The 1,131,212-nt window shown below is 36.9% G+C and overlaps 6 protein-coding genes, 2 non-coding genes and 1 pseudogene across 17 annotated transcripts; 3 read left to right on the top strand and 6 right to left on the bottom strand.

Moving 5' to 3' along the window:
* Window positions 1-17,774: 17,774 nt before the first annotated feature.
* On the bottom strand, window positions 17,775-39,016 carry C2H17orf58 (chromosome 2 C17orf58 homolog). 2 transcript variants are annotated; one of them, XM_056817278.1, is made up of 5 exons: window positions 28,778-39,016; window positions 22,930-23,370; window positions 20,884-20,967; window positions 19,740-19,931; window positions 17,775-19,116 (listed from the first exon to the last, which is right to left on the bottom strand). In XM_056817278.1, exons 2-5 carry the CDS (start codon window positions 23,261-23,263, stop codon window positions 18,926-18,928), a joined length of 801 nt encoding a protein of 266 aa, XP_056673256.1. In that variant the 5' UTR covers window positions 23,264-23,370; window positions 28,778-39,016; the 3' UTR covers window positions 17,775-18,925. The 2 variants fall into 2 exon arrangements, with proteins under 2 accessions (XP_056673256.1, XP_007482844.1); XM_007482782.2 differs by having other exon boundaries at window positions 28,522-28,779.
* On the bottom strand, window positions 38,753-38,825 carry TRNAR-CCG (transfer RNA arginine (anticodon CCG)). The gene has a single exon. It is a non-coding gene; the product is annotated as a tRNA-Arg (tRNA).
* Window positions 39,017-60,148: 21,132 nt separating the features above from the next.
* LOC100029547 (LYR motif-containing protein 1-like) lies at window positions 60,149-60,575 on the bottom strand. Its single transcript, XM_056814678.1, has one exon. The coding sequence runs from the start codon at window positions 60,515-60,517 to the stop codon at window positions 60,149-60,151; it is 369 nt and encodes a 122-aa protein (XP_056670656.1). The 5' UTR covers window positions 60,518-60,575.
* Window positions 60,576-91,971: 31,396 nt separating this feature from the next.
* Window positions 91,972-274,781, bottom strand: BPTF (bromodomain PHD finger transcription factor). Of its 7 annotated transcripts, none has more exons than XM_056817276.1 (32): window positions 273,915-274,780; window positions 203,547-204,369; window positions 193,532-193,755; window positions 186,139-186,354; window positions 185,447-185,620; window positions 167,115-167,300; window positions 164,063-164,247; window positions 162,398-162,753; window positions 161,594-161,725; window positions 154,654-154,783; window positions 153,175-153,310; window positions 149,900-150,166; window positions 146,752-149,119; window positions 140,770-140,894; window positions 139,341-139,469; window positions 138,034-138,184; window positions 137,668-137,710; window positions 135,999-136,251; window positions 132,313-132,474; window positions 131,965-132,116; window positions 130,786-130,894; window positions 117,593-117,816; window positions 116,758-116,977; window positions 115,640-116,586; window positions 108,525-108,607; window positions 107,848-108,073; window positions 103,727-104,100; window positions 100,495-100,668; window positions 99,510-99,702; window positions 98,345-98,429; window positions 94,633-94,819; window positions 91,972-92,920 (listed from the first exon to the last, which is right to left on the bottom strand). In XM_056817276.1, the coding sequence occupies exons 1-32, from the start codon at window positions 274,579-274,581 to the stop codon at window positions 92,884-92,886; spliced, it is 9,738 nt and encodes a 3,245-aa protein (XP_056673254.1). In that variant the 5' UTR covers window positions 274,582-274,780; the 3' UTR covers window positions 91,972-92,883. The 7 variants fall into 7 exon arrangements, with proteins under 7 accessions (XP_056673254.1, XP_007482840.2, XP_056673252.1 ...); XM_007482778.2 differs by having other exon boundaries at window positions 91,972-93,706; window positions 130,771-130,894; window positions 273,915-274,779; XM_056817274.1 differs by having other exon boundaries at window positions 130,771-130,894; window positions 273,915-274,779.
* A 41,267-nt stretch (window positions 274,782-316,048) lies between these two features.
* Window positions 316,049-336,476, top strand: LOC100029522 (mitochondrial import inner membrane translocase subunit Tim23-like; annotated as a pseudogene).
* A 111,276-nt stretch (window positions 336,477-447,752) lies between these two features.
* NOL11 (nucleolar protein 11) lies at window positions 447,753-486,509 on the bottom strand. The gene is made up of 18 exons (XM_001370366.5): window positions 486,338-486,509; window positions 481,041-481,154; window positions 480,521-480,577; window positions 478,630-478,778; window positions 474,274-474,331; window positions 473,900-474,041; window positions 472,363-472,551; window positions 470,177-470,253; window positions 466,546-466,669; window positions 465,982-466,091; window positions 462,916-462,990; window positions 460,333-460,517; window positions 459,967-460,092; window positions 458,730-458,954; window positions 457,968-458,046; window positions 457,558-457,650; window positions 449,025-449,132; window positions 447,753-448,848 (listed from the first exon to the last, which is right to left on the bottom strand). Exons 1-18 carry the CDS (start codon window positions 486,476-486,478, stop codon window positions 448,735-448,737), a joined length of 2,166 nt encoding a protein of 721 aa, XP_001370403.2. The 5' UTR covers window positions 486,479-486,509; the 3' UTR covers window positions 447,753-448,734.
* A 12,997-nt stretch (window positions 486,510-499,506) lies between these two features.
* PITPNC1 (phosphatidylinositol transfer protein cytoplasmic 1) lies at window positions 499,507-923,529 on the bottom strand. 2 transcript variants are annotated; one of them, XM_056817273.1, is made up of 9 exons: window positions 922,322-923,527; window positions 741,145-741,293; window positions 710,610-710,698; window positions 670,979-671,050; window positions 577,832-577,927; window positions 540,134-540,289; window positions 533,578-533,641; window positions 516,814-516,932; window positions 499,507-504,568 (listed from the first exon to the last, which is right to left on the bottom strand). In XM_056817273.1, the coding sequence occupies exons 2-9, from the start codon at window positions 741,251-741,253 to the stop codon at window positions 504,563-504,565; spliced, it is 711 nt and encodes a 236-aa protein (XP_056673251.1). In that variant the 5' UTR covers window positions 741,254-741,293; window positions 922,322-923,527; the 3' UTR covers window positions 499,507-504,562. The 2 variants fall into 2 exon arrangements, with proteins under 2 accessions (XP_056673251.1, XP_007482837.1); XM_007482775.3 differs by lacking the exon at window positions 516,814-516,932 and having other exon boundaries at window positions 922,322-923,529.
* Window positions 923,530-952,215: 28,686 nt separating this feature from the next.
* On the top strand, window positions 952,216-1,084,842 carry PSMD12 (proteasome 26S subunit, non-ATPase 12). Of its 2 annotated transcripts, XM_056817272.1 has the most exons (12): window positions 952,216-952,349; window positions 956,974-957,168; window positions 1,055,876-1,055,935; window positions 1,056,022-1,056,150; window positions 1,068,839-1,068,946; window positions 1,073,571-1,073,675; window positions 1,075,145-1,075,294; window positions 1,075,374-1,075,508; window positions 1,076,174-1,076,286; window positions 1,078,027-1,078,201; window positions 1,080,774-1,080,851; window positions 1,082,667-1,084,842. In XM_056817272.1, the coding sequence occupies exons 4-12, from the start codon at window positions 1,056,031-1,056,033 to the stop codon at window positions 1,082,874-1,082,876; spliced, it is 1,194 nt and encodes a 397-aa protein (XP_056673250.1). In that variant the 5' UTR covers window positions 952,216-952,349; window positions 956,974-957,168; window positions 1,055,876-1,055,935; window positions 1,056,022-1,056,030; the 3' UTR covers window positions 1,082,877-1,084,842. The 2 variants fall into 2 exon arrangements, with proteins under 2 accessions (XP_056673250.1, XP_001370379.1); XM_001370342.5 differs by lacking the exons at window positions 952,216-952,349; window positions 956,974-957,168 and adding an exon at window positions 1,045,874-1,046,185.
* Window positions 987,383-987,520, top strand: LOC130457792 (small nucleolar RNA SNORA51). The gene has a single exon (XR_008917066.1). It is a non-coding gene; the product is annotated as a small nucleolar RNA SNORA51 (small nucleolar RNA).
* Window positions 1,084,843-1,131,212: the final 46,370 nt, after the last annotated feature.

Here is a 1,131,212-nt window from a genome sequence, read left to right as displayed (position 1 = left end):
TAGCATAATGTGGTTGCATATTGAAAGAGGACCAAAATTACATCCCTATGTTAGGGTACAGTGTGTCTGATGGACAGACAAATATAGTTTCTCTCACAGGATGAGCACAAATAATTTGTACGAAATTTGGGATGGAGATGTCTCTAAATTTGTGCACCCCAGGTTTCTTTTGAGTTACTGAAATTCTGCTTTGCTCATAGACCACAGCCATCTTCTTTGATGCAGGCATGCCAATGTCTCCCAACTGATACCAGAGTTTTTCTGTGAGACTTGTATATCTCTTTGTAGCCCTTTTCAATTCCATGTAAGTACTTGCTTTGTGTGATTCTTGGTAAAATAGTCTTTTGGGCAAAGGTGGGTTTGGCATCTGAGTCTATCAGAGTTGTACTCTCTGCAGTAGAGCTTGAATGCTTGGCAGTTCAGCTTGAGAAAGAATCTCAGTGTCCAGTACCTTATTTTGCTGGGTGATCTTCAGAATCTTCCTAAGACAATTCAAATGGAAGCAGTTTAATTTTCTGGCATGGCAATGGTATACTGCCCCCATTTTTCAGTCATACAACAATAAGGTTAGCACAGTGGCTCCATAGACCTTTAGTTTGGTAGGCAGCCTAATACCTCTTTTCCACACTTCCTTTGGGATCTCTCAAACACTGAGTTAGCTCTAGCAACGTGTTTCAACCTCTTCATCTCTGGGTACATCTCTGGAAAGTATACTGTCAAGGTCAGTGAACTTATCTTCAGCATTCAGAATTTCTCCATTTGCTGTAACCATGTATGGATAGTATGGTGCTAGGTGGTGGAGAACCTCTGTTTTCTTGGTACTATCAGGCCCAAATTAGCACTAACAGCAGAGAAGCAATCAATACTTTGTTGAGGTAGCATGATAAGCAGTTCTCTCAAAAGTCCACCCTGGTAAGACTTGGGAAGTAGAAAATATCCAGTTTGTATGATTATAGTTGCTGGACTAAATAGTGTGATAGTGAAATCACCTTTAAAGACTAGTATATATTAATTTAAGGTTGCCAAGGAATTCACTTATGAAATTCCTAAATGAAACACTCAAGTCAATATGGAGTTTTATGGTGGTTTAATTACAACAGGAGTAAGAAAGAAGGAGAGGGAGAGAAGGAAAGAAGGGGAAAGGGAAAAAGGTTAACTCAACCTTCTGGCAGAGCCAGAGGGAGCTTAGGTCTGGAAGGCCAAGGTAGAGAAGGGAATCAGTCCTTCACTCACGTGACCGATCTGAAGGAAAGCTGCCTGCGGGCCTCCTCCTTGCTCGAGCTCCTAGAACGAACTGGCGCCTCGTCCTGTCCACAGGAAGTGAGTGAACTCCAGAGGCTGTTCTCTACCTCACTTCCTGCACCTCACATGTGCCAATGGTGGCTCAAGCTTGGCTTGGGACAGCCCAAGTGGGCAGTTAGTTATTTCTGACTTGCCATTGACTAGCACATTCCCGTGTAGTGTGGGTGTGCACAATTTTGGGTGCTAGACCAAGCAAGATAGAGATTTAAAAAATCACAATCCCCCCTGATGATGATTGGGGGACTAGTCTCCCCAATTGATCATTAAAAATAAGCATCCTGCACCCCCCAAAATTCTAACTGCAGGTGTATACAAAATTTTACCCTCTAAGAGGAAAACTACAATAGTTGTAGATAAGGAGAAATGGAGGAGAGAGAGACAGCAAAACCAATGTTTTGCTTGGCACATTAACAAAAGCCAATTAGGGGGCAGTCCCCTTTAGCATAATAGTGTACATTCAAAATAAATGTTCAATCAACCTCATCCCAAGGTTCATTCTGGATTTTCCTGTAGTGTAAGGGTTTAGGTATCTTTCTGCAAACAGTTCATTCTCTGGATTCAGTTAGTTATCAAGCTTCTTCTCTGAAGATCTATCTCGAACAAAATTTAAATCTTGGATTTTATGAAAATACAATCCCCCCTGAAGAAAGTGTTGAAAAACACTCAGTCCAGCTGAGGATGCAAGGTTTAGTTATGGGGGTACATGAGTTAATTCAAAAGAAAAACAAAAACAAAAATAAAAAACAAAAGAAAAAGGGAAAAATTAAGGGAAAAAATCTAAGCCCTTTATATATGTGTATATATATATATATATATGTATATGTATATTTATATTTATTGTAAAGAGGAATTCAAAATCAGCATCAAAATATTAAAATCTATGTATAAAAATTTTTGAGAAAGCAAGAATAAATTTCTCACAGACCCCCGTATTAGGGTCCAGTTAAGTAATTTCTAATCCCACAAGTCTGTAGGACAGAATGCAGTAAGTTTCACTTACTCATTTGCAGCCAAGACTACAGGAAGTTGCCACACTATAGGAGAGAAAAAAGGACCAGATTTCTATTTTAATAGGGAAGTGTCATTCCCTGGTCTGATTTTACCATCATTCTCAGGGATAGAAGGAGCCAGGATGATAGCCAACCTTTGGTACTTGTCTATAAGTATTTTCATGAAGAGTGTGGATACAAGGAAGGCCTACGTCTTAATGTATGTCAAGCGTCGCAACCTCGAGTCTCATGCATGGTTCAAGTCCTTAGAATTGGCTTAGAAGTGCATCAATCCTACCTGGATTGGTTTTTGATTTGTAGACCTGTGAGCTCTTTTGGCATTATTCAGGTTATCTCTGTGCTCCTTTTTTTTATCCTGTTTCCTAGAATCAGACACAAACATTAATCATAGTCCCACAACAATTATCAACAAATGGCAGGTTCCCATAGTCTAAAGCTGTTTGGGTATGTATTAATAATATAGCAATATTTAATTATTATGGAATAAAAATTAATATTGATTGTATATACCTTGAATACACAGAAATGAGAAAAGGGAAAAATAAAATATTTTAAAAAGGAAAAAAATAAAGGAAAGGAAAAAAAGTGAAAAAATATAATTTTAGGAATCAATGTGTTAAAAACAACAACAACAAAACAACACAACATCCACTCATCAACAGGTAATTACCTCCAATGCATGTATAAGATACAGTCAATCAGTCTCAATAGAAGCTACTCTCTTTACATGTGAGCAATGAATCCAAGAGTCCTTTTATCCAACCTTTAAAGATGTTGGAGTAGTTAACAATATTTGGAATGGTCCTTCCCAGGAAAGCTGAGTTGTTCCTGTACGCTGGAAGTTCTTTATATACACATTGTCTCCTGGGTTCGGGTCGTGAAGTGAGAAGTCTAGTGGTCCAACTTGTACTGCAGCTCTGGATTCATGTAGTTCACGCACTTTGTGCTATAATTCCTGTATATAGGAAGCAATAGTACTATCTCCCCCTAATAGCGGTGTATAAGCCAGGGAGAAAGGCTTAGCCTGTATAGGCAGATATCCAAAAAGCATCTCAAATGTGAGATATGTAAGTCTCCTCTAGGCTTGCTTCTAAGATAAAATAGGGCCAGAGGGAGAATTTCAGGCCATTTTAAATGGGTCTCAGTGCATAATTTGCCAATCATAGTTTTAAGTTCTTTATTCATCCTTTCAACTTGGCCTGAACTCTGGGGATGATATGGAACATGGAATTTGGGAGTTATCCCCAAGCAAGAATATATCTGATTTAGAACAGAATCAGTAAAATGACTTCCCCTATCGGAATCAATATGTGCTGGCAGGCCAAAGCGAGGAATAATTTCTTTTAAAAGCACCTTAGCAATAAAAGCCGCTGTGGCTCGGGCTGTAGGAAATGCTTCTGGCCATCTGGTCATTTGGTCTACTATGACCAGACAAAATTTATATTGCCCAGCCTTTGGCATCGTTATGAAATATATCTGCAGGTGTTCAAAAGGTGTGTAAGCCAGAGGATGCCCACCAAAGGCTTTTCTACGAAAGGCGTGTTGGTTATATGCCTGGCAGATAGAGCAGGCTGAACACACATTAGAGGCTATGGTAGTTATACCAGGAGCTATACATACTCTCTTAACAGAGTTCACGATACCCTGGGTACCAAAGTGGCCATTATTATGAACAGATTGGCAAATTTGGTGATAGAAACTTCTAGGGAGCAGGGGTTTTCCTTCAGATGACACCCAAACTCCATTGATCTGTTTTGCTTTGAATTTTTGTTTCCATTTTTCCACTTCCTTTTCATTATAGGAAAGTGATAAATTTAAGTCATCAGTGGTTGTTAATGTTAAAAGTAATTCAGGCCCTTCTATGGCTGCTAACTTTGCAGCAGCATCTGCTGGGTCATTTCCCCTAGAAACAGGGTCAGAGCCACCTGTATAGACAGAGCAATGAACTACAGCTAGGGCTTCAGGCAGCTGGAGAGCAGAAAGAACTTCATTAATAATTTCTGCATTAGCTATGGATTTTCCAGCTGAGGTTAAAAATCCTCTCTGGAGCCATAGCATCCCGACTGAGTGACAAATGCCAAAAGCATATCTAGAATCTGTATAAATTGTTGCCTTTTTACCCTTGGCAATTATACAGGCATGTTTCAGAGCTATGAGTTCTGCCCCTTGAGCGCTAATGTTAGAAGGTAGTGAAGCTGACCATTCAGTGGCAAATTCTGAGACTACAGCAGCTCCAAAGTATTGTATGCCATCCCTCATAAAAGAAGAACCATCAGTAAATAAGACCAGGTCTGAGTTTTTTAAGGGAGTGTCCAAGAGACCATCCTGAGGCTTTTCTGCCATGAATACTAGTGTTTCACAACTGTGTAATGGTTCTCCTGAGGTTGGTAAATCTGGAAGCAAGGTGGCAGGCTTAAGGGTTGTACAGCGTTTTAGAGTAATGTTTTCATTGTTTAGCAAGGTTATTTCATACTTTGTAATTCACTGATCAGAAAATGCCTGTGTTCTCTGTCTTAGAAACAATGCTTCTACCTCATGTGGGAACATAATTGTTAATGGGCATCCTAATACTAGATCAATGGTTTTTGTCACTAGTAAAGCAGTAGCAGCCATGCCTAAGACATGGTGGTGCTCCTGAAGCTATTGGGTCCAGCTGGGCTGAATAATAAGCAACTGGGTGCTGAGAAAGCCCCTAAGTCTGAGTTAAAACACCTGAAGCCACTCCTCTTTGCTCATGTACATACAAAGTAAATGACTTGTAATCTATAATGCCTAGAGCAGGGGCAGACAGGATAACCTGTTTTAGGTCTGACAGAGCTGACAAGTATTCAGGCTCTAATTTGAGGGGTTCAGGAACTGAATCCTTTATTAGTGCTATAAGGGGTTTAGTAATTTCCCCATAGCAAGGAATCAATTGTCTGCAAAACCCTGTTTTTCCCAGAATGGCTCTTAACTGTTTTTTAGTGGTAGGAGCACTCAATTTTTGAATATTTTCAATTCGCTTAGGAGAAATAGGATGAGCATCAGCTGTCAGAATGAACCCCAAATATTCTACTTTGGGGAGACACCACTGAACTTTATCCTTCAAGATCTTATGTCCTCTTTTGTGCAATTCCAAAAGAAGGTGTTTACTATCTTCCTGACATGCTTCTGCATCTGTGGAAGCCAAGAGTAGATCATCTACGTATTTTATTAATTTGCTGTTTTTAAATTTTATATTATCTGTGTCTTGGCTCAAAATTTGTGCAAATAAGCTTGAGCTCTCTACATAACTCTGTGGCAATCGGGATCAGGAGAATTTGGAGCCATTCCAGGTAAAAGCAAAAATATGCCTGGAGTTCTCATGTATGGGTATGGAAAAGAAGGCTGAGCACAAGTCCACTACTGTAAAGTATGTAGCTCTGCTAGGAATAGTGGAAATAACAGTATTGATGTTGGAAACTACAGAGTGTCTCTTTATAACTTGATTGTTCACAGCCTTCAAATCCTGTACAAATCTGTAGAGGTGCTTGCCATGGGGCCCCCTTTTTGGTTTTTTAATGGGCAGGATGGGCGTGTTATATTCATATTTACAAGGGAAAATTATTCCCTGGCCAATTAATGAGTTTATTATTGGGGTAATACCCTCTGTTGCCTCCTTGAAGAGAGGATACTGAGGAATGCAAGGAGGTGGGCTGGATTTAGTTTTTATTTGCACAGGAACAGCTGATTTAAGTAAGCCTACATCAGTAGAAGATGTGGCCTAAAGAGACTCCAGTATATATGTAGGTATTTCAAAGGTGGGAGGCTCTTTTGCCTCCTGGCTCTCTGAGAGAAGTACAGAGAGTAAATTTAAGGATTCCTCGGGCACTTCTAAGGAGAGAGAGCCATCTGTGGCGCACATTATTGTAGCTTGTAATTTGCATAGTAAATCTCTCCCAGCAAGTTTGTGGGGGATCCAGGCTTTAAAAGAAAAGAATGTTCAACAGTTAGGGGTCCCACTCATACCATGCGAGGAGAAAGTTTTGGGACCTTTAATGGTGTTCCTGATACACCTACTACATTTAGGGAGCCAATAGAATCACATTTTCCATCTGGTTTGCTTACCAAAACTGACCTAGATGCTCCAGTGTCCAAAAGACAGTTATAGTATGAATTTCCCACCTTTAAATTGACATGAGGTTCCTTATTATTTGGGGGGGAATGTATAGGGATTATTGGCATTAATATATCAGGGTCTGGAAAATCAAAGGTTTCATTCATTGATTCCAAGGCCCTCACCCCACCTTCACACTTCATAAAGATACTTTGGCAGTTTTTTGGGATCCTCCACGCTGTTGGGGGTATTCACCCTTAGTGTAGCCTGGTCAAGCTTTTTTATATATTGTTGTTGGACATTGTGTTGGGTATTATCATTTTCTGCATTTGGAGCACTGTCTTTATTTTGATTGGCATTGTGGTTCCTATAGTTATTATCCCTAAAGTTGTTATTATTCCCATTTTTCCATACCCAGCTCCTACAGACCATCATTGCATGGCCTCTTTTCCCACAGAAAGAGTATATTAAAGATTTATCTGTGGATTACTGCAAAGGGGCTTTGGTCTTTCCCTTATTTTTCAATTGTTCCTATAGCCTTTCAATTTCTTTCATTAAGTCATTCACTGTCTTATTGTGAATCTCAGGTCTTTTTGTATGACCCTTATAGACATAGGTTGCTACTTTCCTCAGTTCTTCGAGATCCATAGAGTCCCAATCAGGACAGCTAGTGTTAAAGTAGTCTTTTACCACTGAACAACAATTCTTAATGAATTGCCTGCGTATATGTTTAATGTCCTTTCCTCTGGTCAAATCAAGGTCCATATATGTAGTTCCTACGTCAATAAGTCTTTCCATAAAATGGGAGGGGGTCTCATCAATTTCCTGTCGGGACAGTTCAAATTTTCCCCATGTTTCAGGTCTATCGGAACAAACTCTCATGGCTTTCAATAATGCTTCTCTGGCCAGGGCTAGTTTTGCGTGATCTTGTGCAACATTGGGGTTCCAGTGTGGATCTACAGTTGGCCAATGGTGTGCTCCTTTACCTCTTTTCTGATTAGCTAGAGATATGACATTATTTTTCTCTCTCTTTGTCAGAAATGTATCTAACAAATTTTCCACATCCAGCCAAGAGGGGTCAAAGTTTCTGAATATGTTCTCTAATTTTTCTATAATTAATATTGGTTCTGCCTCAAATGATGGAACATTGTGCTTGAATTTTTCTAAATTGTCAGGTTTAAAAGGTGTATAATGTCTTACAGACACCAAGTTCCCATATTTATTAAAGGTGGGTACCTCCCTCAATGGAAATAAACTTCTATCTAAATTATCTGGTGTTCCTGTTTCTAGGCTTCTTGCTCCGTTTTCAATGGGGTAGGTAAGAGAAGGGAAAGGGTTGGGATGGTTGGGTGTCAGGGCAAGGGGTTAAGGATGGGAGCATGAGTGGGGGAGAGGGCTGAGGAGGCAAAGTAAAAGGCATGGGTGGGAGGGTCTGGGGCTGAGGTGGGGAAGAAGGGGCGGGACATATGGGGGCAGGCCTGTGGGGGCAGGACATGGGGCAGGAACAGGGGGCAGGGGGGCTGCTGGTTGGTCAGCTGAGGGAGCAGGGGGAGCAGGGGGGAGGGCTGAGGGGACAGGGTAGGAGGCATGGGCCGGGGGAGGGGCCGGGACAAAAGGGGAGGGATGGGCAGCAGGAACTGTGGGCAGGGCTAGGGTTGAGGGGCAGGAGGCATGGGGAGGAGGAGGAACTAGTTGGTCAGGAGTGGGAGGAGCTGGTTGGTCCGAGGGGACTGCTATTTGAGAACTAGGAGCCAAATTGTGTAGGGCAGGGTGGGACAGTGAATCTGATAATGATGGAGAATGGAGATCTCTCCTATTGCGAGATGCCCTTAAGTCTCTTTTAATGTTTTGCAGAAAAGCTTTGATCTCTCCCCATCTTTCCTCCATAAACTCATCTTGTTCCGCAAATTGTTGATTAATAAAAGTATTTAGTTCCGCAATTTGTTGAATAAATAGAAGGAACAAGCGCTTGGTTTGGTTGGGAAACATGGTCTTGAGGGGGAGACTGACATAATCCTATTTGTGTCTCTATCTTATGTATGGTATCTTCCAGGGCTCTCTTAGAGGAAATTAGATATATTATTACAACTCCAACAATTACAATCCCAAGGAAGAGGAGTGCAAGGATCACGTATAGCCATAGCTCTGAGAAGAGCCATCCTATAGAAACACCTAATAGTAATTCCATAAACCTGGTTATGGAGCTCACAAGCCAATTCTTTTTTTTTTTTTTTAAACCCTTACCTTCCGTCTTGGAGTCAATATTGTGTATTGGCTCCAAGGCAGAAGAGTGGTAAGGGCTAGGCAATGGGGGTCAAGTGACTTGCCCAGGGTCACACAGCTAGGAAGTGGCTGAGGCTGGATTTGAACCTAGGACCTCCCATCTCTAGGCCTGGCTCTCAATCCACTGAGCTACCCAGCTGCCCCCTCACAAGCCAATTCTTAAGTAAATCATGTACGGGCTGCATCCACATTTTTTTTAAAAGCCAATTACTAAGTCGCCTGTAACTTTTTCCTCTTGTAAGTAGGTGGCTCTCTTTACTGCCTACTGCCAAGGGCCTATTCTGTTGTAAATTCTCCTTTCTTTTCTCCTAGGTTAGGCCTTTTAAAGGTCTGGGAGGGGTCACAAGTGAAAGCAGAGGCAAGACAAAACCCTATGCCTGGAGGCAGAGGCTTTTTGAAAAGGACTGATTACATGCGGAAAGACTGTAAACAGAGGGTAGAGCTAAGACTCCTTCTTTTCAAAAGGTCCCCAGCAATCTTTCTTTAGCCCTCAGGCTAAAACTGCTAGGACCATGTGCTATTCTCTTTGAGCAAAGCCCACTTAAATTTTTTAAAACTAGAGAGGCTGGGAAACAGGAAAATGGGTTTTAAGTTGGCTCACTAGCTGTACTCAGCTGTTTTTGTTGCAAGAGATGGAAGCAAGGGCTATGTTTTCCAGAGTTTCCTCGCTGCTAATCCACAAAGGTCAGCTGATTAGATTTAGCTATCTATCTAGCTATCAGAGTCACACAGCTGGGAAGTATCTGAGGTCAAGTTTGAACCTAGGACCTTCCGTTTCTAGGCCTGGCTCTCAATCCACTGAGACACCCAGCTACCCCTTAAGATTAAAAGGAGGGGGAAAAAAACCCCACTGATCCCAATTTAACTTAAGGAGAAAAGAGAAGAGAGAAGAAGTGTTTTATACTCACCTGTTCTGGCAACTGTGTCTTTAAGCCGAGTTAGCTGGTAAAAAGGACTGACAGAGTGAGGAGAAAGTATGGTGAAAGGCAAGAAAGTTCAGGAAATTTATTGAGGGAACTTGATAAACCTCATGGTCAGCCAAAAATGTGATAGTGAAATCACCTTTAAAGACTGGTATATATTAATTTAAGGTCTCCAAGGAATTCATTTATGAAATTTCTACATGAAACACTCAAGTCAATATGGAGTTTTATGGTGGTTTAATTACAACGGTAGTAGGAAAGAAGGAGAGGGAGAGAAGGAAAGAAGGGGAAAGGGAAAAAGGTTAACTCAACCTTCTGGCAGAGCCAGAGGGAGCTTAGGTCTGGAAGGCCAAAGTAGAGAATCAGTCCTTCACTCACGTGACCGATCTGAAGGAAAGCTGCCTGCGGGCCTCCTCCTTGCTCGAGCTCCTAGAACGAACTGGCGCCTCGTCCTGTCCACAGGAAGTGAGTGAACTCCAGAGGCTGTTCTCTACCTCACTTCCTGCACCTCACATGTGCCAATGGTGGCTCAAGCTTGGCTTGATTTAAAATCACAATAGTTCCAGTAAATGTTTTTCTTCATCAGCTACCATGTTCGAAACTTGGTAAAATGACCAGTTCAGGCAGTGGCCATGAGGCCAGATAAGTTAGATTTTACTTCTCTCCCATGGTTCTCTTGTGCCCTTAAGGAAACTGAGGAAGGGAGTAGTATATAAACTTTCTGCAAATGCCTCCTATTCCTGCTGGTTCTCTTCTCTCAATTGTAGGAAATGGTCCCCTATACTCCAGTTCTATATTGCTACTAACAGATTAATTTTATAAAGGAATATTTTCTTCAAAAGATATAATCACAAACACACAAACTTACCTCCCCAATATATAGGAGGCTTAACTCCTCTCCCACATCCATTTTGTACCACCTTAGTAAAGGGGAAGGGAATTAAGTTCATAGCTTATCTAAATTTCCATAGAACACAATCCTGTCTCCTTCTAAGTCCAAAATTCTCTTTCATCTTGGGACCCAGGCACCTGTAAACTTTAAATTACTCCATCCTACTTAAACATTACTTTTGGGGAAGATAAAAGTGTAATCTCCTGATTGAACAATGAAGGTACTTAGTTCTCACCTTATAGTGAAGCTAGAACTTTAAGCTAAGTCTATTTTTAGTATCCTAATACAAAAATGTTTTAAGTAACTATAAAGGTTAAATTAATCACAAAAAGGTCAAGTAATTAACAAAAGGTGAACTTAACAAAGAAGTGTGAAGTAACACAAAAGATATAATCTAATCAAAAGAAGATGAGAACTAGGAAAGGGCATTTAGAGGAGGAGACACAAGGGATATATTTGGCTCCCTTGCTGTCTCCGAAAAAAGAATTCTTGATTGGAGAAACACTCTCTTTCCCTTATTGGTGGTGGAGAGTTAGCTGAGAGGAGCGTGCTGAGCCTTTCGGCATCTTAGCGTGGCTACAAGCTATTGTCTGGTTCGGTGGTGAGTTTCTGGCTGAGTTTTCCTCCTTTACTTTCCAACTTTATCCTCTTAGAAGCCTCTCATCTTTTTCAGAGACCTAGAGGCAGGGATTTTTAAATTCCCCCTGGCACAGGCCAGGTGGGAGAAATCCTATATCCCCCTCCTTCATTCCTTCCCATCAGTGGTTCTCAACCTTTCTAATGCCATGACCCCACAATATAGTTCCTCATGTTGCAGTAACCCCAAACCAAAAATCATTTTAGTGGCTACTTCAAAACTGTAATTTTGCTACAGTTATGATTTTGAATGTAAATACCTGATATGCCTTATGTATTCTCATTGCTACAAATTGAGAGGTTGAGAACCCCTGCTCTATATTAATTAAATTACCATAAAATACCAGACTGACTTGGGTATTTTATTTGGCATTTCCCCTGGCAACCAATTAAATCTAGATTTCCTGGCAACCAGTTAAATCTAGATTTTAAGTCACAACTCTAAAATCATCTTTACACACCCTGACTTCTCTGACGGTTTTCATGCTAGACTGGCTAGCTCCACCATCCCACCTGTAAATCTAAGTTCATGGTCATCAGGACTCAAACTACCATGCCCATCTCCAGCACCTGAAACTGAGGTGGACAAAACATAACAGAATTAACCCCCCCGCTCATTTTTTAAGAGAAAAGGTAAAAAAGGGAGAGCAGAAGAAGAAGATCCTCCCACACCAATTAAATTCATGGTATTCAAGCTGTAAGTGAATGCTCAGCAGGAAGAAAGGGTGGCCAAAATAGCAGCAGAAAGAGACAGCAACTGGGTTACTGGGTCCCACAATTACATTCGCCCAAGTGGTAGGGGACACAGAGGCCTCTGTGTGATCTGGACATGCAATCTGCACATACTCAGCCAAACCCACGTTATATATTGGTGAGGACCTCCTAGATCCTTCCTTTTGTGCAGGGGCTGAATCTAGTCGGTTTTCATTCACCTCTTGGCAGTGCTTCTGACTTTACACATTTCAACACCATGGAGGTTGGGGTGCAAGTGGAGGGAGAGCCTGGTACCTTTCCTCGCTGGCCCTTTTCTGGTCTCTTTTTGTGTATGTTGTATAAATTTCTTGATAGCAGGGATTATTTTTGTTGTTTTTCTTGTATTTGTCTCTGTTCCATGCTTAAGGGGATTGGACTGTCCTGGGATTGTTGAGGGGGCATAATCTGGAAAAAATGCTGGACTTTGAATATCATTTGAATGCAAGTTTGACAGTGTTCTGTTGAAGATGAAATACTTTTAGCATTTCCCCTAAGTCTGTTAGCAACTATTCTATCATTTAATGAATAGATGCTCTTGGTAATCAGCACCTTTGAACCTAGTCTTCTTCTTTTGAAACCTTTACCTTCCATCTTAGATTTAACACTGTATAGTGGTTTTAAGGCAGAAGAGCAGTAAGGGTTAGGCAATGGAGGTTAAGTGACTTGCCCAAGGTTACATAGCTAGGAAGTTATCTGAGGCCAAATTTGAACCCAGGGACCTCTAGTCTCTAGACCTGGCTTTCAAACCACTGAGCCACCTTGCTGCTGCCATAAAACCTGATCTTCAGACAAGAGAAATAAAATGTAATATGGCAAAACAATAAGTTCTCATTGCAATAGCCTTATAGCTTCAAGATAGGGATGTGGAACAACCCCTTCCTCAGGAATACCAACCAGACTGTGCTCTATGACCTTGTTCTCTCCATGGAGACATAGAAAGTACTAGTGTCCAAGGGACTGGCACAGCCTCCAGCTTCAGTAATTACCAGACTGACAGTGTGCTCAGTGTAGCATGTGGGCCTTCAGGGGGAGAGCTACCCTCCCCTCACCTAAAATAAGTCCATTTCTTACTACCAGGAACGAGCCTAGAGATGTTGACCCATAATACCCTATGGGTTCCTCAAAAAAGGGCTAGCAAGACTTTTTCCCATTGTAGGAGCCCATCTCTAGAGCTGGCTAGGAAGTATGAGAAGTGGCTGTCCCAGATTCTGCTCATGGCAGGTCCGGTATAAGGTGGTTGGTTTGCATTCCTTCTGGTATCCTAGAAAACATTCAGGTTTTGTACTCTGACTCTGGAGGAGATGGTATAGTGAGAATTTGAGGAACATTGTGACAGTCCCTAAGGAGGGGAAGCTGATTGCAGGAGATGCAGGATACGGTCAGCAGCCTGTTAATGAGCTTGCCCTCTTGGAATTTTATTCTGTCACTTCACCTGTCCAGTCTATGTCACTATTGTTTCCCAGGTCAATGTCTATATATCTATATCTATATATCTTGTTGGATCTCCCTGAAAAAAAAAAGTTACCAAGACAGAAGCTGACTTCATCCTAGGTCTTCATGAATCCAATGCTGGCCCTTTCTCTGACTGACTTCTCCCTATTGTCATTTGGAACAAATAAAATCCAAGTGTCTCTCTACCTCAAAGTTGAGATATTACTATCAGTGATAAGCAAAAGCACATCAGAATATTTTTGTTATCGCTTCTTGAACAACCTTGTTGTACTTGTACAACCTTAATGTACTTATATAACTTGTAAGGGGAAATTTTAGGGTTGTGACTTAATCTAAATTTAATTGGTCGCCAGGGAAGGAATCCCAAATAAAATACCCAAGTCAGTTTGGAAATTTTTTGGTGGTTTAATTAATATAGAGGGAAGAAATTAAGGAGAAGAGAGAGGGAAGGGGTATAGGATTTCTCCCGCTGGCCTGTACCAGGGTGAGTTCAAAGACCTCCACCACGAGGTCTTTTCAGAAGATTAGAGGCTTTCCTAAGAGGATAGTGCTTTGGAAGGTAAAGGAGAAAAGAATCAGTCTAAACTCCGAAAGAGTTCAGAGAAAATGCCTCACCTGAACTAGGTTACTAAGCTTCCCCCAGTATTGTATCAAGAACTCTCACCGCCAAATCCAGACAATAGCTGCAGCCACGCCAAGATGCCAAGAAGCTCAGCACGCTGCCGCCAGCTCCACCTCTCTGTGAAAAATGGCTGAGAGAGGAAGTGACACGAAATATGTAGACTATTTTTACATCACTTTCCTGTGTCTCACATGTACCAATGATAGCTTAAGCTTGACTTAGGACAGCTCTGGGGTCTGTCAGTTGTTTCTTATTTGTCATTTGCTAGCACATGTCTGTCATAGGCCATCCTTCTTAATACTTAATCCTTAAGTAGGGGTATAGACATTCCTGTTTTGTTAGACTAAGCAGGGTGGAGTAAATCTAAAGTTCACAAACCTTAATGTACAACCTTGTACAGCCCAAGGATCTGATACAAATTGAGTGGCTTTATCTGGACTGCTTCACACAGTCAACTATTCATTACACAGTCAAATGCCAGGTGTTATGCTGTGTTTCTTGTCTTTCTGAGACATCAAGAAAGTCAGGAGGCCAAGATGAGGGAGAGTTCCATGCATAGAGGGTAACCATTGAAAATGTTCAGTCAAGAGATGAAGTGTCTTCTGTGGAGAACTTTTAGAGACCAGTGTCATTGAACTGAAGAATAATAGGGGAGATGTAAGGCTTAAGAAGATTGGAAAGGTAGGAAGGGGTCAGGTAATAAGGGGTGTAAAAGGCAATTAGAGAAATGCAAACCAAAATAACTCTGAGATAACATCTCACACTTATTAGATCAGCTAAAATGATACAAGGGTAAAATGACAAATGTTGGAGGGGGTGTGAAAAAATGAACACACTAATACACTGTTGGTGGACTTGTGACCTGATCTGGAGAGCAATCTAGAATTGTGCTCAAAGGGTTACAAGTCTGTATAAAGCTTTTGACAGTAACGCCACTATTAGGATTATTTCCTAAGGCTTTCAGGGGAAAAGGAAAAGAACCTATATATTCTAAAATATTTATAGCAGCTCTTTTTGTGGTGGCGAAGAATTAGAAAAATTAAAGGAATACATATCAATTGGGGAATAGCTAAACAAGTTGTTGCATATGATTGAGATGGAATAATACTGTGCTGTAAGAAATGACAAACAAGGTAATTGTGGAAAAACATGGAAATATGTATATAAAATTATGAAAAGTAAAACAAGCAGAACCAAGATAACATTATATACAACAGCCGAAATATTGTCTAAAGAATGACTCCAAAGAAAGAACTGATAAATAGAAATAAGGCATAGTTTTATATATACACACATACTCTCTTTCTATATATATAATATTTGTGTGTATATATATCTTTGTCAAATAATGCCCTCTCTAATTGGGAGAAAGGAGGGGAGGGAGGAAGGAGTTAACTGGATATTTTAATGTAACAAATTTAAATTTAAGAAGTCAAGCAGAGGCCTTTCTATTTGATTTATATTTGACTAATTTATATTTGGAGGTAATAGGGAGGCATTAAAATTTATTTACTAGGGAAATGGCATTGTTAAATCTGCACTTTAGGAAGTTAACTTTGATATCTGAGAAGAAGGTGGATTGTAGTGGAGAGACCTAAAGCAGAGAGATCTACTAGAAGACAATTTCAATAGCTTAGGTGTGGGGCAGCTAGCTGGCTCAGTAGATAGGCAGGCCTGGAGACAGGAGGTCCTGGGTTCAAGTTTGGCATCAGGCACTTTCTAGCTGTGTGACCCTGGGCAAGTCACTTAGCTACAATTGCCTAGCCCTTACTGCTCTTCTGCCTTAGAACCAGTACATAGGATTCTAAGATGGAAGGTGAGGGTTTAAAAAAAGAAAAGTATCTTAAACAAGAAAATAACACTAAACATATATGCCCTAAATGGTATAACATCTAAAGTCTGAAAGGAAATAGTAAATTAGTTATAGGAGGAAACAGACAATAAAAACTATACTATTAGAGGACTTCAACCTTTCCCTCTCAGAACTAGACTAATCTAACCAAAAAACACATAAGAAAAAAAAGTTAGAGAGATGAGTAGAATTTCAAAAAATTTTGATATGATAGAACTCTAGAAAAAATTGAATTGAAATAGAAAGGAATATATCTTTTCGTTAGTGGTACATGGCACCTACACAAAAAGGAACCATATATTAGACAATTAAAACTTCACAACCAATTGCAGAAAAGCAGAAATATTAAATGCATTCTTTTCATATCATAATGCAGTAAAAATTACATTCAATAAAGAGTCATGAAAAGATACATTAAAAAGCAAATGGAAACTAAATAATTTAATTCAAAAGAATGAATGGGTAAAAGTGATAGAAACAACCAATAATTTTAGAGAGAATGACAATGAAACAAGATACCAAATTTATGGAATGTAGTCAAAGCATTACTTAGGGAAAATTTGTATCCCAAAATGCTTATATCAATAAAATAAAGAGCAGATGAATGAATTTAGCATGTAAGTAAAAAAAAAAACCTAGAAAAAAGAATAAATTAAAATGCCCCAATTAAACAGTAAAATTGGAAAATCCTAGAAATCAAAGGAGAAATTAATAAACTTGAAAGTAAAAAACCATTGAACCAAAAAATAAAACTAGGCGCTAGTTTTATGGGGAGGGGAACAGAATAAAATAGAAAAACCATTGATTAATTTGATTTTAAAAAAGAAGACCAAATTATGAGTATCAAAAATAAAAAAGGTAAATTTACAACCAAATAAAAGCAATTATTAGTAGCTATTTTGCCCAATTATATGCCAATAAAATTTAAATCTAAATGAACTGGATGAATATTTATAAAAATATAAATTGCTCAGATTAACAGAAGACAAAATGAAATAATTAAATAATGCTATTTTAGAAAAAGCAATAGAACAAGTCATCTATGTGCTCCCTAAGAAGAAATCTGTAGGACCAGATAGATTCATAAGGGAATGAACCAGCATTTAAAGAAGAATTAATTCTAATACTAAATAAACTATTTGGAAAAATAGGCAAATAAAGAGTCCTACCAAATGCCTTTCATGACACAAATATGCTGCTGATACCTAAACCAGGAAGAGCAAAGATAAAGAAAAAAAAACACTATAGGCCAATTTCCCTAATAAATGCACAAATTTTAAATAAACACTGGCAAGGAGATTACAACAATATATCACAAAAAGCATGTACTATGACCAGGTAGGATTTATACCAGGAATGCAGGTCTGGTTCAATATTAGGCAAGTCATCAGCATATATATATATATATATATATATATATATATATATATATATATATATATATATATATATATATATATATATATATATGTTATATAAATAACAAAACAATAAAAATCATGATTATCTTAATTGATACAAAAAAAGAAGGCTTTTGACAAAATACAACACTTATTCCTATAAAAACCCAATACTGGAAAGCATAGGAATAAATGGAGCTTTCCTTAAATTGATAAGTAGCAAGTATTTATCTGACCATTAACAAGCATTATGCATAACAGAGATAAGCCTTCCCAATAAGATAAAAAGTGAAGCAAGGACACCCATTTTTACCACTATAATTCAATATTGTGCTAGAAATGTAGCTATAACAATAAAAGAGGAAAAAGAAATTAAAGGAATTAGAATAGGAAAGGAGGAAATAAAACTATCATTCTTTATAGAGATGATGGCATTCTTAGAGAATCCTAGACAATCAACTGAAAAACTAATTGAAATTATTAACGATTTTAGCTAATTGCACTATGTATAATAAACCCACATAAATCATCAGCATTTCTTTATGTTTACAACAAAATTCAGCAGTAAGAGAAATTTTATTTAAAACAACACTAGGTCTTTATTTTTTAAATGTTTTTCATCATATCTAATACACTCAGAATTAATTTTACCATTCTGAAAAAGCCAGTTTGGCACAGATGTAAATTATCTAAGCAGTCAAGTATGAAAATAAACCCAGTATTTCTGCCATATCAAAAATGAAGGTGGATAAGATTTTGTTTTAAGTGAATTGTCCAGTAATCTCCAAAAATTCAAAAAGCTGAAATTTAAATAATTATCCTGAGTACTGATTTCTTTGTTACTTATATTCCTAGAACTCAGCTTACTGCCTGGCACACGGAAGGCCATTAAGAAATATTTGATTGATCGATTCATTTTGGAATCTGTAGACTCTCAAAGAAGTTCCACATTTATATTTCATCAGTCTAGTATATTTATTGCTAGAGAAGCAGGATTGTGGAGTGGTTAGAGGCTCAGTCTTGGAGTCAGGAAAAACTAGGAGCTAGTCCTGCTTCTGAAAATACAATCTTTGTAATCATGAGTAAGTAATTTAACCTCCTAATACCCTCAGAAAACTCTCTACAACTATAGAACTGCCTATCAATCAAGACCCAAAATAGATAAGATTTTTTAGTTCAATAAAAAGAAAATATTTTCTGTGAATTATTTTTCCTAGAAAATCATAATGTTTAATTTAAAGCAGCAAAACACATAGCAAAAAATAATTAACCCTAAAAAATAAATTGAATATGAAGCAGTAACTTATGAATTGGAATAAGTCAACTATCTGAGCTCTGAATCAGTGTGTCTTTATACTATATTTGAATATCTGTAATTGAACTTAAGAAAAAAAAATTCTTAATAAAAACCCTTAGCTTCTGTCTTAGAATCAGTACATAACCAGGAAATATCTCAGGTCAAATTTGAACCCAGGAGCTCCTGTCTCTAGGCCTGGCTCTCAATGCACTGAGCCACTCAGCTGCTCCCAAAGTTAAAAAAATTTTAAGAGACATTTCATATATTCACAAACAACAACATCCTCAGGATTAGCAATACTGGAAGGAATTCATAACTGGCTGAACTCAAAGACTTCCCAAGGAAGTAGTGGGGGCCCAGGCTAGGCTGAATGAAGGTAGATGTTCTTGGAGTGACTGAACTCCCACAGACAAGCATGGGAAGGGGCTTCAGATACACTTGCTATGAGCTGCCCTTTGGATTTTCTCATCCCTTTTGCGGTTAAATCTTTTCACATAACTGCTGCTACTCCTGAGCAATCCATCTCCAGGCCTCAGGCGCCCTTGTACGACCTGCAGCAAAGCTGTGGAGAGTTGCCGCCTCTTGTGGTAGATGTGACCCATGACGATATACCTGCTGCCTGAAAGAGAACCAGAATAGCAGAGGGTCAGGCAGGCAGGGGTCAGCCAAGCAGATGATGGGGGAAAAGAGCAGGAAATGTTGGGAAAGAAACTACTGACGTGATGGCTGATTGGTATTCTATTCGTGGGGTTCTCTAGTCTGTGAAGACTTCAAAAGCAAAAGACCTGCTTAAAATTCAATCCTGGACCATCCCAGATATATGGATTGTCCTCCTCCTAACCACGATGTTGTTTATCATCTGGATTAGTAATTATGCGTCCCAACAATGAAAAAAGTAACATCTGGGCAGCTTGGACAGCACGTGCTCTCCAGTGCAATGGCTTTTATGAAGAAATTGCCCATTTTTCAGTAACCAAAAAGCAGGAGAGAAAATAGGAAGTTTGGGAGTCTAGAGGCGGCAGGACTTGGAGTCAGGGATGTGGTTGTTCAAGTCCAGCTTTCTCCATTTAAAAGCTGTGTGACCATTGGGGGAGGCTCTGAAGCTCTCCCTGGTGACCTTGTAAGCCCTACGTGTGGGTTTGGGTGAAGCGACTTCCAACATCAACCATGGGCTCCTGAAGTCTCCCCCTTTTAGAATATTAAGCCCTGGACACGAGGTCACCTTTGGGGGAGCTGAGTTACCAAATGTAAAATCTGGATATGGCTTATTGCAGCTGGAGGAATCCAATGCAAGCACATGAACTCGGAAAAAGAAGCCATCTGGGGTGATATAGAGCCGGTTAGTCTTGTACAGCCCGTGACTGTTGACCAGCAGAGAGACCAGCCGGACGCCTTCCCCAAGCACTTCTACATCATGGACGATTCCATTCACTGCTACATTCAAGATTTAAAAAAAAAGTGTGAAGAGGGAAAAGGAAAAAGCACAGAATTAATTTCTTCTTGAAATCCCAGATTTTGCCATGGTTTCAACTGACTGAGGAATGACAGCGCCTCCCTTCTCCCTTTAATTCTGCTGGAAGACTGGCCAGTCTTGGGGAATCTTTGATGAAGCATTCAGTTTCCTTTCCTGGAAGAGCCTGGAGTCAGTCCCTCTTCTAATACTGGTTGATTAGTCTTGTGACTCTGGGCAAGTCATTTAACTTCCCTAAGCCTCAGTTTCATGTTCTGCACAAGAAGGAAAATAATGGGTGGTATCTGCCTCACAGGGTTGAGGTGAGCCTCAAACTAGATCATGTAAATTCCAGCTCTAGGGCTGGAAAGGATCTCTGAGGCCATCTACTTCAGCCTCCTCGTTTTACAGATGGGGAAACTGAGGCACAGAGAATGTAAGTGGCTTGCCCAAGGTCACATAGATGATATAGATCAGAGATAGATTTGAATCAGGTCCTCTGATTCTCAGATCAACACCCTTTCTTTTGAACCATGCCACCACCACATTTTGCACATTTTAAAACTTTATGTAAGGGGCAGCTGGGTAGCTCAGTGGATTGAGAGCCAGGCCTAGAGATGGAGGTCCTCGGTTCAAATCTGGCCTCAGACACTTCCCAGCTGTGTGACCCTTGGCCAGTCACTTAACCCCCATTGCCTAGCCCTTACCACTCTTCTGCCTTGGAGCCAAAAGAAAGTATTGATTCCAAGACAGAAGGTAAGAGTTTAAAAAAACAACACCAAAACTCTATGTAAATGCTAATTTCTATCAAGCCTAAAAGCAAGATAATTCTATCTCTAAGTTAGCCTTCTACCAAGTGCCAGTTTAGTAATCCTAGCTCTTTGTAATTCTATAGCCTTAAGGATGAGCTGGATTTGGATGGAAGTAACCATTTACCAAATTCACTCATGCAATAGAATTCTTTTTCATCCATATCCCATTTGCATTCAGTCTCACAGGTCCTCTCCACAAGGCCAGTATCTAAAAGGAGAGAAGAGAAGGATTATAAAAACGAAGATGGATTCAATTAAACAAAATTTATAAAAACCTTTTACCTTCTTAGAACTGATACTGAGTTATCAGCTACAAGGCAAAAAAGGTTAGACAACTGAGGTTAAGTGACTTGCCTAGGGTCATACAGCTAGGAAGTGTTTAAGGTCATATTTGAATCCAGGAATCCCCATCTCCAGGCCTGGCTAAGCTATTCATTGAGCCACCAGGATGCAATTTTAACCAGCTAGGTAATGAAAGAGTTATATGAAGGACTGCTCTTGGAGTTGGAGACACCTGACTTCATAGCCCACCCCAGATACTCCATTTGCTATGTGACCTCAGGCAAGTCATTTCATCTCAATTTCCTCATCTGTCAGATGGCGCTAATAATACCACTGACCTCACAAAGCTTTTGTGGCAATAGTACATATAAAGCACTATACAAACATTATTATTATCATTCTATTTCTCAAACCATCATTCTGTTTGCATTTGATTCTGAAAAGTTACCATTTGGGTCATAACTTGATTGAAAATTATGCTTCAAAATCCTGCCAGGTTCCAATAGATTTAACAGCATTTAGGTCATCATATGGGGATGAGAATTAGTGGTTCACTAAGATGAATTTTTAGCACCTCTAGAAAGGGTCACATCTCCAAAGTGTTCAGTGTTTGGAAGAAAGGGGGAAGACTTTATAACAGTAAAGTCAATAAGGCTGAAAAAAAGTTGCTAGAGAAGAGCAGCAAGGTACAAAAATCAGCTAAAGTCTGGAAATCAGCCAGAACTTGGCCATTTACCAGCCATGTGACTTTAGACTTCACAAAGAAGCTGGATGGGACCCATAAGCCCATATAGTCTGATCTAAATACTGATACTAAAATCAAGCTTAGAGATGAAAAGTGACTTGCCCAAGGCTGCATTGTTGTTGAAAGAACCAGAATTAGAAACCAGGTCCAGTGGTCTTTCCACTGGACCCTGATTTCTGAGCCTCTTTCTCTCCCCCATCAAACGGAGACAGCAATGTTTGCAGAATCGCAGAAGGCTGTAAGGACAACTATTGGATGAGAAATCATGATTGCAGAGGCGCTGTCGATTTATCAATTAGGCAATAAGCAAGTTAGCTCCTAACAAACATCAGGCACTGTTATAGGCCTGCAAATAGATACAGAGACCAAAGTATAACTAATGATTTTGTTCCAGCAAGCTAGTAAATTACTTTTACTGCTTTGAGTGACCAGATCAGAAAAATGGGTGGAACTTGCAGAGAGACAATGAGGTCTTAAGGATGGCAGGATGCTGGGGTGCAGAAAGGAAGACTTAGGGAGGGCAAGAGAAATTTCTTGGAACACCTGAAAGGTTATTTAGCTGGAAGAGGGCTTAGGCTTGTTCTATTTGGCCCCTGAGAGCACAATTAGGAGTAGGGGGTGCAAATTGCTGAGAAGTAGATTTAGGTTTGATTTCAGGAAAACAAAACCAAAAAAAGTATAACAATAAGAGCTGTCCTAAAATAGAATAGACTGTCACAAGAAGAGCGGTCCCTGGCATTGAACTCTCCAGGAATAAGAAGAACCACCAAAGACTTTTTGAAAGGTGCTTTTGTTCAAGCAGGGTCGGTCCAGGTGCTCCGTGAGTTCCCCTCCCCTCTGAGGATGGGGTGCAAATTCCTGAGAAGTAGATTTAAGTTTGATTTCAGGCAAACAAAAACAAAAAAAGTCTAACAGTAAGACATGTCCTAAAATAGAATAGACCACCTCCAGACAAGGCACTGAACTCTCCAGGAAAAGGAAGAACCACCAAGGGCCTTTTAAAAGTAAGGGTGGTCCCGATGCTCCCTGAGATCCCCTCCTCTCTGAGCCTGTGGGAGTCTGATAGCGAGCTTTCTGAGATCTCTCCTTCCCCCACTACACGCACATTGGCGTCCAGAGCTCTGCAGACCAGGTGGAGCTCACCTCTGCGGGGTGGGCGAAGACGGAGCAGCTGGTGGCTGAGCCAGGAAGCCTTTGAGTGGTTGCTCAGGGGTGTTCCTTCCTGGTCAGGCCTGGTTCGTTCAGGAGAATTGAGGCGCCCATTAAGCGGAGGGCACTGGTCCTCCACTGACAGGGGCCCAGGGTCAGACAGAGGAGGTCCCCGAGTCCGCAGGGGTGTGAGTACAGGCCAAGTAGTACGCCAGGACAGGCGGCGCTTGTTGACACTATTGTCCAGAGATGCAGCCGCTACATGAGGTGGCCACAGACTTCCCAGCTCCAGGGTTGCATCCTTGCGGGCGCCGGTACTATTCTCCATCCGAGGCCGTGGTCTAGCTTTCCTCCACTTGTCCCCCCATCCCCCAGGAGCACGGGCTCCCAGCGTCCCCTGAGCCCGGGTCTTCTCTGCTGGGTATGAGAGAGAATCTGGGGAGAAAGAAGTAAGACATTGTGGTGGAGAAAGAGCAAACAGAGAATCAAGAGATTCTATTGGAGAAAAAATGACTAAGAATGTAGAGACTGTGCTGGGGAAGAAAGACAACTAAGAAACTGTGCTGGAGGAGAGAGAACTGGGAGAATGTTCTAGAGCAGATAGGACACAAGAGAACAGGGAGACCTTGCTGGAGAATACCAAAAACTTTGAGGCTATTTTGGAAAAGGGAGAAAACCTGGAGATTATATTAGGAAAGAAAGGGGCAAAAACAATCAAAAGAAAACAAACAAACAAACAAACAAAAAACCAAACAAAAAACAACTGAGAAGCAGTGATGGAAAAGAGAGAACCTGGAACATAGAATCTATGCTGGAGATGAGACAAACTTAGAATCAACAGCTGAGAGAATCTGCTGGAAATGATAGAGCCAAGAGTCAAGAAGACTGCTGGAGATGTGAGAACTAAGAATAGAGACAGTGCTGTTGAAGAGATAACAAGAATCAAGAGTCTGTGCTGGAGAAGAGAGAAGTGAGAACCAAGAGACTGTACTAGAGAAGAAGAGATACAGAGTGTGCTGGAGAAAGAAGTCTCTTCAGTGAGAGGAGAAAACTATTGGAGCTTGGAAAAAGGAACATGATTTCTGTAGGGAAGGCAAAGAATGGTTTATGCTAGAAAAGAAAGAACAGAGGCCCTCAGAAGGGGAAGGAAAGAAGAGGGAATATATACTGGGGAAGAATGAGGACAGAGACTCTATGGTAGAGAAAAGGGAAAACCAAGGTCAGTGCTAAAGAAGAGAGAGAACAGAAAATGTGTTCCAAAGAAAAAGGAAAACAGATTCTTCAGGGAGAGAGGAGAAGAGAGAATTTTTATTGGAGAAGAGGGAAAACAGACTGTTCTAGGAGAATCAGGAATCTTCTTGGAGAAGAAAGAGAATCCAGAACAGAATGCGATGGAAAAGAAAGAGAATAGAAAATCTTTGAAGAGAGAAGGAAGAACAGAGAATCTGTACTGGAGAAAAGAAAAGGATCTCTTCAAGGAGAAGAGTGAATCTGAGTGTTCATTCTAGAGAAGAGAGACTATGAGCTGAAGACAAGAGAATAGAGGGGCATATTCAGGAAGAGGAAAGGACAGAAACTGTGTTAGAGAAAAAAAGGATTAAGAACAGAATCTGACCTCGAGGAGAGACAGAACAGAGACTGCAGGGAATGGAGAAAGCAGTTTGTGATAGGGGAAAAAGTAAGTATAGGATTTCTGAAGGGAATGGAAAGAATAGAGAACCTCTGCAGAACAGACAGAGATGAGAACAGATAATTTGCTGAGGGAATAGATAATAAAAGGTTTGTGATAAAGAAAAGACAGCATAGAATCTTCAGGAGGAGGAAGAATCTATGTTGAAGAAAATGGATAACTAAGAGAAGAAAGTGTGCAGGAGAAGGGAGAGAATAGCTTTTTTTTTTTTTTTTAAGAAGACAGGGTATGGAACTCTGTGTATGGAGAAGGAAAAGAGCCCAGAAAGAAACAATTTTTTTTTTTTTAAGAAAGGAAAGAAGGGGTGGGGGCAGCTGGGTAGCTCAGTGGATTGAGAGCCAGGCCTAGAGATGGGAGATCCTAGGTTCAAATCTGGCCTCAGACACTTCCCAGCGGTGTGACCCTGGGCAAGTCACTTGATCCCCATTGCCTAGCCCTTACCCCTCTTCTGCCTTGGAGCCAATACACAGTATTGACTCAAGACTGAAGGTAAGAGTTAAAAAAAAAATAAAGAAAGGAAAGAAGGGCTAAAGAATAGAAGAAGCCAAGTTTTTATAGAGGGAGAAGAGAGGATTACTCTACTGGAAAAAAGATAGATCTGGGTCTGTGGAGAAGAAAAGAGAAAGTCACAAAAGAAAAGAGAAAGTTTTGGATGGGGGGGCAGGGGGAGGAGAGGAGAGAGAATCGAGAATATATGTCCAGAGCAATAGAAGCACCAAGTCTGCAAGGAGGAAAATGAGGTCCATGAGAGGCTATGAAGAGAGAAAAAAAAAACATTTTGTAAACTTGGGGAAAAAGGGCATTGAAAATCTTTCACAAACTGACTTATCCTGCCCTATGACACCTAAACTGCCCAAACCACACTGTTGTCTAATCCCAAAACACATATTGCTCCCCCCCTCCTGTATCTTGCTTATATGATACCCTGTGAAGAGGCAGCATGGATAGTGGGTAAAGCCTTGATTCCAGAGTCAGGATCTCTGTTCAAATCCTACCTCTCACTTGCTTTGACCTTGAATGAATTACTTAACTTTCCTAGACTTAGCTTTCTCCTCGGTAAAATGGGGGGGAGGGGAGTAGAAGATATTAGATGTTGTCTAAGTTCTCTTCTAGCTCTAGATCTGTGAATCAATGTCTGGAATTTGTCTCCTTCACCTTTTTTTTCAGTAGTATAACTTGTTTAAAAGCCAAAGTATTTAAAGGGCCTTTCTCCATGAAATCTTCCCTGAAACTCTCTTTATTTGTATCTCCAAGTCAGCAATGACATTTTTTTCTTCAAACCTCAAAAGGTACTTATCATCCTTCCTCTATCACTCTCCCAATATAAGCTCCTTATATTAAGGGTATATTAAATTTTTTCAACATTCCCCATCACAATTAGTAAATGTAATCTAGTCGATTCAACCCTCTAAAGAAGTTATCATGTATAATATTGTGTATTATGGTATACCTCATGTATTATGCATATGTCTTCAGTTTTCATTCCTCATTCTTAGACTACAAGTTCATTGAACATATTTGTTTTTGCCATGTTTCAGTCACATCTGATTCTTTGTGACCTTCAATATTTGAGGTTTTCTTAGCAAAGACACTGAAGTAATTTGACATTTCCTTCTCTGTATCTTCTCCCCCTCCCCCCATAACCTTTATTTTTTGTTTTAGTAATAACTCTAAGGCAGAAAGGCAAACAAAGGCTAGGCAAATGAGGTTAAATGACTCACCCAAGGTCACACAACTAGGAAATGTTTGAAGCCAGATTTGGACTCATGTCTGGCACTCTGTCCATTCAACCACCTAGATGCCCTCTCTGACTTATTTTTATAGATGAGGAAATGGAAGCAAAGAGGGTCAAAGTGATTTGACCAGGGTTACAGTTAGTGTCTAAGGCTGGATTTGGATTCAGAACCATCTAACTACAGGGCAGGTATTCCAGCCACTAAACTGTTCCAACTCTGCAGCCTCTCTTAGTCTGAGGGCTTTTCCAGACTTCTGCCTCTGAGAGTTGCTTTTCTGACCTTTTTGATGAAAAATCTCACTTCTTTGGGTCCCTTCTTCAATACATCTAGAACATCTGTCTCTTACTTATTGACAGTTTGTTCAAAATGTCCAAAGAATAAATGCCAAGGGCTGGGGGTGGGGGATAGTTTTCTGCTGCTGGAGGGGCAGCAAACTAATTGTTTAAACACCCCTGACAACAGAGTTATTTGGTTTTCCCATACTTGTTGACAATGTCGTTTGAAACTCCACAATGCCGGATGCCCTTTGAGCAGTACCAAAGGCACTTTTATTGGGATTTTTGCATCTCTCTTATTCATAAACTATAGACCCCCCCCAAAACCTACAAATCTTGTCTTGGTTCTCCTGACCCCTTACTCTCTCTTTTTTCCCCTCTCTCTTCAGCAATTGAGAAAAGGGTTTCAAATGGTGTGAAGTAAAAAACAAAAAATTAATATTCACCAAATCTCATGAATGGGTGGTGAGTAGATAACAGGCCAGATCTGAAGACAATCATCTTGTCCGCCTTCTTGACTATTACCTCATTTTTCTATTAACCTGAGAGGTTAGGCTTACCTAATAGGCATGAGCTCTTTTTCCTTCCTTCCTTCTTTCCTTCCTTCCTTCTTTCCTTTTTCCTTCTTTTCATTCTCTTCCTTCTTTTTTGTTCCTTTCTTTCTCTCCTCTTCCTTTTAATTACTTTTTTTGGCTTTCTTTTTTTTTCTTGCATTCTTATTCCTTTAGTTGGAAATGTTAGGTGCTACAAGACCCCATTTGCACCCTTAATCATTCCTTGAAAACCAGTTCTCTCCAGAAATAATGGCTGGTTTTAACTCTTGTTTTCCAAAGGGGTCAATTTTGACTCAGTATGTAAAATATTGTGTCAGGCACAGCTGAATAAAGCTTTGGTCTGTATCCAATTCCTTACTATCAACTATCACCATCTGTTGTCATGGGAAAGATTGATATTTGGGTTAAACGCCCCTGAACTCATTCAATTTCCATGTGGAAAAATAATCTAAAGTAAATTGCCCTGTGTGGTTACAGAAGCTATTTTTCCAGGAGACAGGGAATCAAAGGAAACATCCAAAGGAAAACAAAAACACCTTCTCCCTAGAGACTGCCTCTGCCTCTCTTTATTGCCTCCGTCCCATATTTTCATCTCATCCATGAAATGTGATTTTAAGGAGAGATGGACCCATCTTTTGGTGCCTCAGATCTTCTCTGAAAGCATCAGGAAGAGTGAAGATATTTCCAGATCTCTCCTGACTCTGCACCCCTCCCTTCCTACTTAACCCCTGTCCCTGTCTTCTGCAGATCTTCGGAGGGAGTCGTCTCCACTTTCCCTGGGTAGAATGCACCAGCTTCAGCCTGAACCCACAGGCACCTCTCTGGAGGTTTCCCTGGAAGCGAATTAGAGCATCCCACTCTCGAGGCTCACTCACGCTCCCCAGCCAAGTCAGAGCCTGAGAGCTCAGCAGAGAGCCAATTGCGGACAGCTCCCGCAGGGCCACTGTGACCCGCCTGGAATGCCAGTCCTGCCTTTGCATTCTGGGCGCCTACCCTGTGCAAAGGTCCCGAGAGGGAGGCAGCCAGGCAGTCGGCAATTCATTTTCATATGTGGGGCTGCTGGCTCTCCGTTGACAGGGTCGCCACTTAACATGCAGCCTTTCCTCTAGCTCTTCCCACTGCTCTCTCCTCACATCAGTGCAGGGGCCAGCCTGGAACCAGCGAGTGTCTCTCCTAAGAGACTGCCAGGGGAAAACACACTGGACACAGACTGGGCTTCATTCTCCCGGGAAACCAAGCCTCAAGAGAGCCTGCGGGTCCTTCAAGTTCCTCAGAACTCCTTGCCTCTGACTCCCTCTCTCTCAGGGCGCTGGGTCTTTCATCCTTCTTACCTTTTCTCTCTGTCCCTGGGGTTTCTGAGGATGATCCAATGAGCAGACAGAGAAGCCAGAAAGCTCTCTCTGATGGCATTGTGAAGAAGACCACTTTGGCAGTCTCTCAAGCTGAGCTTTCAGCCTTTGCCTTCCTCCCTCAACTCTCCACCCCCGTTCATGCTAATGAGGGGCAGCCTTTGGGGAAACTGGGAATCATTCACTGAACCGACCACTGGAACTAGAGCAAATTGCAAAGTGGCCCCCCTCTACTTACCCTCTCTCCTCTAGAAGGGATGGGCTCACCCCTTTTCCCCTTTCATTTTTGGTTGGAAGGATTAGATCATGATGGACCAGGGTCTGGAAAAAAAAAAAAAAGAGGGAGACCAGCTGGTTCTTTGCTCAGGCCTGACATCTGTAGTGCCTGCTGTATCTGGGTCAATGTGGTCCCTAATATCTCAGTGTCACACATTGCTCCTGATCTCACATCTCTCCCATCAGGATTAGACAGACAGATACACTGTGCCAGAAAAGGCACATGGAAGCCTGGGTAAACTCATAAGCTTTGGAGCTCAGGAACACAAAGATGTGCCTGGTTAAAAAACAAAAACAAAACAAAACAAAAGAAAACACAGAAACCTCACACATCTTTGACCTGGTTCATGGGATCTTGGGGTCTCTCTCTATAAGGGAGGGTCTTGTGAAAGTCTGTTTCTTAGACTTCTTTCTTATTCTAGGATCACAGATATAAAGCTAGAAAGGATTGATCTAACAGTCCATTTTACAGTTGAGAGAACAAGTGCAGGAACGTTAAGTGTTATGCTGAGGTAATATAGGGAACCAGAGCTTTGAACCCATTTTTTTCAGTTCTGATGGTCACCTTTTATAAGAAGACTATCGACACACTAGAGAATGCCAGGATAATGAGAGATATGGAAATCTCAAACTGAATCAACTAATGAATGAGAAAACATTTATTAAGCTCTTACTCTGTGCAAGAATTGTGCTAAGCACTCATTATAAAAATACAAAATGAATACAGTCCTGGCTCCTGAGCAATTTATATAATTCGAATACAGGGAAATGAAATATATAAGGAACAATGGCCTGAGAGGTGTGTTTTGGTTTGGAAAATTAGAGGTGTAATAAGTACAACGATAGGGAAGTAGATTGAAATATCTTTTTCAGTAAAGATAGCAATATTGATTTGAGTACGTTTCCAGAAACTAGAAAGTAGAAAGGGTTGTGGAGGCAGGGAAGGGAGGACTTGACACCAAAGCAGTGGCAAGTCTACTGGGGAAAAAATGGTGGGGAGGATAGTTAAAGTAAAGAATAGCTGGGACTTGGGATCTAGGGATCTAGGTGAGGTACCCACTAATCAGTAAAGCAGCACCCCCACCCCAAGCAGTAGTTCTTGGACTGAAAGCGGTAGTTATCAGAGCATAGTTTCTGGACCAGGTGGCAAGAGAAGATGGCCTAGTTTAAAATACTGGAAGAGACTAAGGGAATATGTAAAGGTTCTTTTCTTTTTTGTTCTAACTTTGCCTACCCTTTCCCATATCTTTCCCTTTCTTGCTCTCTTAAATTTTTCCTTATTACAAAGACTTTTTTTCAGCAAGAGAAAATGGTAAAACCAATTAACATGTTAAAATGCCCTGATATTATATGCAATGTTTTATTTATTTATTTTGTGCTTTAGCATATATGCAAAACTTTAAATAAGTAGACCCCAATGCCTCTGCAAAGGAGCACAAAGGAGGTGTCTTCTCTGTCCTTTGGCTTGGACTTTGTAATTTTGAAATATTTCATTTTTTATTCTGAGGGTTATTTTTTTTACAAGGAAGGACTTTTTAAGAAAATACTTTAAATTTTATGTCAGGAATAGAGTCCTCTTAAGGGACAGAACTAAGACAATAATCCTTGAAGCACACAAGCTATATGTGGATAAATCTTAGAAGGTTTCAGGATCAATTATTTCATCTGCAAAATGTGATAATATTTGTATGGCCAGCTTCATAGGGGTTTGTTCAATTCGACAAATATTTATTAAGTGCCTCTGTCTGCAAGGTTTGTGATGGTTCTGGAATTATAAAGATAAAAATGAAACTCTCAATCCCCGAGGAGCTTAAAAACCATTTGTTCATGTATAGAGTGCTTTACAAAGGATAGTGATCTCTAATCTCCAAAGAGTTGTGATTCTGCTGACCACATCTCTATTTCAGATAATAAAATTTTCTGTGGAGTAGAGCGGTCCAACTATGTAAGGCCTTGGTTCCTAGGGTAATAAAGTCCCATCACTTCTGTTTAATACATCTGAAACAGAAGGAGTATGTTTGGGACACTGTAGGTGGGATTCCTGCAGATAGTGGGATGTTGGAGTAGACTTACCCCTTATTTTCAAGTCAATTATTCTGACTTCCATTTGAAGTGATATTATCTGCTTTAAAAAGAAAAAAAGATATACTTTAAAGCTTCCTGAGCTCATTTCCCCTAGGCAGAGCACCTTGTACATAGAAGCTATTTATAAGGACTTGTTTAGTTGAATTGAGATTTTTTTTTCCATTTGAATTAATTTATTTAGTCAATTTAGAACATTATTCCTTGGTTACAATAATCACATTATTTCCCTCACTCCCCTCCACCCACTCTTCCCGCAACCAAGGTGTAATTTCACTGGGTATTTATTACTTGTGTCCTTGATCAGAACCTATTTCCATGTTGTTGTTTACACTAGGATGTTCATTTAGAGTCTACATCCCCAGCCTTATCCCCTCCACTCATGCATCCAAGCAGTTGTTTTTCTTCAGTGTTTTTACTCCCACAGTGTTTCCTCTGGATGTGGATAGTGGTTTTCCTCCTAGGTTCCTCCAAGTTGTTCAGGGTCATTGCATTGCCACTAATGGAGAAGTCCATTACATTCAATTGTACCACAGTGTACAACTCTGTGTACAGTGTTTTCGTGGTTCTGCTCCTCTCACTCTGCATCAATTCCTGGAGGTTGTTCCAGTCCCCATAGAATTCCTGCACTTTATTATTCCTTTGAGCACAATAGTATTCCATCACCAACATATACCACAATTTGTTCAGCCATTCCCCAATTGGAGGGCATCCCCTCGTTTTCCAATTTTTGGCCACCACAAAGAGTGCAGCTATGAATATTTTTGTACAAGTCTTTTTCCTTATTATCTCTTTGGGGTACAAACCCAGCAGTTCTATGGCTGGATCAAAGGGCAGTCTTTTAAAACCCTTTGGGCATAGTTCCAAATTGCCCTCCAGAATGGTTGGATCAATTCACAACCCCACCAGCAATGAATTAATGTCCCAACTTTGCCACATCCCCTCCAGCATTCACTACTTTCCTTTGCTGTCATGTTAGCCAATCTACTAGGTGTGAGGTGATACCTCAGAGTTGTTTTGATTTGCATTTCTCTGATTATAAGAGATTTAGAACACTTTTTTATGTGCTTATTAATAGTTTTGATTTCTTTAACTGAAAATTGCCTAATCATGTCCCTTGCCCATTTTTCAACTGGAGAATGGCTTGATTTTTTGTACAACTAGTTTAGCTCTTTATAAATTTTGAGCAATTATAAATATGAGCAATTATAAAAAAATTTTAAAAAATGAGCAATTATAAATAATTTGAGCAATTAGACCTTTGTCAGAGGTTTTTGTAATGAAGATTGTTTCCCAATTTGTTGCTTCCCTTCTGATTTTAGTTACATTGGTTTTGTTTGTACAAAAACTTTTTAATTTGATGTAATCAAAATTATTGATTTTACATTTTGTGGTTTTTTTCTAGTTCTTGCTTGGTTTTAAAGTCTTTCCTTTCCCAAAGATCTGACAAGTATACTATACTGTGTTTGCCTAATTTACTTATAGTTTCCTTCTTTATATTCAGGTCATTCACCCATTCTGAGTTTATCTTGGTATAGGGTGTGAGATGTTGATCCAAACCGAATCTCTCCCATACTGTCTTCAAATTTTCCCAGCAGTTTTTATCAAATAGTGGGTTTTGGTCCCCCAAACTGGGATTTTTGGGTTTGTCTTAGACTGTCTTGCTGAGGTCATTTACCCCAAGTCTATTCCACTGATCCTCCTTTCTGTCTCTTAGCCAGTACCAAATTGTTTTGATGACCCCCTGCTTTATAGTGTAGTTTGATATCTGGTACTGCAAGTCCTCCTTCCTTTGCATTTTTTTTTTCATGATTTCCCTGGATATCCTTGATCTTTTATTCTTCCAAATGAACTTTGTTATGTTTTTTTCCAATTCAGTAAATTTCCAATTCAGTAAAAAATTCTTTTGGTAGTTCAATGGGTATGGCACTAAATAAGTAAATTAATTTGGCTAGGATTGTCATTTTTATTATGTTAGCTCGTCCCACCCATGAGCAATCAATGTTTTTCCAATTGTTTAGATCTAGTTTTAATTGTGTGGAGAGTGTTTTGTAGTTGTGTTCATATAGTTCCTGTGTTTGTCTTGGCAGATAGATTCCTAAGTATTTTATATTGTCTAGGGTGATTTTATTTATTTTATTTTTTTGAGTTCTATTCTTTTTTTTTTTCATTAAATTTTTTTTATTTGGTCAATTTCAAACATTATTCCTTGGTTACAAAAATCATTTTCTATTCCTCCCTCCCCTTCTCCCTCCCTTCCCATAGCCAACTCGAAATTCCACTGGGTATTACATGTGTCCTTGATCAGAACCCATTTCCATGTTGTTGGTATTTGCACTAGGATGTTCATTTAGAGTCTATATCTTTCTAGGGTGATTTTAAATGGAATTTCTCTTTCTAATTCTTGCTGCTGAAATGGGTTGGAGACATATAGAAATGCTGATGACTTATGTGGGTTTATTTTGTATCCTGCAACTTTGCTAAAATTGTTGATTGTTTCGACTAGAGTTGAATTGAGATTTAAAAAAGGATCAGTCCAAAATGTAAGTCACATAGTTTTGTTCTGTGTATGTGAAACTTGCATGGGTGTGTGTGTGTGGGGAGTTGGACAAAGTATCTTTCTTGGTACATTTTCATACTTTTAAATGAAATGTACTTATGTGCAAAGTACTGGCCTAATTTCTTTGAATACAAATAGAAAAGTAAGGGTCTCTTTCTCAAGACACTCACATTCTAATGACTTTTAGGAAGATAAACTCCCCTGTAGCTTCCTGTTTGGGGGGCGATGGTGAGAAGATTTATTTTCATCCTCAAAACTTTAAAATGCCCAGAAATCACACTCTTTGGGAATGACCCATTTAAACTCCATTTTTATCCTCATTCCAGTTAAATATTTTCTGCCCTTCGTAAATCAGCTTGGCCTATTTAGCATGTTTGTCCATATCCTCAATTCTGGAAAGTTCTCTGGGTTCCTAGGAAGGCTTGGAGATTGCAATCAGCCCCAGATACAAACCAAAGGAAGTTCAACAAGCAAGAGGCATTTTATAAAGCCTTTATAAAGAAGTTACTTACTGCTTCATACCCAAAAAGGGCCTTTTCCAAAACAAGCAAATAGAGAAAAAGAAAGCAAAGTGAAAATGAGAATAAAAGGAACTGACAGCAAAGGGATGAAAGAGAAAAGGACAAGAAAAAACAGGTCACCACTCAGAGGGAAAATTTCGTTTGAAATGAGCTTATAGAACACATGTATTTATATGTATATGTTGTATATAGATGTATACATAATATATGTATATAATTATACCTGAAAATAATGTGTAATTACCATTTCCTCAGAGGTTGAGTCATAAGCATTGTAACATGAATCAGTTTGTGAGACTATCCAGAAGGAATTTACATTTCACCTGTGTTCTACACTATCCAAGCAACTCCAAGTCCATGACATCTCACAATCTAGGCTTAGGTTGGGACCCATCTTCCTAGCCAATAGCCATTTTTTCTAATGAAGATATTACCCTTTTGATCAGCTTTATTGACTGAAAGAACCAAGGGCCTCTCAAACTCATAAGATCAAACTCCAAACCCGATCCCACATTGCCTACTCCCTTATTTCCATTCCCTTTCCTCCAATTCTATAATGTCCCACTATAAAGTTACCCATTCCCTTCCACCCTAAGTTCCTTGGAATATGTTCCACAGATAACAAAGTTACTTTGTCTTAAAACTTTTCTTTTTCCACTCCTTCCTTCTTCTTGCCCTGGAATTCTCCTTGTTCTCCATTGTCATTTCAAGTATCTCCCTCTACCTATGTCACTAAGTAAAAGAGGATAACCCTAACCAAATTTACTGGAGACAAATATCCAGATTTACCAATCGAGATTCTGATAGATATTACCTATGGAATCCTTCCTTCCTCAATTAATTCAGAGCCTGTCTCATTGTCTTTTTCTCAATTCTTTCCCTCACAGAGGGGACTTCAATATACAGATATAACTTCCTCAAACACCCTAACTTTCAAATCTCTCAACTTACTTGTTTCCCTTAACCTGCTCCTCCATCCCACCTCAGATTTACAGAGATGGTCATACCTTTGATCAAGTGTTCTACCTCCAAGGGCTGTTGTGAGGATCAAATTAGATAATATTTGTAAAGTGCTTAGCACAATGTCTGGCACAGAGTATGTGCTGAATAAATGTTTCCTTCCTGCCTGCCTGCTACTTCCATGTTTAAGTACTTTGAAATTTCCTCATGTGATGACAATCTGTTAAAGTTATATTTTACCTCTGCCTCACAATTCTAAACCCAGTTCTTCATCCTCATTGAGACCTCCAAATTCCTACAATCCTCAGTTTATTTCCATGTTATCACCTCTTAACTTGTTAGACTCTTCTCCTTTTCCCATTTGAATCCCTTTGCGAAACAGTCTAAATTCTACCCTATCCTTTTCTTTCAAGTCTCTTACCTCCATTCTATCCCATCTTAACCTTCCAAGCCTTATTAGCCTTGGATTACTCCCATTATTGTTTCCCACTTACATGCTACTGAGATAAAGCGGAAGCAAATCATGAAACTGGGCTGACCAGACCCACTACAAATTTATGTCACATCAACCATCTTTGGCTGATTATAGCAAACACTTTTTTTCAACAACCCAAAAGGTGACTGCAGCCATGAAATTGAAATATGCTTGCTTCTTGGAAGGAAAATTACGGCCAATCTGGACAGGATACTAAAAAGCAGAGATATCACCTTGCTAACAAAGGTCTACGTAGTCAAAGCTATTGTTTTCCCTGGCTTCAGGAGTTGGAGTATAAGGAAAGCTGAGCACCACATAATCAACATTTTTGAATTGTGGTGCTGGAGAAGACTTCTGGGAATCCCTTGAACAGCAATTAGATCAATCAGTCAGTTCTTAGAGAATTTAATTTAACTATTCACTTGAGGGTCAAACACTGAATGAAGCTGAAGCTTCAGTACCTTGGCCACATAATGAGAAGACAGGACGTGTTGGAAGAGACTCTGATGTTGGAAAAGATTGAAGACAGGAGAAGGGGATGGCAGCAGATGAGATGGATAGTGTCATAGAAACAGTAAACATGAACTGGGACAGACTTGGTAAGATAGTAGAGCATAGAAAGTCCTGGAATACTAGGTCCATGTGATCACAAAGCATCAGACATGACTGAATGATTGAACAATAAGAGTCTCAGACTGGTCCTTTACAGCAACAAGCTGTATACATCCACTTTATACATGCCTAATTGATTCATTGTCAGACTCACCAGAGTAAATTTTCCAAATCTTTTCATACCTTCTCAAACCTCTTATGTCTCTCCCTCCCCTCCTCCTTCTCAACTGATAATCTTGCCTCATATTTCACTGAAAAAGTTGCAGTGATTCACTGAGATCTCCATCTTCTAACCATTTCATCTCACATTACTCAGAAGCCTTCTACCACTGTCTCTTCCTTCACACCTATCTCATGTGAAGGTTTGACCCTTCTTACCAAGACTAACCCCTCTATATGCATATGATCTTATTCAATCTCATTTTCTCCAGTAGATTGCCCCCTCTATTATTCCTACTCTCCTACTAATTTTCAATTTTCCCCTAATGATTGCTTTCCCATTACCTAGAAACACACCAAGTCTCCCTTGTCTTCAAAAAAATCTTCAAGGGATCCATCCATCCCTGCTAGCTGTCATTCTGTATCTCTCCTTAAGAAGACTGTCTAAAATTGGTTCCTTCACTTTCTTTCCTCTCTGAAATCTGGCATCTGACCTCATTATTCAACTGAACTGTTTCCTTCAAAGTTACCAAGGATATCTTAATTGTTAAATACTATGGTCCTTTCTCAGTCCTCATCTTTTTTAATTCTCTGAAGCTTTTGACATTATCATTCACCTTCTCCTGGATTCCCTCCACTCTAGGTTTTTATGACACTATTCTTTCTTGGTTCTTCTATTTGTTTTACCACTCATTCTCCTTTGTGGTATCTTCAATCAAATCTCACCCACTAACCATGAGCGTTCCTCAAGATTCTGTCTAAGGCCCTCTTCTTTTCTCCCTCTATTGGTGATCTCATCGTGTACCAAAGATTCAATCATTTTTTAGCAGAAGATTCTCAGATTTAGTTATCTAGCCCTAATCAATAGTCTCAAATCTCCACTTGCTTCTTGGACATCCCTACATGGATGGACATATTGGCATCAATATGTCATCAACTCAACATGTCCAAAACTGAACTCATTATTTTTTCCACCAAACCCTCCTCTGTTTCTAACTTTCCTACTACTGTCCTGAATACCACCATCCTTCCAATCACCCAGGCTGGAAACCTTTTTGACTCAATTCTCTCTCCTTTCTGTTTCCAAGCTGTTGCCAAATACTGTGGATTCCATTGAGTATCATCTCTTCTTCAGGTTTTCTTCTTCTTTTGCCATTACCCTAGTGTAGATCCTTGTCACCACATATCTGCCTTATTGTAATAGCATTTGGTTGCCTTCTCTGTTTCAGGTCACTCCCTACTGCAGTCCATTCTCTACTCAACTATCCAATTTATCTTTCTAAAGCACAGATCTGATCATGTCACTTCCTTATTCAATATATTCCAGTGACTTCCCGTCACTTCTGGGTTTAAATCTTCTATTTTGTATTTGAAGCCCTTCACAACCTAGCCCCCTTCTACCTTTCCAATTTTTTTTAACACATTACCCCTTAAATATAGTCCAATGGTACCAGTCTCCTTGCTGGTCCTCATACAAAAACCTCTATTTTTACTGCTCCCCCCCCCAAGTTTGGTATCCTCTTTATTATCTGCATCTCCTGGCCTCCCTGCCTTTCAAGTCCCAGCTAAAATCCTACCTCCTTCAAGAAGCCTTTCCTGGTTCCTCTAAATGCCAGTGCCTTCTTTCTTTCAATTATTTCCTATTTATCCTGTATATATCTTATTTGTACACAGTTGTTTACACGTTGTCTCCCCCTCTCCCCCATTATTAGGCTCTGAAGTCCTTGAGAGCTCTATTTTTTTTTTTTGCCCTGGGGGCTGTAGGGTGTAGACATTAAATGTAGACATTTAATAAATCTTAATTTGACTGCCTGGCTGACTATCCCCAAGGCTTACTTTGCACAGTACCAGGCACACAGTAGGCACATAATAAATGCTTGTTAACTGTAGCCTATATTGCTCTTGTCTGTATGATTACAGCAATTTATGAATCAACCCCAAGCACTAGAAGTACTTAATAAATTCTTGTGTTTGGCTCAACTGACTATCCAAACCAGCACACCTTCAAAGCTGTTTACACTTTGCTGTTGATAACACTTAGCAGGCAGAAATCATTTTTATCCACCAAAGAGAAATCTTTACTAGCTGCATTTCTGTTTTTCTCAGTGGCACAATTCTCCTAAAAACACTTTAATATTGAAAGACAACTATTTCTGGGCTCTGAACACCTTATTTCGACCTGGGGTATATCTCCTGGAGTTAACAGGAAATTGGGAAGGTATGTCTAATTAAACTGCGAAGATTGAAGGGTCACCTGAGAAGATTAGAGAACCTTAAAATAAGATCCCATCTTAAAAAAAAAAATGTATTATGCAAAAATCACTTTTCTGAATCTTGGCCCCAAATACTTCTTTTCTTAGAACTGAGATTTTGCTCTCTATACTGCCAACTGCATGAAAAAAATACAAAAGCAAACTGCACAAGTAAATGCTGTATAATTTTGGATTTACGATATCTCTGATTCTTTACTAAGATGGTAAGTCACATCTTACGAACTCCTAAATGAAATGACATTTTGATATGCTAAATGACATTAAAGAAGAGCCCTGGCCACAAAAAGAAGCGATGCGACCCAGATGGGACTCGAACCCACAATCCCCAGCTCCGGAGGCTGATGCCTTATCCATTAGGCCACTGGGTCACCACAGCACTTTCGCTCTTGCGGATACCCCTTACGTGACTCCGTCAGTTCTGTCCACGCCTTTTGACGTTCTGTTTCCGCTGGCTCTCTCATTCGGATATCTCACGACCACCCGCCCCCACAGAAGCGGTCGCAGCGGGCAGGGAGATTCCGTGTCCCAACGGCTTAGAACTACAAGGACCATCCTCCTCCTGTTTCGTCAGGATCTTCCGGGCTCCCGGATAGGTCCCCGGGTTCGGCCCTTCCCGTCTCCCTTCCTCCCCAGCTGCGAGGTCTTCCTGGTTTTAGGCACCTCTTTCTTTTAATGGAGTAAAGGAAATAAAGTATCGGGGTACATTTGACCCCCAAAGAGAAGCGTCACCTCCCGCAAAGGGCAGCAACCCTTTCCCTCCCACTCTCCTTTACAAGCTTCTGATTTTGCCACTGCCTGTGTGACCCACTTTGGGGCCTCATTTTTCCATTGTGTAAAAAGCTGGAAGTTAGTTGGATTTGGCGATCCCTTAGATTCCTTCCAGCGCCAAACCGAACATTCTTCTTCATTTTAAAAAAAACGCAACTTTTTTTTTAACGTCACAATTTATTCTACTATCCCCTATCCCTCCCAGAGATCTCAATATGTCAAATACTATTTTTTTTAACACACACAAATAATTAAAAAGAAAGAGGGAAAATCAACATAACTGATGGAAAAAGTCTGAAAATATATACAATGTATGTACCATGCATGCTTGTGGACCTCCCTTCTTTACAAAGAGGTAGCAATTGCTTTCTCATATCTTCTCTTCAGCCAAGCTTGTTTTTGGTAATTTTGCAACATTTCATTTTTCATCTTTTCTTTCTTTAAATTTTTTTTTTTTGCATTGGCAAGTGTTGTAGTCATTGCGTATGTTGTTTTCTTGACTGTCAGTTTGTTTCAGTTTCTCTTGTTTTCTTAATCTTTAGTCTCAGGGGTGAGTTCCTTACTGTCATTTTCTGAACGTGGGGAAAACCTCATTTTCTGGGTTTATCTTGAAGTCAACCATAGTCCCCTCCTTCTCCCCATCAATGCCTCAAGACAAGCTCAGCTCCTCGAGGGCCAGACTGGACCTGGACTACATCTTCTAGTGGCTCTGGTAAATTATTTTCCCCTCTGGAATTATTTTTATTGACTTGATCACTCTTTGGATCTTTGCAAATTTACCTAATCCACTATATTTAGCCAACCTCAGACCATGTTTCACATCCTATCTACTACAAAACCATTATATCTGGCATATTGTAAATTAAATTGTAAATTTAAAACATTTAATGCTTATCTACCTATAAGAAATTAAATGGGAATTTTTTTGAAAGCTGCAGACATGTGAAGGCCAGAAGATGACAAAGGGAAAATTTAGAAATTATACAGTCTATGACCAAGTGCTTAACCCAAATTTTATAAGGTACCAACCCTGATAAAAGAAAAAAAAATTCAGACTTCTTTAATACAAAAGGAAGGCCAAAAATTTTTAAGTGGATTTTCCAGATCGTAGGTCACTTCACTCCTAATTCTCCAATTGTAGGATAACTGTATATCTCTCTGTGCCTTTTTTCCCACCTAGCAAGCCTGTCGTAACTATGATTTTTAAAAAGAAAGAAAAAAAGGGAGTGTTATAAAACCAACCAACACATTCAGAGTCTGAAATTAGGCGCAATATTCTATACTCACAGTCTTCTACCTCTGCAATGAAAGACCAGTGCATTTTCTTAACTCTTCTTAGTCATTATAATACCATATTATTCAGTTTTGTTCTGTTTACATTATTGTAATAATCAGATATATTGTTTTCCTAATTCTGCTTATTTTTCCAAGTCAGTTCACTTAAGCCTTTCCACATTTCTTTGAATCTTTCATTTTGATAATTTCTTACATTACAGTAAAAAATTCCATTGTGTTCATATTTTCTCATTGGATTTTTACCAGGCCTTCATATACATCCTCTCAATTATATGCTTAGTATTAACTTTAGTTGGAATGGAAACTACTTGCCAAGGCACATACTAGTATAAACTATATAGATACATTACCAAAAAAAAACCCTTTTTACACAAAACTAGAACTAAATAATTGGGGAAATACAATTTCTAGTGAGTTAGCAAAACCAATATAATGAAAATAATACTACCTAAATTAATATATTTATTCAATGTCATACTAATTAAAGGATTACTTTATTATAGAGTTAGAAAAAAATAATAAAATTCATCTGGAGAAATCAAGGGTCAAGAATCTCAAGACATTTAATGGGAATAAAGTGGGTAGAAAGAAAACCTAGCAATGCCAGATTTCAAACTATACTATATCTCAAAACGACATCAAAACAATTTAATATTTAATTAGGTACATAATATATAGAATACTATATGAGCATACTAATTTAGTGTTTGATAACTCTTTCCCCCAAATCCTAGTTATTGGGGCAAAAGCTCACTATTTTATAAAAACTCTATAAAACATTTGGCAGAAACTAGATAGTATATCATATACTAAGAAAAGCTCCAAAGATGTTAAGGGCAACATAAATAAAAGAGGAGCAAGGAAAGAATTATCTGTCTGATCTATGGATGGGGAAGATTGTTCTTGGCCAAACAAGGGAGAGATATTACAAAAGGTAAAGTGTATAATTTTGATTACATAAAAATAAAATGTTTTTGCAGAAGTAAAACCAATGGAGCTAAAACTAAAATCAGTTAAATGGGGGAAATCATTGGAAAAAGTTTTTCTGAAAAAAGAAAAGTCTTATTTCTAATTATATGGAGAACTGATTCAGATGAAGCCCCCACATAAATCAGAGGATTGTCTCCTCATCTCTGACCCTGAATTCCTTTGTTGGTGTTTGTTTGATTAAGAATCTATATGTAAAAGGAAATAACTTTGTATCTTGTAACCCTATATAAACTGTTCCAAAATGTTAGATCGAAGCAGCTTCCACTAGGGAAGGCTGTCCCAGCTGGTAGATTCATTTGTTCTTTTATTAATAAATTGTGGTTCCAATAATTGAAATTCTGGGTGTTTGAATTCACTTTGTGAAGTGCACCACTTCAAGATACATTAATTATGGAGCTATGAATTAATTCAATCATTCTAGAAAACAATTTAGAACTTGCCCCAAACCAGGTATACTCTTTGTTCTTACTATACTGCTAGATCTATTCCAAATGTGCAAAAATATCTATAGCAGCTTTTTTGTAGTGACAAAAAATTAGAAACCCAGGGGGGTTGTGTATCAGCTGGGGAATGACTGAACAAGTTACAGCATATGAATGTGATGGAATATTATTGTACTGTAAGAAATGACAAATGAAATGGTTTCAAGAGAAACCCTGGGAGAATTTTATGAACTGATACAAAGCAAACAGAACCAGGAGAACAATTTGTATAGAAATGGCAATAAGATAGAAAAAAAGTAAACTTTGATAATTAAATTCTTCAGATGCTATCTAATCGTCATCTTTACTACTTAGTTCATTCAAGTTTATTCATTCACAGTTCTTGGGGAGAATTTGAGAGTTTGGTGAAATAGAGAAGGTAATGGAGGTACTTTTGGCTGGCAAAGTGAAGTTGAAAGATGAAACAAGGCTTCAGGTATTAGGCAAGAAGTAAAGATAGAGACAACCCAGAATCTTGATCAAATGATTCTCAAGGAGGGAAAGAAAAACAAACAGTGCCCTAAGGAAGAGCAGTCAACCAAAGAGCTCTAACTGAGACCACTAATGCCTATCAGTACTCTCAGCACAGATATAAGTGGAAGCCTGCAGAAGAAACCTCAGAAAACATAATCAGGACCAAACAGAGCCTTATTACCCCATCCAAGAATGTGGAAGCTGGCAGAGACTGACCCTGTCACTAATTCCCATCTTAAGAAGTAAATTTGGAAAATGATGGAATCAATAATGCTCCTGCAGAAACCTAGAAAAAGAAAATAATTTTATATCATTTACATGTGAAAGCCTTAAGGCTCACAAGCTTTTCTGGAACTCCTAGAAGAAATGAAGAGTTAAAAGTATAAATTAAATGACAGCTGTAAAGGAACAAAGGGGAAAGACAATAAGAGCTACAGAGGTAAGAATTGGAATGAGAATAAATGATTTAGTACAAAAGGTACAATACTTATCTCAGGTAAAATGCTCCTTGAAAATTGGAAATACTAGAAATAAAAGATTGTTAATATAATATATACATATATGTGTATAGTAGTAGTCTCTCGGTAACTGAGTATGACGATTGTCTTTGTGCGTTTTGCACAAAGACACTTGTGCGTGAAGGAGATTTAAGTGGAAAAGTTGATGCACAGAGACAGTCCCACTCTCTTAGCATTGGAAGCCTGGGTCCAGTGGCACGAAAAGTCATTACACCTGGAGACTTCCTCAGCTGCATTGGTTTGTGCAGTGCTTTGCTGCGTCGCCCTCTCAGCCGTTGAACTTTCGTATTGGTTTCTTCCGTCTGTTTAGCCGAAGCAGTCTTCACATGCTGGGTGAGCAAAGCCCTAGTTCACCAGGGGTCTGCAACGACCCGATGGCTATGCTCACAAGGCTTAGCTAGCCTGTCAAAGCCATTGCTGCATGCTAGCAGCTACTAGGAGCCACAAGTGAGAGCTGGGTGTCAGTTTATTATTATATGTGTAATATATAATATATAAAATATATACAAAACCCTCAAGATATTTCAGCAAATACAACTGGTCTTCAAAATAAGTCAAGAAGAAAGAAAAAAATCACTTAGCTACCTAAAAACTCCAGGTGTTATGTGGGTCCCATAGGCCTAGAATTCTAGATATGATAATGTACAAAAAAAGATCTGGGCAACAAAACTTAGGTTAGAATCCAGGTAAATGATAATTCAACAAAAACTGTCAAATATAGGTTGTGACTTGCCCAAGTTCATACAAATATCAGTTTAGGATTTGAATTTTGGTCCTCTGACTTGAAATCTGACTCTTTCCCCCTCTATTGTTATAACTGTTGTGTACAGAATTTGGAAGAACAGTGAGGTGACAGAGTAGATACAGCATTGAACCTGAAGTCAAAAAGACCTGAATTCAAACCTGGCCTCAGGCACTTACCAGCTGAGAGACCCTTGGCAAGTCACTTAACCATGTTTGCCTCAGTTTCCTCATCTGTAAAATTAGCTAGAGAAGGAAATGAAAAACCATTATCTTCACCAAGAAAACCACAAATGAGCTCACGAACAGTTGGACATGAATGAAATGACTGAACAACAAAAATTGAATTTGGTCTTTTACTGGAGACATTCAATTAACTACATCTCCTTTGAAGTAGTTAAGGGGCATAGTCCTGAATTCAAATAATGCTTTGTACTAGTTGTATTACCATTGGTAAGTCACTTGACTGCTCTTAGCTTGGTTTCCACATCTCACAGGTATATTGGGAGGATCAAATGAGATGACATGTTTGCAAACAAACCTTTGCAAACCTTAAAGAACATATAAATGTTGGTTATTATTACTTTTAATTATCTATTGGTTTGAAAGTTGGGAAACCAGAGAATGAAACTGTAATTGAGCCCTATAATAATCATGTAAGTAGCATTTAGTTTAGATTTTATTTGAGGAAAGACAGTCCCCAAATCATAAATTACTTATATTACAAAAATTCATTTCTTATATTTGTGAATTAACCCCCCCCCCCAAGTTTGGTGAGAATAGAGGTGAGGCTTAGGGACTTGTGATTTCATTGATGTAGGGGACTCCTGGGTGAGGAAACAGCCAGTATGTAGCAGACGTACAATTTGACCCAGGTCTTCTTGGCTTCCAGTTTTCCTTTCAGGCCCTTGCAGAAACTTGGAATGTAGGAAATGTTGGTAGAATTAAAAACTAATCTAACTATTTTAGAGAGCAATCTGGAATTATACTCAAAGAGTTATAAAACTGTGGATACCTTTTGACAGCGCAATGCCACCATTAGGTTTATTCTCTAAGGTGATCAGGGAATAAGGAAAAGAATCTATACATTCTAAAATATTTATAGCAGCTCTCTTTGTGGTGGCAAAGACCTGGAAATTGAAGGGATGCCTATCAGTAGGAGAATGGCTAAACAAGTTGTGGCATATGATTATGATGGAATACTGCTGTCCTGTAAGAAGTGACAAATAGGTTAACGACAACAACAACAAAAACATGGAAAGCCTTACATGAAATTATAAAGAATGGAATAAGAAGAACCAAGAGAACATTACATACAGCAACAGAAATATTATTTGAACTATAACTTGTGCATGTCTGCCTCCAGAGAAAGAACTAGTAAATAGAAATAAGTAACACTATTTGTTTTAGATAACTGTTCCTTTCCTTAACTAGGTGGCACAGTGCCCCTGAGACAGGAGGATCAAAGTTAAAACCCAGCCTCAGATAGTTACTTGCAATATAACCTTTGGGCAAATCATTTAACCCTGCTTGCCTTGGTTCTTCGTCTGTAAAATGAGCTGGAGAAAGAAATGGCAAAACACTCCAGGATTTCTGCCAAGAGAATCCTAAATGGGGTCACAGAATCAGACAGGACTGAACAATAAACAGTAACAAAAGTGTCCCTATGGACCATTCTACAGGTGGACCATCTAACTGCTTATTGTAAATTGAATAATAGACATCTGACATATAAGTGGTTTTTCTGGTAGGTAGTTGCTAGGCTATACTCTTTTGAATTATGTTGGAATAGATTAGGAGCCTCTGCAGTGTTTCAGGACTTGATTACAAATTAGGACAAAGTTATCCACAAGCAGGAGCATTTAGAGGAAGCAAACTCTTCTTCCCATTGAAGGCCTCGATAAATCTCTTTCATGTTAGTGGGGAAATTTTTTAAAAATTAAAAAAATTTTTTTCCATGGTTACATTAATCATTTTCTCTTGCACCCCTCTTCCGTTCCTTCTCCCAGAACTGACAAGCAATTCCATTGGGTTATACATGTGTTATTACTTGATACCTATTTCTATATTATTCATTTTTGTAATAGAATAATCTTTTAAAACCAAAACCCCAAATCATATACCCACATAAACAAGTGATAAATCATATGCTTTGCTTCTGCATTTCTACTCCCATAGTTCTTTCTCTTGCTGTGGATAGCATTCTTTTTTCAGAGTCTTTTGGGATTGTCTTGGATCATTGCATTGCTACTAATAGCAACATTGAATACATTTGATTGTTCCACAATGTTTTAATTTCTGTGTACAGTGTTCTCGTGGTTCTGTTCTTTTCACTCTGCATCAGTTCATGGAAGACTTTCCAGTTCATATAGAAATCAAGCAGTTCATCATTCCTTATAGCACAATAGTTTTCCATTATTATCATATATCACAATTTGTTTACCCAATCCCCAATCAAGGGATACTCCTTCATTTTCCAATTTTTTTTTGTCACCATAAAGAGCGCAGCTATGAATATTTTTGTACAATCCTTTTCCATTATCTTTTTGTGGGTACAAACCTAGTAGTGGTATTGCTGGATCAAAGGGCATGCATTCTTTTAAAGCCCTTTGGGCATAATTCCAAATTGTCTTCCAGAATGGTTGGATCAATTCACAACTCCATCAGCAATGCATTAGTGTCCCAGTTTTGAGTGGCAAACACTTTTGGCTAGGGTATATTTTTCTGTTCCATGTTTCCCTTAATATTAAAACTCAGAATATTGTCAAAGTTCTTATATATTTCAAATAATATTATATTATTTTTATTTTTTTAAAAGCCCTTACATTCCATTTGGAATCAATACTGTGTATTGGTTCCAAGGCAGAAGAGTGGTAAGGGCTAGGCAATGGGGGTCAAGTGACTTGCCCAGGGTCACACAGCTGGGAAGTATTTGAGGCCAGATTTGAACCTAGGGCCTCCTGTTTCTAGGCCTGGCTCTTAATTCACTGAGCTACTCAGCTGCCCCTCTCCCCCCATTATATATATATATATATATATATTTTTTTTTTAATCCTTACCTTCTACACCAACTCAGAATGTATGAATGACTTGAATATAAAGAAGGAAACTATAAATAAATTAGATGAACACAGAATAATATACTTGTCAGATCTTTGAGAAAGGAAAGATTTTAAGACCAAGAAAGAGTTAAAAAAATTACGAAATGTAAAATAAATAATTTTTATTACATTAAATTAAAAAGGTTTTGCACAAACAAAACTAATGCAACCAAAATTAGAAGAGAAGCAACAAATTGGGAAACAATTTTCATATCAGAAACCTCTGACAAAGGTCTAATTACTCAATTTATAAAGAGCTAAATCAATTGTACAAAAAAATCAAGCCATTCCCCAATTGATAAATGGGCAAGGGACATGAGTAGGCAATTTTCAGATAATGAAATCAAAACTATTAATAAGCACATGAAAAAGTGTTCTAAATCTCTTATAATCAGAGAAATGCAAATCAAAACAACTATGAGGTAATCACCTCATGCCCAGCATATTGGCTAACATGACAGCAAAGGAAGTAATGAATGTTGGAGGGGATGTGGCAAAGTAGGGACATTAATTCATTGCTGGTGGAGTTGTGAATTGATCCAACCATTCTGGAGGGCAATTTGGAACTATGTCCAAAGGGCGATAAAAGACTGTCTGCCCTTTGATCCAGCCATAGTACTGCTGGGCTTATACCCCAAAGAGATAATAAGGAAAAGGACCTGTACAAGAATATACATAGCTGCGCTCTTTGTGGTGGCAAAAAATTGGAAAATGAGGGGATGTCCTTCAATTGGGGAATGGCTGAACAAATTGTGGTCTATATTGGTGATGGAATACTATTGTGCTCAAAGAAATAATGAACTGGAGGAATTCCATGTGAACTGGAATGACCTCCAGGAATTGATGCAGAGTGAAAGGAGCAGAACCAGGAGAACACTGTACACAGAGACTGATACACTGTGGTACAATCGAATGTAATGGACTTCTCTATTAGTAGCAATGCAATGATTCAGAATAATTCAGAGGGACTTATGAGAAAGAATGTTATCTACATTCAGAGAAAAAACTGTGAGAGTAGAAACATGGAAGAAAAACAACTGCTTGATTACATGGGTCGATGGGGGTATAAATGGGGATGTAGACTCTAAATGATCATCCTAATGCAAACATCAATAATATGGAAATAGTAGGTTTTGATCAAAGACACATGTAAAACCCAGTGGAATTGTTCATTGGCTATGGGAGGGGGTAGAGGGAGGGGAGAGAAAGAACATGATTCTTGTAACCAAGGAAAAAATATTCTAAATTGACTAATTAAATAAAATTAAAAAATAAAAATAAAAACCCTTACCCTTCTGCCTTAGAATCAATTCTAAGTATCCGTTCTAAGGCAGAAGAGCAGTTAAGGGTGAGACAATTGAAGTTAAGGGAATCTTATATGATTTTGATGAATGCATGGGAGAAGCAGGAGAGCCTTTAAGGTAACACTTAGCTCTACAAAGTCCTTTTTTGATTTGGATTCTATAATAAAATTTACTTTACAATTACATATAATCATTACAATGTGCTAATTGTATAAATCATAGGTTCTTAACCTGGGGTCCATCGATGACCCTCTTGGTAGACAGATTTCAGGGGCTTTATGAAATTTAATGGGAAAAATTAAAATCTTTCTACTAATCTCTAACTGAAATTTAGCATTTCCTTCGATTATGAATGTTGGTAACAAATAGATTTCTGGGGAGTCCAAAGGTTTCACTAGACTGTCAAGGTAGTACATTACATATACAAAGACGTTAAGATCCCCTTATACAAATTGTGGTTCTATTCATTTCCCTGGAGAGCCCTTCTAGGTTTTTTTTTAAACGTTTTTGTTCTTTTCCTCATTTCTTTTTTTCTTATTTTTTTTCAATCAGCAAATAATTTTTTGTATCTCTTACATCTCCCTTCCCCTACTGGGAAAAAAAAGAAAAGCAAAATCCTTGGAACAAATATGCATAATTGGGTAAAACAAATCCCCATATTGGCCACTTTCAAAAAGGGTGTTCTGTTGCATTTTAGTTCATTACTTCTCTATCAGGCTGTAGATAGTATTCTTCATCATCAATTTTCTGGAATCATGTTTTGTCACTACATTGATTAAAATTCTTAAGTCTTTCCAAGTTGTCTTTTTTCAGTGTTTTTGGTACTATATGAATGATTTTTGTGTTTTTGCTCATTTCACTCTGCATTAATTAATAAAATTCTTTTCATGTTTCTCTGAAATCATCCTTTGCAAAATTTCCTCTAGTGAAATAATATTTTATTTCATTCATGAACAATACATTTTTCAATTATTCCTTGATTGATCTCACCCCTTTAATTTCCAGCACTTGGATAAAACAATAAAATGCCACTATAAGTATTTTTGATACATTGCAAAACAGCTTTCTGCATTGGCTATGTCCAAAAAAATATGTCTTAATCTGAACTCTAAATCCATCACCTCTTTTTCAAGAGGAGGGCAGCATGTTTCATCATGAGTCCTCTAGAATTGTGCTTTGTTAATGTGCTGATCAGAATTCTCAAGTTTTTCAAAGTTGTCTTTTCAACACTGTTGCTAATACGGAAATTGTTCTCTGTGTTTTGTGTTCTGTTCACTTCATTTTGCATCTGCTCCCATAAACTGGAGGATGATTGAACAAGTTATGGAAAGTGAATGTGATGAAATGCTATAGTACTGTACAAATTTTCCTAGGTTTCTCAGAAACTCTTCATTATTTCATATAGTCAAGTAGCTTTCCATCATATTCATCAACCATAACATGTTTAACTAGTATCCAGTTAATAGACATTCCCTCAAGTTTCCAATTATTTGCCATGAAAAAAGCTGCTCTGAATATTTTTGTACATTTAGGACTTTCCCCTCTTTTTTGGATCTCGTTGAGATGTAGAGACCACTGCTAAGTGGCATGGCTTCTAACTGGATCACAACCTTGTTCTTTGAACAGTATTAAAGTGCTAAAAGATATGACATCAGAAGATGAGCCCCTCAGGTCTGATGGTCTGGGTCCACAACAAAAATCAGAGGCTGGGTTTGGTGACTCTTTGGACACAATTCCAAATTGTTTCCCAGAACATATGAACTTATTCATAGCTCTACTAGCGTTGGTGTTCAGTGCACTCATCTTTCCACATTCCTGCTATGTTATCTTTGCTAGTTTGATCAGAAATGCAGTGTTGTTATGAAGCTTAACTGCATCAAGACTTTTTTGGGACATTATATATACTTCATCATAACAATTTATCCACCAACGAAGGCAGAAAACTATCTGTATTTTTATAAAATCGTTCCTTGTAAATTTATTTACTAAAATAAGTTTTTTTAGGTAGTATTTCTTTTTCATCTACTATAGCTATCTTCATATTATTTAACTGTTCCAGGGAATTAGCTCTGTCATGTGTAAAATAAGGGGGTTGGACATAGATGATCACTATAGTTTCTTCCAGCTAGAATATGCTTTGTCTCTACTTATTCTATGAGAATTTTTAATTTGAAGAATTGTTAAGTAAGGGAATTAACTCATTTTATGAACACAAATGGACAATTAAATGAGTGAATACATTATCTAGTAGGGACATCATTTGGTGAAGTACAAAACTGCAGCCTAGAGTCATACAAGTATGTTTAAAATGAAGAGAAAATCTGTGAAGTCAAAATGTAAAGTCTAGATTCTGATGTCTAAAGGAAATTACTGTATTTTAAGTAGAGTTTGAAAAAAAGGAGAGGGTCTAGAATTCTGGAAAGGGGAAATGAACTACTAAGTAGCGATATTTGCCTTTGCTTGTAGATTACCAATGGACAGCTGCCATCAGGCTATCACTCCTTTATTTTGTGGAAATTTTTGTCCTTAGAAACTTGTCTCTAATTTTCTAATTAATGTCAGGAAGAAAACAAGTTTTTTTAAATAGTCAATTCAGTGGAAATAGACCTATTCTGGAAAACAAGGAATACTTGTGTTTATGACTAGTTTAAAAATTAAAATTAATGTACAATACTTAAAATATTATATTTTAAAAGATTTATTAATAATCACTAGAAGTAACAAAATAAAACCACATGCCCCTGGCTAATCTACCTGTTCAAAAACCCCACTCCATCACAGTGGCCAATAGGAAGCAAAGAGTGTTAGCCACAGAAAATCTTCTTATTTATCCCCCTGTCTATGTCAGTGAGTAACAACAGTAAGTCAGTGGGCTCCTGGGAAATGTATTTCAAAGGCACAAGATTTCCAATTACACACTAGATAGCCCAAAGACTACATTTTCTTTATCCTTGAAGCCAGGTTCATGGGGCCAAGAAGAGTGGGACATGACTAAATGATTGAACAACTACAACAAAAATCAGAAACTGGATCAGAGGCTATGCCCAGTTTAGCAAGTCTTTTGATACAATTCCAAATTATTTCTCCAAATGTATGAACCAATTTGTACCTCTACCAACCCCTGTTGGTTCTAGGTTTGAATACCAAAGCTAGAAGATGTGGAGCAAAGCTTCAGGCACATAGGTGGCTTAGAATACATCTGGACCTGGAGTGAGGAAGAACTGACTTACTAACTATATGACTCTGTGAAAGTTTCTTAACCTGTCTGCCTCAGCTTCTTCATCTGTAAAATGAGATAATAGTAGCACAACAATATTGCTGTGAGGATAAAATAAGATAATGTAAATTGGTTTGTGAACCCTTAAAAGATTATATTACTATAAGCTATTATTAGCTACTTTCTGATTTATAATGGAAAGGATCCAATACAGAAAAATATTAACTATGTATAGTCTTTGAGATTTAAGGAAGAGGAATAGCAATACATAAGGTTCTGTTACAGTTAAAAATTTAGGAAACTGAGGCAGGTAGAAATTAGTTTCTCTCCGCAAGGAGTATTATATTTTTATGAGGTTTATTAAAGGTTAAAGATTAAAGAAAATACAGAATAAAAAGCACATGCCTAGGCCAGAGAGGCCTAGACAAGATAACCTCACATCATGAAAGAGATGCGTCTGCTCCAAAATGGAAGTCCAAAAGAGGCACAAAAGCCTTTGCAATCAGGATAAATACCTTCTCGATCTCGGCCCACTTGAGAATTCAAAGCATTCTGGGGAAGTGGAGCAAGGGCTTCTGGGGATTGAAGTCCAGAGTTCGAGTCTATTTTTACAGTTCAAGCTCATAATGTTCAGTCTTTAGACAATTTTGCTCATTCTCTTCTCTTGTGCAAGTGCTCATCTTAACAAGACAGTATTGTTCAGCCTTTATTTTATCCCTCAGAAAATGTAGAAAATACATAGCGTAGCCCATAACTGGTTGATAAAATTATCCTTTCTCTGGCTGAGCCTCATCTCTTTCCTACCTCCTGTGACAGGCTGGCACTAAAAGAAGAGTTTTCTCCTTGTCGGGGGAGGAGCCCAAGGAGGCTGGAATCTTGAAGAGACAGAAGGTTCCTTCTGAAGAGCAGTTGGTCTCTCAGTTTTGAGAAGCTGAAGAGAGAGGGCTGGTTAAGACTTTCTCCTGAGGGTTACCCACCTTTTTTCCTGCTAGTGACTAGATATCCTTCCCCCCAACATTTCCCAATTGAAAAGAGTACTGAAGAGGAACCAAAAAAATACATTTGGAGTCTCTATCAGACTTTACCTCAACTCCTGTTGCCCTGGGTCTGAACTGTGGCCAAAGGGTCAAAACCAGAGTCAGTCAACCTGATTATCTTTCAGGGGGCTCAGGTTGCCAAAGCCTGAGTTTTCCCCAAAACTCGAGGAGGGAGGGGAAAGGTATTAGTTAGAGAAGGGACCCCCCCTTTCCCCATTTTCCTTTCCCATTCTTTTCCCTGCCAACTATTCCTTTGTATTACACTAATTGAATTAATTGACATTAAAGTGACAATCCTTTCCCAAATTTGAATCAATTATGAGTGGACCAGCTTAAGGAGGGAGGGAAACATTTTGGCTTCAGGAATGGAGGAGGATGAGAGGAAGAAAAGCCAATCTGTGAGAGCAGCCATAGCTGAGGAGAGAAGGCTGAAAAGGGAGACTAATCAAACCCCTTCTCTCTCTGAGCCAACCTAAACATCAGCTGTCTCTCCTAGATCCTTTTTTTTTTTTAACCACCTTCTCCATTACACTCCAAAGCCCTGCATTTTTTGCATTTCTTGGTCTCTCTCTAGCATTTTTCACTATCAATCAACCCTCCTCCTAGACAGCTTTTCCTCCTTGGGTTTCCAGGCACTATACTCTCTTGGTTCTTGGATCCCTCCTTCTCCTCTTAGCAGGAACATTACCCTCATGCCACCAATATATGTGTGTATATCTGTGGATTCTCTCCTGGGCCTTGTTCTTCTCTTTCTAGATGATTTCATCAGTTGCCTTCAGGCCAACTCTTACCTCTAGGCAGATCAATATTTCTAGCCCCTGTAATTCTCTTGAATCCCAGTCTTGTCTCTTTAACTTGATTGTCCCATAGGCATCTCAATTCATAGAACACATTATATTTCACCTTCTATAAAGGATACCACTATCTTTCTAGTCACTAGGCTTGTAGGCTTAGTCATCTTCCCTACATATCTCCTAGAAGTTGCTGGGTTTTTTCTTTTTTTTTCTTTAGAATATTTTTCCATGGTTACATGATTCAAGATCACCCACTTTCCCTCCCCCCTCCTGGAGATGACAAGCAGTTCCACTGGGTTAGATGTGTATCATTATTCAAAACCTATTGCTACATTATTCATATTTGCAGTAGAGCAATTCTTTAACATCAAAACCCTAATCATATCCCCATGATTGAGCATGTTTTTCTTCTGTGTTTCTGTTTCCACAGTTCTTTCTCTGGATGTGGATAGCATTCTTTCTCATAAGTTCCTCTGGATTGTCCTGGATCATTGCATTGCTGCTAGTAGAGAGATCTTTTACATTAGATTGTACCACAGTCTTTGTGTACAATGTTCTCTTGGTTCTACTCCTTTCATCCTGCATTAATTCCTGGAAGTCATTCCAGTTCACATGGAATTCCTAGAGTTCATTATTCCTTTGAGCACAATAGTATCCCATCACTATCAGATACCACAATTTATTCAGCCATTCCCCAATCGATGGAACCTCCTTCCCTCCTCCCCATTTTCCATTTTTTTTTTGCCACTACAAAGAGTATGGATATAAGTATTTTTGTAGAAGTCTTTTTCCTTATTATCTCTTTGGGGTACAAACCCAGCAGTGGTATGACTGGATCAAAGAGCAGGCAGTCTTTTAAAGCCCTGTGGGCATAATTCCAAATTGACCTCCAGAATGGTTAGATCTATTCACAACTCCACCAGCAATGCATTAGTGTCTGAATTTTGCCACATCCACTGTAACACTTATCACTTTCCTTTGCTGCCATATTGGCCAGTCTGCTAGGTATAAGAGAAGTTAAGTTGATTCATCCTTTGAGTCAGTCCTCTTTTTCTTCATTCTTATAGTCATAATTCTAATGATATGAGTAATGCTGATTGGGGTCTTATCCAAGGAATTGATTGGCAGCTCAAACTGAGTCTATTTCAAGGAAGTAAGCTTTATTGTAAGAGAATACAGTAATAGAGTGGCTAGTCTAATAAGTAAGTAAAGTAAGCAAAGGTAAAGAAACAGAGTTAAAGGGTAAGAGTGGGTAGGGGTTCTCAGGAATGCTTTTTATCTAGATTAGTCATTAAGGAAGGGATCATTTGTTTGGGCAGTTGTTGCCCTGCTGTTTCCAAGGAACTGATGTCACTTCACCCATGGTCCACTTTAGTCTGTGTAGCTTCACTCATGATTCACTCTGTTTGCTGACTTGGTGGGGGCAAAACAAACCACAATGTAAATAGAGTGCTAATGATATGTTAAATATCCTGAGGCAACTTGAGCTCAAATTTTGCTCTTTTCTGTGCAGACTCTAAGGGAGGCAGTGAATATGGAAACTGAGCATTGTTTGAACCCAGTTCTGTGTGACTAAGTGAACCACCAGTGCTTGCTATCCAGAGACCTCAACCAAGGACCTTGGTTCAAAATATTCAAAATTCAAATTCAAAAATTCAAAAGAATGATATGAATTGTGAATCTAAGCAATGACAAATGTCTTATCTGAAAGTTGGCCCCATACTAATCAACTAGTTACTGTTTCCATGTTCTTTTCATTGTTTACAACTGTAAGGGTTAAATTAGGAGTTTGACAAAATAAGAGAGCAGCTTTTAACAATTTTAGTTTTAATGAGAATATAGTAAAAGAAGGGAAATATAGGAAAGAGATAGAGAGAGAAATTGCCTAACTAGCTACCCTATAACTACTGTTAGAGAAAGTCCAGCTGATCACCCATCAGCTTAGTTCACCAGGCAGAATCAATATATATATTCTCCCAACCACCAACTAATCACCAATCCACACCATCAGAAACCAACCCCCAATGACAAACTAACAACGACCCATAAAAAAGGTCCAAAAAGCCCCCCTCAGTCTTCAGATGGCCTTTTATAACTTCTTCTTACATCACTTCCTGTCTCTCTGGTTTCTACTTCCTTTCACTGTGGGCTGTTATATCTTTACACATCTCTATGGTAAAAGGACCATCAGGTCCCCAGTTAAATTAAAGAAAGGGATTAATAATTCTGTTTTACACAACTATTTGGCAGGGTTTGTAGGACATTTCAGCCTACATCATTGTCAGGCAGGCATACCTCTCAACTATATCATTGCAATAGTTAAAATAGTTAGGGTTTTTTTTGCCTTCTTCATGTCTCTCCCTCTTCCAGTCTATTCTCTACACAGCTACCAAAATGATATTCCTAAACTAACCCCTGTTCAAGAAACTTCAATGGCTCTCTCTTGATACTAGGATAAAATGCAAACATCTCCATTTGACTTTTGAAAGTCTTCACTGGCTACAGCCTTCCTTTCCAAGCATATCATTTTCTTTCACTGCACTCTTAAAATATTACAATACACCTGCTTTCTTCTATTCCTGGAATATACTCCCAATCCTCATCTACTTTCCTTGGAAAAAGTGAAAGGAATATTGACTATAATAATTAGTTGGATTTGCTCATACCTCAATTTTTCCAGAGGTTTGGAATATGTAACAATAATCCTTTGCCATTATAAGCTAAGCTTGAGAAATGGGGACCTGACTATTCCAACTGAACCTGGCCTGAGAACAATCTTAGGAACTTTTCCAGATAAAACAATGTTATCTCAAATAGGAGAAATTTCAGAGATTTTTCAGATAAAGCCAATTATAGGCCTGTTTTTCCAGGACTCCAAACCAACTCCAAGAATTAATTGTGAAGCCCATTCTATGAATTTATTGTCACATCCTTCCCCCTGTAAGGGTGAAAAATTAAGGTTGGACTAAATATAAGAGAATATGGTCACTGAAATTAATATATCTTAAGTCAAATTACTTTTTATCAGCTTTATTTACAAAATAGAGGGAAAGAGTAAAGCAAAGAAATGAGAAAGAGGGTAGAGAAGGCATCTAACCTGTCACACTAGATAATTACTCCAGGCAGGGATCATTAACTCTCCATCAGAGGACCCTCAGCCAGAGGACTGTTTAGCCAGAGGCCCTGGTGGTGAATAACCACATGGCCTCCTCTGGCAATTAGTCTCTTCAGAAGTCAGGAAAGTAGTCGACCTTTTCATTCACTCATGTGGTAGTCCAAAGGGAAATCCAAGAGTTGTCTTACCAGAAGCAGTCTGAGGTCCCAAGTCAGAACTTCTCCAAGGCCAAGTTCGAAGGAGAAAGTCTGTTTAGACAAGAAGTTCAGGATTTTTATAGTGCTTTCCTCACATCACTTCCTGTCCCTTCCTCCATTTTACAGGGACCAATTGCTATCTGTAACTTTGCTCAGGACTGCCCAGGGAGCAGTCAATTGTTTCTGAGTTGTCACCCACTTTAGACATGGGTTGCGGAGTTCCCCCACTTAGGAAGTAAGTAGGGTGTACATGCTTCTTGTGATTAAATTTAAAAGTAGGCAGGGGAGAGTTAATCCCATGTTTACATCCCTAAACTATGGTAGTCTCCTTTGAACAATAAAAACTAGCTAGTCTGGCATCTGGTAGGCTCTTTCCCTAGGAGATAAGTTCTTGTACTCATGCCATTCTACTGAGAACATTATAGTAAAACTACCTTTGCCTCTCCCTCTGGTTCTGATGGCTCTTTCAATCATTTTGACTCCAGTCTAGAGCTAGACACCTAGGAAGATATCTGGTTGACACCTTCAAGGCTCAGCTCAAATGCCACTTGCAAGAGGAAGTCTATCCTGATTCTCCCCATTCCACCCAGTTTTTCTTTCTAGAAATTTCATTGCACATATTTTATGTTTAATTTTCTATAAACCTATGATGCTCCCTCCCCCAGTAGACTATAAGCTTCTTTTTTTTTTTAAACCCTTATCTTCCGTCTTGGAGTCAATACTGTGTATTGGCTCCAAGGCAGAAGAGTAGTAAGGGCTAGGCAATGGGGGTCAAGTGACTTGCCCAGGGTCACACAGCTGGGAAGTGTCTGAGACCAAAAGAGACTATTAGCTTCTTGAGGGAAAAGACCATTTTTTTTTGTCCTGGCCTCCCTCACACCTAGCACAGAGTAGGAACTTAATAATTATGCTTTATTTAATTAAATTAAACCTCTAGTCCCCCATTTTCTCATCTTATGGTTAGGACTCCCCTGAGAAGGGGAACAAATACAGGCCTGCTGAAGAGGCAGATCTGTGAAATTCTGATGTGTTCAACTTTCACCTCAAAGACATAAATAACCCCCCAAATATATGCTTTTATACTAAGGACTTGTGTACTTACTTTGGAAATAATATGGAATTGCTCAAGAGACCACCCAAAAGCTCATGCTGTTCAGAAATTTCCCTTCTTTTTCTAGAAGACCAGGGTTCAAGAATTCCCACCACTTGGCCATGTGGCTCTCCTTTTCTGCTTGAAATCATAAGCAACTGCTTTATATCTTGGCTACTGCTTTTCTAGAACTTATTGTGATTGAAAGTCCAGGAGATCTCCATATTTCACCAGTGCCCTGGCTAATGTCATCTTTTGGACCAAAAGGCTGTTGTTGTTAGGGATGGGGGTGAGGTGATCAATTGGTTCTTGGGGGTAGGGCAGAGTATCTTTAGTTCCCTGGGGACCAAAGTTCGCTCAGAGGTTTCTTATGTTTGCCTTGCTTCCAGCACTCTGAATCCATCCAAACAAGGAAAAGGAGACTTGCTGTGGAAATTACTCCTTTTGTATAGGCCCAGCACAATGAGGAGACTCCATCCCAGTTTCTGACTAGCCAACAAATTCATCCCCAGTCAGTTCACAAAGTTGGAGTCCATTAGTTTATTCCTAATTAATTGAGATGTAATCGGTTATCTTAAATCAGATGTAATTGACTTTACAAGTGCCTATAAGTCATTCCCCTCATCCTCCCTAGGAAAAGCCAATCCTAGTCCCCAAATTGCCTTGTAACCTCAACAGGCTGAGAGGGAATTCCTAGCTCACTCCACTCCACGGGATAGTTCTTCCAGAGATATCTGTCCTGATAAAAACACAGACTCACTAAACATCAGAATCTACTATTGCAAACATTTCTCTAAAGAGCTGGACGCTTTGATATCCCACTACATCTTTTCCGTCTTCAGCCTCTTAGGCGAGACACTCGCTGCTTCCAGGCTGGCCCCTGCACTGATGTGAGGAGAGAGCAGTGGGAAGAGCTAGAGGAAAGGCTGCATGTTAAGTGGCGACCCTGTCAACGGAGAGCCAGCAGCCCCACATATGAAAATGAATTGCCGACTGCCTGGCTGCCTCCCTCTCGGGACCTTTGCACAGGGTAGGCGCCCAGAATGCAAAGGCAGGACTGGCATTCCAGGCAGGTCACAGTGGCCCTGCGGGAGCTGTCCGCAATTGGCTCTCTGCTGAGCTCTCAGGCTCTGACTTGGCTGGGGAGCGTGAGTGAGCCTCGAGAGTGGGATGCTCTAATTCGCTTCCAGGGAAGCCTCCAGAGAGGTGCCTGTGGGTTCAGGCTGAAGCTGGTGCTACCCAGGGAAAGTGGAGACGACTCCCTCCGAAGATCTGAAGACTTGTTAAAGGTCCCCAACCTGTGGAAATGATCCACAGATTTATCCTCTACTTTTCCTACTTTGGATATTTTCCTCCTTTAGCCGTGGGCCTCAAACCTGTGAGGCTGAAGCTAGGACTTTAACAATCAGGGAAGCCTCCCTTGAAGCTAAGTTTCTGCCCTGGGATCAACCTCTAGATAGAGAAAATAGCACTGGTCTCCTGGCATTGCTCCTCAGGTCTTAGGTAACCGCCATCTTCCTGGGGCACCTAGGCTACATGAAGAGGCTTTATAAAGCATGGGCCACCAAAGAAAGAATTCCCAAGTCTGACAGAAGTCCCCTCTACAACACTGTCTGATTGGTCATATCATGTGACCAGCACCAACAGCCCTTTTGAGGCCAAGTCACAGGAGTTCTTCCATCTGTTGTTTAACCTGGACTGTCTTACTGCCTTTGAACATTTGCTCAAGTCTGTTTTGCTATACTCTTCGAAAAATCCAGTTTCCTTTTCTTCTACTGCTAGAAGTATGGGCCACCCCATTGTTTTTTTTTGTGTGTTTTTTTTTATGTCACAGGTTTTGGAATTTATTTGAATGCATTTCATGAACAGAATGAAATATATTATATTACTTCCCAAAGAATCTGTGGTATTTCCCTGAGATGATATGATCTCTTCCCCTAGCAGTTAAGGGGGTGATAGTAACTACAGTATGTATGATAAACTCTGCTAGTATGGTCAAAGAGAAAATAGCCTACTTGAATATTAATGAGAAGTTATATATCTTTGAGACAAGAGAACAACCCCCCCCCCATACCAGAACAACTAACACATAAAAGGTCTTATTTTAAACATATCTTTAACTTAAATACAAAACAAAATATAGTCCACAGTACAAATTTGATTTTCATAATAATTTTAAGAACTTCCAAGAGAAGATGTTAATAAGTACTGCCATGTCTCTATTCTGAATATGTAGATACATTATTTCCACAAAAAATTAATTTAAACAAACATAATTTCTGCTATATTTTGACTCATTTAACAAGTTACTTAAGATCATGATCAGAGCCAATGTTTTAGAAGTTAGCATCTTCCTATTAGCAAGACTGACACTGATAAATTCAAGGACATATATGAACTAATGTAATGAGATTTGGAATCCAAATCTTTTAAGTATTTAAGAGAGACTAAATTCATTGTCTTTCCTTTCTCTGCCTGGCCTTCAGTCAAGGAGAAAAGATTCATCGTCTAATTTGTGCTCAATACCTAGTGGACTCACAGTTCATAGAGAGAACCTATTTCTTAGATTACAAAATTTCAACATGAGACTTGAAATATAATGGTCTGGAAAGTTTCCTTAGCTTCTCCTGGTTTTGAAATTCACAACTTTGAAGGGGAGAGAGGGCAGTTGGAGGCAGGTGAATCGGCCTTGGATATGGGATCTGATAAAGCAATCCTATTTCAATTCTCACTGTGCATTCATCTATACATTGTTTAATCAGTTCTGAATCTGTAAGATTTTTGTTTTTCTGGAACAACATTCTGGCTTTATTTATAATATACTGCTTTTCTCTGATGGTGTCTTCCGTCTGCCCTGATGCTTCATGCCACCTCCTTGCAAGCCTGAAAATCTTGCGGTACAGGCCAAGAATTTCTTGTCGTGTTGCCGTTGTCATCTTAGGAAACTGTGTCCATCATGCCTGCCTCACCATACACACACCCACAGTGCCGAGGGTAAGAAAGATCAGGCTGGACCACCTCATTGTAAAGGAACCTGAATATTCGAGCCCATTTTGTTTCAGATCCCCGCACTCCTACACATTTAATTTTGTTTGAATTTAGAAAAAATCACAAGTGGATTGAACTAGATGTGATCACTTTGCTTCAGCCTCTAGTTGCCTCTAATAACAGAAATATCTTCATAGCTATGAATTTCACTTGTCTCAAAAATCAACAGAATCCAGCTCAGGATGAGTTATTTGACATGACCATATTAATGACCCCATCACTATTATTATATCTGAATGACATAAGCAGGGGTTAAGTAGGAAGGGAGGGGAGTAGAGTCAGGAGAGATCTGGAAACATCTTTACTCTTCCCATTGGTCTCAGAGAAGATCCGAGGTCCAACTCTCTTTAAAATCACATTTCATGGATGAGATGAAAATATGGGATGGTGGCAATAAAGGGAGGCAGAGGCAGTTTCTAGGGAGGTGTTTTTGTTTTCTTTTGGATGTTTCCTTTGATTCCCTGTCTCCTGAAAAAATAGATTCTGTAACTGCACAGGGTAATTTACTTTAGATTATTTTTCCACATGGAAATTGAATGAGTTCAGGAGCATTTAACCCAAATATTAAACTCTCCCATGACAACAGATGGTGATTGTTGGGCCCGAGGCTTTATTCAGCTGTGCCTGGCAAAATATTTAACATATTGAGTCAAAATTGACTCCTTTGGAAAACAAGATATAAAACCAGCTATTATTTCTGGAGAAAGGATTTTTAAAGAGATGATCAAGGTTGCAAAGGAAACTTTGTAAAAGGGTACTGTATACTGTACCCTTTTGAGATGCTTCAAAATAAAAGAATAAGAATGTAAGAAAAAAAGGCCCAAAAATAGTCATTAAAAGGAAGAAGAGAAAAAAGAAAGGAAGGAAGGAAGGAAGAAAAAAAGAAGAAAGAAAGAAAGTTAAAAAAAGTGCCTGTTCCTTTGCCTGTTACAACATCTTAGTCTCTCAGGTTAGAAGGAGGACAAGATGATTAGCCTCAGAGTTGGCCTGTTCTCTGCCCACCAACCACCTATTCACAAGGCCTGGTGAAAACCAATTCATTTTTTGATGTTTACTTCATACCACTGAAGGCCTTTTTTCTCAATCCCTGAAAAAAAAAGGGAGAGGAGAATGTCAACATGGCTAAGACAAGATTTGTAGGTCTTTTTTTAGATTGAAAGTTTACAAATAAGAGAGGTATAAAAATCCTAATAAAGATCCCTTTAGTACTGGTCAAGGGGCATGGGGCTTTGAGGATAACAGGATCAATAGAGATAGGAAATCCAAATAGCTCTGGTTAACACGGGTACTTAAGCAATTAGTTTGCTGTCTGTTCAAAGCAGGAGATTTTCCCAATTCCTATCCCCACCCCATGGCATTCATTCTTTGGGCATTCTGGACAATTAAGTCATTAAGTAAGAGGCAGATGTTTTAGATGTATTGAAGAAGGGACCCAAAGAATTGAGATTTTTCATCAAAAAGGTCAGAAAAACAACTCTTAGAGTCATATGTTTGGAACAACCCAATATCCCTGGTTATGGAAGGCTGCAGGGTTGGAAAGTTTCATTCAACCATTCAAAAAAAAATCCATGTTGGATGTTTTGTAATTTTTTCTACCCACAGATATGCAAATGATAAGCAAAATATCCAAGCCATAAAGAAAGATAAGTTGTTTTTTTTTTAATGGGAGGGCTGGTCCCACAACAAAGCCTGACCCTGGTCATGACCAGAGGACCCTGAGCACCATGAGAGACCTTTTATACCCCAAAGAATTAGACAACTTCTATAATAGTACAAAAATAGTCCAGGTCAGTGACAAAAATAGATGTGGACTGGTTGAAGTAATTTGGAAATACTTCTCATGGGGAGATAAAGTCATTTGACAATGATTTAAGAATCACTTATTGGAAAGGGGGGAACCCATATGCCTGGGATGATGATGCACAAGATAAGAGTGGGTGGTGTCAGGCAGTCCCCAGTTCTGAACTAAAGGTCAGGCATCCTGACATATAATGGATCACAAGTTAGGGTGCCTGATATAGCAACTTTGGGCTGCCTGATATAGTAACTTTGAAGGATGGGATTTATATTAAGGCTTATGCAAAAGCAAAACCCTAATACTTGTACCAGAATATTCACAAAAGCCTGCTAAAATCATGACTCAGTCTATCTTAGAATTACCATTAGTTTCAAGACTACTGATCACCTTAAAATTGAATCTTCATAGAAGGGGGTAGAGGAACTTTACTCTCACATGAGCATTATGGGAGATACAACTTTTAGATACTATGGAGTCTCTGCCTTCATAGAATTTAAGTTATAGGAATGAGGGATGAAAACCAACTATCCAAAGGAAAACTAGAGTACTAATATACGAGGCAGAGCATAATGCATAATATTATATATGATAACTGCATAAGAAGGTTCAGTCAATCAATATGCACTTATTAATTGCAATGGGAAGGAAAAAAAACAGTAAAATAGACACCACCGTCAAGGATAGTCTATAGGAAGGTGGGGTGATGGAGGAGGAATAAATACTATTTGAGGTCTGAGAGAGAAAATGTCACTCCTGATTTGTAGACACTGAGGGAAGAGCATTTTAGGGAAACTTGATTTGACTTTTAATCAGGATATACTAGTGAAGAGAGTAAGCAGTTAAGGGAGAAAATTCCAGGCATTGGTTCAAAGCTAGATGGGAACTTAGAGACCATCTAGCCCAACACCCTCATTTATAGAAGAGGGAACTGAAGTCCAGGAAAGTCAAGGTCACACAACAAGTGAGCATCAGAAGTAGTACTTGAACCAGGATCCACTGACTCTAGAACCTACTGTGCTCTACCTATTGTACCATGCTGCTTCTTCACAGTGCTAGTAGTAGTAATAGTCGTAGTAGTCTCTCAGTAACCGAGGATGACGATTGTTTTTGTGCGTTTTCATCTATGGTGTATATGAGTGTGCACAAAGACACTTGTGCGTGAAGGAGATTTAAGTGGAAAAGTCGTTGCACAGAGACAGTCCCACTCTCTCGGCGTTGGAAGCCTGGGTCCAGTGGCACGAAAAATCGTTACACCTGGAGACTTCCTCAGCTGCATTGGATGGCCGTGTTGTCCTTTGTGCTCCAACATGCCCTAAGCACTCCACAGTGCTTTGCTGCATCGCCATCTCAGCCGTTGAACCTTCTTATTGGTTTCTTCCATCTGTTCAGCCGAAGCAGTCTTCACATGCTGGGTGAGCAAAGCCCTGGTTCACCAGGGGTCTATGACCCGATGGCTACCCTCACAAGGTTTAGCTGGCCTGTCGAAGTCGTTGCCTGGGGTGTGGCCGCTGCCGCATGCTAGCAGCTACTAGGAGCCACAAGTGAGAGCTGGGTGTCAAGTAAGGGTCAGAGGCTGGAGAGCTGCCCTAAGAGGGCACGACAAGCCCTCTATACCAGAGATACTACCCCTCCCTGAGCACTCCATACACCCCAGTATACAGTATAAAAAGGGCAATGAAGGAGAGCAGTACTGATTTGGGAGTTAAGGGTATAGTTTGGTTTAGGGGTAACAGTAAACCTGCCTCAGAATTTTGACTTTTTCTCTTCTCTGGCACCTTTCTCTATTCTAGCTGACTCTTGGGTCTCTGTCTTCTCCTTGTAGGTTCTCTTTCTGCATCCTAGATTCTTAGTTCTCTATTCTGTTGTGTAAACTCTTGCTTCTCTTTTATGAAACATTTATAAAAGATTAACTTTCAATTTTTGGTTCTCATTCTTCTCTAGCCAAGGCCCTTATTCTCAGTTCTCTCTTTTCCCCATCACAGACATTGTGTTTTTGGTTCACTCGTTTCCAACAGAACTTCAAAATTCTAAGTTCTTTCTGTTCTCAGTACAGTCTATTTTTGGTTTTCTCTTCTCCAGCAGCCTCGTTAATATAGTCCTGCTTCTTTCTTTTTCAAGCATAATCTATATTCTGAGTTTTCTCTTCTCCGTCACTGACTTTATGTTCTAGGTTCTGTTTTCTCCAGTGGTCTCCTGGTTCTCTCTATTCCCTAGCATAGTCTCTCAACTTTCTCCAGGAGGGCTTCTCTATTCTGGATTCTCTATTCTCCAGCATACTTCCTCTGTTTTCTGTTCCCTCTTCTTTAGCACAGGCTGGTTTTTGTTTCTTTCTTCTCCAGCAGTATCTCAATTCTTTCTCCACACAGATTCTCTCTCATGCCCAGTAGAGAAGCTCCAGGCTCAGGAGGATTGGAAGGACAAGTTGAGGAAGGCCAGATTCTGACCTCGAGGGAGAACAGCCCCAACTCTTACAAGGACACAGCCTTGGAACTGGGAAACCCATGGCCATCCCATGGGGTAGCTGCACCATAGGACAATAGCATCAACAAGCACCTCCTGTTAGGGCATGGGACTTAACGCTTTGTGAAGGACCATTTCTGGCTCTATTTTAGTTATGACATGGGCATTGTACCCCCAGAAACTCAGGCAAACTATTATGGACAGAGAGATACACCTCCAGGCTACACCTCGATCCTATCAGGCTACATCTCAAGAAATCTGTTTGTTAAGGAATCTTTATGCCTCCAGGCAAACCCCAGTCAGATGACCACCCCATCCCACCAAATGCTGGAGTGACTAACACTCTCTGTTGTAAAAAGTATAAAATCCCCAGAACTGATGTCCTCTGGAGGACAGCCTTTCCATCCATGCTGTCCTCCCAAAGAACTGCTCCCCATCTTGCTGTTCCACCTTGCTATCCTCCTGGCCATTCTCAACATTTCCTCCTAAATTAATACATTTCTCTTTTTGTTTTTAATCTAAGTTTTGGAGTCTTGAATTCTTGCAAAGAGTATCCTTTCCGAACCCCAGGGGTGTACCTCTTCATCCCCATAACAGTAAAATGTGGAGAATGGACTAGATGGGATCCTAAGTGTTATCTAGCTTCTAGGTTAAGGTCAAGGTCACATGGCTTTGTCAACATGGAATCTAGAAGTCCTCAAACTTGTAGCTTAGAAAGATTTAGTGATTCCCCAGTTTTATTTATCTCTGAGGTGAAAGCCTCAGGTTTGAGCCTGTTCCTGTGGGAATCCACAATCCAGCAAAGTCCAACCCCAAGTTGAGTGACTCTTTAGCTTAGTACTGTCAGTCTCCCAAACTGAAGGTTGACCCTCTGAAGGGGGGTGTAATATACTGGGAGAGGCTTCTGGAGACTAGAAGAGTCACTTTGGCTTGGGTTTAGCCCTCATCTGAAGTGGATTGTGGATTCTCACAGGAACAGGCTCAAACCTGAGGCTTTCACCTTCCAGCTAAATAAAACTGGGAATCACTAAATCCTAGATTCCATGTTGACAGCTTCTTCTTAGTTATTTCCTTTCCTAGAGAGAGAAATGATAATATGTGAATTCCAGGCTTGAGGGACAACTAGTGTAACTTGAGTAGAACTCAACTGAACAGGCTGAATTGACATTGAATTGAATTGAATAGGTTTTATCTAAACCTGAAGAATTGAATTTGTAAGAAGGTACTTAACTAAAGAGGATCTCTCTAGACAAGATTAGCTTATAGAATCTAATCTTAGGTACCCTTTTAGTTGTCTTAGTTTCTGATGTTGTATCTAGGCTCCCAGGTATATAACCTCTGGCTATATCATCTAGCCCAAAACATTCTGTAGTCCTTCCTTCCTTATACTCCTGGAAGTATCTCCAGTTCTACAGTTCAATGGAAATTTCCAGTAATTACATTACTTTTTTTTTAAACCCTCACCTTCCATCTTGGAATCAATATTGGGTATTGGTTCCAAGGCAGAAGAGTTCACCTTTGTTTTTAGAATCTTTCTCATCTCTCTTTTAAGAAGCTGGTCACAGGGAAATAATGCAAGTGAAGTAGGGGTTGAGGGAGGCAAGAGCAGGAAATTTCCAACCTTGGAAGCTCAGGAAGGTCTGAACAGGGAACTGCCTAACCTTGGGAGTGTCAGAACCATAAATATGCCAAAGACCCCAGCTGCAGTGGGTACCAGATAAAGGCCAAGAAGATCCCAATAAAATAAACTTGTCAAAGTTCCAAGAATAGTATGTAGCAGATAAGGGCTGAGGGGAGCTATACATGCCGGCAACATTCCAACAATGGTATGTAGCAGATAAGGGACTGGAAGGGGGGCCATACATGCTGGAAAGTACTTAAGGCCCAGCCTTTCAGAAGCAACTTGGAACTCTTTTAGCTGAGTTCCCACTAGTGCGTACTAGTTCAATAAATGGCCCTTTGCCTGATTGCATTGTCTATGGGTCTTCCTTGGTGGTGGGTGAAATCCCAGACCTTAACATTTGGGGGCTCGCCCGTACCCCCCCCACCTTGGAACCCCCCGGACAGGAGGGCCTAAGGCACTGTCTTGGACCGGACCTTTAGGTGAGCTGAGTGTGGTGTGACAGTGTGTGCGAATGGTGACTGAATGTGTATGGGGGAGACGAGGACCCCTGATGAGCATAAGGCTTAGGGGAGCATTCGTTCTTGCGGTTTATACAAGAGCTCCTATGCCAAACTCCAGGGCCCGCCTTTTTCTAAGGTGAGGGTTTTTTAGCCCCGTGGCATTGGTCCAACCCTCCCACCTGTTTCTGAGTGTGGACTCTGAAAATTTCCATTTCTTTATCCCTTGCAAGAGGGCCAGTCGGCTCCCAGAGGAAGCATTTGTGATCAAGGGTGGGGAAGGAATACAGTCCAGGGCACATCCCGAAATCAGAACTTTCAGGGGTTCGAGGCCCCTGAGTACGAAGTTCGAGTCTTCGTCTGGCTGTCAGGGCCCTGAGCATGAGATTTCGCATCTCTGTCAGGTACCCTGGCACTTTTGGGGATTCCAGTTCCTCAAGTACAGAGTTTGAGTCTCTGTCTAGTTTGGGAAAGGGGTTGGTCCCATTTTTGGGAAGATATTGCACCCCTAAGAGAGACTGGGGGATGCCTTACGATCTCTAGGTGATTTTTAGACACACTGAGTTTTTTTTGCCACAGGGAGGGATCGGGTGGCCGGCTGCTGGCAGCCAGCCCCTGACAGATAGCCGGAGGTAGCCAGAGACAGCTGGAGGTAGCCAGAGACAGCCAGAGGCAGCCGGAGGTAGCCGGAGATAGCCGAAGGTAGCCGGAGGTAGCCGAAGGTAGCCGGCCACTGACGAGTAATTGCTGGTATCAGGTTTCTTCACTGATTAAAACCAAGCTGCTTTGAGCAGTTGTTAACCCTTTCCTTGCAACTTCTTGGTCTCAACAATATAAAATCAGCCTGCTTGTCAAACAGTTTGCTTAAGGTTTTACGGTCCTTACAAGTAAGAAATGAGATCTTAAGATAAGCTCCTAGGATCGGGGTAGTTTACATGTCCGTGTCTCTGTTGTTTGTCTTCTGGCTTTTGCTGCTTGTCTCGTGTGTCTTTCTGTATTTGGACGCAGGTATGTGGATGTGTGGGAGAGGGTGTCCTATAGGGTTCTTTGAGTTTTTGTTGTGGCTGGATTAAACAGAAAAAGGGGGGGGGGGAACAGATTCTTTGGGAAGTAATATAATATATCACACGCCAGCTCTACAAACAACTCAGGAATCCGATTTCCTGGTGGGGATCTATTCCTGTCAGAAGATGATTTCTGAGGATGAAGTCTGTTGGCTAAGATACCCAAATGCAAATGTGTGATGCCAATTACTGTTGTACTAATGTTCTGTTCCTATCTGCTATTTGCCCCAGTACACTTCTATCTTAGGGGCTAACTTTCCCCTTGTGACTGGTCTGCCAATCGGGGGAAGCAGTGGCAGGACACCCTTCAGATCTCCAAGCAATTCTCCACCAACCTGGGACCCTGGAATTCACTGAGGACACGCCCCTAAAGACCCTGTGTCTGCAGCCTTTCCATCCCCCTCTTATTCCCCTCCCCCTCTCTCCTGACCATAGGTAGGGACAGCTCTACACCCATTCTCAGCACTGAAGAAGCTACAGAAGAATTGGATCTTCACCCTTTCCCCCTTAGATATTTGGAGAGGGGAGGGGATAGGATGGCAGGGGGCACTGAATCAGGTGAGACCTGAGATTCTGGCCCTCCTGAAGGCTGTGTGGTTCCCCTATGGCAGTGGGGAGACAGCTAGCAAAAGAATACATGAGAACACACATAGGGGAGAGAAATTGCTAGCCCCTGGTATGCCCTCCTCGGGTACACCCACCTTTTTAACTCTTCTCCTTGGCTCACTACCCTAGTCACGTCCCTTATAGGGCTCCTTATAATCTTAATCCTACTCTTAACATTTGGCCCCTGCATTTTCAACCACCTTGTTCAGTTTGTGAAAGGCAGGCTGGATGCCATCCAGGTGTTAGCCCTCTGACAACAGTATCAATCCCTAGCCACCTTCGAGCCCTGGGCCGAGGACTACGAGCTGTCTCAGTAGGCAGGCCTTCCCTCTGCCCCTTAAGAGGGAAAAAAAAGTGGGAAATGAGGGAGGCCTGAGTGGGAAACTGCTGGGCCTTGGAAGTTAATATGTCAAGGTCCCAGCAGCAGGTACCAGATAAGAACCTAGGGGCCTAAGCAGGAAACTGCCAGGCCTTGGAAGTTAATGTTAAGGTCCCAGCAGCAGTAGGTCCCAGATAAGAACTTAGGGGCCATAAATGCTGGCAAACATTCCAACAATGGTATGTACCAGATAGGGTCTGGGGGGAATGCATGCTGGAGGGTATATTAATCCCAGCATCCACAAAGACAATCGTAACTCTTTTGCTGAGCTCCCCTGGTGTGGGCTGGTGCATACCAGTTCAATAAACAACCCTTTTGCTTGATTGTATCATCTATTGGTCTTCCGTGGTAGTGGGCGAAAACCCGGACCCTAACAATAGCAAGAGTATCTGAAGCCCCTTCCAGTGCTTGTCTGTGGGGGTTCAGTGACTCCAAGGACATCTACCTTCATTCAGCCTAGCCTGGGCCCCCGCTGCTTCCTTGGGAAGTCTTTGAGTTCAGCCATTTATGGATTCCTTCCAGTATTGCTAATCCTGAGGATGTTGTTGTTTGTGAAGATGCTAAATACCTCTAAATGTTTCTAAATTCAACTGCAGATATTCCAATATAGTCATTCAGAGCTGGGCTTATTCTGTTCATAGGTTACAGCTTCATATCCACTTTATTTTGTTAAATTCATGTCATTATTTTTGAGTTATTTTTGTTACTATGTATATTGCTGTTTGCAATTAAACATTAAGATTGGGGGAAATATTTCATTTTATTGGACTAAAAAAGCTTAAAGATATCATGGCATAACTTATCTAACTTATTTTAGTTTATCAAATTTTCTATCTAAAATGTCATTAAACAATACATTTTTAGGGGGCAACTAGGTGACTCAGTGGATTGAGAACCAGGGTCACAGATGGGGGAATTCTGTATTTCAATCTGGCCTCAGATACTTCCTAGCTGTTGTAGGGTTCAAGAAAACTCCCCAAGAATGGAGACACGGAGACAATGCAAGTAAGCAAAGGATCATCGTTTATTTACTAGCATGCCAGGCGCTAGGGCTGCCTTGGCTAGGAGTATAGGGGGCTACCATGAAATGTTGAACAATAGGATGTCGTGATTTGGCAGTTGCAGCTAGCTGAGAGGTTCACAATACAGGGAGTATCTGCTTTGCTGCTGGAATGGTTATGCTGACTTGGGCAAGAGTTTACTCCTGGCCCCCAGAGGGAGGTTTTTCTGACCTCCTTCATTTCCCACTTTTTCCACTGTACATGAGGAATCTTCCTCATGCAACCCTATCCTCATAAGGGGATTCAGAGGGAATCAGAGTTTGATATTGCTGGTGAAGGACCATAGCTGGACAGTGTTAATGTGATCCCTGACAAAGGCTACTAGGCTACTAGGTGATTAAGAATGCATGGAACTAGCCCCGGATGATCAGCATAAAAGCAAATAATCCTTAGTCACAAGGATTCAAGGGAGCAGAAAAATGTCTCTGTCAATTGTCTGCTCGAGTTTCTGGGGGTGCAATGCCCATTTCATCTCCTCCCTCTCCAAATATCTAAGGGAAAGGGGGAGATGGTCTCAGTATTCTGTAGCTTCTTCAGAACTGCGAATGGTTGTAGAGCTGTTCCTACCTATTGTTTGGAGAGAGGTATCGGCTGTAGGCAATGTCCAGGACTTCAGGCTGGAATGGTTGCTGAGGTTATGGTGGCATCTGGGTGACTCCCATGAGTGCTTTTACTCTAGAAGCAACTAGTGAAGTGACAAGGTTACAAATTCAAGGTCCACATATCCCACAGGGGAGTAGCCAAAACTTGAACAGGGAGGGAAAGGCTGTGGACACAGGGTCTTTAGGGACATGTCCTAAGTGAATGCCTGGGCCCTAGGTAGGTGGGGACCTGCTTGGAGATCTGAAGGATGTCCAGCAACTGCTTCCCCCGATTGGCAGACAGGTCACAATGTGGAGAGTCAGCCCTTAAGATAGAAGTGTAGAAACCAGAACTGGGGCAAAAACTAGAACACCAGATAGAAACAGAGAAGCCAATAGACTCCATCTTCAGAAATCATCTTCTAACAGGAATAGATCCCTTTAGGAAATCAGATTCCTGAGTTGTCTGCAGAGTTGGCATGTGATGTTTCTGTTAAAGAATATCTTTTTGCAATGTACACATTAGTTATAAACAACAATAAACACTTGAGTAACAATATTTTTCAGATGTATTTCTTTACCCCAAATTCCGGGGGAAATTCGAGAAAGCTTTGAGCTATATTTCCAAGCTCAAGATCCAAACTTCAATTGTGGTAAATTAAGACTACAAATACAAGCCATCTATGAATAAACTTCACCTACTTCTCAAAGTATGTTCCCTAACAATTTAAGAGTTTTCAAATATTAACCTAATAATAGGTTGTTTGAGGAAATAGAAACTTTAATTTCACAATTTGCATTATGTGCTGATTATGGGACTTTGTCACAAAGGAAAAAGCCAATAGGGAAAATATTTCCTCATGTACCAAGGGTCACATAGTGAGGGCTTCACGTACAGGCCAAAGCTATCATTGGCTCATGTCATCATTGTATCACTCAGGGTCTAACAGCCTAGATGGTCAGAAAAGGTCCATTCCCAAGTGAGCCCAGAATATACCTCTGTAACTATCCCAGGACATTCTCTGTCCTTTGTGTACTTTGTCACCATTAGATCCCAGAAGCCTTTTTTCCCCCTAAAAGACAAGTCTCACCCATTACAGCTCAGAGAAATTCTGCTCATCAGCAGTCCAGAAACAAATTTCCATACCCTCAAATAAGCCTTTTATATCCCTTCAAGGCTGTTCACTCAATTATTCTCATGTATTTTGGCAATAATTTATATTTCACACCTTAGTCACAAAAACCTGAAATAAAGAACATGAGTGCTGAATTGAGTAGCTCCATATGTAACAGTTAAAATTCAACTGTTATGATTAAAATTTAGGGGAAACTGAGGCAGGTAGAAATTAGTTTCTCTCTGCAAGGAGTATTATATTTTTAGAGATTTATTAAAGGTTGAGAATTTAAGAAAATACAAGAAAGGCACATGCTAGGTGGGCCGAGAGGCCCAATTCAATTTCACTCACATTATGAGAGTCTGCCGGGCAGTGGAAGTAGAAAAGAGACCCCAGAAGCCTTTACAACCAGGTTAAATACCCCATCTCACTCTCAGCCCAGGTGAGTTTACAAGGCATTTTGGGAAGTGAGCAAGGACTTCTGGGGAATGGAGCCCAGAGTTCAAATCTCCATTTTTACACATAGAAATATAAATCAGGGCTGTATCATCTCCTGGACCTAGGCCATCTGAAAGACTAAGACAAGGCCATATAAGAATCACATCAGGGTAACTGTCCAGAGAAATTATAGAATCATATGTGATTTTCCCACAACACATACATTAATTTTAGAAATTATTCCTAGGTCAGGGATCCAATTATAAGAGTAGAACATCTATCTGTTCTCTTTCACCTCCCTACTCATCTTTAAGGTCTATCACACAGTGTTTGTCAACTCTGTGAGTTCCCTATTTCAGTCCCTAAGTATCAGTGTGGAACAATCATAAGCACTTCTTTCTCCTTCCTGTGTGCAAGGAAGGGGTTAATAGCTTGTGAGCAATTTATCCTAAGGCTGCTTGGCTCGATTTAGGTTTTAACCTTGTCCCATCCTTCTTTTAACAAGTGAGCTTAGCTTACCACAATTTAAAATTTTGAATGTATCAAACTCCCTTCATAATAATTTACTCTCAGTGGATTATAGTTTGAACTCCACAACTTCCAAATAACTTTGATTAAGACCTTTAGCAATCTTTCAGTGTGTAATCAAACTGAAGTGCAAAGCATTTACCTGTACTCCTCTCAAACCTCTGTATCAAGAACCTCCAATTTAGTTTTCTTTTAGCTCAAAACATTGCCACATACCTGATTAAATTCCATCAACATTATTCCAATTTATAATTTGTTGTATCTATTTCACACTAGAATTTATAGTATCAACTAGTAACTCTATCCATTACTCATTTCTTCTGGCTCCTCCTCTTTACCATTATTGTAAGTAGAGGAAAGGTACTGTACTGAATTGTATTTAATCCTCATGACAAGCCCTTCTTGATTTCAGGGCTAATCAAATTTGTCTTGTTAAGGACATAAAATCTGCATATGATATGCCTTCATCCTTTTTAGGTGGAAAACTTAATTCTCTCTATAGTACAAATGCACACATAATTTGTATCTGAATATATGTTTATCTCTAGATCACAAATTCCTTCCTATACATTGTGCACATATTTTTAAACAATTCATATAACTTTAGTCAAAGACAATACCATTTAGAAATTCCCTCTTTTGCAAAATACCAAATTCTTAGTACTTGTATTATTAAATCCCATGCACAGATTAACCACTTTAAAAACTTCTTGTGTGTCATATGATTTCTTGTTGCTAGTTCTGACAGCACATACATTAAAATAACATCTAATTTGAAAAATCCCAAGTTTAAATTCTAGAATAAGTTCTTCTCAACAAGATAACAACTTTTTCTGGATGACTTTTACATCTATAAAGTAGCCAGTACAATATTTGTCCTTATAGAATAAAACATTCCCTCTCTGTGTTAGGCTGGCTATCAGTCACATTTAGATAATTCTCAAATTCACTTAAACCATTATGTATTGCAAGATCTAACAAAACAAACTTCTAACAAGAAAATCTGGCTAACATTTCACATTTAACTGACAGTTATCACAATACATTAAATTACATTTGAACCATATCAAAATCATTAGCAATCTTCCCAAGTTGTATGCATCAACCCTTAGAATTAGTCTTAAGTGAAAAAAGTCCTTTAACTATGGTCTGTTCAGAATCAACCTCCTCCTCCTCCTCCTCCTCCTCCTCCTCCTCCCTGCAGCAGAGGAGGGAGGCAGATCTGATCAGTGAACTGATAGCTTCCAGGTAGCCTGTCTTTCTTATCCTCCCTACCTAGATTTCTCGGAGGTCCCTTGCCTTAAAATCCAAGCAAAGAGTAAGGAGCTTCTACCCATATTATGCCCTCTTTCTTGTAAGGTATGTCCAATTGCTACCTGGTGTTAGAATTTAGGGTATCAAAAAGCCAATTTCCTCATTTTTCTCCTGATGGTGCTCAGCTATTTAACATGAGAGAAAACAGGTAAAACAAACAAACCCTGGAACCGTCGCCTGATTGTTCATATGGGGAGGGCTGTTGTGGAAGAAGGGGGGTTGTTCTTGGGATTAGGGGAAATGGGCCTGCCTCGTCCCCTTGTCCAATGTGCAGGAGGGGGGTAGGTGGTGGAGGTGGTGGAGGCACCTGCAGCTGCACAGCCATGGTGTCGTTAGCATCAGGAGGAAGGGGAGGGGGAAACCCAGAGATGTTCCAGGTCATTAACCCCTTTGATCTCCACAGAGAGATTGTGAGCCCTGACTTTAAAGTCGGGCCAATGAACTAAAACTAGGAGCAAGGGAGTAAAGGGAACCTGGCCCATTTTTAGGGCTACAGGGACACAGATAGCAAAAAGAACAAGACAGACAAAGAGACAGACAGCAAGTTCTCTGAAGAAACAGGAAGAGATGAGGGTCTCTTAATTTTCTGATAGCCAATTGTATTGGTTTGACCGATGAGACCCAGTTTTCTGGTCTGGGTTAACCCAGAAATCTAGTTTGTGCACATTCGCTAATCTTGCAGATGTGCTCCAAGCCCCAGGGGATTTTTAACCCTTCACAGACAGGCTTCAAGCCCCAGGGGACTCCAACCCCTGTAACCAACCTTGGTGCCCTAATTTCAAACTAGGCAGAGGGACTCTAACCCCCTGTATTCCAGGCAAAGGTTTCAAACAAGAATTTCTCCCCCCCCCCCCCCATATTCTGGGCAGAAATCCTCCAGGCAAAAGTTTCAAACAAGAATTTCTGGCCCCCCTGATATTTCAGGCAGAAATCCTCAGCATCACAGACAAAAATTCCTGGCAGTAATACAAACTCAAACATTCATCACCCAATTGCTTCCCAGCCTTTCTGGCCTGGCCCATTGCGGGACACAGGAACTGGATACTAATCCAGTCCACACTCACACACAGGTGGAACCAGACCATTTAACGGAATTGGATTTAACAGTAGGCCCCTTTTGTATAAGCCCTGAAGGCGGTGAGACCAGCCAGGCCACTTAGTTGTATGTCCTAATCCCATGAGTTCCCCATCAGTCACAGTCACACAACACTACTAGTCACAATCACACAACACTACCAGTCACAATCACACAACACTACCACCAACAGTCACAGTAACCTGGTGTCCATGTTCTGGTAGTCCACTTGTGGAGGATTCCCAGCCAATGCACCAAATGTAGGGTTCGAGAAAATACCAAGAATGGAGACACAGAGACAATGCAAGTAAGCAAAGGATCATTATTTATTTACTAGCATGCTAGGCACTAGGGCTGCCCCAAAGGAGGAGCATGCTAGCTTGGCTAGGGGAACACCTTTTATAGTATAGGGGGCTACCATGAAAAGTTGAACAATAGGATGTCGTGATTTGGCGGTTGCAGTTAACTGAGGGGTTCACAATACAGGGAATATCTGCTTAGCTGCTGGAATGGTTATGCTGACTTGGGCAAGAGTTTACTCCTGGCCCCCAGAGGGAGGTTGTTCTCACCTCCCTAACTGTGTGACCCTGGGCAAGTCACTTACCTCTCACTACCTAGCCCTTACCATTCTTCTGCCTTAGAATCCATATGGATTCTAAGAAAATCTATGTAACTATATCCCCAGAGTCAAGTACAATACCTGACATATGACAGATCATTAAGAAATACTTGATGGGGGCAGCTAGGTGGCTCACTGGATTGAGAGTCAGGCCTAGATACACTGGGGTATAATTGAATGTAATGGACTTCTCCATTAGTGTTAATGCAATGTCCCTGAACAATCTGCAGGGACCTAGGAGAAAAAACACTATCCACAAGCAGAGGACAAACTGTGGGAGTAAAAACACCGAGGAAAAGCAACTGCTTGACTACAGGGGTTAAGGGGACATGTCTGAAGAGAGACTCTAAATGAACACCCTAATGCAAATACCAACAACATGGAAATGTGTTCAAATCAAGAACACATGTGAAACCCAGTGGAATCATGCGTTGGCTATGGGGGGGGGGGGGAGGAAAAGAAAATGATCTTTGTCTCCAATGAATAATGTTTTGAAATGACCAAATAAAATATTGTTTAAAAAAAAATCCAGGAGGTCCTGGGTTAAAATCTGGCCTCAGACACTTCCCAGCTGTGTGACCCTGGGAAAGTCACTTAACCCCCTTTGCCTAGCCCTTATCATTCTTCTGCCATGGAACCAATACACAGTAAGATGGAAGGTAAAGGCTTAAAGAAAAAAATACTTGACTGATTGCTTAATTGGGGAATCTTTCGAATCTCAAAGAAGTTGAACATTTAATGTTTTTTTGACTAGTATTTTTAATGCTAACGAGATAGGTGTTTCGTCAGGAATCATAATAATCTAAGAGAAAATAGGGGATTAAAAATACTTGATACATTTTGGGGGAGAGTGGGATCTCCCCTGTTTTATCTCTCTCTCTCTCTCTCTCTCTCTCTCTCTCTCTCTCTCTCTTTCTCTCTCTCTCTCTCTCTCTCTCTCTCTCTCTCTCTCTCTCTCTATATATATATATATATATATATATATATATATATATATACTTCCAGTGTGGGGAAAATTCTGTCTTGATTTATGGGCAATTTATTTTAAAAAAATAATCCTTACTTTCAAGCTCAGTAACAGAAGGGCAAGGGCTAGACAAATGGCATCAAATGACCTGCCCAGGGTCACAAAGCTAAGAGGTCTCTGAGACCAGATTTGAACCTAGATCCTTCTGACTCTAGTCTTAGCACTTTATCTACTGAGCCATCCATCTAGCTGCCCTTTATAGGAAGTTTCTATACTCTTAGAGAGTTTTCTGGAGCATTGAGAAGTTAAATGACTGACCCATGATCACAAAACTAGTTTTCTTTATAGGCAAGATTAGATCCTTATTGTTTCTGATTTCAAGGCTGACTAACCACTTCACCAGCTTGCCTCATTAACATTAAAAATACTAGCAAAAAACCCCCCCTTTAAATGTTAAACTTCTTTTGAGATTCTGTTGTGAACTTTAGATTACTCCACTTTACTTAGTCTAACAAAATTAGGAATGTCTTATGAATTTTAGATTATTCCACCCTACTTAATCTAACAAAATCAGGAATGTCTACACCCATACTTAAGGATTAAGTATCTAGGAGGATGGCCAATGTAGACATGTGCTAGCAAATGACAAATCAGAAACAACTGACAGACCTCTGGGCTGTCCTAAGTCAAGCCTAAGATATCATTGGTACATGTGAGATGCAGGAAAGTGATGTAAAATTGTCTATATATTTCACATCACTTCCTCTCTCTGGCCTCTTTGACTGCGGAGAGGTGGCTGGCGGCAGCTTACTGAATGTGGCGGCATCTTGGCGTGGTGGCTGCTATTGTCTGGGTTTAGTGGTAAGTTTTCCTTGATACCATACTGGAGGAAGCCTAGTAACCTAGTTCAGGTGAGACTCTTCTCTGAGATTTCTCAGAGTTTAGGCTGATTTTTCTCTCCTTTACCTTCCAAACACTATCCTCTTAGAGAAAGCCTCTAATCTTCAAAGACCTCTTGGCGAAGGACTTTGAACTTTCCCTGGCACAGGTCTTGTGGGAGAAATCCTATACCTTTCTCTCTCTCTTCTCCTTGATTTCTTCCCGAGAAATCCTAAACTTTTTCCTCTCTCTTCTCCTTGATTTCTTCCCTATATATTGATTAAACCACCATATATTTCCAAACTGACTTGGGTATTTTATTTGGGATATCCCCTGGTGACCAAAAATCAAACTTAGATTAGGTCAAAACCCTAAATTATCCTTACAGTCTGGTGACCATGAAGGGATGACGAGGACCCTCAAATTTCTGTGAAATCTCTTTCCTTTCTCTCTTTATTACTTGCTCAAGTCAGTCAGTCTTTTAAACAACTAACTAGGCTTCAAAACACAGCTGCTAGAGCAGATGAGTATAAAACATTTTTTCCCTCTCTTTTCTGCTTAAATTGAATTGAAAACAGACATGTATTTTTAAAAACCTAAAAGTGGAAGGACTAGGGAAGCTGTTTAATTATGAATCCCCTTTCCCTCAGGGAACAAACAACCCAATTAGGCAACCCTCACTGACAATACTGCCTAATTAATTAGCACTTAGAGAAACCTGAAGAAAGTTTTGGCTTTGTCCTGCTCCCCACGTATTTTGTGAGGCCTGCTAGAGAAATAACTACAAAATATATATGTAAAAATGAATATTACATTCTCCGACATTTAGATGGTGGTTGAAGAATTAGGGACATTAAGGAATTCATGATAGCTCCAATTTCTTATGTTATTAGGTAATGTCATTTTTGTAATTCTTAATACTGTGTTAAGAAATGCTAACATAAAAAAATTGAAGCTGAAATGCAGAAAAACATGCAAAAATCCGAAGCTAAAATCTAGGGAACCATGCAAAAATCTGAAGCTAATGTACAGAAAAACATAAAAAACTGAAGATAAAACACAGGAAAACATAAAAAATTTTGAGTCTAAAACACAAGAGAACATACAAAGTCAACTGGATAATTTAAAATGCTTCTTACAGGATCAATTGGCAAATATCCACCCCACCAAAAACAGGTCTGAACCTAATAAACCTGTTTCTGAACCTCTAAATGAGGAAATTCCCTTTCCCAAAATGGAGATGGATAACAGCTTCCCTACAGCTCATCTAACAAGGACTAACTCATAGTCTGCAAATCTTGGCTGAACTTAATCCCCAAGACCCTTTTCCTGAAACCCAAACTTCTGAAATCCTGTTCCTTCTCCTACCCAAAAACCAATTCCAGCCCCAAGAAAATCTTGTCCTTCTAAAGAAACTCGTTCTAGTCAAATTGACCCACAGGTACCAAATTTAATTACAGGCCTATTTCCTTTAAGAGAAGTACCTGAAATAGGACACAACGGGGATGTGGTGACTCTAAGGCACAATATACCATTACTCCCCAAGAAATAAATGAATTCACATGAAATATTCCCACATATGAACAAGATCCCTTTCTGATAACAAAAAAGATGACAGACATATTTTTTTCAATATAATCCATCTTACAAAGATGTTGAAAACTTCCTACGGGCTTTTTTAACTGAATGTGAGAAAAATAAAATAATTGCTCATGTCAACAAAACCCGGGGGTGCAATGCAGCACATTGGCCATCTCAGGATCCCGAATGGGACTATAACAACTCTGAGGATTATTTACAACTATACCATTGTAGGGAGGCCATCTTAATAGCAATGAGAGAGTGTGCAAACAGTACAGATAAGTGACAGAATTTGAAAGAATTAAACAAAATGAGGAAGAGACACCCTCCAGATTCATGGACAGAATAATTGAGTTTGGGGGTCGATACCTGGATTTTGACCTTTCTAAAGAAAATTGCATAAGACAAGTTAGAAGGCACTTTGTCAATAACTCTTGCAAAGTGATTAGGGATTATTTCAGAACACATTGCCCAACATGGCCACAGATGGACCTTGAAGAATTGCGGAAAACAGCTCTATATGTTTCAAAGGGAAAGAAAGAAAAGGAGGAAGAGAATAATAATCTCATGGAGAAAATGGAGACACAATTGACATATTTAACAGATAATATGGCTAAACTGGAAAGTGGGCATGATATTCAAGCAATGGTACTTGCCCCTCTCCAGGAACCTAATTATCGATCCATTACCTGCCAATTCTGTGAGAAAAAGGGCCACAGAATGATAGAGTGTAGAACTTTATTCAAGGCAATCAGAAAGAATATGCAGTTTAATAACAACTACAGAAGTGATAATTATAGAAATAACCATAATAGTGATAATGAAAACCACAACTTTAGGAATGATAGTTATAGGAATAGATATTGGGAAAATGATAACTCAAATCAAATGACTCCACAACAATATAACTTAAGTGGTGCTTGTCCAAAAAATACTCAGGGTGCTAATGCCCCTCGGGGGGTGCCCTTTAGGGGGGTACCCAAGGAACTCCCCAAATATTATGAAGGTGTCTTGGGGGGATGCTGGGGCACAGGAATCAGAGGATACAACCTTTGATTTTCTGGACCCTGATGTCCTACTACCCATTGTCCCTATCTATTATCCCTCCCCTATACTGATGAGCCCCATGTTACCTTAAAGGTGGGTACCACCTATTATGATTGTCTTCTAGACACTGGATCTTTCAGGTCTGTATTAAAGAGTGCATCTGATTTACATTGCTATTCCATTGGCTCAGAGAATGTAATGGGAGTGTCAGGGATACCCCAAAGAGTTAAAAAGCTCTCCCCTAGAATTGTGTCTGTAGAAGTACAACATTCCTTCCTTTTGATGCCTGACTCCCCTTTAAATTTGCTGGGGAGGGACCTTCTATGCAACCAGAACCACAATAACTTTCTCCCCAGATGGTTCCTTATCATTGGAAGTACCTGAGGAATCTTTAAAATTACTCCCTGTACTTCTCTCAGAGAGTCAGGAGGGGAAAGAGCATCCCACCTTTGTAATACCTGCAGATATACCAAAGTCTCTTTGGGCCACATCTTCTTCCAATGTAGTCTTACTTGTGTCGTCAGTTCCTGTGCAGATAAAAATTAAATCTAGCCCATCTCCTTCCATCCCTCAGTATCCCCTCTCAAAAGAGGCAATTGAGGGCATTACCCTAGTAATAAACTCATTAATCGACCAGGGAATAATAATTCCTTGTAAATCTGAATACAATTCGCCCATCCTGCCTGTTAAAAAACTAAAAATAGGACCCAATGGCAAGCACCTCTATAGATTTGTACAGGATTTGAGCACTGTGAACAACTTAGTTATAAAGAGACACTCCGTAGTTTTCAACACATATGATTATTTCTTTTCTTCTGTAAAAAATAGACTCAAATACAGGACTACAATCCCCACAAGCCTTTGCTCCACTTTCCCAGAATGCCGTGTAATCTCACCTGGGCAGAGATCGAGAAGGTATTTAAGCTGATTCAAAGGCTCTTTTCTTGCTCTTGGACTTCCATTTTGGGGCAGGCGTGGTTTTTTTCATAATGTAGGTGAGGTTGTGTCTAGGCCTCTCTATGGCCTGGATACGTGTCTCTTATCCTGTATTTTCTTTAATCCTTAATCTTCAATAAACCTCTAAAAAAATATAATACTCCTTGCAGAGAGAAAATAATTTCTACCTTGCCTCAGTCTCCCCATATTCCCTAAATTTTAATCTTTACAGTTGGCGTAACCACTTCGGGAGAAAAAACTCTCAATCTTCTGATTTAATCTTTAGTATCTAGTACCCAGAAATTTTTTTTTTGAGCCATATCTCTCTAGCCAAGGTTTTCTACCCTTGAAAAGCTGCTACAGGCTCCGGACCTGTTGCGTTTGCTGCCCACCCCACCTGGCTCAGCCCCATGGCTTCCTGCCTGCAGCCTTCAGCCCTGATCGTCCTCACCTGGTACCTGGTCCCGGCCTTGCCCACCCCCACAGCCGCTCCAGCTCCTGCTCCTGGCCTCTCACCGGCCTGCTGCCTGCCTATTTCTGTGCCCCAGACCCACGAGCGCGTGACCCCAGCCGACTCATCACCCAGATCCTTGGAGCAGATCGATCAGGACTCATTTCGACTAGCTGGTAACAGTATTGGCCACGTGGGCGGAGGGGAGAGAGGAGAGGGAAAGAAGAAAGGGCAATTTTCCCTTAGGCTAAGCCTCTGAGCAAACGGGGTATTGACTCCATGTGGGCTCCATGTGGACTGGGGCAGGAGGAGGGATCATATCAGGGGAGAGGGGAAAGAGAGACTAGAGAGAAGAAACAGATTTTTTCAAACAGAAACTTAAAAAGCAATGGGCTGTTTAAAAGGATTTTTGACTGTTCTGGTAATTTCATTGATTTTACCTGCCTGTCAGGGAGCAGACTCAGCCCAAAGATTCAACTTTAACTTTGGGGAGGCAAATGGGTGGCTCAGCAATCTTATAGCCAGACATAAAGACATTCGGTCCTGGGTTAAAATCTGGCCTCAGATAGTCCCCAGCTGTGGGGCCCTGGATGGGTCCCTTGAAACCCATTGCCTAGCCCTTACCACTCTGCCTTCGGACAATAGGCATTTAAATGGATAATTAATAATAATAAAAAACCACCCCCAAAGAACTTCAAAGAGACTAAAAGATAAATTTTGGGGCATTTCAGACTCCAATGGTTTATTAAAATCTCTGTATTCTATTGCATTTTTCCTGATTGTTTTGTTTAAGGTTTAACTTTGTGATTTTAAATTCATATATTACTGGATTCAATATTCTCTTACACTGAAGGTTGATTGAATTTATTTTGAATGTACTGAGTTTTGAAATTCTGTTGTTTTCCACCTATAACTGTGCTGAAAAAATATTAGTGATTAAGCCCAATATGGAAAAAAATAGTTTTTCTATTTTGCCTTTGTAACATTGCCAAGGATAGATGGACTTCAGAACTGGTTACAATTATATAACAACCTTTGGAAGATTTAATATGCTAAATATCTCAAATGATTTTAAGGGTTTTTTAAATATGATTTTTGGAATTTTTTTCTTAACAATCTCTGGTTATTTTTGCCGTCCCCTACCACAAGGTAAGGCTAATAGTAGCTGAAGAGAAATACATTTTATAAACCCCAACATTCCCACATGTGAATGGAAGTTGGGCAGTTAATCTCAGGGCATTTGTATCCCTAAAAGCCTCTAAGAAAAAGGAGCACCCCTTTATTTATACTCTTCAGCTCACTATTTTACTTCTACCAGAATGATATCTAGATTTCTTGATTATGTTCTTAACCCAAGATGAGTTTTACTTTGTTTAAAAAAATATGTTTAAATACCAAGGTTGAAAGATTTGCTATGATTGTAAAAAATTGTGACAAATGTCCATCAATTCATAGGTTTTTAAAATGTCATACAGCAACTTATGTGAAATATGAAAGTGTGTTTGTTTGCTATTGCAATTAATTGGGCTATTGAGAATTTGGGGGATTTTGATATCTACATATTTGTGCTACTGTATTTTTAAAAATGAAAAATTGTTAACCTTGTTCAATTCATTTGCCTTCTACTCACAGTGATCATGGCCAGATATTAAGAGGAAATGGATCTCATTTTTGGTGAGAAAGCCTTGCATTTTATATTTTCTTAGCTGACACAGAGTGTCAATGATTATAAGCTATATTTTTGAATTTTTTAAAAGCTCTTTTATTATTATATTTTTCTTGCATGTGCAATATACTTTTTCAGTTTTTTTTCTCTCCTTTTTATATTTGAAGCACATGTCACCAGCATTAAGATTTTCTTTAACCTTTTGATTTTTAAGTTTAAGATACATTTGCTAATGCATGCCCTAAAAAGCTTGTGACTATAAAAACGATGCCACTAATTATTTAAAAATTATGGGACTTTGCTTAATGATTCTGTCTGATTCCAGGACAAGATATACACACAAGAGCCATTTCACAGAGCCAAATAAAGGCCAATCCAGGATGGATTGATGCACTTCTAGGCCAATACAAAGGTCTTGAACCTAGTGTGAAGACTCGAGGTTACTATGTTTAACATGTGTTAAGACATAAGCTTTCGGGACTTCCGGATAATCATGGCTGCAATCTAGACGCCACACGCTTCCTCTCCCCGGCACTGAACGAAATAGACTACATCAAAGGAGCATAAAAATCACCTTTGGTGGAACAGAAGGACACCCCAGTACTCCCAGTACTCCACAGAGGCGATAGTCTATATTTCATCCAGAAATTATCCTTTTTATTTGTATTTTTTGATGTTTTTGATTTCTCTTACCAATTGATTCATATACCTCATAACTCAGCCATGCATCCCTAAATGATCCCTGTGTTCTTCAACCACCCTCTTCAGGGGGGAATGCATAATTATTATTATTTTAAATTGTAAAGTTTAAATTCGTTTTGAGAAGAATTTTAGGTTAAGAAACATGATACCTCTCCAAATCCAGAAAGTGAACTGTTTGGAGAAGACACCATGAAGATGCCTCCACAGACCACATGCTGCACCAGAAGATCCAGAGTGAACTTTGGGATGTGGTGATTTGAACTGTGTGGGTTTAAAATGCATTTGTTTTGTATGTATACTCTTACGGCAAAGGGGACTGCCCCCTAATTGGCTTTTTGTCAATGCGCCTAGCAATTATTGGTTTTGTTCTTTTTTCCTCTTATCCTCAAATTATTGTAATTTCCTAGCTGTTATGTTTACAAGACCCATTGGACAGACTATTCTTCCTCGGGCCTCCGGGGGAAATGTAAAAATGGAGATTTTTGAACCCTAGACTTCAATCCCCAGAAGTCTTTGGTATTTCCCAGAATTCCCTATAATCTCACCTGAGTTTCCACCTGGGTGAGATCACAATTGGTATTTAACTGGCAGTAACGCCTCCCACTCTCTCTTCTCCTTCCTGCCTTTGCAAAGATGTAGCAAGTAAGCTAAGTGTGGGGATTCTGAATTGGCTAATTAGCCATGGGCACGTGGTTTATTATTTTGTATCCTTGATTTCTAATAATCCTTAATAAACCTCATAAAATATAATATTTTTATTACTAGATATAATTTAATTTTTACAAGATGCTTTTTGGACATCCACCTATATAGCCTTTCTCCCCTGAATATACATCGCTATTAGGGGGAGATACTACTATTGCTTCCTATATACAGGAATTATAGCACAAAGTGTGTGAACTCCATGAATCCAGAGCTGCAGTACAAGCCGGACCACTAGACTTTTTACTTCACAATCTGAACCCAGGAGTCAAGGTGTTTGAGTATGCATTGATATTATATGATATTATAGAAAATATATATTTATATATACTTGCTAAAATATCAATTCATACCCAAAAAGCTTTAAACTGTGGGAACCTGTCATTTATTGATAAAATGTTATGGGACTGTGATTAATGTTTGTGTCTGATTCTAGGAAATGGGATAAAAACAAGAAGTACAGATTGATGTACTTCTAAGCCAATACAAAAGAACTTGAATCTAGTGTGAGACTCGAGGTTGCAACCCTTGACATATGTTAAGTCATAGAACTTCCTTGTATCTACACTCTTTGTGAAGTACTCAGACAAGTACCAAAGTTTGACTATCATCCTGGCTCCCCATATCCCTGAGAATGACAAAAAAAATCAGACCAGGGAATGACACTTCCCTATCATGTCTTGTGTGGGATTCCCCCCTTTCCCCATTCCCTTCACTAGAGCCAATGTGCCAAATACAGAAAATGAAGCAAGTGAAGTTCCATTCAAATATCTGCAGTGAATGGTTCTAATCCAGATGGTCATCCATGTTTGCAACCAGAGCAAGGGTGACACCAAAGCTCTGTCCTGGTCTCTCTTTTTTCTTCTTTGTCTTGATGATCTTAGCTTCTAACATGTAACCAAAATCTTAGTGCAGTATTAATTTTTTAATACCTTTATAAGTAAAAATGCTTGTTGTTTGGGTATGTCCTTCTCTTTGTGAGCCCATTTAAAGTTTTCTTGGCAAAGATAATTGAGTGGTTTGCCATTTCCTTCTGTAGCTCATTTTAAAGATGAGGAAACTGAGGCAAACAGGGTTCAGTGACTAGCCCAGGGCCACATAGCTAGTAAGTGTCTGAGACTGAATTTGAGTCCAGTCCTGACTCCAGTTCTGGCATTCTTTCTATGGTGCTACTTAGCTGCCCAAAGTAGAAGTGCTATTTATTAACTTACAAAAAATATTTGGAAAATTATTTTAAAATACCCATGTTTCTTATAATATTCAACATAACTACTCTCTTGTACTCCACATCACTATAGTCAATTTTCAAATTTCATAAAACAGTGATGGAAAGGATTGAATTTCTAAACTTAGCCTTCAGGTCATCTAAAGAAAAGATTTTGTTGCAAACATGACCACTTTGATGTGAGTCTAATGGAGATAGTTCAGATAACCAAGGTGGTCGAGCAAAAAGATCTCCAATTCCATGTGAACTGGAATGATCTCCAGGAATTGATGCAGAGTGAAAGGATCAGATCCAAGAGAAAATTATACACAGAGACTGATACACTGTAGTACAACTGAATGTAATAGACTTCTCTACTAGCATCAATGCAATGATCCAGGACAATTATGAGGGACTTATGAGAAAGAATACTATCCACATCCAGAGAAAGAACTGTGGGAGCAGAAAAACAACTGCTTGATAACATGGTTTGATGGGGATACAATTGGGGATGTAGACTCTAAGTGATCACCCTAGTGCAAATATCAATAATATGGATATAGGACTTGATTAATGACACATGTAAAACCCAGTGGAATTGAGTGTTGGCTATGGGAGGGGGGAGGAAAAGAACATGAATCATGTAACCATGGAAAAATTAAATAAACTTTAAAAAATACTATCTAAAAAAGAAAAGATCCACTCCAATGATTCAATGGTCTGAGAAAATCCATTTTTACATATATATCCAACCTTACTCTTTCCCCAATCTGTTTCACAACACTAATTACCTGCAAGTCCTAGACTTCCAATTCTACATTTCAAAATCAGAAATCATTATTTCCCTCCCAAGCCAATCTAGCTTCTGTAAAGATTAAATTGTAGTCATTAATAAGCTTCCACACCTTATTTTTTTTGAGAAAAAAAAATACCACCATCTTCCCTCTCACCCAGATACACAACCTAGGAGTCGTTGACATTTCCTTCTTCCTCATGCTCCCCATCTAACTAGTTGTCAAGCCTTTTTCTTTTTTTGCTCCTACTCCCATAGCCAGCATCCAACAGTCCTGTTTGGACATCCTAATTGATTTTTCCTACTCCCAGTCTCTCCTGTCTATTCCTTCATTTAGCTGCTCAAATCATCTCCCTAAAGCATAATTCTGACTACACCACTCCCTTCCTTACTCAAGAATCTTCAGTGGCTCCATACTATCTCTGTGATAAAATAGAGACTCCTCAGCTTGGTGAAGCCTACAGGGTCCGGCTCCATCTGAGCATTCCAGACTAATTTCATGCAACTTTCCATCGAAAACAAACTCATGTAACTTGCTGGACCCAGAACTAGCCATTCCATCTCCCATTATTACTTCTTTGCATAGTCTACACCTCCCATATCTTGGACCACATTTGAATTGGAAACAACCATAGAAGTTAGCCAGCCAAATCCTCCATTGTAGAGATGAAGAATCAAGAGGCCCAGGAAAGCTGTTATTGGGACGTGCTCACATAGGGAGTGGCAGTTAGGGTTTGAACTCGGGTTCTCAACACTAAATGGTCTGATCTCACTTGGAACATACTCCCTTCTTCCTATCTCCTTTCAAAATCCTGATGTTCCTTCAAGGGTCACCTCTGGGGATTCCTCCTCCAGGAAACCTTTCCTGATCCCTCTAGATGTCAACTTGCCTTACCTGTGCAGATGATCTTATATTGCCATGTCTGTTTACATGTGGTAACACCCAGATTTGTTTTCCTGCTTTTTTGGGAGGTATTCTTAGCATTTCCCACAGGTATGCAGTGCTTGTTGGGCTGAAGCCTTCCATAAAAATGATCTGTAAGGTCACCGAGCTCTGACACTGAGTCAAGCTTGTCTAAATCACCTGGATCCAAACATTAATTGTACAGAACAGAGTTTTGCTCCCCTTTTATTCTAAGTGTAAACCTTAAAATTCCTTAGACTTATAAATGTTGGAAATTTCACCATTGGGAAATTTCATACTTGAAAAATTTCCTATTGATAGTGGGTCTTGTCTATTGGAATGTGAACCCCATTGGCATGGGAGGTTCCTCCTCCTCCCTTCTTAAGATTACTTTAGGACAGAAACCTTTTGCTGAACAATGGAAAGGACTTTAACCTATGCTTAAGCATAGAACAGGAATTTCTTTGAGTCATGATTGATTTTAGAATTGATACAATGGAGATACTTGGAATCAATCTCCACCCTACTCAGTCCTAACAGGATTGAGGAAGGGCTGCAGCATAGATCAGAAATATTCCAATCTCTACCCTACTCAGGTTAACAGGATTTAGGAAGGGCTGTAGCAAAGGATCAAAGATTTAATTATTTGAAAATATGACCTTCAACAGACATGTGCAAAGCCAGAGACCTCTGGGCGGTCCTGGGTTAAGCTAGAGCCTCCATTGGCACAGGGAAATTGATGGACAGTGATTGGTAGATATGAGAACTGAGGGGAGGGAACTTGGATGGTTTCCTTAAAGAGAGAGGGGTCTGAAGACTCAGGGGGGGTGGTTGAGGAGTTGGTCGGAGTGGTTGGAATGTGCTCTGAGAAGCTTGCTCTGAAGGAAGCTGAAGGTGGGGGCCTTTGAAACTGTTTCTCCAGTTTGGTCATGTGAGTAATAGGGACTGATCTCTTTTCTTTGCCCCAGCTATCTAAGGTCTTGGGCCTTTTGGCCCAGCCTAAACAGAAGGGGTATTTAAGCCCTATTCCCTTCTCTCCCTTTTCTCCCTCTCTATATCTAATTCCTTTCTTCCTCCTATTTATAATTAAACTCCATAAAAGGTTGACTGCTGACTTGAGTTTTCATTTAGGAATTACATAGCTGAATTCCTTGGCGACCTTAAATTAATATATATCAGGCTTTTAAAGTGATTTCCTTGTCACATAAGTTAGCCTTAACTAATTTTAACTAGTGCTTCAGTTTATATGCACCCAGCCCTCCTCCAAACTAGCATGTGTCCATTTTGGGAAGTCTAAGATGAAGATTAGGTTCATTATTCTCAATCTTTTTATTTTTGTTTCTGTGTTCAATGAAGGATGTGCTTATCTTCCAAGGCCTAAAAAGCACTTTATAACTATCACTAAACAGTAGTCTTCATGTTAGAATTCAATAGTACCTTGGCTTAAGATATATTGGTGGGGTCAAGTATTCATGGGATCCAGAAATGAAAGAGAAATCAAGAAGTCGTCAAGGCCAACTCCTCATTTATAGATGAGGAACCCAAGGTCTGGGGGGGCGATGATAACTTGCTCAAGGTGAAACAGGACAATTTCAGGTGAATTTACATTAGGTTAATTTGAACCTAGAGCCAAAACTTTTCCACTATACTCTTAATTTCTGAGCAATTTCCTATATTAACATATTACATTTTATTGGAATTAATGATTCCTATTTACCTTAAAGTTATTTTCCAATGTGAAACCGAACAAATAGGGCCAAGTAACAACATAGGTAAAAATGGTTTTTTGTAATAAACTAGATATACACACAATATGTGGTGTACACACAAACTATATATCACATAAAACTAATAGTTTCCTTTTGAGCTTTCTTATTTGAAAGGCATCAAACAAAATGAGGGCTTTTTTCCTCCATGGACAGTGTAAGGTCGTTTGTCTAGGACAGGCTTATACAGGCTCCAAGAGGTTCACTACCAGGTGCCCCAGGGGCGGATGTATTTTTCAGATAGAACCTGTCATAGAACATCTATTTATTAAGTGATAAGAGTAGTTGCTGTCAGTATCAGAAGGCAATGGCAAAATAAAAGATCCTTTTCAGTATCTCATTTTCAACTGCCAAAATTACATCGAAATGATGTCCAGCACATCTTCCAAGTTATGTCCCCTCAAGGGTTCCAGGACATTTGGACCACTAAAAACCCCTTTCACATATGGTGCTTTTCAGACTAGGCAATTTGGTCTGTGACCTGCCAAGGGTCACACAGCTAGTGAATGCCCAAGGACAGATTTGAACCCAGGACTTCCAATGTCCAGGTCTAGCTCTCTATCCAGTGTGCCTTCTAGCTGCCCCATAGTAACCATCTTAATGGGCATATACTAGACTCCAACTCTGTACTTTATTGAGTACAGAAAAAATTAAAATGTGGCTTTGTTGATCCTAGCACTAGAAACACAAAACAAGATCTAGGACTCACCAAATGGAAAAAGATGAGAAAGTCAGGGAAAGAAATTTTATTTTTATATTCTAGGAGGGCAATACAATGAAGGGAAAAAAACCCTGGTGTGAGTCTGTAAGTATAAACCCCAGTCCATTTCAAATATAGGTAGAACTTTTATCCTTAGAAAAACATTTTTGAAAACTCATAACCAAGTGTTCCCCAACCCACTCTGCCCCACTTTTGCCTCATAGGACAATCAACTAAATTACAATTCTTGTAGATTTTGGGCTTGCAGAAGAAACCTTATCAAAACTAGGAAAAATCATCTTTATGAAATGGTTTAAAGGGTTTTGAACTTAAAAACTGAGGAAGAAAAATATTTCCTGTAAGTATTTAGTCAAGGATTTGTAAGCATACAAATTGAATATTCAAAATTCCCAAAGACCCAAGTAGAAACATGTCACGCAAAAGTGTACGTTAACTTCACGGAAAGCCTGAAAGCAGAATATTTATAAAGACATCTTGCTGAGCAGCAGAAGACATCCCAAAGTACAGTAAGAAAAGCAGTTGTTGAAAGAAATTACTTGATTCATTAGGTAAGCATGTTTTTCAAAAATTCCTTTGGAGAGACTAGAATTCTATAGTTGATAAATCCTATATTCTATAAAATGCCCTTGTATGCTATGATGATATAAAATTTTTGAAAAAAAAAAAGGCATTTACTTCATCAAATACAGATTTGTTATTGATATAGTCCTAGTCTGAGGACTCCCGTGAAAATTTGTCTGTTGGCATTATTGCCAACATCTACATAAACTACATCAGCAATCAACCAACCAGTGTTTCATTAGAAACCGCACCAAATCCAATGTCAAAAACATTACTTTATTTGTCTAGGATGAAATGTCCTATTAAGTACAAAAAATTACTCTTTAGAGTTTGCCACAATTATTAAAAACATAGCAATCTATTGCCTACGGGTAGGAAAGTTCTGCAACAAGTTTTGAATGAATAAGTCCATATATATATTATTTATATATATATATGAATAAATAATACAGAAATACTGTGATGTGATGAGATGCAAAATATTTCATAACATTAAAAACGTAGGGTTCTTGCATCAGCAAATGCATACAATATGTAGCATTAAAAAAGTTGGACAACATAACCTTAATGCAACTACTTTTATCTTAATTATTTTAAGAAGCATAAACTTTGTTTTCACATTGAACAGTTTTTTTTAGTTTAAGTGACATTTGTATAAACAAACAAAAAATGATCTAATAATTCTTAGAGAAAATGAACCCCAGAATAACCTGTACACCTGAGCCTGTAATAAGAAAGAGTTGTGATCCATAGCTGTGTCTTACACTTAGTTTTAGGGAACTAAGAACTGGAAAGGGTCTTGCATAGTGGGGGGAGGGGGGAGGGGACATGATATTAAACCTAGGGAAAGGCTTTAGGCAAACTACAGATCTTAGGAGGACAAAGCTAATGTGAATTAGTGCAAAATCTAGTAACATTTTTGCAAGGCTGCATAAGCCAAACAGCAGATTTCATTGAAGCTAATTAATATGATATAGAAAAATGCAGTATAAGCACTGATCGTTAAAAGCAAGAGAAACTTGCATTGAGAACTTTAGTGGATTTCACTTTCATTCTACCTTTCCTTCTATGAAGAAAACACAAACTATTCTAGACGTAAGTCCTTCATTCCTGTATGATGCAGCAGGTATGGCACCCCTGTGGACTATTTTGAAATGAATCAACTGGGAATGACAAAAGACAGGGCCACCTTCTTGGGGAAAATAGTCCTATTTAGGCTTTTCTGTCCTTTATTGAATTGCCCTTTTGGAGTCCCTTTCCATCCCACCAAAGCTTACAATCAGCACCACGCATTCAAAGACACTTCCATCTGTGGGAGATAAATTCTCTCCATTTATTTTGTTTCATATACATCCATATTTTTGAATTTTAATACAAAAAGAAAAAAATTAGAATCTGACAAATGTTTACAAACAAGATACCTTCAAATAGATTTTACTCATTTCAGTCTGGTGCAGAGTAAATGACATATTGTACTGTTTTTATTCAAGGCAACAGAGTCTGTAGTCCATGACCATTTAGCCCAACCTTTATGCAAGCTTAATTTTTATCTAGCATGAACAATAAACTCATTGTTGATTCCCAGTTTTTTGTGTATATGTATGTGTGTGTGTATTTGTGTGTGCACATGTGTACATAGCAGCTCCTTTCATAGAAAGAAAAGACATCTAGAGGTCTCTTGTACTTTTACCTACAGGAATCATGATAAGATACAGAATGGATTACATGTAACTGGGGCTGGATTTTTTTTTTTTTTTAAGAAAAAATAATTAGCTGACAAATGAGGGCAGCAATAAAAAAAGCGTCTTTTTTGCAACAATAAATAAATACAGTCAAAGTTTTCTGTGTGACTTTAAACCAGCTTCTTCACTGAAGAGCAGACGTGGCATTTCCATGGAGTTAAAACTTGACCCCATTTATCTTTTTTCTTGTTTTCTTTTTCTCTCTTTCCAATAAACAAAGTTTTCTCGCTTCTGCCACAATAGTAAAACAATTTGATCTTGACAAGAAAATGGTGCTGATTTTGTTTTCCTTTGTCCGCTGGACAAAATAGGCCAAGAATATAATTTTGACTGTTGTGACCAATAAAAACGAAGTTTAGGTCAAGTCTTGTCAGGAGAACCTGACTAAAAAACATCTGGCTTCTTAATTTTATTTAAACTTTTCAGATAACCAGATTCTTGCTGTGTTTTGTATTAGATTAACACGCTGAACTCTAAGAAGCTGTAGACTGCAGTTTGTTGTTATGAGACCTGCAGAATACAGAAAAAAGGGAACAATTAAGCACCCTTCATTTTGGAGAACAATGAGGCTGTAAGCCGATGCCAACCAAGGTCAATTAGTCAGAGGGGAAGCAGCCAGTACTATAGATACAATGATTTCTGACATTCAGAAAGGTTTTTTTTAGCCTACTGAATTAAAATTTTCTTACTGTACACTAAACATGATTTTTTTTCTGGAAAATCCCCCAACACTTAAAAATATATTTTACTAATAAAGGTTACAAAATTTTTAGCCATAGGGAAAAAGACATTTACAGAAATATCACCATTATGGTTAAAAAATATGTACAAACTAATTTACATTGATTTGGGTTGTTGGGATAGGGGAAATTTGAGATGTAAAAAAAAAGCAACATTTAACAGTAATTAAAATCACATTTTTCTAATAAAAATTCAGACAATCTCCTTTCTAAACTTCACAGTTTTATTCACAACTGTAGTTAGTATGACGAAAATACTGTACAGAGTTTCCAGGACTAACTAAGCCAACAGACTTTATGTTGCAAGACTTTTTTAATACAGTATTCCCAGAATTTACAATAATTTTGTTTTTAATACATTGTTCAACATGGCTGCTAGGAAATGATTGTTTACTGCTATACATCTTTAAACATTTAAAAAATTCTGTTAACTAATCTGAACTTTCTGGAGGCAGGGTTTGAATTAAGTAAATGACATGGTACAATGAAAGTATGAGTGACCCCCAACATCCAGCTTTGATTCCAGTTAAAAAGTTCAGACTAAAGATATCACAATCTGTAAGAAAAGAAAGAACATGGATGGTGTAAATGAAGAAGCATAACAAATAAAATGCAATAATGAAAATAATGTGTAAACATTTAATGCTGGATACCACAAATGAAAAAGGGGGGGAAGAGGGAATGGTAGCAGATGGCAGCTTGGAAAATCATTGCAATCCACAATTATAGTAAGAGCTTCAACGAAATGAGCCCTGATGTCTTTTCCAACTCCAAAATCCTCTAATTCTAAGTACTGGTTATTCAATTCCAATTTGGAATAAGATTTCGATTTCTCATCTATGGAAATCAGAATAGCTGTCCATAACATGTAATTAAGTGGAACCTGCAACAGACTTTCACATTTTAAAAATTTCTGTTACCAATACACATTTTCTCCAATTCTGCTACTAAAGGGTCGTTTTAAAAACTACTCAAAAGCAAGACTGCTTTGGAAATCACTAAAATGGAAATTAAAAAAAAAAAGGAATTAAACCATGATAAACAAAAGAAAATGTGCACAGTTATGGACAGTATGACTGAAGTATGATTCCTTTATTTAATTAGGTAGCATAACCATTTCTCTATTGTACTTGGTCAATCATATTGTACAAGGTGAATACTAAACAATAAACCAAGTTCTTATGAAAAGTTTGGAAACTCTTTACAGTTTGTTTTTCCATTCAGAAAAAAATTACTAGAAAAATGTCTCCAAAATAACCAACTCCAGATTTCTCATGAGGTTTCAGTAAGAATTCAGTAAGAACTTTAAGCATGCTGGTCTACTAAAATCAGGTAGAAACTGTGGAACTTTAAAATCTAAATTCACTAAAAAGTGCCTCGGCCAATTCTTTTAGGAGGCTAGCTCGTGGCATTCGAAAGAGTTGACTTAATTTTGAGCATGAACAAATCAGAGACACTTAAAAAACTGCCTTTTTTGCTTACCTGCTTGCCTTGAATCCTTTTAATTTCTGTACAAAGAATGATTCAAGAACTTCTGCGCATTGGTAAAAAGGGGAGTCACTTGGATTGTAGTAACGACAGTTATCAAAAATTTTGGTCATATCTGCCACAAATTCTGTCAGTTTTTTGTAATAACGCTTCTGTATTCTTTCTTCCATGGTGGCAAGATCTTAAAAACAAAAAAATATTAAATTTAAGAGAACTGAATAGAATTTTTAAAATATTACTAAATATGGTCCTAAATATCCTTTCTGGAATTAATGTGATAATTACATTTATTGACCAAGTAGGCACAAGAAAACATCAAGTGAAAGTAGGCTTCTCTTAAGAAATTTGTATATTAGGGTTTAGAATTTAAATTTACTACATTGCAGATATGGTTCCTCTAAAATCAACTAGCTATAGAGATAGGCTCTCAACAATATGTTTTAAAAACTGATCAACGTGAAGAAGGGATACCTCATCAAGGTGTAACTTGGGAAGCTCTTGAAGGTTAAGCATGTAGACGGTGTGAATTTTAGATTTAATCCACCCTGCTTAGTCGTTAACAAAACAGGAATGTCTATAACCCCTACTTAAGGATTAAGTATTGAGAAGGATGGCCTATGACAGACATGTGCTAGCAAATGACAAATCAGAAACAACTGACAGACCCCCTGGGCTGTCCTAAGTTAAGCTTAAGCTACCATTGATACATGTCAGACGCAGGAAGTGATGTAAAAAACGGTCTATATATTTGCGTCACTTCCTCTCTCCGGGCTCTTTTTGAGGAGAGGTAGCTCTGGCTCTTATGGCAGAGAGGTGGCTGGTGGCAGTGTGCTGAGCATCTTGGCATCTTGGCGTGGCTGCAACTATTGTCTGGGTTATACTGGGAAAAGCTTTGTAGCCTAGTTCAGGTGAGGTGTCTTCACTGAGCTCTCTCGGAGTTTAGACTGATTCCTTTTTCCTTTACCTTCCAAAACACTATCCTCTTAGGATGTCTCTAATCTTCTGAGGAGGCCTTGTGGTGGAGGCCTTTGAACTCCCCCTGGCATAGGCCAGGCATGAGAAATCCTATCCCTCTTTCTTCTCCTTAATTCCTTCCCTCTATATTAATTAAACCACCATAAAATTTCCAAACTGACTTGAGTATTTTATTTGGGATTGAATTAAATCCCTGGCAACCAATTAAATTTGTAGTCAGTCTCAACCCTAAACTTACCCTTACAAGGGCAAGCTTTAATCCATTTTATCCTGCAGGAAGGCTTAGAATTCCTGGCAAAAGAGGATATCCATTTTCTAAGGACTAGCCTAGGTAAGTATGGAATGGCTTATCACCCGGAAGCTGGTAATTTGGTGATGAATTCTTTGTTTGATGGATTGGTTTGGTCACAGAAAAATACAGGTTTATTTCCAAGTTTGTCCATCTTCCTTCTACTTCTGCAATGAAGGTGACAATGGCAGAAAGGGGAGCAAAAAGGGCTAAGAAATCACAGTTGTTAGACCTAAGATTTCAATATTCATATATTGGTTTATATTCCAGTTATTTTAAATGCCAAACAAGGGTAAAGAATTTGTGTCCTAATTAGCTGAGAAGAATAAAGTCATCCAAGGAAAAAGTCCCTTTTTCTAGTTCACAGAACTCACCATCAACCCCTTTTCTCTTTCCCTTTTATACAGAGGAAGCAATATCTTTATTCCTACTCCTCCTACTTGCTCTTGAGCCTGGGCAAATCCTGCTACCTAAGCTCTTGACACTCCTCCCCTCCTGCTTTTCTACAGGTCCATCAATTGGTCTCTCCACTGGGTCCTTCAAATGTGCCTATAAACATAGGCAAGGGCTCAACACTGAAAAAGCTTTCCTTTGGCTTCTCTTGATCTTCTTTAAATACAGTTCAACTTTTGTTTTCCCCTACACTGTCAAACTTAAAAAAAAAAAGGTGTCTAACTTCTTAATTTTTTTCATCCTCATTCCCATACCCATCTATAGCAACAGGTCCTTCTAAGGTCATTAATGGCCAAATTGCTAAACAGCACTTTGTCAGCATTTAATACTGTTTTCTCCTTGTTTTCTATATACTGTATTTAAACTTCAGGAATACTTCACATTTTAGGTTTTATGATTAGAAAGTGAAATTCTTTTCCTTTTGATGACTTCTCATATTCTTTAAAATCCCTTAAAGTCTCTTTGTCCTTGGCTCTTTTTCTCTCTGATAAACTCAATTAAAAACTGTCATAGATATTAACTTGAATGATATAGTAATGGAATTGTCTTTTTAATACAACATGAAATTTGCTGTTTAATTTTAATCTTATTTCACTAAGCATATTGCTATTTTGAAGCTGTCTATTTTAAATGACTTCATGAATCCCTCATATTTCTCTGAATTCAATTAATTATTAATCCATGCATGATAATTCTATTTTGTCCATCTACCACACTTTATTAAATTATTCCCTAAATGTTGGACACATATACTATTTCTAGTTGTTTGTTTAATTAAATCACTGCTAAATTAGCAGGATAGTGTGACATTTTTTCCAGAGGCATGCCAACACTTAATTTTATTCTTTTATTACTTTTTCCAATTTGCCAGGTTCAAAGTGATCTTTTTTTTTTCTGAGAAAGGGTCAATGTATATAACATTTTCCTCTAATCTTTATCTTTCATTTCATACTATGGCCCAGCCAAACTAGAGTACTCTCTGTTCCTCAAAATGGCTTATTTTTCAGACTCCATGTTTTGATTCATGCTGGTTCTTGTGTTTGGAATGTCCTCTCTCTCCCGTGCTCTTTACCCAGGTTATTTCCTTGTCTTTTAAAGCTCAATTCAGATACTATTGCCTCCATGAAACCTTCTCTGATTCATTCAGTAATGGCTTTTCCCTTCCCCAGCTCTTGTACCATACTTAAGTTTTACAACTCTATAATCAACTCTTCAGTTATTTTTACCTAGATGTGTGTCACACTGTCCTATTAGACAGTAAGCTACCTGAGGGGCTGAATCTTCCCTAAATGTTACAGAGTTCCATGCAAAGTAGGCTCTTAATGCTCATTCTCTTCTAAAATTCTTTTAAAAGAGTTGTTAGTATTTTTTCCCTTTTAACTAGTCATTTGAGTCAATGAACATTTATTAAGCACAACACTGGGGATATAGAGAAAGGAGCTCACAGTGTAATGGAGGAAACAATATGCAAACAACTTTGTAGAAACAAATGATATACAGGATGAATCGGAAATAACTGATAGAAGGAAGGCACTATTATTAAAAGGGAACATAAAGGCTTTCTGTAATGGTGAGATTTTGGTTACAGTTTGATAGTAAGCCATGGGAAATGGGAGGTAGAGATGAGGAAGGAGAACATTCCATGCATGGAAGAGACAGCCAATGAAAATAGCTAGAATGGGGCAGCTGGGTTGCTCAGTGGATAGAGCACCAGGTCTGGAGGTCTTGGGTTTGAATCTGGTGTCAGATACTTCCTAGATGTGTGACCCTGGGCAAGTCACTTAACCCCCATTGCCTAGCCCTTACCACTCTTCTGTCTTGGAACCAATATACAGTATTGATAATAGAATAGAAGGCAAGGATTAAAAAAACAAACAAACCCAGGAGAAATGCTTCTGTTACAGCGAATACATATTATTAATTTTTTAGAAATCTAAAAACATCTACAGAGAATAAGGAAGATGCTCATCATCCAACTGAAGTACTCACCCATTGGTTCCTTGATAACACCATAATAATCTGGTGCATCATTAGGATCCACTGGCTCTAGGAAAGGCCATGCCATCTTGTGAGCCTGGGAGGAAAAACAGACAGCACAGATTGGATTTAAGTTCTCATTTTGGCCAGAATGGAAATGGAGTTTGATCTGTCTAATTCTTATCATGAAAGATGCTTATTTTCATTCTGACCTTGCTGCATCCTATCCCTTTTTGAGTCCCCACATTAAACAGTTATAGTGGGATCTAAAATGCAAATAATGAAAATTTAGAAAGCAAAGAGTTAAAAATTATATAAAACAGTAAAAATGATCCCATAGCTTGAAATATGTTATTTACCACTATGTAAATTTATAAGCATGCAAAATACCAAAATTAGTAAGCGTCAACAAAAATATTTATGACAAACATTCTAACAAACTTATATTAGATAAAGAATAATCTGGCAAAAAATTAAAAAGAAAACTTTAATAAATGTGTAAGAAAACATCACCTAGCAATAATATGGCAATCTAGTTTCTATTTCTAAATATCTATTACCATCTAAAAATCTCACTACCATTCAGAGTCATGAAATAATTCCCAATGGTCATTTGAGGTAGGCTTGAAAAGAAAACATTTAACAATGAGTTCTGTAGCCCTATAGATGTTGTAAACAAAAGGTCCATAGACTTTCCTGCCAATCTACCTAAAGAAGCAACGATTAATTTAATTTTGAACTCTATCCTTTGGGCTGAGTAGTTTTCAGTGGTTTGTGAGGGTAACTCACCTAATATATTACAACTAATCTGTTCCATAGTATATTTCATATACCATCCACGTTGGATAAGTTTCCATTTTGGAGTACATATTGCATTTCTACTCCCACCATCAAAACCCCTGGGAATAAAGTGGAAGGCAGAGAACTTTTCCCTTTTGTATTTTTATCCCCCGTCCAGCAAGTTATAGTTGCTTAATAAGTCCTTTCATTAATTTACTACCACTGATTCTGTATTTAGTATTTTAGTTGTATTTATTTATTTGCTTCCTGTAAATGAAGTGTGAGCTAAACAAGGTATGAGCCACATACATCTTCCCTTTAAATTATGATATCTGCAGAATGGGTGACCTATTCTCAAGTAAATATTGCCTCTATTTATTGTTCAGTCATTCCTTACCTGTAAGGAACGTAGTACTCGTTTTAATCCTTCATAATCTTTATCTGTCAATGGACTGAGTACTGTCATGGCATCCTCAGTTGACTGGCATTGTGGACAGACATACTCATCAATGAGATCTGCTTCACTTTGCAAAATACCAACACAGCGCCCATGATACCAATTTTGACATCGGTCGCAACCAATGTAAAATCTGCAAGATGCAAAACAGAAATGTAAGTTCTAAGATGAAGGGACAATGCTTTTCACAATTCAACTAAAAGAGTAAAATATGTGTGTCACATATATACATATATAGATATAATCTGAAGATATACTAAACATTAGGATATAACAGTTCTAGTATGATTTTCATTCTGATTGAAGACTGACATTTATTTAAGTGCATGTTAATTTAGTATTTCCTATAGTAAAAAAAGAAAAACAAAAACAAGTAACTAAATTGTCAGAAAATGGTATTAGTAACATTGCCTTATGTTGAAGAGTAGACTTAGAGAAACATTTGAATTTAATTAATTTTAAAGCTCAAAGTACAAAAGAAAGCTCAAATTTCTCAACGAATAAGATATCAAATGGGAAGCTACTGCTGGCCTCCCAGCTGGCAGTCAGAATCCTATAGTCTAATAACAGTCTCAAAGACTACTCAATTTTTTATTTTTCTATTCTAAAATAAAGCACCATTTCAAACACTAATAAATCCAAACTAGATAGTCTTTTAAAAATCTAGTTAATTTATATTTAGAAAAAGCAAATCTACCTTTTAAACTGCATATTCCCAATACATCTCAAACATTCACTATAAAGCAACATCAATTTTGAAAGGGGTTGGGGAAGGGAAGAGGAAAAAAAAATTGGGAAGGAATTTGTAATAGGTGTATAATATATGCAAAAATATCCTTCTTTTACATTGAAAAATAAACAAATAACCAATCAGAGCAGTTTGTCTTCCTAAATTATTAAATAAGATGCTCTTATCAGAACTCACTGTGACTCATCATAAGGTGTTCTGCAGATACAGTACAATTCCTCACTGCTGCCCTCTTGTGCCCGTTTACAATCATTACAGATGTACACATCCATTTTCTTAGCCTCCTTTTCTGTGATGCCAACACATTCTCCATGATACCAGTTAGTACAAAGATCACAGCCAATATAGAACCTAAAAGTATTCACAATGAAAATGACAATGTAATTGTCATTTTGAACTGCATGGCACTTTAAACCCTGTCTTCCCTGTTACTGATGCACTTTCTGCTTGATGGCTTTCTATAGTAGGTCGGACCGAACTTCCTGAATTCAACCATTCTACCCATGGAGAGAAAGCTAGAGCATCTGACCCTGTATCTAATGTGGAAGTAGTCACTCACATCAATTTCAACAAATGCATGCTTTTCAATTAAATATAGGTCTTAAAAAATGTACTGGAATTAGGGGAAAACAAAAAACAAAAAACACAACAACACACTGATGGGAATGTCTCCACTAATGAAGGTGCATAAAACTGTAATAGGCACAAAACCCAAAGCCAAAGAATCAAACTTACATCTATCAAACCTATGCCACAGAAGCCATCGCAATATCAGGGCTATTTCTTAGATAGGTTTGAAAATGTATCTCAAAGTTAAGTTTAAAAAACAGAGCAAAGCGCAAACACCACATAGAAGTTACACTACTATAGAGAACATGCAGGGCAGCCGGCCAGCTGTGTGTATGATACATACAGACAAAACATGAGAGGATGGAGAAAAGTGGTAAAGATACACAGTAAGTGAATTTCTGCCAAATATTCTAAATATGCAAAAGGAATTTCATCTCATTAAAATTGCAGGCTCCTTACAATAATAAACTATGAGAAGGATCACTCTTTGGAGAACATTTTTTTGATAATATCTGGCATGTAAATGCAGGCAATGTGCAATGAAAATACAGACAATATATCAAAGTAAACAGATTCTATTTTTACTGAGTTTCCTCAATTTCAAAAAGGGAAAAATAATTTCTTTTGCTCTCTACCTCACAAGATTTTTGTAAAGATGGAATAAAATATTATGTGGAAAAGTGCTTTGCAAATCTTAAGGATGCTAGCTAAGATGAAGTAATCAGTAAATATCTTTGGCAAACTGTACCACATGTCTTGAACAATGTAACTAGAGGAAAGGAACTGGGTTTCAAACTCCAAAATAAGCTGCTTTTATAAACTGAATTAAAAAAATAATGCTTAATTCTCATTACTCCTTTTTTGTGCTGTTCTCTTCTTTTATTTGTACAAGGACTAAGATAGAATCATAAGGGAACTGGACAGGCTCTTCAGGAGCTAAAAAATGTTGCTTTCATGGCACTATGAGAAAACTATGTTGGAAGCAAGTTTATTTCTCACGCTTGATATAATTTTGCATTAAAATCCCCAATAAGCCTTCTATCAATGTAATAAAATGCAAAACTTAACAGATAATGTGAATCTTGCTAAATAAACACATCAATAATACATTCTAACTAAAACATGGCATGAGTTAATCTGGCATAATTTAATGATCTTAGTGACAAACAAAAATGTGAAGTATCCACACAAAATAAGTGCAAAATGACTTCAAAAAAGTTATCAGGTATACTACATTTTATGCAATGCATTTCTAAAAGTTTTAATGTAAACTGAATGTTTAAAAGCACAAAGTGCTTTTGCTTTACCTTTTTAAAGGTACTAACACTTTATCAGAAATCTTTATTCACGGACTCCACTGGAGTTTTTATGGAAGACATAGGTAAGAGTCATAGAGGATGGAAAGGCATGAGGGAATTCCAATGTGCATGAGTATAGAAAAGTACTGACAGTGAAATCCATAAATGTATAAAAAAATCAAATGTTCACAATGCATACACTGGATTTGATTAAAATGAAGCACACCTGTACTGGGACAAATTCATAGAGGTTAACTTTTTACATTGTATATCATACATCTAAAGAATGAAGATACCCAACTAGTCTCACCTAAAAAGAAAAGGTTTAAATTCCAAACATTCCTAGCCCACAAGAATTTTTGGTCTGTTCTACTGGGACAAAGGACAAGAGGGAAGGAAAAGTGTTGTAAAAAAAAAACTAATTGTGGTGTAATATTTATACCTACTGAAGTAAAATCATTAGAAAGCATCACAAAAGCAGCTTTTAAATTTCTAATTTGGACATAATATGGACAAAACACATTTAGAAATTATTTAGGTACATAAAGCCTCCCTTAAAGCAGAAACTGTCAATGTTAACCTTATTCTTAAAATCATTTTAAAATGATAACATTTCTCAGTATAACCAACTGGAGTGAGTATGCTAGTTAATTTTTGCTTAATCAGATTTTGTTCAATGTGATAAATTACTACAAACGTAAAAAAACCTGGCCTGCACACTAACAATTCAAGATGAAGATTAACATTACTTTCCAAAATGATGACAATGCATCAACACATCGTATCATTTACAAGAGTTCCTCTAAACTCATTCTATATATCCCAATTTATAAGTTACACCTGTCTCTTTCCCTGTCACCAACAAAAGTCACCAAAACACTTTCATTGCCATTTTCCCAGTTAGAAATGAGAAATAATGTGGCATCTTTCATATTATTGGGTATAAAGGAACAATTTCATATCACATACCTGATAAATAGGAATTTTATAAGAAAAAAATGAAGCTGATATTATTATTAAATAGTACTTTGTTATTAATAAAAAAATTCTCACATCGAACAGTATCATCTTTTAAGTATTGTCTGATGGCAAATAAACTAGATTTAAATCCCAAATGTAAGAAAAGATTACACAACACTTTTCAATTTTAAGCAGTTGTAATGCATTCATCTCTAGAAGAACCCTGCTGATTAAAAATTTTGGGGAGTTAATTTTATTTCAAAGAGACTTAATTGTTTTCTAAGGAAGAAAAACTGAGGAGAGAAAAGCAAGAGAATAACATAAAGTATATTTTCTTTTAGACAATGAAATACAATGAAAAGACAAATGGGCTAAATATAGGAATAACACAAAATTGCAAATTTCCTTTTTCTTGTTAAAGGTCTTGATCATCAGATTAAAAAAACACACCAATAGTTTTACTCTTTGAAACTGCTTTCAGATATACACTTCTCCTCCCTTCCCCCCCAGTCCCTAATTAACAACTAGTTAAGTAGTTAACTGGAAAAAAAAAAAGAATTCAAAGAACTGGATTTACTCACTTAGACTCATCATAAGGCGTTTTACAGATACAGTAAAGCTTTGTGTCCTTCTTAGTTTCCTTTGAGGTAGTGGAAATCATTTTCTTTTTCTTGGATTTAGAAGCTGAAGACTCTTTCTCCTCATCTCTTTTTCTTTTTTGGGAAGATACAGGTATTGGCAATGTTGGAGTTGATGTGACATTGATTGAATGCTGTGGTGGAGGTGGTGGTGGTGGTGGTGGTGGTGGTGGTGGTGGTGGTGGTGGTGGTGGTGGGGGTGTTGGTGGTGGAGGTGGGGGTGGTGGAGTTGCTACTGCAGATATAGCTGCAGCTGCTGCAGCCTGTGCTTTCTCCTTTTCTTTCCTAATCTTATTGAGATCTTTCTTTAGCTCTTCCTGTAGAAAATAAAAATGGCCATTAGGATCATTTACTTAAGATCTGAGAAGGATCCACCCAAAATCTATGATTCTAATGTTCAAATGTTTTAGCCCAGGAGAAGAAAAGCCCTTTTTTGACATCTTTCCTCTTGCTGCAACTTAGAACCATTTAAAACTACTCTATGATTGTGAAATCATTAGAAAAAGAAAATATTATTGAATAACAAAAACTTATTAAGACAGCTGGTAACATCCAAGTAAAAAACGACTATCTAAAACTAGATTCACAGCATTTATTTGCCAAAGGCTTGATATACAAGTTTTTGTGAGAAAAATTTTGTGTACACCTTAAAGCCCATGCAGCTAGTTCCTGACTGAATCCCTGAAATGGGCACTTTTAAAAAATTCAAATTGCATATTTCTATTAGGTTGGAACCAATGATGTGTATTTTACATAATTATAATTTCAAATACTGTCAATTCAAATATAAATGAATGCTTTAGGGAATTCATTATTTGAGTCCTATAAACTTTATAAACATTAGTTATTTATGGCTTAGGAAAAAAAGGACAATGTATCTTGGCAAAATTTTTTCCACTTACATGGTCATTAGGCAAATATGGGTACTGTAACTCCTTTGTTTTGAAGAGATCCTAAAAACTACCTTGCAAAGCAGATGGTGTCTCCCTTCTCAAAATTACTTTGTATAAACTTATCTGTATGCATGCTATCTCCTCTGATAGAATGTAAATTTTTTGAGGAACAGGGACAATTTCATTTTTGTCTTAGTATCTATAGGACCTTATACAGTATTTGGTACTACTGATATTAAGCACATTTACAAACCAAGATTATCATATATATCTCTGCAGAGGTACAATATCATAAATGAAAGTTGCATTCCTGACTAAAGACTTAATATCCTGAATGTGACCTATGGAAAGCAAATATCCATCTGTAAATATTAACTTTGTTCCTTTGGTCAGGACCTGTGGTAGAAGAAATCCATGTGGTTGTTATCTCCATATGCAGATGAGCAACTTGTAGGTAATTTAAGAGTCTTACAGAGCTGCCCAGGTACACTGAAAGGTTAAATCATTTGACTTGAACTTGGGTCTTTGTAATACTAAGGCTGATCCTCTAGCCATTCCCACATGCTGCTTCTCAATTATTAACTAAAGTTAGTGAAAAATTTCCCCTGAATTTAGGGAGATGATTTAGATTGAGCCTACCTTTTGTAAAATAACCATCTAGTAAAGTCTGAACTTATGCCTTATTTTTCTCTTGATAAACTTTAGAGGTGGAAGGAGAAAATTAAATCAGCAAAGTTTGAGGCAGAGGACTGGTCATAGAGGTAGGGGGAGATTCAGAAGAGTATCAGGGAATCTAAAAGAGGACAGTATCCAAGAGGGAGGAGTGGACAATGTCAAGTATGCTGAAATGTCAGGAAGGAACAGAATTCAGAAAAAAGTTATCAACTTTGCAAAATCAAAAGCAATTTTAGAGATAGGAATTTCCTTAGAAAGGTAGCAGCAGGCAAGTATATTTTCTTTTTAGATACTTAGCAATGAAGATACAGGATGAATGATATCTTGAGGGGATAAGAAAAAGAGGTTTTTAAGAAGTGAAGAGCTAAGAATGTTTGAAGGTCAAAATTTTTCCTCCAATTTTGACTGATGAGATGAGAATACTCCTTATATCAGTGTTACCCTGGTACTGAGGCCCTCATCACCTCACACCTGGATTGGTGGTGGGTCAATCTGTCTTGTCTTTCCTTTCTATCTACTCAGCTATCAGAGCAGACAATGTCAGATGGATAACTTATTCCCTCAACTCCAGGGACTCACAATTATCTTTAAAAACAAATATAAAATCATTGGGTTGGCATTCAGAGCCCTTTATAAACCCCTACCTAGTCTTTTTACACCTTATTCAACCCTATGACACTGATCTTTTTGCTGTTCCTTGTACAATACCCTCCATTTTTCAGTTATACGCACTTATACTAGTTGCCCCCAAGCCTGGAATTCATATATTCTCATCTCTCTCCTCTCTCTCTCTCTGATTTGTGCTTTAGTATGTCTTGGGCAGAGTACTTAGCACATACTAAGCTTTTATTAAATGTTTATTAAAATGTTTCTTGACTTGACTGCTGTTTCAATTTTCTCCTTTTACCTAGTAACTTTGGGTGGCCCTGGGGTTCTGATCTCCTGTCCATTTTTCCTTTTCTATCCCTGGGTGAGCTTATCAGTTCCCATGGGTTCAGTTATTATCTCTAAACACATGAATCTCATATGTGTATTTCCAACATTATTCTGTCCGCACAAATTTTATAAACTACATTCAAGAAATTTCTATCTGCATGTTCCATCTACATTTTAAGTTCAAAATGTCCCAAAATGAATCCATTATAGTACCATCTAAAACCCCCTCCCCTTACATATTTCTATTGCTAGTTCACAATCATCTAGACTTGAAACCTTGGCATTATCTTTGAGCTCTCTCTCTCCTTTATTCTCTAATTTTCACTTAAGGCATTTACAAAGTCCTAGTGATTCTATCACAATACCTCTTCTATCCCTTCTCTTTTCTCTACCACTCTAGTTTATCATTTCTTTCTTGCCTGGCTTATTACTGTAGTAGCCATCTAACTAGTTTTTCTACTTTTAGTACATACAAGTGACAAAATAATCTTCCTAATGCACCAGTCTAATTATGTCAATTCTTTGTTCAAACTCCTTAAGTGTGCATAAGATTAAATACAAACTCCTTATCCAAGTACTTAAATTCTCTGCAGTTTGGTTCTGACCTACCTTTCCAGTGTCTCTTCCATATATTCTAATTTCCAGTATTTCTAGCGAATCCCTACATTTCTTCCTATACTGTACATTGCAAGACATCCCTTACAATAAATTTTCTCCTTATCTTTGCCTACATGAAGCCTTCCTTTCTTCAAGTCCCTACTTAAGGTAACCCTCTCTTCCATAAAGCCTCTTCTCAACCTTTCAGGTGAAACACCTTTTCTAATTTTTTATAGTACTTGTTTGTACTTTTCCTTTGTTACCACTGTTCTGTTTTATGTTTTTGTTCATGTTACATCCCCCCTCCCCCCCAATTAGGAGGCAAGCTTCTTAAAGACAAGGATTGGGAGGTTGTTAATTTCTGTATTCTTTATTCTTGTCATACAATTGGCATTTAATATTTGCTGACTTAGTAAGTGGAAAGATTCATACAAGTTCAAAGTAGTAGTTTTAATTTATTTTGTTTTAAATAAGTTTTGTTTCTAGGGCTAGAGAAGCCAAGAATATTTTGGAGGTTTACAACACATAAGACTTGATGAATGTGAGGCGGAGCTCTCAGAAAAGAAAGGAAAATGAATTTCAAAGATCTATTATTATTGTTAGTCTATTATCTAAATTAAGGTTGATACTTAACTCATAAATCTGAGCAATGACTGAAGTCTAAGTGGCAACTTTTGCTTGTAAATTTTCACATCGATCTTTTTTTTTTTAAACTCTTACCTTCTGTCTTAGAATCAGTACTGTATGTTGGTTCCAAGGCAGAAGAGTGGCAAGGGCTAGGCAATGGGGATTAAGTGACTTGCCCAGGGTCACACAGCTGGGAAGTGTCTGAGGTCACATTTGAACCCAGGACCTCCCATCTCTAGACCTGGTGCTCTATCCACTAACTAAAAATTCAAGGTAAGTTTACAAGAAGGATGGATATCTCATATAAAAAGAAAATGAAATTAAATCTCTTCCTACCTGCACTTCTATTTGAAGATCTTTGTCTAGTAGTGCTCTCTTTTTCAATATTTCCGCTTTGAGTTGTTCTTTATGTTTGAAGAGCAGAGCTGATAGCTTGGTAGCATTTTGTTTGCTACGCTTCTGTTCCACACTCTCTTCCCGTTTTCGTTTCTTAGCTGCCTGTTTTTCTTCTTTATCTATCTTATCCAAAATAAACTTCATCACCTGGTTACAGACTATCATTCTAAGAAAAAATATACAAGATACATAATGATAAACTAATGGTCTACTATAGCAAAAATATCTAAAGTACTTTAGGTACCAATGACTTTTCTACGTTTTTACGGATAAAATCTTTTAAAAGTTGTGTCTGGAAATATTTTAACATGTCTAGAATGGCACTTTAATGGAGCAAAAAAGTTTATAAGAACTCCAATTATCCAGTCATTTATTTTTATTATCTCAGGGTTCATTACTTTTTGCCCACTGGCAGAAGTAACAGTAATTTATTAATTTATGGTAAAAAAAAATTCACAAAACATATTGAGAAGAATGAATTTTAGTCTGAACACAAAAAATATGTGAAAGCTATGTAATAATCAGAATTTGTTTCTTGATGTGCTAGTTAAAAAGGGAAGCGAGATGAATACTATGACAAAGTACCTTTTCTATTACTTAAAAACAATTTTTCCTACCTCTGATTTTCTTCTCTTTCAGCTGGAGTCATAGTCTTTTTTTGTTTTAAGTGTTCTATCACAGCATTATGTTTCATCACCACCTTGAAGACAGCAAAATCCAAAGAAATATCACATACTTAGTACTAGCACTAGAAAGCTAAAGCATATACAAAGAGTTCTTTTAAAAAGCACAGATTTATATATTGGTATATTTTATTTAAATATTAATTTTAAAAATCTCAGCCCTCTTCTCATATGAATAAAGAATTGTTATAATTTTCCTGCTGAACAAAAATAAAACTTCAGAAAATTTAATATGAATACTACTCCTAATAAATTTTAGATTTGACAGTCATTGTAATAAAAGAATCTTTTTAACATTTAAAAAAATCTAGCTACATGAAATCAAGCAAATAAATATCACCCCTTCTTTCCCCTTAAATGTCTGAAAAATGTTATTAAAGTCTCAAAAATACAATGGAAAATGACATTTGATTTTGCCCAGACACAGGCTATACTTTGTCCCAAAAGAGTCAAAGTAATAGGCAATGTGATATTGTAGATTAGGCAGTGGACTTGGAGTAAAGACTTGTTTTCCAATCTTGCTTCAGACACTTAGTAACTGAGTGACTCTGGGAAAGTTATGCCCCTTCTCTGTGTGTCTATAAAACGAGAAAGATGGCCTATTCTAAGGTCTCTCCCAGCTCTAAACCTAGTCCAAATAAAGAGGATAACTGTACTCTCAGGACCAGACCAAGCTAAAGCCTCATTGATTTGTAGAGGCTTGGGTTACTATATCTGCTGTTGGTGCTGGAAGGTAAAGAAGAAAATCCTTTCAGACTGAAGATACAGTGAATGCCCAAGGAATGTGTTCTTTTGCCTGTGTCTAATCCCTCCAAATTATATTATGGAGTTTATTTTTCCCCCCTAGATGTCTAAGTCTGGCTGAGGACTGGTGAAGACATTATAGAAAGGGAATTTCTGATGATCCTCCTCTCCAAGTTTGTGATGTGCTTCTTGGGTTTTGCCTGTGTCTGAGGAGAAAAGTCTTTGGGGTTGCGAGTACATGGGGTTTCCAAGAGCTCAATGGAAGAAAGTTGGTAATGATGTGGGCAAGGTTTATTTAAATTTTGTAACCAATCATGTGGCTGCCTTAAGTGTGGAATAAGAAGACAGGTCTGTGTCTAGAAGGGAAAAGTGAGAAGAAGAGGACAAATGAGAATGACCTATGAGTATTTAGCCTGCTCAGTCACAAAATGCTCAACTTCCTGTATATCTGCTATTCTAAAGTACCCTACATTCCCAAGAGTCCCTTTAATTTATGATGCTTTGCATTTTTAGAGGGCAGCCACATTAAAAAACAAACAAATACCTGATTTATTATTTTCCTTTCTTCACAACAACTGTGTGAGGTATGTAGGTAGTACAAGAGAGTGTAGGCCTCAGAGTCAGGAATATCTGTGTTCAAATCCTACCTCTAATGCTAGTTGTGTGATCATGGGCAAATCATGGAACTAGTCTGAGACTCGAGCAGTTCCAAAACTTATTTACTAAGAATATCTAAGAAACAACACATCCCTGATAAACTGAGTGAGAAGGAAACTGAGTTTGAGAGACACTAAATGACTTGCTTTTGGCTTTGCAACCATCAAGTGACAGAAGTGAGAATTGAATTTAGTTTTCATAAATACAAATCTAGTTCTCTTTCTAACAAAGTATGCTGACTATTTCTTTCAAATAGGTCAAGTTTTTTTTGTTTTGTTTTTTTTAAACCCTTACCTTCCATCTTGGCGTCAATACTGTGTATTGGCTCCAAGGCAGAAGAGGGGTAAGGGCTAGGCAATGGGGGTCAAGTGACTTGCCCAGGGTCACACAGCTAAGAAGTGTCTGAGGTCAGATTTGAACCTAGGACCTCCCATCTCTAGGCCTGGTTCTCAATCCACTGAGCTGTCCCCGGTCAAGATTTTTAATGTTAATTTTGAGGATTTTTCAGTATGTAGCTATAATTATGTATTTCTTTTAAAGAGATCTCATTTCTGGAGGGTAACCTATATTTAGATCTATGTAATTTTTTTTAGCAGCTCTTAGATTTATACTATAAACTGTTTATAGGAATGGGGTTGTCTTACTAAGGTAGTTAAAAGATTCAGAAATTCTTCTGTGCCTGCTTTTATAAATGTCAATTTATTGAAAAAATTGGGCTAATTTATTCTTACTTCAAACATACCCTTTTAATGATTCATTTACTATTACTGTTCAAAAGCAAAACAAACAAACAAACAAAAAAACCAAAGAGAAGGGGGCAGCTGGGTGGCTCAGTGGATTGAGAGCCAGGCCTAGACAGAGGTCCTGGGTTCAAATATGACCTCAGACACTTTCTAGCTGTGTGACCCTGGGCAAGTCACTTGACCCCCATTGCCTAGCCCTTACCACTCTTCTGCCTTAGAATGAATGCATAGTATTGAGTCTAAGAAGGAAGGTAAAGGTTTAAAAAAACAACAACAACAACAACAAAGAGAAGCAACCACTTAAAATGTACTGTGCTATGTATATATTTTCATAAAATCCACAATTTAAAATTTTTGTTTGAGAAAATTTTCAGGGAAAGAAGCTTGCTAACTCCTTGAATCCAGAAAATGAATTGTTTGGAGAAAGATGCCTGCAGAAACCTACATTACATCAGCATATCCAGAATGAACTTTGGGGTGCAACTCATTGAACTGAAGGGGGTTGAACACAGTTATTTTGAATATACACTCTTATGTTAAAGAAGACTGCCCCCTAATTGGCTTTTTGTCAATGCACCTAGCAAACACTGGTTTTGCTTTCTCTCTCTTCTAATTCCCTCTTATCTCTAACTATTGTAGTTTCCTCTTAGAAGGTGCAATGTTGTATGCACCTGTAGTTAGAAGATTTTTAGAGATACAAGATGATTATGTCAAATGATCCATGGGAGAGACTAGTCTTCCAAAAGATCATAGAGAGGATTGTGAAGATGGGATTAACTCTCCAGATTTAAACACCAGAAGCATATACACCTCATTTATCCTTAAGTATGGGGACCCACGTGTGCTATAGTGGGTGATGAATCATAAACAACTGATTGCACCCTGGGCAGTACTAAACAAAGCTAAAGCTACAATTGGTACATGTAAAGTGGAAGGAATGCACAGGAAGTGATGCAAAGAAGCATCTTTAAAAGCAGTGGCAACTTCCTGTGAAGTCAGTTCTTTGGAGTTCAAGTTGGAGCTCCTGGAGGCTGATAAAGGATCTGCTTCATGGACCTGAGACTCAAATTTGGTGAGTGTTCTTGAATCTCTCCCTTTGAACTACCACATGGGTGAGTGAAAAAGACTGACTCCTTTTCCTGGCTTTTCTGGAGGTACTAGCCTCTGAAGAGGCCCCTCATTTTAGAGGAGGCCTCGTGGCTAGAACCCTTGTTTAATTTACCTCTGGGCTCCCCTTTGCTGGGACCTCTGAAGCTCTGCCTGGTTTGGACTGTCACTCTTTCTCCCTTTGTAAATAAACTATTATAAAAAGTCATCCTGGCTGAAGTAATATTTTTGGTGACCACATTTTTATACATTTAGTACAACCTTTAATTTTTAACACTTGCAGCTAGGTACATGATTGGTATTTAATAAACGCTAGTTGATTGTCTGACTACTTCTCAAACTCAACCTGTCCAAAACAGAACTCATTTTAATTACCTTTCTTTTTGACTAAGTTAAGCAAAAACTTTATAATCACTCACATATCTGTTTTTAGGGAGCAGGTACACTTCCATTAGTTTATTTATTACATTATTCATGGTTTTTCCATTCCTCAGTGTAGAACTTATCTTTTCCCCAAACCCATCCCTCTTTCAAATTTCTCTATTCCTGTTGAGAATACTACTCTCCTTCTAGTCAGGTTTGCAAGGTTATGTCAGTCAAAGCTGTTGTTAACTGTTGAGTCTACTTCCACTAAATCTCTCACTTCTCTCTTTCCTTCTAATAACACAGCCATTACTCTAGTTCAAGTACTCACTATTTCTTGCTTAGACTATTGTAATAGCTTCCTAATGGCTCTTATTGCCCCAAGTCTACCTTCTTCAAATTGCTTTCCATATAGCTTGCTAAAGTGATATTCCTAAAGCAGAGGACTGATCATGTCACTCCCCTCCAATGGCTTCCAAATTAGTTCTAGGATCAAATACAAACTTCTTCACAGTCTGGCTGCTACCTCCCTGGCACAAACTATCTTTTCAGCTTCCTCTTCACATTCTCCCTTTGCAGTAATATTAGAATGTTTTCCATTCCTTGTGCATGACAATTATCTCCTCCATACCTCTGCCCAAACTGTTCTCTTTTTAGATCTACCTCTTAGAATTCCTGGCTTTCTTCAAAGTTCAGCTCATGTGTCACCTGCTTTCTACATGAAGCCCTTTCCTGATCATATAGTTGATGGTCTCTTGTGCCCAAATTACCTATTATATATATGTATATGTATATGTATATGTATATGTGTATGTGTATGTGTATGTGTATGTGTATGTGTGTGTGTGTGTTTGTATACACACACACATTTCTCTCTGCGTGTGTATATATGTATCTCCCATGAATAATATCTTTGGGGGCAGGAACCATTTCCTTTCTGAATTTGTATCCCCAGCATTGAATATAGTACAGGCACTTAATAAATGCCTAAACATTAATTGAAAATTAGGCCAAGAAGGTGAAAGAAAAACTGAAGTCCAACGCCCAGAATTATTGATGTGCCCCTGAATGTACAAACTTAAAGGAATGAATTCTCTAGATATATATTTAAGTGAAATCTTAAAGGCTATTTATAAAGGAAGGGGGTTGGACTTGAAGAGTTCCCTTCTAGTACTAAATCCAAAATTTATGATCACTCAGGGATCAAAAGCAGCAAAATTCGATTTGGCTAAACAGAAATGGCATGCAATGAACAGAATGCTGCATAAGATGGGGGGGAAGGTTCCCTTGTTTTCTCAGACAATATGTATTTGTTACAAGAGCTCTGTTATTCTTTTCTTCTCCACTCTTGTCTCGCTAGAGAGAGAATACATGTAAATTGAAAAAAGAAAATTCCTGCATTCCTAAAAAGTAAAAGACAAGACTGATCAACTATTCAATGACATAAATTAAGGCCTTCCAATAAGAAAAAGGTAAACAAAAAACAAATGATGAACAAATCAAGGGATTAAGATGACCATATTTCTTCTAATTAGGGAAAGTCTCTCATCTTTTGAGTAAATCTCCCTAATAGATGTATGATGTACGAAGAGCAATTCCTGAAGCCAGAAAGAACTGCTCTATGACCTTGGGTAAATTGCTCAACTTCAGTCTAATATTAAAACATATAAAGGAGATTTAAATCTTTGTTGGCAGAGGAAATTTCTTCATCTAGGAATTCCCTACACCAAGGAAATTACAAGTCAAATCCCTGAGATTTAATGGTACAATGATATTCTCTTTTGTTTCCCCAAAATTCTGTTGCTCCCACCCATCTTTTTCGTTTTTTAAAATCTAATCTGTTGCATCTTTCTACTTACTACTTTCTTATGCTAAATGTTGCAGAGATGAAAATCAAATGGTAAAAAACAAACTGTTTTTGTGAAATGGTCAATTTCAGTAAATTAGATGAGATTCTTAGGTACAAACAAAAAATTCTTCCCTAAGTCTTTAGATCAGTTAACTAAGGAAGTTGATAATTAAGATGACTTCACAGCATTTTTGCATATAGGCTGGCAATAAACTGTGCAACTCTAATTTAGTTAACTAAATTTGTTAAGACTCAGACGACTAGCTGCCAGGTGATGAATGACTTTAGAGCACAACCCATGAAGACCAAACAAAGTAGAACCAACAGAACTACCATAGATATAGGTATTTTTTCTATGCATGCATGCATGTATGTATCTTTGTGAATCTACACACACACACACACACACACACACACACACTAATGTAAATGAAAACAATCCTAAAAGACTTCTAGAACTCAAATTAGGTGCAAAGCTCATCTAGGTTCCAGAAGACAAAAAATGGTAGACTAGTGGTATGGAATAATGCAAACACTTATTATCTGTGGTTGCTAGAAGTATTTTGCTTTTGTTACAAGGAAGGGTTCTATGGTGGTAGTGATGGAGTTTTCGGAAAATAAGAGTGATATAAAACAAAAAATATCAACAAAATATTTTTAAGGATATGACTAAAAATCTAAGTAACATTAATTTTCTTACAAGGTGTTTGGTTGTGATATAGGTTCAATTAAGACAATTTCAAACGATCACAAAATTGAGATGTGATGTTAACTGGCTTCTTAGGAACCTAAACAGCTAGGCAGTAACAGAAGAAAAGAATGTTGGACTTGGAACAAGTTCAAACCTTCTTCTGACAGCTGCCTTTGTATGCCTCAGTTTCCTCATCTGTAAAATGGAGCTAATGATAGCATCATTTCAGAGTTGTTGTGAGAATAGAATGAGATAATATTTATAAGGATTTAGAAAACTATATTTTTAAAAAGCCTTAAAATGCTACTTAAATGCTATCATTATTACATCTCTTAAAACTGAAGTTCAACCTTAAAATTCTAGTTCTATATTCAGACTAATCAACTAAAAGTTGCAAATATTATGCAAATCTCTTTTCATTATTTTAAAAATATCCTTAGTTTTTGTCTGAGAATCAATATATTGTATCAGTTTGAAGGCAGAAGAGCAGTAAGGGCTAGGCAAATGGGATTAAGTAACTTGTCCAGGGTCACAGAGCTAGGAAGAATCTGAGGTCACATTTGAACCCTGGACCGCCCATCTGCAGGCCTGGCTACTGCTTCTACTACCAAGTACTTCAAAGCCCCTAATTCTCTTCTTATTAATCATCCATCTTCTTGGTCTCTTAAATATGAAGTAGTTATTTCCCAAGAACACAGACTGCATATATTTAGGCATTTGTTCGCTATTTTTAGGCAACTTGGTAGTTCACCCAAGGGTAAAGAATACTGATTTTCAAAATGTTACAGGAAAAGTTGACACCAATAAATGACACACAATCTAATGGATAAAATATTAGAGAACTATAATTCAAGCTGCTTCTTTTAAAAATAAAAAAGTAAACATGTTGTTCTACCTGTTTTTGGATAATTTCACTTTGATTAGAGGCTTGGAGGGTATGTTCACGTTTAATTTCTATCTGCTGCTGTTTCTTCTTTTGTTGTTGTTCCCTGAGTTGTTGAACCCTTTGCAATTGCTCCTGTACACTGGCAGCTTGCACAGTGACCACATTCTGGATCTGGTGAGCCTGCACAGGGCTGGTTTGCTGAATCTGAATAGGTAACTGAAGTTTAATTTGCCCAGGAACAACACCCTGCTGAGCCTGTATCTGAGCCACAACATGTGACTGAATTTGAGAGAGAACCTGGACTTGTTGTTGTAGCTGAGGCACAGTAATGACTTGTGTCTGTGGCTGTTGGATTTGTAGCTGAGGACGGGATGGGGAAGTTACAGTAACTTGATTCAAAGTTTGTGTTGTTGGGAGAGTTTGTATAGAAGATTGAAGCTGGGGCTGTGATGGTGGTTGTACTTGGGACTGAATCTGAACCGATGTATGTGGTTGAATTTGAACTGGCTGTGAAGTTGTTGTCTGGACTGGGGCTTGACATACAGTGGGTCCATTGGATGAAGCTGGTGAAAGTACTCGAGCCTGTGGTGGACTTTGGACTCGAACTGGAGATTGCCCTTGGACCTGGTTCTGAGGCTGACATTGTATTGTGACTTGAGTCTTACTTGAATGTGTTGGGATAGGTTGTGCTTCAGAAGTGACAGGGGATGAAGCTGTTGATTGGGGTTGGACTTCAGTGTGAGTCTGAGCCTCAGGTTGGGCTTGTGGTTGGGCCTGAGTTTGGTTGGGGGACTGGGGCTGAGTCTGGGTTGGGGTCTGGGGCTGAGCTGAAGGTTGAACAGTCTGAGGCTGGGCTTGTGGCTGATTCTGAGTTGGTTGCTGAGCTGATGGTAGGGCTTGGATGGGCTGAGCCGGGGTCTGAGCTGATTGTGTGGTTTGTTTCTGCTCACTTGTAGCTGTAAAAAAACACAAAAGACCAAACATTCCCATTATTCTAGACCATAAACCCAAAGGTGACATTAACTTTAAAAAGATATTTCTAAGGTAGAAAACCGTTTTGATCTTTTTTATTCAGCTTGTTAGTTAGATGCGCAGGTAGCAATTTAAACATTTCTGATAAACTCTACCTGATGTTGAAGTGGAAATTGTTGTAGTAGTGCTGGCTGCTGTAGCTGTTGTAGGCAAAGGGGTGAAAAGAAATCGCTGAATGGTACCATTTGGCATTGCAGCTTGCATTAACTGTTGGCCTGGCCCTGGAATTACTGTTACCCCTTGAGGGATCAGTTGCAGCTGTCCAGTAGTTTGCCCCTGTCCTTGAATTACAACAGTCAAACCCTGACTGCCACCCTATGAAAAAAAGTCACCATATAAATTCACATTGCTCAAAGAAAAGGTTTACATGTTTGTTGTTTTTGGTTAATGGTATCTTTTTGTTATCAGAAATACAAATCGAAGGTATACTGCTAAACTGTTAAGAGGAGAACAGGAAGAACACAAAATGCTTAAAACTACCTCTCACACCTCCCACATACATGTATTAAAATTTTTCATACAAGAAGACCTAAGATATATATATATATCATGTAACTCAGATTACAGACATAGAATTAAAGAACCCAAATCCACAAAGAAGATAAATATACTAGATCTAGGATTTATTCAAAAATTACTTAAATATCAAGGTGTATGGACTAAATAACTGCATTATAACCATTTTCTTATCCTAAAATTCAGCAGCCCTATAATTTTACCTAATTCTACATAGAAAAAGGGAAAATAATTTTTAAAAAAGGGCCTCTGCACAAAACATAATTAAATCTATGCCCTAAAGTGCATATTTTACTTGCAGGAGAGCCAACCAAGCTCTCATTTGGAATCAAAAACAAATATCCCTTTAAAGCTTAGATCAAGAATATAAGAGATCATATTTAAATATTTCAAAAAGCAATTGACATTATTTACCTGGCCCTGTGTTAACTGAGTGAGCTGAGCCATCGTAAGTTTCACTTGTCCTTGCTGGGGCCGAGGAGGCTGTGGGGTGGAGGACGAAGGTTGTATATGTGGAACAGGGGCTCCTGATGTTACTACCTTTTGTCCAGAACCTGAAGATGCTGCATTAGGACTAGATACTGCAGTAGAAACAGGTTGTCCCCTGATGATTTGGGTTACGACTTGTTGAGTTTGACCTGTAAAATAATACAACATTAAAGATGCTAGAAATACATTCTGAATACTTTTTTTTTGTTGTTGTTGGGAGATAATCACATGAAATCTTAGATTATTTTAATCTTCAAATAAGACTATTCATCTAGTTATGCAAATAATGACTACTAGATTTCTCCATGCCAACTTTCCATTTTATTGCTTAGTCTCTCCCCCAATAAATACTAAATTCCAACTAGTGTCTGTGTGTCTATGAGAATGAGGAGACATTCTCAGTGAGTACCATTAAGCCAACTGAAATATTTTCAAATGAACTTTTTTATGGTATCCTAGACCTCCATTTCTTATTCTTTAAAAAAATAAATCTTTTTATTGACCTCATTTGTTTTACACTCGATCTTCACATTCCTCTTTCCCCAGTTAACCAAACCTTGTAATGAAGAATAAGACAAATAATTGCACAAAACTCACCAACACATCAAATGTATCTGATATTTCATATACCATGTGACCATCCACTAAGGTCTTTTTGCCATCTGCCCTGCCACCAACATTATCCTGATTCTGAACTAACTGAACCAGCAAAAGTACAGGGCATCAGACCTTCAGAATTCCAACCTAGAGCTCAACTCTCTAGCGAGTATAAACTTGTGTGGCTCCGATCAGATCAGATTATACCTCTCATCCCATTTAACTGTCCAACGATAAGTATTTAACATCTGCCTGGATGTCGTGTGCATATCTCTCCCATCTCAGCTTTCTATCTACTGCTCTGGATACAGTCATCAAACAGTAACAATGTTTTTGGAAAATCTGAGTTGATTTGTCTTATGAATCAGCCCATCATCCCTATCACTACCCAGATCAAGACTCTTTCTTGGCTACCACAAGTATAAACATATTCTCCTCATTTAAAAATGTCTGCTTCTTGAGAGTAGATGATTCTACTTTTTGTATTTTTCATTTTAGTGGCTCACACATAGTTATTGTTTTAACAAATGCTTTGTACATTTATATATAAAATGTTCCTCATTCATATATGCAACATTCCATATCCATAAACTCTAATTTCTGCAAAGGGATCTATATTTCCCAACTTTTCTCTGAAGTAAAGTTGTTCATTATAATTTTAAGGCATAGTTTCTATTTTTTTAAAAAAAATTATATCATTGTAGTCATTGTGTAAAGATTTTTGTTGATTTTGCTTATGAGTCTTCCTATGCTTCTCTGAATGCTTCATATAAATTGTTTCTTTTGGTGCAGTGATTTCACTGTATTCATGTGCCACAATTCATTCTCTTCCTCAATCAATGGGTAATTACTTTGTTCCTAATTCTTTATTACCACAAAAAGAGATACTATGAATATTTAGATTTATATGAGACTTTTCTTTTAAAGCAAAATTACAGACTGCTTTCTAGAAAGGATGGATCAATTCACAGCTATACCAATAGTGATACCAGTGTGTTTGTCTTCTCACAGCCCTTCCAATATTGATTATTTCCATCTTTTATCATTTTGGACACATTCTCATTGCTATAGAACTGAAATGAGAGAGACAGAATAGAAACACACTATCAAGAAATGCTAGATCTAATATACTTCAATTGCATTTTGTTGCTGTTTGTTTTCAGTTATGTCTGATTGAGATTTTCTTGGCAAGGATGTTGGAGTGGCTGGACTCACTTTGGAAGAAGCTGAGGCAAACAGGGTTAAGTGTCTTGCCCAGGGTAACTAGTGTCTGAGTTGCACTTAGCAGCCCCTTCAGCTCCATTTAATATACAACAAATTGGTGACTTCAATCAACAAACATTTATCAAGTACCTATCATATGTCAGGAACTATTCTGGGCATCAAGGATACAAAGACTAAAGTGATGAGTCTCTACCCTCAGAAAGCTCACATTTTCCTGAGGGTGATAGCATTTATATAGATAATTATATGCAATCTATATACAGGATAATTTTTTGGAGGGGGGAAGGACACTAGCTATATGGGAAATCTGTAAAAGTTTCACACAGCAAGTGCTTAATAAATGATTATTGATTGATTGATGTAGAAAGTGGTGCTTGATTAGTTTTTTTAAAACCCTTACCTTCCATCTTGGAGTCAATACTGTATAGACTCCAAGGCAGAAGAATGGTAAGGGCTAGGCAATGGGGGTTAAGCGACTTGCCCAGGGTAACACAGCTAGCAACTGATTATAGAGTTTTGAAGGAAACTGGAGGGGAAATAGAGACTCATTTCAGGCAAAGGGCAGTCGGGTGAAAGGTGTGGACATGGGAGATGGAAAGTCCTGTGTGGAAAATGACAAGAAGGTCAATTTGGCTGGCCTACTGAATAAGAAAGTTTGAAAAAGTAGGTTGTAGTCAATTTTTGAAGGGCTTTAAAAAACTGAACAGAGAAACTCATCTTGGAGTCATTGAAATTTACTTAGTGACATGAACAGATTTATATACATTAGGAAAATAATGTTGTTAACAGAATGGTGAGAGAATATGGGTACTTCCTCTAATGGTGAAGTCTCGGTCTTGTATTGACTCCAAGGCAGAAGAGTGGTAAGGGCTAGGCCATGGGGATCAAGTGACTTGCCCAGGGTCACACAGCTGGGAAGTGTCTGAGGCCAGATTTGAACCTAGGACCTCTCATCTCTAGGCCTGGCTCTCAATCCACTGAGCTACCCAGCTGCCCTCCCCTCCCCCCTTTTTTAAAACCCTTACCTCCCATCTTGGAGTCAATACTGTGTATTGGCTCCAAGGCAGAAGAGTGGTAAGGGCTAGGCAATGGAGGTCAAGTGACTTGCCCAGGGTCACATAGCTGGGTAGTGTCTGAGGCCAGATTTGAGGCCTGGCTCTCAATCCACTGAGCTACCCAGCTGCTCCACATTTGTGATTTTTATGGTTTATAAAGTGCTTATCTCACAATGATTAAATAAAGCAAGTAGAGTATTATAATAACCTTCATTTTACAGATGACGAAGCTAATGCTTTTTTAGGTTAACTGACTTGTTTATGATCACAGAGCTAGTAAGTAGTTTACCTCCCATGAATTTGACAAATATCAACATTTTCCTGTACTCCTCCACTTTCTACCCCCAAAAAACAACTCAGGAGAAAAATACTTATGAAATTATGACTCTTCTTCAAATATATGGATTGGTTCTGTTTATTGTTGTATTTCAAATTTAACATGGTAGTACAATACTGCCATGCTTATCTTTGTCCCTTCCTGAACTTCCTTGTGCAAGCTTAAAAAAAATTTTTTTTTAACCCTTACCTTCCGTCTTGGAATCAATACTGTGTATTGGTTCCAAGGCAGAAGAGTGGTAAGGGCTAGGCAATGGGGGTCAAGTGACTTGCCCAGGGTCACATAGCTGGGAAGTGTCTGAAGCCAGATTTGAACCTAGGACCTCCCATCTCTAGGCTTGGCTCTCAATCCACTGAGCTATCCAGCTGCCCCCCGCAAGCTTAATTTTTAATGATACATTGGTTTTCTTTCTTTTTTAGGATCTCCAATACTATCCTAATAATCCTGATCCCTACTATCACCAAAAAAACAAAAACAAAACCCCTTCTATGAAAAAAAAAAATCCCTTGTAACAAATATCCAAACAATTTACACATTGGCGTTTTATCATGATGCATCTTCACGCATCATCTTTTTACCAAGAAATAAGAAGCATTAATCTTCTGGAGTCAGGATCGGTCATAAGTTTTTTCACATGCCTTTTTTCTTTACTATGTTGCAGTCATCTCCTGGTTCTCCTCTATTCATTGTCAGTATTGACAATACCCCAAGGTTTATCTTCCTTTTGTCATTTCTTATGGGGCAAGAATATTCAATGACATCCACATACCATAATTTGTTCATCTATTCCCCAAATGACAAGGTACCCACTTGTTCTCTAATAAAACAAAAACTGCTGTAATAATTTTGTACATAGAAGCACTTTTCTTTTCTTTTTTGATGTCTTTATGTCTAGTTAATGATATTGGTTAGCCAAGAGATATAAAGTTTTATTGATTTTTTGATTATGGCATCCAGAGTGGCTGAAATAATCTAAAGTTCTACCAATAGCACCTTAGTGTATCTATTCTCCCACATATCCCCTAAAATACTTGTCACTTTTCTTTTTTGTCATCTTTATATTTACTATTAGTGATTTGGAGCATTTTTCCTTGATTGCTGAGAGCTTATCTTTCATCTCTTGAGAATTACTAGTTTATATTTTCTTCCCTATTATCTTTTGGGAATGAAATCTTTCTTAGAGAAATTAATTAATTTGTAAAAAGCAAAAAAGAAAAAATGTAGGTAAAGAAAATTGTCCCCTTTATCTTTTGTGATCCTCTATATCCCATGTTTGGTCAGGAATTATTCACTGATCCGTAACTGTGAAAGTTACCACATTTCTTGATTCTCAAAATTATAGTATCTTTTGTATCCAATTTGGAACTTAATGTGGTAAATGGTTTTAAATATCACTGTTTTCATTTTATAAACCCATCTTCTATCTTAGAAACAATAACTATTGATTCCAAGGAAAAACAGTGGTAAGGGCTAGGCAGTAGGTAATTAGAATAAGTGACTTTCCCAGGTCACACAGCTATAAATATTTAAGACCACATTTGAACCCAGGATCTCCTATCTCCAGGCCTGGCCCTCTATCCACTGAGCCACCTAGTTATTCCTAAATGTTATCATTTTTTGTTAATTTTCATCTAATTACTTTCTAGTTTTCCTTTGTCCCACCTTCCGTGTTATTATAGAGGACACTATTAAAATTCCTGTCCCTCAAGCTCTCAACCAGAGTCATCCTGAATTCCTTAATATCTTTCATCTTCCATAATCAATTTCCTGTCAATTTCATCTCTGAAATATTTCTTGAAAATACACTACTCTAGTGCAGGCCTTCATCACCTCATGCTTGACTATTGAAATAGACTTGGTGAGCCTCAAGTCTTTCCCTTCTTAATCCATACTCCATTTAGCAACTACAGTGATTTTCCTAAAGTGCAGAACCTAGCTTGTCACTCTCTAACACCCCCCTCCACCCCCACTCCCACCCCGTCCCAGTTGCATCCAGGAGCAATGTTTGGTTTTCAAAGCCCTTCATAACCTTTCTAACCTTTCCAGTTTTCTCACACATCATTTCCTAACATATACTCTTTGATACAGTGGCAGTGGTCTCTTGGCTTTTTCAAAAGCAAGTCATCTCTTGAGCTATGGGCATTTTCTCTGGCTCTTTCTCATACTTGGAACACTCTTCTTCCATTGCTACTATTCCTACTCAAAGGCTTCTTTTAAATCCCAAGTAAACTATCACCTTCTACAGGAAGTCTTCCTCCAACTCCTCTTAATACCAGCAACCTCCTTCTGTTAATTATTTCCTATTGATTCTGTAAAAATCCTTGTATTAAAATCCTGTTTAAAGTTCCTGCCTTATATATATTTATTTGCATGCTGTCTTCCTCATGAGATTGTAAGCTCTTTGAAGGGAGGAGCTGCCTTTTGTCTCAGTGTTAACACTGTCTAGTACATAACAGTAAATGTCTTTGATTAAAATAGTTGGAATTTCTTGAATTTATTAAACACTAGTGTCCAATTGATTCTGTGCAATGAATCTCTTTTACTACTCTGCTTTTTTAATTTTTCAGCTGTGTTCAACTCTTGGTGACCTCACTTGGGATTTTCTCTCAAAGACACTGGAGTGGTTTGCCATTTCTTTTTCTAGCTTCTTTAACAGAGGAGGAAACAGATGAGAAAACTTACAAGGGAAATAGGGTTGAGTAACTTCTCAAGGTCACACAGCGGGCATGTATCTGAGGCCAAACTTGAACTCAGGAAGATGAGTCTTCCTGACTTTAGGCCTGATACTCTATCCAATGTGGCACTAACTGCCCATTTTCTATTTTTTAACTAATACAAAATAGCTCTTTTGATTGATTATTGCTTTCTAATATAACTTGAGATATATTACTTTTAGGTCCTCTTAATTCCCACTTTTTAAAAATAGAAATCTCCCCATGAGAATGTTGGCCTTTTGTTTCTCCACATAAAAATTATAATTTTTCTAATTCTATCTAGCATAGAAATCTACTCCAGCAACCTCTCTGGTAGTTTGATTGGCATGGCACTGAAATGTGCAGATTAATTTGGGTATTCTTCCATTTTTATGTTAGCATGGTCCAGCAAAGAATAATCACTATCTCTCTAATTACTTAGGCAAATATTTTTGTATTCATTGTTCCTATGTGTGTTTTGGAAGCTACATCCTCAAATATTTTACACATTCTACAGATAAAGTGAATGGATTTTTTTTTCTACCTGCAGGATTTTATTGGCAATATACAGAAAAGTACTTTTTTTGGGTTAAGTTTATTCTATATCCTAGGAGCAGTCAGATAGTACAATGAATAGAGTGTTGGGCCTGGAGTTGGAGTCTTCCTAAATTAAAATCTGGCCTCAGACACTTAGTAGCTATGTGACTTAAGACAAATAATAGACAAATCATGTTTGCCTCAGTTTCCTCATTAGTAAAATGAGTTGGGGAAGGAAATGGCAAATTACTTCTGTATCTTTGTGAAAAAACTCCAAATGGGATCACAAAGAGCCAGACACAATTGAAAAACAATAACTAAATTTTGTATCCTTCTGTTTTACTTGATTATTATTTCAGTTTTTTAAAAGTATATTCTCTATAGGGTTTGCGAAGGAAACATTTACATAATCTGCAAAAATAGATAATTCTGTTAACTCTTTGCCTCTGTATATTCCCTCAATTTCTTTTAGTTTTCTTAAGGCTATAGCTAGTATATCTAGAGTTAGATCAAGTAACTGTAGTGACATGGATATTCTTGCTTTACCAATGACCTTATTGGAAAGGTCTCTAACTATTGGTTTTTTAGAGAGGTATTATTTACCATATTAAAAAATATTTTTTTTCAACATAGAAGTAAACTGCATTTTGTAAAACTATATTCTTTTCCTGCTTATAAGAGTATATAACTTCAATGTTGTGGGAAAATAATTATCTACTACTGGAGTTAGTTCTTTGAATTTTGATAGAATTAACATCTAAATCTATTTGGTAATAGTTTTAATTTTTAGAGGTCCTTTATGGTTTGATTTATTTTTCTAAGGTTGGGTTAAATTATCTTTTTCTTTGCTATACTAAGTATTTTATATTTTTTGTGAACTTTTGTCTTCATTTATTGTCAGTATTTGCATTTAATTGGATAAACATTTAGAATAATTTCCTTTATTTGCTTTTCTTTGTATTTTTTTTTCATTTTAAATACTGGCAATTTGGATTTTCTTGTTTTAAAAAATTAAATGATTTATATATTTTATTAGCTTTTAGCCCCTGGTTTTTATCAATTTGACTTTCAATTTTATCTTAAAAATTTTTTTAGTGAGATTAGATGTTTAGAGTCATAAATTATTTCTCCCTCTTCCTTACCCTTTGATTTTGATTGCTTCCCCAAAATTTTGTTATGTGGCCTCATTGATGTAATTCACTTTAATGAAATTATCTTGTTTTTATGATTTGTTCTTTGAACCATCATTCTTTAAGGATTACTCAGTTTCTATATAAATTTCAAAGACCCTATGCTGGTTATAATTATTGTTTTTCGGTGATTACGAAAATATATTCAATATTTATGCCTTTTGTATTTGAGGTTTTTATGCCCTACATGGTTAGATTATGTAAATGTTTCACGAATAGCTGAGAAATATGTATATTCGATTCAGCAATTACCAACGAACTATAATTTCTAACTTTTGTATCAGGTCTCTTTTGTTTTGGATTAGATCTGTCATGGTCTAAATAGGTCACCATATGGTAGTTTTGCTGTCTATTTCTCTCTGTAATTTGATTAATTTCTCCTTTCAGTACTTTGGTATTATGTGATCTGGCACATATGTGTATTGATAATATTTCATAATCTAAGCTGCCTTAAGCATAATGCAATTTTTCCTTATTTTAAAAAAATCCTTACCTTCCACCTTAGAATCAATACTATGTATTGGTTCCAAGGCAGAAGAGTGGTAAGGGCTAGGCAATGGGGGTTAAGTGACTTGCCCAGGGTCACATAGCTGAGAAGTGTCCAGATTTGAACCTAGGACTTCTAGGCCTGGCCCTCAATCCACTGAGCTACCCAGCTGTCCCCTTTGCTTATTTCTTTTAATTAGTCCCTTTTTACTTGTTGCTTATCTGAGATAATAGTTTCTTTTGCTTTTAAAAACTAACCTGAAGCTTTATAAATTCAATTCTAATCTCTTAATTTGAATATGAATCTTTGTTCCAAATATATTTCTTATAAAGAAAACGATGTTAGATTTTTCTTTCAAATATACTGCTGTCCTTTATTTTTTTAGGTGAGTTCATCCCCTTCAAGGTCACTTTTACAATAACTAAATATTTCCTTCCCCTCTCCCAATCAGAAAACTTTTATATATATTTCCTCTTTTTCTCCTATCTCCTTTACAAAGAAAGGGGGACCATCAGAAGTATTTTGATCAACAATAGTAATCTATAATTAAAGTGATCTGTTTCTACTCCTCTGCTTCTCCTCTCTTTCATCAAATCTAAACCCTGATCTGATTGTTTTCTTTTTTTAATCTCCCTCTTATACTACTTTTTTCTTTTTGCTGCCTGTTTGTTTCTAATTTGATTTATTTCTACACCAAACTGTGTAATAACTGTGTGTGCATGTTGAATTTTTCTTGCATGATTCAGAAAAAGAGTGAATTACATGCTTACTCCCTTGCTTGTCTACTCTTTTCATAGGTAACCCATTTAAATGAATAGTAGTTTTTTTCTTCCTCCTTCCTCATTTCTTCCCTAATGTATTCCTTTTACTCTTCCTTTTCTTTCCTTTCTTAAAGCCACAAAATAGAACATTGTATACATGCTCTCTGATTGTTATTTAACCTTTATGATCCTTGAAAACGTTAAGATTCTGAAGAGACACTTATCTCTTCTCCATCAGTAGAATGGAAGCATTTTCTTATTTAGCACCTTGCAACTGTCCAAATGTATTTACCTCTCTAGGTTTCTTTTGATCTATAATTTTAATAAAGAATGCTTTAAAGACCTCTATTTAATTAAAAATCTATATTTTTCTCTGTAGAATTATACTGAATTTTGCAAAGTAAGTCATTCTTGGTTGTAAGCATTTTATCTTTTGCCTTTGTGGAATGTTTTAGTTCAAGATTTTTTCTTCCTTTATTATATTTGCTGCAAAGTGTTGGGCAATAAAGTCTGGTTCTTTTGTACTTGGACTTTTTCTAGTTGAAGTATTTTCTTGGAACTAGAATTTCTGGCTGTTGGCTATGAAATTCCTGGGTAATTTCAAGTTTGATTCTCTCCCCCCCATATTCTTTTTTTTAATTTGCTCTCTACTTTTCACAATAGATACCTGACATTTTATTTTTAAATGTTTTGACTTTGTTCTCATATTGCTTTTTGTTTCATTGTTTTTTCCATTCTAATTTTCAACGCCCATTTTATGAGTAAAGTTTTTCTTCCTTCTAAGAGGATCAAATCAGGTAATATATGTTAAATGATTTGCAAACCTTAAAGAGTGCTATACACAGGTTAGTCATTATTTTTTTTATTGTGGATACTCTCAAAATCTTTTTAGAGATGAGCAAATTGCTACAAAAGTGTTTTTCATCATTTTTGGGGAAATGATAAAGCATGTGATTTTCTCCCATTCTTTCCTGCCACTTGGGCATCCTTCTCCTCTAACAAGATTAGTTTGGATCTAAGTGAGGTTCTGAAAGTCCAGATGGAACAGGCTATAGGCAGCCCTTCCCTTTCAATGTCCCAGCCACTTCCCAGTTCTCACTAGATGCTGAATTATCCCTCCCAGCTAGATGTTGACACCTTCTCCCACTGCCCTGGCTTCCTGGATATATTATTCCTGCCTCAGGTTACAGAGAGCCATGTTTCACTTGTAACTCTTGGGCCCAACTCACACTTCCCAATAATCACTGGCTACTCACAACATTTAGATAACATAAAATTAGAATCCTTTCAGTAAGATGTTGAACAACTGGGTATTATCATTTACCCTACTATTTTGCCTTCTAAACCACTGGGTACTCCCATAGGCTTTACAGCTGAATCCTTCCATACCTCCCATAATTAGTATATGATTTCCTTGAAGGCAGAAACTTACTTTATTTGCATTTCTAGTTCTTTGAAAAGTGCTCGGCACAAAAGCAAACGATCTTTCATGCCATTCTATCTTTTAGGTATCTTGAAAAATTCTCTCTCAATGCTTTAAGAAGTATGTCTTGACTTCAATATGAACTTCTTTTTATTATGTGTACTGGTCTGGTCCAGGTATGATTCCACTTTAAGGGGCTCTTTCTTCATTGCTGGAATGTAGGCCCCTTAAGAATAGGAATTGTTTCATTCTTTGTATTTATAAAAACAGCACTTAGTTGAGTACTGAGGATAATGTATGTTTAATAAATGCTTTTTTATGGATAGGTCACATGGAGCACTGAGGTAACTCACTATTTAATCTACTGAATGTGAGAATTCTGCTACCATTAAGGACAAAAAGGATTCATGATGAGGAACTAATTCATTTTTCATTATTTCATTTCCTCCCTTCAGTTTTGTCTATAAATATTCTTGCAATCATCTGGCATACCTGTGTTTTGTACCAAGTTTTTTATAGATTCATTTTCCCCTGCATAATTTTTTGCTATTTTGCCAGATTTTATGCTTATATTCTCCCACCATAATTTATTATGATATTTTGCATGTAAGTTTTTATTTTAAATCTACATTTCCTTTAAACTGCCAAATCTTTTGCATGTTTGATGGTTTTCAAGTCAATATCACAAGCACTTTTTAATCACTTACTATGTGCCCTTTTGGTGTCTTGGTAGTGGTGATTATTTTCTATCAAGTTAAATTTTTATAGAAAATGGTTATTTAACTGGCTTCAATGCTTTTCTTTTTAATTCAGGGCCTATTTTTTCAGCATCAGTGTCAAGATGGAGTTGTAATGAGATGTATCATCTTCTCATCTTTACTTTTTCTTTTATCTGGGCCATTGATGATTCTCACTTGCAGTATTACAAGTGTATGACAGAAATACATATAGACACGATTCAGAAATGAAGTATTAGAAAGTTGTATCCCATTCGTTATACAGCCAACTTCATTATGCAATTTTAGTGTTAAAATTGTGTGTGTGTGCACACAGAGGAAACCTCAAATATTTGACTTCTTTTCTTTCTTAATTCAAAAATCACCCTTTTCAACATATTTTTTCACTGTCCCCCTTTGTGACCATCTTGAAGTTACCAAGTATCACTCTATTCATAGGTCTGGCCTAGAATATCCTGTAAAGTTAATAGAATTTCTCGATCTCTTCACCAGATCACAGACCTACAGTTCTATTGCTGGAAGAGACTGGTTAGGATAACCTATGAGTGATTCTTCCACTTAGTAGCAACTTCCCTATGTTTTGTAGTGCAAAAATACCATACTGATATGGTTCCGTTCTTCTAGCTGTTTATCAGCTTGCTGGCCATTAGATCTCATTTAAAGTACCAACAGTTAAATTAATATTTACAGATGACTTAAGAATTTTGAGATTCTTAGCCCTTCTGGGTCTCTTTCCTGCCACTCACTCTGTTAATATCATTGAGCATCATTTTATGTTTTCCCATGATTCATGGGTTTCATGATTTATTAACATATTACCCAGTGGTCAATGTACTGATAATAGAACTTTCTGTTCTTTCATCATCTGGTCCTCGGATCCTAGAGACAGCATAGGGTCATGGCTTTAGAGACCTTTCTGTACTTTCATCATCTGGTCCTCGGATCCTAGAGACAGCATAGGGTCATGGCTTTAGAGACAACAGTACTTGGGAGGTGATCTAGTCCAACCTCCTCTTTTAGAGATGAAGAACTCAGAGGCACCGAATTTAGGTTAAATGACTTGCCCAAGGTGATACAAGGTAATAAATGGCAATCTGTTGCTGGGAATGTACTTGAATGGAAGGCTTTTCAGTTTAGCAGAACCTGTTAAGAGATTGAGTTCTGCTAGCACAGCTTTTAAGAATTGGAGGTCACCAATGAAGACTTCAGAGTAAAGAATGCTAGAGAGATGGTGAACTAGTGGTAGGGAACATGGCATATATGTGCAGACATGGCTAAGGGTCTTGCTTTGTTTTGCTTGACTGTACTTATTTGTTATAAGGAAGGTCTCTGTGGGGGATGAGGATAGGAAGAGGAAGCATTAGGAAGGGATAATGTAAAAAAGGAAAAGAGCAAATATACAACATTTAAAAAGGAAAAAAATGAAAAAAAGAACAGCAAAAGTAGAACAACAAAAAGTAATCTAGATTTATGTCCATGCTCCCAGGACAAAATAAGGCACTGGAGAAGGACTTGTTGAGGCCTCAGGAATAGCTGGCTAAACAGATAACTTGATTTTCAAAATCAATTCACACAAACTTTTTAGACAGACCTAAATTTAGGGGATAAGATGTACTAAATCAACTAACTTTAACTGGAAGCTTCTTCTGGTTTTATTGCTAATTTAGCAAACATGAGTTCAATAGGAGTATCAATATCCTTTCACATACCATTGTTGCCCCGTTCTTTCACTTTAGCTAGAAGAGATGGCAAGCAGGTAATTTTTTTCCAGCATTATAGTTAATTCTGAAACTATTTTATATTTGTAGATAGTTTATAATAAGTTTTTTAACTCATTACCATTTACAAATTACTAATTATCATTTACCAATACTTCACTTAATATCAAAATTTTGAAATTTAATAATCCAGGCTGAATAGGTTTTTTTTTTTTTTGGCAGATCACAGTAGAAGCACTTAATAGAGAAATATTAATTCTAACTTGTAATTTTCAATTATGGAGAATGGTCAGTAGTACAGAATATGACGGACTTCATATACTTAAAAATAAAAATGAACCTACTGGCTGGAAGAATACCTTGCTGTACCATCAGAGGTGTTCGAATAATTGTCTTTCCTAGGGTTGATTGTTGGAGTGGTGTTCTAATCACTGTCATACCAGGACGGATCTGAGTCCCTGTGATTACCTATCAATGACACAAAGGGGACATGAATTCAAATGTTTTTCAAGATTCAGGTATGTTGATTTTTGAACTCAAGATCTTCTAAATATATACTATGCTTGGTAAAATGTGAGAAATCTCTGGAGAAATGTCAGATGTCCCCAGATATTACATTAATTTTTATTGGTCTGAATACATTTGAATAATGCTTACATTTTGGAAAAACAAACAAACAAAAAAGAAACCACACAAATTTTTCATTTCTTCTTCTTGATAATGTACTTGATTCTGCTGAGGATAATTCTCAAGTTTCCAAATTAAAATGATTTCTTATAAAGTGTTATTGCCACTGAGACACAATAGTCTAAAAGGGAAATTATAAGACCTGATGAAGGCCCTGCTCAAAACTATCTCTGGTGTCTAAGACTACAGAATAGCAATATGTGGCTCCCATTTTTCCCTCTGGCCAAATTATAGTTATCAGTTCAAAGAATAAGAGATTAAGTCCAGAAATCAGATGTTCCTTTACAGTATGACAGAAGAAACTACAGAATGCATTAATTCAGTTTTGTAGTTAGGTTTAGAAAATTTCAGATAAATTTGCCTGTTTAAACTTCTTATCTCATAGTTTTCAGTGTCACAAAAATGATGCATCTGTACATACATATAAATTACTTAATGAAATATAGATCTAATGTTGTGGGTTGTACTTAATTTTTTTTAAGACCTTACTTGCCCACAGCACGTTTTAAGCACAGATGATCCACTTTGCAAATTTGCAAGACTATAGTAAAAGGAAAATTTTCTTTAAAAAATTCCTTATTTAACACTTACTATTCAGAGGAACATACTTACTGATACTAAATGAAAGTCCATCTGGTCAATGGCTAGTGTTTAACTGTTTAATGATTAATGTCTCACATTTTAGAAATCTAACAAATAGAAGAACAGATTTTTCAGAACAATGATTTTTCATAGATTAAGTAGTAATATGTAAGGGAAAATGAGAGCCTGGGTTAGGCTACTCTGAAAAACCCAACCCACTGTGCTTGACCATATTTCAAAATGAGGTAACCTCAGAAAAGAAGTCTTACCTGTGAACTACTTGTGGTACCTACAGTGCCTGGGGTATTTGGTCTAATAGTGACTGTAGCTGTTCTTGGCTGGAATGAAGTAAAGGTTTGCTGACTTGCACCTGTACTTGATGGAATGATACCCAGGACTTTCTGCTGAACCTGAACAACACCTTGAAAAAAATTAAGAATTCATTAACAATGTACTGGTGCTGCTAAGTTTCTCTGGAGTAATTACAAATTGGGAAGGTTACAGTGGGATACATGGACCATGAGACCCAACGACAAAGAACAGAAGGAAGAAAATAAAGGCAAAAATACTATTTTACAAACATGAATTAGTTTGTCTTCATGACTTTTCCTCCTTACCTCCTTGTGTTGTTGGCACATTTACAGCAACAATCTTGCTATTTGCAGGAAGCGGTAGTTTGGTAATTACTTTTCCTGCCATAGTAACTGGACTGCCTGTAATTTGGAACGTCTGACCTGTGCTGGCAATGGTTGTAGCAGATGTAGCAGCTGTGCTGGTGGCTATTAGGGTATAAGACATTCAATAAGTTTTAGATTTAAGACAACCAGCAATACAGTCACTTCTAGGAAGAAGCTCCAAGGCATAAAATGATATATTTATATACTTACAAGAAATTCCTGCTCTTTCATCTCTTTTCATATATCTTCTCTTTCAATTTTAAATTTCATCTAGTATTTATTCAACTAAAGTGAGTTCTGGGCTTTCAAAGGTATGCCACTTAAGCTAAGCTTCAGTAAGTTCTATCAATATAGAAAACCCAGTTTATGGATGTGTCTGCCATTAAGTGTCAGTTCTATCAATCTGGAAAGGCACATCCCGGGTGATAATTAAAAAAACAAAACTCATGAGACTGATAAAAATGTTATAGGATTTAGAAATTTTTATTCAAGGCTCAAGGCCATTTTTCATAGAAGTTTCCTGTTAATATTAACCTTACCTGACCAAAATCTGACTCATGAAATAAGGGGAAATAGTTTGACATTCCTCAGATAGAAGCCAAGGTGGGAGCCAAAATGATTTAGTTATTTGTTAGCTCTTCTAGCTTACTGTTGAAGGATTTCTCTGACATTGAGTCTTCTTAGATATCTTGGTGGCATGTAAATGTTCTCCCTAAGCCTATTTTTGAAACCTCTAAATGTATTTTTAAATCTGTCATCTGACTTAGTTTACCTATAGTTTGTTTGATGAGCTTTATTACCTTAGAGGATGAATGAGATTATGACTGTTTAAGTTTATTCAACTTTTATGACATTGAATAAAGTATGGAATTATGGATCTACCTTCTCCTTAACTTTTATGGCCTGAGAGGAACATATAAGATTGCAATAAGTAAAATAATTTTTTTGTGTCACTCTTACATAATTTTGCCATTAAAGGGCTTATAAGAGCCTTAATACTGGTATAGCTTATCTCTGAGGCTTAAACATATGTTTGAGCATAATACAAAAACCTAGGTTTTTAAAACTATAATTTTTGAGTTGTGATAAATATATTTGGCAGCAGTTAACCTATTACATGAACTCAGAGGAAATATTTCTTCCATAATGAATACAAGGCTCCAAGTCTTCTTCTGCAATGGAGGTTAACAGTAAAAAAGCTTGCTAAGTATCCTACTCTTTACAATTTACAAACATTAATTCAACTGGTGGTACTCTCAATTTTTGATTTTTGTCTAACAATGAAAAAGCTTCGAATAACTCAATCCTATTAGTAACAACATTCTCACCATGTATTGAATTAGAAGCTATCAAAAGTTGCAATTAAGTGAAAAGATAACACATAGGTTTTTCCTGAGAAGAGTGTAAAAGAAATGACACAGGTGGTTTCATCACACGACCAAAGAAACAAGAAACATTTCTTGAGACAATCACCTCACCCCGAAGCTGCAAGGTTCATGAGTTCAAGTGCCTAGTCCCTATGAAGACTACTACAATTTACATACCAACACCATGCTGAGAATAAAATGTTAGAAAAGTTCTAAGAATCTGATAAGCTCCTTACAATTAAGTCAATCCCCAAATCAATATTTAGTAACCTCACTCTGAAAAAGGACAAAGGGGAAGTTGGTGGGAAAAAAAGAAGGTTCAAACTAAGAAATATGAATGGCCAAAACCTTGCAGACTACTTGAAAATACTCTCTTGCTCTCTCTGCTCTCCTCTACCATATGTAATGACTATAATCATTAGAATAGAAAATATCCTAATGCTATTTATATTTTAAGAAAGCATTTGATTAAGAAGAGCAAGGTGGTTCACACACAAGAATCCATCAGAGATGTGATGACAGAGATTGCTTTTTTCCAATAATAAGAGTATCAACATCAAACTAGTTCTTCTTGATAAAGACCTGGATATTCAATGGCCAGAAAACTATCCTTTAAAAATATCCACTAAAAGGTTCTTATTGATGGCAAAGTGTCCCAATATTCTTACCTGTATTAATTACAATGAATCTAGACTACTTCAATGGCCTCCCTTACCCCCATGATGAAATCCATAGTGATATGAAAGACTGGTCAAATCATAAAACAAGGCCTGCTTGGTAAATGGAAAGAGGCTGACTTGGGGATGCTAGGATGGGAATTTATATCTCAGCTGTGCTACTTACTACCTGTGTAACTTTGGGCAAGTTACTTAATCTGTAGGCTTTGGGATCCTTGTGTGTAAAATGACAAGTTGGCAGGATGACTTCTTGTGTTCCTTTTAATTCTAGCTCTATGATACTAGGAATCATCGCAACAGAAAAGCAAAGTGGTTGAAATACACAAAAAACCTTTTTACCCAGATTAAATGTCATTAAATGGACAGAGAATAATAAATGTATACCTTGGAAAAGAATGAGCTGGGTCCAGAATTGAATGGGAGTGACTGGACTAGTTTGCATTTGGGAAACAACTACAGCTTGATGCTGCAAAAGCCAAACCCCTCCCTTTAAGATACTGATATTATTTTAGTGGCGCTGGATGACTGTGAATTATGGAATGGTACAGTCTCAGCAGAAGCAAAGTTTCAAATTTTTAAAAGCAATGTTCAATGACACAGTATAAGTAGATAGGTTACAAAATCTCACCAATGGGACCCTGCATGACATGTGGCTTAAAAGGCAGTATCAAGGATATATGGAAAGAAAAAGAATTAGTCTGATATATAGAGAATGAGAAACAACTGGTGGAGGGCTTGAGTGGTATAATGCTAATCCTGAAATATTAAAAGAACAAGAGGAAGGCATCTAGGATACTTGCAGATTCTCCATGAAGGTTACGGGAAACTACAAACAGAAATCAGACAGGAATAGAATCTAAAATGTCCCAGACAGGACCTACACTTTTGAAATCAAAGTTCTTTCAAAGTATCAAAGTGAAAAACATATATGTTGGTAATGTAGTCAAGGAGAAAGTACAATGGGCTGGGAGGCTATAGGTTGGGAATAGAGGGTGGGGTGGAATCTTATCCCAGTTCTATCACTAACTAGCAGTACAATCTTGGGTATTATCACTTATCCTGAATTCTAATGATGCTCTATTTGAAACTGTTTTTAATATAGACTCAGGCTTAGTTTCACAGTTAGCTAGTTGAAAGAGGACATTAAGAGAGAGTTCTGGATTAAGAATCAGAAGACTTTCTCATTTATGTTTTATGGCCACATAGATATTTAATCTTGAATAACTCAATTCTCCTCTCTTTCACACTTTTAAAATTCCTCCCAGACCTAACATTAAATGACTCAGTGTTATAAATAAAAAAGTGATAGGGCAAGAGAAGGCACTAGTTATTATTTGAGAGATTACTTATGTTGATGGGATATAAGCTTTAGTAGGTGTTAACAAGATGATAAGACAGTGAATATGGGACCAGTTGCAGAATGTATCTGACACTAGGTATGAACTCATTTAAATTTGGAGATGCGTATCTATTCAAACAATGTTTAGAGAAATGCTAATTTCTCTACAATCTTTGATTTTAGTGGGTAATGAGGTAGAATTTGTTTTTCTTAATTAAAATTCACTTAATTACAATTGTTTACCTGAACTTGACTGGCCTTGTTTAACCCAGGTAGCAAATGTCTGATGGAAGTTCTTGTTCTGCTGGAATGTCACTGTGGCTGGAGATCCAACCTTAGCTGTGAGTACCACTTTGGTTCCAGTGGTAACTGGGCCACTTATAGGGGCTACCACAACTTTCTGTGGGGTAGAGACAGTGTTGGTGGTACTGTTTGTTGTAGTGGTGGTAGAGGCTGCAATTACGGCAGGTAACTGTTTCTGCTGCTCCAATCGTTTCTACAAAAGTTAGCAAAGGAAAAAAAAGGAATCAATAGTTTTCTAAGTTAAAGATGGGCTCACAGGTCCCCAAATTAGTTTCCTTCTTAAGCTAAGAATCTCAGTTCTGATACTTCTTTTAAAAACATCAAATACCTAAATACGTGCCCTGATTCTAGTTATAAATGTATGTATATTTACCTAAATAAACATTTAAAATTGTAACTGGTATTAATAATCTTATAGTTGATGGGGAAACTCTGTGGTCCACTGATGGAATTTACAGCATGCGCCATATGAAACTGCAAATCATATTAATTTAATTTCTATACTAATTTATTCAATCATAAAATATATGCCATTCTCTACAGCCTTAACTATAGGAAGGAAATTTGTATTTAACCAAGCTGAAATATAAAGACCATTTCTAGACTCCTTGTTATTATGTTCAAAAATCACTTTAAAAATGATTTTAAAATGACAAAAATTAAGTTCAGTTTTTAAAAAGTCTGGTTCCTCTTACATTCTGGTCTTTCAGACTGCTACATCAACCAAAGCAGATACTTCTCATATCTTAGTCTCAACATAATGCTCAAAATTTTGAAGAACTTATTGTTACTGGTTTATGAATTCTTGCCCTCTGTTAAAAATCAATGTATTCATTTTTCAAGGTAACTATTGTACATATTTTATATCAAGAGATTTATTTTGAGGGAGATACTAAAGATATAAAACCAAAAAGAAAAAAGGTAATAAAGTGGGAAAAATACTGTTTTCACTTTAAAAGACAAAGTTCCAAGAGGCCAACATATCCTGTTGAGATGGGAATATGATATTCTCATGGTCCTACACTATAAACAATTGAATAATGGCAGATCAATGTTGGCCAAATAGTGGTGCTATAGTTAGAAATAGCTAAATGAGTTAGTAATATTTTTATAAGCCATTTGATTTATTTATTTAGATTGTCAACAGACAATCCTATCAATAGACAAATTTCCAAATCTGGTATGGTAGTTTTTGTTTTTGTATTTTCTTTCTTACAGCTAATAGAGAAATTGGGTCTTAGAAGAAACTTAGGGCTTTATAAAAAAATTTTATAACACTAAAAAAAGAACCAAAAGTTACAAAGAACAAAAACTCTGATTCTGAACATTATCCAAATAGGTGGACATTAACATCGAAACAATAATCAGACAGTGAATTTGAGGATTTTATTTATATTAATAGGATAATATGTGTGTTGCTTCAAACCAAATGCCACAGTCCCAGTACTCAGTGCTGTAGTTTCTATGCATGCATTTTAAGTAATGATGCAAATTCCTTGACAGGTGGGACTAGTGACAGCTCCCCCACCTGCTGGGCAGCCAATCGTTGCTGCTTAAGTTGAGCCTCCATTTGGGCCTTGAACTCCTTGGCCTTCTTCTGTTCACTAACCTTAGCCTGTTGTTCAACTGCCTGTGCCTTTTCCTTCTCCACTCTGAAGAAAGAAAGGGAAAATATATGTCATTATACTTGTAGACTTCTAACAGTAATGCTATTTGGATGGTTATAGAATAAAATTGACAAACATTAAGGATTTTCAAAATACCACACAAATAAAAAAATAAGATTATAATCAAAGTAGAAAATTTAAGTCAAATGGCTAACTTAAAATGACAGGTCTTAAAGAGCTAAATATGAATATCTACCATTTTAAAAAAATTTAGTAAGTTTTACAAAAGCATACTTAGTAAATTATAATTTTTTTATTCCAAAGTAATAAGATTAAATATATTTTGTGATTGATAATTATCTTGTTACCTTTCTGCAAATGCTCGGATTTCCCACAATTCCAATTCTTCTTCTGCTACCCAGGTTTCAATTATAACAGGACCTGTTTGCTTAGGTGTTTCTGGCCTCTTTGGCCTCAGTGCACTTGATCGTAGCCCTTTCCTCTGAGGTGTAGGTGTTTCTTTGGATGGAAAAGAAATAAAAACAAATTAAACTATATAACTTTAATTATTGTTAGTGAATACTTTTTTTGTTGTCTCTATCTTACATTCCCACTCTAACGCCTTTATTCATTTTATTTCAGACTTTATCTTGAATTGCCCTCCCAAAGCATTTTTAGCTACTAAAATCCTTCCCATACTTCAAGGATCAAAAGAACTGCCATTTCTTTTATTATTATTTTTTAAAATTACATATAGAAACAATTTTTTATAATTGCTTTTTGACATTTTGTGATTCAGATTCTCTCTCCTTTCCTCCCACTTCCCCCCCAAGGAGTTAAATGATTGGCTATAGTAATGCTTTCATATAATACATATTTCCATTACATTCCCTATGCTGTGACAGAAGACATATATCACCCACACAATAAAAAACCTATGAAGGAAATAAAGAGAAAAATGACATGCTTTGATTTATCACTTACTTTATGAAGTCTTCACTGATTACCTCCAAACAGGTATGATCTTGCCCTAGCATTCTATACCACTTTTATGTTATATTAGTATTTCTCTAATGTGACTTTCACCTCTTCTGATATCCCCAAATATATTCCTGTTTCTTACAGGTCTTAACATTTGATAAAACTTGACAATAACAAATATAAATGTGATATCTCACCTATGTGGAGTTATTACTATAGTATAATTCTTTATATCTCCCATTGAGCCTGTGGAAGTATTGGCACTCAATTGCTCAACAAATTTGTTGTATGGCCAACATTTGTCTGTCTTGATAGGTTATATACATAATAAGAATTTTCTATAAGAACTAACACACTTAAGCACATGTAATGTTTCTCTTTGTATAAAAGTCTTATTAGACCCATTTATAAATGAACAAATGATACGTGATATAGAAATAACTCTTCATATAAAAGCCAGTAGAGAAAGTACAAAAATGGATGAGTGAGGTCACTTAAATACTTATGTACATTTATTTTTAAAAATTCCTTACTCTGGGGCAGCTACATGCCAGGCATTGTTGAGTCAAGAGGACTTGGGTTCAAATCTGTCATCATATATTTCCTAGCTGTGTGACTCTGAGCAAGCTACTTAACTCAAATTGCCATGCCCTTGCTACTCTTCTGTCTTAGATTTTTTTTTTTAATTCCTTACCCTTTGGAGCCTCTGGAACACCAATAGGACAGATTATTTTTCTGATGCAATATTCTGATCTAATGCCATATGGACCAACATCTCTCCTCTTAATTATCTCAGTTGTTGTAATTTCTGTATCAGATGTTTCTATGGAGATTGAATGCAGGGAAAATGAATTACAATTAAAATATACATATACATAAAATATACATGCTTACTACTAAAAAGTCACCTCTGTGGTGTCTAGGGTATGGAATATTGTGGCTGATGTGTTAAGTTATTTTCACTGAGCTCACTCTTAAGTCTTTTGTTACAAAGGAAAGTTCAGTAGAGAGGAGAAATATACCTGGAAATAAATATGATGCAAAATCCAAAGGTATAAATTTTCAAAAGAAGAAAAAAACATTGCTAAGTCCAAAGAAGAGCTACCTAGAGTGGAAAGAAAGAACTGCCTAGTGTGGAACGAAAGAAACATAAAATAACTGAGTCATTATGTGCTACCTTCTGATAGTCTACAGATATTGATACCAAAAGAGAGGGAACTTCATAGACCCTGATGAAACACAACGCTCCTGTGAAATAGAACTATCATGGATCAGTGAACCTATCACGTATTCAAGTTTTCCCAAACATTGAATTCACCTCAGTGCTCAATCAATCAAAAAGCATTTATTAAGCACTTCCTATGTGCCAAGCCTACTGCTAAGCAGTGAGGATAAAAATGACAAAAGCAGTCTCCGACTCCCAGGAAATCAATATCTAATAGGGGAGACAACATGTAAATAGCTAGGTCTATACAGAAGATAGAGAATACAGGAGCTAATTTCAGAGGGGATGGTACTAGCATGTGGGGGTGGGAGAACCTGTTCAAAGGTACAGAGAGAACGGAATGGAGTGCTATATTTGAGACAGCACTGGATAAAATACCTCAGGATATGGAGTGGTCAAGGGAAGTCCCTTCATGTGAAAGATTATTGTTCAGAAGCACTAGTGCTACCTGATCACTGATGAAATGCTACATACAGACAGCTTCTATTACTTCTTGAACTGTGGACTTGTTTCTAAATTAAACGATGTTACCAGAAGGCAACTAGTAGCACTAAGGGTAGGAACAGAAGACTTTTAGCAAGGGGAGGCTGTAAGTGGGGTATGAATATCCCAATCTATAGACAAATCCGATCCCTATTAACAAACAACCCTTCTATCTGCATTGCTTTGTCCACTATTAATAACATCAAAAATAACTCACATGAGAATCTGAAATATAGATAGACCCAGGATTAGATGACACAATGCAAATTTCAGTTTACAAACTCAAAAATTTTAAAATAAGCAAGCATTGTAATTAAAAAAAAAAGCAAATATAAGACATGATTAAAATAAAACCTAATTGTCATTTAATTTTGATACTTAAGTTTAAGTAAACAAAAATGTATAAATATACTACCTGTTCGAGTAGTCCCTCCCCCAGGAGGAGTTTTGGCTGCCATATCATCCCACCTTAAACTTGCCCAGAGTAACCGCAACATAAGACTTACTCCAGCCAATGATTTTACTGTCTGAAGTCTATATCTGAAATAAATGCCAAAGAAACCACAACACGTAAATTTCCCAAAACTAAAGAGTTTGCAGTTCTTCCTCCTCTGATTTAAGTAACTATAATATAGCTTCTCAAACATTTTGGTAAGTACTCTAAAAAACCAGGGGACTCACCCCACTTTCTTCTAAATTCTATTAATATTTAGTACACTGTAAAACATTTTCATATTCTACTTAACGTTATAACTTTGTCCTTGTCAAATTCTTTCCTGATATATTCACTGAAAGTTTTTTATAGATGGGGACTTTTTACTCTATCTCAAGTGTGTCTCATATAAACAAACAAACAAATAAATAAATATATATCTTAGATGACCAATCAATGTTAATGATTGAATCATACTAACTGGGAGTAAGCAAAAGGGTTCATAAGTATCCTTTACATGAACGACTCCTCAAAATGTTTAACTTCCAATGCCAAAGGGACTTATGGTCCACATGAATTTTTAAATCTGTTATGTAGTTGGTATAACAACACAATATTTTTCCATATTAAGATTTTACACATTTAAAATGGATCATAAAAATGCAAAACTTTGTAACAGGAACACAGAAAAATTTAGAAGAGCAAATCCAGAGAAAATAAAAGAATTTAGAACAGATCAAAGATAACTAGAATGGTAGTGATGGGAGAATAAAATTGTCCTATATACTAGTTTTGAATGGAAAAAGGTTCTGTCCCATACACATTTTCTGAAACCAATGAGACCTTCAAATATCTAGATATATAATTTGTAGCCCTCTAACTTATCAACTTAGATACTAGATACTCCTAAGGCACCTTAGTATCTTGGGAGTCCTTAAAAAAAAGGAGCATCAGAGAAATATAAAACTAGTTACTAATTATGGTACAAAAGTTATCTTTGTACAAATATACATTTACAGGCAAAACTGCTAAACATTTAGGAAATTTTAATTTTCATGTGAATTAAAGTACCTCCTAAAGTATTTACTTCAAAACAAATTACTACAAAAAAGACTCATGTCATGAAGATAAGATTTTAAAAGTTCTAAAAATATAAAGTGAATTTATAGGGTCAATTCTTGATCACTTCCTGCTCTTAATGAAGCCCACTGTTGATTAATTACCTTATTATTTTCTTAGCTACTGACATATAACCTACCAAAGAAGACAATGGAGGGGAAAAATCCCCCTTTATTTCCAACCACATAAGAAAAAGGGTAAACCAGGAAAGCTTAGAGAGAGAACATCTCTCCTGTATCCTGGCTTGTTGGGAACAGGATGGGGTTGCATCAACCAAGCAAAATTAATTTTTTATAACTTTTAAACCCTTACCTTCTGTCTTAGAATTGATACTGATAATGGGTTCCAAGGCAGAAGAGTGGTAAGGGGTAGGCACTTGGGGTTAAGTGATCTGCCCAGGGTCACACAGCTAGGTAGTTAGCTGAAGCTAAATTTGAACCCAACACTTCCTACCTCCAGGTCTGGTTCTCTATCCACTGAACCATTTAGCTTTTCCATAATCAACATTTATTAATAGTTTATAATGCTCTAGGTACTGTGGACCAAGACAAAAATGAAACAGTCCCTGCTTTAAAGTTACTTTAAACTTACTTTCTATTAAGGGAAACAACATGTACTTCTATAAGCATATGTAAGGCTTGTGGGGAGGCAGGATGAAAGGAGGAGAAATTAGGAAAGGCCTTGTGTAGGATGTAGCTTTTTGAGCTGAGCTTCAAAGCTCAAACACCAAAGATTCTAAGATGCAGAAAATTTAGCAGAGAGTCTGGCAGATAGGTTGTGCTAAAATGTTGTTGACTGATTAAAGAGAAGAGGAAGTGAATTCCAGGCAGGAGCATTCCAGGCATTCCCGTGTAAAGGCACAGAGAAAAGAATAAATAGAAAAAATTGCAAGCTTCTCCAGTTTCATTTAAGTCAGGTCTGCCAAGTCTAGCTCCTTTATTTTATAGGATAGAGGAGTTAATAGCCTTTCAGAGATGACATATCAAGTCTTCCATTTATTTTCTCTTTACCAAGGTGAAGATGTGGCTGGGAAATAGTCTTTAAGTCAGTCTTTCCTCTCTTCCCCATTAAGAAGCTGTTGCCATGTAAAGTTATCAAAGCTGATTAGTAATAAAGACTATTTATGAAAAGGAAAAAGAAGGGGCCTCATTCTTCTTTTATATATCTGACAACTGCAGCTACTACCTGTTCTAAATAGGTTCTTTTAAAATTAGAAATAATTCTGGAACCTTAACACCTAGTACTTTGGTAAGTAGAAGGATTAGTTGATGACAACAAAAAAAAAGGGATATCAGTAATAGAAGCAAAGGATTGAGCCTGATGAAGGAAAAGGGTATTGATATGGTGTTAGCAAGGCACTGAAGTAGCATCTGCTCTACCATTGTGCATAGCCATTCCTGACAGTGACAAACAGAATCAGCTTATATGTTAACACAGATGCTAAAGGTTGCCAATTCTTGGACCTAGAACCTCAGACATACATTGACATCACATGTCAACATAAGAACAAATTCCAAAACCAATTTTAACCTCTACATTATATATGACTCTGTTTTACCCCTTCAGTACAGATAAAATGAGAACCGAGATTATTTCTTTTAACTTCAGTAAGTTTAAGTATTATTTCACAGCTTTTATTTATCACAAAACTTAGGGTTGGAAAGTACCCCATGGCCCCTCAATACACTCCACACTCCAAAGGAACCCTCATTAAAACCTATTACACAACTTGTGCTGCAAGATCTCTGTTGAAGGTTAAACCAGTCCATCCTGCTTTTGGACAGCTTTAATCACTAGCAAGTTCATTTAGCCATCAAATGTAAATTAGCCTCTTTGCAATCCACTGCTTCTAATTCTGTCCTCTGATACCAAATAGAGCAAGTCCAATCCCCTTTCCATAGGACAAGCTTTTGTATGCTTCAAGACAGTTATCATGCTCCATCCTTATCCAGGCTAGATAACTTCCATTCTTTCAATAAGTTTCATATGGCATGGATATAAAAGTCCTTTCACTATCTCAGTTATTTTAAAAAGTCTCTAGCTCATTTATATCCTTTAAAAATCTTTACCAATATTCCGGGGGCAATCTGATTGGGACAAAAGACAGTCATCCTCATTCATGGAAGTTATGGCTCTATTATACTACAGTTCAAGATCCCATTAGCTCCCATGTATCAGAGCTACTGACTGATAACTGAACTTTCAGGCCACTGAAATGCACAAATGTTTTTTCAGACAAACTGCTATCACTTTGTACTTGAGAAAGTGATTTTTTTGAATACAAGTATAATTTATACCTAATGGTTTTCATCTTAGATTCATCCCAACACTCGAGCCAGTAATATCTTTGTGCACACTGATACTGCCTGCTAGTGTTTTAGTTATCACTCCCAATTTTGCATCATATCATTTGTGAAAAGCACAAACCTTACAGTGAATAAAACTGGAGTCCTATAGCCAAAGTGACAGCAATCCATAAGGCTATTACTTGACCATTCAGCTGGTACTGAATCTACTTAATTATATTATCATTTGGACCAAATTCCTTTATTATTTTTCTATAAGAATAACACAAAAAACTTTTTACCAAATGCTTTGTTAAAATCTAAGTAAACGTTAACTATATATTCCTTTGAATATATATTTTGACTATATATATATTGAATATATATTAACTATATATTCCTATCAAACAAAAAAGATTAGTCTGGCATGATCTGTTCTTATTTTAGTATGTATTCAAAGATCTACATGTCTCCAAATCACCTAGAAAGCAGAGAAAATGTGGGAAAAGTCTTTAAAAGGTGATAGGAATTACATAAATTAATACCAATTATCCTCACAACTTGAATTTTGACACAATGCAATATAAGGCTCTCAAAACAAGGCAACTAACATTAGTTATTTTGGGAAACTAGAGAAATAGCATTCCAGCAGATCCTAACATTCATCTCTGATATTAGCAAGCATAAAGTTTTGCCTCAACAACTGCCAGGTGGTCATTTAAAAAAAATTAAAATATTTGTACACTGTAACTTTTCCAGTGGGAAAGAGGTTACCTGCTGGACAGTCAAGGATACATTTTTGAGATCGTTCTCAATGAAGACAGCTGAAAAGTGCAGAGTAATCCTACAAATCCATGAATTGTAATGAAGCTTTCCTTGATTCCCTGCAGGATTCTGCAAATCCTTCACTGCAGGCCCTGCAGAGAAATTGTACTTTTCAGCTGTCTCTATTGAATGTGTAATGGAGTGATGATATTTTAATCCAAATCAAAAGGCAAGCTATAAAAAATTTGGTCAAGCAAGTATTATCAATTAATAAAAGATGATATTAATAAATGAAATACATTATAAATACACTATGTAGAGCTCTGATATGCATTTATTTTTATGGTAACCCATTCAAGAACTAGACAAGTTCCAATGGGAAAGGAAACAATTAATACTTTACTAATGAAGGAGAAATTTACTTAATTTTTTTTTATAAAGAGGCTTGCCTAATAACAGTAAAGTGACATTTAATGGAAACAGAGATATATATGTAAAAGCTTCTTAACAGCAACTAACAGATAACCCTGGCACCTTAGCATGTCTAACTGATCAAAACTACACGAATTTCCATTGTTTAGACTCTACCCTTCCAAGTTTTAAAGAGAAGGAAAAAGAAAAAGAGCCCAAGGGCATGGCACTTGACAAAGGGAAAGCATAGCAGCCACAGTGAGAGGGAAAAGCAGATAAAAGGTATAAGAGAAAGCCCTGGATTGGGAGTTAGAAAAAATGGTAGGTCCAGCTCTGTCACTTATTAAGCATATGATATATAGGGCAAATCATCCAAACTGGCCTTAGTTTCATCATCTTCAAAATGAGGGTATAGGACTGAGGTCATCTAAGTCCCATCCAGTTCTAACACCTGATGAGTTTATAAACTTCAAAATCATGCATGACAATTTGCCCCTAGAGATTAATGTTTACAGTAAGAAATTCCTAAATAAGGAATACTTCTAGAAACAAACCCTAAAGGAATCTAAATGGGCAAGAAAAACCTGAAGAATTTTTTTTAAAATAAATAACAGGGCACCTGAATGAGTATTTATCGTGCAAAAATCTGGATGTTAACATTTCAGCATACTGATTTCCTCTCTCTCTCTCTCTCTCTCTCTCTCTCTCTCTCTCTCTCTCTCTCTCTCTCTCTCTCTCTCTCTCTCTCTCTCTCAACCCTTACCTTCCATCTTGGAGTCAATACTGTGTATTGGTTCCAAGGCAGAAGAGTGGTAAGGGCTAGGCAATGGGGGTCAAGTGACTTGCCCAGAGTCACACAGCTGGGAAGTGTCTGAGGCCTGAACCTAGGACCTCCCATCTCTAGGTCTGGCTCTCAATCCACTAAGCCACCCAGCTGCCCCCAGCATATTGATTTCTTTGTGATGGTTTAAAAACATTTCAATTTATTTTTATCCTTTTTTAGGTATTACTTAATGGAAGCAAAGTAGAAACATTTCAAAAACATAAAATAATTTGATTCCATAAGAATGATTTCATCACAAAATAAATAATAGCAACCTGGGATATTAAACTATATGCAACTTTGCTTGACATTGCTCTTTTGCTCTCCTAAAGTGAAAGTCAGATTAATCTCCAAAGTCCCAAATATCCTGATTCTTCAGTCTTCCTTTTATATTTGTGAATGCTAGTCTTGGGTTTGAATTGTTTTAGATTATATTAATATTTCTAATTTTAACAATTAAAATATATTTCTGTTGTCTCATTTTAGTAACTCATTTATTCAAATACAGTCAAAAACCTTCCCACATTTCCCCAGTTTCCAAATGGTTTTTAAAACACATACCTCCATGTGATACCAAAAGTTGGTCTTGGAGATGGATATGGCCATATATCCAATGCAGGTTTTGCATTGTAATTAAAACAAGGTACCTCTCGGATGCCACCTTTTCTGGCCAACTTTTTCAAGTCATCATTAGGCAAAACAAATATGCTCTTTTTGCTGCTCTTGGTAACAAATTTCCTATAGGATGGCAAAGCTGTGCCAGAACGAGTTTTCTTGGGTCTGGAAAATTTCATTAGCTTTACTTTGTCTTTTGTAGAATACTCTTTGCTCACAGTCATTGACGTTACCAATGTGCCCCCTGGAGTGGTCAGTGAATCAGTGACTGTTGTTGTAACAACAGTTTTACTGTGCTCCTTCACAGAGATGACATCTGCATTACTTCCATTGGTGGGTGTGCTCAGTTTTGTCACAGTAGTAGTAGTGGTGGTTACAGTGGACATTGCACAATTTTCAGTAGAGGAGACCACTGATTGTCCATCATCTTGGGAAGCCAATACTTCTGCAACTTTAAATACAGTTTTTGATTCTGTGGCCACAGTTGATGTTGTTGTTGTAACTTCTGTGATCACTGTTTTTCTTGTGGCATTTCCATTTCCATTTTCCATTTTGTTAGTAGGCAGACCATTTTGATCATTAAAGTCAATACTTAGGTTAGATTCTTCACCAGACGTAATAGGTGATGGAGGAACTTTTTTAACTTCTGAGGTTTCAACCTCCATATTTTCTACTTGATTAATTGAGCTACTCTCTTTACAGGATGGTGAAGGCGCAATGGAAGGACTATCAACAGAAGCAGCTCTTTCTTTAGAACAGTGTTTTTCAACCAAATGTTGCATACTTTTGGGTCCTTTGACTGATATTAGATTCTCTATGTTATCCTGGTATTTACCATCAATATCTGAAGAACTAAGTAAACATGATTTTGTGTTTAAGTTACTTTTTTCATTTAAATCTTCCATGATGACATCTCCATTCATGAATGGCTTTACAGGAGCTTCCTTAAATAATGGTTTGATCTCATGTTCAGGAATTGTTTTAATACTATTAACCTTTGGTTCAACACTACCAGTTCCTATCTTACTATCAGAGATGTCTTTCATGTATTCATCTTTGGAAAACACCTTAAATTCATTATCTTTTCCATTAATCTGAAATGTAGTCGCCATTTCTTTCTCTCCTTTTCTTTCAGTATCTCCATTTTCACTATTCTTTTTGTCTGTCATGTTCTTTAGGCTTACTTGATGAAGACATTTATTCACTGAGCTCTCTAATTTCTGCTCCTGACATAGTTTTTCACCATTAGCTTCAGTTATTTTACAGTGCAACATGTCACCACTGGTTTTTTCTCTGGGTAAATGTTCAAAAGTTTGCTTTTCAGAAGACATGTCTGAAACTAAATTTTGATCTTCAAGAACTTGTTCCTGATTCCCTTTGGAGCTTTTTGAATTACTTTTATGGCTGTTCTGAAGAAACACATCATCCTCTTTATTGTCCTGAGTGAATCCAAATTCAGAGCTCTTTTCCAAAGTGCTATTATTTTCAGAGTCGCATGTCTGTTTTCCACATTTTTCATCTGAACCTCTTGCTTCAGAGGTAGCTGGAGCATCTGTGTCACCGGTACTTTCATGAACCATTGGTTCCGATACACTTTCAGGAAGAGAAACTGCAGCATTTACTGGTAGGAAATTATTTTCCTTTTTAGTGGCCAACATATTTTTTTCATCTTGACTGACTGGCTGGTCATCCATATTGAGGGTATCATCTTCTTTTGTTTTAAGCTTGACCTGCTCTTGATATTTATCAGCAATCACAGTTTCATCCTTGATGACAGAATTTTGTTTCTGGAAGTTTGGTTCTGGACTCTGAATGGAGATTTTATCTAGTACCTGACCTTTTGTGGAATGTTTACCTGTCAAATCAGAGCCACTGATCCTATTAGAGTTTTCATTATTTTGTGAACATTCTTGAATTAGATCTTCTGTTCTGTTATTATTAGAACCATGTGTTTTCTCCTGGTCAACCAAGTTGGCCTGGTTCCCTTCTTTTGCTTTCATTAATACACGTGATTCAGTCATGCTTTTCAGGGGACCCATGGAAGTTTTTCCTTCCAACTTCATTTTTTCTAGACGCTGTTTTTCTTCTAAAGTAAACTGCTTAACTCTCCTTTCAAGAAGTCCATCTAATTTGGATGATTTTACTTTCTTTTTGTAACTAGTCCTTAGATGAAAACCCTCACTGACATTAATTACATCTGTCTTAAAAGAGTTTTCCTCACATCTTATGGATGAATCTGTATTTATTTCATCTATCTCCATAGGTTCTTCCTTGATAGGTTTATCACTTTCAGAATTAATTATTTCTTTCTCATCTGTGAATCAAAAATATTTAAATTAATACAAATTCCAGTATAAACATGTATAAGTAACAGTGATCCTTAAGAACAATTTTATTTTTTATATTGTCTATTTTTTCTTTTATTTTCATTCTACTATGAAATAGCCAATAGAAAAATATAAAACTATACATTTTCAAAATAAGTATTTAAGTTCCTGGCATAGGAATACAATGTAGAATTTGGAAAGGCAAATTTTTTAAAAAACTGATCTATCTATCTATCTATCTATCTATCTATCTATCTATCATAGAACTTTATTTAAGTTTCATAGTTTTTTAAAAACTATACTGGTAAATTACATTATGAATTTTTTGCACACAAAAATATTTTCACATAAGATTTATAAATCAATCTGTAAGCACTTATTAAGAATCTACTAAGTACTAGACATTGGACTAGGTGCTGGTAAAAAAGAGATTCTTTTATTTTAAACTGTTTTCAAACACATATTTTAAGAAAAACACTATTTTACCATTTTCTAAATATATACTGTGTAATCTTAAACATAGACATACACATACATGACCCAGACACATGGATCTTACTACAAAGTTGGTTCCAGGATAATCAACTTTAGGTCAAAGCTACTGAAGATCACCTACTAAATAGCAGTAGATGAAATCTACAAAGGTATGGGGAGCATTCAACAACTGAAAAAATAAACTCTTCGATATATTTATGTATGCATGTACATACATATACACATACACATCTATTTGCATTTAATATACAAATAAATAATAATTGCTATACCTTTTCTTTTTGCAGTAACCACATCTGAAGATGTCACATCAACTTCAGGTTTTTCTTTAAGCATTGTGCTTTCTTCTTTAGTTTGGTCTTTCTTCTCGCAAATTTTTGTAGTTTCCATTTCAGTTTGGTCTATTTCTTGTAGCACTTCTGAATCACTTGCCTTGCTTTTCTGAGAGTTGGTCTCTAATTTTATTTTTGTTGGACTTTGTGTTAGATTTTTTCTTTTATCTAGTTCACATTCATTTTCACCAGAGTCAAGATTTTTGGCTAGAAAGAATCAAATATTAAAATAATGAAGTACTACCAGTATTTTAATAATTCTACACATTTATTTTTGCGTATCTGGTATAGTGGAATAAACACTTCTTTTTTTACTGTGAATCAAAACTATTTACATACTAGAGTCTCTTAGCATTCAATAATGTATTATATTATGCTATAATCTTAGTGTTAAATAATGACTTTCTTTAAAAAATTTGTAGCACTTTATACTGATTTATTTATTTTGCTCAAAAAAAGTACATGGTTTTTAATATTTCCTCCCCAAATTTATAACCCAGGCCTAGCCATTAGAATAAGCAAAATAGTAGAAACCACTTGGTACAATTTCATAGACAGCAAGAAATCTACTTCTGTACATAACCTGAAGACTGAAATTCTATTTAGAATTATTCTCTGGACTTCAATCACCCATTTAAATGCAGATACATTCTGGAAGAGGTAATCTATCACACATTCTTAAGTATAAATTTCAGGTACTATGATGCTTTTCAACAAATAGCATAGTTGGGTATTTACTGGGGATAGGAGGTGGGAGCGAGGTGCTGGATATAAGAAAGGAGTATATACATAAGTTGGATATAAATGAGAACACTAGGAGGGAGGGCAAAGTACCAGTGAAGGGAAGAATAGAGAGAGGGAAAGGGAGGCAGAGTAACAATCTTCAGATAATTTACAGTTCTATGAAGATTCTGTTAAACGAGTGAATACAAGGCAAATCCAATTAATATGTACCAATTATTCAAACCAAAGTGACATACTCCTTACTTGGAACATTTTTATTTAAAAAATAGCTTGGCCTTACCTCCACTAAATAATCTTCAATCACTGAAAATCCCATAAATTTTATGTTTTAGTGTTTGACACTTTTTCATCAATAATGAATGAGATTTTTGAAAAAAATATTCATATCAAATGAATTCATTATTGGTTAATCCACATATAAGCTTAAAACTCTTTCCCAAAGTGTAAAAATGAAAGCACATCCCTTTTTTCCTTGCAATATGTGCACTTAAAAATTATTGACGCCTGTTTTATATTTAACAGATAACTTCTCAAACAGCTCCTTTATAAATATCAAATATTGCATTATCCTTACAAAATCTATTAGTGTTTATATCATATGGCAACTGACTATCCACTACAATTGAAGTTTACTAAGATATAATAGAAAAAGAATATTCCACGACTGCTTTCTTCACCATTGCCATTCCTACAGCAGCTATCTACCATGTCCCTTTGAACAGCTTCTACATTATTGCTTCTTCCACTGCTGCATCTTAGGACAAGTGGAATTGGCTCAAAGGATGGGTGGAAAGGATGACAAAATCCAAATAGATAGCATTACTCTATTACTGGGAATTAATTTAGGGGAATTGAAAGGAAAAAAAAAAGATATCCTGGACAAGCCTGACTAGATAACCAATTTACTGTATAGGTAAAGTCCCACTAAAACAAATACACTTATAATATAATATCTTTAATACAAAGAACAACATTTCTACATTTTAGTGATTTACGGAATAGCTCAGAACCTATATAATAAAAAAATCTGGACTTATTACATAGATATTAATGCACAGATTTGATTTCTATTATAATCAAGTAAAATGATCAACAAATATTTAACACTCTCTACTTACAAGACTGCCATGAAGTAAATTACAGCACTATTGAAAGACAAGCAGATCATGTTTCCAGCATTGCAGTATACAAATTCAATCTGTCTCCACAGTTTTACCAAGGCAATTCTGAATGGGGCCCATTTAGTAGCTAGAGAACATAAGACTGAGCTGATACCATCCCACCTGCTAATACAAGCCCCAAAGAGCTGAACATCTTATGAAATACTCTTTATGCATAAATGTTAGCTAATTACATTACACAGCTAAGAGTTTATGATAAAATTACATTATAAAGAACAGTGCTTATTATGCTATTAAATATATTAATATTTCTTTTATTTAGGATCTTTGGGGAAAAGAAGGATGATGTGTAAGTTAAGCGTTAGAGTGCTACTTTAGTCAGAAAGACCTGAAATCAATTGACTGTGAGACCTTGGGTAAGTCACTTAATATCTCTCTGAGCCACAGTTTCATCATCTGTAAAATTAGGATAATAATAGCACTTAACTCAGGGGATTATTGCGAGAATCAAAAAAATGAGCATATATAAAATACTTTATAAACCTTAAAGCACTAGTTTCAGATTAAATGCTTAATGTTTAAGTGTAATCTTTAAATTATTAGCTCTTAATATTAGTTATTATGTCACTCTTACTCCTCTGTGGAAGTTCATAATTAACCACTTTGATGAAAAATTTCCTAAAATTTCATATGTACTTTTCCAACATGATTTTTTTCTTGATAGGGTAATGTCATCATTATAAAAATTTACTGTCTGATGAGGCAGATAGGGATGTTGGTTCCTGTCTAGTTAAATCCCAGGCTATATCACTGTCTGAGTGCTTCCCTCTTCAACTTTACTGCCAGCTATCAAATGACAGCTCTATCTCTGCTCTTATCTCTAGCATTTTCCCTTAAAATACGATATCAGTCCACAAACTAAGTAGCTTTTGTTTTCTCTAGAAACTAACAAGTTTGTAAACTGGGTTTTTCTTAGGGGCTCCTCCAGGAGTCAAGTAAGTAAAAGTACCTGGCTCTTTAGTCTTATTTGGCCACTTGTTGATTCTTGACTTGTTTGAAGAAGTGGCATCAGAATAAATAAGGTATCCTTGGTACTTATGAACCTGGACAAATTTTGTTTAGGTGACCTAGTATTTAGGACACCTGCTTATTTATGAAACTCAACTACTCTCTGAGTTTCCTTTATCTCACTTGGTAATTTTTTTATACTTTATGAATAAAACAAATTACATAATTCAAAATGTTCTATTTAGAAAGCAGAAGAAAAATATCTTCACCTAGCATTTGGACAATGTGGTGTCAAAAAAACCAAGAAATCTAAAACATAGAAAAATAATTTAAGTTACTTACTGTCTAATATTTTTCTGTAATTCACATTAGTATTTCCAGGTAATTTAGGGACAAACCTATGAACGTGTGTTTTACTAATCCAACTCCAACCACCATAGCCTGTTACTCTATATTCTTCTCCTTTTTGTTTCCAAACCTGTTTAAAAAGGGAAATATTATGATCACACACCATAATGACACATATTATAAGGTATTTGTATGGTTTAGCTAAATAAGATCATATTTATTCAAACATTTTCATCGATCTGGTTCTTTCATTGGGTATAAGAAAGGAAGAAATATCACTTAGAAGGAAAATGAAAATTAAAGTATTGACTTCTTCTCAATGACAGAAAAATAAATACACATACAAGGAGAACAAATAGAAAGTAATCTGCTTTTGTCTTTGCCATGGGTAACTAAATAACTAACTCCTTCCCATATATAAAATCCTATAGCTATACTTATCCCAACAACTTAAACAGAGAATTAACTGATAACAGTTTATATTTTGTTTGGATGGAAAAAAAAAGTTTTAAATGAGCAAGATAATTAAAAATGAGTAAATACAGTTATTTCTGTCAACCAATCTAAGGACTACATTAAAAAAACCTTAAACATTCAAATTACAAAACAGGAGGCTCCAAAACAACTAATAATACCTTGAAGATATTACTGATTCTATACTTTAATAATTTAGTGGATTCTCTATTCTCCACAAGGATAGTTCCAAATCTTTTTCCTTAAGCACCCTTTCCATCCTTACAATAAAGGACCTTACTCTATATGTGACTGAGAAAATGGAGGTCATTTTGCCATGAACTTTTCTCCCCTTTTTTATATCTCAAAATATTCTTGGATATTATCCCCCATTCTTTCTTTTTCTCCAGTCTGATGAACTGTGAGTGTACTTTCTTTCTTAAAAAAAAAAAAAACTTTAAAAAACCCTCTTTCTGATTTAGCATCAATTACGATATAAAAGCAGCAAGGGCTAGACAATCAGGGTTAAGTGACCAGGGTAGTAACATAATCAGGAAATGTCTGAGGCCAGATTTGAACCCAAGTCCTCCCAACTCCAGATCTGGCAGTCTATCCACTGTGCTAACTATTTTTCCCTTGCACTTTCTTTTTTCTTCTACCTCTTAGAATTTCTCATTTCTTTGAAAGTTCATCTCAAGTGACAATTGTTCCATTGGCTACTCGTTCCTGATTCCCTTCACTGCTAGTGTCTCTTCATAGCCCTGATCTGTATTTAACTTTGTACATATTTAAAGGTTACATGTTGTTTCCTTAGATATAAGGAATCTTTCTAAGGATCTGTTTTTTTTTCCTCTTCCTTTATACTTAATTTAGGGCCTTAACAATGAGCATTTAGTAAATGCTTACTGAATGACTGTTAAAAGATTATGGTTGGGAGGGGGAGGGAAGAGGGGTGGGGAAAATCATGAATCATGTAAGCATGGAAAAATATTCTAAATAAAAGATTATGGAGAAGATTACCTGATGCTTGATTGGAAATGTATATTTAACCCATGTGGCTTGTTGCATTGTTTCCTCCTCCTCCTGTTTTCTCTCTTTTTTTTTCACTTTTTCCTTTTCTTCTCTTTCAATTGATGTCATTCTGTGTAATCTAAAAGGAGTATATTATTATTAAATACCTTTTGAAAGGTTTTGGTGGTTTATATAACTAACAAGAATTTAAAATTAATAATTTATCAGGAATATTATCCCATTACAATTAACATTATTTCTAATCAATGTTATCAACCTCCATTAAAGCACTATGACGCCTCATTGTGCTGCAGAGGTAGCTGGTTCTTCAAGGCAATGCCAGCAGGCTGCAAATTAAGCAGATCCTAAGAACCCAGAAACATTTTGAGAAAATCCTAATAAAAAGTTATATTCTTATCTAAAGATTAGTCCTCAACTAAGGCTTATCCAAGTTTGGAGAAACTCATTATCAAGCTTGGCTTTAGGATGATGAACTTTTGTGTCATGCCATTTCTCAAAGACCATCAATTAGGCTCTGGAAGAATTACAATGTTTCAGCAAAGGAAGTAGTGATGTCAACTAAGAAAATTTTAAAGTAATTATAAAATAAAAATGTTTTTTGAGTTAGAAATTATATATAGCCGCAAGTATTATAATGATTTCAGAGATGAAGAAATTGAGGCCGAGTGGTTAAGTAATTTGTTCAGACAGCCAGCCAGTAAGTGTTGGAGGTAAAGTCTCTCTCTTTATACATTTCCAGACTGTTAAGATCTCTAAAATCCATGCTCTGGCCAGGCTGAATAGTGACTTGAAGTCCTAAAACTAGATAGAGAGAAGATAGCACTAGCTGATGCTTACATATACACACATTCAGTCCTTCACCTACCACTTTATAGTTAGCAAAGTACATTGTTACTACTTTTCTCTTTTCTAATCTCTTGAGATTATTCTCTGCTAACCTACAAGATCTCCCCCAAATTTGTAAAAGTTACCAAAGCTCCTCCAAAAGAATTTAAATTCCTTAAGGGAAGAAGCTATTTTTTACTTTTTCTTCATATAATCAAAAAATAGCACATAGCAGGCATTTAATAACTGCTTATAAGACTGGATTAGTGGAGTGGAAAAAATGCCAAATTTGGAGTCACAGGACCTAAATTTGGATACTGGCTTTTTAACTTATTATCCAAGTAACTCATTTAATTAACTTAAATGAATCTTGGTTTCATCATCTGTCAAATGAAATGGGTAGATTAGAAAGTCTCTAAAGTCCCTTCTGAAGACAGAAAGGAGGACCAGTGGAACAGAGTTGGGGTAAGTGACCTCAGCAAGATAGTCTATGATAAGCCCAAAGATCCCAACTTTTGGGACAAAAATCCACTATTTGATAAAAACTGCTGGGAAAATTGGAAGACAGTATGGGAGAGATTAGGTTTGGATCAACATCTACACCAAGATAAACTCAAAATGGGTGAATGACCTGAATATAAAGAAGGAAACTATAAGCAAATTAGGTGAACACAAAATAGTATACATGTCAGATCTTTGGGAAAGGAAATACTTTAAAACAAAGCAAGAGCTAGAAAAAAACCACAAAATGTAAAATCAATAATTTTGATTACCTCAAATTAAAAAGGTTTTGTATAAACAAAACGAATGCAACCAAAATTAGAAGGGAAGCAACCAATTGGGAAACAATCTTCATAACAAAAACCTCTGAGAGAGGTCTAATTACTCAAATTTATAAAGAACTAAATCAATTGTACCAAAAAATCAAGCCATTCTCCAACTGATAAATGGGCAAGGGACATGAATAGGCAATTGTCAAAGAAATCAAAACTATTAATAAGCACATGAAAAAGTGTTCTAAATCTTTTATAATCAGAGAGATGCAAATCAAAACAACTCTGAGGTATCACCTCACACCTAGCAGATTGGCTAACATGACAGCAGAGGAAAGTAATGAATGCTGGAGGGGATGTGGCAAAGTCGGGACATTAATTCATTGCTGGTAGAGTTGTGAAATGATCCAACCATTCTGGAGAGCAATTTGAAACTATGTCCAAAGGGCACTAAAAGACTGTCTGCCTTTTGATCTAGTCATAGCACTGTTGGGTTCGTACCCCAAAGAGATAATAAGGAAAAATACATGTACAAGAATATTTATAGTACTCTTTGTGGTGGCAAAAAATTGGAAAATGAGGGGATGCCCTTCAATTGGGGAATGGCTGAACAAATTGTGGTATATGTTGGTGACAGAATACAATTGTGCTCAAAGGTATAATAAAGTGGAGGAACTCCATGGGAACTGGAACAACCTCCAGGAATTGATGCAGAGTGAAAGGAGCAGAACCAGAACATTGTACAGAGACTGATGCACTGTGATACAATCGAATGTAATGGCCTTCTCCATTAGTGGCAATGAAGTGACCCTGAACCACCTGAAGGAATCTATGAGAACAAACACTATCCACATTCAGAAGAAAAATTGTGGGAGTAAAAACACCGAAGAAAAACAGCTGCTTGATTACATGGGTTGAGGAGATATGATTGGGGATATAGATCCTAAATGAACATCCTAGTGCAAACATCAACAGCATGGAAATAGGTTTTGATCAAGGACCCAGTGGAATTGTACGTTGGCTATGGGAAGGGCGGGGTGAGGGGAGGGTGGAATAGAATATGATTTTTGTAACCAAGGAATAATGTTTGAAATTGACTAAATAAAAAAATAGATAAGAAAAAAGAAGAATATTCAAAGCTGTGCTCTTTGTGGTGGCAAAAAATTGGAAAATGAGGGGATGCCCTTCAATTGGGGAATGGCTGAACAAATTGTGGTATATGTTGGTGATGGAATACGATTGTGCTCAAAGGAATAATAAAGTGGAGGAATTCCATGGGAACTGGTACAACCTCCAGGAATTGATGCAGAGCAAAAGGAGCAGAACCTGGAGAACATTGTACACAGAGACTGATACACTGTGGTACAATCAAATGTAATGGATATTAGTGGCAATGCAGTGATCTGAACAACTTGGAGGGATCTACGAGAAAAAACACTATCCACATTCAGAGGAAAATCTGTGGGAGTAGAAACCCAGAAGGAAAAACAACTGCTTGAATACATGGGTCAAGGAGATATGGTTGGGGATGTAGACTCTAAATGAACATCCTAATGCAAACACCAACAACATGGGAATAGATTTTGATCAAGGACACATGTAATACCCAGTGAAATTGTGCATTAGCTATGAGAAGAGTGGGGGAAGGAGAGGGAGGGAAATAATATGATTCTTGTAACCAAAGAATAATGTTCTAAATTGACTAAATAAATTAATTTAAATTTAAAAGAAGAAATGAAAGCCAATAAGTATCGCTATATGACTTACTGCCAATAAACAGTTTGGGGTTTAATAATTTTTAAAAAAAAAGTCCCTTCTGGCACTATCTAGATCCATGATCCTATGAAGCAGAATCGATTGGGCATACAAATCACCTCTAAAAGTAAAGTTTCAATAAGGCAAATGAAATGTAGACTTTTGGATACAGAGTAATCAGGGAAAAGAAGTCTAGAAATATATACAAAGGAGAAAAATAGTCGGATTATAGCATAATTTTTTGAGAACACATTTTTTTGTCCATACTCCCCCCAGGCCTCTATAGTTATCAGTAACTGTTCTATAACTTCATGAGTCACTGAGACATAAGTGACTTACTCAGGCAGAGTCACAGGTCTGGCATGTCAAATTTAAACCCAAGTCATCCTGACTCTAAGGTGAGCTCCCTATCCAAATATTAGAATATGCTACCCTCTCTCAAGAATACATTATATTTATTTATGAGATATTCCATACTTACTTTCCTTCTAAAATGAGCTAGGGTAGGATTTAAATCTTAGTCTAAAACATGAGATGGAAGAGCTGAGGGAATCAAAACACAGAAAACACAGAACACACTGTCTGTAACCCTTTATTTCTCCAACTCCATCCAGAGGGAAACTGACTGTCAGTTAATTTAACATAAAACTCTTACCTTCCTTTCGAAGACCAAATCTCATAAGTATCTGGTGGCCACAGTCACTGCTCTTTCATTTCTTTCCCTCCCTCCCACTCTCTCACCTTCCATCTTAGAATTAATACTGTGTATTGGTTCCAAGGCAGAAGCTCAGTAAGGGCTAGGCAATGGGGGTTAAGTGACTTGCCTAGGGTCATACAGATGGGATGTGTCTGAGGCCAATTTTGAACCTAGGACCCTCTTGTCTTTACACTGCTATTTCAAAACAGAAAACTGACCATATATAGCATTTCTGAAGGGGGAAAAACCCTTCAAAATATGGAAAAGAGAGAAATATACATGATATATATGATATATTGGGGGATAATGCTCTCAGATCTCAGTTAGAAGGGATGTCAGAAGTGACCTGATTTACTCTGTTTATCTGAACAAGAATATCTTCTATAAAACATCTAAATAAATGGTGATCTAGCCAATGAAAGCTTCCAGTGATAGGATACCTCCAGAGGTAGCACCATTTCACTTTTACTTTCCTTCTTCCATTTTAAAATTTTTATTCCCCCGCCTATTACATGCAAAAAGTTTCCAACATTTGTCAAATATTGAATCTTCAATTCACTCCCTCCCTCCCCCACAACCTCTCCCCCTCTCCCTTGAGATGATAGCAATCATATGAAACAATTTTCCATATTAATCCTTTTGTGGAAGGAAATACAAATAGAAAAAATTTAGGAAATTGAAAAAAGTTTGGTAGGTCTGGCTTCAGATTAGTTCTTTCCCTCTGGAAGTAGATGGCATTTTAAAAAAAAAAATCATGAGTTCCTTGGGATAGTTTTGGATCATTGTATTGCTGAGAATAGCTGCTATTCACAGTTGTTCATAATAAAGTATTCCTGTCACTGTACAATGTTCTCCTGTTTATCTCACTCTGCTTCAGTTTGTTTAAGCTTTTCCAGTTTTTCTGAGCTCCTTCTGCTTATCATTTCTTATAGCACAATAGTATGCCACTGTATTCCAAACAATCATATACTATAACTTACTCAGCTATTCTCCAATTGATAACTTATTCAACCATTCCCCAATTGATGGGTATCTCCTCACTTTCCAAATCTTTGCTGCCCCCCCCCCCAAGAGTTGCTTTAAATATTTTTGTACATATAGGTACTTCCTCTTTTTGTTGTTTAACCTTTTTGGGCTACAAACCCAATGATATTGTTGGGCCAAAGGGTATGTACAGTTTTGCTCTCCTGAATGACTAGATCAGTTTACAACTACCCCAACAATGCATTCATATCCCAGCTTTCCCCACATTCCTTCAAAGTTTTGTCATTTTCCTTTTCTGTCATAATGGCTAACCTGACAGGTACAGGGGTGATAACTCAGAGTTGTTTTAATTTGTATTTCTCGAAATAATAGTGGCAAAGCATTTTTTGCATGATTATTGAGAGCTTTAATTATTTTGTCTGAGAACTGCCTGTTCATATCCTTTTAACTATTTATGAATTAGAGAATGACTTGTACTCTTATATATTCAACTAATTTCTCTATATATTTGAGAAATAAGGCCTTTATTAGACTTATAGAATTTTTTTGTACCATTATGATTGTATGTTATTTTCCATTTTGTTTACCCCTGTTTAGTTTCTTTCCTCCACCTCCCCCAATTGGAGTTCTTTTCTATCAGTTCCACCCCCTTTCTTTTATCCCTTTTTCCCTCCTCCTTTCCTGGAGGGTAAGATAGCTTTTGTTTTGATTAAAATTGTGAGACTGGCTGCAAATTTTATTATTTTATTAATCAGAAAGGAATAAGGGAGAAAGATGAGAGAGGAGGCAAATAACTTTTATGGAAGATTTACCCTAATCTAGGCTCTCCATTTAGCTTGCTGTTCTGCAGCAACCATGTGGGTCACCCCAGTCAGCAAAAGAAATTCTGTCTTGTCTCAGTTCTTTCTCTCTGTCCACTTACTCTCACATCAGGACTAGTAAGCCAATTGTCTCTCCTTTCTTCTTTGCCTGGGCCACCCAGGGGGCAGTCCAGGGAATAGGATAGGCCTGTCTCCTGCCTAGAGATCCCTTACCTCTCTATTGCTGGCTTTTCCAGCCGACTACAAGGAGTCCACTCAATAATTTCCTTCACACAAGTTCTCTATCCAGTTAATTGTGTATATTCTTCCATTGAGCCAATTATGATTAGTGTTAGGTTCAAATGCTCTCCCTACTACCTCACCATCTTCTCCACTGTGAATGCTCCTTTGTGCCTCTTTTATGCCATACTACTTTTAGAAACTTTTCCCTCACATCAAGTTTAAATCTGCTTCTCACCAGCTTCTACCCACTATTCTCATTCCTATCTTCTGGTACCAAGAAAAATAAATGCAATTCCTCTTTCATATGACACAATGCTTATCAAATGTAATATTCCATCTTCCCTCTCCTACCAGCCTCTCCAATTAGTAGTTAAACATGTTGATTCTAAATTTTGTATGTTTCTGTATTATTTTTAAACTTTAATTAAAAAAATACAGTTCATATCCAATTATAACAATTTATTTATATAACAACACATTTAAAATTCTACACAAATTTTTTAAAATATAAAAATATTTGGATATTTCATACCATAATAATTATTAAATTACAAAGGCCAAAAATTTTCAAAGTAACATTTAAAGTGTGCAATCAGTTCTGTGGCTCCAACTTCCTAAGCAAATTTAGACTATAAAGCAATTGCTATGAGGTCAGGGGATGATGAAAATTTGCAATAATTTATTGGTCTTAGGCAACTAGCATGATTTAAGTAGCAACAGAAAAAAAATGTATTTTATTTTTAAGATTTTTTTCCCTCCTCTCAATCATATTAATTTCTACTACTGACTAATCAGGATTACAAGAGAGAATAAATTATAATGTACATATAAAGACAAGCTTTTTTCCTTACCTGGTATGTCCTAAAGATTCCCGCCAGATTGGCAGCATGACAACTGGTTTAATGGCGCATTCTAAAATGGCCAAAGCCAAAGCAAATTCTCTAGGTTTGCTACACATCTGAACAGCTTTGATCCAATTTGACCTATATTTATAAAGGATAAAGATAAACTGATGCTGTCAGTTGAAATTTTAAACAATGTATTAATAATTGTATATAATTAAATAAGGATAATTTCATTTAAAAATTTCTGGCAAGCAGTGCAAAAATATTCTTAATAGAAGTTTCTGCTATGATATGTTATCTGTTGGCAATTAGACCTGATTAAAACTTGGGTAACATTTCTAAGTTTATTCACGGATGCAACAATCATTAAATATGTGGTTCTATAGCCGTTTAGTGTATCACGGACCCCTTTGGAAGTTCTAAGAAAGTTTGCTGTCTACATTTCATAACTGAAGGAAATGCTAATTTTTTTTTAAACCCTTACCTTCTGCCGTGGAATCAATACTGGGTATTGGTTCCAAGGCAGAAGAGTGGTAAGGGCTAGGCAATAGGGGTCCAAGTGACTTGCCCAAGGTCACACAGCTGGGAAGTGTTTGAGGCCAGATTTGAACCTAGGATCTCCTATCTCTGGATCTGGCTCTCAATCCACTGAGCTACCTAGCTGCCCCCCAGGAAATGCTAAATTTTAATTAGAGATTAGTGAAATTATATTTATGTTGTTTTTCCCCCCTAGCTCAAATTCAAACCCTACCCTGAAATCTATTCAGACCGCAGGTTCAGTATAGGAGTTCCACGTCCATTCTCTGTTACCTGTGAGAGGCCCAATTAGGATGCAGAAATGGTGCTGGGATATTGTTTTCCAGCTGGATGATGGTTAATCTCAGGGTGGATATGGTAAGTACTTTGGACCCATGTACAGAACCATTCCATTTGAACTCTCCTGCTGGAGTCAAGCAAAATTTATGCGAAAGATGCCTTCTCTTATCATGGTCTTCTCTGTGCTGATGTTTGTTCAGTGCAAAAGAATTGGTGGTATACTGATTGTGATAGACGCGGTATTTTCCCTCTTGACCTAGCTTGAAAAAGTTGTTGATATTTCCTTTCATAATTATCTCCTTCTTAGTGCTCAATCGTGAAATTTCTCCTTGAGAGTTAACTACCAGAACCTACTCGAGGAAACAGATATATAAAATGATTTCATTAAAATATAAAAATATAAATTGATTTGACAAACTTTCTTTTTACTTTCAGTAACCTGTAGCCATAAAATCCAATCAAATATTAAGTATTAGTCTATTTTAAATTAAGCAATAAATTAAATTTAAATTATATCAAATTAAGTAAATACATGTAAAATATGAATAACCATACAGGTAAATTATGTCTACACATGAATAGCATTTTAAACCATTAATGTATACTTTAGGTTGGAAATATCAAGCTGTCAAGATAAATTTCTTTCTTTCCTTTTTTTTTAAAACCCATACCTTCTATCTTAGAATCAATATTAAATATTGGATCCAAGACTAAGGAGTGATATAGACTTAGGCAACTTGGGTTAAGTGATTTGCTATAGGTAACACAGCTAGGAAATGTCTGAAGCCAGATATGAACACAGGTTCTCTAGACCCCAGTCCTGGCTCCCTATATGCCAAAAGTCACCTAAAGGAAATTTCAATTCAGTAAATACCACCTGAAATACTTTCTTGATCTGCTACTTTACTATATTTACAATCAAATATTAGTCCTAGAGCTAGAAAGAAAAAGAAACTTTTCATTTAATAATAAAGAAACAAAGGCCTAGAAGACTAAGCTAACATAGCTGGTTAGCATCAAGGCTGGGAATGGAATAGAAGTCTCTCTCTTAACTATTGAATTTAGGCAGTTTCTAAGAGTTCAAAGGTTAAAAGAATACTTTAAAGGAAATCTATAGCATTGATATAATGCTGACTGAGGCTGAGGCAGGTGGATCCCCTGAAATCTTATATTCGGTGAGATTATGGAAAATTACAATAATTTTTTAGGTGGAAAGGATCTGTAATAGGGACAGGACTATAACTGTTTTTTCATTGAATATGGAAGTCCTAGGTAAAGAAACCTGCTCTACATAGGTTGGCACCTTCTCCACAACATTCTATTGTAGGGTTCCCCAAAGCACTGAGAGGTTAATCAACTTGCCCAGGGTCATAGTCACTATGTGCCAGAATAAGGATTAGAACCCAGATCTTCCTGGTTTTAAGGTCAATTCTACATCAACCTTGCCACAGTGTCTCATATATATACATTATGTTTTGTACTTATTATAAATAGCACTTTTAATCTCACAGAAACAGAATTTACTTAAAGGTGGAAAAAGCAACTCAATAACAAATCTACATAATCTACAGAGAATTTTAGTATCCCTTCATTTTAAAAATGTCAGCATAAATAACAAAAATTACTTTTAAAAAATAAAAAAAAAGAAAAGAAACAGACCTCTCTGCCTTCCTTAAATAATTTATTTGCTTCATGTGCTGCTGCAGCAACCTGTTGGCTCTTTAGTTGACTCAGCTTGCTGTCTGGATTTCGTAATCTTGTAACCATTCGAGTTGAGCCAGGTGTACCTTTCCCTGTTCCAGGAGAATCACTTCTTTCCCCATTAGATTTCTCTGATTTGAAATCTGGTAACAAAAAGTTAAATAGCAATATTTGGTAAAAAGCAGCTGCTATAATCAATTAGAATTAGTAAAACTTCCCCATATCAAGTACTCAAATAAGATTAAGAAATATGAATAAGAAAGCAAGTTAAAAAAAAAAGACAAAGTAGCCAAGGGAGGGGACCAATTCCATGCATAAAAACTCATGTATTTCACTCATAGACAAGACCCTTACTCAAAGGTGTTTTTACACAGTTGCGAGAAGCCTGAAGACTTGGGTTTCTAAGTTGAATCCAGCCTAGAAACACTAATTAGGAAAGGCTACAGAGAAAGGTATGCTCTAAGCAAGCACAGCACCCATGGCAGCTCCAATTGAGGAATACACAGGAAAATCTATAAAGATGAGAAGAGATGGCAGAGCAGGAGGGAGCAATACAATGCTAGTACTTCTCACAATTTCTCCAAAAAGAAGTAGAAAAATACATTAGACTATGACCTGGCTCAAAAATCCAGGGGGAAAAAGCCCAGGTTGTCAATGGTAAATAGGCAGGTTGGCGTTTTGTGGTGGCAAAAAATTACAAAATGAGGGGATGAGCTTCAATTGGGGAATGGCTGAAAAAATTGTGGTATCTGTTGGTGATGGAATACTATTATGCTGAAAGGAATAATGAACTGGAGGAATTCCATATTAACAGTAAAGACCTCCAGGAATTGATGCAGAGTAAAAGGAGAAGAATCAGGAGAACATTGTACACAGAGATTGATATACTGTGGTACAATCAAATGTAATGGACTTCTCTACTTGCAGCAAATGCAATGATCCAGGACAATTCTGAGGGATTTATTATTATAATTATTATTATTTAAAACCCCTGCCTTCCATCTTAGAATCAATACTGTGTATTGGCTCTAAGGCAGAAGAGTGGTAAGGGCTAGGCAGTGGGGGTTAAGTGACTTGCCCAGAGTCACACAGTTAGGAAGTATCTCAGGCCAGATTTGAACCCAGGATCTCCTGTCTCTGGGCCTGACTCTCAATCCACTGAGCCACCTAGCTGCCCCCTCTGAGGGACTTATGAGAAAGAATGCTATTGACATCCAGAGAAAGAACTGTGGGAGTAGAAACACAGAAGAAAAACAACTACCTGATCACATGGGTCGATGGAGATATGATTGGTGATGTAGACTCTAAATGATCACTCTAATGCAATTGTTAATAATATGAAAATAGGTCTTAATCAATGACATATGTAAAACCCAGTGGAACTGCTCGGTGACTATGGGAGGGGGGTGAGAGGAGGGGAGGAGAAGAACACGAATCATGTAACCACTGAAAAAATACCACCAATTAATTAATTAAATAAAATATTTCAAGGTAAATAGGTTAGACTGAGGAGATCTGAAACTAGGGGTTAAGGACCAGGGCAGGGAGAGATGGCAGGCCTTAGCCTGTACCTTGAGCAAAAAAGCCCAAAGTTCAAAAAGCCAACAGTAACTATGTGGTTCTTACCCTAAGAAGAAGAGGATATCCGATCCAGTTCAATCTGAAGCCTATGCCAGAATAACTAAGTCAAGAAATTCAGACCAAAGTGAACCCTGTAGTTAAGTCACTCTGAATCTGATAATGAGTCCAGCAGCAACCTAAGGGAGTTCCAACTAGGGGAATGACCACAGTTGTGTTGCTCAGAAACAAAGTCTAGTCAGAGATCAGGAAAGGAGAGCAGTACTCATTCTTTGCCCCAGGTCAGACCACTCTGGGAACACAGTAAGTTGCATGTCTTTGAACTTAAGTTGTCCTTGAGATCCTTGAAAAAACAAAACACTCAAACCCTGCCCCATCCTCTCTCAAAAAAGACAAAAACAACAACAACCCCAGCAGTAGGACCAAAGAGCACATGGAAAAAGTATAGACTAGCCATTCCCTTCAGAAGCAAGCAGAACATGGTTTAACATAATATTCCAATTTGGAAGAAAGGCTAGAAGACTGAGTAAAGAAAAAAGGGGAAAAGGTGAACAAAAACAGATGTCATGATGACGAAGATGCTCAAGATACAAGAAGAGAATGATTTTAAAACATTTACAAGCAAAGCTTCAAAATAAAACAAAGCTTGGGAAAAAGTTCAATTAGAATTTCTAGAAGATATAAAGTAGGAAATTTTTTTGTGCTAAAAATAATTCTAAATTAAATGAAATTATTAAAGGGAAAAATTAGAAAAATGATAGTACCTGAAGAAAGAACTGGAAAAGAAATAAGAGCTATGAAAGAACTGGCAAGAAAATTAATAGCTAGGAACAAGAAGTACAAAACCTTATCTAAGCAGGAGATTCTTTCAAAATCAGAATATAGCAAATACAAGTTAATAATTCCATAACAATTATAAATAGTAAGACAAAGTCAAGGCAAAAAAAAAGGTATCTCATATCAAAAACAACTGACCTAGAAAATAAAGGAGAGAAAACTTCAGAATCATTGAACTAACTTAAATCCATTACCAAAAAATTAGCCTAAATACATTTTTAAAAATCACGAAAGAAAAGTCCTAAGATCTTTCAGAATCAGAGGACAAGGGAGAAATAGAAAGAATCCACCAGTTACCTCCTGGGAAAAAAATTTTTTTTTGAAAAATTACACATAAAATTTGGGGATTCTAAGTCCAAGAAAAAATATTAGAAGCAGAAAGAATTCAAATATCAAAACACTATAGTCAATGGGTTCATATATGATCTAGCAGCTTTGACTACAAAGGAAAAGAGATCTTGTACTATGACAATTCAAAAGGTAAGGAATATAAGTTTACAGACAAGAATAATTTACCTAGAAAAATGGAGTATAATCTCACCCAAAGTCTGTTTTGTTGAATCTAAAAGTTTAGAATGTGTTAATATAATCTTACCTATTTCTTCTTGAACAGATAAAGGTGTATGAGACTCTCTTTCTCCATTTTCAGGATCTTCAGATGTTTTAGTAAAAGATTCACTCTGAGAAGAATTTAATTCACTACTACTGTTGCTATTTTCAGGGTAAGGCGGGTTGGGCACTGTAGCAGTATTATTGCCATCATTCAACTTGGTAGATTCTTCTAAAAATAGAAAAAATAATCTTCAGATTGTGGAATATATTAAAAACAACACTCAAGATACTCAACTTTTTTTCAGAGTTCCCACTACAAAGAGATAAAGAAAAGATGATTAAATGTGCATAAATGTAGCATATGATGAATGATAACTTAAAAATATTTGCCTAGAACTTCTAACCGTACAAGATTAGTTCACTGTAAATTTTTTTTTCATAAGTGAACAGGAACATGCAGTATGAATGTAAAAGATAGACACATTCATTTATACAAAATTATTTATAAAAACACAATCAACATTCAGAGAAGCAAAAGTGAATAAATGCCTAGAGAATTAATTTTGAGCCAATATAACAATAATTACATGCTGGCTTTTTTTTGGTGAGATTATACTAACAGCTTTCAGGACATTATGAGACACTCTGTTAGTTTGTAGCTTGTTAGTAAAACTTCCACAAGTAAAAAAGATAGTTTAAATTAGCATCACTGATTTAAATTCCATGATTTAAAAAATTATCATTTTATTATTCAGCAATAGAAAACAGAACATCCACCATTCATTTTGAAATAAATAAAAAAAAGATATTTATGCCACATAGTATGTAAAATGCATTGGGTTCTTAAATCTATTAAATGCTAAAGAATTATTCTAACTTTTCAAAATTTTGCTAGTCTGCTCTTTTAGGGCATATAAGGGCAAAGAAGTTGTTTTTGCATCAGACAGATAATTCCACTAGTGTAGGTAGAGTTCTTTCCCAATGAAGATCAACTCCTTTTTCAGTAATCTAAAGTCTTAAAAAGGTGTTTGAGGCACTGAAGGATTAAGTGACTTATTCAATGTCTCATAGTCACAATGTGGTCAAGAGACAAAATATTTGAATTCCGATCTTTTGAGTCTGAGGCCAACTCTCTCCAATTTTTTTTCTATCTGCATTTAATTCAGGATTATAGGCATTCTTTTATTTCCAAGTATAGTTTCTCACCTAAAACTACATTATTAGCATATAGTTATTACTAGTAGAGGGCATAGTGAACAGAGAAAGGGCCTGGAATCAGTTAGTTAAAATTCTGCTTTTGATAAATACTGGCTGGATGACTGGTCAAATTCCTTTTATCTCTCAGTGCTTTAGGTAACTTACCGACTATACTGACTCTAAGCTGCAGGGAAGAAGCTAACTTGCATTAATCACTCAAGCATTTACTAAGTTTTTACTATATGCTAGGCATCACACTAGGTACTGGAATACAAGTATAAAGAATGAAATAATTCCTACTCAAAATGAGCTTCCACTCTAATGGGAGAAATAAGAGTTTTATCTATGTGTGTGTATATGTACATTTTGTATAGATATATAATTAATATAAATAATATATAATACAGGCATATGTTTATTGATACAAATTATTTAAAACAAGGCAGTTTGGGGAAGAGATTACTAGCACTTAGGGGGTTGGGTGGAGTCAGGAAAGGCTCCATGTAGTGGACAGTGCTTGAGTTGTTTCTTAAAAGAAGAGGATGACTTTAAATCTTCAGTAAGGAGGGCACACATCCTAGTTATGTGGAACAACCAGAGCAAAGGCTTGGAGACAGCAGATGGAGTATCATTTGAAGGACAGAGAGAAGCCTATTTGGCTAGATCACAGAATGTGCAAAGATCACCAAGGTCAGTGTGTATAGAGCTTTAGAAGTTAAACCATAGAGTTTGTTTTATCCTAATTACAACAGGAAATCACTGGATTTGGTGTGATATAGGAGTCACATGGTCCAGATGCATACTTAAAGGAAAATCTGTTCAGCAGAGGTCTGGCAGTCAGGCTGGAATGGAGAGATTTGAGGTTGGGAGAACAATTAGGAGGCTATTGCAATAATCAAGGCAAGAAATTATAAGGTAGATGTTAATGACAAGATTTATCAACTGACTGGATACATGAGGAGAGTGAGCAATGCAGAAAAATGCTCGAGTTACAAACCTGGAACATGGAAAGATGGTGGTGATTTTTGATGGAAACGGGGAAAACGAGAGAGTTTAGGGTGAAAGATAATAGGTTCAGTTTTAGGCATGCTGAGTCCAGTTTGAAATGTCTAATTTACCTATTGGTGATGTAGGATTTCATGAAAAGCAAGGGAGTTTGGAATTTGATATGTAGATCTGAGAGTCACTGCCCTAGAGATGACAGTTGAAACCATAGGAGGTGATGAGGTTACCCAGAAAGAGAATATTAAGGGAGAAGAGAAAGCCCAGGACAGAATTTTGGGAAACAACCAAAGTGGATGATGAGCCAGCAAAGGGGATTGAGACATGATCAGAGAAGCAAAAGAAGAACCAGTAGAGTGATGTTATAAAAACCCAATAGTATTGTTAAATGTGGACAGCTAGGTGGCACAGTGGCTAGAGAGAACAAAAGCCCTGGAATCAGGAAGGTTCATCTTCTTGTCTTCAAATCTGGCATCAGACATTTAATAGCTGTGTGACCCTGGACAAGTCGTTTAATCTTGGTTGCCTTAATTTCCTCAGTAAAATGTGTTGGAGAAAGAAATGGCAAACTATACTAGTATCTTAACCCAACCCCCCCCCCCCCCCAATGAGTTAATGAGAATTGGATGTGACTGAAAATAACTGAAAGTTGTTAAATGTACTGTCATTGAAGTCCTTATGTGCCTCACCGGGAGAAACAATTTGGTGTCATAGAAAGAACAATAAATGTGAGGTTACAAAGGATGTTATATTTGGAATCAAGAGAATTTGGGTTCAAATCTTTGCATTAACTATATTACTTAAAGTAAATCACATCAGTTTTTATCTGCAAAATAATCAGGCTAAACTAAATGACCTTCCAACATGAAATCTATGACTTAAGGTCATAGGACACTAAGAATTAGGTTCAAATTCCATCTCTGACAACTCTTTGTGATTATAGGTAAGTCACTTAACCTATGAATCTGTTTCTCTGTCTGGAAAGTAGGACAATAATGACTACAGTATTCATCTGACAGGGCTGTGACAAAATTCAAATGAAGTAAGATATGCAAAGTGTTTTACAAATCTTAAAGCCCTTATGATATGCTCAACTTACTTAAACATTTTTCAAAATTCCATTTTCTTTCCTACATAAAGGATTTAAAGCTGAGAATTTCTATTTATATGTTCTTATATTTTGCTTTTATAGACTTAGAAAAAAAATTTTTAGTGTCCAGAAGGTATTTTATGAACATCTAATATTTAGGGGAAATTAGGTCAGTTTTATTATGCTTCATCAGTACTTTCAATCTCTAAATGAATTAAGAAAATTTACAAACTTTAGTATATAAGTGATACCAGGAGAAATTGTTCATTTTCAGATTTTCTGGGAAATTAAGCAAAATAAAGTTTTTGTTAGTATGCTTAAATATAAATTAACAGAAAAAAGTTTTTGGTCTAAAATCCAGTATTAATAGAATAATAATAGAGCTTAAAGTTTAAGTTTTTCACTACTATAAAATCTAAGGGGCAGTCATGGCATAGTGGCAAGAGAGCTGGTTAGGAAGGCTTACTTCTGATGCTTATTGGCTATGTGATTTGGGCTAAGTCAATTAATCTCTCTGTGCTTTGGGAAACAAAGAATATACATGATAGAAAAGGTGCCAACAAATATTGACAAAATGGGACTCCCCATATTCATGAAATCACATCCCCTATAAAATCAATATCATTCAGATTAGTTCCTATGTGGAGTTTTGTTCCTCATTTTGTAACATAAGTCAAAAACATTCTGAGTTTGAAGGTAAGAAAAGCAAAATTTAAGTACTGGGCATCAGAGAATTAATAATCAAAATATTATATGCCAACTTTCCCCCCAAAATTCACTATGATATTCATCTTTAAAACCTATCTTTCAAGAATTGTATCTAATGATCATTTGGTAGTCTGAAATCTTTTTTTCTTCTTAGACCACAATTTCCAATTCTTTCTTTAGGACAATAACTTGTTATAAAATTTTAATAGTATTTTTAAAGGTATGGGAAAAAAATCTTACTTCTCAACTATTTCTGAATTAATGATATCATTAAAAGGTGTATCAGAAAAAGTATATGACAAGTACAGGGTTTTTGGAAGTGCCTGAATGATCTAAAACATTGAGTTTTGGAACCACTTCTTATCAGGTGATATTTCTACCAATAAGCATTGCCAAAACTATTCTACATTGAACACACCCAAGATTCTTGGTGCTATAAAAATGCCTCTAAGATTCTTAGTCTTCAAATTTAGATTCTGGTAGATCTTCTTGCTGCATCTATGCAAAAACTACATAAACTTCTTAGAAAGAAATGTATGTCCCTTAGAATGGGTCTTCTTGGGCCCATTTAACCTAAAGGTAATTAAAAAATACTATCACATTCAAATTTGGTTAAAAAGTTATTTATAATACAAAAGACTGAGGATAGATGAGAAAAAGAACTAAACATGGATAGTATTTTTCCCTTTTCTAATTCCACTTTCTTCTACTGTCCAAAAAAGGCAGAATATAGTATGCTAAGAATCAAGATGTAAACAGATTACAGGAAATGCATTAAGGTAGAAATTCTGGAATAGAGAATAATTAAGATAGAGCACAGACACAGTGTGCATTCTTTAAAAAAATAATTTCAATATCAATTAATTAACCCTAAGAACTTAAGAAAAAGTCACAGGAGCACCAAGGGGGACAAGGACATAGCAGTAGTTTGTCATGGGCATTACTATGTGAAAACAAAAAAACAAACAACAAAAAAAAAAACCTCTTTGTAAAAAAACAGAGTAGACTGGCAGATGAGAGCAACCAATGACATCTTGGTTTTCTACCCTATCAACGGATCCAGTTTGGGACAGTATTGGGCTCTAACACTGGCACCTTCCAGTGGATATGGAGGCCTCCTCCACTCAGAACATGGTGCTGTGTGGAAGCACAACCTTCTTCACTGGGGCGGGGGTGGGAGTGGGAAGGAGGCAGGAAGGGAAATGACACACCACAACCCCAACATAGTTTTTAATGAACTGACATAGACACCAGGGCTCATGTGATCAAGACCAGGACCTAGACACCATGCCAAATATAAACAAGGAGTCAAGTATATGCTCTTGTGTATTCTGGGTGTGCCAAATCCCCATCATCTTGGTATAAGGCTAAGGAATTGGTGTCATCTTACTTTGGTTATATCTCTGAGAGTATGATCAAATCTTTAATGTCCTATATACTTAAATCAATGTACCTAGCTGGCTACACTCCTATCTCCCACCACTCCTACTGCAGTTTGGAGAAAAAGTAAGCCATCATCACAAGACCCTGAAGATTGGGGCCTCCCTGTCACCTGGTACTCTTCCCAATTTATGGCTAAGAGATCCCACTTTCTATATTCCCATAGCCCTGTGTTTCAGTGTTATGGCTAAGATCCTTTTCCTCTATAACCACTGTCTATTCTCTCACCACCATTCAGTGTTGATCATTCCTTTCCCTAGTCCATCTCTTTCTTTGACTTCTCTTTCATTTTGCCCTCTGAAACATATATCCAGTCATTAACAAAAGACACTCAACCCTGTCCAATCACTCAGGCACTGAATTGATATTCATTCTCTTGTCACTCTCTTTCCTCCTCCTCCTCCTTTCTCTTTTCTTTAGAACAGGGATTCTTAACCTAGGGTGACTAAAAGAGATGAGGGGTGAGGGTAGGAGCGGGGGTGGGGTGGGGTGGGGTGGGGGTGTAGAGATAATAACTATGTTTCAAAGATTGACCTGTTTGGCATTTTGGCAAAGCCAATGGACCTCTTCATAGTATTTTTAAATGCATAAAATAAAATACATGGGATTACAAATGAAAGTCATTCTAAGAAGAGGTCCATAGGCTTTGCCAAAATGCTAAACAGGTCAATGACATGAAAAAGACTAAGAATTTCTGCTCCAAAATCTTTCTTTTGGTGAATATATTGATAAGCTTCCATGGGTTTAATTATCTTTATGCAGATGATTCTAAGATGTGCATATTCAGCTCTGGTTTCTCTCCTGAACTCTTAATTTGAATACACCAATTCTAAATTTATAATTGGAACTGGAAGTCCAGTAGACATCACAATTCAATATGTTTTTTAAAAAAGAAAAAAACAAACACTCATATTTCACACTATACACTCATTTTACAAACTTCTCTGTTTGTTTAGAGAGCACTATCTAGACTGCTCTTTCTCTATCATACTTCTCTCTATCCTCTTGCTTATGAGCTTCTTTTTATGTGTAGGGTTCCCCCAAGAGAATGTAAGGCATTGGAGGTAGAACCAAGATAGAGGAGCAGCAGAGAAAAGTATAGGAAACTCTCTTTCCAAACTACTTGAAACAAATCCAGAAAACGCACCAAATCAAATTCTGATTGAGAATCCAAGAAAAACTACAGCAAATCATTTTCCCTTTTTGTTTTCCAAACCCATACCTTCTGTCTTAGAATCAATACTGAGTATTGGTTCCAAGGCAAATTAGGGATAAGTGACTTACCTAGGGTCACAACTCTCTAAGTTACTGAACCACCTAGCTGACCCACAATGAATCATTTTTCTAGAACAGTGTGGTTTAGAAAGAAAGAAAAAGAAGTCTGTGAATACTGGGGACAGGAATCAGCCAGGAGTTTGCCTTGTGGAGCAGAATGGCACAGAGAGAGGCTTCAAGGAAAAGAGGAGATCTCAAACCTATGAGCTCAATGTAAAGTTTAAAACAATTGTCAAGTGACAATTCGTTCCCTATTAGGCAGTTTTGGGTTATACATCCAGGATGTACTAAGGAGAAGGCTTGTACCTAGAGGAGGAGTTTTGAGGTAAAGGATAGTAACAGGTTCTAGGCAGCATACTGAGAGAGGAGCAAGGTCAGAAACTAGCAGCAGCTAGAGCTTAGGAGATAATTTTCCCTAACCTACCTTTTCCTTCCCTCCTAGTATTTTCCTCTTCTCTCTTCCTATTTTTCTTTTTAAACAATTTATCTTTGCTTAGTCCCTTTATGGTAGTTCATAATGACCATTTTATGTTTCTCTTTTGACTTCTGTGTTTAGACTTCAGAATTTATACAAACTTCTGATTTTTTCATTAGCAAGGCTTAGAAGTCCTTGATTACATTATATTTAATCATTTTTACATTTAAATGTAAAATGTAAATTACATTTAAATTTTAAAATGATTACATTAGAGGCACAGGTGAGCCCTAACACTAGAGTACTAGTCTTCCCTGAATACCCTGTATACCCCAGTAAAGTCCTTAGTTCATGGAGGAAGGTAATAATTTAACTTTATTGAGACCCTTATGATTACTCTTTCATAGTACACTCTAAACACAAATTTACATTTAAATGTATGTAATCATTTTTTCCTTGTAGGGTTATACTCAGTTTTGCTAGTTATTTTGGTAGAAATATTTGGTTGCCTTCTGGAATATCATATTCCAACCTCTATTTCCCTTAAAAGTCATGATTGCTAAATTTTGTGAATTCTTTTTTTGAATTCTTTCTTTCAAGTTCCTTACAAATTTTGATCTTTGTAAGTATCTAGTATAATATACAGAAAGTGTTTAATTGCTTAGAAACATGTCCAGGTCTCTCCTATATGTAAACCTGCATTTGCCCTTGAGATCCCCCTCAAACTTTCATCCCATCTCTTTTCTTTTTAATAGCCAAATTCTGAGAAAAAGCTATTTGTATACATTTCCTACATTTCTTCCCCAATCCTTCACCTCTCAACCCCCTGCAATAGGATTTCTGATCCCAATAAAAAAGATTTGAACTTCTATTATCTGAGTGACCATAGACTTATCTTTATAAGTCTCAGTTTCTTCATCTGTAAAATATAGCTGGTGGTACCTATAGTACCTACCCTTTGGGTTGCTGAGTGGAGCTAAGGAGACAATATATAAAGTTCTTTGCAATCTTTATTGCATAATATTAGATATTACCATTATCAATTTCCAAATCTCAGTGTAACAACCTAACTTTGGCTTTGCTTCTTTTCTAGCCTCTCCTCTCTCCAATCCTTATTTTTAATTCTTCCTCCAATGTTATACTCTTGTTTAATATGGCATATAAAGACTTCTACATATCTATCTAGACTTATCTATTATTGCTCTTCACACATTCTACATCCAGTCAAATCAGCCTACAAATGTCCCCCAGTTAGCAGGGAATTTTATCTCTCATTTCTGTGCATTTACAATGGCTGTCCTACATACCTGGTATTATGAAGTCAGTTAAAAAAAAAAAAAGCTTTTTTTCATATGAACGGTTTCCTAACCATATTTTCCTCATTCTGTATTTGAATAGCTGATTTTTTCTACTTTATGAGGTTACTTTGGCATGACATTCCTGATAGGAAGTCATGATGGTTTCAAGAGGTTGACGCTTCCTTAAGTGTTCATAAGACAATATGACAATACTTAAATAACTTCTTATAGAATGTTTCTAGAGATCAAGCTAACTACTGTATATTTTTTAGAACATATCTTTCCAACTTTTTGAAAAATGCAGTTATTTGCTTTTTTCCAACCTTCTGGCATCTCTCCAGTTTCCTCAAAAACTATAAAAATTTATTTAATGTTTACAACACCAAGTTCTTTTGGAACCCTGGAATGTAATTCATTGTGGCCAAGTGTAAAACTCATAACACTTAAGATATTCTTACTGTTTTCTCATTTATCTTGGGTTTCAATTTCCTTTTAAACATTTTTTCTAACTTTTTTAAGCCTAAAGTTTATTCTCTTTGAGGAAAAAAATGGAAGCAAAGAAGAAGCTGAATAGGTCTATTCTTTCAGTTTTTAAAATAGTGGCCCATCTACCTCCATTCAATGGGCTTATTCATTCCTTGTTATTCTTACCACAAATGCAACTCAAAAAGTCCTTTCACAGGGAATCATGAAAGAGTAATTATAAAGGTTTCAATATAGTTAAGCTATTATCTTCCTACATGGGAAGATAATATATGTAACTCCTAAGAACTTTCCAGGTTATTTGGGGAAGACTAGCACCTCTGATGTGAGGGCTCACCTGTGGCTCCAAGAAGATACAGAATGCATAACAGCCACACCTTGGTAAGTCACTTTGGCAAGTGAGTTAAACAAGGTCAACCATAACCAACAGGCTTCAAACTCAAACTTCAATGAATGGGGGGTGGGGTGGGGTAATCTATTCCAGACACATGTAGACTTTGCCAAGCAGAAGGGGCAAATGGGAACAATTTGTTTCAATAGCTAACAAGGACCCATGGAGCACTTAGAGCTTGGTTAGACAGTGAAGAAGTTAAGGTCATTCCCTCTATCCTGGGCCAACATCAGACGTCTTGACTTTTGTCCTGCCATGAGACTTGGATGTCTCTTGAAGACAGAATGAGGCCTACACTTTTGTGCAACTCTGCTTCACCAAAGTCCAATTTATGTGCAAGACAAAAGACATTAGGAATGATGTCATTTTGGTCTTCTCTGAGTAAGAAGGACAATAAGAAGACTGTTCACTCTTATTAAGGTAGTTAAAAGGAGTTTACACAGAATGAGGACTTGGATGTGAGTTGATTATGTTGGAATGATCTCCAAAAAAATGAAAGGGTAAACAAGAAGGATGCATTAGAAGGAGCAGCAGGAAGAGACAGAATGGGGGAAATTTTCTCACATAAAAGAGGCACTCAAGGAAAACTTTTAACAGTGGAAGAGAAAAATGGAGGGGTGGTGGGCAATACTTGAAACTCTCACTGGAATTGGTTCAAAGAGGAAAGATATTCTTCTCCCGCCTTCCCCTATCCCATCTCTCAGAAATGTAATTTACCCAATAGAGAAACAGTAGGGTAAGGGAAGAATCAGAGAAAGGAGAGGAGACTGATAAAAGGGATGACAGATTAAGGAAGACAGGGTTAAGCAAAACAGGATTACTGGGGAGAGGATAAAAAGAAAAGTATCAGAAGAAACAGAAGAAAAGGGGATGAAGTGAAACATAGTAATCATACTGTGAATGTGAATGGGATGAGCTCATCTATAAAATGGAAGCAGTTAGCAGAATTAGAATCCAGAATTCAATAATATGTTGTTTACAAGAGACATGAAACATCAAGACACACACAAAAGAGTTAAAATAAAGGGTTGGAGCAGAATCTGTTGTTTCAGCTGAACTAAAAAAAAAAACAACATAGGAGGTAGCAATCACATATCAGATAAAATAAAAGTAAAAATAAACCTAATTACAAGAGATAATCAGGGATTACTACATTTTATTAAAAGGCACTCTAGACAAAGAAGTAATAAAAATGTTTATAGAATGTCTTGAATGCAGATGAAAGCACAAGATATATCATTTGGTCATATGTTTTGGTTTAATAAAATTATTCATTTACCAAAATGAATAATATAGAAATATTTTTTTCTTGATAATACATGTATAATAACCCAGATCAAACTGCTTCCCAGCTCCAGGAGAGGGAACGGAAGAAGGGAGGGAGACAGTCTGGATCATATGATTTGGATGTGGAAATTTGTTACTAAAATAAAAATTTAAACATAAAAAAATTATAAAAAACAAAAAGTCTATAAAGTCTCTCTGATAAAGATCTCATTTCTTAAATATATGCCAAGTATAGATCTTTACAAAACTTATAAAATAAAAACAATTCTCTGATAAATGATCAAAGGATATAAATTGGCACTTTTCAGAAGAAAAAAATCAAAGTTATCTGTAGTCATATGAAAAAGTGTCTTAAATCACTAATGATTAGAGAAAAGCAAATAAAAATAACTGAGGTAGCACCTCATATCTATCATAAATGACAAATGTTGGAGGTAAAAATGTTGAGGTAAAAATAGGCACCCTAATGGAGTAGTGAACTGGACCAACCATTATGGAGAACAATTTGGAAGCAGATCCAAAGAGATATAAAACTGTGATCTTTGACTCACTACTAACACTACTAGGGCTATATTCCAAAGAGATCAAAGAAAAAGGAAATATTATGTACAAAAATATTTATAGCACCTCTTTTTGTGGTAACAAAACTGGAAAACAAGGGGATGATAATCAATTGGAAATGCACAAATTGTGGCATATGGTTCAGATAGAATATTACTGTGCTGTGGGAGATGATGAAGGAGGTAATTTTGAAAATGTAACAAAACCTATCTGAACTGATGCAAAGTGAAATAAGAAGAACCAAGAAATAAATGAGTACAGTAACAACAATGTTGTAATAGTGATCAATTGTGAAAGATTTGGCTATTCTGATCAATAAAATGATCCAAGACAATTCCAAAGGACTCATAATGAAAAACTTGCCATTCACCTCTAGAGAGAGAACTGGTGAACTCTGAGTACAAACTGAAGTATAACTTTCTCTATTTTTCTTGCTTCTTAAAAAATATTTACTTCCACATTCTCTCCTTCCCTTCAGCCTTCTTAGTGGCTGGTGGAGAGGGTAGAAAAGGAGAATTTGGAATTAAATATTTAATAGGAAAAGAACCCTAAAAATAAACAAATAAATGATAGATAAAAAATAGTTTTGTTTTTTGTCTTTTAAGAATATTTTATATGGGCCCTTGGCTTATTTTGTGTATTGTTTTTTGTGAAATTTTTTTTGGCTATATGCTTCCTGCTTGTATTTTGTGAACATAAACATCTAGAATATTTAGCTTGTTTAAATTGAGCAGCTTCTTGTGAAACTTCTCTTTTTTTTTACTAAGATAATTCTTGATTGCATTTTTTTTAACCCTTACATTCTGCCTTAGAATCAATTCTAAGACAGAAGAGCAGGAAGGGCTAGATAATTGGAGTTAAGTGACATGTTCTGGGTCACACAGTTAGGAGGTGTCTGAGGCCAAATTTGAATCCAGGTCTTCTGAATTGCAAGCCTGACTCTTTATTCATTGTGCTACCTAGCTACCCCTCTCAATTGTATTTTTAGAATTATTTTAAGAGTCTCTTTGACATCTTCCCTTTTGCTGACCAAGTTTTTTTTACTAAATCATATATAGTGTCCTAAGTCTTAATGCAGTTTTATGCAGCTAGAATTTAAGTAGCTTAAAAATGCACTAAAATTTGTGCCATCATGTAAACTTCTGTCTCCTTTGTTATCATGAACTTTAAGATGACACAGTCACTTTCTGCCAAAGAGCTAATTATTTTGACTTTATTAACTAGCACTTCCTCCTGGTTAGAACTGGGGTCAGGAAAAGCAATTTCTTTTGCATCACATTTAACTTCTGAGAGGTGAAAATCTTAGTAAAGTAAAATAAGAATTGCTGGATGATGTTTTTAGTGGAGCAAGACTTCTCACATATATACAAGTAACAGATGACCTCAATCAGATTATGGCATCATGGATTTAAATCTGGAACACACCTTCATTTATCTGATTTAACTCCTTTTACAGAAAAGAAAACTGAGGCTCAGAAAGTTAATTTGCTCAAAATGCAAAGGCAATAAGCAGCAGAGCCAGCATTCAAATCAAGGACTTCTGACTCCAAATCTAGCACATTCTCCACACCATGTTCCTTATAATTACTCAATTTGCCTCTGTGTACATTTTGTTGTTTCTATCAGAAATTAAACTTTATTTCCTCCATGAAGTTGGCTGTGACATACAAGTAATATCAACATAACTCATTTCTTCTCTCACCTCTTCCTTACTTTCCACTGTTTTCCTGCTTTTGCATCTCTATGTATATATATATGCATACCTCCAGAAAATCAAACATATTGTTGTTCAGTCCCATTTTGAACATTTCCAAAAACAAGGAAAGGGCTTACAGCTCCAAAATAGAATTTTAATAAACCTATTTCTTGTGCATCTATTACTTGAGCAATGAACATAGCAGAGAACATCTGAGTTCAGGGAGTGTTTCTGATAAATTACAAGGAAATTTACTTAGCCTCTTAAGTGCACTAGACAATTGTATTAGTTGAAGAGCAGCTGCATTGGTGGAGATCAATTCCTCCCCAAATTCCTTTCTTAGAAATCATAGGTTCATATTTTTTTTTAACATAGATACAAAAGGAAATAATAGACACTTAGAAGAAAAAAAGATTAAATAAAATGACCTCTGTCTTCCTATAATTCACCATCCAATAGACTGCCCATATCATGCTGGATTAGCTTTGTTAGAAAGCTCTTATTTACTTTGAATCTATCTGCTTCTCTATAACTTATATTTGTTAGTTCCAGTTCTGCCTTCTAGATTCAGATGACAAAATATCTGAGGGACACAATGTTAACAGGGTATATATACTAAGTACACTGTAGCAAAGCAATCCTTTTTTCCCTCCCTATTCCACTCACCTTGGAGGCTCATCCAAATCTTTTCATCCCTCCTTAAACATCTTACTGCTCCTTCTCCCAGAGAACCTTGCCTCATATTTTAGTGAAAAAGTTGTGGCTATCTGCTGAGAAGTCCAATCTTCTCCACTCCTAATAATCTCAATCAAATGTTTTCATCATCATTTCTTCCTTCATTCTGGACTGGCATAAAGTTGGTCTTCTCTTCAAAAAAGGCACAACTTCTCTACATGGACAAATGATCCCATCTTATCATCCCCTCCTTTCCAGCAGATTGCCTCCTCTATGAATCTCCCTCTCACTGATCTTCAATCTCTTCCAGCCTATTGGCTATTTTTCAAATGCCTAAAAATACACCTATGTCTATTCCACTTTCAAAAAAATCTACCTTCCTTTCTGAAGTGCAACTTCTTGAGAAGGCCATCTACAATAAGTGTCTTCATTTCCTTTCCTTACATTCTTAATTCTCTACAGTTTGGCTTCCAACCTATTTATTCAACTGCTCTTTTCAGAGTTACTTAATCAATAGATCTACTGGCCTTCTCTCAATCCTCATCCTTCTGGACCTCTCTGCAGCTTTGGACACTGTTATTACCTTTTTGGCTTCTGTGACAGTAATCTTTCCTTGTTCTCCTTTTATCTATCTAACCATTTCTCACGTCATTTGCTGGATCTTCATCCGGGTCACATTAAGTAATTGTGAGTGTCCATTAGGACACAGACCTAGAACCTTTTTTCTGCTCCCTCTATACTATTTCACTTGGTAATCTCATCAACTTCCATGGATTCCATTATAATATAATATCCACACTGATATTTTCAGATCTTCTTATATAGCCCTAATCTCTCTCAACCTACAAACTCACATTTCTAGATTTTGGACATCTCAAACTGATTTGCCAACAAATACTTTAAACTCAGCAGGTTGAAAACTATTCATCTGATGAAATTACATCTTTTTCAAATTAACACTTAATAATTTTTACTGACAGAATGATTTTAGATAACTGAATGTTAGAAAGGTCTTAAAGTCTAAATTTCCCTCTACACATTTCTGTTCATCTCTCCTAATTCTGTCTTTATAGGCTAAAAAGGACAACAATCCTTCTTCAACATGAAAGCTTTTCAAACATTTCTTCTTCAAAATAAATAGTCTGTTCTCTTATAGTAAGATGTTGAAGCTTTCCACAATCCTGGTTGCTCTCCATGGGACCCTTTATAGCTTGTATTTTGGTGTCTACACTGACACCAATGCTCTAGATATGGTGTTATTATGGCAGAGAGCATTAAGACTATAACTTTCTTTATTAGGTCTACTTTGCTTCTGGATACATCCTAAGGTCAAATTAGCTAATTTAGTTATCACACCTACTAATGACTCACAATGTTTGCAATCCACTAAAATTTATACATATCTTACTAACAAATTGATATTCAGACATACATATCCCAACTTGTACTTATGAAGTTAATTTTAAAAATCTGATTGTACAGCAATATTTGTCCCCTAATTAAGTTTCAACATATTAGACATTAGTTCAATGTTTTAGCTTGTCAAGACTTTTTTGAATTCTGACTCTATCATCCATTGTGCTAATTATCTCCCCAACTTTGTGTCACTTGTAAATTTGATAGATGTGACATCCATGCCTTTACTCAAGTAATTGATAAATATATTAACCTGCATAGGATAAAATATAGTTCCCTGGGGTGCATTAGTAGAGTTCCCAGGGATATCTTCCAAGCTGACATCAAACTATTAATTTGTTAAATGCTCTTGTAAAATATCAACAAAATTCTCAACTCTGACTATTTGCTTCCTTGGCTTCCTTTAAGTCCTAACTAAAATCCAATTTTTTTGTAAGAAACTTTCCCCAATCTCTCATTTCTAGTGCTTTTCCTCTGTTAATTATTACCTATTTATTGTGTAGGTAGCTGTGTATAGATTTGTTTACATGTTGTATCCCTCATTAAACTGCAACCTCCTTGAGAGTAAGGACTTTTATCTCATTTTTGTATCTCCAGTGGTTAGCATTATGCCTGACACATAGTAGGCATTTAATAAATGTTGATTGATTGACTTTAGGTAGTTATCTATAATATTTTACTTAGCTACCAATGTAGTAACCTAGTCCAAAAAGGACATGTTTAGTCTGGCATAACAAATTCTTCATGTGAAACTCTTGCTAGGATGGCTTTTTGCGATCACTTCTTTTTATATATGTCCATTAGTTATGCCTTTATGTTATGTTAGTTATGTTCTAGATACTTGTAGGAAAAAAAGGTCAAGCTTATAAGCCTATGGTTTACAGAAAGTTCTGTCCCATTTTTTGAAAATCAAGTAATTTATCTTTTTTGAGTAGTGTGCTTCTCCTCCCACATTCCATCATCTTCCCGAGATCATTGAAAAAAGGGTGCAGCAATAAGTACTCTTGAATGTCAACTATATGAGTCTAGTGACTTGATCTCAATGAAGGCAACTCTTACTAGCTCCCTACTTATCACATGCTTTAATTTACCACTAACCACTTTTGTTTTATTTCAAAAATATTCTCCTTGATAAAGAATCCATAAGCAAAATGAGATATTCTAGATAAATGAAATCTTCCATAACTACTAGATCATGTCTCCCTACCAGGCTTATCATCTGCTTCTTGAAACTTCTCATCTGACTTTTACTTTTGTCCCAACACCAATGATAGTAAAGCTTCCATACTTTCTCTGCTGATCTTTAATCTAACAATTTCCACCATTCTCTTTCTTTCTTGGTGATGAATTCCCTACCGTACAATGCTAATCCATTCTGTCCATTTACCTGGTTCTTTTGAATGAAATAGGCTCTTCTACAGTCTTATTCAAGTCATAGGTTTTCCATCTTACCAAGTTCCAATGAAACTTGATTTAAATTCTCTTCTTTGAGTCATGATATCTTTTTGCTTGTTACTCATACTTTGTACTTTTGCATTTAGATATCTGAGGTCATGTCAGGAATCACAATAGGTTCCATTTTTATACAGTCTAGACTCTTATCTACACAATCCAAATTTATCCATTGAAAGTGTGAGCATCCCTATTCTTCTCTGTCTCTGTCTCTCTCATAGAAACACAGAAGAAAAACAACTTCTTGATTACATGGGTTGATGGAAATATGATTGGGGATATAGACTGTAAATGATCATGCTAGTGCAAATATCAATAATATAGAAATAGTTCTTGATTAATGACACATGTAAACCCCAGTGGAATTGTGCATTAGCTATGGGAGGGAGATGGGTTAGGGTTAGGGAAAGAACAAGAATCTTGTAACCATGGGAAAATATTCTAAAATATTTTTCCAAAAAGAAATAAAACCCTAAATATCTCTGTCTGTCTCTTACCTTCTTCTACCTTAGAATCAAGAGAATATATTGGTTCCAAGGCAAAGGAGCAGTAAGGGGTAGGCAATTGGGGTTAAGTGACTTGTCTAGGGTCACACAGCTAGGAAGGGTCTGAAGGTATAAAACCAATTTTAGGGTTCTGACTTAAAATCTAGAGTTAATTGGTTGCCGGGGAAAATCCCAAATAAAATACCCAAGTCAGTCTGGAAAATTTATGGTAATTTAATTAATATAGAGGGAGGGAATTTAAGGAGAAGGAGGGAAGAGGATATAGGATTCTCCTGCCTGGCCTGTGCCGGGGGAGTTTTAAAATCCCCACCTCTAGATTTCTGAAGATTATTATTGTGAAGAAGATTAGAGGCTTCTAAGGGGATAAAGTTGGAAAAGTAAAGGAGGAAACTCAGCCAGAAACTCACCACCAAAATGGACAATAGCTTGTAGCTACGCTAAGACGCCGAAAGCTCAGCACATTGCTCTCAGCTAACTCTCCATCGTCAATCAGGGATAGTCCTGGAGAGCCGAAAAATCCCAAATATATAGACCTTTTACCCTTGTGTCTCCTCCTCTAAATTTTCACATCTACCAATCACATCAAAGGCTTTCTCCAGGAGTGCCCATACTTTTAGTTCTCATCTTCTTTGATTAGATTATATCTTTTGAGTTACTTAACACTTCTTTAAGTTTACCTTTTGTCAGTTACTTGACCTTTTTGTGATTAATTTAACCTCTATAGTGACTTAACATCTTTTTGTATTAAGATCTAAAAGTAGACTTAGCTTAAAGTTCTAGCTTCACTATAAGGTGAGAACTTAGTGCTTTGATTATTCAATCAGGAGATTACAACTTTATCTAAGTAGGGTGGAGTAATTTAAAAGTTCACAATGGTCATATCTAAACCCAGTGCCTCCCATCTCTGGGCCCGACTCTCATATATATTTGACAACAAATTCCTGAAAACAAATATTTTAAATGTGAAAATGATACAATAGAATGCTTTTAACGAAAAAAGCTTAAAGTAGTTGAACGTCTTAAACTTTTCCTCAGAAAATTAGGGCCTTTATGCAAAAATTTAAGGTATTTTTAAAAAGGACTTGTTATATTTTAAGGATTTTTGTACTAGTATCCTGGTTTGAAATCTTTAAAACCCACCTAAACACATGCAAACACAAAATTTGTGGGTTAGTATATAAAGAACTAAAAAAGTTAAGTCATTTAACAGTTATTAGTATGCCAATAACTACTTTGATGATGAAGGAATATGTAAATGATTATGAAATAAATAAAAATAATTAAAATTTGAAAAGCATGAATGGCATAATAAGCACTAATAATAAAACCATTATTACATTCTAAATGTTAGGTGACAACATAGCAGTCCAGGATGGCACTATAAACAAGAAGCATGAATAAAACAAGTTCTATAGGTGGTTTTAGATGAAAACACCCCTCTCCCCTCCCCATTACAGAGGCACTGATACACTGCCCTCTGTACCTGGTACATCCTGGGGTAGCTCAGGAGCCACCTTCTTCTCTGCCATGTTGTTGCTATCATGGGTTTCTGAGGGGGACCCAACTGTGCTCTTCCCTTCAGGGGGACTAGTTTCTCCTGAAGAAGTATTTGTTGTGTTGTCGCCAGTGTTACCTTTATCCCCAACATCTTTTGGCTCTACAGTAAAATGCACAACAAAACTTTAAAGATATTCTTTAAAATTCCTTTGGTAGGACTGGCTACACCTAAAGAAAATCAACTGCTTAAAAATGGATTATCAATGATCCACACATTTCACCATTAACCACTTGCTGACAATGCTGTTGTACATTATTTAAACAATAGATTATTCACATAGTCAACACATTCAAGAAGTTAATACAATATGACAAAAACGAGCAAATCATTCATTCCTTTAACATAATGTATGTTAAAAATATTTTCTATTTTCAGAACCATATTGCATGAAAAGGAAATGTTGGCTTGAAAAACTGAAGGAACTTTGAGCAAATACATTGTTATATTTGTTTTACTCATTACCAATTAGTGAAATACTTAAAATATATGAATTCTACCAATATAATTTTAAGTGGCTATAAAAAATTGTGCATTTCTTATAAATTCTTCAGGGAAAAAATGCTTTATATATAACATTTTTTGATATAAAGCTTTTAAAAACCAAGTAGTTTATTTACCCTCTGGCTTTCCTTTTTCAGAATCACCACCACATGTTTTTTCTTCTTTATTTTTTTCCTGGGGTTGATCTGAAAGCTCTTCTTTGCTTTTCTCAGAATCTTTTTGGCTGTTATTTTCAGATTCATTTTTTTCCTTGTCTGTTTCTTCTGGAACTGGACTTTTAGCATCTTCAATGTCACTTCCTTTTTTGGATTTGGTAGCTTCCAAAATTTCATCTAAATAGCAAAGAGTTCAAAATACAAATTTAAACTAGCCACACTAAAAATATACATAAAATGCTATAAGCTTTGTTGTTGCTTTAAAGGAAAAAAGTTAAATAATGTGAGAAAAATGACAGCTAAAAGCAGAAAATCAGTGATACTCACAAATTTGTTATACAATGGTTAGTTTGTAGAAATTCTTTTATAAGTTACAGAAGAAGTAAGACAAAGGGGGCAGCTGGGTGGCTCAGTGGATTGAGTAAGGCCTAGAGATGTGAGGTCCTAGGGTTCAAATCTGGTCTCAGATACTTCCTAGCTATGTGACCCTTGGCAAAGCACTTAATCCCCACTGCCTAGCTCTTACCACTCTTCTGCCTAGGAACCAATACAGAGTATTGATTCTAAAATGGAAGGATTAAAAAAAAAAGTAGTAAAACAAGTGTAAAATGTATTAGTGTTAGAAAATGTCAGTAGTTTTCAGGAGAAAACAATTATTGAATGTCCACACAGTGTCCCCAAAACTTTTGTGCAGTTTTAAGTTTTTAAAGCTTTAAAAGCAAAAAAACTCACTGATTTTTGGGATATTCTATATGAATGCTTTTAAATAAATATACAAACACTGTCAGTTTTAAAATGCACAATTTAATCCAGTCATCTCCCTATCTTTAAGATAAAAGTATTAGCCATAAGTTCTATTTTCCCTGGAATAAAATTGTTTTGACTAGAAAATATTCCTAATTTAATTCCTAAAATTGTAGTAAAATTGTTTGTCTTAAGACAGATGTTCAAATTATCAGAAACGTGAGGAATAAAGTCCTGGAACATGAGTAAACAGGCCTTGGTTCCAGTTCTGTGATTTTACATAATCTACAACTCCTATGAACCTTGGGTTTTTTTATCTGTAAAATTAGACAGGCCTAAATAATTTCTATGGCTCCTGAAGGAGTTCTAACATTCTTTAATTAAATGATTTTTCTGTCTCATTTCAAATATCATTGGATACTATATTACACAATGACAGAGAATTAGGGAAGAGTCTAGAAGGGATCATAGAGTTATGGGTGGGAAGGGCCTTTAAAGTCATCAAGGTCAGTCCCTTCATTTTCCAGATAAAGAAACTGAGGCCCAAAGGAGTTAAGTAACTTGTCCAAGGTCACATGGACTCAGAATTTCTTTGCTTCAAGTTCAGCACTCTGTGAACACCAAGGAGAACAAGGATTAGTTAGAAAATAGTTAATTATGGTTTAAAAAATATTACAAAAGGAAGAAAGAGCAGGAAATCATCATGACATTAGGTTATAAGTTTCTTGAGGGCAGGCATTGTTTTTCTTTTTCTAATTGTATCTCCAGCATTTAGCACAGTGCTAAAACATAGTAAATACTTAATAATAAATGTTTATTGGATTTATTATTGATGTAGATATTAATATATGGAAATTCATATTTTAGTTTTTACAGCACAATCATGAGTTGCAATGACTCATTGAAAGTTGTTCATGTCACTGGAGGAATTCCTTGTGAACTAGAATGACCTCCAGGAATTGATGAAGAACCAGGAGAACATTATATACAGAGACGGATACACTGTGGCACAATCGAATGTAACAGACTTCTCTACTAGCAGCAATGCAATGATCCAGGACAATTCTGAGGGACCTAGGGGAAAGAATGCTATCCAGATCTAGAAAAAGAACTGTGGGAGTAGAAACACAGAAGAAAAACAACTGCCTGATGACATAGTTGGATGGGGATAAAGACTCTAAATGAACATTCTACTGCAAATATTAATAATATGGAAATAGGTCTTGATCAATGATACATGTAAAATTCAGTGGAATTGTCCATTGGCTATGGGAGAGGGGTGGAAGGAGAGGAGGGAAAGAATATGAATCATGTAACCATGAAAAAAATATTCTAAATCAATGAATAAATACATTAAAAAAAATTTTAATTGTTCATGCCCTTTCTGCTTCAGGTATCACAGAAAGCAAAATAAACTCTAAATGACATTCATTTATGTTTGTAATGCCTTATAAGCAATGAACATTAACTTTAATAAAACCAGTTAGATTGCAATTTCTATAGGCAGTCTGCTAAGATAGCTAATCTATTTGCTGATTGAGTTCTTCTGAGTTTGCAGTCTATGCATAATCACTATAGACAGTTTTAAACATCACTCATACAATGCAAAAAGATGGAAGTTTAAAAAAAAGTCTCTAGAGTGAAGTTCAAGGAATATCTGACTTAATGAAAATGCTCAGCGTTGCTCAAATTAATTCTAACTATAAATTTCTCAATCAGGCCAGGATTTACTCAAGATATTCTACCATTCTTTACTTTCCCCTATAATTTTTAGCAAGCATGAAAATTGAGAAGAGTACAATTTTTACAAAGAACAAGACTGTCTCATTTCTTATTTCAGATTTTTCTCCTTTGATCAATCAATTTCATCTAATGTTGTTTTGCCTTCATTGATGTCAATGCTTCTCAACTTGAGGTATGGATGAGGTGACAGAACTAAGAGCCAAATGAAGATTTGATGGAGTTTCATTAACAGATAGTCATGGTTTCAAACTAAAGACGCTCCAGAAATCACTAAGATTCAAACTTGGGAAATTTAGGTTCTAGTGCCAGGTCTGCATAGCCATAACCAAATATATATATAAACTTTTTGAGCTCTCAAGGGCATTAGAAAATGTGTTAGCTATGCTTTGTTATTCCACCCTATAACTCTCTTTTTCATCTTGTTCCTTTACTTTCCTTAACTTAAACACCAGTGTGATCTAGTCACAGTATCTCTCACTTCCATATTTACTATGATCTATAGAAATAAAAAAGCTCAATGCCACAGTGACTAAACTTTTGTATATATCTACTATCATTTCCCAAACACCATAATGTAGAAAAATGCCTACTCAATTCATTCCTTTTCTCCTAAGTCTTTATGTCTCTCTCAAATTATAATTATTCTTTTATCAGCTTCTCTTATTCTAAGATAAGACTATTCTTCCTCCTACTTCACCATATTCAAACAAAAACTGTAAATCTGTAAACTGTAAAAATTCCTAATTTAGAGGCATACTTATATATTCTGGCTAGAGATTTCCTAATGACCACAATGTTTTCTGGAGGGAAAAGGGAGTGGGGATAGGGAAGGATAGGGAGAAGGAGAAAGATAGAGAGGAGGAGAGAGGGCGGGGAGGAGAGGTAGAGAGAAAGGGAGAGACAGAGATGGAAACAGAGACCTGATCTCACAGTCCTCTAGACCAATGCCAGAATGGTAATCATGAGTCAAACTCTTAACAATACAGTGCCCCAGGCAACAACACCATACAGTGCCTCAATTTTTGTTCATTCAGTGGTTCCTAAAAAGTGCTTATGGGGGTAGCTGGGTGGCTCAGTGGATTGAGAAGACATAGACCGTAGGTCCTACATTCAAATCTGACCTCAGACACATTCTGGCTGTGCGACCCTGGGCAAGTCACTTAACCCCTATTGCCTGGCCCTCACCGTTCTGCATTGGAACAAATATATACAGTATTGATTCTAAGATGGAAGGTAAGAGTTAAAAAAAAAAAGTAATCATGCTTTTGCTGAGTTGAAGGGCTAGTTGTCCATACCAAACTTTTTTCTTTACTGAGACTGCCACCTATTGATAAAAGAAGTTAACTTCAAGCTAAATGGGAGAAAAAATGCATAGTTTATAGTTTAGTTTCAACCCAGTTTCCTGGAACATATTTTAGTAGAAAGCTGGAATCAATTTTTAAACTGTTTTTGATTAAGAAAGTCTATTTAAACAGCTATTTTGATGAGCCTATTCTACTTGCAAAACTGATCACTGTAATGGAGAAGACAGGATTTACTTTTTCTGAATATGAACTAGTTGACTCCATTAATTTGTTCTAAGTTTCCTCTGGGAAACAAACTCCAGGTTTTCTGAACTTTCACTTAAAATCAAGAATCTTCAGAAATTCCCTAGGTAGTAAACAAAGCAGATTTCTCAAATATTCTGGTTTGGATTAAAAAAACTGGTTATGACAATTACAAGTATTTTTTACATATTCAACTAATTTAAGGAGATCAGCACTAGAAACAGGTCTTCAAATACATGATATCAAAATGATTATCAAAAAATTCTACCAAGTAGAGGATCCCATAAGGAGAGTCATCATTTATGAAAAAATGCTTATTTTCAATTCAACAAAACAAAAATCATATTCTCTGGTCTTTTGTTCAAATTATCATAATTGTGCAAATTTAGTTTTTAATATATTCCTTGGTACTAAATCCATTTCCACTTATTCCTGTAAAGTAAAATTAATGAAATAGGAAATAAAATCATGGAGGACCAGAAAAAGAAAGCAAAGTGAGCATCTATTTCTTTCTGAAGTAAGGGATTTTTTTCCTCCCAAAAAGATTTTTATCCCCAAAATAATTATTGTTATCCCTGCTCCACAAAAGTAAATTCAAGGGCTAAATTATTTGGTTAAAGACTATATGTGAGGCCATATAATATAGTGTAAAAGAGCAATGACTCTGGAATTAGAGGACCTGGGTTCAAATACCACATCTGACATTAAGTATCTGTGTGACTTTGAGCTAGTTATTTAATTTCCAAGGGCCTTAGAATCTTATCTACTATCTAAAATAAAAGAATTGAACTCATCGGACTCTGAAGTTCCTTCCCACTCTCTAGGTCTATATGTGTCTATGATAAAAGTATTTCCTAAAGGAATATTTTAAATGTTTCAAAACAAAGCCAGTTTACATTTAACAATTTTCTACTGAAAACTGTGTACTACGAACTCTTTTTATTAAGCAGAGAAATCCTGTCCAATGTGAAAGAGAATTTAAAACTCTTTGTCTATTTTGAGTTAATCAATTAAGAACTTAAAGTACCCCTACTTAACACTGAGTAAATCACTAATAGAAAAAGCTCTCAACCCCAAAGGCCATAAGCACCACCCTTTGGGCAGTGCTATGCAAATTTAAAGGCAGTGACTGGTTCCTATGAAGAGGGGGAGAGACAGGAAGTGATGTGGGAAAAGGGACATAAAAGGCAAGACAGAACAAGGTCTGGGTTTTTTTCCCCTGGATTCATTCTGCCTTGGTGAGCTGAGCTGAAGGGAGATTCTTGGAGGCAGTCACCTTTTCCTGGACTCATTCTGGACTGCAGCTTTCTGCTCTGGAGATGCTTGCTGGGTGAGTGACTGGAACTTTCTGCTCTGGAGAGGCTTGCTGGGTGAGTGACTGGAACTTTCTGCTCTGGAGAGGCTTGCTGAGTGAGTGACTGGAACTGAAGGAAGAGGCTTGCACTGGTGGAACCTTTGCTGAAGACACCATCAAGGCTTTTGGCTAAAGAGACTACCACAACGCCACGGAGAGATTGGGACTTGCAGGGTGGTGAGCTGGACTTCTTTGGACAGCAATTATAGAGCTAGACAATATTTTCTACTTTCTTTCCTACATCTCTCTCTTTTACTATATCTTTATTAAACTAAATTATTAAGAGCTGCTCTGACTTAAGAGTTAATATTTTATAAATGGCGACCACATCAAACTCTTTATAACTCATATTTGTCAAACCATTAATTTGAACCCTTACACCATTTACTATGAAAAGTGCTCATACTCAGGGGCAACATGGAGTGGAGAGACAGTATAAGACTTAAAAATCTGGAGAACTAAGCTTAACTAGTCACTTCAGTCAAGAACTGATGAGACTGGTCATGAACAAGTCACACTCGCCTGAAACCCAGGCTTTCCATCAGTCCAATAAGAAAAACTCCTTACATTAGATATTCACTGGGTTGTGTGGAATATATATTTCATATCTTAAAGCACTGTACTATATACATGTGAACTATTAGTATGAAACAGTAATCATATGACAAACACAATAAACTTTTTTTTTAACCCTTACCTTCTAAATATCTAAGTAACTAAGTATCAACTCTAAGGCAGAAAAGCAGTAAGGGCTAGGCAATTGGTGATAAGTGAGTTGCCCAAGGTCACACAATTAGGAAATATCTAAGACCAGTTTTGAACCCAGGTCCTCCTGATTCCAAGTCTGCGGCTCTATCTACTGTACTACCTAGCTGTCCCTCACAATAAATACTCTTAGGGTATCACAAGCTAAACAAAACTATTTCTAGTTTAAAAGCATTTTACATCCATCACTTCATCTGACTATCACAGTCTTATAAGGCAGAAAGTAAGAGTTTGAAAATAGGCTTCATTTCCCCTGAATGTAGCTTATAAGTAAGCCCCATAATTATCATTCTGATAGAAATGGCAATAAAAGTGATAATCAAAGATAATAAGCAAAATAAATATTAAAATTTCAAAGTGTATCCACCCCGATAGATTTCATTCTACAAATTCAGAGGGAATTTATATTTGGAACAATATAGTAGTAAACTATATTTTAGAGATCAAAGCTATTAGAAGTTGAGTTGTCATAGTCACATAGCTATTGAGTGGCAGGCCTGGAGCTTTAATCTCAATCTCCTGACTCCAAATCTAATAGTCCAATTGACTCTGATGATGGTATTAAATGTAATCAATCATTTAACAAATGTAAATATTTGGCAGAATGGAAATGATAGAAAAATTTAGAGATAAACATGTTACCTTAGAAATGTTTTTATTGAAATTCCACATGTACTCAAAAAAATTTACACAAAAATCAGGATACATTATAACTCACACTCCACTGAATCTGAGTAACTAAATATCCTTAAAAAAAAAAAATTAAACTTAGAGCTTTTATCCAACTATCACCATCATAAAAATTCAGTTGTAAATAGATTATCTAATTTTTACACCAATTTCTTTCTATTTGTGCCCACTCCAATATTATTAGATGCTGAGTATACACATAATGTACAGCTGAAGTGAAACAGGTTTAAAAAAAGAACAATATCAAATATTTACATAACCTTTTCATTTACTTTAAAATAATAATTACTATTAGAAATCATTTACAGAGTATCACTAAGTACCCAGGCATAATAAAAGACATAATTTTATATAATGCCTTTAATCTACACTATTATCAAGGAATTATCAAGGAAGAAAATACAAAGTGATGTAGTAAAACAAAGGAAAATACTTGATACTTCACTTTCAAAGTTTTATAATGAAATTACATTATCAACAGGTTTTTGAATGTAACAGGTAAGTCTCTTACCATTTGCAGCAGCCAGGAAGGATTTGTTACTTCCACGTGCTTTATTAGTCAGGTCTTCAGTTATATCCATATGCCGATGAATTTCTTCACGCATTTCTTCTAGAGTTTTACAAAGCTCAGCTTCCCAGTAATCTTTGTCTAGACATTCAATTAATTCTGCCAACTGGACCTTTGTGCTATAGTACCAAAGTTTCTTGTCCTTTTCATTTTCTGAATCTTCCTCTCTGTAAGAAAAATATAAAATAGTCTTAACATATACACTAACAGCATACTTATGTGATAATTCATTCATTTAGGAAACTTCCTCTATCTTTGGAAAAGTACGAAGGAAGGAAAATGAAAAACAAAAAGGGGGAGGCCTTGAGGGGGCAGAACAGATGACACAAAATCCATGAATGTTATTTATGCCTGATCAGTCCCTTGCACAGAATATATTTATACTAATTTCACACACAAATCTCAAATCCACAAAAAATCAGAAGCCGAAAATAAGTAAAAAAGGGAATGCTAGAAGAAAGCAAACAAAAGAATATCAGGCTCTGACAACAAAAATCCTAAACAGAAGACAATAATAATTAAAAAAAAAATCTTCATCAATCTGCTGCAAATAGCCCTATACACCTCAATAGCCTCTAATATTTCTAATAAACCTAAACTATTAAAAAGAATTTAAAATTTAAAGCTTTAACACCTTTTAAAGGGAGTTTGGGGAAGAAATAAGCTCTAGTTAATTGAAAAGATATTCAATTGAAACTTTTCATTCACCATAATTATGTATAAATATACATAGTAACATAAATGGAGGGGTGGCTCTCACCTTGGGATAGCAGTATCCATCCCTATAAGCACAATACAGACTTTCTTTAACAAAGTAAATTATAGTCTTGTGCCAGATTCACAGAAGCATTTGCAAAATATTTTCTTCTTTTCTGTGGTAGGAAGGCAGTGAATAAAAGATTATTTAGCAGGTCCTCAAGGTTTATATCACTCAACATTTTTTGGAAAGGAAAAGTGAATTAGGTCAAACATTCAATAAAGCAGTGTTAAAACTCCAAAAAAGTTAAGATTCACTAGCTTAATGTTCTAGTCAGCCACATTAGGTTTTGACTAGAAAAACACCTTTTAAAATTGTCTCCTGCTTTCCATAGAAATTCAATTTATTTTTTTTTACTCCACCACATTTGGCCCCAAGGAAATATTGAGAAAACATACTTCCCTCCCTCCATTGCAGAGGTCGGGACCAAGGATATAGAACACTGCATCTGCTGTCAAAAATGGCTAATATATTGTGGTCAGTTTTGCCAAACTTTTTTTCCTTCTTTTTTGAATCTCTGGGATAAGAGAAGGCTTGACAAGTAGGGGACAAGAGAAAGAAACATCTGCAAGTAAACATGATAGAAAAAAACCATCAATGACTAAAAAATTATTATACTAAAATTTTGCTATTTTTTTCTTCTTTACTATTCTAGATTAATTTTCTTATAGCTATTCCCAACAACCTCTTTATGACTAGTATAATTGACAATGGAGTTAATGTAATGATTAGTCATTCTTGATAATTTATACAAGAATAATTTTATTCCTCCTAACTTTCAAGTTCAAGACCAGCTCTTTTAAAATCATTTAAGTACACTGCAAGATTTAAAAAGCAGAACCTACCAATTTACCAAGCTGTGTTTATCAATCATATTATTTATTGTTTTCCTAAAAGTTCCTGAAACTAATTTAAAAAATAAACAGGGATGCCAAAAACTGAAAACTATTCAATATATAACCATAGTCAGTGGAATACAATGAGAAAAGCATTGTATTTGAACAGAGAGGGGCCAGGGTGTGAATGTCAGCCATTACCACCTACCTCTGTGTCCGTGGGCAAGTCACAACCTTTCGGAGCCTCAGTTCTCTGTAACATGAGATAGCTAGACTAGATAATCTCTAATCTAAATCTTTCAGTTTTAAATCTGTGATACTCAGAGTATAGAAAAGAATTGGGTAAATAGCCAGCAACAATAAGCCAACAATTTGAATATCTAATATATTATAGCACTGAGGGTAATAATATTAGGAGACAAATTTTTAATGTTCAAAAACAGAAATACTATATGGAAAGTGCCACTGAATTAAGGATCAGAAGGTCAAGGTTCCAAACCAGTTATATGACTTTGGGTAAGTCAATTAATCTGAAAACTAGTTTCCTTATTTATAAAATGGAGATAATATCACCTACCTGCCCACCCTATCAACCTTAAAAGTCTGACAATCAAATGAGAAACATGTAAAGAGCTCTGAAAACTTAAAATTACCAATAAAATATAAAATTATTAAGCAACTAGCATAGTACTCTGAAACCCATATACAATTAATAATGCTTACTCAGTAGAATTTAAATGAGTGATACAATTAGGTACATTATTTCTCAAAGTTCAGTATTTTTCTTGCATTGAAAAAGAAAAAAATTACATCTATTTTGAAGGGTCAAGCCAAGAAAATCATTAAAATGGAGAAAAAATTGTGATATAGAATGACAATGATGTTTTTATTTTGTGAGATAATTTTTAAAAAACCTTTAATTTCCCTCAGCCAAGACATTCACTATAATCCTATCAATAAAATTTTAAACGGCTCAAAAAAATCCTTGAAGGTATAGAAGAGAAAAATGATTTAACAGTAAGTACCTGGATGGTTTTAATTTTAAGCATTCTTTAAGCTGTGAATCCATCCTGCTGCATGAGTTGATTCATCAGTTTATTATTATTTCCATAGTGTATAAAAATAAATTGAAGAGAATTTGACTACAAATAATGGAATGGTCTAAAGATCAAGATCACGGAGAAAAAAAGGATCCAATAACAGCATTAAATAAACATTTACTCAATGTTTTCTAGGCAAAGAGGGGTAGGAGTAGTCTCTACCCTTAATATTATTAGCTATATGTGATAGTCAAGAGGAGTATAAGATGACATTAAAGTTGAAAGCAGAAGTACCTGGAAAAATAATTTTTGGAAAAATGGTACCAGTAAAAAAACAATAGGGAAATAAAGGAAGTTTGGGAGAAGAAGTTCTGTATTAGATATGCTGGCCTTGAGAAGAAAGCAGGCTATCCAGTAGAGATGTCTAGTAGGCAACTGGAAATGCAAGTTCAGTTCTTCAGGAAAAAGGTCAGGGCTATAAACAATAGACTAAGGAAGGGTTAAGATACTACACTGTCCAACTCTCATTTTAGTGATAAGCAAACTATGAGCCAAGTTTGTAAAGTTTAATTACTTGCAGAATAGGCTAGGATACAATTCTCCCAACTGTCATTCTGGTGCTCTTTGAGTCATAATTACTACCTGAAGAAAGAATGAGTTTCCTGAGGGAACAGGTAAGGGGCTTGGGAAACACTAATGTTAAAGGAGCAAGAAGAAAAATCAATAAAGGTGACAGAAAGAACAAATAGCTAAGGAGACTTTTTCTGTCACCTATCAAGGAAAATGCAATGACACAGAAGCCACTAAGAGTCTATTCCGGAGTTGGTGGTCCATAGTGTTAAATATCATGAAGATGGCAACTTCAAATAGGCCATTATATTTAAAAATAAAGTGAAGTAGTTAAACTAGAAGTCAGAAGTCAAAGGACTAAACAAATTACTATTGAAGAGTGGCACAAATGTTGACTATACTTTCCATAAGTTTTATAGTAGAAGAAAGAAGAAACATGACAGAAAAGAAGGAGGACATGAATGTGTATCAAGTGAATGGAATGGTGAGTTGTTCTTTTAAAAGATAAGAAAGACCTAAGTATATTTATAGGTAGAAGGGAAGAGACAGCATAGTATGTTGGGTTAGGAGAATAAACTTGGAATTGGAAGACCTGGTTATGATTTTATTAGTTATGTGACTTTTACTGGTCTTGGTTTTCTAATCTGTAAGGAACATATAATTGCTATGGATCTGTTTAGTTCAAATAGCTCTATTTTATTTCCCATATTATAGATGATTGCCAGCAAAGGAAGATAGATGAAAAGTGAAAAACAAACAACAGATAAATGATAAGAGTGCCAAAGAAATGGAAAAGGAAAGCATTAGAGGTACAGGTACTAACTGACAACAAAGAGAGAAGCAAAAATTAATAAAGGAGTCTGAAAACACTTATCTCAAAGTTAATTTGCCTCTAAAAAACTAAAAGTTACTTTACATGCTTCTAATCAGATACTTCTAACAAAAAAGGTTAAGTTTTTATAATTTAGTAGTATACTTATCCAGGATCAGAACTATAGCTACTTTTGTACAATTACCTACAGATTCACTGTTACTTTAAAAAAAAAAGAAGAAATAAAGCAAATAATAAGGAACAAAACTGTTGACATTTACTGTACCTGAGAAATAGAATTATTCTTGGGTTGTTCTTGTATATATTTTTAAATTTACTCAAATCATCAAAGGCAAGGATAATGGAATGTTTACTCCATGCCTAACAAAATGCTATACCACAAACTAGAAGCTGAATTTATTTGCATTTTTAAAAGTTGTGGAATAGCATAAAGAATGAATCAGAAATTGTTAAAGAGCAGTAAGGAATCCTTAATTTTATAGATGAAAGAATAAAAGCCTAGAATTTAAGCAACTTGCTAAACATCACAAAACTTAAGTTTTTTTCTTACTGGATAGAGTCTCCTTTTTTCCAGGTAAATGTCTTTTCCACTGTATCATGTAGTAACAAATGAATAACTACTGGCTTTAAATAATCAACAATAATCTCACATTTTCAATTCTTCAAGTACAACTGTTTCATCCCTTATAGGTAGTCTCATATAACACTTGTATTAAAAAAAAAGCTCTAGGATCATACTGAGTTGAGTATTTTCTCCAATAAGGAAGATCATAATCTGTCCTTGCCTGCCTATCATATGTAACTACTACCCTGTCCTCCCATAAGTCTAACACTAGGATCTACTAAATATGGCAGGGACCTTCTTAACTTTTTCATAAGATCACAAGGATATTAGCAAAGCACTTAGGCTATCCAACCCTCACTCTTATTCTGTGATCAGTCTCATTTTTGTAATTACATTTCTCTGATGAAAGCCTTCTTTCTGTTTTTCTTTGAAATTCTTCATTTCTTATATGTTACTCAAATTTACTAAATGCCTTCTCAATATTTTTCTTTTAAGAGGCTACATTATGACTTGTAGCAAAAAAGGTCAAATACTAGTGTTAAAAAGATAGGCTTTTTATTCCTGGGAGAAATTTAAAGTTATTACATGGTTTAACAATTTCCTTAAGACAATCTAGCCAGCTCTCCTCCTACTACTTGGTTTTGGACTCAGCTCATCCATCTATACTAGTCCTAGACATGTATATTGATTGACAAACTCTACAGGTTGTACATCTGAGTGCATAAAATAATCTGGTGAATAAAACTTTGTTCATCCATTCAATTTTATCTGTGTGGATATTAAAGTCAAACTCTTTTGAGTGGTTATGATCTCTTCCAGAAGACAGCAGCTAAATTTGACCAAATACAGATCAAAGGGGTCCATGCTAAAAGCAAAACAAAATGGGGGTGGGGAATATTGATTCACAAGGACAATCCGAAGGGAGATAGGTACAAGATAACAAAGTTATGGGGGATATCTCAGGCTTTAAATAAAAATAAACTTGTCTAAGAAAATACGAACAACTAGCAACATGTATGCATTCCCAGCTTCAGAAAAATATTATTAAAATAAGCTACAACATACATCAAAGACATCTTCAATAAACATCTTAACAGGAAAGAGGCAGGCATTCACAAGTGATATTTCACAGGGGACCACATTTTTATCATCAAACAATTCACTGAAAGATCATTACAGTATACATAATTGTACTGCTTTATGATTATCAAATAATCCTAACATTTGATTTGGTCATACAAAATACTGACTTTATGGTCTTTCCCCAACAGGATGGTTTTCATTCATGACTTAAAATTATTTAAGATTGTTTAGAAGATCTAACAATAAAGATAATTTTCAACAAGATCCAGAAAAGCAGGCAAAGCATAAAGCAATGAAATCTATGTTTGCTAAAGGAGTTTGAAAGAATAATAAAGAAAAATCCAAGATGAAGAGATATTTTCTATGAAAAGTAAATTCCTCTAACCAATCAACAAGGGCCTACTATGTGTCAAGCATAATACAAGGACAAAATGAAGTGTTTGCTTGCAGAGGACATCGAGTTATTTTTAATCAAGCGCTGAACACTAAAACTAAGTATTGTTAATTCAATCAGTTTTTGTTTTTACTTCATTTTAGACAGATTGGATTCTCACCTGTATCATATTATTTTACCCTTTGTTTTGGGGTTTATAGCACTCTTAGAAAGTGATAATAAACTGCTGAGAAAATTGGAAAACAATATGGAAGAAGCTAGGTATAAACCAATCTCACACCCTACATACCAAGATAAGGTCAAAATGGATATGTGATTTAAATTAAATTAAGGGAGCAGAGAGTAGTTTACCTGGCAGATCTTTGGAGACGGTTAGAATTTTTGACCAAACAAGATTTAGAGATATTTTAAGATATAAAAATGAATAATTCTGATACACTAAACTAAAAATTAAATTTATAAGCTTTTGTAAAAACAGAACTAAGGTAAACAAGATTAGAAGGGAAATAACCTGGGGAAAATTTTTATAATAAATTTCTTTGGTAAAAACCTAATTTCTCAACTTTATAGAGAACTAAGTCAAATCTACAAGAATATATGCCATTCCCCAACTGACAACTGGTCAAAGGATATGAATAAAGGGGAAAGGACCTAGTTGTATAAATTTATAGAAGCTCTTTTTGTAGTGGCAAAGAATTGGAAATTAAGGGGATGTCTATCAATTGGGGAATAGTCAAAGAAGTTGTGATACGTGTTGGTGATGGAATACTATTGTGCTATAAGGAATGATGAACAGGATGATTTCAGAAAAAGGAGAAAAGATCTGCATGAAATGGGGCAGAGTGAAATAAGCAGAACCAGGAAAATATAACACATAGTAACAGCAATGTTATATGATGATTAACTGGGAAAACTTGGCACCATTTGACAATGCAATGATCTGGGACAATCCTGAAAGACTTATGACCAGGAATGCTATTCCACCTCCAGAGAAATGTTGGGATTTTGATGGATGGCAGATCAAAGCATACTATTGTAATAAATGGATACTGGTGTTTCTATTGACTCTCTACTGGATGGCTGATAGATCAAGATTTTGCCTACCCTCCTCCCTCAAAATGCCACCTGTTTTTCCTCCCTCTCCCTCCTGCCTCCCTTCCCCTCCCCCCTCTTAGTCAGCCACCTTCTATGTAACTCAAGGTGAACTATGATGTTTTAGAGAAGATACTTTTTCTCTCTTTCTTAAGTAAGGAGGTTTATTGGGGAAGATAGGACAAGGAAAGAAGATGAGGTAAAAGGGATGGAGTTTTCCCTAGTCTAGCAGGTTTGGATGATATTTGGGAAAATGGCAGTTCTTTCACAACTGTGACACAGTCTGACAGGGAGTCACTAGCAGGGACAGTTAGAGATAAGAGGACAAATATTTTCTTCTTTCTTCATCTTCATACTCAAATCTCAGATATACAATTAGTTCTTCAGGTTCAGCCACCACCATCAGCCACACTAGTCAAATGTTAGTTCAAAAGCTAGAAATCCCAGCTCAGCTTCTTCACCACTCTGTCAGAAGCCACAAAGGTCTCTCTCTGCCTAGGTCAGAAACTAAGAGGGGTCCAGTCAGAAGCCTCTCAGCCTAGCCCAGAAGCAAGTCTCTCAGTTCAGCTGCTGGCTTGACTCCCAACTGTTTCTCCTGGGAACATTCCAAATGAAATGTTACTTTTTGATTGACAGATGATGTCCTTTGCTTTGTGTTGCATGCTTGTCTTGTCTTGCAAATTCTCTTTTTTACACTATCTTTCATGTCAAGTGTGCTCACAGTTTTATTTTGGGATTTTGGTTTTGTATAAGTGTGCTCTTACAATGAAAGTATGTTTTGCATGATAATAAAAATAAAGTTTTTAAAAATATTATGACACTTTTTGGTTGCTTAGTCAATAATTCCTGAACCTTCCTCAAACTTTTTTTTGCAAACATATTTTGATCCTCAACCAAAACATTGTTTAAGTGTTTATAAATTTAAACATTTTTAGTCTATACATATGCCAAGAATGCTTCTTTATAAAATAAATGTGTCCTTGGGGGGAAAAAGTGATAATAACTGCTCTTATACAGATACAAAAGACTAGTAATGCAAATATTCTAGATAATTCAGTTAAAAAAATTTTTTTTTACCAGAAGTCTATCTCTAGTACAAAAGAGTATTTAGGATATAATTTCGAGCTTTAATTTTAACTTGTAAAAGATATAAAATACTTTAAATTTACCAAGGCTATTCACATGGGCCATCACAGTGCCTTATTTGATGCTACACAGAGAATAGACAATATGACATAGTACTTACATGAATATAAATAGCAATTTGACTAAAAATTATATTTTGCATTGTGCTGCTAGAAAAACAATTTTTAAAAATCAATATCTACATTTTAGGAACAAATTTCTCTTTCTAAAAACAGGAGACTATAAGAAAACTTTCTAAAAGAAAAGTTTTTATGAAAATGAATTTAAATTTAAAATATTAGCATATATACAAACTTTTTACTAGTTTCTCCCTTCTACAGTCTAACAGTCTATATCAGGTTTTCAATTTAATAAATGAATAATAAATTAACTTATAGCTACTTAAATAGGTAACTTCCTTAAGCCTATATGAATTATATAATCCCCAAAGGTTTGAATTTACCTATGCAGTTGAAATGTTTCAAAATTTCTTTTCTCTTGCTTTGTGTAATGAATGGTTGGTTTTTTTGGTTTTATGAGGAAGTACCATTTTCTTGAAATGTCTTTTGGCTTATTTTTACTTTCTAAGTATGTCCTTATCTGAAATTTTGAAAATATTTTAGTATGACATAATGCAAAAGAATTAGTTCAACTTTACTGTAAACTTTCTAATTTATAGAAAATGTTCCCTCTCAATTATTTTAAGTTTTGAGGAACCAACCTATTATATAAACAATAAACCATGAGGAACAGAATGTGACAAATATTGGGCCAGATTCCATAACAGCTAAGTTACTGGGGCTCCATATATTCAGCACTTTAATCTTCCTTCTAATATCTTCCATTCCCCTTAGTGATTTCTGGCAAACTATAGTAGTCATTGTGTTGGATTACTACTATTTTAGATATTAATTCACCCCTTACTCTTTGCCTCTAGAGGTGCCTTTGAGCACAATGTTTAGTAACTTCCAACTCCATGACAAGTAGAATCACAGAATTTTAAAACTAAAAGAAACTTCAGATACCAGTTAGTCTAATCCTTCATTTCAAAAATGAAGGGCAATCCTAGGAAAAGAGATAAAAGTAATGAAGAGGAGCAGCACACTAAATAAAGGTCTTTATTTACCCTTAATTACCCTTTAGAATAATGGAGAAGGAAGAATGAAGAAATGGGAGGTTTGGGACAAACACAAACTTGAATTACTTCAAAAATTTGCAAATGTAATGGTATTGTTATATACCCAAAATAAAAAATTTATTTCTGGCTTTCCCTATGTTTTCATTTCTGCTAATGCTTTAACTAAGTAAAGGTGGAGACTGAGTTAGGAACACCTTTTTGTCACTGATTTTTTCCCTTCAAAAAGGGGAAAAAAACCCCAACACAAGATATATTTTAGTGTTAAGAGAAAATAAAATACATATTTAAAAGTCCAAAACAAAATAAAAACATAAAATTATGTAATATGAAAGCCACCTTTAAAAAAATCTGCACTGTTTAATAAATGAGAAAATATTTGAATTTACAGTAATGATAATAATTATGATATATTATGCCACATTTTCAGATCAAGAAAGGAAATGCAATTTTATATATACTTAAGCCTCTTATGCAAAATCAACACTGTATTGTCATTTAGATTATATCTATGTTGGAGTATACTTACATAATGAGTCTTCTGTTTAAGAACCAGTATTTCCTTCTACTTCTGTCATATCCAATAGGTTCATGTCGAATATATGGTTTATTTTTTTGGATTTCAGCAACACAGTCAGTTACACCAGGTACCTTGTGTGCCACACAGACTTCACACTGCCATTCGTCCTCTGGTACCTCCTCAAGAGGTGGTTTCACACACTCTAAATGGTATACAGCTGAGCAAGTTTCACAGCAAAGCAAATCCCCAAGTTTATGACAAACCCTACAGTGGTCATCGTATTGTATCACTCCTTCAGACATCAATTCTTCACGAGCAATGTTCGTTGTAAGAAACTGATCCACTAAAAACTGCAGAACTTTGATTTTATTTTGTACTGGTCCATAAGGATAGTCCTCTGTTTCTTGATAAGGAAGAACATGATGGTATTCCTTGTCACTCTCACAATACACCCGCAGAACCTCTGGCCATGTCATTCCATCTATGAAATATAGGGTGGAATTAACACTATCTTTCAGGTCAGCAGGTCCAAAAGTAGTATTTGAAGTGTCTTCTTCACGTAAAACTGCTTTCAAAAGTACTACATGCATCTCTGCCATAAGCGTGCATTGTTCTTGACTTACGAGAGCAGCACAGAAGTCCTCAAAACGAAAAGGAGATAAGCGTAAAACAGTGCCAAAGTTCCGCAGGACCTCATATATGGCTATAACATTCATTATATGCTCATTGGGCACCATTAAGTCCTCAGACGATTTAGGAAATTCAAGAGGTGGGATATCTTTTTCTTCCAATATTGGAGAACGAGGGCGATGTACTCTCTGTCTTCTTCTCCCTGGAAAAAAAAATTTGTAGTTACAAATCTATGTATTATATATCTCCTACCTAGGAATATTTTTTCTTTCTAAATCATAACACACTGAAAACAAATCAGCTTTCTATTTTCTAGTAACTGAAATATTATAAATAATAAGAAATTTATCTTCCTAACTTAAAAAAAAAAAACTCACTTTCTGTCTTGAAATCAATACTGTGTATTGAATTGAATGCAGAAGAGCAGTAAGGGCTAGACTATTGGGGTTAATTTGGCCTGCCCAAGATCACATAGCAAGGAAGGCTCTGAGGCCCCCATTTCTAGGCTTGGATCGCAATCCACTGAGTCATCTAACTGCCCATCACCCTAACTTTTAAATTATTATTATTATTATTTTAATTTAAAACCCTTACCACCTTTCTTCTTGGAGTCAATACTGTGTATTGGCTCCAAGGCAGAAGAGTGGTAAGGGTTAGGCAATGGGGGTCAAGTGACTTGCCCAGGGTCACACAGCTGGGAAGTGTCTGAGGCCAGATTTGAACCTAGGACCCCCCATCTCTAGGCCTGGTTCTCAATCCACTGAGCCACCCAGCTGCCCCCTACCCTAACTTTTAAAAGCTACAAATTCAGAATTTACAGGGTCCAAATTAAAAGTAAAAATTTTAATGCATAAAGGTTGATAGTCTTTCCTAGTCCCTCACTTCCATTCTAATGCTTTCCCTCTATTATTACTTCTCATTTATACTATATAAATCTTGTATGCACAAAATTGTTTGCATTAGTCTCCCCCATTAAACTGTGAGCCCCTTGAGAATAGGGGCAATCTTCTGCTTTGTTGTGTATCCACAGTCCTGAGCCCAAGAGTCTGGAACATAGTAGGAGCTTAATAAATGCTTATTGTCTGGGAGAATATGAAAAGAACAACACTTACAAAGCTAAGTTCATAATTTTATTTTTAAAAAATTCTCATGTTCCATTTTAGAATCAATAGTATTTATTGGCATAAAGCAGAAGATGGTATGGGCAAGGTGATGGACATTAAGTAGCTTGCCCAGGGTCACATAGCTAAGATATGTCTGAGGCCAGATTTGACTTCAAGTCTTCCTGTTCCTAGGTCTGGCCCTCTGTCCATTGAGCCACCTAGCTGTCCCTGGTCATAATTATTTTTAAATGAGAAAATATGCATTATTTCCTACACAAAAAATGGCTCAAGAAACAGTCAGCTACGAAAGGGCAATATTGATGTTCAATAAATAACACTATTCCTCTATCAATCACAAAGTATGTATGGGGAAAAAGTCATCTGATAAAAACTGCTGGAAAAATTAGAAAGCAATCTGATAGAAACTGAGTTAACATTAATACCATATTTTCCACAATACATTCTAAATGGATATAGGACTCAAAAAAAAAAAAATCCGAAAAGCAGCAGCTCAGAGATTTCTCACATATACTTAAGTAGTCTTAACCAAATAAAAGAGGAAATCACAAAAGACAAAAGGATAACTTTGATTAAATGAAGCTGAAGCGCTTCTACACAGATAAAATTAATGTATATCAAATAAGAAAGGAAATAGTTGATTGAGGGAAAATTTTTTTGATATTTTTTATATGGGTTTGGTGTTAAAAAATATATATAAACAATAAGTCTATCATTTATCTATTTTTGACTAATAGTCAAATAAATAGGTGGTCAAAAGAAACCATTTTCAAAAGAAAAAATTCAAAGTATTCAAAACTACATGAGAGAATGCTACAGGTCACATTCAAAAAAAGAAATACAAAACAACCCTGAGATTTCACTTAATACCTTGTAAAAATATAAAAAAAATATTAATAGTCAATGTTGGAGGGGTTGTGGGATGACAGGCAGACTAACACATTGTTGGTAGAATTGTGAAATGCTCCAACTATTTTAGAAAGCAATTAGAAATTATGCAAATAAAGTGACTAAAATGTCTATACTCTTTGAACTAGAAACTCCATTACTGGGATTATGCCTCAAGGAAGCTATTGATAAGAAAAAAGTTCCTATATATAAATATTTATAGTAGCCTTTTTATGATAGCAAAGAATTAGAAACAAAGCCTGGAGAATAGCTAAACAAATTATGGTTCATGAATAAAGTAAAATATTGTGCTGTAAGAAATTATGTATGTGATGAATACTAAGAAGCCTGGAAAGATCTACGTAAACTAATGCAGAGTGAAGTACACAGAACCCCACCAAAATCAACATACAAAATCACCACACAATGTAGATGGAAAGCACAATGATATACCAAGAAATAAAAAGTGAATATAACAAAATGATAAAGATCAAGCAGGACTCTAATGAATAGATAAAAGAACATTCCCAACTCATTCCTTTGTGGAGATGGGAGGTAACAAGTATTGTAAATTGCACATGTTTTAAAGAATTTGCAATTATTGATCAGTTGCACGTTTCTTCTTTCTTTTAAAAAATACTATTTTCTATTTTGTTATATCAGGTGGCTCTCTTGGAGGGATAAAAAGAGAATATGGGAAATGTAAGATTTTATATAACTTTTAACACAGGTGAAATATATATTTACATATTATAGTAATACATTTTTACATGCATACATTTGAAACAAAACCCCCAAAAGGCTGCTTACACTCCACCAAAAGATTATCTATTTTATCAGAGATTTTTTTTAATTTTTTTAAGAATTTAATTTAATTTTTAAAACTTGCTTACCTTCTGTCATAAAATTGATACTAAGTGGTAAGTGCTAGGCAACTGGGGTTAAGTAACTTGCCCAGAGTCACAGAGCTAGGAAGTATCTGAGGTCATGTTTGAACCCAGGCCCTCCCATCTCTAGGCCTGATTTTCTATTAACTGAACCACCTAGTGGCCCTGAGACTTACTTTTGAAAAAGCTGGACCAATTACATAATTATAATTCTAGAACGGCTGTGGATATGTTCAAGAGACAAAATTTAGTAAGAGTGGGTGAAAAAGTCTTGGGAACCAGCAATTAAAAAGATCAGAGAAAAGAAACAGCTCCCACAGAGAAAATAAAACCCTTCAAGGTACTGTTTAAATACATTCTTCCTCAAATAGAAGTGAAGGGCCCATCTTCCAAAAATTCGAACCTCTAGAAACTTGAAAATGATTAAATTATACCAGAATTTTCCCTACTACCTCCAACTTCTCCCTATATAGATCTTGTTTTCAAAACCTTTAATTATTTTTGTGGCTCTCTTCTAAACAAATTATTCCTCAAGTTTAAATTATGACATTTTACACAAAATATGACAGATGAGAAAATAAATAAACTCAAATACAAACATAATCGAGTAATCCTTTATTTTTTGCTCTACTAATTAAAAACCATTTCCCTCTCCTCAAAACACAAACATTTTCAGAACCCAAAAGACCTTCCATCTTAGAATCAATACTGTGTTTTGGTTCCAAGCCATCAAAGTGGTAAGCCATATAGCTATGAAGTATCCTAGCCCACATTTGAATCCAGGACCCCTTGGCTTCAGGCCTGGCCCTCAATTTACTAAGCCACATAGCTGCTCCCAATACAAACATTTCCCACAATTGCACAGAATTTTCCACAACTCACTTTAAAAAGGATAGATCAACAACCTATTTCTATTATAGCAAGAAGAAAGCTAGCTTTAAAGGACCTGAGTTGGAATCTTAAATTTTACCATTAAGTGACCATGATCAATTGATATTTGTCCTTATCTGTAAAAGAAGAGGTTTGGAAAAATGGGCCCCTTTCATCTCTTGACTAATGATTTTAAGTCAGTGGGAAAAAAATAAGTGTTTTTTTTTAATAGGATCACTGACTTACAGTTGGAAAGAGATATTTAATTCAATCCCTTCATTTGATAGTTAAAAAACAGTGCCCAGAAAGACCATAAATGATTTTACCTAAAATCATACAGTTACATATAGTTACATACATACAAAACATATAGTTACATGGAGTTCAAAAACCCAAACTCTGACTCTGCATCTAACACTTTTCTCACTGTACCATACTGTTCTCTCATATAAATTATTAACAATATTTGATAATCATTCATAAAAAATAATTCAACCTTTTAACTATTCTCCTACTTTTATTTAAGATTACTCTTCTTGCTCTTCCTCAACTGAGCATACTCCAAGATGGTCCTCAATGCTCCTATTTTTTTCTGCAATCCCTTGGGAGAGTCCCTACATACATGGTTTCAATACCTGGTATAAGAGAAAGAATGCTGGATTTCTAGGCAAAGGATCTGTGTTCAAGCTCTCTCTTTGTGAGCATTAGGATTTTCTGATCTATAAAATAAACGGGTTGTACTAGATGACAGCTTTCATTCAACTCTATTCAGGATATTCCCAAATTTACATCTCTGGTCTTTTCCCTTAGCATCAGTCCATCTTGCATGTAAATGTTCTGACAACAGTTTCCCCCTCAAATTAGTTTCTTCATTCTTCATTTTTTTGTCAATGGTTTTTTATCATTTTTTCAATAACGTCAATAAATAATCATACATTTAATAGGTACCTTTTATGTGTCAGACATGGTACAAGGAACTACAGGTAAAAATATAAAATAAAACAGATTCTGTCTGTAAAAAGCTTATATTCTGCTGGAATTCAATTCAATAACAGCCTCAACTCCCAGCAAATCATCCTATATATCTAGTTATTTTCCAAGTTCCACAGATTCACAAAGCAATATGATATTTGAGAAGCCCAAAGATTCCTAGGGTAAAGACTCAATATTTAACAAAAATGTCTAGTAAAGGGGACACCAGCAAAGATGACACAAAACAGTTCAGCCCTCCTCTACAACTACTCCAACAAAGCAATAACACCAAAGTAGCAAATGGGAAATCTAGAAAAATTGACAGTGAATCATTTTTCCAAAATGGGTCAGTATAGAGAAATAGCCAAAGAAGGTCCAGCAAGAGAAATTTCCAGCTACTGACAGACTAGGTTCCATTAGTAGTTATATTTGACAGCAAGAAGTAAGTAAGTATTGCAGATTAAGACACTGATCTATATATACTGTTCAGGGAGCAATAACAGGAACCATCCAGCAGCTATGCTGGTCAGATCCCAGGGCTGAGCAGATCCAGCAAAAACTGAAAAAGGGAATTATCGCTGGAAGAACTGCTGGAACTCAGACTCGGATTAAGACCGAATACTGGAAAAGGAGTAGCAACAGAATTTAACAGCAGCTATATGGCACTGACTTTAAAATGAGGTCTCCAATCTAGCCCACAATTCTTGAGTTGAAGTAATCAACTGAATTGCCAAGAAGGATATCAGACTAAGAGACAGTCTACAGATGTGTTGATCTTGTCCAGTTAGTTCAGAACAATCTATTGGAGCTCCAAAATTCAAACCAGGATGAAGAGTTTGTAGAGTTCAGAGCAGAAGGTCAGTTTAGAACAGACATCATTTTAGTTTTAGTTCCCCAATCTTATCTACCTGACATGCATAAAGAACAGAATACTCTAAGAAATCATCAGAAAGACTCCAGAGAATACAAATTAGGCCCAACAAAATATCTGACAGCACCTCCAGTTCACTGAGTGGACTGAGCCTGGCCCATACACAAATGAATGAGGGGGGGGGGAAGGGGGGAAGAATTGTACCATACAGGGCTATTAGAGTCACAAAGTGACAAAACACACAAATGTAGATAAAGAGAATGACCCCAAAATATGTATAAGCAAAACCTTAAAAAGAAAAATAGGTCTTGGATAAAAAGTTCAACTAGAATTCCTGAAAGAGATGACATAAGAATGAGGTCTTCAGGGGTTTTTTTGAGCTAAAAAGGATTTAATAAATTAAATGAAAGTACTACATAAAAGAAAGGGTAAAGGAAAGCATCAAGGAGAGAAACTGGAAAGTAATGAGAAATATGGAAAAAAGAACTAGAAAGATAAAAAGAGGTATAAAACCTTTCCCAGACAAAAGATTTCTTGAAAATTAAAGTGGACCAAATAGTAGTTCCAATGACTCCAAGAGACAGTAAGAAATACTAAAACAAAACCAAGACAACAAAGTATATGTTATTTCTTGTAAAAAATAGCCAGTTTGGAAAAACATCAAGGTAAAATTGTTTAACAACTAGTGAATTACCTGAAAGCCAAGCTAAAATAGTTTAAATATCTTGTTGCAAGGAATTGGAAAAACTGTCATCCTTAAGAACCAGAGAGTAAAACAGAAATAGGAAGAATCCACCAAACACTTCAAGAAAGAAACTCCAAAATGAAAACTCTCAGCAAATTAGAGCTGAAATCCAGGGCTTTCAAACTAAAGAAAAAATATTACAAGCAACCAAAAAGAATTCAAGTATCAACAGGATCATGACAGTCAGGATCATCCACAATTTAATATCTACTACCATAAAGGAGAAGGGAATTTGTAATACAATATTCTAGAAGGCAAAGAATACAGGTTTACAACCAAGAATAACTTACCCAGCAAAATGGAATATAATCTTAGGAGAGATAAATGAACCTTTAATGAAATATATTTCCAAATATTACTGATAAAGAGATTTCAGTAGAAATTTTGAAATACAAATACAGGAGTTATAAGAAATTTGCCTAGCTTCTGCCACTCTTTTGTCTTAAAATTGATACTAAAACAGAAGGTAAAGGTTGGGGAAAAAAAGAAAGCAAATACAAGGAGGTGATCATAAGGTGACTAAACAAAGTTGAACTGTTTATATTCTAATACGGAAGGACAAGACATATGCCCCCTCAGAAACTAATAATCAGGAATCATAGATGGAGTTTAATAAGACAGAGGGTGTTGCGTTGTATTTTAATGATTTTTTTTTAAAACCGTTACCTTCTGTCTTGGAATCAATACTGTGTATTGGTTCCAAGGCAGAAGAGTGGTAAGGGCTAGGCAATGGGGGTCAAGTGACTTGCCCAGGGTCACACAGCTGGGAAGTGTCTGAGGCAATATTTGAACCTAGGACCTCCTGTCTCTAGGTCTGGCTCTCAATCCACTGAGCTACCCAGCTGCCCCTGTTTTAATGATCTTAAAAGAAGAAAAGGCATGGGAAAAGAAGTAAACTAGAGAAGAAAAACAAAGTTGGAGAGAAAATATCTCACATAATGAGGTGCACAAGTAGTACACAATACAAAAAGGAAGTAGGGGAATGGGCAATGCTTGAACCTGGCTTTCATTTGAACAGGTCAATAGAAGTTAAGAGAGAAAAGGAAGATGGGAGTGGGAAATAAAAGGCAGATTGCAGGAGAAATTAGTCCTAGGTAAAACAAAACAAACCTTTTGGAAGGTAAATTGGAAGAAAGGTTTTAAAAGTAAAGGAGGGCAGCTGGGTGGCTCAGTGGATTGAGAGACAGGCCTAGAGACAGGAGGTCCTAGGTTCAAACCTGGCCTCAGACACTTCCCAGCTGTGTGACCCTGGGCAAGTCACTTGACCCCCATTGCCTAGCCCTCACCATTCTTCTGCCTTGGAGCCAATACACAGTATTGACTCCAAGACGGAAGGTAAGGGTTTTTAAAAAAAAAAGTAAAGTAAGTTTAAAGAACCACTGTGGGTGCGCACTGTATCAAACCTAGGGCAATGATACTTAACATATTCATTTATCACCCATTTCTTCTTTATAGAGAGGGAGCAGGGAAACTCATCAATGTAATGATCAACTACAATTTCAGGAGTCATAAGGAAACATACTACCATCTCCTGATGGAGACAAAATGGACTAAGTATTAAGACTGAAATAGGTATACTTTTGGACACAGGAGATACAGGAGGTTTTTTGTTTTTGTTTTTATTTTTTTTGCCTGACTAGGTATATATTTTTTTCCTTTTACAACATAGGGCAAAAGAGGAGGAGAAAAAGTGGATCTTTGCCAATTGAAAAAATAAAATGTACTTTTAAAAGATAGTATGGGATGACAATTTTCCTAAGGTTAGTAAAGAAACAGTTAACTGTGAAAAAATCTTTGTAGCAAGTTTCTCCGATATAGATTTTATTTCCAAGATGCAAATTTTAAAGAATAAGAGCCAAAGCTCAATTGATAAACAGACAAAGAAAGTTAAACAGGCAATTTAAAATAATCTATCTGGAAGGACTTGGTTTTAGAAAACACATATATTAATGCACCATTACTGAAGCTAGGAACTGGTCTGACCATTTTGCTGGAAAGCAATTTAGAACTATGCCCAAAAAGTTGTGCAGGACCTTTGACCCAGCTATACCACTATATCAAAGATAAAGGATCTACGTGTGTGTGTGTGTGTGTGTGTGTGTGTGTGTGTGTGTATATTTTTTTTTTTAAATAGTTCTTTCCTCCTGGTAGGCAAAAATGGAAAACTAAGGTGATCTCCTTTGAGGAAATTGTTGAAGAACTGTGGCATATGTAGGTGATGGAATAACATTGTGTCCTACTAAATGATGAAATGACCAATTAAAGAGAAAACAAGGAAGACCTTTATGAATTGATACAGAGCAAAATGAGAACTAAAATAATTTATACAATAACAACATTGTAAAGAAAAAAAACTTTGAATATAATTGGCCATAGAAAAATTAAGAGGAATTCCTTTTGCTTCACTATGTATGTCATAGGTCAGGGGAAAGGTCTGGAAAGAACATAAATGCTTGCTTAACTGAAAAGAATGTTAATTAAAAAAAAAAGTCACTGGAATACCAGAAAGCCATGATTAACAAAAAAAAAAGGCATGAGTATCATATTCCAAGAAATTATGAAAGAAAACTACACAAATTATTACAAAAGCAAAGTGAAAATGGAAAGAATTCACCAAGCATCTTTTAAATGAAACCTCAAAATATACGTTCTCTAAAATGTCATAACTCAAACCCAGAGCTTCCAAGTTAAAGGGGAATGACTAGATAACTAGAAAGAATTCAAGTCCCAAGGATCCACAGCCATTATTATATAAAATTTGACAGTTCCTATCATAAAAGTGAAGAGTTTGAGTGATGATGTTAAAAAATAACTTGCTCTGGGGGCAGCTCAGTGGCTTAGTGGATAGAGAACCAGGTCTAGATATGGCAAGTCCTGGGTTTAAACATAACTGGCTTCAGACACTGTGTGACCTAGGCAAATCATTTAACTCCCATCATTTAGCCCTTATCACTCTTCTGCCTTGGAACTACCATGGAACACTGTATTGATTCTAAGACAGACAGTAAGGGTTGGGGGGTGTGAGGGGGTGGGGAGAGAATAACTTGCCCTATTAATACGAAGTATAACCCTTCAATGGAAAAAAAAAAGATTTTTAATGAAATAAAGGACTTCCAAACATTCCTAGTGAGACCAGTACTGCATAGAAACTATTACATATAAACACAAGAATAAAGAAAAATGCAAATGGAGAATTAGAACAAGCAGAAGAGAGTATACAAAGTCAATGTGTTTATTTTCTAATAAAGGGAAATGGCGTGTTTCCTTAGAACCTCAATGTTGGATCACAGTAGTTAGATAATATAGAGGGTCTGGTTAGTTTGGCTACATTTTAATGATCTTAAGACAGGAAAGGGTAAGGAAAAGAAATTATTTAGGACAGTAAGGATAAAAAAGGATAAGGGAACTTCTTATCTCATAACCCCAGTTTCAAAGGCAGAAAACTATACTGTGAACAAGGAAAAGATAGGTGGAGTGTCTGGGCACCTTTTGAATGTCACTTTCATTTGAACTGGTTTATTATGTAATCTACCATGCTTCAGCTGAACTCAAAAAAGCAGAGCTAATAACCATAATTTCAGACAAGGAAAAAACAACCAAAAAATTATTCAAAGAGATAAATTTGGAAACTACATTATACTGAAAGTTTATCATAGACAATGAATAGCAATACTTTATGTGGTGTGTGTATATGTGCAAACACACACATGTAAGCAAAGAATGCCATATCAGCTGAACACTAAAAATGTGTTCCAGGGAGAATTAGTAAGGAAAATTAGTGAAAAACCTTTCAGAGTGAGACACACATACACACACACATGTAAGGACATGAAAATAATTTTTGAAAAGTTAAAAGATATATTTCTGGCAACAGATGAGTAAAAATAGAAAGTGCTGTGCATGTTACTTTTACTAAAAATAATGTATTCTTACAAGCATATGCAAAAATATTAAATACAACCTTTGCTATCCTCAATACAATAAAAATTATATTAAAAAGTGAACCGCTGAAGAAAGTTTTAAAAATTAAGTGGAAACTAAATAATTTACCCTAAAGAATGTTTGGGTCAAAGAACAAATTAGAGAAACAATAAATAGTTTCATCAAAGATAATGACAGTGAGAAAACATACCAAAATTTTTGGGATGCAGCCAAAGCAGTCCTTAGCGGAAAATTCATATCTCTAAACACTTTCATCAATAAAAGAGAGAAAGAAGAGATCAATGAATTGGGCATCCAACTAAAATATCAACAATCTTTTAAAAACCTAATCAACACTAAAACAAAAATTCTGAGAAATCAAAGGAGAGATTAAAAAAATTGACAGTTTAAAAAAAAACAACTCAAAGCTTTGAGAGAAAAAGAGAAATAAAATAGATATGCCATTAGCCAATTTGCTTAAATAAAAGATAAATTACCAGTATAAAAACTAAAACTAAAACTAAATATACATGACAAATGAAGAAATAAAGGAAATTAACCAAAACTACTTCCCAAAAATATATGCTAACAAAACTGTCAACTTAAATGAAATGGATATTTAGAAAAAAATATTATATGCCCAAATTAACAGAACAAGAAATAAGAGAATTGAAGTAACCCAATCTTGGAAAAAGAAATTGAATAAGCCATAAATTAAGTATAAAAGGAAAAAATCCCAAGATCAGATGAATTTACATGCAAATTCTATAAAATATTCAAAGAATGATTAATTCCAATTTAAATAAGGTTAACAATAATAGGGAAAGGGATTCAAACAAATTCCTTCTGTTATAAACATATTTTGATACCTAAACCAGTTAGAGTCAATAACAAAGAAAGACCAATATCCCTAATGAACATTGATTCAAACTTTTTTAGCAAAACAAAGGTACCATAGCATAAAGATCATATGCTATGACCAGGCTGGGATTTATATCAGAAATACAGGGTTGATCCAGTCAGTATTTAACAACTGTAAACATACTAAGCCATATCAATAACAAAAAAAAAAACTCTGTATCTATGATATATGCAAAAGTTTTTTTGAAAATTACATTATTGATTTCTATTAAAAAAACCCCCCCACTAGAAAACAGAGAAATACATGAATATTTTTAATAAGGTAAATAGTGTCTATTTTAAACCAGAAATCAGAATTATATGCAATGGAGGTAAACTAGAGGAGGCCTTTCCAGTAAGATAAAGAGAAAAGCAAAAATGTCCCTTATCACACTACCTGGAGAATACTATAAACGTGTGCTATAGCAATAAGCTAACAAAAGAAAAAAGGAAATAAACATATGCAAAAAAGGAAACAATATTACATTGTTTTCTGAGGATATAATGATTTGGAAAAACAAATGGGTTGAAAAACTCACTTTAGCAAAATTGCGGTATACAAAATGTACCCACATAAATCTTTAGCATTTCTTTATATTATCAACAAGTCCCAACAGGGAAAAAAAAAAGAGAAACTCTACTTAAAATAACTATATAATATATAAAATATTTGGGGAGTCTTATCAATCCCACTTATTATAAGCCTCTCATCCCTACTATCAGCCATCCTGAAGGAAAAAAGCAGCCTAGCAAGCCCAGAGAGAACCCAGACTTAAGAGTTCCCTCTCCTGGTTATACTTTCCTAAACTACATCTCCTCTCTTCCACTAGCACTTGTGGAAAAGAATAACAGTCACCTAAATCAGCATCACCTCAACACAGATCCAGGTCCAGGTGAGGGCTACTAGTCAGAGACCAATAGTTCCCACTGTAACCTCTACCAGCTTCCCAGAAAAGGAATAAACCCAGACCCAGTCACCCTATGCAGTGTGTCTTGAAGACTATGAGCTTCTATCTCCATCTGCCACCTTCTATGACTTCTTCTGAGGCCATTTAGGAGAAAATTGTTCTCTGCTCCTTTCCTCATATTGTCTCATACCCATGTCCTTTAATCCAACCTGACCCATGTTCCAATATATCTCTGCCCATTTGTTCCATTGTGCCCTCTAGAAATCCCATTCCATAGAAAATGACCTGTCCTTAATCCCGGACCTCTTTTATACTTTTCAGTCTATTGGTCCTCCTCAAGATCCAGCTCTCTACTGATGACACTGCATCCCTTTTATACTCTCCAGCAAGGCTGTATCTTCTTTCACACTTCCTACACTGATCCTGAAAGGAGATCTGGAATACCGATAGCTCCCAACTGTCATTTCTAGATTTTCCCTTTGCCTCCTTCATTCAGTAATCTTTCTTCTTTTGAAGAAGTATTACACACAACTGAAATATTCCACCCAATCCAAATTAAGATATATTTAATATGCCAATTCCTAGGTCATTCTCCCTGCCTTCTCAGTTAATCCAGCACCTGGTTTACCATCTTTACACTCCAAGGCCTGAAGAATTTAGGACATTTAGGAGAATTTATATTTCTTTAAATGCTCTCTTAAATGTCCTAATCTCTCATTTCAACAACTTCCTTAAGTTCCATGAACTACTTCATTTTACCTTAGCCACATACAGGGATGGCCATATATTGGTATTCGATTTCCCTAATGTCCTAATGGGGCAGCTAGATTGTGCAGTATTTAGAGCAGTGGGCCTGGAGTCAGAAAGACATGAGTTCAAATCCAGAATCTTCTAGCTGTGGAACCCTGGGTATAGCACCTATTTGCCTCAGTTTCCTTAGCTGTAAAATGGGGATAACAAAAGCATCTAACTCCCAGCATTGTGAGGATAAAATGAGACAATAATTGCAAAATATTTATAGGTATTGCAGTACCTGGCACATAGTAATTATATAAATGAAATGAGGTCCCAGGTTCAAATCTGGACTCAGATACTTCCTAGCTGTATAACCCTGGTTCAATCACTTAACCCCAAATGCTTTTCTGCTTTGGAACCAGTGTCAAGTCTAAGATAAAAGGAAAGGTTTTTTTGTCTCTCCCAATTTTTCATCTCTCCTATACCTGTCTTTGCCCTCAAGACTGTCAATTCAATTTCTCTACCCCTCAGTATTTTCATAGGCCATTCCCCATTATCAGGCTTCACTTTCCTCCAACCTCAATCCAATTTAGCTCTACTCTTCCTTCCACTCTTAAACCTCTACCCATCTTTATCCTGTTTTTTTTCTCTTGTCAAATCTCAGGTTACTTGTCAAATCTAGATTACTCCCTTCAAGAATCTTTCACTCTTAACTCTCGGGGCATTGAACCATTCAGAAAAAAATTCAACAACCATGCAACTTCACGTAATCCAATCTCAACCAGGCCCCCATTGCTGCAAAGCACTCCTTTTAATTCTCCCCAACTGAATACTTAACTTACTCTCCACAAAAGCTATTCCATACCATACTACTGAGCTATAACAAATAAAGAGGATAGTTTCAGAAAAACCTGAGAACTTATATGAACTGATGCAAAGTGAAGGGAACAGAACCAGGATAACAATGTACACAATAACAGTAATACTGTAACAATGATCAACTGTGAAAGACTTAGTGACACTGACCAATACAATGATTCACAACAATCACAAAAGACTTATGATGAAAAATGCTATCCATCTCCAGAGATGGAGAACTGATAAACTGAGTGCAAAATGAAGCATATTGTCTTTCAAACTCGTTTTACATTTCTTGCCCTATTTTTGGCAATATGGCTAATATAGAAATTACATTTTGCATAACTTCATATACATAATGGGTATCAAACTTTTTGCCTTCTCAATAGAGAGGGAAGAGAAGGGAGAGGGGAGATAATTTGGAAGGCAAGAGTTTAAAAATAAAAAACCTCCAAACCCTCTCAATATTTATTTGCTTATTTGTTTCTTTGCTTAAAATGAAGTAATTCCAAACCTTTTCTTCCCTCCTCAAGCCTCCCACACTGTCTCATATAGGAACCTTGGTTTTTTGTATGTTAGTTTATTTTATTTCCAATATATGGGGGTGGGGGAGGATTCTGTTCAGTTCAACATATTATTCCTCTTTTCTCCCATTCTGTCCATCTCAAAACCTCTTGGCATTATCTTCCACTCTCTTCTTTCCAGGAATTGCCACGGTCTTATTGGCATTCTCTACAAGTGTGTATGATCTCATCCCCTCCCATCTTCTCTAGCAAACTGCATCTTCAATGACCCCTCTCATTATCCTCTCTATATACCCCCAAGATTCTCTCATCCTTTAAAATAAGACCCTTTACTAAACCCTACAATTCTGTGATCTTAAAATATTTCTTTTCCCTTTCTCAAACTACTTAAAAAAACAACAAAACTTCCCTTTTTTTTTTTTAAGCCTCTCCTTCCTCATGTTTTATTCATTTATCAATAGTTTGCAATCTGGCTTTCTACCTTATCATTCAACTGGGACTACTCTCTCCAAAGTTACTTATTATTTCTTGGATTCCATATCTGAAGGTCTTTTCTCATTCCTAATCCTTCTCAATCTACCTCCATAAAGTAGACACTGTTTAACATCCTCCCCTCCAAGATAATCACTCTTCTCTGGATTTTGATGAAGTTTGAAACTTCTCTGGAGTTGGATGAATTTCTCACAGCACAATAATATTCCATTCCATTCCTATATCATGCATAATTTATCTAGTCATTGATGGGTAAATTGTATGGGTAAATCCAATTGATAGATACCACTTTAGTTTCCAGACTTTAACCACCAAAAAAAGAGCTACTAAAAATATTTTTGTACATATGTCTCTTCTCTCCTCGATCTTTTTGAATCTAAATCCTTCAAAATGGGAGGTGCTAGGTTCAAATCTAGCCTCAGGTAGTTCTTAGTTCTGTGACCTTGGGCAAGTCACTTAATCCCAATTACTTAGCCCTTACTATTATTTTTGCCTTGGAATCTATACTTAGTACTGATTATAAGAAAGCAGGTAAGGGGGTGGGAGTGGAGAAGGAGTAGGAAGAGAAGCAATTTAAAAAGCAATGCCTATGGATAAAAATCAATAGCTAAAATTATTGGATTTTTTTTTTTTACAACTCCCACATGAAAAGGTCCATGATTTTTAGTGATATTTAAATCAGTCAACAAAATTAGTTTTACAGCAATTTATTCTAAGTGGCTAAGATTGCGGCAGCAATGATTATGTAATATACGTTCAAACAAGTTCAGATTTGAGTTAGCAGGTTTTGATTCTCAAGGTGGGTGAGATAACCATAAAACTGTGATTTGGCATAGTTTCATAATATGAATTAACTATGTTGTGTTGTTTATTGTATTTGAATGTAAAGTGTTAAAAGTTTAAAATTTACCTTTTAAAGTTAAAAGTACCATAATAAAGATTTCTCAAAGTCATTCATTTTGACAAATACACTAGAAGCCCTAAACCTGCAATTAAAAAAAAAATAATAATTTTAAAAATTAGGCTGAAATGTTCAATATTTAAATTGTCTTAAATTTTTTTTATTTTTAATGAAATATTTTACACTTTTAAATTCTCACACTTAAGTAAATAAAATACCTCTACAAAAATAGTTTAAAAGTGAAAAAAGCTTTTGGAGTGGCTGAAATAATACAAATACAAAGGATCTTTTGTGTAAAGTAACAAAGTAAAAACCCAAATCCAAAAAATATGGATACAATCTATCAGTGGGATTTATAAGCACAAGTCTTGTTTACTTTGTATGAATGCTTTAGTTGCAGAAGTATGGATAATAAAAAATGAAGTGACATGCAATTATGCATGAAGAAAATAGGCAAGTTTAGAATTATTCTATAAAAAACCACATACTTTATTTACATAAGCAAAAACCCCAACTTTCCCCCAAAACATATCTGACATAAAAAGGATTGGTTGCTACAAGTAAAAGGTTGCTTACTGAATTTCTAATTGACTGGTGCTACTTGCAGCTGGCAGCAGTTAGACAACACTAATGAATCATATGCAAAGCAATTTTCAGTGGTTCTACTTGCAGTTAATAGGAGGGAGAATTATCTATATTCCTTAAGACTTCTATGATCAATAAAAAAGAAATAAAATCTTTCCATTTTGTACTGCAAGTACATGAAGAAACAAATATAGTTAAGGTGCTCAATTAATCCAGTCTCAGATATACTTCCTAGCTGTGTGACCCTGGGCAAGTCACTTAACCCCCACTATAGTAGTAGTCTCTCGGTAACTGAGGATGACGATTGTCTTTGTGCGCTTTCATCTATGATAGATGAGTGTGCACAAAGACACTTGTGAGTGAAGGAGATTTAAGTGGAAAAGTCAATGCACAGAGACAGTCCTACTCTCTTGACATTGGAAGCCTGGGTCCAGTGGCACGAAAAATCGTTACACCTGGAGACTTCCTCAGCTGCATTGGATGGCCGTGTTGTCTTTTGTGCTCCAACATGTCCTAAGCACTCCACAGTGCTTTGCTGGGTCACCATCTCAGCCATTGAACCTTCTTATTGGTTTCTTCCATCTGTTCGGCCGAAGCAGTCTTCACATGCTGGGTGAGCAAAGCCCTGGTTCACCAGGGGTCAACGACCTGATGGCTACTCTCACAAGGTTTAGCCGGCCTGCTGAAGCTGTTGCCCGGGGTGTGGCCGCTGCCGCATGCTAGCAGCTACTGGGAGCCACAAGTGAGAGCTGGGTGTCAGGTGAGGGTCAGAGGCTGGAGAGCTGCCATAGGAGGGCAGGACAAGTCCTCCATACCAGAGATACTACCCCTCCCTGAACACCCCATACACCTATAACTGCCTAGCCCCTAACTGCCATAACCCCCACTGCCTAGCCTTTATTGCTCTTTTGCCTTAGAACCAATACACAGTATCGATTCCATACCAGAAGATAAGGGTTAAAAAAAAATGTTCATTTGATTACACACTTCATGTTGTTGAAACTTTTTTTTGTTGAACTTATTTCTAGCACTTTTTTTTTTCAATTCCTCAACTGAAACATTTTAATTAATTAATTTAGAATATTTTCCCATGGTTACATGATTCATGTTTTTCCCTCTCCTTTTCCTCCCCGCCCCCTCTAGCTGACACGCAATTCCACTGGGTTTTACATATATCATTGATTAAGGCCCATTTTCCATATTATTGATATTTGCACTAGGGTGATTGTGTTGAAACTTATAATAGGGAAGATTTTTACTGTGCAATTATTAATGGCAAAAGAATTAATTAATCAAGAAACTGTCAATAGAATTGCTCATTTTTAATATAGTACAACAATATGAAATAGTATAATATGGAAAAACTGAATTTTATTCTAATATATTTGGCAATGACAATGCTTGACTGATGTCAGGAGAAAATTCAAGTCTACAAACACTAGTTAAAAATGTGACAATCTGTAAAATTTGATTAAATCTTCCAAGTCATTTGGATATAATACACAGTTTACAATCACTTATATCAAAGAAATATGAGTAGATAGCCTAGGTAGTTTATCCAATTTTTACGATAATCTTGATTATCAAAAAACTTTTAAAATCTATTAAAAGATTGGTTTCTACCCTGGGATCTATGAACTTAAAATATACATATGAATATTTTTAATATATACACACAACTATATTGCAATAAAATGTTTTCCTTTATAAATGCTATATATTTTATTTTCTGCATTTATGGTGAGAAGGGTCTATTAGTACCCTATACTAAAAGGAAGGTTCTTTGCAAAGTTGTGTGACAATACATTAGCAGAGCACAGGGTACTTCTATATTACTGGAAAATGTATTCGCTTTCTCAATTCAAGCACTCCAAAGGAAACAAGGTAAAACCATATCACTTTTTTCTTAACGGCACTAATAAATATGAAACAAATTCATTTTATAATATTAAGTTTCCTTTTAAAACTTACATGTGGTCAATTTTTAAAAACCACAATAAACAAATTAATGCAAGGTCCTCAAAATCATCCATGATTCAGAAAGAGTGTTATTTCATTTGTTTTATTTTTTAAGTTGGCTCTATGGGATGTTTATAAAATAATAATTTTTCTTTCCTAAGTTGAAAAATACCTTCCTTATAAATGGAATAGAAGAAAATAAAGATCTAATCACATCACTGGTCTACAGAAGCAGTTTTTGTTTTGCTTTTAAGACCTAAACAAATTTAAATATGACAAATAAGGAGATAATTTACCATGGACAGATATGATATCTAGTCTTATTTCATTTCAGAAAAAATGGTTATTGTATTGGGATAGTATTCAGAAAAAATATTTGAACATGATAACTTTATTATAATTTGGCCACAGGTAAAATAAGAGTTCTCTGGTTTATCAAACAAAATATTAAAAATTTTTATATTAAAAATTTTTCCTGTGAAATTTTTTGCTGTTCTGAATTAGTAACTTAAAAAAAGAATCACAAGTATCAAGATCATCAATGACACTATTCTTTGTGCAACTGTACTGACAAGCCTTCCCATAACATTAATATTATGGTTACTTTTTAAAGTTAGAAATATCAAAGTCTGCCTGTTTCCTACATCTATCACCTATCAACAATGTCCTTGATTAGAATGTAAAAATGACTTTCAGGCAGTCAATTAACATTTCTTAGGGTGGAAGAGGTATGAAGAAAGAGAGAACTTCATGCTTGCAAAACAAAGCTGGGGACCTGATCTGCCAATCAAGGTGAAGATTCCAAAATAGAATGTTCCCAGAAAAGGCAGTTGGAGCCTGGCAAGAGATGAACTGAAAAACTTCTTCTCTGGGGTTTCTGATCAAGGGAGACTGGCTTTGTCTGTCCTAAGTTGGGTTAGAGTTTAAAGGACAGCCATAAAGATCACATACACTTGAACCAGGACCTGTAGGGTCTGTTTGGAATGGCAACTGCAAAACAGACATTGTTATGTTGCCAACATAATTCATACTAAATAATTTAAAATTATTATCACAATCCTTAGGTGATATTTTAAATTAGATTTTCCAAATCTAAAGCAGAGAATCATAACCAAGCTATCAAAAGTATGGTAGAGTAGGATAAGCTTTGTTTCTAGAGCCAGAAAACTTTTATTCTAATCCCACCTCTAACTTCTATTTATGACCTTGGTTTAACCATCCTAGATTTAAGTTGGGCTAGGTGACTTCTGAGGTCCTTTCTAGCCTTAGCTCTATATGACTGATTAAATTCTATCCCCCAAATTTATAAGCATGAAGAAAAAAACCTTCTGTTAAGTATTTTAGAATATAGGGGGCACCTAGGTGGCTCAGTGAATTGAGAGCCAGGTCCTAGGTTCAAATCTAGCCTTAGACACTTTCCAAAAGTCATTTAAACCTCCACTGCCTAGCTCTTACTATTCTTCTGCCTTACAACTAATCACAGTATTGATTCTATAATGGAAGGTAGGTTTTTAAAAAAATTAATTATATATTTATATTGATGGTTATATTATATATTATTATATAATATATAACATTATATTTATATTTTTATATAAAAGTTCACATAATTCTTAAAAGCCATGAAGATCCTGAAACCTATAGTAAAAATAAATGTTTACATATTCAGTAAAATAAAATACACTATCATTATTATTTTTTTTCCCCCTCACCGCCCCCCAATCTATTTTGAATTGATCTTACCCCCTTTACCTTCCAAACAAAATACAGGTATATGTATATGTATATGTATATGTATATGTATATGTATATGTATATGTATATGTATATGTATATCTTTGGGGGAATCAAAGTGCATATGCAGAAATATACCCAAAATAAATAAAGCACTTTAAAAAAGCACCCTGTCTCCCTCTCTTCTTTAGAGGCTACATATTAAAACAACATCTTTTTACATTGAAAAGACATGTACGACTGAACATGGATTATTCCCTGGGCTTGTCTTTCTAAGAATAAGAGTTCTAGTACAACTGCAAAATAAAATACTATCATTTCAGCAAGCAAAAGTGTTAATAAATTACCATTTAATAACCAAAGCAAATACCCCTCCTTCTCTCTCCTAGTCCTAGTAAATTATATTGTTTGGACCAAGAGGAATAACCAGGCTAAGCTAATCAGAGGGCAGGGGTATTAAGGCATTCTACCTCCAGTGGCCTGCTCTAAATCTAATTTCTCAACTGTCAAACCTTTTAAGTAAGACAATGGTTTTTTTCACCTGAGCAATTCTGAAATTTGAAGACCACAAGGCTCTCTGCATACTGCTACACACTTCTGTCTGAGACTATTAGTTTTATTTTGCAAAACAGTAACCATTCAAGAGAATATAGAAGGAGGCAGCTGGGTGGAATGGATTGAGAGCCAGGCCTAGAGACAAGAGGCCCTAAATTCAAATCTGGTCTCAGACACTTCCTAGCTGTGTGACCCTGGGCAAGTCACTTAACCCCTCATTGCCTAGCCTTTATTGCTCTTCTGCTTTAGAACTGATACACAGTATTGATTCTAAGATGGAAGGTAAGGGTTTAAAAAGAAAAAGAGAGAAAATATAGATACTGAAGTATATGAAATTTAATGTATGTAAAGGGTTGGTATTTAGCTACCTTTCCCCAATGTCTTCTTAAAAAAAAATTCAATAGTTAATGATTTATGTATCTTCGTTAAATTATCTCTCAATAATAATGACTTTCTTAAAAGACTTGTCAACTTCTCTCTATTCTCTTTGCCAGTACCCTTTAAAGAAGTTCTTTCCCACCATTAATGTAAGAATCTAACAGATCCTTCCAACTTCACTTAAGACTTTAATACATGCTTCATATACTTCTGTCAGATTATGCAGCAATTCAGTTATATAGTCTTTCAATGCCTTACTGTCTAACAAGTCAAATTCAAATTCCAGGACTGGCTGCCAGGCAGAAGAAGGAAAGTATTTAATGCTGTTCTAACTACTCTAATGCTTACCTCCACATCACTGACAGCTGCTACTGCTTGCTGGTGGTAACAGAAATTGTGGGCCCTTGAACACAAAGCTCCTCTCAGGGATAGCTGTAAAGACAAGGATGCAAGGAGGGCCAATGCTCTTACTATTTATTCCCAGAGCTCTTGGGCTTAGAGACTATCTCCACCAAGTTCTGAGAGGGAGGTAATACTCAAGATAATGGTGGCGTTTGTGACCACCTGCCTCCTGTTTGTTTCTGAGAAACTTACTATTTCAACTAGGCTTGTTATATATTTAGTATATTTACCTAGTACAATAGCATAATTTTGTACACGATAAATTACATGCTTTTGAATCTTATCCTTTTACCTAAAATGAGCTGAATACCTTACCTAGATTTTTTTTGGTTGTTGTTGTTTTCAATTTCCCTAGAATATGTTGTTGTTCGGTTTTTTTTTGTTGTGTCTGACTCTTTATGCTCCCACTTGGGATTTTCTGGGCAAAAATACTGAGGTGGATTGCCATTTCTTTCTCTTACAGATAAGGAACTGAGACAAACAGGGTTAAGTGACTTGACCAGAATCAAATATAGCTGCTTAGTGTCTGTCAAATTTGAACTCATGAAGTTATCTTCTTGACTACAGGCCAAGCACTCTATTCCATTGCCCCACCTAGTTATTCCCAGGACATAGCACAATACTACATAGTTACTAAATGAATATAACTTAAATTCACTGATTTGAGGAAAATCAATAAAAAGATCATTTGGAATCAGATCTTGACTGAAGTGGGAGGTTCTTAAGCAAGACCTATAATAAATTCTGTTATCTCCATATGAAAATATATATTCTCAGGTACATATAATATATATATACTTTTTATTTATTTGTAATATATTACAATGTATCCTACTGCATTCTTTTCTACAACAGCTCTCTGCTCTTGATCAAATCACTGCTCCAGTTAAACAAATATAGGAAATTACCGGAACTAATCCAACACACAATTATAAGACATTTGGTGATCTTCTGAATACAAATTACTTTCCTATTCTAACTAGTAGTGAGATAAGTATACAAATAGATATGATGACATTCACTAATTCTGAATATTATGAGATTCATAATATATTCACCTTTCCCATCAAGATGAGGTTTTGCACAGAAAGACTTCTGACAATTGATGACTACTAGCAAACTTTTTACCATTTCAGAACCTGAGAGTGCTACTTAGTAAACCCTTATTGACTGACAATATTGTAGACCCCTGGTAAACTAAGGCTTTGCTCACCCAGCATGTGAAGACTGCTTCGGCTGAACAGACGGAAGAAACCAATAAGAAGGTTCAACGGCTGAGAGGGCGACGCAGCAAAGCACTGTGGAGTGCTTAGGGCGTGTTGGAGCACAAAAGACAACACGGCCATCCAATGCAGTTGAGGAAGTCTCCAGGTGTAACGATTTTTCGTGCCAATGGACGGACCCAGGCTTCCAACGCTGAGAGAGTGGGACTGTCTCTGTGCATCAACTTTTCCACTTAAATCTCCTTCATGCACAAGTGTTTTTGTGCACACTCATCTACATCACAGATGAAAGCGCACAAAGACAATTGTCATCCTCAGTTACCGAGAGACTACTACTATTGACTGACAGAAATCAAGGATCTCATTCATGAAGGGAGTTCCTTCTAACAGCACACACAGCACTTGATACTAAGGGAAAGATTCTACTCAAATCTGCACATTGAAGGTATTAATCAGCCTGCCTCTCCACAGCAGAAGATTCTTATCCTGGAATCTATTAACTGGGTTTTAAAATATATTTTATAACAATAGTTTGATGTAATTGGTTTCTTTTCCACTCCTATATATTTTATCTAATGCATCTAAAAATGCATTATTCTAAGGAGCCAAGTCAAATTGTACAAAAAATCAAGCCATTCTCCAATTGATAGGGACATGAATAGGCAATTTTCAGGTAAAGAAATCAAAACTGTCAATAAACACATGAAAAAGTGTTCTAAATCTCTTATAATTAGAGAAACACAAATTAAAACAACTCTGAGGTACCACCTCACACCTAGCCGATAGGCCAATATGACAGCAAAGGAAAGTGATAAATGTGGGAGGGGACGTGGCAAAACTAGGACACTAATGCATTGCTAGTGGAGTTGTGAATTGATGCAATCATTCTGGAAGGCAATTTGGAGCTATGCCCAAAGGGTGTAAAAAGACTCCCTGCCATTTGATCCAGTCATACCACTACTGGGTTTGAATCCCAAAGAGATAATAAGGAAAAAGACTTGTACAAAAATATTTATAGCCACACTCTTTGTGGTGACAAAAAATTGGAAAATGAGGGGATGCCCTTTGATTGGGGAATGACTGGACAAATTGTGGTATTTGTAGGTGATGGAATACTATTGTGCTAAAAGGAATAATGAACTAGAAAGACCTCCAGGAATTGATGCAGAGTGAAAGGGGCAGAACCAAGAGAATATTATACAAAGAGACTGATACCACAATCGAATGTAATGGACTTTTCTACTAGTAACAATGCTAAGATACAGGACAATTCTGAGGAACTTATGAGAAAGAACACTATTCACATCCAGAGAAAGAACTGTGAGAGTAGAAACACACACAAACCCCCCCCCCCCCACATTTGCTTAATCACATGGTTTGATGGGGACATGAATAATAATATGGAAATAGGTCTTGATCAAGGATACATGTAAAATCCAGTTGAATTGTTTGACTATAGGAGGGAGGAAGGAGGAGGGAGAAAGGGAGGGAAAGAACCTAAATAACGTAACCATGGAAAAGTATTCTAAATTAATCAATTAAATTAAAAAAAATTTTAGAGCATTATTCTATCATCTAGGATTCCCCAGAACACTAAAGAACTCCATTGCACAAAAAAAGGTTAAGAATTCTTGTTCTATTTTTTTCTTTTAAGTATGCTATCGTTTATTTTAACCTCAGTTTCATTTCCAAATATATTTAGATGTTTTAATATTTCATGGATACAAGGTACTATTATTTATTTACTATACCATACTCTTGCTACATGTCCAGGTCATCTCTTTTTCAGAATATGCATTTAGTAGGTTATCTTTCCTATGTATAAATCATTACCAATATGTGCTACAAAAAAAACCCAATAGTGTTATCCAGGCATTTTTCAAGTACCCATTGGGTCATATGTAATCTCTGACTTTAGGGGAATGTGTTATTATATCAACTCTAGTCACATAACATCACCCAAAAAATTTAGTGGTGGAGAAGACTATTGAGTCTTTTTCTGTTAAAATAATTTTTTTTGTCTTTTTAAAATTATGGAACAAAATAATGAAATGCAAACACAGACTATCTTAACAGCCAAATACTCAGAAGGAAAATACATATTAAATGATTTTTCCAAATTTAAATAAGTGTTTCAAAGAAAGAATGAATAACCTTTAAAATAGTATTCCTTGGACACAAAAGACCTAAAACTTTTTAAAATACTGGAATAGAGGAGTTCTCATTTTCATTTTCTTTGGAGGAATGGGGTATGAGTAGTAGCAAATTGGAAATTTGGTATTTCTTGTAGGCACATGACCTGGACAATAATTAAATATCAATTAAATATGGCTACTGATCCATTCCACAGTTACTTCCTAACTGGATCTATCTCTTTTGAGGGGTTAAAGATTTCTCTGAGGAGAATTTTCAGAAGTGTAAACAATCAATACAATATCACATAATGGGAACAACTAGAGAAGATTTCTTTCCTTATTGGTAGAGATATCCTGTTCTATCTGTATTCTATATGGGGCATCTTCCATTGCAATGGTTTCAAATTCTACCTCAAGCCACATACTGTCTGCCATGGCAAGTTACTAACAGTTTGGAGTCTGAGGCAACTCTCTAAGTCAGGGTCTATTGTTACACTGCCAGCTAGCTAAGAATACTTTTAACATTTTAAAATATAAAACTTGATTTTAAAATATAAAAACCATTCTTAGCTCACCAACCCCTGTTCTAAGTCATAAATTGCTAAACATAATGATATAAATGAGCGGAGAATGTTCCCACTGGGAAATTCCTTATATCAGTGAAATCACAGGCTCTAGTTTTGGGGGTGGGGTGGGGTGGTGGAATTATGTTAATACTCTCCTTTGCTTGTTACATTAATGAACTTTTGGAAAAGGACATTGCAAAATCCTGTCATGTGAGGCACAAGTATAAGAAATAAAAGAGTCAGTGAAGCCTATATAACTGCTTCTTCATATGTGTGCTATCATGATAAGCCCAGGAGATAACTATATGCCAAACCAGGCCCAATTTTGCCCCTCAACAAACTGTGATGCTTCAAAACCTCAAAATGAAGCTCTTAAAGTAAGAGAAATGAAACCAATACCCCAGAATCAAGGCCTCAAATATAAGGGCACAAAGACTGAATAAATCCTTAAGCTACATTGCCTACAAGAAGCTTCCTGGTTTTCATCTGCATCAACATGGGTTCTCTCACAGGGACAGGAGATATGCCCTCTGGAGAACTTAAAACAAAAGGCAAAAAGGCAACCACATTTTACCCTTAACAGGATTAGCTGGTACTCCTGAATAAATTTTTTTTGAAAAAGGAAAAGCATATATGCTATTATTTCTGTGCTAAAGGAAGCACAATTTTTCCCTGACACAGACCTCAAGAAGTACTAAGGACTATCTTCCTCACCAGAGTGAAAATTTAGCATAGAGACTGCTGTTATAGTATCTGGAGACCTCAAAAGAAGTAAGGTATTAAGAGTCTAATTGCAGTAGTTCCACTATTGTCAATGACAATTTGTTTTACATTTTAACTTATATATTTTTGTTATCCTTCTTTTAGTTTCATCTATTAACTATTGTCAGGTTTTATCCTGCCTAACCAGGTCTCAAAATCATGATATTATTTTCCATTTCTCTACTTTTTGTGAAATGATATTGCTTATAGTCATAAATAAAATGCTGGCAGAGACCCCTGAGGTCACTAATCCAAAGCCTACATTTAAAGATGTAAAAACTGAATCCTAGAGAGGTTGATAAATTTGTTCAAGATTTTGCAGGAACCAATATCTGAACCGTGGTCATCTTCCACTGACTCCAATTCCAGTGTGCACTGTCTACTGTATCATGCTACATCTCTACTTCTCTGTAGTGACTGACAGATTAGTTTATATCCTAAACTGGATTTGCCCTTGGCTGCTAAATCTTTCCCTTTGTCAGAAAGAGATCAAGTGTCAGGTGTGTTTGCCAGGTTTATGGGCTATTTTGGATTCATTATTATGTTAATTATTCAGTATAAATTAAATTTCTGTAGGAAATAAGGATTATCTGTTTCAACACCTTTTAATTATCTATTTCCTACTTTAAATCATCAATAACCACTTGAACAGATTAGGGTAAGGCTATTGTCATTGTGTACAATTTCTTCTCATCTTCATTCTTTCTTCTAGATTGATATTGATTTTGACTTCAGCTGTTACAAGCTAATTATAATTAGCTAACTGAGCACAGACAACTGGTATGAAAAGAACTCCCTTGCTAATACCCAGTCATTTCTTTTCTGTTAGAATATGACGATAATGGAATACTATTTTACTGTAAGAAATGATGAGCAGAACAATTTCAGAAAAACCTGGAAAGACATATATGAACTGATGCAAAGTGAAGTGAGCAGAAGAGCATTAAACACAGTAACAACAATATTATAAGGATGATCTACTGTGAGAGACTTAGCTATTCTGATCAGATCAAAGATAATGCCAAAGGATTCATGATGAAAAATGCTATCCTCCTTTAGGGAGAGAAGTAAAGCACTCTGAAAGCAAAGAGAAGCATATTTTTAAAAACTTTTATTTTTGTTATTTTGTGACATGGCTAATTTGGAAATATGTTTTACAAAACTTCACATATATAATTGATATCAAATTGCTTGCAGAGAATATTGGAAATTTTTTTTTGGCATCCTTCTTTCTGCCACTATCAGGGCTACAAAAACAAACAAACAAAAAAGGACCAGGCCTAGACTGAAGATCACTTTGTATAATGTTTCATGGGTTGCCAGGACCAAGGAATTTCTGATTTAAAGATGAATCTACATGTGGCTCTTCAAATTCAGTACAGATGGCCCTCAGATAACAAATACAAAATATTTGGCCATTATTTTTTGGAAATTAGGGTTATGGGCACAGATAAGGTGTTCAATAATACCTTCTGATTAAAAAGATAAAAAAATAATGAAGGTCATAAAAGATAAAATTATGTTCACTCAAGAGACTATGGAGATTTTATTCTAAAACTAATTTAGAGTAAAACTTGGTTGAGCATACTTTATTAACTAAATAACACTTTAAATTTTAAAATAATAAATACTTGGTATGTATTGTATTTAAATGAGATGAGCTTAAAATATACATCATCCAAAAAGAAAATTTTTTTATTCAACAAAGAATATTATAGCTAAAAATTAAATTGAGAAACTTTAACAGTTTCCTCTAATTATTCCCAAGGCAAATGAACACAGGGACACATGCCTAGTCTAGGTGGATTACTTTAATGGCTTAGACCATATTGTTAAAGATGCTAAGATCATTGAATCATTCACAATACTGACCGAGTGGAGGAGGCACTACTAAACCTGATGTCCCACTTCCCAAATTCAAGTTATGAATCACAAAACAGATTGTCCCAGAAAAGATCATGAGTACAGTTAGCATAAGTCTGTCACTACTATAAGAAAGTTTAAAACATATGTCCAATTATAGTAGCAACTTCTTAATCTCATTTTCATAAATTAACTGAAAACTTTCAAATCTGGCCTCACACATTTATTAGCTGTGTAACTGTGGGTTAAGACACCGATTCTCGATTAGTCTAAGTTTTCTCATATGAAAACAGAGATAACCATCTAATTCCTAGGGTTGTTGTAAGGATAAAAAGCAATAATATAAGTAAAGTGTATTGCAAACCTAAATCTCTATATGCAAATTACTGCAGTTCATATTACAAATATACTAGAATCCAACAACTTGAACTTACTTCTTTAAAATGTTTAATAATTTGGGGCAGCTGGGTAGCTCAGTGGATTGAGAACCAGGCCTAGAGATGGGAGGTCCTAGATTCAAATCCGGCCTCACCCAGTTCCTAGCTGTGTGACCCTGGGCAAGTCACTTGACCCCCATTGCCTAGCCCTTATCACTCTTCTGCCTTGGAGCCAATACACAGTATTGACTCTAAGACAGAAGGTAAAGGTTTAAAAAAAAAAAGTTTAATAATTTATCTTTCTGGAGCTGAGAGGGTAGCTAAATGTTTGACATCTTTAGAGGTACCCAGTTTGTTTTCAACCTATATAAGTTCTCCTAAATTGGGTCAGTTATATCTTTTGAATTTACTAACAAGTTGAAACAAAATTGATACCTATAAGTATATTCCTAAGGCATGGAAGCAAACCTGGGTGGGTTCTCTAAAGCTATTCCAGTGAGGCATAAGCTCTAATAATAATTCTACAATGCCAGAAAGGCTTAAAACAGATTCATGCCAAGAGACTTCTTTCCAATAGATTGGCTGATAAATTAATTGGTCATGGAAACCCATGAAAAAGAAAACAACAACAAAATAACTCAGTTTCTTTCTTCTGCTTTTGTAATGAAGGTAGCAACATCATAGAAAAGGGATCAGGGGTTCCAAGATTTACAGGTTTTTACGATTGTCTATATATTTAACTTGATTATTTATATAAGTGTGAGATCCTGGGCCAATAATCTAATCATCATATGATTCCCCAAAAGAATCTGTGCACCTAGAGTCAAGTAGAGCTCTTTGGTTTTACATACTGGCAAGCAGGCAGGTACTGTGGTAGGCACTAGCAGCTAGTTCTAGAACTAACACAAAATCTGACTTCAACAAATGTTTTTAAATTTTTGTTTTATCTTCAGATTTTGTGTGTCCACATTTATAGGTTTGTTGGAAAGGCATTTTACACATATATATTAATGTCTTGAAAACTAATGATTTGCAAAGTGTCTTATTTCATTTAAAAAGTAAATAATAATCCAAATTTAAGAAATTTAATTACTTTCTAGCCACACAGTTTTGGAAATACCTTTTCTAGCAGTTATCCTTTTATGGATATATGGTGTTGTTATTAATTACCAATGTAGTCTTTTTCAATTCTAAATTTAAATTTCTGACATACCTGGCCATTTAATTGTTTTTTGGCACCTCTAGGAAATACTGAACTTAAGAGAAAGAAGCTTTAGTTCAAATGAGTGAATATTGGCTCTTACTTGTGATAGGGAGAGGAACTGGACCTATGACTGATGTCACTGGGACAGAGAACTTGGTCAGTGCAGATGGGCATGCTCTCAGAAACTTAAAAACAGTCTGAAAGAAAGTAGGGAACTTGTTACAGTTCCAAGGCCAAAAGGAGCACCAGCACTTGCAGAGCAAGGTACTTTCCTGGGTAAAGATAGGCCAGGAGAGCAGTGATCTCCCTTCTCCATGGATCACGTCTAGTGCATCAAGAGCTAAAGAGACATGCCCAGGTCTCAAAGTCAGTATGTATCAAAGACAGGACTTGAATTCAGGTCAAGTCTCTCCACCCACTGTCCCATGTAGCTTCTCATTTCTGTTGTAGCTTTCATAAAACATTTGAGGGAGAGAGACAGTAGGCAATTGAAATTAATTTTTGAATGTCGATTTAAATTTAAATACAAATTACGATTTAAATACAATTAAAATGATCAGGTAAATGTACCATTGCTCCCATATAGTATTTCCATTTTCTTATATTTAGAGCAGCAGTTCTCAACCTGTGGGTTGCGACCCTGGCGGGGGTCGAATGACCAAAAACACAGGGGTCACCGAAAGCCATCGGGAAATACATATTTCCAATGGCTTTAGCCACTGAGAAATTGCGCTACTTTACAGCAAGATCTAGGAAGGAACGGGGACCCTGCTGCCCACATACTGTACTAATATTAGTTACCTATCAATAGCCCTCCCCCTATGAGGGACAATGGATTTACCCTGTTGCCTGGAGACCTGATTCAAACAGAGACCCAGGGAGAGCACCAGGGTGCTGGCTCTGGAGGGGTTAAGAACGAGTCCTGGAGCAGATAACTCCTGGAGTGGATAACAGAGCCGAGTAACCCCAGCAAAGTGGAGATGACAGGAAGAAAAAGGCAGCGTTTGCGGACCCCCTCCCCAGGCAGGACTTACCTCCCGCCCCAGCGCTCAGGCTGGATTAATATTTCTCAACATATAATTAAATATTGTTTTTGTGATTAATCACTAAGTTTAAATTATGTTTGATTTGTAGCAATGAGAATATATAATGCCTATTAGGTATTTACATTCCAAATCATAACTGTAGCAAAATTACAGTTTTGAAGTAGCCACCAAAATAATTTTTTGGTTTGGGGTCATCGCAACATGAGTAACTGTATTGCAAGGTCATGGCGTTAGAAAGGTTGAGAACCACTGATTTAGAGGGAGGTAAGCGAGGCTACTGATACTGGAGTTGGCAAGCTAGACTGAAATCTAGTTTCTGCCATTTATATCTGTGTATTCTTGCACAAGTTACTTATTCCCCTCCTCCTTGCTTCAGTTTCCTCATTTGAAAAATGAGAGTTGTACTAGCCGGCTTTTGAGGTCAACTAGTCAGTTCGTTCTCTTAGGAGCATTAGCAACTACAATCACAGAAGAGTAGGGGATCTGATCACAATTTTAGGGCCTAAAGCAGCACTAGCACTGGAAATGCAGGGAAGCAAGGTCCTTTCCTAGGTTAAGAGCAGAGCATGGGCCAGGAGAATGGTGATCACACACCTCTACACAAGGCCATAACACCTTGGAAGCATTAAAAACTAGTTTTTGGGGGAAGCTGGGTAGCTCAGTGGATTGTGAGCCAGGCCTAGAGATGAGAGGTCCTAAGTTCAAATCTGGCCTCAGTCACTTGCTAGCAGTGTGACCCTGGGCAATGTAAATATGGAGATTTGAACCCTAGACCTCAATCCCCAGAAGCCCTTGGTATTTCCCAGAATTCCCTATCATCTCACCTGAGTCTCCACCTGGGCGAGATCACAATTAGTATTTAAACTGGCAGTAACGCCGACCTAAGCCTCTTACTCTGTACTCGGCCATTGCAAGATGTAGTGAGTAAGCTGCGAACGGGCTAATCAGCCCTAGGCACGTGGTTTTATTATTTAGTATTTTCTTTATTCCTTGATTTCTAATAATCCTTAATAAACCTCATAATATAATATTTCTATTACTAGAAACTAATTTAATTTTTACAGTTTTGGCAACAACAAAGGGATCATTTATGGCAACCACAAGATTGGTTGAGAACTTCTCAATTTTTTTTTAAAAGATAGCCTAGATAATTTTTTTAAGCCATGTTTCTCCAAGGCTTTTCAGCAAAGCCTCTTGAATCAGCTCGCTCCTGCTATCGGTGCTTGCCTCCATTCCTCCGCTCTGGATCTGCTTGACCCAGATCGCTCTCCCGATCCTGACCTGACCCGGTCCAACCCCAGATGATCTCCAGCCTCTGAGCCAGATCGCCTCAGGCCAGCCCCAGGACCCAGGCTGCTGGTAGCTGCCCCTGGTGTCTTTGGAATCAAAAACCAGCTGGTAAAAACAGGGATGATTTTTCCTTAGGCTACAATTAGCCTCCACGTGGCAAGGGACTACAGGGGGGACAACGAGGAGAAGGAAGAAACTTCTCCAAATTGGAAGTTACAAGTATGGCGTATTCTATGGGAGAGCAATGCATTGCCGATTTCAAGGGATGTTTTTTCATGACTGCACTGATCCTTACATTTACCTCACCTGAGATTCAGGAAAGAAATTCATCTCTCTGCAACTCTGTGCCCTGTAGGCCTACCCAATTTGAGATTAAAACCCACCCTCACTATGGGAAGGTAGCTGGGTGGCTCAGTGGATTGAGAGTCAGGCCTAGAGACAGGAGGTCCTGGGTTCTAATCTGGCCTCGGACACTTGAACCCCATTGTCTACCCCTTACTAATCTTCTGCTTTCTGAAAATAGGCATCTAAATGGATAAAAAAAAAAGAACTTTAAAGAGGTTATATTTTTTAAGGCATTTCAGACTCCAATGTTTTATAAAAACCTCTGTATTTTATTGCATTTTGTCGATTGTTTTGTTTAATATTTAATTTTGTTGGGTTTAAGTTCATATATTAACGTGTTCAATACTATTCTGTTACACTGAATCATTTTAATGTACTGGGTTTTACTACTGTTATATTCTGTTGCATTTCCCCTATAACTATACTGAAGATATATTATTGAATAAGCCTATATAAAAACAGCCATTTTTCTGTTTTGAATTTGTAAATTGTCACCTAGAGGATAGATGGACTTTATCAAACTGTTTACAATTGTATAACAACCTTTGGAAAATTTAATGAGCTAAATATATCAAAATGATTTTCAGGGGTTTTTAGACATGATTTTTAGATTCCCCCCCCCCCAAAAACACTGGTCATTTTGCCTGTTTCTAACAGGAGGCAAGGTCCATTTTAGTAGCTGAAGTGAAATACAATTATAATGCCCACCTCCCACATTTATAAAAATGTGAACAGATGGGACATCACAGTCTCATACCAAAGGAGCTGGGAAATTAATCCCAGGGCATGGTACCCCTTGATGACTCTCAAAAGAGGAGCATCTCACATTTATAACTCTTCAGCTCACTTTATTTCCACCAGAACAATCTAGATTTCTTGATGATGTTCTAGACCCAAATAAGTTTTACTTTGTTTAAAAATATGTTTGCCAAGGTTGAAACATTGCTACACCTTAAAAACTTGTGACAAGTATCCACTTTCTTTAAATGTCATACTGCAGACTCATGTAAAAAATGATAGTGGTTTTTGTTTGCTATTGTAATTAATTGGGCTATTGAGAATTTGGGGGATTTTGAACTACTGTTCTTTATAAAAAAACTATTGACTTCCAGTCAAGATGGTGGCTTAGAGGCAGCAAAAGTTCAGACCTCGGAAAACCCTTCCTTACTGACCACAAACTGAATGCTCCTAGGGCACCGAAATGCAAACAGAACAACAGGACAGACCTGGGGAACCCTCCTTCTGGACTCGGATCAAAAGGTACTCCCCCCCGAAAGCCAGAATCCCAGATTACTTGGATCTAAGGGGAAGGCAGAAGGAAGGTCCCAGGACCCCTCCCCCCAACCCAGAGCACGGAGTCCACAGCAGCAGCAGGATCCTCAGGGCTGGCAAAAAGGCCTCAGGGCTGGCTATTCTGAAGGATGCACCTTGAAAGCAACCTGGGCCAGTCTCGGGGGACCCCAACACAGATGGCAGGGAAACAGAGGGAGAAGGGGGGAGCATGGAGCCCCCTGGCTGGGTCCTTCCATCTGAGTCAGTTCTTGCTTCCATCTGAGCAGATTCCTGCTTCAGGGCTCATTCAGCCCAACCCAGCTGAACTTAATCCCATCAGGAGCCCTCACAGCTTCTGAATGGACAGAAACCTCAGGGCCTACAAAGGGGTTGCGCCGAAGGGCGAAAGCCTTATCTTGAAAGTAACCTGGGCCAGCATCAAGGCATCTAACACAGACTGCAGAGGAGGTTACCTTTGCTTTGGGGCTCATTCAGCCCAACCCAGCTGAACTTAATCTCCTCAGGAGCACTCAGAGCTCAGGGAGGCCACGATCCCTCCCCCCCCTAGAGTGCAGGGTCTTCTGAAAGAACAGAAACCTCCGGGCTGGTACCTTGCGGACAGTGCTATGCCAGGCTCAGAGCGTGGAAGTAAGGCAGTGGAGAAGCAACTGGAGGGAACTGAGAGCAGTAACACCTGAAACGCCAGCAGGCAGGGGAGGGCAGGCTCTGGGCTTCCCCTGGAAGACAGAACAGCTGCGGAGAAAGGACAATCTGCCTGGGGCTAAAGCCTTGGACCATCAGACAGATACACAAAGAGCCAGTCCTCCTCACTCAGATAGAGATGGCAAACAGTACAGAAGTACAAAAGCCTCCAAAGACCAAGAAAAGCAAGAAGAAGGGGGTGACTTTGGACACATTTTATGGAGCAAAAATACAAAATACAGAGGAAATAGAAGAGGAATCACAAGCAAATGCTCCAAAACCCCCCAAAGGAAATGGAAACTCTCTAAAAACTCTTGAAGAATTTAAATTGGAAATGATCAAAAAGATGGAAGCCTTCTGGCAGGAAAAGTGGGAAATAATGCAAAAGGAAATCAACAATCTGAAACACGAAAAAATGCAACTACAAAAACAGTGTGACCAAACTGAAAAGGAAAACCAGGCTTTAAAGGTCAGAATCAGGCAACTGGAAGACAATGATCTAGCAAAAGAGCAAGAATTAATAGAGCAAAGCCAAAAGACCAAGAAATTAGAAAAAAACATAAAATATCTCACTGACAAGGTGATAGACCAGGAAAATAGAGGAAGGAGAGACAATTTGAGAATAATTGGCCAACCAGAAAAGTCAGAAATAAAAAATAATCTCGACCTCATAATACAAGATATCATCTAAGAAAACTGCCCAGAGATTCTAGAACAACGGGGCAATACAGGCATTGAAAGAGTTCACAGAACACCCTCTACTCTAAATCCCCAAAAGACAACTCCCAGGAATGTAATTGCCAAATTCCAAAGCTTTCAAGCAAAAGAAAAAATCCTACACGAAGCCAGAAAAAGACAATTTAAATATATAGGAATGCCAATCAGGGTCACGCAAGACCTTGCAATTTCTACTCTGAATGACCGTAAGGCATGTAACATGATTTTCAGAAAGGCAAGAGAGCTGGGTCTTCAACCAAGAATCAGCTATCCATCAAAACTGACGATATACTTCCAGGGGAAAGTATGGGCATTCAAGAAAATAGAAGATTTCCAAGTTTTTGCAAAAAAAAAAAAAAAAAAGACCAGAACTCTGTGGAAAGTTTGATATCAAAAAACAAAGAGCATGGAATACCTGAAAAGGTAAATATGAAGGAAAGGGAAAAGGAGAAAAATGTTATCCTTTTCTTTTATTCAAACTCTCTTCTATAAGGACTACATTTATATCAATTTATATATATTAATATGTGGGGAAAATGTAATGTGTAACTCTCAAAAATTATTTGCATCATTAGAGTAGTAAGAAGAAATACACATAGGGTATGTTTGGGGGAACCAAGATGATATGGAGAAAGGGGGGGATAGAAAGAAAAAGGGAGGGGGGAATCGTTGATGGTACCAAGATATACTCCAAGAAATGGGGAGGGGGGGAACTAAATAGAATAATCTTTCTCACACAAAGATACCACATGGGAAGGGAAGGGAAGAAAACTCGTATAAGAAGGAGAGGAAGAGAGTTTTTACTTATACATTACTCTCAGTGAAATCAACTCTGAGAGGGAAGAGCATCCAGATCCATTGGGTTCTTGAGTTCTATCTTATATCTTTTTTTTTTTTTAAATATATTTTATTTGATCATTTCCAAGCATTATTCGTTAAAGACATAGATCATTTTCTTTTCCTCCCCCCCCCCACCCCCCATAGCCGACGTGTAAGTCCACTGGGCATTAGATGTTTTCTTGATTTGAACCCATTGCTTTGTTGATAGTATTTGCATTAGAGTGTTCATTTAGAGTCTATCCTCTGTCATGTCCCCTCAACCTCTGTATTCAGGCAGTTGCTTTTTCTCGGTGTTTCCACTCCCATAGTTTATCCTTTGCTTATGAATGGTGTTTTTTTCTCCTGGGTCCCTGCAAGTTGTTCAGGGACATTACACCACCACCAATGGAGAAGTCCATTACGTTCTATGATACCACAGTGTGTTTGTCTCTGTGTACAATGTTCTCCTGGTTCTGCTCCTCTCGCTCTGCATCACTTCCTGGAGGTTGTTCCAGTCTCCATGGAACTTCTCCACTTTATTATTCCTTTTAGCACAATAGTACTCCATCACCAACATATACCACAGTTTGTTCAGCCATTCCCCAATTGATGGGCATCCCCTCGTTTTCCAGTTTTGGGCCACCACAAAGAGCGCGGCTATGAATATTTTTGTACAAGTCTTTGTGTCCATTATCTCTTTGGGGTACAGACCCAGCAGTGCTATGGCTGGGTCAAAGGGTAGATATTCTTTTAGCACCCTTTGGGCATAGTTCCAAATTGCCCTCCAGAATGGTTGGATCAGCTCACAGCTCCACCAGCAATGAATTAATGTCCCTATTTTGCCACATCCCCTCCAGCATTCATTACTTTCCTTTGCTGTTATGTTAGCCAATCTGCTAGGTGTGAGGTGATACCTCAGAGTTGTTTTGATTTGCATCTCTCTGATTATAAGAGATGTAGAACACTTCTTCATGTGCTTGTTAATAGTTTTGATTTCTTTATCTGAGAACTGCCTATCCATTTCCCTTGCCCATTTATCAATTGGAGAATGGCTTGATTTTTTGTACAATTGATTTAGCTCTTTATAAATATGAGTAATTAAACCTTTGTCAGAGGTTTCTATGAAGATTTTTTCCCAATTTGTTGTTTCCCTTCTGATTTTAGTTATATTGGTTTTGTTTGTACAAAAGCTTTTTAGTTTGATGTAGTCAAAATTATTTATTTTACATTTTGTGATTCTTTCTATATCTTGCTTGGTTTTAAAGCCTTTCCCCTCCCATCTATCTTATATCTTATCCAACAGGGGTAGGGAGAAGGGAAAACCAAGGGGGGGAGGGGGAAAGGAACACCAAAAGTGTGGGAAGGAGAGGGGGGAGTGGGAGGGAACGAAAAGGGAGGGGCTAGAGAGGGAAACATATCAAGGGAGGGGACAAGGGGGACTGATTTAAAGTAAATCACTGGCTTAAAAGGTTATAGCTAAAGAAGAAAGGTCAGAATTAGGGAAGGATATCAAAATGCCAGGGAGTCCACAAGTGACAATCATAACTTTGAACGTGAATGGGATGAACTCACCCATAAAACGTAGACAAATAGCAGAATGGATTAGAATCCAAAACCCTACCATATGTTGTCTTCAAGAAACACACATGAGGCGGGTAGACACTCACAAGGTCAGAATTAAAGGATGGAGTAAGACATTCTGGGCCTCAACTGATAGAAAGAAGGCAGGATTTGCAATCATGATATCTGACAAAGCCAAAGCAAAAATAGATCTGATTAAAAGGGATAGGGAAGGTAACTATATTTTGTTAAAAGGGACTTTAGATAATGAGGAAATATCACTAATCAACATGTATGCACCAAATAGTATAGCACCCAAATTTCTAATGGAGAAACTAGGAGAATTGAAGGAAGAAATAGACAGTAAAAACATATTAGTAGGAGATTTGAAACAACCACTATCAAATTTAGATAAATCAAACCAAAAAATAAATAAGAAAGAGGTCAAAGGAGTGAATGAGATCTTAGAAAAATTAGAGTTAATAGACATATGGAGAAAAATAAATAGGGACAAAAAGGAATACACCTTCTTCTCAGAACCACATGGCACATTCACAAAGATTGACCATACACTAGGTCACAGAAACATGGCACTCAAATGCAGAAAAGCAGAAATATTAACTGCAGCCTTTTCAGATCACAAGGCAATTAAAATATTGATCGGCAAGGGTACATAGAAAACCAAATCAAAAATTAATTGTAAATTAAGTAATATGATACTCCAAAATCTGTTAGTTAGAGAACAAATCATAGAAACAATCAATAATTTCATTGAGGAAAATGACAATGGTGAGACATCCTTTCAAACCTTATGGGATGCAGCCAAAGCAGTACTCAGAGGTAAATTCATATCCCTGAGTGCATATATTAAGAAACTAGGGAGGGCAGAGATCAATGAATTGGAAATGCAAATAAAAAAACTTGAAAGCAAACAAATGTAAAACCCCCAGAAGAAAACCAAACTAGAGATCCTAAAAATTAAGAGAGAAATTAATAAAATCAAAAGTGATAGAACTATTAAACTAATAAATAAGACAAGAAGCTAGTACTTTGAAAAAACAAACAAAATAGACAAAGTACTGGTCAATCTAATTTAAAAAAGGAAAGAAGAAAAGCAAATTAACAGCATCAAATATGAAAAGAGGGACATCACCTTCGATGAAGAGGAAATTAAGGCAATCATTAATTCTTAAATAATCCCATATCAGAAAATGAAATCCAACAGGCCATCAAAGAACTCCCTAAGAAAAAATCCCTAGGGCCTGATGGATGCACAAGTGAATTCTATCAAACATTCAAAGAACAGCTAATCCCAATACCATACAAACTATTTGACATAATAAGCAAAGAGGGAGTTCTACCAAACTCCTTTCATGACACAAACGTGGTACTGATTCCAAAACAAAGCAGGTCAAAAACAGAGAAAGAAAATTATAGACCAATCTCCCTAATGAATATAGATGCAAAAATCTTAACTAGGATACTAGCAAAAAGACTCCAGCAAGTGATCAGAAGGGTCATCCACCATGATCAAGTAGGATTTATACCAGGAATGCAGGGCTGGTTCAATATTAGGAAAACCATCCACATAATTGACCACATCAACAAGCAAACCAACAAAAATCACATGATTATTTCAATAGATGAAGAAAAAGCCTTTGATAAAATACAACACCCATTCCTATTAAAAACACTAGAAAGCATAGGAATAGAAGGGCCGTTCCTAAAAATAATAAAACAGTATATATCTAAAACCATCAGCTAATATCATCTGCAATGGGGATAAACTAGATGCATTCCCAATAAGATCAGGAGTGAAACAAGGATGCCCATTATCACCTCTACTATTTGACATTGTACTAGAAACACTAGCAGTAGCAATTACAGAAGAAAGAGAAATTGAAGGCATTAAAATAGGCAAGGAGGAGATCAAGTTAACGCTCTTTGCGGATGACATGATGGTCTACTTAAAGAATCCTAAAGATTCAACCAAAAAGCTAATCGAAATAATCAACAACTTTTACAAAGTTGCAGGATACAAAATAAACCCGCATAAGTCATCAGCATTTCTATATATCTCCAACACAGCTCAGCAGCAAAAACTAGAAAGAGAAATCCCATTCAAAATCACCTTAGAAAAAATAAAATACCTAGGAATCTATCTCCCAAGACAAACACAGGAACTATATGAACACAACTACAAAACACTCTCCACACAATTAAAACTACAATTGAGCAATTGGAAAAACAGTAACTGCTCATGGGTAAAACGAGCCAATATAATAAAAATGAACATCCTGCCCATACTTATTTATCTATTTAGTGCCATGCCCATTGAACTTCAAAAAAATTTCACTGATTTAGAAAAAACCATAACAAAGTTCATTTGGAAGAACAAAGGATCAAGGATATCCAGGGAAATCATGAAAAAAAAAAATACAAAGAAAGGGGGCCTTGCAGTCCCAGATCTCAAACTATATTACAAAGCAGCAGTCATCAAAACAATTTGGTACTGGGTAAGAGACAGAAAGGAGGCTCAGTGGAATAGATTTGGGACAAGTAACTTCAGCAAGACAGTATATGATAAACCCAAAGATCCCAGGTTTTGGGGAAAAAATCGACTAATCAATAAAAACTGCTGGGAATATTGGAAGACAGGGTGGAAGAGATTAGGTTTGGATCAACACCTCACACCCTACACCAAGATAAATTCAAAATGGGTGAATGACTTGAACATAAAGAAGGAAACTATAAGAAAATTAGGCGAACACAGAATAGTATACATGTCAGACCTTTGGGAAGGGAAAGACTTTAAAACCAAGCAAGACATAGAAAGAGTCACAAAATGTAAAATAGATCATTTTGACTACATCAAATTAGAAAGCTTTTGTACAAACAAAACCAATATAACTAAAATCAGAAGGGAAGCAACAAATTGGAAAACAATCTTCATAAAAACCTCTGACAAAGGTTTAATTACTCAAATTTACAAAGAGCTAAATCAATTGTACAAAAAATCAAGCCATTCTCCAATTGATAAATGGGCAAGGGACATGAACAGGCAGTTCTCAGATAAAGAAATCAAAACTATTAATAAGCACATGAAAAAGTGTTCTACATCTCTTATAATCAGAGAGATGCAAATCAAAACAACTCTGAGGTATCACCTCACACCTAGCAGATTGACTAACATGACAGCAGAGGAAAGCAGTGAATGCTGGAGGGGATGTGGCAAAGTAGGGACTTTAATTCCTTGATGGTGGAGTTGTGAATTGATCCAACCATTCTGGAGGGCAATTTGGAACTATGCCCAAAGAGTGATAAATGACTGTCTGCCCTTTGATCCAGCCATAACACTGCTGGGTTTGTACCCCAAAGAGATAATAAGGAAAAAGACTTGTACAAGAATATTCATAGCTGCGCTTTTTGTGGTGGCCAAAAATTGGAAAATGAGGGGATGCCCTTCAATTGGAGAATGGCTGAACAAATTGTGGTATATGTTGGTGATGGAATAGTATTGTGCTCAAAGGAATAATAAAGTGGAGGAATTCCATGGAGACTGGAACAACCTCCAGGAAGTGATGCAGAGCGAAAGGAGCAGAACCAGGAAAACATTGTACACAGAGACTGATACATTGTGGTACAATCAAACGTAATGGACCTCTCCATTAGTGTCAATGCAATGTCCCTGAACAATCTGCAGGAATCTAGGAGAAAAAACACTATCCACAAGCAGAGGACAAACTGTGGGAGTAAAAACACCGAGGAAAAGCAACTGCTTGACTACAGGGGTTAATGGGACATGTCTGAGGAGAGACTCTAAATCAACACTAATGCAAATACGAACAACATGGGAATGGGTTTGAATCAAGAACACATGTGAAACCCAGAGAAATCGTGCGTCAGCTATGGGGGGAAGGGGAGAGAAAATGATCTTTGTCTCCAATGAATAATGTTTTAAAATGACCAAATAAAATATTGTTAAAAAAAAAAAAACTGTTACTTTGTGAAATTCATTTACTCATATTCACAGTGGATCATGGTAAGAAGAGGAAATGGATCTCATTTTTGGTGAGAAACCTTGTATTTTACATTTCCTTAGCCAACACAGTGTGTCAATGAATATAAGCTATATTTTTGAATTTTAAAACTCTTATTATCATATTTTTCTTGCATGTACAATATACTATTAGTCTTTTATTTTTTCTCTTTTTATATTTGAAGCACATCTCCAGTATTAAGATTTTCTTTAACTTTTTTGATTTTGCAGTAATATAAGTTTAAAATATATTTGCTATAATGTTGATGCATGCCCCAAAAGCTTGAGACTGTAAACATGATGCCACTAATTGTTTAAAAAAAATTATGAGACTTTGCTTAATGATTCTGTTGGATTCCAGGACAAGATAATACAAAAAGAGCCATTGCACAGGGCCAAAGAAGCACAAAGCTAAACTGCACAGTGCCAATTGAGCACAAGGTCAGAGACCAACCAATTCTGATGAGGTTGATGAAAATTCTAAGCAAATACAAAGGACTTGAACCTAGTGTGAGGTTGTGGCGCTTGACATACGTTAAGATGTAGGCCTTCCTTGTATCCACACTCTTCATGAAAAAGATTACAGACAAGTACCTCAAGTTTGGCTCCTACCTGGCTCCTATAATCTAGTCCCTTTTCTCTCTTTCATAATGTGGCAACTTTCTGTAGTCCTGGCTACTGATTGAGTAAATGCTTAAATGCTTATATCATTTTAATTGGGCCCTGATTCAAGGACCTGTTATAGATTTATTTTTCCTTTACTTAGAATTTTTACACATAAGACCTTGATGGTCTACATTTCATCCAGAAATTATCCTTTTTTATTTGGATATTTTTTAAGTGTTTGATTTCTCTTACCAATTGATTCATATACTGCATAACTCAGCCATGCATCTCTAAATGATCCCTGTGTTTTTCAATCACCCACTTCAGGGGGGGGGGGGAATGTAAAAATTATTATTATTTTAAATTGCAAAGTTTAAATTCCTTGAGAAATTTTAGGTTAAGAAACATGCTACCTTCTCCAAATCCAGAAACTGAACAGTTTGGAGAAGGCACCATGAAGATGCCTCCACAGACCACAAGTTGCACAAGAAAGATCAAGAATGAACTTTGGATGTGGTTGATTGAACATTTATTTGTATGTATACTTTAATGCCAAAGGGGACTGCTCCCTAACTGGCTTTTTGTCAATGCGTCTAGTAATTATTGGTTTTGTTCTCTTTTCCTCTTATCCTCAAATTATTGTAATTTCAAAGTTGGTATGTTCACAAAACTCAGTGGAGAGACTAGTCTTCCTCGGGCCTCAGGGGAAAAATTTTAAATGGAGATTTGAACCCTAGACTTCAATCCTGTGAATCTTAAAATTTCTCAGACTTGTGAATGTTAAAAATTCTCAGACTCTACCTTAGAACATTTGGTTAAGATCATTCTCCATTTTAAACAATGAAGGTACTTGATCAAGAATGTGAGGACTCTAACATTACTCCACTCATACTTAAGCATACTTTAGGGTAAGATAAAGTTGTAAACTCCTTACTGAACAATGAAAGGTACTTAACTCATACTTAAGGTGAGGCAAAAGCCCTTAAGCTAAGTCTATTTTTAGATCTAATACAAAAAGGTGCTAAGTACCTATGAAAGTCAAATTAATCACTAAAAGGTCAGGCAACTTGCAAACTTGCAAAGGACAAGCCTAACAAAAGAGGTGTGAAGTTTTTAATCTACCCAGAGAAGTTGAGAACTAAAGAAGGTGTGAAATAAGAATGGTCAGTCCTTTGAAAAACATCTACTGTGATTGGTAGATGTGAAAATTTAGGGGAGGTGACATAGGAGAAAATTCTCTTTAAAAGGAGGTCAGAAAGGGCTCTGAAGGAGTTCACCTTGCCAAAGCTGAATTGGAGGGCTCAGTGGCTAAACTTAGTGGAGCTGAGGAGCTAAACTGGTGGGTCTCTCTGAACATTAGAATCTTGCTTGGGACAAATCTTGTGGTGAGTGGATTAAAGACTGACTGATCTCTCTCTTAAGGCTTAAGCCTAGGCTGACCTAGCCTTTTCTCATTACTTCCTCTTTCTCTCTCCCTTTCATTAATTCCTTAATTTGTATAATTAAAATCTCCATAAAACCCAGCTGACTTGGGTATATTTAATATTTGGGAATTTTCCCATGGTGACCACTATATTTTTTATTTGAAACTGTATTTCCACGGTCACAAGGCAAACACTCTTTTGACTGTAACAATCCCCAGAAGCCCTTGATATTTCCCAGAATTCCCTATCATCTCACTTGAGTCTCCACCTGGGCGAGATCACAATTAGTATTTAAACTGGCAGTAACGCCTACCTAAGCCTCTTCCTCTGTACTCTTTGGTCATTGCAAGATGTAGTGAGTAAGCTTTGAATGGACTAATCAGCCCTAGGCATGTGGTTTTATAATTTTGTATTTTTTTATTCCTTGATTTCTAATAATCCTTAATAAACCTCATAAAATATAATATTTCTATTACTAGAAACTAATTTAATTTTTATAGCAAGTCACTTGATCCCCCAATGCCTAGCTCTTACCACTCTTCTGCCTTGGAACCAATACACAGTGTTGATTCCAAGATGGAAGGTAAGGGTTTAAAAAAAAAAACAGATTTAACATAAAGTTAAATCAAGAATCAGGCTGCAAAAAAATAAGCAAATAAGGGGGAAAAAAGATCCTGACCAAAAAAAAAATCTGCTATTGTGATAGGAATACTTAAGACACACTCAGAAGGCAATGATTTCAAAATATCTACAAGGAGAGCCTCAAAGAGAAAAAAATGTGAATTAGAAACAAGCCCAACAAGAATTTTTGGAAGATCTTAAAAAGTACATAAAAATAAAATTAGAAAAATAGAGGGAAAATGGGAAAATAAATGAGTGATGCAAGAAAATGATGAAAAAATTAAATAGTATATATATAACCTATTTAATATTATTTGCTATTTAGTGAAAGGGGAAGGGAGGATGGGAGACAGAGAATTTTAGATCATGGAATGTCAGAAAACAAATATTTAAAACTTTCTATATGTGACTGGGAATAAAAAGAAAATTATTAAAAGAAAATCAGCACAAACTCCCTTTAAAGAAGCCACAAAACTCTTAGACAAGAACTCCTTACAAAAGCAGAATTGGAGTAATGGAGAAAAGAGAAAATAAAATTCACTGAATTAAAGAACTCCTTGAAAAGAAGAGCTGGACAAGTGGAAGGAGGCATAAAATATCAATGAAGAAAATACTTTTTTGAAATATTAGAATTGGGCAAGTGGAAGCTAATGACCCATGAGGCATCAAGATACAAAGTCAAAAGAAAGAAAAAAATAGAATAATATGAAAAATATCTCATTGGGAAAACTGACTTGAAAAATAGATCAAGGGAAATAATTTAAGCCAAGATCAAAAGAGGAGCCTAAGCATAACATTTCAAGAAATTAAACAAGGATAATTGCTTTGATATCATACAACTAAAGAACAAAATAGAAATTGAAAGAATTCACCAATTACCTCCTGAAAATGATTCAAAAAAAGGAAACTAACAGATGCCTGAAATTAAAATAAAAACATAAATCACTTGCTGACACATGCACATTAAGAAAGAACACCCAAATCATGTGAAGTGGGAGACCACATGGGCAACGGAATGCCCTGGCTTCCTTGAATGGGTGGGCTGGCCTGGCATGATAACATGCCTGGATGTCAGAACCTATGACCCAGACTGCCTTATCAGACTGGACTTTTTTGCTCAGCTTCCATCCTAAACACAAACTCACTACTTCTGGCCTTAATTTGTCTGGCCCAAACATGTGTCAGGGCCAGTTGGGAATCCGAGACATGAAGAAGCAGCTCACCTGGGAGACTGTGGTAGTTAGAAAGAACTAGTAATATCTTTCTTTCTTTTACAAATAAATAATTATAAATCTAATCTTAGCCTCCAATATTAAAATTATAACACAGGGATATTATAGCCAAATTTCAAGCTCCTTGGTCAAAAGAAAATATTGCAAGCAACTAGAAAGAAAACACAAATATTGTGGAGCCATAGCCAGGAACAAAAAACATTTAGCAGCTTCCCCGTTAATGTAGTAGTGGGCATAGTATTCCAGAAGGCAAATGAGCTAGCATTACAACCAGGAATAGCTTATCCAGCAAAAATGATTATAATTCTTCAGGAGAAAAAAGCATTTGTGATGAAAAGATTAGAACTAATAGAAAATTTGACAATTGAGCATACAATTCAAGAGAAGGATAAAGAGGAAAAGAGCAATTGTAAGAGACTCAACAAAGCTAAACTTTTAATATTCCTATATTGGAAAATATTTGTAATGTCTAAAAATTGTCATTATTAGAGCAGTTAGAAGGCATGTACAAAGGGCACATGTACAAAGGTAATGAGTTAAATATGATGGGATGATCTTAAAATTTTAAGAGATGAACTGAAGAGAAGGAGGAAGGGAAAAGAATTGGGAAAGAATTGGGAAAATTATCTCACCTAACAGAGCTCCACAGGGAAGCGTTTTTACAGTGGAAGGGAAAAGGTGGGAGAGTGGCAGTCAACATTTGAACCTCACTCTTATTTAAAATGGCTTAAAGAGTGGAATAATACATATATTCAGATGGGCATAGAAATGTCATACCCAGCAGAGAAATAGGAAGAGAGTAAGAAAAGGGTTGAGGGAAAAGAAGGAAGGAAAGATTAAAGAAAGCAGTGTTCAGAAGTAAAACAGACTATTGAGGAGGAGGGAAATGGTAAAAAGAGAGATAGATACAAAGAGGGAAAAAACAGGATGGAGTAAAACACACAGCTAGTAGTCTGAATGTGATGAAATTCACCCATAAATTGGAAGCAGATAGCACAATGTATTAGAAGTAAGAATACAAAAAATACATAGTTTACAATAACACTTGAAACAGGAAGACAATGAGTTAAAATAAGAGATTGGAAAAGAATATATTATATTTCATCAGAAGTAAAAAGAAGGCTGGAATAGCAATCATGATATAAAAGCAAAAGCAAAAATAGACCTAATTAATAAGAGGGAAATTACATTTGCTAAAAGGTACCATAAAAATGAAATACCATCTATATATAAACATATAAATATATATATATATATATATACCAACTGGCATAACATACAAATTTTAAAGGAAAAGCTAAATGAGTCACAGGAAAAAACAGACAAAGTTATCAGCATAAGGGACCATATCATTAACAAAAGCAATAAATTGTATTATTTTCTCAATAGATGCAGAAAAAGCTTTTGACAAAATACAATACTCATTTCAATTAAAAACACTAGAAAGGGGGGCAGCTGGGTGGCTCAGTAGATTAAGAGTCAGGCCTAGAGAAGGGAGGTCCTAGGTTCAAATCTGGCCTCAGACTTCACAGCTGTTTGACCCCGGGCAAGTCACTTAAGCCCCACTGCCTAACCCTTACCACTCTTCTGCCTTGGAACCAATACATAGTATTGATTCCAAGATGTAAGGGTTAAAAAAACAACAACAAAAAACAACAAAACACTAGAAAGCAGAGAAATAAATAAAGCTTTCCTTAAAATGGTAAGAAATATCTATCTAGAACAGTCAGCAAGAATTATCTGTAATGGAGATTAATCTAGAAGCCATCTCAATAAGATCAGAGTGTGAAGCATGGATATCCATTATTACCACTATTATTCAGTATTGCACTAGAAATGCTAGCAATAGCAATAAGAAAAAAGAAATTGAAGGAATGAGAATAGGCAATGAGAAAACAGAACTATCATTCTTTGCAGATGATATATAAAAAATCTCAGTGAATTAACTAAAAAACTAGCTGAAGCAATTAACTTTAGCAAATTTCAGGATATAAAATAAACTCACATAAATCAATAGCATTTCTATATATTACAACAAAGTCCTGCTGCACCAGACGCAGGTGCAATTTAAAATAACTGCAGATAATAAAATACTTGGGAGTCTACTGCCAAGACAAACCCAGGAACTATATGAACACAATTACAAAACATTTTCCACAGAATAAAAACAGATCGAAACAGAGAAATATTAATTGCTTAGGATACCAAGACAATATAATAAAAATGACAATTCTACCTAAATTAACTTGCTTATTTAATACCATACCAATCAAACTACCAAAAAATTACTTTACAGAGCTAGAAAAAAAGCAAAATTCATCTGTAAGAACAAAGGTCAAGAACATCAAGGGAAATCAATGGAGGGAAAAGGAAGAAAGGCAGCCTAGCATTACCAGATACCATCAAACTATATTACAAAGCAATAATCATAAAATTTATCTAATACTGGCTAAGAAAAAGTGTTACATCAGTGAAATATTCATAGTAGTAAATTACCATTATAATTTTGTGTTTGATAAGCCAAAAGATTCAAACTTTTGGGACTATTTTGTTCATTTGTTCAGCCATGCATGACTCTTCATGTCTCTATTGTCATGACCCTTCTATTCTCCACTCTCTCCCAAAGTCTAGCCAACCTCGTGTTTGTTGCTTCCAGACACCATCTATCCATCTCATCCTCGGCTGTTCCCTTCTCCTTTTGCCTTTGATCTTTCCCAACCTCAGCTTCCCAACCTCAACTTCTAATCAATCCTATTTTCTCATTCTATGGTCAAAGTATTTAAGCTTCAGCTTCAGCATTTGTCCTTCCAATGAATAGTTTGAATTATAATTATTGATTAATTTATCTCTTTGCTATTCAAGGGACTCAAGTCTTCTCTAGCACCACAATCTGAAAGCATCAGTTTTGTAGCACTCAGCTTTCCTTATAATTCGAGTCTCAGAACCATTAACCATGCATTACTAATGGAAAAAACATAGATTTGACTATATAAGACCTTTGTTGGCAAAGTGATGTCTCTGCTTTTTTTTATATGCTATCCAGATTTGCCTTAACGTCCTTCCAAGAAGCAAGCATCTTTTAATTTCATAGCTGCAATTGCTATTCACTGTGATTTTTAAGCCTAAGAATATAAAATCTGACACTACTTCATTTTTTTTCTCCTTCTGTTTGCCAGGAAGTAAGAGGACCCAGTTGCCATGATCTTAGATTTTTAAAAAAATGTTAAGCATCAAACTAGTTTTTACACTCTTCTCTTTCACCTTCATCAAGAGGCTTCAATTCCTCACTTTCTGCCATTAGTGTTATCATCTGCATATCTAATATTATTGCTATTTCTATCAACAACCTTAATTCTGGGTTTTGATTCATTCATTGGCATTTCAGGTGATTTACCCTGAATATACAACAATGTCCCTTTCTAATCGTAAACCAATCAGTTGTTCCCCATTTAGTTCTAATTGTTGGTTCTTGATCAGCATACAGGTTTCTCAGATGAGAAGTAAGATGATCTGGTACTTTCATGTCTTTGAAGACATGTCACAGTTTGTTGTGATCAAGTCAAAGGCTTTAGTATAGTCAATGAAGCAGAAGTAGATGTTCTTCTGGAACTCGTTTGCTTTCTCCAAAATGTGGTCAAACGTGGCAATTTGGTCTCTAGTCCTTTGCTTCTTCCAAGTATAGTCTTCACTTCTGATAATTCTCAGTTCACATATTGCTGAATCCTAGCTTGAAGAATCTTAAGCATAACCTTGCTTTGGAGCCTGAAATAAGTGCAATCATTTGGTAATTTGAACATTCTTTGGCAATGTCTTTCTTCAGGATTAAGATGTTAAACTGATCTTTTCCAATCCAGTGACCACTGTTGAGTTTTCCAAATTTCCAGGGATACTGAGTACACCACCATCTTTTAAGATTTTAAATAGATCAGCTGGAATTTCATCACTTTCCCTATTCTTATTTGCAATGCTTTTCAAGGACTACTGGACTCCATTTTCCAGAATGCCTGGCTCTAGATGCCATACCATTATGGTTATAGTGATGTTAAGATCTTTCTTGAATGGTTCTTTTATATATTCTTACCACCCCTTCTAAATCTCATCTACCTCAGTGAAGTCCCTATGTTTTGCCTTTTATCATGCCCATTTTTGCATGAAATACTCCCTTGATAGGTCTAATTTTCTTCTTCTAATTAGCTTCTAGAATTCTTCAAGAGATATTATTTTTTCCTATTCTGTTATTTTCTTCTATTTCTTTGCATTATTTAAGAAAACTTAACCTGAGTCAAATTTACAAAAATACAAGTCATTCCCTAGTTGATAAATGGTGAAATGATACAAACAGGCAATTTTCATAAGAAGAAATCACAGACTAGAAAGACCTTTAGGAATTGATGCAGAGTAAAAGTAGCAGAACCAGGAGAACATTGTACACAGAGACTGATACACTGTGGCGCAACGTAATGGACTTCTCTATTAGCAGCAATGCAATGATCCAGGACAATCCAGAGGAATTGATGAGAAAGAACACTATCCACATCCAGAGAAAGAACTATGGGAGTAGAAATGCAGAAGATAAACATGATCGATCACAAAGTTCAATATGGATATGAGTTTTGATATGTTATTCATGGAAATAGGTTTTGAACAATGATACATGTATAATCCATTGGAACTGGTTGTCAGCTCCAGGAGTGGGAAGGGGGGGGGAGGATCATGTAACCATGGGAAAATATTCTAAGAAAAAAAAAGAAATCACAGCTATCAATAGTCAGATGAAAAAAGTGATCTAAATTAGTATTAAAAAAACGTAAATTAAAACAACACTGAAAAGTGTCACCTTACAATGATCAGATTGGTTAACATAACAGAAAAAGAAAATTATAAATATTGGAAGGTATGTGGAAAAACAAATACTAATGCAATGCTGGTGGAGTTGTGAAATGATCCAAATATTCTGGAGAAAAATTTACAAATAGGTTCAAACAATACCACTACTAGGTCTATATTCCAAAGAGATAAAAGAAAAATAAAAAGAACCTATAGGTACAGACATATTTATATCACCTCTTTTTTTGTGGTGGCAAAGAATTAGAAATCAAGGGGAGGCCCATTAATTGGGAAATGGTTGAAGAAGTTGTTATGTATGATTATGATGGAATATTTTGATAGTGTAAGAAATGACAAGCAGAGTGGTTTAAGAAAAACTTGTGAAGACTTATATGATCTTATACAGAATGAGTTAAGTAGAACCAGAACACTCTATATAGGAATAGCCATTTTGTACAATGATGTACTGTTCTTCTGATCAATATAATGATCCAAAACAATTTTGAAGAACTTATGATGAAAAATGTTACCTATCTCTAGAAAGAAAAATAACAGTGTTTGAATGGAGATTGAAGCATAACTTTTTCACTTATTTTTCTTGACTTTTTTTTGCAACATGGATCACGTGGAAATGTTTTGCATGAGTTCACATGTGTAACTGATACTACATTTCTTGCCTTCTCAATGCATGTGGTATGAGCAAGAAGAAAGGAGAGAATTCAAACCAATTTTTTTTAATGAATGTTAAAAATAAAGAAATAATTTTTTAAATAAAGAAAAAGTTGATTTTTTCATATGTTCAAAGACAATAAAAATCAATAGGATTCAACTATCTCATATTACAATGCTAAAGACAAATATTTGCAAAAAAGATCATCATGAAAATAGTTACAACTTATGTACCAACTTCAGCAGAATAAACAAGAGAAATCCTGTCAAGAACATGAGAAGACCCTCCAATTTTAATTAAAAAATATTTTAACATGTGAGAAATATAGTAGAAGATATGGCTTAGGAATAAGGAATGAGAAAAGTCCAGAAGTTAAATATAGAGTACACAGAAGCTCCATGTCTTGACATTATACTTTATTTGAGAAAAGAATCAATACTAACAATATATACTAGATATGGAAAACACCAAATAATGCTACAAAAAATGAAAATGATTATATTTCAGTAGAGAGGGGAAAAAAAACACATTATGTATGTGAGAGATGTCCTTAAATCAGTTGTGTATAGTGTGAATTTTAAAACGACTCCACCCTACTCAAGCAGTACTTTAGAAGATCTGATGTAGCTATTTCCTGATTAGTAACAATGGAGATACTTGGTCTAACAGAATCAAGTCTTGGGAACTCTAATTTCTCCACCCTACTTAGTTTAACAAGATCAGGAATATCTGCACCATGCTCAAGGATTAAGTATCTGAGAAAATGGCCTTCAACAGACATGTGCAGAAACAGCGGACAGACCCCTGGACTGTCTTAAGTCAAACTAAGCTATCATTGGTACAGATGAGACGCAGGAAAGTGATGTAAAACTGTTTATATAAGACACGTCACTTCCTTTCTTCGCCCTCTTTTCCTGGAGAAGTGTCTCTGGCTGGCAGCGTGCTAAGCATTCTGACATCTTGGCGTGGTGGCAGCTATTTGTCTGGGTTTTGGTGGCGAGTTTGTCCTTGAGCTAATTCAGGTTCAGGCATCTTGGCTGAGCCTCTTGGAGTTCAGGCTGATTCCTTTGTCTTTTTTCTCTCCCAAACCTTACCTTCTAGAGTCTCTAATCTTCCCACCTGGCACAAGCCTCTTGGAGTTCAGGCTGATTCCTTCCTCTTTTTTCTCTCCAAAACCTTACCTACCTGGCACAAAAAATCCTATGCCCTTTTCCTTCTCCCTTCTTCTTAAATTTCTTTCCACTATATTAATTAAATTACCATAAATTTCCAGACTGACTTGGGTAAATTTTTTTTTGTTATTTGGGATATCCATGGCGGCCAATAATTAATATAGTTTAGGTCATAACGCTAAAATTATCCTTTATAATAGTCAGACCACTGACTTGTTAAAAGAAAACTAGTATCAAAACTAGCATAAAGCTATATAAAAAAAGATAATGATATGCAACTGAAAGAACTCAACCATTATCTACTTAAATAGGTTACTAATAATAGTTACTAAATATTAAAACTAGGTTACTAAAAATTGCCTAAAGTTAGTAATAATGAAAAAGTGGTAATTAACAGAAATGGTGCTGACACCATAATAATTTTTGATAGAAGTTTTGATACTGTAAATAATTTGCAGTAACAATAAAAAACAAATTAGCCTATGAAGCATCTTAATCAGCAAATTCTTCACTTAGTTGCCAAGAAAAGATGACAGCCAAAGAAAATGCTGATTTAGAACAAATTAATTTGCAAAATCTTACAAAGCTAATGGAAGTTTTAGACAATATCATTTTATAAAGCAAAGAAAAGCAGTTTTTAAAAAGCTTGACAAGAGACTCAAAACCAAGTCAAGTCATCTCATGGGATGAAAAAAAGGACAACAAACTGGAAAAGAACTATAGATTTTAAAAAATAAATTGTTTTCACTATCATAGTCAAAAGAGCCAACACATTTGAACTCTAACATCACAGTTCCAGGAAGAAACTGGCACTAATGAGAAGAAAGATGAGAAAGCAGGTAGATTAAACTACATGCTGAGAAGATTGATGCTAGAAGCAACACAACTGTAAAGATACTAAACAATGAATTAAAATATATCGGAAAGTAAGATATGAAAAACATTTCGGGGGAAATCTTAGACCTTACTAGTTATTCATTCCAAAAAAAAGTGACCAAGAAAAACTCCAACAACCAAATACCTACTTAACTACATGGTATTTCCATTTATACAAAATCTTTTCTGAGCTTTATCTACACACATATCCAGAACATACTCAAAGAAGATATTCATTAGGAATAGGTAAGATTTTGCAAGTAATACTCCATACAGTTCATCCCATCTGGTATAGAGGACAGAATGATGAATACTGTTCTGAAAAGGTGTCATAGGTTTTATGGAAATTGCCAAAGTAGTCCCAGACACAATAAAATTTTTGATTCCCTAGATCCAAATTCATTTAGGCAAAAATATGAGAGTTTCAAGAAATAAAAGAGGTCAAAGGTAACTAGAATTAATTCCAGTAATTGTTGTGACACCTTTTTCTCAGGTAAAAATTATGTGACCAAATTAGTTTAGTTAATATGACCCAATCTCATATAGAAGTGGGGGGCGGAAGACGGGGAGACTAAGACTTAGAGAGATCAAGTGTCTAGCCCAAGGTCATACATTAAATTAAGCAAGCCTTTATTTAAATATTTACAAAGTTCAAGATGCTACTAGGCCCCAGGGGATTCAAAGACAAAAAGAAAACAGTCCTGGCTCTCAAGGAACTTAAATTCTTTGCTGGGAAAGGAAGACTAGAATCCAAGTATTCAAGTAAATACAAAAAGGATCCAAGTAATTTCAAAGAGAAAATGCTAATAACTGAGGTAGCAGTAAGAAAATATAGATGGTGGCTTACTAAACTATGGCTCTGAAAGAAGCTAAGGTGTTTCACTGAGATGGTAAGGAAGGAGAACAAACTAGACATAAGGGAACACTTGTGAAATGGCATGGAGTGGTATATGGAATGTTATGTGCAGGAAATAAAGAGGCAACCAATAGAACTGGAATAGAGTATTGATTCAAAGGGAAGTCATGAAGTAAGTTTGGAAAAGTAAATGGGAGTCAGACAGTGGAGGATTTTAAATGCCAGGCTGAGGATTCTGTATTTTCTCCTAAAGGCAAAAGGAAGCCATGGAATATTTTTGAGTAAAGAGGGAGTGACAGCCATATCTGTATTTCAGGAATATCAACTTTTTTTAGAGAATGGTAATCCTCCTAATGAGAAGTGATTAAGGGCAAGGAGAGAACTGGGATTGAAATTGTGTAAAATAAAGAGAAGGGAACAGATGTGAGCAGTCATAGAAGTAGAAATGAAAAGCCTTGACAACTGATTGGGGGGAGGGAGGGTCATCAAAGGTAACTCCAAGTTTATAAAACTTTGAGTTTCTAGAAGGATAGTGATGCTATTAACTGAAATGGGGAAATTTGGAGAAAATGATAGAAAGGGCAGAATACGAATTTGGAAAATAATACAAAACTAGTTCATAGATCTGGAACTAAAACATTACTCTGGGTTCAGAAAATTCTGTACAAGGATTTCAGTATGTTTATCTTCCAAGTACAAACAATTGTTACAAAAGTCTAGTCTACAGCTAGGTGGCACAGTAGCTAGAGTGCCAGTCCTAGAATCAGGAAAATTCATTTTCCTGAGTTCAAATCAGCAGTCAAACATTTCCTAGCTGTGTGACCTTGGTCAAGTCATTTAACTGTTTGCCTCAGCTCTTCATTTGTAAAGTGAGCTGGAGAAGGAAATGGCAAACCATTCCAGGATCTTTGTCAAGACTCTAAATGGGATCACAAAGAGTTGAACATGCCTGAAACAACTGAATAACAACAAAATCATAAAATACTAGTGGAATAGGTCTGTGCTACCCCCCCCCCCCCAAAAGAGAGATTTCCTTATTTTCTAAAATTTATATCTAAAATAAAAATGACAACAATGATTCTAAAAGTGTGGTCATGGACCTCCTGGGGTCCCTGAGATGAAAAATTTCCAAAATAATGATAAACAGTCACCGTATAAACAAAAGCTCTTTAAGGTCCTCAATAATTTTAAGAGTATAAAAGGATCCCGAGATTAAAAGTTTGAAACCATTGGTAAAGTGGTATAGGTTTGCTAGCTTAAAAGTTCACAGCTCTGTGTGATCCTGGCAAGTCATTTAACTATTCTCAGTTCATTTTAGTGATAAAATGAAAATAATAAAGCACCTACTCCCCTGGGCTGAGAATTAAATGAAATACCATATTTTAAGCACTTTGAAAACCTTAAAATGCTATTTAAAATTTCTATAAATATACACAATAATCTCCATTGTTAGCTTATTTTTCAGACTAGAGAAAAAATTTACAACTTTGCTCAAGTAATTTAGGATAACATTCCTAAAAGAAGGTGAGCTTATAGATTTCCAACAGTGGAGAGAACTATGGCAATCCCCTGAATAATTTAGGCCAAAATGTGTGTGTTCTACTGATAGAGAGCTAAAGAAGTAGCATATGATGAAAACAGTGCTGGCCTCACAATCATGAAAGATCTAGGTTCAAATCTTGCCTCTGATACTTTGTAGCTGTATATAACCTTAGTCAACTCGTATATCTTTTGAGACTCAGTTTCCCCAATTGCAAAATGGGGTTAAAATAACTATAGTATATACCTTCAAGGTTTGTTTGTTGTAGGGATCAAATGAGATTATGTATTTTAGAGTGCTTTGCAAACTTTAAGATGCTATGTAAATTTTAGCTATCGGATATATGCAGGTAATTAGGAGTTTTTATTATTTTTCATTAATTCTGTACCATGCTAATAATACCAGTCTTCAAATGGAAAGAAAACTGTTTCACTGACTGAAAAACAAAAATATGTGAGAAACTGTTTGGTGCAAGAATTGACAAGAATTTAGAGAAAATACCTTTATAAAGCAAAACCTTAGTACAGCACTACTCAGGTAAGGAATGAGGATATAAAAGAGAAATTCTATAAATATTTGAATATCAAAGACACCTGTTGCATTTGAAGAATAAAGTATGATAAGAATATTAATTCTTATACCATGTTTGTACAGTAGATATTGATTTTATAAAAATTCAGAAGTGATAGAAATTAGAGGCACTGACTAGTTATACTCAGCTCTAATATACCAGTTCATATTTACTCCCAGCTGTATTAATTAAAAAATACAAATACACAAATGGAGAAGTGAATAAAAACATAATTTCTTAGTAAATCTATAGGGAATTTAACACATATTAGCAATGACAATTCTGTAGAATATAAATTATTGCCCACCAGATAGATACATCTTTTTTTCTCTGAATATTTTAAGTCTAACAATTTGACCAGAAATACTAGAGAAGTTTTAAAATTGAGAAATAGGAACATTTGATGAAACTGATAAATTTGTGGCATACTGGTACCTTAAAAATCAGTTCAGAAATCTACTAAATTTCTATCAGGTAAGTGCACAATTCACACTGAACTGATAACTTCTGAGGAAGAGACCATCAGTAGACAGTCAGAAGCAAACTCCTAGAAAGCCCAGGTCCCCTAAACAGATGAAGACAGATGAAGGGCAAGAAGGATATGGTTGGTAGGCATGCTCCTTGTCTAACTGAGCTCTGAGCACAGAGATTCAAACTAGTTAGAGAGAGGAATGGGACTGTAGAGTAGCCAAAGGAAGAAATAAGGGAGGCAGGAAATGTTAACTGAAATTCCTTACCCCCTTTTTTTCACCTACTTTACATTTTGCTTTCTGTTGATTTCTACCTACATTTTAAAAAAGATTTTCTTTCTTTATTATTGGTTATAGGGTGAATAAGGTTTTACGCTCCCTGTTCTTAATGTTAATTGAAGGTGAATTCAAACTTTGGTGACAGAAAGAGCTATGATACAAAATGAAATTCATTTTATACATGTCAAGTCCAAGACTTTTTCTTTTTTCAACAGTATATCCTATCTCTGTTTCTGCCATATATACACACAATAACCATCCTCTACTACTATAGATTTTTACCTATGTCACTAGATCTGTACTCATGTCTTGCAAAGTAAAATAATGCCATTCTAAACTATAGTCCTCTCAGACCCTAGTTTATGTGGCAATTCCCTATACTTGTCTTCTCTTTTTTCCGCTTTTTTTAAAAACCCTTACCTTCTTTCTTAGAATTTATATGGGTTCTAAGGAAGAAGAATGGTAAAAGAGCTAGGTAATGGGGTTAAGGGACTTGCCTAGGATTACACAGCTAGAAAGTGTCTGAGACTAGAATTGAATCCAGGACCTCCTGTCTCTAGGCCTGGACTTCTATCAACTGAGTTACTTAGTTGCCTTTCCTGCTTTGTTTTTAAAGAACCTTGCTGAAATCAAGATGTTAGCAACAAGATAAATCAAAGGAGCATAAATCTAGAGGTATAAAGAATCACAGAACCTAGTTAGTACAACTCTTATTTTTCAAATGAGAAAACTAGGGGATAGGTTGGGGGTGTGTGTGTATAGTGTTAAGTAATTTGCCCAAGATCACACAGGTAGTGGCAGAGTCTAGAATTGAACTTAGGTTGCCAACTCACAAACTTGTATGCTATACCACATTTCCTTATAAAAATTATTTTTTAAATGGAAATAACTTAATACTATGGTGAAGTATACATTAACATGATCACTCTGAATTGTATTTAAATGGCCAATCAAATAAGGTTTTACGCTCCCTGTTCAACTCTCTCTTGCTCAAATGTTTTATGAGAGTCACAGCAGGAATTAGAGGCTACATGGCACAATGGGTAGAGACACACAATAGCTTTGTGATCCTGGGCAAGTCTCTTTAGCTCTCAGTGCTCTAAGCAACTCTCAGGGTGTTTATAAGTTGTTGAGAGAGTGCCCACCTGCACTGATTTCTCTTATCGCAATGACATCAGTCATTGGTCTAGATTCTATCCCTATCCCAAACAAGAACTAACATTGACTCATATGAACTTCAGTTTCTTTTCCTTTGGTTCAATATTTCCTGGAAGTACCAAAAACAATGAAATGGCCAGGTGTGTTAGAAATTTAAACTTAGAACTGAAAAAGGTCACTTTGGTAACTCAGTAAACCTTAAGTCCATAAAAAAATGCTAGAGAAGATATTTCTAAAACCGTGTGGTTAGAAAGTAATCAAATTTCCCCTCAAACCTGTATTATTGTTTACCCTTCAATGAAATAAGACACTTTACATATTTTCAATTAACAAGACTTCAATATATGTACATAAAATGCCCACATGTACTTATAAACATGAGCAAACTCTGAAAACAAATTAATAAGACAAAAATTTTAAAACATTTGCTGAAATCAGATCTTGTGTTTAGTCATAGAGCTAGTTGCTGGTGCCTACCACACCACCTGCTTGCTTGCCCGTGTGGAAACCAAAAAGCTCTACTGGACTCCAGGTGCATGGATCTTAAAGATTAAAAAAGTCTTACACAGAAAATACCTATGGCTGTTCCAGAACAATTCTTTAGATTCCCCTGAGCCAATCAAGAAATCTAAATTTCTTCAGTGTGATAGCCTAAACAATTCTAGTCTACTTTAGGTTAAATCTCAACACAATAAACTCTTAAGTGATTTTTCAGATTTTTGCAGTAATAGAATTTTGTGTCAAATAGTGACTGGAATAAATAATACAACACTTTCATTTATCTATTAACAAATCACTTATATGGCAGCTTATTGTATAAAAAGGGCTTTTTTCACAACTAGGTGAAGTGTCTCATAAAGTCCATTTTGTTCTATGATGATGTATACATCCTTTCTACTTGGTGTAGAAGTTGAGAATTAAAAAAAAAAAATTTAACCCTAATATGAAGAAGTGTACAGGACAAGTATCGTTATTCCTATTTTGCAGATGTGGAAACATGGGTTAAGTCTCTTAACCACCGGCACATTATCTAGTTAATGGAAGAGCCAGGCTAAAATTTTATAATCTTTTTTGTTCCTAATCCTTCTCCATCTACCTGTTGCATTTGACATTGCTAACCATCTCCTCCTTGATAAGACTTTCCTCTATGGGTTTTCTGAAACCTCTCCTGGATTGCTTGCCTTCTCCTTGTCCTCCTCAATCTGTTGATGTTCCTCAAAGTTCTGTCTTCTCCCTCTCTGCTAGAGGTTCTTAAGCTTTCTTGTGTCATAATGAATTTTAGGGACCTTCTCCATATCCATTATCACAAAATGTTTTTAAATGTGCAAAATATTTAGAATTATAAATGAAATCAATTAATCTTAAATATATATGTATCTTTTTTTTTTTCTAATTCCAAGTTCACGGTCTCCCTGAAAGACCTCTGCTCTGAAAAACTAGGAAAAAATTTTTGTAACAAAATTCTCTGACAAAGGTCTAATTTCCCAAATTCTTAAGGAACTAAGTCAAATATGCAAAAAGTCAAGCCATTCCCCAATTGACAAATGGCCAAGAATATGAATAGGCCATTTTCAGATGAAGAAATCAAAACTATCAATAATCCCATGAAAAAGTGTTCTAAATTCCTCCTGATTAGAGAAATGCAAATTTAAAAAAACTCTGAGGTACCACTTCACACCTATCAGATTGGCAAATATGACAGTAAAGGAAAATAACAAATGTTGGAGGGAATGCAACAGAACTGAGACACTAATACATTGCTAGTGGAGTTATGAATTGATCCAACCATTCTGGAAGGCAATTTGGAATTATGCCCAAAAGGTTTTAAAAGATTGCATGCCTTCTGATCTAGCAATACCACTACTAGGTTTGTACTCCAAAGAGATTTTTTAAAAAGTTTACACACAAATATTTATAGCCATGCTGTGGTAGCAAAAAATTGGAAAATGAAGGGTTGTCCCTCGATTGGGGAATGGCTGAACAAATTGTGGTATATGATGGTGATGGAATACTATTGTGAGGAATGATGAACTGCTTGATTTCTATATAAACTGGAAAGGCCTCCATGAACTGATGCGGAGTGAAATGAGCAGAACCAGGAGAATATTGTACACGGAACTGAAACATCATGGGACTGTGCTACTAATAGCAATGCAATGACCCAAGACAATCCCAAGAGACTTCTGAGAAAGAAAGTTATCCACATTAAGAGATATTACCTGTTCATAAGGGTATATGATTTGGGGTTTTGGTTTTAAAAGATTACTCTATTACAAAAATAAATAATATGGAAATTTTAAAACATGAAGGATAAACAACAATTAAAAAAAAAAAGAACCCCTGCTCTGTATTCTTGCTCAGTAACAGCTCAGCACCAACGGGCTTAATTATCATCTCTATGCAGATGATTCTAATATTTATAGATCCAACATTAGTTTCTCTTCTAGCTTCAGTCCCAAAATACAATTAATTACCCATTGGAGGGGTGACTCAGTAGATTGAAAGTCAGGTCCAGAGATAAGAGGTCCTGCGTTCAAATCTGGCCTCAGATACTTTCTAGCTATGTGAGGCTAGGAAAGTCATTTAACTCCCATTTCCTAGCCATTCCTGTTCTTCTGACTTGAAATCAATATACAGTATTGATTCTAAGATGGAAGGTGAGGGTTTAAAAAAAATTTACCTATTCGACAATTCAAACTAGATTATTCTTGAGGCTCAACATGCCTAAAACTGAACTTATTACCTTTCTTCTTAAAACCTCTCCACTTTGAAACTTTCCCATTTCTATCTAAGGTACTAATTACTGTCCTTCCAGTGCCACATTTGCCACAAACTTGACATAATTCTGGACCATTCACTCTTCCCACATCCCACATATTCAAATATTGCCAAATTTTGTTATTTCCATTCACAGTATCTCAAATTCATTCCTTACTCTCCATTTACTCAGCTACAACCTTACTTAAGGCTCTTACCATCTTCAACTAGGTTAATGCAACAGCCTCCTCACTGGTCCATCTATCTCCAGTCTCCAATCTACATACTGCTGCCAAACCAATTTTCCTTAAGCATAAACATGACCATGTGACTCAATCAGCCAGCCATACCACTGGTGTCAAATAGAAATGGAACCAACAAATTGTCCATAAGGATTCCTGCAGGCTTCATATTAACTTAAAATAGCACATATTATACATCATGTGTATTTTATTGCATTATATTTTATTAAATATTTCCCAATTAAAGTTTAATCTGGTTGAAGCAGGCAGCATTCAAGTGTTATGGGACACCCACTGTTGCCACATGTGCATGTGGCACCCCCACTCTACACTACCTATCCTTTCAGACACACTGGACATTACTCTCCTCCCACAATCCAGGACCCAACCAACTGCCCTTTTCTTTGTTCCTCTCTAAATATACTCCACCTGTTTCCTTCCCTTTGCAATGACCATCTCCCATGCATGAAATGTATCCCTCCCCTTACCCTGGCCTCATAGTCTCTTCCTTTAAGATGAAGTTCAGGCATCAACTTTTTGCAAGACACCTTTCCTTATTCCCAAACCATAAATGCTCTCCTCCATTACAACTACTGTATTTAATTATTTGGAGTTGATGTGTATATGTTGCAATATGTTATCCACAAATGTATTGACATATATTATACATATGAAGATTATATATTTGTGTTTGTACTTGTTGACTACCCCCCTTAAAATGTAAACTTTCTGAGGAACACAGCTGATGTGCTTCTATTCCCAAAGCTGAGCACAGAGCACAGTGCCTGGGTACCTGTAACAGAGCAGGTACTTAAAAATTTGCTGACTGATGAATAAGTGCTTTTCTACCATACTGTTGCTTCTACCTTTCTTGATATAGATATTTTCTTTGTAATATTTTTTATTTTGGTGGTCACAGTCTACTCAATCAACAAGCACTTATTTAGGTACCAGGCAAACCTTTTACATCTCCCTAATTGACACTAACTTCCTCCCTACATTGGTTTTTCCAAACCTTTTCATTCTTCCTCAAGCATCTCATGGCTTTCCCTACTATCCATCCTCTAAGCCTCATACTTCCCTGAAAAAACTATGACTTTGCCTGAGAATTCCCTCTTCTCTCTTCCCCACTTTCTCACTTCTCTTCAATCTCCCCCTATATACTAGCTGTTTTTTCTATCTATAAATATAATCAAGTCTCCCTCATTCTCAAAAAAACTCACTTGAGCCATCTATCCCTCGTAGCTATTACACTATCTCTGCTCCCTTTTCTAGCCAAACTCTTTGAGAAAACCATCTAAAATAGATGTCTCCATTTCCTTTCTTCTTACTCTCTTCTTAACTCTCTTCAAGCTGGTTTCCAACCTCACCATTTAACCAAAACTGACTCCATAGTTACCAATGACAAATTTAATGGTCTTTTTCTCAATCCTCACACTTCTTGAGGTTTTTGTATCCTTCCACCTGGTTGATCAGCCTCCTCTAACTGCTACTCTCCTCAATGAGTTTTTATGACACTTCTTTTTTGTTGTTTTTTTCTTGGTTTTTCCTTCTACCTATGTGACTGCTCGTTCTCAGTCTCCTTTGCTAGCTATCTTCATCCAGGTTACCTAATAATAGTATCCTCCAAGGCTCTGTTCCTAGGCCCACCTTCTCTTCTCCCTCTATACCAGTGGTGAACCTATGGCACATGTGCCAGAGGGAGCACTCAGAGTCCTCTCTGTGGGCACACCCACCATCACCGCAGCACAGAGTTCTTTACTAGAAAGGAAGGGGGACTCCATGTGGGCCTGAGGACACCATCAGCCTTTATAAAAGGTTTGTCATCACTGCTCTTTCCTATTTTGCTTGATGATCTTATCAGCTCCCATGAATCCAATTATCATCTCAATAAAGATTATTCTCAGATCTATTTATCCAGCCCTCATCTCTCTCTTAACATATTCTCAATTCTCCAAAGCCTTTTGGACATCTCGAACTGGATATCCTATAGATGTTTTAAATAAAACATGTCCAAAACTGAACTCAGTTTTTCCTCTAAACCAACTCCTCTTCTTAACTTCCCTATTACTGTAGAGGGTAGGACTAAACAAACCCTCAGACACACAAGCTAGAATGGAGATTTCAACCTCAATTCCTCACTATTTTCTCACCTCCCATATATCCGACTTTTTGCCAGGTCCTGTCTTTTCTACCTTCAGAACATCTCTTGTACACAACCTCCTTCTATCAACTGACACTTATATCACCCCAGTATAGGCCCTCCTTGTCTCATGCCTGAACTATTGCAACAGTCTGCTGGTTGGTCTCCTTTCCTCATATCCATCCCAGTCTATCCTTCACTCAGCTATCAAAATGATCATGTCCCTCTGACTATTCAATAAAATCTAATAATTACCTATTAGCTCTAGGATAAAATATAAAATCCTCTGTTGGTATTTTAAAATGTTTCATTACCTGGCTCCTTTCTACTTTTCCTGTCTTCCTATATTTTACTTCTCTGTCCAGGTAGTCTATGACCAGTGAAACTGGCCTCTGCTTATCCTAACACAAAACACTGACATCATGTATTTTCAATAGTTATATCTCATGGCTAGCATGCTCTATTCTAACTCCTTGTTTCTGTCTTCTGGCTTCCTTCATGAATCAGCTAAAACCCAGCATTCTGCAGGAAGTCTTTCCCAGTGTTCCATAATGTTCACCTTACTTTAATGTCAACCTATCCTCTGCTGATAATTTCCCATTTACCTTGTATGTATCCTCTTTGTACATAACTGTTTATACATATCGTCTTCCCATTAGTCTGTAAGCTCCTTAAGGGCAGGGGCTGTTTTATGCTTATATTTGTAGTCACAGTTTAACACAGTATCTGGCATATAGTAAGCATTTATTAAAAGCTTTTTCATTCGCGGACAACACAAAAGTGAGATTCTCTCTTTTACTCAAGAGTTTTTTGCATTCTGTTGACATTGTATCTTTAAAATATATCATCTTTTCACTTTAAAAATTTATGACAGCTCCAAAAATTGAAATGATAAGCTCTAAAACTGGCATTTTCTATTTACCACTAACAGAATCATAGATTTAGATCTGGAGGATCACCTAATCCATTATCTAATTTACTTGACCTCAAAGATTACCTAATCCACCTCAATTTGGCCCAAAAGAATTAAATGACTTGTCCAAGGTCATACAATTTGTAAGTAGAGCAAGGGGAAAGGGGAGGAGAAGAGGAGAAGAGACACAGATAGGCAAGTAGTCTAATTTGGCTATGGATTAACGTGACTAAGGGAAGTCATGCAAGACTAGAAAAAGAACCACCAAGTTATAGAGAGCTTTAAATGTCAGAGTAGGGAGTGTTAATTTTATTTCATAAGCACCAGGGTATATACCTTTAATGGGAGAAGTGGTATGATTAAATTAACAATTATGATATGACAATGGTGTTTAGCTTGGATGGGACCGATGCAGAAACCGAAGATGAAGATACTACTTACAGAGCTATTTTGCAATACTCCAGATGAGTTAAGGGCCTACATGGCAGTGATGGCAATAGTATAAAAAAGGAAAAAATCTGTTATAAGATCTCTCTCGGAAGTTGAATAAAATGGGTAGCATGAAACAGAAAGGAATACTTTAAAATTATACACTTAAATATTAATGGGTGAATTTGAAAACACAGAAAAGTAATGTTTTTCATTACATTTAAAATGAATCCATGCTTTATTTTTATATTCTTTTCAGGAAGCAATATATGGTTAAATGTTTATAAAAGTTAAATAATTATCTTTAAGTCATGTAATTATTTTTTTATTTTACTTTTAATCATTTTGGAAGAACTTTATATATATAAAACAGTTCCCCAAAATGTCATAGGGCACTAGAAGTATACTTGGAAATCATGTAGTCTGAGTATCTAATTTTATAAATGTGGAAACTGAGGCTTGGAGAGGCTAAGTGACTTGCCTAATGTCACACTGGTATTAAGCAGGCATTCAAAAAAGAGGCCCATTTTTCCAAACCCAAAACTTCACTGGTGTTTATTTGTACTTAATGTGCCTAGAATTGTACTAAAAATGGTAGAATAGAAAAGGAAAAAGGGGACATACCCTATACTTTCCAGGAGTTTACAATCTACTTGAGGAGAAAAGACCACTAAGCATGGAATAATGAAAGAACATAATTTGGGGGCAGCTAGGTGGTTCAGTGGATTGAGAGCCAGGCCCAGAGATGGGAGGTCTTAGTTTCAAATCTGGCCTCAGACACTTCCTAGCTTGACCCTAGGCAAATCACTTAACCTTCATTGCCTAGCCCTTACTGTTCTTCTGCCTTAGAGGCAATACACAGTATTGATTCTAAGACAGAAGGTAAGAATTTTAGAAAGAAAAAAAAAAGAAGAAAGTACATAGTTTAGGATTAAACTTCACAATTCCAAATGCAATTATAAATTAAATTGGAATTCACTGAAGAAAGTGATCAAAGAGGACCGGATCATGATTCCAGAGGACCAATGAGAAGAATGTCACTTATCTTCTAACAAAGAGGTGATAGACTGAAATGGCAGATTGAGACAATTTTGGATATAGCCAATTCGAGAATTTGTTTTGCTTAATTATGCCTACTTGTTATAAAAAGTTTTCTTTTTCAACTTGAGTACAGATGTTAGATAGGAAAAACACTGCAAAACAAACAAACAAACAAATAAATAAAATAAAGTGAGCTGTTGCAGTCAGAAAGGCATTATTGAAGAAATAGGAAACCTGACTAGAACTCTATAAGATTTGGTTAAGTGAAGAGTCCATTGCAGAAGAGAAGTTTAATAGCTTTTGCTAGAATTTGTTTTCTAGTCTGTCTCATATAACTAAAATGAGATGAAAATGGGTAGGAAATGGAGCTCAGAATTCCCAGCCAGAGCATTCTGCACCCTTACCCCTTCTCATATAAGATCCTCTAAACATTTCCCTATATTTTCACAGCATGACTACTGTGAAGACAGAAAGCCACAAAACACTGTTATACAATGCCCCTTCCCTGAGAGAACAGAGCTACAAATCAGGGCAGCTAAGTGGCCCAGTGGATAGCGCCAGGTATAGAGAAGGGAGGTCCCTAGGTTCAAATCAGTCCTCACATTTCCTAACTGCCTGGCAGTGGGCAAGTCCCTTCACCCCAACTGCCTAGATCTTATTGCTCTTCTGCCTTGGAACCGATACATAGTATCACTTCTAAGGCAGAAGATAAAGTTAAAAAAAAAAAGATATAAATCTAAGGTTCATAAAGATAGGTCTGTGGCTACTATATACATAATATATGGAATTATGAGAAATTTTGTAATCATCTAACTTAATTCAACTCTCTCATTTTACAAATGAGGAAACCTAGGCTCTGAGAGGTCAAGTGATTTACCTATAGTCACACAAGCATTTAAGTAGTAGTGCAGGAATTTGAGCACACTTTTCTCAGACTGTTTCCATTACACCATGCTACTTCTGAACTTGTCACAACTGGTGAGGCCCTATAGCTCCATGGTTCCTCAGACACTTTCTATCACTATTGTCTTCTTGTTCTTCCTAAGACCTACTTCTTCAGCGACATAAAATAAACACGTGTTTAGGAATAAAAAATTACCTTAAGTGCACCAAAAGAATTCATCTTAGCCTCCCATCTTAAAGAATTTGGAGGCATCAAATATTTATCTTAATATAATTCAAATTACACAAATATGAATTTAGCAGTGTCCAATAAATAAACTCGAAAAGCAATTGGTTAAAACCTTAGTGTATGGGTGACTCCAAATTAGTAATCAATACAGACATAGCTGACTCTGGGTAAGAGTAAGGAGCTCCAATGTCTGCTCCACTATCTAATTCTTCAAAGAAAGTTTCTAACAGTACTCTCAAATATTGTGTCCTTTAGTTCCTCTTTTTTAAACATTCTGCTACTCTGAATTTCAAAATACATTGTATGAATTTTCAACAACTTCAGAAACACTAGATACAAGAAACATTTCATTTCAAATAGACCAATAAAAATCATCCAGAGATTAATTTCAGATATCATTTGCCAACTATTCAAAGCAATTTTTTGTATGTCCCTTCTATAAAAGGATGTCCAATTTATTTTGAAAGTTTTCTGTGACTAAGGCTAAGTGTAGTAGACCTTGGATCTCAGTTTCCTAATCTGTAAAATGAGGAAATTTGATTAGATAACCAGTAAGATCCTTTTTATATCCAAATCTATGTAGGATCAAAAGAAGAACAAATTCCTATACTTCTCTGGACCAATGTTCCTATGCTGCATCATTTGTTTCTATACCTCAATAATCCTTCATGGAGATTAAATCTTTATTGACACTAAGAATTGTGTTATGGGTGTATAGGAAATTGCTTTTTTCTGTCTGTAAAAGAAACTCTCAATTGCTACTAGTGAGAATATGTTTTGAATTGGTGATGAGAAAAGCAAAATCCGTAATCTCAATAAATTCTTTTGCACAGCTTCACTACAAAACTATTTCTACCTGTGGAAGACTATCAGTTGATTTCCTGTACTAACCAACAATTTCTTCAAATAATAGTTCTGTACCTAATTCTATTGTGTATAAACTCTGCCTCTATTCTTAACTATCCAAACTACTTTTCTTTTAGAAATTTTAGAAATGTAAAGGAGATCCAATTTCTCACCAATGTTTCTAGATATATTCTTAAATCAGTTTTTCTAACAATCATTAATGCAAAAACCTGACTACCTTTCTCTCAGGAGGTAAAAAGCAATAAAATATAAAAAACCAGTCATTTAATATTAACTCAACAATGCAATTACTCCTCCTTTATAAGGTGAGGTCATTCTAAAAAAGCTCAGAACACAAAATACATCATATTAAAATATTTAGAAATAATCTGCTTCAAATTCAAACCACTACAACTAAACACCACATCCAAAAAAAATTAAGGGAAAAATCTCTAAGAAACCATTTATTTACCTGTCAAACTTTACAATAAAAGTTAAATGCTATTGGGCTTTTAAAATGTTTTTAAAACTCAAAACAAATACATTACAGGGTTATGGTACTCGCTGTAAAATGATCAAGACGTTATTAAACAGGATGAACTACCAAACTATACCAAGTACAGATTTTAAATTACTACCATATGAAAAGGCTCATATGCATGAGTTTAAGACAAAGTTAAAATGAACAACAGCATTTAGAATTAATTAAAAAGAATAGATTTAACTCCTCTTTATTTAGTCTTCAGAAATAGGAGTTCCAAGAAGATAAAACTGCCTTGCCAAAATGTCTCAACTCTAACCTTAAGAAACTTCCTCCAAAGGAGTGTTATTCAGTTTGCAAGGCTCATTCAGTTGAGTGGTCTTTAACAGAAAGAGGCAAGAGAGAAAAGGAAGGAGAGGGACTGAAGGGAAAAGAGGAAGGAGAGAGGAAAGAGGGAGAGAAGTGGGAGAGAGAAAAGAGAGAAAGGAGAGAAAGAGACGGAGAGAGAGAAGAGAAAAGAAAGTGAAAGAGTAAGAGAGATGGAGAGAGAAATGGAGAAAGAGAGAGCAAGCGTAATCTGTGATTTCTTAAGGTGAATGCTGTGATTCTAGGAACTACATACCAACTGACAAAACTGAAAATTTGCACATATATATTCAAGAGATAAATGTTTAATATTTACTACCTCTTCTGAGAAAAAGAAAAAAAAGAAAAAAGTCCTATTTTCTTATTTCTAGGCAAGAAATAACATCTTTAATCCAATCAAAGAGATTCTTTAGGAGGTAATACAAATGTGTATACTTGATGTATAACCATATTCATAATTATCCAAATATCTAGATACTAGATGAATAGCCATATTCATAATTATCCAAGTATCACAAGCTGAGAAATAAAGATATAAGTATTTCATATTACTTGAATGTTTTATCTATATACACAGATAAAAAATAAAAGGCATCTTATTCTTGTAAATTAGTCATATGTTGTTATAAAATTTACTTGGGGGGGGTCCTAAAAAAAGACAAATTTATTCCAATTAACAGAATTACAAAAGGAAAAAACAAGGCAGGTCACCACTAAAAGCCTTAAATACATTTTCCCATAACTGAGTAAATTGCATCTATATTATTTAGCACAAAGCTACAATTGTAATTTAAAACTATATACATTTCAGCACCAGTCTGAAGAAACTTCCTTGAGAAAAAAGGAGAGGATGAGTTACCATGGAGAAGTCCATTACAGAGCCAGGCTGAACTTTCAAACTCAATATTCGATATTAAGGATGGGAATCCACATTGTGATAAATCCTCCAATTAATTTTGAAATTGTTCCAGAAGTTGATCTTCAACATTTACTTTTCTCTACGGGATCAACTACATCTTCTGCAACAGGTGACATGAAACTCTACTCCCCATAGAACATGGGGGTGCTTCTAAGAAATAAATTATTTATGTGAGATTGGAGGGACTATTGCTATTTGGGATTTTACAAAACTGAATTTCAACTAAGTTTACACTTCTAGTTTTTTAGTTTTTTTTTTTTAAAGCAGCCACCTAACGGCAACTGTTGCATGTGCCCATTAACACACAAAGAATGAAAACAAACACATGTACGGCTAATTAAGGACCATAACACAAGTGGTCCAGCTAATTCTTCCTTGAGACAATTTCAAAATGATACAAAGCCAAGACATGTTAAAAAAAAAAAGAAACATGAGTGGAAAGGATATTATTTACATATTTACATCCTAAGATCCTTTCTAAGAGATGAGATACAAAACACTAAATTGCAGAATTCACATTTAGCCCCGCGAAGTGGCTGGCTAAACAGGAGGCTTCTTTACCTCAAAAACAAAACAAAACAAAACAAAAGAAAACAAAACAACCAAAACAAATCTACTTAAAAAAAAAAGACAGCAATGGCTATGTGTATGGCAAAGTCTCAATCTTGTCTTGTGGAAACACTGCACTGGCTCAAATTTGGAAAAGAGGGGGGAGAAAGTGGAAGAGAGAGACAGAGTGTGGCCTGCAAACTGCAACAATGCAATCTCCATTTTGAACAATGCACCTCTTTCCTCTTGTAAATCTATTTTTTTGCCACTTGATGTGCAATTGCATTTCCCCTCTCTTTGGGGGTGAGGTATGGGGGGGGGGGTGACGCTAGAGCAGGATGCACACTGCAAGAGAGTGAGTGAGAGAGTGAGTGAGTGAGTGTGTGTGTATGTATGTGAGTGTCTTCGGGGTGGAGGGGGTGGGGGTGGAGAGAGTGGAGGAGGGGGGAAGGTGGAGAGAGGGAAAGGCAAGCCCCTGATGCAGCTGGGCTGGGTGGATACCTGGGGTGCTGCTGTAGGTGCTGTGGCTCCTGAAGCTGCTCTCGGTGCAATAGCTGGCATCGTCGTCGTCTTCCATTTCCTCGGGATAATCGGAGTCATCGTCGTCGTCCTCCATAATATCCTCCTCCTCCTCCTCTTCTGAGTCTTGCGTCTCCTCGGGGTCCCCTTCTTCCTCCTCTTCCTCGGAGACCATATCCTCGTCCTCGTCCTCCTCTTCGCTCTCGTGGTCATCGTACACCACTTTGCTGATGCTCCTCCTGGACGGGGTGGCCCGGGCCAGGTGGTGGCCGCCGCCGCCGCCGCCCCCGCCTCCAGCTCTGCCTCCCCCGCCTCCTCTCCCCCCCCGGCCCGGGGCGCCGGCGCTGGGGCTGCTGCTGGGGGGGGCGGCCGGCGGCGGCGGCGGCGGCGGCGGTGGCGGCGGCGGCGGCTTCCTCCGGCTACCGCCGCCCCCCCTAGGGGAGCTCAGCCGCGCCTTGGGCGCCACCTCCGCCTGGGCGGCGGCCCACCTGCCCCGGCTGCTGCCTCGGTGCCGGGAGCGGAGCCCCCCGATGGGCCCGGCCGGAGGTGGCGGTGGCGGCGGCGGCGGCGGCGGCGGGGGAGCCGGGGCGCCGCGCTCCGCAGCGCCTGCCGCGGGCTGCTTGGGCGGCCTGCCCCGCCTGCCCCTCATGTCGGAGCCGAGGAGGGAGGGAGGGAGAAGGGAAAGCCGAGGGGGGGGAGGGGGACCGGCCGAGGGGCGGCGGTGGGGAGCCGCGGGGGCGGGGTGGGGAGCCCCGCGGGGTCGGGGCGGGGGGGGCCCGGCCGGCGGAAGCGGGTGGAGGGAGAAGGCTCAATCCGAATTGCCGGCGCCCCGCTCCCGATCGCCTCCAGCCGCCATCTTGTTTCTTCCCTCTCGCTCGGTGACTGGGGGAACCGACAGCGGCAGCAGGCCTGGAGCGCGGTCACGTGAACGCCCCCGCCGACGAAGCCGAGGCCGACGCCGCGCAGTCGCCTCTAGGGGGAGCGCGGGAGCCTGCAGTCCGGGCCCAGCCAGCTGGCGGGGGCGCGCAGAGGGGGAAACCCGGGCAGCTTCGGGGCCAGTGGCCCTAAAGGACCGGAATAGGGGACAAGGTGTTAAAAATGAACCCTACCACTCATGGGGACGGAGACTCAAACAGGGAGAGATCATAAAGACTACTGGAGTCCTTCCTTCTCCCCCTGCCTTGCCCCCCCGCCCCCCCGCCGCCGTAGCTGTAAATACGAAAGGGAAACCCCCAAATTGAATTGGGCGGGGGTTGGGGGGAGACAAGAGGAAGACCCCACACACCTATACACACACAGAACGAGAGTTAAATTATAAATGGAGCCTGCCACTGGGAATGACTGGGCCGAGAAGGGAGGAGGAAGTAGGAGGGGGAGGAGCAGAATTTCAGCTTGTATGGAGACACTGAGGCTGGGCACTGGGCAGCACCAGAGACAGAGACCCTAGGAGGGAGTGCTTGTGGGTGGGAGAGAAGGCTTGAGTGTCTCAACGAGTGCTGGGTTCTGGAAAATCCTGTCCTTGCACCGTAATAACAACGATACCACGGTATCTTCAGGAATCCCACCCAAATTTGACCCAGAGGGCTTACTCCAAAGGAGCATTAGAGGTGATTCCAGAAATGAAGATTGTACTAGGGAGACACCCGCCTGGCTGCCCCAGCAACAGAGTTTGACAGCTTCATCCGGAGAGTGCCTTCCCATTGCAGTCAGCTTGCATCGTAGCAATAACCTGTATTGATTCTCCAACAGTTTCCCATATAACTAGACACAGAGATGATTCCTGAAGTGCTCTTAAACTTCAAACTTCCCAATGCCACCCTTTAACTGCTGTTTACACCTAGACTGCAACCTATTAATTTTATTTTTAATTGGGCATATTTAGAGTTTATTGTAATACTGTATCTTAATTGCATTACAATAGCACACCCCGAATCACAATAATTTGTAGGCCACTGAGGATCATGAGAAGGACTATAGTTAGCACCCTTTCTGATTTACCTTTTCTCTCAAATGGCTCTGTGGCAGAAATATACAAGTTACCCACCCACATACACAAACTATTGTGTGAGGTGGCCCCGTTATAGATGAGGAAATTCTTTCCTATTGAGCAATAGAGCAAAAGATGGTTGGAAAGAGGGGAAAGATAGAAGTTCCCTTTAGATTTCTCCCAGCCTCCCAGCTTCCCTATAATTCATTCTAACCAGCCTTTAAGTTGCAAGTATCCCTTGCATTCAGATATTAAACTTTCTTACCTAACACCTGAATTATCAGCTAAGAATTAGCTGACATCCAGCTGAGAGAGTAAGGACGTGATATATAGAAGAGGAATGTAGGATCTAGATTAATTAAATAAAATTTTCCAAAACTTAAAAAAAAAAGGAATGTAGGAGCAAAAGAATGCTGATTTTTTTTAAGCACAAACTTTACTGGTTTCAGAGTTAATTAAAAAAAAAAATAAGCCCTTGATTATACCACTCAAAGCTCACCTTTGACATATGCTGGAACCACCATCACAATTAATAATAAATCAACCAGGGCAGGGGCAGCTAGGTAGCTCAGAAGGTCAAGAGCTAGACCTAGAGACAGGAGGTCCTGGGTTCAAATTTGGTCTCAGACACTTCCCAAATGTGTGACCCTGGACAAGTCACTTAACCTCAATTGACTAACCCTTATCACTACCAAGTCTAAGAGAGAAGGTAGGAGTTTTAAAAAAAAAAATAATAAATCAACCAGCTCACACCATTTCCCTGTCACTGTGCTAGGTACTGGGATTACTGTAAGAATTGAAATAATCCCTACTCTCAATAAGCATGTATGCTAATGGAAGAGACATTATATATTGTACCTCTTCTGGGGCCTCAGGTTTACAGGTTGAATCATCAAAGTGGTGACTACTACCTCTAATTTTTGGTGTAACCTGATGGGTGGCTACTCATATTATTGTTGTTCATGAAATCTGATCAATGTGGTTTTTCCTTAATAATCAGCCATAGCAAGCACAGTCAGTTCAAAATATTCCTAACAGATAAGCAAACAAACTAACCTGGAGCACACCAACAAATACACAGACTGGGGGGGGGGGAGTGATAATGAGGCACAAATTTATAAAACAATAGTAGTGAGGTACACAAATAAGGAATACTTATTACTAAGGCAACTCATAACTCTGGAACTACAGGGACTTAAAATCACCTCTCTGTCAGGTCCTCATGTATTCCATGCGGGTGAGATGTGATGATGGTTGATTGGGGCTCTAATGCTAAGCTAAATTAGTTCTCCACAGAGCACATGATTTCTTTTCTTAAAAATTTTTTTTTGAAACCCTTACCTTCCATCTTAGAATCAATGCTGGGCAAAGGCTAGGCAATGGGAGTTGTGACTTGTCCAGAGCTACATAGCTAGGAAATCTCTGAGGGCAGATTTGAACCCAGGACCTTCCATCTCTGGGCCTGGCTCTCAATCCAATGAGTCACCTAGCTGTCCCTGAGCACATCATTTCTGATGGATGAGTTGATCTTGCTTCTCACAGAGAATGATATCTAAAAACTGAAAGTGAAAGTCTACAGGCTTTGAAAACTGAATTGGCTCCTCCTGTAGCTGCTAATAGGTATGTGGAAAAATTAATGTCAGATAAAAATCTGAATGGACTTGTACCTCACCCAAATCCAGATTGTCAGTCTCTTAATCTGATATCACTCCTTGATGGGCAGCTGTAATCGTCACCACCTTGTGCCTTATGCTTGACCAGGATGCTATACTACTTTTTCAAAAAAGACAGAAGCCTTTACCCTTTGATTGGCAGAAACATCCATTTTACTCCTTCAGGATCTTATTGTTAAGGTTTGTTACCTCTCAGGAAAGAGTTAAGAGTTCTAACCAGAGGTAAGCTATAACCAATCATATTGGAACAAATTGTTAAATTTTCAATGTGAACATTTACACTTCAGGCATCAGCACTTGATTTATTGTTTTGTTGATTAGTTAGACTTAAGAAAATGACAGGGAAAAAACCCAATAATGCAGATTAAATTTACCTATGGATCATACTTCTCAAATCACCCTCTCCTCTTCCCACAGAACTAGTTATTAAATATTTACTAATTCAATGCTAAACTCAGTCATTCCTTTTGATCACTATTCCTGATTAAGCTCTGGGTTCTTTCATTGAGGAACCTCATCCTAACTTATGATGACCAGTCAATTGTTCAGTTGCGTCCAACTATACATGACTCCACAGGGTTCTCTTGGCAAAGAGAGTAGAGTGGTTTCCCCATTTCCTTCTCCAGTGTATCTCCTTTTTACAGATGAAGAACTGAGGGAAATTTGATTTGAATTCAGATTTTTTACTCCAGTCCCAACACTCTATTCACTGTATCACCTAGCTACCCTGATCAATCGGTACATTTCCCAAAATTCTATTTTTATAGGTTAGTACATAATCAATCTATAGCCATATAGCAAATAATCTTCAGACAGTTTTGGAGTTTGGGATTTTTGTTTTGTTTTAACTCTAGTTTTCTTCTATTTGTCCTTGGAATGAATGACTAAGGAAACGATACCAAGTTAGTTAATTTATACCTAGAGCAAGTTCATTGCCTCTGATGGCTGTTCCCCACCTTTTCATAAACAATATAAAGGAAAATTGCAAGGCCTCATATCCTTTAAGACATGTATAATGATCCTATTACATTTGAAAGATTTATTCATATCATGGTTATAATCAATATTCATTAAGAGCCTACTTAGAAATTGTGCTAAGCTTGGGGGAGATAAGAAGAAACAACAGATAGTCCCTGCCCTCAAGGAGCTTACAATCTAAAGGAGGATACAACATGCAAACAATATATGGTGCCCTTTATAGGGGCCATATATATTGGTATTTTACTAATAGCAAGTTGGAATCCCTAGGAAACAATGACGTCAAGAATGAAAAACTGACTTGGAGTGTAGGATATTCAAAGAACAGTGGACTTATGATTACTTTTTCATGCAGTTCAAGGAAAGAGCTGTGTGTTTGATATGCCAGAATATAGTGTCTGTGTTCAAAGAATACAATTTGCGTCGCCACTATCAAACTCAACATAAAAATAAATATGATTGTTTGGTCAGAGATGTGAGAAAAGATAAAATGTTAAAACTGAAAAATACATTGAACACTCAGCAAAATACTTTTGTGAAGCAGAAGCAGCCAAATATTTCATCACTGCAAGCAAGTTTTCAAGTTGTCAAGCTAATAGAGTGTACTGGCAAACCATTCATGGAGGGAGAATTTGTTAAAGAATGCCTTCTTTCTGTTGCCAAAGAGATGTGTCCAGAAAAGGCAGACTTATTTAGTACAGTTTGTCTTTCAGGATCTACAATCACATGAAGGATTGAAGAAATGGGAGAGAATTTGCATCAGCATTTGCAAAACTCCTCAAGAAAACTTTCCTATTTTTCCTTGGCACTTCACAAGAGCAATGATGTTTGTGATTCTGCACAACTTCTAATTGTTATTTGTGAGACGAATGACAATTTCAAAGTCACAGAAGAGCTTGTTTCACTGCAAAGCATCAAAGGAACAACTACAGGAGAGGATATCTATGAAAAGGTTTCCCAAACTGTGAAGGATTTGGAGCTGGACTGGGCTAAACTAGCCAGTGTGACAATTGATGGTGCTCCTAGCATGGTGGGGTCTAAGAAAGGAGTAATTGCTCACATTAACCAAGAGATGAACAAACGTAACCATTCTCATCCAATAGCCATCTCATCCACCAAGTGCTGCTATGTAGTAAATCACTGAAGTGGGACTCTGTTATGAAAATTGTGGTATCTTGTGTTAACTTCATTAGAGCTAATGCACTAAACCACAGACAATTTCAGGAATTTCTGTCTGAGCTAAATGTTGTCTATGAATATGTTCTGTACCACAAAGAAGTCTGTTGGCTGAGTTGAGCGAGAGTTTTGAGACATTTCTATGACTTACTTCCACAGATTATAGCTTTTATGCTTTCAAAAACAAAAGAAGTATCAGAGCTCAATGATGCAGAATAGAAATGGCACCTCACCTTTCTGACAGATGCAACAGAGCTACTCAACAGTTTCAATGTGCAACTTCAAGAAAAAGGGAAACTCATCTGTGATTTGCAATCACATGTGAAAGCATTTGAAGTAAAATTAGGACTCTTGATCAAACAAGTGAAGGAGGAAAATTTCTGCCATCTCCCCTTAACTCAAATTCTGTTAGCAGAAAAACCCTTGATTGCATTCCCCCCAAAAAATATGTGGATTCACTGGAAAAGTTGCAAAAGGAGTTCCAATTCAGACTTAAAGAGCTTCATCTCCATCAACAAGCCATACAGGTTTTCTGTAACCCATTTTCTATTGATATTGAAAATGTGGATACAATTTACCAAATGGAACTGGCTGAACTGCAGAATTGTGCCTCGCTGAAAGATGCATTCAAGTGTAGCAGCTTGCCTAATTTCTATGCATCTCTCCCCTCTGAGACATATCCTAATCTCAGGAACCATGCACTCAAAATGGCAACCATCTTTGGCAGCACTTATGTCTGTGAACAGACTTTTTCCAGAATGAAACATCTGAAATCTCCAACCAGATCTAGACTAACTGATGCACACTTGCATCACTTATTATGGCTAGCAGTAACAAATATGGAACTGGACATTGACCATCTCATTAGCCAAAAGCAGTCCCATAGTTCCCATTGAAATATTGGTCAGTTTGTTGATTTAAATTTACTTGTTTTTTATTTTAAATATTGTATTGGTTTCCATTTTGTTTTGTTTTTTTTTTTTTACTTTAAAATAAGTTATATGCAGTGTGCATAGGGATTTTATCATAGTGTTTTTTTTTTATAGTCTGGCCCTTCAATGGTCTGAAGGACAGTGAACAGGCCCTCTGTGTAAAAAGTTTTGGGACCCCTGCCCTAAATCCTGGGACTAATACTTCAGGAAAGACACACAAAGCCTAGTAGTGGGGAAAATGAGGATGAACTTGAAGTGTAATAATAGTGAGGCACACGTGTAGCTAAGGCAACTCCTTACTCCAGAACAGCAGATCCTCAATATTTTTCTTTCTCCAGAGTCCTCGCTACAGAGAGGGTTTCATTGCCAGTGTTAGAAGAATTTCTCTGCTTCTAGGGTTGACTTGCTATTCCCAGAACATGACATTTCTGCTGAATGAATAGCTCAAATGGATTTGTTCCTTGAAGGGTGTGGCATCTCTACTTGGTTGTGTTTTTTTTGCTAGATTAAGGAACTTCCTTTTCCATGGGAATCTGCAGTCTCTCTCCCTGTAGCTCCTGGTTTAGCTGGATTATTACTGTGCTGTGTAAAGCTTTAATATTGCAGTGCTCTTTTCACTTGGAGTGCAGTTGTGCTGTTTCAGCAAGGATGATAATCCTTAGCCTAGCATTCGCATAAGTCTCTCCTATTTGATTCCATCAGGATCTTGGCTCTGAAGTTTATCATCTCCAGGGTGGACCTGATGAGAGAGAGCTAGCCTCTTTTTTGATAACTTTTCTTTGTTCAAATAGATTCCCTTAGTGAGAGACACCACCCTCACTTATGGTGACTAACCAGTTACATTTCCCAGATTCCTGATTAATTCTTCCACAGATGAGCAAGGACAAAGGTTTGGAAGTACTGTAGTTTGTGCTCTGGAGCAAGTTCATTGTCTTAACTTACTCTTTCATATGCAATGGAGACATGCAAGTCTCATACAGCTTTCCCCTTTCCAAGATGTAGAATGCTTCCTCTATGCTTGAAAGGACTTCCCTTTTACATTTCATTCAGTGTCTCTGACCTTGATCCTTCTGGCATTCAACTTTGCTGAACTTTCTTCACGGTGTACCTTTCCAAAAAATATTTCTGTATTTTAACAATGGTAATAAATTTATTATGCTATGTTCTGGGATGGCTGTGGCAGAATCTAGATTATAGTTAAGGTTTGTTTGCTTTCTTTTCACTTCACTCAGTGACAACTTTGTTCTAAGAATAGGGTTAGGTAAACAAGGCTCAAGGTATAATGTGGAGTAGGGCACAATAAAGAATATTTTTTGGCCATTTTTTTAATGTACACAATTTTAATGCCAGACAATATTTTCTTTATGGCATATTTTACTCTGGACCATGTAAAATTGAATGTAGTGTAGTAAAGACTCCCATGATCCAGTGGATTATAGTGCACAAGGAATGCAATTTTCAAATATTGCACAGTGTGTGTGTGTGTGTGCGCGCGCGCATGCGTGCAATTTGCAAATTTCTAAAGGACCAACTCCCTCCTTTAAATCTGACCACAGTGTATCAAGGTTAGATTTTTATTGAGAAGAAAAGATAGATCTACAAATTACCTCTTGGATCTCTAAGTCCAAAAAGAAAAATAAAATCTCATAATTTTTCCCTCAAGATTTATAATTCCAGCACTGAGGCCTTCACAATATCCTCTGTACTACCTCTGCTAGGAACTCCTCTGCTTTCTTTCTATCTGCAATCCTTTGCAAGGATTAGACAGTGCCATTTTGGCCATCTTTTAATTTTCTTGGCATTAATTCCTTCTGGTGTACCCATCTGGTTACTACATTCAGAAAACAGTGGGTCACAGGGTAGAAAAATTTCTATATCCACACAGGAATTTAATTGGGAGCATGATCATGGGATGATTTCATAGTTATATCTTCCTTTGAGTTTACCGTTCTAGAGTTTCCCTCTTTAAAGCTTCTCATATTCTCCTTTAGAATATCTCTGTTGAGTAGGGGGCAGAAGGCTCAGATTCCGACATGAAACTCAATTAGGATACTCCATGTCTTAATATTTCTGGGAAAGTTGAAGTCTTCTCCAGGAGGCTCTACTCTAACTCTTTGGAGGCTGTTTAGGTCATTTTAGCTAATCCTGGGGTAGTGTGACTAATAAAATGGAAGAATAAACATTATCTCCAGTCCCCACTAACTCAAAAAGAAAAATTCTTGCAAAGTAGTATCCTTATAACTTTTTTAAAATCCTTACCTTCTGTTTTGGTATAGATACTAAGTATCAGTTTTAAGGCAGAACAGTGATAAGGGTGATGGCAATGGGGATTAAGTAACTTGTCCAAGGTCACACAGGTAAGAAATGCCTGAGGCCAAATTTGAATCCAGGACCTCCTGTCACCAGCAACAGGCCTGGCTCCCTATCCATTGAGTCACCTAGTGCATAACATCTTTCTCCAGCCAGCTTCCACAAACCTGTGCTTTGAGACTCACTCAAGGATTTCCCTCCTGCTTTAGTCTTTGCTGGCACACACAATCCTGCCCTGTCCTCCTGTAACTAGCCATGTAGAAAGGATTGGAGATAGGGAGCACTTAACTTGTGCCTGGGCTAGCCTCCTAGATTAGAAACCCAAATGTGGCAGAAAAATGAGAACTCTCATTCTGGCTCCTCTAAGCCTAAAAGATGCTGTAGACACTGATTTGACTCAGGCAGAGAACTAAAAAGAATGGAGGAAATTGATTCAGAGGGTCATTATGTTGAGCTGCACTAGAGGAGGAAAGGAGACTAGAATTCAGCTGGGCAAAATCTCTCTCTTGAGAAGCTTCTCAGGACAGGGACCAAGGCTAATGAAAAGTGAATCCTCAAATGTGAGAGGAAGATGAAATAAATTTGAGATTCAGCTCAGAGAATAAACACCCAAGGGAAAATGATAAAATGAGAGGAAAAATGGGAAAGGACAGGAAAAAAATTAAAACTGCCAAAGACCTTAGAAGGAATTCATTTAAAAGCTTAGAGCACAGGAAAAAAAATATCAACAGCAAATATATTAATTTTAATTTATTTTTAATTAAGTTAATTAATTTTAGTTTAATAATCTATTCTGACTTTATTGGACTTGGAGATCTTATAAATTGCTTATGAGTCTTTCCTTCTTGGTTTAATTAATTAAATCTTATTTAAAAATTAATTTACTTATTTAACTTTAATTAAAATTTAATATCTATGTGATTTAATTTTAATTTAATGAGATTAAATTGAATTAGAAGGGAATATGAGTACCAAAACATCTAAAAGATTACAAATATTTCCTGATAATGTTGCTAGAAAAAGAAATTGAAACAATACCTGATGAAATGCACAATCAGAGCAGGATGTTGGTTCTCTATTGGCAAGAGAGAAATCAGGATTCTGAGAGAATTTAGACAAGAAAAAATGGTAAATTTTATGCCATTTATGCATAAAAATTATACACAGCAGGAATAATTAGCAGAAAAGAAAAACTTGAATTATATCAAGAAGTGAAAGAGAAAATAGATTTGGAATAGAAATATATTGAAGTGAAGGATTATCTGGAGGAAGCAAAAAGCAATAACTTTATTGTTTTAATTTATATTTTATTTTATTTTATTTGGTCAATTTCAAACATTATTCCTTGGTTACAAAAATCATATTCTATTTCTTCCCCAACTCTTCCCTTAGCCAACATGCAATTTCACTGGGTATTACATGTGTCCTTGATCAGAACCTATTTCCATGCTGTTGATGTTTGCACTAGGCTGTTCATTTAGAGTCTATATCCCCAATCATATCCCCTCAACCCATGTAATCAAGCAGTTGTTTTTCTTCCGTGTTTTTACTCCCACAGTTTTTCCTCTGAATGTGGATAGTGTTCTTTCTCATAGATCCCTCTGGGTTGTTCAGGATCACTGCATTGCCACTAATGGAGAAGTTCATTACATTCGATTGTACTGTAGTGTATCAGTCTCTGTGTACAATGTTCTCCTGGTTCTGCTCCTTTTTGCTCTGCATCACTTCCTGGAGGTTGTTCCAGTTCCCATGGAATTCCTCCACTTTATTATTCCTTTGAGCACAATAGTATTCCATCACCAACATATACCACAATTTATTCAGCCATTCCCCAAAAAGCAATAACTTTAAAAGAATGTAGGCAATCTACATAAACAAAACATATTGTTCTCAAGATTATAAACCTCCTAAGGCGATGTCAAGTAAAAAGCCTGAACTTTTAAATTTTATTAATTTTGATTTAATTAAATTGAATTAATAAATAATTTAAATAATTCATTTTTAGTTAATACTAAGAATAATACAAGAAAACTGCCTAGAACTTCTGAATGCAGAAGACCAAAAGTTAACAGAAAGAATTCATAGATAAACTCCATAAAAAAAATGATGACTTGTGCTTCATACTCCAAGATACATTGTTATTAAATTTAACAATTTCCATGCCAAATAAGTAACCAGAATAAGATCTTAAGATGTAAAGTATAAGGGTTAAAATAGAGGTTTTGACAAAATAATAGAGTAACTTTTAATAATTATGCTTTAATGAGAATAAAGTAGAGTTGTAAATTAATATTATCCCTTTAAGCCAGAGAAAAGAAAAACTTCTGGCAGCTTTTAGCAATTAACAATTTAGTTTAATTGAAATAGGGATAGTAAAAGAATATAGTAAAATGAATATAGTAAGGGAGAGAAATATAGGAAAGAGGTAGAGAAAGAAAATTTCCTAATCTCTATACTAGTTGTCCTATAACTACCTATAATTACTATCTAAAACTGCCTATATCTACCTAGAACTGCCTATAACTGCTGTTAGAGAAAGTCTAGTTGATTAACCTTCATCTCAGTTCACCAGGCAGAATCAATGTATTTGTCTATCTCCCAACCACCAACTCATATCACCAACCAACCCCTAACAACCAACTGATGCCTAGCATCCAACTTCCCCACAACTGCCAGCCCTGCCAGCAACTGACCCCCACCCCAACTGACTCTTGCCCCTTTTATACTCTCCTCCTACCTCATTTCCGTCTCTATGGTTTCTCCTTCCTGTCTCTATGTTTTCTACTTTCTATCACTGTGAGCTGGTTAATCCCTACACATCTCTATGGTAAAAGGACCTCCAGGTCCTCTGTCAAATTAAAACAGGTGTAAACCTCACACCCCACCCACACGTCCGACCCAACACAATCAACTCTAAATTCACTTCTGATCTTAATCCCTCTACTTCACACCTTACTGATTCCTCCAATCCAAACACCTCTGTATCTTTTCACACTTTTTCCTTGGCTCCTCCTTCTCATCCTACACAATCTACTTTAAGTTCACATTCCAACCTAAATTCACATCCTACCTCTGAATTTTCTGGCACAATGGGACAACAACAAACCCTTCCTTTTAATGTGCCCAACTCTTCTATTTCTCAGACTTACCCAATTGAAAATGGAGCAAGAAGCCTAGAAACAGGAGTACCAAATAATTTAGAAAGTTTATTTCCTTTAAGGGAAGTACCCACTTTTAATAGAGATGGAAACTTGATATCTGTAAGACATCATACACCTTTTACCCCTGAGGATTTAAAAAAAATTGAAGGAAGATATGCCATCATTTGAGGACGAACCAATATTAATTATAAAAAAATTAGAGAACATATTCAGAACTTTTGACCCCACTTGGTTAGATGTTGAGAATATTTTAGAAGAATTATTAACAAAGAGAGAGAAAAATAATATCGCCTCTCTGGCTAATCAAAAACGAGGTAAAAAAGGAAGTTATTGGCCAACTGAAGATCCACATTGGAACCCCAATGTTGAACTAGATTACACAAAACTAAACCAGTCCAGAGAAGCATTATTGACAGCCATGAGAGCTTGCTCTGATAGACCTGAAAAATGGTCAAAATTTGTAAAAACCCGACAACATATTGATGAAACACCCTCCCAGTTTATGGACAGACTTATTGACGTAGGGAATACATATATGGACCTTGATTTATCCAGAGAAAGAGACATTAGACAAATACGTTGGCAATTTGTTAAGAATTGTTGTTCAGTGGTAAAAGACTATTTTAAAACTAACTGTCCTAATTGGGACTCTATGGACCTTGATGAACTAAGGAGAGTAGCAACCTATGTTTATAAAGGTCATGTAAAAAGACCTGAGGAAGATGATACATCAACTGAAGAATTAAAGAAGGAAATTGAAATGTTAAAGAGACAATTGAAAAATAAGGGAGAGACTATAGCCCCTTTGCAGGAATTCACAAATAAATCAATAACCTGCCACTTCTGTGAGAAGAAGGGCCACAAAATGATAGAATGTAGAACCTTTCTTAAGATGATTAGAAGGAATATGCAGTTTAATAATAGCTTTAGAAATAACTATAGAAATGATGATAATGGTCACCGAAACCAGAATTTTAGAAATTCTAGAAATTATAATGATGATTATGGAAATAACTATAATGAATATAGAAATAAGAACTTTAGAAACCAGAATTATAGAAATAAGAATTGGGAAAATAATGACAATGCTCCAAATGAAGAAAATGATAATACTCAACAACAATATATGAGAAATGGCGCTCGTCCAAAAAATACTCGAGGTGCTAATGACCCTCAGAGAGGTGCTCTTCAGGAGGGTGCCCAGGGAACTTCCCAGTATAATGAAGATGATTCTTCTTAGATTGTATTGATTTTGTTGATGTTAATTAACCTTTTTCAGTTTTTTTTCTCCTCTCCAAATAGTAGGAAAGAATGAACAAAGAACTTAAGACTATGATTGGAAAATTATGCACTGAGACTCATTTAAAATGGCCTGAAATTCTCCCTTTGGCCCTATTTTATCTTAGAAGCAGGCCTAGAGGAGACTTACATATCTCACCATTTGAGATGCTTTTTGGACATCTGCCTATACAGGCTAAGCCTTTCTTCCCGGCATATACATCACTATTAGGGGGAGATATTACTATTGCTTCCTATATACAGGAGTTAGAGCACAAACTATGTGAACTTCATGAATCCGGAGCTGCAGTACAAGCCGGACCATTAGACTTTTCTCTGCATGACCTGAACCCAGGAGATAAAGTTTATATTAAGAATTTCAAGCGAACTGGAGCAACTCAACCTTCATGGGAAGGACCATTCCAAATATTGTTAACTACTCCAACATCCATAAAGATTGGAGAAAAAGACTCTTGGATTCACTGCTCACATGTGAAAAAAGCATCTTCTGCTGAGACTGATTGACTATATCCTATCATATGAATTGGGGATAATAATCCATAGACAAACGGATGCTATTTTTTTGAGAACACATCGAATTACTGATTTTTTCCTTATTTTTATGATTTCTTTTCTTTTCTTTTCTTTTTTGATCAGAATATTTGATTTTTTCTCATTTTTGTACTGAAGGTACACATAATTAATATTAATTTTTTCCTGCAGTAATAGAAGTTAATATATATATTCTTGCTATAATGTCAATGCAAAAGCTTTAAACTATGGGAACCTGCCATTTATTGATAAAATATTATAGGACTGTGATTAATGTTTGTATCTGATTCCAGAAATAGGGATAAAAAACAAGGAGCACAGACTTAACTTGAATAGTGCCAAAAAGAGCACACAGGAAATACTAATGTGAGACTCAAGGTTGCGACGCTTGACATATGTTAAGTCGTAGGACTTCCTTGTATCTACACGCTTTATGAAGTACTCATACAAGTACAAAATTTGACTATCATGCTGGCTCCCTATATCCCTGAGAATGACGAGGGAATGACATTTCCCCATCAAAATAGAATTCTAATTCTTCTCTTCTTATATTATGGCAACTTCCTGTAGTCTTGGTTACAAATGACTAAGTGAAATATTATTGCATTCTGTCCTACATACTTGTGGGATAGAAATTACTTTAAACTGGACCTATACAAGGCCTATTTTGAATTTTTCTTATGTTTTTGATTATTTTTCTTTTCTTTTGATAATTTACTCATACACCCCCATAACTGAACATTGCATTCTGAGCAAAAACTTGATGTTTTTTAATGCCTACTTCAGGGGGGATTGTATTTTAATTTAAAATCTAAGAATTTTTGAATTTTGAACTTTTTGTTTGAGATTGTATTTTTATAAAAATCCAAGAATTTTGATTTTTTGTTTAAGATTGTACTTTTATAAAAATTCAAGATTTTGATTTTGTTTGAGAAAAGATCTTCAAGAAAGAAGCTTGAAACTTTTTATATCCAGAGAATGAACTGTTGCAGAAAGATACCAGAAAACCTACACTTCATCAAGAAGATCAAGAATGAACTTTGTATATGATTGATTGAACTGAACTTTGATTGAACATTTATTGTAAATGTACTCATTTATGCCAAAAGGGACTGCCCTTAATTTGGCTTTCTGTCAATGTGCCTAGCAAAACATTGGTTTTGCTTTCTTTTCTTTCTTTTCTTTTCTATTTCCTCTCTCACTATTCTAATTTCTCTTAGAAAATTGAATATCGTGTATATCTATAGTTAGAAGTGCATTTTGAATTACAAAATTGATTATGTTAATTGATCAATGGGGAGTCTAGTCTCCCATGATCATCAGGGGGGATTGTAAACCTCAAAATTTCTCAGACTTATGAATGTGAGGGGTTTCCCCCATTGGAGAATCTTCTACTTAAAAAAATTTCCCTAGCAGATGGTGAGAACTCTACTTGAGTGTGGGGGCTCCTTGCCTTGGGAATATCCCTGCTCCACCCTACTTAGGACTGCTTTAGGACAGAGAGCTCCTTGAGAACAATGAAAAGTACTTTGATCCATGCTTATGGAAGGGACAGGAAGTTCTTTGAGTCATGACTGTTTTAGAATTGATACAATGGGATACTAAGTACCTATAAAGGTGGGACAACTTGTAAACTATTTAAACCTAAAAGAGTGATAACTTATTCAGAGATTTTTTCCTAATGAAATTTGTCGACACAGCAGCATTTTTTCTGACATACTAAAGAGATTAAAACCACTCAGCTGTGAATTCAAAATGGGTGGTCCTTTAGAAACATCTACAGTGATTGGTAGATGTAAGGACTTAGGGGAGGTGACATAGGAGATTTTGCCCTCAAAAATAAGAGGTCAGAGAAGAGCTGGATCTGATTCTGAGGGAGCTCATTTTGAGAAGACTCATTCTGAGGATCTCGATTTCTGACTCTCATTCTGAAGGAGAGCTCCTTGAGGAGCTCCCCTGAGGGGCTCTGTCCCTCTGGGGTAGGAGCTCTGGAGGCTCTTGAGAGAGGCCCTTTGAAACAATCTCTGGCTGGAAGACTCTTTGAGGAAGGACGCTGGCCTGGTGTCATTAGAAATCCTTACTTAGATCTTATGGTGAGTTATAAAAAACTGACTGATTTCTCTTTTAAGACGCAGGTCTAGGTCATATTGGCTTTGAGGCCCTTCATACTTATTCCTTTCTTACTCTCTCTCTCTTTCTTTGATTACTCATTGTATTGTTAATTAAAATCTCTATAAAACCCAATTGACTTGGGTATTTGAATAATTGGGAATATTTCCCAATATTTACCTTATATTTGATTTTAAACCCAAGACACTGTAGTGAAACATATTTCTGGGGTCAAACTTACTCACCCTCTCTTATATCTATCACAATTTATATCTTCCACTATTTTAACCACTACAGTTTAAGACCTCAACCATTTTAAATCTCACAGAGGAACAAATAATTCCTTTCAACAAAAGGAAAGAAGAACAGAATAACATAAAAATATGTTTCACCCACCAGAAACCATAAAAGAGAAATGAATATCATAGTGAGAACAGCAAAACAAACCAAGATGCAATCCAGACTGATGTACTCTGAAAATCTGAGGTGAATCATCAATGAAAAAAGATATTCAATAAAAGAGAGGCTTTTGTAACATTTCTGCAAAGAAAAAACCATACACATGAGATTTTTTAAGTTGCAAATATCCTTAAACATCAAAAATATAAGAAACATAAGAATGAAAATTACCTAGGAAAGCACAAAGTAAATTATTTCATCTCTAGAAACCATTAAAAATAAAAAAAATAGAAAAAGCTACTTATTCCTTAGTACATGTCATTGAGATGTTGGAGAATATTATGTAAATGAAGAATAAGGAAGCAAAGAAACTAACATTCACCATGACAGAGTTATTCTTCCCAATTGCTAGTTCTCCCCCACACTGTCTTTATATAACTAGTTGACATTTATTACATTTATGTATTTATGTTAATTCTGTATATGCTTACTTTTTTATGGAAGAGTATATTCCTTTTAGACAATAACAAAAATCAAGGCTGTAAGGCAGGGGTCTCCAAGCTTTTTACACAGAGGGGCCAGTTCACTGTCCCTCAGACCTTTGAAGGGCCAGACTATAAAAAAAACTATGATAAAATCCCTATGCACACTGCATATAACTTATTTTAAAGTAAAAAAACAAGACAAAACAAAATGGAAACCAATACAATATTTAAAATAAAAAACAAGTAAATTTAAATCAACAAACTGACCAATATTTCAATGGGAACTATGGGACTGCTTTTGGCTAATGAGATGGTCAATGTCCAGTTCCATATTTGTTACTGCTAGCCATAATAAGTGATGCAAGTGTGCATCAGTTAGTCTAGATCTGGTTGGAGATTTCAGATGTTTCATTCTGGAAAAAGTCTGTTCACAGACATAAGTGCTGCCAAAGATGGTTGCCATTTTGAGTGCATGGTTCCTGAGATTAGGATATGTCTCAGAGGGGAGAGATGCATAGAAATTAGGCAAGTTGCTACACTTGAATGCATCTTTCAGCGAGGCACAATTCTGCAGTTCAGCCAGTTCCATTTGGTAAATTGTATCCACATTTTCAATATCAATAGAAAATGGGTTACAGAAAACCTGTATGGCTTGTTGATGGAGATGAAGCTCTTTAAGTCTGAATTGGAACTCCTTTTGCAACTTTTCCAGTGAATCCACATATTTTTTGGGGGGAATGCAATCAAGGGTTTTTCTGCTAACAGAATTTGAGTTAAGGGGAGATGGCAGAAATTTTCCTCCTTCACTTGTTTGATCAAGAGTCCTAATTTTACTTCAAATGCTTTCACATGTGATTGCAAATCACAGATGAGTTTCCCTTTTTCTTGAAGTTGCACATTGAAACTGTTGAGTAGCTCTGTTGCATCTGTCAGAAAGGTGAGGTGCCATTTCTATTCTGCATCATTGAGCTCTGATACTTCTTTTGTTTTTGAAAGCATAAAAGCTATAATCTGTGGAAGTAAGTCATAGAAATGTCTCAAAACTCTTACTCAACTCAGCCAACGGACTTCTGTGTGGTACAGAACATATTCATAGACAACATTTAGCTCAGACAGAAATTCCTGAAATTGTCTGTGGTTTAGTGCATTAGCTCTAAAGAAGTTAACACATGTGAAAAGACAGTTGGTGGGGTAAGGGGAAACTGGGAGTGGCATTTGGTTCTTGTGATTAGCACTTCCTTCCTGCCAGGCTTTTACTTCCTTCCTGGTGTTGGAGGTGGGAAGAGCTCATTCAACCCAGTCTGGAGTGCAGTTCCTCTACTTGCTTCAGCCCGAAGACACAGGCCCAATCAGCTCCGAAAGTCAGACATTCTTGTTTGTTTTCTGTCTACTGCTTATATTCTGAAATTGACAAACTAACACAGAAGACAGGAGTGGGAGAAACCCTCCACCATCCTGTGGGGCCTGGCCTCAGCTCTAAAAGCTGAGGAAGACCCCAACCTTATTTAGGGGGCACCCTCTTCCCTCCTTCCTGATATCTCTCCAATCCCAATTGGTTATTAATCTTTCTATTATTTGAATTTGCAGTCAGATAAATGGACTATCTTTTCTGGGGCATAGAGGGAGCTGAACATCAGTTCAATGACAAACAGTCCTTATTGGACCCCTGCTGCTTCCTCTCAGCAGGGGGCATCTCTCTCCTTTGCCTCACCAGCAGCAATATTCCCTCTCTCCCCTCAACTCTTCCATACCCTGATACAAACCTCCCATTATTCCTTGTTCTTCATATCCTCCCCATCTTTTCCCAATAAATATTACACATAAGATACCACAATTTTCATAACAGAGTCCCACTTCAGTGATTTACTACTGTAATGATAATTTTAGTGTTGTGACTTAAAAACAAAATTAATTGGTCACTAGGGAAAATCCCAAATAACAAAATACCCATGTCAGCTGGAAATTATGGATTTTGATTAATATAGAAAGAAGGAATTAAGGAGAAGAGAGAAGGAGAGGAAAGAGTTAATCTAAACTGCTCTGGCTCAGGATGAGCCAGGCAGGAATTAAAGGCCTTGGCCAAAGTGGCCTCCCTGAGCCTAAGGGGAAAGGAAGTCAGTCTTATCACTCACCACAAGACTGTCTCAATGAAGCTGTCTGAGTGAGCTCCTCCAGGCTGGGTTCTGAATATCAAATTGCCCGTCTCTCTGAATCTGAACTTTTCATCCTCTTTTATAGACCTTTCATTCTTGCATCTCCTCCTCTAAATTTTCATGTCTACCAATCACAGGAGACACTTTTCTCCAGGACTGCCCATTCTTTAGTTCTCACCTTCTCTGGTTAGATTATATCTTTTGAACTACTTCACACTTCTTTGTTAAGTTCACCTTTTGTTTAGTTACTTGACTTTTTGTGATTAATTTAACCTTTATAGGTACTTAACATCTTTTGTATTAAGATACTAGAAATAGACAGCTTAAAGTTCTAGCTTCACTATAAAGTGAGAACTAAGTACCTCCATTGTTCAATCAGGAGATTACAACCTTATCTTCCCCTAAAGTACGTCAAAGTAGGGTGGAGTAATTTCCAAGTTCACCCTATATAGCAGCACTTGTTGGTGGATGAGGCAGTATATGGCTATTGGATGAGAATGGTTACGTTTGTTCATCTCTTGGTTAATGTGAGCAATTACTCCTTTCTTAGACCCCACCATGCTAGGAGCACCATCAATTGTCACACTGGCTAGTTTAGCCCAGTCCAGCTCCAAATCCTTCACAGTTTGGGAAACCTTTTCATAGATATCCTCTCCTGTAGTTGTTCCTTTGATGCTTTGCAGTGAAACAAGCTCTTCTGTGACTTTGAAATTGTCATTCGTCTCACAAATAACAATTAGAAGTTGTGCAGAATCACAAACATCATTGCTCTTGTGAAGTGCCAAGGAAAAATAGGAAAGTTTTCTTGAGGAGTTTTGCAAATGCTGATGCAAATTCTCTCCCATTTCTTCAATCCTTCATGTGATTGTAGATGCTGAAAGACAAACTGTACTAAATAAGTCTGCCTTTTCTGGACACATCTCTTTGGCAACAGAAAGAAGGCATTCTTTAACAAATTCTCCCTCCATGAATGGTTTGCCAGTACACTCTATTAGCTTGACAACTTGAAAACTTGCTTGCAGTGATGAAATATTTGGCTGCTTCTGCTTCACAAAAGTATTTTGCTGAGTGTTCAATGTATTTTTCAGTTTTAACATTTTATCTTTTCTCACATCTCTGACCAAACAATCATATTTATTTTTATGTTGAGTTTGATAGTGGCGACGCAAATTGTATTCTTTGAACACAGACACTATATTCTGGCATATCAAACACACAGCTCTTTCCTTGAACTGCATGAAAAAGTAATCATAAGTCCACTGTTCTTTGAATATCCTACACTCCAAGTCAGTTTTTCTTTCTTGAAGTCATTGTTTCCTAGGGATTCCAAATTGCTATTAGTAAAATACCATCTCCTCTATTCCCCTCACAGCAACATACTGTTCAGTAGTGGATCTGTGCTCAGTAGTCTTCTTAATCCCTATTCATGAATATTTCAGGGATATATTAGCATCCACCTGGAAAGGTTCTATGAGGAAATGGTCTCGACTACCACAGGGTTTTATGGACAGTCCTATGTTGTTTTCACAACTTTCAAAACAGGTTATTTTCCCAAAAGTTTTAATTTTTTTTCCTTCTATTTTGGTATTTTTAATGTTTCTTGGTTTTTCTTTTTAGAATTGATTCATACACCCCATAACTCAGACATGCATCCTGTGTTGTGTAAGAATTAAATTTAATGATTGAACAATAATTTTGTGAAATTATATGGTCACCAATATTTATTATGTCTCGAGTCATAAATTTATTTACAAATATATATATAGAAGAAGCAATAAAGAAGAGAAACGTGAGAGGATTAGAGAGGTTATATGTCCTATCTTAATCCAGGCAGAGATTAATTAGCTCTCACCAAGGAAATCCAGTAGTGAGTAACCACTCAACCTCCTCCAAAATGGAAGCTAGTCTCTTCAGAAACCAGGAAAGGATTCAGCCTTTCATTCATCCCATGAAGTAGAGCAGGAGTCAGAGTTCAAATTGAAGCCAAGCTCCAAGCCCAGTTTCCAAGCCTCAGTCTCCAGGGAAACTCCCAAAGACTCTCTCCAATCAGGAGACTATCTCTATAAGAATTCATGGCTTTTATTGTGCTAGCACTGCCCAGGAGACAGTGTTTGTGGGACCCAGTTCTCACCTTCTGGAGGAGTCAGCTCTTATCAAAGGCCTCTGATGGTGTCAACTCTGATCATAGGATTCACAAGTTTCTGGAGTTGTCACCCATTGTAGTAAGTGACTTGAAAACTCTTCCATCTAGTTCAAACTTTTGTTGGTTCAATCCAAAAGTGGGAAAAGGAGAGTTAATCCTGTCTTCACAATCTAGTGAGGTACTAAGTAGTGTGAATTTCAAAACTACTCAACTCTGGTCAAACCATTCTTTAGAGGATGGGATTTGGCTATTTCCTGATCAATAACAATAGAGATACTTGGAATGACAGAATCAGGTCTTGGAAACTACAATCTCCACCCTACTCAGAGTAACAGGATTTAGGAAGGGCTACAGAAAAGCTCAAGATTTAATTATTTGAGAATATGGCCTTCAACAGACATGTGCAAAGGGGACAGACTTCTGGGCAGTTCTGGGTTAAGCTAGAGCCACCATTGGCACAGGTGAGATACAGGAAGTGAGGTAGAGGACAGCTCAGGAGTGCTGGGGACTTCCTGTATGGAGGAGAGGTGGGCGTTTGGAGTCTGGTGCTTGGTGTGGAGGAGCCCTGAGACTGTTTCTCTATTTTGGTCACATGAGTGATAGGGACTGATCTCTTTTCTTTGCCTCAGGTATCCAGGGCCTTGGGCCTTTGGCTCAGCTTAAGCAGAGTGGGTATTTAAGCCCTATTCTCCTTCTCTCCCTTTTTCCTCTCTCTCTCTCTCCCTCTAATACTTTTCTTCTTCCTGTTTGTAATTAAAACACCATAAAAAGGTTAACAGCTGACTTGAGTTTTCATTTAGGAATTACATAGCTGAATTCCTTGGCGACCTTAAATTAATATATATCAGTCTTTTAAAGTGATTTCCATATCACAGTAGGGGCACTTGTGTTATTGTTTAACCAAATGCTAACTCAAAATAGACAAAGGGAATAAAGGTTTACAATTTTTTCTGAGAGAAATTTCAGAAAAGATTACTAACTCCTGGAATAAAGAAAGCAAACTCTTTTAAAGAAGACACCATAAAGAAGCCTGTGGAAATAATATACTGCAACAGAAGATCCAGAATGAACTTTGGGATATAGTGAATTGAACTGAAGGAGGTTGTACACATTTATTTTTAATGTAAACACTTATGCCAAAGGGGATTGCCCCCAATTGGCTTTTGTCAATGCATCTATCAATCATTGATTTTTCTCTCTTCCTCTTTTATTTCTCTCTTATCTTCAACTATTTTATGATATGGCTATTTACAGTCCATAAATCCTGTACAAATATAGACATGTTTTCTATATGAGCCTAGTTTTGGCTTTTTTACAGGAAGAATAGGTGTATTATATTCAGATTTGCATGGAATTTTTATTCCTTGCCCAATTAATGAGCCTATCATTGGGATAATTCCCACACTTGCCTCTTTTGATAGGGAATTTTGAGGAATGGAAAGTGGTGGACCTTCTTAATCTGAACAGTAGCAGCTGATTTGAATAGGTCTATATTGGAAGAAGATGTGGTCCAGAGAGACTCAGGTATATCAGCTGGGATTTCAATGGTGGAGGGTTCTTTCACCTCCTGACTCTCTGAAAGAAGCACAGCAAGCAAATTTAAGGATACCTCAGGCAATTATAGCATCATAGAGCTATACTGAGAGCATGTTATTGTGGCTCTAAGTTTACATTGAAGGAGGTCAGAACAACCTCCCTCTGGGGGCCAGGAGTATATTTCTGCCCAAGTCAGCCTAACCACTGGCCAGACACTCCCTGCATTGTGAAAACCCACAGCCTCTTAGCCAACTGCAATGGCTGAACTGAACAACCTGTTATTCACATCCTATGCTTATGCTATAAAAGATGTTCCCCCAGCCGAGCCAGCGCAGCTCCTTCTTTGGGGCAGCCCTAACACGTTAGATTTATTAAAGGTGTTCTTTTGCTTACTTGCATTGTCTCCATGTCTCCATTCCTGGGAGATTTTCTTGGACCCTATAGCATAAAAGATATCTCCCTAACAAATTTATACAGTAACCAGGTATTAACAGGAAAGAATGTTTTACTGATAGTGGTCCCACAGACACCATTCCAGGGGAAAGCTCTAGGACCTTTAGATATGCTCCTGATACACCTACTACATTTAAAGAGCCAATAGAATTGCATTCAGAATCATTTTTACTCACCAAAACTGATTTGGAAGCTCCAGTGTCTAAGAGGCAATCATAATACGCATTTCCAAGCTTCAGAATTACATGAGGTTCTTTACTTTGGGGGAAGAATGGACTGGGATAACTGGCATTAAAACATCAGGATCAGGGAAATCAAAAGTTTCACTCTCTGATTCCAGAGCCCTCCCCTCCCTCACACAATTGGAAAGATCCCTAACTATTTCTCTGGGGTCCCCCACACTGAAGGGGATTACCATCCTGAGTATAGTGTGAACAGATCCCATTTTGGGTGTCTTGTTGTGGGTCATGACTTGCCTGATTTGGATTATTTTTATAATTTTTATTATTCCTAAAGTTAGTATTATTTCTGAAATTTATATTTTTGCATGCTTAGTTTCACTTCCTATAGTTTATCATTATGTGACCACTTTTTCAATAGAAGGAACAAATTAATAGTTGGTTTGTGGATTCCTACAAAGAGGTTATAGTCACTCCTTGATTTGCTTTTTCTTCTTCAATTTTTTCAATTAGTACTCTTATTTACTTCATTAATGACTCCACTAAGTCACTGCTATCTTTCTCTTTCTTTTCATGGACATTAAGGACATAAACTGCTACTCTTATAAATTCCTCAAGATCCACATTAACCTAGTTTGGGCAGTTAGTCTTAAAATATACTTTGACCTCCTTACAACAGTTCTTTACAAACTTTCTTATTTGACTGACATCCCTTTTCTGGAAAGATCCAGGTCTATATAACTACCTCCTACTTCAATAAGCCTATCCATAAACTGAGAGGGGTTTTCATTGTGTTTTTGTATCAGGTTTTCAAATTTTGTCCATGTACAGGCCTATCAGGACAAGCTCTCACTGCATCTAATATTGCATTCTTAGCTAGACATAATTGTAACTAATCTTTTTCCACATTCAGGTCTCATGTTGGGTCTTCTTTTGGCCACTGAATTATATCCCTTCCTTGGTTCTCATTAACAAAAGAGAGAATTTTATTTCTTTCTCTTTTCTTTAGAAAGGCTTGGAGCATACATTCCATGTCAATCCATGTAGGATCATAAGTTCAGTAAATACCCTCAAGTTTCTTTATGACCACAATGGGATCATCTTCAAAGGAAGGGGTATTTACCTTGAATCTCTCAATATCTTGTAGAGTGAAAAGTATATGATGCCTAATGGTCACTAAAGCTCCACCATTAAAAGTGAGTACTTCCAGAGACTCCCGGGTAATCATGGCTGCAATCTAGATGCCACACGCTTCCTCTCCCCGGCACCGAACGAAATAGACTACATCAAAGGAGCATAAAAATCACCTTTGGAGGAACAGAAGGACACCCCAGTACTCCCAGTACTCCACAGAGGCGAAGGTATGTGGGGCTTGAACATTTCCACACTATAATAAGAAGGAGGTAAAGCTTGCACAGAAAAGTGAACTGAGCTGCCCTTCCCTCACCCCATCTCCCCCACCAAACCAGAGTGAGCTACCGGAGTGCTCACCAGGACAGCGAGTGAGTGGGGGACGTCTCTGTCTGGGGGGGGGCACTCCAGGGTCCTTGGGATCTGGGGACTGCCAGGAAAAAACATCTCAGGGCAGTTTCACTGGAGAACCCGGCGCTGAACACGGGGAGCTGTACTTGGGGAGGCTGCATTGAACATCTCCCACGGAGCTAAACACCAGGGGTGGACCACGCGCTGATTATCTGGGTGGAGCTGAACACCTGGGCAGTGTGGCTTTGATCAGGGACCCAGCGCTCTAAGAAACCTTGGAGGCTGGGAAGAACTAGTCTGAAGCAACCTAAATTTACAGAAAAACCGCCCATATAACCCAGACCCCAGACCAAAAAGGAAAGGGGAAGAAAACCACCAAAGGGATGGCTCACATGGCCCAAAATCAAGCCTCCAGGAAGAAAGGGAAAAAAGTGACTATTGAAAACTTTTATGGTGGAAGTACCCAAGGAAAAGAGGAGAATGAGGAGGAAATCCAAAAAAAAATCAGATCATGCCTCCCAAAATGGAAACTATCAACAAGCTGTGGAAGATCTCAAACTGGAACTTATCCAAAAGATGGAAACCTGGAAAGAAAAATGGGAGAAAGAGATCAGCAGTCTGACAGATAAGACTGCTCAATTGGAAAAAGAACTCGAAGCATCCAATAGAAGGGCAGACAAAGCTGAAAAGCAAAACCAGTCCCTAACGACCAGAATCAAGCAACTCAAAGAAAGTGCGATGATAAAACAGCAAGAATCAATAAAGCAAACCCAAAAAATTAATGAATTAGAAGAAAACATAAAATATCTCACTGAGAAGGTCACCGATCTCGAAAACAGAGGGAGAAGAGAAAACCTCCGAATTATCGGTCTCCCAGAAAAACCAGAGATAAACAATAAACTCGATATTATTCTACAGGAGATTATAAAAGAAAATTGCCCCCACGTTCTGGAGCAAGGGGGCAAAATAGAAATAGAAAGGATTCATAGAACACCTTCTATACTAAATCCCCAAAAGACAACCCCTAGGAATGTAATTGCCAAATTCAAGAGCTTCCAAGAAAAGGAGAAAATTGTACAAGAAGCCAAGAAGAGGAGCTTCAGATATAAGGGGGCTCCCATAAGGATCACACACAACTTAGCGGCTAACACACTAAGAGACCGCAAAGCATGGAACACGATATTTAGAAAGGCAAGAGAGCTGGGTCTCCAACCAAGAATCAACTACCCAGCAAAACTGACTATATACTTCCAGGGGAAAGTATGGGCATTCAACAAAATAGAAGATTTCCAAGCATTTGCTAAGAAAAGACCAGAGCTCTGTGGAAAGTTCAATATCCAAGCACAGAAAGCAAGAGAAACATGAAAAGGTAAATATGAAAGAAAGGGAAAAGGAGATAAATCTTTTTTTTAAAATATATTTTATTTGATCATTTCCAAGCATTATTCGTTAAAGACATAGATCATTTTCTTTTCCTCCCCCCCCACCCCCCATAGCCGAAGTCCACTGGGCATTAGATGTTTTCTTGATTTGAACCCATTGCTTTGTTGATAGTATTTGCATTAGAGTGTTCATTTAGAGTCTATCCTCTGTCATGTCCCCTCAACCTCTGTATTCAGGCAGTTGCTTTTTCTCGGTGTTTCCACTCCCATAGTTTATCCTTTGCTTATGAATGGTGTTTTTTTCTCCTGGATCCCTGCAAGTTGTTCAGGGATATTACACCGCCACTAATGGAGAAGTCCATTACGTTCGATTATACCACAGTGTATTAGTCTCTGTGTACAATGTTCTCCTGGTTCTGCTCCTCTCGCTCTGCATCACTTCCTGGAGGTTGTTCCAGTCTCCATGGAACTTCTCCACTTTATTATTCCTTTTAGCACAATAGTATTCCATCACCAACATATACCACAATTTGCTCAGCCATTCCCCAATTGATGGGCATCCCCTCGTTTTCCAGTTTTGGGCCACCACAAAGAGCGCAGCTATGAATATTTTTGTACAAGTCTTTGTGTCCATTATCTCTTTGGGGTACAGACCCAGCAGTGCTATGGCTGGGTCAAAGGGTAGATATTCTTTTAGCACCCTTTGGGCATAGTTCCAAATTGCCCTCCAGAATGGTTGGATCAGTTCACAGCTCCACCAGCAATGAATTAATGTCCCTATTTTGCCACATCCCCTCCAGCATTCATTACTTTCCATAGCTGTCATGTTAGCCAATCTGCTAGGTGTGAGGTGATACCTCAGAGTTGTTTTGATTTGCATCTCTCTGATTATAAGAGATGTAGAGCACTTCTTCATGTGCTTGTTAATAGTTTTGATTTCTTTATCTGAGAACTGCCTATCCATTTCCCTTGCCCATTTATCAATTGGAGAATGGCTTGATTTTTTGTAAAATTGATTTAGCCCATTATAAATATGAGTAATTAAACCTTTGTCAGAGGTTTCTATGAAGATTTTTTCCCTATTTGTTGTTTCCCTTCTGATTTTAGTTATATTGGTTTTGTTTGTACAAAAGCTTTTTAGTTTGATGTAGTCAAAATTATTTATTTTACATTTTGTGATTTTTTCTATATCTTGCTTGGTTTTAAAGCCTTTCCCCTCCCAAAGGTCTGACATGTATACTATTCTGTGTTTACCCAATTTACTTATGGTTTCCTTCTTTATGTTTAAGTCACTCACCCATTTTGAATTTATCTTGGTGTAGGGTGTGAGGTGTTGATCTATTCCTAGTCTCTCCCACACTGTCTTCCAATTTTCCCAGCAGTTTTTATCGAATAGTGGATTTTTGTCCCAAAAGCTGGGATCTTTGGGTTTATCTTATACTGTCTTGCTGAGGTCGCTTTCCCCCAGTCTATTCCACTGATCTTCCTTTCTGTTTCTTAGCCAGTACCAAATTGTTTTGATGACTGCTGCTTTGTAATATAGTTTTAGGTCAGGGACTGCAAGGCCCCCATCATATGTGTCTTTTTTTCATTATTTCCCTGGATATCCTTGATCTTTTGTTCTTCCAAATGAACTTTGTTATGGTTTTTTCTAAATCTGTGAAGAAGTATTTTGGTAGTTCAATGGGTATGGCACTAAATAGATAAATAAGTTTGGGTAGGATGGTCATTTTTTATTATATTGGCTCGTCCTATCCATGAGCAGTTAATGTTTTTCCATTTGTTCAAGTCTAGTTTTAGTTGTGTGGCGAGTGTTTTGTAGTTGTGTTCATATAGTTCCTGTGTTTGTCTTGGGAGGTAGATTCCTAGGTATTTTATTTTGTCTAAGGTGATTTTGAATGGGATTTCTCTTTCTAGTTTTTGCTGCTGAGCTGTGTTGGAGATATATAGAAAAGCTGATGATTTATGTGGGTTTATTTTGTATCCTGCAACTTTGCTAAAGTTGTTGATTATTTCAATTAGCTTTTTGGTTGAATCTCTAGGATTCTTTAAGTAGACCATCATGTCATCCGCAAAGAGTGATAACTTGGTCTCCTCCTTGCCTATTTTGATGCCTTCAATTCCTTTATCTTCTCTAATTGCTACTGCTAGTGTTTCTAGTACAATGTCAAATAGTAGAGGTGATAATGGGCATCCTTGTTTCACTCCTGATCTTATTAGGAATGCATCTAGTTTATCCCCATTGCAGATGATATTAGCTGTTGGTTTTAGATATATACTGTTTATTATTTTTAGGAATGACCCTTCTATTCCTATGCTTTCTAGTGTTTTTAATAGGAATGGGTGTTGTATTTTATCAAAGGCTTTTTCTGCATCTATTGAAATAATCATGTGGTTCTTGCTAGTTTGCTTGTTGATGTGGTCAATTATGTGGATGGTTTTCCTAATGTTGAATCAGCCCTGCATCCCTGGTATGAATCCTACTTGATCATGGTGAATGATCCTTCTGATCACTTGCTGGAGTCTTTTTGCTAGTATCCTATTTAAGATTTTTGCATCTATATTCATTAGGGAGATTGCCCTATAGTTTTCTTTCTCTGTTTTTCACCTGCCTGGTTTTGGAATCAGTACCATGTTTGTGTCGTAAAAGGAGTTTGGTAGAACTCCCTCTTTGCTTATTATGTCAAATAGTTTGTATAGTATTGGGATTAACTGTTCTCTAAATGTTTGATAGAATTCACAGGTGAATCCATCAGGCCCTGGGGACTTTTTCTTAGGAAGTTCTTTGATGGCTTGTTGGATTTCAATTTCTGATATGGGATTATTTAGGAATTCTATTTCCTCTTCTGTTAGTCTAGGCAGTTTGTATTTTTGTATATATTCATCCATTTCTCCTAAATTGGTGTATTTCTTGCCATATAATTGGGCAAAGTAATTTCTAATGATTGCCTTAATTTCCTCTTCATCAGAGGTGCTGTCCCCCTTTTCATCTTTAATGCTGTGAATTTGCTTTTCTTCCTTCCTTTTTTTAATTAGATTGACCAGTACCTTGTCTATTTTGTTTGTTTTTTCAAAGTACCAGCTTCTTGTCTCATTTATTAAATCAATAGTTCTATCACTTTCGATTTTATTAATTTCTCCCTTAATTTTTAGGATTTCTAATTTGGTTTTCTGCTGGGGGTTTTTAATTTGATCGCTTTCCAGTTTTTTCATTTGCATTTCCAATTGATTGATCTCTGCTCTCCCTTGTTTGTTAATATAAGCATTCAGGGATATGAATTTACCTCTGATTACCGCTTTGGCTGCATCCCAAAAGGTTTGAAAGGATGTTTCGCCATTGTCATTTTCCTCGATGAAATTATTAATTGTTTCTATGATTTCTTCTTTAACTAAACGGTTTTGGAGTATCATATTGTTTAATTTCCAATTGGTTTTAGATTTGGTTTTCCATGTACCATTACTAATCATTATTTTTATTGCCTTGTGATCTGAGAAGGCTGCATTCATTATTTCTGCTTTTCTGCATTTGTGTGCTATGTTTCTGTGACCTAATGTATGGTCAATTTTTGTGAATGTGCCATGTGGTGCTGAGAAGAAGGTGTATTCCTTTTTATCCCTATTTATTTTTCTCCATATGTCTATTAATTCTAATTTTTCTAAGATTTCATTCACTTCTTTTACCTCTTTCTTATTTATTTTTTGATTTGATTTATCTAAATTTGATAGTGGTTGGTTCAAGTCTCCCACTAATATGGTTTTACTGTCTATTTCCTCCTTCAATTCTTCTAGTTTCTCTATTAAAAATTTGGGTGCTATACCATTTGGTGCATACATATTGATTAATGATATTTCCTCATTGTCTATAGTCCCTTTTAACAAAATATAATTACCTTCCCTATCCCTTTTGATCAGGTCTATTTTTGCATTGGCTTTATCAGATATCATGATTACCACTCCTGCCTTCTTTCTATCAGTTGAAGCCCAGAAGGTCTTACTCCATCCTTTAATTCTGACCTTGTGAGTGTCAACCCGTCTCATATGTGTTTCTTGAAGACAACATATGGTAGGGTTTTGGATTCTAATCCATTCTGCTATTCATCTACGTTTTATGGGTGAGTTCATCCCATTCACGTTCAAAGTTATGATTGTCATTTGTGGACTCCCTGGCATTTTGATTGCCTTCCCTAATTCTAACCTTTTCTTCTTCGGCTCTACCTTTTAGTCCAGTGATTTACTTTGAAACAGTCCCCCTTGTCCCCTCCCTTGATGTTTCCCTTTTTAGTCCCTCCCTTTTTTGTTCCCTCCCCCTCCCCCCTCTCTTTCCCTCCCTTTTTGTTCTCCCTCTCCCCCTCCCCCCCTTGGTTTTCCCTTCTCCTTACCCTTGTTGGGTAAGATAGAATTCAAGATCCCAATGGATCTGGATGTTTTTCCCTCTGAGTTGATTTCCCTGAGATTGAGGTTTAAGTAACCCCCCCCCCTCTTCCTCTCCTTCTTATAGGAGTTTTCTTCCTCTCCCCTTCCCATGTGAATCTTTGTGTGAGAATGATTATTCTATTTGGTCTTTCTTTACCCCCTATTTATACATTACATTTTCCCCACATATTAGTATACATAGGTTGATATAAATGTAGTCCTTATAGAAGAGAGTTTGAGTAAAAGAAGAAGATAACATTTTCCCCTTTCCTTAATATTTACCTTTTCAGGTATTCCTTGCTCTTTGATTTTCGGTATCAAACTTTCCACAGAGCTCTGGTCTTTTCTTTGCAAAAAGTTGGAAGTTTTCTATTTTGTTGCATGCCCATACTTTCCCTTGGAAGTATATAGTCAGTTTTGCTGGGTAGCTGATTCTTGGTTGGAGACCCAGCTCTCTTGCCTTTCTGAAGATCATGTTCCATGCCTTACGATCATTCAGAGTAGAACTTGCAAGGTCTTGTGTGACCCTGATTGGCATTCCTTTATATCTAAATTGTCTTTTTCTGGCTTCCTGTAGGATTTTTACTTTTGTTTGATAGCTTTGGAATTTGGCAATTACATTCCTGGGAGTTGTCTTTTGGGGGTTTAGTGTAGAAGGTGTTCTGTGAGCTCTGTCAGTGGCTGTATTGCCCCCTTGTTCTAGAATCTCTGGGCAATTTTCTTTGATTATATCTTGTATCACCATGTCCAGTTTGGTGTTTATTTCTGGCTTTTCTGGGAGTCCAATTATTCTTAAATTATCCCTTCTCCCCCTATTTTCCAGATCTATCACCTTGTCGGTGAGATATTTTATGTTCTCTTCTAATTTCTTGGTATTTTGGCTTTGCTTTATTAATTCTTGCTCTTTTACACGATCGTTGTCTTCCAGATGCCTGATTCTGGCCTTTAAAGCCTGGTTTTCCTTTTCAGTTTCATCATACCGGTTTTGTAGATGCGTGAATTTCTTTTGCATTATTTCCAACTTTTCCTCCCAGAAGGCTTCCATCTTTTTGGTCATTTCTGATTCAAATTCTTCATAGGTTTGTGGAGAGTTTCCATTTCCTTTGGAAGGTTTTGGAGCATTTTCTTTTATATTATCTTCTATCTGCTCTGTATTTTGTATTTTGGCTCCATAGAATGTGTCCAAAGTTGCCCCTTTCTTCTTATTTTTCTTGGTATTTTGGGGCTTCTGTGCTTCTGTGGAGTTTGCCATCTCTGAATGTGGAGGATTAGCTTTTCTTATCTCTGTCTGGTGTTCAGAGGCTTTAGTCCTGGGCAGATGGTTCTATGAGCTTTCCCTGGGTTAAACTGAATATGCCTCACTGGAACTGGAATGGAAGGGTCGGACCACGTTGCTTTCCGGCAGTTGCCTTCAGAATCGCTGGCCGTGAGGCTGTTTCATCGGCCTGCGGGGGGATGGGCTGCAGCTTCCCCAAGCTCCGAGCGCAAGGACTTTCACTGAGACTTGGATAGCAGGATCCATCCCGTGAGGCTGTCTTGCTCCAGGCAGTGACTTTCACTAGGACTCGGATAGAAGGCCCTGAGGGTTGTTGTTCCGAGGACCCTGCTCTCTGAGCCCGGCCGGGCTGCGGCTTCAGGGAGCCTTGGACTCTGCGCTCCTACCCCTGAGGTCCGAGGGATCTCGGGTTCTGGCTTTTAAGGGGAGCCGTACCTTTTGATCCGGGTCCAGGTCCAGGAGGAGGGTTCCCAGGGTCTGTGCTGTTGATCGTTTTGAATTTCGGTGCCTTAGGAGCTTATAGTTTGAGATCGGTCGGGAAGGGTTTTCAGGAGATCTGAGCTTTAGCTTTCTCTAAGCCGCCATCTTAACCGGAAGTCGGAGATAAATCTTATCTTTTTCTTTAAGTCAAACTCTTCTATAAGGACTACATTTACATCAAATTATATATATTAATATGTGGGGAAAATGTTTTGTGTAACTCTCATAAATTGTATCATCATAAGAGTAGTTAGAAGAAACGTGCATAGGGAAAGATTGGGGCATTAAGAAGATTTGGGGAAAGTGGGGGCAAAGAAAGGAACAGGGAGGGGGGAACCGTCGATAATACTAAGATTAACTTCAAGAAATAGGGGGGGACTCAATAGAATAATCTTTCCCATATAAAATACACATGGGAAGGGGAGGGGAAGAACTCTCATATGAAAAGGAGAGGAAGAGAGTGTGAAGTGGAATTACTTAAACCTTACTCTCAGTGAAATCAAATCTGAGAGGGAAGAACATCTAGATCCAGTGGGATCCTGAATTCTATCTTACCCATTAGGGCAAGAAAGAAAGGACAATTAAGGAGGGGGAAGGGGAGGGAGTGTAAAAAGGGAGGGAAATAAAGGGGGGAGGGGAAGGGAGCATAAAAAGGGAGGGGCTAGAAAGGGAAGCATCTCAAGGGAGGGGACTAGGGGGACTGACCTAAAGTAAATCACTGGTTCAAAAGGAGAAAGCTAAAGAAGAAAAGTCAGAACTAGGGGAAGATATCAAAATGCCAGCAAATCCACAAATGACAATCATAACTTTGAATGTGAATGGGATGAACTCACCCATAAAACGTAGACAAATACCAGATTGGATTAGAACCCAAAACCCTACCATATGTTGTCTTCAAGAAACACATATGAGACGGGTTGACACTCCCAAGGTTAGAATTAAAGGTTGGAGTAAGACCTTTGGGGCCTCAACTGATAGAAAGAAGGCAGGAATTGCAATCATGATATCTGACAAGGCCAAAGCACAAATAGATCTGATCAAAACGGATAGGGAAGGTAAATATATTCTGCTAAAAGGGAGTATAGACAATGAGGAAATATCACTAATCAACATGTATGCACCAAATGGTATAGCACCCAAATTTTTAATAGAGAAACTAGGAGAATTGAAGGAGGAAATAGACAGTAAAACCATATTAGTGGGAGACTTGAACCAACCACTATCAAATTTAGATAAATCAAACCAAAAAATAAACAAGAAAGAGGTAAAAGAGGTGAATGAAATCTTAGAAAAATTAGAGTTAATAGACATATGGAGAAAAATAAATAGGGACAAAAAAGAATACACCTTCTTTTCAGCACCACATGGCACATTCACAAAAATAGATCATACATTAGGTCATAGAAACATGGCACTCAAATGCAGAAAAGCAGAAATAATAACTGCAGCCTTTTCAGATCACAAGGCAATAAAAATATTGATCGGCAAGGGTACATAGAGAGGCAAATCAAAAATTAATTGGAAATTAAATAACATGATACTCTAAAATCAGATAGTCAGAGAAGAAATCATAGAAAAATTAATAATTTCGTTGAAGAAAATTACAAAGGTGAAACATCCTTTCAAACTTTATGAGATGCAGCCAAGGCAGTACTTAGAGGAAAATTCATATCCCTGAGTGCATATATTAACAAATTAGGGAGGACAGAGATCAAGGAATTGGAAATGCAAATCAAAAAACTTGAGAAGGAACAAATTAAGACCCCCCAGAAGAAAATCATACTAGAAATCCTAAAAATTAAGGGAGAAATTAATAAAAATTGAAAGTGACAGAACTATTGAGCTAATAAACAAGACTAGAAACTGGTACTTTGAAAAAACAAACAAAATAGACAAAGTACTGGTCTATCTAATTAAGAAAAGGAAAGAAGAAAAACAAATTAACAGCATCAAGAATGAAAAGGGGGATCTCACCTCCAATGAAGAGGAAATTAAGGCAATCATTAAAAACTACTTTGCCCAACTTTATGGCAATAAATATACCAACCTAGGTGATATGGATGAATATTTACAAAAATATAAATTGCCTAGACTAACAGAAGAAGAAATAGTTTTCTTAAATAATTCCATATCAGAAAAAGAAATCCAATAGGCCATCAAAGAACTTCCTAAGAAAAAATCCCCAGGGCCTGTCGGATTCACCAGTGAATTCTGTCAAACATTCAGAGAACAGTTAATCTCAATACTATACAAACTATTTGACATAATAAGCAAAGAGGGAGTTCTACCAAACTCCTTTTATGACACAAACATGGTACTAATTCCAAAGCCAGGCAGGCCAAAAACAGAGAAAGAAAATTATAGACCAATCTCCCTAATGAATATAGATGCAAAAATCTTAAATAGGATACTAGCAAAAAGACTCCAGCAAGTGATCAGAAGGGTCATCCACCATGATCAAGTAGGATTTATACCAGGGATGCAGGGCTGGTTCAACATTAGGAAAACTATCCACATAATTGACCACATCAACAAGCAAACAAACAAGAACCACATGATTATCTCAATAGATGCAGAAAAAGCCTTTGATAAAATACAACACCAATTCCTACTAAAAACACTAGAAAGCATAGGAATAGAAGTGTCATTCCTAAAAATAATAAACAGTATATATCTAAAACCATCAACTAATATCATCTGCAATGGGGATAAACTAAATCCATTCCCATTAAGATCAGGAGTGAAACAAGGATGCCCATTATCACCTCTATTATTTGACATTGTATTAGAAACACTAGCAGTAGCAATTAGAGAAGAAAAAGAAATTGAAGGCATTAAAATAGGCAAGGAGGAGACCAAAGTATCGCTCTTTGCAGATGATATGATGATTTACTTAAATAATCCTAGTGATTCAACCAAAAAGCTCATCGAAATAATCAACAACTTTAGCAAAGTTGCAGGATACAAAATAAACCCACATAAGTCATCAGCATTTCTATATAATTGCAACACAGCTCAGCAGCAAAAACTAGAAAGAGAAATCCCATTCAAAATTACCTTAGACAAAATAAAATACTTAGGAATCTATCTCCCAAGACAAACACAGGAACTATATGAACACAACTACAAAACACTTTCCACACAACTAAAACTAGACTTGAACAATTGGAAGAACATTAACTGTTCATGGGTAGGACGAGCCAATATAATAAAAATGACCATCCTAACCAAACTCATCTATCTATTTAGTGTCATACCCATGGAACTTCCAAAAAAATTTTTACTGATTTAGAAAAAAACATAACAAAGTTCATTTGGAAGAACAAAAGATCAAGGATATCCAGGGAAATAATGAAAAAAAATACAAAGGAAGGGGGTCTTGCAGTCCCAGATCTCAGACTATATTATAAAGCAACAGTCATCAAAACAATTTGGTACTGGCTAAGAGACAGAAAGGAGGATCAGTGGAATAGACTGGGGGCAAGCAACCTCAGCAAGACAGTATATGACAAACCCAAAGATCCCAGCTTTTGGGACAAAAATCCACTATTTCATAAAAACTGCTGGGAAAATTGGAGGACAGTGTGGGAAAGATTAGGTTTAGATCAACACCTCACACCCTACACCAAGATAAATTCAAAATGGGTGAATGACTTGAACATAAAGAAGTAAACTATAAGAAAATTAGGTGAACACAGAATAGTATACATGTCAGACCTTTGGGAAGGGAAAGACTTCAAAACCAAGCAAGAATTAGAAAGAGTCACAAAATGCAAAATAAATAATCTGGATTACATCAAATTAAAAAGTTTTTGTATAAACAAAACCAATGTAACCAAAATCAGAAGGGTAGCAACAAATTGGGAAACAATCTTCATAAAAACCTCTGACAAAGGTTTAATTACTCAAATTTATAAAGAACTAAATCAATTGTACAAAAAATCAAGCCATTCTCCAATTGATAAATGGGCAAGGGACATGGATAGGCAGTTCTCAGATAAAGAAATCAAAACTATTAACAAGCACATGAAGAAGTGCTCTACATCTCTTATAATCAGAGAGATGCAAATCAAAACAACTCTGAGGTATCACCTCACACCTAGCAGATTGGCTAACATGACAGCTATGGAAAGTAATGAATGCTGGAGGGGATGTGGCAAAGTGGGGACATTAATTCGTTGCTGGTGGAGTTGTGAATTGATCCAACCTTTCTGGAGGGCAATTTGGAACTATGCCCAAAGGGTGATAAAAGACTGTCTGCCCTTTGATCCAGCTATAGCACTGCTGGGTTTGTACCCCAAAGAGATAATAAGGAAAAAGACATGTACAAGAATATTCATAGCTGCACTCTTTGTGGTGGCCAAAAATTGGAAAATGAGGGGATGCCCGTCAATTGGGGAATGGCTGAACAAATTGTGGTATATGTTGGTGATGGAATACTATTGTGCTAAAAGGAATAATAAAGTAGAGGAATTCCATGGAGACTGGAACAACCTCCAGGAAGTGATGCAGAGCGAAAGGAGCAGAACCAAAAAAACATTGTACACAGAGACTGATACATTGTGGTACAATCGAAGGTGATGGACTTCTCCATTAGTATCAATGCAATGTCCCTGAACAATCTGCAGGGATCTAAAAAATACTACCCACAAGCAGAGGATATACTGTGGGAGTAAAACACCGATGAAAAGCAACTGCTTGACTACAGGGTTGGAGGGGATAAGACTGAGGAGAGACTCTAAATGAACACTATAATGCAAATTCCAACAACAGGGAAATGGGTTCGAGTCAAGAACACATGTGATAACCAGTGGAATCGTGCGTTGGCTATGGGAGAGGGAAAGTTGGTGGGGAGGGGGGAGGAAAAGAAAATGATCTTTGTTTCCAGTGAATAATGTATGGAAACGACCAAATAAAATAATGTTTAAAAATTAAAAAAAAAAAAAACCTAATACATAAAAAAAAGTGAGTACTTCCCTTAGGGGGAATAGACATTTAACCGAATTATCTTCAATTACTATTGTCTGGCTTTTTGTTTGGGTTGCAATGGAGTAGGTAAGGGGGCTGGGAGGAAGGATAGGGGCAGGGAGAGAGATGGGTTGGGTAGGGGGGAGAAATGGGTTAGATAGGGATGGTTTGGGTAGAACGAGAGCTAGTTTGAATTGGAGGAGGGATGTGTTGAGCAGGGGGGAGGGATGGGTCAGACAGGATTAGGGCTGAAACAGACAAGACACAGCAGAAATTGCTCAACCAAATTAGAGCCTGAACACAAGAATTTAGCTACTAATGAAACAACTTAAGGAGAGTAAAAACTGAAGAAAATTGGAGAAGATTGAGGGTACTGGTCAAACATTTTTTTGATTTGCCAAATGTAATAATTAAAAATTTTGGCTTGACAAAGATAATAATGGTTTAAAAAAAGAATTGTTGTGGTCACCATTTATAAAAGTTAAAGTTAAACTAAGAGTCAGTAGACTGTTAATAGCTTTATTTACAGTAAGGTTGAGATATTAATGTGGGAAATATAGGAAGGATTTAGAAAATATCACCTAGCTAAAAATACCCTAAGTCCTAATCCTAGAGCCTCCAGACCATGAATGCAAATCTTACCAGAATCCAAAGTCCAGATCATGACTAGATCTCAGGACTAGATCACTCTAGATTATTTTAATTCTATTTTTCCTTTTGCTTTCTTTGTGATCATGATCACTACCTCTACCTTTTAAAAATTCAGCTGAATCATAATAGATTCTTATAGCCCTTTCTTTTAAATCTATGTCTTCTTATTTCAAGTATGTCTCTTGTAAGCAATATATTGTTGAATTCTAGTTTCTAATACATTCTGCTTCCTACTCCATTTTATGGATGAGAGTTCCCATCCACTTTCATGGTTATGATTACTAATTTTATGTTTCCCTTCCTCCTATTTTCTTTTGTTTGCCTTTCTCTTTCTTTTTTTATCTTATTCCTCCTCAAAAGTCAATTTTGCTTCTAACCACTGCTTCTCTTTATCCACTTTCCCTTTTATCATTCTCCCCTCCTCACTCTCATACTTCCTATCCCCTTCATCTCTTATTTTCCGGTTGGAAAAGCTAGATTTTTATGACCAATCATGTATGTATTTGTTTTTTTAAACTTAATTCAAAAAATTTTAGAAAGTTTCTACATAAGTTTTCTGAAGTTATATGATTAAAATTGTCTCCCTCCATTCTTCTCTCTCTCCTCCTGGATGTGGTAAGCAATTCGATCTGGATTATACATGTATTATCATGGAAAACATATTTTCATATGTGTCAAGGAAGTTCATTCCCTCCCCCCCTCCTGAATAGCTTTACCTTCCCATCAAACATTCCTGTGATAACACAATTGTGCCAGGTTTGCTTCCCTCTACATACTGTACATGAATAAAAGTCAAGGTTTTGGGCTTCTTGGGGGGGAACCAAGAAGAAAAGGAAGAAGGAAGAAGTTGGGAACAGAGCAGGCAGGTGAAAAGAAGGAGGAAAAGACATGCTGGCTAGGGACCATGTGTTCAGGTTTGTAAAAAATTAAATTATATCTCTAATAATAAAATATTATGTATATATATGAGGTTTATTAAGGATTATTAGAAATCAAGGATACAAAATAAAAACCATATGCCCATGGCTGATTATCCCATTCAAAAACCCCAAGCTTAGCTTACCACTATACTTGCTACATTATTGAAATGGAAGAGCCACCTCTGGGAGGCATTATTGCCAGTTAAATACCAATTGTTATCTTGCCAATGTGGGGACTCAGGTAAGACTATAGGGAATTCTGGGAAATACCAAGAACTTCTGGGGATTGAAGTCTAGGGTTCAAAATCTCCATTTTTACATTCCCCACTGAGGCCCGAGGAAGACTAGTCTCTCTGATGGATCTTGTAAACATACCAATTATGAAATTACAATAATTTGAGGATAAGAGGAAAAGAGAACAAAACCAATAATTGCTCGGCGCATTGACAAAAAACCAGTTAGGGGGCAGTCCCCTTAGGCATAAGAGTATACATAACAAATACATTCAAACCCCACACAGTTCAAATCACCACATCCCAAAGTTCACTCTGGATCTTCTAGTGCAGCTTGTGGTCTATGGAGGCATCTTCATGGTGTCTTCTCCAAAGAGTTCACTTTCTGGATTCAGAGAGGTAGCATGCTTCTTAAACTAAAATTACTCTCAAAAGGAATTTAAACTTTGCAATTTAAAATAATAATAATTATACATTCCCCCCTGAAGAAGGTGAATGAAAAACACAGGGATCACTCAGGGATGCATGGCTGAGTTATGAGGTATATTAATCAATTGGCAAGAGAAATAAAAAATATAAAAAAATAATCCAAATAAAAAAATAATTTCTAGATGAAATATATACTATCAAAGTGTTATGTGAAAAAATTCTAAGTAAAGGAAAAATAAATCTATAAAAGGTCCTTGAATCAGGGCCCAATTAAAATGATATAAGCAATTAAGCATTTACCGAATCAGTAGCCAGGACTACAGAAAGTTTGCCACACTATGAAAGACAGAATAGGGACTAGATTATAGGAGCCAGGTAGGAACCAAATTTGAGATACTTGGTAGAATGTGCAACAAGGAAGACCTGCCTTTAAAACACGTTAAATAGCCACAACCTCGTACCCCAAACACATTCAAGTCCTCTTGTCATGGCTCAAAGTTTTCATTAACCCCATTGGGATTGGTTGGTCTCCTTGACCTTGTGCTCGATTGGCACTGTGCAATGTCTCTTTTTGTGTTCTCTTGTCCTGGACTCAGACAGAATCATTAAGCAAAGTCCCATAAATTTTTATTAAACAATTAATGGCATCATTTTTATAGTCTCAAGCTTTTGGGTATGCATTGACATTATAGCAAATATATTCTAAACTTATATTACTGCAAAATCAAAAAAAGTTAAAGAAAATTTTAATACTGGTGACGTGTGATTCAAATATAAAAAGGAGAGAAAAAATGAAAAACTGAAGTAGTATATTGCACATGCAAGAAAATATAAAAGTTTAAAAAATTCAAAAATATAGCTTATAATCATTGAAACAGTGTGTCAGCTATGTGTGAGTACAAAATGATTTTCACAAATTAAGTTTTTTATAAAGAATAGTAGTACAACAGGTAATGCACATTCAAAAACATTAAAATCCCCCAAATTTACAATAGCCCAGTTAATTACAATAACAAACAAACCTACTGTCATATTTCACATAAGTTGCTGTATGACATTTAAAGAAAATGGATACTTGTCACAAGTTTTTCAGGTGTAGCAATATTTCAACCTTAGCAAATATATTTAAAAACAAAGTAAAACTTATTTGGGTCTAGATCATCATCAAGAAATCTAGAGATCATTCTGGTGAAAGGGTAAAATGAGATGAAGAGTTATAAATGAGAGATGCTCCCTTTTAGGAGCTATCCAGGGGTACCATGCCCTGAGATTAACTTCCCAGCTCCTTTGGTATGAAACTGTGATATTCCATCCATTTACATTTTTATAAATTTGAGGTGGGGATTATAATTGTATTTCACTTCAGCTACTAAAAATGGACTTTACCTATTGTCAGAGGCAGGCAAAATAATCAGTTGTTGAAAAAAAATCTAAAAATCATGTCTAAAAACCCTAAAAAATTTCTAAATTACTAAAAAAAAAACCCTAAAAAAAGTCTAAAAAAAAAATTTAACTCATTACATTTTCCAAAGGTTGTTACAATTATAACCAGTTTTGATGAAGTCCATCCATCCTCTATGTGACACTTTACAGAGTCAAAACAGAAAAGGCTGTTTTTATATATGGGCTTATTCAGTAATGTTTGTTCAGTATAGTTATTGGGGAAAAGCAACAGAATATAACAGTAGTTAACATGCTGTACATTAAAATAATACAGTGTAACAGAATAGTATTGAATACATTAATATATGAACTTAAAACCAACAAAATTAAATCTTAAAAAAAAACAATCAGCAAAATCCAATAAAATACAGATTTTTATAAAACATTGGAGTCTGAAAAAGCCTTAAAAATTTAATGTACAGTCTCTTTAAAGTTTGTTTTTGTGTTGCTGTTGTTGTTGTTTTTATCCATTGAGATTCCTCTTGTCAGTACTGTGGAATTCCCCATATCGAGGAAGAACATGAGTTTTAGGAATCTCAAATTGGGCAGGCCCAAATGGCAAAGAGTTGCAGGGAGATGAATTTCTCCCCTGAATCTCAGGTAAGATAAGTAAAAGGATCAGTGCACTAAAAAAATATCCTTTGAAATACACCCTGCTTGTAATCAACTTCCTGTTTGGAAAAGTCTCTTCCTTCTCCTTGTTCTCCCCCTCCCCCAGGTCCCCTGCCACGTGGAGGCTAATTGTAGCCTAAGGAAAGAACATTCTGGTTTTTACCAGTTGGTTTGTGATTCTGAAGACACAGGGGCAGCTACCAGCAGCCTGGGTCCTGGGGCTGGCCTGGGGTGATCTGGCTCAAAGGCCAGAGATCAGTAGAGTTGCAGAGGATGGGGCCAGGGCTTGGAGAGCAGGTCCAAGCCTGGACCAAGTGAGCAAGATGGCTGGAGGCAGGAGCAGGAGCTGGGGTGTGGGCCAGGGCCGGGCCAGGCCCAGGTGATTGATCTTGGTCTAGAAGATCAGGAGGAGCGAGCTGAATCAGAATCAGCTTTGTTAAAAGCCTTGGCAGGAGAAATGTGGCTTAAAAAATTATCTGGGCTATCTTAAAAAAAATTGAGAAGATCTCATTAAAGTGGTCACAAAACTGTAAAATAAATTATATCTCTAATAATAAAATATTACATTTATGAGGTTTATTAAGGATTATTAGAAATCAAGAATACAAAATAAAAACCATGGCCCATGGCTGATTAGCCCATTCAAAATCCCTGAATTTAGTTTACCACTATGCTTGCTACATCATTGAAATGGAAGAGCTACCCATGGGAGGAGTTACTGCCAGTTAAATACCAATTGTGACCTCTCCAACGTGGGGACTCAGGTGAGATTATAGGGGATTATGGGAAATACCAAGGACTTCTGGGGATTGCAATCTACGGTTCAAAAATCTCTATTTTTACAGGTTACTTATAGGAATGATTATCCATCCTTTCCAATGAACTTTATAAAATATATATTTGGGTAGAAATATTCAATTCTTTTTTTTAAACATTATTTTATTTGGTCATTTTCAAACACTATTCATTGGAAACAAAAGTCATTTTCTTTTCCTCCCCACTCCCACCACCCCTCCCATAGCCAATGCGCGATTCCACTGGGTATCACATGTGTCCTTGATTTGAACCCATTTCCATGTTATTGGTATTTGCATTAGGGTGTTCATTTAAAGTCTCTCCTCAATCATGTCCCCTCAACCCCTGTAGTTAAGCAGTTGCTTTTCATCGGTGTTTTTACTCCCACAGTTTGTCCTCTGCTTGTGGATTGTGTTTTTTCTCTTAGATCCCTACAGAATGTTTAGGGACATTGTATTGACACTAATGGAGTAGTCCATTACGTTCGGTTGTAACACAGTGTTTCAGTCTCTGTGTACAATGTTTTCCTGGTTCTGCTTCACTTCCTGGAGGTTTGGAGGTTGTTCCAGTCTCCATGGAATTCCTCCACTTTTAGCACAACAGTATTCCATCACCAACATATACCACAATTTGTTCAGCCACTCCCCAACTGAAGGGTATCCCCTCATTTTCCAATTTTTGGCCACCACAAAGAGGGCAGCTATGGATATTCTTGTACAAGTCTTTTTTCTTATTATCTCTTTGGGGTGCTATGGCTGAATCAAAGGGCATACAGACTTTTATCACCCTTTGGGCATAGTTCCAAATTGCCCTCCAGAATGGTTGGATCAGTTCACAACTCCACCAGCAATGAATTAATGTACCAACTTTGCCACATCCCCTTCAGCATTCATTACTTTCCTTTGCTATCATGTTAGCCAATCTGCTAGGTGTGAGGTGATACCTCAGAATTGTTTTGATTTGCATCTCTCTGATTATCAGAGATTTAGAGCACGTTTTCATGTGCTTATTAATAGTTTTGATTTCTTTGGCTGAAAACTGCCTGTTCATGTCCCTTGCCCATTTATCAATTGGAGAATGGCTTGATTTTTTTGTACAATGGGTTTAGCTCTTTATAAATTTGAGTAATTAGACTTCTCTCAGAGGTTTTTATTATGAAGATTGTTTCCCAATTATTTGTTTCCCTTGATTTTTATTACATTGGTTTTGTTTGTACAAAAACTTTTTAATTTTATGTCATCAAAACTGTTTATTTTACATTTTGTGACTCTTTCTATGCCTTGCTTGGTTTTAAAATCTTTCCCTTCCCACAGGTCTGACATGTATACTATTCTATGTTCACGTAATTTACTTATATTCAAGTCATTCACCATTCTGAGTTTATCTTGGTGTGAGGTGTTGATCCAAACCTAATCTCTCCCACACTGTCTTCCAGTTTTCCCAGCAGTTTTTGTCAATAGTGGGGTTTTGTCCCAAAAGCTGAGGTCTTTGGGTTTGTCATAGACTGTTTTGCTGAGGTCACTTAGCCCAAGCCTATTCCAGTGATCCTCCTTTCTGTCTCTTAGCCAGTACCAAATTGTTTTGATGACCACTGCTTTATAATAGAGTTTGAGATCTGCGTCTGCAAGGCCACCTTCCTTTGTATTTTTTTTCTCATTATTTCCCTGGATACCCTTGATCCTTTGTTCTTCCAAATGAACTTTCTTATGGTTTTTTCTAAATCAGTAAAAAAAAATTTTGGAAGTTCAGTGGGTATAGCACTAAATAGATAAATAAGTTTGGGTAGGATACTTATTTTTACTATATTGGCTCGTCCTACCTATGAGCAGTTAATGTTTTTCCAATTACTCAATTTTAGTTTTAGTTGTGTGGAGAGCGTTTTGTAGTTGTGTTCATATATTTCCTGTATTTGTTTTGGGAAATAGATTCCTAAGTATTTTATTTTGTCTAAGGTGATTTTGAATGGGATTTCGCTTTCTAATTCTTGCTGCTGAGATGTGTTGGAAATATATAGAAATGCTGATGACTTATGCAGGTTTATTTTGTATCCTGCCACTTTGCTAAAGTTGTTGATTATTTTGACTAGTTTTTTGGTTGAATCACTAGGATTCTTTAAGTAGACCATCATATCATCTGCAAGGAGTGATAACTTGGTCTCCTCCTTGCCTACTTTAATGCCTTCAATTTCTTTTTCTTCTCTAATTGCTACTGCTAGTGTTTCTAGTACAATGTTAAATAATAGAGGTGATAATGGGCATCCTTGTTTCACTCCTGATCTTATTGGGAATGCATCCTGTTTATCCCCATTGCAGATGATGTTAGCTGATGGTTTTAGATATATACTGTTTATTATTTTTAGGAATGACCCTTCTATCCCTATGCTTTTTAGTGTTTTTAATAGGAATTGGTATTGTATTTTATGAAAGACTTTTTCTGTGTCTATTGAGATAATCATGTGATTTTTGTTGGTTTGCTTGTTGATATGATCAATTATGTGGATGGTTTTCCTAATATTGAACCAGCCCTGCATTCCTGGTATAAATCCTACTTGATCATAGTGAATGACCCTCCTGATCACTTTCTGGAGTCTTTTTGCTAGTATCCTATTTAAGGTTTTTGCATCTATATTTATTAGGGAAATTGGTCTATAGTTTTCTTTCTCCATTTTTGATCTGCCTGGCTTTGGAATCAGTAAGGGATTTGGTAGAACTCCCTCTTTGCTTATTATGTCAAATAGTTTGTATAGTATTGGGGTCATCTGTTCTTTGAATGTTTGATAGAATTCACTGGTGAATCCATCAGGCCCTGGGGATTTTTTCTTAGGCAGTTCTTTGATGGCCTGTTGGATTTCTTTTTCTGATGTGGGATTGTTTAAGAATTCTATTTCTTCTTCTGTTAGTCTAGGAAATTTATATTTTTGTACATATTGATCCATATCACCTAGATTGGTGTATTTATTGCCATATAGTTGGGCAAAGTATTTTTTAATGATTGCCTTAATTTCCTTTTCATTGGAGGTGTGGTCCCCCTTCTCATCTTTAATGTTGTTAATTTGTTTTTCTTCTTTCCTTTTCTTAATTAGATAGACCAGTACTTTGTCTATTTTGTTTGTTTTTTCAAAGTACCAGCTTCTAGTCTTATTTATTAGTTCAATAGTTCTATCACTTTTGATTTTATTAATTTCTCCCTTAATTTTTAGGATCTCTAGTTTGGTTTTCTTCTGGGGGTTTTAAGTTTGTTTGCTTTCAAGTTTTTTTTTTAATTTGCATTTCCAATTCCTTGATCTCTGTCCTCCCTAATTTGTTAATACATGTACTCAGGGATATGAATTTTCCTCTGAGTACTGTTTTGGCTGTATCCCATCCCATAAGGTTTGAAAGGATGTCTCACCATTGTCATTGTCCTCAATGAAATTATTAATTATTTCTATGATTTGTTCTCTAACTAGCCGATTTTGAAGTATCATATTATTTAATTTCCAATTAATTTTTGATTTGGCTCTCCATGTACCCTTACTGATCATTATTTTATTACCTTGTGATCTGAAAAGGCTGCATTTATATGCCATGTTTCTGTGGCCTAGTGTATGGTCAATCTTTGTGAATGTGCCATGTGGTGCTGAGAAGAAGGTGTATTCCATTTTGTCCCTATTTATTTTTCTCCATATGTCTATTAACTCTAATTTTTCTAAGATCTCATTCACTTCTTTTACCTCTTTCTTATTTATTTTTTGATTTGATTTATCTAAATTTGATAGTGGTTGTTTCAAATCTCCCACTAATATGGTTTTACTGTCTATTTCTTCCTTCAATTCTCCTAGTTTCTCCATTAGAAATTTGTGTGCTAAACCATTTGGTGCATACATGTTGATTAGTGATGTTTCCTCATTATCTAAAGTCCCTTTTAACAAAATATTGTTACCTTCCCTATCCCTTTTGATCAGATCTATTTTTGCTTTGGCTTTGTCAGATATCATGATTGCAACTCCTGCCTTCTTTCTATCAGTTGAGGCCCAGAAGGTCTTACTCCATCCTTTAATTCTGACCCGGTGAGTGTCTACCCGCCTCATGTGTGTTTCTGAAGACAACATATGGTAGGGTTTTGGATTCTAATCCATTCTGCAATTCGTCTATGTTTTATGGGTGAGTTCATCCCATTCACATTCAAAGTTATGATTGTCACTTGTGGACTCCCTGGCATTTTGATATCCTTCCCTAATTCTGACCTTTCTTCTTTTCCTATAACCTTTTAAGCCTGTGATTTACTTTAAATCGGTCCCTCTAGTCCCCTCCCTTGGTATACTTCCATTTATAGCCCCTCCATTTTTGTTCCCTTCTTGTTTGTTGGTTTTTGGGGTTTTTTGTTTGTTTGTTTGTTTTTAGGGTTTGTTAACTTCCTTCCCCCCCCTCTCCTTCCATCCCTTTTTATACTCTCTCCCCCTCCCCCTCCTTAATTTCCCCTTCTCACTTACCCTGTTGGATAAGATAGAATTCAAGATTCCAATGGATCTAGATGTTCTTCCCTCTCAGAGTTGATTTCACTGAGAGTAAGGTTTAAGTAATACAAATTATCACTCTCTTCCTCTCCTTCTTATAGGAGATTTCTTACCCCCCCCCCCTTCCCATGTGTATCTTTGTGTGAGAAAGATTATTCTATTTAGTTTTTTTCTATTTCTTAAAGTATATCTTAATACCATCAACGATTACCCTCTCCCTTCTTATTTCTTCCCCCCCTTTCTCCATAACGTCTTAATGCCCCAATCTTTCCCAATGCATGATTCTTCTAACTACTCTAATGAAGAATACAATTTTTGAGAGTTACACATTACATTTCCCCCACATATTAATATATATAATTTGATATAAATGTAGTCCTTATAAGAAGAGAGTTTGAATAAAAGAGAAAGATGACATTTTCCTCCTTTTCCGTTTCCTTCATATTTACCTTTTCATGTTTCTCTTGCTCTTTGTGTTTGGATGTCAAACTTTCCACAGAGGTCTGGTCTTTTCTTTACAAATGCTTGGAAATCTTCTATTTTGTCAAATGCCCATACTTTCCCCTTGAAGTATATAGTCAGTTTTGATGGATAGCTGCTTCTTGGTTGAAGACACAGCTCTCTTGCATTTCTGAATATCATGTTACATGCCTAATGGTCTTTCAGTGTGGAAATTGCAAGGTCTTGTGTGACCTTGATTGGCATTCCTTTATATCTAAATTGTCTTTTTCTTGCTTCTTGTAAGATTTTTTCTTTTGCTTGAAAGTTTTGGAATTTGGCAATTACATTCCTGGGAGTTGTCGTTTGGGGATTTAGTGTAGAGGGTGTTCTATGTGCTCTTTCAATGCCTATTTTGCCCCCTTGTTTTAGAATCTCTGGGCAGTTTTCTTGGATGATATCTTGTATTATGATATCCAGATTACTATTTATTTCTGGCTTTTCTGGTAGACCAATGATTTTCAGATTTTCTCTCCTTCCTTTGTTTTCCTGGTCTGTCACCTTGTCACTGAGATATTTTATGTTACCTTTTAATTTCTTAGTCTTTTGATTTTGCTTTATTAATTCTTGCTCTTTTGCAAGATCATTGTCTTCCAGTTGCCTGATTCTGACCTTTAAAGACCAGTTTTCCCTTTCAGTTTGGTCTCTCCTGCTTTTTGAGGCTTCAAGCTGTTGCTGCAATTGCGTGTTTTTGTTCTTCAGATTGCTGAGTTCCTTTTGCATTGTTTCTCATTTTTCCTGCCAGAAGGCTTCCATCTTTTTGATAACTTCCAATTTAAATTCTTCACGAGCTTGTGGACAATTTACATTTCTTTTTGAAGGTTTTGGAGCATTTGTTTGTGTTTCCTCTTCTATTTCCTCTGTATTCTATATTTTCCCTCCAAAATGTATCCAAAGTCACCCTCTTCTTCTTGCTTTTCTTGGTGTTGGGAGGCTGTACCTGGGTATTGTTTGCCATCTCTTTTTTTTCTCCCCTTTACAGTCAGAAATCTGAGTGAGGAGGGCTTGCTCTCATTGTAAGGATCTAGTGATCAGGGCTTTAGCCTCGGGAAAATTCTCGATTCTCTGCAGCTGCTTTGTCTTCTTGGGGGAGCCCACAGTCTGCCCTCCCCTGCCTGCCGGCATTTCAGGTGTTACGGCTCTCAGGTGTAGGTCTTTGGTGGTCTTAGTTAACTCCCAAGACCTGTGGGTGCCCCTTGCTCACTTCAGGGGATCTCTTCGTGCACTTGTTGATTATAGCACACTAGTTCTGGGTGCCTGCGATCTGAGTTCCCCTTGCCTGCCTGCCGAGGTTTCAGGTGTTACTACTCACATGCGTGGGTCTTGGTGGTCCCCAGACCTGGAGTTGCCCATTGTTCAGTCCTGGGGATACCCCTCCCTTAATTGTCAATTCTGGCCTGTGCTGACTTTAATTCTGGCTCTGGATGTGTGGTGGGTGGGAGAGGGGGGTGGGGTCAGCTTTTCGTTCCCTTATATTGTGGAAATGCCAGAATCCCACTTACCTTCAGTGCTGCGCCTTAGTGTGGGCTCCCTCCAATCTTACGAGTATGTTTTTTTGGGGGGGGGCATCTTTTGAGGATATCTGTGTCATTGTGTCTGAGGAGAGGAAGCGAGCCGCGTCTACTCTGCAGCCATGCTTACCCGGAAGTCCTCAGAAATATTCAATTCTTATAGAATGGTGACCAAATGGGACTTTGGGACCTTTAATTTTATTCTGAGAATTTTTGAGTGAGTGCTTAGTTAAGCTTAAGAATAGAAACTCAGTTGCACCTGTCTTCATAAGTGAAAGACATCTTGGTGGAGAGAGGGAACAGGCCACTGTTTTTCCTGGATTGGATAACATTGGATTGTTGAGGAATGCTCCTTCCCAGGTGCCTTCCCACCCCACCCCCCACTCCCCTTCCTTTATTTTTCTTTTGGCTTGAATAGGGGTTAAGGGGCCCTTTTTCTCATATGGAATCTGGTGGGTTTAAGGTCCTAACAGGAACTCCTGCTCTTTTACTTTCCACAGCACACAAGGTCCTGGTTTTCCTTCCTTTAGTCTAGTGCAGTGCAGGGTGGGGGGAAACCCTTGAAAGGATTCTGGGGATTCTTCCGGGCTGTGGTTTAGAGTTAAGGGCTCCCTGGGGCAGTAGGGAAGGGAAAGGACACTTTTTGCCCAAAACAGAACCAGGGACCCAGGCAGGAGAGCGGCTGTTTCCCCACCCCCTCACCCCCCGAATAGTTAAGGACTCTCCTCACATGGTTCTGAGCCTCCCCTCCCCACTCCACCTGACCCATTTTGGGTGAAAGTGGAGCGGTAGAGGACGGGGTCCCTGAACACTTCCAGACAGTTTGACTTTCTCTGGTGTGAAAAATGCAGACTCCTGTTTTTTCCCAGCCTCTGTACTCTCCCCAGCCACTTGATCAGCACAGTCCAGTGCATGGGAACACCTCCCATTCCAAACAGGCCCGTTAAATTAATACTGGTGGTCCTTCCAGGCTGTGGACTTGGGTTAGGTGTTCCCTGCCCACCCCCCACCCCAACTTTGAAAAAACATGGCCAATGCCTAACTTTTGGGGGAGGGGAAACTGTATTTTTACAAAGAAGTTCTCTTTGAAAATTTCTCTGCCCTCTCCCACCCTCAAACTTTGCTTGAAAACTGCCTTCCTTCCTTTAGCATATCAAAAGCCACATTTTCTTTCTCAAATTTTCCTGGCAGAGTGCCTGCCTTCTTGAGCATATTAAAAGCCAAGATTTTTTTTTTATTTCCTTCATCTGACTGCTTGCTTAGATAGGTCTACCCACAGGTGCCTTCCACTCTACATGCATTTATTACACCACCTACTGTCGAGAATTAGACCTGCAGGAAAATAAAAAGAATTCCTTTGTTACTGCTACTAGTGATCTAAAATAATGCAATTAAATTGAATACATTCAGTTAAAAGGATTATTAATAGGAAATATTAATAATGTTGAATTTAAATTAAAACAAAATATCTAAAATTGAACAAAGCCAACCTTAAATCAAATTAATTACAGGTAATTTTAAGAAATAATTTTAGATCATAATAGTATTAACAATACTATCAATAACAATAATTTTTAGTTTTCAATAACTATTATTAGTCACTCCTATTATTAATTACTAATAATTTTTATTGACGATTGATATTTGTGGTTTATGGTTATTAATTATTAATGACAATAATTATAAAAATGCACAATATTAATTATTGATAGCACCATCAATAATTATAATATTTATTATTAATAACACCACTGACTAGAATAAATGTATTTTGTTATCAATTACTAATAACAACAATTATTATGCTAAATACACATTCATTATTGATACTATTGCTGAGAACTTTGTGTCTCCATTTTTTTTTATGTTTTAGGGACTTTTCATTGTTTAAGCTAACCATTTAGCAAAACTCAAACTAGCTTAAATAGGACATACAGACTAGACATTTATTGGAAATAATGCAACAAATCAAGGGAAATCAGAACATATGTCTCCTGATTCACACCTGCAATACTTTTTAAATTCCTTGAGTGATGACAATCTGCCCCAGGAGAATTGGATGACAAAGAAAGAAGGTAGAAATCTTTGTAAAGCATTGGATGGACATATCTTTTACCTGGCCAAAATATGGTTCTTTTGACTTCAAAATATTAAAAGATTTGAAGTTAAACATTAAAAACAAAGATTGCGGGGGCAGCTGGGTGGCTCAATGGATTGAGAGCCAGTCCTAGAGAGAGGAGGTCCTAGGTTCAAATCTGGCCTCAGACACTTCTCAGCTGTGTGACCCAGGGCAAGTCACTTGACCCCCATTGCCTAGCCCTTACCACTCTTCTGCCTTGGTGCCAATACAGAGTATTGACTCCAAGACAGAAGGTAAGGGTTTAAAAAAAAATTGCAAAGATTATAAATACTGCTACTTGTGGGTATATCATGTTGATAAATAGACCATTCCCTCCAGTGAGGAAACCTTTCTTTCTTTGGAACCAAACCATTCTAGCTTAACTCCTTCAGTGAAATCTAGCAAAAAACACTCTATCATCCCACCTGGGCTGTGAGTAGGTTTCTCCTCATACTGACCAAAACCAGGATTTGAACCCCAAACCTCCTCTCCCTGTCAGACCTCACTCATCCCCTACTCTTCCCATCCCCTTTTCCCCAATCTACCTCTCTACCCTAACTACCCAGTGTGCAACCATCTCCCCTATCCCCATCCATTCCATCCCTACTTTAATCCTTTTCTGTACCCTCCTTCCCACCTGCCTTACTATGACTCCTCTAGACCTCACCCCTCCTACTCCTTTTCACCCCATACCTGGTCTCACCCTCCTTCCTCTCCACCCTGCCCCTATAGCCCCACCCCTGATCTTTTTTGTTCTGCCTCCCCACCTGCTAACCAGCTCCATTACACCACCCCACCCTCACTACAACCCACTCCATTGAACTCCAGAACACAGGCCAAGTAGCAGTTGCCACAGATGATTCAAATAAAGGTCTTTTCCATCTAAGAGTTGTCCCTACATATAACAGACATAGAGATTTAGTAAACATTAGACATCATACACCTTTTTCTCCACAGGACATTGAGAGATTCAAAGAAAAACACCTTCCTATGAAGCTGATCCTGTGGTGGTGATAAATAAGTTTGAGAGCATTTTTTCACACATATAATCCCACATGGCTTGATGTAGCAGATTTGCTCCAGCCCTTGCTAACAGAAAGGGAAAGGAATAAGATTCTTTCTCTTGTTAATCAGGCCCAAGGAGAGGGAACAGCTCATTGGCCAACTGAAGATTCCAAATGGGATCCAAATTCAGAGGAAGATTGCTTACAACTCTGACAGGCTAGGAATGCATTGCTAAAAGCTATGAGAGCCTATTATGATAGGCCTGGAACATGGACTAAATTTGAAAATCTTAAGCAAGATGATAGTGAAAGCCCCTCCCAGTTTATGGATAGACTTATTGAGCTGGAAGGAAGATATATTGAGCTTGAATCTGGATAAATGGACCTTAGACAAATCAGAATACAATTTGTGAAAAGCAGTTGTAAGGTAGTTAGGGATTATTTTATAACTAGCTGTCCAAACTGGCCTACTACAGATCTTGAAGACTTAAAAAGAGTGGCAGTTTGTGCTTTTAAGGGACCTAAGGAAAAGGAGAAGGAGAACACTAATTTAGTGGAAGCATTAAGGATGGAAATAAAGGAACTGACTTCTAAACAGGGTGAGAAGGATTAAGAGAATGCTACTTTAGTAGAGACATTGAGGAAGGAAATAAAAGAATTAAAGGAAACAGTTATGAAGGTAAAGCAAGGAGAGATCATAGCTCCCTTACAAGAATCCACAAAACAACCACTAATGTTACTTTTGTGGAAAAGTGGGTCATGTAATTATGAATTGTAAGAAGAGAAATCAGGAAAATAGGAATAGAAGTTTCAGGAATAGTAATATCGATAGGAGAAATAGTTATTCCAATGAGGAAAATAAAAACTCACAACCAAACATCTTTACTCAATGTGGGAACTCCCCTCAGTATGGGGGACCCCAGAGGTGTGGACAAAGGAATTGTGATGAATGATGGTAATTGGGAGGGGAAGGAACCTCAAAGAGTCTGGTGGTGAATTTTAAGCCTCTTAAGACCTAATTGCCTTATTGATGTTAACTGTTTCAATTTGTTCCCCTCTCCAGAATGAAAGTCTTTGTAACACGATTCTAAATACAAGATGTATGTAATTTAATGTCAACCACTTTATAAGTTATCAAAATTGAAATATTCTGTTACGTTGTCTTAATTTGTACCTCCTCTATGATTGTACTGTAGAAGAATGTTCATTGTAAAAGCCCATAACCAGCATTTTGTTCCTTTTTTGCCTTTGTTAATTGTCACATATATGATGATGGTCGGACTCCATCACATTGGTTTCAACTTGTACCAGATTTCTGGAAGCATCCCTATTTCTGAATGATCATTTATTTGCCTGCCTCTTGAGTTGTTTGTAACAACTGGTAAGGGTCTATATGTAGCCACACATAGCAACTCATGTGAGTCCTAATGATAGTTTGTTTGTTTCCTATTGTCATTAAATGGGTTCTTATAATTTTGGGAATTTTGGTACTTTTTAGAATCTGTATTAGTTGTTGTACTACTGTTTTTTAAAAGGTTTTTACCTGGTGAAAAATTATGTACACTCACATTGTGGATCCTTCCCAAGTTTTTTGAGTGAGCACCTGTAGCATACCAGGCATGTTAGCATCTTGGAAGTATGATTGATGTATTGGTATTGTATCTTATGTATTCATTTGCCAGACTCATGGTCATATTACTTATTAATCATTGTATGGAATCTGAAGTCCAAAGGGCTAGAGAATTCCTGAGTGGGGCATTACTGGTCACAGTGTCCTAGCTCATGCCTTGCCACATTCCTTTCCAAGGCGCATGTTGGATTAATCTACTCCTCTTTGATTTTGTGATTGTCAATTCAACCAATGTTAAAACCTATGCCATGTTACATATGCATTAATCACCTCCAATGTTGGGAGCCAAGTGTAGGAGCTGCCTTCAGTTCCTACACAATTTACTTGTGGGTGGTGATCTGAGAAGGAGAATGGAGGCTGGAGGAAAATGGATGAATAGATAATAGAGATAGAGGGAGAAACGCTGTAATAAAGACTCAGAGACAATAAGTGAAAACACGTGGGGTGCAGCAAGCTCCAATAATACTTCTTTCTCATAGTCCAGAGAGCCAAAGGATTAATGTGAAGTATGAGGGGCAACAGAGTTGCAAGAAACAAGAAGTTATGAGGAACAAGATAGGCTAGAGCGGCAAGAGCATCTAGAGCAGTCAGAAGATCAAAAAAGGATCAAGAGGGAGACTCACACTTCTTCCTCAACTTTTATTGGAGATTTTAGGAATGTGAAGTGGGAGGTGATTAATGCATATGTAACATGGCATAGGTTTTAACATTGGTTGAATTGACAATCACAAAATCAAAGAGGAGGAGATTAATCCAATGAACGCCTTGGAAAGGAATGTGGTCTGACAAGGCATGAGCTAGGACACTGTGGCTGGTAATGCCCCACTCAGGAATTCTCTAGCCCTTTGGACTGCAGACTCCATACAATGATTAATAAGTAACATGACCATGAATCTGGCAAATGAATACATAAATTACAATATCAATACATCAATCATACTTACAAGATGCTAACATGCCTGGTATGCTACAGCACCTTTTGTGTTGTGCCTCTGCTTGGCTAACTCATTGTCACATGGAATGTGAACTGTGAAATTATGATTTTTTTAAATTATTTTTTCTCTCTATGTTTGCAATAGGATATTTGATTTTTTCTTTCTTTTTTCCTAACCTTGGTGATATTTGAAATACATGATATCAGTGTTACTGTTTTTTGCCTTGAAGGATAAAGTTTACAGTATAATTTTACAGTACCTATTAGCCCTAGTAATATGCATACCCAAAAGGCTTTCGACTATGGAAACCTGCTATTGATAAATGTTATGGGACTTTGTCTGACTCCAGGAGGAGGGAACAGAAGAGTCAATATACAGTGCTAAATAGCACAAGGTCAAAAAGGACCAAACCCAATCCAGGGAGGATTGTTGAACTTCTTTGCCAATATGAAAGGACTTGAAGCTAGTGTACAAATTGATGTTGTGGCACTTGACATATGTTAAGATTCAGGACTCCCTTGAACCACACTCCATGTGCAATACTTTGCGTCAAGTACCTCAGGTTGTCTATCATCCCGACTCCCCTTATCTCTGACAGTGATGGTAAAATCAGACCAGGGAATGATTTTCCCAAATTGCTGCTGAAACTTAGTCCTCTCTCTCTTATGGTCTGGCAATTTTCTGTAGTCCTTGCTGCAAATGGGTAAAGTGCTATATTTCTGCTATTGTCCTACAGGCTTGTGGGACATAAATCACTTTAATTGGTCCTTGCTTTGATTCAAGGACCTGCTACAGGTTTAGTTTTTACTCAGAATTTTATACACATAAGATTTTTTATTTTATTTTTAATCATTTCTGTACTTATTGTTTCTATACAGAATTTCATTTTTTTTACTCTTTTATTTGGGATTTTTTTGTTTTTGTTTTTGTTTTGACAATTGTTTCATATAACTTATAACTCAGTCATGTATCCCAGTGTGATTCTGGTATTTGTCAACACATTCTTCATGGGGGATTGTATAATTATCCTAAAAAAATCCAATGTTTAAATTTTTTTGGAGAAATTTCAGGAAAAGAAATTTGCCAACACCCCAAATCAAGAAAGCAGATCCTTTTGGAGAAGGTGCTGTAAAGATGCCTGAAGAAGCCACACACTGTATCAAAAGATCCAGAATGAACTTTGGGATATAATGAACTGAACTGAAAAGGGTTGAATATACTTATTCTGAATGTAAACTCTTATGCCAAAGGGGTGTAATAATTAAAATAGTTGAGGCCATAAACTGTAGTGATTAAAATAGTGGAAGACTCAAATTGTAGTAGATATAAGAGTGGATGAGTAAGTTGTGACCGCAGAAAATATGTTTTCACTACAGTGTCTTGTTTTTAAATCAAATATATAAGGTGGTCATCAGGGAAATATTCCCAATTATGAAATATACCCAAGTTAACTGGGTTTTATAGAGATTTTAATTAATACAAATGAGGAATTAAAGAAAGAGAGAAAAAGGGGGAATAATGAGAAAGGGATAAGCCGGCCCAGGGCAGCCCTGGCCAACCCAGGCCTAAGCCCTAAAAGAAAGATTAGTCAGTCCTTAATCACTCACCACAAGATCTGTCCAAGCAAGGATTCTAGTGACACCAGGCTAGCTTCATTTCAGCTGACTCCACCAACTCAATGCCTGAATCTGAATCTGACTCAGAATCTCCTTTCAGCTCTATCTGAGCTCCCATTTAAAGGGAATTTTCTCCTATGTCACCTCCCCTAAATTTTTACATCTACCAATCACAGTAGATGGTTTTCAAAGGACAGACCATTTTTAGTTTACACCTAAGACACTGTAAATTTTTGAGTAATTCACACCAGGAAAGCTCTGAGTAAGTTTCTCACCTTTTTGTTCCTTGTAGATTCACAAGATGCTTGACCTTTATAGGTACTTAGCACCCTTTTGTATCAGTCCTAAAATAGGCATGGCTTAAGGAACTTTTTGTCTTACTATAAGTATGGGTTTAAGTACTTTTCATTGTTCAGAAAAGAGTTTACAACTTTATCTTCCCCTAGGGCAGACTTAAGTAGGAGTGGAGTAGAGGTCTCATATTCCTGATCTAAGTAGAGTTCTCACATTCCTGATCTAAGTACCTTCACTGCCCAAATGGAAAATGGTCCCAATGGGGAATAGTCCCAATGGGGAATGGTCTTAACCCAACCTTATGAAGTAGGGTCTGGGGATTTTTTAAGGTTTACAATCCTAACCTTATGAAGTAGGGTCTGAGAATTTTTAAGGTTCACAGGGGACTGCCCCCAAACTGGCATTTTGTCAATGAGTCTATCAATCAGTTTTTGTATTTTACTCTCCTCTCTAACTATTATAACTTCCTCTTAGAAAAATACAATATTGTATGTATTTTTTAGCTAGAAGGCATTTAGAGTTGTAAGATAGTTATATTTAAATGATCCATTAGGGAGATGGTTCTCCCAAAGGATCGCAGGGGGGATTGTGTCAAGGAAGTTCATCCCCTCCCCCTCCTGAATATCTTCACCTGCCCATCAAACATTCCTAAGATAACACAGTTGCGCCAGGTTTGTGTCCCTCTACATACTGTACGTGAATAAAAGTCAAGGTTTGGGGCTTCTGGGGGGCAACCGAGAAGAGAAGGAAGAAGGAAGAAGTTGGAAAAGGAGCAGGCAGGTGAAGGGAAGGAGGAAAAGACATGCAGGCTAGGGACCACATGGTCAGGTTACTTATAGGAATGATTATCTATGCTTTCCAATAAATTTTATAAAATATATATATGGGTAGAAATATTCCAATTCTTACATATATTATCCATTTTTATCAGTGAATAATATTACAAAACCAAAACCCCCATACATGTACCCAAATAAACAAGTGGTAAATCACATCCTTTCATCTGCATTCCTACTCCGACAGTTCTTTTTCTGGAGATGGATAGCATTCTTTTCTTACATCCGTCAGAATTGTTCTGGATCATTATATTGCTGATAGTAGCTAAGTATATCTCATTTGATCATTCCACAGTATTATTGTTATTGAGTCATTGAGGTTGATTTCCCATCAGAACTCCCTCTCAAATTTCCTCTCCAGTATTAAAAACTTTGCCTTGTGCTGTCTCCCCTTTTTAATTTTTTTTGAAAATTTTATTTAATTAGTTAATTTAGAATATTTTCCCTTGGTTACAATAATCATATTCTTTCCCTCCTCTCTCCCCACCCCTTCCCATAGGCAATGTGTAATTCCCCTGGGTTTTACATGTGTCCTTGATCAAAACTTATTTCCATGTTGTTGATGTTGTTTGCACTAGGGTGATCATTTAGAATCTACATCCCCAATCATATCCCCATTGGCCCATATGATCAAGCAATTGTTTTTCTTCTGTGTTTCTACTTCCACAGTTTTTCCTCTGAATGTGGATAGTGTTTTTTCTCATAAATTCCTCCAAATTGTTCTGGATCACTGCATTGCTACTAATGGAGAAGTCCATTACATTCCATTGTACCACAGTGTTTCAGGCTCTGTATATAATATTCTCCTGGTTCTGTTCCTTTCACTCTGCATCAATTCCTAGAAGTCATCCCAGTTCACGTGGAATTCCTCCAGTTTATTATTCTTTTGAGCACAATAGTATTCCATCACCAACATATACCACAATTTGCTCAGTCATTACCCAATTGGAGGGCATCCCCCCCCATTTTCCAATTTTTTTTTTGCCACCACAAAGAGCTACGACATTTAAAAAAAGTGGATGCCATAAACTGTAAGAGTTAAAATAGTTGAGGGTCTTAAACTGTAGTGATTAAAATAATGGAAGATATAAATTGTAGTAGATATAAGAGTGGGTGAGTAAATTGTGACCGCAGAAAATATGTTTTCACCACAATGTCTTGTTTTAAATCAAATATTTAAGGTGGTCACCAGGGAAATACTCCCAATTATGAATATACCCAAGTCAACTGGGCTTATAGAGATTTTTAATTAATAATACAATGAGGAATCAAAGAAAGAAAGAGAGAGAAAAAAGGAAATAAATGAGAAAAGAATAGGCCAGCCCAGGGCAGCCCTGGCCAACCCAGGCCTAAGCCTTTAAGAGAAAAGATCAGTCAGTCCTTAATCACTCACCACAAGATCTGTCCAAGCAAGGATTCTAGAGCCTGTATATTTCCAGACTTCTTTCAACAGTCTGTCTTTTTTCTTATATAGTGGGTTTTCTCCTATGTTACCTCCCCTAAATTCTTCCATCTACCAATCACAGTAGACGTTTTCCAAAGGACAGCCCATTCTGAATTCACATTGTGTTATCACCTTCTTAATTCACATCTTGCTCTCACCTTTTCTGGGTAGACTAAAACTTCTGAGTAATTCACATCAGGAAAGCTCTGAGTAAGTTTTCACCTCTTTGCTCCTTGTAAGTTCACAAGTTGCCTGACCTTTAATAGGTACTTAGCACCCTATTGTATTAATTCTAAAAATAGACATGGCTTAAAGAACTTTTTGCCTCATTATAAGTATGGGTTTAAGTACTTTCAGTGTTTAGCAAGGAGTTTTCTCCCCTAAAGCAGTCTTAAGTATGGGTGGAGTAGAGGTCCTCCCATTTCTGATCCAAGTAGAGTTCTCACATTTTAGATGGTGAATGGTCCCTAATAGGGAGTTGTCCCAATGGAGAATTACCCAATGGGGAATTTTTTAACATTCACAAGTCTGAGAAATTTCAAGATTCACAGAGCACAGCTATGAATATTTTTGTGTAAGTCTTTTCCCTTATTATCTCTTTTGCCCCCTGCCCTTTTTAAAAGAAAAAATATTTCCATTATACCTCTCCCTTATTAATTCTCCCGTGGCATCCCCCTTTCTCAATTCTTCATTTTTAGGGGATGAGACTATTCTAACATAATCAATTCACACTTGTGTCCTCTATATATGTATATTCCTAATTGTCCCAAAGATGATATAGTTCTCAGGAGTTACATATATCATCTTCCCATATAAAAATGTAAACAGTTTAACTTTGAGTCTCTTATGATTACTCTTTCATGTTTACTGTGCCTTTTTATGTTTCTCTTGAGTCTTGTGTTTGAATATCATTTTCTATTCAATTCTAGTCTTTTCACAAGGAATGCTTGAAAGTCTTCTATTTCATTAAATATCCACTTTTTCTCTCAGAAGGATTATACAGTCATTCCTCACTATTTCACAGTTCACTTATTGTGATTTCACTGTCTCACAGTTAGAAAATATATAAATATCTAATTCTGTATCACAGAGTTTTCACTTTATTATAGGATTTTGCAGATGAATACCATATTTTACACAATGGAAATTCAGTAAACCACTACCTCTTGTGCAAGTTTGCCACTGTGTGATTGTATGTGGCACACTATTGGCTGATAAAATAAAAGGCGACTAACCACAGAACTGTGTTCTGTATCCTGGGTGCTGTTTGACTCAGTGACTGCAGCATTGGTCTGTTTTCTCTCCCACACTGTGCCCATACATTCAGCATCTCTCTTTGTCATTTCACATCAACATCTGATCACTGTGCATAGTGTTGCTCTTCAGTGTTCTGTTTTTGTGAAGTTTTCATAAAAATTTGAATTTATTTCAAGCCCCATGCTATCCAAATATTCTGTGCCTTCTAAGGCTTCTAGCAATGAACTCAAACACCAGAGGAAGATGCTTATCATTAATGAATAATAAAATAAATATAATGCCACTACTTCGTGGATTTTCACCTATTGCAGGGGTCTCTGAAACATAACTCCTGCCATAAGTGAGGGATCACTGTACTCAGTTTTACTAGATAAGTTGTTCTTGGTTGTAGTTTTAGCTCTTTTACCTTCTCTAGACTATCATATGCCAAGCTCTCCACTCCTTTAATGTGGAAGCTGCTAAATTTTGTAGAATCCTGACTGTGGCTCCATGATTTTTTCCTCCTGGATGCTTATAATATTACTTCTTTGATCTGGAAACTCTGAAGCTTTGCTATAACATTCCTAGGATTTTTCATTTTGGGGACCTCTGTTGATAGATTCTTTCAATTTCTATTTTATACTCTGCCTCTAAGATACTGGGGTAGGTTTCCTTGAAAATTTTTTGAAATATGGTATCTCAGCTCTTTTATCTTTTTTCATAACTTTCCAAAAATCAGATAATTCTTAAATTCTTTCACCTTGATGTAATTTCCAGGTGAGTTATTTTCCACTGAGATATTTCACATTTTCTTCTAATTTTTCATTTTCCTGATTTTATTTGATCATTACTTGATATATCACGGAATCACTAACTTGCATTTGACTGATTCTAATTTTTAAAGAAAATGTGTTCTTCAGTGAGATTGTAAACTTCTTTTCCATTCGGTTATTCTGGTTTTTAAAGTTATTTTCTTCAGTATTTTTCCCCTCTTTTACTAATCTGTTTATTCTCTTTTCATAATTTTCGATAAGAAGGTTCAATGGCTGAGAGGGTGACACAGCAAAGCACGTTAGAGTGCTTAGGGCATGTTGGAGCACAAAGGGCCATCCAATGCAGCTGAGGAAGTCTCCAGGTGTAATGATTTTTCATGCCACTGGACCCAGGCTTCCAACGCTGAGAGAGTGGGACTGTCTCTGCGCATCGACTTTTCCACTTAAATCTCCTTCACGCACAAGTGTCATCTACATCACAGATGAAAGCACACAAAGACAATTGTCATCCTCGGTTACCGAGAGACTACTACTACTAATTTTCTTATATCACTCTTATTTCTTCTCCCAGTTTTTCTTCTATCACTCATCTCTTTCCTTTACTCTTCTAGGGATTCTTGTTGGACTTGAATCCAATTAACATTTTCCTTTGGAGCTTTGTTTGTAGCTTTTCACATTGTTGTCTTATTCTGACTTTGTGTCTTGGTCTTTCCTGCCATTGTAGTAGTTATTATGGTCAAATTCTTTTTTTATTTTGCTTATTTTTTCCAGCCCATTTTTTTACTTTTACCTTTGTAAAAGTTGGGCTCTGGGGAGCCCCAGAAGGTCACCGTGTGAAGAAAGTGGTGGTGGCAGCAGAGTCCGTGGCAGCAGCTGTGCCAGCAGCACAGACGGCAGCTCTAGCAGTGGCTGGGGAGGGGGTGGGAGCAGCGTGGTCAGGGCAACAAAGGCAACAGCAACAGGAGCTTGGGAGGCCTGCCAGGTTCTTTGGTGGGAGTGGCGGCGGGCCTAGCTACTCGAACACAGATTTGGCTGGAGTTCCTCTTACTGGTATGAGTCCTCTGTCTCCATATTTAAATGTGGATCCCAGATATCTTATACAGGACACAGATGAGTTTATTTTACCCACTGGAGCCAATAAAACCCGGGGCAGGTTTGAATTGGCCTTTTTTTTTTTTACCATTGGAGGATGCTGTATAACAGGAGCTGCATTTGGAGCCATGAATGGTTTAAGACTGGGATTGAAGGAGACACAAAAAAATGTCCTGGTCCAAGCCAAGAAATGTACAGATTTTGAATATGGTAACCAGGCAAGGAGCACTATGGACTAATACTCTGGGCTCTCTGGCTCTGCTCTGCAGTGCATTTCATGTTGTCATAGAAAAAACTCGAGGTGCAGAAGATGACATCAATACAGTAGCAGCTGGGACCATATAACAGGAATGTTATATGAATGTACATGTGGTCTTCATGGAGTAGCAAGAGTTGGCCTGACAGGGCTAACCCTTCCCAGCCTACATGCATTATATAACAACTGGGAGCACATGAAAGAGCTTGGACTGTGAGAACTGAATGAATAGAGGATACAGCAAAAGTTCTCCAGGTTGATTTTTAAGTCAGTTTGGGGTAATAGCTGATCTACCTGCCTTTAGTATAAAAACAAAACAGGATCTTTGGTACTGTCATGAAGATCACTGGCACACTTTACCGGCCTAACAGAACTGGCACTTATTCTGGCCAGTAGTGTTGGAACCAAAAGCATCTGATGCCTCAAAATGAGTGACACAGTCATCATTTTCTCCTTTGAAGATTCTCTGCTGCATGTCTACTCTCCAACTACCCCTTAACTTCTGAAATAAGACTTACCCCCTGTTTCAGGTCACATAATTGTCAACATTATATTACAAGGTTTTATTCATTTAACATTTGTGAACTATGATACACTGCTTTATTCCCAATAAAGAGTGTTCCTAGAACCAAAAAAAAAAAGTTGGGCTCTGCTCACCTGAGAGTATGGAGGTACTGTCCCAAAATTCAGACTTTTTCATGCTATTTTCAGAACTGCTTTCTGGGATTCTGCAAGTATTCTTTTTTCTAAAGGAGTGTGGTTTGGGGAGATGTATAGTCACTATTCTTTTGGTCTGCCCACTTTAACCAGAAATGGGCCCTGTTTCCCTGCAGCCAAAAGTGCTAGTGTTCCTCTTGACTCTGTAACTATGCCTAGGTCCCCTGCTTTCTTATGACCGCAACTACTAATGTGCCTCTCTTCGCCATCCCGGAACTGCAGATGGGCAATAGAATTGCCAATCATTGACAGCTGTACTCAGTACCAGCAAAAGATACCCTGTAATCTCTCTGAACAGTTGTCTGGCTCCCTTACTATATCTAGGCTGAGAGCTCCTGAAGTTGTTGCAGCCAATTCTAAGGTCTTCTATTGGCACTACCAGGCTGATTCCCTTCCCTCCTAAGTTTTGTTGATTTATTCACTCTAGAATATGATTTGAGGTGTTAGTTTAAAATAATTTTCATGGCAAGATGGTGGCTTAGGAGCAGCAATAGCTCACACCTCTGAAAACCCTTCATTACCGATCACAAACTAAATGCTCCTAGGGGACTGAAAATCAAACCTAACAACAAGACAGAGCAGGGGAACCCTGCTGCTGGACTCAATTCAAAAGGTACACCCCCCAAAAGTCAAAATCTGAGAACACTTGGACTTAGGGGAAAGGCAGAGGGAAGGTCCCAGGACCCATCCCCCCCCACCACCACCTAGAGTGCAAAGCCTTCAGCAGCAGCTGGAACCTTTGTGCGGGCAAAGGTCTGGAGGGTGTACCTTGTGGGCAAGTCCATGCCAGGCTCAGAGCATCAAACATAGGCAGCTGGGAAGCAGCTGGAGAGGGAGTGAAGAGCTGGCAGCCTGGACAGGAGGGCTGACACTGTCCATATTGCTCTAGCCTTCCTGGACGTTTTAGCCTCAGAGCACATCCAACCTGACCCAGCTGAACTTAATCTCATCAAAAGTCTTCAGAGCTCAGGGAAGCCAGGATCCCTCCCCACCACCTAGAGAGCTAAGAGAGTATATAAGAGTTCATATATTAACCAATTAGAGAAGGCAGAGGTCAATGAATTGGGCATGCAAAATAAAAAACTAGAAAGTGAACAAATTAAAAATCCTCAGATGAAGACTAAATTAGAGATTCTAAAACTCAAAGGAGAATATAATAAAATTGAAAGTCAACGAACTATTGATTTAATAAATAAAGCTTGAAGATGGTACTTTGAAAAAAACAAATAAAATAGACAAAGTACTGGTCAATCTAATTTAAAAAAGGAAAGAAGAAAATCAAATTGACAGTAGCCAAGATGAAAAGGGAGACCTCACCTCTAATGAAGAGGAAATTAAGGCAATCATTAAAAACTATTATGCTCAATTATATGGCAATAAATATGGCAATCTGGATGCTATAGATGAATATCTACACAAATATAAATTGCCTAGATTAACAGAAGAAATACAATACCTAAACAACCACATATCAGAAAAAGAAATTGAACAAGCCATCAAAGACCTCCCTAAGAGAAAAATCCCCAGGGCCTGATGGATTCACAAGTGAATTCTATCAAACATTCAAAGAACAAATCCCAATACTATACCAACTATTTGACAGATTAAGCAAAGAAGGAGTTCTACCAAATTCATTTTATGACACAAACATGGTACTGATCCCAAAGCTAGGCAGGTCAAAAACAGAGAAAGAAAACAATAGACCAATCTTCTTAATGAATATAGATGCAAAAATCTTAAATAGGATACTAGCAAAAAGACTCCAGCAAGTCATCACAAGGGTTATTCACTATGAACAGGTAGGATTTATACCAGGAATGCAAAGATGGTTCAATATTAGGAAAACCATCCGCATAATTGACCATATTAATAAGCAAACTGACAAAAACCACATGATTATCTCAATAGATGCAGAAAAAGCCTTTCACAAAATACAACACCCATTCGTATCGAAAACACTAATAAACAGTATATATCTAAAACCATCAGCAAATATCATCTGCAATGGGGATAAACTAGAAGCCTACCCAATAAGATCAGGAGTAAAACAAGGATGCCCATTATCATGTCTATTATTTAATATTGTACTAGAAACACTAGCAGTAGTAACTAGAGAAGAAAAAGAAGTTGAAGGTATTAAAATTGGCAGTGAGGAGATCAGCCTATCACTCTTTGTGGATGATATGATGGTCTACTTAAAGAATCCTAGAGAATTAACTAAAAAGCTAGTGGAAATAATCAACAACTTTAGCAAAGTGGCAGGATACAAAATAAACCCACATAAGTCATCAGCATTTCTATATATCTCCAACACATCTCAGTAGCAAGAGTTAGAAAGAGAAATTCCATTTAAAATCACCCTAGACAATATAAAATACTTAGGAATCTATCTGCCAAGACAAACACAGGAACTATATGAATACAACTACAAAACACTCTCCACACAATTAAAACTAGATCTAAACAATTGGAGAAACATTAAATGCTCATGGGTAGGACAAGCTAACATAATAAATAAGACCATCCTACCCAAACTTATTTACTTATTTAGTGTCAAACCAATAGAACTACCAAAAAACTTTTTTTACTGAATTAGAAAAAAATATAACAAAGTTCATTTGGAAGAACAAAAGATCAAGGATATCTAAGAAAATCCTGAAAAAAATGCAAAGGAAGGAGGACTTGCAGTCCCAGATCTCAAACTATACTATAAAGCAGTTGTCATCAAAACAATTTGGTACTGGCTAAGAGACAGAAAGGAGAATCAGTGTAATAGACTGGGTTAAATTACCTCAGCAAGACAGTCTATGAGAAGCTTAAAGATCCCAGCTTTTTGGACCAAAACCCACTATTTGATAAAAAACTACTGGAAAATTGGAAGATGGTGTGGGAGAGATTAGGTTTGGATCAATATCTCACACCCTACACCAAAATAAACTCAGAATGGGTGAATGACCTGAATATAAAGAAGGAAACTATAAGTAAATTAGGTGAACACAGAATAGTATACTTGTCAGATCTTTGGGAAAGGAAAGACTTTAAAACCAAGCAAGAGATAGAAAAAAACGCAAGATGTAAAATCAATAATTTTGATTACATCAAATTAAAAAGGTTTGTACAAACAAAACCAATGCATCCAAAACTAGAAGGGAAGCAACAAATTGGGAAACAATCTTCATTACAAAAACCTCTGACAGGTCTAATTACTCAAATTTATAAAGAGCTAAACCAATTGTACAAAAAATCAAGCCATTCTCCAATTGATAAATGGACAAGGGACAGTAATAGACAATTTTCATTTAAAGAAATTAAAACTGTTAAAAAGCACATGAAAAAGTGTTCTAAATCTCTTATAATCAGAGAGATGCAAATCAAAACAACTCTGAGTTATCACCTCACACCTAGCAGATTAGCTAACATGACAGCAAAGGAAAGTAATGACTGCTGGAGGGGATGTGGCAAAGTGGGGACATTAATGCATTGCTGGTGGAGTTGTGAATTGATCCAACCATTCTGGAGAGCTATTTGGAACTCTGCCCAAAGGGTGATAAAAGTCTGTCTGCCCTTTGATCCAGCCATAACACGGCTGGGTTTGTACCCCAAAGAGATAATAAGGAAAAAGACATGTATAAGAATATTCATAGCTGTGCTCTTTGTGGTGGTAAAAAAAATTGGAAAATGAGGGGATGCCCTTCAACTGGGGAATGACTGAACAAATTGTGGTATATGTTAGTGATGGAATACTATTGTGCTCAAAGGAATAATAAAGTGGAGGAATTCCATGGGGACTGAAACAACCTCCAGGAATTGATGCAGAGTGAGAGGAGCAGAACCAGGAAAACATTGTACACAGAGACTGATACAGTGTGGTACAATTGAATGTAATGGATTTCTCCATTAGTGGCAATGCAATGACCCTGAACAACCTGGAGGAATCTCCGAGAAAAACCACTATCCACATCCAGAGGAAACACTGTGGGAGTAAAAACTCCAAAGAAAGACAACTGCTTGAATACATGGGTCGAAGGGATGTGGTTGAGGATATAGACTCTAAATGAACAGCCTAGTGCAAACAACAACATGGAAATAGGTTCTGATCAAGGACACAAGTAATAACAAATGAAATTGCTCATTGGCTGTGGGAAGGCTGTGTGAAGGGGAGGGAGGGAAATAATGTGATTATTGTAACTAAGGAATAATGTTCTAAATTGACTAAATAAACTAATTCAAATAAAAAATAAAATAAAATAATTTTCATGGGAATGTTAGAAAAATGCAGTTGATTTGCTGCCCATATTCCACCATCCTCACTTCACTCCTCACTTGTGCATTTTCAACTACCTGTTAGACATGTCAAACCAGATGCCATATTGGCATCTCAAACTCAATATATTGAAAAAAAGGAAAAATTAAGCCTCATTAACCTTCCCCCACCCAACTTACCTCTCTCCTAAATATAGATATTTCCATCAAGGTCACTTCTTTCTTTCAGGGCACCCATGTTCACAACCTCAACATTTTCCTTAATTTCTTGCTCTCCTTCAGACCACAGATCTAATTACTCATCAAATATTGTCATTTCTAGCATCACAATATGATTTGCATCTGATCCTTTTTTTCCACTCAAAATCTACCACTTTTGTTTAAGCCCTCATCACCTCTCACTTTTGATTACAGCAACAACTCCCTAAATGGTCTCTTTGAATCAAGTCTCTTCCCAAACTAGTTTCTTCTCGAGACACAGTTGTCAAAGTGATTTTTTTTTTAAGGAGAGATTTACCATGACATTCCCTCATTTAATTACTGCTAATATCTTCCTATTTTGGATAAAATATAATCCCCAAGTCTTAACTTTAAAGTTCCATAGCCTGACCTCTACTTATCTTTCCAGCCTTCTTTATATTATTTCTCCACACAAACTCAACCATTCTCACATATGATACTCCATATCTTATCTCCATACCCTTGTGCTGAGTGTTCCTAATACCTGGAATTCAATCCTTCCTCACCTCTACCTCATAGGATTTCTCTTTTCCCTTAAGTTGCAGGTCAAACATCACCTTCTACATGATGGTCTTCCACATCCCCACAACTACTGGTGCCTTCCCCCTTTAACCACCTTGAATCTAACTGTATTTCATTATTTTGCATTTATTTTGTATTTTATTGTTCCATTCTGTATGAATCTTCATGACTCCTTGAGATTTTCTTAGCAAAGATACTAGTGGGGTTCTCCATTTTCTTCTCCAGTGTGTCCCCATTTTACAGTTGGGGAACTGTGGCAAATAGAGGTTAATTTAATTTGCCAAGGATCATACCACTAGTGTTTGAACTCATATTTTCCTTAGTCTAGACCTAGTGTTCTACTTTGCCACCTTGCTTTCCCCTATTTATTCTGTATACAGTTAAATCTGTACTTATTTCCCTCATAAAAACACAAGTTCTTGACCTAAATGGAAATTTAACAATGAAATACTAATTAATGAGTAGATCAAAAAATAAATCATAGAAACAACTAAAAATTACATGAAAGAACATTTTAATGGTGGAACAACATATCAAAATTTCTGGGATATAGTTTAAGTAATACTCAGGAGGGGGAAATGTATCCCTAAAGACATGCCTTAACAAAATGTAAAAGAAGATGGTTAATCAATATATTAAAAAGTCAACAAAAAAAGCTCAAGACAAAATAAGGACAAAAGAGGCATCACATACTTAATTACCATTTTTATCCTAATTTTCATGTCTACCTATCCTATTCTTACCTTTTTGCATATCTCTAATCTCACATCTCTCTAGCTGCCTTTCAGACATCTTGAACTGTTATGTCTTATAGAAATCTTAAACTCAATATGTTTGAAATGGAACTCACTATTTTTCACCCTATACCCTCCTTTCCTCCTACTTTCCCAATTACTGTAGAGGGCAATATCCTCCCAGTCCCTCAGATCCAAAATTTAGGCATCATCTTCACTGTTTTTCATCTCTCATAGCCAATCAATGGGCCAAGTCTTGGTCAGTTTCACCTTTGCAACATCTTTCAAAAACACCTCCTCTTCTCTCCCCCAACACTGTCACTATTCTATTGCAGGCCTTCATCACCCCATATTTAGATTATTGCAATAGCCTACTAGTGGGTCTGCCTCTCTCAAGTCACTCCAATCTATCTTCCATTCAACTACGAAAGTGATTTTTGATGTCATTCTTCCTATCTACGCCAGCTGTTGCCTTCAGAATCAAATACAAAATCTTGTGGAGATCAAAGTCCTTTCAGCCCTACCCCTCTCCTATTTTTTCAGTCTCCTTACACCTTATTCTCCAAAATTTACTCTTCAATTTAGTGACTCTGGAGCCCTGATTGTTCTACAAACAAGATATTGTGTCTCTGGACTCTGAGCATTTTGTGCCCTTGTCCCGCAGGCCTGGAATGTTCAACTCTCATCTCTGCCTATTGGCTTCTCTGACTTCCTTGAAAGTGACCACTAAAATCCTATCTTCTACAAAAAACCTTTTACAACCTTTCTTCCTTCTCCTTTTTAATTATTTCCTATTTATCCTCTATTTGGCTTTTTATTTATATTTGTTTGCTCTGTCTCCCCCAATAAATTGTGAGCTCTTTGACGGGAGGGACTATTTTTTACCCAATGCTTAGCAAAGTGCCTGGCATACAACAGGTACTTAAAAATGTTTATTGATTGACTGAATGTTGAAAATTAAAGCAGTAGATTTGCTGAAAACCAAAAAGATTCTAGAAGAAATACATAAAACTAAAAAGCTACTTCTTTGAGACTTAAAAAAAAAACACTTACCTTCCATCTTGGAATCAATACTGCATATTGGTTCCAAGGCAGAAGAGTGGTAAGGGATACGCAATGGAGGTTAAGTGACTTACCCAGGGTCACAGCTGGGAAGTGTCTGAGGCCATATTTGAACCTAGGACCTCCCATCTCTAGGCCTGGTTCTCAATCCACTGAGCTACCCAAGTGCCCCTTTCTTTGAATCTTTTAAGAAAACTGATCAACTTTAAGCAACTGATTAAGAAGAGGACTGAAAAAATCAAATCAACAAATTAGAAAGCAAAGAAACAAAATCAAACTAGAAAACAAACAAATCCAGGAGCAATTAAAACAGTTATGAGAACATACAATACATAGTTACATGCTAATAAAACTCAAAACACAAATATTGGAGGAATACCTTTAAAAATGGAAAAATACTGGGGGCAGAGCCAAGATGGTGTCTAAGTAGCAGCAGAAACCTGAAACTACTCTGAATATCCTTCCAAACCAACCTTTATTTTTTTTAAAATATATTTTATTTGATCATTTCCAAGCATTATTCTTTAAAGACATAGATCATTTTCTTTTCCTCCCCCCCCACCCCCCATAGCCGACGCGTAAGTCCACTGGGCATTAGATGTTTTCTTGATTTGAACCCATTGCTTTGTTGATAGTATTTGCATTAGAGTGTTCATTTAGAGTCTATCCTCTGTCATGTCCCCTCAACCTCTGTATTCAGGCAGTTGCTTTTTCTCGGTGTTTCCACTCCCATTGTTTATCCTTTGCTTATGAATGGTGTTTTTTTCTCCTGGATCCCTGCAAGTTGTTCAGGGACATTACACCGCCACTAATGGAGAAGTCCATTACGTTCGATTATACCACAGTGTATTAGTCTCTGTGTACAATGTTCTCCTAGTTCTGCTCCTCTTGCTCTGCATCACTTCCTGAAGATTGTTCCAGTCTCCATGGAACTTCTCCACTTTATTATTCCTTTTAGCACAATAGTATTCCATCACCAACATATACCACAGTTTGTTCAGCCATTCCACAATTGATGGGCATCCCCTCGTTTTCCAGTTTTGGGCCACCACAAAGAGCGCAGCTAGGAATATTTTTGTACAAGTCTTTGTGTCCATTATCTCTTTGGGGTACAGACCCAGCAGTGCTATGGCTGGGTCAAAGGGTAGATATTCTTTTGTTGCCCTTTGGGCATAGTTCCAAATTGCCCTCCAGAATGGTTGGATCAGTTCACAGCTCCACGAGCAATGAATTAATGTCCCTATTTTGCCACATCCCCTCCAGCAGTCATTACTTTCCTTTGCTGTTATGTTAGCCAATCTGCTAGGTGTGAGGTGATACCTCAGAGTTGTTTTGATTTGCATCTCTCTGATTATAAGAGATTTAGAACACTTCTTCATGTGCTTGTTAATAGTTTTGATTTCTTTATCTGAGAACTGCCTATCCATTTCCCTTGCCCATTTATCAATTGGAGAATGGCTTGATTTTTTGTACAATTGATTTAGCTCATTATAAATATGAGTAATTAAACCTTTGTCAGAGGTTTCTATGAAGATTTTTTCCCAATTTGTTGTTTCCCTTCTGATTTTAGTTATATTGGATTTGTTTGTACAAAAGCTTTTTAGTTTGATGTAGTCAAAATTATTTATTTTACATTTTGTGATTCTTTCTATATCTTGCTTGGTTTTAAAGCCTTTCCCCTCCCAAAGGTCTGACATGTATACTATTCTGTGTTTACCCAATTTACTTATGGTTTCCTTCTTTATGTTTAAGTCACTCACCCATTTTGAATTTATCTTGGTGTAGGGTGTGAGGTGTTGATCTATTCCTAGTCTCTCCCACACTGTCTTCCAATTTTCCCAGCAGTTTTTATCGAATAGTGGATTTTTGTCCCAAAAGCTGGGATCTTTGGGTTTCTCGTATACTGTCTTGCTGAGGTCGCTTGCCCCCAGTCTATTCCACTGATCTTCCTTTCTGTTTCTTAGCCAGTACCAAATTGTTTTGATGACTGCTGCTTTGTAATATAGTTTTAGGTCAGGGACTGCAAGGCCCCCATCATATGTGTTTTTTTTTCATTATTTCCCTGGATATCCTTGATCTTTTGTTCTTCCAAATTAACTTTGTTATGGTTTTTTCTAAATCAGTGAAGAAGTATTTTGGTAGTTCAATGGGTATGGCACTAAATAGATAAATAAGTTTGGGTAGGATGGTCATTTTTATTATATTGGCTCGTCCTATCCATGAGCAGTTAATGTTTTTCCATTTGTTCAAGTCTACTTTTAGTTGTGTGGCGAGTGTTTTGTAGTTGTGTTCATATAGTTCCTGTGTTTGTCTTGGGAGGTAGATTCCTAGGTATTTTATTTTGTCTAAGGTGATTTTGAATGGGATTTCTCTTTCTAGTTCTTGCTGCTGAGCTGTGTTGGAGATATATAGAAAAGTTGGCTATGCTTTCTAGTGTTTTTAATAGGAATGGGTGTTGTATTTTATCAAAGGCTTTTTCTGCATCTATTGAGATAATCATGTGGTTCTTGCTAGTTTGCTTGTTGATGTGGTCAATTATGTGGATGGTTTTCCTAATGTTGAACCAGCCCTGCATCCCTGGTATGAATCCTACTTGATCATGGTGAATGATCCTTCTGATCACTTGCTGGAGTCTTTTTGCTAGTATCCTATTTAAGATTTTTGCATCTATATTCATTAGGGAAATTGGCCTATAGTTTTCTTTCTCTGTTTTTGACCTGCCTGGTTTTGGAATCAGTACCATGTTTGTGTCATAAAAGGAGTTTGGTAGAACTCCCTCTTTGCTTATTATGTCAAATAGTTTGTATAGTATTGGGATTAACTGTTCTCTGAATGTTTGATAGAATTCACAGGTGAATCCATCAGGCCCTGGAGATTTTTTCTTAGGAAGTTCTTTGATGGCTTGTTGGATTTCAATTTCTGATATGGGATTATTTAAGAATTCTATTTCCTCTTCTGTTAGTTTAGGCAGTTTGTATTTTTGTATATATTCATCCATTTCTCCTAAATTGGTGTATTTATTGCCATATAATTGGGCAAAGTAATTTCTAATGATTGCCTTAATTTCATCTTCATCGGAGGTGCTGTCCCCCTTTTCATCTTTAATGCTGTGAATTTGCTTTTCTTCCTTCCTTTTTTAAATTAGATTGACCAGTACTTTGTCTATTTTGTTTGTTTTTTCAAAGTACCAGCTTCTTGTCTTATTTATTAAATCAATAGTTCTATCACTTTCTATTTTATTAATTTCTCCCTTAATTTTTAGGATTTCTAATTTGGTTTTCTGCTGGGGGGTTTTAATTTGATCGCTTTCGAGTTTTTTCATTTGCATTTCCAATTGATTGATCTCTGCTCTCCCTTGTTTGTTAATATAAGCATTCAGGGATATGAATTTACCTCTGATTACCGCTTTGGCTGCATCCCAAAAGGTTTGAAAGGATGTTTCGCCATTGTCATTTTCATCGATGAAATTATTAATTGTTTCTATGATTTCTTCTTTAACTAAACGGTTTTGGAGTATCATATTGTTTAATTTCCAATTGGTTTTAGATTTGGTTTTCCATGTACCATTACTAATCATTATTTTTATTGCCTTGTGATCTGAGAAGGCTGCATTCATTATTTCTGCTTTTCTGCATTTCTGTGCCATTTTCTGCGACCTAATGTATGGTCAATCTTTGTGAATGTGCCATGTGGTGCTGAGAAGAAGGTGTATTCCTTTTTATCCCTATTTATTTTTCTCCATATGTCTATTAATTCTAATTTTTCTAAGATTTCATTCACTTCTTTTACCTCTTTCTTATTTATTTTTTGATTTGATTTATCTAAATTTGATAATGGTTGGTTTAAGTCTCCCACTAGTATGGTTTTATTGTCTATTTCTTCCTCCAATTCTCCTAGTTTCTCCATTAGAAATTTGGGTGCTATATTATTTGGTGCATACATGTTGATTAATGATATTTCCTCATTGTTTAGAGTCCCTTTTAACAAAATATAATTACCTTCCCTATCCCTTTTGATCAGGTCTATTTTTGCATTGGCTTTATCAGATATCATGATTACCACTCCTGCCTTCTTTCTATCAGTTGAGGCCCAGAAGGTCTTACTCCATCCTTTAATTCTGACCTTGTGGGTGTCAACCCGCCTCATGTGTGTTTCTTGAAGACAACATATGGTAGGGTTTTGGATTCTAATCCATTCTGCTATTCATCTACGTTTTATGGGTGAGTTCATCCCATTCACGTTCAAAGTTATGATTGTCATTTGTGGACTCCCTGGCATTTTGATTGCCTTCCCTAATTCTAACCTTTTCTTCTTTGGCTCTACCTTTTAGTCCAGTGATTTACTTTGAATCAGTCCCCCTTGTCCCCTCCCTTGATGTTTCCCTTTTTAGTCCCTCCCTTTTTCTTCCCTCCCCCCCCTCTCTTTCCCTCCCTTTTTGTTCTCCCTCTCCCCTTCCCCCCCTTGGTTTTCCCTTCTCCTTACCCTTGTTGGGTAATATAGAATTCAAGATCCCAATGGATCTGTCTGGATGTTTTTCCCTCTCAGAGTTGATTTCCCTGAGATTGAGGTTTAAGTAACCCCCCCCCCTCTTCCTCTCCTTCTTATAGGAGTTTTCTTCCTCTCCCCTTCCCATGTGAATCTTTGTGTGAGAATGATTATTCTATTTGGTCTTTCTTTACCCCCTATTTATACATTACATTTTCCCCACATATTAGTATACATAGATTGATATAAATGTAGTCCTTATAGAAGAGAGTTTGAGTAAAAGAAGAAGATAACATTTTCCCCCTTTCCTTAATATTTACCTTTTCAGGTATTCCTTGCTCTTTGATTTTCGGTATCAAACTTTCCACAGAGCTCTGGTCTTTTCTTTGCAAAAAGTTGGAAGTCTTCTATTTTGTTGAATGCCCATACTTTCCCTTGGAAGTATATATTCAGTTTTGCTGGATAGCTGATTCTTGGTTGGAGACCCAGCTCTCTTGCCTTTCTGAAGATCATGTTCCATGCCTTACCATCATTCAGAGTAGAACTTGCAAGGTCTTGGGTGACCCTGATTGGTATTCCTTTATATCTAAATTGTCTTTTTCTGGCTTCCTGTAGGATTTTTTCTTTTGTTTGATAGCTTTGGAATTTGGCAATTACATTCCTGGGAGTTGTCTTTTGGGGGTTTAATGTAGAAGGTGTTCTGTGAGCTCTGTCAGTGGCTGTATTGCCCCCTTGTTCTAGAATCTCTGGGCAATTTTCTTTGATTATATCTTGTATCACCATGTCCAGTTTGGTGTTTATTTCTGGCTTTTCTGGGAGTCCAATTATTCTTAAATTATCCCTTCTCCCTCTATTTTCCAGATCTATCACCTTGTCGGTGAGATATTTTATGTTCTCTTCTAATTTCTTGGTATTTTGGCTTTTCTTTATTAATTCTTGCTCTTTTACACGATCGTTGTCTTCCAGCTGCCTGATTCTGGCCTTTAAAGCCTGGTTTTCCTTTTCAGTTTCATCATACCGGTTTTGTAGATGCGTGAATTTCTTTTGCATTATTTCCAACTTTTCCTCCCAGAAGGCTTCCATCTTTTTGGTCATTTCTGATTCAAATTCTTCATAGGTTTGTGGAGAGTTTCCATTTCCTTTGGAAGGTTTTGGAGCATTTTCTTTTATATTATCTTCTATCTGCTCTGTATTTTGTATTTTGGCTCCATAGAATGTGTCCAAAGTTGCCCCTTTCTTCTTATTTTTCTTGGTATTTTGGGGCTTCTGTGCTTCTGTGGAGTTTGCCATCTCTGAATGTGGAGGATTAGCTTTTCTTATCTCTGTCTAGTGTTCAGAGGCTTTAGTCCTGGGCAGATTGTCGGTTCTATGAGCTTTCCCTGGGTTAAACTGAATATGCCTCACTGGAACTGGAATGGAAGGGTCGGACCACGTTGCTTTCCGGCAGTTGCCTTCAGAATCGCTGGCCGTGAGGCTGTTTCGTCGGCCTGCGGGGGGATGGGCTGCAGCTTCCCCAAGCTCCGAGGGCAGGGACTTTCACTGAGACTTGGATAGCAGGATCCAGCCCTTGAGGCTGTCTTGCTCCAGGCAGTGACTTTCACTGGGACTCGGATAAAAGGCCCTGAGTCTTGTTGTTCTGAGGACCCTGCTCTCTGAGCCTGGCCGGGCTGCGGCTTCCCGGAGCCTTGGACTCTGCGCTCCTACCCCTTAGGTCCGAGTGATCTCGGGTTCTGGCTTTTGTGGGGAGCCGTACCTTTTGATCCGGGTCCAGGTCCAGGAGGAGGGTTCCCAGGGTCTGTGCTGTTGATAGTTTTGAATTTCGGCGCCTTAGGAGCTTATAGTTTGAGATCGGTTGGGAAGGGTTTTCCGGAGATCTGAACTTTAGCTTTCTCTAAGCCGCCATCTTAACTGGAAGTCCCAAACCAACCTTTAAAGGGTGCTTCAAAAGGATAAGAGTCAGAACAGGACAAGTGATGAGGCTCTCCCAGTGAACACAATGTGAAAGGTAGGCAGAGAAAGAGAATTTCCATGATGGAGGGAGAACTGGAAGCAAAATATCATGCAGAAAACTGCAGGCCAACCAACCCCTTACTTACCACAACAGATTCAGAACCACTGTATAGGCAATTCCAGAATCCCTGCTCAGATACACACCCACAGAAGAGCACCTCACATTCACCCCTTAAAGAACCACACTCTGGGAATGAGATCTGGACTTCCACAGTGTGCTCTGCACTCTCAAGCCTCTATGGTAGCAGTGAGGATCCCCCAGAGCATAACCCAGAGAACCAGGGCATAGGCAATGTCTGGATAGCAGGGTGAGGAAAAAGAGACCCAGGAAAGTAAGGGAGTAAAATGTGTCTTAATAACCAGAACTGATGTACTGTACAAAGAAGCAAAAAAATAAAATGAAGAAAAGAGTTACTTGAAAAGAAGAATAGACCAAATGGAGAAGAATAATCAAAAGGACATGGGAGAAAATCAGGCTTTAAAAACTAGAATTAGGCAATTAGATGCTAATCACTTTATGAGACATTAAAAAACAATAAAACGAATTCAAAACAATGAAAAAATAGAAGAAAAACAAAACATCTCCTTGAAAAAACAACTGACTTGGAAAATAGATCTAGGAGATACAATTTAATAATTATTGGACTAACTGAAAGTTATGAACAACAACAAAAAAAAAGCCTAGACATCTTATTACAAGAAATTATCCAAGAAAACTGCCCTGATATTCTTGAAAAAGAAGGTAAAATAGGGATAAAAAGAATCCATAGGTTACCCCCTGCAATCATCCCCCAAATGACAACTCCCAGGAATGTTATAGCCAAGTTCAAGAGCTTCTAGGCCAAGGAGAAAATACTGTGAATAGTCAGAAAAAAAAACAATTCAGAAATCATGGAGCCTCAGTAAGGATTAGATAGGATCTGGCAGCTTCCACATTGAAGGACCAGAAGGCTTGGAATATGATATTTCAGAAGGCAAGGGAACTGGGGCTACAACCAAGAATCACATATCTATCAAAACTGACGATTTCAGAGGAAAGTATGGGCATTTAATAAAATTGAAGATTTCTAAGCATTCCTGAAGAAAAGTCTAGACTTAAACATAAAATTTGATGTCCAAATACAAAATTCAAGAGAATCATAAAAAGGTAAATAAGAAAAAGAAAAAATTTAAGGACTTCAGCAAGGTCAAATTCCTATACTCAAAGATATCTGTAACTCTTAAAAATTGTTTTCATTATTATAGTATATAGAAGAAATATACCTAGTGTAAGAATGATATAAGAGATTGGATCTTGTTATATTAGTTTAGAGATAAGAAGTAGAGAAGCTGGCTAGAGAAAGAATTAGAATTTGAAGCAGATCTAAGACAGAGTGTCAATTTCAAATGTTGACAGTGTGTGTGTGTGTTGTGTGTGGGTTTAATGGGGTTTTTGTGGCAGTTGGTCTCTGGGAGGGGCAGTTACTCTGAGGGAGTAGAAGTTACTGTCTCTTCACTATCTGAGGTAGAAGGAAAGGAGGGAAAAACCAGAAGGAGCTACGTGATTTTCCTTTTCCAACTTGGAAAACATTAGCGACTATTCGATTACTGTTATATAAATTGTTTTTATATCTGAGAAGATCAAAGAAAGACCTGGTCTTTGGTTTGAACTCTCAGTCTGTTAAGGTTCAGAGTCTTAACTTGGTTCTTGCTGAGGCTCAGTCAGCTAGCCTTTGTTATTTTTTTTAACTTGAAGACAAAGTTATGCATTATAAGGAAATAGTGTTAGTTTATTGTAGAATAGTGAAAATTTGAATTAGTCAAATCAGGAAGGATTAGTGTAGCCTATGGAAACAGAAGAAGTGGTTACTTGTGGAACCAAGGAGTTTTATTTGGGGGGAGTGGGAATCCCTTAGGGTTAGAAATCCTTTTTTTAATCTTTATATTCTCAATAAATACTTTATTTTTATATAACAGGTGTCTCCTTAGCATCCTTCTGCCTGACCCTGAAGGAAAGTTCATTTATGAGCTTCACTTCACTGATATAAACTGAAGATACTTTGTAATCACAGCAAGCAGAGTATTTAATCAGTTTATAATCAATAATTAATTCATTGCCCATTATTTTTACAATAGGCAGAGAGTGAGCTGTTTAGGATGATATGTAAAAAAAATTAGGGCAAAAAAGAGGATTACACTAAGAGAAATGCAAAGGAAGAGGTAAAATGTACCACATAAAGAGGCATGTGGGTGGTGGGGGAGAACACTCTTACAAGAATGGAAGGATGAGGATGGTAACAGGTAATACTTAGATCCTACTCTCATTGGAATTGATTCAGAGAGGGAAGAACAGCCAGATTAATTGGGGCATAGAATCTTACCCTATAGAAAAGTAGAAGGGGTTAAGGAGAGTGATGTAGGGAGGGAAGTAGCATATGGGAGGGAAATGTTGAGGAGAGGTGATTAAAAGACCCTATAGAGAAGTAGGAGAGTAATAAGAAGGGAGGTGGTGGCAAGGGGAGTAAAATAAGGGAGGGGGAAGGGGTCAGTGATTATAAGCAAAACACTGATATGGAGGGAGAAAGTGAAAGGAGAAAGGGCAGGATAGAAAGAGTTAAGCAAGATAGATGGGAATACACAGATAGTAATCATAACATTGAATGTGAATGGGGTAAACTCACCCAGAAATTGGAAACAGATAGCAGAGTGGATTAAAAAACAGAATCCTACCATATGTTCTTTACAAGAAACACATTTGAGGCAGATAGACACACAGAGTAAAGGTAAGAGGATGGAACAGAATCTATTGGGCATCAATTGAAAAAAAAAAGGCAGGAGTAGCAATCATGATCTCAGACAAAGCTAAAGCAAAATAGGGAAGGTAATTACATCCTGATAAAAGAACTGTAGACAATGAAGTACTCAGTATATATATATATACATACAATCAGTACTCAGTATATATGCACCAAATGGTATAGTATCCAGATTTTTTTTTTGCTTGTGTGTGTTTTGAGTTTTGTTTTTATTTATTTTTTTGAAAATTGTATTTAGTCAATTTAGAACATTATTCCTTGGTTATAAGAATCATATTCTTTCCCTCCTTCCAATCCCCACACCCCTCCGCGTAGCCAACAGACAATTCCACTGGATTTTACAGATGTCCTTGATCAGAACCTATTTCCATGTTGTTTATGTTTGCACTAGGATGATCATTTAGAGTCTACATCCCTAGTCATATCCCTCTCAACCCACGAAATCAAGCAGTTGTTTTTCTTCTGTGTTTCTACTACTACAGTTTTACCTCTGAATGTGGATAGTGTTCTTTCTTGTAAATCCCTCCCAGTTGTTCATGATCACTGCATTGCCACTAATGGAGAAGTCCATTATATTCAATTGTACCACAGTGTATCAGTTTCTGTGTACAATGTTTTCCTGGTTCTGCTCCTCTCACTCTGCATCAATTCCTGGAGGTTGTTCCAGTCCCCATGGAGTTCCTCCACTTTATTATTCCTTTGAGCACAATAGTATTCCATCACCAACATATATCACAATTTGTTCAGGCATTCCCTGATTGAAGGGCATCCCCTCGTTTTCCAATTTTTTGTCACCACAAAGAGTGTGGCTATAAATATTTTTGTTCAAGTCTTTTTCCTTATTATCTCTTTGGGTTTCAAACCCAGCAGTGTTATGGCTGGATCAAATGGCAGACAGACTTTTATCACCCTTTGGGCAGAGTTCCAAATTGCCCTCCAGAATGGTTGGATCAATTCACAACTCCACCAGCAATGCATTAATGTCCCAACTTTGCCACACCCCCTCCAGCAGTCATTACTTTCCTTTGCTATCATGTTGGCCAATCTGCTAGGTGTGAGGTGGTACCTCAGAGTTGTTTTGATTTGCATTTCTCTGATTATAAGATATTTAGAACACTTTTTCATGTGCTTATTAATAGTTTTGATTTCTTTGACTGAAAATTGTCTATTACTGTCCTTTGCCCATTTTTCAATTGGAGAATGGCTTGATTTTTTTTGTACAATTGATTTAGCTCTTTGTAAATTTAAGTAATTAGACCTTTGTCAGAGGTTTTTGTTATGAAGATTATTTCCCAATTTGTTGCTTCCCTTCTAATTTTATTTACATTGGTTTTGTTTGTACAACCCCTTTTTAATTTGATGTAATCAAAATTATTTATTTTACATTTTGTGACTCTTTCTAAGTCTTGCTTGGTTTTAAAATCTTTCCTTTCCCAAAGGTCTGACATGTATACTATTCCATGTTCACATAATTTACTTATAGTTTCCTCCTTTATGTTCAGGTCATTCACCCATTCTGAGTTTATCTTGGTGTAGGGTGTGAGATATTGATCCAAAACTAATCTCTCCCACACCATCTTCCAATTTTCCAGAGGTTTTTTATCAAATAGTGGGTTTTGGTCCAAAAAGCTGGGATCTTTGGGCTTGTCATAGACAGTCTTGCTGAGATCACTTACCCCAAGTCTATTCCACTGATCCTCCTTTCTGTCTTTTATCCAGTACCATATTGTTTTGAAGACCACTGTTTTATAGTATAGTTTGAGATCTGGTACTGCAAGGCCACCTTCCTTTGCATTTTTTTCAATGTTTCCCTGGATTTCCTTGATCTTTTGTTCTTCCAAATGAACTTTGTTATGTTTTTTTCTAATTCAGTAAAAACATTTTTGGTAGTTTGATTGGTTTGACACTAAATAAATAAATAAGTTTGGGTAGAATGGTCCTATTTTTTATGTTAGCTCATCCTACCCATGAGCATTTAATGTTCTTCCAGTTGTTTAGATCTAGTTTTAATTGTGTGGAGAGTGTTTTGTAGTTGTGTTCATGTAGTTCCTGTGTTTGTCTTGGCAGATAGATTCCTAAGTATTTTATATTGTTTAGGGTGATTTTAAATGGAATTTCTCTTTCTAACTCTTGCTACTGAGATGTGTTGGAGATATATAGAAATGCTGATGACTTATGTGGGTTTATTTTGTATCCTGCCACTTTGCTAAAGTTGTTGATTACTTTTTGTCCCTATTTAATTTTCTCCACATGTCTACTAACTCTAATTTTTCTAAGATTTCATTTGCTTCTCTCACCTCTTTCTTATTTATTTTTTGGTTTGATTTATCTAGTTCGGATAGAGGAAGGTTCAGATCTCCCACTAGTATTGTTTTTCTGTCTATTTCATCCTTGAGCTCCTCTAGTTTCTCCTTTAGAAATTTGGATGCTCTGCCATTTGGTGCATACATATTGAGTACAGATATTTCCTCATTGTCTATACTACCTTTTATCAGGATGTAGTTACCTTCCCTATCTCTTTTAACTAGATTTATTTTTACTTTGGCTTTGTCAGATATCATGATTGGATCTCCTGCGGTGTTTTTATCAGTTGATGCCCAATAGATTTGGCTCCATACTCTTACTTTCACCCTATGCGTATCTACTTTCCTCATGTGTGTTTCCTGCAGACAGAATATGGTAGGGTTTTGGATTCTAATCCACTTTGCTATTCACTTGTGTTTTATAGGTGAGTTCATTCCATTCACATTCAGAGTTATGATTACTAGCTGTGTATTTCCCAGCATTTTGATTTCTACTCCTGGTCCTGCCTTTTCTTCTTTCACTATTTCCTTCTACACCAGTGTTTGTTTATAATCAGTCCCCCTAGTTCCAACCCTTATTTTATTTCCCTTTCTACCCCCCTCCCTTCTTATTCCCCCCCTTATTTTCCCCTATAGTCTTTTTAAAATCCCCCCTCCCTCCCTTGTACTGCTTCCCTCCCCACCAGTCCATTTTTTACCCTTCTACTCCCTTATAGAGTACAAATCTATTCTCTTCCCCAATGGATTGGATTGTTCTTCCCTCTTTGGGTCATTTTCAAAGCACGTAAGAGTTGAGTATTTCCTATTTCCAACCTCTTTACCCTTCCAGTGTGTCAATGTTTTCCCCCTCCTGCCATGAGCTACTTTGTGACATATCAATTTACCCCCATTGGTTGTTTCTTTTCCCATTTCTTTTAGTATTAGCCTCTTTTTCTTTCATTCTATACAGTTTGTCACTGCTCCCTCTAAGTATAATTCTTCTAGCTGCCCAGGTGATAGCAACAGCTTTTAAGCATTACCAATGACCTTTACTATTTAATATTGTACTAGAAACACTTGCAGTAGCAATTAGAGAAGAAAAAGAAATTGAAGGCATTAAAATAGGCAAGGAGGAGACCAAATTATCGCTCTTTGCAGATGACATGATGGTCTACTTAAAGAATCCTAGAGAATTAACTAAAAAGCTAGTGGAAATAATCAACAACTTTAGCAAAGTGGAAGGATACAAAATAAACCCGCATAAGTCATGAGCATTTCTATATATTTCCAACACAGCTCAGCAGCAAGAACTAGAAAGAGAAATTCCATTTAAAGTCACCCAAGACAATATAAAATACATAGGAATATATTTGCCGAGACAAACACAGGAACTATATGACCACAACTACAAAACACTCTCCACACAATTAAAAATAGATCTAACAATTAGAAAAACATTGATTGCTCATGGGTGGGATGAGCTAACATAATAAAAATGACCATCCTACCGAAACTTATCTATCTATTTAGTGCCATACCCATTGAACTTCCAAAAAACTTTTTTACTGAGTTAGAGAAAATCATAACAAAGTTCATTTGGAAGAACAAAAGATCAAGGATATCCAGGGAAATAATGGAAAAAAATACAAAGGAAGGTGACCTTGCTGTCCCAGATCTCAAACTATATTACAAAGCAGTGGTCATCAAAACAATTTGGTACTAGCTAAAAGACAGAAAGGAGGATTAGTGGAATAGACTTGGCGTAAATGACCTCAGCAAGACAGTCTATGACAAATCCCAAAGCCCCAGTTTTTGAGACAAAAATCCACTATTTGACAAAAACTGCTGGGAAAATTGGAAGACGGTGAGGGAGAGATTAGGTTTGGATCAGTATCTCACACCCTACACCAAGATAAACTCATAATGGGTGAATGACCTGAATATAAAGAAGGAAACTATAAGTAAATTATGTGAACATGGAATAGTATACATGTCAGACCTTTGGGAAAGGAAAGATTTTGAAACCAAGCAAGACTTAGAAAGAATCACAAAATGTAAAATAAATAATTTTGACTACAACAAATTAAAAAGTTTCTGTACAAACAAAACCAATGTAAATAAAATTAGAAGGGAAGCAACAAATTGGAAAACAACCTTCATAACAAAAACTCTGACAAAGGTCTAATTACTCAAATTCATAAAGAGTTAAACCAGTTGTACAAAAAAATCAAGCCATTCTCCAGTTTAAAAATGGGCAAGGGACATGAATAGGCAGTTTTCAGTTAAAGAAATCAAAACTATTAATAAGCACATGAAAAAGTGTTCTAAATCTCTTATAATCACCTCACACCTAGCAGATTGGCTAACAGGACAGCAAAGGAAAGTAATGACTGCTGGAGGGGATGTGGCAAAGTTGGGACATTAATGCATTGCTGGTGGAGTTGTGAATTGATCCAACCATTCTGGAGGGCAATTTGGAACTCTGCCCAAAGGGTGATAAAAGTCTGTCTGCCCTTTGATCCAGCCATAGCACTGCTGGGTTTGTACCCCAAAGAGATAATAAGGAAAAAGACTTGTACAAGAATATTAATAGCTGCACTCTTTGTGGTGGCAAAAAATTGGAAAATGAGGGGATGCCCCTCAATTGGGGAATGGCTGAACAAACTATGGTATATGTTGGTGATGGAATACTACTGTGCTAAAAGGAATAATAAAGTGGAGGAATTCCATGGAGACTGGAACAACCTCCAGGAAGTGATGCAGAGTGAGAGGAGCAGAACCATGAGAACATTGTACACAGAGACTGATACACTGTGGTTAAATTGAGCATAATGCACTTCTCCATTAATGGTTTTACAATGTCCATGAACAATCTGTAGGGATCTATGAGAAAAAAAAAACTATCCTCAAGCAGAGGACAAACTGTGGGAGTAAAAACACAGAGGAAAAGCAACTGTTAGATTACAGGGGTTGAGGGGATGTGATTGAGGAGAGACGCTAAATGAGCACCCTAATGCAAAAACCAACAAGGAAATGGGTTTGGAGCAAGGACACATGTGATACTCAGTGGAATTGTGTGTTGGCTAGGGGAGGGGTAGTGAAGGTGGGGGGAGGAAAAGAAAATGATCTATGTTTCCAATGAATAATGTATGAAAATGACCAAATAAAATAATGTTTTAAAAAAATAAAGTTGTTGATTATTTCCACTGGCTTTTTAGTTGATTCTCTAGGATTCTTTAAGTAGACCATCATATCATCCACAAAGAGTGATAGCTTGTTCTCCTCATTGCCAATTTTAATACCTTCAATTTCTTTTTCTTCTCTAATTGCTACTGCTAGTGATTCTAGGACAATGTTAAATAATAGTGGTGATAATAGGCATCCTTGTTTCACTCCTGATCTTATTGAGAATGCATCTAGTTTATCCCCATTGCAGATGATGTTGCCTGATGGTTTTAGATAAATGCCATTTATTATTTCCAGGAAAGGCCCTTCTATTCATATACTTTCTAGTGTTTTCGATACGAATGGGTGTTGTATTTTGTGAAAGGCTTTTTCTGCATCTATTGAGATAATCATGTGATATTTGTTGGTTTGCTTGTTGATATGGTCAATTATGTGGATGGTTTTCCTAATATTGAACCATCCTTGCATTCCTGGTATAAATCCTACTTGATCATAGTGAATGATCCTCCTGATCACTTGCTGGTGTCTTTTTGCTAGTATCCTATTTAAGATTTTTGCATCTATATTCATTAAGAAGATTGGTCTATTGTTTTCTTTCTCTGTTTTTGACCTGCCTAGCTTTGGGATCAGTACCATGTTTGTGTCATAAAATGAATTTGGTAGTACTCCTTCTTTGCTTATTCTGTCAAATAGTTTGTATAGTACTGGGATTTGTTGTTCTTTGAATGTTTGATAGAATTCACTTGTGAAATCATCAGACCCTGGGGATGTTTTTCTTAGGGAGTTCTTTGATGGCTTGTTTAATTTCTTTTTCTGATATGTGGTTGTTTAGGTATTGTATTTCTTCTGTTAATCTAGGCAATTTATATTTGTGTAGATATTCATCTATAGCATCCAGATTGCCATATTTATTGCCATATAATTGAGCATAATAGTTTTTAATGATTGCCTTAATTTCCTCTTCATTAGAGGTGAGGTCTCCCTTTTCATCTTGGCTACTGTCAATTTGATTTTCTTCTTTCCTTTTTAAAATTAGATTGACCAGTACTTTGTCTATTTTTTTTCAAAGTACCATCTTCGAGCCTTATTTATTAAATCAATAGTTCTTTGACTTTCAATCTTATTATAGTCTCCTTTGAGTTTTAGAATCTCTAATTTAGTCTTCATCTGAGGATTTTTAATTTGTTCACTTTCTAGTTTTTTATTTTGCATGCCCAATTCATTGACCTCTGCCTTCTTTAATTGGTTAATATATGAACTCAAGGATATAAATTTCCCCCTGATTACTGCTTTGGATGCATCTCATAGATTTTGAAATGTTGCCTCATCATTGTTATTTTATTCAATGAAATTATTAATTGTTTCTATGATTTGTTCTTTAACTAACAGCTTCTGGAGAATCATATTGTTTAATTTCCATTTAATTTTTTATTTGCCTCTCCATGTACCCTTATGTATTCTTATTTTCACTGCATTGTGATCTGAGAAGGTTGCATTTATTATTTCTGCTCTTTTGCACTTGTTTGCAATGTTTTTATGCCCTAATACATGGTCAATCTTTGTGAATGTACCATGTGCTGCTGAAAAGAAGGTGTATTCCTTTTTGTCCCTATTTATTTTTCTCCACAGATCTACTAACTCTAATTTTTCCAAGATTTCATTTACTTTTCTTACATCTTTCTTATTTATTTTTTGGTTTGATTTGTCTAGTTCTGATAGAGTAAGATTCAGATCTCCCTCACTAGTATAGTTTTTCTATCTATTTCACCCTTGAGCTCCACTAGTTTCTCCTTTAGAAATTTGGATGCTATGCCATTTGGTGTATAAATGTTGAATATTGATATTTCCTCATTATCTATACTGCCTTTTATCAGGATGTAATTACCTTCCCAATCTATTTTGACTAGATCTATTTTTACTTTGGCTTTGTCAGATAGCATGATTGTGACTCCTGCCTTATTTTTGTCAGTTGATGCCCAATTGATTTGGCTCCATCCACTTACTTTTACCCTATGTGTGTCTACCTTCCTTATGTGTTTCCTGTAGACAGCATATGGTAAGATTTTGGTTTCTGTTCTACTCTGCTATTTGCTTGCATTTTATGGATGTGTTCATTCCATTCACATTCAGAGTTATGATTACCAGCTGTGTATTTCCAAGCATTTTGATTTCCACTCCTAGTCCTGCCCTTTCTTCTTTCACTATTTCCTTCTAAACCAGTGTTTTGTTTTTAATCCATCCCCCTAATTCCCACCCTCATTTTACTACCCTTTCTACCCCTCCTCCCTTCTTATTCCCCTCTTATGTCCTTTATACTACTCCCTACCTTCTCCCTCCCTTATATTGCTTCCCTCCCCACCAGTCCATTTGTTACCCTTCTACTTCTCTGTAGGGCGCAAACCAGTTCTCTGACCCAATGGATTTGACTGTTCTTTCCTCTTTGAGTCAATTTCAATGCACATAAGAATTGAGTATTTCCTATCTCCATCCTCTTTACCCTTCCAATGTATTGATGTTCTCTCCCCTCCCGCCATGTGCTTCTTTGTGACATATAAATTTATCCCATTTTGTTACTTTTCCCATTTCTCTTAATATTAACCTCTTTTCTAACCTCTCTCTCTCTATATATATATATACATATATATTTATGTCTTGGCATTTCATTCCATTCAGTTTGTCACTGTTCCCTCTAAGTAGAATTCTTCTAGCTACCCAGGTAATAACAACAATTTATAAGAATGACCAATATCCTCTTTTCTTGTAGGGATACATATCATTTTAACTTACTGCGTTCCTTACATTTTTTTTTTTTGCTTTCCCCCCCTTTTTAATTACCTTTTGATGATTCTCTTGAGTTCTGTGTTTGGCCATCAGAGTTTTCTGTTCAGGTCTGGTCTTTACTTTATGAATGCTTGGAAGTCTTCTATTTTATTAAATGACCATACTTTCCCTTTAAAAATATAGTCAGTTTTGCTGGATAGTTGATTCTTGGTTGTAGACCTAGTTCCCTTGCTTTTCAGAATATCATATTGCATGCTTTGCCTTCAGTGTAGATAGCACCCAGATTTTTAAAGGAGAAATTATTAGAGCTTAAAGAGGAAATAGATAGTAAAAACTATACTAGTGAGAGACCTCAACCTTCTCCTGTCAGAACTAGAAAATGAATAACTCACATAAGAGTGACTTTGAATTGGGGAACACAGAGATATGGGCCCATTTAGTAAGAAAGGTATGCTCCAATGTGTATTTCTGAGAGTAGGATACTTATACGCTGACTTTAGTAGCCACCTGGAGTTGGCTATTTTGCATGTCTGTGGTAAGGACACACAGAGGATTTTAAGAGTATACAGGTGAGACTTCTGGTCAAGATGGAGGCTTAGAGAAAGCTAAAGTTCAGATCTCCTGAAACCCTTCCCTACCGAACTCAAACTATATGCTCCTAAGGCACCGAAATTCAAAACGAACAAGAGCATAGACCCCGGGAATCCTCCTACTGGACCTGGACCTGGATCAAAAGGTACAGCCCCCCCAAAAGCCAGAACACGAGATCACTCGGACCTAAGGGGTAGGGAAGGAAGGTCACAGGACCCATCCTCCCAACCCAGAGCACTGAGTCCGAGGCAGCAGAGGGAACCTCAGAGCCTCAGGGCTGGCTATCCTGAAGGCCGCTTCCTGAAAACAACCTGACCCAGTCGCGGGGGCACCCAGACATCAAGGAAACAGAAAGAGACGGGGGGAGCCTGTAGCCCCCTGACAGGATCCTTCCATCTGAGTCTCACTGAAGGTCCCTGCCTCAGGGCATACTCAGTCTGAGGTTAATCCTATCACCAGCCCTCAGAGCTCCTGGAAGCCACGGCCCCTCCTCCCTCAGAGAGCAGGGTCCTCTGAAACAACAGTAACCCTCAGGGCTGGCAAAAGGGCCTCGGGAGCCGGCTATTCTGAAGGCCAATTCCTGAAAACAACCTGACCCAGTTGCGGGGCACGCAGACAGCAGGGAAGCAGAGAGAGACGGGGGGAGCTTGCAGCCCCCTGGCTGGATTCTTCCATCCGAGTCTCATTGAAGGTCCCTGCCTCAGGGCATACTCAGTTCAACCCAGGGAAAGCTAATCCTATCAGGAGCCCTCAGAGCTCCGGGAAGCCACAGCCCCTCCCCTCTCAGAGTGCTGGCTCTTCTAGCCAGCTAAGGTACAGAAACAAACACCCTGCAGAAAGGGTTGAGCCAGGCTCAGAGAGTGGAAGTAAGGCAATGGAGAGGCATCGGGCGGGAACCAAGGAGGGCAGTAACATGGAAACACCAGCAATTCCTGGCTTCCCCAGGAAGACAGAACAACAACTGCATAGAACGGACAATCTGCCTAGGGCTAAAATCTCTGAACACCAGACAGAGATAAGAAAAGCTAGTCCTCTCCACTCAGATTGAGATGGCAAACTCCACAGAAGCACAAAAGCCCCAAAATTCCAAGAAAAACAAGAAGAAGGGGGCGACTTTGGACACATTTTATGGAGCAAAAATACAAAATACAGAGGAGATAGAAGAGGAAACACAAGCAAATGCTCCAAAACCTTCCAAAGGAAATGTAAACTCTCCACAAACCCATGAAGAATTTGAATCGGAAAGGATCAAAAAGATGGAAGCCCTCTGGGAAGAAAAGTGGGAAATAATGCAAAAGAAATTCACGCATTTACAAAACCAGTTTGACCAAAGTGAAAAGTAAAACCAGGCTTTAAAAGTCAGAATCAGTCAACTCGAAGACAACGAGCAAGAATTAATAAAGCAAAGCTAAAAGACCAAGAAATTAGAAGAGAACATAAAATATCTCACTGACAAGGTGACAGACTTGGAAAATAAAGGAAGAAGAGATAATTTAAGAATAATTGGACTTCCAGAAAAGCCAGAAATAAACAGCAAATTCGACATCATAATACAAGATATAATCAAAGAAAATTGCACAGAGATTCTAGAACAAGGGGGCAATACAGCCACTGACAGAGCTCACAGAACACCCTCTACACTAAATCCCCAAAAGACAACTCCCAGGAATGTAATTGCCAGATTCCAAAGCTTTCAAACAAAAGAAAAAATCCTACAGGAAGCCAGAAAAAGACAATTTAGATATAAAGGAATGCCAATCAGGGTCACACAAGACCTTGCAAGTTCTACTCTGAATGATCGTAAGGCATGGAACATGATTTTCAGAAAGGCAAGAGAGCTGGATCTTCAACCAAGAATCAGCTATCCAGCAAAACTGAATATATACTTCCAAGGGAAAGTATGGGCATTCAACAAAATAGAAGATTTCCAAGTTTTTGCAAAGAAAAGACCAGAGCTCTGTGGAAAGTTCGATATCAAAAATCAAAGAGCATGGAATACCTGAAAGGTAAATATGAAGGAAAGGGAAAAGGAGAAAAATGTTATCTTTTTCTTTTACTCAAACTCTCTTCTATAAGGACTACATTTATATCATTCTATATATACTAACATGTGGGGAAAATTTAATGTATAAATAGGGGGAAAAGAAAGACCAAATAGAATAATCTTTCTCACACAAAGATTCACATGGGAAGGGGAGGGGAAGAAAATTCCTATAAGGTGGAGAGGAAGAGAGTTTTTACTTAAACCTTACTCTCAGGGAAATCAACTCTGAGAGGGAAGAACATCCAGATCCATTGGGATCTTGAATTCTATCTTACCCAACAAGGGAAGGCAGAAGGGAAAACCAAGGGGGGTAGCAGGGAGGGAACACAAAAAAGGGAGGGAAGAAGAGGGGGGAGGGGGAGGGAACAAAAAGGGAGGGACCAGAAAGGGAAACATATCAAGGGAGGGGACAAGGGGGACTGATTTAAAGTAAATCACTGGACTAAAAGGTAGAGCTGAAGAAGAAAGGTTAGAATTAGGGAAGGATATCAAAATGCCAGGGAGTCCACCAGTGACAGTCATAACTTTGAACGTGAATGGGATGAACTCATCCATAAAACGTAGATGAATAGCAGAATGGATTAGAATCCAAAACCCTACCATATGTTGTCTTCAAGAAACACACATGAGGCGGGTAGACACCCACAAGGTCAGAATTAAAGGATGGAGTAAGACCTTTTGGGCTTCAACTGATAGAAAGAAAGCAGGAGTTGCAATCATGATATCTGATAAAGCCAAAGAAAAAACAGACCTGATCAAAAGGGATAGGGAAGGTAAATATATTCTGTTAAAAGGGAGTATAGACAATGAGGAAATATCACTAATCAACATGTATGCACCAAATAATATAGCACCCAAATTTCTAATGGAGAAACTAGGAGAACTGAAGGAAGAAATAGACAGTAAAACCATATTAGTGGGAGACTTAAACCAACCATTATCAAATTTAGATAAATCAAATCAAAAAATAAGAAAGAGGTAAAAGAAGTGAATGAAATCTTAGAAAAATTAGAATTAATAGACATATGGAGAAAAATAAATAGGGATAAAAAGGAATACACCTTCTTCTCAGCACCACATGGCACATTCACAAAGATTGACCATACATTAGGTGGCAGAAAATGGCACAGAAATGCAGAAAAGCAGAAATAATAAATGCAACCTTTTCAGATCATAAGGCAATAAAAATAATGATCAGTATTGGTACATGGAAAACCAAATCAAAAACTAATTGGAAATTAAACAATATGATACTCCAAAATCATTTAGTTAGAGAAGAAATCATAGAAACAATTAATAATTTTATCGAGGAAAATGACAATGACAAGACATCCTTTCAAACCTTTTGGGATGAAGCCAAAGTGGTAATCAGAGGTAAATTCATATCCCTGAGTGCATATATTAACAAACTAGGGAGAGCAGAGATCAATAAATTGGAAATGCAAATAAAAAAACTTGAAAGCGATCAAATTTAAAAACTCCAGCAGAAAATCAAACTAAAAATTCTAAAAATTAAGGGAGAAATTAATAAAATCGAAAGTGATAGAACTATTGATTTAATAAATAAGACAAGAAGTTGGTACTTTGAAAAAACAAACAAAAGAGACAAAGTACTGGTTAATCTAATTAAAAAAAGGAAGGAAGAAAAGCAAATTCACAGCATCAAAGATGAAAAGGGGGACATCACCTCCGATGAAGAGGAAATTAAGACAATCATTAAAGATTACTTTGCCCAATTATATGGCAATAAATATACCAACCTAGGTGATATGGATGAATATATAAAAAAAATACAAACTGCCTAGACTAACAGAAGAAGAAATAGAATTCTTAAATAATCCCATATCAGAAAAATGAAATCCAACAAGCCATCAAAAACTTCCTAAGAAAAAATCCCCAGGGCCTGATGGATTCACCAGTGAATTCTATCAAACATTCAGAGAACAGTTAATCCCAATACTATACAAACTTTTTGACATAATAAGCAAAGAGGGAGTTCTACCAAACTCCTCTTATGACACAAACATGGTACTGATTCCAAAACCAGGCAGGTCAAAAACAGAGAAAGAAAACTATAGACCAATCTCCCTAATGAATATAGATGCAAAAATCTTAAATAGGATACAAGCAAAAAGTCCCCATCAAGTGATCAGAAGGGTCATCCACCATGATCAAGTAGGATTTATACCAGGGATGCAGGGCTGGTTCAATATTAGGAAAACCATCCACATAATTGACCACATCAACAAGCAAACCAACAAGAACCACATGATTATCTCAATAGATGCAGAAAAAGCCTTTGATAAAATACAACACCCATTCCTATTAAAAACACTAGAAAGCATAGGAATAGAAGGGTCGTTCCTAAAAATAATAAACAGTATATATCTAAAACCATCAGCTAATATCATCTGCAATGGGGATAAACTAGATGCATTCCCAATAAGATCAGGAGTGAAACAAGGATGCCTATTATCACCTCTACTATTTGACATTGTACTAGAAACACTAGCAGTAGCAATTAGAGAAAAAAAGAAATTGAAGGCATCAAAATAGGCAAGAAGGAGACCAAGCTATCACTCTTTGTGGATGATATGATGGTCTACTTAAAGAATCCTAGAGAATCAACTAAAAAGCCAGTGGAAATAATCAACAACTTTAGCAAAGTTGCAGGATACAAAATAAACCCACATAAGTCATCAGTATTTCTATATATCTCCAACACAGCGCATCAGCCAAAACTAGAAAGAGAAATCCCATTCAAAATCACCTTAGACAAAATAAAATACTTAGGAATCTATCTCCCGAGACAAACATAGAAACTATATGAACACAACTACAAAACACTCTCCACACAACTAAAACAAGACTTGCGCAATTGGAAAACATTAACTGCTCATGGATAGGATGAACCAATATAATAAAAATGACCATCCTACCCAAACTTATTTATCTATTTAGTGCCATACCCTTTGAACTCCCAAAAAATTTCTTTACTGATTTAGAAAAAACCATAACAAAATTCATTTGGAATAACAAAAAATCAAGGATATCCAGGGAAATAATGAAAAAAAAAAAACACAAATGATGGTCGCCTTGCAGTCCTAGACCTTAAACTATATTACAAAGCAGCAGTCATCAAAACAATTTGGTATTGGCTAAGAGACAGAAAGGAGGATCAGTGGAATAGACTGGGGGCAAGCGACCTCAGCAAGACAGTATACGAGAAACCCAAAGATCCCAGCTTTTAGGACAAAAATCCACTATTCGATAAAAACTGCTGGGAAAATTGGAAGACAGTGTGGGAGAGATTAGGAATAGATCAACACCTCACACCTTACACCAAGATAAATTCAAAATGGGTGAATGACTTAAACATAAAGAAGGAAACCATAAGTAAATTGGGTAAACACAGAATAGTATACATGTCAGACCTTTGGTAGGAGAAAGACTTTAAAACCAAGCAAGACATAGAAAGAATCACAAAATGTAAAATAAATAATTTTGACTACATCAAATTAAAAAGCTTTTGTACAAACAAAACCAATGTAACTAAAATCAGAAGGGAAACAACAAATTAGGAAAAAATCTTCATAGAAACCTCTGACAAAGGTTTAATTACTCAAATTTATAAAGAGCTAAATCAATTGTACAAAAAATCAAGCCATTCTCCAATTGATAAATGGGCAAGGGACATGGATAGGCAGTTCTCAGATAAAGAAATCAAAACTATTAATAAGCACATGAAGAAGTGTTCTAAATCTCTTATAATCAGAGAGATGCAAATCAAAACAACTCTGAGGTATCACCTCACACCTAGCAGATTGGCTAACATGATAGCAGAGGAAAGCAGTGAATGCTGGAGGGGATGTGGTAAAGTTGGTACATTAATTCATTGCTGGTGGAGTTGTGAACTGATCCAACCATTCTGGAGGGCAATTTGGAACTATGCCCAAAGGGCGACAAAAGAATGTCTACCCTTTGATCCAGCCATAGCACTGCTGGCTTTGTACCACAAAGAGATAATGGAGAAAAAGACTTGTACAAGAATATTCATAGCTACACTCTTTGTGATGGCCAAAAATTGGAAAACGAGGGGATGCCCATCATTTGGGGAATGGCTGAACAAATTGTGGTATATGTTGGTGATGGAATACTATTGTACTAAAAGGAATGTACTAAAAGGAAGAATTCCATGGGGCCTGGAACCACCTCCAGGAAGTGATGCAGAGCAAGAGGAGCAGAACCAGGAGAACATTGTACACAGAGACTAATACACTGTGGTATAATCGAACGTAATGGACTTCTCCATTAGTGGCGGTGTAATGTCCCTGAACAATCTGCAGGGATCTAGGAGAAAAAACACTATTCATAAGCAGAGGATAAACTGTGGGAGTAGAAACACCGAGGAAAAGCACCTGCCTGACTACAGTGGTTGAGGGGACATGACAGAGGAGAGACTCTAAATGAACACTCTAATGCAAATATTAACAACATGGCAATGGGTTAGAATCAAGAACACATGTGATACCCAGTGGAATCACACGTTGGCTATGGGGCGTGCGAGGGGAGGAAAAAAAATGATCTTTGTCTTTAATGAATAATGCTTGGAAATGATCAAATAAAATATTATAAAATTTTTTTAAAAAGAGTATACAGGTGCAGGGAGAGAAATAAGTTAATTGTTCAAAATGTAATAATTTGGGTACACAGCTGCTCAAATGACAAGAAATATTATTTCCAATATTTTTCTCTGCATAAATTCTATAATCTAAAGTGTCCTTTAAGGGAAGACTGTCATGATGGCATCAAGACCACTAGGCCTCACCTTTTGTCTTTTTCATAAATAATACTTAACTTCTGTATTAGAATCAATTCTATGTATTGGTTCCAAAGCAGAAGACCAGTAAGGGCTATTCAATGCAACTTAAATGATTTGACCAGAGTCACACAGCTAGGAAGTGACTTAGACCAGATTTAAACCTATACCCTCCCATCTCTATGCCTGGCTCTCCATCCACTGAGTCATTTTGCTGTCCCCTAAGCCTAATATTTTAACAGAGTGACTGTGAAATGATATGACAATGTGTGCTGATAAAGTTGTGAATCAGTACAAGTATTTTGGAAAGCAATGTGGAGTAATGCAAATAGGATGACTAAAATGCTCATACCCTTTGAGCCAGAGGTTTCACTTTCAAAATATATAAATACTACTTTTTAATGTAAACCCTTCATGAGTAGGGATTGACTTTTTAAATTTTAATTTTTTTAATCAGTGAAAATCCCTACCCTTCCAACTGAAAATGAAAGAAAAACAAAACTACTTTCATAAATATGTATAGTCAAACAAAACAAAGTCCTACGTTGGCCATATCATATAAAAAAATGGTCTTATTCTGAACTCTTACTCCATCATTTTTCTCTAATAGGATAGACAGAATTTATCATCATGAGTCATCTTGAATCACAGTTTCTGTTTTTCAGCTGATAAGAGTTCTAAGTTTCTGAAAAGTGTGTGTCTTTATAATATTGGTGTTATTACATAAATTGTTCTAGTTCTGCTAACTTTAAATCAGTACATGCAAATCTTCCGATGCTCCTCTGAAATCATGCCCTTTATTATTTCATAATTTGTTCAACCATTCCTCAGTTGATGAGCATATTTTCATTTTCCATTTTTTTGCCACAAAAAGAGTTGCCATTAATATTTTTGTACAAATGAGTCCTTTTCCTCTTTCTTTGATCTCCTTGGGATATAACCTCAGTAGCAGTATGTGGAAAAAGTATTTGTTCCATAGATGTTTACATATGGGGTACCTTTCTAAATGATTATCCTTTTCAGGAAATCCTAGACTAGAGTCAAAAGTAACATTATTTTAATTAGTAATTTTCCTTGGTAAGTCAGGGTAGAAGGGAGGCAGAGTGATGAGTTAAGAAATGTGAGAATTAAGAAAACAATTTCCCTAGAGAGTTCCCCCCAGAGTTGAACACAGAAATAGAAGAAAAAGTAATGGAATAAAGTTGTTTTAAATGGTAGTAGTAACAACAATACCTAACATTTATACGGTATTTTAAGGGTTGCGAAGCACTTTAGAAATATCTCATTTTTATCCTCATAACAACTTTGAAGAGGCCATTATTGTCCCTATTTTCCAGAAGAGGAAACTACTCCAAAAATTAAATAATTTTGTTGTAATTACTGTTGATCAACAAAAAGAGATAATGAAAGAAATTGTTTGTTCAAGGGATCATATAAAAATATATCATGTATATTTTTCATATTAAAAATATGGAATATATATTTATCTAATAACATAGCCTCTAAATACTTAAAGGATAAATTAATCAAATTGGACAGAAATATATATATATATATTTTTTTTATTTATAAAAGAGAGAAAGCTCAAATCAAAATTAACAACTAAATTACAAAGAAGATGATAAAATTTCAGGTGATGAGCTTATCCTAAAGGGGAGGATACTTAATGAAATTTCACATAATGGAAATTGATCCAGCTCTGACATTTAACACTTCTTCAACCCCTTCACTTGCCTCTCCTCTCACCTCTGATTGGAATGCTAGAGAGAGAAGCAAAGTACTCTTCCCGAAGGCCTACTTTTATTAAGGGCTCAAACTTTTACAACTAACCTTTTTTTCCCATCACATTCTGCTTGGTTTTGGCTCTACAAACATTATGGTCCTTGTTCAGGTATGCTCTGGTACGTTCCCCATTTTGCCTTTCTTTTCAGTTTCCTTTTGTGCTTTATTTTCCTCATTAGATTATAAGCTCTCTAAGGATAATAAGTGTATTTTTTTCTTATTTATATCTTCAGTGCTTAGCACAGTGCCTGGCTCACAATAGGTGCTTAATAAATCTTTATTTACTGTTTCTTGTCTATCAACACTGATAAATATTTTATAACTTCTGTAGGGATTTTGAATTCTCTTTCTAGTTCTTCTAATTGGGTTATATTTTTTATTTATATATATGCATACATATATATATGCATATACATATATATATATATAAGTTATTTCTATTTTTAGTTGATGTCTTTAGTCTTCTAAGCACACCATCATATCATCTGAAAAAGGCCATAACTCTGTTTTCTATTTTTCCTATGTTTATTCTATCAATTTTTTTCCGTTTTTGTGAGGGGTTAAATTGTTAGGGGCAGGAGTTTTATCAAGTCAGTGCGTTGTTTATTAAATGCAAAAATACTTTATTATTAGGAAATACGGATAGGAAATAGGAAGGAGGGAAGTGAAAGTAATCATATAATACATTATAATTATACCCAAGATCCCAATCCTAACTAAATTTTTCTAGAAAACCCTACATCTATCTGCCTCAGAGGGCAGTATCTTCTGCTAGGTTGAAGCCCTTGCCTACTCTCACTACTCTCTCTATTTGATAATATAACCACTATCTATCTACCTTATCTATCCAAGTTAGTTAATAATGTAGTGGTAGTCTCTTGGTGACCGAGAATGACAATTGTCTTTGTGCATTATCATCTATTGATGTACCCTCGTGTGGCTTTGAAGTCCAAAGACTGAGGCACAAAGTTTGTGGCATATGGGGCATGGGACGCCAGTTGTTACGGGAGGTGCGGTTGTGGCCTGGTGTCGGCGTTCACGCGCAGCATAATAAAGTCTATTCTGTTTCTCTGTCCCCAATCAGAGAGAATGCTAGGAACACACCCTCTCGCCAGAAGAGTCAGAGACAAAAAGCCCTTCCCAACAGTCTTCAATTTACAAACCACCCTCAGCCACAGCCTTCTAACTGTCACCAACTGCCAAGTGGCACACCAGGTGTCTGTAACTGCCAACCTGTACAGCAGAGGGTCTCTTACTGAAAAATATTGTTGCTCTTATTCCTCTTAAATATAGCTCTTATTCCTCTTAAATATAAAAAAGGAGAAATCCATAAAAACTCTCAATATTTTTCATATTTCTAAAGCTATATTTCTAGCACGATGCAAAATAGTAGTAGTAAAAATGAACACTCTTGCTTTACTCTTGTTCTTATTGGAAAGGACTATCACTTTTCTCTGTTACCTATAATCCTTGTGCTTAGATTGATAATACTATACAATATTAAGGATAGGCCCATTAATGTCTATGATTTCAAGTTTTTAGTTTCCAATTTAGGTTTTAATTTTTCTTTATATGGATCCTTATTGATTATCTTTATTGTAGTATGATCTGAAAAGGATGAATATATTATTTCTGCTTTTCTGCATTGTTATGAAGTTTTTATGCCCTAATCCCTGGTCAATTTTTTTTTTGTTTTGGAGTCATATACTGTAGAAAGGAAGGTATATTCCTTTCTATTTCCATTCAATTTTCTCCAGAGATCTATTAGATCTTTTACTTTTCTAAAATGTCATCCACCTGTTTTACTTCATTTTTGTCTATTTTTTTGGTTTGATTTATCTAGATCTGAAAGGGAGAAGCAGAGGTCCCCTACTAATATAGTTTTACTGTCTATTTCCTCCTGAAGTTCATTTAATTTCTCCTTTAAAAATCTGGATGCTATACTTTTTGGTGCATATATGTTGAGTACTAATATTTCTTCATTGTTTATACTGCCTTATATAAAGATGTAGTTCCTTCTTTATCTATTTTAATCAGATCTATTTTTGCTTTAGCTTTGTCTGAGATCATTATTACTACTCCTGCTTTTTTCCCTTCAGATGAACAATAAATTCTGCTCCATCCCCTTACCTTTATGTCTCAAATGTGTTTCTTGTAAACAATATATAGTAGGATCCTGGTTTTTAATCAGAACCTTTTTCCTACTCTGCTACCTGCTTCCATTTTATGGGTGAATTCATCCCATTCACATTCACAGTTATGATTACCAACTGTGTATTCCCCTCTATCTCATTTTCCCCTTTTGGTTCTGCTCTTTTTTTTTCACCATGCCCCTTCTCACAGTTGTTTTACTTTTAATCACCACTCCCTACCTCCCTCTCCCTTCTTTCACCACTCCCTTCTTGTCTTATTCCCTTCCTACTTCTCTATAGGGTAGGATAGGATTCTATACCCCAAATGAGTATGGTTGTTATTACCTATCTGAGGCAGTTACAATGAGAAAGAGGTTTAAGCATTACCTGTCACTACCCCTATTCTCCTCTCCACTATAATAATTTTTCACACTTCTTTAGGTAAGATAATTTGCACCATTTTGTCTCTCCCTTCCCTTTTTTCTCAGTGAAATTTTCTTTTTCTCACCTTGATTTTTTTCACATACCATTCTAACCAGTTCACTCTCATACCCTCTGTCTATATATACGTCTAAGTGCTCTAATACTGAATTATCCTAATAATACTAAGAATTCTTAAGAATTACAAATATCATCTTTCCACATGGAAACACACACAATTAGACCTTGTTGATTTCCTTCAATTTGCTCTTTCTTGTTGACCTTTTTATGCTACTCTTGGGTCTTGTTTTTGGACATCAAACTTTCTCCTTAAGTCTGTTCTTTTCATCAGGAATATTGTGAAATCATCTATTTTATTAAATGACCATTGTTCCTCCAAAAAAAAATATACTCAGTTTTGCTAGATAGATGATTCTGGGTTGTAAACCTAGCTCTTTTGTCTTCTAGAAGATTATATTCCACACCTTCCAATGCCTTCATGTGGAGTTAATAGACATATGGATAAAAATAAATAGGGACAAAAAGGAATGCACCTTCTTCTCAGCACCACATGGCACATTCACAAAAATAGATCATACACTAGGTCACAGAAACATGGCATTCAAATGCAGAAAAGCAGAAATAATAAATGCAACCTTTTCAGATCATAAGGCAATAAAAATAATGATCAGTAAGGGTACATGGAGAGCCAAATCAAAAACTAATTGGAAATTAAATAATATGATACTCCAAAATCATTTAGTTAGAGAAGAAATCATAGAAACAATTAATATTTTAATTGAGGAAAATGACAATGGTGAGACATCCTTTCAAACCTTATGGGATGCAGCCAAAGCAGTACTTAGAGGAAAATTCATATCCTTGAGTGCATATATTAACAAATTAGGGAGGGCAGAGATCAATGAATTGGAAATGCAAATCAAAAAACTTGAGAGTGAACAAATTAAAAACCCCCAGAAGAAAACCAAACTAGAGATCCTAAAAATTAAGGGAGAAATTAATAAAATCAAAAGTGATAGAACTATTGAACTAATAAACAATACTAGAAGCTGGTACTTTGAAAAAACAGACAAAATAGGCAAAGTACTGGTCAATCTAATTTAAAAAAGGAAAGAAGAAAGGCAAATTAACAGCATCAAGGATGAAAAGGGGGACCTCACCTCCAATGAAGAGGAGATTAAGGCAATCATTAAAAACTACTTTGCCCAACTATATGGCAATAAATATACCAACCTAGGTGATATGGACGAATATTTACAAAAATATAAATTGCCTAGACCAACAGAAGAAAAAATAGATTTCTTAAATAATCCCATATCAGAAAAAGAAATCCAACAGGCCATCAAAGAACTTCCTAAGAAAAAATCCCCAGGGCCTGATGGATTCACCAGTGAATTCTATCAAACATTAAAGAACAGCTAACCCCAATACTATACAAACTATTTGACATAATAAGCAGAGGGAGTTCTACCAAATTCCTCTTATGACACAAACATGGTACTGATTCCAAAGCCAGGCAGGCCAAAAACAGAGAAAGAAAATTACAGACCAATCTCCTTAATGAATATAGATGCAAAAATCTTAAATAGGATACAAGCAAAAAGACCCCATCAAGTGATCAGAAGGGTCATCCACCATGATCAAGTAGGATTTATACCAGGGATGCAGGGCTGGTTCAATATTAGGAAAACCATCCACATAATTGACCACATCAACAAGTAAACCAACAAAAATCACATGATTATTTCAATAGACATAGAAAAAACCTTTGATAAAATACAACACCCATTCCTATTTAAAACACTAGAAAGCATAGGAATAGAAGGGTCATTCCTAAAAATAATAAACAGTATATATCTAAAACCATCAACTAATATCATTTGCAATGGGGATAAACTGGATGCATTCCCAATAAGATCAGGAGTGAAACAAGGATGCCCATTATCACCTCTATTATTTAACATTGTACTAGAAACGCTAGCAGTAGTAATTAGAGAAGAAAAAGAAATTGAAGGCATTAAAATAGGCAAGGAGGAGACCAGCCTATCACTCTTTGCAGATGACATGATGGTCTACTTAAAGAATCCTAGTGATTCAACCAAAAAGCTAATCGAAATAATCAACAACTTTAGCAAAGTTGCAGGATACAAAATAAACCCACATAAGTCATCAGCATTTCTATATATTTCCAACACAGCTCAGCAGGAAAAACTAGAAAGAGAAATCCCATTCAAAATCACCTTAGACAAAATAAAATACTTAGGAATCTATCTCCCAAGACAAACACAGGTACTATATGAACACAACTACAAAACACTCTCCACACAACTAAAACTAGACTTAAACAATTGGAAAATCATTAACTGCTCATGGGTAGGACGAGCCAATATAATAAAAATGACCATTCTACCCAAACTCATTTATCTATTTAGTGCCATACCCATTGAACTTCCAAAAATTTTTTTTTTATTGATTTAGAAAAAACCATAACAAAGTTCATTTGGAAGAACAAAAGATCAAGGATATCCAGGGAAATCATGAAAAAAAATTCAAAGGAAGAGGACCTTGCAGTCCCAGATCTCAAACTATATTACAAAGCAGCGGTCATCAAAACAATTTGGTACTGGCTAAAAGACAGAAAGGAGGATCAGTGGAATAGGCTCGGGTAAGTGATCTCAGCAAGACCGTATATGACAAACCCAAAAATCCCAGCTTTTGGGACAAAAATCCACTATTTCATAAAAACTGCTGGAAAAATTGGAGGACGGTGTGGGAGAGATTAGGAATAGATCAACACCTCACACCTTACACCAAGATCAATTCAAAATGGTTGAATGACTTGAACATAAAGAAGGAAACTATAAGAAAATTAGGTGAACACAGAATAGTATACATCTCAGACCTTTGGGAAAGGAAAGATTTTAAAACCAAGCAAGACATAGAAAGAGTCACAAAATGTAAAATAAATAATTTGGAATACATAAAATTAAAAAATTTTTGTACAAACAAAACTAATGTAACTAAAATCTGAAGGGAAGCAACAAATTGGGAAACAATCTTCATAAAAACCTCTGACAAAGGTTTAATTACTCAAATTTACAAAGAGCTAAATCAATTGTACAAAAAATCAAGCCATTATCCAATTGATAAATGGGCAAGGGACATGAACAGGCAGTTCTCAGCCAAAGAAATCAAAACTATTAATAAGCTCATGAAAAAAGTGTTCTAAATCTCTTATAATCAGAGAGATGCAAATCAAAACAACTCTGAGGTATCACCTCACACATAGCAGATGAGATAACATGACAGCTATGGAAAGTAATGAATGCTGGAAGGGATGTGGCAAAGTGGGAACACTAATTCATTGTTGGTGGAGTTGTGAATTGATCCAACCATTCTGGAGGGCAATTTGGAACTCTGCCCAAAGGGTGATAAAAGACTGTCTGCCCTTTGATCCAGCCATAGCACTGCTGGGTTTGTACCCCAAAGAGATAATAAGGAAAAAGACTTGTACAAAAATATTCATAGCTGCGCTCTTTGTGGTGGCCAAAAATTGGAAAACGAGGGGATGCCCATCAATTGGGGAATGGCTGAACAAATTGTGGTATATGTTGATGATGGAATACTATTGTGCTAAAAGGAATAATAAAGTGGGGGAATTCCATGGGAACTGGAACAACCTCCAGGAAGTGATACAGAGTGAGAGGAGCAGAACCAGGAGAACATTGTACACAGAGACTGATACACTGTGGTACAATCGAAGGTAATGGACTTCTCCATTAGGGTCAATGCAATGTCCCTGAACAATCTTCAGGGATCTAAAAAAACACTATCAACAAGCAGAGGACAAACTGTGGGAGTAAAAACACTGATGAAAAGCAACTGCTTAACTCCAGGGGTTGAGGGGATATGACTGAGGAGAGACTCTAAATGAACACTCTAGTGCAAATACCAACAACATGGAAATAGGTTCGAATCAAGAACACATGTGATACCCTGTGGAATTGTGCATCGGCTATGGGAGAGGTAGGGAGGGGGGAGGAAAAGAAAATGATCTTTGTGTCCAGTGAATAATGTTTGGAATGACCAAATAAAATAATGTTAAAAAAAAGTTTGAAATGATACATCTCTAGAAAAAACTGAATGAGAACAGTCAAGAATATACCTTTTTCTCAGAAGTACATGGTACAAACACAAAAACTGATCATGATTAGCATCAAAAACTTCACAACCAAATTCAGAAAAAATATATTAAATACATCCTTTTCAGATCATAATTCAATAAAATTACAATTGAATAAAGGATTGTGGAAGCATAGATTAAAAAATTAAAAAGAAACTAAATAATCTATTCTTAAAGAATGAGTAAGTCAAGGAATAAATTGTAGAAACAATAAATAATTTCATTAAATAGAATGACAACAGTGAGACAAAAATGCCAAAATTTGTGGGATTCAGCTAAAGCAATCACATGGGGAAATTTATATCTTACTTTAATGCTTACATTAATAAAATATAGAAATGAATTGGACATTCAACCAAAAAAACCTAGAAAATGAAATTCCTTAGTTAAACTGAAATTGGAAATTTTAAAAGTTAAAGAAGAAATTAGTAAAATGAAAGTAAGAAAATTATTGAACTAATAAATAATAATTATTTTTTGGTTTTATAAGGAAAAACCATAATACAATGGATAAACTACTGGTTGATTTTATTAAAAACAACAAGATGAAAAACAAATTCCAGTATCAAAAATGAAAAGGGTAATTTCACCACCATTGAAGATTAAATAAAAGCAATTATTAGGAGTTATTTTGCCCAGTTATATGTCAATAATTATAACAATCTAAATAAAATGAATGAATATTTTCAAAAATATAAATTGCCCAGATTAACAGAAGAGGAAATAGAATACTTAAATAATGCCAACTCCGAAAAAGAAATCAAACAAGTTATCAATGAAATCCCAAAGAAATAATACCCAGAACTAGATAGATTCACAAGTAAATTCTACCAAACATTTGAAGAATAATTAATTCCAACACCATATAAACCATTTGGAAAAAAAAGGCAAAGAAGGAGGCTTCCAAATTCCTTTTACAACACAAATATGATGTTGATATCTAAAGAAGGAACAGCAAAAACATAAAAACTTATAGACCAATTTCCCTAATGAATATCAATGGAAAAATTTTAAATCAATTGTTATTGAGATTACAACAATATATCACAAAGATCATACAACTATGACCAGGTGAGATTTATACTAGGAATGCAGGGTTAGTTGAACATTAGGAAAACTATTAGCATAATTGATCACATCAATAATAAAACCAATACGAATCATATGATCATTGCAAAAGATGCAGAAAAAGTTTCAACAAAATATGATACACATTACTATTAAAAACACTAGAAAGCATTTCCTTAAACTGATAAGTGATATCTATCTAAAACCATCAGCAATAATTATTCATAATTTCGATAAGCCAGAATCCTTCCTAATAAGAGTAGGGGGAAGCAAGGATACACATTATCATCACTATTATTTAATACTATAATAGAAATGCTAGCTCTAGCAATAAGTGAAGAAGAAAAAGAAATCAAAAGAATTAGATTAGACAACAAAAAGACAAAACTATCATTCACTGCATTGAGATGATGTTATATTTAGAGAATCAACTAAAAACCTAGGTGAAATAATTAGTGATTTTAGCAAAGTTGCAGGACTTAAAAAAAAAAACCCACATAAATTAGCATTTCTTTTTTTCTTAAACTTTTACCCTCTGATTTAAAATTGACATCAAGAACTAGTTGTAAAGCAGAAGACTGGGAAGGGATAAGTAATGTGGGTTAAGTTACTAGCCCAAGGTAAACACAACTAGGAAGTATCTGAGGCTGGCTATGAACCAAGGACCTCTCATCTTCAGGCCTGGCTTTCTATCCACTAAGCCAGAGATTTTTTTTGAGAGTGGTGTTTCAAAATTTGCCCCAAAACAAGCATAACTCAGGTGATGTGTAACTTCAAGGAAAAAAAAACATAATTTTTAAATATTTATAGCTTAAATAACAAAAATGTATAATTGTGAATATATAACTGTTATTTAATAAACCAAAAACTAATTATTTAACTTACCTGCTTAGTGATTTCTTTGTTCATCTGTCAGTCGTTTTCTTTTGTTGGTCTTGATATTATTTAACTTGTGTGGGTTGCCATGAACTAAAATAAGAGAGGGATAGGAGGAATTCTTTAACTAACCTGCTTATTAGTCACTTTTTTGTTGCTGAATTTCATAGGCTAAATCTTCAATTGAAGGTTGGTATTTTGTACACTTCAAGCCCAAGCAAGTGCTACTAACTTCATCTATCAATCTATTTTTTTGTTGGTTTTGATATTATTTAACTCTGAGAATAAGGTCTCACAAAAGTACGTAGAGGGTACAATTGTGAGTAAAGCCACTGCTATATTTTTCAGGGTGCTAAAAGTGTCTGGTAATCAGTTCCAGGCACTCCTTCATTGCACATGGGCTGGAGTCTCGTCCAGTCTTCTGTCAGCCTGGCCCTTCCCCAACCTTCCCCAGCCAGCTGGCCCAGGGTCACCCTGAGAGCAGCAACTGCTGTCTGTCAGCCCGCTTGCCCTCTGCTCCTTCCACGGGCGCACTTCTCCTTTCTGCCCCCACAGGAGCCCCATATGCCCCAGTTCCTTGGCACATGCCACCCATTGCTATCCCCTCATCCCCATTGAGTGAAGCAGCCATCCCCCCTGGGCCAGGCTGGGGCATGGCCATGGCCATGGCTGTGGGCTCATGGCTCCCTGGGCTGCTCCCAGGCCTGAGACACACTGAGCCCGCGTGTCTTAGAAAATGGTTATGCATGTCAGTGCTGACACATGTGGCATAGTTTCGCCATCATGGCACTAAGTCATCTAGTTGCTCCAGCATTTCTCTATACAGGTATTACCAACTAAGTCCAGCACCTGAGACAGAAGAGAATTTCACTTAAAATAACTAGAGATATCATAAAATACTTGGTACCATATCTGACAAAACAAACCCAGAAATTATAAGAATAATTACAAAACAATTACAAAATACTTTTTTACCCAGATAAGGTCAGATCTAAACACTTGGGAAAATGTTAATTGCTTATGGTAGACCAAGCCAATACAATAAAAATGACAGTTCTACCCAGATTAATTTATTTATTCAATCACACTATTAAAAAATTATTTTATGGAGGTAGAAAAAATAACAAAATTCATCTAGAAGCACAAAAGGTCAAGAATATTAAAGGAATTTATGGAAAAAAGTGTGAATGAAGGTGGCCTACCTGTACCAGATCTTAAACTATATTATAAAGCAATAATCATCAAAACAATCTAGTACTAGATGTAGGTAGTCCTAGAATAGATTAGTACATACCACATAGTAGTAAATAATTAAGGTAATTTTCTGTTTGATAAATGCAAAGATTCAAACTTTTGGAAAAAACCTCACTATTTCACCAAAACTGCTGGGAAAATTGAAAAACAGTTTGCAGAAACTAGGTATGAACCAGTATCCCACAATGTATACTCAAAAAAGATATGTGATTTAGACATAAAGGATGATTTAACAAATTAGAAGAGCATGGAAAAATTGTACTTGTGTGATCTATGGCCAAACAAGTAACAAATAGGAATACAAGAGGTAAAATGAATCATTTTATTATATTACATTTAAAATGGTTTGTGTAAACAAAACCAATGCAGCCAAGATTAAAAGGAAAGCAGAAAACAAGGGAATTTTTTTTTTTTTTGCAGTAAGGGTCTCTGTTAAAGGCCTCATTTCTCAAATATATAGAGAATTGAATCAAATTTATAAGAATACAAATCATTCCCCAACTTATAAATGATCAAAGGATATGAACAGGCACTTTTCAAAAGAAGAAATAAAAACTATCTATAGTCAAATGAAAAAATGCTCTAAGTCACTAATGAGTAGAGAAATGAAAATTAAAGCAACTCTGAGATACCACTTCATACTTATCAGATTGGTTAATATGACGAAAAAGAAAATGATGAATGCTAAAGGGGATGCAGGAAAATTGGGACAGCAATACACTATTGGTGGAATTGTGAATTGATCCAACCATTCTAGAAAGCAATTTGGAACCGTTCCCAAAAAGCTATACATTTGAACAGACCCTTTGATTTCTCAATATCATTGCTAGGTCTGTATTAAAGAAAATTTTATAACAATGAAAAAGATCTATTTGTAAAATATATCAATTGGGGAATGACTGAAAAAGTTGTGGTATATGATCATAAGTGAATACTGTGCTGTAAGAAATGACAAGTAGGATGATTTCAGAAAATCCTGGGAAGATATATATGAATTGATGCAAAGTAAAATGAGCAGGACCAGGAGAACCTGTAAATAGTAACAGCAATATTGTATAATGATCAACTCCGAATGTGTTAGGTATTCTGGGCAATAAAATGATCCAAGACAATTCCATTGGTCTCATAATGAAAAATGCAGATGGAGCAGATTAACTTTTTTCTTTTTTTCCACTTTTTTCTTTTTCTTTTTGGTTCATATCTTCTTTCGCAATATGACTAATATGGAAATATATTTTGTATATATATCTAAATAATGCATAGATATCAAACCTATATCAAATTGCTTGCCACTTCAGGGAGGGGGAATCAGGAAGAGGTAAAGAGAGAGGGGGAGAGAATTTGGAACTTGAAATTTATAAAAACAAATATTAGAATTTTTTTTAACATATAATTGGGAAAAATAAAATATATTTAAAATTTTAAAGATTTTTCATTTCATTCCTCAATTGTTGTAAGTTTTCCTTTTTCATTTTTGATATAAACAACTTGGTTTTCCTCTCTTTTACAAATTAGATTGTTTATTTTTATTTTTATTAGTTTTTCCCCCTCAAAATATCTTGGTTTTGAATAATTGAAAATCTGTTACCCTAAAAAAGAACTACATTTCCTGGGATCCCACTGACTTCCTGTCATTATGTACTTCCTGTAGACAGGGGATATTAGGCAGTGATGTGGAGGGTCCCAGGCTCTTTGGTTTCCTGTCCCAAGCATGGTGGTGGTAAGTGTGGGGGTTTTAACAGGCTAATTAGCCATTGGCACATGGTCTTTATTTTGTATACCTTTTATTCCTTTATTTCTAATGATTATTAATAAATCTCCTAAAATATAATATTTTTATTATTGCACATTAATTTTAATTTTTACATTGCTGGCAACCACGAAGAGATGCAGTCTGAGATCTCAAGCCCAAGCTCCTCCAAAGTCAGGTCAAAGACCAAAGAGAGAAGAATGCTCTCACAGGAAGTTTCTTGGCATTTTTGAAGCCCATTTCTTTTTTGTCACTTCCTGTGACTTCCTTCATTTGATGTGTACCAATTACAGATAAAACTTTTGCTTAGGGCTGCCCAGGGGGCAATCAGTTGATTCTGATTCATCACCCACTATCTCACATTTGGGTCACAGACCTCCGCCACTCAATTGTGAGTGGGGTGTATACACTTTTGGTGATTAAATCTAAAAATGGGCAGGGGAGAGTTAATTTAATCTTCACAGTTCTTATTCATCAATTGAATGATCTTTTACTTTTATTGTTTTTTTCTAAATTTTCTGTCATTTCTACTCTGCTAATATCTTCCCCCAAAAGTCCAATTCTATCTCTATATCCTCAACATTATTACTTATTTCTTTGTTCATCCTTCAGAGACAATATGGAAATATTTTGCTACATTATGTTGTTGTGCTATTTTCACCCTACTAAGACATTTTTACCCAATTTTGGGTGGTGTGTGTATGTGTGTATGTGTGTGTGTGTGTGTGTGTGTGTGTGTGTGTGTGTGTGTCTTAACTGATATCAGGAGTCACTTTATGTCACTACCCATTCAGTGTTCCCTAGCCTTGAGAACAATTCACCTCCTCCCCTAGGGTTACTGTCAGGGGATATAACATTAAATTTTTGTTCCTTGACAGGTCTCCTAAAGGTCCACTCCCTTCTTTTATGGAGGTTGAATGAAGACTCTCCTTAACCTCAATCCAGAAACCAAAAATTGCCACCAAATCAGCTAAATAATCCGCCTTTTCTCCTGAGGTGAGTCCCTATCAACCTTGAGTATAAAAAAATTAATTTCCACTATATTATTAGAAAGCAAGATATATCCCCCAAATTCCAACCATCCTTAGATACCCTAAACCCTTTTTAGGAAAGAATTGTTCCGAAATATTCCAGGTGAAAGGAAACCTGACAATAAAAGGGGTACTGAACCATTCTGGGCCACCTCACTGACAATAGTTGTATAGGACCTTCTAAAGACTTTATAACCTTCAGTTCCAAGGATGGAATAATGAAGCATTAAAGAGAGCTAACTGGTACAATATCAGAGGTATGCTGGAGCCAGCTCAGTTTGGCTCTTGAGAGCTGAATATTAAATTTTCAGTGTGAACATTTACCCTTCAGAAATCAGCAAATGTTTCAAACTGAGACTTTGTTATCATCTTGTTGGTTGTCTAGATTTAAAAAAATAATGGCTCAGAATGGGTGAATGACTTGAACATAAAGAAGGAAACTATAAGTAAATTATGTGAACAGAGGATAGTATACATGTCAGACCTTTGGGAAAAGAAAGATTTTAAAACCAAGCAAGGCTTAGAAAAAGTCACAAAATGTAAAATAAATAATTTTGATTACATCAAATTAAAAAGGGTTTATACAAATAAAACCAATGTAACCATAATTAGAAGGGAAGCAACCAATTGGGAAACAATCTTCATAACAAAAACCTATGACAAAGGTCTAATTACTCAAATTTACAAAGAGCTAAAGCAATTGTACAAAATATCAAGCCATTCTCCAATTGATAAATAGGCAAGGGACATGAATAGGCAATTTTCAGTTAAAGAAATCAAAATAAGCTCATGAAAAAGTGTTCTAAATCTCTTATAATCAGAGAGATACAAATCAAAACAACTCTGAGGTATCACCTCACACATAGCAGATGGGATAACATGACAGCTATGGAAAGTAATGAATGCTGGAGGGGGTGTGGCAAAGTCAGGACATTAATGCATTGCTGGTGGAGTTGTGAATTGATCCAACCCTTCTGGAGGGCAATTTGGAACTATGTCCAAAGGGCACTAAAAGACTGTCTGCAACTTTGATCCAGCCATAGCACTGCTGGCTTTGTACCCCAAAAAGATAATAAGGAAAAATACTTGTACAAGAATATTCATAGCTGAACTCATTGTGTTGGCAAAAAAATTGGAAAATGAAGGGATGTCCTTCAATTAGGGAATGGCTGAACAAATTGTGGTATATGTTGATGATGGAATACTATTGTGCTAAAAGGAATAATAAAGTGGGGGAATTCCATGGGAACTGGAACAACCTCCAGGAAGTGATACAGAGTGAGAGGAGCAGAACCAGGAGAACATTGTACACAGAGACTGATACACTGTGGTACAATCAAATTTAATGGACTTATCCATTAGTGGCAATACAGTGATCATGAACAACCCAAAGGGATCTATGAGAAAGAACACTATCCACATTCAGAAGAAAAACTGTGGGAGTAAAAATACTGAAGAAAAACAACTGCTTAATTACATGGGTTGAGGGGGATATGATTGGGGATGTAGACACTAAATGAACATCCTAGTGCAAACATCAACAGCATGGAAATAGGTTCTGATCAAGGACACATGTAATACCCAGTGGAATTGCATGTTGACTATGGGAAGGGTGGGGTGAGGGGAGGGATGAATAGAATATGATTCTTGTAACCAAGGAATAAGTAACCAAGGAAAAGTTTGAAATTTACCAAATAAAATTTTAAAAAAAGAAAGTAATAGAAAAAATATTAATAATGCATAGTAAACTTAAAAGTATATTGTGTGTTTGATTTTCTCTCCAAAGAGCTGATTGTTAAGTATTTACTAGCAATCTCTTATATAATAGCCACAAATAATCCATCTGGATCAATTAAGTTCTCTTGAAGTCTGGAGCTAAGAAATCCCTGAAGAAGAACACATGCTTCCTTCTTTAAATAGTATTGATTTATTAGTGACACAGTCATGGAAGAGAGACCTCCCAACTCTGATAATCAGGTGTATGATGACAAAGGTTATTGCTTTAAAAATCCACTCTACCATATTCATAAGCCACACGTCAATTTTGAATGAAGAGCCCTCAAGAATTCTCTTCTTATTATTTTTCTTACTCTTCTATTCTATTCTTATTCTATTCTTATTATTGTCTCTAACTTCTTTCAGCAAAATATCTCCAAGTAGAAAGATAGACTGAGGAGAGGGAGAAGCCTAATGCCTTTTTAATCTCCACCTTCTCCATAAATCTATTGCATCCAGTTCTATTCATGCTCCAGTTTATGTGGTGACTGTAGGATCAATTAGCTAAGAATTCTGCTCAAGTTCATAAAGAATGATTTTACTGGATAGTCTCCCACTACAAATGAGAAAGAAATATTTACAATGCGCAAAGCACCGTGGAAAGGTGGAGCCAAGATAGAGGAGAAGATACACAGAACCACTTGATCTCTACTACTTTATCTCCCCCAAAAAACTTTAATATAAGACCTCAAAACAAATTTTGTAGCAGCAGAACGCACCAAAGGACAAGATGAAACAGTTTTTCATTCCAAAACAATGTAAAATGGCAGCACAAAAGGTCTATCAGACTGGAGTAGAATTGGAGCACAGAGCAGTACATCAAGGCAGGCCCCAACTTAATGATCCAGCATAGTCATTCGGGGTGGCGGAATCAGCAGCAAAAGCTTCTGGAAATATCAGCTATAGATGGTAAGGGGGTTGGGACAACTGCTCAGAAGGAGATTACAAGGATCCCCTTTCTGGCTCTGGGTGCAGGATTTGGTAACATTCCTCATATGCAGATTCAGGTCATACTTCCTGGATCATGCACCAAGAGTGAGGAGGAACAATAGTACGCACTAGTATTTGCTGCCACAGAGGATTAGGGGATGCTGGTCACAATTCTCAGGCAGAAAAGGGTGCTTCTGATTGATCACAGATCCGATCACAGGCTGGGAAAGTATTAAATACATTTCTTAAACTACACCACCTTGGAAGAACATCCAGAGCTATAGATCCCCAGAGCTAACTCTGGAAACTGCACAAAAAACCTGAATTTTAAGTTAAAAGATAAGAAAAAGGCCAGGAAAGTGAGTAAACAAACAACAAAAAAAAACAAACCAAAACACATGAAAAGGGATGATCAAAACAGAAACTCAGAAGAAGACAACAAAGTCAATATTGCTGCATCCAAAGCTTTCAAGAAAAATGACTTGGTCTCAAGCCCAAAAAGAATTAATGAAGATGAGCAAAAAGGATTTCAAAATTCAAAAAATATTTTAAAAACCTTAAGAAGACAGAAGAAAATTTGGGAAAATAAGTGAGAATGATGCAAGAAACTCAGGGGGAAAGTGTCAACAGCTTGGTAAAGGAGGCACAAAAAATATTAAAGAAAATAATATCTTAAAAACCAGAATAGGCCAATTGGTTAGAAAAAAGCACAAAATTTCACTAAAGAGAAGAACTTCTTAAAAAGCAGAATTGGCCAAAAGGGAAAAGATAAACAAAAATTCACTGAAGAGAAAAAAATTCCTTAAAAGGCAAAATTGGTCGTATGGAAAAAGAGGTACAAGCTCTCACTAAGGAAAAGAATTTCTGTAAAAGTAGAGTTGACCAAATGGAAAAGGTGGTACAAAAGGAGTACATTGAAGAAAACAATTTCTTAAGAATTAGAATTGGGCAGGTGAAAGCTAATGACTCCATGAGACATGAAAAATAAGAATGAAAAAATAGAAGAAAGTGTGAAATATCTCATATGGAAAACAATTGACCTGGAAATAGATCAAGAGAGATAATATAATAAACATTGCACTACCTTGAAGTTTAGACTTCATATTTTAAGAAACAATCAAGGAAAATAGTTCTGATATTCTAGAACCAGTGGATAAAATAGAAATCAAAAGAATCCACTGATCACCTCCTGAAAGAAATCCCAAAAGAAAAACTCCCAGGAATATTATAGCCAAATTCTAGAACTCCCAGGTCAAGGAGAAAATATTTCAAGCAATCAAACAGAAAAATTCAAATATTATGTAGCTACAGTCAGAATAACACAGGACTTAGTATATCACATTAAAGGATCAGAGGGCCTGGAATATGACATTCCAGAGGGAAAAAGAAGTAGGACTTCAACCCAGAATCATATACCAAGCAAAACTGAGCATAATCTTTTGGAGTGGGGGAACATTCTTGATGAAAAAAAAAAAAAACCAGAGCTGAATGGAAAATTTGACTCTCAAATACAAGACTCAAAAGAGTTGTAAAAAGGTAAAACAAAAAGAGAAATCAAAAGACATTCAAAAGAATAATGATTAGAGGAGATTATTCTTGTAACTCTAAAGAACTTTATCATTATTAGGACAATAAGAAGGAGTATACATAGACATGGAGTAAGGATGTGAGTTAAATATGATGGAATGATATCTTTTTAAAAATTACAAATAAGAGGTGAGAAAAAGAAATGCATTGGGAGAAGGGGGAAGGAAGTAAAATAATGGGATACATTATAAAAGAGTTATGAAAGAGCATTTATAGTGGAGAGGAATATGGGGGAGGTGGGAAGAGGAATGCTTGAACCTTACTCTCATCATTGACTGAAAGAGGGAAAAACAAACAATCAGTTGGGTATAGAAATCTGTCTTACCTATAGGAAAGTAGGAGGGTAAGGAGATAAAAGAAGGGAATGGTGTTGATAGAAAAGAGGGCAAATTGGGAGATGTAGTGGTCAGAAGCTAAAGACTTTTGAAGATGGACAGAATAAAAGAGAAAAGGTGTAAGGAATTAAATTAAAGGTTTGACTAAATATGTGAGAATTTTAAGGTAATATTGTGTTTGCAGATTTAAAAATATTGTAGCTCAAGCCAAAATGACTTTTAGTAGCTTTATTTACAAAAAGGTGGAAAGAATGAAGGTAGAGAACTGTAACAAGAAGGTAGAGAAGATGTCTCACCTATCAGGGCTTGTTAACCCTCTACTGAAGGACCCAGTGTTCCACCTACATGGTCTCCTCCAAGAGGGGAAAAGCCTCTCTGAAACTAATCTCTCTCCGGACACCAGGAAAGGAAGGCCAGCTACTCACTCACCCAAGAAACAGTCCAAGAGTCAAGATCCAAGTCTAGCTTGGCTCCCACAGAGGACTATCTCCAGAAGACTGCTTGCAGAAGACTCTCTCCAGCCAAAGAAGTTCAGGGCTTTTATAGTGACGTCTTGTCCCTTCCTCTCTTCATAGGGGCTAATCACAGCTTCCCAAATGCCCTAGCACTGATGGGGGGGGGGGGGGGGAGACCAAAGTGTATGGGATCCACTTCTCATCTCTGAAGGGGTTAACTCTTATCATATCATAATCCCTGAAGGTGTCAAACTTTTATCATAGGCTTGTGAAGGTGTCAACTTTTTTATCATAATATTTCTGACGGATTGAGTTATCACCCACTTTATCAAATGACTTGCAAACACTCTTAGTGTTAACAAAGTGTTAACTAGGGGTGTTTTCAGTTTTGGTTGATCAATTTAAAAGTTGCTGATGCTAGACAAAGCAAGTCTGATTCACACTTCACAAAGGATAAAGGGGGGAAATAGGGAAATAGGATAGAGAGTAATACACAGTAATCATAATGTTGAAAAAGAATTTAAAAGTCACTAATAAAGGCATCCATTTATCAAATATGTAGAAAAATGAGTCAAATGTATAAGAATACAAGTCATTCCCCAGTTGATGAATGGTCAAAGGATATGAACAGGCAGTTCTCAAAGTAATTAAAGCTATCTCTAGTAAAGTAAAAAAATGTTCTAAATCATTGTTAATTAGAGAAATGCAAATTAAAACAACTCTGGGATAGCACTCCATACCTTTCAAATTGGCTATTATGACAACAAAGGAAAATGACAAAACTCGGAGGGAATATTGGAAAATTGAAGCACTAATGCACTCTTAAGGGAGTTGTGAATTGATTCAATCCTTCTGGAGATAAATTTGGAACTATGCCTAAATGGCTATAAAATGGTACATACCCTTTGACCTAGCAATACAATTACTAGGTTTCTATCCCAAAGAAATAAAAAGAAAAAGGGGAAGGACCTATATGTACGAAAAGAAAATATTTAAAGCAGCTCTTTCTGTGACAGCAAAGAAATGGAAAGTGAATAGAGAATAGCTGAGTAAGCTAACAGTATATAATTGTAATGGAATGCAATTATGCTATAAGAAATGATGAGCAAGAGAAGCTCGAAAAAACCTGAAAAGATACAAATTAATGCAGAATGAAATAAGCAGAACTAGGAGAACACTCTACACAATGACAGCAATGTTTTATGGTGATCAGCTATGAGTAACTTGGCTATTCTCAGCAATACAATAATTCAAGACAATCCCAAAAGACTCAGGATAAAAAATGTCATTTGCTTCCAGAGAAAGAACTGATGGAGTCTGAATCCAAACCAAAACAAACCTTTTTCATTTTCTTAAAAAATTTTGAGTTTCCTTTCATGAAAGGATTAATATAGAAAAAATGTTGCCCATGATTGCACATGTAAAATCTATAAGAGATTGATTTCCATCTTGGGGGGAAGGGAGAAAGGAAGAGAATTTAACTAAAAAAATATTTTTTAATGTTGGAAATTGTTTTTACTTGTAATTGTGGGAAAATAAAATATTTAAAAAGACCCAAAGAAGAATTTTTTTAAAAATCCAGTGCTGTATTCGAGAAATATAAATTGATAAACAAGATAGTTTTTGTTCTTAAAGAGTTCCTATTCTAATGGGAAGAGATAAAATTACAAAATTCAAAGGAGATTTCACCTGTGCAAGAATTTAAATTTAGGTTTTATGCTAAATATGAGAATTCTAAAGAAATATTGTGCTCACTAATTTCAAAATATTATAGTTTAAGTCAAAATGACTTTTAGAAGCTTTATTTATTTTTAAACATTAATTTATTTAGTCAATTTAGAACATTATTTCTTGGTTAAAATAATCATATTTTTCCCCTCTCCCCCTTTCCCATAGTCAACACGCAATTTCATTGGGTATTACATGTGTCTTTGATCAGAACCTATTTCCATGTTGTTGTTTACACTAGGATGTTAATTTAGAGTTTACATCCCCAGCCATATCCCCTTGACCCATGTATCCAAGCAGTTGTTTTTCTTCTGTGTTTCTACTCCCATAGTTTTTCCTCTGAATGTGGATAGTGTTTTTTCTTGTAAATCCCTCTGAGTTGTTCAGGATTACTGCATTGCCACTAATGGAGAAGTCCATTGCATTCGATTGTACCGCAGTGTATCAGTCTCTGTGTACAATGTTCTGGTTCTTCTCCTTTCACTCTGCATCAATTCCTGGAGGTCATTCCAGTTCGGATGTGATTCCTCCTCTTTATTATTCCTTATAGCACAATAGTATTCCATCACCAACATATACCACAATTTGTTCAGCCATTCCCTAATTGAAGGGCATCCTCCCATTTTCCAATTTTTTGCCAACACAATGAGTTCAGCTATGAATATTCTTGTATGAGTCTTTTTCCTTATTATCTCTTTGAGGTACAAACCCAGCAGTGTTATGGCTAGATCAAAGGACAGTCTTTTAGCGCCCTTTGGACATAGTTCCAAATTGCCCTCCAGAAGGGTTGGATCAATTCATAACTCCACCAGCAAAGAATTAATGTCCTGACTTTGCCACATCCCCTCCAGCATTCATTATTTTCCATAGCTGTCATGTTAGCCCATCTGCTAGGTGTGAGGTGATACCTCAGAGTTGTTTTGATTTGCATCTCTCTGATTATAAGAGATTTAGAACACTTTTTCATGAGCTTATTAATAGTTTTGATTTCTTTAACTGAAAATTGCCTATTCATGTCCCTTGCCCATTCATCAATTGGAGAATGGCTTGATTTTTGGTACAATAAACAATCTTTATAAATTTGAGTAATTAGACCTTTGTCAGAGGTTTTTGTAATGAAGATTGCTTCCCAATTGGTTGCTTCCCTTCTAATTTTGGTTACATTGGTTTTGTTTGTACAAAAACTTTTCAATTTGATATAATCAAAATTATTTATTTGCATTTTGTGACTTTTTCTAAGTCTTCCTTGGTTTTAAAGTCTTTCCTTTCCCAAAGGTCTGACATGTATACTATTCTGTGTTCACCTAATTTGCTTATAGTTTCCTTCTTTATATTCAAGTCATTCACCCATTCTGAGTTCATCTTGGTGTAGGGTGTGAGATGTTGATCCAAACCTAATCTCTCCCACACTGTCTTCCAATTTTCCCAGCAGTTTTTTATCAAATAGTGGGTTTTTGTCCCCAAAGCTGGGATCTTTGGGTTTATCATAGACTGTCTTGCTTACCCCAAGTCTATTCCACTGATCCTCCTTTCTGTCTCTTAGCCAGTTTGTTTTGATGACTTCTGCTTTATAGTATTGTTTGAGATCTGGAACTGCAAGGCCTCCTTCCTTCACATTTTTTTTCATGATTTAAAAGCTTTATTTACAAAGAGGTGGAAAGAATGAAAGTGGAAAAATGTAGATAAAGAGACAGATTATAATAAGCCTACCAGCCCTTCTCCTGAGAAACCAAGCCCAGCTCAGGCAGCTTTTTCCCAAGACCCTGTCTCCACTGTGAATTCCCTAGTAATCTTCAGCCAGAAGTCCCAGTGGTGTCTTCAGCCAGGGTTCCACCAATGCAGCCTCCTTGAAAACCAAGGCAGGAATCTCAGTCACTCACCCAGCAAGCCAAGGCAGGATCAAGGGAAAAGGTCTCCTTCAAGCCAGGAAAGGAATTTCCAGAGCCAATCTCTCCAAATGCCAGGAAAAGGAATGAATGCTACACCATGTTGTTCTCTTTTTATACCTCTTTTTTTCATGTCACTTCCTGTCACTGCTCCTTCACAGAAACCAATGGCAGTCTTTCAATATGCCTAGCACTGCCCAAAGGTGGGGGAGGGGGGCCAGTAGCCTTTGGAGTTGTCACTTACTACTAGTAAGTGACTTGTGAACTTTCATACTTAATGGTAAGTAGGGGTACCTTAAGTTCTTGATTTGATTAGCTAAAAATAGCAAAGCAGAGAGTTAATCCTATCTTCACAGGGCCTTAGTGGTCCTTCAGAGTACAGCAGAAAAGCATACAGTAATGCATCTTTTAAAAAGTATTTCCTTAGTTAAAATCATATCTGTTTCTGATGCCGAACAGTGGCAGTGCCAAGGACTATTGTGATGAGAACTTTCTTTCTGGTGTCTTTCATAGTTATGGTTACAATATTTGCAAAGCTTGTTGCCAAATGTTATCTCCACAAGAAATGTTCTCTTCTATTGTAGCTCTTGGGGAAACACTGTAAGCAGAACTAGTAGTCCTTGTGCACTGCTATTCAGCACAATAATATTCCATTCATATAACACAATCTATTTAGCCTTTCCCCTAATGATGGAAACACCCCCCCAGTTTCCAGCTTATTACTCTGACAAAAAAAAAAGAGCCACTATAAATATTTTTATACATATGTATCCTTTCTCTCTATTTTCTTTTTGGGAGTATATATCAAATAGAAATATTCCTGGGTCATAGGGTATTCATTTCCCTGGGGTCACTTACCTGGATTTCTTTCCCCAAATTTTTCTGTACTAGCAATTTAGGTTTCCCATAGAGCAGTAACTAATGTTCCCTTCAGGAATCTGGGGGAAACCCTGAAGAGTTTAGTCTTCTGTTAATGAGCACCCATCTGGTATGCTCCCTAATATCAATCACTTTATATCAATTAGTTTTTACAATTGAGAAAGTATAACAAGAATAATAGTTATAAAACAATGTCCTCTCACTTTGAGATTGTATACGTCAAGGTTCCTGGAGAGAGAACTCAAAATTAAAGTACAAAGGCATTCATATGGAAAACCCAGAGGGTCCAGGTGTATTTTGTGTCTACTGCTCTTAGTGGTATTCTTTCTCTTTTTTTTGTAATGCTTCAGATAGTTTTCCTTGGGCCAACTCATCAGAAATGGATGAAATGGAAACATGACTAAAAGCAGGCTCACCAAACCTCAATGCTTTGCACTGGAACCAGATATGTAATATTGAGTGTGTTCTCTATGACCCCTCAGGAAGGGCAAATATAAGCATGGTCTACGGACCGAAGTCTCATTGGCTGGTCCTCTACATGTAAAGGGTAACTAAGTGGTGTAGTGGATTGAGTACCAGGCCTGTAATTAGGAGAATCTGAGTTGAAATCTGACTTCATCTACTTATCAGCTGGGTGACCCTGGGCAAGACAGTTAGACCTGCCTGCCTCAGTTTCCTCATCTATAAAATGAGTTGGAGAAGGAAATGGCAAACTACTCCAGAATCTTTGCCAGGAAAACCCAAAAGGGGTCACAAAGAGTTGGATACAACTAATGAACAATTACAAACAGTTAGTAATGACACAGAGGACAGAGTGCCAGGATTAGAGTCAGAAAGACTTGTCTTCTTGAGTTCAAATCTGATCTGACCTACTTATTAGCTGTATGTCCCTGGGAAAGTCACTTAATCCTGTTTGCCTCAGTTTCCTCATCTATAAAATGAGTTGGAGAAAGGAAAAGGCAAATCACTTCAATATCTTTGCCAAGAAAACCCCAAATCAGGACACAAAGAATCAGGCACAATAGAAATGAATGAACAACAACTACATGTACACAATCTATTCCACTGATTGACATAGTTGTATTTTTTAACCAGCACCAAATAATTTTGAATGAGCTTTGTTTTACCCTTATTTTTCATCATAGTAACAACTTTAAGAAAGAAAGGCAAAGGTTAGACCCATGATGGTGAACCTATGACATGTGTGTCAGCACTGACATGTGTAGCCATTTTCGATGACACACAGCCACATGCAGGTTCAGTGTGTCTTGGGGCCCAGGAGCTGCCTGGGGATCCATGAGCTCACAGCCATGCCCCTGCCCAGCCCAGGGGGGAGGGCTGCTCCACTCAATAGCCTCGGGGGCAGAGGCGAGCAGTGGGTGGTGTGTGCCAGGCAGCTGGGGCACATGGGGGCTCCCACAGGGGCAGGGAGGAGGAGCTTGCCCAGGGAAGGATCAGAGGGCAGGCAGGCTGGCAGAGAGCAGCTGCTGCTCTGGTGACCCTGGGCCAGCTGGCTGGGGAGGGTTAGGGAGGGGACGGGCTGACAGAAAACTGGATGGGGCTCCAGCCCAAGCGCAATGGAGGAGTGCCTGGAACTGATTACCAGACACTTTTAGCACCCTGAAAAATATAGCAATGGCTTTACTCACAATTGTTCCCTCTATGTAAGTGAGACCTTATTCTCAGAGTTAAATAATATCAAAACCAACAAAAGAAACAGATTAACAAATGAAGTTAGTAGCACTTGCTTGGGCTTGAAGTGTACAAACTACCAACCTTCAATTGAAGATTTAGCTAATGAAATTCAGCAACAAAAAAGTGACTAATAGGCAGGTTAGTTAAAGAATTCCCCCTATCCCTCACTTATCTTAGTTCACACCACCCCACACAAGTTAAATAATATCAAGACCAAAGAAAGAAACTGACTGACATCTGAACAAAGAAGTCACTAAGCAGGTAAGTTAAATAATTAGTTTTTGGTTTATTAAATACAGTTATATATTACAATTATACATTTTTGTTATTTAAACTATAGTGAAATTATGTCCCTTGAAGTGACATACCACTCGAATTATGCTTATTTTTTTTGGCAAATTTTGACATACCAAACTCAAAAGGTTGCCCATCTCTGGCTTAGGCAAATGAGATTAAGTGACTTGCCCAGAAGCCCACAGGTAGGAAGTATCTGAGGCCACATTTAAACCCAGGACTTCCTGTTTCCAGACCTGGTATGCTATCCACTGTGCCACCTAGCTGCCCCAATTACTACTACTTTACTACTTTTTTTTACTACAATTACTACTGTAATATAGTTTCAGATCTAGGCTACCTTCCTAAGAACTCAAACACTGAAGCACCTTCTGATCCTATCACCTGTTAGTGCTATTCCTCTCAGACTTCTATATAATCACTTTCTGTGTATTCTGAACACACATAATAGCTCTTCTGGCAAGACTTGCATTGATTGTCCTATGATGGGACTAAGCCATTAAAGACCACGAGAGTCAAGTTTCTTCTAGTTTGGGAAGAGAAAACTACCACAAAATCAGAACTGGAGAGTTAAGTTTTCCACTACGATGGTAGTTTACAGACATCTTTCTAGAGAGGGATAAAAGAAAAGTGTAGGAGTGAGATTGGGAAACAGTAGCAAGCAGGAGCAGTGAGAAGCAGGGGCAGCAGCAACAGCAGATGGAGGACACTTCCCAAGAGACGGATTGAGCCCTTATAGCAATGAGAATTTTTTCTTTCCCTGACTCCAAATGTCTCTTGTTCAGAGAATCCAATAAAGGGTGACTGAATCCTGATTTCTTAGAGGAACTACCGAGAACAATGCAGAATCTGCACCATTCTCTTTTTCTCCCTTTTCTTTTATTGCTTTGCACAACAGGCAGAAGGGTTTATTACTAAAGGTTATATAGTTTTTTGCCATTTAAAAGTTTTGTTTATTAGAATTTTTATTATTAAAACAATGGTTTGATGGGTGAGATCATATTAATTGCATCTTTTCGCTAAAGTGTGATGAGAGAGAAAAATGGAATTCCTGTGCAGATTTGGTTACATTCCATTCACCTAGCTGGGAGATCATCCTCCCTGCCTGACAATTAATAAATTTCCTTGAAGCCTGGAACAATTTATGACTTTTATTTGAAATTTGTATTTTTAAGGGTTTTATTTTGTTTTGGCTTTTGAAGAGAAAAGAAGTTTTGTGGAATTGGTTCCTTCATCCTAGGCTAAAACCCTCATGAATTATTCTCCCTTTGGTCACTAGACAGATAACTTCCCATCAGAGACCTTTAGGCTTTCCTTCACCCTCTGAAGAGAAAGAGGGGGAGGGGAAATAGAGACTTCAAGAGAAGGTCATGCCCTGAACCAGTTGCAGTGAATGGAGACAGGCATGACAAATTGTCACTCATTTTCTCAAGTGGGTGAGAAGAATTTCTTGTCTATATTGCCCTCCAGAGTGACCTTTCTTGGGGAAATGCACACACACACAGACACACACACACACACACACACACACACACACGCATGCACACACGTTGTCTTTTCCATTAGAATAAAAGCTCCTTGTAAGAAGATTACTTCATTTTTTTTAATTTCATATTCAGGGAGTACTTATGGCATAGCACACACCTAATAAATATTTGTTGATTAATGGACTGATTAGTTATCTCTCTCTCTCTAACTTTCTCTCTTTGCTGTTGTTACTATATGAATTGTTCTCCTGTGGTTCTGCTCACTTGTATCTGATGTTCATAAAAATCTTCTCAGGTTTTAAATTTTTTTTCTTTAATACCTTTCATTTTTATTATCTCTTGCTTTGTTTTTTTCTTTCGAATCAATTCTAAGACAAAAGAAGAGCAATTGGGTGTGAAACAATTTGCCCAGGGCCACACGTCTAAGAAGAGTTTGAGGTATGATTTGAACCCAAGACCTCCCAATTGTAGGCCTGGAACTCTATCCCACTGTGCTACCTAGCTGTTCCCTCTTGCTTCATTTATTTCAGGTACTCTTCCTTCAATGGACTTCTCTCTAGCCACTAATATTCTGCCTAGACTCATCCTTCTGATGCTTAGTGTGTTCCCTTTCTATCATATTTTCCCCGTCTCAGTGATTCTGAACTCCTGGTTATCACTGTACAAATCCCATTCCCTATAGCTGCTCCCTTATTTCCATCACTTATAGTCTTACTCCCCAAATTCAGATCTACTTTCCCCTTCTACTGTGCTCTCTAGAATGTCTGCTTCATAGTTAAAAAACAAACAGAAAAAACCAACCTTGTTTTTACTCTAAAACCTTTCCCTTTAGGTGATCTAATAGATATAGCACTGGACTTGGAATCAGAAAGATCTGGGTTCAGATTTGACTTCAGATACTTACTAGCTGAATGACCTTGGGCAAATTACATAACCTCTGCCTCAATTTTCTCATCTGTAAAATAGGAATAATATCAACATATAGAGGTATTATGAGGATAAAATGAGAAATTTTTAAAGGGTTTAGCACAGTGCTTGGCACACAATAGGTGCTTTATAAATGCTGGCTGTTATTGTCCATCTTTTGCCTCTCACTGAGACCTCTAGTGAAGATATGGTAAAGATGGCTACTCTTTTTTAGTATTGATTTCACTTTAACTTATGCCTTCAGATTCCCTGGTCATGGTAGGGGAATTGGAATACTTCTTGTTTTCCACTACCATTTCCAGATTCTCCTTCTATTACATTCAATCTCCTCCTTTGAAATTTGTTTAATACAAATTAATTACCCAGTCAAGATTCTGGTAACTGTAATCTACCATTACCCACATCACTCAGGCGTCTTATCCTAATATCTCTTCTTTCATTTCTGTCTCACATGAAGAAGTAGCCCTTCTTCTTGCCAAGGTTAACTCCTTTATCTTTAGGCTTGATTCCATTCCGCCCCTGTTCTCTAGTGGACTGTCCTCTCTATCATCTCTACTCTCACTAATCTTCAATTACTCCCTGATGATTTAATCTTCAATCACTTCCCTGATGCCTACAAGCACACCCATGTCTTTCCTATCCTCAAAAAACCCTCACTTTATCCATCCCTATTAGTTCTTGCCCTATAACTCTCTTCCCCTTCATAGACTTCTTGAGAAAGCTATAATCAGTGCCTTTACTTTCTTTCCTCTCACTTTCCTCTAAACTTTCTTCAGTCTGACTACTAAACTCATCATTCATTTGAAATGGTTTTCTCCAAAGATATCAGTGATCTTTTAATTTCAAGATCTAATGAATTTTTCTCAGTCTTCATACTTCTTGACATTGACATTCTTCTTTTGTCATACTTTTTGACATTTCAGTAGCTTTTGATACTGTCGATCACCTTTCTCTCTTTGATACTCTCTTTTGCATAAGTTTTAGTAATTCTGCTGTCTCCTGGTTCTCCTACTTGTTTAACTACTCTCTTTCCTTTTCTGGATCTTTTGTTCATATATACCCCACCAATATTTGGTAGACATCGGTGTCTACCAAGGTTCTACCCTGGGCTTTCTTCTCTTTTTCCACTATGCAATTTCACTTAGGTATCACATCTGCTTTTCTGGGTTCAATTATCATCTCTTAGCTGATGATTCTTATACCTACTTATTCAGTCCTAATTTCTTTCCTGATCTCCAGATTCACATCACGAATTTACTTCTGAACAATTCTATTTAGATGTCCAAACCATAGACATCTTAAACTCAACATATACAAGATTGAACTCATTACCTTTTCCCTCAGATCTGAACTTTTCTATTACTGCCAAAGGAAACCATCCACCTAGGCTAACAACCTAAGTGTGTCATCTTCAGCTGCTCATATATACAATCTGTTGCCAAATTTATCTTTTCTACCTTCATAGCATTTCTCTTATGACTTCCCTTCTTTCTACACACAAAATCACCACCCTGGTATAGGCCTTCATCACCTCATGCCTACACTATGCTAAAAATAGCCTTATAGGCTTCTTGATTCAGGTATTTTCCCATTCTTGTCCATCCACTATTCTCTGCCAAAAATGGTTTTTCTAAAGCACAGGTCTAATCCTGTTACCTTCCTACTCAACAAACTCCAATGGTTCTTCATTACTTCCAGAATCATCATAAATTCTTTTCTTTAGCTTTTAAAATTCTTCACAACCTTAACCATTTCTACCTTTCCAGTTTACTTATATTTTGGTCTCTTCCATATACTCTACAACCAAATGACAATGTCCTTCTTGCTATACCTTGCACAGAATACTCCATGTTCCAACTTTGTGCCTTTTCACTGACTAGCTACCATGACTGGTATGATCTCTCTTCTCAACTATGCCTCCTGTCTCCTTCAAGATTCAACTCAAATCCTACCTTATGCAAGAGAACTTTCTCAGTGGGTCTCTCCCACTACCTCTTCTGTCTACTACCAGTGTCTTCTCTGCTTTTAAAAAACTATATATATATATATTTATATATATATATAAACCTTTATCTTTTATAGTAGCATCAATTCTCATATAGAAGAATGGCAAAGACTAGGAATCAGGGTCAGGTAATTTGCCCAGGGTCACAGACCTAGGAAGACCTGAGGACATATTTGAACCCAGGTTCTCTCAACTCCAGGTGTGGTTATTATCCACAGTGCTATCTACCTGCTCTTCTATATCTATATGTATCTTGTATTTACATACTTAATTACATGTTATCTCTTCCCATTAGAATGTGAGCTCTTTGAAGTCAAGAACCATATTTTTTGCCTTTCTTTATAGGACCAGAGCCTACCATAGAATCTAGAACATAGTAAAGGCTTAATAAATACTTATTGAATGACTGACTATAGTCCTTTAAAATACTATGAAATCTACTTGTAGGGGCAGAGCCAAGATTGTAGTGGGAAATAACTGGGAAATCCTAAAGTTGTTCTGAATCTCCTTTCAAACTGATCAGTAAAAAGTGTCTCAAAAGGACAGAATGTAAAAGGTAGGCAGAGAAAAGGGATTTCTACATTATAAGGGGGCAAAACTGCCCAAGATAAAGCACAGACTGGACCCTCCCTTTTGCCCCCCCCCCCAAGCTAGGGTGCCAGACTCAGTCAGGAACTGGACTACCTCTGAATTCTAGGAGGTGGGCTACAATGAAGAAAAAGCACCACAGACCTACCCCTGGAGACTCTAGGCTCTAGCAGTGAGACTTGAAGCTCAATAGCAGCAGTAGCAGCAGCAGGGCAGAGAAGTTAGCCTCAGGACAGAATACTACAAAATGTGAGCAAACCTACCACTGAAAATCTCAGGCCCTGGAGGTGAGGGTCAGAGCTCTATAGTACTGGGCTCATCCAGGCTTCTGACAGGGAAGGTAAGATAGCCCAAAGGGAAAGCCCTGTGAGATAGAAGCTAAGATAGAAATGACCAGCAATATGTAGGACTCCCAGTTCTTGAGTAGGAAAATGAGTAAACAACAGCAAAACAAACAAAAAAAAACTCTTGACCCTGGAAAATTTCTATGAAGAAAAGACTAAACAAAACAAAACAAAAAACAGAAGCATCAGGAGAGAGTGAGAAACAAGCAAACACATGACAACTCTCAAAAAAATGGAAACAGATAACAAGGTCTGAAAGAACTCAAAAAGGAGTTCAAGAACAAAGCAAGATAGCTAGAAGAAAAACAGGAAGAAAAGTGAGAAAAAGAAATGAAAGTAATGAAAAAAGAAAATAATAGCTTTTAAAAGGCAAAATTGGCCAAATTAAAAGAGCGACATAAAAATCAAATGAAGTAAAAAGCAGATAAAAATCAGACTTGGCCTGCTGGAAGAACAGCCAAAGAAGTCCAGTGACAAAAAGAGTGCCATGAAAAGCAGAATAGACCAAAAGGAAAAAAGAGAATCAAAAAAATCATGGATGAAAATCAGTAAAGACTAGAATTGGCAAGTAGAAGCTAATGATTTTGTGACACACCAATAAATAATAAAACAAAATTTAAAAAATAGAAGAAAATAAGAAATTTCCCACTGAAAAAAATTGACCTGGAAAATAGATCCAGGAAAGACAATTTAAGATTTATTGGACTACCTGGAAGTTATGACCAAAAAAAAGAATAAAAAAGCCTAGACATCATATTACAAGAAATTATTCAAGAAAACTGCCCTGATATTATTGAACAAGAAGGCAAAACAGACTGTGAAAGACTTCACAGATCACCCCCCTACATTAAATCCCCAAGTAACAACTCTCAGGAATGTTACAGCCAAATTCAAGAGCATCCAGGCCAAGGAAAGAATATTGTAAGATATTATGGAACCCCAAACAGGAATACACAGGATCTGGAAGCCTCCACATTGAAGGACTGCAAGGCTTGGAATATGATATTCCAGAAGGCAAGAGAATTGGGTCTACAACCAAGAATAACCTACCCATCAAAACTGATTATATACTTTGTGAATTTCAAAACGACTCCACCCTATTCAGACCATTCTTTAAAAGATCGGATTTTAGCTATTTCCTGATCAATAACAATAGAGATACTTGGAATAACAGAATCAGGTCTTGGAAGCTACATTTTCCACCCTACTCAGTGTAACAAGATTAGGAAGGCCTGTAGCAAACTCAAGATTTAATTATTTGAGAATATGGCCTTCAACAGACATGTGCAAAAAAAGGACAGACCTCTGGGGGGGTCCTAGATCAAGCTAGAGCCACCATTGACACATGTGAGATGCAGGAAGTGAGGTAGAGAATAGCTCCTGGAGTTCTCAGGACTTCCTGTGAGGAGGGCTAGATTTCAGTTCGAGGCTGGTGTTGGAGGTTGGAGCCCTGCAGACTGCTTTCCTTCAGATTGGTCATGTGAGTGATAAGGACTGATCCCTTTCCCTGCTATGGCTATCCAAGGCCTTAACGCCCTCTTTGGCTCAGCCTGAGCCAGAGTGGTTCTGAGTTAAACTTCTTTTCTTCTCTCCCTGTATCATGACTGAAAAAGGCAATCTCACCTCAAAAGAAGAGGAAATTAAAGCAATTATTAAGACCTATTCTGCCCAATTATATGACAATAAATATGGCAATCTACATGAAATGGATGAATATTTACAAAAATATAAATTGCCTAGGTTAACAAAAGATGAAATAGGATACTTAAATAATCCCATATCAGAAAAAGAAATTGAACAAGCCATCAAGGAACTCTCTAAGAAAAAATCCCCAGCACCAGATAGATTCACAAGTGAATTCTTTCAGACATTTAAAGAACAATTAATTCTAGTACTCTATGAACTATTTGACCAAATAAGTAAAGAAGGAGTCTTACCAAATTCTTTTCATGACACCAATAGGATACAAATTCCCAAGCCAGAAAGACCAAAAACAGAGAAAGAAAATTATAGACCAATTTCCTTAATGAACATAGATGCAAAAATCTTAAATAAAACACTATCAAAAAGACTATAGTAAGTTATTACAAGAATTACTCACTATGACCAGGTGGGATTTGTACCTGGAATGCAAGGTTAGTTCAATTTTAGGAAAACCACCCACATAATTGACCATTTCAACAACCAAACTAATAGAAATCACATAATTATTTCAAAAGATATAGGGAAAACTTTTAACAAAATAAAACACCCATGACTATAGAAAACACTAGAAAGTATAGGAATAAAAGGGACTTTCTTCAAAATAATAAGTATTTACTTAAAAGCAGCAGCAAGTATTATCTGCAATGTGTTAAGTATAAATTTGATCTTGTTGATATTTCTGGCCAGTGGATATTGATCAGACTTATGTTGTCAGGGAGATCTAGTGGATAGCGGTTGATAAACTTGCTGGATATAGCTTAATCCAACATTGTTTATTAATTATATCTAATAAGAGAGGCAGGGATAGAAAAAGGTCATAGGAATAACAAATGATATCTTTTTCTTAAGTTCATTTATTTAATTAATTTAGAATATTTTCCCATAGTTACATGAATCATATTCTTTTCTTCCCCTCCTTCCACCCCCCTCCCATAGCCAACGAGCAATTTCACTGGGTTTTACATGGGTCAAACAAATGATATCTTAAATCTAAAACTAAAGTCTCTACCTGTAACCCAAATGCCTCTGTCCCACAAGGGATGTCCTTGTGTCTGATGAGATTAGACCTAAAACTTAACTTCCTTTCTATCTAGAGATATAATAACTAATTTACTGAGCTATTCTGATAGTTTAGCTTAAAATATATTTTTTTTCCTTAACTTATATTTTAAAATCCTTCAGCTGCCTCAAACCAATTGTCAGCTTAAATGGTAGTTCTTTCAGTCTCTTCTCACAGCAGGGTGCTGAAATTGACACTACTCAAGTGAGAGTGAAACACTCTTTTGATCACTTTTTGCTTTCAAAGGAAAAGTGGTCACATCACCTAATTTTCCTCAGATCACAAGATGTTTTCTGTCTTCTCCAAAATAATTCTTAAGAAAGATAACAGTTATCAGAGCCTACTCTCTAGTCACCTCCTTGAAGCAAGGAAGCCCCAGACAGTGACCAGTATCCTAACTGTCTTTCCTTTCCTGAAATTCTCTTCATGTTACCAATAGATAATTCCTTCCCTGCTTAAAAAAGCCAAGCTAAAATTTTAAAACTCTTTCTCTATACTAAATTCTTACTTCTAACTAGTTCAATTAGCTACTTTAAATTCTTATCATTACAAATGGGGATAAGTTAGTGTCATTCCCAATAAGATCAGGAGTGAAGCAAGGTTGCCCATTATCACCACTACTACTTAATATTGTACTAGAAATACTAGTAGTAGTAATTAGAAAAGAAATTGGAGGGATAAAAGTAGGCATTGAGGAAACTAAACTATCATTCTTTGCAGATATGATGTTAAATTTAGCGAATCCTAGGAAATCAACTAAAAAGCTAGTGGAAATAATAACTTTAGCAAAGTTGCAGGGTACAAAATAAACTCACATAAATCATGAACATTTCTATATATTTCCAACAAAACTCTGCAGCAAGAATTAGAAAGAGAAATTTCATTTAAAATCACTCTAGATAATATAAAATATTTGTTAATCTATTTGCCAAGACAAACTCAGGAATTATATAAACACAATTACAAACACTTCACACAAATAAAACTAGATCTAAACAATTAAAAAAACAGTAATTGTTTGTGGGTTGGATGAGCTAATATAATAAAAATTACAATCCTACCTAAATTAATTTACTTATTCAGTGCCATATCTATCAAACTACCAAAAATTTGTTTTATAGAATTAGAAAAAATTATAACAAAGTTCATCTGGAAGAACAAAATATCAAGAATATCAAGAGAACTAATGAAAAAAAAAGTGTTACAGATGGAGCCCTAGCAGCGCCAGATCTTAAATCGTACTATAGCAAAACAATCTGGTACTGACTGATAGAAGGGTGGATCAATGGAATAGACTTGTATAAGAGTTAAATTAATGTCCAATACTTCAAGTATTATTTTTATAAAGCTTATTATCTGATAAAATAGAACCATGTGACTAAGTTTCCTACATGCTCAAAAATCCACTCCACCAAAACCACCAACAGGAAGGAAAGAGAGCTAGACATGAAACTCCACCCAATTATTCCTGTCTACATAAGCATGTAATGACAGGAAGTGAGTGGGGTTGTAGGAATCACAGTTTTTGTTGGGGATCATAGTTTATTAGGATAACAAATTCTAATTGCACAATCCCCCCCAAGATTCTTTGGAAGACTAGTCTCCCCAGTGGATCTTGCAAACATAACCAACTTATAAATTACAATAATTTGTGGATAAAAATGAAAGATAACAGAACAAATGATTGCTAGGCACCTTGACAAAAAGCCAATTAGAGGGAAGTCCCCTTTGGCATAAGAGTATTTATACAAAATAAATGTATTACAACCCCCCACAACTCAATTTCACTACAACCCAAAGTTCAGTCTGGATCTTTTGGTGTGAGGTTTCTGTAGGCATCTCCTTGGCACCTTCTCCAAGCAGTTCACTTCCTGGATTCTGGGAGGTAGCAAGTTTCTCATCCTATAATTGCTCTCAAACAAGAAAAACTTTTATAAAACTATAATTTTATGACAATTATACAATCCCCCCTGAGGAGGGTGTTGTCAAACACATGGATTAACTCAGGTAGCCATTGAAGCTCATGGCTTTCAATCTTGGTTGAAATTCTCTCTCTTGGGGGTCATTTAGGGGTACTGTGCCCCTTAACTGTCCCACATCTTGTATAAAACTATAACCCATCATTGGGTAATCAAACCCATTGGGTTTGCTCCTTCCTTTGGCATGAGACTGTAACAGCTCTAAAGGCTTGTCTTTTATATGTCCCATCCATTGTATTTTGGAGGCGAGGACTGCAATAGTGAAAATCACTTCAGATTTTTATAAATGCAGAGGTGGGTAATGTAATAGACACTTCATTCCAGAAGGCCCCTTAAAATCAATTTAATTTTAAAAAAATTTTTTAGATCATTTAATTTTCTGGATTTTTACAATGCTATTTTCTCCAGTCCAGTCATATGGGAAGGTTCAAATAAAGAGTATGTAACAGCATATATAGCTAATTATCAAAACATAGTACCTTAAAGTGACAGTGTAACAGAACTTAACAAACAAAATAAAATTCTAAAACAAGCAATCATCAAATACAATACATGTGATAGGATACAGGCACTGAATTCAGGAATTCAAGAGTCCCTTTTTCCAATTCTGTTACAGAGATTTCCATGAAACAATGGAGTCTGAAAAGGCTTAAAAATTTAACCTCCAGGCTCTTTAAAGTTCCTTCCCCTCCCCAGGATCATTATGCATTTATATTCCTTTTGTCACTCCTCTGGGATCTCCCACAGTGAGGGAGAATTCTGCACTGAACATAGTGTGGAGGAATCCCATATTCGATGTATTGTAGAGACTGGGCATGCCAAAATGGCAAGGGGGTTGTGACAGAGGCTGGCACTAGAGAAAAGTATCAAGACTGAAGAGTATGTGAAATTGATCATCTCAACGGGGGAGGGGCCCCAGGAGAGGAATCTGGAAGGAGGAGTAGTCTCTGGCGGAGAGAATAGTGAAGGTCTCTCAGTCTTGAGAAGCCGAAGAGAGAAGGTGGGAAAAGACTTTCTCCTGAGGGTTACCCATTTTTTCCTTTGGGTGACTGGAAATCTGACCCTCCAACACTTCCCAAATTGAAGGGACTTCTGAAGAGAAATCTGAGCAGACTTTACCTCAGCTCCTGTTGCCCAAGGGGTGAGTCAACTTGACTTTCTCTCAGGGGGCTCAGGCTGCCAAGGCCCAAGTTCCCCACAAACTTGAGGAGGGAGGGGAAAGGATTTAGATAGAGACAGGGACCCCTTTCCCCACTTTCTTTTTCCCATTCTTTCCTGCCTGTTATTCCTTTTGTATTATCTGATTGAATTAACATTAAAAGTTATCTGTTCCCCAAGGTGAATGTGAGTGAATGGATCAAGCAGAGACCTTTTGGTCTCGAGTAGTGGAGGGGGGAAGGCAGAAGGGGGAAAATCTTCAAACCCCTTCTCCTCTCTCTGAATCAACCAATTACATCTGCTTTCTCCCCTGTACCCTACTTTGTGGAAGGGGGTTCTCTTCTCTTTCCCCCTCTCCATACTGAAAGTCCAAGCTTCCTTCAGGGCACCAAACTTCTCTTATCTTTTAATACAGGGTGTAGGGAAATTAATTTCTCCCTTGAATTTTAGGCAAGCTAATTGTAAGGACCAGTGTATCCAGTGTATAAGTGATCATTAGAAATCAAGGAATAAAGAGGATACAAAATAAAAACCACATACCCATAGCTGGTTAGCCAATTTCAAAATCCCCACCTTACCACCATAACCCCCAGCTGCAAGCCAAGAAGAACGTGGGAGGAGTTACTGCCAGTTAAATATCAATAATGTGATCTCGCCAACGTGGAGATGCAGGAGAGATTATAGGGAATTTTGGGAAATACTAAGGACTTCTGGGGAATTAAGTCAAAGGTTCAAAATCTCCACTTATAGACCAGGAATGGTAGGAAAAAAAAACATCTGAAAACTGGGAGCTGTTTGAAATAGGCAATGCACTGTTCTTTCATAGAGTGAGCCATGCTTGCAATTCCACTTCCTGTTTAGAAGAGTAACTTTCCTTCCCCTTCCCCCTAAGGGTTAAAGGCCAGGGAGCAGCTTGCTTCCTCTGCCATGTTGATAGGGAGTTAAGAGGGTAGAAGCTCTCCTCAGGTTAGGAGGCTAATTATTGCCTAAGGGAAAAACACCCAGGCTTCTGAGGCAAGCAGTGAGCAAGCACTCAGCTGTTGGCAATGTACTTTATCAGCTGCTCAGAGAGAGTCTCCAAGGACTCCCAGCTTGTGTGTTCTAAAGACTGGGCAGCAGCAATCAGCAACAGTAGCAGCAACATCAGCAGCAGCAGCAGCAGCAGCAGGAGAAGCAGGAGTAGGCAGCTGGGACCACCCAGGAAGTTAGCAGCAGGAGAGGGGAGGGGAATAAAAAGTAATCTACTAATAATTGTAATAATAATTATAATGATAAAAAACTAATCTACTCAGAGAGAATTAAGGGCTTCTGAACTCCCTTCATGGCTGTCATCAATGTAAAAATTAAAATTAATATACAATAACTCCAAATATTATATTTTATAAGATTTATTAATAATCACTATAAGCAATGGAATAAAAAGGTAATTATCTAATAAAATAAAAAAATAAGCTAATCTACCTGCTCAAAAGGCCCACTCCATCAAAACTGTGACACAGGAAGAAAAGAGAGCTGGACATGGAACTCCTATCTATGTCAGCACATAATGACAGGAAGTGAGTGGGATTCTGGGAATCATAGTTTTTGCTGGGGATTATAGTTTTTTTGGTGTAACAGATTCTAATTTCACACTTGGGGTAAATGATCTCAGCAAGCTAGTGTTCAGTAAACCTAAAGATGCCAGCTTTTGGGACAAGAACCTGCTCTTTGACAAAAACTGCTTGGAAAATGGGAAAAAGTAAGGGAGAGATTAGGTTTAAATCAACATCTCACACCCTGTACCAAGATAAATTCAAAATGGGTAAATGACAAATATAAAGAGGGAAATTATAAATAAATTAGGTGAACATAGAATAGTATACCTGTCAGATCTTTGGCTAAGAAAAGAATTTAAGGCTAAGCAAGAGATAGAGAACATTTTAAGATATAAAAATAATAATTTTGATTATATTAAATTAAAAAGGTTTTGTACAAACAAAACCAATGCAACCAAAATTAGAAGGGAAGCAACAAACTGAGGGAAAAAAATTTATAAGAAAAATCTCTGACAAAGGTCTAATTTCTCAAGTTTATAAGGAACAAAGTCATATTTATAAGAAATCAAGCCATTCTACAGTTGACAAGCAATTAAGGGATATGAATAGGCTCTTTTCAGATGAAGAAATCAGAACTATGAATAATCACAAGAAAACATGTTCTAAATCCCTCCTGATTAAAGAAATGCAAATCAAAACAACTCTGGGATATCACCTCATATCTAGCTGATTGGTCAATATGGCAGTAAAAGAATATAATAAATGTTGGATGGTATCTGCTAAAATTGGGACACTAATATATTGCTGATGGAATTGTGAGTTGGTCCAACCATTCTAGAAGGCAATTTGGAATTATACTCAAAAGCCTTTAAAAGAATGCATTTCCTTTGATCCAGCAATATCACTATAGGTTTGTATGCCAAAAAGATAATTAAAAAGGGTTGTACAAAAATATTCATAGTCATGCTCTTTGTGGTGGCAAAAATTTGGAAAATGAGGAGCTGTCTCTCAATTGGGGAATGGCTTAACAAGTTGTGGTATATAGTGGTGATGGAATACTAATGTGCTATAAGGAATGATGAACTGCTTGATTTTTATATGAACTGGAAAGACCTCCATGAAATGATGCAGAGTGAAATGAGCAAAACCCAGATAACACTGTACACAGAAACGGAAACATTGTAGAACGGTTGAATGTAATTAAATTTGCTACTTATAATATTGCACTGATCCAGGACAATCCTGAGGGACATATGAGAAAGAATGCTATCCACATCTAGAGGAAGCACTGTGGGAGTAGAAATGCAGAAGAAAAACATATGATTTGTCACTTGTTGTATGGGTATGATTTGGGGTTTTGGTTTTAAAAGATTGCTCTGTTACAAAAATGAATAATAGGGAAATAGGTATCAAGTGATAACACATGTATAACCCAGTGGAATTGCTTGTTGTCTCTGTGAGGGAGGAGGGGAGGGGGAGAAAATAAATTATGTAGTCATGGAAAAATATTTTTTTTAATTTTTAAATGAAAAAATATGAAAAATATGCCTATAGTTTGTTGTGGAATTACTGTCTTCTAGGTTTTTCTCTTGGATGATCTCATTAGAGGCAGATAGGTGTTATAGTAGATAGAAAGCTAAGTCTGGAGTCAGGAAGATCTGAGTTCAAATCCAGTCCCACATCTATTTCTCAAGCCGTGGTCTAGAAATCAAAATACCCTTACCAGACAATCTTCCAATCAGCTATTATTTCCAAAATCTGCCTTTCATCCTATTTGGCAAATCCTTTGCCTTTTGCCAGAAACAGTGAAAAAAATATCATTGGTCTTCCTAAGATCTTCAGTTTCTTTCTTGCCCATGATTTTGTAATTTTCAACATTGCTTTCTAGGACTTATCTAGTAGTAGTACTTTTTTCCCCACAGGACTCACCAGAAATAGAATTTGACAAGTCTTAGAAGTTTGTCTATCTCAATTTGGATGTATGACTAGGGAAGATAACTAACCTCTCTATTTTTGCTGTCAGGTCAACAAATAGAAGCTAGCTTAGAATGTATTAGAAGGAAGTCTCCAGCTATCACTACTTATTGCTTTTTTTTCTCACCCTTAGCACTCATCTCTCACCTGCCATCAGATTTGGAGTTACATCTTTCCTTATAGAAAATGCAGCTACTTCTTTAGAATATAGTCACCTCTCCTGCGGTAAGAGCCAAGGCCCTTTATCTCAGAGGCCCCCTCCTGACTTGAAGGGTCATGTGTACTTTGGGGACCAATCAGATTTCTAGTTCTTTGTCCTCACCAAAGTGGAACCTGGGGATTTCATTATCTGGCAGTCTTATAAGAGTAGCTACCAGGTCTCTTTATAAGTACAGAAATGAATAAGATTCCTAACAATTTTATTTATAAACTAAAGGATTTCTATCTAAGCCTTAAAGAATCAAGAGTACCCACAATAGATCCAAGTGAGCCAAGATAACAAAATAAAAAGCAGGGATTCACCTGAACTCTCCCAGATTCAGCTTCACTGAAAGGCAAGAAATTAAAAACCCATTAAGTCATACAAAATAATGTTTGCATTAGCTATTTATATTCTCCTCCCTTACATCAAAAAGAAAGAAACACCTTTATTTTTACTCTTAGACCTTTCATTCTTTATATGAGGATGGATAGATAGAATTTTCCCCCATAAGTCCTTTGAAATTATGATGAATGATTGTGTTGATCAGAATTACTAAGTCTTTCAGAGTTGACTATTTTTTACAATAATACTGAGACTCCTAATTTTGCTCACTTCATTTTGTATCACTTCAGACAACTTTTACCAGGCTTTTCTGAAATCATACCATTAATTTCTTACAGCATAATGGTACTTCTTAAGATTCTTATACTACATGAATGGCAACTAGGTAGCATTGTAGATAGAGTGCCAGACCTGAAGTCAGGAAGACTAATCTTCATGAGTTCAAATATGACCTCAGATTCTTTTTATCTCTGAAACCCATTTCAAGTCACTTAACCATGTTTGCTTCAGTTTCCTCATCTGTAAAAGGAGCTGGAGAAGGAAATGGTAAACCACTCTAATATCTTTGTCAAGAAAATTCCAAATGGAATTATGAAGAGTTGGACACAAAAGAAAACAACCAAACAAATACTATGACTTCTTCAGCCACTCCCCTATTGATTGGCATCCCTTCAGTTTTCTTTTTTTTTTTAGTTAAAAAAAAAGAATTTTTTTTTTGTGTAACATCAAAAAAAGAGTTGTTGCAAATATTTCTGTGTACATAAGTCCTTTTCCTCTTTCTCTAATCACCTTGGAGTATAATCCCAGTAGCAATATTTCTGGCTCAAAGGGTTTATAAAGGGTTCTGGTTCATAGTTTAATAACCTTTTGGATATAGTTTCAAATTGCTCTTCAGAATGATTGAACCAGTTAGTTCATAGTTCCACTAACAGTGCATTATTGTACTTATTTCCCTGTATCTCTTCCAGCATTTATCATTTTCCTTTTTTTTTGTCATCTCAGTCAATCTGATGGCTATGATGGCTACTTCAGCAGTGTTTTGGAGAAATCTCTATTGGTGATTTAGAGCATTTTTTCATTTAACTATGAATAGCTCGGATTTCCTATTTTAAAAAATCTTTTCATATCTTTTGGCCATTTATCAATTGGAACATGGCTCATATTCTTATAAATTTGATTTAGTTCATTAGATATTTTAATCATAAGATCTTTATCAAAGAAAGTTGCTGCATTTTCCCCATTTTCTTGCTTTTAGTTGCATTGGTTTTGTTTATACAAAACCTTTTAAATTTGAAGTAATCAAATTATCCATTTTACCTCCTGGGAAATGGTCTGTCTCTTATTTGGGCATGAACTCTTCCCCTATTCATAGATCTGAAAGGTAATTTCTTCCATATTCAAATTTTTTGCTCATGATATCTCCTGTTATTTTTTGAATTTATCTTGGTATACATTATCAGATATCAGGTATCACATTATCATTATTATTTAGTTTCTTTTAGACTACTTTCTAGTTTTCCTAAAAGTTTCTGTCAAATTGTGAGTCCCTGTCCAAATAGCTGGGATCTTGGGGTTTATCAAATTCTATTTATTGTGCTCATTTTCTTCTGCATATTATCTACTCCATTAATCAATTGTTCTGTTTTTTATCCAGTACAAAATTGTTTTGACAATTACAAGTTAGTAGTATAGTCGATTGATGTTGTTAATTGTTTTAATTAGGCTTTTTTGTTGACTCTGTAAATCATATCATCTGCAAAGAGGGATATTTTTGTTTCTTTGGTACCTATGTTCATTCCTTCAATTTCCTATTGTATTGCTACAGTTAGCATTTGTAAGAATTTAAATTTAGGTTTTATGCAAAATGTGAGAATTCTTAAGTAATATTGTGGTTGCTGATTTAAAAATATTATCACTTAAGTCATAATGACTTTTAGTAGCTTTATTTACAAAGAGATGGAAAGAGTGAAAGTGGAAAATTGTAGATAAAGAGACAGAAAGTACTGCCTAGCTACAAAATACCCTAAATTTAATCCTGTCTCCAGAATGCAAATGTGAATCCAAAAGTGAATCTCACCAGAATCCAAAGTTCTAATTAGGTAGTCAAAATCATTCAGTGCACACCAGACTAAAACTGCCAAGAATCTCACCAGAACTCACTCTAAAGGGAGTGTCCCATCTAAGCACCAATGAGCAGAGAGGGTCTCCTCACAGAAGAACCAAGGAAGGAATCACTCCACTGACCACTGCAAGCTAATGCAAGATCCAGGGAAATAGTCTCCTCCTCCAGTCCAGCTCACCAATGCAGAGTCAGTGAATTCTCGAGCTGTCCTTTTTAAAGCAGTTTTCTCAGTCACTTCCTGTAGCTCCCCCACTCTATGGGAACTAATCACAGTCTTTCAGTTTGCCTAGCACTGCCCAAGTGGGGGGAGGTAGTGACATTTGTTGGTGTGAGCTTACTCTAGTAAGTGACTTGTGAACTCTCTTACTTAATGTCAAATAGGAATACTTTAAGTTCTTGATTTGTTTAGCTAAAAATAGACAAGGGGAGAGTTAATCCTATCTTCTCACATTTCTAGTATAATAATGAATAATAATAGCAATAATTAATATGTTGGGGGGAGGGGGGTTATACCAGATCTTCTTGGAAAGGTTTCTAGGTTGTCCTCAATACAAATAATACTTGCTCTTGGTTTTAAATAAATAATACTTATGACTTTATGCTATTTATCCATTTTGGGGGTACAGCTTGGTGGCACAGAGTATAGAGCACAGGCCTGAAATCAGGAAAACCTGAGTTTTTTGGCCTCAGACATTTAGAGCTATGTGACCCTCAACAAGGCATTTAACCTTATTTGCCTCAGTTTGCTCGTCCGTAAAATGAACTGGAGAAGGAAATGGCAAACCAATACAGTATTTTTACCAAGAAAACCTCAAATGGGGTCCCAAAGAGTTCCCTGAAATGATTGAGTAACAAACATCTCTTTAAGGAAACTCAGTGTGTGTGTTTTAAACAGAAATAAACATTATACTTTGTCAAAAGACTTTTCTGCATCTATTAAAATTATTATTTTTGTTGTTTTTCTTAAATGTATAGTCAATTATGTTAATAATTTTCCTAATATTAAACTAATCTTGTGTTCTTTGTATAAATCCAAACTGGTCATAGTGTATGATATTTTGATAAATTGTTGACATTTTCTTGCAAGTATTTTTTTAAATTTAGCATTAATGTTCATCTGAGAAATTAGCCTATAGTTTTTTCTCTGTTTTGACTCTTATGTTTTACATATCAAGACCACATTTGTGTTACAAAATAAATTTAGTAGGACACTTTTTCTTATATTGCATTTTCAAAGAGTTTGTGTGGTATTAGAATTAATTATTCTTTAAATGTTTGGTAAAATTTGCTTGTAAGATTTACTGGCTCTTTTTTTCTCTGAGAAATTATTTATGACTTACTCAAATTCTTTTTTTAAGATAGAGTTATTTAAATATTTAATATCCTATTCTGTTAATCTGGACAATTTCTATATTTTTATAAATATTCATCCATTTTATTTAAATTATCAGTTTTACTGGTCATACAGCTGGGAAGTATGTGAAGCTAGATTTGAACCTTGGATCTCCCATCTCAAAGCCTGGCTCTCAATCCACTGAGCTAACCAGCTGCTTCTCCAGGAAAATAATTCTTAATAATAGCTTTTATTTCATTTTCAATGATTGTGAATTCACCATTTTCATTTTGATACTGATAATTTGGTTTTCTTCTTTCTTTTTCATAAATCAAATTAGTTAATGGTTTATCTATTTTATTGTTTTTCCCCCTAAAACAACAGCTCCTACTTTTATTTATTAGTTCAATTTTATTCTATTTTTTAACTTTCAGCCTTATTAATCTCTCCTTTGATTTTCACAACTTATGTTTTGGTGTTTAACTGGGAGTTTAAATTTTTTTCCTAGTTTTTTTTAAGTGCTGACCCAATTTGTTGGTCTAGTCTTTCTCTTTTTTATTAATGTGAATATTTAGAAACTTAAAATTTCCTCTGAATACTGTTTTCCACAATTTTGGTATATTATCACATTATTGTCATTGTATTAATAAAATTATTAAATATTTCTGTAATTTGTTCTTTGACCCACCTATTGTTTAATAATTAGGTTATTTAATGTCTAATTAATTTTTGTCTGTTTCAAAAGCCCTTTATCAAATATAATTCTTATTTAATTATGGTCTGAAAATATTAATTAATATTTCTTCTTTCTCCATTTTTTAGGCTTTTATTTCCTAATACATAGTCATTATCATAAAAAATTACATGCACAGTTGAGAAATAAATATATTTCTTTGTATTCTCATTTACTACTTTCCAGGTCTATCATATCTCATATCTAACTTTACTAAAACTTTATTCATCTCCTTAACTTCTTTATCATTTGTTGCATAGTTATATTTATCTAGGTCTAAGATGGATAAATTGAGACCAGTCATTATCATAGTTTTACTGCCTATTTTTGACTATAAGTTGTCTAAATCTTCCTTCAAGAATCTATGACATTTGTGCATATGTATTTAGTATGGTATTAATTCATTTTCTATGGTACTTTTTAGCAAAATGTAGTTTCCCTTCATCTCTCTCTCTCTCTCTCTCTCTCTCTCTCTCTCTCAATAACCCTTACCTTCTGTCTTGGAACCAATACTGTGTACTGGTTCCAAGGCAGAAGAGTGGTAAGGGCTAGGCAATGGGGGTTAAGTGAATTGTTCAACCATCACACAGCTAGGAAGTGTCTGAAGCTTCCCCCTTCTTCATGTCTCTCTTAATCGGGTCTATTTTTTTAAATTTTGTTTTTTCTAAAATCATGATTGCTACCCAGGCCTTTTTTTACCTCAGTTGAAGCGTGGTAGCATGTGCTTCAACTCCCTATTTTAACTCCATGTGTATCTTTCTATTTCAATTATGGTTGTATTCTGGCTTCACTTTTTGAATTCTGTAATCTTCTTTCATCTTATAGGTGAGATCATCCCATTCATATTCATAATTATGATTGTTATGGATTTACCTCCATTCTATTCTTTTATACCTTTCCTGTTATTTTTCGCCCTGTCACTTCTTTAAGAATCTATTTTGCTTCCCTTAATCTACCCTTCCTCTTATCCACCTATCCCTCTCTTATTTCTTTGTTAGTTAAGGTGAATTTCTGTACTAAACTGTAGGTATATTGTTGCCTCCTTGAACTAGTTCAGATTAAATGAAGTTCAAGTTACCTGTCCTCCTCCTCATTTCTCCCCTCCATTGTATAAACTCTTCCTTTCATGCCCCATTTATATGAGAATTTTTCCTATTCTTTTTCTCCTTCCCTTTCTTCCAATGACCCCTCTTTCTCATTCTTCCCTTCTAATGAGATCATTCCAACATCATAAATTCACACCCAAACTCTCTATTTTAGCAGTCTAAGAGTCTACATGTATTATCTTATATAATTATCTTAGAAGTTTAACCCTTATGATTTCTCATTCATATTTACCCTTTCATACTTCGGTTGAGTCTTGAATTTGTAAGTCAAATTTTCAGTTCAGCTCTGGACTTTTCATCAGGAATGTTTGAAAGTCCTCAATTTCGTTAAATATCCATTAGCTTTTCTGAGTAACGTATTCTTGGTTATAGTCCTTTACTTTCTGGAGTCAATTTCTTCATTTCTTTATAATGGTAACTACTAAATTTTATGTGATGCTGACTATGACTCCATGACATTGACTTCTTTCTTTCTGGCTGCTTACAGTAATTTTTCCTTGATCTGGGAATTCTGGATTTTGACTAAAATATTTCTGGGAGTTTTCACTTAGAAGTTTCTTTCAGGAGATAACAAGTGTATTTTTTTTTAATTTCTGTCTTGCCCTCTGGTTCTAATATATTTGGTAAGTTTTTCATTGTAATTTTTTGAAATATTTCTAGACTCTTTTTTGTTATTGTTTATAATCTTCAGTAATCCTTGATTTTTTGCCTTAGTACAACTCTAAGACAGAAGAGCAAGGACTAGGCAATGGTGGTTAAGTGACTTGCCCCAGGTCACAAAGCCAGAAGTGCCTCAGGCCAGATTTGAACCCAAGATCTTTCCTCTCTAGGCCTGGCTCTCAATCCACTGAGCCACCTAGCTGTCCTCAGTTATGTCCCCTCACTATATATTCTAGTCAGCTGTTTTTCCTATGAAACATTTCACATCTTTTTCTATTTTTTTTTGGTCTTTTCTGATTTTGATTTATTATTTCTTTCTTTTTTCCCATTTGAATTAGTTTATTTAGTCAATTTAGAACATTATTCCTTGGTTACAATAATCATATTACTTCCCTCCCTCCCCTCCACCCACCCTTCCCACAGCCAACGTGCAATTTCATTGGATATTACTTGTGTCCTTGATCAGAACCTATTTCCATGTTGTTGTTTACACTAGGATGTTCATTTAGAGTCTACATCCTCAACCACATCCCTTTGATCCATATATTCAAGCAGTTGTTTTTCTTTGGTGTTTTTACTCCTGCAGTGTTTCCTCTGGATTTGGATAGTGGTCTTTCTTGGAGATTCCTCCAGGTTGTTCAGGGTTATTGTATTGCCACTAATGGAGAAGTCCATTACATTCGATTGTACCACACTGTATCAGTCTCTGTGTACAATGTTTTCCTGGTTCTGCTCCTCTCACTCTACATCAATTCCTGGAGGTTGTTCCAGTCCCCATGGAATTCCTCCACTTTATTATTCCTTTGTGTGCAATAGTATTCCATCACCAACATATACCACAATTTGTTCAGCCATTCCCCAATTGAAGGGCATCCCCTCATTTTCCAATTTTTTGCCAGCACAAAGAGTGCAGCTATAATTATTCTTGTACAAGTCTTTTTCCTTATTCTCTCTTTGGGGTACAAACCCAGCAGTGCTATGGCTGGATCAAAGGACAAACAGTCTTTTATCACCCTTTGGGCATAGTTCCAAGTTGCCCTCAAGAATGGTTGGATAAATTCACAACTCCACCAGAAAAGAATTAATGTCCCAACTTTGCCACATCCCCTCCAGCATTCATTACTTTCCTCTGCTGTCATGTGTAAAAAAAGACTCAAATCCAGGACTTTAATCCCCAGAAATCCTTGCTCCACTTCCCCAGAATGCCTTCTAATCTCACTGAATTCTCACCTGGGCCGAGAGCGAGATGGGGTATTTAAACCTGGTTGTGAATAGGCTCAGGGTCTTTTGGACTTCCGTTTTGGAGCAGGCAGGTCTCTTTTCATAATGTAGGTGAGGTTGTCTAGGCTGCTGGGCCTAGACATGTGCTTTCTTATCCTGTATTTTCTTTAATCCTTAATCTTCAATAAACCACTAAAAATATAATACTCCTTGCAGAGAGAAACTAATTTCTACCTGCCTCAGTCTTTCCCTAAATTTTAATCTTTACACATGTTAGCCAATCTGCTAGGTGTGAGGTGATACCTCAAAGTTTTTTTGATTTTCATCTCTCTGATTATAAGAGATTTAGAACACTTTTTCATGTGCGTATTAATAGTTTTGATTTCTTTAACTGAAAATTGCCTATTCATGTCCCTTGCCCATTTATCAATTGGAGAATGGCTTGATTTTTTTGTACAATTGGTTTAGTTCTTTATAAATTTGAATAATTAGACCTTTGTCAGAGGTTTTTGTAATGAAGATTGTTGCCCAATCTTCTGCTTCCCTTCTAATTTTGGATGCATTAGTTTTGTTTGTATAAAACCTTTTTAATTTGATGTAATCAAAATTATTGATTTTACATTTTGTGATTTTTTTCTAGCTCTTGCCTGGTTTTAAAGTCTTTCCTTTCCCAAAGATCTGACAAGTATACTATCCTATATTCGCCTAATTTGCTTATAGTTTTCTTCTTTATATTCAGGTCATTAACCCATTCTGAGTTTATCTTGGTGTAGGGTGTGAGATGTTGTAACCACATTTTCGTGGTTACAGAATTAAGTCCAGGAGGTGATCTGCGGATTCTTTCAATCTCCACTTTTCCCTCTTGTTCCAGAATATTGGGGCAGTTTTCTTGAATAATTTTCCTGTAGTATTATGTCCATGCTTTTTCTTTTGTCATTGTCTTCTGGTAGACCAATGATTCTTAAATTGTCACTCCTCAAACAATTTTCTAAATCCTCTGTTTTGTGAATGAGATGCTTCATATTTTCCCCAATTTTTTCATTCTTTTGGTTTTGTTTTATAGTGTCCTGTTGTGTTGTGAGGTCACTTGATTCTAGTTGTTGTATTCTGGTTCTTAAAGACTGGATTTCATCCCTGGCTTTTTGGTCATTCTTCTCCTTCTGATCTTATTTTCTTTGGAGGTCGTCTTTCATTCTCTTTACCTCATCTCTCATCTCCTTGCCTCCTCTTTCATCTTCTTTGCCTCATCTTTCATCTCCTTTGCCTCATTTTCAAGCTGGTTGATTTTGGCTTTCAAGACACTATTTTCTGTTTCCAGATGACTTATCTTAGTTTTTAAATTCTTTTCCCAATTGTCTTCAGCCTCTCTTAATTGTGTTTTGAATTGCATTTTGAGTTATTCCAAAGCCTGTGTCCAATTCACTGGGATTTCTGTTTTATTACTTGCCTCCTCCTGTGTATTGTTTGTTTTTGGTTCGTTGCCTGTGCAGAAGCTGTCAATTGTAATTTCTTTCTTCTTTTTCTGTTGTTTGCTCATATTTGCCACTTCTTTTCTCCCCATATTTGTCTGTGCTCTTGCTCCTCTCAATTTTTTGGTTTTGGGGCTTTCTGTCTGATTTATTATTTCTTGATGTTTCATGGAGTCACTAGCTTCCACTTCACTAATTCTAATTTTTAAGGAATTATTTTCTTCAGCATTATTTTGTACTTTTTACCAACCTTTTTTTTTTTCATAATTTTCTGAAACACTTTTCATGTGTTTCCCTAATTTTTTCTACACTACTCTTGTTTGAATTTTAAATATTTTTTTTGCCTTTAAAAAAATCTCTTGGGGGCAGCTGGGTGGCTCAGTGGACTGAGAGCTAGGCCCAGAAATGGGAGGTCCTGGGTTCAAATCTGACCTCAGACACTTTCTGGCTATGTGACCTAGGGCAAGCCACTTAACCACTATTGCCTAGTCCTTACTACTCTTCTGCCTTAGAACCAATATGCAGTATTGATTCTCAGAAGGTAAGAGTTTTTTTAAAAAATAAAATCTCTTTAGCTCTTCTAGGAATTCTTGCTGGGCTTGTCCAATCTACATTTTCCTTTTAGAATTGCTTCTAGATTTCAAGTCATTATCTTCTTTGTTTGTGTCTTAAACTTCTTAATCATTTTTTATGGTCTCATTCTTTTTTATTTATTTATTTTTGCTTATTTTTCCAGACTACTTCTTGACTTTGGAAATGATGTTAGAATTGGGTTCTGCTCACCTCTAGATGGTGGAAATTTCTTGCAAATTTTCAAGACTCCATATGGGCTGTAATCTGGGGAGAGATCTATTCTCTACCTTTCTTGTCTGAACTCTGAAACTTGCTTACCTAGGTTTGAGCCACTTGTGATCAATTGAGTTTTTGTAGATCACTGCTAGACTCAGTTTTTGTTATTCCACTGGATGTTTCTAAATGTTCAGAGCAACTGAACTTCTACTTCCCCTTTGGTTTTATTTCCTGACATGGATTATTCTACTGTAGTCTTATGCTTGAAGGCTTTGGATCAGAAATGAGTCCTCACTCTGTTCTTGGTCGCAGAGCCACATAGCTCCATTTCTAGATCTTGATCTTTGCTCTTTACATAGATAGGAAACCTGCTCCCTTACAACCACTCCTCTCCACTCTGGAAATGGGTGACAGAGAAGTCAAATGGCACCTGTTCCTACTCTCAGTGCTGAGGTAAGATCCTCTAAGATCTTCTGCCCAGCTGTTTTATGCCTAGTGTTCAGTTTCCTTATTGTTTCTTGGCACTGGAAGACTCCCCAAGGCATCACTGCAGCTATTGCAGCCATGTTCCTAGCTTGCCCTGGCCTCAGCCACTGCAGACCTTCTTGTCTATCTTTCTAAGCTGCCCTGGGATGCAAAATTACTCACTCTAACTTTTTCTTGGCTTTTCCTATCAAAGTTCAGTTCCGTATGTTTCCTGGGTTGCTGTAGAGATACTCACTCCAATATTCTAATTTCAGCCCTTTCCCTGCCAATCCTCTCCTGACTTCCAAGATCACTGCTTCTCATCATATGCTGTTCTCTGGTTCCTAGACTTCCCTTACACCATTAGTGATTTAAGGTAGTCCTTTGTAGGTCTTGCTTGATATTTGATATTCTCCAGAGCTTCCCTTCCATCAGCCTTTGGAATGGCTGTGACTTAGTTCCCTCCCTGGCTTCTGTAAGACCTGCCAGTCTCCAGCAGATGGCATTTGTCACCTTCTTTCCAGATGCTCAGCAGGTGGCCTTGGAGAATAATACTCTGCCTCCCCTAAAGTGTCTACAATTCATAAACATACTTCCATATCAGAATGCCTTCTTTCTTTTAAATTGTGTGTTGTGGGATGTGGCTAGTAGTGACCTGGGCATGTCAATAATAATATTAAAGAATGAGGTTTTTGTTCTGGTCTTTAAGACATCTTTTATTGGGAGGGAGGGATACCAAAGGAGAGAACAAACAATATATGTAGTATATATTGTTTATATATATAAACATTTATATAAGCATATATATTTTTGTACATTTATTTTTTACTTTTGTATATTTATTTGTATATTTAAATGTATAAAATATATAATAAATATATAATATGCAACACAATAAATATACAATTATATAAATATACAAAAAATAAATATACAATATAAACATTTATATATGTATGTACATATTTTTGAACCCTTACCTTCTGCCTTAGTATCAGTTCTAAGAGAGAGGAGCAGCAAGGATTAGACAATCTGGGTTAAGTGATTTGCCCAGGGCCACACAGCTAAGAAGTTTCTGAGGCCAGATTTGAAATCAGGTCTTCTTGATTCTAGATCTGCTGCTCTAGCTGCTATAATATATTCTTTTTTTTTTAAAAACCCTCACCTTTTGTCTTAAAACCAATACTAAGGCAGAAGAGTAGGAAAATCTAGGCAGTTGAAGTTAAATTACTTGCCCAGGGTCACCCAGCTAGTGTAAGGATAATTTTAGGGTTGTGACCTAATCTAAATTAATTTTGGTCACCAAGGAATATCCCAAATAAAATACCTAAGTCAGTTAGTAAATTTATGGTGGTTTAATTAATATAGAGGAAAGGAATTATGGAGAAGGGAGAGGGAAAGGGTGTAGGATTTCTCCCACCTGGCCTGTTCCAGGGGAAGTTCAAAGTCCTCCACCATGAGGTCTCTGAAGATCAGTGACTTTCTAAGAGGGTAGTGTTTGGAAGGTAAAGGAGAAAGAATCAGTCTAAACTCCAATAGAGCTCAGTAAGATGCCTCACCTGAACTAGGCTACTCAGCTTCTCCTAGCATAGTATCAAGGAAAACTCACAACCAAACCAGACAATAGCTGCCACCATGCCAAGATGCCAGAATGCTTAGCACACTTAGCAAGCTGCTGCCAGCCACTGCAAAAGAAGCTGGAGAGATGAAGTGATGTGAAATATATAGACGGTTTTACATCACTTTCCTGCATCTTACATGTACCAATGGTAGCTTAAGCTTGACTTAGGACAGCCCAGGGGTCTGTCAGTTGTTTCTGATTTGTCATTTTGCTAGCACATGTCTATCATAGGCCATCCTCCTAGATAATTAATCCTTAATTATGAGTGTAGACATTACTGATTTTGTTAGACTAAGTAGGGTGGAGTAATCTAAAGTTCACACTAGGAAGTGTCTGAGGCCAGGTTTGAACCCAGGATCTTTCATCTCTGGCTCTCCCTCTCCACTGAGCCAGCCACCTAGCTGTCCCTGTAATATCTTATTAATGAGTTATGAACAGTATCCTTGGCCTATGTACTTATGTACTCACAGCCACTTTATTAAGGATGTGCCACGGAAAAGTTGTTACTTAGAAAGTTATGGGTTTAAAAAAAAATGTTCCACCCAGTCCTGCTTAATCTAAATCCAAGTTGGGTCATTCACTTTTGGTCTATAAAATGGAACAGACAGAATTGGAAGAAAGACCAGAAACCCAATGAGAAATAATGGACAGAGACTAGAAATCAGACAATAGGTAGGGATTCCTGAGAGAGGGGAAGCCAGTCTAGCTGAATTATCCTTCCTCTGCGAAGTGCCTGGGTCTAGTGATGGCAGCAGTTAGATGCAGCAACAGAGAAGTGACAACTCTGAAACCCAGATGGCAAATAAAGGACAACAGAGTGCCTAGAACCAGTCTACTGGAAAGAGAAGTTACTGAATCAAGCCAAAGGGAGAGAAAAGGAAAAATGTCCCCACAGTTGTAGGAACAGCAAAAAGATTGGGCCCAAATATGAGAAAGCAAAGACAAATCTTGTCTATAGCTGATACTGTGATTTACTTGGACTATGCAGATCTTGCTGAGAGGAACCTCTAAGTGAAATATTTTTTTTCAGGGAAGCCCCACCTTAGAGTAGCTCTCTAAGTCTGAAGGATTATATATGTCTCTGGAGGAAATTGAGGGCTGTCATCTATCAACTGTTTTCCTCTTAGAGAAGGGGTTCTTTACCTAAGATCTACTCATAGACCTTCAAGGGGTCCATGTATCCCTTACAAGGAATCTATGAACTTAAATGGGAAAAAATTACATCTTTTTTTTCTAACATTTCCTCCAATTATTTTAAAACATTATTCTGGGGGGCAGCTAGATTGCTCAGTGGTGAGAGCCATGCCCAGAAACAAAAGGTCCTGGGTTCAAATTTGGCCTTAGACACTTCCTAGCTGTGTGACTGAGCAAGTCACTCAATCCCCATTGCCTAGTCCTAACTGCTTTTCTGCCTTAAAACTGATACTTAGAAGCAGTTCTAAGGGGCAGCTAGGTAGCTCAGTGGATTGGGAGCCAGGCCTAGAGATGGGAGGTCCTAGGTTCAAATCTGGCCTCAGAAACTTGCCAGCTGTGTGACCCTGGGCAAATCACTTAACCCTCCATTGCCTAGCCCTTACCATTCTTCTATCTTGGAACCAATACCCAGTATTGGTTCCAAGATGGAAGGTAAGGATTTAAAAAAACAAAAATGATTCTAAGACAGAAGGTAAGGGTGGAAAAAAATAAATAATTAATTAATAAATTAGAACAATTATTCTGTGAAGACTGCCAAAAGGATCAATGAAAGAACAAGTTAAGACTCTCTAATCTAGAGAAACCTTAAACTAGGTTCATACTTTAGGTCTGGTCACATTATATTGTTTTCTAGGGGAATCGGAACTTAAAGAGGGAGGGGTCTTTGTTTTTTGTATTCTTTTTTTGGGTGAGATAAAGGCTGTGCTGTTTCTAATATATATTGTTAGTTTGAGTGTTTGCTCAGGGGATGAGGGGTTCTTTTTACCTATACCTGTAGAAATCTCTCCATAAGTATATTCTAATGTTCCTAAGAGACACTATGAGTGAGAGGCAAAATAATCCCAATCAGATGAGGTCTGGGGAGATAACGTCATGTGGTAATTTATGAGAAACATTTAAGACCTTCAAGGTATTTATGTAAGCTCAGTTTGGGGTTGGGAAACAGAGGTTGTAGTAGGTTTTCAGTTTCTTGACTTGACTTCCCCTTCTGAGACTCAGCTTTCTCCCCACACACAATTCCCCTTCTCTACAATTTCCTTTACCATGTGGAACTTCCTCCCCTATGAAAATTGATTGACCCCAGTTTCCCTGACACAGCTTCCTGGCCTAGGGCCAATAAAAAGTCATAGTCACAAAGATTCAATGCCTGCCAGCCTTGATGGGTGCAAGAAACAACTAGAGTTACCATAGCCTGATGACTAACTATGCAGATATAAGAATCCAGATAGATTCTTATATTTGATGTTGTTTTGTTCTAGATTATATATAATAAAATTTTTTAATATTCATTTAAAAATTTTTTGAGTTCCAAATTCTCTCCATTATGCCCTCCTTTCTTCCTTCATGAGAAGGCAATTTGATATAAATTATATGTATGCAGTCATTTCCACATTAGCCATGTTGCAAGAGAAAACAGTAACTCCCTCAAAAAACCCCAAGAATAATAAAGTTAAAAAAAAAGAATGCTCAATCTGCATCCAGACTCTTATCAGTTATTTCTCTGGAAGTGGGATAGCATTTTTCGTCATAAGTCCTTTCATAATTGTTTTACATCATTTATATTGTCTAGATCTAATGATGTCATTCATAAGTGGTCATTACAATTTGCTCTTATTGTGTACACAATTCTCTTGGTTCTGCTCATTTTACTTTGCGTAAGTTCATGTGAATCTTTCTAGGTTTTTCTGAGAGCATTCTGCTTGACATTCCTAATACCACAATAGTATTCTGTCACAATCATAACCACAACTCATTCAGTCATTTCCCAATTGATGGATATCCAAATGTGTTTTCAAATCGAGAAGATGTAGGGCTGCATTCCCAGTAGCTAGTGCTGCTGGATATCTTTGCTGTGTTAGGACAAAGTAAACCTCCTCCTTTGTTAAATCTTTAGACTCATTGTTGCCTTATTTTGTCCCAGCATTGAACCTGAATTAAGAGAGTGCTGGCTTCATGGAGAGAAAAGCCTGCAATATTTGGCATAGTCAATCATGGCTCACTTCATATTTAAGTTGAGGGAAGGGCACTGAAAATACAAAGATGGAGTGACATTGTCAGACTCTCTGTCACTAGAGACCTACTCTCATGAGACCATGGATAGGATGCCCTCTCTGCGGGAATGACAGTAAGTTCTCCTGCAGGAATAGAGATGAGTTCAGTAGAAATTGGAGGAAGCTGTCCAGGAGAGTAAAGAATACTCCAAGGCCAACATTCCTGAATATTATTGTCTGTGCTGCATAAGATGGATGGTTAGACTGAAAGTAAACTGGGATAGTACTGAGACTGAGCTCTGGACTTTCACTGACTGTGTGATGGAAGCCAAAGGTCAGTTAGTAGAGCTGATGGTAGCAAAAGTGAAGAGAGAAAAGTAATAGCTAACTTTTTTTTAACTTCTTTTTTCAATTATATATAGAAACAATTTTTGACAATTGTTTTCTGACATTTTATAGTTCAGATTCTCTCCCTCCCCGAAGTGCTTTTATTTTCATGCCATAACACTCATACAATAAAAAAAAAACTCATGAAAGAAATAAAGTGAAAAATGGTGTGTTTTGATCTACAATCAGATTCTAACAGTTCGATCTTTAGCTATGAATGATGTGTATTTTTTTTTAAATCATGAGTCCCTTGAGGTTATCTTGGAATCTTGTTTTGCTGATAAGAGTTTCATCCTTCATAGTTGATCATTATAGTTGATTATCTGTTACTGTATATGCTCTTCTGGTTTTGGTCACTTCACTTTGCATCAGTTCATATAAGTCTTTCTAGGTTTTTCTTTTTTTTTAATGGAAATTTTTTAATTTAATTAATTAATTTAAAATATTTTCCATGGTTACATGATTCATGCTATTTCCCTCCCCTCCTCCCCCCATAGCCAAAGCACAATTCCACTGAGTTTTGCATGTGTCATTGATCAAGACCTATTTCCATATTATTAATAGTTGCACTATAGAGTGATCGCTTAGTGTCTACATCCCCAATCATATCCCCATTGACTCAAGTGATCAATCAGTTGTTTTTCTTATATGTTTCTACTTTCACAGTTCTATCTCTTTCCAGGTTTTTCTGAACTCATCCTGTTCATCAGCTACCATTTATATAATGCTTACTATGTGCCAGGCATTCTGCCATACATTTTAAAATTATTATCTCATTTGATCTTCATTACAAACCTGGGAGATAGATGCTATTATTATCCCCATTTTATAGTTGAGGAAACTAAGGCAGACAGAGATTAAAGGACTTGTGCAGGGTCAAACAGTTGGTAAATACTTGAGGTGGGATTTGAATTTGTGTTTTCTTGACTCTAGTTCCACCTCTCTGTCCACTATGCCATCTAGCTACCCAAAAAGTCCATCATGATAGTAGTAGGGAATGAAGCACTTCATCTAGGAATCCATTTTATGGTCTCTCCCAGGGACATCAGCTCCCACTTGGATAGGAGCCATGAGATTGGAGAGGGGGAGCAGATCTGAGGCAGAGAATGAGGAATTCCCTCTGGTGGCTTAGCAGTCCCTTACACTGTTCCCTCCTGAAACTATGACTTTTGAGGGATGTGGTCTGATAAGGTAAATGCTGAAAAGCTCTCTCTATGTCTCTGTCCCTCTCCCTCTTCCCACCCCTTACCTGTCTCTCTGTCTCTGTCTCTTTCTTTTTCTCTGTTTCTGTGTCTTTTTCTCCACGTCTGCCTCTTTTAGACAGTTAGACAGCTTCCCAGTTTTTCCAGATTTTATCAGTCTTTTTTCATTATTTAGGGTTTGGGGGTTTGTCAAACATTATGTTCATACCTGTGTCAAGGTTTTATATTGCTAATCCATTCCACTGACCAACTTTACTTTCTTTTTTCTTGCATAAGTCATTGTTGTTCATCATTTTTTTCTTTTTTTATTAAACTTTCACCTTTGGTCTTAGAACTGATGTTTATTATTCCAATTATTCAAAAAGTATCAAAAGTAAGTATTCTAAGATAGAAGAGCAGTAAGGAGTAGGCAATTGGAATTGTGTATTGCTCAGGGCCACATAGCTAGAAAGTCTCAAAGGCTAAATTTGAACCTAGGTCCTCCCAATTTAAGACTGTGCTCTCTATCCACTGAGCTACCTAGATGCTCTGAGGCAGCAGTTGTTTTCAATAGTACATTTTACACCATACATTTTTCTTTGATTTTTAAATTGCAACACTTATTTTATAATATTTCTTGTCTCATGGAATTACCTGAATTCTGTTTTGTCCTCTCTAATTGTTCAGGAAGTCTGCTACTTGGATAAAGTTTTCCATCATCTGTTCAAAGCTATTTTATTCTACATCCAAAATTTTCCTTCAGGCACTTATTTCAGTTTTTACCTCTTGCTCCAAGTTCTCCTGGCATACTCTTGTAGTCCTTGTAGCCAAGTCATTATTTATTCTTATGCTCTGATTATACCTTTTGTATAGTTACTCTTCATCTGGGTTTTCCTCTATGAGTGATTTTTGACTACTAGTATTTCTTCATAGTGTTCAGTGTTTTCTTCTGTTTACTCATATCTCAAGTCCAAGTTCTTGTTATGAGACTTTTTGACAGATTCCTTTCTGTCTAGTATTCTTTAGGTGTGTAGCTGCTAGCAGCCACAAAAGATTATTTTCATGGGTGAGCACCTAAAAGGGAAGTTGAAGCCTGCAAGAAAATGGGTGAAGGGCTTAAGAGAGAGAGAACATGAGGAAGAAAGAAAGACACAAGGACAAAAGGTTCAGCAGAATGGGATTCCATGTGTGTGCTCCTCTGTTGGTGGAAAGAGAGACACACAATTTTCATTGTGTCCCCAATTTTTATTGCAGAATCAAGGAATGGGGAATGGGAGGTAGTTAATGGACATGTGACATGGTAGAGAATTTAACACTGGCTTGGTTGACAATCACAAGATCAAAGAGGTGTAGGCTAAAATAATTTAGAACTCAGCACCCCACCCAGAGGTCCCATTGATCTTTGGACTGTAGGTTTAGGGAGGGGTCAGAATACCATGAGATTAGAGTTTCACTTTGTTACAAGGACCAAGAAATCACTCATGAGAAATATAAGAATTATATCCTTAAGTCTAGTACCTGAGCATACTGTTCATAAGAGTCAATTTTTGAATATATCTTGAATACTTTCATGATAAGTTCATGCCTAGATCCCAACAGGATGGAGTAGTCACATCCATTTTGGTGCTGATCCCATGTTCCTAGGTTCCTTCTGCTGGTTTCTACTTCCCTTGGGGTAATTGCACTCAGAGCCCTCACAGTTTTTATTATCTCTGGTTAGAGCTCAACATCCCTGATCAAGGTTCTGCTGTGGCACAATGGATAGAGTACTGGGTCTGGAGACAGGAAGATCTGCATTCAAACATGGTCTCAGACCCTAGTGTGATGCTGAGAAAGCCAATTAACCTCTGTTTGCCTCAGTTTCCTAAACTGTAAAATTGGGATAGCATCAACCCCCTTGGATTATTGTACTATGTAGAGGATAGATTTGCAAAAATGGAGCAGCCTACCTTGAGAGGTAGTGGGGGCTTCCAGCTCTTCGTAGGTCCTAAATTAGAGACTGAATGATAATTTATTCAGTACTTTAAGAAGCAAAGACTTACAAACATGAAGGCCACTTAGGAGATGATTTTAACAGTCTGGTCAAAAGGAGATTAGAATTTGAACTAGGCAAGAGGACAGATGCAAGAAACATGTAGGCAAAGATGTTTTGACTACTGATTGGCTATTTGAAGAAACTGGGAGTAAGGAGCTGGGGCAGGGAAGGGAGTCAGTCCTTATCATTCACATGACGGATTTGAAGGAAAGCTGTCTGTGGGCCTCCTCCCAGCTGAAGCTTCAGTATCCAACTGCCCCTGTCCACAGGAAGTGAGCGAACTCCAGAGGCTGTTCTCTATCTCACTTCCTGCGCCTCACACGTGCCAATGGTGGCTCAAGCTTGGCTTAGGACAGCCCAGGTGGGCAGTTAGTTATTTCTGATTTGTCATTAACTAGCACATGCCTGTAGTGTGGGTGTGCACAACCCTGGGTGCTAGACCAAGCAAGATGGAGGAAATTTAAAAATCACAGTTGTGAATCTGGGTGACTAAATTGATGGTGGTACCCTCAGCAGAAAAGAAAGAACAGACCCAGAGATGGGAAGTGCTGGATTCAAATCTGGCCTCAGATACTTCCTAGCTGTGTGACCCTGGTCAAGTCATTTAATCCCCATTGCCAAGCTCTTACACTCTTCTGTCTTAGAACCAGTACACAGTATTGATTCTGAGATGGAAGGTAAGAGCTTTAAAAAAAAAAGAAAGAAAGGAAAGAAGTTTGGGAAAGGGTAGATTTGTGAGGGAATGATGAGTTCTGATTGTAGGTGCTAAATTGTTGTTGTTCAATATTTCAGTCATGTCTGATTCTCAGTGACCTCATTTGCTATTTTCTTGGCAAAGATACTGGAGGACAATGGAGTGTTTTGCCATTTCTTTCTCTAGTTCATTTTACAGATGAGGAAAGTGAGGCAAGCAGAGGTGCATTTGAAGTGGAGTCTACCTGCCTCCAGTTCCCAGTGCTCTGTCCACTGTACCACCTATCTGTACTTGAGATATGGTTTGAAATGTCCCATAATTGTGAGAGATTCACAGCTGGGGCTTTAAAGAAGGTTGGATCCAATAAAAATAAACTCGAGAGTCATCTCCATAGAGGTGATAATTAAACTCAATGGGAGCTAACTTACCCATGGTCACACTGCTACTTAATGGCAAAGAGAACATTTACCTCCATATATCCCTAATGCCAAGCCCAGCTTGCAGTCCACTGTACCCCTCAACCCTTCTAAGCATATTATGATTATGGATGAAAATATGTGGGCAGAATTCTTGCAAATGGAATTTTACTTTCATAAATGTTTCTATTGCTCAAACCTACCTCTTTCTTCAGTAATTAGAATAATCATTCACACCTATACAGCACTTTATAGTTTACAAAGTGGTTTCCTCACAATAACAATGTCATTATCTCCATTTTATGATACAGAATCTCCACAGGGGAATAACTGTGGAGGGAAAAATAAAAGCACAGATAGCCAGTTCTGCATAGAACTTACAATGAAAATGCAAAGAAGTTAGTTGTTATTTATTGAGGCATACAAGGCTAGAGAAAGAAAATGCCTTTAAAAAAAAATGAACACAATTCTTGACTGCAATGACTGACTAGATCCATATATGCAAAGCAAAATGGAGAACTGAGGTAGTTGTCTAAAGAAATCTGTCCAGAACAAATCATTTTTGTGTTTGGGTCTGACATTTAGATAATAATTAGTTTTCCATTTTCCTTCAAGTAGGTAAAAGCAGAACTTCTGTTTCCATTTAAAAAAACAAACTTCATAAAAGCAATTTGGAGGCGGTGTGGTACAGTGGGAAGGGTAACAAACTTGGAGTCAAAGAATCTGCGTTTGAATCCTGACTTTGTCACTTATTCTCTGTAAGTCAGATGAACCAAGGAACCTAAACTTCTCTGGACCTCAGTTTCCTTATTTGTGTAATGAGATGGATGAATTAGATGACACCTGAGGTTCCTTCTAGCTCTGTAGCTGTGATTCTATGTTCTAAAGCCAGAAAATGTGGATGACAAAAAGAGAAAGCTAGTTAGATTGTCTCTTCTATTTTCTCTATGTTGTGAACGTCCCCCCCCCCCATCACCCTTTTGATTTTGAATATTTTAATATTGCACAGAAATGGTGTGTGATTAAATGGGAGATTCTAACCATGGCTTAAAGTGGGTGCAGAAAGGAGAATGACTCCATTCAAGCCTAGTGATGGGCATCAGTCCAGGAATGGGTGTCACTGGAGTTCTGGAATTCTTTTTCCATCATTCACATCACATTCCTTTCAATTGCCCTATTTGGAATTCCATTGAATGAGATAAGAGGTGTTAAGGAATCTGTTATGAGTTCAATATCCTGTAAGCATGTTAGCAAGTTATTATTAACACAATTATTTTGGCGGCTTAGACTGAAGCATGAGCATGCAGAACATGTATGTGTCTAAAAGTGCTTTTTCTTTTTTTTCTTTTATCATGTTTCTATCCTTCAGAGCCAAGATCAAGGTGAATTTTTTTAAGTAAAGTTTTTTTCTGACCAATGTAGTCCACAATGACTTCTTCATCTTAATTCATTCATAGAATTTTCAAATTTGGAAGGATTTTTTAAAAATTTAGTACAACTCTTTCATTCTGTAGATGAGGAAATTAAGGCCTCTACATAGAGGAAATGCCTTTCCCATCTGTATAAATGGAGATTTTGAACCCTAGACTTCATCCCCCAGAAGTCCTTGGTATTTCCCAGAATTCCCTATAATCTCTCCTGCGTCTCCACGTGAGATTATGTTTTTGGTATTTAACTGACAGTAAGCCTCCCATGTCCTTTCTTCCTTTGCAATGATGCAGCAGGTATGGTGGTAAGCTAAACGTGAGGATTTTAAATGGGCTAATCAGTCATGGGCATATGGTCTTTATTTTGAATCTTCTTTATTCCTTGATTTATAATGATCTTTAATAAACCTCCTAAAATATAATAATTTTATTATTAGAAATGTAATTTAATTTTTACACATCCTAGTTGTTAGTGTTCCCCTAACTTGTGGGATGATTTTATTTACTTTGAATAGGATTTTTATTTATTAATCTGTGTGCTTGTTAGATTCATCTAATGATGTATTCACCTGTTCATTAGATTGTCAGTTCCTTAAGGGCAGGGACTTCTTTTGCTTTCTATGTCTTCATTTCTTAGCACAGTGCCTGGTATATAGTAGACTTAATGAAAGTCTATTGATTGTTTGATTGACTTAGAAGAAGATGAGTTCCTTGAAGGCAAGTACTCTCACTCCTTTTACCCTAGTCCTATAGCAATTATTATCTCTAGTTCTCATTCTGCACAGAATTCAGTCATTTTGGGACTTTTCTTGTATTGTTGTCTTATATTACATATTGTTTTATAGACATTTATCTATATCTATATATAATATAATATATATATTCCCAACTAGATTTCTTGAGGGCAGAGAACAAGTCTGATCCATCTTTCCATCCAAATAACTGTTGTTATTCAATAGTGTTCAGTTCTTCAATATGGTCTAGGGGGGTTAAATTATACTGAAGTGGTTTACTATTTCCTTCTCCAATGTGTGTGGGATGAAATCAGTGTATAATTCTCAGAATAACATTTTGGCTTGTAACCCAAATATTTTAAGAGTTAAATCAATACCCTTAGGACCACCCCATCAGTCTCCCTGCAGGACAAGATCACCCCACCCCACTTGAAATACAAAGACCTCTAAACCCCTTTGGTCTGAGGGAAGGGTAACAATCAGTGTCTTTAAAATGGTCATCCTCCCAGGTTCTATAAACCTTACAATATTTATTTTTAAAAAAGGAAAACTTCTGTCTCCAACTCTTGTAAAAATGTTATAATCCCTTCAGGGAGGCTTGATTGTATTAGGATTTTACTATAAATAAGTGATTTTTCTATAAATATTTGGGCATTTGTCTCTGGTCATTAACTTGATGCATTGCTGTACATTTCTCTCTCTCCTACCTCCCACACTCCCAATAAAGCATTGCATTTTAATTGATGAGTTTCCCAGTCTCATTTTGATAAGTGGCTAAAAAAGGTACATCTTGTTATTTCAAGATTCTCTTTGACTTCCACTTCACACAAATGGGTTACAGTAAACAGAGATTAAGTGACTTGCCCAGGGTCACACAGTAAGTGGCTGAGGCTGGATTTAAACTCATTTTTACTTCAGACCCAGCCCACTGAGCTACCTCGCTACTTCCAATCCAAATATAATAAAATAAATGTGCAACTGATTTCAAGCTTTGCCTTGACTAATTTCATTAAAATTAATTCAACATGGTTGGAGAATAAATACTTTTGAAAGAATATTTGAAATGTATATTCAAGTTAATTGTTAACTGAGTCTCCAGTGTGATTTCTGAAATGTAAATTTCCCTTTTTGTTTTTTAATTAAAGTAGTTTGTAACTTTTGGAACACAGTATCCTAATTGTCCCATGGCTTCCAACTTACCATGCAACCTTAGAAGAATGAATTCTCTCTCTGACACTCTTTTTACTTTAATATTTTATTTTATTCCCAGTTACATGTGAAAACAATTTTTTAAAGTTTATTCATTTAATTAATTAATTTAGAGTATTTTTCCATGGTTACCTGAATTATGTTCTTTTCCTTCCCTCCTCCTACCTGTAAAGGTTAAAATTAAGGGTTCGACTAAAATATATTATTCAAAGTATTATTGCTCAAAGTCAAAGTTGACTTTTAATAACTTTTATTTACAAAAGAGCTGGAAAGAGTGAAAGTAGAGAAATACAAAAGAGTAGAGAAGACATTAACCTACTCAGCCAGGACTTGTTGATCTTCAACTGGAATTAAATTCTCTCCAGAAGACAGGAAGGGAAAGCCAGCTATCCACTAACCCAAGTTCCCTCCAAGAGTCAGGTCAAGACAATGACTGGAGCTAAAGGTGACTCCTGAGGCCCACTTTCTTCCTTGAGCCAACCTTCTTCTTGAAGTTGACTTCCTTCTTGGAGTCTTCCTCAACCCCAGAAATTCATTCTTTTATAGTGGCTCCTTGTCCCTTCCCCCTTTTACAAGGACCAATGACAGTTTCTAAATTATCTAGCACTGCCCAGGGGGTTTCACACCAGGGGAATCCCACCCCTGTGGGAATTACACCTTTCATCCTCTGAAGGTATCAACTCTTATCAAAGGCTTCTGGAGGTCAATTTCTCATCAAAAGGTTCACAGTTTCCTGATTGATTGAATTTCTAAGTGTGTGAATTCTCTAAGTGATTTTTGAGCTCCTCCACCTACTTCAAGCTTTCGTTGATTCAATCAAAAGATGCATTAACTCAAAATAGGCAAAGGGAATAAAGGATTCCCTTTCACAAATGTGAACTCAGAATAGGCAAAGGAAACAAAGAATTCCCTTTTCACACACACACACACACACACACCGTGGCCAATGGGCAATTGTGGAAACAATTTTTAACATTCATTTAAAAATTTTTTGAATTCCAAATCCTATCCCTCTCTCTCTCCCCCCCTCCCCATTGGAAAGCAACTTGATATAGGTTACACATGTACAATTATGCAAAATATATTTCCATACTGGTCAAATGAAAGAAAATATGATATGTCTATATTTTCTTAAATGAAAATTACAATACTATCCATGCAGTATAATCATGAGACTGAATTAAGCAGTTGATTTGTTGAATTCTTAAGACTATTTTGAGGGGTTTTTTTTGGTAGTTTAAGAATTAGTTATCCATTATTTTATGAAAGATAACAAATTTCTGATACATAATTTTAGCTACCAGATCATCTTGCTAGGTGTTCAGTATGTGTGGCATAAGAAATTAGTGTGTTATTCTCAAGTGATTAATCCAAGATCAATATCCTTAGCACTCCAGTAGAAAGCTTGTCCCTCTACTCCATCCTTCTCCCTGCAGCACAAAGGCTTTACAGTCCATTAAGTGTTTTGGGTTGGTCTCTGGATTTTGTCTGGCAACTTGCCTTAGGAAGGTCCCAGACTGACTTTGTCTTGATCAGATCTTAAGTACCCATTTGTCTTAGAAGTTTCTCCCATTGTATTAGAGGCTTCTCTCAGGTGGTCAAGCCCCATGGCTGAAATGATCCTATTACATCCATTATAAAATATCAGCCTCTCACAGGTAATCTAGCCCTGAATTCATCTCTTTGTATAATATTCCCATCCTTTATTTCTGGAATAAAACCTGCCGCCAACCCTTGTAAAAATGTTATAATCCCTTCAAGGAGGGTTGATTGTATCAGGATTTTCCTATAAATAAGAGATTATTCTGTAAATTTTGGGGCATTTGTCTTATGACTTGAGGCAGTGCCCCACATTTCTCTCTCTCCTCCAATAAAGAATTTCATTTTAATTGATAGTTCTTCCTGGCTAAAAAGGCTACATCTTGATACTTCAAGGTCCCTTAAACTTCCAGTTCACACAAGTAGGAGCTAAATGTTTGCAAAATGGAAGGATGTTTTGTAGTTTCTATTATTTTCTTGAATAATCTGCACTAATCAATGAGTTCAGGATTCTTATGGAAAACTTTTGTAATTTCTAAAGGTGATGACTTTGTCCTGAATCTCCTTTCCATAAATGAATCCTCATGACAGTCATTGGTTCTGTTTTTCTATTATTGTTATTCTTTGTTATGTTAAGTTCACATGGATGTTGCCCCTGGAATTTTTTAATTCCAATTTAGCATCTTAGCTATTTCATAAGCTCCCTCTAGAGGTGAAACTGATTCCTTTAAGAATTACAGTAGCGTGTAATTTGTTAGCCTTTATGAATGTCTGATAAAGTGAAGCCTTTAAAAAAAAGTATTTTTGCATATTTTAACCTATCAAATGCTCTGGGAATGTCTTTTTCCTTCTTTCATTTCCCCCAGTTTATTATGGGGAACTTGAAAAATATCAACAGAAAAGACAGAAAAAAAGAGGGCTATACAGGAAACCATGAATATCTAGTACAAAGAACTTGGGATTTTTGTATATTTCAAATTTAACATGGTCATTCCAAAATTATGTGTTTCCTCCTAAATTTCCTCCTGCCATTTCTTTAAAAAAAAAAAGTACTTTCATCAAAGAGGGAAAATGGTATAAAGAAGGACCAACTTCAGAAATAGAAATAACTACCTTTGAAATATAGTCTGTAAAACAAAGGGCAGCGCTCTAAGTAACTTTCCAAGATTGTGTTGCAGAGAAAGGACATGAATTGGTTTCCTCATCTGGGAGTTCCAGTACCAATGAATTTAGAGATCGAATACGTATTTCTATCATGACCCCTAAGTACCATCCCCACTCCACACACCAGAAAGTCTCTGATTACAAGAAATAAATGTATTCAAATAACTGAACTAATCCATATGTTATGCACGTCTCAGAATACATGTCTTATTCTGTGCCTTTAGCCCATCTTCTCTGCCAGGAAATGAAAACATGATTCTTTGTTAGCTTTATTGGAGTCATTATTAATGATCATATGATTATAATTATATTTTTATTTATTGTATATTTGTCTAATATGTTATAGTCAATAATTATTAATGACCAATAATTGCATTGATCAAAGTTCCTAAGCCTCTCTCAAGTATTTTCTTTTAAAGGTTATGGTTATTGTACTAATGGTTGTTGTGGTTCTGTTTCCTTCATTCTATATCAGTTCCTGCAAGTTATCCTAGATTTCTCTGAATCCATACTTTTCAATATTTCTTCGAGCACAATGACATTGCACATACTATAGTTTGTTCAGTCACATTTCTATTGAAAAGACATCCATTTTGTTTTTAGTTCTTTGTCATACCAAAAAGTACTTCTATAAATATTTTTGTACAGATGAGTCCTACTCTTCTTTCTAGGTGGATCAGTGAGTGGACAGAGGGCTGAACCTGAAGATGAATTCAACTCTTGCTTATTAGCTTTATGAGCCTGGACAAGTCATAACTCTCAAACTCATTTTCTTCATTTGTAAAATGAGGTTGATAATAGCACCTACCTCCAAGATTCTGTGAGAATCAAATGATTCACTATTTTAAGCATATTGCAAATGCTATATAAATGTTGTGACCGATTCTTTGTGACCCTATTTGGGATTTTCTTGGCAAAAACATTGGAATAGTTTGCTATTTCCTTCTCTAGCTCATTTTACGGTGGAGAAAACTGAGGCTAAGAACTTCCTGATTCTGGGCCCAGTATGCTATCCTTCCCCACCTAGCAGCCCATAATAGCTATATAAATACTAGTTACTATTGTCATTATTTTCTAACTCTGAAGTGGTGGTATTGCTGAGCCAACGAGTATGCATAGTTTGATGCTATTTAGGTGTTGCTCCAAATAGCTTTCTAGAATATTTGGTTAACTTCATAACCCAGCAATAGTGCATAAGTGTCTGTTCTCTCATTACCCCTTTAATAATTGTCATTTTAAAGTCATCCTTGTCAATCTGATTAGTAAGAAATAGAACCTCAATAGTTTGTTTTTTTTTAATAATTACTGCTTTGTAATATAGTTTATCTGGTACTACTAGTTCCCCTTCCTTCCCATTTTTTTTCCATCCTTTCCCTTAAGATAATTAACCTTTTTATCTTTCAGTTGAATTTTGTTATTTTTCTCAAGGTCTATAAAGTAACTTTGGTGGTTTGGTATGGCACTGAATATGTAAAGAAACTTAAATAGGTTCATATACTTCTTTAATGAATACTTTGTAATTATGAAGTATATGGCATATTCCTATAGAATTAGCACCTCTAGTGTAAAGGTTTGTCAAGTCCTTTTCAGGGCTGCTACATCCACCTTTAGTGTTCACCTTTCATCCAATTCTTACTTGTGACTCCAAGAAGTTCTAACATGCACAGTTGCCATGCCTTGGTAAACCATCTTGGAGAGGGTCTAAACCAAGTTGAGAGTAACTGACTGGTCTCAGACCTGCCTGAGTTCGGGGAATGTCTACCCTGAGAATGTAAAGACTTCCCCTGGCAGTAGGATGAGTGGATAAGAATAATTTGTTCCAGCATCCAGGAAGACACCTGAAGCTGGCACTGCGCAGTGCTTAGAGATTGGTCAGATATCAAAGATGCCATGGTCACCCTGACTTTTGTCTTGACACTGGACTATGATGACTCTGGAAGAGAGACTGATGACTGTGCAATTCTGCCTCACTTAAATCTAATTCAAGATAGGTCCTCTTCAAAAAACAAAGCATGAACAATTTCTCCACCTTGGTGGCTAGACTCAGATATTTCATACAACTGCAGTTACTCTGAATGGAATTTCTCTTCCGGCTTTTCCTTTTGAGCTTTATTAATAACAAAAGGACCGATTAATTGTATTTTTGTGTTATGCTATTTTGATAAAGTTATTTTTTCATTTAATTTTTTAAGTGACTCTCTTAAGTTCTCTGACTTAGGAAATCTGATATAAAGTGTTATCCACCTCCAGATAGAGAATTAATGAATTCAGAATGCATTCAGAATGAAAGCATTTTTTTTCCCATTCTTTTTCTTTCTTTCAGAACATGGCTAATGTAGATACATACTTTGCATGATTTAATATGTATAATGGTTATTCTATTTTCTTGCCTTATCAGTGGATGGGAAATGTTAGTTCTTGGTTTCAGATATACTATTTATTTCTATGCTTTCAGCACAGAACCAATCTTCCTCCTCCTTTGACCTATGTTTTTCTTTCTTAATTTCAATATCCTTTAAAGACATGAACTTGTTTTTTTCCTTCTTATTAGGATGTTATAACACATCATATTTGTTACTGTTGAGTTGTATCTGACTCTTCAATGCCTCATTTGGGATTTTCTTGCCAAAGATACTAGAGTAATTTGCCATTTCCTTCTCCAGCTCATTTTATAGATGAGGAACTAAGGAAAACATGATTAAGTGACTTACCCAGGGTCATATAGACTAAGTGTCTGAGGCCAGATTTGAATTTAGGAAGATCAGTCTTCCTGATTCCAAGCCCAGCATCCTATTCACTGTGCTACTTAGCTGTTCCACATCATCATATAGCCTCTATCAATTGCTCAAAGAAATGGACCCATCTAGATTTCTTGTGATTTTTTAGGTTTGTTTTTCAGAATTCCTGCTCAGCTCTCATTTCCATCAGAAATGTTTTAAAGTCTTATAAAGGTCCATTTTCCTCCTCTGTAGGATTATAATCAGCTTTGTAAGCTGTTATTCTTGGTCATAAAGATCTATCTTTTGCTTTTTTGCAATACCACCTTCCAAGGCTTCCTTTCATTTACAATAGACCTTGTCAGATCTTGTGTGATCTTGACTGTCCTTCCTTGGTATTTGAATTGCTTCTTTCTTTTTCTTTGACATAGGTACTATGGATTTTGGCTGTCACATTGCTGGGACTTTTCCTTTTGGGTTTCCTTTCAGGAGGTGGTTGGTAGATTCTATCTTCACTTTGCCTTCTAGTTCTTCTGATAAATCTGGACTATTTCCGCAAAATTTAGTGCCTGGACTTTTTAAAAAATCATGATTTTCAGGGATTCCAATGATTCTTAAATAATCCCGTGATAACATTTTTCAGGTCAATTGTTTTTGACAGCAGATATACATTTTCTTCTATTTTTCATTCTGTTCTATTATTTGTCATTAGAAGTCAATGATACATGATTTCAGTGCTTACCCAACTAATGGCAATGTTTACTAATTTCCTTTCTAAGTTAAATATTCTCCCTCTCATCCTTTTATTTTGAGCTATTATTTGATTAAAAAAAAAACAACTTCCATTTCTTTTGGGTATATGTTTTTTGTGGAAAATCAATCCCCCCTCCCAACTTTCTGCTGGTGGTTTTGGAGTTTTCTTCTAAAATGTATTTTTGGGTAGCTCTAGGTCTACAATAAATTTTCTTATACTGTTTTGGTTTACTTCTTCCCTGTCTTCAGTTTTAGTTTCTGAACTGCTCTCCCCACCTTTTTTAGTTTTATTTAATTAGTCAATTTAGAACATTATTCCTTGGTTACAGGAATCATATTCTATCCCTTCCCTACCCCTAACCCTTCCCATAGCCGATATGCAATTCCACTGGGTTTTACGTGTGTCCTTGATCAAAACCTATTTTCATGTTGTTGATGTTTGCATTAGGATGATCATTTAGAGTCTACATCCCCAATCATATCCCCATCAAATGTAATCAAGTCATTGTTTTGCTTGTGTTTCTGCTCCCACATTTTTTCCTCTGGATGTGGATAGTGTTCTTTCTCGTAGATTTCTCAGAGTTGTTCAGGATCACTGCATTGCCACTAATGGAGAAGTCCATTACATTCAATTGTACCACAGTGTATCAGTTTCTGTGTATAATGTTCTCCTAGCTCTGCTCCTCTCACTCTGCATCAATTCCTGGAGGTCGTTCCATGAACTGGGTTTCTGATAGGCTTAGTGACCTAATTTTTTGGGGTGGGGTATTTTTGACCTGTTTGGTCTTATGTTGGATGACCTGGGCTTCCTTCGTTAATCTCCATCTTTGAGGCTGGCCACTTCCCCATAACTTTTGAAAGATTTTAAATCTTCAAGATCCTATGTAGACTAGATATGGATTAAAAGTACAAGGGACTTGTGGTATGTTATAAAGGAGCTGGCATGTCTGCCTTAATTCAGTTCTGATGGAAATCTTCCTACATTTGTTTTTTTGACACTGATTCAGTTTGAGTTTGCTGTTAGTAAAAGTCCTAAAATTATTTTCAGAAAGCAGTGCTTCTCTCACCTTGATTATGAAAATGAGATTTTGAAACCAAACTCATTAAAAGCAGAATTGGTTTCATTTTTCTTTGTCTCATCAGTGCCTGGCATCTGGATGAGAGTAGGTGCTCAATAAATATTGACGGACTTGAATTGAATTTCTCTGTCTCTAAACTTTTTTCTTTACTTAGGGAGGAGGTCATTCTTCCACTTCTGACTTTGGCCTTCATTTTCTTTTCAAAGACACTGTCTAGTTCCCACACACGGAAAAGCTCTATCTAAAAATTAGAATATGAGCCATAACAAACTGGAACATAAAAATAGTTGGCAAAATCAACACAGAAAGCACATGCGGCAAGAGTAGGATGCTTAAGTAGCAACATTATCTTTTTGGGTGAAGCTTCCTTCAGAAGAGATAAGGTTGACTGCAAGAAACTCACTTCCTAGATAGAGAACTGCATTTTAAAGAACAATACTTCTGTTACATGGCATCAGAAATAAAATTATAATTTAGCTTTGTGGAAAAAAATCCAACTTGTAGTCTCTATTTAGTAGTTAAAATCCAAGTGATTTATCTTCATAATTAAAAAAAATTGTAGAGTCTAAGCTGATAGGTATCATTAAAGTCCTTTTACAAAGGTTTAAAATTGTGGGGAGGACCCAAGATGATTGAGAAGGCAGAGGGACCCATCTGTTTTCTGACAAATTACTCTCCAAAAAGCTATTCTATAAATGCCTAAAAATGAATTCTGGAGCAGCATAACCCACAAAAAGACACGGTGAAATAATTTTGCAGTTCAAAACAACTTAGAAGGCCTACACAAGGGATCTAGTATGTAGAGTGGAGGTGGAACACATCATGCCAGCAGAAGCCCCTCCATGGCAACAGGACTTGGGTGTAGCTAAAGCAGCAGCCAAATTTTCTGGAACTCTGCCACAGATGGCAAGAGGGGTCAGGCAACTGCTTAGGAGATTACAAGGGTTCTTTTGTTGGCTCTGGGTGCAAGACTCTAGTCACATTACCCACATGCAAAGCCAGGTCCCATGCTGGGAGCCATCAGGCCACAATGCTTGGCAGAGTCACGCATGGTAGCTAAGGAGGCCACAGTAGGCTCTTGGCAAGATGTGATTGCCCACTTAGTCCCCCTTGCATGACCTCTCTCATCAATACTCCTAATCAATGAAATTGACATGATTATTATTCCCCCTAGTCTCAAAAGGAATAATGCAAAAGCAAAATACCTGTACCCTAATTCTCTAAAACATCACCAAAAATAATGCTCAAAAAATAAAATAAAATAAAACATTACCAAAAGATCAAACCCTCAAACTCTATCCCAAAAGATTATCATGGGTTAACTTTTACTTAGGTACATAATCCCCAGTGAAACCGCAGCTACAGGCCAAGCACAAAACTTTCCCACTCACAGAAATGTATACTCATGAAGCCAGCAAACAAATCAGTCATACAAAATGTATAGGTACATTAAGCTTCAATATGCTCAGTGACTCAACTTCACAAATCAATAACTCAGAAACTCCCTCTGAGAAATGACCAGTCTAATATTAAATTTTAATTGTGTTCCCAGTACCCCTCAACCTCAATGCTATGATTGAATTGTCTTTTAAGAACTTTTGAGCAATTATTTTTTTAATTTAAAGTAATAAGTAAATTTCCTTGATTGTTTGTAAATTCAAAAACTTCTCACAGGGTAATGAGAAAATTAAGCCACCTGTGACGAAATCATTCATCTTGAGTGAAACCTTTATTTTGTCAAGAAACTGCAATCACAATATAAAAATATAGAATGTTGATCAAGTGATTTGTTAAAAGTTAATGTATCACTTTTCCAATTATCTCTCTTTGGACATGTTGGGTAATGTATTTATGTGCCAAGAAAATGAGTATAAAAATAAACACCAGGCCTGGGGATGGCGGAGCAGCTATCAGATGCAAAGCAGTCCCATGGCCGTAATGATTAAGCTGTCTTCCGTTTGTTCATCACCTGCCGGGAAACCCTGGAGTCGCCAGTGAGGGTGGACCTCGCCTGTGGTAGTTCCAGGCCTTGAGAACAGTCGCAGGGTGAAAAGGAGCACTAGCATGCACCAACACTTATAAGCAGGAGAGTCGAGGACCCAGGTCAGTTTCAAGCAGGGGAATGCTTGGAGTTACTCACAGACCAGTTCTCCTTACATCATACCATTTTAGAAGAAATGAAAAAAAAGATAAATCCCCTGAAGGCAGTTATACAAAGAACCTGAAGCTTGGAACAGTGTTCCTAGCACCAGAATTATAGAGCCCAATTTTAATAATTTTTTAATCTAAAAGAAAAAGATTAGAAAGTGATCAAACAACAAAAAAAGAAACTCAACACAGAAAGTTATTTTAGTGCCAGGGTGAACTCAAACTCAAAAGAAGACAACAAAGTCAATACTGCTACATCCAACACCTCCAAGAAAAATAATTAATTGATCTCAAACCCCAAAAGGATTAATGGAGGGGTTTAAAAAAGGATTTAAAAAAATACAGGTTAGAATAAAAATTAGGAAAAGTAATGAATGATTTGGGAAAATCATGAAGAGTCAATAGCTTGGTAAAGGAGGCACAAAAAATACTGCAGAAATTAATATCTTAAAAAACAGAATAGGCTAATTGGCAAAAAGAGGCACAAAAATCCAAAGAGAAGAATTCCTTAAAAAACAGAATTGGCCAAATGGGAAATGATATACAAAAAATGCACTGAAGAGAAAAACTTCTTGAATGACAAAATTGGCCCTTTGGAAAAAGAGGTACAAAAATTCACCAAAGAAAAGAACTTTGTAAAGACAAAGAAGAATTGGCCAAATAGAAAAGGAGATACAAAAGCTCACACACACACAAAAAAAATCATGTCTTAAAAATTAGTGTACTGGGTACATGGAAGCTATTAATCTGGGAAATCAAGAAACAAAAATTAAAAGAATGAAAAAATAGAAGAAAATGTGAAATACATCATTGGAAAAACAGTAACTTGGAAAATAAATCAAAGAGAGAGACATTACTAGACTATTTGAAAGCTATGATCAAAAGAAGGGCTTAAACACCATCTTCCAAGAAATTATCAAGGAAAACTGCCCTGACATCCTAGAAGTAAAGGACAAAATAGAAATTGAAGGAATTCATTGATCACCTCCTAAAAGAGATCCCAAAATGAAAACTCCCTGGTCAAGACTATTGCAAGCAGTCAAAAAATAAACAATTCAAATATTACAGAGCCACAACCAAGATAACACAAGACTTAGAATTTTCTATATTACAAGATCAAACATGGCTTGTATTAGAGAGGGCAAAAGAGCTAGAACTTCAACCAAGAATTACTTACCCAGAAAACTGAGCATAATCCTTCAAAAGAAAAAATGGATATTCAATGAAATAGAGAACTTCCAAGCATTCCTGATGAAAAGATAGAGATGAATAGAAAATTTAATATAAGATTCAAGAGAATCATAAAAAGGTAAATAGAAAAGAGAAATGAAAAGACATTAAATAAGTTTAAACTGTGTACATATAGGGAGATGATTCTTGTAACACCAAAGAACTCTGTCATTATTGGGGCAGTTAGGCATGTAAAAAGTCTGAGGACGAGGGTATGAGTTGAATATGATAATAAAAAATTAAATTAAGGTATGAGAGAGGAATACACTGGGAGGAGAGGGAAGCAGAGGGAAATAGAATGTGGTAAATTATTGCACATAAAAAAGGCATGAATGTTCACAATGGAGGGGAAGATGGTGAAGGTGGGGAAGACAACATGTGAACCTCACATTCAACAGAATTGGCTCAATGAGGGAAAACCATACACAATTAATTAGGTATAAAAAACTATCCTACCCTACAGGAAGGTAGGAGGAGAATGGGGATAAGAGAAGAAGTGTGGATGACAGAAAACAGGGCAAATTTGGGAGGTAAAGGTCTGAAACTAATTAGGGATAAATAGGATTGGAAGTAATACATAGTAATTATAAAGTTGAAAAAATGTTTTGCAAGTCTCTCAAAGACCTCATTTCTCAAAAACCTAAGAGAAATTAATTGAACATACAATACAAGTCATTCCCCAATTGATAAATGTTCAAAGGATATGAACAGGCAGTTCTCCAAGAAATTAAACCTCTCTGTAGTCACGCAAAAAACCCCACTTCAAATCACTGCTATATAGAGAAATGCAAATTAAAAAACAACTCTGAAGTACCACGTCACACCTATCACATTGGCTATCCTGATGGAAAAAGAAAATAACAAAATTTGGAGGGGATATGGGAAAGCTGAGACACAAATGGGAGAGTTGTGAATTGATTCAATCATTCAGGAGAGCAATTTGGTCCTATGCCCAAAGGACTATAAAATAGTATGTACTCTTTGACCCAGCAATACCAATACTAGGTTTGTATCTCAAAGAGATAAAAATTATAAACAAAAAAGGTTAAGGACTTTCATATATATATAAATATATATGCATATATAAATATATATATATGCATATATATATGCATATATATATATAAAGCAGCTCATTTTAGAGGAGAAAAGATTTAGAAAGTGAGGGGATAACCATCAATTAGGGAATGGCTAAGTAAGTTATAGTATATGATGGTAATGGAATATTATTGTGCTATAAGAAATGATAAGCAGGAAGACCTCTGAAAAACCTAGAAAGACTTAAACAAATTAAAGCAGTGAAATAAGCAGAACCAGAACATTGTACAGTAATAGGAATACCTTACAATGAACTGTGAATAACAGCTATTCTCAGCAATACAATGATCCAAAACTATCCCAAAGCACTTACGATAAAAAAATGCTAATTACTTCCAGAGAAAAAGAACTGTGTCTGTCTAAAGCAAACATTTTTTACTTTTTAAATTTTCTTCTGGGTTACTTTCACAAAAGGATTAATATGGAAAAACATTTTACATGATTACACATGTAAAAATCTATATGACATTGCTTATCATCTCAACGAGGGGTGGAGGGAGTGAGATTAAAGACTATATATTCTTTGAAAAATGTTGGAAACTGCTATAATTGGGGCAATAAAAATTTAACACCAAAAAATGATTTAAAGGTTATTAACATGGGTTGGAGATAAAATGTTTTAAAAAAATAAAAAAAGAGGGAAGGGAATGTACCCCCGAGGGAGGGCTGGGCTTTTGGTATGGAGAGGGGGAAAGAGAGAATCCCCCCTTTTCCACAAAGCGGGATTCAGGGGAGACCGCAGATGTACCAGGTTGCCTCAGAGAGAGGAGAGGGGGGTTTGAAGATTTTCCCCCTTCTGCCTTCCCTACTTAGCTAAAGCTGCTCTCCACAATTTGCTCTTGTCCCTCGTTTCCCCCTCCCCCCCCCACATACACACACTATTTGAGACCAAAAGGTCTCCCCATGATCCATACTCAGCTTGGGGAACAGATAACTTTTAATGTTAACTCAATCAGGTACTACAAAAGGAAATAACGGGCAGGAAAGAATGGGAAAAGGAAAGTGGGAAAAGGGGGTCCTTATCTCTATCTAAACCCTTTTCCTCCCTCCTTGAGTTTTGGGGGAACTCAGGCCTTGGCAGCCTGAGCCCCCGGAGAGAAAGTCACGTTGACTCACCCCATGGCAACAGAAGCTGAGGTAATGTCTGCTCAGGTTTTTCTTGAAGTCCCTTCAATTGGGAAGTGTTGGGGGGAAAGATTTCCAGTCACCAACAGGAAAAACGGGTAACCTTCAGGAGAAAATCTTTATCCACCTTCTCTCTTTGAGGTCTCAAGACGGAGACCCTCACAGCTCTCCTCACCAATCTTCTCTCCCTTGGAAATTCACTACTGGGCCCCTCCTTCCCCCCCTCCCCCCCATCAAGGTGATCAATTTCATATACTCTTCAGTCTGGCACTTTTCCTCTAATGCCAGCCTCTATCACAATAAGAAGTAATTTTTAAATGGATTTTTAGAAACAAACTGAATTTTCCCCTTTTGGACAACATGGTGGGATAACTGGCCTTTTACTGTATTTACCACTGAAATTGAGGAGCCTATCAGCACTTAACTGCTTCAGCATTATAAAAACAGGAAAATACAACAGTGGACTTGTAGTTTAATATGAATATGACAATAAATATAGGGAACAGACCTGCAGATTTCATTGACTTAAGGAATTTCCAAATGAGGAAATTTCCTCAACCAGTAAAGTTGAAATACAACCAATATAGGTTGAAATCAATTCCGTAAAGTACTAGAAGAGTAGATGCTTTGCTCAAGGTCTCAGAGCCAGTATATGTCAGAGACAGAGACTGGTTCTCTCTGCTTTCAAGATCAGCTCTCTATCTACAATCTATACCACATAGTTAGCAAGAACAATGAGTTAAAAATAGGAAGTTACCAGGGCACCTACTAGTCAAGCCAAACTTCATTTTAAGGATCTTCTTTACTGTGCCCCACTTCTGCACACCTCAAGAGTAGGCTGGTAGTGTTCCAGCAGGGTCTCTAGCCATAGTGGGTAGTGTCCCAGACTCTTCTCTTCAAACATCATTCTTTGCTTATTCACCTCTTTAAAAGGAAGATGCACACCATGTAAGAAATCCCTTTGATCTGTTTTTCTATGTTTGCAGAAATGATACTTATATACAACAAAGATGGCTTTGCCACAACAAAAAGGTCTTTGTCTTCTTAAGAATCTGATTTTGAAAGGGCAAGGTTTTCCCAAGTATTTTTAAAAAAAGGTCTCATTTTGGGTATTTCTTTCATGTCTAAACAAAACTTTCACTGGGCCTATTGCTTCTTTCTCTCTGTCCCCAAAAATCTTGGGGCTGAAGCAGGAATCCACAACAAGTTCTGAACTCTGGGGAAGTGACCCATGAATAAGAGATTCCTCTATTTAATTTTAGTTGGTATAGAATGAGTTGCACAAAAGCATGGATGAGTTGGGACAGATATCATTATAAATAACATCTTTGTTCCAAAATCCATCCCTCTTCCAAACTTCCTTTTATCACCATTGAGGGCATTATCAACTTTCTATTGTCACCCAGTTGTGCTATAACCTGTGTCATCTTTAGCATCTCACTTTCCCACCCCCACATATCCAATCAAGTTAATAAATCTTGTCATTTCTACTTCCTCATCTCTCCTCTTCTCTCTAACCATATAGTCATCATCCTAGTTCTGGCACTCAATACCTCTCACTTGGATTAATCCTATAGTCTCCCAATTAGTCTCCTTGACTAAGGTGTCTCTTCTTTCCAATCCATCCTCCACAAAGAGCTGATGAAGTAATTTCTCTAAACTATAGGTCTGATCACGCCATCCCCTAACTCAAAAAACTCCACTGGTTCCCTATTAATTCTAAGATCAAGAATTATTTTGTTTTTATTTCATCTTTTTAAAAATTTCTATTATCATTTAAGTTTTCTAATGTATAAAATTATCAGTATAGCAGAACATATATAAATCCATAAAAATATACATGAGAATATGCTCAAATTTTTTTTTTTTACTGATAGGTATATGGTCAAAAGGTTTGGAGATCACTGATCTAAAGAATTGCAGTTTCTCATTCTAAAGTTAATAAATAATTCAAGGTATATATTTTCAAGAAGCAAAAATATCCATGATTTCTCTTCACATGAAACTTTTCATTGTTCCAAACAGCACAATGGTTCAATCAACCATTTAGACAATAATTTTAGAAGTATTACACTTGGTATTTATACTCTTTATGTTGTAAAACAAAATATACAACAAATATAAACTGATCATTATTTTAACTAGTAATTTAAAAATATGTCTTGTTACTGAATACAAGATGTTACCTTATAGTGGCTGTAGAAGAATAGGAATATTTTAAAACTTATATAACATAAAGCAATGGGGGAAATAATGGATTTAAATCAAAGACGTTACATACGGTATTTATTAGGATATTATTTGCTATCTCTGTACCATGTGGGGAGAAGCAGAGGTAAAATATTTTTCTTATCTTGTTGGAATTTGTTACTTCTGACTTTTGCTGTTCACATAATTTTAGATTATGTCAAACAATCAATAAGCATTTACTAAGATGAAATAAGATCATGAATAGTTAAATTCTTTGATTTAATTGAGATTACAAATGTTCAGTAATGAGAACTGCTGACCTGGTATAGCTTTCTTATTCAACTAAAATAAATTCTTCTCTATTATTTCAAAGGTAATTGTTTTATAAGAAGTACTACTCAAAAACTTTTTTTGTAAGAAATTAGATTTTTATCCATACATAATACATACTTAAAATCAACCAAGTTATACTTTAAAAAGTTACTTGCAGAACATTGCCTCTCCACTCCCCAGTACTCATCTATAAAACTAGAATAGTTCAGTATGAAATATGGAACTCTCATCAAGTGAGAAGCAATAAGTTCTGATTCCTCTGGTCTTTGAAATTTGTCTTGACATCAAAACAAAGTCATAAACCGAATTCTTCTGTTTAACTGGATGAGTAGGAGTAGAGAATCAACTCAAGAAAGAGGTCTTCATAAAAGTCTCTGCATAATGGATGCTAATCTCAGATGAGTTCAAGTACTTCAATTGAATACAATCCCATATTTCTTTGCTGATGCAATTTTTGTAGCTGCTGTAAACTTCCTTCAATTTTATTGAGCTCAGAATAAACCCATACCTAAAGAGAAAATTTAAAAAGTATAATTTTAATGATGCTTATGTATAAATGAATCCCATCTGGCTAATTAAAATCAGTGTGCTAAATAGTTATCAGTTAAATTTTAGGTGATAATTGGTATTTTACTGAAAGGAAAACAAAAATGATTTTTAAAAATCTATTTAATATTCACATACCTGGGCTTTCACAAACTTATAAAGACTTGTCAATATTCCTTTTGCTTCTGGAATCATCACAACCACCGTAAAATGAGCATCTAGTAGTAGACAGATCCAATCCATAATCTGAAGACAAATAGGAAAATAAAGGTTGTTGGATTGTATAGTTGCCATGATGGACAATTTCCAGAATAATAAGTTTTTAATGTGTAGTAAAACATTTTAGGACAGATGGACAGTCCTAAAATACCAATAAAGCCAAAGAAAGTATTCAAGACTCTGAGCTGTGACACTACTGGCTTCACTAATGACCAGAGAAATGCAAATTAAAACAAGTGAAATATCTCATATCTTTTAGACTGGCCAACATGACAGAACCGAAAAAGGAAGATTAGTAGATGTTCTTGGAGCATACAGTTAACAAGTTAAAAACTTACAAAAATATTTGAGTCCAACAAGTATCACTTCACAGAGCAATAGTAAAGGCTGCAATATGTACATGTCACTGCATTTATTAAGTACAATTAAAAGTGATTTTTTTATCAGATGGATATAAAATCCACGGATTTTATATAGAACCTAAGATGGCTAAAATTTATGCATGGAATCAAAAGGCCTTCTATGAGTCATGTTCAAATGAATTCAACCCAACAATATGTGACCAAAGAACTCTCAAACAAATGGCTGAATTATATGGATTTATTTACAGAACTAAAAAAGTTTATGATAGTGATATAAAGCTAGGACACTGCCACCACAAATTAGAGAAAAGTTATCTTAGGGAGAGACCTAACTTACTGACTCATGGATATTATGCATGGAAAAGAAAAAACAAAACAAAACAGTGCAACATATAACTACAGGTTACAGGGGGCAGCTGGGTAGCTCGGTGGATTGAGAGCCAGGCTTAGAGATGAGAGGTCCTAGGTTCAAATTTGGCCCCAGACATTTCCTAGCTATGTGACCCTGGGCAAGTCACTTAACACCCATTGCCTAACCCTTACTACTCTTCTACCTTGGAACCAATACATATTATTGATACTAAGGCGGAAGGTAAGGGTTAAAAAAACCCCAACAAACCCAAAAGTTATATGTAAAAATTTAGCACATATTGAATATAAAGTCATAATCAGGTGACCAGAATTTTTTGTCATTTACAAATGAATATACATTTTAATATAACACAAACAGACCCAAAAATATAATTAAGAATTCAACAAATAAACTTTCCTTTATTTGGAGCATTATTTCAGATAAAACTATTGCATATAATCATCCAGATATAACAATAAACCTTTTAAAAGGTCACCACACTGAACATTCATAATTATCCAAATTAAGTAGAATAAAAAGATTTTTTAAAATGAGGAAGCAAAAATATATGAGAACATAATGAAGCAAGTCTGTCTATCTCACTCTTGATTTGTCCGTTAGTTTTCCCAAAGATGAATTTAAAGCTCTTTGAGGGCATGAAGTGTCTTTTTTTCATATTTGTATACCTAGTGCTTAGCACAGTACCTAGCATATAGTAGGTGCTTAATAACTATTTATGTCTTGACTACTGATCGGAACTTTTAATAAGTTTATATTCTCATATTTTTTATTCAATTAAAAAAAGGCATTTTGCTCCTCTGCATCATTTTCCATACAGCATTACATATAACATAGGACTCAATTAGCTGTATTTGTCCCCAGACAGTTTCTCTCTAAATACCACTGAACAAAAAATAACTGACATTTATAAAGCATTCTAATATTTACAAAGTGCTATCAAACCCAACCTCATCTGAGCGTTACTATCATCCTGTGACATTAAGTATAATTATTATTTCCATTTTGAAGATGATAAAACTGAGGCTTAGAGAGATTAAGAAACATGTATTGACTTCCAGTCAAGATGGCGGCTTAGAGAAAGCTAAAGTTCAGATCTCTGGAAAACCCTTCCCGACCGATCTCAACCTATAAGCTCCTAAGGTGCCGAAATTCAAAACGATCAACAGCACAGACCCTGGGAATCCTCCTCCTGGACCTGGATCTGGATCAAAAGGTACGGCCCCCCTCAAAAGCCAGAACCCGAGATCACTCGGACCTAAGGGTCTGAAACAACAGCAACCCTCAGGGCGGGCAAGACAGCCTCACCAGCTGGATCCTTCTATCGGGGTCTCAGTGAAAGTCACTGCCCTCGGAGCTCCAGGAAGCCGCGGCTCCTTCCCCGGCAGAGAGCAGGGTCCTCTGAAACAACAGCAACCCTCAGGGCCAACAAAACAGCCTCACGGCCAGCTATTCTGAAGGCAACTTCCGGAAAGCAACCCGACCCAGTCCAGTCGAGGGGGCACCTTAGCAGGGAAGCAGATAGAGCCGGGGGAGAGTGTGGCCCCCTGGTCCAACCCTTCCATTCCAGTTCCAGTGAAAGTCACTGCCTGAAGGCATACTCAGTTTAACCCAGGGAAAGCTCATAGAACCGACAATCTGCCCAGGACTAAAGCCTCTGAACACCAGACAGAGATAAGAAAAGCTAATCTTCCCCATTCAGAGATGGCAAACTCCACAGAAGCACAGAAGCCCCAAAATCCCAAGAAAAATAAGAAGAAAGGGGCGACTTTGGACACATTCTATGGAGCCAAAATACAAAATACAGAGGAGATAGAAGACGATACAGAAGAAAATGCTCTGAAACCTTCCAAAGGAAATGGAAACTCTCCACAAACCCATGAAGAATTTGGATCAGAAATGACCAAAAAGATGGAAGCCTTCTGGGAGGAAAAGTGGGTAATAATGCAAAAGAAATTCACGCATCTACAAAACTGGTGTGATGAAACTGAAAAGGAAAACCAGGCTTTAAAGGCCAGAATCAGGCAGCTGGAAGACAACGATCGTGTAAAAGAGCAAGAATTAATAAAGCAAAGCCAAAATACCAAGAAATTAGAAGAGAACATAAAATATCTCACCAACAAGGTGACAGATCTGGAAAATAGAGGGAGAAGAGATAATTTAAGAATAATTGGACTTCCAGAAAAGCCAGAAATAAACACCAAACTCGACATCGTGATACAAGATATAATCAAAGAAAACTGCCCATAGATTCTAGAACAAGGGGGCAATACAGCCACTGACAGAGCTCACAGAACATCGTCTACACTAAACCCCCAAAAGACAACTCCCAGGAATGTAATTGCCAAATTCCAAAGCTCTCAAACAAAAGAAAAAATCCTACAGGAAGCCAGAAAAAGACAATTTAGATATAAAGGAATGCCAATCAGGGTCACACAAGACCTTGTAAGTTCTATTCTGAATTATCGTAAGGCATGGAACATGATCTTCAGAAAGGCAAGAGAGCTGGGTCTTCAACCAAGAATCAGCTACCCAGCAAAACTGACTATATACTTCCAAGGGAAAGTATGGGCATTCAACAAAATAGAAGACTTCCAACTTTTTGCAAAGAAAAGACCAGAGCTCTGTGGAAAATTTGATACCGAAAAACAAAGAGCAAGGAATACCTGAAAAGGTAAATATTAAGGAAAGGGGGAAAATGTTATCTTCTTCTTTTACTCAAACTCTCTTCTATAAGGACTACATTTATATCAATCTATGTATACTAACATGTGGGGAAAATGTAATGTATAAATAGGGGGTAAAGAAAGACCAAATAGAATAATCTTTCTCACACAAAGATTCACATGGGAAGGGGAGGGGAAGAAAACTCCTATAAGAAGGAGAGGAAGAGAGGGTTTTTTACTTAAACCTTAATCTCAGGGAAATGAACTCTGAGAGGGAAAAACATCCAGATCCATTGGGATCTTGAAGTCTATCTTACCCAACAAGGGTAGGGAGAAGGGAAAACCAAGGGGAGGAGGGGAAGAGGAAAACAAAAAGGGAGGGAAAGAGAGGGGGAAGGGGGAGGGAATAAAAAGGGAGGGACTAAAAAGGGAAACATCAAGGGAGGGGACAAGGGGGACTGATTCAAAGTAAATCACTGGACTAAATAAAAGGTAGAGCCGAAGAAGAAAAGGTTAGAATTAGGGAAGGCTATCAAAATGCCAGGGAGTCCACAAATGACAATCATAACTTTGAACGTGAATGGGATGAACTCACTCATAAAACGTAGACGAATAGCAGAATGGATTAGAATCCAAAACCCTACCATATGTTGTCTTCAAGAAACACACATGAGGCGGGTTGACACCCACAAGGTCAGAATTAAAGGATGGAGTAAGACCTTCTGGGCCTCAACTGACAGAAAGAAGGCAGGAGTGGTAATCATGATATCTGATAAAGCCAAAGCAAAAATAGACCTGATCAAAAGGGATAGGGAAGGTAATTATATTTTGTTAAAAGGGACTTTAGACAATGAGGAAATATCATTAATCAACTGTGGGTTCGCTCCTTGCTTGGGATGCTACAATCAACATGTATGCACCAAATAATATAGCACCCAAATTTCTAATGGAGAAACTAGGAGAATTGAAGGAAGAAAGACAGTAAAACCATATTAGTGGGAGACTTAAATCAACCATTATCAAATTTAGATAAATCAAATCAAAAAATAAATAAGAAAGAGGTAAAAGAAGTGAATGAAATCTTAGAAAAATTAGAATTAATAGACATATGGAGAAAAATAAATAGGGATAAAAAGGAATACACCTTCTTCTCAGCACCACATGGCACATTCACAAAAATTGACCATACATTAGGTCACAGAAACATAGCACACAAATGCAGAAAAGCAGAAATAATGAATGCAGCCTTCTCAGATCACAAGGCAATAAAAATAATGATTAGTAATGGTACATGGAAAACCAAATCTAAAACCAATTGGAAATTAAACAATATGATACTCCAAAACCGTTTAGTTAAAGAAGAAATCATAGAAACAATAATTTCACCGAGGAAAATGACAATGGCGAGACATCCTTTCAAACCTTTTGGGATGAAGCCAAAGCGGTAATCAGAGGTAAATTCATATCCCTGAATGCTTATATTAATAAACAAGGGAGAGCAGAGATCAATCAATTGGAAATGCAAATGAAAAAACTCTAAAGCGATCAAATTAAAACTCCCCAGCAGAAAACCAAACTAGAAATCCTAAAAATTAAGGGAGAAATTAATAAAATCGAAAGTGATAGAACTATTGATTTAATAAATAAGACAAGAAGCTGGTACTTTGAAAAAACAAACAAAATAGACAAAGTACTGGTCAATCTAATTAAAAAAAGGAAGGAAGAAAAGCAAATTCACAGCATTAAAGATGAAAAGGGGGACATCACCTCCGATGAAGAGGAAATTAAGGCAATCATTAGAAATTACTTTGCCCAATTATATGGCAATAAATACACCAATTTAGGAGATATGGATGAATATATACAAAAATACAAACTGCCTAGACTAACAGAAGAGGAAATAGAAATCTTAAATAATCCCATATCAGAAAATGAAATCCAACAAGCCATCAAAGAACTTCCTAAGAAAAAATCCCCAGGGCCTGATGGATTCACCAGTGAATTCTATCAAACATTCAGAGAACAGTTAATCCCAACACTATACAAACTATTTGACATAATAAGCAAAGAGGGAGTTCTACCAAACTCCTTTTACGACACAAACATGGTACTGATTCCAAAACCAGGCAGGTCAAAAACAGAGAAAGAAAACTATAGACCAATCTCCCTAATGAATATAGATGCAAAAATCTTAAATAGGATACTAGCAAAAAGACTCCAGCAAGCGATCAGAAGGATCATTCACCATGATCAAGTAGGATTTATACCAGGGATGCAGGGCTGGTTCAACATTAGGAAAACCATCCACATAATTGACCACATCAACAAGCAAACCAGCAAGAACCACATGATTATCTCAATAGACGCAGAAAAAGCATTTCATAAAATACAACACCCATTCCTATTAAAAACACTAGAAAGCATAGGAATAGAAGGGTCATTCCTAAAAATAATAAACAGTATATATCTAAAACCATCAGCTAATATCTGCAATGGGGATAAACTAGATGCATTCCCAATAAGATCAGGAGTGAAACAAGGATGCCCATTATCACCTCTACTATTTGACATTGTACTAGAAACACTAGCAGTAGCAATTAGAGAAGAAAAAGAAATTGAAGGCATCAAAATAGGCAAGGAGGAGACCAAGTTATCACTCTTTGCAGATGACATGATGGTCTACTTAAAGAATCCTAGAGATTCAACCAAAAAGCTAATTGAAATAATCAACAACTTTAGCAAAGTTGCAGGATACAAAATAAACCCACATAAATCATCAGCTTTTCTATATATCTCCAACACAGCTCAGCAGCAAGAACTAGAAAGAGAAATCCCATTCAAAATCACCTTAGACAAAATAAAATACCTAGGAATCTACCTCCCGAGACAAACACAGGAACTATATGAACATAACTACAAAACACTCTCCACACAACTAAAACTAGACTTGAGCAATTGTAAAAACATTAACTGCTCATGGATAGGATGAGCCAATATAATAAAAATGACTATCCTACCCAAACTTATTTATCTATTTAGTGCCATACCCATTGAACTACCAAAATACTTCTTCACTGATTTAGAAAAAACCATAACAAAGTTAATTTGGAAGAACAAAGGATCAAGGATATCCAGGGAAATAATGAAAAAAACCACATATGATGGGGGCCTTGCAGTCCCTGACCTTAAACTATATTACAAAGCAGCTGTCATCAAAACAATTTGGTACTGGATAAGAAACAGAAAGGAAGATCAGTGGAATAGACTGGGGGAAAGCGACCTCAGCAAGACAGTATACGAGAAACCCAAAGATCCCAGCTTTGGGGACAAAAATCCACTATTCGATAAAAACTGCCGGGAAAATTGGAAGACAGTGTGGGAGAGACTAGGAATAGATCAACACCTCACACCCTACACCAAGATAAATTCAAAATGGGTGAGTGACTTAAACATAAAGAAGGAAACCATAAGTAAATTGGGTAAACACAGAATAGTTTACATGTCAGACCTTTGGAAAGGGAAAGTCTTTAAAACCAAGCAAGACATAGAAGAATCACAAAATGTAAAATAAATAATTTTGACTACATCAAACTAAAAAGCTTTTGTACAAACAAAACCAATGTAACTAAAATCAGAAGGGAAACAACAAATTGGGAAAAAATCTTCATAGAAACCTCTGACAAAGGTTTAATTACTCATATTTATAAAGAGCTAAATCAATTGTACAAAAAATCAAGCCATTCTCTAATTGATAAATGGGCAAGGGACATGGACAGGCAGTTCTCAGATAAAGAAATCAAAACTATTAATAAGCACATGAAGAAGTGTTCTAAATCTCTTATAATCAGAGAGATGCAAATAAAAACAACTCTGAGGTATCACCTCACACCTAGCAGATTGGCTAACATGACAGCTATGGAAAGTAATGAATGCTGGAGGGGATGTGGCAAAGTAGGGACATTAATTCATTGCTGGTGGAGTTGTGAACTGATCCAACCATTCTGGAGGGCAATTTGGAACTATGCCCAAAGGGCGACAAAAGAATATCTACCCTTTGACCCAGCCATAGCACTGCTGGGTCTGTATCCCAAAGAGATAATGGACAAAAAGACTTGTACAAAAATATTCATAGCTGCGCTCTTTGTGGTGGCCCAAAACTGGAAAACGAGGGGATGCCCATCAATGGGGGAATGGCTGAGCAAATTGTGGTATATGTGCTATATTGTGCTAAAAGGAATAATAAAGTGGAGGAATTCTATGGAGATTGGAACAACCTCCAGGAAGTGATGCAGAGCGAGAGGAGCAGAACCAGGAGAACATTGTACACAGAGACTAATACACTGTGGTATAATCGAACGTAATGGACTTCTCCATTAGTGGCGGTGTAATGTCCCTGAACAATTTGCAGGGATCTAGGAGAAAAAAACACTATTCATAAGCAAAGGATAAACTATAGGAGTGGAAACACCGAGGAAAAGCAACTGCCTGAATACAGCGGTTGAGGGGACATGACAGACGAGAGACTCTAAATGAACACTCTAATGCAAATATTATCAACATAGCAATTGGTTCAAATCAAGAAAACATGTAATGCCCAGTGGATTTACTCGTCGGCTATGGGGGGTGGGGGGGAAGAAAAGAAAATGATTTTTGTCTTTAATGAATAATGCTTGGAAATGATCAAATAAAATATAATTTAAAAAAAAGAAACATGTGTTATGATTAATTTCAGTTGTGGGAAACTAAATCCTTATCTCTCTTGACACAAAACCAAAATTCTTTCACTGCTCCATGTATTCAATGTATTATTTAGGAGTACAAAAGGTTACCAAGATGGGAAATTTACAAAAATTTCAGGTTTTAAATACAACCACCAAAAGGATATTAATTGGGGGCAGAGAGGGATGTGTTGTAATGGTCATTTATGAGAACTATGAAATCTAGTGAAATTCCTCAATGAAACTCAATTCTGATCACCTGTCATGGTTTCACCCCAAACTCTGCTTATAACCAGAGTTAACTTTCAGAACAAAGTAAATGTATCATTGTCTCACCTGGTTCAGGGTTGGAGGACAGGGTCCTGGAAGAGTCATACTAGCATTTTCACTACATTTCTCATAAAGGAAATGTAAATACTGGAGAAATAGCTAGGATAAAGAAAAGTGACAACAAACATTTTTGTTATATGAATGAAAATACTCAGATAAGTCTTTCAACCCTTTCCCTTCCTTATTTATTTTTCCTTTCTTTCTAGTGTCTATTTACTTTCAGCTATCCTCTGAGATTTAACTTGGAGTGATACCACATGATCGTTTAACATTTTCTTTCAAGTTCCCCAGTTTCTCACATACTCAATTTTAACTCAACATTAGGTTTGGGCCAAGCTGTTACTTTCACAAGATTAGATGATAGCAAAACCTGAAAGAAAAATAGAACTTAAAAAATTTTATGAAAGAGTACTTACAATGACATGTTGGACTGTGAGGTCTTTCAAATTGGGCAAAAGAAATGTTTCACTATATGCTGAGTGGAGAATTGCATTTCTACCCAGGACTCAAGAAAAATAAGCATAACTTTAAGGATGTATCAAAAATACTATGAAGATACTTTCTTAAATTTGTATAAAACTTTTAATTCGCAAACCGACACTAAAAAAGTAGTTACTTTTGCCTGTGAAAATTTTTTTCTATGAATTGCCATGTAAATATTAAAATTTAAGACTTTGTATTAGGAATATTGATTATGACATTTATCATATTTAGAAATTAGAACTCTTACTTTAGAATAATTCCATTTCCTTAATTGGATAAAAGAACTGGGTTTGGGTAAATAGTCTCAAATATGTCCATTATTACAATTAATATCACTTAGGAAAACAAAACAACTTTTTCAGTTAATATAGATATGTTAATTCACCATTGTGGGGAGTTCCTATTTATGTAATAAAACACTTTCCACCAAGCAGAGCATCAACCTATCTGTAATTTAGAATCTTTGCAAGTCCTCTGGGACACTGAGAAGCTATGTGGCTTATTCATGATTCTATAGTGAGGATGTAATATCAAAGATAGAGCTTAAACCCACATCTTCCTCACCCTAAATCAGGATTATTATTATATGATGATGTCTTTCAACCACTTTAATACTAAGTTAAAATACCAAAAAGTACTACTAGGTCACCACATAGTAAAAGATACAGAAAAAATATTCATGTTTCAAAGGATACAGTAAAGCTGCCTTTTGGGGAGTTACAGGACATGTCAGAGTAGTATTCATCATGCCATCTGATTTATTTAACTTGTCATCAATGTTTTCCTCTTCTAAAAGTACTGGACTGAAACCATTTTGAAGAACTTCTTTCTTTCCTGTTTTCTCATTTTGAGGAAAGTCAATGTAACCAATAACCGACTCCATATTCACATTTGTCCCTTCAAGGCTGTCATCACCAATGCTACAAGAAGAAAAAATGACATAAATTAGAATGAAATTAATTCTGATGATTTCACAATTTCCCTTTCCTCCCTAATAACTGATTAGTATAAACCAAAATAGCAATATCTTTATCAGGAAGAAAAGTAACAAAGACTTCATTTTCTAATTATTCTTAAAAATTCTGTAGTCATTAATGCATTGCTGCTGGAGTTGTGAATTGATCCAACCATTCTGGATGGCAATTTGGAACTTTGCCCAAAGGGCACTAAAGACTATCTGTCTTTTGACCCAGCCATACCACTCCCCAAAGAGATAAGGAAAAAGACCTGTACAAAAATATTTATAGCCGCGCTCTATGGTGGCAAAAAATTGGAAAATGAGGGGCTATCCCTCAACTGGGGAATGGCTAAACAAATTGTGGTATCTGTTGGTGATGGAATACTATTGTGCTGAAAGGAATAATGAAATGGTGGAATTCCATGTGAACTGGAAGGACCTCCAGGAATTGATGCAGAGTGAAAGGAGCAGAACCAAGAGAACATCATACAGAGAGATGGATACACTGTGACACAATTGAATGTAATGGACTTCTCTACTAGCAGCAATGCAATGATCCAGAACAATTCTGAGGGACTTATGAGAAAGAACGCTATTCACAATCAGAGAAAGAACCTTGGAAGTAGAAACACAGAAGAAAAATAACTGCTGGATCACATGGTTCGGTGGGGATATGATTGGGGATGTAGACTCTAAACAATCACCCTAATGCAAATATTAATATGGAAATAGGTCTTGATCAATGACACATGTAAAACTCAGTGGAATTGTTTGTTGGTTACCTGGAGTGGGGGTGGGGAGTGGGAGGAGAGGAGGGAAAGAACATGAATCATGTAACCATGGGACAATATTCTAAAGTAATTAAATAAAAATTTTCAAATAAAAAAATTAAAATGTCTGAAGTTAAAACAATAACAACGATAAGATATAGTTAGAACTGAAATAAAGGAAAAAACAGTTTATTTCCCATGTACCTTAGGAAAACCTTTAAGCAAGCACAGGTAATTGATTCAGGAATGTCAGGGAACTGCTGTAGACAGAGCTGTAACAAATGTACATCTCTCTTTTCTAAGACAACTGCCATCAAGTCAGGGCACAAACTGAAGGAAAAACAAAAAATGTTAAATTATTTTAAGATCCCAAGCAAATTTCACTTGTAAAAATAATGTCTAATCCCCCCTAAAGCTGGCATTTAATACAATATGTCACAAGAATGTAGTACATACTCAGGACACTTTAAATTAATTTTTCAATAAAGAATGTGCGGGAACCAAAAAACGAACAAACAAAAAGGAATGTAATGCATACAAAATTATCCTTAAGCAATTCAAAGTTTTTACCTGTAAGAAAGTACTTGAGTTTGGATGAGTTGTACGAGACTACTCTGAGGATAAAAAGGTGGTTCTGTCTTACACCTTCCCACCAGTTCTGAAACTATGTGACCAATAGTAATTTGAAAGTCAGGTGTCCGTTTATCAGCCAAAAACTTACTCAACTGTTGGTCAAGGTGTTTTTCAGAAGCATCCTGAAAGACAAGTAGAATTCCAGTCGGTCATGATATATACTACTACCAGTAAAATCAAAATTCTAAAGTATTATGACTAGGATATTTTCTCATTTTCATTCACATTCACTACCAGTGGCATCATTAATGTATATGTAATTGATATTTAATAAGTAAAGACTGCAATCTAACAAAGTTGCAGTTTGAAAGTGGATTCCAAGTTAAAATCCTTGGATAACAACTTTGATGCTTTAGCCAATGAACCATTAAATGGTTCATCTATAAATAACTTGTAATCATAAACTAATAAGCTGGAGAAGACCTCTGCAGATCATTTAGGAGGGTTGGAGGGAATAGGGGGAAATACTTTGCATGGAGCTGCAGGGTTAGTCAGAATTTGTTTATTCATAAATTAGGCAAGAATCAGAGAGACGTGTCTGTGCAACTTTAAATATTCTATGCAGGGATAGAGAGAGAACTTAAGAGCATTTTCTTCCTACTTTCATATTCAAACTTTACTTCTCAAGATTCCATTAAAAAAACAAAAACCTAAGGTTCCAAGGCAGAAGAGTTGTAAGGGCTAGGCAAGTGAAATTAAATGACTTGTCCAGAATCGTATCTGAGGCCAGATTTGGACCCAGGATCTCTCATCTTCAGATCGATTTATCTATCCATTAAGCCACCCAGCTGAATCGCCATTTCTCTTTAGAATTTATAGACAACTTAGTCCTCTTCCAACCTGAATCTAATGTCATCTCAAATGGAGATTCTGGGGCCCCTCTGATAGACCAAGACCCCTCCACAGAATGTGTTTAAATTCACAGGATAAAATAAATAGGATACAAAAGAAATCAATTGTAGGAAAATATAATTTTCAAAGTATTAAAAAAAGAAACAAATTCACATATCCTAGGTTAAGAACTCTGACTTAAAACAAGAAAAGGTTCACATCCTGTGAAAAACCAATGTTTTTGTTTTTTAAAGTGCTGGATTCAGATCGAGTCACTACAAGGATTAAAATTAGCATTTCTAACTATGCCATGTTGTCTAATATGGAAAAAATTTCAATTAAAAAGACTCATTATTACCACCATTAGGAGAAAGAGTCAAATCTCCAAGAAAAAGTTATCTGAAGTTTGTATGAAAAAGCATCTTCCAGGATATGGTCTGGTATCAGTGCAACCACAGTTCAATTTCCTATGCTTTCAAATCTACACACTGGGATGGATATTGGGAATGATAAACAAATAACAATTAAGTTATTACACTACACTAAGCAAGTGATAAGCACTTAATAAGCAACTACTATGTGCCAGGCACTTTGTCATGCATTTGAGATGTTTAGGCCTAAGTTTGTTTCCTAAAAATTTCAATTAATCTAGATTTTACTTTATTTCCTTTGCATAGGGTTTAAATTTTTTAGTGTCATGAAAACCTCACTTTATACTCAAAACACAACCCTAATATCCACCCTTAAGTTGTTTTGAATTAACAGAATCCTCCTCAAAACACAAGGTAGAAAAACAAGAGTGAAAAAAGTTTAAAAGGGTGTTTGAAAAAACATAGATTTGGACATTAAATTAAACATACCTCTAAAAAATTAATCTGTAAGGAACAAAAGTATATGGACAGGGACAACCAAGTGGCTCAGTGGATATTTAACTTGGAGACAGGAGGTCCTAGGTTCAAATCTGAGTTCAAACACTTTCTAACTATATGATCCTGGGCAAGTCACAACTATAATACTTACCACTGATTCCAAGACAAAAGGTAAAGATTTAAGGGGGATGGGGGGGGGCTTATAGACACAATTTAGCATATTACTTAGCATAGTCATAGGGTCTTAGTACAGTGATGTACCTTTTAGAAATGAAGTGCCCGGCCCCTCCCCCTTACCCTACATAGGGAGGGAAGAAGTGCTCCCCTTGGACTGCTGGGCAGAGAAATGCCCAGTCAGCACAGGTGAAGAGGGGGAGGGGAGTAGCCTGAGCTCTCTGTTCCCCTCCAGCTGTTGCCTGTGAGCCACCCACCTTACTTCCTGTGCACTCCCATTGGGCTGCTGGGCAGAGGGCCGGGGATGTGAAAAAATGTCCTCAGACTCCTTAGAGAGAGGGAGGGGAGCAGTTCTGCTCAAGTCCCTCTGCCTTTTTACTAATGAACTAGTGGTGGTGGGGTAGCCAAGTGCCTACAAAGAGTACTCTGTGTGCTATCTGGCACCAGTGTCATAGGTTCGCCATCAGTGTTTTAGTAAATGCTTATTGACTAGCCAATGTAGACAATTATAATCTTTGTTTTTGTTTCTATATTTGAACTTACTCATATAAATGGAAATTAAAATCTTTTAATTGATTTAGAAATAATTTATTTCTAATATCTGTTAAATTTATTGATTTGTCCAGAGATTATTTTATGTACCTACCTTGATACCTGATAGAAATTGTTTGTTTGTTGAATCCTCCAGCTGAGACCGTGTCTCATTTTTTCTTGTTCTTAACTAGAATTTAAATAAATTGATTAGGAACTTGGAGCAGTCAAAAAAATCTAATAGAAACAAACTTTTTCAAAAGATCAATCTTTTTATCAAGACAAGACAATACAAACTCAGGATCATCTAAATTATTTTGTTGCTGTAAAATTTTGTCATGATGATTATAGTCAGCATTAATACAAAGACTATGGTGAATCATCAAGGGGGAAAGAAGTATCCCCTCTCAGTGGAAAGGTAACACTTCCATCCCTTCTCCCCTCTTTTAAGTTTCTTCTTCCTATTCTTTTTCATTATTGTCTTCTGGGTGGATTATCTAGAAGTTTAGGCTCTTTGAGGAAAAGTCTACGTACAATGTGTGTCTGATATTATGCTAAGTGATGGGGATACAAGGACAAAAGTGAAAGCAGTTTCAACCCTCAAGGTGCCGACATTCTAATGTGGAGAAAGCATGTTCACAGAAAGGTCAATACAAAATGTAACAAACACAAGGTGTGGGCAAGGGGTGAAAGGAAAAATTACTAACAGAAAGAATCAGTACAGACTTCTTTTGTAGCACTTGAGCTGAGTCTTGAATAGAGTTAGGAAGTTCTTACAGGAAAGGGGATAGTATTACTTCAGGTAAGGGAAACAGCCTTGCCAAAGGCGCTGAGGTGACAGATGCAAAATTGCCTAGAGGCCAGTATGGCTGGAATTCATGGGATAAGGTGATGACAAATAAGCCTGGAAAAATAAGTTGAAGATACATTGTGAAGGGCTTATGCCAGGAGTATGTATTTTATCTAATACCACTAAAGGTGTGGTTTTTATTTTTTTTTGTTCTGTTTTTTAACAGAGAGACATGGTCAGAAGTGCTTTAGATTACTATGGCAGCTATGTGGGAAGATGTATTAGAGGTAAAAAGATAGGATGCAAGAAGATCAAATAGGAATTTGCTTATTACAGGAATTCACTAGAAGAGGGCATGGTAAAGGATGATAAGATGTTGAATGGAGGAGAGCCAACATGACTTGGTAATCATAACATGAACATACAAATAGCTTTAATCCAATGTATTTGTAACACCAGCACCATATCAGTGTTGAGCATGTACCAAGTCCTTAATAAATGCTTTTCATTCATTCATTTATTCATTCCAAACCCTCTCCTCCTTCCCCAAGTCAGCTGAACCACCATTCTCCAATTACTACTCAGCAGAAGGTTTCATCTCATGCCTTACCATGAAACTGAGGCCATTCACTTGACATGATCTCCCTCATCTCTCCCCTCCTACCCTCAAATAACTTCAGGAAAATGACCAACTTTCTTTTTCTTTGTTCCCATAAGATTCTTAAAGAGGCAATCTTTTTTTGTCAAGGTCAGCCACCCTACTTGGTGCCCTTGGATCCTTCCCTCCTGATGATGAGAGTTTGCCCTCTCATTATAATCTTTAATCCCTATTTCCCAGCTCCTTAAAATTCACATGTGCTATTTCCATTTTCTCACAATGCCACTGACTTCTCAACACCTGAACATCTGATATTCAACAATTTTTAATTGAAAATTCTCACTCTCCCCCTTACCTTCTGTCTTGGGATCAAGGGCTCTAAGGCAGAAGAGCAATAAGGGGTAGCCAATAGGGGGTAAGTGACTTGCCCACGGTCACAGAGCTATCTGAGGTCAGATCTGAACACAGGACCTCTCATCTCTAGGGCTGGCTCCCAATCCACTAAGCCACCTAGCTGCCCTACTCTCAGTTTCTTTTAATAAGTCATTGGCATCTAAAAAAGCTAGTATGATCTTGGGCTGCATTGAGGGAGTAAAATTTCTCTGAATAAAGAGGTGATAATCCTGCTGGGCTTTGCACCCTCAGACTCAGTTCTCTAGGTGAGAGCTATTTCTTAGTGCCTTGGCTTAAGAAAGCTACGACAAGCAGAAGAGTATCCAGAAGACGGAAATCTAGAGCTCGATGTCAGAAAAACTTCCTAACAATTAAATTAGTTCAAAAGTGAAATGGGCAGAGGCAATTGGGTCATGGGCCCACCCCATCCCCAGCTTTAAGTGGCTGGATGACCACTTGTCAGGCACAGCACAGTTAGGGATTCATTTCAACTTTGGATTGGACTAGATGGCTATTGTGCTTTTCAATGATTGATTTCTGAGATTTCAAGGATTAAACCCATATTATGGAGGCCTTTAGTGCCAGAGAAAAGGGTTTATATTCGAATCTAGAGGCAATAGGGAACCAATGAAGTTTCTTGAGTAGGGAAGTGACTCAGTCTTGCCTGGGCTTTCAGAATATCAATATGCCAGCTAGATGCAGAGACAAAATAAAAATTTATGTAAATGTCCAGGTGAGAGGTGAAAAGAATAAAAATCTAAATTAATTCATAGATTTAGAGCAAGAAGAAATTCCATTCTTACTCTCCTTGAAGATCATATAATCATATATTCAATACTGAAAAAGACCTTCCAATCGCTTTACTTTTACACAAGGAAACTGATATTTACAGAAGTTAAGTGAGTTGCCCAAGGTTACAGTTACTACAGGTCTGGGACAATATTTAACCACCTAGATCACCTTGCAAGTCCAGTACCTTATCCATTACAAAATGCTGCCTTATATAGATAAGGAAACTAAGGCAAGGAAAAGTTAAATGATATGTTCAATGTTCTCCAGATAGCATATTTTGACATGGCAACCCTCATGCTTCTTTTCCCACTATGCCATGTTGTCTTTCAAGCCTGTGTTCTAGTCCAAATGTCCTAGTAGTGTTGAGAAATGACATAGCTTTGCTCTGTATGTGAAGTTCTTGATGGAAGGGACCATTTCAGTTTTGTCTTTGTATGTCCAGTGCCCAGCACAATGCCTATACAGAAATAAATATTTGGTAAACTGATGCATAAATGGATGACTGGATCTTAAAAGAATACTTGGATCAGAAATGATGGTTTTCTGGTATATTTCTTCATTGGACATTTATCCTACAATGATATTTTAATTAAAATTCTCTGACTTACACTTCTCTTTGACTGTCCTTTAAGGGGTGTTAAATTATTTGAATCTCGTGATTCAAGACCATCTCCTTGAAATGCTCCCCAGTTTACAAAGTGGGACATAGTTTGGGTACCTGTGAAGACACAAACACAGAAATTCTGGAATCATACTACCTGATACTATCATTTCAATTTAATCCATATCCCTAACCCTTTGACAAAACAAACCAAAAAAAAAAACAACAAAAAAACACAAACCCTCCAAATTCATGGAGACCTTAAAATTCCTTCTAGTAACTTTCCCCCCATAGGACATTATATCAAATTATGTACAACGAAAGGCAATAAACTCAGGAATATAATTCTGCAACTAAAGGAGGTCCACAAAGCAACCACAGAGTTATCATCTCCCTTGCCTTAGGAATTTTCCTGTTGTCCCTGGACACTGGCTTTTCTAGGAGGGTAGCTCTTCATGTAAGTTTCTACTAATAAAAGCAAATGTCAAAGGCCTACAGGAAAGCTATGGGGGTTGGTATGTTAGAATAGGAATTGGAAAAATTGTTCTTACGTTGATATAACAACTCATACCTGGAGCTTGAATATTCTTGAGTTTTCCCAGAGCAGCCGCTAATGATGATATTTCACACTTAAATGGGATCACAGTCAAAAACTTTCCATGCAGTATAAATAGTTTCTCCCCATAACACCAGAGCTACAAAATGAAAAGCATATTAAACACAAAATATTTTATGCAGTTTCATTATTATGCTTTTAAAGTTTAATTCAAAAAGAGTCTGACAACTCGATTTAATTTGACAAACATTTACTAAGTATTGAGTATATGCAATGTTCTGTACTGAGCACTGGGATTCCAAAAGATGCTCCAGCAGCACAAGGCAAAGCCCAGTCATGTTTTACATGAAAAAGGCAGTTAGGTACATGAAAGATATCAAGCACTGGACTCAACGTTCAGAACAATGAGGCTGAATACTGCTACAGACACTCACTAGCTATGACTCTCAGCTTAGACATCTGTAAAAGGGGGATGAAAAAGGCACTTTATTCACAAAGTTGTGAGGATTTAGGATAAAGCATTGTATAAACTTTAATGGTACTAAAAAAATGTTAGCTAATTAGCGTGACATACTTGTATGACACCATACAAGATAAGTGTTCTACTGCCTTTTTTTTATTTGTTTCTACTATACTTCAAATATAGGGATATCTATAGTACAGTTTAATGAGCACTGGCTGATAAATATAAATGCCAACACACATATGGTACAAACCTTAAGAATGCATAATACTGTTTTCCAATTTTCCCAGCAGTTGTCAAATAGCAAGTTTTTGTCCCAAAAGCTGGGATCTTTTGGGTTTATTGAACACTAGAGCTTCCTGAGATCATTTAACCCTAGTCTATTCCATTGATCCACCCTCCTGTCTCTTAGCCGGTACCATATTGTTTTGATGACCACTGCTTCATAATACAGTTTAAGATCTGGTACTGCTGGACCCCCATCCTTCACATTTTTTTCCCCATTATTTCCCCTGATAGATTTGATCTCTTGTTCTTCCAGATGAACTTTATTATAATTTTTTCTAATTCTATAAAAAAGTTTGTTAGTAGTTAGTTCACGTATGGCACTGAATAAGTAGATTAATTTGGGTAAGACTGTCATTTTTATTATGTTAGCTCATCTTACCCATGAACAATGAATGTTTTTCCAGTTGTTTAGATCTATTTTTAATTGTGTGAAGTGTTCTATACTTGTGTTCATATAATTCCTGTGTTTGTCTTAGTAAGTAAATTCCTAAATATTTTCTTTCTAATTCCTGCTGCTGAATTTTGTTAGAAATATGTAAAAATGCTGATGATTTATGTGGGTTCATCTTGTACTTTTCAACTTTGCTATAATTGTTGATTATTTCCACTAGTCTTTTAGTTGATCTTTTAGGATTCTATAAGTATGCACAAAGGGCTTTAAAAGAATGCATTTCCTTTGATCCAGCCATACCACTGCTGGGTTTATACCCCAAAGACATAATAAGGGAAAAGGGTTGTACAAAAATATTTATAGCTGCACTCTTTGTGGTGGCAAAAAATTAGAAAATGAGGGGGTGTCAATTGATTGGGGAATTGCTAAACAAATTGTGGTATCTGATGGTGATGGAATGCTACTGTGCTGAAAGAAATAATGAATTGGAGGAATTTCATGTGAACTAGAATGACCTCCAGGAATTGATGCAGAGCGAAAGGAGCAGAACTATGAGAACATTGTACACAGAGACTGATACATTATGGCACAATTGAATGTGACAGACTTTTCTACTAGCAGCAGTGCAATGACCCAGGACAATCCAGAGAAATTTATGAGAAAGAATGCTGCCCACATACAGAGAAAAGAACTGTGGGAACAGAAATGCAGAAGAAAAACATGACTGATCCCATGGTTTGATAGGTATATGATTAGGGTTTTAATGTTAAAAGATCACTCCACTGCAGATATGAATAACATGGAAATAGGTTTTGAACAATGATACATATATAACCCAATGGAATTGCTTGTGTCAGCTCTAGGAGGGAGGAGGAAAAAAATGAATCATGTAACCATGGAAAAAATATTCTAAATAAAAGCAATGAATGATGAAAAAATGCACAATACTTTAAACTAGTCATACTTTAAAGGTAGTTTAAAAATTTTATTCAAAGAAGCTCTGGTCTCATTTGTTTAGAGTAGAGAGGTTACTCTTTTATTATTCTTACCATTCAAATGTTATAATTTTAATGTTTGACTAGACTGTTGCTTCCATGAGAACTTTTAAGTTATCAGGAAGAAAAAGAAAAAAATTTTCAATTCACTTAAGAGTAAGACAATACAAAAGATCAGAAAATCAAATCATAGATCAGCTTAATTTAAAAGATAAAGCTCTCTGTATAATTTCTAGACTTGAACCTGAACCAGGAATCCTATAAGCAAATTTGTGCCTTGTATTTGGGTTTGACTTTCTATTTCCAAAATTGTATCATGATGGCTTTCTGCCATGATTATTATCTTTAGTAAACTAAATTATTTTTGGACATCTTAAATTTTAATTTTAAATTTTAAAACAGTGAGCAAATCTACTCAGTGGTATGTGAATTGTGGTAACACATCAACTTATGCAGAACAAAAACATAAAGCTTTAATTGGACTTTTTTTAGTTTTTAGTTGTGATGAACATGGGCTATATGGAAGCCTGAAGAAGCAGGGGATTCCCTACTTAAATTACTGAGGCTAGATATTACACTATTCAAAGAAAACTATTTTAAAGGTGTGTACTGAATCCCCAGTAAATCCAAAACATTGCCCAAAACTCTAATGTTATCATCAATATTCCTTTTATCATTGTGACAATGTCAAAAGAAGTCACAAAACTCTTATCAGGCAAACACATACCCGATCTATACATCTTTTTGTACAGAATATAACTTTTTGTAATAAGGACTAGCAGTTGTGCTCTACGAATCAACAGAAAATTATTAAGATATTATTTGGTTGGCAGAGGAACTCAGTGGGTCAACCAGAACCTCTTTCTGCCCCAACTAATAAAAAATGTATCTGAGAGATTTCAAAATTCTTTTCCATAGATAAACATTAAGTCAAATAATAAACTGATAATCTTTCAGGTGGTAGGAATATTTTTCTAAATTTCCTGATTATCAGTAGCTCAAGATTTACTCGGCACAATCAAGTTCCTAGGCTGATGCCTAGTGGTTTGAAAAGAGGGTACACTCTAGAAGGCATCCAGGAAAGGTTTCAAGGAGAGCTCTGGAAATAGATTACGTTGATTTTCCAAGGGTCCAACCTAGCCAAGCTGGAGAAACTCATCAGCACATTAGAAGACATCTGTGAGTTACATCATTTAAGAAAGTACCCAGAACTAAAGGAGGGAATAAATATAGGCAATTTTAAGAAGTCAGGACTTGCAGTTTTAAGGGTTGAGGAACTCCTAGGTGAAACTGCACCCGTGCAGATCAACAATCTGCATGTAATTTATAATCTTAGAGCTGCATAAGATACTGAGAGGTTAAGTGACTTGCCCACTGGTCACAAAGCTAGCATGTCAGAGGTCCAGGGCTTCCTAACTCCAAGGCTGACCCTCTGTAATACTGCTTCTTATAGGTATACTATCAAACAATACTTTTTTTTCAATAAACAAGGATTATAAAACAGCATACTTGACCACTGGTCCCCTGTGGTAATTCCTTTGAAGTTTGTAATGTTTGAAACTTTATATTCCAAATAGAGATGTTTTCTATTAAAACAAAAATATGGTATTAGAATAAAAGTGTCATAAGTACACATTTTCAGTGCCCCCAGATATTACAGTTAAAATACAGTATTTAAAATTTTTCATATATCAAACTCCCAAAGTATATCAATAGTTTTATGCTAAGACTTAATCCCATATTAATTTGATTTTAGACATTTAGTAGATTCTTAAAATATCAAGCATGCATGTGTATATTAGCAATGTGGAGCTCAAAACAAATATAAAACAGTCTCTGCCCTTATAGGTTTTACAATCTTTTTACATAATAAGAAATACAATCACTTACTAAGCAGCATCAATTAAGCAATTATGTGCCAGGCTCTGAGCTAAGTGCTAGACACACAAAGAAAAAGTGAAAATAGTTTCTAGCCTCAAGGATTTTGTTATGACAAAACAGGTCTAGACAAAATATTATTGAATTACCAGAAGATAATTTTAGAGGGAAAGGCATTAATATTCAGGGATATTAGGAAGGTGGGATTTGAGTTGATTCTTGAAGGAAGTCAAAGAGTCTAAGATTGAGTAAGGGAAAGCATTCCAGACATGGTTAACTAGGAGATGAGAGATGGAGGGTGTGAGGGATAGCAAGTAGGTCTGAATGACAAAACTGTACATGTGTTCAAGGGGAGTTAGGTATAAAAATGGAAAGGAAAGCTTTAAATGCAAAACACAGCAGTTTTTATTTGACACTAGATGTCCTCTAAGGAGCCACAAGGGGATTACTGAGTAGGGGCTGGGTGAGGGCTGGGAGGTAGGAGAGAAAGCACGTCGGACGTCCCTTTATGAAAGTCACTTTGGAAGATAGACTGGACTGGATAGGAGCCTCGAGGCAGGCAACCCAATCATAATGTAAAAAAAAAAAAGCAATAGGGCATGAAGGCATCAACTAAAGCAGTTAGTTTTATTAGAAAAAGGGAAAGCTGTACAGATAGAAACAAGATACAGCAGTTGGACTGAATTATGTGGGTAAAGTCAGGATCTGAGAATGACATCAAGGTCATGAACCTGAGTGATTGTGCTCTCAACCACAATGGAGAAATGCATAAGAAGGGTGGATTTAGGAAAAAGTCCTGTTTTGGACATGCAAAGTTATATGCAGCTGAACAACAAATACAAATTAGGACCTGACATTTTAATTCCAACCCTGCCACTTATGACTATGTTAGTTTGGGCAATTATCTTAATCTCTTTTAGTCTCAGTTTCCTTCTCTATAAAATTGGGGGCTTATTATTAACATCCCTTCAAGTCTAAACATATAATCTTATTGACGTGACAAAATGAATGTTAAACATAAATACTGCTTAACAGAAAAGAGAGAGTGTAGGCAATTGGAAGGTAAACCTGTTTGCCATTAAAGAACAGACAGAATTTAGATGGGTGGGAGTGAACAAAAGTATAGACGTGAAAATGAGCAAGCATTACTATGGGAGGAAGTAGATAATAGTGAGGAGACCAACCTGAAAGCTGAAGCGGAGGGTCCCCATTGGGAAGTACAAGTAAAATTTGGGTTGGAAACAAAATCATAATGTTTCTTATTGTTACACAGAGGACCTACAGTATAAAATTTCTCAACAAACTCTCAGAATATCTCAGCTCTGAAACATTGCAATTACCTGGTGTTTCTGAGAGTGAGAGTTGTTAATAGCAAGTCCTCCTCTCCTATTTAGCTTCAGAGAAAGGAGCAATTCAAATTTCAAGTTTAAGCTAAATGGTTCCTACCTATGCAAGCCTTCCCAATAGGAAGAAGCTTGCTGGGTCGAGAAGCAATGGATCTCACCTCCTTCATGATAGGTCAAATGTCTCATAGGATAAAGGAAGGTATGAGGTCAGAAGCATCAGCATCTCAAGATATGTAAAAGGAAACCTGAACTTAGACAATAAGGAATTACTTAACATTTTGAGCAAGTTAGAGATATTAAAAAAGAAAAGAAAAAAATGTTTTAGGAACCATATGCAAAAAAATGAGTTCAGGAGACTAATGGAAAAAATCCAGGTGTGACATAATCCAGGTAGTAGTATTCTTCCCAGTTCTTCGGTTTATAGAAGATATTTTGAAAGAACAGGGCTTAGTGACAGATTGAAAAAGATACCTTTAGGAGCCTTGAGTGATGTTCCCATGACTGCTACATGATCCTTATCAAGAATGGCAAATGAAACACCCTTCAAAACATCACCAGATACATAAGTCTTGAGTAAGAGGGATGTGACTAATACTTTCTTCTCTTCAGGTTTACCATGATTTAGTGGTATCAAAGTTTCATATATACACCCAGTACAGCCTATTGGAAACAAAAATATTTTTGTATTAATTACTGAGAGGGGCAAAGTTCCTTCCCTAGTCACTATTTTAGGTGATATATGTAATTTATAAAACTTCCAATAATATGACAGTGGTTCTTTTCAACCTTTCAGTAAAAATACAATAAAGTAGTCTTTGTGTGAAAACATTTTACAAGAAAACATAAGCAATCCTTACTTTATATCTGCATAGCAAAAGTGGATTGCATTTCACCAATGGGAACAATGCTAATTCACTAGGGGCTAATTTCTTGATCAAGGATATCACTGATAAGTAATAATACAAAATAACAACAATAAAAACACACTTATAATGATGATTCTTTAAAAATACCTACATTGTATATTGAAGTTATGTAAAATGGACTGTTATGAGGACCCTTCAGTATAACATATACTGGGCAGCTAGTTGATGCAGGTCCAAAGTCAAGAAGACTCATTCCTGAATTCAAATCTGGCCTCACGCACTTACTAGTTTTGTGATTCTGAGCAAGTCCCCTAACCTTGTTTGTCTCAGTCTCCCCCCAACTGGGTCACAAAGAGTCAGATATAACTGAAATGACTGAATAGCAACAAATAACATTCCAATGTGTCATAAATTTAACCTATGCTGATACTCTAAATATACTTCTTAACAATACCTTTATCAGCTTTCTCATTACAAGCTTATCTAGGCTTAGATTGTTGGTCACTCAGATGACAGAAATCCTTTTCAGCCCAACTATTCCATCCCTATAGCATTTCCGTTGCAGCATAATGTGGGACTGTAACTTGTACTCTACTGACATAGCCTCTGAGAAACTAAGAAAGACATTGGGTACAGAATGTTGCAAATACATGATTAAGTCTGGCTTAACTGCTGTTTTTTCCATGTTGCTTTCCCCTACTGCACGCACATTCCTTGGAGAGATAAAGGGCAGGGAGAAAAGAGAAATAAGCCAGTTTTTCTTTTCTATGCTCAGTTCCTAATACATTATGGTAGTTTTGTTGATGAATTTCTCTTTTGTTTCAAATCTATTATAAAGGAAGGAATGTGTTTAGGGGTGAATATGAAACAACAAAAAAAGGGAATAATTTTTCTTAAACTGTTACCATCTGTCTTAGAATGGATATTAGGTATCTGTTCCAAGGTAGAAGAGTAGGAAGGGAAAGGTAATTGGAGTTAGGTGACTTGCCCAGCATCACACATCTAGTTAGTGTCTCAGGCCATATTTGAATCCAGGACTTCCCCTCCCATCTATACACAGAGCCATCTTGTTGCTCCTAAAAGGTATAAATCTTTTAAAAAGAAAAAAGCTCTTAGCTTAAAAAATTTAGAAAATAACTTACTTAAACATAGCAAAGTGACTAATCTTCCATTCACAGATGCAGCAAAACTCAATGTAACTGGTGGTTCTTCTCCAGGTAAAAGGGTATACTTACATAAGTTATGTGGATTAAACATTTGCACATACACAAAATAATTTCCATGCTATAAGAGAAAGATAACATTGGTTCATTTACAGAAGTATCAAAAGTTTTAAACTAAACTTAACAAAATGTATTTTAAATGATCTGTAATCCATACAAACTAAATGTTAATTCAAAGAATCAAACAGTTATCTTCTGACTCCAACTTCAAAATACTTTCTTTTATCAAGCTAACTCTCTCTATAGGTTCTATATTTGGAAAGATAGGTCAAGAAACTACCAAGGACACTTACTTTTTCTGTAACAAATATCAAAACAGGCTGATTAGAGTCCAAGAAAAGTTTTGTCCACCTGAAAATAAAATGTTATATTTTTTTAGGAATACATGTATTCAATAAAACACGGCAAAACAAAATAGGTAAATGCTCAAGAAAAACTAAATACTGATATAAAGGCTAAAAAGATTTAAAAATGCATATTAATATACATGTGAACTTTTATTTCAATGCTATATCACAGAATTTAAAGAACTGAAAATGAAAACAACCTCTATCTAGGTCTGATCCTTTTATGGGTGTCAAAAGTGAACTGAGGCAAGAGAAAATATAAGTGCCTTTCAAGTGGAAAAAGTACTTTGGAGTCAAAGGAACTAGGTTCAAATTCTTTCTGTGTCACTTAATTTGTGTCACTTAATATCTGTGTGATAAGCACACAGTTTAAGTTTGAATTAAATTAATTCATTGAACCTTTTTGATTCAGTTTCCTCATGGAAAATGAGAGGGTAGATAGAATCTATCTGCCAAGACAAACACAGGAACTATATGAACACAACTACAAAACACTCTCCACACAATTAAAACTAGACTTAAACAATTGGAAAAACATTGATTGTTCATGGATAGGACGAGCTAACATAATAAAAATGACAATCCTACCCAAATTAATTTACTTTTTTAGTGCCATACCCATTGAACTACCAAAAAACTTTTTCACTGAATTAGAAAAAAAACATAAAATTCATTTGGAAGAACAAAAGATCAAGGATATCCAGGGAAATCATGGAAAAAAAAAAAGTGAAGGAAGGAGGACTTGCAGTCCCAGATCTCAAACTATACTATAAAGCAGTGGTCATCAAACAATTTGGTACTGGCTAAGAGACAGAAAGGAGGATCAGTGGAATAGACTTGGGGTAAATGACTTCAGCAAGACAGTCTTATGATAAATCCAAAGATCCCAGTTTGGGGACCAAAACCCACTTTTTGATAAAAACTGCTGGGAAAATTAGAAGATAGTATGGGAGAGATTAGGTTTGGATCAACACCTCACACTGTAAACCAAGATAAACTCAGAATGGGTGAATGACCTGAATATAAAGAAGGAAACTATAAGCAAATTAGGTGAACAAAGAATAGTATATTTGTCAGAACTTTGAGAAAGGAAAGACTTTTAAAACCAAGCAAGAGCTAGAAAAAAATCACAAAATGTAAAATCAATAATTTTGATTACATCAAATTAAAAAGGGTTTGTACAAACAAAACGAATGCATCCAAAATTAGAAGGGAAACAATCTTCATTACAAAAACCTCTGACAAAGGTCTAATTACTCAAATTTATAAAGAGCTAAACCAGTTGTACAAAAAAAAAATATCAAGCCATTCTCCAATTGAAAAATGGGCAAGGGACATGAATAGGCAATTTTCAGTTAAAGAAATCAAAACTATTAATATGCACATGAAAAAGTGTTCTAAATCTCTTATAATCAGAGAAATGCAACTCACAACTCTGAAGTATCACCTCACACCTAGCAGACTGGCTAACATGACAGCAAAGGAAAGTAATGAATGTTGGCGGGATGTGTCAAAGTTGGGACATTAATTCATTGCTGGTGGAGTTGTGAATTGATCCAACCATTCTGGAGGGCAATTTGGAACTATGCCCAAAGGGTTTTAAAAGACTGCCTGCCCTTTGATCCTGCCATAGCACTGCTGGGTTTGTACCCCCAAGAGATAATAAGGAAAAAGATATATACAAAAATATTCATAGCTGTGCTCTTTGTGGTGGCAAAAAATTGGAAAATGAGGTGATGTCCTTTAATTGGGGAATGGCTGAACAAATTGTGGCATATGTTGGTGATGGAATATTATTGTGCTCAAAGGAATAATAAAGTGGAGCAATTCCATGGGGACTGGAACAACTTCTAGGAAGTGATGCAGAGTGAGAGGAGCAGAACCAGGAAAACATTGTACACAGAGACTGATACACTGTGGTACAATCAAATGTAATGGACTTCTCCATTAGTAGCAATGCAGTGACCCTGAACAACTTGGAGGAATCTATGAGAAAAAACTATCCACATTCAGAGGAAAAACTGTGGGAGCAGAAACACTGAAGGAAAACAACTGCTTGAATACATGGGTTGAAGGAATATGGTTGGGGATGTAGACTCTAAATGGAACATCCTAGTGTAAACAACAATATGGAAATAGGTTCTGATCAAGGACACAAGTAATACCCAATGAAATTACACCTTGGTTGCGGGAAGAGTAGGTGGAGGGGAGGGAGGAAAATAATGTGATTATTGTAACCAAGGAATAATGTTCTAAATTGATTAAATAAACTTATTCAAATTGAAAAAAAAATGAATGCATCGAGTAAGGAAGATAATAAAAGAATCACAGATATGATTTTTCATAGGTCTTTGTTATAGACTTCACGTAATCCCAAATAAATTATTTCACTTGCAAAATATTGAAAAGAAAAGAAAAGAAAAGAAAAGAAAAGAAAAGAAAAGAAAAGAAAAGAAAAGAAAAGAAAAGAAAAGAAAAGAAAAGAAGAAAGAAAAGAAGAAAATGAGAGGGTAAGGCTTCAAATATCCCTCCAACCTCTAAATTTATTATCCTATGAATTACTTAGTTACATTAATAGAATATATCAGGGACTAGTTTTTGGGATACCTGATTCCTAAACTAATGAATGTTCTTTCTACTGTACTTTATTGTCTCTCTTTTTTTAATGGTTAAAACCCCTAAAATCAGCACCAACAAAATTAGCTTAAGGAGTCGTTACTGACTATATTATCTATGAAATAAGAACCATTTGCATTTAAACTACAATTTTCAATTTGCAGAAATTGATCAATATCAAATAAGTGGGACTATTATTCAACAATGGGTACCAGTGAGTTTAGACAAATATACACAAATGAAGACTGCTCTCAGTCCTCTGGTTGGGTTCTCTTTTCCATCCACAATCTAGATAACAGAACCTGTTTACATCTTGAAAGTGACAGCAGTCTGTTCCTTTATAGCATCTGTGGTTCATACATGCAGAAATTAAAAACAGGAAAGTATCTATTTATGCTTTGGCAACTGGGTTGCAGATTCATAGATAATGCTGGAAGGAACCTTAAAGGTCAGAAAATAGTCCAATTTCCTCATTTTACCAATGAGGAAACAGAACAGTAAAGTAAAATGGCTTGTTGTGAGTCACACAGGTATTGATAGAAGTGAAATTTGTCCTTTGACTACTAATCTAACATGTTCTCCCATCTGATAAGTTACTGAAATAAAGAGACAAACATATCTATAACACACCTACACACACTTGAAGGACAAGTGTAATTTGGGTGAAATTCTAGGGGATATGTATCTCTAATATACCATAATCCATCTCTCTCTCTCTCTCTCCTTCCTCTCTCCCCCCTTCCTCCTCCCTCCCTCCCTCTCTTTCTGACTGCCCATTCTTTAGTTCTCATCTTCTTTGATTAGATTATATCTTTTGAGTTACTTAAAGTTCACCTTTTGTTAGTTACTTAATCTTTTTGTGATTAATTTAAGCTTCATAGTTATTTAAAACCTTTTTGTATTAAGATCTTAAAATAGACTTAGCTTAAATTTCTAACTTCACTATAAAGTAAGAACTAACTACCTTCATTGTTTAAGCAGGAGATTACAACTTTATCTTCACCATAAAGTAAGATCTAGGTGGAGTAATTTAAAGTTCATTTTTTTTCCCCACACACACATCCCAAAATATTTTTTAATCCTATGGAATGACATATTATTTTATAATATTGCTTTGTAATACTGATGGGAAATCCAAGTAAGGAGACAGTGGTTAGTGCCTGACCTGCATTATAATGTAAAAAACCAATCTTTCCCCCATACCCAGACAGCAGAGACCTCAGAATCATATTAATAGGAATTAAGACTATCTTAAAGCCACCTCCCACACATGTCAACTTCTAGTAACTTTTATAGCTCAGGTCAAGCCTTATAAATTTCTCCAGTTTCAATGTTTCATTTGTAAACAGTCATCAGACTGCCTTGGGGCAGAATTCCTCTAAAGAACATAAGCAGAATTCCTCTAAAGAACATAAGAGATCTACATTTGAGTTAAATAATATAAGGAAGTTTATGTTTAGATAATATATATAGTACTTGGTTATCAAACCTCTATGAAAGAACCTTATAAGTAGCTATAGGAGTGGGGAAATGAAGTGTCAAAGGTAACAAAATTAAAGATTCGAAATGATGACTAATATACTGAAAGAAATCAAAGACTTTAATATGGGGGGAAAATGCCTTTTAGAATGACTGCTGAAATGTATCTGGTTTGGTTAAAAATAGTCCACATGTGCCATAACTTACTTAATAACTTCGTCATCTGAAATAACAGCTTCAATTTTTTGTTGGGGTTCTGCAAGCAAAACATCTAGACTTCGAACAGCACCTTCTCTGAACAAGACAAGTGGTTCAGTATTTTGTACTGAATGTATACTGTATACATCAGCAGACAGCTGCAGGAGAAACAATGTATTTTAATTTCATTCTGAAAGAATTTATAGTGAGGAATACAAAACAATTTCAGATTTAACCAATATTGTTTCCTAAAATTTCAGTAGGATTACTAGTTAGTTTTATCAGTATCAATGACTACACTTCAAATTTCTTTGAGTCACAAATTTGTAGCATTATAGTTACAACCTCATAGCTGGCAAATAACAAGGATTAAACAAATTAAACTCCTTTTACAAGAAATTACTAATAAAAGACATTTCTATAAAGACAGAAAAGAACCCCCCAAATTTCATACTTGGTTAAAGGTATATTTCATTTATTTTAAACCATCTTCTAATCACATTCTCTCATTTTATGGTTAAATAATCAGTCAAATGAAGTTTTATGACTTGTCTAAGGTTACATTGCTAATTACCAGCAAAAAGCTGGGTCCAGAACTTTTCTCTGGTAAGGGGGCAAAGTCAACCCACCAACTGTAACAAAATTTATAGCAAATATGAATAACTATGTTCACTTATTCACTCAAAAATAATGTTTATCATTGTACATAGAAAGTGAAACATTGTGGAATGATTCAATGTAACGAACTTTGCTACTAGTAGCAATGCAATGATCCAGGACAATCCCCAGGGCTTGAGAGAAAGAATGCTATCCATACCCAGAGAAAGAACTGTGGGAATAGAAACAGAAGAGAAACATATGACTTTTCACTTGTTTATATGGATATATGATTTGGAGTTTTGGTTTTAAAAGATGACTCTATTACAAAAATGGAAAATATGGAAATAGGTATTAAGTGATAACACTTGTATAACTCAGTGGAATTGCTTATCGGTGCTGGAAGAGGGGAATAAAGAATCATGGAAACATGGAAAAATATCTAAAAAAGTTTTTAAGAGTTAAAAAAAGATATTTGAGATGATAGCTCTACTTGTAAACAACAAAAAAAAATTAATGTTTATCTCAACAGAAAATCCTTGCAAAGAAGATAATTCATATAACTCACTTTAATGTCTAAATTCAACCATTAATATTTCAAATCATCTAACTTTTAAAGCAAAACGAAACCTCAGAGCTCATGAGGTCCAAACCCCTCATTTTACAGCTGAAGAAACAGGCCCATAGAAGTTCAGTGATTTGCCCAAGTGACTTAATGACAGGGCAGGACCTATAATCCAAGACAGATCTTGACTCTTTGTACTCTAGTCTTTCTATTACACCAGCCTCTCAATCTAAAAGTTAAAGAAATATCTAAATGAATCAAATCAATGGTCTAGCCAGTTCAATTTTGTGAGATTTCTCTACCTTTACCCTGAATAACACATAATGGATTCATGTATTTGAGAAGCAGAGAGGCTAGAGAGCTGGCTTCAGAGTCATAACACCAGGACTTAAATCTTGTTTCTGAAACATATGGAGCACCTCATTCAATCTCTCAAGTGGCCCAGCAAACTCTAAATTACAGTGAGATTTTGTCAGTGGACAGCCTTTATACCAGAAGATGTTCACAGAGGAAATTATATGTTTAAATCCCTATTTGTTCCATCCCAAAATGTACCGAGTTATTTAAACTTTTCTTGAATCTATTTGCCTTTTGGTTTCTCTTGGAGTAGGACAAGACCTGTTGTTAACTTGTAGATACTATCCCAAATGTCTTAATGGAATTTTAAATTAAAAACAAACATTAGCACTAATATCCAAAAGGCCCAATTATATTTATTCTTCCAATCCTTCAACTTACTGTTGCTTTGAATACTTTGTCCAAGTTTACATCTTCGTTTTTCCATACTCTTAAAACCTTAATAGAAAACAAAATATTATAATTGCAAACCACTCACCAGATAACTATAACATAAATATATGAATTGTTACATATTTGAATAGTTAAATATTTACTTAAGGGGGCAGATGGGTTGCTCAGTGGATGGAGAGCCAGGTCCTAGGTTCAAATCTGGCCTCAGATACTTCCTAGCTATGTGACCCTGAGCAAGTCATTTAATTTAACCCCTATTGCCTAGCCCTTCCCACTCTTCTGCCTTGGAACCAATACACAGTAATAATTCTAAGATGGAAGGTAAGAGTTTTAAGTAAAAAAAAAAACATTACTTCAGTATGTCATTGGCATAAGTACATTAAAATTTAAGAATCTGAGGCAACTGTTAAAGAATCTTCCTAATATTTCTTTAAGGGACTTAGTTTATTTAAAGTAGAAAACTACTTATGAAAGCTCCACTAACATAATCAACAGAAAAAAATCCTACCTTATCATCATGGACAACAGCATACTCTCCAGTTTGAAAGTTGCACACAGCTGGACATGTTATTTTTTGACCTTGCTTCACTGACCAGCAACCCAACGGTTTTTGATCTGAAACCTAATAAAATAAAAACAAACACAATGCTTAATATCATTAAATTAAAAAATCACCAAACAAGTATTTTTACAAATCAACAAAACTCAAAGCAAGCAATAATAATGAAATAAGCCTTCAGTCTTATCCATGCTAGACCAGTTTTAAAGAATACAGTAATAAATATTTTTCTATTCAAAATAGTACTTATATGGAAACAGTTGGTATCAAAGTGCACGGCACTGTGGGTATGGTGTCTGGACAACACGAGTTCAAATGTGGCCTCCTTGACACTTAAAATAGCTGTATGATGTTAGACAAGTCATTTAACCTGTTTGCCTCAGTTTCCTCAACTGTAAAATGGGGATAATAACAGCACCTACCTCATAGGGTTGTTTTTAGGATCAAATGAGATAATCTTTGTAAAACTTATGATAGTATTTGACACAGAATAGATGCTAAGTGTTTACTCCCTTCACATCTATAACTTTACATAGGCTCAGCATTCAACAGCACAATTCACTCTTCCTTTCCAACTCTCCTCAAGTCTCCAACTATCTGGATAAAACCAAAACTAACCGTACTGTGGATGGAGGTAAAAAAGGGAGAGGTCTCATATATTAAAAGATATTTATTGCAGAATTTTTTTGAGGTAGTGAAGAACTATAATGAAAGAGTTTCCAACAACTAAGAAAATGGCTGAAGAAACTGTAGTATGTGAATGTGATTGAGAGAAATTTGGGAAGATTAATATGAAATGATTCACAGCAAAGCATCAAGAGATCGGTTTACACAACAACCACAATAATAGAAAAGAAAAAAAGTTAAGAGATTTCTGAATACTTGTTGGAGTAGTGAATGATCAATCCTGATTTCAGAGGTCTATCTATGAAGCATGTCCTCACCTCCAGAATGAGGCATATATTTTCAGAGATGGTCAATTTATTGATTCATTTTTCTTAACTGTACTTAATTGCTGAGAAGGGAAAAGAGGGCAGTAGGAATCAATGAAAAATGACAGTTATATTTTAAAACACACAAACCCAGATAAAATGAGGCTGAGATTGAAAATCCTCCAGGGACACATAGGAAATAATACCAGATAAAAAAAGTAAACATAGGGGGCAGCTGGGTAGCTCAGTGGATTGAGAGCTAGGCCTAGAGACGAGAGGTCCTAGGTTCAAATCTGGCCTCAGACACGTCCCAGCTGTGTGACTCTGGGCAAGTCACTTGACCCCCATTGCCTAGCCCTTACCACTCTTCTGCCTTGGAGCTTGGCTCCAAGAAGGAAGGTAAGGGTTAAAAAAAAAAAGTAAACATAAAGGAAACAAATATAAATTACATCTTTCAAAAAGTCAGATACTGAAACAATAGGAAACATATGTTCAACTTTCTGAGCAAAAAATTGTTTCTTCCTACAGGTATTCTAGGTCTGCAGAAAATCATTTAAAATCATTTAACATCAGATATTTTCAACATACTCAAAAGAATCCTTTTAGGTCTCTAGATTAAAGCTCAAGCTCCCCACCTCCCTTTATTAAAATATTTTACTAAAAACAAAAACAACAAAAAAAAAACCAACAAACATTTTCATATACAAATTAGGCCATAAATATGAAAATATATGAGTGAAAATATATATGAAACCATGAATCTAACATGTTTTAATATATATATTTAATGGGCCCTTCTGAAATTTTTCATATTTTAAAAATATTTTCTTATTTTCCTTTTTTTATATTTGTTTTTCAAAATCACTCTAACATCTCTCTCCTTCCATAAAAACTCATTCTTATAACAAATAAGTACTGATGAGCAAAAAAAAAAAGAGTATGTAACATTTGTTACATCTGAAAATGACTGTACATATAATTAATTCTCCCAAGAGGTGGGAAGCATGTTTCATTAACAGTGTTTGGAGTTATAATTGGTCACTGCATTGAACAGAGTTCTTAATTCTCTCCAAATTGTTTCCCTTTACAATGTTGTGATCATAAAATAGTTTTGGTTCACTTCACTTCACTTCTAACAGAGTTCACCTAAGTCTTCCCCAGCTTTTTTGAGTTAATAACTTCTCAAGGGGAAATAATAATCTAATGCAGTAACACACTATAATTTGTTCAGTCTTCTCTAATTGATGAACACCAAATTTGTTTATAATTCCTATTGGTTTTGTACATGTTTCTTTTTTCTGATTTCATCACATTTTCTCCAGTAAATTGCCTTCTATCATCCCTACTCTCTCACATCCATGCCTCAGTCTTAAAAACAACACACTTAATCAGACTATCCCTGATAGCTGTTGTTCTATACCTACCTTTTTTCTTTCCGTTTTAAACTCCTTGACAAAGTCATTTATGATCAGTACTCCCAATTCTCTTCTCAGTGGCTTCCAATATCACCACTCACCTGAAATTGTTCCCTTCAAAGATTCTGATGAATTCTAATTGTTAAACCTTTTCACAGTCCTCATCTTTCTAGACTTATCAGTAGCCTTTGAAACTGTTCATCCCCTTCTCCTCTATATTCTCTTAAGTTTTTATGACTACTCTTTCCTATTTCTCCTCCTGCTGTGTCTTAATCTCTTTTGCTGGATCTTTCTCAAACTCCCCCAAACAAAGCTCTATCCTGAGCCCTTCCCCCCATATACTGCTTCATTTGATAATCTCATAAATTTCTGTGGGTTAAATGATCATTTCTATGTAGATTATCAGATCTATTTATCCAGCCCTAACCTCTAGTCTAGTTTCACCAACTGTCTACTGAACATCTCAAACTAGATCTCCCATAGATCTCACACACTCAATTACCAAATCTTCCCTTCTTCCTATTTACATTCTTCCCTATTATGAGTGTCATCCTCATCTCACTTATGTCTACCCATAAATGAACTGTTGCCATATTTCTACCTTCGTAACAACTCTCATATATGTCCCCTTATTTCCATTCACATAGTCTTAGTGGAAGTCTTACCATCTTATGCCTAAAGTACTCAAAGAGCTTTTAGATAGGTCTCTTTGCCTCACGTTTCTCCCCACTCAGGTACCAAGATAATTTTCCTAATGCACTGGACTGTCACTCACTCAAAAAAACATGAGTAGTTCCCTATCACCTTCAGGCTCAAATATAAAATCTTGTTTGGCTTTCAAAGCCCTTTACAATCTGGGCCCTCTCCTACCTTTCCTTCACATATTGTACCTTAGAATAAAGACAATTGACTATCTACTGATTCTGTTCCTTTTCACAAACTTTCTCCCATTCCTCTATTGCTTTCCTTCCTCACCTTCCCTTCCTGGGTTCCTTCAAGGCTTAGCTCAAATCCTATCTTTTGGAAAGGGTCTTTGTCTTCCTTACTAAAACTCCATCCTGCAACTGTAAATGTCTCCTCTCTGAAATTACCTTCTATTCACACATATACACACCTTGTATGTACATAGTTATTTACAGATTGAAGTTCCCCTCCCTGAATTTGAGTTTCCTGAGAGCCTGTTTTCTGTCAACCTTTGTATCCCCATACATTCTTAGCACAGTACCTGGCAGAGAACAAGGACTTAATAAATGCTTGTTGAATCACTGATTTTTCTTCTGTTGTAAAAACTTGGATCTAGACCCCAAATTCTTATCCAACCACTAATAAGCCAAAGACCATCATTTGACTTTGAATCTGCTCATCCTGCAAGAAGAGTGAGTTTGTTCAACATAATTAAAGCAAAACAAACCCATGTTCTGGCCACCTCTGAAAATGTATGTTAAATTTTGCACTCTAAAAAAGTCAACAAGTCTTTATTAAAGTGCTATCAAACATGGAAATAGGTTCTGATCAAGGACACAAGTAATACCCAATGAAATTGCACATGGGCTGCAGGGAGGGTGGGTGGAGGGAAGGGAGGGAAATAAAATGATTAATGCCATCAAGGTGCTGGGCATCATGCTAATCACTGGGGATACAAAGAAAGGCAAAAACAGTCCCTGCCACTGAGGAGATCACAATTTAGTGAGGAAAACAATTGTACAAACAAGATATATACACTGTAAAATGGAGAGAATCTCAGAGGGAAGGCACCAGCATCAAAAGAGATGGAAGAGGTCTAGAGATAGGAGGTCCTGGGTTCAAATTTGTTATGAAGACATTTCCTAACCATGTGATCCTGGGCAAGTTGCTTAACCTCATTTGCCTACCTCTTAACACTCTTTTGCCTTGGAACCAATATGGATTGTAAGCCAGTAGTTAAGGGTGGTTTTTTTAAAATATAAAAATAAAAGGGAGAGAAGGGAAATATTGGAAAAAGAAGGGAAGGGAGGAAAGGAATAAGTGTTTATTAAATCCTTAATGTGTGCTAGACATTATGCTATGCACTTAATAAAAATTCTCATTTGATTAAAGAGAATGATAAGATCAAAGGCAAGCTTAATAATAACTGATAGAGGATTCTGATCCAACCAAGTAGCTGTTAGAAGAGAGATTTGCATCCTTCCTGCCTCTGGACAGAGGAAATGGGTTTGGGGATGAGGGAAGGAGTCATACAGCCAAATCTTAACTATGCCCAGTGGTTTTCTGAGTTCCTAGTATTTAAGTGTTTCAATAGATCAGTGTTGCCTTAGAAGGCTTACTGGCACACCGTAAATGCTTTAAAAGATTCTGTTAACATAGTACAGTGCCTAGCACATAGTAAGCGCTTTAATGGTTTTATTGACTTAGCACAGTGCCCGGCACACGGTAAATATTTTAATATAATCTTACTGGCATAGCACAGGGCCTGATACATAAAAATGCTTTAACAGATTTTTAGTGACAAAGCAGAGTGGTGGATCCTTGTTGACTTAGCACATTGCCTAGCGCACAGTAATCGCTTAATAAATGTTTGTTTACTAACACTAGGTTGCTTTAGCCCGACTCCCGTGAGACTGGTTCGACTCGGCCACTGGAGACCCAGGGTAGGAAAGGGTCAGTGGGACAGAGCGCTAACAAGGGCGACGGAAGCGTGGAGCCCGCGTGGAGCCGGCCAGCGTAGAGACCCGGCCGCTGACAAGGGCAGGCCGGCGCCACCGCTCCGGTTGCAAGATGGGGACGCGCTGTGGATAAGTGGGAATCGTAGCCAGGTCCCTAGACTCTCGGCCCACCCCAAACCCTTCTTTCCTAGAGGTCCCAGGATCCCAAATGGCCTCGCAGCCGCTCCGCCCCTTCGCCCGCAACGAGTCTCATTCACCTTGTAGAGGATGACCGTTCTGCCGCGATCAGTGACCAGGAACAGGTCCCCTTTGAGTCCTTGTTCGACACCCAGCAGGCCATCGAGGCCAGCACCCGGCACGAGACCACTCAGCGTAAAATCCTCCTCCAGGGCCGCCATTTTAGAGGAAACTGACTTTGCTCCCGTTTCCTTCTCGCGAGAGTTGACGGAGAAGCCAATGGGGTGGGCCCGATGGTGAATAGCGCGACCCCTAGTGATTGGGGGGAAAGGTTTCTTTTACTCTGGGGCTTGGTGCTTTTGGGCCTGGAGAGATTCTAGAGTTATGTGTAGAATTCTGATTCAGCCCCCTTATCCTCTTTTTCCCCTTTAGGAAAAGCACAGTCTAATAGAGTAGATAGGTGCTGCTTTTAACCTCAGGGAGTTTGGGGTTCTGGACTTGGAGTCAGGAAGACTCAAGTTCAAATATAGCCACAGACTCTTGACTAACTCTGTGACCCTGGGCAAGTCACTTAACCTTTGTTTGCTTTACTTTCCTCATCTTTAAAAACTGTGATAATACCTGTAATACCACTACTGGGTCTGAATACCAAAGAGGTCAATAAAAAAAAGGGGAAAGAACCTACTTGCACAAAACATTTTTTAGCAGCTCTTTTTGTGGTGGAAAAGAATGGGAAATAGAAGGGATGTCCATCCACTGGGGAATGGCTAAACAAATTGTGGTATATTTTGGTGATGGAATACTATTGTGCTATAAGGAATGATGAACAGGATGATTTCAGAAAAAGTGGGAAAGATCTACATGAACTAATGCAGAGTGAAATAAGCAGAGCCGGGAGAATGTTGTACACAGTTAACAGCAATATTGCATGATGATTAAATGTGAAAGAATTAGTTACTTTCAGCAATATGATCTGAGACAATTCAGAAGGACTTGAAAAAGAAGGCTATCCACCTCCAGAGAAAGAACTGTTGGAGTCAGATGCAGATCAAAGCTATACTATTTTTAACATTAGTTTATTTACAGTTTTATTTTGGGGTTTTGGTTTTCTATGATTGTTCTCTTACAACAATGACCAATATGGAAGTTATGTTTTGCATGATAATACACATATCAAATTGCTTACCATCTTTGAGAGAGGGGAGGGGAGGGAGGAAGACAATTTGGATCTTATAATTTTAGAAAACATGTTGAAAATTGTGATAACATGTAATTAGGAAATAAAATATTTTTGAGTTTTAAAAAAGAGATAATAATATCTACCACCTAGGATGGTTGTGAAGATCAATTGAAATAATACTTGTAGAGGGCAGCTAGGTGGCTCAGCAGATTGAGAGCCTGGCCTAGAGATGGGAAGTCCTAGGTTCAAATCTGATCTCAGACCACCCATTGCCTAGCCCTTACAGATATTCTGCTTTGGAACAGAAAATCAGTATTTATTCTAACATGAAAGGTAAGGGTTAAAGATAAAGAAAGAATAATTTTAAAGCACTTGTCACAATGCCCAATGTTATATGATGATGATTTTATCTGTTCCTCAATTTTCTTCACCTGAAAAATGTGGGCAAAAATAATACCTATCTACTGGGGGACTCAACTCAGATAATATTTGTAAAGTGCCTGTCATATAGTAGATATTTATAAATGTTAGTAATTATTATTATTATTTCATCTGTGTCTCACTTTCCTCATCTGTATACTGAGGCATGTGACAAGGAAATCACTTTAAAAGACTGATATATATTAATTTAAGGTCGCCAAGGAATTCAGCTATGTAATTCCTAAATGAAAACTCAAATCAGCAGTCAACCTTTTATGGAGTTTAATTACAAACAGGATGAAGAAAGGTATTAGAGATAGAGAGAGAGAGGGAGAGAGAAAGGGGAGAAAAGGGAATAGGGCTTAAATACCCCTTCTGTTTAGGCTGGGCCAAAAGGCCCAAGCCTTTAGATAGCTGGGGCAAAGAAAGGAGATCAGTCCCTATTACTGACGTGACCAAAATGGAGAAACAGTCTCAGGGGCCTCCACCTCCAGCTTCCTTCAGAGCCAACTCTCAAAGCACCACCTCTCAGACCAAAAACCTCTCCAACCAACCACCCCTAGTCCTCAGACCCTGCTATCTTTAAGGAAACCATCCAAGTTTCCTCCCCTCAGTTCTCACATCTACCAATCACTGTCCATGTCTTCCCTGTGCCAATGGTGGCTCTACCTTAACCCAGGACCACCCAGAGGTCTATGGCTTTGCACATGTCTGTTGAAGGTCATATTCTCAAATAATTAAATCTTGATCCTTTGCTGCAGCCCTTCCTAAATCCTGTTACCCTGAGTAGGGTGGAGATTGGAATAATTAAATTTTGATCTATGCTGCAGCCCTTTCCATTGTTCAGCTAAAAGGTTTCTGTCCTAAAGTAATCTTAAGAAGGGAGGAGGAGGAACCTCCCATGCCAATGGGGTTCACATTCCAATAGAGTTCCCACTATCAGTAAGAAATTTTCCAAGTATGAAATTTCCCAATGGTGAAATTTCCAACATTTATAAGTCTAAGAAATTTTAAGGTTTACAGGCATAGTTACTCCCTTACTTACCTATATCAGAGAGGGTTGTTGGGAGGCTTATAGGGAATAATGCATATAAAAGCAATTTGTCAATTTTAAAATCAGTCCATTAATTGAGAATTTAAGTGGTTATGATATGCTAAGTGCTGCTCTCAAGAAGCTCACATTCTAATGGGGGAGACAGCATGTAAATGCCTATGTACTTACAAGTTATATACTATCTAAAGGGTCCTTGTTGTTCCTCCTATCCTCCTGTCCTCCTATCAGAGGGTCCTTGTTGTTCAGTCCTGTCCAACTCTTCACAATCCCATTTGGAGTTTTCTTGGTAAAGATATTGTAGTGGTCTGCCATGCCCACCATTTACAGATGAGGAAACTGAGGCAAACCAGGTTAGGTGACTTACCCAGGATCATGCAGATATTATGTGTCTGAGGCCAAATATGAACTCAGGAAGATGACCTTCCAAATAGGAGGGTAAATTATGTAATGGCTTGAATAATGTGGACCAGGATTGTACCTTCTAAAGAGTAGTGTTAAGTGTAGTTAGTTATTAAGGGGCTCCCTTGACCTCGATGAACTATGGTTAGAAAAGGCCTTATGAGATCTCTGAAAACTTCTACACTTGGAGACTTTTAAACTAATCAGATGTTAATCACACCTGGGCTTTTTAATTTAACAAGATCTAATCAAAGGTTGGGGTGTATGGGGTGCTCAGGGAGGGGTAGTATCTCTGGTATGGAGGGCTTGTCGTGCCCTCCTAGGGCAGCTCTCCAACCTCTGGCCCTCACCTGACACCCAGCTCTCACTTGTGGCTCCCAGTAGCTGCTAGCATGCAGCAGCGGCCACACCCCGGGCAATGGCTTCGACAGGCCGGCTAAACCTTGTGAGGGTAGCCATCGGGTCGTAGACCTTTGCTCACCCAGCATGTGAAGACTGCTTCGGCCCAACAGATGGAAGAAACCAATAAGAAGTTTCAACGGCTGAGATGGTGACGCAGCAAAGCACTGTGGAGTGCTTAGGGTGTGTTGGAGCACAAAAGACAACACGGCCATCCAATGCAGTTGAGGAAGTCTCCAGGTGTAACGATTTTTTGTTCCAATGGACCCAGGCTTCCAACGCCGAGAGAGTGGGACTGTCTCTGTGCAATGACTTTTCCACTTTAATCTCCTTCACACACAAGTGTCTTTGTGCACACTCATCTACATCACAGATGAAAGCGCACAAAGACAATCGTCATCCTCGGTTACAGAGAGACTACTACCAATGAAAGGTTAGTCACTCCTCCCAGTTAAAGTATATTTAAACCCTTCCTTTTCTGCCCCTCTTTGGGGATCTTACATTTTGGATCTGTGTGATGACCTTGGAATTGTACTCCCTCTCTTTTTTAGTAGAGTGAGTACCTGACTTTTTGATGGAGGGTTTGCTAAAAGGTCTCTGAGCAATTAATTGTAGGTTCACTCCTTCAGGTCCTTCTGAAAGGACACTGCCATATTTTCAAAATATGGACTGTATACTTGGAAGTACTTGGATACCAAATTGGACTTCTAACACTGCTTTCTGTAGTGGGGCTCCTTTGATCATGACAATCACCTTTTGTAACTAACTCTAGATTTCTCTGGCCTTAAGACTGAGGGCCTTCAGTGGGAGGTCTCTTTTTCAATGGTTCCTTGAAACAACTAAGCAGGAAGTTGAATCTAAACTCTCCTCCCTTTAAGAAAATATCCAACAATTGAAATTATGGACTATATTTGGCCACTTGACAGTTCTCAAACAGATAAGCTGCTGGCTATATATCTTGTACCTTTGTCTTTCTTTTTGGAGAGCAATTTGTATTGGTATATGTGTGTGTGAGAGAGACAGACAGACAGACAGACAGACAGCATGGCCACTGGAGACAATGAGACCCAAAATTAGAATAATGTCAATATAGAAAAATGCAGAACCACTAAAATGGTCAGAAAAGGATAAGATACAAGTTCTTAACATTCAACCACCACACAGAATCAAGTGCTAAAAACCACACAGTGTCTCTGGAAGAATATACCACCAAAGATGATTCTCCAAAGAGTAACAGAACTTGGAGGTCTTATACACCTTTTGGGGGAACAAAGGGCTGGGAAATATGATTGATTAGCTCTACAATGGATACATGGAAAGGAAGAGCCAAGGATTTTATTGACAGGAAGAGGCTGATGCTTTACTCTAGCTACAAAAAGATGTTTCCAGCCAGGGGCTGGACTACCAGAGAGGGGTCTCTGATTAATTTAGATAAACTTCTAAGACAAAAAGGATACCTAAGACTTGATCTCTTACTAATCTTATCTAAACTGGGATCATTAAATACCTCAAAGTCTATTGTTTAGTGAGAGGTAAAGTCAGATCAGTCAGGACAAGTTCCTAAAAGATAGGGGACAAACTTGGGGTTAAAAAAAAAACAAAAAAACACATTTAACAATTGCAGTATTTTTTTTACAATTAAAAATTTATTTAAAAAAATATTTTCCATGTTTCCATGATTCATTTTCTTTCCCTCCTCTCTTCCCTCCCCCTCCCAGATCTGACAACCAATTCTAATGGGTTGTACAAATGTTATTACTTGATACCTACTTTCATATTATTCATTTTAATAGCAATATGTTTGTGTAGTAGTGCTACACAAGACTAGTAACTGAAAAACTTCTCTAGTATGAGATTTTTCAACGTTGCCATTAGAACATCTAGATTTTAGTTAAATTTAAATGTCCTTTTAAGTGAAGTGCATAGGGCAAATTAAAACCTAATATCAGATTGCCACTTTTGGCAGTAGATTAACTGGAAATAGTTGACCCCGTAATATGAAATACTTTGGATAAATGATGCTCATAAAAAAATAAATTTTCAACTATGTTCCAAGCATAAGCTGATCAGGCCCTCCTGGAGAAGAAGATGAAAAGGACTTATAGAATCCCTCAATATACTCCAGGGGTATGTGAGAGAATCGAGTGTTCCAAAAGAGAATAGAAGTTTAATGGAGGAAAAAAAGCTTTCCAAGGAAAAAGAGAGATAAAGCCTAGGTAATTGGTGTTAAGTGACTAGCAACTTGCCTAAGGACACACAGGAACTAAGTATCCAAGTTCTGATTTGAACCTAGGACTTCCCATTTCCTGAACTGGCCCTCTAGCCACTGAGCCACCTAGCTGTATATTACTTTGCTGTAAATATTACTTTACAAAAGTTATCTGACATTGTTAAATGGAACTGGAATGCTAGTCACTAGGATCCTAAAATGAGAGGAACACAGGTGGTAGAGACTAGAATAAATAGTAGGAAAAAAAAGACACCCTAACTCTCCTGGTAGGGGACCTGAGAACACTGGAGTTTCAGAAGAAAGTTTCAGAAGAAATGCAACAGGCTTGGCTTTTAGAGAGTGGAAACAAAACAGTGGTGTGCCTGTAAATATTTAACAACCAGCTCTCCAAAACCAAACTTCACCCAGGATACATTTAAAAATTTAATATGTAATTATTAACATTTTCTCTTTCCTTTAAGTCTGGACAATAAACAAAACAATACATCAAAACCTAGTTTGTAGGGGGCAACTGGGTAGTTCAGTGGATTGAGAGTCAGGCCTAGAGATGGGAGGTCCTAGGTTCAAATCTCGCCTCAGACACTTCCCAGCTGGTGACCCTGGGCAAGTCACTTAACCCCCATTGCCTAACCCTTACCACTCTTCTACCTGGAGCCAATACACAGTATTGACTCCAAGATGGAAGGTAAGGGTTTAAAAACAAAAACCTAGTTTGTAGCCTTTGCTAATTTCCAATGTGTAAATATTTACTCTAAACACTTAACAATTGGCTCTCTAGACACCACTGGCCCAGAAACTATAGGTTATAAATAAAAGCCAAGTGTTAGCTAACTCTCCAGATGAGTTATTATCTCTCTCTTATTTAAAGATACAATAACAAGATCCAGATCTCTGAATAAAGCAAGGGTTGCTGACGTTAGAAATGTACTATTATTTAAAAGACTGGCATGAGGCAGAGGGAACAGACATTTTCTTCTCCACTTCAGATAGCAAAGGATAGAAGTTGCAGAGAAGCAGTTGTAAGGCCCTATGTAAAGAAAAAATTCCTGCTAATTAGAGCAGTCCACAAGTGAAATGTACTGACCCTGAAACTAAAATGGATTCCAACTAACTGGAAATCATCAAACAAAAGTTGGATGAGCCCTCATCTTCAATGATAATGATAAGCATCTTCAATGGACTGTATATTAATTGTGCTAAAGCATGGTCTTTCTTACTTGTATACTATATGGTGCTCAGTTTTGCCACTGTCAGAAGTTAACTGTTGATGTAATAATGTGGAACACTTTAAAATTATGGTAATATCTAAATATCTATACTCATAAAAGGCATATATCTAAAAAAAATTCATACTACCTGTTTCTCTCACTATGCCTATATTATTCAATTCCACATAGAAGCAAACTATCCCTAAGATCCTAATCCTACCCCATCTATTGCCTTGCTTCTACTAGGCCCTCTGGGATTCCTTCTATTCCATAATGAATAAAATTCTTTTCAATCTAAGATTATCTCATACTTTATCTACTAATCTTTACTGAGATTGGACTCTTCCCAGAAAATATTAAAACTAACTATCCTCTACCACTGGCTGTGCTTTTCATATTTTCTTTGGTCCTGGTTACTCTTTGCTCTGCTATGCCATTTCCACACAATTTATCACCATCACTCAGCAGCTTCTTTTTTTGAAGTTCTTCACTCAATATAGATCATGGGGACTTATATTTTAGTCCCCAGGTCATTCTCCCCACTTTCTCAAGGAGTTCAGAACCTCTCAAGGAGATGGTTGACTATCTTCATCTCCTCCTGTCCTTCCTTATATTCTAGATGATTTCAACATTCTAACTGAGGTTCTCTCTAACTTCCTAACCTTTTAATTCCTTAGTTGCCTTAAATACCAAGACTCTCTCCTTTACCTTGACCACACTTAGGGATGGTCACACACTGGATCTTACCATTACCCACGAGTACTCGGCTTCCTTAATCAAAACCTGCTCATTAGGGTCAAATTCACATAGAAATGGAACCCTAGGGGTGTTATTCAGAAAACCACAAGTTTTAACATGTAACTGGGAAAAAATATAATATTACTGAACTTAAAGAAAACCACAAATTAAATTGCATGTTGTCTTTGTATTTATTTTGGTATACATTTCCCAGTTATATTTTAGCCTGGTTTAAGGTACGCTCTGTCCAGAGTTTTGCAGGATTCAGGTTGTGTGTTTAATACCTAACAGACAATAAACCCTTAGCATTCTATATCTTCTAATGTCTCACCTCTTCCAACCCTATTGTTCACCATCATTGAAACTTCCAATCATTCCATCCCTCTGTTTTCTTAGGCCATTACCTGTTTATGAGCTGATTTAACTTTTTTTTTCTTTCTAATCCCAATCTGCCCCCCCCCCTTAAAAAAAAAACCCTTACCTTCTGTCTTAGAATTAATACTGTGTATCAGTTCCAAGACAAAAGAGTGGTAAGAACTAGGCAATGAAGGGTTAAGTGACTTGTCTAGGGTTACACAGCTAGGAAGTGTCTGAGGCCAAATTTGAACCCACAACTTCCCATCTCTAGGTTTGGCTCTCAATCCACTGAGCCACTCAGCTGCCCAAACCTATAGCTAATTTAACTCTTTGCAGTCCTCTACTCTTGAGTCCTTATCTTCCTGGTCCTACTACAGCTCAATGGATAGTTTGCCAGGCTTGGAGTAAAGAAAACTCATCTGAATGAAAAAACAAAAACAAATGACTACGGCTCCTATCATTTGCTGACTCAGGAGCCACTAACCACAGCTAGAACTCAGACAACTAGATGATTAGATATATTATAAATTCATGTTTTCCAGCTTTGATTGGGCTTTCACCTTAGTGCAGTCCTTTTATTCTTTCCTATTTGATTCTCTATCTCACTTCCACAAAGGCTATCTCAAACCTTTTCCCTTCTTAAGGCACACATACCTTCCTTTGCTTTTTCAGTCTCACAAGAGGGCTTTATTGGAAAAACTGAGCCATTTAAAATGAGTTTCTTTTTCCCCCTTTTTTTCACCTCAGAACCTCTTGACATCATCCCCCATCCCTAGTCTCCACTCCTTTTCCCTAATTTGTGATAATGAGGTAGCCCTTTTGTTAAGGCCAGTTCTTCTATATGTGTCTTGATCCCATCCTTCTCATCTTTTTTTACTATATTGTAATCTTAATTTTCTACCTTCTTTAACCTTCAGCTTCTCCTTAGTTACTAGTTCCTTTCCTATTGCTTGAAATCCTTTCCATGCCTCCTCTGTTTTTAAAAAACCTCCAGTAGACCCTACCATTCCCTCAAATTATTGCCTTTTATTTCTCCTCTTCTCTTCTAAACTCCTCAAAAAAGCTGTCTATGCTTGCAGTTTCCATTTCCTCTCCTTGCACTCTTCAACCCTTTGCAATCTGGCTTTCTACTTCATTGCTTAGTTGATGATACTCTCAGAAGTTATTGATTATCTCTTAATTCCCAAAGCTGATGTTTTGCTTAATCTTTCTCTTTCATCCTATTGTATTTGACAGTTTCCTCTGACCTAGACCTTCTTTTCTTCTTTTTCTATACTTTCTCAGTCACCTTATCAGATCTAATTGGTTTGTTACCTTATTGGGATTGATAAATCTTGCTGTTTCTAATCCTACAACTCTCTCATTTAATCCTTTTGGCCCATCTACTCTAGAGTTCTCTGGGAGGAAGTCATAACTTCCCAGTCTTTTCACCATTAGGATCCTTCTCTGACATCTTAAGGGTGCCTCATTAGCATATCAGGATCCCAGAATCCTTCATCCACTCCATCTTTCTATCCCACTTCAGTTGAACTGATTTTGATACACACCTTGGCCATGCCTCATCCCTTAGACTTAGAGCTGAAGAAAGAAGGAAGGGTCTATTATAACCTCATTTTAGTTCTTAGATAAGTCCCTGCCATGGTCATATCTCTGGAGCCACTCTCCTATGGGAGACTCATTCTGGTAGCATCTCTTCTTTGTTTGAATCATTTCTTTTTCATTTGGACTGAGATTTGGAAGCTTGCCCTGAACCTTGTGTCCAGTTATCCTCCTTTACATCACCTCATAATTAGGACCAGTGGGGGACACCCCTTCTTTCTTATATAGCTGCCACCTTAATTCATAGCATTATCATCTCTTGCCAAAATTATTGCTACCCACCGTTCTACCCAATTGGTCTCCTTGACTCCAGTGTTTTCTCACCATCCATTATGGATAATGGCTCCAAAGTGATTTTCCTTAAGCATGGACCTGACCATTTCACTTCATCCCTTTACTTGTTTGACTCCAGTGACTAGTTCTTTTTTATTGATGTTCTATTAATTTCCCTTAATTGCAAAATATAAATCATTTTTCACCTTTATGGAAGCTTTTCTTTACAATTTCATTTGTTTGTTTTTAAAAACCCTTATCCAAGGCTTTTATTATATTATATATATATTTATATTATTTTTATTTTTTTAATATTATTATATTGTATATATTATATTATGTAAGTTTGAGCCCATTCTCCCTAGGGACCTTATATATATAAAACAGGTGAATGTGTTCTAGGTTTGGGAGGATTGTTTTTTGTTACAACTGCCCTTGCTATACCTACTTATTATAGATAACATTCTGAAGGGTAATTAAGTCTGACTAATAATCATTGTGAAGCTTGCTAATAATAGGTGTTCATAAACAATATTACCAGAAAACATGGAGTGGAGTGGTAATTAGTCATTTTCTAGGGACTTTGCCCTCCAATTTGATTAGGAGTTGGGGAACTAGCCCCAGATAGGGTGTGAGTTATGTCCTATGTCCAATTTTCTTCCCTTCTTGGATGGAGTACTCATGAAGTTTCCATTTAGGTACATACTTTCCCATATCTGGTGCATCCTTTCTTATTGGGCATTACTGCCCTGATGCTATTGCTACTATCTCCAGTTGGCTATGAGAGAAGAAAGAGAAACTCTCACCTTGTTCCCAAGAAATTTCCTCTCAGGGGGTTGTTTGGAATTCCTTTACCATTAGACTGGCTAACTGCTGGTATATGCAATTCTGAGCTGGTCTGCTATAGGTCCAGAGGTGTGTCTGGTTCTCTCAGTCAATCTCAAAGTATTTTCTTCATAGTTTCTTCTGTCACAAGGCATTTTACTCAATGTTTAAAGTACTGTATTTTTTCTGACATTGACTTGGAGTTGCACATTTTGATCAATTGACTTTGTAGCCTTTATAGGTTCTGGGAGTACTTATCTCAGCTCTCACACAGCTAGTGTCTGAAGATGGATTTGGATTCAGATCTGCCTGACTCCAGGCCAAGCTCTATCCCCACCCATCTAGCTGCCTCTAAATACTTATGTACTTGTTACCCCTTCTAATTAGAGTGTAAGTTCATTATGAAGAAGGATTAGGTTTCATTCATTTCATTTTTATCTTCAGCACCTATCACAGTGCCTAGAACACATTGGGTACCTAATTGTCCATTGATTTCCATAGAACATAGAGATGGCCTAAGATTGATTTAGACCGGAGTTTCTTAATCTGGTGTCTGTGAACTAGTTAAAAAATATTTTGGCTATTGTATTTCAGTATACTTGGTTTCCTTTATAAATGTATGTGTTTCATTTTGTGTATTTAAAAATATCATTCAGATAAGACACAATAGGTTTCTCCAGATTGCCAGATGGGTACGTGACACAGAAGAATGTTAAGAACCTCTGAATTAAAGGTAAAAAACAATTGTGTTTTGGGATATAAACAAGTTGATTCTAAGGAAGTTTCAGAAAGTATTAAAAAAATCTAGATATATGAAGAGGATGATCATAGAAAAATCCAAGATTATAGGTTTTAGTCATATCTCTAAATATTCACACTACTCTGAGTGTTGTAAAAGATAATTTTTTTAAGCTAATGACCTGGACATTAATTCTGAATGCAAATTGTTGGGAGAAAATAATAAATGAGATTTCAGAATGGGACATTTATCAGGCACTGATTATATCACTAGGGAGCTTAAGAGTATAAAATAGATTCCAAGTGTTATTAATAGGCAACTGGCATTGAATATTATTGTGTACAAAGAATCTTTTGAATTAGAGTAAAAATGGGACCAATGACCAGATTTAACTCTGAAACAGTAGAGCCCAATCCCCATCATTCAGGTTAAAGAAGGGGGTGTAAATAATTTACATTTATTTGCCTTTGGAATATGTTTTTATGCTTTATATTTGAATATGATTGTAATCCCATATTTATTCAACAAGTAATATACTATGTTGTAATTAGTTTAGGAGAAGCTAGGAAACTGTTTAGTTTCTCTCTCTTACCTCCTTCCTTGGCCATTTTATTTCTTGGATTGATGCAAAGCACCAGCCTAGGTAGAGCCATTCTGTTTTCTTACTTTACCAAAAGCAAGACTGGTTAAAGAATGTTTGCATTTCAAAATATTCATAGCTGCGCTCTTTGTGGTGGCCAAAAACTGGAAAACGAGGGGATGCCCATCAATTGGGGAATGGCTGAGCAAATTGTGGTATATGTTGGTGATGGAATACTATTGTGCTAAAAGGAATAATAAAGTGGAGGAGTTCCATGGAGACTGGAACAACCTCCAGGAAGTGATGCAGAGCGAGAAGAGCAGAACCAGGAGAACATTGTACACAGAGACTAATACACTGTGGTACAATTGAATGTAAGGGACTTCTCCATTAGTGGCGGTGTAATGTCCCTGAACAATTTGCAGGGATCTAGGAGAAAAAAACACTATTCATAAGCAAAGGATAAACTATGGGAGTGGAAACACCGAGGTAAAGCAACTGCCTGAATACAGCGGTTGAGGGGACATGACAGAGGAGAGACTCTAAATGAACACTCTAATGCAAATACTATCAACAAAGCAATGGGTTCAAATCAAGAAAACATGTAATGCCCAGTGGATTTATGCATCGGCTATGGGGGGTGGGGGGAGGAAAAGAAAATGATCTATGTCTTTAATGAATAATGCTTGGAAATGATCAAATAAAATATATTAAAAAAAAAAGAATGTTTGCATTTCAAAAGACTTCCCTTCTAGGCTTCATACTGTATTTTATTTCAATAAAAACTTTTATCAATTCCTTTTGTTTTTTATACCAAACTTCCCACCCCTAATCCCTGCAATAGTATCCTTTTTATAACAAAGAAAACGTTACACATAATTGAATAACATAGCCATTGCCTCTGTCAGAGTACCAACATTTTTACCTCCCATATACTCAACTCTCTACTCAACTGGGAGGAGGGAATTACGTTTCATCAGTTTTCTTCTGCAACCAATAATGACTAGTGTACTTAATTTGACTTCCTGTATGTTATATTATAAATAAAAACTATCTCGTTGAGAGAGATTAGTCAGAAAACCCATAACTGAGGAGAGAAATCATCCTCGACATGTCTAAAAGCAAAGATTCCTTGCTTTGGACAAACCTTGAGACAATCCTGCCTGAGATTTAGAGATGTGTCAAAATTTGCAAATGCCAACTTTTTTGGTGGGAAATTGTTCAGAAAGAGAAAGGAATCCACACTTCTAAAGAAGATTGCTTGGTAGTTTATTTACAATAGAATGTAAGAAAAAGTAAGTTATTAACAATAATAAATAACTAGGGGGAAAAACACAAGAACAGTCATAAGATGACACAGAAGGATGGCCTAGGTGGGGGAGTCAAATTTGTTTGCTCTGCTTTGTATTCTGTAATACTGTGCATTTCTAAACTTGGTCCTTCAGCAGTGGCAGTAGAGTATTGACTAACTTGATCAAAATCCCAAATAAAAACTATAAACAACAAATATTACAGGACATTTGAATTTACATAGAGCTGTCATCAGTATTTAAAAAAAATGCAACCAATCTGTTATTTGGGATACACACAAACTGGAGACATAATTCAACCAACATGCTTTTCATTTAAAGCAAAAACATCCGAGTTTAGCATAAAGCATCTGTTAACATAAACAGCAAAATTACATTTTAATAATGGCATCTGAGAAGTTAACATTTATTTTCTCTTACTGCATTAATTCTTAAAAGCTCATAGACTTGTATGCAAACTTTTTTTATTTAAACATAGCATGGAGTGACCTGATAGAATTGGGAAGCAAACCAATTCTTTGTTACTGTGCAATAGTTCAGCAGAGAATTTACTTTCTTTTCAGGCTGCCATCACTGGACAGCTATTTTTCCTTTAAATCAAAGAGAGTCTGTCTCAAATGGCATGATATCATCTTCTCCACCTAGTTTGGAGATGATAAAAATGAATCAACATTTTTGGTAATTCTTCTTTTCTAATGGGCTTTGTGAGTTGATTCAAATTGCATCTGGTTCTTTAACCAAACAAATATGCCAGTGACCTAAACCTTTGATTGACTTTGGGCTATGATGAAGAAAATTGGAGGTTCCTTTGTTTAATCTGACCTTTATTAGAACAGTAAAACATTTAACTGAAAAAAAAATCCTGGGAGTTTCTGAATGAATTATGTCATTAACCAATTATTGCAATCTTTTGAAAGAAAACCACAGAATTCTCTCTTAGGCATTGGTTAAGATTTTGAACATCGGCCCTGTACTTCAACAATCATATTGTGTAGAAAGCTTTTTCACAAGAAATGTAGCTCATGAATATTCCAATTGAACATGTGAACTACTCTTTTTTCCCATAAACTGATTCAAAACCATAAAAGAAGATTTTATAGATCAATTCACCAAAAAGTACACAAAATTGCATCACTGGTTTGGTCATGACATAGTGATGGCTAATGGCTTTCTTTCACAGGCCACTTTTCCATCACCATTTTTCCATTTCTCCAGAGATCATTAGAAAAGAGATGTTCTTCTTGCCCAAATGAAAGAAAATGCATCAAGATTTGGTGCTAATTTGGGACTGAGGAGATAGCTACAGAAACATAGATACTTCCCAGGAAAGTAAGGTGAGAAGTAAGATGCTCATACTTACAGTGGATGGGACATTTTAAGGTCTAAGGTTCTTACTGTGATGACCCAAAGCAGGGAGATTAAATGACATTTTTCATGACCTTCATCATCAGGGATGAAGAAAGGGTAAATGTACATGCTCTAATTGTGGGTCTTTTTACTTTAATTCAGCTATTAGTGACTTAAAACTTGTAGTGTGGGATTTGGTATATTCTCTCTATATACATGTATCATACAATTTTGGTGAAAAAGCTGGATTACCATATTGTATACAGAGGCACTGAGTAAAGAATTCTATTTTTCCCCAAACATGCTTAGTGAATTCAAGCTACTGCCTTTTTTTTTTTCATTCTAAATTTCCAATATATAGCCATTTAATTTTCATCTTTATGAGAAATGCAACTGTTTATATATATATATGTATATATATTTCACACAATCCTATAGCATATAGCAAAATCCTATAGCAAATTCATTTATGGAGATGGTGAAATGACACATTTAAGACTTAGATGTGTAAAATATTGAAGTTGTTTTATGTCTTGTGGTAATGATTTGTGTTATATATTCAAAGCAGTCAAAGGAATACCTGTATTTCCTCTCCCCCTTTTTTACACATAGGTGCCACTCCTAGACAAAAAAAAAATGTAAAGACTTGAAGACCATTAATGTGTCAGCTCAGTGTAAAACATATTGCAGGGTAGTTTTGCAACTAATTTCTGGCTATGGAGGAAATAAAAATCACAAAAGAAAACCCAAAGATAGTTTCCTAAAGCACATAGGATTGTTGACCTTGAGAGCAAAGGCTGGTTTGCAAAATGTGAGTATGGTAGTGGTGGAAAAAACACAATTCTAGGTATGTTGTGACCAAGATAAAAGAAATAAATTCATGTTCACCTATATCAAATGATTTATTTCTGCCCTCTCTCACTCCTTCTCACCTCTAACCCTTGTTTTGGCTTGTAAACAAGTACACTCAACATTTTAGTATCTTGTCAGTGGATTTTGCTTTCCCCATTTCTAAAATTATACTCCTCAGAATCAGACATTTACTTTACCTAATAAAGGGTGTGCTGGAAATATTTTAATAATCAACTGTCTAAAAAAAAAGAAAATGTATGGGGACATACTTTTAAGTTTAATCTGTATTATTTTTAAAGACTGGACAAATAACAAAATGATAAACCAAGCCCTGATTTGTAGTGTTTGACAAATTTCTTAAGTGTAAATGAAAATTTACTGGAAAATTTTTGTAAATTTAACAATTGACTAGAAGATACATGAGCTGGTTATTCAGAAGTTCCAGGGCTTTAAAAAAGATAAGACTTTGTACAAACAAACATCATGCGATTGTACCATGCTGGGAAGATACCTTACTACAAACACCATCATTCTCAGAGAAGAGATGATCCAGAGATCAAAACTATTCACAACTGTTTAATTCTTTGAAGTCTGGAGTTTAATACACTTTGTTCTCCCTCCTTTCAATCAATAGTTATAGAAATGAGCCTAACATTAGTTTAGTCTAGTGGCAATATCTGTACACTATGAGGATTTAACTTAGCAAAAGACTAACTCATTGATAAGTGACAGTGGGGAAGAAAGAGGTCCTGGACTTTAGATAGGCCAATACCTTCTCTTTGTCTTTTTGTCTTGGAAATCCTGTTTGGGGAAGGTCCTTTCCTGAGCTAAAAAGGTCATAGTAGGGGTGTTGCCTAGGGAGCTGTTGGATCACTCTCTTTTAGAGGTCAAATGTAAATTCTGAGATTCTGTTGTTTTTTTTTTCTCCTGAGTTTCAAGGCAGTGAGGTGTGAAATTAAATATATTAGGTCCAGTGATTTATTAGAATTATCTTGCTACCTCTCCTTAGTGATCTTATCTCCCTTACACCTTTGTCTGATTCAAGTCCCACCTGGTTTCAATCAAGGAAAATTTGGCAAAGTCTCATTTATTATTATTATTTCTAGGGAAGGGGGTGGTGTTTGAGTATGTATTAAGCACCTACTATGTGCCAGGCACTGTGCTAAGTACTTTACAGATTTGATTCTACTCTTTAGTTTTGCAAGTATGTGTATGGGGTGTGTGTCAGTGATTCCACCCATCTATCCTTTCTACCTGGCAGTAATAATAGAAAACACCTCCTTCTTGTTATTCACTTGGCTCCAGTGACAACAACATTCATTATGACCTCAAGGAAAGATATCAACAATGACAGTTTTATAAGGTGGGGAGGGGGAATAAATAAGAGGTCTCAGGAAGGGGTGGCTATATCAAAATCCACAAAGAAAGAACATGGGAAGCAGAAAATACCCCTCAAAAAGAAAAGGTGGTTTTTGTTTGTTTGTTTTTGTTTTTGAGGACTCTCCCACAAGACTTTGCATCAATGTTATTGATACATTACTTTATTTACCCTCTACACTTCGGATAAAATCCTAGTGGCACAATAATCAAATTAGTTTCATTCTCCTAATGTAGAACTTTAACATCTTCTGTGGATAACGAGTTCAAAAGTTAGAGGATGGAGATACTAGAGAATGAAGAGGTTTCTTTCACCTGAGCCTTCTAATTCCTAAATCAAAGCAGTCAGTGAAGGGTTCCCTCATTCATGCAATAGCTAGAGTTGGAGGCCATATGAGAGCAGAAGGGAAAGATATTAAAAGGTAGAAACAAGTAGAATCTTTTTCCATTACAAATTCGGTGCAAGGTATAAATAGGATTAATGGCCATAAAGTCAGTTATCAATAATTGCACTTGGAGCCTTGGTATGTTAATATATTTTTTTTAAGTTTAAAGAGTTAATTGGGCCCCAAATCCTGAGTCAGATTAAACAAAATATGAATCTGGACAATCACTATGGGTGTTCAAGTATTGGTGATAATCAGTTCAAAGTTTAACAATTAAGTATGTCAAGCCTGAGACTATTCAATATATATAGTTTTAGAAATTTGGGTTTAATGGAAAGAAAATGGACTTTTGTCCTTTTCACTGAGTCTTCATTTGTTTACCCTTGGAGTCTTTACCAACTTAATCACATATTGACATCAGAGTCTATTTCCTGGCTTATAATTATTACAACAGAAGATTCCTTTTGTCCTTTGTAATCTATCATCAGACTATTTCCTGACATGTACTATAGATGTTGGATGGTGTACTTTGGAATTCAGATCATATATGGAATTACATAATCACATGCATGCTCATTAAGAGATCTGAAGGAACAAGTCTGAGTAACAAAGCAGTTTTTCGCTATCAGAAGAATCCTAAAAAAACCAAAATCAATCCAAAATAAAACCCCACCAAAAAACTAAAAACAAAACATAACAAAAAACTATGAAATTTTATTCATTGTTACTCTTGGGGCTGACATGGCTTGTCTGAAGAATGTACACCAGGTAAATCCAGTGTAGATTTTTTTTCAGGGTCTGGAAGAGTGAGAGTTTCTGGGGCAGATTTTTTTCGAGGTCGATCTTTGGGAACTGCCAAGAATTCTGGAGCATCTGTGGAAAGAGGTGTAGACGGAGCACTAGAAGGAGCAGTACGGATTGCAGAAGGCAGTAGGGAAATGCTGGAGATAGAAATTGAAGGTGGGAAAACTCCAATTTTCTTGTTGGTGGCTTCCTGAGTTGCTCTTTCAAACTCTCGGACTTCATCCATTGTCATGTCTTCAATTAAAAAAAAAAGAAAGGCAAAGAATTAGTTGGTTAAAAAATGGATTTCTATTTGTTATAGCCATTTCAAAGGTAAATCTATTAGCTATATTTTGATGTGATCTGTCCAGATTCAAAATCAAGAGAGACAGTCTCCTCTAAATATTCTCAAGGTTTTTTTTTTGCACAGCCAAATATCCCAGAACCATAGTAGTCTTTCTGAATACTTACTCATAATTTCTCACGACACTTCTCAATGTAATTTCTAAACATGATAAATAAATCAGGAAAACAGAGAACCAACATATTTGTGTTTGAATATGGTTGTATGTATATGTATTTGTATGTAAGTGTGTTTGAGAAAATGTAGTCATTTCATTCTAAGTGGGAGGGTCCAGGGTTTGATAGATATAGCAACTAAGTATACTGATAACAAAATTTTTGTCTAGTTAGATCAATTATTCACTTTAAAAATCATTTCATCATTTTCTTTCATAATGTGTTCTTTTCACACAAAGATGGCAGACAAAGATCTGGTGGCTGGTTTTTGGTCATGTGGAAGAAAATCTGTACTTTGCCAACACTCTTAGCAGCTATGTGTTAACTGATTCACCTTGAAATAAAAAGAACTCACTATCTCTAATACTGGAACACTTCTCAGAAAACCCAAATAAAAAAACCAACACCAGTAAAGGACCATTCCATGGTTGAGATTTTTTGGGAAATCAACCCAAATGCCACAAAACTATGATTTGGGATTAAAGAAATAAATGCAACACAGTAAGGAAAGGGAATATTCCACACACATGAGTTTTTAGATAAATAAAACTTACCACTTTAAACAGCAAAACTTTTTTTAAGCCCCAATTTTTAATGGAAATATTTCTACTACCCTCTCATCTTTCAGAGTTTGTGGAAGATAATAATCTTTTCTTTATGACTTGTCATCAGCCCTAGAACAGTATATTTATTTGGGTCATAGACTTTAGGGAAGTGATACTTGGTTTTGCGGGAGGAGGACAAAGCTAAGGGGTGTATATTGCTTTTTCTCCCTACAATAAATGGCCTCTTTATTATTCTTCTGTATCATTTTTCATTCTCAGGTACCATTTCTCAGGATGATTACTGTACTTTTCTCTCTAACTGTAGATCTTTGTTTTCCTCCCAATTTTGCTGCCACTAATCTCTTATAGACAAGGGAAATCAGATAACCTTTCTCATTTAACAACCACATTTAGCTTCATTTGCCAAGTACCTGGCCGTGAAAATGCAATGAGGTTGTTAAACACAGTGCTAGGCACTGAGGTCAGTCAAGCTTAATGAAACCCTGTTGAAAAGGAAACATGAAGGAGTTTTCCAGTAAGTATAGTACATGGGATTTGTGTCGCTGATTTTTGGCTATCTAGAGACTTCTTTCTAACTTTCTGGGTTCTGGCTTTGTTCTGTATAGTTAAGGTTGACTGGGCAGGGGTGTGCTGAAGTCAGCTCCAACCTGTGAACTGACCATTAAATTTTCAGTGTAAGCATTTACACTTCAGAAATTGGCAAATTCTGCAAAGAAGGATTTGATTTATTATTATATTGATTGTCTAGACTTCAGAAAGCCACAGAGAAAATGTTAATAATGTAGATTAAGCTTTAAAAAATATTGATTCTAAGATAGAAGGTAAAAGTTATTATTTTTTTAAACTTAATCTCCACAATCATTTCTAAGGCAGAAGATAAGGTAAGGGCTAGGCAATTGGAGTTAAATGACTTGCCCAGGGTACCACAGCTAGTACGCGTCTGAGGCCATATTTGAACCCAGGACCTCCTTTCCCCAGCTCTATCTACTGTGCTCCCTACTTGTCCCTAATGAAGATTAAATTTAAAAGTGTGTTGTATACATATTTTTACCCGTAGAGCCAGCTGTTAAATATTTACCAGCACATCCTTGCTGGCAAGAGACCTTTGTACAAGTGAAGAATTATAGTATGAATAAAGTAAAATGAGCATATATTATTGCTCCTTTGGAAATAATGCTTAGTTCTATGTGTAAATTGTCACAATCCTAATTATTTCTTCACTACATCAGTAAAATGGCAGTGAAGTGGACTGCTGATTGATTGGATGTCTGTGCTAAGTCTGGCACCAAAATGGTTAGTCTGTGGCAAACACCTATGGAAAGGTGAGCCAATCCAGTTTGGAAACAGCAGGTCTGAGCATCAGTACTGGAACTAGACCTATGAGTGGCTATTGTGACTGGGCAGGACATGTCAAGTGACAAAAACTTGTATTAGTTTGTTGTCTCTCTCAATCTCAAACCAGCTTAATAGATCAAGAATTAAGGTTTTAAAAAAGTTGCCAATTTCCCAAACACTATTTTTTATTTCCTTCACAAACCATTATCTTCTGTCTTACTATTAATTCTAAGACAGAAGAGTGGCAAAGGCTAGGCAGTGGGGTTAAGTGATTTGCTCAGGGCCACATAGCTAGGAAAGATATTGGGTCTTTAAGTCTTTAATTCCAGGCTTGGCACTCTATCCATTGTGCTACCTAGCTGCTATCCTCTCCTGCCCCAAAAGTGTTGAATGTGTCTCCAGAAAATCAGTTTTAATCAGAAGGAAAAGGTAGGAGAGTTAGGGAGCTAGAAGTTTCCTATCAAATATCAATAATATGATATCTAAAATTGAAAAAAAATTTTAATGAAAAAATTTTAAACCTAAGATTTTAAATGTATAACTATTGAATTTTGTCTTAATAACAATTAACATAATAGCTAGCATTTACATAGTGCTTTAATGTTTCAAAAGTGCTTTAAGAATGTTACCTCATTCTATCTTCACAACAACCCTGAAAGATAGATATTAAAATTTTTTTAAAATTAAAAAATATATAATGTTGTGGGATGAAAGTAATAGACTTTGCTACTAATAGCAATACAAGGATCCAGTACAATTCTGAGGGACTTATGAAAAGAATGCTATCCACCTCTAGAGAAAGAATTGTTGGAGTAGAAATGCAGAAGAAAACACATGACTTATCATTTGTTAATTTGGGTATATGATTTGGGGTTTTGGTTTTAAAAGATTATTCCATTACAAAAATGAACAATATGGAAATAGGCTTCAAGTGATAATACATGTATAATCCAGTGTAACTGCTTGTCAACTCTAGGAGGGGGAGAGGAAAGAGAAGAGGAAGGCAACATGAATCATGTAACCTTGGAAAACTTATGTGTCAATTTGTTACTGGAATAAAGAAAAATTTAAAAAATATATAATGTTATCGATATATTTTTTTTGTTGTTCAGCCATTTTCTCTCATGTCCAATTCCTCATGACCCCATTTAGAGTTTTCTTGGCAGAATTACTAGAGTAGTTTGCCATTTCCTTCTCTAGCTCTTTTTACAGATGAGGAAACTGAGACATAAGAGGTTAAATGACTTGCCCAGAGTCACAGAGGTATTGTCTGAGGCCAGATTTGAACTCATCTTTGTGTCATTTTCCAACTTCAATGAACAGGCCATTTACGCATTTTACCGAAATCATTAATCAAAATGTTTAAGGGCACAGGGACAAGTATAGATCCTCCAGGAGATCCTATTAGAGACCTCTTGCCATGCTGACACTGCATCATTAATTACTTATTTAAAAAAATTAATTTATTTAGTCAATTTAGAACATTATTCCTTGGTTACAATAATCACATTATTTCCCTCCCTCCCCTCTACCCACCCTTCCCGCAGCTGATGCAATTTCATTGGGTATTACTTGTGTCCTTGATCAGAACCTATTTCCATGTTGTTGGTGTTTGCATAAGGGTGTTCATGTAGAGTCTACCTCCTAGCCATAACCCCTGACCCATGTATTCAAGCAGTTGTTTTCCTTCAGTGTTTCTGCTCCCATAGTTTTTCCTCTGAATGTGGATAGTAGTTTTTTCTCATAGATTCCTCCAAGTTGTTCAGGGTCACTGTTGCCACTAATGGAGAAGTCCATTACATTAGATTGTATCACAGTGTTTCAGTCTCTGTGTATAATGTTTTCCTGGTTCTGCTCCTCTCACTCTGCATCAATTCCTGGAGGTTTAATTACTTATTTTTTAAACCTAACTCTAATCCAGAAAGTCAAGAACTAGGCAAATGGAGTTAAGTGATTTGCTCAGAGTCACACAGTTAAGATGTATCTGAGGCCATATTTGAACCCAGGTCCTCCAGACTCCAAGCCTGGCTCTCTATTCACTAAGCCTCCCAGTCGTTTCTTATTAACTACTTTTTGAGATTGACCTTCTAGCAGGTTCTGATTTTATTAACAGGCACGACCTATTCCTGATAAGCCCTTTTTGGCTCTTTGTAATCTCTTGTTTTCCTTTCTAGATGCTCACTAGCAATCTCTTTTAATGATCCATTCAGAAATTCCCTAGGAATGAAAATCTTTCTCAATGGCCTAGAGAATGCCAAATTAAAAAATTTAAAAAAATCAGAACATAATTTTCCATTTTCCATATCTCATAGAAGCTCTCTTGTTTTCCATGAGCTTTAAGATCTCACTGCTAGTGGCTCAGCAATAATGTCTGCCAGTTCTTTCAGTACCCAAGATGTGGTTGTACTGGGGCAGGTGACTTGAATTCATTCAGAGAAACTGGGTGCTTTCTTACTAGCTACTCAATTTTATTGGTTCTCAACTTCCTGACAGTCATTTTTGACACATCACATTCTCTGCAAAGGAAAACCAAAGCAGAATTAAGTAGTTCTGTCTTTTCTCTGTTATCATTTCTAATAACCCAGTTCCCTCTAATCCTTATCCTCTCCCCACTCTGAGCAAAGGCAGTATCTCCTTTTTTCAATCTTCCTTTTTCTCTCAATAGCTAAGAGATGCTACCCTTTTTGTTATCCCTACCTTACATGGTCAGCTCTAACATTATTTTTTATAGAAAGTGCCATGCTCTTATAAATTTGTCTCCTTTTCCCTGGCCTTCTTTCTATCTTTTGTATAGATATACATATATATGTATACGTATATATATTTTAAACTCTTACCTTCTGTCTTAGAATCATTACTCAGGTCACATAGCTAGGAAGTATCTGAGGCCAAATTGAAACCCAAGTTTCTGGGCCTGGTTCTCAATCCACTGTGCCACCTAGCTGCCCCATCTTTTGTATATTTCTTTGAAAAAAATCTGAGTTGGTCAGTTCCCAGACCATCCATATAGGACTCTTCAGACAAATCTCATTGGAATTATTTCCTTTTGTGTGTTCAGAATTTATTTTTTAAGCATCTCCCATCCCTTCTTGGCTGATATTCCCTGTACCAGTTTAGTCTAATTGGATTGAATAAATCTTACATGGAAGAATTATAGTGCTATAATGTTCAAATCCCTGGACCAGGAGCTAGGGGAATAATGTGAAAAAACTAAAAACCAGTCTCTGTCTTCAAGAAATTTGCTTTCTTCTGAGGGATATAAGACATTTTGAGTCAGGGAAAGGGCACAAAAAATTGGGAGGATAAGAAATAGCTCCTTTCTAGGAGGCAGCACTGGAACTGACCCTTGCAGGAAGATAGCTTCCAAAAAGGGAAGGTGGTCTGTTGGGAAAAACAAGTGGACCAGTTTGGTTGAGGGACAGAGTTCATGAAGAGAAGTAATACATAATAAATCTGGAAATGTGGGCTGGTGCCAAACTATGGAAGGCTTTAAAAGCCAAATAGGGGAGTTTATATTTTTATCCTAGAAGCAGTAAGGAACAGTCAGAATTTATGTTCTATACTTAAGAACAATCCCTTTGGCAACTGTGTGGAGGGCAAATGAAAATGGAGATAAGGCTGAAGGCAGGAAAATTAATTATAAGGCTACCACAGTGGTCTAGGAGAGGGGACAAGAGCTGGAACCAAGGTGGCAGTTGCATGAATAGTGAGAAAGGGAAAGTTGCGAAATATTGGTAGGGGCAAAAGGGGAAAGATTTGGCAACTGACTGGATACAAAGGGGGAATGAGGAGTCCAGAATAATGCTGAAATTGTGAAGCTGGGAGCCTGGATGGTGATGTCCTCAATAGAAATTGGCAAGTTTGGTAGAGGGGTAGGTTTTGGGGAGAAGATAATTAATTCTCTTTTGGACATGTTGAGTTTGAGATGTCTCTGAGACATCTAATTTGAAATGTCCAGTAGGAAGCTGGTAATTTTTTCATAGGACCCTAAATATATATGTTTCAAGGAAATAGTCTCATCTTTCATATAACTGTTTTCACTAACTAATCTGGATGGGGGTACAGAGATTAAAGGATAATATTTGAGGAGGCAATGGAGAAATAATAGCTTTGGAATCAGAGCATACTGTGGGGTCAAATTCTATTTCTTTCTTCCCCCTCCCCTCACCAATCCTAAAAAAAAAAATCATTTAACCTCCTTGGGCTTCAATTTCCTTCCTTAATGATTTCTGAGGTATAAATGCACACAATGGAAAAATAAAAGGAAGGGATAGTTTTAGATGGCCATTGGAGACCCTTCTTCCTCTCGATCTACAATTCTATGATTCTATTGCCTGGTAAATGAATATTTTTTCTTTAATAAAAAGATGACTTTCTGAAAAAAAGTGGTATCAATATCACTTTCCTGTACTTTTCCAGCAGGGGGCAGAAAATACCAAAAGCACTTAAGGTTTGATTTTTACATGTCAGCAAAAAAAAAAAAAACGTAGTTGATTAGAAGTAATACTCCCATCTTTGAGTACATTGAAACTTTTAAAAATGTGTGGGAGCAATTATGCCACCTCCTTCTTGTCATTTCATGGATATTATTAAGGCATAATTTTAATCTAATTCTGAAATGGTTTTGAATTGGTGACTTAGAATAAGTTTCCCACCTATACTTGATATAAAGAACAGCCTGTGCTTTGAAACATTTTTTGATTGCATTAGGAACCTGTATAGGAGCAGCTATGAATGAAAATGAATGATCCTTAATTTTATGAAATTCCAAGGAACTCAAGAAGAGGAGTTAAGCATTCAGAATTTAACTACTCTGTTAGGAGTAGGAACTGAGTCTTTCTGATGTGGCCCAATAAACGCTACATGGTCACAGTAATTAATTAATGCAGTTCCTTCATGGAGTGGGGTTCCTGGCCTTTTGCCCAATAACCTAGGGCAAAAGCAGCACATCCTGTGGTTTTATTTAGTCTGAGGGGCAGACAGGCAGCTCCTACAAGTTCCCATGAGAAGACTCTTTCTCTCAGGTGGCTGCCATCACAAAGGGCCCTACATCTACCCCTTTTATGTTTTACTTGGGAAACGGCATCCCATCCATGTTGAACTTGTGGTCAGATTTTTGTTCTACCACAATCTACCTCCAGATCATCTGTCCCTACTATCTGGATGGTCAAGGTCACTAATTACTGCAAATGGTGATAGGTGTGCAGGAAGTAAATGTGCTTAACAAAATTCAGTGTACAAATCTCATTCTACAAGGTTACTGACTGGCACAGAAGTGACATAGGTGAGCCACATGGTTATTCTGAAAAGTGGATAGATGGCTGAGCTTAGAATCAGGAAGATTCATCTTTTTTGAGTCCAAATCTGGCCTCAGCCACTTACTAGCTGTGCACCTTGGACAAGTGATTTAATAACCCTGTGTGTCTCTGTTTCCATATCTGCAAAATAAGCTGGAAAAGTAAGCGGCAAACCATTCCAGTATCTTTGCTGGGAAAACTTCAAATGGGGTCATGGTTGTTCTTATAGGAAATCTCTTTCTCTCTTATCTGTAATCTCTCTCTCTCTCTCTCTCTCTCTCTCTCTCTCTCTCTCTCTCTCTCTCTCTCTCTCTCTCTCTCTCTCTCTCTCTCTCTCTTTCTCCTAGGTTCAAATCTGACTTCAGATACTTCTCAGCTATGTGACCTTGGCCAAGTCAATTAACCCCCATTGCTTAGCCTTTTTTTGCCTCAGAACCAATATCAATACTATATATTAGGTAAGGATTTAGGGAATAAAAAAGATTCAATGGGACCTTAGTGGTATTCCTAAGAAAGAATAGGCCTGGGTTGGGTACCTTTAAGACCATGGCTGTTGATCCAATGGGGCAGGCTCAACAATTAAGAATAGTTGGTTTAAGCATTTGCTAGAGCGCTGATTGTTAAATTTTCATTGTGAGCATTTACAACTCAGAAATCAGCAAACTACAAATCAGTGCGTAATTTACTGCTTTGTAGATTTTCTAACAAGAGAATGATAGAGAACATGTTAATAATTTATATTATATTATATTAAGCTTAAAAGTGTTTCAGAGTACATTGTTTTTTGAAGAACTGGTGACTGAATCAGTCCACCCCTAGGCTATGAGGTATCACATCTACTGGGGATTTCACTTCTAATCCTTCATCACTGAGCATTTGTCACTAGGAGTAGCTTGTACTTAACTTTTATCTCATCTGTTAATCAAAGGCATAAGCATAAACAGATTAACAATGAATTTCTTATTTCACTCTCAAATTTAGAAAGCCAAATTAAAACAGACCCAACAAGAGCATCTGACACTAGACCAAACAATAGAGGAGGTGGTTTTGGTCCTCTGGGTGGTTTATTTCTCCAATCCCTTTTATTTCAGAGATGCCAGGGCGGGGAGGAGGAAAACATTTCTTTCCCACTTATTTTACCATCCCCCTGGGGTAGAGCCTCTTCTTCCCTCTGTGGTACATAGTTTGCTTAAGCACAACCTAGGTGTATTTGGTCCCATCATGGGACATTTCCCCTTGTCTTTTAAGTTCTAGATTGTGGTACCCAAGGATCTAAATAGTGGTACCCAAGCAGGATGAGGTATTCAGAGATTCTTCCACTTTTGCCTAGGGCTTTTTTTCCCCCAAGGGGGACAAGCCCCTGGATTTTTTTTTGGTGCTAATTCCAGTTGTCACAACCACTCTGACATGCTTCTACCCCTCAGGTATGGGAGCAAAGCAGTCACTATTTCCTGAACCATCTCTAGGGGTGGCCACTGGTGGAGACAAATGGGAGTTTCAGGTAGGTAGAGGTCTTTCCAGGAAGTCTGGGATCAATCTGACTCTGCTAAGAAAGGTAGTCAGGGCTGTGGGACCGGGTACGGCTATGAGAATCCCATTGTTGTTGTTATTATTTTTTAAGATGCGACATAGTAACAGGAAGGAAATTCCCACCCGAGAGTCAGTCTGCTGGTCTAACTTAAATTCCAGTGAAAAATCCCCTTCCTTTCTGGGGGATACTATACTTATGCCAACTCCTCTATGAGTGACTAATAGAACATCATTTTAATATAATTCAGAAATGGTCTGGAGTTATTGATTTTAAAATATATTTCCCATACACCTTTTTCTATTGATAAAGGCAACAGCTGAAGCTTTGAAACATTTCCTGATTACACTGGATCCTCGGCAAGAAAGGCTATCAAAATAATATATATTGAAAAAATATATCATCCTCAGCTTAAGGAAATTCCAAGAAATACACAAAAAGAGCAGTGAGTACTCAGAACTTACCCATCCTAATGTGGATAGGACTCTGATTGGGGTCTTTTCAATTTGAATGTGAAGCAAGCGGGTCCAAATTATTTATATGTCTAGACCTGTGAATTCCACTTTGGTTAACTTAACCTGGCTTGTGGCTTGTCCCAGAGCCAAATAAGACGGGAGAGCAACTTCTCTTCCTGGCCAGTGCTGGGATTTATTTCTTAAATTGTCCAGGTCTTTGGCTGTGTATTACAACTGCTTGTGGTTAATCTGAGCAAGATTCTTTTCATTCCTCCAATGTATATGTGGAGGGATAGGTTTGCCCTGATCTGAGGCTGAAGGCTGACTCTTGCGTTTCATTTGCCCTTACTTCCTCCTCAGACAAAGGTAGAGTCTCCCAGGCTATGTGTAAAAGGTTGGAGCCTCTCTGACCCTCTCTGAATCTATCTCCTTAAGAAGAATTGTTTTACCTCCTCAGTTTTTGTAGGACTAAGAGGGTGGTGGTCTTCCTCACAGTGCCCTGTGCTTCCATTCATTCAAGGGATGGACTCTTAGGTTTGAAAGGACATGATTCCTGGATTATTATGGGATTCCCCCAAAAGGACCACAATTCTGAATATGTTTCTCTAGAATCATGAACGAGGGCCATTTTGTTTTGGGTATTTACTCTTTCTTTCTGATATAGTATAATAAAGCAGTTATAGTACCTGATTAAGGTATTTTTTTTTAATTGAGGCCTTTTCTACCCTCCTTTCCAAGGCTTGCTCCCAAGAGGACTCAGAATGAATTCCAGATCATCAAACTGTGGGCATCTCCCTACTGGACTGTGCCAGCTAGACTGTTTGTTCATGGCCTAACTTTGGTCTGTGCAAACTCCATGTAGTCCTCCTTTATAAGCAACCCCTGAGCTGAGCTGAGCTGAGCTAAGCAGCTATATGTTTTACTCTCTTTTAAAATCCTACAATAAGGATAGCTAACTGGCTCAGTGGATAGAGAGTGAGGCCTGGGGATGGGAGATCTCAGGTTCAAATTTGGCTCTAGACACTTCCTAACTGTGTGAACCTGGGCAAGTCACTTCACCCCAATTTCCTAGCCCTTACTGCTCTTCTGTCTTGGAACATATACTTTAGTATCACTTCTAAGACAGAAGGTATGGGTTAAAAAAACCAAACCTATAATATAAGTGTCTTGTTTTTGTTCTAGTCTTCCATGACCTATGGCAAACACAGGGAGCCCCAAAGAAATTTTTGTTGACTTGAATTGAAAGCAGCCTTCCAAAAATCGCCTAATCTTACCATAGTGGCTCTGCTTTATGGCCACATAGTGGTAAAATGAACTTGAAAAATCCTTCCTTATCCTTCATTGAGAAAGAAACTAAGCTTCTGTTTAGTGGTCTCCTGCAATCAATGCATGAAAAAGAGGGACAGACAATCAGGTCTAATCCAACTTTGGATTCTCTCACATGCATCTAAGGGGGATGTGTGAGTCCAGTGGGGAAAAAGACACCCAGTAGCCCCAAAGAAAACACACACACACACACACACACAGAGAACCCAAGCAGGCTTATTTTGTAACAGTAAAAGGGCAGAGTGCCAACAAAGAAGGCCTTTGTAGATCCAAAGTGTTCACTGATGGCTAAAGCCAAGTCTTAATTATCCCAAAACACATTGTCTATTTTGTGGATTGTATACAATAGTCTAGAATTCAGGAGTTGGGCTACTACTAAACCAGGCATGGTACCTGGCAAGTGGGCATACTTGTGGGTCCATTTATCCATCTAGCTTTAGCTAGATGGGAGCATTTCAGAGACAGATATAAATGATATTAGAATTGTCTTTAAAAAAATGGTCTCTTCCTATTTTCCCCATCTCAGCATAATTAATTGAGTGAGAACATTTATAAACTACACATTTCAGGGAATAATACATTGGCGTTTTTTTTTTTGGTGGGGGAGGAGGAGGAATGGCTCTGCACCTGTGCTTAGAATGGAAATTCCTTCCACCAAATCAGACCAGCAATTTGGCTATAACTTATAATATTGGAGAGTAGTCTGGGGGAGATGAGAGATTATGTGATTTGTCCATAGTCACACAGCTTGTCATATCAGAGACAGAACAACTTACAAATTCTTGACTTCAAAGTTGCCTCTCCACAAAAATATTAAAGTAGCCAAGTCTTTACTGTGCATGTGTAAAGTATTAAATCTGTCAGTTTTTTTTTAGTTATCCAAGACTAGATTTAATTCATATCATTTCCCCATCTCTTATAGACCCAAGTAGATGTGGAACAGGAGGATTAATTCCAAGATTAGTCTAAGGAAACAAAACTAGCAAAGTCAAACTTGTGTAAAAAGCTGCATGGTATATTCAAACAAACCTGAGTGATCTCTGAGTCACTTGATGTTTCTAATTATCTGTGTCCTTGGTCTTTAGATAACTGAGAATTCATTGCATTATAAACACCAATGACCCAGAGTAAGATTTTTGAACCAGTGAAATGATGGTTTTCCCCCACTGTCTTCATGTAGGATTTTCTAATTCTACTAAGGCTGAAAGATGTTTTACTTTCCATGTTCTGGGCTTTATGACCACAACAAGATCCAAATGTTAAGTGGCCTTAAAGCAACCAGAATGTTAGCAAGGTCCCTAAGCTATCATTGCCCAATTGAGATGTGGTTCAAATTCTTTACCAAAAGTAATGAGATTTTTCTGTATTTTGTGTATGAAAAAATTAAGAAATAGGATTTTGGTATTTCTTCAGAGGGCATGTAATAGGCGTATCTGTGAAGGGATGGGTGATATGCCGAAAAAAATCTACATACACTTGTTTTGTCAAGGCTGTTTATGTCATCCACAGTAGATGAGTGCTGATTGCAAACTTTAATGTTGGTTTGTTCATGCATATTTTTCTCGTATTCCCGAACATCATCCATTGTCATATCTGAAAGAAGGTCAAGATGATGGCAACTTCCATTATTAAATGCAAACTTTCAGAGGAGTGTTTTAAGGGAAAGGCATAGTGTAGCGGAAGCCAAAGAGGTTTCGATAAAGCAGGCAATCCACTAACTTTATGAAACATGAGTCATAAAGTTAGTTGAACCAGCCGGGAATCGGTGGTTGGGGTGGGGTGGAGTGCAAGGTTAAGTCAAAGGAAGTCTCAGGAAAGAGTGGAAATTGTTTCAAGTTATCTCTGTGAAGTGAACTAGATGGAAAGTGTTGGTATGTGGGCAATGCTAGAGGCAAAGATCTTCTAAAAAAAGCTTTTTTTAGAAGATCTCATCAAGAAGAGAGGTTCAGGAATACTTCTGGGTTGTTGTTGTTGTTTTAACTTACCTTCCAGAGCCCTTTTGAAAGAGATTTTGATATTATTCTCTTTAATATAGTACACTCAACAAGAAGACATTTTCATTGCTAGAGGAGACATGCTTTAAAAGACAGGGAAATAATCTTTGTTCACAAATAGCAGGAAGCTTAGTGTTAATTCTCACTAAATATGGATTTTTTGTGTGTGCAAATTCTCTGAAAGAATATCCAGTATCAGATCATGCAAGCTATGCCAGATTGAACTGGTTGATAGTAAATTTCACAGCCCCATCTGTTTGAAGATAGTTGTTATTGTTTCTGCAAAAATTTCCACAGGTAAAATGGTATGTAACATAATTATGATTTTGGGGTTATGGTCAACTAGCTGATTTCAGGGCATTTAATTTCTCACCTAATTGAAAAAGGGCTGAACAAGATACTCCTCTCTGACTTTTGTAATACATAATGTCCTTCTTGGGATTCTTTTCCACAATTTACCATTATGGACATTTCTTTCTTGCTCATTCAGCTTAATTAAATTCCATAGCTTCAGCCTTTCACATGTCCCTTTACAATGAAATTGTATTCGACAGATGTTCTGATGGCAACAAAAGACACGACAGTCATCTACCACCCAAATCCCTAAGTAGCTTGGTGAAAATTTAGAGTGGGCATTCACAGCTGGAATTTTTCCTTAAATATTTTCTGTATCATGTGGCTTTGAGTATTTTTATAACATGCCATGTGTCATGTGAAATTCATTTCTCTTGCCAAGGACAAATTTGCCAGAAGCTCATGATATGATTCAACATGGTACCCGGCCAAGAAGAAGTGTAGTTATGTGTGTCTCCAGGCACATTTGATTCAGTTTTTTAAATGAAATTTTTAATGATTTAAGTCATTACTTTACTCAGCATGTAATTCTCCCTCTCCTCCCAACCTCTATCATTATCTTCAATCAGAGAAGTTATCCACAAGCAAAGTAAGTATCAAAGGTGTTAAAAAAGCAGTCTGGCCAAGCAAAGAACATGCTCTTTTGTTAGGAAGTTAAGATAAAAGCAAAAGAGTAAGAAATGTTACTTCATGATAAATTCACATACATCTCATTAATCAATTAAAAACACAATCCATCAATGTTAGCACTTTATAATCTTAATTTCTTATAATTATTACTTAAATATATTTTAAGAAATACTAAAGAATCATTTTCAAGTTTAAAGAACTACCATCTTTTTGTCAACTCATTCCTTTTAAAAACGATTATATTAAAAATTATTTTCCCCATGCATCATATGTTCCAAAGACATTTCATCTTATTCATCTAAGTTTTCCCTGACTTTGTGCAGAAACTGAAAGCAAAAGTTTTTAGTTGCTTTATTCTTATAAACTGTAATGGAAACCATTTAGGAGAGATTAAAATAATACCTTTACTTCCATTAAGGTCAGGGAGGAATTTGGGGACAGTTTTGTTCCTGTTAATATAAGATGGGCATAGAGGGAGAGAAGTCACCTAAAGCTTCTTCAGTGTAGGACATCTTAGAAATGCAATTCTCTCTTATAGGAATGAGCAGAAAGGAATCCAAATTTTGGGAAGACTTCATTTGGGGAGAGGGAGATCATCCATAAAGGAGCTAATATTTCTATCTGAATGTACTTTGGGCTGCTCTCCAAAAGATGATGTATGTTTAATCTCCCTGGTAGTGGACAGCCTGGGTCAAATTCCACTCAAAAACACCCTGACAGAACACAAATGCTCTTAACAAATGGGTCTACCTATTTTCATATTCCTCAGAGTATGCAAAGAACACAGAGCACTATAAATCAAGGGCAAACTTATCTATTTAGGCTACTTTATGCTTCATTTAATACACATGGTCCTGAAAAAACCACAAGTAAATCAGAAACTTGCAGATAGAATCATATATATTTTGCCACTGATTTACATTATATTTTCAGGGATGGTTTTTGCTGATGACTAATTTTCATTTGCAGTTAAACCTTTAAACTTAGAAGTTTCTCAGCCTCTTACACATACACACAGAGGTTTGCTGAAGGCAGCTTGAACTCATGAGCTATTAAAATTTTCAGTGTGAGCACTTACACCTTGAAAATCTGCAAATGCTACAAATCAAAACTTGATTTATTGTTTTGTTGATTATCTAGACTTAAGAAAATGTTAATTTAAATTAAACTTAAAAGCTTGCTGTGTGCATTTTTTTTTCTGTAGAGATAGTTATTAAGCATTTACAGGACAACCTTGCTTCTGTATGTAGAGAGCTTCTATTTGATGGGACCCTTGAGATTAATTACTTTGCAAAGTAATCTTCAGCTAATCACTCCTGAATTTATCTATTTTTGAATTTTCTAAAAGAATGGCATACATGTATTTAAATTTTCTTAACTTGATTGCTTTTAAAAGATATTTTGATAACTGTATTTCAATATAATTGGTTTCCTTTGTAACATCATACATTTTATTTTATGCATTTCAAGACATTATTCTGAGAAGGGGTCCAAAGACTCCATTAGACTTCCAAAAGAGGGTTCATGATACACACAAAAAGGCTAAGAACTCCTAATATAAATATAAATCAAATATAAATCCTAAATAATATAAATATAAATAACAAATAAAAATCCTAAGATAAATAAAATATAAATGAAATCCTAACAAAAAGAAGTAGAAAACTCCCAATGTAAAATTCACATAATAAAATACAAAAGAGAAATTCTTTTTTAAAAAGGGATACATTCCAATGCTACTTAAAAAAAATAAAACAACAACTTAGCGAGGTTAGAAATAACAAAGTTAGGCAAAGGGATGTATTCCTAGAGTTTCCCCTACTAGCTTATAAGATCCTTGTGAACAGGGATCATATCTTATCTAAACTGCATCTTTGACCAAATGCCTGTCACAGTACCCAGCATACAGTAGTGGCTTAATAAGTATTGACTGATTGGAGGTCATTTACCTCCCTAATTCACTTTGGCAGGGCTCTCCTTTCTTTCCTCCTTTTTAGGTGAGCTGTGCTACCTGACCTAGGTTCATGCTTAGACAGTGAATGCTCTCTCCCCTCTTTGAATGGTCCCCAGTCCAGTGATGGAGAGACTACACATAATCATGGCTCTCACAATGTTTATTCCACTCACAGATAATTAGATCATCCTACTCCTTTAGAATTCTGTCCTTAGCAAGGCTTGGGCCCTGATTTTAAGAAGCTGATAGCTAATGATCAATGACATGCAAAACCCAGTGGAATTGCTCATTGGCTACGGGAGGGGGATAAGAGGAAGGGAGGGAAAGGACATGAATCATGTAATCATGGACAAATATTCAAAATTAATTAATTAAATAAATAAAATTTAAAAAAGCTGATAGCTAAAAGAATATCACTCCCTTATTTTTATCGAGCTACCAAGAAGGTGCTGAGGAAATCAAAATTTCACCCCAAAGTCTTCCAGAAGTAGGCTGATTTTGTGAAAAGAAGCTTGGTTCCCAAAATATTTTTCATCTAGATATACTGAATTTTTTCTGCAGTTTCTTGCACATATGGGAATGGCATTGCTCTTATTAAGGGGTACATTACAGATGGCTGTTGGGGAAGGGTGAGCTGTGTGAGATACCAAAGCTTTATTCCACCTCAAGCAACTTTTTAAAGAATGTCAACAGATTTCAGAGCAAGTGTAGGCAGTTCCATGTGTCTGAACTGAATTGGCTAGAGTCTACAATGAGAAAGGAATAGGGAAGAGGTCAAGAGAGTATAAAAAGGGATTACCAACTCTTTGGAAAGAAAGTTTATCACTGAGTTCTCCTCTCCTACACAGCAGAGAAAAAGCCTTGAAAATTTAAAAGAAAAAAGTTGATACTGCATAGATTAATTATTCTTCCAACCTTATACTCCACCCCCCAAGCCCCATCCCAGATTATTTTCCCTATTTCCCCAGAGACTTGGGTAGAAAAAGTATAAGTACAAAAATTGCATTTTCACCACAGCTGTTATCAAATGGAAATACAAGATTTGAATTAGCTACTGGAAATTTAGAAGCTGAAGAGTTAGGTTTGATGTTACTTCACCTCTCATTAAACGGCTGCCATCTTACTTTGATCAATAAGACATCAGATGGACCTGGAATCAGGAAGTCTGAATTTAAATCTGTCCACAAACAAACAGCTGTGGACCCTGCTATTGGCCAATTTCCTTATCTATAAAAATTGGCATAATAATAGCACCTATCTCCCAGGGTTATTAAAAGGATGACATAAGGTGATATTTGTAAAGCACTTTACAGAGCTTAAAATGCTGTATTTTAAACTACTAATTATTATTATTGTTACTCTTTAGTATTAAGAGAAAGTAAAAGTATAAAAAGATAGAGATAATATTGATTAATATTATAATAATGGATGAGGAAACTGAAACATATAGAGGTAAAATGACTTGTAGAATCACTTGCCTGTTAAGAAGTCAAGGCTCCAGATCTATCGTATGCTAGGCACCACAGCTTGACAAATGGCCAGCCAGTCTCAACTTGAAGATTTCCAGAGAGGGATAACTCACTTCTTGATGCAATCTATTACTTTTTTTTTTAAGATCCTTACTTTAGGCTTAGTCTCAATACTGTGTATTGATTTGAAGGCAGAAGACTGGTAAGGGCTAGGTCATGGAGGGTAAGGGACTTGCCCAGGGTCACATAGCTAGAAAATATCTTAGGCCATATTTGAACCCAAGACCTCCTTTCTCTAGACCTGACTCTGAATCCATTGAACCACCTAGATGTTCCATCTCCAGCCCATTATTCTTATGAACATTTATAAATGTTATATTATAAATTATATTATATATTATATAAATATAAATGTTATATAAATTATATTATAAATTGTTAGGGCATTTATTAAATGTCTAGATTTGCCCCTTTGCATATTTTTATTCATCCTTCTATCTCAACTGTTCATTTTACAAATGAAGAAACTGAGGCCCAAAGAGGGAAAGTTACTTGACAAATATAAGAATTGGTAGACCTGGGATTGGAACTGTACCACATTAATTCCCCAATGAGTAAGCAAGTATGTATAAGATTTCAGATGATCCCCATAACAACTCTATGAACTACATATGAAGTTCCAGGCATTGTGCCAAGTGTTGGGGATACAAATACAATCCCTGCTCACAAGTAGCTTAAATCCTAATGGGAAGACAAGTGCATACAAGGAGAAAAGTACAAATAAATGCCAGGTAGTTACCTACAAGGTCGTCTGGTGAGGAGGGTAATGAGGGTACTAGCAGTTGAGGGGATTGGGAAAAGCATTCTGGGGTGTGTGTATATGTGTGTGTGTGTGTGTATGTGTGTGCACGCATATGTATGTGTGTACTATCTTGAAGAGAAAGAGGTATTCTGCAAGAAAAAGGTAAGGAGGGAAGTAAGTTCATTTCGTGTTCAAGAGCTGGGCAGTTCAAGAAACAGAAAGAAGGTCAGTTTGGCTGGATCATCATGTGAGATGAGGAAAAATGTATAATAAACCTTGAAAGATCGATTGGGGAAATGTTGGGAAAGGCTTTAAAAAGGTAAAACCAAGGAGATCACAGAGGAAGTAGGAAGCCAAAGCAGTTTGCCAAAGAAGGGGATGATATGGTCAGATCTATACTTAAGAAAATCATTTTGGAAGCTATACACAGAACAGTCTGAAGATACGAGAGAGGAGTCAGAGAGACCACTGAGGAAGCCTTTGCATTAATCTAAGAGAAGTAATGAAGTCCTGGGCTAGAGAGAAGGGATTTAGAAGTGATAACTGAATGGCTATGTGGGGGGAGGGAAAAGTGATAAATCACTGATACTGAGGTTACAAATCTGGGGAACTAGAAAAAAGATGGTGTCTTCAAAAAGAAAAAGGGGACTTTGGAAGAAGGATAGATTGTGGGGGAAGGTCTTGGACAGATTCAGTTTTGGATACTTTGAGTCTGATGTAGCTCTGGGGCATATGGTTTGAAATGTCCAGCAGGCAATTGGTGATGTCAGTGTAAGGTTCAGAGGAGAGACAGGGAATAGATATCTAGATTTATGAGTCATCAACAGAGAGGTGCCAGATTCCTGGGTTTTCTCTCCTTGAGTCATCAAAGTGAGTGAATGTATTCATAAGCATCTGTAGTCAGTTGGGGCTTTTGGGTCACTCTGTTCCTGAGCTCACACATAGTTTGTACTAAAGTTGGGGAAATAGGATTCTAGATTTAGATCCAGATGGGTCCTTGAAGCCCACCTATTCATTTTACAAATGAAGAAACTGAGGCCCAGAGAGGCAAAATTACTTGCCTAAGGTACTACAAAGGTAGCCATTGGGAGATCTGGGATTGGAACAGTATCAGTTACCTCCCTGGTGAGGAAGCAATGATAAAAATGATGGTCAGAAGCAGTAGAGTTTGTCTAAATCCCACCAGCAGAGCTTACTTCTGATGACCCTACTCCTGATGTTCAGAAAGAATACGTTACAAAAAAAATACATTGCCTGGGAGTAACTATGGCAAGGACAGGAGCTGGTCACTGAACTTTGAGGACCAAAGCCATCCTTCAGAGGACTTCTATCCCTCCTTTCAATTTGCCTAAGCTGTTATGGTACTTGCTCTTAGGAGAGTTAAATCACATTTGTCATTCTGTGTCCCTATGTGGATGCTGACACTATGGACCCCCTTTTTTGAGTGGGGAGGGATCATATTATCAAAAGCCTTTTTGAGGTACCAATCAGTCCTAGGAGTATTCTGGCAATCCTTTCAATTGATCGAAATATTGAATGTTTTATCACATGCTAGGTGCTATAGATTCAGTGACAAAAATGAAATTATTTCGCTCTCAACCAACTTACATTCTTTTTTTTAAAACCCTTACCATCTGTCTTGGCTCCAAGGCAGAAGAGTGGTAAGGGCTAGGCAATGGGAGTTAAGTGACTTGCCCAGGGTCACACAGCTGGGAAGTGTCTGAGTCCCAATTTGAACCTAGGACCTCCCATCTCTAGGCTTGGCTCTCAATTCACTGAGCCACCCAGCTGCCCCCTCAACCAACTTACATTCTAATGAGAAAGGTGTCTAGGTAGATGTGTAGACATACTACATGTACACAAGTAGGTATAGACATGTACATGTGCATATTAATTCTATAAAAATACATTTACATACATAGGTGTATAAGACACAAAACAAATAGCAAATAATTTCAGAGGGGAAGGAAGTAGAGAAACCAGGAAAGGCTTCATTCATTCAGAAAGTGGTGCTTGACAGAACCAGGAGAACATCATACACAGTAACAGTAATATTGTGGATTGATCAAATAGCTATTATTAGCAATACAACGATCCAGGACAATTCTATTCAACTCTAGAGCAAGAACTGTGGTAGTAGGAGTGCAGATGAAAGCACACGATTTTTCACTGTGGTTTATTTGGGTTTATGTTTTGGGGTTCTGGTTTTATAAGATTATTCATTTACAAAAATGTGTTTTTATTTAATTTATTAATTTTATCTAATTTAATATTCATTTATAAAAATGTCAGTTTTGCATGATAATACATGTATAATTCAGATTGAATCATCTGCCAGCACCAGGATGGTGAAGGGAAGGGAAGGGAGGGAGAAAGATAATTTTAATTATACAACTTTAGGGAAATTTGAGTGGAAATTTATTACATGTAATTGGTTAAAAAATTTTAATTAAAAAAAAAGAAAAAAAAGAAAGTGGTATTTGAACTGAATCTTGAAGGAAACCAGAGCAGGGAAGAGGCACAGCCTTCCAGGTACAGTGGGACAATCAATGCACAGCCTCAGTGTTAAGAAATGGAATGGAGTATACAAAAAATAGTAGGAAGGCTGGCAGAGTAGATTGTAGAGTATACATGGAGGGGAGTTAAAAACACTAGAAAAGTAGAACAGGGTCAGGATGCAAAGAGCTTTGAAAAACAAACAACTCTAAAAGGGAAGTGGTTACACTTCACAGTGAACATCAGCAAAGTGTGTTCAAGGAAATAGTTATGTGATGGCCAAATGTTTTAGTTAAGAAAAAAAAATCACAAGCCATTCCACTGGTGAGTCTCACCTTTAGCCTATTTAAACAAGAGGAGGAAGTTGGAGAAGAGAAGGAGAGAGACATACAGTTATCCAAACTAGAATAGAAAATGTTCTTATCATTGAAACTGATCCCTTGGTTTCCTTCAAATCTCAGCTGAAATCTCCCCTTCTGAGGTAGCTAGGTGGCTCAGTGGATAGTCAGGCCTAAAGATGAAAGGTCCTGGGTTCAAACTTGGCTTCAGACACTTCATAGCTGTGTGACCCTGGGCAAATCACTTAGCCCCTAGTGTCTAGTCCTTACTGTCCTGCCCTGAACTAACACTTAATATAGATTCTAAGACAGAATATAAGGGTTTTAAAAAAAGAAGAAATCCTACTTTCTGCAAGAAGCTTTCCTGGTTTTCTCTTAATATGTTAGTGCCTTGCCTTACCTATCCTACATCCCTGTATATTTCTTGATAATAAATGGTTATTTACATGTTGTTTCCTCCATTCGATTGTGAGTTCCTTGAGAGTCTCCTTGAGACCAGAGAACAGAGAGCTTAGAACATTGGCTGGTACACAGCAAGCACTTATTAAAATTCTTGTTAATTTAATTTTGTTGCCCAAAGGGCTCTTATAACTGTTAGGTTCTTTCCCCTCCATATTTACTCATTTTTAAAAAGAGTCAGCATAATCTAATAAATACATTAACTAGTCTTAAAGCCAGGAAGATTTTGATTCAAATTCCACCTCTGGCTATAGATTCCTAGATGGATGACATATTTTGCTTAGTTTCTCTGATTGTATTTTACTATTCCTATCATAACCAAAAACTTTCTTCTTGTATTAAAACCCCATGATACTATCCTGGAGTTCATTTCCATGGCTTAATTTCAATTTCCCTTTTTATGGTTGCAGTTTTGACAAAAATAAATAAGCACTTTTCTTCATTCGAAGGAGAGAAATATAATGAAACATGATGCTTGCTGTTGTCTAAATTTTATTTTTAAAATTTAATTTTTTTTTCATAATTACATGTAAAAACAACTTTTATCATAAAAAGTTGCAAGTTCCAAGTCTTCTCCCTCTATCCCTCTACCCTGGGTAGTCTGATGTAGATTTTACATGTGTAATTATGTAAACACATATAAAGTTTATTTCAAATTTAACATATTAACTCCAATATTAATCTGCTTTCCACTCTCCCCATATGCTCTTATTTGTGTAGGTTTTTAATGGTTAATTGATGCTATTTCCCCATTTCTTGGTATGACTATTATCTTATTCCTTTCCTTCAATAACTTCCTCTGGACCAAAGCCTTTCACAAATATAATGAAGCAAAATAAATCTATACATTGACTGTTTCTGAAAATGTATATTTCATTCAGTATCTTTAGTCTGTCACCTCTGCCAAGAGGAGGAAGCATGATTCATTGTCAGTCTTCGGAAGTAATGATTAGTCACTACATTGATTACAACTCAAAAGTCTTTCACAATTATAGGGTAGTCTTTCTAATAGAATTGACTTGTAAATCAATTTACTCTGTTTTTTTTTTTAAGCAGTTCATTTATGGTTTGTCCAGTAAATAATAAATACTTAAATGTTCTTCAAGTTTTTGTAAATATTCATCCATTTTACTAAAGTTATGTTTTGTTGGTGTATAAGTGAACAAAAGAATTTGAAATAGTTTTAATTATATCTACTTCATCCCAGGTGAAACATTTTTCTTTTTTATGCTAGCAATTTTGATTTCTTCTCTTAAAAAAAACAAATTAATTAATAGTTTAGATATTATATTAACTTTTCTTATAAGCCAGTTCCCAGTTTTAGCCATCAATTCAATGCTTTTCCTTGAAATTTCTTTTTTCTCCTCAGAATTTCTACATCTTGTGTTTGATTAGAGTTTTGTGACTTATTATTTTCCTATTTCATTTTAGATTTCATGTCAAATATATTGGCTTCTTCTTTCTCTTGTTAATTAAAGTGTTTAGAGATACATTTCCCCATCAGGACTACTTTGGTTTCATCCTAAAGTTTTGGCATTTTTTTTATTGTTACCTTTTCCTTGTTGAAATTATCTATTGTTTCTATGATTTGTTCTTTGACTTACCAATTCAATAGGATTAAATTATTTAATTTACATTTAAATTTTAATCTTTTTTTTTCAAATGCCCTTCCTTCATTATACTTTTATTGTACTGTCATCAGCAGATGTGCTTAATATTTCTGCTTTTTTTGGTATTTGTTTATGCTCTGACACGTAATTTTTGTAAAGATGCTATAAATAGCTAATATATTCCTTTCAATTCTCATTCACAAAAACTAGTTTTCTATTATATTTAAGATTTCTGAAATTCTACTTGGTCTTTAATTCTTTATTTTTTATATTTTGTTATATTTGTCTAGGTCAGAAAAGTTTGAAGAGGATACATTGGCATCTTCAATTCTTATAATTTAATAGTTTATTTTTTCCTATAATTTGATTAACTTTTTCTTTACTTAGTATTAAATATTAATATTATTTCAATATCTATAGTGCCTTTAAGTGTAATGCAATCTACTGCTTTTCTTCTTTAACCATGTCTTTTTAGGTCTTGTCTAAGAGCATAATTACTACATCTTTTTTGAATTCACTTGAAGCCTAATAAATTCTATTTCTGTCCCTTATTTTAACTCTATGAAATCTATGTTTCAAATATCTTTCTTGGAACATACTTTTGTACTCTAATTTTTTTAACCCCTTACCTTCCTTCTTAGACTCAATACTGTGTATTGAAGAGCAGAAGAGCAGTAAGGGCTAGGCAATGCGGGGTAAGGGCCTTGCCCAGGGTCACACAGCTAGGAAGTGTCTGAGTCCAAATTTGAATCCAGGACTTCCTGTCTCTAGGACTGGCTTTCAATCCATTGAGCCACCCAGCTGCCCCCTTGTACTCTAATTTCTAATCCACTCTGTTACCCTCCGTTTTTGTATGGGTGAATGTAACTGATTTATGAACTGTTTATTTTCCTCTATCATAACATATTTTCTCATTTCATCTTTCCATACTCTCTTCCCACCCCTTATAACCCTGCTCTTTACAAAGAAGATGGTGGAGAGAGAGAAGAAATCTGATCAACACTAGTGATGTATAACTGAAATGGCCTGTTCCTTTAAAAAATTATTGTCTCCTTAAACAACTAAACAAAAACAAACAACAAAATTTCATATGCAAAGCAGATCAGAAGAAAAGAGATTGTACAAACACTCTATACCATTTATAATTTGGATCTTTTCCCATTGGATTCGTTTTCCAAGACAACTTTGAAAATAACATGTTGAAATTCAACATATTTTCAAAGTTGTCCTGTTTGTCCACTGACCTTTTTTATATTCTTTTCTGTGCATTAAAAAAAAATGCTTCAATGTCCTTTTCAAAGTAGAAAAAACAAAATGCTTATATCAGTCTGGATTGTCAAGCAAAGCAAATCTCCATATTGGCCATTATTAAAATATATGTCACATTTTATACCTGAAGTTCATTTTGTTTTTATTAGAAGGCGAGGATAACAAGTTTTATCACTGGTTCTTTAGAATTGTGGCTTCCTGATCAAAGTTCTTAAATTTTTGTTAGTTTTTGTTTTAAACAATGTTTTTGTGATGGTATTAATTATAATATGAGCTCTACTCACTGAACTCAATATCAATTAATAAAGCCTTCCTAGGTTTCTCTAAAACTGCCCCTTTGATAATTTCTTAAGATGTGATGATATTCCATTATATTTGTATACCATAACTTTTTTAGCCATTCCTTAGTCTGAGAGGTTCTCACTTTATTTCTAGTTCCTTACCGCTACAAGAAAGATTGTTTTTACTTACTTTATGCTTCATAATATGGATTGTTTTCATTAAAAAAATCTTTTTAGAGTAAAGGTGTAGTTAATGGTCTCCCTACGTCATATGGCATGTGACTTTTGAAGTATTGTTCCAAATAGTTTTCCAGAACTGCTGGTCCAGTTGAAAGCTCTTTCAATAGTATGTCAGTGTGCCTATTTTCCCATAGTCCCTTCAACAACTATTTTATTATTTTTTGGATAATTTTTGCCAAATTGATTAGAATCAGGGGGGATGTTAAGAGTTGTCTGATTTATATTTCTTTCATTATTAGTAATCTGGAACATGCTTTATATGGTATTAATATGTTGGATTTCTTCCTTTACCTGTTCATATCCTGTGAACATTTACCTATTTGGGAATGGTTCTACTTCTTAATAGATTGAATCAGTACTTCATATATTTTGATTTGGAAAATTTTATTTAATTAGTTAACTTAGAATATTTCCATGATTTCAAGATACATGTTCTTTCCTTCCCCTTCCCCCATACCCCTCCCGTAGCCAACAATTCCACTGAGTTTTACATGTCATCTTCATATATTTTGAATATGAGATCTTTATCAGAGAAACTGTAAACTTTTATCCCCTCTGTTAACTATTTTGCTTCTTTTTTTTGAACCCTTATCTTCCATCTTGGAATCAGTACTGTGTATTGGTTCTAAGACAGAAGAGTGGTAAGGGCTGGGCACTGGGGATTAAGTAACTTGCCCAGGGTCATACAGCTGGGAAGTGTCTGAGGTCAAATTTGAACCTAGGACCTCCTGTTTATAGGGCTGGCTCTCAATCCATTGAGCTACCCAGCTGACCCCTGCTTCTATTTTTAACTACATTAAAATTTCATGCAAAATTTTTTAACTTTATGAAATTAAAAGCACTTTCTGACTCAATACAATCAACAAAACAATCAATTAAGCCCTGATGTTGTTTTAATTCCTGAGGTATAAATGCTCACATAGTGAAACTTGACTAAAAGCCTTTCACCAGCCAGTTTGATCTGGACGTAGCATATCCCTGGTCTTACTCCTTCTCAGCTTAATTCGTACTGTGAACTCTTATCCCTCCACCATTCAGGCCCTCACACTTGCTCACTTTGATCTCTTTTAGTCTTGACCCATTGGTGAACCTGTTCAACTCTGCTCCTGAATCCTTTTTTTTGCATGTCCCCTATCTGATCCCCACCACCTACTTTCTCCACTCTTCATCATGTGCTAGAATGGAACCAGAAGAAGTCACAAAAGTTTGCTGACGAGGTCCAGCCACATGGATCTACTTGTCGCCCCCAAATGACACATCATCTCTGATTTTCAGTATGATGGCCAATCCTGGCCTGCAATGGTCACTTGCTTTGCCTCTTAGAAGCTCTGCTTTTCTTTAAGATTCAGTTCAAGTGAGGGCCAGCCAGGTGGTTCAGTGGATAGAGAGCCAGACCTGGAGAATGGAAGGTCCTGGGTTCAAATTTGACTTCAAACCCTTCCTAGCTTCATTTAACACCCATTGCCTATATCTTACTGCTCTTCTGCTTGGGTCCCATTCTTAGTATTAATTCCAAGACAGAAAGTAAAGTTTTCATTAAGAAAAAAAGACTCAATTCAAGTGCTCTCTTCTCCCAGCTTTTATTGTCTTCCCCTAGGTGACTGCTTCATAGCAGCTTTGTGTATACATATGTCCCCCTTTGAAAATGTAAATTCTTGAGGACAGGAACTGTTTCACATTTATCTTTGCATCCCCAGGGCTTAAAATACTATCTGGCAAATAGAAGGTGATTAATAAATATTTACTGACTGACACAGTAGGTTCATAATAAAGACTTATTAATTGACTGATGAACAGGCTTTTCTCATTTTCCGTAGAATAGTCCTTCCTAGTTCCCTCTAAATTCTTTTTACAACTTTCCTCTCATAACAACAATAATATCTAGCATTTATAGAGAGCTTTTAGGTTTAAAAAGTGCTCCTCACAACAACCCTGGGAGGTAGGTGCTATTATTATCATCATTCCCATTTTACAGATGAGAAACTGAGGCTGAGAGAGATTAGCGACTTGTTCAGGATCACATGGCTAGTATGTGCCTGAAGCTTGATTTGAAATCAGTTCTTACATGTAAAACCCAGTGGAATTGCTCGTTGGCTATGGGAGGGGGTGGGAGGAGGGGAGAGAAAGAACATGAATTATGTAATCATGGATAAATATTCTAAATTAATTAATTAAATAAAAATTTCAAAGAAAAATAATGAAATCAGGTCTTCCTCACTCCAAGGCCAGGGCTCTATTGAGGGTACCATCTAAGAGATAACTATCTTATTATAACTTATTATATTATTATAACTATATTATATATAATACTTGAGAGCTCGCAAACCCCTTTACATACATTATGTCAGTGGATCCTTCTGACAACCCTATGTGATTGAGAGAAATGGGCAAAGACAGAAGAGATGACATGCAAAGAAGAGCTCAAGAGAGCAGATAGAATTCCTCCAGGGACCTTAATACTGCATTTATTACCAATTCTGATGGGCAAACTCCTAATCTTCAAAGTATCTTATTTTGGGATATTTAATTCCTTTTTTGTTTTTGCCAAATAACCATCAATCAGAGTCCATGATGTCTTAGATCAGAGGTAAGCCACTCATGTGCTTAGAGGTATGTTTTAGGGCAAAGCTTGGACAGACTATGGGGAAGGACTTTCTGTTCTGACCCTAAACCTTGAAAGCAACCAGGATTTAAGTACATGAAAGTTTGATGAAACTAGAAGAATCACTTGCTGAAGACAGTCTCTCACCTGTCCCTCAGCACAGAATAGTTCCTAGAGACATGAATATCTGTTTATAAAAAAGGGAGTAGTGATATTTTGGGGTGTCTCAAAAACCCCAATAGCATTTTTTTTATTGGAGGTCTTGGTCCCAGTGGTCAGTAAATACCAAACAAAAAGAGGGAACAGCAAATACTGATCTATAAGAGGAATCTTTTCTAACATCTTACACAGCTGGGTAGACAGAGAAGGATGGATGACTCCATGCTGTAACTGAATGTAAACTAGGATTGTTTAATGGGGGTGCGTCTCCTTTCAATGACTCAAATCGGTGGCTAAGTTTAGGATTATTGACCACCTCTGACCATTTAACCTGATCTACCCCTTTATTTTGAATCTAATATCCTTTCTTAAATAAATCTTAGAAGGGGTGAGAAAGATGAGGGTGAGAGAGGGTAAGCAACTTGCCCAAACTTACAGAGCCTGTAAATGACTGAAAATTGGAGATCACAACAGCACCTACCTCCCAAGGTTGTTGTGAGGATCAAATGAGATAGTATTTGTAAAACACTTTGTGAACCTTAAAAGTGTTCTATAAATGATAGCTATTAATTAGCTTTCAAAGAAAGAATTAGCTTCATCTCCACTCTAAGAGGAGGGAGTCACTGTAAACATTATTATCCCTTTTTCAAACAAAGAAGTGAGGCTCAGAGAATGAAATGACCTTGTCCATGGCCACAGAAATGTTAAGTGTCTGAACTGAGACTTGAACTCACAACTTTGGGCTCCAAGACTAGTGTTCATTCTATTATAATGGATTCACCCTGTCAGAGGACTGATATGCATGTTAACATGGGTTGAGAAAGCTGAGGAGAGATAATCCATCAACCAAGCAATGAAATAATACAGTCTCATCATTTACTAGAAACAGATAAAACTGATTTAACACTTCCCAAATTATGTAAAAAAAAATGAACCCTAAACTTCTAATCTTCCCAAACAACTTTGTTATTTCTATGTACCCATAGAGGTTGCTTCTTTACCCAAACAAAGTCTTTGCAAAATCTTTATGTTCATGAGAAAGGAAAATATTAAGGATGCTATTAAATGAGATAAGGCATAATAAAACTCTTTTCTAGGTTTGAGGCACTATATAAATGAAAGGCCATTATTATTATTATTATTATCCTCTAGTTTCTACTCATAGATATTTTTAAGCACTTTTATTTGACAAAATATTTCAATTCAACCTCAAATTCCTGTTTAGAATAGATTCTTCTTTCCAGGAATATAGCAAAAGAAGAGGTTTGAAATCTACCTAAGAGGCTTTATTGGGTCATTCCCTGTGAAACAGGGAAGAGCAGGACTTTCTATGGTGCCACTTAGAAAGTTATGCTAAAATTATTCTCTAAACCATGCTTTATGATGATACATTTTTTTAAACATGCTCACTTAGACCATATTCTTTTCAAGTTAGGGAGCAGTAATCCTGAATTTGCTTTGTTTTGTTTTCCTCTTAAAGTCCAGGCAACAATGGAAATCAGACGGACTGAAATGGAACCAGAAAAACGTCAATCTTTTACAATATTCTATAAGTTGCTTAAGGGAAACGGACTGACTTACCATACCACTCGTCAACCCACGCAAAAGCCTGTCTGTGCCCAATCAGAAGGATATCTCGGACCACCTAAAAAACGGAAACAAAACTGTTAACCCAAAACTTCCTGGGAAACAAGTAACCCTGATTTCCTGGGGAAAACATGCTTCTCAGTTCCTCTCACCATATATAATTGCAACCATTATTGTTCATGAAAAAGGTAGGCAGTAAAAAAAAAAAAAGGTGGCAGTATGTCTGAGAATGATGGGGTCATTTTCACTATGTGTATATGTTTAGGTCTTAAAGAGATATACTAATGACAGCCTCTTGGCGGCAATTCAGCAAGACAATTAGCTTTGAGGTTAGTTACCTATGGAAGTCTGTGTCCTCACTTATCTTCAATTAAAAATGGTGATGCTTTTTGCTTACTGAGTCAGGGCAGTGTCTCTCATTATCCCAAGAAGGCGAAGGTGTAATTGTTGGAAAAGAACGCAGTACATTGGTGTATAGGCTAAGAGCTACAAAAGCCTTTATAAAGTGTTTTGTGTGATTTCACTTGATCCTCACAAGAGCCTGTGGGCAAAGTACAGATAATAACAGAACTTACTTTACAGGGTTGTTTTGAGGATCAAATGGGATGATGTATGCAGAATGTTTCATAAACCTTAAAGCACTTAAAAAAACCCCAACCATTATTATTATTATTACTGGATTCTAAATCTTGTGTTTGTATAGGAAGATAAGAGTATATATGCATATATATTGAGAACACAGGAATAAAATTCTTTTTTTATTTGAAAATTTTCATTTAATTAATTAGTTTAGGATATTTTTCCATGGTTACATGATTCACGTTCTTTCCCTTCCCTCCTCCCACCCCCTTTCCATAGCCAATGAGCAACTCCATTGGGTTTTACATGTGAAGGAATAAAATTCTTAAAAAAAATAACTCTTAACCTTTTCTCTTAGATCAATATCATGTTTTGGTTTCAAGGCAAAAGAGCAGTAATGGCTAGGCAATGGGGGTTAAGTAACTAGCCCAAGGTCACACCACTAGGATGTGTCTGACACTAAATTTGAACCCAGGATCTCTCATCTCCAGGCTGGCTCTCAATCCATTAAGCCACCTACCCTGCCCTGGGGATAAAACTCTAACACAAATCTTCCCATGGTTTGACATTTTTCTTTTGAAGAGCTAGAAAAAATATCTTGTAGATTTTCTATTCCAACACCCTAATTTTATAGGTCTGTGTTATAGTTTATTACCTGTGGTCTCCCTCATTATGTCGACAAGCTCCATGTGAGCAGGGATGATTTCTGCCTTCCTTTGCATCTCTAGGACTTAACTAACTTGATTTGACTTATGGGTAAAGAAGGAATCGACAGTTTGTCATGAAAGAGATTGGATAGAAAAGAGAAAAATATAACTAGAACTATATCCTATGTGTTGCAGTTTAATCATGCCCACCCCAGTAGGCTGCATCATATAGTGATGAAGGATGAACCTTCTGTTGGGGATTTATAGGAGGATATGGGCAATTATTGCACGGATATGATGAAGCTTGCAATCCTGGAGGGAGTATTTTTATATTTATATATTTTAAAATACAAGCAGCAGTTGGCTTAATGGATAGAAAACCAGGCTTATATATAGGAGGAAGTGTTTAGCTTCAGACATTTCCTAGCTGTGTGACTCTGGGCAAGTCACTTAACTCCACTGCCTAATCCTTATCACTCTTCTGCCTTAGAATTATCACTTAGTGCTGATTTTAAGGTAAAAATTTAGGGTTTAAAAAAGTAAAATAAATACATTAATGAGTTTTGAAATTTTTTTAAATTTGAAAGAAGCATTGAAAGAAATGTTTTTCATTTAACATTGTGCTGGCACAAAAAAGGTGCTTAATAAATGTTAACAACTGAGTATAGTACATACACCTGCACATGTGTGTATTTTTAGCATCTTGCTTATTGTTCATATATGTGGGTACATATCCAGTGTGTCTTAACATTCCCTCCCTGCTGGCAGACTCATTTAGCATCTGACAAAACCTCTCATCTCATGCATGTTTCGGTAAATGATAGATTTTAATTTTGTGGGTTTTGTGAAGCAGGAAAAGTGCTTATAATGAAGTGTTTATTACTCAGGGTATCTGAGTAGCTAAAGAGGCTTTTATGACATGGAAGGAGGAAACACATGTAATGAAAATGAGCAGCAACATGCAACAATAGACACTTGAGTGCTGAGTATGGGAAACTGGGAGGACTCAAAAGAAAGAGCAACGAAGGCATTGAGAAATACACCCATTGCATTAGGCACAACACAGCTGCCTGTCGGAAACCAGGATTCAATAATGCTGTAAGAGCTCACATTTTAATGGTTTTTCTGACTGTGAAGGGATTCTTAAGAAACAAAGGTGTTCTGAGAGGCATCCTTGGAATTTGAAACCCATAGAAATGCCATCCCCAGATACTAATTAGTCCCTCCAGTGACACAGCAGGTGTCTGAGCTTTGATAACTTCATTCTAGTTAGGAATGGGCAACAAGGAAAAATTCATCCTCCTGAACAATGCTGATAGCTATTTTAAAGATGAGGATAAAATTCTCAAGGTTAGCTTGAGTCACCTATGGGAAAATGACTAGGCAAGTGCTGGGGCATTCCCATTATTAGCTTCAGGAGAGGGAATGACAAAATTCCCTAAAGACAGTGGCCTGAGGGAGGGGAGACTGCACTTGATTTGACTCCAGGGATGCCTAGAAGTGATGTCTTGGGAATGATATCAAAGGTGATATCAATCCGAGCTAGAAATTAGAATTTTTTTTAATTGGAATTTTTAACTCTGAGAGCAATGCCCCCGAAATGTACTCTTCCATTCAGTGACACTGGTATCCTTCCTGGTCCTCAAATAAGACACTCCATCTTCCGACTTGAGGAATATTCCCTAGTTCTCCCTCCAAATGGTTTTCCTAGATTCCTTCAAGTCCCAGCTAAAATCTCCTACCTCTTCCAAGAAGCCGCTCCTGTTCCCCCTTAATGACAGTGCCCTCCCTCTGTTGATTATTTCCAATTTATCCTGTATAGACCTTGTTCATACATAATTATTTCCATGTTGTCTCCCCTACTGAATTGTGAACTCCTTGACAGCCAGGACTGTCTTTTATCTTTTTTTTGTATCCCCAGCACTTAGCACAGTGCTTGGCATACAGGAGGTACTTAATAAATGTTTACAAAAACTATCTTCTGTTCAGTGGCTGGCATAGCTTTCCAAGGATCAAATAAGAGAACATCCATTAAGCACTCTGCACACCTTAAAGCACCATGTAAATATATAATATTTATATATATTATATTTATTAAATATATAATAAAAAATAGGGGCAGCTAGGTGGCACAGTGGATAGAGTGCCAGGTCTGGAGTCAGGAACACTCATCTTCCTGAGTTCAAATCTGGCCTCAGACACTTGCTAGCTGTGTGACCTTTGGGCAAGTCATTTAATTCTGTTTGCTTCAGTTTCCTCATCTGTAAGATGAGCTGGAGAAAGAAATGGCAAACTACTCTAGTAACTTTGCCAAGAAACCCCCAAATGGGGTCCCCTAAAGTCAGTCACGATCAAAAAAATGACTGACAACAAAATGTCAGCTATGACCATCATAGGCTCTGCAGTGATCAGGGAGCTGGTTCCAGAATACCACTTGGCATATTTATTCATTAATTAAAACATTTAGAGTTTTCCAATTCAATCCACATTTAGTTGCTATTTATGATACTAAATTTTCTGAGGGTGAGGACTGTGGAGGCAGATGGAGACTATTTCTTGGCCACTCAATTCTAGCACCATTTTTAAGCGCTAATAATAACAGCTAACATTTGTAACATTTATAGCATTCTGAGGTTTGCAAAGTTTTTTAACATAGAGATGAGGGACAGAGACTGAGATTATATTGGCTAAAGGGAACTCCCAAGTGAGAAAACTTTCTCATCTAATACAGGTCAGCACCTTCTCTGCAATTTATAACCTTAAAGAGTTGCCTGTAGTATCTCAAATAGTAACTGGGCACATATTGACTTAGAAAATCAGAAATTAACATCTACGTTGTGTAGTAGTCCGAGGATGACGATTGTCTTTGTGCGCTTTCATCTGTGGTGTAGATGAGTGTGCACAAAGACACTTGTGCGTGAAGGAGATTTAAGTGGAAAAGTCGATGCACAGAGACAGTCCCACTCTCTTGGCGGTGGAAGCCTGGGTCCAGTGGCACGAAAAATTGTTACACCTGGAGACTTCCTCAGCTGCATTGGATGGCCATGTTGTCTTTTGTGCTCCAACATGCCCTAAGCACTCCACAGTGCCTTGCTGCGTCGCCCTCTCAGCCGTTGAACCTTCTTATTGGTTTCTTCCATCTGTTCAGCCGAAGTAGTCTTCACATGCTGGGTGAGCAAAGCCCTGGTTCACCAGGGGTCTACGACCTGATGGCTACCCTCACAAGGTTTAGCCGGCCTGCTGAAGCTGTTGCCCGGGGTGTGGCTGCTGCCACATGCTAGCAGCTACTGGGAGCCACAAGTGAGAGCTGGGTGTCATCTATGTTGTACTGTGTTTTTATTTATCTTGTTAAAAATGTCCCAATTAAAAGGTCTCAAGTTTTATACTTTTAGGAGAGTACTAAGGTTGAATGACTTGTCCCAGGGTACCACATGCATCAGAAGCAGGACTGGAACAAGGTCTCTAGCTACTGAACCATACTACCTCTGATGTCAATGCTTTACCTACATCATCTGATGTAGTTAAGAATTCTGCAAAAACAAAGCTTTGAAATTCTAGATCCTCAAGCCAGTATTTTAGCCCTTGACCCTGCATAAATAAAGAAATGAAAAGAGCTACAGCCTCTCTTACAATCCCAAATAATGCATAGGCTACTGAGATGGGGAAAGAAAATGTAAGGAGAATGCATGTAAACATTTTTTTTCTATAAAGATCAGGGAAATGGTCTTTGACAATGGATAGGTTAGATGATTGATTCTTTTTAGTTTAACCCATCTATGGCTTCTCTGTACATAGTTGTCATGTTGTCTCCTTCATTAGACTGAACCCCTTAAGGGCAGGGAGTCTCCTTCATTTCTTTTTTTATTCCCAGTGTTCAGTCCAATTCCTAGCACATTTGTTGTTGTTTAGTTGTATCCCACTCTCTGTGACTCCATTTGAGGTTTTCTTGGCAGAGATACTAGAGTGGTTTGCCATTTCCTTCTCCAGCTCATTTTACAGACGGGGAAACTGAATCAAACAGGGTGAAGTGACTTGCCCAAGGTCACACAGCTAGTAAGTGTCTGAGGCTGGATTTGAACTCAGGAAAATCAGTCTTCCTCACTCCTCATCATTGTGTCTACTGTACCATCTAGCTGCTCCTGGCACATGGTAGGTACTTAATAAATATTTACTGACTGACTCAAAACAGGGATTTTGTGTGAAAGATTGGTAAAGCAGAGTAGGGGGCAAGGAGAGGGGAAGTGTTGGACTCAGGAATCAAGAAGATCTTCATTTGAAACCTGTTGAAGATATTTATTTGGTATGTGACCCGGGAGCAATTATTTCACCTGTCAGTTGTTTGCCTCATCTGTAAAAGGGGATGTTAACAACAACATCTATCCTGTCTGCTTTATAGGACTGCTACAAGGATCAAATAAAAGAATATCCACTAAATACTCTGCAAACCTCAAAGTACAAAGTAAATGTCAGCTAGGGGCAGCAAGGTGGCACAGTGAATAGAGTACTGAATCAGGAACACTCATCTTCCCACGTTCAGATCTACAGCTTACTAGCTGTGAGATCCTGAGAGCTGTGAGAAAAGTCACTTTACCTTGTTTGCCTTAGTTTCCTCATCTGTAAGATGAGCTGAGGAAGGAAATAGCAAACTACCCTACTATCTTTGCCAAGAAACCTTCAAAATGGGGTCACAAAGAGTCGGATATGATTGAAAAAATGACTGACAACAAAAATGTCAGCTATGAAGATGGCTAAAGTTTTTAAATAGGTAAAGTTTTATGAATCAACCTTAGGGACTCAGATAACATTCTATAATTATTCTCACTGAGTTAACAGAAATGTGGAGACTCTCCATCTGAAGTAACTACTACTATTTCTTGGATCACTTCTAGTCTCAGGATGCTCAATTCTGGGTACAGTTATGGATAAGAGTTATATTTATGATCTGTGCACATCCCTCATTTTCACCTCTTTCTTAAATATCTTTCTGCTTGGAACTACATGTGCCAAAGTGAGGAAGAACTCCTGAAAATCACAACTTCCCAAATTTACTTATCTGCCATTGTCAATTTACTGGGTAAGGAAAAAAAAACAAATGTAAAAGATGGCCTAGTAGTGGCGAAAAAAAGCTCAAAGCCCCCACATGAAGCATTTTGTAATAGTGGAAACATTTTCTGAATGGGGTGCTATGGGTATTCATAATCAATTTGTCTTGTAAAGGTGGTGTGAACTTTTACACATATGTTATCTACCCTGGCAAGATATTAGGTAATATGGTGGCTTTCCTTAGCCCCTGATTAAAAACCCACAGCAGAGTTTTCACTCACCTTGTGTACAAATTGTTCTACTCTGGTCTGAAGTCCCCAGACTTCGAATTTCACAGTCACCAGTTTGTAGGAGCACATGATTGGTTGGTGACTATCTCTCCAGCCTTCCCTTAACTGTCCTCTTCCCGTTTTCTCTGATTTAAAATGTTTAGGATCCTAAAAAAATAAATAAATAAAAAGGAAAATTGTGATTTAGAAGTACAATGAATGAATACCCAGTCACTGATTATCTCTGTATCATTGTGGAAACCACTTGTTGACCATTTCATCAGAAACTTGTTTTCTAAGAGAGAAGAATGAAATAAAAAAGTAGAAAAGTCAATATTGTAATTAGAGTCACAGCTAAAAATTATTGTACCTGGGACAGGTCAATCTGGGGTAGGGAGTGTGGCACAGAGGTCTGATTATAGGAGGTGGACCCTCCTTACACTGCCTGGGTGGGAGGAGAAGGAGGAACTCAGGGACCCATCTTCAGTATCCTGTTATGAGCATGGAAGATGGCAGCATGGAAGTGGTCCCAGTTTAGCTGTGGAAGTTGTTGGAGTGATGAAGTATATGTACCAAGTCACTCCATATTATTCATGGCTCTGATCACAATGGTATCACATATGATGATGCCAAAGTTTGAAGATTTTAATTTATCCATATGTCATCATTTTAAACTTTTACCTTAGGGTCTTAGAATCAATACTAAGGATCAATTCCAAGGCAGAAAAGTGAAAATGTGTAGGCAACAGGGGTTAATTGACTTGCACAGGGTCACATAGATGAGAAGTGTTTAGGGGCAGATTTGAACCCAGGATCTTCCATTCTCTAGGCTTGGGTCTCTAACCACTGAGATAGCTAGTTTCCCCAATGAGACCTGTTTTAGTGTACATAAGGAGGAGCCTGCATGGTCTAAGCATCTGAAATTCTCAAGTCCTGGTGGACAGCAATACAGAAGAGAAAAAGAGAGAATCTGGAGTCAAAAAGACCAGAGTTCACATCTAGCCTCAGATAATTACAAATTATGGAACACTAGGCATGTCTTTTAATCACTGCCTGCCTCAGTTTCCTAAACCATAAAATAGGGACAGTAATAATAATAACAATAACAACCTACTTAACATGGTTGTTGTGAGGATCAAAGGAGGTAATTATTATAAAGCATATGTGGTACAGAGTGGGCAAGATACAAATACTTTTTGTTGTTCAGTCATTTTAGTCATGTTCTACTCTTTGTACCTCATTTGGGATTAAAAAAAAAACCAAAAACACCCTTACCTTCCGTCTTAGAATCAATAGGTTCTAAGGCAGAAGAATGGTAAGGGCTAGGCAATGGTGGTTAAATGATGTGCCCAGGGTCACACAGCTAGGAAGTATCTGAAGCTAGATTTGAACCCAGGACCTCCCATCTCTAGGACTGACTTTCAATCCACTGAATCACCCAGTTGCCCCCTCATTTGGGATTTTCTTGGCAAAGATACTAGAGTGGTTTTCCATTTCCTTCTCCAATTCCTTTGACAGATATAGAAATTGAGGCCAACAGGGTTAAATGACTTGCCCAGGGTCGCACAGTTAGGAAGTGTCTAAGGTCAGATATGAACTCAGGAAGGGGAGTTTTTCTGACTGATACTTTATCCACTACATCCCTTAGCTGCCCCTATATAAATATTAACTATTATTATTCAATATTTTGGTGACTGCTAAAAATGACATGAATATTCCCTTGACAGAATCCTAGGTCCTGGCTGTTTGTGGATGTTCATATGTAAAAGGAGCATTATAATATGTCATTATCTTGAGAAAACATTTACTGAGTACACACTAGGTGCACAGCATAGCATTAAGTCTATTTTCTCTGTGTTATGTAGGAGGAAACTAACCAAGTACAATCCTAGAGAGGAGAAAACAAGATTATGCCTGCAACCTGCTTTTTTAACAGTTTGACTTTCAACTCTTTCCTCTCTAGGAAATCAAGTACTGCAATGCTATAGCAGATCTGTCTTCTAAGATCTGTGGTCAAGTCTTCCACTTCTAGGGCTGTGTAGGGGTTAGAGTGGAATCATCTTCTCTTATCAATGAATGTTCAAGACCTCCTCATGGGTCCTGAGGATAGTCCCTTTCACTTATCATTGGGATTATTTTTATAGTTCAGAAAACTAGCCAGCATGTAGAAAAAGCTGGACACTTAGGTAGGAGAGTGGAGGTGCCTTCTCACAATTCTTTTCTGGGTTTAAGATAGATGATAATAATTTCATAATATTGAGCTTAAATTGCTTTTTCTTCACAAGCTTCACCATTCTCAATTTTTTAACAGCACAGTAATATGGCAATACATTTGTGTGCCACAACTTTTTAGCCATTCCCAAATAGATAAGCATTTCCTCTGTTTGCAACAACAGAAAGCACCATTAGAAAGATCTGGGTATCTGTGGGGCCTTCCTCTTTTCCTTCCTTCCTTCCTTCCTTCCTTCCTTCCTTCCTTCCTTCCTTCGTTCCTTCGTTCCTTCCTTCCTTCGTTCCTTCCTTCGTTCCTTCGTTCCTTCGTTCCTTCCTTCCTTCGTTCGTTCGTTCGTTCCTTCCTTCCTTCGTTCGTTCGTTCGTTCGTTCGTTCGTTCCTTCCTTCCTTCCTTCCTTCCTTCCTTCCTTCCTTCCTTCCTTCCTTCCTTCCTTCCTTTCACCTTACCTTCTGTCTTAGAATCAATACTGTGTATTGGTTCCAAGGCAAAAGAGAGCAGTAAGGGCTAGGTAATGGGAATTAAGTGACTTGCTCAGGGTCACACAGATAGCAAGTGCCAAAGATCAGATTTGAAGCTAGGACTTCCCATGTATAGGCCTGACTCTCAATCCACTGAGATACCCAGCTGCCTCCTATTTTTTTTTAAACTTTCAGAATCCATTCTTTGGTTATTTGTCCTAGCATGTATATGGCTATCTGAGCTGTTTAAAAGGTGTGGTTGGGCCTGTTTGTAGATATTAGCACATTAAGGGGTTGGGAACTAGGACTGGAAAATTAGAGTATACAAGAAATAAAGGAGTCAGAGCAGAAATTCCTCAATCAACATCTATTAAGCACTGACTGTGCCATGCACTATGTGGTTGAAAATTATAATCGCTAATACCAGATAGCACTTTGAGTTTCACAAAGTGCTTCATATATATTATCTCATTTAATTTTCTTGCCAACCCTGTGAGGTGGATACTGCTATTACCTTCATTTTACATATAAGAAAACTGAGCCTGAAAGTGGTGAAATGACTTCATCTCTCTCTGGCCCAGAAGTAAGTTATGTTAACAGAAAAGAATAAGATCTGTTGGAGGGCAGAGAAGGAAGTGAAGTTGGGAAGGTGGGAGATCAATGTGCTAGTGGCCAAGAACACAGGCAGGCACAGGAATGACCACCAGGAGAAGTCTCCATTATTGAGACATGTTACAATTTCATCTTCTGCTGCCTTTTACTCTTCCCTCATTTTAATTTTAGAGAGCTGATCCCAAGTCAGTCAGTCAATATTTTTTTATTGAGCACTTCACATCCACAAGACACCTGCTAAATGCTGGGAATAAGGAAATAAAAAATAAGGAAAGGCAAAAATCTAGTCTCTGTCCCTCACCTTGGAATGTGAGCATGTAAGTAGCTGTGGTCATAGAAGATAAGAAAAAAGGAGGAGGGAATCCCAGAAAGGAGACGCTGGTAGTGTTGGAGGGATTCAGAAAGATCTCTTATAGAAAGGGAGAATGCAACACATTTGAAGGAAGTCAAGAAACCCAGGGGGCAAGGAAGAAGGGCATTCCGGGCATAAAGGACAGCCAGAAAAGGTAAAATGCTAAATTTGAGGAATATTGAGAAGCAAAGTGCCTCTGGATTGGAGTAAAGTATGTGCTGGGCTAGCTAGGCGACCCAGTGAATAGAGCACCAAGTCTGGAGTCAGGAAGACTCATCTTTGTGAGTTCAAATCTGACTTCAGCCACTTACTAGCTGTGTGATCCTAGGCAAGTCACTGAACCCTGCTTGTCTCCATTTCCTCATCTGTAAAGAAAAAAAAATTAACTGGAGAAGGAATGCAAACCACTCCAGTACCTTTTACCCAGAAAATCTCAAATGGAGTCACAAAGAGCAGGACATGACTGGAAAACAATTGAACAAAAACAACAACAAAGTATAAGACCGTACAGGCATAAGGACTAGTTTTTAAAATCCAAATAAAGGATTTTATATTTGATCTTAAAGATAACAGGGAGCCTGGATAGGCATTAAGGATTGGGCTTTAAAATCCAAATAGAAGATTTTATATTTGATCTTAAAGATAACAGGCAGTCACTGAATTTTACTGGGAAGAAGAGTAGCAAAATGAAAATTGTTCTTTAGAAAAGCCACTTTGATCACTAAATGGATCAGAGTGAAGTGCGGAGGGATTTGAGATAGTGAGACCAACCAGCACAACACTATTGAAATAGGCCAGAAAAGATTTTGGGTGTATTGTTTTTCATTGTATCCAACTCTTCAGGACTCCATTTGGGATTTTCTTGGCAAAGATCCTGGGATGGTTGGCCATTTCCTTCTCTAGCTCATTTTATAGATGGGGAAACTGAGGCAAACAGGGTTAAGTGACTTGGCCAGGGTCACACAACTAGTAAATGTCTGAGGCCAGATTTGAACTTGGGAAGATGAGTGTTCCTGACTCCAGGCCCAGAACTCTTGCTAAGAAGTCACCTAACTGTCCCAGACTAGATAATGAGGACCTATAGCAAGACAGCAGCTGTGAGTGGAGAGAAGAGGATGTACTGGAGAAAGGTATGAAGGTAGAAATGATAGGACATGGCAATACGCTGGCTATGCAGGTGAAGACCAGTGATCCTATCAGTCCAGGATAATGCCTAGATTGAGAGCTTGAGTGCCTGACTAGGTTGAAAGCCAAATGAGTCTGGCTTACAGGACTGCAGATGAGGAGATGAGGAAAAATGTGAACAGCTGAGTAGGTAGAATAGGGAACAAATACACTTTTCTGGCAGAAGCAATTCCTTGGTGTACTGTCAGGAGGAGGGTGATCTCTTCCTCAAGATAACCAACGGTGCACAAAAACCACTGCTTATGACATATCTGTCTATACCTCAGCCATAATCAGCCTTAAAAATAAGCAAAACATGGAAATGCCATAATTTTAGTTTTAGGCACTGAGACAATGTCTGTTGGCAGACAGAAAATTCCAATGACTTAGCACCTTCCTAGGATGCTGCCCCAGAGGAAAGGTCCCTCGTCCCTCAGAGACCAATGGGTGAAGAGAGAATATCAGATAGCATTTATGAAGTACCTTATCTTTTTTTCAGCTTAAATTTTTTTCAATTACACATAGAAACCAATTTATGACAATTATTATCTGACAATTAACCCAACACAGTAAATAGTCTAATATAGGTTATCGCAAGTACTATCACGTAATACATATTTCTATACTGCCCATGCTGGGGGAAGCGGGAGAGAGGGAGCCAAGATGGTGTCTTGGTAGTGGTAAAAGCCAAAACTGCTCTGACAATTCTTCCAAACCAGTCTATACTGCCCCTGCCATGAAAGAAGACACATATTGTCAGAGGTTGATAACGTGGAGCTCATCTAGATATAGATCTGAGTGCCCTCTGTCAAGAGGTCGAAACTCAAAGTCTGTCTGAGAGCGAGCCCAAGTGCCCTCTCCTTTCCCTTCTTTAGACCTCTCATAGAATACATGTCTATTGCTGGTAAAGACATGCTGTTGCTATCCATTCCATGAATCTTGGATGGTGTTTGAGTCATTATCTTACCCCAAGTGACTATCTGCATTTCTTGGAAATATTCTCTCACCCTATTTCCTGGAATCCTTATCCTGCATTAGGTGTCATAACTACCATCCTTGTTGCACTCTCCCAAGGACCCATCTCAATGGTATGACTTCATTCTTTGTGATCAGTACCTTTAAAAATCCATAGCTGCCTGCACAAAACCATATTTTGTCTGCCATCAGTGGGCAAAAACCCTTCTGACTCTACACTGGGTCTGTTATATATTTTGATTCTTATCTTTTCCCTTGCCCTTTCTTACAGGCAAGGTCCCTATAATTTCTACCTTTGTTATTCCTCTATTATTTTCCCCATTTCTTACATGTGGAACTCTGGTCCCAGTCCTGCCCCTCCTTTCCCCGGGGCTTTAACAACATATCACATATGCAATAAAAACTCAAGAAGGAAATAAAGTAGGGGACAGCTAGATGGCTCAGTGGATTGAAAGTCAGACCCAGAGATAAGAGGTCCTGGGTTCAAATTTGACCTCAGATGCTTCCTAGATGTGTGACCCTGGGCAAGTGACTTAACCCACATTGCCTAGCCCTTAACATTTTTCTGTCTTGGAATCAATACACAGTATTGGTTCTAAGGTGGGAGGTAAGGGTTTAAAAAAATAAAAAAGGAACTAAAGTAAAAAATGGCAGTTTTTATCTGCAATTAGATTCCAATAGTTCTGTCTTTGGCTGTGCATAGTATTTTCCCTTGAGTTTATCTTGTAATCTTGCTTTACTGATTATAGTTTAGTCCTTCACAGTTGAGAATCATACAATAGTTCTACTACTGTATAGTGCAGTTCTCCTGATTCTTCTTCCTTCACTTTTCGTCAGTTCACAGAAGTCTTTCCAGGTTTTTCTTTTTTCTTTATTCCTTTATTTCTTTTAAAATATTTTTCCATATTTACATGATTCATGTTCTCTCCCCCCTCTCTTCCATGCCCCCTCCTGGAGCTGACAAGCAATTCCACTAGGTTATATAAATATTATCACTTGATAACTGTTTCTATATTATTCACTTTTGTAATAGTGTCATCTTTTAAAACCAAAACCCCAAATCACATACCCATGTAAACAAGGGATAAGTCATATGTTTTCTTCTGGATTTCTACTCCCACCGTTCTTTCTCTTAATGTGGATAGTGTTCTTTCTCATAAGTCCATCAGAATTGTCCAGGTTTTTCTAAATGCATCATTTCTCATAACAGAAGCACCTTAAGTTTTGCCATGCTCTATACATATGTTATCTCATTTGATGCCTTGAAAAACTCTGAAGTAGGGATTCTTCACACCCATTTTATAGTTAAGGAAAATAAAGTTAAAGTGACTTCTCCTGGGCTATCTAACTCCTAACTGTCTGAGGCAGGTTCTGAATTCAGGCATTCCAAGCTCCACTCCAGAATTCTTAGTTAATTGGAAGTTATTTGAGTATGAAGAGCACTGTATGACTGGGGAGGACTAGAGAAAGAGGGAAGCTAGCATACTGAGTGAGTGCTTAAAGCCATAGCTATTCCTTATTATTATTGCCCTAAAAAGAGGTAAGACTCTGATGGGGGAATGTGTTTGAATGATGCAGGGTTACCCAGAGGCCATGCAGGATATGGAGAACGAATGGTAGGAGCTAAATGTGTGAAACTCAGACCCTCCTGGCCTCTGGCTCTCTGCAGAATCCATATCCCATTCCTCATTTCTCTAAGATGTTTGTTTTCTGGATTTTTTTTCTTTTTGAATTTGTTTTAAAAAGAACCTCCCCGCCCCCCAAATAAGATCAAGTGGCTGTTTTTTTTTTTTAATTATTACATTGGCTTATGTGCATATGGGGAGAAAGTGATGATCACCTAAGGAAACAGAAAGAAATGGAATGCTATTCTTGTTGTTGGAATTGCCAAGATTACCAATTATGGCCTTGAGAGCAACCCAAAGAGATTTTATTAATTTCCAGAGTTGGGAAAAGACTAAATGAAACAGAACAGACCAAAATAAATGAGTTTTGGTAGGAGGAGGTTTTAGGGCAGCTCAATGGAAGAGTTGATGTAGCACTGGACTCACCTTCCTGAACTCAAATCTGGTCCCAGATACTTACTATCTGTGTGACACTGGATAAATCGTGTCACTGTTTGCCTCAGGTTCCTAATTTATAAAATGAGCTAGAGAAAGAAATGGAAAAACTACTCCAGTATCTTTCCCAAGAAAACCCCAAATAGGGTTATAAAGTTGGACAGGACTGAACAGCAGCAGAAGGAGGAGGAGGTAAGCAGGAGAAAGAGAAAAGCCTTTCCAAGGACACATTGGACTAGTCTAAGAATAATAGCTAATATTTATATAGTGCTTACTACATGCTAGGCACTATGCTAAGCACTTTGTAATTATGACCTAATTTTATTCTTACAACAACCCTTGGAGGTAAATGCTATTATTATCCTTGTTTTACAGATAAGGAACTGAGGCAGAGATGGGGTAAGTGATTTGCCCAGGGTAGTAAGTGTTTGAGGTCCATATTTGAACTCAGGTCTTCCTGACTACACACCTAGGGCTCTATCCATTAGCCACTGCATAGTTTCCTTTTCCCCCTTTATTTTCCCTAGCCCAAGCAGATTAAAGGACCCCATTCCTCTTCATAGAGGGGTGGAATGACAGTAGTAGCTGAGAGAAGAAGATACACCCATGAGGATGCCCAAAAGGAAGAGTAGGGAAAAAGAGACTCTGCCAACAGCTGGGTGGGTACTGCTCCTCTTCCCCATCTCTTAGATAAGCATTGAGCTATTTGGATTTTTAAGGAAGTCAATAGTGATTGCTGAAATGACTCATCCCAGAAATTCCAGTTGTGAAGAATATTGGAGTCCAGACAGAAAGGCAAAAGGGTGGGGTGGGGTGGTTGTAGTCTTTCTCAATCAAAAGGCAAAGCCTTACCAGCTGCTAGGTCAATTAATAATAGACATAGAGCACACAATGAGGAGAATAATAAATTCAAAGCACTGGGAGAGTACCAAGTACAATAAATGGAAGAAAGGCCAACAATCTCTTTGTATCACAGGCTCTTAGCCTTTTCTGTATTAGAAGCATATGGAAACCTTTTCAGAAGAATGTTTTTTAATGCACAAAATAATGTGCACAGGATTATAAAGGAAATAAAGTATATTGAAATAATTATCAAAATATTATCCAAAAAAGGCTATTTTTGAACCTCAGAGTAAGAACCCCTACCAAAGGTAAATGGGACAAAAAAAATGCAGCGAATTTATTTGACAAAGGTTTACTGTTTAAGATATACAGGTAATTGATTTGAATTTATAAGAATAAGAGCCATTTCCCAATTAATGAATGATTAAAGGTTATGAACAGGTAGTTCAATCCAAGCTATCAATAACCATATGAAAAAATGCTATAAATCACTAAAAATTAGAGAAATGCAAATAAAAACAGCTCTAAGATTCTGCCTTATATCCATCAGATTGGTAAAACTGACAAAAAAGAATAATGACAAACATGGGAGGGGCTTTAGAAAAAAATGGTACATTAATGCACTGCTGGTTAGAGCTGTGAACTGGCCCAGCCATTCTGGAAAACAATTTGGAACCATACCTAAAAGTTACTAAACTGGGGGTAGCCAGGTGGCTCAGTGAATTGAGAAACAGGTCTAGAAATGTGAGGTCCAGGGTTCAGATCTGACCTCAGATACCTCCTGTGTGACCCTGGGCAAGTTACATAATGCTCATGGCCAAGCCCTTACCTCTCTTCTGCCTTGGAACTAATACACAGTATTGATTCTAAGATGGAAAGTAAGAGTTTATTTTTTTTTAATATACTAAAATGTAAATACTTTTTGACCTAGTGATACTACAACTACTTCTATGTAAGAAAGGGAAAGGGCTAATACTAACAAAAACATTTATAGCAGCTCTTTTTATTACGGCAAAGAATTGGAAAATGAGGAAGTGCTCATTTTGAACAAGTTAATAACAATATTGTAAAGATAAACAACTTTTAAAGACTTGGGAACTCTGATTAACACAGTGACCTACCACAGAGTATTCAAGATGAAATTTACTTCCCATTACTTGATGGACTCAAAAGTACTTCCTTCCTTCCTTCCTTCCTTCCTTCCTTCCTTCCTTCCTTCCTTCCTTCCTTCCTTCCTTCCTTCCTTCCTTCCTTCCTTCCTTCCTTTCTTTCTTTCTTTCTTTCTTTCTTTCTTTCTTTCTTTCTTTCTTTCTTTCTTTCTTTCTTTCTTTCTTTCTTTCTTTCTTTCTTTCTTTCTTTCTTTCTTTCTTTCTTTCTTTCTTTCTTTCTTTCTTTCTTTCTTTCTTTCTTTCTTTCTTTCTTTCTTTCTTTCTTTCTTTCTTTCTTTCTTTCTTTCTTTCTTCCTTCCTTCCTTTCTTCCTTCCTTTCTTCCTTCCTTTCATTCCTCCCTCCCTCCCTCCCTTCCTCCCTCCCTTCCTTCCTTCCTCCCTTCCTTCTTTCCTTCCTTCCTTCCTTCCTTCTTTCCTTCCCCAGCATTTATCTGGCACATAACTAAGTACTTGACAAATGCTCATTCATGTATTAAATGCTTAATAAATAAGTATTGATTGATTGAGGATACAGAAAAGAAACCACCCAGTGGAATCATAGGCCAGTTGGTCTTGGAGATGTGTAGGTAAAGATAAATGAATTTGGTTCTAAGTTTTCTGGCAGCTAAGATAGAATGGGAATAGATAATAAAGAGGTAACATTTTAAGTTTCTAACAAGAGAAAGTATACAAATTCATCTTTAGAGACAGCATTTTTTTCTCTGATACTAAATCCCATCAACTAATCTATGTCTGTCTGCCTCTGTCTGTTTGTCTGTCCCTGTCTCTGTCTCTCTTTCTCTTTATCTTCTCTAATTCCAATCTGATCACCTGGAAGCTCTGATCTGTTTTATTTCCTACTTGAGGTTGATGGGAACTCACTATATAAATGATAAACTAGCTGTGGATACCTGAGATAGGCTTAGCTCACACTACTGTAGTTTAGAAATTAGGAACTCAAGAGAGTCACCAGCGTTAGCCTACCATAACTGGTGTGTCTTACTGTTTCTAAAGGCAGCTCCTAATAAAACATCCTCCTCCTAAAGACTTGTCTTGTCTCACACATTCACACACTCCTACACACTCCCCCTTTCTCACAAACACTCTATGATACTTCAAAATGGTCCATTTTACAGGACTTGGAGCAAATTGTTTTTTATTTTAAAAGACTGCAGAGTTTTATAGTTGTAGCATTGCTTTTAGGAAATATAGTGGATTAGAGTTACTATCTAGAAAAGGCAAAGTGTGTAAAATGTTAGTGGGATTTATCTGATTAAAGAACATGTTCCACTTATAGAATGCTTAAAATAATCAGATGAGGTAGGTAACACAATTATTATTATTTTTAAAAATGCTTACTTTCTATTTGAGTATCAGTTCTAAGAAAAGTGACAGAAGAAGGTTAGGCAAAAAAAAGAAGAAAAATGCTTTGTTCTCATGTCCATTTCTCATTTTTTGTTCATCATGTTTTGACCATTAAGTCACACCAAGACCACTTAGAAGTAGGGTATGAATGTTGTGTCCATAAATACAAATATTCTACTTTTTCTGGTTACCCCCCCCCCCAACTCTTACTTTCTGTCTTAGAATGGATAAAAGTATCATCTATCACTTCCAAGACAGAAGAGTGGCAAGGCCTGTTTATTAGGGTTAAGTGACTTGCTTAGGATCACACAGGTAGCAACTTGGTCAGGTCCTCCCAACTCCAGTCTGATGCTCTATCCAGTTACCCATCTTCCCTGAGCACAAATATTATCCCTACTTTGCAGATGAGGAAACTAAGGCTCAGCAAAATATAATAAGCCTATGGTCATAGAGCTAGAGAGTTAAGTAGCCAGAGTAGAAAGAAACTGTTCCCAGTTGCAAGAAGACCTGAGTTAAAATCCAGCCTCAGACACTAGCTATGTGGCTTTGGGTAAGTCACTTAACTTCTCTCTGAGCTTCCTTAGCTGATGGGGGATAATAATAGTACCTTCTCTGCAGGTTTGTTGTGAGAATCAAATGAGACATTATTTGTAAAGCACTTTGTACACCTTAATGTGCTATATAAATGCCAGCTATTATTATGTTTTGATTTTTATTAAATGTCAGGGGTAAGATTGAACCCAAGTCTTTAGGCAGAAAGTCTGGCATTCATTTTACTTCAACATGAAATGTATTCCAAAATAACGGAAATGATCTGCTGGCTGGTCTTCTTTTAAATGCTATTACATATCTATTAACTATAATAATTTTAATTTCAAGGTAATTAATTCTAAGCTTCTCCTTTAGTACTAACTAATCTATGTATTCTACAGCTTCCCAAACTAGCTCCAAGTAAAGACTAAATAATTGTCATCAAGGAGGCCAGTCTATTTGCAAAGTGAACACTGTACCTCCAATTCACATAATAAGTCTAGAAAAAGATGAAAAAAGGATACCCAGAGACATAGCCCTGTAGGATATTGTTTCAAGGTGAGATTTCATCTGGCACAGAACAGATGTTGCCAACTGTGATTTCCACAGCAGTGTTCTGCTACAGGTTCCAAATAATCACAGGATAAAACAAACAGGGATTTGGTGCTTGAAAGGACAAAGGGGACATCTAGTCTAAACTATTCATCTTATAGATGAGCATCCTTAGACCCAGAGTAGTAAGATGAGTTCACTTCTGTTTCTTTCTATGTGGCTCAGTGACAATCTTTATTTATTAAATAATAAATAAATGAATAAAACCTCTGTGTGATAAATTAACTGATCTGCAAACATTGAATAAGTAGCTTCTATGTGGCAGGCATTGTGCTGACTCTGGGGATACAGAGGTAAAGAATGAAATGAATGCTACTCTCAAGGAGCTATGTTGAACAAGGGAGATGACACATATATAAATGTGTACAGAATAACTATAAGGGAATAGCTCAGAGGTAATTAGTAAGAAAGGACATTGGTAGACCTGAGGAAGAAGTGCAATGCAGTCATTGGGGCTAGGCAGTACAAGGGCATAATTCAGTGCCTCACGGTCAAAACAGAAAAAAGCTAGTTGAATTGGATCACCAAGCAAGAGAGGGTTGGTAACGCCACCTTGCTTTATAAGGCCCCAAATTATTCTGGATGATTTGACTACCATAAATCCTCAAGTACTCTGATCACTCTTAGTTCCCTGGAACTTAGCCTTCTTAGTTCCCTGGAAATTCCCATTATTGTTGTCTTTCCCAAGACGGTGTTCTCAGAGCAATAGCTCTGTGTAGTAGCCAATGAGCAATGTCTCCCTTTTCCTGATTAAAGAAGTGTTCTTTTATAACTATATTGGTAGTTCTTTTGTTTTTTTAGGTTGATAGTAATAAACAATAGGTTAGGGACTGGTTGTGAAAGGCTTTAAAAGCTAAACAGAGGAGTTCATATTTCATTTTAGGGGCAGTAGGCTGCCATTGGAATTTATTGAGAGGAGAGTGAACTGATCAGATCTGTGCTTAGGGAAAGTCATTTAGGCAGATGGGTGTAGGATGAACCAGTGTGGGAGAGATGAGGTAGGAGACCAAGCAGGAGGATATTATAATAATCAAGGTGACAGGTGGTGGGTATCTGAACTAAGGTGGTAGTTGAATGAGCAGAGAGAAAGGGGTGGGCTGGAGCAATGAGGTGACACAAGAAGAACTAGAAATTGATTGACTATGTTGCTTAAGGGGATTTGAGGAGTCAAGGATAATGAATGTTAGGTTAGGAATGTGGGAGAGCAGAAAAATGGTATAGCCTTTTAAGAAATAGGGAAGTGTGGAAGAAGGTCGGGTTTTTTTTGGGAAAGATAATACGTTCTGTTTTGGACTTAAGTTTGAAATGTCTTTGGGACATCAATTCGAAGTATTCAATAAGCAGTTAGTTGGTATTGTGGTGCTGAAGCTTAGGAGAAAGACTGATATTTGTGAGTTTCCTACATAGAGGGGATGATTAAACTAATGGGGACTGATGAAGTTCAAGAGGCTAGAGACAGGAGGAATGAAGGAGGGAGAGGGAGAGGAAGAGAGAGAGAGAATGAGGACAAAAGCCTCAAGGAACAATCACAATTAGGGGGCACGATATGGATGATGAGCTAGCAAAGGAAACATAAGGAATAGTTAGATGTTAGAAGAAATAGTGTCAGGAAAAGTCATCTTTTATAAGAAGCCTTCCCCAATCCTCCTTCATCTTAGTGCCTTCTATCTGAGAATACATTTTCCTATATACATTTTGTTTGTATATGATTGTTTTTATGTTATCTCCCTTATTAAGCTGTGAACTCCTTGAAAGCAGGGACTGATTGGGCTTGCAGTGCCTAGCATGTAGCGGGCACTAAATTAATGCTAGCTGACTGACAGAGTTGGCTGAGATAAGACAGTATCTACTCATGGTAGTCAGCTATGTCAGTGCAGCATGTAGGTAGTGAAGGAAGAGAACTGAGAAGATGACGGAATTTGGGAATTAAGACATAATTTTGTTAAGAGTAATTGCAGTTGAGTGATGAGGTCAGAAACCAGAATACAAAGAGTTCTAAAAATGTTCTTGATACTATAAAACCAAGTACAGATAAGAAGGCAATGTAGTAAGAGAAGAAAGAATGTGATGGTACTTAGAGAGTGTAGGACTTAGAAGAAAAAGAAAAGATCTCATATGTAATAAAATATTCATAGTGGCATTCTTTATGGTATCAAAAATTGATCTGACTTCACAAAGATGAGTTGCCAAAGTCTGCATTCTTGCCATTATGGTACTACAATGCCTCCCAATTTGTTAAAGGGGAAAATTGGCCCAGAGTGTTGATGAGGTGGATCAGCTTTAGTTTCCCATTTGTTAAATGAAGGTGTAGGACCAGATGAGGACAAAGTTTCCTCCTACCTCTAATGTTATATAAGAACACAGATTTAGAACTAAAAGGGACCTTTGGTTTATCTAATCCATTCCTGTCATTTTCCCAATGGAGAATCAGATCCAGAAAGATTAAACTTCTCTGAATCCACTTATTCATTGGTAAAATGAAGGTAAAGCAATCACTTGCCTAAGGTGACACAGGGAGTAAAGGGAAGAGAAGGATTTGCACTCAGATTTTCTGATTCTAGATTGTAAATTTCTTAAAGGGCTGACAAGTTGTTTTATGAGACCCTCAGGTACTCCTCAATCTCCCTAGACAGGATTAGTAGGTTTGTCCTAGACTGAACAACAAACTTTCAAGTACTCAATGATCACAGCCTAGATGGTAGTATATATAATCTAATCTGAAGTTCCCTTTTGTCTTAGAAATTTCTCCCACTAGGTATCAGGTGATAATATACATATAATCCAGTGTCAGCTCTGGGAGGGGACAGGGAAGAGGAGGGGGAACAGGAATCATGCAACTATGGAAAAATATTTTAAAAAGAAATAAATTAAAAAAAATTTCTTTCATTGTATCTGGGTTTCTCCCAGGTAGTTCACCTTCCCTAGCCTCCATGTAAGCCAATCAGTTATCCTTCCTTTTCTATATTCCCTAAAGGGTATATAAGCCCCCAATTTCTTGAGTTTAATGGAAATTCCCATGGAGGAGATTCCCATTCCTGCATTTTCCCATGTTCCCAGAATCTCAGAGCCTTAACTCTGTGTGGCAGTACTGTTTGTGTCTGCATACTCTGGTGGCCAGAAGAATGTTGTCTCCCTTGTCCTGATTAAAGACTTGCTCTTTTCTTACTACTTTGGTGGTTCTGTGCTTTTCCAGGTTGACAGGGCAGAGACCACCTTCTGCTTCTGTGTCCCCAGTGTGTATTAATTAGCATAGTACCTGGCACAGAGTGGTCATTTAGTGTTTATTGATTGACTAACCTATCACTCTCCTATGCCATCTTGACTCCATGCTCAATGAGTAAAATTGATACAATCCTTAGGGAAGTTCTATGTAAATTCCAGACATCTGAGGAAATGATATGAATCAGGATGTCCTATACATACATGAAAACACATCAAATAGGTTTTCTCATCAGAATCAACTATTAATGAACTATTAATGTATGGGACACTAGTTCAGGTGCAGGAGAAAAACCACTTTTGTTATTGACTTTTGGGTCATTTCTGTGATTTCATTAGTTGAGAGTGCTTCCCTTGACTGCTGCCAATTGGCAACTTCCCTGCATTTTATAATCTTAGTTATTTGGGCATTGAGAGGTTAAATGACTTGCCTAGGATGTCACTTTGTCCATAGGCTTTAAAAGCAAGACTTGAAGCTTTCTTGACTAGAAGCCAGTCTTCTTTCATAGCATCTTTGTGACGAATAACTCAGTCAGGACATATTCTAATGAAGATAAAACTAGGGTGGTTGAATTCAGTGCAACTCAATCCAAAAAGGATTTACTGCTGGCCTCTAATCTACCTTCACAGCTAGGTGGTATAGTAGAGACAGTGCTTGAGCCTGGAGTCTGGAATACCAGAGGTTAAATCAAGCTTTAGATCAGCATTGCCGAAGATGTGGCATGTGTGTAGAGCCCGCACTGAGGAGCTGCTCTGTTCCCAAACCCCTCTTCCCAGCACCTCAGGACAGTTTTTGCATGCCCAACCCCTCTGTCCAGCCCCCCAAAGCAAGTATTTTCTCTTCTCCCTCAACTTTCTCTGGTAAACCAGGGGTCTCACAGACAGTTTCAATTTGTCCTCTGAGCAGTAGAAGTTGAAAATGGTTCACCAATGCTGCCTTAGACAGTCACCAGCTATGTGACCCTGGGGAGCTTGTTTAGTATTTCTTTGCCTCAAATTTTCCAACTGTAAAATGGGAACAAAACCTTGCAGGGTGGTTGTCAGTTTTAAATGAGATATTTGTAAAAAGCAGAGTGGGCTAAGTAATTCAGTGGCTTGAGAGTCAGGCATAGAGAATCCCAGAGTTCTTGGGTTCAAATGTAACCTCAGATACTTCCTATCTGTGTGACTCTGGGAAAGTCACTTAACTCTCAATGCCTAGCCCATAACTCTCTTTTGACAATATACAGTATTGATTCTAAGACAGAAGGTCAGGGTTTTAAAAAAATGCTTAGCACAGTGTCTGGCACACAGTAGGCACTCTATAAATACTTATTCCCTTCTCTGAATACCACCTCTCCACCCCCCCACCCCCATTTAATTAATTCTGTTAGTTGGCTTGATTCAAGTAGCCTTCTTTGTTAGACCACAGGAAATCTGTGAGGCTACTTACCCCAACCCACATCTGTCATTTCCTATCTGTCATTTATAGAAACAAACAACAACCAAAAAATCCCCTTGTCAGTTTAAAAAAAAAAAAGCAGAATTCATTAAAGGATAATTGATTTAGAATTTGAAGTAAGTTTAGAGGCTATCTATAGTCCAACTACTTATTTTACAGAAGAAAAAGCTGAGGCCCAGAAAGGTATAGTTGTTCTTTCTCTCCCTCTCTCTCTTTCTCTCTCTCTCTCTGTCTCTCTGTCTCTCTGTCTCTCTCTCTCTCTCTTTCCCCGATTCTTCTTTCACCCAAGCTAAAAGTGCAAGGGGGCAGCTAGATGGAACATTAGATAGAATGCTGGGCCTGGAATCAAAAAGACTAATTTTCCTGAGTTCAAATCTGGCCTTAGACACTTACTAGCTGTGTGACCCTGGATAAGTCACATAATAGAAGGTATCTCAGCAGATGGAAAAGTCAGGTAGTACTCAGGGTCTAGCAGGCTGAACAGATAATAAATTTCCATGGACCTTTGGGGTTCAATGGCAGGGTAGATGGTCCCTGACTAATAACTTGGGAAGAGGTTGTGGTCCCAAAGGTGGGAGTAGAATAGGACTCTTGGTTACTAAAAGATCTGTAATACTTGTGCTATTTGTATAATTCAATACAACAAACATTTCTTAAATGTCTACTAGGCAAGGTGAGAAGGAATATAGCAGAGAGGATGGAGTGCTGGCTTTAGGGTCAGGAAAACCTGGGTTCAAATCCAGTGTCTCCTTGTACACAGGCTGGAGATGACTCACTAAACCTCTCAATGTCCACAGAACTAAGACTAAGTTACAGAGAAGCAATGATCTGTAAGGGAGAATGGAAGCCAATGAAATCACAGCCCTAAATGGCCACACGCAAGGCACTATGGTAGGCATGGGGAAGGAGGGGGGGGGGGTGGAGTAACAGAGAAAAAAAATCAAGTAGTTCCTGCCCTCAAACATCTAACATTCTCTTTATGTCGAAAAACTCCTTTTGTGGCTGAACTTTTCATAGTATTTGATACATAAAGACCCATTGTTTCCACTGAGAGTCATTTATACCATTCCTCCATGAGTCCAAATGCAGGAGTTATAGTTTTAAAGAGTTAAAGTTCCTATGCCCAAAGGGTTTTAAAAGACTGCCTGCCCTTTCATCTAGCCATACTACTGCTGGTTTTGTACCCCAAAGAGATAAGGAAAAATACATGTACAAAAATATTTATAGCCACGCTCTTTGTGGTGACAAAAAAATGGAAAACAAGGGGGTGTCCCTTGATTGGGGAATGACTGAACAAATTATGGTATCTGATGGTGATAGAATATCATTGTGCTGAAAGGAATAATGAACTGGAGGAATTCCATGTGAACTGGAAAGACCTCCAGGAATTGATGCAGAGTGAAAGGAGCAGAACCAGGAGAACAATGTACACAGAGACTGATACACTGTGGCACAGTTGAATGTAACAGACTTTTCTACTAGTAGCAATGCAATGACCCAGGACAATCCAGAGAGACTCATGAGAAAGAATTCTATCCACCTTGTAAGAGAGAATGAAAGAAAACAGGATTTTTGCAAAAGAGGCTAAAGGCAAGGGTTTGCAAAAGAGGGTCTGGTCACAGGTACAGAACTGAAAGAGCAGTTCCAGAATCTGTGGAAGGGATAAAACCAGACACCTGAGGCAGTTGGAGATCCATTATTCCTGTCTTTCCAGGGGAGTGGAGAGACAACTTCCTGTTGGTGGTTCTGTCTAAGCCTGAGGGAAGGTGACTTATCTATTTCTTGAGAACCAGAGGTTCCTGCTTTCCAGCTATCTGGAGATCCTGAGATCTGGTCCATCCCTGTCTCTACCTGTGTTCCTAGAAGCTCCAGTATCCTGTGAGTTTCTGACCTGTGAGAGAGAGCTGCCATTACCCAGTGAAATCCTGTCAGTGAGAATAGCCCAGCCATCTTTGCCTTTGGCCTAGAAGGGTGATCGCTTCAAGAGGTGAAGCTATCAACTATCTGACGAACTTATAATTTTCCTACCAATAATTTGGAGGACCGGTTAGATCAGATTATATAGCTAGTGTTGGGATTTACAGATAGATAGTGTAGAGAAAGGTAGTCTGAAGAACATGAAGAAGGCTTCGTGAGAAGCCCGTCTAAGGAGGGAAGAATATCCAGATTGTATAGCTTAGGGACTCCTTTCCCTGGTTCTCCTTCCTTCCTTCCTCTTTTATTTTGATAATAATAAACCTAATTTGATGTGTTAACAAGCTGTGAACTAGTCAGATAGTGTTTGAACTTATAAACTGCTTCTCAGGTCTACACAGGCCTGTGGGCCAAGTCTCTGAGTGATATACCAAACTGTGAAACATCAAGTCTACAAACCTTTCCATCTATAATATCAACCTATTTCAACATCCAGAGAAAGAACTGTGGGAGTAGAAATGAAGATGGAAAAACATATGACTGATCACGTGGTTCAATGGGGATATGATTGGGGATGCTGACTTCAAATGATCACTCTACTGCAAATATTAATAATGTTAAATTTTTTTTTAAACCCTTACCTTCTGTCTTGGAGTCAATACTGTGTATTGGCTCCAAGGCAGAAGAGTGTAAGGGCTAGGCAATGGGGGTTAAGTGACTTGCCCAGGATCACACAGGTGGGAAGTATCTGAGGCCAGATTAGAACCTAGGACCTCCCATCTCTAGGCCTGGCTTTCAATCCACTGAGCCACCCAGCTGCCCCCTGTTGAAATGGTTTTTGAACAAATGAGACATGTAAAATGCAGTGAAATTGCTCATCAGCTCAGGGAGGGGAAGGGAAGATGGGAGGGAAAGAGCATGAATCATGTAACCACAAAAAAACCAACCTAAATAAATAAATTGGAAAAAAGATAAAGAGGATGCTTTAATGACAAAAAATAAAGAGAGCAAAGTTCCTATGTACCCTTTTTTTAAAACCCCTTACCTTATGCCTTAGAATCAATACTGTGTATTGGTTCCAAGGCAGAAGTCCAAGGGCTAGGCAATGGGGGTTAAGTGACTTGCCCAGGGTCACACAGCTGGGAAGTGTCTGAGATCAGATTTGAATATAGAACCTCAGATCTCTAGGTGTGGTTCTCAATCCACTATCAACTGCCCCACATTCTTTCATTTTATGTAGCTGCTAGTAAATTAGGGAAAGGAAAGAATTCTTTAAATATTAATTAGTGGTGATAAAGTTAGAATAGCTGCTGGTCACCTAGTATATGACCATACAAACTTGTGTGTGAGACAAAGATGAGGACATCACATTTCATGGGAGACAAATATTAATATTAATTAGCAAATAGTAATTAGTGATGATAAAGTTAGAGTAGCTGCTGGTCATCTTGTGTGTAATTGTACAGACTTGTATAAGAGAGACATATTCTCATGTGGGACAAAGATAAGGACACCAGAGTAGAGAAGAGACAAATGCTAATATTAATTTGTGATGATAATGTCAGAATAGCTACTGGCTATTTTATACAAGACTGTATGAACCTGTGTATCAGAAACAGACTCTCATGTGTGACAAAGTTAGGGTCAGCACAGTACAAGAGACAAATATTAACATTATCTTCATATTTACTAAGATATTAATTAGTAATGAAGTTAGAGTAGCTGATAGTCATCTTATACATAATTATACAAACTTGTACATTAGAAGCAAACCCTCATGTGACAAAGATGAGGACACTAGAGTATGTGAGAGACAAATATTAATAGTAATTAGTGATGATGGAGTTAGAACAGCACCTGGGCATCTTACACATAATTGTACAAACTTGTGCATGAGAAACAAACTCTAATGTGTGACAAGGATGAGGGATAGCACAGTACATAAGAGACAGATGTCAATTAATAATGTATTATTAATAATATATTAACCACTGTTAATATTTACTAAAATATTAATTAGTGATGATGAAGTTAGAGTAGTTGTTGGCCATCTTGTACATAATTGTACAAACTTGTTCATGAGAGGCAAATTCTCATGTGTGACAGAGATGAGGACACTAGAGTTATGTCCTCTGATGACCTTTGGGCTTGAAATATTTAGAAATGTTTGGCATTGGCAGGTCATCTGGCCTCTCTCTCTTTCATGAGAGGTGAATCCAGCAAATTCACCTTCTGTTTCTTTGCAACTTGGGCCATTTTCCCATTACTATTTAGAATCTTGGTCTTTCATTTGTACAAGCTCCAAAACTCCTGGATGAAGCTCAAACCAACTGTTTTTGATTTAGTGTTTAGAAATTCAGATGTCTTGATAATTTATTTTTCTTATTGGATTTTGCATTTAACCCTCAAGTCAGATGAGTGAGCATTTCTAGTTTCTCTTCTAGGAGACTTCATAAATAAATGTAACCAAATGTTGGTAAAAGACCTATGTTTGCATATCATTTAATCTAGAGTCATTTTATAGAACTTAGCTCTTCCCATTCCCAACAGAGGGGAAAACCTTCATGAGAAGAGTGAGACCTAGAGGTGACAATGTCAGACTGGGTGCCTTAGTGAGAGAAAGGCAAAAGAAGAGATCTGGACAATCTGGCTGGCGTACTAGGTATGGAGTTACTACAAATTAATGCTGTTATGCTGTTACCACAACCAAATGATGCCAACAACCACTGCACTGGGGATGTGAGAGGAATATAGACAGAGAGACAGATAGAGACAGAGACAGAGAAAGAAACAGAAACAGAGACAGAGAGAGAAGGTTTGGCAGAGGAAAGAGATAAGTGGAGGTGCTGTTATTACCACCTGTGCTGGACGCAGGTGAACATGAGGAGGAAGGGGGAAGGAACCAACAAATATTTTTTATTTCTTTTTAAACCCTTACCGTGTGTCCTAGTAACAATTCTAAGACAGTTAAGGATTATGCAAATATTAAGTGACTTGTCCTGGGTCACATAGCTAGGAAATGTCTGAGACCAGATTTGAATCTGGGTCCTCCTGACTCTCTGTTCACTATGCCACCCAGCTGCCCCTGAACCAGCATTTTATTAAGTGACTACAGCATAGCAGACATTGTGCTACGGACTTTATAACTATCATCTAATTTGATGAGGTTGGAATCTAAGAAAGCAGCAGTAGAGTGAGAGAGAAGAAGCCATGGGGGTAGCCACCACGGAAGTGGGAATGGCACCACAGTGATGAGGTAGCCAGTGTTAGACTCTGGATCAAGAGTTATTTCTAGATAGATCCTAGTTTACTAAACTCTAGGTAAATCCAATGGTGTCTTTCACATTTCCCCCCCTCTTACCATCTCTGTTAGGGTACCTTTTGGTGCAAACTTCTCTTTTTTTTTCAAAGTTTATTTATTTATTTTACTCCAATCATCCCATATTTTAAAGCCAGCATTAATATTGAGTGGCTAGCCATTTGTATTGCTTATTGGTATGTTCCATTGCTCAAATAAATATGAAGAAGATACTTTCTTATTTTTAATTGCTATGGCCATTCTACTTGGGGGCACAGACTCACAAAAAAGAGATTTTATTCACTCGTTTTTATAGCTTGCAGGGAACATATGGACCCACATTCTACTAGGCAAAAGACTTCACAGCTGGATGTTAGGGAAGTTAGGAAGTTGCTAGAGTTAGCCTTTGTGAGGCAGTCATCTTAGGAACTTTCTCTTTCCTTGATAGGAAAACTAGCCTCACAAAGGGAAAAACTGAGGAAAATAGCAAGGCAGAAAAAGTCTTGTCCTCAGAAAGGATGTGAGAAAGAGTAGCACCATGTGACATTTGAGGACTTTCCACAAACTGGCACCAGCCTACCTTTCTAACCTTATTCCCAATTACTCATCTTTCCAAATCCTCTGGCCAGGCTGGTTGACTCACACTGTTGTCTAAATCACACAGATCCTTTGCATTCTCTTTCCTGTCTCTTTGTGCTTCTGTCATATCACCTGCTAAGAAGGCTACCCCTTCCCTTTCTACCTATCCTTGGACTCCTTTGGAACTTAGCTATATAAGGGTGGGACTAGCCAAGAAGGAATAATCAACTTTACTCACTATCCACAAAAGCACCAATATCTACATATCATTGCTAAACCTACAAACTGATGTAATAGAAGATGAATAAAACCAGAATTTCCCTGTGAAAAAGAATTTTCTCTAATATACTACAGTAATTCCAAGGCCAAAAAAAAAATCTGTATTTAAAAAATTGTTGCTGGAAGAAATAATGAGCAGATGATTTCAGAAAAAGTTGGAAAGACCTATATGAACTGATGCAGAGTGAAATAAGCAGAACCAGGAGAACATTATACACAGTAACAGCAGTATTGTGAAATGATCAGCTGTAAAAGATTTAATTACTCTCAAAAATAAAATGATTCAGGACAATTCTAAAGGGTTTATGCCCATTTGTAGAGAAAGAACTATTGGAATCAGAATGAAGATTAAAGCATACTTATCTCCCACATTAGTGTAAGGTTTTATTTTGGGGTTTTAGTTTTATATGAGTATTCTCTTACAACCATGACCAGTATGGTTTGCATGAATACATGTATGATCCAGATAAAATTGCTTATCATCTCTGAGAAGGGGGAAGGAAGGTAAGGAGGATGCAATTTGGATCTTATAATTTCAGAAAATATATGTTGAAAATTGTTATTACCTGTGATTAAGGAAATATCTTTGAATAAAAATAAAATAAAATATGTAAGAACATAAAACAAAACAAAACAAAACATTTGTCCTCCATATCCACACAAAGCACAGTATGGCAGACTGATGAGCTGGAAAATTACCAGTATCAAAAAATGAAAAAGGCTGAAATCGCAACCAATGAGGAAAAAATTAAAGCAATTATTGGGAGTTATTTTGTCCAATTATATGTCAATAAATCTGAAAATCTCAGTGAGATAGATAAATATTTACAAAAATGTAAACTGCTCTAATTAATGAAAGAGGAAATAAAATACTTAAAAAATTACAGAAAAAGAAATTGATCAAACTATGAAATAATTCCCTAAGAAAAAGGCCCTAGGGCCAATTGGATTCACAAATGAATTCTACCATTCAAAGAACAATTAACTCTAATATTACATAAACTATTTGAGAAGTAGGAATTCTTCCAAATTCCTTTTATGACACATTTATTGTACTGATCCCCAAGACAGGAAGAGCTAAAACAGAGAAAGAATGATGAGCCAGGTACTTTTCTATTTAAAAGGAAGGGAACTCAAAACAGATTTTTCTGCTCCTCGGGAAGAAGCAACAAATGGTGACTAAAATGCCATCACTGGAATGGCTCAGGATGGAAGGCTATTTAATGCATTTTTCTCTTTCCAATTTTTTTTTTTAGCATATACCACATGACTGCTGCTGAGATGGCTGAAGGTTGGGACTAAGACTTCATAATTTTCTACTCTGGAATATGGAGCCATTGCAGAATCGCAGGATGCAGAGGCAGCTAGGTAGCACAGTGGAGAGAGAGCCAGGACAGGAGTAGAGAGGACCTGGATTCAAATCTGATCTCAGACACTTCCTACCTGTATGCTCTTGGGCAAGTCACAACCTTGCTTGACATTCTGTCTTAGAATTGATACCAAGATCGAAAATAAGAATTTAAAAAATAAATAAAATAAGAGGATGCAGTTCTCATCCAAGACGTCATGGTATAATGAAAGGATTTCTCACCATTTTTTGTGCTTTGTGAACCCTTTTAGCTATCTAGTCAAACTCATAAGACCTTCCCCAGAAATAGTGTTTTTAAAAGCACAAAACAAAATTCAGTTTTGTGAAGGAAACCAACAATATTGATAAATAGTTATAAAAATATGTGGGAAAAAAGCAGACATTCATGTGTCCCAGAAAAAAAATGGAAAGAGCAATGAACTTCGGAATCAGGAAACATGGATGCATTTCCAGGCTCTGACATCAGCTGTGTGATCTTGGGCAAAAAACTTGACCTCAGTTTCCTCAGATGTAAAATAAGGATAATAATACCTGTCCTTCATCAGAAGGGTTGAGAATTGGGGGCAGCTGGGTGGCTCAGTGGATTGAGAGCCGGGCCTAGAAATAGGAGGTCCTAGGTTCAAATCTGGCCTCAGATACTTTCCAGCTGTGTGACCCTGGGCAAGTCACTTAATTCCCATTGCCTAACCCTTACCACTTTTCTGTTTTGGAACCAATACTGATTCCAATATTGATTCCAAGATGGAAGGTAAGGGTTTTTTGTTTGTTTGTTTTGTTTTTTAAAGAAGGGTTGAGAATTATACTAAAGAATCTTAAAACACAGTAGAAATGTAATTATGATTCAGGTTTTCCCAGAGGGTCATGAGATAACTGGCATGTGCCACAGTGCCGTTAATATGGATGAGATCATGTCATTCTGTGGATTAAAGCAAACAAACAAACCCTCAACAATTACTCCATCACTAATGACTAAAAGGCAAACTCCTTAGTCTGACATTCAAGGTCCTCTACAAACTGGACCTATTCTACCTTTCTAAACTTATTTCTAATTATTCATCTTTTCAAATCCTCTGGCCAGGCTGTCTGACTCACATTGCCTTCTGAATCATCTAGTCTTCCAAAAAAAATTCTTCCTCCTAACAATGCTTCTACTTTTGTCATATCACCTACCTGAGAAGTTCCTCCTTTTTTTTATTTTTAAACCCTTACCTTCTATCTTGGAGTAAATACTGTGTATTGGCTCCAAGGCAGAAGAGAGGTAAGGGCTAGGCAATGAGGGTTATGTGACTTGCCCAGGGTCACACAGCTAGGAAGTGTCTGAGGCCAGATTAGAACCTAGGACCTCCCATCTCTAGGGCTGGCTCTCAATCCACTGAGCCACCCAGCTGCCCCCCCCCCCTTTGGAATTCTCAACAATCATTAAGTAGCTGCCATGCATAAAGCACTGGGCTAGATATTGGGAATATAATAAAAGTGGTCATTGAGATATTATCCTTTTCAGTATGGAGTGTACAGTCTAGGATTTCTAACAATCATTGTTTTCATCCACCCAGGCAGCTTAGACCTTCCTTTGCTCAACCTGAGATCAAGAAGTGAGTGATGAGCAAAGGTACATTTTAGCTTCATGGAAGGGGAAAGTTCTTAATTATAGCTATACAAAAGTGGTCTGGGGTTCTAAGTTCACTGCATGTCTCCAAGCATAGGTTGGACAACCACTTATCAGGGACATTTGAGGAGGATCTTTATTCATATTTGTATTAGACTAAATGACCTCTGAGATTACTTCCAACTCTTGAAATTCTATGAATTAATCATAGACTACCTCTTGACCCATGGCTGACATGATAGAGGGCTCAATGGATAGAGGGCTGATCCTGGAGTGAAAAAGATTTGAGAGCAAATCCAGCCTCAGACTTATATTAGCTGTGTGATCCTGTGGGAAGACACCTACTCCCCACCTGCCTCAGTTTCCTCATCTGTCAAGTGAAGGAGTTGATCTAGAAGTCTTTCCTGCTCTAGATCTATGGTCCTATGAAAAATATTTTCCTTTCCTGAAAAAATTTCCCCTTCCTATAATGGGGAAATGCTGAATCTCTTCTGTTGTGATATTGTGGCCAGATACAATGGATGCTGTGTAAATCAGAATATTAGAGGTAGAATGGATCTTAAGAGAGGGAAGCTAATCTAGTCTTCTCATTTTACAGATGAGAAAACTGAGGCTTAGAGAGAAGGAATGATCTGCTTAAGCAAATGGCAAAGCTGGGATTCTGAGTCTTTTCCTCCCAAATGCAGTCTACCTCACTGTATTTCCTTCCCCATTTTATAAAACTAACCTCAAATCCCACTCCCTTCCAATAAAACCCAACAATAAACCACAACCAATGACCCAAGAGACTCTAGGAATCCTTTCCACAGACACATCTTCAAGTCTGATGCTTTGATAGCTCCCTTTTCTCTTGATGCTACTGAAAGCAAAGAGATCTCAGGGGAAAATGTCATCAAGTATTCTTGTGCTGTCTCTTGGGTGAATTGTTAAGAGAGTCTGCCTGGAGTACTTTAAAAAATGTTCTTCCCTACATTATTCTCTCTATGAGCTACATCTTCTCTGACTGATCTAGTTCCAGGGAAGGCTATAAATGCCTCATTCCTTCCAACAGCGCTGGAGCTCAGATCTGCCATCCAAGGCTTCATCCTGAACTTGCCCTGTGGGAGAGAATTCATCCCTTCTATCCAGAACCCAGAAAGGCAAGGACCCCTGGAGGATAACCTTCACAGGAGGTTGTTGTCTTTTATAATTTTATATGCTGTCATTGGAGGAACGACAGCAGCTGGGTTCCTTCCCCATGCAAGAGATGTAATCGTTCATCTTATTAATCAAGAAGTAAGGTGGGTGGGGGGAAGGAGAGGGTGGTTGACAACAATTTGAAACATATCACAAAACAGCTGGTTTATATCCAAAAAGACAGATGAACTGGGTTGGGGTAGGGCATTCATCTCAAGGGAGAAATACAACAGTAGCAACCCAAGAGACTGATTAGACCTACTACCCCCACTTGCTCCTTCCCAGCCCAAGTCCTAAAGGCAGTTGCAGAAACTTAGGTTGGAATCCTGATTAACTTTTCAGGGTTTCAAAGTTGTCATTTTTAAAATAAGAGAGATGGACCCGATGTTCTCTAAGGGTTCCTTCCAGCTATTATTATGAGACTATAAATCAGATGACTTAAAGAGAACTACAAAACCTGCTCACCCTCAATCATTTAATGGGAAGGAAAATAAAAAACATTTTTAATGAGACTAGAAATATGGCTGTGTAAAGCATTTTGTGCTGATGAATACAGTTAAGAATGACAGAATTTACTGTTCTCTTTGGCTTGGCATTCTTGGGCAGCTAGGTAGCACAGCAGATGGAGCTTTAGATGTGGAGTTGGGAAGGCTTGAATTAAAATCCAGCCTCATGCTAGTTCTCTGAGCCTGGGAAATTCACTGAACCACTGTTTGCCCAGTAAAATGGGGATAAATAAGAGTGCCTAGGGTAGCTGTGAAGATAAAATATTTGTATAAATTATATATATATGCATATATATACAGAAGCTATTAATTCATAAAAAATAAAATTATTAAAAAGAAGACTACTAATATATCAAAAAACTTATTCACTATAATTTTCTTGTGGGTATGCTCTTATTATTAAGTTATTATTTTAATTATATAAATATATGATTCAATTATATAATTATTAATTATAATATTAACTGTGATGTATCACATGCTGGAGATACAAAGTCAAAAATAAGGTTGAAGAATGCAGCTAGGTGGATCAGTGGGTAGAGAACCAGGCCTAGAGACAGGAGGTCCTTGGTTCAAATTTGACCTCAGACACTTCCTCGCTGGGCAATTAACCCTAGTTGCCTATCCCTTATTGCTCTTTTGCCTTGGAACCTATATTAAGTATTGATTCTAAGAGTGATGGTAAGGGTTTAAAAGCAACAAATAAAAACCAAGGCTGATCCTGCCCTCAAGGAGCTCCCATTTTGCTGGCTGCCATGTTTTTGCCAAGATGGTGGTGATGAAATACACCTCTGACCTCTGGGGCTCTTAGAAGTGCTTTGAATACCAGAGGCCTGGAGGGTGGCATATATGCCATTTGCCCTGATGACTCATTTGTCCTCTAACAGAAGTCAAACTTATGGTCTTTACAAATGGTGGCTGCTGGGGCATTAGCTGAAATAGGCTAAACAGTTTTTTGACTGTCCTTTTAATGATTGCTCAAGGTCATAGCAATACTGTATTTTGCTCTAGGTTTTTCAGAATCATTACAATATTCAAACTCTACCCAATCAACTTTGTAGTAATTTGTTTTCAGACATGTGCTCACTGCCTCTGAACATGCCAAGATATAAAATCTTAGTATCAATTCCAAGACAGAAGAGCAGCAAGAGCTAGGCAATCAGGGTTAAGTGACTTAAAAAGTCTGAAGCCAAATTTGAACCCAGGTCCTCCAAATTCTAAGCCTCACCTCCTCTCTACTGGGCTCTAGCTACTCCTGTAAAAATATATCTTAAAGAGTTCCTAGTTTTTGGACTGGCACCTGAAACGCTAACTGACTGGAATTAAATTTTGGCCAATGCAAGAATCTATTTCCCAACCACATAACGAGTACAACTTGCTTGTTCTTTGTTCATTGCCCCACTTTACTGCATTTATGGCAGTTATTAAATATTTCCCTCCTCGCCCTCACCATGTGACTCTGGGGGAAAGAGAGCAAATCTCTGATGCAAACACCAAAGGACGGGGTTTTGTAGCTGGCAGCATGCTGAGATGAACAGAGATAATGTCTTTGCCTGAGAGATCATATATTTTATTTCTGACTGTGATGCCCTGTGGGTGCCTCTACCAAGATGACAGTAGAACTTGACACTAAGTGGGTCTTAGGAACTGGAGTTAGGACATTTGATTTGGATACAAAAGTTATCAGCTTTGCAAAATAAAAATAATGAAAGGACTTTATTAGGGCATTAACTTTTCCTGATTTCCCCCAAGAACACTTTCCAGATCCTAGCTGTTGATGGCACAAGACAGTCAAATAAGAAGTTTCTGGTGGAAAATTACTGGTTCTAGTCACCTTCATGAAAGGGCTGATTTGGAAACCTTCAGTCTTGCTGTTTCTTGTCGATGTCACTACTTGCTTTGGGAGTAAAAAGGAGAAATAAGAAGAGAGAGCTCTTCAAAATCTCTCCTTCTGCCAGAGATGACAATGTATGGAAAGAAATGCCTATAAGTGAGTGACCCAGATAACCCAACCTTGGATTTGTAAGGACTGAGAGATCTAAAAATGAACACATTCTAAAAGTAGTTCAGCTTTTCCTTTTGATTGGTATTTGTAAAAACTAATCTGAAAGGGAAAGCCCATAAAGTCAGATGTCTCAGAAAGAGGAGTAAACCACTCTGGTTGACAAATGTTAGCCTAATGGTGATAAATCATTTTCTTTGTTAGATAGTACAGCCTGTAAGGCTACTATCCTAAAACCCCATTCACAGAGGCAGCCTGGCAACTTCCCCACATAGGAATTTGGGAGTTAATTCTGAGAGGTGAGGGCTATCTTTCTAATGTTATTGCTTATAAGCCCATTCTTGTGTGGTGCCCCCATTAGCAACTGATATCAGTTAACCAGCCAGAGTGAATTAACTTTAAGAAATAGTTATTTGCAAAGATTTAATTGTGAAAATAGGTGGTACAATACATCCCCCAAAATCAGGGGCAAAGATTTCCACAAATTCATACAAAGTCCAGGGGAAAAGCAGGCTCGAGTTTAAAGAGCACATCTGGCAAAGAAAGGTATGTTTGGCATACCAGAAAAAAACATGAAAATTCATACACATGAAAATATTCTAGAACACCAAACTATACCCAGCTATACTGCTTTACCACATAGAGCTGACATAGAGCTGAATCTGATCCCCCCCCATTTCCCCTTGCACTTAAGATCATAGGATTATAAATATTAGAATTAGAAAAAAAGGCCCTCATTTTGTAGAAGAAATTAAGACCAAAACAGAGAAGTGATTTTCAACAAGTTCATGTTGCTGGCAAATGGAATAGCCAGAGGTTGAACTTTACATTTTTTTGATGGCCAACAAGAATTCCTTGGTTCTGAGTTCTAGATAAGGGTCTAGTTTTCAATGAAAAACCAACAAAAAACAACTGTAACCTTTTCTCAGAAGGTATTTTTGGAAACTTAATTCCTATTTCTTGCTTTATTGTATATGTTATACTTGGCCCTTCTCATGTGTGTAACCTGGGTTCAGACCGGCATTATTATGGGATTTGCAGTCTTCCTCGTGATTTGGACTAGAATGAGTAGGGTTGTACAGATGGATGAAGAAACTGGAATACAGCTGTGGTGACAAGAATGGACTGAAAGAGAAGCAGCTGGAGTAGCAGAGAATCAGGGAAGTAGGACACTTTGAATGGGGACTAAGGTAAGTTTTGAGGGGTTGAAAGCTTTTGCTCACACCTCTGCTTAATAAGCAAGAATCTGAGAAAATCTAAGTGACTGCTAAACATTCTTTTTTTCTCTCTTCCCCTCTTCCTTTCAGAAAGGATGGAGGTTTAAATCCTAAATCTCTGTTTCCTTTTGCTAATTTGTTCCTTATTGTTTCATTAGAACTTCAAATCTGGCTTTCCCCTAGATAAAGATATAATCATTCTTAATTGTTTTGGAATACATAAACATTTATGTAAATGTATATATGTATTTATACATATATACATATGTATAAATAATAGAAGATGGCAGTGGCTATTTTAATGAATGCAAAGAAATTTAAGAGAACAGGGAGATATATACCTGAGTTTAGTGAGCTGGGAGTTTATGATATTTTTTGCTTTTATAATTCTTTTAATGTTCCTGCTTTTGGCTTCTCTTCAAGATTGTCCTTTACTTGGGGGCAGCTGGGTAGCTCAGTGGATTGAGAGCCAGGCCTAGAGATGGGAGGTCCTAGGTTGAAATTTGACCCCAGACACTTCTCAGATGTGGGCAAGTCACTTGATCCCCATTGCCTAGCCCTTACCACTCTTTTGCCTTGGAACCAATACATAGTATTGATCCAAAGATGGAAGGTAAGGGTTAAAAAAAAAAAGATTGCCCTTTACTTCAGTATATAAGTGTATTTCCAATTAGTTGTTCCCTCTTTTGAATCTTTGGAGAGATTCACGAACATAGAACAGTTATGATTTTTATTATATACAAGGAGAAAAAGGTAGAGTTTAAACTGTCCAGGACTAGCAAGCCTATTGTTGTGGCTGAAAGTGGATCAAAAGAACCACAGGTGCCTAAGACAAGAACTTCCACCTTTTCCTACCATTGGAGAGAGGTGAGCCAGGAACAAAAGGAAGAGAAGGTGGTGCCCGAAGGGAAAGCTCCACCCAAAGTCAAGGCTTATGGGTAGAGATGCAAGTGTTTGGGGAAAATCAATACTTCCCCCATATCTTGGGAGGTAAGAAAGCCCCCTTCAGCCAAACTGCTCCACCAAGGCAAGCATCTACTGGTTACATGTGCAAAATATTTCCTCAGTTCAAAGCCTGGGTTTATTATAGTGCCTGAAGCCACAGAGCTAATAACATAGCAGTTAGTTTTCTCCTATCTTTTATCTTTGTTTCTTAATGAACCTGAAAAAAATGGCTTTTGCACCAGAAAACACCAGGATTCATTAAATGCAATTCCCAATTTCAACCGCCTGGTCCCCCTTTATTTTATTAGGAATGATAGGAAAGTAAGTGTTCAAGTTGACTAATTATATATGGTTAGTGCTTTATTACCGGCTGCTGAAGGAACTTGGGTGACCCACTCATAAATAATGTTCCAGTACTGAAGCTAAAACAGATGCGTGGCTATTTTTGTTATTTAGCAAACATCTAACCAATCACAATATGCCTGGAATCTGGGACCCAGATCTGTCCTTGAAATGCAACACATGGACCTTGAAACTCTTCTCTCAATACTGTTAAAGCTGATTTATGGTATAATAAATAAACCTTTTAAAGAATTTGATATCCAAAGAAGCAAAGTAGCCTCCAGTGGAATTAGATTGTTTCCTATATATTGGTTATTAAAGTCAGTAAAATATATTATAAATGCACAAAAGAAACAAAAAAAAGATTGAGGGGGACACAAATAGAATAATTTTGTTTACTACTATGTTAAATTTTGTTACTTATGCATGTGTGTGTACATACATATATATATCTACACACACATATAAATATAAAGCAAATTACATAACAGAGACTTAGTTTCTTAAGCATATGTCTTCCTTGTTTTGTATATCAAAGTGTTTATGTTTGTTGGTGATTGTTAAGTTTACAATTAAAAAAAGTCAAACCCTATTTTGCCAAATGTTTAGTTATTTAAATGCAAGCATCAGTTCTGCAGCTGCTATCCTTAAATGGAATGGGAAGAGGCAAAGTAGAAAAGAGAGATAAGTTGGTATGAATCACTTCCTTGTATTTCACAAAGTAACCAAAAGGAAAGGACTCATAATAGCATCTATTTATCTTATACCCTATAGGCAACCTTACCTATCCTGTCCTAAACAGGATCTACGGTGTATAGAAGGCTGTATCTGGGATCAGAAAGGTCTCTAAGTTCAAATCCCACCTGTGACCCATCCTAGTTGTGCAAAACTGGGCAAGTGACTTCCCTTCTGAGCCTCAGTTTCCTCATCTGTAAGATGAACTAGATAAAGCCTTTAGACTAACTCCCAGTGCCAGTGGCAGATTCAAATGAGATCCTGTATGGAAAGGACTCTGGAAAAATTTAAAGTACTATATAAATGCAAATTATCATCATTATTATCCAGCTACATGTTGATAGCAATTGAAGTTGGCATACTAAACTTGGTAAGACCCTCCAAATCACACACACACACACACACACACACACACACACACACACACACATATATATATATACATATATATATGTATATATATATATATATAACACTTTGATATTTGGTGACTTTGATGTGAAGATGGCAAGATATGTGAGAAAATGTATGTTCAGAAATGACTTGGGGATTGTATTAGAAGCCTCATGTTCCTTTATCATGAATATTTTCTTAAAAAGAAAAAAGAAAACTAGTAGGCACCAGATATAGCAACTATCAAGTAACATGAGAGAGAATGAAATAGATTTTATTTTGACAGACAGGAAAAGACTTGTTATCCATGTGGGAGTTATCCCTGAATCAGCTGTCTTTGTACAGTTGGACCATCAGAGCCAAGATCAGAATTTGTATTAAGAAACAACAAGAAGAATAATGAGAAAAAGGTACATGTGCAGTGGAAACAACAGAACTCTAAATGATGTAAACAAGTAACTGAAAACCAAAAAATGGGAAACAGATAATAAATAGAACAGTGACAACAACAAAAAAATAAATTTATGCTAAAATTTAATGATTGTAACAGCACTTTATGAATATTTAACTTTATCTGTACAACAGCCCTGAGGGTTGCAGGAAGCTGCATTTAGGTGCTTTTATTATCCTAATTTTCTGGATGAAGAAATTGAGGTAGACAGAATTAACTGAATTGTTCATGGTCACATAGCTAGTATCTGAGTCGGACTTGATCTCAGGTCTTCCTGGCTTCCAAGTCCAATGTTCTATCCACTGTGTCACCTAGCTGCCTCTAATAAGAAATAACTGTCACAACAAGTTGATGAAAGGAGCCCAGAAAGTACCTTTGTCTACAAACATATGCCTTACCAAAGAGAGCTGGCTGCCAAAGGCAACATTGGGTTAGAACATAAACTTGTTTGTAAAATCTTATGAGGTATGATAGATGAAAATTTATGAACAATATCATCTCATAAAGCAGAGAGAAAACCAATTTAAGGAAAGTGTGGCAAGATATTCTAGTAAGCAAAGTCATCCCAAGAGGTTTAAAGATGAAAAGGGAAGATGATTTCATACAGAAGGAAAATGAGAAAGATTTGCAAAAGCCATTTTTAACCAACTGTTTTCTCTATTGAGGATACTGGAAGCACCACTCTTGGTCCCTAACATCTCACTTGGACCATAATATCCAACTTGGACTTCAGCATCCTATTTGGACCATACTATCCCACTTGGATCCTAACATCCTGCTTGGTCCTAAACATTACAATCCTCAGCGTGCTAATAGAGAAGGGAGAAATAGATGCTAAAAAGAACATAGATGGTAAAAGTTTATAGAAAAGATCTGTGCTTAAGGAAATATAATTAAGAGTGCTTTGAAGAACAGATATATAAGGTTATCTGAAAGAGGGGAAGATATCAAAAAGCATGGAAAAATCTCAGATTTTGTAACGAAAAAAAGTGAATGAGAGAAATGAAGAGAGATATGCTAATGACCTATATGAACTGATGCAAAGTGAAGTGAGATCATTGGGTTTTGTAATGTTGTAATGCTGATTAACTGTGAAAGCTTTGGCTACTCTTATCAATATAATGATCCAAGACAATTACAGAGGCTCACAAGGAAAAAGATGCTATCTATCTTACTCAGGAACATTGAATGCAAATTAAAGTAGAATTTTCTAGTTTCATTTTTTTTTGCTTTGTTTTGTGATGTGGCTGCTAGGGAAATATGTTTTGCATGATTTCACATCTATGATTGAGATAAAATTTCTTGCCTTCTTGGTGGTTGAGGAAGGATTAGAGAGAGAAAAAAATCTGGAATTCAAAATTAAAAAGAGAAAAGAATGTTAAAAATTAATGAAAACAAAGTAAGATAGAAAAACTAAAGATGAATATCATACAGACAGATTTGGAGAGATAGATGGTAGGTGTGAGAAGGCTACATCATATAACCAAGGAAGAATTCTGAAGAGCAGAAATAGATTTCATCAAGGAACTGTATGAAGAAAAGATGAGAGTCATAAGTATTTATATAGTGCCTACTATATGCCAAGCCTTTTACAATTATTATCTTACTTGATCCTCACAACAACCTTGAGAGGTTGGTGGTATCATTATCGCTATTTTACAAATGAGGAAATTGAGGGAAACAGAGGTTAAGTGACTTGTCTAGGGTAATATTGCTAGTAAATGAGGTCAGGTTTGAACTTAGGACTTCCTTATTCCAATATATGTATATATATATATATATATATATATATATATATATATATATATATCAGCTATTCTTTATTCTAATGGCAGTGGATATCTCAAACATATTAGGTATATTGGTTTTTCTTCATTTTTATTAGATGAGTAGCTAGTCACAAATTAATGAATATTTATAAAGCAACACGAAATGCAGGGCATTGCTTAGAACATGCGCTAGGAGCTGTTTTGCAATCTCATTCTATGATTATCTTTGCCTAGAGAGTCTGTGTAATTCATGGTCTGATTTATTACAGGGAAGTTACTGTCTTTATAAATGAAGACAAGTGGGCCATCTGGGATGCTAAGAAGAAGTCTGAATGTAGGAGTGGTACAAAAGTAAGAACATTAGATTTGGAGTCAGGGGACTTGGGTTGGATTCCCCTGGCATTTGGGCCAAAGTGTCCTGGGGCCAATCTGGGTCTTACTTTCCTACCCAGTAAAATGAAAGAGTTGGACCAGCTGATCTGTAGATTTCCTTTCTGCTCCAAATCTGTGATCATGTGAGCATGGAGAGGAAGGCAGAGGATAGTCATGATCTTGGAAAATTCTGAGCTCCCTTCATGAGACCATTTCAGTGTAGGCCTGCCTGGAATAGTGAAACTACAGGCATTGCCTGAATTGTCCCCTGGTCTCATGATTTTGTGCAAAGTACCTAAATGAGAAATTTTCATGAAAAATCCTGAGAAGTCTGACTTCCAACACCAGCAAAGTCAGACTCAATTTCCTCTCTTTTGTTCTTGTGGAAGCTGCCCATGAGGCTTCTGTTAAATTCGAATGAACAACTTAATATCCTCTCACAGAAACATATTGACTTACAGAGGTTATATTACATAGACGTTTCTGCTAACATGTTTGCATTTCCTCCTCTGTCATAAAGGATTCTTGCCTGGGTACTGTTTATATATAACATCATAAGAGAAAAAGATGAATAGGATACCCAAGTTGTAGCTTCCTACATACTGGCATTATTTTTATAAAAATAATTGAGGCAAACAGAGGTTAAGTGACTTCTCTAGGGTGATACCACATTTAGGATGCATTGTCTAGGGTGATAGTGCTTCAAGTTTTTTTTTTTAACTGGGTTATACATATATTATCACTCAATACCCATTTCCATAGCTTTAAGGTTTTCAAAATACTTAATAAACATCTCATTTAATTCCCAAACAGCCCTGAATGGTAGGTGCTATTCCTATCTTCACTTTATAAATGAGGAAACGGAGGCAGAGGGAAGTGAAATGACTTGACCAGGGCAATACAGAGCTATTAAGTGTCTGAGGCCAGATTTGAATGCATATCTTTTTGACTCCAGGGCCAGAACTCTAATCATTGCTCCACCTGGCAGCTATAAACCCAAGTCAGAGACCTCGCTTAGAGACCTGGGCTAAAGAGTCCAGCAGGATTCAATCCCTGTGCCTAAGGAATCTCTGTGTAAACTATGGTACCCTTTCATTGCATGAAAGTCCCTACACATGGATAGGTTGATGGAGGGAACTCCCAAATCAGTCAGATCACAGATCTCCTTGGGCAATTATAATATTTAGCACAGTATATAGAATACAAGCACTATATAAAATATTAGTTATTATTATTTGAACTATCTGTTTGCTGAATGGACAGCTAGGTGGTACAATGGATAGAGCACTGGACTTGGAATCAGGAAGACTTCATAAGTTCAAATCCAGCCTCAGATATACTAACTGTGTGACCCTGGGCAAGTTACTTAACCCCATTTACCTCAATTTCCTCATCTGTAAAACGAACTGGAGAAAGAACTGGCAAACCACTCCAGTATCTTTGCCCAGAAAATACCAAATAGGGTCAGAAAATGCCAGACACAACTGAAAATGATTGAGCAACAAAGTCTCTGAATGGCAAGAGGAATATGTTGGGTGACCACATAATTTGGCATTTTCCTGTTTCCATAAGATGAAAATACTATTTCAAATCAACAAATATTTACTTAGCCACTCCTACATGCAGGGAATTGAATCATTTTGGAAAAAAAACGGATACTATTACCCACTACATTGCACTAAAGTCTCTACCTTGGTAGGCATGTTGATGGAGGATGTGGGTTCAGTCCCACCTGAAGCTTACCTCAGATTCCTTATAGTAGCGCTCAGGGATTTCATCACAGGCAATATCAATAAAACACACTTCTCGTTCTACATCTTTGGCTTCACTGTCAAAAATCTGAAAGAACAGAAAAACACATTAAAAAATCAGCTGGACCAGGTGATGTCCTCCAAGAAGAAGGATGGCTAGCACCTACCAGTAAGTGCTCAGAGTTTCTCCAGATGGAGCCTTCTGCCTCTCTGTGGACATGCTGTGAAAATTGTAAATGGCTTTCACCCAGATCTGAGTTTTTTTTCACAGCAGAAACAGAGAAACACTAACCTTCAGTAAATGAGAGGTAAGAGGGCCATGTTTAAATACAATATCAAGGGAATAAGTCCCTTCTAAGATATATGCCTAGGTGTTCAGCACTTCATTTTCAGAGTTGGATTTGGAAATGGAGAAATTATAAAGGGAAAGGCTGGAAGTGGAGCAAAAAACCCCAAAAACAACCCAATGAGAAAGATCCAACCACAGGTGGAAAACAATCAGTTTTGACCTTAAAAAAAGACTATTCTCTTACTATGCACTACAGTTGGAAGAGAGGTGCTATTATGACCTGCTGTTCAGCTATCTTTAAAGAACTTTTTTCTTGTACTCTAGATCAAAGCACCTCTTGCCTTCCAAAAGATGCTCAGATGAAAATCTTAAATAGTCTATTCTTTATCCTGTGTTTTCTTCTTACTGTTTTTCTGGAGATTCTCCCTTTTAAATTTCTAGATTTACCCTCCTGTTTATTATTTAAAAAAAATTAAATCTTTACTTTCTGTATTAGAATAAATACTATGTATTGGTTTGTAGGAAGAAGAATGGTAAGGGCTATTCAATGGAGGTTGTTATTTGCCTAGAGTCCTACAGCTAGGAAGTGTCTGAAGCCAGATTCTACCCTCCAGTTTAACCAAAAAGAGGGAGTGTATTTCTTTAGAATTGAAGGCTGATTCTTTGTATCATTGGCACTTAAAAAAAAAAAAAGCTTTAGTCCACAAATAAAGCCGGCATTCCTGGCAGGTGGGGGCAGAATGGTTAGAGCACCGAGCCTGAAGTCAGGAAGACACATCTTCCCAAATTTAAATATGACCTCAGAAATGTTCTAGCTTTGTGGCCCTGGGCAAGTCACTTTACCCTGTTTGCCTCAGTTCTTCATCTGTAATATGAGCTGGAGAAATAAATGGAAAATTATACTAGTGTCTTTGCCAAGAAAACTCCAAAAGGGGTCATGAAAAGAGAGATACAACTGAAAAACAACTAAACAACAAAGCCAGCATAGGAGCAGCAGTTCGTTTGTTTTGCCCATTCAGTAGGAAGAGAGAGAATTTTTTTCAAGTTTGAGAGCAGAGAATGAGGTCCATGAAATGAAACATAAGGCTACCAGTCTGTGAGTTTCTTGCAAATATACACAAAGAAACCACAGAGAGATTTATGTTGTTGGTGAGATCATTAAAAAACCAAGTGGGAGGCTTGACAATATTGTGGATCATGAGAGAAGTTAAGGAGGGTTTTCATTTGGGGATTGAAAATAAGAGAAATAAAAATTTACAGGAGAGGCAGATTGAGTTAATGTTGGGCCAGAAGTAAGGAAAACCTGGGTTCAAATCCTGACCGTAACATTATCAGCAGAAGAATTAGTTGTGTGGTCTATTGACCAAATTTAAGTCATTTGGCCTCTGTGTTTCTCAGGAAACCTTTTAAGACATATCAGAGAACATCTGATCTTCACTGAATACATGACTAAATAAAGTATTTATTAATTTCTTACTAACTAGTCAGTCAAAAAGCATTTACTAAAGCCCCTACTATGAGCCAGCACCGAGCCAAGTGCTAGGGACACAAAAAGAAAAGTCAGTGACAGCTTATGATGTCAAGAATCTCATGTTCTAATGGGGGAAACAACCCATATGGAAGGTTTCATCTGCAAGTTAGATGGAAAGGTCCCATGGTCCTTAGAGTGCAGTGGTAAAACAGATGGTAATGCCTCTTCTTTAATGTCAATTCCACTATAAAAATCCTAACAGTTTTCAATATTGAATTATTTGACTTTGGTAAGAACAATTTTCTCTTCTTGGGTCCTTGATAGCTGTGGCACCAGGAGGAGACATTGCTAGGCTGTATCACCCCAGGGATTGTTTCCCAGGATGGTGGCTGTGGGCACTGAGGTGGATGTATTGCTATTCCCAAGGTTCTGGGGTTCAAGGTCCTGGGTGTAAGATTCTTACACTCAGGTTTCTTTCCTTACACACTATATTAATATAAATTCTTCAAGTTAAATTCACAGGATCCAAACTAATTGAAAGGAAATATCAGGAGAGGAAACCACTGATGACAGCATGATTCTACAAGGTTTCTTTTTAGGAGGAGATACTTATTGAATAAAGAATGGAGAAATGAATGATACCCTGAAAATTCTCCCTCAGTACCCATCAGAATGGATCAATCTTTTATCACAAATCATAAACAGCCTTCCATTGCCTCCCACCCACAAACTCAGTATATACAGTTGGAAAGATGGAATTTGAATCTAGTTTTCTTCTTGTAATTGTAAAGCATGCTTACTCTTTCACTGGGAATTCACCAAATACATGTCATCTGCTGATGCTATCTTACCTTATCAGAAAGCATATGGTGGTGTAGCATTATTGGCATGTGGGATCTTTGGTATAAATCTCTTCTCTGTTAAGACACTACCCTTTATGTTGAAGTTTGAGAGACACGAGAGAAGGGAAAACCCAACAAGACTATAGAGCCTCTTTCAGCTTGACTAATGATCTTACCCTAGCATATTCTTGGTTGTAAAAATCTTGATGTGAAGATTCTATCTTATTCTTTGATATTTCAGATCAAGGCCATTGCATTACATTACACTCCAAAATGGCAGCATCTCACCAACACTTGGGTGTATGTTCCCATAATTCATTTGGGACTGACTTCAGAATTGAGGAGACATTTGTTTATCAAGAGTATGATGTACTTTTGTTCAAAATGAAGGCTAGAATTGAAATGAGGCTTTGGAAGCATCCCCAATTCTATATATGTGTATGTTCTGGGGAAAGGATTTTTGTTTTTGTTTGTTTTTGCCTTCGTCCTTCCAGGGCATCATAAATTGCACAATGTTTTGCAGCAAATGGGGCTTCATAAGTGCTGCTTAATGAATTTAATTCTCTCTAATTGTAAACTTCCCAAAATTAAAAGCCTTGTCTCTTTTCCCTCTATATTTCCATAACTACTGTTACTAATGATAGCTAGGATTTACCTAGCAAGTTTTGAGGACCGTCACATATTTTATCTCATGTAATCCTCTCAAACTTTTGAGTCAATTTATACCCATTTTATAGATGAGGAAACTGAAGTGGAGAGAAGTTGGTCATATCTGACCTCAGGTCTTCTTGATTATAGCTCTAATGCTCTATCCACTGCATCACCTAGCTAAAATACAGTTTGCAAGGTATTTTACAGATAATATCTTATTTGGTCCTCATAATAATCCTGAAAGTTAGATGCTATTATTATTATCATTATATAGATGGGGAAGCTGAGGCTCTAAGCAGTTAAATGATTGGCCCATAGCCCTATAACTATAAAGGTCTGAAGTAGGATCCGAACTCAGATCTTTTTGAATCCTGGTCAAGGACTCTCTTCTAGATACCTCTTGTTTACTAAGTGAAGGACTATAGGACAAAGAAAACTAAGATGTTAATGGATTTCTAGGTCATTCTAAGAGGCAACTAAGAACTAGACTTGGAATCAAGTAGACCTGAATTCAAATCTGACCTCAGATACTTACCAGCTGTGTGACTCCAAGCAAGTCACTTAACCCCTATGTGCCTCAGTTTCTCATTTGTAAAATAGGGGTACACTAGAGAAGGAAATGGAAAATCACTCTAGTTTCTTTCCCAAGAAAACCTTTTGGACAAAAATCCACAGGACGACATAAAGAGAGACATGACTGAATTACTGAACAAAAGCAACAAAGCTCATTCTAACCAGCATACCTTGGTCCCCTACTTGGATTCTTCTCTGCTATGCCCTATGCCTATCTTCCATGGAAACTGACCACTTTCCTCAGGGCAGGTAGAGTTTAGCTGAGTGTCTACACACTTTATTTACATTTCTATCAGCAACCAATTCTTCAAGGAAAATAAATGCAGTGTTTCTCAATAATGTGATGGGAGCAGATGGAAGTAGGAGAGTGAAAGAAAGAATATAAGATGGCTGCTCTCTCCCACGCTCAGACTGGTATAATTTAGGATTATGCCCAAGCATATTAAAACAAAAGGTTTAACCTTGCAGCGCAGGAGAATGCTCAACAAAGAGTAAGTAATCACTTGCACATTCCAAATAGCTACCAGAAGCCTGATTCAATCATCAGTCTAGGGAGACACTTGCTCAGACAGTGTCCTGGAAAAAATGTATCATGTCATCACATAAACTTGAAGCATTGACAGGAATCACACCTGGCACTGTAGTCTTGTACAGGTGCAGGGCTCTTCAGACATTTGGGCATGTCATGGGGCTCAAATTTAGAGGAAAAAAAGCCATTCTTTCCTTGTATACTTGCACAATACTAATTTCTCAGTCTTTGCATCAGTATCTATACATCTTTTCATCTCTATTCATTATCTGTCACCTACATGCCATCTATGTCTATTATCTCTATTAGTCATCTATTATTTATAGCTCTCTATTATCTGTTATCTATATATGTGATCTATTATTATGCCTATATCTATTAATCATCTATCATTTATATACATATATATATCTATCATCTAATAGCTACCAACTACATCTGTCTATTGACACATACTAAGATTCAGAGTGTGTGGAAAAAACGGGAGAAATCAGACCATTTCTCTTTCTCCTCCTTCACTTCTTCCCCCTCTCCTCCAGTGTCTATGCCTAAATTGTCCATTTTCTGCTATGGATTTTTAGTTACATTTCAGTTTCTATGGATATCTCAAATTCTTCTTGGTTGCCTCTTCCCACCAATGATCAGTATGTTGTGTTGTTCATTCTTCATTTTCAAGAGGACCAATGATACCATGAAATGATGTCTTGACTTGTGCATGAATTGTATTTAAGTGGAGTAGATTTGCCCAATATCATCAGCTTCTCTCTCTCTTCTAGAGTCACTAAAGTCCAGTAGCACTACAAAAATCAGGGCAATTGGCAATAATTTGGAATGCAGTGGATGACCGTAGCATCTTTGATGCCTAAGCTCTAAGGGTCCCATAGCACCTGTTTCAGCTGCCTTCATGGCCATTGGAACAAATTGTCCTCATCTTCCAGTTCAAGCAGGGAAAGTCTTCACATGCTCAGGGTAGACATCCCATCATCAATGGGTTTGAGGCTTGTTGGTTACCTTCAACCTGTCTGCCAAAATGGTTTTTCTGGGATGTGGCTGTCGCACGTACTATAGGTTTTTGGAGCCACAGGTGAGAGTTAGTGAGAGGTGGCTAACAGTAGATGAGAAGCCATGAAAAGGGCTCAACAAGCCCTCCCATCAGAGGCTCCAGTCCTCCCACTCCACACACAATGTGGAATGTGTGTTAGCAAGACAAAGTCATGAAACATGAACCTGAGCAATATAACAACAATAGACATCTAGGTAGTACATTAAAGTTTACAAAGCAATTCACATATATCATCTCCTTTAAGTTCCAAAACAACCTTGTGAGATGGATGGTCTAGGATTATCAAGACCATCATGTAGTTCACAGATTAATAGACTGGGAAAAAAGAAGACACCTCGTAGGTCATGGTCTCCAATATTCTCTTATTTTAAGGTTGAAGAAATTGATAGTTGTGTGACCCTGGGCAAGTCATTTAATCCCCATTGCCTATCCCTTACCACTCTTCTGCTTTAGAACCAATATATGATGTTGATTCTAAGATGGAAGATAAGGGTTAAAAAGTTGAGATGAAGAGAGGTAAGGTTAAGTGACTTGTACATAGTCATGTAAAATCTAATTGTGGTGCCAAAGCTACTGAAAGAACATCACTTTAAACATTTCAAGGTTTTGTGTTTTTTAAATGATTTTGAGATTGTCTGCTACTTTGGGAGATCTGGGTCATTGCTCTCTATCATGACTGTGACCTTATAGCTGAAGGTGACTACAAAATAAATAAATAATAAATAACATTCTTGTATAAATTGCTCTTCTCTCTACTCTAAGCTCAGGCACTACTTAGTTTGTGACCAAGGGAAAAGTTCTGAGCTCCATTCTCTCCAAATTCATCTATGAGAAGAAAGTCACAAGATGTTGTGATGAGAACAATGGGGTCAATGTGGGCAATGTGCTTGGAACTCTTGTTAGGGGTTACAAGATGAGAATTGGACCTCCAACTATACACATGGCCAAGTACTAGATACTGAAGGGATGAAAGATATTTTAAAAAGAAAGAACAAACAAGATCCCTGATTTCAGAGTCTGATGGCAGCAGAGAGAATACACATACAAAATAAAAATATTCTTTCAGAGCAATGTACCAGTGGAAATTCCAGCCTAAAGTTGTATAAACAAGTTATACTAGAACATTGGTTTTCAAAGTGTGGTTTCCTAAGCCACAGGGAGTTCTCAAGACTCTTCCAGAGGATTCATGAGTTAAAAATATTTTCATAAGAATGCTAAGACATGATTTGTCTATTAAAAAAACCCTCCTTTTCCCAACTATATATCTAGTGAGGCCAGACTTCTTCACATACTTAAGCCAAAACTAACTATTACAATAGACCAAATGCAGAAAGCAGAATTCCTTTGTAATCCTATGTATTCTGTTTTAGGCATTTAAAATCATTATTTGGAGAAGAGGTCCATAGACTTCACCACTTCACTATGCTGCCAATGTGGTACAGGGTACAAGAGATTAAGAACCCCTGGTATAAGGGTTAATGCATCTAAAAAAAATTAGTGTCACTGGTTAGATCTTGCTTCTACAGCCCTAAGAATTGCACACATTTCCACTCTGATCCTTCAACTACTATGTATGCCATCTTTTGATTTCTTTTAGGCAGCTAGATGACATAGTGCATAGAACACTGGGCCTGAAGTCAAGAAAACTCAGAGACTTACTAGTTGTATGACTTTGGGCAAGACATTTAACTTGTCTGCTTCAGTTTCCTCAACTGTAAAATGGAGCTAATAATAGCATGTACTTCCCAGGATTGGCATAGAATCAAATGACCTAATAACGCTAAAGTTCTTAGAATGGCACTTGGCATACAGTAGGGGCATACATAATAAATGTTTATTTCTTTCCTTATTATTGGATATGAATCTTAAATTTTCCCCTCTCAGTCCCAGGCTCAAAGGCAACAAAGTTAGTAAGCTCTCTCATAGATGCCCTCTTCTCTCCTCTGACCCTGCCATCACTACCCTGGTCAATATCTCGTCACTTCACACCTAGACTACTGGTAATAGCATGCTGGTTCGTCTCTCTTCTTTTTTCTCTCTCCATTCTAGTCCATCCCCTGCTCAATTGTTTAACTGATCTTCCTAAAGCACAGGTCTGGCCAAGTCACCTCCCACTGCCACCCCCTATTCAGGAAACTCCACTGGCTCCCAGTTTGATCTCCAGGATCAAACAGAAAATCTTCTCTTTGGTGTTCAAAGCTCTTCATAACCTGGTCCCCTCCTATCCTTCCAGTCTTCTTATAACCACTCCATATTTCCACCTCCAGTCCCCATTCCCTCACTCTGACCCACGGAGACTGACCTCCTTACTCTTCCTTGGATAAGACACTATCATCTCCCAGGCATTTTTCCTGGCTGTCCTTTTCAGCTATACCTCCTGGCTTCCCTGGCTTCCTTCAAGCCCTAGTAAAATCCCACCTTCTACAAGAAACCTTTCCCCATTCCTATTAGTGCGAGTTCCTTCCCTCCGTTGATTATCTCCAGTTTTTCTTCTCTATATCTTATTTGTACATGTTGTTTGCATGCTGCCTTTCCCTTTATAACTAAGTTCTTTGAGAAAACAAACTATTTTTTTTTCTTTCTTTATATCTCCAGCACTTTGCACAGTACCTGGCACAAAGTGGGCACTTAATGTTTGTTATATAAGATCACAGGATATAGAAGGTATGCTTTGGAGAAAACTTTCCAAACTAAAGCATCTATTATCTGTGCCATTTGAGAATGGTAGCAGAAGATAGATGAAACTAAGAAGAAAGTATAGAGTGGCATCAATATGTGACCTGTGTAAGTGGGCAAGTGAATATTTCTGTGGAATGTATCTTTTGTCCTCTAATTGATCACTTGATCTCTGCTTCCAGTTTAAACTTATAAGCATTTGATATTGTAGTTATAATAAGTAAGCCATTAACAAAGCCTCTACGTAGTGATTATAAAAATTAATTGTCTCTCTTCCAAATGACTAAAATACCAATATTACAGCTACAAATGGCTCCCTTTTAAATAACTTTGCAATTATTTAGATTTCCAACAAGCAACATTTTTGTCTCATCATGAAGTACTTGAGGCTTAATATAACTAACTGGTCATGATTTAATATTACCAATGAAACTTTGACTTATTTTCCATCTCTGTTAAACACTATGTTCTTGAGTTACAACCATAACACAAGATGGAGTAGTTGGAGATAATCAATCATTAAGAAGCCTCTTGGACAGGAATAGTTAGTGCTTATACAGTGCCTTAAAGTTTTCAAGGAACATGTGGAAAATGAAATACTGAGATTTAGTGATTTGCCCAAGGTCATGTAACTACATAAGTGTCTGAGGCAGGATTTGAAACTGGGTTTTCCTAACTGACCAGTGTTATATCAATTCTGCCACCTAAATGTCTCAGTTATTAAAATTTTAAGATTCACTTTGAAAGTTGGAATTCTTGAAAAAAGAGGAGTGACCCATCAAGAAACTTCTTTGCTAATGCTTTATAAATGAATAAATCTGTATAGCTATTAGGTCCCAAACAGAAAACAGTGTGACAGTTTATTTACCTTGACAGTATGGTTACCAATAGCAGAGGGAAGAAGCTTTTTAGATTTATGAGAGGTTTCAGCAAGGAAATATCTTCTCTCAGATTTTGCTTGGATTTACTCCAGGTCAACTTTTAAATATTGGTTCTGTTAGAATAATTCCTCTAGGTAAGAGGAATTTTCTTATAGCAAGAGAATTGGATTAGCACTAAAGTTTTAGGTGGAGCCAGTGACTCTATCCCTAGGTGAGTTGAATTTTGATCTCACTGGGCAAAACAAGTGGTCAGGGAGTATATGAGTTTCCCTTTTCTGCTTTTTAACATCACCAATCCTGAATTAGTTGAATTGAAAATGATTTAGTTCCTGGAAGTTCTTTATCCAGTGTATTTTCCCAAAGTGAATTGAGCTAAACTAACCTAGGGAGTAGATGACGTTTCCCTGGCTGGTGTGAGATTGATTGTGCATGAGATACTCCTTTTTTTTTTAATCCATGAGTCTTTTACCCAAGTGTAAGATATGAATTAATGTTAGCTCTACCAAATGCACTGTGACCATGGCATTAGGACCAATATAATTCAATGCCAAGAGTATTAATGGAAACATGCCATAGGCAGTGAATCTTTCCTTTCTCCATTTCTCACTTAAATCCAATTCATGCACCAGTCAGGACATCACCCCATGATATCACCGGTCCTCTTTGAAAATGAAGGACAACAGAAGAATCTTTAGAGTAAGACTGAGTGATTTTCTTGGTTCATAGCCTCACTGTTGCCCTTGTCATATGATTCTCCCTCATCCTACATATCCAATAAAAGGCCAAATCTTTCCATTGTACCTCTACAATGTCTTTTGCATACATCCCCTTCTCTTTCCTTACTCCCCAAATTACTAATCTAGTCATCACTTATTGCCTGGACAATTGCAAAAGCCTATTAAATTTCTCCACTCAAATTCATTCCCTATACAGCTGCCAAAGTTATTTTCCAAAAGTGATGCATGATATGCTCCTATTCAATAGGCATTTGGGTGGCACAAGGGATCTAGTGCTAAACCTGGAGTTATGAAAACATGAGTTCAGATCTGACCCTGGGCAAGACACTTAATTACTGCCTGCCTCTGCTAAGAGCTACCTGTATATGTACTGGCTGATCAATAATGGGGAGCACATTAGTGGTAGCTTGTGAGTTACACTAGTGGGAGCCTGGACACACATGGTAGCTAGAATCTGTCCTATAGGTACTCAGATCACAAGTCTCTAAGCAATATAATTACTAATTAAGTGAGAAAGGAGAAATTACTTCTTGGTAAATTGGATCCTTTTTTTATTTTTATTATTTTTTTTTCATTTGAATAAGTTTATTTAGTCAATTTAGAACATTATTCCGTGGTTACAATAATCACTTTATTTCCCTTCCTCCTCTACACCCACCCTTCCCACAGCCGATGTGCAATTTCATTGGGTATTACTTGTGTCCTTGATCAGAACCTATTTCCATGTTGTTGCTTACACTAGGATGTTCATTTAGAGTCTACATCCACAACCATATCCCTTTAACCCATGTATTCAAGCAGCTGCTTTTTTTTCCCCAGTGTTTTTACTGTGTTTCCTCTGGATGTGGATAGTGGTTTTTCTCATAGGTTCCTCCAAGTTGTTCAGGGTCACTGCATTGTCACTAATGGAGAAGTCCATTACATTCAATTGTACCACAGTGTATCTGTGTACAATGTTTACCTGGTTCTGCTCCTCTCACTCTGAATCAATTCCTGGAGGTTGTTCCAGTTCCCATGGAATTCCTCCACTTTATTATTGCTTTGAGCACAATAGTATTCCATCACCAGTATATACCACAATTTGTTCAGTCATTCCACAATTGAAGGGCATTCCGTCATTTTCCATTTTTTTTGCCACCACAAAGAGTGCAGCTATGAATATTTTTGTACATGTCTTTTCCCTTATTATCTCTTGGGGTACGAACCCAGCAGTGTTATGGATAGATCAAAGGGCAGACAGTCTTTTAGTGCCCTTTGGGCATAGTTCCAAATTGCACTCCAGAATGGTTGGATAAATTCACAACTCCACCAGCAATGAATTAATGTCCCAACTTTGCCACATCCCCTCCAGCATTCAGTACTTTCCTTTGCTGTCATGTTAGCCAATCTGCTAGGTGTGAGGTGATACCTCAGAGTTGTTTTGATTTGTATTTCTCTGATTATAAGAGATTTAGAACACTTTTCCATGTGCTTATTGATAGATTTGATTTCTTTATCTGAAAATTGCCTATTCATGTCCCTTGCCCATTTATCAATTGGAGAATGGCTTGATTTTTTTGTACAACTGGTTTAGCTCTTTATAAATTTTGGGCTTATCAGAGACTGTCTTGCTGAGGTCATTTACCCCAAGTGTATTCCACTGATCCTCCTTTCTGTCTCTTAGCCAGTACCAAATTGTTTTGATGACCACTGCTTTATAGTATAGTTTGAGATCTGGGACTGCAAGTCCTCCTACTTTTGCATTTTTTTTCATTATTTCTCTGGATATCCTTGATCTTTTGTTCTTCCAAATGAACTTTGTTATGTTTTTTTCTAATTCAGTAAAAAAGCTTTTTGGTAGTTCAATGGGTATGGCACTAAATAAGTAAATTAGTTTGTGTAGGATTGTCATTTTTATTATGTTAGCTCATCCCACCCATGAGCAATCAATGTTTTTCCAATTGTTTAGATCTAGTTTTGATTGTGTGAAGAGCATTTTGTAGTTGTGTTCATATAGTTCCTGTGTTTGTCTAGGCAGATAGATTCCTAAGTATTTTATATTACCTAGGGTGATTTTAAATGGAATTTCTCTTTCTAATTCTTGCTGCTGAAATGGGTTGGAGATATATAGTAATGCTGATGACTTATGTGGGTTTATTTTGTATCCTGCAACTTTGCTAAAGTTGTTGATTTTTTCGACTAGCTTTTTGCTTGATTCTCTAGGATTCTTTAAGTAAACCATCATATCATCTGCAAATGATAGCTTGGTCTCCTCGTTGCCAATTTTAATAACTTAAATTTCTTTTTCTTCTCTAATTGCTACTGCTAGTGTTTCTAGTACAATGTTAAATAATAGCGGTGATAATGGGCATCCTTGTTTCACTCCTGATCTTATTGGGAAGACTTCTACCTTATCCCCATTGCAGATGATATTTTCTGATGGTTTTAGATATATACTCTTTATTATTTTATGGAAAGGCCCTTCTATTCCTATATTTTCTAGTGTTTTCAATAGGAATGGGTGTTGTATTTCATCAAAAGCTTTTTCTGCATCTATTGAGATGATCATGTGATTTTTGTCAGTTTGCTTGTTAATGTGGTCAATTATGTGGATGGTTTTCCTAATATTGAACCATCCTTGCATTTCTGGTATGAATTCTACCTGGTCATAGTGAATAACCCTTGCATGACTTGCTGGAGTCTTTTTGCTAGTATTCTATTTAAAATTTTTGCATCTATATTCATTAAGGAGATTGAACTATAGTTTTCTTTCTCTGTTTTTGACCTGCCTGGCTTTGGGATCAGTACCATGTTTGTATCGTAAAATGAATTTGGTAGAACTCCTTCTTTGCTTATTCTGTCAAATAGTTTGTATAATATTGGGATTAGTTGTTCTTTGAATGTTTGATAGAATTCATTTGTGAATCCATCTGGACCTGGGGATTTTTTCTTAGATGGCTTGTTCAATTTCTTTTTCTGATTTGGGGTTGTTTAGGTAATTTATTTCTTCCTCTGTTAGTCTAGGCAATTTATATTTTTGTAAGTATTCATCCATATCACCTAGATTGCCATATTTGTTGCCATAAAATTGGGCATAGTAGTTTTTAATGATTGCCTTAATTTTTTCTTCATTAGAGGTGAGGTTTCCCTTTTCATCTTGGATACTGTCAATTTGGTTTTCTTGGATCCTTTTTTAAAGAGGAATGAAAGCTTTTTGTTTAATGGGTAGCTCTTAAGCTTCCAAAATACATGGTATTTGAACTTAATTTGAAGAATTATTTTATCTAATGTTTTAATCTTTTCTTTCTATTCTAGTCAATCAGAGAAGAAAAGAGAAAAATGACCTTCTCCTTAGAATTTCCACATAATTAAGCATAAATATAAGTTTCCATGGAAGAAGAAAATGCATGCAAATAAAAATAACATATGACTTTTAAAATAAGAAATTCCAAATAAAGGGTGTAAATGGAACTTATGTATTGAACTTCCTAGTGAAGCTTTTCTGGATGAATTTTACAAGTTTGGTAAAATTGCAACATAGCTATAACAGATTTACAGTGATTTACAATGAATTACAAAGGAATAAAAAGTATTTTTAAATATAATTTTATTTTTAAAAATATTTTCCATGGTTAACATAATTCATGTTCTCTCCCTCTCCTCTTTACTCCCCACTCCCAGAGGTGACAAGCAATTCCACTGGTTTATACATGTATTATCACTCAAGTAGTACTTTTTTTAAGTGAGTACTATGTAATAAATGTTGGAGAGAAGAAAAAAAGCAGGAAAATCCCATCTTCAAGTGGCTTACCTTCTAATAAACACATTATCACAATTAGGAGAGAAAATCACTATTTTTTTCTCTTTACTGATACTATGAGTTCCAGTGACCAAAGAGGTAGTAATTGTAGAGTATAAAAGCTTCTTAAACCCAATCCTAACCTTACTTAACTCCTATGTGACAGTTATGTATTCCTTTCTTAAATATGTTTCCCTAAAATGGAAGTGGTATTTTTATTGCTCTGTCTCTGAGTAGAACTGTAGGCTGTGTTTGTTATTATCAGAAGGTGTTTAAATTAATAGGCTTGTCAGAAGAATAGCTAATCTATTGAACTAATTCCCATTTTGCTGACAATGATTTGTATGGCCATCCTTGAGCTATAACCTCCCTAAACATGCCCAAGATATAGTTTGTTAGGATAGAGAAACAAATTTCTTTTCTTATCTCTCCTTTCCTTTTCTTCTCTTTCTCTTTAAAGGTCAAATTTATTAGGTGATTAAGAAATATATTATACATAGACTATAAATGCTGTTTATAGTCAGTGCTGATTTATTTGGCAGACACTTTTGCTCTTTTGTTCCTAGAAAAGTCTGTCCTTTAAGACTTGGATTTAGGTTTCAGGACCATTCCCTCTTGAAAGTCATAGCTGATGATGTTAATATGTGGCTTTCTAAGTCAATATTTGTCAGAGAAGGAGCCTTACATACCCCTCCTCTCTTTCCTGATACTATGTGTTTAGTGACCCATTTCTATTTGAATTTGACAGGACACTAAGAGGTTAAATGCCTTACCCGCAGGCCACACATCCAGTATGTGTCTGAGGAGAGGCTTGGGCCCAGATCTTCTTTGAGGCCAGTTTCCTTTTATACTACATTGTTACCTCTCATGAATCATATTTTATTTTGGAAAATCTATACTTCTGTTTTTAGCTCCACATGACACCTGGACAAGAACTCTGAATATTATAATCTGAAATGCCTAAGCTATAATTTAAAAATTGGAAGACAAGCAGTGTAGAGAAATAAATCATCTTGATTCTGTGTATCCCCAATATAGAAAAAGAACAAGATCCTGCCATTTAAAAATGCCATTTATGCTACCATGTGAACATGGCCACCTCAAATAACATATAACCCACACACATATTATATATTTGGGAACAAGATGTCTGAGAAAAATCAAAGTCTAAATATTTAAATCATGTATACCTTAATATGCTAAAAATAAATCTGGTTTTGATAAACAGTACAAGAAAAATTTGGGAAGGAAAAAAAAGTCTTCCTCTTATTTTGAGAAGCATTTTTCTATATAAGCAGGAAGTGTTTTAAGATTTAAAGCCTGAAAATAATTGAAATCAGAAATATCATTTTACACATGCATACATATATATTTTATACATTTATACATTGTGATTGTAAGCTCTTTGTGGACAGAGACTGCCTTTTGCCCCTTTTTGATTCTCCAGTGCTTGGCACAGTGCCTGGCACAACGTAGGCACTTAATAAATGTTATCAATTGATTATACCCAGTGCATTCACACAAGATTCAAATCCTTCGATCATGATGATAAAAATACTGCCTCTTAAATTTTAAAATTGTGTCTAAAATGCCTTCTAGATTTTACAAATATATGTGTTGAGGTGAGTTTGTCTCAATTTCCCTTTATACAAGAATACTAAAGATATCTGATTCTCTTTCTCTCTCCCTAAGAATTGGAGACCCATAGTGTTAAGATGGGATTTGTTTAAGGGAAAGACAAGAGGGAAAACATATAAATATTTTAGGTTTATTGATGGAAAAGGAAGAAGGAGGAGGATAATAAGGGAGAAGGAAGTACTTAATCTTATCCCCAAACCTAAATCCCCTTAACAATATCCTACAATAGATGAGAAAAAAACAATTTATTTAGGACTTGATTTGAAACAAAATTCATGCAGATCAATAAGTTATGACTTAGAAACACTAGAGTTCACACAGACAACCTCTCCTGCTGGAACCCTCCCCCCCCCCCCACCCCCAACAACAAATAAACAAAAAACTGGGATAATTTGTATTTGTAAGAGCAATGCCCCCTTTTCCCATTAGGAAGTCTACACTAATTATCTTTTCCCAAAACCCAAAGGGAGGGCTCCCTAGAAAGGTCAGGAGTCATGAATTGGCAGAATTGTAGCATACTTATAATGTTAATTTTCTTGCTGCTTTGTTCAAAACATTTCCTTTTCTGGATTAAAACATTATGCAAAAGAACAGCAGGGAACTAAAAACCCTTTGCACTTGTCCATCAAAATTCTGCCCCTATAAAGAGCTATAACTCCTGCCAGAAAACTGTTTATACAATGTGAATTATGATAAATTTTGTAATTTGTCCACAATGTCCACAATGTTTCATCTTCATGACTGTTATTGGAACCACCAATATTTGTTTTGGAATGTGCAATGAATAGATGCAGTAGTATGCAGATATGAAGAAATGTCAGTTGAAAATTTAGAAAAGTAAGAAAAAGTGAGCTGGAAGCTTTTAGAAAGATCTTGTGTGAATGCACTGGGTATAATCAATTGATAACATTTATTAAGTGCCTACTTTGTGCCAGGCACTGTGCCAAGCACTGGAGAATCAAAAAGAGGCAAAAGGCAGTCTCTGTCCACAAAGAGCTTACAATCACAATACCTGCTAATACTAATGTTATTTTTTTTCTTTTTTTTTTTTAAATATATTTTATTTGATCATTTCCAAGCATTATTCGTTAAAGACATAGATCATTTTCTTTTCCTCCCCCCCACCCCCCATAGCCGACGCGTAAGTCCACTGGGCATTAGATGTTTTCTTGATTTGAACCCATTGCTTTGTTGATAGTATTTGCATTAGAGTGTTCATTTAAAGTCTATCCTCTGTCATGTCCCCTCAACCTCTGTATTCAGGCAGTTGCTTTTTCTCGGGGTTTCCACTCCCATAGTTTATCCTTTGCTTATGAATGGTGTTTTTTTTTCTCCTGGATCCCTGAAAGTTGTTCAGGGACATTACACCGCCCCTAATGTAGAAGTCCATTACGTTCGATTATACCACAGTGTATTAGTCTCTGTGTACAATGTTCTCCTGGTTCTGCTCCTCTCGCTCTGCATCACTTCCTGGAGGTTGTTCCAGTCTCCATGGAACTTCTCCACTTTATTATTCCTTTGAGCACAATAGTATTCCATCACCAACATATACCACAGTTTGTTCAGCCATTCCCCAATTGATGGGCATCCCCTCGTTTTCCAGTTTTGGGCCACCACAAAGAGCGCAGCTATGAATATTTTTGTACAAGTCTTTGTGTCCATTATCTCTTTGGGGTACAGACCCAGCAGTGCTATGGCTGGGTCAAAGGGTAGATATTCTTTTGTCGCCCTTTGGGCATAGTTCCAAATTGCCCTCCAGAATGGTTGGATCAGTTCACAGCTCCACCAGCAATGAATTAATGTCCCTACTTTGCCACATCCCCTCCAGCATTCATTACTTTCCTTTGCTGTTATGTTAGCCAATCTGCTAGGTGTGAGGTGATACCTCAGAGTTGTTTTGATTTGCATATCTCTGATTATAAGAGATGTAGAACACTTCTTCATGTGCTTGTTAATAGTTTTGATTTCTTTATCTGAGAACTGCCTATCCATTTCCCTTGCCCATTTATCAATTGGAGAATGGCTTGATTTTTTGTACAATTGATTTAGCTCATTATAAATATGAGTAATTAAACCTTTGTCAGAGGTTTCTATGAAGATTTTTTCCCAATTTGTTGTTTCCCTTCTGATTTTAGTTATATTGGTTTTGTTTGTACAAAAGCTTTTTAGTTTGATGTAGTCAAAATTATTTATTTTACATTTTGTGATTCTTTCTATATCTTGCTTGGTTTTAAAGCCTTTCTCCTCCCAAAGGTCTGACATGTATACTATTCTGTGTTTACCCAATTTACTTATGGTTTCCTTCTTTATGTTTAAGTCACTCACCCATTTTGAATTTATCTTGGTGTAGGGTGTGAGGTGTTGATCTATTCCTAGTCTCTCCCACACTGTCTTCCAATTTTCCCAGCAGTTTTTATCGAATAGTGGATTTTTGTCCCAAAAGCTGGGATCTTTGGGTTTATCGTATACTGTCTTGCTGAGGTCGTTTTCCCCCAGTCTATTCCACTGATCTTCCTTTCTGTTTCTTAGCCAGTACCAAATTGTTTTGATGACTGCTGCTTTGTAATATAGTTTGAGGTCTGGGACTGCAAGGCCCCCATCATATGTGTTTTTTTTCATTATTTCCCTGGATATCCTTGATCTTTTGTTCTTCCAAATGAACTTTGTTATGGTTTTTTCTAAATCAGTGAAGAAGTATTTTGGTAGTTCAATGGGTATGGCACTAAATAGATAAATAAGTTTGGGTAGGATGGTCATTTTTATTATATTGGCTCGTCCTATCCATGAGCAGTTAATGTTTTTCCAATTGTTCAAGTCTAGTTTTAGTTGTGTGGCGAGTGTTTTGTAGTTGTGTTCATATAGTTCCTGTGTTTGTCTTGGGAGATAGATTCCTAGGTATTTTATTTTGTCTAAGGTGATTTTGAATGGGATTTCTCTTTCTAGTTCTTGCTGCTGAGCTGTGTTGGAGATATATAGAAAAGCTGATGATTTATGTGGGTTTATTTTGTATCCTGCAACTTTGCTAAAGTTGTTGATTATTTCAATTAGCTTTTTGGTTGAATCTCTAGGATTCTTTAAGTAGACCATCATGTCATCCGCAAAGAGTGATAACTTGGTCTCCTCCTTGCCTATTCTGATGCCTTCAATTTCTTTATCTTCTCTAATTGCTACTGCTAGTGTTTCTAGTACAATGTCAAATAGTAGAGGTGATAATGGGCATCCTTGTTTCACTCCTGATCTTATTGGGAATGCATCTAGTTTATCCCCATTGCAGATGATATTAGCTGTTGGTTTTAGATATATACTGTTTATTATTTTTAGGAATGACCCTTCTATTCCTATGCTTTCTAGTGTTTTTAATAGGAATGGGTGTTGTATTTTATCAAAGGCTTTTTCTGCATCTATTGAGATAATCATGTGGTTCTTGCTAGTTTGCTTGTTGATGTGGTCAATTATGTGGATGGTTTTCCTAATGTTGAACCAGCCCTGCATCCCTGGTATGAATCCTACTTGATCATGGTGAATGATCCTTCTGATCACTTGCTGGAGTCTTTTTGCTAGTATCCTATTTAAAATTTTTGCATCTATATTCATTAGGGAGATTGGTCTATAGTTTTCTTTCTCTGTTTTTGACCTGCCTGGTTTTGGAATCAGTACCATGTTTGTGTCATAAAAGGAGTTTGGTAGAACTCCCTCTTTGCTTATTATGTCAAATAGTTTGTATAGTATTGGCGTTAACTGTTCTCTGAATGTTTGATAGAATTCACAGGTGAATCCATCAGGCCCTGGGGATTTTTTCTTAGGAAGTTCTTTGATGGCTTGATGGATTTCAATTTCTGATATGGGATTATTTAAGAATTCTATTTCCTCTTCTGTTAGTCTAGGCAGTTTGTATTTTTGTATATATTCATCCATTTCTCCTAAATTGGTGTATTTATTGCCATATAATTGGGCAAAGTAATTTCTAATGATTGCCTTAATTTCCTCCTCATTGGAGGTGCTGTCCCCCTTTTCATCTTTAATGCTGTGAATTTGCTTTTCTTCCTTCCTTTTTTTAATTAGATTGACCAGTACTTTGTCTATTTTGTTTGTTTTTTCAAAGTACCAGCTTCTTGTCTTATTTATTAAATCAATAGTTCTATCACTTTCGATTTTATTAATTTCTCCCTTAATTTTTAGGATTTCTAATTTGATTTTCTGCTGGGGGTTTTTAATTTGATCGCTTTCGAGTTTTTTCAATTGCATTTCCAATTGATTGATCTCTGCTCTCCCTTGTTTGTTAATATGAGCTTTCAGGGATATGAATTTGCCTCTGATTACCGCTTTGGCTGCATCCCAAAAGGTTTGAAAGGATGTTTCGCCATTGTCATTTTCCTTGATGAAATTATTAATTGTTTCTATGATTTCTTCTTTAGCTAAATGGTTTTGGAGTATCATATTGTTTAATTTCCAATTGGTTTTAGATTTGGTTTTCCATGTACCATTACTAATCATTATTTTTATTGCCTTGTGATCTGAGAAGGCTGCATTCATTATTTCTGCTTTTTTGCATTTGTGTGCTATGTTTCTGTGACCTAATGTATGGTCAATTTTTGTGAATGTGCCATGTGGTGCTGAGAAGAAGGTGTATTCCTTTTTATCCCTATTTATTTTTCTCCATATGTCTATTAATTCTAATTTTTCTAAGATTTCATTCACTTCTTTTACCTCTTTCTTATTTATTTTTTGATTTGATTTATCTAAATTTGATAATGGTTGGTTTAAGTCTCCCACTAGTATGGTTTTATTGTCTATTTCTTCCTTCAATTCTCCTAGTTTCTCCATTAGAAATTTGGATGCTATATTATTTGGTGCATACATGTTGATTAATGATATTTCCTCATTGTCTAGAGTCCCTTTTAACAAAATATAATTACCTTCCCTATCCCTTTTGATCAGGTCTATTTTTGCATTGGCTTTATCAGATATCATGATTACCACTCCTGCCTTCTTTCTATCAGTTGAGGCCCAGAAGGTCTTACTCCATCCTTTAATTCTGACCTTGTGGGTGTCAACCCGCCTCATGTGTGTTTCTTGAAGACAACATATGGTAGGGTTTTGGATTCTAATCCATTCTGCTATTCGTCTACGTTTTATGGGTGAGTTCATCCCATTCACATTCAAAGTTATGATTGTCATTTGTGGACTCCCTGGCATTTTGATTGCCTTCCCTAATTCTAACCTTTTCTTCTTCGGCTCTACCTTTTAGTCCAGTGATTTACTTTGAATCAGTCCCCCTTGTCCCCTCCCTTGATGTTTCCCTTTTTAGTCCCTCCCTTTTGTTCCCTCCCCCTCCCCCCTCTCTTTCCCTCCCTTTTTGTTCTCCCTCTCCCCCTCCCCCCCCTTGGTTTTCCCTTCTCCTTACCCTTGTTGGGTAAGATAGAATTCAAGATCCCAATGGATCTGGATGTTTTTCCCTCTCAGAGTTGATTTCCCTGAGATTGAGGTTTAAGTAAACCCCCCCCTCTCTTCCTCTCCTTCTTATAGGAGTTTTCTTCCCCTCCCCTTCCCCTGTGAATCTTTGTGTGAGAACCATTATTCTATTTGGTCTTTCTTTACCCCCTATTTATACATTACATTTTCCCCACATATTAGTATACATAGGTTGATATAAATGTAGTCCTTATAGAAGAGAGTTTGAGTAAAAGAAGATAACATTTTTCCCCTTTCCTTAATATTTACCTTTTCAGGTATTCCTTGCTCTTTGATTTTCGGTATCAAACTTTCCACAGAGCTCTGGTCTTTTCTTTGCAAAAAGTTGGAAGTCTTCTATTTTGTTGAATGCCCATACTTTCCATTGGAAGTATATAGTCAGTTTTGCTGGGTAGCTGATTCTTGGTTGGAGACCCAGCTCTCTTGCCTTTCTGAAGATCATGTTCCATGCCTTACGATCATTCAGCGTAGAACTTGCAAGGTCTTGTGTGACCCTGATTGGCATTCCTTTATATCTAAATTGTCTTTTTCTGGCTTCCTGTAGGATTTTTTCTTTTGTTTGATAGCTTTGGAATTTGGCAATTACATTCCTGGGAGTTGTCTTTTGGGGGTTTAGTGTAGAAGGTGTTCTGTGAGCTCTGTCAGTGGATGTATTGCCCCCTTGTTCTAGAATCTCTGGGCAATTTTCTTTGATTATATCTTGTATCACCATGTCCAGTTTGGTGTTTATTTCTGGCTTTTCTGGGAGTCCAATTATTCTTAAATTTTCTCTTCTCCCCCTGTTTTCCAGATCTATCACCTTGTCGGTGAGATATTTTATGTTCTCTTCTAATTTCTTGGTGTTTTGGCTTTGCTTTATTAGTTCTTGCTTTAAAGCCTGGTTTTCTTTTACAGTTTGGTCAAACTGGTTTTGTAGATGCGTGAATTTCTTTTGCATCATTTCCCACTTTTCCTCCCAGAGGGCTTCCATCTTTTTGGTCCTTTCTGATTCAAATTCTTCATGGGTTTGTGGAGAGTTTCTATTTCCTTTGGGAGATTTTGGAGAATTTTCTTGTATATCTTCTTCTATCTGCTCTGTATTTTGTATTTTGGCTCCATAGAATGTGTCCAGAGTCGCCCCTTTCTTCTTATTTTTCTTGGTATTTTGGGGCTTCTGTGCTTCTGTGGAGTTTGTCATCTCTGAACGTGGAGGATTGGCTTTTCTTGTCTTTGTCTGGTGATCAGAGGCTTTAGTCCTGGGCAGATGTTGGTTCTATGAGCGTTCCCTGGGTTAAACTGAATATGCCTCACTGGAACTGGAATGGAAGGGTCGGACCACGAGGCCACACTCTCCCCCTGGCTCGATTTCCGGAAGTTGCCTTCAGAATCCCTGGCCGTGAGGCTGTTTCGTCGGCCTGCGGGGGGATGGGCTGCCGCTTCCCCAAGCTCCGAGAGCACAGACTTTCACTGAGACTTGGATAGCAGGATCCAGCCCGTGAGGCTGTCTTGCCCGCCCTGAGGGTTGCTGTTGTTTTGACCAGCTCTTTGCAGCGGAGGCCCCAGGCAGTAACTTTCACCCGGACTGGGACTTGGGTAGAAGACCCTGAGGGTTGTTGTTCCTCAGACCCTGCTCTCTGAGCCCGGCGCGGCTGCCGCTTCCGGGAGCCTTGGACTCTGCGCTCCTACCCCTGAGGTCCAAGGGATCTCGGGTTCTGGCTTTTAAGGGGAGCCGTACCTTTTGAACCGGGTCCAGGTCCAGGAGGAGGGTTCCCAGGGTCTGTGCTGTTGATCGTTTTGAATTTCGGCGCCTTAGGAGCTTCTAGTTTGAGATCGGTCGGGAAGGGTTTTCCGGAGATCTGAACTTCAGCTTTCTCTAAGCCGCCATCTTAACCGACTAATGTTATTTTAAAGCATAGTTACATTGTTTTCATTGTAAGCATTAAAACTTGGGGTGTGAAGTAAACTCTCCTAGGATTTTAAATTTGACTAATCTGTTACTGATGATCTCACTTGGATCCTGAGGGAAAGTTATTTATGCTGATAAATCAGTAACCTGTCATGTAAGGAGAAGTTTTTAGCAGTCACCATGTGGAATGCTGAATGATATCCAAAATTTCAAACAGGTTTTTAGTGGATGGGTTGGATGACTATAGAAAAAGTTAGACAAAAGGTCATATGGTCTTAGGAAGGGAGAGACAGGCTCATCTATTTCCTCATTGCTCTGATTTTGAACAAGGAAGCCAAGATATTTGGTCTAGCTATACTCCTTGCTTTAAAAGGTTCCAGTACATAGGATGGCTATTCCAAGAAAATTCCCTGACTTTTGTCTGGTATCTGGTATCAAACAGAACTCAGAAGATTTTGCCAATAATGCCAGACACATATTTTATAAGGAAATTTCAAAGTTTTACAGACTGGACAATATTTTCACTGCCCACTCCTCCTATTACTTCCTTGGGTCTCTAGGGGCATTAGAATGATGACATGGAATTCTTAAGAATAAAATGTATGCTAAAACTGGCCATCTAATGGCCAGAGGCTCTGTCCAAAACTCTCATGAGCCAATATTTTCTGCTAACAAAGAAGGTTGGACATATAAAATATTATTTAGCAGACCCATGAGACTTCCTACCTCAGTTCAACTTGTGTGGCTATTGTAAGTTGTTGTCTGACTTAAAACTAGTGGATCATATTGTTTTTAATTATAATAAGGCATTAATGAAATGTGTGAAAGTTATTTACACATTCGTGCCTAGAAAAATGCCTTGGAGCAGATGAACCTGGATGAAGCTAGTTCCCCTACCTTCAGCCAGTGCTTTGTGCAGGTGCATGCTGGATTTTGGGCCATATACTTATGTTTCCATTGATCTCTTTTGTTTATGTTTCTAATTCTGTAGTTTTAAAGAATGGGTATTATTTCAAGGAAAAGGTAAAAGTTGTAGCTCTTAAAGAGCATACTATAATGACAGTTAGAGGTACTGCAGAGGCCCTTGTTGTGGTGTAAAAATAGACTTGAATCCAGGACTTCAATCCCCAGAAGTCCTTGCTCCACTTCCCCAGAATGCTTTGTAATCTCACTGAATTCTCACCTGGGCTGAGAGCAAAATCATTATTTAAAGGGTCTCTGCCCAGGGCAGGAGTTCTTCTCTTCCTGGCTCCACTGACAAACAGACACGTCTCATGATGTGAGTAAAATTTGGGTGGGCCTCATGGCCCACCTAGCGCGTGCTTCTCTTGCTTGTATTTTCTTTAACCCTTGACCTTTAATAAACCTCATAAAAATAATACTCCTTGCAGAGAGAAACTAATTTCTCCCTGCCTCAATTTCCCCGAATTTTTAATCTTTACAGTGGAATAGTCAAGTGTTTCCGGAATTCACTTAAACCCATAAAGAAAAAGAATTAGTTGTATCAAAATGCAAAGGAAAAGTAATGAAAACCAAAAAACATCAAGAGCTGACTGTAAAGCAAACTAATTTATCCTAAGAAAATGTGGATCTTTGCATCTAGGAAATGGTTGTATTAAAATTGCCTTCTTGAAGTTAAAAGAACAGTAAGAACAATTTAAATTAAAAAAAAAACAACTAGCAACCAAAAAGAGCTGTGTATTACTAGCTAAGATGATTGATTATCTGAATGGAAGCAAGCCACCTAGCTCCCCACAAACCTAGTCAAACAAAACCCTGAAATTCACCCAAGAGTGAAAAATGACAGAATCCATTGAGAAACTACAGTCTTCTTCAACTTCCAAAAGTCAGGTAGAAGCCCAATGTCAATAGGAAAGACAACAGCAAAGCCAGTGAAGGAAAATGAGACAACAGATCTCCAGCATGACAAGAGACATGTGTGGCCTGAAGGACTACAGGTAGAGGCAGCAAGAAAGGAGAAAGCCTCAGTGTGGTCAAAAACTTGGAAACTACCAGGAGTAGCAATGAGGAGTGTAGACATGACAGCACTCAAATTAGGACATTCCAGGTGGCCTGGGGCTCCAAAGTTCCCAGTGCTCTTCCCTGAGGTATAATAGAGTGTTCTGTACCCCAAGTATGCAGAAGGGCTAACTCTGGGAGGTGGAGTCTAACAAAGGAACCCAGATGACCAAGAAGCACCCAAAAGCTACCCAAAAGCACAGAAGGGAGCAGAATTTGGTTTTAATACAAATCTCCAATTCAGGAACTAAATCTGGAAAGATGAGTAAAATTATTTTAAATTTTTTTTATTTTAATTAAATAAAATATGATAATTAAAAATTATCATAGACCTAGAGTTGCAAAAAAAAAAAAAATCCAGTCTAGAAGGAAAGTTTAATTCTGTGACAATTGTGAGTGGAGACTCAAAGGAAAAAATATTTTTCTCCCCCTCACAAAGACTGTATAAATACCTAAAAAAAGAAGCAAGATAACTATGACAAAAATGAAGAATCATTAAAAAAAAACACCCTTACCTTCCATTTTAGAATCATTACTGTGTATTGGCTCCAAGGCAGAAGAGCAGTAAGGGCTAGTCAATGGGGGTTAAATGACTTGCCCATCTGTAAGCCTGACTCTCATTCCACTGAGCCACTGAGCCACCCCTGAATCAGATTTTTTTTTAAAGTCCCGATTCTATATAGTTGTAAAGAATCATAAATGAAAATTACTTTGCTTTCTTAGAACTAGAGGACAAAGTTAAGATGGAATCTACTGATCACTTCTTGAATGAAACTTCAAAAGGTAAAGACCTTGAAATGTCACAGCCAAAATCCAGAGTTTCCATGTTCAATAAGAAAGCCCTTAGCACACAGAAAGAAGTAATTTCGGTATCAAGGAAGCAGCCAAGATCATGTATGACTTTACAGCTTCTACTATAAAGGTGAGATGTTGTCATACAATATTCTAGAGGGTAAAAGAAAAAAACTGAAAACCAGGAACAACAAAGTCATGTAGAATCCTATGGGGAAAAATAATGGATTAAAAAAAATTATATATATATATATATATATCAAACATTTTTAATGAAAAGACTAGAGCTGAGTAGGAATTCTGACATACAAACCCAGGAGTCAAGAGAAATCTGGAAAGGAAAATTTATTTGAACAATAAGAAAGGGCTATAAAATGATAGAATATTAATATTGTAATAGGCTGATAAGAAATAAGAGCTCTGTCAAAACTAATATTCTCAAAGGATACTGAAAGAATTTTACATTATTGTACATTAAAATCTATATTAGACTTCACTATTTCAGGAAAAGGAGGGGAAGAATTTGGTTCAAATATTTTTTAAATAAAGGCTAAAATTGTATTTAAATGTAATTTAAAAAATAAAATTATTAATTTAAAGGATATAGAAAGAATTTAAAAAAACAAACAGAAGTTCTGGTTGAGATGGTGGTATATGGATTCTGTTCTGGGGATTTAATGACAGGAAAGAAAAAGAAGGGTGAGAGAATTCTATTAGTACAAAAGAATCAAAGAAGAGTGGTACATGCTGTTTTCCATAATCAGGGTCCATAAAAAAAAGAATACACAAACAGGTAGGAAGTGACTATCAGTTGAACCTCACTCTTACCTGAAATAGGAAAAAAGATGAATACACACACTATTTGGTATTGAAATATGTCTGCTTAACAGTGAAACCAATGGGCTTGGAGGATGAAGAGGAAAGATGAGATTTGGGATGTGGGGATAGTTGCCAATAAAACAATTTCCTCATTCTGAAAAAGGATTTAAAAGGATAAATGAAAGAATAAACTCTAATGAAAATATAAAAATAAATATATATAAATATTAAAAAATAAACTCTAAATGAAAAAATAAGCTCTAAAATCTAACAGAGATATCCATCAATTGGGGAGTGGCTGAATAAAATTATGTTTTATCAATATAATGAAATATTATTGTGCCAAAAGAAATTCTGAGAGAAAACTTTAATGAATCCTGGGTAGTAAAAACTGATGCTAGAAGAAAGAAGAAGCAGAAGAACACTTTATATAAGAACAAAAACACTGTAAAGAAAAACAAGAATGCCGAGTAAAGGAATAACAAACCTTTTCTCTAGAAGACCTTTGATAAGCATGTTACTAAGCTCTCATGATGAGCTCAAGGTGCAGAAAGTTATGCATTTTTGTGTAATTTGTTTTGCTTGATTAAACTTATTTGTTACAAAGGATTTTTTATCTCCTGATTTTTAATTAAAGAATGATTTGGTGACAAAAAAGGGGTTAGCCATAGTAATGCCAAAAACCAGAACCACTTAAAAATTTTTAAATGCATAGATGAGAACAGATAGAAGTTCAGAAGGGAACACAGAGAAGAAAAATAGTTTTGAAAGTAAGATGGAATTATCTATACTTTTTTTAAAGCAAGCTATATGAAATGAAGATCCATTGTTTCATACAAAATCTTTTTGTGTTTTTCTGTATATAATCTGAGTTTTTAAAAAATATTTTAAAAAATGTTTAAATCTGCTAATTGATGTTATAAAGGGACAATGCTCATTGTGGGCAAAACAAAAAATAGACTGGAATACTAGTGATTCGTAAAAAGGTGCTTTTTACTGATGATTTTGTTCATTTTTCCCCCACTGGAGACCATAACAAATTGTCAGGAAAAACTCCAGGTATGCCTGTAAGATTTTAATTTGAAAATTCACTATAAAAATCCATCTTCCTCAAAATGCTTTGGGATTAAAAAAAAGTATTTAGAGGTTTCAGAAAACTTTTCCCCACTGAAGGAATGATGTTTTCTGATATACAGATATATTGAGAAGAGAATTGTTCAAGAATTATAGAAATTCCCAAATAGAGATGGAGTACTGCATCAAGATCATGAACCATACCAAATACCATGAAATGTTAAGAATATATCCAAGAGGCAGGTTGTAGTCCCTTCTACTGACAAGCCTGAGGCTGGATCAAGCAATCCAATCACTTGTGCTTGGGACTCCAATTGGCCACTGACAATGAAATATCAAAGAATGGCCTCCCTCCTCCCTTAACCTGAGTCCTAGGAGCTGTATTGTTCAGCCTTCATTTTTGAAGAGGACCAATGATTTCATGTGGTGATGGCTTGACTTGTGCATGAATCGTATTTAAGTGATATATACTTGAACTCGCTCTCTCTTCCAAATATTTCTAGCAGCGTGACCCTTGGTAAGTCATTTATTACCTGTTTGCCTCAGTTTACCAATTCATAAAATGAGACTAATAATGGTACCAACCTCTGAGACTTGTTGTGAGGATCAAATAATATATTTATAGAGTATATTGGAGTGGGGTGGAGGGCCGAGGTGGCTCAGAGGATTGAGAGAAAGGGGGTTCTTGAGTTCAAATCTGACCTCAGATAACTTCTTAGCTGTGTGATCCTGGGCAAGTAATTTAACCTCCATTGCCTAGCCCTTACCACTCTTCTGCCTTGGAACCAATACATAGTACTGATTCTAAGACAGAAAGAAGAGTTTAATTTTTAAAAAAAGAGAGTGTTTTGGGGCAGTTTGGTGGCTCAGTGGGTAGAATGCCAGGTCCAGAGGTGGGGGAGTCCTGCATTCAAATCTGACCTGAGACATTTGCTAGCTGTCTGCCTCTGGGAAAGTCACTTGAACTCAATTACCTAGCTCTTATTATTCTTCTGCCTTGGAAACAATACATAATACTGGTTCCAAGACAGAAAGAGGTAAGGGTTTTAAAAAAAGAGAGAGAGAGAGAGTATATAGCACAGTAGTGGGCACATAATAGGCATTTAGTGAATGTTTATTTCCTTCATTTCAAAGATGTAAAGAAGGGATAAAAATTCATTTTAGGTCAATGATTCAATAGTTTACTTTCACAGATCACTATACTAGCCAGCAGAGAAATGTAAGTTCAGTTGTAAATCAAACACCCATTGCTGAAGAATATTTGACTTGTCTTGATATTTCTTATCATGCCCTCTGGAACAAAAAACAAGATTTCTACTTAACTTCTTGTTCCCAAAATGGATATAGCTGATTATCTTTTGGTTATTCCTTAGTGATTTGAGCTAGATTATTCCACACTATTTCTTGGAATCAAATTGATCAGTTATCAGAATAAGCATGACTTGCTTCCCCAGAAACAACCATCATGTCCTTATAGATGGACCTCTAGGTGGTAACAGAGATGGGAGGAGTATCAGTGTTATATGCTTATTTCTTTTTTTTTAAACTCAGACCTTCCATTTTAGAATGAATACTAAGTATTGGCCGGAAGGCAGAAAAGAAATGAGGGCTAGGCAGTTGGGTTTAAATGACTTGCCCAGGAAGGGACGTGAATAAACAATTTTCGGACAAAGAAATCAAAACTATCAATAAACACATGAAAAAGTGTTCTAAATCTCTTATAATTAGAAAAATGCAAATTAAAATAACTCTGAGGTACCATCTCATACCTAACAGGTTGGTTAATATGACAGTAAAGGAAAGTAATAAATGTTGGAGGAGATGTGGCAAAAGTAGGACACTAATGCATTGCTGGTGGAGTTGTGAATTGATCCCCTCATTCTGGAAGGCAATTTGGAATGATGCTCAAAGGGTTTTAAAAGAATGCATGCCCCTTTACCCAGCAATGCCACTGCTGGGATTATACCCCAAAGAGATAATAAGGAAAAATACAAAAATATTCATAGTCCCACTTGGTGGTGGTAAAAAATTGGAAAATGAGGGGATGTCTATCAATTGGGGAATGGCTGAACAAATTGTGGTATATGTTGGTGACAGAATACTATTGTGCTGAAAGGAATAATGAACTGGAGGAATTCCATGTGAACTGGAACAACCTCCAGGAATTGATGCAGAGTAAAAGGAGCAGAACCAGGAGAACATTATACACAGAGACTGATACACTGTGGTACAATCAAATATAATGGACTTCTCTAATAGCAGCAATGCAATGATCCAGAACAATCCGGAAAAAATTATAAGAAAGAACATTATCCACGTTCAGAGAAAGCACTGTGGGAATAGAAACACAGAAGAAAAACATATGATTGATTACATGGTTCGATAGGGATATGGTTGGGGATATAGACTCTAGGCTCTATATAGAGTCTATATAGACTCTATGATCACCCTAGTACAAATATCAATAATATGGAAATAGGTCTTAATCAATGCTATATGTAAAACCCAGTTGAATTGCTTGTTGACTGTGGGAGGAGGAAGGGAAAGAATATAAATCATGTAACCATGGAAAAATATTCTTAATTATTTAATTAAATATTTAAAAAATAACTTGTCCAAGGTCACACAGCTAAGAAGTCTCTGAGGTCACATCTGAACCCAGGACCTCCTGTCTCCAGACCTGGCTCTCTATCTACTAAGCAACCTGGCTGGCCCAGGACCATGTACTTCTAGGGCTCCCTTACTTCTTACCTAGAGGACATGGCCATGGATGCATGAAGTTGCTATTTCATCTTTCCTGATCTTAGGGGAATGAGTATCAGAAATGGAACAGATCAGATGAAGACTCTGTGGCTTCAAAAGGTTAGAAAAGCCATGAGAAGTTCAGCAAATGGAGTCCAAGAATTTGTAATAATTCCTACAGACAAGCCAGATGAGGAACCAGCCCTGAGAAGGGACCCGCTTGACCTAGCCCAGCAGTGAGCAAAGTCAGCAGATGAGATGGCAGAGGCTGCCAGCAACCTAGTATGTCACTCCCATAAATGAAGCTTATGAGGAGATTTGGGTCTACTGTCTCAGGGACCAAGTAAGGGTATGGAGGAAAGTACTAAGTAGGGGTATGGAGGAAAGAGTGTACCCAGTTGAAAGGAGATCCTTTTGTTCCCCTATTCTTGCTATACTTTTTCTATAAATATGTCTTTGTTAAAGCTAATTGGAGAGTTGGAGAATGGGATATTAACTATCAACTGGAGAACAGATATTGAGGCAAGACTAACTGGTCAAAATAATGTTGAGGTTGGTAATCAGTAGGCAATTTCCTGATAATGGAAATGTTCACTGAGTAAATGTTACTAGGGTGACACACAAGAAAGGGTCTTGAGAGCAAAAGTTTACTCTCTAGAACTTGAAGGGGTACAATGACCTAATTTAGGGGACCCAACCTATTAGTTGGAATGGAGGCTGAAAAAAAAGGAGCCACTGAGCCTCCAATATATATTGTTGCTATTTATAGAAAACTGATACTGAATAAAGATGCTACCACCTGTTAAATACCTCTGAATGGAAAGATGGACATTTTATTGAGTGCCATTATCTGACATCATTAAAGAAAAATGTTACTAGAGTACTCTGTGGGTCTTTGTTTGAATAGATCATTGGTCTTTTGTGTGTTGCCTGGAAAGAGTGAGTCCCAGCAGGCCACTGCCACTATAATTATATTCTAATCAATTCTAAGTCTGTTCTCATCACAGTATTTACTTGCCTATATTTTAATTCTGTTTCAGCAGTGATTCTGACCTTAAGATATCTATTATGTTTACAGTATTCAGGCCAACTCATAGCTGCCTGCAAATTGGTCAGGATCATGCTATATAGAGTACTTAACCCCAGCAGATTTGAGTGATTTCTAAGGGAAAAATAGTTTTCGTAGCATAGTACTTCCACCATATAAAGTTGCTAAAAAAATAAGACTTTTCCTCCTAGCTTCCTAAAACAAGTAAGTAATCATGCAACTGATTCCCTAGACGTACTCACAGCAGAAATGATTGCTATTGGAACTATAAAACTATGGAACAGGATGGCTGGTACTTCATCATCATTTATGAAACATTTATGAATGGCTCGAGATTTCATGGTAGCTAGTAAAGGAGGAATGTGTGAACTTATTAGGAAAAAAAATTATACTTTTTTATTTCTTTTTTTTTTGTATCCTCAGCACTTAACATAGTGACTGGCACACAGTATGCACTTATAAAAGTTTGCTGAGACTGCTGACTGTACTGATATTCCTGACACACAAGAACATTTTTGTAATTTGTTTGTTTATATTCGAAGCAGATAACAAAACTAGGAGGATAACTAAAAAGATTTGAAATCTTGTTTTGGTTCTATTTTGGGGTCCCATCTATCGTCATACATAAAGTCATACTGGTTATTGCAATTCTTAGAATTTATAGGATAATAACAATTGTTCACTATTGTTTGATGTAAGTTTTTAGCCTATACTAAAATTTGAAAAAAGGATATAGTAATAAAATAGAATTTTTTAAAGATTTGATTAAAAATAATTTTCTTTTTATTATGAACTTGATAAATATCAACAAATGAATATTTCAATATATAGGGAAGATCAGAAAAGAGGATTTTATATTCTTCTAAAAAACCAAATCTTTACCTTCTACCTTAGAATTGATACTAAGTATTGATTCTAATGCAGAAGAATGGCAAGGTGCACTTTGGGTTAAGTGATTTGCCCAAGATCAAAACAACTATGAAGTGTCTGAGGACAGATTTGAGCCCAGGTCCTCCAAACTCCAGGCCTAGTGCTCTATCCATTGTGCAACCTAGCTGTCCCAGATTTTATATTCTTTCGAGTACAGTGTAGTCTCTCTGATTATCTCTTTCAATCTTCTTATTTTACCATTCATTGCTTTATCTGCTATTATGATTGGAAATTGTGCTTTTAAAAATCTGTTTGAGGCATAATAAATCTAGGACCAACTCCTTATCTTAACTTTGTGAATATTCATATTTCATGTGTTTATTTCTCTTAAATAAAATATTATTAAATTCTGCTTTTTAAACTCTTTCCCATACTTATTGCTTCCCATACTTTCCTTTATTTCTTTTAATCCCTACATAGTTATTCATTCCAAGAAAATTAACTTTGTTTTTCTTATGAGTCTTTCTTCCTTTCTTCTCTTAGCCCCTTTCCCCTTCTCTACTCCTCCTGTTTCCCTTTTTAGTTGAATGCATTTCTAAACTAAACTCCTTTTAGGTGTATTTGTTCAAGTTTCTTTCTGCCTGGTAAAAATAAGAGTGAGGTTTCTGAGATGTTCACCTCTCTTCCATTTTTATATACTATTCTCATGTACCCCAATTATGAGAAATAGTAAGTTTCTCCTTCTTATTAATTTCTTTTTTCTCTTTCCTTTTTTTTTACTTGTCTTAAAACCAGCAAAAAAGGGAGAAAATCTTACCAGGACCTATGTTTGCCTTTCTTTTTTCCCCACTGTTTTTGTGACCCTCTAAAGACTGAAATTCTGAAGGGCCACTTGTCTTTTCTCTCTATTAGAATGCTAGTACTTCATCATCATTTAGTTCCTTTCAATTGCTCAAATGTATTAATCTTTCTAGGTTGCCCTAGTTTCCTTGGCAAAGTTTCTACTCTGCTCTGGTCTTTTCATCAACCATACTTGAAAATTCTTATTTAATTAAAAGTCCTTCCTTTTCCTCTCTCCTACATGATATACTCCATTTTGCAGGATAAATGATTCACAGTTGTAAGTCTTTATTGTCTTTTGTAATATTATATTCCAAATTTCTCTATCATTTATATCAGGTGAAGCATAGTAATATGTGATCCTGACTGTTGTTCCTGAGTACTAAAAGTCTATATGGATGATTGCAATATTTTTTCTTTTACTTGCAAATGCTAAATTTTGGTTATGGCATTTCTGTATGTTTTTAATTTAAAGTCTCCTTTAGAAAACGACTGGTGTGCTGGTGGAGTTATGAATTGATCCAACCATTCTGGAGAGCAATTTGGAACTATGCCCAAAGGGTGATAAAAGACTGTCTGCCCTTTGATCCAGCCATAGCACTGCTGGGTTTGTACCCTAAAGAGCCAATAAGTAAAAAGACTTGTACAAGAATATTTATAGCTGCATTCTTTGTGGTGGCCAAAAATTGGAAAATGAGGGGATGCCCTTCAATTGGGGAATGGCTGAACAAATTGTGGTATATGTTGGTGATGGAATACTATTGTGCTAAAAGGAATAATAAAGTAGAGGAATTCCATGGAGACTGGAATGACCTCCAGGAAGTGATGCAGAGCGAAAGGCGCAGAACCAGGAAAACATTATTCACAGAGACTGATACACTGTGTTACAATTGAAGGTAATGGACTTCTCCATTAGTGTCAATGCAATGTCCCTGAACAATCTGCAGGTATCTAAAAAGCACTATCCACAAGCAGAGGATAAACTATGGGAGTAAAAACACCGAGGAAAAGCAACTGCTTGACTACAGGGGGAAAGGGGATATGACAGAGGAGAGACTCTAAATGAACACTCTAATGCAAATACCAACAACATGGAAATGGGTTCGAACCAAGAACACATGTGATACCCAGTGGAATTGTGCATTGGCTATGGGAGAGGTGGTGGGAAGAGGGTGGGGGGAGGAAAAGAAAATGATCTTTGTTTCCCCCCCCCAAAAAAAGAAAAGAAAATGACTGGTGCTATTTCATTTTGCTCTTTGCTTCTAAGAGAAATTAGTAGTTTTCTTGAAATATCTAGGCTTTCTGTTGATCATGATCTTGAGGAAGTATGATAATTCTTAAATTATCTCTCTTTTATATGTTTTCCAGGGCATTAAAAATAGTTAGTACTCTCATTTTCCAATTTTTAAGTCTTTTGTGTTTCTTCTAAAATTTCTTATCTCTGAGTCTTTGACTTCATTTTATTTTTCAAGGAGTCCCTGACTTGTATAAAAATTTCCACCTTTTCTCCTGAGCTATTTATTATTCTTCCAATTTTCTCTTGACACACTTTAACTTTTTTGATCTCTTGCTTCATTTCTTCCATCTATTTTTTGATATCCTTGTTACCACATTATCAACTCCCCACCAAGGCTCTGATATATATATATATATATATATATATATAAATTACTTTCTTTTTTAGAGTTTACTTATTGGATTTCTCTTAATTCATGATCTTTCTTTATTTCATTTGGAATTTTCTTCTGTTTATTCATATTTCCAGTCTCAGTTCTTGGATTGGTACTTTGCACCAGAACTTAGTTCTGCATTCTTCCACACTCCTAGATAAAGCAAGGAGACCCTGTTTGGTTCTGCCCTTTCTGTCATGTAGATACTATGCTATAGGTTGGGATGGGGTGACCCATCTCTAGTCTTCAATTGCCCTTCTCTGTCCTAAATGTTATGTTGTCCTCATCCCTGTTTCCTTCCTTTAAACAATGTCCAGTTGATAGATGGCACTATCCATAATAGTAGCTTTTGTTATTTTTGTTCAGTTATTTCCAGTCATGTCTGACTCTTCATGACCCCATTTGAGATTTTCTGGGCAGAGATACTAGACTGGTTTGCCATTTCCTTCTCCAGCTCATTTTACTGATGAGGAAACCAAGGCAAAAAGGACTTGGCCAGAGTCATACAGCTAGTAAATAGCTGAGGCCAGATGTGAACTCAGGAAGATGAGTTTTCCTGACTCCAGGTCCAGTACTCTATCTCCTATACCACTAAGCTGCCCTCAAAATAGCATTCCTGGCAGACCTCAATCTTATATCTGATATTATTCTGGTCTCAGGTCAGCATACTGAAATGACCTTATCCCTACTATCACATTAAGTGCCTTGAGTCATTGATTGTCTCTCTCGGTCTCTCAGCCCACCTTTGGGAGCCACGATGTTCCCTTTAGCTGCTCTGACAGGCAAGGCTCACAATCCTACCAGATTTCCCTTTCTGGATCTGGTTCTCATCTTTCCACTCTGAGGCTTTGATCTGTCTTTCTTGTACAATCATGGATTGAATGAACAAGTTTCTTTCTAACCTATTTGATTCTCTGGTCTCCTTTAAGATCCTTTTGCTAAGGTATTTATTTAATGAATTGGTCCAGTCTTACTGAGAAGAAATTTAGAACCATGCCTCCTCCCACCCAAGTCACTAAATTGTGCATTACTTTGACCCTTCTTGGGTCTATACTTCAAAGAGATCAAAGAAAGATAGAGAGAACCCTTATGTATTTTTTAAAGTTTAAAAAAATTTTTATTTTAAAATATTTTTCTATGGTTACATAATTCATGTTTTCTCTCCCCCTTTCCCCTCCTTGCTCCCAGAGCCAACAAACAATTCCACTAGGTTATACATGTATTATTAAATACCTATTTCCATATTCATTTTTGTAATAGAGTAATCCTTTAAAACCAAAATCCCACAAACTATATCCATATAAATAAGTGATAAATCATATGCTTTTCTTCTGTGTTTCTACTCCTACAGTTCTTTCTTTCAATGTGGATAATGTATTTTTTTGTTGTTAGAAGAAAAGACAGGAGGTTGCCCTTCAGTTTGGGAGTAACTGAACAACTTATGATTTGAATGTAATGGAATATTGGGATGTAATAAAAATGATGATAGGGATGGTATTTTGGGCTGGGCTTGATAATAAATCTTCTGGTAGTTTAGTTTAATATCTGAAAAAATGAGATAGCCATAGGTCATTCAATAGTCTAAAAAATAGTCTCACTTCTTTTTTTTTTTTTTTTTTTTTTTTTTTTTATAAATATGAGTAATTAAACCTTTGTCAGAGGTTTCTATGAAGATTTTTTCCCAATTTGTTGTTTCCCTTCTGATTTTAGTTATATTGGTTTTGTTTGTACAAAAGCTTTTTAGTTTGATGTAGTCAAAATTATTTATTTTACATTTTGTGATTCTTTCTATATCTTGCTTGGTTTTAAAGCCTTTCCCCTCCCAAAGGTCTGACATGTATACTATTCTGTGTTTACCCAATTTACTTATGGTTTCCTTCTTTATGTTTAAGTCACTCACCCATTTTGAATTTATCTTGGTGTAGGGTGTGAGGTGTTGATCTATTCCTAGTCTCTCCCACACTGTCTTCCAATTTTCCCAGCAGTTTTTATGAAATAGTGGATTTTTGTCCCAAAAGCTGGGATCTTTGGGTTTATCGTATACTGTCTTGCTGAGGTCGCTTTCCCCCAGTCTATTCCACTGATCTTCCTTTCTATTTCTTAGCCAGTACCAAATTGTTTTGATGACTGCTGCTTTGTAATATAGTTTTAGGTCAGGGACTGCAAGGCCCCCATCATATGTGTTTTTTTTCATTATTTCCCTGGATATCCTTGATCTTTTGTTCTTCCAAATGAACTTTGTTATGGTTTTTTCTAAATCAGTGAAGAAGTATTTTGGTAGTTCAATGGGTATGGCACTAAATAGATAAATAAGTTTGGGTAGGATGGTCATTTTTATTATATTGGCTCGTCCTATCCATGAGCAGTTAATGTTTTTCCATTTGTTCAAGTCTAGTTTTAGTTGTGTGGCGAGTGTTTTGTAGTTGTGTTCATATAGTGCCTGTGTTTGTCTTGGGAGGTAGATTCCTAGGTATTTTATTTTGTCTAAGGTGATTTTGAATGGGATTTCTCTTTCTAGTTCTTGCTGCTGAGCTGTGTTGGAGATATATAGAAAAGCTGATGATTTATGTGGGTTTATTTTGTATCCTGCAACTTTGCTAAAGTTGTTGATTATTTCAATTAGCTTTTTGGTTGAATCTCTAGGATTCTTTAAGTAGACCATCATGTCATCCGCAAAGAGTGATAACTTGGTCTCCTCCTTGCCTATTTTGATGCCTTCAATTCCTTTATCTTCTCTAATTGCTACTGCTAGTGTTTCTAGTACAATGTCAAATAGTAATAGTCTCACTTCTTAAATATTTAAAGAACTAAGTCAAATTTATAAGAATAGAAATCACTCCCCAGTTGATAATCAAAGGATATGAACAGGCAGTTTTCAGATGAAGAAATCTAACATCAATAATCATATAAAAATGTTCTAAACCACTCTTGATTAGAGAAATAAAAATTAAAACAACTCTGAGGTACCACCTCATACCTATCAGATTGGCCAATAAAGGAAAATGATTAATATTGGAGGAGATATGGCAAATTTGAGACACCAATTCATTGTTGGTGGAGTTGTGAATTGATGTAACCATTCTGGAGGGCAATATGAAATTATGTCCAAAGGAGTATAAAAGAATGCATATCCATTGACCTAATGTATTAGCATACTAGGTCTGTATCCCAAAGAGAAAAAAAAAATTGGGAAAGGACCTGCTCATATAAAAATATGTATAGCTGCTCTTTTTGTGGTGGCAAAGAATTGGCAACTAAAGGGTTGTTTTTCAATTGGGGAGTGGTTAACTAAATTGTGGCATATAATGGTGATGGAATACTATTGGGCTGTAAGGAATGATGAACAATATGATTTGAGAAAGAGCTGGAAAGACCTTCATGAACTGATGCGGAGTGAAATAAGCAGGACCAGGAAAACATTGTACACAGTAAGTGCAATTACAGTGGAGTAATCAAAGTGATAGACAACTACTTCTAGCAATGATCCAGGACAATTCTGAGAGATATATGAAAAAGAATTCAGAGAAAGAACTGTTGGAGTCAGAATGCAGATGAAAGCATACAATTTTTCAGTTGTTTATTTGGATTTATGTTTTGGAGTTTTGGTTCTATAAGAATATTCACTTACAAAGATGAACAATATAGAAATATGTTTTACATGATAATACATGTTATAACCCAGATTGAACTGTTTGACAACTGCAGAAGGGGGAGCGAAGAAGGGAGGGAGATAATTTGGATCATATAACTTGGGAAAACATGTGGAAATTTGTTATTAAATGTTTTAGAGGGGTTTTAAAAAAGTAGATTTATTTAGCCATAGCTGAAGAATTTTCAACGAGGATAAGTTTTGAGGACAATTCAAGTTGATTCAGATGAAGGAAAGCTTCCTTGCCTGAATTATACATTGGGATACACCAGTCAAGGTTCAGAGATGACCACTTATTGCCCACATCCCCCACCTACGTCCTTATGGTTGCCTTATTAATGAGGAATATCTCAATACTTTTTTTAGTAAATACTATCCTAACCTGCAGGGGGGAAGAGGTTAAGATATTGTTCTACCACAAAAGTAGGTGGACAGAGACTTTTGAGAAATGAGAGCATTCAAGAGCTATCTATCCATACTATACACAGGCTAATTTTTTAAAATAATATTAGATATCCAATATAATAGATATTTATATCTATATATCATATATAATATTTATAATAGATAGCTACCAATCATGAGTAGCAAGGTGGTGCAATAGATAGAATTCTGGGCCTGGAGTTAGGAAGAGGTATGTTTTTGAGTTCAAAACTGGTCTTAGATACTTACTATCTGTATGACTCTAAGCAAGTCATTTCACCAAGTTGGTCTGTTTCCTCACCTGTAAAATGAACTGGTGAAGGAAATGGCAAACCACTCCAGTATTTTTGCCAAGAAAACCCCAAATAAGGTCATTAGGAGTGGGACAAGTGTTTACTATATGCCAGGGACTGGGCTAAATACTGGAGACATAATCAAAGCAAAAGGAAAGCTAGTCTCTGCCCTCAAGGAGCTTACATTCTAAAGGGGGAAGACAACATATAAAAAAGTGCAGGAGTAGGGGAAGAGAAGGAAGAGAAGGAAGCCTCATGGGATTATGGTGACTAAGGCTGGAAAGAAAGAACCATAGCTGGAATGAAACCTAGTTGTCTTTTTTTAATAAAAAAAATTAATTAATTAATTAATTTAGAATTTTTTCCCCATGGTTACATGATTCATGTTCTTTCCCTTCCCTTCTCCCACCCCCTCCCTTTGCCATCAAGCAATTCCACTAGGTTTTACATGTATCATTGATCAAGACCTATTTTTAATATTAATATTTGCAATAGAGTGACTGTCTAGAGTCAGTATCCCCAATCAAATCCCCATCAAACCATGAGATCAAGGAAATGTCTTTTTTCTTTTATTCTACTCCCATAGTTCTTTCTCTGGATGTGGATAGTGTTCTTTCTCTTATGTCCCTTAGAATTGTCCTAGATCATTGCATTACTGCTAGTAGAGAAGTCTATTACGTTCAATTGTGCCACAGTATATCTGTCTTTGTGTATAAGGTTCTCCTGGTTCTGTTCCTTTCACTCTGCATCAATTCCTGGAGGTTGTTCCAGTTCACATCCAATAGTTCATTATTCCTTTTAGCACAATAGTATTCCATCACCAACAGACACCACAATTTGTTCAGTCATTCCCCAATCAATGGACACCCCCTCATTTTTCAATTTTTTTTGCCACCATAAAGAGCGAGGCTATGAATACTTTTGTACATGTATTTTTCCTTATTATCTCTTTGGAGTACAAACCCAGCAGTAGTACGGCTGGATCAAAGGGTAGGCAGTCATCTAAAGCTCTTTGGGCATAGTTCCAAATTGCCTTCCAGAATGGTTGGATCAATTCACAACTCCACCAACAATGCATTAGTGTCCCAATTTTGCCATGTCCCCTCCAACATTTATTACTTTCCTTTACTGTCATATTGGTCAATCTGCTAGGTGTGAGGTGGTACCTCCGAGTTGTTTTGATTTGCATTTCTCTAACTATGAGAGATTTAGAACACCTTTTCATGTGTTTATTGATAGTTTTGATTTCTTTATCTGAAAACTGCCTATTCATGTCCCTTGACCATTTGGCAATTGGGGAATGGCTTGATTTTTTGCACAATTGACTTAGCTCCTTATAAATTTAAGAAATAAGACTTTTGTCAGAGGTTATTGTTATAAACATTTTCCCCCAATTTGTTGCTTCCCTTCTAATTTTGATTGCATTGGTTTTGTTTGTACAAAACCTTTTTAGTTTAATGTAATCAAAATTATTCCTTTTTCATTCTGTAATATTTTCTATTTCTTGCTTGGTCTTAAATTCATTCCTTTTCCCATAGATCTGACAGATATACTATTCTATGTTCACCTAATTTACCTAAAGATTCCTTCTTTATATTTAAGTCATTTACCCATTCTGAATTTATCTTGGTATAGAGTGTGAGATGTTGAAGCCTAGCTGTCTTGATCAGTGAGAGAAGGGACTGTCCAGGGAAAGAAAGCTCTAGGCACTGAGGAATATTTTAGGGTTAAAAGGCAGTAGAGTCATGATGGTAAAGAACAAGAGACTCAGAAATATTGGGAAGGGAATGAAGCACAACCAGCATGGGAAAACCTAAAATGGAGGCTGTGAAAGGAATTCACTAATGGGAGAAGGGCTCAGGATGGCAGAGGGACACTATATCTATTTGTAAGGTTTTTGCCCTCCCCCTTGCATTCCTAGCAGGCATTTTGGCAGAAGGACCTGAAACTTCTGGGGAAAAAAACCCCAGAGAAATGCAGAATTTAGGTTCATCACATGCAGCAATCTTCCTTTCTTGTCTTTGTCCAAGCACCTCAAAGTTACAGAACAGAAAAACAACAGAGGACATTTAGGCAATGGGCAAAGTCATAACAGTACACTAGAAAGACAGAGGGACACATAATTTAGGGCGATTTTTCAGCTTCTGGGAGATTAAGTGTGATATAAAAAGCCCCATATAAATGCACCCAGGATTGTACAGTAACAGAGATAAATTAGGGGATTATCATGGAGAAAGCAATAAGGAAGGGAGATTTAGAGGGAAGAGTGAATTACAAAATAGATATGAATTCACAGTGTGATGCCTTTGAGAGAAAGGCCAATTCTATTCTGGGATTGATAGCTATAGAGATTTTAGCAAACACCAGAGGTTTGAGAGCTATTCATACTCTGACCTAAAGACCTAAGCAGATGACTACAAGGAATTCCACTGGGTGAGATCAAAGAGAGAAAGGTTCAAGGGACAACAACAGAAATGATGCTGTGACCTATGGAAAAAGAAATAGCCTAGAGAAATTGTCTTAATAAGAAGTGCTAACTAATTAAGAGAAGTACCAAAGCTACAGTAAAGCAACAGAGAGGGCCATCAATGCTGGGGCTTAATTAATTTAGTATAGAGACTTTAAATGCATTAAAGTGTCTAAATTTAAAATTAGGTTTCCCTAGGGAAAAGAGGACTTCCTACATCTTTGGTTTAATTTCTGAGTTCAGTACAAAGACTCTAGAATTAGAATCCTTTCTTGAGAATTCAGTCTCTTTTAGAGACAAAGGTCATAGTCCAGCCTCTGTTGAAAGCCTGGAAAAATAATAATTTATATATGTATGTACATATGAGTATATTTGCACAAGAAGTGGCATATGGCTTACCTGCCAGGCTGAGGGATCAATAATGCTTTCTAAAAATAAACCTGAGAAACTGTCTAACCTAAAAATAGTGCTAACTATGCCAGGTTTCCTTTTATTTCAATTCGCAGAGGTGTGAGTGTCTTAAGGTCTTCTATAAAACCTTACTCCGGGGGGAACAGCTTTATGCTTTCATGGGTGTAGGCTATTTCCACTGAAGAAATACCTTCCATGAATGCAAAATTTTTTTTCTCTGCAATTTGTAATGTTTTATGTAAGTTGCATGGAACACAGAGAAGTTAAGAGATCTGTTATGAATGTAACACAGTCGATGTCCTTGACTCAAAGAACAGCCTTTCTATTCACCACACCAAGTCAAGCTACCTATCATTTTTTTTAAACCCTCACTTTCTGTCCTAGCAACACTTTTACAACAGAAAGGCAAGGGTTAGGCAAATGGGGTTAAGTGACTTGCCTAGGATCACACAGCTAGGATATGTCTAAGGCTAGAATTGAACCCAGATCTTCCCTAATCTGGACCCAGTGCTCTCTATTCATTGTGCCAGCTAGCTGCCCCTAAGCTACCTATCATAAAGCCATAATGGAACAAAATTTAACATGAAAACATAAAGAATTCTTTTAATTTGGGGCCAGATCTTAATAGCTTCACTGTCTGGCTGTTCAAACTTGAAACAAGATAGGTATATTCTGTATGCCTTGGCAATTCTACTCACCAACTCTCTCTCTAAGTCTTTTTAAAAACTAACTGAAACGGTAAAGTTCTTTCATTGGGTGGTAGCTTTGACATGCAAAAATTATTCAGGTTGTTACCTGAAAAGCTATTACCTTGAACTTGTGAGAGGAACAAAAATACTAGACAGATGACTAGTTGAGGCATTTATATAATGTTTTTAGGTTTGCAAAGTGCATTCTAGATATCTAGTCTTCATAATAACCTTGTGAGTTTCTATTATTAGCCTTATTTTGAGATGAGGAAACTAAAATCCATTAAGGAAAAACTAAGAGAAGGGAAATGATTTATCCAGGGTCATAAGTAAGGAAGTATCTGAGGCAGAATTCAAACCTAAGTCTTCCTGGCTCCTGCCATGCTGACAATATGGTGGAAAGGTCCCACTGGGCACTAAAAAGATAAAAGTAGGTATTGCAAGAACACATATTACCACCTCCACTCTTGGGAAAGTTTTTTTTCCCTCTTATTCACCAAAAAAGAGTCCTGAGATACTTTAGAACCATGTCATCTATGCAGCTCATTTCTGGCTTGGATTTTTATGTAAGACAAAAAGATGGGCACCAGACCAAAATTATTCAACAATCACAGGAGATTGCATCTAATGTGTTCTCTAAAATAAGTGCAGAAAGGAAAACATTGTTATGTTGCCTTGGAATAGTTTATTTTGCTTCTTTCCTGTTCAGGATTGTGCTTTTAATATATTAAAAAACATGATTGAGGTACTCTGGTCAACATCCCTGGGTCCATGTTGACTTAGACTTCCTCTGATACATTTATGAGGGGTGAGAAAAAGGACATCAGCCTGCTGTACTCATCCTGGGAAGAGCTTTCAGTCTAGGAGTAAGAGACCAGGTAGAAGATGAACAGGGGAGAGCAGTATTGGGGGCAGCTAGGATGCTCAGTGGATTGAGAACCAAGATTGGAGATGGGAGGTCCTGGGTCCAAATTTGACCTCAGACACTTCCTAGGTCTATGACCCCTGGGCAAGCCACTAAGTACCCATTGCTCAGCCCTTAATGACCTTCTGCCTTGGAATCAATACACAATATTGATTGTAAGATGGAAGGTAAGGGTTTAAGGGGGGGTGAAGATGTGGGAGGCATGGGTATTTTTGTAGGCAAGAGGGAAGAAAGAGAGACTGAATAATAGAGAGAAAGTAAGAAGAGGATCAAGGGTAGGAGTTTGCCTTGGTAAGGGAAAGGCCCACATCTTCAACCAAGACAGGGGTGAAGGTGGAAATAATGGCAGAAGGTTATCTGAAAACTGTGAGATGAGGGTGAGGAGATAGCCCCCATTGTTTTATTGATGTATAGGATAAGGTCTGCAGCTTAGAGAGTAGATGGAGGTTCAGTGGAAACCTTGAAGGGGAATTAAAAGGTTGGAATAGCCAATGAGCATAGTGAGTACAATAGCAAATCAGATTAGGGAAATTTAAAAACATTGTCTTGCTATGGTGAGGGAACCAGTTGAGATTATATAATATAAATTTATAGGGAACTCAGCATGATTTCATGATTTTCTCTAGATTCTTTATATAAGTATGTGAACAGGAGTGAACTTTATGAGTGGCCTATGTGTATGGTCCACCCATCCAATGATTTGAGAACACAGGAGAGACTGAGATTTTAAAAGGAGATGAGGGGTCCAGTCAATGGAGTCTGTTAAGGAGCCTGGTCAGTGAAATTGGTTAGAGGACAGAGAGTTGGTCCTGGGATTCTGCTCAAAGTGCTGACTTTGTAGTTGGTTCTTGGTTTCAGTATCCAGGTCTTTCTTTGAGTTTACAGCATGTCCAAGCTACTGGCTAAGCCTCAATTTGGAAGCAGTGGTAAATACAGCTAATAAGCAGTGAATCTGTATCCATGAGAGACCATAAAACCAAGGTAGTAGGCAAGAGCAATTCTGCAACCCTACAATACCTGATTATAAATTGTCCCTTCATTTTTGACCTCTAGAGGTAGCCCCTCTATTGATGGACCAAAAAATATATGGAGAAAATATTCTCCAGGCTTATGGGTTAAAACATATTGCTCGTAAAATTACTATGTAATTTCAGTAATGTTTATTCCTTAAGCTAGTAGTGTTTTTTGGATTAAAGAGTTAACACACAGGTTTTAGAAGTGTGGTCCCCAAAATACCTTGAACCAATATGTGGGTAGGTGAATTGGACCTACAAACATTTTTTTTCCAGAACCTGAGGAATGTGAGTTTTCCTAACTAAGTATTCACAGAGAGAACTCAGTTGGTTTTGTATATTTTAATAGTTTTTAATAATATTTATATAAAATTTAATTAATATATAAAAATTTTAATAATATTTATATAAAAAATAATTTTAATGATTCACAGCTTTAAGTCTTGTTTGATGTTTGGGAATGTCATAATAAGAATTTTATTTAGTTTACCCTGTCTCATTAGGAGCAGGGGTTTTAGGTCAGAGAAAGGGTTTGTGACTTTTGTGTTGTCCCCTTTAAGAGGGAGGAACAGATAGAGCTGACTTCCAGCCCTTTAAGGGAAAAGCATAAAACCCAGTGAAAAAAGAATTCTAGGCTCCATGTTTCTCCAGCAATCTCAGGGCACAGGGGTAGCTGTTTTGAGCTCTCTCGCTCTGACAATTGGTGGCAGTTGAAGTTAATAGAAGATTATATATATTACTTTGAGAGTTGTGGGTGGAGAAAGAGAGTTATTCACTGAGGAGGTTTTTCCTCCCCACTTTCTGCAGGGAAAGAAGCTGCCAGAGACAGTCTTTGCCCACTCTCTCTGATTTGGAAGAAGGCCCTGTGTCAGTTTCTTCTCAGCTAGGAGATTCTGACAGTTATTCTAACAGTTTGATCATTTATATTAATTGAAGAAGGTTAAAGATTTTATAAATTAGAATAGGTTTAGTTAGATAAAAAATAACATTATAAGATAGCTGAGTGTAGGTAAGTCAGGTCCACCTTGGTGAACATGAAGAAGATGCACAGAAAGCAGCCAGTTTTAGTGGGGGGTTTTATTTAGACATTTTAGTATTAGGGTTTAAGAGATTACCTATCTATTTCCTATCTTATTCCTATCCTCTTTCTTATCTCCTGTTTTTCTATCAATATCACTCCTCCATAATAAGTTAGGGTTGGATTAAACTGCTTCCTGCCTTTCATCTACCACCTACAAATAGGTTTAACCCTGATAACTTTAGTTAATTATAACAGATTATCAATAAGAGTTTGGGGTTCAATATCCCAGCTATTATTTACCTATAACAGCTTGGTGACCACAAAGGGACTTGAACCTAGAGTTTTCTATAGAGAGCAGTCAAGAATAGTAAAAAGAACCATGGCTGTTGAGACTATGGCTCAAGTAATAAAAGAAGGGATTCCATCATACCTTCAAGAGCTTCCCTTCCTTAAAATGTTCATGGACATACTGTATCTTGCTGGACATTTAAAAATTGATGCCATTGGGTAGATTCGTTATGTTATTGGGATTTGTACTAGCAATTATCTACCTATAACAGGGGTGATATTTGTCCAAAATCAAAACCTTTGGCTTCTTTTAGACTCACTTTTGTTCTTATTTCCCACTCCTTTCCCACCTCGACTCCCAAATTATCATCATATCTGAGTTATAGCGATACGGTCTTGTTGATGATTCTTTTAAGAAGATTCTCTTAGATAAATGTACATATCTAGATACAGGTCCAGATCTACACATTCATACCTATTTATGTGTGTGAATCCATGTATATGTGTATATGCATGTGCATATATATCATATACATAACATATATACATATCTTATAAATATGCACATATACACATATTCCTATTTCTAACATTTATACTTTACATGCATATACATATATATGTGCCTTCACACCCCTACATATATATATATCCCTTCTTTTCCCCCCTTTAAATCCTTCGTTTCTGACCTAGTAACAACTCTAAGGCAGAAGGGCAAAGGGCTAGGCAAATGGGGTAAGTGACTTGCCAAGGGTCACACAATTCCTGAGGCCAGGTTTGAACCCACATCCTCTTAACTCCAGGCCTGGTGCTATAACCACTATGCAATGGTGGTATGGGCCCCCTTCATTTATTCTTAAAAAAAAAAAAAACCTTTACCTTCTGTCTTAGAGCATTGGTTCCAAGGCAGAAGAGTGGTAAGGGCTAGCTAGGCAAAGGGGTTTAAGTGACTTGCCCAGCGTCACATGGCTAGGAAGTGTCTGAAATAAAATTTGAACCCAGGACCTCCCACGTCTGGGCCTGACTTTTAATCCACTGAGCCACCTACCTGCCTCCCTTCTTTATATTTTAACAGCAGACCTTTCCACTTTATCTCTTTATTGCCTTTTAAATGGGGATGGAGTGGGCAACTGGGTGGCTCAGTGGATTGAGAGTCAGGCCCAGAGATGGGAGGTCCTGGGTTCAAATCTGACCTCAGACACTTCCTAGCTGTGTGACCCTGGGCAAGTCACTTGACCCCCATTGCCTAGCCCTTACCACTCTTCTGCTTTGGAACCAATATACAGTATTGACTCCAAGACAGAAGGTAAGGGTCAAAAAAAAAAAAGAAATGGAGATAAGGATATAGATAGACATTGGACCTAAGGTTTTGTTATTATAGTGAACTCCCAGATAAGGACACTCTTTACCAATGTTGATGGACACATTCTCTGTGACTTATAATCTTTAGGGTGTTTCCTAGAATCCTAGAGGTTAAGTGACTTGTCCAGGGTCACATATGTCAGAGCCTGAATTTGAACCTGGGTCTTTCTGACTTTGAGATTAGTTCTTTGTCCATTATGCCATGTGATTTCTCTTTATTAAATTTGTTTCCTTGCTTCCAGTTTCTCCCATTTTTAAATCATTTGGTATACTGCTGCCAGATTTATCTTTGTAAAACAATTTTATGCCACGTCCTTGATATTTAAAAAGAGTCAATGCTCCTCTATCATCTAGAGAATGAAGTTCAAATTCCTCTTTTAAAAATTAAATACTCTACACAATCTTTTCCATGTTCCATTCATCTAATTTTGTTTCTCTCAGACCCCCTCTCCCCCAGTGTAAATTTTTCAGTCCAGTCACTTTGGTCTTCTCACTGCCTTCCACAAAAGCTATTGTAGAAATAAAGAAAGCTAGATTTGGAGTCAAAGGGTCCAATTGTGTCTAGTGTCAAAGCTCCATTTCTGCTACTTTTTATCAGTCAGATAACTAAAGGCAAGTCACAAAGTTTCCATTTGGACCTCATCTTCCACATACATAAAATGAGTGGTTTGGTTAGACTAGCTGATTTCGGAGTTCCCTTCCAGCTCTAGAATTAATGATACCTCTATCTCTTACTAGGCTGTATGACCTTGGGTAAGGCACTCATCCCCAGGGTGCTTTGGAGTCAGTGACTGTCCTAGGCAATGTAGAGGCAAAGACAAAAAGGGAACAGAAATTGCCCTCAAAAATCTTACACTTTAAAGGGAGCTGGTAGGGAGGGAACAACACAAATATGTGAATGAATACAAAAAAGTAAGGGAGAGAAGGATTGAGTTTGACAGAAAGCACTTGAACTTGGGTTTGAAGGAAGTTAGGAATTTTACAAATTAAAGATGGGAAGGGAATGCATTCCAGGTCCTGAGGAGGAAGAAAGGATAATCTGTACAAATGGAGATGACATGATGGATATTTTGTTTGTGGAATAAGGAAGTAGGTTAGTTTGGTGAAAACATTTAGTAGAAGGAGAAGAATAATGTGTAATAATCCTAGAATGACAGGCCAAATTCAGATTGGGAAAAGTTTTAAATACCAAATAGAGGAATGTGTATTTTTGCCTAGAGGCAATTAATTAAAGCCTCCTGAGCAAGAAAGTAACATGGTAAATTCACTGCTTTAGGAATATCAATTTGGCAGGTATGTAGAAGAAATGGAGAGGGGAGAGACTGGAGGAAGTCTCTTTTAGTCTCATTTTACTCATCACGGAAGAAAGGATGTTCCAGAATTAAGAATATAATGAACAATTAATCATATTGAAAATGAAAACATACCAACTAAACAATGATATCAATAGGTGTAGGGGTAGGGGGAATGAGAAGGAAAGAAAAGGAAACATATGAGGATATATAATAATCATTTATATTAAATACTTTACAAAATATAGTCATAGAAGGATCTCTCTTTAAAATATCTAAAATCAAAACCTATAATCATATGCAATTAGAAAACATTAGAAGCTTTCCTAATGAATACAATAATGCACGGATATCCTCTTTCCCACTATTATTGGACATTGTTTTAGAAATGCTAGCAATAACAATGAGACAAGAGAAAGAAAATTCAGGGCTTAAATACAAGGGAAAGAAAATAATGCCTTCATTTGCTGATGATAGGATGGTTTACTTAGAAAATCCTAGAGAATCAGGAAAGAGATTGATACAATTAATTATTTCCATAGAAAAGCAGGTTACAAAATAAACCCATAAGCAGATTTATGTAGCAATAACAGAATCCAGGAGGGAACAATGGAAAAGAAGCCTCATTCAGAATGACCAAAAAAATGAATAAAATATCTAGGACTCAATCTACCACAGCACACTCAATACTGGTATATAATTACAAAATGTTCCTTAAGGAAGTAAAAAAACAATTTAAATAACTGAGGTGATGCCATAAGAGCAATATCTGCTTCATGCAGAATATGCTACTTTTGCCTTAAAAGGTATTGAAACTTTCTTACTTAACTGGCTATGGGGACTAAGGCTTAGACCATTGATTGTGACCTCCTGGTGGCCAAATAATAAATGTCAGGGCACAAAGAGTAAAGGAATCCTCTTTTAAATGTCTAACCAGGTGCACCAACATGGTCCTGCCACACTCATTTTGTTTAATCAAGAATCTTGACCACCAGACCAATCTGAGTGAGATCTGAGAGATTCAGAAATCTCCTAGTCCAACTTCTATATCTCCCGAATAACATTCTTTTTGAAAAAAAAAAGCAAACAAACAAACAAACAACAAACAACCTTCTGTCTTAGAATACATCCAACTATTGGTTTCAAGGTAGAAGAGTGGCAAGGGCTAGGCAATTAGGATTAAATGACTTGCCCAGGGTCACATTGCTAGGAAGTGTCTGAGCCAAATTTGAACCCAGGACCTGATGGTTCCAGATCTGGATCTCTATCTTTATCAAATTAGCTACTTAACTGCCTCTCCCAAATAACTTTCTCCCCCTTTTCTTCTGACTGGTAAATCCAGGCCCCAGATTACCTTCTCATGTCTCTTTTTTAGAGCTGTGCTTGTTCTTCATAATTTAGTGATATTCACTTGCAATTGAATTGTGATGTTTGATCTTCCTACTTATCTTGTTTAGTGTTTAAATTGAATTGTTAGCCATTCTCTTCTGCATCAGTTTGTATCTTTCCATGATTCAAATCCCATCTCTTTTCCCCCCTCTGTTACTACATTGATTTTTATATTGCATATAAAGTCTTATTTACTTAAAAATGTATTTATTGGGTTTACTCATTTTTCCCTTTCTCTTTCTTTAAAAACAAAACAAAATGAATGGTGTTATAGGGAATAGTTTTGAGGGAAAGGGAAGGGGTAGAGGGGCAAAATCTAGCCAATATTTTTAAGAACAAAAATTATCAATAAAACTTTTTTTTTCTTCTTAAAGAATTCTGATCCTTTGAACTCCAAATTCTTATGTGTTCTAATTAGTGACTCCATAAGAGCTGGGAAACTGAGAGAAGGGATAATTTTTATGTCCTGACTTTGATTTTGACTGCCTGTGTTATGGACAAGTCAATTCACCTGGATCTGAGTTTCTACATCCATCAAAAAAGGCAGATGGATCAAATGGGGCCACTAAGGTTCTTTCCAGATTTAGCTCTCTAATCCTTGACCTAGGCATAGTCCAAGTTACAAAGTCTCCATACAGAGCTCCATACAGAGAAAGCTATTTAGGCTGGAGATTACTATTGGAGACACCTATGTTTTTTAAAGGAAAAGGGAAAGAGGACCTTCCTAAACCTAGACTTCCAAATCCTCCACTGTCTACCATTTCCCCCAACTTTTAGAGCTCAGGCAAAGATCTTTCTTGTGCCATGCCTCTCATTTCTGAAAGGCAGGATCTATGGTATGAAGCTGGGTCAGGAGGAAGAGAAGCTGCAGCAGCTACAATCTGGCCTTAAGCCCAGACTCCACTACTTGGGATGTTAGCCTGTTCCTATTGGTTCTATTGGGATTGGCTCTACACCAATTTATTTTCACCATGGCTGAGACTTGTTTGTTGTCAATGGTGCCATGATGATGGTAGGGTAAGAGGGATACATAGACTTTGAGGTCTGCATTGGGGTCTTTCTTCTGAGTCTGATCATTCAGATGGCCAGGGCAGGACAATTCTTCGGTCCTTATTTGGGAACCCTGGTTTATTACCTCCTCCTTGACACATGTCCCTGGGCACATACCCATGTGCAACCCACAAAGAATGAAACAATCTCCATTGGCACTGAGCTTACATGTACTCATGCAAACACACTATACATCTTCTGGGAACTTTTTAAAATTTAATAAATGTTTATTGACTACAAACTATTATTGTTTTTATTGTTGCTCCTGGATCTGAAGTTATTTTTTAACTGAAAAAGATAAAAAAAATTTTTTTAAATTTTTCCCATGTTTACATGATTCATTTTCTTTCCTTCCCCTCTTTCTTCCCTTTTCCTAGAGCTGACAAGTAATTCCACTTGGTTGTAAAAATGTTATCACTTGATACCTATTTCCATATTACAGTCTTCCCTCGACATATTGTGGTTCACTTATCTTGGCTTCACAATATTGTGGATTTTAAAGAAATATATAACTAATTCCGTATCATGGCACACTAGTGGCCAATGGAATGAAAACCAACCACAGCACTGTGTTCTGTATCCTGGGCACTGAATGGCTCAGTGATTGTAGGTTAATAAGAGTGTGAAAAGGCTTATAAGAGAGTGGGAAGGGTTTATAAAGGCTTAAAATATATTATAAATATTAAAATATTAAAAAAAAAAAAAGAAATAGGACCAGGACAAACAGGGAGCTAATTTTGATAATGAACAGAGTCAAAGAGTAGCTTAGATGACTGTGTGCTCTGTATATAGTACACCATCAGAAGTATTGGTCTTTTGTGTTCAATTTGACTGTTAATTTTAGAAACTAAAATGCAACCAGCCAAATTAGCTGATAGAAATAGTGCTTAGTCCCACAGGTTCACAATCTGTTATCCTGGGCAAAGAAGGTGAGATGTTTCAAACTTAATGTTTATTTAAAGCCTACATCTATACTCTCAGAGTGAAACGATCAGATGGATGCAATTATCCTGATAATTCAGATTATAAACTCTGTGTAAGTCCAGGACCTAGATGCTTCAGAGTGGTTTTTCACTTGGATTTACAGTATTATCAACACAGCCCTCTTTGCTGGTGTAGACCCAGACCAAATTTTAACCCGAAACATTGCTTTATTAGGCAAAGTTTTACAGACTATCTTGTAAAAGAAGATTGAATTCAGAATGACCTATGAATATTTGTTCCTCAAAGAGGAACTGTTTTAAAAAAATTTTAATAGAATATAATGCCTAGTAACTGAGTTTGAAAGTAAATATATATGATATATATCTTATCGAATGCTTTAAAACATAACTGCTAAAGAAATAGCAACTATCTTTAAATATTAGTTGTCAAATGAAAATTAAATTGTTTAATTTTAAATCAAATAATAGACTGTTCTTTTAAGATCCTGTAAACATAAAATAGGCATTTTTATTATTGTGAGGACTTAGGTTTTAAATAAAGAAAGCTATTGAAGTACAAGCCACGTAGGAAAAAAAAATATTAAAATAAATATAATGCTGCTACTTGGTGGATTTTCAACTATGGGGAGGGTGGGGTCCTTTGGAACATAACTTCTGTAATAGGTGAGGGATCATTGTATTCATTTTTGCAACAGAGCAATCTTTTAAAGCCAAAATCTCAAATCACATAATCTGGGAACTTTTAGAAAAGTTCATAGCATGTGATACATGTTGAAAACAATACAGAAGCCTAAGTCGCTGTCTCTGACACTTATTGTGACCATGGGCAAATCACTTGATTTGTTTGAGCTTCAGCTTTCTTACCTGTAAAATTGGGATGATAAAACTTACATTACACCATTCTTCTGAGGAAAGTGTTCTGGAAAACCTTCAAGGCAATATAAATGTGAGCTATTTTTATCTAAAAATTGTCTAGGTATCTCCTTGTATACCTGAGTTGCCAGAGAAAATGCCTCTATGTTTTCTATTGCTGGAATGGAAATGTACTTTAAAAAGTTGGGGTTTTTTTTCCCCTTCAGGAAAATGTCACTTTCTATATTTGAAGGAAATCTTTTATTTTTAAATGTTTGAAAAGGACATTCCATCATGAGTCTGTGTTTCTTCACTTACTTGGAAACTTCATCAAGAAAAGAAGGAAACAACCTACTACGTGTCAGGCACTTTACAAAACTAATATCCCAGTTGAAACATACAACCACCCTGGAAAGTTTTTTTTATTATTATCCCCATTTTACAGTTGAGAAGACTGAGGCAGAGGTTCAGTTCAATTGCACAAGTGAGCCCAAGAAGTATCTGAGGCCATATTTGAATTCAAGCATTCCTGTTTCTGAACCCTGTGGTCTATTCACTGTGCCACAAACCTGCCTCAACTCCTGTAGCTTTAAGCATCATCTGAAATCACAGAACTGCAGAGTTGGACCCACTCTTTCCTAAGCGACCTCCCATTACCAATGACATTGAAACATACACACATCAAACTGACAGGTGCAAAATTCAACCTGCTTGTCTTCTCCTGCTCCCTCTCCCCCAACTCCAAACCTAGCTCCAATAGCTGTCCGATTCATAGATGAGGAAACTCTGGAAGACTAAGTCATAGAGCCTGAAGTAGAGATCAGGCTTTCTTGATTTACAAGCCCTACTAGCTCTCCAGCACAGAACTGTTTGCCTCTCTTTAATTTTTTTTCTTCCATTTCTCATGAGAAAAAAAATCGTTATCTCTATTCCTAGGGACCAATTTCTGTTGCACCCTCACTTTCTAATCCCATTGAGCTCAGATGCCACAATCAAAATGAAATCTGAGGCTGTGAGCTGGCTGGAAGACATGATCTCTTTAGAGTACTTCCACTTCATACAATTTACTTAAGAAGTTCATTTAATAATAATTTTTAAAAACCCAGCCCTTTCCCCCTTACCAAGGAATGCTATCACAAGCCACAATTTACAATCTTGCTCCTTTGGGAAGCAAACATTTCAGCTGCTCTAAGGTCCCAGCGGGAAAAAGAAGTTACAGTGTTTTTTCGCAGTTCCTTTTTGCAACCAAGTTTGAGAAATAGCAGCAGGGAAGGAGAGAGAAGAATAAATTTAGACTCTATAAGTTTGAGTTCTGGTCAAATAATAGGCATTTATTAAGTGCCTTGGATTCCAAAGAAAGGCAAGAGGTGATCCTTGCTCTTGAGGTGGGCACCAAAAGGGGATAGAGGTTTCTCTCTGCCCTATTCCTGTCACAATCCCTGTTTTCCTCCCTTTAGTTCTCTCTTTCTCTTTCTGTTTGTCTCCCTCCCTTTCTTTCTGTCTCTCTTTCCCCCTCCCTTTCTTTCTGTCTCTCTCTCTCTTCCCCTCTTTCTTTCTGTCTCTCTTTGTCTCTATTACTTGCTCTCTGCCTCTCTCCCTCTCTTTCTTTTTCTATCTGTCTCTGCCTCTCTCTCCCCCTTACTTTCCAGCATACTTACCAATTTACTTATTTGCATATGACTCTACCCAAGGGCAAGGGTTAGACAATGGGGGTTAAGTGACTTGCCTGGGTCACATAGCTAGGAAGAGTCTGAGTACAGATTTGAATCCAGGTCCTCCCATCTCCAGGTTTAGTGCTTTATCCACTGTACCACTTAGCTGCACCTCAGTTCTGTCTTTTAAATTCACAAATGAAGATTCCAAAAACTCTTGATTTAATTCTGAGGAAGCCAAGGAGAAATCCATAGGCCAGATGATGCTGACATTGGGCAGGCAAGTTGGACCCTCAAATTCGTTTGTAGAACTGAATGGCCTGTGTGCAAAGGATACCAACAAGGCCACAGATCCTCTTTCCTGCCTGTACTTTGCAAAAGGGACCATTAGGTGGGGTGCTGACCTCATCATCTAATTCAACATTTCTTACTCCTTATTTGGGAACTTACTAAACAGGAGCTGAGGGAAAGACAAGGAGACTGCTGAAATTCTTCATTTGTGTCTATATACAAATGAATCAATTGAGCTATCTCATCTAGAAATCTAGCCAAAGAATGCCACAGTCACGTGGCAATAAGCCATCATTTTTAAAAAGGTGACTGCAGCACTGGGCCATTCTTCACTTCTTTGTGGCATAAAAAAGTGAATTCATTCAGGGGCTTCAGCGGAGTAGGCAGGAGGAATTCCTTTTATTTTAAAGGACCAAACTCCTACTCTCAGAATAAATATACATTTGAGAATAGCCAAGTGGATCCAGAAAGATCCTAGCCAGAGTGACTGGAAATAGTATGTGGGTCAACCCAAAAGTAATTATTAAGCACCTACTATATGCCAGGAACTGGAGACAGAAATAGAACGATTGAAACAATCCCTATTGTCATTGAGCTTACATTCAAATGAGAAAGATAAGAAATAGACATAAAAATATATATAATTTTAATGTAAGTAAATAAATATAAATGTTTATGTAAAGTAGTTAGACACAGGGTAATTAGAAACAAAATAAACATAAGATATATACCATATTAATATAAATAAATACAAATATGTATGTAAAGTAATTAGAAACAAGGTAGTTTGGTAGGGAAGGCACTTATAGTAGATGGTGCCAGAGCTCCATCTTAGGGGAAGAGAGAGACTATGACATAGAGGTAATAAGAGAGTATATTCCAAGCATGGAGGATGGCTAGTTAGAAGGCAAAGAGAAAAAAGATAGAGTGTATTGAGTGAAAAATGGAAAGAAGGCCAGTTTCTCTGAAACCTAGAATGTGAGAGGGAGAGTAATTTCCAACGAATCTGAATTGATGGGTTGGGACCAGGTTGTGTAGGGCTTTAAGGCTAAAAAGGCAAGTTTATATATTACATTTCATCATATATCAAAAGGAAACCACTGGAGTTAGATAAATAAAGGAGTCATATTGACTAGTCTAGGCTGAAAGAAAATTACTTTGACAATATTGTGTAAGATAGACTGGAGGTGAAGAGAGATGAGACAAGGGAGACCATTTAAGGGGCTGTTAAGAATAATTTAAGTGAGAGGTAATGAAGACTTGACCTAAGGTGGTAACTGGAGAAGTGGAGAAAAGAAATTAAATGTAAGAGATGCAAAAGTAGAAAAGGCAAGAATTGGCAGTTGACTATATATGGAGAGAGGGTGAGTAAGGAATTGAGGATAATGCTGAGATTATGAACACAAGGCACTGGAAGGATAATAATGCCTTCAACACAAATAGAGAAATTTAGAAGAGGGGAGGATTTGGGAGGCAAGGTAATGAGTTCAGTTTCGTACATGTTGAGCTCAAGATGTTAAGATGCCTTTGCAAATTCTTGTAAAACACAACTAGGGGAAGAAGGAGAAACACATTTAAATTTCTGAAAACTACTAATAAAACTACTTCTTGGCATTGTAACCAAATCATTTCTACTTTGGAGGTTTTTGTCTCAGTTTTGTAGGAGACAAAGTACACACAGGTGAAAAAATATTTATAGGCTGAGCATCTATCTCTATTTGGACAAATACACAATAGTATTTTAAACCAATGAACACTCTATTCCCCAAACACTTAATGATACCCATTTGCAGAGCAGGTACAAGGATATAATCAATGTGGAGCAGATGTTCTTTACAGAATGGAATCCACGAAAGTAAAGAATTAACTAAAAGATTATATCTAAAATCCAGCTCACTCACCCATTGATTCATTTATCTATTTTGTTTGGAACTGTTATTTAATCAGTTCTGGGACCTATTGCTGTGAGGGCAAAAAACATTGATCCTTCTTGCTAGGCTGGACTGAACTACCTCATCAAGGTGTTTAAATGTTCTCCATTATTAGTTGGGGTAATTTTGTGATTTATAGAGACTGAGTGAAAACTGGAATCAACTGGATTCTCTTATATTACTTCCTGTATTTAGCTGCTTCAGTGCTCTCAATGAGTGATTTTGTGATAAACTAACCCACGCTCAAGGAAGTAGTGCCTCCTGCAGCACTTATGAATATTACTGTGGTATATCAGAAGATAGTCTTTTTAATAATAGCAAACATTTATATACCACTTAAAAGCTTGCAAACCACTTTATTGTATTATCTCACTTGAAATCTCCAGAAGGCCAGGGATGAAATGAAATGCTTCTGAAGTCAGTATCTCAAGTTGGGTATCCACCCAACACAATGACTTGTAATCTCAGGTCAGCTAATAGGAGCAGAAAAAGGTAACCTTCTCCAAATGGCTAGTGAAGGTCAGTGGGATTTTGGGAGAGAAGACCACCAGTAACTTTCCATCAGCTATCTGGGAAACACTGAGGAGTGTGGTCTCAGACTGGCTAGTGAGACTAGATATGGGGAGGAGGAAGCTACCAACACCCTTATCAGTCCCAGGAATTAGCATTATTGTATGCTAATAACACCTGCCAAACTAGTGGAGGTGAATGGGAGGAACATAGCACCTCACTCCAAAGATGACTCACAAACTTTCTCTTTTTACTTATGAATTTTTGTTTTAAAATCTTTCACTATTTTCTTGCTTTGCATCTCTAGACCATACATAAAAGGATACAATAAGCATTGGTCAACAGCGAGTCTTAGAATTTTCATTTATTTTCAATTTATAAATATTTTTCTCACCCATCTCCCCAATTTAAATGGAAAAATTAAATCCCTATAACCAATATACATAGTCAAGAACAAAATTCCAGATTGTTCATTTCCAAAAATGTATGTCTAATTCTGTATCCCAAATCCATTAGTCATTCTATGCCAGGATGTAGGCAGTAATAGATGATCATCAGTCCTTTAGAAGTATTATTAGTCACTGCATTAATCAGAGACAAAGTTTTTCTAATTTTTTTTCCTTTACAAGAATATTGTTGCTATTATACAAATTGATCTCCTCATTTCATTCTACATCTGTTCAAACAAGTCTTGTCAAGTTTCTCTAAATCTGTCCTTTTAGCATTTATTACAGCATTACATTCATAAATAAAGTCAATACTAAATCTCTACAATTTTGGATATTGCCTGGACTCCTTTCATAGTTGTTGAATGGTTTGATGAAGCCTATCAAATCATCACAATTCATGTTTCAAAGCTTTAAAAATGATTTTCTTAATTCAAACCACCTCCATAACTCATTAGCAACTTAGATTATTATGGTTATGTCTGTCATCAGAAGATATAACTCCTCTTGCTACTAATCTGCTGATGTGTTATCCATTTATGACAGGAACTCAGACAGTAGTTCCCCTTTCTATTAAAACATTTTAAAAATGAATTCCCCTTTATATTAAATTATATTCCCAAATTTAGTCATGCTGGTCTAGGATCAAATTAAATAAAGCCACAAATGACATGGCTAATATATTTGCTCAGCCAATCCTAGGATTTCCTCCTAATCCAATCAGAGAACCCTGATACTTTATTATGTATATATTTGTTTATTTATATTTATGTATTTTAATATTATATTTATTATATATATATACACACCATATATATAGCATCACCAGGTGCTAACATATTAATACTTTATTACTTTGGTTATCTACTCTTTGCTGTCTGTGACTACATCAATTGAGTGAAGAGAAGAGGAATCACATTTATCACCATCCATTCCCTTTCACTGATATATCAGATGTATGATTTGAATTTAGATCTTCCTTACTCTGAGATAATGTCTCCATCTATAACACCATGCTGCCTCTCAGCTACATTCTAATACTGAAATAAACCAACCAATTCTGTCCAAATAAACAGCAAAGAGGAAAGCTCAGAAGAATGGGGATTATAAATAATTCATTGAGGCAGTAGCTGAGCATCAAGTCACACTACTGGGAAGAGAGACAATATCATTTCCCAGTTCTTTTTTAAAACATCCCCAGAATTATTGGAAAGCAGAACATAAGTGCAACAGAAGCAGGGAACTCAATGCTTCTTCACCTTTTTCAAATAGGCCAAGAGTGGCCATGATGCAACTTTCCCTCAGAGTAGAATATGTATCCCTAAGGCTCAAATTTAAAGGAACATAGATATATCTCTTCCCAATGTCATCTATTCCCCAAGTCCTTCATTAGTATTATTTTGTTGCTTACCAATACTTTACTCTAGCTGAAATGTGGCTACTAAAATGAAGCTAGATTAATATCTAACTTGAAACTCTCAGGTAACAAATTCCTATGCCTCTTAAAATGAAAAAAAAATAAATGTGACAAACAATCACATATTGTGGAGGAGAGAAAAAGAAGTCTGCAGAAAAGGCTGGAAAAGCAAAGACTCCAGAGCTGTCACTCAAGGAGAACATTCTAATTAGAATGGGGACCAGAAAAGAATATTGAAAAGGATCAGAACAAACTGAAATCTGGGCTCTTTGCCTTGGAAACAGAAAGGAGAAGGGGTCTCTTGGCTTGGGGACAGAAAGAAAAGAAGGACAAAGTCCAGCTCTCTCTGATTTTTCTGCTGTGTTACAGTGACTGAATTTCCAGACCTGTTAACCCATTTTCTCAATCTGAACTATATTTCACCATCCTCCAACAACCTAGGAATTATTCTAGTATTTAGGGAAACCTCAAAACCCTCTTTCCTTGCATTTCCTTATCTTTCCCTTCTTTCCCAATAAACCCCTTACTTAATCTTAAAGAAGAGAAATAGTATTTTATTTGAGACGTCATAAAACTCACCCTGAGTTGATTTAGAGAGACCAACAGAGGAATCAACTGGAAGGGCAGGGAAGAAGGGAGGAGGGACAAGGAGGGAGGAAAACCAGGAAGGGTAAGGGGAGGAAAAAGGGGGGAAGGGAGGAAATTGGCAGCACTGATCTTAGTTATCATTTATCACTCAAATAATCCCTATTACAATATATAATCATTTCTATATGCAAAAATAACAGAAAACAAAGGCTGGTTAATGAGACTATGAGTCTCAATAATCTATAGCTTTTTTCTTTTTAAAGTTTATAATAAATTTACTTGGCAGTTCCAAAACTGTTCCTGTTGCTACTTTTTTCTGAAATGCTTTCTGCTCTCTTTTTCACATTTTAAAATGTTTCATTAATACTATTTTTGTATCACTATCAATATCCCCATAATTCTTTCTATATATTGTTCAAATTGGCCTCAGAAACTTCAAAGCTGTATGACCCCAGGCAAACAAATCAATTAACCCCGATTGCCTAGTTCATGCTACTCTTCTGTCTAAAAAATTCTCACTATAAATTTACATTCCCACTCTCCCCTCCCCAGTTTTCTTTATAACAAGTAAGTATAGTCAAACAAAACAGATCTACCCATTAGCTATATCTAAAACTGTACTTATAGTCCCTCTTTATTAAGAGGTGTGAAGCATAATTCATCATCATTCTTCTGGAACCTTATAATTCAAAGGAATGTAGATTTAGAAGGGACTTTAGAGGCCAACAAATATAAACCTCTTATTTTACAGATGAAAAAACATAGGCACAGAAGGTTAAGGGACTTGCCCATGGTCACAGAACTAGTATCTGAAGCAGGATTGGAATCCATCTCTTCTTTCCTTTACAAAAATGATTGTCTCTGTAGAAACTGTTCTCTTGCTTCTGTTTAATTCATTCTGTATCATCATTTCATAAGTTCTCCCAACTTTTTGGATCTAGCCTTTTTTCTTTTCTTAAAGTCCAATGATATTCCATTACATTGATATACTATAATTTACTTAGCCACTTTCCAACTGATATCTATTTTTCTAATTCTTTCCTCCAGAAGAAAATGTTGCTTTAAATATTTCCCCCCAACTTTCTTTGATCTCTATGGGGTATAGGCATAGTAATAATATTGATGGGTAAATGGGTATATACATTTTATTGACTTTTTGAGTTCAATTTTGCATTCCAAAATAATTATTGGGTTGATAGCTCTTCCAATAGAGTATTTAATGTGCCCATCCTGCCACAATATTTCCAACAATTTTCATTTTCTGTTTTTGTCATTTTTGTCAATGTGATGGGCATGAGGCAGCACCTCAGAATTCTTACAATTTGCATTTCTTTAATTATTAGTGTTTTGGAGACTTTTTCCATATCATTATTGTTAGCTTGTTTTCTTTTTAGTAAAGTCTTTTTTAATGTTTTACCCATTACTAATAAATGTTCTTGTGTGTGTGTATGTGTGTGTGTGTGTACACAATATATAAAGATATATTTGTACACACATACATATATATTAATTTTTCATACATTTTGGATGTCAAACTTTTATCAGAAAAATCTGCTGCAAAGATTTTAGTTTCTTCCTCTGAAAAATGAAGTTATTGGATTTAAAGAGATCTCACATATTTTCTGGCTTTGAAACTAAGATCCTATGATTTCTTCCCTGTTCTACTTGCCCTGCTTTTGTTTATGCAAAAGCATTTCAATTTTATGTAAGTAAAATTGTTCATTTCCTGGCTTCTGAGTCTTTTTTTATCTTTTGTTTTGTCAATAATTCTTTTCATAGTTGTAAAAGAAACATCCTTGATTTTTATTTTATGTGTGATATGCATTTTTAATCACATAAGCAATATGGGAATATGTATTACAAGAAAATATTGATATAACCTATATCAGGCTATATATCACACCTGAGGGTAGGGGTAGAGAGAGGGAGGGAGAAAATCGGAATCCTAAAATGCCAGAAAACAACTGCCAAAAATTGTTCCTACTTGTAACTAAAAAATTAATAAAAAATTTAAATTAACAAAAACAAAAAAAGAAACCTCTTTTTTAACTTCTTTAATTTGTTTATATGTTCTATATCTAGTCTTTGTGTCTCTTTGGGGTTTATTGTAGTATGTGGTGTGAGTTGTTTGCCTGAACTCAATTTTAACAAAAATGTTTTCAGTTTTCCAGGAATTTTTGTCAGTATAGTGAGTGCCTTTGAGTTTATTAAAAATTATCATATGATTCTGAAACTTGTGTAGTAGACCTGCTCCAATTGATCAACGTTTTTTTAAACAAGGACCTAATAGTTTAGTTTATTTTGAAGTTTGATACCACTAGACAATCCTCTTTTTCACCTTTCCCCCATTGTTTTCCTCAAGATTCTAAACCTGTTGTTCTCTCAGATGAATTCTGTTATTATTTTATCTAGTTCTATGAGGTGTACCTTTGGTAGTTTTACATGTTGTTCCATCTATAAATTATTTTTATTTATTATTAACATGGCCCAAACATAAATAATTAACATTTCTCTAACTGTTTAAATCTACTTATATTTCTCTATTTCTTCATACAATTTCTTTGTAGGTAGACTCTCAAATATATACTTTTTATTTTTTATAAAGTTTATCTTTCTATTTCTTCTGTTGGGATTTATTGGTAATATAAAGATGGATAATTTTGGTGGATTTATTTTATATTCTGCCAACTTGCTAAAGTTATTAATTGCTTTGATTACTTTTGTTTTTAGATTTGTAGAATTCATTAAGAAAGTGATATTTTTATTTATTCTTTAGCCAAAGTTAATTTCATAATTTCCCCCCCTAATCTTACTGCTATACCCTTATCTGCTTGGGTTTCTGAAATACTTGCTTTACCTCTAATTTTATTGGAAAAGCCACATTTCTCCATTACAAATGGTGTTAATTCTTGGTTTTAAACAAATACAGTTTACCATTTAAAGGATAGGGCCACTTATTTCTATGCTTCTTTTTTTTTAATTGGTCAATTTCAAACATTATTCCTTGGTTACAAAAATCATATTCTACTGTTCCCTCCCTTCCCCCTGCCCTTCCTGTAGCCAACATGCAATTTCACCAGGTATTACATGTGTTGATGATCAGAACCTATTTCCATGCTGTTGATGTTTGCACTAGGATGTTCATTTAGAGTCTACATCCCCAATCATATACCCCTCGACACATGTAATCAAGCAGTTGTTTTTCTTCAGTGTTTTTACTTCCACAGTTTTTCCTCTGAACGTAGATAGTGTCCTTTCTCATAGATCCATCCGGGTTGTTCATGATCACTGCATTGCCTCTAATGGAGAAGTCCATTACAATTGATTGTACCACAGTGTCTCTGTGTACAATGTTCTCCTGGTTCTGCTCCTTTCACTCTGCATCAATTCCTGAAGGTCATTCCAGTTCCCATGGAATTCCTCCACTTCATTATTCCTTTGAACACAAAGTATTCCATCACCAACATATAGCACAATTTTTCAGCCACTCCACAATTGAAGGGCATCTCCTCATTTTTCCAATTTTTGGCCACCACAAAGAGCACAGCTATGAATATTTTTGTACAAATCTTTTTCTTTATTATCTCATTGGGGTACAAACCCAGTAGTGCTATGGCTGGATCAAAGGGCAGACAGTCTTTTAGTGCCCTTTGGGCATAGTTCCAAATTGTCCTCCAGAATGGTTGGATCAATTCACAACTCCACCAGCAATGCATTAATGTCCTGACTTTGCCACTTTGTTTTGGGGATCCTCCAGCATTCATTACTTTCCTTTGCTGTCATGTTAGCCAATCTGCTAGGTGTGAGGTAATACCTCAGAGTTGTTTTGATTTACATCTCTCTGTTTATAAGAGATTTAGAACACATTTTCATGTGCTTATATATTAATAGTTTTGATTTCTTTAACTGAAAATTGCCTATTCATGTCCCTTGCCCATTTATCAATTGGAGAATGGCTTGATTTTTTTTTACAACTGATTTAGCTCTTTGTAAATTTGAGTAATTAGACCTTTGTCAGAAGTTTTTGTCATGAAGATTGTTTCCCAAATTGTTATTTCCCTTCTAATTTTGGTTACATCAAAACCTTTTTAATTTGATGTAACCAAAATTATTTAATTTACATTTTGTGACTTTTCTAAGTCTTGCTTGGTTTTAAAATCTTTCCTTTCCCAAAGGTCTGACATGCATACTATTTTGTGTTCACATAATATACTTATAGTTTCCTTCTTTATGTTCAAGTCATTCGTCCATTCTAAGTTTATCTTGGTGTAGGGTGTGAGATGTTGATCCAAACCTAATCTCTCCCATACTGTCTTCCAGTTTTCCCAGCAGTTTTTTATCAAATAGTGAATTTTGGTCCTAAAACCTGGGATCTTTGGGCTAATCAGAGACTGTCTTGCTGAGGTCATTTACCCCAAGTCTATTCCACTGATCCTCCTTTCTTTCTCTTAGCCAGTACCATATTATTTTGATGACCACTGCTTTATAGTATAGTTAGAGATTTGGTACTACAAGGCCACCTTCTTTCGCATTTTTTCCCCCATTATTTCCCTGGATATCCTTGATCTTTGGTTCTTCCAAATGAACTTTGTTATGGTTTTTTCTAATTCAGTAAAAAAGCTTTTTGGTAGTTCAATGGGTATGGCATTAAATAAGTAAATAAGTTTGGGTAGGATGGTCATTTTTATTATATGAGCTTGTCCTACCCATGAGCAGTTAATGTTTTTCCAATTGTTTAGATCTAGTTTTAATTGTGTGAAGAGTGTTTTGTAGTTGTGTTCATATAGTTCCTGTGTTTGTCTTGACAGATAGATTCCTAAGTATTTTATATTGCCTAGGGTGATTTAAATGGAATTTCTCTTTCTAATTCTTGCTGCTGAGATGTGTTGGAGATATATAGAAATGCTGATGACTTATGTAGGTTTATTTTGTATCCTGAAACTTTGCTAAAGTGGTGGATTATTTCCACTATCTTTTTAGTTGATTCTCTAGGATTCTTTAAGTAGACCATCATATCATCCACAAAGAGTGATACCTTGGTCTCCTCATTGCCAATTTTAATAACTTAAATTTCTTTTTCTTCTCTAATTGCTACTGCTAGTGTTTCTAGTACAGTGTTAAATAATAGCGGTGATAATGGGCATCCTTGTTTCACTCCTGATCTTATTGAGAATGCATCTAGTTTATCCCCATTGCAGATGATGTTGGCTGATGGTTTTAGATATATACTGTTTATTATTTTTAGGAAAGACCCTTCTATTCCTATACTTTCTAGTGTTTTCATTAGGAATGAGTGTCGTATTTTGTCAAAGGCAATCATGTGATTTTTGTTGGTTTGCTTGTTGATATGGTCAATTATGTGGATGGTTTTCCTAACATTGAACCATCCTTGGTTATATATACCCTTGGTGGGTATAAATCCCACCTGATCATAGTGAATAACCCTCGTGATGACTTGCTGAAGTCTTTTTGCTAGTATCCTATTTAAGATTTTTGCATCTATGTTCATTAAGGAGATTGGTCTATAGTTTTCTTTCTCTGTTTTTGACCTGCCTGGCTTTGGAATCAGTACCATATTTGTATCATAAAAGGAATTTGGTAGAACTCCCTCTTTGCTTATTATGTCAAATAGTTTGTATATTATTGGGATTAGCTGTTCTTTCATGTTTGATAGAATTCGCTTGTGAATCCATCTGGACCTGGGGATTTTTTCTTAAGGAGTTCTTTGATGACTTGTTCAATTTCTTTTTCTGATATGAGGTTGTTTAAGTAATCTATTTCTTCCTCTGTTAGTCTAGGCAACTTATATTTTTGTAAATATTCATCCATGTTACCTAGATTGGCATATTTATTGCTATACAATTGGGCAAAATAGTTTTTAATGATTGCCTTAATTTCTCTTCCTTGGAGGTGAGGTCTCCTTTTTCATCTATGATACTGTTAATTTGGTTTTCTTTTTTCCTTTTTTATTATATTGACCAGTACTTTGTCTATTTTGTTTGTTTTTACAAAATACCAGCTTCTAGTCTTATTTATTAGTTCAATAGTTCTTTCACTTTCAATTTTATTAATTTCTCCCTTAATTTTTAGGATCTCCAATTTAGTTTTTTAGGGTCTGTTAAGTTCCCTCCCCCCTCTCTTTCCCTCCCTTTTTGTACTCCCTCCCCACTACCCTCTTAGTTTCCCCTTTTCACTTTCTCTGTAGGATAAGATAGAATTCAAGACCCCAATGGATCAAGATGCTCTTCTCTCTCAGAATTGATTTTACTGAGAGTAAGGTTTAAGTATTACCCATTAGCACTCTCTTCCTTGCCTTCTTATAAGAGTTTTCTTCCCCTCACATTCCCATGTGTATCTTTGTGTGATAAAAATTATCCTATTTATTTTATTTCTTCAAGTTTCTCTTGGTGCCATCTTTGATTCCCCCTCCCTTTTTCTTTTTTTGTATATCATCTTATAGCACTTATTACCCCAATCTCTTCCTGTGAATGATTCTTCTAATTATTATAATAGTGAATATATTTTTTGAGAGTTACAAATAACATTTTCCCCATATATATATATGGGGAATTGAATCAAATTATATATATAATTTGATTCAATTTTAGACCTTAAAGAAGAAAGTTTGAATAAAAAAAAATTTCCCCTTTTCTCTCTCATTCTTATTTACCTTTTCATGTTTCTCTTGGTCTTTGTGTTTGGATATCAAACTTTCCACTTAGTTCTGGTCTTTTCTTTAGGAAAACTTGGAAATCTTCTATTTTGTTGAATGCCCATACTTTCCCCTGGAAGTATATAGTCAATTTTGATGGATAGGTGATCCTTGGTTGAATACCCAATTCTCTTGCCTTTCTGAATATCGTGTTCCAGGCCTTGCGGTCCTTTAGTTTGGGAGCTGCCAGGTCTTGTGTGATCCTGATTGGTGCTCTTTGGTATCTGAATTGTCTCTTTTTGACTTCTTGTAGAATTTTCTCCTTAGCTTGAAATCTTTGGAATTTGGCAATTACATTCCTGGGAGCTGTCTTTTGAGGACTTAGTGTAGAGGGTGTTCTATGAATTCTTTCAATGTCTATTTTTCCCCCTTGTTCAAGAACATCAGGGCAGTTTTCTTGGATGATTTCTTGTAGTATGATGTCAAGATTTCTGGCTTTCCAGGTAGACTAATGATTCTCAAATTGTCTCTCCGTGATCTGTTTTTCTATTCTGCCATCTTCTCAGTGAGATATTTTATGTTTTCTTCTATTTTGACAGTCTTTTGACTTTGCTTTATTAATTTTTGCTGTTTTGCAAGATCATTGACTGGTTTTCCTTTTCAGTTTGGTCTATCCTGCTTTTCGTGACATCCAGCTATGTCTCTAATTGGGAATTCTTGTCCTTTAAAATGTTATTTTCTCTTTGAACTATTTCCCACTTTTCTTGCCAGAAGGCTTCCATCTTTTTTATAAACTCCAATTTAAATTCTTCAAGAGCTTGTGGACAATTTCCATTTTTTTGGTGAGGGTTTTGGTGCATTTATTTGAATTTCCTCCTCTATTTCCTCTGTAGCCTGGGTTTTTCCTCTGTAAAAAATTTTCAGGGTGAATCCCTTCTTCCTGTTTTTTCTTGGAGGGAGGTTGTTGTTTGTGGGCACAATTTGCCATCACTGTAGAGGTTCCTCCTTCCCTTTTTTATGTAGAGTCCCTTCGTTCTTATGAATTTGGTTTTTTTAGTCTTTTGAGGTAGTCTATATCAGTGGGTGCTGAGGAGAGGATGTCTTGTGTCTAGACTGCCACCATGGTTACCCAGATGTTGTATGACTCTATGCTTCTTAATGTTAAAAGGATATCATATTTTATCAAAAAGCCTTTTCTGCATCAATTGATAATTGCTTTTCAAAAATCACTTTTTTTATTGGTATGATCCATTATACTTTTTTCTAATATTTAACCAACTTTATATTTCTATGATAATTCAAAACTGGTTAGTGTGTGTGTATGTGTGGGTGTGTGTTATGTAAAAGACAGACAGAATGTTTAGAATGTATATATTTTTTGATATATTGTGTGGTAGCCTCTTTATTAATATTTTATTCAATGTTTGAATAAATATTCATTAGGGATATTGTATTGATCTATAGTTTTTTCTTTCTCTGTTTTCTCTTTTTGATGATTTTGGTATCAGAGACATCCTAGAAGGAACTTAGGATCTTTCCCTATTTTGGTAAGAAAATTATATTATATTGAAATTCATTACTTCATAAAATTCACTCATATATCCCTCTGTTCCTGGGAGATTTTTCTTTTCAGGATTATTCAGCTTTTTTTCCTAATAATTTTTATTTTTCATTCTATTAATATAGGTCTTTTATATTCCTATAAATATTCATCTGATTTCATTTACATAATCATTTGTATTGGCATATAATTGAAATGAACATTTTCTAATGATTTACATTATTTTTTCTTTAAGTTCTGATCTTTTTTATTTATGATGTTGGTAATTTGGTTTTCCTCTTTTATTTATTTATTTATTTTAATAAAAAATTTCCACATAATTTTTTTAAAGTTATATGGTCCTAATTGTCTCCCTGTCTTTTTCCCTCTGCCCTTCCAAAACTAGCAAGCAATTCATTGTAGGTTGTACATATAAGAAAAAATTCTCATTAGCAAATAGTTTATCTATATATTTTTCAAAGCACCAATTTTGATTATTAGTTGAATGGGTTTTTACTTTAATTTGGTTCTTTTATTTTAAAATTTGCAGAATAATTGCTTATTTGGCTTCTTAAAAATATGTTGCTTCTGTTTTTTTAGTTGTATCTCCAATTGATTGATCTGTTCTTTCTCCCTTTTGTTGATGTTTAAATATTTTCATTTTCCCCATAGGACTGCTTTGGCTGCATTTCAAAAGTCTGAGTATGTTGTCTCACTGTTTTAATTTTCTTTGATCAAATTATCTATTGTTTCTATGATTTGCTCTTTAATGCATAGATTCTTCAGGATTAAATTACTTTGACCCGATTCAAGTCTCAATCTTTTATTGGAATGCCCTTTGTTAAATATAATATTTTTTCATCATCTATGGTGCCTTTAAGCATAATATAGTTTCCTTGTTTATCACTTTTAATCATGTCTATTTTTACAGTTGCCTTCTCTGAGATCATGATTACTACCTCTGCTATTTTGAGTTCACCAGAAGCATAATAAATTCTGCTCAACTCTTCATTTTAATTCTGTGTGAATTATGTCTCAAGCATGTTTCTTGTAAACTACATATTATTGGATTTAGTTTTCTAATCTATTCACTGCCCTTCTCTATGTTATGGGTGAGTTCATTCCAGTCACAATCATGTAACTGTCAATTACACATTTCCCTCTACCATATGCTCCTATATTTCTCTCTCCTTGCCTCCTACCCTTTCCTCTTTACAAAGAAGAAAGAAGTGGAAAAAGAGACGTAACATGATCAACACTAGTAATTTTATTATTGAAATGGTCTGCTTCCAATATTCTAATCTTTGTTACTTCCCCTAACTCACTTCCTGGTTCTTTTATTTTAATACTCCCCACCCCTAACTTATCAACCAATGCCTAAAGCTGAAATTTGTTTTCTTTCCTTTATTTCCTCTCTATCTCCCCCCCCCCCCTCACCTCTTACCCCAACCCAGCCTTTTCCCAAATATGAATTTAATATATTTTGACAACCAAGTCATTGTGTGTATGTGGGTTTCTGTGTGTTTTCAACACTCCTTTATCTAGGTTCAGATAAGAGTAAGGTTAATCGTATGCAGACTCTCCTTATCCTTTCCTCTATATTTCTATATATTATTCTCACAAAACATGCAACCATATTAGAAACAGTAGACCGGCTTACCTATTTTCCTCATGTCTGCCTCAGTATTCCTTTTTCTCTCCCTTTTCCTTCCTAGATTAAAACTATCCCAACAGAATTAAACTACCACTATATTCTGTCTTTCTGATTTTCTGTTGTGACTTTTAAAGATAGGATTTTCCACTTCCTGTTCTTAGCTATTTATTCTCCAATTTTTTCCTCTCCAGGGTTCTTATTTTCTTACAACTAAATTTTTTAATTCTCTTGCTTCATTTCTTCTATCCATTCTTAGAATCTTTGTAATAAAGGCATTTTTTTCTTTAAGGCTCTCCTTGTACTACTTAGGGAGCTACTCTCTTGTTCTTCTTACTTTGGGGGTATTTCTTTTTATTTTTTTAATAGATAATTATATATATTTTTAAATTTTATTTAATTAATTTAGAATATTTTTCCATGGTTACATGAATCATATTCTTTCCCTCCTCTCCTCCCACCCCCTTGCCATAGCCAACAAGCAATTCCAATGGATTTTACATGTAGTTCCATATTATTAATATTTGCACTAGGGTGATCGTTTAGACTCTACATCCTCAATCATATCTCCATCGACCCATGTGATCCAGCAGTTTTTTTTTTCTTTTGTGTTTTTATTCCCACAGTTCTTTCTCTGGATGTGGATAGTGTTCTTTCTCTTAAGTCCCTCAGAATTGTCCTGGATCATTGCATTACTGCTAGTAGGAAAGTCTTTTATAGTCAATTGTTCCACAGTGTATTTATCTCTGTGTATAATGTTCTCCTAGTGCTGCATCAATTCCTGCATCATTCCACTTCACATGGAATTCCTCAAGTTCATTATTCCTTTCAGTACAATAATATTCCATCACCATAAGATACCACAATTTGTTCAACCATTCCCCAATAGAGGGACACACCCTTGTTTTCCAATTTTTTGTCACCACAAAGAGCAGGGCTATAAATATTTTTGTACAAGACTTTTTCCTTATTGTTTCTTTGGGGTATAAACCCAGCAGTAGTAGGGATGGATCAAAGGGCAGGCAGTCTTTTAACGCCCTTTGGGCAGAGTTCCAAATTGCCTTCCAGAATGGTTGGATCAATTCACAACTCCACCAGCAGTGCATTAATATCCCAATTTTGCCACATCCCCTCCAATATTTATTGCTTTCCTTTGCTGTCATGTTAGTCAATTTGCTAGGTGTAAGATTGTATCTCAGAGTTATTTTTTTGATTTGTATTTCTCTGATTATGAGAGATTTCGAACTTTTTCATGTGCTTATTGATAGTTTTGATTTCTTTATCTGAAAATTGCCTATTCATGTCCCTTGCCCATTTATCAATTGGGAAATGGCTTGATCTTTTGTACAACTGACTTAGCTCCTTATAAATTTGAGAAACAAGACCTTTGTCAGAGGTTATTGTTATAAACAATTTTCCCAGTTTGTTGCTTCTCTTCTAATTTTGGCTGTATTGGTTTTGTTTGTACAGAAACCTTTTAATTTAATATAATTGAAATTATTCATTTTACATTTTGTAGGGTTCTCTAACTCCTGATTGGTCTCAAATTCCTTCCTTTCCCATGGATCTGATAGGTAAACTGTTCTATGTTCACATAATTTACTTATAGTTTCCTTTTTATATTTAAGTCATTCGCCCATTCTGACTTTATTTTGGTGTAGGATTTGAGATGTTGATCTAAACTTAATCTCTCCCATACTGTTTTCCAATTTTCCCAGCAGTTTTTTTCGAATAGTGGGTTTTTGTCCCAAAAGCTGGGATCTTTGGGTTTGTTGTACACTATCTTGCTGAGGTCATTCACCTTTTGGGGCATTTCTTAAACCCATAGCATGTCTTTTTTGTACCCAATATTTATTGATATTGACAACCTTACTTTCTAGTTTGGGATCTGGAGACAAGGCCAGGTTTTCCTCTTCTGGCTCTGTTCCTGATTCTTGAACTTCTCTAATCATATCTTGGCTATCTTCGCACACTGGAGGATTATTATTCCCCTATTGTCGTTCCCCCCCCCCACTTCCATTGGTTAATTCCTCCTAAATATCCACTCTGAGGAAGTGCCCAGGTCAGTTAGCTTTCACTCTTGACTGCAGAATTAGGTAATGACTATTTTTTTTAGCTTGTATTTGTATTCCCATCACTTAGCACAATGCTTGACACATATAATAATGTACATAAATATATACAAAATATATAATTAGTAAGAATTTAATAAATGCTTGACTTCTGTCCTTTTCTTCACTCTAATGTAGTATGATCAGGCTTTATTTGATCTGGTCTCTAATTGAGATGCTCCTTCTGTTGACTACTTCCCTGCCATTCTCTGGGAAGTCTGTGGTCAGGGTAGTATCAGGCTTTAGACCCTCTTGTGTGTCGCTGGTGAAATCTTCAAACTTTAAATGCAAATGAAGTATCTTTGATCAGAATTCTATGGACTCCTGGTTCCCAAAGTATTCCCAATCATAGCATTGAATAGGCTTTAGGTCTCCCCCATTATCTCATCCCTAGTCATAAGACTGGAAAGATATAAGCCTATATAATAGAGACCATGCTGGCTTTCTGCATCCATAGGATGTCAGCTTTTTTTTTTTTTGTCATACTGTGCAGGATGGAGGAGCTTCTCCTTTCTTGTTGGATTTCTGGATTTCTTAACCTGGTGTTATTTTAAAAAAAACTTTGCTTGAGCTTATGGGGGAAAGCTAGGTTCTGCTACAAATTCATCATCTTAACTGGAATTCATACCCTATAATTTTTAACTGTTTAAAGTTTCCTTTGAGTGGGTGATAAAAAAATATTCTTCTGCAAAATCCATGATACTATTTTATTGGAGTGATTTGGTGAATTCAAGTTTCATGGAAGTTTCACAAGGTCTATTAATAACTCAATTAGCATGTCTAAATATAATCCAGTTATTTCAATCAGTAAGTATTTATTAAATGACTATGTGCCAGGCAGAAGGGCAGGTGATGAATGTACAGACACAAAAAATGACATGATTCTTGGGTATTTATGACCATCTCTTTATAGTTAGGTACAGAAGAAAAAATATCTTATTCTTGAAATCTTCAATGCTCTACATAATGGTTGCACACAGGTTAACAATCTCTCAATAAATATTAGAAGGTGAATGCAATTTAATGGATTAGTATTGTTCAACTGTAACTACTATCACTTTCTCCTCATATTCCTCAGACCTGTCTGGTCACTCTAGTTTCCTTTGCTGAAGCATCATCTATGCCCTGTCTAATATGTTAATAGGCTTTGTCCTGGGTCCTCTTCTTTTCTCCCTTTTATATTTTTTCTTTTGGTTGTAAACCATCATCTAGGACCCTTTAAATGTTCATACAACCTGGGTCCTGATCTGAGAGCTTGACCCAAAAGGATTAATCAGTCTTATTCATGGCCCCCTCTCATATTATTCCAGGAAAACCTTCAAAATGAAACTTAAGAATATATTTTGCTTACACAGTTTTAAAAAGAATAACAAGATTCCCAATCCTTCATAAACACTAAAAAATGGAATCTGGTTACTAAGTATGAGAGTTTTATTTTATTCTACTAAAAAAATCATAAAATGCTAGTGACTCACAAGAACCCATGAACAAACAGAGAAACATAAAGCATTCAAATAGTCCATCTGCTCCCCCTAGAAGAGAATTGAACTTAAGAGTTGCTCTCAGAATAATTTTATCATTCCAGGGAGTCCCACTTTCCCACAAAGTTCTACAAAGTCTCATTCTGTGATTTAGCACCCCTGGAAAAGTAAACATGCTTTGGAGTATGCTACAATTCCCTTCCTGTGCTGAGACCTCAAGTTCTTAGGCCTAGCAGAGATCTTGAACCTTCTAATCAAAGACTATTATTAGAGGAAATCCTCACTGATGCTACTTGTATTCATTCCCCAATGAAGATCTGTCTTCTTTAACCCTTACTTTCTTCATCTCAATGATAAGGAATCTTTGAATGCTGAAGAAACTGTTCCTCTCTAACCCTAGATATCTGGTCCCCTATGCCCACTCACCTTAACCCTGTCTTCCCCATGGTAACATCACTCCATATCTGCTTGCCTCTTCCACTGTGCCTCTAGAATTCTAGCTCTATAATTTAAAAACTGCTGTTCATTTTGGAGCTCTTTCTCTATGATCCTTCCATCTTTGCCACTCACTGAGATCTGGATCTTTCTAAGATAATCAGAACTGATTTTACCTTCTTATATACTCCCTGAATTCAATGATCCAGAAGGAGGAATCTAAATATACCTTACTCTCAATTGATCCTTCCAGACTCTTCTTCTTCATTCAGGAAACTTCCCTACCTTAAAGTTACTCTATTCAAATTTATTACATAATTCAGCTGTTATCAATGACAATGAATTCAGTGAATCTCTTCTACCACAGCTCCTTCCCCAAACATTAATGCTTCCCAAATACCCTAATTTCCCAGTTCCTTAATATTCTTATCTTCCAGGTTCTAGTCTGCCATTTAATCTCAGTTATATATAGGGATGGTCATACCCTTTATCTTGCTATCACTCACAAATGTTTCATTTCCACATTCAAGGACCTTGGTTTGGGGACAGATTGTTGTTCAGATTCAGAAAGAAGAGTTCAAATTCTACATCTAAAACTAGCTTAGGTCAAGTCCCTAAACCAATTTGAGCATAAGTTTCCTCATCTATAAAATAATTGGGCAGAACTAGATAGCCAATAAGTTCCCTTTCAGCTCTAAATCTATGATCCTATGAGGCAAGATCTTACTTTTATTTATCTAATCAATATCCTTAATTTATCTAATCAAAACCCCCAGAGAGCTGATGGTTAAACATTTATCAGTATACCACTGTCCTGATCCCAATTCCTCCTCTTTTTTCTCTAGCAAAATGCTCCCACTGCCATCATCTTTAATCTTCTATTTCTTCCATTTTCCTGGTGCCTCCTCTACTGCCTACAAACATGAGAAAGTCTCTTTTACTCTTAAAAATCTTCATACTAAACATGGTTTTATCTTTTCTCTCCTTTTCAGCTAAGATCCTTGAAAAAGCTTTCTAATTTTGGTTTTCTACTTCTATTCATTTCAGTTTCTTCTAAACCCTTCTTAATATGGCTTTTGACCTCATTACTCTGACTCTGAAACTGTTCTCTCCAAAATAACAAACTGATCTCTTAATTGCCAAGTCTACTAGATTCAGTTGGGATCCTTTTTAACTTCTCTAAAGCACATGACACTGTTGACAACTTTCTTCTCCTGAATATTCCTCTTTGGATTTTCATGACATTTCAGTGTTTTGGAACCTCTCCTACCTTCTCTAACTATTTTCTAGTCTTTTTTGCTAGATCCTAATTCATATTATGTTAACTAATTATGGGTTGAACTGAAAGCTCGGTCCTCAACCATATTTTTTCTCTATATGCTTCTGTGCTTAATAATTTCATCATCTGATCTTAGATGATTCCAAGGTCTATATAGCCAGTCCTAGTTTCTCTTCTGAACTTAAGACATATCTCCAACTGCCTATTGTACACTTAAGACTAGATGTCTAGTTGGTGTCTCAAAAATCCTCATATCCAGAACAGAACTCATTATCCATTCCCCCAAATTTATCCTTCTTTCAAACTTCCCTGTTAATGTCAAGGGCACCACAATCCATCTAGTAACCAGGGTGCACCACATTGGTGTCTTCTTTGACTTGTCACTGTTCCTTACCCTGCATATACAGTCAATGGCCAAATCTTATATATACAACATACCTTGCCTATAGCCCCTTCTCTCCATTCACATAGCCACCAATCTAGTTCAGGCCCTAATCATCTCTCACCTAAACTATTGTAATAAAATCTTAATTGTCCTATCTGATTCAAGTCTTTCCCACTCCAATCCCTCCTCCACAAAACTACCAAACTGATTTTCTGAAGGCAAAGGTCTGACCAGATTACCTTCTACTAAATATTCTAGTAGTTTCCTTATAGGACTAGTATTCAAGATAAACTCCATTGTCTGGTATTTAGAGCTCATAACCTGGCCCCTTCCCATCCATCTAATTTCCTTACTCATTACTCACCTCCACTCACTCTACAGTCCAATCATATTGGTCAACATATTATTCTTCACTCGATAGCTCATCTAATGTGCCAGTTCCTTCATACTGGTTTCCCTTATGCCTGGAAAGCACTCTTTCCTCACCTCTCACCATTTAGAATACCTGGCTTCCCAGAATATTCAATTCAAATGCCACTTCCTATAGATGGCATTTGCCACAAAAGTTATCTTGTTTTTATTCTAGGTTTCTTATATTCAATGGCTATTATGTGGAAGAGATTTTTTTTTTTTGGTTCCATAACCAACATCTTCTTTCCCTAAAAAGGAGATAGATTAACCCCAAACCCTGGGGACATGCACCCTATTGTCATGTGAACTTCTCTACTCTAGATGACTTATCTGTCAAAGGGTAGAAGTCATGGAGAATACTTGAAGAAGAAAATCATGTACTCATCTAACTAGGAACTTTTAAAATCATGCTTACTGTGGGCAGCTGGGTAGCTCAGTAGATTGAGAGACAGGCCTAGAGATGTGAGGTCTTAGGTTCAAATCTGGCCTCAAACACTTCCTAGCTGTGTGACCCTGGGCAAATCACTTGACCCCCATTGCTAGCCCTTACCTCTCTTCTGCCTTGGAATCAATACATAGTATTGATTCCAAGGCAGAGGGTAAGGGCTTAAAAAAAATCAAGCTTACTTTCCAGGGATCTAATCCTTGGTGCTAAGAATCTGTGAAGGAGGGCAGTTAGGTAGTAGTGAATAGAGCATCAGGCCTGAAGTAGAGAGGACCTAGGTTCAAATCTGACCTCATATATCTCCTATTTGTGTGACCCAGGGCAAGTCACTTAAATCTGATTACTGAGTCCTTGCTATTCTTCTGCCTTAGAATTGATAATAAGATAGATGTTAAGGGTTAAAAAACAAACAAACAAAGAATCTATGAAGGATTTCCATATGGTTTAAGTAAGGTCAAAGGACAAATCCCTGACTCCATATTAGCCAAGAGCTGATTTTAGTATCTTTTTGTTGTAGGAGGGGAGAGTTAATGGATATAACACAAAAGTTGGGTTTTTTTAATGGGAAATTATTTTTAAATGGGGAAAAATAATTTAAAAATAAATGAGAATAGACTTGGCGTAAATGACAGTAGCAAGATAATGTTCGATAAACCCAAAGATCCCAGTTTTTGGGACAAGAACCCACTATTTGACAAAAATTGCTGGGAGAATTGGAAAATAGCATAGGAGAAACTGGGTTTAGATCAACATCTTACACCCTATACCAAGATTAACTCAGAGTGGGTAGATGACTTAAATATAAAGAGGGAAATAAACAAATTAGGTGAACATAGAATAGTATACTTGTCAGATCTATGGAAAAGGAAGGAATTTAAGACCAATCAGGAGTTAGTGAACACTACAAAAATGTAAAATGAATAATTTCAATTATATTAAATTAAAAAGTTTCTGTACAAACAAAACCAATACAGCCAAAATTAGAAGAGAAGCAACAAACTGGGGAAAATGTTTATAACAATAACCTCTGACAAAGGTCTCATTTCTCAAATTTATAAGGAGCTAAGTCAATTGTACAAAAGATCAAGCCATTCCCCAATTGACAAATGGTCAAGGGACATGAATAGGCAGTTTTCAGATAAAGAAATCAAAACTATCAATAAATACATGAAAAAGTTTTCTAAATCTCTCATAATTAAGAGAAATTCAAATCAAAACAGTGCTGAAGTACCACCTCACACCTAGTATATTGGCCAATATGACAATAAAGGAAAATAATAAATGTTGGAGGAGTTGTGGCAAAATTGGCACATTAATGAATTGCTGGTAGAGTTGTGAATTAATCCAGCCATTCTGGAAGGCAATATGGAATTGTGCTCAAAAGGCTTTAAAAGAATGTATACCCTTTGATCCAGCAATACCACTACTAGTTTGTACCCCAAAAAGATAATTAAGAAAAATACTTGTACAAAAATATTAATAGCCGTGCTCTTTGGGGTGCCAAAAAACTAGAAAATGAAGGATTGTCCTTCAGTTGGGGAATGACTTAAAAAATTGTGGTATTTGATGGTAATGGAATATTATTATGCTGTAAGGATTGATGATCTGGAGTATTTCTATATGAACTGGAAGAACTTCAATAAACTGATGCAGAGTGAGATGAGCAGAACCAGGAGAACACTGTACACAGAAAGTAAAATATTGTGGAACAAACTATTGCAATGGACTTTTGTACTAGTAGCAATACAACAAGCCAGGACACGCCTGAAGGACTTAGGAGAAAGAATGCTATTCTCACTGAAAGAACTATAGGAGTATAAATGCAAAACATATGACATCACTTATCACATGTATGTATGGGTATGTGATTTGAGGTTTAGGCTTTTAAAAATCACTCTATGACAAAAATGAATAATATGGAAATAGGTATCAAATTATAACATTGGTACAACCCAGTGGAATTGCTATTTGGCTCTGGGAAGGGGGAGGGAAAGAAAATGAATCATGTAACCATGAAGAATATTTAAAAATAAAAAACAAAGGAAGCTCTCAATCCATTTTAAAAAATAGAATAAAATAAATACAAAAATGAGAAATTGTTTTTAAAAACCATTTAAAGTAATAGAGAAGTACATACATAAGTAAATAAGAAATAGAAATATAAAGGTATTCATTGGTTGGAGCTTGGAGATAGAGTTTGAAGCTGATATAACAAAGCAATCTGAATCCAAGGTTTTTTGGTTTGTTTCTTCTGTTCCAAGATTTATGGTCAAAGCATGCTGGCAGGTAATTATATGCAACTGAGGCTTGAATACCATAAAAGGATTGAGAGTGACTATTATTATCTTCCCAAAGGACATAAGAAATCATTGTGGGAGAGATGTGCTAAGAATCACAGAATTCATTGCAACTGGTCTGTAGGATCATCCTTTTTATATTAAGCTATTCATGAGAAGTCACCAAAAACAGTAAAAGGAAATTATGTTAAAAATAAGAACCTAACAATATAGGTAGTTAGGTTACTAAGGAAAGTTGCCAAATTACCTTCCATATAGATTATTATTTTTTTCATCTGTTACCTTCCATCTCTCAGTCAAATACTGTGTATTAGTTCTAAGGCAGAAGAGTGGTAATGGGTGTTAAGTGACTTGCCCAGAGACATATAGCTAGGAAATATATGAGGCTAGTTTTGAACTCAGGATCTTTTGTCTCTGGGCCTGGCTCTCAATACACTGAACCACCTAGCTGCCTCCCCATAGATTTTCTAAAGTCTTATCCGATAGAAGTTGTCCAAAATAACCTCTGTGAGACTCATTCTGCCCAGTATTTATATTTATGCTGTTTAATTCCTTCTATTTTGTGTGATTCTCCCCACTATTTCCCCTGCTCTTTCTGTAAATGAAATGTTCATTTCTTTTGGGGTTTAGAAGCTGACTGCATTTTTGATGGAAGGGGATAAAGGAATGTTACCCAGAAGCATGGTTCCTCATAAAGAGAATCTCTCTTTGGAAGCTTTCATACACAAACTGGAAAACTTAATAAAAGGCAAAAAGCCAGGTCTGCATCATTCTTGGAAGCTACCCTTAAGTGATCAAACATGATACTGATGTGGATCATATATCATTTCCATTTAAAAAGAATAAAGAATCAGGGCAACCTTAGAGTCTGAATGTCTCAGGAAGAAAGGGAAAAGACTCAAAATGTATTCATCAAAACTGTAGAAGGGAAAACACATTAATCTTAGCTCTCCCATTAACTAGTACATGAGCAACCTTGAGGAAGTCATGCAATAATGTAAAGGGTGAAAGATTTTTTGCTTGATAAATGGTGATAATACACCAATTAATCCTGTATATATCTTATTTGTATATAGATGTCTTCCCCATTAAGTCTGTAAGCAGCTTGAGTGCAGGGACTGTTAAAAAAAAAACAAAAACAAAAACAAAAAACAAATCTTCTTCATATCCCTAGCACTAAGCACAGTTCCTGGCATACAGTATGTGCTGAATAAATACTTGTTTACCAATTAAAGATAAAAATGTTTGTGAAAAATAGCAAAAAGCACTATAAAAATATAACACTTCCTTTAGTTTATTACCCTACCTCACATTTGCACAAGCAGATTGAATTCTCAGAAGGGTAACTATTATTCCAAGTTTAAGAGATAATCCCATGGATAGCTTGTAATTCCTAAGTCCCCACTAGGATTCTTCCTATTAATAATCTGTAGGCTTTGTTTTTTGGGGAAAAGCATTTACTAATATGAAAAACACAAGAATAATTGGTATAAACCATTCTCCCTAAAGCCTGGGGTGTATTCTCATGAATACACAAAGAGTCATGGGAAGAGTGAACTCAAACTTTAAGTACAATGATAATGAGGCACATAATTAGTTCACATATGGCAAGAGTAACTGACAACTCTTGGTACTGTAAATCCTTTCTTTGTAGAGTTCTCATGAAGTTCTCCATGCGTGTAGCTTGTTGTTGGGTGGACCACTCAACTAGACTCCTGTATCTGTTCCTCTCTTAACACTAGCAGTTCTTTCCACTCCAAGTTGTCTTGCAACCCAAAGTTGACTCTTTCAGGGTCTTTCCACACCCGCCTTTCCTTAATGTGTCTGAGCTGAAACCAGGTGGGGAATATCTGTCAGTGATTTAAGGAAATGACTCCTTTTGACACTAACAGAAGGCATTACAAAGAACAAAGTATAGTTTTGATTTTTGTCTGAGAATGACATTTGCCAAGTCTGGCCAGGATCATCATCAGATTGGATGAGGGGTATGAATTCTTTGGCAAAAGCAATACTTGAAAACTAGTTACTAAGTTATAAAGGGGTTATGACCTATATCAGTGGAGGGAGTGTTCAAATAGATGAAATTACAGATGCTTAGAGTATCATAGTAACAAGAACAATCTTTAAATTTAGAGAAAGGCTATCCTAAGAATATAACATTGTCTTCTATGCCAGAGTTCCAGTCTTCATGCCCACAAGGGAAGGTTTCTTCCCAATTATATGGGACACAGTGCTGATATTGAATCTCTGGTCAAGAACTATATTATAAACAGTGAAAGAAATATTCTAAAGGTGCCAAGCAAGACCATTTCTCTCCTACCCTCCCAAAATAAACAGAATTAAATTTAAAACTGAATATGAATCCATACTTTCTAATCTTAAAACAGAGAGGAAGTGGTTTATTTTTCCTACTTATATCCTCAACACTTTGGTGGTTCAAAGAGAAAGACAATAGTGATAGATATTGTTTGCAAGCTTTCCATCCTAGTGAGTTCTCAAGAAATCACAAATTTTGCAGGCAGCTGGTTATAACAGTATATGGTTAAAAATAGGACCATAAAAGATGAAGGCTACTGCGAATTTATCTAAAAATAAAGTAAGTACTTTCTGTAATCCTCAATTATAGGCCATTTAAGGAAAAGATAATCAAGTTCAGAGACCAATAAACAGAAATGCCTAAAGTTCTCATGAGTATTCCAGCTTTATAAATTAATTTTAATGTAGTCTAGAATATGTAATATAGGTTAAAGTGCATTTCCATTATCATCAGCTATAATGTCATTTCTGTACCATCCTGGAACTGATGAGTAAAAAAAAAAAACAAATAGAAGCAAATCTTCAATAAATATGTTTCATGTAATACATTTATTATTTGTAAAATCCCATGGAAATCATCTGTTACCAAAAACAGAGGTTTTTTGGATCAGTTTTCCAAGATGAAACAAACTGAATCAAATTATTGGGGTTTTAAGTGAATTCAACCCAAACAAAACAATATACATGAAACATTTTGCAAACCTTAAAGTATTATATAAATTCTGGTTTTTAAGGACCCATGGAATAGGAAAAGGGAGAGGGAATATGAATGGTGGGGAGAATGCCAATAATCCTTTCCTTAATTAATACTCCTTTGTACATGCCAACTTTATCAAGAATAGCTCAGTGCCTACAAATTAATCCAGGCCTTAAACAAGTTTAAAATTAATGATCAAAACATGGTTTGCAGAGGAAAACCATAAGAATTCACTCATGGTGTTTGGTCTAAGATGTTGGTTTAAACCTTAATTTCTGCCAAATTGATTTCTAATTTTTCAAATAGTTCTTCCAAGGCTTCAATTGTCTAATAACAATCATAATAAAAGTTAACATTTATAGAGCATTTTAAGTTTGTGAGGCATTTTACAAACCTTAAAATACTACACACATTCTGTCCCTTAAAGAGGAGCCTGTGGATAGGGGAAAGGGAAGAATAGTGGAGATATCTTTACAAAAATGATCAGTTAAACATGTGAGGTAGACACCTGTACATATCACCCCCACTTTTCAGAAGGTTAGGTGCTTTGTCCATGATACTGAACCTGGAAGGTTTCAGGAGACATATTTAAAATCAGAACTCTTCTGACTCCAGGTTTTTCTACAGCATGATGGTATCTCTTTTTCAAAAGGACAAAATACTCAGAATGCAGGGTTTCCATTTTATAGAAGTAGAAGCACCATTGAAATTCCATTTACTGGGGCTGTTAGGTGGTACAGTGGATAGAGTGCCAGGCCTGGAGTTGAGATGATCTGGGTTTAAATCTGGCCTGAGACACCTCCTATCTATGTAACTCTGGGCAAGTCATTTAACCCTGTTTGGCTAGTTCTTGCCCCTCTGTCTTAGACTTATAATGGCTTTTTAAAAAATCCAATTATTGAATTATCAATAGTTTGGATGAAATTTCTGAATAAAAATCAGAGCTCCATTTAAATGAACATCCTAGCGCAAATACCAACAATATGGAAATGGGTTTGGAACAAGGACACATGTGATACCCAGTGGAATTGCGCATCGGCTATTGTCGGCTATGGGAGGGGAGGGAGGAAAATAAAATGATTTTTGTATTCAATGAATAATGTTTGAAATTGACCAAATAAAATAATGTTTAAATTTAAAAAAATCAGAGCTCCATGTGAGGCTATTCATTAGTCCAATTCACCCAAAGGAGAATTCCAGACTTTATTTTAATCCAGGAAACTGGAATGCCAAATATTTCTTTTAAGAGAATCAACAACAAAAACAAAAAAAAAAGATTCAAGAAAGTCCAACATAGCCCTGGCTCCCTATTGCTCAAAGAATAAAATATAAACTCTTTTATTTAGCTTTTAAATCCCTTTACAATTTGAGCCCAAATTATCTTTCATCTCATTACTGATTATAATCTAATCAAGCTTGCTTTTTCTCTTTTCCTGACACTCCATCTCCTGTCTTGATGCCTTTACATTGACCATCCTCCATGCCAGGAATGCCCTCCTTCCTCATCTCAACTTCCTTTCAGAGGCAGCTCAAATACTCCCTTCTACATGAAGCTTTTCCTGATCTCCCCTAATTGCTTATGTCTTTGCACTCAAACTGCCTTGTCATTATCTACATTGCATTTATTCTCTTCAATAGGAATTATTTCATTTTTTGTATTTATATGCCCAGTGGCTTAACCCAGTGCCTGGCACATCGTAGGTAATTAATGAATATTTATTGGATAGGATCAGCTATCAGAGCTTAGAACAGTGCCTGGCACACAATAGACAATAAATATTTGATTGACAAAGGAGAGGAATAAACTATTTCAGTTGTCTTAGGAATAATGTTTATTAATCAATAATAATGAAGTAAGTATGACTTGGAAAATATGGTTAATATAAACACATGTGCAATCAAAAGTTTAAATAAGTTTATAGTAAATAGTCTTATTTAAGTTGTATAGAGAGAATTTAAGATCCCTGGAGAATGACTCCTGTTCATCAATTCTGAAATTTATAAGTTGACTTTAATTAACACTTGAGAATTTCCTTGTACAAGAGGATGTGTTATATTTGGAAAAGGAAATAGAGATGAAGGTGCCAACTATCAGGTCAATTCAAAACGAATAATCTGGCAACAGCAGTTTCCATAATGATAAACTTTTCCTAAACAAATAAACACCTACTTCAAATGCTCCCTAGCAGTAATAAGCACCAGTCCTCAAAAATCTAGATTTATGGCCTTAGGCAAATAATGGTATCTAATGTTGGCATAAAGACTTCCTTCCTAGGACTAATTGTGCCCTTTTAAAAAAAACTCTTCCCAGCTGTGTGACCCTGGGCAAGTCACTTAACCCCCATTGCCTAGCCTTTACCACTCTTCTGCCTTGGAGTCAATACACTCCAAGACAGAAGGTAAGGGTTTTAATTAAAAAAAAAACCAAACCTCTTATTACTATTTAATAATTTATCCATAATATAAATGGTCCTATATTCTCCCATTGTGGAGTAGTTAATATAAATGCTATTTTTTCAGGTTCCTATGGTTGTCATTATATTATATTAGTTGTTTTTATTAAAGAGTTAGAAAGATATAAAAAACTATATACTACATATACAAAAACCATAACTACATTTAATTTTACTACTAATGATGAGACATGAGAAACTAAATACAAAATTTAATTTACTCCTTTTCTACTTGAAAGATGAAATAAAAGGATGAAATTATTTTTACATTTTTCCCAGTCAGTAATCAATAGAATCAACACTAGTTTCCTTCAATTTAATTATTGCTTTTTATCATCCTTATCATCAATTTCATTAAATCATAGGCAGCTGGAAGAAAGACAAGATTTCAGATAGTGGTATAAAGAATGGCATGACTATAAGGGACGTCTAGATTACCTGAAACTATTCTTGCATTATTATTAGGCAAATAATATATTCTTCACAGTCATGACACATACTGAACTGAAATTGATGAATCCATCTATGCTATCTAACTTGGGAGAGAAAGTAAAGGAAAACAAGCATGTCTAAGTATATAATCTGGTGCCTCTCATTAAATGAGATATTAAATGAGATAAATAAATTAAACCTGCAGTAGAGGTTGAAAAAACTATGCCTATCAGCTTCTAGAACTAGGGTCTATCAAAGGATAAAGGGAGAGAGAGAAGATAATAAATGATAACACTTAGAATTTCCTTATATATTTAAACTGGTGAAGATGCAAAATAAACAAGTTCCCCTAAAACAGGCAGAAAGAACCAGTTGATCATTTTACCCGAGTCCTTTTGCTGTTTCTATGCTTCAGTTCAACAGGAGTTCCACATGAATGATAGGAGTTTCAGGGATTCAGGATCATAGCAGGGGTGGGAAGTAGGGGGAGAAACCCACAATATATGGGAAGCAAGTAATATCAAGGGCCCTACAGTTATGGCTATAGCTATAGAGCAGAAAGGAGTCTTGGTGGTGATTTTCTAGTCTTAATACCTTCATTTTATACTTAAAGAAACTGAGCTAGAAGTTGAGTGATTTGCCCAAGGTCACATAGGTATTGAGGGGAAGAGAAAGGATTTTAACCCAGTTCTTGTGACTAAATCCAGCATACTTTCTATAGCAACAAAATGTTAAAGGATAAGGGCATTTGAAAAATATCACACTCTTACACTGGCACAATGAGCAAACTCACTGTACAAGTGAAAACATTTTAAAGGACCTTCCCATATTTGCTTAACCCAGGGCATGTCTTGACATAAAGAAATGCTTTCTTTGAAAATAATAAAGTCTCTGCTTATTGTAGCAAAGATTTAATTCAAAGGGTGTGGGCCTTTTTTCCACATCCTGTGAGGGAATGGTTATCCCTGGTTTTAAGAAGTTCATAATCAAAGGCAGGGGTTTCCAACCTTTTTTTGTAAGCCAGGACTACTGGTCACCTTTTTTTTTTCTATTACTTTGTAAACTGAATTTTTTTTTTAAGTTAACAGAAATTTATTTCTTTTCTTCTCATCCCCTCCACCCCACTAAAAACAAACAAAATCCTTGTGACAAATATGCACAGTCAAGCAAAACAATTCTTTCCATGGTCATGTCCAAACAATATATATGTTCCAGGAGGTGGATACTGTGCTTATTATTAGTTCTCTAGAAATATGAATGGTCACTACATTGATATTCTTGGTTATTTTCCCCAAATCCACCCAAATGCCTGAATGCAGTTAGAGAAAAAGGCACCCCAAACTGAACACTCTGGTCTATTAGGAATCCCTTAGTGAACCTCAACAAATGAACAAGTGACTGGAAAAACAAGAGAACAGTAGAAGGACCAAAAATTCAAGAGGAAAAAATCCAAGTTTAAAACTTGTAAGCAGATAAAAGATTGCAGCAGAAAGATGGAAGGAAGAATGAGTAAAACTTCAAAGAGAGACCAGACTAAGCTGATTTCACTAATGTAAGGAAAAATGAACCAAAATTACCTAAAAGAATTACATAAAAGAATCCTGCAAGCTCTCCAGAGATCATTGAAGGGCAATCAGAATCTCCAGAATGGTTCAAAATATAAATAAAACTTTTAAAAGTAAAAAAAAGGGGGGGGGGCAGCTGGGTGGCTCAGTGGATTGAGAGTCAGACCTAGAGACAGAAGGTCCTGGGTTCAAATCTGGCCTCAGATACTTCCCAGTTATGTGACCCTGGGCAAGTCACTTGACCCCCATTGCCTTCGCCCTTTCCACTCTTCTGCCTTGGAGCCAATACACAGTATTGGTAAGGGTTTTAAATAAAAAAAAATTTTTTTTAAGGTAAAAAGAGGAATGAAATTTGGTTGGAAATCAAAGCACTGTAAGCAGGATTTAAAAACACAATAAAATAAAAATTAAGAATCTAGACTATAGCTATATAAGAAGTCAGTTGGACTGCTGCAGGAGATCTGATTGGTACACTTTTGGGAGTCCTGTAACCAGCATGATTTCTGGCAAATAGGGCCCGAAATCAGCAAGATCTTAGCCTTTATTATTGGAGCTGAAGCAGGAGACAAGTCACGTTACTCAGTAGGTGATAGCAAGCAGACCCTGGGAAATGAGGCACCAACTATTTATGGTTCAGGGCTTTTGATTGAAATCATAGTATACTTTATGATATCCCCTTGGTGTCTTTCTGATAGGGGTGCTTCAGGGGACAAAGCTACCTCTAGGGAGGCAATTGCATCTAGAGGAGACAAAGAAGATGGTAAGAATCTAAAATAGAAGTAAGGAATTGAAGCAGAAGGTAATCCTGGCTTCATCCTTGTCTCAGGGCAAGGTTGAAGTAGAAAGCATGAAGGGGTAAAAGGACCCTCCCAAGCCATCCAGAATGGGAATCCAAAAGTGCAATCCAGAATGCAGTGGAGATAAAACTACATCCAAGATGGTGAAGGAAGAGGAAGAGTGTGACCTTTGCAAAAAGTCATAGTACAGGAACTGTGATGGAAGTTATGTCCTTAGAGGAGACCAAAGAGTGTGTGAAGGCCATTGTAGAGGCAGGAAGAAATTAGGTTGTGAAGACCATGAAGTGGCCAACAGAAGGGTTTAAATTAGATTCCAGAGATAATGGGAAACCATGGAGTGTAGTAAATAAAGGGGAGGTAGGGATTATATGTTCATACTTAACACTTTAAGAAAATCACTTTGACAGCTATATACAGGGAGAATCAGAGTGGGGAAAGACTTGAAGGCAATTAATTAAATTAGAAGATTATTACAATAGCAAGAGGTGAAGAGGACATGAACAAGAATTATAACTATGTGATTGGAGAGAAGGTAATATATACATAGAGATCTTGTTGTTGTACAGTTTTATTTAGTTGTGTCTGATTCTTTGTGACCCCATTTGGTATTTTCTTGGTGAAGATACTGGAATGATTTGCCATTTTGTTTTCCAGCTCACTTTAGAGATGAGGAAAGTGAGGTAAACAGGGTAAAGTGACTTGTGTAGATTCACATAGCTAGTAAATATCTGAGGCCAGATCTAAACTCAGGAAAATGAGTATTCCTGACTTCAGGACCATTACTCTATTCATTGTATCACTAGTTATCCCCATATGAGATCTTATGGAGGTAAAAATGACAAGATTTAGAAAATGATTGAATATATGGATTTTCAAGAAGGTAAAAAAAGAGCAAATCTATAATAATTATAATTTTAGCCTTCAGGGGAAAAATAAGATTGGCTTGACCATAGGAGCTCCCAAGAGTATATCGGAGAAAGGAAGGAAAAAAAATTTTTAATGAAATAAAACTTTTGAGGAACAAAGTATGAGATTAAAAAAAATTACAGCAAAGGGTGGAAAAAATCTTATTGAAAGAGTGGGCTCTCTAAAAATATAATACAGCAAACAAAAATTAATAGTTTTATGAGACAACAATGAATATTATAAAAAAGGTAAAAGTTTGAAAAATTGAGAAATAATTTAATGTACCTATCAAAAAAAAAAGTTACCTGGAAAACAGTTTGAGAAGAGAGAATTTAAGAATCATTTTAAAAAGAAAACGTGGATAGCACATTTCAAGAAGCCATAAAATTGCCTCAAACTATTAATAACAGAACCAAAAAATGAAAGCTAAATCTATAACAAACTATCTGAAAGAAACATTAAATTGAAAATACTCAGAAATGTGATAGTAGTGTTCAACCATAATGTTACAGTTTAAAACAATAAAAACAGGGGGCAGCTAATGGCTCAGTAGATTGAGAACTAAACTCAGAGATGGGAAGTCCAAGTGTACATCTGGCCTCAGACACTTCCTAGCTATATGAGGCTGGGCATGTCAATCAATTCCCATTTTTTAGGCCTTACCACATATCTGACCTTGGAACCAATACACTGTATTGATTCTAAGATGGAAGGTAAAGGTTTAAAACAACAACAACAACAATTCCAGGCCAGAAATAAAGGGCATAGATCAATATTTCTAATGAATATTGATGCAAAAATGTTAAATAAAATATTAGCCCAAAAGGTTACAGCAACATATTAAAAAGATTATAATGATCAGATTGGATTTACACTAAGAATATGGGACTTGTTCAATATTGGGAAAATTATAACAGTGCATATTAATTTTTAAAATATAAAAATCATACAATTACTATTAAAATATTCAATAAAATATTTTAAAATTATATACATTAAAAACATTTAAAGTTAAATTTACTTCTTAATATGCTAAATAGTTTCTATCTAAACCCAAGGGCCACCATTAAATGTCATAGTATTTACCATAGGCCTTTCCAATAAGATCAGGGACAAGGGGCAGTTAGGTGGCTCAATGGATTGAAAGACAGGACTGGAAATGGGAGATCCTGGGTTCAAATCTGACCTCAAAACACTTTCTAGTTATTTGAACCTGAGCAAGTCACTTAACCCCCATTGCCTAGTTCTTACCATTCTTCTGACTTAGAACTAATACTTATTAAGTATTAATAATTAATAAGATGGAAGGTAAGGGTTTAAAAAGGTAAGCAATAAATATTTTTAAAATATATGGAGAATCATTATCTATTATGCAATGTGGTTGTAGAAATGCTAAGTATTGGAATAAGATAAAGTGAAGCCAGTGAAGTTTATCCATAGGCAAAGAAAAAAACAATTGTTGCTATTTGCAGATGATAGGTTAGCTTACCTCAAGAACTCAAGAGATTTATTCACAAACTAACTAAAACAATAACTTCATGAAAGCAACAGGATATAAAATAAAACCAAAAAGATAATCAACCTTGTAGCATGTTACCAATAAAATCCAATAAAACAGGACAGGAAAAGATTCAACTAAAAATAATTACAGAATATATAAAATACTGGGTAATCTATCTATTAGAACACAATCAGGACTTAAAATAATGTGGTCTTTATAGAAATAAAGGAAGACTAAAGAATTAAAGAGAAAGTAATTACTGAGGTTTGGGCCATGTTAATATAATAAAAAGAAAATATTATTTAAATTATAGTATTTTATAACCCCCAAAATACCAACCACTAGAGTAAGTAACTCACCATGGGGAGGGAGGTAGCAAAACAGAGTACACAGGCTTGGAGTCAGAAGGACCTGAACTGACATCTTACTTCAGGCACTTGCTAGCTATGTGACCCTCTGGAAGTCATTTAACCCTTTTTTTGCCCTAGTTTCTTTGTCTTTAAACAGGGGTAATAATAACATCTATTTCTCATTAAAGTGCTTGGCACACAGGAAGAACTATAAAAATATTAGCTATTATTATTTGACAAAAACTTTTGGAAGAACTGGAAAGTAGGCTGTCAGAAACAGCAGCAGTTTGCAACATAAATCACAAAAAGTTACCAAGCACATGTGATAGAAATATAAACAGTCACATCATAAAGAAATTATAGGGGAAGTAAAGAAAATACTGTTTACAACTCTCGATAAGAGAATAATTTTTTATGAAATAAACTGATTCTAGAAAGGAAAATGAATAATTTTTATTACATTAAATTGAAAAGTTTTTGGAAAGCAAAATCTACACAGTTATAATTAAAAGAGTAGGTCACTAGGGAAAAAATCTTTAATGGAAATTTCTTTGATAAAGCACTTATGAAATTTTCATGAATTGGAAAATGACCAACATGAACATTTGCATCTACAAAGGTCAGATAATGAAAAATATATATGAAAATGCAAATCTTCAGAGTTATTTCTTTATATTGCATGACTTTAATCTAGCTATACCACTACTGGGTTTGTCCCCCAAAGAGGGAGAAAAAAAGTTCGTACAAAAATATTTATAGCTGTGTTTTTTTTTTTGTGGTGGCAAAAAATTGGAAAATGAGGGGGTGTCCCAAAATTGGGGAATAGCTGAACAAATTGTGGTATGCGATGGTGATAGAATACTATTGTACTATAAGAAATGATGATTTCTATATAAACTGGAAAGACCTCCATGAACTGATGAGGAGTGCAATGAGCAGAACCAAGAGAACATTGTACACTGAAACACTGTAGAATGATCAAATGAATAGACTCTGCTACTAATAGCAATGCAATGATCAAAAACAATCCTGTGGAACATATGAAAAAGAATGCTATTCACATTGAGAGAAAGAACTATGGGAGTAGAAACGCAGAAGAAAAACATATGATTTATTGCTCGGTTATATGGATAAATGATTTAGGGTTGTGTTTTTTATAAGATTTCTCCATTAAAAATATGAATAAGATGGAAATGTTTGGAGAATGAGATATGTATAAGTGGAATTGCTCATCAGCTCCGGGAGTGGAGAGAACATGAATCATGTAAACATGGAAAAACATTCTAAAAAATTATAATAATGTGAAAAATATACAGATATGTATATCCAGTTGCTGATTGGACATCTTTTCCTGATCTGTAACCACTAATACTTCAAATTCCACATTAAAAAAAATTAAAAATAATAATGAAATTCATATATCACTTTAAAAAAGATTTCTTTATACCTGTATAACTAAAAACTAAATAAATGAATGAAAATAAATTTGTAACTAAATGCATTAAAATTTTACAAGGTTAGTATCAAAATTGCTTTGCTTGCCTATTTCCCTCCTCTCTCAATGCTTACCATTCTTTCTGGGTATTTTTAAATGCTTTATTTATACACTTGTTATCTATCACCATTGCTATCCCCAATCTTGGAGTAATAGCTGTTTATTTTTTTGTTTTAAAAAAACTTTATCTACCAACTCAATGACTTTTTTTGCTTTTGCTTATCATTTCATTCATTTTCAAAATTTCTACTTTGCTCTTCAGTATGAGTTTTAGAAAAAAATATATTGCCTTTATAGTTGTTTCAAATCCAGTTCACTTATCTGGGTTTTCTTAAATTTATGAGTGTTTAGAGATGCACAATTTCTACTAAGGACTGCTACATATGCATCTCAAAAGTTTGGGTAAATACTTACATAGTTGTCAACTCCTTTGATGAAATTATTTATTGTTTCTATAATTTGTTCGCCAAGCTACTAATTCACTAGGATTAAATATATTTTCAATAAGTACAGCCTGATTAGGAAATGCTGGTCCAGAGATGAAAATGCTTCAGGCTCCCATGAAGGTGCTTAGGGGGGAAAAGGAAATACTAGATTTACTGCCTTGGGGATTTGCAGCAATGCTTCTTGTGTTCCAGGATAGCCTGTGCTTGAACAGCCAAAGAGGCTCTCTTTCAAAGTTCTGGCCCCTTTTTTTGTTGAAAATATCACTACTTGTACTTATACTCTCCAGTTCCATGTGCTTCTTATAGGTTCCCTGTCTCCACTTTCAAAACAGTTTCTTCTTAATCCTTCAGAAACTGGGTTCCTCTTTAAGTCTGTTTCCTCAACTCAATGAAATAACCCCCAGAAGCAAGTTCCTACCACTCTTTATCTTCCTGAGTTGCTTCCTTTCTGATTCACTCAAGAGCCTCATAAAGGAATCATCATCTGGTGTGGCCACATTTTACAGTTTGTTTAACACCTCCTTATCTAGTTCCTTTTCTGTGAGTAGGTTTGTGAAATGCCAACTCCCTTATATAGCAACCTTTTCAACTAGAGACATCAGCAAATTTTGCTCTCACAGTTAAGATTCTTTAAAAGGTGGGAATCATACATTAGGTTCCGAGCTATGTATACTCAGTATAAGTACCAACAAACTAGAGAAAATACAATATTTTACACTGTAAAATTCCAAATTTAACAAACACAAAACAGGTATTTCCATATACAGTATATTCTTATTATCAACTTTGATTAAAAAACTATTAAAGATGTTTGAGGCAGAAAAGTCCCACATAACCAACAAAATATATTGGAGATGGCAAAAATCTAGAAATATTATTTTCTAATGGGGGAATGGCTGAATGAACTATAATATGTAAATGTAATTATTACCAATATGTGATAAGAAATGACAAAAGGCAGAAATTCAAAGAAACCTGATAAAATTTATATGAACTAATGAAGAGTAAAAAAAGTAGAATCAAAAGGATAACACTACTAATGTATTCATTTAAATGAAACCAGCACTACAGTAACAGCAATATGGTTGGATGATTAACTGTAAAAGGCTTAGCTTCTTTCAGCAACACAATGATCCAGGAGAGTTCTGAAGGGCTTATGACTTAAGAATTCATCTTCAGAGAAAGAACTGTTGGAGTTGGATGCAGATCAAAGCATTCCATTTCCCCTGTTAGCTTATTTATGGTTTTATTTTGGGGTTTTGGTTTTTTTTAATGAATATTCTCTTACACCAACCAATATGGAAATATGTTTTGCATGATAATACATGTATAACTCAGATCAACTTGCTTCTCATCTCTGAGAGTGGAGAGGAAAGGAAGAGAAGGAAATAATTTGGATCCTATAATTTCAGAAAATTGTTGTATGTTGAAAATAATTATTATATGTATTGGGAAAACAAAATATCATTGAGTAAATGAAACCAGCTCTAAAAGACATTCATGTACTTGGCATATGGTAGGAGCTTAATAAATGTTAGTTGATTGACTGAACTGAGATTAATTGATATCACCAATCTTGTTTCCAGAGGAGGGAAGAGCATTTCTATTTGCTTGGTAGAGTTGAGGAGGACTACAGGTGTCAAATGTTGCATGTGTAGTCAGATGTGTTTGGCAACAATGATTTATTAATTGTTTGTTTGATTTTTATATGTAAGGTATGGTCTTAGGGAAGTGAGAGTAGTGTAAAAGCATTTATAAACATTTTATTAAAGGAAAATTAACTCCATTCCTTTACCTCCCCAAAGACTGACTAATCTGTTTCAAATAACTAGCAGGGTCAGGAAGTCCTGGCTCTCTACACTCTTCTCTGCCCGAAAAAATGATCCTCCACCTCTAACTCAAGAACTTTCTAAAAAGACAGTGACAAAGTCGCCTAAAGAAAGTTGCTAGAAATGAAAAGAAACAAAATCTTCACAGGGGAATTAATAATTCTAGAAAGAAATCCTAAAGAAGGTAATTCTTTAGATAAATGCTGTTCCAAAGGTCAGATCCTACAGCCTGAACCTCTGTGACTACAAAAAACCTAAAAGCTTCCTGTAATGTTGGCTGGGGTCCTGTTCTGTTTCTGGCTGCATTGCATTCAGGATCTGCCCAAGCAGCCTGTAGTAATGTGATTTTCAAAGTCTCTTCCACGGATTAGCATGTATAGTCAGATCAGAAAAGAATACTCACGCTATTGTTGCTTCCTTTGTTGTCCTCATACTTGGTTTCTATATGAATGGAGAATTTTGGCAAAAATGAGCACTGTAGAAGAAAGAATTTCCGTTAGTTCAAGGTCATCATTCATCCATATGCTTCATGTATCATTTTGGATACCTACCTGACTATCTAGTCAGCAGCAAGAGCAGTAAGAGAAACAAATAATAGCCAAAATTCAAGGTATCTACAACACGATAACCCACCCCAGTACCAAAGAATTTGTGATGAAACATGTCATATATCTTCAAACAGAAAAGATGAACTCAAAGTACATATGGAAGCATATTTTTTCCCTCTTTCTTGCTTTTTTCAGGCAAAGCTGGGGAAACATGACTAATGAGGAAATTTGTTTTGCATGACTATACATAATTTCAGTAGATTTTGTCTTTCTTGCTTTCTTACTGATTGGAGATGGGGTAAGAAAAGGGAATTTGGGACTAAAAAAAAGAATTTAAAAAAGTTTTAAAAAATTAACTGAAGTTTTAGAAATAGAAAGTTTTCTTATGATGAGAAAAGGAATAACTTTATGATCTAGTTTATTTGAGTATCTCATGAGAATATATATGAATTAAGTTGTAATTCATTTTAAAATATGTGTTGAAAAACACACACACACACAAATTCAAGGCATCTAGTCCCATTTCTTTATATTACAGATAAGGAAACTAAAGTCCAAACAGGTATTAAAGTAGAAGATCTGGGGTTCAAACCCAGAGCTTCTTTACAAAGAAACTAAGTATGCGAGAAATTTGCCAAACCTTGCTGCTTCTGAGAAAGGTACAGTTATGGGATCAGTGACCTCGTTTGAGCAGAGCATAGAAAGAATTACTAACTTGAGACTAGCATTTGAGACAATTGATGAAGAGAGCCAAAATTTTTTATCTGAGGCAAATATTTTTTCAAATAAAATATACTTTGGTGTCACACTCCTTTTTTATTTTTTTTACAAGGTGACCTAGAGAAAAATGGAATCTATTCTGGGCTGCCTGACCTTGTACAGCAACTTCTGGAGCCCTCCAGACATAGAACCAGTTCTAGACATGGGGCTCAATCCATCCCTTGTGTAAAATGTTATCTCCTTAATATGCTGAATTGATAATAGAAGGTAATCTTTATGTTCATCTTACGGGCAGTCCTATGCAAGTTTCATTCATCTTAATCCACAGACCTAGGAGCCAAGGTACTTTGAGAACAATTTCTTGACTCATTTTGATAAAGCCTCTCTCCAGCTGGCACTGAGCCTAGCATTAACTCTCTAGGTCAATGAGGTGAGGTTTCTTTACCAGAGATGTGTCTGCAGTTTTCTTAATGGAAAAACGTCCTTGGAAAATGCTACAGATGCAAGAGAAGGTAGGAAAAACTGGAATAGTTAAAATTCTAAGAGGTTGGGACAGCATTGAAGAAAAAGAAGGTGAGGCATCTTAAGTGGCTCCCAATGTGTGAGAAGACACCAGCTTCACCTTGATTACTCATTTCTAAGGGATTATCACCTCATTCCCATCCCAACTATGATGTCAGTGTCCTTGGACATGCTATTAATATTCCTTCTGATATCACATGCATGTGCACATTTCTGCATTCATCTACTTTAATCTAAGTAAAATTAATTGTGCCAGAGAAAACATGAAAACAATTAATCCTAATAATTGTGTTTATGAAGAATGATACACTGCAATTATCCATTAACCTCTTCTTTGCTGACTCCTGGGAAATGTTTCACACATCTAAGATGGGTTCTCAGCAGCTGCTTAGCTTAGTTTACACACAACTCCAGGGAGTTTTGAAAGGGAGAAATAAAAGGCAGGAAGTGATCCTGGCTTCTTGGGTCACTTAACAAAATGGGGCATCTCAATACCATGGTGATGTTTTTCTGTTAGAGGAACTCAGGTTCCACAACACCTGTTGAGCAACCCTGTTAAAAGTAACAAGCTTTTATAGAGAGATGGTGTTTGCTTATCTCTCATGCCAGAGAGGCTGTAGACAATAGTGAATAGAGGGCCAGTTTTAGAGGAAGGAAAAACTGGTCAAGTCTTATTTACATTAGTTGAGGCCTGGCTTTGAGAAATTAAAGAGAATTGCTTATAGTAGCAGGGCCAGGTTCTCAGTTTAAAGTCCTTCTAAATGAGTAAAACTGGCCTTAGTCTTTGCTCCAAGAAGCCAAGGTCACCCTTGTGCCATAGTGAAGCCACTGGAGTAAAATTTTCAAGGAAATGGCATTAAACAAACCAAAAAAATACAGACTCCCAGTTTAAGAAGAGTTTTTAATTTTCAGAGCAAATAAGAGGGAGGGATAAAATGAGTATCATTTATATATCATTCCTCCCTTGTGTACCTAATTCCTGGAGAAGGTCATCTTCAGTTGGTGTCTCTCCATCCTTTCTTTTCACTCTCTTAACCCTGCTATCCGGCTTCTGATCTCATCACTGGAAGCTGCTCTCCAAAGTTACCAGTGATCTCATGACTAATGACCTTTTCCCAATCCTCATCTTTCTTGAGTTCTCTGAGGACTCCAACACTGTCAACCATCCTCTTCTCCAAGATACTCTCTTCTCTCTTTGATTTTGACACTATCTCTCCAATTTCTCCTAATTGTCTGACTGATCTTTATCAGTCTCCTTAACTGGATTTTCATTTGATGTCTCCCAAAGTTTTATCCCTGACTTTCTTCTCTTCTCCCTGTATACTATTTTGATTGGTGAACTCATTAACTCCCTTAGATTCAATTATCATCTCTGTGCACATGATGCTCAAATTTAAGTTATCTAACCCTTTCTTCTTATCTCCATTTTCACATCCTCAACTGTCTCTTGGCATCTAGAACTGGATGTAGATATCTTAAGCTATCATGTACAAAACTGAATTTGTTATTTTTGCCCTCAAACATTCCTTTCTTTCTAGTTTGTCTTTTACTGTCAAGGATACCTCAATACTTCCAGGTCCTTAGATTCACAACCTCAGTGCCCACCAATATCCAATCAGTTGCAACAGTCAACTATCTTTTCTACCTTTTCTAACATCTCGCATATATATGTCCCCGTCTTTTCTTTGATGTTGCCACTAACATTGTGGAGGCACTTATTTTTTTTCCACAATTACACTATTGCAATAGCTTTCTGGTTGGCCTCCCTGCCTCAAATCTCTTCCCACTCCAGTCCATCTCCTACTTTCAGTCAGTGACCTTCTTAAAGTGCAGGTCTGATGTTATACTTTGACTCCCACTCAATAAACTCCACTGGTTCCCCATTGCTTCTAGAATCAACTATAAAATATAAATTATAAGACATAAAACCTTCATAAACTGACCAGTTCTTACTTTTCCAGTTTTCTTATGCCTTATTCTCCTCTATGAACCATTGACACTGGCTTCCTTCATTTCTCAACTCCAAATTTGCACTCACTATCCCTCTGTCCCTCTGCCTGGAATTTTCTCCTTCTTTACCATTACCTCCTGATTTCCTTCAATTCTCATCTAAAACCCCATTTTATTCAAGGAACTTTTCTTGGTCCTTCCTAACATTAGTTAATGTTTTCTTTTTGAGATTATCTCCAACTTACTCTGTATTTATCTTGTTTGAACATAAAGTGTCTGTTTCATCTCCTGTATTAGACTGGGAGCCCTGAGAGTTCAGGGGCTTTTCTTTGCTTTTGCCTTTCTTCCCTAGGGCTTAGTGCCTGGAACACTGAAGGTGCTTAATGAATGCTTGCTGGTTTAACTTAATGTGGTTTCTACAAGCAGGTTGATCATTCTTCTGCTACTGCAAGAGGGAAGAAGGGAAGTCAGATTCCTGGAGTGTCATATTATTAGGTAGTAATAATGATGATGACAATGATGATAATGTGAATTCAAGTCTAAAAAGGTAAACAAAGATTCATTACCAAAAGAGTGGCCACCAGCTGATGGCTTTGGTTTTTTTTGTTTTTTGAGCCACAGTAATTCATAAAGAACATCAAATAAGACTAAGAGACTATGAGGTGTTGATGGCTTTATTTTCTTATTATAAAATGAGAGGATTTGGATTTGAAGACCTGTAAGCTTCTTTCTAACTCTAAATTATAACCTTGAGAATAGAGAAATACAGTCTATTAACTGACAAACTATTTAGTGCTTATTTGCAAGGTGGTATTGAAGGAGTACAGTATGACTTTTAGCAGCACCAGCTGTAGGCATTAGCAGGAACGACAGGCAAGGAAGCCCGAATGGTTCTTTCCAGGGCACTGGGATGATGGCCAAGTCACAGAACAGATTCTAGGCTCCTTCAGACTTGCTTACTCTGACTCACCAACCTGCTCTGCTGGCTGAGGAAATTTTCACAATGTGACAGGTGCCAGGAGACAATCCTTCTGCTTTTCTGCTTTCTAAATGACTGTATTTCCTTATTATGTAAAGACACTCCTTACTCATTCCCTTTACCTGTCCTCCCTACTTCCCACAGGCCAACAATGCACAAGGAAACCTGAGAACTGTGGAATCCTGTGGCCTTTTCCCTTCTAGGAATTCAGATTTTTAGTTGGTTTCATTAGAGAAAATGAGGAACAATTTCAGTTGGGTAAGTAACAGTCCATCAAAATGAATGGTTGGGTACACCTTCACTCCTTTCCCAGCTCTGATTTCATCATTACAGTTCCAAAGTCTTCTTACCTTGTTAAACCATTCCATCTGTATCTTCCATTCCTTCAAGGAAGGGCTCACACCAAGCAGGCTTCCTCTTTTAGCTCTCTCCAGGCTCTATTCCTAACCCTGAAAATTGCTCCACCATCCCTCTTGATTCTCCCTTTAAAGTACCCTTTTACACATTGTCTTCCCTCATTGGATTTAAACTCCTTAAGGGCAGTAACTGTCTTTAAAAAAATTTTTTTTGCTTCCACTTGGATTCCTAGTGCTAAATATATACACCAAGGATGCCAACAATGTGCCAGGCCCCAAACAAAGGGCTGGGGATACAAAAAAGCGACAAAAGATAGTCCCTGTCCTCAAGAAGCTTACAGTCTACTGAGAAAGACAACCTGCAAACAAATACAAGTATCCTTTCCACAATGCATGTAGCAGTTTCAATATATTATGGGTCAGAATAAGAAATTAAATGGGAATTTTGGAAGAGTTTTGCAGAAGTGGTAGACAACACACAATGACCTGCATATAATCCAGAAGGCATTTAGAAACTCAGAAATAGATAAAATATATGTATAGTGCTGTATAACATCAACATAATTTATTTCTTAAAAACAAAATTCCTTTTTTAAAGTTAAAATAAGTACAAAATTAAAGTTTGTGAAAAGAATGCAAAAGCCAAAAAATTTTGTGTGGCTTTTCCAGATCCTGGGGGGTGCTGTGAACCTAACTCCAGAGATATGAAAGGGACACCTTCTAATACTTTGCACTAAATTACTTGCTGCATGCTATACTATATACTGTACAAAAGGAAGCTACAGACAGGATAAATAAGACGTAATTAAAAGAGGTAAAGCACTGAAATTAAGAAGAGTTAAGGACCATTTCCTGTAGGAGGTGAGATTTTAATAAATTCTTGCTGCCTTGGAATGGCTGACCGCATATCGTATGTACCCTCCATAACAAGGACCAAGCAGATCAAAGATAGTAAGTCTCCGAGGCCATGGGAAGAAGTGGGAGGGTGGAAGAGATTGAGTTTTCTCTACAGCCCTAGGATGGGATGGATATGTGACTTCAGCTGATTCAAAAGTTCTCTGGCCCAAACAGAGGACACTCCCCTATCCTGAACTAATAATTCCAGGTGTAACTTCCACTTTTCAGCTCACAATCTTTATTTCTTATCTTCCCAATTCAAAGACCAGCTGAGCAGGAAAGCAAAAGGAAAAAATCTACTTTTCTACCCAGTTCACTGTTTTGTCCTTGGGGAGACAAAGGGAAAGAGTGGAAGATCCTATTACCATATCTTTATCTTATTCACGCTGGGCAATGGACAGAGAGAACACTTAATAAACATTGCTTGAACTGAGTTCTCTTATTCTTAACTCTGTTATCTAAGAAGACAAAAAGCAGAACCTGATGATCTCTTCATTAGTTTCTGTTCCATCTGTTCCCATAAGATCCAATTCTTTTTTTCTCTAGCAGCTAAGCAAAATGGCTTCGCTACTCTACGCCCAATAAACTTGAGCAAAACCCTACGGTAGTGTTATCATATGGTACCTACAAAATCCCTGACAACTAAATTGAGTGTGCAGAGAGACGGCTCTTGTTCAGGGAAGATTTATCAGTATTTAGTTGGGTTTTTTGAGGGTATGTATATGTTTGGGGTGTGGGGGATGCAGGATTTGCAGTAAGGAAGGAACAATGCCAGGAAAGGCAAGAGAGATGCCTGGAACTCTTCTGAGAATAATTACTCTACCTAAACTCCTGCATCCTCAGTTTCAGTTTCGGGAAATGAAAGCAGCCTATGCAAAATGCACTAGCCGGGCTGAATTTTTCAATTCACAACAGACCATCCTTTGGAAAATGAAAGGTCTATTTTTAGCACAATGATTGATTAGAGTTGCCATGGCAATAAGGAACACTTACAAGAACGCAATTAAATGCAAGCAAGCCAAAGTCTTAAAGTGACAGGGTCAAAAGCATATAGGATTTCATGACTTTATGGATAGTGCCAAAAGCAATTTTTGCAGACTGTATGTCTGAAACCAGGAGAGGAGTGGTGATAACTGACAAAGATTAGAATTCTGAAAGACTGAGAAGTGGGAGACCAATATTTTGAATCATAAAAAGTATCAGAGTTGCTAATCATGCTGGATTTTAACAGTAATAGAAGAACTTTTAATTATCATCCACTATTATTAGCAGCTAAGAAGTTCAGTAGATAGGAAGAAATGAAACCAAATTTGAACTAAGACCCTTACTAGCTCTGTTTCCTTGGCCAAGTCATTTAACTTGCTCTTTGCCTCAATTTTCTGTAGAATAGAAATAATACTAGCACCCATCTTGCAAGGTTGTAGTAAGGATCAAAGGATACCATAATTGTAAAGTGCATGGTACAGTATCTGGCACAAAGTAAGTTGACTTTATTAACTGTTGGTGATGGTAGACAGAGGGCTGGGTCTGGAATGCAGAAAACCAGAGTTCAAATCTGGCCTTAGACATGGTCTGGCTGTGTGACCTTGAGTAAGTCGCTTAACTTCTTTCTCAGTTTCCTCAACTACAAAATAATAATATCCCCTGAGGACCAAATGAGATAATATTTGTAAAAGGTTCAACATAGTACCTGGCACATAGGGGATGATTAATAAATGCTTCTTTCCCACCTTTCCTCCCGATATTCCAATATTAGGGCTTCTAAAGAGTGATTATTATTCACCATCATCAGTTGCTAAGTGGCTAACCGGACAGAGTTCTAGATCTAAAGTCAAAAAGACACTTCCTAGGTATGTGACTCTAGTTCCTTAACTTCTGTCTTGCTTCAGTTCTATCCTCTGTAAAATGTTGTTGTTAGGATCAAATGATGTAATATTTATAAGGTGCTTTGCAAAACTTAAAACACTAGCTATTATCAATTTCAGTTATATTAAAAATATTAATTAATCTCCCAGACTGTATCCTAGTTAAAGGTAGCTAATTCAACATAGGCTTTGTTGCTCATGAGGTTACCACATAAAATTTGGACAATCTTAAAGTGGATGGAAAATCTATGAACTGCTAAGGTTCAGATTCTTTTGCATCACCTCCACTTAAAAAAATGAACCACACAGTCTTCTACCTCTTACCCATTCTCCTTTCAGTTAGTACCATTCCTTTCCAGTCACAGATCCTTTCAACTAAGGGTTCTAAACCATTTTTTTGTGTGTATCATGGACCCATTTGGGCCATCTGGTGAAGTTTTTCAGAATCATGTTTTTAAATACATAAAATACTCAGAATTATAAAAAGAAACCAAGTATATTTAAAGAAAGGCATCATTCTTCCCCCCCCCCCCATCCAAGTTCACTAACTCCTTGAAATAGATCTGTGGATCCCTTGAATGTACATGGACTTCAGGCTAAGAATTCCCACTTTAAACCAAATAGGTAAGAATTCTACCTCTTCCATAGGATGATGGCTAAATTACTTAAATTCCATTACATCTCATTTAACTCATTTGTAAAATAAGACTATTGGACACTAGGTACCTTCCAGCTCTAATTGTATGATGCCATGATTTCAAACTGTGGCTTTGCAAAACCCATGAGCATCTACTGTTATTTCAAAAGATGCCACTAGATTCTAAAAAAAGCAAAGCAAAGCAAAAATAAACCTATTCATTTTAATTTACCTTAATTTAAGTAATAAATATATTCTAGGCAGCACTTTACAGAGAAGTATGGGGGCGAGGATGTTGTGAAATTTAACAAAAAGAGTGTTACAATTATCAAAAGGTTGGGAATTACTTCTTTCAACCATAACATGAAAACTGCCAAAAGGCTTCTATTGTTATTCATTTAATTATCGTATATCAGAGCTAAAAGCAATCTTGGAGAGACTATCTAGTCCAGGGGTTCCTAATCTGGTATCAAAGAACCCTTTGTGAGTCCCTGGATAGATTTCAGGAGGTCTATGAATTTGGACAGAAAAAAAAAATTACATCTTTTAGTAACCTTTACCTGCAAGGTAGTATGTTCTTTAATTCTATAAAAAGCTTCATTATTACAAGGGGTATATAAGCTCTCACCAAGCTCTAAAGGGGATTGTGACATATGAAAAAAATTATGAACTCTTGATCTAGTCTATCTAATCTCTTCAATTTTACAATTTTACATCTGAAGCTCAGGGAGTTGGTTGAAGTGACTTCTCCAATGTGTCCCAATGTCACACAGTAAATGAAAGCCAGGATTAAAACCCAGATATTCTGACTCTAACTTTTCCCAGCCTCCCCAGTAAGGATTATTTTCTTTCTTTAAAAACAAACAAACCCTTACCTTCTGTCTTAGTAATAATTCTAAGACAAGAGTGGCAAGGACTGGGGTAAGGATCATTTTCTCTTAGTGAGCCCCTTGCCAGGCATTTAGTCTGATAATGACCCTCCAGGCTCGACTGCTTCATTAGTAGCTGATCTCTAGCAGTCTAACCCAGCGAATTCCTCCAGTACCTGAAAAATAACCTGGCATTTCCAAAAGGGCCTTAGAGCCCTAGACATTGTGAACAAACAAACATACATAAACATATGCATATAGGGGTCAAGGAATAAACTGATTCAATAAATAAATAAATATGAAATATTTAAAGCCTTCATTTTTCTCTCAGAATTTTCCATTTTGCCGTTAGGTAAAACTCAGCTTGTCATCTTATTCCCAATTGGCCCTCTGAAACATCATTTCCATATGACCAATAAATCTCAAACACTCAAAAGATTGGATAGGTCTTATAATGGACTACTCATGAAGTTAACAGTGTTACTCTGGTATAAAATTTCAAAAATAGAAAAGTAATTATGATATTAAGTATACTTCAAGGCCATAAGGGGACTTTTTTGTTTGAGATGAGATCATTGATAATAATCAGATTTTCAAATGCCTCAACCTTTTCCACTGTCATGAGGTTTACTTGTGGAATATTATACTGTGCCAGCGAAAACCAAGAGGGGGTGGGAGTGGAGAAGAGGGTTGGAATTTAAGCTGTGTACTTTCTATGTGAAGGACTTGGAAAGGAAGGCTTTAAGGAAGGTGACTCAGGAATCACAGCACAAATTTCTTTTGGGAAACTAGGCACTTGAGCTGCTAAAGAAAATGAGTGGATTGAACCAAGAGTTATTAGATTTTGGGGATAGGCTTATGATGACCTTGTTTTATGGAACCCTCAAAGGTCTTAGAAGTTTCACCCATTGTATCTAGACTTCTCTCAGGTAATCCAACTGCTGATTGGGATCCTCCTTCCCTTGTCTCCATGTAAGTCAATCAATTGTCCTCCCTATCCTTTATTCCCCAAAAGGGTATATAAGACTCCAAGTTCATTGGAAAATCTCCTTTTGAGGTGCTTTTCCCCCCAAGATATTGTTCCCAGAGTCCCAGAGCTTTGTCTCTGTGTGGTATCTAGCACTTGACTCTGTGTAGTGGCTGATCAGAGCATTGTCTTCCTTGTCTTGATTAAAGACTTGTTCTTTTTAACTACTTTAGTGGTTCTGTGTTTTTCAAGGTTGACACTTACTATGTAATTGGATGATGGAACAGTGGGTAAAAGCACTAGCCGGGGAGCAAAGGAAGACCTGATTTAATATCTTACCTCATGTACTTCCTTGCTATATGACCTTGAGTAAATCACTTAACTTCTCTCAGCTTCTGTTTCCTTATCTATAAAATGGGGATAATAAACTCACATACTTGATAAGGTTGTTGTGAGTATAAAAAAATGAAGTAATTTTTTTACACGTAAAGCTACACAAAGCATATTTACATATTAGCCATGTTACAAAAAGAAAACACAAACAATAAAAAACACAAGAAAAATACATTAAGAATTTATCAGTTTGCTCTTTGTTGAGACTAGTGTAAAAAGAGGCAATGGACAAGCTTGACCTTATACACTATTTTCACCATTCAGTTCTTACCTTTCCTTTCCCCTGCCCAAGAGCAAGGAAAAAGGAGATTTGTTTCCCAAGCAGAATCTACATGCCAGTTCCTAAAAGATATATAAGAGAGATATCCCCAAAGTCTCAGAGAGCACAAAAAATTTGAGGAGCGGCAACTGGACAAAAGAGACTTGATCAGATCTCCATATTTCTTCTGAATAGTTTGATGTATTCTCTATAATATCACAAGAGAAACAAAGGAAGTAATGGCAAAGCAGCTGGAAAGGACTGATGGGGAGAACAGGGTTGGGTGAAAAGAGTAATCAAAATGGGGGGGAAGTGAGATAGAAATAAAGGGCGCACATAACACACCCCCTTCACACAGAGAATGGAGTAATGGAGGCAAAGGTTATCTACAAATATGACAGAGAAGAAAGGAAAGGGAAGGAAGATCAAAGAGAGGGATGTATCAGAAGGAGAGTTGGAGATGGAGCAGAGAAAAATAGCTGTTTGTGCATCAGTAAACAGTGAGATGAATGTCAACTACTTAGCTGCCTCTCACCAGATTGAACCCAACACAGATGCTTTTGGTCACTCATTAAATTATTCTCTGATGGACTCTTCTTGTTCTCTGACATGCTCTGTGATAACAGTTTATTGGACAAGGAAGGACAAGAGGGGCAGAGAGCTGAACACATGAATGAAAGTACATGTTTTCTAAATGGGTGGTGGTTTGCTCCTAGTGCCTAGTCTATAAAAACCAAGAGAAAACACAGAAAACAGGCTCATAAGGAACCCAACTCAGTTTGTCAAAGACAAAAACAAGCTGAGGATGCTTGTGAATTCTGACAGCTATACAAGGCAGGGCGGGAGGCCAATTTAAAGAGACAGAACAACCATTGTCAAGTGAAATAGAAGCTTTCCCAGATAGGAAGGCTTCATTCCAGGTCACTTTCTTTCCTTGTTGGGATAAACTGAAGAAACCACCCTCTTAATCCAATTAGACCAATTGATTCATTTAAAAAAATAAATGGCATCACAAATATCCACTAACAATGGTCATATCAAATTAGTGTTTAAATTGGCAGAAAATCTTGAAACAATTAAATATATGATAATGTCAATAAATAGAAACATCTATAAGGCATTTCACCTTTATAAAACTTATAAGGCAGTACACTTTTACAATTAAAAATTGGCACTTGTTTGCACCTTAGAATATTCATGGCTATCTGCAAATGATTTTATTTTACTTCCTTTCTTTTCTCTCTATTCTCTCTTTTCTCTTTTCCTCGACATCCCTCCCTTTGTTTTCTTTCTTTCATTTCTTTTTTTTTTTTTAAGCCTTCTCCTCAGTCTTAGAATCAAACTATATCTGAGTCTGGCTCTCTAACCACTTAACCATCTGTCTGCCTCCCCTCCCCACCTTTAAAAAAAGAAATCTATCCCATCAATCTGGACACCTGGGTGGTACAGAGAATAGAGTGATGGGTCTTGAGTCAGGAAGATCTGAGTTCAATTCTGGCCTTACCAGCTGTGTGAGCCTGGGCAAGTCACTTAAACCTGCTTGCCTTGGTTTCCTCATCTATAAAATGAGATGGAGAAGGAAATGGCAAACTACTCCAGTATTTTCGCCAAGAAAACTCCAAAAGGGGCTACAAGAAATTGGACACAATTGAAAAAACTGAATAACAACATCCCACAAATCCTTTCAGTTCACAAAATTGGGTCATCACAAACTACTCCCTTTTAAACCTTGAGTAAATAACAAAATTTAATTTGGATTTTCTATTTTGCAAATGTAAAACAGGGAAAGAAGAGAGATCTTTTGTTCTATCTCCTCAGTTGATGGAAAAACATTTATTTCATCACCAAGAAACATTTCCTTTAACAAACACTTTTCCCTGATTATCATCAAATCTATTTTCAAGCAAGTGTGAGGGATTTGTGTTAAAACTCCAAAATGATTTTTTAAATGATCTTTAAAGTTAAAGGAGTATATTTTCCCCTCTGTTCTCCTAACTTAAAAATGGCTGGATAAGTAAATAAAGGCTTCAGAAATGCCAAAGTAAGTTAAAATGAGAGAATGTGAATAAAGAGCTTGCCAAAGCTAAAATCCTTCTACACACTGGATTGTGTCCAGATGGAGGACGAAGCAAACCATCATTCAAACATCAATAGGCTACAAAGTGTCCATCTATGGATAGGATGAGTTATGACTGGCCAAATGACTGGTCTTTTAAACAAATCAGAATGCAGGGGCTCATTGTCATCTGAATACATTTGTCTTGATTTATTAAAGGTGCCTGAGCTACTTGATACAACCATGAAACAACAACAGAAGAAAACACATCAACAGTGTTTATTGTGACATCAAACAGTAGTTTGATGATACATCATAGGATGATTATTTGTTCCTAAAAATACTTCAAAGGACAAATTTCTACTAAAAGTTTTCCTATTTGGGTAAAAGAAAGCAACCTTTATTTGGAGGTCTCTTTATAACACTGATATCAACTGGGAATTTTAGAGCAAGAGTCCTTAATGGGGAGCTTGGGAAATTATTTCTCTAATAGTCTACACTTTTTTTTTCTTTGCAATTGAGTGTATATATCTTATTTTATTTTATGCTTTGAAGAAATTTTTCTGAGTGTCAAAGGGTTAGTGTTACACTCATTACACACAAGAAATTGTGAAAAATCCATGATCTAGAACCATAGATTTAGAGCTCAAAGAGAACACTGTAGTTGTCTAGTCTAATTCCATTATTTTAAATGATCATTCCTCTAGAGTCCTTGGTCATGCTAGAAAATGTAGCTTCTCAAGGAATTTTATATGCAAAAAGGTACTAAATAATGCAAGTCCTTTAATCCAACTATACTACTATTGTAGGTTTATATCCAAAAGAGATCAAAGAAAGAGGAAATAATCATATATATATATGCACATATATGTATAGGTAACACTACTGTTGGGGTAGCCAAAATTAAAAAAAGCTCTTGGAAAATAAAGGATGTCCAAAAATTTGTAAAAGATTGAATAAGTTCAACAATTTATTCATGAAGAAGAAAGTACATGAAAGTGATAGAGTGATTACTATACTGTAAGAAATAAGGGAAAAGGGGCAGCTAGGAGGCACAGTGGATAGAGTACCAGGCCTGGAGTAGGGACAACCTAGGTTCAAATCCATCCTCAGACATTTTCTAGTTGTGTGGTCCTGGGCAAGTCACTTAACTCCAACTGCCTAGCCCTTTCTGTTTGCTCTTCTGTCTTAAAATTGAAATTAAGGGGACAGCAAGATGGCTCAGTAGATTGAGAAATAGACCTAGAGATGGAAGGTCCCAGGTTCAAATCTAGCCTCAGATACTTCCTAGCTGTGTAAGCCTGGGCAAATTATATATCATTTAATACCCATTGACTAGCCCTTACCGCTCTTCTGCCTCAGAACCAAAACACAGGATTGTTTCTAAGATGAAAAGTAAGGGTTTAAAAAAAAATTTAAGACAATGTAAGGGTGAAAAAAGAAATGAAGAAATAAATTATTTTAAAAAGACATGCAAAGACTTATATGAACTGACGCAAAGTGAAGTGTGTAGAACCAGGTCAATAGTTTATACTGTAATAGCAATATTAAAAATGAGCAATTTTCAGGACTTATATAAATTGGTGAAGGATAAAATGTGCAGAACAGGGAGAATAACTGACATGGTGAGTGACAATAATATTGAAAAACAAGCAACTGGGAAAGTCATAAGAACTGTGATCAATATAATGACCATACATGATTCTAGAGGAATGATGATGAAACATCCTATTCATTTAGAGAGATAATGGATTTAGGGTACATAATGATATTTATATCTATATCTATATATATATGATATAAATAAATTCCTTCATGGCTTCTTGAGCATACATATGTATATATATATATATATATATATATATGATATAAATAAATTCCTTCCTTCCTTCCTGAACATATATATATGTTCAGCCATGAAGGAATTTGTTTTGCCTGACTGCACATTTGTTATGAGAAATGTTCTTTTCTGTTTTTAGTGAGGTTGCAAAAATGGGGGAGTAAATAGATTTCTGATTTTTTTTAATAGGGAGGTTGGAGGGGTGACCTACAGATATAATATAGCATGCACTTTAAAAAATATAATCCCCCCTTAATTGCATATAATAACAATTTTAATATGTTTTCCAAAATTTTAAGATGCAAATTCTCTCCCTTCTCTCCCCATTCCTTGATATGGCAAGCAATTTATTCTAGGTTGTACATGTGTGACCATTAATGCACTTTCAGAGGAAAGCATATTATTAATTTTACTTAACTGTCTTATTTTGTTAGAAGAGAACTTTCACAAAATGGGTCTAAAATACATATATATGTAATGAAAGAGAAAACACATCATTAAAACAGAAAGTGACCAAAAAAAAAAAAAAGAAAGAAAGAAAATATAATCCTTCCATATGATCTGCTATCTAAAGCTCTTGGAGAATTACGGAAGTTGGTAGCTAGGTGGCTCAGTAGCTTAAAAGTCACATCTAGAGACAGGAGGTCAAATCTGGCCTCAGATGCTTCCTAGCTGTGTGACCTTGCTCAAGTCACTTAAATCCTCACTGCCTAGCCCTTGCCACTCTTCTCTCTTGGAACCAATACATAGTATTGATTCTAAGAAGCAAAGTAAGTATTAAAAAAAAAGAGAGAGAGATTATGGAAGTTCTTATTCTTATCTTTTACCCTGGAGGGTATTAATATTGGTAAAGAAAGTACTGGCATAGAGAAAGGCATTTGGAATATACTTATACAACAGGATTGTTTCAGTATCTTATTTATGTCTGGGCATTTGATTTACTTTGATGTTGCCCCCCCTCCATTCTCTCCCCCCTCCCCACAAGTCTATGTCTATGTCTGTCTGACTGTCTCTCTCAATGTCTCTTTATCTCACCATAAAGTCATTTTAAAGTCTTAGTGTTGGGCCCCAGCAGTTTGGCTTAAGCTTCTACTATTCTACTGTTTGTTGACTTTTCTTGTCTAACTTAAGGGCTAAATAAATTAGAATCTTGAATGTGGAGGAAGTCTTTAGATGTCATCTCCTTTAACTTCCTTGTTGTAAGGTCCATAAAAATGATAACTGCTGTGATTCACTTTTTATTGCCTGGATTTTGGCTTCTATGGCCTTTCTAATAGTTGTATAAGGATATATGTTTGCTGCTTGGAATTTTGTGACTGCAAAGCACGATCTTCTAGGTAATGTAAAAGAATTGAAATTGCTTGGTAGAAAATATATGCATGTGTGCCCACACTTAGATAGAGCTGTATTAATAATTTAGGACTTTCTTACCTTGCAAAGAATTTTATATTTTGAAATTTTTAAAAAACTCTTCTATAAAATCTGAGTTAGTCTTTCAGTCTTTTAATGAATAAAGTAGTAAGCAATTTCATGAGACAGAGTCTGGATCTTTTCTTGCTTAGCACAATGACTAGCATAATAATAAACCCTTAGTAAATACTTGCTAACATTTGATTGACAATGACCAGAAATTTTAGAGGCAGAATTCCCTGGGAGGGTGCATGTGTATATCAATTCTTGTGTGTATGTATATATACTTAAAAAACCAAAAATCCTCTTACCTTCCATCTTGGAATCAGTACTAAATATTGCTTGATTTGAGCACAAGACCTCCCTTCTTTAGGCTTGGCTCTCAATCACTGAATCACCTTGATATATAGTGCTATTTATATACTTATCATTGATTCTTAATTCTTTTGCTTTTAAACCTGAAACTAATTAAGAAGGTCTCACTTTGTTTTACTAATTAAAACTTCATAGATTAGTGTCTACCTGGGTCCAAATGGCCTCTGAGATCATAAGTAATATACTCCATATCTCCCTTTCTAGCTAATCCTGAATAAATTCAGAAACATTGCCAATTATATTTCTAATCTTACATCTTACAAACTCGTTGAGGGCAGAGACTGTTCTATTTTTATCTTTGAATCCCCCACATTTGGCATAATATTTGGCACACAAAAAGTGATTCATAAATGCTTACTGACTGATGGGCTGATTCAAGTCCATCTGTTCACCTCTTGAACCAATTATTGCACTCAGAGATCTCAAAGCATAGATTTAGAAACAGAGATAACAGATGATAACTTGCTTAAAACCAAGGGACCCCTTAGAACATCTAAAAGGAAGGAGCACCTCTAACATATAGGAAACAGGACTTTTCCTGTTCAAAAAAGGAAAGCTAGGAAGACAGTGTTTGAGCTGGCTTATGGCCACCCCAATATGGATGCAAATTTATAAAATAGCAACATCACATCCATTTCTAGTTAACTAAGAAAAATACCCTTAAATAAATGACACGTAAGCTGGAGTTGGGTTTTCTCCTCTTTTCTTTTCTCTAAAGAAGACACTGGAGACACTGAGTTAAGACACATTTGGAGAGGGCTTTGTTGCCAAATAAAGTAATTCATATACAGGATCCTTAGCTACAGTAAGTAACCTTAATTTACCTCTAATTCTAGGCAGGAATCTTTCTTTAACATTCCTGACAATTTGTCAACTAGCTTTGTACTTTCTGCAACCTTAAATTACCTTTTATTATACTTGACTATCCAAAACTAAGAATGTCTGAAAAACGTTCATTATTGAGGCACAGAGACTGTAGTACCCTTGAAAGCTCTTGCAGACTTCCAGTATTCTTTGTTGTTGCTAATGTTCATTGGTTTCAGTCATGTCCAACTCTCTATGACCCCGTTTGGAATTTCCATGGTAGACACTGGTGTGGTTTGCCATTTCCTGTTTTTTTCCTGCCATTTCCAGGCATTTTACAGTGTCTGAGGCTGGATTTGAATTCAAATCTTTCTGACTTTAAGCCCAGTATTCTATCCACTGTGTCACCTAGCTGCCCTTGAACTTTAAAAACTGACAAAAAAGTTGAAGAGAAGGTGTTAGCAATGGTAAAAGGAATTTTATCACCTGGGAATCCCCTTTACCGGTGAAATAATAGGTCTGATCTCTTTCCAAATACTTAATTATATACATGCTATATCTCACCATTAACATGGAACTCACCTTGCCTTAGAAATATTTTTCAAAAACTAAAATAGAAATGAATGAGAATTATTAACCAGTCTGAAAGTGCCAACCTAGATAATATTGAAATAAAGTCAAATCATCCAAATAGGCTTAAATTAGGATCTGAATATAATAGTTTCCATTAGGCTTTGAATATAAAATATGCTCATTTACTAGTTAAGTGACCCCGTGTAAGTCATTTAGCCCTGCTTACCTCTTTCCCCATCTATAAAATGAGCTAAAGAAAAAAATTGCAAACTACTCCAATATCTTTGCCAAGAAAACTCCAAATAGGTTCATGAAGAGTCAGAAACAAATGAAAAACAACTGGAAATATGCTAGTGAAATCTAATATTTTGTCAGAATAATTCCTTTTACCCAGAGAGTTATCTATGGCACTATGCTTCCCTCTGAAGTATATCTGATGCAGTAGATGAAAGCCCATGGCTCTCTGTCTAATGGACTATCTCCAATTCAAACTTTGTTATCTTCCATTACCTACGATGCTAGACACCCTCCCCTAAATCATTTCCTATCTGAAAGAAACTACCACTTAAGTATGCTCCCTACCCTGGCCATACCCCAAACCAGAAGTTTCACTCCTAACATGTTTCCAACATTCTGATCTTTTGGTCCTGGCTTCTGTTGCCTCATTTCTGGAGAAGTAAACCCCCCTAATTCCAAATGTATCACGTGGCTTCCTGGATATGAAATACTCATCATGGAGTGGATTCATATTTCATTTTTTACCATATGACCCCTAAGATGATTCATTTATATCTTGAAGAATAACAAAAAAATCTGATTACTCTAGTGAGCACAGTTATAAAGTCAGCCAGAATGTCCTTTAGCTCCCTTTCAAGTATAACCACAGTGTTTCCACAGTGGTGGTGCCTGGTGGTAGTTGTTCGTCCAGTCATTGAAGTCCAGTGGCAAGATAAAAGTAAAGATGACTAGCAATGGCCTGGGATGCAGTGGATGACCTTGGCCTCTTTATGTTTGACTAGCCTTTAAGTACTCCATAGAGTCTGCTTTGGTTACCTTCAAACCCATTGAAACAAACTGTTCTCAATCACCCATTCTGCCTAGGGTAGTCTTCACAAGCTTGGTACATATTCTCATAACTCACTGACAGATCTGAGTCCTGTTGCTTATCCTCAGTCTGGGTTAGCCCACCTGCCAAGATGGTTTTACCAAGGGGTAGCCTCTGTTTGAGCTACATCTTAGAGCCACAGGTGAGAAAGGTAGATACCAAAGATGGAAGAGCAGCCATGAAAACTGTTCACTAAGCCCTCACACCAAAGATACTAGTACTTCCAGAATCCTGCATCAATGAATAATACAGTCACAGATTTGGAAAGGGTCTTAAGGAATCATTTAGACTATCTCATATTGAATAGGAATTTTCTCTATGACATTTGGGTGATTAGACTGGAAACTTGAGAGCAGGGACTGTCTTTTTTGCCTTTCTTTGCTTCCCCAGTGATTAGCAGAGTTTGCGGAACATAATAAGTGTGTAAAACATGCTTCTTTTCAGACTGATCAGCCTCTGCTTAAAGATCTCCAGTGATGAGAAATTCACTGCTTCCCCAGATTTTGAATTTGAATTTTTAACTCAATTGAATTTTCCAATTCAGTTTTAATTATTAGATTTTCACAGATGATTTCAGAGATGAATTGTTAGATTTTCACAGATTTAATTGTTAGATTTTCATAGATGATCAAACCTACACAGGCATACAATTGTCCAAAGGACATAAAAAAAATACATCTTGTCTTGTTTAATGCTATAGAATATTTCCATGATTCTATGATTCCTCAATATCAAATGATTATAAAAATGAGACACTCACTCCAAAAAAGTGTCCCAGCAGGGTCAGGGAATATGCTTTATACAAAATACAAAGAGTGAGGATTACTTATAAATGATGTGGTTCTACTATATATAGTTGAGTCTGCATTAATTACCCATACTCTATTAGGTGGCATTTTAGGTCAAAGTTTCCAAGTAGTTCCAAAACTACCTAGGCACATTACCTTTCTCTATCTTTTCTATAAGAATAAGAGAGAGCTTTTTAAATGATTTCTTGACATCCAAGTATACCATGTGTTGTAGGAAGAAGAGCCCTCAGACAGGATAGGCTAGTCTTTTCTTAAAACATGATGAAACCACTATACAGAATTTGATAAGACAATAACAAAATTCACCTGGAAAAGTAAAATATCTAGAACAAAAAGGGAAAAGTGAAAAGAGGTAAGGATGAAGGACTTTGTGCACTATTATTCAGACCTCAAACTCTCTATTATAAAGCATCAGTTGTCAAAAACATATGCCATTGATTAAAAGATAGAAAGGTCAAGTGGACAGACTAAAAAAGAGACAATAAAAAAGAATGGAATTGAACCCAGTGTTCAATAAACCAGAAAACATAAATTATGTAGGAAAGAAGTGCTTATTTAAAAAAACTTCTGGAAAAAGTGGAATGCAATCTGGGAGAAATTGGGTTTAACAATTCTAAGTGGGTAAATGACTCAAAATTAAAGATCATACTATAAACAAATTAGAAGAGAAGTAGATCATATACTTCTCACAACTATAGGTAGAAGATATTCTTAACAAAATAAAGGATAAGGAGGTGGCTCAGTAGCTCAGTGGACTGAGAGTTACGCCTAGAGATGCAAGGTCTTAGGTTCAAATCTGGCCTCAGACACTTCCTAGCTGTGTGACTCTGGACAAGTCACTTAACCTCCTTAACCTGCCTAGGCCTTACCACTCTTCTGCCTTGGAGCCAAAAGAAAGTATTGATTCTAAGACAGAAGGCAAGGGTTTAAAAAACAAAACATAAATGAGTAAATAAAGGATAGTAGTAATAACAAAAGATAAAATCAATAAGTGTGATTATACAAAATTGAAAAGTTTCTGCATAAACAAAATTAATCCACCAGGATAAGAGAGGAAGCAATAAACTGGAGGGAAAACTTTGTATTCAAATTATCTAATAAGGATATGACATTCAACAAAGACAATATATATGTTTGTATATATATATACACATACAGACACATGTTTATACATATATGCATATATGTGCAAAAGACCAAAAGCCATTCCCCAATAGATAAGAAAGGACGGAAAAAACTTTTTCCAAAAGAATTGCAAAATACTAACAACTATATGAAAAAAGTTCCCAATTATAAATAATATGTGAAATGCAAGTCAAAACAAACTGGGGGTTTCATTTCATACCTTTCTACAGGAAAACCTGACAAAATTATGGTAATAATCAGTATTGGAGGGCGTAAGGGATGACAGGCACATTAGTCAATTATTAGTCAATCTGTGACTCAGTACAACCATTTAGGAAAGCAATTTAAAATCATGCAATTGAAGTGACTAACACATACATACCCTCCGATCCTGAGAATCATTATTAACTAGTATTATACTCTAAGAAGGTTGATATGAAGAAAACCCAAGCTACTTGTAGTAGTAATTTTTGTAAAAAAAAAAATTGGAAATGAAGTAGATGCTCATTAGAGAATTAATAACCATATTGTGGCACGTGAATGTAAAGGAATACTCATGTGCTCTAAAAAAATGATCAATGTGATGAATACAGAGTAGTATAAAAAGATCTACATGAATTTATGTGAAGTAAGCAAAAAGCTAAAAAACACATACAATGGTTATATCAATAAAAACAGAAGGAATATACACCAAAATCAAAGTGAATGTGACAAAATTAAGATTGAAGAAGACATCCCCAACCTACCCCCTTGCAAAGCTTTGTTGGAGGTCCACAAGTGCTATGTTGCATATATTTTTGCATTTTATTGATGTATTGATAAGTTATACTGGCTCTTATTCCTCTTTTTTTTTTTGGTCTTTAAAAATACTATTTGCAATATAGGTTGAATGTCTAGGATACATAGAAAGAAAGACACTGGAGGAAATTGTGATGATGTTAAAAAACAAAATGAAGACATTAATAAAACTTACTTTTACGAAGGTAACTTAGAAACTTAGTTGGTGCAGGGAACTGAGATTCTCATAACTAATGTAGCATCTAGTTGTTTATCTAAAACAAAAGCACACCACTGAGGATAGAGTTTGCACCTTAGTCTTGATGTTCCCTATGTACATGCTCTTGTGCAAGCTTCTTCTTTGCTGGATACTATGGGGTTGACCAATATCTCATTTAGTTTTCATCAAATTCAGGCACAAATCTGCTATTAGTTGGCAGGATTGGATTGGAATGGCCTCCTCCTCATTACCTTCTGGTAGAAGTGATTGGGGAACATGATGGGGAGAAAGGAGAGACTCTGATCTGATCATATGTACAGGAACCTTGCTCCCAGGGGCTTCGGTTCTAATGGCCATGTTGCTGACCTCACTGTTATTTGACAGATTCACATAACTAAACTAAATCAGATTTACCAGGTTGACCCAAGCCAAGTCTGGCCTAGAACATTTTATCTCCAACATTTCTTTGATCTATGTTTAAAAAAAAAAGGGGGGTGGATGGAGAGAGGAATTACATTCCAGGCAAGGAGAGGAGAATCTCCATCATTCCTGAACTGATTCTAAATTTGCTTTGCTCCTATTTCAATAAACAATTACTCTCTAATCTTGATGTCTGTGTAGAGGTGTTAATAGAAGGGAAAGAGTTGGTAGGTCATTAAATATACTTTAGACCCAACTGATCAGGTTTTCATGACTAAATCATGTAGTTAATGAGATTAAGGTCTTCATATCCTATTCTTGGCTTGTGGATCTCATGGTTAATATGGATTCACATTCAATATTAGAATTCAAGCCTAGAAGGAATGGAATAGATATTTGCTCATTCAGCTGTTTGGGAGAAGATGCCAAAACTCCAGAATTAGGGTTGGAGATAAGCATGGGTTGAATCACCAAGGCAATATTACGAATAAGAGCTAGGGGAATAAGAGTAAATAATAATAATAATTTTTATATAGCACTTATCATGTACCAGGCACTGAGATAAGCACTTTATTATTAGCTCATTTGATCCTCATAACCACTCTGGGATACAGATGCAAAACAAAAGCAAAGAGAGAAGTGACTTGCCCCAGGGTCACACAGCTAATAAGTGTCCAAGTTTAAATTTGAAATCAGCTCTTCCTGACTCCAGGTCCAACACTCTATCCAATGCACCACCTAACTGCCCTAAGAAAATATCAGACCAAGAGTTCAGAAACAATTGCTACAAAATATATCACCTGACGATCACTTAGAATAAGAAGAAAAAGGGTAGGGAAAGGAAAGAGCATGAATCTTGTAACCAAAGAAGAATATTCTAAATTGACTAATTAATTAAAATTTTTTAAAAAGAATAAGAAGAAATAATGTAACTGAGACCATATGATTTGTTACCAGTGAAGAGATGGTGAGACACTGTTAAGTTAGTCACAAGGATAAATGCATTCAGATGTTTTTTTTGTTTGTTTGTTTGTAATATGACTACTCTTAACCCTAATCTGCTATGCATTACACATGCCCAAATGTGGTTTTTCTTTTTTTTTTATTACATTTTGAACTAAGAGATATAAAATTTCCCAGGGTTACTGCTTTTGTTACATTCCATAAGTTTTGATATATTGTCTCATCATTATTATTCTCTTTACTAAAAGTACTGTTTCTATGACTTGTTCTTTAATCCATTCTTTAAGATTAGGTCATTTAATCTCAGTAATTTTTAATCTGTGTTTCCATGGTCTTTTATTAGGTATAATTTTTATTGTATTATTATCTGAAGGAGATGCATTTCATATTTCTGGTTTTTTACATTTAGCTTTGAATAGCTAATTTAGCCTAATATAGGCCAATTTTTGAAAAGGTGCAATGTACTGCTAAGAAAAAAGTAAACTTTCTATTCTCATTCAGTTCTCTCTGAATATCTATCATATCTAGCTCAAGATTCATTCATCTCCATGACTTCTTTCATATTTATTTTTTAGTTAGAGTTATCTAGTTCTAAGAAGGGAAGGTTGAGGTTCTCCCACTATTATACTTTTGCTACATATTTGAACCTGTAATTCACTTACAAAATGTGGATGCTATAGCATTTGGTGCATATATGTTTAGTACTGATATTAATTCATTATTTATGGTACACTTAACATAATGTAGTTTTCCTGTTTATCTCTTTTAATTCAATTTGTCTTAGCTTTAAATTTGTCTAAGACATTGATTACGAACCCTTCCTTTATTTTTTATCACCTGAATCACAATAAATTATACTCCAGCCTTTTATTTTTATGATATATATATATATATTATCTCTCATTTTAAAATGTGTTTCTTTTAACCAACATGTTGTTGGGTTTTGGTTTTTGATTCATTCTGCTATCTCTTTCAAAATGTAGAAGTGAGTTCATACCATTCACATTCCAAGTTATAATTATTAATTGTGCATGTCTCTCCATCCTATTTTTCCTCATCGTTTAATCTCTTTCTTTTTACTTTATTCCTCCTTCTGAACACTGTCTTCCTAATCTACACCCTATAAGAAGTCACTTCGTTTTCCTATCTCCTTGCCTTACTTCTAAGTTTTTATACCCTAATAGACATATATGTTATTCCTTCTTTAACTTAATTCTGATGACAATAAGGTTTGTGTACCTCCCTTTCTCTACCACCTACTTCCCTCCACTGAAACAGCTCTTCCATTGATACCTCTTTTATAAGAAATAATTTGCTCCATTTTACCACTACCTACTCCCCCTTTTTAGGAGCATTCCATCATCATAAATTCAACCCTAAATCTTCTATTTATGTATATTTCTTTGAACTACTCTAGTAATGATGACATTCTTAAGAGTTACAAATATCATTTTCCCATATAAGAAGTAAACAGTTTTTAATCTTATTAAATCCCCTATTAGTATTTCATATTTATCTTCTTAGTTTTCTCTTGATTCTTATAAGTCACATTTTCTATTCAGTTCTGGTCTGATCTTTTCCTCAAGAATATCTAAAAGTTCATTTTTTTAAGAATACCTAAAAGTCTTTTAATTCTTTTTTTTTAAACCCTTACCTTCCATCTTGAAGTCAATACTGTGTATTGGCTCCAAGGCAGAAGATAAGGGCTAGGCAATGGGGATCAAGTGACTTTCCCAGGGTCAGACAGCTGGGAAGTGTCTGAGGCCAGATTTGACCCTAGGACCTCCCATCTCTAGGCCTGGCTCTCAATCCACTGAGCTATCCAGCTGCCCCCCTTTTAATTCTTTAAATTTCAACTTTGTTCCCTTGCAAGATTACACTCAGCATTGATAGGTTATTCTTGGTTGCAAATCCCACTCCTTTGCACTTCAGAATATGTTACCTCATGCCCTTCAGTCTCTGTTAATATAGAAACTGCTAAATCTTATTATCCCAATTGTAGTTACACAATTGCTTCTTTCTAGTTGCTTGTAATAATTTGTCCTTGACCTAGGAACTTTGAAACTTAGCTAAGATGTGCCAATTAGTTTTCATTCAGACCTCTTTTTCAAGTGGTGAATGCGGCTTTTCAAATTCTAATTTAAATTCTAGTTCTAAAACTTCAGGATGATTTTCCTTAATAATTTCTTGAAGCATAGTTTCTAGGTTCTGTTTTTAAAATTTATAACTTTCACGTAACTCAGCAATTCTTTTGTTATTTTTTTTCTCATTCTGTTTCGCAGGCCAATTGTTTTTCTAATGAAATATTTAACATTTTCTTCTATTTTTCCATTCTTTTGATTTTGTTTTAATATTTCTTGTGTTTCATGAAGTCATTAACTTGCCTTTACCCAATTCCAATTTTTAAGGAGTTATTTTCTTCTGTTAGTTTTTTTTATCTCTTTTCCCAATGGCAAACTTTCTTTTCATAATTTTCTTGCATTAATCTTATTTCATTTCACAATTCTTCCTCAACTACTTTTATTTGACTTTTAAAGTACTTTTTAAGTTCTTCTGAGAACTATTTTTGGGACTATAACTATTTTATAGTTTTCTTTGAAACTTTACAAGTAGTTGTTTTGACTTTATTGCCTTCTTCTAAATTCAAATATTTATCCTCTTTATCATCATAGTAACTATCCATGGTCAAGTTCTCTCTTTTGTTTACTCTTTTTTTAATAAATAGCGAATACTTTGGCTGTTAACCTTATGTTAGGATCTTGCTCTGCCCGCATGATGTGGGGGATAAGGTCTCAGATTTCAGATTTTTCTCAGATTTTTTTGTGCTGTGCTCAACCAGGAGCAGGGTGGAGAGGGGCTGACTATTTGGTTCTTCCAGTGTATTATGATCCAAGGTCATATGTTATTAGTGCTCCTCCAGCTCACACTTTGGTATATTCTCTTCCATGAGTGATTACCAGGGCCTCCAGCACTGCTAGTATTTGTACTGCTAGTACAAACACTCTTGCGCCCTGTGGTCCCCACATTAGTAGTATGTGTCAGTTTATTCCTTTGCCCTGGAACCAAAACCAGGATATCTGCTCTTCTGTGTAGGATTTGTGCTTATTCCTCCTCACCCAGAGCCACATCCTGGGACTGTATCTAGTCAACTAACCTGGATCCTGAGCCCAGTACTAGAAGAGCCGTCCTTCTCCAATCTTCTTCTGATCAGCCTCCAATGGGCTGAAAGTTTCCCCAGCTAAGGCTGCCTCTAAAACAGCAGTCTCTCAGGCCAGATCACCCCTGAAGATCAGCTCTTTCCTAATGTACTCCCAAGTTGCCTTAGGCAGGGCAGCTACTTTTCCTTACTCTTAATTATTTTTGATACATTCACTTTGATGTACTAAATTTTAAGTTTTTTAGTAGAAAATGTGGGAGATTCAGGTAATTTCCTGCCTTATTCCATCATCTTCCCACAATTCTGTGACTTTCTTTTAAAAAGTTTACAGAATCATGTGTTTAGAGACCTTAAAGGTCTCTTCATTTTACAAAAGAGGAAATGAGTTCTTGGGGAGATTAAACCACTTGTTCATGGTCACATTGCAAAGAAGTATTTGAGGCAGGATCAGAACTCAGGTCAGTCTGACTTCAAGTCTCTACCTACAATACCATGCTGTCATGTATTTTCTTGTTCCTAAAATGGATTAGTTCATTCAATGTCTTAGATTCAGATAAGAGGCTGGGTGTTGTTTAACCTAACAATTAGCTTCTCACAAAGAAAAAACTGTGTTCCCCAAAATGTGCTCCCAACTTGATGAACTCTTTCAGATATTTGCATCATTGGCCAATAACTTCACTGTATGAATGTGGGTGGCTCAGCACAATCCCCATTACTACTACTGGTAGAGTGATACCAAAATATAACCTTTCCTGTTGTTAATATGCCAGTGTAAGGGAGAGGGGGAGTGGAGTTATGAACGCCAGCTCTTATAGACAGTGATAGGTGGGTAGATGGATATTTTCAATGCTTAATGAATACCAAGCTTAATTTTGTCTACCTTCTGGTGTTCAGTTATTCAGTAGTTCAACTGACCCTGAGGTTCTTGTTAAATAGTAATATTTCACAGTAAATTATCAATTTCACCAGGTTTTCTCCACCACCTCCTCCCTCTAAATAATTAAACTGTTGAATAATATAGTTCAGTCCACTAATACCTTGACTTCTTGATTAACAGCTGCTCAGTATTTGGCTTCTATCATTTATAAAATATTCAGTTCAATTTGGTGCTTTATAATAATATAATAATAATAATAATAATAGGGTTTGGACTTGTGATTTCATTGGTAAAAGGAAGTCCCTGGAAGGGAAACCTAAATCTCTGCAGGTCAACACGGTCTCTTCAAATTATGGCTTTGGAGAATTTCTAGGGAACCGAAAAGGGTAGCAACTTTCCCGGGGTCACAATAGCCAGTGGGTATCAGAGATGGGACTTGAACCCAGGTCTTCCTATTCACTTATCTGCTCTGCCTTGCTGCCTCTTGAATGTTTCATGTAATTGTCTCTTCTGAGGATTTTTTATTAAAAGCTTCTCTGGTGGGTGGAAGGTGATGGTAGTGATTATGGGAGTTGGATATGTGCCAATTCCATTTTCCAAGTTATTTCTAGATCAACTTAATATTCTTTCAGTTTTTCAAGGAAGCTTGACAGATAAGGAGAGCATGATGTCTCCTTATGGCTATCCAAACTGGTGAGAGTATATTTAATTATGTTCATAATTAAGTGCTAATTTTTAATCCTTGAAATACCACAATCCCTCTTTGCTCCTTTGTGATTTACAACATTCAAGGAAAAAAGAAGGCCTTTTGTTAGTTTGGTTATCTTTTCCCAGAAGAAAAAATACCATTGTGTCATTCATTCTTTATTATGAATTGTCGTTTGGTCATTTCACAATAGATATCTCAATAGGTATCACAAACACGACATGTCCAAAACTCATCATCTCTCCTACCAAACCCACTTTTCTAACTTCCTTATTACTGTTATAGTAGCAGCCCAGTTCTACAATCTTTAGGTCATCCACAATTTTTAAACTTTTTGTCATTTCTCCAAAATGGTGGCAGTCCTTTCTGGAAGGATAATAATTGGATTTAAGAAATGACTTCTGTTCATTATCTCCACATCTTTCCTATAGGTTCCCTTTGTCTCCCCTTCATAATGTCTAACCAGGTCAGGCTCTCATCACCTCTCACTTGGACTACTGAAAAAGCCTCCTATGGTAGTCCTGCCTCAGGTTGCTTCCTATTCCCAGCCTTCCTCTATTCAGCTGCCAAAATTACTTTACTAGTAGGTCAGTTCTGACTCGTTCCCCTTACTTGATGAACTCCAATGGCTTTCTAATACCATGAGGTTCAAATATAAAGTTTTCTGTATGGAATTTAAAGCTTTTTCACAATTAGGACTTCCCATCTTTATAGCATTATATATTATTTTCCTTACATCTGGTTTATACAGCCCATACATATAGATCTATTCACTGTACCTTATTTAGAATGTTCCATTCCCTGTCTTTAGCCTATTTAATAAGTGTCCCCAAAGCCTGGAATGTTCTTTTTCCTTATCTCCATCTTTTAAAATCCCTGCCTTCCTTCAAAACTCAAGTACCTCAAGAATTGTCTTCTACAGGAGGCCTTTCCTAATACCCTAGATCCTAGGGTCTTACCCTAGATGGTTACACTATTATGAATCTTATAAAAATGTATTTATATATACATAATCTTCCCCATCAGAATGTAAGTTTCTTAAGTGAAGGGTTGTTTGGGTTTTTTTTGTACTTTCAGGGCTCAGCATAGCACCTGGCATGTGTACCAGGTAAGAGCTTAATGAATAATAAAATAAACAATAATTAATTTAATTAACAAAAATAAATGAATAAATAAAATTCACTAAAATCAATTAATAAAATACATGATAACCGTTTAATAATAAAAAGAAAGGCAAGAGCTTAATAAATGCTTGATGACTGACTCATTTTCTAAAAGGAGGTTTTTAGTGCCATTAATCAAATCTTTCCAGTTAATGAAGAAAGTATTGTTTCTACATGATGTTCTATGGTGAGAAAAGTGATTTTAGTTTTTCAATAACTGTTTAGAAATATGGATCCCAAGACAGCTACTAAACTGAGGGCTTTCTGTCCAGAATTCCTTCAAAATGATGGCAGGTCTTTCTAGAAGGACAAGAATTAGATCTAAGGCATCAATAAATTCATAATTATTTACTAAGCACCAACTATGTGCCAGTCATTATAGCAAGTGCTAGAGTTATAAAGACAAACAATGAATCGATCCCAATTTTCAAGGTACTTCTATTTTATAAAGGGACACATCTCTTTTTGTAAATATATGCAGAAAAAATAGAAAACATTCCCTCTGAGTTTTTCCCCTCCATTGTCAATTTGAACTAGTATTTGTGTATTGGGTCTCTGGAGGGCAGCTATTACCTTGCCTATTAGGAGTACCCTGCTGGCACACTCTCCAAATCTATAGATCACAAGCTCTTTCTCGTATGTCAACCAGCAAATATAATTGTCTCTTAACAAAAGTATTTACTAAGATGAAATAAAAAATAGTCATAAAACTTTCTCTCCAGAAATATCAAGCCGTGTTTCCCACAAATAAACACAGCATCTGTGGGAAGAATGAACTTAAATTTAGGGCTCAGTATTAGTGAGGCATACACACATTAGGAACAACATGTGCCCAAGGCAGCTTACAAGTCTGGCCCTGCAGGGTCCTTATGTCCTTTGACTCTTCACAGAGTCCTCACACTTTCTGTCTTGGATGCAGTGTCTTGTGCTGAGTGTGTTACTCAGCTGGATTCCCAGGGTCTGCTCCTCTCCACAGATCCATTTTTAGTTAAAATGGCTAATTTTGAGTCCATTGCTGGCTTCTATTCTTTACTAACAGAAGTAAAGCTTCTTGAAGCTTCTAGCCTCAAGAAACTGCTTTTCTGTATCTGTTTCTGGCTGAAAAGTGACTTTATTACCTAAGTTGTGCATGATCCTCTCAAACAGACTCTCCAATGGCAAGATGAGAAGTCCTCTCCTAGGTGGGTATTTCCAGTACTAGATACCATTGTAGAAGAGGCAAGGATGAAAAAAAAAATCCCTTCCCTTGAGAAGTCAAATTCTTCCACGTTGTGCCTTGTAAGAGTCATCTACAGATGTGGTCTATCATTCTTTGTTCAATGGTATTGCTATCTAACTCAATTAGGTTTGTTCACACAACCACTTCAATGGGTAAACTTAAGAGGAAAGGGTCCAGAGGTGGTAGAGGGAGAGAGGGATAGATAGCACAGAGGGTACCAAGAAATGCTTCCTACAGAAGGTGGGATTGAAGCAGAATCATGAAGGAAGCCAGGGAAATAAGTAGATGTGAGGAAGGAAGGGAAATAATTCCAGGCATGGGGGTCATCCTGGACAAATGCATAGTCAGGAGATGGAGTATAATGCTTAAAGAAGAACAAGGAGGCAAGAAGAGGTGAATCACAGAGTATTTGTAAGGGAGCAATGTAGAAGATAAGTGCAAGAGCAGAAAGGTTACAAGTAATGAAGGACATAAATATAACAGAGGACTTTATGTTTGATCCCAGAGAAAAGTGAGATCACTGGAGTTTACTGCAGGGAAAAGAAGGATGGCAAGATCACTTTTGAATTTCAGGAAGATAAATTGGGAAAGTGAGTGGAGGAGAGACTAGAGTAGGGGCAGACCTAAAGAAAAGAGATTATCTAGAAAGTGACTACCAAGGTCAAATTATTAAGGATGAGGGCCAGCTGAGGAGGGTTGTGTTATCAGGGTAGACAACTAAACATATATAATAATAGATTAGATATGCGGACTGAATAAGAGTGAGGGGTTGAAGATAACACCAAGGTTGGAGGCCCAATTAACAGATAGGAAAGTGGTGCCTTACAAAATAGAAAGTTAAGAATATAAATTTTGTTTTGGACAGACTGAGTTTGATAATCAATCACATAGAGGTGATAGATGAATTCTGAGAGCTGCTGAGATCATGAAATGGGATAAGGAAAAAAGAAAAGTTGACTATTTAGAAAAAAAATGCAGAAAAGGGGAAAAAAAGGAAGTCCAAGATAGAACCTCAGTTATCATTCATTAGTGGATGATCTAGTATTCTCTGAATCGATGAAGAAGCAAAAGAAAAGGAGAAGGAAAAGAAAGATAGGCAGGAGAACCAGGAGAGAATAGTGTTAAGAATGAATTCAGAAATATTTCATGAAAGCGTATACATGAACTGTATTGGGGCAGGAGAGACGAGGAAAGTGTAATAAGTAAATTAAAACTGGCCAACTGTAACAATCAAACTTAAGCTGCTACTGATACAGCTAAAGCTGATATATTGAACAAGTATACTAACGCTGATATGGGGCCAAGCTGTTATAAATATAATTGCTAATATCAATAATAATAATATGGTAATTGCCAGTTATTGTAATCAGGTAGAGCTGTCAGGGTCAAGCTGATTTCAGGCAGTGGATTGAAGGCCGTATGCAGTCTAATACTACTTGGATTTATTATGGAGGAGAGGTATATAAAAAAGGAAACCAGGAGGTAGGAATAAGAGTTGAAAGTAAGAGAGTATATTTTAATATTATATGTCTAAAGTTTGAACCCTATGTTAATATTTCTAAATCAGTCCCTCCCAAATCAACAAGCCCTCACAGAGTATCTTCTTGTTCACTGCGGTGAACCTACACTTAACTATTGTGAAAAGGGAATTCTTTATTTCCTTTGCTTGTTTTGAGTTAACACACCTTTAGATTGAATCAACAAAAGCTTGAGCTAGGTGGAGGAGCTCACAAACCACTTAGAGAATTCACACCCTTAGAAATTCAATCAGGAAACTGTGAACCTTTTGATTAGAAATTGACCTTCAGAGGTCTTTGATAAGAGTTGACACCTTCAGAGGATGAGAGGTGTGAATCCTACAGACACTGCCCCCTGGGCAGTGCTAGACAATTTAGAAAATGATTGACCCTTGTAAAAGAGAGAGACAAGGAACCAATTATAAAAGGCCCTGAATTTCTGAGACTAGGGGAGTTAATTCCAAGAAGGAAGTCCGCTTCAAGAAGGAGATGAACTTCAATAAGGAAGTCAGCTTCAAGAAGAAGGTCAGCTCAAGGAAGAATGTAGGCCTCAGGAGTCACTTTCAGCTCCAGTCATTGACTTGACCTGCTTCTAGGAGGGAACCTGGGAGAGTGGATAGCTGGCTTTCCCTTCCTGTCTTCTGGAGAGAGTTTAATTCTTGTTGAAGATCAACAAGTCCTGGCTGAGTCAAGCACCAGAGCAATATTTAGTTAGATAGGCTAATTATCTTCTCTACCTTTTGTATTTCTCTGCTTTCACTCTTTCCACCTCTTTTGTAAATAAAAGCTATTACAAGTCATTTCAACTTTGAGCAATAATACTTTAAAATGGCGACCACAATTATTATTTATAGTCTTCATATATTTAGCCAAACCATTAAAATTTAATGCTTACACTATCTTAAAATTATTCACTGTGGCTCAAAGGGGTAGAGCTCTTAGTAAACTCTTTTTCTCTTCTCAGTATGAATCTAAAGTCTCAGCTCTCAAATAATACTCTCTCAAAATAACAGACAAATCTTCTTTTCTGTCAGAGAATGATCCAGCCACCAAATGTCTCCAAAACAAGTCAGGAGAGACTGCTCCCAAACTCCCAACTGATTCTCCTTTATTCTAGGCCTCTTAAAGTGACTAATACAAATTTTGTGTGTCTTCCCTCTTAAAAGAGAAGTAGTAAAAGTGGACAAACTCTTTCTCTGATCTAAAACCTTTTCCCAATGAAGGCTAAATAAATCCTAAACATAATAGAGGGAAAGAATCTGGAACATAAAATGTGAGGAACTGAATGTTAAAAATACCTTCAACTTGTAATTGAGGGAAAAATTACTGAAAAAAAAGTATCATGTATGTTGAATCCAATTCAACAAACATTTATTAAGTATCTACTAGATTCTAGGCACTAAGTGCTAAGTGCTAGGGATACAATTAATAAAAAGAAAGGCAATCTGGCCTCAGGAAGCTTGGAATTTAATGAGGAGAAACAACACACACAATGGGGCAGGAAAGGACAGGGCAGATAAATGGGGGGTGGGGAGGCAAGGAATCACTGGACCTGGGGGCATTTGGTTTCACTGAATTGAAACAGATCAGAGCAGCAGATTCTGAGCTGAGTGAGCCCCTAAAGTTCAGTTTCTGCCTTACAAAAAAGGAAAGATATTGGCAAAAGTTTGGGACTCTATCCTCCAGCACTCCAAAGTGGATATAAAAAGATTTAGGAAAGATTGTGTCATTCAAGAATTGAGTAAGCAGCATGGTGATGAAATTAGAAGTGATGAGCTTAAACCAAGACAGACCATCTTATTCCTTGGAGTTGAAGGGAGTCAGAGCAGCAGATTGAGAGAGAAGAAAGAGTATCCAGGAGAGGATGATCATCAGGGTCAAATGAGAAGAAGAATAAAGGCTGAGAAAATTATCATCATATTTGGCAATTAAAATGCTAATGATAACTTTGTAGAGAGCAGTTTCAGTTGAGTGATGAGATGAGATTGTGTAGTATGAGAGACAACCATAGATAACTTTTTCTAAGCATTTAGTTGAGACCATGAGGAGAGATGCATGGTCTTAATGTCCCCCCCTCCCCACTCCCCTCATGCCCCTCAAAGAATAGATGAGATAAGCATATTTGAAGACAGTAGATAGAGTCTGAAATCAGGTAGATTCATTTTCCCTAATTCAAATCTGGCCTCAGACATTTACTACCCTCCCAACTCTAATCCAGGTACTCTAATCACCCTGCTACTTAGCTGTCCCTACCAGCTCTTTTTCAACAGAAAGGGAAAGATCCCAAGATGGATGCTTGAGACTTAAAAGGAGCCGAAATAATTAGCCCAGTAGGAAAGTATTAAAAAAGCATTAAAAGAAGGAACTGATGAGGATATAGTCATGAAAGGAAATAAACAGGCTTTAGGTCCAGAACAGGAGAGACCAGGAAATATTTGTGGGCTGAAGGCAAGTTGAAATGCCAAGTCAAAGTTTGGGTTGCTTGAACAAGAGCAGCTTTGACCTGAAGTACATCTGGCAATAAAACATCTGTCAAAAGAGGGGGTCAGCTTCTAAAGCCTCTTCCTCGTCCTAATTCTATGATACTAGGAGGGGAAAAAGGAAAAAAGGAGGAAACAAAGTAAAGATAGAAAAGAATAATTTTCAGCACTTTTAAAACATTCTTCTCAAGGGACTAGCCATATATAATTACATCAAATTCACACCCTGGGATACTGAAAACTTGGAGTGAAGTTAAATTATTTATCTCAGACACAAAATCTATCCCAGAAACAAAAATGGCCCATTCCAAAGCACTGAAAAAATTTACTTTAGTACTCTGATTCAAAACATTTTGGTCATATTTTAATAATAAATGATAACGATAATAGTTATTGTAATAATAATAGGTAGAATGGGTTTTTATGGTTTGGAAAATGCTTTACATGTGTTATCTCATGTGAACTTCACCATAGCCCTGGGGGGTAGATGTTATTATGATCCTCACATTTTATAGAGGAGAAACTGAGGCATAGAAAGGTTAAATGGTTTGCCAAGAGTTACACAGTTGGAAGTGTCTGAGGTAGGATTTTACTTCAGACTTTTCCTGAATCCAGGGATGCTCCTCTATCCACCAAGACACTCAAGCTATTTACCTATCAATTTAAGGTTGTTTGGCTGTTTCAGTAATGTCTATTCTTTATGACCCCATTTTGGGGATTTCATGTTAAAGATACTAGAATGATTTGCCATTTCCTTCTCCAATTCGTTTTTACAAATGAGGAAACTGAGGCAAATAGGGTTAAGCAACTTGCCTAAGTTCATACAGCTCAAGAAAACTAGTCTCCTTATTCCAAACTCAGTGCTCTATCTACTGAGCCACCTAGTAACTCAATCATTTTGCTACATAGTGATTTAATAGAACTGATTACAGGTCCATGAACTGAAACTCCAGCTTCTGTTTCCAAGTAAAAACCACAATCTTAAGAATACCTTTCCAAAAATATTTTTCCCCTGAAGACAATTGACACAGATAAAATAGACACATCATTTTAAATTACAAAAATATGTTAAATGATTATCTTAAGCAACTATAAAAGCACTTTAAATGAATATCAATCTTTCTGAACAAATGAGAACACTAGAGCTCTTACATTATAGATAACTGAGTTATCGCTTGAATTTCAGTATTTCCTATTCTGAACTACTCTATTTTTTATGGAAGTTACAAGAACAGACACAAGAGATATTCTAATTACTTCACTGATCTTAGTCTGAGAATTTGAAAATGATTAAAACTTACTGTGTATTCTGGTCCCAGAATTTCATTTGGAAGAAAGAAGTGGGGGGGAAAAAAAGAGATGACATGATGGTAAATGCCATTACTTCCATTTAATACAAACTACATAACCAATAAATACACCAGTAAATTATAATGACAAAAAAAGATATCAAGAACACTCCCCTCCTCCCAAGTAGGTTAAAAGACAGGATCACTAAAATTGCTCTCAGAATGCTTTTACATGCAAATTTAATATGACACTTCCTTTGGTTGGGCAAACAAGAGATCAGAACCAATTAATCTGTGGCCAGGTAAATACCAAGGGACTAACATAAAATCCAAGTGTGAAACTAGAGCTTAGGTGAAAACTGTGGATAAAGAATGGAAGATCCAACTTCAGGTAAATTTTTGCAATTCAATTTTTAGGCAAAAAAATATTTTCCATTGACCAAGGAAAATTGTTTGCTGTTGTGTTTTTGAGTGGTTACTTAGGTATTTCAAAAGGGTGAGAACTGAACCTTCTCTTTCTTTCTTGCATTTTTGTGATCCAGATCAATGATTTTATCAGTGTATAAAACTCCTACTATGGAAACTCCTTTTACCTGTAATTAATTGCCCATGATCACACAGAATATATGTCAGAAGCAGAACTAGAACCCAACCTTGCTGATTCCAAGGCTAGCCCTCTATCCTCTACCATAAGCTACCTCTCTCTAACAACCCATGTCTTCCACAATTTCTGGACAATGCTGAATATGTGATATACATTTTAATTCTCCCAGAATGAATCTATATTACTTTCTAGGACAAGAAGTAGAATTTTCGGCATAATCAGATTATGAGAGAAGTTATTTGTACTAGTGGCCATTGTGGATTGCCACGGACAATTTATATTTGTGTATGAAAGAAATTTATTTTACAACATATTGGAATAGGGATACAAAGTTAGAGTAGTGATAAGGAAAAAACACTGGATTTTAATTCAGAAATCGGGTTCAGATTAATGCATGTTACTTTAACTTTTTGAGATTCAGTTTCCTCATTTATAAGGAAAGGTTAAGGTGGCACAATGGATGGTGTGTGAGGCCTCAAGTTGGAAGAACCTGGGTTCAAATCTAGCCTCTAATACTTACTATTTGTATGACCCTTATCAAGTCACTTAACCCCTGTTTGTCTAGACCTTAGCCTTCTTAAAGTTGTTACTAGATAGAAACTAAGAATTTTTTTTAAATGAAATAATTGATCTAGATGGTTTCTGTGTTCTCTTCTAGGTCTAGGATTCTATATGATGGATGCATTTAATTTCCTTTTTTTTTCTTTCCCTTCCATATCTATTTGTAAAGGCAAATATTTTTTTTTAATGACGTGACCTAAAAATTGGAATGAGATAATAATAATAATAGTAGTGGTAGTAGCAGCAGCTTATATTTATAGAGCACTTTAGAATTGACCAAGTCTTTTATATAACTTTATTTCATTTGATTCTTACAACTTTATATGGTATACATAACAAGAACCATGCTTTTGTAAAACAGGGAAGGGCAAGAGGAGGAATAACGATGTCTAGATCAGTGGTCTCAAAACATTGTTTTTCAACAACCACTCTTATGAACAAAAAGATTTTATTGTACAGCCTTAATTTTCTTTCTTTTTTTTGTGGTCTAGGCCCATGACTTTATTAGTCTGTAAACACTTGGCATGAAAACTCTTTCTATCTGAAATATATGGATTTAAAATTTCCTGGGGACACTGAGAGGATAAATTACTTGCCCAAGATCATAAAGAATATGTGTCAGAAGCCAGACTAGGACCCACATCATCCTGACTCCAAGGCTAGCCCTGTAACTTCTACTCTTTCTATATACCTTGTATGTCCTAGCATAATTGTTCCAGAAACTGTGAAAAAAATTAGTGAGAGGCAGCATAGGGTAGATTATATAATTATATATAAATTATATAAATATGCCATTATGCTCATATATTATTAACTAAGATATACACAAGAAGAAAAATTTTACATGAGATGAAGACAAAATTAAAATTTTAAAATATTTTTAATATTGATGGTTTTTAGTGAGAACAATGTGATTAAATGTAGTTCATTATTTAATTTTGACTTTTTTTTTTTTAATAAATCCTTACCTCCCATCTTGGAGTCAATATTGAGTATTGGCTCCAAGGCAGAAGAGTGGTAAGGGCAGGCAATGGGGGTTAAGTGACTTGCCCAGGGTCACACAGCTGGAAAGTATCTGAGGCCAGATTTGAACCTAAGACCTCTCATTTCTAGGCCTGGCTCTCAATCCACTGAGCCAACCAGCTGCCCCTATAGTTCATTATTTTAGAAAAATCTCCTTACTGAGGAATAGGGCAGACTTGTAAATAATAACTGTTTGTTAGTAATTAATGCTTCAGTAAATTTAATCAATGTAGCTAGCCAGCCAAACAAATGGATTTCTTTTCTTAGCTACTTTTTTTTATTAGAAGATACATAATGTAACAATCTCAGTAACACAAAATATCTTGGGTCGTAACAGGTAGAGCATAATGGCTTTAAAACACAAATCATAATCATCTATGTAGATATTATCATGCACAATGCAAAAACAAGGACAATTGAAAAGCCTCTGATTTCAGTTCAGCAGGAAGTTGTCCATCAAAATTCATTCTGCTTTCTAGGAGCTTACTTAATGGATATTATCATACTTTAATTTCCTATTTGAATAGGTTTAGATATTTTAGTTGTGTTTTTGTATGAGTGTGAGGAACAGCAGGGGATAGAGCACTGGGACTGGAATCAGTAAACCTAATCTTCTGGAGTTTAAATATGACCTCAGACACCTACCAGCTATATGACCCACTGGGCATGTCAATTAACCTTGTTTGCCTCGGTTTCCTCATTTGTAAAATGAGCTGGAGAAGAAAATGGGAAACCATTCCAGTATCTCTGCCAAGAAAACCCCAAAGAGGGTCATGACTAGAATAAAAAAAACAACAACTTGATCCTTAAATTAATTGAGGAACAGCAAGAAAGCTATTTCCGTTGGACTTTAGGAAGGAGAGTGAAGTATAAAAAAAATGGAAAGGTGGATTGAAATCAAATTTTGAAGGGTGTTAAATGCCAAAATGGAGTTTTTATTTGATCCTGAAATCAACACAGAGACCCTGGAGTTTCTTCAGTAGAGGTGACAAGGGCAAGTTTATGCTTTAGGAAAAGTGTTTTGTGTGGAAGATAGTTTGGAGAGGGTCTTGAGACAAGGAGGTGAAACAGGAAACCACTGGAATGGTCCTGGAGAGAAGTGATTAGAGGACTAAATTAGGATAGTGGTTGTAGGAGTGGAGAGGAGAAAGAGATGATGTGTGGACAGAAATGACAAGATTGGGGAACCAACTGCTGAGTGAATGTAATGAGCTAAGGATGACACTAAGACTGTGGACTTGAAGATACTATGGACAGACATAGGGAAGTTCTGAAGATGGAAGGGTTTGGAAAGAAAGAACAGCCCATCTATACCTGTGTGACTCATTCTGTACAACCTCAAAATGGGTAGTATATGTATAATCAATAAGCACTTATTAAGCAACAAATAGTAAGAAGGAAATAATCTCTACACTCAGGAACAGATATATATATATAATAACAATAAATAAATATTTATATTTATGTTACATACTAAGTATATAATTATACATAATATATATTAAAAATATAAAAATAAATAATGCCCACTCTCTCTCTGATGGATGCCTGCTATAGTCATGATATAATCTGGATGAAGCAGGGGAAGAGATTAGGCAGGGGGTACACAAAGGATACAGATATACTTTGTTGTTGCTTAGTTGTATCTGACTCTTCATGATACCATGAACCATATCCAATGGATCCATGGGGTTTTCTTGGCAAAGATTAGGAAGTGGTTTGGCATTTCCCTCTACAGTGGATCCTTTTGTCAGGACAAAGGGCATGGGTTGAAACTTTTCACAAGGCAGTATGGTTGTGTTCAGGATAGATTATCCCTGCAATTGGTTTTTGGGGAGAGGGTTGGATGAACTCATCTTCTCACCCTTTGATTTGTGAAACACATATGGTCATGCCATAGCCCCTACTTTGGAGATTACTGACCTAGACAATCACTTTCCCCATTCCCCTACATTTATTGCTTGAAAGTGGTTATAGAGTACTCTGGTTGAAGACTTACCTGTAATTGTGTAAGGGTAGTAGTTCCAAGCCTTCTCTGTAACATAAAATATCTTGGGGACAACAGCTCTAGCCCAGCTAGGCAATTTGCTGCAAGGAAAAGAAAAAGTAAATTAGAAATTATATATAGCCATAAAAAGCAGGTCCTAGAGGAAATGAAAACATTTTCCACACATGCAACGTACTTGCTTATGGTCATTTTTTTGGTACAGAAAAATGACTATTCATTTTATAACACAGTTATATCTTCTTAATATGTGTAAAGGGAATACAACTTGGTCATGAATTAGATAAAAAAAAAAAGAAGGATCTGCACTTGAACTCACTACCACTAATTTGACAAGGAAAATGATAGTAATGCCATGTCTAAAAGGTTGTATTCCTGGCAAATAGATGGCCTTTGCCACAGGCTGGGTCCTGAGGGGTTTAGGACTCAATAGCCTGATGTGGTTAAATCAATAAGTACAGATAAGTGAGAATATGAGTAAGTTGTAAAAGCCTGACTTCATCCTTTGAAATCCTCTGAGTATTAAGAGTGGAAAATAGGAACAATAGAAATCATAAGAAGAGTTGCAATGAATATGGGACATGACTTTTCACTGCATTATTGAGATAGCTACTTTCAGAAATTCTTAAAAGACTAACTGGGGGTAACTCAGTGGCTCAGTGGATAAACAGTAGGCCTGGAGACAGGAGGGCCTGGATTAAAATCTAACCTCAAATTCTGGCTGTGTGACCCTAGACAAGTAACTTAACCACAATTGACCAGCCCTTACCGTTCTTATGCTTTGGAACTGATATTATCAATTCTAAGAAAGAAGGTAAGGGTGTATTTAAAGGGGAAAAAAATCTGTTGAATATTATTTTAAAAAATTAAAACTTTTTTCTCTCCTATTAATTGATATTGATTTGCTTAATCCTTTTCCTAGATTCTATTTGTATTCCAAACAAATTGGATTGTTGGTTGTTCTATAATATCTTTTTAAAATTTTAAATTATTTTGTCAATTCCAAATTCTCTCTTATCAGCCCTCCCCAATCTAATAAGTAGGCATGAAATAGTAAATCTACCATACTTATGAAGTCATGCAAAATACATTTCCATATTAGCTATGGCTACTCTAAAATTTCAGTGTTTTTGATTTTGCTGTCATGGATTCCTACAGACTGTCTCCATGACCTCAAATATATTAAATCCTCACTTAGTTCCACTTATTAAAATCTATTGCTTTCTTCAAGAGTCCTGCCCAGTTCAAGGTACTATCTCTTCTTGGAGGCCCTTCTGTCCAAATCTCTTCTTTTGCCTCAAATACTCTCTACTTTGTATTGTATTCATCTCCTCAGAAGAATGGAAACTCTTTGAAGATATATATTGTTTAATTTTGTCTTTTTAATGCGTACTAGAAAAGTGTTTGGCATATTGTAAGCTTGTAATAAATGCTTCATGGAATTAAAATGAAAAGTCATGCCTCCCCTTTACCCCTGTGGAATGTAAGTTTTCAGAAGTTAAGAGACTGTTCCAGTTTGTTCATTTTTATATTCTTGGTACTTTGACCACAATAGGTGCTTAATAAAAGTTTTATTGCATGCTCACAAATTACACAGAATAGGCTCTGAGAATCTTCCATAAAAATCCAACCTGCCCCTGCCTGTCTTTCCATTCCAGTGTTGAATTTTGGGGTTTTCTTCTTTTTTGATCTCCCACTACCATTTTGCTATTTTCTTATTCTAACACCTGTAGTGCCCTCCCACTTGCCTCCCACCCCTTTCCCCCACTGCTGGTGTATTGGATGTCTAATACATGAAACCTAAAAAGATGTATCAGTCTTTTAGTTCCTGAGAACTGCATGCTGAGAACAAGCAGGGAGTAGTTTTGAATTCTAAGTAGACAGTCATCAAAAAGGATTTTTTAAAACAACACAGAGCCTAAAAAACCTTCTAGTATTTGGGATTGAAATGATACCAGAACTCAGTAAGTGCAGTGAGCCTCAGAATAGAGATCCATTCAAATTCCCTGCTTTTCATATGCTCAAAGACTTGTAAGCTTTATTTTGTTCCAGACAGCAATTCAGACCTTATCTTTATCTTTATCCAGATCTTTATCAGGAATAAAACAAATGAAGAAATGAAGAAAACTAAGTTTTCCAAACAGAAAAGAACATCAGACAGAGGCAATTGCTCCCCAGTGGGATGAGAGAACCCAAGCTGAAGCACTTTTAAAATCACCTAGTAATTCTTCTTGTAGATCTAATACGGAATTTAGCACTCCCATAAAAATCATCTCAGCAGTAACTGTCCATTTACCTTACACTCATCCTGCTCCAATGGGCAGCTCTGCCTCCTGCAAAAGGGTTTATAGCCTCTAATAATGATTGATTCCATAAGTCATTGGAGTTTGAACATAATGGGAGTTGCAGATCACAAATGGAGAAATAAAACTGGGCTTCCTTGGAGGATGAGGCTGCAACCAAAATTGCATACAAATTTGCTCCTGACTCTTCCCACCCCACACAGTTTTGCAATATTGCGCTATGTCGGAAGAAGTCATGGATTCTACTCACTGGCAAGTAGTGTTCTCATGGGTTTAATTTACTGAAACAGGGTTGGACAACTGCCCACCCAAAACAGACCAGGCAGAGCTCCAGGAATCCAGGGCAACCACATGCTTAAGTCACTGCTTCCCCTCTGGAAAAGTGCCAACTCAATTTAATTGACAAGCATTTATTAAATAGCTACTATGTGCCAGGCACTGTGCCAGAGAATAAGGGCAAAACAGCAAAACAGGTCCTGTACTCAAAAGGCTTACATTTCACTGGGAGGGGAAAGAGATAATCAGGAATTTCAAGATTCAGCAAAGGTGCAGGTCAGCATTCTGGGAATGGTGAATCAATGTAAAAGTAGAAGATATAATGTCATGTTCAGGGAACAGTGAGTAGGGCAGCATGACTGCAATATGGTAGATGTAAGAGGACTAACATGAAATCTATCACTGTCAAAGCCTTTCAATACCAAGCAGAAGAGTGTGCATTTTATTCTAGAGTAAACGGGAAACCACTAATGCTAATTATTTTAATTGAAAATTTTATTTAATTAATTAATTTAGAATATTTTTCCATGGTTACATGATTTGTGTTCTTTCCCTCTCCTCCTTCCCCCAACCCATAGCCAATGAGCAGTTCCACTGGGTTTTACATGTGTCATTGATCAAGACCTATTTCCATATTATTGATATTTGCACTAGGGTGATTGTTTAGAGTATACATCCCCAATCATATCCCCATTGACTCATGTGATCAATCATATGTTTTTCTTCTGTGTTTCTGCTCCCACAGTTCTTCCTTTGGATGTGGATAGCATTCTTTCTCACAAGTACCTCAAAACTGTCCCGGATCATTGCATTGCTGCTAGTAGAGAAATTTATTACATTCGATTGTGCCACAGTGTATCAGTCTCTGTGTACAATGTTCTCTTGTTTCTGCTCCTTTCATTCTGCATCACTTCCTACAGGTCTTTCCAGTTCACATGGAATTCCTCCAGTTCATTATTCCTTTCAGAACAATAGTATTCCATCACCAACATATACCACAATTTGTTCAGCCATTCCCCAATTGAAGGGCATCCACTCATTTGCTAATTTTTTGCCACAACAAAGAGCACAGCTATAAATATTTTTGTACAAGTCTTTTTCCTTTTTATCTCTCTGGGGTATAAACCTAGCTCACTAATGATTCTTTTTTTTTTTTGGTTACAATAATCACTTTACTTCCCTTCCTCCTCTCCACCATCCTTCCCACAGCCGATGTGCAATTTCATTGGGTATTACTTGTGTCCTTGATCAGAATGAATTTCCATGTTGTTTTTTGCACTAGGATGTTCATTTAGAGTATACATCCCCAACCATATCCTTTTCACCCACAAGTTCAAGCAGTTGGTTTTTTTCAGTGTTTTTATTCCCACAGTGTTTCCTCTGAATGTGGATAGTGATCTTTCTCAGAGAGCCCTCCAAGTTGTTCAGGATCACTCCATTGCCCCTAATGGAGAAGTCCATTACATTCGATTGTACCACAGTGTATCAGTCTCTCTGTACAATGTTTTCCAGGTTCTGCTCCTCTCGCTCTGCATCAATTCCTGAAGGTTGTTCCAGTCCCCATGGAATTCCTCCACTTTATTTTTCTTTTGAGCACAATAGTATTCCATCACCAACATATACCACAATTTGTTCAGCAATTGGAGGGCATCCCCTCATTTTCCAATTTTTTGCCACAACAAAGAGTGCAGCTATGAACATTTTTGTATATGTCTTTTTCCTTATGATCTCTTTGGGGTACCAACCCAGCAGTGCTATGGCTGGATCAAAGGGTGGTCTTTTAGTGCCCTTTGGGCATATTTCTAAATTGCCCTCCAGAATGGTTGGATCAATTCACAACTCCACTAGCAAAGCATTAATGTCCCAACTTTGCCACATCCCCTCCAGCATTCACTACTTACCTTTGCTGTCATGTTAGCCAATCTGCTAGGTGTGAGGTGATACCTCAGAGTTGTTTTGAATTGCATTTCTCTTATTATAAGAGATTTAGAACACTTTTTCATGTGCTTATTAATAGTTTTGATTTCTTTAACTGAAAATTGCCTATTCATGTCCCTTGCCCATAGCTCTTTATAAATTTGAGTAATTAGACCTTTGTCAGAGGTTTTTGTAAAGAAGGTCGTTTCCCAGTTTGTTGCTTCCCTTCCAATTTTGGATGCATTCATTTTGTTTGTACAAAAACTTTTTAATTTAATGTAATCAAAATTACTGATTTTACATTTTGTGATTTTTTTCTAGCTCTTGTTTGGTTTTAAAGTCTTTCCTTTACCAAAGATCTGACAAGTATACTATTCTATGTTCACCTAATTTGCTTATAGTTTCCTTCTTTATATTCAAGTCATTCACTAATGCTGAGTTTTTCTTGGTGTAGGGTGTGAGATGTTGATCCAAACCTAATCTCTTCCATACTGTCTTCCAATTTTCCCAGCAGTTTTTATCAAATAGTGGGTTTTGGTCCCCAAAACTGGGGCCTTTGGGATTATCAGAGACTGTCTTGCTGAGGTCATTTACCCCTAGTCTATTCCACTGATCCTCCTTTCTGTCTCATAGCCAGTACCACATTGTTTTGATGACCACCACTGCTTAATAGTATAGTTTGAGATCTGGGACTGCAAGTCCTCCTTCCTTTGCATTTTTCTCCTCATGATTTCCCTGGATATCCTTGATCTTTTGTTCTTCCAAATGAATTTTGTTATGTTTTTTCTAATTCAGTAAAAAAAGTTTTTTAGTAGTTCAATGGGTATGGCACTAAATAAGTAAAATAATTTGGGCAGGATTGTTATTTTTATTATGTTAGCTCATCCTACCCATGAGCAATGCTTTTCCAATTGTTTAGATCTAGTTTTAATTGTGTGAAGAGTGTTTTGTAGTTGTGTTCATTTAGTTCCTGTGTTTGTCTTGGCAGATAGATTCCCAAGTATTTTATCTTGTCTAGGGTGATTTTAAATAGAATTTCTCTTTCTAATTCTTGCTGCTGAAATGAGTTGGAGATATATAGAAATGCTGATGACTTATGCGGGTTTATTTTGTATCCTAAAGTTGTTGATTATTTAGACTAGCTTTTTAGTTGATTCTCTAGGATTCTTTAAGTAGACCGTCATATCATCCACAAAGAATGATAGCTTGGTCTCCTCATTGGGAATTTTAATACCTTTAATTTCTTTTTCTTCTCTAATTGCTACTGCTAGTGTTTCTAGTACAATGTTTGTTTGTTTGTTTGTTTGTTTGTTTTTTAAATAAAAACCCTTACCTTCCATCTTGGAGTCAATACTGTGTATTGGCTCCAAGGCAGAAGAGTGGTAAGGGCTAGGCAATGGGGGTCAAGTGACTTGCCCAGGGTCACACAGCTGGGAAGTGTCTGAGGCCAGATTTGAACCTAGGACCTCCCATCTCTAGGCCTGGCTCTCAATCCACTGAGCCACCCAGCTGCCCCCTCTAGTACAATGTTAAATAATAGTGGTGATAATGGGCATCCTTGTTTCACTCCTGATCTTATTGGGAAGGCTTCTACCTTATCCCCATTGCAGATGATGTTGGCTGATGGTTGTAGATATATACTGTTTATTATTTTATGGAAAGGCCCTTCTATTCCTATACTTTCTAGTGTTTTCAATAGGAATGGGTGATGTATTATATCAAAGGCTTTTTCTGCATCTATTGAGATAATCATGTGATTTTTGTCAGTTTGCTTGTTAATATGGTCAATTATGTGGATGGTTTTCCTAATATTGAACCATCCTTGCATTTCTGGTATGAATTCTACCTGGTCATAGTGAATTATCCTTGTGATGACTTGCTGGAGTCTTTTTGTAGTATCCTATTTAAGATTTTTGCATCTATATTCATTAGGGAAATTGTTCTATAGTTTTCTTTCTCTGTTTTTTGACCTGCCTGGTTTTGGAATCAGTACCATATTTGTGTTGTAAAATGAATTTGGCAGAACTCCTTTTTTTCTTATTCTGTCAAATAGTTTGTATAATATTGGGATTAGTTGTTCTTTGAATATTTGATAGAATTCATTTGTGAATACATCTGGACCTAGGGATTTTTTTCTTAGGGAGTTCTTTGATGGCTTGTTCAATTTCTTTTTCTGATATGGGGTTGTTTAGGTAATTTATTTCTTCCTCTTTTAGTCTAGGCAATTTATATTTTTGTAAGTATTCATCCATATCACCTAGATTGTCATATTTATTGCCATATAATTGGGCATAGTCGTTTTTAATCATTGCCTTAATTTCCTCTTCATTAGAGGTGAGGTCTCCTTTTTCATCTTGGATATTGTTGATTTGGTTTTTTTCTTTCCTTTTTTTAATTAGACTGACCAGTACTTTGTCTATTTTATTTGTTTTTTCAAAATACCAGCTTCTACTCTTATTTATTAAATCAATAGTTCTTTGACTTTCAATTTTATTAATTTCTCCTTTGATTTTTAGGATCTCTAATTTAGTCTTCATCTGAGAATTTTTAATTTGTTCACTTTCTAGTTTTTTAATTTGCATGCCCAATTCATTGACCTCTGCCCTCCCTAATTTGTTAATATATGAACTCAAGGATATAAATTTCCCCCAAAGTACTGCTTTGGCTGCATACCATAGGTTTTGAAAGGATGTCTCATCATTGTCATTTTCTTCAATGAAATTGTTTCTATGATTTGTTCTTTAACTAACCGGTTTTGGAGAAAAAGAAAGAAAGAAAGAAAGAAAGAAAGAAAGAAAGAAAGAAAGAAAGAAAGAAAGAAAGAAAGAAAGAAAGAAAGAAAGAAAGAAAGAAAGAAAGAAAGAAAGAAAGAAAGAAAGAAAGAAAGAAAGAAGACTTGGTGACTGATCAGATATATGTGGAATAATTGAGAACAGTCAAAAAAGATTTCTTATCTGTCTAGGAAGGAAGGAAGGAAGGAAGGAAGGGATGGAGGGAGGGAGGAAGGGAGGAAAGAAGGGAGGGAGGAAGGGGGGTGGAGCAAAACTCTAAAGAATGTTTACTTAGGTGGATATCCCTGCTATATGAGGTCTTCAGGCAAAGTTATCAAGGGAACTAGGCCCTGTGATTCTTCTTAATCTGCTGAATCTTTGATATCTCCTTAAAGGATCAAAAGATCAGTTTACAATTAGAAAGACTTTATATAGTACCTCCTTCAATAACCTCATTGGACAGAGGAGAAAAATGGGCCAGAGAAATGAAGTAGCTCATCCAAGGGCACACAGAGAGTAAAGGGCAAAGCCAGGATTCAAATCCAAGCCTTCTGACTCCAAATCCTATGGCCCACAACTTTCTGTATCATTCCTTAGCATCTTGGTACATCTTTGCCAGAGGTCTCAGGACTCTTATGCAGTAATGAATTTCATTCTCTTTTTGAAATATTTGAAAAAAAAAAACTCTTGGCATAGTCCTGTTCATCATTAAAATAACTCACATCTGTCCTCATAAGACTTTATGATGTTGAGAACATTCTCTAACAACCACCCTCAAGGCCTTCCTACTCCAAGTTCTGTCCTTTGTCCATTATGGTGGAAATAATGAAATAGTGGATTCACAAAAAGCTATAATTTTCCTGGAAAGGGAAAATCTGCATCGAATCTTATCCCTTTGGGAAACAGTTAAGACTCTAGAGTATTATAGCTGTTACATTCGGCCAATGCATGGTCAATTTTATTCTATAATTAATGGTTCCACCCCATCAGATTCAATATAAAAAGGATTCATTTAGCTGAGTTTGGCCATGTGATTTCATTTTATTCTATTATAATGAATTCAGGGAAGAAACCACTCTTTTAAAAGTTATTTACAGGGCCTGGGACTTTAGGAATTTGTAATATCTTCTATGATAAGACTCCTGTTAATTTTTAAACCTCCTAAGAAGTCTGTTCCTAGGCATCCATTTTCCCTTGGAGAGTCATTATTTGCCTCTTATTCCCCTGAGAAAGTAAATGTTTTTCCCCCCACGTAAAAAACTTATCACTGTCTAAAAAGGAAAAAAAAGAAATTTAATTAGTTCCCACAGTTGCTTCCACTTTCATGATCTCAGCTGTCATGTGTGCTACAATTTGAAGGAGTCATCTCTGCCATTCAGATTTCCCATTCAGTGTGAAATATATGCCAGTCTCCTAGTAGATCAAATAATGTCTTTTAGTTCTCTAAACATGAGAGGAAAAGCAGCGCACTGGAACCAACATTAGCCTTGGAACCAGAAAACTTAGTTTAGGCAGGTGGCATGGAAATGGCAAGATCATAGGACTCAAAAGTTAGAAAGACCTGAGTTCAAATCCTGCCTCAGACATTCTCCAGCTAGGTGACTCTCAGTAAATCACTTAATCTCTTTCTGCCTCAATTTCCTCATCTATCTAATGGAAATAAGAATCAAGAAATGAAAGAAGAAAGGAAGGGAAGAACATTTATTAAGTTATTATAATTATAATATTTTATTATTTAATATTATAACAAAATATTATTATTATAGTACCTACCACCTCTCAAAATAGTTGTGAGGATTGTATATATCTATATATACATATATATGTGTATATATGTAGCTAGGTGATACACTGTTTGACCACTAGGACTAGAGTCAGGAAGGATGAAATTCAAATCCAATCTCAGAAATTCACTACCTTTGTGACCCTAGGTAAAGCATTTAACCTATATGTGCCTCAGATTCCTCATCTGTAAAATGGGGATAATAACAGGACCTATTACCCAGGACTGTTGTGAATATCATATGATATTTGTAAAGCACTTAGCACAGAACCTGGAACATAGTAAGCTCTATATAAATGTTTGTTATTATTATTATTATAGACATTTGAAAACTTTAAAATGCTATAAATATTAGCTGTTATTATTCTTAGTTTAAAATTATGGTTTTGTCCTTCATCAGCTGAGTGAACTGAACTTTGTCTCAGTTTTATCCTCTATAAAATGAGATTATGTTTGCACTACACCTCTCAAAAGTAACATCAGTAGTATGGATAGGTATCAAATGAAAAGTGATTGTACTTTGTAGCCATAAAATTATGGTGTAAGGGGCAGCTAAATGATCTATGTATAGAGAGCCAGACCTTGAGATGGGAGGTCTTGGGTTCAAATATGACCTCAGATGCTTGCTTCCTAAGTGTATGACTGAGCAAATCACTAAATTCCTAGCCCTAATTCCTCTTCTACCTTAGAATGGATACTTAGTATTACTTCTAGGACAGAAGGTATGGGTTTTTTAATAAGTTGCTAAGTAAATACAGCTACTGTTATTATTCCTACATTCAAGTTTTTTTCTTCATTGTGTCACAGAAATGGCCCTGGACTTCATAGTAAAAACTCTGTGGGGTCCTAATAATGCTAAAAAGATTTCAAGTCCAGGTGCAGTGACTACAGGTACATCACCTCAAGATTGGACTAAATTTGTTCATCCATCAGTCAGGCTGTCCATAGTGTTGTGAAATTTTCAATCACAGCAATTCATGAAAAATGTCAACGAACACGGCAGGGCAGTGATCCAAGCCAAGAACGAGAGTACAAAATCTTGGATCCTTCAAGTGTCCTCTCAGCAGAGACTCTTACTTTCTATTTTCCAGAGAAACAAATCATCACCATGAGTTTACATTCATTCCTTACTCTCCATCACTACATTTCCCTTCTAGGTCCTCTCTCTCTTCTAGGCTTTCATATCACTGCTCTCTATTGATATTCCTCCCCTTTCTCACCACTCCTCTTCAGTCTCCTTTCTAGGTTGTTCTTCCATGCCATGACTTCAAATTGTAGGTGTCCCCCCAAATTTTGTCCTTGGTGCCTTTCTTTTTTTTTCTTCCATTTTGTACTATCTCACTTGCTTGTTTCATTAGTTCCTAAAGATCCAATATCTGTCTTTATACAGATGAACCTGGATTGAATATATGCACTATTCTCTCTGTTGAGTTACACTTACACTGAAAATAGATGTCTCACAGGCATCTCAAACTCAACATTTCCTATCATCTATTTTGTTTTTAAAGCCCTTCAAAATCTGCCTTCTCCCCTTTCCTGTCTCTCCAGGCTTTTTACACCTTTTTTCATCCCACTGCACGTATTCTTCAACCTAGTGTCTTGTCTCCTTGCTAATCCTAGCCCGACATTCTCTCTGAATTCTAAATTTGTACTGACTATACCTCATATCTGTAATTCTCTGTTCCTCCTCATTGTAGGAATGTTAGGGATGGTCTGTTTTCTAGGGTTAGTGGAAAGAAGGGAATTTTAAGATAAATCCTGGGAAAGGATTCTGGGTAGCAAGGAATTGTGGGAGTCTAAAACAGAAATTAACTGAACTTCACTTCCTTCTTGGATATCATCTGAGCTGGGAGTAGGTTTTGTCTGTGCCTACAATTTCAAGCAGAAGAAGGGGTTTTGCTCTAAGAGATTCTCCCTGGACAGTCAGGATTTTTGTGGAGAAAAATCTTTGGCATCCAAGTAGAGGGTTTACTTGGAGAAACCTAATTTCCCTGAGTCCAGTTATCATCTGGCAGTGGTCCATCTACCAGTATTCCTATTGGCCAAGGTAATCCAAAGCTTTCCACCTATAACTTTGAGTTACTTAATTCAGCAGCCAAATCCAGAGGTTTTCACCTTTCTTTCTTTATTAATTAATGGTGGGAAGATCAGGGTTAAGTCAGATAGCCTGGGAAAGTGTTTTAGATAGCATGGGGAGGTGTAGGTAAGGCCTAAAGAAGACCAGAAGGCTCTCATTAAGCAGGAGACTTAGGAGCTAGGTGGAGGTAGCTTGAAGAGTGTCAGAGTCATAGCATTAGCTACCAATTCCTCTTATCCCTTTTTGTTAAAATAAACTTTGTTTCATAACCAAAGGGTTTGGTGCTTAATTGGCCCTGTGGAGTTCCTAGGAGGGTTAAAACATCTTATATACCTCTAGGATACTTCCCCATTACATCACCACTGCCTCCTGGTTTCCTTCAAATCCCTGCTAAAATCTTACCTTATAAAAGCCTTTCCAGGTCCTGCGTAATATCAGTGCCTTCGCTCTGAGATTATCTCCATTTAATCCTTTAGGCATCTTCTTTGCACCACACCTAGCTTTACATGGCATCTCCACCATACATTCCTAATTATAATTTGAAGTCCCTGAGGGCACGGCACAGAGATTGGCATATGTTGTTGATTCGCTGTTTTTCAGTCCTGTCTGACTTTTTGTGACCACATGTGGGGTTATCTTGGCAAACATACTAGAGTGGTTTGTCATTTCCTTTTCCAGTTCATTTGAATGGTGAGGAATTGAAGCAAAGAAGCTTAAGTGACTAGCCCAGGGTCACATAGCTAGTAATTGTCTGAGGCTAAATTTGAACTCAGGAAGAGGAGTCAGGAAGTCTTCCTGACTCCAGGTTCAGTGCTCTATCCACTGCACAATCTAGATGTTTAATAGATGCTTGTTGACTTGAAATGACTTTTGAGACCAAGATTGGCCATTATAATTCATGGGGTTTATTAAAAAAATTTTTTTTTTATCTTTCTATTGTTGAAGTCATCATGTATGTTGTATTCTTGGTTTTGCTTATATCACTTGCATCAGTTCATACTTGTAATTCAGTCATTTTAGTTGCATCCGACTCTTTGTGATGCCTTTAGTTGTGCCTAATTCTTCATGACCCTAAAGAACTTTATTTTATGCAGGTTATCTATGAACATGTGGATTATCTATTATTACGTGGATAATCTGTCTTTCCATTTCTTTCTGAAATCATCCTATTCCTTATAGTACAATAGTATTCTATCACTATCATATGCTACAGTTTGTTCAGCCATTCCCCAAATGATGGACATTCCCTCAATTTCCAACTCTGCTACCACAAAAAGAGCTGCTATTAATGTTTTTATACAAGTAGGCCCTTTACCTTTTCTTTTCTTTCCTTTTTAAAAAAAAATCTCTTTGGGATAGCAGTGGTATTACTGGATCAAAGGGTATAGAAATGCCTTTTATATATGATCCCTCTTATAATAATTTAGTCCAATCTTCTTAAAGATCTTTAGGGACAAAAATTACAGCCTCTCTCTACTAGTAGTAGCCTAAAGCTTCATAATCCATTTTATTCTGAAGTTACATTCAACCTGAAATTTAACCCCAATTAGTCCTGATATTCCTACTAATGCAATTCATGCCATTTGGAGAATTTTACATTTTGGATCATGAAAAGTAATCACTCTTAAATGACACTAAGTTTAGTCCTGAAAAGGCCGGAGGAAGGAGGGTAGAAGGCATAATTATAATAGTTTTCCATATTTCTATAGTGAGTACTTTAAAGTTTGTCAAAAATTGTCTTGACAACAATTCTGATATTATAAAATATTATTCTTATTTTACAAATAAGGAAGCTGAGACTCAGAATCATTAAATGACTGCATCAAATGTTAGACTGGGGGATGGGAGGGACAGCTGGGTGGCTTAGTGGATTTAGAGCCAGGCCTAGAGATGGGGGTGGGGGGGGTGGTATCCTAGGTTCAAATCTGGCCTCAGATATTTCCTAGCTATGTGACCCTGGGCAAGTCAACTTAACCCTCATTGCCTACCCCTTACCACTCTTTTGCCTTGGAACCAATACAAAATATTGATTCCAGGACAGAAGGGAAGGGTTTACAAAAAAAAAAAGTTAGACCTAAGATTTGAACAAAAATTGAAGCAGAAGGTTCTAGCAAGTAGGCTAAATTGCTTCTCAAATTAAATCTTCTCTAGTAGAGATCCAAGAAAGTTAACATCAAGACCATGATTTTCTTTTAAATGCTTTATCTTGATGCCTTCTGCTGGGAGACAGCTAGATGGGGGCTCAGTGGATTGAGAGCCAAGTCTAGAGACAGGAAGTTTTAGGTTTAAATCTGGCCTCAGATATGTCCTGACTATGTGACCAAGGGCAAATCACTTCATCTCTCTTGTCTAGCCCTGACTACTCTTCTGCTTTGGAACCAATACACAGTATTGATTCTAAGACAGAAAGTGAGGGTTGTAGGGGGAAAAAAAGATTATGCTCAAATAAGTGAAACTTTTAAAATGACAAAATATTCCTAAAAGAAGGGTTTCACCAGAAATGACAGTGCAGTGCAAACTTAGATAAAAATGGAAACTGTCAGAAGCTGAGAATGGAGTCATACAAGGGAATCTCTGTGAAAGTCCCACACATGGACCTAGCTAGCTAGCTCTAGTGCTTTTGAAAAAGGAATAGAGGAGGACAAGCAGGGAAAGGGAAGGTGGTGATTGTAAATAAGCACACAGGCCAGATGACTTACTGAAATAATGAAAAAACTGGCATAGTTGCAATGGTGGAGTCACCATCAGTGATATATGACATATTGTGGAAGAGGCAGGAAAAGACTGGACAAAGGCAAATGTCCTGATTTTCAAAACTGGGAAGAGAATATTTCTTAAATTCCAGGCCAGGAAGCTTCACTTTTTTTTGACCTTTACTTTCTGTCTTAGTAACAATTCTAAGACAGAAGAGCAAGTACTGGGTAATTGAAATTGAGTGACTTGCACAGGGTCACATAGGTAGAAAGTTTATGAACATTATGAGCATTTGAACTCAGGTCCTCGTGTCTTTAGATCTTGCTCTCTATACACTTTGCCACTTGGCTCCCTGCCATCCCCACCCCAACCCCAGGTTGACTTTTAATCTTATTATATTGAGATTTATATTTTGTTTATCTAGAACAGACTGTTAAAAGAAACACTGGGTAAAAATATAGAAAAGGAAACAATGATTTTTGTAATCACAAAGGGCTAACAAAATTTCACCCAAAACCTGTCATGATGTATTAAGGGAAAATGCTATGGCTACAGTTTACCTAGATTTTGGCAAAGCACTTGGATAGGGTGCTAGACTTGAAGTCAATAAGATGAGTTCAAATATCACCTCTGCCACATTACAGTTATGTGGAATCTGGGCAAGTCACTGAACATCTCAGTTTTTTCCTTATCATCAAATGGTGATAACGATCAGTTTTATTTCCCAGAGTTATTGTGAGGATAAAATGAGATAATATTTGTAAAGCACTTTCAAACCATAAACCACTATTTAAATTCAAGCTATTGCCATTAGCTATTATTATTACTACTACCACCAATATTGTAGAAAAAATGAAAAGATGTGAACTAGACAATAGTACAGATGGAGGAATTTGGAAATGGTGAAATGACTAGACTCAAAGATTAGTCATTAGGGGGAGCTATCTGGCTTAGTGGATAAAAAGTCAGGTCTAAAGATAGGAGATCCTGGGTTCAAATCTAGCCTCAGATACTTCCTAGCTGTGTGACCCTGGGCAAGCAATAAACCCCAATTGCTGAGCCCTTAGTGCTCTTCTTCCTTAGAATCAATATTTAGTATCAACTCTGAGATAGAAGGTAAAGGTTTTTTAAAAAATAGTCACGATTAGTTTAATTTCAACTTGCCAAACCTCTAGAAGGGTAAGACGGGGACCAGTGCTTGGCCCTGAGAAAAATGAGCATTTTGGTATTGACCTAGATGAAGGCATAGATGGTATGTTCATCCAATTGGCAAAGGATACAATTGACACTATAAAGGACAGCTGAATGGTTGACAGAAATGTGATCCATGAAGATCCTGACAGGTGAGAGCACTTCATTGAATCTAAGACAATGGAATCCAATAAAGATAAATGTAAAGTCTTACACTTAAATGCAAAAAATGAGCTACCCAAGTACATGATGGGAGAGGCATCTTTAGACAGAAACTTATCTTGAAAAAATCTGTGGGTTTAGTAGGTTGTAGGCTTTATACAAGTCAGCTGTATATGAGAAAGCTTTAAAAAAAGTTAATTCTTTTTCTAGCTGTGTGACCCTGGGCAAATAACTTAACCCCCAATGTCTAGTCCTTACTGTTGGAAAAATTCTCTTAACAAAAAGAGAAACTGAGTCTCCAAGCCAAGAATTTAGGTTTATTGTAAGAGGACCAAATCCCACCATAAAGCCTGACTTCTGGTCAAGACCAAAAGACCCTGAGCACTGTGAGAGACCTTCTTTTATCCCCAAGGAATATCACAACTTTTATACCTGTACAAAAATAATCCAAGACAATAGTTATACCCATCTAAAAATAGAGGCACATAGAAGCAATGTTCATTGGTTAGGACAACTAGGAAATACTTCTCATTGGTAGAAGAAGTCACTTGATAGATCCAAGGGGAGTAGGGAACCTAAACCCTACTTTCTGAGCCTGGTGATGTAAGGAAGCAGTGTCACGCCTAAAATCGGGGCAAAAGTCTGATGATGTATACTAGAGTGTGTTGGGTATACACAAGGGTCAAGAGGTGTCATTGGGGTGTCATCAGGCTTTTAACCAAGGCAAAAGCCTCTATGCTAATGAAGGCCTAGTCACAAGTTCAAGATCATGATTGCTGAGGGTACATTATATAGCAATTTTGAAGGGTGAGGCTGACACTAAGGTCTATGCTAAAGTAGTTATTTACTTAATTCTAAACTTTTATACTATACTAAAATAATCACAAACCTATTAATATCATCACTTATGATTTTATTAGTTACCTATCATAATTATAATTAACTCAAAACTATTAAAATCTAATCCTCACATAAGGGAATGGGGATTTTCACACTTACACTTACAAGTCTTCTGCCTTGGAACCAACACACAGTATTTATTCTAAGACAGAAGTAAAGGGTTAAAAAAAAATCAATGCAATCTTAGGCAGAGCTTTCAGGAATCAAGATGTGTGATGGTTCTATACTCTTCCCTGGTCAGACCACCTCTAGAGTATCACATTCATGTCTGGACACCAACAATTTGTAAGGTCACTGATAAGCTGAAGAGTGTCCAAAGGAGGATTATCAGGATGATGAAGAACCCTGAGTCCATGTTATATGAAGATCAGCTGGGATGCTAGGCCAGATAGAAGAAAGAACTACAGGGACCATGATAGCTCTCTGTGCCTAAGCATCAGAGAGGGTATCCTGTGGAAGAGGGGTTTGACCTCAAAAAGTAAAATCAGGAACAACTTGTGAAAGCTACAAAGACACTTTTAGGTTTGATATCAACAAATACTAACAACTAAGCTATCCAAAAATGAAATGGGCTATTTTGGAAGACAGGAATTTTTCCTCCAGTCTTCATTTATAAATTCCAAGACCAGACTATTTGTTGGGAATGCTACAGTAAGTTTTCCTTTTTGATTATAAGGGAAATGAGATTTATCTCCTGCTTTCTGAAAGGAACAACGAGATAGCACAGAGGACTGAGGTCCAGGGCCAAAGCCAGAAAAACTCATCTTCCTGAGTTCAAATGTGGCCACAAACACTTACTATCTGTGTGACCCTGGGCAAGTCCCTTAACCCTCTTTGCTCCCAGTTTTTTATCTGTAAAATGATCTGGAGAAGGAAATGGCAGATCATGTCAGAATCTTTGTCAAAAAAAACCCCAAATGGGGTCATGAAAAGTTGGATATGACTGAAAAACTGAACAATTCTTGAGAGACCAAACCAACTTTAAGAGGGAGGTTATATGTAAGAAAAAGAAAATCAAGAGAGATCAGAAGGCCTTTCTTTATGTTCTACTTCTCCCACTAAATAGCTGTGGGATCCTTGACGTTTCTCCTCCCAATGGTAAATTCTTGCCTAGAACCTCCATTTGAGGAAGTGTCCAGGCTAGTCATGCTCGCTTCCCTCCTTGCTCTATTCCTGAATGTCTGTACATTTCTTTAAACCCTTACCTTCTGCCTCAGAATCAATACTGAATATGATTTCCAAGGCAAAAGAGCAGTAAGGGCTAAATAATTGGGGTTAAGTGACTTGTCTAGGGTCACACAGCTAGGAATTATCTAAAACCAAATATGAATCCAGGACCACCTGGCTCAAGCACTGGTTCTCTATCCATTGAGACACATACCTGCCTCGCAGCTCACTTAAACTATCAGAGAGCAGGGATTATCTTTCTTTGTATATTCACATTTCCAGTACTTAATTTAAAAAAAGAGCTTAATAAATGCTTTATCTATCTATCTATCTATCTATCTATCTATCTATCTATCTATCTATCTATCTACCTACCTACCTATCATTCTGAACTTCTTTCTCCTTTTGTAAAATGAGAGGACTGGACTACATGATCTTCAAAAAAGTATGGTCTTCTCCACATAAAATATGTCCACCATTTTTCTAACCTTTCAATAGAGAGTCCAACCAGAAAGCAAACTGGAAACCATGAAGCAGGGCTGTTCCTGAACATTCTCTAAGTAAACAATGAATATGCAAATTAAATTCTTTGAAAAACAACATGTAAATCAGAACCTATTCCATTCAACTTCTACAGTAGGACTCTAGTGTTTATTAAGAACGGATTTAACTTCTTGATGCCAAAAATGCCTCTTTCTTTTATGGACTTCCTTTCCAGAGGGCTCAAGATCAGTAAACAGAGGCTACCCTGGGAGAAAATGAATAATGAGAATGATTTTGCTCTTTAGCACAAACAGCTTGGTAACAGCAATGACAGATGGAAGATCCAGATCCAGACCCTGACTACATGTTTTCTCAATCACTGTATGTTTAAGAGGTTTGAGCTTGAGTGGAACTCTCTACCAATCTACAAAAATATACTTGGAATACTTGGACTAATTAGATTTTATCTAAATCCTCTTTCCTCCAGGCTAGACTAGGGAGAGAAAATAGGAAAAGAAAAGGAATGCAAGCTGGCTATTGTAGTAAACATAACCTGGAAAAAATGGTGTTCAGAACAGGTTGAAGAAATAGCAAACATCTCCGAAATACCTCTACTATATATATAAAAATATATATATATGAATATATATATATATATATATAGACACACACACACACACACAGGTACCACTGACTGGAAATAAAAGATGTAAGAGATTAGGTATGAATATCAAAATTATCATACGCCTTTGATTCCACTAAGTCAGCCATTTCAGTTGCTCCATTCTTTAGTTTCCACATTTGCCTCTTCTCAGTTCTCCTGAATCATAAACTACTTGGAGGACTAGCATATATCACCTTGGGATGATAGGTGGCACAGTGGATAGGTCAGGAAGATTAGAGTTCAAATCTAGCCTCATATACTTACTCGCTGTATGACCCTGCTTGCCTCGGTTTTCTCATCTGTTAAATGAGCTGGAGAAGGAAGTGGAAAACCACTCCAGAATCTTTGCTAGAAAACCCCAAATGGGGTCACAAAGAATTGGATACGACGGAAACAACTCAACAACATATTTCACCTGAAGAGTACAAATACCAGAAGGCTACGGATTCTGTTGATGATGAAAATGAAGTAGAAGGATGTGTGGGAATGAGCCATTTAGCTATAGTAACTCACAGCCTGTGCCTGAGAGACCTCTGAGAGGTCAAGTCACCTCTGTGTGCCTGAATTTCCTCATCTGTAAAATGAAGAGGGTGGACTTAATAGCCTCTCGGGTTTCTTCTAGCTCTAAATTCCATAACTGTGGATGAAGTTTGTGATCTCACTTTGTCCTGGCATCTATGCTCTCTCTCACCAGAAAATTCTCAAGTGGATTGGGACAGTGACATTGATCTTAACTGGGTTTTCTTATTGGCCTGTATGGGCCACTGTGAAATAAAGGCAGAGGCAGAAAGACAGTTCTTCAGCATGGGAAGTAAATATTGGAGATTTTAGCCGAAGCTTCCCATTTAATGCCAAAAATATGCAGTCACATTAAGGAGCTTGCCCAATCTCACTTCCTCAAGCCCTAAGGACCTTTCAAGGGTTTCTGTGTCATGTGGAAAGGGCCATTTAGGCTTAATGATGGAACAAACAGAACCTTCTTTCCTTATCCAGCAAGTACACAGTGTGGTGTTTAGGGCTGGTGGGAGATATGTTGTTCTCTCCACATGGATCAAATCAGATATTATAGAGGCATCATAGTTGGAAGTTGGCAACTCTCCCTGACAGGCACCTGCCAGGACAGGCTAATTAATCTAGCATCCGTGTTGATGAAGAACATGACACTCTATGACTGAAAAACAAATCCAAAAATAGATTCCATCTTTTCTCCAATTCCAAGTTCCTATGCCAACCCCAACTCCAGACCAGAATCTCTCCCCATTGTACTCTCCAATAGTAAGGGAATCAGGATATGGTACACAAAGAGTTGCTGTAAAAAAGGGATAAAATGAAAAGTATTGCTCCCATATGATTCTGAGTAAGAGTTACTATGGAGAGAAAGGTTTCTTGTTCTGAGCTTTATGAATTTGTTTTGGTTTTTAATTATTGATAACTATATTTCAACATAATTAGTTTCCATGGGGATTCTCTGCCTTTTATTTTATGCATTTGAAGACATGACTCTTTTTTAAAACCTTTTTTTTCAATTACATGTAGGAACAATTTTTGACAATTGTTTTCTCATAGTCTACAATTCAGATTCTCTCCCCTCCTCCCTCTCCACCTCCCTGGGATAGTATATAGTCTGATATAGATTGAATTTGTGATTTCAAAAGACATGACTCTGTGTGGGCAATGAGGTGGCTCAATGGATTGAGCACCAGGCCTAGAGATGGAAGGTCTTAGGTTCAAATGTGACCTCAGGCACTTCCTAGCTGTGTCACCTGTGTAAGGTGGATATAGAGCTGGATGGCAAAGTACAGACTTGGAATCATAAAGACCTGAGTTTGAATCCTGTTTCAGACATTTATTAGCCAATGTTCCTGGGTAAGCCACTTTACATCTCCCAGACTCAGTTTCCTCATTTGTTAAATGTGAGCAGTAATATTAGCACCTACCTCACAGGGATAAGGTAAAAAAATCAAAAGAGATAAAAAGGTTTTGAAAATCCTAATTATCTATAAATGTAGAATCTATCTATATATAATAGATCTATAAATATAGAATAGGAAGAAAGTGTTTATCAAGTATTATGTGCTAGGCACTGTGCCAAGAACTTTTATAAGTATTATCTCATTCAATGACCCTGGGAGGTAGATGCTATTATTATCCTCATTTTACAGTTGAGGAAACTGAGGCAGACAGGAGTTAAGTTACTTACTCAGGCTCCTATAGCTATTGAACATCTGAGGCCAGATCTGAACTTAAGTCTTCTAGACTCCAAGCTGAGCACCATACTCATTCTATCATGAACTCATTCCATCATGAACTATCTCTGGCATTTGAGACACCTGAGCCTTTCTATGGAGGAAGAGAAAAACTGAGGAGCTCAGGAACTGCTCCCTGAAAATAAAGAAAAGATAGTCTATGTGATGTTTGCTTGTTATGTATGTAGAAGTAGAAGCCATTCTGGATTGAACTGGGAGACCCTAGATCTTAGTGATGCCACATTCCAGGAGTGAGATTAGAGTTGAGAGAGTGTGGAATAACAATGAATAAAGGTTTCAGAGAGAAAGGATGGCTCCTTCAAGATATCCCTTGATTCCCAGCACACCCTAGAGAATGCTTAGAGCAGGCTTCTCCAGAGAAATTCTTCTCTGATATTTTATCTTATTCCTAATCCAAGTACTTATTTACTCTTTAAAAAAATTTTTTTTTATTTAGAATATTTTTCCATTGGTTACATGATTCATGGTCCACCCCCCCCTCCCCCACTCTCTTCTCCCCCATCCCAAAGCCAACAAGCAGTTCCACTGGGTTATACATGTATCATTGTTCAAAACATTTCTATGTTATTCATATATGCAGTAGAGTGATATTTTAACATCAAAACCCTGATCAGATCCCTATTGTACTACATGATGGAGCATATATTTTTCTAATGCATTTCTAGTTCCACAGTTCTTTCTCTTAAGTACTTATGGATTGTCCTGGGTCACTGCATTGCTGCTTGATTGTGCCACAATGGATCAGTCTCTGTACAATGTTCTCCTGGTTCTGCTCCTTTTGCTCTGCATCAATTCCTAGAGGTCATTCCAGTTCACAGGAACTTGTTTACTTTTGTGCATTCTATCATTTATCCTAATCCATATAACTTATCTGATTTCTGTTTCACCATTTGCTATGAAAATGTTTCCAACCTATCGGTGGTTATCTTCAGTTTAACTACTTTTTGATAGAAGTGAGGAAAATAAGTGATAACCCTTTTCTATCTGGCATTGGATTATTTCCCTTTGGAGGAACCAGAGAAAGGAGCTTTTCTGCTGAATCTATTAAACAGTATCATACCCTGAGGCTAAAACTATGGGATGTGACCTAAAATTCTAGCCTAAAAGGAGAACAAAGATAGGAAAAGAAAGGAGAGATCATCTAGCCAAGGCTATCTTGGATCTAGTCTACCCCTACCTCAAAGGAGCTCCTGGCAGGTCAATGTCCCTAACTCTCCACAAAAGTGGAGTGTTGAGACAAAATGGGACAGATCCAAGATAATTTCTACTTAATCATGTGCCTGCAATGCAGACTGTCCCTATTTCCTGTGCCTTAGTTTAAACTCCATGACATGAGCTGATTTATATTACATAAAAGTTGCTTAATATCAGTCAAGACCTGAGTTGAAATTTCTCCTTCAATCCTTTACTAGTTCTATGACCCTTAGGAATTCATTTAACCTATCTCAGTTTCAATTTCCTCCATCAGGTAATAAGAATACATAATATTTACATAGTGCTTTCATAGTTAAATTAAAAGGAAAATTTTATATAAGATGAATATAGAAATATACATAAATTATATTTGACAATTAAACATTACATTCAATAATTAAATATTAGATAATTAAGCATCATATTTAATAATTAAATGTCAAATAACAATTAAAATAATTAAATTAACATTAAAATTTTTCATTAAAATATTATCTCATTTGATCCCCACAACAACCCTGGGAGGTAAGTGCAATGCTATTATGACCCCCATTTTATGACAGATGAGGAAACTGAAGTTGAGAGATTAAGTGATTTATCCAGGGCCACACAAATAATAATGTCTGAGGCAGGATTTGAACTTGGGTCTTCCTGTCCCCCAAAGTCAGCACTCTATTCACTACACAGCTGGAAATAGTTACAGCTATAGTATTTCCTCAAATTTGTGAGGAACAAAACTAATATATGTAAAGTGCTTTGCAAATGTTAACATACCATATAAAGGTTGATTGTTTATCATCATTTCCTTCTATATCATCATCATCATTGTCATTGCCAATATTTCCTCATACATAATTTAAACAAAGAATAAAGGGACACCACCATGTCAGCTGACCTGACTCCAGGCAACAGAATGTTCACCTTTTACTTAAACTTTGGCAATATCCTCCTAATTGTTCTCTCTACTTCAAGTCTCTCCTCTCTCAAATCCTTCCTCTACAGGACTACCCAATTCATATTCCTAAAGCACAGAGCTAAGAGTGACATTTCCTTGCTCAATAAATTAATTCCAGTGGCTCTCTCTTAACTCTAGGATCAAGAATAAATTCATCTTTGGCACTTAAAATCCTTCATGCTTCTAGCACCATTATATGCTGCCATCTTCATGTACATAGTCATCATTCAATACTTTCTATCCCTCATCTCCATGCTTTAACACAGGCTACATCCCCTGCGCCTGGAATGCATTTCTGCCTTTCCTCTAGCTAAAATTCCTAGTTTCTTTCAAAGCCAAACTAAAATTATACCTCCTATGTTAGGTCTTTTCCTGATTCCCCTAGTTGCTAGTGCCTCTTCCCATCCAAATTTTTGTTGTTCACTCTTTCAGTCATATCTGACTCTTTGTGATGCTGTGGACCATAATATCCATGGGGTTTTCTTTGCAATGATACTGGAGTGCTTTGTCATTTCCTTCTCCAGTGGAATAAGGCAAACAGAAGCTAAGTAACTTGCCCAGGGTCAGATAGTTACTAAGTGCCTGAGGAGGCTTCTAGGTGGCTCAGTGGATAGAAATCCAGGTTTACAGACAGGAAGTTCCTGGGTTCAAATCTGGCCTCAGACACTTCCTAGCTGTGTGACCCATTGCCTAGCCCTTACCACCCTTCTGCCTTGGAACCAATATTTAACACATTGATTATAAGATGGAAGGTAAGAGTTTTTTAAAAAACAAAAAATTATCAGAGGTCAAATTTGAACTCAGGTCTTCCTGACTCCAAGTCAGCTTGCTATCCCCTAAACTACTTAGTTTCCTCCTCACCAAAATGATCTTGTACTTATTTTCTATATATAACCATGTATCTCTCTAGAAAGAATGTAAGTTTGAAAGCATATGTTTCATTTGTTTCTTTGTATCCCCAGAACCTAGCCCAGTACTTGGCACATAGCAGGTTAAGTAGTATATTTAGCATATACTATTTTATACTTAATATATAGCATATACTATATATACTGTTTGAGTCAGTTAAGTCACCAATAAGTATTGGGCACTTCTTTTAGGATGCCTTTTATTAGGAAATCCAGAGGAAGAAGGAGAAATCACTTATTGTTCTTCTATGCTAGAGGAAATTGCATATGCTAAATACTCATAATTTATTATGACAAAGAATGTTATTTACCTCCAGAGAAAGAACTGTAGGAGTTGAAATACAGATCAAAACATATGATTTTTCGCTTTGGTTTATTTGTGTTTTTATTTTGAGGTTTTGATTTTATGAGTATTCTCTTACAATGACCAATATGGAAATATGTTTTGCATGATAATACATGTATAAACCACATCAAATTGCTTACTATCTCCAAGAAGGGGGAGGAAAGAGAGGGAAGGAAACAATTTGGATCTTATAATTTCTGAAAACATATGTGGAAAATTACTATAATTCAGAAAATAAAGTATCTTTTAAAAAATAAAATATTTCCCACATAAAAAACATATACAAAGTCTAATCAGTGCTAATGACAGATAGTGGAGGTATGATGGTTTAATTGTAAAGCATGTGGAATTTGGTGTCAGAGGATCTGGGTTCAAATCCCAACTCAGCTACCTACATACTATTCAGTCATTTCAGTTGTGTCTTATTATTTTTTATCCCATTTGGGGTTTTCTTAGCAAAGTTGCTGAAATGATTTGATAGTTCCTTTTCCAGTTCATTAAGAAACGGAGGCAAACAAGGTGAAGTGATTTACCCAGGGTCACCCAGCTAGTAAGTGTCTGAGGCCAGATTTGAACTTGGGAAGATGGATCTTATGACTTTAGGCCTGGCACTCTTTGCCAACTAGCTGCCTGCCACCTACATGACTTTTTGGTAAATCACTAAAAAAAAAAAAAATCTCTTTGGGCTTCAGTTTCCTCATCTGTAAAATGGAAGGTACTAGAGCACATTGCCATTTCCAGCTCTAACTAGGATACTATGATATCTAATAAGAATAAGGATTCATGCATTTCAGTAATTAAAAAAATAATGAATAAATTAAAGTAAAATACATTTAAAAAAATTTCCCTCCTTAGATACAGATCGTAACCCAAGCACATTTTGAAAGACAACTTTTTGAGTTGTGATGGCTCACCTTTTAAACTAACTTCATAGCAATGAGTCTCTCCCAACTTAAGCTAGTACATACAATGGGGACCATATCCATAGCTTTCCCAAATAAGTAAGGACCTATCCAAGAGCTTAGGGTCATTTCTGTATCATGATGACTGAGTCATCTTTTTTAGGTCTTTACTGTGATGATAAAACTAATAAAGAAATGATCTCCATAGATTGTTATTTACTCCAGGATAGAACTTAGAACTATCTTTCCTAGATTCCAATCAAATGTATGTAAGTACTTAAAGGATTTCACTGTTAGGCAATCAGGCAGCATGGGCAAAAAAAGAAAATCATTATGGTAAGATTTTAAGACAGGAGTTCTTAACCTGGAGCTCACAGACCTTGAAGCCCCCATCTCCAACCCCCCAGAGATAGAAATATATAGATTTTGGGGGAATCTGTGACTGTGAATGGAGGGGGAAATTACATACCTAATTTTAAATAAAATCCAACTGAAATTTATCATTTATTTCAATTATAGATTAAAAAAAAAACTCTCACCTTCCATCTTAGATTCAATATTGTGTATACGTTCCAAGGCAGAAGAGCAGTAAGGAGGGGAACAATGGGAGTTAAGTGGCTTGCTCAGGGTCACACAGCTAGAAAGTGTCTAAGACCAGATTTCAACCTAGATCTTCCCATCTCTAAGTCTGGTTCTCAATGCACTGAGTCACCTAGATGCCTTCAGTTATGAATTTTTTAAAAAGCAATCATTATTTTGGGAAGTGCTCCATGGCTTCATGAGACTGACAGAGCAATCCATGCATGACACAGAATTAAGAATCTTTTACTTTGGAGTATGTGACTCTAGAAGGATCATTTTTACACTTGGCTAATGGCAGCCAGTTTTTCTGTGCTTTCTTATCATACCAGGAGTTCTTTGAAGGCACAGTTCAATCCATGTTCTTCTATGTATTCCAAATACTGCATACAGTGAAACATTCTTCTTGGATTTTTGCATAGTCAAACATGAACAAAAATGAAATAATTATATTGTTCTTTGTTCCTTGATATTTTTTTTCCAACTTCAAGGTGGGACAGGTCCATTTTACAGTCTCAACAATCAGCAGACATCATGCAGGGAGAGTGAGATAGCATTTCAAAGGCCACTTTTCTCCTGGGCAAATTTCATTTCTATTTCAGCATCTGATACTAGGACTGAACAGAGGCTTTTCTTCCCAAGCTTCCTCTATTCTTAATGAGTACAGGATCTTCACTAATGGAATACCAGGGGAAAAGGGTGGAATCATCTGCCAAAAAACCTGATGTATGCCTATCCTCCTGTGTCTTCTTCAGCTCTCTTTGCTTGAGAGATAACCCTTATTCTCTCTGTGTGCTTCTTTCCACTCTGCCCCCTCTGAATTAGGGATGCCAAAGCAAGAGAGTGAAGAACTAATTATTTTAGGGAAACATCCCCCAGGGCCCAGCCCACAAGCTCAGCTACCATTGCAAAGCAACAGCTGGTTGGTTGTTGAACTGGCTCCAAATCCTGGGAATTCACAGCTATTAATAACTGAGTTGGCTCAATCTCATTTGCATTTCATTATGATGCAGGAATTCCCTGGTATTACATCCCTGGGCAAATGAGAAGAGCTTAGTTTAATCAGAGTACAGTTTCTCTAGTTAAAGGAATGATGCAGAGAGTTCATGGAAACCTTGGTAACAGGATTCAAACCTTTCTGCAATGAAAGAACAGTCCAATTCAGTTGGGGATAGAGTAAACAGGGATTGGGAGAGTAACAGGGGGTGGAAGTTGGCTCGCCAATGGGGAATGAGCAGTTGTGGATGGGAGAAACTGCTGGTGAAGGCAAGAGAGTAGTCTGAGGGCCATTTCTCTTTGAAACATCTGAGTATTCCCTTGGCACTGACATATGACCACTACATTGTGACTCAGCCTTTGGGCATTTTCCAACTTTTATTCACAACAGTGCGGGCCAAATAGGGAAGGCCCTCATTTGGGAAAGTAATTTAAGTATTAAAGAAAGAACTTTGTGGAAAATCAATACCAAAATATTCACAGCAAGACTTTTTTGTGGTAGCATGAATCTTGAAACAAAGCTGAGGAGGCATCAGTTGGAAGAATAACTGAACAAAGTGTGGGATCTGAATGTAATGCAATATTAATGTGGTATTAAAATGATAACTATAAGAGATTCGGAGAAACAAGGGACTGCACATAAACTGGGGCACATAAAATGAAAAATGAATAGACAGAGATACTATTTTGTTAATATGTGACAGGCACTGTGTTAAGTAGTGAAATAAGAAGGTACGGCAATCTTTGCCCTCAAGAAGCTTATATTCTAAGAGGAAAAATAAGACTTATAGGGAAGCTAGAAAGTGGGGATGGAGGAGGTGGGTCAGGGGAATACTCTCAAGTGGTATGATGTGTTAGTGATTGGGATAAGTCATAAAAGTTTGTTTCTAGGGATAAGATAAAAACTCACATATTAATGTCTGGCTTGTAAAGGGAAGATAATTAGGCTGGCGCCCAATCAGTTATGACAAGAAAACAGGAGAAAAATAATAAATGTCATTAGATAAGAATGTTGTGATTGTTGCTGTTGTTTTAATCAGTGCTAACCACTGGGTCAGAGCACTAGCTTTTCCTTTAAAGACCACTATCAATTCTTCTTTGACAATAGTTATAGAAACAACACTAGGCAGTTAGGCTAATTTTTCCTTTAAACGTATTGAAATTTGGATTACTCTTTTACAAAAATGAATAATACAGAAATAGGTTTTGAGTGATAATGCATATATAACCCAATGGAATTGCTTGTCAACTCCAAGAGAGGGGAGAGAAGAGGGGAAGGAGACAACATGAATCATGTAACCATGGAAAAAAATTTTTTTAAATAAGTAAACAAATCAAGAGCTAAAAAAAGGTATTGAAATTGGGGGCTAGAGATGGGAGGTTCTAGATTCAAATATGGTCTCAGACAGTGCTTAACTGTGTGACCCTGAGCAAGTCACTGTCCCAATTCCTTAGACCTCACCATTCTTCTGCTTTGAAACCAATAAATAGCATTGACAGGGGTTAAGGGCTTTTTGTTTGTTTGTTTTTTAAAGAAAAAAGTACTGAAATTGTTCTCAGTTGAGTAAATTGACTCAGTGAGCTAAATAAAACTTTGGCTATGGACACCTTGCTGGTGGTGGCCTAAATAAAAAAGCCATCCAATGAAGAGTCTCCTTGGAAAGTTTGCTTCTCTCAGGCTTCTGACCCACAGACCATCATGGCTAACAAAGAAGGAGGAAAGTTGCACCCAAATGAATAGATCATGTCCTTGCTGAATATCCTTTTCCTGCTCTGGCTAAATGAAGCACAGTTTGTTAACTATTAGACGATAGATCTACAAATATCTCATTTCATTTTGACAAGGAATCTGAAGCACCAGACTAGCCTGAGGCAGATTTGGCCTGTAAGAGGAAAGATGTGTCATTCTGGCATCTAAGAAACATGGAAAATCAGAGCTTTAAGATTATTGCTTTGCTGCCAGAAGTCACTGGTCTACAAGCCATTTGTTATGTGATGACAATAAACCAGGGTCACTCATCATACTGGAAAATCTCACTGACTTTCTAGATGTGGTTCTAACTTGTTTTCCAAAATAGTGGACCACCTCACAGCTCCCCTAGTAGTTCAGTAGTATGCCTATGTTCTCTCAATCCCTCTAACAACTGTCATTTTCCTTTTTAATTTTTTTTAATTTTTGTCTATGTATAGTTATAAGAGACCTTCAAGGTTATTTTAATTTGCATTCTCTAATTATTAGTGATTTCTTCCTTTGAAAACAACCTTTTGTCAATTTATTAGGACTTAATAAACAGAGTCAATGCCATAACACTCTAGCTATGGAAGGGTTATCTCATAGAACTAAATTTAAAAAAACAAACAAACAATTCATCTGGAAGAAGAAATGATTGAGAATATCAAGGGAAATAATGAAGGAAAAAACTGGGAAGCATTTACCCATTCTCAAACTCTAACAAAAAGTAATAATGATCAAAACTATTTGCAACTGGTCTTTAAAAATAAAAAAATTAATAAATAATAGAAGCAATTAGGTAAAAAAATACCCAAGAGTGAACAAATATAATAAATGTTTAATAAGTTTAATATTACCTAATAATTAATGTTAATAATTAATACTAATAAAAGGTTTAATAACCTAATGACATACAATAGGAGTTAGTCCTCTCTAGCTAACAAAAATTATAATAAAACTGGAAAGCAATTTTGGAGAAACTAAACTTATACCCACATCTCAGACAATAAGCCACAATGAGTATCAAGCAGATGCATGACCTAGATGTAGGAGAGCCTATTATAAATGTATCAGAGGAAAAGAGTAGTTCCTTTTTAAGCAGAAACTTTTTTTTTGCTATGCCAAAGAATTTTAAAGTAAGAAGGTTCCCATCAACTGGGAAATGGCAGAACAAATAATGGCAAACAAACATAATGGACATTTATCTCAATGTTAAAAAGACCCAAAGAGACAGTTTCAGAAAAACCTAAGACTTGTATGAACAGATTCAGAATGAAGTGAGCAGAACTAGGAGAACAATTTGTACATCCACAATATTGAAAAGGAAAAAAAAATATTGAAAGACAAGAATTCTGATCAATGCAATGACCACCGTAGAAAGATAGAAAAGCCTAGACATGTAGAAGATATTTCTAGATGTAGCCAATATATGGATTTCTTTTGCTTGACTATGATTATTTATTTTGGAGCAGGGGCTTTTTTATTATCTTATAATGGAGATTTTAAAGTAAGAAGCTGTATCATCACAAGAAAAAAAGGAAACTTTAAAAAACATAACAGAAAGAACAGAAGGAAGTCCAGACAAGCTGAACAGTTTTGGAATTAAACTGATTACTTTTTAAAAAAGGTTTATAATAGATATTTGTTGTTAAAAAAATCTATTCTCTTTTTCTGTTCTTGATATATGGAAATGTTCATGTCTGATGATTTTGGTCAAGTTTAGAATAATGAAAAATTAAAATTAAAATCCCAGGAAAAAACTGGAAGTCCAACTATTTTTTCCCCTACTAATGCTGTTAGTTCACTGAAGGAACAAAATGAAGTCCTGTGACATTTAAGGGAAGATTTAATCTTAATGTCATTTTCATTTTCTTTGTGGGGGGTAGAGAGATAAGGTTGGAAAGTCAAGGACAATGGCTGGTGGCCAAACAGTATCCGGAACCAATACTGGAAAAACAGGAAGATGACAGCAAGGCAGAGACGACTTCTTTCTTAGACAAACAAGAAAAAGCAACCCTAAAATTTCCAAAGTAAAATGAAAAAAGTTTTGGCAATATGCTGAGAAATCACATTCAGCAAATAATTTATCTGGTAAGCCAAGCAGAAGATAGTCATCACTTTAACCCAGAAAACAGTCTAAAATAGAGAATCAGTCCCTCTGCTTGAATTTAACCTAATCAGGTCACATATGAGTAGTTTCCTTGAAACATTCCATTTCATGAGAAAGTCATAGAAGGAGGGAAAATAGAAACTGGGGCTCACCTGTTGAGATACACTCGCTTCTCTGTGAACTGCCCATTACCATGATTAGGATCTTCAAAGGGCTCATTCTGGACAACCTCCACGCCTTCTCCACGGTCACTCTGCTCATGGCTATGCTTGCTGATCATATATAGTTGTCCTATCTTGTACTGCAAAGAAAAAAGAACTGTCTTTCATCAGCATTTAGCTGGGAATCAAGCATTTATAAAGTACTTACTATGTGCCAGGCTCTATGCTAAGCACTTTTTACAAATATTACTTCATTTGATCCTCACAACAACTCTACTAGGCAGGTAATATTCTTATCCTCGTTTTTCAGGTGAGGGAATGGAGGCTTAGAGAGAAAGAGGTTAAATGAATATCCAGGGGTCATACCACTAGGATAATGACAGCTGGCACTTAAATAGCACTTTAGAGTTGGCAAATTACTGTACAACCTATTGGAATTCCTTGTTGGCTCTGGGAGGGGGGAGGGAATAGGGGACAGAAAGAAAATGAATCATGTAAACATGGAAAAGTATTTAAAAAAAATTTTTTTAAATATGAAAAAAAGGGGGAAGCTGGGTAGCTCAGTAGATTGAGAGCCAAGCCTAGAGACGGGGGGGGGGGGGTTTTTGGGGAGGGGTCCTTAGGTTCAACTCTAGCTTCAGACACTTCCCAGCTGTGTGACCTTGGGCAAGTCATTTGACCCCCATTGCCTAGCCCTTACCATTCTTCTGCCTTGGAGCCAAAACACAGTATTGACTCCAAGATGGAAGGTAAGGGTTTAAAAAAAAGAAAAAGAAAAGTTAGCAAATTGCTTTGCCTGTGTACTCCCATTTGATTCTCACAACCCTGAAAAGAGGAACTCAAATGTTTCCGGAAAGTTGGCCACACATCCTTCAACTCATCTCTATATATACCCTGGGTGAGAGCTGGAGGCAAATGAGTTATGACCAGAATCGAATGGTGCAGCTTGTGAACCCCCTTATTCACTGTGACGATGACAAAATGTCACATAGAAACAAAAGTGTGACTTTAAACAAGTCACATAATATCTTTGGGATTCTTTTTCTCTGATATATAACACAAAGAGGTTGGATTTCTATTGCACCTTTTAAGTCCCATGATCTTATATTTTCTTATCATCTCTATTTGGATGAATCCCAAATCTATATAGCTAGCTCTGCAATCTCGCCTAAACTCCAGTCTCACAATACCAACTATATTTGATTTTGGGGGGATTTTTTCAATTAAAATTTTGCAAAAATTTTTTTAATTTAAAAATTTTTGCTTTATTTTTAAATAATTTGCCTTTTCTTCCCCCCACATTCCCTCACCACCCTGAATCCCCATTGAAAAAGCCAAAAAAACCCAAACTGTTATAAACACATACACTCAAATAAAATAAGCTCTCACATTGACAATGTCCCAAAAAATATGTTCTATGAGACATTTTGACCTCTGTATCCCATATGCATCTCAAACTCACCAAGTCCAAAACAGAATTCATTATTTTTCTGCCAAAATCAACCCCTTTTCTAAACTGGTCTATTTCTGTTGAGGCTATAACCAACCTTCCAATCACCCAGGCTTGAACCCATGGTGTTATCCTTGATTCCTCCCACCCTCTCACCCCATATAGCCAATCATTTATCAAATCTTATACTTTCTATCTATCTCCACAATATCTCTCTTACACATATGCTTTTCTCAACTCCTAAGCCACACTTTAATTCAGGCCTTTGTTACCTGTTTATCAGACTATCCTAACAGTCTACTAAATGGTCCCCCTGACTCAAGGGAGTCCATATAAAAGTAAAGCAAAACATTTTTAATTAAAAAAATTTTTTGCAAAATTTTGATTTGACATGATAGTCAATTTATCTTCCATATAGTTACCAAAGGGTCTTTTTTTTTTTAAGCAAAACTCTGATCATGCCACTCAGTATTCAATAAATTCTAGTTTTAGGATCATATAGAAACTTTTTTAAAACCCTTAATTTCTGTCTTGGAACCAATACTATGTACTGATTCCAAGGCAGAAGAACATAAGGGCTAGGCAATGAGGGTCATTTGACTTGCCCAGGCCACATCTAAACCCAGGACCTCCTGTCTCTGGGCCTGGCTCCCAATAACTTAGCCCTGCCCTGTTGTAAGAGGGGTAATTATGGGAGACCTTATGATCTGATCTGGTTGATATGATAGTTTTCATGAATATGCTCGTGGGGCACCCATTTATGCCTTAGTCCTTTCTGGTGGCCCCTAATTAGGCCACTTTCAATGATTCATGTGCTATGGCTACTGACTCATGAAGACCTATCTACTCAGTCAATTTCTCTCTCTCTCTCTCTCTCTCTCTCTCTCTCTCTCTCTCTCTCTCTCTCTCTCTCTCTCTCTCTCTCTCCCACCCCTCTCATTTCTCTTCTGTTTCTTTCCCTCTCCATCCCCCCCTCTCTCTCCAAAACACATATGTACACACATATCTAGTATGTTGTTGAAATATTTTGTATGTCTCCCTCAGCTCAGGACTCTGGAGGGTCCACATACATAGTAGCCAGAGTATAAGTACATTAGATGATCCTGAAAACTTGGCTCTTGAGAATCTAATAGCCTTTTCTGCTTTATGGTGGTTGGTTTGTTTTTTCCATCCTGAAAATAGGCAACAATGAAAATCCTGAGATGGGTGTCCCTTGCCTTTTCAGCAGCTGTGTGAATTTGTTCTTTTCTTCTTACTCTAGGTGAATAGGTCTTGGGAGTTGGAGAGACTGTGATATTGGAGGATAGGATTATTTGAGGGGATATTAATAGTATCTTGCAGTCCTCTAGAATAAGGGCAAGAATTGGATGAGTATGGAAGACTGGAAGCCTGGTATTAAACTCCTTGAGAAAGGAGGGGAAATTACTCAGAAGCCTATAGATAACAGCCATCAGGATCTGGCTAGGTGACAAATTTGGGTATGATAAATCTTTTTTTTAAATTTTTTTTATTTAAACATTATTTTATTTGGTCGTTTTCATACATTGTTCATTGGAAACAAAGATCGTTTTCTTTTCCTCCCCTTCCCCCCCCCCCCCCCCCCCCCCCGCCTTTCCCTCTCCCATAGCCGACGCATGATTCCACTGGTTATCACATGTGTTCTTGACTTGAACCCATTTCCCTGTTGTTGGAATTTGCATTATAGTGTTCATTTAGAGTCTCTCCTCAGTCTTATCTCCTCCAACCCTGTAGTCAAGCAGTTGTTTTTCATCGGTGTTTTTACTCCCACAGTTTATCCTCTGCTTGTGGGTAGTATTTTTTTTAGATCCCTGCAGATTGTTCAGGGAAATTGCATTGATACTAATGGAGAAGTCTATCACCTTCGATTGTACCACAATGTATCAGTCTCTGTGTATAATGTTTTCCTGGGGGTATGATAAATCTTAAGTGAGGAAAAACTGCTGAATGATGGCCACAGAGGAAGAGTATGGAAGAGACAAAAGCATGCCTTAAAGGAACTCTCTTCTTAGGGAGAAACAATAGGTACATGGATAAGCAAATATAAAATATATAGAAGTAATTTTTTTGAAGTGGAAAGAGAGTGGAACAAGGAAAGGTCTTAGTGTAGGTGGTGTCATTACAATTAGGCATTCAGGAAGGCAGGTGGCAGGGATTTCAAAAAAACAGATTAAAAGGAAGACGACTTCTAGGTATGGGGAAAGCCTAGACAAAATAATATATGGAGGACATCAAGTAAGCCATTCTGGCTGGAACTTAAGGGTGTGAAGGTAATGTGAAATGAAGAGCCTCCTAAGGTACTTTCTTGACCAAAGACTGTAGGGTAGCCAAGAAATGTTTATACTCAAGAAGAAGGATGTCAGGCCTCTTGGTATTCACAAAATGACTCAAAGCAATAAAATCGTGAATGGGTGGAACATGTGAACAAAAATGGAAGAGTGAATATAATTCAGTCTTGGTAGCACCAATGGCCATTTATTTGAAGGTTTGTTCCCATGTCCTTAACACGTGTACTCTAAAGGAGTTGGCATCAACACAGACTAGAACAGATGCTAGGACAGAAAAAGCAAAGCCAAGCAAAAAAGCAGAAAGCTAAGATGTTAGCTGTTATTGTCCCCTATTGTCATGGTAAATGGGGATAGATCCCAAAGATCCTAAATAGGATGAGGGGAGGCTGTTTGAGGGCAAAAATAAGATAGAAGGGGGAAAAAAGGGGGCAAGATATTTTTTTAATAGTTGAAGAAGTAATAAAAAAAAAACAAGACTTGAAGTCAAGAGCTTTGGGTCTAAAATCCACTTCTAACTCATTTATAACCATTTGTACAACCACTTAAGCCTCCATAACTGAATCCTACATTCCCTATTTGAAAAAAGAAAATAGAATTGTTGTGAGAAGCTTCTTAAACCTTAAAATAAGTTACTTATTGTTGAGATATATGAACCTACATGTCTAAAACTTGCCTTAGATATTTAACTAGTTTAATAATCACTTAGCCTCTGTCTCAATTTTTTCAACTGTAAAATAGTAACAATAATAATACTTACCTCCTAGGGTTATTGTGAGGATCAAAATAGGATAGAATTTGTAGAGCTCTTTGCCAACCTTTAAGTGCTATATAAATATTAAATTTCATTTTTTATTATTTAATATGATATTATTATTGTTAATTTACACTATATAGGGAGCAGCTAGGTGCCTCAGTGGATTGAGAGCCAGGCCTAGAGATGGGAAGACCTGGTTTCAAATCTGGCCTGAGACACTTCTTAGCTGTGTGACCCTGGGCAAGTCATTTAATCTCCATTTCCTAGCTTTTATCACTTGTTGATTCTACAACAGAATGTAAAAAGAATAATAATATTATATACTATGTTAATATCTATTTTAATGATGACATTAATATGAATGAAATACATTTTATATCATTGATTACAAATGCCAGTCATTATTGTAAGTATGTCTATTGCCATCTATATAGATATCTCAAAAATGAACAAGTATTAATTAATGTAAGGTAGGAGGAGAGATAGTCCACTTTGAGCAGAGAACAGTCTCTGACAGAGACTAGCTAAGAGGGAGTGGGGGAGGAGCAAGAGGAAAGACTTAGATCTCCTAGACTGGGAAAAAGTCTGTCTCTCTGGAGATCAACTGTCTCTTTCTGAACCCCTGGATACCTCTCACTCAACTCTCAATAACAGCAATCTAAAGTCATCAATGGATTTTGTGAACTGGGACTTTGAAGAGAGCCATCCACAGATTCCTTCCAAGGATCTCCCTCTCTATATTCAAGTTAATTAGCTTAGTAGGGACCAACAGGCAGCTGGCAAGAAGAGGAATCAAGGCTGAGAAGCCTTGAATCCCTGGACTTTGGAGGGTCAATCTGCCAGAGAGGGTAACTGTAGGATTTACTTGTTCACCCACTTCCCTACTTGATACCCTTACCACCCTTTCCCTGTTTGAACCCAAATAAATCGCTTGTCACTCTAGATTTAGGTCTGGGCCAGTTTCTAACAATAGTAAATGGGAATTGAAGATTTGGGGAGGGTCACACCTCTCCCCAAAAAGGGGAGTTGACTTCTTGATCCCAGTGATCTAAGACTGCCAAATCCAAAGGATAGATATCTCTCCTTCGCAGTGGAGTAACCCTAAGATCCTGAAGGAGACTGACAGTTATGTCCCTGGGGAAACCAGAGGCATAAGAGTTCATCTTGCCTCTCAAGAATAGATTGGACCTCAAGGGGGGCATCTGTCATCTTACTAAGGTTTCTTTCTCACATCTCTTGTCCTCCATCTCCCAAAAGCATTCTCTGAAGAGACATACTTCCCTTCAAGGAGACAGGACTTGGCTATCTCCCCCCAGAAGGAAGGGAGGGGAAGAACAATCTCTTCACCCTCTCAACCCCATTCCTTCTTCCTCTTCATTCATCCTTATCCTTTCAATTCCTATATTGCATTAAATACTTTCTATGTGCTAGATATTGTAGAAAGCAAGTACAAAGAATGAAATAACTCCTACTTGCAAGGAGCATTGTAATGAGGGAAAACATGAGTACAAAGAAAGAAAAATATATGCAACATAAAGATAAAGTTAATAAATATAATACAATATATACAAACTAGTTAAATATATAATGGTTTGGAAAGGAAAGAATTAGCAACAAGGAAGCCTTCATGTATAATATGATATTTGAACAATCTCTTAAAGGAATTGTAAGGAGAGAGTATTCCAGGTGTTTGAGATAGATAAAGAATAAAGAGGCTAATGTGTATATGTGTGTGGGCATATGCATGTATACATATGTATGTATGTATACATACACATAGACATCACTTCTGCTTAAGAATTCTCAGTATTTTTGCCAAAATAGTTGAATCTAAAAAAAGAAAAATTCTATATCCTTCTTCTGTTTATCTGTAAAGGCCATTATGGCTCTAGGTACAACAGGGATAAATCATGTAATTAAGGTATATATATATATATATATATATATATATATATATATATATACATATATGTATATGTATATGTACGTGTCTGTTTGAGTTATTATTTTATACTTAATAGGCACATATTAAGTATTCTTTGTTCTTTTCTCCTCAAAGACTAAGGCTTCCTAGAAAAGGAAAAAAGTCACAGATTAGAAAACTTTCTGGATGGAACTCTAAACAATTTAGCCTATAAACAAAGGCATGCTAAAAGAACAAGTAGAAGTTACTCAGCTGCCCAGTGAATTGGAGGTTTATGTACAACTGAAATAGATAGCCCTGAAACAAAATCCAAAGAGAATCCTAGCAGTGAGCTGCTAAAGTCTGGGTTCCAATAGATATATATGAAAATAGATAAGTAGACAGACAAAATCAATGGAGTGTCTAGGGCTGTTGACCTGACCTAAGAGACCAACTATTTTTTGCCATCAGATGAGCAAATCCAGCTTGCCCCAGGAAGATATATTGGATATTTATAGTATTGTTTTTGTAGGAACCAAGAAATGCAAGCAAAACGAGTACTCATGGATTAGGGGATGGATATTTGAATGTCATAGAATATTATGGAACAGTATGGAATGGCAAAAATGAAGAATTTGGAGAAAGAGGAAGTTTTAGGACTGATAGGAATACTATGCACAACTACAACAATTCAAAAGAAATGATTGCTAAGAGCCAGCTAGGTGGCTCAGTGGAAAGGGGCAGGTCTAGAGATGGCAGGATCTGGGTTCAAATCTGACCTAAGAACTGCCTAGCTGTGAGCCCTTGGGCAAATCACTTAACCCCAATTGCCCAGCCCTTACTGTTCTTCTGCCATTGAACCAATATATAGTATTGATTCTAAGATGGATGGAAAAAAAAAGAAATGACTGTGAAAAGACAGCTGAACTGTGATGACTAAAAGCCAATGATAGTCTCAGAAAATAGACTAAAGAAACACACATCCCATTTCTCCTCAGGGACAAAAAGTTATAGACAATGTCATATGAAGTAATTTTCAACTGTTTTTGACAAAATTACATAACTGAAGAGGTGAGAAGGGCCTATCTCAATGACCACTTAGACGAAGCCATACACAAAAAGAATCTCAACCCTGAAAACTTAACAAGTGGTAAATCAGTCTCTGTTTAGAGAACTTGAGGGGAAGGAACCCACCAACTCTCAGGGCAGCCTATCTCTATCTTTAGATAGACATAACTCTGAGAAAAGGTTTTTCTCCCCCTAAATTTTCCTTTTTTACATCTTCCACTCATTACTGCAGGTTCTTCCCTCTCGGATCAAACAAAAGTATTAAAACAATTACATTCCCTTTGGAGTCAGTTTGGAGTCAATCCACCCTCAAGCATTTTTATGCTTTTTTTATCCTCCATTTCTCCCCAATACAGTCCTGTGATATTGCTGTCCTTAGCTTCCCCAGCCAGCTTCAATTTATTCTTAACTTTAGCATTTCTGACAGTATTTTGCTAGTATCCTATTTAAGATTTTTGCATCTATGTTCATTAAGGAGACTGATCTGTAGTTTTCTTTCTCCGTTTTTGACCTGCCTAGCTTTGAAATCAGTACCATATTTGTGTCATAAAAGGAATTTGGTACAACTCCCTCTTTGCTTATTATGTCAAATAGTTTGTATAGTATTGGGATTAGCTGTTCTTTGAATCTTTGATAGAATTTACTTGTAAATCCATCAGGCCCTGGGGATTTTTTCTTAGGGAGTTCTTTAATGACCTGTTCAATTTCTTTTTCTGATATGAGGTTAGTTAAGAATTCTATTCTTCTTCTGTTAATCTAGGCAATTTATATTTTTGTAAATATTCATCCATATCACCTAGATTGGCATATTTATTGCCATATAATTGGGCAAAATAGTTTTTGATTGTCTTAATTTCCTCTTCATTGGAGGTGAGCTCTCCCTTTTCATCTATGATACTGTTAATTTTGTCTTCTTCTTTCCTTTTTTTTTATTAGATTGACCAGTACTTTCTCTATTTTGTTTGTTTTTTCAAAATATCAGCTTCTAATTTATTTATTACTTTAACACTTCTATCACTTTCAATTTTATTAATTTCTCCCTTCATTTTTAAGATCTCTAATTTAGTTTTCTTCTAGGGGGGTTAATTTGTTCTCTTTCAAGTTTTTTGATTTGCGTGTCTAATGCATTGACCTCTGCCCTCCATAATTTGTTAATATATGAGTTCAAGGATATAAATTTTCCCCTGAGTATTGCTTTGACTGCATCCCATAAAGTTTGGAAGGATGTCTCATCATTGTCATTTTCTTCAATGAAATTATTAATTGTTTCTATGATTTGTTCTCTAACCAATTTTGGAGAATCATATTTAATTTCCAATTAATGTTATATTTGACTCTCCATGTACCCTTACTGACCATTATTTGTTTTGCATTATGATTTGAAAAGGTTGCATTTATTATTTCTGCTTTTCTGCATTTGTTTGCCATTATTTTTATGATCTAGTACATGGCCAATCTTTATGAATGTACCATGTGCTGCTGAAAAGAAGGTGTATTCCTTTTTGTCCCTATTTATTTTTCTCCATATATCTATTAACTCTAATTTTTCTAAGATTTCATTCACATCTTTTACTTCTTTCTTATTTATTTTTTGATTTGATTTATCTAAATTTGATAGTGGTAGGTTCAGCTCTCCCATTAGTATACTTTTACTATATATTTCCTCCTTCAATTCCACTAGTTTCTCCTTTAGAAATCTGGATGCTATACAATTTGATGCATATATGTTGATTACTGATATTTCCTCATTGTCTATGCTCCCTTTTATCAGGATGTATTTTCCTTCCCTATCCCTTTTAATCAGATCTATTTTTACTTTGGCTTTGTCAGATATCATGATTGCAACTCCAGCCTTCTTTCTATCAACTGAGGCCCAATAGGTTTTCCTCCAACCTTTAATTCTGACCTTGTGAGTATCTACCTGCCTCAGGTGTGTTTCTTGTAGGCAACATATGGTAGGATCTTGGATTCTAACCCATTCTCCTATTCATTTACATTTTATAGGTGAGTTTATCCCATTCATATTCAAAGTTATGATTGTCACTTGTGAATTTCCTAACATTTTGATATCCTCTCCTAGTTCTGCCCTTTCTTCTTTTGCTATATCCTTTTAAACCAGTGGTTTACTTTTAGTCAATCCCCCTAATCCACTCCCTTGATATGCTTCCCTTTCTGGTTCCTCCCTTTTTGTTCCCTTCATGTTTTTTTGGAGTCTGTTAAGTTCCCTTCCCCCTCTTCTTCCCTCCATTTTTGTACTCTCTCTCTCCTCCCCCATTAGGTTTCTCTTCTTACTTACTCTGTAGGATAAGATAGAATTCAAGATCCCAATGGATCTAGATGCTCTTCTCTCTCAGAGTTGATTTCACTGAGAGTAAGGTTTAAGTAATACCAATTAGCACTTTCTCCCTCTCCTTTTTATAAGAGTATTCTTCCCCTCCCCTTCCCATGTGTATCTTTGTGTGATAAAGATTATCCTATCTATTTTATTTCTTCAAGTATCTCTTGGTGCCTTCTTTGATCCCCCCTCCCTTTTTCTTTTTTCTTTTTTGCATATTATATTATAGCCCTTAATGCCCTAATCTTTTCCTATGAATTATTCTTCTAATGAATACAATTTTTGAGAGTTACCAATAACATTTCCCATATAAAATTTGATCTAATTGTAGCCCTTCTCTCAAGAGAGCTTGAATAAAAAAAAATGTTTTCCCCTTTTCCCTCTCTTTCTCATTTACCTTTTCATGTTTCTCTTGATCTTTGTATTTGGACATCAAACCTTCCACTTAGTTCTGGTTTTTTCTTTACAAAAGCTTGGAAATCTTCTATTTTGTTGAATGCCCATACTTTCCCCTGGAAGTATATAATCAGTTTTGATGGATAGCTGATTCTTGGTTGAAGACCTAATTCTCTTGCCTTTCTGAATATCATGTTCCAGGCCTTGTGGTCCTTTAGTGTGGAAGCTGATGGGTTTTGTGTGATCCTGATTGGTGCTCCTTGGTATCTGAATTGTCTCTTTTTGGCTTCTTGTAGAATTTTCTCCTTAGCTTGAAAGTTCTGGAATTTGGCAATTACATTCCTGGGAGTTGTCTTTTGAGGATTTAGTGTAGAGGGTGTTCTATGAACTCTTTCAATGTCTATTTTGCCCCTTTGTTCAAGGACATCAGGGCAGTTTTCTTGGATGATTTCTTGTAGTATGATGTTAATATTTCTCTTCATTTCTGGCTTTTCAGGTAGACCAATGATTCTCAAATTGTCTCATTGTGATCTTTTTTCCTGATCTATCAGCTTGTCAGTGAGATAGTTTATGATTTCTTCAGTTTTTTCAGTCTTTTGACTTTGCTTTATTAATTCTTGTTGTTTTGCAAGATCATTGGTTTCCAGTTGCCCAATTCTGGTCTTTAAGGTCTGGTTTTTGGTTATAATCTTTTGGTTTTCCTTTTCAGTTTGGTCTATTCTACTTTTTGTGGCTTCCAGCTGTTTCTCCAATTGGGAGTTCTTGTCCTTCAGACTGTTATTTTCTCTTTGAACTATTTCCCACTTTTCTTTCCAGAAGGCTTCCATCTTTTTAATAAGCTCCAATTTAAGTTCTTCAAGAGCTTGTGGACAATTTCCATTTTTGGAGGGAAGACTTTTGGTTTATTTGAATTTCCTCCTGTGTTTCCTCTGTAGTCTGGGTTTTTCCTCCATAAAAGTTTTCCATGATCACTGCCTGTATGTTTTGTGTTTTTTTTTTTTGGTGGAGGGATTTTGAGGCTCCTTGGCACAATTTGTCATCACTATGGAGGTTTTTACTTCCCTTTTCAGTCAGAAATCTGAGTGAGATCAGCAGTCTCTCTGCGTATGGAGTTAAGGAGCAAGGATTTTGCCTGTAGCGAGCTCTTGAATCTCAGAGGCTTCAGATGTTCGCTGCCCTTCCCAGGAGCGCATCCCACTGGGTTTTAAGGTGTAGCTGCTCTCAGGGGTAGGTCCTTGGTGGTCTTAGTCAGCTCCCAAGACCTACAGGTGCCCCTTGCTCACTCCAGAGGTGCTCCTCACTCACTTGCTGATTCTGGCGCACTGGCTCTGACTCTGGCTCCATAGGTGTGGTGGGGGAGGGTAGGTCAGCTCATGTTTGGGTCAGAGCTTTTTCACCCCCTTATAGTGTGGAAATGCCCAGATCCCACGTACCTTCAATGCTGGGCCCTACTGTAGAGTCCCTTCGTTCTTATGAAAATGGTTTTTTGGGTCTTTTGAGGTAGTCTATATTGGTGGGTCTGAGGAGAGGAAGCATCCTGTGTCTAGACTGCTGCCATGCTTAGCCAGAAATCCCTCTGACAGTATTTTGACAGGATCAAAACTTGTTCCTACATGTCTGCACATTTCTTTTTAAAATATAAGTTGGTTGGTTCCTTGTGTAACCATACTGATTTTTAAAAAATTCTCATCCTCACTGGACTTATTTCTTTTATGTCTTCAGAATTCCGCTTTTAAATATATCCCATTCCTCCTGGGATGACTTCATTTGTAGAATTTTAGTACATATGATCCCCTATCTGTCTTGTTTTCTCCAGATCTAAGATACATGTTACAAGTGTATACAAAGAAACAAAGATACACCAGCTTTCCTCTTCTCTATCACAAACTTTAGGATGGAGGCATCATCTCCCCCACCCCAGGATTCCCATCATTTCCAACCTAGTAACCTTCCTGCTGGTTAATGAGAATCAGATCCAAAACAAAATTTTTCTTATTAGTCTCTCAACTATTTGAAAAAGGACATTTTTATTAGAGAAAATCAAGAAATGTTTACTGTTCTGCTTTTACCAGAGAAAGCTCCAGAAAATGTCTGGATAACTGAAGTCTCTTATTTATATATGTCTTTGTATCAGACTTGAAAGTCCAATTTCTCATCTATTTCCTCTTTCTGTCTAGGCGGTTGATAGTGTATATCAGTAACAAAGTCTCTTCTGTTTTGTCTTCTATTGTCTTTTCACCCAAATGTTTCATATCAGGCTTCTCCCCTTTGATTCCTCCCATTAGAGTATCTTAATATAAAACTAATTAAAATGAACAATCTTAATATAGAATGCTATCTTCCCCTCTCTTACCCTTTTACCTCATCCTGTTTCTTTTGAATCAACCGTGCATGATCCGATTCATATTCTTTTTTTATGGGTTTTATCCCACCAAGTTTCAGTTATACCCCCCAAATAAAACTTGCCTCACCCCTTAAAATGGATGCCCATGTGTTTGGTAAATTATACTGGAGATTGCTTTCATGTATAAATTGAACTAGGAAGTCATTAAAGACCCTTGCAATTGTCAAGTTCTTTGGAACTACAGCTAGGTGGCATAACTTAGAGTGCACTACCTGGAATTAGAAAGTCTTGAGTTCAAATTTGACCTCAGACACTTACTTCATGTGCACATAGGGTTTTCTTGGCAAAGATACTGGAATGGCTTACCATTTCCTTCTCCAGTGGATTAAAACAAACAAAGGCAGGTGCTTCCCCAACTCATAGATGAGGAATCTGAGATAGACAGAGTAACTTGGTCAGGGTCATACAGCTAGTGTCTGTCTTTCTAACTCCAAGTATTCTATCCACTGAGCCACCTAGCTCCTCCTAGATATGTAGCCCTAGCAAGTCACTGTCTATCTTAGTTTCTTCATCTTTGAGAACAGGAAACATGTGCAAGTGCTGTTATAAAGATAAAATGAGGTATTTGTTAAGTGCTCTGCAAACTTTTAAAATGTTTTGTAAATTCCTACTGTTGTTAATGACTAGTGAGATATATGCATATCTAGTGAGACATATACATGTCTATTAAATGCATATAAATGAATTGCATTTAATAAAGATTTACAACTTCCTAGACAATCCTCTCCTTTTCGGTTCTTTGTTTATGGAAATGTTCATTTTTGTTGATGTTTGTCCAATTTTTATAACAATTAAAATGAAAAAAGAAGCCACAAAAATGCGGAAAGACTGGAGTACCAGCCACCTGGAGCTCTTCCTTTTCAGAAGAGATAACATAAGAATGCATGCATAGGAAGGAGTATTCAGAAGAAGCAAATTCAATTCACCACAGTAATCAATGAAAAACTTCCAGACCTCACTGTAGGGTGCTGCAACGACCCTGAGGAGGGAGTGGGGGAGGTGCCTTTATTTTCCCTTTTTTCTCTTGAATGATACCATTTTAGAATAAGCCTCCAGGTCATTGTTAAATGAAGTCACATCTAATTCTTTTGTTTTGCCTTCCTTTACTCTAATTTTTGTGCAATACCCAGCAAATAATAAGCTGGTTCCTCCTCACCATCTCAGACCTCCAGGGCTAAGGACAGACAAGCGGAATAGAATGGTTCTGTACCACCTCCTCTAAAATTCAACAAATCACAAATTGCCTCCAAGATCAATGATTAAGACTGGTCATGATCTGGCATGACTGTTTCCTGTATGCTCTGAGAAATGGATTATGTTCAGAAACCCAGGAGCCCCACCAAAGCACACTTTTCTGTGCCTTGTCGCTGACTAGGCTAGTAAATTAAATCCTAGTATTCTAAATAGTAATCAAATAGATTTTCTTTTATGACAGTTCTGACATTATTGATAATTCTGGTAGCTTGCAGGAAGCATGCAATACACTGTGGCCAAGGAACAAAAAGACCCACCAGTCTTAATTTAATAATGTCAATCTGAAATTGACTTACATCCTCCTAGACTCAGGGATGGAGGCAATGATGCTGAAGAGGAAGGAAAACTCATCCTTAGCAGATGAGGAGAGCAGGGGCTTTAAGGCTGTCAAGCTCTTACTTAACTCCTTTAGGAGAATCTATCCTGAGGAGCTGACCACTCAGGTCACTCATTAATGAAGAAAATGAACTCTTAGACACAAATGGCTATTTCCAAAGCCTGAAGGTCAAGGTTGTGGTGAATAGGGGGTGACTAGTACTTAATGGTGATTTTCTAATAGCAGCAATAAGCCTACTGTACAATCTCTTTAAAGGGGCTATTTCTTCATTTTCCTACTTCATAACTTTTCATTCTGTTTCTCATAATCTCACTCCCTCCATTCCTCCTTCCAACACACAAAATCCAACCTAATGCAAATCCACAGATCCTACTTACAGTTATAGAAATCCACAATCTTAGTTAGTCTTTAAAGGGAAAGCCTATGCCCAATGGTCTCTGTTTCATCCCTCATTTTGCCCACCAGACTTTATCTCCAATAGCTAACACAGTGCCTCAAACAAGGTAGGTAATAATAATAGCTATCATGTAACTGGCACTTTAAGGTTTACAAAATGTTTTACATGCATTATCTCATTTGATACTGACAAAAACCTTGGGAGGAAAGCGCTATTATCTCCATCTTACAGATGGGGATACTGAGGCAGAGAAGGGATAACCTGGGTCACAGAACCAGTGAGTGAGGTAGAATGTGAAATTATGTCTTCTAGATGCTAAGTCCAGCTCTCTAAGCATAATGCCACCTAAATTTGTAGTCTGAATAGCTCAAATATGACAGAGCAGTATCAATAAGGAAATGGGGCAATTAAATTAATTATGCTATTTCAAAGTTTCCAAAGATGGACATTTTCATTAGGATATCTATTGATGCCTCCAATTTAACCTGTCTCAAACTGACTTAACTAGACCTTTTTCCTGACTTTTCTCAGAAAGTCACTCAGACTAAAAACTTTTCTGGTCATCTTTGACTCCCCTGCCCCCTCCCCACAGAAGCAGCTCAGTGATTCAACAAATAGAACACTGGACCTAGAACCAGGAAGGCATGACTTCAAACCCAGTTTGACATTTACTAATGTATGACTCAGAGCATCTCTGCCTCAGTTCCCTGCAACTGCAAATGGAGATAATAATAGCACCTCATACCAACAAGTTCACATGGTTGTTGTGAAGATCAAATGAGATAAAGGACAACTAGGTAGCACAGTGGATATAATGTTAAGCCTGGAATTAGGAGGTCCTGGGTTCCAATCTGACCTCAGACATTTCCTAGTAGTGTGACCCTAGGTGAATCACTTAATCCTAATTGCCTACACTTGGCTGCTCTTCTGTCTTAGAATTGAAACTAAGGGGGCAGCTAGATGGCTAAGTAGATTGAGAGTCAGACCTAGAGACGGGAGATCCTGATTCAAATCTGGCCTGAGACATATCCTAGCTGTATGACCCTGAGCAAGTCACTTAATTCCCATTGCCTAACCTTTATTGCTCTTTTGCTTTAAAATCAATATGCTGTATTAATTCTAAGATGGAAGTTAAGGGTGCAAAAAAAAAAAGAATTGATACTAAGACAGAAGGTAAGAGTTTAAAAAAAAAGATACCAAATGAGGTATATATAAATCATTTAGTACATTGTCTGGCATATAGAGGGTATTTAATAAATCTGTATTCCTCCTTTTCATCTATTTAAGCAGTTAAGTCCCATCGATGCATTCTACTAGTATAATTTCTCCTTCATTTTTCCCTGCCTTGGAGTAACTATGTCATCACCTTCAATCCAGACCTTCCATTTTTTCTCCACTACTAAAGTATATTCCTAATTGGTTTTTCCCAATTCCACTCTACCAGGCAGACTTCTACCAGACTAATCTTCATAAAGTGCAGCTTTGGTCATCACAAAACTGCTCAAAACATTTCATGGCACTCATAGTGAAATTGAAACACTTCAGCCTGAATTCAAGGCCCTCCTATTATTATAACCTCCCCTGTAGTGGCCAAGTTTGGGGGACACTGGTTTCTTTGCAGGCAGAGAGAGAGTTTAAGAGCCTGCCTGCCTGAGTTTCTGGTAAATGTAGTTTCCAAGAGTTGGAATTTTTCTCTCCATCTTATGAGGGACTATGAGGCCCTTGAATGAGATATACAGGGAAAAAGAGGACTAGACAAAGAATGCCTTCATGGAATGCATTTCAAAGAAGAGAAAAGCAGAAGAAACTAGCATTAAGGAGATAGAGGGAATGAGGAAGGATGGCTAACCATAACTGATGCTGAGAACAAACAGGTGCCATCATGGCAGCACTTGTGGTGCCTTTGTCCCTTGAGGACAACTGTGACCATAATATGGGACATGTTTTGTATAACCCAGTGGAATTGCTTATCAACTCTGTGAAGGGGGAGGGAAAATAGGTGGGAAACAACATGAATCATGTAACCATGGAAAAAAATAATATAAAAACAAAAATTTAAAAATATGAGACATGTTTGATCATCTGGGAACTTTTCCCCTGACTGAGAGTTCCTATAAAAAATGGCCTTTTTATCCCTTTTGTAACATTTAAAATAGTTGTCTGCCATAAACTGTAATAATTAAAATGGTTGAGATTGTAAACTGTAGTGAGTAAAATAGTTGAAGATATAAATTGTGATAGATATAAGTGTGGGTGAGTAAATTTGTGACCACAGAAAATATGTTTCACTACAGTGTTTTGGTTTTAAATCAAATATAAGGTGGTCGCCAGGGAAATATTCCCAATTATGAATATACCCAAGTCAACTGGGTTTTATAGAGAATTTAATTAATAATACAATGAGGAATTAAAGAAAGAGAGAAAAAGGAAATAAGTATGAAGGGCCTTAAGCCAACATGGCCTAGACCTGAGTCTTAAGAGAGAGAGATCAGTCAGTCTTTTATCACTCACCACAAGGTCTGTCTAAGCAAGGATTCTAGTGACAGAGTCTCCTCAGAGAGAGTTCCAGCCAGAGTCTTCCTCAAAGAGCCTTCCAGCCAGAGACTGTTTCAAAGGGCCTCTCTCAAGAGCCTCCAGAGGGACAGAGTCCCCTCAGAATAGCTCCAGCGAGACCTCCTTAGAGATTGTCCTCCAAGAGCTTCCCTTCTCCAGACCTCTCTCAAGAGATTCTCCAAAAGGATTCCTTCTCAAGAGATTCTGCTTTTTCTTATATAGGGGGTTTTCTCCTATGTCTCCTCCCCTAAGTCCTTACATCTACCAATCACAGTAGACGTTTTCCAAAGGACAGCCCATTCTAATCCCTTTAGTAAGTTTGTACCAGAAAAAAACTTCTGAATAAGTTTTTACCTCTTTGCTCCTGGCAAGTTTACAAGTTGCCTGACCTTTAATAGGTACTTATCACCCCATTGTATTAATTCTAAAAATAGGCATGGCTTAAAGAACTTTTTGCCTCATTATAAGTATGGGTCTAAGTACCTTCATTGTTTAGCAAGGAGTTTTCTCCCCTAAAGCAGTCTTAAGTATGGGTGGAGTAGAGGTCCTCCCATTTCTGATCCAAGTAGAGTTCTCACTATCAAAATGGGGAATGTTCCCAGTAGGGAATTGTTCCAATGGAGAATTCCCCAATGTGAAAATTTTTAACATTCACAAGTCTCAGAAATTTCAAGATTCACACTTTACCTCATCACCATCTCCCCAAACTTTCTAACTGATAGGATTTATAATCCAGAGTATTGTTATTAGTTAGTGTTAAATTTACTGTTTTGGTTAGTACTTTAAAGCTGACTTACTCTCTATATAAAAATATGATGCCATAAATTTTTTAAATTTCTATATTTCATTTTGGGAGAACAGAGTGGTAGTAAAAAAGAGGTAAGTATATAGAGAGACAGAGGCGTTAGCCATGCTTAAAATGCTAGGATTCTAACCTGGCTGGGGTTTCTGAGCAAATGAAAGAAAATATTACTGACGTTGACTTTCATATTTTGTATAAATGCCCCAAAAGTGGGCAAAAGTACAACCAGGATTTTCCCTGCCTTTAAACTAAAAGTGATTGAGTGGTCATTGCTATCTGAGAGGATCCTGGGTTATATGGGTCATATTTATTTTTTTCTCTTCCCACATGATTGCAAAGGTGCAGTTGAAGGTGGTAAGGAGAGAGTTGGAGCTGCTCAGTGGGAGAAGTTGTCTCTGGATTTGACTCTAATGCCTACATTCCAAGAGTGAGAGCCAGAGGAAATTCCTTGCATTTTCACCTTGATAATCTATCTCTTCATCTTATCATACTCCTCATAACATAGTCTACAAATTATATTTTCCTATCTTCTTATCTCAGTTTTCTCTTTGCTGGAAATGTCCTTCACCCATGACTATCCTCATTGATTTTGAACCAATGCTTCAAAGTCTAGGTCAAAAACCACCACTGATGAAGTCTTTCCTGATTCACCAAGAACATGTGGCTTTTCTCTCCTCTATATTCTCTAAAGTGTACAACTCTTATGAAATTTATCACATCATCCCTTGCACTGTAGCTATTTTAAGAACAGGTAGACTAAATAACTATTGCAAAAAGAAAAATAAGATGGCTTTAGAAGTTTCAGTACGGAAAACAGTATGTACAATAACTATAATTAAGAAAATGGAAAAAACATACAAAACTAAATGCTAATGACAAAGCATGTTCCTAAAAGGAATGGGAAAGGATAATAAGCTTTCTTATAGAACCAAAATGTGCCAAGCATTGTGATAAACTGGCACTAAGTAATCACTTAAAATTATTTTTAAATTGTCATTTTATTTTGAAATTCTTTAAATTTTTAATTGTCATTTATTTTAAATTATTTTTATTTGAAATATCCAAGTCCAAATTCTCTTTCTCTCTAGCCATTCCTCCACTCATTCAGAGGCAAGAAATACCACTATCCATTATACATGTGAAATCATACAAAACATATTTTCATATCAGCCATGTTAGAAATAAATAAAAATAAAGAAAGTGAATAAAATGATACTTCAATTTGTACTCAATTCATCAGTCCTCTCTGTGGAAGTGGATAGCATTTTCATCATAAGGCCTTAGGAACTGGCATTTTATCCACCTCCCCCCAAGCCCTTAAGTGCCAGGAGTAATGTACTTTTTGTAACCCCTAAAGTAGAGAACTACATATAGCACAAGGATCAACAAATAGGTGTGAAATTTAATCAAACCAGCATAAAGCAAAGTAAAAACAAAGAGCTGTTTTCCTTATTTGATGAATTATTCTTAAGGGTTTAGGCTTTGTAGATGTGTGACCTTGGACAAGTCACCTAATCCTGATTGCTTAACTTTTGCCCTTATATCTTAGAGTCTTCTTTAAGAGACTTACTTAACTAGACAGAAAGAAACTTTTGGGTGTGTGTGTGTGTGTGTGTGTGTGTGTGTGTGTGTGTTTTAAGGATTTAGGCTTTGGCTAAAGTCAAAAAGAAAAAATATATATAGGTAAAGTCAGTGGCTTAAACTTTGATTTTTTCAAAAGATAACCTTCATTATCTAATCTTTGAGTTTTGATGCCAGTCTGGGAAACTGCTCTCAGTTGGAGCTGTACAGCAATTACGTTCCAACATTGTCAAATCTATTATTATAATTCCCAGAGTTTAGGTAATTATAATTACTGGCAATCATGATTACAGACAGCTCTATGCTGTAGGCTGAGGCTCAATACAAGTTATTATCAGAGCAGTCACCGAAAATAATCATACATGTAGTCAAATACATGATGGCGAGAGGTAGAGCTTCCCTTGGTTCTCACTGTACTGTAGTTCTTCCTTTAGAATTAAGAAATCTGGGTGATAGCAGGGTTACATAATGCACTCACTTAAGACAGTCTGAGCTATTTAATCAGGGCTTTCACACCTGGTTTGTACTTCTGCAAACACAATGATCAGACACTATCAATTTGCTTAAAAATGTTTCATCCCTTAACCTCAACCCACTAAATGAATTGCTACTAAAGTCATTAGAAATTGCCCCCAAAGGGGCAGCTAGGTCATTCAGTGAATTGAGAACTAGGCCTCAAGATGAGAGATCTTGGGTTCAAATCTGATTTCAGATACTTCCTAGTTGTGTGACCCTGGGCAAGTCATTTAACCCTCATCACCTAGCCCTTGCCACTCTTCTTCCTTGGAAACAATACACAATAATGATTTGAAGGGAAGGGAAGGGAAGGGAAGGGAAGGGAAGGGAAGGGAAGGGAAGGGAAGGGAAGGGAAGGGAAGGGAAGGGAAGAAGGGAAGGGAAGGGAAGGGAAGGGAAGGGAAGAAAGGAAGGGAAGGGAAGGGAAGGGAAGGGAAGGGAAGAAAGGAAGGGAAGGGAAGGGAAGGGAATGGAAGGGAAGAAAGGAAGGGAAGGGAAGGGAAGGGAAGGGAAGGGAAGGGAAGGGAAGGGAAGGGAAGGGAAGGGAAGGGAAGGGAAGGGAAGGGAAGGGAAGGGAAGGGAAGGGAAGGGAAGGGAAGGGAAGGGAAGGGAAGGGAAGGGAAGGGAAGGAAGGGAAGGGAAGGGAAGGGAAGGGAAGGGAAGGAAAGGAAGGGAAGGGAAGGGAAGGGAAGGAAAGGAAGGGAAGGGAAGGGAAGGGAAGGGAAGATCCCAGGTATCATCTTTTCCTTAAGGAGGAACAAGATAAAGAGGTTTTGTGGGTAGGATGTTTCAGGTTTCAGGTTTCACTTAGATCTATCCATGAGTGACTTTCACTCACAGTGCCTTTAGTGTTCCAAGAGTTGAATTTGGAGTCAGAGGACCAAAGTCCAGTTTTGATGAGGCCACTAGACACCTATGGGGACCTTGGGCAAATTGTTTCATATCTATGAGTCTCCTTTTCCTCCTGGAGTGGAAAGGGAAATTCAAACCCCTCTCTTCTGACTCTTAGACATAGGATCCAAGCACTGTGATCTTAGTACTATGTGCCAAGGACTATGCTTAGGATTATACAAATATTATTTTATCATCATCACAACTCTGTGAAATAAAAGTTATTTTTATCCACATTTTACAGATGAGGAAACTGAGACAAATAGAGATTATGTGATTGGAGCAGGATCAAAGGGCAGTTAGGTAGCACAGTAGATGGAAAGCTGACCTTAGAGTCAGGGAGACTCATCTTCCTGAATTCAAATCTAGTCTCAGATACCTGCTAGCTGTGGGACCACGGCCAAGTCACTTCACCCTGTTTGCCAGTTTCCTCATCTGTAAAATGAACTGGAGAAGGAAATAGCAAACTACCATAGTTTCTCTGCCAAGAAAATCCTAAATGGGGTCACAGAGAGCTGGATACAACTGAAAACCACTGAACAACAATGACAACCAGAGTCAAAGAATTAGCACAGAAATGAGGCAGAATTTGAATTCAGATCTTCTGACTTCAGGACCCAATGTTGTATCCACTGTGTCACCTAGATGTGTCCTATACAGGCCTGCACAATGAAACAGTTAGTCTAGATTACAGCTAAGGTCCCTTTCTGCTCTAAATGTTAGGATTCTATACCTAAGAGTCAGGAGACCTGGATTGGAATCCAGTATGCATTAATTAATTAGTTAATTAATTAATTTAGACAAGTAATTTCTTGGGTCTTGATTTCCTTTTCTTCTTGTATAGAACTTTTAAGGCAAGAATTCTCAATTCATATTTTTTAATGTCATGAACCTCCTCAGAATAATGTTTCTCAATGCATAAAATAAAATGTATATGGTGAAAAAGGAAACCAAAGTTTAGTGAAAATACAGACATAATTATTTTTCTAATCCAAGTTAACACATGCTCTGAAATCTACTAATAGGTCTCTTTCTCCATGGACCCACGATCAAGAATCCCTACATTAAGGGTTCTTAAACATGTAACCATGGAAAAATGTTCTTAATTAACCAATAAAATTAAATTTTAAAATTTAACATTTTTTAATTATAAGACTATAAACTTATAAAGGCAATTAGTGCAGTGGATAGAGCATTGGACCTGGGATCAGGAAGGGTGGAAATCCAATGTCAAGAGACTTGACAGATATTTGACTTTGGCCAAGTCACTTAACAACTCTCTTACTCAGTTTCTCATCCATAAAATGGTGTTCATCACAGCTTCCTTCTCCCAGGAGTGTTGCCTTCACTATCCTTTCTTGACCTAGTAATTGACCATTTCAAGTATTTACTGTCATTCACTTTTGACTCCCTTAGACCTTCTTCTATCACCACTAACACCCTGCAAAGCTTGGAACCTGAATTAACATCCTCTGCCTGCCTCCTTTGGATGAACTCCCAAGCAACTGGGATAAAGTCACACCACCACTCCATGTCCACCATAAATATAAATTATCTAATCTCAATTAAGCTCTCCTCACTGTTCTTAAATTGATTATCTCATTCCTCTCAACAGCTATCTGGAATCTTTCTTCTCTATGACTCCCAATTCCTTCTCTACCTCTTTTGCTCTCTCACAAAAAATGTTATCAACTTTATTTATCAAATGAGATAACATAAGTACAGTGTTTAAAGTGCTGCATACACAATATTATTTGCTTAGAAAATAGAGATCAAAAAATGATAAAAGCATTATTGTTAAAAGACTATGTATCAGGCACCAGGTGACAGGGATACAAATACCAAAAAGATAGTCCCTGTTCTCAAGAAGCTTATCTTCTAAAGGAGGGAAGAGGGGAAATGGCTTGGAAATGAAGTGAACTTTCACTTCCACTGTTTTGAGAACAAAGAACAAATATGTCTTAAAATAATATCAAATGACCAACAACTAAGTGAAATCCTCTCCAAATCACTAATAGTAATAGAAATGAAAATCAAAACATCTCTGAAGTTTTACCTGGAACCAGGCAAAACTGGTAAAGTTTACAAAAATGGGAATAGTCAATGTTGGAGAGACTATAGAAAAATACACACACTAATGCACTGTAGATCTAGATACTCAAATGGTCCAACTATTCAGGAAATCAATTCAGAATTCTGCTAGAAAAAGACAAAAGTGGCTAAAATCTCTAGACCAAACAGAAGCCACAGATCACACTGCTAGAAAGAAAGAAAAGCCCCACAGAGACCATAATATTCACAGCTGCACTTTATGACATGGTAAAGAACTAGAAATAAAGCCAATGTCCATTGTTTGGAGAATAGCTAAATGCATTATAGTACATGAAAGTAATGGAATATTATTGTACTGTAAGAAATGAAGAACAGGAGAAATCCAGAGAAACACTGAAAGACATAGTTACAGAATAAAGAATGAGGAAAACAACATATATGTAATGACCACAACAATGTAAACAGAAAGAACAAAAAAACTCTCAAAAATGAAATATTGTCTAATTATAATGACCAAGTCTCTCTCCCCTCTGAAAACAAAATAAAAAAAAAATACAACTTGCTTCCTTCTTTGAATAGGTGGGGAATATAAGTATAAAATATTATATCTATATTGCCAGACTCATTGCATATGTTGACCAGTTTTGCTGAACTGTTTTTTTCCCCTTCTTATTGATTGCAAATAGAATTTCTCTTTGGGTAGGGAAGGATTCAAAGCATATTCAGAAATGAAGGTAATGTAAAAAATGTATCAATAAGAATTTTTTTAAAGAAATATATACTAACCCTGAACTCCCTCTTCTCCCTAATTCTATGACTCAAAACCTTTTTAAATTTTTCATCATTCCTCTCTTCTAATGAGGAAATGGTGGCTGTTTTTTGTGTCAGTATTAACCTTTCTCACGGTGCCTTCAGTCATATCCTTTCCTGTCTCCTCCAGCAGTTTAATCCCATCAATCATTCTCTCTCTCTCTCTCTCTCTCTCTCTCTCTCTCTCTCTCTCTCTCTCTCTTTCTCTCTCTCTCTCATCTTTAATCTCTCTCACTATCAACTGAATTTTCCCCAAAGCCTAAACATGCATTCAGATACTACGTCCCAAAGACTATAAAACAAAAAGCAATCTTTTAAAAATCATTCACTTGACCCAGATCCTAAAGTCATTATCTTCTATCTCTACTTCTTGGTGTTAAACTCCTGGGAAGAATTTCCCACACTATCTGTTTGCTCTGCCTTACACATCCACATAACAAACCAAGTGTCTACTAGAAATTTCTGACGGCATTGCCTATAATCATTCAAACTGAATTTATCCCAACGGAACTCATCTTTTCCCCAAAACTTCATCATGTCTGTCCAGAGCATCTCCATCTTTCCAACCACCAAATATCTTTCATATCTATTCACCTTATCCTTACACAGCCGCCACTCTAATTGGGGCCATCACTCTTGCCAGAACAACTGCAATAGTCTCCTAATTGGTCTTCCTTCTCTAATCCATCCTTCACATGGTTGTCAAAGTAATTTTCTTTAGACATAGGCTTAGTCATGCCATTCCCACTCAAAGCCTTCAGTGGTCCCCTACTGACTACAGTATAAAATACAAAATTCCTTAGCTTGGCATTTTAAGGACATTCACAATCTGACTCCCTTCTAGATTGTCCCCATTCTATCCGCCTTCATTTCCAAACCAAATTGTACTCTTGGCTCTTCTCTTCACTCAGTGGACAGCTATTTGGCACAAGGGATAGAGTACTAAGCTTGGAATCAGGAATACTCATCTTCATAAGTTCAAATCTGACCTCAAACACTTACTAGCTATGTGACCCAGGGCAAGTCAATGTTTGCCTCAGTTTCCTTATCTGTAAAATGAGCTGGACAAGAGAATGGCAAACCATTCTAGTATCTTTGCCAAGAAAACCCCAAATGAGATCATAAAGAGTCTGACAAGACTGAAATGACTAAACAACAGTACCACCCACTCAATATTGCATCTTCTATCACCAGAATTCACACAAGCACAAGCTTCCCATGTCTGGAAACCTTGGTCTCTTCATTCCTACACCTCAGAACATTTGTTTTTATCAAGGTTCAATTCAAGTCTATAAAGCCTTTCCTGATTGCTGCTTTCATCATACAACCCTAAATGCCTTCATATTAAAGTAATAGCAATAATAATAATAATAATAATAACAAGAAGGTGGAAGAGAATAATGATAATACTAGCATAATACAGTATTTTCAGTTTTGCATGTTATTTTATTTGACTCTACCTGGTGAAGGAGGTGATATTATTATTCCCATTCAGTAGAGAAAGAAACTGAAGCTATGAAAAGTTAAGTGACTTCCCCAATGTCACAGAAATACTGTCTAGTATAGGATTTGAACTCAGGTCCTTTTGACTTTAAGTACAGCCTTCTTGCTCCCCTATCATCTCTCTCTCTTTTTTAAAGGTTGTCGTAAAAAAGATCCACTGAGACTTAGCTTTCTTACCTAAAAATTTGGAATAGCAATACTCAAGACTGCCTACTTCAAAGAAAACTTATAAGGCTCAAATAAAATAATAGCATATAAAATTATTTGGAAACTATAAAGTGCTATATGAGTGTCAACTACTATTATACTGTTATAATTATCAACAGGCTGGTATCTATTGCCACAAGAACTTAGCTCTTTCCAGTACAAAAAGCATGAACAATAGTAGGGAGCAAAGTCTGAGAGCCAGGTATCAGGAAAACTCATCTTCCCCAGTTCAATCCTGGCCTCATGTGATCCTGGGCAAATTGTTTCACCCTATTTGCCTCAGTTTCTTCATATGTAAAATGACTGGGAGAAGGAATTGGCAAACCATTCCAATATCTTTGTCAAGAAAACCTCCAAATAGTGTCTCGAAGAGTCAAGATACAACTAAAACCACTGAACAACTTGGTCCTAAATACCAGCACCTGAAAGAATCACTATATGATCATTCAACCTAATGAGTACAAAAATGTGAAACCTTGGGGACAAGCCCAACTCCATTTTGAACACCACATCTTTGGACTCCTGTGTATCTCACTAATAAAAATGCCCCCAAACCAATATTTCTAGACTCAGGATGCTCCTCTTGCCACCGACCTTCATTTTCTAATTATCTTTGGATAAGTATCTGTTGGTCTCGACCTGACTTGCTTCTTGCACTATGCCCTAGATCTCAACATCTTTGCATCTGTCCCTACTTGACACACTGGAGATCCCAAGCTACAGGACCTGGATCCTCATAGCCCATAAACAGAGCCAGGGGAGCAGGACCTACACTCTACTCCAGCATCTGAAACAGCAGAATCAAGAAAATAAATAAATTCTCTGAGTCCAGAATTTAACAACCTCTTCTCAGGAAGCTAAGAGAAATACAGTAGTTCCTATTTTATATTATCAGAACAAGATAAATATCACCCTCATGCAAATGCTCATAGTTCATCTCTTTTCCTCGTGGTTAGAAGTGAACCTAACTCTCATTCAGCCTCAGAATGGATCCATCTAGATTGAATGAGATCCAGGATATTCATTCTACCTAATGGATTTACAGGAATTTGATTCTAGATTATAGGATTATTTGAGGGTATTTGGTTGGTCTGCCCCCAGAGAGTTTAGATATAATTAAAGAGTTCCATCTCCTGGAGCAGAACTAAATGGTTTGATCTCCCATGGAGGCAAAGAGACAGACAAGATATTATTCAACCAGGATTTTTCACCTGGTATGTCTAGCAGCCACATCCAATAATAGCACCATGACAACATTTATTTGGTCCCATTTCTCTGACATTGTAAAACTTAGGATGTTTTTAAATTTCTAAGAATTAGGCATTTGCTTATATTCCCAGAAATTAAAAATGACCTAGTAAGGTCATTTGCAACATCTATTCCTTTATCCCTAGAATGCACTCCCTTCTCAACTCTGTCTTAAAGAAGGCCAGTTTTCTTTCAAGTCTCAGCTCTAGTATCACATTTTACAGGAAGTCTTCCCTAATTCCTATCCCACCAACTGTTACTGCCCATTTGTTTTATTTATTCTCTCTATATCTATTCAGTGTATATTTACGTACCTGTTAAAATTGTTTTTTTCCTTCATATTTATATTTCCCTCCCTATTTCAGTACCTGGCATACAATAGACACTTAATCAATGCTTGTTGATTGATTTACCATCTGCCCTAAGATTGTCTTTCTCTTTGGTAAAAATTTTAATAGAGGTCATTAGATAGCATTCACCTTTGATATTTTCCAAAAGTACTTTAGAGTAACCTGGTATCCTTATTTCTTTTTTTAAATTACATTTATTTATTTGTTTGTTACATTAAGTTCCCCAGTATCTTCCTCCCTTCCCTCCCCACACTAGTGAAGTCATCTTTTGACAAAAAGATTTACATGTATATATAAAACTATAACTTTCTTGATTCTATTTATCAGTTCTTTCTCTTGAGGTGTATATACAAAAGTTATTATTTAACCAATATTCTGTTGCTATATATGATGTTCCCTTGGTTCTATTTATTTTGTTTTTTTTTTTATTTCATGTAGGCAATTTCCAAAGGGTTATAATCCTTATTTTCTTCCTGAATCCAAACCCCCAGTGACTTTCTGCATATTCCTGTTAAATTTGAAAAACTAAATGAAGTTTTACATAGCTGATCAACCTTCATTTTGAGAATATTTTCGAATACTGAGTCAAGCAGAAATAAAGTACAGAATAGCCTCACTTAGTATCAAAGCTTGACAGTATAAGCAAGAAGCTAACTTGGTGGGTAACAGCTATAATGATTAATAGAGGGAAGGTGGTCTGAATTGTGTGGGATTCACAGGAAGTCCTGAATGTCAGTTAATTAGGGACCCTGAAGAAGCTTAGGGTGAAGCCAAATATTAGGTAATGATGATGGATGGAAGGGAAGGAAATGAGAAAGAAAAACATAGGGAATAAATATGGAAGCTTAGCTAGATCCAAAGAATAGGAGTGCTCTCTCCAAAGTACCTCGCAATCTATTCACTGCACTATCTTCTACAGGAAGCCTTCCCTAACCATTCTTACTTCCAGCACTTTCTATCCTTAAATTATTTTCTACTTGACTTTTATGTAGTATGATTTGTATATATTTGCTTGCATGTTGCCTCTGCCACTAAAATGCAAGCTTCTTGAGGACACAGTCTTTTGCCTCTTTATTTATCCTCGGCATTTTGTACATAATAGGTGTTTAATAAATATTTTGATTGATTAGTTGCCTGATTTGAAGGCCTTTTCACAATTCTCACCCTTCTTAACCTCTTAAGTATTTGACATTATTTCCCCTTCTGATCTCTGGCTGTTCATGAGAAATGCTGTCCATTGGTTCTCCTCCTTCTTGTCCAGCCAACCTTTCTAATTCTCTTCTGTTTTATAATCTATATCATTCATCCTGACAAATTTCCATCATGAGTCTTTTCTCTACATGTTTCTCTCTTATCTGGTAACTTCATCTGCTCCCATGCTCTTGTTATCTATATAAACACGATTCCCACATCTCTATACTCAACCCTAATCTCTGAGCTCCAGTCCCACAACATTGACTACCAATTAGACCTTTCAAATCAATAGATCCACACAAATCTAAAACTCATTAGGTCCAAAATGGGATTCATTACCTTTGGGTCTAAACCAACCCCACTTCTGTATTTCCCTATGTATGTTAAGAGAAACACCTTCCCAGGATCACAACCCTGGCATTATTCTTTTTTTTTAAAACTCATATTTTTCATCTTTGAATCAAACAAGCTTTTGGTTCCAATGCAGAAAAATGATAAGGGATAGGCAATGGGGGTTAAGTGACATGCCCAGGGTCACAAAGCTAAGAAGTATCTGAATCCAGATTTGAAACTGGAACCTCCTATCTCTAGGTCTGGCTCTCAATCCACTGGGCCACCTTGCTGCTCCAAAAATCACTTAAACCTCTCTATCTCTGTCTCTCTCAGCCCTTATCCTCAGTCTTATTGTTGATTCTAAGGCAGAAGAGCAGCAAGGGCTAGGAAATCGAAGTTAAATGACTTGCCAAGGTGACACAGCTAGGAAATGTCTGAGACCAGATTTGAAGAAGTTCCTTCCCCATCCAGGCTTGGAGCTCTGTCCACTGCCCCTGGCATTGTTCTTGAGCCCTCACTACTCCTCACCCCGCCTCTTCCATCATATCCAAACAGATGTCAAATCTTGTCATTTGTACCTCTACAGCATGGCTTTGCTATGTCTCCTTCTCTGTCCTCATTCATCCACTAACCTAGTTCATTCTCTCATCACCTTTCTCCCAGGCTATTGCAAAAGTCTCCTAGTGAGTCTCTCTGACTCACATGTCTTCCAATTACAATCCATGCAATTCTTTTTCCACATAGTTGTTGAAGTGATTTTTCAAAAGCAAAGGGTTAACCAAATCCCTCCATTATTCAATAGAGCAGCAACTCCCTAATGCTTCTAGGTTCAAATATAAGCTCTCCATGTGACAGTTAAAGTCCTTTACAACCTGTTCTTAAACTATCTTTTCAGTCTTATTATGCTTTATTCCCCTCCAAGCACATTACAGTCCTATCAAAAAGGTCTTCTTAGTGTTCCTCAAACATGGCAATTCATCTCTTCTGTGGCTCACCATTCACTATCCCCCCTTGAATTCATTGCTTTCATCTCCATGTCTTAAAATCTGTTTCCTTCAGGATTTAGCTCATTGCCTTCTACAAGAAGATAACACCCAGGTTCCAGGGTGCACTCTCCAAAAATTACTTTGTATTTCTTTTGTAGCCCTCCTATCTATTTATTATTATCCTACATATCTATTATTATTATCACTATATTATCTATGTACACTTTCTCTCAAAAATAATATAAGTTCTTGAGAGCAGGGGCTGCTTGAGTTTTGGTTTTATATCCACAATGTATAATATAATGGCTGGCAAACAGTTGGTACTTAATAAATGCTACTCTACTGATTGATTGACTAATAAGTCAAAGATATAGGTTCATACTGAGCCAGCTGGGACATGACACTGAGAGGGGATAATGAAGCCAAAGGATAAAGGTATAAGCTTCAATTTAAAGTTTCCTGGGGGCAAAATCATGGAGAGCACAGGAAAGAGAAGGATTAGTGAGAGTAGCTTTCCAGCAGCAAAGGAGAGTAATTTGATGGTTCTTTTGAGGAGAGGCACTAGAAAGGCAGCTACATCCTGAGAGGCAGTTCAGTTGACAGAGATCTGGATTTGAGGTGAGGAAGGTTCAAATTCTGCCTCTAAAATTTACAAGCTGTATTTGTTTATTGTTTTATCATGTTTAATCATGTTCGACTCTTTCCTGACCCCATTTGGATTTTTTTTCTTTTTGTGTGTGTGTGTGTGAAGATATTTTATTTTACCAATTACAAGTAATAATAAATTCCCACATAAGTTTTCCAAAATTACATGTACCAAATTATTTCCCTCCTTCCCTTTCCTACCCACACCTGGGGCTGACAAAGCAATTCAACCTGGGTTATATGTATATCATCACATAATACATATTTCTATATTGTTTATTTTTGTAAGAGAATAATCAGATAAAACCCAAACCCCATCTGAGATTTTCTTGGCAAAGATACTGGAATGGTTTGCCATTTCCTTCTGCATCTCATTTTATAGATTTGAACTTAGGAATTCTCCTTCCTGACTCCAGGTCCAGTACTCTATTAATTGTACCACCTAGTTGCCCTGGCTGAACAAGCTCTGTGACTCTAAACGAATCATTTAGCTCCTTTGGTTTCATTTTCCTCATGGTTATTCTTTATATCTCATATTTTGGAATATGGCTGAATGAATTTATCTTTGAAGTTTATATGCAGTCCTTTGAGGTTTCTGAATGACACACTAAATGTGTGTTAGTGTTAGAATAAAGAGGAAGGTAGAATGATTTCCGCTGCAGATGAGTTTAATGTATCATTAATGAGGATGCTACTTAGAGTACTCAGAATATCAGTCTCATAAGAGACAAGGTACATAAAGAGCTTTTCAACCTTTGAAGCAAGCCTGTACATTGTCGGTTATTAGTATCTCATTCTCATCTTTTGTGATAGAGTTCTGACAAGTTGCAATCCTACTGTTATTGCTGTTGCCATTGGTATTGTTGCATCTAGTGCTATCAAAGAAGTCACAGCTTCAAGGACCAAAATCTTGACACAGTGTGCTACCAGGTGACTTGAAATTTTCCCTACTTTTAACACCTAGACCATCAACCTTCTGGTTCCATATTCAAGTTACTGGTCCCCTCAAATGATATATCACAGTTATGAATTGTTGCATGTAGATAAGGACTCTGAAAGGATAGAGATTAATTCACTACAAATTATTTCCTGATCACTTCAACTCTAATAGTGTGTTCATAAGGAAAGAGTTCCGTGATGAATATTATTATCACATATCCCAAACTCATCTAGCAGAGATCAGTACAGTTCCTAGCAGATAGTAGGCACTTAAAAAATGCTTGATGAGGGGCAGCTAAGGAGCTCAGTGGATTGAGAGCTAGGTCCAGAGATGGGAGTTCTTGGGTTCATATCTGGCCCCAGACACTTCTTTGCTGTGGGACCCAGGGCAAGTCACTTAGCCCCAATTGCCTGTACCTTATTGTTCTTCCGCTTTGGAATTGATATTTTGTATCAATTCTAAGACAGAAGAAAAGGGTTATTTTTTTTAAAATAAAAAAAAATTTTAATTGGCTAAAATGACAAATGTTGGAGGAAATGTGAAAAAATAGGGATACATTCATTGTTAATGGAACTGTGAACTGATCCAGCAATTATGGAGAGCAATATGAAATTAACCTAGTAATGCCATTATTAGGCTTATTTTCTAAGGTGATGAAAGAAAATGGAGAAAAAACTATATGTTCTAAAATATTTATAGCAGCTCTATTTGTGGTGGTAAAATACTAGAATCTGAAATAATGTCCATCGATTGGGGAATGGCTGAACAAGGTGTGATATATGCTTGGATTGGAATACTACTGGGCCACAAGTGTAAAATGGAGATTTGAACCCCAGACTTCAATCCCCAGAAGTCCTTGGTACTTCCCACAATTCCCTATAATCTCACCTGAGTTCCCACCTGGGCGAGATCACAATTTGTATTTAAATTGGCTGTAACGCCTACTTTGGGCTTTCTCTTCTTCTGCTCAGAAATTACAACATGTAATAAGTAGGCTGTGAATGGGTAATCAGTCCTAGGCACATGGTTGATTATATTGTATCCTTGATTTCTAATACTCTTTAATAAACCTCATAAAATATAATACTTCTATTACTAGAAATTTAGCTGTTACCCAAGAAATGATAAACAAGATGATAAGACAAAAATCTTAAAAGACTTAAATGAAGTGATGAAAAGTGAAGTCAATAAGGAAAATGTCATACCCAATAACAACAATAATGTATGATGATCAACTGTGAATGACAACTATTATCAACAAGGCAAGGATCCAGGGCATCGCCAAGGGATTCATTACAAAAAGGGCTATCAACTACCACAAAAGGAAGAAGCAGGGTACAAATGCAGATTAAAACATACCATTTTAAATTTTAAGCAATGTGTATCTTTTTTCACAACATAATGAATAGGAAAAGATGTATTATATTATATTATATGTACAACCTATGTCACATTACCTGCCTTCTTGGGGAGGAGGAAAGAGTAGGAGGAAGGGGGGAAAAGAATACAGCATGTATTGTTGGACGTATCTAATGTGAAAATTTGTTTCTCTTAGATAAATATATTTATTATAACTTATTAAATTATCCATTATTATATTTGTGTCAAATCATATGCATTACATTATTGTGTTACATTTAAAATAAATGTTTGTTGAGTGACTGTTATAAATGCTCCCTAGTCTAGGGCTCTGTTTGATAATGAACTTAAGCCAGGAGAAACTGCCACATACTTATTTTTCTTTGAAAATGCTGCTTTAGAAATTGATATTAGTTCAAATTTTCATCCTTCAGAGTTGTGTTAAGGTAGGAGGATGGACCAGATCCCTCAAAGACCATTTCTGCTCTGTAATTCAATGGGCAGGCAGGGTCTCCAATTTCTCCATTTGGACCATGATTAAAAGAGAAGTACAAAGCTCTTCCGTGTTCTATCAGATTTCTCCCTGCCAAATCAATAAACTACCAAAACCAATATCCGATCCCACGAAGAAAATACAAACCTGCAGCTCATATTTTGGTATATCAGTGAATGCATCATTACATTTTTTATCTTTTCTCTTCAATGTTTATATACAGTTCTTTGAGGTCCCTGGATGACGCACTAGCTATGTGCTACAGTGTGGGAGTGAAGAGGAAGGTAGAATGATTTCAGATGCAGATGAGTTATTAATATTTAATTCAAAGATCCCTCTTTGAAAACGAATACAAAAGTCTTGCATACAAGGGGCTTGACATCTTGTAAATTCAAATAAGAGATAAACAGACATAGTTCACTTCTTCAAGAAACCCTGAACTAAATTTTACTTTGGCAGTAAATGACAATCCTTTGGTTACCAGAAAGGGTACAAGTTTCTCCAAGTGTATTTAGCATAAAAAGACAAATTCACTTAACTGGCACCTGAGTACAATGATTAGAGTTGCTAAGTAAAACATAGGAAAATTGAAAACAAGCCAGATACTTTAAAAATCCTCTTTTAAAACTTACTTGCCTTTGGAATAGATATCTACTCCTGAAGACTTTTTCCAGATTGGAAAACCACAATGGTAAAATACATGGTGCTCATGTAAAGCTGAATAAGCATTGGATACCATCACCTTAATTTTACAAATGAGGAAAAGGGGACAGAGGATGAAGAGCATAGTCATTGGTGAGGGCCAAAAAGACTGCCACATGGAAAGGATCAAGAAAACTCAGAGATCTAAAGCTAGAATGGCCCTCAAAGGTCTTACAAACCAGCCAACCCTTTCATTTTTGTAGATGAGGAAACTGAGGACCAGGGAATTCTTAAATTTCAATTCTACCCAATGGTAGAATATATGACTTCTCTAGTTCTAGACAAGCAAGTCTTTGATATATTCTAGGTCCATGGTGGTAGACTTATGGGGCATGTGCCAGAGGGGGCAGTCAGAGCCCTCTCTGTGGGCATGCTGGCCATTGCCCCAGTGGAATTCACCAAAGTTCATTACTAGAAAGTCAGAGGGAGGCAGAGCCAGACTGCTCCCCTCCCCTTCTCCACTTGTGCCTGAAGACATCACCCGCCCCTCTTAAAGGTTTGCCATCACTGCTATAGGTCATGTGTCATCCCCATTTTGGCCTATCCCTGACTTTAAGAAGAATTTATGAGAGGAAAAAGCAAAACAGGAACAAGCTCTAAATGACTTGTAAAAACCTAATTACTGGCCTAGCATAGTGGCATCATATACCTGTCCTCTCAGCTCCTGGGGAGGCTAAGGTGACAGGACCGCCTACACTCTGGAACTCTAAACTCCAATGGGCTCCAAACTGAGTGTCCACCCTAAGTTTAGCATCCATGTGGTAAGAAGTCATCGGATAAAGGGGGAGAACCAGTTCATGTCAGGAAACAAACGGGAAAAATAAACATGTCACAGCTCTTGTGGGAATCAGTGATAGTAGCACTGCCAACCTGGGTGAGATGAGAAGGGAAGGGGAAGAGGGAGAAGAAGTGGAAGGAGGAGGAAGGGAAGGGAATGATGAAGGGGGAAGGGAGGAAGGGGGAGGGAAGGAAATGGCTGAAGGGAAAGGCAAGGAAGAAAGGGACAGGGGAAAGGAGGAGAAGGGAAGGGAAATGGGGAGAAGAGATGGAAAAATGAGGAAGGGAAGGGAATGATTAAGGGGGAAGGGGGAGATGAAAAAGGAGAGGAGAGATGGGAAGAGGAGGGGAAAGGGTAGAGAGAGGAGGGAAGAGGGAGTGGAAAGAAAAGAAGGGAAGGGAAGGAAAGGGAAGGGAGGAAAGGGGAGGGAAAAGAAGGGAAGGGAATGATTGAAGGGGAAGGGGAAGGCTAGGAAGAATGGGACAAGAGAAGAGGAAAAGGGAAGGGAAAGAGTGAGAAGAGGTGAAAAGATGGGGAAGGGAAGGGAATGATTAAGGGGGAAGGGGAGAGGAGAGGGGAGGGGAGAGGAGAGAAGAGGTGGAGAGGGAAGGAGAAGTGGAAAGAGGGGAAGGGAGAGAACAGAAGGGGAGGGAGGGGAGGGAAAGGGAAAGGAAAGGGAGAAGAGAGGAAGAAAGGGGAAGAGAGGGAAGAGAAGGTCAGGGGAGAGAAGGAAAGGACAAGGGAAGGGCAGGGGAGGGGAAGGGAGGGAGATGGGAGGAAAAGGAGTTTTACTGGCCAGAGAAAGCTTTACATAGTCATTGGAGCCACCAAACTACTTGAAATGTGAAACCAACCTCAATCCTTAGACAAAGAGTGACTGGTATGACCTTTAGAAAGCAATCAAAGGCTCCTGTGTTTACTACAGAATGTAAACATGTAGCCAATCACAAGACCAAGAAAACCCAACCAGCTGGAAAGAGTTATTCCAGGAAATGCACTGTGGCCTGGCTCCTTCCAACAACCTTGTCAGCACAGAAAGAGGTCCTGTTCTCACCAAGCTTGGTCTCTCAGTCAGTTATCTCCCCAAGAGAAGAAATATGAAGAGCACTGGGAAGAAGAGGGTTGGGGGGACAGAGGAGACAGGGAAAGAAAACACCTTTGTTTCCCTACCAGTGATGATTTTACAAAGCTAGAAGAGTTCTTCTTTATGAAATCTCTTAGGCCTCTTCATAATTTGTTCTGATAAAATGAAAAAGGATAGCAAAGAAGGAAAGCTCAAATATTACCAGAATGTAAATGTTGTTGGGGTATGGAGAGGATGGGAGAGAAAGGACTAACGTGATTCAAAACAACTTGCTACTTCCTGCAGAAGGTGAGTTCATAATATATAGAAAAATTATTCAAGTCACCTCACACCTGAAACAAAATCTCAGGGAATGTTTCAAGGTCATCTAAATGGTTTTTTATCTTTATTTTATTCCAGTGACAAATCTACACATAAGTTTTCCAAAGTTATATGATTCTTGTCTCCCTCTTCTCTTCCCTCCCCTTCCTGGAGCTGACAAGCAATTGTACTAGGTTATATATGTACTGTCATTCAAAACCTATTTCCATATTATTCATTTTTGTAAGAGAATAATTTTATAAAATCAAAACCCCAAATCATATACTCAAATAAACATCCTCTAAATGTCTTAATAAATGCTGACAATGCAAATTAATGCTACTGAAGGACTATATTAACTAATGAGGGAAATATTTCTTTCAAACAGGAAAAAGAAGAAATATATTTCTCATTCAGTACCAGACTTATTCTCTCTCTTTTTAAAACATCTCCCCATCCACCCACCCAACAACACACACACAAATATACACACACATATAACTCTTAGAATGTGACAGGTTTCTCCAACATATACCAAATGCTACAGAATAAACTATAGGATTCTCAAAGAACTTGAAAAAAATAATCACTATAAATCTCCTTCCAATGTGACAAAACAGTTGAACTCAAGCCACAAGTTCATCATATTGAAAGAAATGTGGAGAAGATTCTTGCTTAAAACTCACACCAATACCAGAATAAGAAATGAAACATCCTGAAGATCCAAAAAAAGGGAAAGACCATCCTTCTCTGATGGCTCTACATGATATAAAGGTGATCTCGGTTTCTTGGAAGCTAGGCTAATAAGCTTTAAAAAGCTTTTGGCACAGTGCCTTCTCCTAGCAAGTACTTAATAAATAGTATGCATTTTAGACAGTCAGCTGGCACAATGAATATAGTGCTGGACCTAAAGTCAGGAAGGCCTCAATTCAAATTCTGAATCAGACAATTTCCTAGCCTTTTGACACTGGGTAAGTCACTCAATTTTTTTTTTTGGTGGGGGTGGGGTGGGGGCTCAGTTTCCTCTTCTGTAAGAGAGGGATAATAATAGCACCTGCTTCACAGGATTGTGGAGAATAAAATTAAATAATACATGCAAAATGCTTCAGAAATCTTAAAGTACTATATATAGAAATGTTTGCTATTATTATCTGTCAGTTATGGGTGAAGTGCCAGACATGACAGCTATTTTCCAAGAGAAGATGACACAATGTCAGAAGCAAGGATTCTTAAGGGGGAGTAGAGCTTGGTTCAAATGCTACTTCTGACATAGTCTGACACTTTAATTCTCTGGGACTCACAGTTAATTCATCTATAAAATGAAAAGGTTGGGCAGCCTAAGATGACCTCTAAGATCTCTTTTACCACTAAATATAGAACCATTATGATATGATACAATAAACATTTACTAAGCACCTACTACATGCCAGGCATTGTGCTAAGGACTAGGGATACAAATAAGAAAAAGAAAGATCTTCACTAAGATCAAACCAGCTAAATTCAGAAATCCCCACTGTTAGATTGTCTAAAACAGTGATGATGAACATATGTCACATATGCCATAAAGGGCTTGCAAAGCCCCCTCTGTGGGCACACCTGCTATAACCTGCTGGAGTTCCTTACTAGAAAGCCAGAGGGACTGGGGCAGAGCTGTTCCCCTCCCCCTCTTCATGGGCCTGAGGACATTCCTCACTTCTCAGCCCCTTGGCCCAGCAGCCAGTGGGAGCACTTCCTCTCTCCTCTGTCTTGGGGAGAGAGGGGTGAGAGGGGCAGGGCATGGCACTCAGTCTCTAAAAGGTTCACTATCCCTGGTCTAAAAGATGGTGACTTTTTCAGTCAATTCAGAGATAACTAATTTGTCATCTGGGTCAGCAGAGAAAACATTCTTAATGATGAAATGGAAGCTAGGTAGCACAGTAGACAGAGAATGGGTCTTAAATAGGAAAGACCTCAGTTTAAATCCCATAGCAGATATTTATTAGCCATGGGGACCATCTGCAGGTCACTTAACCTCTGTCCATCTCCATTTCCTATCTGTAAAATGGGGGTAATTAATAGCCTCTTTCTCCCAGAGTTGTTAAGATAAAATGAAATATTATTTGTAAAGTGCTTTGAAAAGTGCTATTATATTACCTATCTTTAAAGAAAAGGTGATTGGTATAGCATTCAATATATAAATAATTGTCACCTCACATCAGCTCCGTCAGGTAGATAAAACAAGTCTATAATTTTATTTTATGTATAATAAAGAGGTTCAAAAAGGGTAACTAAGTTGAGATAATAAGATAATACATTGACTATTGACCCCAAAATAATGATATCATTTTGTTCATCTTCAAGTACAAAGAACAATCACCACTTCCACCACAATGGGATGATGTCAATAAAGCTTATTTTTAGAATTAATATTGTTGCTGTTGTTTTTATTTTCCTGAGATGACACAGTCAGGAAGTGAGAGCAGGCATCATGTCTCCAAGGTCAGTGTTGTTTTCACCAAACTGTACCTGGAAGAGGTTTTATAGGTCATCTAATTCAACCTCTCCATTTCGCATATCAAGGAAATTAGGGTACAGAGAAATTGAAATGATTTGCCCAATATCACACAGCTGTTTTATTATTGTAATTAATAATAATAATATACTTACATTAGTCTGCCTCTCTAAGGAAAAAATTAGGGCTAGCTTAGTTGGCCAAACCCTTTTCCATTTAAATCCTCTAAACATCCATTAGGGGATGCTACTGGGGGAGGCTGAGGCTGGTGGATATTTGAGTGAAGAAGCTATAGTTATACGAAGTTTGGCATCAATATAGTGACAGTGGAGTATGGGGAGGATGAACTAGCTGCCTAAGAAGGGGCTAACTGGCCCCAGGTCAGAAACAGTAATGGTCAAAGTTAGTATGACAACTGATCATAAAATTAATCCATAAGTGACCACTACACTTCCAGGTGGGGTAAGATAGGGAGACCCAAATTTCAAAAAAAAATAAAAAATTCCTTAGGATCTAAGTTATGTCCACTGACTGGTCCAAATGTACAAAATCCCAGAGTTCATTTTCCAAGCTACTTTTTTTTAAAACTCTTACCTTCCATCTTGGAATCAATACCATGAATTGCTTCCAAGGCAAAAAAGCAGTAAGGGTTAGTAAGGGTCATATTGTCTGAGGACAGCTTTGAACTCAGGACCTTTTGTCTCTAAGCCTGGCTCTCAACCTACTGAGCCACCTAGCTGTACCTCCCCAATCCCAAACTACTCTTCATCATAGGTTTTTTTAAACAGAATTCAAAGATTGTAGGAGTGAAGTGTTTAGTCATTCTCAGTCATGGGTAACTTTGTGAACCTATTTGATATTTTCTTGGCAAAGATACTGGAGTGTTTTGCCATTTCCTTCTCCAGCTCAATTTGCAGATGAAAAAACTATGGTCAACAGGGTTAAATGACTTGCCCAGGGTCACACAACTAGGAAGTATCTGAGATTGGATTTGAACAGAAGATGAGTCTTTCTCATCTTCTTCAGACCTGGCACTCTCATCTTCTTCAGACCTGGCACTCTATCTATTGCATCACCTAGCTGCCCAAAAATTAATAGGTAGGATGAAATAATCAAGATACCTAGCTGCCCTACGTGGCATAAAGTATGTACTTAATATCATAGGTACTGACAGTAAAAAAGGGAAAGCTATATTTGAACTCGAGCCCAATGCTCTATCGACTATCTGCAAAAGATTTAAGAATTATGATCAATTCCATGACTTTTTTCACCCTAGAAGATGGATGCTAAGCATGTTTCCTACCTGTTTGGCAAAGAAGTGATAGGCTATAGGTGAATAATAAGACATACATTTTCAGCTATAACCAGTATGCAGATTTGTTTTTCTTGACTATACTTATCTGCTACAAGTGAAGGTTTTGAGGTGTGAGAGATTTAGGGGTAGAGGTGGAGTGTTAAGGAGAGAGTGAGAAGAGTAGTGATAGTGATACCAAAATAGAAAGAAAAAAAAGCAAAGGTAAATTAATCCTTAAAAAAACACACAGAAAACAGCAGAAAGAGATTCAGAAGACGGCAAAGACAAGCAGGGCAACATTAAAACATGTCAAATTTGAAATATGCTTTAAAAAATAGCAACAAGGTAGATATTCAGTTTTTCTTGAAGACCTCTTTTTTCTGTTCTTTGTATGAGAAAATAATCTTTGCTGATGGTTGTCAAGCTTAATGATATTTTAAAAACTTAAATAACAAGGAAGATGTAGAGGATTTATCAAAGATAAAGCCTTTTGGGCTGGGCTGGGCACTTATCTATTAAGTTATTATTGAGTGAGGAAGGAAAGACCTTAGGTGGGGAAGTAAAGCAAACTGAGGAGCAATTAGCACTTATAGGGTACTAGACAACTAATATTTGCATAAATCTTCCCAGGAATTTCTGCCTCTTAAATTGCCTGGCTATACCAGGAGAATGATCTTGGTTGTTCTCTAATGTGGGAAATCAAAGGTTTTATGGAGGTGTTTATGGGTTTTTCCCCCCCTTTTAGGATTCTACAACAGGAAAGCCAACTCAATTTCTAGAGGGAAGAATAACCATTCAATAAACAAAGATCCTAAAAATGTTTTACCCAAATACAAATATATGCATATATATATATATTCTATAATAAGCAATATAGATTCATTTAAATTCCTCCTAGGAAAGAAGGATTTGCTGCTTTGCAATTCTAAATAAATAGATCGATATACATATTAGAAGAAGGGGCATAGAAACCACATACCAGACACTTCAAAATGCATTTCAACAGTTAGTTTAACAGGCCCAAGAGCACCTTTATCAATTTACTAGAAGACCCTCATTTTAAAGTCAAAAATAAAATTGGACTCTGAAAAGAACACAACAGAAGAGTGAAAAAGATTTCTGCAGCTGATAGCTGATGTGACAGACACCAATTAACAAAAAAGGATTTCAGAAGTTTGCTGCCTTCGGATTTGAATTTTTCCAAATTTAACTCTAAGCCTTAGCCTGAAAGCATGTGTAGGCATAGTGATGTACACACATCCAGTGCAGAAGAAAATTCCTACAGATTATTCCACAAACCAGATGGGCGACAGAATGAGATAGAAAATCCTCTCCACTATTTCAGAGCCCTAATTCCTGATATCTAGTTCATGTTGTGGTAGGGGAAAAAAGCCCCTGACTTCTTATCAATGGGTACTTGGATTACAAATGCTAACTGGCAAAGGAAGAGTCCAATTTTAAAGATTTCCTTAAACCCTTCCAACTTATCAGGCAAATAGCTAAGTGGTTTTTGCTCTCTTTTGATAAGTTTACAAGAAGGAAAAAGAAACAGTCTAAATCACACATGAGACCATTTCTGGTTATTAAATAGGAGGATGTTGGTTCTGGACACTCTAGCATCAAGGAATGAAAATCTGCACCTTATAACTAAGGCTATACAAATTCCTTTGGGGTTTGATGGGATTTTTTGGCTGAACCTGTGTCTTCATTGACATGGGTTTTCCAATGTGAGAATTCCTTGCCTGGCAACCCATTTGTAATTTATAATCAGATTCTGACTAAGTTCAAATGTTACCTGGAACAGGAGACCAGTCCCTATTCCCCTAATTGCCAGTGTCTTCATTTCTAAGATTATTTTTCATTTATCTTTTATGTAATGATTTATATATATGTTATCTCCCTATGAGAATGTAATCCCCTTGAGGCTTGGGGTTGTTTTTTCCTTTTTCTTTATATCTTTGGGGCTTAGCACATAATAAGCTTAATAAATGATGCTTCCCTATACTGAGAGGTTCAAGGGCTGCCCAGTGCTCACACAAGAAGGAGTGTATGTCAGGAAAAGGACTCCAACTTCCTAGACTGGCCCAGTCACTAAATCATGCTGCCTCTCAGACCCACCTCAAAGAACTTAGAAAAAAAAGCTATAAAACCCAGATATAAATAACCTTCTCTCCTGGTCTCCTTTCCTATCTCCCTTCATTGCCTCCCCACACCCCACCCCTATCTCCAGATCCCTTTTCAACTCTAATACCAAACAAAGAATTTTTCCCAGACTAATTGAGATCCCACAGACAAGGTCCTTCTCTTTCCTTGTGGGCAGATGTTATTTGCATACTGACATATTGTAAATCTAGTCACCCAGGTAACAGGGCTGCAGTTAGCAACTGCAAATTGAAGGTCAGCTTGATTCCTTCTAAAATTAGAAGGCAGAGAAAATCTGATTTTTAACTATTCCAAGTAGGGTGCTTGGTTAGTTAATAAATTCAGTTTGTATAATGAAGTGTTAGTTGGGGGCTTCAATGCTATGGAATGAAGGCAAGCTGCAGCACTTCAATGCATCAATAAGATTTGGTTTGGCATATTGATATGTTCCTCCTCCTGACTGTTGTTTCTAATAATAGTATCACCATTCTCCCACACTGGAAACTTGCAACTCTATCTCTAAAATAAGAGAGCTTGACTAGATGATCTTTAAAATCTAATTCAGCTCTTAACATTCTAAGAATTTATGAAAAGAGATGCTAGCAAACATGAAGTTATAGTAAGTCAAATTTGCACTTCCTGAAAAGGTGTTAGTATGTAGTAAACATACAAGGGGGAATTTCCAAGATTTGTTGTTGTTGAATCATTTCAGCTCAAGTCTGACTTTTTGTGACCCCATTTGGATTTTTTTTTTCAAAGATACTGAAGTAGCTTGCCATATTCCTTTTTCTGCTTATTTTGTAAATGAGAAAACTAAGGCAAACAAGGTTAGGTGGCTTGCCCAGTTTAAGACCAGAGTTGAATTCAAAAAGATGAATCCTTCTTGACTCTAGATTTAGCATTTATCCACTGGACCACCTTCCAGGATTTGGGACCAGACCAAATTAAAATGTTATCATTTCATATGGAAGCATTGGAATATTAATTACTGTGTAGGAAACATCATAGATGAAGAATTCAGAAAAGCATGGGAAGAATATGAACTGACAAAATGAAGTAGACAGAACCAGGAAAAAAAAATTCTATACCATGTCTGCAAGAATGAAAATAGAAAGGGGAAAAAAGGATCTGAATGAGGTGAAATTACATAGACCACACTCATCCTCAGAGAAGGGAGGCGAAGATACAACTCCCTTCCTTCTTTGTAGAGACTGTATATATTATCACACTCAAATGACTGGGTTGTTCAGGTTTTCTAAAATGCTTTTTTTTAAAAAAAAAAAACTCTTTTTTGTTCTTTATTATAAGGATGGCTATTGTTGTAAGAGAGGAGAAAGGAATATATTCAGAGAAGAGAGTAAACTGCAACAACAAAAAAACCTAAATTAAACATTAAAGAAATGTTTTAAAATATTATTGCTGTTCTCTCTCCCCATGGACATTTTCAGAATTTCCCTTTACTCCATTCAGTTTTTTAGGCAGTTCTTCTCCCTCTGGTTCCATGGAAGGGGAAGGCCATTTTATGAGCTTACCTTGCTTCCAGCTGTTGGGATAGCTCAAGGAGCTATAGTGATCATAGAGGAAACAGAAGTTCCTTACCTGAGTACTAACAGTTAAAATTTAAGAGGTATATAGGGAAAAGTGGAAAGAGTATGGGAACTTAGACTAGCAATGTTACTCAGGTCAAGTCTTTTCAACTTCTTTGTGCCTCAGTTTCCCTATTTGTAAAATGGAGCTAATAATAGAATCTACCTCAGAAGATTGCTGTGAGGATCAAAATTATTTGATATATATATAAAGTGTAAATATGTAAAGCAAGCCTTTAAAGCACTATATTAATGCTAGGTATTATTATTAGCTATTATTAAAATTAGACTTTTCTGTTCTTCTACCATCCTTTCCTGAAGCACAGGTAGATGAGCTTCAGTAAGCTCCACCCTGCTGGAACTCTGGAGAGCTCCAGCCAGCATAGAAAGAGAATTAAACAAATAAAATAGGTAATTCAATTCTGGAATGCTGCACTTCAATGACTGACCTGCTTTTTTGAATCTCCCTAAAGAAATCACTCTGATCTAGGAGGAAGCAGCCAGATGGCTCCAGTTTGTGAATTGTGAGCACAGCTGATGAATTAAACATAACATGCAAGTTTGTAACTTTCATAAGAAAAAAAATTCTTCGGCTGTGCTGTTTGAAAATATTAGAGTATCTTAGCTCTGTAGCTGGGAAGGATCTCAGAGGTTTTGCAATTTAAACCCCCTCTCCCATTTTACAAGTGAGGAAACCAAGGCACCATGGGCCCCAATGTAAAATAAAAAGAAGAATTTAAACCTGGTTCCTCTGATTCCAAAATGATTGCTCTTTTCATTGTATCACCCAACAACAAATTTCTATAGAAATCTGTCTGGCTTATTTTTGGCTAATTTTGTGCTATAATGCAGCTAGCAAAGTAGTTTTTAATGAATTGAATTCTACTTAAGTAAGACCTTTAAAAACTAAGCTACAGAGTATTATCCATTTACAAGAAGAGGTGGAAAGATTGGGCTCATACTGGGTTTATATTCAAAGAAATTCTGTTTCTTCTACAATAGAAATTGGTCATTGTATTTTATAGGAATTCTGATTTCTTGAGGATCGGAATAATACTTTGCACATAGTAGCTGCCCACTAAATCTGATGAATTGAATTATTTACTTGGTGTTCTTTATAAAAACTTCAGATTCATATCTGCAAAGTTGTATAAGTCAAGGTTCTTAACCTGGCATCCATAAATGTTGGTATGAAAAATTTTAAATAACTATATATAACTAAAATATTTATAAATGTAAAATGATATATAAAACCATGTAATTTCTTTGTGATTTTATGGATTTAATTTCATTCATCTGTGTATCTGATCATTTTGAAGAATTAAATAGCAGTGGTTATACAAAAGCCTGGGATATGATTAACCGTTGCATTCTAGAATTTAACATTATGTAGGGACTCTGTGACAGTTTTGTAGTATTTGTCCATGTTTAGTATATTTTGAGAATGCAACATTAAGGAGGGAAGAGACTATTCTCTAAGGAGTCTAGAGGGGGAAAACTGCAATGCTATTTTTAAAAAAAGATTAAAATTATACTGCTGAGATACAGCTAGATGGCTCAGTGGATAAGAAAGACAGGCCTAGAGATAGGAGGACCTGGATTCAAAACTAGTCTCAGATAATTCCTAACTCTGTGACCCTGGACAAATCAGTTAACTTCAATTGTCTAAATCTTACCACTTTTCTGCCTTAGAACTGCTAATTCGTAATGATTCTAAGAAAAAAGGAAAGGGTTTTTAAACAATTATACTGCTGACCCAACTGTGCTCATTGGGAAATGCCTCAGTTGCCCACTAACCATTGGCTATCATCGCATCCTACTTCATTCCCTGGCCATCTTCATCAGTTGCCACTTCATAACCCTATTCTGAAAATCATAATCAAATCAACTACATTATGCCCTTGGAAAGACTGTGTCCATATTCCCTTCACAAGGGCTCTACTCACTATCTCTGTAATTTTCTAGATCAAATTATCTCTCCCTGACCAACAGTCCTTTATATGTATTGCCTCTTCCTTAGAATAGAAGCTCCTTAAGGGACGAGACTGCCTTCACTTTTACATTTAAGTGCTTAGCGCAGTTCTTGGAACATTGTTGTCATCCAGTCTTTTTAAGTCCTGTCTAATGCTTTGTAACCTCAGCTGGTATTTTCTTGGCAAAGATGCCACCATGGTTTGCCATTTCCTTAGCCAACTTGATGAAGAAACTGAGATAAGGGACACTTAGGTGGCTCAGTGAATAGAAAGGAAGGCTTGGAGATGAGATGTCATCAGTTCAAATCTGGTTTCAGACACTTTCTATCTATATGACCTGGGGTAAGTCACTTAACCACAATTGTCTGGCCTTAACTCCTCTTCTGCCTTTGTAACAATTCTGACAGAAAACTTCTTTTTAAATTTTAGTTTAAAAATTTTAATTAATTTTTTTTTATTTTTAAAAATTAGAAAAAAAAAGAAACTGAGGTAAACCAGGTTAAGTGACTTGTCCATGGTTATATAGCTAATAAATATCTGAAACTAGATTTAAACTCAGGTCTTTCTCAGTCCAGACCTAGCACTATTCTCTATGCTACCTAACTGTTTCTCTCTTGGCACCTACTAAACAATAAATGCTTTTTCATTCATTCAGTAAATATAGATTCATTCACTCTCACACATTCCTCAAAACTCAGTTTTGTTTTGTTTTTTTAAACACTTACCTTCCGTCTTGGAGTCAATACTGTGGATTGGCTCCAAGGCAGAAGAGTGGTGAGGGCTAGGCAATGGGGGTCAAGTGACTTGCCCAGGGTCACACATCTGGGAAGTGTCTGAGGCTGGATTTGAACCTAGGATCTCCCATCTCTAGGCTTGGCTCTCAATCCACTGAACTACCCAGCTGCCCCCCCCAAACTCAGTCTTTGCGGGCAGGCAGAGAAAAATAAAGAAGAGTGAAGAAGAAAAAATGAAGAGGGGAAGAAAGATCAGAGGAATGTAAAGGGAAAACCAAGAAATATAGCTTATTAAGGTCATTAGGAAGGTTAAAAAAAATACTTCAAAAGAAGTTATTTCAAATCCTTTTTTCTACCACTGACTACTTGCATGATGACCCTAGCAAAATCATCTAATATCAGCAGGCTTCTGTTTCCCCGTCATTGAAAATAAGGGGTTGCAGTAGATGACTTCAAAGATCCTCTTGCAGTTCAAAATCTGTCTCTTTATTCTTATTACTTCAGCCACTGACTGAAACACAGTTGTAACTGTGGCAGGTTTCCACTTGAGTTAATTTTTCAAACAGTAATTACATTTCTTAATGGAGAAGTCTGGTATTTTCCCCTCCAGGGTGGTTCTAAAGAACAAATTGGAATCCAAAGGCACTTCTTTCCATAGCTCTTAGTTCCACATTTAGTCTTTTTTTCTTTTTAAACCATTCCTTCTGTCTTAAAAACAATACTGATTATTGGTTCCAAGGCAGAATAAAGGTAAGGGCTAGGCAATGTGGGATAAATGATGTGCCCAGCATCACACAACTACAAAATGTCTGAGTCCACATTTGAACCCAGAACTCTATGTCTCTAGAGCCTGGCTCTCCATCCCCTGAGTCACCTCGCTACACTCACATAGACTGAAAGAGGCAGAAATTCAAGAAAAAGCTGGAAAATGTGATTTTGATTAGAATAGAAGAGAGACTCAGTCAACAGAGGAGCTGTGTGTAGGCACAAAGGATAATTCTACAAAACCAATACCAGCTGCATCACATGACCTGAGAAACTTAGGAAGAAATTGGTTTCAAATCCTAGTTCTACAATTTGCTATTTTTGTGACATTAGCAAATACATTGAATGTCCATAAGAGTTCAGGCTAGAAGGGACCTTAGAAAGGATCATGAATGTAGACCTAGAATGGATCTCAGAATTCACAGATGAAGAAAAGAACACCCAAGGAAATAGTGACTTCTTCCAAGTAACAGAAGTAGTCAAGAAAGAGAGCTGAAATTCAAATCCAGGTTCTTGGGGTCCAAATTCAAAATTCTTTGGACTAATCTATTTGTCTTAGAACCTTTTTTTTAAATTCTCATTTATGGCTAGGACAAGCTAACATAATAAAAATGACAATCCTACCCAAATAAATTTACTTATTTAGTGCCATACCCATCAAACTACCAAAAAACTTTTTCACTGAATTAGAAAAAAATCACAACAAAGTTCGTTTGGAAGAACAAAAGATCAAGGATATCCAGGGAAATCATGAAAAAAAGTGAAGGAAGGTGGCCTTGCAGTCTCAGATTTCAAACTATACTATACAGCAGTGGTCATCAAAACAATATGGTACAGGCTAAGAGACAGAAAGAAGGATCAGTGGAATAGATTTGGGGTAAGTGACATCAGCAAGACAGTCTATGATAACCCCAAAGATCCCAGATTTGGGGACCAAAATCCACTATTTGATAAAAATTGCTGGGAAAATTGGAAGAGAGTATGGGAGAGATTAGGTCTGGATCAACATCTCATACCCTACACCAAGATAAACTCAGAATGGGTGAATGACTTAAATATAAAGAAGGAAAACATAAGTAAATTAGGTGAACACAAAATAGTATTCATATCAGATCTCTGGGAATGGAAAGATTTTAAAACCAAGTAAGAGTTAGAAAAAATCACAAAATGCAAAATAAATAATTTTGATCACATTAAATTAAAAAGGTTTTGTACAAACAAAACCAATGCAATCAAAATTAGAAGGGAAGCAACAAATTGGGAAAAAATCTTTATAACAAAAACCTCTGACAAAGGTCTAATTACTCAAATTTATAAAGAGCTAAATCAGTTCAACAAAAAATCAAGCCATTCCCTAGTTGATAAATGGGCAAGGGACATGAATAGGCATTTTTCAGATTAAGAAATCAAAACTATTAATAAGCACATGAAAAAGGGTTCTAAATCTCTTATAATCAGAGAGATGCAAATCAAAACAACTCTGAGGTATCACCTCACACCTAGCAGATTGGCCAACATGACAGCAAAGGAAAATAATGAATGCTGGAGGGGATGTGGCAAAGTTGGGACATTAATGCATTGCTGGTGGAGTTGTGAATTGATCAACCATTCTCGAAGGCAACTTGAAACTATGCCAAAAGGGCGCTAAAAGACTGCCTGCCCTTTGATCTAGCCATACCACTGTTGGGTTGGTACCCCAAAGAGATCATAAGGAAAAAAGACTTGTACAAAAATATTTATAGCCACGCTCTTTGTGGTGGCAAAAAATTGGAAAATAAGGGGATGCCCTTCAATTGGGGAATGGCTGAACAAATTGTGGAATATGTTGGTGAAGGAATACTATTGTGCTCAAAGGAATAATAAACTGGAGGAATTCCATGTGAACTGTAATAACCTCCAGGAATTGATGCAGAGTGAAAGGGGCAGAACCAGGAGAACATTATACACAGAAACTGATACACTGTGGTACAATCGAATGTAATGGACTTCTCCACTAGTGGCAATGCAATGATCCTGAACAACTTGGAGATATCTATGAGAAAGAACACTATCTATATTCAGAGGAAAAACTGTGGGAGTAGAAACACCAAAGAAAAACAACTGCTTGATTACATGGGTCAAAGGGGAAATGATTGGTGATATAGACTCTAAATGAACATCCTAGTGCAGACATCAACAACATGGAAATAGGTTCTGATCAAGGACACATGTAAAACCCAGTGGAATTGTGCATTAGATACGGGAAGGGTGGGTGGAGGGGAGGGAGGGAAAGAATATGATTCTTGCAACCAAAGAATAATGTTCTAAATTGACTAAATAAAATTTAAAAATTTTTTAAATTAAATTAAATTAAAAATAAATAAAATACAATTCTCATTTACTCCAGAAATCATACACTTTTAATTGAAAGACTTCAAATTAAAAGGGACCTCAAAAGTCATATTCTAGTCCAAACCACTCACTGTATAGATGAGGAAAGGTTCAGAGAATATAAATAATTTGCCCAAGATCACACAGGTAGTTAATGCTGGAATCACAACACAAATTCTGTATTCTTTCTGTGGCATCCCATTGCCTTCAATTTAATTAAAATTATATCTGGGAATTCTCTCAGCTGCTAGGGTTTTGATGTTTCTTTGGGTTTTTTGTGTATGAATGAGAAAAATGTAAAAGAGAGTGTAAATTGGAGAACTTAAGACCCCACTGTGCCATTCAGAGCCTCCAACCAGCAGAGGCATATTTTGTTTTTTTGTTCTTGTTGTTGTTTTGCTAAAAGGTGTTTTTATAGTCTTCCTTTTAGAAATAAAATGGCTTTCCATGGTAGTAATGTGTCAGAGTCAGAGAAATCTGGACTCAAATCCTGCCTCAGATAGCTGTATAACCCAAGGAAGACCATTTAACATCTTAGATTTGCCCATCTCTAAAATGGAGATAATAGCATCTACCCTCACAAGTTGTGAGGATCAAAGTATACCGTACTTTGTAACTTTTAAATACTAAGAAGGTTAAGTAATTTTTATTCCCAGAAACAGTCTCTATAAATTTTTCAGCCATCTTCTTATAGAATTTAAGCTGAGCATATTACCCGATTTCTCTGTCTTCCTACACATCTGTTGGTTCATGGAAAAAGAATGAAATTATTACCTCTTTGACTGCTTTAGACAAGACCTATTCAGTGCCCTTAACATATTTTATTTTCCCATATTTCACTATGAAGAAGTTTGAGAACATTATTATCATCCTCACGTCAAAGATAACAGAATAAATTTTAACAAAGGAAGTTAAAAGGGATGGAGGGGGAGAAAGAGAAGAAAGGAGAGAGAAAGAGGAGAAGGAAGGAAGGAAGGAAGGAAGGAAGGAAGGAAGGAAGGAAGGAAGGAAGGAAGGAAGGAAGGAAGGAAGGAAGGAAGGAAGGAAGGAAGGAAGGAAGGAAGGAAAGAAGGAAGGAAGGAAGGAAGGAAGGAAGGAAGGAAGGAAGGAAGGAAGGAAGGAAGGAAGGGAGGGAGGGAGGGAGGGAGGGAGGGAGGAAGGAAGGAAGGAAGGAAGGAAGGAAGGAAGGAAGGAAGGAAGGAAGGAAGGAAGGAAGGGAGGGAGGGAGGGAAGGAGGGAGGAAAGGAGGGAAGGAAGAAGGGAAGTAGGAAGGTAGGCAACCAGAATCAAGGGGATGCTTGTCAGTGGAGGAATGACTGAATAAATTGTTATATATGAATGCAATGGTATATTACTGAACTATAAGAAGTGACCAAAGAGATCATTTCAAAAGACCCTGGCTAGTATGAACTGATGTAGAGTGAACAATGACAGAAAAATAATTTTGATAAACTTTAGAACTCTGACCAATGCAAAAACTAACCATGCATCCAGAGGACCTGTGATGAAGGATGTTACCAGCCTACTGAAAGAGAAATGATAGGGCTCAATTTCAAGGTTTTTTCTTGCTTTGACTTCCCTAAATCAGGGGTTAAAGGGACAAAGGAAAGTGAACACCTTTTTCTACTATAAACTATGGTGATTGACATCATTTGTCTACTATCTTCTATGAAACATAGCAGAAAACTGAGGAATAATGGGATTAGTTTGGCAATTCCTAGAAAATCTGGAGAAAACTATTCTATACTCCACTAGCAAGTACTGAGTAAAATCATAACATTGGGGGCACAGGTGCAGGCAAGACCAAAGTGCTACTGATATAAGCTGTTTTCAAGTCCTTCTGGTGTTACTAATTCTATTTAGAGCTTTTAAAGTCAACACTACTAGTCCTACCAGATCTCAAATGGTATTAAAAAAGCAACAATCATCAAAGCAATCTGGTGCTGGCTAAGAGATAAAGTGGTGAATCAGTGGAATAGATTGGGTACACAATACTCAGTAGATAATGACCATAGTAATCAAGTGTTTGATAAACACAAAAATCCCAGCTTTTGGAACAAGGTCTCCCTATTTGTTAAAAACTGTTGGGAAAACTGGAGAGCTATTTGGAAGAAACTATGTAGACACAAATATCTCATCTCATCTCATCTCATACCCAATGCAAAGATAAGGTCAAAATAGGTACATGATTTAGACATGAGTGATATAAAAAGCAAATTAGGGGGGGCATGGAAGAGTTTGCCTGCCAGATCTAAGGATAAGGGAAAACCTTATGACCAAATAAGAAAGCATTATGGAATGTAAAATGGATACTTTTGATTTATTAAATCAAAAAGGTTTTGTACAAACAAAACCAGTGTGGGAAAGATTAGAAGGATAGTGGAAAATAATAACTAAGTAAAAGAATAATAATTAAAGAAAAAAATAAAATAAAGTCAATGTTGGCTGATATGGGTAGATCTAGAAAACAGTCCAATTAGTTCTGGGGAAGTCATAGTGAGAGTTCACTTTGCCACAAAGGTAACTTTGCTACTCAGTAGATTAGGAAAGGGGAGGAAACTTTTACATTAAGTTTCTCTGATAAAGGCCTCATTTCTCAAAAATATGAAGAATTGAGTCAAATTTTCTAAGAATCATTTCTAAATGGATAAATGGTCAAAGATATAAGAAGGCAGTTTTCAGCTGAAGAAATCAAAGCTATCTAGTCATATAAAAATGCTTTAAATCTCTATGAATTAGAGAAATGCAAATTAAAACAATTCTGAGGTACAACCTCACACATACAAGATAGGCTATTATGATGGAAAGGAAAATGATAAATGTTAGAGGGGATGTGGAAAATTAGGGCCCTAATGCTGTCCTAATCATCCTGAACTGATCCACACATGCTACGAAGACCAGTTGGGAACTATGCCCATAGGGCTATAAAACCGTGCAAACGATTTAACCAATACCACTATTAGGTTCATCCCAAAGAACAAAAAAAGGGGAGCGGGGGGGGGAGAATCTAATGTACCCAATGTGCATAGCAGCTCTTTTTGTGATGGGAAAAAATTAGAAATTGAGGGAATATCTACCAATTGGGAAATAGCTGAATAAATTGTGGTATATAACTGTGACAGAATATTATTGTGCTATATGAAATGATAAATAGGATACTTACAGAAAAACCTGGAAAAACTTACATGAACTAATGTAAAGTGAAGTGAGCAGAACCAGAACACTGTAACAGTAACATTGTACAATGATAACTGTATAATGACTTAACTTTTTTTTAAAAACCTCTTAGAATCAATACTACATATTGGTTCCAAGGCAGAACAGTAAAGGCTAGGCAACAGGGGATTAATTGACTTGCCCAGGGTCACACAGCTAAGGAGTATCTGATGCTACATTTGAACTCAGGTCCTCTCATCTCTAGGCCTGGCTCTCTATCCCCTGAGCCACTTAGCTGTTTGCACTATTTTTAGCAATACAAAGATCCAAGACAATTTCAAAAGGCTTATGATGAAAAATGGTATCCACCTCCAGAGAAAGAACTGATGGAATCTGAATGTAGACTGCAGCATACTAATATTTTTTAATGGATTTTTTGGGCTGCATTTTCTTTCACATGTCTAATATGGAAAATGTTTTGCATGACTGTCCATGTATAACCTCTATCAAATTGCTTGTCCTCTCAGAAAGGGAGAGCATTTGGAACTCAAAAAAAAAATTCTGATTAATGTTAAAAATTCTTTTTATATGTAATTGGAAATAAATAAAATATTGATGAAAATAAATAAAATAAATCCATGACTAGTGTTGATTGGTATGAGTGGATTTAGAAAACAGTCCAATTAGTACTGGGGAAGTGAGTATACTACAACACAAAGGTAATTTTGTTACTCAGTCAATTAAGATAGGGAAAGAGTGTCATATAGCTCCTATATTCATGGTAATTGAAGGGTACTGTTCTTATTCTTCCTTATGCTGTATCCAGATATAATTCACATTTTTCCTTGTAACAAATATGTATAGACATGTAAAACCAATTCCTGAATTGGCCTTATTAAAAAATATCACATCTCTATTTGTATTCCATCCCCTTATCATGAGTTCTCTAGAATCATGGTTGGTTATTTATCATGTTGACCAAAATTTTTGAATCTTTCAAAGTTAGTGCAGTGGATAGAGCCCTAGGCTTAGACAAGAAGGTCTGAGTTCAAAACCTTATTAACTGTGAGACCCTTGGCAAGTCACTTAATCTCTGCCTGCATCAGTTTTATTGCCTATAAAACCCCTGGGTTGTTGTGAGGACCAAATGAGAAGATAATTGTAAAGCACTTAGCATAATATTTATTACATAGTCACATACACTATAATAAATATAGTTGTTATTATTATTATTAACTATTATTTTTACAAAGCCATTTACAGTACAGATTGTTCTCCTGGTTCTGTTCACCTTACTTTGCATCAACTTGATAAAATTCTTTGGGATTTCCTTCCATAGAGTTCAAAGCCCAGGGAATTAGTCCTGTGTCAGTAACTGAAAAGCATGGCTAATCAGGCATGGACCCATCTTGTCTATCTTTGGGTGGTGAGAGAAAGCTGAAGCTTCAATCTGTCTTCATCAGGAGGAATCTACTTGTGATTGATGCTGACCACTGACTATACTGGGCACACCACAAGTTATCCAAGAGGGAAGCTCCAAATCAGGAAAGTCAACCCGGACACAATATGAGCTTACAGATAATTAGCTTTGGAAATTTACTTGTTTTACTAAGAACCTATAATTAGATATAATAAACCAAGAATTAAATTGAAGGATATAGGGAATGAAGAGGTTTTGGGTGGGGGTTGTTTGTTTTGTTTTTCTTAAGTTAATTACTTCACTTTTCCTGTCTCCAAACTGTTAATTGACTTTTGGTTATGATAAGTTAAGAGTATTTGTTGTTGTTCTTTTTCAAATAAAGGGCATTATTTTTCAAATTTACTCCCTGCCAATCCAAATTTTACAACAAAGCTTTCTGTCCTCTGCAGGGTAAAAATTGCACTTGGCATCATTCCAAGAATATTTTCCACACCTTCGAGAAACATTTTGCTTTCAGATCTTAATTCCCATCTGCTAGTGTGAAACTCACATTCTCTCTCATTCTCTCTCTCTCTCTCTCTCTCTCTCTCTCTCTCTCTCTCTCTCTCTCTCTCTCTCTTATATAACATCTTTTTTTTTTGAAGATGTTAAGAAAAACTTAAACTAGGAATAAAAAAAGAAGAATTGTGTCCCAAATTTACATGGAATCACAGAATCTCAGTCATAGGGGATCTTATGAAGTATCCAGTTCAACTCAAACTCTCTGAATCTCCACTTGAAAACCACCAGTGACCAGGAACTCATCATTATTTCAGGAAACCTGTCTCACTTTGGAACTTCCCCAGTTGGCAAGTTTTCCTTCTATCATGATAAAAGATAGCTCCCTACAACTAGCACCATTGCTCCTAATTCAGCCCTCTACAGCTAGACAGAACAAGCCTAATCCCTCTTTCATGTGATAGTCCTTCTAGCCCTTTCAGTCCATGGAATTTCTGAATGATATGGTGTGTCTGTATAATTCATCATTATGATTCCCTTAATTAATTAAGTGGTTGTTTAATCTAGATAATACTTCATCCTTAATCACTTGAAAAAATGGGTTTTTGCTTTATTCTTACATTTCTTCAAAGAAACTCTGGGGAAAAGTCTGTAAAAATAGAAGGAAGACTGTTTTTGCTTGTGCTTCATTTCAAATAAGATTTGTCTATAGAAAAAATACATTTTTCTGAGTTCTGACTAAAGTTTATACTCAGAGTCTGGAAAACTATTTAGTCACTTGACTAATTTTTTCCTACAAATTCAGGTTATGGCCAAAAATAAAAAATCATTTTATTAACAGAATTTCCTGAGGTCTAGAAGGTCAAGTTATAAGATCCTTACTGTCTATGTGACCTTGGGCATGTCACTTTACCATGTTTGCCTCTGTTTCTGCATCTATAAAATGAACTAGAAAAAGAAATGGCAAACCATGCCAGTATTTTTCTCAAGAAATCCCCAAATGGGATCACAAAGAACTTGACACAACTGAAAAATGACTAAACAACAAAAGTTCAAGTCAAATTCATGCACTGTTAGCTATTTGTGAGCTACTATGGCAGGCACTGAGGATATTAAAAAAAATAAACCCCCCAAAAGTACCTACTCTCAAGGAACTCAAAATCTAAAAGGGGAGACAACATGCAAATAATTATGTGCAAATAAGATATAGAAAAAATAAGTTAGAGATACTATTAAATGGAAGGTCACCTCAGACACTTTCCTCAAAGTGTGACTCTACTCTGCACAAGACACTTAAGCCCCAATTGCCCTAACCTATCTTCTGCCTTAGAAATGATACTTAGAATTATTTCTAAGATAAAAGGTAAGAGTTTAAAGAAAATTAGATGGAAAGTACTAACATTAAGGTAAAAAAATTCAATTAATTGATATGGTGATATAATTATACCTTTAGATAATGTGAAGCTCGATAGTACATGCATAACCCAGATTAAATTGCTTATCATTTCTGGGAGCAGGGAGGGAATGGAGGGAGACAATTTGGATCTTATGACTTTGGAAAACTTTTGTGGAAAATTATTACATGTAATTGGAAAAATAAAATACCTAATAAAGTACTCCCCCCCCAAATGAAGCTTCTTCTATATTAGCAACATTAATAAATAATAAACATTTGATGTTTGATGTAACAACCTCAGTCTAAATCTCTCTAAATGTATTTCAATCTAACAGTGTAAGAGTAGTAGAAATTCTGAGTTCCTAAAATTTGTTTTTGGTGGAATGCAATCTTAAAAGTTTAATACAGGGGCAGCTGGGTGACTCAGTGGATTGAGAGATAGGCCCAGAGATAGGAAGTCCTGGATTCAAATCTAGCCTCAGACACTTCCTAGCTATGTGACCCTGGGCAAGTCACTTAACATCCATTGCCTAGCCCCTACCGCTCTTCTCAGTCTGGCTTCTGTTCTGACACTTATTCAATAAATGACTTAATTTTCCTAGGCTTCAGTTCAATAATCTATAAAATAGAAATAATATTTGTACTCACAAGGTTGTTGTGCTGATCAAGTAAGACAATGTATGCAAAATGTCTTTTGACCTAAAAAGCACAATGCTAAAACAATTTAATTAATAACAATAAGAAAATTAAAGAGAAATATGAATCACAGGAATTCAATAAAAATGTTTAATTAAGATTCTGTCAAATAGAAATGCCAGCAGTTGCCCAAAATAACATTCTTTCTTTTTTTTTTAATAGAATTTATTGTGATTAATACACGTAAATGTAAGGATTTGAATCATATCTAAATACGTCAGGAGTATAGATATACAGGTTACTCGTCACTGATTCACAATTAAAGAGTCATTGAAAATTCACAGTAGAACCAGTCTCAGTTGCTGCACACCTGTAATTCTCTCCACCCAGGAGTGGATGTTGTGAGCTTGAGAATTCTGAGCTGCAGAGCACTGTGTGACAGTATCTCAGTTCCTTGGAAGGTAGGGGCCAATAGATTGCCTAAGGAGAGGCAATCTAGACCAGGCAGAAAATAGAGTAGATCAAAGCTCAGTAGTGGGAATAAAGCCTCTGTATTTCCAATTTGGAAAAGGGGAAAAAGAAAGAAAAGGAAAGAAAGAAAGAAAGAAAGAAAGAAAGAAAGAAAGAAAGAAAGAAAGAAAGAAAGAAAGAAAGAAAGAAAGAAAGAAAGAAAGAAAGAAAGAAAGAAAGAAAGAAAGAAAGAAAGAAAGAAAGAAAGAAAGAAAGAAAGAAAGAAAGAAAGAAAGAAAGAAAGAAAGAAAGAAAGAAAGAAAGAAATTACAGTAGTGGGGCAAGTATGTGGTGTAGTCAAGAGTCCTGGACCTGACATAAGGAAGACTCCATGAATTCAAAACTAGCCTCTGATAATTGCTAGCTGTGCGATCCTGGTCAAGTTACTGAACTATATACCTCAGTTCCTCATCTATAAAATGAGCTGGAAAAGGAAATGACAAATCATCCCAGTATCTTTACCAAGAAAACCCCAAATGGGGTCACAAAGAGTCAGATACGACTGAATGAACTCAACAATAATTTCAAAGCATCACTCTGGATTTTAGAAATTTTTCCCTCTAATTCAGGAAATGATTCTATATATGCTAGCCAAATAAGTTTTTTCTTCTCATAGTTTCTTAGTTTCAATGAGGATATTGAGCTCAAGGTTATAAATTCAAACCACCTAGCTCCATTGGGGGTGGGGCAAACCTTGGCATGATCACAGAATCTGCAATGGACTCTAAATCCAACCAACTATCTTGCAAAGATATGACCTTGGTCACCAGAGGGACTAGGCAACACAATATGGGTAGTTTGGCATGAACAAATCAGAAGTACTGAAATTGAATCAATAGTGTCATCTTAGATAAAGAGCAAAAACTCAGCTTCTAAATGAGAAAGTAAGATAAGCCTAACAAGAGAGAAGGTCTATGGGTATTAGGATACAGTAAAGTGCCTATAGAGTCTGACACCAACAAGAGTAGTGATAATTAACTCAGGCACTATCTATTACATTATAGACCTTTTGCAGACTGTTTGGCTACATGCATTATGAACAAATCTCAATGTAGAAATTCAAAAGGATGAAAAAGAAAAAAAGCCACTCCTAAAAAGAAAAATAAAACATACAAGAACAAACAACTGTCACATCTCTGGAAGATGATAAAGCACAGGACTGATAATTTACTCAGGTTATTTCCTTACTAGGAAAACTGTGCTCTCATAAAATTTGTTTTCCTTTATTATAAAAATAATCAATTTCAACTATAGATAAATAAAAAATAACAACAGTATCCTTTTATTTAAAAAAAAAAAACCTTAGCTTCTGTCTTAAAATCAATAGTAAGCATTGGTTCCAAGGCAAAAGAGAGGAAAAGGACAGGCAATAGGGGTTAAGTGACTTCTCAGAGTCATACAACTAGAAAGTATCTGTGGCCACATTTGAACCCAAGACCTCCCATCTCCAGGACTGACTTTCTATACACTGAGCCACCCAGCTGCCCTAAAAGCATCTTTTCATTTCAGCAATACATCTATATTGGACTTAAAACTATTAGATCTCAAATAAAAATAGCAGCTGACATTCAAACAGCATTTTCCTCCTAACAACCACGTAAAGAAAAGCAGCATGAGTTTTGAACACCTATCCCATTTAACTCCCTCCCTCCTAAGAGAAAGTGACTTCAATTTTAATCAGCAAACACTAAGTGCTTATGTATCAGGTTGCATAGGAGAAAGAATTCTAGATTTCAAGTTGGGACACATTGTTTCCTGACTTGGTTTCAATATTTCTTGGGTTGAATCACTGTAGGCAAATCACTGACTCCCTCTGGGTCACAATTTATTCATCTGTAAAATTAGAATAAATAGTATCTATGCTAAATTACTTCACAGCATTGTGAAGTGTACACTTAAAATATGCTAATGATCTTTAAAAATGAGTTATTCTCTGTAATACTAGAACTGGGTCTATATACCAAAGATATTATAAAAAAGGGGGGGAAAGACCTACTTGTACAAAAATATTTATAGCAGCCCTGTTTTTGGTGGCAAAGAATTGGAAATTGAAGGGATGTCCATCAATTGGGGAATGGCTGAACAAATTATGATACATGTTGGTGATGAAATACTATTGTGTGATAAGAAATGACAAGCAGGATTATTTCAGAAAAAGCCAGAAAGATCTTCATGAACTGTTACAGAGTGAGATAAACAGAAATGTACATTGTACACAGTAATGGCAATACTGTATAAGGATCAACTGTGAAAGACTCAGCTACTCTCAGCAATACAATGATCTGGGACAATTCTGAAGGATTTATGACAAAGAATGCTATCCACCTCCGGAGAAAGAACTGTGGGGGTCAAATGCAAGTTAAAGTATACTCTCTTTCACATTAGTTTATTACTTTATTTAGGGTTTTCTTTGGGGGTTTTGGTTTTGCATGAGTATTCTCTTAAAACAATATGGAAATATGTTTTGCATGGTAACATGAATAACACAGATCAAATTGTTTGCCATCTCTTGAGAGGAGGAAAGGTAGGGAGACAATTTGGATATTATCATTTCAGAAAACATGTTGAAAATTGTTTTTATGTGTATTTGGGAAAATAAAATATCTTTGAATAAGAATTTTAAAAGTTTTAAAAATAGGTTATTCTGATGAGCCCTTGTTTGCCAAATCCAAGGGATCAATATTCAGTCTTCTTGACTTCTCTATAACATCTGATAATGTCAACTTACCCTCTTCCTAAATCCTTTCCCTTATGGGAGCTTTTGTGACACTATCTTAATAGTTCTTTTTGATTTCTTTGCTGGATCATCTTCTGTATTCTACTTGCTAACTGTGGGTGTACCTCTACACTCTGTCCTAAGCCCACTTCTTTCATTATCTCACTTAGAGATCACATCTACTCCCATAAGTTTTTTAAGATGTTCAGATTTCTATATCCAGACCTAGTTTCTTTTCTGAACTCCAGTCCCCTATTACCAACTGTCTATTAGACATTCCAAATGGTTTTTCCCTATGGGCAGGCCAAATTCATTATGTCCAAAACAAAAATAAACAATTCCCAATCCCAATAGAACATAAATTCCTTAAGGTCAGGGACTCTTCTATCTTGTTCTATCTAGACTTTGCACAGCACCTTGCACATAGCCCATAAGTAATAAAAAGCCTACTAAATAAATGAAATGACATGACCCTAATTTCAAGGGAAGTGTAAATAATAACAAGAAAAGTATTCATAAAAGAGTCTTCTGATTTTAAATGTAGTATTCTTTCTACTTTACTGTCAGAAGTTTCCTTTTAAAAGTCCTAATCTCTTGATGTGTTTAAGATAATTTGATTTACAAAAGAATCACCTTACATAAATCTTTTCAGGAATATGTTTATTGCAAAAAACAAACAAACAGATACTTACCTATATTTTCTAAAATGTCACTTGGCATAGGAAAAGCATAGCTTCTGCTGGCTCTTTTATCATCTCCCTATCCTAAACAAATCCCTACTGAACAATTCAGAAACTACATAACCACTTAAGAATACATTTTTCTTTTATCTGATTTCCTCCTAACCAAAGTGAAGAAATTGTTTATAATAGTTCACAGTCTACAGAAAAACCAGAGAGCTAATAAGCCTTGCCCGTTCTGGTGAATGAATGTCAGGTCTTAGAGTGTACTGCAGTTCCGGGGTCTTCAACTTCAGACTATGGAGCTGTGAGGAGACTGTGATCAGATAATACAGAGTTTGTTTTCTTAATGAACTGTACAATCATGACTGGCTAGCTTTCACATCTGGCAGATCTGGTGTTTTTGTTTAGTTGTTTTCAGTCTCTTCTAATGCTACATGATCCCATTTGGGGTTTTCTTGGCAAAGATACTGGAATGGTTTGCCACTGCCTATTCCAGCTCATTTTACAGATGAGAAAAATAAGGCAAATAGTTAAAAGACTTGCCCAGGATTACATAGCTAGTGTCTGACGCTGGATTTTAACTTGGACCTTCCTGACTCCAGACTTGGCACTCTATCAGTTGAGCCACCTCACCTAGCTACCCTCTGGCAGATGTCACATCACCCAAATTCTCCAATATCTGAAAAGCTGGATCACTGTCCTGGGGTCACAAACACTAACTTGAATAGTAGACATTCAGCTGCTTCTTTTGGGTTATTTTCTTCTTACATTCCATTATTCAAAGCTTCCTTTCCAAAACTTTTGTTGGCAGGTTATCCAACACTAAGTCTCCAAACCCAAGAAGAGATATGAGAGAGGAGGAGGAAAGAAAGGAGAGAAAGGACAGAACCTATTTGGAGCCCTTCTCAAACTAATAATCCATTTATTCAGCAGCCATCTCTTTTGATCCCCCTAACCACACCTCAGTCTGAGCCTTGCTGGGAATGTTAAATAGCACTCCATTTGAGATTCAGACTCTTTCCCAGTCCTAGACTCAGAATCAATCACTAGCCTCCAGGCCATCTCCTGGTCTCCTCTAGCTGGGAATAAATAGTTAAGAGATGAGACTCTTCTGTTCTTTCAAACATGCAAAAAATATTTCCTCCTACCCATATACACATATTTATAGAATATAGCCCCATTCTCTCCTATTGAATTTAATTATTATTTATTTATTTAAATTATTATGTAAAATGTATTAAACACTTATTCATAAAAATCTGTGCTAAACCCTGGAAATGGAGATACATAAAACATAATCGTGTTCTTCAAGGATTTGTAATCTGTTTCTTGAAATAAAGCATACACGGGTAGTTAAGTGGCTCGTGAATAGAGTAGCTGGCCTGGAGTCAGGAGGACTGGGGTCCTCAGACATTTTCCCTGGGCAAAACACTTTCGCATTTGGGCATTTGACCCTGGGCAAGACACTTAGTTTCCATTGCCTAGCCCTTACCCTTCTATCTTAGAATTATTGCGAATGCAGAATGCAATAGTTTGTTTTTTTAAATAACATAAAAAAATCTGGCCTCTCTGACACTTCCTAGTTGTGTGACTCTGACTAAGTTACTTGAGCCCCATTGCCTAGCCCTTACTGCTCTTCTGCCTTGGAACCAATGCACAGTATTGATTCTAAGATGGAAGTTAAGGGATTAAAATTTTTTTTAAATAAAGCATATATCAAAAAATAAGCATTTTTTAAAAAATGTAATGGAGTCAGCTAGGTAGCTCAGTGGATACAAAGCCAGGCTTGGAGATGGAAGAACCAGGCTTCAAATCTGCCCTCAGACCTTTAGTTGTGTGACCCTGGGCAAGTCACTTAACCCCCATTGCCTGGTCCTTACTGCTCTTCTGCCTTGGAACAGTCTTGATTCTAAGATGGAAGGTAGGAGTTTAAGGAAAAATGAGGTAGCATGAGATAAAAAACCATTAAACTACTATGGTAGTTTGAGAGAGTACAATAGAAAGACCTTTGTGTTTAAAATCAGAAGACCTAGATTTGGATAAGATATTTCCTCCTTATTGCCAATGTGACTTTGGGCAAGTCCTTTAAAAACTTTTCTACAAAGCATTTTATCTGTAAAATAAAGACAGGGGTATTGAATAAGTTCTTCCCCACCTCCCCCTAAATCCTTACCTTCTATAGTAGAATCAATAATATTCATTGGTTCCAAGGCAGAACAACAATAAAGATAGAGATAGATTAAGTAACTTGCCCAGGGTCACACAGTTAAGAAGTATCTCAGATTGGATTTGAACCCAGGACTTCCCATCTCTAGGTCTGGCTCTCTATTCACTGAGTCAATGAGCTACCCTATTAGATGAGTTCTAAAGTCACTTCTAGTCTAAATCAGTAAGTCAATGACCAGTCTTATTTGCTGATGAGAAAACAGGCTCACAGAGGTTGTCTTAGAAATCATAAGTAGTAGAGTTGAAGGAAGAATTTAGGTCCCCAGATTCTTAGAAAATAACTCATTCTACTAGGTATGCTGTGTCTTTCATTAAAATTTTTTCCCTTTTATTAATACGTCCAGAATTTGGGTACTATTCATAGGTTGTACTTGTAAATTGTATTGGAAGAAAGGGGTTAAGAAAATGTTAAGATTCAGCTTGGAGATAGCTTGAACTAGTCACAATAGATAAGCCTCCACAAAAAAAAAGGTGATTTTTTTTTAATTTTAAAAATGAATTTTAAAATTCATTGTACTTAGAGCACACCGATAAAGATCTGAGTGAAATGTAAACATTACACCTTAGAATGTTAGAAAACTTTCTATTTCCCAATATGGAACCAACTAGTAGAACAGGACTTCCAAATCATGGTTTGTTTTTGTTTTTAACTCTTTTTAAAAATTAAACCCTTATATTCTGTCTTAGAATTGTTCATTTCTAAGGCAGAAGAATGATAAGGGCTAGGCAGTTGGGGCTAAGTAACTTTCCCAAAGTTATAAAGTGTAAACATTAAAATTTAGGGGAGATGGGGAGACTGAGGCAGGTAGAAATTAGTTTCTCTCTGCAAGGAATATTATAATTTTTAGAGGTTTATTAAAGTTAAAGATTAAGAATATACAAGTAAGAAACATGTGCCTAGGCCAGAGGCCTAGACAAAATAACCTCACATCATGGAAGAGACGCCTCTGCTCCAAAAACGGAAGTCCAAAAAGGCCGAGCCCTTCAAAAGCCTTTGCTTAAATATCTTCTCGAGTCTATTTTTTACAAAAGCTAGGAAGGGTCTGAGGCCACATTTGAACCCAAGATCTCCCATCTCTGAGTTGGCACTCTATCCACAGAACCACCTAGGAGCTCTTCTTGTTAAACACCATGGTACCACCTTTCCTAATGAAAATGGATGTGAAGAGATACATCCTGAAATAGCAGTGATGGTAACAGACAACAAATGTTCCTTGGAATGACCCCATTGGTCATTTAGTTCTCAAATAACTTCAGCAATGACACACTTTCCAATTTTCAGACTAGTGCCATTCTTTGTTGTTGTTGAGAAATCTCTCACCTGCCCAGCTCCCCCCTCACCCCCCAACAGGTCCAGGCTTTTAAAATACAGCTTTGTCTTTCATCTTCATTTGTGTGCTTTATACTTCAAGAGTAAAGAAAACCCTTAAGAAGAAAATGCAGCCAGCAACTGTTCTTTCACTCTTCTTAGTAATCTAAAACTTTCATCTCAGGTGCTCAGAATATGCTTTTTTAGGGACACCTTGGGGAAAAATGTACTTTTTTTTTTAAGTGCAGAGGTTTGTTCTTTTTTTTTTTTTGCTCAGTCAGCTGTATTGTACTGAACCTATATATAGGATATATATTACTGTTCTTCATTTCAAAGAGGACCAATGACATCACAAGGGTGAAATTGACATGGGCATTGTACCCCCCAGAAACTCAGGCAAACTATTATGGACAGAGAGATGCACCTCCAGGCTACACCAGGAACCTATCAGACTACATCTCAAGATATCTTTTTGTTAAGGAATCTTTATGCCTCCAGGCAGACCCCAGTCAGATGACCACCTCACCATAGCATCTGTTGTAAAGAGTATAAAATCCCCAGAACTGATGTCATCTGGGGGAACAGCTTTTCCATCCATGCTGTCCTCCCAAGGAACTGCTTCCCATCTTGCTGTTCCACCTTGCTATCCTCTTGGACATTCTCAACATTACCTCCTAAATTAATAAATTTATCTTTTTGTTTTTAAGCTAAGTTTTGGAGTCTTGCATTCTTGCAAAAGGTGTCCTTCCTGAATCCCAGAGGTACACATCTGCACCTCCATAACAATATGTTGACTTGCACCACTGAATTGGATTTAAGTGAATCAGGAATTGCACAAAGTCATCAGTCTCACTCTCTTTCACAATCATTGAAGTCCAGTGGCAAGGAAAAAGTCAGGACAGTTGGTCATAGCCCAGGAGGCAGTGCATGATTTTGGTGTCTTTGATGTCCAGTCAGGCTTTAGGCACTCCACAATACCTGCTTCAGTCACCTTCATGGCCACTGAAACAAATTTCTCATGTACTCATTTCACCTGGGGAAGTCTTCATATGCTAAGAGTAGACACCTCCCTAAGTCATTGACGGATTTATCAGTTACCCTCAACTTGGTTTAGCCTGTCTGCAAGATGGTTTTACAAGAGGGTAGTTGCTGTGCATGCTACAAATTCTTGGAGCCACAGGTTGAGAATTGGGTGACAGGTAGATGAGGTATCCTTGGTGGATGAGCAGCCCTGAAAAGGACTCAGCAAGCTCTCACAGCAGAAGTGCTCGTCTTCCCTGTATACCCCATGCTGGAAATATATGCATATGTATTTATATATACACAGCTATACATGGAGGGGGAGAGAGAGACAGACAGACAGACAGACAGACAGAGACAGACAGAGACAGAGACAGACAGAGACAGAGAGACAGAGACAGAGAAAGAGAGAGACAGAGACAGAGACAAAGAGACAGAGACAGAGAGACAGAGAAACAGAGAGAGACAGAGACAGAGACAAAGAGACAGAGACAGAGAGACAGAGAAACAGAGAGAGAGAGAGAGAGAGAGAGAGAAAGAGAGAGAGAGAGCACTTGAAGCCACTTTTCCTCCTTTGGGGAAAGTCACTTATGCCTTGGAGACAGGGCTCCTTCAGGCAGTAAAACAGAACTCTAGTCAATCATCTAAACCTAAAGTGCTGTCATTCACAATAGTGTCTCTAGTTTAGCTTTGGTCTGGCACCTCCAAAGGAACACATGGTCTTGACCTAGAAAAGCACTGAAATCCTGATGTGCTGACTCATCACAGAAACTAACACTTGACAGGTCACAGTAAGCTTTTGCTTTTCTAGAGCCCACAAACATTTGGTTTGAGCCAAATATTCATGTCAGGTGTTCTGAAAAAGTTGAACCACCTTTTTAAAAATGAGTCTAGGAAGAGAGAGAGAGAGAGAGAGAGAGAGAGAGAGAGAGAGAGAGAGAGAGAGAGAGAGAGAGAGAGAGAGAGAGAGACTTGCAGTAATTATATAAAGTATTGAGAACGCAGCCCTCAGTTTTCTCTAAATTTGTTCAGTGCCCCCCCCCAATTGTATGAGCAAGAGTCATGCTTAAAAATAAATAATATACATAAGTAATAGTGGGATTCATGTTAGTTAGTACTTTCTAAAATGTAGCCTGAATCATTGTCAAAACTCAAGAACTGTGTTATTAATTGTGAATTAGATCAGGGATTTAATGTTTAAAGACATTTATAACAGAAGCTCTTAACTGGGGGATAGGTTTCAGAGAGTCTATGAATTTGTGTGGAAAATGAAAAATGACATTGTTATTTTTGCCATGCCCCAAAAGCAATTTAGCATCTCCTTCGATCTTTTAAAAACATTATTCTGAGGAGTCTATGGGTTTCATCAGACTGCCAAAGGGGTCCATGGCATAAAGAAAAATGAAGAACCCCTATTGTAAAGGTAATACACAAAACTGTTTACCCAGAACATGTCATCTTGGTGGTCTTTAAGAAACTGGCATTTTTAGATTAATACAATGATCAAAGACAATTCCAAAGGTACATGCCCTTAGCAAGATAACTCTGAGTCCAAACTGAAGTATAATTTTCTCTTTTATTTTTCTTCCTGTTTTGTTTTTTTGCAATATGGTTAATATGGAAATATGTCTTATATGATTTCATATGTATGACTGTTATCATATTGTTTGCCTTCTCAGTAGGAAGGGGAAGATGTGGAGGGAGGGAGAAAATTTGGAAATCAAAAATAATTTTTTTAGGGGGCAGCTGGGTAGCTCAGTGGATTGAGAGCCAGGCCTAGAGACGGGAGGTCCTCCATTCAACTCTGGCCTCAGATACTTCCCAGCTGTGTAACCCTGGGCAAGTCACTTGACCCCCATTGCCTAGCCTTTACACACTCTTCTGCCTTGGAACCAATACATAGTATTGATTCTAAGACAGAAGGTAAGGGTTTTAAATTAAAATAATAATAATAATAATAATATTAATTAAAAATAATTTTTAAAGAATGTTAAAACTAATTAAATAACAAAAGAAAATTGCCATTTTTGCATCACTGTGTGAAGATAGACTTTCAAGAACAAAACAATAACATCACAGTTTAGTACTGCTACTTTAAAACAAAGAGACTTCCCCCCAATCAGTTATACTGGATGCTAGGGAAACTTCCCTTTCTCCCTAATTCTCTCCCTTATATATCATGCTTTCTGATCATGAGTGAGGCAATGCTTTCCTAGACATCAAAGGTTATCCTTCCACATTTCAACATTTCTGGCACACACAAAAAAAGTAACAGAAAATAATATGGCATTACAAATGAAAAATACAGAAATAGGATTTGAATGATAATATATGTATAACCCAGCAAAATTGCTTGTATTTACATAATATAAAATTATTTATTACTTATATATAATTATTAATAAAAATATATTATTTACATAATATAAAATATATAACAAGAATTATATAATCATGGAAAATTTTAAAAATTTAATTAAAATTTTAAAAAAAGAAAAAAGAAAAGAATATGGCTCGAACATGTAAAGAGCAGAATCACTTTTGTTAAGTTTTTGATGTCATATGGAAGTTTAGACACATTGTATATACCTTCTAACATCGAATTAATTAATCGCCAAGCCCTATCAACCCTCCCCCTAAATGAATTCTCCCTACCCTACCTCTCCTTCAGTCTTACATGTATTATTATGAATCTCCCAACTGGTCTTCCTGTTTCTAAACTGTTCTATCTCTAATCCATACTAAACACGAATGCCACTCTTATCTTCCCAAAGAACAAGTCTAACCATGTTACTCACCTTCTCTGAAATCTTTACCATCTCCCCAGTGACTGTAGAATAAAAATCTCTTGAGTTTAGCAATTTGGCTCCAACCTACCCTTCCAGACTTATTTCACACTACTCCTTTCCAAATACTCTGAAACTCAAGCAAAATAGACCTGGAATTTCAGCACCTGCCTTTGTACAAGCTTACTTATCATCATGCCAGGAATGCATTTCAATTCATATCCCGGCATCCCTATCTCTTTCTTCTGAAATTTAACTCAGGCACCTGCTTTGTCAGAAAACCTTCCCTGGCCACCACTATCCCTCTTCTAATATGAAAAGCTCTTTCTTTCCTCAAATTTCTTTAGAACACTTTGTAGGGATCTCTCCTTTACCCCCATCACTCTCCATCTTATATAATATTCATTTTTATCATCTCTATTAGATTATATCTAATCCAATTCAACAAATATTTATTACATTTGCTATATCCACCCAAACCCTATTTAATCTGCCAGGTTTTGTACCAAGCTCTGGGGATATAAAGACAAAAAATGAAGCAGTCCCTGTCTTCATGGAGCCTCACTTCTAACAGAAAAAACAACAGGTACATATATCGTTATATATTCAGAATGTATACAACATGAATATAAGACTAGAGTGAAAAGGTATGAGAAGCTTTGGGCATCAGGAAAACCTTCATAAGATGACCACAATGGAGCTGAGTCTTGAAGGAAAACAGGGTTTCCGAGAGATGGAAGTGAGATGGACATTATATGTGTATGTATACACACACACAGGTAGATGCCAAATATCTTGAGAACAGCCTCCAATTTTCTCTAAATCTGCTCAGTGGTCAAAAAAAAAAGTCTTATGGGCAAGAGACATGCTTAGAAATAAATAAAATATACAATGCTGTGATGCACATTAGGTAAAACTTACTAATGTAATCTGAACCACTTTTGGACACACTCATTCTTTTCCATCTGCACTCTGAGCTCACTTCCTATCTGGAGGTGGGTAGCATGTTTCATGATGATCCTGAGATTGTGGTTGGTCATTGTGTGGATCAGTGACCCAGGCTTTCAAACAAAGAAGTTTATATTTTGTCTTAGAGGCTGTTGAAAGCCCCAAGAGTCTCAATGAGTAGGACCTGAGATGGTCAGATATATGTTTTAGGGAAATTACTTTGGCACATTTATGGAGGAGGATGTACTGAAGGAGAAACTTCAGACAGTGGGGAACAATTAGGATGCTACTGCAAGAGAGAGGATGAATTAGGGCCTGAATTAGATTATTGTTTGTTAGAATGGGGAGAAGTGGATATATGTAAAAGATGCTATGGAGTTAGAAATGACAAAATTTGTTAACTAATTGAATGTGAGATAGGTGATGGTGAGGAGCTGAAGTTTGAAACCTGAGTGACTTAGGATTGTGTCCTGTGGATACAAAGATAAAGTAAAAAATAGTTCCTAGCATCAAGAAGCTTAATATTCTCTTTGGGGAGGAATATCACATAATCAAAGATAAGCACATATCTGAATAAAAATAACTTAAAGAAGAGAAATAAGGGGGTCAGGAAAACCTTTCCTAGAAGATGAAACAGAGCTGAGCCTCAAATGAATCTTGCTAGGAAGCTAGGTGGCAGTGGTTAAGAGAGTCAATCCTGGATATGGCAGGTCCTAGGTTTATATCTGGTCTCAATCACTTCCTAGCTGTGTGACTCTGGGCAAGTCACTTAACCCCAACTGTCTAGTCCTTAACTGCTTTTCTGCCTTGGAACCAACACCTAGTATCGATTCTAAGAGTTTGGGATAAGAGTTTGGAGTGGGAGAGGAAACTTGGTATTCTAAGAGATGGAGGTGAGGAGAAAATATATTTTAGTTAGAGGAACAGTCCTGTGGAGAGGCAGTGAGATGAAAAATAGGGTACCAAATTCAGAGAAAAGCAAGGAGACCAATTTGTTTGGAACATAGAGTACATGAAAGGGAGTGATATGTAGCTCTCTAAGAGCAGAAACTCTATAATTTTCATCTTTGTATCTCCAGAGTCTGTCACAGTATCTTACACTACATAATAAATGTTTGTTGAATTGAATGTAAAGTGAGGAACAATTTCTCATCTTACTTGAAAACTGGACATCCCAGCATATGTATAGGAATTAGTTTTTCTTCCCTAAATGTGAGAAGAAAAATGTAATTCGTTAATATAAATGAAGAGATGTTAATTATGATCAGGACTTATTATTATTAAGCAGTTCTTTTAAACATGACACATACACCATGATAGGACTGTGGTAAGTTCCTTAATGCTGCCAAGATTCTGAGACAGTCTCCAGTGCCATGTCCATAAATTATGTAAGAGGAGAATTTTTTTGGTACAACTCAGTGAAGAAAATAAAAGCCTCCTGTAATAGAATTTACTGCTTAATAACTCTCTTATGAGCTAAAGTTTAAGTTTAATCATTTGTGACTTTTGATATTTTATTTAATAAATTCAGGAGATAGCACCAAGAGGGAGGTTTTTATGTTGCTTATAAATTCAATTGAATTACTTACATTTTCATGATAAAATAACACTTTTTGGAACCTTCTGCAATAAGCATCTGTCCTCTTGACTAATTCAATATATTGACAGAGACTTAGAAGCCATATTTCAGTTCTTAGACATTAAATGGTGATGTCAGGATTCATCTTTTCCTTCAAATACCTAAATACTATTTGGCTTAACAATATTATTGAATAATCTCATCACATCTTCACCCCCAAGGATTTTGATTGACTAGCCAAGAAGTCAGTTCCACAGCCAATGGAAACATCCAGCAGAAGTGACCATTGGCACTGTCCAAGCAAATGAGTTCAAAGTTTGGCAGATAAGATTTAATATAAAACCTAACCATCCTAATACTCATTTGCCATTAGCTCTTCACTCATATCACTTACTCATAGTTCTCCAGACTGCAGACATTCTCTACCATGTACCAGAAACTTCTTCATCCTAGAAGTTCACTGCAGCTCATTGGCACTCTGACCATGGCATCACTCCCTCTGATTAAAGGCTTCTCCCAGAATTACCATTTGTGCAGGGCACCCCAGCCAGTCATGTCTCATTCCTCACTAGGAATTGCTCTAGACTTTCTCTACCATGACCTTCCTGGTACCTTTGTCTCCTGCCACTCCCTTTTTTGGCTTCCTTTTACCCATTATCTTCTCCCATTAGACAAAGCTTCTGAAAAACAAGGTTATTTATAGTGCCAGGATTTAGCACAGTGCCTGTTACATAGTAAGAACTTAATACATGTGTGTTTTTTTACCTATTATTGATTGATATCACAATGGAATGAACAATAATTATATTTCTAATGCCAATGACAAGAAATTTCCAGTTTTTCTCCATATTCAAGCCGATCACCCATTCTGAACTTATTGTGGCGTAGGATGTGAGACCTTGATTTAAATCTAATCTCTCCCCTACTGTTTTCCAATTTTTCCAGCAATTTTTGTCAAATAGTGGATTTTTGACCCCAAAGCTGGGATCTTTGGATTTATCATACACTGTCTTGCCCCAACTCTATTCCACTGATCCTCTCTTCTGTCTCTTAACCAGTACCATATTGTTTTGATGACCACTGCTTTATAGTACAGTTGAAGATCTGGTACTGCTAGGCCCCCATCCTTCACATTTTTTCCATTATTTACCTTGATATTCTTAATCTTTTGTTCTTCCAAATGAATTTTGTTATAGTTTTTTCTAATTCAGTAAAAAGTTTCTTGTTAATTTGATAGGTATGGAACTGAATAAAACTATAAGTAAATTAAGTGAACACAGAATAGTATACCTGTCAGAGCTTTGGGAAAGAAAAGATTTCAAGATCAAGCAAGAGTTAGAAAAAATTACAAAATGTGAAATAAATAATTTTGATTACATTAAGTTTTTGTACAAACAAAACCAATGTAAACAAAATTAGAAGGGAAGCAACAAATTGGGGAAAAAATTTATAACAAAAACCTCTGACAAAGGTCTAATTACTCCAATATATAAGGAGTTCAATCAATTGCATAAAAAAACCAAGGCATTCCCCAATTGATAAATGGGCAAGGGACATGAATAGGCAATTTTCAGTTAAAGAAATAAAACTATTAATAAGCACATGAAAAAGTGTTCTAAATCTCTTATAATCAGAGAAATGCAAATCAGAACAACTCTGAGTTACCACCTCACATCTAGCAGATTGGCTAACATGACAACAAAGGAAAGTAATAAATGCTGGAGGTAGTGTGGCAAAATAGGGATATTAATGCATTGCTGGTGGAGTTGTGAATTGATCCAACCATTCTAGAGGGCAATTTGGAACTATGCCCAAAGGGCACTAAAAGACTACCAGCCCTTTGATCCTGCCATACCAATGCTGGGTTGGCACCCCAAAGAGATCATAAGGAAAAAGACTTATACAAAAATATTTATAGCCACACTCTTTGTGGTGGTAAAAAATTGGAAAATGAGGGGATGCCTTTCAATTGGGGAATGACTGAACAAATTGTGATATCTGTTAGTCATGGAATACTATTGTGCTCAAAGGAATAATGAACTGGAGGAATTCCACATGAACTGGAAGGACCTCCAGGAATTGATGCAGAGTGAAAGGAGCAGAACAAGGAGAACGCTATACACAGAGACTGATACACTGTGACACAATTGAATGTAATGGACTTCTCTACTAGCAGCAATGCAATGATCTGGAACAATTCAGAGGGACTTATGAGAAAGAACACTATCCATATCCAGAGAAAGAACTGTGGGAATAAAAACACAGAAGAAAAACAACTGCTTGATCACATGGTTCTATGGGGATATGATTAGGGATATAGATTCTAAACAATCACCCTAGTGCATATCAATAATATGGAAATAGGTCTTGATCAATGACCCAGTGGAATTGTGCATTGGCTACAGTGGGGGTGGGGGTGGGGTTGGAGGAGGAGAGGGAAAGAACATGAATCATGTAACTACAAAAAATTCTCTTAATCAATTAAATAAATTAATTAATCAATTAAATAAAAGTGTTAAAATAAATAAATAAATGAGCAGAAAAAATAAAAAAGAAAGAAAGAAAGAAATTTTCAGTTTTATCAAAATTCTTACTGGTGGGGTCAGCTAGATGGCTTAGTGGATTGAGAGCCAGGTCTAGAGATGGGAGATTCTGGGTTCAAATCTGGTCTCAGATCCTTGCTGGCTGGGTAACCCTGGGAAAATCACTTAATCCCCATTGCCCAGCTCTTACTATTCTTCTGCCTTGGAATCAATACACAGTATTGTGTATTCTAAGATGAAAGGTAAGGGTATAAAAAGAAAAGCAGCTGGAGAAGGAAATGGCAAATCTTTCCAGAATCTTTGCCAAGAAGATCCACAATGAGGTCATGAAGAGTTAGACATAACTGAAAAATGACTGAATAACTGGTCTTATCACATCTAAAAATGTTACCTATCATCTCTCTGAGTAGGCCTCCTAGAATAAATTATTTCCCAGCAGTTATATGCAAAGCTGCAATCATTTCATCAATCCATCTCATTGTACTCATTCTCAATAGTTTCTTCTTTCCCTACCTGTTGTCCATAGCTACATTTGGCCCAAAGCCAGGATGAAGATGGTTTCCAGAATTATGTCAAGCTCACCATCTGAGATGTGCTGCATTGCAGTGTAATTCCTATTGGTGACATGGACAAGGAGGAAAGGGAAACTTACTGCTGACAAATCCTGATAGATGAGATGACAATTATCTGTTCAACAAAACTGTTACTATATAAAAATAAATAACAGGTAAAATTTATCTTGAGTTCTTTGACATCTGTAGCTTAAATGACTGAATGACTCATCTAGCAGGAATAAACATTACAGAAACACACTGTGGCAAACCACTGAAATATGAACAAACACCATCAAATGAAAGTGCCCACATTACAGCAAACTTCCCACATAAGTGACGCAAATCTTAAAGTCCAAGCTCTCTTACCTTGGAATTTTGAAACATACTTATGTAATTCAGAATGTATGATGGAAATAAAGGAAGAAGATGATTGTTCATTATCTCCATGTTCAATCAATCCATCAAAACCAGTACTTAATAAGCACATATTAGGTGCCAGGCATTATGCTAGACACTGGGGAAGCAAAACAGTCCTCGCCATGGAAGAGCTTACAATTTAGGCAAGAAAGAACATATAGAGCCAATTGTCAACTTTGCAAGGGAAATGTTCCTAGCAAACAGCAGGAAAATTAAAAAAAAATGCCAATGTTGATATATTTTTCCCTATGAGAAATAAGAGGTTAGGTTCCCTCAGCCACCAGAAATTGTAACATTTTGCCAGGGATTGCTGAAAATACACTTTTCTGCATAGTTCTTTATGACAAACATTAATTTTGAGAATATGTGCTTTTCCTAACATAGTAACCATGAAATAACCCATAAAATGCAGGGGAGAAGAGAGACAACAGAACCTTGAGGCAAAAAAGGGAAAGGGGTAGAACTTGCCATCTCTACTATCCCCTTTCAATTCTCCTTGAATCGTTTATAGATGAAAAGGACATACATCCTGGGAACAGGTCCCAGAGATAAATTGCTTTAGCATTTTCTGAGGTGGATGCATGAATACATTTTACAAATAATTTTCTACTTTCTACTTTTTTGCAGATATGAAGAATTACTGATTAGTTAACACCAAAGAAGCAATTTCCCCCTTTTTGCAGATGTAACAAATTGTTGATTTGTTAACACCAAACTGATGACCAACAGTGGCTGCCAACGTTCTGTCACAAAGTTTACAATTTCTGGTGGTTTGAGGGAACCTAACCTCCTATTTCCCATGGGGGTCAATGTACCAATATTGGTGCTTTTTTTATTTTATTTTTTTATTTTCCAGTTATTTGCTAGGATGACCTGCAATTGAAAAAAAACAAACCATAGATCACATTTTCTGGAAGACATGCTGATCGGTTTTCTTGCCATATTTATACCTTATTGGTAGATATTTGTGTTTATTTGTGTTAGTAATTAAGAGAAAACTATTGATCAAGCATTTGCATGGTTTTATTAGTAACCTTATTTTCACTTTCATGTTGACACCTGGGCACATTCTTGGCTATGCATAGTAAAGAAAAAATTAAGAGGAACAATACAAGGTTGTAGCATGACCTATTAAAATAGAAGGAACTTAACTCATCTTGTTCATCCTACCATTGTAATGAGCTTCCCATGCATTTGTTACATATTTTCATCTTTGCCTTTAAAATTCAAGTTTTATATTACAGTTATGTCCCCAAAGCAACCTAAGTCCTTTGGGCTTTAAGCTCAAAGATGTAAAGTTAGTGATGTCTTATAATGAGAAAATAAGACTACAATTTTTATTTCTTATACATATATATCATATATATAACCTAATATATATATGTATATATATATATAATGTGTGTATGTATGTATGTGAATTAGCTTTTAGAGTGAATAAGAATAGTATAGGCAAAAAATCTGGCCTCAGATACTTCCTAGTTGTATGATCCTAGGCAAGTTATTTAACCCCGACTTCTTATCCCTTATGCTTAGCTCTTCTTGTTCTTCTGTTTTGAAACCAATACACAGTATTGATTCTAAGATGGGAGGTAAGAATTTTTTTTAAAAATAATATATTAGGATATCATCAGAAAAAAGAATGATCAGGGTAAAAAGATGCCCTGATCACATAGTGAGGATGAAGGACAACTCATGGACAATTTTGTGTGTTCTACTGGTATCTACACAAATGTTAAAAGAATATGGGGAAGGCACCCAGCATGCTGGGGGGGATGTGGGGAAGCGTTCTGTGAAAGTAACACTCAGCTATCTAATTCACTGACACCAACTCTACCTGAGAATGGCACTAGGTCCTAGAAAAACTTATTCCTTAAGTATCCTAAAAAAAGAAATACAATCTCAGAAAATGTGTCAGAAAATTTTACAAAGAACTGCTAGTATGAGCAAACAACAGCTTCCTTCCCTTCCCTGCCACAGGAACAAAAACCCCAGAGAGCATAGAGCAGAGCCACAGACAACTCTTAGCAAGTGTTAATGAAGAGACTGATGATGAGACCAATTTTATTCACCTTGAGAATTCAATTCTAAGGAGTCCAACAAATGTTGAGATTGATTCAGAAAACTATTTCTCTGTGTGGTCCTGGTGAATAGATCAATAATGGTTGCCTGACAAGCCTGAGGTAATTTGAGGTTGACTACCCATTTGTGGTACCCACATTTACTAGAATTGCAGTAGGAAGATGTTCAGACAAACCTTTTAGTTTTAAGGGGCAAAGAGTAGATCAGGAAATGGGAGAGCAGTGGAGATAAAGAAATATCAAATTAAAAATGAGACCTAAGAGAGCTGCAAATTCAGTTCATGATCCTTTTAGAGCTTCTAAATTCTGTGGAATGACAAAAAACTGGCAAGGTTTTCATATAAGTAGTACCAAATTAATGGTCTCAGAATAAATTAGTCCTCAAATCTTTCCCTAGTCCAAGTTCTTTAAGGCAAATCAGCAAAAAGAAAGGCTACAGCATATTTCAATATTTTGCTGGGATGTCGAAAATGACAAATCTTTCTTGCTTTTCTCGGGGGAGTTTGGGGGGGAAAGGAAAGGAGAGGGGAGATTTGAAGGAGATATGAGACAAGAGGATGTAAAAAAAGCAAAAAGAAATTTAAATTCTTATTTCAAAATGGCTCTTTAGTCTACCATCTGCTTCCTAATTCTTAACTGAAGAGCATTTATTGTTCAATGGTAAAATGTGGGAAAATGCCAAGTCTCTTTTTTTCTCGCAAGTACAGATAGGGTCTTCCATGTACCTTTATCAAGGGTGACACAAAATACAAATTTAAAGGAGTTAAAACTAGCTTTAGTACAGCATGTGATTGTCAAAATGAACAGAAGATTGTTTCCTTTTTTTTCCTTTCCTAATAAGAGTTATATAAATCTACCAGAGAGGGTTTTTTCCCCTTTGACTACTTGATAGATGGACCATCCAGTTGCCAAGTCATTGTTCTGGGAACTCCCAGGTGAAACCAAAGCACAGCTAGAGAGAGGTCCCTGTGAAAGGCTAAGTGCTTCCCAGATGCCCAATTACCCCTCTTTGTGATTTAATACAAATCAGTTGAACAAAAAAATGCATTGAGCACCTTCCATTTCCAAAGTAATGCCTAGCTCCTCTACAACACTCGGATTCTCTAGACCAGAAATTAAAAACAAAACAAAACAAAACTCAAAGCCTCAGGTGCTGAACAAAACAACTTTTATGTTCTCTTAATTTAATAGAATCTCAATCTAGCAAGAACAGGACCACCATTGCCAACAGGAAGTACCCGGAGGCAGACCATACATTCTTGACTTGATGACTGCCCTTGCTGACGTACAGCAGACATCTGTGGCTATGCTAACACGCTATGACTGCTAGTGTTTCAGACAAGCCTCTTGAAATGGAAAAAAAAATCAGCCCCAGGAGCTCACACTGCTTGAACACAGAGCACAGAGCACAGGTTGGCAGAGACAGAACTTAGGGGGCAGATCAAAGGAGCACCAATACCACAATCAACAAGGTTATGAATGCTGTCTGAAGGCTGGGTGGAGAGGGGGGGGGGGATCCAAACAGATGCTTTCAACAGCATTTCTGGCAATTTAAGGGGTTCCAGAGACCTCTTTGGGCTTCTAGTTCTACACTGTTACAAACTTGGAGGTGTGATCCTAGGTGAGTCAACAAACATAAATTAAGGGCTTACTGTGTGCTAGAAATGAACAATGGAAACAATTACAGGCAAAAACAAATACAGTCTTTGCCCTCAAGGAGCCTAATTTCTAACAAGAGGAAGACAATAAATAAAGGGAGCTAAAAAAACAGTGAGTTAGGGGATAGATAATCATAAGGCAGCATCATGAAGTCCAGAGAATGAAGGATATTTGTCTCCTTCCTCAGAATGAAGGTTCTGGGAGGAACTTACCAACAGAAGGGGGCCAGCAAGGTCAGAGGGAGAAGGCAGCTGATTCATTGTAGACAAGTTCAGAGAAAAAAAAGAATTCAAGGGTGACCCTGAGGTTGCAAACCTGGGTAACATGAAGAATAATGAATCCTCCAGCCAGAAATAGGTTAAGTTCAAAAAGAAGGATGGCTTTTGGTTGACCCTAGACAAATCATGTTCCTGTCTCTTTACCCAACAGTAAAATAAAAATGACACTTCCACCTGATCTGTTTCTTTGAGGGAACTTCTTAGTGTTTCTCTGTCATGGTCCAGGGGATCCAGTTCCTAAACACTATGCCTGAGTGACTCTAGGCAAGTTTGTCTGCCTCAAGTTTCCTCAATTGTAAAATGGAGATGATAATAATAGTACTCAACTCCCAACTATGTCGTCAGGACCAAATAAGATAATATTTTTTTAAAGTTTACCATAGTACCTGGATTTAATAAATGCTTGTTTTCTTCCTTTGGTGTACCCTTGACAGTCTCGTGAAACCAAGGAACCTCTTCTGAGAATGTTTTTAAATATAGAAAATAAAATATAACAAATTTCAAAGGAAACCAAATGTTTTATTATTTTATATTGAAATAATCATCTCTCTCAAAATATATTTTCATATCTATTTATTTTATATATTTGTATGTATTTATATATATACTGCCTTGAAACCCTGAATTTTCAACAGTGTTGTCGAGTTATTACAAAGGTTTTTGACCTGGGGTCCATATGTAGTTTATGGACCCCAAATTAAGCATCCCTGAAATAGCTGAGCAGTTAAGGTTAAGAGAAAGAAAAAGGGAGACCCTCTCTCAAAGCAGACAGACAAAGGGGAATTCACTCTCTCCTGTATCTAGCCTAGATGGGACTTGGCTATAAATCATCAACTAGATAGTAACCCATGATATATTCATGCAATAAGGACATAGTAACACATTTCAAACCACTTGCCCTTCTTCCAAGTCCAGAACAGCTCCCTGGGGAGGAGCCTTTGTGAAAAAGAAGCAAACCATCACCACTAAATGGAAACCCAAAGGGCAGACAAACCAGTGCAGCTAAAACAATAAGGTACCCCAGATGAGAGATAAAATATAACATATATCATGCAAGTCAAATCACCATTACTCCTCAGACCCCAGTAAAGGTAGCCCAGGATCCCTTGGGACATCAGAACCCACAGACCACAAGGAAACTGAGCCTCAGGGATATGCAATCTAGCAACTGCTTCAACCAGTACAGCAGCTGCCATCTTCTCAGCAACCAAAACTATTAGAGTTCTTTGATAATGTCAAGTGGTTCACAATCAGAAAAGGGATGTGCCTTTCTCAGCAAAAGAATAACAAGAAAGACTATGAATTATCATCATATATATATATATATATATATATATATATATACACATCCTACAGACTGAGATCCTTTCATCTGACTTCCAACTGAAACCTCCTCTATGTGTTGTCTTCTACTCCCACCTATTAGAATGTGAACCCTATAAGAATGGGGGCTATCTTGCTTTTCTATTTGTATCTCCAATGGAAATCTTAATGCTTCATTCATTAATTCATTCACTCATTGGGTCTACAAAGTTCCAACCCCCATTCTTACCTTCTGAGATTCTATTCCTTCTCCCAACTATTGGGTGGTAATTGACAGGGCTTAAAGATCTGAGAGAGGAAGTAGATTAGAAGGGCTTGACAAGAGCCTTTCACTCCAAACAAATCTGTACCCTACTAATACTATTCAATCGTTTGTGCAATGGATGGTGCAGAAAGAAGTCAGGATCTTGCAAAAGGTAGAATTTTAGTTGGGACATAAAGGAAGGTAGGAAGTGAGGACCAAGAGGAAGAGATTTTGAAGCATGGGGCACATAGAATAAAATTCAAAATAAAAAAATTCAAAAAAAAAATGAAGGGGAGTGTAGGAGACTGGAAATGTAGGAAGGACCCAATTTTTTGTACATGAAGGGAAGTAAAGTGTAGGAGACTGGAAATGTAGGAAGGAAACAATTTCTTTTATCAAAGGATTTAAAACCCAAATGGATAATTTTATATTTGATCCTGAAGGCAGTTAAGGAGTTGCTGGCATTTATTGAATGGGAAGTGGAGGGCCCACGAAGGAGAAAGGTGATATGGTCAGTCCTATGCTTTAGGGAGATAACTTTGATAGCTAAGTGGAAGACCTAAAGTGAGGAGAAACTTGAGGATGGAAGACCACACCTATAGAGCAATGGCAGCCAAGGAAAGGAGATTTGGTCTGGGATTGTGAGTAGACCCACAGAGCAGTCAATTTTCATGCCCCTTTCAGCATCAATATAGCATTAATTTGATTTTTATTCCCAGAGCAAGAGGTGGAAAGAATCAAGTTTGCAAGGCGACCTGATCAGCTACAAAGCACACTAATAACCAAACCTAAGAAAATGCAGCCCTGTCCTTTCTGCAATTAAGTTATTCAGATATTCTAGGATGGCAGTTTTCCTCTTGCCTAGAAGCAACAAGATTAACTGTAAGTTATAGCTCTGAATATCAGAATTTCATCTTTGTCTTTTATACATCCTACCACAGTGCCTTGTACACAGTAGGATTTCAATGTTTGTTTGCTATATTAAATTTTAGAGTCTGCTGACAGCCAGGGCCCAGAATTGCTTTTCTGGTCTCTGTGACAAACATGCCAAGAGATCTTGCATGCCCTCACTTGACCAAAACAACTGTCTTTAATTTATAATCCTGTTTTAGAGAGTAATTGTGGACTGCATATGAGCCCCCTTCTATCATAATGGGCCATGATTCAGGTCACCAGAATTTCTCCATGTTTACATCTTTCAGTATCCTGAGACGCACATTAGCCATTACAGACTCAGCTGCAAAATAAGTATTTCCCACTCAATCCCGACCTCAATCCCCATAACTGCATTCCTTCCTTCTTCTAAAATGGCCTTGTTTATTGAATTTACATAGTTCACATAGTTTTTTTAAGGATAATTTTTTAAAAGATCAAGTTGACCTCTACCAAGGTTTATCAATAAGAACACTATGACATTGCATAATGGCTACTAGGTCATTCTCCCTCCTTTCTCAAGTAGTACAGTGCTTGGATCACCATCTTTCCTCCCAATCTGTCTTTATAGTAGAGGATTTCAGTATCTATATTGATGTTCCCTCAAACTTCCTAACCTTTAACTTACTCAATCTCATATCTCTCATCCTTCACTCAACCTCAGACATACCACACACAGGGATAGTCAAACACTGAATCTCACTATTATTCATACATGTTCCACTTCCTCAATCCCAAACTCTGATTTTCATCTATCTGGTTATAATGTCCTCTCATTCCATCTCTTCTTATGGCTTACCTCTACTAAAATAATTCTTTGCCTTCTTCTAGACATCAAATCCCTTCTCCCCTTGATACTTTCTCAGGTCATCAGCCCTACTCTGACTTTACTTTGTTTCCTTTCTAATCTCAAACCAATTAATTTAATTCTAGCCTCTCATCTATTCTTAAATCCCTTTCTCTTTTGTCCTTTTGCTACAAATTACTTGCCAAATCTCAATTCTAGATTATTCCCACCTTCTCCAATAATAATTCTAGATTATTCCCATCTTCTCCAATCCTGATTATATGTTACTCAGTAGAACTGAAATAAGTCATACTGAGTAAATTTATCATAAATTCATATTATCTAAATTCAACTGAGCACTCAGGACTAATTCCCCATCTCACTCCCCACAGAAACTCTTCCAAATCATTTATATCCTCAGTCGCCAAAACCTCCCCTTTCTCCCTCTCCCTCAGGACCTCACCTCTTACTTTACTGAGAAAATAGAGGCTATTCTCCATGAGGTCTCTCTTCTCTCCTATTCTTCATCTCAAAAACCTTTGTTATCATCCTCCATTATTCTGCTTTTCCTCAGACTTTGACAATTCCTCTTGCCAAAGCTAAGGATCCCTATATGATCACATAATCCCAGCTCCATCATCTGCAACAGATTGAAATCTCAATCATCCTCCCTACCTTTTGAATGATCAACCTGTTTCTATCAAATGACTGCTTCCCTACTGCCTACAAATATGCCCGAGTCTCTTCATCCATAAAAAAAGTCATTAGTCCATATCATTCTCTCAAGCTATTATCCTATATCTCTCCTCCCTTTCTCAGATAAACTCCTAAAAAAAAGCTATCTACAGTCACTGTTTCCATTTCCTCTCAATTTTCAACACTTGCATTCTGGTTTCTGACCTTATCTCCTTATCTATTAAATGAACCTGTTCTCTCCAAAATTGCCAATGATCTTATAATTGTCAAATCACCTCTCTGTTGCACTTGACACTACTGACTAGCCTCTCCTCCTGGATATCTGCTTTTGTGTTTTCACTACACAAAATAGCTTCCTGGTTTCCCTTCTAATTGTCTAAATGTCTCTCTTTTTCTTATGCTGTTTCATCATCCATATGACATCCTCTAATTATGAATGTTTCCCCAATGTTCTGCACTACACTCCTTTCTCTTCTACTTCTTCTCTTATCAACTGTCTACTGGACATTTCAACCAAGATATTCTGGAGACAAAACAGACTCAACATATCCAAAATAAAACTAATTATCCTTTCCCCTAAAACTTGCCATTCTTTTAAATTTCTCTATTTCTCTCAAAGGTAACCACTATTTTTTTTTCAACAATCCAGGTTTATAATCTCAGCATTATCCTCAACTCTTCCCCTCACCCCACAATCCAATCAGCTGTCAAATCATGCTGTTTCTATTGAATTTAATCCATTCTCTCTACTCATACAACTACCACATAGGTCCAGACCCTCATCCTTTCTTGCCTAGATCATTGCAATAATCTCCTAACTCTTCTTCCTGCCTCAAGTTTCTTTCCACTACAATCTATTCTACACCGTACTGATAATTATTTTCCACAAATATAGATTTAAGCATGTTGAAAACATATTCAACAAACTCCAGTGTCTTCCTATTGACTCTAAGATTAAATCAAACTCCTCTGCTGAGCTTTTAAAGCCCTTTACAATCTGGCCTCAAACTCTTTCCAAACTCATTGTACACCATTTGTACTTACCACACAGAGATCTAATCTAACTGGCCTTTTCTCTCTTCTTCATCCCTTCACCTGGAAAGTATATTCCCCTTGCTTTGACTTCATAGAATTCTCTCTATATATTCCTTCAAGATGTAGCTCAAACCTTCCCTTCCCTTCCACATCAGTAGTTTTCAACTTGGAGACACTCAAGGAATACATGGGTAGATTTCAATAGGATCTATAAACTTCATTGTGGGAATAAAACCATAATGATACCTTTATTTCAATATAATTGGTTTTCTTTATAGCCAATATATTTTATTTTATGCATTTAAAAACATTATTCTTATAAGGGATTCATAGATTTCACTAGGCTGCAGAGGGGGTCCTTGATGCAAAAAAAAGGTTAAGAATCCGTTTTACATATGGTTTTTTCCTAATTCCCCAAACTGTTACTGTCCTCCCTCCCAAACTACGTTGGAGTAAAATGCCTTGTATTTATTCTATATATAACTTATGTACCTCCTTGTTATCTCCCCCATTAGAATATAATCTCCTTGATAGTCAAGATCATTCTCCTTGTTTGTATTTATATCCCTAGCACAGTGCCTGGCACATCATAGACACTTTATAAATGCCTATTAAATGACTGATCACCTTATACTGACTGCTTTAGCAGCTTAACTCCTAGAGTTCCATTTGCCACCCTCCATGTGTCCATAAACCACTGGAAATTAGTAAATATTTTAAGTAAATGAGATTTTAAAATCTCAGATCTTCAGCTGTGATTGGCCTTATTTTTAAATTTCTATGAATATATGATATACTGGTATCCCTTTCCCCCCTAGAATTCCTGTTCTTGTTGTTATTCTCTTCTCATTACTGTTGAAAAAAGAATCTTGGCCAGAGTCAAGAGCTTCATGAAGGCAATAAACTAGGTGCTATAACTATATGTATGGATGTTCCTCTCTGTCCTTCAACTTCTCTCTTACCCTTTACTTCAAAACTTCTTGCTCAATGCAGTTGTCTACAACCCAGGCCTTTACTTCCTGATTATCAACTCTCTCTCAGACCCTTATAATCTGGCTCCATTAAATTCTCTTAAATTGCACAAGCTACAGCTGTCTCTATGGGGTCTGGAGAGTGAATTTCATCAAGCTAGTTCAGACAGCAAATCCCTAAATGGAAATATCAGGAAGTTGTGTAAGAAGCCCCATTTGCAATATAAGTTTCATTTCAACTTCAATAAAACTTGGGACTGAAAAGAGTACACTAGGTCATGCCCAGATAAGGCAATGACGAACTGAGAGGAGTCGCTATTATTAATATTTTCTTTGGATGTGCATATGATTATAAATGGTTTCTTATCTTCACTCCTAAGGATATGCTCACTATATAAATAAATGCTAATTCAAGGCTTCTTTTTTTGCTAATTCTATCATAAACATTCTTCCATTTCATATCCTTTCTCCTTTTTAAAATTTTACTTCCACAGTCCTTAGAGTTCAGCAACATATGAGTCCTTCTGGAACAAGAAACCAAATAAATTAATCAAAGGGAAAATTGTTTTTCCCAATCAGAAATTTACTGAAATATAGATGAGGTCTATTCTTGGAATGCTACTGACCTAAAAGGGCAGCAAGGTGGCACAGTAGATAGACTGCTGGGTCTAGAGTAAGGAAGATTCATCTTCCTGGGTTCAAATCTGGCCTCAGACATTTATTAGTTGAATAGCCCTAGGCATGGTGAGGCAAATGCAGGAAAAATACCTTGAGCAGAACCTGAGTCTCTACATTGTCTTCATAGACCTGACAAAGGCATTCGACACAGTGAACAGGGACGCATTGTGGGTGATCCTCAGCAAGCTCAGTTGCCCAGCAAAATGCGTCAAACTGATCCAGCTCTTTCATGTCGACATGACAGGGGAAGTCCTTTCTGGTGGAGAGACTTCCGATCGCTTCAACATCTCCAATGGCGTGAAACAAGGCTGTGTCCTTGCTCCACTACTATTCAACCTATTTTTCACCCAGGTATTACGACATGCTGTGATGGATCTAGACCTGGGAGTCTACATCAAATACCAACTAGATGGCTCACTATTTGACCTTCGCTGCCGGGCTGCAAAAACAAAGACAACAGAGAGACTCATCCTGGAAGCTCTCTTTGCAGATGACTGTGCTCTCATGGCCCACCAAGAAAATCATCTCCAAACCATTGTGGACAGGTTCTCCACCGCAACAAAACTGTTTGGCCTGACTATCAGCCTGAGCAAAACAGAGGTGCTGTTCCAACCTGCACCAGGGAGGCCAACTAACCAGCCATGCATAACTATCAATGGCACACAGCTTTCTAACGTCAATACCTTCAAGTACCTGGGCAGCACCATCGCCAACAACGGGTCCCTAGACCACGAGATTAATGCCAGGATCCAAAAGGCCAGCCAGGCACTTGGGCGGCTGCGCTGCAAAGTCCTCCAACACAGAGGTGTAAGCACTGCGATGAAGCTCAAAGTGTATAACGCAGTGGTCCTCAGCTCGCTCCTGTACGGTTGTGAGCCATGGACACTGTACCGGAAGCACATGAAACAGCTGGAGCAATTCCACCAACGCTCCCTCCTGTCAATCATGAGGATCTGATGGCAGGACCGAATCACCAATCAGGAAGTCCTCAACAGAGCCAACTCCACCAGCATCGAAGTCATGGTCCTCAAAACCCAGCTACGATGGTCTGGACACGTCATCTGCATGGACCCACAGAGAATACCAAGACAGGTATTCTATGGTGAACTGTCAGCTGGACTCAGGAAACAAGGCCGACCAAAGAAAAGATTCAAGGATCAGCTAAAGTCAAACTTGAAGTGGGCTGGCATTACACCAAACAACTAGAACTCGCTGCCTCTGACAGAAGCAGCTGGTGAACCCACATTAACCATGCCGCCGCCACCTTTGAAAATGAGCGACGTTGACGTCTTGCCGCTGCGCGTGAACGCTGACACCAGGCCACAACCGCACCTCCTGTAACAACTGGCATCCCATGCCCCACGTGCCACAAACTTTGCGCCTCAGCCTTTGGACTTCAAAGCCACATGAGGGTACACCGTAGATGAAACTGCACAAAGACAATTGTCATTCTCGATCACCGAGAGACTACCACTGTATAGCCCTAGGCAAGTCACTTAACCTTGTTTGCCTCAGTTTCATCACCTGTAAAATGAGCTGGAGAAGGAAATGGCAAACCAGAAAGAAAACCTCAAATGAGGTCATGAAAAATTAGACAGAACTGAAACAAATAAGCATCAGCCTAAAATACCTTTATGAGTAACTATCATTACAGTTCATTTAGATAAACAATGATGTTACCAAAGAATAAAGGCTGGCCATAATATAAGCTTACATTATCTCTTACATTCATAAGTTTACTTCAAAGATATATCAACCAACCACAATCCTCCTACAATTTAAGTAATCTGAGATTTCTATACAACCAACATGGTGGTAAGACTCTCAACTTAGCTGGGCTGATCTTTAGACAACATTCATGTTGCTCATCACAACCTCTGTGTGTGTGTGAGAGAGAGAGAGACAGAGACAGAGACAGAGACAGAGACAGAGACAGAGAAAGAGGGGGCAGACAAAGAAAAAATAGAGTCAGAAAGATCACACACACATATATATTCTCTCCATATAAATGTTTTAAAATATTGCTTGTCAGAGTTTTCATTAATTGAAAAGCATTTATTAAGCACCATACTAAGTGTTAAGAATAGAAAAAAAAATTCCCTATCCTCCAGGAGTTTAAATTCTGTTAGTTGGAAGAATGAGGGAAACAACAGCATGTTCACAGATGAATAAATGTGAATTACATACAGAATAAAGACAAAGTCATTTCTGGAGTGTGGAGGGCACTAGCAAAAGGGGAAGGGGAAGAATCTGAATACTTCCTTTGTGAAAATAATTGGAATTACATTACAAATTAAACCAGTGTTTCACAGGATTAATTTTTTTTTTGGTTGTAAATGTTTCATTTACAACCTCTCTGGAAGTTGTCTTCATGTCACTATGAAAGTACACTACATTTTAAACAGAGGGAATCTAACACAAAAAAATTAACTGCTACTTCAGTAAATTGAAAGAGTAAATGGAGAAGTTGGGTGACTCAGTGGATAGCAAGTCAGGGTTAGAGATGGGAGGTCCTAGGCTCAAATTTTGCCTCAGCCACTTCCTAGCTGTATGACCCTGGGCAAGTCACTTAACCCCATTTGCCTAGCCCTTAGCACTCTCCCACCTTAGAATCAATACTTAGTAATAATTCTAAGATTGAAAGTAAAGGTTTAAACCTTAAAGTAAAGAAGAAGAGTCATAAGGGTTGGCAAATGGGAGTTTAATGATTTGCCCTGGGTAACAACTAGAAAGTATCTGAGGCCATATTTGAACCCAGGACTTATAAACAAATAATTTTTTTTTCAATACTTGTATAAAAATATTTATAGCCACGCTCTTTGTAGTAGCAAAAAAATTAGAAAATGAGGGGGTGTCCATTGACTGGGAAATGACTGAACAAATTGTGTTATATGTTGGTGATGGAATACTATTGTGCTGAAAGAAAAAATGAACTAGAAGAATTCCATGTGAACTGGAAGGACCTCCAGGAATTGATGTAGAGTGAAAGGAGCAGAACCAGGAGAACATTGTACACAGAGACTGATATATTATGGCACAATCTAATGTAATAGACTTTTCTACTAGCAGCAATGCAATGACCCACGACAATCCAGAGAAACTTATGAGAAAGAACACTATCCACATCCAGAGAAAGAACTGTGGGAGCAGAAATGCAGAAGATAATGGGGGCAGCTGGGTGGCTCAGTGGATTGAGAGCTAGGTCCAGAGATGGGACCGGTCCTGTGTTCAAATCTGGTCTCAGACACTTCCTAGCTGTGTGACCCTAGGCAAGTCACTTAATCCCCATTGCCTAGCCCTTACCATTTTTCTGCCTTAGAACCAATACACAGAATTGTTTCTAACATGGAAGGTAAAGGTTTAAAAAAAAAAAGATCACTCTACTGCAAACACGAATTACACAGAAATAGGTTTTGAACAATGATACATGTTGTGAAAGAGGCTGGCACCAGCCAGTGGAACTTATCAGCTCTAGGAGGGGGGAGAAAAAGGAGAAGATCATGAAACATGTAATCATGGGAAAAAATTCTAAATGAAAAAAAAAATTTTTTTCAAGAGTAAATAGGGGACAGCTATATAACTCAGTAGATTGAGAGCCAGGCCTAGAGATGGGAGGTCCTAGGTTCAAATCTAGCCTCACATATTTTCTAGCTGGAGTTAAGGGTTTAAAAAAAAAAGTAAATGGAGTCCCCATTGAGTGTACCTTAGGTGCAGCCAAGGGGCAGCCAAAGAAAAATTTGGCTCAAATTCAAACTACTTCTACTACATATTATGGAGAGCATCTAGGCAGTCTTGTGAATAAATGCCCAAAATGCATTTGCCTACAAAAATATTTTCTCATTCCTTCTTCCCAGAGGTTAAGTGGAGAGTCAAAATAAATTGGCATGCTTTTACTCATCTGATCTAAACTGGAGGAAAGGTGTTTGCAAAACTAGATTAATTCATGAATGTTGGAACTTCTGAACATATAAATGCTAGGCATCAGGAGTATATGTCTATATGCATACATAATTAGAGCATGGGAAACTGATCTCATTTAATATAATTATAGTCTGAAACAACTAAGTCATTAGTCTTCTTATAATTTAGGAGATTATAAAACATTAATTTTCTTCTAATACACAAAACTGGTTCATTCTCTCCCCTCCCACCCACTTTCCTACAAATGATTATTTTTCCTAGTTTAGCACATATGTAAAGAGAGTCCACTGTATGTTTCTTCTTTCAGATCAACAAGCCTAAGCCCACAGAGTAAGGAAAAGGGGAACAAATGCTTCCAAAGCCATTTATTCCAACCCATTGCAGATAAACATCACTCTTTGCCTCTGCCAAAGGACCAGGTTTATGTATTTCATGTAAAATGAGGATCCAGACAATTCTGATGGCCTTATGATGGTGAATGCTATCCACCTCCAAAGAAAGAACTGTTGGAGTCAGAATGCAGATCAAAAAGGAGAGGAAAAGTCTGCCCCTCCTCTCCTTATTCCTTGATCCCAAATAAGGCAATCCATCATCATCCAAGTTGTTGGTTGAAAGCAAACAGCAAAATAGTAAAGGTCTCACCAAGTAACCATACATACTATAGTTTAGGAGAAAAGGCATATAAACATCTCAAGCATAAAAACTGCTTGACTAAATAGAACAGTTATCAGAATATTCTACTACTTGGATGCTATTTGTGACCTCTGACAAAGTCCCTTCATTTATCTGGGACTCAGTTTCTTCAGTTGGAAAAGGAGAAAGTTGAATCCAGCAATTTCTAAGTTCCTTCCCAATTCTAAAAGTGATTTCAGTGCTCTAGACTCTAACTAAAGGGCAACTTACATTCTTATCTGTAGGAATTTATCCAACGCACAAATCAGTCACATATGATTGCTATCTGAGCAAAATGGATCATCATGAACCCATAAAGACACTTCATTATATGAACATGGAATCACAGGTTTGAAACTGGAAGGAACCTTGGTAATCACCAAATGTAATTTAAGTAGTTCATTTTGTAGCTCAGAAAACCAGGAGCCAAAGAGTTTAGTTAAATGACTTACCTAAGATTTCACAGTATACAGAAAGATTGGGACTAGAATTCAGATGTTCTGACTCTTAAATCCAAAATAGTCTTTCAAGTTGTTGGTTGATAACCAAGAATTTAGCTCTCTGAACATAACCTGGCCATACTTGAGGGATGCCAGATTGTGTTAGATGTTGAGGTGAAAGACAGGGAGGACTTTTTAATTTCACAAGTAACCATTGTACTGGTACAATTTTGGGATTATAAAAAATTTGAGAAAGATGATGGCAAAAGTTATGACTCAGGAACATAAGAGGTTGCCTTCTTAAGTATAGTGATCTAAATAGAAAAGACCTAAACACTTTAAACTGCTGAATTATCTCTAATAAACAATGGCAATCTCATTGCCAAAAGGGAAGCTGTGAAAAATAAATGAACGTTTGCTTTGACAGACAATTCTAGGTACAGAATACTTGCCACTGAGGGAGGCCCAAGCAGGGAACTGCTCAGTCATTGCAACACATATTGCTGCGAAACACCTGGCAAACAGACCCCCAGCAGAAAACATAAATGTGTCAACGCTCTAGCTGTAGATTCCAGGAGGAACTTGTGGTCCACGTATGCTGGCACGTGATATGCTGGCGGGCGATGAGTATAAAAACCTCTACACTTACAAACTACAGGTGGAACTCTTGTGTTGAGCTCCCCTGGTGCACACCAGATCAATAAACAACACTTTTGCTTGATTGCATTGTCTACTGGTCTTCCCTGGTGGTGGGAGACAACTTGGACCCTAACATTTGGGGGCTCTTCCTGGGATCCTTGTCCCCACCTCGGAACCCCTTGACAGAAGGGCCAAGGGCACTGCCTTGGACCGGACCTTCAGGTGAGCTGAGTAGAGTGTGTGTGTGGTAATCGAAAGTGTGTATGGGGGAGAGGAGGACTCTCGCTGAACATATGGCTTAGTGGATGGGAGATTCCATGCCCCGCAGGTTATATGGGGACATCCTATGCTAAGTTCCAAGGCCCATCCCGTTCTGGGGTGAGGGGTTCGCCCTGCGGCATCTGTCCAAACCTCCTACCTGTTTCTGAGAGTGGACCCTGCAGTATCATAGTTATTGTCACCCGCAAAGGAGTCAATTGGGAACCAGGGGGAAGCACTTGAGATCTGTCTGAGGGGTGGTGAAGGATTACAGTCCAGGGTATGTACAGACCTTGGAACTTTTGGGGGTTTGAGTCCCCTGAGGACGAGTTCGAGTCTCTGTCAGGTTGGGATTATTCTCATCTAAATTGAAGGGCAGGAGGTTCGAGTCCCCCTGGGGAAGATATTGCACCCCTAAGAGAGACCGGGGGACACCCCACAATCTCTAGGTGACTCTTATAGCCCTAGGTGACCCTTATAGACACACTAGGTCTTTTTGGCTGCAGGGGAGGGATTGGGAAACCAGCCTCTGACAGGCAATCGCCGACATCGGGATTCTTTGAACTCTCTGGAATCACCCCCCTCCTCATCCTACTCTCTCTGATTTATCTCCTCATCCTCTCCTTAACCTCTGGACCCAATATGGGTCAAGGCCAGTCCACCCCCCTAGATTTGGCCCTCCAACATTATGCTGACTTTAAGTCAAGAGCTGCAAACCTGGGCCTGGAGGTTCGTGAGGGAAAATTGCACACTTTCTGTAACATGGAATGGCCCACCTTTGGGGTCGGATGGCCCCGAGGAGGTACTTGAAAGAACAGTGTCATCTCTGCCATCCAGGGGCGGGTCCTCCTCCTAGGACCAGAAGGGCACCCAGACCAGGTTCCCTACATCCTGACCTAGCAAGACTTGGCTTTAGACCCCCCACCCCACCCTGGTTGAAACCTTATACAGAGACCATCCACATCCTAGTGGCTTCACTAGACAATAGGACCAAGTCCAGGGGACTGCCTGAGAACCCTAACCTTGAAGAGCCCTTTCCACCTCCAGTCCTCCCACCACCCGAGGAACCCCTTCCTGACCCTCCTCTACCACCCCCTCCCTATAACCCTCAGTTATACCATCCCCTTCCCCTTGATGGAAACGAGGCAGCAGCAGTACAGGGAGCTGACTTACCCAGCCCTCCTCCAGATCATCGCACCAGAGGTCGAGCACCTTCAATGCAGCTGCCGCCTCCTGATCCAGCAGAAATCCCCTCCTCTACCACCATCTTACCGGTCCGCACTGTTGGACCCATGGTGGAAGGGGGTCCCCTTGTTTTTCAGTACTGGTCTTTCACTTCTTCTGACCTGTATAATTGGAAACATCAAAATCCCCCTTTCTCTGAGCAGCCCCAGAAGATAATAGACCTGGTTGAGTCTATTTTCCTCACCCATAGTCCCACTTGGGATGATTGTCAGCAATTGCTCCGCACACTTTTCACCAGTGAGGAGCGCGATCGGGTCATTGCTAAAAGTAAAAAGTTGGTTCTTGGGGACTTTGGGAGACCCACCACTGACCCTGCATGCCTTGCCGAAGTCTTTTCCATCAAATGGCCTGACTAGAACTTCACCACTGATCAAGGTAGGGACTGTCTTCAATCCTACCACCAGACTCTCCTCGCTGGGCTTCAGGCAGCGGCCTGAAAGCTCACTAATTTGGCTAAAATTGATTCTGTTAGGCAGGGCCCCAAAGAGACCCCTGCCATGTTTCTTGAAAGGCTAGAGGAAGCTTTCCGCATCTACTCCCCGGTGGACCCAACAGTGCCCAATAGCCAGACAGCCATTCTTCTTGCTTTTGTCAACCAATCAACCCCTGATATTCGCAGGAAGCTCCAGAGGGCCGATGCATTTACGGCCCAATCTCTGACCGAGTTACTTAAGGTGGCAGAGAAAGTTTTTAACTCCCGTGAAACCCCTGAGGAATGGGCTGACCGACTAAGGCAGGAGGACATTGCTAGGCAGGAACAGAAACAGAAGGAGGCTGAAGAACGAGAATTCAAGCATTTGCAGGACCTCCAGTCCAGGGAAGAGAAGGCTAGGAAGCAATTGATCCTGACCCAACAGCAGACAACCCGGGTCCTCGTGGCAGCCTTGACCCAGCCCCCTCCCTCTCGTGGGCAACCATCCGATCAGCACCCACGGGGCCCCTGTTTCCTTTGCTGTAAATTTGGCCACTGGCAGCATCACTGCCCCCAGAAAATGCAAGGCAAAGTGAGGCAAGGCCGACAGGGCCCCCCAAAGCGCTGGGATAGCCCCTCCAACACTGACTGGGGACAGTCCAACAGGAATGTTATCATCCTTGCTGAGGATGACTGAGAGGGATGGGTTTCAGGCCCCCTCCCTGAGTCCTGGGTAATGGCTTACATTGAGGGGAAACCCCTTCCCATGCTTATGAACACCGGGGCTGAATACTTGGTCCTCCTGTCACCCTTGGGGAAGGCCAGTTCCAAAACCTCCTTGGTCCAAGGAGTGACGGGGTCCAACCGATACCCCTGGACCACAGCGCGGACTGTCAACCTAGGAAGCCCTCTGTGCCTACGTCCCTTCAGGGAGGAAGGCTTCCCAAATAATCTGGCCAGTATGGTCTACTACTGCGGCTCCGGCTCTCCTACCTTGCGGGGATATGAAACTGCTGCCATCAGTGAAGAAGAGGAGGTCTGGATTGGCTAGAGGAACATCCTTAAGTTCCAGCCTTGCAGATATCAATTCCACAAGGATCTCTTGGCAGGAATGCGGTTCCATGCCGCTGTCCCCAGCGGGGAGAAGTGTGGCGGGGTTAAGGGTGGACTCCACCCGGAAGGACAATCGAGTCTAATTCAGGAGGAGCGATTGGTAGTGGGTCAGCCAGGCATGGGACAGCCAGAGCACCTGAGGCTGGCAGAGGACGTTCTCAATTGCATGTGAGGTGGCAATGAGAAGTGACTGGCCACGTGTAAGTTTGTCAGCGTATTTGACCAGGAGGGCTACTGCTGTGATGATGCAGAGGCAGGAGGGCCATCCTGCAGAGGCAGGGTCAAGCCATTTGGAAAGGTAGGCCACTGGCTGGTCCCAGGGTCCCAGTTTCTGGGTGAGGACCCCTTTCGCTATTCCCTGACATTCGTCAATGAACAGTTGATAAGATTTCTCTGGATCAGGTAGGGCTAGGGCCGGGGCCTGCAGCCTAGCCTTTCAGAGATCCTGGAAGGCGATTTCCATGTCCTCAGTCCAGACCCAGTTCAAGGTTTCCTGGGCGGCAGCATATTGGGGCTCTGCCATCTCTGCAGAGTTAGGTATCCAAAGACTACAGTACCCCACAGATCCCAGGAATTCTCATACATGCCAGGGCTACTAGGGGGTGGGGACAGAGAGGATGGCCTGGGTCATGGCTGGAGTGAGCCAGTAGAGACCATTGTGCAGGCGATAGCCAAGGAAGGTGACCTCTCGGCGGGCTATGTGTGCTTTCTTGGCACTGACACGATAGCCAGCAGCCTCGAGGCAGAGCAAGAGGTCCCTTGTAGTTTCCTTGCAGGATTCCTCGGTGGGGGAGGCGATCAGCAAGTCGTCCACATATTGCAAGAGAGTCACAGTAGGATGTAGTTTGCGAAAAGGTTTCACATCTTCCATCAATGCATTGCTAAAGATGGTCGGGTTGAGTTTCAGCCCTTGGGGCAGTCTAGTCCATGTGAGTTGAATGGGCAAGTGGGTTTCAGGGGAAAACCACTCAAAAGCGAAAATAGGCTGACTAACAGCAGCCAGTGGGAGGGTGAAAAAGGCATTCTTTAGGTCCAGAGTAGTATACCAGGTCAAGGAGGGGTGTAGATTGCTAAGGAGAGTGTATGGGTTTGGGACAGTGGGGTGGACATGCTCAATACACTTGTTAACTTCCCGCAGACCCTCCACAATATTCGGACAGTGACCGCCAATGGATAAAAGGGAAGGAAGGACAACCTGTTGGGTCCTTCTTCCAGGACCCTGCTGGTAACTTGCTTTTGCCTAAAATCGCTGGCCAACTTTTGACCACCCACCTCCATCATCTCACACACCTGAGTGCTAACAAATTCCATTAACTGTTCTGGAAAGGATGGATTCACTTTCAAGACTCTCGGGCCTTCCTGACAGAGTTGGTAGACAAATGTACCACTTGCCAGCTGACCCAGACGGCAAACTCAAACTCGCACCCCAGGACCCGCCTTCGCGGCACCCAATCCTGTGAGCATTAGGAACTTGATTTTACTGAAGTGCAGCCTGCCAAATTTGGATTCTGGTACCTCCTAGTTCTTGTAGACACCTTCACGGGGTGGACTGAAGCTTTTGCAACAAAGACTGAAACAGCCCATGTAGTCACTAAAATCTTGCTGGAAGAGATAATTCCCTGGTTCGGGGTACCTTCCTCCCTAGGCTCAGATAATGGCCCTGCATTTGTGGCCAAGACCCTACAAGCACTGGCAGAGGGTCTTGGGGTCAAATGGAAATTACACTGTGAGTATAACCCCCAGAGTTCAGGGCAGGTAGAACGAATAACTCGGACCTTAAAAGAGAGTCTTACTAAACTCTCTTTGGAGACTGGCCGGGATTGGATAACGCTCCTTACCTTAGCCCTTTTTAAGGCCCGCAATACCCCTGGACCCCTCTCCCTTACCCCTTATGAGATCCTTTATGGTTCAATTCCCCCACACACACATTCTCTCCGCCTTCCCGACTGCCACCCCCGGTAGCCCCTCATTGCGAGACTTTGTTCTCTCCCTCTCTCAGATCCAGTCTGACCTCTGGCCAAGGCTCCAGGTGCAGTTCCAACCTCTTCCCAATAACCCTCATCCTTTTAAACCTGGGGATTGGGTTTGGGTGAAGCGACATCGCAAGGCAAACCTTCAGCCATGGTGGAAGGGACCCTATGTAACCCTCTTTGTTACCCCTTCAGCTCTTAAGGTTGATGGAATCGGCCCTTGGATCCACCACTCCCATGTGAGGGCTGCAGACCTGCCAAAGGCTACCGAAGTCTGGACAGCTACTTCTCATCCCGACACTCCCCTGAAGCTTAAACTTCACCAAATGGCATGACCCTCCCTTACAACCCCCTTTCTCTCACCTGTTTTCTCTCCATTCTACAGGCAGGGTCCTCCCACCAACAATGGAAATGGTCCCTCATCAGCCTCGAACACTCCACCATACTTGCCACAGTCGTAATCTCAGGGATTCCTAGTCTTCAAACCAAGACTTATGACCTTATATGGGGACCTAAGGACATATGTGCCCCCCCCCCCGGTAAAGCCCCTGAATCCATCTGTAAGAACATGGGAGTATTTTACCTCTGTCCTGCCTCTAACCCTGGGAAATCTTACTGCAACCAGCCAAACCAATACTACTGTTCCAGTTGGGAGTGCGAGACTATAGTCACTGGAGGGAATACTTGGCATGGCTGCAACCCATGTACCTCATCGAACCCTGACTCCTGGTTGACAATGAAATGGGGTCCCCATGCCTGTGGTCCTCACTGCCGCAAGCATGACCCGTACCCAAAAACTGAGTGCAACCAGCTCATCCTGGAGGAGCCCCTTCAGGCCACCGACCAATCTTGGATGTTGGACAGGACCTGGGGAATTCGGTGGTACAGATCCTATGGTGATGGGCCGCATTTGGGAGGCCTATTCATGCTTCAGAAAGAGCCTGCTTTGCCCTCGCCCATACCGGTAGGACCCAATCTTGTACTTAACCCCAGTTTGGTCAGGCCCCTCAAGCCCTCTCCCTTTACAAGTCCTCCCTCCCTTCAGGAGACCGCCACTTTTCCCTCCCCACAAGGGATCACCATTTCGCGGCCCCTGTCCTCTACCCCTACTGCCCAAGTTCCCCCTCACCACGATCCTGTCCAACCCCTAGCCACCATCGAGCCCCAGGCAGAGGGCTATGAGCTGCCTCAGCAGAAGGGCCTTCCCTCTATCCCCTAAGAGAAAAAGAAGTAGGGAATGAGGGATGCTCAAGCAGGGAACTGCTCGGTCATTGCAACACATATCGCTGCGAAACATCTGGCAAACAGAACCTCGGCAGAAAACATAAATATGTCAATGCCCTAGCTGTAGATTCCAGGAAGAATTTATGGGCCACATATGCTGGCGGGTGATATGCTGGTGGGCTACGGATACAAAAACCTCTGCACTTATGAGCTACAGGTGGAACTCTTGTGCTGAGCTCCCCTGGTGTGCACCAGATCAATAAATGACCCTTTTGCTTGATTGCATTGTCTACTGGTCTTCCCTGGTGGTGGGCGACAACTCAGACCCTAACACCACCTGTAATAAATTACTTAAGTTTAGCATTTTAGCTGAGAACTCCTTGCCACCCCCCTCTTCTCTTCCTCCCTTCATTTCCTCCCCCCCTCTCTCCTCCCAGCTCCTATGGAGTAAATTGTTATCTTTATACTTTCTTTATACATATGACTTTCAGATCTTTACCTTTGGACATAGTCTTTCTACTGAATTTTAGTCCTACATTCCCAATCATCTACAGGACATTTCTAATTGGCTGTCCTATAGGCACTGAAAACTCAACATGTAGGGTAGCTAGGTGGCTCAGTGGATTGCCTGGAGATAGAAGGTACAGGGTTCAACTCTAGTCTTGGACTTTCCTAGTTATATGAACTTAAGTACTTAATCCCCATTGCCTAGCCCTTAACCCTCTTTTGCCTTGGAACCAAAACATAGTAGTGATTATTCTAAGACAGAAGGTAAGAGTTTTTTTTTTTTAACTCATGTTCAAAATGAAACACTGCATTGCCCCAATGCCTAGCATTTTTCGCCCATTTCGTAATTTCCTTATTTCTCTACAGTCATCCACATTAGTATCAGTTGCCCAGCTTTATCCTCAAGGTTATCTTTGATTCTTCCCTTCATTCTCCCATATAATCCAGTCAGTTGCCACCAAAATTTGTCAATTCCATCCCAACATCCCATTTATCTCTCCCTTTCCACATGAAACATGCCGACCCTGCCTTTCTTTCTCCTTAAAAGGGACAAAATTGAGAAGAATGATGGGAAATCTAGGGAAAAGTAACTCCAAGTCTCTCAAGACTAGGAAACAAACACACTATGATGAAGGGCCTGATTCCATGGCAGGCTCTCTGCACTGGACCAGGTGAACTAAGGTGGCTTACATTTAATGTATTTTTGTCTTGTATCCTTAGTGTCTAGCTTAGCATAAGCACTTAAATTCTTTCTGAATTGAATGGAAGAAGATCTTTTCTGAGGATACTGAGGTTCTCTAATTAGTTACATAAATTCCCCTCTCCCTCCTAAGCCATTATCTTTGATCTTATCTTCTCCTACCTTCCCCATGATTGCATTTTACTAATCATTTCTTTTTCTTTTTGTGTAATATAGCATTCTTTCTTATCCCTTGATTTTAAAAAATAATATCCTGTTATATACAATTTACTCCCTGCTCTTTGACTATATATGCTATTCATTGCCCTGATAAATATAAAGTTTTTAAGTATCTTAAGTACCTTTAGGTATTTAGGTATCTTAGGTACTTCATGTATCCATCACTTAGATCAGGCCAAGATGGCAAAGTAAGTCAAGTATCTGTCACTTCTTTCTCTATCATCATTCTCACCCTTTCTCTTGTGTGTGAGAAAACATCTCTATTCCCTTATACATGATTAGATTTTAATAATAGTGATAGTTTTAAGATAATTATAATTCTAAGATAGTTTGTCATGATTTTATAAGGCTTTTTCATCTATATTTTAGTTAAGTTTTAAAACTGCTTTAACTTAGGCCTTATCAGCCCCCACCCTTCTGAGTTGAGTTCATCCCCTTCCTTGTGATCAGATATGCTTCATTGTCTTTGACTTTAAGTTTCATAACCAGACATGGTACTAAAACATCACCACCCATCCTTAACTGGAGGGGGCCCAAGAAACAGCCTTCTTCCCCCAATAACCATCAAGTGACTCTTAGGCAATGATCAAAAATCTCTCTCACCAAATAAGGGGTACTTCCTGAATGACCTAGCCTATGAACAAATATTATATGATATTTATATGATATATATAGCCTATGAACAAATAGTTGCTTCCTAGTTGAACTAACCAATGGACAGTATTGCTGGGTGTCTTCTTCCTTTGAAGGGTATGACTATTCTTTGTACTTGTAGGGAAAAACTTGACTGTTACATTAAGGTTATATAAAAGAAGATCCCTTCCAGTGCTCTGTGTCTCCTATTATTAAATAGGGGTATAGCTTTGTTGGAGGACTGACCCTCTTCCAATAAAACCTAAATAATTACCTAGCTTGAAGAATTTGACTTTATTTATCTAAAATGATTATTCTTAAGAAAATTTTACAACACTTCTTGCTCCTTCATCCCACCCAATCATCATATTCAAGTCTTCCTCAAATACTGAAGATAGATCAATTTATTGTGATATAAGATCACAATCTATATAAATCTACCCATTCTGTAGAATTCTAGTCCATGTCCTCCCATAAATTTGACTTGGGGGTGCATCCACACCAAGGAAAGTCAACCAACATTAATTACTTTGTTTCAGTATCACAGGTACAAAGGAAGGTAGAAACTGTTTCTGCCATCATGGAACTCAAGTACTAATGGGAGAGTCAACTTGAAAACAATTCTGTGCTTAGAAAATATTATATAAAGTAAACTGTTGCTGTTGCTGCTGCTGTTAGAAGCACTCTTCAAGGAAAGGGGCTAACACTGAGAGGGGATTAAACAGGTCTTCTTAAAATAAGTGGGTTTTTAGCTGAGACTTAAAAGAAGCCAGGGAAGCCAGGAGGTAGAAGCAAGGAAGAAGAACATTCCAGGCATAGAGGACATTCAATGAAATTGCAGAACAAGGAGATGAACTATCAATGGATCATAGAAAAAATGGAGCAGATGTAAAGAATAAAATAATTAGAAAAGTAGGAAGAGACCAAATTATGTTTTAAGAGTTTTAAGAGAATATTAAAATATTAACAAATTAGTTTTTATATTTACCCTGGAAGTATTAGAAATCAAGTTTACTGAGTAAAGAGGGGATGACATAGTCAGAGTGAATTATATGAAGATTATTTTGATAGTTGAGTGGAGGATATACTGGATACAGAAGAGACTTGAGACAAGAAGATCAACCTAAAGGCTATTGCAGTAGTCTAAGTATGATGGAGATAATGAGGATGATGGCAGTGTCAGAGGAGAGAAGGAAGCACAAGAAACATTTAGTTCAGTTGTTTTTCAGTCATATCCCATCCTTTGTGGTCCAATTTGGGGTTTTATTGGCAAAAATACTGTAGTGGTTTGCAGTTTCCTTCTCTAGCTCATTTTACAGATGGGAAACTAGAGCAAACAGGATTAAGGGACTTGCTCAGGGTCTCACAGCTAGTAAGTGTCTGAGGCCACATTTGAACTCAGAAATATAAGTCTTTCTGGTTCCAAGGCCAGTATTTTATCTACTAAATCACCTATCTGCCAAGCAAGATAAGTTACAGAGGTAGAATCAATAAAAGTCAGCAACTAATACTTAACTAAAATCTTATCGTTTATAGGAAACCTTTCCGAACTCCTCTGAATTCTAGTATCTTCTCTGTTAATTACTTTCTATTTATCCTGTATGTAGCTTTGTATGTATTTGTTTGCACATTGTATCCCTAATTAGATTGTAAGCTCCTTGACTAGTAGGAATTGTCTTTTAGCTCTTTTTGTATCCACAGACTACCTGAATTTTGATTAAGGGATCAAGGATGTCTTAGAGATGATGAATCTGGGTAATTGGGAAAATGATAGTGCCCTTGACAAGAAGGAGTGCAGGGAACTAGAGAAAATGAGTTTAGTTTTAAACATGTTGAGGTTAAGATGTCTATAGAGCATCAATATGTCCAGACAATACAAGTGAGACTAGAGATTAGGAAAAGGTTAGGGCTGGATAAGCTTATCTGGGAATCATTTGCAAAGAGATCTTGAGGCCTTCTTCATTTCTTCTTAACATCCCAAGAAGATTAGCAAAATAGTCTATTTAGTTGTTACCCTTTGCCTTTCCCACATAACTGTACCATCTTCTATTCCTATCATACATTTCCTTGATGATCTCTCTTTTTCTTTGAAGTCCTTCAATGATTATAAGTTGTACTCATACCAAACATGAATCTTTGCTTTGCTTTCTATCTGACCTTAATTTTCAATTCTTCAGAAATGTTTTCTATATCTTACTGCCCCATAGTAATATGAGTAGGGTGTTAGAATTTTTTTAAGGAGCCTTTGTCACCAGGAAAAACTGAGGATCATAAAGAATTTTTACATCGTCCTGAATAAAATTCAGCCTATTATTCTCCTTCTGTTCAACTCTAGGCTTAACTTATTGCTCATTTGTCTTGCGTGTTCCAGTCATACATACTGATGATATATAGGGGTAGGTAGGTGGCACAGTGCATGGACTGCTGGGACTGGAGGCAGGAAGACTCACCTTCTTTTCAAAATCAGGTTCAAACACTTACCAGTTGTGTGATCCTGGACAAATCATTTAACCTTATTTGCCTCAATTTCTTCCTCTGTATAATGAGCTAGAGAAGAAAATGGCAAACCACTCCAGTACCATTGCCAAATGGAGACATAAATAGTCAACACAAATGAAATATGTTGAAATGACTAAATATGTTGTTAACATATTTCCTTTGCTGGCTCCTTCATTAACATCCTCTTAATGAAGATATTCCCATGGCTCTGCCTCTGGTTCTTATCTCTTCTTCAACATTCTCTTCGTAGTCATGACCATCCACTACCCTGGCTTTAGCTATCACCACTATGCAAATATCTTCCAAATCTATATCTCTAGGTCTGGTTGGTTTCTGATGCTAGGAAAGGGGACAGAAGATTTGGGGAGAATCGCATCTCTCCTCAAAAGGGAAAGGTTAGCTCAAGATCCCAGGGATTCAAACTACCTAACCCAAGGAACAACGGTGACACCACGTTTCTGAAGGGAAGTGACAGTGGGTGTCCTCCATCTTCCAGAACTATTCTCTGAGGAGACATATTCCCTCTGTCAGGGGGACAAGATTTGGCTACCTCTCTCCCAGAAAAAGAGAGGGAAGAAGAAGCTTCTTTCTCCCTCTCTCCCCTCTGTACTTCCATTCCCCCTGTTCCCCTCTCAATTGTTCTCCTTGCCATTCCTTCTATTACACTCAACTCACATTATTCCCCTTCCTATACCCTATGCTCCTTTCAAACAAATCTACTGACCATTCTTGAATGACATTTTGCCCAGTGATGCCTTGTCTTCATTCATGCCATTTTCCACACTCAGAATCTCCTCCCTTTTACCCTTACCCTTCCTGTTGAAATCCTATTAATTCTTCTATACTCAGCTCAAGTGTTACATCCTCCATGCAACTTTCCCTAGACCTCTAAATCAGGAGTGATTCTGCCTTCCTGTGAATTATTAAGAGCAGTGTGCATCCTTCATTTTTACTTTCACTCTTTATTTGTATTATATCTGTGCATACATCCTAATGAAAGCTCCTTGACAACAGAAGTCCATCTTTATAGCACCTTCAGTGCCTAGTCTCATGTCTTGCTTAGCAAAATATATTTTGAATTGAATTAAGAATATGGGGCCTTTCTGTATTCAACAGAGATAGGATTTGATTATAATATGGAGTTTACAAGTGAAAGGTTATCAAGGGGCAGTTAGGTAGCACAGTGGGTAGACTGCCAGGTCTGGAGTTGGGAGGACCTGATCTGGGGTCAAATTTGACCTCAGATACTTCCTAGCTATGTGACCCTAAGCAAGTCACTTAACCCCGACTGTCTAGCCTTTGCAATTCTGTCTTAGAATGAGTACTAAGATAGAAGGTAAGGGTTTAAAAAAAAAAAGGATATAATCAGGTGTCTGAACAGATCTTAATAAAAGGAGCACTGAATCTACATTCTACAAATCTATGGGTACCCTGGGATTCTAATAAGATGCATGACAGAGAGAGTAACAGGGAAAATTGTGGCTAGAAGCTGTGACTAAACAGGAAGCTAGTTAGTGAGTCACTGAATTGATGTGTGAACATTCAAAGGGCAGGCCAGGATAGAGCTATCCTGTGAAGTTAAGACACAGCAAGAACACCCAAGGTAACCCAGTTAAAATGAATAAAAGCTTCTGACCTGGTTGCTAATTCCTGAATCCCTGGAGAAATGGATTAAACTTTCACTACTATACAGTGTTGATCAACTGATCCTTTCATATTCCCCCTGATGAGATTTTCTGGTCTCAGGAGTCAACTCATAATTAGTCATAGTTAGTGAAGGCTGAGGAAGCATACATAAATAAAATCCACAGGAAAATCCCATTTTAGTCAATAATCTCCATTTTCTACCCAACTTGTTTTTTTAGATTGGAATCATTTTTCCCCTTTTCCTACCTACCCTGAGACTGGAGTGGTTTGAAGTGCTAAGTAGGAAACTGATGAACAGTAAAGAAACCGAAAGGAATGGGAGGGGGAAATAAGAGGGCATAGATAACCCACATACAAAAGAACAACTGAATGGGTGGGAACTGACTAGCTATAGTTTATAGAGATTGGCAATTCTGGAATGTTTCCATCTAAAACATAACATCTGTTGTTCTAAAGTTTCCAGCTTTTAACAAATGTGCCTCAGGATCTCTCCTCTGAGCATGCTCAGTCAATAGCAGACTAAGTAATTATAGGGCACCTCGAAAAAGAGTTTTTTATTTTAATTAAAAGAAAAGGAAAACTTGCAAGTGCATTCGTAGCTATTAAAAAATTGGATTACTTTTGCAGAAATTTATTTCTCTGAAATGTAGCTGACAGGACAGACGGGTCTGTAAACTTTTTTTTTAGTACTTTTTCAGTACTTTGACAATATATTTCAATACAGTTGGTTTCCTTTGTAATTCTGTGTATTTTATTATGCATTTGAAAATAATTCTGACTTCAAAGGTGCATGCAAATGTGGGCTGAAGGGAATCTAAGCAGCACAGTGGATAAGATGACCAGATCCAGAGAAAGGAGGTCCTGGGTACAAACTGGCCTCACAAACTTCCTAGCTATATGACTCTGGGCAAATGACTTGCCCCCATTTGCCCAGCTCTTACTGCTCTTCTTTCTTAGAATTGATGTCACCAGAGAGAGATCATTGTTAAATTTTTAGTGTGAGCATTTACACCTCAGAAATCCTCTACCAGGTACAAATGAGGGTTTCATGTAGTGTTTTGTTGAATGTTGTTATAGTTAAATAATATTGTTATGGTGAAAACTATAGCTGTTATAGTTCCAGTGACACAGACAGTGTACTCTTCCCCCTCAATGTCTAGACATAAGGAAGTGATGAGAAAATGTTAATGATTCATTGTATAACAAATTTAAAATAATAAAAAATAATAATGATTAATAATAAAATGTAAAGTCCATTATAGGACAGTTAGGTGGTTCAATGGATAGAGGTAGATCTGAAGACAGAAGGACCAGGGTTCAAAATCTGGTCTCAGACACTTCCTAGCTTACACAGCAACTCACTTAACCCCAATTGCCCAGCCCTTACCACCCTTATACGGTGGAACCAGTACTTAGAATTAATTCTAAGACAAAAGTTCTAGGGTTTTCCCCCTCAAGTGCATTGTGTATAAGGGGCAGCTAGATAACACAGTAGATAAGATGCCAGACCCAAAGTGCAGAGAACCTGATATTTTCTTCTATGGTTGTTAAACACTCTATAATTTTTTAAAAAGGTGGGAAAGGGGCTAAGCATCTAGGATTTAGAAGTTGACAGCCTTCTATGATAGACATAGATAGTCACAGCAAATAAAGATTTGTTTTTTGGAACATTATTCTTCCTACTATGACAGAACGAAATACAGGGCTAAGTTTATTTAAATTGAATTTTAATGAATTTATTTTATTACTTATTTAATTGAAATTTGTTTAAATCCATGTCATAAACTGTACCCATCAATTACATATGTAATTCAGTTCAAGTATTAAGTGTTTAGCATGGACAAGGCATTTTGGCTTAGAGAATAGAGCTGGCCTCAAATTCAGGAAAACTTGGTTTCAAGACCTATTTGTGCCTTTGCAAATACTGTATGGCTCAAATCCTTTTATTCTCTAAGCTGCAGAGGGAGTTTCCTCTCAGGAGAATCCTTAAACTGATGAAACCATAAGTTCAGACCAAAAGAACTCACAAAAATAAATGGTGTCATGCCTTAGGAGATGCAAAGATTTAAAATTTTCACAGCCCTGGACTCAAAGAGCTTACAGTCTTTTAGAGGAGACAGACACATAGAATGAAGGATAATAAATGGCATAGGGAATAAGGCACAATGGAGAGAATCAAGGTGCTTAAATTAGTACATACACTTCTTTCTCAATCTTGCAGAACAATATTTCAATCTATCCCTACAGGGTTTATTGGTCTTTAAAGTCCTTCACAACTGTCTACCTTTCTAACCTTATAACAACAAATAGCTTGCATTTATGTCAGATGCAACTGAAATAACTGAACAAAATCACTGCTTAATAAATGTTTGTTGTCTGATTGATTATTATAGTCCCCTCAAAAAGGATGCCAAGAATGCATGTCAATTAAAATTGCTATCTGCCCTGGACTCTAAAGAAAGTAGTTTTAGGGGGCAGCTGGGTGGCTCAGTGGATTGAGAGCCAGGCCTAGAGACTGGAGGTCCTGGGTTCAAATGTGACTTCAGACATTTCTTAGCTATGTGACCCTAGGCAAGTCACTTAACCCCCATTGTCTAGCCCTTACCACTCTTCTGCCTTAGAACCAATACACAGTACTTATTCTAAGATGGAAGTTAAGGGTTTTAAAAAAGAGAGAGAGTAGTTTTTAAGAAAATATGGCCCTCGGGGGCAGCTGGGTAGCTCAGTGGATTGAGAGCCAGGCCTAGAGACGGGAGGTCCTAGGTTCAAATCTGGACTCAGCCACTTCCCAGCTGTGTGACCCTGGGCAAGTCACTTGACCCCCATTGCCTAGCCCTTACCACTCTTCTGCCTTGAAGCCAATACACAGTATTGACTCCAAGACAGAAGGTAAGGGTTAAAAAAAAAAGAAAAAAAGAAAATATGGCCCTCTACAGAACTATAGATTAGGTATAAATGGTTACAGAGGTTAGAGGTAACACTATTTTATAATCAGAAGGCAAAGAAAAATACCAATTACTCCACTTCTGTCCCTCGTAACTTTTTAAACATATTGTTCATGAGTAAGCTAACTTAAGAGGCAACAAGGAAGGTCTTACTATTTTTCTGACAAAGTGATCCATTGTTCCCAGCCCTGCTTGTCAGTCAGTATTGGATGAAGGCTCTATTTGAGGGAAGATGAGGAAGGGGATACCTAGCCTGCAGCTTTGCATTACATGTTCACTGTCACACCTACATGTTTGTCAATGAAAACTGTCCCATACAGCCCATAAGACTCAGCCTCTTTTACTAATGGAGACTTATTCAATTTGTTTTATAAAAATCTAGCCCACCTTGAATACATTTGCAGATCACCAGTGATCAACCCATCAAACTGTGGCTACACTGACATTTCATAAAGTCCTTTTAATTCTCTTTGATCAGAGTAAAAGACTCAAAGAAGTAATTTTTCTTTTAAAAAATGGGAAGAGGTCCTTTTGTATTAAACTATATTCATGGGGCTATTGTACTTTCTTCCCTGGGGTGGAGAAGGTCCAGTAAGACCAGATTGTCCAAGTATGAATAGAAATTCTGTTAAAATAAATAAATTGTCCCATACCTTTGAAGAAAAGGACCCAGATGGTACCTGCTTCACTACCAAATTTCCTATGAAAACTATACGTTGAGGGCAGCTACATGGTTCAGTGAATAGAGAGCCAGATGTGGGATTGGGAAGACCTGGGTTCAAATGTGGTCTCACATACTTCCTAGCTTTGTGACCCTGGGTAAGTAATTTAACTGAAATTGCCTAGCCCTTACCATATCAATTTTAAGACAGAAGGTAAGGGCTTTTTTTAAAAAAACCTTATATTTTATTCACTCTTATTCCAAAGGATGACTTTAATCCTTAAATAAAACGAAAAGGTTTTGCAGACAAGGATATAGTCAAAATTTAAAAGCTTTATGATTTCCTACAACATACTGAGAAATAACTACTTCTTTTCCACCACCATGGTTGACCAGTGTTTAATGGAGGGTATAATTGTGTATTTAATAAGAAAAATAAGAGCTTTAATAAGTTCATGTCCATATATACTATATACCTCAAAGTAAATCCAGCTCTGCAATGAATGGGAGTGGGTTGCTGATAGAATATTGTAATACAATTCCACTGATATATCCTAGAACTCCATCTCTCTTTTCAAGACTTCTAGTATCAAAAGATGACAAAGAATATGAAAGCCAGTAACAAGCACCCAGATGGCTTTCTCCTTCCTGGCACCACTCACCTATCCTGCTTTAGTTCACTTGACAGGCCAACTAAACAAAAATAACAGTCAACCAAAAGGAAACTGAAAAGGCCCGATCAGTCAAAATGGATGTCACAAGTGTCTGCATTAAAATTCATGGGCTTTAATCATGAAAGAGTCTCTCAGGTCCTTTCTCAGAGCCTATTTACTTTAGATATAATTCTAACAAGCTTGAAAGTCTGGCTTAGAAGCATATAGCAGACTGAAAATAGCAAATTTAAGCAGAGAAAGGGGCTGCTACCACCAGGCAAACTTGACAGGAACCAGCAGTGATAAGAAGGAAAGAAAGAGAAAAACTATAAAAAGCAAGGACAAAAATTCAAAAAGCATTGCCTGGGGCTATTTAGTTTATACTCCAAAAGACCTAGAGACATCAAAAGTCCCTGAGGGCATCACCATATTACAGCAAGGTAAAATAATTGGTTGAGGTAAAATAATTAAAAAGAAGAATAGTTAAGTGCAGACAGTTTTCCTAAATATAGGGCACCCCACTCTGTGGGAGCATGACACCCTGAAAAAGGAGAAGGAACAAGAAGAGAAATAGTCAAAATTAAACTTTCCAATATAAATCTAACACATCTCCTTTTTTTTCTTCAGTGAAAACGAAGTCCCCTCCTTACTGCAGGGGAAGAAGGTTTTGGGATCAGTCAGATGGCCAAGGAATTTATTTGAGACAGGGTGAGACATCACATAATGGTCCCAGGTGAAGGAATATTCAAGCCTGGAGAAGGGGGAGGAGGTTGTGGTTCTTTCCTCTTCATGTTTGGTGTTCTAAAGTGAAAAGAGGCCAGATTTGGAATCATATGCAACCAAATATTATTGTTAGTCACTTTATCTCCATGGGCCTCAATTTCCTCATTTTTAAGGTAAGAGGAAGGAATAAGTATTTATTAAGTGCCTACTATGTGCCAGGCACTGTGCTAAGTGCTTTACAATTATTATCCCACTTGGCCCTCACAACAATGCTGGGAGGTAGAGACTATTGCCATTCCCTTTTTGATATTAAGGAAATTAAGGCATATGGAGGTTATGTGATTAACCCAAGATTACATAGATAATATACGTCTGAGGCTGAACTTGAGCTTAGGTCTTCCTGCCTCCAAGGCCAACAGTCTAACTACTGGGTCAAGGGACAGAGCCAAGATGGCAGCTTAGTAGCAGTGAAAGCTGAAACCACTCCCAGAATTTTCTCAAACCAACTACTACATCACCTACCCGCCTATCATCTATAAGGGCTAGAGGACTTCTAAGGTTCCCTCCAGTTCTAAATCCTTGTTCCTAGTATAACAAACATGAACGTAGTAGCTGGAAGGATGGTGCTGACCTGGACAAAAATAAGGAAGTTTGAAAGGAGAGAGGTTTGAGGGGCAAGAGGAGGGGAAGATGGGGGTTGAAAATGAGTTCTCTGTGAGGTATGTTGAGCTTGAAACACCTCCAAAATATCTACATGGGGATGTCCAGTAGACAACTGGTGATGCAATGCTGGAGTTCAGGAGAGTAACTAGAGCTGAATACAAAAATCTGAGTGTTATCTACATAGAGATAACTGAAGTCAAAGGGGCTGATGAGTTCAGCAAGAGAGGGCAGAAAAAGAAAAGTATATACCCACATTTTGGTGGAGTGTCATGGATGATTTAGATCCAGCAAGAATGAGAGGAAGTAGTGTGGTAGACACACTATAGAAAAGTTGAGAAAAATGGGAACTGAGAAAATGCTGTTGGATTTAGCAATTGATAAGTCCTTGGTAAGTGCAATGAGGGTATTTTTAGTTGAGTTGTGTTTTTTTTTTTCCCCTTGAAATGTGGCTATGAAAGGAATGATAGAGAAAATGCTAGATGATACCTTAAGGGGATACACTAAGGTTAAATAAGGTTTTATTAAGGATAGGGACACCTGGATATATTAGTAATCAATAGGGAGAAATCAGCAGAAGCATTAAGATTAGAGAGAAAGGAGATGATGGGGAATGGGGAAAGAGACAGACAGTCTTCATAAGGAATGACATTGAGGGGGCAACTAGATGGCTCAATGGATGGAGAACCAGGTGTAGAGACAGGAGGTCCTGGGTTCAAACTTTTGGCCTCAGATACTTTCTAGCTGTATGATCCTGGGCAAATCATTTAACCTTAACTGCCTGGCTCTGACTGCTTTTCTACCTTGAAACCAATACACACTATTTAAAAAGGGAAAAAAAAAAGAATAACATAGAGCAGGGGTTCTTAACATTTTTTTGTTGTTGTTGCTAAATAGATCCTCCTTTGGTGGTCTGGCAAAGCCTATGGACCCTTTCTCATAATAATGTTCTTAAATACATTACTTAAAACATAGGAAATAATATTGCAATATAGTTATAAAGATATATATATATATATTTTTAATTCATATCAATTACATGTAAAATCCATTGGAATTGCTGATCAGCTCTGGGAGGGGAGAGGAAGAAGAGGAAAAGAACATGAATCATGGAACCATGGAAAAATATTCAAAATTAATTAAAAAAATAAATTTTTAAAGGAATTTTAAAAATTCACATCATTCCCAATGGTCCCATCCCACCCCCTTCCCCAGCCAATAACTACTATGATAGAGAACCAATTAAATAAGAATAAAAGGTTTGTAGAACAGTGAATGTCCAGTTGATATTAGACTGTAAATATGTAGTAGATTCATGCAGCATATTTGCATAATTTCCAAATCTATTTGAGAAAGAGCAGAAGAGACCTACACTGGAGGGTAATCCAGACTTGGACTATGGTATGGCATTAATCCTATGAAGATTGGATTTAGCTATCTCCTGATTGTAACAATGAAGATACTTAGCTCTTTCTTTATTGTGAAGATAAAATTGTAATCTCCTGATTGTAACAATGAAGGTACTTAGCTCTTCCTTTATAGTGAAGCTAGAATTGCAATCCACAAAAAGGTGATAATTTAGTACTTAGGTAGTTCTGCTCATTTTAACTACAAAAAGGTGTTAAGTAACTACAAAAGGTGAATTTACCAAAGGAGGTATTAAGTAACCCCAAAAAATATAATCTAACCAGAGAAGGTGAGAACTAAAGAATGGACAGTCCTGGAGAAAATCGTCTGCTGTGATTGGTAAATGTGAAAATTTAGAGGAGATGACACAAGAGAAAAAGGTCTTTAAATAGAGGAAACAAAGACTGAAGAAAAACAGTCAGTCACCTGTTCTTGGAGTGAAGGATCAGTCACTCTCAGAGCTGAAGGGAAGACAGATATTCGTTCAGAGATTTGGGCACTGACTTGGAGGAGCTACCAGAAAGCAGACACCCAGACTTCTTTAAGACTATCTCCATTGGTGAGTGAAAAGCTGACTTAGTGACCCCGCCTTTCTGGAGGTGTGAAGCCTCCAGGAAAGGTCCAACTTCTTGAGACTCTCTTCCCCTGGCTGGGGCTTAGAAATTCTAACTGGTATCAGAAGAAGCCACAGTTTTTTTTTCTCTCTCTCTCTCATTCCTTAATATCTTCCTTCTATTGTAAATAAACTACCATAATTTGCATTTTGGAATTTAGAAATTAAATCCCTGGTGATCACCTATATAAATAATATTCAGAATCCAACCACAATTAAAATTTACCAATCCTAATGTCAGTAAGGAGTTGAAGAATAAAGGACCCTGATAAAACAAAATATTTGTATAAAAATACATATAACTGTATTTTGTGATAGCAAAACAAACAAAGCAGACACCTATTTATTAGGAAAGGTTAAAGAAATTATAATATATTGAATACATAATAAGAACAAATATGAAGAATTCCAAGAAATGTGAGAAAAGTCACATAAATTATACAGCATCAGAAAAGCAGAACCAAGGGGGAATATATATATATATATATATATATATATATATATATATACACACATATATAATGACTATAATAACATAAGCAAAGTGATCAAAATCCATAAACTATGTTAAGTAATATTTCCTTGGAAACTGAGCATGAAACATAGTCTCCTGATCTTACTGGGGAAGGAAAGCAAGGGAAAAAGGTCTATGGATATGAAATACAGTACATACAGTCTAAGAGGGAGGTAGACCTGTCAACTGATTTTGCCTGAATGTTTTTTCTTTTTCTTTTTTGTTGTTGTTGAGAGGAAGAGTTCAAAGGTGAGAGTGCTTAAAGGGAAATAACTATGATATAAATGCAAAACACACCAATAAAAATTTTACAAAAGAATATATATGCATATTTACATATAAGTTTAAATTAATCAAAAAAGGTTTCCTGAGTAATTTATGTTAGGCATATAAAGAAGCATAAAATAGGCTACAGTGTACTGAGCAATGCACTTATGGACATTCTGTACTTTTATGAGCCTGAGATATTATTGTGGAAAGGAACAAATCTATGACATGCAAAACAATGGAAACCAGTTGTTTCACAAAATTACCATGTAATTAATTACAAGACCTAAAAATATATATATTTTAAGTATTTCTATTCTTTATATTCTATCCAAAGTCCAAGTTCTTATTATTTGGGACACTGACAATAAATAACAACAACAATACACACACACACACATATGAAAATAAACAACACTGGAAAATTAGCACAGGAGATGGGAAAGAGTAATGAACAACCCTGAGTCTCAACTGTGGTACCAATTTGATTCAAAAATAGTTATTGTATTTGCTAAATGAGAGATAGCATGGGACAGTGGATAGATGATTGACCATGGAATGAGGAAGACTAGAGTTCAAATCCTTCCTTGGACACTTGAGAGGAATATGAACCTGGATAAGTCACCTAACCTTTCTATTCCTCAGTTTCCTCATATGTAAAACTAGAGGGTTGGCTTCAATGAGCTCTAAGGTCCCTTCTAGCCCTAAACCTATGATCTTATGATGTGTGGGTATGTTGCAGCCCGAACAACACAATAAACACCTGAGTTCTTAACCTACCAGGGAAACCTTTGACACTAAATATGGAAAAAGAGAGAGAAAAAGGAAAGACAAGAATAAACACAAAGCCAAAGACAGGTTTTGGAACAAGCCATAAAGCCTCTTCCATTTGGGGCTTCCAGCTTCTGCTTTTATATGCAATTCAACCCATTATCTCACTAATAGGTAATAAGCATCACCATAGTTCACATTAAAGTTACAAATTCTATTTTAACAAAGATAAGTCAAAACTTTTGATGCAGGGTGCTCACTCCTAAATTTTATGATCATAGAAACATGGCACAAGAGATATAGATGTTTCTTAAAAAGTATGACATTTTATAAGGCCTCACTGAGTTTCCTGGAAAAGTATCTTATCTTTAGTATCCATTTCTGCTAAGAAGCCCCTAGCAATGTTGATTAGGAGAGCTGGGAGTGGACCTCTTTTGAGAGAGCCAAATTAAGCTTGCCTCCTGAATTTAACCTTTTACCCCACTCACCCAATCATTTCTTTTATTGAAGGTTCCAGTACTTATTAATCCGGTGGATTCCTAATATGGCACAACAAGAAAATTGCTTTTGCAATTATATCTTGTTTTAACAGTCCCTTAACCATTGCTACCATATCAGTTTTGACCATATTTATCACCTTAGGATACATCAGTTCTGATCTCCTCATGTGCCTCTGACACATATTAACTATAGCAATGAAACTATGGGTAAATCACTAAATCACTCAATGTTTCTGTAAAACTCTAAGGCTACAAATTACCAACTAGTTTCCAATGAAGTTCCTACACCACTAATTCTCCACCAAGTCCCAAAAACAACTAAAATAAAATATGCAAAGCAGAGTGCTAGACACTTGGAATATAATGACAAAAACAGAAAAACAGTCTCTGCTCTCAACTTATATTTTTCCTATTATCTTTAGCAATTTATTCTCTAATGGTCTCAGTTTCCCTCTAGCTAATATAAGGGTCATACTAGATGATTCCCAAGAACATTTTCAACTATAATTTTCAGGGATTCTATAGAAGTTATTTTCCAGCAACTCAATTCTACTACTAAGGGTGAAAGAGAGAAGTTTACAATGCAGTTGAGAAATCAGAGAAAGAAAACTTAATTGTGGTTTAACTGGAGACCAGACCAGTACAAAACATCCAACAACAAAAGAAAGGGTGGTTAATTTTAGTGTTCATCAAAGGGACAGTCTGTGATGTGATCAAAAGTAAGAACAGGATAAACTTCTGTCACTTTCCAAGTTAGTAAGTCATAAGGAAGCCAAAAGCTGCCTCTGATCACGAGATTCTGAGTACACTCCAGGCAAAATAGATTATCCCAGGAACTCAAGGTTCCCTTTATAATTTAAATATATATTTTAAAATTTTCTAGGCTCTGTATTTTTAAATTTTTTAAAAAAAATTGAGTAAAGCAAATCTCTGCTGTGATTAGTTGGAATGAATAGATGCCCATACACACACACACACACACACACACACCCCTCTGTCCTTTGAGTTTAACATTGTCCTTACTACAAGGCAAACCTCCCCTTTCCCCCAAGATTCTACACTTGCTATTTTCCTTTTACTCACTAAATCATTCCTACCCAAATCTACGTCCCTGCCCTTCCCATCTTCCCAAGCCTGTCTCACATTTTCAATTGCCTAATGGACTTAGGATAAAAGATCTAGAGTTGTAAGAGTCTTTCAATTTAGTCATTCTCATTTGTATACAATTCTTTGTGACCTCATTTGGGGTTTTCTTAGCAGAGATCCTAAAGTGGGGTGCCATATTCTTCTGTGGTTAATTTTATAGGTAAGGAAACTGAGGCAAACAGAGTTGACTGATTTTCCCAGGGTCACAAAGCTAGCATGAGTCTGAAGCCAGATTTAAACTTAAGAAGATAAATCTAACTGATTTTCAAGCTAAGAAGAAACTGAGAGGAAATCTAATCCAACTGCTTAATTTTATAGTAAGGAAACTTAAGTCCAGAGGAGTAAAATGAATTGTCCCATGGCAAAGAAGAAATAAGTGGGTGGCGGAGTCAAGATGGCGGCCTAGAAGGAGCAGAAATTCAGACCTCTGAATACTCTTCCTTACGGATCACAAACTGAGTGCTCCTAGAGGACTGAAAATAAAACCCAACAAGACAGAGCCAAGGAACCCTCCTGCTGGACATAATTCAAAAGGTACACCCCCCCCCCCAAGCCAGAATCAAAGAAAAATTGAGTTTAACAGAAAGGCAGAAGGAAGGTCCCAGGACACCTCCCCCGCCCAACTAGAGCACTGAGCCTCCATTGGCAGCGGGAACCTCTGGATGTGCAAAGGTGCTGGTCTGGAGGGTGTACCATGCTGGCTGGTCTGTGCCAAGCCCAGAGCGTTGAACACAGATGGTGGGGAAGGAGCTGGAGAGGGAGAATAGAGCTGGCAGCCTGGCCAGAGCTGTGGAGATCCTCCATATTTGTTCCAGCCTTCCAGGAGGTTTTGGCCTCAGAGCACACCCAGCCCAACCCAGCTGAACTTAATCCTATCAAAAGTCTTCAGAAGTCAGGGAAGCCCAGGATCCACACCTCTCCCTCACTGACTGCTGGACTTTAATGTAATCAAAAGCCTCAAGAGGACAGGGAAGCTCAAACCCCAACAACCCTCCCCAACAGACTACACAGACAGATCTTCTGTCAAAGCTCCAAGAGGAGAGACTGACAGAAGCCCCCAAAACCAAAAAAACGAGAGGAGCAAGAGCACAGACAAATACGGGAAGGAAAGAAGGGGTGAATATGAGCAAACAACAGAAAAAGAAGAAATTACAATAGACAGTTTCTATACAGTGAATGGAACAGAGGGAGAAGAACCAGCAAACGATAAATCAGAAATCCCAGCGAATTGGATATAGGCTTTGGAAGAACTCAAAATGCAATTCAAAACACAATTAAGAGAGTCTGAAGACAATTGGGAAAAGAATTTAAAAACTAAGATAAATCATCTGGAAACAGAAGCATTGAACTAAAACGAGAAAATAGTGTCTTGAAAGCCAAAATCAACCAGCTGGAAAACGAAGCAAAGGAGATGAAAGATGAGGCAAAGAAGATGAAAGACAAGGCAAAGGAGATGAAAGATGAGATAAAGAGGATGAAAGATGACCTCCAAAGAAAATTAGAAAAGAAGGAGAAGGATGACCAAAAGGCCGGAATGAAATCCTGTCTTTAAGAACCAGAATACAACAATTAGAATTAAGTGACCTCACAAGGCAGGACAGTATAAAACAAAACCAAAAGAATGAAAAAATTGAGGAAAATATAAAGCATCTCATTCACAAAACAGAGGATTTAGAAAATTTTTGAGAAGACACAATTTAAGAATAATTGGTCTACCAGAAGATCATGACAAAAGAAAAAGCCTGGTCACTATTTGGTTTTAAAGTCTTTCCCTTCCCAAAGATCTGACAACTATACTATTCTGTGGTTACCTAATTTGATTATAGTTTCCTTCTTTATATTCAGGTCATTAACCCATTCTGAGTTTATCATGGTGTAGGGTGTAAGATGTTGATCTAAACCTAACCTCTCCCATACTGTCTTCCAATTTTCCCAGCAGTTTTTATCAAATAGTAGGGTTTGGTCCCCAAAACTGGGATCTTTGGGTTTGTCAAAGACTGTCTTGCTGAGGTCATTTATCCCAAGTCTATTCCACTGATCCTCCTTTCTGTCTCTTAGCCAGTACCAAATTGTTTTGGTGACCACTGCTTTATAGCATAGTTTGAGATCTGGAACTGCAAGTTCTCCTTCCTTTGCATTTTTTTTTTCATGATTTCCCTGCATGTCCTTGATCTTTTGTTCTTCCAAATGAACTTTGTTATGTTTTTTTTTTCTAATTCAGTAAAAAAGTTTTTTGGTAGTTCAATGGATATGGCACTAAATAAGTGAGTTAATTTGGGTAGGATTGTCATTTTTATTATGTTAACTCATCCCACCCATGAGCAATCAATGTTTTAAAATCTAGTTTTAATTTTATGGAGAGTGTTTTGTAGTTGTGTTCATATAGTTCCTGTGTTTGTCTTGTCAGATAGTTTCCTAAGTATTTTATATTGTCTAGGGTGATTTTAAATGAAATTTCTCTTTCTAATTCTTGCTGCTTAGATGGATGGGAGCTATATAGAAACGCTGATGACTTATGCAGGTTTATTTTGTATCCTGCAACTTTGCTAAAATTGTTGATTTTTTCAACTAGCTTTTTGATTGATTCACTAGGATTCTTTAAGTAAACCATTATATCATCCACAAAGAGTGATAGCTTGGTCTCCTCATTGGGAATTTTAATACCTTCAATTTCTTTTTCTTCTCTAATTGCTACTGCTAGTGTTTCTAGTACAATGTCAAATAGTAGAGGTGATAATGGGCATCCTTGTTTCACTCCTGATCTTATTGGGAATGCATCTAGTTTATCCCCATTGCAGATGATATTAGTTGATGGTTTTACATATATACTGTTTATTATTTTTAGGAACAACCCTTCTATTCCTATGCTTTCTAGTGTTTTTAATAGGAATGGGTGTTGTATTTTATCAAAGGCTTTTTCTGCATCTATTGAGATAATCATGTGATTTTTGTCAGTTTGCTTGTTAATATGGTCAATTATGTGGATGGTTTTCCTAATATTGAAGCATCCTTGCATTCCTGGTATAAATCCTACCTGGTCATAATGAATAACCCTCGTGATCACTTGCTGGAGTCTTTCTGCTAGTATACTATTTAAGATTTTTGCATCTATATTCATTAAGGAGATTGGTCTATAGTTTTCTTTCTCAGTTTTTGATCTGCCTGGCTTTGGGATCAGTACCATGTTTGTATCATAAAATGAATTTTGTAGAACTCCTTCTTTGCTTATTCTGTCAAATAGTTTGTATAATATTGGGATTAGTTGTTCTTTGAATATTTGATAGAATTCATTTGTGAATCCATCTGGACCTGGGGATTTTTTCTTAGGGAGTTCTTTCATGGATTGTTCAATTTCTTTTTCTGATATAGGGTTGTTAAGGTAATTTATGTCTTCCTCTTTTAGTCTAGGCAATTTATATTTTTGTAAGTATTCATCCATATCACCTAGATTGCCATATTTGTTGCCATATAGTTGGGCATAATAGTTTTTAATGATTGCCCTAATTTCCTCTTCATTAGAGGTGAGGTCTCCCTTTTCATCTTGCATATTGTCAATTTTGTTTTCCTCTTTCCTTTTTTTAATTAGACTGACTAGTACTTTGTCTTTTTTATTTGTTTTCTCAAAGTACCAGCTTCTAGTCTTATTTATTAAATCAATAGTTATTTGACTTTCAATTTTATTAATTTCTCCTTTGATTTTTAGGATCTCTAATTTAGTCTTCATCTGAGAATTTTTAATTTGTTTGCTTTCTAGTTTTTTAATTTGCATGCCCAATTCATTGACCTCTGCCCTTCTTAATAGTTACCCCTCAAAAATTTTTTTTAAGTTCCCAAGCTACCTGTTTTCAAAGGGCACTATTGTAGGGGCAAAGGTCTGGAGTGAGGAGGAGCTGAGTTCAAATCTGACCTCACACACTTCCTAGTTATGTGACCCTGAGCAAGTCACTTAGCCCCACTTGCCAGTCCTTGCCATTCTTCTTTAGAAATAATACTAAGACAGAAGGTATGGGTTTAAAAAAACAAAAAGATCAGTAGTGTGTAGGCATAATCCATATGCTGAGCTGTTGGATTCATTTATTTAAAATAATGTTTATCAATAAAACATTAAAACATTTGAAAATGCAAAGTTAGTTCATGAGTAACATTATTTACTTCAAACTACTATCTGCTCTCCAAGAGGCATAAAAAAGAACAATAAACATGCACATATTTTCTCATCTATTCAAACCATAACAAATAAGTAAATCTGATCTTAAAATTTATAAACTTCTAGTCAGTATCATTTAAGTACGTACTGTACCCAGCGTACTTACAATATTAGGCCTTGCAGGATACTATAGAAGAAAATATGATCACAATTCTCAAATAAATTCAAATCTAAACTATATGCCACTCAATACTACATGGGAAAAAGCATCTAATTGCTTTTCTCTTATGACATATTCAATAAAGTTTTTAGTGTACCTAATATAAGCTTTCTTTAAGAAATCTATTTACAATAAGTCACTAAAATACTAAATGAGGTTTACTCTCAATGCCCCAAAAATAAAATTGGAAAATTTACCACTTCATCCTTATAAGAATATGCACTTAGTAAATACAAGAGATTAGAGCACAATCAGTAAATCCCCTAGAAAGGGAAATATGCTTCCAAAGTACTTTGCTATCATTGATATTATGTACTTTTTCAAAGGATGGATTTCATTTCTATCTTCAGATTATGGCAAACTTCCATCCAATTTTACTGTGTCTTAATTCTAAATATCCACTTAATGGCAATAAAAATGCCTTCTTGCAAGAGACAGCACAAACACAGATACCATCCATTCTAAAGGCAATCAAAATTTCCCTTAAGATATATGAAAGAAATAGCTACAAGCTTGTGTAATATCATGGCTATGTTTCCTGGAAGAAAATTACTCTCTTTTCTTCCAAGAAGAATTCCAATTGCTAAAATTTTCAAGTTGGCAATTGAAATCTATATAATGCTTTAAAGGTTGCAAAGAGATTTATTTATATAATCTCTGTAACATCTACTAGTAGTATCGATCTTGAAATGTCTAAATGCCTCACATAAACTTTGAAATGGTCCTATGAGATTGGTACTGTGAGAAGAGAGATAATCCAGCTCACAGTGCCACTATTATTATTATTATTCACTTTTTATAGATATAAAAAAGGGAGCTCAGGGTGGTTAAGCTATTTACACATGATCACATAGCCAATAAGTATTAGAGAAAGGGTTTGAATCAAAATCTTCCTTACTCCAACTCTAATGCTCTATCCAGTATATTACAATTATTTTGAACTTGATCCTTCCTCTTATTTCAGTTCTTCTTCACTGGGTCTGTTTCTGGGAGAAATTTAGTATAATTAATGAAGTTCTATATTTTTCTGAAGGGAATAGCCTTCTTTGGGCCTATCTTTTCAATTCTGGACCCAACTCCTGGTCAGTTTGCTCTGCTTAAGATGCATATGGCACTCACTCTGGGATATTTCCCTAACTTGTATTCACACTTACCAGCTTGGTACCTAGAAGGTTGATTGACAAGTACTCTCAAATTCTAAAAATAGCTCTGAGAGTGGCTAATGTAGCTAACTTTAGTTCATGAGTTCCCACTAGTGCAGTGTTCCCACCAGTAAATGCAAAAGCATTTACTAAAATAGAATAGTAAAGATGAGCAGCTAGATGACACAGTGGATAGAATGATGGGTCTGGAGTCAGGAAGACTCATCTTCCCAAGTTCAAATCTGGCCACACTAACTGTGTGATCCTGAGCAAGACACTTAACCTTGTTTTGACTCAATTTACTTACATGTAAAATGAGCTTCAGAAGACAATGGCAAGCCAGTATCTTTGCCAATAAAACCCCAAATGGGGTCACAAAAGGTCAGACACAACAGAAGTAACTCAACAATGGTAACAGTAAGGACAGTTGGTAAAACATTCCCACTAAAAGTCTGGGAAGTCTTCTGACACAAATATACCCACTGTAACAAAGATTGAGCAGGCTCAAACTTAGAAAACATTAGTAGTGTGGCACATGTTTGAGATTCAAATGTGGCAAAGGGAGGTCATTTTCTCTCTTTGTAAATAAAGTCTTGAGGACGTTTCCATTGGCACAAGTGTTTCTAGGCTGATCTTCTCAAATCCTCAGACAGCAGTCTTTTCTGCTAAAAAAAAATTATGTTTTCTAAAGCTATCTCCTCTTTAAGATTATTGTCTTTACACATTCTGATCTGTCCTCAGGTGTGTGTATCTGCTCCTGGCTGTTCGATGTATATAGGATGGCTCCTTCTTAAGTCAAATAACTATAATGGTTGGAGGACAGCTGGGTGGCATAGTGGATTGAGAGCCAGGTTTAGGCTTAGAGACAGGAGATCCTAGGTTCAAATCTAGCCTCAGACATTTCCTAGTTACGTGACCTTGGACAAGGCACTTAACCCCATTGCATAACCCTTACCATTCTTCTGCCTTGGAATCAATACATAGTATTGATTCTAAGATGGAAGGTAGGAGTTTTAAAAAATTACAATGGTGTGATGGGAATGGAAGAGAAAAGAAGGTCTTCTCCTAATCTTACTTCCCTCTGTTAAAAGTAAAAGAATATATTTCTACAAAGCACTCCCAGCCTCAGAATCTTCAATTGCTGAATGGTTTGCCTTAAAAAAAAAGAAGAAAGAAAGAAAGAAAGAAATGTAGCTATTACTAAGTCTTTCACTCAGTCACAGGATGTTTCCTGTGTGGTATTAGTTATCTTCATCCAACACTCTCAAATTGATCAAGGACTTATTTTCACACATTGTTAATTTTGGCAAAAAAATGGTATCTTTTTCTGTTAAAAATACTAAAAATTCATAGGACTTGTTGGACCTTTCCTAAATACGGTAAAAGGTAACTATTTAAAAACAAAATTCAAAGTTATATGCAAAAGAAAAATAGCAAATGCCTTTCCAATAAGACTGGGTATAAATTATCATCACTATCATTTGACATTGTGCTAAAAAAAATGCTTGTAATAGCAATAAGACAAAAAAATTGAGGAAACATGTATAAACAAAGAGGAAGCAAAACTGTTGTTTTGTAGATGATATGGTAGTCTGCTTACAAAACCTTAGAGTCAAATAAAAAGTAATTCTAAAAATAATTTCACAAAGTAGGGAGGCTATAAAACAAGTTCATATAAATCATCAGCTTTCCTAAATATTGCCAACAATATTTAGCAAGAAAAAATTAAAAAAAATAAAATTCCATTCTAAATGAATACAGAATGTAGAAAACATATGGAAGTCCACCTACCATGCCGCAAATGGGAACTATATGAATACAACTACTACACTTTGATTAGAAATAAAGATAAACCATATAAATGAAAAATTATTCATTGCTTGTGGTTGGCCATGTTAAGATAATAAAAAATAAAAATAAATAAAAATAAAAATTTTTCAAATATGATGAAAATCATAAAAAATTAATTTATTCAGTACCCTGCTAATCTAACTATCAATGGCTATATTACAAAGCTAGAAAACATAAAAATAAAATTATTATGGAAAAATAAAAACTCAAAAATAGTTAGAGAAAAACATTTTAAAGTGGGAAGGAAAAAAAGCCTAGCAGTACCAAATCTCAAATTATACCACTGTAGCATATCCTGTAGACACATTAGCCCAACTCCCAGTTGGTCTGTTTAGGTTAAATTAAGTTGGAATTTCCTAGCTATGTAACCCTGGACAAATCACTTAACCCCAATTACTGCTCTTCTGCTTTGGAACCAATACCTAGTATCAATTTTTAAAAAAACCTTTACCTTCCATCTTAGAATCAATACTATGTTCCAAGACAGAAGAGTGGTACAGGCTAGGTAATGGGAGTTAAGAATTAGTATCAATTCTAGGACAGACGGTATGAGTTTCTAAAAAAAAATAATAACATCCAAAAAACATAGGTTACAGAATACCATTATCATCAACCATGTTCTGGAAGCACTGTTACTAGTGCCAATTGGAAGCCCCATTCTTCTAATCTTTTGGAGTTTACAAAGTCATTGGGGGTGGGAGGCACCTAAGCAATTCCCTCTGAGGGGGTTGACTAAAACTGGTTCATCATTAGGCTGACCTACCACTAGAATACTGAATTAAGATTTGGCTTGCTATTTCCTCCAAGCCTCCAGGGCAAATCTGAGTCTCTTAATTTAGGGATAACACTTGTCAAAATTACCTAGCACAATGTCTGTCATGAAGTAGGAGCTATATAAATTCTGATCCCTTCTCTCCCTCTACAATAAATTCCAAAACATTTTCTGTATGGCATTATTTGCTTTCATTCAACAACCTAAGTATTTAGCATTTTACTTCTCTCAAAGTTATTAAAGATGTTTTCATACTTAGTTTATACTTCTGATTCTGAAATCCCTTTAACTGACCATAATCTATTGGCTTTTCAACTTTCCCTCTGCCTTCCATTTCATAAGGCTAAGCTTTATCTATACCATGCCATCAATCCCTTGACCACCAAGTCTCTCCCTGACCATCTCTACTGCATTAATCACTCTCTCCTCTTCTCCCCATCTTGACTCCTTGGTGAACCACTTCAACTCTACACTGTCCTCTTTTCTTGAATCCCTAGTCACCATATCATATTACTAATTATGCCCAGCTAAGCCTCAGTCTTGGAACCTTTGCTTCTATACACATGCTGCTGAATGAAGATGGAGAAAATCATGCAACCATTCTGACTGGGTCCACTACAAATTTGTTACATGATCTCAATTGGGCCCTTATTGCTGCTAGGTAATCCTTTTATATGTCTCTTATCAATTTACTATTCCACTCTCACAATGGCTCATCCAAAACTTTCCATCCCTCCTCAAGCCATTCAACATGAGCTCCCTCTTCTCCCCTCTTCCTTATCTACTATCACTCACATGTCTCCTGCCACCTTTTCCTCCTTCACCTCTGTTTCACTTGATGAAACCTTACTCCTCACCAAGACCAAGTTGATTCTGTTCAAGTGATCCCATTCTATCCTTTATCCTCAAACAGAGTGCTGCCGCCATCCCTACCCTGGGCATCCCAATTTTATTACTTATTTTCAATATCTCCTCTATTGGTGAATTTCTTACTGCCTATAAGCATGCCCATATCTCTCCTAACCTTGAACCCTCACTTGACCCTAACATCCTGCTAACTATGGTACTATATCTCATATGCCCTTTGCAGCTAACCTCAAAAAGACCATTTACAATAAATAGGTGCTTCAACTTTTGCTCCTTTCCTCACTTTTTAAACCCTTATAATCCAGCTCTGACCTTATTTCACCAAAACTGTTCTTAGTTGCCAAATCCAATGACCTTTTCTCAATCCTCATTCTTCTTGATGTCTCTACAACTTTTGATGCTATTGATCTCCTTCTTTTCCTTTATACTCAATGCTCTCTAGGTTTTCAAGACTCAATTCTCTCCCGGTTTACCTCCTACCCATCCAACCATTCCCTTTCTGACTCCTTTGCTAGACACTCCATAAGGTATGTCTTAGGATTCTGATCTTTTCTTTCTGTCCCTATACTTTGTGATCTCATCAGTTCCCATGTATTTAATTACTATGTTGATGATTCTCAAATCTACTTTTACTGCCCCAACCTCTCCACTACTTCCAATCTCTCAGTTTCAACTGCCTTTTAGACATCTCAATCTAGATGTCTAGGAGACACTTAATTTCTATCTCTCCAAAACAGAATTCATTATCTTTCCCCCCAAACACTTCCTGTCTCCTACCTTCCCCTCTTACTGTAGAAGTCAACACCATTCTCCTAATCCCTTAGACTCACAATCTAGGAATCATTCTGGGCTCTTCACTATCTGTCACTTCCCCCTTATCCAACATGGTGCCAACACCTGTCAATTTCACTTCTGTAATAACTCTCAAACAGACCCTTCTCTCTACTGACATTGCCATACTCTAATGCAGGTTCTCATTCACTTCATGCTTTGAATACTGCAATAGCTTGATGGTTGGTCTGCCTGCCTCAAAATGTCCCCCCACTATTAATGCATCTTCCATTCAACCACTAAAGTGATTTTCTTAAAACACAGGTACAGACATGTCAACACCCCATCCCATTCAATAAACTCCAATATCTTCTTATGGCCTCCAGGAGCAAAAAGAAAATGCTTTGTCTGGCATTCAGAGACCTTTATAACCTAGTCCCCTATTACCTTCCCACTCTTCTTATACTTAACTCTTCAAATGTGTACTCTTCAATCGGGTAATATAGGTCTCCTGGCTATTCCACAAGTAAGATACTCCATCTCTTGGCTCCATCTGGCTATCTCCCAAGCCTGGAACTCTCCTTCGCTACTCTGAATCTTGCCTTCTTTTAAATCCCAATGAAAAAGTCACCTACAACATGAAACCATCTCTAAATCCTCTTAATTATAATTGTCTACTGTTTTTAATCATTTCCTTTTCATCCTGGTTATAGCTTGCTTTGCATATATTTGTTTGCATGTTCTTAAATTGAAAGTATTTTGAGTGAATGGACTGTCTTTTGCCTCTTTCTACATCCTTAGCCCTTAGCACAATGCCTGGAACATAGTAGGTGCTTAATTACTGTATATTAGTTGTTGATTTAACAGCAATATCTAAGATCTGTTCACACTTAAGTTTATTCTTTTTATCCATTCTGAATTCAGTCAAGGTTGCATTTTTCACCTGACAAAAGTATCAGGTTTAGATCATCTTGTTAGGTACACTGATTGGGGTTGAGGGGTTTACTACAAAGCAGTAATCATTAAAACTATTAGACGCTAGTTAAAAAATTTTTAAATAGCTCAGGTATAAGCACATGAAAAAGTATTCTAAATCTCCTATAATCAGAGAAATGCAAATCAAAACAACTCTGAGGTATGACCTTACACCTAGCAGATTGGCTAACATGACAGCAAAGGAAAGTAAAGAATGCTGGAGGGGATGTGGCAAAGTCGGGACATTAATGCATTGCTGTCAGGTGGGGGTCAGAGGCTGGAGAGCTGCCTTAGGAGGGCACGACAAGCCCTCCATACCAGAGATACTACCCCTCCCTGAGCACCCCATACACCCCAGCTCTCACTTGTGGCTCCCAGTAGCTGCTAGCATGTGGCAGCAGCCACACCCCGGGCAACGGCTTCGACAGGCCGGCCAAACCTCGTAAGGGTAGCCACCGGGTCGTCGACCCATGGTGAACCAGGGCTTTGCTCACCCAGCATGTGAAGACTGCTTTGGCTGAACAGATGGAAGAAACCAATAAGAAGGTTCAACGGCTGAGAGGCCGACGCAGCAAAGCACTGTGGAGTGCTTAGGGCATGCTGGAGCACAAAAGACAACAGGGCCATCCAATGCAGCTGAGGAAGTCTCCAGACATAACAATTTTTCGTGCCACTGGACCCAGGCTTCCAATGCTGAGAGAATGGGACTGTCTCTGTGCATCAGCTTTTCCACTTAAATCTCTTTCACGCACAAGTATCTTTGTGCACACTCATCTATCCTAACCCTGTCCACCCTCTTCAAGACCTGCGGCGATAGGGGAGTGACGACGCAACAGGTGGAGGTGACCACGCAACAGGTGGAGGTGACCACTGGCAGTTGTAGTCACAATCCTGCACGTGGGCGGCCCACGGACCAGTGGTCGCTCGGCCTGTAGGGCAGCAGGGATGTTCGGCAGCATCCTGAGTGACTGAGCAGCCCTCTCTAGGAAAGCACTGCTCACCCTAATCAAGGGAGGGGACTAGAAAAGGTGTCCCAAACATTGCCTGCCCTACAAACACCCGGTCAGCAGGCTGGTGGGTCATCCCCTTTAAGCGGTCAAAATCAAAGAAAAAATACAAAGTAACTCCTACTAGGAGCATGGAACATCAGGATATTACTTGATAGAGAGAATACCCCAAGACCTGAGAGAAGAACAGCTCTAATCGGTAAAGAACTGGCGCGATATAACATTGACATCGCAGCCTTAAGCGAAACACGCTTAACAGAAGAGGGATCACTCAGCGAACCCACCACTGGATACACCTTCTTCTGGAAAGGTAGAGCCTCAAATGAAGACAGAATCCACGGTGTTGGCCTGGCCATCAAGACCAGTTTGCTCAAACAGCTGCCAGACTTGCCTGTGGGCATCAGCGAGAGGCTCATGAAGATCCATTTGCCTCTCAGCACAGACCAGTATACCACAATCATCAGCGCATATGCCCCAATACTGACCAGCACAGAGGAGACCATTGAGCAGTTCTACTCTGACCTGAGTGCCGTCCTGCACTCAGTGCCCACAAATGACAAGCTGATACTACTGAGAGACTTCAACGCCCATGTTGGCCAGGACCATGAAAGATGGAAAGGAGTGCTCGGCAAACACGGCGTGGGCAAAATGAACAACAACGGCCTACTGCTACTCAGCAAATGCTCAGAGTTCAAACTCACCATCACAAACACTGTGTTCAGAATGGCGAACAAATATAAAACAACGTGGAGGCACCCAAGATCAAAACAGTGGCATCTCATTGACTACATCATTGTACGCCGGCCAGACATCCAGGATGTACAGATCACCAGATCCATGAGAGGAGCTGAATGCTGGACAGACTACCGATTGGTTAGAGTGACTCTTCAAATGCGCATTGCGCCTTGCCATCCAAAACGCGCCCAGACAGTTTGTGCATTTTACAACTTGAGTCATCATTTACAACTTAGAGATCCATCTTATTTGCAAACGTTCCAGTCCTGCCTGGACGACAAGCTGTCTGCCAAGGGACCACTTAACCACTCAAGGGAAGCTCAACCGAGAAATGGAACCAGTTCAGAGACGCAGTGAAGGAAACATCAAAGGCAGTCCTAGGCCCAAAACAACACAACCACCAGGACTGGTTCGACGAGAACAACACTGCTATTGAAGAAGAACAGAGCCTTTATGGAGTGGCAAAATAACCCAAACTCTGCTCCTAAAAAGGACAGATTCAAGTCTCTCCAAGCCACGGTGCAGCGTGAGATCAGGAAGATGCAAGACCGATGGTGGGAAAAAAAGGCAGAAGAAATCCAGTGGTTTGCATATGAAAAACTACAAACAATGCCCTCAAGACTGTCTATGGACCATTAAAACCCACCACCTCTCCCTTGCTATCCTCTGACGGTGACACTCTCATAAAAGATAAAAAGGCATCAGCAACAGGTGGAAAGAACACTTCAGTCAGCTTCTCAACCGACCCTCTTCAGTCGACCAAAGTGCCCTTGACCAGATCCCCCAAAACCACTCCATTGAACAACTTGACGTCCCTCCTTCAATAGAGGAAGTCCAAAAAGTCATTAAACAAATGAGTGCAGGCAAGGCACCCAGTAAAGACGGGATTCCAACCGAGGTGTACAAGGCCTTAAATGGAAAGGCGCTCCAGGCATTCCACATAGTGCTGACCAGCATATGGGAAGAGGAAGACATGCCCCCAAAACTCAGAGATGCCTCCATCGTAGCCCTATACAAGAACAAAGGCTCACCAGCAGCCTGTGACAACTACAGAAGCATCTCACTACTCTCCACTACTGGAAAGATCCTCGCCCGTGTTATACTCAACAGACTCCTGTTATCTGTTTCAGAGCAGAACCTGCCTGAATCACAATGTGGCTTCCAACCAGATCGCAGCACCATCGACATGGTCTTCACAGTGAGGCAAATGCAGGAAAAATGCCTTGAGCAGAACCTGAGTCTCTACATTGTCTTCATAGACCTGACAAAGGCGTTCGACACAGTGAACAGGGACGCATTGTGGGTTATCCTCAGCAAGCTCAGTTGCCCAGCAAAATTCATCAAACTGATCCAGCTCTTTCATGTTGACATGACAGGGGAAGTCCTATCTGGTGGAGAGACTTCCAATCGCTTCAACATCTCCAATGGCATGAAACAAAGCTGTGTCCTTGCTCCGGTACTATTCAACCTATTTTTCACACAAGTATTACGACATGCTGTAATGGATCTAGACCTGGGCTTCTACATCAAATACCGACTGGATGGCTCACTACTTGACCTTCGCCGCCTGACTGCAAAAACAAAGACAACAGAGAGACTCATCCTGGAAGCTCTCTTCGCAGATGACTGTGCTCTCATGGCCCACCAAGAAAATCATCTCCAAACCATTGTGGACAGGTTCTCCACCGCAACAAAACTGTTTGGCCTGACTATCAGCCTGAGCAAAACAGAGGTGCTGTTCCAACCTGCACCAGGGAGGCCAACTAACCAGCCATGCATAACTATCAATGGCACGCAGCTTTCTAACGTCAACACTTTCAAGTACCTGGGCAGCACCATCGCCAACGACGGGTCCCTAGACCACGAGATTAATGCCAGGATCCAAAAGGCCAGCCAGGCACTTGGGCGGCTGCGCTGCAAAGTCCTCCAACACAGAGGTGTAAGCACTGCGACGAAGCTCAAAGTGTATAACGCAGTGGTCCTCAGCTCGCTCCTGTACGGTTGTGAGACATGGACACTGTACCGGAAGCACATGAAACAGCTGGAGCAATTCCACCAACACTCCCTCCAGTCAATCATGAGGATCTGATGGCAGGACCGAATCACCAATCAGGAAGTCCTCAACAGAGCCAACTCCACCAGCATCGAAGTCATGGTCCTCAAAACCCAGCTTCGATGGTCTGGACATGTCATCCACATGGACCCACAGCGAATACCAGGACAGGTATTCTATGGTGAACTGTCAGCTGGACTCAGGAAACAAGGCCGACCAAAGAAAAGATTCAAGGATCAGCTAAAGTCCAACTTGAAGTGGGCTGGCATTACACCAAAGCAACTAGAACTCGCTGCCTCTGACAGAAGCAGCTGGCGAACCCACATTAACCATGCCACCACCACCTTTGAAGATGAGCGACATCGACGTCTTGCCACTTGCCACTTGACACCAGGCCACAACCGCACCTCCCGTAACAACTGGAGTCCCATGCCCCATGTGCCACAAACTTTGCGCCTCAGTCTTTGGACTCCAAAGCCACATGAGGGTACACCGTAGATGAAACTGCACAAAGACAATTGTCATTCTCGATCACCGAGAGACTACCACTGAATAATGCATTGCTGGTGGAGTTGTGAATTGATCCAACCATTCTTGATGGCAACTTGGAACTATGCCGAAAGGGCGCTAAATGACTGCCTGCCCTTTGATCCAGCCATAGCACTGCTAGGTTGGTACCCCAAAGAAATCATAAGGAAAAAGACTTGTACAAAAATATTCATAGCTGTGCTCTTTGTGGTGGCAAAAATTGGAAAATTCCTCCAATTGAGGAATGGCTGAACAAACTGTGGTATATGTTGGTGATAGAATACTATTGCGCTCAAAGGAATAATAAACTGGAGGAATTCCATGGGAACTGGAATGAACTCCAGGAATTGATGCAGAGTGAGAGGAGCAGAACCAGGAGAACATTGTACACAGAGACTGATACACTGTGGTACAATCAAATGTAATGGACTTCTCCATTAGTGACAATGAAGTGATCCTGAACAACTTGGAGGTATCTATGAGAAAGAACACTATCCACATTTAGAGGAAAAACTGTGGGAGTAGAAACACAGAAGAAAACCAACTGATTGATTATTTGGGTTGAGGGGATATAGACTCTAAATGCACATCCTAGTGCAAACATCAACAACATGGAAATAGGTTTTGATCAAGGACACATGTAATATCCAGTGGAATTGCGCATCAGCTATGGGAAGGGTGGGTGGAGGGAAGGGAGGGAAAGAATATGATTCTTGTAACCAAGGAATAATGTTCTAAATTGACTAAATAAATAAATAAATTAAAAATAAAATAAAATAGCTCAGGTTCCGAACATCCCAAAGTAAAAGAAATAAGAACAGTACAGTGTAATATAAATCCAAAGGACCTAGCTACTGGGACAAAGCTCACTATTTGACAAAATAATGAGAAAATTTGAGAAAATTAAAAGGAAATCTGGAAGAAATTAGATTTGGGCCAACAGCTCATGCTATATACTACAATAAGGTCCAAATGAATTCAAAGCTTGGCTATAAAACAAATTAGAGGAACCTGGAAAAGGAAACCTTTTACAACTATGGATAAGAAGAGTCTTCACCAAGTAAGAAATAGAGGTGTAAGCAGATAAAATGGACAATTTAGATTATATAAAAAATCCAAATATTTCTGAACAAATAAAATTGCTGAAACTAAAATTAGATGGGAATCTGTGAAATGGGAGAAAGTCTTTATAGGAAGATTATCTGATAAAAGTTTGATGTTCAAAATAAATTACAAACTAGTTTAAATAAATACCAACAAGAGCCATTCCCCTATAAATAAGTGATCAGATGATATATAAAGGTAATGCTCAAAAAAAAAAGAAAGAAAAGTCAGATATCAACAACAATGTTTTTAAAAAGCCTTTCCAGGGGCAGCTAGGTGATGCTGGATAGAGAGTCAGGCCTGGAGACAGGAGGTCCTGGGTGGATATTTCCTGGCTATGTGACCCTGGGCAAGTCACTTAACTTCCACTGCCTGACCTCTGCCTGATCTTTACCATTCTTCTATCCTGGAATCTGCCCTGGAATACTTAGTATTGATTTTAAGACATAAGGTATGAATTTTTTAAAAACATTCCAAATCATCCATAATTAGAGAAATGTAAATTAAAACAATACATATATACATATATATACATATATACATCCATATATGTATGTATATATATATATATATATATATATATATAGTTAACTCATCAGAACTAACAAAGATGTCAAAAAAAAGAAAATGATCTTCCTGGAAGGGCTATCAGAAGATAGGCACACACACATTTCTGGTAGACTGGTAATTTAGTCTAGTCATTTTAGAAAGCAGTTTAAAAGTACAGATAAAAGTGAGTAAAACTATACATACTTTTTAACCCATTGATACCACTACTAGGCATATACTTTAAAGGAATCAAAGAAGAAGCAGCCAGGTTGCTCAGTGGATAGAGTAGATAGAGCTATGCCTGGAGTTGGGAAGCCCTTGGCTCGAATATGGCATCACATACTTTCTAGCTATGTGACCCTGAGCTAGTCACTTAGCCCTAGTTGCTTAGCCCTTACCATTCTTCTGCCTTAGAACTACCTTTAAGGTAGAAGGTATGGGTTTAAAGCAAATTTTAAAATATAAAATAAAAAAGGAGTCAAAGGAACCATAAAAATGAAAACATATATAGCAATACTTTTCTTCTAGTAAAGAAACAGAAACAAAGTGAGTGGATCCCCATAAATTAAGGAATGGCTGGAAAATTATGGCTTTTGAATGTAATGGAATATCATTATGCCTTAAGAAATAACAAATATGATGGATTCAGATAAACTTTACTTAAAAAAAAATGAAATGGATGCAGTGTACCATGGGCAGAATTAGAACAGTTAAATGATGACAATAAAATGAAAGAAAAACATTTTTTTAAAAATTAGAATTCTGATCAATGCATTGACCAGTCATAACTTCAGAGGTTGATGGGGATGAAACACATTTCCCAGTTCTTGGCAGAGAAGTGATGGGCTAAAGATACAGAAAGAGACACACACTTAAAGATAAAGCCAATGTGTGAATTTGTTTTTGCTTGACAGTGCTGATTGGATACAAGGCAGGACTTCTGTAAGGGTGTGGGGAGTGGCAAGTAGCAACAGTGATAAAGAAAAGAATGCAGAGTATCCATGAAACATTTGTAAAATAGCATGAGTATTCAAAAGGCAACACAAAAAAAGTAACAAGTTTTGTTACTATTGTTAAACTTAAAATCCACTTAAAAAAATAAACTGTGCCTAACAAGTTTGCAGTTTCACATAAAATATTTTGTTCTTATAGTAGTAGTAGTAGTAGTCTCTCGGTAACCGAGGATGACGATTATCTTTGTGCGTTTTCATCTATGGTGTATAGATGAGTGCACAAAGACACTTGTGCGTGAAGGAGATTTAAGTGGAAAAGTCGATGCACAGAGACAGTCCCACTCTCTCGGCGTTGGAAGCCTGGGTCCAGTGGCACGAAAGTGGCACGAGACTTCCTCAGCTGCATTGGATGGATGGCCATGTTGTCCTTTGTGCTCCAACTATATTGTTCATATATTGCAATGTTCATATTGGTTAAATTCATAATAAAAAAAGAATCTATAGGGGGCAGCTAGGTGGCTCAGTGGATTAAGAGTGTGACCTTGGGAGGGGAGGTCCTGAGTTCAAGTGTGACCTCAAACACTTCTTAGTTTTGTGACCCTGGGCAAGTAAGTCACTTAACCTCCACTGCCCAGCCCTTACCGCACTTCCGTCTTGGAATCAACATACAGTATTGATTCTAAGGTAGAAGGTAAGGGTTTCATAAATAAATAAACATTTTTAAAAAGAATCCCTAATTTTCAGGCAGTGTATTTTGTAAGGTGATGAAAGTTTGGGGTTGTTTTCTATAAAGTATCCCATGTTAAAGGATATACATACATACACACACATATATGTGTGTGTATATATACATATGCATGTGTGAGATATACCTATCACATACACATGATCATATATATCATACTCGTGTATATAGATAAAAGACATGCGTATATGATATATATTTGTGTTTACATGATATGTTTACATATATGAATCAATATTTTTTTAAGCCCAGAAAGAGTCAAGTAAAAAGAATTGCTGTCATCACATTCACAGAGAATTAGACCTAATAGTAATCATTATTCATAGGAAAAATATAGGTAATCTGCCAACCCAGCAAAGTAAGAAAAAGGTCAACCATATAAATAAGGAGGACAATAGCTATAAAAAGAATCAAGTTATAAAAGGGAACGTTATTTTTAGGAAGTAGGCTCCAGTTACACAAAATAAGGAAAGGAAGTGCCTCTCTTAATAAAGAGCATGGGGCAGCCCTCCCCAAACTTGGGAGTACTATAGGAAACTGGAATACTACCGCTTTAAAACAAAACAACCACAGAAGGAATGAAAAGGCGAGAGTAAGAAGCATTAGAAGTGTTGAAATGAGGTAACAATCGTATGATTTTCTGGTAAGAAACCTATTTTAAAGATGTTTTACAAACAACCTCACACCCCCATAAAACATCACCACCTGTCAAGCTTTTATTTAAGTGTATCTATTTCCAATGGAAATCTTTACAGTGACATGCCAATTATTATTATGGTGGTTGTTTTTATTATCCCAAACCAAGCAAGATATATATATAACCATAGAAACATAAACATCAGGGAGTTTGAGAATAAAACTAAGATCGGCAACATTGGTCCCATGCAGTCATGGAAACTAATTAAACCATAAACATTTGGCTTGACTCATCTCCACTGTGCTGACTTCACAGTCTATGGGACAAATGCCTTGGAATTTCTCATGAAGTCGTTTAATCTTTGTGGGAACAGTATAATGGACCTTAGAAAAAGTTTTACTGATACAACAGTGGCTGGTCCTTAAAAGCCAACAGCTAAAGCAGAAAGTTTGACTGACCTTTCTCAGTTCTTTCTGGGGATCTGACACCCCTAATTGGCCAAAACCACTGTTGTCCAAACTCCTCTCTTCAGACATTCCCCATGGATTGCATTAGTCTACACCCTTACTCTACCTCTCAGAGAGGATGGATGAGGGCCAACTTGCCTCAGGAAATAGAACAATAGGAAGGATGTTAACTGAGGTCACTAAGGCAACTGCCACTGGGAGAAGCAACTCCACCTCTCCATACAGCAAATCTCCTCACCCCTAAGACTGCTTACTCAGAGTATATATTTAGCTGCAGGAGATGGTCAGAATTCACTTAATTTTTCCTATGCTTTTGCAAAGTTATAATGACTATTAATAAAACCTATTTTATTCAACTGGAGTCCCTCAGCTATGGAGTAAGCAAAGACCCTGAAATGTTAGAAAGAAAATGTCCTCGTCTTTGTGAACCACAACGTGGCACTCCACTATTTCTTTTAATCGCTCTAAAGTCACTTAATAAAAGATTTCTTAGAGAAAAGGCTTTCCTTTTGAAAACACATGGCCAAGTCAAAAAGTGAAAATACTTAAAAAAAATGAGGGAAATGAAGTTGACTACTGAGACGATGGGAGTTTTACCTCAGTTTCTTTCATGTCAGTATTCTTTTGTTAAAGCTTGCTGTCATGACAACTGCCAGTCTATCAGTAGCAGTAGACTAATGGCACTGGGAAGCAGCTGCATCCCAATCTTGCCACCCTCTTACTTTCTTCTCTCTCCCATCTAGCCCCCTGACTGCTCCATCTCAGAGATGGTGGTGGTGTTCAATTGTTTTATATTTATGTTGGACTCCTCGTGACTCCATTTGGGGTTTTCTTGGCAAAGATACTACTGTGGTTTGTTATTTCTTTCTCCAGCTCATTTTACAAATGAGGAAACTGAGGCAAAGAGGATTAAGTGACTTGCCCAGAATCATACAGGTAGTGAGTGTCTGAGGCCAGATTTGAACATAAGATGAATCTTCTTGACTTCAAGCCAGACACTCTATCCACTGTGCCACCTCACCTAACTCTTAGAAGTAACACCATAGGGGGCAGCTGGGTAGCTCAGTGGATTGAGAACCAGGCCTAGAGACGGGAGGTCCTAGGTTCAAATCCGGCCTCAGCCACTTCCTAGCTGTGTGACCCTGGGCAAGTCACTTGACCCCCATTGCCTAGCCCTTACCACTCTTCTGGCTTGGAGCCAATACACAGTATTGACTCCAAGACAGAAGGTAAGGGTTATTAAAAAAAAAAAAAGAAGTAACACCATACTATTAGGGACCTGCTCCAGGACTATAAGTGGCTTCTTTTACTTGAAGACAGGAGGTCTCTTGTGTTCATCATAGTCTACTCTCAATCCAGAATGTATATCCTATGTCCTTGGCACTTGGAAGGAGCTACACGAGGAATTTATGATGTATAAAAGTGTCAGTCCCTACCTTGCTCAAAGGCTGGGTCTCTTCCAATGATACTTAATAATGGCAGGTGACATGTAAAGACCACATACAGGAAGCTATACTTGGAGGTGGGAAGACATGAATTCAAATCTAGCTTTGAACACTTACTAGCTGTAAAACCCTTGGTAAGTCACTCCATTTTTTTTCATCTGTAAAATGAGGATAACTGCGCCCAACTGGTTATGAGGATGAAAATGAAATATTATTTATAAAGTACCTTGAAAACCTTAAAATGCTATATAAGGGGCAGCTAGGTAGATCAGTGGATAGAGAGCCATGTCTAGAGGAAGTGCTTTTAGGGAAAGTTAGGTGAGTCAGGGGAGAGAGAGCCAGGCTTGAAGACAAGAGGTCCTGGTTTTAAGTCTGACCTCCAATACTTCTTAGCTGTGTGACCCTGGGCAAGTCACTTAACCCCATTCCCTTACCCTTACCACACTTCTTTCGCCTTGGAACCTAGACTCTGAAGACAGAAAGTAGGGGTTTTTAATAAAAATAAAATGCTATATAAATGCCAGTTATCATTATAAAGTAATTTATATACATTATCTCATTCTCAACTATTTATACAATTACCTGTTAAATTTTGCCATTTCCCACATCCAACCCCTCCACTCTACTCATGCAATTACTTCCTTAGTTTAGGCTCTAATTACTCTTCAAATACATGATTATAGTGGCTTCCTAAGAAGTCTCCTTACATCAATTCTCTCACCACTCTAATCTATCCACACAACTGGTAGAGGGATTTCCATTAAGGAATACATCTAACCATGTCACTGTTCTTACTCAATAAGCTTCTCAGGGATGTATAAAATATCCACACCTCTGTTAAAGTCTTTCTCAACTTGGCTCCCATCTATCATTTCAGATTCATTATCTATTACTCTTCTTTTTTTTTTTTTTAAACTTTACCTTCCACCTTAGAATTAGAAGGCAGAAGAGTGGTAAAGGCAAGGCTAGGCAATAGGGCAGGGAGGGGGGGGAGTGTAAGTGACTTGCCCAGGGTCACACAGCTAGGAAATGTCTGAGACCAGATTTGAACCTAGGACCTCCTGTCTAGGTCTGACTCTCCATCCACTGAGCCACCTAGATGCCCCCTATTACTCTTCTTCACATACTCAGCAACACCTTATCTATACCTTCCCAGTGGTTATTTCCCAACTCTAAATCTATTCTCTCTTCACCTTCCTCTCATGAATCCCTCTTTTCCTTCAATAAGCAACTTGAATTTTACCTTCTACATTAAAGCCTTTCCTAATGCTATCAATGGTTAATGCTTTCCTCTTTCCCTACCTTGCCCTTAAGTACTATTTATTTCCTATTTATTCTTTTTTTTTTAACTCTTACTTTCCTCTTACAATCAATACTAAGTAGACATTCCAAGTCAGAGGAGTGGGAAGGGTTAGGCAATGGGGATTAAGTGACTTATCCAAGGTCATACAGCTAGGAAATACCTGAGGCCAGATTTGAACCTGAGACCTCCCCCTGTCTCCCAGCTTGGCTCTCAATCCACTAAGTCACCTAGCTATCCCCTTTCCTATTTATTCTTCATCTATTTTTCAAGTCATAGAAGAAAATGTTTATGGGTAGACAAAGGATTCTGGCATTCTCTTACAGGAAGCTTAGTCAAGTACAGTTCCTCTCCTCTCTGCCCTTATCCAGATAATGATATCCAGATGAAGGTAGTAGAAATCTAAGCATGGGAAGCAATTAAAAACAAAACAAAAAACAAAACTAAGTGTTGTTCTAAACAAATTTGCTCAGAAAAGATGAAGAGTCCTACAGCAGAACAGAAAAATGTTAGAACATATGTGAGGCAACTGGGGTTTGAGTCCAACCATTGCTGTTTCCAGCTGGAAGAGCAGTCTGGTAGAAAGAGGAATGGGGGATGAGAGGTTAGCAGGCATGTCCAAGAAGAATATGGGGTCATTGAAGAATTTCCCACACCAAAAAATTTTCCTGCAGATGGTAGTGTGCCTGACCCTCCTCCCCATTCTCCAGCTCAGGAAATCATATATTAAATCCAGGTTCACCTATCTATAAAGTTTTTTAAGTACCTGTTCAATTAGTAGTGGGAGGTGATATAAGATAATGAGTGTGGTAGACCACAACAGCTATTTCTGACTTGTAAGTGTTTCATTACTGGCTATAGGGTATGAAGGTATGGAGGTATCACACATTAGGAACAAAGAGAAGGCCTAGGTTGCTGAGTATGTAAAGAAGAGTAATAGGGGGCATCTTGGCTCAGTGGATGGGGAGTCAGAACTAGACAGGAGGGCCTAGGTTCAAATCTGGTCTCAGACATTTCCTAGCTGTGTGACCTTGGGCAAGTCATTTAACTTAATGGCAATGGGGAGCATATTATATACAGAGAGAAAGAGAGAAGGAGGGAGAGGGAGAGAAAGGGAAAAGACAAGGGAGAAAGAGAAAGAGAGAATCGACTGTCAGCAATTGTTAAAACTTTTTCCAGCTTGAATTATATTCCAGAACATCCCTAGAGAAAGGTAAAGAAAGACCAAATGAATACAAACTTATGACCCTAGTCAAAGTAAGATCCATGGGAAAGCAATTTGAAACTGTGAGATGTTTGGTAAGTAAGGAAGAAGAATCATTTAGTTACCTCAAATGTCCCTTTGTTCTTTCTGAATGGATTTAAGAAAATCCCACACCCAAGAGATTAGCCTGGAAAAACCACAAGAAAGTCATCTCTGAACAAGAAATGGGAAAAGGAGGTGTTCCACTCATACTAGTTTAGGGGCCATCCAAGAGGGACAAGTTTTCCTCTTCAGTCAAAAGAATTTCAACCTCAGCAGCTACTTCATGTATATATTTATATATGAACTTATCATCTTCTATGACAGAAACAAGATCTTTGAGAAGAGAGATGTAATTGACTAAGGTAGGTAAAAGAGGTTTTAGTATTATTGTGCACATTTTACTGATGAGAGTATTGAAGAAAAGAAAATTTAAACTACCAATAGTCATACAAGTTAAGGTTCAAATGCAGATCCCTCTAAACTCCAAGTCTAAGAGGATATTCACTATACTCCAATACATTTTTTTAAAACCCTTATCTTCCATCTTGGAATCAATACTATATATTGGTTCCAAGGCAGAAGAGTGGTAAGGGCTAGGCAACAGGGGTCAAGTGACTTGCCCAGGGTCACACAGCTAGGAAGTGGCTGAAGCCAAATTTGAACCTAGGACCTCCCATCTCTAGGCCTGGCTCTCAATCACCCAGCTGCCTCCTCAATACATTTTTAAAGAGGATCTTACCCCAGAATCTTAAAGCAATCATGAAAAAGTACATGAGACTGGTAATCAGAGGATGTGGTTTCATTGTGGTTTCTTCTACTTAGTGACGGATTACCTATCCAAGTGATAACCACTTGTGTGACCTTGGGCATGTCACTCAGCTTCAGTTTCCTTCTCTGAAAAATAAAGGGGGTAAACTAGAAAAGGATCACAGCTCCTGAGCTAAGAGGAGCCTCAGACCATTCAAACAAGTGAGGAATCTGAGATCCAGGGAGATCGAGTGATTTGTCCAAGGTCTTACAAGTGGTTAGTATCTCTGGTATGGAGGGCTTGTTGTGCCCTCTTAGGGCAGCTCTCCAGCCTCTGACCCCCACCTGACACCCAGCTCTCACTTGTGGCTCCCAGTAGCTGCTAGCATGCGGCAGCGGCCACACCCCGGGCAACGGCTTCGACAGGCCGGCTAAACCTTGTGAGGGTAGCCATCGGGTCATCGTGGACCCCTGGTGAACCAGGACTTTGCTCACCCAGCATGTGAAGACTGTTTCGGCTGAACAGACGGAAGAAACCAATAAGAAGGTTCAACGGCTGAGAGGGCGACGCAGCAAAGCACTGTGGAGTGCTTAGGGCATGTTGGAGCACAAAAGACAACACAGCCATCCAATGCAGCTGAGGAAGTCTCCAGGTGTAAAGACTTCGTGCCACTGGACCCAGGCTTCCAACGCTGAGAGAGTGGGACTGTCTCTGTGCATCGACTTTTCCACTTAAATCTCCTTCATGCACAAGTGTCTTTGTGCACACTCATCTATACACCATAGATGAAAACACACAAAGACAATCGTCATCCTCAATTACTGAGAGACTACTACCATTACAAGTGGTTAGCATCAGAGTTGGGAATTGAAATCAGGTCTTTTGATTCCAAAATCAGTGACTTTTCCTCTACATCACACTGCCTCCAAAAGCCTTCTTCCAGGTCTATTATCCTATAAAATATGACATATTGGGAATAAAGGTGTTTCTGATGGCTGGACAATATATATATATATATATTTTTTTTTTGTCTGATGTCTGATGGCTGGACAAAAAAAATATATTTTTTCCAGCCATCAGAAACATCACACACACACACACACACACACACACACACACACACACACACATACACACACACACACACACACACATGATTTTGCATTTAGTTAGCAGGAAAAAAAATTTCTTTTCAGAGATGATCCCTCCTGTAGGAAAAGGAAATATAATTAATTGCCCCTTTCCTTTATAATAGTCCAAAAAAAAGCCTCAAATCCTTTGAGACTCAAAAGGCACACTTGTACCAGACTACCCCTGCTGTGGACATTTAGATTTAACAAATATTAAGTACCTAGTATGTACTGGGCACACTGCTAATAGACTTACAAATATTGTATTTCATTTATTCTTTACGATTGTCCTAGAAGGTTTGTTGTTGCTATTGCTATTGTTCAGTTGTGTCTACTCTTCATGACTATTTAACAAAGACACTGAAGAAGTTTGTAATTTCCTAGTAAGTATTGAGGCCAGATTTGAACTCAGGAAGATGTCTTCCTTACTCCAGGCCCAACACTCCATTTAGTATGCCACCAAACTACCCTATAGATAGGGTATTGTTATTATCCCCATTTTACAATTGAGGAAACGAAGATAAAGTGACTTATCTAAAGTCACACAAGTCATAAGTATCTAAGGTCAGATGAGAACTCAGGTCTTCCTGATTCCGAGTCCAAGGCACTATCCACTTCACCACCTGGCTATTCATATGGCATATCTCATCTTGTTGCTTAACAGTCTTACCCTTCAAAGACGGCAAAAAATTTCTGGAAGGGCTTTATGAAGAGCCACATTAAATGCATTTTTGTTAGAGTACTGAATTAATCCAATTATTCAGAAAAGTCATTTGGTATTGGTAATGGGTCAGGCCAGGTAGCTCAGGTTCAAGACTGGAATGCAAGGAGACACTCGTGGAATATATAGCAGTTAATAAAAACAAGGCTTACTTATTCATGGCTAGGTAAATTTATTCATGGAGGATATAGCTCTTATCCATCAGAACATAGCTTCTCCATGTTGATCATGCTTCTAGTCTGCCAGCTAAAAACCTTAGGAAGGAGATCTCTAGCTCCCTGTGCTCTGTCCGTAGCAATAGTCCTAGACGTTAGTCCTTTGAACCAATCAATTCCCAAAGCTGCTCTTAACACTTTTTTTTTTTTTAAAGAAAAGAGCTATCCTAAATCTTTGGGTCAAAAGACAGTAGCAGATATTCCTCCTACCCCAAAATGGTAGCCAACGAGTCACTAAATTATGATATAATGATACCATCACTAAGCCTGTACCCTAAAAGAAATCAGAAGAGGGAAACGGTCAAATGGAAATCTGAATTCAAGTGTTGACACAGACACTTATTTTATGAACCTGGGCAAGTCATGCAACCATTGTCAGATGCAGCAGCAACTACCCATGCTGTTCTTACAACATTCCAGAGCTACAAATTGCCTGTGGGTGGATCATACTATCCCCTGCTCCCACCTCCCCAGGATCCTCTATTGATTGCCATCCCTCTCAATCTATAAACTTTTGGTTATCAAGTAAAACAATTTACATAACCCCTTCTGGAAGCTGTGCTTCCCAAAAGTATTTAAATTCTGTTCTCCTAGTCTCTCTGGAGTATCCTAGTTCTCCAGTGTTGTGAGGGAACTCAAGATTATATTCTTCTTGCCTTGATTAAAGACCCTATATTTTACTACCTTGGGGGTTTCATTTTATTCAGATTGATGCCATTTTCACCTAGTTTTCTTTGTCTATAAAATGGGTTTAGACTTGATGGACTCTAAGATTCCCTTTCAGCTCTAAATCTATTTTCCCTTTCTTATAAGAAACAACAAAAAGAATCAGCTCTAGGGAAACCAGGAAGCATTCATATAAAGTGTTGTAAAATAAAACCAGGAAAACAAATGATATATAGTGACCACAACACTTTAAAGAAAACAACTGTGAAAACCTTAAATATCATGATAAATATAATGCCTCATCCTGATTCCAGAAGATGGATGATGAACAATTTTCTCCCCACTCTTGGCAAAGAGATGAAGAATTCAATACACAGAATGAGACATACACTTTCAGACATGGTCAATGCGTAGATATGTTTTGCTTGTCTATATTTATCGTTAAAAGTGATGCTTTTTATTTTGGGGGCAGAGGGGAAAGTAGGGAAATGAAGGGGATAGTAACAGTGATACCAAATAAGAAGGAAAAAATGAGGCTCAATGAAACGCGTAAAAATATATATGCCAGAAAGAGAAGTTCAGGAGATACACAGACAAACAGGGCAATATTGGGATGACTGAGTCAAATTTCATATTGTAACAATAGATAGATAGAATGCCAGGCCTAGAGTCAGGAGGGCCTGGGTTTAAATATGACCTCACACACTTCCTTGCTGTGACCCTGGGCAAATCATTTAATATTGACTGCCTAATTCTTGCCACCCTTCTGACTTAGAACTGATATTAAAATAAAAGATAAGGGTTAAATTTTTTTCACACTATATATGCTATTACCAAAATAAGCTATTGTAAGAGATATATACTTTCTTTAAAAAAAAAAAAGAAAAAAACCTTTCCTTCCATCTTTGTATCAATATTAGTGTATTTGAATGCAGGACCTCTCATCTCTGGACCTGGCTCTCTATCCACTTAGCCACCTACCTGCCCCCAAATATACACTTTCATATACAATCTTTTATTTTTCTTCTTCTTTGTATAAGGAAATATTCATGTTTTTAAAGTGCATAATAGCATAAAAAAAAGAAAAGAAATCAAAAGAAAATGACAACTCCACCCTGGTCTTTCACAGTCTATGTTTGTGGTCCCTATTTGTTTCAGCAGAGTTTCTCAGATTAGTTGATAGTCAGCAGCAACTGTGACATCAGACAAGGAAAACCAACTAGGTAGCCAGTGTGGAAAACCATTACCTCTCTATAAAAGCCAACACCTTTGGCTATTTCAGTGTATCACTCAAAAACAATTCTAAGTTGGCAAAAAATCACCTAGAGGGAATGATGGAGGGCTTGACAGAATTAGATGTGCAGTGTTTAAAGGCAACCTCTATGAAGAAATGGGGCTGGTCACCCCTTCTCCCTCATCCCCATCCCTCCTTCTACTCCAGACAGAAAACCTACCCATCCAATACTCTAGCAACCACTCTAGTTGCCCTTCCTTAATTGCTATGGTTCCCTTCAAAATTCTACCTCCCAATAAATGAATATTAAAAAAATACTTTAGCTCCCAGGCGTTTTGACTTAGGTTCTTAATATCACCTTGAATTAAAAGATAAAAAGATTGTTACTCAAAACACTATCTGGCTTAGCACTCTGGGGGCAGGGGGTGGTCATAGGACCTTCCTTCTCCCTTCCCCTTAAACCCGAGTGCTCTTGAATTCTGGATTGGGGGGGGGGGCATATCTTTTAAATTGAGTCCAGCAGGAGGGTTCTTTGGCTCTGTCTTGTTGTTAGGTTTGATTTTCAGTCTCCTAGGAGAATTTAGTTTGTAATTGGTAAGGAAGGGTTTTCAGAGGTCTGAACTTTCACTGCCTCTATGACGCCATCTTGACTCATCCTAAATTCTTACTTTGAGAAAGATATTGGCAATGTCACATACCATGTGATCAGTTTGGGAGCATAGTTGAGCACCATAATTCCTACTACTGTTGGACAGGATTTTTCAGAATCATTTCAGAATCATTTACTTTATTTACAAAATAAAATATTTACAGAAATATTTTTAGCAGCTCCTTTTGTAGTATCTCAGAATCATTTACTTTATATCAAAGAAAGAAATTGCCTAATATAAGACACTTCAACACTATGGGAGCAGTAGTTGGGGGAAAGGTTTGAAGGCAAGAAATGCTTTTTAAAAATATAATTATTTTTAGTGCAAGTAAATAACATTCTCCATGGCACAAAGGAGCCATTTTGTGATAAGATGAATCATTTGTTATAATGCAGGTTCAAACTCAATACATTCTTTCCTAATACCTCTCTCTTTCCCTCTCTTCTCTAATTCTAATGACAGCACTACTATCTTACCCTAAAGACACTGAACTTGAAACCTTAATGGTTCTTGGTTTGAGAGGACTTTCAGAGCAGTTCCAGCCTATGCTGTTACTAAGCCACCATCTTAGCTCTTGCCCTGTCCCCCATTGGTTCTTAGAAACAACAAATTGAGGAAAAATTTTGTAATTAGTGTCTCCAACAAAGACCTTATTTCTCAACTATATATAGAGAGAAGTGAGTCAAATTTATAAGTATTCTCCACTTTATAAATGGTCAGAGGATATAAACACACAGTTCACAGATAAAGCAATTAAAAAGATTTATTGTCAAATGAAAAAATTCTTCAAGTCACCATTGATTAGAGAAATGAAAATTAAAATAATTCTGAGGTTGCACCACTTTCAGATTGGCTAAAATGACCAAAAAGGAAAATGATAAATGTTGAAGAGGGTGTGAGAAAATTGGGACACTAATACATCATTGTATTGTGGTATTCTGAACTAATAACAATCATTCTGTAGAGAAATATGGAACCATACTCAAAGAGCAGCAATAACACTACTGGATCTCTATCTCCAAGAGATAAAATATTGGGGTGGAAAGAACCTATCTATACAAAAATATTTTTAGCAGCTCTTTTTGTTGTAGCAAAGAATTGGAAGCCGAAGAGGTGTCCATTAATGGGGAATCACTTGAACAAGCTGTGGTATATTATTGTAATGGAATATACCATAAGAAATGACAAACAGGATGAATTCAGAAAAACCTGTAAAGACCTATATAGATGCAAAGTGAAGTAAGCAGAACCAGGAGAACACTGCATACAGTAACAGAAACATTATACAATGATCACTGCGAAGGACTAAACTATGAGCAAAACAAGTTTCCAAGATAAACCCAAAGGACTCATGTTGAAACTATCCACAGCCAAGGAAAGAAATGTTGGAGTCTGAGTACAGATCAAAGCATGCCATTTTTCACTTTATAATTCCTTCATGAGTTTTTTTTAAATTATAGGTGTGATATGTGTCTTCTTCTATAACATGAAGAATATGGAAATATATTGCACGTCTGATACTATGTGACCTTTGAACAAGTTATTTATTCACTAAGAACCTCAGTTTTCTTATTTTTAAAATGAGAGGGTTGGACTAGATAATCCCTACAGTCCCTTTCAGTTATGATCCCTTGAACTATGAAAGGGTTCATTCAACCATAAATATTCAATTGGTTGCTAAAAATCTATGGATTATGCCTCTATAAAATGATTATCCCTGTTCAAGCCTTCATTGGATCATCTAGGTCTCCTACTGCCTCTAAATCAACCCCACCTCTCCAATTCTGAATCTCAAAACTCCCAAAATAACCTAATGTTCATATCTTTCAAATACAAAGTTTCAGTGAAATAAAAACTCAGTGCATAAGTCATAAAGAGATTTGACAGATTAAAAGGGGACAGCCAGGTAACACAGTGGATAGTGTCAGACCTAAAGTCAGGAAGACTCATCTGCTTGAGTTTAAATCCATTCTCAAATACTTACTAGCTGTGTGACCCTAGGCGAGTCACAACCTTGTTTGCCTCAGTTTCCTCATCTACAAAAAGAGCTAGAGAAGGAAATGGTAAACCACAATGGGGTCACAAAGAGTTGGATATGACTGAAATGACTGAACAAGAATAAAATGCTATCTTGGATATTTAGAGTATCTAAAGTAGTTTCATCCCACTCTTGGTCAGTCCTGGGTCAGACACCTATAGTACTATATTTAGTCCTTTATCTTCAATTTTTTTAATCCTTTATCTTCCATTTTATAATGAATACTGTCAATTGGTTCCAAGGCAAAAGAACAACAAGGGCTAGGCAATGGGATTTAAGTGACTTGCCTAGAGTCACACATAGGTAGGAAGTGTCTGAAACCAAATTTGAACCCAGGACTTCCCATCTCTAGGCCTAGCTCTCCATCCACTGAGCCACCCTTTGTGCTGAATTTTAAAAATCAATCAACAAAGGTTTATAAAGGGACAAGTAGGTAGCACATCAGATCTTTATCTAGAGTCAGAAGACTTGGGTTCAAATCTGACCTCCAAAACTTCCTAGCTGTGTGACCTTTGGCAAGTCACAACTCCAATTGCTTAGGTTTTGCCCTTTTGCCTTGGAGTTGATATATCAGAAGGTAAGAATTTTTTAAAAAAAAGAGTTTATAAAGCACTTATTCCACGTCAAGGCTCAACACTGGAAAACAAGTTTAAAGAATGAAATGATCCCTCTCACAATGAGCTTATGGTTGACTGGGAAAGACAAGTTATATAAAGTGAATAAATACAAAGATACATGAAATAACTAAATACAATGAGTTGGTTTGAAAGACACTAGACATTAAAAAAAAGCATTGAGAAAGGTTTCATGGGAGCAGTTAGGTGACTCAATAGATAAAGCACCAGCACTGAAGTTGAGAGGACCTGAGTTCAAATCTGGCCTCGGATACTTCCTAGCTGGGTGACCCTAAGTAAATCACTTAACCCCTGTTGCCCAACCTTGCCACTCTTCTATCTTAGAACCAATACTTAGTGTCAATTCTAACACAGAAGGTAAGGGTTGGGGGGGGGGGGTTGAAGGAAAAGCTTCATGAAGAGGGTGATATTTGAGTTGCATCTTAAAGGAAGATGAAGTTCAAGGAAGGAGGGGTGCATTCCAGGTCTGCATAACAACCAGTATAAAAACATACAAGAGAGATTGTGTGGGAAGAACAGAGAGAAAGAGAGAACCAGTGTGGATGGGTCAGGAAGTATAGAAGATGGGGGTAGTAGTAATGTCCATTGACTTTTAAAAAGATAGATTGTGACCAGATTGTATAAGGTTTGGAAAGCTCCATGGAGGAGTCTTATTTTATTCTAGAAACGTTAGGAAACCAATGGAGTTTAATGATTATGAGAGACATATGGTCAAATCTGTGCTTAAGAAATTTACTTAGCTATGTGACCCTGGGCAAGTCACTTAACCCCCATTGCCTAGCCCTTACCACTCTTCTGCCTTGGAACCAATACACAGTATTGATTTCAAGATGGAAGGTAAGGGAAGGAAGGAAGGAAGGAAGGAAGGAAGGAAGGAAGGAAGGAAGGAAGGAAGGAAGGAAGGAAGGAAGGAAGGAAGGAAGGAAGGAAGGAAGGAAGGAAGGAAGGAAGGAAGGAAGGAAGGAAGGAAGGGAGAGAGAGAGAGAGGGAGAGAGAGAGAGAGAGAGAGGGAGAGAGAGAGAGAGAGAGAGAGAGAGAGAGAGAGAGAGAGAGAGAGAGAGAGAGAGAGAGAGAGAGAGAAAGAAAGAAAGAAAGAAAGAAAGAAAGAAAGAAAGAAAGAAAGAAAGAAAGAAAGAAAGAAAGAAAGAAAGAAAGAAAGAAAGAAAGAAAGAAAGAAAGAAAAAGAACTGTTGTGTAAGAAGAACTAGAGTTGTAAGAGACTTGAGGCAGTGAGACCAATTAGAAGACTGTAGGAGGTCAAAGAGAGAGGTAATGAAGGTCTGAACTAAGGTGGGAACTGGGTGAGTAGGGAGAAGGGGTCAGATGGGAGAGGTGAAACGGATAAGGCAGAAAGAGCAAGATTTCTTTTTAAAAAGGGATATTGACATCCAGAAGGTGACCAGCATAGATGAAAGACTAGAGATCAACTATGCTTTGTAAGGATGGATGGAACAAACTGAGAAGTTTAGCACCAGGAAGACCCAAAGGGGGAGGAGAGGACTGACCTCCTCCAAAGTGTGTTGGCCCCAGAAAGTAGAATAAACATCGTAGAAAGAGTTGGCTCTGGAGTCAGAGCCAAACCTCTGCTGAGACTCTTAATGTTTATGTGATCCTGGGCAAGTCCCTTCAGCTCTCCTGGACAGTTTCCTCATCTTTAAAGCAAGAGGGCTGGTTTGAATGACCTTTAAGGTTTTTCCCTGCTCCAAAGTCAGATTCAATATAAGGCAGTATTTCCTGGAGATCAGGGTATCCGAAAGTAGAATGCATTATCTGTCTCTGGATTCTATCCTGGAGGTTTTCAAGCACAGATCTGATTGACTCTGTGCCAGTAATGTAAAAGGATGCTTAATCAAGTACGGCTTGGGCTAGATCACCTGCTAAGGCCCTTCTAACTGAGGATCTGAGACCTCCAACGAGGTTGTTTCCCTGTTCAAGTCGTTCTGAATTGACTAGTGGATAAAATACAAATTAATTATGCTTAGCAAGGAGGTATTTAAAGTCAGCACTCAGTCTCTGATGTACCCATCTAGCCTTATATTCCACTATGTTGTTTTTTTTTAAACCCTTACCTTTTGTCTTAGAATTTATTCTAAGGCAGAAAAGCAGTAAAGGCTAGGTAATGGGGATTAAGTGACTTGCCCAGGGTCCCACAGCTAGGAAGTGTCTGAGGCCACATTTGAATCCAAGTCCTCATCTTCTGTCCTGGTGCTCTATCCACTGTGCTACCTAGCTGCCCCTGCTACTACTATGTATTCCACACAACAATCAAATAGCTGGTTGAGCTATTCCCTAACTTTTTCCAACTTTCTCCCACCATCTCAGAAATCAATAGGTATACACACATATATATGTGTAGAATTTGAACACAGCTCTTTGGGGCTGAAGCAAACTCCATATCTATATTTTTCCTCTCAGTTTGATTTCTAGATTCACAAAAATGTAAGTTAATAATCATGTGTCCAGTTAGAGATGTTTTCTGGACAAGAGCTGGTTCAAAATGTACTTAGTTGAAGGAAAAATTATGAAATATTGGTTGATAGCTTTTAGAATAGAATAATTTTACAACAGAATGACATTCTGTTCTATAAAAAATTTTAAACATTTTGAAGTAAAGCATTTTTACATGGGAAGAAGTAAATTCAAAATTAAGTGATTTTATATATGTGTAGTATAATGTAGATATATTTATATATTCCACTAAAAAAATAAAGTGTCAAAGACATAAGTGTTAAGATTTGGGGATCAAAGACAAAAATATCCCTGCCCTTAAGGGCATTCTATGGCTGAGCTTACACAGTATTAGAGGAGACAATATTTACATAGACAAGCATGAGGTGCTCAGGAAAATTTTTAACAATTGGCTGGAGTGGGGGTGTGTAAAAAAAAGGCACATTTTAAAGTTTAATCTGCTTTATTAACATTTCCTTCATCACTTTCCTAAGTACAATCAACAAAACAAATTGAACAATGGGCTCTAGTTCATCCAAGGCAGACTCTAGTATACTTATAACTATACATAAAAATAAAGAGATTCAAGATTAAATTTAGGGGGAATGGCCCTTAAAGAAACCGGAAATTCTAAGAGGCTGAGATAGGGAGGCATTTCAGATATGGAGGGGGAGGCAAACAGTGTAATGACACAAAAATGGGAGATGGAATGTCAGTCAACATGTAAGAAACAGCCTGAAGACCAGTCTGACTGGATTGTAGAATATAGGAAATATATTGTATTAGACCCTAGAGGCAATGGAAAGCTGTTGGCATTTATTGAGGAATGACATGATGAAACCTGCACTTTCAGATGATCATTCTGGCAACTTGAGTGGATGATGGAGGTGGGACACTCAGAGCAGGAAGAACAATCTGGAGATCATTACAATAGTCCAAGTGAGAAGAGAGATATTAAACTCTGTCCACATGTTTCCCATTTAGAAGGAAAAATTCTGGGGGGCAGCTAGGTGGCTCAGTGCATTGAGAGCCAGGTATAGAGATAGAAGGTCCTTCTAGCTGGGTGACCCTGGGCAAGTCACTTGACCCCCATTGCCTAGCCCTTACCTCTCTTCTGCCTTGGAACCAATACACAGTATTGACTCCAAGACGGAAGGTAAGGGTTTTATTTTTTTAAAGAAAGAGAGAAATTCTCATCTTCCTTCAAGGTTCAGGCACGGTCTCCTCTATGGAACCTTCCCTGGCTCTATACCCTCATTATCCCCCATAAAAATTCTCACTATGACTCACTGAATTTCTTTAAACTCTTTGTCTAGACTTCCCTTTTGCCCTTACCCAATTCCGTCTTGTATTGCTATTATTTATTTATGTGTTTCCTTCCCCCTCAGACTGTAAGGTTATTGTAAGTAAGAACAACAGTTTTTTCCATCTTTGTAGGCCTGTTGACTTGCACCTAGTAAGCCTCAATCAATATCTGCAAAAAAGGGAAGAGGACATAGCCAAACCAAAACAAATGCTTCCTTTGGTGCCTAACTAGGGAGGATCCGTTAGTCAGTCAATAAACAAGAATTTATTCAACTCTGGCTATGTGCCAGACACTCTTAAATAAGCAGCAGAGATGCAAAGAGAGGTATTTTTTTTTTATCTCTACTCTCAAGAAGTAAACATTCTAACAGGAGAACATATGTTCCAAATGCTCTTGGATTACAAAGACAAAAATGAAATATGCTTTGTCTTCACACATCTTATATTCTATTGGCTATTTCTTTCTGTATCAGTCACCTCAAGAGATCTGATGATCAAATTGATAAGTCATTATTGATTTTTGGAATTTAAATGTTAAGGATCTAAAAATATGCCGCATCTCTTCTTTTTAGAAATCACTGTACTGTTTTGTTTCTGACAGAAATGATCAAAATAGGGGGCAGCTAAGTGGCTCAGTAGTTTGAGACCCAAGACTAGAAACCAGAAGTCCTGGGTTCATATCAGACACATCCTGTCTGGGTGACCCTGGGCAAGTCATTTAGCTCCCAAGTCTAGCCCTTACCATTCTTCTGCCTTAGAACCAATTGGTTCTAAGACAGAAGGTAAAGGTAAAAATTGTTTTTTATCAAAATAAAAACTTAACAGAGAAGCATGGGCAAAAGATACAGTACACTTCTATGACCACTAATTTTTCTTCTACTTCTCCCCATCTAATAGTGCTTTTCTCCAAAATATTTATGTAAATATTCTAGTCTAAAAAATATCCGTCATGGTTTTATGATTTTTTTTCTTCAACTAAGTACATTTTGAACCAACTTTTGGCCAGAAGACATCTCTTAACTAGGTACATGATTAACTTCCATCTTTGTGAATCTAAAAAGAAAAAGAAAAGAAAAGAAATCTAAAAATCTAAAAAAGAAAAAGAAAAGAAATCTAAAAATCTAAAAAAGAAAAAGAAAAAATACTGAGAGGAAGAATGTTGGCCTAAAAGCTACAAAGAATTCAAGTTCTACTTGTGATACATATGGGCTATAAATTGCAGAAGAGGTGCAATGCTAGTTGTGTGACCCTGGGTAAGTCACTTAACCCCCATTGCCTGGTCCTTACCACTCTTCTGCCTTAGAACCAATACCCAATATTGATTCTAAGATGGAAGGTAAGGGATTAAAAAAAAAAGAGAGATGCAATGATAATGCTACCTGCATTATTATAGAGGGAATTTCTTCATCCAGATTAAATTAACCAATGAAATTATAGGTCAGGTCCATATGTCAAATTTTACTGTTTAAAAGTTAACTATATAATTTGTGTCCAGCTTTTTGCACAATGCAACCCCCAAAATAGGGTGCCATTAAAAGTAGAATAAAAGTGGAAGCTGGGTGGCTAGGTGGATTGAGAGCCAGACCCAGAGACAGGAGGTCCTGGGCTCATATCTGCTCTCAGACACTTCCAAGCTATGTGAACCTGGACAAGTCACATAGTCCCAATGGCCTACCATTTACCAATCTTCTGTCTTGGAACCAATACACAGTATTAATTCTAAGACAGAAAATAAGGGTTTTAAAAAGAAAAAAGGGAAATAGAGACTTTACAGTTTGGGCACAATCTTCCTCATAAGCCACAAAACAATTTTTAAAGCATTTATCTATTGAAGTCCTTGCATGTAAGTGGAAAATATATATATAACCACATTTTCTTCTCTAAAAGCCTCTCTACAGTGACCAAAAAGTGTGGTCTGTTTTCTTGGCCCTTTTCAAACATCTACAAAACCACCACGTTTACCCTCTGCTAAATTGTCATAACAGCTGTAATGGAAAAATAGCACAAATTACAAAATTCACAAGAAATACAACCCACAACAATGTTGGTAGGTGCTAGAACTTAACTATTGGGAGTTTTTTGGCTTTTTTTGAGTGACAAATTGCTACAAGTTGTAAGAAGAAGAAATTTATATCTGAACACATCAAAAGGGTTTTAATGTTATTTGGATGTCCTTTGAGAATCACTTAAAATACAAATACTTCCTGATTAATAAACTTCAGTCCTAGGAATATCTTGTCTGGTCTCGCGGATCCAATATAATCCAAAAGCCTTTATTAAATATCTACATTATTCAAGGTACCATTTTGGGCAGTGGGATTCCAAAAACAAGGTGAAGAGTGGCCATTACCGTCCAGAAGATTCTCTTCTTAAGGAGGTTGGAGGGGAAGAGGGAATACAAATGAATGGTTCGCTCTTCTACTCTCTCTGTATCCATTTCATCCCCATCACCCTCCATTTCTCAGCAACACAGCTATCTTGACTAATGGCTCAAGTAAGGGTATATAGTCCACCCCAAATCTCTTTTTCATCACATTTTTTGTTCCCAACCTGGTCATCTCAGGTAATTCCACCCTTGGCAATCCACAGAGACATTCTCACCTTGTAGTCCTATTTATGGGCTGAGGGGGAAAAAAAGACTTAAGTGATAAACCTAATAGAGTAAATGCTAAAAACACACACATGTATACTCACAAACCTTTGTGTGTGTCTATTATACATGTGTAAATGTTGTTGTTATTCAATCCTGTCTGACTTTTCAAGACACCAAGGACCTTAAGTGTCCACAGGGTTTTCTTGGCATGGATACTGGAGTGGTTTGTTATTTCCTTCTCCAATGGACCCTTTTGTAAGGCAATGAGAGGTTGAGTGACTTGCCCAGGATCACACAGCTAGTGTGTGATCTTTTCCATCACTCTAATCACTTAGCCACCTAGATGCTTCCTACATATTGTAATGGGAAAAGGATAGAGATAAGGATAAGATTTAAGAGAAGTGGCAGATTGCCTTATATTATCTACTTTCTGGTTTTTTAAATATATAATTCTATCTATTTTATTATTAATTCTATTTTATTAATTACTTTTATTTATTATATATTATAATTTTCATACATGAAAATCATACAATTATGATATAAATATGTTATAAACATAATATAATACTAATACATTATAAGCATAATATTAATATAACACAAATATATAATTTTCATATACAGTATAATAAATATGCTAAATATATTTGTATAGATTGTATATTTGACATAATAAATATATAATTTATACATGTAATATATAATAAATAGAATATTTTATATCTACAAATTATATATAATATATGATATATAAAATATGCATAGACATATAATTTCTAATATATAAGTATGCATTATATAAATATACATAAACATAATAAATATATAATTTGCATGTGGTATATATTAAACAGAATATAAATATAAAAATATTTCCACATATGTATATATAAGTATAAATATATCCACATACACACATATATAATCTCTAAATTTTGAAGAGAAATTCCTTTTAAGAGAAAACAAAGTCAACCACCAAAGTCTTTTGATACTTCCAAAAGGTACTTTTGTTTGTTTTCAAACCCTTATGTTTCATCTTAGAATCTATATATATTGTTCCAAAGCAGAAGAGTGGTAAGGACTAGGCAATAGGGATTAAGGACTTGCCCAGGGTAGCACAGCTAGAAAGAATCTGAATCCAGAACTGAACCCAGAACCTCCCATCTCTATCTAGGACTGGCTCTCAATTGACTTAGCCACTTAGCTGTCCTCCAAAAAGTATCTTCAGAATCCCCACCAAAGTCTCTATCTTTCCTTTAAGCATCAGCTAACTGGCAAGAAGAAAAAAAAACAATGACTTCATATCTTATTCTTGTTATTCTGTTTTGATTATTAAAATGGCAATAATTGTTTTTTTAATAATTTTTCATCCAAGATCATAATATTTCAGATACACAACAAACTAAATGGCAGAATGAGGACAGAAAACATGCCATTCATTTCCTGCTTTCCAGGGGAATATAAGTTTTCCAAATAACTGCCTGATAAACAAACTATAAACAACTGGAGACTGTCTTTTGCAAATGTCCCACATTCTAAAAGATGCCACAAAAGGGGTTTGGACACGAATCCTAGACCTGGAATCTCCCCAGTGTCCTGTTCTGAACTGTTAGTCACATGTGAATTTGCCTCCCAACAGCTGTTCCTCCCTGACTCTTCCGTGTCAAAAAGTGCAGAAAGATCTTAAGCAGTTTTCCAGCCCAAGACAGGACTAGGGTTTCCCTTCCTCCGTCCATTCCCAAAAAAGATGTGACACTTGTCAACAGTGGAAAATAGTTCTCAAACTGGAATGGAATTGGAAACAATGCTGTTTCCATTTTTCCAAACTTCCCCTCCCTTCCCTATTATAGTGCCAGGGAATGGTCTGCAAAAATGGCAGGCCCCCTATGGAGTTGAGCTAATAGTTATTAAGGCAGGTGGACAGAGAGTTCTCTCAGTCTTCTTTAGAAGACACTTGGGGCAACTAGGTGGCTCAGTGCATTGAGAGCCAGACTCAGAGACAGAAGGTCCTCATACGGCATCAGAGCTATATGATAGGGCAAATTACTTGACCCTCATTGCCTACCCTTTACTGCTCTTCTGCCTTAGAATCAATACACAATATTGATTCTAAAATGGAAGGTATTTTTTTAAAAATGAAGACATTATACACTGAGAAGTCACCTCCAAACCACCCTTTTGTGAAGGTGGGAAGCACATTCTTTCTGACTTTTTCAGTGTATCCATCAGTTGTGTTGATTTTTTTCCTCTCTTTTTCTTGCCTTTAAAAAGTACTATTTATCAGATGGTTCTCTGGTAGAGAGATGGAGAAGGAGCTTAGAGGAAACTATATGATGTTAAAAAAAGATATCCATAAAAACTTTATTTAAAAAAAGGCATAAATGTTAGGAGACCTGGGATCTCAACCCTGATCTTGGCAATTCATTTCAATTCTCTGAGCCTCCATTTCCTTATATGTAAAATAAAGAGACTGGACCAAAATCAGAGACTTAATCCACTCACTTTAAAAAAATTTAAATTCATTAAAATTGACATAAACAGATATTTCATGTTGTTAATAGACCAATGGATAGCTAATGTGAACTGCATTCTTCTTACCTTAGATTAACTTCAAGAAATGGCTTTGAGGGCAGAATTCAGTTCAAATCAATATAGAGATAAACATTTGTCACCCCTTTCACAACTCCCACACCTCTCCGAAAAAGAGGAAACAAGGTATGAAAGATAAGGAATACTGAGCTTGGGAATCAGAAGACCTAAAAAGTCTCTGCTCTATGACCTTGGAAAAAATAATTAAGTTCTCTGAAGTCCAGTTCCCTTATCTGTAAAAATGGAAGAGTCTTTCCTACTTTACAAGGTTGTTATGAAAACCAAATGAAATTATGTACAGGGATATATTTTGTATGCTGTTAAGTATTATGAGGGAACCAAGTAGCATAGTAGATTGAGTGCCTGGTTGGAGTCAAGAGATCCGGAGTTAAAATCTGAACTAAAAAACTTCCTAGTTATGTGACTCTGGGCAAGTCACTTAACCCTAATTGCCCAGCCCTTACCACTCTTCTGTCTTAAAATCAATACTTGATGTAGACTCTAAGACAGAAGGCTTTCTTAAAAAATAAAGTACTATGACTATTACATTTTAACAATTTTTTAAAACAGAAGAGATTAATAAATGGCCTGTAAAATGTGATTTGGGGCAGCTAGGTGATAAAGTAGATAGGTTGCTAAGCCTCTACTAAGAAAGACCTGAGTTCAAATGCAACTTTCAGGCACTTACTAGCTGGGTGACCCTGGGCAATCACAAGCCTATTTTCCTCAGTTTCCTCACTTATATTATAAAAGGAGCTGGAGAAGGAAATGGCAAACCAACCCAATATCTTTATCAAGAAAACCGTAAATGGGATCACCAAAAGTCCACAACTGAACAAGAACAATAATGCTCATTTGTCCCTAATTAGCACATGTCAAGAACATGGGGTGGAAGTAAGAAGAGGTTCTGAATTTCCTGGCTTTTACCTTGACTGGAAATACTTTTTGTAAAAATATTTCTATAACACAATGCTTCATATTTCTTTCTAAATAAGTAAAAGACACTGAAAGCTAAAGACTTTTTCAAATGAGTCCTATGCCCTGAAAAGGATCACAGATTTATAGCAAAGAAATATCTTAGAGATTATGTTTCAGGGTTCTTTGGAGAGCAATGGGGAAGGTTCCCATCAACTAGATGGGGAAAATTTTATATCTTTATTCTTTGCTTACCTTTGGTTAGCTTTGGAACCTTTGATTTCCTTTGTAATCATATACATTTTAGGTATTTTAAAACACTATTATGAAAAGGTGTTCATAGGCTTTACCAGATCACCAAAACATTAAAAAAAAAAGTCTACAAACTCTGATAAAAACCAAACTTTTCATTTTACCAGTGAGGAAACTGAAGCTCTTGCCCAAGGTGACTTGTCCAAGGTGACGTAGGTAGCAAATAGCCAGGATTAGAATAAAATCTCTGCCTCCAAACTCAGATCTCATCTTATTCTACCTCATCTTATCTTCTGCTTAGATGAACAATACTGTCACAACCCAAAACAGTTTGGAAACTCCTCTGTTAATTTCTTTGGCAGCAATCAGCAGCTTTTTTTGGTAATATACATTCACCGGTGACAAATGTTCATCCACTGAGGATGGATATGACTCTCTTTAAAAAAAACAAACAAACCATAAATCATTTAGAACCAAAGGATCAAACTGGGAAATGTATTTTTGGTCAAAACAAAGCATGATTATATAGTAACAAGACTGATTTGTATATGTCTGTGCAGCTTGAAATAAAATGTCATATGCAAATAGGAACATCTGGAGAACATTACTATCTATAGTGAATTCATCTTCCATTTGTACTCTGCACTGGACTGATGTACACCTTTGGCAAGCATCTGCTAGTATTAAAGGATTTAGAGCTCGAAGGTGTTATCTAGATCAGCTCCCTCCTTTTAAAGAAAAGAAATCTAAGGATCAAAGAGGTTAGTTGATTTGCCCAAGCTGATAAATAGTAAAGTCAAGATTCGAATCCTCCATTCTGGCTCTAAAGCTAAGGTTTTTTACATTGCATGTACAACTGTGTTATCCTTAAGTTTATTCTCCTCCTCTCTCACTGTTCGTCTCTCTGTTTCCCACCCTTGTCTCCTCCTGCCCCATGTCTATCTAGCTATCTGTCTGTCTATCTATCTGACTGATTTTAACACATTCATGTAAAACACTTTCTATTTTTATCATCCTCCCCACACACACACATTCAAAGAGGGGAGGAGGAGAGGCCAACAACCAACACAGGATAAATTCTATTTTAATTTAATTTTTCCAATTAATAAGCACCTGCCCTCCCCTTCTTCTTTCTTTCCACTAAAAAAAAAAAAGAAAAAGAAAACCTTTTAATAAATATACATAGTCATTTAAGCAAAACAAATCCAGATCCAAAAATGTATGTATCATTCTATGTTTCTATCTATTCCATCATCTCTCTCTTGGGAGGTAGACAGCATTCTAAATCATTGATCCTCTGTAATCATGGTTTATAACTGCATTGATCAGAATTTTTATGTTTTTCAAAATTGTTTCAACAATGTTCTGTCCACCCAGAATCAGTTCAAAATGAGGCACCCACTCTGCCTACACATTCCTTATTTGTACAGACTTCTACTTGTATCCATTGGTTATACGGGATAAGTAATTATGACCCCAATCTTCCCCTTTTCCTGAATATATCCTTATCCCATTTCTTTTCTTCTTTTAAGGTCATCAGAACATAAAATCACTTCCAACTCTCTATCTAATTTGACTCCCTCTAGGACATTACAGTCCTTAGGGGTATCATCGCCTAATCCCCCATTAGAATACAAATATCAATAATCTTTATAAAGTCTTCTGGTTGCTCAGTAATAATTACATTTGTAGGGGGCAGCTGGGTAGCTCAGTGGATTGAGAGCCACACCTAGAGACGGGAGGTCCTAGGTTCAAATCTGGCCTCAGACACTCCCTAGCTGTGTGACCCTGAGTAAAGTCATTTAACCCCCATTCCCTAGCTCTTACCACTCTTCTGCCTTGGAGCCAATACACAATATGGATTCCAAGATGGAAAGTATGGGTTTAAAAAACATAACAATAATAATAAATACATTTGTATATTTCTCTTTATTCCTATATTTGTATTTCAAAGTTTCTACTCACTTCTAATCTTTTTATCAGGAATGTCTGGAATTCTTGTATTTCATTAAATGTTCCATTTTTTCACCCTGTGTAATTATATTCCGTTTTTCTAGGACTTATGCTTAGCCTATATGGAACACTGTTTCCCATGTTCTTTAGATCTTTAAAGTGGCAACCATTAAATCTTGGGTGATACTATGGTTACCTGTTACTTTACTTTCCCTTTTTGAATGCTTGCATTATTTTTCATTTGACTTGGAAGCTCTAAATTTTGATTATGATATTCCTGGGAGTTCTCCTTTTGTGTCTTTCTTTCAGGAGGTGATTCATGGATTATTTCTTTTTTTTTTTAACTTTGCCTTCTAGTTCTAAGAGATCTGGGAAGTTTTTTTTCATAGTTTCTTGAAAAATCATACTCAGCCTCTTTTATAGTCTTGGCTTTCAATTAAATTCTCTCTCCTTGACCTGTTTCTTAAAGCATTTCTTTAAAATATAAGACACCTTACATTTTCTTCTTTTTTTCAATCTTTTGATTTTAATACTTACTGTTGTGTCATGGAGTTATTAACTTATTTGTTACATTTTTACTTGGCAAAATTTTCTACTTCTTGTGCTAAGACATTTCTTTACTTGTCTCCATAACTTTATTCCCTTTCTAATTCTAATTCCCTTTCTTCTATAAGTATAATTTCATTTATATGATCATTTAAACTCATTTTTAAACTCTTGCATCATTTCTTCCAGGAATTCTAACTGACCTTGTGGTCAAGATAGGTTTTTCTTTGAGCTTTACTTGTAGATATTTTTTAATTACTCTCCTCTTCTAGGTTTCTGTCTTGGACATCCTGGATTCTTAACAGTTAATCTTTTTTTATTAGTTTTTTTCTAGTCATTTTCTCTAGCCACTAGTGGTATTATTTGCCTACCTGGGAGCTCTAACACCTGAGTCTATAATCTCACCCATCTAAGAGATTTCTAAACAGAATCTGTAATTTCTTCTAGAAGATTCCACAGTTTGAATTCTCTAGATGCTTGTGTTCTTAGCCTCTCTTGGAGACAATCAATTTAATTAGTCCAGAAAAAGAAAAAGAGAGATGTTAGGATAGACACTGTGAATGAATATGGATCTGAGTCTAAAATGGAACAGGAAAAGAAGAAGAGGACTAAATTTTTTTAGGAAGTTTATAAAGTACTTGCAATGTTCTCTATCATCAAAGTTCATTTCTCAAGATTAATTTAATTAATGTTAGTGACATTATATGACTTTCAATCAAATAGTCACAAGGGAGTCAAAATGGTTGAGACAAAAAACAATGGAAATATAAATGAGGTACTTATGCTACCTACTATAAACAATCTACCCACAAGATATGTCATAAAAGACCTCTTCATCATCCAAGACATGTATGGTGGGAAAAAAGAGAAGGTCTGGTCATACAGGGAGAGTAAAGTATAACAATTATTCACCCTCACAAAATATAAAAAGATTGAAAGGAAGCACTCCAGTACATTGGACAGATGAACTCTGGAAGGGAGAGATACTCTGAATAGGAGGATACAGACAAAAATCATACAGGTTGAGAATACCTGAATAGATTGTGATTTCTGTTTGTAGAGGTAGTAGCCATAATGATGAGGTCATAAGCACTGAAGTTGCTTGTAAACTGTCTCTGGAGGCAATTCCAAAAAGATTGAGCTCTCAAGGTGACTGTTTCAAAGGACAACAGTAGCTTGGATAGACCAGGATTTTTTTGTATGTTTATTAAAATAGCCCCATTACTTTATCATCTGACCACATATTTCTACACTAAAAAGGATGTTTCGCTAAGTGCAGGAAGAGCTTTAAAGTTTTAAGATGTCATCTGAATGTGATTAAGACAAAATTCTGGTTAAAAATAGGCAGTATTTATAAAGATGCAGGTGTTGAACTGAATTCAATACATTCCACAAACATGTTCCTTGCTTGATAGTGTCTTTTAAAGTCAATATTCTTTAGTGCCCTAAATAGGACCAATCTTTTCAAAATAGGAAAGAGACCTCTCTCCGATATATAAACCACAAAAGCTGCTTTAAGAAAGGACTGTGACTTGCTCACTCAAGAAAGCACAACTAGTTAAGCTGCTTAGATTGTGTCCATCCCTTTGGTCAGTCAATGGTATGATAAAAGACAAAGAGGGAGGCAGATCTCTAGCCTGGAACCCAGAACTCCTGGTGTCAGAATATTCATTTATAGCCACCTTGGGAAAGTAACCTCTCTCTGGGTCTCAGTTTCTTCCTCTGAAAAACGAGGACAATAGGACATATCCTGCAAAGTTCTGTAATTCTAGATACTATGAATGTAATTTAAATGAGTAACAGAAATGGATGCCCCCAGAGTTTCAAAACAGAATTAATCTCTTCTGCAACTTCCTGGAACAATGAGGGTTCCATGGCACATAAGTGAGCCTGATAGTATATATATATATATATATATATATATATATATATAATGGCAAGTTTCCTGAAAGGTCAGGTTCAACCAAGGTTTTCTGACTTAGGACTAGATCAGATAAATAAGCTCAAGTGAGCCAGGGCAACTGACTCACTCTTACTTGGGAGGCAGAAAGATGGCAGAAGTTCAGAGAAACAGCATTCACAATACCAATGCCAGCTTTCTAGGCACCAACGGGTCCTTTGAAATCCCTTTTAGGAAAATTTGAGCAGACACTTTAAAAATAAATAAAGTTTAGAAATATGTTTAACTGTAGCTTAAAAATAAAAACAATCATTGTTCTGATGTCATGTCTGACTCTTCTCTTCATGACCCCCTGATACTTTTATCTTCCATTATCTCTTAAAGCATGTCCACATTTATGTTTATTGTTTCCATGACACTAGACAACTCATTCTCTGCCATCCCAATATAGACATGATTAGAAATATTTTTAGAAAAAGAGGATGAAAAGTCCTATCATGTCATATAATGTCACTAACATGCTTCATACTTTAACACGAGATCTATGGACCCTTTAAGAAACCATTGATTGTTTGGGGGTGGTTATTGCAAAAACGTGGATGGAAAAGCATTGTATCTTTTTCACTAATATGTGGTTTCATATGAATTTAAAATATTCTTCTGAGAAGGGCCCATGACCCAGAAAAGATCAAGAACCCCTGGATTAGTATTATCAACATTAACCACATAAGAATATAGTCCTGCATGCTCTGGTTAATACTAGAAAAGTCTGTTTCCTCTGTTAAGTCAAAATAATCAGCAAAACTAAAAAGAGACTTAACTCAGAAATTAGGCTATGGAAAATGTCCCTCTCACAGTCTGAGTCACATTTTCTTATATATGAATATAACCGGATATGAGCAGACAAGAATTCCACAATGTTTATCTTCTGGAACCTGAGAAGAATTCAGTCCCTCCTATTTCCTAGGAAAGGGATAAGTGGAGAATAACTCTGAAGAGAGAGACTGAGATACAAAGAGGCAGAGACAAAGGGCCAGCTCCAGTGAAGCAACTGCCCTCACCTAGCAGGAGACCCTAGGGGACAGAATGCCAAGATGCTAGAACCAAGCTAAAAGGATTCCATTCAGAATTGATATGAATTGACTGGGGTGTGGAGGGAGCCAGCAGGAGCCAGAGGGTCAATTGATAACTTTGAGTGTAAAAATTTACACCTCAGCAAAAGCTGCAACCCAAGGCTTGATTTATTGTTTTGTTGATAGTCTAGACTTAAGAAAGTGTTAATAATACAGATTAAACTTTAAAGTATGTCCCCAGAGTCCAGAGATCAGGTGGTTAAACATTTACCAGTGTGCTCCAGGCTGTAGCCCTCCCATGTAACAGAGTAAAACATGTGACTTAAAAAAAAAAAAATCCTTCGGTCTGTCTTATAATGGATACAGAGTATTGGTTCCAAAGCAGAAGGGTGGTAAGGACTAGGAAATTGGGCTTAAGTGACTTGCCTAGGATCACACAACTAGGAAAAATATAAGTGACTCTTTACTTTCTCATCTCTCATTTTCCTCTCATTTTGTATTCACTCAAGAGAGCTCTGATCCCTGTATCCTGAATCCTCTGTTCCTTAAATTTTCTTTGCTTTCTACTCCCAGTTTTTAAGTATTTTTCTCTTAGATAATGTGATCATTCATGGCATTGCTGATTTGAATATTCTTGGGGCAGATGCAGCTAAGAGAGAGGTCATAAATGGTAAAACATAAAGGATCAGGAAATTATATACTCACAGAGATATATATACAAGTATATACACAAGCATATAATCCAATCCAGTAAACATTTATTAAATGCCTAGTATGTGCCAGGTACTGTGCTAAATGTTGAAAATACAATTAAAAAAAAGAAAAAGTTATTAGTTTTCATAATGTAATTTGGTAATAAATAAATGATTAATTTTTTTAAAAAGAAACAATGGGGCAGTTAGGTGGCTCAGTGGATTGAAAGCCAGACCTAGAGACAGGAGATCCTGGGTTCAATTATGACCTCAGATACTTCCTAGCTGTGTGACCCTCGGCAAGTCACTCAATCCCCATTTCCTAGCCCTTTCTGCTCTTCTGCTCTGGAACCAATACACAGTATTGAAGGATTTTTAAAAATAAAATAAAATTCAAAAAGATAAAGTCTCCTGCCCTAAAAGAGCTTACACTCTAATGGAGGGGGGGGGGGTGTTGTGTGGAGTAGAAATTGAGGGGATCTTGAAAATTTCAAAGTTCACCCTCTTTTACCACTTATTTAAAAAATATATTATGGTGGAAATCAGTCATTTAAAATATAGTGCTTCAGAGAGAGAGAGAGAGAGAGAGAGAGAGAGAGAGAGAGAGATGAGGAAAAGGGCACTCACTGTCTCAGGGCAAGGACCCAAGACAGATGCCCCCAAGACATTACAGAGAAAATGTGTGGCATCTGCCTCAGGTTGTGACCCAGGACAAATGCCCCCAAATTCACAGAAAAATCCCTTACTTATAGTAGAACCCTGATGTAATCAAGTCAACCAGAAGGGATTTTAACATTTTATAATAGTTGGAGACAGAGTATTGAATAGTTTTAAATTGGCTTTACAAAGAACATCTTCAAGCTAATTAACATCTTCAAGAAATCAGAGAATAGTTTCACAGTGGATACATCCAAGCAAATCAATATTTTATAGAAATGACCAGGAAATTGGAGACAGATACAAAGAGGGGAAAGGCTCAGGCCTGTGTTATCTAGGAGGGGCTGATGAGAGGATTATTCTAACCTCCAGTTAGAAGCTTCAATAATCCAAATACAAAGATATAATTGGAAAGTCTTCTAAGACAAAAAGGGTACTCAAGATTGGTACTTAAGATTTGGTCAAAACTATAAAACTTTTGTAATAATGGGGGTAGGGGAACACCAACCTTTAGATATTAATAACTTTTAATAACTTGAGAATTACACAGTAATTTCTCACTCCACACAGTCAAGAGGACCTCAAATTTGACCTCAGACATTTCCAAGCTATGTGACCTTAGGCAAATCACTTAACCCCATTGCTTCACCCTTGCAGTTCTTCTATCTCAGAACTGATACTAAGACAAAAGGTAAAGGTTTTAAAAATTGAATGGGGGAGATCACACACAAAAGAAGGCAAGAAAAGGAGGGAGTAGAACAGGAAATACCCCATGAAGGAACCAGGTAAAATTGCAGATAAAGAGTAAAGTAAGCAAGAGTCTAGATTCTGCTGTCTATAAAGGAAGGCATTGGGAGAGTTTGGTACCCTCGAATCCTCAATCATTGGAGAAAGGAGGCAGAGAGGTGTCAATCAAGGCTTGAGTTAGAAGCATGATGATAGGATTAGAGGTGATAAACAAGAGGCCAATGGAGCTGAAACTAGACAGTCTAGTTAACAAAGGAAGAGGAAATTCTCTACTAGTTGGTACTTAACCTAGGGTTCATGAACATTTTTTAAATTTCATAACTGCATTTCAATACTTGGATTCCTTTCCTACACATTTCATTTTATCCATTTAAAAATATTATTTTGAGAAGTCCATAGTGTAGAATTTTTAATAATAATTAAAAGAGAGGGGGGATAAAAAGGTTCTTTCAGTCAAGTGAGCAGAGCAAAGAGAGACAGAACTCATACCTGCAGCACTTTACCAAAAGCACAAGTTCCAAACAAAAGAGCCCTGCAGCATGGGTCTCAGCCAAATTTATCTCCCAAGCATCCTTACATAAAGTGGGAACAAAACTTAAAAGGATGCTGGGAATATTGCTCAGGTGTGGCAAATTTTTCACCTGCACATTAGACCATATAAGGCTGCCCAAGGGATCCAAGATCCAAAAAAGATTAAGACTCTCCCAGTCTAAATGCTGGAAACTTCCCAGTTGGACAATCAAGATGAACAAAAGTGATTCTATTGATTCATAGGTTTATAGCTTCCCAAAAGCAAGGAAGAATAAAAAGAATCCTAATTCACATCTATATGTAAATGAGTTAGTCAAGCAATCCTGAGCAGGTGGGAGTTAGACACTATGCTAAAGGCTTTACAAATATTATTTCATTTGGTCCTTATAACAACTCTGGGAAGTTAGGTGCTATTATTTATCCATTATGCAGTTGAGAAAACTGAGGCACCTAGAGTTAAGAAGACTCCTCTTCTTGAGTTCAAATCTGGCCCTGGGAGACCTTGGACAAGTCATTTAACCCTCTTTGTCTCAGATTCCTCATCTATAAAATGAGCTAGAGAAGGAAATGGCAAACCACTTTAATATCTTTACCATGAAAACCCCCACTGAGGCCACAAATGAAAAGGTTGGACATAACTAAAAAAAATTGATGATTAAACTAAGGCAGACAGAGGTAGACACTAGCTAAGTGCCTGAGGGCAAATGTGAACTTGGGTCAGATGCTCTATTCCAGAGTGGCACTCCCAAGAGAGGAAAATGACAGGAGTCACCCCTGAAGGGTTAGAACTGGTAAAGCATGTCCCACCCACACAAAGGTGGAGGCCAACCAAAAAGTAATAACTTAATTGTGCTCATCAGGCAATCACCTTCTTCCCTGTACCACTGTTACATTGCTGAATCCCCTATAAAAACATACAAACACTTACCTACAATGATTTCTCAAGCTATTAATTATTTCTCGGATTTTAAGCATTTGGCCCTAATCCAAAGAACATTATGACCAGACCTGCATAGTAAATAAGGAATTCTTGGAAGGTTAGCAGCCCACAAGTTGCTTAGACATAGGCTGTCATCAAATTAATGCTTGGTCAGTCTCATTTATCTGAATGATTCAGGCTTGGGAAGGGCTGTAGGGGGGGAAGGGAATAAAATAATCTCCCAATGATAATGAAAAGAACGCAAGAGGAATTAAGAGATTATGTCTGTTCCTTTGCTCAGCAACTAGAACTCCAGGTCATGATTCATCCAATTTTGAAATGAAAAAGAGAAAATGTGAAAGGGAAGAGGAGTCATTTTATGTTACCACATTCATATGTTAGTCACCAATTTGGAGATGAGGTTCTACTTCCTGCCTAGGTCAAAGAGCGGAGGGGAGAAAGGAGACTGATTTAAGAAAAGGCCTCTTTAGTCAAGACTGCAGGGAAAAAGCAGAATGACTCACATCAGTACTTGATTTCAAAATCTTAATACGCTTTAGATTTAGTATTTGTAGGTCAATAAAGAGCATTTTTATGACAAAGGTAACTCAATCAAGCAAAGTGCTTGCTTCCACTTATTCCTAGGGCCTTGGTTATTTTGGATAACATCTCTGAAAAAGGTAGCCCTTCTATTTGTCAAGGCCAATCCTTCTACACTGGCACCAAGGCCAGCCAACCCCTCTATACTAGTGCCAAAAAAAACCCCTTTATCCACAATTCTCCCTTTTTTGGTGAGTTCCTCCCAGACCTTACATTTTGGAATGGGGACCCAGACTGACCAACTTTCATACCTCTCCAAGCTCTGCCACTAACTTTCTGAACTTCATCAGTAACAAGAGCCAGCCCACAATCACCCACCTCCTCCTCTTCCCTTTTGTGTCTAATCTTGCCCCAACAGAAAGTAAGCTACTTAAGGGCAAGGGTTGGCTTTTTTTTTTTGGATTGCATTTCTATTTCCAGAATTTAGCATAGTGTCACATACATAGTAAATATTTAATAAATGTTTACTGCCTTGTCTTGCCTCACCTCTACATGGGTACTTCTTTTCCTGAGTTTTCATGTTCTCCAGAAGACTGCATTCTCATTCGTTCCCTCCACTCCCTTCTCAAATCTTCAACTTCTTTTTATTAACTACTCCCTTCCCTGCTGCTTTAAATACCCCTACAACTTTGAAAGACTTAAGAATTTTGATCAACAAAATAATCAACCACAATTCCAAAAGATCAATGATGAATTGTGCTTCCTCTCCCCTAACAGAGAAGTGTTGAACTTAGGGTGCAAAATGAGACATATATTTCTTTGGACATTACCAAAGGGAGGCATTGTTTCTGTTTGACTATGTATATTTGCTGTAAGAATTCCACATCAACATTCAAAGTCAGGGAAAGGAGTAAGATAGAGAAGGAAAAAAAAAATTCAAAATACTGGTGGAAGAAAGAGAGAGACTAAGAAAAGAAAATTTCTGTATTGGTCATGTGGAACAATGTATGTCTCATTATGAATTTTGAGTCCATCACTTCCTTAATCAAGAAATATGTAATAGTATGCTTCATCACTGGTCCTCTAGAGTCATGTTGATCACTGCAATGATCAGAGTTCTTAATATTTTCATGACTTTTTTACTATAATTTTTAAATTATATAAATTGTTCTGTTCACTTCACTTGGCATCACTTCGTAAAAGTCTTCCCAAGTTTCTCTAAAATCATTGTCCATCATTTCTTATAGCAAGATAGATTATGTTCCATGACATTCACTTACAGAACACAATTTGTTTATTCATTTTTTAAACTGATAGGAACCACCTAAGTGTCCAGGTATTTGCCATGTCAAAAAAGAGCTAATATAAATAATTTGGATATATGAGTATTTTCCTTCTGAGCTCCTTGGGGCATATGCCTATTGGCAGTATCACTAAGTTATAAGATATGCATTGTTTAGTAACTTTTTAGGAAGAGTTTTAAATTGCTTCATAGAATTGGCTGGACCAATTCTCAACTCCACCAATATGCTTTAATGGACTCATGTCTTTAATTAAAAAACATAGGATCTCCCATCTCTAGGTCTGGCTCTCAATCTACTGAGCCACCCCACTGTCCCCTCCTGTACTCATTTTTAAAGGTTATCCTGGGAGACATAACTTCTCATTATCCAACCTAAGGCACTGTACCATTTTTAATTCCTACCTCATATAAGGGGGATTACTTGGCATGGCTGAATTTTTAGAATTATTTTAACACTTCATTATCAGTCCTTTTTCTATGATTAGTTCTTGGGGTTTTCAAGAACCAATTCTTTTACACTATAAAACAATAATCAGCAAAAAAAACAAACAAACAACTATTTGGTACTATTTTGGATTTTAAAAAATGGTTCATTGAAAAACCCAATGAGATTCCGCATCAGCTATGGGAAGGGGTTGGGGGGGAAGGGAAGAACATTAATCTTGTTTCCATAGAAAAATATTCTAAATTAACTAATTAAATAAAGTTTTTTTTTTAAAAAAGGTTCATTGGTACAGAATACATACACGAAATTCAGAAACAATCAAACATGGTAAAATAGCACTCAATATACCCAAGGATTTTCTTCCAATCTCCACCCTCCCGACACAAGTCAAATCTCCGTTCTACTGAGACCACTTTTTCTCATCTACTGAAGCTTCAGAACTGGTCCTTTAGGAACCACGGATTTTCCCAAACAACTTTCCTCAAGCCCTTTTGTCATCCCCATCAGAAGAGAGATTAGCATATGCCTCCCTGTACTCTTCAACTGAATTGGATAGCCCAAGCATTACATCCATACTCATGAATATATTTAGTTTTGTTGTGCTTTTTTTCCCTCTAAACACTCTCTAAGGAAGATTTACACACATTGGATGAATCCTCCATGAAGAATTTTTATAAAACCCAAGATAAGAATTATATAGAATGAGAAGGCAGAGTTATGATACTATATACCAGAAAGCAGGAATTCTCCCATTAAAAAGATGACAAATGCCAAGCATTAATATCAATATAGAATGACTGTAAGCCAAATACATTGCTAATTTGTGGAATTTCAAGCAGTATAATTAAGTGAAGGGGAAAAAAACTGAGCCATTTTGAGGGTGAGAGATTTGGGGGTTGAAGAGATAGGCAGGCAAATTCTTGCCTGGGAATATAACCCTAAATTCAGTTCCTCAAAACTATTCCTATTGTTTGAGGTTTCTTCCCTTCTACTTTTAAATCTATACATTCTCAAAAAGCTCAATTTTTCCCCCAACAATAGTAGGGAGGTACAGAAACAGGACTTCCAAGTAGGAGCCTTTTAGCAGGCAATTCAAAAAGTTTTATATAGACATTTATGAAGAGTTTACCAAGGACAAGACACTGTGATAGGTACTGGGAATACAAAGATAGAAATAAACACTCTTCTCAAAAAGATTACAATCATAATATACAAGGAGGGATATATAACTGACACAAAGAGCACAAGATAAATTAAAAGAAAGGTACTATGAGAAATATGACAAAAGAGAGGTCACTTTTACCCAAAGAGAATCAGGGAAGAATTAATAGAGATTAGGTTTACTCTTGAAGGAAAGGAAGAATATTAACAGAAAGAGTTAATTGGGGGTGGGTGGAGGGGAAGGTAGAGATCATTCCAGGAAAAAGGAATTGTGTGAAAGGGATGAAATGGAAGATAGTACAAGAATTGGAAAAGATGGGGAATTCAGTTGGCCATAATATATATTTTTGACAGGGAATATAATAAATGATATAACTGAACAGTTAAGTATGGAAGATCTTGAATTCTAGGATCAGAAGTTTCTACTTTATTTACATTTCCCTAGAAAGACTTACTTGAACTGATACAAAGTGAAATAAGCAGAACCAAGAGAATGTTGCATGTAGTAATAAAAATAATGTATGATGATCAACTTTGAATGACTTAAATATTATCAGCAAGGCAAGAATTCAGGACAAGTCCAAAGGATTCAAGACAAAAAAAAAAAGCTATCCACTGCCATAAAAGGAATAGATGGAGTCTGAATGCAGACTGAAACATACCATTCTTCACTTTACGTCCCCCATAGATTTTTCTCTAGTGTAAGTGATATGTGATACAACATGGTGAACAAGGAAATATGTATTAGATGATAATATATGTAAAACCTACATAATATTACCTGATTTCTTAGGGAGGGGAAGGGGGGGGAAGAATGAGACAAATTTTTGGCCATAACTAATGTGAGAATTTGTTTCTCTTGGATAAGCATATTTATTATAATTCATTATATATTTATAACAAATTATGTATATTATATTATGTTACATATACAAAAAATAAATATCTATGTTTTTTTTAAAGAAATAAAGAAAAAACAAAAGTTTTTGAGTAGCAAGCCATGGTCAGTAGATAGAGACCCAAGTCCATAAGGCATTAGGAAGACAGGTAGCATATGAAAGACAGAGGATGGGCAGCTGGTTGACTCAGTAGATGAGACCCAGGCCCATAGAAGGGAAGCTGGGTAACCCTGGGCAAATGGGATCACAAGGAGGTAGACAGGACTGAACAATAATTGGCATTAATATGTTTAAACATTTACTAAGAACTTTGCATAAATTATCTCATTTGAGCTCAATTACCTTATAAAAGACACTTTAAGTTTTATTAAACTCAATTCATAGATTAGAAAAGAGATCAAGCTCAGGCCCCCTTCCATAGATACTTCTGGCATAGTTGAACTTAAGTGAGATTTTAAAAAAACAGTAAGTGAAGGGAGTAATATACATGTACATGATGAGTTCAGTTTTAGAAAGTGCTGAATACTCAAATAGATCCAGCAAGCAATGGAAAATATAGGACTGGAGCTCTGGGGAGATGTTAGTGGTAGAAATCTAGATCAGAGGCAGAGGTGATAATTGAAACAATTAGAAAAGATGAAGATACTTAGGGTAAGAGTATACAGAAAGAAGAGTTTGCAGGATGGAATCTGGGAGATGGTTTATATTATGCAAAACAGTGTAATAAATGAAGCTAAAAGTCACTTTTTCTAATCAACCAACACTTCCAATTTTCATATTTACAGCATACATCAGGATTCATCTTCCCAGGCAATTCACAAAAATTACCTACTGAGATGGCTACATGGTTTCTGATCTTTAACATCAATGTATTGAAAGCTACTGACAGACTTTGATCTTCAGGGCTTTTTAATTTTTTGTTCCTTTCCAAACTGGCTAAAGTTGTCAAGTTGGAAAACCTAGATTTAAGTGCCTGATATTCATCAATTGTATATCGACATCCTAGGCCTTTGGTTGGCTTTGGCCAAACCCTAACCAACTTTAAAGTCAATTTCTCAAATCAGCTGGAGTACACATAAAACTTCCTGCAAAAACTGAAAACAAGGATAAGCCCACATAGGTCAGACAAGGGCACCTCTGACCTCACTCAGGCATTGAAAGCAATGAACCTGGATGTACTTTTCCACTTGAGGAAAATGGTATTCACTCCCCAACAAAAAACCTTTGGGGCCTTGTCACTAAGCACACTTTCTAAGCTATAAAAACACAAAATGAACCCCCACCACCAGATAGACATACACGCACACTGCCAGGGTAAGCATAACTAGGTTCAGGGCTGTTAACATGCTAGATTTTTCAAAGTTGTTTTAAAAAAACAGAATTTCCTACAAACAGGAAAGAAATTCATTCTGAAATGAACACTCTCCTTTTCTTTGCATTTAAGTGATACAAACACAATCCAAAAATAGTTCATAAATTGATTCCTAAGAGCCCTAGGAGCTTACACCATGGCTTTGTAAGGAAAAACAGATAAACAATAACTAATTATTATCTAGTTTTAATTACTGTTTTAGTAAGAACAATTTTATTAAAAGGGCAAAGCATACATCTAACGTGACAGACATTCACAATCAAATCATGAAGGGAAAATGTTTTGTCCTTCATATTCAAAGAAAGGCCCTAGTAACCCTCCTTCAATAAAAGATGAATTTCTAGTTGTTGTGTTTTCTATTAAGGGTAGCCATATATCCATCAACAGAACTCTCTTTGTGACCACATAAAAGTCAGCCCTCTGGGTCTGTTTCTTTATCTCTAAAATGAAATATTTATACAGTATTTTAAGGTTTCCTTCCAACCTGAGTATGTCCTATGATTCTTATGATTTTTCATGGCTAATTTTATGTATTTGAGAGAAGGCTGGTCCACAGATTTGATGGAATGGAACTAGATCAAATAAGCATAAAAACCATTGAGAACTGCTAGTTATTAAGACAAAGCAAAAGGTTATCAGGGAACACAGCTCTCCCATGAACTACAATCACAAAAATGATGATAGTCAGCATTTATACAGCACTATAAAATTTGCACACCGCTTTTATATATATTATCTCATTTGCTTCTCACATCAACCCTGGGAGGTAGGTGCTATTATCCCCACTTTACAGATGAAGAAACTGAGGCACACAGCAATGAGTGACTTGCCCAGATTTAAACACCTCGTAAATATTTCAAGCAGGATTCAAACACAGGTCTTCCTGATTCCAAATCAGGCACTATGTAGCAAGGTCACCAGATAGATCAATAATAATAAAATTTAAAAGATCAAAGAGAAATACCAGTAAACTCCTCCAGTCATCCTATGACTGCACAAGAAGAAAGTCAGAAACCTGTAGATACTCAGGGAACACACCAAGATCAAAAGCTATTGCAAGCTCCAGTAAGTGGGGTCTAAAGTCATCGAAGATAGAGGCTACACATGTGGCAAAGAGAAACTCAAAAGTCCTGGCCCTGATTTCTTTGTAGAGCCCTTTTGAAGCTCCCTCCAGGTATAGCTGTCTACCAGGTAAGCTACTTTGCTAGGCTCCAAGGGTTTAAGTTGTTCCTTGAATCCAGAGTCTACCATGATGAATGATGCTGCTTGGAAGCTGCCTCCACCTTAGGTAACATCTGTATCTGTCTTTGATTATGTGTCTCCACTTCTTTCTGAATCTCTTACTAGTAATAACCCTGTTGCTCTAATAGCAATAACCACTGGAGGTTGGTTTGGGGGTGAGGGATGGAGATCTTTTAGAGGGGAAAGGGGAAAGGAAAGGAAATCCCCTCCTCTCAATCATTTCCCATCCCTGGTTCAGGTGCAAGGATCTTACAAAATTACCTCCATCTCCCAAACTGAAACTCTTCTACTGAATGTATTGCTTTTTATTGCTTTTTTTCAAATTGACTTTAAAGGACAGAACCTAATGTTTTAAAATTTAAAGGGTCGAATTTTAATTGTCTCAACTAATCGCTATTTCCTGTGTGGTACCTTCATCCAGTGGCCAAAGCCCTATAAACCTCTCAAATTGATTGAGAACTTGTTGTATAATTATATGAAAACTCCTTACTGCTTACTTTACACTTTGTGATTATATTTTACATTAATCTGAGGTGGGAATTATAATGGGGGAAAAATCTTTGCATCAAATTTTTCTAGTAGAAGTCTAATATGGAAGATATAAAAGTTCCTTGAAGGCTGTCTGTTTTTTGCAACTCTTTGTATCCCCAGTGCCTGGCAAGCAACAGATGCTTAGTAAATGTTTGTCAATTGATTGATACAAATATATAAGAACTGGAACCATTGCCTAATAAATAAATGGTCAAAAGTCATAACCAAAAAGTATTTAAAAGAAGAAAAAGTAAGCTAGTCATAATGATAGAAAAAAGCTCCAAATATCTCATAACAAGAAAACTACAAATTAAGAACCCCCTGAGATTTCACCCATCTCATACCCATAAGATTGTAAAATATGACAAAAAAAGAAAAATGACAACATTTTGGGAGGCTGAGAAGACAAGCACACTGATATATTGTTGGGGGGCTTGTGGTTTGGTATAACTGTTCTAGAAAGCAATTTGGAACTATATCCAAAAGTGATCCCATAAGAAAATTAAAGGTAGGTTCTCTAAATAAGTCAAACACAGACTAACAGGGACCATATATACAAAAATATTTATAAAAGCCCTTTCTGTTGTATCAAAGTACTAGAGATTAAGAAGGTGACCATTAATTTCAATGGGCAAAAAAATTATGGCATATGAATGTCATGGAATATTATTGACACAAGAAATGGCAAAAGAAACTGATTCAAAGAATCCTGGAAAGATTTGCATGTTCTGATGAAAGTGAAATGTGCAGAACCAGAAGGATTTATACAATGACTACAACCCAAAAAGGAAAACAGCTGTGAAAAACTTAAGAATTATGGAGAATACAACAACCTATCAGGATTCCAAAAGATTGATAATGAAGCATGCTTCCTATCTGAATTAAAGATACAGAATAGGACATGCATATTCAGATGACCAATGTGTGAATTTATTTTGTTTGACCACATAGGCATACCTCAGAGATATTCCCCATTTGGTTTCAGCCCATTACAACAATAAAGGGAATCATGAATTTTTTTTGGTTTTCCAGTGCATCTGAAAGTTATGTTGACACCATACTGTAGACAATTAAGTGTGCAAAACCCTATGTATATATCTTAAATAAAAATACTGCAAAAAAGTGCTAAACATCATCTGAGCCTTTAGCAAATTACAAGCTTTTTGCTGATGGAGAGTCTTGCCTCAATGTTGATGACTGTGGACAAATCAGACTGGTAGCTGCTGAAAGTCAGAGTTTTAGGGTGGCTGTGACAACCAACTTTGCAGGTGGATTAATTCTTCCTTTTACTTGAATACTTAGAGTTCACTGCAGGGTTATTAATTGGCTTAATTTCAATATTATTTATCAATTAAGAATTAGAGAGGCTGAACTGGAGAAACAGCTGGCTGGTGGAGCAGTCAGAACACACATGACATTTATCAGTTAAGTGTGCTTTATGGGCTTAGTTCATGGAGTCCTAAAATAATTAGAATAGTAACATCAAAGATTACTGATCACAGATTGCCATAACCAATATGACAATAATGAAAATATGAAATATTGTGAGAATTACCAAAATGTGACATACACACATGTGAGCACATACTATTGGAAAAATTGCGGGACTTGCTAGATGAAGGTTGGCCACAAAATTTCAATTTGCATAAAAATGTGATGTCTGTAAAGTGCAAGAAAGTGAAGCACAAAGAAATTATGTATATCTGCAGTTATCTGTTACAAGGGAGGGTAGACGGAAAGGGGAAATGTGATGGTAATGATAATAATAAGGGTAGAAAAGAGCATCAGTGAAATGTTTTAAAAATGCACCAGAGAACAGAACAAAATTCTGAGGGAAATGAAGACAAGCAGGGCAATTATGCTAAATTAAATTTATACTTAGAAAAATAAGCTGTGCATAACAGTCACTGTTCTACATATCCTTTTGCTGTTCTTTATATATGGAAATATTGATAGTTGTTAAAAATATAATAAGAAAACTTAAATAAATTGTATATTGCAGTAAAATAGTCAATAAACATTTTTAAAGGACCTACAATGTGCCAAGCACTTTGCTAAGTGCTGAGGATACAAAGAAAGACAAAAAGATAATCCCTCCTCTGAAAGAGTTTACAATCTAGATGGCATGCAAACAATTATGTACAGAAAAGCTATATAAAGGAAAAATTGGAAAGCATATAGGAAAGGCATTAGAAATGGTGGCAGAGGCAACTAGATGGTTCAGTGGATAGAGAGCCAGGAGGTTCTGGGTTCAAATATGATCTTGGACACTTCCTAGCTGTGTGATCCTGAGGCAAGACACTTAACCACCACTGACTAGCTCTTACTGCTCTTATACCTCTGAACAATACACAAGTATTGATTCTAAATTGGATGGTAAGACTTAAAAAAAAAAGGGTGAAGGGGGAATCAGAAAAAGATTCCTGTAGACAGTGAAATTTTAGAGATCATATCCCCCTAATTATAATTTAAGCTTCCCAAAGGCATTAACAAGTATGTTTTAATCTCTTGGATTTCCCTAAAAATTAGTAGATGCTTAACAAATGTTTGTTTAATTAAATTAAGCTTCTATCCTTTAAATTCAGTGGTATTACATTTTACAGGGCAGCAGCGGATAGAGTGCCTGTAGTCAGACAGTCATCCTCCTGAGTTCAAATCTAGTCTCAGACATGAACCCTAGACAAGTCACTTAATCATGTTTGCCTGTCAAATAAGCGGGAGAAGGAAATGGCAAACCATTCCAGGATCTTTGCCAAGAAAACTCCAAATGCTGCTGGGAAAATTAGAAAACAGTATGGGAGAGATAAGGATTAGATCAACATTTCACACCCTTCACCAAGATAAAGTCAGAATGGGTGAATGACTTAAATATAAAGAAGGAAACTATAAGTAAATTAGGTGAACATAGAATAGTATATCTGTCAGATCTATGAGAAAGGAAAGATTTTAAGACTAATCAAGAGATAGAGAATATTACAAAATGTAAAATGAATAACTTTAATTACATAAAATTAAAAAGGTTTTGTAGAAACAAAACCAATACAACCAAAATTAGAAGAGAAGCATCGAATTGGGGGGAAAAGCTTTATAACAAAAACCTCTGTCAGAGATCTAATTACTAAAATTTATAAAGTGCTAAATCAATAGTACAAAAAAAAATCAAACCATTCCCCAATTGATAAATGGGCAAGGGACATGAATAGGCAATTTTCAGATAAAGAAATCAAAACTATCAATAAGCACACAAAAAGTGTTCTAAATCTCTTATAATCAAAGAAATGCAAATCAAAACAACTCTGAGGTATCACCATACACTTAGCAGATTGGCTAACATGACAGCAAAAGAAGGTAATAAATGCTGGAGTGGATGTGGCAAAACTGGGACATTAATGCATTGTTGTCGGAGTTGTGAATTGATCCAACCATTCTGAATGGCAATTTGGAACTATGCCCAAAGGGTGCTAAAAGATTGCTGCCCTTTGATCCAGTCATAGCACTGATGGGTTTGTACCCCCAAAGAGATAATAAGGAAAAAGAATATTCATAGCTGTGCTCTTTGTGGTGGCCAAAAAATTGGAAAATGAAGGGATGCCCTCCAATTGGGGAATGGCTGAACAAATTATGGAATATGTTGGTGATGGAATACTATTGTGCTCAAAGGAATAATGAACTGGAGGAATTCCATGGAGACTGGAAAGACCTCCAGGAATTGATGCAGAGTGAGAGGAGCAGAACCAGGAGAACATTGTACACAGAGACTGATACACTGTGGTACAATCGAATGTAATGGACTTCTCACAATGCAATGATCCAGAACAATTTGGAGGGATTTATGAGAAAGAACACTATCCACATTCAGAGAAAAAACTGTGGAAATAGAAACACAGAAAAAAAAACAATTACTGGATCACATGGGTAGATGGGAATATGATCTAAATGATCACCCTAGTGCAAACATCAATAATATGGAAATAGGTTTTGATCAAGGACACATGTAAAACCCAGTGGAATTGTGTTGGCTATGGGAGGGGGGAGGGGAGGGAAAGAACATGATTCTTATAACCAAGGAAAAATATTCAAAATTATTTAATTAAACTTAATTTTAAAAAAAAGAAAAAAGAAAACTCTAAATGGGGTCACAGAGAATCAGATACTACCAAACAACAAACATTTTAGAAGTAAAACTGAGATAATACTTACACTAAACTAAAATAACTCTTTTCTTCACTTATCAACTTATGTCTAATTTTTATTAAAGAATGGATTTAATGGAAACATAAGTGCACTCCAGCTTTCTGCAGCAGAATTCTTGGTAAATTATTGCTAAGAGCTAATTGTGCCTACTGATTGATTGTTCATGGGAAACATGTCAGTGGACACTAATCTGGAAACAGAGGTCCACAAGGTTTCCAAAAGAACCTGAGGTAGCAACTCACTAGAAGACAGCCCAACCCAGGAAAGAAAATATGTTTGATTAGTTCCTTTTATGAGAGTGTTACTTTATCAGTAGCTTTCTCCTGTTAGGTGGCTCAGTGGATAGAATGGTGAACCTTTGATCAATATAATCTGCATTCAAATCTAACCTCAGAAACTTAAATGGCTGTGTGACCCCCAACATGTCACTTGATCAGTCTGTGATTCAATTTCCCCATCTGCAAAATGGGAGTAAGATTAGCACCTATTTCCCAGAGATGTCGTGAGGATCAAATGAAGCAATATTTGTGATGTGCTTTGTACTTCATGATATTTAAATGATCTGGCCTCAAAAATAGGAGCTGTCAAATTTGTTGTCAAAATTCTCAACAAGTTAAGGTTTTCTGAGGGTCCCAAGCTAGCATGTGTAAATTGCATAAGCCTGGTGCCCCATCTCATATGGAAAATCCATCTAAAAAATTTTAGCCCTCCCTTCTTGCTAGAATTTTTTTCATTTTCTGTTATGGGGTGTTTATTGTGCACATTTATGATATTAAACGATAAAACATGTTGATATACAGTCCTGTACATATGTTTTATGCATTCCTGAGTTTCTGAACTTTTTCTTTTTCTTCTATTGGGTTTCACAGGTTGTCTGCAGCTTCTGCAAACTCCCCCCCCAAAATTCCCCATTCAGTTTCTTATGCAAAATGGTGATATATTGAAACTGTGATGGGGAAAGTCACAATGTGGAAAAGATACCTGTATATTGAATAGTTTGGGGGAGAAATTTCTATCTTTTCTGTTAGTATATCATTTCCCTAAAGGCTCCTGAGTACATAAATTAAAGTTTACTGAGAATTAAGAGAGAAATATACTTAAAAGGAGGGAGGCAGGTAAATGGCTCAGTGGCTTGGAGTCAGGAGGTCTTTGGCTTCAAATGTGGCCTCAGACATGTCCCAGATGTATGACCTTGGGCATTTACCCCAGTTGCCTCTAGCCCTTACTGCTCTTCTTCCATGAAACCAATAACTTAGCATTAATTTAATTAATTAAATAAATTACTAATGTATTAAATATCATATACTATAAATAATAAAATGGTTAATAGTTTTTTTAGAAAGAAAGAAGAGGAGGCAAGAAGGAAAAAGGATTTGTTTAATGAGAATATTAAAATATTCTCAATTCTTTCAGGAAGACAGATGGGACAGATCAGGTATAAAAAATCTTTAAAACTTTAGCAAAAAGACCTGGATTCCATTATCCACTTTGCCCCTAATTAATTCCATGACTTTGAACAGGTCACATGTTCTTTGGGTCTGTTTTCTCATCTGGAAATTAGGACTAATTAATCTCTAACATATTACAATCGCAATCATTAAATCAAATCAATGAGAATTCTCCCCTTCTGACAAGTACCATCTCCCTGAGGGCAGTCCTATACAAAGAACAGAAGTATCTATATATTCTTACTACAGTGACCAATATGCCAACATGATTTAATAACAAGGAAAGTGTTTCATCAAGATGGCTTCTTATTCAAACTAATTAAAATGTTACTTCTTATCATTCATCATCTCTCTCTCTTTTTTTTTAAATTTAAAACCCTTACTTTCCGTCTTGGAATCAATACTGTGTATTGGTTCTAAGGCAGAAGAGTGGTAAGGGCTAGGCAATGGGGGTTAAGTGACTTGCCCTGGGTCACACATCTGGGAAGTGTCTGAGGTCATATTTGAACCTAGGACCTCCTGTCTTTAGGCGTGGCTCTCAATCCACTGAATACCCAGATTCCCCCTCATCATCTTCTCTTTACATTTTCTTTGTATTCAATAAGTAGAAATAAAAATAACAATCTAGATTCCTTCTGCTTCATTTTCTCTGGCTACCCAGGCTTCTTTCCTGGAACTACCAGGAATATTCTGTGAAAAAATGAGACTAGACAAACAAATTAATTCTGTTAATAATTTAAAGGTCCTCTGCTCTGGCAGAAGTCAAGACCTCTGGATTTTGCTTCTTCCTTAAGAATTTTGCCTCGGCTGAATTCAATATTAAGAGCTCACCAAAAAAGTCTATTTGGTTTTGAAAATATAGACACCATTTCCAACTGTTGGTTAAATAGAAACTTGGATTTCAGCAGCATATTTTGGGTTGAATGCATGTTAAACAAGTTAAGTAAAGAGTTGAAGTAGAAATCAGTTTGCATTCCAAAGGGGTCGACAACACACCTGTGTAAATATCTTCCCTTTAAGAAATCACATACCACATTTCCAAATACAGCTAAACACTTATATAGCACTTTAAGATTTGTGAAGAGCTTTACAAATTAATATTTGATTGTCATGTCAACCCAGATGGGTGCTACTATTATGCCCATTTTATAGATGGGATAACTGAGTCAAGCAAACTATGTGAGTTGCCAAAAATCATACAGTTAGTTTAGTATCTGAGGCTAGATTTGAAATCGAGTCTTCCTCATTCCAAGTCCAGCACTGTACTTTGCTACTTACCTAACTTCTTCATTTCCCTGTATATAGTGGGCAAACAATTGGTACTAGTTGTCAAAGACCCAAGTTCTAGTCCAGGCTCTGTGAAAGACTAGGCAGTTGACCTACCATAAATTGCATCCCTCACTAAGTACCAGCTTTCCTAAATAAAATGAAGGATGTGTACATTTACAGCTTGGAACATCTGGAATTCTAAATTACCCTTAAACCTCTGAAAAACAAAGAAGCAAGATACTTTAAAATCTGACCTCTTACAAATAGTGAATCATATTTTATTTAGGCCAAGTTAATTATACATCATTAAAGGAGGGGTTTCTTTTCACATTACTAATTAGTAAGTGAAAGGCCTTTACCTATACAAAATAATTGATTAAATACTCCAAAATGGACCTGAACATTTATTTCAGCATAGCAAAAAGTGAAAGAAATTTTACTAAATACTCTGGAGTCATCTTTGAATATGCCAAGTTATCATCTAAAGATTTTTATAACCTTGTCTGAATCTTATATAATTGTTTTGGGGTTCACAAACATAACTATAGTAGTTTTCTTCACTCTTCATACTATTCTTAAAGATATCAACCTTCCCCTTCATTAAACAGGTTCACCTTAAATCAGATAATTAACAAGCTTTTTAGAAATGGCATAACTTCAATCAACTCAATTAGCCATGGTGGGGGAGTGGAGAAAAAGAGAAAGAAAATCCATCCTTTCCCCCTCCCCCATTCCCCCCTATCCAAACTCTATTCTCCATTCAGTAATTCAAACAAGTATTTACTGATCATTGAATTACTCACTTCTTATATTGTATGTATATTCCTGCCTTTTTTTATAAATGTCCCTCTTTCTGGAATGCCTTCTCTGCCCACCAAAATCCTCAGCTATTCTACAAGGCCTAGTTCCTATGCCACCTCCTTCCATAAAATTCCTTCAGGATCCGAGCCAAAAGCAACCCACCCTGTGAAGTTAACTATATAGCACTATGAATGTAGCCTAAGTATGACACTAGATAGTCATGTGTGAACAAGAAATGCAAGACCTGAAATCAATCCTACTTCCTTTACTTAACAGATTAGGAAACTGAGGCCCAGAGAGATAAAATAAATAACTTGCCTGTTATAAGGACATGACTAATTAATAAAAGAGCAGAAAGAGAAACAAAGTTCTGGACTAATCAGTCAATAGTCTTTCACTAAACCACACCAGCCTCCTTTCTCAGACAGGGCCCAGAAAAGTGATTTTTACTAGTAGATGCACAATCCATATTTGTTGAATTGAATGAATGTGAATGGGCAGAAATTCATTCACATTAAAGAAACCATTCAGATGGCTAGTTTAAACCTCCACTCCTCCCCAAACTTTCTAAGCTGCTAAAAACTTATAAAGTGGTCTTATTTAAGTTTCCCAAGTGCTTCGTGTCTTCCAGATGCTAACAATGCTATGAAATGCATAAAAGATAGAAAGGAGTAGGAAAAGGAAGGAAGACAAGAGTCTATATGAATGATCCAGACACTTAGTATACATATCATCATTTTTTTAATAACCTGAGGCTAAATGGAGTTTTTTGTTTGTTTTTTAAAGGGAAGAGAAGCTGGAATGAGAACTTGGATGAAGAATGTCAGCAAACACCTCCGCTACCACAAGACTGCAGCAGGACCCAGGAGGGTAAGGTGCAAAAAGATACTTCAGCCAGGAAGAAAAGCTGTGTACTGGGGGCGCCATCCTGTGGCCCAGCTGGACCCCCGAAACCACCTGGATTTCCTACACAATCAAAATCCCCAAGTCGGGAGCAATAAGGGAGGGAAAGTTTCCTTTGCAACAGTTTCTAGGCTTAGTGAGTGGAGGCTACATATACATAGTGGTCTGTCTCCCATCCCCCCACCCCCAAGATACTTTATAAAGGAAGAAAGAGGAGCAAAGGGGTGCGGGGTGCGGGGTACAGGTAAGAAATCTTCCAAAAGTTTTCCTGCTCTTTTGCTGAATGAGTGTAAAGAATGCCATCCTCTCCTAACCACCAGTGCACAGAGAGAGAAGAGAAAGGGCTCCCCCACTGGGGCACGTCCGGGAGCACCTGGAGGGTGTGAGTCTGCTCACATTTTAAAGAGGGAATGAAGACAGGAGGCAGACTTCTGCTCCCTTAACATACCATTCAGATTTCTAGGAGCCAGGAGCTGTGAACTTGAGTAGTGGTGGTATCTAATTTTTGTTTGGGGATGGATTTGGTGGCTTGTTTTTCGTTTTCGTGTTTTGTTTTGGTTTTTAATTAAGGATAGAGGAAGTACCAGTCTACATTCTTGGCGGAGTGGGGAGGGAGGAAGAGCTTTTTAAATATACATCAAGTCCGAGTGTATTCCTACCCCCATCCGCCCCCCCCCCCAAGTCATCACCTACGTAAGACCTTTTTTGAGAAGGAAGCGCCTCCGACCTTCCCTCTCCGACACACCCTTACGGTGACAAGTGAAAACACCAGAATTCCTTTCTCCTCTACTCCAAACTTGCCCCCCCTTTTCTGGGGTGGTGTTTTAACAGGATTTCCTTAGTGTTTGGGGGTGTTTTTTTCCCCTTTCTTTCTAGCTTTCATTTTTTGCAATGGTCACGGCCTTCCGGAGAGAGACCACGGAGGATAATGTGGAGTACCCTAAATATGAAAGATTGAGGGAACTGCGGGGTTTAGGACATAAGGAGGAAGGAGGGGTGGATGAAATCCGAACCCCCTGTGTATCCCCATCCCCCCTTTCCCCGGGCAGTAACACTTACCTCGTCCACGGTCAGAGGCATGCATATCCGGTACTCCTTCAAGAGCATAATTCCTGCTGTCCCGGGGGTTGGTGCAGAGCAGCTAATCTCAGAAGGGGCTGCCGGGCGGGCGAGTTCGAGTTCTATCTGCACCCTCTCCTAGGTGAGGCAGGCCCCCTGAGGCTGGCACTGGGGGGGGCAGCCCCCCAGGCAAACCAGCTTTCTCAAATACAAGCAAGACCGAGTGCCAGCATACAGACACCCTAGCGCTGCCCAGAGCAGAAAAAAACACCTCCCGACCGTTCTGAGCTGCTGCTGCTGCTGCTGCTGCTGCTTGCTGCTTGCTTCCTTCCTCCTCAAGCTGAGAGCATGTCAAGGTTTGGGTTCGTGGGTTTTCCCCTCCCTTTTTTCCCCCTTCTAAGAGATCCCCCCACCCCACCCCTCCTTCACAGCGCTATGTGTACAAAATCACAAAGGGAGCGAGACCCGCTCGAAATAGCTCGGGATTAGCAGCCCGAACTGTAAAAGGGAGCGATTGAGATCAAGACCTGCCCGACACTGAGAAAGGAGGGAGAAGGAAATAGAAAATTTTCGAATTTAAATTAATGCATAAAGGGCCCCCCCTTCCCCTCCAAAAACCAAATCCACCAATCCACCGCTTCCCGCCCCCCACTCCTTTTCTTCAGTCTTCCCAAATGTTAATGTCACCAGAAGCCCATTGCAGCTGAAGAGAGAAGAGAGATGCTGACTTCACCAGACAAAGGCTTGATATATTTTCCTCCTCGGGCGGTAAACAAGATTTCCAGTCCCCTCCTAAGACAACTCCCGGTTTCGCTAAAGCTGGGGTGGAAAGGAAGAACAATCCCCGCTCAGCAATGCCTTGCTTCTAGGTTCCCCAACCTCTGTTTCTGAGAAGGGGAGGGCGGGAAGGAGCTACCTTTTTTATTTTTTCCACGCCTCCCCCTCCCCTTTCTCTCTTCCCGGGATTCGGTGCGTGCCTGGGAGTTTGTATCCACCTGGACTTGGACTGGAGAGTCCCCGCCGCAGCCTGCAGTAAGCTCCAGCCGGGGCTAAGTGAGAGACCAAGTGTGTGTCTGACATCAGCAGCGGCGGGGAGAATAGCCCCATCCGGCTAAAGGGGTTATGGTACAGCAAAGAATGTGGAGGATTAAAATCAAACAGCTTGTCACTCGGAGGCTGCTGCCAGCGACCTGAAGCAGAACTGCCCCAGAGCTGAAGAGCTCAGCTGGGAGGTGGGGAGTGGAGGGGGATGGCATTATTCTTGAGTCTTTTCTGGCCTTTTCTCTATGGATCACATTGCTGGGCCCGAGGTGTTTGTTCCGATGATCTACTGTAGGAAAGCTTTTAGAGGAGATAATATCCTTAAGTAGAATTTCATCAATACCCAGTTCCCAGAACTAATATTTTCACTGCTCGAACTAGGAATGTGGTTTGTTTAATTAATCCATCCCATGGAATAATGACAAAATTAGGGATGGAAAGAGACTCAAGAGGAGAGGGAAGGCTAGACTTGTAAACTGGGGCCATATGGAGGGCTTTGAATGCCAGGCCAAATAAAAAGCTTGGACTTCATTTGGAATGAACATTTTTACTTTAAAATTTGAAAAATGTTTTGCCTACCCCATCTTTTTTGAGACCAGGGAAGATTCCTGAAACTGAGAAGTAGCATGACTTGAGGTAACTTGACAAATACACATGAATTAAATTGTCTTGCAAGCACTTTTCTATTAATCATAGATTTTGAGTAGGAATGTATATTAGACATTTTACATCCGTTTTTAGATGAGGAAACTGAGCCCGAGAGATTAAATAATGTGGCTAGTCCCCAAAAAAGGACAGAGGCAGGATTTGAATGGATGCCTTCCTGACTCCAAGCTCTGCTGCGCCACCTAGCGGGCCTCTTTCTAGTAACAAACAGGATACAAAGTACAATCTTATGAATTGGGAAATGGCTAAGCAGAAGAATGTAATGGAATATTATGCTTACAGAGAAATAATGAATATTTAAAATAGAGATAAGATTGGGAAGACACAAACCTCAGGAAAAGTGAAGCAAAAAGCACCAGGAAAGCAATAACAACGACAACCATGTAAATGGAAAGAAGAACAACAAAAATTAAAACTGTCTTTTTTAATAGGCAGCTTGGTTGGTCCAGTGGATAAGGAACCAATCCTGGAGACAGGAGGCCCAGGGTTCAAATCTTCATTCAGACACTTCCTAACTGTGTCACCCTGGTCACGTGCCTTAAAACCAATATTGATTCTAAAATGGAAAGTAAGGATTTTAAAAAACAACAGGTCAAGTTTGACCCCAAAGGAGACATGGAAGTATGTACCTTTCTTTGCAGAAGTGGTGAATTTAAAATGTGGGACACTTCATATACTGCCAGATTTTATTGATAAACTGGTTAACTTTCAAGAAATGCTATTTACCACCCCTATATCCCCCCCATCTTTTTAAATTGTTTGTTATAAGTGATGGCTCTCTAGGTGGAGAAAGGAGAAGGCATATTGGGAAATAAAGTGATGTATAAATAAAATATGTCAATAACATTTTTAAATAATAAATTGTATTGCAAATCTTAAGACACATCAATTAAGAAAGAGAGACTCCTATACCTATTCTACCACATTTTGGCAATCAGCCTGCAGGCTTTGCAGAACCACCAAAATAGGTTTTCATGTCAGCATTCTAAGTTCAAAAAGTCACGGTGAAATGTCAATGAAAATGCCTGGAGTGTTGGTATTTCATCCATATTAAATAGATCCCTTATTTTAACCACAAGAGGCACATTCTTCAGTTACTCAGGAAGCAGCATGTAGCTGCTGAAATCTGTTTTTCATTAGTCTGGTATTTGAAAGCTTGTTTTTCTGAAAAGTTACTGGATGGACTGACTGAGTTTTCCACTTACATTCCCTGTGTAGAATGAAGCACTAGATATGAATTTTAATTAGGATGGTATTAAGTCACTCAAAATACTGTAAATATACATAATATACATGGCTTCTATATGGTATGTTTAATAATGATTGATGAATGATTAACTATAAGGAGCCAATAGGTTATTTCTTAGCATCTTCTGCCTCTTTTTCCATCACGTCACTGTCATGACTGATGCAAAAAGGAGGCTATGCAAGGAGATGAGAATCATTTTACTTTTTTTTTTTTTTTTTGGTATCATGGGTTCCCATGGCCAAAGAATTCATCAGCAGGAGGTCATTCTATTCTTGGAGCCTCTTCATTCTGAGCTACAGTGACTCTCAAAAGCAGGCCCCAAGTTTCTCCCAGAAATGAAGGTCCATGTCGTAATACTAATATACTGGAAGTACAAATCATAGAAATCACAGTCCCCAGGTTACTGAATTAGATATGTACCACATAGAAGAAAGTGGAGAAACACAGAATGGATGTTAAGCAGGCTACAGCATATTGCAAATTAGAAACTTCAAAGAAGAATTTGAGTAAAGGATGCTATCAATGAAATGCATTGTGATTAGACCAATACTTTTAAAAACATATAGTCTGGACTGATCTTTTAAGGGAAACAAAAGAGTTATTTTGCTCTTTGCTGCCTGAGGTAAACAAAGTGTAGACTAAAGGCGAATTAGTAAGGGTTCACCTTGCTTCTTGCTTCTCTCTGGGGAATTCTTTTCTGACTTTGTTGATCCTAAAAGATGAGTTGAATATTGTTTTAACCTTACATTCTTTCTAATTGATTATTTTAACATCTTATTTAGTAGAGTGGGTTTTAATTAATTTAATTGTAGTTTCTATGCTATGCTAGTACTTACACTGCATTTTTAAAACCCTGAACCAAATTTAGGTCTGATCAAAAAGGAAGGTTTGCTAGTCATATATTGAGAGCAAGAGTTATCAGTTGGACAGCTAGAATGCTCCACTGAAATTCTTGAGATTCAAGAAGAAAGTAAAGAAGATGGTGAAAGTGAAAAGCTGAAGAAGTTGAGGTATATGATTATAATGGAATGCTATTATACCATAAGAGATAATGATCAAGATGATCACAAAAACCCATGAAAGACTTAAAGGAAGTGATACAAAGTAAAATGAGCAGAACTAGGAGAACATTGTACACTATAACAGCAATAAAGTACAATGATCAACTGTGAATGAATTAATTATTAGCAGTAATGCAAGGATTCAGGATAACTCCAAAGGACTTATAACAAAAAAAGGCTATCCACAACTGTAAAAGGAACTGATGGGATCTGAATACAGATTGAAGCATTTCATTCTTCACTTAATTTCTGCCATGAATTTTTCTCTAGTGTGTGATATATCTTCTTTCACACCATGATAAAGATGGAAATGTATTGAAAGCCTGTCCAGTGATCTCTCAAAACCAAGGGTCCCTTCTGGCTAAGTATGATGATTTAGATCAAGAGTCCCCAAACTACAGCCTGTGGGCCACATGTGGCCCTCTAAGGTCATGTATCTAGCCCCCCCGCACTTCTGGAAGGGATACCTCTTTCATTGGTGGTCACTGAGAGGAGCACTGTATGTGGCAGCGCTGCAAGGCACAGTGTCATTCACGTACAATACTACTTCCGATGACATAATCCTTTGTGGGGTGCCTTAGAGTGACTGCACAATGGAAGACATCAGCATGGTGAGTGGCAATCTGGGGGAGGGGATTACGCACTGTGTATATTGCTGCCGGGTTTGGGTTAGGGTTAGGTTTTTAAAAGTCCGACTCTCCAACGGTCTGAGGGACAGTGAACTGGCCCCCTGTGTAAAAAGTTTGGGGACCCCTGATTTAGATGAATAATGAGGTGGGAGATGACACAGTGCTCAGACCTTTGTGCTTAAGTGTCACTGAGTTGTTCTGCCTTGCACAGAGTTTGCGTTTATTATATAGCTGCAGTGGTTACATGTTTCTTGGCACACAATCATTTTTCAACATACATGATTTCTAGCAGGTAAGTGGATGTGTCACACATCAATTTCTAACACATTGTTTAATTAGCATTCACAATCAATCATAATTACTTAGGAGATGGGTAACAACAAGGTTAAAGGGTTACTTTAAGGAAGATCAGCATCAGATATCTTTCTAATTTCTAAGTTGCATTTTTCTTTATGTTTCACTCAGACCTTGGTGATGTTGCCTGGTTATCATACACAAATGGATTCAGTGAAGTGTGTCAGCAGTTTGTAGTTTAGAGGAGTGATTGATGTACCTGTTGTGCTTGACCTGCAATGGGTGTGGGGCCTCTGAATGTATCTCTTCTAAGAGAGAGGAAGGAGGGGGTAGTGGGTAATGATCTTTAGGTTTTAATTCTGTGAATATGATTTTTGGGGTAATAATGTGGGGGGGGATTAAAGTGGGACATATGTGTGTTAACCCTGTAAATATTTGCTCTTATATTATTTCTCCTGTATTGGGAAAGAACAATAATCATAACAATTCCATTAGTAAGGGAAGTTAGTGGGAGAAGTCACACAGCTTGTGATCTGGACTAAGTACTTTAATTTTTCTCTGCATCCTGCACTATATATTCCGATAGAAGATAGCTTGCAATCAGAGCTAATAACTGATGGAATTTTCTTAGTGGGTCAACCAATCTCTCTTTCTCTCTCTGCCAGAGCTTTTACTATCAATAAAGCTTTTTACTGATGTACTCTAAAATTGAGTAGTGGATTGTTGGTTTTTTTTTTATTTCATAACAGTGGCAAGTGACTAGGAATCCAGAAACAGCAATAAGATATGAGATGAGAAGAGGCACTAGATACCACTGTTAAATTTTGCTTTTTTTTTAACAGGTTAATAAGAGCCTTTATTTCCATTTTGGTTTCTGCCATATGGTTCCCCAAAGCAAAACCTTTATTTTTCTATTGATGCTAGTGAATATTAAGGGAAATCATATCTGGTTTTGGTTCTTAGACAACAGATTGTTTGAAGAGGAACAAATCAACTTCTATTCAATACAACCCTGCTGTGGGCTGGCCGGTTTGATAATCTATACTGTCTGTCATGGAAAATATATGGTTCTCCTTAAGGTTTCCAACCCCCTTAAAAGGAAGATACAGAAAGAAAGGTGGCATCTATACTACATCCTCCTGGCACCACCACATTTTGTGGTAGCAAAGAACTAGAAACAACTTAGGTGCTCCAATCAACTAAAGAATGGCCAAACAAACTGTGACACAGGAATGGCATGTCTTCTTACTATATAGTAAGAAATGACAGCTATTGGGACAGCCGGGTGGCTCAGTGGATAGAGATCCAGGCCGGGGGACTGGAGGTCCTAGTGTTAAATATGTCCTATGCATTTCTTAGCTGTGTGATCCTGGAAAAGTCACATAGCCCCAATTGTCTATCCCTTGCCTCTCTTAGAACTGATACTAAGACAGAAGGTAAGGGTGTTAAAAAAAATGATAGTTATGGGGTGGGGGGAAGAAAATGATCTTTGTCTCCAATGAATAATGTTTTGAAATGACCAAATAAAATATTGTTTAAAAAAAAAGAATTAATCAAAAAAAATGATAGCTATGAAGAATTCAGGGAAAGATGGACTGATTTAACATGAAATAAGCAAGACCTGGAAAACAATATATAGAAGGGCAATAACTATGTGTAGTGCATGTAAATTCTGGAGATATTTTCTCCCATTCTCATTTGAGGATTACATGCCCACAGCAAGCCTGATACTTGTCCCCTCAGAAGGCAGGTGTAACCCTAAACAGATGGTGCTGGTAGTTGGAGGTGAGGTTTGCATTTCTTCCTTTTTTTCTTTGACATGGTTAATCACCCTTGCCTCTTGGATGCTCTTTGTCTCATTGAGCTTCCTTCCTTCCTTCCTTCCTTCCTTCCTTCCCTCCTTCCTTCCCTCCTTCCCTCCTTCCTTCCTTCCTTCCCTCCTTCCTTCCTTCCTTCCTTCCCTCCTTCCTTCCTTCCTTCCCTCCTTCCTTCCTTCCCTCCTTCCTTCCTTCCTTCCTTCCTTCCTTCCTTCCCTCCTTCCTTCCTTCCTTCCTTCCTTCCTTCCTTCCCTCCTTCCTTCCTTCCTTCCCTCCTTCCTTCCTTCCTTCCCTCCTTCCTTCCTTCCCTCCTTCCTTCCTTCCTTCCCTCCTTCCTTCCTTCCTTCCCTCCTTCCTTCCTTCCCTCCTTCCTTCCCTCCTTCCTTCCTTCCTTCCTTCCCTCCTTCCTTCCTTCCCTCCTTCCTTCCCTCCTTCCTTCCTTCCTTCCTTCCTTCCTTCCTTCCTTCCCTCCTTCCTTCCTTCCTTCCCTCCTTCCTTCCTTCCTTCCCTCCTTCCTTCCTTCCCTCCTTCCTTCCCTCCTTCCTTCCTTCCTTCCTTCCTTCCTTCCTTCCTTCCTTCCTTCCTTCCTTCCTTCCTTCCTTCCTTCCCTCCTTCCTTCCCTCCTTCCTTCCTTCCTTCACTCCTTCCTTCCTTCCTTCCTTCCTTCCTTCCTTCCTTCCTTCCTTCCTTCCTTCCTTCCTTCCCTTAACTTCCATCTTGCTTTATTTAACTCATTTTTATTTTTAATATTTAAATATTTAATTTTTCCAATTACATGTAGTAACAATTTTCAACATACTTTTTTTGAAATTATAAGATCCAAATTGTCCTTCCCTTACTCCCTCCCTTCCCTCCTCATATATATATATATATATATATATATACTTTATGTTAGTTCCAAGGCAGAAGAATGATAAGGACTAGGCAATGGAGATTAAGGGTCACATAGGTAGGAAGAGTCTGAGGCAAAATTTGATTCCATGACCTCCCATCTTTGGACATGGCTCTCAATCTACTGGGCCACTTAGTTGCACCCATGGGATTTCCATTTTTAATGAGGCTTATGAACCTCCATCTGTGTACATCTTGCCATGAATGTCAGCTGATTATCGATTAGTCATCCAGACTTAAATAGTTTTCAGAAAGGAATATTTACTAAGACTGTACAGTTGGTACAAGTATTCCCCCAAAGGTCTTAATACCCTTTCATCTACAAGAACACACAGAGTACAAAGTGGATTCATGCTTATGGAATAAATGTGGCAAGTGGTTGACTCATAGTCCCTGGAAGTCCCTTCCCTTGGAGCTTTTTCACAAGGCTCCTTGTAGAGTCTTGAGTCTTTGGCAGTTTGTCCTTGGCTCCCAATGCCATCAGCTGATTCAAGGACTCTGCTAGGATGATTATGGGAAGATAAGAAGTCTTCTGGACCATGAGAGTTCCAAAATTTATAAGGTCCCTCTCTGGTGAAGGTGGGGGATCAGAAGAAGAATTGATTTCTTACTTTAGATAGGGTGGAATAATTTGAAAGATTAGTTAAATGAAGCCTTCCTTTTTGTAAGTGTTTTTTTTTTAAAAAAAAGGACAAAAAATGAAACTGAATACCAAATATATACCATGACCAAGTTTGGCCCTGGAAAAAAGAAAGAATATGTCCTCTCTTCCTTTAGCACAAAGATAGGGGACCTTCGGACCAACATGGGATGAAAGGATTGATGTGCAGCAATGAAGGGTCAGTCTGTATTAGATGACAGAAATTTGTAATGGGTAGCTGCAGGGTTATGACACTTCCCCTGGAACTGGTCAACAGCATTTGAATAGCAGGAGAAGAGAAGTATGCTAGGATTAGAGTTTAGCAAAGCATGAGTAGCAATAAGAGAAGAGGGCAAGGAGTTCAAAGGGAAGGAAGTCTCCGTTTATCTAAATAATACTGTAAGGGGGAAATGGGGTTAATCTTTAAAGGGTTGGATTTGATTATTTAAGAGTGTGGTCACCAGGAATTTAATAAATTCCAGAGAGATTTTATTTGTAATTTATTTACAAAATGTAGAAAGAGTGAAGAAAGAAATCAGAGAGAGGATAAGGTAAGATATCTAGCCTAAACACTAAGTAATTTACTCCTAGACCCTGGGCAGGGAGAGTTAGTTCTTAACCTGAGGGGCCTCAGCCCTTGAAGCCAAGGCCAGAGAATATGTCTCTCCTGAAGTTAGTCTCTTCTGAATATCCAGCAGTTAAAAGTCAGCTTTTCACTCACCACATGTCAGTCTAAAGGAACAGGGTCTCAGGTCCAGTCAGCAGATCCTTCTGCTGCTCTTCATCAGTCTCAACTCGAATGCAAGAAGAATTGAACTTCTTCAGGAAGTTGTCACTCCCTTTTAAAAACATTTTCTCTTGCATAACTTCCTGTGTCTTCCCCTAACTTTAAGTCTACCAATCACAGTTGATGTTCTGTGCTAGGACTGCCCAGAAGGGAATCAGTTGATTCTGATTCGTCACCCATTATCATACACATGGGTCACAGACCTCCCACTCAACCTCCCACTCCATGATTAAGTGGGATGTTTATGCTTTTGGTGATTAGATCTAAAAATGGGCAGATCTCCATACTTGACTTTAAGTAGGGTGTTCTAAAAATAGTCAGGGGTTACAATTTAATCTTCACAATCCTGGAGAATTAATTAATTTCATTGTTATAATCAGGGGAGAGTTAAACTTAATCTTCACAATCCCCCATGATGATCATTGGGAGACTAATCTCCCCATTGATCATTTAATATAATCATCTTGAACCCCTAAAAATTTCTAACTACAGATGTATACAATATTTCACCTTCTCAAAGGAAACTAAAATAGTTAGAGATAAGAGGGAAATAGAAGAGAGAGAAAGCAAAACCAATGTTTTGCTAGGCACATTGACAAAAAGCCAATTGAGGGCAATCCCCTTTGTCATAAAAGTATACATTTACAATAAATATTCAACCCACTTCAGTTCAATCGATTGTACCCAAAAGTTCATTCTGGATCTTCTTGATGCAGTGTAGGTTTCTTCAGGCATCTTTCTTCAAATAGTTCATTCTCTGGATTCAAGCAGGTAACAAGCTTCTTTTCCTGAAAATTTTCTCAAATAAATTTTTAAATCTAGGATTTTTATGAAAATACAATACAATCCTCCCTGAAAAGGGTGTTCACCAACATCTGGATCAACTCAGAATATATGGTTGAGTTATGGGGTGTATGAATCAATTATCAGAAGAAAAACCAAAAACACAAGAAGAAAAATAAATGGAAGAAAAATTAAACTTTGGGAGAAATAAAAAATTCAAATTCAGAATCAAAATATCAAAAATTATATATATATATATATATATATGCATATATATATAATTTCTGAAGAAAACAAGAATAATTTCATAACAGGACCTTGTATTAGGGTCCAATTAAAGAACATTTCTGTCCCACAATTCTGTAGGAAAAAATGCAGTTATATTTTATTTACCCATTATAAGCCAGGGCTACAGGGAGTTGCCATACTATAAGAGAGAAAAAAGAACTAGATTTTTGTGTAAAAGGGAAGTATCATTCTCTGGTCTGGTCTTTTGTCATTTCTTAGGGATAGGGGAGTCAGAACAGCCATACTTTCATAGAAATTATTTTATGAGTGTGGTTCAAGGAGTCTTGCATCTTAACATATGTCAAACACCTCAACCTTGAGTCTCACTAGTTCAAGACCTTTCATATTGGCATAGAAGTTCATCAATCTCACCTGGATTGGTTTCTTTCTTTCTTTCTTTCCTTTTTTTTTTGACCTGTGTGCTCTTTCTGGCACTAAAGTCTGTACTCCTTTTTTTTTAATCCCATTTCCTAGAATCAGACACAATCATTAATCATAGTCCCATAACATTTATCAATAAATGGCAGGTTTCCATAGTCTAAACCTTTTGGGTATGCATTTATATGCTAAGCAAATGGACATCTGGCTTTTTTAATTGCAAAAATCAAAAGTAGTTAAAAGAAAATCTTTTCAACAGTGGTGGCATGTGCTTCAAATGCAAAAAGTGAGAGAAAAATTCAAATACTATATTGCACAAATAAAGTGCAACAAAATAATACAGATTCATCAATAGAGAAGTTTTATCATAATCAATGATCAAATACAATCAGTACAAGTAATTATTCATTATTAACAGAGGGTACTTGTTTTACATGGCTACAATGAATCCATGAGTCCCTCTCCCCAATTTTAGTAGTTGTTAGTGTAGTTAATAGGACTTGGAATGAGCAGGTTCAGTCTACCCAGTACATTTGAAGTTCATGAAATGAGAAGTCTATGTGGCCTACTTGAACAGAAGCTCTAGAATTGTGCAGTTCTCACAATTTTGTTTGTAATTGTCTGATATATATAGCACTGGTTATATCCTCTCCTAACAATGAGGTATAAGCAGGGGTAGATGGTTGTGCCTGAATAGATGGATATCCAAATAGCATCTCAAATGGTGAGATATATAAATTAACTCTGGGTCTGCTTCTGAGATAAAATAGGGCCAGGGGTAGAATTTCATGCCATTTTAAATGAGTCTCCATGCACAATTTGCCAGTCATCATTTTAAGTTCTTTATTCATTCGTTCAACTTGGCCTGAGCTCTGGGGATGATACAGTGTATGAAAATTAGGAGTTATCCCCAAACATGAATAAATTGGTGATAAGATTGAATGGGTAAAATGAGATCCCCTATCTGAGTCAATACATGCTGGCAGGCCAAAACGGGAAATAATTTCTTTTAAAAGAACTTTGGCAACAAAAGCCGATGTGGCCCAAGTAGTAGGAAATGCTTCAGTCTGGTCAGCTGATCGACTATGACCAGATAAAATTGATACTGTCCAGCTTTTGATAAAGAGATAAAATCGATTTGTAAATGTTCAAATAGTGTGTAAACAAGAGAATATCCACCAAAGGCTTTGCCATGAAAGTGTGTTGATTATAGGCCTGGTAGGTAGGGCAGGCTGTACATACTTTAGAGGCTATAGTAGTTATACCAGGGGCTATCCATACTGTTTTAAAGAGTCCACAATAACTTGGGTGCCAAAGTGACTATTTATATGACTAGATTGGCAAATTTGTTGATAAAAAATTTCTAGGGAACAGAGGTTTTCCTTCAGATGATACCCATACTCCATTAATCTGTTTTGCTTTAAATTTTTGCTTCCATTTTCTCGCTTCCTTGTTATTATAGGAAAGGGATAGATCCAAATCATCAGTAATTGTTAGTGGCAAAATTAATTCAGGTCCTTCTAAGGCTGCTAGTTTGGCTGTGATATCTGCTTGGTTATTTCCCCTTGTGAATTTTAAAACTACTCCACCCTACTCAGACCGTACTTTAGGAGATTTAATTTAGCTATCTCTTGATTGTCACAATGAAGACACTCTCTTTAACAGAATCAGGAATGTCTTGTAATACTTTAAATTACTCCACCCTACTTAGACAATACTTTAGGGGAAGATAAAGTTGTAATCTCCTGATTGAACAATGAAGGCCCTTAGTTTTCACCTTATAGTGAAGCTAGACCATTAAGCTAAGTCAATTTTTAGACCTTAATACAAAAAGATGTTAAGTACCTCTAAAGGTTAAATTAGTCACAAAAAGGTCAACTAACTAACAAAAGGTGAACTTAACAAAGAAGTGTTAAGTAACTAAAAAATCTAATCAAAGAAGGTGAGAACTAAAGAATGGGCAGTCCTAGAGAAAAGCATCTCCTATGATTGGTAGATGTGAAAATTTAGGGGAGGTGACACAAGAGAAAAGATCTTTAAAAAGAAGTCAGCCTGAGCAGCCTGGGAGTTCAGTTCAAGGGAGGAATTCAGCCTGGAGGAGCTAACTCTGACAGCTTCCTTGAGACAGTCTCATGGTGAGTGATAAAATTGATTCCTTTTCCCTTGGGCTCAGGGAGGCTCCTTTGGCCAAGGCCTTTAACTCCTACCTGGCTCAGCCTGAGCCAGAGCAGTTTAAATTAACTCTATTCTCCTCTCTCTCTTTTCTCCTTAATTCCTTCTCTCTATATTAATTAAAATCACCATAATTTCTAGCTGAATTGGGTATTTCATTATTTGGGATTTTCCCTGGTGACCAATTAAATAGATTTTAAGTCACAACTATAAAATTATCCTTACAGTTTTTGGATGATCATGTCAGTTATGACAAGAACCCTCAAATTTCTGTGAAATCTCTTTCCTTTCTCTCTTTATTACATGATCAAGTTAGTCAGTCTTTTTAAATAGTTAACTTGGCTTCAAAACACACTGCTAGAGCAGGTGTAAACCTTAAAATATCTTAGACTTATGAATGTTGGAAATTTCCCCATTGGGAAATTTCATACTTGAAAAAATTTCCTACTGATAGTAAGAACTCTATTGGAATATGAAACTCCTTGGCATGGGAGGATCCTTCTCCTCCCTACTTAAGACTACTTTAGGGACTTCCGGGTAATCATGGCTGCAATCTAGACTCCACACGCTTCCTCTCCCCGGCACCGAACGAAATAGACTACATCAAAGGAGCATAAAAATCACCTTTGGAGGAACAGAAGGACACCCCAGTACTCCACCGAAGCGAAGGTACGTGGGATTTGAACATTTCCACACTATAATAAGGAGGAAAAGCTTGCACAGAAAAGTGAGCTGAGCCACTCTTCCCCCACCCCACCTCCCCCACTAAACCAGCGTGAGCTACCTGAGCGCTCACTGGGACAACCAGTGAGTGGGTAACGTCTCTGTCTGGGGGGGGCACTCCAGGGTCCTTGGGATCTGGGGACTGCCAGGAAAAAACGTCTCAGGGCGGTTTCACTGGAGAATCCAGCGCTTCAGCGGAGCTATACTTGGGACAGGCTGCGCTGAACATCTCCGCGAAGCTAAACACCAGGGGTGGACCACATGCTGATTATCTGGGTGGAGCTGAACACCTGGGCAGTGTGGCTGTGATCAGGGACCCAGCGCTCTAAGAAACCTCAGAGGCTGGGACGAACTAGTCTGAAGCAACCTAAATTCACAAAAAAAACCGCCCATATCACCCAGATCCCAGACCAAAAAGGAAGGGGGAATAAAACCACCAAAGGGATAGCTCACATGGCCCAAAATCAAGCCTCCAGGAAGAAAGGGAAAAAAGTGACTATTGAAAACTTTTATGGTGGAAGTACCCAAGGAAAAGAGGGGAATGAGGAGGAAATCCAAAAAAATTCAGAACACGCCTCCCAAAATGGAAAGTATCAACAAGCTCTGGAAGATCTCAAACTGGAACTTATCCAAAAGATGGAAACCTGGAAAGAAAAATGGGAGAAAGAGATCAGCTGTCTGACAGATAAGAATGCTCAATTGGAAAAAGAACTCGAAGCATTCAATAGAAGGGCAGACAAGGCTGAAAAGCAAAACCAGTCCCTAACGACCAGAATTAAGCACCTCAAAGAAAGTGAGATGATAAAACAGCAAGAATCAATAAAGCAAACGCGAAAAATTAATGAATTAGAAGAAAACATAAAATATCTCACTGAGAAGGTCACAGATCTGGAAAACAGAAGGAGATGAGAAAATCTCCGAATTATCAGTCTCCCAGAAAAAACAGAGATAAACAATAAACTCGATATTATTCTACAGGAGATTATAAAAGAAAATTGCCATCACGTTCTGGAGCAAGGGGGCAAAATAGAAATAGAAAGGATTCATAGAACACCTTCTATACTAAATCCCCAAAAGACAACCCCTAGGAATGTAATAGCCAAATTCAAGAGCTTCCAAGTGAAGGAGAAAATCCTACAAGAAGCCAAGAAGAAGAGCTTCAAATATAAGGGGGCTCCCATAAGGATCACACACGACTTAGCGGCTAACACACTAAGAGACCGCAAAGCATGGAACACGATATTTAGAAAGGCAAGAGAGCTGGGTCTCCAACCAAGAATCAACTACCCAGCAAAACTGACTATATACTTCCAGGGGAAAGTATGGGCATTCAACAAAATAGAAGATTTCCAAGCATTTGCTAAGAAAAGACCAGAGCTCTGTGGAAAGTTCGATATCCAAGCACAGAAAGCAAGAGAAACATGAAAAGGTAAATATGAAAGAAAGGGAAAAGGAGATAAATCTTATCTTTTTCTTTAAGTCAAACTCTCTTCTATAAGGACTATGTTTACATCAAATTGTATATATTAATATGTGGGGAAAATGTTTTGTGTAACTCTTATAAATTGTATCATCATAAGAGTAGTTAGAAGAAACATGCATAGGGAAAGATTGGGGCATTAAGAAGATTTGGGGAAAGTGGGGGCAAAGAAAGGAAAAGGGAGGGGGGAACCGTCAATAATACTAAGAATAACTTCAAGAAATAGAGGGGGAATCAATAGAATAATCTTTCCCATATAAAGATACACATGGGAAGGGGAGGGGAAGAACTCTCATATGAGAAGGAGAGGAAGAGAGCATGAAGTGGAATTACTAAAACCTTACTCTCAGTAAAATCAAACCTGAGAGGGAAGAACATCTAGATCCAGTAGGATCCTGAATTCTATCTTATCCATTAGGGCAAGAAAGAAAGGAAAATTAAGGAGGGGGTGGGGGGAGGGAGTACAAAAAGGGAGGGAAGGAGAGGGGGAGGGGAAGGGAGCATAAAAAGGGAGGGGCTAGAAAGGGAAGCATCTCAAGGGAGGGGACTAGGGGGACTGACCTAAATTAAATCACTGGTTCAAAAGGAGAAAGCTAAAGAAGAAAGGTCAGAACTAGGGGAAGATATCAAAATGCCAGCGAATCCACAAATGACAATCATAACTTTGAACGTGAATGGGATGAACTCACCCATAAAACGTAGACAAATAGCAGATTGGATTAGAATCCAAAACCCTACCATATGTTGTCTTCAAGAAACACATATGAGACGGGTTGACACTCACAAAGTTAGAATTAAAGGTTGGAGTAAGACCTTTTGGGCCTCAACTGATAGAAAGAAGGCAGGAGTTGCAATCATGATATCTGACAAAGCCAAAGCACAAATAGACCTGATCAAAAGGGATAGGGAAGGTAAATATATTCTGCTAAAAGGGAGTATAGACAATGAGGAAATATCACTAATCAACATGTATGCACCAAATGGTATAGCATCCAAATTTTTAATAGAGAAACTAGGAGAATTGAAGGAGGAAATAGACAGTAAAACCATATTAGTGGGAGACTTGAACCAACCACTATCAAATTTAGATAAATCAAACCAAAAAATAAACAAGGAAGAGGTAAAAGAGGTGAATGAAATCTTAGAAAAATTAGAGTTAATAGACATATGGAGAAAAATAAATAGGGACAAAAAAGAATACACCTTCTTTTCAGCACCACATGGCACATTCACAAAAATAGATCATACACTAGGTCATAGAAACATGGCACTCAAATGCAGAAAAGCAGAAATAATAACTGCAGCCTTTTCAGATCACAAGGCAATTAAAATATTGATCGGCAAGGGTACATGGAGACCCAAATCAAAAATTAATTGGAAATTAAATAACATGATACTCCAAAATCGGATAGTTAGACAAGAAATCATAGAAACAATTAACAATTTTGTTGAAGAAAATGACAACAGCGAAACATCCTTTCAAACCTTATGGGATGCAGCCAAGGCAGTACTTAGAGGAAAATTCATATCCCTGAGTGCATATTAGGGAGGACAGAGACCAAGGAATTGGAAATGCAAATCAAAAAACTTGAGAATGAACAAATTAAAAAACCCCAGAAGAAAACCAAACTAGAGATCCTAAAAATTAAGGGAGAAATTAATAAAATAGAAAGTGACAGAACTATTAAGCTAATAAACAAGACTAGAAGCTGGTACATTGAAAAAACAGACAAAATAGACAAAGTACTGATTAATCTAATTTTAAAAAAGGAAAGAAGAAAGGCAAATTAACAGCATCAAGGATGAAAAGGGGGATCTCACCTCCAATGAAGAGGAAATTAAGGCAATCATTAAAAACTACTTTGCCCAACTATATGGCAATAAATATACCAACCTGGGTAATATGGATGAATATTTACAAAAATATAAATTGCCTAGACTAACAGAAGAAAAAATGGTTTTCTTAAATAATCCCATATCAGAAAAAGAAATCCAACAGGCCATCAAAGAACTTCCTAAGAAAAAATCCCCAGGGCCTGATGGATTCACCAGTGAATTCTATCAAACATTCAGAGAACAGTTAATCCCAATACTATACAAACTATTTGACATAATAAGCAAAGAGGGAGTTCTACCAAACTCCTTTTATGACACAAACATGGTACTGATTCCAAAACCAGGCAGACCAAAAACAGAGGAAGAAAATTATAGACCAATCTCCCTAATGAATATAGATGCAAAAATCTTAAATAGGATACTAGCAAAAAGACTCCAGCAAGTGATTAGAAGGGTCATCCACCATGATCAAGTAGGAGTTATACCAGGGATGCAGGGCTGGTTCAACATTAGGAAAACTATCCACATAATTGACCACATCAACAAGCAAACCAACAAAAATCACGTGATTATCTCAATAGATGCAGAAAAAGCCTTTGATAAAATACAACACCCATTCCTACTAAAAACACTAGAAAGCATAGGAATAGAAGGGTCATTCCTAAAAATAATAAACAGTATATATCTAAAACCATCAGCTAATATCATCTGCAATGGGGATAAACTAAATCCATTCCCATTAAGATCAGGAGTGAAACAAGGATGCCCATTATCACCTCTATTATTTAACATTGTATTAGAAACACTAGCAGTAGCAATTAGAGAAGAAAAAGAAATTGAAGGCATTAAAATAGGCAAGGAGGAGACCAAATTATCGCTCTTTGCAGATGACATGATGGTCTACTTAAAGAATCCTAGAGATTCAACCAAAAAGCTAATCAAAATAATCAACAACTTTAGCAAAGTTGCAGGATACAAAATAAACCCACATAAGTCATCAGCATTTCTATATAATTCCAACACAGCTCAGCAGCAAGAACTAGAAAGAGAAATCCCATTCAAAATTACCCTAGACAAAATAAAATACTTAGGAATCTACCTCCCGGGACAAACACAGGATCTATATGAACACAACTACAAAACACTTTCCACACAACTAAAACTAGACTTGAACAATTGGAAGAACATTAACTGCTCATGGGTAGGACGAGCCAATATAATAAAAATGACCATCCTACCCAAACTCATCTATCTATTTAGTGCCATACCCATGGAACTTCCAAAAATGTTTTTTACTGATTTAGAAAAAACCATAACAAAGTTCATTTGGAAGAACAAAAGATCAAGGATATCCAGGGAAATAATGAAAAAAAAATACAAAGGAAGGGGGTCTTGCAGTCCCAGATCTCAGACTATATTACAAAGCAGCGGTCATCAAAACAATTTGGTACTGGCTAAGAGACAGAAAGGAGGATCAGTGGCATAGACTGGGGGCAAGCAACCTCAGCAAGACAGTATGTGACAAACCCAAAGATCCCAGCTTTTGGGGCAAAAATCCACTATTTCATAAAAACTGCTGGGAAAATTGGAGGACAGTGTGGGAAAGATTAGGCTTAGATCAACACCTCACACCCTACACCAAGATAAATTCAAAATGGGTGAATGACTTGAACATAAAGAAAGAAACTATAAGAAAATTAGGTGAACACAGAATAGTATACATGTCAGACCTTTGGGAAGGGAAATACTTCAAAACCAAGCAAGAATTAGAAAGAGTTACAAAATGCAAAATAAATAATCTGGATTACATCAAATTAAAAAGTTTTTGTACAAACAAAACCAATGTAACCAAAATCAGAAGGGTAGCAACAAATTCATAAAAACCTCTGACAAAGGTTTAATTACTCAAATTTATAAAGAACTAAATCAATTGTACAAAAAATCAAGCCATTCTCCAATTGACAAATGGGCAAGGGACATGAACAGGCAGTTCTCAGCCAAAGAAATCAAAACTATTAATAAGCACATGAAAAAGTGCTCTACATCTCTTATAATCAGAGAGATGCAAATCAAAACAACTCTGAGGTTTCACTTCACACCTAGCAGATTGGCTAACATGACAGCTATGGAAAGTAATGAATGCTGGAGGGGATACGGCAACATGGGGACATTAATTCATTGCTGGTGGAGTTGTGAATTGATCCAACCATTCTGGAGGGCAATTTGGAACTATGCCCAAAGGGCGATAAAAGAATGTCTACCCTTTGATCCAGCCATAGCACTGCTGGGCTTGTACCCCAAAGAGATAATGGACAAAAAGACTTGTACAAAAATATTCATAGCTGCGCTCTTTGTGGTGACCAAAAATTGGAAAACGAGGGGATGCCCTTCAATTGGGGAATGGCTGAACAAATTGTGGTATATGTTGGTGATGGAATACTATTGTGCTAAAAGGAATAATAAAGTGGAGGAATTCCATGGAGACTGGAACATCCTCCAGGAAGTGATGCAGAGCGAAAGAAGCAGAACCAGGAAAACATTATACACAGAGACTGCTACACTGTGGTACAATCGAAGGTGATGGACTTCTCCATTAGTATCAATGCAATTTCCCTGAACAATCTGCAGGGATCTAAAAAAAATACTACCCACAAGCAGAGGATAAACTGTGGGAGTAAAAACACCGATGAAAAGCAACTGCTTGACTACAGGTTTGGAGGGGATAAGACTGAGGAGAGACTCTAAATGAACACTCTAAGGTAAATTCCAACAACAGGGAAATGGGTTCGAGTCAAGAACACATGTGATAACCAGTGGAATCATGCGTCGGCTATGGGAGAGGGAAAGGCAGGGGGGGGGTGCGGGGGGGAGGGGAGGAAAAGAAAATGATCTTTGTTTCCAGTGAATAATGTATGAAAACGACCAAATAAAATAATGTTAGGAAAAAAAAAGACTACTTTAGGCCAGAAACCTTTTGCTAAACAATGGAACGGGCTTTGACCTATGCTTAAGCATAGAACAGGAAGTTCTTTGAATCATGATTGATTTTAGGATTGATACAATAGAGATACTTGGAATGACAGAACCATGTCTTGGAAACTACAATCTCCACCCTACTCAGAGTAACAGGATTTAGGAAGGGCTGCAGCAAAGATCAAGATTTAATTATTTGAGAATATGACCTTCAACAGACATGTTCAAAGGAGACAGACCTCTTGGTGGTCCTGGGTTAAGCTAGAGCCACCATTGGCACAGGGAAGACATGGACAGTGATTGGTAGATGTGAGAACTAAGGGGAGGGGACTTAGATTTTTTGCTTAAAGATAGCGAGGTCTGAGGACTGGGGGAGGGAGAGGTGGATGCTCTGGAGAGGAGGTTGATGCTCTGAAGGAGATCTGTGAGGAGAAAGGTCCTGGAGGGGGAGCTCCTGGAGAGATCTTGAAGGAGGCTGTGGAAGGAGAACTCAGGAGGAGTCAGGAGGAGAATTCTCTGGAAACATTTCTTGAAAGGAGGCTCTCTTGAAGGTGGAGCCTGAGGTTGGCATGAGAAGCCTTACCTAGAGAGATCTTGGGTGAGTGATAAAACCAACTGACTGATTTATCTCTTGGGACTGAGGTCTAGGCCTTATTGGCTTGAGGCCCTTCATTCTCATTCCTTTCTTACTTTCTCTCTTTTTCTATTGATTAATCAGTGTATTACAAATGAAATTTTTCTATAAAACCCGGTTGGCTTGGGCATATTCATAAATTGGGAATATATTCCCTGGTGACCATCTTATATTTATATAAAACCAAGACACAGTAGAAAACATATTTCAGCAGTCATAATTGTTATATATTTCCCTTGCTCCCAAACATTTTAATTATCACAGTTTATGGCTCCCACTCTCTTATCTACAACTATTTAATGCTCAAAACTATTTTAAATCTAACACAGATGAATAAAAGACATTTTAATTTTTCCTTATGTTAGATAGAATACAGCTGTTTTTCTTTTTTTTCTTTAAAAAAATGGCAGAACTGGGGAAGCTCTTTAGCTAGGAAACCTGGAGAAAGTTTTGGCCTTATCCTACTCCCCACGTGTTTACTTTAGAAATATGTGGTTACAGCCATGTTCACAACTTACTTAACAATTGGATTATAAACTCCATGACCAAACTTGTAAATATATTATTCCTTTTCTCTCTGAAATGACTCATCCCATGGAACTTATGGCATAGTCTAATCAACACACTACTCCCTCTTGGGGTTTTAATTGTTGTAGCTGCAATATTGTATCTCTTGAAAACCCATTTCCCAGTCAAACCAACTGATTGCTCATTCTAATATTCAACAAAAAACAGAACTAAATACTCAGCTTGAGTTTATAGAGGACAGTTTGGGGGAACTCATAGCTTTTATGAAAAGCATTAAAAGGGACTCAATAATATCCCAGAATAGGAGTGACTTATCTCTCCATACTTCCTCATTATCAGAATCTCTGTTCCACCCTGTTCTACACAATCTGGCTCCTAGTTCTCAAACCGCCCCCTCCCATACCCAACACACTCCTTCTGTAAAAATGGAGACTTGAATCCAGGACTTCAATTCCCAGAAATCCTTGCTCCACTTCCCCAGAATGCTTTGTAATATCACTGAATTTTCACCTGGGCCAAGATCGAGATGGGGTATTTAATCTGATTGGAAAGGGTTTTAGCTCTCTTCTCTTCCTGTCTCTGCTGGCAAGCAGATGCGTCTCATGATGTGAGTGAAATTGAATTGGGCCTTTCGGCCCACCTGGCACGTGCCTTTCTTACTTGTATTTTTCTTAAATTCTCAACCTTTAATAAACCTCTAAAAATATCATACTCCTTGCAGAGAGAAACTAATTTCTACCTCTATCAGTTTCCCCCCAAAATTTTAATCTTTACAGTTTGGAAACCACTTCGGGAAAATGAAATATCTCAATCTTCTGATTCTTTTCTCTACTTTAGTTCAGCTTTTCATAGCTACTGCCTAGAATTTTTTTTAAGCCACGTTTCTCTGGTCAAGGTTTTTTTTACTCTTGCAAAGCTGCTGCTCGTTCCAGCCATTAGATAGCTCACCCCACCCGGCTTGGCCACTTCTCCCTGCCTGCCTGCAGCCATCCACTCCAGACCGGTTTGCTGTTTGACCCAGATTGCAGCTCACCTGCCCATCCGGCTCCCGGCCCTGCTGCTTGTCTGCATTCCTGTCCCGGCCCTGCCCACCCTGGTGTTCTCTCTCGATCACCTGTCCCACCTGATTCAACATAGATTGCAATCATCTGGTGATCTGCCTGCCCAACAAACTCTAGCTTTGGAGCAAATCCGCTCATCACTCAAGACTCATTTCTACCTGCTGGTAACAAATGGGGGTATTGGCTCCACGTGGTCGGATTGGAGCATAGGAGGGGGAAAGATAAGAGGGAAAGAAGAAAGGTTTTTTCAAGCAGGAACTTAAAAGCATGGCTATTTTATAAGGATATTTTCTAATCGCATTGATCCTTTTATTGACTTCACCTGCATGTCAGAGAAAATATTCAGCTCTGTACAACCTTTTAGCTAACTTTGGGGAGGCAGCTGAGTGTCTCAGTGGATTGAGAGCCAGGCTCAGAGACGGGAGATCTCTGGTTGAAATCTGGCCTGAGACACTTCATGGCCGTGTGGCCCTGAGCAGATCGCTTGGACCTCATTGCTTACCCCTTATCAATTTGCCTTCGGATAATAGACATTTAAATGGTTAATAAACCAAGGAACTTTAAAGACTGGAGGTTATATAATTTTAAGGCATTTCAGACTCCAATGGTTTATACAAATCTCTGTATTCTATTGCATTTTACTGTTTGCTTTGTTTAAGGTTTAACTTTGTGATTTTAAGTTCATATATTACTGCATTCAATATTATTCTGTTACACTGAATCATTTTAATGTACTGGGTTGACTACTGTTATATTCTGTTGTTTTTCCCCTATAACTATATTGAACAAATATCATTGTAATTAAGCTCATATATGAAAAAAAAAACAGCCTTTCTATTTTGACTTTGTAAATTGTCACATAGAGGATAGATGGACTTCATCAGAACTGGTTACAATTGCTATAACAACCTTTGGAAAATTTAATGTGCTAAATAGCTCAACTGATTTTAAGGGTTTTTTAAATATTATTTTTGGAATTTTTTTAACAATCTCTGGTCATTTTTGCCTGCCCCTAACATGAGGTGTAAGGCCTATTCTAGTAGCTGAAGTGAAATACATTTTATAACCCCCAACCTTCCTGCATTTCTAAATATGTGAATGGAAGTTGGGGCAGTTAATCTCAGGGCATTTGTATCCCTAAAAAGCCTCCAAAAAAGGAGCACCTCTCATTTATACTCTTCAACTCACTACTTTACTTCCACCAGAATGATATTTTTTTCATGATGTTCTAAACCCAAAATGAGTTTTACTTTGTTTAAAAATATGTTTATTCACCAAGGTTGAAAGATTGCTACATTTGTAAAAATTGTGACAAATATCCATCAATTCATAGGTTTTTTAAATGTCATATAGCAACTCATGTGAAATATGATAGTGTGTTTGTTTGCTATTGTAATTAATTGGGCTATTGAGAATTTTGGGGATGTTGATATCTACATATTTGTCATACTGTTCTTTAAAAATGAAAAATGTTACCTTGTTCAATTCACTTGCTCATACTTACAGTGGATCATGGCCAGATATGAAGAAGAAATGGATCTCATTTTTGGTGAGAAAGCCTTGCATTCTATATTGTCTTAGCTGACACAGCATGTCAATGATTATAAGCTACATTTTTATTTTTAAAGATCTTTTATTATTTTTTTCTTGTATGTGCAATATAATTTTTCAGTTTTTTTAATTTTTTCTCCTTTTTATATTTCAAGCATATGTCACCAGCATTAAGATTTTCTTTAACTTTTTGATTTTTCAGTAATATCTTTAAAATACATTTATTAATGCATGCCCAAAAAGCTAGAAACTATAAAAATGATGCCACTAATTATTTTTAAAAAATTATGGGACTTTGCTTAATGATTCTGTCTAATTCCAGGACAAGATATACACAAAAGAGCCATTGCACAGTGCCAAAGAAGCACAAAGCTAAACTGCATAGTGCCAATAGAGCACAAGGTCAAAGAGACCAACCAATCCTGGTGAAATTGATGTAACTTTGAGCCTAGACAAAGAGGACTTGAATGTGTTTGGGGTTTGAGGTTGTGGCTGTTTAACATGTGTTAAAGGCAGGTCTTCCTTGTTCCACATTCTACCAAGTATCTCAACCTTGGCTCCTATAATCTAGTCCCTCTTTTCTGTCTTTCATAGTGTGGTACCTTTCTGTAGTCCTGGCTACTGACTGGGTAAATGCATCATTGCTTAGATCATTTAATTGGTCCCTGATTCAAGGACCTGTTATAGATTTATTTTTCCTTTACTTAGAATTTTTACACATAAGACTTTGATTGTCTATATTTTCATCCAGTATTTTCTTTTTTATTTGGATTTTTCTGATATCTTTTTAATTTCTCTTGCCAATTGATTCATATACCTCATACCTCAGCCATACATCTCTAAGTGATCCTGTTTTTTTCAATCACCCTCTTAATGGGGGAAAGTAAAAAATATCATTATTTTAAATTGCAAAGTTTAAATTCCTTTTGAGAAGAATTTTAGGTAAAGAAAGATGCTACCTCTCTGAATCCAGAAACTGAACTGTTGGAGAAGACACCATGAAGAAGCCTCCATATCACAAGCTGCACAAAAATGAACTTTGGGTGTAGTTGATTGAACATTTATTTGTATGTATATTTTCATGCCAAAGGGGACTGCCCCCTAACTGGCTTTTTGTCAATGTGTCCAGCAATTATTGTTTTTTTTCTCTTATTCTCAAATTATTGTAATCTTTAAATTGATTATGTTTTTATGATCCTTTGGGGAAGTCCTTCTTCCCAGAGGATCAAACAGGGAATGTAAAAATGGAGACTTGAATCCAGGACTTCAATTCCCAGAAATCCTTGCTCCACTTCCCCAGAATGCTTTGTAATATCACTGAATTTTCACCTGGGCCGAGATCGAGATGGGGTATTTAACCTGATTGGAAAGGGTTTTGGCTCTCTTCTCTTCCTGTCTCCGCTGGCAAGCAGACGCGTTTCATGATGTAAGTGAAATTGAATTGGATCTTTCAGCCCACCTGGCACGTGCCTTTCTTACTTGTATTTTTCTTAAATTCTCAACTTTTAATAAACCTCTAAAAATATCATACTCCTTGCAGAGAGAAACTAATTTCTACCTCTATCAGTTTCCCCCTAAATTTTAATCTTTACACTTCCCTTCCCCATTCTCCCTGCCCTGCCCCATCGACCCCAGTCCCCCCCACTCCTAAACAGCCCACTCCTCTGCCTTCCCATGCCCCCTGCCCAACCTACTCAGCCCCAGTTCCCACCCCCCTACTCAGGCCTTCTACCCAAACCCCTCTGCATCCTTTTCCTCAACTACTGACCCTTCTTCCTTTTTTCCTCCTTCCCACCCTGCCCAATTCAATTCTCATACCCTTCCTACCTCTGATCCTTCTGGCACTATTGGACAACAACAAACCCTCCCCCTCAGCATGCCCAACCCTTCCCTTTCTCATACCTACCCCATTGAGAATGGAGCAAGAAGCCTAAAAACAGAGACAGGAGTACCAAATAATTCAGATAGTTTATTTCCTTTAAGGGAAGTACCCACTTTTAATAAAAATGGGAATTTGATATCTATAAGACACCATATACCTTTTAACCCTGAAGATTTAAATAAATTCAAGGAAGATCTTCCATCATTTGAGGAAGAACCAATGTTAATTATAAAAAGATTGGAGAACATATTCAGAACTTTTGCCCCCACTTGGATGGATGTTAAAAATTTATTAGAAAAATTTCTGACATAAAGAGAGAAAAATAATGTCATCTCTTTGGCTAATCAGAAGCGAGGTAGAGGAGCAAATTATTGGCCAACTGACAATGCACATTGGAACCCCAATGTTGAACTAGATCACACAAAACTAAACCAGGCCAGAGAAGCATTATTGACAGCCCTGAGAGCTTGCTCTGATAGACCTGAAAATTGGTCAAAATTTGAAAGAACCCGACAAAAAATTGATGAGACCCCCTCCCAGTTTATGGATAGACTTATTGATGTAGGAAATTCATATATGGACCTTGAATTATCCAGAGAAGGAGACCTTAGGCAAATATGGAGGCAATTCATTGAGAATTGTTGTTCAGTGGTTTCCAAATGTAACTTTGATGATTAAACTAACACAAATAGGAACAACCATGTTGACCCCACATTAAGGCATACCATTTACCTAACTCTAAACAAATATCTACTCCAAAAGTCACCCTGATATTTAAATGAGAGCCAATTCTGAATATCACATTAATATTATCTCTAACCTCATGTTTTTTATTAAAATAAAACAATTTGAACCACTAACATCAACTCTGTCCCAAATGTAACTTTGATGATAAAACTAACGCAAATAGGAATCATTTTGTTGACCCTATCCTAACACATACCATATATCCTAAATCCTAACCCTAACCCTCAACCTAAATCTTAAACCTAAGCCTAAATCCTAACATGAACCCTTACCTTAAAACTAAATCCTAAGTTTAGCCCATAGCTGAACACTAAATTCATTTCTTAACTCAACCCTAACCAGAATCCTACACAATACCCTGACTCTCACGAAAAGAATTACCTTAATTCTAAACCTAAATTTAAAGAATCTTGTAGCCAAAATAGAACTGTAATGGGGAGCTTAACCCTAAACATAGCTCTACCCCCAACAGTGTTCCTGACACCTAAATGAGAGGCAATTCTAAACATCATGTTAACATTAACCCTAACCTCAGATTTTAACCCCAAATAAAGCAAATTGGAATGCTAACACCAACTCTGCCCCAAATGTATCTTTGATGAAACAACTAAGGGAAATAGGAACAATCATGTAGACCCTACACTAATGCATACCATTTTTGAAACCCTAAACAAATATCTACCCCAACAGTGACCCATCCTAAATGAAAGCCATTTATAAATATCATGTTAACATTATCCCTATTCTCTTATTTGATGCTAAAATAAAGCAAATTGGAACAATAACACCAACTCTGTCCCAAATGTAACTTTGATGATAAAATGAATGTAAATAGAAATCATCTTGTTGACCCTACACTAGTACATACCCTATATCCTAAATCCTAACCCTAAATTCTAATCCTAAGGCTAAATTCTAAGCTTATCCCTAACCCTAACTCTAAATTCATTTCTCAACCTAAAATTAACCCTAACCTAACTCTCACTCAATACAATAACCCAACCCTAACGGAAAGAACCTTCTTAATTCAAAGCCTAACCTCAAAGAAACTTGTAGCCAAAATGGTACTGTAATTGGGAACTTAACCCTAAACAAATATGTACCCAAACATTAACCCTGATAACTAAATGAGAGGCAATTCTAAACATCATGTTGACATTATCCCTAACCTCATGTTTTAAGCTAAAATAAAGCAAATTAGAACACTAACCCCAACTCTCTCCCAAATGTAACTTTGGTGATAAAACTAATGCAATTAGGAATCATTTTGTTGACCCTTCACTAATTCACAGGTACCTTACATCCTAAATCTTAACCCTAACCCTAAATTCTAACCTTAAGCCTAAATCCTAACCTTAACCCTTAATAAATACCTACCTCAACAGTAACCCTCATACCTAAATGAGAGCCATTTCTAAACATCAGGTTAACATTATCCCTTACCTCATATTTTACCCTAAAATAAAGCACATTGGAACATTAGTGGATATAAGAATAATCATATTGACCTTACACTAATGCATACCATTACCTAATCCTTAACAAACATCTACCCAAACAGTAACCCTGATACCTAAATGAGAGCCAATTCTAGAAATCACATTAACATTATCCCTAACTTCATGTTTCACGCTAAAATAAAGCAAATTGGAACGCTAACACCAACTCTGTCCCAAATGTAACTTTGATGATAAAACTAATGCAAATAGGAAGCATCTTGTTGACCCTACCCTAACACATACCATATATCCTAAATCCTAACTCTAACCCTAAACCCAAATCCTTACCCTAAGCCTAAATCCTAACCTTAATCCTAACCCTAACATTAAATCCTAAATTTAGCCCTAACCCTAACTCTAAATTCATTTCTCAACATAAGCCTAACTCTTACCCTAACCCTATACAAATTCTAGCCCTAACCTTAAAGAAACTTGTAGCCAAAATGGAACTGTAATGGGGAGCTTAACCCTAAACATAGCTCTACCCCAATAGTAAAACTGATATCTAAATGAGAGGCAATTCTAAACATCACGTTAACATGAATGCTAAAGTCAGATTCTAGGCCAAAATAAACAAATCAGAACAGTAACACCATCTGTTTCCCAAATGTAACGTTGATGATAAAACTAACGCAAATAGGAACAATCATGTTGACCTTCCATTAATGCATACCATTTACCTAAACCTAAAGAAATATCTACTCCAACAGTAACACTAATATCTAAATGAGAGTCAATTCTAAACATCACATTAACATTATCCCTAATGTTTTATATCTCATGTTTTATGCTAAAATAAAGCAAATTGAAACACTTAACACCAACTCTGTCCCAAACATAACTGATGATAAAACTAACACAAATAGAAATCATCTTGTTGACCCTTCATCAACACATAACTTATATACGAAATCCTAACCCTAACCATAACCCTAAATCCTAACCCTAAGTCTAAATCCTAACCCTCACCCTAACCCTAACTCTAAATTCATTTCACAACATCACCCTTACCCTAACCCTAACCCTACACAATACCCTGATTCTAATGAAAAGACTAACCTAACATTACAGAAACTTGTAGCCAAAACAGAACTGTAATGGGGAGCTTAACCCTAAACATAGCTCTACCTAAATAGTAACCTGATACAACCCTTTGTTACATCTCTTGTTATATATTTTATTTTCTCTCATATGTTACTGTAACCATCTTTGCACAGGTCTTCATCACTTCTTTCATAAACTACTGCAATAACTTCCTTTTTCTTTTGAATATAAAAATACATTTAATTCAGTAATAAGCCAATTTGACCTCTTGATAATCTACTATGGAGCAAAAACACAGAATTAAGTTTTTACACAACAGAGCACAAGTGTTTAAACTGTCGGTTTGTTTTAAAACTACATAATTTATGTTAAAAGTTTTAAGCTTTGCATAAGAAAGTCTACACTATAAACAAGTATTTAGATCCCCTTCAGAAACTGAAGCTATGACTCCTGCCAATTGTGCCTATTGGCAAAAGAATTGTATTTTATTAGATATATATTTAAATACAATTATCATATAAAAACCACTCAACTTTTAAAATTATACCTATGAAAAGAACTCATATATGACACAAAAAATGGTCCCAATGAAGATATTCAACTTGTTTCTGATACCTTTTATTTCAACCAACAATATAAACAAAATGCACTGTGTTTCTCTTTAAGTCTTAAATCCTTTTTGGTCTGAGTCACTGGCACATTGGTTTCATATCTGATTTGAAGTTCCTCCGGACTACCTTTGGGTGGATTTATCTTCTGTTCAGATGTTCATAATTTATCTTCTGTTCTGTTCATAATTTACACTATTTTCTTGCTTCACACTAAAAGGTGTACTAACAGTTTCTGGAAAACTTTATTCACTCCCATTTACCTTGTATGTGCTATATACAATGTGTCAGGTGGGGCCTGCAAGTTTGTCATACCTAAAAGGCAGCAAAAAGATTAGAATAAGAATTGGAATTGCATCTTTTTACTCTTAGACTTATTTCTTTGACTACTACTGTATCTGGCTTACTGGGCTCTGGCAGTTGATTATGGAGTGTATTTGACAGTCATTGCAATTTCTTTTTTTGCTACTATTTGGAGGGAATACAAAACTGAAAAGGGTTAACATCAACAAAAACAACATAGTCTAAGGGGCATCACCTTCTGCCCCATGTGGAGGGGCAGTAGCACCCTGACATACTGTTGCAATGGGAGATTGGCCAATCTTCAAGACAGAATCTTCAGAACTGACAGGGGAAGATTCCAAGGCTGTTAGAGAGTCAGTTTGTCCCATCTGGAGTTGGAGCTGACAGGGAAACCTGAGAGTGGAATATCTCATCTCTCTCCTGGACTTCATTGAACCTTGGACAAGTAGACCTTCAATTAAAAGTAAGTAGATGTTCCCAATACCCTTAGGTTGACTAAAGGGAAGATTGAGGAAGACTTCTTCCATTATCTAGACCTCAGCAGATCTCCATATGTATATCAACAACTGCCTGTCAGGGACTCTATTTTGTAAGATATCTGTTGGACTGGACTTTAGGATTTTAGTGTAGGAAGATAAGATTATTAATTAGTTAGGAATTTACATTAAGGGTTAATGGTTTAACATTTATCTCTCTCCCTCTTTTCCCTCTTCTCTCTATTAAATAAAACCAAATATTTATATGTTAATCCTTCTGTGTTGCTTCCCTAAATCCTCCTAATTAATACTAATATTTCAGTATTTCAAGGATGAGTTCCACTTAGGATATACTGTTGTGGAGTCACTTTTGAGTTATTATTTGTCTGATTTATATTTCTGGAATTGTTATTAGCCCTAAAGTTGTGATTCATAAAATTATTTTTGAGGTTATTATTCCTATAGTTATTTGTAATTATTATTCTAGTGGATATTATTTCTGATTGCCTGGAAAACAATTTCTATAGTTCATCATTTTATTGCCTTTCTTTTCACAGAAATGGCAGGTAGGAGATCAATAGTTAGATTCTTGGAGAGGGGCAAGTGCTATTGGTTGAGTATCATGCCCTTTTCCTTGTTTATCCATTCTATCACTTAAAGATTTTAGTTCCTTCTGAATCTTTTCCAGGAAATTATTGGTTTCTATCTTTTTTCTTTATGGTCTTTAGAGACAAAAACAGCAGTTTTCTTCAACTCTTCAAGATCCACCTCGACCATCTTGAACAATGTGTTTTAAAGTAATCCTGAACTATTCTGCAACAGTTGTTGACAAAGTGTCATCTTATTTGCCTAATATCCTTTTCATTAGAAATATCAAGACATAGGTATCTGCCTCCCAGTTCAATGAGCCTATCCATAAATTGGGAGGGTTTTCCCTCCCAATCCATCATTGGATTGTTTAAGGTGTTCAAATGTGCTTCAAATATCTGGCCTTTAAGAGCATTCTCGCATTGCTCGGAGAATGGCATCCTTAGCACAATTTAATTGCAAATATTCCTCAGGATCATTATAGTCCCAATGAGGATCCTGAAGTAGCCAGTATGCTTCATTGTGCCCTCGGGCTTTATTAACATGAGAGATGATCTTATTCTTCTCACATTCCATTAGAAAAGCCTGGAGCAAATTTTCAACATCCTTATAAAAAGAATCATATTAAAAGAATATATCAGCTATCTTTTTCATTTCTGCTATAGGTTTGTCTTTGTAACTAGGAGTTATCTCTTTTCAATTATTTTCTATCTTGGGGTTTGAAAGGTGTATGGTGTCATAAGTTTACCACATCCCCATTTTGTCCTATTGTGGGCACTTCCCTTAAGGGGAAATATATTTATAGGAATCAGTAAGTGGTCTTGGTTTTTTAGTAGTTGTCTGTGTGGAAACCAAGTCAGTATGGGTATGAACCTGTATGGTAGGAGGATGAGAGTTTCTGGAGGCTGGAGTTGGTTGGGGGGGGGTAAGGGACAGGGGAGGTAGGGGTGTTGGAAGAAGGCACAGGGGAGAGAGGATTAGCCAAGAGTTGTACAATATGAGAGAAGAGGTTCTCTATCTGAGATATAGGAGAGGGGTCTTCCATCTCTATTTCAGGAGAAATAGGATTTTCCTCTCTTGGTAGTTCATGAACAGTCTTGCAAAAATCAGACTTTTTTTGGATGGAATCTTCCTTTGTCAATGGACAAAGAGTGCTTGAAATTGTCCAATTGAATCTGTACCTTAGCCTTCACTTCAGCTTTCATTTCATGAATGGTAGCCTCTAGTATCTTAATATTTAGTATTTGGAAAAGAAAATTTCCTAGCAACATAAGGAGAAGGAGGCATTCCAAAACCTTAAAGGTTCCTAATTGAGCAAAGTCAGAAGGCTTTCTTGCAGAGTAGCATTCGTGCTACTGAGTGTTGTAATTAGAAGGTTAGATTAAAGGAAAGGGGGAAAGAAAATAATTTTTGATGTATTTTTATCTATTTATTGTATTTTTTATATTTTTAATTTTATTATTATTATTATTAAGGGTGGGGTAGGGCAAGGGGTAGGGGCATTTAATATTATTTTATTTTATATGATGTTATGTGATTTTATTGGATTTTATTTGCAAAAAACTTTTTTTAAATTTATTGGCACTGCCCTTTGGTGGCAGAAAAGCAGCACTACAACTAATTAGAAAAAAATTGAGTGCTCAGTAGTGACCTCTAGTGGTTATGAGACAAAAAGTGAATCCTCAATACTGGCTTCTAGTGGTTAAGAGGTAATGACAGAAACCAAAATGGAGAATCTGGCTACAAAGGTAAGGTGAGTGGAAGAGAAAAAAAAGGGGGGATCTTCTGGACCCCCTTGCTGGATTTTTTTATTGGCAGGGGTGAAGAGGGTTAAGCCAAGGTTCCTGGGATGGCTTTAGGGGTGAGGACACCCCTTAGCTGGAGTGGGAAGAGGGTTTAACTAGGAAGGAGGACCAGGACCCTCTGTTAAGGCAGAGGAGCCTGGAAGGGGTTAGAAGCTAACCAGCTGCCCAGTAAGGGAAAGGGGACACATCCCCTCTTCCTGGGTCTGGGGCAGGGAACTTAAAACTCACCAGCAGGCATTGAAGTAGGCACTGCAAGTAGGCAGCAGCAACAGGAAGCAGCTGGGGAGAGACTCTAAGTGGTGGGAGCCAGATTGACTGCTGGGTTTGCTGGGGCAGCAGGGCAGGAGAATGTAGGTCTCATGATGGGGTGTGGCCCCCCCACCAGGAATCTCAGTATCTTCACTGAGGGTCTGAGTAAAGAAAACTTGGAGAATTCATGTCCCTTCGTGGTATACCAAATATTGTAAGATTAAAAATTAATGTCCAAATATTCCAAGTATTATTTTATATAAGATTTAATGATAATAACTTGAAGCCCAGGAAAGAATAACCTCAGTAAAGAGAAAAGCTTCCCAGACCACACATCTGGGAGAGCATGCAGAGAGCTCCAGAGAAGCCCCTAGGATGGGGTTTATAGCAAATTATATCCCAAAATGTCAGGATGCAACTTAAAAGGATGCTGGGTGTATCAAATTTCTATTTGCACAAGTCCTAGTAGTTGTATCATATGGTTGAATTGTTTGTCCCATTTTAGAGTCATAATAAGAAAGACTAGAGCATGAGTTAGGAAAATGTTTTTTTAAACAGTTCTTCAGTTGAACTCCTGCCAGATATTTCTGAATTTTAAGTTCCCAGGTTGTTGGGAGGAAGGAATTTATCTATCTACATCTTTAATTCCTGATGATTTCAATGTATATTTTGTTATCTTTAAGAGGGAGATTTCAGATGTGCCATTTTCAATGACAGATGTACTTCTCATTGTATTTTTGTAGTTGCCTATTCCTTCAAGGGAGAAGATCATTTTTGAAAGTGGGATGCCTTCAGTGGTTGGAAAAGTTAAAGGTTATTTGGGGAAAATATCAAAGATCTGGTTGTAATAAATGATGAATTCTATGACTCTGAGTTGGTGTACATAAGGGAAACTGATTAATCCATCTGACATGGGCACTGTACCCCAGAAACCCAGGAGAACTATTATCAGGGGAACTCCCTTGAGCCCTTGCATCCTTGTGACTCTTAACCTAGAAACACCAAATGACCCCACCCAGGGTCCTGAGATGTTTACCCTCTTTTGTCCTCTAGATTTAAGGTGGACAAAGAAATGAATTTTATGCCTCCAGGCAGGCCCCAGTCAGATGACCACCCCACCCCACCAAATGCCTGAGGGCCTAACACTCTCCAAGTCATGTCCACACCGGGACATAGCATCTAAAGAGTATATAAACCCCAGAACTGATGTCATCTGGGGGACAGCCTCTCCATCCATGCTGTCCCCATGGAGGAACAGCCTTTCCTTTCATGCTGTCCTCCCAAAGAACCGCTCCCCATCTTGCTGGTCCACCTTGCTATCCTCCTGACCACTCTCAACATCACTTCCTAAATTAATAAATCTCTTTTTTGTTTTTAAGCTAAGTTTTGGAGTCTTGCATGCTTGCAAAAGGTATCCTTCCCGAACTCCAAGGGTATCCTTTCTGCCCATAACACATCTCCTGAGGTCAAATCAGTATTGGTACAAAAAAATGATTAGATTTTTAGTATCATTTAATTTGTTTGGCTTCTTGTGCCACCCTTTCAAGCTGCTCCATGAAGAACTTAATTATGTCATAGTTTTAGTCTTTCAATTTCTGAGGTACTTTTTTTGATCATGAAGATGATGCCATCTTGGACATTTTTAGCAGATAGAGAAAATTTAGTACCAAATAAATGTAAGTTGACATGAAGTTTCTTTTGTCCTTTTTTGATTTTTTAAAGGTTTCCAGGCACTTTTTGTGACAAACAAAGGGGAGCTCTTTTTACTCAGCACTATGGTACATAATTAAACCCTCATATTCTTTGCATTTAGAGGGAATCCTCAATTTCCAAAGCTTATGGCTGACAGGTGCTTTTGACCTTAAGCAATTGCAACAATTTTCTAACTTGTCTCTTCCAACATTCAATTCCCCAAACAAACTTCAAATCTTTATCAAGGTAAGTAATATATTTGTTGTCTATCTTCTAGTGCAATAGGAGCTGTGAGTAGAAAAACGATGATCTGTACCACTCCCAGCACTTTCCAGACCTGGCCTATAGACAGCCCTGAGACCCAGAATTGAGTGAAAAACCAAAAAAGACTCAGCATCAGGAGATGATTTACTGTGGAGGAGGAACAGTAAGAAGGCCAGAATCATTGGATCAACAGTATACATAGATAGAAGTAAGGTGTAAGAAGATAGAAAAAGTAGGAGGTCATGAAGGGCTTTAAAAGTCAAACATAGGGTTTTATAATGGATTCTGTAGATTATAGGGAACCTCTGGAATTTTTAAAAATGAGAAGAGATATGGTAATATCAATGTTTTAGGAATATCAATTTGACAGTGGGATGAATAAAGGATAGACTGGGATCTGACAAGACTAACCAGCAGGTTATAACAATAGTCCATGCCTGAAATATTAAGGGCTTATAACAAAGTGATAGCTATGTCAGAGGAGAGATGTAAATAAAGTTGAAACAAGAGAACTTGACAACTGATTAAATATGGAAGGTGAAAGAAATGGATGGCATGTTTCATCTTTAGTCCTATCAATGTGGAATCTAGAAATCCCCAAGTTGCAGCAACATGGGATCTGAAAGCCCCCCAAATTCAGTTAACTTGAAAGTGAAGACCTCAAGGTTGACCTTGTCACCTGAGAATTTCTCCCAAAGGGAAAGTCTAACTTTACAAGTTTCTACAAGTTTTGGATTAATAATAGGCCTTAAAGTATTTTTGGTGGAGCTAGCAAATTCAATCAGATGTTAAGTACCCTTTTTGCCCTGATAGTTTCTCCCTTTGTGTTAAAGTCCTTTTCCAAGATGGCTGGATCTTTCCCTTCTGGGTCCAACCTCTCCCTGATAATCTTGATTATCTAGGACTCCTCATTTTCTTTGTAGCCACTATAAAGCTAATCAACTATACTCTCCTGTCCTCAGTTCCCTAAAAAGTATATAAGTTCCCCAAATTCTTTTATTCCTTAGAGCTGTTAATCTAGATGGTTGGCACTCTCAGGGGTTGGTAGCCAAAGTGACCAGAGTCTCCTGACTCTGTGTGGGTTTTGAGCACTCAACTCTGTGGAGGCCTGAGGAAATATACCAAATCCCTCTCCTTAATTAAAGATGTATTTTTTCTATTTAATTGTTCTGGGTTTTTTCCCGTTTAACAGGCCTCTGGAATCCTGGTTGTTCATTATACTGATAAGCACAATAGTATTCTATCAAATGTATATAAAATAACTTGTTCATCTAATCCTCAATTTGTGGCCACTTCCTCATATTCCCATTATTTTTTAAAATTTTGACTTATTGGTTCATTGGTTACATTAAAATTTCCATGTATCTCTTACCCCCTCACTCCCTTCTTTGTGTCATAGAAGGCATCATACATACAACAAAAGTATATATAAATTATGTCTTTCATATTTCTGTGTCAGTTCTTTCTCTAAAGGTGGACATTCACAAGTTATTCTTCAAACATTAATTCTATAGCTAGATATAATGTTGTCTTGGTTCTACTCATTTCATTCTTCAGTATTTTATGTATGTATTTCCAAGTTTTTTTTAATTAACCTGTTCATCATTTCTTTTTTTTTTAATGCTTACATTTCATCTTAAAATCAATACTGTGTATTGATTCCAAGGCAGAAGAGTGGTAAGGGCTAGGCAATGGGGGTTGACTTGCCAAGGTCACACAAATAAGAAGTGTATATGGCTAGATTTGAATGTAGGATCTCCCAACTCCAAGTCTGGCTCTCAATCCATTGAGTCAACTAGCTGCCTTCTTAGTATCACCTCTAATACAAAAGAGTAGCAAGGGCTAGGCAATCCGAGCTAAGTGACTTGTCTGGGGTCACACAGCTAAGAAGTATCTGAGGCCAGCTTTGAGCACAAGTCCTCCCAACTCTAGGCCTGGTCCTCTATCCATTATGTTATCTAGCTGCTCCTGTTCATCATTTCTAATGGTACAGTATATCACAATCATGTACCACAACTTGTTCAGCCATTCTACATTTGATGAACATTCCTCTCAATTTCCATTTCTTTGCCACCACAAAGAGAGATGCTATAAAATATTTTGGAGCATGCAGGTTCTTTACCTTTTTTCATGATCTCCTTGGGAAATAGACCTAACAGTGGTATGGCTAGGTCTAAGAATAAACACAGTTTTATAACTCTGGGAATAATTCCAAAATGGTAAGAACAGTATACATTTTCACAAATAGTATATTAGTGTCCCCATTTTTTTCACCCCATCCCCAGCATTTGCCATTTTTCCCTTTATAGCCAATCTGATAGGTGTGAGATGATATTTCAGAATTGTTTTGATTTGCATTTCTCCAATCAGTAATGATTTAGAGCATTTTTTTTTTTACATTCCTATGTATGGCATTTGTGAAAGAGATTTCTTTGCTCTATTATCTATCCTGAGTTAACACTAACTTAAATACCTCCCTAGATTGTGAAGACAGGATTAACTCTACTTTGTCTACCTTTTGATTGAATCAACACAAGCTTGTACTAGGTGGAGGAGCTCATAAAATTGAATTCACATCCTCTAGTGGTAGGTAAGAAGTGGGCAAGATACTTGGAGAGCTCTACCCTTTTTTTCTAACTCAAACTTGTGAGTTCTTTTAAGGGTTCACACCTTCAAAAATTGTTCAATGAGGAAACTTTGAACCCTTTTGATGAGTATTTACCTCTCCAGAAAGTGCAGACTGGTTCCCACAAACACTGCTCCCTGGGCAGTGCTAGACAATTTTGAAGCTGTGATTGACCCCTGTGAAGAGGGGAGGAGACAAGAAGCCACTATAAAAGGCCCTGAATTTCTGAGGCTAAAGGGAAGTCGACTACAAGAAGGAAGATGCTTTCAAGAAGACCCTGTTATAATTTGTTTACATTTTCTCCTTTTATGTGTAGATCATATATTCATTTTGGTTTTATTTTAGTGAATGATGTAAAATATTAGTCTATACTAGGTCCTGCCAAACTACTCTCCAATTTTCCCAGCAATCTTTGCCAAATAGTGAATTCTTATCGCCCAAACTATATTTTTGTCATATACACGTCTTTTACTACCCTTTGTTGTATCTGTTCTATTCCACTCGTTTACTTTTCTATTTTTCAGCTAGTACCAAATAGTTTTGATAATGACTGCTTTATAATATAATTTTAAGATCTGGTATTTCTAGTCTGCCTTTTTTTCCATTCATTTCTTTGATTTTCTTGATTTTTGTTCTTCCAAATGAATATTGCTATTATCAGATTCACATTCTTTAGCAGCCTCAAAAAAAGTTATATTGCTGTATATCTTTAGAATTTTTTTAAAGGATTAATTCTTCCCTTATTCTATCCTACCTTTAATTTCCCCTCCTCTCCTTCTCCCTAGCACTTATAGAACTTTTTTCAGGGCTTTGGTGTCCACTTTTCAACAACTTGCACTTGTGAGTCCAAGAAGCTGTATAGCATGCCCAGTGGACACATCCTAGTGAAACTATCTCAGCAGATGGACTAAATTGCCTTAGCAGATGGACTGACAGGTCTCAAATCCCTCAGTGAGTTAGGGGAATGACTATAGAAGCATGTGAAGACTTCATCTGGCACAATGAGTGGATGAGAACAATTTGTTCCAAAGTGACTGAAGCAAACTTTGTGGAGTACTTGGAGCTTGCTTAGACATCAAAGATGCCAAAGTCATCTGACATATTGTGCCCCATCACCAGTAGTCCTGACTTTTGTCTCACCACTGGACTTCAATGACTCTAGAAGAGAGAGTGAGTCTAACAACTTTGTACAACTCTGCCTGCTTCACTTAAAAAATCCAACTCAAATGCAAGTCATGGCATCACCCTATAATGTCATTGATCTTCTTTCGAAAAAAAAAGGACTAATGATAACAAGAGTTTTCTGTTGAGTGAAATGAATCTTTATACCCAACTCATGTGTGTATATGTGTGTATGCATGTGTTCATTTTTCATTCTTTTGATCAGTTCAGATAAGATTTAAATGTCAAATTGTTCCCCACCACCCACTCCTCTTTGTATAGATGTCTATTTGAATACCCTGATTTTTTAGATATTTCCCCCTAACCTTCCTTCGATATCCTCTTGCTTAATGTAGTCTTTTCCCCATTCTTTCTTTAGATCAAGATGTAACGCAATTACTCTCAGGCCTTGTCTAACTAAATTCCCTGATTGAACCCCATGATGATAAGGATAAGAGGAGACACATGTATCATTTCTTTGTATTTAGGTGTAATTTTAGTTCTTATTTAGTCTTTTGTCATAGTTCATTCAGGTTTACCTTTTATGTGTCACAATTTCTTTAGAGCTCTGGTCTTTCATTAATGCTCCATTTTCCTCCCTGTAATGTTAATACTCAGTTTTGCTGGGTAAATTATTCTTTGCTTCAAGCCTCTATTCTTTGCCTTCTAGAATATTGGATTCCAAATTCCCTGCTGTTTTATAATAGTAGCTGCTAAAATATAATTGATCCTGACTATGGCTTATTGGTACTTAAATTCTTTCTATCTTACTGCTTGCAATATTTTTTCTTTGACTTGGAAGTTCTTGATTTTGACTATGATATTCCTCAGAGTTTTCATTTGGGGGTTTCTTTCAGGAGGTAACTGACAGATTATTACTATTTCCACTTTGCCCTTTGGTTCTAAGAAATTTGAAGTTTCCTTTTTTCTTTTTAAAAAATCCCTTACTTTTAGTCTTAGAATTGATACTAAATATCAGTTCTAAGGCAGAAGAATGGTAAGAACTAGGCAATTAGGGTTTAGTGATTTGCCTGAAGTTAGATAGCTAGAAAGTGTCTGAGGCCAGTTTGGATCCCAGGAACTCCTCTCTCCAGACCTGGCTCTTTATCCACTGAGCCACCAGCTGCCCCTGTTAATAATTCTTAGATTTTTTTCTTGTTGATCTATTTTCTAGGTCAACTATGAGATACTTGATGTTTTCTTTTGTTTTTCAGCATTTTGACTTTAACATTTCTTCTTGCCTTATGATGTCATTGACGTATTCCTATTTGATTCAGATTTTTAGGGAATCTGTTGAGTAAAGTTTTGGACCCGTTGGGTCAAGGTATTCATTTCCTATTCTCTTTTCCATAGTTCTCTTTTCCTTTCAGTTTTTTTCCTCAACTTAAGTCTTTCAGTGGGCTGAATTCCAGACTGTATGGCCAGCAAGATCTTTATCTATACTGTTCCCTGGGTAGGCCATGGCTTTGGCAATGTTTCAGGGCCTGGATAACATAGTTTTGGACAATCAAAAGTTCTCTTCTTTCAAACCAGGTACAATGAGGAATTTTTCTGACCTCTCATTGAGTAAATTTGTTTGTGAATCGTATTAGAATCTATGGGAGACATATGCTAAACAAACAGGTTGGAGCCATTACAAAAACAGTAGAGGATAAGGAGTGATCTCATAGCCAATACATACATAGGGATCATGATGCCATGGGAATTGATCATATGAGCTCCTTAACTAAGAACAAGAATGCTATTCCTACCCAACAGTATTGCTTGTGCTAGTCAGAGATCCACCTAACTCATGTTCTTTCTGTCCCCAACTTTCTTTCATCTCAAGAGGTCTGCCCTTGCTAATTGACACCTCCTACACTGTTATACACCTGATTGCCCAGGTCATATGCCCAGAAGCTTATATTGATGACAAATCAATGCTACCTTGAGAAAGAAAAGTACTCTGTTCTAGTAAGCATTTTCTGAGATCCAGCCTCTAGGAAGACTTAATTGATAAGAATGATCTATTTTTGGATATAGTTCTGGCTGATCTTTTGTGGTCTTTCTTTCTTCTATCCTCATAATAAAGACAAATTTGGCCTTAAGATCATTGACCTTTAGAGGGCTTTATATTCCCTGAAATAGTCCAGGTCCTTCTGGGATGGTTAAGAACATGAAGGAAAAAGGTGACTTTGCTTTCTAATGGCTTGGGAGAGTTTTAATTTTACACACATGCACACACACACACACACACACACACACACACACACACACTTTTACTGGGAAGAAAAGAGATTCCCTCATTGACTTGGAGGTATTTCTGAATTCCTGAATGTGGGTAAAGAAGACACTTTATTTAGTTCCTATTGAAGAAGGAGGGAGCACCTCCATAAAGGTGATAAAAATAAAAGATGATAAAGATTTTTTTTATCATTCCCCTCATCTGGCTCTCAGGAAGGAAAAATGATGGATAAGCCAAGGAATCCATAAATGATAGTATTAAGAGTATCTCAGTATCAATTTAGATTTTAGGACATGTCATGCAAGAGGGATATAACTTTTTAACTCCTTTTCTAGAAATGATTCTGACGAATGATGAAAATTATTGTTTGTTCCATGAAGGTCATAATTTGTTCTGTGGCCTTGATGTTCCTCATACTGCTTCTGCTCATCATCACTACCTCATAAACAGGGGGAAGAATCTGTAACAGTGTTGGAGGTGTCTTCATCTGTGCTATGTCTTTGATATTACTGCTCTACTTCATTATCTCATCATCACTGTCTTGCTTTAGGAGACCCACTGTGAACTGCAAAGATATGACATTGTATATTATGTAGATTATGTAAACTAGATGGTTGAGATCTTGGAAGGGGAAGTGTTGGGAGGATAAAAAGCCTAGGATTTCTTGCTTTTGCCATTCTTTACATTTTTTCCTTTCTTCTTTTTATTTTTGATGACTTTGGGGGATGGGAAAGGTAGTTTTCCTTTTTTCCTTCTTTTTCTTTTCCTGCTAGTAGTAATGCCTATACTGGGAAGTAGGAAGTCCAGTAAAGGCCCTAAAAAATCTAAATGGTGAAAGGTCCTCTAGAAGATCCTTATATTTTATTTAGAGATCTGCCTACCTACCAAAAGGTGGTATTTGTTTGGACCAGGACTTTGTTTCCCCCAAAAAAAGATTAATTACCTAAAAGGCAGCAAAACTATCTCTGGGACCTTAATGGCTCTTGGATCACCTAAAGGCATTAAAAAATCCCACCCATGTAGAGTCAGCCCTTTAGCCTGATAGATCTCTGAAGACCACAAGAGTGAACATACTCTGCTCAGATGATCAGAAACATTTCAGTACTGAGACAAAGGGGGATTGTATCCAGATAAACTAAGTGACACTGTATCAATCCATCAATTGATAAACATTTATTAAGCACCAGGCATTGTACTAAGTGCTGTGTCCTTTGCTGTTGTAGGGCAAAGGGCCCCCCTTTTTTTGTTAAATATTCATTGACTTGTGAGTACCTCACTTAGTCTCCATGTCAAAACTGAATTAAAAGAAAATTGGGATTAGTTATCTTTCCTGGACTATTTGCTTTATTCAGAGACAACATTCCTTTGCTTTTACATTTATTGCCTCCTCTGCCATCAGAGGCAGCTACATGGCTCAGAAGGTAAGAGTGCTGGGCCTTGAGTCAGGAAAAACTGAGTTCATATCCAACCTTAGACACTTGTGTGACCTTGGGCAAGTCACTTAACCTCTCTTAATCTATTGGAAAAGAAGTGGCAAATTACCCCAATATCTTTGCCAAGAAAACCCTGTAGAAAGTATAGTCTACGGTCCACAGAGAATTAGACTCTACTGAACAACAAAATGTAATTTTTAAAAATCAATATTATATTATTTTCAGGTCTTCATTCTCCTTCAAGTCTCCATACCCCTCCCTGAGAAATCAAAACTGTTACAAGTATCAAACAAAGCAAATTCTCATATTAGCCATGGCCAAAATATGTGTGTATATGTATATATAATATATATTATAATTCATATGTGTGTACATATATATGATACATTTTTCTTAATCTGAATCTATGAACTCTGTGTGTATGTGTATGTGTGTGTGTGTGTGTGTGTGTATTTTGAATGCTTCATTATGAGTCCCCTGGGATTTATGGTTTTCAACCATACATTAAGCTGTTCAAGTTCCCAAGCGTTTCAAAATTGTTTTTCTTTATAATATTGTTATTGTAGAAATTATTCTTTTGGTTCTTTTCACTGCACTCTGGGTCAGTTCATGTAAGTCTTCCCAAGTTTCTCTGAAATATGCCCCTTCATTTCGTACAGCACATTAAAATTCCATCACATTCACATATCATCACTTGTTGAGCCATCTCTCATTTTCTAATGTATTATTTATTTTTTCATTTTACATGTTGAAACAATTTTTGACAGTTGTTTTCTGATATTTTATGATTCATATTTTTCTCCCTCCCTCTCTATCCCTCTTTCCCCAGGTTGTAAATAGTCTGATAAAGGTTATACCAGTGTTTTCAAGCAGTATTTATTTTCATATTCCTCATGTCTAGACAGAAGGCACATATCACGCATACAATAAAAAAAACTCATGTAAGGAAATAAAAGTGGAAGATGATATGCTTTCATCTGCAATCAGATTGATAGTTTCTAATGCATTTTTAATATCCTGTTTTATATAATAGTTTTCAATGGGTTCTTATTTCCCTTATTTGACTGCCAGTTGTTTGAAGGTGGGGTTCACAACCTCAAATCTGTAAGGGATCTCAAAAGTCAACTAATTAAACCTGTAAAATTTGCTTGAGAATGTAACCAACCAGAGAGGTGCCGCCCCTTGGCAAAGGAGGCTTAGTTACAGGTGGGGCGGGGTTGGGGCACTTTAGTCCTTCACAATGACTCCACCCCCTTTAGGTGATTCTCACCCTCTCCCTTCTCCTCTTCCCTACTCCGCCCCTTGGGGTGCCGGCTTTCTGGTCGATGCCCACGCTGACTGTACTTCTTTCCCTGAAGTGAACTATTTGGTACCCTGTCCGCTTGTGGACGACTTTGATTTTGAGGCGCTACCAGAGAATCCAGGTACGACCCCGAGCCGTCTCCTGTCACCCTGCACACTCGGTGCTTGAGCTTTTCTGTCTCTTCATTTTTCCCGCTTCAGGGGCTGAGGGAGCCTAACTGAATTCCCTTCTTCTCCCTGTTCCTTTCCGTTTCCTCTCCCCCAGCCGTGCTGAGTTTGTGCGGCGGAGTGGGTATTGGGTGTCAGGGTGAGGAACATGTGGAGAGTTAGCCGCTTGGGCACCCATCTTCTTTCCAGATCTGGGTGTGGGGCATCTGGGTTGATGGAGGAGGGGATTACTCTGGCTGCTGGAAGGATGGGAGTAAAACTGAAAAAGTTTAGGACCTCTGGTTTTAAGCTTGCTCTTGGGTACAATTTAACTCCACTTGGTAACTTACTTCTTGACAGCGCAGACCAGAGACCAAGACCTAGGGAAATTTGGATGGTGTACTGGAAAAAGCACTCAACTCGAATTGTATTCTTAGTTATGCTTCTCGATCAACTAGAATTTATTAAGCGTTTACACTAGGCTTACACTGGGGAAGACAAAGAAAGGCAGAAACACGAACTCTACCCTGCAAAAACTCACATTCTAATTGGGAAGCCGTACAGAGTAGGTGGGAAGGCTGCTCTACAGATAGTGAGATTTAAGCTGTAAAGGAAGCTCTGGATTCCAAGGGAGGGACGTGAGGTAGAGCATTCCAGGCTTGGAGATTGTTGTGAGGGAGGTACAGGAAGTAGACCATCATGGGCTGTAGGGTTGTATGAGGAGGAGTAAAGTGTTAGAAGACTGGAAGATAGTTGAAGGATAGGTTGTGAAAAGCCAGTATCAGTTCTACAGTGTCCTAAAATCATAGTGCAATTTAAAGCAAAATTGTATTTTATTTTGGAGGTTGAATGAGGGGGTGGGGAAATGGTCAGATCCTAGCCTTTGGAAAATCCCTTTGGCAGCTGTGGAGAGGCTGGATTGGAGTGGGGAGAGACTTGAAGTGTGGAGAACAATTTGAAGGCTATTGCAACTAGTTCAGATGAGGACTGATAAGGGCAGCTATTAGGGTGGTGGCTGTATGAGTGGAAAGAAGAAGAAATATTGAACAGAAATTGTAGAAGTAGAAATGATAAGATTTGGTTTGGGTTCAGTTGGATTGGCTTGGATAGTGGAGTGAATGACATTAAGGAATTGAGGAAAATAGTGAGGTTACTAAATCTTGATAACTGGAATGATTGCAGGGCTCTTGATGGTAATAAGCAAGTTGATTAGAGATCTTTAGGGGGGAATTTGAGGGAGAGATAATGAGTTCATTTGGGGACATCTTGAATTTGAAATGTCCACAAATTAGGGGGAAGTGAGGTGGCTCAGTGTGGATTGAGTCCAGAGAGAGAAAGAAGTCCTGGGTTCAAATCTGGTGTCAGACACTTAGCTGTGTGATCCTGAGCAAGTCACTTGACCCCCATGCCTCATCTTTACTGATCTTCTGTAGTATTGATTCTAAGGCAGAAGAGAAGGGTTTAAAAAAAAACAATAAAAAAAGGAAAAAGAAATGTTCCCAAATCACTTGGTGATATGGGACTGGAGTTGAGGAGAAAGATTGGGACTAGATTTGATCTCTAGCAAGTCCTATGTGGTACAGTGAAAGATCACTGACTTTGGCATCAGAGAATTTGGAATTAAGGTCCCAATTCAGATGCTTGCTATTTTTCTGAATTATGTAGATTACAAGTTACATAATGTTTCCTTCATTTGCTCAACTATAAAATGGAAATTGGGATCCATGGCCTCAAAGATCCTTTTCAGCGCTAGGTCTTTGAATCAGTCAATTAAGCATTTATTAAATGTCTACTAGGTCAGTGTGTTAGATTCTGAGAAAAGAAAGATAGAAATGAAACACTCTCCTCCAATGAAGCTTGTATTCTTTGAGGGTAAGACAACATGTACATAATGTACATAAATATTAAATAGTAGGGGGAGGAAGACACTAGCAGTTGCAAGGATCAGGGAAGTTCATTTAGAATTTGCTTCTTTTTGTTCAGACTTGAAGAAAGGAACAATTGAGTTAGATGGAGGTGAAGATAAAGAGGGGAGGGTTCATGTGTGAGGAGCAGTAATAGTTGAGGAGCAGCAATAGGTTAAGCTTAACTGGAATGTAGTATACAAAAGGGGAGTAGCTAATGAAGATCCTAGAAATATAGGCAGGAGCTAGAGAGCAATACCTTAAAAACACAAGTGCAAGAGTTGTTCCTATAGGCAATAGGGATCCATTGGAGTTTATTGAGTAAGAGAATGACATGGTCAGTCCTTTAAGGAAAATCACTTTTGACAGCAAGTGCAAAAGATGGGCTTGAGTGGTCAGGGATGTAAGGTAGGGAGACTAGTTAAGAAGCTATTGTAATAATCAAGGATAGAGACTAGTCAAGTCAGTCAACAAGCATTTATTAAATGTTTACTATGTGCTGTAAAGGATAAAAATTAAAGGGTTGGACTAAATTTATAAGAGTGTAGTCGCCATAAATTATTACCTAAGTCAATATGACTTTTTATGGTAGTTTATTTACAAAAGGAGAAAGAGTGAAAGTAGAGAAATGAGAAAGAGGGCAGAGTAAGAAATCTAATTTAACAAGCTAGATTATTTGCCCAGGCCCTGGCTTTACTAGGGCCTCCTCCAAGAGGAGGGGCCCCTCCAGAGGCTAGTACCTCTCAGAAAAAGCCAGGAAAAGGAGTCAGTCTTTTTCATTCATCCATGTGGTAGTTCTAAGGGAAAAATCCAAGAGCAATTCTAGGTCTCAAGCTGGAGTTTCTTCAAGATCAAGTTGGGGCGGGGGGCAAGCTGGGTAGCTCAGGCCTAGAAATGGGAGGTCCTAGGTTCAAATCTGGCCTTAGACACTTCCCAGCTGTGTGACCCTGGGCAAGTCACTTAACCCCCATTGCCTACCCCTTAACACTCTTCTGCCTTGGAACCAATACACAGTATTGATTCTTTTTTTTGTTTTTTTTTAAACATTATTTTATTTGGTCGTTTTCATACATTATTCACTGGAAACAAAGATCATTTTCTTTTCCTGCCCTCCCCCCCTTCCCCCCATCTTTCCCTCTCCCATAGCCGACACATGATTCCACTGGTTATCACATGTGTTCTTGACTCGAACCCATTTCCCTGTTGTTGGAATTTGCATTATAGTGTTCATTTAGAGTCTCTCCTCAGTCTTATCTCCTCCAACCCTGTAGTCAAGCAGTTGCTTTTCATCGGTGTTTTTACTCCCACAGTTTATCCTCTGCTTGTGGGTAGTATTTTTTTTAGATCCCTGCAGATTGTTCAGGGAAATTGCATTGATACTAATGGAGAAGTCCATCACCTTCGATTGTACCACAGTGTAGCAGTCTCTGTGTATAATGTTTTCCTGGTTCTGCTCCTTTCGCTCTGCATCACTTCCTGGAGGTTGTTCCAGTCTCCATGAAATTCCTCCACTTTATTATTCCTTTTAGCACAATAGTATTCCATCACCAACATATACCACAATTTGTTCAGCCATTCCCCAATTGAAGGGCATCCCCTCGTTTTCCAATTTTTGGCCACCACAAAGAGCGCAGCTATGAATATTTTTGTACAGGTCTTTTTGTCCATTATCTCTTTGGGGTACAACCAGCAGTGCTATGGCTGGATCAAAGGGTAGACATTCTTTTATCACCCTTTGGGCATAGTTCCAAATTGCCCTCCAGAATGGTTGGATCAATTCACAACTCCACCAGCAATGAATTAATGTCCCCACTTTGCCACATCCCCTCCAGCATTCATTACTTTCCATAGCTGTCATGTTAGCCAATCTGCTAGGTGTGAGGTGAAACCTCAGAGTTGTTTTGATTCGCATCTCTCTGATTATAACAGATTTAGAGCACTTTTTCATGTGCTTATTAATAGTTTTGATTTCTTTGGCTGAGAACTGCCTGTTCATGTCCCTTGTCCATTTGTCAATTGGAGAATGGCTTGATTTTTTGTACAATTGATTTAGTTCTTTATAAATTTGAGTAATTAAACCTTTGTCAGAGGTTTTTATGAAGATTGTTTCCCAATTTGTTGCTACCCTTCTGATTTTGGTTACATTGGTTTTGTTTGTACAAAAACTTTTTAATTTGATGTAATCCAGATTATTTATTTTGCATTTTGTAACTCTTTCTAATTCTTGCTTGGTTTTGAAGTATTTCCCTTCCCAAAGGTCTGACATGTATACTATTCTGTGTTCGCCTAATTTTCTTATAGTTTCCTTCTTTATGTTCAAGTCATTCACCCATTTTGAATTTATCTTGGTGTAGGGTGTGAGGTGTTGATCTAAGCCTAATCTTTCCCACACTGTCCTCCAATTTTCCCAGCAGTGTTTATGAAATAGTGGATTTTTGTTCCAAAAGCTGGGATCTTTGGGTTTGTCATATGCTGTCTTGCTGAGGTTGCTTGCCCCCAGTCTATGCCACTGATCCTCCTTTCTGTCTCTTAGCCAGTACCAAATTGTTTTGATGACCGCTGCTTTGTAATATAGTCTGAGATCTGGGACTGCAAGACCCCCTTCCTTTGTATTTTTTTTCATTATTTCCCTGGATATCCTTGATCTTTTGTTCTTCCAAATGAACTTTGTTATGGTTTTTTCTAAATCAGTAAAAAACATTTTTGGAAGTTCCATGGGTATGGCACTAAATAGATAGATGAGTTTGGGTAGGATGGTCATTTTTATTATATTGGCTCGTCCTACCCATGAACAGTTAATGTTCTTCCAATTGTTCAAGTCTAGTTTTAGTTGTGTGGAAAGTGTTTTGTAGTTGTGTTCATATAGATCCTGTGTTTGTCTCGGGAGGTAGATTCCTAAGTATTTTATTTTGTCTAGGGTAATTTTGAATGGGATTTCTCTTTCTAGTTCTTGCTGCTGAGCTGTGTTGGAATTATATAGAAATGCTGATGACTTATGTGGGTTTATTTTGTATCCTGCAACTTTGCTAAAGTTGTTGATTATTTCGATTAGCTTTTTGGTTGAATCTCTAGGATTCTTTAAGTAGACCATCATGTCATCTGCAAAGAGCGATAATTTGGTCTCCTCCTTGCCTATTTTAATGCCTTCAATTTCTTTTTCTTCTCTAATTGCTACTGCTAGTGTTTCTAATACAATGTCAAATAATAGAGGTGATAATGGGCATCCTTGTTTCACTCCTGATCTTAATGGGAATGGATTTAGTTTATCCCCATTGCAGATGATATTAGCTGATGGTTTTAGATATATACTGTTTATTATTTTTAGGAATGACCCTTCTATTCCTATGCTTTTTAGTGTTTTTAATAGGAATGGGTGTTGTATTTTATCAAAGGCTTTTTCTGCATCTATTGAGATAATCATGTGGTTCTTGTTGGTTTGCTTGTTGATGTGGTCAATTATGTGGATAGTTTTCCTAATGTTGAACCAGCCCTGCATCCCTGGTATAAATCCTACTTGATCATGGTGGATGACCCTTCTAATCACTTGCTGGAGTCTTTTTGCTAGTATCCTATTTAAGATTTTTGCATCTATATTCATTAGGGAGATTGGTCTATAATTTTCTTTCTCTGTTTTTGTCCTGCCTGGTTTTGGAATCAGTACCATGCTTGCACAGTATTGATTCTAAGATAGAAGGTAAGGGTTAAAAAAAAAAAGGATCAAATTGAGGGTGAAAGACCTTGTCTCAGGACGTTCTTGCCACTTTTAAAGGCCATTCGTTTCATCACTTCCTGTGCTTTCCTTCTACTTTTACATGGACCAATTATAGGCTATACATTTTCTTAGGACTGCCCAGGGGGCAGTCAGTGGGTTCTGATTCATCAGAACTTAAACACACATGAGTCACAGACCTCCCTACACTTAAAGATAAGTGGGTTGTATATGCTTCTGATGATTAAATCTAAAAATGGGCAGGGGAGAGTTAATCCCATCTTCACAGTACCAAGCACATAGAAAGACAAAAACATGGTCTCCTTGTCTTCAAGAAACTCACATTCTAGAGGGAGAGCAATATGCAAATAATTATGCACATATGAAATATTTATAGTGTAAATGATAAATAATCCCAGAGGTAAGGCACTAGCGTTAAGTGGGATGAGGAAAGTTTTCTTCTAGAAGCTGATCTGAAAGAAAGTCTGCATAGGAGGTGAGGAATGGGGATATGAAAAGCGCACTGGGTACATGCAGTGAAAAGGCATGAAATAAGGAGACAGTGTATCACCTGTCTTCTGCCTTGGAACCAATATTTAGTATGAATGCTTATATAGAAGTCAGGGCTTTAATTTTTTTTTTTAAATCATTATTGAAGGATCCATAAGAGTATATGAAGGGGAGAAAAGGATAAGAAGACTAACAAAATAGAGCTAGAGAATTTTATATTTGATCCTGAAAGTAATAGTAAAAGCCACTAGTGCTCATTGAGGGAATGTGTGTGATAATAATAAGAACTTTGCTTTAAGAAAATCATCTTGGTTAAGCACCTACAATATGCCAGGTATGGTACTAAACACTGGGTATACAAAGAAAGGTAAAAGGCTTAGGGCACTCATAATCTCAATGATGGTGAACTTTTATGAGACTGAATGCTCCAACTGCACTGTTAGACCCCATGTGAGTTGCCTTCTTACCCCAGAGGGGAGGGATGAAATGCTCCAATTGGGCTTGTAAAATTTAAATCAGTATCAATAACTCCAGGTTCTTAATTTCCATAGAGTTTTATTAATAATCACTAAAGACAGAGAAAGCAGATTAAAGCCTAATCCAACCTAACTGTGTGTGGATTCTCCTGATTGGCTCTCAGTCCAAGCTGTCCCTTCCCAGGCACATGCATTCACATCCATTCAGTGGGCACAAGCATGCAAATGGGATGCTGGGTAAGATGAGCTAGGTTGCACTAGCCTTGGGGAGTGAATTCTATCTACACAACCCCTCCTGTGATTTCATTGGGAGGTGAGCATGTTGAAATCTCCCAGATTTACATGCCTGGTCTCCCCAGTGAATCATTTCAGATAACCAGCTGATATCTCTAAAGATCTCTTACTAGAGATGCATACAATATTGCACTTTCTAAGGGGAAATTACAATAATTCGGTGATATGAGGGAAATAAAAGAGAAAGAGAGCAAAACCAATGGTTGGTAGGCACATTGACAAAAGGCCAATTGGGGGCAATATCCTTTGGCATAAGATTTTACATTTAGAATAAGGGTAAGCACGCAAATGGGATGCTGGGTAAGAAGAGCTGGGTTGCATGAGCCTTGGGGAATGAATTAAATTTACAAAGGCTGCTGGGCAGAGAGGTGGGTCATGTGAAAAAAATGTCCTCAGGCACAGTGGAGAAAGAATTGAGGCAGGAAGACCACTTAGACCTGTGTTGGTGAACCTATGGCATGCATGCTGGAGGGGGTGCTGCTCCTTTCCCCCTCTCCATGCACCTGAGGACATTTTTTCACATCACCTGCCCCTTTGCCCTATGACCCAATGGGAGCACTTCCTCCTCTGCCTGGGGTAAGGGGATGGGAGGGACTTGTGTGTGGTGTGAGGGTGCAGTTTGGGTACTCAGGCTCTAAAAGGTTCTCTATCACTAACTTAGACTATTTATATAGTTTAGGCAAGAAATAATAAGAGATTGTTATAGAGTAGCATCTGTGAGCAGAGATAAAGAGATATTAAGTATGTAGAAACAATAACACTTGACAACAGGTTGGACATGTGGAGTGAATGTGATTGGGGAGTTGAGAATGACACCAAGACTGTGAACCTGGGTGAATGGGAGGAAGGTGACACTCTTGATAGTAATAGGGTGATTTGAAATAGGAGAAGGTTTTTGAGTAAAGATAATGAATGCTTTGGATATGTTGAAGCAAGATTAATGACCCTTGGAATGAGTTACTGATTGATAGTGGTAGAGTCTGAAAGTAGCAATAGGGAGCAAGGAGTATTCCAATTCTCCCATTATAACATGGAGGGGTGGAGAACAAGGTCAAGGACAGGAGTAAAATATTTTTCCATGGTTACATGATTCACGTTCTTTCCCTCCCCCCTTCCAGAGCTGACAAGCAATTCCACTGGGTTATACATTTATCATTGTTCAAAACCTATTTCCATATTATTACTATTTGCAATAGAGTGATCATTGAAAGTCAAAATCCCCAATCATCTACTCATTGAACCATGTGTTCAATCATATGTTTTTCTTCTGTGTTTCTATTCTCACAGTTCTTTCTCTGGATGTGGATAGCTTTCTTTCTCATAAGACCCTCTTGATTGTCCTGAATCATTGCATTGCTACTAGTAGAGAAGTCCATTACATTTCATTGTGCCACAGTGTATCAGTTTCTATGTACAATGTTCTCCTGGTTCTACTCATTTCACTCTGCATCAATTCCTAGAGGTCTTTCAAGTTCATATGGAATTCCTTCAGTTCATAATTCCTTTCAGCACAATAGTATTCCATCACCATCAGATGCCACAATTTGTTCAGGCATTTCCTAGTCAAGGGACACCCCTTCATTTTCCAATTTTTTGTCACTACAAAGAGTGTGGCTATGACTATTTTTGTACACATATAGGAAAAGAACTTCTTAAAAAGAATTGACTGAATGGAAAAGGAAGTACAAAAGCTCACTGAAGAAAGAAATTAAAAATTAGATTTGGGGAGGTTAGAAGCTAATGACTCCATGGGACATCAATAAACAATTAAACAAAGTCAAAAAGATGAAAAAATAGATGAAAATGTGAACTATTTCCTTGGAAAAACTAGAGACTTGGAAAATAGATCCAGGAGAGATAATTAAAAAATTTTTTTATTAAAGTCATAATTAAAATAAAAGAGCATAGACATCATCTTTCAAGAAATTATCAAGGAAAAATGCCCCGATATTCTAGTACCAGATGGTAAAATACAAATGGAAAGACTCCACTGATTATATCCTGAAAGAGTGAATTGTAAGGAATATAACAAAGACATTCCAGAACTCCCAGTTAAAGAGAAAATATTGCAAGGAGCCAAAAAGAAAATTCAAATGTTATGAAGTCACAGTTAGAGTAGTGTAATGCTTAGTAGGTTCTACCTTAAAAGATCATATGGCTTGGAATTTGGTATTCCAGAGGGCCAAGGAGTGCATTCAAGAATCACTTGTCAGCAAAACTGACTATAATCTTTCTGGGGAAAAGTAGATATTCAGTGAAATAGAAGACTTTAAAGCATTTCTGATGAAATGACCAGAGTTGAATAGAAAAATTGACTCTCAAAAACACAAGACTGAAGCATAAAAAGGTAAACAGGAAAGAGAAACCATTACAGATTCAGCAAAGTTAAACTGCCTATATGTGTAGATAGGAAGATGATACATATAACTCTTAAGAACTTTATTATTATTAGGGTAGTTAGAAGGAGTATATATAGAAAAAGGTCAAAGGAGAAAGTTAAGTATGATGGAATGATAAATTTTTAAAAAATAAAGAGGTGAGAAAGAGGAACACATTGGGAGAAGGGAGAAAGGAACAACACGGTGGGGTAAATTATATAAAAGGCACAAAAAGCTTTTATACTAAAGAGGAAGATAGGGGGAATGGAGAGGGGGAAGCACTTTAACCTTACTCATTAGAATTGGCTCAAAGAAGGGAGAATATACATATTCAATTGTGTATAAAAATCTCATTTAACCTGAGGGGATCAGGGGAAGGAAATAAGAGAGTGGGAGCTGCTGGTAAGAGGGCAAATTGGGGTAGATGGTTGTCAGAAACAAAACATTTTTGAGGATGGACAGGGTGAAAGGAGAAAGTAGGATAAGTAGACAGAAATAGGATGGAGGATAATAGTGCTCATAATGGTAAAAAACATTATTTAAGTCTCTAATGAAATGGGTCAATTCATTCTCCAGTTGATAAATGGTCAAAGGATATGAGCCGGGAGTTCTTAGATAAAATAATTAAAGCTACTTATACTAACGTGAAAAAAATGCTGTAAATATCTATTAGAGAATTACAAATGAAAGGAACTCTTTGGTAACAGTTTCTACCTATCAGATTAGCTATTATGATAGAAAAGGAAAATGAATGTTTGCAAAAGTATTTGTAGCAGTTCTTTTTGTGGTGGCAAAGAATTGGAGAGTGAACATATACCCATCAAGTTGGGAGTGGCTGAGTAGTTTTGGTATATGAGTATAAATGGAATACTATTGTGCCAAAAGAAATAAAGAGCAGGAGAATTTCAGATAAACCTGGAAAGACTTTCACAAACTGATGAAGAGTGAAATAAGCAGAACCACAGTGTCATCAATTATTATACAATGAACTACTGTGAATAATCTAGCTATTTCCAGCATTATAATAATCCAAGATAATACCATCTGATACCAGAGAAAGAACTGATGGAGTCCCAATTTGGACCAAAGCATGTCTTACTTTATTTCCTAATTTTCTTGTTAAAATTTTCTTCCACAAAGGGATTAAAATACCGGAAAGATGTTTTATTTGATTGCACATTTAAAATCTGTATCAGTGAGGGAGGAGGGAAAAGATAGAGGGAGAGAATTCTGGACTGAAAATTAAAAGAAAATATATTTTGGGGAAAAAATAACAGTATATTATTCAAATTTTTAAAAATGTTAAATAAAATATTAGGTAAGAGACTACAGTAGATTTTCACAAGATTATACATTATGACCAAAAAGGATCTATGTGAATAATGGAAAATTATCAATATAATTCTGTCAATAACAAAAGCAACAAAAATCATGTTATATCACTGGATGCAGAGAAAGATTTCCACAAAATATAATGCACATTCCAGTTAGAAATACTGGAAAGCTTAGGTATAGATGGATTTTTTCTTAAGATGATAAATAAGAGGCATGTACCAAAAACCATCAGTAAATATTACTTGTAACTGAGGTAATCTAGAAGCCTTCCCAATAATGCTGGAGTGAAACAAGGATGCTCATTATTGCTAATATTATTTTATATTGGAAATAATAATAATGAGAAGAGAAAGACATTGAAGGAATAAAAAGGACAAAAGTAATAAAAACTATCCCTTATTGTAGATGATCTGATGGGATTCAACTAGATAGTTGAAAAAATAATTTTTAATAAAGTAGTGGGATATAAAATAAACTCATATAAGTCATCAGCATTTCTGTATATCACTAATAAAGACCTACAAGAAGAAATAGAGATACCCTATTTAAAATAATCACAGAATAAAATACCTGAGTGTGTACCTGCTAAAACAATCCAAGGGTTACAAAACACTTTTTATGCAAACTTAAATTATTTAATCAGATTTAAATAATCAAATATTCATGATTGGCTAGAGCCAATGTAAAATGACAACCTTACCTAAACTAATAAATCTGCAGTTATCCCTTCCACATTGAGGAGGTTAGGAACCCCACAATCTGGAAAATCTGCATAAAATTTTTTAGCCTTTCCTTTGTACCATATTTCCTTATTGGAAATATGCATTTCTGAGTTTCTAAACTTTTGCTTTGTCATCTGCTGGCCTCTTTCTGTCATCTGTGGCTTTTGCTAAACTTGACAAATTCCCATTTACTTTCTTATGCTTACTTGAGATATATTGAAACTGATCGAGAAGTTGCAATGTGTAAGGGTAATTGTAGATTAATTAGTTATCAAAATATAAGAAAAAAGTTTACAGATCCCAGATTAAGAAACTCTTCACTGGATGGATTCCAAAGTCTTCTCTAGCTCTAAATTTTATGGTCCAGTGCTTGCTAAGTTCTGGTGAAGCTCTCAGGTTTGGATAAGATGTAAATTCAGGAAAGTGTTTTTCCACATTTGCTTATTTGCCCTATTACCTCAGATAATGAGGTAAATAAATTCCATAGTGGGACTTATTTTTCCGAGATGGAATTAATTTATAGGGAAGTATTTTGGCAAATTATGGAAGAATCAGATAAAAACTTCATTTATACTTCAATACTTACATGACATATGATTTCCTTGTTCTGGATACTCACTTTGTACATGTAATTCCTCTATGCTTTGGCCAAAACTTTTGCTGTACAGGGCTTTTGGAAGAATCTGAGATGAAGCCAATCTAAAGCATATATTGTGTAACCCCTCTTCCTTGAAATTTTGCCAGGAATTATCCCAAATTGATCAGATCTACAAAGAAGTTTCATAGGCATGGCCTTTCAAGACCTTTAGGAAAGCAGAAGTGTATGATGAGTTACTGAAGTGTGCCTATCCAAAAAACATGTCAAAAATGACCTTTAGTCATAATATACTTTAAAAGTCCACAAGATGGAGCTATTTCCACATCTGATTTCAAAATCAATCTCCCCTCCCAACATTCTTGAACAAGGTATTTCCTCAATTGAAGGAAAAGAAGAGATTTTCTTGTCCCAATTTAGTTTCTAATTTTTTAAAGAGATTATCCTGAAACATTCTTGGCTAAAGCAAGTTTTTCTGGAATTTGGTTCCACATTTTATGCGCCTTCTTATTTTCTCTTTCCCAGTACATTCCTACCATCAAGTACTCTGTGTTCCTTAATTTCCCTGCATTCAATGGACAGGATGATATGTGGAACTTGAATAGTGTACTCTTTAATCAATTACTTACAGAGCATGACATCAATACAATCTGTCACCTTCCACTCTCAGCCCTATTGAGTGGGAGGCTAATGGTATGAAATACTAAAGAGAAAAAGAAGAGGTCATTTCTGTTCAGTTGGACCACTGAAAGATTTATAGAATCTTGAAATTGCCACTCATTGACAGGTCACATGTTCAATTTCAGACCTTGCTTTATATAGGTGAGCACAATACTGTACAGTAAAGCTAACAGTTTCATAGACCTCTACGTAAAGCAATTTTATGTAATGTAAATTTGTCTAAAGACATGGAGAAAGCTAGAGAGGTGGCTATGCACCTTTGGAGGGAAGAGTTTGATAAATGGTTCATAGGCAAAGTGGGGCTATAGACAGAGAAGTGAGAGTAGGAGGGAACAAGTAGAGGCTGGGGCCATATGGGGGTCTGGCTAGAACTGAGAAGAACATGTTGGGGACAGACATATGTAGGCTGGATATATACAAAGAGAGTAAAGGATGTGCAAGTCATAGGGGCCAGGGGGATAACTCTCAACACCCAGGTGCAGATTGATGGAAGGTAGACATATGGGAGCTGGATATGTGATTGGGTCAGTTGGAATGAGGCAAAGTTCTCTTGGCTCTTGAGCTCTCAAGCCAATTTCTCATTCTGATATCTATGTTCAGCTTTCACTTAGAGGGTTTTTTTTTTAGGGGTTTGGTGGGGGGCAGGAGGCAGCAGAGCACCAAGAGGAGGGGCAGGAATGGAGAGTGAGCACAATACTGTACAGTAAAACTAATGGTTGTTTTTTGTGTTTTGTTTTTTTTTTTGCGGGAATGCAGATTTTTTTCAGACTTCTTTACATAAAATTAATTTTGAATCTTTGTAAAGTGAAAACTGTCTATATAAGTTCTTTTTAGATGACTCAAAATTTTATATTCAGCTCTGTTCTTTCTCTTTAGTTCCAATACAGACTTAGATGATGTGCATATCCCCTTGTATGGACTCAAATACCACTTGTTTAAAAAAAAAACAAACTTCATTTGTTTTCCCCTTCCTTCCAACCTCTAGACATAGCCATTTTTTAGGCACTAAGTTTCACAGTCTTAAAGAGTCATATTTGACTTTATATTGCTCATCACTCTGATATCTAATCAGTTTAAGTCTATTCTAGCTCTGTGATATCTTTCCCCGGGAAATTAGCTGAAGTGCAATATTCTAGGCATGTGGAGAGCTCGGTGGAGTGTTATTAGTGTGTGACAGCTTCTAAATCTAATATTTCACTGGATTAGAACTCACACTTAAGAAAATATTCCTTAATGGTCTGGTCTGAATTGACTAATCTTAATCTATGGAGCTTAATTCAGAAAGGAAGTATGTGATTTTGGGATCTGATAGAGATGCTTAGAAAGAGGAAAATTTCCCTTCAGGTTCCAGGTGCCAGTAAGTGGAATTTAGCCTTTTATAGTTAACTTAAATCTAAGGGACTTATAAAATCTACCTTAATCTAGTAATTATTCTAGTCTTATAAAAGTATATTCTCATTCTAAATTACTATCGAATGATAATTGTTAACAAAATCTTATCAATCTATCCACTAAATCTGTAGTATCTTAATTTTAAGGAAATGTCTATGCTGGTTTGATTTAGCTGTAAAGGGAGGGCCATCTCTATCTAAGGAAGGGGAATTAATCTGTAAGCTAAAGTCATCAAGGAAATCAATAATAATTTGGAGTTTATTCCTTTCAATTTCCCCTTTGATCTTTTAGGAAATACTTTTCCTCATGGATCACTTGGAAATGTTTCCAATTTCTTTATATAGTCCATGTTTTTTAAAGACAGTATGCTTAGGAATTTTGCTTGGGAGTGAATAATTTGAATGATTTTTCTCCCATTTCCATCTTCATTCTTTTTTGAGTGTCATAAGGTAGTGCCTACTGAGGGAGAAATCACTGCTTAGGAAAATAATTGATACCCAATCTTTTATCTATATCCATTCCTGCCAGAAGACATTCAGTAAGACACAAGGGGGAAGTTTTACCTATTGTTTTTTGTACACATATTATCCAACTTGGTCCAGTTTAATGTACCCTCTTTTCAGCATTCCCTTCCAAAGAAAACTTTACATGAAATACAAACTCATTTAGGAATTATCTGGAGATGGTCAAGGGTCTAAGTGATTATTTTGATTAGTTTGCTGGTTTGGAATAATCAGATATGTTAAAATTTACACTATTATATGATGAGCAAAAATAAAAGGAGCAGTAAAGTTTAGAGGGATTATCCCCTCTTTGTTAAATAGGTATGGTATCTTGTCTTCACAGTTATAGGCATGGGGATGGATCCATGGGTCAGGGCCACCATGATGAGTATGATGGCAGTTCCAACATCTATGCTTTCCTAAAAGGTTAGTATTCCTTAAATGAATAGTCTCTTGATTGTGGGTCTTAAGGCAATTTTTTCCTATCGCAATTTGTAGAAAAGGCTGTAGGTGGTAATAGAATAAGTGTCAATAAGCATATACGTGGATTTTTGTGAAATAAAAGGATTAAGGAGAGAAAAATTCATAGGAGACACTTTTTTGGACTTCCTTTGTTTACTATTTTGGGCTTTATATTAGTGATGGTGCTCTGAACAGAGGACTTTATATAGTTTCCCTTTTTCAGTGCAATGGTGATTGATCATTGTGAGTTATATACCACAAGAGAGGACTCCACTTCTCTGTCCACCTGAAGGGCATGTGTGGCAAAATCCTGCTTTTTCTCCTTTTTTGGTTTTACCTGCAGGATGGGTGCAGGTTTAGGTTTATGTACGTATAGTGTGCCACTACTACTTAAAAAAAAATGGTATCACCTTTGAGTGACTCCCTTGCTGGAAAGGTTCAACCAACTGAGTGACATACTAACAGGCAGATTTGAGCATATTAATAAAATCAATTTTGAGATGTTCAAAAGGAATGAGGGACCTAAAGCCATGTTAATTGTAGATTTGACAAATATAAGAATAACAGATTCATGTTGCCAAAGAGGTGATACCTGGGGCAACCCAAACTTTATTGAGTCTACCATTCCCAGAGTGCCAAAATGACTCCCCTTATGAATAAAGAGGCATACTTGGTGGTAGAAACTTCTGAGAAAGGATCTTGCCTTGCTTTGAATTTTTCCTCCCAAATTTTAATTTCTCCATCAGTGTAGACAAGAAAAAGAACATGGTGGAGTAGGAGAGAATGATCTTTGGTATTGTTAGTTGGTGGGTTGAAGGGATAAACATGGATTGGTTTGGTAACAGTTGTTTCCTTTTCTACAGCATCTGCTTGAGTAACTGGATTACTTCCTTGAATGTGAACTGAGTAATGAATAACAGCTAAGGCCTTGGGTAGATGGCTAGCAGAGGGGAGGGCCTTAATGAAGTCAGAATTAATAATCACTTTACCAGAGGAGATGAGAAATCCTCTCTGGAGCCAAAGCATTCTAGTAGCATGGCATGCTCCAAAGTATAGCAAGAATCTTCTCTAAATATTTACCCTTTGTTCCTCAGAAAGATGGCAAGCTTATGTGAGTGCTATGTTTAGCTGCCTGAACACTAAAGTTAGAAGGTAGATATACTGACCATATAGTGCTATCTGAGCTGAGATGCCAGCAGATCCTGTGTGGTGTTCTTAATTTATCCAAAAGAGAGATCAATCCATGAGAATATTATATTTGGGTCTTAAAAGAGATATCTGAGAGATTGCTGCACGGTTTCAATGATGGAGGTATCACAGTGACAGTCACAGAATGGCTCTTCTGACACAAGGAGATCAGGAAGTAGAGTGACTGGATTTTAAGACAGAACATTGTTTTATGGTAGCATTTTATTTTACCTAATAAAGTAATTTCATATCTGGTAAGTCTGGTCAGAAAAGGCTTGGGTGTGGTATCTTAAATACAAGGCCTCAACTTCATGAGGGCATAAGATAACAAGTATAGCACCCCAAACTGAAGATAAAGCTAGGATTAGAAACCTGGGATACTGGAAGGATGATGGTAACTTTGGCAGAAATAGATGAGCTTGATAGATGATGGAGACAAATAGCTTGTGGGTCGCTGAACCAGGATGAGAAGAATGACTCTGGGATTACAGAAGGTTCTGGCCAACAGAGAGACGCAGAAAATCCTCTTGCTGGGCAGAGACAAAGTTTAATGATTTGGGGTACATACTTTATAGGGAAAATGACATAGGCTAAGGCATTAGGTAAGTTTTTTGTAGGGACAATGGTTAGTAATGATTTACAAAATGGAGACAATGGATTTAGATGACCTCTGTGGTTCTGAAATAATTATTTGGTAGTTTGATTGGTATGTCACTGAATAAATTAATATAGGGTAGAATCGGCATATTTACTCTATTGACTTATCCTACTCATGAGCATTTAATGTTTTTCCAGTTGTTTAGATCTGACTTAATTCATATGAAAAGTGTTTTGTAATTGTATTCTTATAGTTACTAGGTTTCTCTTGGCAGGTAGACCCTGTGAAGGGTTAAAGTTTTAGGATAGGAGTTTGAACAAAAGTCAGGAGAGCAGCTTCTTAAATGCAAAATGCTTTGTTTATTATTAGGAAAATAAGGATAGGAAATAGAAAGGAGGAAAGTGAGAGTAGTTTTATAATAACTTATAACTATACCTAAGATCCCAATCCTAACTAAAAATTTCTAGAAAACCCTAAATTTCTCTACCTTTGAGGGCAGTGCCTTCTGCTAGAGCCAGGCTTCTGGCCTAACTTTTCTACTCTTACTATCTAATAATTTACCCACGATCTATCTCTCTGCCCAAGATAATCAATAATCAGTGAGGCTATTAAGGCCTTAAATCTGTTTCTCAGTCCCAGAGAGAGCAAGCCACACACTCCTTTCCCCATGGGACTCAGAGACCAAAAAAACCCTCTTTCCAACTGCCAGCTGTAACTGACTAACTCTTTTTTTTTTCTAAATAATATTTTATTTGATCATTTCCAAGCCTTATTCATTAGAGACAAAGATCATTTTCTTCTCCCCCTCCCCCCATAGCCAACGCATGATTCCACTGGGTATCACATGTGTTCTTGATTCGAACCCATTGCCATGTTGTTAATATTTGCATCAGAGTGTTCGTTTAGAGTCTCTCCTCAGACATGTCCCCTCAACCACTGTAGTCAAGCAGTTGCTTTTCCTAGGTGTTTTTACTCCCACAGTTTGTCCTCTGTTTGTGGATAGTGTTTTTCTCCTAGATCCCTGCAGGTTGTTCAGGGACATTACACCGCCACTAATGGAGAAGTCCATTACGTTCGATTATACCACAGTGTATTAGTCTCTGTGTACAATGTTCTCCTGGTTCTGCTCCTCTCGCTCTGCATCACTTCCTGGAGGTCGTTCCAGTTCCCATGGAATTCCTCCACTTTATTATTCCTTTTAGCACAATACTATTCCATCACCAACATATACCACAATTTGTTCAGCCATTCCCCAATTGATGGGCATCCCCTCGTTTTCCAATTTTTGGCCACCACAAAGAACGCAGCTATGAATAACTGACTAACTCTTAGCCACACTCTTCTGTCACTAACTGAGAGTTTACACTCTTACTCAGAAATCTTTTTGCTCCCTTGCCTCTTAAATAGAAAAAGGGAAAAATTAAGAAAAACTCTCTTAATACCCCTATGTATTTTCTGTTGTCTGCAGTTATTTTAAATAAAATGTCTTGCTATTAGACTTTATTAGTTGCAAATGTAGAAATGCTGATTATTTCTGTAGTTTTACTTTATATCTTGCAATTTTGCTAGAGTTGTTAATTGTTTTGATTAGTTTTTGGTTGATTCTCTTGGATTCTCTAAGTATACTTTTATCATCTTTAAAGAGTTTAGTTTCCTTATTGCCTGTTCTAATTCCTTATTTTCTTTTTTCTTCTTTTATTGCTATAGCTAGTATTTCTAGTACAATATTGAATAGGAGCAGTGATTATTTATCATTGTAAAGAAAACTCCATTTGTTCCAGTGTTCTCTAGTGTTTATAATTGGACTAGGTATTGTTTTTGTCAGAAGCTTTTTCTGCATCTATTGAGGTAATGACATGGTTTCTGTTAGTCTGGTTATGAATATAGTCAATTATGCTGATGGTTTTCATAATACTGAAACAGGTGTGAATTCCTGGTATAAAACTTACATGATGATTAGTGTATATACTGTGATATACTTGTGATATACTGCTATAAATTCCTTGTCAGTATTTTATTTTAAAATTTTTAATCAATATTCATTAGAGAGATGGATCTGTATCTGTGGTGGCAAACCTATAGCAAAGCAGAGTGACAGAGGGGGCACTCAGAGCCCTCTCTGTGGACATTCATGATGTTGCCCCAGCACAGAGTTCACCAGAGTTTGTTCCTAGAAAGTCAGAGGGACGTGGGGCTGGGCTGCTCCCCTCCCCATCTCCACATACTCCTGAGGACTTTTTTTTTCATTTTCTATTTAATCAATTAATTTAGAATATTTTTCCATGGTTACATGATTCATGACCTTTCCCTCCCCACCTCCCTCCCCACTCCTGTTTCACTGTTCAAAACCTATTTTCCTATTATTAATATTTACAATAGAATGATCATTTAAAGTCAACATCCCCAATCATATCCCCATCGAACTATGTGATCAATTATATGGTTTTTTTGTTGTTTTTTTGTGTGTGTGTTTCTACTCCCGTTCTTTCTCTGGATTTGGATAGCATTCTTTCTTATAAGTCCTGAGGACATTTCTTATATCACTCACCTCTCTTAAAGATTTGTCCCCCCCTTTTTTATCTTCCTTATTTAGGCATCAGCACCCATGTTTTTGTCATAGAAGGAAATTGGTAGAGTTCCTTCACCTGTTTTCCCATACTGTTTATATATAGTTTAGGTCTTTAACGGTTAGAATTTATTTGTGAATCCTTTTGGCCTTGGGAGCTTTTTTCTTAGAGAAAATTGATGGCTTGTTCAATTTCTTGTTATGAGATAAGTTTGTTTAAATATTCTATTTCCTCTTCTGTAAATCTGTACAATTTATATTTTTAAAAATAGCCATCCATTTTCCTTGGATCATCAGACTTATTGCCAAAATATTGAGCAAAATAACTTCTAATAACTGCTTTAATTTCCTCATTTGTTATGTATTCATTCTATTCATTTTTCATGCAGGAAATTTGGTTTTCTTTTATAACATCTTATTAACCAAAGGTTTATCTATTTTATTACTTTTTATATTTCCTTGTCTTATTTATTATTATTAGTTAATTGGTTTCTTACTTTCAATTTTATTAATCTCTCCTTTTATCTTCAGGATTTCTAATTTGGTGTTTAATTGGAGATTTTGAATTTATTCTTTTTCTAGCTTTTTTAAAAATTTTATTTGCTGTAGCAGTCCATACCTATCTAGGGACCAGGGAAACAGAATGTAAAGATTGTCTTAGAAGAGAGCATGCTCAGTCTTGCGCATGGCTGGGAAAGCCTCTGACCCTTGACCCCAGCTTCCCCCAGGTTAGGGGGGAAAACAGGTTTCTTTGTGTTCACCTGGCTAAGAGAAACCACACCTATACCTTGTCATTAACCAATGATAATCATCCCTATGTATTGTGTATATTTGCATATCAAAGAGATTGAATACAGGGCCACAGCAAGCTCCGCCCCCTCTTCCTCTCTTGGATCTTAGCTCTCACTGATGTCTGTCCTTCCTTATCTCCCTCTCCCACCTGGGACCTGGCTTTTGGCCAGGCACTCTCTTTTCTCTATCATGTCTCCAACCTGGGTGGTATTAATTGTGGATCTTAGGATGGATCATGCCTCTGCGACATCCTAAAGATCAGGGTTATGCTGTGGCCCTATTATAATCAATAAGGCCTGGTTTCTGACTCATTTCTGCCACCTCATATCTATAACTTGGCTCCACCACACCCCTCGGGGTATCCAAAACTTCTATCCTTTTTCTATCTTCCTACCTTGAAGCTTCTCGTGGGTTCAGGGAGCCTCATTTGCCTGCCCAAGTCATTGATCTGCCCTTTCTCTAGCCTATTGATATAAGCATTTAGAAATAGAAATTCTCTCCTAAGTACTCCTTTGGCTCCATCTGAAAATTTTTGGTATATTGTCTCCTTGTTCTCATTCTCTTTAATGAAATTGTTAGTGATTTCTATGATTTGTTCTATGACCCACTTGTACAGAATATGATTATTTAGTTTTCTTTTAATTTTTATTCTTTAGTCTATAGGCCTTTGTTAAGTGTAATTTTTTTTTAGCATTATGCTCTAAAAAGGGCACCTGGGTGGCTCAGTGGATTGAGAGCCAGGCCTAGAGATGGGAGGTCCTGGGTTCAAATCTGGCCTTAGACACTTCCCAGCTGTGTGACCCTGGGCAAGTCACTTGACCCCCATTGCCTACACCTTACCACTCTTCTGCCTTGGAACCAATACACAGTATTGGTTCCAAGACAGAAGGTAAGGGTTTTAAAAAAAATAAAAAGATTGCATTTAATATATCTGCTTTTCTGCATTTGGTTGTGAGGAGTTTATGCCCCTACATTGTTTTTGTCAGTCAGTTTGGTCAGTCAGTAAACATTTTTTAAACCTTACTTTATGTGCTATCAGCGTATTATTTCTTTTGAAAAAAAAAAACAAACCCAAGTTTCCTGCCTTTAAGGATGGTAAAGAAAACATACAAAAAAATAATTCCACATGTAAGTTATATAGAGTATAAATGGAAGAAATCTCAGAAGGAAAGTACTAGTTGAATGAGTGGTAGGGATGAGGAGATAGCCAAGAAAGACATTTCATAGAACATCAGAGTTGAGTTGTTTTGAACCATGGTGGGTTAGAGGTGGCCAAAGCATTATATACATGGAGACAGCCAGTAGTAAGGCATTATAAGTGCTATAATCTTCCTCATCTGTTACAAGAGAACATCCCTTACAATGAAAATTTAGCAAAACCTAAACCAATTTATTTAAAAAGTTTGGCATTAGAACAATGTCCACACCTCCTATTGCTTACCACAGAGTGGTTATTCTTTGAACAGATTATATAGGAAAAGGAGGCAGAGAAACTTTTCTCTTGTACTCCTCAGTCAGGACCTTGTGTGTGCCCGAGCTGTATTGTGAAAGGAGAGAGAGTGAATAAAAAGTTTATCACCATAGTTCTAACTTTACAGAAAAGTATGGGGAGGCATCTTCTGACTGCTTCTTTGAGGCCAAATTTGATCATTATAATTTCAAAGCATTCTGTGTGACCCTGGGCAAGTCACTTAACCCCCATTGCCTACACCTTACCACTCTTCTGCCTTAGAGCCAGTACACAGTATTGACTCCAAGATGGAAGGTAAGGGTTTTTAAAAAATAATAATTTCAAAGCATTGAGTTTCAATTGTTTTGTTGTTATTTTCTGTTTAAGTTGGTGGGTTTTTTTTATGGTTCTGCTAATTTTACTTTATGGTTCTGCTAATTTTACTTTAAAAAATTAATGTATTTAGAATCTTTTTCCATGGTTACATGATTCATGATCTTTCCCACCCCTTTTTCTTCTCTCCTCCCTGAGCTGACAAGCAATTCCACTTGTATCATTGTTCAAAACTTTATTTCCATATTATTTGTATTTGCCACAGAGTAATCTTTTAAAGCCAAAAATTCCAGTCATATCTCCACTGAACCATGCAATATGTTTTGTTTTACTGCATTTCTACTCCCCTGGTTCTTTTTTCTGGAGGTGGATAGAGTCCTTTCTCATAAGTCCCTCAGAATTGTCCTGGTTCATTGCCTTGCTATTAGTAGAAAAGTCTGTTGCATTTGATTATTCTACAATGTTTCATTTTCTGTGTACAGTGTTCTCCTGGTTCTGCTCATTTCACTCTGCATCAATTCCTGGAGGTCTTTCCAGTTCATATAGAAATCCTCCAGTTCATCATTTCTTTCTGTTAATTTTACTTTGCATAAATTTATGTACATTTCCCCCTGTTACTCTGTATTTATCATTTTCACTTTTTCATGCAATAAAGCAATATTCTATCATGTTCATGCACCACAATTTATTTTGCTAATTCTAATTCACAGGAATCTACTTTGTCTCTGGGTTTTTGCTACCACATGCAAAAAAAATTACCATAAGAGTTTTGGTGTATGTGGAACCTTTGTTTTTATCTAACTTTTTTGAAGTATGTGACCAGTATTGAAATTTCTGGGTCTAATGGTGGTTGGTTATCATTTTTCAGTCATGTGCCCCATTTGGGATTTTCTTAGCAAAGATACTGGAATAGTTTGCCATTTCTTTCATCAGCACGAGCCGCGTTTTTTAGATGAGGAACTCAGGCTTGCCCAGTGTCATATAGATAGTGTCTATGGCCAGATTTGAATTCAGAAAGATGAGTCTTTCCTGACTTCATACCCAGTACTTTATCAACTGTGTCATTCATATCTATATTAATGATGTATTAGTGTATCCTTCTTTATACAATCCTTCCAACATCTACTATTCCCATCTTTTTTCTTTTTTGTTAAATGTTAGGTGAAATTTCAGGATTTTGTTGGATTTCATATTTTAGTATTAGTGATTTTGAATGTTTTTTCAATTGCTTTGTAATAGGTGACATTTCTTTTGGGGAATTATTTGTTGATAACCTGTGATTACTTTTCTATTAGAGAACAATGTTTGGTCTTATATATTTCGGTTAGTTGCCTTTGCATCTTAGATATCAGACTGTTAGCAGGATTATATGATATAGCATTTCCCCCCTCCCTCCCCACATTTCACCATTTCCCTTAGTTTTTGTGCATAGAAGAGGTTTTCAATTTCATGTAATCAAAATTCTCTAGTTTTGTAATTGCCTCTATATCCTCTGTCTTGTTTAGTTAAGAATCCATCTCCTATCCATAGCTGGGAAAGTATATGATCTACTTCACTTCTTCTTTTCTTATGATATAATCTTTAATATTCAGGTCACACTATTCATTTTGAAATTGGTCTGATTTTTTGGCTTAAACTAACGTCTCTTAGTTTTTTTGGTTTTCCTAATAATCTTGTCACATAAGGCATCCTTTCTTAAGTAACACATATCTGGGTTTATTGAACATGGGTTATTGAGCTAAAATTATTTTTGATTCTTCCTCATCTAGGCTATTCAATTGACCTACTTTTCTATTTTTAATACTAATGCCAAATGCTTTTGATGATTGCTACTTCATTATATATAGTTCATTGTTTCTTTTGATATTCCAGATCTTTTGTTCTACCAAATTAATTGTTATTATTTTTTCTAACTTCTTTGTATCTCTTGATAGTTTGATTAGTGTAACATTGCAAAGATTATCCTACTTAAGAAGCGAGAGGAATAAGCATTTATCAAGGGCCTGCTTTGTGGCAGGTACAGGTCTAAGTGCTCAACGAATATTATCTCATTCACTTCCTGGGGCAAATGAAGTAAAAAGCAATCAGACCAGGAGAAAGGAGTGAGCAAGACTATACCCTAGAACTGTCAGAGGTCCAGTTTGAACTTCCTGGATTTCTAAATGGTTTCACTACCTAAAGTTTCTCTTCATGTTAATCTATCCATTCCAATTCACAGCTGCCAAAATGATTTTTCTAACGTCTATGGCATCCCCTCAGTAAGTATCTATGATTCCCTATTATGTCTAGAATCATAAATAATAAACTCTTCTTTTTGGAATAGTTCATTACAACTTGGCCCCTTCCTATCTTTCTAAACTTCTTATTTGTCAAGAACTATACTGGATGTATCTTATTCCTGGGATGCTTTTCCCCCCTAACCACTGCCTCTTAGAATCTCCATCATCCCCTTCTCTTGTTGATCTTTTGGTCAGACAGTATTTCTTCTTTGTTGCTTATAAACTTGCCCATCTTTAAAAAAAACCCTCAGTAATAACAACTATCTAATATATTTCCTCCCTTTCACAGCTCAACTTAAAAATTTTAGTTTCCTGTCATTTTCATTCTAGTTGAATCCTTGTTAGGGAAAAATCAAATCCAGAATAGAATTTTTCTTTTCATTCTTCTGTCTTTTGAAGGTTGAAATTGTCATTGAGGCAAGTCAGGAAATTTTTGGCACTTTACCTGAAGTCCACTATTAGTTTTATTTCATGTTTCTATACCGGTTTGTGTTTTGTTTGCTGAACTGTTTCTCTTCAGATTTTTTCTAGTATACATTGATGATCATTTGACACATCATCTTTTCTTCTTACTTTTTACTATTCCTCATGTTTCTCACTTTGTTCCTTTTATTTCTTTGTAGGAATATAGCTTCCTACTAAACAAGATTACTGTTTCTCATTACCCTTTCATGTATCCCAATACCTTTTGAATACAGAATTTTCCTCCAGAACCATATTCCAGTCTTTGGAAATTCCATTGATAGCTATTGACATAAAATTTGCCTCCTTGCATTAGAATCTCTTAGTATCTTGCATGTTGTATATACTTTCTGTATTTATATATAAATATGTAGCCATGGGATTTATTACTGGATTCTTTATATTTCATATCCTATCAAGTTGTACCCATCTTTTCTTCCAATATTGTATTTATATTCTAAGGCATCTATGATGGGTATAAGTAGGGTTTTTCCCCTCCTGATTATTTTCAATTTGAAACTCTTACGAATTAGTTATGAAACTATCAAGACTTCTGTTAAATATATTCTTACCAAGCCTTGTTAGTTACATTCTCTTGAATGTCCAGATTAAGGAGCCTGTCATTCCCCTAATGTAATAAGTAATGCTTTCACTGTTGATGAAGTTGTGAACTGATAAAAACAATTCTGCAGAGCAATTTGACTATGCCCATAGGGCATATATACCATATATACTATAAGCAATACCATTACTAGGTCTATAGCCTAAAGAGATTTTTTTTTAAAGGACCTATGTGTACAAAAATAGCAGCTCTTTTTATGGTGGAAAAGAATTGGAAATCAAGGATGCCCATGAATTGGGAAATGGCTGAACAAATTGTAGTATGATTGGGATGGAATTATGAGAAATATAAGAAATGACATGCAGGATGCTTTAAAAAAAAACTTAGAAAACTGAGCTCATGCAAAACTGGAGTGAGCAGAACTAGGAGAGCATTGTACACAGTAACAACAATATTATATGATTATCACCTCTGAATGACTTTGCTATTTGTAGCTGTAAACCTTAAAATTTCTTAGACTTATGAATGTTGGAAATTTCCCCATTGGGAAATCTCATACTGGAAAAAATTTCCTACTGATAGTAAGAACTCTATTGGAATGTGAAATCCCTTGGCATGGGAGGATCCTTCTCCTCCCTACCTAAGACTACTTTAGGACAGAAACCTTTTGCTAAACAATGGAAAGGGCTTTGACCTATGCTTAAGCATAGAACAGGAAGTTCTTTGAGTCATGATTGATTTTAGAATTGATACAATAGAGATACTTGGAGTGACAGAACCAGGTCTTGAAACTACAATCTCCACCCTACTCAGAGTAAAAGGATTTAGGAAGGGCTGCAGCAAGGATCAAGATTTAATTATTTGAGAATATGACCTTCAACAGACATATGCAAAGGGGCAGACCTCTGGGCGGTCCTGGATTAAGCTAGAGCCACCATTGGCACAGGGAAGACATGGACAGTGATTGGTAGATGTGAGAACTGAGGGGAGGGAACTTAGAGGGTTTCCTTAAAGATAGTGGGGTCTGAGGACTGGGGGGGCAAGAGGTTTTGCTCTGAGAGGTTGTGCTCTGAGAAGTTTTGCTCTGAAGGAGTCTGAGAGGAGAAAGGTCCTGGAGGGAGAGCTCCTGGAGAGGTCTGAGAGGAGGGCTTGCTCTGAAGGAGGCTGGAGGTGGAGGCCCCTGAGACTGTTTCTCCATTTTGGTCACGTGAGTGATAGGGACTGATCTCTTTTCTTTGCCTCAGCTATCTAAGGGCTTGGGCCTTTTGGCCCAGCCTAAACAGAGGGGGTATTTAAGCCTTATTCCCTTCTCTCCCCTTTCTCTCTCTCTCTCTCTCTCTCTCTCTCTCTCTCTCTCTCTCTCTCTCTTTAATACCTTTCTTCCTCCTGTTTGTAATTAAAAACTCCATAAAAGGTTGACTGCTGACTTGAGTTTTCATTTAGGAATTACATAGCTGAATTCCTTGGCGACCTTAAATTGATATATATCAGTCTTTTAAAGTGATTTCCTTGTCACATTGCAATATGATGATCTAAGATAATTCCATGTTGAATTGCTTGCCTTTTAAATGAAGAAGAAAGGGAGGGAAAAAATTTGGAACTCAAAAATTTAAAAATAAAAGAATTCTGAAAATTGTTTTTACATGTAATTGGAAAAAATATTTTAAAAGATTTAAAATAAAAGAAATCCCAATGTTTTAAACTCCTGGCAAAATTGGACATTCCAGTAATGCGAGATGAGGAAGACAAGAGAAGGGAGAGCTCTTGACAAAAGCCTCAATTTTTTCAGTGAAGTATGAGTTACAGTTTTTAGGAGAATGAGGAAGGGAGAAACTGTAGAAAGTTTGAGTATGAATGAAAAGGCTTAAGCAAAGGTGTTCTGGTGAATGAGATAGTAAATTGAGTAGGAGGTTTAAAATTATTTCCTTGCTGTAGTCAGATCCCAGCTGAGATTATGTAACATAAATTTCTACTGGACCCAATTAGCAAAATTTTGTGATTTTTCTCCAGCTTTATTCAACCCTTTAAAAAAAAAACACACAAAAGCATATTTATTCATATCAAAGGGTTCTTGGCTAAATCTTTAGAGTACTTTAGAGTAATGGAGGGGCAGCTGGGTGACTCAGTGGATTGAGAACCAAGCTCAGAGATGGGAGTTCATAGGTTCAAATTTGGCCTCAGACGCTTCCTAGCTCTGTCATTCTAAGCAAGTCACTTAATACCCACTGCCTAACCCTTACTGCTCTGCTGCCTTGGAACCAGTCAGTACACAATATCGATTCTAAAATAGAACATAAGGGTTTAAAAAAATACATAGTTAAATGCCATGAATGGGGATATAGATGATTAGAGGAAGAGAAAAAAAAGGTAATTAAACCTCTCCTTCCTCCCAACTTTTAAAAAATTGCATTTGTTTTAGTTCAGAAGACTTTCCATGATAATAAAAACAAGAGTTTCCTCTGCAAGATACATGTTGCAAAGGCAGAAGATAATGGAAGTAATCCAAAGTACCACTTTGGCAGGGCAGGAGCTTCAGAAGGGGGCAAAGAACACAAAAGAATAGGACAATGTATAATTTAATAGGGAAAAAGAGGAGAATATGACTAATGGCTGGGGAAAAGCCTGAGAAATAGAGGAATTGAAGGTTATGAAAACTAAATTAAATTAATGCTCTGGTTCTTAGTTTCCATAAAGTTTATTAATATTACTAGAATAAAGAAAAGCAGATAGATAGAAGGATGTTTAAGACTATTCTAATCTTGCCATGTGTCTCTCCACATGGCTATCTCTCTCAACGACTGTCCTTCACCACTGCTATCCAAGGGAATCGCAAGAGCCCACATCCTGGAACCTTCTCTTTTATTTCTTCTCCTCTACCCCCAGTTCCTGATCTTTCCCTTCTGGGTTGTGTGCCTAGGTCCCTGTCCCAAGCTCTCATGTGACATAGTACATGTAGCACAGGAATGTAGGAAGGGCAATATCAGTATGTAATTCCTGGGGGTTGGGGGGTGTTCTCTTTACACAAGGTCATAGTGAGAGTTCAGAGTTGTGATGCAGAAGGCAAAATAGGATGAAAACACAAGATAAAGGTTTTTTAGAATTCACTGAGTAATTTTGAACATACTGAGTAACATATTGAGTAAAATATCTGTATATGTAAGATTGTTGTCTCTGTGCGTAGCTGTGGTGGGAAGGAAAAGTAGTCAGAGGATATGAGTAATTTGAGGAATTGTAAGGTTAAGTTGTTTAGTACTATCAGTATAGAAATGTCAGAGTTGTAATATGAGGTCAGGAATTAGAGAGAAGAGAAAGACTAGCACTGAATTCATTCTTGGTAGACAATATTTACTAGAACTTTTATTGGTTGATAAGAATGTTGTAGTACTAGATTTTCCAGGACCTCTCTGTGTTATAGTGGAAATAAGGTCCTAAGCAGATGCAATTTAAAAAATAAATTTGAAAAATAGGCCCCTGACTTTTTAGTAGGAACCAATCTAGATTGATATGTTTTCCCCATTGTTTTAGATGTGGGATCAGAGTATAATAAAATGCATTATAAGACCTAGAGTTAGAAGGATTAGGTTTGAACTCCAGCTCTAACCCTAATTGTGTGACTTTTGTAAATATCAAAGCATTATAAAGAAGTGAGCTCTTCTTTTGAAGCTACTTTTTTTAAAAAGCTTTTTTTTAATTTTAAACTTTTCCACTTTCATATATGTTTGTTTCTAGGAGCAGTAGCGGTATCTGAATCACATTCAGAAAGAAATTTACTGGGATGCCATGCTGGAGGATTATGGGAAAGTGGTTTCACTAGGTAAGGATTTGGAACAGTAAAATTTCTGGAGGTAGGATTATCATAATTGGGGCAAACCTGCTATTATGAAGTGAGCTATACCCTCTTACAGATCCAGTGTAAAGTTGTTTATATACCAATTGTTGTACAATTGATGCCTAACCATCTGGAATATATCTATGGTGCAACCTAGGCATTGAGGTAAGTGGCAGACAGAAGCAATAAATGAAAACTGTTATATTAACCCTTGAACAGCCTTCTTAGTTTTGTCTGAATCTGCTTTAACTTCCAATTGGTCCTATTTCTTACCCTGTGTACAAAAGAGAATGTCTCTCTTTTCTTAAACATAAAAATCCTTAAGATGTTTGAAGATATTGATTCATTCCTCTACTCCCACCCAAATTCATCTTTGTTTTTTGTGTCAGGAATTCCTGTTTCTAAACCAGACCTAAGTAACCTGGTAGATGGAATGAAAAGCCTGATGGATCACATTCTCATGCAAACGAAGAAATTCCTAGAAACATTTGCATAGGTGAGTGACACCTCACCCCTTCCCTTGGCTGTTTTTGTTTCTCCTTCCCACTCTCTTCTTACTCCTAAGTTTAAGAGAATTACATGATATCATAATAAAATAATAAGAGAATATTTAGCACAGCAAATTGAGTATCAAAATTCAGCTCTAGCTCAACTTCTTCCTCACTACCAGGTGTTGATTTGAACATATCATGTTGTTCTGAACATGGGTCACATTTTTCCTCCAAAATACGGCTAGTGTTAAACCTGGGTATTGCCGATAATTGGTCATATTTTCATTAATTACTTCTCTCCATGTTTTCAGAATAATGTCATGTATTGGTTTCCCTGATAGCATCTATTTGAAAAGCCTTCTTTGAATCTGATCTGATAAATTAGCTGATAACTCAGGTTCTGCTGAAAGCTGAATCAGAACATAGTTACCAGAGTAAACACAATGGTGAAGTGGTACACTTCACAAATGAGTTCAAACACCTAGAATTTTAATTATTGGAACCATAATTCATTAATAAAAGATAGAAATAAAGAATCTACCAGCTGGGACAGAATTCCCTAATGGAAAACTGTGCTGGTTTGACATTAAGGAACAGATTATATAGGGTTACAAGATAGAAGTTATTACAGGTTCTTATCTGGCAACAAACAGACTTTAAAACAGGAATGTGGGGTCTGAGATGAGGAGGCAACCCTTATATTTATGAGGGGGCTGTTATCCAAGGAGTGTTTATCTTCACTTAACTGAATGTAAGTTTGCTGACCCTTTGATATTCCCGAAATTCCTCTTTGTCTCCTGCCCCCCCAAGCTAAGTAGAAACTAGTTTGTTATCTGCATAAACAGCTTGATCTCCTGGGGGAGGGAAGCCAGGTCTGTCCCTTAAAATTCAGTCTGCTTTATCTCTTTTTAATTTTTCTATCTTTGGTCTTTTGGGGGCTACTTCACTGGTAAATTTAATTTATAATCATTCCATAGGAAGCAGGAGAAAGGCCATATACTTTAGCGAGACTATTTTTGTGGTGAATAATTATGTATAATATCTTCACTACCTGCCTTCATTTAATATTGAATCCATGAGGACTTTCCTTATGATAGACCTTCCTCTGACATGGCTTAAAAATCAGGCTTAGTATGTTTAATATGTTTTCCTTCAGGAGACAGGAGAGAGAATGACAAAGAGAATCTTCATTTGGAAAACATAAAAGTCCATGAATCTCTAAAGATCTGTTTCCAGCAAGCCTCAGAAAAGGTACCTTCATTGGCTCCCTTGAATGAATTCATTGAGGATGGTCTAAGAAGCTCTGGAGTAAGAAAAGATCTTATCATCCAAGAAAATCCTCTGAATAGAATAAAGGCAGAGAAAAGCCTTTTTTTTTTTAAAGAATTTAGGGAAACTCTTAGGTCAGCATTTGTCTAGTCCAGTGGAACAAGATTCCCAATGGAAGGAGGAAAAGAAAGAGATCTGCCAGAAAGGCCAGCTGTGAACCCTCCTGGGATAGAAGTATAATATTACAAATAGATGTGTTGACTGTGGGGAAAGCTTTGCTCACAAATTTCAACTTGTCATCCACCAAAAAATGCATACTGGAGAAAAACACCATCAGTGTTCCACCTGTGGAAAAAACTTCAGTTGGAGCTCAGACCTTAGGAAACACCAGTGATATCTCAGGATTATGCCATCACTGAAGAACACATACAGGAGAGAAACTATACAAATGTTCTATTTGTGGAAAAAGTTTTATTCGGGGGTCAAACTTTAAGAGACATCAGAGGGTTCACACAGGAGAGAAACTTTTAAGTGTTCTTGCTGTGGGAAATGCTTCAGCTGGAACTCAAGCCTTGATAAACATCAAAGATCCCACACAGGAGAAAAATCTTTTAAAATAACCTAAGGTTGAGTAATCCCATTTAATAGTCCATTAAAAAAATCCATGCTATAGAGAAATAATATAGAAGGAATTATACCCATTGATGGATATTCCTATTTTTGGTAATCATTCCTTCTGATTGGATTAAAGGGGAGGTGCTACATTCCATTTTATCAGCCTTAACATAGATAATGTGGCTCTAGACTTGCTTGTCAGAAAAGACTCATTCCCCAACTCACCTCCTAGTGTTGTTTCTTGTGTCCACTTGAATCTGATAAGTCACACAATTAACCAAAATAATTTTACATGTATTTAGCTATCATCTCATACCCTCATTCTTTCTCTGCCTCATCCCTCTCAGCTCACTTGAATGGTAGTGGCACCTTCAGGTACATAGGTGGACCTACAAACTATCATGTGCAGTTTAAAGTGGCGAAAGGGTGTCAAGTTTTCTATTTTACCAAAGCAAAGGTGGGAAAAGCTGAAGAAATGCAAGACTCAGGAGTTCCCTTTACTCAAGTGGGAGTGGATCCTTTAGGATAAGGAAAACTGTCAGTAGATGGAGAATCCGATAGGAGGAGAGAGAAAAAATATGTACATTCAATTCAGCAGAATTTATAGATTAGAAGTATTTTTTTGGTAGGGAAGTAGGAGGTGAAAATTTTTTTTCTATCTAATTGGTAAACCCAAAAGGAAAACTGTTTTTGCAAAGGTTGTCCCTAGACTAGTGTCCCTCTCCAAAGGCAGTTTTCCTCATGTTCCATTTAGTTATGTTGAAGAATCACATTTTTCTACTTCTCTTATATCTCCTATGATACCAGGGAGAGTGCTTGCTCAATAAACACTCATTGTTAGTCCCTATTGCTCTATATAGTCAAATAAGATATTAGGAAAATTATATTGTATTGAAGTCCTTCTCTCCCTTTCCTGCAACCTCTTCCCAATCTGTTTTTGTCCACCTTACTAACATTGGGGAGTTTCTCAGGGATTTTTGAATACTTAGAGGGAAGTAAAAGGCAATTATTTTCAGTGAAAAGGATCTTTTCCTTAATTCGCTTATACATCTACTCATATTACCCACCCAGCCTAACCAGAAATCTCTAAGGAATACAAGGAGTAGAGAATAAAATATGCAAGGTCTGTTAAAAAGTCTCGTTTGTTTAGTAACAGAGTCCATGGAGAATAAATAGTATGATATAGGTTCTGATCAAAGATTTGAACATTAAATGTGGGTGAATAATGGTCTGAAGCCTTATTCTTCTGACTTTAAGGGTGTCTTTCTGACCCCTGATCTAAGGACAGTGCTTAGCTTTTCCTTAGCTAAGGGAAAATGCTTTCACTTTAGCAGTTGAGGTCACAAATTCTATCCTTACATCCATTTTTAAACATTTGTTTCCCTTTCTTATCTTAGCTTATTGACCAAAGCAAACTACATAATCAGCATAGTTTCCCTTAGGAAATTTCCAACACAAGCCTCATTGCCTTCAAGAGCTTCTGAAAGAAACTAAATCTGCAAAAGCAAGGCCACACCAGCTAATATCCATTTGGATGGAGCTTCTTTAGTTTTCAGACCAAATGTCCAAATATAAGTGGGTCCCCACTGACAAGTCTTGTATACTGGACAAGGATAGATACTTCGATTGTCTTGCTTGTCCACAGGGACAGCCTTGATGAATATCACAGGCATGAGTGGAGTCAGATCCTTCAGCCTAGCCTCTGTTATATTTCCAGCCTGAGGAGAAGAGAACATAATAGAATAGCCATGAAATCGATCTATCCCAATGTTTGTCTGCCAAAGGTACCAAGGGAAATATTATGTGAGAAGGTATGAATATTTGTTCTGAGGTCATCTTATCCATCCCTTCCTTTATTCCTATTGCTGTTTCTCAAATAATAGTTCTCACAGTATTATTCTAGGCCAAGGGTTGTCAAATAATATCTTGCAGGCCAAATGTGGCCTACCACTTGTTTTTGTTTGGGCTGTGACCCAAAAATTCTTAGTTTGCTAACCTCTGTCCTAGACTATTGCAGTAACATGTCTTCCTGCCTCCTAATTCATACTTAGTCTTTATGCAGATATCTGGCAGGATTGCATTTTTACAAAAAATTATTTAGATACTCTATTGCTTAGCATATGTATTTCAAACTCTGTTGTTTGGTATTCAATGTTTCCTACAATCTGGACCCAACACTACCTTCCTATATCATACTATTTATTCTCCATGGACTCTGTTACTAACCAAACGAGACTTTTTAACAGACCTTGCATATTCCTACCTCCAAGTCTTAGTTTATCTTATTTTATATTTTCTTCTCCTCCCTACCCTGTGCCTACTTTCCACATGAATTTCTACTTATACTTTAAAATCTCACCTTTTACGAGTAACTCCCCTCATGAATCTTTTAATAATGCTTTCCAGTTAGGATCTAGGACCTCATATAAGCACTTTATTATGTAAATTATTATTATGTAATAGTTTGAGTTTTATCCTACTGCTAGACTCTAAGAGGAGATACTTTTTAAATCTATATTTAATATTTATTTCCCCAACAGTGTGTAATTATTTTTATTATTTTTATTTTATTTTATTTTTTGGTTACAATATTCACTTTATTTCACTCCCTCCCCTCCACCCACCCTTTCTGCAGCCAACGGACAATTTCATTGGGTATTACTTGTGTCCTGGATCAGAACCTATTTCAATGATGTTGTTTGCACTATGATGTTCATTTGGAGTCTGCATCCCCAACCATATCCCTTCGACCCAGGTATTCAAGAAGTTGTTTTTCTTTGGTGTTTTTACTCCCACAGTGTTTCCTCTGAATGTGGAGAGTGGTTTTTCTCATAGATTCCTCAAAGTTGTTCAGGATCACTGCATTGCCACTATTGGAGAAGTTCATTACATTCAATTGTACCACAGTGTATCAGTTTCTGTGTACAGTGTTCTCCTGGTTCTGCTCCTCTCATCCTACATCAATTCCTGGAGGTTGTTCCAGTCCCCATGGAATTCCTCCACTTTATTACTCCTTTGAGTGCAATAGTGTTCCATCACCAACATATACCACAATTTGTTCAGCTATTCCCCAATTGAAGGGCATCCCCTCATTTTCCAATTTTTTTGCTACCACAAAGAGCACAGCTATGAATATTCTTGTACAAATCTTTTTCCTTATTAACTCTTTGGGGTACAAACCCAACAGTGCTATGGCTGGATCAAAGGGAAGACAGTCTATTAGTGCCTTTTGGGCATAGTTCCAAATTGCCCTCCAGAATGGTTGGATCAATTCACAACTCCATCAGCAATGCATTAATGTTCCAACTTTGCCACACCCCCTCCAGCATTCATTACATTCCTTTGCTGTCATGTTAGCCAATCTGCTAGGTGTGAGGTGATACCTCAGAGTTGTTTTGATTTGCATTTCTCTGATTATTAGAGATTTATAGCACTTTTTCATGTGCTTATTAATAGTTTTGATTTTTTTGGCTGAAAACTGCCTATTCATGTCCCTTGACCGTTTATCAATTGGAGAATGGCTTGATTTTTTGTACAATTGGTTTAGTTGTTTATAAATTTGAGTAATTAGACCTTTGTCAGAGGTTTTTGTAATGAAGATTGTTTCCCAATTTGTTGCTTCCCTTCTAATTTTGTATGCATTCTTTTTGTTTGTACAAAAACTTTAAATTTGATGTAATCAAAATTATTGATTTTACATTTTGTGGTTTTTTTCCAGCTCTTGCTTGGTTTTAAAGTCTTTCCCTTCCCAAAAATCTGACAACTATACTATTCTGTGGTCACCTAATTTGATTATCGTTTCCTTCTTTATATTAAGGTCATTCACCCATTCTGAGTTTATCTTGGTGTAGGGTGTGTGATGTTGATTCAAACCTAATTTCTCCCATACTGTCTTCCAATTTTCCCAGCAGTTTTTATCAGATAGTGGGTTTTCATCCCAAAATCTGGGATCTTTTGGCTTATCATCGACTGTCTTGCTGAGGTCATTTACCCCAAGTCTATTCCCCTGATTCTCCTTTCTGTCTCTTAGCCAGTACTAAATTGTTTTGATGACCACTGCTTTATAGCATAGTTTGAGATCTGGGACTGCAAGTCCTCCTTCCTTTGCATTTTTTTTTCATGATTTCCCTGGATATCCTTGATCTTTTTTTCTTCCAAATGAATTTTGTTATGGTTTTTTCTAATTCAGTAAAAAAGTTTTTTGGTAGTTCAATGGGTATGGCATTAAATAAGTAAATTAATTTGGGCAGGATTGTCATTATTATTATGTTTGCTCGTCCTACCCATGAGCAATCAATGTTTCTCCAATTGTTTAGATCTAGTTTTAATTGTGTGGAGAGTGTTTTGTAGTTGTGTTCATATAGTTCCTGTGTTTGTCTCGGAAGATAGATTCCTAAGTATTTCTTATTGTCTAGGGTGATTTAAAATGAAATTTCTCTTTCTAATTCTTGCTGCTGAAATGTGTTAGAGATATATGGAAATGCTGATGACTTATGCGGGTTTATTTTGTATCCTGCGACTGCTAAAGTTGTTGATTATTTTGACTAGCTTTTTGGTTGATTCTCTAGGATTCTTTAAGTAGACCGTTATATCATTCACAAAGAGTGATAGCTTGGTCTACTCATTGCCAATTTTAATACCTTAAATTTCTTTTTCTTCTCTAATTGCTACTACTAGTGTTTCTAGTACAATGTTAAATAATAGAGGTGATAATGCGCATCCTTGTTTCACTCCTGACCTTATTGGGAAGGCTTCTAGTTTATCCCTATTGCAGATGATATTTGCTGATGGTTCTAGATATATCCTGTTTCTTATTTTTAGGAAAGGCCCTCCTATTCCTATGCTTTCTAATGTTTTCAATAGGAATGGGTGTTGTATTTTATCAAAGGCTTTTTCTGCATCTGTTGAGATAATCATGTGATTTTTGTCAGTTTGCTTGTTAATATGGTCAATTATGTGGATGGTTTTCCTATTATAGAACCATCCTTGCATTCCTGGTATGAATCCTACCTGGTCATAGTGAAACCTGGAGTCTTTTTGCTAATATCCTATTTAAAATATTTACATCTATATTCATCAAGGAGATTTGTCTATAGTTTTCTTTCTCTGTTTTTGACCTGCCTGGTTTTGGGATCAGTAACATATTTGTGTCGTAAAATGAATTTGGTAGAACTCTTTCTTTTCTTATTCTGTCAAATGGTTTGCATAATATTGGGATTAGTTGTTCTTTGAATGTTTGATAGAATTCGTTTGTGAATTCATCTGGACCTGGGGATTTTTTCTTAGGGAGTTCTTTGATGGCTTGTTCAGTTTCTTTTTCTGATATGGGGTTGTTTAGGTAATCTATTTCTTGCTCTGTTAGTCTAGACAATTTATATTTTTGTAAAGATTCATCCATATCACCTAGATTGCCATATTTGTTGCCATATAATTGGGCATAATACTTTTTAATAATTGCCTTAATTTCCTCTTCATTAGATATAAGGTTTCCATTTTCATTTTGGATACTGTCAATTTGATTTTCTTCTTTCCTTTTTTTAAATTATACTGACCAGTACTTTGTCTATTTTATTTGTTTATTCAAAGTACCAGCTTCTAGTCTTGTTTATTAAATCAATAGTTCTTTGACTTTCAATTTTATTAATTTCCCTTTGATTTTTAGGATCTCTAATTCAGTCTTCATCTGAGGAATTTTAATTTGTTCACTTTCTAGTTTTTTAATTTGCATGCCCAATTCATTAACCTCTGCTCTCCCTAATTTGTTAATATATGAACTCAAGGATATAAATTTACCCCTGAGTACTTCTTTGGCTGCATCCAATAGGTTTTGAAAGACTGTCTCATCATTGTCATTTTCTTCAATGAAATTATTGTTTCTATGATTTGTTCTTTGACTAACTGGTTCTGGAGAATTGTATTGTTTAATTTCCAATTAATTTTTTATTTACCTTTCCATGTACCCTTACTAATTATTATTTTCATTGCATTGTGATCTGAGAAGGTTGCATTTATTATTTCTGCTCTTTTACACTTGTTTGCAATGTTTTTATGCACTAATACATTGTCAATTTTTGTGAATGTACCATGTGCTGCTGAAAAAAAAGGTGTATTCCTTTTTGTTCCTATTTATTTTTCTCCACATATCTACTAACTCTAACTTTTCTAAGATTTCATTCATTTCTCTTACCTCTTTCTTATTTAATTTTTGGTTTGATTTGTCTAGTTCTGATAGAAGAAGGTTCAGGTCTCCCACTAGTATAGTTTTTCTATCTATTTCCTCCCACAATTCCACTTGTTTCTCCTTTAGAAATTTGGATGCTATGCTATTTGGAGCCGTAAAAATGGAGATTTGAATCCTAGACTTCAATCCCCAGAAGTCCTTGGTATTTCCCAGAATTCCCTATAATATCACCTGAGTCTTCACTTGGATGAGATCACAATTAGTATTTAACTGGCAGTAATGCCTACCACTTTCTCTCTCTCTCTGCTCAGTCATTGCAATGAGGTAGTAAGTAAGTGTTGAATTGGCTAATCATCCCTAGGCACATGGTTTCTTATTTTGTATTTTCTTTATTCCTTGAATTCTAATAATCTTTAATAAACTTCACAAAATGTAATATTTATTACTGGAAACTAATTTAATTTTTACAGTTAATGGCAACCAAATAGGGATGAGAACTTCTCAATTTTTTTTTTAAAGATAGCCTAGATAATTTTATTTTAAGCCAAGTTTCTCTGGCCAAGACTTTTCGCCTACCCTTGCAAAGCTTCTGATTCAGCTCGCTCCTCCTGACCTTTTTTTTTTTTAAACCCTTACCTTCCATCTTGGAGTCAATACTATGTATTGACTCCAAGGCAGAAGAGTGATAAGGGCTAGGCAATGGGGGTCAAGTGACTTGCCCAGGGTCACACAGCTGGGAAGTGCTTGAGGCCAGATTTGAACCTAGGACCTCCTGTCTCTAGGCCTGGCTCTCAATCCACTGAGCTACCCAGCTGCCCCTCTCCTGACCTTCTTGACCAAGGTCCCTCACCTGGTCCCGGCCCGCCCCGGTTCCTGCTTCTGCTCCTGGCCTCCAACCATCTTGCTCACCTGGCCCAGCCCCAGCCCTAGCCCTAGCTCCAACAACTCTGGCCTCTGACCCAGATTACTCATCGCCCCAGGCCCATCCCCAGGACCCAGGCTGTTGGTAGCTGCTCTGGTGTCTTTGGAATCACAACTAAGCTGGTAAAAATGGGGGTGTCTTTTCTTTAGGCTACAATTAGCCTCCACGTGGTAGGGGACCAGAGGGGGGTGGAATGGGGAGAAGGAAGAGACTTTTCCAAACAGGAAGTATGGCGTATTCTATGAGAGAGCAGTGCTTTTCCATTTCAAAGGATATTTTTTGAGTGCACTGTTCCTGTTATTTATCCCATTTGAGATTCAGGAGAGAAATTCATCTCCCTGCAACTCTTTGCCAGTTTGGCCTATCCAATTTGAGATTCCAAAAACCTACCCTCACTATCGGAGGGCAGCTGGGTGGCTCAGTGGATTGAGAGCCAGGCCTAGAGATGGGAGGTCCTGGGTTCAAATCTGGCCTCCAGACACTTCTAGCTATGTTACCCTGGGCAAGTCACTTGACCCCCATTGCCTACACCTTACCAATCTTCTGCCTTGGAACCAATTCCATATTATTATTTTAAATTGCAAAGTTTAAATTCCTTTGAGAGTAATTTTAGGTTAAGAAACATGATACCTCTCCAAATCCAGAAACTGAACTGCCTGGAGAAGACACCATGAATATGCCTCCACAGACAACATGCTGCACCAGAAGATCCAGAGGGAACTTTGGAATGTGGTGATTTGAACTGTGTGGGTTTTGAATGCATTTGTTTTGTATGTATATTCTTATGCCAAAGGGGACTGCCACCTAACTGACTTTTTGTCAATGTGCCTAGCAATTATTGGTTTTGCTCTCTTTTCCTCTTATCCTCAAATTATTTTAATTTCAAAGTTGGTATGTTTACAAGTCCCATCGGAGAGACTGGTCTTCCTCGGGCCTCAGAATGGCATGTAAAAATGGAGATTTGAACCCTAGACTTCAACCCCCTGAAGTCCTTGGTATTTCCCAGAATTCCCTATAATCTCACCTGACTCTCCACCTGGACGAGATCACAATTAGTATTTAACTGGCAGTAATGCCTACCGCTTTCTCTTTCTCTGCTTGGCCATTGCAATGAGGTAGCAAGTAAACTTTGAATGGGCTAATCAGTCCTAGGTACGTGTTTTCTTATTTCGTATTTTCGTTATTCCTTGATTTCTAATAATCTTTAATAAACCTCACAAAATATAATATTTATTCCTGGAAACTAATTTAACTTTTACAGAGCATACATGTTGAATACTGATATTTCCTCATTGTATATACTGCCTTTTATCAGGATGTAATTACCTTCCCTATCTTTTTTAATCAGATCTATTTTTACTTTGGCTTTGTCAGATATCATGATTGTGACTCCTGCCTTCTTTTTATCAGTTGATGCCCAATAGATTTGGCTCCATCCTCTTACTTTGACCCTTTGTGTATCTACCTTCCTCATGTGTGTTTCTTGTAGATAGCATATGAGAGGGTTTTGGATTCTAATCTACTCTGTGATTCGCTTGCATTTTATGGGTGAGTTCATTCCATTCACATTCAGAGTCATGATTACCAGCTATGCATTTTCCAGCATTTTGATTTCTACTCCTAGTCCTGCCTTTTCTTATTTCGTTATTTCCTTCTACACCAATACTTTGTTTTTTAATCATTTCCCCTAATTTCCACCCTTATTTTACTTCCCTTTCTACTCCCTCCCTTCTTAATCCCCCCTTATTCTCTTTACAATCCTTTTAAACTACTCCCCCTACCCTTTCCCTCCTTTGTATTGCTTCCCTCCCCACCATTCAATTTGTTACCCTTCTACTTCCCTATAGGGCGCAAATCAATTTTCTGCCCTAATGGATTGGATTGTTCTTCCCTCTTCAGGTCAATTTCAAAGCACGTATGAGTTGAATATTTCCTATCTCCAACCTCTTTACCCTTCCAGTGTATTGATGTTCTCCCCCCTCCCTCCATGTTCTTCTTTGTGACATATAAATTTACACCTTTTGTTTCTTTTCCCATTTCTTTTAGTATTAACCTCTTTTTTTTAGCTCTCTCTCTCTCTCTCTCTCTCTCTCTATATATATATATATATATATATACATATTTATGTATTGACATTTCATCCTATACAGTTTGTCACTCTTCCCTTTATGCGTACTTCTTCTAACTGCTCAGGTGATAATAACAATTTTAAAGAGTTACCAATGACCTCTTTTCTTATAGGGATATATATAATTTTAACTTATTGGATCTCTTAATAAAAGAGTTTTTTTTGTTTTCTTTCCTTTTTTCCCTCTTTTTAAATTACCTTTTGATGATTCTCTTGAATTCTGTGCTTGGGCATCAAATTTTCTGTTCAGGTCTGGTCTTTTCTTTACTATGTCTTGGAATTGTATTTTGTTGAATGACCATATTTTCCCCTGTAAGAATATAGTCAGTTTTGCTTGGTAGTTGATTCTTGGTTGTAGACCTAGTTCCTTTGTTTTCCGGAATATCATATCCCATGCCTTTTGCCCCAATGGATTGAATTGTTCTTCCCTCTTTGGGTCAGTTTCAAAGCATGTAAGAGTTGAGTATTTCCTATCTCCAACCTCTTTACCCTTCCAGTGTATCAATGTTCTTCCCCCTCCCGCCATGAGCTACTTTGTGACATATCAATTTATCCCCATTTGTTTCTTTTCCCATTTCTTTTAGTATTAGCCTCTTTTTTTTTTAGTTCTGGTTGTATATATATATTAGAGAGAGAGATTTACATATATATGCATACATGCATATGTATTTATGCATGCATATATCTATATACCTATTTATGTCTTGTTCTTTCATCCTATACAGTTTGTCACTGTTCCCTCTAAGTGTAATTCTTCTAGCTGCCCAGGTGATAGCAACTGTTTTTAAGAGTTACCAATGACCTATTTTCTTATAGGGATACATATTTTAATTTATTGAGTCTCTTAAAAATTTTTTGTTGTTGTTGTTTTCTTTTGTTTTTCTTTTTCCCCTCTTTTTAAATTAGCTTTTGATGATTGTCTTGAGTTCTGTGCTTGTACATCAAATTTTCTGTTCAGGTCTGGTCTTTTCTTTACGAATGCTTGGAATTCTATTGTGTTGAATGACCACACTTTCCCCTGTAAGAATATAGTCAGTTTTGATGGGTATTTGATTCTTGGTTGTAGACCTAGTTCCCTTGATTTCTGGAATATCATATTCCATGCCTTTCGGGCCTCCAGTGTGGATGCAGCCAGATCCTGAGTTATCCTCACTGAGATTCTGTGGTATCTGAATGGCTTCTTCTTAGTAGCTTGTAATATCTTTTCTTTGGTCTGATAGTTTTTGAGTTTGGCTATAACATTCCTGGGTGTTGTCAGTTGGGGATTAAATACAGGAGGTGATCTGTGGATTCCTTCAATCTCCACTTTCCCCTCTTGTTCTAGGATATCAGGGCAGTTTTCTTGGATAATTTCTTGTAATAGTATGTCCAGGCTTTTTCTTTTGTCATGGACTTCTTGTAGACCAATGTTTCTTAAATTGTCTCCTCTCAAATGATTTCCTAAATCGTCTGTTTTGTGAATGAGATGCTTCATATTTTCCTCAATTTTTTCATTCTTTTGGTTTTGTTTTATAGTATCCTGCTGCCTTGTAAGGTTACTTAATTCCAGTTGTATTCTGGTTCTTAAAGACTGGATTTCATCCCTGGCTTTTTGGTCATCCCTTTCCTTCTGGTCTGATTTTCTTTGGAGGTCATCTTTCATCCTCTTTACCTCATCTTCTTCACCTCTTCTTTCATCTCCTTTGGCTCATTTTCCAGCTGGTTGATTTTGACTTTCAAGACACTATTTTCTCATTTTAGTTCAAGTGCCTCTGTTTCCAGATGACTTATCTTAATTTTTAAGTTCTTTTCCCAATTGTCTTCAGCCTCTCTTAATTGTGTTTTGAGTTCTTCCACCACCTGAATCCAACTCGCTGTGATTTCTGATTTATTGTTTGTTGATCTCTCCCCCTCTGTTCCATTTACTGAGTAGAAGCTGTCTATTCTAGTTTCTTTCTTCTTTTTCTGTTGTTTGCTCAAATTCACCCCTTATTTACTCCCCATATTTGTCTGTGCTCTGGCTCCTCTCATTTTTTTTTTTTTTGGTTTGGGGTCTTCTGTCAGTCACCCCTCTTGGAGCCTTAACAGGAGATCTCTCAGTGTAGTCTCTGATGGAGATTTGTTGGGGTTTGAGCTTCCCTGCCTCTGGAGACTTTTGATTGGATTAAAGTCCAGCTGTCAATGAGGATGGGTGTGGAGCCTGGGCTTCACTGAGTTCTGGAGGCTTTTGATGGGATTAAGTTCAGCTTAGTTGGGCTGGGTGTGCTCTGAGTCCAAAACTTCCTGGAAGGCTGGAGCAAATATGGAGGATCTCCACAGCTCTGGCCAGGCTTCCAGGTCTATGCTCCCTCTCTAGCTCCTTCCCCGCCATCTGTATTGGGTGCTCTGAACTTAGCACAGCCCTGGTTGCAATGTACACCCTGCAGACTAGTAACTTTGCCTGCCCAGAAGTTCCTGCTAACTCTGGAGTCTGGGAGTCTTAGCGCTCTGGGTGGGAGGGGGGATGGGTCCTGGGACCTTCCTTCTATCTTCCCCTTAAACCCAAGTATTCTCGGATTCAGGCTTTTTGGGGGACGTACCTTTTGAATTAAGTCTAGCAGGTGGGTTCCTTGGCTCTGTCTTGTTTTTAAGTTTGTTTTTCATTCCCCTGGGAGCATTCAGTTTATGATTGGTTAGGAAGGGTATTCAGAGGTCTGAACTTCTGCTCCTTCTAGGCTGCCATCTTGACTCCCTCCTAAAGTGTTTATATCATCTTGATGCTCTCAATAGGTTTATCTCTGAAGTCATGTGGTACTCCTTTATTGAGTCCTCTGTGTAGCTTTAGCTTCATTGATGGATGCTAATAGTCTATGGATTCATATTACTTATATCACCTTCCATATATGAATGGATTCACTGATATAAACAAAGTTATCTCAAAGCAACTATTCTCACTAAAAGTGAAGCCAACTGCCCAATTATAATTTTACAAAAGAAAAAAAATGCTATTTTTTTCTTTAGTTGATTCCTGCAAAACTGGAGCAGCCAAGAAAGAGAACAAGAGATAGAGAACCTTTTTTAATGGGCCCCAGCATATGAAAAGGACACCCAAATATATTCCAGATAAGACTCCAATGTATAACTTCTGTTTCTGGGCTACTCTTCCAACCTTAACTTGCAAATTGGGTCTCCAAGGAACAAACCTTCTCTCAAACCTGGGATTCACTCACCCACAAAGATACACATTATTGTGGAAGGGAAAGCAAGATCATAACCAATATTCTAGGCTCATGATATTTCACTTAAAATAAGTCTGAGCCAGAAGTTATGTTGCTCAGTGGATGGAGAGTCAGGCCTGGAACTAGGAGATCCTGGGTTCAAATCTAATCTCAGATACTTCTTATCTGTGTGACTCTGTGCAAGTCACTTAATCCTAATTGTCTAACACTTACCAGTCCTTTGCCTTGTAATTGATACTAAGTACTAATTCCAAGTCAGAAGATAAGGGATTTTAAAAAATCTGTCTGAGTCCCATAGTTACATTACAGACAGGCCCTGTAGTGGCCAGCACTTAATATTTTTTAAATTATTTTATGGATCACATCAACCCTGGAACTCACATCTCTTCAGTACCCTCTGCTCCTGGGTTTCTACCATGCCTGGGATAGGAGAATGTGGAAAGTGAACCGTAGAGAGTTCCTCTGAAGTCCTTAATTTAAAGATGTGCCCCACCCTCTGCCACCTTGTCACAGATAGGGAGGAAGGAAGTGTTCCCAGTGGGTTGCTGGGCAGAGGGCTAGGTGACTCAGGCATCTGGAGAGGGGGAGGAGAGTCGCCCAACTACTCTGCTACCCTCCAGCTCTGCTCCCTGTAAAGGATAATTTTAGTGTTGTGACCTAAACTATACTTAATTATTGGTCACCATGGGATATTCCAAATAATAAAATACCCAAGTCAGCTGGAAATTATGGTGATTTTAATTAATATAGAGGAAAGGAATTAAGGTCTATATAGGATGCATCACTTCCTCTCTTGGACTAACATGTGAGCAAGGGAAAGTAATGAATGCTGGAGGGGATGTGGCAAAATTGGGAGATTAATGGTGAGTTGTGAATTGATCCAACCATTCTGGAGGGGCAATTTGGAACTATGCCCAAAAGGCGATAAACGACTGTCTGCCCTTTGATCCAGCCCTAGGACTGCTGGGTTTGTGCCCCAAAGAATTATTAAGGAAAATAACATGTATAAAAATATTCATAGCTGCACTCTTTGTGTTGGTAAAAAATTGGAAAATGAGGGGATGCCCATCAATTGGGGAATGGCTGAACTAATTGTGGTATATGTTGGTGATAGAATTCTATTGTTCTCAAAGGAATAATAAAGTGAAGGAGTTCCATGGAGACTGGAACAACCTCCAGGAATTGATATAGGATGAGAGGAGCAGAACCAGGAGAACATTGTACACAGAGACTGATACACTGTGGTACAATCGAATGTAATGGACTTCTCCATTAGTGGCAATTCAGTGATCCTGAACAACTTGGAGAAATCTATGAGAAAAACCACCATCCACATTTAGAGGAAAAACTGTGGGAGTAGAAACACAGAAGAAAAAGAACTGCTTGAATACATGGGTCGTGGGGATATGGCTGGGAAGGTAGATTTTACATGAACATCCTTATGTAAACTCCAACAACATGGAAATGGGTTCTCATCAAGGACATAAGTAATACCAATGAAATTGTGCATCGGCTGTGGGAAGGTTGGGTGGAGGGGAGGGACAGAAATAATGTGATTATTGCAACCAAGGAATAATGTTCTAAATTGACTAAATAAATTAATTTTGTAATTGTTGAAGTGTTGAAGTTGAGTGTTGAAGAAAAATTAGGTAAAGAAATGAGAGCAATACCAAAAAAAGCTATGAGAAGATAATGAACAGCTTGGTAAAAGAGGCACAAAAATAATATCTTACAAAACAAAATTGCTCAAATGGAAAAAGAGGTACAACATTTATTGACAAAAGCACAGATTAAAAGTAAATTAGAAACTAAATAATATTAACCTGAAGAATAATTGGGTCAAAAATTAAATCACATAAACAATCAATAATTTCATTAAGGAAAATGACATGAGACAACATGGCAAACTTTGATGTAGCCAAAACAGTACTTAGGGGAAATTTCATATCTCTAAGTGTGTATATTAATAAAAGAGAGAGAGAGGAGACCAATGAATGAGCATGCAACTAAAAAAATCTAGGAAAAGAATAAATTATAAACCTCTAACTAAGTACCAAAATGGAATTCCTAGAAATAAAAAGAGAATAATAAAACTAAAAGTAAAAACAAACAAACCATATTTAACTAATAAATAAAGCTAGAAATTAGTTTTCTGAGCATATACTCCCCCAAATAAAATACAAAAACTCTCAGCTAATTTGATTTAAGGGGGGGGGGAGTATTCACTAAATAATAAGTAGTCAAAAGATACGAATGGGTAATTTTCAGTTGAATTAAAACTATCTTGAGTCAAATGAAAAAATGATCCAAATAAGTATTAGAGAAATACAAATTAAAGTAACTCTGAGGTTACCATCTCCCACCTATCAGACTGACTGGTATGACAAAAAAGGAAAATGATAAATGTTGGAGGGGATGTGGAAAAATAGAGCTCTAATGCACTGTTAGTGGAGCTGAGAACTAGTAAAAACCATTTTGGAGAGCAATTTACAATCATACCCAAAGAGCCATTAAACTGTGCATATCCTTTGTCATAGCAATACCACTAATAGGTTTATATCTCAAATAGATTAAAGACAAGGGAAAAGGATCTACTTGGGCAAGAATGTTAAAAAATAAAAGCCCTTTTTTGTGATCGCAAAGAACTGGAAACTGAAGGAATATCCATCAATTGAAGTATAGCTGAACAAATTGTGGTATATCATTGTAATGAAATACTATTGTGCTATAAACAATGACAAGCAAGAAGATCACAAGAGAACCGGGAAAGACTTTATGAAGTGATGTAAGCAATAAAGAACAATAATCAACTGTAAATGACAACATTATCAGTAGTGTAAGAATCCAGGACAATTCTAAAGAACAAATGATGAAAAAGACTACCCCATGCTATAGAAGGGAATGATGAAGTCTGGATGTAGGCTGAAGCATGTCATTCTTCAATCTGTTTCCTCCATATATTTTTCTATACTGTAAGTGATATTCATCTTCTTTAACAACTTGATCAAGAAGGAAATAAATATTGTATAATAACACATATGGAACCTCTATCATATAGCCTGCTGTCTTGGGGAAGTGTAAGGAATGGGAATAAGGGAGAGAACATGAATTGAAAAATGTCAGAAAATGATTATTGAAAATGGTACCAACATGTAATCTGGAAAAAAAAAATAAAAACATAATTAAAAATAAAAGAAAGAAGAAAACTAAATTACTAGCATTAAAAATGAAAGGGGTGAATATATTACCGATTAGGATAAAATGGAAGCAATTATTAGGATTTACTTTGCCTAATATATGTCAATAAAACAATATAAGTGAAATAGATGAATATTTATCAAACAATAAAATGCCCAGAAAAACAGAAGAGGTTAAATATCTCTCAGAAAAAGAAATTGAACAAGTCATGAATGAACTCCCTAAAAAAAACCCTAGGACCAAATGGATTTACAAGTTAATTCTACCAGACATTTAAGGAACAATTAATTCCAATAGTATATAAACCTTTTGAAAAAAGTAGATAAAGAATTCTTACCAAATTCTTTTTATGATACAAATATATTTCTGGTACTTAAACCAGGGAGGGCAAAAACTGAGGGAAAAAAGTGGTCTTTAGACCAATTTCCTGTAAAAATGGAGACTTGAATCCTGGACTCCAATCCCCAGAAGTCCTTGCTCTGGTTCTCAGGATGCTTTGGAACCTCACCTGAATTCTCACATGGGTGAGATCACAAATTATTATTTAAAGGAGCTCTCTGCCTACTGAGCCCTCTTTCCTGTTTCCGCTTTCAAGCAGACATGTCTCTCATGATGTAGGTGAGGTTGAATGGGCCTCTCAGCCCACCTATGCACGTGCTTTCTTACTTGTATTTTCTTAAATTCTCAATCTTAAATAAACCTCTAAAAATGTAATACTTCTAGCAGAAAAACTAAATTTAAATGTTACATTCCTTAATTATTATGGATGCAAATATTTTAAATAAAATCTAGCAAGAACATTACATTAATACATCAGGAATACCATACACTGTGATCAACTGGGTTTTATACCAGGAATGCAGGGCTGGTTCAATATTAGGAAAAGCATTAACCTGATGGACCGTATCCATAACAGTATTAACAAAAATCATAATTATCTCAAAAGATGCAGAAAAAGCTTTGTATGAAATGCAACAAACATGAGAAAGCAAAAGCTGTTTGGTAGAAACTAAGCATAGACCAACATCTCACACTATAGATCAAGATAATATTAAGATAGATAAATGATTTAAACATGAAGAGTGGCTGAAAGAAAAAACTAGACATACTGGGTATAAAAAGATTATAATACATTACAGTGATGATTTGCTTATAAAAGGAATAATTTAAAGAGACCAATAAATACCTATCAGACATAACAAGCCATAATCAAACAAGTAAAACAATCATGGAGCAAGAATGTAGATTAACTCAAGTGCTAAAATTGAACCACAGAGATGTTAAAAGATCCAGAATGTTGTGTAGCTATTCCATGAAGAATTTAAAAGAAGTAATGAATGAAAATCACAAAATGAATGAAATGGTATGTATATGTTGTGATTTTCCTCTTGTTACAAAATGTTCCCAACTCCTTCACAAAACTTTGTATTTATAATTATAGATTTTAAAGGTGATACAAATGAATATTTTATTGTTTTTATTTCATAAAAATTTTATAATATTATTTCTCTAGGGAGGGAGACATATAGAGAAGAGATAATCAAGAAGTCAGAAAGAACTGTGTTTAAGTCATACTTTTGACACATACAAGCTGTGACACTCAGCAGATTGTTTAATCCCTTAGTACTACTACAGAATCATTACCATGCTACATTGCTAGAACCTTTTTCCTTAGTAGGAGTGTCCTGAACCATTGAAATCCAGAGTCCTTTCCCTCTTCCCCAGAGAAACATTTTTTTCTAGTAAAAATGTAAATAGTTAAAAAGTTTAAGAAATCTTATAGGGTGTGGTAGAGGCATGGAGAGGACTTGTAAGCCAAGAGGCTGGGGGCCTGTCTGTCAATCAAAAAGGAGCTTCCAAGCAGAATGTTCCCATGAGTTGGCAGTTGAGCTGACCAGGGGGAGGGAGGTTGAACCTGGCTGAAAGACCCTGGTGGGGCTGACTTGGTTTTGGGGTTCTCTGGCTTTGGGACAGTTGAAGTTGACAAGAAGGAGAAATTTGGCTTTGAGTTGATGTTCTATTTGAGAGTTGAGCTGGCCAGGAGAAACTGAATGACTTTGAACTTTGTTTTTTCTCTTGAGGAAGTTGACTCAGACTGAAGGACCCTTGGGGGGGAGGGGGCTTCAGAAATTAAGCTGAGAGCCCTTGCTGATTTTGTGAAGAAGAAGAAAGATTTTAAAAGGCTGCTGTCCTCCATCTCCGATTGTCCTTCTGTCACAGTTGTGATTTCCCAAGCCCTCATTATCTTCATTTTTGATTAGGGACATCCTCATCCCTTTTACCTCAGTTTCCCATCCTGTTATCCCAATAAACCCCCTGACTTGAAAAGGAAAAGAAAAGAAAAGAGTATCTTTATAGTTCTCTCAGGGGGGAGGGAATAAACCAAAGGCTTCAAGAAGAACTGGGAGGAGAGGGTTGGAGAAGGGAGGGAGTGAAGGGGGGGATGAGGTTAAAAAGATATACTGGAGACATCAGCCATCAGTAGGGATCAGTAGGCAAACTCCAGAGCATTCCCCAGAGCAGTTCTCTTGTGGAAGGGGTCCCCTGTACCAGGAACCCTCAGCATTTCTCATTTCTACCTTCATTATAAGCAAGCAGTCTCAGGTTCCCTTAGCAGCTCTCTCTAGTCACAAGCCAGAGGACAGCAGTCATTGCAAGAAGAAACAGTTTTCCTCAGTTTACTTTCTCTATTTCAAGGGACATTTCTATAACATTCTATTCAATTATTAATTTGTTTGTATTTATTATGTTATTAGGTTTGTAATAATAAAATACATTTTAGAAAGAAAAAAACATATACTATATGACATTATACATATGCTATATGAATGCTTTTGATTAAAATGACAACCAACTCAGAGCTATTATCTTTACTGAGAAATATTTAGAAGCTATACATTCAAATTGTGACAAGGTGCATGAATAAGGTTTAAAAATGTAGTATTTCTAGTAAATCCATCATTAAGGGCATGAATATGAATCTGACAGTTTGGTGATTTAATGCTCTGGGAGACTCACAAGATTCATACATCCTTCCCAAAAAGATTTGGCTGGAAGGAGCTGGATAAACTGGTAATGAGTCTGCAATTAAGAGCTTTGCATTAACCCTAAGAAGCAAATCTAGCTATAATTCTGGTTTTTGAGGAAGTTGAAATCTGCTCTAGTTGTCTTCTGTTAGATCAAGTCAAATTCTGTTAGGCAAATCAAATTAGTCAATTATACAGATGATTATATAATTTGTCCAGAATTCTATAACATCTACTCATTCCTTTCTAATATCTACTGATAAATAGCAGAACAATCAGAATTAGGTGACCTCCCACTATCAGGCTAGCTATATCCAGGATATTCAAACTTCTCAGTCAGGTGACCAAAAAGATGGAAGAGTAGACATTTTTTTTTCTGATTCTCATGAGCTCTAAAACTTCAAAAACTACCGTGCTATGGAGATCCAAGCTACAAACCACTGAAATTTGGTGAGCTTTCAGTAGCTTGTGCAGTCTGTGCCAGCATTGGCAAAGGTTTTTGAGTTTGAGTGCCCAGAGGGCAAATTCAAGCTTTCTGTGAGTCCCCAGAGAGAGTGGAGGGAGGAAGTGTTTGCTTTGGGCAGCTGGACAAAGGGGTGGAACATGCAAAAAGTGTCCTCCTGTCCTGGGAAGAAGGGGAATAGAGTAGCTCCTCAAGTGCCTTCTGGGCACATGTGGCAATATTTCGTCAATGCTGATCTATGCAAAAGTACAGAGGAACAGAACAAATGAGGCAGAAAATAACCCCACATCCTACCTCACCCCTCTCTCCAGGAGCCTCAGAAATTAGTATTGCAACTCTCTCTGCTGGCAGAGGACAGAAAAGAGAAACAGAGTGAATGGAAAAAGATATATGTTTGTATGTGAGATGGAGAGAGGAACATTCTGTGGCACTCTACTCATGGGAAAAAGAGCCTAGCATCCAGCTATGGCCACCTATTTAACCAAATTCACTTGGGGCAGAGACCTAGGCTGGTGAAAAAGGATTTGCACAGTATGAGTGGAGACTGAGCTATTTTGAGACAGGATCTAGGAACTAAACATTCCATGAAAGAGAATGGACTTAGAAAGTGAATAATAGGGGAAAATAAGGAAGTAAGGAAGAAAAAGATTGAAAGTACCAAAGATCTCAGGAGGAAGAAAACTAAAAGACTGTTCAATGGGAGGGCCCTTTGCTCATCCTTCTTTGACTTCTGTCCTTTTGAGATGCTTTTTATAGATTGGTTTGGAAGGATGTTCAGAACAGCTTTAGGATTTCCTTGTTACCACACCACCATCTTGGCTCTACCCCTAGAGATTTAATAGGAATGAATGTTGTATTTTCTCAAAAGCTTTTTCTGCAGTTATTGAAATAACCATATAGTTTTTTTTGGTTTGTTACTCCTAGTCAATTTTGTTGTTAGTTTCCCTATTAATGAACTATCCCTGCCTCCCTAGTATAAAACTTACACCTGCCATAGTGTATTATATGTGATATATTGTTGTAAACTTTCATTTTCTTTGAAATCATTTCAACATAGTCAACTCAAATATGCCTTCTGTCTTTTTAAAGTACTTTTAACTGATAAAGTTCTTAGGAGTTTTATAAATATATGTATGATTGGTAGATCCTTTCAATTTCAACTTACTCTTTGGACCTAATATAGCAGGGAGATATTCCTTGAAAATTTCTTGAAATGTGTCTATATTCTTTTTTCAATCAAGAGTTTCTTGTAGTCCATTCTTAAATTATCTTTCCATAATCTTTTTTTCCAGGTGATTTGTTTTTTTCTGATAAGTTTTTCTTTGTCTGATAATTTTCTTTTTTCTCCCAGTTGTTTGACTTTTTTATTATTTCTAAATGTTTTGTGGAGTAATTAACTTCCACTTGCCTAATTCCAATTGTTTTTTTACTTTTAAACATTATTTTATTTGTTCATTTTCCAACATTATTACTTGGAAACAAAGATCATTTTCTTTTCCTCCCCGCCCCCCCCCATAGCCTATATGCGATTCTACTGGGTATCACACGTGTCCTTGATTTGAACCCATTTCCATGTTGTTGGTCTTTGCATTAGGGTGTTCATTTAGCATCTCTCCTCAGTCATATCCCCTTAACCCCTGTAGTCCAGCAGTTGCTTTTCTTCAGTGTTTTTACTCCCACAATTTGTCCTCTGCTTGTGGATGGTGTTTTTTTTCCTAGGTCCCTGCAGATTGTTCAGGGACATTGCATTGACACTAATGGAGAAGTCCACTACATTCAATTGTACCACAGTGTATCAGTCTCTGTGTACAATGTTCTCCTGGTTCTGCTCCTTTCACTCTGCATCACTTCCTTGAGGTTGTTCCAGTCTCCATGGAATTCCTCCATATATTATTCCTTTTAGCACAATAGTATTCCATCACCAACATATAACATAATTTGTTCAGCCATTCCCCAATTGAAGGGCATCCCCTCATTTTCCAATTTTTTTTGCCACCACAAAGAGTGTAGCTATGAATATTCTTTTCCAGGTCTTTTCCCTTATTATCTCTTTGGGGTACAAACCTAGCAGTAGTATGGCTGGATCAAAAGGCACGCAGTCTTTTATAGCCCTTTGGGCATAGTTCCAAATTGCCCTCCTGAATGGTTGGATCAATTCACAACTTCACCAGCAATGAATTAATGTCCCTACTTTGCCACATCCCCTCCAACATTCATTACTTTCCTTTGCTGTCATGTTAGCCAATCTGCTAGGTGTGAGGTGATACCTCAGAGTTGTTTTGATTTGCATCTCTCTGATTATCAGAGATTTAGAGCACTTTTTCATGTGCTTATTAATAGTTTTGATTTTTTTGGCTGAAAACTGCCTGTTCATGTCCCTTGCCCATTTATCAATTGGAGAATGGCTTGATTTTTTGTACAATTGATTTAGCTCTATAAATTTGAGTAATTAGACCTTTGTCAGAGGTTTTTGTTATGAAAATTGTTTCCCAATTTGTTGCTTCCCTTCTCATTTGGTTACATTGGTTTTGTTTGTACACAAACTTTTTAATTTGATGTAATCAAAATTGTTTATTTTACATTTTGTGACTCTATGTCTTGCTTGGCTTTAAAGTCTTTCCCTTCCCAAAGCTCTGACATGTGTATTATTCTGTTTTCACCTAATTTACTTATAGTTTCCTTCTTTATGTTCAAGTCTGTGGCCTCTCACCAGTGAGAGCCACAAGATAAGAAAGATAGAGAAAGGATAGTAGTTTGAAATTCCGTGGGGGGGCGTGACAGAGCCAAGTAAGAGATGGGAGAAACGAGTCAGAAACCAGGCCGTATTGATTTCAGTGGAGCCGCAGCCAACTCCAATCTCTGGACCACCCAAAGGCAGAATCCGTCCAAAGATCCAAATTTAACACTACACCGGTCAGAGGATGATATAGCTTGGCTGAGAGAATAAACAGAGTATAGTAGGAAGATTTAGAGAAAGGTAGGTATTAGCATTGGAAAAGAAGGCACATGGCCAAAGGCCAGGTTTGGTTTCAGGTGAGAGATAGAGAGGAGAGAAAAAGAGAAGAAACAGTGTTAGGCAATTGGTGAGATCTCAGAGAGTGAGGTGACTTCGGGCTCTCCTTTTAATCTCTTTGATACGCAAATGTACCCAATACATATTGATGAATTACATAGTATATTGCCATTGGTCAATTGTAAATTACGACAAGGTAAAAGGTGGGGTTTTATCCCAGCATGGTTAAGACAAAGGGAACTAAATTTTCACGCCTTGACCCTAGCAATGCTGGGATCAGAGTTCATTGCCATGCCCAGGAATGGCCATGTGCCCACACACAATCCTTGCATCTTAATTATACATGTGGCCTGGACTGCTACAAAGTCATTCACCCGTTCTGAATTTATCTTGGTGTAGGGTGTGAGGTGTTGATCCAAACCTAATCTCTCCCACACTCTCGTCCAGTTTTCCCAGCAGTTTTTGTCAAATACTGGGTTTTTATACCAGAAGCTGGGGTCTTTGTGTTTGTCATATACTGTCTTGCTGAGGTCACTTACGCCGATTCTATTCCACTGACCCTGCTTTCTGTCTCTTAGACAGTACCAAATTGTTTTGATGACCACTGCTTTATAATAGAGTTTGAGATCTGGGACTGCAAGGCCACCTTCCTTTGTATTTTTTTTTCATGATTTCCCTGGCTATCCTTGATCCTTTGTTCTTCCAAATGAACTTTGTTATAGTTTTTTCTAATCCAGTAAAAATTTTTTTTGGAAGTTCAATGGGTATAGCACTAAATAGATAAATAAATTTGGGTAGGATGGTCATTTTGGGGGGGGGGTTAAAGAAAGTGCATTTTATTTGCCCTGATTTTCTTCTGTTTTTTTTAATTTTGTAATATTTTATTTGATAATTTCCAAGCATTATTCATTAAAGACAAAGATCATTTTCTTTTCCTCCCCCCCACCCCACATAACAGACATGTGATTCCACTAGGTATCATATGTGTTCTTGATTCGAACCCATTGCCATGTTGTTAATATTTGCATTAGAGTGTTCGTTTAGAGTCTCTTCTCTGTCATGTCCCCTCAACCGCTGTAGTCAGGCAGTTGCTTTTCCTTGGTGTTTCTACTCCCACAGTTTGTCCTCTGCTTATGAACAGGGTTTTTTCTCCTAGATCCCTGCAGATTGTTCAGGGACATTACACCACCACTAATGGAGAAGTCCATTACGTTCGATTATACCACAGTGTATTAGTCTCTGTGTACAATGTTCTCCTGGTTCTGCTCCTCTCATCCTACATCAATTCCTGGAGGTTGTTCCAGTTCACATGGAATTCCTCCACTTTATTATTCCTTTGAGCACAATAGAATTCTATCACCAACATATACCACAATTAGTTCAACCATTCCCCAATTGATGGGCATCCCCTCATTTTCCAATTTTTGGCCACCACAAAGAGCGCAGCTATGAATATTCTTGTACAAGTCTTTTTGTCCATTATCTCTTTGGGGTACAGACCTAGCAGTGTTATGGCTGGATCAAAGGGTAGACATTCTTTTGTCGCCCTTTGGGCATAGTTCCAAATTGCCCTCCAGAATGGTTGGATCAGTTCACAACTCCACCAGCAATGAATTACTGTCCCTACTTTACCACATCCCCTCCAGCATTCATTACTTTCCTTTGCTATCATGTTAGCTAATCTGCTAGGTGTGAGGTGATACCTCAGAGTTGTTTTGATTTGCATCTCTCTGATTATAAGAGATTTAGAACACTTCTTCATGTGCTTATTAATAGTTTTGATTTCTTTATCTGAAAAAAAAATGCCCGTTCATGTCCCTTGCCCATTTATCAATTGGAATATGGCTTGGTTTTTTGTACAATTGATTTAGCTCTTTATAAATTTGAGTAATTAAACCTTTATCATCTTCTATGAAGATTTTTTCCCAATTTGTTGTTTTCCTTCTGATTTTGGTTACATTGGCTTTGTTTGTACAAAAGCTTTTTAATTTGATGTAGTCAAAATTATTTATTTTACATTTTGTGATTCTTTCTATGTCTTGCTTGATTTTAAAGTCTTTCCTCTCCCAAAGGTCTGCCATGTATACTATTCTGTGCTTACCCAATTTACTTATGGTTTCCTTCTTTATGTTTAAGTCATTCACCCATTTTGAATTTATCTTGGTGTAGTGTGTGAGGTGATGATCAATTCCTAATCTCTCCCACACTGTCTTCCAATTTTCCCAGCAGTTTTTATCGAATAGTGGATTTTTGTCCCAAAACCTGGGATCTTTGGGTTTATCGTATACTGTCTTGCTGAGGTCGCTTTCCCCCAGTCTATTCCACTGATCTTCCTTTCTGTTTCTTAGCCAGTACCAAATTGTTTTGATGACTGCTGCCTTGTAATATAGTTTAAGGTCAGGGACTGCAGGGCCCCCATCATATGTGTTTTTTTTTCATTATTTCTCTGGATATCCTTGACCTTTTGTTATTCCAAATGAACTTTGTTATGGTTTTTTCTAAATCAGTAAAGAAATTTTTGGGGAGTTCAATGGGTATGGCACTAAATAGATAAATAAGTTTGGGTAGGATGGTCATTTTTATTATATTGGCTCGTCCTATCCATGAGCAGTTAATATTTTTCCAATTGCTCAAGTCTAGTTTTAGTTGTGTGGAGAGTGTTTTGTAGTTGTGTTCATATAGTTCCTGTGTTTGTCTCGGGAGATAGATTCCTAAGTATTTTATTTTGTCTAAGGTGATTTTGAATGGGATTTCTCTTTCTAGTTTTTGCTGCTGAACTGTGTTGGAGATACATAGAAATGCTGATGACTTATGTGGGTTTATTTTGTATCCTGCAACTTTGCTAAAGTTGTTATTTTGACTTGCTTTTTGGTTGATACTCTAGGATTCTTTAAGTAGACCATCATATCATCCACAAAGAACAATAACTTGGTCTCCTCCTTGCCTATTTTAATGCCTTCAATTTCTTTTACTTCTCTAATTGCTACTACTAATGTTTCTAGTACAATGTTAAATAATAGAGGTGATAATGGGTATCCTTGTTTCACTCCTATTCTTATTGGGGATGAATCTAGTTTATCCCCATTGCAGATGATGTTAGCTGATGGTTTTAGATATATACTGTTTTTTATTTTAAGAAAGACTCTTCTATTCCTATGCTTTCTAGTAGTTTTAATAGGAATGGGTGTTGTATTCTATCAAAGGCTTTTTCTGCATCTATTGAGGTAATCATATGATTTTTGTTGGTTTGCTTGTTGATATGGTCAATTATGTGGATGGTTTTCCTAATATTGAATCAACCCTGCATTCCTGGTATAAATCCTACTTGAGCATAGTGAATGACCCTCCTGATCACTTGCTGGAGTCTTTTTTGCTAGTATCCTATTTAAGATTTTGCATCTATATTCATTAGGGAGATTGGTCTATAGTTTTCTTTCTCCATTTTTGCCCTGCCTGGCTTTGGAATCAGTACAATGTTTGTGTCATAAAAGGAATTTAGTAAAACTCCCTCTTTGCTTATTATGTCAAAGAGTTTGTATAGTATTGGGATTAGCTGTTCTTTGAATGTTTGATAGAATTCACTTGTGAATCCATCACGCCCTGGGGATTTTTTCTTAGGGAGTTCTTTGATGGCCTGTTGGATTTCTTTTTCTGATATGGGATTATTTAAGAATTCTATTTCTTCTGTTAGTCTAGGTAATTTATATTTTTGTAAATATTCATCCATATTGCCTAGATTGGTATATTTATTGCCATAAAATTGGGCAAAGTAGTTTTTAATGATTGTCTTAATTTCCTCTTCTTTGGAGGTAAGGTCCTCCTTTTCATCTTTGATGCTGTTAATTTGCTTTTCTTCTTTCCTTTTTTTAATTATATTGACCAGCACTTTGTCTATTTTGTTTGTTTTTTCAAAGTACCAGCTTCTAGTCTTATTTATTAGTTCAAGAGTTCTATCACTTTCAATTTTATTAATTTCTCCCTTGGTTTTTAGCATCTCTAGTTTGGTTTTCTTCTGGGGATTTTTAATTTGTTCGTTTTCAAGTTTTTTGAGTTGCATGTCCAATTCATTGATCTCTGCCCTCCCTAATTTGTTAATATATGCACTCAGGGATATGAATTTTCCTCTGAGTACGGCTTTGGCTGCATCCCATAATGTTTGAAAGGATGTCTCACCATTGTCATTTTCCTCAATGACATTATTAATTTTTTCTATGATTTGTTCTCTAACTGATTTTGGAGTATCATATTATTTAATTTCCAATTAATTTTTGATTTGGCTCTCCATGTACCCTTACTGATCATTATTTTTATTGCCTTATGAACTGAAGAGGTTGCATGTATTCTTTCTGCTTTTCTGCATTTGTATGCCATGTTTCTGTGACCTAGTGTATGGTCAATCTTTGTGAATGTGCCATGTGGTGCTGAGAAGAAGGTGTATTCCTTTTTTGTCCCAATTTATTTTTCTCCATATATCTATTAACTCTAATTTTTCTAAGATTTCATTCACATCTTTTACCTCTTTCTTATTTTTTTTATTTGATTTATCTAAATTTGATAGTGGTTGGTTGAAATCTCCCACTAATATGATTTTACTATCTATTTCCTCCTTCAATTCTCCTAGTTTCTCCATTAGAAATTTGGGTGCTATACCATTTGGTGCATACATGTTGACTAGTGATATTTACTCATTGTCTATATTCCCTTTTAACAGAATATATTTACCTTCCCTATCCCTTTTAACCAGGCGTATTTGCGCTTTGGCTTTGTCAGATATCATGATTGCAACTCCTGCCTTCTTTCTATCAGTTGAGGCCCAAAAGGTCTTACTCCATCCCTTAATTCTGACCTTGTGAGTATCTCTCCACCTCATGTGTGTTTCTTGGAGACAACATATGGTAGGGTTTTGGATTCTAATCCATTCTGCTATTCATCTATGTTTTATGGGTGAGTTCATCCCATTCACGTTCAAAGTTATGATTGTCACTTGTGGGTTCCCATTTTGACATCCTCCCATAAAGCTGACCTTTCTTCTTTAGCTATAACCTTTTAAACTAGTGATATACTTTATATCAGTCCCCCTAGTCCCCTCCCTTGATATGCTTCCTTTTCTAACCTTTACGTTTTTGTTCCCTCCCCCTCCCTCCTCTCGGCCCAGGTGAGAATTCAGTGAGGTTACAAAGCATCCTGGGAAGTGGAGCAAGGACTTCTGGGGGGTGGAGTCCTAGGTTCAAATCTCCATTTTTACAGAGGGAAATAATATAATTCTTGTAATCAAGGAATAATGTTCTAAATTGACTAAATAAATTAACTTAAAAAATGAGAATAGAGGATTTTTCTGCTGGAATTAATAGTTCTATGAATGAATTACAATAGAAATAAGACACAAAGTTCTACAAGACAGTAACAAAAATTGTTTGGAGGAAACAGCTAGGTGACTCACTGGGATGAGAACCTGACCTAGAGTTAGGAGGTCATCAGTTGAAATATGGCCTTGGACACTTCCTAGTTGTTTGTACCTGGGCACATCACTTAATCCTCATTGCATAGCCCTTATTACTCTTATGCATTCAAACTAACAGAAAGTGTTAATTCTAAAATGGAGTTAATGATTTTCAAAACTTGCTTTGTAGCAAGGACTCAAAATAAATACTTTAGAAGTATTAATTCTATGAAGATCAAAAATAATAAATAAACACAAGGACTATGAATAAAAGTAGAAAGGGAAGCAGAAAGATAAGACCCCGATAAAGAAAATGATAGAAAGACATAATTTTTAAGGGAAAAGGTAGAGAACAAAAGACACTGAAAGGGAGAAAAGAAAGGAGGATTTTACTTAATTAACTATGACAATGGGAGAAACATAGAAGGAAGAAAAAAATAAATTAAGAATGAGAATTAGGGAAAGAGGTAATTAATGAAAGAAAGCATAAATATAAATCAAATTTAATATTAAGTACAAATCTCAGCATTCATAAAGGAAAAATTAACTGAATTATAAGAAGACATGGGGTAAAAGCAGGACACTTTAGTATCCTCTTTTGGATAAGAAAGATAAATCAAAGGGAAATATATAGAATTAAGGAAAATTTTGAACAAAATAGAGCTAAAAGACTTATCCCATCTACTAAATGGTACTGTTAAGAATGTATATATTTCTAATAGATATATTACAAATGGTTGTAAAAAAGGAAGAAATAGTAAATACATCTTAACATATCATAACGCCATAAATAGTAGTAAGTATACCATAGAACAACTCACATAATAAACATGTTAAAGAAAAGGACCACACAGCTAGTAAATGTCTGAGGTCATATTAGAACTCAAGAAGACAAGTTTTCCTGACTATAAACCAAGTGCTCTATCCATAATGCCAGCTAGCTGAAGCTATCAAAGGAAGAAAAAATCCCTGATACTCATGATTCTACCAATACCTTTTAAAGAACAATTAGTGCCAATACTACACAAATTAATTTTTTAAAGTAAGAAAAAAGCAATCTACTATGATACAAGTATATTACTAATATGCAAACTAAAAAAATAAAGCAAAATTAAACTATTGATCAATATCATTAATAAAAATAGATTTCCAACATGAATTCTTGAAGCCCCAAGTTTGCTCATTTCCCTTGGGAACTTACTTTAAGGGAAGTCCCAAAGTGACTTTGTCTTAGACTGAATAAGGAATCTCCCAGCACCCATTAAGTGTTCAGAATAGGAATAATAGAAATGCTCAAATGTTTCATCACCCTTTTAGTCTTAGAAATTTCCCCCATTGTATCAGAGATCCATTCCCAAGAAGAACAATACTTGTGCAGGAGCCATCCTTTCAGTCTCCATTGTAGTAGACCACTCCCTGATACTCCAGTCTCTGGCTACAGCCTCTTTCTCAAGCCTGCTTACAAACTGTCTGAGTATGTTTGATATGCTTAATTTCCCAAATAGTATATAAGAAGGGGTGTATGGGGTGCTCAGGGAGGGGTAGTATCTCTGGTATGGAGGGCTTGTCCCGCCCTTCTAGGGCAGCTCTCCAGCCTCTGACCCCCACCTGACACCCAGCTCTCACTTGTGGCTCCTAGTAGCTGCTAGCATGCGGCAGCGGCCACACCCCGGGCAATGGCTTCGACAGGCCGGCTAAACCTTGTGAGGGTAGCCATCGGGTCGTAGACCCCTGGTGAACCAGGGCTTTGTTCACCCAGCATGTGAAGACAGCTTCGGCCAAACAGATGGAAGAAACCAATAAGGAGGTTCAATGGCTGAGATGGCGACGCAGCAAAGCACTGTGGAGTGCTTAGGGCGTGTTGGAGCACAAAAGACAACAAGGCCATCCAATGCAGCTGAGGAAGTCTCCAGGTGTAATGACTTTTCGTGCCACTGGACCCAGGCTTCCAACGCTGAGAGAGTGGGACTGTCTCTGTGCATCGACTTTTCCACTTAAATCTTCATGCACAAGTGTCTTTGTGCATAAAAACGCACAAATACAATCGTCATCCTCGGTTACCGAGAGACTACTACAGTATATAAGATCCCTATGTTCTATTATTCTTTGGAGAATAATCTAGCATGGTGATCTTCTCAGAGATGTTGTCCTGTGATCTTTTCAGAGATATTGCCCCCAGAGCCACAGGGTTTCAACTCGTGTAGTATTTGGCACTTGGCTCTGTGTAGTGGCAGATTATTATGGACCTATCTCATTCCTGATGAAAGATTTGGTTTTGCTGAATCCTTTAGTGGTTCTGTATTTTTCCAGATTGACAAGACTATAATACAAAATAATAAAATCCTACCAAACAGACTGTGTAGCATTTTATTCAAGAAATCTAATGATCAAGTAGATTTGTATTAGGCCAGCAAGGATGTCAATATTAGGGAAACAATCAACATTATTAATCATATTAAAAATAAAAACATCACAAATCATAGGATTCTTTCAAAAGAAGCATAAAACTTTACGAAAACAGAAGTAGATGGATCTTTTATATCACAAATAAATTTAAAATACAAAATTGAATTTTCAACAAAACTTATTAGCAAGAGTTAAAAGGAAAAGATTCCATTTAAAATCACTCTGGACAATAAAAGACATTTTGGGATCTATTTGCCAAGGCAAGCACAGGAATTATATGAACACAATTACCATACACTTCATAAAAATAAAATTAGATTTTAAAAACTGGAAAAAAAACATTATTGCTCATGGATAAGCTGAGCTAATATAATAAAAATGAAAATCCTATCTAAAATAATTTACTTGTTCATACCTATCTACCAAAAAATATTTTATCGAACTAGAAAAAATAATAACAAAATGTATCTGGAAGAACAAGAGGTCAAGAATACCAAGGGAACTAATAGGGAAAAAATGGAAAGGATAGTGACCTAGCATTATCAGATTTTAAACTATACTAGAAAGCAATAATCATCAAAGCAAATTGGTACTGGCTAAGCAATAGAAGGGTGCATCAATGGAATAGATTAGGGGTAAATGACCTCAGCAATCTAATGTTTAATAACCCCAAGATCCCAGCATTTAGGATAAGAACTCACTATTTGAAAAAAATGGCTGGGAAAATTGGAAAACATTATGGCTAAAATTAGGTTTAGATCAATATCTCACACCTTATCCCAAGATAAAGTAAAAAATGAGTATATGATTTAAACTTAAAGAATGATATTTTAAGTAAAATTAAGGGAATATAGAATAGTTTACCTATGGAGAAGGGAAGCTTTTATGACCAAATAAGAGATAGAGAACATTACATGGTGTAAAATAAGTAATTTTGATTATATTAAATTAAAAAGGTTTTCAACAAACAAAAATCAATGCAACCAAGATTAAAAGAAAAGGAATAAACTGTGAAAAAAATTACAACAGTTTCTCTGGTAAAAGTCTTATTTCTTACACATAAAAAGAATTCAGTTAAATTTATAAGAATCCAAGTCATTCCTCAAATGATAAATGGTCAAAGGATATTTATTACTAGTCAGTTTTCAGATGAAGAAATCAAAGGTGTCAATAGTCATTTGAAAAAAATGTTCTAAATCCTTCCTGATTAGAGAAATGCAAATTAAAAGAACTCTGAGGTCCTGCTTTACACCTAACAGATTGGCCAATCTGACAGTAAAGGAAAAAAATAAATGTGTGGAGGGAATGTGGCAAAATTGGGGCACTAATGCAATGCTGGTGGAGTTGTGAATTGATTTGACCATTCTTAAAGGCAATTTTGAACTATGCTTAATGGGTTACAAAAGAATGCATATCTTTCTATTCAGTAATACCACTATTAGGTCTGTATCCCAAAGAGATAAAAACTGGGAAAGGACCCATTGTACAAAATATTTATAGCTTCTCTTTTTGTGGTAGCAGAGAATTGGAAACTACAGAGATATCTTTTTATTAAAGAATGGCTGAAGAAAGTGTGATATATGATGTTGAGGGAATACTATTGAGCTATAAGAAATGATGAACAGGATGATTTCAGAAAGAATTGGAAAGACCTATGTGAACTGGTGCAGAGTGAAATATGCAGAACCAGGAGAACATATAGACAGTAATTGCAATACTATGGAATGTGAGAGACTTTGCTACTAATAGCAATACGATGATCCAGGACAATTCTGAGGGATTTATGAAAAAGAATACTATACACCACAGTTGAAGTTTAAATGCAGATGAAAATATATGATAATCACTTCTTTATTTGAGTATATGATTTGGGGTTTTGGTTTTCTAAGAGCATTCACTTATAAAAATGAGTAACATGGAAGTAGGTATTGAGTGATAATTACATGTACAACCCAGATTGAATTGCTTGTCAACTCTATGAGGGCGGAGGAAAGAAGGAAGGGAGGCATGAATAATATAAATTTAGAAAACTTATATGTAAATTTGTTATTTAAAAAAAACTAAAATAAAATAAACTACAAAATCAAGAATCTTATCCATCATGGTTTTTAATTATTTGTTTTTTAGGAGTGTGATGGGGTACAAATGAAACTAGGGAGAAAGTTCAACCTTAATTTTCTTTGTGTAAATCTGAACCAGAATTTGGTGGCATTAGGGTTCTGCTTTCTGCTTTTCCTTCTATGAGTTTACCCTGCCCTCTTTTTTCCTTTCTTCCTTCTTTGCATCACTCTTAGAGCAGGAATACATTTCACTCTTGTCTCTCCCTAAAGGGGAAACCTAGGAATCCTTGTTAACCCCTTGATCAGCCCTATTGATTCCCTTATCACCTCCCATTCCTCCTGGAAAATCAACATCCTTAGGACCAAGAAATAACCTTTTTGCTCAATGTCGAGATCTTAGACCCATATCCTTCAGGATTTCCTGGTTGCTGATCTCAGGGGTAAGCCACCAAGTGATAGAGAAATGACTTCCCTGATCCCCAATACCCATGGCTATCATCACAGCTATGAGGGATTTTTCTACTGCCTGCTCTCAGGTAGACCCATGGAGATGAAGGTAATGGTGATTTGAGTTTGGAGATCTAAGAAGCATTTCCCAGCACTAACTTCTTCTCTAGTTTCATATTGTGAGGTCTGAGCCTCCCAGTTGCATGTTGCTTAATTCATTGTTCTCTAGGTGCCTTACTGGCTAAGGTTTCCATTGATCATCTCAAGTAATGGGGACACCAAGAGAGGACATGGTAGAAATTTTCCAAATAAATACAGAAACAAGATGCTTACTCTTTGCTACTATTTGCTATAGTTGTATAAATGCTATCAACAGAAAAAGTCAAGATGTGGAAATTAAAGGCATAAAGATAAGTAAAGAGGAGATAAAATGATCCCTATTTTCTAAGGAAATAATGGTTTCTTAGAAAAATTCAAGCTCCAAGGGCTGGTGATAGGATTACCTTCAGAGTGAGTATGCCCTGAGCAGGGACCTTCAGTGAGACTCAGATGGAAGGATCTGGTCAGGGGACTACAGGCTCCTCCTGTCTCTCTCTGTTTCCCTGCTGTCTGGTGCCCCCAAGACTGGCTCAGATTGTTTTCAGGGTGCAGCCTTCAGAATAGCCAGCTCCCGAGGCCCTTTTGCCTGCCCTGAGGTTCCTGCTGCTGCCTTGAATTCAGCGCTCTGGGTTGGGGGGGATGTGTCCTGGGACCTTCCTTTTGCCTACCCTTTAGATCCGAGTGATCTCAGGTTATGGCTTTTGGGGGGGCCGTACCTTTTGATCCAGGTCCAGGTCCAGGAGAAGGAGGGTTCCCGGGGTCTATTCTGTTGTTTGTTTTGAATTTAGGTGCCCTAGGAGCATTCAGTTTGAGATCGGTAAGGAAGGGTTTCTGGAGCTCTGAACTTTAGCTTTCTCTAAGCTGCCATCTTGACTGGAAGTCTCCAATATTTCCTTTGTTTTACTTTTATTTGCTCTTTGAATAAATGGATTACTTGCTGTTGTCCTGTGGAACTGGCAGTCAGACCTTGAGTATATATCTTGGGGTCCTTTTATGTTAAGGGACAGTAATCATCAGTAGAGCTTAAACATAAAAATTACTTCCTTTATACTAATGGTATTTAAGGAATAGATACAGACAATTCTAGCCTACCCTCTCTCTAAGGACAGTATAGTGGCAAGTTTCTGGTCTCAACCTTTTGTTTCCCCTCCTAAGAGGAATCAAAATCTCACTTGGAGAAGGTGAAGGAAAGTAGTATTTTTGCTTTCCTGCTAGTCACATCTAGACAGACCATGTGGATACAAGATAATCAACCTGGGCAAAACAGCACATCACATCCACACATATCCTTTACACAAAAGATACTAAAAAACATCAAATCAAAACAAAACAAAACAACAAAAAAACTTAATAGGAAAAGAACATCACCTTTTCAACCTTAGCATGTAATATTTTTCTTTGAGCTATCACAGAGCATATTTTCAACTGTTTTGAAACCCATCAAAGGTTTAAAAACAGTTTTTGAGAGGAATCCATGATCATTTTTTTATTATTTACTAGTCTGTAAAGAAACAAAAATTCTGATTGTCTCTGGCTGGATTCTTCCTGGGGTTTCAGAACAGTAAATCATAACTTATTGTAATTAATCTCTCAGTGAACATTTATTAAGCATCGACTATGTGTCAGGCATTATGCTAAATGTTGGGGATATAAAAAGAGGCAAAAGCCCATCCCTATCCTCTAGGAATTTACAATCTAATGGTCAAAGCTTACAATCAAATGGAGGAATATACAAAATCAAATGGGGTAGTACATAATAGTTCAAAGCAAACCATCAACTCAAGTACAACTTTCCTCTGTGCCTCACTCTTCTGAAAATCTTTTCTGGTTCTGAGTAAATCTTTTCCAGTTCAGAGTAAATCTTTTCCATAGTTTTCTCTATTTCTTCTCATTTATAATTGAAGTTTGTGCTGCTGTCACTCTGCTTCAGCTAATCTCAATCAACTCTCTGTATAAATGGAGATTTTGAACCCTAGACTTCATTCCTCAGAAATCCTTGGTATTTCCCAGAATTCCCTATAATCTCTCCTGAGTTTCCACATTGGCAAGATCATATTATTGGTATTTAACTGGCAGTAACACCTCCCACTTCCTCTCTCTCCTTTTGCAATGATGCAGCAAGTATGGTGGTAAGGTGGGGATGGCTGAAATGGCTAACCAGTCATGGGCATGTAGTTTTTATTTTGTATCCTCTTTATTCCTTGATTTCTAATGATCCTTAATAAAACTCATAAAATGTAATAATTTTATTAGAGATATAAATTTAATTTTTACATGTCTTAGCTGATACTATATGGATGACTTAAAATTCAACTTTTAAGATGAATCAGTCTTATTTTTATATATAGTTAGCAAAGTCAAAATTAATTTACATTTACATTAAACAAAACACTTTCTTCAAATCCTCACTTAAAGAGACTTACTTCATAGTGTCCTTTGTGTTTTTAAAGGTGCTTTAATTCTATATGTAGTGTTTTAAAATATGTACTTTGTAAATTTTAAATTTAGGTGGTCTTCACAAGAACCCTATGAAGTAGTTATTTTAATTATCCTCACACTTACTACTTTTATGACTCTAGTCAAGTCATTTATCCTCTTTCCTCATCTATACAATGGAAGAGGACTGTTGTAATGATCATATGAGATGATTACACACCTTAAAATGCAATATAGATGTTGCTACAATGAGTATTATTACTTTAATTCAATCATTGAACAAGTACTTCTGCTAGGTAGTAAAGATAATAAAGATAAAGATAAGAACAATACAGGTGAGTGTTCTTTTGTTTTATGGTACTGTTGTAAATGGTACAATGGAAACAGTTCTAGACCTAGAGTAAAAAAGATCTAAGTTCAAATATGGCTTCAGCAACTTACTAGCTATATGATGTTCCTTGGCTATAAAGGGAAGATAATAAATACAACCTTTTGTAAAAATTGTTACTTTTTAAAACCCATCCATACTTTAAGGAAAGAATATAAATATTTGATTTTATGTCTCTCATAGAAAAGCTACATCAAGCAGCACCAGGCCTGGAGTCAGGAGGATATGGGCTCAAATCTGGCCTGACATTTCCTCATTGTATGACCCTGGGCAAGTCACTTAACCCCTATTGCCTAGCCTTTACCATTCTTCTGTCTTAGAATTGACACTAAGACATTAGGTAAGGCTACTAAAAAAAGAAATAAAGAAAATAATGTAACATAATTCCAAATAAATTTCTTAATTTCCAAATGATAAACTACTCCTAATAAGCATCTGGTCTAAATGTTCTCTAGATTCAGGGATCCCTTGTTTCTCAATATTAATATTCTATTCCTCTCCTACAGAAATGAGGGAGAAGGGAAAGGAACCAAAAACAAACACCAAGCCCAGATGGCATTTTTTCCCTTCCAGGGTTTGAGCCAACCCTACACTAGTTTTTTATAACCCTCCTCCTTAAGGGTAAACCTAGGTTAAGAGGAAGAGAGACAGGGGTGGGAGGATGATTTTATTTCACTGTTAGAGAAATCACTACTCATTTTAGGAGGAGAAAAGCCATCTTACATATATCAGACACTGTATCACCCACCCCAGGGGTTATCCTGTATTGTTTATTAGAGAATGTTGACAGGGATTGATTCCTGAATTCAGTGAACATGTATAGACATGTTCCAAATTAACAAGAGAGAGCAGAGTATTTGTGTATTAGTATATTTACTAGTTGGTGTTTTATTTCATTTATTCATCTTTTCTACTTTAGTTTCTGAATTATATCCCTTGCTTGTATATTCTCTTTTTATGAATTTTATGAGGTTGATATGGTCTTGTTGCTCTCCTTTATCTGGGGGCATTGCTCCTTTATTTTTCAGATACTGATATTTTTTGTGGTTTTTGGAGAATCATAGGGGAAACTTGAGCCAAAGAGAGGCATAAACTTCAGGTATAAACCTTAGGCCAAGAGTATCACCTAAGTGCTTTGTAGACTCCAAACCCCAATTAAAATTGAGGAACATTTGCCTGTAGATGGTGTTCCAGTACACAGTAGCTGTCACTTGCCCCTGTTAGTTTTTTGGAAGCTTCATTATGTTCAGAGAATCTGTCCTGCTGGCTAAGCTTTGTTCTGGTGCTTTGGAATCCCTATTCTACTCTAGGAGCACTGCTTGCCCAGCACTATTCTGGACCTAAGTCCAAGGGCTTCATTCTGTGAAGGATTATGCTATCTAAACAACCTCTTAACTGACAAATTTGACAATATTTTATTAGTCCTAATCTTTCTTGAACTCTGTGTTGTATTTAACACAGTTAACCCAATACTCTCTCTTCTCCAAATTTCTGTGATTCGTGGTTCTACCTCTTTCTTCTATCTCACTCTTCTTGGGCATTCTCTAAAGAACCGTGCTAAGCCTTCTACTCTTCTTCTGCACTTTCTTTCTTGACAACCTTATCAGCTTCCTAGGATTTACCTATCACCTCCATGCAAATGACCCACGTATCTATATATCCAGAACCAATTTTCCCCCTGACTTTATTACAAATTGCCTATTGACCATTTCAAACTTGATAAAAAGGAGACATCTCAAACTCAACATGTCTAAAATGGAACACATTTTTGAACCCTAAACCCTTTTCCCTCCAAGCTTTCTTCTTTCTGTCAGAGACCCTCAGTATCCCAGGTGTGCAACCTTGGTATTATCATTGATATGATACTCTCCTTTAGTCAATATATTCAATTATTGACAAATTACTACAATGTCTTTCACATCTGACCCAAAGTTTCCCTTAACTCACACAGCTACAGGCCCTCATTATCTCTCACCCACATAATACAATATATCTCTAATTAGTTTCTCTGTCTCAAGTCCCTTCTCATTCTAGTCTACTTTATACACTGTTGCCAAATTAATTTCTTTAAAAAAGATCTGGCCATGTGATTCTCCTAATCAGTGGCTCCTATATGACATTGGTGAAAAAATATATACTCTTGGACAGAAGTTGGGTGAATAGAAAGCCAGGTCTGGAGAAAGGAGGTCCTGGTGAACATCAGATATGGCCTCAGACACATCCTAGCTATGTCAATAGACAAGTCTTAACTCCCACTGCCTAGCTCTGCCTTGGAAACCATACTTAGTATTGAATCTAAAATGAACAATAAGGGTTTAAAAAATAGAAAAAAATATATATATATACAATATATGATATATATATTTATACTATAAACTTCAGTTTAGATTTAAAAGCCATATACAACCTTGTCCTAATTTTTTTCTAGCCTTGTTATTCCATCTCCTGCACTCTATGATCTTGCTTATATTTCTGACACATGTTGTACCATCACCTATATTCATGATTTTACATTTGCCTTTACACAGCTCAGGAATTATATTCTTCATGAAGATTTTCCTGGTGCCCTTTCTTGAAGAGCTTGAAACATTTTAAAGTTTTGTCTGAATTTTTAACATTTTTCTTCATCACTTTCTTAAGTCTAGAGCATTAGCAAAACCAAGAGAAAATTTCTTTAAAAGGAGAAGTCAGTTCAGGTAATAGAGTTATAGGCGGAAGTTAGTTGGAGTTACTTGGAGTTCGGAGTTCGAAGGACTGGAGCTTGCTTGAAGACGATTTTGTGGTGAGTGATAAAGACTGACTCGCTCTCCCTTAGGCTCAAGCCTAGGCCATTTTGGCCTAGGCCCTTCTCTACTGCTTGGCTATTCTCTCTCTCTCTCTCTCTCCTTCCCTTAATTCCTTCATTTATATTAATTAAAATCTCCATAAACCCCAGCTGACTTGGGTATTTTTCATATTTGGGAATTTCCCATGGTGACCACTTATTTTAGATTTTAAGTCAAAACACTAAAACTATCCTTACTGTTTGGCCAAAAGCTTTACAGAGTTTGGCATTTACAGTTTTTAACATTAACAGATTAATGTTAACATGGTATTTCAAATTGGCTCTCATTTAGAAATCAGAATTATTGTTGGACTTGAGATTTGTTTAGGCTTAGGTGTATGGTATGTTAGTATAGGGGTAGTGTTAGTATTCAACATGTATTGTATCTGTTAGTAATGGTTCTCCATGATGGTTCCTATTTGCATTAGTTTCATTGTGAAAGTTGCATTTGGCACAGAGCGGGTGATCGTGTACTGCTTCACTTTGCTTTGTTTTAGCTAAAAATCTAAGGTTAGGGTTAATGTTAATATGATGTGTCAAATTGGCTCTCATTTAGGTATCAGAATTAATGTTGGGGTTGAGATTTGTTTAGGGTTAGGTGTATTGTACATTAGAGTAGGGTTAGGGTTAGGGTTAGGATTCAGCATGCAATGTATGCTTTAGTGAAATGTCTCCATGTTTGTTCCGATTTTTGTTAGTTTCATTGTGAAAGTTATATTTCAGACACAGTTGGAGTTTGTGTTGTGATTTGCTTTGTTTTAGCTTAAAATCTAAGGTTAGGATTAATGTTAACTTGATGTTTCGAATTGTCTCTCATTTAGGTATCAGAATTACTGTTGGGCTTGAGATTTGCTTAGGATTAGTGGTATGGTACCTTAGTGTAAGGTTAGGGTTAGTGTTAGATTTAAGTAGTGTGTGGGGTGTCACTTATGGACTTCCCTGACCAGCAGAGTCCCACAAGGGAAGGGGTTCACCTTTGTGATGGGACCCGAGGAGAGATAGGAATCGAGAACCAGGGTGGAGAATGAAAGACACGGACAAGTCAGTGTTTGAATAGGCAGGCAAACCTATGATATTCCCTTGATAGGAGAATATGAGTACAAAGGAACCCGAGGTAGATGAGGAGATCAAGACAAGGAATGCAGGCCAAGATGGTTACAGCCTCGGGGAAGAAGAAGGTTAAGAGGAGAGAGAGACATAGTCATTGCTAGAGAAGATTGAAGATCCAAGAAAGAGAGAGAGAGAGAGAGAGAGATAAAGAGAGAGAGAGATACAAGGTCGCCACCTCTGTATTTATTGCCTTCCTCTGATTAGGGAAGTATTCTCAAGCATGTAGTAACAAAGCATGGACAATAAGGATTGGATAGTGGGGTGAGAGTAACACCTTTTTGGGCGTGTAGATTATAACCGGCGCTTTCCCGGGCGAGTGCTCCGAACATGTTAATGAGTTTGTCTTAGGCAACAGGCCTCATGGTCAGGTCAAGGTTACCTTCACAAACCTTATCGGTAAGACCTTATGCTTGGAGACACAGTGGCCATACAGTCATTTATGATCCATAAATGTGAATATGCTTGGGATGCTACATAGTGTATGTGTTAGTGAAGAATCTCCATGTTTGTTCTGATTTGTGTTGGTTTCATTGTAAAAATTACATTTGGGACAGAGTTGGTGTCCATATACCAATTTGCTTTATTAAAGCTTAAAATCTAATGTTAAGGTTAATGTTAACATGATGTTTCAAATTGACTCTCATTTAGGTATCAGAATTAATGTTGGGCTTCAGATTTGTTTAGGATAAGTTGTATGGTACCTTACCCTAAGGTTATGGTTAGGGTTAGGTTTAGATTTAAGCATGTATTGTATGTGTTAGTGATGGGTCTCCATGATGGTTCCAAATTGTGTTAATGTCATCATAAAAAATACATTTGTTTAGGAAGAGGAATATGGTACGTTAGTGTAGGGTTCGGTTAGATTTCAGTATGTACTGTATGTTTTAGTGAATGATCTCAATGTTGGTTCCTATTTGCATTAATTTCATCCTCAAAGTTATATTTGGGACAAAGTTGGTGTTCGTGTGCTGATTTGCTTTGTTTTATCTTTAAATCTATGAATAGGTTAATGTTAACATGATATTTCGAATTGACTCTCATGTAGGTATCAGTATTATGTTGGGGTTGAGATTTGTTTAGGGTTATGTGTACTGTACATTAGTGTAAGGGTAAGGTTAGGTTTGGGTTAGATTTAAGCATGTATTTTATGTGTTAGTGAAGGATCTCCATGTTGGTTCTTATTTACCTTAGTTTCTTCATGAAAGATACATTTGGGGCAGAGTTGTTGTTTGTGTCTTGATTTGCCTTGTTTTAGCTTAAAATCTAAGATTAGGGTTAATGTTAACTTGATGTTTTGAATTGGCTCTCATTTTGGTTTCAGAATTACTGTTGGGGTTGAGATTTGTTTAGGCTTAGGTACTTTAGTGTAGGGTTAGGGTTAGGATTCAGCGTGTATTGTATATGTTAGTGAAGGGATTCCATGTGGTTCTTATTTGCTTTAGTTTCATTGTGAAAGTTACATTTGTGACAGAGTTGATGTCTTGTTCTGATTTTCTTTGTTTTAGCTTAAAATCTAAGGTTAAAGTTAAAGTTAGCATGATGTTTCAAATGGGTCTCATTTAGGTATCAGAATTTCTGTTGGGGTTGAGACTTGGTTAGAGTTATGTGTTTGGTACATTAGTGTACTGTTAGGGTTAGGATTTTGCATAAATTGTATGTGTTAGTGAAGGATCTCCATGGTGGTGCATAACATTGCATGTTGTGAATATACTTTTAAAAAATTTAGTGTGGCTGACTTTATGAAATTAATATGCAAATTTTTAATCCTTTATCAAGAATCCTACTCAAATAGTTGGTTTTGGTGAACTGTTTCTCTTTTCTTTAATCTTTATTAGAAGCAAGAGCTTACTCAGGGAGAAGGGGGAAATATATGTTCAGAAATGAAGGTGATATAAAAACAAAATATATGAGTAAAAATAAGATTAAAATTAAGTTTTAAAAAGAAAGAAAACTACACAAAAAATGTCCCAAAAGCAGTTTTTTCTAGTAGAACCCATTTATCAAGAGTTTGATAAATACAGAAAGAGCTCCTTTCAAAATATAATTGCTTTTGGCTATGTAGTAAAATTCACTTATGATAAAACTCTATTGACAATGATGTCATCTAATCAAATTCCTTCACATAAAAAATCCTGGTGGCTTTGTACCAATGCGTATAGTTTAAAAAACTTAACATGTCCATAATGAATAAAATTCAAATTTTACTTTTTTTTTTTTGCCTCTAGACACTTCAAAGTCAACAAAAGAGTAGATCAGTTATTTTGGCCTGAAACAAAAGGCATGAATTTTTTTTTCCAAATAGTTTCTCCATTTGTGACAGGGCCTACGTTTTTTTAAAATGCTATAAAAATACCATGATTAACTATAGTAATTGAGCCCTTGTTTCAAAGAAATTTTAGAGATACCACTTGAATTATTGAGTCTTTGTTTCAGTAACATTGCATGTGCAATGATTCTTGACATTTTTTTAAAATTTTATTTAGTCAACTTGGAACATTATTCCTTGGTTACAAGAATCATATTCTATCCCTCTCTCCCCTACTCCCACTTGTCCCATAGCCCATGCACAATTCCACTGGGTATTAAATGTGTACTTGATCAGAACCTATTTTGATGTTGTTGATGTTTGCACTAGGATTTTCATTTAGGGTCTACATCCCCAATCATATCCCCCTAAACCCATGAACCTTGACATTCTTTTTAAGGAAAACTTTTTTTCAGTATCTAGCCAGACACTCTTTAATTGTCCAGCACTTCTTGTATTATAATAAAGAAGACATTGTCCTTCAACCTGAGTTTTCTAATTTTTTAAATTTGGTCAATTTCAAACATTATTCCTTGGTTTAAAAAATCATATTCTATTCCTCCCTCCTCTCCCACCACTCTTCCCATTGCTGATGTGAAATTCCACTGGGTATTACATGTGTCCTTGATTAGAACCTATTTCCATGTCATTGATGTTTTCACATTGATGTTTTGTTCCTTTAGTGTCTATATCCCCAATAATATCCCCCTCGACCCATGTAATCAAGCAGTTGTTTTTCTTCTGTGTTTTTACTCCCACAGTTTTTCCTTTGAATGTGGATAGTGTTTTTTCTCATAGATCCCTCTGGGTTGTTCAGGATCACTGCATTGCCATTAATGGAGAAGTCCATTACATTCGATTATACCACAGTGTATCAGTCTCTGTATACAATGTTCTCCTGGTTGTGCTCCTCTCACTCTGCATCACTTCCTCGAGGTTGTTCCAGTTCCCATGGAATTCCTCCACTTTATTTTTCCTTTGAGCACAATAGTATTCCATCACCAACATATACCACAATTTGTTCAGCCATTCTCCAACTGAAGGGCATCCCCTCATTTTCCAATTTTTTGCCACCACAAAGAACGAAGCTATGAATATTCTTGTACAAGTCTTTTTCCTTATTATCTCTTTGGGGTACAAACCCAGCAGTGCTATGGCTGGATCAAAGGGCAGACAGTATTTAGTATTTAGTATTTAGATGCCCTTTGGGCATAGTTCCAAATTGCTCTCCAGAATGGTTGGATCAATTCACAACTCCACCAGCAATGCATTAATGTCCCAACTTTGCCACATCCCCCCCAGCATTCATTACTTTCCTTTGATGTCATGTTAGCCAATATGCTAGGTGTGAGGTGATACCTCAGAGTTGTTTTGATTTGCTTCTCTCTGATTATAAGAGATTTAGAACACTTTTTCATATACTTATTGATAGTTTAGATTTCTTTAACTGAAAATTGCCTATTCATGTCCCTTGCCCATTTATCAATTGGAGAATGGCTTGATTTTTTTGTACAATTGATTTAGCTCTTTATAAATTTGAGTAATTAGACCTTTGTCAGAGGCTTTTGTCATGAAGATTTTTTCACAATTTGTTGCTTTCCTTCTAATTTTAGTTGCATTGGTTTTGTTTGTAATTTTTTTTAATTTGATGTAATCAAAATTATTTCTTTTACACTCTGTGATTTTTTCTAGTTCTTGCTTGGTTTTAAAATCTTTCCTTTCCCAAAGATCTGACATGTATGCTATTCTGTGGTCACATAATTTACTTATAGTTTCCTTCTTTATGTTCAAGTCATTCACCCATTATGAGTTTATCTTGGTGTAGGATGTGAGACATTGATCCAAACCTAATCTCGCCCACACTGTCTTCCAATTTTCCCAGGAGTTTTTACCAAATAGTGGATTTTTGTACCAAAAGCCGGGATCTTTGGGCTTGTTATAGACTCTCTTGCTGATATCATTTACCTCAAGTCTATTCCACTGATCCTCCTTTCTGTCTCTTAACCAGTACCATATTGTTTTGATGACCACTGCTTTATAGTATAGTTTGAGATCTGATAGTGCAAGGCCACCTTCCTTCGCAGTTTTTTTCATTATTTCCCTGGATATCATTAATCTTTTGTTCTTCCAAAAGAACTTTGTTATGTTTTTTTTCTAATTCAGTAAAAAAGTTTTTTGGTAGTTCAATGGAAATGGCACTAAATAAATAATAAGTTTGGGTAAGATGGTCATTTTTATTATGTTAGCTCGCCCTACCCAAGAGCAGTTAATGTTTTTCCAATTGTTTAGATCTAGTTTAAATTGTGTGGAAAGTGTTTTGTAGTTGCGTTAATATAGTTCCTGTGTTTGTCTCAGCAGATAGATTCCTAAGTATTTTATATTGTCTACACTGATTTTAAATGGAATTTCTCTTTCTAATTTTTGCTGCTGAGATGTGTTGGAGATATATAGCTAAATTTGATAGTGGTAAGTTAGGTCTCCCACTAGTATTGTTTTAGTATCTATTTCCTCCTTGAATTCCACTAGTTTCTCCTTTAGAAATTTGGATGCTATACCATTTGGTGCATACATATTGATTACTGATATGTCCTCATTGTCTATACTCCCTTTTATCAGGATGTATTTACCTTCCCTATCCCTTTTAATCAGATCTATTTTTACTTTGCCTTTGTCAGAAATGATTGAAACTCCTGCCTTCTTTCTTTCAGTTGAGGCCCAATAGGTTTTGCTCCAACCTTTAATTCTAACCTTGTGAGTATCTACCCACCTCAGGTGTGTTTCTTGTATACGAGATATGGTAGAATTTTGGATTCTAATCCATTCTCCTATTTGTTTTCATTTTATAGGTGAGTTCATCCCATTCATGTTCAAAGTTATGATTGTCACTTGTGTATTCCCCAGCATTTTGATATCCTCTCCTAGTTCTGCCCTTTCTTCTTTTGCTATATCCTTTTAAACCAGTGGTTTACTTTTAATCAGTCCCCCTAATCCCCTCCTTTAATATGCTTCCCTTTCTGGCCCCTCCCTTTTTGTTCCCTTCTTGGTTTTTTAGGGTCTGTTAAGTTCCTTCCCCCTCTCTTTCCCTCCCCTTTTGTACTCCCTCCCCCCTCCCCCTTAGTTTTCCCTTCTCCCTTTCCCTGTAGGATAAGTTAGAATTCACGACCCCAATATATCTAGATGCTCTTCCCTCTCAGAATTGATTTCACTGAGAGTAAGGTTTAAGTATTACCTATTAGCACTCTCTTCCTCTCCTTTTTATAAGAGTATTCTTCCCCTCCCCTTCCCATGTGTATCTTTGTGTGATAAAGATTATCCTATTTATTTTATTTCTTCAAGTATCTCTTGGTGCCATCCTTGATTCCCCCCCTCCCTTCTTCTTATTTGCATGTCATCTTATAGCCATTAATGCCCCAATCTCTTCCTGTGAATGATTCTTCTAATTACTATAATAGTGAATATAATTTTTGAGAGTTACAAGTAACATTTTCCCCATATATATATATATATATATATATATATATATATATATATATATATATATATATATATATACGTGTATATATAATTTGATCTAATTGGAGCCTTTAAAGAAGAGAGTTTAAATTAAAAAAAAAAACATTTTCCCTCTTTTCCCTCTCTTTCTTATTTACCTTTTCATGTTTCTCTTGATCTTTGTGTTTGGATATCAAAGTTTCCACTTAGTTCTGGTCTTTTCTTTACAAATACTTGAAAATCTTCTATTTTGTTGAATGCCCATACTTTCCCCTGGAAGTATATAGTCAGTTTTGATGGATGGCTGATTCTTGGTTGAAGACCCAATTCTCTTGCCTTTCTGAATATCATGTTCCAGGCCTTGTGGTCCTTTAGTGTGGAAGCTGCCAGGTCTTGAGTTACCTTGATTGGTGCTCCTTGGTTCTGTATCTGAATTGTCTCTTTTTGGCTTCTTATAGAGTTTTCTCCTTAGCTTGAAAGCTCTGGAATTTGGCAATTACATTCCTGGGAGTTGTCTTTTGAGGATTTAATGTAGAGAGTGTTCTATGAACTCTTTCAATATTTGTTTTGCCCCCTTGTTCAAGGACATCAGGCCAGTTTTCTTGGATGATTTCTTGTAATATGATGTCAAGATTTCTGTTTATTTCTGGCTTTTCGGGTAGACCAATGATTCTCAAATTGTCTCTCCTTGCTCTGTTTTCCTGCTCTGTCATCTTGTCAGTGAGATATTTTATATTTTCTTCTATTTTGTCAGTCTTTTGACTTTGCTTTATTAATTCTTGCTGTTTTGCAAGATCACTGTCTTCCAGTTGCCTAATTCTGGTCTTTAAAGACTGATTTTCTGTTTCAGTTTGGTCTATTCTGCTTTTTGTGACTTCCAACTGTTTCTTCAATTGGGAGTTCTTGTCCTTTAAACTGTTATTTCCCACTTTTCTTCCCAGAAAGCAAGAATTATCTTATCTTTTTGACTCCCATTTAAATTCTTCAAGAGCTTGTGGACAATTTCAATTTTTTTGGAAGGTTTATTTGAATTTCCTCCTGTATTTCCTCTGTAGTCTGGGTTTTTCTTCTGTAAAAATTTTCGATGGTCAGTCCCTTCTTCCTGTTTTTCTTGGAGGGAGGTTGTTGCTCCTAGGCACAATTTTCCATCACTGTGGAGGTTTTTCCTTCCCTTTTTAGTCAGAAATCTGAGTGAGATGGGCAGGCTCTCTGTGTATGGAGGAAGGAGCAAGGACTTTACCTGAGGTAAGCTCTCATATCTCCGCAGCTTCTGCTGTTTGCTTCCCTTCTCTTTATTATCTTCCTGTGAGTGCCCACGGTCTGCACTCTTCAGCCTGCTGGAGTTTCAGGTGTAGCTACTCTTAGGGGTCGGTCTTTGGTGGTCTTAGTCAGCTTCCAAGGACCTAGAGGTGCCCATTACTCACTCTAGAGGTACCTCTCGCTCACTGATTCTAGCGTGTGCTGGCTCTGACTCTGGCTCCACAGATTCAATATAGGAGGGTAGATCAGCTCATGGCTTTGGTGGAGCTTTTTCACTCCCTTATAGTGTGGAAATGCCCAAATCCCATGTACCGTCCATGCTGCACCCTATGTAAAATCCCTTCTTTCTTATGAATTTGGTTTTTTTGGTCTTTTGAGGTAGTCTATATTGGTGGGTGCTGAGGAGAGGAAGAGTCTTGTGTCTAGACTGCTGCCATGTTTACCCAGAAGTTCTCAATTGTGAGTTTTCTAATTTTTAAGAAAAGTACTAAAGCCATATTTTATTTTATTTTTTTATTTTTTTATTTTTTTAAATCCTTACCTTCCATCTTGGAGTCAATACCGTGTATTGGCTCCAAGGCAGAAGAGTGGTAAGGGCTAGGCAATGGGGGTCAAGTGACTTGCCCAGGGTCACACAGCTGGGAAGTGTCTGAGGCCAGATTTGAACCTAGGACCTCCCATCTCTAGGCTTGGCTCTCAATCCACTGAGACACCCAGCTGCCCCCTTAAAGCCATATTTTATCATATATTACTATCAACAAAATACCTTTTGATTCAATATTATCAATTGATGTTAACACAGACTGATCTGGAAGAGGTTCATCTTAGCTAATTTGCTATAGAGACTTAAATTGTTGGCTTTCTATCTACCTTAAAAAGAGTAGCAATTTAAGTATTAATAATATGGAAATAGGTCTTTATCAATGACACATGTAAAACCTAGTGGAAATGCTCATTGGCTAAGGGAGGGGGGTGAGAGGAGAGAAGGGAAAGACCATGACTCATGTAGCCATGGAAAAATATGCTAAATTAATTAATTAAACTTAATTTTTTTTTAATTTAAAAATTTTTTAAAGAAAAGAAAAGAGTAGCAATTTATCAGTAGTAATGAGGGAGGGGCAAGGGATAGGGAGAAAAGAGAGAGAGAGAGAGAGAGAGAGAGAGAGAGAGAGAGAGAGAGAGAGAGAGAGAGAGTTAACCATGGGATGTGAGATCTCTTATAGATAAGGAAACTGAGGCCCAGAGGGAAAATAATTTGCCAGAGGTCACACAGGTAGCCAGGCCTTTACTCCAAATCTATTACAATCAGCCATCTTGGGCCTCACTATACATAACCTTGGTGAATATCATCTTCAAAATCTTCCCCTCAAAGTGGTAGTTCACAAGTCCTGGAACAGCAGGACCACTGAGAGCAATGCACCACCAGTATTGAGTCAAATGTCACAATCTCTCTTTTTTTGTTCTTGCCACTAACATTGGTTTAATGGTGGAAAAAACATAGGAGCAGTCTTTTAAAAAAAAGTCATTACTACATCTTGAAACTGATTTTTTTTTTCATCAAAGATTTGGCAGCAGTTAATTGTGGATAGTATGGAAATGTTCCCTTTTTTGGTGAGGACAGGGAAGTGTTTAAGTGAAAAAAAGAACTATATAGATTTGTGTATATATAATTATAATAAAATTATACATATATATACATATAAATTATTTTTAAAGTTGTGAACAGAGCTAAGGACTTTGTTGGGGAAAGTTGGGTGCATATCTTGCTGGCTGTGCTTTTCCCTGGGCAAGTCACTTGACCTGGGTTTCTTCAATAATAAAATGGGGCACACAACTCTGTGACAGGGAAACCCAGGTCAATTGACTTGGCCAAAAAGGTGTACAGTCTTGCAAGGCAGGCACCCAAATCTTCCCAACAAAGTCCTGAGCTCTGTCCATAACTTTGTTCTTACAATTATTGAGATAATTGTATGTAAAGGGCTTTATAAATCTTAAAACGCTCTGTAGATATTAGATATATTACTATCATTTTTTCTTGGGCCTTCTTTGACCACATAGCACAAAGCAGAAGAAGGATCATCTCTAAATGACAGCCTGACAGCTAGACGTAGGTTAAAGTCTGTGCCTCTGTGAAGGAAACAGGACAGTTCTGAGAAAGAATATACACTACCACCAGAACCCAGAATCTCTGGGCGGAGCGCCATAGCCCCTCGGGAGCTGGCCCCGCCCCTTCCTGGTGTCCGCCGCAATGCCTGTCTAAGCAGAGGGGTCCTTCGGGGAGGCCTTGGTCGGGGCGCCCTTCTCCGCGCCTGTACGAATTCCGAGTGTGACTGGCTGTGGAGAGGCGGCGGATCCTGTTTGGGGTGAGTGGTGATACGGCAGCGTCTGTGGCGGCTTCGGCATCGGAGGAGGCTCTCAAACTCGAGCAGCGACCATGGCGGACGGCGGAGCGGAGCGGGCAGATGGGCGCATCGTGAAGATGGAAGTAGACTACAGCGCAACTGTTGACCAGCGCCTGCCGGAGTGCGAGAGTATGGCCAAGGTGAGAGGGGGAGGCCGGACTAGTTGGCGGACGGCAGGGGCTGAGTCACGGCGCCTTGTTTGGCCTAGGCCCCAGGCCTCCCACAGGCCAGAAAGTCTGGGATGGGCATAGGAGGAGGTAGAAGAAAGACCACTCCTCGCCAACCTCTACCTCTGACCCGTCGCGAGAAGTACGCTGGTGCGTACATATGCCGCCCCCCTCCTTCCTCCGCAGCTTGGATCCCCCGGGTTTTTGCTGTTGTTTGTTTAGTGCATGCGGTCCGGGGAGGTCCCTTCAGCAAATAGGCCCTTTGGGAGGTTTTAGTTTCTTTGCTTTTTCTGGGCCATAAAGTAACCCATTCTGGGGGATTTGAAATCACCCAGTCCAACTGTTTGTCACTGGGAAGTGTTTGACTTAACACTAACCAGATTCTTAGGTGTCTGTCTTTTAAGATTATTGAGTATAGAAAGTCCTCAGTCACATCGTTAGGCTGCACCACCATTTACCAAGCCCTTTTTTCCGGTACTATCTACTCCAAGTAGATAGTAAAAACTGGGAAGAAAAAAGAGACACAGACAATGAAAAGACAAAGAACTTGGGAACTGCCAAGTGCAGAATGCTAGGATTTACAGGTACTTTACACAGCTGTCAAAAAGCTGGTTTAGTGGATTTCCTATTCTCAAAGGAGTCCAGAAAACCACTTGTAACAGATGCTATAGACCAGTAACCTCTGGATTTCCCTTCTAGTTCCAGTCTATTAAAAATCTGATATGAATGTAATTATCACATGTGGTTTTACTTACAATTATACAATAAGCACCTGGGAAATAGTTTTAATTTTCTTTAGAGGTAGGGTGATTTCACTTGTATGTGGAATTTTCCAGTGTTGCAGATCAGCACTTATTTGTAACGTATAGCCTTAGAGTTTGTTGTCTGTGCCATTGAGGGCACTGCCTTGCCCATAGTCACACAGCTTACATGTGTCCTCTAGCAGGCCTTGAACCCAGGACTTCCTAACTTCAAGACTGGTCCTCTTTCCTCTCTCACTTCCTGGCTTTCAGTTCTTAGCAACCATGATTTCCTGTCCCTTTACCCTCCAGTGCTCTCCCATACTATAACACCTGTTTTGATTTTACTTTGTTCCCTTTGAAATATCAACTGGTCATTCATCTTATGGTGGGCAGTTTGCCAGCTTCCCTTCCCTTCCCTGAAACTCTGTATTTTAAAGTCACCATCTTCTGGGTTAAATCTCCCATTTATATTTCTTTCCATAGTAAGGAGAAATTTCTTCCTTATCCACTTAAATCCTGTGCTTTCAAAGTCTAAATTCTCCTCTGCTCTCTTGTTCCACAATTGAAAATGAAAATCATTTTATCCAAGATCCCTTATTTTCACACTCTTTTCCTCTTCTGCTGTTGGAAATTTGGCTCTCCCCAAAAGATATTCTATCCTTAGGTACTCTTCCTACTGTTGGATATTCCTTCTTTCAAGCCTTCCAAAGCAATAGGCCAAAAGAGAGCAATAAGTATATTTCTTGCTCCTCATATCCTCTTCTAGACTGTCACTTTGCCACCATTACTAGGCAGCCTCTCTTCCTTTGATGTTCACTTCATCCTTCTTTATCATTCTCTCTGAAGCCTTTATACTGTTATACCAGTCTTTTTCCAGTTTAGCTCCAGATTCATAGCCTTTCCTCTCCATCTTAATCCCTGCCTTCATTCTTACCTTGGGACTTATCATGCATGATGATATCCTCTTAAATACATGCCTTGGTCCTATTATTGATTAGATCAAATGAACACTATCAGCTACTCTTGAATTATTCTTCTCTTGTTGACATCACATTCTTCATAGTGATTATTCTAAACTCAGGCCTCCTATGTATGCCATCTCTTCCCCCTTTTCATTCAGCAGAGGACCTCATTTCCTGTTTTCCAAAGAATAGAGGTATCCTTTAAAAATTCACTCTTATCCCCCCTACTCCATACTTCAAAACCTCACTTTATCATCCCTCATCCTCTCTTCTTTGCTTCAGACTGATAAAAGGCAATCCTTCTTGCCAAATCTAATACCTCAACTCTTGATTCCCTTCCTTCTGGTGTCTGCCAAGAGCTTACCCCTAGTATCATTCCCTTTCTTTTACCTCCAATTTTTTCTTATCTATTGGCCAACTATAATAGTAATAATAATAGCTAAACATACTCAGATTCACCCCATTCTTAAAAAAATACATTTGATCCTGGCATTCCTTCAAACTATTGCTATGTTTGTGCGTGTGTGCCTGTGTGTGTATCTTCTCTTTCAGCGCTAGACTACTAGAAAAATAAAAGGAAATAAACATTAAGTTCCTACTATGTGACAGGTAGAACACTTTACAAATATCGTAATATTTGTATTATCTCATTTAATTCTCATTATGACTCTGGAAGGTAAGTACTATTATTATCCCTATTTTATAGATGAGGAAACTGAGGCAGACGGAAATTGACTTTTGCTCAGTCACACAGTCACTCAGTTTCTGTCAAAGCTACCACATTCTTTAGGTCACCCAAATTTGCAACCTTAGAGTGATACTCAACTCTATACTTTACTTCATCTTCTTATCCAGTCAACTGTTAAGTTGACTGTGAAGTCCTGATTATACTTCCATGACATCTCTCACATCTGTTCCCTTCTCTCCGATTACACAGCCACAACCCTAGTTCAAGTTCTCATCATATCTTGCCTAGGATATAACAAATTCCTAAAAATCACATTCTCTCAAGTCTGCAACCTCACTTATCCATAAGCTGCCATCTGACTGTGTCGCTTTCCTTCAAAAACCTGCAGTGGCTTTCTCTTGTCTCTGTAATCAAATACAAACTCTTCTTCATCTATCCAACCCTTTCAGACTAATAGCATATTATTCCCCTCTCTGAGCTCTGTTTCCCAGACAACCTTCCTTGCTTATCATTCTCCAAATAATTTTGCATGCAATTTCAGTTCCCTCAATGCCTGAAAAACTCTAGCTCATTATCTTTACTTTGTTGAATCCTTAGCTTCCTTCAAAGCAAAGATCAGGTGCCATATCTTACTATGTGTGTTTTTTTTTTTAATTTTACCCCATGTCAGTGTTTTCCCCTTTACCCAAATTACTTTATTTTTATTCCCTGTATATTTTGTACATACTATCTGTGAATATATTGTTTCTTTTTTCAGTAGGACATAAAGTCTTTGAAGAGGGACTGTTTAATTTTTGTCTTTGTAGTTCCAGCATTTTGAATAGTGCCTAGAATATAGTTGGTGCCTAGTCAGTTATTGAGTATAACTAAATTGAATTGAATGGCACTATTATTGTTCGAGTCATCAAGATTTACAGTCTTGGAGTCATTTTTAACTCATCCTTTCCATCAACCTCCATATCCAACCAGCTACCAAGTTTTGTTGATTTTTGCCTGTCCAAATTGCCTTCGTTTTCCTCTTTTCTCCATCCAAGAAGATTTCACCCCAGTTTAGGCCTTCAAAACTTCTCTCCTGGAGAGAAATCTGCAATAGGACTCCATTCCTTCCTTTTCCATCTTCTACACATATTCCTAAAACACAAGACCTTATCACATTGATCATATCACTCTTCTACTCAAAAGTCTTGAATTGGCAATATTGCTTCTAAAAAGAGGTTCTAAACCTGGAGTCTGGACCTTATTTTTAAAATAAAATATTTCTTATAACTATTTCAACATATTGGTTTCCTTTTTAATCCTTCATATTTTACTTTGCACATTGAAAATTTTGAGTAGGGGTCTATAGGCTTCACCAGATTGCCAAAAAAAACCCCAAAAAACCCACAACCTCCTATAAAATCTTGCACCCTGCTATCTTTTTATTTATTTTTATTTATTATTTTTTCCTGCTATTTTTATATTCTTACTTCATGTTATTCCCCTCACACCCTCTTAGTCAAACTGGCTTGTTGAGCTTCCCTACCCAAAGCATTCATTCCATAGTCTACCTCTTTTCATTTCAACAAATGGCATCTATGTCTGGAATACATACACTCCTATTTAAATAGTTCTGAGTCTTCCTAATCATACTATTGTCCAACATTTGTCACAAAAAGGTATTTAATCAAAAGTTAGCCAAGCTTTATTTACAACATTTCCCTAAGCTGTTTGTTTAACTGTAAAAAGGAAACAAGGTTAGCTTTACAGGAACCTATTCTTGATGTCAGACTGGATCTTTCTGAGTACTCATGTTCACTAACCACGCCCACTTTAAAAAGTTTGAACACTGGCCAAAGTTCGTTATATAACATCTTCATTTGGAATGATATGTGTCGATTTCTTGGAATGTGAGGTTTTATGGATGCTAGTGTCTTTTAGTAGTTATAAAAAATTGATGATTTGTGACTTTTCAAGTCAACCACCCTGTTTTTTTAATACTTTGATCAATAAAAATTTATTTTTCCAGATTATAGATAGTGTTTTATTAATGTGTGAGAAAATGTGTTACTCAAATATTTATTTTAATGAATATCCGTAGCTCCCCCAAATGTAGCATTAGTGGTGTTTTTAGATATTAAAAAATACTTACTTCTACTTACATGATTCAATGTAGATCTGACTTCCTATTGTTTAGATGTGGACTCTACAGTTTTAGCACTATGTTCCTTGTTCTGGCCTGCATAATTTCCATAATCAGAACACATGAAACAAAGTGGATATGGTTATTGCCATATATAACATGGGATTAAGGACATTTTCAGGTGACGTATAAGAAAATATATAAAAAATAATTTAACATAAAATGAGCCTTATAAAAGCCATATTTTCCATATTTCTAGTATCTTTAGTTTATTGTAGTAGCTTTAGTTTAAAATTATCATCTGGAAAGTATTTCTTATAAACTTCTAAAATTGAGTTTAAAATTGGTATGCTTTTAATTTCTTAAAAACTGCTGTAAAATAGAAAACTATAGAACAATTTCCCTAAATAATATAGATGCAAGAAACTAATATCTTATTCAAAGATATTAGCAAAAAAGTTACAACATTTAAGAAGTTATATACTGTGACCATATTGTAGAATTATACTAAGAATGTAGGGTTAGTTTACTATTTGAAAAGCTCTAAACATAATAGACCATGTTAATAAAAACAATTTTTTAAAATCACATGATTGGATCAACAGATGCACATAAGGCTTTTGACAATATCCAACATCATTTTATGTTAAAAATATTAAAAACTTATAAATAACGGGACTGTTTTTTAATATGGCTAATAGTATTTATCTTAAACCAAAAGCTACCTGTAATGGAGAAAAACTAGAGGTCTTTCCAGTGAGATCAAAAGTAAAACAAATCATTTCTATTAATGTGGTTCTAGAAATGATAACTTTAGCCAAAAGAAAAGAAAAAAGAAATTGAGGGGCTAGGCATAGGCAAAAAAGAAACAAATAATTACTTTTTGAAAAATGATATGATATACTTTGAGAATCCTAGATATTCAACTAAAAATTAATAGAAACAGTAACTTCAGTAAAGTAACAGAAGTATAAAGTAAACTCACAGAAATCAACTAATAAAATCCAGCAAGAAAAGATGGGGGGGGGGGGGAATTCCATTCAGAACAACTATTAATTATATAAAATATATGGTAATCTCCTAACAAGTTTGTGTGAATATAATACAAAAATATTTTATAAAAAATGAAGACAACTGGAAAATATTAATTGCCTATCGCCAGGTTATACCAATATAATAAAAATGATACTACCTAAATTAATTTAGATTTAGTTCCATATCAGTCAAAACAAGCAAAAGATTACTTTATAAAACTAGAAAAATCATAAGCTTCATCTGAAGAAAAAAAGGCCAGGAATTTAAATCTAATAATAAAAAAAGTAGGAAGGAAGAAAATCTAGAGTATCAGATTAAATGAAATAATAATCATCATAAGTGTTTTGCATAGTAGCTACCATGTTGTGGGTGTTATATAAATGTTTATTCCCTTTCCTTCCCTATTCCTTTCCCCTTCAAACTATATTGCCAAGTGTTGATTATTAGAACTTTTTGGTTTATAAATAGAAAAACTGATCAGTGAATCGGGTTAGTTAGATAAGATTTCAGAAACCAGCTGAATGTAGCACTGTAATCCATGAACTCCAACTGCAGAAGTGGGGACTCATAAAACTGCTGGGAAACTGGAAAACAGATTGGTAGAAATTATTTTTAGGCCTACTTCTCACACCACATATATTGAATGAAACAAATAAATCTGTTATTCAGATTTAAGTTGTAATGTCTTAAATTAGAGGAACAGTGAAGGACATAACTTTTACAACCATGCTTGGGGAAAGAATTCTTTACAACAAGGAATTAGAGAAGTCATAGGAGATAAAATTGACAAATTTTGCTTACAAAAGGTTTTGCAGAAATTAAATCTATAATTTGAAGGGAAGGGTTTTTTAACTAGTAAAATGTACTAGGAAAAAATTCTTTGTAACAGTTGCTACTGATAAAGGTCATGTATCCAAGAAATATAGGGAATTAAGAACACTTAAAAAATGAGTCACTTCTCAATAAATAAATGGCCAAAGGATATCATATACAGGCATTTCTTAAAAATTTTTCTTTATTTTTAACATTAAAAGAATTTTTGATATTACTGTTACTGTGTCCCAGTGATCTCCTAGTTTTATTCATTTCACTTTGCTTCAGTTCACATAGGTCTTGCCATGTTATTGTTTTTAAAATCCTTATCTTCTGTCATAGAATCAATGAGAGTATATTGGTTCCAGACAAAAGAGCAGTAAAGGGCTGGACAGTGAGGTATTAAATGACTTGTGCAGGGTCATTTAGCTAGGAATTGTGATGTCAGATTTGAGCCTGAGGACATCTCATCTCTGAAGGGCCTGGCTATCAAACCACTGTGCCACCAAGTAGTCCCCTTGCCATGTTTTTTCTGAAACCATCCCCGTTGTTTCTTATAGCACTATCACAATCATATACCACAATTTGTTCAGCCATTTTCCAATTGATGGACATTCCCTCGGTTTCTACTTCTTTGCCACCATAAAAAAGAGCTACTATGAATATTTTTGTACACATAGGCCCTTTCACATTTTTCTTTGATCTTTTTGGCTAGTGGTATTGCTGGTCAAAGGGTATGCACACTTTTTTGCCCTTTGGGCATAATTTCAAATTATTCTCTGGAATGGTTGGGCCAGGTCATAGCTCCATCAATAGTTCATTAGTGAATCTATTTTCCCATATCCCCTCCAGCATTTGTCATTTCTAGTGTGAAGTAATACCTGAGTTGTTTAAATTTGTTTCTTTAATCCATAGTGATTTAGAGCATTTTTTTTTCATATAACTAAATAGCTTTGATTTCTTTTTGAAAGCTGCCTAAACAGGCATTAATTTTTTATCCATCTTAGAGTCAACACTGTATATTGGTTCCAAAGCAGAAGAGTGGTAAGAACTAGGCAATCGGATTAAGTGACTTGCTCAAGGCCACAAAGTTAGGAAGTATCAGATCTGAAAAGAACTGAGGACCTCCATCTCCAGACCTGGCTTTCTATCTACTGAGTCACCTCACTGCCCCAACAGGAGGCATTTCTTAAAAGAAGAAATCCAAGCTCTGAGTTTCATAAGGATGAAAAAAAAAATGCTCCAAATCCTTAGTAAGAGAAATGCGAATTAAAACAACTCTGAAGCTCTTCATACCTATCAAATTGGCAAAAATGACAAAAAGGAAAATAACCAGTTGTTAAAGGAGTTAATTAATTAGTCCAATCATTTTTTAAAACAAATCTAGAACTATATCCCAAAAGTATAGTTATGCATGATGGTAAGTGTGCATTCTCTTTGACCCAACAATACCACCACTACCCCTATACCTCAAAGAGTACAAGAAAGGTAGAAAGATTTCAATGTATTGCTCAATTGCACTGATTTTTTTTTCTGTTTTTCTTTTAAAAATTATTAAATGTTATAGGTGGGGAGGGTGAGGAAAACAATGATAATGTAAAACCCCAGAAGACACTATTAAAAACTTTTAAAAGAAAGATAGAAATGATTATTATGTGCAAAAGCATCTATTGCAGCATTTTTTTTAATAGATAAAAACTGGAAAGATTTGGGGAATGGCTAAACAAATTATGATATGCAATTATCACTATACCCCATAAAGAAAAGAGTCAGAGAATCTTGGAAGGATTTGTACGAATTGATGTAAGATTTGTCTGAAGTGAGCAGAGCCAGGAGAACAACTTAGGCAATAACTACAACCTTGTAAAGAAAAATAACAATGAGAGAGTTAAGATCTCCCATTGATAAAATGATAAATGATAATTACAAAAGGCTGGTGATGCTTACCACCTTTTGACAGAGTTAATAACCTAGGCCTGTGATGACTAGCCTGTGGCATGTGTGACAAAAAGGGCACGCAGAGCCGTCTCCAGGCAAGCCTGCGGTCACCTGCCAGAGTTCCTAACTAGAAAGGCAGAGGAACTGGGGCAGAGCTGTTCCCCATCCACCTCTCCATGTACCTCAGGGCATTCCTCATTTCTCCTTTCCCCTCTGCCCAGCAGCCAATGGGAGTGCTTCCTCCTTCCCTATCTGGGGTAAGGGGATTGAGGAGGGGGCTCACGTGCTGCATAAGGGGACAACATAGACAGTAGCCTGTTGAGTCTGTGGTGAAGATAATTCCTGTAGTGGTTTTGGAGAGGAGCTAGGTTTGATGGGAGCATAACTCACAGCATGGCACATAAGTGGAGGGGAGCATATCATAGTGCTTCTGCTACTCTCTTTCCCCACTCCACAGCCCAATGGGAGCACTTCCTCCCTCTCCTTGGGGGGCAGCTGGCACTCTGTCTCCAAAAGATTCACCATCATTGGTCCTAGAAGAAGAGAATGAAATATACATTTGGAGGCACAGCCAGTGTATAGGTTTGTTTTACATTGTTTCAAGAGAAAGTTTTTGTTTGGCAGGGAGTAGAGGGAGAACTGGGAGAGGAGTAATACCCAGTGATAATGATACCATAAAAGAGAAGAAAAGAGTATCAATGATACATTTTCAGGTCTTGTTCAGTCATTTTGAATGGTGTCTGATTCTTTGTGATCCCATTTAAGATTTTCTTGGCAAAGATACTAGAGTGGTTTGTTGTTTCCTTTTCCACTTCATTTTACAGAAGAGGAAACTAAGGCAAATAAGGGTAAGTAACTTGCTTAAGGTCACATGGCTACTAAATGTCTGAGGCCAGATATGAACTCAGGGCGACGATTCTTCCTGACTCCAGGCCTAGCACTCTATCCTTTCCACCATCTAACTGCCCCCTAGATGACTCATTATAGAAATGCATAAGTAATTTCAGAAGGAAACTTAGGCAAGGGAGGATGGTTTTGAAACTAACATGTTAAATTTTAAATACATTTGAAAGACAATGTGTATGCAACAGAAATTCATAGTTTTACATGTTCTCTTTTTCTTTTTTGTATAGAAATATATTCATATTTAACAAGTCATAATAATAAAAAGGAAAATTTTTGTCAGTACAAATTTGAAGCATCCATGTCACAAATTTAGTCTTAAAATGTTTAGGAGAAAACTATGAAAATGAGAATTTCTTCTATAATCATTTAAAAATAAAACACATATATATTTGTGTATGTATGTGTGTGTGTGCATGTGTGTGTGTATAATTTTTTTTCTCTGATTTTTTGTTGCCATAGGAAGGAAGACTTCAAGAAGTAATCGAAACCCTTCTGTCTTTGGAAAAACAAACCCGTACTGTGAGTACATTCATCAGGAATCACAATTTATTAATGATTTCACTTAATGTATTTATATACACAAATAAACTTTTTTATTTCTACAGGCTTCTGACATGGTGTCTACATCTCGAATTTTGGTTGCAGTAGTGAAGATGTGCTATGAAGCTAAAGAGTGGGATTTTCTTAATGAAAATATTATCCTTTTGTCAAAAAGGAGGAGTCAATTAAAACAGGTGAGCTTATGTTTTTTTCTTTAAAAACAGCATACAGTGATAATTTGCCTTAACTCATAAGTATAATTCTTAGAAAGTTGCTTTCTTTAATATTCTTTGGGGGGTGGTGGTAATATTCTTGACCATCTCCTTAATCAAAAAGTAGTTTGTGAATTCCCAATTCTCTGTTCAGAAAACTTCGGTGGCTGCTCATTATCCATTAGCCTCGCTACTGTGGGTATTCCCTGATATTTCGGTATCCCCAAACATTGCCTCCTATTTACTCCTTGTCACCTTTATTTATGCTTACCTGGGTACCAGTGAAGCACAGCACAGTCAACCATAATTATCTTTTCAAATTCTGCTACATGATCAATATATATCTTCTAGTAATACATTTCTAAGATCATATCACTTATACTTATTTGGATGCAGAGTTCTCTCTTGGTGATATCAGATCCATGCATGACATACACATCTTTCCACTCTTCTCTTTATTTCAAAACTTAATTATTGTCCATTCACCATCTTCCTCTCTTCTCTAACTCCTACCTTTCTACTTAGAAATTTCCATAACCTATTCCTGCTCAGCCATATGTAGGATAATCATTACCTGTAAGTAGAATACATTTCTTTAATCAAATGTTCTGGCATTCTTCTCTGATCATAATTTAATTTCATTCCATCTTTTCTTATACTTTATTCCTCCTTGTCCTATTCCTTATCTTCATCATGCCATCCATTCTCTCCACCACTTTATATTTGCTTGAGCCATCGTTTTTTCTGATTTCCCTTTTTTACCTTTCCAATTGCTGTGTCTGTAATTAGTCAATTTAACCCCAAACTGCCCTCTGTTCTCATCCTTCAAACCCCTGCCTCATCTTTTGTCAAACCTCACCTTTAGATTACTTCCACCATTACCTCTTGTACACCTACTCATATCAGCATACATACTTATCATCAAGGATTTGTTATGTGTTGGGCACCTTGCTTAACACTAAGGATACAAAGAAAGGGAAGCACTGGGTTCTACCCTCAAGGAGCATACATTCTAGTGTGGGGAAAACATGTAAAGACATAAGTACTTCTAAAGTAAATGAAGGTAATCCTCTGAGAAAAACTAGTCTACTCTTTGCCTCTACTTCTCCTCTCCTTACCCTTTTGAAGTCTGACTTCCAACCTCATCACCTGATGTATACTTTTCTGAGTGATTTCTTAATTGCTAAATCTGATTCAGACCATATCCTTTCCAAACCCCTCTACTGCACTTGATAATGTTGACCACTTTTTCCTTCTGGATACTCCTCTTTGGGTTTTTGTGACACTGTTCTCTTCCTGGTTCTCCTTTTTACTGTCCAGCCCCTCCTTTTCAATCTAATTTTCTGGTTTATTATCCATATCAAGTTGTTCTAACTGTGAATGTTGCCCTAGACTTTATCCTGAGCCCATTCTTTGTATTTTCTCTTTCATTGACCTCATCTGCTTCCATGGAGCCCATCCCTCCCTAAGTTTCATTTCTTTATCACCAGTTTTCTGTTGGGCATTTCAAACTGGAAGTTAGGATCTTCAAAACAGAATTCAATATCTTTTCCCCAAAACTCACCTTTCTTGTAAACTTCCCTTTAAAAATTACCATTTTGAGGTGTCCAGATTTATAATCTTGACATTATCCTTAACTACTCATTCTCTCTTACCCCAGGTATCCCTCAGTTACCTTTTATTATTTCTGCTTCTACAACATCCTTTAGATCCTACCCCTTCTCTCTAAACAGAGAGTTACCACCATAGTTCACCTCTCAATATAATGACCTCTTAATTGGTATCCTCAAGTCTCACCACTCCACTCCATCCTACACCTTGCTAATAAAGTTGTTTTTCCAAATATGTTATCTGTGTGATAACCTTTAGTCAATGATATCAGCTTCCTATTGCTTATAGGATAAAATAATATTCTTTTGTATTTCACTTTTTAAATTGTTTACAGATGCTTTTATCCATCTTTCTAGCCTCATTGGACATTACTCCTCTCACATACTGCAATCCATCAAATTACCCTTCCCTCTGTTCCTCATACAGAGCACTTACTTCATCTTAAAGTTTCTGCGCTGGCTGTTACTTCTGGAATTTTCTTCTTCCCTTATCCCTGCCTCATACCATCTCACTCTCTTCCTTTAAGAAGTAATTGAGCACCACCTAGTACTAGTATAGCTCTTCCTCCTAATTTACCTTGCATTTAACTACTGTGTATTCAAATACTTTATATTCATTCTCTTTATATCTTATTCTTTATAATTTTATATATTTCCTTTTTTTCTTCCATTAGAATTTGTGCTTAATTGTAGGAATTGTTTTATTCTTTATGTTTGTCTCCCCTTTGCCTGACACAGAAGGTATTTAACAATTGCTTAGTTGTAGTATCTAAGACATATGTAGTAACAGTCAAGCTCTGTGGACTGTCCATCTAGTTGCATTTCATAGTCTGAAGCCTTGGATTAGTTTTCCCCGGATTAACTGGATTTCATATAAGCAACTCAACAATATTTCTGGGCTCATTTTTTTTTTCCAGCAAAATATCTTCAAACTCGGGAGCAATTTGAAGACCATACATTCTATAGGAATCCCTTTTTTATTTGGAATTTGAGCTGAACATCCTCAATGATATAAACTTGTCAAACACTGCTTTCCTTGTTTGGGGACTCACTACTTTTAATAAACAGAGATTAAATTAGGTTACCTTTGTCAAATCTTTTAAAGAGTCTTGTATGATCTTGATGTGTCCTTGGAAGATACTTTGTTGCAACTTGGAAGAAACTTTGTTGGGACATAGCCTTTAAGGTAGCATTTTGTTCTCCTAAATTAAATGCTATTTTATACTCCATAATCAATATCACAATAGAAGCTTAGGATATTTGCATCTTTCTGTGGTTTGTGTAGCAGTAAAGATGGAAACTGCTATAAAATGTCACTTGCAAACACCTTTTTCCTTTCTCATTTTTATTCTTAAAGACTTTGTAGAGATTGGAAAGTAGCATGTACATTACTATTTTCTTAATTATCAATAGCATCTGACTTTTTTCTAAACATTTGGTATATTTCCTTATTTATTATATCTTGACAAAGACTCTTTAACACTTATCAAAATTATCTCCAGCATAAATGTCCTTTGTGTATATTTGATCTGATTGAACTGCCCTTCCTGTGTTGTCTTTATTTCTTTCCTTTTAAAAATTTTTTTTGCTTGCTTTTTTTCACATTTATTATTTATAGTGTATTAGAGTCCAAACGTGGTCTCACTTTCATTAATGGAGAAAATGATTTGTTACAAAAAGTATTGGCAGATATTTTCCATTTTTTTAATCTATTTCTCCAATTTTGTCCTTAAATGCTTTTGTGAAAACCTTAACTGAATCTTTTGCCACACTTTCTCTAAATTTGTTTTCCTACTGCTGTTTCTTGCTATTTTGATAAAACATTTCTAGTAATTTATCATTATGAATAAAATTTTACAAGACAGTTCATATTTTTCTTTTTTCTGGGTCATTCATGTATTATCACGCAAAACATTTCTATATTATTTTTTGTAAGTGAATAATCTTATAACCAAATAAACACACCCCAATAAACAGGTGATAAATCATATGTTTTCATCTGCATTTCTACTCCCAACAGTTCTTTCTGTGAAGGTAGATAGTATTCTTTTTCATAAGTCCCTCAAAATTGTGCTGTTAATTGCAAAGTCTATCACATTTGATTGTTCCACAGTATTTCATTTACTATGAATAATGTTCTGCTTATTTCACTCTGCATCAGTTCATCAGTTCATGTAGATCTTTCCAGTTCTTTCTGAAATCATCCTGTTCATCATTCCTTATCACACGATAGTATTCTGTCACCATCATATACCACAATTTGTTCAGCCATTCCCCAATTGAAGTTTTAGTTTCCAATTCTTTGCCACCACAAATGGAGCAACTATAAATAAATATTTTTGCACAAACAGGTCCTTTCCCATTTTTTTTTATCTCTTTGGGCTGTAGACTGGGTAGTGGTATAACTGGATCAAAAGATATGCTTTGTTTTATAGCTCTTCGGGCATAGTTCCAAATTGCCCTCCAGAATGATCGAACCAATTCACAACTCCACCAGCAATGTATTAGTATCCCAATTTTGCCACATTCCCTCCCACATTTATTATTTTCCTTTTCCTTTCATTTTGGCCCATCTGATAGGTATTACGTGGTACCTCAGAGTTGTTTTAATTTGCATTTATCTAATTAGGAGGGATTTAGGACATTTTTTCATTTGATCATCGATAACTTTGATTTCTTCTTCTGAAAATTGACCATTTGTCAGTTGGAGAATGACTTGGATTCTTATAAATTTGACTTAGTTCTTTATATATTCAAGAAATGAATCCTTTATCAGAGAAATTCGTCCAAGTTTTTCCCTCTGTTTGTTGCTCCCCTTCAAATCTTGATTGCATTGGTTTTGTTTGTACAGAAACTTTGTAATTTAATATAATCAAAATTATTCACTTTACATCTTGTAATGTTCTCTATTTCTTGTTTGGTCATGAATTCTTCCCTTCTCCATATAACTGACAGGTATGCTATTCTACTTTCCCCTACTTTACTGATATTATCCTCTTTATGCTTAAATCATATACCTATTTTGACCTTATCTTGGTATAGGGTATGAGATATTGATCTAAACCTATATTGTTTTCTAATTATTCCAGCAGTTTTTGCCAAATAGTGAGTTCTTACACCAAAGTTGGGACCTTTGGGTTTACCACACACTAGATTGCTAAGATCATTACCCCTGGTGTATTTCTTAGCCAGTACCAGATTGTTTGGATAATCACTGCTTTATAGAACAGTTTAAGGTCTGGTATTGCTAGATCAGTATCTTCCACATTTTTTTTTCATTAGTTCCCTTGATATTCTTGAACTTCTGTTTTTCTAAATGAATTTTGTTATTATTTTTTCTAGTTCTATAAAATAATTTTTGGTAGTTTGATAGGTATTGCAATGAATAAGTAAATTAATTTAGATAGGATTGTCATTTTTATTACATTAGCTTGGCCTACCCATGAGCAATTAGTGTTTTTCTAGTTGTTTACATCTAATTTTATTAATGTGAAAAGTATTTTGTAATTGTGTTTATATAATCCCTATGTTTATCTTGGGAAATATATTTCCAAATATTTTATATTGTCTAGAGTGATTTTAGATGGAATTTCTCCTTTTAACTCTTGCTGCTTAGTTTTGTTGGAAATATATAGAAATGCTGATGATTTATGTGGGTTTATTTTGTATCCTGCAACTTCACTAAAGTTATTATTTCAACTAATTTTTTATTTGATTTTCTAGGATTCTCTTAGTATACCATCATATCATCCACAAAGAGTGATAGTTTAGTTTCCTTATTTCCTACTTTAATTCCTTCAATTTCTTTTTTCTTCTCTAATGGCTAATGCTTGATTTCTGTACAATAGTAAATAATAGTGGTGATAATGTGCTTCTTTGCTTCACTCCTGATCTTAATGGGAAGACTTCTAACTTACTCCCATTGCAAATGATACTTGCTAATAGTTTTAAATAAGTACTACTATATAAGTACTACTATTATTTTAAGGAAAGGCCCTTTTCTTCCTATGTTTTCAGTAGTAATGGGTGTTGTATTTTGCCAATGTATTATCTTTCAATGGCATATCCCTCAACTTTGACAAATTCAGTGTTTCTTAGCTGAGGTGGTTTATAAGGTCCTTCTTATTGTAGAAACTTATTTACATTTCTTTAGGAAATGATGATAATGTCTGTCATCGTCTTTTTTTTTAATGTTTCACTTTTTTTTAGTATTAACTCTTTGTTTAAATGGGTCAGTGACTCTTTGTTTAAATGGGTCAGTGAGAATTACTTCATTTCTCATCATATCTTCATTTTTATTTCTCCTTAGAACTGATTTTGACCTTTGCTCTGATTATTATTGTTGGGTTTTTCCCACTACTTACAATGGAGAAAACAAAAAGTACATGCCATATATAGAGACAGTTTTCCCTTTACATAATTAACATTACCCAAAGCAAGAAGGCAAGAACCTATATCTACCTGGGCTCTAGCTCTCAATCTTGACAATGGACAGTGGTAATTCCAGTACAGCTCCAGGGGTCCTCTGCTCCAAGCCCTGGAGGTGCTCTGGCTATGAGAGTCCCAAGCACTGAAACTGGCTGCAGGGTTCAGGGAAGAGGAAAGTTTGTGGAAAGGTCCACTTATGTTAAGCAAGAACTGGCTACATTTCTGTACATATGTAGCATAAATATAAAATTAACAAATACAAAAATACATATACAATAGTTCAATATTATAAGGCATCATTTGGGAGGGGATCAGGAAAAACTTCATGGAAGAATATGATGTTTTTCATGGATCTTAAAGGAAGAAAAAGACTCTATGAAGTAAAGGTAAGGAGAAACAGGCATCAAGGCAGGAGATGGTATGAGATGAATGAGGAAGCAGACAAGAGGGTAATTTTCTGGAACTCAGACTTGTGAGAGGGTTGTAATGCCCCAGAAAGTCACGTTTTTTTCCCTTAATCTAATCAACTTCCTAAATAACCATGGCACTGGGAATGAAAAGCAATGTGTTATAATTATAGGAGCAACCAACTCAGAAACTTAATGAACATATATCAAGGTATAAAACCTAAATAAAAGGTAGAAGACATAATGGTCTGAGAGTCAAGAGGACTCTATGGGTTGACTGTGTGATCTTGGGGAAATTTCTTAATATCATGGGATCATGGAGAGGGATATAATAGCTGATCTCTAGGGTCTTATACTCTGTGATTCCAAAATTTAGAGGTTCATTAATATATTTCTAGGTTTAGTGAACTACAACTCCCAGCATCCCACTCTCCTCACGTTACGTGCTGACGTAGGGAGTATATAAATTTGGTGTAGCCTCGCCTCTCACTCTCTTCCTGTCGTGGCTTTGGTGGAGAGGGCTTTTTAAACAGGCAAGAACATTTAGTCATGTGGTCTATTTTGTTAGATGATTACCTTTTTATTCCTTTACTTCTAGTGATCATTAATACACTTTATAAAATATAAATCTTGGAGTTGCTGGATATTAATTTAAATCTTACACTTAGATGATCCCCAATACCTGGTCTGGCTCTGTAATTACATTTTTCTCATAGTAATGAATCAATAAGTCAAGATGATTATTTAGATAACTAAATTGGATATTAATGAGCAACAGCATGGACTAGTATTTTAAGTGTCAAACTCAAGACCCCGAGGGTCCCAAGTGAGACCTGAACTACATTAAAATGTATTTGGGCAATGTTTAACAAAATAAATAAAAATACAGTATCATATAAATAATGTTAATTTGTGGTTTTCTAAGTCAATAAATGGACACCCAGATGGTAGTGGATAGGGAACTGATCTTAGAATCAGAAAGACTCATCTTTAAATCTTTTAAATCCAGTCTCAGACACTCATTAGCTGTGTGACTTTGGACAAGTCATTTAACTGCCTTGGTTTCTTCTTCTGTAAAATGAGCTGTAGAAGGAAATGGCAAACTACTGTAGCGTACTTGCCAAGAAAACCCCAAATGGAGTCATGAGGAATTGAACACAACTGAAAAACGATTGGTATGCATACTGCAGAGAGAATGTGTGTATTTAAATATTTGCCAATGTAAAAAAAAATTTAGTTCCAAATTCTCTCCCTCCCCCTTGAAAAGGCAGATAATTTTTATATATATTATGTGCAAAGTCATACAAACATTTCCATATTAGTCATGTTTCAAAAGAAATCATGCAAACCCCCCCCCCCCCCAAAAGAAAGAAAGTAAAAGGATGCATCAGTCTGCATTTATAGTTGATCAGTTCTCCCTGAAGAGGGATAGCATTTTTCATCATGGGTCCTTTGAAATTGTCTTTATTAGAGCAGCTCTAAGTCTTTTACAATTGATCATCATAACAATATTGTTCTCCTAGTTCCAGCTTACTTTATTTTGCATAATTTCATCTTAAGTCTTCCCACGTTTTTCTGAAACTATCCTGCTTATTATTACGTATAGCACAGTATTCCATCACAATTTCTTTGGCCTTTCCTCGATTGATCGGCATTCCCTCAATTTCTACTTACAAAAAGAGATGTTATAAATATTTTTGTACAAATAGAGCCCCTTCCACTTACTTTGATCTCATAGTGATACATACTAGTGGTATTGCTGGGTCAAACAGTATGCCCTTTTTTATAGTTCTTTAGGCAGAATTCCAAATGTTCTCTAGAATGGTTTGAGCAGTTCATACCACCAACAGGACATTAGTGCCCAAATTTTTCCATTTGTCATTTTCCTTTTCTGTCTTGTTGGCCAATCTGATAGGTGCGAGGTGGTATATCAGAGTTTTTTAAATTTGTGTTTCTTTAATCAATAGTGATTTACAGTATTTTTTTCCATGCTACTACTGATACCTTTGATTTCTTCTTCTGAAAATTGCCTGTTCGTATCCTTTGACCATTTATCAAGTGGGTAATGGCTTTTATTTTTATGTATTTGACTCAGTTCCTTGTATATTTGAGAAATGAAACCTTTATCAAAGAAACTTGCTGTAATATTCCCCCATCCCCCGTTATCTGCTTTCCTTCTAATTTTGGCTGCATTAGTTTTGTTTTTGTGATAATTGGGTTTTTTATTTGCTATATAGAGAGAACTAAAATTCCCTACATCAGTGGTTTATTAAGACATTTTTTGTCATGGTTATTATGTCTAGGATGTGCTGGTAACTTCTTTAAAAAGTATTCATAATGCATAGTAATGAGCCTTTTATATTGTTTACAAACCTTTGACCTATTTCTTCTTACGATCTTGAGCATTGTTAAATAATGTATCTTTTCCATTCTCCCCTATACCTACCTTTGCAATCAATTAGGAAAGTATATGTTGATTTAAGATCATAAAGAGTTCTTCATGGAATTTCTAACTCTTCATCATCTGCAGGTACTGTTGGTATATAAGCTGCTGTAAAGATTAAAATTAATATTCAATACTCCAAGTATTATTTTAATATTATTTATTAAAATCTACTTAGAGCAAAGAGGAATTTAAAAAACTCCAGCAAGCACCCGAAATGGTCCCTCCTTCCCGCTAGTACAAGCCTAGAGAGATTGCATGGGCGGAGAAATAAACTCAAAATTCCCTCCATGGAAGGAGATGCACAAACAGGAAAAAGAAAGGGTGATTGTGGGAAATGTAGTCTCTAAGGTTCCAGATTCTGAATCAATACACTGCACTAATGATTTTCTTGGACTTTTGACAAATGTTCATCATATTCTGCTAGACAAGGTGACCATGTGTCCCATAACACAATTGCCTTTAGACAAACAGTAAAATCCAGTCTTTTTAATTGTATCTCAAGGAAATCCTGTTAGCCATTCTTCCAATTACTCATCTCTTGCTTCCCTAATCAAGGATAAACCCTGTAGCCTGATATTCAAGGCCTTCTCCAGTATGGTTCTAATTTATATAAGTCTGGCCAAACTGAGTGACTCATCACCTTCCATTCTTATTCTGTCTTCAATTTACATGCCTTTTTTTATACTGTTATATGTGCCTAAAGTGAACTATCCACCCAAATTTACATCTTCTGAATCTTCCCCTACTCCTATTTCTCATAGCACTTTGGTATTCTCCTTTATAGTTATCATAGCCTATTTTTATTAATTGTAATTCATGTATACTTCTTTTCACTCCCTATTAGATTATGAACTCTTTGAGGCCTGGGACAAGTCAAGAATTTATTAAGCACTTCCGATGTCCCAGGCACTGTGCTGAGGGTTGGGGATAGAAAGAAAGTTGAAAGATCTGTTTCCAAGAAACTCATAGTCTAATAGAGAAGACACCATAAGAATAATTATTTATAAATAAAATAGGTACAGGATTAATTGGAGGTAATTTCATTGGGAGGGCACTAGCATTAAGAGGGATTGGGCAAAGTGGGGGAGTTTAGCTGACTTCAAAGAAAGGCAGAAAGAAGAGATGTAGGGAGGGAATTGTAGACATGAAATACATTAGCTGGTAAGAATGGACAAAGTGGGGAAATGGAGTGTCTTGTATAAGGAATAGTAGTGAGCCTACTGTCCCAAGAAGACTGGAAAGGTGGTAGGACTAAGAAGGAAGTTAGGTTCTGATGAGTTTTGAACACCAACCAGAGAAAGATGTTACATTTGATCCTGAAAGTGATAGGAAATCACTGGAATTTATTGAAAAAGGATTGACAAGGGAATACCAATTTAAAAATTGAATGGAGGATGAACTGGAAATGACAAGAGACTTGAGTCTAGGAGACCAATCTGAAGACTCTTGTAGTTGGCCAAATATGAGGTGATGAGAACCTGCACCAGGGTGGTAGCAGTGGGGTATGTAGAGGAGATGTTATGAAGATATAATCAGGCTTTGTTAGTTATGTGAATATGGGGGGAGAGAGAGGAGTTGAAAAATATACCTAGATTGTGAGCCTGGGTGACTAGAGTAGTGTTGGTCTTGACAGAAATAGGAAAATTAGGAAGAGAGTAATGCTTAGGAGAAAAGAAAATGAATCCAATTTTAAACATGTTGAATTTAAGATAACTGTAGGACTGTCTCATTGCATCTTTATATATCTGCCTCCTAATCTCTGAGAGAAGCAGCATGGAAGATATTCTCAAGAGAGACTTGAACTGGAAATCAAAAGACTTGGGTTTAAGTCTTAGTCTCTCTCTTCAAAGATCATGGGCAACTCAGTTTATATCTCTGAACCTCAGTTTCCTCCTATGTAGATTTTTGTATTTCAAAATAGATTTTTGTATTTCACACCTATGAAAGTTATTTTTAAAAGCTTTATGTAAACTCAAGAGTGCTATTTAAATATTATGTAAATTCAAATTTTGAGCAATCTTCTTGGAAGTGTATCCATTTTTATATTTTTCATCTTGTGCTTTTTTCATAGCTGTTAAAAACATATCCTTTTCAAAATTCCCTCTATAAAAATTTTATTATCAAGCATTTAAAATATTAATATTGGAACTAAAAGTAAAAGTACAGGATTCATGTAAATCTCTTGCTCTAGTCACTAGAGAATGAAAGAAAAATTTGTTTTGAAAGAAAATGAAGAATCTGCCTTTTTTTTGAGTAAAAATTTTTAAAATATATTTTTATTTTGTTAAATATTTCCTGGTTACATGTAAAAAGTTTTAAAATTCTTTAAAAAAATGTTTTAAGTTTCAAATTTCTCTCTCCTTCACACCACTCTCCTACCTCTTGAGAAGGCAAGCAATAAGAAATCTATTGTACATGTATGAAGTCATGCAAAACATTTCCATACTAGCTATGTTGCAAAAGAAAACATAATAAAACAAGAAAAATCAAGTTTAAAAAGTATGCTTCAGTGGCAGCTAGGTGACTCAGGGGATAGAAAGCCACGCCTAGAGACAGGAGGACCTGATCCAATCTGGCCTCAGATACTTTCTAGCTGTGAGATCCGGGTCTCTTAACCTCAGTTGTCTATCTCTTACAGCTTTTCTTCCTTGTAACTGATACTTAGTATTAATTCAGTCTGTACTCTGAGTTCATCAGTTATCTCATGTGTCCTTTGGAATTTTCTTGGATCATTGTCTTGATCACAGTAGCTAAATCTTTCACAGCTGATCATCTTAACATTATACTGTTGCTGTGCACCATGTTGAGAAAAATTTTTAAATAGCTATTTAAAATGTACTGTTGTCACCCTGAGTCATTTAACTTCTCAGTACTCTTAGTAATAACTCTGTAACATATATCTGTAAAGAGAGTTTCATTACTGGCAGTACCTTTTACCAGTGGCATTAAAGGTCTGATAAGAATAAAATTCAGTGCTAAGTATTATTGTGTTTATGTTTCTGCTATCCTGAATATAACCTAGTCTTAAACTGAATACAATTTAATATTTTCTTGATGACTTAATGTCATCATTGTGAACATTGTGATGGCATGAAGTATGGTGTTGTGGAACCCTGGATTTGAATTCAAAAGTCCTGGGTTTGAATTCCAGCTCTACCATTTTAAGCAAGCTATATTTGACTTCTATTGGTCTTTATTAACAATAAATAATAATAATAACCCATAAGTCTTTCTCTAGCTCTAAAATCTTTTGTTACTATCTTTAATCATCATGGTAATAATACATTGAAAGACTCTTGAGGTATATTCAGATAGCTCTTGGGCTTCTCTCCTTTCCCTCCTGAGACTATAGATCTTCTGTCTCATCGTTGACTCCCCTTATCCATACTCACAACACATGTGTTGTGTAACCATGATATAGTTTATAAATATAAATTAATCAGAATGTTATAATATAAAATAATTTATAACATAAATCACAATTTTTATGAATAGTTAAATTTTTTTTCCTTAGCATTCTAATCAAAGCATTAGCTATATAATCTTTAGGTCTCTGGTTTTTCTCAACTGTATTTTTTGGCTAAGTACTTGAGAGTTGCTATATGCTGCTTGGGCTGGACCTGTGTGTGTTCTTGGCTACTTTCAGACCTGGAGCACTTTCGAAGTCTCTTTCAGATTCAGATTTTTACTATATTATGATACTTTAATAAGCTAAACAAAGCTATCTTTCCTTTATTTTGATTTAATTTTAATTACATAAACTTTATCATTTTATATAGGCAGTTGCAAAAATGGTTCAGCAGTGCTGCATTTATGTTGAGGAAATCACAGATCTTCCTATCAAACTTCGATTAATTGACACTCTTCGAATGGTGACAGAAGGAAAGGTAAAGTGGTGGCATAAACTGATATATGGCAAATAATAATGATCTCTAATGTCTTGACTATAGTTGGGGAACTTTTATATGCAAAATTCTGGATGTGATACCATCTTTATAGATGGGAATATTAAAGTGAAGATTAAAGGTTTTAGTCATCCCTGCTGATGCACTTGGCTAATTGATGTTTAAAAAAAAAAACTGTTGGTGTTCTTTTATCTTGATCTTTGTGCTTCTCTACAAGGAACAGGTATAAAATGATTAATGTTGTTAGGCAATTTCTTTTTAGATTGTTCTTATGGGATTTTTTTCTGTTAATTAAATTTTAAAATTACTTTTTATAGCCTTAAATTTTATATATTTTCACCTAACCCATGGGATCACCTAACCCATTTTTTGGAGTCATGGATTCCTTTGGCTATTTGGGGAAACCTATGAACCTCTTCGTAGAAAGAAACTAATTATTTTGAAATGTAGAAATAGAGTTATCAAAATATTTAATTCTTTAAAAAATCATAGTCCCTAGGTTAAGAACGTATAATTTAGGGGTAGCTAGATGGCTCAGTGGATTGAGAACTAGGCCTGGAGACAGGAGGTCCTGGGTTCAACCCTGTCCTTAGACACTTACTAGCTATGTGACCCTGGACAAGTCACTTAACCCCCATTTTCTAGCTCTTACTATTCTGCCTTAAAACCAATACACATATTGATTCTACAATGGAAGGGAAGAGTTTAAGAGAAAAGAAAACCCATGATTTAAGCTGTCATTAAAAATTAATCATCTAGGCTGTTTTAAATTACAAGTACATTTTAAGGTTCATTTGAAAAATCAAACCTTTAGTAATATTTGTTTACAGTGTATACTCTAGATCCATGAGCTATATATGATATATGGTATAAAGCTGTTTCTTAACTATAATAGAATACTAAATACAAACTAGATTTGAGTATTTTTGGATTGTAATACTGGGGTTCCAAATGTGTTGTACGGAATTAGAGTTTGAAGGGGCCTAGTTAGTCATTTAAACCAACCAATATCAGGAAAAAAATTACCACTAAATACCAACAATAGGGCAGCCAATAAATGTTTTTTTAATTCTTATGTGAAGACATAATGGTGTCTTCATCCCAGGACTTCAAATGCAGCTTATGCTGCTTCAGAATAATTCTGTTTGTTTTTTTGGAAAGCAGAGTTTAATTTTACACCTTTCAGCTTCCACTTATTATTCCTGGTTTTGCCCTTTAGGGCCAAACAGAACAAATATAATTATTTTATCTACTTAGTAGCTCTTCAAGTACTTAATAGTGGCTGTTGTATCCCCTTTCATCTTTTCTTCTCTAGATTAAACATTACTAGTGTCTTTAACCAATCCTCACATGACATAAATTCAAGGTCCTTCACTATCCTGTTTGCTACCTTCAAGATGCTCAGAAATTTATCAACCTTTCCAAATTACAATAGTCCAGATATAGTCTGACCAGTCAGAAGACAAAGGCATTATCACCTCTTTACTCCTAGAAACTAATCTGCTATTAATTAGTTTTAACCCAAGATTACATTAGGGTTTGGGTTTTTTATTTTAACTACCATGATGTTGTTGATGCATGGAACTTGCAGTCTCTTTACAAAATTCAAATCATTTTCAGACAGATTATTGTCTAACAATAGTTACTTTATCTTGTATTTATGAAGTAGATTTTTGAGGCATAAATGTACATGCATCAAATTTATCTCTGTAGAATTTTATTAATTTTAGTTAATTCAGCCTGGTGCTGTATACTGTCAAAATCTTTCAGGATACTAACTTTCATCAAGCATGTTAGCTATCCCTCCCAGCTTTCTGTCATTTGTATCATAACATGGCATGTTTTTTTTTTTTCATTGAGCCATTTCTTTTAAGAATACCAAGAATTGGGGGCAGCTGGGTAGCTCAGTGGATTGAGAGCCAGGCCCAGAGACAGGAGGTCCTGGGTTCAAATCTGGTTTTAGACACTTCCTAGCTAGTCACTTAACCCCCTGTTGCGTAGCCCTTACCACTCTTCTGCCTTGGAACCAATATACAATGTTGATTCCAAGACAGAAGGTAAGGTTTAAAAAAGGAATACCAAGAATGAAAGTGAGACTGACAGGCTTTGTCAGTGGACCGCAGACTCTGGCAGATTTTTCCCAATTGGAAAAGATTCAAGTAATCGGGGAAGAGGAAGGGAACAAGCATTAAATACCTATTAGGAGCCAGACACTATGTTAAGCACTTTACAAATATTTCATTTGTTGAAAATACAGGCCCAGTGGTAGACTATATATCCGAGGGCTTGCCTGGATAACTTTTTAAATTGCTACGAAGTGACAGATTTCTTGAACAAATTAAGTAATGTGTGTAAAACACTTTGTAAGCCTTAAGGCAAGGCAGCTCCATAGTTCAGAGAATAGAGATCCAGGCCTAGAGTCAGGAGGACCTGAGTTCAAATGTGGCCTCAGATATTTCCTACCTTTGTAACCCTGGACAAGTCATTTGACCCAGTTCCTTACTTCTCACTGCTCTTTTGGAGCAGTATAGATACTTAGTATTGCTTCCAAGACGGAAGGTAAGGTTTTTAAAAAACAAATTTAAAGCCTCACAAATTGCAACTATTGAGGAATAGAGGAAACAGTCTAGATTTAAATCTGAAAGGGATCTAATAGGCTATCTATTCCAACCATGATATTGATTAGAAGAATACAGATATCCTCATTGGTGAGATTCCAGACCCTTGTAGTATCAAACAAGTTTTTCTATGCTTTTAATAATTTTGATTCAATTAGTAATTGAAAGGATCATTAGACTTTTGGCAGAACAATCCATACCGGGAAAATTAGAAGGATAAAAAAATTAATATTGTCTAAACTGTGTTGGCATTCCATTGAGTTAGTACTTAAGAAGATATGTCTAGGATAGGTACATTGAAGATCACCTAATGAGTTTTAACCAGAAAATGAATTGTAAGAAGAGGAAAAGTGAAGAAGAGAGGAAACAAGCTTTTATTAAGCTTCTCCTACATGCCAGTCACTGTTAAGTGCCTTACAAATATTTCATTTGATCCTCACAACACCCTGGGAGATCGATGCTGTTATTATCCCCATTTTTAGTTGAAGAAACTGAAATAAATAGGTTAAGTGCCTTGCCTTGAGTCACATAACTAGTAGTGTGTAAGATTGGGTTTGAACTCAGGTCTGACTACACTGTGCCATCTGATTGCCTTTATGAAGAGAGCAATTTGGATTGTTTTTTGGAAATTGTGTGGTGCTGTTACACTCATGATCCCATAATGCTCCCCCCCACAAAAACCTATCTTTGTTGATTTTTATTTTTATTTATTTATTTTTATTTATGCCTTTTTTTAAGCTGACCTGCCCTATTGAAACAAACAAAATCAGTTAAAGCCAACTAACAAAAGAGCGTGTGTAACATTCTACCCCATAATCCTTCCGTCTCTACTAAGATAGAAGTATGTTTGTTCATATATTTCCTAGGATCAAGCTTGGTAATAGCAGTGAATTCAGCTTTTTTTTTTTAGTTTTCATGTTCACCTTTTTTTAGACATTCTTTTATGTTGTTTTAGCATTCTGTCTGTTATGTCTCCTAGAAATATTATTATTTTAATTATTATACTATGCTTTCTTTAGATTCCTCAAACTTATTCTTATAGTTCATATTCTATAATTTGTTTGACGATTCACCACTCTGACCATTCATTGTATTGTCACTTTTTTCCCTACCACAAGTATTTCAACTTTGAATGTTTTGGTATATGTGAAGCTTTTACTTTTATCTTTAGTCCATTTGGGATCTATGCCTATTGGCGATCTGTGTCTATTAGCAGGATCATTGATTTAAAAACTAATAGCTAAGTAGGTTTGTTTTTTTTTTTCAAAATCCCAAATTAAAACTCAACTTTATGATTCAGCTTTTCAGTGATGGAGTATGATTGTACACCCCAGAATACTACAGTCTCTAAAAAGTAAAAAAAATACAGTGATCTAATGGGCAGTGGAGAGGCCGGCAGTGGGCTCCAGTATGATAAAGTATATTTCTAGTGATGACCTACATACAAGAAGTGGCATAAGGATATATTATAGAGGAAATATGATTAGAAAAGGTGGTGTGCCAATAATTTCATGATAGCAAGAGATAACAGATGAAGAGTCCATGTACTATACAACATAGAAGAAGGTCTCCAGCACATCAGGTAACTCCAATAGGAGAACATAGTCAAAAATTATTTCAAATAAGAAGACATAAATCCATTTGAAATCTCTTCCAATGCAGAAAATATCAACATTAAGATTCTCAGATCCATTGAAACAGGTATTGAAGCAAAAAGTGGTATTTGTAAACAATCAAAATTTTTGTATTTAATGAAAATGTAAGACTTTGGAAAGTATTCATTATGGTGCATTCTTTTAAACATTTTTTAATAGTTACTTTAAAAGAAGAGATATACCTAATAAGATGATTTTATCGTCAAGTTGAAGTTTATCACACTCATTTTGGATAATGGGCTAACTCAAGCATTTTAGTTTTAGCACGTTTCCGTGGGAAGATTTCTTTTTTCTTTTTCTTTTTTTTTCAGCAAATGTTCCTTGTATTTCTAGATATATGTGGAAATTGAACGGGCTCGATTGACTAAAACACTAGCAACAATCAAAGAACAAAGTGGTGAAGTCAAAGAGGCAGCATCCATTTTGCAAGAGCTTCAGGTAATGAGTTATATCTTAGAGTGCATAAATCTTCACCTGCAAAAATTGGTGTTTTCTTATTAAAAGTAGCCTATGTTAAAGTGTTAGCCTCTTTTCTCAGCTACCAAGAATAAGATTGATTTGCAATACGATGTGAAATTTAATCAAGTAGCAGCAATTACACTTCAACCAAATTCTAGCTGTCAAGCAATTTTGAAGAGACCTCAAATGTAATAAAATTAACCTTAGTTCTGCAATTACTTGAACATTTTAATTCTACCTAAGTGTTATAGATGATTTAAGTGACAGAGGTAATGGTTTGTTCTTTCTCTGGAATCCACATTTAAAATTTTAGTTTAATTTTAACAAGTATAACTTGGTACTCTACCTTTATTCTAAAATTGGGTAAATTTGGTTAAATTTCATATGTGGTAGGAAGCCTCAAAATGTCAAGGAATCTAGCTATAGGTACTTTTCCTTTTTTTGTTGTGTGGTTCTGTGATGTTGTATTTCATTAACACAGTGCTTTTAAAGACCTTGATGGACTGGGTCTCATTTATCTTGGGATAACTTTATGTATGGTATCTTTCTTTTAAACCCTTACCTTCTGTCTTCAAATCCATACTATGTATTGATTCCAAGGCAAAAGAATGGTAAGGTCTAGACAATGGGGGTTAAGTGATTTGCCCAGGGTCACACAGTTGGGAAGTGTCTGAGGTCAGATTTGAACCTGGGACCTCCCATCTCTAGGCCTGGCTCTTAATCCACTGAACTACCCAGCTGCCCCCATGGTACCTTTTTAAAATTTAGAATTTAATTAAATAGTTTTGAACAGAGAGCAGATACACATAAAGTTATTAGTTCTGCCATTCACACAGACCATATGGCCAAAGTAGAGGTTTTTAAAAGTCATTTATAATTCTGATAATTTTGAAAATTCCATTATGCTAATAATGTTGCTTGAATAAGACTTCTAAAATGCAGTATGCCTTTTGAAGGTCAGCTAAGTGATATAATCAAGCCTGGAATCAGGAAGACCTGAGTTCAGAATTGGCCTCAGGCACCTTTCTTGCTGTGTGACCCTGGGCCAAGTCACTTAACCCTGTTTGCTTCAATTTCCTTTTCTGTGAAATGAGCTGAATGGCAAATTACCTTAGTATCTCTTTCAAGAAAACCCCTAAAGGTGTCACAAATTGTTGGTCATGACTAAAACAGCTTAACAAAAACAAATGCTCTGTGAATCATAGGAATTCAGTTGTCTGGAGAGCTGTATATATACATTATGTAAATGGCATCTTGTTTTTATGTTTTGGATTGTAAATGGCAATAGCAATTTTATACAGTGCCCAACACACTTTCATGTATTTGAGGAGCTTCTCCCTAAATGTTATTGGGTGAAGAAGGTTATTTTTAAAAACATCAAGTAGTTATCTTTTAAAAACATAACCAAGTAGTTACAGATTTATCTGGAAATTTATTTATTCGCCTAGGTGGAAACCTATGGGTCAATGGAAAAGAAAGAGAGAGTGGAATTTATCTTGGAGCAAATGAGGCTTTGTCTAGCTGTGAAGGATTACATTCGTACTCAGATCATCAGCAAAAAAATCAACACCAAATTCTTTCAAGAAGAAAATACAGAAGTAAGTTAATTTTTCCTTACCCTTACTCACATTCTTAACTTTGCCCATGAAATCTAATTCATAATGGTTTTTTTTCCAGAAGTTAAAGTTGAAATATTATAATTTAATGATTCAACTGGATCAACATGAAGGTTCCTATTTGTCCATCTGTAAACACTACAGAGCTATATACGATACTCCTTGTATCCAGGCTGAAAGTGAAAAGTGGCAGCAAGTAAGAATATTACATGACATTATATTGCTATATGTTGGAAAAATTAGAATCTTTATTTTATTTAGAAGACATTTTAACTAATCATTTTTTTTTACATTTGTGATATATATCTCTCCCCTCCCTCCCCACCCCAAGATAGTAAGTACATATTTCCCATTAGGAAACACTTTTAAAGAAATAAATTTATTATTTTATACACACATATAGTGACGTAATTTTTAGTACAACTTTCATCAACTTGTCCATTTGTGTAGAATTAATTTCTTTAAAATTCTCTTTTAAAATATTCTTAAATTGTATGTATCCCCAAGAACATTTTTTATGGAGTTATTTTTTTACAGAAACTTTTCTTCACTTTTCTAAAGTATATCAATTGGATCCTGGCTTAAACTCAGTAGTAAACCACAAAATCTATTATAGACAGCTACTGCTAGGAAAAGCAAGCTAAATAATACCTTCTTCAAACTAAGTATTAAATTTCATGTGAAAAAACTTTGTAAGGACTAAAGAGTTACAATAACCTCTAAATGCATTTGAAAATTTCAGTTCCTACTTAGTAAGTCATGAGGTCATTTGACTTACATTATAATATGGAGTTATAAATTATTGAGTTTTTAACTTATGGCCACAATATAACTATAAACTTGTACAATTACTTTTTCTAGGCTCTGAAGAGTGTAGTTCTTTATGTTATTCTCTCCCCCTTTGACAACGAACAGTCAGATTTGGTTCACCGAATAAGCAGTGACAAAAAGTTAGAAGAAATTCCCAAGTATAAGTAAGTATATTTTATAACAACATACTATGTCTTAACACAGACTATTTAGTGGAACAACATTTTTGTTTGTTTTTGTTTTTATTTTCCTTTTCTATATGTTTTTTTAAATCAGTCATTTCATGATTATCTTCCCTTTTTTTTCTCACCCTCCTCCCCCTACTTTTTTTTTTAAATCTTCCCTTCCATCTTAGAATCAATACTGGGTATTGGTTCCAAGGCAGAAGAGTGGTAAGGCCTACGCAGTGGGAGTCAAGTGACTTCCCCAGGCTCAAACAGCTAGGAAGTGTGAGACCAGATAAGACCTTCCATCTCTGGGCCCGACTCAATCCACTGAGCTACCCAGCTCACCCCCTCCCCTGCTCCCTTCTTGAACACTTTCTCATAACAAGAAATACATTTAATAGAACCAAGTGACAAATCAGCCACAGCTGACAGTATATGCTGCCTTCCATACCTGTAGTTCTCCTACCCATTTATCAAGAGAAAGAATGTATTGTGTTCTTTCTTTTCCTGGGTCAAGAATGTTTGCTATTTAGCCACCTTTTGATGTAGTTTTCCTTGACATTGTATTCATGGTATGGAGTATTGTTTGTTTGTTTTTTTGGTTGTTGTTGTTGTTTAAACCCTTACCTTCCATCTTGGAATCAATACTGTGTATTGGTTCCAAGGCAGAAGAGTGGTAAGGGCTAGACAATGGGGGTCAAGTGACTTGTCCAGGATCACACAGATGGGAAGTGTCTGAAGCCAGATTTGAACCTAGGACCTCCTGTCTCTAGGTCTGACTCTAAATCCACTGAGCTTCCCAGCTGCCCCCTGGAGTAATGTTTTCTTGATTTTGCATCATTCTCTGCTTCAATTCATACTTATGTTCCCATGTTTCTCCAAATGCTTAATTAATGTCTTAATTCCTTATAGTACAGTAATATTCCATCACAATTGTATTATAGTTTTTAAAAAGATAGAATTTGTATATGCTAAAATAGCAGTTTTACACATTTCTCTAAATATGTTGAAAATATTTAAGTGGTTTAGAAAATAGAACCATTACATATTTATATTTTATATTTATTTACCCAGTGTTAATAAGCAGATAATAAAATGTTTGAATGTCATGATAAGAGATTAATGTAAAAAGATAGGCTACTTCATTGGATTCTATTAATTGATAACCGGTTGGTTATTTTTGGCCCTGACCCTTCTGTCTTAGAAATTGATTCCAAGCCCTAAGTTCTCTTCAGTGGTAAGGGCTATGCAGTTGGGGTTAAGTGACTTGTCCAGGGTCACTTTGCTAAGAAATGTCTGAGGTCATATTTGAACTTAAGACCTTTGGTCTCAGGACAGGCTCTCTATCCACTGAGCCACCTAGCTTGCTCTATCAACAACTTAAAAAAAAAAACCAAAATTCTTACTTTCTATTTTAGAATCAATACTGTAGGCAGAAGAGTGATAAGGGCTAGGCAGTGGAGGTTAAGTGACTTGCTCAGGGTCACACAGTTAGGAAGGGTCTGAGGCCAGATTTGAACCTAGGACCTCCCATCTCTAGGCCTGGCTTTCATTCCACTGAGCCACCTCGCTGCCCTGTACCCAATCAATAACTTTTAAGAGTACTCTAAGAACTTTTATTTAACTAGTTGGAAATTTTTCAAGTAATACTTTTAATGAGTTTGTGATATGATGAAATACATATGTCTAAAGACCTGTTAAAATAAATAATTTTTTTTTTCTGTAAACTATCAACAGAGATCTTTTAAAGCTTTTTACTACTATGGAATTGATGCGTTGGACCACACTAGTTGAGGATTATGGAAAGGAATTAAGAGAAGGTTCTCTTGAGAGTCCTGCAACAGATGTTTTTGGTTACACAGAGGAAGGTGAAAAACGATGGAAAGACTTGAAAAACAGAGTTGTGGAACATGTAAGTGCATGGCAGGTTTTTTCATCTTATATAATAAATAGTGACTTTTAATTCTTACCCAATGGGTTGTAATTTTTTTGGCGTGGTCTTAGAGAAAATGAGTCTCATTAGATCATCTTCTGTTCTCTTAGTTCCAGCTGAAATATTTTTATTTTTTGAGTTTGAGAAGTGTTTTATTGGATGGCAATGCCTTTACTTCTATTAAATAAGAGCATACTTATATTAATCTCAACATTTTAATATCTTATATATTATATTTTTTATATTTCTTTTGTATTTTCTGCTCTTCAAAATTCAGAATCTCTTAATCTACATAATTTTAAATAAAGGCATAATTCCTAAGAATGAATTTTTGGAGAGATAGATATAGGTATAAGTAGATAAATCTAGATATAGATTTCAGGTGCAGGTCATGGACTCTTTTTCACAGTCAGTTAGAAGCATAATATCTTTTAAAAAACTTTGATCTCCTTTGTGCTGCTACAAATTGAATTATTTCATCAGGCTCATTTTTGTATGAGTCTTTTCTCCATTTCTCATTTTCCATCTTCAGTGTTTTGTATCATTTTTATTTGTCCCTTTATCATTCTGATTTACATACATATTTTTTGCCTCAAAGGATACTAAGTAACTATATACATTTTTTTATCTTCAGTTCAAAGATTAATTTCCTTAATATAATTTCCTTAATGAATTTTTTTGAAATTTATCACTTGGTCACTAAAAATAGTGATGGGGGGAAATAATTATGTAACCTTCAAAAAAAACCCTAAAATTGTATGAAGTGTAACAAGAAAATAAATGGGAAAGGAAACTTTTATTGTCAACGACAATAAAAGCACAGTGGTATGCAAATTAATTGGAACAAAAACATTCACTTGAACAGTAAACTTTATAAATTTTTGTACACCTTTTAAAAACTTTTTGAAATAGTTTATTGCTTCATCCTTTTCTTTTTCTGTAGCACTGTCTTTGATTTTTCTTCTATCATGAAACCATACTTTTATCACTTTACATATTAGCATATCTTTGAACAAACCTATTTTCCAAATATAGTTTTCATTACAGCCCATGGGTTTTAAGCCAGGTGGGTTCTCACATCAGTGAAGCATGTTTATCTCTTATCTCTTGGATAAATTTCTTAATCATATGTGTCACATGTCATGGTGCAAGGTCATGTAAAAATATTTATTCCCTGTTTAGAAATTTTCTGTTATTTTAGAGCAGTTCTGCTCCTCACTATATCTTTCAGAGTTTATTATTCCCTAAATGATAATAATTTTCTGTCACACTAAGAAATGCTTAAAACATTGTTTGAGGTATATGTTTTATAGTCTTATGAAGATATACCGAGATCTTACAGATTCACTTTTCTACTTCATCCAACAATGGTTTCAATATTTATAGCCTTGAATGAGAAAAGTAATCAGTAAAAGACACATTTTTCTCTGATCTTAATTAGTTCAGCCTTTCACTGTCTTACCCATAACAAGCAGTCTTTTGGATAGTCTTTCATCTTTAGGAAGTTTACACTTCATTATAAAGTAATCAGTAATGACTCTTCTGCTGCCTGGTTCCCATGAACGTCTTTACTTCTTTTCTGAGGATTAATTAGACTCTTATATCAGAGGTTTGTCAGTTCATTGTGGTGTTTTATGTTCTGGACCCCACTTTTCTCAGATGATATGGTGCAACTATACTAGTTTCATTGAAGACTCAAATGATCCTTTAAACTCTTGACTTGCTCAACCAATTGAGTACAGTTGTAGTGTACTTGCAAAGTTATAGCTTTACATGTCTATTCTTAAATTGGAGAATCAAAAACACAATAAAGGAGCAATGAAACACCTGTGTATTGCACAAAATTTAGCACTAAACTGACAAACTAAAAAGCAAATTAAGGTGGAGAAACCAGTTCATCCCATTTCATCTGGTCAAGGTCAGACATTATGAGTCATTCATCTTAGTGTTGGTACAAACACATTTGTGTGATCATTGCTATCATGAAAGACATCATATCATCAGAATTCCAGCCTCAAGTAATTGGGATCTCACTATAATTTGGAGTTTTTCCAAGGAGAAAGTTATGTCCATTTAAAATCAGTATTTGGATGTCAATGTATAATTCTTCAATTAACATTTTGAGGACCATAATTCATTTTCAGATTCCTGCTATTTGTAAAAAGATTCATTTTTTCTACTTCTTGGTTGATAGATATAAGTTGACAAGGAGATGTATTTGAAGTTAAATACAATGACTTATAAATAACACTTAGATATGTTGGTTTTTGCAGTTTGAATTTTATTAGTTGGTTTTATTGTGTTAGACTTAAAGGACTTTTCCCCCTAGAATAAAATTGTTGTTTTGTTTGAATATATGTTTAAAACAGAGCTTAAAATAACATTATTACTTAATTCAATTTTTAAAATATAATATTTTAAGTGGTTTAAAGTTTCCTCATGATTAAGTTGGTTTTTACTCATTATATTAGTGGTATAGCTTAATTATTTTTTATCCAGTTTACCTGAAAAACTGATTTCTTTTCTTTCCTCTCTCCTGCTTTGGCCTCAGAATATTAGGATAATGGCTAAGTATTATACCAGGATAACAATGAAAAGGATGGCTCAACTTCTGGATCTTTCTGTTGATGTAAGTACTTATTCCCATTTAGGTAATTCCTATTTTCATTTAAAATCATAGGATCACAGATTTATTGGCTAGATATCTTAGGTATTATCCAGTTCAATACCTTCACTTTACAAATGAGGAAACTGATTTATGGGAGGTCATATCAGGTCATAAATGCCAGAGCCAGGATTGACAGCCAAGTCTGACTTCAGGTGTTTTCTCTTACTGTACACTTATAAATAACATCCAATAAAATTTAAGTTTCAAACTAATGAAATTTAAATTTAAGTGAAAATTTGACCTTTTATATATTTCATTTGAGTTAGGGAAAACTTTCTGAGATGACTTGTAGCCAGAGATTAACCTGAATGTTATAATGTCTTCTGTAGCTATTTTTATAGTATTTAAATTGGCTGGCCATTTAGGCATAGTGTGTTTGAAAGTATTGAGGGACTTGAAAGTTAAGCTGGTTTAGAAATATGAATTATACTTATCAAGTTAACTATAATAGATGAATGGTATAAATAATATGACATTCATGTGTTAATGTACTTCATCTAAGAACTTATTCTTTCAGGTTGAAATAAAGACAAAAATTGTTAAAATTTTATTAATGATTGAAATCAGTATTGTCAAACTCAAATATAATTGCAGGCTATTAAACCATGCAGAGATTCTTATAGGCTACATATTGACTTAAGAAACACCATATTAATTGTATCTTATTTATTTTTTTAAAACATTTTCCAATTATATTTTAATATAATTTAGGGTACCTACACTCAAGTATTTTGCAAATCATGTGAACCTCATTTGACACCTCTGATTTAGGCTAATAAAATTAATTGCACAAGTATAGCCTGTGAAAAGTCTAGGTTACTATCAATTATGTCAAAACAACCCAAGGGTTTTAGTTGACAATGAATGAATATGAGTGGATAATTAAGTGGCTATTTAAAAAGTTAATTACTAACAATCTAGTTATACTTTTTTCTCACCAAATGTTCCCCCAAAATGTCATCACTTCCATCAGTAAATCCCTTGGGTGGAGGGGGGGGTCTTTTCAAAAAACTCATTTGATTATGAGTTACATTGCTAGAAAATCAAGAAGGGTGAAAGGTAACTAATATTTATATATTGAGCCATATAGAGAGTAATATATATCCAGTTCAAAGCATCACATTTTAAGAGGAATGTTAATTGTCATCAAAAAAGTATGTGGAACAAGGCAACTAGTATAGTGAAGCAACTGGAGACTTATCTTGAGAACAGTCAAAGGAACTAAGAATATTTTCTGCCAGCCCCAAGGAGAATATGATTGTGTGTTTGGGGGGACAAGACCATAACTATTTTCAAATATTTGAAGAGCTATCATGTAGAAAGCAAGATTATATTCCCACCCCCACCCCCAGAGGGCAGTACTAAAACTGCCAAAGGGTAGTTATGAAAAGAAACATTTGAACCCAATAGAAAGGAAAAAAATATTTTTTCTTTAAATTTGGACTGACAAGCAGTGAAATGAGTTGCTTCATGAAGTAATAATCATCCAAAATATATAAACAAATAATAGATGGCCATCTCATAGGAAGAGGTATTATAAAAAGATTACCTGTGTTTGACTGGAGGTTAAACTATATGAATTATAAGTCCTTAAAATGTTCATTCGTAAGAACAGGAGTTATCTACATTCATATTTAAAATACTATTTTAGGATTTCAGCATTTGCTTATTAGTGTGATGAATCCTCTATACTTATCTGTGTCAATTTGTAAATTGTTTTTGTTGAGTTTTATTTATTTACATATTTGAACTAATTATTTGCTTTTTTCTTTGTAGGAATCAGAAGCATTTCTTTCAAACTTAGTAGTCAATAAGACCATCTTTGCTAAAGTAGATAGGTTGGCAGGAATTATCAACTTCCAGAGACCAAAGGACCCAAATAACTTGCTAAATGACTGGAGTCAGAAACTGAACTCATTGATGTCTTTAGTTAACAAAACCACACATCTCATAGCAAAGGAGGAGATGATACATAATCTACAATGAGGGATTCAATACCCTAAAGTTTTTAAGAAAACATTATAATTGGAGGTCATAAAGACTATTATTACAGTGTACCTGTTGGGTTTTTCCCCTCTTATTACCCATTCCCTAGTCTGAAATTTAAAATATGAGTAAAAATATGTGAGACATTATTTGGACATTGTTTTCTTGATTTTTAATTGTTTAACTTTGCTTTTTGCATTTGGTGCAAGAATATAATACAACAGTATTGTTTAATCAAAATTGTAACTTACAGAAAAATCTTTTTCTATTGTTAAAAATTCTTTTAGCAATTTATCATTTGTTTTCATCCAGCTAACAACAATAATAAAAAATAGTATATGCATTTTTTTACTTTCCATGGTTTGTTCTATTTCTGAATATTAATTATGACAAAGGTTTGGCAAGTGTTTTGTAAAGTAAAATGTGTCCTCTGGCAAACTCATTACCTGGCAAACAGGTTGACATAAAAATGCAATAGAGATAATGTTTTTTAAATGGTTTACATGAATGTAAGTTTGTAGTTGTACTGGGCTTTATAAATCAGCCTGTGTTCAACAATTATGTTAAAGACCTCCTTGACTGTATCTCTACAGACTGACTAGATGTACCATTCAGGTAGTCTCTTGGACTATTCACTTTTATTGTCCTGACCAGTTGTTTGAAATTAATAAATTCTATGATAGTATTGGCATGTTGACCAGCTTGAGTCATGTTAAATCTTACCTTACTGACTTTTAATATAACAGATTATTTTTATTTGTTGTTCTCAGATGTTTTTCCTTAAATTTTAAGGGTTCAAATTTGCCCCCCCTCCCCTTTTTTTAAACTATTACTATTTAATTTCCCAGACTAACATTTAGAGACTAATTGAGTTCTCTGGACACAGTATTTCATATCCATTTTCCACTTAGACTATTAGATAATCCTGGACTACGTAATTTTAAGATTGTAATTACATTGGTGCTCTGTGGGCAATGTGAATATAATGAAGTACTACTGTATTTTATTTTGAAAATGGTATGCATTTGTTGCGGTTGTAACATCTGTTATCACTTAAAATTCACACAAGATGGCAAGCTCCAAAACATTAAGAATTCACACTGGTACTAAAAATATAGTCAGTATTAATTATCTTGTAGATGTGTTGAGTGAAAAAGATAAAAAGTACAAAGTCTTTTGGCCTTGGGCATTTGGTACTTGCATTGAAACATGTAGACTCTCTTTTTACATCCTCCATTCTTCTGGTAAAGGGATTTTTTCGTGGAATTTGTCAAACGTGGTCCATGTTTGGCCAGATGCTGCTGTGATTTTAGTTTCATCTTAATGCTTTTCTCTTTTAATATAACATTGTTCATCCTCAAACTGATGCTCTTTGCACATCTTAACTTCTTGCCATTTGTAACTATAGTCATAGCGCCCAAATCCCATATTAGTCTTAAGTGTTTAACTATTATTTTTTTTCCTTTCTGAACAATAATCAGGTAAGACTGTAGATGTATTTGGCAACTCCTCTATGTGTTTGCTGTATACAAGAAGCTATTTAGCATAGGTTAGAAAATTAAATATTTAAAATATTCCAAAAGAAAAATCTTCCTTAGATGTTAGACATTATCTTTCATCAATAATGTTATAGGTAGAGAGAAAAGCTTTTTAGAATATGTAGAACGTAATATTTGATCTGCTAATTCTTCAGTTATTATGTTGTGAACAGTTGGTATACAACCCACCAGTATAACTTCTAGTTTAACTTCTACTTTTTCAAATAAACTTCAACTAATGTTTATCTCATAATAATATCACTTCATACCTGTTATAGGATAACTTAATTTTAAAGCTATCTTCATCTTATATGTTCCAAATATTAAAATCAAAAGTTTATGTTTTAAATGCTTTGAAATCATTGAGTTGAGGAGAAACTATGTGAAGAGGAAATGTCTGGTGAATAAAGTAATGAATGATTTAAAAAGTCAAAATTATTTCTAATTTACACAAAATAGCATAGCTTTCATATTTAGTATTTCATTTTATTTCAGATAATGTTTGTGTTTTATCTTCTTCAATATTTTAACCCATAAGATTTTATTTGTAGCTTTATTTTAAGGCTCAACTGTTCCCCCTCTACCCCCTCAAGTTATTTCATTTAGCTCTATGATGAATAAGATCATCCTGAGGCTTTTGGACACATACATACACATGTCATTTTTTTGTTTGTTTTGTTTAAATTTTTTAAATTATTTTTTTTTCCATAGTTACATGGTTCTTGTTATTATCTCTCCATGATGGGGTTGTTATCAACCCCTCATGGAGTTGACAAGTAATTTTACTGGGTTATACGTGTATTATCATTCAAAATTTATTTCCATATTATTCATTTTTGTAATAAAGTAATCTTTTAAAACAAAAACCCATATAAGCGAGTGATAAAAAATGTTTTCTTCTGGATTTCTACCCCCACAGTTCTTTTTCTCAATGTGGATAACATTCGTTCTCAAAAGTTCCTCAGAATTGTCCTGGATTATTGTATTGCTGTTAGTAGCAAAGTCAGTTACATTTGATCATCCCACAATGGTTCAGTTACTGTGTATAATCTTCTGGTTCTATTCATTTCACTCTGCATCAGTTCATTGAGGTTCTCCCAGTTCATATAGAAATCCTCTAGATCATCATTCCTTATAGCATAATAGTATTCCATCACCTTCATATACCACAATTTCTTCAGCCATTTCCCAATTGAGAGACATCTCATTTTCCAATTTTTTGCCACTACCACAAGCACAGCTATAAAAGTTTTTGTACAAACAGAACCTTTCCCATTTTTTTTTTTACCTCTGGGATACAAACCCAGTAGTGATACTCCTGGATCAAAGGGAATGCATTCTTTTGATAACCTTTGGACATGATTCCAAACTGACTTCCATTATATATATATAGTAGTAGTCTCTCGGTAACCGAGGATGACAATTGTCTTTGTGCGCTTTCATCTGTGATGTAGATGAGTGTGCACAAAGACACTTGTGCATGAAGGAGATTTAAGTGGAAAAGTCGATGCACAGAGACAGTCCCACTCTCTCAGCGTTGGAAGCCTGGGTCCAATGGCATGAAAAATTGTTACACCTGGAGACTTCCTCAGCTGCATTGGATGGCCATGTTGTCTTTTGTGCTCCAATATGCCCTAAGCACTCCACAGTGCTTTGCTGCATTGCCATCTCAGCCTTTGAACCTTCTTATTGGTTTCTTCCATTTGTTCAGCCAAAGCAGTCTTCACATGCTAGGTGAGCAAAGCCCTGGTTCACCAGGGGTCTACGACCCAATGGCTACTCTCACAAGGTTTAGCCGGCCTGTCGAAGCCTTTGCCCAGGGTGTGGCCGCTGCCACATGCTAGCAGCTACTAGGAGCCACAAGTGAGAGCTGGGTGTCAGGTCAGTCATAATGACTTCCATTATGGTTGAATCAATTTACAACTCCACCAGCAATGCATTAGTATTCCAGTTTTGCCACATCCCCTTAACATTTTATTATTTTCCTTTACTGTCATATTAGCCAATCTACTAGGTGTAAGGAGGTTAAAGAGGGTTTTGTTATAAAACTTTGGACTGGATTATTTATGAATAGGGTCACCAGGAAGTTTATGAAATTCCAAAGAGACTGATGTAATAATTTATTTACAAAATATAGAAGAGTGAAGTAAGAGGTCAGAGAGAGGATAGGGTAAGCTATCTAGCCTAAGCACTAAGTATTGTACTCTGGCCCCGGCTCAATCTCAGCAGGGGAGAGTTAGTCCTTAGCTGGAGGGGCCTCAGCCCTTGTAGTTAAGGACTTGGGGTTGCAGGGAGCCTTTCTCAAGACTATAGGTCCCTCCTAAGGCTAGTCTTTTCAGAAAATCCAGGAAAGGAGTTAGCTCTTTTCACACACCACGTGTCAGTCCAAAGGGAGAGATTCAAGGACAGTCTCACCAAGTACAGGGCCTCAGGTTCAGTCAGCAGATTCTTCACAAACCTCCAACTCGAACTCAGAACTCCGGAAGAAGTCAAAGTCCTCCTAGGAAGTTGTAACTCCCTTTTAAAGACAATTTCTTTTGTGTCACTTCCTGTGCCTCCACTTTTATGTCTACCAATTACAGTTGAAGCTTTGCTTAGAATGGCCCAGGGGGCAGTCAGTTTGATTTTGATTCGTCACCCACTATTGTACACATGGGTCACTATGTGAATGGGGTGTTTACCATTTTGGTGATTAAATCTAAGAATGGGCAGGGGAGTTAATTTACTCTTCACATACCTAAAGAGTTTTGATTTGGATTTCTCTAATCAGGAGGGATTTAGAACACTTTTTCATATGATTATTCATAATTTTGATTTCATCTGAAAACTGCATGCATATATCTAACAAATCAAATAATTCCCTCCATGTAAATATATTCTTCAAATTCAGTACTTAAAAAAATCAATGATATGTACCCCAAAGAGATAATAAGGAAAAAGACTTGTACAAGAATATTCATAGCTGCGCTCTTTGTGGTGGTCAAAAATTGGAAAATGAGGGGATGCCCTTCAATTGGAGAATGGCTGAACAAATTGGGATGTATGTTGGTGATGAAATACTATTGTGCTCAAAGGAATAATAAAGTGGAGGAATTCCATGGAGACTGGAACGACCTCCAGGAAGTGATGCAGAGTGAGAGGAGCAGAACCAGGAAAGCATCATACACAGAGACTGACACACTGTGGTACAATCGAAGGTAATGGACTTCTCCATTGGTGTCAATGCAATGTCCCTGAACAATCTGCAGGGATCTAGGAAACACTATCCACAATCAGAGGATAAATTATGGGAGTAAAAACACTGATGAAAAGCTACTGCTTGATTGCAGGGGTGGAGGGGATATGACTGAGGAGAGACTCTAAATGAACACTCTAATGCAGATACCAACAACATGGAAATGGGTTCAAATCAAGAACACATGTGATACCCAGTGAAATTGTGCGTCAGCTATGGGGGGGGGAGGGGAGGGAAGAAAAGAAAATGATCTTTGTTTCCAATGAATAATGTTTGGAAATAAAACAATGTTTCAAAAAAATAATAACAAAAAAAATCAATGATAACTCCTTACACTCATATACTACACCATTCAGTTCCTTGTGTTGCTTATAAAGATTTATTACTTGGTGGCCTGCCTTCTGGACTCTCCAAAAGATTTCTTGGAATGTAATATCCCATTTTTTAGTCTTTTCTAAGTCTTATTTTTGGCTATGAGATATCCTATGTTTTTTTCAATTTTCTCAGTCTTTTTTATTTTGTCTTAATATTTCTTGTTGTCTCATAGAGTCATGGGTAGAAGTTTGGCCCATTCTAATTTTCAGGGTTTTTGTTGAGCAAGTTTTGTGCCTCTTTGGCCAAATTATTAATTCCCCTTCCAATTCTTTTTTCTTTTTTTTTCTCATTTCCTTTTTAATATTTTTTTCCTAGCACTCTTACTTATAAAAATATTTTTACCACTTCAGCTCTCCCAGAAAATGTAGGTGAACTTGTGCCTAAGCTGTGGGTTTATGGATTTATTTCTTTTTTAACTCACCCTTCGGTCTTAGACGTGATGCTAAATAAAGATTCCAAAGCAGGAGTGGTAAGGACTAGTCAATTGGGATTAAGTGACTTGCCCAGGGTCACACTGCTAGGAAGTTTCTGGGATCAGATTTGAACCCAGATCCTCCTGACTCCAGATTGTACTACCTCATTGCCCCTGCTTGTGTATATATTTTGAAGTTATTCTCAAATGGTTTGTGTCTTGAACATCCTTATTCCCATAATAACTTTGTGGTGGTATTCTTTTTTTTTCTTTTCTTCATTCTTCCAACTTTTGACATGATGTTAGACTCTGCACACTTCTTGAAACAAAATTTGAGCTGATCCTGTTACTATTTGGGATATTGAGTGTTATATTATTTCAGGATTTTCAAAGACAGTTCACAATTAAAGACAGGCTGAAGACAATTGGGGAAAAAACTTAAAAACCAAGATAAGTCATCTGGAAACAGAAAATTGTCTTGAAAGCTAAAATCAACCAGCTTGAAAATGAGACAAAGGAGATAAAAGATGAGGCAAAGGAGATGAGAGATGAGGTAAAGAGAATCAAAGATGACCTCCAAAGAAAATCAGACCAAAAGGAGAAAGATAACCAAAAAGCCGGAGATGAAATCCAGACTTTAAGAACCAGAATACAACAACCAGAATTAAGTGACCTCATAAGGCAGCAGGACACTAAAACAAAACCAAAAGAATGAAAAAAATGAGGAAAATATGAAGCATATCATTCACAAGACAGAGGATTTAGAAATTCGTTCGAGGGGAGACAATTTAAGAATCATTGGTCTACCCAAAAACCATGACAAAAGGAAAAGCCTGGACATAATACTACATGAAATTATTCAAGAAAACTGCTCCGATATTCTAGAACAAGAGGGAAAAGTGGAGACTGAACGAATCCACAGATCATCTCCTGTACTCAATCCCCAACTGACAACACCCAGGAATGTTATAGCCAAATTCAAGAACTATCAGACCAGAGAAAAGATAATACAAGCTATCAGATACCATGGAACCACAGTGAGGATAACACAGGATCTGGCTGCATCTACACTGAAGGACCAAAAGGCATGGAATATGATATTCCGGAAAGCAAGGGAACTAGATCTACAACCAAGAATCAACTTCCCAGAAAAATTGACTATATTCTTAGAGGGGAAAGTATGGTCATTCAACAAAATAAAAGAATTCCTAGAATTTGTAAAGAAAAGACAAGACCTGAACAGAAAATTTGATTCCCAAGCACAGAACTCAAGAGAATCATCAAAAGGTGATTAAAAAGGATGGAAAAAAGAATAACAAAACAACACAAAGACTCTTTTTTTTTTTTTTTAAGACTCAAGAAGTTAAAATGTTATGTATCCCTATAAGAAAAGAGGTCATTGGTAACTCTTAAAAATTGTTATTATCACCTGGGCAGCTAGGAGAATTACACTTAGAGGGAACAGTGATAAACTGTATAAGATGAGATGACAAGACATAAATAAGTATATAGATATATGTATTCATAAATGCATATGCATATGTATATATATACATATATAAATATATACAACAAGAGCTAAAAGGAGAGTTTAATACTAAAAGAAATGGGAAAAGAAACTGAAGGGGGTAAATTTATATGTCACAAAGAAGCTCATGACAGGAGGGGGGAGAATATCAATACACTGGAAGGGTAAAGAGGATGGAGATAGGAAATACTCAACTCTGACGTGTATTGAAATTGACCCAAAGAGGGAAGGACAATTCAATCAATTGGGACAGATATTAGATTTGCACCCTATAGGGGAGTAGAAGGGTAACAAACGAACTGGTGGGAAGGGAAGCAGTTCAAGAGAGGGTGGGGGGGTAGTTTTAGAAAGACTGCAGGGAAAATAAGGAGAATAAGAAGGGAGGGGGTAGAAAGGGAAGTAAAATAAGGGTGGGAACTAGGGGGACTGATTAAAACAACATGGTGTAGAAGGAAATAGTGAAAGAAGAAAAGGCAGGACCAAGAGTAGAAATCAAAATGCTGGGAGTAACACACACTTAGTAATCATAACTCTGAATGTGAATGGAATGAACTCACCCATAAAATGCAAGCAAATAACATAGTGGATTTGAATACAAAACCCTACCATGTGCTGTCTACAAGTAGCACACATGAGGAAGGTAGATACACATAGAGTGAAAGTAAGAGGAAGGAGCCAAATCTATTGGGAATCAACTGATAAAAAGAAGGCAGGAGTCATAATCATGATATCTGACAAAGCCAGAGTAAAAATAAATCTAGTTAAAAAAAATATGGAAGGTAATTACATCCTGATAATGACAATGAGAAAATATCAGAACTGAACATGTATGCACCAAATGTCATAGCATCTAAATTTCTAAAGGAGAAACTAGTGGAACTCAAAGATGAAATAGATAGAAAAACTATACTAGTGGGAGACCTGAACATTTCTCTATCCAAACTAGATAAATCAAACCAAAAAATAAATAAGAAAGGTAAGAGAAGTGAATGAAATCTTAGCAAAATTAGAGTTAGTAGATATGTGGAGAAAAATAAATAGAGACAAAAAGGAATAAACCTTTTCAGCAGCACATGGTACATTCACAAAAAATTGACAATGTATTAGGGCACAAAAACATTGCAAACAAGTGTAAAAGTGCATAAATAATAAATGCAACCTCAGATCACAATGCAATAAAAATAACAATTGGTAAGGGTACATGGAGAGATAAATCAAAAATTAATTGGAAATTAAACCATACCATTCTCCAAAACCGGTTAGTTAAAGAATAAATCATAGAAACAATCAATAATTTCATTGAAGAAAATGACAATGATGAGATATCCTTTCAAAACATTTGGGATGCAGCCAAAGCAGAACTCAGGTGAAATTTATCTCCTTGAGTTCATATATTAACAAACTAGAGAAGGCAGAGGTCAATGAAATGGGCATGCAAATTAAAAAGCGAGAAAGTGAACAAATTAAAAATCCTCAGATGAAGATAAATAAGAGATCCTAAAAATCAAAGGAGAAATTAATAAAAATTGAAAGTCAAAACTATTGTTTTAATAAATAAGACTAGAAGCTGGTACTTTGAAAAAACAAATAAAATAGACAAAGTACTGGTCAGTCTAATTAAAAAAAGGAAAGAAGAAAACCAAATCGACAGTATCCAAGAGGAAAAGGGAGACCTCACCTCTAATGAAGAGGAAATTAAGGCAATCATTAAAAACTATTATGCCCAATTATATGGCAACAAATATAGCAATCTAGGTGATATGGATGAATACTTACAAAAATATAAATTGCCTAGACTAATAGAGGAAGAAATAGATTACCTAAACAACCCCATACCTGAAAAAGAATTTCAACAAGCAATCAAAGAACTCCCTAAGAAAAAATCCCCAGGGCCTGATGGATTCACAAATGAATTCTATCAAACATTCAAAGAACAACTAATCCCAATATTATACAAACTATTTGACAGAATAAGCAAAGAAGGAGTTTTACCAAATTCATTTCACAACACAAATATGGTACTGATCCCAAAGCCAGGCAGGTCAAAAACAGAGAAAGAAAACTATAGACCAATCTCCTTAATGAATATAGATGCAAAAATCTTAAATAGAATACTAGCAAAAAGATTCCAGCAAGTCATCACAAGGGTTATTCACTATGACCAGGTAGGATTCATACCAGGAATGCAAGGATGGTTCAATATTAAGAAAGCCATCCACATAATTGATCATATTCACAAGCAAACCGACGAAAACAACATGATTATTTCAATAGACGCAGAAAAAGCCTTTGATAAAATACAACACCCATTCCTATTGAAAACACTAGAAAGCATAGGAATAGAAGGGCCTTTCCTAACAATAATAAACAGTGTTTATATCTAGAACCATCAGCCTACATCATCTGCAATGGGGATAAACTAGAAGCCTTCCCCAATAAGATCAGGCTTGAAATAAGGATGCCCATTATCACCTCTGTTATTTAACATTGTCCTAGAAACACTAGCAGTAGCCATTAGAGAAGAAAAAGAAATAGAAGGTATTAAAATTGGCAATGAGTAGACCAAGCTATCACTCTTTGACGGTTTACTTAAAGAATCCTAGAGAATCAATCAAAAAGCTAGTGGAAACAATCAACAATTTTAGCAAAGTTGAAGGATACAAAATACATCCACATAAGTCATCATCATTTCTATATCTCTCCAACCCATTTTAGCAGCAAGAATTAGAAAGAGAAATTCCACTTAAAACCACGCTAGACAATATAAAATACTTAGGAATCTATCTGCTGAGACAAACACAGGAAATATATGAACACAACCAAAAAGCACTCTCCACACAATTAAAACTAGATCTAAACAATTGGAAAAACATTGATTGCTCATGGGTGGGATAAGCTAACATAATAAAAATGACCATCCTACCCAAATTAATTTACTTATTTAGTGCCATACCCATTGAACTACCAAAAAACTTTTTTACTGAATTAAAAAAAAAATCAAAAGTTCATTTGGAAGAACAAAAGATCAAGGATAAACAGGGAAATAATAAAAAAAAAATTGCAAAGGAAGGAGGACTTGCAGTCCCTGATCTCAAATTATACTATAAATCAGTGGTCATCAAAATCATTTGATACTGGATAAGAGACAGAAAGGAGGATCAGTGGAATAGACTTGGGGTAAATGACCTCAGCAAGACAGTCTATGATAAGCCCAAAGATCCCAGTTTTGGGGACCAAAACCCACTATTTGATAAAAAAAAACTGCTGGGAAAATTGGAAGACAGTATGGGAGAGATTAGGTTTGGATCAACATCTCACACCCTACACCAAGATAAACTCAGAATGGGTGAATGACCTGAATATAAAGAAGGAAACTATAAGCAAATTAGGTGAACACAGAATAGTATACTTGTCAGATCTATGGGAAAGGAAAGTCTTCAAAACCAAACAAGAGCTAGAAAAAAATCACAAAATGTAAAATCAATAATTTTGATTACATCAAATTAAAAAGGTTTTGTACAAACAAAACTAATGCATCCAAAATTAGAAGGGAAACAACAAAATGGGAAACAATCTTCATTACAAAAACCTCTGACAAAGGTCTAATTACTCAAATTTATAAAGAGCTAAACCAAAATTGTACAAAAAATCAAGCCATTCTCCAATTGATAAATGGACAAGGGATATGAATAGGAAATTTTCAGTTAAAGAAATCAAAACTATTAATAAGCACATGGAAAAGTGTTCTAAATCTCTGATAATCAGAGAAATGCAAATCAAAACAACTCTGAGGTATCACCTCACACCTAGCAGATTGGCTAACATGACAGCAAAGGAAAGTAATGAATGCTGGGTGGGATGTGGCAAAGTTGGGACATTAATGCATTGCTGGTGGAGTTGTGAATTGATCCAACCATTCTGGAGAGCAATTTGGAACTATACCCAAAGGGAGATAAAAGACTGTGTGCCCTTTGATCCAACCATAGCACTGCTGTGTTTGTACCCCAAAGAGATAATAAGGAAAAAGACATGTACACGAATATTCATAGCTGCGCTCTTCGTGGTGGCAAAAAATTGGAAAATGAGGGGATGCCCTTCCATTGGAGAATGGCTGAACAAATTGTGGTATATGTTGGTGATGGAATACTATTGTGCTAAAAGGAATAATAAAGTGGATGAATTCCATGGGGACTGGAACAACCTCCAGGAATTGATGCAGAGTGAAAGGAGCAGAACCAGGAAAGCGTTGTACACAGAGATTGCTACACTGTGGTATAATTGAATATAATGGACTTCTCCATTAGTGGCAATGCAGTGACCCTGAACAACTTGGAGGAATCTATGAGAAAAACCACTCTCCACATTCATAGGAAACACTGTAGGAGTAGAAACACAGAAGAAAAACAACTGCTTCAATTCATGGATTGAAGGGATATGGTTGTGGATGTAGACTCTAAATGAATATCCTATTGCAAACATCAACAACTTGGAAATAGGTTCTGATCAAGGACACAAGTAATACCCAATGAAATTGAGCATTGGCTGCAGGAAGGATGGGTAAAGGGGAGGGAGAGAAATAATGTGATTATTGTGGCCAAGGAATAATGTTCTAAACTGACTAAATAAACTAATTCAAATGGAAAAAAGAAATAAATTAAAAATGTCCCTCAAAATACTAGGTAGGATACTACCTAGTTGTTTGACCTTAGGCAAGTCACTTAACCCCAACTGCCTAGCCCTTACCACTCTCCTGTCTTGGAACTGGTACTTAGTATCAATCTTATTACAGAAGGTAAAGGGTTAAAATAAATAAAATGATGTCCCTCAAAACAAGTTATTCTTTGGATTTTAGAAATGTTTATGGTTAGTTTATTCAAGTTTACTCATTTGCTTTCTGTGTTAATAACAATTCCAAGACAAAAAGGCGAGGGCTAAGCAAATAGGGTTAAGTGACTTGCCTAGGGTCACACAGCTAGGAAGTATCTGAAGTCATATTTGAACCCAGGTTCTCCTGACTCCAGTCCTGGCACTCTATCTACTGTACCACCTAGCTTTCCCTTTCTCATTTGCTTTTTTTTTTAACCCTTACCTTCTGCCATAGAATCAATAAGTATTGGTTCCAAGAAGGAGAATGGTAAGTAATAGGCATGGAAGTTAAATGACTTGCCCAGGGTCACACAGCTATGATGTTTCAGAGGGCAAATTTGAACCCAGAATTTCCCTTCTCTAGATCTGACTCTCAATCCTTGCTATCCCTCTTTTGTCACCAACTTTTTGTAATTATCTTTTAATTTGTACAAAAGCATAATCTACGGTAAGAAATATTTTGAGATACCTAAAATATCTTATAATTTTGAATGATGCAAATATTTTGGTTGCTATAGTGTTATGCACTTTAAAAATCCACAAAATTTTAAATTGTTTTTGTCTGTTATCCAACTACATTGAACCATTGTGGTTAGAATTACTATTTCTAGGTCTTGTTCCCATGTGTTTTATTTAGATTTAAATCAGAAGAAACTTTTGCAGTCATCTAATCTCAGGGTCTTCATTTTACAAATAAGGAAACTGAAACTTAAGAATTTGCCACAGAATAAGTAGCAATTCTAGGATTTGGATTCAAGGCATTTGATTTCCAAGCCAGTCCTTTTTTCACTGCATCTCTCTGTTTCTGTTGGGAATGTATACGACTTGCTTCAATGTCAAACCTAATCGGTTGAAAATTCAGGGCCAGCTAGGTGGCTCAAAGGATAGAGATCCAGGACTGGAGACCAGGAGGTCCTGGGTTCAAATGTGGCTTCACACTTCCTAGCTGTGTGACTCTGGATAAGTCACTTAACCCCGATTGCCTTAACCCTTGCCACTCTTCTACATTGGAACTAATACTTAGTATTAATTCTAAGATTGAAGGTAAGGGTTTAAACAAAAAGATAGTATTCAATGTCATTTGAATGTTGTCACTGAGTGATTGGATAGAGTTCTTATAAAACTCTTTTTTGGGAATTTTTGGGAAATTTTCCCTGGCGACCACCTTATATTTGATTTAAAACAAGACACTGTCTTGAAACCATATTTTCTGCGGTCATAATTTAAGGCAACTACTCTAATATCTGCCTCAGTTTATGTCTTCCACTATTTTAATCATTACAGTTTATGGCCTCAACTATTTTAATTATTACACCAGTAGACAGCAAAACTTGGATTCAAATCCAGGTCTTCAGAATGATGTTCTTTTCCACTTAATACTTTGGACCATCCGACATCTTGAAGTAAGACTATTGTAAAATAGTTGGTAATGTGGTCAGGAATTTTTATTTTTGTTTTCCAGAACAATGAAACTCAAAGGTCATAAAATGTGTCATGAAAAGTGGGAACAAAGAAAATTATTCAAAATTAGTACATATCACACATAAGTGGATGAGCATTTGGGCTAAGTCTTTCAGTAACCAATTTAGCTATTGAAAATAATAATGGGACTTTGTTGGTAGGGGCGTATATTTCTACAAACAAGCAGTAAAATGTGATGAAAACACCATGTTTGGGCATTTGTTTCTAAATTGTCTTAATTATATCTTATAGGGCATTGCCATTATTTAACACTTGATATGGACTAATGGAATATTAAGGACTAAGGGAAAGGTATAAACATCATCGTTTTCATGAACCTGACTTCTAAGAGAAATAGCATGACAGTGAGCAGAAGATTTGGGTTCAGTCTTTTCTCTAATTCATGCTCACTCTGTGAAAATGGGCAAGTCATTTGACCTCTTTGTTCTTGGGAAACTCTCTAAGATTAAGTTATAGATGAATTGCCAATCTGCTTTTGAGAGAATTTCCCTTATTAAAAAAAAAACCCTCACCTTCCATTTTAGAATCAATACTGTGTATTGGCTCCAAGGCAGAAGAGTGGTAAGGGCTAGGCAATGGGGGTTAAGTGATTTGCCCAGGGTCACACAGCTAGGAAGTGTCTAAAATCATATTTGAACCCAGGACCTCCTATCTCTAGGCCTAACCCTCAATGCACTGAGCTACTTCTCTTTTTTTTAGAGAATTTCAAATATTGCATCTGGGTATAAAAACATTTAAATTAGGGTGTTTAGACATGTCTCAGCCCTCAAAGAGTTTACCTTCTAATGGAAGAGAATATGAATGTCTGTGTGTGTACAGAATATATACAAAATTAATACAAGGATGGAGAGGGAGGATCAACTTGAGGGAAGATACTACGTGTAGAAGGTGGAACTTAAGGTGAATATTGGAGAAAACCAGGGGCAGAAGTGTGGAAGGAGTGCATTTGAGACATAGAATACAGCCACAGAGAGAGAAGAGAAGAATTTTTCCAAGGCTGGAAAAATAGAAGGGATAAGATTGTGAAGAGCTTTTTATGCCAAATAGGAATTTATATTCAATCTTAGACATTGAATGAAGCTATCTTGACTAAGGAGATAACATGGTTATATCTTGATTTTAGGAAAATCACTTTGGTGGTTTTATGGAGGTTAGCTTGGAATACAGGGAGACCAAGTAGAGGGTTATTGAAATAGTTCAGATGTGATGAAAGCTGAGTGGAAGCTGGGTAAGTGGAGAGAAAAGATTATCTATGAAAGAAGTTGGTATAGAAAGGATAAACTTTGATCATAGATCGAAGGTGTGGAGTGACAGTGAAGAATTAAAGATGGCACTCAAGTGTCAAACCTGGGTCACCAGAAGGACAGGGGTGTCCTTAAAATAAAATGGAACAGAAGTGTTAAGTACTTATTATGATCAAACGCTGGGGATACAAACAGTAAACCAAGATTTTCCCTGCTTTCACAGAGCTTGCATTCAAATTGGGGGAGATAACACATAAAGACGGGTTCGTGTTTGTGTTTAGTTCATGGCAGATAGAAAATCCAGGTAGTACTTGGGCAGAGAAAGTAGCAGAGAAGATGACAAGGTCCAGAAGATCTTCAGGAATAGTGGTTGGACAGATGGTTCTCCACTAAGAGAATGAATTCAAAGGTTAGAGTGGAAGGGGTTCCAGGATATCACCAAAAGAGGCAGGGATCAGGATGGGGTGGGGGTAGCACTCAGTTTCTGGCTGATAGTAGGAATCCTGCCTCTGGTAGGCACAGGACTTGAGGTAATAATCTTTGGGTGGGGAAGAGATAAATCCATGTTTATGGTGGCAGTTGGTGGCAACAGGTTTTGCTGCTGTCTTCCTATTGTTCATTGGGATGGGGAAGGGAAGACTGGTTCCCCAGAATGGGCTGATGGAGGAGAATGGTCTCATTTATGTGAGATGCCTTTGGGAACAGCCATTTCAAAATGTCTCTTCAGCTGGTAAAGTGGGACTAGAGATATGGAGAGAGACTAGAGATGGATATATAGATCTGGAAAATCATCTGCATAGACATAATTAAACCCATATAGGAACTGAGGTCACCATGTGAAATGATTTACAGAGGAAAAAAAAAGAAGAGAACCCAGGCAGACTCTTGTAGTGGACTTGATATGAATCCAACAAAGAAAACTGAAAAGAGATTCAAGAAATAGAATTGAGAAGGCAGTGCCCCCCAAACCCAAAGATAAGAGAACATTCATAATTCATCATTAGATTTGGCAATAAAGAAATCTGCTATTTTTGAGAAAGTAGAAGGTTTCTGGCTTGAGGACAGAAGCCACTACAGAAGTTTAGAAGGGAGAAAGTGTATATGCCCTAAATATAGATGTCTTTTTCAAGGAATATATGCTTAACATTTTTGTTACTTCCTAATGGTTCTCTTCCCTGGGTCTTATAGGACCTTTCCTTTAAATAAGAAATATGCTTTGGGTAGAGGGAGATATGACTGAGTCTGTAGACTCTAAATGAGCATCCTAGTGAAAACATCAACAATGTGGAAATAGATTCTGATCAAGGATACATGTAAAACCCAGTGGAATTGCACATTGGCTATGAGAAGGGGTGGGGACAGGGGAGGTAGGGATAGAATATGATTCTTGTAACCAAGGAATAATGTTCTAAATTGACAAAATAAAATTTTCTTTAAAAAAATCGGAAAAAAATATGCTTAAAACAAACCAACAAGCCTCATTCTGTATCCATAGTCCACCACCTCTTCTGAATGAAGAGGTAAGCTTTACCACCAAGATGGGTCACTTAACTGATGAAAGTTATGGTTTTTTTTTCAATACTGTTTTCCTTTACATTTACTTTAATTGTGTAACTTGTCTTCTTGCTTCTTTCTGCATTGGTTCATACAAATTGGGAAGTGTTTCCTCTTTCTTTTTAGTTGTTCTCTCCTTTCTTGAGTTATCTTGTATTTACTTCTCTCTTTGCTAGTTTGCATCTCCCACTAGAATGTAAGCTTCTTTAAGGCAAGAACTTTTTTTTGTCTTAATATACTCATAAGACATTTAATTAAAAGCTGACTGAACAAAGTAAGAATATTTCTCCTGTTTTTCTGATTCCCATTCTGATATTCCTTCTGTTTTCTTGTGTGTATGTTTTTTAGTATTTCATTGCCACTCATTTCTTTTCTTCTTATGTACCTTTCTAGAGCTAAATATATTTTATTCCTTACATGCTTGTTCTCAGAAGACATCAAAACACTTTACAAGCTATTAGAAACAAGTTTACTAATCATCTAAAAGTTATGATAACTTCACATTTGATGTCTTCATTCAAATTAGGTGTTGATTGAAGTTTAGTTACTCATCCTAAGCAAATTCAGTTATCATTCAAGAAATTGGACAAGATGAAAATGGACATAGCTTACTTATGTCTTTTTTTGTAAGGAAGTTTTATTTCTACAATATAACTACTCCTGCCTTCCTTCCTGGTTTAAAAAAATTCTCCTGCTGTTTGTATGTGTGATGGCAAGACCATATGTCATTTAGGAAAACATTACATTCAGAAGCTCTTGAAGGGGAAAGCATTTTTAAGGCTCATTAAAGTGTTAGTTGCAAGAGTTACAATAGAGCTTGATAGTCATACCATATGATTTTTGCTTTGGGAATTTCATCATGCAGAAATTCTTAATATGGAGTGTTTACCATGAAGACACTGATTTTTAAAAAAACAAAAGTAGAGACTGATAAATATTTACAGATATTTTTTCATTAGTTGACTTGGCTGTCAAGATTGTTCTCTTGGTATCCTGGAGATTTGTCAGGAAACCATACAGCTGTGCTACTCATACCTTCTTCACTGTTGAAAATGGAAAAAAAAATTCTCCTCATATAAGATCACATCTGCATTGACTGGATTGTTGTTTTCACAGTGTATGTTCTTCAATTCTTTCACTTTGGCAAGAATATAAGGACCTAATTAGTACAGTCATAGACTCTTCATAGACAAACTAAACGAGTTGAAATAATTCCTACAATCCATTTTTGAAAGAATACTTCCTTAGGAGGCAAGAAATCAGGGTTCTCGTTCTCTCCACCATGTAATCCCTATGTGGCACTAGACAAGTCACTTAACCTCTGAGATCCACCAGCAGAATGGAGCTAATAATATCTTTACCCACCTAAAGGAGCTCTACAAGTTGAACTTTTGAAGTCCTTTCCAACAATAAGACATTAATCAAAAATTAGTTTACATAAAACCATTCATTGTGTCACAACTGTATAAACCAAAATGTCTCCTTTGTCATAACTCATCAAGTTTTTTATTTATTTTTGAAAATAGACTTTTTTATTGATATATTTTATTGATATCTAAATTTCTCCCTCTGTTCTCCTTCCTTTCCCTCCCAGAAAGACATCCCTTATAAGAAAAAAAAATTTAAATGAGGAAAAAGCACAATCAAAAAACAAAAATAAGCTGACTTTATTCTATAACTATGGACTCCAGCCTCTTCAAAGAAATTGGGGAGGTGTCATATCTTTAGGGACCATCAGATTCTACTTCAATTCAAGATATATATATATATATGTGTGTGTGTATATATATATATATATATATATATTATTATTATTATTAAGAAGCTATTTTGTGCTGGGGATTAAAAAGAAAAACAAAACTGTTCTTGCCTTCAATAAGCATATATTCTCTTCACATAAGATCACATCCACATTCTTCATATTGGCCAGCACTCAAGTTTTCTGTAACATGGTCCTAGTGGTGTGCTTTAATGGAAAAAAAAAACAAAAAAAAAAACATGGGGCAACTAGGTAGCTCAATGCATAGAAAGCTAGGCTGAGAGAAAACCAGATCCTAGCTTCTAATCTGACCTCAGATACTTCCTAGCTATGTGATCTGGGGCAAGTCACTTAACCCCCATTGCTTAGCCCTTACAGCTCTTCTGCCTTGGAACCAATACTTGGTATCAATTCTAAAATTGACTGTAAACATTTTTAAAGAAAAGAAAAAACATTAAGCCCAGATTCTTGACTCATTTCTATGATGAATAGCATGACCTTGGACAACCAGCAAGTATTTAAGTGTCTTTTATATGTCAGGTACTGTGCTGGATGCTGGAGGTACAAAGATAAAAAAAAAAACTGAAAAAGTGTCTGTGGTCAGGGCCCTTCCATTCTATTGAAAGAGATAACCTATGCACACATAAGTACATATTCAAGGGGCAGCTAGATGACTCACTGGATAAAGAATCAGGCTGAGGGTCAGGAGGGCCTGGGTTCTAAGTCTGGCCTCAGACACTTCTTAGCTGGGCAATCCTGGGCAAGTCACTTAATCCCAATTACTTAGCCTTGGAAGGTAAAAGAGAACGTAAAATATTTATATAAATAGATATACATAACCTTACCTTCTATTTATATCTACATATTTTGTATTACATATTTATATATCTATTATACATATATATTATATGTATTCAGGGATCTACTAGAGAAATATTGGAATTTCTTTTGTTTTAGACTGTAGCTCAGATGATATTTTGCAGTGTGTTTCTTTTAAAATTAAATGTCTTCATTTAAAAGATAAACCATTTTTAAAGACAGTCTTTACTTATTTGAATGTTATGTCTTAATAATGATACATGTATCAATGGATAAAGATGTTCTTGTTTGATCATTTTCTTGTTATACTTATTTGCTTTCAGTATTTTATGACTGTATCATTTAGTTGTTTATTTGTTGTTTACTTGTTAACCTTACTTATGTACACATAGTTTTGCCGTTTTGTTTATTTTGTAGGAGTACTGCTGCTATGCATAATTGGCTTTGTTTTCTAGATTACATATTGTGATATGTGTATCTTCCACACATAATTTAAGCCTTGAGTCACTGCAGCAGCCTTTCTAGCATGCTTTCCATTGTGCTGCACCTTCTGCACGAGTAATTGTATATTTGCTGTTTGCTGCGACCCTAGGTGATTACCTGGGACATTAGGGTAATTGTTCTTTTAGGTACTGAAGTGTGGATAATATTTTCCTGTGCCATTTCTATCGTAGCTCGTTTTGCAAAGCTTTCTTGGATTGAGGATATGGAGAGTGAATTCAAAATGCTCCTCCCTCTCCAAAACTGATTTGTTAAGAAGAGTAAAATTTTTATGAGGAAAAGAGGATAATGGAGGGAAAAGACTAGGGAGCCAAGCCTTGGATCACGAGTACATCTTCACTGCTTGTTTTCAGTCTAGCATTGAAATTTAGGGAAGCCAGTGTTTGGGCATGCATGATTAAGTGGCTTAAACTGCATACTGACCAAAGTGAAGACTGAGACAAAATCTGACAACTCTTGAGAACTGAAGACTCAGAGGTTGCTGAGTCAGAACTGAATGGGGGACAACCAGTACTCCGACATGGAGAAAAGCCATGGAGTCCCATATGTAAGGGACAACAAAAAGGTCTGGAGTCCTGAATATCAAAACGGGACTGTCTCACCCTCTGTCAATTTATTTCCTGTGGAAATTGAGTGAAACACACTGGCTCCATCTTGGGACTCAGTTCTGGATCTAGTTCAGTTTCCTTTCTGTTAAATTATGGGTCTAGTTCACTTTCTGCTTTGTGAGAAAACTTTATTTAATTATAAGAATTGTGAGGAAAATGTATTACATTTTTTGAACGTAGCCCTGAATGGCTGGGAAGCTGGACCACCAATGTCTATTGCTTAGAGACCCCTTTGCTGACCAAGAACCCAATCAGATTCGAAGATTGATGCAAGGAATTTTCTCAGTCATACATCTCAAGCAACCTATATGTCTTATCTGAAAACTGGCTATATACTGGCCAATCGTTTACTATTATTTCCTTATTCCTTTTATTGAATACAAACATTTAGGGAGGAGTGGGACCCCTTTTTTCTGATTTCAGGGAATTATACCTGTTCATACTACCCCTCTCAACATGGAAAGTCTCTAATCTTTCCTCCAATTATGAAATACATGACCTAATCTTGTATCCTGACTCAAAGCCTATTAATTTTGCTTTTTAATGCATAAAAATATTTCCCTGGTATTTGGGGTCCAGTGCCAAGCTAAGGAGGCCTGGTCTCAATTTGTTATACACTAGGCATACATTGCTTAATAAATCCAGATGCTTGAAAGTTGAGCCTTCCTTTCCTCAGTTATTTTAAATTTCATCCATCATATTCCTTTGTGATATTAAGTGAGGCAAGACCACTTTGAGATAATCTCAAGAATAAGGTAGTGGAGGGGTAGAGGCAGCAGTATGTTGGAACAAGTTCAAACTGCTCAAGAGAACTAATAATTAAAATTTAAATGTGAGCCTTTATACATTGGAATTCTGCAAATGAAAGTTTGAGTTATTATTTTGTTAATTACCTGGGCTTAAATTGACAGAGAAAGATGTTAATAATACAGATTAAGTTAAAGGTCTATCACTTACTTTTTTTTTTTCTGTAGAGTTAGTTGTTAAACATTTACTAGCACCCCACTGGGTGGCAGTACTATGAGCATATCAATGCCTCTGCCTCTTAGCTTTCATTCTTTCCCATCTTGGGAGAGAAATCCCCAGGATCTTTCTGAGTTTGATCCAGATACCTCAATGGAAGTTTCATCATAACTGAATGGTGGAACTAGCTGTAATCACTAGAGTGGAGGTGGCAAACAGCTTTAGGGAACATCATCCCTCCATTAGTGCTGGCCATAGATTTAACAGAAGCAAATATTCCAGCAAGGAGTTACACATAAGAAAACTTGGTAAGGATTCCATGAAGGGAGAAAATTCTTTCTCAGTTCTAGAAATTACAAGGTATTCTCTTATTTATGTGCATTCCTAATTTTGAACTTTAAGTTTGGACCCATTCTCTCTAGGAACTTTGTGCAAGGGATTGGGTGATGCACCTCTGGTTGGGGAGAGGATAGGGGTGGGGAGACAGTATTTTCTAACAAATGCAGAAAATGCTAGGTGACTCAGTGGATAGAAAGCCAGTCTGGGAGACAGGAGGTCTAGGATTAAAATCTGACCTGAGACATTTCCTAGCCATGTGACCCTGGGCAAGTCACTTAACTCCCATTGTCTAGCCCTTACCACTTTTCTGCCTTGGAACCAAAACACAGTATTGACTCTAAGTCAGAACGGAATGGAGCCGAATGGTTGACTGTTAATATGAATGGAGCATACCAGTGGGGGTTCTGGGGAAATAGTACTAGAACCATAACTCAGTCTTAGTTATTCCTAGAACCCTTAGAGAGATCAATAGTCAGAACTGTTCTCCTGAGCCTCCAGCTTCTGAGTGTGAGTGTCCATTTGAGGAAGTAACCTGAGAAGGAACAGGACATGTATATAAAGTTCTCAGGTAAGAGAGGGTGTCTGTGCTGAGCTTCAAAGGCACCTAAGAACTCTAAGAAGTGAAGAGAGAATGAGTTTCAGGCATGGAAAGATTAATGAGAGCAGTATGAAGTGCTAAGTGGTCATGACTGGGTTCCATTCAAAGTTAAGAGTATTGAAGATGAAATGTCCTTGTGTAGAACAGCAAGAAGGCCTTTTTGCCTATAGGGGAGGATGTGAAGGGGAGTAATGTGTAACACATATGGAAATAGGTGGAGATCAGGCCATGAAGGGCTTTAAATGCCAAAGAAAGCATTGTACAAAGTGACACAATCTGAATTGTGCTTTAGGACTATCACTGGCTGCAATAGGGAGATTGGATTGAATGGGGAGAAACAATGCAGGGAGACCAGGCAAGAGTCCAGGCAAAAGGCTTGAACAAGGCTGGAAATCATGTGAGTAAAGTAAAGGGAATGGCAACAGTTGAATGAATAACATCCTGGTTTTAGAATCTGAGGAAGTGGGTTAAAATCATGGCTTTGCCACTTACAATAATTTGGGCAAATTACTTAACTTTTGGGGGCCTCAGTTTTCTTATTTGTGGGATGAGAGGGATAGAATAGATATAGACTGTTATTGTCTCTCTCTGTTCTAAAATGTTATCTGTTTATTAAGCCCTTATTCTCTGATAAGGACCAAGAGAGATTTATGGAAAAGTCTCTACAGGTACTTAAGACTTTTATCAATGGTTGTAATACATATGTGTGACACACCTATCGTGTGTTATACTAAGTGCTAAGGATCCAAAGGCCAAATCAAAATAACCATTACCTTCAAAGAGATTGGGGGAAAGGAAGAGTTTTGTTTTAGACAGGTGTAAGATTTAAAATGGTTGAGGTTGTAAACTGTGGCAGTTAAAAGAGTTGGGGTCATAAACTGTAGTGAGTAAAATAGTGGAAGATATAAATTATGCTAGATATAAGAGTGGGTGAGTAGATTTGACCACAGAAAATATGTTTCACTACAGTGTCTTGGTTTTTAAATCAAATATAAGGTGGTCGCCAGGGAAATATTCCCAATTACTCAAATACCCAAGTCAATTGGGTTTTATAGAGATTTTAATTAATACAAATGAGTAATCAAAGAAAGAGAGAGAGAGAGAGAAAAAAAGTATAAGTATGAAGGGCCTTAAGACAACATGGCCTAGACCTGAGTCTTAAGAGAGAGAGATCAGTCAGTCAGTCTTTTATCACTCACCCCAAAGTCTGTCTAAGCAAGGATTCTAGTGACACCAGGCCAGCTCCATCTCAGCTGACTTCACCAGAGAGAGTTCCAGCCAGAGTCCTCCTCAAAGAGAGATCCAGCCAGAGACTGTTTCAAAGGGCCTCTCTCCAGAGCCTCCAGAGAGACAGAGTCCCCTCAGAGGAGTTCCAGCGAGACCTCCTTAGAGATTGTCCTCCGAGAGCTTCCCTTCTCCAGAGCCTCTCTCAAGAGATTCTTCCCAAGCGATCCTCATAAGAGCTTTCTCCAAAAGGATTGTCCTTCAAGAGATTCTGCTTTTTCTTATATAGGGGGTTTTCTCCTATGTCACCTCCCCTAAGTCCTTACATCTACCAATCACAGTAGACGTTTTCCAAAGGACAACCCATTCTAAAAACACTGCTGGGTCGACTAATCCCCTCAGTAAGTCTGAACCAGAGAAAACACAGCTGAGCTGAGTCGACTAATCCCCTCAAGAGAAAACCTCTAAGTAAGTTTTCACCTCTTTGCTCCTGGCAAGTTTACAAGTTGCCCGACCTTTATAGGTACCTAGCATCCCATTGTATCAATTCTAAAAACAGGCATGGCTCAAAGAACTCCCTGCCTCATCATAAGCATGGGTCCAAGTACTTTCATTGTTTAGCAAGGAGTTTTCTCCCCTAAAGCAGTCTTAAGTACGGGTGAAGTAGAGGTCCTCCCATTTCTGATCCTGGCAAGTTCGCACAGTCAAAATGGGGAATGTTCCCAGTAGAGAATTGTTCCAACTGAGAATTCCCCGATGGGGAAATTTTTAACATTCACAAGCCTGAGAAATTTCAAGATTTACACAGGTTCATTTTGAGATATTTCTGAGATATTTTAGATATTTTCATTTTGAGATTTAGTTTGAAACATCTGTCAGTCAATTGGGAGAAGCAAAAGTGCTGGATAGATAGATCTGAACTTGAACCCATGGCAGTTGATGAAATCACCAAGTGAAAAAATAGAGAATGGGGAGAAAGCCCTTGAGGTTAGTGGGCATGACATGGATGATGATTTAATGGAATGAAAATGGGTAGATAGGTAGGGGGGAAAACAAGAGAGCAATGTTACAAAAATCCAGAGAGAAGCTCATAGCTTGATGTTGAACAATGTCAGAGGCTTTAGAAAGGTAAAAAAGAATGAGGACTGAGAAGAGGTCTTTAGGTTTGGCAATTAAGAGACTAATGGTCATTTTGGAAAGAGTGGTTTTAGTTGGATGTGTTGAGGTTAGATTCAAACTACAAAGTTTTTTTTTCAAAAATTCTATTAGAATTTTTTAGATTAGATTAAATTAGATGATTAGAATTTAAGAATACATTAGAATCAATACTATATATTGGAGTACCTCCAAAGCAGAAGAGTGGTAAGGACTAAGAAATAGGGGTTAAATGACTTACCCAGGGTCACAAAGCTAGGAGGTATCTGAGGCCAGATTTGAACCCAAGGATCTCTAGGTCTGGCTCTCAATGCACTGAGCCACCTACCTTCCCCCACAGGGTTTTAAAATGAATGGAAGGAGAGGAACTGGAAACATCTGATGTAGATAGTTGTTGTTGTTTTTTTTTTAAGGGTTATGATTGAGAAAGGGAAGAGAGATGTAAGATGAAAGCTTGGGCAGATAGTAGGATCCAGTGAATGTTTTCTAAGGGTAAATAAGACTTGAGCATGTTTGTAGGCCTTTGGGAAGGAAAAGTAGACAGGAAAAGATAGAAGATTAGAGAGAAATGGTGATAGTGGGCAGTAATTTACTGGAACAGATAAGGGGATAGAATCAAGGTTATACATGTAGGGGGTTGACTTTGATAAAAAGGACTGCCTATGTAGCAAAGACTGGGAAAAAAAGAAATCATGGGGCATGATGTTATTGAGTTAAGCAATGAAAGGCAGAAATGACCACAGTTTTGTTAAAATATGAGATGAGTTTCCCAGCTGAAAGGGTTGGGAGGAGGGAGTTATAGGAAGCTTTAAGAGAGAAAAGGTTTGAAACAACTACTGTAGGGAGTGAGAAAGTATCGTTTTACTATAGTTAGGTCACAGTTGAGATTAGATAAATGTAAACTTGCAGTAGACCCAGTTCTTGTGTGATTTCTCCATCTCCCTTTAAAAATATGTGAGTAGATTGAGGAGGTGGATGGTGAGAGAAATCCTGAGCTGCAGTTTAACAAAATATTCAAAAGTAGGAGATAATGGAGTGCTGAACTGGTTCCCTAAGGAAGAAACTGGGAAGGGAAGAGACAGAAACCAGAGGAGTAGGTATAGTCTACAGAGGGACAGAAGGATTAGAGGTCAGGGTGACTCTAAGTAGCTGTACCATGTGCAGTGGCCACACCCTGGTAAAAAACCATCTTTCCGAAATAGGCAAAGCCAAGTTGAGGGTAACCAATAGACCTCAAACCTATTGATGAGTTAGGGGGAAGATTTACCTTGGCAGATGAGATGAGATGCAATTTGTTCCAATTGCCATGAAAATAGCTGAAGCAGGTGCTGTGGAGCTCCTACAGTTTAGTCAGACATTTAAGATGCCAAAGTCATCCTTTGCATCCTGGGTCATTGCCAGCCCTCCTAACTTTTGTCTTGCCACTGAACTTGGATGACTCTGGAAGAGAGAGTGAAGCTAAAGACTTAATGCAACTCTGCCTCACTTAAATCCAATCCATGGGCAAGTCAAGATATCACCCATACCCCAATATCATGACGCCATTGGTCCTCCTTTGAGCATGAGAGACAACAACAACAATAGGTGAAGGAAGAATAAGATATAGGGAGGTGTAGACTGATGAGATGGTGATTGGATAATATAATTTCAATTAGGGAAGTCTAATGTTTGTGAATAGTAGCAAGATCAAGGTTTGTGTAACTAAGAATAGAAGAAATAGGTCATTGGAAAGGAAGACTGAGGAACTTGTATTAGAGTATTTGTGGGACCTTTAATATTTATGTTTAAGAGAGTCATGGTTCAATAAATAAGAAAGAGGTAAAAGAAGTGAATGAAATCTTAGAAAAATTAGAATTAATAGACATATGGAGAAAAATAAATAGGGATAAAAAGGAATACACCTTCTTCTCAGCACCACATGGCACATTCACAAAAATTGACCATACATTAGGTCACAGAAACATAGCACACAAATGCAAAAAAGCAGAAATAATGAATGCAGCCTTCTCAGATCACAAGGCAATAAAAATAATGATTAGTAATGGTACATGGAAAACCAAATCTAAAACCAATTGGAAATTAAACAATATGATACTCCAAAACCATTTAGCTAAAGAAGAAATCATAGAAACAATTAATAATTTCATCAAGGAAAATGACAATGGCGAAACATCCTTTCAAACCTTTTGGGATGCAGCCAAAGCGGTAATCAGAGGCAAATTCATATCCCTGAAAGCTCATATTAACAAACAAGGGAGAGCAGAGATCAATCAATTGGAAATGCAATTGAAAAAACTCGAAAGCGATCAAATTAAAAACCCCCAGCAGAAAACCAAATTAGAAATCCTAAAAATTAAGGGAGAAATTAATAAAATCGAAAGTGATAGAACTATTGATTTAATAAATAAGACAAGAAGCTGGTACTTTGAAAAAACAAACAAAATAGACAAAGTACTGGTCAATCTAATTAAAAAAAGGAAGGAAGAAAAGCAAATTCACAGCATTAAAGATGAAAAGGGGGACAGCACCTCCAATGAGGAGGAAATTAAGGCAATCATTAGAAATTACTTTGCCCAATTATATGGCAATAAATACACCAATTTAGGAGAAATGGATGAATATATACAAAAATACAAACTGCCTAGACTAACAGAAGAGGAAATAGAATTCTTAAATAATCCCATATCAGAAATTGAAATCCATCAAGCCATCAAAGAACTTCCTAAGAAAAAATCCCCAGGGCCTGATGGATTCACCTGTGAATTCTATCAAACATTCAGAGAACAGTTAACCCCAATACTATACAAACTATTTGACATAATAAGCAAAGAGGGAGTTCTACCAAACTCCTTTTACGACACAAACATGGTACTGATTCCAAAACCAGGCAGGTCAAAAACAGAGAAAGAAAACTATAGACCAATCTCCCTAATGAATATAGATGCAAAAATTTTAAATAGGATACTAGCAAAAAGACTCCAGCAAGTGATCAGAAGGATCATTCACCATGATCAAGTAGGATTCATACCAGGGATGCAGGGCTGGTTCAACATTAGGAAAACCATCCACATAATTGACCACATCAACAAGCAAACTAGCAAGAACCACATGATTATCTCAATAGATGCAGAAAAAGCCTTTGATAAAATACAACACCCATTCCTATTAAAAACACTAGAAAGCATAGGAATAGAAGGGTCATTCCTAAAAATAATAAACAGTATATATCTAAAACCAACAGCTAATATCATCTGCAATGGGGATAAACTAGATGCATTCCCAATAAGATCAGGAGTGAAACAAGGATGCCCATTATCACCTCTACTATTTGACATTGTACTAGAAACACTAGCAGTAGCAATTAGAGAAGATAAAGAAATTGAAGGCATCAGAATAGGCAAGGAGGAGACCAAGTTATCACTCTTTGCGGATGACATGATGGTCTACTTAAAGAATCCTAGAGATTCAACCAAAAAGCTAATTGAAATAATCAACAACTTTAGCAAAGTTGCAGGATACAAAATAAACCCACATAAATCATCAGCTTTTCTATATATCTCCAACACAGCTCAGCAGCAAGAACTAGAAAGAGAAATCCCATTCAAAATCACCTTAGACAAAATAAAATACCTAGGAATCTATCTCCCAAGACAAACACAGGAACTATATGAACACAACTACAAAACACTCGCCACACAACTAAAACTAGACTTGAACAATTGGAAAAACATTAACTGCTCATGGATAGGACGAGCCAATATAATAAAAATGACCATCCTACCCAAACTTATTTATCTATTTAGTGCCATACCCATTGAACTACCAAAATACTTCTTCACTGATTTAGAAAAAACCATAACAAAGTTCATTTGGAAGAACAAAAGATCAAGGATATCCAGGGAAATAATGAAAAAAAACACAAATGAGGGGGGCCTTGCAGTCCCAGACCTCAAACTATATTACAAAGCAGCAGTCATCAAAACAATTTGGTACTGGCTAAGAAACAGAAAGGAAGATCAGTGGAATAGACTGGGGGAAAACGACCTCAGCAAGACAGTATACGATAAACCCAAAGATCCCAGCTTTTGGGACAAAAATCCACTATTCGATAAAAACTGCTGGGAAAATTGGAAGACAGTGTGGGAGAGACTAGGAATAGATCAACACCTCACACCCTACACCAAGATAAATTCAAAATGGGTGAGTGACTTAAACATAAAGAAGGAAACCATAAGTAAATTGGGTAAACACAGAATAGTATACATGTCAGACCTTTGGGAGGGGAAAGGCTTTAAAACCAAGCAAGATATAGAAAGAATCACAAAATGTAAAATAAATAATTTTGACTACATCAAACTAAAAAGCTTTTGTACAAACAAAACCAATATAACTAAAATCAGAAGGGAAACAACAAATTGGGAAAAAATCTTCATAGAAACCTCTGACAAAGGTTTAATTACTCATATTTATAATGAGCTAAATCAATTGTACAAAAAATCAAGCCATTCTCCAATTGATAAATGGGCAAGGGAAATGGATAGGCAGTTCTCAGATAAAGAAATCAAAACTATTAACAAGCACATGAAGAAGTGTTCTACATCTCTTATAATCAGAGAGATGCAAATCAAAACAACTCTGAGGTATCACCTCACACCTAGCAGATTGGCTAACATAACAGCAAAGGAAAGTAATGAATGCTGGAGGGGATGTGGCAAAGTAGGGACATTAATTCATTGCTGGTGGAGTTGTGAACTGATCCAACCATTCTGGAGGGCAATTTGGAACTATGCCCAAAGGGCGACAAAAGAATATCTACCCTTTGACCCAGCCATAGCACTGCTGGGTCTGTACCCCAAAGAGATAATGGACACAAAGACTTGTACAAAAATATTCATAGCTGCGCTCTTTGTGGTGGCCCAAAACTGGAAAACGAGGGGATGCCCATCAATTGGGGAATGGCTGAACAAACTGTGGTATATGTTGGTGATGGAATACTATTGTGCTCAAAGGAATAATAAAGTGGAGAAGTTCCATGGAGACTGGAACAACCTCCAGGAAGTGATGCAGAGCGAGAGGAGCAGAACCAGGAGAACATTGTACACAGAGACTAATACACTGTGGTATAATCGAACGTAATGGACTTCTCCATTAGGGGCGGTGTAATGTCCCTGAACAACTTTCAGGGATCCAGGAGAAAAAAAAAACACCATTCATAAGCAAAGGATAAACTATGGGAGTGGAAACACCGAGAAAAAGCAACTGCCTGAATACAGAGGTTGAGGGGACATGACAGAGGATAGACTTTAAATGAACACTCTAATGCAAATACTATCAACAAAGCAATGGGTTCAAATCAAGAAAACATCTAATGCCCAGTGGACTTATGCGTCGGCTATGGGGGGTGGGGGGGAGGAAAAGAAAATGATCTATGTCTTTAACGAATAATGCTTGGAAATGATCAAATAAAATATATTAAAAAAAAAAAAAGAGAGAGTCATGGTTCAGTGGAAGAGTGCCATCTTTGGATCCAAAAGCCCTAGGTCCAAAACTTTTCTCTGTCACTTAGTAGTTGTAACATCTTGGGAAATTTCACTTAACTTCTCATGGCCTCAGTTTCCTCATCCATAAAAATGAGGCTAATAGTAGTATCTCTCTCATATAGTTATTGTTGTGAGAATCCAGTGAGTTGATGTATTTTAGTGCTTAGCAAACCCTATGGGACCCAACATGTTCATTCTTGCCTTTGTAACTCTTTACTCATATTGTACATCCATGCCTAGAACGCTCTCCTCACTTCTTTCTACTGATCTAAATATTGCCAATCTTTCAAGGCTATTCCCACCTCTCTATGAAGTCATTCAATGTAATTACCATGTCATCTTCATTCCACACTCCTATATTCCAGGCTTTATATCCAAATTACAAACACTAGCTGCTTCCCTAGGCTTCTGATTGGTGGGACTTCACTATTTCTAGCCCTAACCAGACCCACCTCAACTACTGTTCCAACTACTGTTCCCTAACCATATTTATGTCACTCATAGCATCAATCAATTACTCCATGACTCCACTCACAGTCTCTTACTTCTCTGACCAAAACACACCTCTCTGACTTCCTCATATATATTTATATATTTTATCTATATATCTAAATATGTATATGTATATATATTTAGAAGCTAAATACCTTGAGGATAGGGATTGCCTTGATTTTTAACTAGGACTACTAATGTTTTAGTATAATGCAAGGCACACAGGAAGTGCTTAATACTATGATGGAGAAACTATTACACATGTGTCAGCACTGACACACATAGCCTTTTTCAATGACACATGGCTGCATGCAGGCTCAGTGTGCCTCAGGGCCAGGAGCCACCATGCCCTGGCCCGGCCCCAATGGGGAGGACTGCTCCACATGCTGGCCATGGGGGCAGGGAGTGAACAGTAGGCTGTTAGCACTAGGTGCCTGTTGTGCATGGGGCTCCCACAGGGGCAGGGAGGGGAAGGAGCAGGTGCAGGCAGGCAGGCTGGCAGGTGGCAGAAGCTACTCTCACAGCACTCCAGGCCAGCCAGCTGGGGAAGGCTGTGACAGGGCAGGCTGGGCCAGGGCCACAGAAGACTGGGCAGGCTCCGGCCCATGTGCAAAAGAAGAGTGCCTGGAACCAATTACCAGACACTTTTAGCACCCTGAAAAACATAGCAATGGCTTTACTCACAATTTTTCCCTTTATCTACTTTTGTGAGACCTTATTCTCAATGTTAAATAATATTAAAATCAACAAAAGAAACAGATTGATAGATGAAGTTAGTAGTGCTTGCTTCAGCTTGAAGTGTACAAAATACTATCCTTCAATTGAAGATTTAGCCAATGAAATTCAGCAATAAAAAAGTCACTAATAGGCAGATTAGTTAAAGAATTCCCTCTCCCCTTCATTTATCTTAGTTCACAGCACCCCACACAAGTTAAATAATATCAAGACCAACAAAAGAAACTGACTAACAGATGAACAAAGAAGTTACTAAGCAAGTAAGCTAAATAATTAGTTTTTAGTTTATTAAATACAGTTATATATTGCAATTATACATTTTTGTTATTTAAACTATAAATATCACGAAATTATGGTTTCTTCTCAAAGTGTCACACCACCTGAGTTATGCTCATTTTTTGGGCAAATTTTAACATATCAAGCTCAAAAGATTTCCCATCACTGACTTAATAAATGCTTTTTCATTCATTAATTCCTGGTAACTTCAATCAACAATGTTCTTTCTCCTGAATTACTCATGGTATTTGTTATCTGGACACTTATATTTATTTTGTTGCCTTATTTTATGCTGTCTTTTTTTAATGTTCTATTTTTTTCTATCATTCTATGCACACACAAAAAAGTCAGCTTCTTTTTTGTTTTTAAACCCTTACCTTCCATCTTGGAATCAATACTGTGTATTGGTGCCAGGAAGTGTCTGAGGTCAAGTTTGAACCCAGGACCTCCCATCTCTGGGCCTGGCTCTCAATCCACTGAGCCACCCAGCTGCCTCCCAAAAGTCAGCTTTTTGAAGGCATAAATTTCTCCTTTGTCTCTCATAGGAGGCTGCTAGGTAGTACAATGGATAAAAGGCTGGGCCTGGAGTTAGGAAGAACTGAGCTCAAATATGACTTCAGAATGTTACCAGCTGCATGACATTCGGCATGGTCATACACCTAGCCTCTGCTTGCCTCAGTTTCCTCAGCTGTGAAATGGAGCTTAGCAAATTCCTGGCAGTGTACTAGGAGCTATATAAATGCTTATTTCCTTCTCCAAAAACACCCAGAATAATTCTGAAACATATTCTTAAACCATTAGTAAATTATCTAAGGGCGAGACATTATTTTTTAAAGAGGACTTGTATGATTTGGAAGGTATTTTTTGGTGGAAATTAATGTGTACTAATCAAATTTGCCAATTCGTTGATTTTGTGCTCATAATTGCTCATATAGTCACACTATCTATCCAGAGAGTAACAATGAAGAAAAATCAGTATTGGGAAACAGTTCTTAAGACATGATTGTTTGACACTCCTAAGTGTCTTTGACCACCTATGGAGGGCTTATTAGTGTTTTGTTTTGTTTTTTATGTCAATACAAGGCTTTTTTGGGGGGGGTATCATTTATTTTGCAAGAGGCTGAAACCACACTAATGTGTATTGAAAATAAATTTTAAAAAGAGCCCATGGCCTGCAGATTCTATTATCTTTCTGGTTACATCATGTTTCTTGTGATGAATGGTTCATCTTAACATAATACAGAAAGCATATAACTTAGATATGGTTCTTATCTTCACTGCATAGAATCATGGATTAAACACTGAAAAGATCTTAAGTGTTATCTAATCCAACACCCTCATTTCATAGAAAAGAAAAATAAGACCCAGAGAAAGGAAATTATTTGAACAAGAGATTCCAGGTAGCATGTAGCAAGACAGGATTTACAAAAAGTTTTTCTGACTTCTAGTGTCCTTTCCCTCAATTCTTATCCTTTTCAACCTGTCTGCCACATTTGACACAGTTAATCATCCTTGCCTCCTGAAAGTTCTCTTCTTATTGACCTTCCTTCCTTATGAATGAGCTTCAAATCTTTAGTCTAGGTCAAATTCAGAATTTTTAAAAAACCCTTACCTTCCATCTTAGCATCAATACCGTACATCAGTTCCAAGGCATAAGAACAATAAAGACTAGACAATAGGGCTTAAATGATTTGCCAGCTAGGAAGTGTCTGAAACCAGACTTGAACCCAGGACCTCCTGACTCCAGACCTGATATTCTGTCCACTGAGCCACTAAGCCACCCTTTCATCAGGTTTTCTTTTTTCCAAAGTATTCCTGACTAGAAACAGGAAACCAATGCCTTTAATAATAGTTAACATTTAGGTTTGCAAAACACTTTACACATGATAAATCATTTGGTTTTTGTAACAGTCTTGTGAGACAGATGCAATTATTAGCTCCATTTCACAGAAAATGCAATTAAGGCTTATAGAAGATGATAAGTGGTTTGCCCTTGACTATATAAGCAAGAGAGGCAGGATTTGAACCCAGGCCCTTCTGACACCAACTCCTGCACTGTTTCACCTGGACCACATCTCCTATTATATTTTTTATTTTTTTAATTTAAGTTAATTTATTTGGTCAATTTAGAACATTATTCCTTGGTTACAAGAATTATATTATTTCCCTTCCTCCAGCCCCCCTGCCCTTTTGTTCTTCCAAATGAACTTTGTTATGATTTTTTCCAAATTCAGTAAAAAAGTTTTTTGGTAGTTCAATGGGGATGGCACTAAATAAGTAAATTAATTTCTGTAGGCTTGTCATTTTTATTATGTTAGCTAGTCCTATCCATGAGCAATCAATGTTTTTCCAATTGTTTAGATCTAGTTTTAATTATGTGGAGAGTGTTTTGTAGTTGTATTCATATAGTTCCTGTGTTTGTCTCAGCAGATAGATTCCTAAGTATTTTATATTGTCTAGTGTGATTTTTAAAAAATTTTTATTTGGTTAATTTCAAACATTATTCCTTGGTTACAAAAATCATTTTCTATTCCTCCCTCCATTCCTCAACCCCTCTCATAGGTGACGCACAATTCCACTGGGTATTACATGTGTCCTTGATCAGAACCCATTTCCATGTTGTTGGTGTTTGCACTAGGATGTTCATTTAGAGTCTACATCCCCAGTCATATGCCTCGACCCATATAGTCAAGCAGTTGTTTTTCTTCTGTCTTTCTATTCCCACAGTTTTCCCACTGAATGTGGATAGCAGTTTTCCTCGTAGATTCCTCCAAGTTGTTCAGGACCACTGCATTGCCACTAACGGAGAAGTCCATTACTTTCTATGGTACCACTGTGCACAGGGTTAGGATAGATGAGTTTGCACAAAGATACTTGTGCGTGAAGGAGATTTAAGTGGAAAAGTCGTTGCACACACAGAGACACTCCCCCTCTCTCAGCATTGGAAGCCTGGGTCCAGTGGCATGAAAAAATTGTTACGTCTGGAGACTTCCTCAGCTGCATTGGATGGCTGTGTTGTCCTTTGTGCTCCAACACGCCCTGAGCACTCCACAGTGCTTTGCTGCGTCGCCATCTCAGCCGTTGAACCTTCTTATTGGTTTCTTCCATCTGTTCAGCCGAAGCTGTCTTCACATGCTGGGTGAGCAAAGCCCTGGTTCACCAGGGGTCTATGACCCGATGGCTACCCTTACAAGGTTTAGCCGGCCTATCGAAGCTGTTGCCCGGGGTGTGGCCGCTGCCGCATGCTAGCAGCTACTGGGAGCCACAAGTGAGAGCTGGGTGTCAGGTGGGGGTCAGAGGCTGGAGAGCTGCCCTAGGAGGGTACGACAAGCCCTCCATACCAGAGATACTACCCTTCCCTGAGCACCCTATACACCCTATACACCCCATATATATACACACGTATATGTATTTATGCATATTTATGCATTTCATCCTATACAGTTTGTCACTGTTCCCTCTAAGTTTAATTCTTCTAGCTGCCCAGGTGATAACAACAGTTTTAAAGAATTACCAATGACCTCTTTTCTTATAGGGATACATATCATTTTAACTTATTGCATCTCTTTAAAAAAATGGTTTTTTTTCTTTTTTCCCTCTTTTTTAATTACCTTTTGATGATTCTCTTGAGTTCTGTGCTTGGGCATCACATTTTCTGTTTAGGTCTGGTCTTTTCTTTACAAATTCTTGGAATTCTTCTATTTTGTTGAATGACCATACTTTACCCTGTAAGAATATAGTCAGTTTTGCTGGGTAGTTGATTCTTGGTTGTAGATCTAGTTCCCTTGCTTTCCAGAATATCATATTCCATGCCTTTCTGTCCTTCAGTGTAGATGCAGCCAGATCCTGTGTTATCCTCACTGTGGTTTCATGGTATCTGAATGACTTCTTCTTGGCAGCTTGTAATATCTTTTCTTTGGTCTTGTTGTTAGGGTTGATTTTCAGTCCCCTAGGAGCATTCAGTTTATGATTGGTAAGGAAGATTTTTCTTGACTAAGACAGCCCTTACCTTTTTAGCATCAGTTCTAAGACAGAAAACTGGTAAGGGCCAGGCAATTGGGGTTTAGTGATTTGCCCAGGGTCACATAGGTAGGACGTATCTGAGACTAGATTTGAAGTCAGGATATCCATCTCCAGGCTTGACTATCCACTGAGCCACTAAGCTGCCCTGAGCAAGTTAATTTTTAAAAAACATGGAGAGGGGGAAGCTAGGTGGCTCAGTGGATTGTGAGTAGTACCAAGAGATGGGAGGTCCTGGGTTCAAACCTGACCTCAGACACTTCCTAGCTGTGTGATCCTAGGCAAGCCACTTAAGCCCCATTGCCTAGCCCTTACCACTCCTCTGCCTGAGAACCAATACCCCGTATTGATTCAAAGACAGAAGGTAAGAGTTTTAATTAAAACAAAAACATGGAGAGACGTAGAAGAAATTATCAAGAGCAAAATGAACAGAATTGTTTGAAGAATAACTTGTGTATGTGCACCTCCAGAGAAAGAACTAATAAAAAGAAACAAGCATAATTTTATATATATATATATATATGTATATATATAAATATGAATATATATGTCAAATAATACCTTCTCTTGTATAAGGATGGAAGGGTAGAAACCTAGAAACTTTAATTTAACAAATAAATAATTTTTTTAAAAAGCATAAAAGAACAAAAGCCATTCCTTAGTATGAAAATGGATAAAAGTCTAAAGCAGTTCTCAAAGGAAGAAATACAAGCTATTGATAAACATGAAACAAAATACTCCAGAACACTAATAATTTGAGAAATGAAAATTAAAACATCTCCAAGGTTCTGCCCTAAGCCCATCAGATTAGCAAAAATGAAAAAAAGGGACATTATAATTATTAGAGGGAATATAGGAAAAACAGGAACAGTAATAGAGTGTTAGTAGATCTGTGAATTGGTTGAGCCATTCTGGAACACAATTTGAAACTATGCTTCTAAAAGTCAATAAGGGGGAGGGGCAGCTTGGTGGGTTAGTAGATTGAGAGCCAGGCCTAGAGAGGAAGGTCCTGGGTTCAAATGTGACCTCAGACTCTTCCCAGCTGTGTGACCCTAGGCAAGTCACTTAACCCCTATTGCCTAGCTCTTACCACTCTTCTGCCTTGGATCCAATACACAGTATTGATTCCAAGACAGAAAGTAAGGGTTTAAAAAAAAAGTCAATAATCAATACATAGCTTTTGACTCAATGATTTTACAGACTTATCCCTGAGAGATCAAAGACAGAGAAAAGGTTATTAATTTTTCAGTACCAAAATATTTATAGCAGTTCTTATTATAGCAAGGAACTAGAAACTAAGAGAATACTCATCAATTGTGAAATTGGCCAAATTATGGATGTCACAAAATATTATTGGCAACACCAGGTGTACTGAAGCATTTCTTGCCTTTAGAGTGGGATGAAAGTGGTGGCTTCACAGAAAACTTGTGACTGATTCAGACAAAAAGGAGCAGAACCCAGTGAGCAATATATTCCTATTCTAGAGGTTTTTTGAGAGTTAATAGAATTTTCTATCTTGTTCATGACATGATTCTTATTTTCCCATGTTTTTTCATTGTGTACAACATGGCATTTAAGTTTTCTAATAAATAGGAGAAGCTAGGCAACACAGTACTGAAATTTTGGGGGTACACTGAGGTATGTAGATATTGTAATCCACCAAGGGATACCCCAGTCCCCTTTTAGTGTAGTAAGGAAGTTGGGCCTTACCACACTGGACCAGAGAGCAACCCAGTCTTCTGTACCGTAAAATTTCTTAGATTTATGAATGTTGGAAATTTCACCATTGGGAAATTTTATACTTGGAAAAAATTTCCTACTGATAATAAGAACTCTATTGGAATGTGAAACCCCTTGGCATGGGAGGATCCTTCTCCTCCCTACTTAAGACTACTTTAGGACAGAAACCTTTTGCTAAACAATGGAAAGGGTTTTGACCTATGCTTAAGCATAGAACAGGAAGTTCTTTGAGTCATGATTGGTTTTAGAATTGATACAATAGAGATATTTGGAATAACAGAACCAGGTCTTGGAAAATACAATCTCCACCCTACTTAGAGTAACAGGATTTAGGAAGGGCTGCAGCATAGATCAAGATTTAATTATTTGAGAATATGACCTTCAACAGACATGTGCAAAGCCACAGACCTCTGGGCGGTCCTGGGTTAAAGTAGAGCCACCATTGGCACAGGGGAGACATCGAAAGTGATTGGTAGATGTGAGAACTGAGGGGAGGGAACTTAGATGGTTTCCTTAAAGATAGTGGGGTCTGAGGACAGAGGGAGGAGAGTTTTTTTGCTCTGAGAGGAAGAGGTTTTTGCTCTGAGCGAGGTGGCTCTGAAGGAGGACTGAGGAGGTTGCTCTGTTGGAGGACCAGGAGAGAAGGCTGACTCTGAAGGAGGAGAATTCTCTGGAAACATTTCTTGAAAGGAGGCTCTCTTGAAGGTGGAGCCTGAGGTTGGCATGAGAAGCCTTACCTAGAGAGATCTTGGGTGAGTGATAAAACCAACTAACTGATTTATTCATTCTTTTTCCTTTCTTACTTTCTCTCTTTTTTTATTGATTAATCAGTGTATTATAAATTAAATTTCTCTATAAAACCCAGTTGGCTTGGGCATATTCATAAATTGGGAATATATTCCCTGGCAACCATCTTATATTTATATAAAACCAAGACAGAGTAGAAAACATATTTCAGTGGTCATAATTGATATATATATATTTCCCTTGCTCCCAAACATTTTAATTATCACACTTCCAAACAGTTGTTGAGGTTTATTATTAAAAGAAAAGGCAGGGAGGGAGGATTTAGGAACGAGGATGCCCTAATCTCTTCCCACTTCCCCCTAAGTCCATTTCAAGATGGAGTCTTCTGTTTCTTGATGCTACCTGACACGCCCTGCTTCTGGTTAATATTTCCAAAGTCCTTTCTTTTTTTCCTGACACTCTAAATTCTCCCTGGTTGGTTTAGATAGATGTTGATAGATTTCCAAGATAGATAAGGATGAACTCTAGGTGTCTGAGTTCAACCCAGCTGCACCGGGCCTGAAGTAAACTCTTTTCTTTGTCAGGGTTGAGAATATATAGGATCTTCTTTAGGTACTGTTTTTTCTTGTGAGAAAAGGGGAATCAAAGGAAATCAAAAGGTTTCCATTCTATCACCAACAGGCTTGGTAATACAGGCTCAGCAGAGATCAGCTCCTTCCTCTCTTAGCTCCTGAACAAGAAGAACACAGTTGTTCCTTGTTCCTTCAAGGTCACTCCTCCCTCTCTCACCATATTCCAGAATCTTTCTCTAGAGTTCTTAGAGTGTAGTCATACTAGCCTCTGAAAACCAACTTTTAACTATACTTAAATTCATTTCTATTTCTATTACTTCTACCAAATATTACATAGGCTTAGAGTCGGGAAGATTTGAGTTCAAATCTCTTCTCAGACACCATCTATGTGACATGCCATTTAATCCCATTGGCCTCAAATTCCTCATCTGTAAAATAAATTGGAGAAGAAATCACCCCAATATCTTTAAAAAAAACTCTCAAATGGGGTCATAAAAACTCAGATGTCATTGAAAAATAACCGAACAGCAACAGTGAATGTACAGTGAATACAAATATTGATGTAATCTCCCAATGCCAATCAGCAAATCTTCAGTAACTCTCACATCTTGTTTCTGTCATGATGGTATTTAATATCTGTACTTAGGGATATCCTTTAAGCTCTACTTTTTGTCCTATGGATATTACTGTGGCAATAGCTGCCACTTATATGAAGTCTGGAAAATTTTTTTTGTAAACCCTTATTTTTCATCTTAAAATCAATATTGTATAATGGTTCCAAGGCAAAAGAGTGATAAGGACTAAGGTAAATGGGGTTAAGTGATTTTCCCAGGGTTATACAGCTAGGAAATATCTGAGGTCACATTTAAACCCAAGACCCTCCCATCTCTAGGCCTGGCTCTTTATACACTGAGCTATTTATCTGTCCCTGGAAAAGTTTTAAATCTCTTTTGTCAAATGCTGTAAGAGATTGTGTTCATTTGTAACAGTTATAAAGGACACTAGGGTTTTTTGTATTACTCTCTTTTGGTATCATTGGTCAACTAATTGGAGTCATGCCATTAAATTCAAAAAGGACTTTTGAAAATTCCAGTCTAATATGTAGACCTTTCCAAAATTATTTGTGATTTTATTGTAGTTTCATTATGAGGTATAATATCACAATCTGCATTTAATGAAGCTTTTTAGTGATTTCAGGGTCTTCAAATTTTATTAGCTACACAATTTTGTCTTTTGCTTAATTTAATCTAGCCTTGGGAATGAATTAAAAAAATAATAATTGTCCTTCCCTGATCAGCAAGAGGTTGTTTTGTGACTTTGTAAAAATTTATATTATATCTAATCCACAGAGGTTGTGATGAGTGCTCTCAAAAAAGTCCTGGAATTTTTTTTCCTCTTTCTCTACTTCCTCCTCAAGTCAGTCTTTTAAACAGCTAACTCAGCTTCAAAACACAGCTGCTAGAGCAGGTGAGTATAAAACATTTTTTTCCTCTTTTCTCCATAAATTGAATTGAAAACAGCTGTTTTTCCTTTTAACCTTAAGCAGCAGGGCCCTAGAGTCTTAGCTGGGAAATCTGTTTCTAAATAGGGAATATACAACCCAATTAACTGACCCTTGCTGATTAGCAGAGAAGAAACTCTGGGTAAAGGAGCCTAGATCACCAGACTAAAGGTAGTGAGTCAGCCCATTTTCCTGTTTTTCAGCCTCTCTAGTTTTTAAAATTTAAGTGGGCTTTGCTCAAAGAGGATAGCACATGGTCCTAAGAGTTTAGCTTGAGGGCTAAGGGGAGATCACTTGTGATCTTTCCCAAACTTAGTTTTAAAAGGAGCCTCAGCCTCAGGCAAAAGGCTTTGTTTTTGTCTGCCTTTTCCTTTGTGACCCCTCCTGATCTTTTAAAAGGAGCCTCAGCTTCAGGCAAAAGGCTTTATTTTGTCTTCCTTTACACACTGAAGAACTGAATAGATTAGAGCTCTGCATAAACACACACCCAAAAGCCTAACCAAAAGAAAGAAAAGAAAATTTACAACAAAATAAGAACCTTGACAGCAGAGCCATCTACTGACAAAAGGCAAAATTATAGGCAACTTAGTGATTGACTTTAGGAAAATGTGGTTACAGCCAGTTCATGACTTACTTAAAAATTAGCTTATCAGATCCATGACCAAATTTGTCTCTTTGAAATGGCTCATCCCAGAGGACTTATGGCTACATCTGATCACTGCACTAATCCTCATTGGGATTTTAATTGTTGGAGCTATAATATTGTATCTAATTTTCTCTAATAGAGCCCTGGAAGATACCATGCATAAGATAGAGAATCAAATAGGAGAATTATGTCAGTCTCCCCCTGAAAAACACGTTTTCCAACCAAACCAAACAATTGTTCCTTCTACTACTCAACAATATGTGGAACTAAATTCTCGGCTTGAGCTTCTAGAGGAAAATATGGGGGAGATCATAGCTTCTATACAAAGCATTAAAAGAGACTTAAGGACATCTCATAATAGGAGTGATTTATCTCTCCATACTCCATCATTATCAGATTCCCTCTCCCACACTGCTCTATGGAATTTGGGTCCCAGTTCTCACACATCTTGCCCCCACTCCTAATCAACCCACTCCTTCCCCTACCCCTCCTCTCTAGCTCCTCCTACTCCTAACCCATTGAAAATGGAGCAAGAAGCCTAGAAACAGGAACACTAGATAATTCAGATAGAAGTTTATTTCTATTAAGGGAAGTACCCACTTTTAATAAAAATGGGTACTTGATATCTATAAGACACCATACACCTTTTAACCCTGAAGATTTAAATAATTTCAAGGAAGATCTTCCATCATTTGAGGAAGAACCAATATTAATTATTTAAAAATTGGAGAACATATTCAGAACTTTTGACCCCACTTGGATGGATGTTGAAAATTTGCTAGAAAATTTTCTGACAGAGAGAAAAATAATGTTATCTCTCTGGCTAATCATTGGCCAATTGAAAATCCATGCTGGAACCCCAATGTTGAACTAGATCACACAAAACTAAACCAGGCCAGAGAAGCATTATTGACAGCCATGAGAACTTTCTCTGATATACCTGGAAAATGGTCAAAATTTTAAAAAACCCAAAAAGAAATTGATGAGACCCCCTCCCAGTTTATGGACAGACTTATTGATGTAGGAAATACATATATGGACCTTGATTTGTTCAGAGAAAGGGACATTAGATAAATATGCAGACAATTCGTTAAGAATTGTTGTTCATTGTAAAAGACTACTTTAAAACTAGCTGTCCTAATTGGGACTCTAAGGACCTCGAAGAATTGAGGAGAGTAGCAGCCTATGTTTATAAGGGTCATGCAAAAAGACCTGAGGAACACAGTAAGTCAGTGGAAGACTTAATGAAAGACACTGAAATGTTACAAGGACAACTGAAAAATAAGGGAGACAGATAAATCATTAACATGCTTTTTCTGTGGGAAGAGAGGCCATGCAAAGATGGTCTATCTGGCTACGGGAAAAAAGAAATAATTACAACTTTAGAAATAATAACTATAGGAACCATAATGCCAATCAAAATAATGACAGTGCTCCAAATGAGGAAAATGATAATACCCAACACAATGCCTGACAACAATATATCAAAAATGGAGCTCATCCACGCTATACTCTGGGTGAAAACCCCCAACAGTGTGGGGGATCCCAAAAAACTACCCAAGTATCTTTATGAAGTTGTGAAGTGGGAGTGAGGGTCTTGGAATCAAAGAGTGAAACCTTTGATTTTCCAGACCCTGATATTTTAATGCCAATAATCCCTATACACTGCCCCCCCCCCCCATCCCATAGTAAGGAACCTCATGTCACTTTAAAGGTGGAAAATTCATACTATGATTATCTTTTGGACACTGGGGTGTCTAGGTCAGTTTTGGTAAGCAAACCAGATGCAAAATGTGACTATTGGCTCTCTAAATGTAGTAGGTGTAGCAGGAACACCGTTAAAGGTCCCAAAACTTTCTCCTTGCATGGTATGCATGGGACCCCTAACTGTTGAACATGCTTTTCTTTTAACACCTGGATCCAAAAAAAACTTGCTGGGGAGGGATTTACTATGCAAACTACAAGCCACAATAATTTGAGCCCCAGATGGCTCTATGTCCTTGGAAGTGCCTAAGGAATCTTTAAATGTACTCCCTGTAATTCTCTCAGAAAGCCAGGAGGCAAAAGAGCCTCTAGCCTTTGAAATACCTACAGATATACCAGAGTCTCTTTGGGCCACATCTTCTTCTGATGTAGGCTTATTTAAATCAGCTGTTCCTGTGCAAATTAAAACTAAATCCAGCCCATCTCCTTCTATTCCTCAGTATCCTCTCTCAAAGGAGGCAATAGAGGGCATTACCCCAGTAATAAATTCATTAATTGACCAGGGCATCATAATTTCCTGTAAATCTGGATACAACACACCCATCCTGCCCATTAAAAAACCAAAAAGGGGGCGTGATGGCAAGTACCTCTAAAGATTCTTACAGGATTTGATGCTGTGAACAATCATGTTATAAAGAGACACTCCATAGTTTCCAACATCAATACTATTATTTCCTCTAGTCCCAGCACAGCTACATACTTTACAGTAGTAGACTTGTGCTCAGCCTTCTTTTCCATACCCATACATGAGAACTCAAGGCATATCTTTGCTTTCACCTGGAAGGCTCTTATTACACATGGAGTCGACTGGCACAAAGTTTCATAGAAAGCCCAAGTTTATTTGCACGAATTTTGAGCCAAGATACAGATAATATAAAATTTAAAAACAGCAAATTAATCAAATACATAGATGATCTACTCTTGGCTTCAACAGACGTAGAAGCATGTCAGGAAGATAGTAAACTCCTTCTTTTGGAATTGCACAAAAGAGGGCATAAGATCCCAAAGGATAAGTTTTAGTGGTGTCTCCCTAAAGTAGAATATTTGGGGTTCATTCTGACAGTTGGTGCCCACTCTATTTCTCCCAAGTGAATTGAAAATATTCAAAACTTGAGTGCTCCTACCACTAAGAAACAGTTAAGAACAATTCTGGGAGCAACAGGGTTTTGCAGACAATGGACCCCTTGCTATGGGGAAATTACCAAGCCCCTTAAAGCACTAACAAGAGATTCAGTCCCTGAACCACTTAAATTAGAGCCAGAACACCTATCAGCTCTATCAGATCTAAAACAGGCTATCCTGTCTGTCCCTACTCTAGGCATCCCAGATTACAACAAGCCATTTACTTTGTATGTACATGAGCATAGAGGGGTAGTTTCAAGTGTTTTAACTCAGACTTTGGTAGTTTCAGGTGTTTTAACTCAGACTTTGGGAACTTCTCAGCACCCAGTTGCTTATTATTCAGCCCAGATGGACCCAGTATCTTCAGGAGCACCACCATGTCTTAGAGGCATAGCTGCTACAGCTTTACTAGTGACAAAAACTGTTGATCTAGTATTGGGATGCCCATTAACAATTATGTTCCCACATGAGGTAGAAGCATTTTTGCTAAGGCATAGAACACAGGCATTCTAGGATCAGCGAATTAGAAGGTATGAAATAACCTTGTTAAACAATGAAAATATTACTCTAAAATGCTGTACAACCCTTAACCCTGCCACCATGCTTCCAGATTTACCAACTTCAGGAGAACCATTACACAGTTGTGAAACACTAGTGTCCACGGCAGAAAAGCCTCGGGATGATCTCTTGGACACTCCCTTAAAAAACTCAGATCTGGTCTTATTTATTGATGGTTCTTCTTTTATGAGGGATGGCACACACTACACTGGAGCTTCTGTAGTCATAGAATTTGCCACTGAGTGGTCAGCTTCACTGCCCTCTAATATTAGCACTCACGGGGCAGAACTCATAGCTCTGAAACATGCCTGTATAATTGCCAAGGGTAAAATGGCAACAATTTTTTTTTATTTTTTAAAACATTATTTTATTTGGTCATTTTCATACATTATTCATTGGAAACAGATCATTTACTTTTCCTCCCCTACCACACCCACCTCCCGCATCCCTTCCCTAGCCTACGTGTGATTCATCTGGTGTGAATTTCAAAACTACTCAACCCTGTTCAAACCATTCTTTAGAGGATGGGATTTGGCTATTTCCTGATCATTAACAATAGAGATACTTGGAATGACAGAATCAGGTCTTAGAAACTACAATCTCCACCCTACTCAGGGTAACAGGATTTAGGAAGGGCTGCAGCAAAGCTCAAGATTTAATTATTTGAGAATATGACCTTCAACAGACATGTGCAAAGGGGACAGACCTCTGGACAGTCCTGGGTGAAGCTAGAGCCAACATTGGCACAGGTGAGACACAGGAAGTGAGGTTGAGGACAGCTGAGGAGTTCTGTGTGAAGGAGAGGAGGTGGTTGGAGCCTGGTGCTTGGAGTGGAGTCCCTGAGACTGTTTCTCCATTTTGGTCACGTGAGTGATAGGGACTGATCTCTTTTCTTTGCCTCGGCTATCTAAGGCCTTGGGCCTTTGGCCCAGCCTAAGCAGAGGGGGTATTTAATACCTATACCCTTCTCTCCTCTTTCTCTCTCTCTCTCTCTCTCTCTCTCTCTCTCTCTCTCTCTCTCTCTCTCTCTCTCTCTCTCTCTCTTTAATTCCTTTCTTCCTCCTGTTAGTAATTAAAAACTCCATAAAAGGTTGACTGCTGACTTGAGTTTTCATTTAGGAATTACATAGCTGAATTCCTTGGTGACCTTAAATTAATATATATCAGTCTTTTAATGTGATTTCCATATCACACTGGGTATCACATGTGTCCTTGCTCTGAACCCATTTCCTTGTTGTTGGTATTTGCATTAGGGTGCTCATTTAGCATCTCTCCTCGATCATGTCCCCTCAACCTCTGTAGTCAAGCAGTTGCTTTTTCTTGGTGTTTTTACTCCCTCAGTTTGTCCTCTGCTTGAGAATAGTTTTTTTTTTTCTCGTAGATCGCTGCAGATTGTTCAGGGACATTGTAAAGAAAGCCATTACTGGAGAAGTCCATTATGTTCTCTTGTACCACAATGTCTCAGTCTCTGTGTACAATGTTCTCCTGTGTTCTGCTCCTCTCACTCTGCATCACTTCCAGTGATTTTTCCAGGTTTTTCCAGTCTCCATGGAATTCCTCCACTTTATTATTCTTTTTAGCATAATAGTATTCCAGTATTTAGCAAAATAGCATTTGTCACTCAGTCGGGATGCTATGGCTCCAGAGAGGATTTTTAACCTCAGCTGGAAAATCCATAGCTAATGCAGAAATTATTAATGAAGTTCTTTCTGCTCTCCAGCTGCCTGAAGCCCTAACTGTACTTCATTGCTCTGCCCATACAGGTGGCACTGACCCTGTCTCCAAGGGAAATAACTGGGCAGATACTGCTGCAAAGCTAGTAGCCATAGAAGGGCCTGAATTAATTTTAACATTAACAACCACTGATGACTTAAATTTATCACTTTCCTATAATGAAAAGAAAGTGGAAAAATGGAAACAAAAATTCAAAGCAAAACAGATTAATGGAGTATGGGTGCCATCTGAAGGAAAACCCCTGCTTCCTAGAAGTTTCTATCACCAAATTTGCCAATCTGTTCATAAAAATGGCCATTTTGGTACCCAGGGCATCGTGGACTCTGTTAAGAGAGTATGGATAGCCCCTGGTATAACTACCATAGACTCTAAGGTGTGCTCAGCCTGCTCTACCTGCCAAGCATATAACCAACACACCTTTCTTAGCAAAGCCTTTCGTGGGCATCCTCTGGCTTACACACCTTTTGAGCACCTACAGATAGATTTTATAACAATGTCAAAGGCTGAACAATATAAATTTTGTCTAGTTGTATTAGACCAACTGACCAGATGGCCAGAAGCATTTTCTACAGCCCAAATCACAGTGGCTTTCATTGCTAAGGTGCTTTTAAGAGTGATTATTCCTCACCTAGGCCTGCCAGCACGAATTGATTCAGGTAGAGGAAGTCATTTTACTGATTCTATTCTAAATCATATATATTCTTGCTTGGGGAAAACTCCCAAATTCCATGTTCCATATCATCCCCAGAGCTCGGGCTAAGTTGAAAGAATGAACAGAGAACTTAAAAGTATGATTGGCAAATTATGCACTGAGACACATTTAAAATGGCCTGAAATTCTCCCTCTGGGATTATTTTATCTTAGAAGCAGACCCAGGGGAGACCTACATATCTCACCATTTGAGATGCTTTTTGGACATCTGCCTATATGGGCTAAGCCTTTCTCCCTGGCATATACATCATCATTAGGGGGAGATACTACTATTGCTTCCTACATACAGGAATTACAGCACAAACGGCAAGAACTCCATGAATCTGGAGCTGCAGTACAAGCTGGACCACTAGACTTTTCACTTCATGACCTGGACCCAGGAGGCAAGGTGTATATTAAGAACTTCTAGCATACTGGAACAACTCAGCCTTCCTGGGAAGGGCCATTCCAAATATTGTTAAGTACTCCATCATCTATAAAAATTGGAGAGAAGGACTCTTGGATTCATTGCTCACATGTAAAGAAAGCATATTCTATTGAAACTGATTGACTGTATCCTATACATGCATTGGAGGGAATAATCCATTGACAAGTGGATGCCTTCTTTTTTAACACATTGAATTCCTTAATTTTTTCTTCTCTTTTCTCTTTTTCCTTATTTTATTATTGCTTTTCTTTTATTTTGATTAGAATATTTGATTTTTCCCTTTTCTCATTTCTTGTACTTAAGGTATATACAATCAGTATTAATTTTTATTCTACAATAAGTTTAAATATATATATATATGTATATACATATATATATATATATATATATATATATGCTTGCTATAATATTAATGCATACCCAAACAGCTTTAGACTGTGGGAACCTTCCATTTATTGATAATTGTTATGGTACTGTGATTAATGTTTGTGTCTGATTCTAGAAAACGGGTTCAAAAAGGAGCACAGACTTAACCTGAATAGTGCCAAAAAGAGCACACATAAAAAAAAAAGAAAGAAACCAATCCAGGTAGGATTGATACACTTCTAAGCCAATACAAAGGACTTGAACCTAGTGTGAGACTCGAGGTTGCGATGCTTGACATGTTAAGAGGTAGGTCTTCCTTGTATCCACACTCTCTGTGAAAATACTTACAGACATGTACCAAAGTTTGACTATCATCCTGACTCCCTTTGTCCCTGAGAATGAAGATAAAATCAGGCCAGGGAATGACACTTCCCTATCAAAATTAAAATCTGGTCCTTTTTTTCTCTCCTATAGTAGGTCAACTTCCTGTAGCCTTGGCTGCAAATGGGTACGTGAAACTTTACTTCATTCTGTCCTACAGACTTGTGGGATTAGAAATTAATTGGACCCTAATAAAAGGGCCTGATAGAAATTTATTCTTGCTTACTCAAATTTTGTATACATAGATTTTCAATATTTTGATACTGATTTTGAATTCTTCCTTAAAAAATATATTTTTTAAATTTTTCTTCCATTTTTTTTGTTTTGTTTTGTTTTTTTGTTTATTCTTTTGATAATTGACTCACAACCTCATAACTAAATCTTGCATCCTGAACTGAACTGGGTGTTTCTCAAAACCTTCTTCAGGGGGGATTGTATTTTCATAAAATCCAAGATTTAAATTTTTTGTTCAAGAAAGATCTTCAGGGAAGAAGCTTGCTAACTCCTAAAATTCAGAGAATGAACTATTTGCAGAAAGATACCAAAACCCTTACACTACAGGAAGATCCAGAATGAACTTTGAGGTGTAGTTGATTGAACTGAAGGTTGATTGAACATTAATTTTGAATGTACACTCTTATGCCAAAAGGGCCCCCTAATTGGTTTTTGTCAATGCGCCCAGCAAAACATTGGTTTTGCTGTCTCTCTCTCTCTCTCTCTTCTATTTCCCCCTTATCTCTAACTATTGTTTTCCTCTTAGAAAGTAAAATTTTGTATACACCTGCAGTTAGAAATTTTTGGGGT

This window comes from Monodelphis domestica, chromosome 2, assembly GCF_027887165.1.
Source record: "Monodelphis domestica isolate mMonDom1 chromosome 2, mMonDom1.pri, whole genome shotgun sequence".
Taxonomy (NCBI): Eukaryota; Metazoa; Chordata; class Mammalia; order Didelphimorphia; family Didelphidae; genus Monodelphis; species Monodelphis domestica.
The sequence above is the reverse complement of the archived record's forward strand: the minus strand, read 5'-3'. Positions and strand labels throughout refer to the sequence as shown.

Excerpts from the sequence above, each read along its gene's own strand:
- LOC100029547 (XM_056814678.1), bottom strand. The coding sequence starts at position 60,517 with ATGACAACGGCAACACGACAAGAAATTCTTGGCCTGTACCGCAAGATT.
- C2H17orf58 (XM_007482782.2), bottom strand. The coding sequence starts at position 28,600 with ATGCCATCAGAGAGAGCTTTCTGGCTTCTCTGTCTGCTCATTGGATCA. Across the intron at positions 23,371-28,521 it reads CCCAGGGACAGAGAGAAAAG|ATTCTCTCTCATACCCAGCA; the intron begins GTAAGAAGGATG and ends CTTTCTCCCCAG. Across the intron at positions 20,968-22,929 it reads TCTTCGCCCACCCCGCAGAG|ATACTGGCCTTGTGGAGAGG; the intron begins GTGAGCTCCACC and ends CTCTCCTTTTAG.
- NOL11 (XM_001370366.5), bottom strand. The coding sequence starts at position 486,478 with ATGGCGGCCCTGGAGGAGGATTTTACGCTGAGTGGTCTCGTGCCGGGT. Across the intron at positions 478,779-480,520 it reads ACAAAGTATTCAAAGCAACA|CTGTCTGCTGATGTATACAG; the intron begins GTAAGTTGAAGG and ends TTTCTCCTGCAG. Across the intron at positions 457,651-457,967 it reads TCACAGTCCAACATGTCATT|CTATTTCTCCAGTATTTACA; the intron begins GTAAGTACTCTT and ends TCTTTATCCTAG.
- BPTF (XM_056817274.1), bottom strand. The coding sequence starts at position 274,581 with ATGAGGGGCAGGCGGGGCAGGCCGCCCAAGCAGCCCGCGGCAGGCGCT. Across the intron at positions 136,252-137,667 it reads CAGTTGAACAACAGGCTAAG|AAACGATTGGAGCAGCAGAA; the intron begins GTTAGTGAACAG and ends TAACTTTTGTAG. Across the intron at positions 130,895-131,964 it reads GTACCACAAGTAGTTCACAG|GTAATCACAGGGACTCAGAT; the intron begins GTAAGACTTCTT and ends TGTCATTGATAG.
- PSMD12 (XM_001370342.5), top strand. The coding sequence starts at position 1,046,078 with ATGGCGGACGGCGGAGCGGAGCGGGCAGATGGGCGCATCGTGAAGATG. Across the intron at positions 1,055,936-1,056,021 it reads TGGAAAAACAAACCCGTACT|GCTTCTGACATGGTGTCTAC; the intron begins GTGAGTACATTC and ends TTATTTCTACAG. Across the intron at positions 1,073,676-1,075,144 it reads CCATTTTGCAAGAGCTTCAG|GTGGAAACCTATGGGTCAAT; the intron begins GTAATGAGTTAT and ends TTATTCGCCTAG.
- PITPNC1 (XM_007482775.3), bottom strand. The coding sequence starts at position 741,253 with ATGAGCAGAGTGACCGTGGAGAAGGCGTGGAGGTTGTCCAGAATGAGC. Across the intron at positions 671,051-710,609 it reads CTACCCTTACACAATTACAG|TGCTCATTTTTGCCAAAATT; the intron begins GTAAGTCTTCAA and ends TTTCTTCTACAG. Across the intron at positions 540,290-577,831 it reads GCTACTATAAGGAATCTGAG|GATCCTAAACATTTTAAATC; the intron begins GTAAGCTTCAGG and ends TTATTTTTTTAG.